Genomic DNA, 1,059,473 nt, shown 5'->3' with positions numbered 1-1,059,473 from the left:
ATCTTTCAAACTTCACAAACTTTCTCTACGTGTCGTATCTGCTCGTGTAGAAATCTGCCTGGCTAATAATAATATGATAACCGAAGCCAGCATCTCGGCTACAATTCAGACATCGAAGTTCATTCGTTTTCTTTCGTTTCCATAAGTCATCCGCTGTCAGAAAAAAAAATCAATCATAATTCGTATCCTGGAAAAGACACGACATTCAGCTGATAAGACTGACTGCATCTCATGTGGCTGACTCTGAGGCCCATCAAAATCAGAAGTGGTCTGGATTCGGATTCTAAAGTTACTTCCTCATCCTTTTACATTAGCGCTTCGCGTTCACACCTTCCCCTCCCCTCTTCCAGATCTTCCCGAGAACTGTCGATCGAGATGGAGGACATAAATTTCTTCAAGCCATGGGACAGACGATCTATCCAGCCCATTGAACTCTTCCTTGAATTTGCTGACAGTAAGCGACAATGAGAATCACCAACTTTTCCATCGTTGGGGCCGTGACTGCGACAGCCTTGGTTCTTTCTGCTTGTAGTATCAGCCAGGCCTTTTCCCCTCCGTTGCGGTCTGTTCCACGAATCCGTATCAATGGTAGACCTTCGCCTTCTTTCCGCTTTGCGATCATTCCCGACAAGGAAATCCAACAGAAGACGAAAAAGGATACGACTCAAGCGTTTTTCGATGAAGAGGCCCCATCACCTCACGATTCGGGTGCAGGAATTCCTTACGAGCGTCTTACTATAGGAGTACTGAAAGAATCTTTCCCAGGCGAGTGTCGAGTGTCACAAACACCTGACTCGGTCCGAACACTGGTCAAAGAAGGATTTACCGTCGCCGTCGAATCTGGAGGTATGTATTGATCTAAATATTCCAGAGTTTGCCTTGTCGCTTCATTTCTGGTATCTTACAAATATTCTGGATTGTAGCTGGCGACAAGGCCTCTTTCAACGATGCAGCATACCTAGAAGCCGGCGCGATTGTCTTAAAAGCCACCCAGATATACCAGGATGCTGACATTCTCACCAAGGTCCGTCCGCCGAGTGATGAGGATGTACCAAAATTTGCCGGGAAAACTTTAATTAGTACAATCCAGCCCGCAATTAACAGTGATCTATACCATGCTTTGGTGGCGCAAGGGACGAACGTCTTTGCCTTGGATTGTGTCCCTCGCATGCTCAGTCGAGGGCAGTCGTACGATATTCTTTCCTCTCAGGCCAACATTGCAGGCTATCGCGCCATCGTGGAAGCGGCGGAGCAATTTCCACGTTTCTTTGCGGGTCAAATGACAGCCGCTGGTAAGGTACCTCCCGCCAAAATCCTGGTGCTTGGGGCTGGCGTGGCCGGATTGGCGGCGGTGCAGACCGCCAAAAATATGGGGGCAATTGTCCGGGCCTTTGACGTACGTTCCATCTGCAAAGAACAAGTCGAATCTATGGGCGCTACGTTTTTGGAAGTCGATGTACAAGAAGACGGAAGTGGTACTGGTGGATACGCCAAGGAAATGAGTGACGCCTATAAAGCGGCACAGGCCAAGCTCATGCTAGAGCAGGCCAAGGACGTGGATATAATTGTTACGACGGCCTTGATTCCTGGCCGCAAAGCCCCTGTGTTAGTAGATGAAGGGATGTTGTCGGAGATGAAGGCAGGATCCGTCTGTGTGGATTTGGCCGCTGCGAACGGCGGAAACGTAGCTCTAACTAAACCGGACGAGATCGTCACAACAGATAACGGGGTTAAAATTGTCGGATACACCGACCTTCCGTCCCGTCTACCTGCGACAGCCAGCAATCTTTTCGCAAACAATGTGGCCAAGTTCATTTTAAGTATCGGTCCCCAGACAACCAAGGAAAAGAATCTCTTTCTAATCGATTTAGATGACGATGCAGTGCAAAATATGTTGATCGCTTACAAAGGAGAGGCCCGTTGGCCCGACAAGATTAAGCCTTTTAGCCCTCCTCCACTACCAGCCAAAGCCCAGGTAGACGTGCTATTGACGGAAGAAGATCCTATCGTCTCGGCCAATAAAAAGCAAAAAGTGTCGTTCGTAAAAAATACTGGCATTTCGAGTCTTGCTGCGATTATTTTGGTTGCCTTTGGTCTTACTACCGATTCTCCTGAGAGTGTATCTCTATTGGCCACCTTTGCGTTGGCTGGCCTCGCAGGGTATCAAGTAGTCTGGGGCGTTGCACCGGCTCTGCACTCTCCACTGATGGCCGTAACCAACGCCATTTCCGGGATGACAGCAATTGGCGGCATGCTTCTTTTGGGAAGTCATGCGACGGACACCAAGGGTTTAATTCCAGATAGCCCAGCACATTGGCTGGGCGCTATTGCAACAGCGCTGTCGTTCGTAAATGTTGCCGGTGGATTTTTGGTTTCCGGAAAGAGTAAGTAAGCTTACAGGTAGTTCGCTCTGATGTTTCAGTCCAACTAGAGACGGCTAACTTCCAACTGTCCTCTTTTTAATTGGTAACAGTGCTGGAATTGTTCCGCCGACAGAATGAGCCGAAGGATTTCTTTGAACTGTACGCAATCCCCACGAGTGTTATTCTTGCAGGATTGGGTATAGCTGGCTTCTCGGGAGTGGGAAATCTAGACACCATGACCGGCACTGTCGGCATTGCTTCGGCCATCTGCTGCATTGCTGCGATTGCAGGGCTTGCGAATCAAGAAACTGCTAGGACTGGAAATGTTCTAGGTATGGCAGGTGTAACGTTCGGCTTGGCGGCGGCAACCGGTGAAATGGCCGTCGCCGAAGCTGCCCCTGCTGCTTTTCAGCAAGTCGGGCTATTGGGAGCTCTTGGAGGTGGGGTGGGATTGAAGCTTGCATCAGGTGTCGGACCGACTGAGCTCCCCCAGACCGTTGCCGCCTTCCATTCTCTTGTCGGTCTAGCAGCCATGGCTGGAGCCGCGGGTGAATTCTTTGCCGGTGACGATCTGACCACAGGTACTCTCTCGGCGATTTATCTTGCCATCCTGATCGGAGGCGTTACCTTTACTGGTTCGATAGTTGCCTTCAGTAAACTTGCCGGTATCATGGGCTCGTCCCCATTGCGCTTGCCTGGGCGCGACCAACTAAACCTTGCAATGATTACGACTTGTGTTCTAGGTTTCGCTGCTTTTCTTGACCCCTCTTTGGCTACAAATCTAGTCAGTATTGATCATGGAACTGTGCAGCTCGTTAGCCTCGGAATAGTAGCTAGCATCGCATCAATTCTCGGCTATCATCTTACAGGTCAGGCAAACTTATTCTATACGTTTTGCTTCGTTCTCAACATGCTCTTACTTGCTCCTCCATTGATGTTTTACCAGCAAGCATTGGTGGTGCGGATATGCCGGTTGTCATTACAATCTTGAATTCATACTCCGGTTGGGCACTGTGTGCAGAGGGGTTCCTGCTTGGCAATCCTCTTCTGGCACAAGTCGGTGCCCTAATAGGATTTTCTGGAGCCATACGTGAGTTCTTGGTTTCCTCAAAGCTAGGTGGCGTCGCCGATCTACTCTGAATCTTACGAACCTCTTGTTTTTGATTTGATTGGCAGTGACTTGGATCATGTGCGAGGTATGTCAACTAGACTTCTCTCTAAAAGTTGATATTGTAGTATTTCGACTTACAAAGTGGTGTCTTTTGACAGGCCATGGGAAGAAATGTTGTATCCGTTGTACTAGGTGGAGCAGGAACTGCTACGAGCTCGGAATCTACAGAAACAACTGCATTCGAAGGTGAAATTACTACGACCACAATCGACAACGTTGCTGACGCTCTCAAAGAGGCAAGGACCATTATGATCACGCCTGGATACGGTCTTGCTGTAGCTCGTGCACAGTTTTCGATTGCTGAAATCGCCAAAAAATTGAAGGAAGAAGGAAAGAATGTGCGTTTTGGTATTCACCCGGTCGCCGGCCGTATGCCTGGCCAATTGAATGTTTTGCTTGCTGAAGCTGGTGTTCCGTACGATATGGTTTTTGAAATGGAAGACATCAATGAAGAATTTGCGGAAACGGATGTAACTCTTGTGATCGGCGCTTCGGATACCGTTAGTAGTGCCGCCGAGGACGATCCCAAATGCAGCATCTATGGCATGCCCGTCCTTCGAGTTTGGAAGAGTGGCCATGTTTTTGTCCTGAAGCGGTCTATTGGCAACACTGGGTATGCCGGTATGCAGAATCCGATCCTATTCAAGGACAATGTCGATGTTCTTCTCGGCGACGCCAAAGACAGCTGCGATGCTCTTCGCTCAGCATTGATCGACTGAAAATCAAATTGTTGATCGAGTAACCTTACATTAATGAATCGTCCTATCTATGCTTCATTATTCGTCGCCGAGGGTGGCACCGCCCATTTGGGCCATAGGATCTGCCACTGTGGCGGTAGATGCAGATGTTTCGCTGTCGGCACCGACAGGGGCTGGAGGGACCAACACAACATGGCGCCAATCAATTTCGGACTCCTTTTGCATCATTTCTACCAAATCTTTGAGCGACATTAGGTTGATGGCCGGTTCCACACCCTGGACATCCGTAGGGGCTTGCTTCATGAACTCCTGCCAGGTTCCTACCATGTTTTGCATACTAAAATACATGGGCAGGAGGGTGATCGGCTCACTTTCTTCACCTTCAGACGGCTGTTTTTGCATACGCATCTGCGCAATCGTAAAAACAGGGATTTCGTTGTATGTCGACTTAAATTTCGGTGAGTCTTCCATGGCCTTCTTAATAGCGGCCTGAGCCATCTCAGGTGTCATTCCTCCGCTCTCTTTCATAGCTTCTCCATCCTCGGGCGTCATGGTAAGAAGCATTCGAGCTCCAAGCAAATCACGGGTATCAGGTACTAGTCGGTACTCAACTCCCTTTGTGGTCTCACCTTCTCCGTCCTCGGCACCAGGCGAGGTGAGCTTGACTTCCCGTTCGGGGTCGCCATTCAAAAGGTTGAACCAAATTTTTCCGAGAGAAAAAGCGGATACCTTCAGATCCATTTCGTCATTGGCACCTTTGAGCTGCGTCAAGGTAGCATTAGCTTGCATAGGATTCAAGAAAAAATAGAACACACTTGTGTCGTTTTCGGGCTTGAGAACAACACCCGCTCCGTTCGAATCGGTAACCGCGAAGACAGGAACATGCTCCAACCATTCTTCAATCTCTTCTTGTGTCATGGCGGCATACTTTTTTGTCTCCTCATCTACAGTAGTTTCCCTTTGACACGGGTTTTGTAAAAATTGTCAGTTATGCGTTCTCCATTTCATATCAGATAGAATCAAGTTCAGTACGTACTTTTTGGATTCATCTTTTCCTCCAAACAAACCGCCGCCACGCGGGATCCCGAAAACACTGCCGCTCCGGGATACTCCAAGACTCTGGGAAAAAGACACGCCGGCAGAAGCCGATAGTGAGAGGCTGCTTAGAATGAGTACAACAGTGGAAAGGCTAAAAGGCTTCATGGTGCATAAATTTGTGATTGTAAAATCAGCAGGTGACAGGTGGGGTGGTGAAAATGTGAGGCGATACGAAAAAATGGGTTCGACACGTGGAGGAGGAATGCGGAACTTAAAACAGAAGTAGTGGTAGTCCCGAGTAGTCCTTCTGGAGACAGTAGAATCCAAACTTCTTTGTCAATATCGCTACAGTATCCAATCATCTACATATTTTTCCATCGAGAGCAAGAGGGAATCGAACAGTCAATTGAAACACTCTTTATAGCATTGATCAAGAGGTGCAAAGACAACTCTCGATCTTTACTTCCGCAACAGCAAAACCTATGTTTTGTGAGGAGGAGGACATACACGCTGGCCGTCTTTCTCTTTAAAATCAATATTGATCATCCGAACTCCTCCTAAAATCCGCTCGGGTAGCATCGACGGATGCACCCCTTCTAATAAAAACATCATGTCAACTTCCAACGTCTTGGCATACCCCAGCGCCAGCTTGACGATTCGCTGTGCCATACAGTCCGATCCAATATCCACAATTAGCTCCATGAAGCGCTCGTTCTGGATGTAGTATTGCTTCAGCTTGCGACCCAGAATAGACGGTTTAGAACCTACGGCTTTCTTGACCACAAAGTTCCCTTCTACAATTCGAGGTATAAGCTTGAAAACCTTGCTGCGAAACTCGTCTGACGGGCCAAAGAAAAACGGATTCGCCACTCGCCCCAAGGGTGTTTCTTGAGTTTTGATCATTTGTATATCATCTACCCCAAAATAGGCCACCCAGTGGTAGTAAGATTTTCCCGGAACGCACAAATTCACGGCAAATACAAAATCTGGCAAGATCCGTAATCCAGTTTCGCGCTCCTTTGCGAGGGCTCTTTGAATGCGTTCGTTCGGATGTGAACACAGTCCTGTGAAAATCGGCTGATTCACTTTCACGAGATCAACACATAGCAAATGAAACGCAGAGGCTTCGGACGGCACTTTAATGCGGTCCTGTAAATATTTAGTACCGCGAACCTTGAATTTAGCTGCCGGGGTTTCGGACCAGGCGTCCAACCGTAGTGGGGGAGGGTGTACTACAAAATCGGAAATGGCGGGGTCCAAAGTGACTGTACTCGATCTTCGCATCGCTGCCGGAGGATTCCTTTTCGGGAAAAAGCCGACTTTCGAGTGTTCGCGTTCCAAGCCTGGAACTACTATTTTGGGACGATTTTCAAGCAAGTCGCGATTCGAGTTGGAGCGGGTCACAACAGCAGAAGACATTTTGCGGTTCGCGCGAGTGGCGCTCAGCGAAGTCTCTCCGAGACGCAAAGACGACTCTTTTGCGGGTTCCGTGTCGTCTGTATCTGCTGATCCGTCCGATGACAAGATAACGTCGGGCACGAGCGGAAGGTGCTTTAGAGCAGTTTCCATCTGGCAAGACTGGATTGGATTTTTTCGAGGTCTTTATCGATTCTGTCACTTGACTTACAGTTGGCCCCAACGGTAGTTGCGAACGAGGCGCAGTTTGTGGACGTGATATATACGTCTTCAAACGAACATCAATGGTAGAGTATGTTACAACCAAGCCCAATGGCAGAGGTTCGTTCTATGGCCACGGCAACAAAGGTGGATTGGCATGAGCGAATCGACTGTAACGAGAGCAAATTACCAATCCGAGTCAAAATCACTCTGCGAGTTTCGCGGGTAAGCGGCCTCACGGCTCGTGACCTTTTTCGATCTTTGTTTTGATTCGCTGGTTTTTAGACGGCCTCCTAAAACTCCAAAACTTATTGCAGGCAGCGCGAAAATTCGTCGGGGGCAATTGTATCTAAATGTGGCTATTAAATAGAATTTTGGCTCCCGTCTTTAGATACCAATAAAATGGCGAACTACAGTCATGCGGAAATGCCTACTTACACTACTACCGTTAATCCATCCAAGAAAAACAACGATTTACGGACCCGCCCTCACGAAACTCGTCCGGTCCGACAGGCGTACGATATCTTTGATTTCACAGTCAGAAAGTCCATACTGACAATCAAAACGAAAAGCTACCGTTTGCGTGCAGGACACGTTAAGGGGGGTTTGCAGTTACTGTGAATGTAAGCGAAAGGCATATCACTTATGTGACAACAAACTACGACGAAAAAAATATGTGTCTTCTCCCCTGCCGATTATAGTGGCGGCGACGCCACTACCACGAAATATCGGTTTGTGTCAAGAGGTATAGGGAGGCTAGACACCACAAGCCGTGAATCTTGCGGCTTCGTGTCATGTTGCACAGAATTCCCGAGGCACAGAGTGCGCAAAGGTTCGGATGGGAGGCAAACATGTCGTAAGCCAGCGGAATGGCAGTGAAGGTCAAATATATTTGCACCAAGTACAACGAAAAGGTAAATTTGGCCGGAAGCACCTTTTTGAACCGCAGCGTGTGTAAGAACACCGCCAAACTGACGGTGCCAAGGTTGAGCAAGAATAGACCATGCAGGAATTTCCACTGTTCAGTAGTAACGAGATCGAGGTAGACGAGCCAGTTGATGAAGAATCCACAAAAGTACTTGGCCCAGAGAAAGAAAATCTTGACTGTAAAGGTCCCAATTTCGTAGAAGCGTTTGTTGCTCTCGGAGCGACCCTTGTAGGTTGTACCAGTGTTGGAGAAGCGTGTCACGGGAAACCATGTCCTCACGAGAATGTAGGGAAAGAAGAGATATATTCCTTCCACCAGCTTACCTCCCAAGTGTGTCTGCATAATAGATCGGACAGGGGTATTGTAGTAGATGGATCCCCATACGGACATGAGCGAAAAGAAGAGATTTTCGTGAACAAAGTTACGTGACAGCACAGCTTTGTCGGAGTAGTATCCAGCATCGATGAGATCGGGTAGAACCTTGAACGAAAAGTAGGCCGATGTTCCTTGGATAATCCCTGATTAGGCGGAGAAGAAGAGCGTGTGAGAAGAAACCGAACGGCAACTCACAACACACGGACTGAAACCGAAAGCGGCAATACGATGCGTACGTACCATTGAGGGCAATGAAATGGGGTAAAAAGCTTTTGGCAGCGTTGTCGTAATCGGTAAAATATTCGACCCAAGCAAATGTGTACTGTACGAGATACATGAGCCCCATGTATCGATGGATCTTGTGCCGACGGGCTCTGGTTCCGGTCCATAATCCGGCCCGAAACGGTGCGACGAAGAACACGTAGAGGAGCGACAAGACCAGCGAAAAGATGACACCCGTTTGTGCATATTCCTGCCAATCCTGATATTCCCCGTCAACGGCAGTCTTGGTCAAGTCGCGCGTGTAACCCAAGAGTGCAACGCACGTGCTAGCCGAGGTCGCCATGGACCGCCACCAGCTTTGCAACGTCTCGACGCGATAGACACCACCGTAGAATTCAAGCGCAAATATGGTGCCGTAGATAACGTACATACTGTAAGGAATCTGAGAGCGCTCCTTGAGCGACTTGCGCGGGACTGTCGACGGCTTTTGCATGCCTTTCAAATCGTCCGTGGACGATTGGTGGGACGGTGGGTTGGAACTCGACGACGTTGCCTCATCGTCGACGACTTCGGTGCCGCCCTTCTTTCGTTGCGTCAAACCGACGGACATGACGACTCCTTGATCCTTGTGTTGTTGGTATTGCCCAATTGCTCTACGGGAATGTGTGTGCCTCTCCACTGGCCAGAGGACGTAGGAAAATTGTTCCGTCTGTGAAATTGAAATGGACAGCTAACTCTGCTAGGCGGTAGGCATGCCGGCATGGAGGTAGTTGGACGGGTAGGCAAACAGGTGAGGTATATTCCGCGGTGACTTTCGCTCTCTCGGTGATTCGCATTGTTGCCGTCGTCACCGATTCCATTCTCCCGCCTATGCCCGCTTGGTGCGCGCGTGTTTTTCTCCCCCCGAACAAACCAATTTGGAATAATCGTCTGTCTGCTTCCAGCAGGGTCTGTCCTGTATTCCGAATCCAAAGTTGACGACAATTTTACATTAGACTGTGAATCACAGCCACTGTTACCCCCCAATACCAATCCCATTCCGGAGGATCGATTCACGGTTACCCACGTCGGAGTGATGTCACGCAAGCATCGGATTGGTGGAGAATCCATTTTCGTGGTCGCGGCGCGCCACGTCGTACCCCTTGTACTCACGCACACGAGGACGTACGCGGAAACCGAACCGACCGACAGAGACCAGATACCATCGATAGATAGAGAGTATACACGCACGTACTTGTTGTTGTGGTGGTGCGCCAGCCCCAAACCACGAGGTTTTCCGATCCAGGGATTGGCTCGACCGGAGGCAGTACGCTGCTGGCTAAGCTCTCTCTGTAGCTAGAGCTAGCTAGCGTTCGTACGGTACGCCAGGCTTGGACGACGTACGTTTTCTCGAAGATACGTGAGCCCACGAGCGAGAAGGGAAACCTTTCTCGTTGCCTCCCGTCTCGACACAATCCCTCTCACAAGTCTGTCTTATTAATATTGTTTTAGATTGTACTACTCGTCCTCACTTCCATTACTTCTGATCCCAAACATGAAGTTTGCTGTCTTTGCCTCTCTCACCGCAACAGCGGCTGCCTTTGCACCGACAGCGTTCGTGCCGTCGAACCTGCGCGGTGTGGCCCCGTCCGCGAGTAGCCTGAACATGGCTCTCAAGGAGGGACAGACACCCATCATTATCGGTGTAGCGGCCGATTCGGGCTGCGGAAAGTCCACTTTCATGCGTCGTCTAACCAACATCTTTGGCGGGGACGTCGTCGGCCCCCTCGGCGGTGGATTCGACAAGGGTAGCTGGGAAACCAACACGCTCGTCTCGGACTTGACGACCGTCATCTGTCTAGACGACTACCATCTCAACGACCGCGCCGGACGGAAGGTTACCATGCGAACTGCCCTCGACCCGGAAGAAAACAACTTTGACCTCATGTACGAACAGGTCAAGGCACTCAAGGACGGCAAGACGGTCGAAAAGCCCATCTACAATCACGTCAACGGTACCCTCGATACACCCGAAACAATCGAACCGACTCCCATCATCATCTTTGAGGGTCTACACCCCATGCACGACAAGCGTGTCCTCGATTTGCTCGACTTCTCTCTCTACCTCGATATTTCCGACGATGTCAAGCTCAACTGGAAGGTGCAGCGTGACATGGAAGAGCGTGGTCACTCCATGGAATCGATCTTGGCCTCCATCGAAGCCCGCAAGCCCGATTTCGACGCATACATTGACCCCCAGAAGCAGCTCGCCGACCTTATCATTGAAGTTCTCCCCACTCGACTCGACCAGGACGACAAGAAGACTCTCCGTGTCCGGTGCATCCAGAAGGAAGGCGTGGAAAACTTCGACCCCTGCTTCCTCTTTGACGAGGGATCCTCGATCGAATGGACCCCCGCTCCCACCAAACTCTCCAGCCCCGCCCCCGGAATCAAGCTCGCATACTACCCCGAAGAATTCTTCGGCAAGGACGCTCAGGTCCTCGAAATGGACGGAAACTTTGACAACATCCAGGAGCTTGTCTACGTGGAATCCGCCTTGAGCAACACCAAGACCAAGTTTTACGGAGAAATGACCCAGGCCATGCTCGCCCTGGCTACCGCCCCCGGATCCAACAATGGTACCGGTCTTATGCAAACGCTCGCCGCCTTTGCTATCCGGGACATTTACGAAAAGAAGACGGCCGCCGCCAAGGCCAAGGCCGGTGTTTCTGCGGCCGCCGCCTAAAGCACAACCCGCTGGAGAGACCTACCTAGTTTACCTTCTAGTAGAAAATGCCTTGTTTCCGTTTTATTCTGGTAGTTGCATAGTCGTTAATGCGTCCGCATACTTACGGAGCAATGCAGCAAGTACCGCTAAGACTCAATAAATTCCCGTGTTACAGTAGTTGTACTCGGATTGTTTGATCAGATACCATAGAGCGACACACCCCTATACCCTATACTTGTTTCCGAATACCAACCAGCATAGGGCGCCACCTGGAAGCAGGTTTGGGGTTCGACCATTCCCTACTACTACTAGCTACTCTAGCATCCAACGACAACTGTGTCCGTATCGGCTCACCAAAATTCTGCGCCAAACGAAGCGAGGGAGAAAATCAAGCAAACAAACGGATTCGTTTGTTTGATCAAGTCATCACAGGGAAAACCTCAATCGAAAAGGTAGATCACGGGATAATGTCCGAGCGGAAAACGCCGGCGGTACAAGCATTACTCGCTTTTGCCGTCTTGGTCTTGGTGGTTGCCGGCATCCCAACTTCCGTTGATGGAGTGATCCGCCAAGAAGGTTCCGCCAGGGCGTCTCGTTTCGAACCTGGTCCCATTCTGTACCGGAGGAAGACCTGGGAGCTGCAGCAAACGAGAAGTCTACACCTGCCGAGAGGAGGTAGCGACGATGAATTTTCTGACGCAGCCAGCAGCGACGACGATGACGGCGTCGCACTTGCTTCGAATGGAAGAACTGTCCTGAATCTTCCCAAAAAAGTGGCTGTCTTTTTCGGAAAGGTCACCTTGGGATCGATTAAAGCACTTGGCCGGGGCCTACAGGCAGCTTTTCAAGGTAGCGACGAAGGGGAAGACGTCGAATTGGGTATCGCAACTCAGATCTTTCGAGGACTCAAGAGGATGGTGTCGGCTGCCTGGAATTCTCCTGGTACTGCGAAGGACGATGCAGAAGACAAAGACGAGGCAGCAGAGAAAGCAAAGAAATCATCTCCAAAAGGAGCGAAATCGGTAGTCGCTAAAACTCGGACTCGCAACTCGGACTTTGGAGAGTTTCTCTCGTCGTCGTACCGAGTTAATAGCTCTCGAGCCGAGGTGGAGCGGCCGTCTCCAGTATTGGGCGGCAACATAGTTGATGCACTCAAGGCATCTCGAGCCAACGGTCGCCTGTTATTAGTATTGATTCCCGCTTCAAAACCTGGAGAGCTACAGGCCGATACCGGAGTGATTGAGGCCTTCCTTAGTGCCGAAGTATCCAGCGTCGCGGAAAAGAAGGCCCGTAAGGGCCAAACGACCGGCTCCTTCACGCTTTGGAGTGCCAAGGCAGGATCTCCTGAAGCTATCGCCGCAATTAAACGCTTAAAAGCGCAACCCACAGGCAGCAAAGGTCAAAAGAGACCAATTCTTGTCGTCGCGTACCTAGCACAGGTCATTGACAAGCAGGGCATCTCTAGAATGGTACCTCGACTCTTGGCCCAACATCACTGCAGCCCACCTCCCTCAGCCGAAATGATGGTAGCATGGCTCAATGCCCTTCGTAAGCGACACGCCAAACAGTATACTATGATGCATACAGAACTGCGAGAACTGGGCTTGCACAAGGAACGTGTTGAGGGCTACAAAGGTAGTGTACAAAGTGATATTGGTCGTCAGGAACGGGAGCTTCAAAAAAGAGAAGAGCGTCTTGCTCGAGAGAACGCAGAAAAGAAACGGCAAGCTGCGGTACAGGAACGACGGCAAATGTTGCTGGAGTCGCTGCCCAATGAGCCCGGATCTGAAGTTGCGGATGCCAAAACTGTCGCGTTACGGTTTTCCGATGGCCGGTCCGGGCGAAGGCGTTTCGCGTCGAGCGAGGCGCTAGGAACTATTTTTGACTGGGTTGATGCCATGTTCGACTTAGAACGGGAAACGGTGGTACTTACCACCATGAACGGCCAAAATTCATTTACATACGATGTCAGCGAAATGACACTAGCCGAGGCTGGACTCTCCAAAATGATCGGGCTTCGTGTGTCCCGAATCACGTTGGATTCCAAAGGCGACGAAGATTGAAAACCCTTCTTATCTAGAAATTGCTAAATTGTTTGCGTGCTGCAGTCCTTTGAGTCGACGCATCACTTCTAATTGCCCAAAGAGGCATTATGTAGCCATCGCTAGTGCATGTTGTGCTTCACGAAGGTCAGGAGGATCAATAAGTGAAAGCCAAGTGTCCAACGCGTTCCGTGCCTTTTCTAGCAACTCCACCAAATCAGCCACATCCATCGCATTTGAAGACAGCGTCAACTGGTAGCGCAATTCTGCTCGCGCTTCATCCATTGCCGTCAAGACTTGATTGCGGTACAGATAACGCATCCCCATATCGGATGCGATAACAGTCTTGACGTCGGGAAGTTTGTCTTCCCGAATGAGTTTCGATTTGAGTGCCTTGGATTCGTTGAAAATATATGAGTCGGCATTGAAATTTAGGTTGGCTGTATAAACGTTGAGGGCTGCCCTGATTTCATCCGTGTTTTCTCGAGCCCGCTCTTGTCTTTTGAGGCGTTTCCAGGTGTCAATCTCTCCATTCTGTACCATGGCCGCTCCCGGCTGTTCCAGCAACGAAAGTTCTTGTCGCTTTCGTTTATAGCTTTCGATGTATTGCGGAGCGGGTTGAATTGCAATGGTGTTTAGAACAGAGCTGGTGTAGTTTTGGGGTGTCAACAACAGAAATTCGAGTTCGGTCAAAGCTGCTTGCGGATCAGGCGAACTTGGTACTTGGAGCGATGTGGCCAAGTCGTAAGCTCGTTCGATCACGTGTTGGACTCGAACTGCAGGCATTAGAAATTCAGTCGGTGCGTAAGGGCGGGTCGTCGTTTGAGGCAGAACGGAAGATTCTTCAACCTCGTCGGCCAGCACGAACTGTCCCGACATCGAGACAATCGAAACACTAGCAGCTATTGTGGATTGAAAAACAGTGCGTCGAGAAACCCATCTTTCTTTCGGCTCAACGTAGACATATAGACCCGATTCCGTTCTGACCGATGCCATTCTGCGGTAAGAAATCGACGGAGCAAAGCAAAGTTGTTGCGGAAGCACGTACCCGCCAGCACTTGCAATTAGCGTGACGATGATCAATGATAAAACCATCGTGTACACTTTGACGCACATTGTTAACAGCGTGATTGTCATGTGTCTTTCGACAAGCGCCCGAATTTTAGGTCGATAGAATACCACTGATGTATTCAGGCTAGCGGCGATTGAAATGACTATACAAAATGCTGTATCATGAGATCTCCAAATTGCTTACATTAACGCCATCGACATCAGCAGCATTTCCGGAGGATAAAATTTATTACGTTTTCGTAAATTGCGACGGTATTTGTTTCGAGAGGGGAAAAGAGGGTAGACGTTGTCGAAATATCGCCGTCTGTTCTCCGTCCAAAGACGCGTATCATTTTTCCAAAACAGGAGCAGAATGAAATTGATCCGACTGTCGTGAAATGATGAGATGACTCCGATATGAACGTTCTGTATTTCGCAAGCGTGCTCCTCTTTGCTCTTAAACTTCAAAAGAGGAGCAAGATACAATGCCCTCGTCACTGGAGGAAGCAGAACATTTCATAGGTCATTTTGACGATTATGCGGCTACAATTCGACAGCCAGACTTAAGACTTTCCTCTGACCCTTTCGATCTCAGTCTCTCTACAAATCTCGGTACGAGCAGTGCCAAGGACCCTTCCCGACTGTCGGCTAGGTCTTTTACATCCGACAATAATAACAAGGCCCGAAATCCTACATCCGTGGCTGTGACGCGTTCTGCGTTGATCGAGTATCCTTTGCGCCTCTCCAACGAAAAGGGCTTCCAAACTGTCAAAGGGCAGCGCATGTCACTGGATTCCCGTTTCCCGTTAATTTTCGGTCCAGTACTTGGAAACGGTAGAGGTAACTGGAGTGGGTCTATTGGGGCAAGCTCCGTCGCAAAAGGCAGTACCGGATTTTTGACAGGAACTTTGGCTGGTCGGTATCAGTTCTCCAACAATTTGGGTTTTGTGGAGAGTGGGATTTCTACAGTGGGCGACCACAAGGAAATTAAGATAGGAGGATCGACTGATATTGGCTTTTCAAAATCCACTTTCTCCAGTATCGACATTAGTACTCCAATGAATCAGCAGCCTACATGCAAAGCCGACGTTTCCATTAGTCGAAAACTGAGTGAGTCCTATACGCTCAAAGGAACTGTATCTTTGGACCAGAGGTTATGTTCTTCCGCTGCTGTATCTACAGGCGTCACGATAAATGCACATACCCAGCACCCTTGGAGGCTTTCGGCAGGCTGGAGCAAAACCTGCTTTCCGTTCTTGTCGTTCTCGGTTTCGCCACGAACGTCAGCAAAGCGCTCATTCAATTTATCGACTCGATGGTCGGGAGGATCCGGATTGAACGTAGGTTTTTCGCTGTCGCAAAAACTGCAACGGGCGATATGTATCAGTATGGGTATTCTACGCACATTCAAGGGATTGACATGGACGTTGGTCTGGTCCGATGCTGACTTGACAGTGCGCATACCGATCATTTTGGATGCTGGACACATCAATCCATGGTTCACTACCATGGAAGCCTTTTACGCCATTGTCTTAAGCCACGCTTTACAAGAAACCATTAGTCGTGTCTTTAATGAACTCAATGGAAATCAAACCACTGCAGGTAGAGATGTAAAGCGAGGACAAACAGGGATGAAATCGCGGGCCCAGGCGATACAGCAGCAGAAGCTAATGGAATCACGAGCGGTCGCCCGCGTCCGACAAGAAACAAAGGAGAATGGACTGGTGATCCAAAAGGCTATTTACTATATTTCGGGTGGTGATAGCTTCGATGTAACTGTTCCAATGCAGTTCTGGGTGTCCGAATCCTCAATTAAATTGGCAGATGTATCCAAGAAGAATCTGCTGGGATTTTGCCCCTTGGAGTTTCCCGGACAAACCGAGAAAGAAGCTGTTGACGAGGGATGTTCAACCTGGCTTGCAGGCTTATGGAGAAGACCTAGGGAAGTGACATCTACTCAGAAAGCACAGCCTCGCCTTTTGGTAAAATACATATATCGGTCAGAGGTATACGAGATCTCAGTAAACGACGATGAGACGTTGTCCTTACCGCATGACAATGCAGAACCCCTTACCAAAGCTGGAGCAAAGTAATATGGGGCTGAGCTTTAGCTATGTTTGTAAGGATAGAACAAGTGATTTGCTAGCGTCTTATCCGTGGTTTCTTGTACTGGCCAGGGCGTTGGCGCTGCGTAGCCCAACCTTTGCTTTTATCTCCCTTGGCTTCGTCCGCAGATCTGTCTTTTTTGGCACTTGCAAAGGAGATTGATGAGTCTAAATCAACTGCGACTAAGAAGTCATCCGACGATTCGTCGCTCGATTCGGTTTTCTGCATCCTTGATGGCTTTATATCGGGAATTGGTTCTTTGTCGTCATCACTCTCACTGCTACTTTCAGAAGAACTGTCACTACTTGACCTTTCGCCATATCTCTCGGAAATCTTCGAGTGATGTCGTTTGCTCAATGATGAATCATCGCTATCTTCATCACTGCAATCTTGTGATTGAACGGCACCAAGGGTATGTCCCTCACTAACATTAGAAAAGGTTTTTTCGCTTGTAGGATCATTACCGGCGTTTTCGTCACTGCTCGTCGCCTCTTCTGAGCTGCTGTCATTGTCGCCTTCGCTTTCCATGGCTCTTGTGTCACCAATAGGAATTTCTTTCTCGATGATAGCGTCCACCTTTTCTGCAGCTTTCATCATGGCGGTCTGCTCCGATGCTGCGGTAAATCGTTTGTCCTCATTTTCTGACTTTGCTGTCTTGTATTTCTTCTCCTCCACTCCAAAAATCTGTTCTTCTTGCGTCAGTGACCAGCCGCTTGGAAGCATATCGTACAATTCGTTCGCTACCCAAGAAATTCTGGACTGCCTACCGTCCTGCAGAGTCTTCAACACGCGCTCTCGCGTTCGACATCGTTTATACAAGGGCCGCCTCGCATCGACCATCCGCTTTTTCTGCCGAAATAGGGGCATGTACTTGACATCATGAGGGTGGTGCGCAACATAAACCATGTCTAGTGCAATTTTAAACAGTTCCTGCTGTCTCGTTTCACTAGAGATGTTGGGATTCTTGCGAATACTCTTCTCCAAACGTGTCAAACGTTGGCGCTCCAAAAAGCGAACGCCGTGAGATTTTTTCGCGTTTTCTCGCTCTGTACTAACGCGTTCGTTCTGCACAATATATGCTTCCAATTCTTTAATTTTCGCTTTAATCATCTGCTTGTGGGCTTCATCCGTGGTCTTTAGGAGTAGCCGCTGCTGTCCCCGAAGCTGCTTCTTGAACGTGCCCCGTTTCGATTTGGCGTTTTCGGATTTGCCCTTCCGCCAAGGCTTAAATTTTCGGTCCAGTCCATGAGCTGTTGGAGCTCTCACCATGGTATTCAGAAATGTATGCCGCTGAATATCTCTACTTTTTGGGTAATGAAGACTTTCTACTGCACTATCAATTTGTGTTGATGTTTTACTGTTAATCAGGGCTCGAGACTGCATTGTGGTGCTTTTGCGGTTGGCTCGGACACGAACTACGGGCAGGCTGTCGGAAATCATTAACTGTATACAAGCCGTGCCTCATTTCTTACTGGTTTTGGCTGGATCCTTGACGAGTGATTTTTTCTAATTTAAAATTGAATGGTGCAAGGGATGCAAAGACCGTTTGAAAAATGGACCATTTTTGTGTGTGAATCAGGACTTCTCTGTCTTACATTACTCGTTCTTTTATCAAAGATACAAGAACTCACTGTGAATTACTTCACTCCCGTTGATCAAAGTATTGTAAGACGATTTACAATAAAATAGGAGTAAGTGAAAATGTCGATCCAAGTGAAATTTGCTCGTGCTAAGAGTTAAATAAAAGGCAGCACATAATAAGAGTGTGCGGAAAACGGGAGATGAGGACTGCAAGGCAACATCACAAAAGAATGTTTTTGCTTATTTATAATGGATTCTTCTGCAGATACTATTGCCTGACATAACAAAGAACAAATTTCTTTCTCAAATTATATGTGGTCTTTCCCATCAAATAACAAAAGGAGGCATTGAACGCTGCTTCCTCATCTGTGGATAGCTGATATTCCAATTTGCTAGTAGTGATAAGCGAGGCCCATGCCAGTAAACCGGTATGTACTTTTCCGAAATGATAGTGAAGTGTTTGCGAGCTGCGCGACATAAACTTGTGTCGGTCCGGATGCTAAGACGAGTAATATCAGCTCGTATCGAGTAGTCGAACCTATACATTTCTTCTTCGATTCGCCTGAATACTTGATTGATAACGCAACTGACAGTGAAGGATATATTCCAGCTCAGAAATTCTTTGTCAATAGGAAAGGAAATGATGGGGCAAGAAGAGCCAGTATCGAAAAGAGCTCGTAGAGTAGAGTCAGAAAAGCAAAGCATGCCTGAACCCCCGCTATCTATGGGCAAAACCCACCCTCCACCTTTTACCCTGCTTCTTCAGAGTCGGGAAGAGATGAGAGATTCCTTTCTTGCGTATGTGAAAGACACATTCGCTCCAAATACAGTGAGCTCGTATGAGAAAATTTTCGCTCGATGCGAAGCGGAGTGTTGGGAGGCTTGCCAGTCCAACGACATCGATGTGATTCCGTACCCAGAGCGGAAACAGTCCGTCATCAAAAACCACTTTGAGAATTTCTTGAAGACAAAAGCGGTCAAAGAGTCCCTAAAGTATCCGCGCCTTGCTCCTGTACCCGATGCCGTACCTCCAATCCTCCGTGGACTGACAACTTATATGGTACGCACAACAGCAAGTGAACTTAGTTTGCCCTTTGGCGCCAGCTTGGTGCAATTCATTTCTGTTCAAGATGAAGAGTTTTATGTTACGGGAACATGGCACGACCAAGACTGGACTGTTCAGTTGAATATTCCAAAACGACTGTTGAAGTATTCTGCCGTGAATGATGCAACAACGGTGTCGTGTCGTCTTCTCGATGGGCAGGCTTTTATGTCGAGTGTGAAACATTTTTGTAGCTGCTTAAAGGATGGCTGGTGCGAACACGGTTTTGCTGTTATGACAACATTGGCTGATCCTGAATCCCAGTATAAAAGCACCCAGGAGAAGGAACACTGGACGTCGAAGAATGCAGATCTGACATGGGAACATGGAGAGACATCCGATAGCCGTGACTCGTTAGAAAAGGCTTTCCCTGGAGAATTTGAACGCATGCTACGTATGCTGAGCTCGACCGACCCGATGCGTATCGTACGTGAGTTAAAAAAAGGGATCCACACCGTCTCTGGGCTTGGTGTTTTGATCGATATATTTCCACCTGGCGACTATCCAGCAAAGACTGTGGAACGGTGTCAAAGATGTCACAAAGACTTCAACCGACATGATGAGAGCGATTTCTGCACAATGAGTCACCCCACAGATAGTATGGAGCGTCTAGGTGAGCGAGACGGCCAATCACGATACTATTGTGTTAAATGCCAGAAAACATGGGCCGAGCCACTGGGAGCATCGGCTATGGCTGGACGCTCTTGCTACGAAGGACCTCACGAGACCGATATGATTGTTGTCCGTAAGGAAGGTTGGTTCCATCCCTAGCTCCAACAAGCCGTAAGCAGTGAGTGCCGCATTCGAGTAGAAATTCTCGTAGTTCTGAACGATCTTTTGCTCAATGGATCATCCATGGACCTATACCGCTCAGTCCATGCATTGTCTGCTTCCTCTTTTGATCTGCAATCCACGTGATGAAAGCGGGATCTGATTGTTGCTTTGGCGGTTAGAAAGAAGAGGGCGGCTGCGTTTTTTTACTAACTGTAAATTCATTTGGAAGAAAATAAATGAGTCAATGACTAGCAAGACTCAGCTAATCGATACGGCCATCCTCCGTCAATGTAAAGCCAATTTACCAGCCTGGAAATGGTCGATATTTGGGCTGCCAAAAGCTAGAAGCTTGGCAACAATGTTCATCGTCACAGTTTGTTTTCGCAGTAAAGGCACAGGCAATAAACGACTTTCCATAAGAGAGCTTACATTAAACATTTCAAAATGGGAAAGCGAAAAAACCTAAGCAAAGAATGTAAGACTTACCGAGAGCTTTTCCACAAATAACCACTACCGGTAGCTACTAGAGGAGAGCTTCAACAATTCAAATTAAGAAGTTGAAAATCAGATTTTTTTACAGTGATTGCGCCGAGGAAATAAAAGGAAACAGACAGGTTTGTACCAAGAAAGACTTCGTTCCGAGATCATCACAGAATGCTAACAGACAAGTACATCTCCAACATACCTCTGCACTTCTAGTACTCATGGCAAAGGTAGTACGGAAGAAGTGCGGGGGCGGTCTTGCGCCAATTCTTGTCTGGCTCTTATTTGCAGCAAAACCTGCCGCATCTTTGACAATGAGCAAGAAGCGACTAGCACAGCTGGGAACTGCACGCATTTGCAAGGTTTTGCATTCCCACGCTCATCTGGCAGGAACATTATCCAATTCCAGTGATGCCAACGTCTCAGCTGAAGTGATCGGATGTTACGGCAGAATTGGGTCACTCTTTCTTAGGCATGCCGCCATCCCTGTACCTCGAGGTCGAAGCGCTGGTTGGAACTCGGATGACGGTAATCCGATCTTCGTCGCCACTCCAGCACATTCTTGGAGGGACGTATATACATACTCGAAGCCGGCAAGGCGTACAGATCTTGTCTGGGTTGGAAATGGATTGCCATTGCCAGCATTTGAAAGATCTACCGTTGTTGTACCTCACTTTGGAGTACTCCAAGTAGGCGAATCTCCGGTGACGTCTATTTCTTCGCCCCCTACCTATGTTTATGGCAAACACACTGATGCCGTCTGTACTATCTCTCAAAAGGAGGGTGTCTTTGTTAAGGTGATTGACTCTTGGCATGACCTCTATGCAATAACCGCTAGGAAAGTGCTGTGGGCGTCAGTCATGTGGCTGGTACGTCATTCGGAAACACCACCATTGACCGTGGCGGCTGCTCATAAGCAGAAAAGACAGCTATTGATAGACCTTGTCTCTGAATTGTTTGCACCATTACAAGCCATAGTAGGATTGTCAGCATACACCAATGAGTACGAGGACACTTTCATTTATTTGGAATTATATTCCATGTCTATGCCCTATGCTATTCCGAACAAACAACTAGCCATCGACGAAATAAAAGAGAGAAACGGAATATGGCTAAGCCTATCGGCTCAGTTTCCGCAAGAACTTCATCAAGCCTTAGTTCGAGAAGTTGCTGGCAGAGAAACCCTCGATTTGCTGCTTTGACTCGAATAAAACAGCACGTACACGCTGGTATTCTAGTTAATGTTCTATATGTATGTATAGTGCCGGACCTCTAGTCTATGGATGGCAGCTCTTTTGGCCTTATCTGTGAAACATCAATATCATTCGTGGTGGGCGCAGGTACTTCTATTTCTTGCATCTCCATTTTGTTGCCTAAATTTACCATTAGAAATCCGATCGTGACTGCACCAGCTCCAATGAGAGAAAGCGGTGAAGCGATATTTGCCTTACCGACTACCCAGTCAGCGAAAAAAGCCAAGGGGATTGACAATCCTAAACCAACAGTCGCAGTGGTAGCATTTGTTAATACTACTGCACGAAAGTGTAACCACTCACTGATTACAAAGTCAAACACTCCTGTCCATATCAATAAGCCACAATCTGTAAGGTAAAAAACACATGTGCATTCAATTCCGGCAGTCGTATGGCAGCTCACCTTTCACAACTATTAGACTCAAGACAGAGGTTGTCATATCTACTTGGAGCCAAAAGTACACGGCAAAGGGAAGCAGCGGCAACAAGGTGATGAGACCAATATACCCCAAGAGAAGTTGCATACTGTACAGGTCCTCGTTCTCTGGACACAGGACGCGCACTTGAACTGCATAGGCCCCATAGGCCACTGCAGCCACCAGCGACAAAGTATCACCCCAAACAACGTGGTCACACCCGTCCACGGCGCAATCATCGGCCAAATCATCCGGATCGTGGTTCTGAAAGTCATGGAGAGTTGTCAGGCACGTCCCCATCACGCCCAGGATGACTCCAGCAAGCTTCCAGATACTAAACTGTTCGTCTTTGAGCAAGACTGCAAGGACAAAGACAAACACATTGGAGGTTGACACCAATACAGTGCTAGAAGCAACCGAAGTGGAACCCAGTGCGGCATTGAAAGCCCAGTTAGCAATGAAAAGTACAGGAGCTATGTGCATAGCAGCTTCGATATGTTTTGTACGACTCCAATACTGCTCATTCATTGTAGAAGCCTGATAACCACTTGTGCGGATGGAAGAGCCATCGCCAAACTCTGTGTATCTTGTGGGGTGTACCTCTTCATCGTCAAACTTGTCGAATGTGGCTAAGCAGCAAGGGTCTTCAGTGTAACCGGCGTGGTCAGTAAGCATCTTGAGCGGTAATAGAAGCGAAAACAAGCAAACTCCCAGGTAGGTCATGAGAAAGGGGGAATCGAATGATTCAACGCTATAGAGGAATTGCGTCAATACAGAAGATACCGTCCAAACAATGGATACCAGAACAATAAACAGAAGTCCGAGCGCGTATCTTCCCCGAAAGTGACGGCATACCGGAAACTGGTCGACACTACCCAACAAGAACCGAGGTGTAACGACATCGTTCTGCATAGTTCCGAAGAGACGGTAAGGTCAGATGGTGAGCGATGCCAAATACAAGAGGAAAGGTCCTCAGAAGTGGCTTGTGTCGCCCGGGCAGTCAGGTCTCATAGCTCGAGGTTGCCTTTTTCCTTCAGCAGGAATGCCATGCATACTAAAAGAATTGATACCGGTACACACTTTGAAAGAGTCGACCTCGTATGAGTTAGGATATTCCTTAACGGACGCAGTATAAAATTGTCAACTTATTGTTAGACGAAAACTGTCACTGGGGAAAACTCTAGCTAGCTAGAGCACGGAGAGCTCTTATTCTTGGCAGTACGAAAAAAACATAGGCAAAAGAGACGCCCTCGACAAAAGTTTTTGTTTCTTTGCACAAGGAGTTGATCCTGTCGCTGTAGATGATCTCTTTTCCAAAAGCAAACACACTGCCTTTTCGAAACGTCAATCTGTTGATTTGCCATTTTGTCCTTGGATATGCGTGATCTTACATTGATAAAATACGCGATGGAAAGGATCGAACGACCCTCTCTAGTTTGAATGATCGAAGTCTTGCAAACTGTCCTACGACATCATTGCGTCATCTGTTCTCCTTTCTCGGACTGATCTTGACTTTCTTTTACATTTGGCCATATCCTACCCGCAGCGATTGTCTCAAGATTCAAATATGTACACCAGGGAAATCCACGTGACGTAGGGTAAGTGACACAAGTAATCACAAATAACGCAACGAAACGATGAATTTTTCGAGATGTGACAAGATCAAATCGGCGTGTAACATAAGGTACAATAACAATAAACCCTTTTACAATCTAGCAGAACAAAAGGTTTAACCTTGCTGAGGAAAGGCCCATAATCTCCTGGTCGAAATTAGGTGATGTAGTTGTGTATGTATGAAATGTTTTTTTATAGAATTGTATGTATGACATGGCAGCATTAACAATGCAAGTTTTTTACCCATGATGCCAGTAATATTGACTACAAACAAATGTGACACAGCTTTGAAGATAGGCCAGGCCAGAACTTCCCCCTTGCAATTGACCTGCACTTCTTTTATTAGACAAGCAACTTGCAGGTCATTGAAGCTGTCATCTCTTTTCCGCTTGACCCGCTATGTACACCTGGTAGATCTCCAGGAACAGTCACTTATTCTATTTCCAGGAAATGTGCCAGTGATGCATTGCATATGCGACATCAGAGACCTGGATCAGGTGATAGATCACAATTGTAGCATTGCGGCTTGTCATGCCTTTACAAGTCTTCCTGTACAATTGGGTCTGCCGTGAAGGCTGTGACGGCCTTCTCCCAGCGTATGTTACGAACGGCTTCAAGATCCGGATTCATCATGTCCGTTGCCATGACTGATTTGACCACTAAATGTCGGAACTGGGCATTCTCCACGTCCGTGGAAAAGTGGCGGTTTGCAGGCCTTTGAAGCTGTCGTCTTGCAAACAGCAGATCCACGGTGTTCTGCTCAGCGACACTCTTCCCCTGGTAGAACGTGGCAATTTTCCTGCTTTCCTTCACCAGCTGTGCGTTGGGAACTCCAATGTGTCGTCAGGAACTCCAATTGTCGTCAATGTCATGGATTAATGCCGAAAAGATGCCTCATCAGATTGAAAGAGGAGACTGGTAATGGCTGACTACTTTTCCTGAAAAATAGAATGTACAAATGTGTTGATATGAATATCGAGCCCAATCATCCTATCCCTATCAGTTACGGTACTGATGACAGTTACCCTATCAGTTACGGCTCTACTGATAGAATCCCGATTCAAATCACAAGTACTTAGAAGACAAGAACGCCAACCGGGCATATTAGTCTTCCCGCTGACATTTCAAACATGTCATTGCCATTCAAACCAGTCATTGAGAGTGTCTCCGAGCCATACAAACAAAATAGCTATTCTCAATCGACTCATAATTCTTATTAGTTCATCGATTTCCATCATTCGCGTTCTTGCGTTTGTAGAGCTCATCAATAAAATGTGCAAGGGGCGCTCGGCAATTGGGCATGAAAATAATCGTTTTTTGTTTGAATCGAAAAGCCTGCACGTCAGACAGCATTTACAGATACAAAACGCAAAAATAACTGCAAATAGGGGAACATTGTACGGCCAGAAATCATAAGAATCAAATCCTTTCATGGGACTCCTAAAACGTCGTTGAGGAAACGTTCTTTTACCCGTTTCTTTCTCAAGTCTGTTCACTGCCGAGCAGGCACAGCCGTTGCACAAAGCATTTATCATGATCAAGTACATGCTGGTGTTGCTTACTTTTCGTACGATGCAGTTTTGGTGCAAGGACTGATGTGTTTGTATCTTGTGATCGCCTCTGTTTACTTTGCGTTGACAACATACGGTCCTGTAGTGTGCCGCTTGGTCTTTCGTGCCGAAAGGCGAGCGCGGGCCCCGGAGTCTGTAATTGCAGTCAATATTTTCCATTATCCTTGGCCCTTACCATATCACCGAAGTCGTCAACCGTCCATTTGATCGTTGAGTACGGCCTTGCGGTTGGATGCTCTGCAGAAGTTGCACCCCACTCAGGTACCCAATGCCCACGCCAAAGAAGTGGAACAAGTGTTTAAAGCAATTTCTCACTGTTCCAGTACAGTCATGTGGTACGTCAACGTTACCAAGCCCTACGGACTCCAACGTTACCATGGTCAACTTTCACGTGCCGACGGAGAAACGCAGTCTGATTGAAGAATTTTTCTGCGACACGTTACACGGGATGGCTCCACACGCTTGCCGCGCCGCCATGGTGTACGCACCAACCAAGATCAATGCGCAATACTCATTGGACGCCGACTTTGTCTTGGCCCGAGCCTTGGCAACGAATCGAATTCCGTCGGTCAATCAAACCGACAACGCAAGTATACCAAACATGGTAAAGGACACACAGGTTTTGCTGGCGTGTATCAACAAAAAAATACAGAAAAGCGACAATCTACCGGTGCAATGCTTGTTGGACAATACCTTAGGCTACGCTTGGAATTGTACACAAGAATGGTTTCCCTTCAACCAATGGCCACGGAGGCAAGGCTTTGTATAGTTGTTCCCTTGGTTCCGACACATGTTCCAGTAGAGATTTGGTGGTGTGGACGGCATGGCTGTAATAGTGTATTGGCAAGTTGCCTTGGCCTGGCAGATATATTGTGCGGGGAGTTTTGTTGGTGGTATGATCACGGCTTACAGACTAGTGAAGAACGCCTGTATTGTTTAATGTAAATCAGTAATTGTAAGTAAAATTATTTCATTTCCTTTGTAAGTTTGGTTTCCTCCTCTTCTTTGGACTGTAGCTTGGCTTCAATCCTAGACCTACACGGTCCTTTGTAATGGCTGGTCCTATAGTGTAATCCATCTTCCCAGCCCTTTTTGCAACATTGGCTTGTACCTTTTCCAATGCTTCTTGCATAGCTATATTCATCGACTCAGCAGCTTCCATATCAAATCCTGCCAGCTTGGACATTTCCTGGTAGAAATGGAAATTGTGCACAAAAGCACTTGAGCCAAACATTCTTTTCGTAGAAGATACGCTTTCCGTTGTCACTGCCTGTGTATCATCAAAACAATCCGAATTTTGCGAATTTGTGGAAGTTTAATGCAATGAATCCTGGAATGCATGCTCTCTGGACAGGCTTGTTGATTCTTGCACCATTCCACTCGAAAAATACATATTTGTGGTATTTTTGGTCCCACTCAAATCAGCTCCAGTTGTTTGCGAAGACACTGCCCATCGATTAAAATCTCGTATGACAGGGGGCTTGTACGGAAGCGAAGTTTCGAAAAAATTTGACCCTTTTTCACCTTTTCCGATCACCCACTGACCACTATCAACAAATACTGGACCTGGTCGCTCCTGTTTGTACAGGTCTTCCAAATGCTTTGACAGGTCACTGTGGCCACTTCGGTGCAAATACACATCCCAGTGCTTTGTCCAGCGTACAGAGACATCGGTTGACGTGGGTGATTGACCAAGAACCTTGTAAAGATGGGCACATGGGGAAGCTTGTCGCTGAAATTTTCCGCAGCTACACACCAAATAGAATGTACCATCAATATTAACAAGCTCCACAATTCGTGTGCGTTCAAACTGCGGAATCATGTACTTGTAATAGCTACTGTTGTTGATTTTCCGAATGTCCGTGTTTTTGCTTTTGCAAGTGGCTTGCTTGACCCAAAACTGGTCTGCATTTGGACGGAAGAGCACAAATGAAGCAGCTGCTTCAAAATCTTTGGAAAGAGAATCTTGAATGTAATCCACTAAATCCCCAATGTTTGCATAGTAGGCAGGCTTTCTCGTCTTGGCAGCATTTAAATTGTAAACAGCTTTTTGATGCCTCTTCTTTGACCTAGGTTGTGTCCCTTCGTTTATAACCTGAGTTGCTTTTGGTACGGAAAAGCTTGGCCTGACCCCGTCGCCCCATCGTTTTAAAGCACTATTTTCTGCCTCGGCATACAAGCTTGCAGATGTGTTGAATGCTTGTGTGTATAAATAGCGATATCTAGCCCAGCGCTGTTCATGAGGAAAAAGTGACAGTGTCATGTACGCATTAATTTGCGATACAATAGTTTGCCCCATACCACCCAATTTGACATCAATAGCTTCGGGGGTTGCAAGCCAATCAGCCAAGAGCCTTTTAGAAAGTTCGTATTCCTCTTGTGTCTCAATTTTGGTCATCCAGCTCTCAATCCAAAGAACAACTACGCGGAATAGAATAGTAGCTTTAACTCCACATTTTCCAGTCTGCACCTTCATGAGATTACTGCGATACAGTAGATGCCAGTGACAAAGCTTGTGTTCGCAAAGAGGGTAGAAAGTTGGTATTGCATCTACAAAGGTCCTGTACTCTTTTGGATCTCCATCTGTTATTGTCAGGTGCATGTTGAATTCCTTGCTTTGGGAGTAGTTGCGGTATGCATCAAGTCCACACCCAATGGAAGGCCCAACAAGCCTGCTGTGGTAAAAAAGCCCACAGTGCTGTGAAAGTGTTTTGGTTTGACATCTTCCCAGAGAATAGAAATAGCGGTCGCTTGGCGTTGCTTGTGCCTTCCGTCACATCTGCTACCATTATCTCCGAAAAACGAGAGAATACATTTCTGCTCTCATTATTTGTCCAGGCAACTCCTAACAGCATGTTTTGTGAGCCAAGGAGCTTGAATGCGCAACGTGTGCGGTCAACATAGTCATCAAGTTCTCCATTGGGATCCATTGCATCTAGTGTAGTGTTGTCAAGAATTCCCGTTTCAGCATCTCACGGTATATACCCGTCCTGTGTGTCTTTGAGACATTTATCTCAAAACAAGTGTGTCACAAGCAGAAATCAAGTGTATACATGTTTACTGCAAGTTGTGTACATGTCAGTGGAATTGGCCTTATTATATGCATTCCTATGTAATTATGGCATAGTGAGAAGATACATGGGCAAAGATTTGCAGTATTCCCTACTTACTTTGAGAAGGCTCTTGGTTAGTATGGAGACTTGAGTTGCACCAAAACTCCAAGGAATCAATTGGATTCAACGGAAAGAGTCATTTGGATGGAAACACAAGGGAAACAGATGCAAATTGACAAGACCCAATTTTCATACCATGTGTGTTACAAGAGATACTTACAATTCCTTGATAAGTATGCAGGAACGGATTTTGCATTATATGGATACTATGGTGAGCATGGAAGATTCAGGTTTAGTTGGTGAAGTTGCCAGGACTGCAGTCAAGTTTGGATATGATCTGACAAAAGGCACTAGTTTGTAGAATCTAATCTTCTATCATTGTTTTTTGAGTTCTTTGATCCGTACTGCCTTTGTTGCATAGGTCCTCGTATCCGCTGCCTAACCCGAGGGGAGCGTCGCCAGCAAGTAGAGTTTTACAGTCCCTAAGCCCGCTTAGGTGTATTGCAGGTCATTCGTAATAACGCCCACAAGTCTTACCATCCTCTGTTTCTAACAGCATTTTGTCCCACGGTGTACAGTGGTGTATATCGTGACACAGCAGATACCCCGGAGTTAACTCTAATACTTGTGTGTAGACGCCTGTGGTCTTTTTTTGCTCTCTGCTTGTAAACTGTGAAGAGAGGTGAATCTGGGTCATTGTATATAGCACAAAAGCTGATCTCGGGAGTGTTCTCAAGATAGGACAAAAGCTTGTCTGCCTGCATCATGAATTCTTCATCCTTGAGCAACACTGTTTCTTGCTCTTTTCCCAACCGCATCCTTATGTGTTGCAAAGAAGAGTCCAACAAGATGTTGCCAGTTTGTAACTGGAGCATTTTTCCAATAACACTAGGTGGTGCACTGCTTGTGGCTGCATCCAGCGCAATTTGGACTTTGTGGCCATTGATGTAGGCAATACTCTTTTTTACTTCATGAGGCTCCATTGGCAAATGATGAGAGTGAGAGTTACAGTTCCCCCTTGTGCCACCAAAAAGACACCAATGCCTCTCCTCTTGAACCCAGTAGAGATAAAAGTGAAATGGGCATTCTTTCCCTTTGTCCGGCCGCTTAGAGGAAGTACTACATGCATTCGCGTCTTCTCTGGGGAAGCTTGTCCCTTGTCTTTTCTGATATGTTCTCTCACTGTGTGATTGGCTTCGAAAGCACTCAAAACGGATTTGTTTCTTCTTTTCATCCCATCCTTGCTCAACAAGGGGAAATTTACCCTCAGCTGCAGCAATCTTTAGAGCTTTAGCCAACCTAGCTCTGGTTTCTTTTGAACTTGAGTTGTATTGATCTGGAAAGACAAAACACTCCCCAAGGAGCCTGCAATCAAAACCAATGTAGTCACATAAATTTACTTCTCCGTTTTGCGTTGGAAAAGGAATGCTGACTGTATTCCACCTTTTCTTGTCTGCAATGCATTGGTCTAGTACGTCCTTTAGAATACCATCCATTATTGTCTTATTGAAAGGAAAAGCCAAAGCTGCGGCAATTCTATTTTTGGTCTCAGCCATGATTCACAATGCTACATTAAGCAGTGCACAGCTAGCACACGGCCTATTGTGCAACGGCTGTGCCTGCTCGGCAGTGAACAGACTTGAGAAAGAAACGGGTAAAAGAACGTTTCCTCAACGACGTTTTAGGAGTCCCATGAAAGGATTTGATTCTTATGATTTCTGGCCATACAATGTTCCCCGTATGTGTCACCTATCCTACGTCACGGAGATTTCACAAATATTTGTGATTACTTGTGTCACTTACCCTACGTCACGGGGATTTCCCTGGTCTCCCTAAACAGTATCGGAGAAGCACACTAGTAGAATGCTTTGTGTTGGTAAACACTGTAAAAAACGACACCGGGCGATGCAGCAAAGCCAGTATGAGTCGATCATCTCTTAATAGCGTCAGAGATACCGGCGGGGGGACATCTTCCAGCTTGATTGTTGCAGTCGTTGCGGGGCTGGTGTTGCTTCGCGTTTTGGTTGGATACCACCCTCACTCGGGACAGGACAATTACCATGGCTTGCACTCGGCCTATGGAGGAGACTTTGAGGCCCAGCGGCATTGGATGGAGCTCACACTTCATCTCCCGGTTGGAGAATGGTACTGGTACGATCTCAGCTACTGGGGGTTGGACTATCCTCCGATATCAGCTTACGTTTCGTGGATTTGTGGCTGGCTTTCGCATCGGCTCGTCGGCCCGGAATCTGTAGCTTTAGAAACTTCTCGAGGTTTCGAAAATCCGACGCACAAGGCATTCATGCGGTCAACGGTGATCGTGCTGGATCTTCTCGTTTACGGGACGGCTGTCTGGTTTTGGACAATGCATCGCCAATACGACCGCAATCTTCCCGACTCGACGCGATTGTGGAGATTTGCTCTCGCCATGTCGCAACCGGCAATTCTACTCATCGACCACGGCCACTTCCAATACAATACAACAGCACTGGGACTATCACTATGGGCATTTTATTTCATGACGTTGCCAGACTTTTTTTATTGCATGATTGGCTCATTCATGTTTTGTGCAGCGCTTTCCTTTAAACAAATGACGCTCTACTACGCCCCAGCCGTATTTTTTTACCTGCTTGGACGGTGTTTCACAACCCGCGGTCGTTTCCTGGTACAGCGCTTCTATCTTTTAGGGATGACCGTTGTTGCTACGACATTTGCCTTGTGGTGGCCCTTTGTTGCGTTTGGTCCGGAAGGCACATCTCACATCGAAAGAGCTGCGCACGTCTTTCGGCGTATTATTCCCTTACAACGGGGTCTGTTTGAAGGCAAAGTGTCCAATCTGTGGTGTGTCCTCTCGCTCAAGCCAATCCGGATCCGCAAACTCATACCCTCACAGCTGCAGCCGCTTGCGGCCCTACTCCTAACGTTGATATTCGCGGCACCTGCCTGCTATCGACTCTTTCGACTAGGACAGAAGCAACAGCAGGACAATGAACAGCATCAGGGGAAACTGATTCTATACGGAGCCACTAGTAGCGCTCTCGCATTCTTCCTCGCAAGCTTTCAAGTGCATGAAAAGAGTTTGCTTTTGGCTCTGGGCCCCGCTTCTCTGTTGTTTTTTGACGATGCGACCTTTGTGCAATGGTTCTCCGTCATTGCAGCATGGACACTATGGCCATTGTTGGTTGTTGATCGTCTGCAAGTCGCATACACCTGTATTATGATTATTTTCATTATGTTACAGCGATTGCTACACTCGCTACAACAAGGATCGACAGCATCTACATCGGGATTCTTGGAACATTTACCACTATTGCGATGGGTTCCGCATTTTTCTGGATTGGTGATGCTGCTTTTGCACTTTACGGAATTGGGTGTGACGATTCCGCCCCACTTACCGGATGTCTTCTCTGTATTGTGGAGTATCGCTGGTTGCGCGTTTTGTTCGTTGGCATGGCTCGCTTCTTGTTGGCATCTCTATGGCGCAAGTGAACCTAACGTGAAAGGGACCAAGTTTGATTAGTTTTTAACGTTAGAGTGGTCCGGGTAGTAGATTTTTTTCAATTTAAGCACCATTACTATATGAAATCGGACAACCCCTTTTGATTCCTTTTACTGATAAATGCAAATTGAAAGTGTAGATCCTTCATCTACTGCAAAGGAGGTAGCAACGGAATTGTAAAGTGTGGATTCCTTTGACAGTTTCGCGCATAGAAAAATGACGTCAGAGTGGATAGAACGTCTTCCAGCATACCTAGAGCCTCCTCTTCGTTTACTTGCTGTCTCACACAATAACTAAGAAAATATTCTAGTGTTTATACTTATAATGAAGACGTTAGCACTTCTATTATGTACAATCAATTTCGTCAATGGGAAAATCATTGCCGTTGAATGTTACCAAAACGACATTAGTCTTGTAAAGCAGAGAAGCCTGTAGGCAGTTGAATGGTTCCTACGAAATTTCAAAAGTATCATTTTTGGTACAAACGGATTATGATATAAGTGTGTGTCGATCGGGATTCTTTAAGCCAAAAGCAAAAGACATGGAAATACTGGCCATCATTGGGTGGCACATCACAGCCCAATTCGTATCAGCTTAAAAAAGCAAGGTGATACACATACACAACGAGACTTCCTACACGCATCCAATCTTACGGCCTCAGTCAGTCAGATTTCTTCCTCTTGACAGTGAATTTTACAGGGATCCCCAGAGACTATCGAAGGAAGTACTGCTAGCATGGCAGCAAAGGTGGCTTTCAGAGCGTTTGATGACCCTCAAATGGAAAGTGACGAAGGGATTTTTATCACGAAACAACACAATCTTGAATCCGAGCGTCCCTCAGCGCTACGCCGAGCGAGGATCAGCATCAGGAGGACTAAGAAGATGCCGACACATGCGAAAAATGCTCCGAAGCAATCTCGACCGTTTGGTTTTCGCGCCATTCGTAAGGGGTCCCAAAAAAAAGGAGTTGCCGACGACGGCAACGGCAATAATTCTGACGACGATCCTGTTATGTTGCTGTTCGAGGCTCGTTCCACACAACGTGTTCGCTTTTCGTTCGAAGATCCAAAAGAGTCGCGCCGCTTTACCAAAAAAGAGAATCTGGGCGGGACTAACACCCCCACAAGTTCTGCGGTCAGTTCGAGTCCGTCTTCCAGTATAAAAAAATTCATGAAAGGAGCCCTGTTCTCCAAAGGCAGCAAGATGAGCGAAGAAAACGAAGTTTTCGATATCGAGTTGCGTAAAGAAATTGAAACTGCAAAAAAGGATTCCGGTCTAGTATGGGAAAATGACAATGCTTCTTTAAGTTCAGATCTATTGTTCCCAGGGAAGCAACAAGAAGCTACCTTGCTCTCCTTTTGGGAAGATCAGGAAACACGGGCAAATGTCATCAAACTCACAAACAAGGCACGGCGTGCGCAAGTCGTACACTTTCGTTTTGAGTACGCTGTGAAGTGCTACGTCAACGCCTTAGAACTCCTGAAGGCTGCAAAATATCCAGACGACCACCCGATGGTGGTAAAGACGATGGTTTCGCTTAATCATGCTCATCACGCCGTGAATTCATACAAAAACTCGGCAAACATTGTCAAAATGGGAATCAAATACGAGGACGCCGGGGAGCTTGTTCGTGCTTTAAAAATGTATACCATTGCGTACCGAATCCGTCGAGATACTCTGAGCCGGGCGCACCCCAGCTTGGTAGTTTTATTGAATATGCTCGGAACCATTCAAATCAAACGTGGTGAGCTTGAAGAGGCGATGCAAATCTATGAGCTTGCGCTCAGAGAAACTCCGCCAACCCTTGAACTGGAGGGAGCCAAGGAAGAACTTCATGCAAAACCGGACAACTTACTTGCTCGTAGCGTCACCTTTCGCGAGATGGGTACTATTTTCGAACGTTGGGGGAAAAATGTGCAGGCTCTTAAAAAGTATCACGAAAGCCTTGACTGTGTCGCCCAATATAAAGGAGTAGTCATCGCGGACCATGCACACGAGAATGAGAACGTCCACCGTTTGCAACGCTCAACGAGAGACCAAAACCCGGACACAAAAGATATGCAGCTGTCTGAAAAATCAATTATAGAAGCATTTGAAGATAACGAAGAGGACAACTGCAGTTTGGAACTTCATATTGGCTCAGGAGACGTGCACGAAACAGGTCAACAGAAGAGTAGTGCAAAAACCATGAGTGAATATGACAGGTTCTTTCCTCCTGTCGTAGAGGATGTGGTACAAGCAAATATGAGAAGCAGAACAGAATCGGAGGAACACCGCGGAGATTTCGCCGATGTCAATGTTGCATTGACGCTTCACCAAGTAGGACAACTACATCGGGCAGAAGGTGAATACGATATGGCTCTCTCTGCCTATACAGTGGCCTTGCGAGGTATGCAATACGCGTTGGGGGAAAAACATCCTAATGCCGCTGCGATTCTTGGCAACATGGGAAATCTGCAGAAGGAAATGGGTGACATGGATGCAGCGTTCGAAACATATCAGCAGGTGTTAGGCATTGAATCGTATCGTCTTGGTTTGAGTCATCCAGATGTCGTTGTTACCCTCCACAATATCGCGACCATAGACGCTGCTCGTGGAAACAACGAACACGCGTTGGCCTTGTACAAACAGGTGATCAATTTGCAGCGAACATTGTTCGGAGAAGATAATCATGCTGTTTCGGTAACGTCCGCATGCATGGGAGACGTTTATGAGCGTGTTGGGGACATAAAGCAAGCAATCGAATGTTTCGAAGAAGCAATTCGTATCAAAACTACAGCTCTTGGACGGCATTCATTAGAAGTTGCGAGGCTGCTGCACAAGCTTGGCAAACTTTCTGCTAAAAAAGAAGAATTTCACCATGCCAGTTCATTTATTTCCCGTTCCATTCTTGTTTATCGATTGAATAAGTTATCAGAAGAAGACGAATGGGTCGTTGATGCTTACCGAGATGCTGCCGATATTGATGGCGCTATTGCGTTGGGAAAAGGAAATTCGTTCGAGTGCTAAGTCAACTTAGTACCGTGTTCGGATCTCAGGATAAGTTGTAAGCAAATTACGTATAAACATAAAAATGTTATACTATGGATTTTTGGTGTCCCGAAATGGCCACATCAAAGACAACTTTGTTGCGAATCGTTTCTTTTCCTTGTTGCAAATCATTCTTGATGCCTTGTTGAAAATCGGAAAGAGGAAAAACTCTCACGGGTGGGCCAACTATCTCTTTACTCAATACAAGGTCAACCAATTCATCTGTCATCGCCTGTTGCTGGCTGAGCGAATGCTGCAGCATCCAGCGGCTATTCCAATACCCAACGACTTTAATGTCTTGAAAAATTAGATGACCTGCACTGATTGACAACGGTTTCATCGACATACCGCCATAAGTGACCAGCGTCCCGTGCCTGTCAAGTAGCTTTACAAGTTTTCCTGCGCTGTCGCCTCCGACAGCATTCAATGCCAGAACCCGTGGTCGATGAGACACCAGTTGTAGCTCCCTTCGAAAATCCTGCAATGAGGCCTGATCACATAAATCTTCCTCTGCGATCACTCGCGTATTCCGACCTTTCGTTTTCAGGTGATCTACAAGCGTGTTGAAACTCTCGGCTGAGCGGGTCCCTCGTCGTACAAGGCTCACCATGGACACGTCGTGAGCGGCAGCTAGTTGGCTTGCCATCCAACCAACACCTGAATTGCCCGCGTTTTGAATAACGCAGTCTCCGGGTCGCAAGACTTGGAAGTCTCTCAGCATTCGTAAAGCAGTACCACCGAGTTGGAAAATCGTGGAAATCCCGTCTCCGTGTTTCTCGAAAAGCTCGGAACCACGAGATATTTTGATCCAACTACTGGCAGGGGCCCAAACCGAGCTTCGCATTGTTCCGAGTCCTGGTTGAGCAACAGTGACCCAATCCCCCACTGCAAAACGGTTGTCTTTCGATGCAGTCATCTCTGATACGACACCAATACCGCTCGAGCCAGCGACTGTACGTTTTGGACTGAAATGACTTTGCGATAATACTGCGGAAGCCTCGGCTGCTTCAGTCGAATCGTAAGGACTCGCGTATGTTCCTTGCACGGAATTCATGTCAGCCGGATTCCAAGGCACAGCTTTCATCTCGACACAAACCCACGATGTTGAAGGTAGTGCTGACCAGTCCATTGAAAATGGACTGGTCTTTGCGTCGTCATGCGTGGAAAGCTGTAGCACATTCAATGGTTCGCCCTTTTCCAAGTAGGAAACCTCATGGTAGCCTTTGACTTGCTGGGCGTGTGTGCGATAAGTTGAGGAAATTTGCCTTGTGGCCAGCTGGACGCTTGATGTTCTCATTCTGTTAACTTGCTGGGAAATAAATTTTATTGATTTTCGAAGAGATTGTGCAGTGTACAGTGCCAATAAGACAAAGAATGAGACGTTGCAATAGCAGAAACGGCTGGAACCCTTTCGCTTCCGAAATCTGAAAGGTCCTTTGAACATAACAGAAAAATGGTATTTTGGAATACGGCACTTTTTCCGAGTGGTTTTTGGTGATAAGTACGATTTCCTTTGAGACGCTGCCCGAAAGATCTGGACAGATATCTTCGCATCCGTAGGGTATGCATTCCATGTCAAAATAAGTTGTTCACTGTGAGTCGCTTCACGTTACACACTAGCCTTTGTTATTAGTGTCAAGAACGCTGATACTGTTATCAATGATGTTTGATTGGCGACCATGGCAATGGCCACCTTCTATAATTTGCTTTTGAACTTGTTCCTGCGTTGTGATGTGAGGAGCACAACAAAGTGGTACTGTTGACTTATCTTTGCCAACCTTAATATTCGAGGCTGTGCAACCACCGAGGCGTGAGGCAAAGGACCGTTTTGCATTGACCAACCTGAATCACCCAATCTCTTAGATCCTATCCCTTACAAGCATAATTGTTGCTATGTATGGAACAACCATGCGTCTACGAGCTCTGAGAGACCAAGAAAGTCATTGATGGACTCTCAACTGTACTGCCTTGCCGGTCCAAGAAAGGAACTCAGCAGTCAAATTAGGAAGAATTTGCCGACCAGTATGCTGTCCCTTTAAAAAATGTTTTTATTGAGAGCCGTGGTCAGCCCAAAAAGGCTGATTCGATGTTACTTTAAAGCTTACAATGCGTTCCACAGGTTTAGCATGACAAGCAGCAACGAGACAAACAGTGTGTCACGTGGAGAGTTTTTGCAGTCAAAGTATTACAAGTTTTCATAGGCCCAAGTCAAGGTATCATTGTCTTCAACACCGAATCAAGACAATGTGTTTGTTGTATTTCAGAAAGGATCACAACAGCAAAATCTCATCGTCATGCAAATTTAGGAAACGGGGTGAATGTTCCTTTATGGTCTCCTTACCGTTCATTATCCAATTCCCCCTTTCAAATAAGGTAAAGTGCGTCACATCCTTTATGAACTACGATAACGGATGTGATTGCTGCCATTCCTGCTCGTACTTAAGAATCTGGCTCGATCGCAATGGTATTTTCAATGCCGCTTCTAGGACAATGCTGCCCTCGACGCGGTCTGGCAACTCCCGAAAGAGCGCTAAAATTTCTTCGAACCCATGTTGCAAAATGTTCGATTGATTCGTTGATAAGAGCGCAAGCATGACGCGGTACGTGATCTTCCAGCCTTCCTGTAGGAAACAATCCCATACACGAGTGACCAATTCAAAAGGAAAGGAGCTGGTGAATTGAGTCAAGAGCCATTGCGTTGCAAACATTGTTATGTGCAAATGCTCCTTGTCAAAATGTCGGGCAAGTTTGGGTAAAAACTGGTGGATCAGCTTCTCGGCCACATAGAGTACCTGGTGAGTCTCCCGCATGCCTTCCCCAAATAATCCACGCATGCAGCACGGTTTGTCATTCATCACCGCTGTAAGAAAAACAATAGAATGCACGTAAGCAACATCAGGTTGATGTAAACAGAATCAACAATCTCAGCATTTGTACGGACCAACAAGTAACCAAAACGCTTCCTCTTCCGTCATTAGAGTCAGAAACATCCCCGCAATGAAGTTCATCCCTTGACAGTACCCAATTTCCCGATCGTATAGACTGTAGGCTTTCAAGACACGGCGTAAACTTGCTTGTCCGCCTCGACCTTCTAAAACGCGCGAGGCCGGCACGTGATCTGGATGCGCCGATGGTTCCTGAGGGGTGTCGAGAAGCCTCTGCGAGCGCTCCAACTCCCGAATCATGTCCGAAATCTCGGTGGTCCCACAGATGTCGGTTGGGGACCGTTCCGGATCGTTCTCATCTTCTTCTGCTTCTTCCTGAACACGTTCAAAAAACATAGAATGCCGAGGAAAGGTGCGGTGAATGTCCCGTTCAATGGTTTCCTGGATATTCCGAAACGATGTTTTTGTGGGGGTTGGAGAGGTACTGCTCGGCATGCCGGAACCAACGACGAAATGGTAACGAGGATTTTGAAGTACAGACTGCTGGACCAATCGTTTGTACGTTCCGGGATGCGTCTTAATTTTTTCCGCCACACCGGCGAGCCGACACCATACGGCGGCTCGTTGGGTATCGGGGACGCCCTTCCGTAATCGGGACTTGAGCTTACGATGATGCAAAGAACCCATAAATTTCCTATTGCTGGTCTTGGTTGAGTTACTTCCGGTCCCGAATAGCATAACGTTCCATTTGCGCGTGCGGACGTCGACGCGCTTTTGTGCAGCAAAGGTCCGTATGGGCTCCGGCTCGTCGTGCTCGTGAACATTGCCGTGTGAGTCCATGTTCAGAATGAAGCCAAATCGATCGAGTTTATGCTTCATCGGCGTTTCCCTGTCGGCCCCGAGTGATTGTGAGGGACGTAAAGTCATATCCGTCATGACGGTCTCAAAACCCCGGGACGGGGAGGAATTCACCCGTCGCAGCGAATTGTCGGTGTCCATTGTCGGAGGGAGATCTCTCGGACCTTTCGTAGTGGGACTTCCCATGATTGATGACGGCGTTATTGTGGTTGTAATACTAGTCGTGGTGGTTGAATTGGCGGTGCTGACGGAGATGTAACTCTCACGGGACAAAGACAACAAGGGAGGCTATGTCATGAGCCGCACTCACTGTGAGCACGGATATCGGTATGGGAAATTTTGTGGTTGTCTCCTTCTTCGTACCCCTGAAGGATGTATCTGCCCTTTTTCCAGCTCTCTCCTGACTAGAAAAAAACACCAGCTGCAAATTCCAGTCGATCAAACGAAGCAGAAAAAGCCGTAGAATATGATGCTCGAGAGATGTACGAAGGCCGATTTTTTCATTCGGGATCGGAATCTTTTCGGTAGACGACCACTCGAAGGACACAAAAAGGGCCCGGCTAGCTTCAATCCTGGGAATTCGTTTTGTAAGGGAAGCTGCGTGTATCTGACTACCACCAATCTACTGACTGTGAGTGCAAACAACCACACAAGCAAAATCTTTTACTCCAGGTACGCAAAAGGTATCTGCTACAGAGTCAGGACTCCTCTCACGCTTGCGGACTGCCGCGACTATAGCTGCTGATGCCGCTGGCAGCGTATGGTACCCGCCGACTCCTGGATCCCACGAAGCGCCTACCGTTGCCGGGCAAGCTCGTATACGTGCGCTCGCGCGCCCGCACAGCCACACGCCTGCCGATATTTCCGAACCCCTTCTCTACTCCGTTGCACGACCTGCACGAACACATATGTTTACGGTTATTCGCTTTCGTCGACTGCTCTCTTACATTAGTTGACATTTTCCACAACCGCACGGTGCAGGCTATGTTCTACTCTTTGCGCTCTACTAGAGTAGAGAGAATCTTCCTGTTACATTTCTACAATGATTTGTCACGAGAGTCGACCAGGCGCATATTCGCGACAAAGCAAACTGGTAAAGGTCACGTAAATAGTCCTACCCAATTTATGGTGGTCGTCGAAGATAGAAAAGCAATTTGAAACACACTGATCGCATTCTATATTCTGTGCAGCCCTCCCCTTTAATCAACATCATGGGTCTATTGCGGACAAACCATCTTCGTTACGCCGGCAAGCAACACGATGGTATAGCAGTACCTTTGCCTTCAAGATTTTTTTCTACAAAACCGAGAAAGTATGAAAGGATGGTCGCTGCGGTGGAAGATGCCTACCGTATGAGTTTGGCGACTACTCACAAAAAAAGACGAATGTGCTAGTCTAGGGCCGCACCTGGCTCATGGTTCTCACAAATGATGATTACATGATCGTACACAGACATCCAACTTTATAGTCAACGGTTTCTAAAAAGCAGAACAATTTGAATTTGTGAGAAAGGTAGTAATTTCAATACAAAATTACTATTGCCAACAGGTCGGATGGAAATCAGGAATGCGAACTCTTGAGCTTACCGTATTCGGGATCGTGCCTGACGATCTTCTTCGTGACAGTGGTGGTCGTTGTCGTTGTCTTGTTTCGGTGAGAGGTGCCGTCTCCATGGGTTGAGATCTCGGTTGTGACGCCAGTGTCGGCTCGGGAGACGGTGGGCGTTCCCCGGCAAGTTGTTTGGGTGGCGCCATGGTGTCGATTCCCGTTGTTCGCAATTTCGCGTTGCGAAAAATAGGATCTGGGCTATGTGCTACAGTGGTGGGTGATCTTGATTGTGGCGTCACCGATGACGATGCCGCGGCAAGTGGAGTCGTACTCTTCAAACGTGCCGAGACAAATGCTGGTTCCTGTTTGGTTTCAGAGGCGGACGGAGGTAAGTTTTGCTTGGCCGGTACTTTGTACACGATTTTCTTGACCTGTTTGGGTTCCGCTGCGGTAGCGCCCTTTTTTGAGTTGCTCGGTTTCCCAAACCATCCTCCTTGCTTCTTCGCCTCAACGGCTTTGCCTTTTTGGACCGCCTTGAGCGGTTTACTCGCTCCCATCGCCTTCGGCTTTGACGCTGGTTTGGATGGAGGCATCGACGTGACCGCTATTCGTTTTTCGGCTTGATCGTTATTCGACAACGGAAGAGGTTCACCACTGTCTAATCGGGCTTGTCGGCGAGCTGCTAGCTGAGCAACTTGTTCTGCCAAGGATCCTGTCGGTGGCCCGTTGGAAATAGATGACGTCGCTAGCGTTTGCTTAGGTGTCGGTGTTGTTGGACCGTCGGTCTTGACTCGTTTGTTGCGTTTGGCTGCCATGGCGGCAATTTGGGCGTTCAAGTCAGCCTTTTCGCCTCCGCCTATTCCGCCACCTCCGAAGAGGGGATGGGTGGGACGAGTAGACGACGAAGATTGAGTAGGAGCCGGCTGGCTTTTGGGCTCACCCTCTTCTGATCGACTTGCTGTCATATTACTCGCCGCCGCAGCTAGGGCATTCTTTGCATTGCCACCGGCAAAGAGTGGATGGACCGGACGTGATGGTGAGGGAGGAGCCGGTTCTTCGTAAACCTCTTCCTCGATCAGCTCGTCCTCTTCGTACTCCTCTTCGTAGTACGATTGTTCACTATAGTCTCCGTCGGACATTGCAAGTGTTGATCGTCTCCCTCCTAATACGTAAAGTTGGTTCGAATACTTTATGCAACGCACTGAACGTATCGCCTTAAAAACAAGAAAGGTAGCCAGTTTACAGTTTGTGGCATCTTGTGAACAAGCCAATTGAAACAGTCAATGACTGATGTAAAAGAAATGACTCCCCTTCAGAATTACAAACTTGTGATTGGTCTCGAAAATTTTTGGGCCAACGACAGTCCATTGTGACACATTGGCAGTGAAGGAGTGCCGGACTACTCTCTCAAGAAGTGCTGTTTTGAATCAAACGAATCGTAGCAGTCGAGTGATTCGTATTGGATCGTGTGGGAACGTCGGAAGCATTTTAAAGAGCGACCTCGCGATTTTCGGAGCTCGTTGACTGGGAATGAACTTTCGCAGAATAACGAGAAATTTTCCTATTTAAGGATGAGGCTAGACAGAGGTCGATCTTGGCTGACCTTCGCCTTCGACAGTCACAACCTGGTGTGAAAATAGATTGGAAACGTTTTGCCCGTAAAACCAACTATTCGCTTCGGAAAGGTTTTTAATCGTTGGGAAGGTGAGAATCGCGATGCGTTTGCATTTGGGAACGACGCTTTTATAGGGCGGTCCCAACGACAAGTTCGTGCCGATTTTGACGCTGTTTGTGAATAGGCTCGTTTGTCCGATATCGATGGACCGGGTTCCATGTTCATGCAATTTTGATTCGTGTTGTCTGCGCCAAAGAAGGTATGACGATGATCTGGACACACCAAAGCAAATGAAAGTTCTGACCCAGACGCTGGTACTATGACGTTGACTTGACATCATCTTGACGGAGTGAATTCTACGAGAAAATTATTTCTCTAACATGGAACACGCGTAAGGCAGAAATGCTGGGCACACCAAAGTTCAAGTCGTTCACTCACATTTTGCACTCCTTTTCCCCCTCGTTGTGCCGTTGCAGCTTGTTATTCATTTGTCCTTCACTTGGCTTTCTGCCTTTGTTGAACACTGTAAGATCCACTGGAACCCTGAAAAAGACGTTTTGAGTCACCGAAAACATCATTATGCAAATTCTGTGTATCACGGTTCTTTCTTTGGTCGCGGTTACTGTTGCGTTTCGTCCTTCCCAACGATCGCTGGTGCGGAGTAGCGCCGCTTCTTTGACTTTACGCCATGCCCCCTTTAGCCGCTTAACGAAGATCTACGAGCAGACGGATCAAACCCAAACGGAGGTTCTCAAGCTTGAGCCTATCCTACTAGTCTCAGATACGGATAAAGTGGTTGACCCTGGCGAGGAATTGTTTTTGGCTACGGTAGAAGAGGCGGTAGACGAGGCGTTGCAAGCGGAGGTGGAAACACTTGGTTCCGAAAATGAAGTCGAGACTTTCGGCGTCGTATTAGAGAGCTTCACAGAAGAGAGTGCCAACGTAATATCCTCATCAGAGATGTCTGCAGAATTTGCATCCGTATCAGAGACATCTGCCGAAGTAGCATCTGATGTTGTGAGTGCCATTCTCGCTGCTTCGCAAGAAGCCGCTGATGCTGCGGAAGCAACCCTCTCGGATGAAGACATTTTTAATTATTCCACACCCGGCTTTAAAAATGCTACGGTGGAAGTTAACAGAATCCCTGAGATCCTTCCGGCGTCGCAGATCGTTGGGGATCCCTCAGTGGCACCAAAAATAGCCGCACCGTCGGTTGGAAAAATTCTTAAATTCGCGTTACCTGCCACCGGGGTGTGGCTCTGTGGGCCTCTCTTGTCGTTGATTGACACGAGCTCTGTAGGCATTCTGTCCGGAACGGTCCAGCAGGCTGCTCTGAATCCCGCGGTTGCTGTCACTGACTACGCTGCCTTGCTTATTGCATTTTTGTTTACGGGGACGACGAATCTCATGGCGTCAGCCTTGGAGTCTGATCGTGGAGTAGAAGGATCACCCCGGAGCACAAGTACCCTGAAAGGAGCCATACAACTTTCGACTTATGTCGGCGCTGGCTTGGGCGCCGTTTTATTTGTCTTCGCCCGACCCTTGCTGCAAGCTTTAATTGGAAATGACGCCATGAGTCCTGCCGTATTTGCCGCCGCAATGAAGTACGTTCGCATCCGGGCGCTTGGAATGCCGGCAGCTGCCGTAATTGGGAGTACTCAAGCTGCTTGCCTTGGCATGCAAGATATCCGCAGTCCTCTCTATGTTCTATTGGCGGCGGCTGTTGTCAATTTTATCGGAGACATGCTTTTCGTCGGGAGTACCAACCCTTGGCTTGGTGGAGCGGCCGGAGCCGCTTGGGCTACCGTATTCAGTCAATTTGCGGCCGTTGGTTTATTTGTGCACTGGCTTTGTCACAAACCGCAAACGAAAGAGCGTAAACAGGTGGTCAACGTGTCTCGAGCTATTTTGGAACTGACTGGAAAGTCGGATAGCGCCGGTGAAAACCGAAGGCGGCGCTTCATAGACACTTTGCAGTCGTTCCGAGCGAATTTATCAGAAGAGAAGTCGATAGCAGTTCCAAGCAGAACAGGACACGCTACGACAAAGACACGTCGATCCAAATGGACCAAAAAAAACAAGCCATCATCGAAGGAGAAATCTTTTTCAGTGCGCGGATTCCTCGAGAGCAAAATCCAGAGGCGGGAGCTTGTCAGGCTTCCGTCCAAAAGCATTATCAAAGAATTTTATCCATATATGTTGCCGGTTACCAGCACACAGGTTGGTCGGGTTTCAGGTTATGTTGCTATGGCGCACGTTGTTGCCAGTTCACTCGGTACCGTCAGCATGGCGGCTCAGCAAGTAATTGTCAGCCTTTTCTACTGCCTCTGCCCCATTGCGGATTCACTTAGTTTAACAGCGCAGTCCTTTGTGCCAGCGATTGCCGAAAAGAAGGTTTCGAAAGAACGAACCAATGCATTACGAAAGACGACGAGAAACTTTTTTAAGGCCGGCTCAATTTTCGGCTCTGTGATGGTCAGCGCTGTTCTCTGCATTCCATTCTTGTCGCAATTTTTTACCGCTGATCCTGTTGTCAGTTCCATGGTAGCGTCCATTGCCCCGTTGCTTGTGGGCGTGTTTGCCGTGCATGGTATTGTTTGCGCATCTGAAGGTCTCTTGTTGGGGCAAAAGGATCTGGGGTTCTTGGGCAAAATGTACGCCGGCTTTTTTGCAGTTGTTCCTTTTTTTATGCTGCGGGTGAAACGTGCGGCTGCGCGCGGCGTACCAGGAACTAATTTGAGTTCTGTCTGGAAGGTGTTCTTAGGCTACCAACTTTTCCGATGGATGATGTGGATGTCTCGAGTGGTCACAATTCAGCGAAGAACTGAGCGAGAATCAGCCGGCTTTATGTAGCTGAAAGCATTTCCTAAACTTTGTACATACCACTTCTACACATGCATGTACATGTATGCGCAGCATTCCTCTTGCGCATTACAGTTAATGTATACGTATAGAAAAGTTACTCCGTTGTTTTTCACAATCATCTTTTTTCTTGGGCTATACGTGGCATTCCTTCATCTTATGTCAGGATTCTAGAGACATCATAGTGCAAACATATCTTACATTGCATTATTGTTTTGCTCTGATGGCAATGAAATGGGAATAGCCAAGGGTGAAAAATTCAGACTGGGCTGAACGTGAACATTCAAAAGTTAATTATGGATTTGAATAGATCTGATTTTGCAAACATTCCAGACCACGTTCTGATGAACTCATACGGAGGACCGGTTTTGTGTCACGGATACTGGTCTCTCCTTTTGAAACGCTCCGGGCATCGATGTGAAACAAAAAAAAATTGCCAAGAGGGAAACTGAAGCGTCATGAAAATACTAGCAAAGCGAAAATCTAGGATTCTCGATTTCGCGTTGGTAGCTCTCAGTGCTTCTCGGACGCATGCATTCTTGAATCGTGTGGGCAGGCGCCGAGAACAGGCAAATACCAGAGGCCACTCGTCTCGGCATCGACAAAACCAGTTCTCCCGGCATCAGTGTATGCTGTTTGATTTAACGAATCGGCACGACGCGTCATTAGACAATGAAGGAGGTCAAAACGTGACGAAAGAAGTTGGACGAACAGTTCCGTTCGTGGGTAGGCAGAAAACGGAAGACGCTGACCACCGCGCTTTGCCCAATAAAGATGCTGTTGCAGACGCGGGTATAGAAGTTCCAAGCGTCAGGACGATCCTATCTTTTGCGGTTCCGGCCATTGGTGTCTGGTTGTGCTCACCTCTATTGTCTATGATTGACACCAGCACCGTAGGCCTCTTTGCTGGCACCGTGCAGCAAGCCGCGTTGAACCCTGCCGTAGCTGTAACTGACTATTCAGCCCGAACAATGGTAAGATGATTCATCGCATAATTCTTTTTATGAAAGAATGAATTAACACTTTCTGACGGACACGGTGTCGTCGTACTTAAAGAGCTTTTTGTATACAGGGACCACCAACATTATTGCTGTGGCACAGGAAAGAGACCGATGTTTCAATGGGAGGCCGACAACAGCCAGAGCGTTTCTTGGTGCCTTGCATTTATCGCTATGGACGGGAGCAGCATTGGGAGTAGCTGTGATTGCATTTGCACGGCCTATGCTGCGAGGTATCATTGGCAACGATGTGATGGATCCTGCTATATTTAGTGCTTCGATGAAGTATGTGCGGATTCGTGCACTCGGAATGCCAGCTGCAGCCCTGATTGGTACTGCACAAGCTGCTTGTTTGGGTATGAAAGATGTGAAAAGCCCTCTGAATGTTATTTTAGTGGCATCTGTTGTAAACCTTGTGCTTGATTTGTGTTTGGTCGGTTTGCCTCAACCGTGGATCGGCGGCGCGGCCGGAGCTGCGTGGGCAACACTGGTCGCGCAATGGACCGCAGCGGGCTTATTTTTGCAATGGCTTGGCAGAAAGCCTGCAAGAGATGTAGCAAAAATGGATTTTGAAGAGTCTTTGAAAGCTTCTAAGAGGCAACTTCAGCATCCTAACTCGTTTTCAACTCGTGGATTTTTGTCGGGCCGGATCAATCGAAGCGCTTTTTGGAAACAACCCGAATCTGATGTAAAAAAAGGCTTCCAGCCTTACGTTGTTCCTGTAACAACAACGCAGGTTGGCCGGTGCTCCACATATGTGGCTATGGGGCACGTTGTGTCCTCCTCGCTTGGCATTGTCCCCATGGCCGCAAACCAAATTGTTACGTCTATCTTCTACACACTCATCCCTGTTGCCGATTCCTTGAGTTTAACAGCACAAACGTTTCTGCCGCGTATCTCAACTCAACCCGACGGGCCAATGAAGGCTGGTGCCCTGCAGCAAACAATCCTCAATCTCTCGAAGGTGGCCGGTATATGCGGATTGTTTCTTGCCGCAGTTGTCGCTTGTATTCCCGCTGGGTTGACCTTGTTTACTGCTGACGAGGCTGTTGTAAGTCTCGTCCAAGAGTTGGTTCCTATCTTGGTGGTCATTTTTTCGCTGCATGGCGTCTTTTGCGGTGCGGAAGGCGTGCTGTTGGGGCAGAGGGATTTGGGCTTTTTGGGGTGCATGTACGCTTTGTTTTTCGTGGTCGTTCCGACCCTCATGCTACGCGTAAAAGCAGCAGCATTACGTGGCGCTCCCGTCGGATTGGCTTCCGTCTGGAATTTGTTTCTTGCCTACCAACTGTTCCGCATTGCGACGTGGGTCAGTCGGGTTGCTTGGCTGCAAAGGCAAACGAATCGGCGAGGAAAAGAAGCCCAGACTTCAGGTCGACTGTGACGGGCTGCCCCTTCCAATGATATGATTGAGTAGTACGCTATAGGAACAACGAAATGACGCAATTATGGTGTGTGGAATTGACAGTCAGGAATGCTAGGTTTCTTGGCATGGGAGATGGTGAAAAAGACGGTTTTCTACAAACTCCAAGGTAACAGTAAGTCCCGATTCCAAGACCACTTTGCAGTTAGGTAGGATCACGACAGGCGCTATTTTTCATGTCGATAGGACGTCGTATGTGTGGTAGTAGATGGCATACTTTTAAATTGCGCGCCTTCCGTATTTTCCCTCCGAGACTGCCGCTCTTCATTCGACACCACGGCACCCGTTCAGTCTTTCGCTAACAACCAAGGAAGACCAAACCTGCATCCAAAGTGCACCATGACGAGTGACTCGGACAGTGAAGAGGCCTACATCCGACGTGTGGGTACGCACAAGGCGGGTTCTATTACAAGGATTAAGCTACACAACTTTCTGACTTATTCCGATGTCGAATTTCGTCCCGGGCCGCGGTACGTATCCGTATTGTCCACGCCGCGCTCGAATGCATCCAGCCATTGCACGGTTTTCTGAAAACGCGGAAAAGTCACGCGTTCTCAACTCTGTTGCGTATTGTTTTTGTGCAAAAGTCTCAATATGGTCATTGGTCCTAACGGGACGGGAAAGTCGTCGATTCTGAACGCCATTTGTTTCGGACTGGGAGGGGAGCCCAAATTACTCGGTCGGGCAGACGACGCCCGTGCATTCATCGCACACGGCAAGGACCACGCCGAAATTGAAATCGAGTTGGCGCCGCTACCCGGCAAGGGTACTCACGTGTTTCGACGTACCATTGATCGTCATAAGGGGTCAGAGAAAGGCAAAGGTCGGGGGGCGTCGCAGTACTTTGTCAATGACGAAAAGGTACACCCCAACGTGATTCGGGAAATTGTGTCGGAGGACTATAATATTGCCATTGATAACCTCTGTACCTTTCTGCCACAAGACAAGGTGGGGAGCTTCTCGGGCTTTGATTCGAAACAGCTTTTGCAAGAGACGGAGAAAACGCTCTCCACGTCGCAGCACTTGTACAGGCTACATATGGATCTGATCCAAGCCGAGGCTGAGCTACAGTCGGGAGTCGTCAACGTCGATACAATAAAATCCAAATTAAAAAAACTAGAGCACGAGAACAAACAGCTCGAGCAAGAAAAAATGCGTGTGGAAGAACGCGAAGAAGCTCTAGTACAAGCCGAAGTTTTGGAGAAGAAAAGAATTTGGCTGCAAGTCGATGTGTTGCGCGAAGAAGCCGTCTCGTTAAAAGAAGCGAAGACGGAAGTCAAGGACCGCCTCAAGGCCGCTCATGCAGAGCTCGCTCCTTTGCAAGAGGAGCAGCAACGTCTTGCAAAGGCTTGGAAGGAAGCCGATCTGCAGTTGAAGGTTCTCGAAATGAATAAGCAGAAATGTAACAAAGAAATGGAAAAACAGCTGAAGAAGTACGAGAATCATGACGATGGTATCGAGGAGGCGCTCGCTATGCTACGCGAGCTGGACACCAAGCATGAAGAAGTACAAGCTCGTTACCGCTCTCAGGAAGAACGCGTCGCGACTTTGGAAGAGCAGCTCTCTAGTTTTGCGACCACTGAAGAAGAAATGACAGACCAGTATAACGAAGCCAGGGAGGCGGCTCGTGTTGCGTCGCGCGCATACGAATCAGCTAAACGCGAGCTTGCCAGACATCTCGAAAAAGCTCACCTACTGAAAGAAAAGGGTAAAGAGGCGCAGATGAAGCTTGCGAAGATGAACGACGAAGGTGCCCGGCGAAAGGAACGAATATTTCGACAAGAAAGGAATCTCGGGCAGATTTTCGAATGGCTGGAAAGTAACCGGGATAAGTTTCGTCGCCCTGTCTGGGGTCCGGTGGCCTGCGAAGTGGCAACCAAAGATCAGAATACTGCGGCTGCTTTGGAGCAACACGTTCCAAATTGGGTATTGAAATCCTTTGTCGTCGAAAACAAAGAAGACTATGATTTTTTGTTTAGCGAGATTCGTGAACGTCGTAAAATTCCGATCAATATTGTGAATACGGATGGCCAGCGACTTTCGGATCCGCAACGGCCGTACTCGGAAGAGAAAATGTCGATCCTTCAAAAGGAGTACGCGATAGCAGGGTATCTTGATCATTATTTTACAGCTCCTGACCAGATTATGCTAGTACTTCGCAAGCAAGCAGCGGTGCACAAAGTTCTAATGGGAGGAGAAGAAACGAATCAAAAGCTTACAAAACTGACGGACTTCATTTCGGAGCCGGATATCTCCCTAGGTCAGACCGACAAGCAGCCTTCGGTCCTATTCTGTTCTGATAATGGCAAAGCGCTTAAGTTCAGCAACGTTGTCTCAAGATACAGTAAGGAAATCTCATCGCGACAGGATGATATCAGTCAAGCTCGCCTTCTGGCGCCGGGTGTCAATCCTCGCGTAAAAAAAGAGGCCGAGGACAGAATTGCAGAGGCCAATGCCGAAATGAATGAACTGAGGCCAGCGATTGAAGACTCCCAGAAAGAAAAAAATAAAACTGAACTTGCAGCCCAAGAAGTGAAGGCCAAATTACAGTCATCAAAGCAGTCTTTGGAAAGTCTGAAGAAGTTTCAGCAGAAACTGGAGAACGCTCGCAATAAACTTGATGATGCTCGGCGCGATTTGGAAAGCGATGACGAAAAGGAAAAGAAGGCGCTGGTACAATCTCTAATGAATCGAGTTGCTCATGGGGTGTCGGCCCTGGAAGTCCATGCTCAACAACATGAGCAAATGCTGCTAGCAACAATGGAGAATGCCGGTCTTCAAATTTCTCGCAACGATTTTTCAGTAGCCGAGCGTAGAGCGAAGTACGTATGTGTCATTGCTAGCCGTCGATTGTTGTGTTCGCGTCCCTAACTAATCTTTGATTCGCATCTCAGAGAACTTGTCCTCGAGAAGAACACTAGCTTTAAGGGACTTGAGACTCGAGCGGTGAAGATTCAGACAGACTTCATGAATGTGAAAAAAGAATACGCGAAGCTGAAGACGGAAGCTGAGCGAGTTGCGCCTTTGGAAGACGAAAACGGCAACAAAACAGAGCTATTTGATCAGCTCCAGGAACTCGAGGTTACGACTTTGCATGACTGCGAAGCCGCCCTCGACGAAGCAGTCAGCAAAGCAGATGAATACGCGGACAACCCGGACGCCCTACGGCAATATGAGCGAACAAAGGCAGAGATCGAAGAAGTTCAGACGAAGCTGGACGATTTGACGAGCTCGAAAGATGCCAAGCTGCAGGAAATCCGAAATAAGAGCAATCCGTGGCAGGCTGCGTTGGAGAACTATGTAAGCAAGGTGGACAAACTCTTCAGCGAGTACATGCAGGAAATGGAATGCACCGGCGAAATTCGTCTAAAAAGGGGTAAAATCGATGAAGATGATGAAAATCAGATAGGCAACTTCAAGGACTGGGGTATCGAAATTCTGGTGAGTTTTCGGGAAGGTACGAAGGCGCAAATTTTATCAGCACAGGTCCAGTCTGGAGGTGAGCGTTCGGTCAGTACAATCATGTATTTAATGGCTCTACAAGACATGATGGTAGCCCCATTCCGATGCGTTGACGAAATCAACCAAGGCCTTGACGATCGGAACGAGCGGCTTGTCTTTCGTCGCATTGTTGAGAACTCAACCCGTCCGCCGAAGGGCGAGCCGTTCGAGCACGTTGGACAATATTTTCTCATCACGCCGAAACTTTTGCCGAATCTTGTGGATATGGAAGAGGAAGGCGTCACGATTCTTTTTGTTTTTAATGGTGAGGGAATGCACCAGAGTATATTTTTTTATGAATTGTCTCATCTCACACTTTGTCCTCTTGTTTAGGACCTTACAACTTTAAATCTTGCGCCGATTGGGATATTGAGCACTTTATTCGTCTTGGTAGGCATAAGCGCGGAATCCTGACCGAGGACGAGGAAGAAAATAGTGGGAATGCATTGGTTCCCAGCCCCTCAAAAAAGAGCAGAGGTGTTGCTGATAGGAGCTAGCCTCAAAGCATAAATCCATTAAGTCCTTTTCTTCTGCATCAAGTGACTGGAGATCACCCTACACACTTTTTCATTAAATAGTTTAACAAGGGCTAAAACACCGGACATAAAAACAAACGGGCCAGAACACGTTAAAATCATTCAGCGGCGCCCAACACTTCCAACAAAATACGTTCGTAGTCGCCACCACATTCAGACTTGATACGGTCCTCAATCGTCTCGCCATAGAGTTCGATGTATGCTTCCATAACATTCTTCATTATGGGTTGGTAGCGAATCAGAGCCGACGTCAAAAGAAGTTCATTTGTACCGAAACCCTTGCAAGCGCGGTGAATCAAGTTGGCCACCGTTTCGTAGGGTTTGAGTTTCATACCGATCATGTACAATGCTGCATCCTTGACATGCCCGTTTAGCTCGGTCTCCAATGCCTTGGGAAGAGTGAAGCCGTACTTCTCCGCGTAGACGAGGTTCATCTGTTTCAAATACTCAGGCGGGCGGGCGCAGAGGATCTTGAAAAGTCCTGCTTCGTTCGTTCCGAATCGCTTGCCTTGTCCCATCTCGTACAATTTCGCAGCGTCCTCTTTCATGAGCGCCTCTGTATGGTAGTCCGAATCAAATATTTCTTCTGCAGCCTGCAAGGTATTGAAAATCATCTTTTCTAAATCACCGCCCAATTCTCCATCGAGAACACGACCAAGATCCGCCGTGTGAATTTCAAAATACTTCTTCTTGAGTAGTTCGACCTCCGTGTTGGAGCGACCGCACAAGATGGTAAACAGCAAGAGCTCATTCGTACCCACACCCTTGCAAGCGGCCTTGATCATGTCGCAGTCTGCTTCAATGGGCGAAACGGCCAAGAATTGCAACGCGGTCCCGAAATTGCGCTTGCCGCATTCGGACTTCATTACGTTCTTAAGCTCCTTGCCACGAAGTTCTTTGTAGCGGAGTGGCACCTTGCAGCGCGTCTCGGGAGACTGGGATCCCATAGCCTTAAGCAGGCGCTTCTCGTTGGTTCCAAAACCCTTGCAAGAAGCATCAACTTCGCGGCGGAGAAGAACGCCACATGAGAACACGGATTAAAGTTACCTAAACTACAAAAAGAGGGCCGGATTCAAACTTACTTTCATTGCAAATTTCGTCGACTTCTGGCCCAAAGGAGTCAGGAGAAAGGTCTCCTTCGTGAATGATGGCAGGATACAGATCGATGCTCATAATAGTTGGATACAAAGAGCCTGGCTCGTTGACTGTAAGAACGCTGCGGCAGCGCAATTTATGAAATCATCACGGTGCCGCTTGCTATTTCCAACCGGTTCTCAAGATCCAAAAGCACAAGATCCCCACAACCTCGATTGTCAACCGTTTTCCTCTGACCATAAGTTCGTCCCACGATTCATCCGTAAGTGAATCTTACAATCCCGTATTCTCATCTGGAAGACATTTACGTCCAGGTTGCATTGGGTTATAAAAGTCTCCTCTGAGAACCCTCCGATGCGTCTGAGACGGTAGGTTTTAGGGGATCCCCGGAGAAGTACACAATATCGGGAAAATTTTACGCTGACTGTGAGTGTGTATCGAGCAATGAAATACTCCCTGTCACAGGCATCGACTCGCTCGCCGAGATCACAGTCAATTCTGTTGTTCCCTTGCAGATATACCCACTGGTACCGGGACGAGCACATTTAAAATGGTCAAAAATAAAAGGAATACTGACGCCAACTCTCTTCTAATCCTGGTGCTAGACGTATCACCACTAGCGTGGGGCGAACGCGACATTCAGCGAACAGCTCAGGATAAATCGAGGGTCGCACTAGGGAAACGCAGTGTTGGACCCGCTGTTCTCGAGGAAGCTTTGGAAGCGACCGAGGCCTTTGCCAGTGCCTTTTGCAGCATCGAACACGACGCCGGCTTGGTCCTTATTGCGGTGGCCGACAATGAGACAGCCGTTGTATATCCGCGATCAAACGATATTTCCGAATGGATGCTCCATCCGGAAACATATCTGCCAGACATACGCAAAATGAAAGAACATTTAACAGTTGGAGTGCACGAATTGCTGCTTCGAGCGGCTTCCAAAGCGCAGTACCTTTCGGATGCCTCTTCCCGCCAAGCCGCCATGGCAGCAGCGTTCTCCAATGCCCTATGTATAATCAATCGATTTTTAGTAGCCGCTCGAGTGGGTGGAGTCAGTGCGTTGCGGAATGAAACACATTTGAACCGCAACGATGATCAGGGAGTGATAGCACTAATGGATGGCAAGGCCAAATCGAAACCAGCGAGTAAAAAGTTGTCCGGTTGGTCGCCCCGAATTTTCCTCATACAGGCCTCGGATGATCGATCAAGAGACTACAATGCCTTCATGAACTGCGCGTTTGCAGCTGTTAAACAGAGCATAGTTGTGGATGGGTGTTTTCTCTCGGCAAAAGGAAATCACTCGTCGTCGGCATTTTTGGAGCAGGCATGTGACTTAACGGGTGGCGTCTTTTTGAGTCCATCTGGAACAGCTCAAGTCGGAGGGGCACTAACAGAAGTTCTACACAGCGTATTTTTGGCGGATGTGCCTTCTCGATGCCTTTTAAATCTACCGGCAATTAACAAGGTCGATTTCCGTGCCCGATGTTTTGAGACTGCAGAACTTGTTGACTTGGCATACGTTTGTAATCAATGTTTGTCCATTTTTCGAAAGCAACCAAAAAACTACTGCCCGACTTGCCAGGCTAAAATCGTGGTCGACTCAAAGCGGGTTGGAACAACTGAAATTTGAAAACCGGAGTTGTCCACTGGCTGTTTGACTGTGAGTAGAAACCCTAACCATTCGGCGAGTCTTCCGTTTGTCGTCTAGCCAAATCATTTTTGCTATAGTTGTCGTCAACTGGAGCTCAACATGAGTTTATCTTCGCCAAAGGGAGCATGTTCATTCACTTACAGTTGAAAGCCATATTAATGTTTTTGTACTCCACATAGAGTACAACCATGATGGTGTAACATATTGAATAGGACGCTGTCTTCCGGAGTAAAAACATTCGGCGGGCGTACTCCAAAATACCAAAACTGAGCGACAGACAGACTAAATGACAAGCACGAACAAGACTAATTTGGCGAAATCGGAAGCAGAGATCAACGGAAACAACAGCCAGGGAGTTTCTGTTCAAAGATGCGCTCGCTGATTCCATAATTCGCAACGTCCATAGAGACCCGAACTACCTCAGCTAATTTGTTTTACAATTACACCATGACGATTCCAATCTATCCTGGCATTGTGAAGGAAAATGATCTTTCTCCCGATCAAGGGTTTGGCTCCGAGATTGATGACTTATGTCAACAAATTAGAGATGCCACTAAGGGCTGGGGCGCCAACAAGCAAAAGGTGATTGACGCAATTGCGACGCAAAACATAACCACTCGATGCAAAATGGCCATCCGCTACAAGGAACTGTTTGAACGCGAGCTTGTCGATGTCATGAAAAAGGAATTCTCTGGAGATTTTGGCGTCGCTCTAGAATTTCTCTCTTTGCCTTCGGACAAGGCCGAGTGCGCTATGATTCGAAAGGCGTGTAAAGGTATTGGAGCGCAAGTGAACGTGGTTTGGTCCATTGTTTGCGGACGAACAAACGAAGAAATGGATCGACTCAAGAAGACCTATTTTACCATGTACAACAAGGATCTTGGTAAACTCCTGGCCAGTGAGTTGCATGGCGATATGGAGCGTCTCGTCTTTAATTGCCTTCAAGGAGCCGAAGATGTATACGATCCACAGTTCCATACAGCGGAAAAGGCTATTGAAGAAGCGGAAGAAATTCACAGCAAGGGTCAAGGGCGATGGGGAACGGATGGGCGTGGTATTTTTAAGCTGTTATGCAAGGCTCCCCCGGAGCACATTGAGAACATGAACAAGGCCTATGCTGACAAGTACGGATTCACTTTGATGAAGGCAATGGAAAAGGAAATGGGAGGCAACGTGAAAGAGGGTACCATCTTCATGCTTGGTATGAAGCAAAAGCCGTACGAAACAATTGGAGATTTGATTCGCTCGGCCTGTGTGGGCTTCGGTACAGATGAGCTTCTTTTGACGACTCTTTTGATTCGTTACCAGCCCATCATGTCGGAAGTGATGTCGGCACACATCGAAAAACACGGAAAGACTATCCATGATCGTGTCCGCTCCGAAGTTGGAGGCAAGTTCAAGGATTTGCTTCTCCAAGTTCTAAACACGGCTTGGCCGGAGCAAGGATGAGTGGCCGAAGGCGCTTTTGTGAGAGGAAGGGATCTCTAGTTGCCCGACTTGCATTTCGTGTAGTTCCATCCTAGCAATTCACACCCAGTCAGACGAAATGAGTTGAATCTCGTTGCTGTTTATCAACTTGCATTACAGAGAAAAAATATATTAACATAAAACCCTACCCTTTTCTTCGTGATCGCTAGGAATTTTTTACGGTCAATTGCATTGACTGTGAGAGCGACGATGTCGTTACCATGAGACTGACTAGTGTCAATTCGTTGTCACTATCAGTTTCAGACCCGCTAGTTTGTACGATGCAAATCAGCTTCTAGAGAGACGATACATTGCCGGATTACCAACACGTACAAAGTGTTAATTGTGTCCATGCCTGAGTGTATCTAGTAGATATAGATACTTTTGGTAGGAAGCTGCCTGCTGCGACCGCAGAAACGCCTCACTGTCAATCGATATATCCACAGAATCGAATGTCTAGTACATCGTTAACCGCTCGGGAAAATTGTGACACAAACGATGTGAACGCTGTAGAGTTTGTAAAAGTGGCCATCGTTGGAGCGGGAGCTTCTGGGCTGCAGTGTGCTCACACATTAATTCGAGACTTTGGCTTCGCCCCGTCCGATATTGTAATTTTGGAAGCGCGTGAAAGAGTAGGAGGTCGCCTTTACACCACGATGGAAACAAGAAGAGGCCTGGATGGAACTTCGTTGCATTTTGCCATGGATCACGGTGCGGCATGGGTACACGGAACTGGCCTCGATTGGGAAGCTCCACTGAGTAAAGAAGATCGCTCCTTCCCTATGAGGAATCCCATGATGGCGCTCTTGGAAAAAGCTACACCTTCAGGCGAGTCCGTATATGAAAGGCATTTGAACCCGATCTTTCTAGGCAATCCTTGGATGCGACCCCAAAGTATAGCGCACGGCGCCAATCAGATCGTTTTGTATGTAAATGGACAAGAGCTCGCTAAAGATTCACCATTGATCTCGTTAGCGCTTAAACGCCATTACGCTCTTTTGGACCGTGTTTCGGATGTTGGTAACACCATGTTTGAACAAGGAGAAGGCATGGAGACGACAATTCAAAGCGTGAAAGAAACAATTTCAAAGATTCAAGACGAGCCAAATTTTCGATCGGAACTAGAACGTTTGTCCGAGGATGACATGGAACAGGTACTTGCTTTAACCCCTTTTTATCTGCACATGATCGAGTGCTGGTACGGAAAGGAGACTTCGGATTTACAGCTCTGCGAGTTTGTCGATGACAAACTGAATGACGATAACGCCGATGAGACATACACTGCGGAGGGCGACTTTTATGGACCACACTGTACCTTGAAGAAGGGTATGAGTTCGATTTTGGAACCTTTACTACGAGATGGCGTGAACAAGCGGATACGATTGAAAGAGGAAGTCATTAAGATATCCAACGAGACTAACACCGTCCTTCTAAACACGGTCTTAGGGACGCAAATCAGGGCGAATGCGTGCGTACTAACCCTCCCAGCTGGTTGTTTGAAAGAGACTGAAGGTAGGTACAAATTCTTTGAACCTGCAATGAGCGCGAGCAAGCTTGAAGCAATCAGTCACATGAGCATGGGCAGCTACAAAAAAGTTTTCTTAACTTTTGATCGTATATTCTGGCCGAAGGAAGAGGCGTTTCTGGGGATGATCCGTAAAAGCTCTTTCCAGACGTCAGATGAGCCGCCTGGTAACTGCATGCTTTTCGACAATTTATGGGCGCGAAATGATATTCCTTGCATTGAAGCTGTCCTGTCTGGATCTGCCGGAAGCTGGGCCGTCGGAAAAAACGACGAGATTATTCGAGACCACGTTCTTTCATTTATGAAGGATGCCATGGGTATCGCTGACGAAATTTCGTCATATTGTCAAGACTGTCAAGTCACCCGCTGGGAAGAAGACCCTTATAGTCGAGGCGCGTATTCATCGATGTCACTTGGAGCGTTGAATCGGCACGTGGAAGAATTGAGAAATCCGGAATGGGAAGGACGCCTCATATTCTCTGGGGAAGCTACAGTCACAGAGTTTGCAGGCAGCGTACATGCGGCGCTCTTTAGCGGACGCAATTCTGCCGAGAAAGTCAACGAATATTGTACACTCGTAGAAGCGAAATTATGTTGCTCTCAGCTAGATGATGCGGCTGATAAGATTGGATTCCTAAAGCCGTCGAAACTCAATTGGTAGCAACTCGTTTGAAAAGAAAGGTGCCTTTCCAGTACTTCCATTAGTGATAAATGTATACTAGCTGGCAGGTTTATTTCACAATGCGAAAAGCAGATGTTTGATTTGGCCGATTTCTACTTTCAGATCTTGCATAACTTGTGCAACTGATAGCTTGGAAGGTTTTCTTCAAATGTCTTGTGCTGTCATAGTTTCCGGGTTTTTCCGAATGAAATGACCGCCGTAGAGGCGTAGAATGATCCGTGCTTGTTGCAAAAATCCGAATAGTATAGGTATGGGCTGGCCGAGGAGAGAGTTCTGAATATTTTACCATGGTTGCCCGTCGAAATCTCCACATATTGTGCGTGGTCTTTGGTCTTTGGAAGAGTGTACGTTCCCAAAAGCCCTTGACATGCTCCTGGACGGAAGATGACGAACGCGATCCCGCTCTGGAGCTGATGAAGTACGATGTGGGTGACGGACCGCAAGAGACGTGGGTGTACGTTGAGCCCGACATAACGAGCTTTTACCAAGGAGATGCCCCGGCGAATACCAAGGTAACACCGGTATTCAAAGGCTTTCAAGGAAAGTTTATTAATTTGGGAAGAGATACGGTCGATCTATGGTGGGAAGCAACTCTTGGTGGTACGAAGCACATCATGCGGCGTCATCAAGGGTTCACAGCTTCAGGGACAGCCACCTTTCCGGGACATTCGTTCGTCTTCACTCCAATCGATGACAAAGAAAAAATTCTGACTCGATTGATTGTGAAAAGCTACCCTGAAAACTTATACGTGTACGATCCTTACATAGTGGAAGGCGATCCGCAGCAGACAGCGGCAAACCTGGAGGTATTGAGTAGTGACGATCGTGCGAAGTACGAACATTGGCGCAAGACATTGTCGTTCCATGAACAGTATCGTAACTTTACAGGTCGATCCTACTTAGCTAATTACTTGCGAGATCCACCGATGCATTTTATGTGGAGAGCTGACTATTTTGGACAAACTCATTGGGTCGAAACTCGTGAGACTCATTTCAAGACAGTTCCGGAAGACAAGTCTCTTCTGGAGCCTATCCTCTCACACGGATCTAAACGTGCATTGAAAGACTCGGAACCTCGTATGTTGCATGAGTATCGCGATGGTGCTTCGACGATGAATCTGACTTTGAAAGTCTTGTCCTGCGCACCTAGGGCCTTCGAAATCGAAAACTTCCTATCTCGACAGGAAGTTGAGCATATTGTGCAACTTGCTTCGGGTGTTGATCTCAAACTCTCGTCTACCGGTGACATAACTGGTCACAAGGAAACACCCAAAGAATTACAGACAGACTCCCGACGCACACGAACTTCCTATAACTCTTGGGTACCGCGCGAAAAGTCACCGATCATCGACGCAATTTACCGGCGGGCTGCCGACGTCATGCGCATTGATGAAGCTCTCCTCCGTCATCGTAGCGACCATACCGAATGGACCAACTTGACTTCTACCAAGCCTTTGGCAGAACAGCTACAACTGGTTCACTATGGACCCGGCCAAGAGTACACGGCCCATCATGACTTCGGCTTCTCGCGCATCGATGATCAGTTTCAAGGGGCCCGCTTTGGAACTTTACTTTTGTACTTGAATGAGGGCATGACAGGAGGAGAAACGAGCTTTCCACGATGGTCGAATGCAGAAACATTTCATGAACTATCCATCAAACCCGAAGTCGGCAAAGCGGTCTTGTTTTACAGCCAACTTCCTGACGGTAATCTTGATGATGTAAGTCAGTAAATGAAAAGACTGCAGCGTGTCCTCTGTTCGCTTTGTTCTCACTGTTTTCGTTATCCACTCCTTCCAGCTCTCCCACCATGCGGCGAAACCTGTCACGGATGGAGAAAAATGGTTGATCAACTTGTGGACATGGGACCCCATTTACGATTGATTCGACTACTGGAGCTACTCTGCTCGCGCTTTCCGTTCATTTTCCAATTGGCGGTCCAAAAGCGGGTCGACCAATTGTAAATATACATTTGTATTTCGAAATTTTTTTGTATTATCTCCCTTTACATAAGCCCCGCCGGGACCTTATTGTTAGTTGATGCTTGTTGCTTGGAACCTTTTTCTTTGCTGAGTCTATCAGCATCGACCAAGCGTCGAAGCTCGCCGCTGGTTTTCTGCAAAAGCTCGTTTGGTGCTCCATATTCTAGCATTCTTCCCGCTCCAAGTACAGCAATCTTGTCGTAACCCAGCACCGTATCCAAACGATGAGCTACGGTGATTACTGTCACGCCCTTCTCAACGAATTCTCGACGGATGGTCTCCTGGACGTCTTGGTCTGTTTTCGAATCCACGCTGCTGGTAGCCTCGTCCAAGACGAGAATCTTACTTTGCCGGAGCAAGGCCCGTGCTAGGCAGATGAGCTGTCGTTGTCCTAGGCTTAAATTTTTTCCACCTTCTGAAATTGGGGACTCGAGACCACCTGTCGACATAAATTGGCGTGCGAGACTTGGCGAGGCAGCCTTTAAGGCATTCCACATTTCTGACGGCTCTGCGTTACCACTGGCATCCAGATTATATGATATACTACCAGCAAATAGAACAGGATCCTGAGGAATTATCGCAAGCGAACTTCGCAGCGTTTCCAAACTGACTGATCGAATATCCACACCATCAATTTCAATTGAGCCGTTACTCTCTATCTCAGCTAGTCGGAACAAAGTTAAAAGAAGGGAACTCTTTCCTGATCCCGTTCGTCCGACCACCCCGAGTGTCGTTCCTGCCGGTATTGCGACCGTTACAGAACGAAGAACAAGTGGCGATGACGGATTGTACTTCATTGAAACATTTCGAAAAATAACATTGCCCTTCCAGGGCCATCCATCTTTCAAGAGGACATTGCTATCCAACGGGGCCAGTGTTGAGTTGAAGTGTACAGATTCTGGAAGAAGCGGCATCAGTGCGTCACCAGCATTGGAAGGTTCGACTGGCATGCGTTTCGACGTTTGCCCGGGTACATCAACTTCGTCTCTGTCCAAATCTGTCAGCTCTTTGACTCTCATGACACTCATCATACTAGTCTCTAGATCTGTCAAGCAGCGGACCGCCCATGTCAGTAGACCGGTAATTGCAAGAGCCTGCGTGAGACCCCAGCCTGCTGATCCAGCTTCCATCCGGCCAGCGCGAGTTAAGAAGACTGAGGCAACTGCTGCCGTAAAGACGACTGTATTGCCAAGTGATTCCAACCGGGTTGAAAGCCAACGATCGAAGGATTTCACCGTGTAAAATACTCCAAGGTTTTGATCAGACAATGAGCGATGCTTCGAGGACCAAGTCTGCTTCGCGCCTGGAATAGAACGGATCGTCTCTGTACCTCGAAGTGCCTCGCCAAATTGCGTGTAAATTGGCGACCGAGTCTTTGTTTCGGCTCGTTTCATGTCTCGAGCTGCCGGGCGGAATTTCGCCATAGTCTTGATATACATATATGTAACAATACCTAGAGGACCAAGCATTCCAGGCGTTATGATAGCAGATAGCGCACCAATTGACATAAAGATTTGTAGGAAACAGAAAAGAACTGACCCAATGCTATCTGGCACTCCTCGATCCACAGTCTCAATTTCTTTTCCAAATCTGGACAAAATCTGACCCGAAGGGGTTGCGTCAAAGAACGACATTGGGGCCGAAAAAACCGACGACAGCATGCGAGAGTGAAAGAAATCTGATGCACGGACACCAACTTGCATAGTAAAAACGCTTCGGAACCATAAGAAGACAGAAACGACGCCCGCAGCATTCACAAGGGAACGCAGATACTTGGCTCCGAGAGCAGCCGCCATGGCATCGGCATGAGAAAGCTCAGTCCATTTCGCAACCGTATATTGCTGGTAAAACTGTGCGCCATTTGCCATTAAATAGGAAGCAATCATAGCAAAAACAAGAATTGGTTTCCTCACCGATTTGAAGTAAGCTACATATGTGGATCGTGGAACTGCTCCTGCTGACATGAAATCATCCGCTGATGTTAACTTCGTGACACTAGAGGACATCAAGGGACGCTCGTCGTCTGCGAGAGCGCTGGTATCCTTGAAATGACCCGGTCCAACGATAGAACCTTTTGCGGCGAATACAGGGAATACTTTCTCTCTTTCGCCATCAGTCAGCTCATCTCTGCTTTGATATTGTCCAGACGTTGTGCGATCGGCACTTTGATCAGCAATATAATCTGGGCAATTTTCCATCGTTATTTGACACTCTGGATCGGCATGGCGCCATTGTTTAATATCTGTTGCGTTTGTGGGTTCCTCCAAAACACCGGTTACGTGAGTTCTCCTCTCCTCCCTTGTCGGTTGAGCAGCAATCATATTATCGACAGCGCTTCCCGCATCAGAATGAACACGACTGCCTGACTGTGAATCAATTTTTTTGTCAATTCCAAAATTTGATTCGACAGTTGAGATACTTCTCAGGTTGTGGCCGCGAGATAGAAGATCATCGTAGCTTCCATTGTCCACTATTGTTGAGCATGAGCCAAAACTCGAAATCTTGCCCATTAAGTACACTCTATCACAACGTCTTGGCAATGACGGATCATTGGTGACTAGAACGGTCGCGGCGTTTGTTTTTCGCAATCGAGCAGTGATTCGTTCAAATACCATCGAGCCAACACTTGCGTCCAAAGCTGACAAGCAATCGTCCAATAGAAATACCTTGGTATCGTCACCGGCGTACAAGGCCCGAGCCAGAGCCACTCGCGCTCGCTGTCCACCGGAGAGAGAGGATCCACCTTCGCCTACATCGGTGTCATGGCTCAAAATACCTTCCGTCGAATCCGCGAGGCTGGCATCATTCACAATATCCTTATCCAACCCTGCATCATAAATTGCAGCTCGGTATCGATCTTTGTCATACTCCCGTCCAAACACAATCGCATCCCGTAGCGTGCCTTTCGGAAGCCATGCTTCTTGCGAACAATAAGCGACGTTCCCGTGCGTAATCACTGTTGCTCGGTCAAGAACGCCGTCTCCGACTGACTCCTGCCCCTCGGACTTCAACGCTTCTTGTATGATTGTTCGCGGCACTGGATTCAGTTCGCCAAGTAAGCCCCTAATGAGTGCGCTTTTACCGCTTCCAACGGTTCCAACCACTGCAACTACTTCTCCAGGGTATACCTTTAGTTTGACGTTGGACAAGGCTGGAGAAATTGACGTAGTATTTCCATCTATGGACCTTGTCGACGACCACAGAAAGTTACCATTTGTCATTTCAATTGAGCCACCCGTACCGTCGACAGTCGGGAAAAAATTCACGTATGGTGTAATTTCTTCGGATGACAAATACGTCGAAATGCGTCGCATTGCGTTTTTGCCATTCGCGAGAGAGTCAATGAGCATTGGATAAAAAAATAGTGGAAATCGTAGTTGATTGAAAAGTGAAATGGCTGTAAAAATGGTACTCGCCACGATTGGACGTCCAGTCTTGGCGTAGGCAGTCAACGTTACGACCAACACCAAGGCTGGAACAGCGTTGGAAACAGCCGTATTCACAGCTCGAACGATACCACGGGAAACGTGTCGGGAAAGTTCTTCCTTCCGATGTATACGAATGTCATCCGCAAAGCGTTGCTCCCAGCCTTGAAGTTTAAGTAGCTTCATGTTGCTGATAGACTCGGCCGTACGTTTGGTGCGCCTATCTTTGGCTTCATTCTCAAATTTGGCGAGTCGATTAAGGATGCGTAATGTGACACTATTGATCGGAATTGTGGCCAATAAGACACTGATCCCCCAGAAAACAGACGACCCCAAATACTGGTACAGCAAGTATGTGTAAATGGCAATTTGCAGCGGGCCATCCCATGTGGTATGAAACTGTAAGGCGGCACTTTCAATCAAACTTGCGTCGGATTGCATCAAATTGAGGACACCTCCGGAACCAAGAGCGGACGTTTCGCCGTTGCCATCCTTGTGCGTGACACCGCTGCCCCCACCAGGCAGTCGCAGACTCTTGTCAAAGATCAGCCCCGCCAATGAGCCGCGCACTTGCGTTGAGCATTTAACAACCTTGTGGAAGTACTGGTTCTCCACAAGCATTTTGATGCTAAGTACCGCGACAAGAGTGACGGCAGCTTGGAGGGCCTTGGCAGGCGCGTGTGTGTCACCGGCTTCGATAAGTTTGAGGAGACGAGAGACCAGAACAGCCGGAAATGCCTGAATGGACGTATTCAGAAGGCGCAACAGCCCTGTCACAATTAGATTTCGTCTTTGATGCAACAGCAAGGCTTTGGTCAATGTCAGTGATTGTGATTCCGTCCCATGATCGGCTTTGTCCACATTTTTCTGCTCTTGACGAGTCTTCGATCGAGTCCTCAGCTCCCGATAAACTGACGCCAGACCCGAGACAGCGTGATCCATTTTCTGTGACTCGGAGATTTCAAATGAATCTTCAGCTTCCAATCGACGTTCCGAAGCCTTGTGAATGAGGGGCGAAGCGTATTGAAAAAACAGTTGGGAAGCAAAAGAAGCTTTCTCTTCCCCTCCCTTGGATTGGTCGCTCGGCAAGTCGTAGCGATTGTGGTTCGGTTGTTTGCCGCCTCGACGAAAAAAATCTCGCAACGAATGAGGTTTTGTTTCGACAGAGGTGATTGCCGCCATTCCAACTGAATGCTGCCGTGATGTCGGGTATGCAGCAGGTGTCTGCTGTGTTGCAGGAATTTGTGATTGTCGCGGCGGCGAACGATGCATGCTTTGGGAAGCCGCCCCCGCCGTCGACCCCGAAGCAAAAGGAGCCGCCCGAGGCAGCACCACTAGGGTCAATAAAAAGAGAAACCCCATACGAATCAAGAACGGCGTTTGCAACGATGTGGTTGTTATCGTTTTACATCTAGAGCGTCTAGGAGAAGTCGACGACAACAAAGGAAACATTCCGCTGCTTCCTACTGTGTCGTTTCAATATTCGCAAGGTCTGGTGGGTTTAGGGAGCTTCACAACATATGCGCTTATAGTTTCCGCATTCGCAGTCACTCAGAGTGGAAGTCGAAGGTTTCACAGTCAGTGCGTAGGAAGGCGTCAGAAGAAACGATGAATGAGAAGGGTAGAGACAGACGAAGGAAAAAGGGATATACGCAAGTAGACAAGCGGTCCAAATTGTCGGCTGCGCTGCCAAAAATATGCGTGTAGCAAAATATACTTCCTAGCTATTCTGCGCTGGAACGCCGTACGAGTGCAAATTCCCAGTCAATCATGACTCGAACCGTTCTTTAACTGAAAAAAAACTTGATAGCTACAGTGAGTCACGTGAGTAGGTTTTCGGCATCCATATCAGGCCTTGTCCACAGTCAGAGGCGGTTTGCAATAGGTATGTTGTCATAGCTTTTGCCTACATAAAACAACGAGCTTGACGCGTAATACCTTCTCACGCTCCGATTCGCATTCACAGTTAAAGACAAAGATTCTGCTTGAAAAGCAAATCTTATCTTGAGACGCACTTTCTCAGCACATTCTATGTCCTGGTTTATGCTGGGGGCCATAGACCGCGGTAAGTCGTACGTGATCAGGATAGATGAAAACTATTAACTACTCGCAATTTTAATGTGGCATATTACGTTTCTGAACCGAATGTGTGTCATCCAAAATAGCTCTACAGTTGCTTTTGTTACAGCTAGGAGCAAGTCCGAGTACAAAGGGAGTTGATTGTTGTTAGTTGCATCGGCTACAGCTTGGCAGACTGCCCCAAAGACCTGATGACAACCCTGTCCAGCAAAATTTAGCAGCACAAAAGAATAGGGAATTCGGCAAGCTCATGGCAATCGTTTGGCAAACTTTACCATCAGCGTGGGTACGCCCTGTCTTCCAGCATCGCCACAACCATTAACAGCTAGGGTGACAGAAAGACGAATACGAACACAGTAGAAAATGTAGGTAGATTGGTTCTTAGCTTGATTCACAGCATTTGTAATCCATCAGAGTACGAATTAGAATGGAATTTCGAGTCCATCTTCGCAATTAATAAACTTGCCGCTCGTTTCCATAGAAAGTTTCCCAGCTTCGTGCATGATGCGCTTGGCACCAACTGCGGCATCAACAGCACCTTCTACTTCCCAAATTTGTTTATACTTTTCGGTCATGCCCGTCTTATTGAAACCCGGATGAAAAATACCAACAGCGATACCTTTGCTTTTGACTTCTTGTGCCAACAGCGCCGCCATCATGTTGGCCGCCGCCTTGGACATGTGGTGTCCATAATCGTGACCGTCAGGATTCTGGGTAGTTCTCCATGTGACAGAACCGCCCTGGGAGGTAATCATGACCACCTTGGACCCGTCCAGAAGCGCCCCTGCGCGAAGAAGCGCGGAAGTTACTCGAAGCGGTCCAATGGCGCAGATGTCGATCGTCTTGAGCTGCTCATTGAAGTCTAGATTATCCAAGGTTTCTTCTTCGCGCATAAAATAGCCCGCGTTATTGATAAGCTAAAAAAACAGGAGAATGGCTGCGTAAGAAAACAACTATAGACCTGACAGTGCACAAGCTTCACCCAACTCACAATATCGATGGGGCCACCTTTTATGGCATGTTCGAGGTCCACACACAGCTCATTGCTGGTCTGGTCTACACCCTTAATGAGCTCGTCAGGATTTAGTTTTTCGAGTTCATCCGAAGTTGAACGAACTATGGCGACGAGTTTGGCTCCAGCTTCAGTCAATTCCTTGGCCAAGGCCAGACCGATGCCTCGGTTGGCTCCCGTTACGGCAACACGCTTGCCCTTGAGAAAGGCTGGGTCGTATACCGTGGTAATGTCAAGATAGCGTTCGTTGCTCTCTTTTTTGGCTCGAGCGAAGCGAGCCTGCTGATCTGGCATGGAATAGCGATCCGAGTCAGACATGCTGAGTGTAAATTGATTGTGTACAGCAGAGGTGGCCAGGAAGGGACGAACGAAAGCAGTGCGAGAAGAGGGGGCAAACGCAAGCGTGGTGGTCGAAACTGATGCGAAAAGATAAGTGGCGATGCGAAAGTGGACCATCCCGGATTGCTTGTGTTGTGCAAATGGTAGACGGTACGAAAGGAAGTTTGGAAGAGAATGTGATCGAAGAAAGGCCACGAAATCTATGCCCGTCCGTATCTTTCTCGCGTCCTCGCCGTCGCTCACTCCTCTATTAGGGCGGGAAACTCTCCCCGCCACCTTTTTGTGACGTCAGTGGTCTACAACACTGGAATCCTTCCGAAAACCAGTACCTAGTGTACCTCTAACAGTCGCGGTCAGCATAAAGGGAATAGATTTTCCCGTTATAACGCTCTCTATATATGCACTGATTGTACTGTTGAAAAGGGTGCTGAGGTATTTCTGGGATCTCCGACCCTTGTCTAGATGCCTAGATGAGTGCCTAACAGTAAATGCAATATTAATATAAAACTGAGCTCTCCTGTAATGAAATTGATGAGCTTATAAAACTATCTCTCTATAGCTTGCTCTTCCTTTAGGCACTTCTCTGGTCGTTTCGTGACATCAGAGAATGCTATGCTAGCTGGTATCCCCCAGGGCGCCCCGTGAGACGACGGTAAGCTTCCTTCCACTCCGGGCTATTGACTGGATGATCAACAACCAAACCGCAGCTCTGCATCATTGCGTAGCAAGTGGTCGGGCCAACAAACTTGAAACCTCTATTTTTCAAAGCCTTGCTGAGTGCTTCGCTTTCCTTTGTCTTGGTGGTCGCATCGGCCAAGTTCCCTTTCCATTGATTCAAAATAGGTTTATCGGCAGGCCACAAACGACCAGATGAATTTATCGAAGGCACCATCACCCTCGGATTCCCTCAATTGGATAATCTTTTGCGCATTGTTAATGACTGCTTCAATTTTGCCCCGGTGTCGCACCACCAAGTCACGGGGCTCGCCGGTAGTTTGAACAATCGCATCTACATCACTCGGTGTCATATTGGCCACCTTGTTTATCTCAAAGCCATGGATACACGGCGGTACGCCTCCCGCTTTCGCAAGATTGTCAGCCAAGACAAGCCAGACTGCGCTCCTTCTAGGGAAAGATTTTCAAACAGGAGATTATCTCCTCGCTTTTCAAAACCCCATTCGGTTGCCATGTACGCATTGTACTCGATGTCTCCTTTGGTGAAGATGTTGTACCATGGATCAGCTGTACGTATGTGGACAGATTCTGCTAGGCTAGGCAACTTTTTCACAAGCAATGACTTTGATCGTTTAGTCTTGGTTTTGGCAGTCTCGACTTTAAGTGGGTGGTCGCTCTTGGTCGACTGACGACGGGTTTTCATCGCTGACTGGAAGCGAGATAATCTCGTGAGTAATGGTATTTCATTAATTGTAAAAAGAGCGAAGTTTCTGCCGACCATTAGTCCTTGTCCACTTTTCCTCGCCAGATTTTGGCGTCTTTTGAGAATCGAAGATCACAAGAAATGAATTCTCGCTGGTGGATATTGGTTGGGGTCTACCAATACAATAAATGGTCCGCAGGAGCAATTTTCAAACACCCTGTCTCTATTGACACAAACACTCACAGTCCACCTGAACTTGGCAAACAAAGTTCAATTTTGCACGCTGGTCGATGTTGTCTGCATATGATTCTTGGATTTTCCAGGGCAAAGCTCGTGACGTCGGTGAAAGCACCAACAATGAGAGTGACAGGCGGAAGATGAAAAGACATTAAGTAGACAACTCATAATTAACCAAGTTCGAGAGGGCAGTGTCCCTGAAAATGAAACAGGGAAGCGCGGCCGACAACCTGAACCAAAATCAAAATGAGAGGGATCTAGCTAGCAGCGGACGCAAAAGAAATTAATCACATCCTGAAAGTCCTTTTTCATCATGAGAGGAAGAACCATGCAATGCCTCCTACAAACAGCATACCTACTGGCTTACGTGGTGAGACAAGCCAATGGTTTTCGTGCTTGGGGTAGCACAATACAAAGGTGTTCTGATTCACGGCTTCTATCCAGCTCGCAACGCTGGACCATGCATGCTCGATATCGACAAGATGCTCGGTCCAACACAATTCTCTTTGAATCGACAAAATGCACGGAGGTAAATTCCTCGCAGCTTCTGCCGCCCTCAAAGTTGACTTTAAATCAAGCTGTTGAAGAAGCCGAAGTTTTGCGCCAGCGTGCGAGAGGTCTGCTGGAGGAGGTCGAGACCATGGAAGCCGCGTTGAAAGAGTCTCGATCGCGGAAAGCCAATAAAAAAATATCAGAAAAGATGCATATGGTTGATAAGCTCTTCTTGAATCGGCCGCTGACACCGGAAGCGGTGGCGCGCGTTATGCGAGAAGAACGCTGGTCAGCCGATCAGGCCTGTCTCGTTTTGGATGCCTTGTACGATCGGTTGACGCAAGGATCTAGCACTTTATCACCTGCCGAACTAAAAATCGGCGATCATCAAACAAGGGAAGGAGCCAACCACACCGAGGTGTTGATTTTGGAATCTTACATTGATTGCTTGATTCGTGGCGCGGAGAATTTAGATCAAGCATGGAGCAGTCCCTCCGAAAGCCGCCATCCTCGATGGTCTGGTCGGGTAGCGTCCACGCTAAAATCACAACTCAACGAACGTTATCGCAGAGATGCAGAAAATTTTCAATTGCGAGTAGCAGCTGGGGCTAACGACGCTGTTCTAAACGCAAACGAAACCGTACAGGAGTATATGCGGCGAACACTTGGCTTACCGTCTTTAACGGAGGAAATGTTGGGAAAGTCTAGAAACCTCACACATGTCATGAATCGTATTTCGCTGATACCAGTGTGGATACCATCGTCTTTGCTACAATTCGTGACTCGTACCAGAGCCAGAATCAGCCCCGCGGACGTTAAAGCTATCAAGAATGAAGTGTTAGTGGAGAGCCGCTTCTTTTGTACGTCGTTTGATTCCATACCAAGCGCTGCGATCTTTCGAGGTAATTTAAGACCGCCTGTAGGGCATACTGAAACACGGAATTTGCCTGCCGAGTGCTTCAGAGCGATTCAGCAAAAAATGGATGAACGAGGTCTGTCGGAAAGAGTTCAGCTCTTCCTCATGCCAGATCCAGAGTGGCGACCAACCAGAGACGTGAGAGATTCGAAACCTAAACCGGTAATTTTAGCTATCCCACAAGACATTGGCCCATCGAGACCGGAAAGTGTGGACTGGAGACGATTCGCACTCAAATGCTTTGCTGTTGGACTGAGCGCATTAACGACTTATACATACTCTGTCAGCTGTTTTGCACTGAATCCATTTTTCTTCGAGTCAATTGTCAGTCGAAATGACGTGTCAGTGCTAAGAGTCTGCCTCCCAGTGTTTGTCGGGGTTGTGGCTGTACAACTTGTTCACGAATTAGCGCATTACTTTGTTGCGAAACAGCGTGATATCAAGATAGGATTACCCACTACCGTTCCTTCGACGCAACTGGGTACGTTCGGCTGCGTAACCCCTTTAAAATCCTTTCCTACAACCCGCGAAGCCCTTCTCGATTTTTCCCTGAGCGGACCTGTCGCTGCAATTTTGATGTCAATCATCATGATGAGCCTTGGTATCTCCGCAACCCTCAATGCGTCCGCAGCCACTATCTCAACCTTTCCAACGGTTCCTCTCACTATGTTAAAATCCAGTCTTCTAACCGGAATACTATTGAGCGTGCTAGCACCAAAAGTTATGATGATGCCCCTGCCTCAACCTATTCCGCTACATCCCATTTTCTTCGCTGGGTTTGTCGGACTCATTTCTTCTGCCCTGAACTTGTTACCAATAGTTCGCATTGATGGCGGACGCGCCTGTACAGCGGCACTGGGGGGCCGTGTGGGCGCCTTCGCCTCCATTGGAACCGCCATGTTTTTGTTGTCGTTCCTGGCTTCTGGAAGTTCTGGTTTGGGCCTAGCATTCGGATTGTTTGTGGGAATCTTTCAGCGCCGACCTGAAGTCCCCGTGCGAGATGAAGTAACCGAAGTCGGTAGGTTCCGACTCGGGGCATGGGTAGTTTCCGTGGGAATTGCCGCTTTTTCCTTAATGCCATTTCCAGGATGCTCCGGAATTCTTTAGTTACGCTAGAGTAACGACTTGACAGATAAAGCACGTCCAAATTCAGTGAACTTTAAGATGAGAGAGACCTTCGCTGTCCTATATATAAAGTCGATGACGCTGACATTCAGTCCATAAAATATTATATGAAGTAGTGTATAAGGCCAATCAAAAGTAAAGAAACTGGCAAGGCATCCATGTATCTACATCAGGGGAGATGAATTGGCTTTATGCGGTCTCTCCGATGGGTGTCGGCTCAAAAACATTGCCATCCCCCTTATATTCATCAGTGAGTAGTGCTAGTTTAGCAAACAAGTCCGAATCCTTACCTGCTCCTATAGGCGTGATCATGATATCATCCAAAGACTTAAGTGATTCTTTTTGCGAATCTTCGGGAGAAAGCATGCTGTCAAACGGATCAAACTTGGAAGCTCTTCCCATTAGAGCTTGAATCGATGGACCTTCCACAGGCGCATTCTCATGGATGGGAGCAATTGATTGCGACAAAAAATTTGCAAGCAACGATGTGTTCCCGAGAGGAAGGTTGGCGAATGATGCACTGTTTTGATTTCTTCCCGGCAAACCCCCTGTCTGGTTGGCCAGCATGCCGTTAGCGATGGGCAGAGGAGGGAAATCACCCAAATCTGCAAAAAGGCTCGCTGAGGGCTTGGTATTCGTTTGGCCGGCCGTACCCCAGTCGAAATTTTGCATCGAAGCTTCGGTATTGAGCGGAGTTGTGTTTCTTTTGCTCCCGAGATTAGGGCATGACCAATTGAAATTGTTTTGTTTCAGGGGGCCTGTAGCCTTGTTGTTGGCATGAAAGTCCAGTACTGAACGAGCTGACCGGCGTGCTTGCATTAACTGTAAGTTCTCCCCCAAAAAAGCGTTCGCTCTCTGTAGGTCCGTTCCAAGTAAGGATGATTGTACAGATTCAAGATCACCCAATTGGAGGGAAGCCGAGTTCTGCGAAATAAAATCTCGTTCCTCATCGCTTTGGGAGGAATGCAGCCTGTCTATTTGTTCGACTTGGCGCCTCAGCTTTTTTGCTGTGTTGCTTGATCTGTACTTGTCGTGAAGAGCGTCGCGGAATGCTTGGGAAGTTTTCTCCCGGGCCAGAAAGTCACCTACTTCAAACCAGCGGCCTGATTTGGGATCCTTTTTCACAAATCCACCGTTCGGGCTGAGTTCACGGACCTTCGTAACGATCTCTGAGAGGATAAAACTCTTCTCTAACTTGGCTGAAGCTTGATTATAATGATCCAAGTACCCCGCAACAATCGTACGAAAGCTATCATTACCAATGTGGTTGAAAACATTGCGGCCGCGCCCACAAATAACATCGTTCTCTCCAGGTTGGAAGTCATCTGGGAGCGGCTGCATATTTTTTGCTGCCTCTCCCTTGGCAAGACTGCTTTTATTATTTGCTGTTGACATCTGCCCCTCATCCAAGAACGATTCACTTGGGATAGACTCCATCTTCGGTAAGCGGGGTTCGCTTACAGTAAAATGGCCCGGATTTACGATCAATAGCCGTATGGTCAAGTGAAGGGAATGTTTGCTGCCTGTGTAAGCTTGTATGTTGATGAGCCACGAGTTGATCGCGGGGAAGGTTAGGCAGAACGAAGTCCATGCATCCGCAATTTTTTTAGGTTTTAGGTGGCGAAGCTTTCCCGCGGAATACACGAACATATGTCTGTCCGGGAGAAGTACAATCCTCTTCTCGAAACGGTACTCAATGGACATTTATCCGTCTATGACTTTCCGGTCATTAATTTCACTGTTCAGTTGGTCTTTATTCCTCCGGAAGCCTCTTCCTGTATTCTGTTTCGAAAATGGATCGACTTCGGAACATCTGCAGAGACAAAGACTGCATGGATAGGACGCCAGAACAAGGCCATAATCCCCCTTTTCGGAAAAACCGGCATAGGCTATGTAAGGATCATTGATAAGACAAATCGTTTTCTTGTCTATGAAATCTTGAAATGCAAAACCTGATAAAAAACTAAAATGATGTATATAATATATATAACCATCACTGTGTTACATATTTCCAATTTCTTTTTCATTGTGCTAGTAAATCTCTAAATAATTTCTCTTCTCAACGTCACTGTTCTTTTTTGTTTCACGGTACTCGAGGGCTACGCTGTTCATGTAATTGAATATTTGAAAAGATTGTCCGACAATCTCCCCCCGCCACTCCACCATCTTCATATCGAGCTACATAGAGAAAATAGAGAGCAGTAGTCTGGTCCCAATCTTAACCATGATTGTGATTTCCTGGAAGGTTAGAAAGTTTGATATGTTTGGCTGGTTAAGCTAGTATTTAGGTGAGAGTTTCCACTGATGCCTCGATTTGCTTTCGAAAAGATTTTGTTTAGTCAATAAAAAGGTTTACTGTCAACTCACACCAAAAAGCCATATTCACAGTCAAAGTCTTCTACGGTATCATGGATCTGTTTTTCTCATGGATCTGTTTTTCTCATGTAACGTTAGTATCGATTCTAACTAAAAAAATAGCCCGTAGGAGGGCTCCGCAACCCAGTGAGTCCTTGTGCTCGCAATTCTGTTTCTGAAAAGTGTTCTTCCAAAAAGACGACAAAGCCGTGTTCTATTGTGATTTGGAAGGTAAATTCCGAAACTGAACGGTTTAGGTACCCAATTGATTCGGGTCTACCTATAAAACTGGAATATGATCGTCTCAAAACTGTTCAGGATCCATTCACAGTAAGCAGGACGCACTCTTGCCTCTCTTTTCTTTTAATAGAAAACGCCATACTAATGAGAATTATATCTCAGTCGTATTTTGACATTGATTGTAAGCTATCATAAGATAAGTCAAATGGTCAGCTACGGCACCAGTATTCACGTCGATGACAAACATGCTGAAATCCAAAGGATGACGAAATAAAAGTCTCGTCGGCACCCTTTTGTAGTTCGCGTCGTCCAGAGAAAGTAGCAATTTGTGCTGTGCTGTGCCAACCAGAAGCAATCAACCCTACGCAATTCTAACCAAATAAGAGTAAGCTTGGTTTCTTCCCCAAATGGAAGTCTTATCTACACTGGTCGCACTCACTGTATCTTTTCACAAGAAGGCAGGTATGCCTTTAGAATCGTACTACCTAGTAATCTACTGCTTACTGGTGCCCACCGCCCCATGGTTGCCTCCTCTTTTGTTTTCTCAAAAATGCCGATCTATTCCTTTCCAAGGACGTTTTTTGTGTTTGCGATGTATCTGTCAGAATAGGATCTTCCACCAGCGGAGTCCCTTGCACTTTAGCAGCCTGATCAAGGTTGTCAGGTTTTTTCAAATCTCCAATTGGAGTCAGCGGAATAGGCTCAAACGGATTGCAATCGCCGAAAGAAGGTTCTGTTAACTTCTCCAGCGAACTCAACAAGTCTTTCGAAATTCCATCTCCTACTGGAGGAAGCTTAATATTCGCTAACAACTTCGGCTTTCCGAACGAAGCATAATGTGGGAAGCTGGGGGGTGATACCAGTGCCTGTTGGTTGGACCAGGAAGCAAGTGAAATATGGTCGGTGTAACTTGGCTGGGGCAAAGTGTGATGTATAGCTTCCATTCCATCTGTTGCTTCATTTCGAGGAAACTGCACTGTTGGAAGAGAGTGACTGAGCCAATCCAGTTCAAGATCAAAACCATATGTAGGAAGTGTTTGTGGAGATGACGGAAGCGAAAAAGATCGCTGAGCATTTCGGCGAAGATTTCCACGGTCGTCAAACCGACTTTTAAATGGTTCCTCGCTAGAAGCATGCATCGAAATTCCACCTGACTGGGTTTCAGGGGAAGCTCTTTGGAATGAACAATTTGAAAACCGGGGGTGTGCCTTTGTGTTATGGCTGGACAGGCGATACATTGAAGCTGCTAATCCTAAGCTAGCATGTTCCTTTCGCAACTCGGAAAGCTGATGTAATCGGGCCAAGATGCCCAAAGCAGCCTGATCTTCATTCGCCGACGCCAAGTATGCTGCGGAAAGAAAGTATGCGTGAGATTTTGTTTACTTTATTTTGAAAAATATCGCTGAAGACTTACAATCCGAGCTGCTGCGAGATGGATCCTGTTGCTTGAAATCCGCCAAGCCGCCCCTTTGCAACTTCTCGCTTACTTTTGCTTGTTCCTTCTGTCTCCGCTTCTTTTTTGCTACACTACTGGACTTGTAGTGCTCGTGTAGAGCGTCGCGGAAAGTCTGGGAAGTCTTCTCTCTTGCGAGAAAATCACCAACTTCAAACCAGCGACGAGTTGCTTCGTCTTGTTTAATGAATCCTCCTCTTGGACTTGCTATCCGCACTTGCTCGACAACATCATTCAGCACGCTCGATTTATCCAATTTTGATCGAGCCTGAGAATACTTATCTAACATCCCTAATACTCTTTGCCGAAAGCGCTCATTTCCAATGTGACTGTAACATTTCTTCCCCCTTCCACAAATCACGTCGTCTATTCCAGGTTTGAAATCTTCCGGCAAGAGGTTGATGCGACTACCAATAGTTCGGCCAACTAGCAAGGATACCGATGGGACAGGCTCGGAGGGCAAATCTCGGTTCATGATCGAGAAGTGCAACGATTAGAATAAAATCCGCAATGATTTTACAGCCCGGATGTGTTTCCACATCAGTGAAAATAAAACCGGACCGAAAAATACGTTGACTGTGAGAGATCTTTGCTGAAGAAACCATAGTAGAGGTGGCCGGTTTTGCTTCGGGGCAATTGTAATCTTCATCGGTCGGTGTCTATATATATATGGCTTACTAGAACATTTCGATTTATTTGGTGTATGATTGCAACTCTACAAATTTGGTATCAGGAAGATAAACTTCCTTAGATTGAAATTTTAGTTTGCGCCGCAAACGTACAAATGGACACTGATATTTCTACACTAATCTACAGGGCAGGAAGAACTAAAGATAAAGCAGAAGAATGACCGAATCACAGGATCAATTTCAAACCCTTTCTGTATGCAATGAAGATCAGATGACCCCCTGAGATTCTGATGAAGGAAAAACAAGAAGAGAAATAACAGAAAAATGCGCAAAACACTTATTTCGGAAAAAGAGCTCATGTGTATCACATTCATCATCTACTCCAAAAATTACTGTGAGAAACGGTCAATTCTTCACTATCATTATAAATGGGTCACTTGTGTTACGGTACACTACCTTGCGGCATGTCTCTCGGACAGCTTCCACTTAGGAAGGCAAATGTAAGTGTGAGCAAATCCGATGGATGCAATGTTTACGTGTCAAGTATGGAGTTTGTGTCGGCCTTATTGCGCAAACCACCATATTTGGGTTACCCTGTTGTAGTATCCCTCCTCGCGATATGTCTTGTGGACATAATTCACTGAACACGGATATCGCAAGTGTGAATCAAAACTATGCACATGGAGCTAAGGAGGCCCGCACAGAAATGATGCCACTGCCTTGTTCCGTGGCCACGTGGACTCACAATAATCAAAGCGCTTGTACAATTGAAATCGCATGTGCTTAGTCTCCACTTGTTGGTTTACACAACCGAGGTGAACTGGGATACAATTGGATTATAGGATGTCACGGTTTAGTACCATGCGACATGTCCATCAAGAATGTCCGTCCGTTAGGTGTCAACACGGTGGATGGCAGTTGGAGTGTTTACAAGGATGAAGTGAGTCGCATGGAAGTTAATTCGGTCTTATTGTATGGAATTCCTAAGTACAACAATGTATCAGGCGTTGGAGAGAACGCGACTGAACATGTCGTGTTCTGACGGTGGCAACGGAGTGGGACTGACAATACTTATTGCCTGACTAACGGATGTAAAGGGATACACTCCATTTCCCGCGGCATGCATGTTATGAAAGGTATTTCCGGTTCCACTATAAGTAAATGTGAGCGTGCGCCATGGTATAAGGATACTATGGCAAAGGAAAGATATATGGTTTTGTTTGAGTTTGTTCCTCAGGTTTTGTTGTATCTTGGCAAATCAGAGGAACAACAAGAACTAGTCCATAGCACTACTTCTTTAATCATTGTTTTATAAGTTCTTTGATCCGTACTGCCTTTATTGCACAGGTCCTTGTATCCGCTGCTTAACCCATGGGGAGCGTTGTCAACAGGTAGACTTTTACAGTCCCTAAGTCTCTTAGGTGTATTGCCAGTCGTTCGTAATAACGCCCTCCTCTGTTTATCAGGCTCTGTTCCTAACAGCGCTTCTGTCCATATGGTGTACATTGGTGTATATTGTAACATAGGAGATATAACTGGAACATAGAAAATACAATTGAGGCAACATAGGGGGTATCACAAGACACATGGTGGGACTGAGCAACAAAACAACTAGTTTGTAGAATGTAATCGTCCTCTCATTGTTTTATAAGTTCATTGTTCCAAATTGCATTCTACACATAGGTCCTTGTATCCGCTGTCTAACCCGTGGGGAGCATTGTCAACAAGTTGAGTTTTACAGACCCTAAGTATTGCAGGTTGTTTGTCTCAACATCCACCTTTGTTTACCACACACTGTCCTAACAGCAATCTGTCCTACGGTTGTAATTTGGTAGTACTCTGTAACAATTTCCTGTACTGCCTATCAAGCAAGTGTACCTTCTGCTATTAATGTAAGACTGAAAGTTCATTCTTAAGATAGCTCCCTAACAGTAAGCGACAAATTGTGCAAGTAGTGCCCTTTCGGAAAAAGTTTGTTCTTGACTGACAGTGAACAAATGCATAAAATGGCTTGTGTATGCCGTATGCATTGCAAATCTAACAGTTAATTTCGCTGAAGGGGATGGGACAAGTGGAAAACTTCTAGAAGGGGAGAACATGTTCAGTTTAAGTAGTTTCAATAGGCTCTATTACATTATTGACTAATCAAACTATTTAAACTAAACACCGTGAATTGACTGACTGTACTGCAACTACAACGGGCTAAAATGTGTCTATGGGACCAAAGGATTGTAGATACTTTTGTAGGCAGATAAAAAGACGTAAATCAAAACTTAACTTGTCTCCACAATATAGGGATATTGAAGCCTATATGCTTGTTGTAGGGTGTTCCTAACTATGAGATGCCAAAGTTGCCGGTCAATTACGCAACAGCAGTTTCTCACCTCCACCTGTGTCACAATATACACCAAGGCGCCATATAGGACAATGAAACATAGGTGATGGAAGTGTGAGTCAAGTTGAAGATTGTGGTGATAACACAGCATTTATGTCTACCTTATTGTACAAACCAAAGGATTCACTATATTATCAGGATTGTCCCATATTGGAAGCCGCTGGAGCAGGATACACAAGTGAGGTTTAGGACACAGTCGCACAAATTGCAGGGTGAGTGACAAGCAGGATTGGATACTCACGGTGGGATGCTATGTGGGACTTATACTCAAAAGAGATATTGCTCTAGGTGAGAGTAAGATTAATAGGCACATGTTGAGGGGTTGTTCATCTGAATTGTTACAATATACACCAATGTACACCAAATGGACAGAAGCGCTGTTAGGGACAGAGCCTGGTAAACAGAAGAGGGCATTATTACAAACAACCGGCAAGACACCTAAGCGACTTAGCGACTGTAAAACTTACTTGTTGGCGACGCTCCCCTTGGGTTAGGCAGCGGATACGAGGACCTATGCGTAAACTAGCAGTACGGATCAAAGAACTTATAAAACAATGATTGAAGAAGTAGTGTTATGAACTAGTTCTTGTTGCTCCTCCAATTTGCCAAGATACAACAAAACATGAGGAACAAACTCAAACGTACACAAATATCTTTCTTCCGTTATAGTATCCTTATACCATGACGTGCGCTCACATATACTTATAGTGGAACCGGAAATACCTTTCATAACATGCATGCCGCGGGAAATGGAGTGCATCCATTTACATCCGTTAGTCAGGCAATAAGTATTGTCAGTCCCACTCCGTTGCCACCGTCAGAACACGACATGTTCAGTCGCGTTCTCTCCAACGCCTGATACATTGTTGTACTTAGGAATTCCATACAATAAGACCGAGTTAACTTCCATACGACTCACTTCATCCTTGTAAACACTCCAACTGCCATTCACCGTGTTGACGTCCAAAATACGAACATCATTAGAAGACATGTCGCATCGCATTGATACCTTTACCGTACAAGGCAACAAGGTCGCGGTAAACAGCCTGAGCATCCAATTCATCCACATGCTTGTGGAGGATTCCACGCGCACAAGGGGTCAACAAAATGTCGTTGAACATGCCAAAAACAAAGTTCTGCATCTCAACAAATGTATCCATCTCATCAACGGTCTCGGACAAGTAGTCTGGGTCAAGAACCAACTGGACGCCATGGATACGGAGCTTGATACGAATATTCGTATTTCAAGTGACCCAAAAACGGTCTTCACTGAACTTTGGGTACGGAACGGAGTGATTCTTGATTGTCTTCCGAAACTTTGCGGCAGCACTTTCGACAAAGGAACTCCGAGCGTCCAATCCAACAGGGGTAGCAGGGGCAACAATAGCAGAGGCTGGTTGCCAATACTCAAGGACTTCAGGGGTAAGTTCAAACCAGCTTTCGTTTGTCACGTCGGTACATTTCGAGAGGAGCCATTTGACAATCTTCAAGCTCCGATCCTGCTGGGCAGGCGGAAGAAACATACAAACAATGGTGGCAGGGGTATCTTCCACAGAAGGAGTCAAAACACCATATGAAACATTGCAAGACAATTTTCGGTGATTGAGGCCAACTTGCTGGCCTGAGTAATGCTGTACTCTTCAAAGAACCGACGGTACGACGAATCCGGTGTTGTCGCTCCCAAAAGGTTCACAAGAACATGTTCAAGAGGGTCCATGGTCAAAGCAGGGATGATTCTTGAACGCAACTGTTGGGCCATTCACACGCAACAGAATCTTGTGCACCAAGGACAAACAAGACCAACACAGTATCTCGTGCACCAAGGACAAGCGAGACAGCAATTATCCGATCAACTTGTCAGCAGATCGAAACAACAAAAACAAAGCCACTGGTCTTACCCAACGGATTGTTTTATTGCCGTTCTATCACAGAACCAGACAATCCCCAAACAAACGGGAGCAAAGTGATTAGCAATCCAAGACTGTTAATCTGTCAATGGTCAAGTATCTCCTGGCTTCTGAAGACAGCACAAGGTGATCAAGACTTGTCTGGATTCTAACAAAGAGATACAAAATAACAAATATGGTTTTCACACAATTGTTGTTAAGATTTATAAACTCTAAACTAAAGAGCTAATCTGTTCACTTTCCATTTGGCCCCACAATTTGCCAAGTGCCATTGTGGTCCATTTCACTATTCTCCACGGTGTTATACACGGCACCGTGGGCGCATTCATCATAATTACCATGCTCCTTAGCATGGCAATGATCGAGTCCCGAAACAGTCACATCATGTTTCTGAATACTCAGCTGGGATTGCGCCTGTCCAAAACTATCCGTGTCGGGATTTGTGGCCAAACACACAACATTAGTTTTGACAGGCTCGCCTTGGGTGCCACGACCCAAGTATTGCGCGCCATCGCGCGAACCGGTACTCAAAACTGTCATTCCAGTTGACACTCACCATGGTTGAATCGAGCTGAGACTGCAATTAAAGTATTGAAATGCATGACTAAAATGGCTATGGAAAAGTCATTTGCATCGTTATATTTATGGTATTTTTGCCTGGAGTTGCAAAGTATGATCAGATTGTTGATTGCTCACAACATCTATGCATTGAACAACAATGTCCCAAATACAGCAGTGTCAGGTGATAGTACGGATATTAGTCACTTGTGTGAATTTGCTAGGTATGATTGGATATGGTATTTGGACCAAGTCGACTTTCCGGAGGACAAACGAAATCTAGGTCGCTGGCTTGGTCCTGCGCATGATATTGGTGATGTTATGTGTGCACGTATACTTGTTCAAACTGGTCAAGTAATATCTTGAACTTCTTACTTGCCACTTTCTACAGCTGATCTTAATTCCAGGATGGTGCGATTAGCAAAGTCCTCATTTAACGCAACATTGAGTTATCATCACTTTGATGAAGCCATTTTGTTACGATATACACCAATGTACACCGTATGGACAGAAGCACTGTTAGGAACAGAGCCTGGTAAACAAGAGAGGGCGTTATTACGAACGACCGGCGATACACCTAAGAGACTTAGGGACTGTAAAACTCTACTCGTTGGCGACGCTCCCCTCGGGTTAGGCAGCGGATACGAGGACCTATGCGTAAACTAGCAATGCGGATCAAAGAACTTATAAAACAATGATTGAAGAATTAGTGCTATAAACTAATTCTTGTTGCTCCTCCGATTTGCCAAGATACAACAAAACCTGAGGAACAAAATCAAACGTACACAAATATCTTTCTTCCGTCATAGTATCCTTATACCATGACGCGCGCTCACATATACTTATAGTGGAACCGGAAATACCTTTCATAACATGCATGCCGCGGGAAATGGAGCGCATCCATTTACATCCGTTAGTCAGGCAATAAGTATTGTCAGTCCCACTCCGTTGCCACTGTCAGAACACGACATGTTCAGTCGCGTTCTCTCCAACGCACGATACATCATTGTATCTAGGAATTTCATGCAATAAGACCGAGTTAACTTCCATACGACTCACTTCTCCCTTATGAACACTCCAACTGCCGTTCACCGTGTTGACGTCTAGAGGACGGACATCACTAGGAGACATGTCGCATGGTACTATACCGTGACACTCCCCATCGGTCTGTGTTGTATCCTTCAAGGCCTTGGTATCACAATCAGATGTATCACCATGCCAGAATAGTATAGGCTTAAGAAGAGGCCATGCCTGCTGGAAACCCCAATGCTTGCTGAGTACATCGGCAGGATTGTTGGCTCCCAAAATCTTTTGGAAATCCACAATGCCAGCAGCAATTGCCTCGCGGACTCGATGGTAGGACAAAGCGTTATGCCGTTTATTGATTGGTGATTGGGACTCTGTAGAACTTGTGATAACCGATTGGTTATCTCCAAACATAATAGTCTTGCCCTTAACTGTGACTCCTAGGTACCTCATTGTAATGCGCACATCAATGATTTGTTCAACTGCAATACGTGCAGCCACAAATTCTGATCCGTAGGTAGCAGTCTCGACGGTAGCCTGTCGTTTCGAAAACCATTCAAAAGGGGTTTGGTTTATGAGGTGGAGGATACCGGTGACTGAACGACCTGTAATCATATCGTGGTATAGGTTTGCGTCAACGTAGGTGGTTAAGACAACGGCCTTTCCCAAAGCCGTAGGGGCATCGTGAGGAACAAGTTCTTCCACATTTCCGTAGATGGAACGGGCCCATTCGTTGCTTCGGTCCGGTAGCTCAACGTAGTTGGGCTGATCGGTGCGCACACGGATTGCTCCTGCCTTCATCTTACGAAGGTATCCATACATACGCTTAAGACGATCAAGGTGGCCTTCTCGAGGCGCAACACGGAATCGAGCCATGGTCATCACAGCCGTAGCAATATCAAATCGCCCTAGCGTGATAAGCCATTGCAAACTCCCAATCAACGACTGATATTGCTTGATACCATCTTCGTTTAGTTCAGGAGTGGAGTCTAACTCAGGATGGTCACCTTTATCCAGCGGTGAAACATACTGTTTGGGTGACTCGCCGTACATACGTTCGTACTGCTCCATCATACGCGCGATATACTTCCGGGGGTGGTAAGACAAGGTTCCATCTTTGTCTCGCTCAAACGTACACCCTAGGTGGTACTCCAGTGGTCCAACACCTTTGAGCTTGTACTTGTGGACACTTTTAAGTTGTTCAACAATACTACCGGGGTCATGTGCTGCGACGGCAATGTCGTCGACGTAGACGGCAATATACTCGTAGACGCCTTGACTGGGTCGCATCCAAACATCGGAGTCGGCCTTGCTGGGTGTAAAGCCCATGTCGCGAAGTGTGTCGGCGAACCTCTCATGCCAACGAAGTCCACTACTACGTAGACCGTAAAGGGCCTTGTTGATGACAAGGATGTGACCGTTGAGGTCTCCGAACTCCGGTCCGGCAACAACAAAGACTTTCTCCTGGGTTTTGGCTTCAAGATAGGCATTCCCAATGTCAGCTCCCCATAGCCTCAAGTTATTTAGCTCGGCCAGGAACACAACAATACGGAGGCTTCGAAGTGACACGACTCCAGAGTAGACGCTCTCAGGAGGCACGGGGGTAAGGTGACCTCCAGCAACCATGCGAGCCTTGTGCCTGCCATCATGTTTGACATCGTAGACCGTGTGAATTCTGATTTTCCTGTACCCTTGTGGCGCGTTGGAAACATGTTTACCATTTAGAATAGCTTTACCTTTGTCGACAAAGGTATTGTATTCATGAAGCTGTGTACGCTCTATACTCTCAGCATCCTGCCATTTAGTGTTGCCATTACGCCTGTCGATATCAACAGCGCTAAGATGGTCGCGAGGGATCTGGTACCCAAATTTGTAGGTAGGTACACGACGGATAGAGTGTGTGCGGCTTTGGTTTACAAGGCGTTGGAACTTCTTCTGGCGGTTGACAAGTCGTTTGAACTGTTTCCAACCCGGGGTATCCAGCAAACCTTGACGTTTAGCATAGGCTGCGCAAGTAATAGGATCGTCGGCACGTATAACGTCTAGAGGTTCATAGCTAGACTCTCCAGTTTCCCAGTTTACCAAAACATTAAACTTAGAACCTTTATAGTTAATGTCCGTGGTTTGGAGGGGTCCTTGGTGTGCCACAATGTCTTTAAACTTCCATTGCCGATCAGTATCAGTCAATTCCTTTTCTAGGTCGGTCTCGACTTTATCTAGAATTTCGTTGTAGGCGATGATTTCATCGTGTTCACCGTCATTGATTTCAACAAGGAATTGGATGTCATGTGGTTTGTCAGGATCAAGAATTTTCCTGGCAATACGTGCACGAAAACGCTCCCCATTGTCCTGGGTATCGGTTAAAAAGGTGCGTCCGATGAGATCGTCCGGGGTAAAACCAGGTAGCGTGTGGATGGCATAAGAATTTCCGTCCTCAGTCCTGCGCGACTTAATGAAGTTGATGGGCTTAGGAGGACTCTCCCCTTCATGTGGCTCAAGACGCAAATTGGTTTCACTAGGTTTCAATGCAGAGCGAACACTAGATCGGAAAAGGATCTTGTGGGAGTCGTTGGTGAGTACCTTGTAGGTAAGAGCATCACCAACGGAATCAGCAATTCCAACAAAGTGGCCCTTTTTTTCAGTGCCGTCGGAAGGAAAAGTAGGTTCTTCAAGTCGGTAGTAGATCGGTTCCCAGAAATGGAATTGAAGGAGTACGCTAATATCAGGAGTACTACCGTTAAGAATTTCGAGGGGGGTGCGATCGTGCAAAGATTCATGGGCCAAATGATTAAACAAATAACAAATGTAGGAAACACACAATAACCATGTAGAATTAGGTGCGCCGGTTTTGTTAAGAATTTTATTTGCATTTGCTTCAACAGTTGCAATTCGACGTTCAGCATAATTTTGGTGCTGGTGATTGGGCTCGCTTTGCCATTGATCAATGTGGTAAGCACGAGTAATATCAGAAACTTTCTTGCTGATCTCGGCTTTGGCACGGTCACTGATGAGTTTATCCATGGCACCCCGATGACGAATATTGTCTTCGAGTGCATTAACAAACTCTTTGTCTGTTTTCATAGGATAAATGTCGGTAACAAGCGATCGTCTACCGACAAATAATTGCGCAAATTTAGCGCCGTTATCGACAGCAGGTGTGTCCGACCAAATGGTATCGGTAGCCACAGCTTCGTTGCGCCGGTGAACATTAAGTGCCGGGAAACGGGACTTGAAATGTTTACGCATAGGTGCATTATAGACCTCACGAGCAAATTGCGTAGTGGCCATGATGGTTTTCTGGACTGTGTTGGCGGAGACCCAGCCAAGACAAGGACGCAAGGCTTCGTAATTGTGCGAATTGCGGGTCATGTCATGTTGGTTTGACGAGAGTATATTATCGAGAGCCGTGGACCGATGAACAAAGTCAGATGACGAGAAAATGTCAAAGGTCGCAACGTGCCTATGTCGGTATTCACCAGTTGAATTGAAACGGGGTTCAACGTACGGGTCGCTGGGAAGGTCCTGTATGGCATCATGCCAGTCTATGACAAGGTCAATTTCGTTGTCGATAATGGACGGGTCCCAGTCGACATCGGAAGTAAGTACAACGTGGGGTAACGTGTCAAACTCTGCATCGGAAGGAGGTCTCATGTCCATATAAGCTAGTCCCTGACGGATGTGTAGGGGAATAACGTAATCATCTAGAGTTATGATACGTTGTTTACCGCCTAAAACACGGGAACGGTCCTCGACAATATTCTTGTAGTACTCAAGTTGAGCACTAGAATGGATCGTTTTTCCTTTTCCATGGTGGGCATACTGATGCAGTATGACAATGATGGGTCCATGTTGTGATTCAACGAGGCCAGCGGCGGTGACAATGTCCAAATCAGGCAAAGTATGGTCATTAATACCCGTGATGCTCGCAGAACGGCCTGTTTTGTTAAGGATTTTAACATCGCTTCCGGCAAGTCCGCCGTTTGCGCCTCTGTCGATGAGGGAGGATGTAGTCTCTGCAACGGAGTGTCGGGAAATACTGTATTCGAGCATATTTGACTGCAGGGAGTTCTTCGAATTCTGCTTATAGGAGGAAGCCGAAGCGAGGACTTTGCGAATGTCTCCATTTGCCATATTACTGGAGCGATCAGTAAGGTGTGCAAGCAGTTCCGTGTCGTTCCCGCAATCATATAATTTATCGTTGTCATTTTCGTGCAACAATTCGTCCGTTGATGAGGTGTGTCCTGTATCGGATAAAGAATGGGAGTTGGCATGAAATGCAGATGAAGACTTGCCGTTGGCCGAGGCGTTTCCTTCTTTAGGAGAAGACATACCACGGAGAATCTCCTTTGCATCGTCGGACAGTTTATCCCACATCTCACGAGGAATATACGGTCGCTCACGATTGACATTGCTCTGGCGGTCTCGATTTTGGTCGCCTGCTCTGCGGTTGTGAGCATTCGCTTCGTAAAGGATGGACGGTGACAAATCAATGTCGTAATCGACGCCATATTCATCATCGGGAAAGGTAGTCTCAGTAACAAAGGCGCTGCGCTTGAATTTTGGGCTACGAGAATTAGAAAAATTGTTTCCTTTATCGTACAAGGTCGCGGCAGCAAGGAGTAGACTTAGGTAATTTTCATAGTTAATGGGAGACCCCCCTTTAGCTAAATCTAGATTCGCGGTAGTGTTGACTTGCCGAAGCTCTGAAACGTCGCGTACAGAGGACTCGAGCAGGCTGAGGCAAAGTTGTGGTGGCAACTTCTCTGTAACTGGGACCGTGTCGTTGTAAATGCGAAGATGATTTTTCCAATGCAAAATAAATCCTTCGGCGGTTCCAGTCCAGGAGCTGCCGTACTTCGCAGAGGTCAGGTATGACAGTGTGGTACCAGAACTGATCTTTGCAGCTGTGGATTCAGTGTAGTGTTTTACCACTTTTGCGAAAACAGTTTGTGCATCGAAATCAAAGGCATGCTCGCGAACAATGTTTTTACCCATATCCGTTTGCAAGCAGTGTTCTAGAGCGGAATAGACGAACTTTTTCTGCTCCCTGAATAGCAATATTTCATCTGTACTTGTAGGGGAGTAAGCTGGATCTAGGACATTATCAACATTGTGCGATACGGCGGTAACGACAAAAGTACGGTAGAAGTTGTCCCAGTATCGGTCGTCCTTGAGCACCGGATAATGCGTTTTATCACGTTTAACACCGCGTTTAAAATCAGCAACAGCAGAACGACTAGAGTTTCCAACCACAGTCGAAGGAGTGCTTGATTGTGAACTGGGTGTTGGGACTGCATTCGGCAAATGAATTGATGGAGACCGTCGAAATAAACTGAAATCTTCTTTCATGAGAGAGATGAGTTCGTAGTTCGAGAGAGGACCTCCTTTGTTGGTCTCGAGTTGACGTATCCATAGTAGCAAGTAACGTAAGAGTTGTTGATGACCCATACGTAACTTGATTGGGACAGGGGTTGCGTCACCTTCGGATGGTACAGGGAGATATTCTAGAGTTTCGATTTGGCGCTCAAAAATACTAAGGAGTCCGTATAGATCATCTAACTCATGTAGTACAAGACTAGAACGGATAGGAGATGTTGCCGGTAGGGCAAGGACCGTGTCGAGTAAATGAGCGAAAGCGCTTGCATCGGACGTTGTCCGCGTAGCGGTAACCATATTGAAATGGGTAACCAACCAGGTCTGGGGTTGGGCTGGATAGCCGGGTCAGATCTTGAGTTGGGCTGGGTAGCCGGGTCGGTAGCGTTCCGGGGTTAGGTCTTCCACTATATTTCAGGTCCTTCGCTGTAACTAAGCGGACTTCTTTATTTGACCCTACACCAGTGGACGTTGCCAGCACTGGTTCACTCCCTTCTACCACCTCGGTGGCAGTGTTACTGCTGTGCGTGATATCGCTCCGTGCCAGTAACTATCGAAGGGTTGATTAGTCCCCCCCCGTACTCTTATTAACCGGTGAGTATACCCGTCCGAACCGGAATCAGGATTGGTCTTCCAAGCCTATTGGTATCGAATACCTCACTTGGCAAGAGAACCCGTAATCACGAAACAACCCACTGGCAAATCCAGAAGAAAACCTAGACGATTTCCAGTGCCGGTTATTCCGAGGAAGTAGGGAGGCCGAGACGACTTACTGACAAACCCTGAAGTACTAATGGGTTTTCAATACCAGTGGTCAGGAGGATGGTGGTAGCAGCTTCCAAGGATGCGGAACACAAGCCGATAAATGTCTCCTTAGACACCTCTGATACTTTATGCAACACAAACAATGTAGGCAGTGTTGTCGGACGAGGTACGCTGGTACCAAGCTCGACGTTTCCTTGAGACGAACTCAAGGTGGGTTTACCAAATTCTGCGCGATAAGCAGCAGTGGTTTGACGAGAAACCAAGACTGTTAATCTGTTACGATATACACCAATGTACACCGTATGGACAGAAGCACTGTTAGGAACAGAGCCTGGTAAACAAGAGAGGGCGTTATTACGAACGACCGGCGATACACCTAAGAGACTTAGGGACTGTAAAACTCTACTCGTTGGCGACGCTCCCCTCGGGTTAGGCAGCGGATACGAGGACCTATGCGTAAACTAGCAATGCGGATCAAAGAACTTATAAAACAATGATTGAAGAATTAGTGCTATAAACTAATTCTTGTTGCTCCTCCGATTTGCCAAGATACAACAAAACCTGAGGAACAAAATCAAACGTACACAAATATCTTTCTTCCGTCATAGTATCCTTATACCATGACGCGCGCTCACATATACTTATAGTGGAACCGGAAATACCTTTCATAACATGCATGCCGCGGGAAATGGAGCGCATCCATTTACATCCGTTAGTCAGGCAATAAGTATTGTCAGTCCCACTCCGTTGCCACTGTCAGAACACGACATGTTCAGTCGCGTTCTCTCCAACGCACGATACATCATTGTATCTAGGAATTTCATGCAATAAGACCGAGTTAACTTCCATACGACTCACTTCTCCCTTATGAACACTCCAACTGCCGTTCACCGTGTTGACGTCTAGAGGACGGACATCACTAGGAGACATGTCGCATGGTACTATACCGTGACACATTTCCCCGGTGTTTTCTGAAAAGCCTAATGTGTTTAGCGTTTACTCAGATGATTCAATAAAGGATGAGCCGACAATGTCTCAGGCAGACGAGTAAAATCATGAACCTTTTAATGAATACCTTGACGCTCAAGGTGTGTTACCGTACAAGGATATTGCTACCACTGGAACGGTCATTGCGCGTAAAAAGGATCGCAATGGTAATGTGGTCGGAAAATCGCATCTCAATCCTATTTTGGATACAAGAGTTATGGAGGTTCAGTCCCCAGATGGTAATGTGCAGGAATTTGCTGCTAATGTTATTGCAGAACATTTATATTCGCAGTTGGATGAGGAAGGTTGCCGGTTCCTAATAGTAGATGAGATCATTGATCACACAATGGAAGGATCAGCAGTTGCCCCTGACAACATGTATTATATGTACAAACATGGTGTGAAGCAGATGCGACGGAAAACTAAAGGATGGTCATTATTATTGCAATGGAGAGACGGATCTACAACTTGGCTTCCTCTTAAAGATCTGAAAGAATCAAATCCAATTGAAGTCGCCAAATATGCTGTTGCTAACAAATTACTTCATTATTCCGCTTTTGCTTGGTGGGTACCAGAGGTACTGCAGAAATGTGATTGTATTATTTCAGCGGTAAAGACAAGATACCTTAAAAGGACTCACAAGTTTGGTATTTGTATGCCAAAATCAGTCAAGCAAGCTCTAAAGATTGATTGGGAAACTAACACTTCTTTGTGGTCAGACGCGATCAAGAAGGAAATGACAAATGTTATGCCAGCATTTAAAGTTCTGAATCAGGATGCGCCTAAGCTGGTTGGTCACACATGAATATCATGTCACATGATATTTGATATCAAAATGGATTTTACTTGCAAAGCCAGATTTGTCGCCAGGGGACATGTTATTGATGAACACAAAACGACGATGAAGATCGAAGTCAGGAAAACAATGAACTACGAAGATTATGAGTCTATACTGTACTCTTGGATATTCGTAGGGACTGTGGGGCTGTGATTCGTTGTGTGTGGGACGGAAGCGACTTGGCGTTTAGCAGTAGGCGATTGAACTTCTGGTGAGACGTTGTCCTTACCAGGAGTTGGATCAACACATGTTACAGATCCATTGAGTTCAATTACATATGCCAGTGTTGTTTCGCACAATAGTGTTCGCACTGCTCTACTCATCGCATCTTTGAATTCATTGGATATACTTGGTACTGATGCGCAGAATGCTTATTTGAGTGCTCCAGTTTGCGAAAAGGTGTATACAAGATCTGGTCCAGAGTTTGGAAAGTCTGTGGAAGGTTGTTATGCAATTGTTTGTGCATTATATTGTTTGAAGTTGAGTGGAGCAGCTGGGCATGCTCACTTAGCTGCAACAATGGAAAAGTTGCATTTTATGTCTTGTCTTGCAGATCCAGATGTTTGGCTTTGACCAGCTAAGAAACACAATGGTACAAATTATTATGAGTACCAGTTTAGGTGCGATTATGAGCCGCCGTTTTGTAACAGGTTATGTTGCCTATTTTTCTTCGTCAGAGACCCTATGCTTTGTCAATGTTAAACAACTCTTTAGGCAAGGTAGAAACATTTGCGATAAACAATTTTATAGCATGAGAATGCCAGTTAAACACTATAAAAACGTTTTCGGTGATTGATTTCGTTTTCCGTGAGATATATACAATTAAGTGTACGAAAGGCTATTTCAGTTCCTTTTATTTTTCCTGCTATTTTCGGCAGGTCACTGTTACAAGCCAGTTTGAAGTCAAAGACAAAATCTAGAACAGCCCAAGACTATTAAAATAAGCTTTCACAATGTCAGGCATCCCGGATTGAAAGTATACTATTGACGAAAATATTATTTGAATGCTTCTGAGGGAACGGCAAACCTACCATATACCATGGCGTTTGAAAATTTTAACGAAACCGAGAGAAAGGACCGTGTCATCCAGATGCGCGTCCGTCGCCTTGCTGCAAACACATTTACAACCCCATCCAAACCACCAGTGCCTTCTATCATCACTGTGCCTGCAATGGCATCACTTTCTACACTTGAAAAGACTACTCCCAGTATTTGTAGGCAAGAAAAGGCATGCAAACGCGAGCAAGCTCTCGAAAGAGGGCTATGAGTATGAAGGCAAGCATAGGAACCAGTGCAACCTACACTGAACAGAACACTATCAAACTATGGAGAAGATACAAACAAAAGGAATATGATGAGACCATGGTTGTCCTACAGACAAACAAAGAGAGAGAAGGTATGAAAGCAGCCACTTCTCAATAAGCAGTATCTCCAACAAAGCGTGGGCCCCTTGTAAGAATCCCCAAAGATTCATAATTTGGTTCAGGGGGCATTTGCAAGTTGTTTGCAGCTGGAGCAAGCCAACAAAACTACGCCAAAAATGCATTGGTAAAGTGACAGTTGCAGCAATTCAACACATGTCACCAGCAACCATTGAAGCAATTGAGAAAAACATCCACAATTGGTACACAAAAGAGTCACAAGGCAATGCGCAATTTAGGTAAAAGACATAAGGTAGGAAGCAACACAGTACAACATATGCTGTTCTATTAATGGAATGATACCTTATCATTGAAATGTGGTTCTCCATACTATGGATTGTTGGTTTACATCCAATATGCTAACTTCTGTAAGAATTTAACTAGCAATTATGGAGGCACATTTTTTTCTTGTAACAGGAAAAAAGGCTTGGTGCAATAATGAGCCGCTTGGGTTTCAAAATCACGTAGAAATATGCACCGGTTCTACGTGTTACCGCCCTAAATCGCACCTAAACTGGTATGTGCTTATTTATACCGATGATTTCCTATGTATCAGTATGGATCCGAAGAAGATTCTGGATTCAATCGGTATGCATTTCAAGCTCAAGCCCAAATTGATTAAGACGCCAGAGGTATATTTGGGAGCAGATCTTGGATGTTTTTCGCTTCCTGATAATCCATCAAAACAGCAATGGTCAATGAGTTCTATGAATTATGTGCAACAGGCAGTTGCAAATGTTGAAAAAGATTTGGATGAAATTGGAAAACGTTTATCTACAAAGATTACGTCACCTAGGTCTTCAACTTATCAACCAGAACTCAATGTTTCTCCTGTGTTGGATGCAGAATGTGCTAACTATTTTCAGTCTTAGTGATATAATTCTACCTGCTTACAAGTGTATTTGTAGAATACGACGAAAGAGTAGAAGTTGGGGGGAAAGCCTCGTAGAGGCTCCGATTGTTTTAATTGGTAGGTTTTTTTAGATTGAGATTGTGAGACTAAAATATAGATTCCAAAATGAAACCTTTTGTGTTGGAAACAGAATATACGAACGTAGAAACCCCGTAGCCAATGTACTGGCTATCGAACCATTGACATAGTTTTGTCGAGATGATTGGATCACCTATGTGATCGCCAAACCATCGAGTTCGGATGGTGCCAACAGTATCTCTTGACAAGTTTCATCTAGGGAAACCGTATGGTAATCAGGAATATTTCGTTCCTAGCATATCAGGTTTGATAAGACGAGTCGTCTTATACGCCTCATGCAACGGAACCAGAGTTGTGTATGTTGCAAACATTTGGGTGCATAACGCAAATATTTGGTTTCCTATGAGACGCTTCGTATTTTCCTCCGGCATGCCAGACACGGATAATGAACCCGACGAGGACAGTCGTCTGGCCACTGCGGCTGTCCTACGACAGAGCCAGGAAAAAGGAAACGGCAACGAGGCCAAGATCTAGAGCTAGTGAATCCTAGATAGATGTTCCAACAAACAATGCTAAGGCTAAGCAATTCTATCTACAACGTAGTATCAAATTGTAGCATTGTGTGGCTATAATTTATCATTAGATAGGAGTTTTGAGATTGGTAGTTGAAATTGGTCGCATTGATATAATGTGTGAAGTGTCTATGCTCTCATCTTTTCTCGCGATGCCGTGTGAAGGACATCTAGCTGCAGTTTTTCATATTCTCGGATATTTGAAATCTCACCACAAGTCTCGATTGGTATTTGATGATTCTTATTCGGTGATTGACAACAGCTTTAACAATGATGCAGATTGGACAGACTTTTACGGTGATGTGAAAGAGCCTATTCCACCGAATGCTCCAGAACCACGTGGTAACGTGGTGGAGATGATAGCTTTTGTTGACGCTGACCATGCGGGAGACCGTGTTACTCGTTGTTCTCAAACAGGCGTATGATGGGTATTCCTGTTACGGTACAATACCTTGCGGCATGTCCCTTGGACAGCTTCCACTTGGTAAGGACAGTGTAAGTGTGAGCCAATCCGATGGACGCAGCGTTTACGTGTCTCGTATGGAGTTTGTGTCGGCCTTATTGCGCAAATCTACCGTAATTGAGTTACCCTGTTGTGGCTTACCTCCTTGCGACATGTCTTGTGGAAAATATTCACTAAACACGGATGTCGCAAGTGTGAATCCAAACTTTGCACATGGAGTTAAGGAGGCACGCACAGAAATGATACAAAAGCTTTGTTCCATGGCCACGTGGAGCAATAATTGAAGCGTTTGTACGATTGCTATGTTTCTGGAGGCGCATGTGTTTAGTCTCTACTTGTCAGTTTACAAGGCCAAGATGAGTTGGGATACAAGTGGATACTAAGGAGATACAACTGAGACAACATAAGGGGCTATCACAAGACACATGGTGGGATTGAACAAGATCCTCTACTCACCATAGGTATCATGCATGGGACTTATAGTTCCAAAGGTATATATACATGTGAAAGAAAGGTTGTCTATTGAGATTATGGAAGTTGTGGAAGATCAATGATGAGCTGGCACTTTGTGGGATTGTTCACTGGACTGAAAACAGATTGACTAGTTTGTAGCATGTAATTTTCCACTCAATGTTTTAGAAATTCTTTGATCCAAATATTGCATTATAGCATAGGTCCTCGCATCCGCTGTCTAACCCGAGGGGAGCGTCGTCAGCGAGTGACTTTTACAGTCCCTAAGCTTGCTTAGGTGTATCGCAGGTCATTTGTCATAACGCCCACCTTCGTTTACCACACACTGTCATAACAGCAATCCGTCCTCGGTTGTGCTTTGGTAGTACTCCGTAACAATTCCTATTGATGGTCCAGCTAAAGTCCTTCGTGACAATATGTCGGTTGTCTACAATACCATGGCACCAGATTCAGTGTTGAAGAAGAAAAGTAACGCGATAGCGTATCATTTCGTACGAGAAAATGTTGCCACGAAAGTGATCAAGATTGCATATGAGCCATCAGAGTCAAATTAAGCGGAAATACTTACGAAGGTTCAATCAGGTTGAGTGAGACAGGCTATCATACGAAGTATTTTATGGTGATTCATGTTACAAGAAGGGTTTGCCAACTTTCCCGTTCTCAACAGGTTCAGTGTTGGAACAAATTGCATTTGCATTATATTTGTGATTGCATGCAGTGTCGAAGTTTTATTTTTATTTGGTCCCCTATTTTTCCCATAGTGGTTTGGAGGGGACACATTTCGCCAAGTTTATGTTCATGGTCTCAATGTGAGGGGACTAGAAAACCCTACGACAATCATATGGGGGTTCAATATCCCTATATTGTAGGGACAAGTTTATAAGTTTTGTTTTACGTCTTTTTATCGTATCTACGATCCTTTGGTCCCACAGACACATTTTTGCCCATTATTGTTGCAGTTCTCTAATCTGAAAAGCCCCTCCTTGATATCTGCTTCCCAGAAAAAAGTGACAGACTGAGAAAAAGTGGCAGAAAATATGACCAAATTTACAGATGGAGCTTGTTGCTTTCCACTGATAGTGGAAGGAAAGACTCTTACCAAACAGCACATTGGATAGATGAAAAAGATGCAATAGATAGTTTAAAGAAAGAAACGGAGTATACAATGGTTTGACATGCTTCCCTTGTATATCTCTGCCTTGAGGGAAAAGTGATGGAAATGATGGCTTAATGGTTGTCTACATATATCCAAAGGAAACTTTGGTTTCTTAATAGCTTATAGGATTTACAATAAAAACACAAGCTCCATAGATGAGTCAGTGGTTTGGAAGTTGAACATCTTTGGTTTTCAGCAGGCCTTTGTACCGGTAGCGTAATAGTTGAGTGTTAACGCCTTCAATGCCACCACTATGCACATACATGACTGAGCGATCTGCAAATGGCGCATTTGCGTCAAACACTGATGGGGAAGTCTGTTTTCCTTTCCAGTGCCTGAGCAAGACCGCCCATGCCGGCGCTCCATACAGCAAGTCCAAAGTTATATCACACTTCTCCTTTATATAGACAAATGTTTCAAGAATATCCTTTTCTGGTTCACCAAATGTGAAATATTTGTCAGAATGTTTGTGATTATGTTGGGTGGCCAAGTCAAAAGGCGAGGGCTTCAATATTGTGGGAAGATCATTGGAGGCATTGCCTAGCTGTGTATTCAGTGCCATCATTTGCCTTCTAGCATAGGTGTCATCACCAATACATGGGATTACAACAACTTTAATGTCCATTTGTTTGTCATTTGAAAGCTTGGACTGTAAGCTCTCAATTGCGGTGTGAACCAAAACAGCGGTTGAACATGTTCCCCCGGGAATAGCAACAGAAAGTGGACGCCCATTTCCCTTCAGAGACCAAAATTCACATATTTCTTGAGCCAGCAACCTTGTGCCGGCATGAGCCATTCCAGAAGATCCCCCTTGTGGGATCCAAAGTGAGTCACCAGGGACAGGAGGAGTTAAACCCTGCGGAGCGTGCGTATTCGCGCCCCACTTGCCACCAAATAAAGTTCTGTACTCTTCAGGCGGTAGCTCTATCATCTCAATTCCCAACATCTTTGCCCTGAAAAGATTTCCGGTTGGCTGGTTTCGGAGAAACTTGGGTAGTTTCTTTGTGTAATATATGAACCGACACCGATGCGGATCGTGGTGATCGTCTATACCCTGCTTTATATTCTGGAAATTGACAACCGCAGCCAAGGCAACCATTGCATTACTCTGTGGTCCACCATAGCTTACTACGCACAACGGAAAATCCTTCAGATTGTTCAAAGCGAGCATCTTACGTGCTTTGTTGCCGGCAATCTGGGAACCTTGAAGGCGAAGGTGGTCGTCTCTTTTCACGTAAACAAGCCTGTCTTGGATCACCGTAACATCGACAGATGATGGTTGAGTCCACTTGCTTTCATCAGAAAGTACGCCCACGGCTTCCTTGTTCCAATCTATAATTCGCCATCCATCTTTGCTGTTCTTCAAAGTAGAATATGACGAAGCGCAGGTCGAGTTATCTGAATAAATGTCGGTAAACAAATCCTCGTTTTCTACGACTTGGGTCATGAGGTCGTCAAGCTCGGAATACAGTCTTATACTTGGACTTCGAGAAGGACAACACCGCAACAAACAACTAGAATATCGACAAAAGCTGGTAACATACACCATCATTATGGCTGTCAAACGCGTTCTATCGTTGTCGAATAAAATCATGTCGAAAGCAAGAAATGATGGACCGTTTCCGCAATCTTTTTCAGTGACTGATTGAAGGCCTGAGATCTTTCACAATACTGCAATCTAATTAAAGAAACACCACTTCGTTTTCGTGAGCTTTCTGCTCGCAAATTTTTCATTACTCTAGAGGGAGGTCAAAAAGCTCAGAAAGTGCTGTCCGATACTGGCACGCGCAGGTGCAACATCTTCCAAGCGTTTTTGGTGGGGTGTGTCGAGTTTTGGTACCGGACCGCATCTTCTCATCAGTACAATTAACAGCTAAGACCGTCCAAAGCAACCTGTAAAATCACTTAACTACGAATCGCGTGGCCGACGTTTCATGTCAGATTGATCCAAATGAACCTATTCAAACAGTTTTAACAGTTGTACGATTTCGAAGGTCTGTGAATAGAGGCAGCCAATTTTTCAAAATAAAGTTTTTAATGGGGGAATATTGGTGCGACAAGTAAGCGCAAAGCGTTTGCACCTGTACAACCCGTCGTGCGAAGTCTACAATATATTTCAAGGATCTATGCTGCCGACTTTAACTGTAAACTACATTTTCTAATGCAAACGATAAATTCAAAAAAATATAGGTTGTGATTGGCCATTTTACAAAGGATCATTTGTCGTTGTGCGAAGCTTGCGGTAGCACTTGGTCTCCTCTATAGCAAATGCCTTACTCTTCCTCCTCCGCTTCTTGAAGAGTTCCAAGGTTTATTATTAGTTGCGGTGATGGCACGGAAACTGCAAAACGAAAATCTTTTTCTCGGAGAGCAAAATCTTCGTCAAAATCGGTGAAATGTCCCCACTCGTCTTGCGATGCATGGTGTGTCGAGGGCCTGCGGCACACTGGAGGAGGGGATGTCTTTTCCGCTGTGTTCCTGAATGAATCCGACTGATGGGCATTACAATAGTACTCTTCAATAGCAAGAAGGGTAGTGTTTGAGGATGCTCTATGAAAGAGCATTGAACAGTTGGAGCGTTCAGCCTTTGCGGTGGAGTTTTCGAGGGAAGTTCCACCCTTCTTCCGAGCCTGGGCCAGAGAAGGAAGAGTGCCAAGAAGAACAAGAAGGGGAAATGAATGATAGTGCAGCTCTAAAATCTCAACAACTGAATTGACGCAGCCTGGGATATGAAGCGCCATTGCGAACAAAAGGAACCAATGGGCCAGCGGCTTGTTGCCGATTTCTCCAGGCTCAATTTCGCAGCTGTGTTGGTCCTGCATGGAAATCGAACCCAATGTCGTCGGCCATGAGACTCCTTCGTTGACTCCCGGAGAAGAATTTAAAAAAGATGACGAGGAGCTAGATTTATCTCGCAAAAAAAGAGAATTGGCTGATTGACGGAGTTCATCCGAGGATTTGAGGCCTCTGCAACCTGAGGCAGGCGACCCCCCTATCGGAGGAGATGAACCCGACGAGGTCAGTGACATGAAAGATTGCCTCGACCGCCGCATGAGTCCACCCCTTCCTTGTTTAGCAATCATGTTTTCGATGTTTATTTCCTCTTTGTCAAGGCTTCAATATGACATCCCGTAGAGAAGTTATATTTTGGAAGATGTAATTCCGTCGGCCATCAGAAGCCATCACAATGGAGTGCCGATGGTCTTCTTGGCATTCGTGTGAGCGCGCTCTAGCTAGAGAGGTGAAAACGAAGACGATTTGTTATTCAATTGTCTTGGGAATATCGATTTTTTTCTGGGTTAAGGACATAGTAGTCTATTTTTGTATGAGCGATGGGGCACGCTTCTTAAAATTGTCATTACAAAATCACTGACGTGTGTTGGCCGAGATGTCGTATCGGTACTCGCATTCCATTGACGATCGACTCTGACTACGAGGATTGCGAAACAAGATCGTTTTCAACTTCCTCACGCACACATACGGCACTTGAGCCGATGCCCGGGAACAAAGACATCCAAGCGGTACTGCTTGCGAAGTCCCTGGTTCCCTCTTGGCCAACCAGCGAAATGAAAGTGCATTGTCTCTGCCACATCACAAATTCCGTTGATGACATCATCGTCAGAACACTGCAAATCATTGAAGACGTAAGACTAACACTAAATTCGATTTTCATCAGAAACTCAAACTAACCGTAAAGTTAAGAGAAATTAATGTGAAGCTAAAATCATGCAATGCCAGTTAGTTGTGCAAAAGAGTGTGTCAAGGGAAAGATGAAAAGGACTTGAGGAGAGCTCGTGGCCGCGTTCTAGTCGTCGTAACGTAAAGTAAACGGAAAACGTATTCCTAGTTCGTGTTCGCAATCATTGATTGCTGTTGCTGCACCTGAATGGGCGGCTGTTGCTCCCCGGGTTGTTGCTGGATGCTCATCGGTTGTTGAACCGAAACTTGGGTAGGTTGGGCAGCTACTCCAAACTGTCCTAGCATTGTTTGGAACTGTTGATGACTCAAAGCGGTTGCCGCAGCGAATCCTGCTGCAAACTGCGATGCAGCGGAACTTGCTTGGAAGGCCGCGGCCATGTTGGGTTGAGAAAAAGCCAATTGATTAGCTGCCATGAGAGCTGACATATTGTTATTTGTTCCTTCTGTGGTGGCCACGTTTGGTCGAATATTGACGGGGGCAGCATTCGGCGTCATGTAAGACTGCTGCGGAAGTACAAGCGGGGTGGCTTGAGGAGTTGTGGTGGAAAAGCTCATAGACTTGAACTGACTCTCGGATGCACCGAGGGACTGTTGAAACGCGCTAAGTGCTTGCTGGTCGCGAGGAGTCAACGACGCAGTTTCAACACCAGGCATCTTGAAATCCTTGAGAGAGGAGTTGTTCAGGGCGCCCGAGTAGATGGGCATGCGGGCCTTCGGGCCTCCCTGAAGCGTGCACTGGAGAAGAATCGAGTCATCCTCAGCTTTTTCGGGAACCGCGTACATCTCGGAGACTTTGTAAAGATCAGGCTCGTGCTCAGGATCGGCAGCTTGCTTTTGCGCAACACCTGGGCGCTTCATCTGCTTGCAGAGGTGGGGAAGTCCACGGAGGAACAACTCGTGGTAGTAAGAGTTGCGATCACGACCTTGGGTGATTCGACGGAATCCCCATCCATTCGCCTGACGAATGAAGGATGAGAACTTGGCGTGTTCAAAATAAGTGGGAATTACACGAATCTCAAACTCCCGAGGCTTCAAAACGCGCCAAGATCGGCCATGGGGCATCCAGCAGATCACATCCGCAAGATCAGGACGGCTGAGAATTGAATGCATCTTCGCAGGGAAGTTCGGAACACGCCCCGGAGGAGTCAAGGGGGTCAAGGCGTCCGGATCCGATTCAGTAGAAAAGTCTCGGTAGTAGAACATCGGGTAAGGCTGGAGCATGGCGCCTTGTGCCACATTTTCAGCAGGAGGAAGAGGAGGACCCATACCTCCGGCAGCAACGAGCTGCTCGTCTTCAACTCGGGCAAGCTTGTGGCAACCACCGGCAGCATCGGGAGAGTCGTCCCGGGACCTTTTGTTGTTCTCCTGGTTGCCACCAAGCGCTGCGACGGCGGAGGCGGCCGCGTGTTCTTCAATACTCAAATAATCCATCGTAGAAGAGCAACGAAGAGACTACAACAAACCTGTCGGGACGACTGTTTATGACGAGTGTGGAAAGCTTTTTCAGAGAGGTTGCCAGGCGTATGGGCAACGCTTACGTCGACACGAAGAATGTACGTAGAAACGGTACGCTGTCCTACAGGAGACGTCTCTCATGGATTGCGTCCCAGGTTTCCGCAAGACGAGGAAAAGTCGAGAAGCTATTAAAATAGCAGCAAAATCGAGATCGTCAGCAAAACTTGAAGTATAATTAGTCAAAGAGTATAATTGCAACCCATATCTCCACTCAAAGCTAATTCCATTTAATGAGGCGTGATTGAAGTTTTACGTGGCAATGAGTCGCTGGAATCTCACTGAACACTGGCGATCTAAATAAATTTCGAATCAATCTGCAATCATGCAACCTTACTCAAAGAACATTTGTAGGTGGGCGACTTGAAGATTCTATCGATCAGTAGTCGATATACGTGTATGTTCAGGTTATCGATAATTGTATCTTTACCAATTTCACTGTTTTGGCAAAAAGAAGTTAAATGTGAGGAGACACTTATGGCACACAGGCTGAGTCATCAGTTAGAGACACGAAAATCTGGCGGCTTACGTCAGCCATTTTTGATGCCCGTGTCATTTTCGATCCGACCTGTCCCAGTGAGAGACTTGTCCTTGTCGCTACGGAGACATGTGATATAGAATCAAGTGCCGAACCTCCATAAATTCAATATCGAACAAAGTCCTTCTGTCATGTTAAAGTCCCTGAAATTGACTACTAAGGACAGACCATGGGCGATAAGTTTCCAATATGTTATTGGGAGTGACGAAAGCAACTGTTAGAATATTTATATTAGATCCAGGGAAACGAGGACGTAACTTTGGGTATGTCCGGGTATCCTTTCCCTCGGCTTAAAGTTGCCTCCAACATCAAATTCACGCACATACGTACGTGGTTTGATGTGGTTGTACTCATAAATCCGTACATCTGATGATTTTCTTCAACTAAAATACTTCCGCATACGTTGCAGACTCAATTAGATTCTGCGTCCGCCGTTCCTGTGACGTTCGTCTATCTGAAAACGACTGTCAATCGACCGCTGCATAGTACCTCTCTTACATTAAGACGATGTGAACGGCAAATCATGTGTGGGGTTATTTCTTCACTCGAATAAGATCAAGTTTTGCCGCACTATTGTGACCAAGCTTTTAAAAATCAGACAACACATTCCAGTTATTTGTAGATTCAGCAATGCACTCTCCTTCTCTTCCTCTTCCTTATTCAAACTCTCATACCAAACAAGGCAACTTACACCTCTCAACAGAAATTTCATAATGAAACAATTGTATGACTTCAACAATTTTTTGCTTTTATCTTTGTCTTTGCAATGCTCATCAAAAATGTAGGAGGAAGATGCGAGTGTTAACTTTTGCGTGTGCGCTTCTACACATGCTGCAGTAAAGTAATGCTATAGTAAGGTAAACAGTTGGATTCTTTTGGTTCTTGCCGCGGCAAGTTGGATTGTGCTGACAAGTGGACTTTGTTGGCATACGCCAAGAGTACGCAAACAACTCTATTCATGGTCAAGGTGTTTGTAGAAATGTGATTCTAAATGGGCAACTTTGTGAGTCCGGCAATCCATCCCTGTCTTTGCAACGGCACTTCATGCATTTAGATTGGGGGTAGATAGACATTAAAATGTCCAATGCTTCACGAGGAGATTTTATCATGGAGGTTCGCGGTACCCACATGAACCAATCATATTTTCTAAAGGAGTAATCTACCAGAAATACGACTTGAACGAAAGAACACACCGATCAAGATATCCCCTCACCATCTGGCCTGTAGACACGGTACTACTAGCAATTTGTTTGGTTCGCGTTGGTGTCATGGTGCGTGAAAGTCCAATCACATTGGCAAACAATTCCGCATTCAGCCTACCGCATTCCATCAGTCAAAGGATTGATTGATTGTGAAAAGCTCGTCTTGTGTTTTACTCAGGTCAAGTGCTCGTGTCAAATAACGATAGAACATCGACGCAAAAGCGCTTTTTCTAGGAGAGTACAAGACGTTTAGCGCTCTGGGGAGATTTTGTGAACCTTCGAATCGATTGCCAAAATTAGCAGGCTTTTTGAGGGGACGAACATATGTAAGGTTAGCTAATTGGGCTTTTACAATCTCCCAAGAACTCTTCTTTCACGAACGTATCAGCAACACTGAGTGAGCAGCCAATTGCTTCTAAATTCATTTTTGCTTTGCAAGTGATTCTCTTTTGCAATTTTGCTTTGCAAGTGATTGTCTTTTGCTATTGCAGTCGAGAGAAGAAAACACAAATAGGCGCGTCTGCGGCTCCCGAACCCCCGCCATATTCTAGCAAGTCTTTTGATCTCCACGCCCATCACTTTCTCTACACTGGACGAAACGAACATCTTCGCCTTTTCTTTGCTTTTACATCTCGTTCCCTATTCGGAGCTTTTAGCCGAGCACTTTTGAGCTGTATAAGCACTATGCCGATTCGTAGCGACGGCAAGCCCCTCGAATGTCAGAAATCCCGCCGTGGTTCCTGGTCATCGGATGAGGGGAGTCATCCGGATCACAAAAACTGTAAAAGCAGCAGCGCTACCCTGGATCCACCTATCCTTGTCTACCACGAGTCGGCACGGAGTATCGTTTTTCGTGATCATCTACGCCGGGCGGTCCGGAGGAGTGAGAGTTCCCGTTCGGACTCAGCCGGCATCGAGCCTACAGTTCCCAGCGCTGTCGTTGCACAAACTCCCTCGAACCAAGCTGCAAACAAAAAAATGGATCACATCTCACAGTGCCACACTAATTTGGATCCTTTAACTGCCTTTGTTGAAAATGTCGAAGAAGAGTTTGGCTTAAAAAAAGCAGTTATTCCGGCGAAAACGACCATTCCTCCGACAGAACAGATTATTGGCTTCCTGCCCAAAATCAAGCCCTTGCCACCCATGCTCTTGGGACCAAATGACCAGTTTGGGCTGCTTCTGAATGCACCGGATGGTTTAACAAATCCGGCACCGGATGATTGGACTGCCGACGAACGCGAGGTCGTGGAATTACTTCGAACGCAGCATGCATGCGTAAAAACTCTTAAGAACGCTGATTGGACTCCGTTCTTGCGTCGCTTTTGTTTTCCGTTGCCAACCCGTGGAACGAAGCCTAAATCGCATGACGATATTCCTCCTGATGAAGAGCATCCTTTTAATAGCTTTGTCACCTCAACGACCATGCTGCCGTCGCTTGGTCTCAAGATGAGAGCATATGGCTCCTCCACACAATACACTACCGGGGTTGTGTTTGCTATGCCCCGCGTTTTTCCGGATGACGACACCGAGGATGAAGCACAGGCGCGGACAGAGACTTGGTCGTGGCCAGCAGGGTACTCTGCTAAAACTGAATTTAACATTGACAGCCGAGGTAGATTGATGAATGGGCGCCAAGAGGCTTTGAGACCTTTTTCTGTGCTCCGTGAATACAACAATGATTATATTACCAAGAGCGAATACATGATATCAACGCGAATGGTCTCCGGTCTTTCTGTGATTCCATACAATGAAATATTTATTCGCGTGGGAGGTTTTGGTCGTATTGTAAACAACAAGGATGTGGCGTCCGGGAAAGACTGCTCCGAAGGTGGAGGCATTGGACGTTCCTTTTGTAGAGGGATTGGCTTGCCGATTGCTCTGTTTGTACGAACGGCAACGTACGGACATTTGATTTCTCTACTTCGGACAAGATCACGCATAGTTCATGCTTTTGGTGAACATCACGTGAAAGGGATTCCGTTGCTTCTCATTGACCCAGATCATGGTGTCCGAGTTTTGACCGAAAACATGCAGCTCGAATTATGGAAGATTGCTTCTACCAATCTCAACCCGTTTCAAAATCCCGCAATTGCGTACAAGACTACCTTGGAAAATACAGAGCATGTTTCTTTCCAGCAAAAGGTTGACGAGTTAATAGATTTGGACGAATCGATACAAGACAAGCTTACTCCGGGAGAACTTGCCCACTTGGCGGGCGGTTTTGGAGCCACTGACGAGAGCGTTGCCAACATCTTGAAGCGTGTCATGATGGAAGATCGCAGAAAGAACAAGAAAGGCGAAAAGGAAGAAAGCCACAAATTACAAGACGTCGTAAACGAAGGGTTAACATCAGCAGTAAGATCTGGCGACTATCACACCTCTCGACAGCTTCTAATACTTTATTCTTTGGTTGCATGTCGGGCGGGTCAGATTATAGATGAAGACGATGAAACGTCGGAAGATTCAGAGACGGAGAAAGGCGAATGCAATACAAACTGGGTAGGTGCACGTGGTCGCCAAAGCTCCATGGGCAACGATGTCGATATTATGAGACGCGATATTGAACTCGTCTCAAAAGCCAAAAACGGTACGAAGCTTTCGTCGGGGATCCTGGCGCCCCCGCCGCCACCTCCGCTAGATACGGACCGGCTACGCAGCGCTACCAATTCCGACGGATTGTTGGCGGTACTTGGAGCTGCACAAGTTTTGAAATCGATGCAGGATGGTAGTGCCAAGCATCGAACGCTAGAAGCGGTGTCCGCTATCGAAGAGTGGGTAACTTACGGAGAGCAGAATATGGCATTTCGAATCTCGTCGTGGTACGATCAGCGCGCCGCCCAAGGAGATTTGAAGATTGCGACAGAAGACAAAACAAGTTTCCTGGCTTTTGTTAGCAACAAAGCTATCACTAACCGCAAGAGTTTTGCGCAGAAACTGCGAAGTGCAGTTTCATCGACGGACTTTACGGATATCCACTTTCTTCGAGGTATTTACGAGATCCTGGGACATATGCATTCACCTTGTCTTCGACTCGAGTTACTACAATATGTTTTGGGTCTAGACAACCGCTACTCGGTGGCTCACGTCGCACGTAGTGTGGAACTAGCCGCAACTTGTTTGGGTATTTCCATGGAGCATTCTTAAGATTAGAAAAAGTCCGAACATAGAAAACGAATTTGCAGAAGTAACGGACCTATCTAGGGGGTTTCTACTACACAAATTATATTGACGATGTATCGGAATGCTCAAATTCGTCCGAAGTGCAACCCAATTCCCACGCTGTACTTATCGTTCTAAAAACGTTTGCATTTATGTCAGAATGTAAAAGTTGCCCTTCTACTGATCGCTCGACTTTCGATGTACGCTCGGTGTCGAAACATTTTAGCGTCGTTGTAAGCATCCCGGCCGCTTTGCTTGCCAAATGGGATGGTAGCTTCACGGTAGCGGCTTCTCGTTTGTCCGCTGTCAAGAAAAGGGGCTCAGACGTTGGTTTGATTGCAACAACATCCGTTTCAAATGACATACTCGCATTGTCCTTCGATTTGCAATCTAGCTTCTTCCTGATTTTTTTCGTTCGATCTTTCTCTGTGAAGGCTGGTCCTACTATTGCATGTCCAGCCAGCGGACTCTTGTTCCTTAAATGCCAGAACAGGACATCTGGAGAGCTATATATCTGGGAATCGATTGACGTGACGGGTACTGCAACTGATCCTATCGGTAAGCCTTTAAACGGTCGACCATGTTTATTCGTGTTTTTGGATTCAATAAGGGTGTGGGTGTAAACATCACCCTTGTTAGTCGATGAAACAATGCAGAGAGCATTAGATGCATATGTAGTTTTGTTGAAATCCGAGTTTTCCTGGAGTTGTTCACCGGGGGTTCGAAATGAAGCAATCCCACAAGTGAAGATGTTACTCGACACATCGGGCAAAGCAAAACTAGAACTTGTGGCAACACTACTGTTTTGCAGAAACGTGATACCGGGACAAGCGGGGGCTTCAATACTTTGACTTTGAAACAGCGGTCCGAGTGCAGGTCGTTGGTAGATATGAATGCCGTATGAGTTCGGGTTCTTTCCTACGCCGAGAAGTGTCTGCGGTGCTACATAGTCATCGTCATATCCATATCCTTTTACAGGTTGTTCAAACAAGAAACCCTCCCCATATACCCCGCTAGTTGAGACGGTTGAATTGCTTCCTTCGCATGCATGTGGTAGCGACCATGTTGTTACTGTTTGGCAAGGCATTCGGACGTCAATTTCCCATGTTTTTCCGGCCGATACGGAAGCGGCCCAAACAGAAGTGCCATTTACCCAGTCTGTCTTTATGCCCGAAATAGAATGAGTGCCCTCAACGACGTACAGTTCAGCACTAGGACTCCATTGAAAGGTACCTTCATTCGTGCGCAAATCAATGCTGTAAAGAGAATTTCCATGGCCAACTCGGGGTTTGGGGTTTCCAGCCGAAATTGTAGGTGAAGGTCGAACGTAGGATCGCGCGGCCGACCACAATACCATAGGGCTTTGCGCCCCGAAATCGATGTTCGCAATGCGGTCCAGGTTGACAATGTTATGCTCCGTTTTGTGAGTGACAGCCTCAGAGTCGACAGATAATCTGTGAACTGTGCTTCTTTTGTTCTGTTCTGACTCGTAGACGATGGCTAAAAGAGAGTTGGTTACGACGCCGTACTTTGGGTGAGAGCACAAGTCTAGAGGACGATACGATCGAGGGGTTTCTGTCGTGAAACGCTCATCAATCTGAAAGCTTTGTTGAAGATAAAACTTTTTTCCCAAGCATTTGGTAGTGTCGTCGCAGGTCTCTAGTCGTGGAGATTCTTGGATGGAAAATCCTGTACAATTTATCGACGTTCTGGCAACAAATAGATTAGGACCACACTGTGCGATCTGCCGAACACGATCGTCGACATTCAAATCCCGTCGGCATGGAGGAAGAGGAAGATCTTCCAATATGAAACGTCCCCGTGGTAGCGAAACGTGTGAAAGTCTAACACGGTCAAGTAACGGACCTACCGGATGCAGCAAAGCCCAGGTGTGGTCTTCATTATCTTTGCAATTGCAACAAGCACATGGCATAAGAGCAATACAGTTTCCGTATTGTTCGGGTGCATTGCAATCGCCCCAAGGTATGGCTGGGGCGTCTTCGTCGGCACGTCGCTTCACTCCGGCGGCAGCAACGTGATCTTGGAAAGGTGTCATTCCTTCCTTCAATGTCTCCGCATCAAACGGCGCGAGGTAGGCAGGATCGACGCAATTCAAACCGTCTGGGATGTATCTGCAACTTTCAGCTTGTGTTGCCAACGAAACCCTGTCCGTTTTCTGCGCCTGTCGCCGTATTTTGGCACCAGCGGTTGGAAAAGCGTGTAACGCTGGTGTGTTCTTTGCATTGTGCGTTAAGGAACTTCTGAGAATATCTTGAGGAACAGGTTGGTCCCATTGCGCTCGACTGCGGATCAGTCGAAGGTGCCGATCGTCAATGGCCGCTCGACCCGTTGACGGGTTGGGCTCTTCGTCGAGCGTGGTGTATGAACCTTTCTCGCGGTACAAAAGGGAAGGGGCTCCCAGCTGTTCATAAAAAAATTGTTGCCTTACGCCAGTCTCGCTCGCCATTTACAAAGTCCGATAAAATAGTCTCGACAACTAAAGCGCTCTCATGTCTGGAGACGATTGGTAGGCCTTAGGAGAAGGAGAAAGTAAAAAAGCGCGTCACAGTAGAAAAAGTAACAGTTTCGAGAGCGAGGACACGATTAGGGTTTTTACCAAAGCAGTTCACAGTCACGTCATTTTCTCGTCCAGGCTTGATTCAGTCTTGTTTGGTCGGTCCCAAACTCCCAGCCAAAACCGAATTGGGGCTGCTCAGACAGACGGGTCACGAATCATATGTAGTCACGGGCTGCCATCAATTCGAAGTCATTCATCCATCCATTTTCTGCTCCTACTCACTCTCATACATCAAAAATCAACAGCCTTTCGAACTTTTGTTCGATTTATGAAAGAAGATAACGCAAAGCACCATGACGAGAACGCATCCGGCTAGGCTCCTTCTCCTACTGTCTGTATTTCTTTGGAAATCATGTAGTTGTGTTTTCGCCTTGTCGACGCATCGTCGATTGGCATGCAGTAGGCCGAGTAGTCCTCGAGCGGCGGCTGCCTATCGGAATCATCTAGACGATGAATCGTTGGATATAGGTAGCTACATCGCTACGTGTATCCCAGGCTTGTCTGACGCGTTGAGTGACGAGTTACGCACTTTGGGATGTCAAGATGTTGAACGCAGTGCCTCCTCGGCGGTTCGATTTAATGCCAATACGCAAACGGCACTCAAGGCCCTACTGTGGACACGGACATCCCATAAGGTTATGGAATTTCTGTGCGAGTCTCCGCCCACACTGAAATCGCGAGAAGATCTACACCGCTTTATTTTGGACGCTGTTCCTGTTAAAGAACTATTGGGGGATGGACGCGGCGGATTGTTGACTCTGTCGGTGGGTGTGATCTTGAACAATCCTTCGAAAATACCGAAAGATATCAATCATTCACATTATTCGGCCCTGACGGTCAAGAATGCCTTGTGCGACGCCGTTCGGGAACTGCGGGATGATCGACCTAATGTGGATTTGGATGATCCAGACGTCCCACTGACGGCTGTGTTGCTAGGAACTGACTCCGGAGCGCGAGTGTCTCTCTATCGGCAACTGCACAACGGATCGTTGCACAAACGAGGATATCGCAGTGGCGCTATCCACAAGGCAGCCATGAAGGAGTCACTGGCAGCGGGACTACTACTGACCGCTGGTTGGGACCAAAAGTGCCGCGATGCACGTCGCGAAGATGATGCAGTTGTCCTTTTGGATCCAATGGCAGGGTCGGGCTCGCTGCTACTAGAAGGTGCAATGATGGCGGTGGACTTGGCTCCAGGGTTGATGCGCATCAAATGCGGCCTGCCCGGGCACAGCATGCCGCCAGTTGTTCGGTGGAAACACGATGGCGATATGCGAGTAGTTGATGAATGGAAAGCACTCCTACTTGACGCCACGTCTCGGGCCAAGAGCGGATTGCGGTGGATGCAATCTACAGATACCGTTGAGATTCTCGGAAACGATATACACGATGGGGCTCTCAATCTCTTTGAGAATGCACTGGACGCTGCTGGACTACGCCGTTTAGTGCAACTTGAAGAGGGGGATTGCTCAGATTGGAAGCCGAAGCCAAAACGTGAGGGTACACCCTTCATTGTAGTTTCCAACCCACCGTGGGGTGTGAGGCTCACCGAAGATATGTCGGAATCTTGGGAATCCATGAGAATATTTTTGAGAGAGTGCTGTCCGTCTGGAACCGAAGCTTGGGTATTGTCTGGAAACGCGGAGGCAACCAAGCATCTTGGACTAAGGAGAAGTCAAAGCTTGGCGCTCAAGACGGGTGATCAAGATCTACGATGGCTCCAGTACATTCTTAGAGATCGGAGTGAAATACTTGCAGAAATTGAAGAAAAGAAGTCGCGACGAAAGGATTTGAATCCATACGCTTCAAAGCCAGCAAAACGAATACAGGATACCGGTCGCAAAAATAGCAGCGTACCGAGCAAAGCAAAAGAGAATTTCAAGCAAGCCGAAAGAAGACGACAGGCCGCCATCGGCAATGAGTGGATGATCGATTAACGGTCGAAATTTTGCCAACGCTAAAGTTTGTGGCTTCGTCACTGCTAAGACGAGGAAGGGCTCTGTAAAATAGAACTTCACCAGCTCTCTGTGTGCACTAATATACTTAGAGACTAAGTTGTACATGAAGGGGCATTTACAGTCAATATTACGGTTCTTTAGCAAATTTAGTGCATCAGATAGTCAGTAGCATGGATTGACTGACGGTGACTGTGGATTACACTATTACACAGGGCGGAAACATGGTGTGCATTGTTGACGGTAGATGTTACTTACATTTACATTAGAACAACCCGGAGAAATTGGTTCGAAAGAATTGACAGTAACACAAACACACTCGGACTCTTTCGAATATTGCCGACAGCAATATGTATGCACCTTACCCTTTTGTTCGAGCCCATTTCCGATAATAACCATGAGACAGCACAACGCAACCAGTAATGAAAGGAATTGCTGGGGATCAGCGCGGGAAAGATCCAGAATGAAAGCGCGGTATTCTATCCGGCAGCGAGTGTCGGAGACGACGGGAGTTGACGAACCTTGCTCGGCGGCTACCCCCTCTATTCTGATACAAGACTCCAAGATTATCGACTTAATTCAAAGCATATTGCACGCCATCATTGATGGCAATCGGGCTTACTTTTCGGTAAATTTTCTGGATAAAAACGCCAATTTGGTCGCGAGTCGCATTCCATCTCATTTGCTGTACGAATTCGACGGAGTTTCGTGGATCGGTCAAGCAAAACTGCTGAGCCGGTTCGGTCGAGAGGGTTTTCTAAGTCTAAGGAGTTACGCCGAGCATCTGGTTACGTTCACTTTGCTGGAATACGCAATCTGGCTGCGACGCTACCACATTGTGGGCTCTTTTTTGCTAGGTGGCGTTCCTCCCTGCGTTCGAGGGACGTTTCCTGACGACGTTCGAAGTGCGGAACTGCAGAAGTTAAACCTTCAACTTCAAAGGATTGGAAAATGCCTTTTACGAAAATTCTTATGTGGGGTTCCTTTGACGCTGCAGACCTTTTTGGTCAAGCGAGCAGCTGAAGCAAGGGTGAGAGCATGGGAATCAAGGGACAACGTGTCTTGTTCAGCGTGCCAACACGTTGTACCGATGAGTGTACGTCTTCAATTTCCAGATCCATGCCGCCATGTGGTATGCGAATGCTGCTTTTGGAAAGATATACTAGAGAATCTGGACAAGCGAGAGGATGACAATGACGTTGCCCTGTGTCCAGTATGTGCGCTGGCACGGGATGAACGCAGTCGGGTCGGCTGCATGCATGTAGGTGTTAAAAACATAACTCCAGCTGAACGATATTGCGAAGCTCTCCTCAAATATCGCACTCTTCCTTTGAACTCAAAGGAGCTTCGAAAGAGCTCCACAGGCAAAAAGAGAGTTTGTGAAAAGAATGTACCTTGTTCATCGTGGTCAACAGCTGTCCTGCCCTCTCTCGGTAACTGTCAGGAAGTTCGTCGTGACAAATTTTTTGGATACGTAGAAAAGGGAGCGTATCACTATGTTAAGGGTTGCCTCAAAGCCGGAATCGATCTCAATCTCCAAAATGAATATGGACACACAGCGCTGTACACATCTGTTTGGACAGGCAACTTAAAAATGCTGAAACTACTTTTACGTCATGGCGGCGACCCAATGGTGAGGGCGAATGGAGGTTCCTCCATCACAGGTCTAGCAATTTTTAAAGGAAGCACTGAAACGATTGACATATTGCGCGAATTTGGTTTCACTGGGAACAATTCTATGAACACATTGGAACCTTTGCTCCCAATATCTTCGTTTTCAGGACCAGATATCTTACACGTGCAAAGGATTATTCCCATTTCTGCGGATCATGCAGGTGCAGGTGCTAGCGTTTTAGACAGTTTCAAATTGTTGAAAATGGTGGACGGTCTACTTGAACTATGGAAAAGGCTTCCCAATGAGACGCCCTCAAAGTCTAAACATAAGCTATGTTCGACACGCAAGTATTTCTGTGACACAGAATGTTGGCTTACTCCAGTACTTACGAATTTGCTCCTCCAATGTGATCAATGGGACGAGCAGAAACTATTTGTTTGGCCGCACATGCGATTCTTATGCTACCAAGAGGCCGGGGCCGTTCTTGCTCCACACGTGGACCTCTGCCGTGCACATCCCGAAAAGCCCACTGAAAGAAGCACTCATTCATTCCTACTTTACCTGACTGATTGTGAAAAGGGAGGCGAGACAACGCTTCTGCGAAATTTGATTCCATACGCGCAGGATGACAACGTTCTCGGCAAGGTGTCGCCTCGATGTGGACGTTTGCTATTGTTTCCCCACCACTGTCCTCATCAAGGGGAACGAGTTGTGTCAGCACCAAAGTTGTTGATTCGCGGTGAAGTTAGACTATTGAGAAACTAGGTAGCAGAAAGGAGTTAAGGGCTTAGGCGGCAGAAAAAGTAAGTTGCACGAGTTCATTACTGGGAACCGCAAGTGTCTCCTGCATCAATTTCACCGGGTCCGAGAAAAGCAAGTAAATGAAACGAAATCACAATCATTGCGAAACTGCCGACAATATCTTGCACCGCTGTCTCCAAAGGACCGCCCCACTTGCCCGAATCCTTTCGAAAAATAAAGCTGAACAATAAAGGAGCTAAAGTTCCGGTCAGACCAGCGGTCAAGATACTGATAATCTGTGCAATGAAAATGGTCACTCCAAAAGCCAGGTCCATTTCGCTGGCAATAAAAGCTATGATGCCCATTATTATCCCCATACCACATCCGAGACATGCTGCGGCGCCAATCTCTCTCATTAGCCATGGGATAAACGAGCTCTCTGTCACATGAAAATGGGATATAGCTCGTGTCGTCAGGGTACTTGACTGCAATCCAACGTTACCAGATATTGCACTTGTCAAGGGAATAAAACCAACAAGCAAATGATATCGACGCCTTCCGATAAGAAAACAAAGATTATCGGAACCACCTGAAATCATGAGAAGCACGGGAATCTCTAAAATAAGAGTCACTATCAGAGCCATGAGACGCTCGGGAAAGGCTCGGGCAAGAACATTGCTGGTATTGTATAGCTCCGATTCGGTCTGCTCTTCTTCCTTCACATGTTCCTCTTCGGCGCGTAAAGTTTCAAAGACGGACTCGTGTCTTGTATGATCATTTTGGCTGCTGCTGAGACTTGTCTGATGTTTGACATGTGCGGCTACGTTTTGTAAGCTGCTCATTTCCGACCTTTCACGCATGGTTATGATTTCAGGAGGGACGCTCAAAAGCGGCGCAGACTCTTCTGCACTTCCATTCTGCGCTGGTATTGCTCTTCCAGTAGTCATACTCCCATATATCTGAGACGCCGGTAAAGAATCAACGGGCGTTGATCCGCTGCGTGATTGCTGGACGGGAGAAACAATCATGTTCTCCTCCAAGGTCCAGAGTGGCGGACCGTCTGGTGAATTTAAGAATGAGTCCTGCATTTCGTCGTTGGTGGAACGAGGCGTTTCCGGAGCGTTTATATCGTAGTCAAAATCATCTACTACTATCGGAGGACCGGAAGCGGCATTTACAGATGTCGATGACTCCTTTCTATTTGCTTCAAGATTTTGTGGCGCTGGTTTGAGTCCGGGCATACCAGGACGTACTCGTCGATTCAAGATGCTTTCGTTCCCTGCATGTGCGGTCAGATCGTCGGCGCTGTTTCGTAGACTCGCAGGTACGCTGGCCATATCACTAGACACATCCTTGTCATCAAATTTCGGTTGTACGGATAATCTCGCCATTGTACCATCAATGCTTTCATCTAGAACACCTGCGTTGGATGGCTGTGCTAAAGTAGAACCAGCAGCACTGGCTCCGGGTGAAACCATCAAGTGAGACGACATCGAGCCCGGAGTCATGCCATCGAGGCTGTGTTTATCGGCAATTTCGGTAGCTTGCGTGTCGACCACTTCATAATGTTCCCGATGTTCCTGCGAGTGATCTCGCGTGTGATCTTCACTGGCTTGCTTATCACTCGGAATACCTCCACTTATAAGCGAAGCGGACTCCATGGCCGTCGTACGAGTCCCTTGGCTATAGTTTCCCGCTGCGCCGGCAAAGCCTCCGCGGAAGTCGGCTAGCTCACCCACTTCCGACAAGAGCTCTTCTTCGCGTTCTGAAGGAGGCGCATTTCCGATACTGACTTCGTCAATGGCTTCCATCTCGCGCATGTCTGCTTCTGTGAGTCTCATAACGCGAAATTCGTCAGCCGTACGGGTAGATGACGTCTGCGAATGAACATCGGTGAGGTTTCCATCCGATGCGACTTCCGCATCCATTGAGCGAGGAGCCGATGGGATCCCCGTCAAAGTAGCGCTTGTAATCATGTGGCGACGCTGCGCGTCAATGTGTGACTCAGCCTGTAGAGAAACATTAGCTCCGTCTGGGAAAGCCGACATGGACGTCGGAATCACTCCGTCTCCATTCGGATGACTGGCGTCAACATCAAAAGACACGCTCCGTTGAACATCAGTAGTCAAACCTTCTGTATCATCGTGACCCGAAGTCGACTCTCTATCCCCATCGTCGGCTTCCACGACCACCGGATTGCTCAAAAAGCGCTCCATAACAACACCACCTTCCGTCTCCGCGAGAGGAAGCAAAGAATTGTTGCTTTCCGCCTGAGGCTTGAAATTATCGCTGTTCCGCAAAAAGCGCTCCATGTTAAAACCAAGCTTTTCTAGCGCCGCTGTTTCTTCGTCGGGGTGAGCAATGGTCGATTCTTCACCGAGTGTTCCCGCGACACTGCCATTTTCTTGAAATGCCGCCATCGTCGCGGAACGCCCACCCGCGGTGTCTCCGTGATGGTCGTCGTCCTCTTCCACACTACTCGTTTCGGAAGCCGAGTGATGCCGGAGGGCGAACTGTTGTTTAAGTCGTGCCCGTTCCGTCTCGATTCGGCGTTGGCGTTCCCGGAGCACCAATTTTTCTTTCATGGTTAGTTCGGGCTGACTGGGAGGCAGGACCGCCGCTAATGGCGACGGATCGTAGCAGATTTCTTGCCGAGGTGATTCCATCCGGAGATAGGAGTCCTCCGCGTGTAACAAGTGTCCAGTCGCCGTTTCGTCGTTTTCCACGCGACGACTCCAATTGTCCTCGTCGTCTTCGACGAAAGAGTGATGCTCAATCGCCGCTGGTTTACGGTCTTCTTCGTCGGAAGCACTCATGACGAACAACTACGTGCGTACCCTAAGGATGACAATTGTCGGGGAGAGCTGGAGCGTTTATGTGTGTGCGTGTACGTGCGTGTTCGTCTCTATCAACAGTGCTGTTGGACAGCAGAGGAAAGGCGCCTCTGCGAAGCAAGTACTTTTAAGTGGCTAACTCCGCGTGTGGTAGTCCTTCCAGCTCTCGATGGTATGCTTTGTACAGATAGCTCGTGTAGATAGATAGTGCTACTGGTCAAGCCAATGATATAGTAGACTGCAAAAATGCGTCGGTCCGAGACTCCCTGGATTCCGAAATCGTACCGTAGGCCATTGTCTCCTTTTTTTCTGGGTAGCGTTCCGGTTGCATTCCCGACGAATTCCGGGTGGTACGCGTCCCGCAGCGCCACTGCTCACCTTGGTCACGCACTCGAGACCACGGAGCGACCTCGCGCCTACCAAGTGCCGTTGCGAGATCTGGAACAAACTTTCAACTCCGGGTAGGGTACAGGCTGTGCTGGAGGAAACAGAAAGGGTTGTGCTTTAAATTGGGATAGAGCAAACGACATTTCCAGAAATAGTTTGACAGGAAAGCAAACGTCTTCAGTTAAATATATCTCGAATTGGGCGTCATGTCTTGCAAGACACCTCACCGGACACTGCTTACAGCTAGCAAAAGTGACGGCCTGGGCCAAACCAGCGTTCCGGCAAAAACGATGCGACCGTCACCATGAGCAACCTCGCAATTGGTACAGGTAATGAGAGTCGTCTCGTACTGGCACACCACCCGATAACTATCACGGTGTCATTGGAATGCAGCATTCTCTACGGCAATGATCTGCTGTGGAAGTAGACGTTGTTGGGCGAAAAGTGCCTCGTTGGGGGGTCTCTTCTACTGGGTCGTTCGAGGACTGACAATGAAAACTTCCCGAGGTTTCAGTATCCCAAACAACACGCCCAAAGGACCTTCGGCCGCACTTGTACGCCAATTTGTAGGTTTGGACCTTGGCACTTCGGGAGCTCGTATCTCTATCATTGAGCCTGCGTTCACAACCACCGATAGATCCTACAAGGAAGTTTATACGCAAGCGGTTCTTTGGAACGAGGGAGCCTACGATGATCCAAAGGCATGGATGGAAGCGGTGACATCCTTACTGCAGTCTGCGAACGACGACTTTGGTTTAGAGCGTGTGGCTTCGATTTGCGTTTCGGGAACCTCGTCCAGCTGCATTCTGGTAGACGCGGCCGACGGTGGGAAAGTGACACGATCGCCGGCTCGAATGTATGATTACGATGTCGTTACTTCCAGCATCCACACACCCACACAGGAACCAGTATACGGAGTGCGGGCTCTACAAAAACTACAGCAATTCGCCCCCGACAAACATACCTGTCAGAGTCCGACCAGTGCTTTGGCCAAATTGCTTTCTTGGAACGAAGAAAAACCGCTCACTTCTTCGGAACGTCTTTGTCACCAGTCCGATTATATTTCAATGAATCTTCTATCCAGCAACAAAGCGTGTGGCTCCAATCACAACAACGTTCAGGTGTACTCCGACTGGCATAATTGCCTAAAACTAGGTTACGACGTACGTCAACTATCCTGGCCGCCGTGGTTGCTCGATTGTTTGCACGATGCCGGTCTTGCGCAATCGGTGTTACCCTTCACCGTGGTCTCTCCTGGTGAACCGATGGGCACCATTAGTGCCGACGCAGCCAAGCGTTTCGGTTTGCCCGAACACACGATCGTGGTTGGAGGAACAACGGATTCGAACGCGGCCTTTTTTGCCGCGACGGGGACTCGTACAGCGCCCGGCACGGCTGTGACGTCGCTGGGTTCAACTTTGGCCATGAAGCAACTCTCCGACACCTACGTAGAAGACGCTTCCTGTGGTGTGTATAGCCATAGATTTCCTTCTGTACTTCTTAATGACACTATGAGGGAAGCCTGGCTGGTAGGTGGGGCCAGCAACGTTGGTTGTGCTGCTCTTCGCCAACAAGACTTCTCTAATGAAGACTTGGTGGCAATAAGCGCCAAAATCGATCCTTTCGTCGACAGCAATCTTTCTTACTATCCACTGACCAAAAAAGGGGAACGCTTTCCCATCGCTGACAGCACGAAAGAGCCTGTTTTAGAACCCGTTCCCGAATCGAGAAACGAGTTTTTGCACGGTATTCTGCAAGGAATTGCTGACGTGGAACGGGATGGATTTGTCATTCTCGGAAGTTTGGGCGCCACACCTAGTCGACCAACTCTTGTTTTGACAGCAGGTGGTGGATCCAAAAATGACGTTTGGAATCAGTTGCGACAGCGACGACTTCGAGAAGCTTTTGGTGATGATTCGCTGAAAGTTGACAAGGCTGAGAATGTGGAAGCTGGATTTGGGGCTGCTGTTTTGGCTGCCGGTGCATTTTTCTAGAAGAAGGTTAAAGGCGCTGTTATCTTCAAGCGCACTAATGCTGTTTGCAAATAATCTCATTTAAGGCTATGAATGTAATTCCTGCTCACACGCAGTTTCCTTGCTAGGCGTTTCGTCCTTGGGACTGTGGGGCGAAATACCAGTTTTGAAAGCACGAAAATAATTTGAGCAACGTAAAGCATTAAGCGTGGTCAACTTTCCGTTGGATGTGTGCGCGGTAGAAAAAGTTGTCCAGCACCGCCGCAATGCACAGCATCATGGCCGGGTCGGCTTCGGGGTGGAAGCTGATGTTCCATTGGAAGCGAACAGTTTCGTCATGAGGGAGAAACTCATTTTTCTTTTCGATGCGACCAACCAGGATACCAAATCCACGGCCGTCTTCGATCGTATGCTGACAATCGTTTCCCGTCGCGCTGAGAAATGGCATGAAGCATAGTCCATTCCATTTCATGATCAGGACGCGGCGATTCGAAAGATCGACTTCGCTAACTTGGTACCACGGAAAAAACCTTACTTTTTCCGCCTGGATCATTCCGCCAGTATATCCATCAAGCAAAGGCTTCCTACCGTAGATCGTGTAGGCAGGCGTGGGAGCAAGGAGCATCTGCTGGCACATTGCGATGGGCTCGTGGCTTTTGTCGTGGAGGACGATACTGGTTTTGCCGAAGAGAGTACGGTGGGCTTTAAAATGAATTCCATCCGCATATGGCTTTCCGTGAGTATCCATAACTTCCAAGACTTCATCTTCCGCAAGGGGGAATGCTTTAGTATGCATGACACAAAGCTGAGTGTCGGCTGGAAGTGACGTGCCGGTTCCTTCGGTGAGGAGCTTTCCTTGAAAGATTTCATATTCAAATTCTTTCTTTTCATGCTCCTTGTGCGTTGGATCCTTCATCAAATTCTCGTTCTGCAACATTTCGGTCGCCATTTCGAACGTCGAGAGACTTTTTATGTATTGTTGGTTTGATGTATTGGAGTTTTTGTTTGATTTTGTGAGCTTGTTAGGAGTCCAACATAAGAATAGACCGTGAGTCGCATTTGATGAGAAATCGTGTCAATGTATGCGAACCTGGTATCGTTTTGCGAACGACTCTTTTTTGTGGGGCTGATCTGCTGACTTGCTTCAAATACACTTATCTATGTAACAGAAAGCCCTCGAAAATCAGAGAAAGTCGTTCGCGTTGGTGACAATAATTTCAAACACTGGCACTGTGACAGAAGTGAAATCAAGAAGTATATATAGAAAAAGGATCAAGAATGAAACTTCACAAAGGTCTACCTGATATATCTTCAGCCTTGATGTAAACCCAACATGTTGCAAATGATTGAAAAGCATGATCAAATCGCTAACTTACAACAGCAAGTCCAAATCTACTCCCGGCTGCTCACAGTCAGCATCAGAAAGAAGGAATACGATTGCAATCCAAACATCCCACAAACACGGATCCGTCCATTTCGCGTTCGGATCTCCCGAAGACGGCGGGCTTTGTCCGATCATATGGAACATGTACTACCAACTGTAAACCTTGTTGCTGATGTGATGTTCAAATGGCAGTTGCATGCGTTACAGAATAAAGTTACACTGCCAATTCGCTAAGGGCTTTTGTTTTGCCATCGATGCCATTCTTTTTCATACAACGATGCAAAACGGTCAAATCATGAAATCTTTCTTTGAAACGCGATCTTCGTGATGGCAAAATATTCTAGAGGGCCGTTTCATTAATGCTCGTCCGTAGTAGAAAGCGGGCAGTCGTTGACTTTTTCGCTTTCTTTCGCAGTAGACGAAGCTGTGAAGAGACACCCGTCAAGCGCATTTTGTAGTCTTCCGTTCATAGATGAATGGTGGAAGCCCAAGGCATCATGTAGTACCAGTAGGCGGTCCAAACGTAAGGTCACTGAATAGCCCTCGATTGTCTTGCATTGAGCAAGAATTCGACTTGGTATCGCGGTCGTTACATTAGAACGCAATTTCTCCGAACTTCTTCCAGGGCTTAGGGTTTGATATCCAGAAGTGTAGGTCTCCTCTCTCACTGTCAGATTGGAGATCATTGTTTCCAATTGTTACGCTACGTTCCGTTTTACTACTTTTACACCAATTAACGGGATTTAAACCGCGAAAGACACAGCCTAAAATTTGGCTCGCCTGCTGGCGGGATGTACTCACGATTGCGCAATCCGATCTTGCCAAAAACGAGGTACGCCTCCTATGATATAAGCCCGCCATAACCTATCACTTGTGTGAATCTTTGTTACATAATTATCCTGATAAATACTTCAAAAGTGACATAAGTCTTTGCGCTCTCCCTTATTCGCCAAAAATGTTTTGCAATTCTGATCGTTCGAAGGAGTCGTACTTCTGAACAATTTGTGAGATAATTTTCCGTTGAGTACCTCCGCGGGTTTGGAATGTCTCGCGTCTTTCATGACTATATTTCTTAAGTAAAATTTGTTTGCAAGCCGTGGTACTTTAACCACACGTATTGATTTAAGGCCTCGGCGTCTGCCGACGAGCATTGCAGTTGCTTTCGTTCCAAGTCTTTGTCGAGATCCGATCTTACGACAGTTGCGAGGGCCAACCGAAGAGACGCTTTGCCGGGATACTAATTTTGCATTCGTTTCGTTCCGCTCAAACTGTGCCGTTGCTTGAACGTTTAGTGAGAGGTACAGCAACTTTATATATTCCGAATAGCAGGTAAGAAGAAAGGAGAAATCAGAGTCTTCGACGGAACGAAGAATCTACTTCGTTACGAGCTCATCTTGCTCCTTTTGCTTTCGTTTCGTGCCCTAGGTCAACATGAATTTCACTCGCCTCCATTTCTCAGTCTTCCTAGCTTCCATCTCAGCCTCGATTGTCTCGAGTCAAAATGCATGCTTGGCAACGATTAATGCCTTGGCATTGGAGGAAGCGGCTATCGACGACGTAAGCGTAATGCGAAAGTACACGCTGTGCCCCAACACTGTCTACGCTATTGGTCGTCTCAACAACGACAACGACGTAGTGGAAGGACAGGCATTTCTGCCGTTGCGGCCCAACCTCCACGTCCAGTGCGGCCCGAATGGTAGTCACGAGGACCAGTGTTTGATGCAGGGCGGGTCTTTGCAGGTTGACGGATCGTCGGCCTACGGTATTTCGGATTCTCGCGTAGACAACGTCATTTTGGAAGGCATCACCTTTGTGAATGCTACTCGCAACGTTTGGATCAACAAGCCGGGAAACGTCACCTTCAAGGATTGCGAATTCCTTGTAAGTTTCAACTAGTAACGAGCTTGTAATATTTTCGGTGTCCGGAGTTTCTCACATCATGCCCTTTCTGTTCCCAATACAGAACAATGTTGCCTTTACGACTCCCGTTCATTTGGATTATTTCGATGGATCGGCCAGCAGTGAGGCGCTCACGGTCACGTTTGCCAATTCTCGCTTTGAGAACAATCAGTACCCTGGTCGTCCTGCAACGCCGGCCTTGATTTTGAGTAGCAGTCGTCAAAATCGCCTGATCTTGGAAGACTGTGCTTTTTCCGGCAACGATATGACGCACAACAATACTCTGGTAAGTTCGCGTTGCCCGTAGCGTATTGACTGTGAGCAAATTCTTGAAGAAAGTATTTTCTGACAATTTTTGGAACGAAAGTCCGAGACGCAAAGTGCTTTAATCGAGAGCAGCGGCCCGCTCAGAATAGTTCGCAACTGTTTTTCGTTTAATCAGATGGGGGTTTCGCCGGTAGTCTTGTACAATGGCGATTTCCAGTTCCTTAACAATTTTGACGAACTATCCCGTGGAATTAAATGCCCCCTGACCAGTCGTTTTGAATCGGCTGCGCAGTTCGAAGCATTCGCTCCGATTTGTGAGGATTTTGACGCGGCCACTTGTCTGCTTTCCGAAACGGGGGCTGCGACCCCGGCGCCGAACGTTACGACCGTTCCCACACCTGCGGTGGGTGGAGCCCCTACCGTTTCACCCGCTGGTGCTGTTCCATCCACACCGACTGGAACCGTGCCTGCTCCGACTCTTAGCCCGGCTGTTGTTGACGAAACGGATCGTGGAATTGAAGTGCCGGAGTCGTCTGCGGTTTACTCTGCGCACAGCGTTGGTCTCTCCTTGATGGCTGCATTCTTTGTTGTTGTTTGTCAGATGTAAAAGCCAGAAATGATGCTCGGCTAAGTGATGTTGAGAACCTTTGCGATGCTGTATTCCAAAAAAGTTCTCCAGTAGCATATTAAGCATAGAAGCCGTCTTCCTAGAGCGCTTTCGTATTCAAATCTAAAAATCGATAAGTAGTACCTAATAGACTGATCTACTCCTGCTAGCAGAAGCACCAATATACCTCTTCCTCGGTGATTCTTGTGGGTACAAAGCTCTCGACTCGTTCTTTTCATTGCCTACCTGTTCAAATGCTCGCCTTATAGGAATTGTGCAATGCCGCCCAGCATATTCAAAACCGATACTCGTTACAGTTGTTGAACGAGCTGTGAGGCCTTCTTTGTATCCTTGTATAGAAGATCATTGAGGTAAATTTCGGTTGCGGCCACGACTATAAAGATACGATTCCAATTACATTCAGCTGAATTTAAGCAGCACTGACTATCGTTATTGCCGGACCAAAATTCTCAAATCACAGTTATCTCGTGTGAACTCCGAAAGGGGCAAAGTCGTTCTTAGTAGCGGCGAAGATGCCAAGAAAGCTTTGTTGAGGCCGACGGTGAAACATTTTGCTCGTCCGACAGCCGCTTGCTGGGACTTGTTTTATGAGTGCCTAGCTAGTAGCAGACCAGTGCGTAGCTTCTAAAAATCGAACGGCATTATTCCTATAATAAATGGTAGACCTTACGTAGTATGGCCTCCTTGCAAACCCCGGACCACCTGACAATGACTGACTGTGAACGATTTCTTGAATCTGCAAGTGACAAAGGTGGAAAGTATGTACACAGTATCTTAAATCACCACACAAAGTCACAGTCTATAATACTTAACACCATAATGTCTTTTGGAAAAATGATACGACTCCCATTTAACGATACATTTTTACGCACCTTATACCCCCAAACGGTATTGTAATCGTCGAGAAATAATGTCTTCCAATACCGACGCCCCCCGCGTCGTAGGACATTTGGATTTATGTTTGGTCGAGCGTCGCTTACTGGCGGTGGTCGTGGAGGAACCGACGCTACAGCCCAAGTCAGCAAAGTCCAGACCATCCTCACAGCGTTCGTTTTATTGACAGTGGGTGACTTTCGCTTTCGAAAGAGTGTACTACTTGCCTCTCGTAAACTGGATCTTGGTAAAGTTTGACCACCATCTAGAAGCTCCCGACATTTCATTCCAGCAATTTTCGAGTCTGACAAAAGGAAATTGACCGAGCTTGCTTTGCCTGCTGAGAACTTCGTACCAAACTGGCTATCACTATGGACCTTTTCCGGAAGCACAAGAAGAAACCGCTGCTGGAGCAGCTCAACGACATTTCTATAGCAGCTGCGGAAGATTTGACCACATCCTCTGCGCACGAGTCGCTTCCTGTGGAAATAGACAAGGATCACGTGTCGGACGGCTTTAAAAGCAGCAGTCGTTTGGTCGAATCATCCTTACACTCCGACGCGAGTAATCCCACCATTCCCAAACACGCGTCGGCGATCGATGCGTTGGTAGATTCGGATGAAGAAGGCGCGGATATATTTGACGACGAAGAGGACGACGAAGACCTCGACCTATCGATCAACAACCCTACGGATGAAGTCAGGCTATTGTCGTCCCCCTTGTGCGCACCGTCGTCCACATTGTCCAACGACTCGCCGTCTTCGTTCCGCCAAAATGTAGCAATTGACCTAACTTTACCCTTTGCGTCCGCTGCTACTTTGGTGCAACCATTGGAGCATTCGGATCTAGAGGATTCACGGTCCTCTCGTTCATATCCAGATTCTGACGATGGGGAGGAAGACGCGGACGAGACGGGAACGATGAGTGACCAGGACAACGATAAAGCCGGATCGGGGAGTGCGAGTGGTGAAGACTATACAGATGATGAAGAAGAAGGAGAAGAGGGTTATAAACCCGGTGGATATCATCCCGTGAAAGTAGGAGAAGCATACAATCAAAGGTATGATATGTTTGATCTTTGGGTTTGCCTCGTCCTTGACGTCGCCATTTCTAACACAGCTTGACCTTCGCGATTAACAGATACGTTATTATAAAAAAATTAGGATGGGGTCACTTTTCCACAGTTTGGATGGTCAAGGACCGTCGTGTGGAGGAAATGAAAAAGACAAATCACTTTTACGCTCTCAAGGTTCAAAAATCCGCGGAGCACTACACTGAGGCTGCTATGGACGAGGTAGAGCTACTGGACTGCATAGCCACGGAACGCAAGCGCGTTGAAGCCTCGCTACTAGCTGATAAGGATGCTGAGTCGGCCGAATTCGTGGAACATTCTCGGTACGTGGCGACACTGCACGATTCATTTTTTCACACTGGACCGAACGGTCGGCACATGTGCATGGTGTTTTCAATGCTCGGGTGTAATCTCCTTAGTGTCATCAAAGCGTACAATTACCGTGGAATTCCTTTGCCGGTCGTGAAAAATATGATTCGCGGCGTTTGCATGGGACTGGATTTTTTGCACAGAAGGTGCAAGATTATCCACACCGATCTCAAGCCGGAAAACGTGCTCCTGCAATTTCCGCATCAAATGGATACCGAAGAAGAGTTGGCCTATCAGATGGCGGCCATGTCAATTGAAGATAATGGTGATAGAGATCGGAATACGATAAGTCAAAGTATTCATGAGATGGAAAAGGCCATCAACAATCCCAAAACCCCAAACGAAGAAAAGAAGCGACTCAGGAAACGACTCAAGAAGAAACGACAAAAGGAACGTAAGAGGACATTCGGAAACCCAAAAGATGACGATTGTGACTCCTCCGAGGATGGTGATATGACGGAACACGAGGACATCTTAGCCGAAAGCAAAGCGGGCGCAAAGATGCTCTCGGATTTTGAAATGGGTAAGATTTTGAGTCGGACCGCGAACACGATGATGTCACCAAATGGACCAGACGTGTTACCACCAGAAGCGCACCATCGCGTCAAGCGGAAACTGGGGCACTCATCTTTTGTGTTGTGCAACTTTGGACCTCAACAAACGGAAGGGGATTCGCCACTTACCAAATTTGTTTGTGACGATTTGAAAGTCTCCTCGCCATCTGATCCCGAATTGTCGGCGTCCTTGTTGGAAGCCGAAGCCGATGGCGGCCTCGCACAGATCGCTTTTCTCTTGCGACTTTTTACGCCAGAAGAAGAGCTAGCAGATACAATGTCGACGGCATTGGGTGGTGTGAAGTGGGAACAAAGTAATTCTTGTCGAGATTGGCGTGTCGCGCTTTCTTTGCCGACTTCCAGTCTATCCAAGGAATTAAAAGTCGCCGAAGCAACGACGTATTTCCGACTGTCGCAGCAAATGCGGAAGGATACGGATGAAAAGGAGAAGCAGCTTTTTATTGACTTAGTATCCTTAGTTTCGGAAAATTTGGGTGAAGAGGACGCCTCCGCTGCTGCGTTGACCGAGCTCCCCGCAACTCCAGATCTGACGCCTCGATCGACTCGTCCCTTGCCTTCGTCGCTGTTTACACTTCAGTTTCCGGTGCGATCTACCTATATTGTCTTGAGCTTTTTGGAGAGTCGCTTACCGGGGGTTGTGTTTATGACTTACAGAAGAGACGAAGGGAAACCCTCGTTGGATAGTGTGGTCTTCGGCCCTTGCAACAAGTCTTTTTGCCACTACCCTCTTGCTATGAAAATCAGGCAAGATCCCTTGACGCCGTCATGTAATACGGCATGCTCTCTATTTGGTTTTGATCTTCGACTGGTAAAAGACTTTCTGGCGAGACCATCTGTTGACTGTAATGGTCTGGCTTCGTTTGACTTGCAGCATTCCTCGAATGAGCTGGTCCTGAACTGGTGGAAGGCCAGAAACCCGATGCAGGAACGCCTTAAATCCCTAACTGGTATCGACCCCTCAGTAGCTATCACAAGTGTGGAGGACTCAGCGGAAACGCGAACATCGAGGTCGACGTTCTCGGAATTGGATTCCGCTGGCTTCAAGGAAGGTGGGAAGAAAGCATCGGGGGACACTTCGACCGCACCGTCTTCACGAGATACTTCAGCCAGCTCGGCGGCAAGACCTCACAATCAGCAGCCAGATTTGAAAGACAAGAATATGCTAGTGCGATGCCGAACAGTAATTGTCGATCTCGGGAATGCTTGCTGGACGCATCGTCATTTTAGCGAAGATATTCAAACTAGACAGTACCGATCGCCCGAGGTATTAATCGGAAGCAATTATAATACTTCCGCCGACATGTGGTCTCTTGGCTGTATGATGTTTGAGCTTTTGACTGGGGACCTTTTGTTCGATCCAAGAGCTGGCGAGGATTACGATCGAGACGAAGATCACCTTGCCATGTTTCAGGAGTTGCTAGGGAAGATGCCTAAAAGAATGGCTCTTGACGGCAAATACTCAAAGAATTTTTTTGATAGGAAGGGGAATTTGAAACGGATCAAACAGCTCAAATTCTGGCCGATACAGGACGTTTTGCAAGAAAAATATCATTTTTCCCAAGAAGACGCTAAGGGTATTGCCGAGTTTATAGGGCCTCTCCTGGACTTTGATCCGAAGACTAGGGTTACCGCGCGCGAGGCACTGAAAAGCGATTGGCTGAAGAGTTAAGGCCGATTAAACACATTTATACTAGTGGTTGTCTGTTTTTGTCAAGCAAATAGGGATAGAGTTCCACCGCGCAGTCTACAACTCTCGGCGGTGTAGAATGTTGCTTCCGTGTTCCTCATACTCGGACCGGGAAACCCACATGCTCTTGAACGTCGACAGACTTGCCAAGATTGATCCTCCTACGTAGGCTGAGTGCAATCTTTCTGGCGGTGCCGAGATACGTATGCGTAAATGTGAGGGAGCTCGAGAACGAACTTCGTACAACATTCTGTCGCCAAAGCCTGGTGTGAGCGAAGAACCGCCGGCCAACACGATTTGCGAGAACAACTTTGATCGCAAGTCAATGTCACTTTTCATAATCGAGTTGACCAAAACTTCGGCGGCTCCAGGTTCCTCGGATCCAATTAGGGACGGGTCAAAAAGAACGTTGGGCGCCTGGTACCGTTCCGTGGACAGGTTCACAGTTTGTCCATCGGGTAGTTGGTACGGCGTATTGGATTCTTTGATGGTATTTTCATTTGCCAGCCGAGATGGCGTCAAATAGCACGACTCTTCCTTAATTTTCTTGACCAGTTCCGACTCTGCCGTAGTGGTGAACGACAGGCCAGCTCGTCTCAGTTGCATCTGCAGTTGTTTGGTGACGTCCCGACCCGCAACATCGCTCCTCACTACCGAATGCTGCAAAGCAAATCCTTCATAGACTGGTACAGCGTGAGTGACACCTTCACCAACGTCCAAGACAACACCAGTAGTGCGACCAGAAGCGTACAAGCTGAGAACTGAGGGCGGTGTAAAAAACAGTGCGGGTGCCCGAATGGATTCGAAAAAGATTTCCGCAATTTGGTCACGATTTTTGCGTTGGTTAAGCGGCGCTTCCGTCAAGAGAACAGGATGTTCCTCTTGCTTTGCGTTCAGGCACTGTTTCGAATACACGTGCTAGGCAGTGTAAAAAAAGACACACGGTTGAGTTACGGTGAACATTACCAATTTCTAGGTGACTGTAGCCAATGACGAACAATTTAAGTCGCTTTGACACTCGACGTACCTCCCAAAGGTGTTCCATTGCGTCCCATCCTCCGTCCGTCACCATACCTTTGTCCATAGGGTGTTCCAGAACAAAGGCGCCACGGTGTTCGTCCAGTTTCGGCCCAACAAAAATGCTACTGCCTTGATCAAGCTCGAGAGCACCTCCCGGCATGATTCGCATATGCTTAGGCCGTCCAACTTTGGTACCAACTACAACCTGCAACAATTGAAGACTGGTTAGTATAGTAGAAACAATGGAGTCTGCAATTGTACCGACACTGGATCCTGATCTTTGGGCATAGCGACGTCCCTCGGACGCTTCGTTGCGGTACTTTCGGTGCGTTCGGTCCGTACCTTTGGTTTGGACGATCCCGCAAACCCAGCTTTGATGCTAGCTGTGCCATTATCGATGACAACAGGTTGGTTGAGTAGGAGTGACCCGCCTTCCGGACCAGACCCTTCGGCGCTCATGGTCAATCTTTGTCCTCACGCGTGGCGTTTCCTACTAGAGTGTCATCGCACCCCCGCCCTCCAACGATCATTGCGTGAAGCAGTCGGCCAATTTTTCGTGTTCCCAAGCACTTACCTATTTCACGTGAGTGGGCGGGGTCGACAAGGAACCTGGAGTTTCGTTCGTCTGGTACTCACAGTCAGAACCAAGCGCAGACAATTTTATATCCGCGAAGTATATGTCCGGGTCTCAATCAGGAATGTTCGAGAGCATTCTATTTTTCTGCTTGATTTTCATGAACCCTATTATACCATACTTCCAAACCTTGTTATTGTCCTCGCCGCTACCTATCCACACCCCCTCAAACGCGGGAGCAAGTTCTGCGTAATTCGGCGTTATCAATGTTTCAGGCGTTGCGTTGTTTCCAGCCCGAACCCAACCGGTTGTCTGCCGAAGGGAAGAATGAAATGAAAGATATGGCAAGGTCCCGTTCAAATTTCCGGGTTTGTCCAAAAATTGCTGCCAAGCCGGCCTCTTTTCCGCGAGTCGGGCTTTCCACACAACTTTGGATCATCCGATTACTGTGATATGAGTCGCACCGACTCCTTGCTATCTCTCTCTCTCTGTCGTTGGATCATTACTTTGTAAACTAGAGTCTTATCGTCTGCGATTTCGCTCGCGTTCTTCGTTCATAGAAGTACCGTTCCAACTGAAAAGAATCCTGGAGAATTCTCGAAACGCGAGTTTGGGCGAGATGTCGATTCCAACATACGGTGCAAATCAGGGAGCCGAAATCGATGCTTACATTTCGCCATACGCCAAGGTACGTTCGCTAGGAGCGAGTAACCGAATTTTGTAGCCGGTGTCTTGCACCGCATACCCTCGAAAATCTTAACCTCTTCTCTTGATCAAGGAGGAACCAATGTCTCTTGATCCTCCGAAAATAGCAGTACAAGGTCAAGAAGTTGAGGATGCGCAATCGATATCAATTGGTTCAACCTTGCACCGGTCATCCTCGGATTTCTGTAAGAGTCAACCGATTGACGAGCCGAGTCTTCGCCGCGTTAGTAGTCGCCGTAAAGCAGAGCATCCGTTGAAAACAAGCAAATCCCCGTCGAGGCCGCCATCGGCTCAAAAGTTGCGCAAAAACTTCGTCGGCGTTTTGGAGTCTTTCGTCAGACACGTAGCATCGGTAGAGCCGAATGTGGTTTCATGGACTGGCGATGGTTCCGGTTTCTTCTTGAATGAGTTAGAGGATCCCCAAGCTTTGAACGTTGCCATTTCCAAGTTCTTTTGGTGTACGTAGGTAGCAACACATGTTTGCAGTCACACAGATGCTGATCTACATCTCACTAATTCATTTTGGACTTTCAGATGGACGCTACCCCTCGCTTCGCCGCCAGCTTAATGTCTATGGATTCAAAAAATATAAAAGGAGTCACAGGTACGATTTGTGCGTTTTCGTTCTCGAGCTGGACATCCCATCAGATGACAGGCCCTCATATACCATTGTACTCTGTTTCAGATATAAGGGAGCATTTCATCACCCGTCAATACACCGCAACATGACCAATTGGCAATCCCTAATGCTAAAACCCATTGTCCGTCCAAGTAGAGCTTCTAAATCGAAGAATGCGCCATTTCTTCGGCACGGTAAACCGGTAGATGAAAAGCCATCACCAGCATCACCACCAAATCGCATGGGAGAAAAAGCGGCTATATCCTCCCTGACGGGAAAGTGTGCACTCGAGAAGCTCAATATTCCAAGCTCCGATGGTTCTTACGCTGGGCTTCCGGTTGTATCAGGACGGACCGACCGGGCAGCCCTCACGTCAGCCTCATCAGGAACGGAAGCCGCTTTGGAAGAGTACGGTATGTACGACAAATATCACAACTTGATTTCAGGAGGCAATGAAGGTGCAGATGTGGGGGAAACTGAAGAGACTTCCTTTTCAATGGAATATACCACACCATCAGAAATAAAGCCACAAATAGGATTGTTTGATCCTGTTTCGTATCTCGAAGGGGGCGGGTTTTCCGAGAAGCGAGACCTCCGGACTCTTGCCGATGCTGCGGAGCTAGCGGCGGCTAAGGGCTGGAATACCAATTTGACAAAGTATTCGCCTGTGATCCGAGCTGACTGTAAAGAGAACGACACTCCTATTCACGCAATATATACAAGAGACCTGGGCTCATTGTGGGACAAGAGTCCCGCTGCCGTGCGAATGCAGTTTGATTCAACGACGCCCTTGGTTTCAGCCTCGCCTATTGATCCTGGAGTCAGGAAAAATATTGGCAAGTATCCGCATCCTGGTATGCCCGACTACTCGCCTTCGTTCATAACCTCAGTCTTGGAACGATCTGGAGCTACATTGTGGACACCGAATTTTGATGACAAGGAAATCGACATTCCGTCGCCTCCAATGGAACAGTGGTTCAGTCCCCCTAAATTTCCATCTCTTCCCATGCACAAATCATTCAGTCCGGGGAAAAACCTGGATCTCGATACACTCGAAACTTACGTCACAAGGATTGACATTGAGTCGAAAAAACGCAAAAGAAGCACTGTGCTTTGTTCTCCCCCGTATCTGTCTCCTGATTCCCCTACAATGACTTTTGAAGACTTTTGTAGTGTGTCTAGCGAAATTTCATTCTCAACGGAAAGATTGAGCGGCGAGGCTGAAATCTGTACGGCATCTAGCTAGAGAGCTTCCAACCTTGGTGTTGGGTGTTCTTCTTTCAGCATGCTTTATATTTGTGTTTGCCAGATGGTGCCAACATCCAAAATGTTGCCTGTCAAGGACGCGTTCCGCTAAACTTTGAGATACAATCTTTCAGTCAGCCCACTTTCACAATGTGACATCTGGTAGGTTCCAAGCAAGGAACCCTCACGCATATAGCTACTACAATCATAGTCATATACAACTTTATGCGCAATCCAAAGCGATGCTCAAATCGGAGACTTACTGTTAATTTTTGTCCTTCGCTCCGCGCTGCACTACCAGTCCACGACGGATGAGTTCTTTTTCCCAAGGCCGCATCTTATGGATATCCTCAGCGTGCTTCCATCCATGATGTTCTGCCTTGAACTGCCCCGAGAATGGCATAAGCCCAAGGCAGCGGGCGCGTTTGATAAGTTTGGTGACTCGTCTCTGATCGCGCGCACCCAAACGAGTTTGCACGCGATTCCGAATCTGTCCCGTGGGGGTCAAAAACGATTTCAAAAGTGGAATATTGTTGTGGTGCAATAGTTTAACCGGAATCTGCTTGGCACGTTTCCGGTTGACGAGACGGGTTGGACTGAGGTCGCCTGGCATGAGATCCGAGTATGGGTTGTCATCCATAAAATCGTCCATTTCTCGCTGAGCACGAGAGGACAGCCATTTCATGGAAAGGGAACGGTCGTCGGCGTTTTCTTTGTGCTCACTCTTCACCATGCGGTCCATGCTGGGAATGTCCTCTTGTGACAATTCTATTTTGTGCTCCTTCTTCATGTACTCCGCGAACGATTCAAACTCATCGGGCGTGATCTTTTGAGAGAAACCATCGTCCTTGCGGCCTAACTCGGTGCCGTCTTCCAACTCTTCTTTTGACGCCTGCGCTTGCACGCTACGTCCGACGACATTTAGACCCATTTCAGCTTGACGAACGCGGCGACCGAGTTTGGAGAGCTCCGTGGGTAGTCCGGTCTCGTCAGCGCCCTCCTCCTGCCAGTGAGATTCTAATCGAGAAATCATCCGTCGCTCTCGTTCCAGGGGGTCTGCCTTGAGAATATTACGCTCTTCTTCGGTCACTTCCGCTTCTACTTCGCCCGTCAGACGGCCCGTCGTGGCATCGCGCTTGTATTTTGGAGGGAAAGATCGTTCCGGGCCGATATTGTCCGCCCCATCTTCAAAATTGACTCCGAAAAAGTCTTCGTCTTCGGAAATGGTCGGTTTTTCTAACTCTTCTTCTCCCACAAATTTGTCATCGTTGTCTCTTCCACTTCCGCCCTTGTTGGAAAAGACGCGGAAATTGTGTCGCCAACGCGGAGGGTCTAGTGGTGAGTGCTGCCATCGCGAAGCTACTGGAGCGGGCCGGAGCGACATGCTCGACAGCCTGGAAAGCAATCCATTGGAAACCAGTAAGCGACGATACGCCATATTGCCGACTAGGAGAATTTCAAGCGAGGAAATACAATTTACTGGAAGGTAGAAAGGAACAGAGAGTACAACGACGTTTGGCGCTGCGCAGTCGAAAGCACCATCGTAGGGTCGACGTAGGGTCGACGTACCTGTATTCTTTGTGTCGTGGCCATCAAGCGGTGAACGATTTAAAATAAGGCTGTTGGACTTCTGATGATCGAAGCCGATGGACGGGAGAAAGCAGACGAACAACGCTTTCGATTTACATAACTCTGGAGAATGACAGTATTAGCATTCGAGGCTACGCAGTATAGTTCCTACTATAGTCTCGCATCTTGCTTCCGAGAAAACAGACAATCATCATAACCGAAGAAAGCATGATTGACAATCGATTGTACAGTAGGCGCATCCAACTCTATACAAAGCCAAGCGGCTTGGCAAACGACTGTTACCAGGACGGACTGGTATATGATATTAAACGTGGACCCTGTGGATTGAATTTGATTCTAGATTTTACGTAAAGAAATCATAATAGATGCATCAACACTGAGCTCAATCGGTGGTCGGTATAGCTGCAGCGCCAGCAACGGGGGCTTCCTCTTTCGTAACAGGTTTCGGCATGGTTGGTGGAAGGTGCGATAAGTAATCTTTATTGGGACCGATGCAGCCTGCAGCTTGGGACCAATGATAGGTTGTAATGAATACGAGCAAGTGCATGGCAACAACGTAAAAGAATAGCGCTGTCCGCATTTCTTTTGTTGCCAAAAAGGTTTTGGCCACTATGAAAACGGTACGCTCCATCGGTGACATTTCATTCAGCTTCCGTTGGCGTTCTGCCTTACTGAACTGACGGAAGGGGTCAACGGATGCTTCGTAGCGCTGCTCCAGGGCCTCAAGGTCCAGATCGCGATCTCCAGCGCTGATACTGCGAGAATACGCTGTTCCATGTCCGCTGCTCGGGGGCTTATTGTAATTTTGTAGATAACGAACCTTCTCGTACAATTTTGTATTGTCCGTTTTGAGATGTTCCGAAGCTTGCACTTGGCCCTGCAACTCTCGTTTAAAAGAATCCCGCTCGGCTTCCAAGGCCTCGCATCGCGCGCGAAGTCGGTCACGCTGTGCCATTACAATAGTGGCAACTGAATGATCGTCTTGCTGAGATTCCGATTCTGATTGGGATCTGGCCGAAGGCGGAGGTGGCGGAGGTAGAGGGGGCGCAGCATTGGGATCAAGTATATGTTCCAGAGTAGCCGGATTTTCTTCGACAAGTACGTGCTCCGATTGCTTTCGAGACGTCGCAGCAGACGGTGTCGCAATAGCCCGTTCCAGGTCTCTCTCCAAAGACGCCACAAGCTTTTCTAAAGCATTATTGGTCTTTTCGGCGTCAAGCATAGACTTCTTGAGAGTTTCAATATCTTCAATTAAACTAGTGCGAGTTACCCGTTCGGTCACCAGGTCCGATTCAGCACGGCGTAGCTTCGCAACCAAAACAGATTCAAGGTCCTTGTCATCTTCGTCACCAGCGTTTCCTCCCGCAATTTCAGGGTCTCGTTCCGTATCGACGTCGTCCGCATTGTATTCCAAGCGCTTCAAGATGCGAAGTTCTCGTTTCATGTTGTCCACCAAAGCTTGACTGGGTGCGGAGTGAAGCTGGGATTGGGCAGTGGAAAGGTCGAAAGATAGCGTAGCTACCTGACGTTCTAAATTGCTCAATTTGACCTGCGAAATGCGTTTTTCATCCATTACCTGCAACTCTTTTGTTCGAAGCTCCTCACGGAGCATATTGGCCGTCTCAGATAGCTCCGCAACCTGGGTAGTTGGTCGAATAAGTGGGTTGAACAAGAAATCAAAACGAAGGCACAAAAAATACGAAGTGTACAATAAGGCCGACGTACCTCTGCCTCATAAGCTTTACGCTCCAGGATGAGATCGGACACTGACAATCCACCCGACGGAGGTGATGGCTCTGGCGTAGTATTCTCGCTAACTGCCGCCATTTTGAGGCGAAGCTCGTCGCGTTCACGAGTGGCCGTTTGCAGACTTTCCCGCACGCGTTCCGCATCGTCAACAAGAATACGACGCTGAGCTTCCCAGGCCGCCTCACGTTGTGAAACTCCTTCGTCCGCATCAAGCAAGGCCCCTTGCGTGGCTTCGCGGCCCGCCCGCTCTGCTTGGAGCTGTAGTTCAAGAGTTTGCACCTTCCTTTCCATAGCCGCCTCACGCTCCAAGGCTTCAGCGACCTTGCGACCTTCAGATTCCTGCAGTTCTTCCTTGTGCTTTTCAAGCTCTTCCTTCAGGTGCTCTTCGCCTACTGTCTGGAGTTCGGCAATTCGAGCTTCGAGCCTGCGAATCGTAATGTCCTGATTCTTCAAGCTGCGGAACTCGATTTCGTACTCAGCAACCTCCCGACGCAGTTGTACTAGCTCTTCCCGATCTGCCTTACCAACGCCAGCATTTCCACTGCTATTCGATTTTGACTTCTGTAGAGATGCTATTTCCTTCCTGTAGCTGACGTTCATAGTCTCTTGGGACTGCAACTCCTGGTTCACATGTTCAACAGTGCTAAGAAGCTGTGTCATTTGGGCCTGCTGGGCGTGAATGTGCTGAAGGGCGGAGGCAAGAATGGCAGCCGGTTCAGACTGTTCGGAGAGAGCTTGACATAGAGAAACGTAGCTGGATTCCGAAGTTTTGCAGCGGCGCGTGAGATTATCAATTTCTTCCTGATAGGATTTCACGGTGACCCGACATTCCTTCGTCAGACTTTCCATGGACTTGATACTCGACGCGACCGATTCCGGATTCGCTTCCTTTTTTAGATCAAATGTAGTAGTCTCGACTGATTTTACGCTACGCTTCAGTTGTTTCGTAATCTCGGCTAGATTCTTGCGGGCCTGTAAGCTTTGTTCTTTGACTTCTTTGGTTTGTTGGAGAAAAATATCTACCTCCGCAAGGCGCTCGTTCCAATTAAAACCGTTCCAGTCCTCCACGGCCGCTTCTAGAGACGGTAGAATGGCATCTGTCATGATCGTGATGATATCTACTTTGTTTCCAGATTAGCTTGTTTTGTTGAAATTATTGTGGTCATGCACGCTGTCCACCATTGTCGATTGTGACGGAGCGGGTGCGTGTAAACACTCGATTCTTATTTGGCTACCCACAGTCACGGCGATCCGTGAAAACAAGCTGCGGCTTTCATCAGAAATGCCTTGGTTATATGTCCCGTTGGTGTCCAAAATGTTTTTCATATATTCACAATGTTTTTCATATATTCTACATTGTCTTTGTTTATACCTGACGGTGACAATTGACCCTATGTCTGATATCTATGGGATCGGTTATATTTTTGATGTCGGAATCTCCGACAAGGCAAACCAACATTCTCTGTTAGAAAAACCCTACGACAAGCATGTCGGGGTTCGTTATCCCTTTATCTTGGGTTTGTGCTTATAAGTCTTTGTTTTACGTCTTTTTATCGTATATACAATCCTTTGGTCCCACAGACACGTTTTAGCCCGTTATCGTTGCAGTTTTCTACTGTCGCATGAATTTTCAGGAGAAAATTCGCTATTTGGGATGAGCAGGGGTGAAATTTTCGCTATTTGGGAAAATTCACACTGATTCTAAGTGTTTTTATTCTCGCGGGAAATCCTTTATAAGTAATCTTTTTACTTAAGAACAACCCCATATACTATGTATAGCCAATCAGATTCAATTCAGCAGTTCCCTCCATGATACCTGCCTCCTCCTTGGCCCCACATCCTTGATCGAAAAAGTGATTTGCTGCAAGAAACAAGCAGCCAACTTTTTCTTTGTCATGACGCGAAGTACAACGCTGGCTGAGGTATTGGGCTGCGGCGACAAAAAGAAGGAAGTGCAGAAAGCAAGGCAAGGCGTTGAGAGTGAGGGGGGTCACTCCCACGCAATTGCCGGCACGTACTGAAACCGTAGTGGCAACTTGTGATGTACTACAGAACACGGAAGAGCTGCTGGCTAAGAGGCATCCCAAGAGTGTCATGAAGATCATGCTGGAATTTCTTGAAAGTTTGGTACAACAAGTTGAGAAATTCTAACAGATGCGGCTTCATGGATGGTGTTCCAATACCGCCGTGTTGCTGGACATTTCCCTTTCGAAAATCTTGGTTGATCAACCACAAAACTCTCATATGGATAGGAGATAATATTGGAGGAGGGTGAAGGGAGCAGTTGTTGTGGCTGCCGCAAATAGGATTGATGCAGTTCCGGGCTCGCTTTGAAGGCCGGGACGCCTGGAACGCAAAGTTTCCGTGCTTCCACTCAGGATTGCCAAGTGCATGTACATCCTACAACTCCTATTAACGGAGTCATAGAAGTTGACCTTAAAGCTGGAGGAAGTGGAGATGTTGGACTAAAACTTGTTTCCGACCACGAGCGCACTCGAATCTTTGACTTGCTTCGAAGACAGTGGCCTTGGCTTGGTTGTACCGGGTGAAACAGACGGCGACGCGGTTTCCCACTTCCATGGCCTCTTGCGCCGTCTGGGCGTACTGATTGCATCTGCCCTCCACAACCCCGGGTAGTATTTTAGGCATTTTGATACCCTCTCCTTTAAGACTCTTTGGGTTGGTAGATGCGGTCGTCTGCGTTGTAGGCGCCTTCATCAAAGGAGCAATCGGCAGCCGCGGCCGTTCGACTTTAATTGCCGTTATCCCCGCCTTGGCTGTCAAGATGGAGATCGCCGTCTCCTTCTGGTCCACGAGATTCTTGGGCGTTTTGGCCAGCACAATGATTTTGCCCCGGGCCGCTTCCGGACTACGGAGCTGCGCAAAGTCATGAAGCTCCCCTTTGGGTTTGTGAATAAGCTGCGAGGCCCCCAATGTATTGTAGAGCAATTTGGCCACATTTCACTGTCATTGTGGTGAGCAATGATTTTCAATATTGAGAATAATGGGGAAGGAGTAGGGATGCTCCCGCAAGAAGAAGCAAATATCCCGTAGCACGTCATCCAAGTGTATGGCATTTTTGTAGTTCAGTCCAATTGGCTGGTAACGCGCCAGAACCGGTTCTGAAAGCTCGTTTTCCCAAACGTCCAATTTGGACGCCGTGGAGGAGGGCGGTCAGGTACATTTGTCCGTCGACCTTTTCCAGTCCAGACCAGCGGTTTTGGAGTAGTGTGATTTTCCGGCCAAGCTGTGCGCGGTGGTGGCGAGAAAATGTCGTGGCTGGTGTTAGTCCAGCAGTGGGCTAGGGGCGGGTCATGTCCTGGACACCAAGTTGTCCGTGATGGGGATTGAGGAGGTTGTTGGCGTCGGCCATGAGGAAATTGAAGAAGCGAGTCCGGGCCAAGCAATTGCCGTTGGTCTGGATTGTTCTTTGTCAACCTTTTCTGTTCAGAAGTTTGTCAGGAGTTTGTTGGACGGAACGTATGAGATCGGCTTGGGCTTCCCGAACGACCTCCAGGAGTAGGACGACGGCGGGTAGAGGCAGGAGTTCGACCGCTTGACCAAGCATGTCGCAGTCTTGAAACATGGTGGCGAGATCCGCCTTGGACAAGGTGGCACCAACAGACGCGGCCCAACCGGTCCATTAGGAAAGCGCGAGGGCCTCGTGGAAGGGCTTGCCCAAACGCGCCCAATGATAGTGCAAATAATCAATGGAATGGACGTAACGCACACGCTCTATGCGTGCGAATGCCAACAAATCCTCAAGTGCGGTCGGGGGCGCAGCAAATGTCACGTTGCTGGGGACAGTAATGTCCAAGGTTTCCAACGCGTGTGTGTGAAAGGATTAGTAGACGATCAACAAGCTGTCGACCGTGTGGGCGGAACGAGGGTAGCGCCATAACAGCGTTCCGCCGTCCGAAAGCGCGTCGTGTGGGGCCCACTCTGGATGCGATTCACGATGGCGAAAGGTATCCGCTTGATCGACGCGTCGCGTCCCGTGGCGGCCTGCACCAAAGCCCGCATCGAAGTGATGCAGTGCGACGTGACGACCAAATGCCGACAGTCCAAAGTGACGGACATACGACGCACCTGCAATGTACCAGTCTAAAACTCACGCAGTCGAGGAAAGAGAATTTAGCGTTGGACGGATGTGGTGAGAAGAGGTCAAGTTGGCGGGCAGTACACGCCGTCATTGTCATGACTGCAATCAACATACCTTGATGACTTTCCAAACAAAAAGTCCACGTGCGCTCTCCGACTTTTTCAACAAGCCTTCCTTGTCACACACGTAACGGATTCTTCAATACTCACGCAATGTATTGTTGATACAAAGAGAGAGTAAGATGAATAAAGGGGAAAGCCTTGTAAGGCCCCGATTGTATTGTAATTAATCGGTAACTCAATCGGTTTGACCTCGACTGAATTTAGAATTGAGAATTGTGTGTAGAGACAAATATGGATGTAATCTTTTCGAGTGCAAACAAATCCCTTGGAGCTCCCTTAGGAGTCTCAGTAGAATCAGTACTACTCTCCACGGATAGTCACATCACTGGGATAGTAATGTTCTGGTCAATCGTATTCAAGGAGACCGTAGCCTCTGTACTGTCTTCTATGCGTTGATCCCGCAGAATCCAGATGACTGCAAATGAATGCAAATGAATGCATATGAATGCAAATGAATGCAGATGAATGCAGATGAACATGAGACCCTTTGATCGTGTGCAGACTTATCTGCTTCGATTCAATCCCAGTTTGTAGACGTGGAGAAGGTATTTTCTTTACCTCTCAAGGGACGACCATAATAGAGAAAATCGCTTATGTAAAGATGATTTCTTGGCCGGCAAGACATGTCGTCTTGCGTGTCACAACTGCTGCATCCTTAGATGCACACACGTGTCACTTCGCACTGCTTTCGCAAATGACATTTCGGTAATGACCCGAAAAACATTGCCTCTATCCGCAGCGTCGTACAGACGACGACTGGGACAGTAATAAGGCTGGCAAACATGGCCAATATTCAGAGCTAGGCACTATGCTAGTTGAATGTTCCAACAACAATAGCTATGACAATTGCTCACCTTAGTGGCAAATTGCAGTATTGCGTGGCTATACTTTATCACACGAGCTTCTTTGTCAGCGAGAAATTTTCTATACTGCTTTTGTCCGTCCAAGACGGCAAGGTCAACAATTACAGGTTCAAAATTCAGTCTTGTTCAGTGGAATTAACTGTAAGTCTGGATTAACTGTAAGCTGTTTCAGAAACTCTTGCAGAAATCTAAAGATTCCTTAAAGATTTTGCACCTTTTCCAACAACGATGGTCAACTAATAACACAGCTGTACAAACATCCTAGATTTAGTTTTTACTCCTTTATTTTGCCCACATTAGAGCCTCCAATTTTGCGTATTTCATGGCCTTCTTTCTATCATTCCAATATTGTACCTCAGTGGTAGGTTTGGGGCAGGTATCATGGAGGGAACTGCTGAATTGAATCTGAATGGCTATACATAGTATATTGGGTTGTTCTTAAGTAAAAAGATTACTTAGAAAGTATTTCCCGCGAGAATAAAAACACTTAGAATCAGTGTGAATTTTCCCAAATAGCGAAAATTTCACCCCTGCTCATCCCAAATAGAGAATTTTCTCAATTTTCAGCTTATGATCATATAATTTCTTTTGCCAAAAGCAGCACTTTCAAAAATATTGAGTTGTAACACGGAATGCAATGCGCAGGAATTGCTATATCTCATTTAAATTAAGCTGATTCCGTAAGGCTCGGATCCACGCGAAACGACCGAACCACGATCGCTCCCGCCAGCCAAGCTCTCGTGCTGTGAACCGTCGTAAAACGGATGCTGCGTCTGAACACCAGGCCAATTCGAGTCGCTTAGTGATTTGAGCGTTCCTCCGGTAGCAGAGGCATTCTCCGCGTCGATAAATACACTGCTGTCGCCACCCGTGGCAAAGCAAAGCTCCTGTGCAATCGGAATTTCGGTGCGCTTGTACGTTTTCATAGAAAAATAATTGTCATGCGTGCACTGTTTCAACCAATGCGGCGTGTCATTTCTCAAAATTTCATGAAGGCTCGGATACACTACTCTCACCATACTTATAAAAGCTCGCTGTAGTTCACTCTGGACAGCAATCGCAGAGTCGGTACGGAAAACCGCTCCACCACTGTTGGAACCCGAGTCTGTCGAGAGGTGCTCAACTGACGGATTTTGTCCCTTGTACCGCCCTGCTCCACGACTGTCCGTGTCTGAACGATTCGACCGAAATTCCCCGGAACGAGTTGCTCCCCCGTCAGTTTGACTCCTGGTGTGATGGGGCGCTGTGTCAGTTTGGTCAGTGTGCTGCTGACGGCGCCACCTAGGCGGACCTAGCGGAGGCACCGAACTAGACGGCTGAAGAGCGCTGAAATCGTGCATGTTACCCTGACTGTCGTGACGCTGATGGGGATACCGCTGCTGGTGGATGTTAGATCGAGGATGGCGATCGATGCTATCCGAAACTGTAGGACCAAGCGAGGCAGTGCGATGAAAACTTCGATTCCCACTGCCAGTCTCAGCCATAGAATTGTCGCTTTTTTTCCTATCCTTGATTACCCCCAAGAGAATGTCTCGATTGCGAGCAATTAACAAATGCAAGAGCTCCACAAAGACGACAATCAAACGTGCAAGTTTCACCTGAAGCTTTTTGATTTCCTCATCGGATAAACGATCATTGTCGGTCAGAAAATCCGAATTCGGATCGTGCTCAGGAAAATCTGAGTTTCTTTTCAAAAGCGCCAACCCGATTTCCTTAACGTGACTCGAATGAATGCAGTCGGCCACAATTTTCGCTGCATCATTGCCTATGCCTGGGTCTGTGTTGGTCCTTATAACGGCCATGCCCACAGTAGCAACAGCCGTCCGGAACAGTACGGCGCACCATTGACATACTGAGTCAACTCCTGCTTCAAGCGGACTTTGGGAGTAGACCAACCGATGAACGACGGCTTGTCGAGTAACGCAAGCTGGAAACTGCTGGCCGACCTGAAGTTGAGTGACTTTTAAGGATTTCTCGGCAAAATCACCGGACGAGCTCTTCCACCAATCTTTCGCCTTACTTGACCTGTCCTTGGGTTGGACGAAACAAAATTTGTCAACTCCTGCTAACACGCTAACTGCGGGATTTGAAAATCGCATTAGTCGATCCCCATCGTGTACACGGCCAATTGGGTTCCGGCGAGCGGTGGGCGTACCAGCAGCCGAACTCCCTCCAGATGAAAAGACAGAGGCGCTGAACGATCTTGCATGGTCACGGTGTCGGATATCTCGGCGCCTATCTCCATTTTCGCTTGCAATAGACTCACTCCGGCGCAGTCCTCCCCGATTCCTCTCGCTCATCGGTCGATGGCTTAAGCCTGAAAAGGATTCACTCACATAGCTGTGGAACCACTCAGGAAGTCCACGCATATGAGAGCTATTCCCAAGCATTGGTCGCAATGGAGTAACCTTGATTCGGACAGGCTCGAGCGGCGCAGGGCCAATTCGGCTGAATCCCAAGCTGATGTTGCCTTCCTCTAGTCTTGATTCGGGGCGGCCGTCGAGGACCAAGTGGATAGGTGTCTTGTCAGGTATGATTGACTTTATTACTCCTCGAAGCTCTTCACCAAATTGGTCTAATGCCACACTACTATCAGCGCGATAAACAAATTCAACGCCACTAAGCTCGTCCGGGGCTCCTCCATGAAACCAGACTCGATAAAATCGCCCCAATGTTGCAGACATTTCCTGTGGCAGACTGGTATCGATCGGGGGCACTTCCGAGACGACAGTTTGAGCAAGATGTCGGTAGACAACAGATAGTTTTCCGTAGTTGAATTTCTCGGCGTAATACTGAGTAGCGAGGTTCCACGCGAGGCGACTGCTCTCGACAATTCCTGCCTTGAGGAACAGTTCCCCCGCCCCTTCTGCTTCTTCTACCATGTTTTCTTCCATTTTTCGAAGGCTTATCCATGGACGAAGCGTGTGGTATTCGATCGAAAATGCAATGCCACCAAATAGCGTTTTGCTCAGACTATTTTGCCATTCGGTATTTTCGACACCAACCGAATTGGCCACTCGGTAGAAGATCCGTCGAAAAGAGTTGGCATCTCGCCCCAAGTTCCCAGAGGCTTCTTCTAGATCGTAATCGGATGTATAGTCAGGGTCGACAGTAGGGTTATCTCCATCTATGTATACTGGGTCAGGCATGTTGTCGGTCCATGGAAGAAAAGCCGTACTTGACCATAAGGAGCGGTGAAGCGGGGCAGCTTGCTGATACGTCAAATGAATAAAAAAGTGACAAGTAGCTTCCTCAGCAGATTTCGATCTCGATGCATGAAAGTCAGCGAGCATTTGAAGCCAGGCAACCCGGTGTTCTGGCAATTCCGTGGCTGAGAAGACGTCAGCAGCATCAATAAAGGCGTCCTCGACCGCTTCGTAGTGTGCCACTCGACTAGTCGTTCGGTGAGTACCCTGAAACCCAAGAAATTGTTTGCTGTGCCCTTCAGATGCGTTGATTACGCGAAGGACGTTGATTCGGTTGGCTCGCAGAAGACCCTCCGTTTCGTAATCATGTACGACTTCGTCATCTTCGAGATCTTTGCTTGCTGCGGTGCCTTGAATGCATGACAATACTCTAGCGCCGATGTAAGCCCGGTAAAGCTTCTTCAATTTCTGAGACATTCGAATGAGTGCGACACGAAATGCAATGTTTTGGCTCGCAGGTTGCTTTTCGATCCGATCGAGTGTGCGCCAGAGAGGTACTAAGCTAGCCTCGGCGCTGATGTTCGAAAACGTGTCAACAGCGGTGCGTAGTCGACGCTGGTCCCTGTAGAAGCGGGCCGCTGCTGTTGCAACAATTCGTTCCATCACTTCAGTTTGGACAGCAAGCAGTGGGACTCTGATCCTAAAGAAGCTTCCAAAACATTCCCATGTGCTTCGTAAGATGAGTTCAAGCAAATCCGTTGCCTCGACTCGAACGTTGGCTCGCCGTGCGCCGCATTGAAATGAAATGACCCGCATCCAGTGCTGTAGCGTTTCGCCAACAGCATCAAGAAACAGTTTTATCCCGAAGATCTTGATCACCTCGCCGGAAAGTTGGAAGGTCCGGATGATGCCAATGTCGCTCTGCTTCAGTGCGAGTGCATGCAAATACAGCGAAGTAGAAGCCCTTACGAATACGACCACATCAACATAGCTCAACATCAGAGAGCACGCGATAGGTCTGATACCACTGTGCTTCCTAATTTTGCTATAAATTGCCGGATTCAACAGAGACTGTCCGTCGATAGTTGCGCTCAAGATATGGTAGAGCTCCATATTGATCTGATGGCCGGTATTCACAATGACGATCGAGCCATCGTGTGCTTGCCATTTTCGGGAAATCGAGCTCGAATAGCTAGAGTCGGCAACGCTTTGCTGACGGCGACTTTCAAACGAATTTCTTTCTTGCGCGTCCGAACTTCGATCCCCGCACTGACTGTGAGCTAGTAGGTATGCTCGTCGCCAAACCTCAATGCTGTCCCGGCCATCGGCAGCACTATCGCCTTCGAGATGTTCTTCGCATCCTTCGTATTCAGCCGTCTTTAGCGCTAAATTTAGTAAACAAAACATGTCCAGCACGTCTGCTTCTTCTTTCAGTTCCACTGTGCCTTTCGGAAGTCTACCTTGGTTTTCTTCGTCTACTGCCAGCCCGCCCAACGAACTTGACTTGTTACACAAGCAGTACTTGTCCAGTGATCCTTTTCCTCTCAATCGAGAGAGAAGCTTCCTCCAAAGGGCACGGAGCAAATGTGGAGGAGCGGATTGCAACACGTAGATTGCAGACGTTAAGAGATCTATACGAAGCTGGCTTTTCGGTGCAAAGCTAGACAGGTAGTTGATACGTTGCAAGAGCTTCTCGAGTAGAGTGGCATACATACTTGCAACAGCCGTCGCTCTTTCCGCCAAAACACTCTCTTGGCTACATGACCAGAGGAGCTCGTGAACAAGGGAGGATGATCGGTTTTGTATGTACTGTTCTGCATGTTCAGATCCAAGAAGACAGATATCGATGACAAGTTCTGCAAGCCAATGAGGACGCAAATGTGCATTGTTGGAAACGCCAGTAGCCTTCGAGCTCTGCATCAATCCTTCGCTGTCAACCAGATCAGGAAGGCGAAACTTCTCAAACTTTGACAAAACAGCATCAAAGAATGTGGCTGTGGTCAATACTGGAGCTCTTGTCCACCAATCACCCCAGTTGAGCATCTGTGGGGAGTTTACTCGTACAAAGTCAGGGAACCTTACAAGAGCAGTGATTGTGTTTAGCCGTAGCTTTGCAACCTCCCAGGAGCATCTTAGACCAATATCGGAGTCCCTGTCTTGCCAGTTCTTTCCATCCTTTGCCAAGAATCGTGATAAATGAGTCAGAATTAGACGGTAGACGGTGCTGGGAGTCAAAAAACTGAACATATCCCTTAGAAAGCGAATAATAGAGTCATTCACATCAAAACTCATCTGTCGGTGGTCCAGTGAGTCAAAGTTTCTTGAGTCAATACAAGCATCTGTCAGCATCGATATGATTTGTTCCAATGTCCCAAACAATGTTTTGTCCAGCTCAACCAGAGGTGGACACACATTTCTGTTGCTTTTCGACAATTCATGGTTAAACAGGCGAGAAACTCGAAAGCCGAGGCTCTTCTTGATTACTTCGAACAGCAAAGGAGCGCTAGCGACAGCTACACCCAAAGCTCTGAACGCAACTTCGTTGAGATTATCATCACCGGATGGTACAGAGAAATTCTTCGGTGCTTCGCCAGGGTTCTCTCTTCGAGGTTTCTCACCCTGTCCGCTTTGTTGCGACAAAATACCTGCCCATTGCATGATTATAATTTCATATATATACGGAAACCACCGACCGGAACGACTCGAAGACCTTCCGAATGCGACGAGGCGATCAACGTAATCGGGGAGCTGACACGAATTACCATCTTCTCTTTGCAGAGTAGACATTGCTTCTGCGTGCTCCTCATTTGTATCCTTTGGTGCTTCACCACGCATGTCAAGCTGAGCGTCTTGAGATATTGATCCGAATTCCTCCCCTTTCAAAGTCCAATCGATACTAGAACGACTCTGTGTCTTTCGGTGATGAGACGAGCCTACCCGCCTTTCTTCTCCTACCATTGCTTGAGCATCTGAGCTGGAAATGGATAACTCGTGAGATTGATTGCTGACAGTACAGTATTAAACACACTTTGCAGGCCTCTTACCTCAATCCAAGGCTTTTTCCGATTACATCTAGAAACGCTACCCCGGCTCTTTCAATTTCAAGATCAGACTGTGGAATATTAGCCTTGCTAAGCTCTGTGGGAGTTTCGATCACAGTTGAAGTTCCAATAACGTTGCTCACTTCTGATTTTTGTACCTTTGGAACGCGCATTTGTTTAGGTCTCACTTTGTTGTCGGAATTCAAAACAATTTCATCATCCAAAGAGTCCCTAGAATATGACGATAGTTTCATTTGCTGTCGTTCTTCAAAGATTTCTGAATCATTAGCATCAGCATCCTCCGATTCCTTAATGGTGGATAGTGCAATAGCCGGAGCAGTCATCCATTTTCTGTTTCCTCGGGAAGCTCCGTTGAAAGCCTGAATCATAGCCGCGGCACGCTTTACACCCGTGTTTTCTATTGAAATGTCGGAGTCATCCTCTGATGTAGCGATGCGAAGTGCACTTTGAAAATCAGATTTGGAATCAACTTTATGTTCATGAGTTGAACTTGATGATTTTGAGCTGCCTTCATCGCTTTTGACGGGATTCCAAGTTGAATCTTTGGTGGACTCTCCCATGTCGGAAACTTGCGCAGATAGTGGGACAGTGACTGTACCCTGGCGGAAGTCGACGAGATCGGCTTTCTTTCCGGGAAAAGTTAAATTTTTTTGATTGTTCTGTCTACCTGATGTGTCGTTATTCAAAAGGGCGAAATTTTGCCGAACGTGTCGTCCTTTTTTAGGAGTTTTCTTGTAGGAATGATTCTGGCGCTTTTGATATTGCGAGGAGTCCTCAAAAGAGTAATGGCTTTGATCAAACACTTCAACTGCTTGTTCTGCAAAAAGACGCTCTTCATCGAAAACAAGGGCGAGAACACGTCCAAGGGCGACGACACTCAGCTTTGTAACGCCATCGACTTGAGTGATACCCCGTTTGGAACACGTGATTGCAGCTGAACAAACTATACCCATGAGTGATGCAAAAGACTCTACCCGTAGTGGAATGACTGCTGATGGATTTGCCCACACGAGATCTGGTTTTCCGCTCCCAAAAGCAAGTGATCGCCAAAGCGACGCTGATAGTCTGAGGAGATGAGAAGCCGAACACGAAAATGGACAGCACCGCTTATCCGCTATGTCTACCGTAAGCTTTACAAGGTCAGCTTCGGATTGATGCGCGCTTCGAAGCTCAGCCTGATCCCGCAGGAAATCTCTGCCCATAGCTATACTCGAAAGAAACAAGCCGCTCGGAATCAATGGCCGGCAAGGCAATTCTGGCTCATTCTGTAGAAAACGGGCAATTGTTTCGTTTTGAGGATGCACTGAGGAATGTACAATCACTCGCACCTTAATTTACAATAAGAAGACGTGAGAAATTGGCTCACAGCAGCACTAAAACAAGATATTATTCCGACCTACCGATAGGGAAATCTCGGTAGCAGCCATTGCCTTAGAGCCAATGGTGGATGAGTCTTCGGCGATCGAAGCCAAATCCGATGCACTTGCAATCGAAGCATCAGTTCTCGTTACCTCGTGCGTAAGCCGATCTGATATCCAGCTGTCGTTTGATACAACTGATGTTTCAGCGCAAGAATCGTACGGGCCGTCGAATGATGGAAGAATTCCATCGTTTCCCTCCCCTTGCTCAATGAGGACAAGGCCTCCTGGATCTATTATGCCTTGATCTGTGATCTCGGTTGGTGGATGTTTTGCTGTATAGCTAACTCGAACGTCATGTGTGCCATTGTCGATCACGCTCGCCTGAGACCCAATAGTAAGGAAGCCACATGCAATTTGTTTTAATCGCGACTTCTCAACAGACTCAAGTTCCTCTTGCTCACCTGCGGAATCGGCAGGGTGCGTCGTTCCGAATATCATTTTAGCTCTTTTACTCCACTTTGTTCTGGACGAAACCTTAACGTGATATACCGTAAACAAAAGAGCCAGTGCCCCTGTGCGTTCTCCTCTTCTTGTCTGCAGGTCGAGAGGAAGCTTCAGCTTAAACTCGTCAACGAAATTCGGTCCACTTCCTCGCGGAGAACACGACGAAAACGAGCTCTGAACCAAACTCGGGCCTCTTCTATTGTTGTGAATGCTCGGACCGCATTCGGGCAAATGTGCCAAAAAGACTCCGTACTTTTTATTCCATTCCAGCTCCCTAAGTTCGACTTTTATAACTGTATTGCCTTTTGGGCAGTTGTGAAGCATTCGAGGATGGAAAAGGAGCTCATTGTAAAAGGACGTGTTGTAAAAACTTTCGACACCGTGAAACTGGAGTGGCAAAGGTGCTAATTCTTGTGCGTACAGTAATGAGTGATCTTCACATTTTTCGCTTTCATTCCCAGGGACGTAGTCAGAATTCCTTCCTCCATTGACCGTAGGTTCGGCAGAATACTGAGAGTGCCACGAAGGTAAGCGATTTAAATATGCATCATGCTTCACAGATTTCGTGATGTCTTGATCTTTTTTTTCGTCTGCTCTTCTTCGAAGCTGCAATTCCCCTGTAAAGTCCACCAGTCGATCTCGAGCCAACGAGCTTTTGGGGTCGACGACAGAATGCAGACCAAGATAACCAAAATTGCGCATAACTAGCATTGCTGCACCCCCGTTCGTTACCGCTGCTGGTCCTGACAGACCGTCTACCCGGTGAGCAGCCTTCGGAAAAAGCATAACCATAATATGATCCACAATTTGGCGTTCTCCTAAACCAGGAGAGTATCGAAACAAAGGAATCTGAACAGCACGACTACTGGCCACCACAGGATTGTCGATACCAAAGACTTGGAGCAGCGGCGCCACTCCGAAAGCGAATGGCATCAGCAGAGCCCCATGACGATTTGATGCTCTTTCGGCATGAACCTTTAACTTTCCAACATCAGTTGCTACTTTGCTGGCCTTCAAATACGGCGCGACGTCACCATCGTCAGAAAAAACCTTGTGAACAACCAAAACCGCGTATAGACTGTCATTATTCAACGTTGAAGGTAAAGGGAATACACCACATCGAGTACCTTGCAACCTCTCTGGTTCGTGGCTTTCACCACGGGGACGTAACATCTTCGACTGCGGACTAGACGTTGAGTATGGCCACAGCGCCGCATGGCAACGTTCGGCAACCTCTTCGTCGCTGACCACATCAAAGTGTAGGCCCTCTGTCACTCGACCGCATCGACTAAAGTTTGGTGTGGGGGTAGCGGACGCATTTCCGGCCGCTTCGTTCGTTGTCGTCTCGACATTGTAGATCGACAATTTGCAAAACAGCGGTTCAACTTCAGCCCCCATGGGTGGAAAACCAACTGCCTGTGCGTCTATTTGGAGGTATCGATAATTCGGGGGCCGATCGGAAATATACGGTAACGACTGTGCCATCGACGTTGCAGCGTGCATTCGAGATAAAGGAAGGTTCTCCTTATGCAAATCCTCGGGCGAAGGCTCCAGTAAGGTGACGACTTGCAGCGCGGAAGAGCTATGATGGACGGGTGGTAGTAACATAGGGTTTTCCTCCTGTACGATACTGCTCTCTTCTTTGATTTTAGCCCCATCTCTCTTTGAAAACTTCTCCTTTCCTTCGTCGTCCTCTTCTGCCACATTCCACCACCCGTACCTGGAACGTGACACGTACTGCTTCCGTCCGTTGGGCTTTTTGGGTTTTTGCGAAAGCGACCCATTTTGTTGCAACGGGCGCCGTACATGAGGTAACAGAGAAGGTAGGCTTAATCCATCAGAAGCCACTGAGGCTGCTGCACTACGAGCACCCCCATTTTGAATCCGTTGGTTGATTGAACCTATCGTAGCTCGGGCATTCCAGGAATGGAAGTCGTCGGGATGCATAGCTGGATTCGGACAAGCAATGGACCCGAAAACGTTGGGAGCCACAAACCGTGCGATAATGTCTTGCGAGCGTTTTTGTTCGTAAGACCTGGCCTGTTCCTCCTTGGAATCGTGGGCACCCAAATCCGCCTCTGAAGGCAAAGGCGGATCATCCACACCAAAGAGGGGTACGCGCCCATTAGTGAGTTCGTAATTCGTTAGAGGCCGTTTCTGCGTTTCGTTTAGCGGTACTTGCGATAGTAGCGTTCGTGAATTGGTCTCTGCTGCCACCAACCCATACGCTGGAAGGGGTTGATCTCCCCCAAAGGATGCCACCGCCTTTGTCAGGTGGTCGTTGGCCCCCACTTTCTTTTTTGACTCATCATAATTGACCGAATCATCGTCACTATCGTCGAGCGGGGACAATATTGGTATCCGGTGAAAAGTTCCCGGGGCAGAAACGTTGTCCGTGCTGTCTGCCAGAGATCGGCTGGAATCGTTGGCTGCCATACTGGCTCCTCCGCGTGCCCACCTTGAGAAAAGCGCCTGGTCCGATAGCGGGTGTTGGGGTGCCGTCGACGATGATGGATGAGCAGAATTTTCCAAAAGTGGCACTTCCGGAAGCCGGGCGGGGGAGTGCAGGCTTTCAACCGAGCGTACGCTAACAATTGATTCGGTCATATCGCGGGGACTTCCGGCCGACAAGTGTTCGATCGAATCGTCATCCGCACGCAACCACATACTGAACTGTTCGTTTTTGGAAAGTCCATTAGGTGTCATCGGAGCTTCCAAGTCCGTCAGTGATTCTTCCGAGTCTTCTGTTTTCTCACTCTCCGTCTCTTGCCATAGCCTGGCGGGCGCCGTAGACGCCCGGGAAATCGCCTCCGGACGCTGTCGTTTGCGGTGTTCGTGAACGCGTTCGTTCCGTGAGGTTTCGTCCCAGACTGGTTGAAAGGTTCGCACAGTTCCATCTCCCCTCCAAAATTCGGAATCTTCGTCGATGGGCTCCAAAACATCAATGCCGTGACCGTAGACGCGCAGGGCTCCAACCAAGTTGCGGACGCCTGGAGGCAGCTCTGAGAGTCGAGGGGGAATATCGTTGGAAGTTGGGTCGTAACCGAGACTCCGCTGGGCGTCTACAACCATCTTTCGCGCTTGCAGAACGACTCGCGGCGGTAGAATGGGTCCAAAGAATAGCGGCTTCGGCATGATCACTTGTTCAGCAAACATGGGAACGTCTTCAACTGGTTTACGAGTCGGCGGTTGTGGTAGTGGAGACGTCAAGGGCGGTGCCGGAAAATTGGCTTGGGCCCCTTCCGTCGCCGGGTCACCGTCCGCCAATGCGGCTGCCGCCGCCTCTAAATTGGATCTTTCCGCCATGGCGTGTTTGTGGGAAGCCTTGGAAAAGGCAAATGTTCCAGACGGTGTACGGTCTTCCGCTTGCGCCACAGCGTCGGCGAATATATTCTGCGGCTCATCACTTTGGTTGACCGCCGCTGTCACACCTTCGCTGCTGCTTTCTAGCGTGCTGGGCTGCGAAAAGTGGACCGATCCGGAGCGAGTAGTGTTCGGGCGATCTCCCGAGCCGTTGTCGTCGTCATCGGCGGCGTTGTTGGCACCTAGCGCCATGGCGGCAAAGGCCGAGATTTCGTTCTTGCGTCGAACTTCGTCATCCGCCATGTTGCCTCCAAACAGTTAGGGAATTCTGCCGATACAGAAAACTGTAACGTCAGGCAGTCCAGTAAAGGAGTTGGAGTATAATCGTCAACTCCGGCAAGTAGCGAACGACAACAAGGTTCCACTTCGTCGAAGGATGCTACGACACTCCAGTCCCCACCGAGGCAATGCCGCACGACCTCTTACGCTTTCAACTACACCAATCAATGTATGTAGGTGTAGTGGTGGCAAAGTCGTTTTGAGATACAAACAATCAAGCTTGTTTGAGTTGTATCGCTCGACTAGAAAGTCCAGCGGACAGCGATCTTGCCGCAAGTCTTGCCCGCGCTTGCCATGGGGTCGGGGGTTCCCATGGTCAGGGTTTTGACGACACAAATCCAACCTCTCCTGCCGGGCTCGCAAGCAAAGGAACCATGTACGGGGAGATCTATCTTGCTTCTCTATCTCGCGGAGTGGCGTACTTGCTTACTTATGTCAACCTATTCTCGGAACAGATTGGAACTGTCTCATGTTGCGGAACACTTATGGAACTCCCGTGACTAACTTTTCAGGAGCATAGAAAGAGGATATGACTCGGGAAAGCGCCATTCGTATTTATAACTCTCGAACTCATGGTGCCTGACATGAAACAGTTTCTTTTGCGGGCACGATGTGTATCGAACGCGCCCGCCGTTTTTTGATACCTTTTCGACCATTTTCCGGATTGTGAGTTCGAAAAAACGCGAACACGCCGCTTTCGTTGATCGGAGCGTTTCCGAACCCAATCGAATTGCCACCAGCGACGCCCACGAATCCGGGGGGGGGGGGACCGAATCATCCAGTCGACGCGTAGCACGAGACGTACCGCAAAGGATGTCGCGAATCGAAGACTCACGAAGAGGGACGCTTCGCATCGAGCAATCCAATGAGAACGAAGCGTGCCAATTGGCAGGGCTCGACTCGTCCACTGTCGCACGGCAGAACAAAACAGCGCAAGCGACATGTCGACAACCTTCATAAAAACAAGAAGCCTTACGTAGATACGCCATCTACATCTTCAGCAAATTACGTGCCAAAGATAGCAAGAACATCTAGACAATCATGGATCAGCAAGACTATGGAGCCGACGATCCCATCTGGATTGACAATGCCTGGCTCGACACGGTGGTCGTCGTCGGTGTAACCTGCTTCATCCTCTGTCTCATGGGCCTTTCCAAGGTACGCATTCACGACGGAATTTGCCGAAAGATTTATTGATAGGCCTTTGAGAATTCCACTTTGGATTCCACATCAACCATCTTTCTTTTCTTGTTCTAACACTCACGTATGTCTGACTTTGTAGGTCAGCACTTCCAAAATGGGCATGCTGTACGGCATAGGCGGCATGATTGCTTTGATTGCCGCCTACTGGGCCGACACGACGTACACATACGCGGACGGTCCATGGTTGGTGGCTGCGAGTATGGCCCCCGGTGCTATACTCGGTCTCGTCAGCGCCTACGCCGTTGGCATGACCGGCTTGCCCGAAATGGTCGGCGCTTACAACGGATTCGGTGGACTCGCCGCCGCCTTGACCGGTATTGGAACCTATCTGGATCCTCAAGCAACGTTGGTAATTCGCAACGGTAACGTTATTACAGAACAGTCAGATTCTATGTTGTGGGTCCAGGGAGTTGCTTTGGTGCTCTCCATTGTGATTGGTATGATGACCTTTACAGGAAGCATGGTGGCGGTGTGCAAGTTGCACGGATGGTTGGCGAGTCGACCCCGGGTTCTGCCTATGCGAGGTTTGTCGAACCTCATCATGCTGGCCGTCATGATCGTCTTTGGTGCTTTGGCCTTCTCGGGAAATCAGTACTGGAACGACCGCGGAGCCGGGATGGGATACATTCTTATAGTTACGGTGGTCGCGGCTCTTTACGGCTTCACCTCCGTCATGGTAAGTGGAACCTACTTTCTCGTGAGATGCGAGTGCTTTCGATCGATATCGGAAGGACGGACTCAGTCGGACCACGTGGCTCACGTATTTCTTCTTTCCGTGTGTTCTGTAGGCGATTGGAGGTGGCGACATGCCGGTCAGTATCAGTTTCCTAAACTCACTTTCTGGATTCAGTACGTCGGCTGCGGGATTTATGCTGTCCAATAAGGCGTTGGTTGTAGCTGGTGCCTTTGTTGGTTGCAGTGGCTTGATTTTGTAAGTAACACGCTCGACCTCACCGTCTCTGGAAAGAGCGTGAGGATAAATCTCACGAGTATTTTGTATCAAATGATCTCAGGACACTTGTCATGTGCATGGCCATGAATCGAAGTATTACCAACGTACTCATGGGAGACTTTGGCGAAGGCAGCAAGTCGCAGCAAGTTGTGAAAACAGGCGACAACAACGACGAGCAAGGAACTGTCCAGGAAGTATCGGCCGAGGACGTTGTGGACCTTTTGACGGCCGCAAAATCTGTCATTATTGTTCCTGGATACGGAATGGCGGTCGCCAAAGCACAGCACTCGATCGCAGACCTCACATCTCGTCTCCGCGCTCGCGGTGTCAACGTACGCTTTGCGATTCATCCCGTCGCTGGACGAATGCCTGGTCACATGCCGGTGCTTCTGGCGGAAGCACGTGTACCTTACAACATTACATTCTCCATGGATGATATTAATGCCGACTTTGAGAAGACAGACGTCGTTTTGATACTTGGCGCGAACGATATTGTCAATCCAGCGGCTCAAACAAACCCTACAAGTCCTATCGCGGGTATGCCTGTCCTAGAGGTTTGGAAGGCCAAGCATACTATTGTTATGAAGCGCAGTTTACGAACTGGCTATGCTGGTGTCGACAATCCACTTTTCTTGAAAGAAAACAATGCCATGTATCTGGGAGATGCCAAACAAAGCACAGACAAGCTCCTCAAACTTCTCGGAGAGGTAAAGACTCCTGAAGGTGATTCTGATACAGATCACACTGATATGGAGACGCCCGCACAGCAAAAAGTTGAACCTGTGGACGAGTTTTACGCCGACATTCCAAAACTCCGAGACGAAGCTTTCGTTAAAGTTGGGGTGGTCAAAGAAATCGAAAAAGGAGAATGCAAGGTCGCCATTGTCCCTGATGGTGCCAAACGCCTTCTCAAACAAGGCGTTATGGTATGCGTTGAACGCGGCGCTGGGAACAGAGGAGACTTCTCTGACTCAGACTACGAAAAAGTTGGCGCAACCGTTTTGAACCAGGCCGAAGAAGTCTATGCCGCGGCGGACGTCATAGTCAAAATCCGCGAACCTATCATGAACACAGATACGGGTAAACACGAAATCGATATGGTTGGAAAAGGCAAAACACTGATTTCTTTCGTGGGGCCTCGAACGGACCAAGGGAAATTGCTCATGGACAAGGCCAAAGCTGCTGGTGTTAATTTGCTCGCCGTCGATGCAATCCCGCGTATTTCACGTGCTCAGAGTTTGGATGTACTGAGCTCACAAGCCAAAATTGCTGGATACCGTGCCGTAATTCAGGCTGCGAATCACTACCAACGATTCCTGAACGGCGAGGTGACCTCGGCTGGAAGCTTTGAAGCAGCTAAGGTGCTCGTAGTAGGCGCTGGGGTTGCGGGACTTGCAGCCATCAGCACGGCATCCAGTATGGGGGCAATCGTGAAAGCCTTCGATACCCGTTTGGAAACCAAAGAGCAAGTCGAATCACTTGGTGGGGAGTTTCTGATGCTCAGTTTTAGTAGCGGCGACGGTGGCGACTCTGCGGGGTACGCCAAGGTAATGAGCGAGGACTTCTACCAAAAAGAGATGGAAATGTTTTTCAAACAGGCTAAGGAATGTGATGTTATCATTACGACCGCAGCGATTCCGGGACGGAAGGCTCCCGTTTTGATTAAGCAGGATGCTGTCGATCAGATGAAACCTGGAAGCGTCGTTATTGATTTGGCCGGATCAAGCGGTGGAAATTGTGAGCTGACCAAAAAAGACGAGATTTACGTACACAAAGGCGTCACGATAATTGGTAGCGATATGACTAACCAAGCCATGGCTTGGCAAGCTTCCACGATGTACAGCAACAATATTGTCAACTTGTTTGGCATTTTATGCAAGGAAAAGAGGTTCAACATTGATATGAAGGATACCGTTATCCGTGGAATGACGACCGTTTTAGATGAAGAAGTAACTTTTCCGCCTCCTGATAGCATTACTAAGACGAATGCCGGCAACGGCACCAAAAATGACCCAATTCCTCAGCTTCGAAATGAAACACCAAAGGAACCTTCTATCTGGTCGAAGCGTGTGTTTGATTTGGCACCTCTTGGAGAATTTGTCGGACTGGTTGTTATCGGCGCCTTTTTCGGCATTGTTGCAGCATACGCACCTGTGGTCTTCACGCAGCAGTTGGGATATTTTATACTTGCAGGATTTCTCGGATATTACCTGATCTGGAACGTTGAACCAGCTCTTTTCAGCCCTCTGATGAGCACCAGCAACGCTTTGTCTGGTGTCGTAATTCTGGGTGGAATTCTTATGGTCAGTACCGAAACCGGCAGCCCTACGAGCGTCCTCGGTTGTGTGGCCACCGGTGTGGCAGCTATTAATGTCTTTGGTGGGTTTGCTGTTTCCTACCGAATGCTCTTGATGTTCAAGAAAGAATAGATGTAGGTAGACCACAAAAAGACTCGTAGCATAAGAGACTAATTCCCTATATAATCGCTCTATATCCGTCGGCTTCTCCCTATCAGAAACCCAAGTATTGCCGCCGCCCCGACTGACGCCACCATTATCGGAGCTGTAACCCTTTCCTGCAATAGATTCGCTTTGTTCTCTGAAAGTGTTGTGGAGCGGGTATCGGCTTGATTCTGGACCTGATCAGCGGACTGGTTAGAATCTCCGGACTTTGAAATGATAGTTTCTTTCACTTTTTCAGGCTCAATCGTAATGCTGTCCTTTTTCTCTGATTGTACGTGAACACCATTCCCAGCTTCTGTCTTTAGTGATAAGTTGGCAACCCCATGAGTAGACGAAGCGATGGCTTCATTTAAAATATGTTCCGATTCATCGGACATAGCAACCAGATATCTTCTTTCTTTGCGTCCTGGTCTTCACCTACCCAATCGAGGCTTTTGGAAACTGCCTTTCTCCAGCCCGCGAGGGAAGAGTCTCGTTCTTCAACATCCATTTTTGGATTGAATGTTTGAGCTGCAGTCCATAATTCTTTGATTTCCTGTTGATCCTGCCAGATTCCCACTGCCAAACCGGCGGCAAACGCAGCACCCATTGATGTGGTTTCCATAACGGCAGGTTTGACCACTGGTACACCAATAATATCCGCTTGGAACTGCATCAATAATTGATTGTGTGTTCCGCCCCCATCCACATTGAGTGTCCGCAACGTCACGTTAGAATCTGCTTCGATCGCGGCGAAGACTTCGTGAGTTTGGTACGCTGCAGCTTCGAGGGCGGCCCGACACACGTGCCCCCTGTGGTGGGAAGCCGTCATTCCCACAATGCACGCGCGAGCGTCTGAACGCCAATGCGGGGCGAAGAGTCCCGAAAATGCCGGTACAAAATACAAGCCTTGGTTGGAGTCACACGTTCTCGCCATGGTTTCAGATTCTGGCGCATCTTTTATGATTTGAAGCTGATCGCGGAGCCATTGAATAGTGCTACCCGAATGGGAGACGCTGCCTTCAAGAGCGTATTGAACGGGGGCATTTTGCCCAATTTGGTAAGCGACAGTGGTCAAGAGACCATGCTTAGACGGAACGATTTTAGTCCCGGTATTCATCATGAGGAACAAACCGGTACCATAGGTATTCTTGGCTTCTCCTGGAGCAAAGGCAGTCTGCCCAAAGAGAGCGGCCTGTTGATCTCCCAAGATGGCTGCCAAGGGAACTTTGTCGAGACCGGGAACACCTACTTCGATTCCTTTACAGGTTGCGTAAACGTGACTACTGGGGCAGATTTCCGGCAATGCCGAAAGTGGAACTCTATGCGGCGCACAAACGGCGTTAACCAAAGTCTGATCCCACACACGGGCTGCCAAGTCCATAAACAACCAACGGGATGCATTGGTAGCGTCCGTCACAAAGACTCCTCCCGAGTTAATTGCACCGTCGTGATTAGATTTGGTGCCAGTAAGTTGATAAACCAACCAGGAATCGATAGTTCCGAAACAAACTTCGCTAGACTTCGCATCGTCTTCCAAGTCCTTTCTTAAGGCTTCGACGTTGTCCAATAACCACTTGACTTTTGTACCTGCAAAGTAACTTGCCAACGGTAAGCCTGTCTGATCTCGCAGGCGATTCGAGTTACCCTGAGCGATCGCTTTGGCAATACCCGTGGTCCTTGTATCGTCCCAGACAATGGCGTTGTAGTAAGGTACCCCGGTGACTCGATTCCACGCAATAGTCGTTTCCCGCTGATTGGTAATGCCTACAGCGGAAAGAAATACCGCGTAGGATTTCCGTTCGAGCGCCTGCAGCGTTGCTTGAATGCAGGTTGCCGTGTTGCGGAAAATCTCGACCGGGTCGTGTTCGTGCCATCCGGCGTTTGATTCCGGAAATATCTGCGTGTGTTCCATTTGCGAAGATGCCGCAATCCGGCCTTTTGTGGTAAATACAACAAACCGAGTAGAAGAAGTGCCTTGGTCGATGGCCCCCACAAGTTTGTTGGGATTTTCCTTGTTTTTCTTTTTCTTCTTTTTGTTCTTGATGGGCGTAAAGTTCTTCAAGTAATCTTCTTTTAAGACATTGTCAAATACTTGGACTTTCACTTCGTGTGTCTCCGCCATGCTGTAACAATGACGGCAGGAGAAAGGGTGAAATGACAGTAAAAAGACTGTGGTGTAACAGCAAGTGAGCTGATTTGCATCAGAGGAACGTCGTCGAAATCTTCATGGTCGAAAGATCGTCTTGGCTTGACAGTGAATCAGACAAGAAGCGCGTGTGATAGGTGTTCTCACAGTCATGAGGAGTACGAGACACCTCATACTGTCTGGCAGCGGGTCCATGCCAGACAATGGTATGGAACGTTCGAAACGAAATCGCATACAAATCCCGTTCGCGATTCTATATTCTACATTCATTGTTCGAACCGTCGGATCATCGTCCGTCCTGACGTACGATGTGCTTCTCACGACCAACAAATCCGCGGCAAATCGCCGATTCATACGGGTCGATGATTGGAAAAATTGGGCTGACAGGGACTGGACTTGACGCAAACGACCCCCGACACGTTTTATTCGTGTTTGCCCACTGATAGTGATGGACACAAGGTCGGTCAGTGACAAGCATCACTATTAGAAGAGGTCAACCTTTAGGAGATCTCGCAGGCTCGTGCAAAAAGATCTCGAGTCTGTCATCGACATATATTAAAAGTCAGAGTACTTTTTTTCAGAGGACACATCTTGCCGTTCATGCTGTCAGACTTTCCTCATTGCAGCATTCGTCCTCGGTTACTCCTTCGCTTGTTCTTGTCGTGCAAGCCGACACTACAAGCATGGCGACTGTAGCAGCGCAGGCAGCGGCGACCCCCACCGCGTCACTTCCGCCGCATACACCGGTAAACGGAACTGTAGGTGATTTGGTCGGTACCAACGGGAACGGCATCGCTCGAGATGCACTGGATGTTGTGGACGTTGGGCTATCGACGGCCGTGCAGCGTTCCTGCACTCTACAAGCGGAAGAATCTGCCATTCACCGGGACGAGGATTTTGAGACCTTCAAGGACGCTGCCGAGTCCCTTAAAGTTCCACGAGAACTCCATGGTGGAAAGATTCGAATGGAAACTAGCACGATTCTCGATAAAGCGGACCTTGAATCTTTCGACACGTTTGCTGCGCTAGCCGCCAACTCGCATCAACCTTCGCCCAGTGAATCTCAACGGGACAACAAATTGACGATGCAATCACACACTGAGTCCTTTGCCTCAGCGCTAATGGATCCCCACGTGGACAAATCGAAACGCTACGTTTCTCCCAAAGACTTTGATTTGCTCAAGGTCATCGGCATGGGTGCCTTTGGCAAAGTTTTGCAGGTCCGCAACCGTCAAACCAGCCAGGTATTGGCCATGAAGATTATTTCCAAACGTTTGTTACGACGTAAACAAGGTTACGTGGAAAACGTGCAGGCTGAACGCAATATTTTGACCAAAGTGCGGCATCCCTTTGTTGTCACGATGCACTGTAGCTTCCAAACCAAAGAAAAGCTCTTTATCATTATGGATTTTTTGGCCGGCGGGGAACTCTTTTTGCGGCTGGGAAGGGAAGGGATCTTTTTGGAAAAAACTGCCGAATTCTATCTTGCAGAAATTATTCTCGCGCTTGACCACTTGCACGTTCTCGGGATACTCCACCGTGATCTCAAACCGGAGAACATTCTCCTCGGATCGGACGGACACGTATGCTTGACCGATTTTGGACTAGCGAAAGATTTCGGGACGGAAGGCTTTGATGAAGAAAGCTCCCGTGCCTTGACAGTTTGTGGAACGCAAGAGTACATGGCGCCAGAAATGGTCGCCCGGCAAGGCTATAGTCGGGCTGCCGACTACTGGAGTTTGGGGTGCATTGCGTACGAAATGATGTCGGGCTTGCCTCCCTTTCAGCGCAAACGCAATGAGGGCTCCAAAGATTTGTTTCGCAAGATCATGTCGGAAAAGGTGAAAATGCCAGTCGGCTCATCCTCGGCGGCTTGTAAGTTGCTCAAAGGACTGCTGAATCGGAACGTGCAAGCCCGACTCGGTGCTGCAAAAAGTAGCATGTTTGAAGTTGGAGGCGTCGCGGGGCTTAAAAAGGCAGACTTTTTCCAATCCATCGAGTGGAACAAATTGGAGCGCAAGGAAGTCGAACCGCCGCAAACTCTGGCGGTGAAGAATGACCAAGATTTGAAGCACTTTCACGACGAGTTTACACAAATGTCGTTGCCACGATCGGTAGTCGAAATGACAAACCAAACCTTCTGTCCGCGACGCGTCGATTCTGATGTCTTTCGTGGCTTTTCGTTTGTGCAAGACGATTTTCGTCTCCCAGAACGAGGCGAGGGCGAAGTCGACTCATACTGGCAGTCTATTGAGGAGGATGGAGAATCTGTTTCGGAATGCGCTTCTAGCAAAATGGGCATGGCTGACGAGACTGAAACACCTGTCGTCAAAAAACGCCCGCCACGAAAGCGTAAAAAGAAAGTGGACAACGGGACTTCGGAAGTGACTAAACTTGCTGCTTCGACACTCAATAGCCCGAGCGCTTCCCAAGCCATCGCGACAGTCAGCTCTGCAGCTACTTCTCGGGCGAAAGTTCCGGTTCCGTTGGAAGTTGGAGATTATGGCAAGAATGCTTGCAATGATGAGGTTTCATGTCTCAGACAGAAGGGTACAGACGAGCCAACTCCAGACCCGACACGACCTCATTCGCTGCTTTCCGAGAATTTAAAATCGGCCATACTCCGCGACGAATGCCAAACAGCGAATCCTGGAACTGCCACTGAAATAGGAATGATCAAGTCTGATCCGAGGAAGGATTCGTGGCAAGCTGCTGACAAAGTCACAACAGGCGGTCGAAAGCAAAAGGTTGCGGCGGAGTCGATTTCAAATGCAGCGACTTTTCTTTGTTCCGGAGGCGAAGGTGCAATTGCACTGCGTGACACACATACCTGCACGACGGCTCCACCTCGTACTCTGCACGATATCCCAGGAACAAAGACGGCCGGATGGAGCAAGGTTCCGATATCGTCGGCTCGTAGTATGGTATCAACAGTGTCCCCGTCCTCTGACTGGCGTCAACACCAAAAGAGCCCGCAACTGCCGGCTCGAGCACCTCGGCAACCACTTACTGTCGCTTCGCATACTCAATCGGCTTGGCCATCCCTCGCTAGTACTACAGTAAAAGGTGGAGCTCTTTCAAGGGCGTCGTCTTCGGCTCGACAAGCCATTGAAGCGCCGCTGACGACACCTCACGAAGAAAACAGAAACTCTCTTCCGCCTTCGTCAGGTCCAACAAGGCCAGCCCTAGACGAGCCTGCCCTCTCCAGCAAACCTGTCACAGGAATAGCGGCGACGCAGCCGAAATTGCTGGGTACTTGGGCGTCCAGGAAATAAGGCACTTTCTTCTTCCTCTAGCGACCAAGGCCGACTTCGCTCACGCATACTTCATGTGAGACGTATCCGATTGGGTTCCGGTATAGAAAACAATATCCTCATAGACTGCAAGAAACACACTTGTTCATGATCATCAGTAGTTTTATAATTGTTAAGCGTATGTACGAGTGTTTTACTCTCCTAGCGTATGCTGAGTCCAAGCTGGAGCTACGTTTATTCAGGTAGTCTCTCTACGAACGGGCGGCGTTCGCGATGCGCGCGGATCGACGAACCTTGACCATCTTGTGCTCGATTTTGGAACTTGGAATGGTCAAAGAAATGCAGCCCAGCGAATTTTGTTCATTAAATTCGTATAAGGGGGAGATTCCCGCCGCTTGCTGGCGCTCGATTGCGATGTTGGTGGACGTGGTCGACCCAGTAACGGATTGGAGCGACAGGTGGGCCAGGCGACCCATGAGGTCATCCATACAAATACTGCGAGTCTCCGTAACAGGCTCCGTGGAATCCAGGCACTCGACTCGACGACTTCGTTTGACGGGAGATACAACACTGGTGAGCTCGAAGCGTGTTTGACGACCTTTATTTTCCGACGGCTCTGGGTCGTTGTCGCGGTAGTCGAAGAACGGATTCTCGCGAACGTACGTTGAAGGAGCTCCTTCCAGCAACTTGCATTTCTTCGTGTCGATCTTCATGTTTTCCACAGATCAAAAATTGAAGGAGAATGCAATGAACACAGCGGTCGCCGGTGGAAGAGATCGTTGATCGCTGAGCAACGACGGAATTTGTGAAGCTGTTCCTTCCGAGCCGCTTTTTCAGCGAAGCTAACCGGTCCGTATAAATCATTTCGTGTTTCGCTGGGAACACGAAACACGAATCGGTTTTCGCGTAACCGCAAACAAAACCCGGAAACTTCGGCCGACTTTGCTTGGTGCTCTCTACTAGAGACCTAATGCACAGAAAGTGAGTAAGCATCTAGAATCTAGAATCGACACCGCTCCAATTAATTCGCCTATTTCGAGCAAGTTGATGAGCAAGATCGCAATCCATCACAATTTCTTTCCTGTCCCTGGTCCAGCTGAACGTGAAGAATATCAACTTGTCGAAAAAAGTGCGCTCCACCAGAGAATAGCTACTCTACGAATATCGAAAAGTTGCATGAATAATTCATGTACACCGCGGCTCGGCAACAACTACTCACCTTTTCCGTCTCAACAGGATATATGGTCACTCATATCTCAAACCTTCCGTGCTTGACCAGCAGAAATCGAGTTTTCCTAAGATTGTTTATATTGGTGTTCGTCGCATTCCTGATTCGACCAGCTTCTGCCTTTGTCTCCGGACACAAAGCTATGGGAAATTATCCGGCTCAGATTGTATGGAAGCCTGATAGAAATAAGCGTCATCCCGTTCTCTCCACGTCCGATCGACAATACCGAGCGCTACTGCGCGATTTGTCGACTTCCAACGTGGAGTTAGCGACAAGGGTGGATGTTGATACGTCAAAAGGAGAAACAGTCCGAGAAGAAAAGATACCGAAGACGGTGAAAGACGCTCTACGGGTCTTCTTTTTTGATGCCCAACACCTAGGCCCCCCGTGTGTTGTGGCATCGCTTTTCTCAATAGTAGCCTGGCGCGTCAATTTGAGCACTCCCATTGGAATTTTGGACGGATTTTGTTTTGTCGCGGCCATTGTTTTCTGGTGGTTTCAAGAGCATGTCATGCACGACAAGTTATTGCATTCTAAAATTGACTGGTACGGAAGAAAAGTACACGAAGCTCATCACAAGAAGCCTTATTTCCATATCTCCATTGATCCTGGTAAGTCTGAAAGTCTGCTGCCTGTCGATTGAACTTACAATTAGTCAACTCACGTGTCTTGCAGCCCCGCTGATACTGGGTTGGTTGTTGTGTGCCCATTTAACTCTAAGTTTCCTGTTGCCAAAGCCTTTGGCGCTATCAGCGACTTTGGGCTACGCTGGCGCGGGTCTCTTTTACGAATGGTCTCATTTCATAGTCCACACCAAAGTCCGTTTTCGACCAGGCTTTTGGAAACATATGAAGAGCCACCATATCCGGCATCATTGCATCGACAGTCGGTACTGGCTGGGTTTCAGCGTCCCGGCGATCGACGATCTTTTCGGAACTAATCCGACGGTCCAGCAAATTCGGAAACAAACTCTCGATCAGGATGGCGATCAGACTAGACTCTGACTGACTTACCGAAGAGACAAATAGCTGGAGACTGGAGATCTAGATGCTCCGGCGATAAAAGTTTACTTGAATACAGGAAATCCAGCAGCATTGGAGTTGGCGAACGGTTAGAATTTGGAAGGACCTTCTCTGGGGCAAACCGAACCAGGTCTTGTGCTGCAAAAAAACTGCACTGGATGACCAAGAAAGACAATCTGATACGAACCGGTGTTTTCAAAAAAATATTGTGATCATGTTTCTTCAGCTCCTTTGGATATTGGAAATGGTCGCGAGCGTACACAAGATGAGCCAAAATCCAGGCGACTTAAAGAAATGCATTGCGTCTTCGGTGTGAGATCTCAGTGAGAGTCCGTCAGAGAATTATACGTGTCTGTCAGACCACCGTAGCGTCTATGACTCGATTTACGTTAGCCGTGCAGTTTTCGACTGTAATAACACTAATTGTATGTAAAACCCTTTGTATTCGATAGAAAATCACGAATGAAAACCCAAGTCGTGATTTGGATAATAAAAAAAATTCAGAAAGATTCTCGTCTCACAAAGTGCGAAGAAAAACGACGCAAGAAATCTACAAATGGTCGATTCCCAATCCATCCTCGTCATTGGAGCAACTGGGCGTACTGGTCTTGAATGCGTTCGTCAGTTCGCAGCACTCAGTCCCAATCCTTTCATCCATGCCTTCTGCCGGAATAAATCCAAGCTGTCGATCGCCGACCAAAACCGCTGTACCTCCATCATTGAGGGTGACGCTCGTAGTGCAGACAATTTGGAGCGTGCTCTGGCTGATTCCAGTGCCACGGACGTAATTCTTAGCATCGGGAATGGAGATAGCATTAAAAGGACGGACATCCGTACGGCATCGGGCAAAGCGTTGGTTCAGGTCCTCAAGCTTCCAGCCTACAAGAAGGTTCGTACGCTGGTAATTTCAAGTTCTGGTGCTGGAAGTTCGCAAATCGTTGTTGGGATGGGTATCGGAAAGCTCATCAGCTTCCATCTCCGCCACATCCTCAAAGACCACACCGACCAAGAGGCCGCATTTTATTCCATTCGCAACCGCACCACTATAGTCCGCGCTAGCGCATTGACGGACAACGCTGCAACCGGAAAGCTTGTAGAACATGGAGATCACGAAAAGGCCTTAACCATCAAAACGGATCGTGCTGACTTGGCTGCTTGGATTGTAAACCAGATTTGTGACACCGACGACAGTTTGGCCTTGGGTCGCGCCGTGAACGTGACTGGTGTCAAAAAGTGAATTGAGACTGCGGTTTGTATGACTATTGACGCAACGAAAAAAGATGATTTCACATTATCAAGTGTATGCGGACTACATACATCAACAACCGATGTGCGGACATGAATGTCTGTCTAAAGAAGATTTTAAAGGACGATGCATATCAATGTACTCCATGCACTATACTGTACAGACTTCCTGTAAGTAGAAACCAGGCTTCCTCGTCATTCGAAATGTCCGAGCTTTTGCATGGACATGAGAAATTGAACAGCACGGGAACGCTGCGCGATCTCAACCGGAGTTGCATCGGCTCCTTCAACGTGCATGTTCGGGTCCATGCCTGCCTTGACCAAAACTTCTCCACCTATTGCTAGATTGTTAGAAGCCATACGATGTAGTGCCGTGTAGCCATAAGTGTCTTGTAGCAGTAGGTTTGCTCCGGCGTCAACGAGAACTTTTGTGGACAGCTGACCTGTTTGGCTCATTCCACAAATGTGTAAGGGTCGAGCACCTCCTGTAGTTACTTCATCCTTCAAATCTGGATGATCCTGAAGAATTTGTCTAACCTTCTCGGGTCCGGCATGGATCGCTCGCGACATGAGGGAATAGCCGGTTCCGGAATATACCGGACCCGGTTTGTGAATGTGATTTTGGTACTGTCGACCCATCTCAACCTCTCCGTTCATGCCACGCTTTACAGCTCCACCGTATATACCAGGACCGACTGTATCGGCGTATGGGTCGAAACCTTCCGGATCGGTGTTGCCTGGTAATCCGTAAAGCTCGGCGATGCCGGGAGCATGCGGATCATGCGCGATACGCACGCCATCTTTACGAAAATACTCGTTCGCTCCGGATGACATGGCGCGGCACGATCGGACTAGAATACTGCAATGTACAGAAAAAAGTGTAATGGAACGCAACATGGAGCTTTTAATCTTCATGGTCAGGGTCACGCTCTTCAACGCATGGATGGCTTTCGAGTATGAGTCAGTGATAACGATCATGTCGTCCGAGAAAATATTTCTCGGTCGACGAAATGATTTCACGACCAAAAAATAACCCGCAAAAACATTTACAGTCCAAAGCGTGACATACAACGGATACTTAAATGTCCGATAGTATTATATCGTTGTTGTCTTCCAATAAATTACATAGCTAGTGTATTTGAATCACAGCACATCGGACATCTTTTTCCTTTCACTGTTGTTATGTGGCAACCAAACAGCAAGCGCGAACCAGAGGCGTCCGATCCTATGAAAAAAGCCCATCGAGTTCCCAGGGTCGGCGATACTGACTGTGACGAACCTGGAGACTTCGAGGAACATTGACTGTGATGAATCTTCCTCTACGGCGCAAGCGAACATTTTAAGGCGTAACGGCAAGCAGCCCGAAAGGAAGCAGTCAACCCAGTCACCGTGCTTGAATTAATGGCCGCTGCTTTAGAAAGTTTACAAGAAACTATCGCTTGTGGTAGCGATGACGATGAGGCTCCAACTCTGGTAGCTGTCGGATCTCCACAACGTGGAGAGGAGGCAACAGCTTTTGAGCCCAGTGATGATTTACCCCCCTGTCCGGTTACTATTCTTTCCGGTTTTCTTGGAAGTGGGAAAACTACATTGATTCAGTATATACTGAAGTCCCCAGACCACGGAAAGCGAATCGCCGTGATTGAGAACGAGTTCGGGGAAGGCCTGGCCGTAGAATCCATGATTGCCCGTGACGGAGTGGACAATGGGTCTCTCATAGATCTGATTGAGCTTCCAAATGGCTGCATCTGTTGCACGGTCAAGGACTCACTCGTTAGCACGCTGGAACTTCTGTTACAAAGACGCCGCGACCTCGATTATATTTTGATTGAATGTAGTGGCATGGCTAATCCAGGTCCAATTGCGAGTCTGTTCTGGCTGGACGAGGGTTTGTCTCGTTTGCGCCTGGACGGTATTGTGACTCTCGTTGACGCAGCGCATCTCGAACGCCAACTTGGGGCGACAAAGGAAGCTGCCCAGCAAATTGCGTATGCGGATCGTATTCTTTTGAACAAGGTTGACTTAGTGGATGAGGCATCGGCCTTGCGACTCCTCAATTTGATCCGAACGATCCATCCTACCGCTCCGATTCGCCGAACGCAATTTTCGGCAGTCCCTGACTTGACATGGGTGTTGGATGCTAGTTGCTTTGATGTTGATCGAGTCAAAGACGTCGACCGTGCGTTAAACGAAATTGAACATTGCTCAGATCACTCTCATCAGCACGATCATGGCAAAGAAGCGACGTGTTCTATTTGTTTCGCTCACAAGCATACCGCATCTGTATCCACACTGGCTATTGTGGAGGAAGGGAGTGTCGATCTTCGCAAACTGGACCAGTGGTTGGCTTCGCTGTTGTGGCCCAATCAAGACGAGCAAGACAAAGTTTTGCGTGCCAGGTTAGACGGAGTCGAAACTACGCACGCAGCTCGGCCAAGATCGGATGAGAGTATTGTATCGTCCACTACCGAACTCTATCGTATCAAGGGAATTTTGTCCGTGGGCTACAATATGGACTACACGGCCATCAACGCGGACGCAGCGGTCGAATTCACGGACGACCACGGTTTGGACTCTCGACGATTTATTGTTCAAGCCGTGCATGATCTCTGGGAGACGCATCCAGCGAGTCGCGAGCTACGATGGGATAGTGAGGAAGTACGAGACTGCAAGGTTGTTTTTATTGGCCGCAATCTGAAGAAAGAGGATCTGCGAAAAGGGTTTCTATCGTGTATGCTACCATGAGTGAAATCGGCTAGTAATGGAAGCTGAGCACAGAAAAATTTAGGCGTAGGCCACACTGTATGCATTTGATGAGCAACGAATTAAGCCGACTTGAACGATTCCAATATAGTTGGTGCTGCGACATCGTGACGTGAAAGCGGTTTTTTTCACAGTTTCAAAGTCAAATCTACGGTTTTTCTCGATCGTGTGGAATGTTTCGGTCGCTTATCCCAAGATTGCGCCCAATAAAGTCTCTCCCTACTTTCCACATATTAAAGTCATTCGTTTATATAGTACAATATGCCTTTTCTTTGCTTATAGAGCAATCCTGCATTTTACAGCTCATCCTAGTTTTTGAGCCCAACAAAATGCAACGGTATCTTAGATAAGATATCGTGTTCTCTCTAATCGGTTCACCGGAACATTTACTTAGTCCCACGACACTCAACAGTTGCGTACTCAACCATGCCCCGTCGTTCGAGGGCTTTCTGGCCGAAAATCGATTTTTTCGAAAAAGGTTCCCGCAATTCCTGCATACTCTTACGGTCGTGGTGCGCGCTACCAACGAGACGGCCCGTTCTCACCCTCAAACCCGCGGAATAGGACTCGTGTCAAGAATTCCACCCCGGCCTACCATACCTTCTGGGGCCAGACCTTTTTACTGTTAGACACTCTCCCGAGAACCGTACGAGTTCGCCGCTTCGTACATTGTTCCGTGGTGTGTCCTCTCTTTCTGGATTGCACCATGAGAATACGGGCGACGCTCAAGCCCAAGCGGCGCACGCGATTGGCTCTGTCGGCGACGGCGTCGATCTTGATCCTTTGTATGGTCGTGTCGATGCAACCGCTTCATCAGCAGAATACGATTGAAGCCCGCCATCCACTGGTAGCCGTACATCGTCAAACATCCATTGAGAGCGTTCGTGTGCTGAGTTTCGGAGGAAGCTCGACGTACGGTGAGGGATTGGATTCCTATACACAGAGCTATCCCTACCGACTCTCCAAGACAACGAGGAATGCAGCCGTACGGTCACGGGACCTGACCATGACTGCTGCTTGCACTCAGTCTATTGTAAAAGAAGACGTTTTTGACGTTATAACGATTGAAGCTGGCACCAATACCGCAACAACCGAAGTTTTGTTGAAACGTGTACGGCTTCGATTTCCGCACGCAAAAATTGTGTTGATTCAGATTTGGCATCCTAGTGATGTTCTATACCTTAATGATACGGGCAAATACGTCGATCTATCAACCTACAGACGGCAACGTGGTTTGAAATTAGGCGATAAAGAATTGTATGAGTCGATTCTTACCGACACAGATCCTGCTAGATGGTCGATTGCTACTGATGAGAATCTCGCGGGGGTCGCCGCTCTTTATCAGGCGACGTTTCGTGCAATGCCCCTACCGCCTGCTGATATATTTGAATACCCGCAAACTATGCTCCGTTACATGGAAATTTTTGAAGAGGACGGGGACAATTTGAATGCACTGGGACACGCAAAGGTTTTTGAACTTTTGCGCCCGTATCTCGAAGAAGATCCTCGTTCGAATCCGTTACGCAACGAAGTCGGCTCCTGGGGCTCTGGAGACCGATGTGAGCTATGGTATCAACATGGTAACCTTCAAATAAACAATTTACGGCACGGATCCATAGCGGAGTTTGGGCACGAAGGAGCTCATCATAAACATGCCCTGGAAATTCGCCAGGAAGGCTTTCGATTCACGATTTTGAACCCTTTTGCAGACGATCGAATGCTTTATTTGACCTACATGACTTCCAGAGATGATTTGGTTGACAAAATTTATCCGAAAACGAGAATAGCGCTAAACGGGGCTGCGTTGGTTCGACTTGACCCTTTTCACGAGGATTCACAATCTCATCAATTGACGAGGACTTCCGCCGTGGGTCATGTTTCGCCTGGGGCAAATGTCGTAGAGCTGCAACCCATGGAGGAATCACCTCACCCGTTTCGCTTGGTTGGAATTAGCCTCATTGCAACTGAACTAAACCCTTCATTCCTCGAATTTGGATTGGAAGCCGAGCCTGCTCCCGAAGAAATTGCTCTGACTTTTGGAAAGCTTTGGTAGTCCTTACCTACAGCTACCACATTGCGATAGCTATGTTAAAACCTTTTAGACTTGCCTACTTTCATACACTCTATATCATCGATACTTTTTCCGCGGAGGATAGGAATCAAACAAGAGTAATATTCTGCAGTAAATGAATGAGTTCGGCCGTTTCACACGTAAACGTCCCCAAAAAACTTCATATCGCGCATGTCACAGCCAGCCACGTCCAACTGTAAGTAGAGACTTTCGACCCGACGAACTCTGTGTCTGATGATGGCGGATGGTATGCAAGACCCTATCAACGTTTGCAGGACGAAAAAGATTAGATGAAAAACTATTTGCTTTGGCGCAACGTTCTAGGCCACATTTGACAGTGAGCTGTCGTAGCTCTAGAAAGTAGGAATTTGCTAATCGTAACGTAGTTTTCATTTTCATTAAGCTCAATTTTTTTTATACCAATTTGGGAATATGCATAACAATTTAGCTGTCTGCATCACATTGACCTCTTTTTGTACTGGATATATTCCCGTCATGGTCTAGGGCTCACAACAAGCAGCCATCTCCTCTCTTTTCTTCATATCATGCGGAGATGAAACGTACTACCCCTTCAAAACAGTCATCTCGCATACACGAATACTATAGCGTTGGAAACTTTGGCCTTTAGGAGGATCATTGTATAAGAAAACGGACCAAGCCGTTCAGATCACACGGCAAGGCAGGCGATGATAAGGTACCCAGTGAGTAAAAACGCGAAGAAAAAAGACCAAGAGGCCCGCAAAACGCAAGCAGACGACGGAATTTCGGTGGGATAATTACTTGGATCAGGACGTGTGGTGTCCTTACTTTCGTTGTTTTGTCGGCAGATTCTCTTTTGATTGCCAGCATACCGTCCAGTCGCCACCATTGCATCGTTCAAGCATTTTATTCGGCCGTCAGTCGCTCGGCACGTTTGCCCCGGGGCGCATGGGTTATGGACACGCAAAGTGCACACATCATACCGCAGTCCCAGGTACGCTCCAAGGAAAAATTCTTCCGCGTAGATGTAAGCTTCCCTGTCGGCACCGTCACTGATCAGAAACTCAACAAAGTCGCAGTAAAACAAGTCGAAACCGGGAGGAACCTTAAAGTCTGAAGTTTTGAGAATTCTTGACTGAAAACGACCAGCTTCATCGGCAATTTTGACCTCATTGAGACGCCACCGAAAATCAATATTGGTAGTGCTTTCAGCAGCAACCAGCTCTTGGCCGTTCTCAAAAGCAAACACGATACTGCGCTGTTTGTCGTTTTCCAGCCAGCTTGCGGCCAGCTGATTTCCAACATTTCCAGAAGTATTGAGTAAAAGGGAATCGTTGTCCTCCACTGCGAAGCTGTAAGCGTTCAATAATCCATGCAGGTCGATCCTCGCTGCTCGTGTTTGAAGATAAGCAGCATCTCCTTGAAACTCGAGTGATGATTTGCCCACATCCGGCTTGCTTGATGATTCTGTACAGGCAATATTTTCTTGTACGCCAGCGGAATACGCTCCCAAAGAATTATCGAGGCACTGGACTGTTCCGTCCTTTGTATAACACACTTGGCCAGCAACGGAGCATGGGTTATACAATGTGATCTGGCATGCATCATAATCATCTGCAAGAAAGGCTCCAAATACAAAATTGTGAAATACCCAACTAGCAGTCTCGGAAGCGTTTGCTGCACTGGTGACTGTGAAATCCACAATCTCACAAGAAAAGGCTTGATAGCTGGGAGGGACCTCTATTGTAGTTGTACTATCCAGATCTTTGGAAAGGTATAGCCACTGCTGGTCTCGATCATAAACTTTCAAATTGCGCATAGTCCAACTGGTGCTATTTGCGTTGGTGGAATTTTCGCTGCGCGTAACGTCGAAGGCGGCTTCTCGCCGTGACCTATGTTCCATCCAGTACGCTTGCATAGCGTCGCCATTGACACCAGAATCGACCCGGACAGCTCCGCCGTCAGAATTTCCCATGAACATGGCTGCTCGATCAATGTCGTATTCAAATTTGTTGTGAGTTGCTTGCAAAAACAAGTGCTTTCCGGACCAACGAATGCCAGAGCGTTTCAAGTTGGTTGGTCGGGCTTGTAGAAATCGGGAGAGAGACGGTGGAGCAGCCGAATTTTCCTTCTTTGGAGATATTGAACGCCTTCCTCTAACCAAACGTTTTGCTTTTCTACTACGCACGTGGCCACGAGGTTCTCCTGCTGGTAGTGGCGCCGACAGAAAATCTTCCTGTATACAGCGCACAGATCCACCACGAATAACGCAAATGCTATCGTCGTTAGCACTGCGACACGGGTTGTAGGCAACAACTGGATTGTGGCTGGTGGGCAAGAATGCAGCCAAAACAATGTTTTCAGAGGAAAACGTCAGAACAGCACCTCCCAGATTATTGGTAGAAGTCAGCTCGTATTCAACGCGCTCACAAGCAAAAGCATTGAAACCAATTGGCACACGAATCGTCGGATGGCCTGGGTTTGGGTCAGTGTACGAAAACCCCGATGGTGATGCATCATGAGTGTTGCCACAATTGCCGGTGAACAAAGTAAGGGATACCAAACTCACATTACCGTCTGTGTATGGGACCGATGATGTATACAGGTTGGTATAAGTGGTTGTGCGAGTGGTGTGTGGGTGCTGGGAGATGCTGAGTTCCTCTGCCGCCCAGGCATGCAAGGCAACCCTTAGATCAATACCAGAGTCCGGAATCGGCAGACGGATTCCGATATCCTGTTCTTGGGTATTCGCTGACCATGACTTGATTGTTTCGTTTCGAAACTGGTATAATGTTCCGTTAGAGAATTCAACGCTCGCGACCGAAGCTTGAAAGAAGGAATTCCCCGTAATGATTTGGACTGGGGAAGTGAATTCAGTCGAGGCCACCCTCATGACAGTGGCTGTCAGCCAGAAAACGAAAGAGGAGTGGGATTTGACCGTCTTCATTGTATGCTGATTGTGGGACAAGTTCCTCGGGAAAGCATGCTAACTGCAATGCATAGAAGCGTGGAAAACGTATAATTTCTTGACTGACTCTCAAACCACTTCATTTGGGCTGCGGGGTCGGAAAAGGACCGTCAGCATTACATCAATTCCAAGACAAAACAATCGAGAGAAAGTCCCCAAATGCAGAGTCGCTGGAAGCTTGTAGGATGATTCTGAAAGATATTCAATACTATTTGGGATCGGGTCTTTGGAAGTTGTGATAAGCCTTATTAAACAAAGATCAATAGTGATACCGTATATTGTCAGATTGAGTTTGCTATTGAAAATAATTATTGCATATGACCATATCCACAATACGATAAGCTAATCATGCTGTTCTTTGACAATGTTAAATGTCAAGAACATTTTATTACGAATTTGCACAAGAGCACGATCCGATTTGACAAAATTCCATCTCGTTTGATAAATGTTATGGGCATCGAATAGCGTCCACGATCAATCCTTTGCTCAGTGAAACTTCAACCATCGAAAATTACGACATCGAAGTAGTTGCATCGATCTTCGACATATTCTATCAAAGGCATTCCAGAAGAGCATAGGGGTCTTGGGGGTCTTGATGAGCTTCGTTTCGATCTTGCCTCCAGACTCACGTTCCCATTGTTGTTCGGATTTCGAAGTCTCGGCAGAATCTCTATTTTGCAGTTAATTTGCGGTTGACTGTGAATGTGAATTGACGGGAAATCCTTCTTGATAGACTTTCAAAACGATCCTTTTCGTCTGGCAATCCTTCGGTATGACTTTCGTCCGCTCTCCCGCCGTCATCCACACGAAAAAGACTTTGTTTACAGTTACATCAACGCCATCACGATAAATTCTATCGCGACAATTGAAATTTGCTCTTTTGTTCGAGCATGTTCAAGCGCGCGCCTTCTGCAACTTCTTTTCATCAAGTACTCCATTGGATTACGATTTATCATTCAAAGACGTACCAAGCAAAGGAGCCGCTTCAAGCAATTCCTAGTAGTCGAAGCATCAATCTTTAGCCCCTTCGCTTGATATTTAATTTTCAAATCATGTTGCCTCTCTCTTCCTTTATCAGATCAACGGTTCTGGCTTTTGTTTTGTCAAGACTTTGTCAAACAGCGGCGTTCCAATTGAGTAATCCATTCCGGTCTGTAGCATTTGCTTCCAAAACTGTTGTCGCTTCTTCCTTTGCGGCTGATGGATCCGAGTATTCTTCAAAAGACAGCTCCGAGTTCGAAGACGACGAAGACGGCAATAAAGACTTTGGACGAAACTATCGGGATGACGACGAAACACCGACAGTCGAGCTTGGACCTGTTCCCATGTCGAAGAACGCCGGAAATCGGTTCGTGGCAGTTCTCTGGGATGCCGAGCTTGTGAAAGGAAAAGATCCTCTGGACTTGCATTACGATCACATCCAGACGACAGATGATCACGTCATGTATTGCCGCAAGGCCAATCTGTATAATAAAACATTCAATACGGATAGTATGGTCGACATACTCTGGAGTCTACCGCTGTAAGCCAAATCACTGGACCCACGATTGCTTTTAAAGTCAGCAGTTCTCTCATTAATTTCCGTATCTTGCCCATCTACAGGCTTTCTTCGGATCTCCAACGCGTGATTGGACACGCCATGTGCTTGGAATCGACACGACTCGACTATGTTCAAAACTTCTTAGCGGAAGACCCAACTGTAAAAACAATAACTGGCGGGGACCTGACCAATGTTCCTTTGTACCGGTGGCGACACATTCGAGACTACAGTCTCCGGATTGACGACGGTCGAGACGGCTATCCTTGCATGTGTTTTGCGTTGGATGATGATCCGGAATACGTCAAAAATCTTCGGGAGGAAACTGTACGAGAGAATCTGGAATATTTGATTCGAAGCGAACGAGTGATTGCGGCGGGCCCTTTGCATATGCCTACCGAGTTCAAGGACGATCCTAGCAGCAACCCCATGGGTGATCTTATTATGTTCAACGCGAAAAGCCGAGACGACGCCATCGAGTTTGCGGAAGGCTTACCCAGTGCCGAAGAAGGATTGTACAAAGACATGAGGGTTCATTTTTACAACTCACTAGATATTACTGGCAAATTCGTTTCTGAGGATCCTCTCAGAGATTCTCCATGCGAGCAGATGAAAGAAGCTCTGGAACATTGGGGATACCCTGTAGGAGATGATCAAACACCCCATCTAAACTTTTAAATTTAATCTTCTCCATTTTTCTGCAAGGGTCAAGGCTTGCTACTTCACTGGTTTTTTCTGTACACCCGTCTCCAGATCGGCTCCACGGCTTCGCAAAAAATGTAAAAGAAACTATGTGCTCAAGGCGGCTGAAGACGAGGAGTATTCACAAAAGCGGTTGTACACCAAGAAACGTCAATTTTTCTGATGTACGTCTTGTCACTTTTAGAGCTCCTTGACTTTTGTTCGATGTAAAAATGCAATTTGCTCATGCATTAACACCTGTTAACACGAAGATAATCGTATCGGACTATAGATAATTCAAGTTCATTGTTCAGCTTTGGTGTAGTTTTCACATCCAACCATGTGCTGTTGTTGGAGGCAATTTCTGAGTGCTACAACTCTGTGCCGTCAGCTTCAGCGTACACATTCGGAACTTTCATCCCGAAACGACCTACTTTCTAAAGAGCAAATAAACAACGACTTAGTAGATCCTGTATCAATGGTATTGTATGGCAAGTTTACTAGACAGAGCCTTGATCAACCCAAGACTTAGTGGGATGGGCCAGCAGGGTTCTTGTACTTCATCGTCGCGGGATCGAAACCCGGCATGGGGAACGTAGTGGCAAAGTCGTGGACCCTCACCTTGAGGGCCTCAATATCCGCATTTTTCTCCAACAATGGCAGGAAGTCCTTCAGCTTCGGGCCGCTCTTTTCCTGGATCGCAAGGGTAATCTCCAAAGCCTCGTGCAGGAACTGCCCAATCTGTTCAAAGTCGGACTCCACCATGGTACGGGTAGTCAAAGCCGGGGTACCGATACGGACCCCACCTGGGGTGACGGCAGAAACATCTCCCGGCACACAATTTTTGTTCAGAGTAATAGACACAGCGTCGCATACCTTTTCAAACTTGCTGCCGGTAATTCCTTGGGGTTTGAGATCCCACAACACCAAGTGATTCTCGGTACCGCCCGAAGCCATAGAGTATCCCATCGATGTAAGCTTGTCGGCCAGGGCCTTGGCGTTCTTCTTCACCTGCTGCGAGTAGACCTTAAAATCAGGAGAGCACACTTCCTTCAGTTGCGTGGCAACACCGGCAATCTGATGCTCGTGGGGACCGCCCTGTAGCGCGGGGAAGACGGCCTGATTGATCCGCGACTCAAAGCCGCGTTCGTCCTTGCGGAAGAAGATCATACCAGCGCGGGGTCCACGCAACGACTTGTGCGTGGTCGTAGTGACCACATCAGCGTATTCGAACGGGCTGTCGAGTTCGCCGGTGGCGACCAAGCCCGATGTGTGTGCCATATCCATCATTAGAAGTGCCCCATTGGCGTCAGCAATTTCACGGAATCTCTTGTAGTCGTAGTCACGTGGGTAAGCCGAACCTCCGGCAATAATCATGGCCGGCTTGAAGAGACCAGCATCACGCTCTAGCTGATCGTAGTCAATGTAACCTGTCTCGGGGTGAACGCGGTAGGGCAATGATTCGAAATAAACCGAGGTCGCCGAGACGGCCTTACGGGTACCTTCCTTCTTGGAGTAGGTGTAGAATCCGTGCGTCAAGTGTCCACCGCTGGGAAGGTCCAGTCCCATAATACGATCGTGAGGCTTCAACAGAGCCGTATAGACGGCAAAATTGGCCGGGGATCCCGAGTAGGGCTGGACGTTGACGCCCCACTTCTCCGGATCGAGTCCGTAGGCTTCCAGAGCACGCTTTTGGCAAAGCGCTTCGACCTGATCGACAACTTCGTTTCCTCCGTAGTAACGAGCGCCGGGGAGACCCTCGGCATACTTGTTCGTGAGAGCTGAACCGAGACAATCCATAACCGCACGGGATGTAAAGTTCTCGCTGGCGATCAGCTCCAAAGATCGCCATTGGCGAGACTTCTCCTGTTCAATGAGATCGAAGAGTTCGGGGTCGTGCTCTTCCAGACTGAGTAAGCCGCGGAATTCCTAATCAACAGAAATAGAAACCACAATCGTAAGAATCCGTCGTGGGGACGCATATTGGCATTCGAAAATGACATTCCAGCTCGAAGAAGAAGAACACGCGTCGCCAACTCAGCAAGGCGCCATTCTCGCGAGCAGCATTGTCGTTTCAAGGAAAGGATCGATACACCTACCTGATCTTTGAAAGAAGTCATGACTGTTGTTTTAGAGAGGAGATGCGATAAAGATTTTTTGGAGAATGCTGTAGACGACTCGGATCTTTGAAATCTGCGTTGCTTCTAACTGCCGATGCCTTCCTGTGAGAGTCTGTTATGGGATTGTATGTCTCTTTTCTTTAGGTTTGGTTCTGATGGCTTTCGTCGCGTTACTCCATGGGCCGAGCGAAGCACGAGCAGACGTTTTCGCTGGCACGTTCCAGCCAATCGCGCGTTCTTGGCGACGAGATCCTGTTAAACCCGGATATATGTATACAGTCTATCGACGATGGACGTTTCCCGTTCCAGGTGAGGTCCGAACAGTAAACGTGACGTCGTAAAAGTCCTACGGGATTCATAGAGAAGGATAGACAGACAACCAGAAATGCTTTCGAATGCGACAATCGTGATGCCGACAAAGAAACGGGAGATTGCAAGACGAGCAATACGATATTCGAGAATATCCATCATCACTTTTGCCATGAGAATCGATGATGGGTGCAAGGCGTCGAGTGATGTTGGACGAGCTAACAACTGCAACAGTAAAATCAAGAAGGTCTAGAACAGACACTGTACTACTCCGTTACGATCGACAAGAGGTCATTTCTCGCGCCAAACTAATAGAGTGGCAATGAACATTGGGCTACCGAAGCTTCATTCGTTCGCAATGATCCTATTCATGAGCACCTTCCGACGCGTTGCCTCGTTTTCCGACGCATACCAGGCTAAATTCGCTTACCGGTCCTCGAACTTCGCGAGAATTTCACAGCCTCGCTTTTATTTTCGGTCGTCGGGGACTCATTTGCCAGCACTCTCTACGGAAGACGAAGGGTTTCTACGGCAAGCCATAGAGTGTGCTAAAGAGGGACTCGGCCACACCTTTCCAAATCCTGCCGTCGGTTGTGTACTGGTTAACCAGGAAGACGGAACGGTTCTCGGCAAGGGATTCCATCCCCGTGCTGGGTATCCACATGCCGAGGTCTTTGCCTTATTACAGGCTGCCGGTCACCTGGAAGACGGCGTAGCCGCTGGGCAAGCTGTCGTCAAAAAGCAAAACGAACAAGGAGCAATCTTGAACGAAGTTCTGAGACTTTCGCAACAATACACGACCGACGACGGTCCCGAACAATTGTTCGAAGACACCCTGGCCAAGTCCAACGTGACGGCGTACGTCACGTTGGAGCCCTGTAGTCACTACGGCAAGACACCTCCTTGCGCGGTGACACTGGCCCTGGCACAAGCGAGTCGGGTTGTGGTGGGTTTTCGCGATCCCAACCCGAAGGTGGACGGTGGCGGCGTGAAACTACTGCGAGAAGTGGGAGTGGCAGTCGATATGGCGGAAGGTGCTCTCAGCGAAGCTTGCGCCGAACTAGTGACCAATTTCGTCAAGCGCATTACACCTCGAGACGAGACCATGATAAATGGTTCGAAACGGCGTGCGCTTCGGGCTTTGTCCAACCGGAAAAAATCAGAAGGAACGCTTGCGGAAATGTCGTGGACCGGACGAGCCGCACCGCGGAGTGAGAGTGCGGAGGTACGGGATTCTGAGAGTGATTTAGTCTTACAACCCGAATGGATGGAAGCCTTGGACGATATCTTGTGGAAAGAGGAGCTGATTTGCATTAGACTCAACAAGGCAGTAAAGAAAAAGAAAGAAGCCAAAGTCCTGGGCACAAGGATTGCAGCGGAACTAACTGCTCATGTTGCGCAGACCGTTGGCCACACGGTGCTATTATACCGGCCGGGTATTCCTGCAACACTGGACTTGGACCAACTGGTAGCTTCGATGAAAGGCAACGACGACAACGACAAAGACGACGACAATGAAGAAGAAGAATAAAAGACGCTTTTTTGCCACGTGTATTGCGGAATTCATCGAGGCCGATCAGTTTTTGTGATTTGTGCGCGAGTCGAAAACAACATAAAATGACGGTTGAGGACTGGTGCTTAGAAATATCAATGCACATCGCAGGCTTGCGGAGTTCATCCAAAGCCTTGTGTGTGCCCTTCTACAACAATATTTCTAGAACTACTTCCACCTTTTGGACTAATTAAAGCGAAAGAGTAAAGATCCGTTGGTAATTTTCGTACACGTTATACGTTTTGTTTAGAACGGAGCATCCGAGCTCAGCGAGACTTCTTCCTTGGTGATCGGGTGCCGGAACTTGAGAGACTTAGCGTGCACACAGGCCCCCTTGTTCGCAGCCGCGTCCGCGGCCTTTTGCTGTACGTCGGCCGCAGCCCGAGCAGCGTTGGGCACCATGGATTCCAATTCACCGTCGGCCAAACCGCCGTTGGCGGCGGCGATCCCACCCATACCGTACACCGAGTCACCTACGATGGGGTGTCCAAACGCAGCCAAGTGGACGTTTAGTTGATGGGTTCTGCCCGAAATACTGGTAAGAGCAACGCGAGAAACCGGGGTCCCGTCCATGTCCTCTCGGTTGACGACCTCATACTTTGTGAGACTTTCCTTCGGCATTTCCAGAAGCTTCTTGCCGACTTCCTCCGCGTTCAAGTCGACCAAAGCTGCTTGGTGTTCGTCAGTAGAAATTCGCATAAAGGGAGGGAATTCGTAGTCTCGCATGAGAGGCAGATTGATGATCCCCTCGTCTTTTCAACGTGTCCAGCGACGAGCGCCTCGTACTTTCGTTCAATCTTGCGGGCACGAAAGATCGCGTTCATACCGCGGACTGCGTCCATCGTTTTGGCGAAAACAACGAGACCTGAAGTGTCCATACCGAGTCGGTGGACGACCATCTTGTCGGCACGGCCCATTTCGCAGCCAAAGCCGTCGCAGACTGCCTGAGCGAGATTGGGGAAGTTGTCCTTGCCGGGCACGCACAGAACACCGGAAGGCTTGTTCACGACGATAATGTGATCGTCTTCGAAGACTACTTTAATGTCCTGTATTGTCAAAAGGAGAAAAGTGGATGCCGTGAGGAAATCCGTAGGGAACGGTACATCGGAGGACTTCCAAAAACGCAAAAAACCCATAACTCACAGCTTTGCTCAGCTGGGGACTTTTGCTATCTTTTTCACGAAGCTTTCCGATGGTGGCTTCCGTACGTGATTTGATTTCGGCACCACTCAAAGCACTGGATGAAGCTGACGGGGTCGAGGCAACCTCGGGAGGGCTTTCCACCGTACTCAACAAACTACTGGAGCTGACAAGTGTGCCGCGTGACACAAGGGCTGGGTTAAAGGCCGCTCCAGCCGCACACAGCGAAGCCAACACCGCTACCGTTAGACTCAAACGCATCTTCTTCGACTCCTTTTCTGTTATAAGCAGTGATACTAGCTACTGGATATAGAGAAAGAATAGCGAAACGAGTTGCTCTGTGTGGCTTCTCGGTCGACGTGAAAGAGTAGATAGATTTATTCGTTATTCGGTTTCTCCAGCGGGGTGATTGATGTCTCGCTCTCGCTGTGTGTGTGGCGTCTCGTTCGGTCTTCCGTACGCCGCTAGTGTGCGGGTGCGAGGTGTGGGGAACTTGGTGCGTGCTTACGGGTTCGCTGCGGTGGATGGTTCTCGCCGTTCACACAGCTGTTGTTCGTTGATGGAGGGGGGATGTTCTGTGGGACGCAATGGGATATGGGCCTGAGTGAACTGCGTCAGTTGGCCTCCTGTGGCCATCAAGAAACAACGCGGGTCTCTCCACGATTGTGGAGGCACCGATCCGGTTGAACACGTACGTGAACTCCAACAGAGTTTGGAATCTTCCTTCTGTACTTCAGATTTTCAATCCCTTTCGAAAATTCGAAACTTTTGAAATTCACGGCCGATCGTGGGTGACGTTTGGATCCGAGAGAGAAAAGGTTCGACCGAACATCGGAGAGGTCCGAAGTATATCGGCTTTCGATTGGTCGATACTGTCGGCGGAGAGATGCGCGACCAATAAGAGCCAACTCTATCTGATCACTGGATTCCGAGCGTTGAGTCCGAACCGGTGTATGGTTTGGTGCAAAAGAATAAAACGTCAAGGGGACTCGGGTCCGTTGGCCTCTACGACTACTTGCGTTCCATATCACTCATACCCTCGCGCGGGCGCCATCAAAATGTTATTTGGAAAAATTGCGGAGCTGAGAATCTAAATAAAATCCGTTCTGCGGGATACACACGTTCTCGAATTTATTAGCGTTCTTATGGGAATGGACAAAGAAGCAAGCAAGCGAGTCTCTTTGAACGAAAGTATACCAACGAGAGCGGCCGGTGGACGAATATGACCAGGACCAAAGGTCATTGACTTTCCATTGTTTGGACGAAATAGGCCCTAATGCATCGCGACATTTGGCGTTCTGTGGCGTCAGAACCTATTAACGGGCATCGGAATCGGCGTCGCCGAGATCTCCGAACAACGTAGAACGTGTACGTACTTCTACGGTGACACAAGTTGAGGTTGAGGTGCGAGCAAGGGGGGCTGGGTACGCTGCTGGCACTAGGGTGTCCAACCAGAGAACACTTTCGCGTAAACATACCTTTCGTGCCACGAACGCTGCTGAAACAGCATTGTTCCGGCCTGCATTCCTCTGGCAGTCTTACGCATTTTCGTTGCGGCGAACCAAAAATTGGTATCACAGTCAATCATGGCAGAAAAAGAATGCTTAGAGATGGCACACCAGCGTCAGCTTAGAGACTGTAGGGACAGGACGCCTGCTCACGAACAGGCTGTTCTAATAGACTTTTGCTATCGAATAGGGTCGTACAGCTGCACTTCGGAGCCCGGCATTGCCGATGATGTTGACACCCGCCAAGATGCAGAACTACTGATGAGCTTGATGTCGTCTCGCGCAAAGCTGACGACGGCGGAAAAGGCGGAACTTGTCAGTTCTTCGTCCGACGAAAGCGAGGCATCCTTCGAACGCTGTCCCGTTGTGGACTCACGTCCGTTCTGCTTCACGTGTCCATCGCTTTCGTTAGAGAGTACGGGTTCGCTTCGTAGCGCCGTGCCAACGCCTTTTTCCACTCCCACTCGTCGTGTTTCCAACGAAAAGGAAACATTTGCGGCAAAGAACCGTGCGACTCGTCCTCCAGCGGAACTTTTGTGCCGTGGACTCAAAGTAGAGGATCGGTACGCCCTCCGCCTGTCCGCGGATGCGGTGGCGCGGAATCTACTGCAGAGCTTTCAAAAGGCAATCCAGTGGCGGGTGCAAGCTTGGAAGGAGCAGTGTTTTGTGGCTTTGGCACGACGAGAGCAGGAGTTGCGCTCGAAAGCGGCTGCCCAATCGGAGATCAAGGCTCTCTTGGATTCACCCGAAGCCCGCCTGGTGCACGTCTTGGGAATCGTGGGCGAACAGATTCGGGTAGTCGGAGCCAGGACAGCGTTTCCGGTTTTGGAAACCAGCGCGAACGAAGATGGACTGAATAAGAGACGACGTTTGAGTGACGAGACATCGTTCGAATATCAAGCAAAGTACCAGTTGCTATTGGACTGTGTCATTTCGCTAGATTCCCCCGTTGGTTTTTCGGAAATTGCACTGGAAGTTCCGGGAAGTGTACAGGGCACTTTCGTTAGCTCACAAAATGCGCCTGGAGAGCTCACATCCGTCACCATCGATTTAGATACGGCTATTCTCGCCGCCATGATGGAACGAGGATGTCGCAAAATTGTTCGAGCTTCTGTGGAACACGTCTTCGCGATGGATCCGGGCGCTGCACCGGCAATGAAGACTCTTGAGATGACCACACCGACCGATTTTGTGTCTCCTCCGCGTACGAAGTCTACCGGAAGCCAAGTCAAGTGGTCGAACATCGTTACTCCTCGACATTACTCTACCGAAACGCATCCTGTGGACTCGAGCCTGGCCCGTTGTAGCCTCTTTCCGATTCCGGACAATATCGACACTGATCCTCGTCGAATCTCTCCACAGCCCAACTCTCCAAGCTTCGCAGCATCAACTTCGTTTGAACTTCAAACTCCTAAGCTTGGCATGTCGGCCCCGTCTCTCGTCTCGCCGCCGCTCAATGACATGCAGGATTACCGTGAAGTGACGGCCCGGTCCCCTTCACTTCCAATGTTGGTGGAAGTTGCGTGCCGAGCCATGCAAGCGAACTAGTTGGCTGAGCAAGCAATCAGTCAGCCAGCAAACCGTTCTGTATTTTCTTCCTGTTTGTTTCTCGCCTCGCATCCTCCTTGCGAGGCTGTAACAACCTTTGTTAATCTACCCTGTGAAAATTTACACGTTGCGAGTCAAAGAACAATTACAATTTTACGGCTGGTCGCTACGGGGCGAGTGGCTGCCGTCGTGTTACAAAAAGTTCTTGCGCAACTGAACGCTCCCATATTATCTTACCTATCTCTTCTGGGAAGAGAAACGTTATTCATACTCTCTTGTAATCTTGTGCTAAAACTATGGGCGTTTAATACGCATTTTTGCTAGTATGGTTGGAAATCGATAAGGGAAGTTGTTAGTAGCCGATGCCGTCCGACTAACGTGTACAGACCGCTTTTTCCTCGGTACCAAATGTAAAGACAATTTGACAAGAAAGGATTGTCTCGCGCTCGTGTTCCAACGTGTCGAAGCAAATGCAATAAAATTGGTGTTCCGTCAACCTCGTCAACTGGTATATGTGTAGGTGTGTACAGTCGACTCTATATGCCTCCACAAATCAGGCAAGGCTGATTGTCGATTGTCTACCGATACAGAAAGAGGGTACCGTTATTCTCTACAAGAGAATGAGAGTTTTTACATAGCTAATGTAAGGAAACGATATTGATACTCTAGCTAGCCACAGACAACGGCGATGATTGACGGTACTTCCCCGGGGCACAAAGGTTTTTCTCCGGATCAAACGGTTTATCCACGGAGAAATCAACATTCGCACTTTGCTGTATCGGGGAGAAGCTCGCCCCGCCTGAGCAACAATCAATCAAACCAAGGAATCGCCGTCATCGTCTGTTATTCATCGGTTTAAAACGGCGCCGGACTGGTGAATTCCACCGTTTCTTTGGTCGCGGGATGTCGAAATCTGATGTACTTGGCGTGTACGCACATGTTGCGTTTTTTGGTCGCGGCCGTGACGGCTTGCTGCAGTTCTTCCGACGCGGCGGTCCCGTCTGGTGCTTGCGGCGTCTCCAATCCACCGTTGGCCGCGGCCTCCCCTTGCCATCCGTAGACGGTATCCTGTACAATGGGATGTCCGACGGCGGCCAAATGCACGTTCAATTGGTGGGTGCGACCCGAAATGGACGTGAGGGTCAACCGCGAAACGTCCAGTCCTTGTACATTGTCCTCATCGTCATCATCATTCCCGTCGGGGGTCAAGGTTTCGCGGGCTTCGACGACAAAGTGTGTCATGGCGGCTTTGGGCGCTTCGAGTAATTTCTTGCCAACGACGGCGGGGTCCAAATCGGCCAGAGCGGCCTGGTGCGCTTCGGTCGATACACGCATGTAGGGAGGATGCTCGTAATCACGCATGAGCGGCAGGGATATCAAACCACCGTGTTGGGGCAAGTGTCCGACGACGAGTGCTTCGTACTGTCGGGTAATTTTGCGGGTGCGGAAGAGTGCGTTCATTTGACGTACCGTGTCCATGGTTTTGGCCAAGACAATGAGACCGGAAGTGTCCATACCGAGGCGGTGTACGACCATTTGATCAAGAGTGACTTCCGTGGGTTGACAGTGATCAAAGACAGCTTGTGCCAGGGACGGAACATTCTTGTCGGAGGGGACGGTGAGTACGCCGGAGGGTTTATCCACGACAATAATGTGTTCGTCTTCGTGTACAATTTTGAGATCCTGCCAGGCACGGGAACATACACAACGAGGAGTGGGGTAAGGTGTGAACGGACGTTTCGAGTCGGAAACAACGTGCGATGAGTATGCAACTTACACTCGGTTGGAGGGCTTTACTCTGACGATCCTTTTCGCGTAACCGTGCCAGGGTTTGTTGCAAGCGTTGGTTAATTTCCTCCCCACTCAGTGATGCTGCCGCCTGATACAAACGAGATACCTTCGGTACGTGTACGGGAGAAGTCAGCCGACGGGATATCCGCGATGCGGAAAAGGAGACAACGGAAAATGCGTTGGTGGTGGAGAACGCTATCCATGGACCGCAGACGAACAACGCCCAGATCCAAATTCGAACATTCTTTGGAGTCATGGTTGTGTGTGTGAATGAGTGTATGAGTGGGTGCGTTCCTGCACTACAGTAGTGCAGTATGAGTAGACCCTTGGATTTGGACCAAGTCAAAACTGGCCAAAAGCTTCGTTTGCAGGAGGGGGGGGGAGGTCTACTACTTTTGCCTCCTTGACACTTTCGGTCGGTCCACAGATCGCCGATCCATCGAGCGTGTGTGTGTCGGGTGGGTGGGGTTCCCCATCGGCGGGTGGCACGCGAGGAAAGGAGGGGGGGATCTCCTCGGGTGGGGGAGTTCCGGAGAGCGCTGGGACGCGATAGCGCGTTCCGATCCCCACCCCGCCCCCGTCTGGACAGATGGCACCGGTGAAGTCAACCAACAGTAAATCCCGCTTCGGCAAATGCCAGATGTACCGACGGTAGATGGACGGACGGTAGACCCGAACGAATCGCTTTGCAAACTACGGTGCCTTTGCTACTCTTACTCTTGCAATCGACTTCAACTTGGCCATCCCCAATCCTACGTCACGATCAATCCTTGGGCTTTTGCGAACGAATGGGTCCACTCCAGTACACCAAACCAAACAATCAATCCAAACCCAAACGAATATTGGGGACGGTCAAAGCCTCTCTAGCCTATCCTGGCCTCTATAATCCTGCTACTGCAACAGACAGTGACTCTTCCCGACTCCCACTCGACTCGCTAGTATCATCATCATGACAACGACGACGACGCGCTGGAATCATTCCACCCGCCAGACACTTCGGTGTTGTATGGTTTGGATGTGCCTCTCCTTGTCCACCATCGACGCCTTTACACCGCCAAATCCGTATCGTTTCCGTCGAGGATCGTCAACCCTTACGAGACCGTTCGCGACACCGCCATTACCCAGTGGAGGCGCACCGGTTTTGGTCGATGCGGTCGAGGACACGCTGCCACCCATTCCAAAGGAATGGCAAGGTGAGGTCCTGTCGACTCTGAAATCTGTAATCGACCCGGACCTAGGAAGCGACATTGTTACACTGGGCTTCGTGCAGAATCTCAAACTCGACGGCCGGGATGTTTCCTTCGATGTCGAACTCACGACACCCGCCTGTCCCGTCAAGGAACAGTTCCAACTCGACTGTCAACAGCTCGTACAGGATCTCCCCTGGACCAACAATATCCAAGTCACCATGACGGCGCAACCCTCCGTCCAAGAGACGGCCACTCTCGGCATGTCGCAAGTAGGCGCCGTCATTGCCGTCAGTTCCTGCAAAGGCGGCGTCGGCAAGTCTACCACCGCCGTCAATCTAGCCTTTAGTCTACAGCGTTTGGGCGCCACGGTCGGAATATTCGACGCGGACGTGTACGGACCCTCCCTTCCCACCATGATTACGCCACAGGACGATACCGTCCGCTTCGTGGGCCGCCAAGTGGCACCGCTCCAACGCAACGGCGTCCGTCTTATGAGCTTTGGCTACGTCAACGACGGCAGCGCCGTCATGCGCGGACCCATGGTCACGCAATTACTGGATCAGTTCCTCAGTGTCACGCACTGGGGCGCACTCGATTACCTCATTCTCGATATGCCCCCCGGGACGGGAGATATCCAACTCACCTTGACGCAAAAACTCAACATTACGGCCGCCGTCATCGTCACGACCCCGCAGGAATTGAGTTTTGCCGACGTGGTCCGTGGTGTGGAAATGTTCGATACCGTTAACGTACCCTGCATTGCGGTCGTTGAAAACATGGCCTACTACGAGGTGGAATCCTCCACCCCGCAATGGAACGAGGAAGCTCTGGAATCCGCAATTCGCACGAAATTGGTCGAATCCGGGGTGGAGCTCAACGGAGATGGTGAGGGGACCGACACACTCGCCAAGGATCTCGTACAGGTGGTCTTGCGGAACGCACGGGAAAAGTCGGCGGATCCCGAAAAGATTCAGATTTTTGGCGCGGGGCATCGCGACCGTTTGTCGCAACAGTGGGGTATCGAACACAGCTTTTCCATCCCCCTACTCAACAAAATTGCCGCCAACGGAGATAACGGTACACCGTTTGTTCTGGAATTCCCCGACAGTCCTCCGGCCAAAATCTATCAAGAACTCGCGTCCGCCGTTGTGAGCGAGGTGGCCAAGACTAAATTTGCCAAATCGATGCGTCCCAGTGTCCAGTACGATGCCGAATCGCACCTTCTCCAAGTATCCCAAAATGGCGTTGGTTCGACCGACGAGGAACACGTCGCCACGTTGCCACCAGCCGAGCTCCGACGGGCCTGCCGGTGTGCCGCCTGTGTCGAAGAACTCACCGGCCGACAAATTCTCGTGCCCTCGTCCGTTTCGGACAAGATTGCCCCACGCAACATGGTCCCCACCGGAAACTACGCCTTGTCCGTCGATTGGTCCGACGGACACCGGTCACTCTACCCGTACCGACAAATTCGTGCCTTGCTGCACGACCACGAGCCAAGTGCTAACGACCGTCCCTCCACCATGCCAGACACTCAAGTCGAGACAGAAATTGCGGCCTAAACACGATCACTTTCGTACAATTCAAATTCTTTAGATGCCTCTCTCTATTAACTATCTACGCCATTGGTTTGTATTTTCTCATTTCTATGTCTAGGGTTCGATAGTGGCGCGTCCATTGCGTGTCGATGGCAAAATTGTACAATTCGAGACGCAGCCTCCATTAGTGTGGAAGGTGGCGCGGCAAAGACCATCCGTGCCGTACCGGGCAAACCAAAGGCCGTCCCCGGGAGGACAAATACGTTTTCTTCCCGCAACAATGCCTGACACCACTCGGTATCGGACGTGATGGCCGGATCGGCTGACGACGACGACGAGCACCACACGTCCGCGTCGATACGTACCATGGCGTACATGGCACCACCTGGTCGTATAACCCGTAAACCGGGTGCCGCACTCAGGCGATCACACAAAATGTCGGCCTGTGTCTGCAACGCCGTCCGCAAATCGTGTTTCCATTGTCTGATTTCTATATTCTTGGGTTCCAGTAACGAAGGAATGGCTGTTTGTGCCAAATGAGAGGCACCGAGAATGACTTGCGCCAACCGCTTGGCCCCGGCTTGCACTTGTGACAAACTTCCGTAGACACTGGCAAAAAATCGAGGGGGAAAAGTACATGCATGCGGTGTGAGCCAGTGTGCTGTGCAAAAGAAAGACGGTTGGTTGCACCGATCAAACGTACTCGTCCTGAAATACGAGCCATCCGACTCGCCATCCCGGTAACAGAAATTGTTTGCCGATTCCGCTAGCGGTAATGATGGGAACTTGGTGTCCCAGTTCGGCGGCAATGGACGCCATAGGATAGAATTTGTGCGGTTTAAAGGTCAAGTCTCCGTAAACTTCGTCCGCTATTATGACGATTTCGAGTCTCTCGCACAGTGCCACGAGGCGTCGTAAATGATCTTTGGAGAAGACCGCACCAGTCGGATTGGATGGGTTGTTGACAACGATTGCCTTGATTCTGGCCGACTGCTGCCCGGTACGCTGTCGCTGCGTCGGCATCCGTACGAGTGATTCAATCTGTACCAAATCACATTCCCAGCCGGAAGACTCCACGAGTCGGTAGGGGAGGACGGACGCACCGTGCGATTCGGCAATGACTTGGTACAAGGGAAATCCCGGTAGAGGAACGAGTAGGACGTCGTCTGGATTCAAAAGACTCGTCAAGGCCAATTCCAAGGCTCCCGAACATCCGTTGGCCACAATCACGTCGTCTTCCGTGAGTCCTTTGCCGTGGGGAGAAGAAAGAGTTGGGTCATGGTCCACGTGTTGGCGGGGGGCAAGGTGCACGGAATGAAAGGCGGCAATCGCTCGACGGGCGTCACTCGTACCACACGCATTCACGTAACCAGCCGCTTTGGTAGAGGAATTGTCGTCGAGTACCGCGCGAACGGCACGAATAGCGGCCGGACACGGTGTCAAATGCCCCGCTGCAGTGGGATCACCCAACTATTGTATAGTATTGCCCAGAAGAACGAGTGAACGGATGAACGAAACGAATAAACAAGCGCGAGTGAGTGTTTTGTTTCGAGTTTGCGTTCGGGCACGAGTATTGTGGTCAACGACAGCCCAGATCGAACGAGTCCGGTGTCGGTCATTTTTGACGGAATCTTCGAGTCGTGTGGGGTTGTTCCTTCCGCAACGATTGTTGTGTCACGCCCCCGAGGTCTGTGGTCTAACGTACGTACCGCCAACGAAATAAGATCCTTGCCGTCTCCTCGTTCCCGTCCAGACTGAACATTGGCCACAATCGGGTCCACAATGGCTCGGATCGGGTTCTTAGTCCGGATACTCTTGTCGGACGCCGGAAGCGGCTGCCGAGACGTGGCACGGGGTGGCAGGGTCAACGAATCCACGACATGCGAGGACGGAAAGGCCACGACCGCGGTGGGCGACACTCCCCCCAAAAGACCGTCCGCAGACTGGTTCTTTTCCTTGCTAGCGTTGGTACTACTACGAGTCGAAGGCGTCATTCTTCTTTGGCAAACAATCGATCGCAATCAGATGGCAACGGTATGAGAATTTGTGTCGGACATCCTACCGTCCATCCCGCCCTCATTGAGTTCGGCCATCATCGACGTCGTGCCACCGAACGAGTTCGGTTCTCGAAAATGTGAGCCCGAATTCGGTCGAAAGGTCATCGGTGTCGTTACGACATGGTGTATTCGATAGAAGCGCTAGTAAATGCTATTCAGAAAGTGTCTGTGACATTGGTGACGTCGATAGTGAGATGGTGTCCGCCCAACGGAAAGGATCAACTGACACTGAGAAGACACCTTGCCAGACAAAGGTGTCAAGGCACGCCATACCAAATGAAAAAGACACGAAACACGACACGTTCGATCCACGAGCAACGGGTCGAACGCTTTTTCTCTCTCCCTCATTGAGAATCTTCGTGTCAACCTCGTGATCGAGGGATGCGCGACTATATCAACCACTACACACGCGTCTTCTCTCTATCACACAGTTTGCTTACGGGTACAGTCAGTCAGTCAGTCAGCAATCGATCCGGCCGTTGACTTGGTAGTAGCTTACTGTTAATCTTGGTAGAGTGAAACGGGCCAGTGTGCCAGAATTTCGACACGGTTGCTTTAGCGTTATTGGAAACGAACCAAACGCAATATGTTGCGTTCGACTGCCGCCAACCGCGGTGCCTCGCACGTCTTTCAACGTTGCCGAGCAGTGAGGCGACTGCCACCTGCGGCCCACAGATCCTGGGAGGTGTCACCGCGATCATTCTCGTCCTCGTTACGAGTATCGTGGACCCCGCCCCGGGATGACTGGAAGGTCTTGATCGCGAATCGCGGAGAGATTGCCTGCCGCGTCATACGCACGTGTCAGCGTTTGGGCATCCCCACGGTGGCTATTTATTCCTCCGCCGACGGACCCGACTGTCTCCACGCGCGCATGGCGGACGAATCCTACCAGATTGGGACCGGACCCACGCCGCGTGAATCCTACCTACAACCCGACGATATTCTACGCGTGGCCCTCGACACGGGCGTGCACGCCATTCACCCCGGATACGGATTCTTGTCGGAAAATGCCGCCTTTGCGGAACTCGTCACCAACCACCGTATGACTCTGGTCGGTCCGCCGCCGTCCGCCATGACGGCCATGGCCAGCAAGTCCCGATCCAAAGCGATTATGGAAGCCGCCGGCGTCCCCACGACACCCGGCTATTTCGACCAGATGGGACTGCCGGAACACCAAACGGTTGAGTTCTTGTTGTCGCAGGCTGTCCGGATCGGCTTTCCCGTCCTCATCAAGGCCGTCATGGGCGGCGGGGGCAAAGGTATGCGCTTGGTCGGACAGGAGTCGGAATTCGACGATGCCTTGCGGGCCTGTCAGCGAGAGGCACAATCAGCCTTTGGCAACGCCGATGTCTTGCTCGAAAAATATCTCGTCAGACCCCGACACGTTGAAGTGCAAATTGTCGCCGACAGCCACGGGAACGTCGTACATTTGTTTGAACGCGACTGTAGTCTCCAACGACGGCACCAGAAGATTATTGAAGAAGCGCCCGCCAGCGACTTGCCCCCCGACTTGCGCGCTCGACTCGGTGAAAACGGCTGCCAAGCCGCCCGCGCCGTGGGCTACGTCAATGCCGGGACGGTCGAATTCTTGCTCGACACCACCACACCCGGCGACTTCTTCTTTTGCGAAATGAACACTCGTCTCCAAGTCGAACACCCCATTACGGAACAAATTACGGGCGTCGACTTGGTGGAATGGCAGTTGCGCATTGCCGCTGGGGAAGTTTTGCCGAAAACACAAGACGAACTGTACGCCCGTGGTCACGCCTTTGAAGCCCGTGTGTACGCGGAGCATCCAGCTCGGGGCTTTTTGCCGGCCACGGGAACGGTATGGCATCATCAGCCGCCGGCTCCCGTGAACCAAGGGTCGTGTAAGGAGAGTGGCATTCGTGTCGACACCGGACTCCAAGCCGGGCAGCAAGTCGGCGTGTACTACGATCCCATGATTTCCAAACTGATTGTTCACGATACGGATCGGACGGCAGCGTTGCAAAAACTAGTCCGGGCTCTCAAGGGGTACCAGATTGCTGGTGTGCCGACGAACATTGACTTTTTAATCAAATGCGCGACTCATCCAACCTTTGGCAAAGCCGGTGCGGTCAATACGGGATTCTTGGAAGACTTCGCGGACGATGTACGAATGGAAGAGGATATGGTTCCTCCACCGCTGGCACAAGCTGTGGGAGCCTTTGCTTCCATGCTACTTTTAGAGAAGCGGGTGGGTATCGTCGACCGGAAGAGCTCTGTTATGCCCTGGTCGACCCGACACGGATCTTGGCGAATGGGTGGTTCGTCTGGACGAGCCAAACGGGTTTTGGAAATGGAGCACACTGGATTCGCCATTGAATGCCTTTGCAATCAGGATGGTAGCTTTGATGTCCAAGTCTGTCGTGAGGACGGAACTCTCGGTGACCACTTTCACATAAAGGGATCGCTGGACTACAACTCCAATATGGAAGTAGTGGTGAACAACTCTCGTCGTATCAAGCTTACCACGATTTTGCACGAGGAGAATGGCTTGATTCGGGTCCGGATGTGGCCGTATCACCACGAGAACTACCACTGGAAGCTGGATGTCAAACATCCGCTCAAGCAAGTTTTTGACGAAACTGTAAAAGCTGGAACAGGGGAAGGAAGTGTCAAAGCACCAATGCCTGGGCGGATTACGCGGGTCAACTTTGCCGTTGGAGATACGGTCGCGACGGGAGATGTCATCCTTGTCATGGAAGCAATGAAAATGGAGCATGCCATAAAGGCGCCACAGAATGGCGTGCTGACGACGTTGAACTTTGAGGTCGATGATGTTGTGGAAGATGGGTCTGTCGTGATGATTGTGGAGAGCATAAGTCAGGTCAGGGAGCATCAAGCAACCTCTTAGTCACTAAGGTACAATCCTGTATGCTATAAAATCTATCAACTTTTGGGAGCGTGATCTGTGTTGCCTTTAGCCTCTTCTAAAGCCGCCAAAAAACCATGATGTTGCTCGTCTTCACTCATAACAGTAAGGAGAAACTCCTGAAGGTCACTGTTCCCGAAATATGTGGCCGTCGAATGAGCCAAAACGGAGCTAATGTATTCGTTGTCAATTACGGCCGGTTGAAAGGAATAATCAACCCGATCACTTTTGCCGCCTAAAGGAAAGTTCAAAGCTCCGCCGTGGATATGAGGTTTGGCTAACCCAGCTGCTTTGGTCGTTGCCACGTCGGTGGACAAAGCGGAAACCGCGGATTCAATCAATGAGCCCCACACCATCTTTTGATCCATAATTGATTTGCGGAGATCATCAGTAATCTGTTTAGCCTTGACGTGGAACTTCAAGTCCTTTCCAGGCGCTGTCAAGTAACGCGGCGCCGGCAACTCCGCCGAGTCCAGATCTTGCGGTAGCAACAAGGGTTCGATCCGATAGGCCACCGGATCGCTTGGATTGAAAATATTGTACAAGCGTCCAGTCGGTAGTGAGAACGGAGATGTGACCGGGACATCTACGTGCTCGTCGTTACCACTTTTTCCTTCCCCTACCCGGTGAGTGGCCTGTTTGATGGCGACGTCGCGTAACTCGTCGAACACAGCGTGAGCACCTCGCAATGTCAAGAACATCCCCAGTGGTGACCCCAGGAACACGGTACACTCGGGTATAAAAGGAATCGTGCGGGTCATAGGTTTGGTTAATGATGGACCCCAAGTACCGTTACAGGCTTGGTTCGCCCCCGTCTCTTTGGCATACGCTTGATATCCCAAGTCAGACCCTCCTTTTTCCGGGGATGCGATTGCTACACCTTGTGTATTCATCGAAGCCGTTGTTCCGGCTTTGGCTTCGTCGCGATCCTTTAGTATCGACAGTAAGTCCCAAACGATCACTGACCCCAGGGAGTGCCCAATAAAGGAGCATTTGCCACCGTGTGGCAAAAAACCAGGATGCACCTTGGCAAAGGCCCCGTACAGTTCGTTGACTTGCGTCGTGACGCATTCCAAAACAGATTCACAAAAGTTGGGTGTCAGGTACATAAGCACGTCAAAAATTACATCGTTCGCAATAGCTCGTAACGCAGGAATAGATTGCAGTGTTGTGGCTTTAAGCGACTTCATTAGTGCTGTACTGCTGTCGTGCAGGCGATTGAACCATTCAATGGGTATAAACTCAATCCGATTTGGAGGATGTGGTAGCGCTTGGCCAGTCTTTTTGGCCTTTTGGCACGCGATTTTCCACAACAAGACTTGTTTTTGTTGCACGTGGATACGTGTCGCGTTCATCTGGTTAATCAAGGAGGGTATCTTTACATCGTCCCGCGCAAAGAAGGCCTCTCCAATCCCGTGCACGACAAAAACTGGATGACGGACAGGTCCCAATACTGTCTCGTCTTCTTCCCCTTCAACTACATAAGGACCGTATCCTCGCTGAAGGTCTTGGCCACCACCAATGAACCAGCTGTTGCTCGGGAACTGCTTCATAGTGAGAGTATTTCCGGTTTGCACAACTTTAACCTTGGCGTTTCCTTGTTCCAAGTCGACTCTCTGATCAAGAACACTCGCGATACCTTTTCCTAATGAAGACGTCGCTTGAACGGCAGCTCGATAGAGTGCTTCAATGGCTGCTGAGTCCGTATCATTGGTGATAGGCACAAGCCGAAAGTCCTTGTTGGAGGTTTCTTCCCGAAGGAACCAAATAGCCGAACACAATTGTCTCTGGTGGCCCCGGAAAAAGTTGTAAAAGACGATACCGCTAACCGGGTCGGCGGTGCATCGACCTTCTTCTATATAAATAGGCTTCTCGGGCGAAACGTTCAAAGCCTCGCAATCCAATTTGCGTAAGGGCTTCCACCAATCCTCCTGCTGCTGTTGATGATCACCTTGGCGGGCAAGCCACACCTTCGAGGCTTGGGCTGATCCGTCTTCGATTCCGACCCACGTCGGCATGGCGGATGGGAGTGGTTGTTAGTTCGACGAAATTCACAGCGACCCAGTACTAGCAAATTTTGTTTACGTCAAGGAAGGCAAGAAAGAATTCGGTGACCAACATAACTTTCGAGCACACAAATGAACCAGAACGCACGTTCTTTCGCGGAGGTGCGCCCTGCCCTCCTGCATTTGTCAAAATGAAACTCGTTTCCTTCGTCCTGTTTCACAATTTGTCCAATCGCATCGATTTACATATGTGCAGAAGTTAAAGGAACCCGGATCTGTATACCTGTTTCGTAAATAGGTTTGATTGCCTAACGTGAGCTCGCGCCTCACGAAGCCATCACTAGAATGGGCCCGATCAATAAGGGATCCGGCTCGGAGTTGGGAACAAAGCCACTACTGAAACGCAATTGATCATACCAAAGTCAGCTTCAAAGTCTATCAGTCAGTCATTTCCCGGAGCAAGGGCAAGAAAAGACAAGCAGTTTCTTATAATATGATATGACTTCCTACCACAAGGCTATAAGGAACGGTGGCGAAAGCAAGCTCCTACGACATCACTCAAACAAGAGGCTTATTCCGAGTCGACAGCCAAAAGTGTGGTAAACCAAACGGAGCAAACACATCATATGAGAGCCATGTTTGGCGGTTAGGGATTTGAGTTAACGTTGCCTTCACATGTTACTTTCTCCTTTCTTAAAGTTTACCATGCAGTAAAATTGTATGAAACATGCTTGTCCGATTCATTGTATTCACAAATCCTCCAAACTAGGATTGGTGCATGACGTGGTCAATACTAGAGGTAAGAGTTTGCGTGGTCTACATTGCATACAGTTCCGTCGATAGTACCGCACGTTGACGCGAGACCGGACACGGAAAGGAGTGCGCGACCGTTAGCTCCATCCAACTACTGTTGATATTTGGTCCGTTCTGATACAAAAATCGCTTCGTAGGAATTCCATGCTGTCCCGTAAATTCAGGATTGGCGCTCGCATCAACTGGAAAGATACAAAGGTACGTTGTATCGTCGTCACGAGCTGCAGTCGAATCTCCAGGCTCCGTGCACAAGGCAAATTTGTGAGGCCCGCATTCCTTCCGGAGGTGTGCAATATAGACGTCTGCGAATAAAAGCGACAGTTTTTTGGAGGCTTCCTTCCTTTCCTCGTCTGAGACTTTGTCCGTAACACCTTTTGGTATACGGCAAACGCAAGGAATGTCCCACTCCAAAAATGTTGGGATCGTCGTGCTTTCTTGGAAGCGGGGCGGTTTTTTGCCGTACAGGCGCATAAATACGTAAAGCAAAGCCTTCCTTGATTCTTTATTGGACGCACCTTGGGTAGGAGCCGTGGACGATATGTTGGCGACCGGAGCGCTGGGCGATTTTTGTACTGCTCGATGAATGCTCTCTACTAGAATCTTCAAGTCGGCTCTGATATTCAGCACCACTTTCCGAAGCACGACATCATAATCGGCATGTCCCTTTCTCGCACTCGGATCGAATTTGCGAATCCCATTCCTCACTTTGTGCACCTCCAAGATATTCATTACTGCTCTCAACAGTGACTCCAGCTGGCTGTAAGCCAACTCCTCTATCCCTCCTTCCTTCATATACAAATCTACGGATTCCTTCACGATTCGGATGAGGACATTGCACATGTTCGACACCGTAGGCTGCTGTAGTTTACCACTTGATGGCTTCCTATGACCTCCAAAAACATCGTCCGGTTCCAAAAACCCATCGGCAAAATCCATTACCTGAGAATTTCCCTCGTCTGGTATTCCCGAATCCTCTCCAATAGTATCTAGCCATAGTGATCGTCGACTGTCCGACCAAAAGACGAATCGAGAAGGCCTCCAAACACTCTTGAGGTGCGGAAGAGAATCCGATATAGTTCGAGCACAAAGAATAAGGCTTTCAGCCGCTTCCGTCCATAGACCTTTCGACACCTGTAGTGATCGAAGTGTCAGTAGCCAGCGCATTCGTTGTACTGGAGCTGTTTCAGAGACAAAGAAATTGGCTGCCTCAAATAGGGACTCTTCGTCGGCATCAAACACCGTGCTAAGGTGAGGCACCTGGACTACTCCTGCGCCAAGAACTTGCAAATCTCTCCCTTTCAGTCTCATCTCGATCAATACACCGTCAACTATGGCCTGACAAGCTCGACAAAAACCAGACAGTATTGGAGCCAGCTGAGGGTCAATGCGGCAATCATCCTTAGGACTTGTGTCTTCCAGGTCACCGATGGAGCGCCGAAGTGGCCACAGCGCTCTCGCAATATCTTCTGCGTTCACGATCAAATTGCTTACGCTACATAGTGCTATTTCCCTAGCACATACTTCCGGTAGCACCGAAACAAAGATCAAGCAAATGTCGTCAACATTTCCAAAGCAATCAAACGTACCACCGAGTAGGGAAACCATGAAGTCCACAGCAATTGAACGAACAGAGAGAGATGAACTGTTCATCAAATTCAGAATAACTCTAATCCAGTGTTGTAAATTGTTCCCAGCGGTTTCTACGAACATGTCTGCCCCGAATAGATCCAGCGTCTGAAGTGCGCCTCCCACGGCGCGGAGATGCGTCACTGAGGACTGAGGGGTTGCTAAAACGTGCAGAAGCACATCCAAAATACCTTCAATGATATTGCGTCGTTCATGCGGGGCAAACAAAGAAGCCCCTTCCTCCACAACAATGATTATGGAAGCGCAAATTGTATTAAAGCTTTCCTGCAGTAGCCATGGCGCCATGCCTCGACCAATGTGAGACGGAAAGGCAGAATGCTTCGGGATATCAATGCAACTTTGAAAAGTGGAGCTGCAAAGCCGCAGAAGACGAATAAAACGATGAATGCGTAAATCCTGTTGGAATCGTGTTGTCGATTTTGCTAGTGAGTCAAGAAGATGAGCGGCTGAAATTTGATCCGGGCAGCACATACCTTCGGATCGCAGGCCTGACGAACGAAAACTCTTAGTAACGATTCGGGAGCTTCTTGCAGTATATAGACGAAGCATAACAGCCATGTTGTTCGAATTTTGTGCGTAGCTCCCATTCTGGCGAGCCAGCGAGAGCTTGCGACCGATCTTTCGAGAATAGGAGAAGCAAGCACTGCAGCAATACGTTCCCGGTGTGAGTCAGTCTGAAAGCGCCGGTCCATCGAATGCCGCCGAATGATCAATTCATAGACGCAGATGATCGCGTGGATTGCAATGGATTGGAACACTAGGAAGTCTTTACGTTTAAAAGCTGCTCCCGGTCGAGTAAAAAGGGTTGAGTTTGCCAGTAATTGTATCTGGGACGTCTTATGCTGAGAGACTTCTTCGTGAGCCATCGCTTCGACGACGACTGATTCGCACGATACAGAGCAAACAGCTAGGCCCTCGTTGATAACGATCGACGCAAGCCAGCCACTTTCGGGTAGTCTAATGATGTCATTAGCTTTTTTGCTTGTAAGCTCTCCATCACTGAATCCCTTATGCTGATCTACCCAGCTCATTTTCCCCCCGTGTCTCTGATGATGATAATCTACGCAGTTCAGCGGAAAGTTTAAGGACAGAAATGACGGCAAAGTAGCAAGTTTTTCAACAGCATGTAAACGCAGCTGCCGAGAACAGTGAACTCTATGGATGAATTCCTCGGTCCATTCAAATCGGACCTCTGTAGAACCATCCACAAGCTGTTCTGTCTCGCAGTCTCGCAGTGTTTTGAAATACGTTGTCAGTAACAGCCGCATATGCTCGGGATGAATAATTGACAAGAGACCAACCAAAAAGTCGAGGATCTCATCGGCGGAAGCCATTGCGTGGAGCAAAGTGCTTGCTCGTTCGGTCGGTGACCCGAATTTGTGAAGGGCTTTCCCCAATAAGCCTCTCACAAGCATTTCAATGAAAGGTTCAAGCACGACCATGTGGCTTTGATCTACTATCGCCCTCGTCGAAGCAGGGTACATCGACGACACCTCTATGCTGTATCTCAAGATGAGCGATTTTAAGCAAAGTGGTAAGAGGAAACCCATGTGGGCGAAGAAGGAGAGGACAGTCGCCTTAGGGCTAGCGGAAGAATCAAAGACAGGAACTGGAACGGTACGAAAGCGGCGGCTAGCAAAGTTTGCAGTTTCCAGCGATGTTACAAGCCTTCCATCAACGAACTCTAGCCATGCGCACAGCCATAGGACAATAATTGACTCGTACAAGTAATCCCCACTTGTGACCGGGATCTTCTGGCTTTCGTGATTTTGCAACGAGAAGACAAATATCGGTCCGTCGGGCTGGCCACGGAAGACAGCAAGCTCGGGGCCCAATTGGACAGTGATGCCACTGGTACCTTCGCTCTCGTCGTCGGTCCCAGGAGAGCGCCATCCCTGTGTTTCATGTTTAAATGCTTCGACTTTTTTTGACTTATGGGCTGTCTCATTTTTAGCCCACTTTGGCGCACCCGTTTTAAAGGCATTGGCAAGAGAAGGACCAACGCATGGTGCAAGTATGACCTGTGCAACAGATTTTACCCTCTTTGCAAAATCTGACTGATCCACGTGGAATGTCTCACCTTTTCTGGGTCGGAGCGGCGACGACGATGATCGCACAATGCTGTTGTCATCTGTCATATTTCCGCTCTTCGACGACTCCTTTAAGCTCACAACCGTTTCACTTGTATGCGGCGAATTACTTCTATTTGCACCTCTAAATGTTTGTATTGTGGCAATCGTATCGTCGTCGTCAAATAAATTCACAAGGTCGCAGTGTAGTTCAGCCTGGATGCGCATTCGATCTGTTTTGCTGGCTCCATATGCAACACGTGAAAATGGCACTCCAGACCGCCCTAATGATTCTATAATTCGCGAAACTCGAGCATGATCTTGCGTCTGAAATAAAGTGGGTTTTGTTTTTCGAATTGCCACATCCGCTGTCTGTTGTTCTGTTTCTTTGTCTCCCATTTCATCTTCCGATGCGTTGGGGTCGTTTTGAAAGTGAACAGGAATTTGTTCGGAGGTGACATTTGATCGTTCAGGAAATCTGTCACTCCGTGGAGACGACACGGGGGAAAGAAACGCTTCGTCGAAAGAATCCAAGTAATTTTTTAGAAAAATGTCTGTTTTTCTTTGTAGTGTACAATCACTTTCTGATTCAAACTTCCTTTTGACTTTCCGAATGATCTCGAACAAACTTTGCATGATATTGACCAAGAACTGGGATGTTTTTGTGGAGCCCTTACTTTTGCTGTTCACCAAGTTGCAAAGGTGGATGTGAAGCAGTATCCTGAAATGAGCTACAACGGTGCTCGGAGAGGCGGTAGAAAGAAGATACCAACAAGAGTCGTCGAAATCCGTTGAGTCCACGGAAAGAGCTTTCTTGACTTCAGAGCTGAGTTCCAATTTTGACTGGGTTCCACTATGGCTTTCACTTGCGGTGGGAAAGTACTTCAGCACAGCGGCAACGGATGGATCACCGACATGAACGGAGCTTACGAGGCGAGTCTCAATCTGAAGCTGAAAATCACCTAGCTTCAATCGGTGATTTCCATTAGGAATTATGGTTGTAATGCGAGAAGAAGTGACTGACTCAAGATTCGACGAGCTAGTCAGAGGGACGGTGGAGATTGCAAGCAGCTTGAAATATTCTGTCGCATCGCTCAATAAATTCACAGAAAACAGGCCAAACTCAAGGGAGAAGGATCCGTCGAGAACATCAGGGAGACGCAGCTTGATCTCATCGTTCAGCTGAAGACCAGCTGCTATATCGGCTTGACTTTTGTCGTCCATGGACAGATCCCCTCGAAGCTTTGTGTAAACAGCACTAACAAGGCTGGGTCCAGCCCACGGAGTTGGTGAGTGGAACAAAGGTAGCGCGATTGGGTGTGCCTTAACTGGGATTAGATCCTTATCGGCAGTCACTGCGGTCTGCACCAACCGTATTCGGATGGTGAAATTCCCGAGTTTATTTATATGTCCGCCTGCAGCGTATCGCAATAGCCGAGGGTAGAGGAACATCAAGTTCAAAGCCGATCCAGATGACAGGAGCGAATCGACGTCATAGAATTTTGGAGGTCTAGGTGGTAAATAAAGAACCTCTCGGAACTCCGAAGACGAGACATAGCCAGCAGGTGTGTCTGAAGCAGGCAACCTGAGCAAATCTGAACGCTTTTTGGCGTCACCCTTTGCCGGAGCAATTATATTTACAGGCAAGTTTGTATCGAGTACGACGGCAAAGTCGCCTGAAACATCCACGAGGAGTTTCGGCGAGTCGCAGCTGGTTCCAGTAAAGGCTTCACTTTCAGGGCTTTGAAGCATAGCGTGCAGAAAATCCACTGGCAGGATCGAGGAGAATACTTTTGCACGACCAATAACCTGCTCAGAGAATAGGCATCTTGCAGAGACTTTTGAGTCTGGGACAGATTTAGAACGTGGCAGTTTTCTGGGCGATTTGAAAATACGGCCAGCAACGCTGCGCTTCCTTTCTGGAGACTGCACGCTTTGATTGAAGGCCGACGTACCGCCTGAGGAAGCGCGAGCTGCAGAGTGAAACTCTCTATCTCTGGCATTGCGTTGAACAATTTTTGTCAGTCTTTCAACAAACTCATCCTGTGACTCTGGCACTGGAGGGTATGAAAATAAGGAAGTCTCTGTAGTTTGGCCTTGCGGCCAAGTTTCCAAACTCACGGGACACGTGCCATTGACCAAGAACTTTGCTACACCAAAGCACAGAGGTGACAATAGCTGCGTACCAAATTGTTGATACATTCGGTCCTCCCTTGCTTCGGCTTTCTTCGCAGTGTCATTCACTGCTCGATCAGACTTATGGGTCAGCGAGGCCTTCTTCGTTTTTAAGCAGGAAGCTAGAGTGTCCGAATGTGCTAGTTTGTATACTTGCAACACCACGTACAATGTGTCCAAAGAATTTGTCGGTAAATCCAAAGGATCATACGAGAAGATAGCTTTGTGTTTGCGCTTCATCCACAAGTCAAGCAAGTCCGGGTTGATTGAGAAGTCTCTGTAGCGAGTCGCGTCCAAATCCACCTTGCCTTGCCAGTTTCCCGCTGGAAACCAGAATTCCTCGGTCATTTTCCCCATGGCCTCCCCTTGGCTAGCAAAATTGCCCGATGGTAGTGAATATAGCGCGAGGCTACCCACTAACGCCTCCATTCCGGAAGGAGTCGAAACAGTATCCAAAACAATTCCCAAAGGACAGCTCAAACAATATTGTCGCCCTGGCGGTCTGTCGTGAAAAGGCCGAGGTCGCCAACCTTGACTTCTACTGTAGCTTGCATCCAGTGGCGGTGCCATCATGCTGTATGGATTGGGCTCCAAGAAGCGGTGCAGATTCGTTCTCGGTCGTCCAAAATGTGACGCGTTCCTTTCCATTGCTTCGATTAACTCCTTCCCCGCCAAAGGCATCTGTGCCAATCCACCTCCATTCCAACGTAGATGCTCTGCGCAATGATTCGTCGTCGACGGCAATTCCGCTGCAACCGACATCCCCAAATCGTCGCTAGTGACCAATACTACCAACCTGGGACTGGAACTTTCCCATGCCGTTTCGTCCTGAATCTCTCCGTGTTTCTGTGCAATGTCGTCTGGTAGAGCGTTCGGAAAGCCCACGTCGGCGCGGGTTGGTAGCCGCGTCTTTCTATTGGACAAGACAGGTACCGTAGCTGGCAAAGCCGCAACTGCAGCCTTGACAGGATGAATAGAACGGTAACGGCCGTCGGACACGTTTTGCAAACGTGTGGACAAGGTAGCCGCGAGCTTGGGATCACTGGACACAAAAAAATCTGCATCACGCGATGTACTAGGGGAAAAGTGAACTTGCCGAGTAAGTCGTTGTGATTGCATAACATGTAGCAATTTCAAGTGTTGTTTCGATGGCGACATGCGTTTTGCAACATTGGTTTGGCGTATTCTTGACTGCTCGTCGGCCCAGTCTTGCCATGCTTGCACCGACAACAAGGGCCTCGTCTCGAAGGCAGCTCGCTGCGTCAATGAAACTACTTTCACCGTAACTGTGGAAAAATCTACAGGATTTTGGAAGGCGCCGATTTTCGCTTTGTAAGAGGCGCTGCGGGGTCGGCGACGACTTGGAAGGTCTTGATTGATGGATGTCAACGGCCGTACTGCACTGCTGGAGGAGGTTTCGTGCAAAGCTGGGCGGCTTCCTTGTGTCATGCTACCAACAATCCCGTTGGCGTGGTTTGGAGAATCGTTCACGCGACGCAAAAGTGGCGAGGCGTGGTCGGGCGACGACCGTGTCGCCAATGGAAGTCGGGACTTCGTTGATGATTGAGCAGTGGGAGGTTGTATCAGGAGCGACTCGTCCCCGTAGGATTCTGTCGTCGGTACAGCATATATTTGAGGAATGCATCCATTCCAGACGGAAGTAGAATCAGCGTTGGTGTTCTGCGTCCGCACTGGAGATGACAAAGTCCCTCTGGGTCTTCCGCCACGGGGCCGCCGTACGGCTCGAGGCGGCACGGATCGCTGTTCATTCGACATGTGGTCGCGACTGCTGGCGTGTCAACAGATGTAGAGCATCGATGTAAACTGCAAAGTTTAGACCTGGCAAGAACGGGTGTTTCCGCGCCCTGCACAGGAAAGGAAGGTACAAGGAAACAATGTAAAGCAAGCCGCTGATTGCGGAAGGCGTTGTTGTGGACTGTGAAAAATGCTCTGGGAAGAAAGCAGGGTAGGTGACCGTGGGCGTTGTGTCACACTATCATTCATACATTCCTCCAGAACGGTTTTTAACAGTTAGAAAGAGAAATATTACTCGTACCAAACTTTACGCCAGAATACCGTACAAAAATTAGTTCAAAATGTTTAGTGAACCAGTAGTTTTATGTTAGACGGGGTCAATACTATGGGGCGATTGCACACACTTCATTCATATTTGTAAAATGGCGAGATTGGGAAACAAGTTTATGCTTTGCTGTTAGTGTTCTCCCCCGAACCCTTGACTTTGCGTTTCTTTTTGGGAAGGATCGTTTCGCCCTTGTGAAAGAACGAGACGCTTTCCAAAACGGACGTTTTATAATTCCGCTTTCGCTTCGATTCATCAGAGCATGTATGTATACCATTGAAGGACCTCACTAGCCACTGTCCCGTAAGGACACCACCGTCGCCTTTGATAGGCCTCGCACTGAGATGGCACTGGCAAACGGATGGTTTTCCTTTCCACCTTGACGACGGGGCCGAAACACAGTTGACACGAAAGCACTTGGCTAGTTTTTTTTCCAAGATTTTATACTGCTTCTGCAGTACCTGGTTGTGTGCAAACCAAGCACTTTGGAGAGCATTAAATGAAGGAAAGACTTGATTGGGAGCCATCGTGACAGTTGTTTGGTTCAGTACCAGCCCAGTTAAGGGGGCAGAGACACTCTTCAGAACGGAGGACTTGTAATTGCGTTTTCGTTTCGAATCGGCTTCCGTGCACGTGTGGACGCCATTGAAAGATTTGATTTTCCAAACTCCGGTAAGAAAGCCATCATCTCCTTTGATTGGGGTCGCACTAAGGTGACACTGGCAGATGGATTGAGTCCCTTTCCAACCCTTGGACGGGGCCGAAATACAGTTGACCCTAAAACACTTGGTCAACTTCTTTTCCAAAATTTTGTACTGTTTCTGGAGAACCTGGTTGTGTGCAAACCAAGCAGCTTGGAGCGCCTCGAAGGAAGGAAAGCTTTGATCGACGGCCAACCACATGATGAATATTCTGGTTGTGACCAGCGTTGACTGTGATATCTCCCGGAAGCCCCGTCGATGGAATTTCCTCGGCCCAAAATGGTGCTCCCACATTAGATCCGGAAAACGCGCGCTCCCTCTCCGCAAGGCCTGATTTTGTTCAAAAAATTGCAACGGTTTCCCAAATAAGAGGGATCACCCTATTTCTAATGAACCAAATCGAAAATTTATAGATCGCGCGTGACACAATTTGTACGAAGCTCGAGACTGGTCAATAAAAATTCTTGATTCACCCTATTTCATCCTCGAGACGACGTGTTGATTTTTCAAACGCCATGCGCAAGTATGGCAGGAACCGATACCGGTGATGCGGAAAGCGGTGGGCCCGAGAGTGATCATTCGGCCATGAATTTGCTAGAGTCGTCACCCGAGAGTTCTCCGGTCCCTCTCGTTCCGGCCTCTTCATCTCCAATATGTGATGAAGTAACGCTTCCCGTTCGCGACCCTTTGCTTTCCACACAACAACCCGAACAACAAAACGTGGCCACACTTCAAGGACCACCACCAAAAAAATCCCGCATCGATCACTTCTTTCGACCTAGAAAATCAGCAGTCAGTAAACAGCAACATGCTGGTTCACATATCATCGAGAGTAAAAACCCAACGACGCCGCATTCCTCAACTCTCATAACGAAAAGGTCGTCAACAAAGGCTGCATCATGTACGAACCCCTGCACTGATTTGGCGTCCTCGATCGTTCCTAAGCTCGACGCGCAAGGTATTCCGCTTCCCATAGTTCCACAGCAGGTATCAACACCAGCTTACGTCCAATGGATCGTCCAAAAGAACGGAGCCGTCTTGGTCCGAAGGGATCGGCGATCAGCCTCCAAACCATGTCGGAAAGCTGCCGCCATTGACATGGACGGTACAGTCTTGCTGTGGCAGACATCGTTCTGGTCGACCCGTTTGGAGCAGTACGAATTGTACAATGCAGACGGTGTCGTCCCAAAACTACAAAGTCTCGCTGACGACGGATATCAACTCGTTCTAGTGTCCAATCAAGGAGGAATTCGATCGGCCACCAACGGAAAAACCGCACAGAAAGTTAAGTCCCTGATGGACTGGTTGGCTACGATACTACAGCGTCCTCTATGGGCCATTGTGAGTACGCAATCCAAAAGTGGTTTTCACAAACCCAGCCCCAAGTTGTGGGATGCTCTGGAGGAAGCATATGGCGAAAAATTCGACATAAAGCAAAGCTTGTACGTGGGCGATTCAGATGGTGAGGTTGATGATAGCGATGCGTACCGACAAGAAGGGGTCGACAAAGCTTTTGCAGCAAATGTGAGTGCATCGAAAAACGCTATGTTGCGCTTCTACAATCCATCAGACTTTTTCGGACCGAGCGACAAGGAACGTCGGATGGCCACAGTCCGGTCAGGGCTGACAGCGTACGCTCCAACGCCAATTTCGGCTCTCCGAGCCCGGGCGGCGCTGTTGGGTGGGTATCTTACCGGGCCATTGCTCGTGCTCCTTTGTGGAGCGCAAGGTTCGGGGAAAAGCACATTTTGCCAAGCTCTGGTACAGATCACACCCGGCACTCCCCCTACTTGGCGGCACTTTTCGCAAGACACGATTGCCAATGGCAAGCCAGGTTCTCGAACTGCTGTTGAAGATGCGGCAAGGCTAGCATTGTCAAAGGGTGTATCGGTGGTGATTGATCGGATGCACCTAGATACGACACAGCGGACACCTTTTGTACAAATTGGGAAGGACGCTTGTATTCCGGTACATGTCATAGTGCTTGATCTGCCTCGAAGTGTCGTTTTACAGCGCGTACGAGATCGGACAAACCATGTCGGGAAGGTTCAGGGAGAGCAAGGTGTCCAACTCGCCACCGTTTCCCTGGATAACCTGGATCCGCCAACGTACGAGAAGGAAGGTGCTGATTTGATCCTTTTTGCTCGTTCTGAATCTATGGCAGATAATTTGGTGGCGAAATATCGACAAGTTCACCAAACGGGAGAAGGCGTTTTGTCTCTTCCTAGGGACTTCTCTCTCTCAAGCGATGCAAATATCTCGATTCGATTGCCCTCACTTGCTTTGGGTACTATGAAACTGGCGAAACGAAGCACATCGGTCGTCGTGTCTGCGGCGCTGAAGAAAGGCATTGACGCTATCGATACCGCGCCGACCTACAACAACGAAGAGGAGATTGGCGCTGCGCTCGCCCATCAAAAGTTGAAACCATTTATTATAGTTAAAGTTCCAAAACGAGCGACCCTTCCGGCCCAGGTGAGAGATGAAGTTCTGCTCAGTCTTCAAAAGCTCGGTCGAGAGTTCGTTGATTTGATACTTTTGCACTGGCCATGCGATGCTATTGAAGCAGATTCACTTTCAAGCGTATGGAAGGAACTCGAGCATCTTCAAGCCAAAAAATATTGTCACTTTCTGGGAGTTTGTAATTTTTCCATTGACGCCCTTCGCACCCTGATCCCACTATGCAGTCCGAATGGGAGACCTATTCTAAACCAAATCGAGCGTCACCCGCTGCTACCCCAGTGGGAATTGCTTGATTTTTGTGCTAGGCACGGAATTCAACTTCAAGCCCATTCACCGCTCGGACAGGGACGGTCAGAGGTATTGGAACAACACGTTGTCGTCGATATTTCCAAAGCGACTGGTCTTTCACCGGCACAGGTTGTCTTGAAATGGAACTTGCAACACGGTATCGCAGTGGTTACGAAAAGCACCTCTGATGCTCATTTATCCCAGCTCGAGCGTTTAAAAGGAGCATCGGGTCTCACGCCGTTGCAAATGAAGTCACTCGATTCCATCGTTTTTCTAAATGACAATGCCAGCAAGCGATTCGTTGCTCCGCCTTTCATGTTCAAGAAGGGTGCCCCGTACTCCTGGGGCGACCAAGTACCTGACAAGTAATTAGCTCTAAGTTTGCACTTATCTAGTGGCCACGAGGCCGTATTCTATATTCTCGTTTCCCTATCAATAGTGAGGCTTATCAGCATATTGTACCTCGCACTCATTCAAAAATGGCTGTTTCCTCCCGAGATTTTTCTGGGGACCTGATAATCATTTCTGAATGTCATTTACTGGTGGCGACGACAATTTCAAAATATAGAAAAAACGTACTAACTGGCAATTGCTGCCTGTCAAGACGTACCTCCGTAAGTAAAACGGCATAGATATGATATTTTTTGTCCGACAGCTTACCTAGCAAAAAAATACTTGTACATTTTCTTTTCTGTAATTGAATCTTCGTCCCCGGTGATCTTCCTTTCTTCACCATGGTTACCCTGACCTCCGTAACTACTGGGTCGACGCAAAAATTTTGCCATGAGAGTTCCACGTTCTCAATATGGTCGAGAAGGTCTTTTTGGTTGGGAATTTTGTCGCTGCTTGTTGTGTTATTGAAGGAGACGTCAGACTCCGGGGACGAAGTGTTGTCGTCGTTGACTGCGCATAAAATTCCGCCACTGTCTCAGGATTCTGAGTATTTTCCGAGTCGCTGCATAGATCCGGATGATCGTTCCGAGATGCCAACGTTGCCTTTTGAATCAAAGAATTCCGGGCGTCCTTGTCAGTGCCAAGATCCGACGCAGGCCGCCCAGCGAGAAGCGACCATTTGGGACAAGCATCACGAAACGCTCGTGCAGATAACGGGACAGAACGGTAGTGTGCTAGCCTTGTCTTCGCCTGATGTCGTGTTTCTTGGAGACTCTATTACCGAACGAATGATGGGGACCGGCCATATGGGAACCCGCGAATACCCAGCGTCCAAGGCCGTTTTCGATCGGCACTTCAACAAGGAGGACGGTACACTTGTGTCTCTGCGCGGACTTGCTTTGGGATCTTCAGGTGACACTAGTCCCGAACTTTTATGGCATTTGGAAAATGGTCTTATCCCGCCGACATTACGACCGAAAGTCTGGGTACTGTTAGTAGGAACGAACGATCTGGGTCGAGCAGGCTGCTCGAAGCGCACTGCCTTGGCAGGTATCTTGAATGCCGCACATCATTTGAACGCACAACAACCGGAGACGCCTCTGGTTATTCATGGACTCTTACCTCGTTCACAGGATAAGAGCTCGAGCAAACTGGGTCGGTATTGGGTCCAGATTCAATGGATCAATAGCGAGTTGAAACGGATCGTGGCCAGACAGCCGAATTGGCATTACATAGATTCACAGCACATATTCTTACAAGACGAGTTCGATATTAATGCGAAGCTATTACCGGATGGTTTGCATCCCAATGCGGAGGGCTATGATTTATGGCTGCCGTTAATTGCGCATCAAGTTTCGGAAATTATACTCCGCAGGGACCCTTCATAGCGCTGCTTCTCGCTGTACTCGATGCACCTGCAAGAATCTAGCGACTCATGAGAAACATTAGTCTGGGCAGATATGATTATTACAGATTTACAGATAAACGTATTTTGAAATACTTCAAGAGCTGTTGGTGTTTCAAACTGAGCCCTCCATGTGCCACCCTTTTTAGTGCTTTCGAACAATTGTTTGGAATAAAGAGAGACTGAAGAGTAGCTACGTGGAGAAGGTTGTGGTAGTCTGTAAAGGATAGGCCTAATGCAATGGCGCAAAAAGGGCTTGAACGAATGACAACTGACTGTGACAAGGAGCGTTGACAGTGAAAGTTCACTCTCCCGGGGGGGGGGGGGGGGTTAGGGTAGGCACGGCACAACGCTGTTAACGTTTACAACTCATGTAAAATTTCAAAATTCAAAGTCAGGCTTAAAGCTCTTACCTCTCCAAGCCATGACAGTGAATGATGACTCGACCTCGCCTAGGTCTACCAACAATGGTGGCTGTGAAACCATGGAAGAGCTGACAACCCGATACCTATCTGTACCGAACAACACTCGGTGGCCACAAAAGCTCGATTCGGCGCCATCGAAAAAGTGGTTCTGAAGTCTATGACTGGAGACACATCGATTGTACCGTGTAGAGATGGGCGTTCACGGCTGGAATTGGTTTCTGAAGGAGGAAGGATGGTTGCCGGATACGCGGCAATCGTGTTGCTCACAGTCATTGTGGAGGAATCCCTCCAGCTTGAGTGAATCGGATGCGTTCGCATCGCGGATCGTTCCCATTCCGGACCGCTCCGTGTTGCATGTTGATGGAAACGGCTTGGCATTTTTCTTGCATCGTGCTGCGTACGCGCGCCACCTCGCGAAGGTGATCAAAGGCGGAAATAACAAGCAATTGCGGGCGCACTCTAAAGCTTGCACAGTGCCCAAACAATCCTTGTCGACCGAGCAAGTGCGTCGGCTTTTGCCCAACTTTATGCCTCTCACGCTACTATCGGATGCTGTTCGGGAGTTTGCGTCTCAACTGCAGGATAAGCACGGCATGAAGTTGTTGGTGTACTGGGATGGTGAACAACGGCGAGTTTTCAAGCACGAGACGGATAAACATCGTCAGACGCGTCGACCCGAGGAATGGTCCAACGTTCAGCACTACTGCCAGTACGGCATGATGCCAGCGTCGAAAACAATTTGTGAATGGGAGTACGTGTTTCCAAAGAGCCGACTATTCACCACGCAGATTATGAACGTACTACAAACCTGTGGTGCAGAAACGATTCATTGCGAAGAAGAGGCCGATCACATTATCGCCGAGCGGGCTTCCAACAACCCGAACCACTATGTTCTCGGCAACGACTCAGACTTTTGCTTTTTTCCGAACGTGAACTATATTCCGTTCGCGACGCTGGATGCACAACACAACACGACCACGGCCTGTGTTATTCGTCGAGCAGAGATTGCGGAATCCATTGGTCTTCCGGAGGAGCTCATGGTTGAGTTAGCCATCCTAATGGGGAACGATTACGTGGACCCTCGAGGCGCCAAGCTGAATTTCCATTCTCGCAATGTTTACGATCTAGTGGAGCATCTTCGGGATCAGGTGGAGAGTTATCGAGTCACTAGCCAGGTGGCCGAGATTGAGGAGGCTCTGCGCTTTATCCGGATTCTCTACAACTTTGGTGATTTGTCGGAATTTCCGTTCGACGAACGTGACTCGGCTGGCCGGGTCATTGATGAGAACGATATGGCCTGTGATAGCATTTTGGATAACATAGCTCTGCGTCCGACGATTCCAGACGAGGTTCCTCTCGAATTGGCAAAACTTCGTCCTTTCTCAGATATCTCCATAAAGGACGCCGCTCTCCCTGTTTACAGACTTTTGTTGATCAAAGTGCTGGTAACGAAGCAAATTCCGCGATGACAATGATTCGACAGGAGCATCTGGATGTTTTTCGGGATATGGCTCTGACAAAATGCGCGAGTCCCGGGATTCAAAAAGGAGCCTGGCGTCCTCTATGGGAAGATGTACCGGCGGCATATTTGATTGAAAAGATTGTTGCTCATTCCTTTGAGGAAAGTGGCGAGTCTCCTGTAGTGCGGGTCTACGATCCCTTTCAGATATTTGATCAACATATATTTCATGATTGTTTACGCCAGCGAAGGGCACATGAAAGGACGCGAAAGAAAGACCCTGTGTCTAAAGCGGTCGAACCTTCGATCAAGCCAAGAACATCAACAGGGGAAGAGCGATTAGTTCTTCCGGTCGATGAACACGAGGAAATCATTCTTGCATCGGTGCGCACGAATCGAGTAACTATTATTCAAGGTGAAACTGGATGTGGGAAGTCATCTCGCATCCCGATTATGCTTCTGAAAGCACCGTGCCCGATCCCGACGATGAATCAGTCGAAAATGTACATTTCCCAGCCTCGTCGCATCGCAGCGAAAGCACTAGTCGAGCGAGTTCGATCTGTCGAGCCGGAGTTAAAGAATGCCATCGCTTTGCGAATGGGGCATGGAGTTTGCGAATACGAGTCAAAGAAAACAAGGGCATGGTTCGTAACAACTGGATACCTTGTACGAGTGTTGGCGAATCATCCTGAAAAATTTGATCGCATCTCGTATTTGGTAATTGATGAGGTACATGAGCGTTCGGTTGATACCGACATACTTTGCCTTCTCTGTCGTCGTCTGCTAAAAGTTAACCAAAACATTCGTCTGGTTTTAATGTCAGCAACACTGGCTGCGTCTCTCTATCAGGAGTACTTCAATACCACTGAGCCCCCAATTAAAGTAGGGGCTCGTCGGTTTCCCGTCAAGGAGGTTTTCCTGGAAGACCTGCAAGAACAGGTGGCATTTTCGCAAAAGGAGGAGAAGACAGTGAATCAACTCGCAAGCGAGTGCAACAAAATGAAATGTGCGAAGCCACCATCACTGAGCTACATGGAAAAAATTTTCTCTCTTGTTTCGCATATCGCCATGTTTGTAGGTCGACCTGGATCTTCAGTACTCATATTTGTTCCTGGAATGAACGAAATCGTCGCCATTACCGAGCTTGTGGAACAGCTATTTAAACCGGGCGTCAGGTTCACTTGCTTTCCGATCCATAGTGATATTCCGTTTGAAGACCAGATGATTGTTTTCGATGCTACTGCAGAAGATGAGGTACGTGCTTCGAGGCAGTTCTTGATGGTGTCATTAATGCCGAGTCCTCATTAAACCACATACAGGTCAAAATCATTATCGCAACAAATGCTGCAGAGAGCTCGGTAACGCTTCCTGATGTTGATCATGTCATCTGTCTAGGGCTTTGTAAACAAATCGTGTACAACGAAGCTTCGCACAGACAGATTTTGATGCCTACATGGATATCGAAAGCGAGTGCAACGCAAAGGGCTGGACGAACAGGCCGACTCCGACCTGGAACTGTTTATCGTATGTACACTCGAGAAGTTTACCGTCATTACATGGATGATTTCGAACCAGGGGAGATGGTCAGAATTCCTCTTGATTCCGTCATTCTCATGTTGAAAGAAATGCTGTCCGACGAGGACGTCACAAAAGTGCTCCTGGATTGTCTTGAACCGCCCAACATTGCAACAATCGACCGCTCATTTCAAAGCCTCTACAAGTGTCGATTTATCACTTCGGCAGAAGGCGACTGCGAGATTACCTCACTTGGATCATTCGTTTTGGCTATGGGAGTTGATCTTTTGCTCGGGTCGCTTGTTGGTCTTGGTATACAGTTTGGAGTAGGCGCTGAAGCTGTTCAGATGGCCGCCGTTCTTTCCTTTCCCAAAACTCCGTGGATTATGTCAAACCCTCTGATTCATGAAAGTAAGGATTACAACGAAATGACCACAAAAACGTACGTGTCCCGGTGCCATTTCGACGCAAACCTTTTCTCTGAGCCCTTGTCGGCGATGAATCTAATTTGGGAATTTGAACAAGCAAAAAATCAAGCAAATTGGTGTTGGAAATTCGGTATTTCCTATCCTCGGATCAAACGGCTAGCTGCCACCAGTTCCAATTTTAGACGCCGTGTGGCTGATTTTCTCAGTATCTCGACGAATGACTTGGAATTAGACGCTCCACCACTTTTCATGCCTCATTCGAAAGTGACGCTTTTGCGTGTGATCCAAGTTTGGGTATTCAACGATTCAATTATTGAATGTCGCCCCAGACCTTTCACGAAAGGAGTCTCAGGCGACAAGATGAGAATAGATCTGGGGAAGAATAGCAAAAGAATTGATGACGAGCATCTCCATCAAATTCTTAGCAAGGGTCGCCATCCTTTCGCTCTTCATGGATATCAAGAGATCGAACAAAGGGGTTCTTTCGAAATACAAGGTGCGAGCTCTGATAGTGGTATGGTGAGCGGAGATTTTGAGGAACGGTTTCTATCCTATGCCGTCGAGAAAGAAATAAACGTCGCCTGGATTACTTCGCCTTCATCTTTTGTCCTATATGTCCGTGCGGAGTCCTCTAAATCCAAGCGCTTTGCCGAAATCTTGACAACCATGCGACAAAGCCAATTCAACGAATCTTCAAAATTTGCCTTTGAAAGCTCGAACAAGAAAGGAAGGGGAGAGAGACCAGCAGGGATGTGGAGCTTTGCCGATGTAACCGATGGAAGGAAAGAAACAGGGACAATTTTTAAACGCTTTATGACAGAATCTTTGAATCAGTCTCAGAGAAGATTTTTTACAAAAGCCCTTTGCGATTACCTGGAATCACAACCTGCGCTCAGTGGTGTTTCCTGTGATTTGCTGAAAAATACAGCCAAACCGATTCAAAAGTTCTCGATTGTTTCTCGGGGGAGGAGCAACGCAATCTCGCCTGTTGATCTGAACGATTTGTTTGCAGCATCCGGGATAATTACAAGCAAGGTAGTCAAGCAAGGTAACCAAGCGATCATTTTCTCCAACTCTCCTAGCATGCCACTCGAATGCGGAACAAAAGGAAAGCACTCGGCGAGCGTTGAATCTAGCTGGGACCGCCCCATCTTTCATCCCATTCCAGAAGGTGCTAGAATTTTATCCATTCTGGCCTCTGGACGGAGGAAGGAGCATGTAGTGCGCCTAAGCTCTTTGCCATCTAAGGACACACTGGCGAATGGAACCTCCCCGGATAGCCTCGATATCTACATGGAGCCTGGCACCACGAATGTTTCTAAGCGCTGGAAACGTTTTAACACGGCCATCTCTGTTTACGTTCAGGAAAATTCCGTGCCTGCCTCAGCACTTCCAATGAATACAGAGGCTATTATGTATTGTTGCTGTGCTAACACCCTTGAGGTCAGAGGGGGCGGTTTACGTGTAGAAGGCCTTACTTTGTTGCCACCTGGACGCCCCTTTCTCCTGCTATGTCGTTTGGCATTTGGGCTTTTCCATCAGAAGCATTCAGTAGAGGGAACACTGGAGGATACGTGCTTGCAGTGGGTATTGCAGGATCTTGGTAATGATTCGACTTTAGGCCTTTCGCAGGACGAGATGAAAATTCGGATTAGAAAAGCTATGTCATTTCACCGCTCAGTTGGTGACCTAGGAGAACAACTTGTGTGTTTTGACACGAAAGTCGCACCTCTTTTGGAAGTTTTTGATGGGGTCGATGGGTATGAATCAAAGGTGTGGAAAGATCTGAAGAATAATCCTATGACAAGCGACAACCTTAAGGCGTCTGCAACAAAGTCGATCGATTGGAAGAGCCAGTCAGCTGAGCTCGTCGAAATGCGAACGCTACCGAAGCAGCATGCCAGTGATCGGCTGGTTTCCAAAAAATGTGGTGAATTCGATTTAAAAAAACGAAGTCCCAAGAAGGACGAGTCTTCTGGTGGGGACACGGATGATGATCTCCAAAGGATACTCGCAGCGACTCAACACTTATCCGACGAAAAATGTTTGAACCATCAAGCAGAGAAAGTAAAGGCCAAAAACCGGAAGAAGCGCGCATCTAAGGGCAATAGGGTGGTCCCTTCCATTGAACCTGTCATCTTCGAGCAGATCACAAATCCGTTCGAACTTGTTCCGCAAAGCTTATTCCTGACGGAGCTACCTGACGGAGTTGTTCCTATTGCCAACGAGCTTCACTCTACAAACATCTTGGCGCTTGTTATCCAGCATTATATGATGCATCTCAAAGACACAAGGGACCCTCCTTATTGTTTCGAAGGAGATTGGTCACTTTACCGTGGGGAGCTGGAGGGTAAACAGTACTTCTATGCAAGGTTTCTAAATCGAAGTATACTCTACAGGAAACAGGCGAACGGTATACAAGCCAAGCAATTTATAGTTCCTAAATGGATACGAGAAAATGAACCGCGCCCCTCATCGGTAAAGGACGCTATCAATTGTCTCCCTCCAAGGTTCTCTGAGTTGCTAGGAATATCTGTAGCTGCTATTGATGGTTGCAACATACTGCTTTTCTCAGATGTGACTTCCGCGATGCGAATGGAATCGGCATTTTGGCTTGAACGACATTTTCGTTCGTCTGCGATTCATTGGTACGAGCAGTCTCCTGTCACAATGGTAGAACACCTCATCCGAGGATATCAATGGTAGCGCTTATTCGGAAAACTCGTCAAGCGACAGCCTAGCCGCTGAATCTTGTATTTGTTATAGATAGGTGCAACAACAGCCAATTCTTTGTATTTCGAAAGTAAGTTTGACTCTTCTACGCATGCGGCGACATTTCATTTGATGGAAATATGTTTCTGTCATCCTTCATTGAAAAGACAAAGCCAATCTGCTTGTCGAATCCCTCAAATGACGAGCGGAAGGAGGGAATTGTTTTATAAAGGGCTACGTGATTTTAGATCACCTAATACTTACAAGATTTTCGCTGTCACCGTCAATTCTTAGGTTGTACCGTCAAAGATGCCTCACCAGGGGTAGCGTATCAGGAGTCCGATTGACTTGGGTCACGCCATGGCATAAGGAGCGACGGAGGCACGACCATACGCACTCTAGAGTCATCATCTGTCCTTAGAGCAAGAAACGAAATCGGAGTCTCCTTCGAAGTGACGGACGTTTCCGTCAAGTTGAATATACGGATCGAAAGCATCGTCATACATGCGTGAATTGAATGCCAAATTATAACCAAAAGACTACATCCCACTATGTAACTCTTCGCAACTTCCAACGGATCCTCTTTTTATTAGTCGTTGAAATCTGACTGGGAAGGCGATGCAGAGATATCCTACTAGGATTGCCGTTGTCCTTGAATTGAGGTGTCAATCCCTTCGTACTCTTGCCATTCGTGCTTATATCGACTAATGTACGCCAAATATTCTTCGTGCTCATCCAGCATCATGTTTTCGGCAACTTCGTCTTCATGGTAAATTTTGCCTTCTTGAAAATTTTGTATCCACGAAGCCCGAATTGACACCAAAGCCATTGTCACAACTCCAACGCTGAGGAACAAGACGAAAGCCCAGCTGGAAGCAGCCATCCCCGTTGTACACATAGAGTCGTGTATTGCTTCGTGATAGATAGGCTGGACTCGGCTACATCCGAGCGAACTTGACATGCTATGGAACGCTGTTCGAATAAGTGTCATGAGCCTTGCAGTGTCGCGAGTATCCACGAGAAGCTGTTCTATTTTTTCCCCACCGCACATTTCAACGAGGTTGAAACGACCCGCTGCATCTACTGACGAAAGATGACGCCACGTGATGTCAACGGCTACTTGAACGTTGGCTTCCAATCCCAAGAGTATGCTAGAAGGATCACTTGCATCGCATCCTTGCGTAATTGCCGCAACAAACGCACCGACGAGACCACCTTGTTCTACCCCTTTCGCCTGCATAATGTGATGAATGGTTTGTCCAGGATAGCCACTAGCTTCACCTTGAGTACAAGCGTCATTTCCCATGGCTGCAACCAGTGCCGATATAACGGCTACGATCCAGCAGCAGCAAGAAGAAAAAATAAACATGGGAAGTACGCCATACGACAGGAAAAGCTGAAAGCGAAAGTTCGATTCTTTTTTCCAAGAAAGAACGACACCAAACAGTGCAAAGGCAATAAGAGTACTGACTCCAAACAAAAGAGTAGGTACAACCCAAAAAAATGCGCGAGCTCCATCTGATACCACCTCGAGAAAGTTGATTGATTCTTCGATACCAAAAAGTACTCTGTCAATATCATATAGGGATCCTTTTATCGTCTCTTGGAGGACCACATACTCCCCCCCAAATAGATTAAGCATGCCGCCAATATCAACCCCCAGCTTAGTTCTCAATTCTTGTTCGGACGAAAGTGGGCAAAGAAGGTCGACGCTTGCAGGTATCGTCTGGATGAAAAAGAGAGTACCATTGATTGCTCTTTCGGCAGTACTCGCCCATACTGTTGCTTGATCCAATACTTCTTGAGCATCTGATAGATAAGCACCCACATCATTTGTTGTCTTGTTGAAAGGAGCTAAAACGAAAACAAAAATCATGGAGACGATGGCAAGGGAAATACAAGAAAGAACGCAAAACACGATCCGCGTGCGGCGTTCCCTGGTAGATGGGAGAGAGATTTCAGAACATAGGGTACTCTCATCATTCGTGTTAGTCTCAGACTCATAGTCAACAGAAGCATCCTTATCAACAAAAGATGGAAGCGAAGAGTTCAAGGAGTCATCGTTGTTCGGTATTGAATGTAAAAACTCAGCGATACTGTCCTCCTGTTCTTCAACTTTATTGGGTCCAGCTCCATGACTTCGATAATTGAGATCGTAACTGGTATGGCTTTGAAATGCGTGACCGGATGCACATCCTACAGTATCGCCTCGAATTTTCAAAGTAGTAAGAACAATCAACCATAGTACAAGCAGTCCAATGAACCAAGACGCTAAGATCACCATTCCAGAGCGGTAGCTACCACTACTTTTACTGTCGACGACGACGAATTCGGCAAAGTTGGTGGAATATCCCAGCCTCAGCAAGTTTAGAGCTTTTCCCAAAGCGCGAAGTAGCCTTGGCTAAATCAAGTAACAGATACGTGTCAGTCAGAAAGAATAAGAAGACTCTGTTAGCAAAATTGGAATCACGCACGCAACGTACAGCCTCATATTTCACTTCGACATTTGGCAACATCGACTGAAACCTGCGCTCCACCAAGATCGTATTGGCCGTAGTGTGCACTGACTTTGAGCGTCAACCATGCGATCTTAGGATGATTCTTTCAAATGTACAGGTAAAGCTTGAGGTCCAAATCCGGGAGCTTCCAAAGAACCGACATCCACAGAGGTACAGCAAAATCGCTCTTTTGTGAAAGGTCAGTTGGCGATATTCTATGAAAAAAAATCCATTTAAGTAGTACGCGTATTTAGTGCCAAGATTGTATCAGTCGTAAAGTAACATAGAGGGGCTATTATATTTCTGTCAGAGAATGATTTTCGGACGAATTCTCGTTGTCTTAAAGCTCCCTTCGACACTAAGTGTAAGTTTATAGAGTTGTAAAGCAGTGGCGCTTCAGCATAATAGTAAATAGTATAGGGTGGCGGGCACGGAAGCTTGAACATGACAGTGAAAGCTTTCAACTGAGTTATTTTCCAAGACAACCGATCCCCCGTATCTTTATAATTTCCATATCTTTTTACTTCAGAACGAAGCACTATCTCGGTATGGCCACCCGCATCATGAGGGCATTGTAAGTCTCCACACAGCAGTTCCAACGAAGAAACAAAAAGAGGACCTCAAACATCCAGAGATAGCAAGCCGACCTATTTTGCAACAATGTCGTATTGTTGATTTATCATTTGACAGTCGGTTCAATTAATACCCTTTTTACAGAGAGAAAGCAATATATACGTCAAAAAAATTTGAAAATACTATACACGAGTTTGATTTCAAGTGAGTCACTAGCGAACCTATATTGTATAACGACACAAGAACAGGCTGCCACATGATAGCTTTCCAAAACTCCTTGTTAAAGTGGTAGTCCTGTTTTCGATTACAGACCCCAAGGGCAAACCTGCCCCATTCCCCTACGATCACAAGAAGAAGTCAGATTCATTTCAGGTTCCGTTGGAAGTGAAGCGATTCATGCCATTTTGCATAAGCGCTGCGGAGAACATGTGGGAGTAAGCTTCTGGGCCTTGAGGCATGGGCATGCCATTCTTCTGCATCTGCGCAAACAACGCTGGGTTGGCAAACATGGGATTTGGAGCCATGCCCGGGGGTATGCCCATGTTTTGCATCATTTCTTGATTCGGTGGTATCCCCATGTACATGCGCTGTTGGCGAAGATGCTCTTCCGCGACAGCACGAGCTTCTTCACGCTCAGTATCGAAAAGAAGCTTGCGCATCTCCGGAGCACGTTGGCGCAGGGCCTGACTGGTTTTTTCGCGTGCGGCGTCGTCTCCAATCTCAAACCAAAGCCCAGTTTTTTCATCCTTCTTGAGGAACTTGCCTTTGCTTTCACGTATAGAACGGACAATTGCGCGGGAGATGGCAGGCTTGTCGTTCTTACGAGCCTTAAGGTAAGCTCTGCGATGAAGGTTGATCATGTCACGGAAGTTCCGATTTCCAGGATGAACGTTGGTCCCCCCACCCCGACCTGAAAGAACATCCGCGTCATGGAAGAAGTTGATTCCTTCCTTACTTGCAACGACAGGGGCAGGGCCATCCTCGTTGTCTTTCTCTTCAGCAGGTTGGGTCTGGTCGGAATCGTCAATTTTCGTCTTCTTTGCTCCAACTTCACATTCAGCCTCTCCAATTTCTGCCGGCGAGCGTTTCAAATCTTTCTCGCCTTCAGATCCTTTGCTTTCCTCTGATCCATCGGCCTCTGTTGTCTCATTCACCTCACTTAGGGCATCGGCGACAGCACGTTCAGTCTGCTTCCCCGATTCGCGACTGATGTTTTCGACCAACGCTGTATTCTCATGCTCAGAGGCAGGGCCTGAATTCGGTAAAGGAACTTCACTCGTTTCATCTTCTTTAGTGAGAAAGAGATCTTCGCTTGGAGGAGAGTCGGCCATCTTGATGATAAGATCCAGAAAAAGTTAAATTCGAAGGGATCCCAAACGTGAAACTATTAGCGTTGCGGTCTTTTCACAACTCAGAGTGGTTCTCGGGGACCATGTGAAATAGGGAAAACCTTCAACTGAATGCCGTAGAACGGATACCGGAAGCTACGGAGCGGCACTCGAGCTGGATGAATTCAAAAGGCGAGCGGTCGCCCATGCCGATTCCCGGTATACACTGCAGTGCAAACGAGTGTTGTGGGAAAAGCGCTGACAATTTTAACGAAGACCTGGATTTCTCAAAAGTACAAGCTAAGTAAATACGATCTTTTGGTTGTCCCAATAGGTCGTCGAAAAGCTTCTTCAACTAACCGTAAAAAGCCACCAATCAAGAAAGGTAATGATACTTCAATTATGCTAACCGGCATCAATTATACTAATTCGCTATAATTAAATGTAAATCCGTTTGCTTCCCTGAAGGTGACGCCTAGGGACTCATAGAACATCCAACGCCGAATATGCCCTCGAATCGTGAACTTTCTTTAAGGAATAATTTCCAATAAATCTGTTTATTAAAAGCTCCTTTGATAGAATATTTGTCTTTCGAAAGGTCCAGCCATCTCAGAAAGCCATTCGCTGGGTACCGATAACATTTTTTTCCTGTTTTTTACAGGTGGATCAGAAACATAGGATGTCAGTGCCGCTTACGTCAGTCTGCGAGCCGCGAACCAACCGTCCGCCCCGCCCCGCTCCGGCTTGCCAAGATACCATACCTATTTCAAGTCGACTCAGGCTCATCGGAATAGTATTTCCGAAACATGTGAATACTTATCCGCATTGTTCCATGTCGTCTTTTAGAATATGAATGAACAGGCATACAAGTGCCCATCAACATAGACCAAAGAAGAGTTCTCCCATGGGAAATACCTCCCCGTCGAAGCGTTTTGCCTGAGCGGTCCGTCGCCAAGCTTCTGCGAAGGAGATCCCTGTGAAGGAGGATGACATCCTGAATCGAAGAAAAATTGCTCGGATTGACTGTGAGAAGCGCTGGAATTCATGGTAATACGAGTTGATAGATCGGCACGCGAGAAGACGCCCGCGGAAGAAACAACTTGCAACGAACCTCAATTCTCAGTACACTATAGGGTCTCCACCATCCCATTCTCCTCGAGTGGGATCGGTCATCGACGCGAACAAATTCAACCTGTTTCGACAGTGTCTAGGTAATCTTCACTCGCGGATCCGAGGAAAGCTTGCTTCTGGTATCAACCGAGACTCTTTCCTCATGCCACGAGTGACAGGTCTTTCAAAGTCTGCCATATTATTATAGTTAAATTTAAATTGCATCGTGAGTATAACCATTGGATAAGCGATTTTCAGAGGGCAATTGCCTGTCCAAAGGGAGCAATTCTGCTAGCACTTCAAACTCTGAACTAGATCTGCTCACCGCGCTCGTCATCGACCGCCCACGGTCTATCCCCTTGCCCGTATACTTTAGGATATAGATCATACGGAATTGGAATAGTACAGATCTTTGACTCAGTACTGTACCGTTTTCTTTCAGACGACGACCAAGGGAGAAGCTCCGAAGCTCCCAGTAACTGAGGAGACAGAAAGACACCAAGTTCCCAGTGCCGAACGAATAGTCTCCGACCGCCGTAACGTGAAGATGTTTGAATCTCTCCCCAGGCAGCCTTTGATAGATTGTGTGATGTAAGCACAAACCAGTGTAAGGTTTCCGTGGTCGAGTTTGTTTGGAAATATGTTTTCATGTGCGGAACATTTCTCCCTTTCCACAGAGGATTCATGTCGCTTGACGACAATGCCGACCAACGACAAAACAGGCGCTTGAGGAATGGCTTGCCCACGTTGCGCATTGTGCCCGGTACCGAACCCCCACCTCTATAGCCTTCAACTGATGTTCGAATCTCTTCTACGGTAGGATACACCAACTTGAGGGACAATTCTAAACGTCCCGGTCTTCCGCGATCGCGAGATTGCTTCATGTCCATAGATGTCTGTAGTTCCAGCAAGTAGCGTTCGGTCAAAGAGCCAATCGATGAAAACTGGCAAACTATCGGATCACAAATCGTTTCCTCTTCGGGCGCTTCTGTATGGGACGGTATGGTTTGGCGCATTTTCCAGTGGCCTCGTCTATGTTTCTCATCCAAGCGATGATACCCTGGAGTGGAAGGGACCAGTACAGCTTTTGCGGACGAAAAGTCGTACTCTCGAACAAATTGACCAAGGGATTTGGTTTTCGACCCGCTCTTGGTCCACTTGTGTAGCCTGGTGTACCGATATGAATCCAAGTAGTCAATAAGATCTTCCTCAAACTCACAGGTGTTAGCAACATTTGTGAAATTCTCAGGTGACTTGAGCCCAAAGTCCTGAAAAAAAGCAGCCTGCGCTTTACAATGAATATCGTCATATCGAATGTTGGCAGTGTGAATGATGATTCGTAGACTCTGATCAGCGTAGCCAACCAAGAAGAACTTGGAATGGTGAACTCCGTAGGGTATTGCTGTTGCCGTTGGATTGCTAGCTCCGGGTGGCTGCGACGGGTCCAACAAAATAGTGTCAACAATACAGTCGTCTAAGCTTGCATCCTTCCAAGGCTGCGGGGAAGTCTCAGCAGAACCAAAAAAAGCAACAACTCGACGAACTGACAGAAGTTCGGGAATTTCGTTCAGCAAGAACTCAAAGTCAATAATGTAATTGCCAACAACAAGCCACTCTATAGAAGGTTTGTGTTTGGAAGAATCGGTGGGATCATGGTCAACTCCAATCATTTCCCTAAGAGTCCAGCACTGAGTTCGACTCCAGTGGTTCATATCTTCGGCATTCTCTTTCCGAGCATTTATATCCAAGTCCGTAGCAAACAGCCTGATGGGTGCACAAAACCTTTGGTGAGTTGTGGGCGTTTCATTCCTACTGCGCTTTTTCGGCGCATGCTGGCTAGTATTCCCCGCTGGACTAGGGTCAAAGCCTTTTCGATAGTTTTCGTCATCGCCGTCATTTTCCACGAGATCCACCACCTCGTTCAAATCGTTGACGGCTCCGCTCATCTTTGCAGATTTGGGCTTGGGAGCAACATTTACAGTGAAACATTGAGGAAGGCGTCGTCGTTCATGCCAAAATAGTACGTGCCAACTGTAGAAGAGAGCGTCGCCCGCCATCACGTCTGTATGATGTCCGCCTCGCTCTGTCTGTCACAGTCAGTAAACACTAACATATTGACAGTAATGTAAAACCTAAACTTTTTCATCAGTTAGGATCGTCTGGACTGTTGCTAGTAGAGAAATGTTGTAAAACTAAACATGACAAAGCACTATTTCTTGTTTGCCATTTTGTAATGTGTGATTGCGATGACTTCGGTAAACATGTCAGCTGCTGCTGTTGCAAACGTGCGACTTCCTCCCGCCACTATAGTTTCATTCCTTCTGATGGGATTTTACTGACATTAAATTAAATAACAAACTATGAAACTAATGGAAATTGCTAATCTTCAGGAGGGTCGAATTCGCGTCTAGAGTTTCGTGAATGACTACGGCACACTTCTATTGGCCGATTGGGCGAGCCGTCTGGTAATTTTCGTGGATCCTGTGCCTAAGTTAACCCACACCGTGTTGTTCTGTACACGGATCGTACACTGGGAATGCGGGTCGGTACATGAAAACTCGGATACGTCGCACGGTGCGTGCTGGGTTCTAGATTATGGATCAAGCAATACGAACCTTCAATGCCGTTGCGAACCGACAAAGCTGACGACGTTGCCTGTCGCACAGCCGAATCATCATCCGGTCACGGATCCCAGACCAACCGAACTTTGGCCTCGCGAGCCGGCAAGGTGACGGCCAAGCTAAGACGCGTAGTTGTGCCGACTACACAGATGGTAGAAAAAACTATCTTTTAAGCGAAAACCATATAATGTTGGTCTTGTTGGTAGGATTGTAAAATTATGCGTCGGTGGCACTTTTTCTCATGCGGCTTTGCTTCGCACATCCTTAGTCAGCGGCACGTTTTCCATACTCTTGAAATACTGCACACCCTCGTTTGACTCCACATAGTGACAGGTCCGGGCAATGCGCCACATGGCCTTGTACCAGGGGGTCGGATCGTAATTGTACAAGCCCTGGGGTTCCAAAAATTCCTTGACCTTTTGCGTGGCAATGCCGGCATTGTACCAGGGCATTTCGTGGAACAAATGGTGTACCACGTGCGTGGAACCGATGGTGTGGTGAAAGAAATCGAAGATGCCGTAGTCTCGATCAATGGTAGAGAGCGCGCCCTTGACCCAGGTCCACTCGCCTTCACCGTAGTGCGGGATGGACGGGTCCGTATGCTGCAGCCACGTGTAGAGTACAAGCCAAGCGTTGACAAAGGTGTACGGTCCCCAGTACCACAGCAGGACGGGAAGGTGTCCGACCTGTGTACCGACATACAAGAGTCCAGCGAGCACGGCGAGTTCCGTCGCGCTGGAAAGGGCAATCTTGGCACGGATCTTGGCGGGGAACATGGGAGAGCTGGGTCGAAAGTGATCCGCAATCGCGTTCCGTTCTTCCAGCCACCAACCTTCGTGCGCAAGCTTTCCGGTACTGGCCAGACCGGCCAAGTAGAGAGGCCAGCCGACGAACAAGTGCGACCAGACTTGAAAGACGGCAAAGGCGCCGTCTCCCATGGCCTCGTGCCACGCGGCGTAGAAGGAGTTTCGCTCGTTGTGCGGCCCGAGGCCGTTATCCTTGGCGGTAGAAGGGACGTGCGACTCGCCGTCCACCAGATGGTTGGTACGACGGTGGTGTTTCGCGTGGGTGTACTGCCAGGCAAAGTAGGGGACGAGCAAAGCTTGGTGGACGATAAAGCCGACAACGTCATTGAACGTCTGGGAGTCGGAGTAAGCGCCGTGTCCACATTCGTGCGCAACTACCCAAGGCCCGGTGAGAATGGTTCCCATCCAAAAGGCGTAGACGCCCCAGCCGAGAGCCCAGGGCAGAATGAGCGTGGCGTCTTGGGGAAGGTCGGTGGAGAGGACCTGTGAGGTTCCGTAGCAAAAGGCGGCAGCCATGGCGAGATCGCGCATCAGGTAGAAGGTAGACCAAAAGGCTGAGCGTTGGAAACATTCCTTCGGAATGACGGCCTTGATTTGGCCTTTGGTTGGCAGCTCCGGGGCATCCTTCGCCAGAGGGTTGTACGACGAAGTCCATACCTGTTCCTTGCTTTGGCTAAGGGTAGCACTGCCAGTAGAGCTGGTGGCACTCTTGGGAGCTACAGCTCGTTGACCTCCCTTACCCATGCTGCTGGTGGTTGCTTCGTTGTAGTAAGTAGACCAAGAACGTATTCGTTTCACAGCCAAGTGTAACAAACTATGGGACGCTAACGGAAGTCACAGACAGACTTGATCCAATACGGACCACCGACGAGGGAAAAAAGTCCGAACCGAGGGAAAAAAAAGCCACGTCTTCCCTCGGGATGGTAACGTGGGCGAAATATCCCAAGTGTCTGTGTGTAGATGATAATTGCCTACCTACCTACCTACCTACACCTATATATATCCAACCAGAATCTGCCGATGCAAAATGTGAGCTCCACTGGGGTCACCACCGCCAGGATCGAAGGAACGACGTGTTTGACCCGGAAAAGCGAAACCAACCTGCGTCATCGTTTCTCTCCTAACGGGAACACAACTTGGTGCGTGTACTTAACAGAGAATACGTGGAGACACGTACCTACACTTATGGAACCAGCGGCCAATGCCACGGCCGTAGCTTCTCCCAAACTGACGCACTGCACGCATATAGAATCATATTTCATATTTTAAAATGTACAGTTTGCAAAGTTGAACACATTTCAAAATTCACGAAAGGATCAATCGGACGAGGGGCAAGGTTCCATCCCCACGCAAGGGAAATGACCATGGGTGATGACAAATGCGATCCAGTGGTCGCCACGAACCAAGCACACACTTACTCGCGGCATAACCTCTACTAGTATCCCTTCGTTCGGAAAGGAGGAAGTCTGTACTTGTCAAATCGAACAGATCATCCATGAATGCCGACGCCAACAGGAACACCACGAGCATAAGCTCCTCGACGAATAGCGACGCCGTCGACGGCGAAGCGTCGTCACCTGTTGCTGCTGTTCCACGAAAACAGCTCCAGCACGATTCAGCTTCCTTTCTGAGAGAAAATGTGAAGGCAGAAATCAATAAGCAGGTAGTTCGTCACAAACTTGCCAAGCTCCGTCATTTGGTTATCCCTCAAGCCATCAACGCAGCGTATTTGGACAGTCTCTTCCCGGACTTGCTCCAATCGTTCGACCCTCAAACGGTGACCTACAATGGTGGTGTCGCCAACGTGACCAATTGGAAAATATCGTGCTACCTTGAAGTGATGGAAGGAGGAATTCCTTGTACAACGCCCAACGAAACTCTATTGGAACTGTTCCGACCAGTGCTCAACACGTGCAATGATTTGTTTCTCCACTGGTACCGACAACAACACGCTTGCAACGCCCGGGCTAGGCGATGGACCAGCTCGGTGGCAGAAAATGCCCCATCTATGCAAAGTTGCTACCGACTCATGACTTTCGTTACACGTTACACACCCAATCCAGGCGAACAAGCCTTGCTCAAGGTAACGTGCTGTCCTTAAATCGTTAGCGCACGACACGTGTGGATACTGCTCACTTTCTTTTCACTCGCTTCTCTGTAAAATATTTCTCCCAATCTCTTGATGACTTGTGCGGACACTCGTAGCACGTCGACGGTGCGGGGAAGGTGGACGGATCCGTCGTGCTGGCCTTGCCCATCGACAAATGGTCGGCGCCGGAAGAGGTAAACACCTTTGTCGGTGGGGGTCTCACCTTTTGGGACGGCAAAAATAATGCAAATAGTACGCAGGATGCGTCGACCCAGCCTCGCGAAATCCACTACGACACGCGTTCCGGTGATCTAGCCTTTATTGATCGGTACGTACGTGCGGAACCTTTAGCTCCGACGAGACAGCAAGAAAACGTTATCTTTCGCCGACTTCACAAGGTTTCAACACTGTGGTCTGTTTTTCTGACTCATTGTCCATGATTCGTAGAGCCGTTTGGCATCAAGCAGATCCGATTACTAAGGGAACGCGTTGGGCACTCGTGATCTTTTACAAAGTGTTGTAAAGACGGGAGGGACTGCGTTCGACAAAGACGAGTTTCCCGCGTGCAGAAAACCAGTAGTGTGCTCTTGAAGATGCATCTGAGGCAGGGACGGAATGATATTCTAATCCTAGCTATATGGATACCGAGAATCCTCGGATTGATCCCATATTTTATCATTGGACTCAACAATGCTTTATGTAAATAACTAGAAGACCACACATCGCACCACTGTAAAGTTCGGATCACTAACACCTAATACTTGAACTATTATAACGAAGTAGCCAAGGATCAAAGATGGTCTATACGTTAGGAAAATAGTAGCACAGCCCGACTCTTTACTCCCATCCGGCTTCAGCCGAGGCAAGAACGTAGGCGGCAACATTGGCAATTTCTTCGTCCGATAGACGTCCGCCAAATGCAGGCATGGCGTTCTTTCCTCCGGTGACCTGGGAGATAATGGCTTTCTCGGAACGTCCGCCGGCAAGGTATTGATCAAGGGCTTCCTTCTCGAGGGTCTTTTCCGGCATAATGACGTTCTGTCCACCGGCGTGGCAGGCAGCGCAGTTGGCGTTGAAGATTTGCTCACCAGCACCGACGTCCCCAGCCAGTGCCGGGGCGGCGGCAATTACGGCACCAACACCGACGGCGGCGGCACCCTTGGCGACCTGTGGATCAATCGTAAAAAAATCAGTGTGAGCTGTGGCTGGGATTGGTTGATCGACCATGAGGATGCAAAGTGTCGAGGCATTCTTCCGAATCTGTCCGGAAATCGGAATCCGGTACCAAACACGACTACATCCGAGAGTGTCCCACATGCGATGCGTGCCAAGCACGGGTCTTCACGCGAGCACGGTTGAAGATGCCCCGGTACTCCACCGGCATCACATCGGTTGGCAATCGTGGAAATGTCTATATCGCGTTGGTTTACAATGGTTCTATGCCTACCTTACTGAATTCAGCCTGGATGGAGAATGCCGAGGCAGTGGCGAGAAGAGTTGCGATAACTGCGAGCTTCATGGTGATGGTATTCGTTTACAAACGCTGACACTGGAAAGTATGGATGTTGAGAGCGGAAAGATCGGGGGCTTCCGTCGCCCAACACGTCATGGCATTCGAGAGGCACCGAACCAACCGACCTGCAAGCTCGTTTTCCAAGTAGTAAGTCTACAGGTGTTCTACGTGAACGGGAACGCTCACGAGGGATCACTTCGAAAAGCAAGATTCCGCCGATGTCAAGAGCCCCGAAGATACGCCTTCAATTTAGTCTCCGGGGTTGGTTTTGTCTCTTGGTCAGACACAACGAAGTACCTAGCTGGCGCGCAAGACTACTACAGGTAGTCTTACGACTTACCTATATTTTCAAATTTCTATGTTCCAATAGGTACTCCTTATCATCCGGGAATGAAAAGTGAGAACGATGGGAAACGGACAGACACCAGGGAGCGCGAAAACTCACAGCACTCCATCACCAAGGAAAACAAAGAACAAATCGAAAACCGCTTTGTATGGCATCATCTCGAGTTGCTTACCCCGATAGGACAATGGCGAGAACCATAGTCTAATGAATAGTAGAGCTACTCGTTTATCGCACTAAAGTATAATGGGAAAGGCCAAATGTAAGGAAAGCCAGAACAAACGTAAGCAGGTACGGAAGCAATCCAAGAAGGTGATCCCCAAACCGGGCGAGAAAGGCTTCAAAACATCCACGCAGCTCCGTAACGAACGCAAACGACGGGCGAAAAAGAAGGAAAAGTCGGGGTACCGACAAACCGAAAGTGAATCCGTAGAAGCCGTTAGTTCCATGAACATCGATCCGTCGCTACTGTACGTCAAGAATCCTCGCAAAGCCCCGTTAGTCCAAAAGGCCGTACACTTCTTTGCCCAGCAAAACGTTCCCAATTTTACCGTGTTCTGCGGGCCTGCCAAAGCTTGGCGGACGGTAGCTAAACTCGCAGTCCGCAATGTCAACAACGAATTAACGGTTGGCTTGTTTGCACCCGGCTCACATAACCTTGTGGCCGTCCCCGATTGCCCGGCGCATCACCCCTCCGTTAATTGCACGGTCGACGTTTTGCAAGAGACCGCCCGTCGGAGCGGCATCCGGGCGTTCGACGAAGTTACCGGTACCGGAAATTTGCGGCACGTGGCAATCAATGTGGAGCGCGCCACGGGATCGGTGCAATTGACGTTGGTTTGGAAATTTACCGATCAACCAGCAGATGCGACGACCAACAAGGAAGAATCCGAGGCTCTCGATCGATTGTGTAAAAAGCTCATCCAACAAGGTACCTCTAGCAAAGGAGAATCTTCACTCACTCTGCATTCGCTGTGGGTACATTACAACGCGGCTTGGAAACACGACAATGCCATCTTCAATCACACTGGCCGATGGGAACATCGCCACGGCCCCAAAAGTATTGTGGAAAACCTTGCAATTGATGATTTGAAAATTCCCTTACAATTCCCTCCAAATGTGTTTCGCCAAGCCAACCTGGATGCCTTCACGGGAATCATTCGAAAGATCCGAAACGTGCTGCAGGAAAGGGCGTCCCTTTCGGCAGCCCCACCCGCGTGCGTCGAACTGTATGGGGGTGTGGGAACGCTCGGCTTGCATGTTGCTGATTTGTGTAGATCCCTCGTTTCGTCGGACGAAAATCCCCACAATAAGGCTTGTTTTGAAGAGACAGTGCGTCAAATGAAAGTGTCTGACGGTAGCGTTTCGTACAAATCTCTTAACGCTACCGAAATGGTAAATTCAGGAGTATTAAACGAGGCGGACTGGATTGTGGTGGATCCTCCGCGCAAAGGATTGGACGACGTTGTACTTGGCGCTATGGCTGAAGTTACCCGGCCACAAATACTCGTGTACGTAAGCTGCGGCTTTGATGCCTTTCAAAGAGATTGCAAATATTTAGTTCAGCACGGGCAGTGGGAAGTTTTGCACGCTGAAGGACACATTCTGTTTCCTGGAAGTGATGCCATTGAGACGTTGGCCTTCTTTGTACGAAGAACGGATGACGATTCATAACGGTGGTACTCTACTAATCATAAAGTAGAAGTATTTAAGGCGTGTTCAAATAGTATCAAACGATTCGCTGCTCTGTCCTAAAATTCCAAGGTCTGGGCAATTTCCTCAAACTTGGCCTGTCGAAGCGCCTGAATCACCTGGATATTGGCGTTCTGGTTCTGCTGGTGTACCTGTTCAAAGGTAACATCGTTCTGGGGCAACTGGATCTTCCAGGCTTGACCTCCATCCACATCCATTCGGGATTTGAGAATTTTAGCGTGGCCCGTCTCGTCCGTAACGGCGACTTGAATATCTCCCGCGCCGGCCACAATACCCGCTTCCGATTGGTCCATTATATTGTACAGAATCGCACCCGGACCAGCCGTAATCTTACGAGCCACGCAATTGACAATAATAGCCCCATCGGCGGTAATCTCTGCCGCTTGTGAGGAGGCAAGAAGGGAGTTTTGAATCGACCCGGCAGCCACCTTACTGCCAAAGACAAAGGAATTCGCGTCCAACGCGACTTCTTCGCGTACGGTGGAATCAATAACGTGGGCATCTGGAGCCAATCCCAAAAACTTTTTGAGTAGCGTGGCCGACGGCGAGTCTTCCAACAAAACGAGTGTATTTTTGGAATACAGCTTGACGAGTCCGTAGTCCCACCAACACGCGTCTTTGCCAACATCCACGGCGCCAAAGAGCCCCATCTTGTCGCCCAAGTCCAGTTTGTCCTTCATGGCGGCCATGCGGTCATAATGAGCCTTGGCAGTGACGTTGTCTGTACCCTTTTGCTCCATCAACGCGAGGTAGTCTTCGGAGGACAAGGTGAGGGGCATCCAAAAATGGGGATCCGTGTCGAGTTTGCCGGTTTTCTCCGCCAGCTCAGGGGTGAATTCCGCGCAGAGCGCTTGCAAAATCATGGCACTAACGGAGAAACTACCCAGGGAGGGACCAACTTGTCGAATTTTTCCGAGCTTGTCGAGCATGGCGGTGGCCGTGGCGTGGGAAACCTTTTCCACTTGGGCAGCGTCAACTCGATTTTCGGCTGTTTGAATGCAAGCGATGACGCCGTACTTTTCCAAGCCCTGAGCGGTCCACTCTTCCGCCGTCGGTGCCTGATCACCGAGCAAGGTGCACATAATATCGATGTGGTGGGTAGGCGCCGAGTCAAATGGCTGAGAAGGCAAAAAGACCTGGTCACCCCAGTAAACGGAAAGACGACCTTTACGGGCCTTTGCGTAAATACCGGTTTGCTTAACGACGGCCTCTAGGACAGTCAAAGGCTGGTAGGATCCGTCGCTAAGTTGCAATCCAAAGGGTAGTTTCTGTGGATAAGAATTACGAGCGACGACGAGGATGAGAAAAAAATGAGATTGGCTGGGAAAGTAGCCAACCTATCGTCAACATTCTCGGCACGTACCACACCAGGTTTGTTGTTGTTTTCCGAAGCCGGTAAGGGTGCAAGTCGGGTCCCTTTCCCAGCCGTATGATAGAGCGCGGCCGAGATCTCCCCGGCGGCCAGAGCTCCAGCCAAATTGACGCTGTAGTGTTGCTGCGCCAGGGCGTTGGCCTTTTCAAAAGCGTAGAGTGTTCCGAGTCCGTTACCGGCGCCTCCTGGGGCGTTCCAGTCTTCGCTGACGGCCAAGACCATGGGGTAGGGATTGCTGGCGGAAGTGGCGGATTGATCCGGGCGACGACACACGCCCGCCGCCAAACGGTCCATCCAATAGGCGGCTTGGTGATCGTCCGTGGTGCAGACAATCGTCACGTCAAAAACGCGGCCTTGATTCATGGCGGCGACCGCCGCATTCAAAGCATCAGTAGTGGTAGTAGACATGGTGACGCTGATGATGCCCGAAAAGATATTATACCAATAGGAGTATTGGGAAGAATTTTTATCGACGAAGACTTCAAAGAGTCGTTGGGGTGTGGAGACTTGCGCACATTTGTGGATTTCGGGTCATCGCCAATAATCTCGGCAAAAGATCCTTTTCGTGACTCGATCGCGTATGTGTTTCATACTTAAACAAGTAATGTCTGGTAGGAAAGTCTTCTCTTACATGGATACCATGACTCAAGACTTGCGCGGGCCGAGCCGCCTTATCCGGTCTCCACGAAATCACACAAAATGCCACACAAACGAAACTCCGTGTCGATGCTTTCTTTGCTCACGTAAGGCCCTTACCATGATCGACTCGGGTGGAATTTAAGGAAAGTGCGCTGAAATTATCGGGAACAACTTTGCGATTGTTTCAGCTACCGCAGGTACCGTCGCCCCCTTAACGACAGGCGCACCCGATGCCGCTCACGGTGCTTATATGTTTGCGGACGTGGATATCTTTATAAATGCCACTCGGTCCGGGCTCACATCCAACAAGTTTCGGGCGGCACCCCGCTGGCTCCGACAAAGATGCTGCCATTCTGCGATGAGTATTTCAACAAGCGCTCGGCGCCAGCCGACAGCGTTTCCTGTCCCGCAGTAAATGCTTTGTACTTGTTCAGACGGAGATTGAATACAATCTTTGGCCTCCTTGGCGCTGCTGAGGTTCAGGTCCAAGGCAAGCAAAGCGGTACTCACGCAACCTTCATACGGAGCAGCCGAACGGTGGACAGCTTCCGATGTGAATTGGGATTATAGAGCCTCGAGGCAAAAAAAAGCAAACCCCTCACTTGTGATTGTTTCCAAAGGATACGTTTCGCAGACGGATTGCGCCTCTTTGTCAATAACAGGTCCAAGTGGGCAAGCCCCGCAGTGGTCTATATTAATATAATTTGGTAGCTTACGTTCGATGTTTCAACATGGACCTTAGTTAATATATATGGAAGTAGAAGTTCGAAACGAAAGTTGAACCGCAGACGTATGTGAAAGTACCCGGGAAGCTCTGTTGGACTCTCGTGGACCTTTTTGCTGCTGGAAAAGCTCTGTTTCGACTTTATATATTGGCGGGGTCGGGAGATGAAGTTTCAGCAGGGCACACGGTACCCGGTAGCCGCGCCGGATGGTTGTCATTCCTTGGCGAACAAGACGGTTTTTTTTTTCTAGAGTAGAGACTACGTTCCGGCACCGGAGCTTTGTCGTTCCCGGTTTGACGGTCCGGGTCCGGATTGTTTCGTGGTCGTCATCCAGGCGCGACCGACGGACGTTGGGTACCGTCCTCCTCTCCGTTATTCTTGGCGCGCACCGCAACGACATCGCACGGGAGAGGGACCTAGGAATAGGACATTGTGTGTCCCCAAATTTGGCTTGCTTGCGCACGCGTGCGCGACGCAACCCTGCAAAAGTAACGCGCAGACACTTCCTACCGAGTAGGCCCGCGTCTTGGGGGAATGCATGGTAGGGATCCGGTATCGTAGACCGAGTGCCGCGTAGAAGATCCCAAAGACGCCGAGATCGGATGCCCACAGATACCGGTAGGTAGCTCGATAGCTGAAAAGAGTGCTGCCAAAACCCGAGTGCGTCCCGTTGCTTTCGCTACCGAAACTACTACCAATTGTCGTCCACTTGTTCTTACATCAGTGAGTGACTCAACAGATTCACCGTCGTGCTTTTACCGACAGTATTGTTCGCTTTGGACATCAGTAGTAGTGCGAGCTTACAGATTTGTGACCTACCACTGACTGTGGATATTTTGGGCAGCGGCAACACAGCCAAAAGAGCGAGTCCCGAGCCTCAAGCATTGCAACGTTTCGCACTTTGGAGACGCGACTCTACCTGTGGTGCGTATTGCGTCTGTGCCACTCGTCTCTGTCTCGTCGCTCACGGACGACTACAGTCGTTTCGAGGAACCCCATTCCCCAAAGTCACCCCCCATGTGGAGGAGTCCGTCGTTGCACGTAGCTCCGCCGTCACCCACGCGTACACATCCGGACGACTTTCCGACGGAAGACGCGGAGCATCAACAATCCGACTGTGAGGTTAACGACAACAATCTCGTACCGGTGGCAGCTAAAGGCACCCTCGAGGACGACGAAGACGACGACGACGAACTTCACGCGGACTACGTACCTCCGGAGCTAGCCTCGTTCGTGGAGCAGGCCCGACATACCCTCCACTCGACGCGACGCAGTTTTCTACAAGTAGACGGAGCCGTGTCTACCGGATTCGACGACGAAATGGAAGACGCGCCGCTGGAACACGGAGCCCCGCGCGAAGACGATCACGACATTCGCCTCCAACAGCAAGTCATGGCGCGATACCGGCAACCGTCTTTACGACAATCGCCCGAGACGTTCCTGAGTCCGGAGCTCACGCGCTCGCCGCCTCCCAATCCGACGCGGGATTTGACGGATTCGCAAGCCAAACAAATGGCGTTGGCAGGAACGAGTCCCGGACCGGGTGGAGCCACCCCGCACACCACCATTACAGGCTCGAGTCGGGGTCCGTACACACCGGGGCTCACCACGCCTTCAACACGAGGATTTCATCCGCGTGATAAACACGCCACTGCCGTGCACACACATCTGTCCCCGGAAAAAATGAAAGAAGACGAGAACGTACAAGTTATGGAAGAGGATGCTCTCGACTTGCTGAATGATCCTTTCCCTGCGGCGGAGGCTGCCCCGTGGGGCCAAAACCACTCGGGAACACCCGAAGATCCTGTAAATCTGTTGGCGCTTTCGACGGACCCAACCCCTCATCCTCCCCAGTTGTGGTCCTCGCCCAAAAACACTTCCCCGGACGTGGCCATGACGAGCCCCGCACTATCCACTGTGAGTCATATGGGGGAAGTGGACGAAACTCCCCTTCAACCGGTATCTTCTTCGCCTAGAGCACGCCAACAACCGCAAGCGTCTTCGCACTCACCACAAAAAGTGGCCGTTTCGTCTAGCCTAGCTTCACCACCAGCTCCAGTGCCTCGCGTATCCGCGGCCGACGCAGCCCGGGTCGTGTCCCGCATCCAACAAGACTTTGCCGGTGCCCAAACCGTGGACGAGCTCGCTTCGACCGTACGCGTCTCGCTCTACCCATACTTTGGCAAGCGATCGTCGCCCAAGTCGTCGGCACCGGTGACAACTACGAAGGTGGCAACGTGCTTTTGCGACGAGCAAGGGGACGCCAGTACGCTGGTACCCACTTTGGCGGGCCTATACGATACGCACCTGCAGATCGGGGGTCGTTTGGCAGGAGCACTAGACCGGACCGCCTGGGGAACGCTCATGGAACACACGAAAGCAGAGGAAAATTGCCTGCTTGTGTACGGTCCCAGTGTCACCGTCAATGAACAGGGCGATGTCATGTCGTGTGGGAAGAGCACGCAGGCTTGGGAGTACACGCACCACGTTGTCAGCGGTCTAGCCGCACCCGAGCATCATTCCGCCACGCCAGTCGATATCCCTGCTGATGCACAAACCGTTTATAGCCATATGCTCCTTCCATACTGGCAACACTTGTTGGCATCCTCACAATCGGAAGCGACGAGTGTTGCAATTGAACTCCCGTACGCAGCCTTTGCCGCGGACGACAATGCGTTGAGACATGTTATTCAGCAAGGCGCCCAAGATTTGGCAGATAAGGGAAAGCTGGCCATCCTAGGAGGGATACAAATTGTCACGCCAGCGGGCTTGTCGGATTACTTTCTACCCTTGCGCTTCCAAATATTGTCAAGTCAAGCCGAGCCGCTGCAAACCTTTGTAAAGGTTCGCCCCCGGGCACAAAAGGCGGACCTGCCTGCTCCGACTCCTCCTCCAACGAAGTCCCAGCCGCAAGTTCGAAGCGTGTCCCCAACCCAGACTTCGCCGTCGTCCCGCCAGAAGACTTCTCCGAAAGAGGCGCCGGCCTCGCACTGCCGTATGGCCAGCCCCACTTCAGCTTCTTCCCCAACATCTCAATTGGTATCGAAAGCAAGAAAGAGTCCGCAATCAGGAGAGAATTCAGATTCTCAGCCGCGAAGAAGCCCTGGTGTTTCCAGTCGGTTATTGCAGGGTACGACGGCAAGTAGAGCTCGACAGGAAGCGGCATCCAAAACTCCTTCCACTCCTTCCTTTTCGAGTCGATTGACCCAAAGGGCAAACGCGAGTAGAGCTCAGCGATCGACTGTATCGCCCAATGCGCAGAATCGATTGTTACAAGGTACGGCATCGAGTCGTTCCAAGGCAAAGCGTCCAATGCATAATGCAACCGAGACTGAAGTCATGCAATCTTCCGCGGATGCCGCTGACTACGTGGCGAGTGTGCAGGTCGATCCATCCGGACGCTCGAATCCATCTCCACCCACTGGTAACGCAGCTGATTTAGTGTTTAGGGAAACCCGGGGATCACCAAAAACAAACACGGTTCAACCGTCGCCGCATCTTCAGCCCCCTAGTACTGTTGTATTATCGCCACCAGCCCCAGTGTACTCACCTCCTACAACTGACATTCATGTTCCGAGCTCGGCAGCACGCCAGGCAGCGGAAGCGGCTGCTTGCTTGCAACATCAAAGAGATGCAGCATCGAGTCGCTTCATGCAGGCAACGGAGGTCAGCAGCAAACGAAATATTCCGAGTGCTGAGTCCACTGATCGCTTAGTGTCTGGCGCGGCTATGGCTTCATCGCGCAATTATGTTCAGCCAAGGGCATCTCGATTGTCTGAACCTTTGGGTCGGCAAAAGCCGGCGGTGAGCACTCGACTGCTAAAGAGCACGGCGGCTAGTCACGCGCGACACATTAACGAAGCCAATGGCACCGCACGGGATCGGATTAGGCAAAGAATGCAGGCCCATCAAAGAATGCAACAACCGGAAGCTCCCCCCGTAAAGAAAACACCTAGAGTTTCAGCGGCAGAAGGAGTTGCAAAAGCACGAGAACGCGTGCGGCAGCGCCAGTTGCAGCAGCAACAAGCTGCTGACAAGGAGAACGGGTCGAGAAGAAACTCTGGAGTTCCGCGAGCGCGGCTAAGCATTGATATTCAGAAGTCCGCGAGGCAACCTTCGACAATCCCAAAGACACCAAACTTTGCAACAAATGCCAGATATGGTCGACGCTCTGTGGTCAGAAGCGTTGAGGAGCCAACATCTGCGCAACAGTTGTCTTCTTTTGGGAAAGGACTTAGAGAGGAAAAATCGTTACCACCGAGGACAACGGGTTCAGGGCGGCCTCCTTTGACTGTCCCAAAGGCACCGAAATTTGCAACTACTGCTCGACATGGGGAAAAGGAAATTACTCGTGTAAAAGACACAACACTCGCCCAAAGCAGCGAGACACATATGAAAGGCTTGCGTGATGACACTTCCATTGGTTCCACAAGCTCAACCAAACGACACGGATTGACAATTCCACAGGCACCACATTTTGCAACCAATGATCGGTACGGTGAGCGAATTTCCACTCCCGGAGGATCGAAGGAACATAGGTCGTCGCACCCGACAGAATTCTTTACGAAAGGACTGCGCGAGTCTACCCCCTTTTCTAACGAAAAGCACGAACCTAAACTGACGATTCCACGAGCGCCAAAGTTTCACAAAACGACCGTTCGCGAATTGCCTCAGAGTACGGCGGACAAGGAGCAGGCAATGATCGATTACGTCAAGTCCCATCCGTATAGAGCCAAGCCAATCCAGACCCATGCGAATGCCGGCACTAAAAAAACTTCACATAAACTTGCCAACCGCAAGTCGACAATGCCCATCCCCTTTTCTTTTCGCTCTGAACAACGAGCGGTATCGTCCAAGCCTAGCACCGGATCACCAAACCGAGAAGAGGATCTGAAAGAACTGAATAAGAAATTTAAAGCCCGCCCTATGCCAGTATTCGTGCAACCGATTGAAGCGTCGAAACCTGCACGTGTTTACACGAGTCCCGAGCCGTTCGAGTTTTCCATTGACAAAAGAATTCACAAGGAAAAGAAAAATCTTGTAGTTAATGTCGATGAGGAAGAGCTTGCCAAGCAATTCCGTGCCCGCCCATCTCCAAAGTCAACATGGGAAGCACCAGCACCGAAACTCAAGTCACCGACCGAATCCTCCACGAACGCATCGTCACCAACGTCGGGTACGTTACCACAGTTTGCTACGGCGCAGCAAAGCGCCCGTCGAGAAGCCGCCGCCAAGGCGTCGCGTGCCCGATCGGAAAAGCTGTCCCTGGAACGAGAGCTTCAGGCAAAAGAGCGTCAAGCTCGGATTCACAATCTTGCCATGAAGCAAGTCCAAGCACTGCGCAAAATTCCATCCCCACCATCCAAACCGTTTGTCTTGGAAAGCTCAGTGCGCCATGAGGCGCACCAACGCCAACAGGAAGAGAAACTCCGCCAAGAGGAAGAACGGCGGCACAAGGAAAGGCTCTTCAAGGCACGTGCCTTTAAAAGTCTTCCACCCCCCGATGCCACGCCACTGCGGCAACACAAGCACACGACACCGCAGCCTTTTCAGCTCGAGAGCTTGTCGCGTCATCAAACGTTTACCGACGAAAGGAGCAAAAGCTTGCAGGCTGCGGAAGAGGAACAGCGTCGTCTTTCCACCTTTAAAGCTAAGCGCGTGCCAGCCTCGACCTACACGCCGCCGCAAAGGTCACCGCGTGCACCGAGCGCGTCACCGACATCGTCCGTATCCCCGCCCAACCTCGAGTCCACCAAGCGAGCTTTGGTCCGTAAAGCCTACGACGAAGAAGTTGAGCGGAAACGATTGGCGAGAGAGGCGATTGAGCGAGCGACTGCCGAACGACGGGAGACGGAAGAGGAGGAGGAATTGCAGGAACGTCGTCGATTACCAGTCAGTCAGGGTGGAATGATCCCGACGGCAACCACGATTCGTGCTGGATTCTGGGACAATGCATCGCCAAACGACGTCGTGTCCGAGGACTAGAGAGAATACGTATGGGAACCGCCTGGAAGCATAAGCAACCCCACACTAATTTTAAAGCCATTCCTTACCCTACTACCCGTACAGGCCCTTTCAAAAACGGTTACGTTTCGGGAAACAAGAATCGTGATCGCGTTCCCGTCCCCGTGGATGGGGTCTTGTCCAAGCCGGCCAAGCCGTAGTCCTTGAGCATCCGGATGGTATCTTTGAGACGCAATTCGACGTCGTCGGCCGAGTTCCGTTGGAGGGCGACGGAAATATGCGACGCCAAGGCTTTGAGTATTTGCACGTCGGAGGCCGTGAAGGATTTCGGCACCGCCGAGGCGGCGGCTTCTTGCGCAATGACGGGCGGTGCCGGGGCATCGTCTCGTCGGTGACCGGAGGCGAGCGGCGTGATGTCGTTGGAAACGGCAGCGGCGCGGCCCTTGTGTATCTTGTTGACGGCCTGCAGTACGGCAATGGCGCGACCGGCACCGTCCAGTACGGGAACCACCACCATGTTGCGGATAGTCTCGGGTTGATCGGTCACGACGGCGGCTACTTCGGTACCGAAATCTGGTTCCGCGTGTACATCGGCAATGTTCCACGCTTCGGCCGTGAGGGCGGCACGGGAAACGATACCACGGCCGAGGGGAATGAGGACCCGTTCCGGTGGAAGGGCCGAGACGGACTTGTGGGTAGTGGTAGCGGCGCCGGCCAGCGAGGCGTGGTCCTCGCCCCGACGAGCGTACTTGGCGTAGAGAAAGGTGCCGTCTGGAGTCGGTGTGGGGATGGTGGAGGAGGTGAGGACGTGCGAGGAGTGTCTCCAGTTGTTGGAGGAATGGTCGACCGTGGGTGGTGGATCCACGAGGAGAAAGAGGACGGTGGTTTGGGCTCCGACCAGACTTCCCGCCTCCGTAACAACGTCCTGAAAAATGCCGTCCATGACGGCTTGTCGTTTGCGGACTTGTACTTTCTGCGAGTCAATAAAGAGCAAAGGGAGCATCCCGATAATGCAACCAATGACAATACCGACGGCACAGCCAAACTGATTGGCGAAGCGCACCGAACGCAATTGCCGTTGGGCCGTGGAGAGTGGTGGTGCGTGCAAACCCAATTGATTGGTACAAAAATCTTCAATGACGGTCCCGAGCATAATGCCAGCCACGTCACTGACAATGTTGCCAATCGCGGCGGCACACATGGTCGATATCCCCAGGAGTACACCTAGACTGGTATCAATCGCGTCTCCGGCGAGAATCATGACGGCGTTGTCCATAATGCCAAAGCCGACAAAGGGCACGGCGGTGACCAAGGCCACGCGTCGCAATTGTTCCCGGGTGGGTTCCTCGACATTGGTTATTGTTGCGGAGGTATCACTGGTTGTTGTTGTTGTTGTGGTGGTGGCGTGGGCCGAGTGCACCCGTGAGAGTAGATTGGCGAGTTGCGTCTGTTGTGTGGGAGACAGCTCGGTGACCCATCCGTGCCAGACTTGTTGTTCCCCCAACTGCTCCAACGTGTCCGTCAGCGACTTTGTGGTGGACGTTGTGGGCGTGGCAGAAGATGCCGTAGTAGTGGTGGTGGTGGTGCGACGGGTAATTGTTGTGGTGCTGGTGGTGGTAATCGAGGAACGCACACGCGGATGTGAATGCCGAGAGTGGTGGGAAAAGGTGCGAAGGACACCGCCGCCGTTGCCACCGAACGATCCGTGGACGTGCCGACTACGACGACAATGATTCGAATGACGCCATAAAGTACGAATGGTTGCCGTGTGCCACGACGCACACGGTAGGATACGGTGTGTAAAGGACGATGACGACGATGATGCAACCAACAGCGGTGTGCGTAGGACGGTACAGTCTCGTGTCCGTGTCGATACGGATCCGAGTCGACGACTGTGACCCACACGATACCACCACATTCCCACCATTACCCAAAAAGGGATTGTCGGTGTTGACACAATCGAACCAGATTGGGGGGGATGGGGAGAGGTATCCTGTGCGATCAATCAATTATTCACTGTCAGCCGAACACACCACAATCCGTGTCCCCCCGTTGCGGGTTTTGTCCGCAAGGTCGGACGAAATCCAGTAAGGGAACCCGGTACGAGATGAGCGTTGGGTCCGGTCCGGTACTCGCGACCCATCGGATCGTTCGTCTCTCTCTTGACGTCCAACACGGGACAGACAATCCCGGACGCCGGTTCGTGGGGTATCGGGATTCTGCCAAGCGGGACCCGTGTCGGTAACTGAAATACGGCAACTAATTGTAACAGTCAATTGTACTCTGGTATTATCCGAGTTCGCCCGACGGCGTGAGTTCGATTGGCCATGGGAACAAAAGAGGTGCCTAGCTAGGAAATCCTTCGACGAACGGGACACGCACCTACCCAGAGACAATTCAACGGACTACCGGAATACGGATAGGTCCGACACTCCGCCGAGCCAGCGGTGACGGAGACGTTGTCAAACAACCAAACAACCAAAAAAGTACCCGGGACGACAACCAAGAGTCAATCGTCGTCACCGTCAACAGTTTTGGTACCTACCGTCGTTCTACGCGCAAGTAGAGTACGAGGAGGACACAGCCCGAGGCACCAACCCACGAAGGACTTACCTACGGCTCCGTCCGGGCACACCCGAGTGGGTTTTCGTCGTTTCCTCTTGCCGCGACACCCTTCCAATACCTCCGTAACAGTACAAATTCTAACCAGTGGTCCCAAGCCATGGCTCCACCAAAGAGTTGTCGTTCCCCGCGGGTACAATATCCAAAGGTTTCATCTTCCATTGCGATGACGAACAACAACGACCGCCACTAATGTTTCGTCCTCTCACACGTCGTCGACAACAACGAATCAACTGACGGGTCCCAACATTCGCCACCGATCCACCCGACCCTCGCTTTCCCCAGATGCTTCGCGAACGATCGTGTCGACCGATGCATCCACGACAACATCCACTTTGTCAGCCAAGACCCGCACACGACGATGGCGGTTCACTCATCGTCCGTTCGGGTCCCGAACCGCCCTCGGCGTCGGCGGTCTCGTCGTTGTCGTCATCTGGATCGTTGTGGCCCTTTGGTGGGGCAACGTTTTGTACTGTGCGGACGAGACCGTCGGAATCTGCGCGTGGACAGTCTGGTCCGTCCGAACTCCCCAATCCCCTACTCCCTCCTTGCCCCCGTCGTTGCCGCGTGGACCGCCAGCACGACCGTCACCACGTCGGACCGATGCACCACCCCGGGTCGTCTACTGGGACGACGACAATACCAAAGGCCACCATCACGTGCGGATACGTTCTCCCCAATCACCGCCGTCACTACTATTCACCACTCCCATTCGGTACCCCAGTATTGCGTACGAAAATAGAGTTCTCCTACCCCGCGACGACTTCATCCGCGAAACCGACAAAGTTCCGCTCTCCGAAGACGGCAACACTACCTGCCTCCCCCTCGCCGAGTGGCAGACCCAGTCATTCCCCAACTGTAACCTTGTACACGAAATATCCCTCTTGCAGACACGAGAAGGTGCTTCACTCCGCACGGATGAGGGCCGTTTGTCCAAGCTCGGCGAAGGTTGGTTCCGGACCACCTGGAAGTACGAACACACGGGCCATCACGACACCACCGCTGTCCCCGCCACCGACAAACACAACCGACACCATCACAAAACACCCTTCCAACCCGAAACCGTCGTACTGAAAACCCTCCGCATCGTTCGGGAATTCGAACCCGAGTACTACGAACTCCACCGCCGCGACGCCGTCGCTATGGAACGACTTACCCATTCCGATTACGTCGTCAACGTATACGGCTACTGCGGACAATCGGCCGTCAACGAATACGCCAATTTCCCCTTCGGCGGCGTGGCCAATCTCGAAGACTTTGACCGGCGCGTCCGGGGCAAACACGACGCCCGCGCCATGGCGATCAAACTCCGCCTGGGCGCCAGTGTCGCCTTGGGCGTTGCCCATATTCACCAAGCCGGTACGCACGATCCCTACGCCCCGGCCGGAATGGTCCACTACGACCTCAATCCCCGCAACGTGGCGCTCTTTGCCGGCGGTATTCCCAAAATTAACGATTTCAATATCGCTGAATTTCTCACCTACAATCCCGCGACCAACCGTACTTGTGGATTTCCCGGCCGCATGCACCAACCGTGGTGGCGGGCGCCCGAAGAAGTCGGGTTCGGGAACGCCAGTGGTACCGCTCCGCTTCTCGACGAAATGGTGGACGTGTACGCCCTCGGGAATTTGCTCTTTCACGTACTGACGACCCACGCGCCGCGCGGGAAAATGAAAGCCTACCGGATGGACGAGGTTCGCGAGGTAGTGGCGCGGGGGGACCCGCCGGTGCTGATGGGACACTTTGCGACTTCCAAAGATCCCGTCGTCCGGGCGTTCCGCAAAGCCATGGATCTGTGTTTCGCTAAACGATCCGAGGACCGCGGGACGGCTTACGAAGTAGCTATTGTGCTTTTGGACGCCTTGAAGAATACCAAAACCAAGCATCGATTGCCGCACGAACAACCGGAGGAAGAAGAACAGGAACCGGACCCGGTTGTCGAGAACGAAGAGCCGGACGACGAATCCGACGACGAGTCTGAAGACGTGATTGAACCCAAGGGCTGACGTGATGGTATTCAAATACAAAACAAAGAGGAGACTGTTATTATAGGGAAGAGTCGAGATGAATGTCCCACGAATCGGGCAATCGTTGAAATTCACGTTGGATCTTTCCCCACAAGTCTGGTTGCGATTCCCACGGAGACCGACCCCCGACCTTCATTGCTTGCAGCAGCAGTGTTGTCAGGGAATGGACCGTTTCCAATCGCAACCAGGGATCGATCGGCCCGAGGTGTGGTTGTGGAAGCTCCCGGCGATACGTTTCCCAAACGCGGTCGGCCTGTGATCGATTCGCACAAACTTTGCGGCAAAGCAAAAGGAGTTCGAAGCGGGGATCGGCGTACGCCGCTTCTTCCCAATCCAATACGGACGACACCTCTACCCGCAACACGGGATCGTCTGGTTTCGGCGACGCGGTCGGTGACAATGACGTGGTCGCGCACTTGACGAACAATAGATTCTGTGGTTGGCAGTCCATATGGCAAAGAACCGGCGGAAGCAATGATAAAATAGAAGACTCGGCCAGAAACGACGCATCTTTTTGTAGTTTCGTGACAGCGAATGCCAATAATTCCACCCCTTTGGCAAGTTTACGGTCGTCTCTTGTCGCCGGGGTCGTTACCAAGGCGTTGAGCTTGTGGACCGTCCGTTCGTAGAGCTGGAGCATGTCCGAAAATCCTATTCCTCTCGGGTTGTTCGCTTCAGTGCGATCGCCACTACAACAATTCCGGTATCCATGCAAGCCGTCGATTCCGGGGATATCGTCGTGGTTCGGCGTGGCGTTCATACTCCGGTGGAGCGGTAGAATGACACTTCGCAGGACCAGGAGCGTGTACTCCAACGCTCGTTCCGTGGGGACCCTTCCCCAGCGGGGATGAGGTTCGTCCAATCCAAATTCCGTCCGCGTCCGGATCATTCCGGTAATCCAGGAGTCGTCAGTAGACAAGTCGCCGTCCGCACCGATATACTCCAGGACGGCCCAGGGCGCCGCATTCCCGGCCGCATCGCGCTGCGGTTCGGGGAGGCACTCATACCGTACCCGGGGTATGCGTAACGCGGGGCGGTGTGTGGGGGATGGATCCCTACCATGGCAATCGACTGTCGTCGTCGGAGTATTCAATTCGTGGCAATTGCGTTGGTGATGGGTGGTAGTGGTAGTAGTGATCGTGTCCGGCACGGAGCGTCGTAGGCAGTGCCGCGCGACCCGGTAGCCGGCGATTTCGGATCGCGCCAACGCCTGTACGGCAGCCGCGGTGGGTTGATGCAGATTCCACCAACGACTCCCACCCTTCCAAATGCGTACCACCAGTTTAATGTCGACCAATGTCGTCCGTGGGGTGTGTGGCGAATGAGAAAGCTGCGCGTCCTCGGATTCGTCGGAGTAGGGTCCATCCCGGGCCGTTACCGACAGAAGGAGGACCCGCTGCTGGGCTGATTGCGCCTCGGTTATACCGGTTATTGGACCGAAATGCTCCTCGATGTAAGCAACAATGTGTTGTGGACATGACGGAAAACAAGAATGGTCCGGGGATACGCTGTCGTCCGCTGGCGTAGACGCCATGGTCCCAGGGACACGAGATACCAAACGATCCATGGTTTTTCCCGACCGAAAAAGTGGGACGGGGGAGAGAATTTCCGTGCCACACTACGGTTTGGTGACTGACAGTGAATTGACGTGCCTCTGAGATTCGACTCGGGATTTGAACTCGACAGACAGACTGACTGACAGACAGACTCAAACAGGGACTGCCTTGCGGATCGACGCACGCACGCACGCAAATACCCTGCCAATCTTCGGAACTTTTGGCGTGGTACCGTACCGTTCGTGTCGAGTGACTGTGACTTTCCAGTCCATCGTACCAACCCACTCAAAAGACGTTGAACCGACGTTAACTATCCTATATAGAGGCGTCGCTAACAGCCAATGTTCGCTCCTCCCGCACTACAGCCTGTGTCGGCGCAAGTTCCGTGGGACGCCGCCGGTGCCGCACCGGGAGAGAGATCTTTCGTGTTCCCTTGGTTGCGGCTCGTAATACGCGCAGTCCATACTGGTAGTAGTTGTTGTAGCGCTCCAAACAACGATACTATAATATTAGTACATACACCATGGCGGAATCAGGTACCGGCATTCAAGAACTCATGGCTGCGGAAACGCGTGCCTCGCAGATTGTTGCGGAAGCTCGTATCGGTAAGTGAGCACGGTTGTTGGGAAATCAGCACCGAACGAGGAGGAACGTGCGACACGGTACGCGTGATGGATGTGTAGACAAGATGTAGATACATGTACTCCGTGCGATGGACTATGCCTCTCACTACGCTCGTTGTACGCTGGTTGTCTCGTTCGTCAACAGGCCGTGGGGACCGCATGAAACAGGCCAAAGTCGAAGCCCAACAATTGATCGATTCGTACCGAGCGGAGAAGCAGGAAGAGTTCAACAACATGGCCTTGAGTCAGGGCGGTTCGGAAGGCAACGCCGCGGCAGCCCTCCAGGCCGAAACCAACAAGGAAGTCCAGGCCATGGAAGGTCTCTTCCAAAAGAATGTCCAGGGAGCCGTCGACGTGCTGCTCAGCAAGTGCTGCGAAGTGTCGTTGGAAGTACCGACCGCTCGAGTCCGTGCCACGCAAAAGATGGCCGGGACGGTCTAAACAGTAAGGGTTATTAGTAAAATGTCCTTTGTTTTCGTGAGCCGAAGAGTCCCTGGTGTGCCCTTTGGGTATTTCGAGTGCGGGTAGATTGACCGTGTACGATACTCTACAGGTTACATTGTACTGGACGTGGAGGACGTAAAAGCATAACAACAACAACACGTTGTATACCGGTATGCCTTACTAGACGTGCGTTTCGAATGTATGGTTTCTTTTGGTATAGGGGCTACGCGTTGTGACCTCTTTTTGGTCATTCCCAACACACGCACGATCCCACACGCTACGTTTGTCGAAGTGTGAACACGTCGCACAAGGCTGCTGTTACCAAAACTACCAGCTACCTACCTCCCGTGTTTGAACTAAGATTCCGTTGGATTACTGCTAGCACCCGACTCGTCGGTATTCTTGGGCGAAATGGTACGCGGCTTTTTACTGGCGTCGGCTTCCGCATCCACCAACGGCGCTCGGGGGGGTTCTTCCGGTGGTGCCCGCGCCACTCCCGTGGACCCGAACCCACCCACACCCCGTTCCGTGGCATCCAGTTCACCTTGGACTTCCACAACATCCGGCAACACGATGGATTCGAGAATCAGCTGCGCCACGCGATCTCCCTGTCGAATTTCAAAATCCTCCCGACCCCAGTTGAAGAGAATCACCCCGAGCGGGCCCCGGTAGTCCGCATCAATGACCCCGGCACCAACATCGATGCCTTTCTTGAGCGCAAGCCCGGATCGCGGAGCCACGCGTCCGTAGGTTCCGGGCGGACACGCCACGGCCAAGTCGGTCGGTACCAGAGCGCGGTCCCCGGCGGCAATCGTCAGATTGGCGGCCGACGACAAGTCCAAACCGGCGGATAAGTCCGAACCCCGACGCGGCAACGTCGCGTGTGGAGATAAACGCTGGATACGTAACGGTGCGCGGCGGTAGAACGACGACGCCGCGGTCGGGACTGCACCGCTTGCCGTCATGCCGAGTGTGCGAGGAAACGAAGCGACGGAGACGAAACACGGATACGTCAGCCACGCTAGAATGTGACGGAAACAACGAATTTTGGAACTGTGCGACTGCGTGTGACTCGAATGCAATCGCTCGAGGTGACAGGCGGGTGGGTCAAACGGATGCGGTCTGTTTGTGGAGGCACAGAGACAGAACAGGTACAGTGCCGACCGTGGGATGCCATGGCCAAGATTCAGATCGAGCATTGCTCTGTCGTGCCGTGACGGCGTGCAGCCCGCCCTATTTTGAACTGATCCGTGGCGGGAACTTGCCTGGGATTGGTTTCTCGCTCACTGTCAACCTCTACCCTTCCACTACTCATGCTCCTGCTCTAGATTAGCTCTAGCTATCCACTAGCGAAAGCAACTGACTAGTATGAACTATCTATTGTCTCTCTAGCGACACACGCCTTGGAGAGAAAAAGCCACAAAAACTAGTAGAGATCGTAACTTGTACGACCTAGTCCATCATTGGTCTACTCCCTTACTGTTAAATCCGGCGTTACACTACCTCTCGGATCAATGCTCCATTCCCATACGCTCCTCGACCTCTAACACTGATCCACAACCACGGATAATGCATATTGAAAGGAAATTACCGATACATGAGAAATATCATGTGAGTAGATCGCCACAAAGCTGCGTCAGCAAGTGTCCAACGAAGCTGCCAAACGTTTCCAAATTCCTAATCGTCTACTGCACAAAGAACACTGTGCAAGCTATTCTACACTGGGGGGCTCGGTCGCCTTCCGAACCGCCTGAAGTATCCGGTGCACGTCGAGTAAGTGATTTACGGAGCGATCCAGTAATTCGTCTCCCGTCAGACTCGGGGCCTTCGTGTCCGTCGCCTTGGTCATTTTCGCCGTCAATCCAATCCGGTACCAGTCCTTGTAGCGCATACTCTTTGCTAGGTCCGGGAGTTTGATCAGATTCCGTAAAAGCTTAAACACCCGTTCCTCCACCGACGACGCCAATGTCTCCATTTGCTCCAACCACCCCGCTCGCGTTGTGCTGTTCGTGCCGTCAACAAGCAACGCGCTTTCTATGGTTTCCGGTGCAAACGCCACCGCCGTGTCCAGACACCGCGACAACGCGTGCACCAAACATTCTTCTCCCGCCACGGCCGCGTACAAATTCGACAAATCCATACACAGCAGGCCAAAAGTCGCCTCGTTGCCGCGTACCGCTTGCGCAAAAAAGGCGTGCGCGGCGTTGTAGTGCCCAAACGCCGACGACAGTTTGGCGCGCGTTTTCGTTTCGTCGCGTTGGCACGTCCAGATTTTGGCGTAGAACAACGCCAGCTGGTAATGGGCCGCCGCAGCCTGGTGACGGTTTCCAGACGTTTCGTAAATGGACAAGGCACGCTCCATGGGATCCACTATGGATCGCTCTTTACCTGGGGAGAGGCGTAACGCCTGTAAAATCAACGGCACGTTCCCCGATCCAATCAGGGACTGCCGGCGACGGACTCCCAACACCAGAAAGGTGGCGGCCAGCTCGTTGCTTACCATGTCCCAACAAATGGGGTCCACGTCACGTTCACCAAGCGATTCGTGCGCAGCTTGCAAATGATCCGCCGCTTCCTGGAGACAAAGTTCGGGATGCGTGGGACCGTCTTTGGTGGACCCGCCGCGAGTCGCAAAAATAGAGTTGGCCCGCAGCTTATAACACTGGCAGAGGTTGCATCGTAGCAAGGCCAAATTTCGCAAGTCTCTGCACTTCTCGAAGGCCTCTAAGCTTTCCAAAAACCAAAATTCGGCCGAAAATAACAGGGGCTCCGCCGGGGTTGCGGCCTCATCGTCCGGTGCTTGCCCGTTGGGGAACGAGCTCAAAAGTGTGCGGAGCTCGTCCAATAGAACCTTGCCCGTCTCGTTACAGGCATCACCCAACCGTTGATGCAACAACTTCAAAAGACCGTGGTGGAAAAAACTTGGCTTGTTGCCATTCTCATCAGGCCTTGCGATCAAGATCTCGAATGCTTGACTGGCGCGGTGGTAGGCAATGCAAGCAGCAACAAGCACCCTGCGTTGATCGCGTTGTAACACTTTTTGTCTTTCCAAAAGAGCATTCGTAGCTTGAAGGGCGTCGGCTGAAAGACATTTCGCACTCATCGATTGAAAGTTAACAACCCCAGTCAAAGCTTGCAAATTGACCATTCCATCACTTTTAACGCCTATTGGATCCTTGTCCAAACCGAGCGGGTCGCTTTTACGTATCTTTGGATCGCGAAATGCTTCCTCGACATCTTGTAACACGCCAATAACATCATCTCCTGACGAATGTCCTCGATCGCGCCAAAGGCCGTCGGCAGCGAACGATCGAGCGAAATGTCCACAATGTTCCCAGAGCCATGTGTATTGGAGTAGTATCCTCTTCCTCCAAAGGCCAAGCCTCTGGTCTGCTTTGTTTTGTCGTTCGACTAGCTCTGTAAGGTAGATGGAACTGGCTAACTTCCTTGCTGCTAAGCGAAGTGCCTGCATTGCGCTGGACGAATGGTAGTTGCGAAGGTAGACTTCTACCAGACGTAAAGACACGTTCACCATTTTATGATGTATACCAAACAATTGCGTCGCCAACGCATCAATTTGGATACTATGAGATTCATGGCCTTCGATGCCGTCGTCTTCATCACAGGAATCTTCGGCTTCATCAGCGCCGATGGACATATCCTTCACATGCGAATTACAGGTATCCATTGATTTGTGCTTTTTGTTAACGTTACGCCCCAGCAAGGGCAATAAAGTCTTGATAGCACTCGCCAAGTGGTCTTGGGCTTTACCGAGAGCATCGGCCTTCAGAGAACCATACGGCTGCTGAGAGGATATCGACGGTGTCGTAGCTGGAGTGCAAGTACTGTCGGTCCCTTCGGCATCGTGGCAATGCTCTTCTTCCGCATCCAAAAACGTGTCAGCCATACTTTCCCGAATAGCCGCTGATAAGCTCTCGTGAGCGCTTCCGTCCATGTCGGCGAGATTCTCTAGCAAATCGAGAGTATTTTGCAGCAGTCCGCGTTGACGTGTACGGAACTTTCGACGTAGACTGCTGTCAGCAGTACTCATTGAAATGTGGCGTAATCGATTCGCAAATCGATACGACATCATAGCCAACCACCAAATCCATTTACGTTGACGTTGAGCGGAAATTGAAGAGACGTCATAAAGTTGAATATTTGTTTGGCCAGCTTCCCGACGCAGCAAATAAGTCGCGTTGTCTTTCGAGCAGTTCGCCTTGAGAAATCGGAGCAAAGTAGACGCGTTCATCTCCATAATTTCGGGTGAAAATATCTGTTCATCGGTGGAGAGACTGTCTGCTGATTCGACCGAAAAGGGAACACTTGTATCCATCGTAGATTGCTGCAAAAAACCTGCTGGAATATCTTCCGTGCGCAAAAGTTTTACGCTCTGAATGAATCCTTTGTCTCGTAGACATAATGCCAATTGCGGTACATTTGCCATTATATTATCAAGGTAGACGTCCAAAACGGTCGATACCGGTGACGAACTCCTCGGAGGATTTGGTGACGGATCAATTGCTTTCTGTAGGTTGGAACCCCCGGGGCTGGAATTCGATAAAAGACCACCGATTGGCATTTGTGGAGACGGTACGATGCAGGTCTGTAGCTGAACCTGATCTAAATCTGGAGCAGCGAAGTGCCGATGATGGGATTCGTCTCGTACGGCGGCCATCGATTCACCACCGTCCTTTGCCTCCTCCAAAGCGTGTCGTTGCTTTGCGGCGGCTTCCGCATAAGTAGGTTTCCTGATTTGTTGAAGTTGGGCGAGTTGATGATCAGCGACGTAACGACCCGACTGCACAGCATCCTGGTGCCTTTCCAAAAGAGACTGCATGTCTTTGGCGTCCTCAACGCGGACCGTCAAAGCCGTCGACTGGTCCGATGACCGGTATATCAACGCGTCGGAGCCTACTAGCAAATTCATGTCGTGGAATCTCCAAGAAAGATATTCTCTGGGCTCTGGTAATGGCGGCAAATAGGGCTGTACGTATTCATCTGGATGCGGCAGGTCCAAGACGTTATCTCCGTCTCTAGGTTGTGCCCCATACCTGACGGTATCATTATCTTGTAGATACTCCTCGTCGGTACTGATCCTGGTTGATTCGATCATCGAATGTACGATCGTTAAGGCCTCACTGATTGGCTCTAGGCTACTTAAAGCCACCAACTTACGAGATACCTCGCCCTGTCCCAAAGACTCAGGTTCCTTTGGCTCCAGTTCGTCTCGGTCGTTCACACGAGTCCTTCGAGGCATCGCAAAAGTGCGTTCCTCCTCTTGGTGATCGGCATCAAGCAGAAGAGTTCCGTCTAAATTATGAACAGCAACGCTGATGGCTCGGTCAGCTGAATAAGGCAAAGAAAAGAGGTCCTTAACGGCATGGCTACTTCCGATAAAGTCTACCGACGAAGCTGCCGCAGTGGCATCGGCAGATGGTTGGTTTTCCGATCGTGAAGTTGACGACCCTATCTTCGCGGGAGCGTTCGGCTGTTGCGTAGAATGTGTATTCTCTACAAGCGAGAGTGAGGAACGCATTTCCTCCCAGCTCGGCAGCTCCGGCATCTTCTTATTGGAACGGCGAAGAAGAAGTGCCGGTAAGTTGGTTGATGTGCACGACCCTAGACAAACTTTAGATGTCGCCATTTTGCAACCGGACTGGAGGCGACGTTTCGGCCACGTTGAGAAGTCGCAATTGTTCTTTGACATTGTATTCTGTAAATAGACGCGACTATGACACTTTATATATCAAGTGTCTGTCGCACATGTCAAAAGTACTGGCCTCCCAACGGTAGAAAATTGTGATCTCTTGGAAGTGCACCGGGACGCCTCCTCCCTAACGAAACAATGATCATGGGAAACTATGCATATTTAATAAAGAATGTAATCTAAACAACATCATGGTTGCAATTTTCGGGGGCTTGATCAAGGTATTCTTCCCTGTCAATGGAATCCGCGTCGTTATAGTCCTCCGAGAGTTCTTGAGTCTCCGAGCCGACTCGTTCCGGAGCGGACTCTCGACAACGTCCTACCAGTTGTTCAGACGAGTGGTTCAAGATTCCCTTGGGGGCTACAAAGGAGGGCTTGTCTTGAACACCCCTTCGCCTTCTTACTCTGACCAATATCGCAACACCAATCGCTGCAATGGAGCCGAGCAAAACACCCAAAATGATTCCCAGCTTCGATTCCGACGAAACCGAACCGGTGCATCCGTCAATGGCGTCCGACGAGCCGATTTGGGAGCAGTCTAGACCAGTTCCGGACAGCCCAATGGAATAGGCCACGGCAACATCCCTGAGACCAATTTTGAAAGGCTCGCCCGCAAAATCCACGTTGTCACTGATCGTCCGTGCCGCATCACGATTGCTGTCCGCAATGAGTGGTAGAATCGCTTGGGCGTAGATATACGCCTTCACGTGAGCCAATTCTTTGTTAGCGCCCTTGCTGGTGGACAAATCGACCAAAGAGCTGAGAGAGGCCTGGACCAACCCGACAGGCAAAACGCGAGACATCTCTCGAACGCTATTTCGCAAGACGTCGCAACTTCCACTGAGGATCGCGCCTCGCCCCGTATACAAGAGAGATGTGATGATATCGTTGACTTGGGCTGACCCAGGAATCAAGTCTGAGCAAGTGTTAAATTCTGCACATTCCTGCTTCGCCAATCCCCACAGCAGTTTTCCTTCTTTAGACCCACCATCGGCAGAGCCCTCCATCTCACCAATTATGTAGGCGGCAGCCGAGTCCCAATGCAAAAGAGCGGTACTGTCTCGGCCCAAGTCGCCTGCTTGGCAACTATCAATAGTCAGATGCATCGCTTCGAGAGCTGCCATATAAGTAATCATGAACCGTGCGGTTCCGACAACTGTCCATCTCCTTTGGATTGGACTCATTCCATTATTCTTATCCAAAGCCGTTCGAATCATGGTATCAGCGTAATTGTCATTGCCAAAATAACGTTTAAAAGAATCATGCTCGGGAACGCTTGTCCTGGACATGCTGGTAGCTAAATAGCTAAGACTCAAGGCAGTACGGCCAGCATCAAGACCTGTAGCAGCATGTTTCCCGTAGCTATACAAATCATCCGCAGCTTCCAACGCCCCCATTTTGAGTAGGATATCGAGCTCCTGAATGTCGTAGTCGATCTGCGCCACTTCACGAACGTCGATAGAAGGACGGTATCCTGCCAATGGAAGGAGATCTTGTGGATCTTCACAAGACGAGCTCAACTCTGATTTATGTACCCCAATGTCATCACAAGAAATGGCAAAACAAGGAAAGGTCCTTTCAATAGCTCGAACAACAGCCTCGACCTCTGTGTCCTGGTATGACGAGTCCAGAAGCTTCTCTTTCAAAAACGAAAATATGACAGGACTGCAAGCCGCCACAAAAGGTACGTAGCCATGGGCATAGACCCGAACACGGTCGCGATCACCTTCTCTCAAGAAATTGATTAAGGCTTGAACGTTCACAACAATCATCTGGGACGTAATTTTTGTCACAATGTGTCTCAGTCTCTTGACAGTCTTGCCATCCAAAGAACAAGCTCCAGGGTAGGACAACTCCAGTTTGGCTTCGTGAAATAGACGAAGGATGTTAGTGTTCGCACGGGACTGGCCCGAGGAATCGACGCCATGGAACTTTTCGCCCATTTGTTCCGCCAAACGATAAAGCAAATGCCCCCTTTCGGGGTCCCCAGCGATTTGACCATCTCCAATCCAGTAAGCAACTGCTTCATCGATTGAGTGGACTCTGTCGGTGTCGGCCACAAAACCATTTTTGCAGCCCTTCACAGTCTGAAACAGTTCGTTTGCGAGCTCCATCCATAAATTTAATACGACTGCTGATTCAACCGCAAGAGTTGAAGTTCCACCTTTAGCAAACGATTCCCTTACAATCGTGTCTGCGTACATCGTTGCATCGCTTCCCAAATAGACACCATTGTCATCGGTCAGGGCGTAAACTGCGGTCTGAAAGAGAGGATTAGTTGTCATCAAGATTCCTGCATTGATCGAAAATGCCGCAAGGGACCGCCGACCAGTTTTTATACCGCGATTGTCGAAGATTGGAGAGTGCTCGCCTTCTTCATAGATCAACTGTGCCAAGGTCTTTTGCCCTCCGGTACTGAGCTCCTCTTCCATGTCCCTAACGTCAAGAGCTATGTCGGCTCTGTCTTTAACATACGTTGTTGTTATGTAAAGATCTTTTCCAAGATTTGTCGGTGTGCCAGGCCCAGGGGAAACACTGGTGGAGTTGCATACCGAAAGATCACTAGACTCTAGTGTACCAACAAAGCTGCAGTCTACTCCCATTCCATTCATAGCAAAAGTGAAAGCCTCGAACACAGCGGATGCTCGATCAATAACTGGCTTCTGGCTTAAGCTGAATTCCATGTTCTCCAGAATAGTTGCAGCACTGGTCTGATTGACGTCATTGACAAGTGGAAGGATCGCTCTCGCCAGGATGTCCCCGGTAGCAACAGAAGCATTCTTTGTTTGGGCGGGGAGTGCTTCGTTGATCGTGGCACTGAGTAACACCCCTTGGATAATGGAGACAGGCAACATGGGCAGAATGCTGTCCGTTACGAGAGATCTAGCCGAATCGCAATCCGTCATGTCGAAAAATTCTTTTACCCCCGAAAAACCAAACATGAGGAATTGGTTGGATGTCGAGTCACCATGCGTCTCGCATTTGTCAAAGGCTTCGCATGTTTCTTTTCCTAAAGACATTAGCATAACGCCACTTCCATCTTTGCTGCCTCCGGACTGAGAGCCCTCGATTGACCCCGCAAAGATCGCCACAGCCTCATCGACTTGGCTATGCCCTCCACGACCCGCAAGACACTCTGTAATAGCAGAGTTTAACCTTGCAATAATTGCGGTGAAGGAAACAAGTGTTTGGACAGTACGGACGACGAATTCAGCTTTCTGAAGGCGAGAGCTTCCAGTGAAGCTGAAAGTCGATAGTGGATCCAACGTGGCAGTGATAAGCTCATCGGCGTACTTGTCTGATTGAAAATAGTCTTTGTATTGTTGGAATGCAGTCGCTGCAAGTGCTCTGGTAGGCTCAGTCGCTAGTTTCTTGAGCGAAAATACATTACCCCCGTCTACGAGACTGTTGAGTCCAAATTCATAGAGTTCCGAAGCAGCCTCATACGATCTAGTTCTCATGAGCAAATCTAGTTGCTGAAGATCCAAGTCCAAACGAGCTAAATCCTGGACATTGCCGGTTGTTTCGTATGCAGCAATGAGCTTTGGATTGTAGTCAACCTCAAGCTCTGTGCATAAAGCAGAAACAATGTTTCGCAAAGGCTCCCCAGCCAGGCTTGTATCTCCAAGATCTTCGCATGTAAATCTGAGGCATTTTAGAACGCCGCCTAGATCAACCAGCACACTTTCCTTCTGCATAGTGCCAAGTGAATAGCCTTCAAAGAAGGAATCGCGTAAAAAGGCGTAGGTATTGATGTCGCAGGCGGCTGCCCTTGGTAAGAAAGCCAGGGCATAGAGTTCAACAAAGTCTGGTTCTTCGCGGCTCGCGAAGTACAACAGCATCTGCAGTAATGGCTTCGACATTTCAGTAATAATTTCATTGACAGAAACACGAAGATCCAAGAATTTGTCTCCGCCAAGAGCGCATGCCTTAGCGATCTGTTGCGATTCTTTGAAAAGGTTCATGAGTTTCAAATTTACATTGGACTCTCCTTCTTCGTTCCCGTACAGTTCATGAGCGCTTTGTGCGAGAGAGTACATGGAGTACCCACTTTTGAATCCGCCTTCGGCCGTTTCTTTTCCGATCCACAGACCAACAGCAGAATCTACATAGATGGGAGCGTCAGCGGAGAGACTTTTGCACTTTCTAACGGAGGTGTACAAACGATGCACGAGTAGCATCCAAATGTTGATTACCACAGCGGCTTCGGCAGCGAGATGAGGGCTATTGCCATTTCCTGGTCCAAGCGCCAAACGAATGACTGTGTCACCAAACGGCCACCCTTCGGGGTCTTCGGATCCCTCCTCAAATGAGCTGTCTTCGTACAGTGCGTAGCGGTAGAAATTGTACATTGGATCTTCTGACATGAATTCCGATGCCCGAAGACTCAAGGACGCCAAAGATGAGAAAGCTGGGTTTCCATAAATTCCGATTTGTAAGTTTGATCCTTGATCATAGATGAGACCAGCTGCAGCGGAAGAATTTGCGTAAAACATCTCTTTGACATCGAGTGATAGGGAGGCATCATTTTCGGCAACGTCAACGTTCACAAATTCATATCGTCCCCAAGCTATTCCATCCATATGCGGTTCCGCTTTAGTAATTGGGCTGTCTGTGGCTTCGAGAGGAGTTGGAGTAGGGGGAATTAGAGGGGAGGCACTCGGGAATACTGTATTCGGGAACACTGTTTTGGGGGGTAAAGTTCCTGGGACTCTCGTAAATGGTTCATCCGATGTACAAACTCCACGACGAACAGTGTCAATTGTAAGCTTCCCAACTTTAGCGCATTCCGTTGTCATTTTTGTCAGCGCATTCCGAATGTTGTCAAACATTGATCCCAGCCCTAGTGGAATTGGCGTCAGAACGTTAAAGATGGTATTCTTTGCGAGATTCTCTGACGAAGTAGCATCCACTCCAGCAATTGCAGGGAGGATTGAGCTGGCGAATGCATGTACATATCCCAAGCCAAAGAATTCTCCATTTCCATCGGCATCTCTTGCATAGAGAAGGAGGCCCTGCAGTAGGGGTACGTACAAATTCGGTTGAATCGTTGAGGTCAAAACTGTTCGAGCTTGGTCGCATTTGCCATTTATCAAAGCGTCTCGACCAAATGCTAGACTTTGAAAAAGAATGCCATCAACCTCTGACCCTACTGGTTCGCAGGTGCCAAAGTCACTGCAAAAGTCTTTGGCATATCCATACCAGAGTTGTCCTCCATCTTGGCCTCCATTGTTGCTCCCTTCCGCAGACCCTATCAAGAACGCTACGCCTCCATCCCATAATTGTGCTGCAGTAGATGCAGTAGAATTACTTGCACAAGCATCAATAGCTGAACTTAGTTCTGATAGGGCAGCTAGGTACATAACAACTCCACGCAACATACCATCGACCAATGTATCAATCTGCTTTGATGAAGCTTGAGGATAAGTATTCGCTCGTGTAAGCGCATTAACGACCACAATATCCGGAGTTTCCATATTTTGAGTTTTGAAGTACATGTCGGCCCGGCTAAATTCCGCGCTAGTATGGGGACTGAAATTGTCCGTGGCTAGCGCATGGAGGCTAAAATACGTATGCCAGCCGTACATGTAGTAATCCAGCGCTGCATCACGAGCGTCAAAGTACATCTGTATGGCAATGTGCTTGATATCACGGTCGATGAAGCTCTTGCGCCGCACATCCGACGAGGGTACGTACCCGGCCATGGGTTTCAGCACCGAATCAGCACATTCAGCAACTTGACTATCCCGATAGGACCCAACATCGGAGCATTTTATTCCGAGACAGCTATATGATTGCTGCAAGACGGAAATGAGCTCTGACTTTGACTGGGCCGTCACATCAGCGGCTATTGCCAATTGAAAGATACGGTCTGCCAAGCCAGAATCACAAGCGTCAATTTGTGAATACAGAGCAAGAGCATAGAGTTCGCAAAAATCAGATATGCCACTATTTTGAACCTGCTCGATGTGATGAATGAGACTTTGAACTAGAGCAACATTCGACATGCTGATGAGAACTTTGACCTTCTTTCGCATCTCCACGTAACCTGTTTCGCCTTGCGCACACCGGTCACTTGCAATATCGACCTTCAGAAACGCGAAAGTTTCTAGAACCAAAGTGTTCACTCGGGTTTCAAAAATGTCTTGATCAAAACGAGCACCAGCCACTTCTGCCAAATTATAAAGAAAGTACCCCGAATTTCCATCACCTTTGACCTGGCCTGCGCCAATCCAGTATGCTGCAGCCGCATCGACCGCTGTATTCATGTCGGACAAAGAATCTGCATCGTTTCGCTTACAAGCAGACAGCATTTCGAAAAGGGAACTCCAGCAGGCCATTAACACATTGAATGCCAAGGCTCCATCGGCCTCGATTCGTGTGATATTCAGAAGAAATAAATCGTCTACCACTGAGTTTGCATACTGTCCTATCGGTTCTCCATCGAAAAATCCGGGATCATCCCCTTCAATTGTCTCCCCAAGCTTCTCGAAGCTGTAACGGTATATATTATACAGTGGATAGGAGCCCCATCTGTCTTCCGCTGCAATACTCAATCCTCTTAATGTCATAGACGCCGAGTTGCGTCCATTATCATAAACATTTCGCTTTTCCGTGAAGTTTTCTCCGGCCATGCGCATGTCACGAACATCCAACGCTAATTGTAGACTGCGCGCAATGTAGCAAAAATATGATGAGAGAACGACGGAGTATTCTATTTTCCTATCAGCGCTGACCGAGACCTACATAGCGGAAACATTGGTCGTCGCCTCGTATCCTATATCTGAAAAGGCCCATGCACATGGAAACAGGCTGATCGCGGCCGATAAAAGAAGAGCTCTCATGCTCATAAAATCGCTACAAAGCCTTCGTCGACGATTGAGCATGGGCTGTGGAAGATGTTGTCCTTAATTCTTTCCTTGTTTCGTTGTTGCTGGGGATTTGAAATAATCTACCAAACGTACGTAAGGAATACTGGAGTGTAGTAAGGGGAAACCGTTGATGTATTCACAGATTTGCAACGCTTTTTGCTGGATCCCCTGTGGTTTTCTTTGTACAGTCAATCATGGGTCGGCCCAAGCAATCGGACCCAAGACCCAAAACTAACTAACTTGTGCTGTCAGTTTGACAACAAATTTTGATCCGTTGCGATAGGAACTAATATTATACAAAAAGAAAGATCAAAGTCATTTTGATGATCTTCACTGAAATTTGTTATATTGCTTTTCCAAAAAGACCCAAAGGTGAACTGCCTGTTCCATCCTATGGGCAGTATTCAAAAGAAAATGACCAATCGCCGTTAGAAATGGTAGGTTTTCTAACCATAATTGGCGGGAACGAATTAACAGACATACAAAAACTCACAGTCAGCTTCGATGGCTAACTGCAAAATCTGTCGTGCAGAATCTAGCTCTCGATACCCAACGGACAAGAGCTGAGATTGAAAATTATATACAGTAACAGTAAGCTACACTGGACCATTAGAGGTATTTCTTACCCCTACTAGATGCAGTTGAACCCCTAAAACCTAGCAAGAAGGGACTTTTTGCTAAATTCAATTTTTAGAGGAAAATCACTGATCCTCGCCTCGATGCGGCCGCAAAATCACTAATCCGGCCAAAACATACATTTCGTTGAGTAGCTAAGATAGGGACAGTGTTGTTTCCTAAGTAATTGGATCACACACGATTAATGAACTTGAAAGTTACATTCTCAAGACACTTTTCGAAAAGAATAATCCATGGATCATCTCTCAAGATGCTTCCTGCGGACGAAGCGTCGTTTGGAGAACATCTTCCATCGACAGGCTTTAAACCATATTTCTTCATAATTATCACTACTAAGGAAGTAATGCGGCCCCACCTTTGGTACTAACTGTAAGCAAATCTTGATTTTGGCCGGAATAGTGATTTTGCGGCCTCATCGAGGCCGGATTAGTGAGTTTCCTCAATCTTTTATCAGCCGGCAGGTAAGCGGAGTCCTTTAACAGTTGCTCGAAGTGAAAAAACCATAGCGCTATTCACATCAGCTGACGGTGCAGCCTCCGTAGCTTCAGTAACGGTTAGACTTACACATCCAGATCGTCGAATTCCCTTCGCTTTGTGCGCGGGATTATAGTCTCGCCGCAGCAAGAGTTTGTCCAAAATCCGCTTGCTACTAGGCGAAGTTGTAGAGGTCTCCCTGTGGTAGAGTCTGTCGTAGGAAGTAGGAGTGACCGCAATCGCCAGCGAAAACTGATCCGCAGACCCTCGATTGACGAGCTGGAGCATTTCTCGGGAGGACAACAACCCGTCAGCCTCGCACTCCCCATTTACAACTTTACGTATTAAACGCGTAGATAACGTGTATGTAGACCGAGACGGCCCCACCTCATCGGCATAAGCATTCTTAATTTCCAAGGCATTAGTATGAGGAAGATTAAACACGTCCAACCGATACATTTCTTTTGAACGCGCCCACGATGGGCCAAAAGAAAACAAAACGTATTGAATGTTGAGTCCTGAGTGTGAGATATCCCTCCAATCGCTTTCGAGATTTGACAGCATTAAATTCATTTTTTGAATGGCACGACCTAATGAACATTGCCGCGGCTGTTTTGCACCATCTCTGGATTGCGAATTTTCGCAAGGAGAAATGCTCGAGCCCTGCTGCTGAATCTGGTGAAGGGGCAACCCGACTAAACCCCGTGAGTACAACCAATGTTTCCACAATGCCTCGGTCGCTACCTGAATAGTCCATTCCCGTGGATTTTCTTGCTGGTGATAAAAGGAGAGCGGAATGGAAAAATTTACTGTCACAGTTGATACGGCCCGTTCTGCCAGTGGTCGGGTTGCGCGTCGGCGAGTGTGACGTTGCACCCGCTGTCCATCCTTGACTGCCCATACTTCTCGATTCGAGACAACTTCTTTTCCGGGGACGGTATCGCTTTCTTCTTCACATTCCATTTCTGCAATCCTAAACGATGGATGAGATTGTGTCTCGACGAGAAGAAACAGTAACAGCAAAATGGCCCGAAGGCTGAGAGACAGCGAGCTAATATGCGCGGCAGCGGAGAAGGATAAAATGTCGCATTGTCTTTCCATCAATAAATTAAGTAATTCCGGACATATTACACTTTATGTCTGTTGCAGTTACATTTGCAGTACTAAACTGTAAAAATATCGGTCTTTATTTGCGACCCTACAGTTAGTCAGGAGGGCAACTCGCCGTGGAAAGCAAACCTTGTAATGGGCATGGTCGATCATCTTAAAGTAATAGCAAAGTAACGGGAGCCATTCGATGAATGCCTTGTTAAATCCAGCATCCACGAGTGTTGCTCCTTATTGAGTCCGAGGGAAATAATGAAATCAACACGGCGTATTTGTAATCCTAAAAACACTTACAGTTACATTAGAACTATGCTGATGTGATGTAAATCGGGTCGAACTCTACTAAAAAACCGAAATCATGGTCTCTGCTAGAGAAGCTGCTAAACCTCTAGTAGAGAGAATGTGCTGTGGAGCAAAATCACTCCTACAGACTTTCGCACAATGTTGTTGGTCCGCTTATTACCTTCACTGACTACGTTTTGGTACCAAACAGAGGGATTGTTGTCATCTGATTAGGCCTTTGAGTCTCACCCAGTATAACGTATTTTTATGGGCATTATCCAATTGTTCCTTACAGTTAGCGTCTTCACCTGATCGAAAGTAACGCAAAACTCGATGGTCGTTGCTTGCACAAAGATCCTTTGCTTTAACAAGGATTGCAGCTCAATTTCGCTTTCCAGCTTGATACTGGCGTGCGGCGCGCGGGGTTCGACGAAAGACGCCAAAATCAGCGGAAATTCACGCGAAAGATCATCACGAATTGCAGTGGTGTTCACGTTATGAGCCTCCTCAGCTATTCAATGGAATTGCATGACTACAGTTGCATCCAAAAGGATCTGCACTTGCCCCCAGTTGAGGCACAATCTTCGCAACGGACGTAGGATTTAGGTTGTAAAAGCAAGAGACATGTTCCACCATGATCGCGGCGTCAACAACCAAGCCCTCAGCACAAGGGCAATTGCGAGAAAGAGCATAGCGTATCAACTGTGGGGTAATTGAATCTTCCTGGCAATCTCCGTACCTGCGACGGAGTCAAAAATGCTCAAAAGTCCGGTCCACTTGTCAACCTTGTAGACAAGGACACCCTAATTCTTGGAGACTAATCAACCTGCCTCATAACGCATGGGCGCTGAAAGCGATGATTTCCAGAAAGTGGCGTGGCGCCAAAAGCTAGCCTCAGAAGCGAAAGGTTCTTCACCAAAATGCTGTAGCTGAGCCTACATAGTTTTTGCTTTGGTTGCATCAAATAAGGGCGAGACTGCGTTGTCAAGGTGCAATCAAACCAGTAACTTCTTGCTTTTGGATATCTGCTATTGGCGAATTTGCTTATTGTCTTTCATTCAGGTTGTTGAGCCAGAGACTCTGCGTTGTCCCTTATAGTTGAAGTTGAAAGAGAGAAAACATTTGAGAAGTGAACTCTTTCGCTTTGGACAGTTACGCTCCGTTCACGTTCCTTTGTAATACAATGGGATCGACATTGCGCAAGAAAGCCGATATCGTTCTTGAGAGCGGAGGAAGAAAAGAAAGTCTGTACAAAAACAGAACCCGACAATCCGGATAGATTGTCTGTAGTCTATTGACGCCAGGGGCGAAAGAACTTTCCCAATAACAGGCTTACGAAGGATTGCCGCCCACGTTATTGCTCTTTCACAAAAACACCTAGATCGTACTAACGTAATATAGTACATATTTCAACTTACTCAGTCCTTTATTCTATTGCTTTCACTTCAATCGGACAATCCGTTCCACTTCCTTACGCTCGACATGAATGGTAGCTTGGTAAACACGAACTTCGCAATTCTGAAACTGCCGCGCATTTGGTTGATGCAAATGCCCCCGTTCCAAGGTTCGCAAATAACCCTTATGAGTTACCAATGCGATCGAATCGTGTTCCGACTCGAGGAGAAGCTTAAACACTTTGAAAGTCCGTTCGCGGAGTTTGGCCTCGTCTTCCACGACTTCGTCGGCGTTGCACGAGCTTCCGAGCCGATGTAAGCTGCGTGTATTCGTGACATTATGATGTAAACTAGAGTTGCTCTCGAAGCTAACCACGCTGCTCCGAGCGGTGCCCGACAAATCTTCGTCCTTTTCTTCGATTCGATCCAATTCTTGCAAATCGGTGGAACTTGTTCCTCCAAAAATTCCAGCCAGATCATTCACAATGGAGTTGAGTCGCAAATGCTTAAAGGAAAACTTTTTGAACGAATCTCGACGACTGAGTTCTGTGCTGGAAAATCGATTGTCGGCGGGACGTCCGGTTAGTCGCTCCCGTAACTCTTCTCGGACGTGAATATTGGGATGATCCGGAAACACACGACTAGCGGTTTGTAGCGTCCGCTGCAAAGGGCTGACAAACACCTCCTGCGGAACAGGCAAATCGCCCCACGTTTCGATTAGGGCTCGGGCTGCCTCAGCCTCTTCTTTACCGAGATCGGAAAGACGAGCATCGAAAAAGTCGGGATTTTCGAGAATGGCTTGTCTGGCTTGTTCCATTTTTTCCTTCGTGACGGGGTCGTCGGGAGAATGCCCTTGGGCGATGCATTCTTCAAGAGCCTGCTTTTGTGCTAGCTTTTCTTCCACGTTGTGACTAGCTTCGCCGTGACGAATAAGATACAGCGTAAACGTTCGCAAAGTTGGATCACCGTCAGAGGGCGAATCTGGCACAGGTTCGGGGAGCGACGGAGCCATGCTGGCTTGGGTTGAATTGACAGTGAAGGAATATTGGAGCAGCCACAGAAAATAGGATTGTTCTTGGTCTACGGTGGTGGCTGTCTCTTTCCCTAACGCGGGTTGCTTCAGCTTTCTACGGGCAAATGAAAGCAGGATGGGAAGCAGAGTGATTTAATTGGTGGTGAAAAGGTCGAAGCTAAGTGGAGGAGCAGATGTCCTGGTTGATGCTTGTGTCCGAAAAAGCGACAGATCGGCATGCGCATCACCGTCTTCCCAAATGAACGTCACCTTTTCTACGACTTTCGTGGAGTACGACTGACAGTGATTCCCGGAGAAGGCCAGTTTACGGGTCCCTAAAAGCCGAATCACGTGCTACCGGGAATTGGAAATGCATCAGGATCGATGCATCCATTGTTTTGCATTCCCCAATGGCGTTCCAAAAGAGCGTGTCGAAAGGGCTGCCACAAAGCTACTCATGTATAAACGGAATTGGCCGAGAAGAAGAGTTTTTACGCTGGTCCAAAACTTTACAATGCTTGCCTTGTTGAGCTTCTGCAAAAACCGACACGTTTCCGCATTTGGGTGGACGTCTGGCAATTTATCGGTGATCAATTCTGCACGATGGTGTAGTAGCCGGATTGATGACCATTACAGTGAACCAGACTACAGCAAGCTTCCCAGACTATACGTCGGTCCAGAACCAGCGCTAGTTCGGTTTCCTCCCCGTCCAGGCGCCCATGACACCCCCCGTACGCCGTTGAGCTCTCTCAGTCCCAATGCACTGTTGGCTCTGTCGCCCGAACAGTCACACCATGTTACGACCGTTTTGCGTATGGACAAACGGAACAAGGCTCCCCAAATACGTGTCTTTGACGGCGTGGGTGGGGAATGGCTGGCCAATTTGGAACAAATGCATCGGTTGGATGGCACGGGCGGGCGTCGACGAAGTCGCGCATCGTCGGATCCCGTGATTGGGACTTGCACGGAATCTTTACGATCCCAAACGTCCACGCCGACGGTGTGGTTGTGCGTGGCTCCGCCCAAAAAGAAAGACCGCACACGCTGGATGATTGAAAAGACGACGGAACTCAATGTTGGCGGATATGTTTGGCTGCAAACTGATTACAGTCAATCGGTTGATCTTCGGGGGAATAAATTGCAGGCTCACGTTATGGAAGCAGCCGAGCAGTGTGAGCGACTCCACTTGCCCTTTTTTGGGTCACCGACGGAACAAGATGATGTTGGGTGTACGACACCGCTTCGGATGTTCTTGTCTCTCTGGAAGGATCCTGAAAACGAAGTGAAGCTTTTGGTTTGTCGAGAACGCAGCAGTAGTCAATCTATTTGGAACGCTCTTGGTAGGACACAATCGTCGAGAACGGGCGTCACCACACCAATTGCGTTATTGGTCGGTCCCGAAGGGGGCTGGTCGCGCGACGAAGAACTACTGCTGGACGAGCTTGAACAGCTCAATCCAGATGCAATTTTTAACATATCGTTAGGACCAACTGTGCTACGGGCAGAAACTGCGGCTATTACGGCAGTAGCCGCTTACACTTTGTTTCAAGACTCATTGCCAAAGGCGCAAGATTGAGGATAATTACATACAATCGCTGCATAGCAGTTTAAGCACTGACGTTATGTACTTTATCCTGTGGACGTAATCTGTGAGCGTTGGCTGCTGATTTCATTCACATACTTCTCATATTTCCATTCTAACACTTTCGTGACTTGACAACGAGTCTTTGTCACTGCAAATTGACCCTCCATCGTCGGTCGTATGGCCAGTGAAAGAATTGTCATCGCCACTGTGGCTCACAGTAGCAAGTGATGGCAAATGAGGCTCACGACTGATGCAAGCGCTGTTGTCACAAAACTCGTGTTCGTACATTGCATCTCCCAACAACAAGCTTGTCGCGTTGTTATCCACTGGATTCAATAGGAGATCGTACTTGCTGTCTTGCCAGTGGTGAGCGAGAGGCGGCAGCTCAATTTTGACTGTTGGACGCGCACCTTTCGCCTTCGGTGCGTTCCCGTTATGCTCTCGTCGAAATGAGTGCTCAACTGGACTCATCTTGGGCGACAAAGATACCTCTAAAATCGGCGACGTGCAGCCGAAACCATCACACCACTTCCGGAATCCCCGCGGCAAAGTGCTTATAGGATTTAGCTGTCCCCTCAGTGACCTTCGATTCATCTGGCTGGACATTTCCGGTATTTTCAAATCTTCCATGAGTGTTTGCAAGACACACTCTGCACCTATGGTCGTCCTAACATTCGCTTCCAGTAATCGAAATTTGTAAACGGCACGAACAGCGGGATTGACTCGCAAAATAGCAAGTTTGCGTTCACGTAATTCCGTTTCGGCGACCCGATCATACTCTACCGTACGAGTGGCGAAGCGGTGGGCGATGAGGTTTCGTATCCGACCAACTGGCACAGGAGCGGGCTTCGAGGCCTCTCCGTCGCTGTATCCCCGGCCTCGAAGCGACTGGCTGTATGGTGGTGGCTCTGCTGAAGGGGCGCTCATGGTAAAATTCCTTTCTCGTATGAAGGGGTGTTGTTGGCGGCATCGAGCACATGACTGCCCCAACGGATGTTGAAATCATTTTTCTGGATTCAAGAACCGTTGAACATCCAATTTGTGGGCACAGTTGATGTGAATTTTCCTCGCATCAATTTTTCTGTGACATGCCGCAACCGCGGAGAGGAAACTCATGTAGGTTTGGTCGATTGTCTACAGAAAACAAAGGGATTTATAAATAACGAAATATCCCTAAAATGAGATACGCGTCACTTCAGTTTGAGAGCACATGGTTGGAATAACAAGCCAAACAAGTATTCACGTAAAGATGCGATACAGCTTTTCTATAAATACTATACTAATAAATTATTAGGAGACTCGCCCGCGATCCGTTGTGAAAACTCCGACGCCTGTTTAGGACATTTTAGTAACCCTTTTTGCTTCGGTACCGAAACGCTTGGTGCTTCTGTCCCAATCGAACCGCGAGTTCACTAGAGCTCTGTAAACGTTTTGTACGGTTCTGAGACTGCGTTTCTATCTCCGGTATACACGACCATTCACAGAAAGTCACCATGGTATGTAAGCGGAGATGCGGAACCGGAAAGATAGCTGGTTGTTTACAAGACGACTGCGAAAGCACAGTCACGATGAGAGTTCGATGCACGAGAGCGCAAATAGTCATCCTGTTTCCTCTTCTGGTAATAGTCTCGCTAGTCACGAACTGGGTTTTGTATTTCGAACAAGGGAAAATGAATGATGGCACGTTGCTGCTAGACTCGGGCAATGCCCCCCAGAAATCAGCTATTAGCGATTTCTTCGGGGACGTTGAGGAAGGAAGGAGAGCGAGGGGGCGCCAACGTCGAAAAAACAAACGAAACCAACCGAGCTTCTTGCCGCCCCGTGCGGAATCGATGGCTCCGAACGCTACCTTTTCTGCTTGCCTGCTCATCAAGGACGACAACGAAATTCTCAATGAATGGCTGGCTTATCACTATCATGTCATTAATCTACGGCATCTGATTGTGGCGGTGGACCCGCTTAGTTACGAATCACCCTCCAAGATTTTGAAGAAGTGGAAAGTGATGACGGATCTGGAGATTTTGGAATGGACGGATGCACACTACATGCCTGCCGAGTTTCTGTCAAATCACAGACCCCCGAAGGAGCACATGGAAAGGCGCTCCAAATTTAACGCGAATGTCACACATGGTGCGTACATTGAAATCAGCAATCATCGCTACCGACAAAGAGTCTTTCTGGCAAAATGCATGAAGGCACTCCGTCAAAAGGGAAATTCGTGGGTGATTCATATTGATACCGACGAATTCATCGTAGCATCGAAGCTGCTGCGCCAGATGAATCCTGACTATGTTAAAGTCCCGTCAATGGAAGAGCCTGGATCTGTTTTGAGGCTGATTCAAGAGGCAGTGGAGAAGACCGCAGAGCTTGTCAGCTATCCGTGCATTTCGATGCTCCGAGTACTTTTCGGCTCGGTGGAAAGCAACGACAACCACAGAAACAAGGATGTACCGGAGGGCTTTAACGGCACTAAATTTGAGTCGTTGCGGTGGCGTCACCACGCTCTGCCGCATAATATGACGTATCATGGCAATCCAAAGGTGATTTTAGACGTATCTGCAATTCCAGAGAACAAGTTCCCAAACGACATTGTGTTCAGTATTCACCGTCCAGTGACGTCCTTCTGTCACCGCAATAATGAGCTTACCTTTTCAAATTTTCGCAAACAGCCTATTGCCGTCAATCATTATCTTGGTTCTTGGGAACGATACAACGGTCGAAAAGACAAACGAAGAAGCCGGGATGTATACGACGCCAAAGCGAGTGTAAGCCGAGGGAAAGATGATGGTGTTCGTCTATGGCTCAAAGGCTTTGTGAATACGATGGGTATGGAACGGGCATCTAAGCTTCTTGGAAAGGAATATCTTTCGAAGAGCTACGTATCAAAAATGTTCAGCAACGCGACGGAAACGATAAATATATCCGTAGCATAATGTACAATAATTATTCCGAAATTTACAATTGATACCAGCATGCTTCTGATGCGGAAAGAAACCAGGCGTGAACAATTTCCACTCCCCTATTTTTGGCCGTTTTGTCGAATGTGCTTGCTGTCCGCCGTCATTGCTATGGAAATAAGCTCAATGTCACTTTTTCCATTTTTTTGGTGGAATTATGTAGTCACAACGATGCGTCCTCTTCAACTGCCAGGATGCCTTTTTTTAGTCGTACGGCGGCTTCCAAGCATTTTTCGGGGGGCAAATTCGCATAACACACTCGGATCCATCCCGGAGAGCCACAGAAGCTTCCCGGAATCACTGCAACCCCAAACTCTTGCACCAATCGCCTCGCCACTTCTTGATCGTCGCTCCCATCTTTCAGCTTCCCCATAATATACATGGCGCCCGATCCACCCATTATCTGGTCCAGCGGCTCTAATGCTTTCAGAATAGCGCTTCTACCGGTATCCAATGTGGCGACCTTTTCCTCTACCCACGAGCTTCCCGCTTTCATAGCCCCAAGTGCAGCTATTTGTGAAATTCGCGAAGGAGCGATTGGTATTGTATCTTGTACCTTGGTCATTTCTTCATAAACTCCATGTGCATCCCGTGAAACAGTAACATATCCGCATCGATAGCCTGCCAGGGCGTATGCTTTACTAAAGGAGAATATGTGTAAAACATGCGGATCCTTAAAACAGCCGTCAAATCGCGATCCTCTGGGTACAAAGTACTCATACGTGCAATCCAAAATAAGCCAACAACCGTAATATCGGCATAGATCAACAGCTTTCTGAAGAAAATCCCGAGACAGCAGAGTGCCGGTTGGATTGCCGGGGTTGACGATCGTTACCATTTTAATAGAAGAATCCTGTCGTAGGTTTGACTCCAGCCATTTCAGATCCGGAATTCCGTCATCACTACTCGATCCCACCATCAGGCAATCTTTCGGCAGTGTCATTTGCAAAGCCATAACATGATTGAAGTAGTACGGTTTGAAGACGACGCATTTGTCCTGTTCTTCGACCAGCGTCAGTACACAGTTCACGTACGCTTGGTTTGCCCCCACTGTGACCATAACTTGGTGGTGTTCCAGACCATTTTCATCCCTGATCTTTTCTTGTAAGGCATCTCGAAGATCTATCAATCCTTCGTCGGGTCCGTACATGTGCAGCATGCTATCCTTTTCCTGTAAAGCGGAAATGAGGGCCTGTGTTGATGAAGTCGGTTCACGCCACCAAACGACGCCCTGTGCCAAAGAGAAAATTCCGCCCTTTGCTTCCCATTCTGCGGCGTACTGACCAATCATAGCTTTCATGAGTACCACACACGGGTCAAGTGTGCTTTGAATTTTGGACGATATAGTTGGCACAGCTGTTACTTGGGCAGCGATACTAGACTCGGACGATGTCATCGAGCAGATCCGTGCTCCTTGAGGTCGTTGGACTGGCGAAACAAAAATTGGACGCGCGACAAAGCAAAAACGAAGTGGCAACGATGAAAGTAGAGTAACGAGAACCCTGTAATTGTTCAAATGCATTGTGGATCTCCGAAGTCGTTCGTGATTGTGTGGACAGCAAATTGTCGTCATGATGAGTGGAAAACAAGATTTACAATCGGTTCTCTGTCATTGATTTTTACTGACTGTGAGCTCCTTCGTTTGCCGTTTTCGGTCTCAAACCTTAGTAGGGTAGGGCAACGTTCTTTCTATGCCCCACTTTGTATCTTGCCATTCTTACGTTGTCAAATGGATTCCGCATTCTGTTGACCGATTGAGCCTACATACTTTAACAGTAAGCTGATTTCTCTTCTTTGGCGACCATGGTCAAAGCTACCGCCAAGACGGAACACCCTCACTAGCCAAACAAGTCGACCAACAGCCAAAGATTACAACGAAAAAAATCGAGCTACAATTATTCAAAGATAGAACGAGCCCAACGCTATGGACAATCTTGCACCGGTTTCAGACTTTGACCCCAAAGAGTTGCCGGAAGGCTTTACAGCGGCCGGGAACAATAGTGGCGCGTCACAAGAAAAGCAACAGCAACAAGCACAGAAGCAAGCTATTTTGGAACAAGCGCTAACGCCGGAAGCGCTGGCAAGACTAGGCCGCATTAAACTCGTCAAAGCCCAAAAGGTGGCTCAGCTCGAGAATACTATAGTCAGCATGGCCATGTCGGGGAAACTTCCCGGCCAGATCAGTGAAGGAAAATTGATCGAAATGCTGGAACGGGGCAGTGCAAAAGCAGCGAGTATAAATGCTTCAAGTGGTGCCATTAAAATTCAACGAAAAAAATACGCGTTCGATTCAGATGACGACGACGATGACGAAGATCTCATGTAGAATAGAAATCGTTTAAACTATCGGCTGCAAAGCATTTGGTCTACGAATATTGCAAGGAACGACTCTTCTATCGAGAAAAATCCTTACGCGAACACAGTTAGCATATCTGATCACGTTTATAGCATAGGTTGTACTGAAATGGTCCCGATGCTGACCTCTTCGAAAATATCAACTTTGGCAGCACCAAAAGGATCCGCCTTGATCGACTCCATTTGTCTTACTTTGAGGTCTGATGCTTCAAGAATTACACCCTTGATGTCATCTCTTCGATGATTGATTTGTGCATAAAGCTCGAGCGGAAGAATCCGATCAGCTTCCTCATTTTCTGACGTCGATAGGGGAATTAAGTCGGTTTTTACTTGAAGTAAAAGAAATGGATACAGCGGCTCTTTGAACAAACCCCATATCCAGAGACCATCTTTTCTGTCATTCGGGTCTTCAGATAGCTGCCAGCGACTAGACACGATCTTGATGAGGGGGCTTTCTCCTTCGCCGACGACTTGTTTAAGGTCTCCTTGAGGGGGTTCGTATCCTTCCTCTTCGATGAATTGAGTTGTGAGACTGAAAACCTCGTCAACTTTCTTGCCCTTTTCGGTAGTGACTCCGCGCAAAACCAGTCGCAGTTTCCAATTAGTGGCGTCCGTTAACGTGGTTTTCGTTACCGTCGCGGCCAAAGCTGATGGCAGGCGCACATTCGTGGGCCTATGAAGAACAAAGGCTCCTGTGGAGGCAAGCAGGACAACGCAGCTGTACAGCGTCGCCAACAGCCTACGGTTACACAACATGATTTGAATCGTTTCTACCTTTTTTACCTTGGTGAGCGCTTGTACGACAATGAAATCACGTCGGCAGTGAGCTTCCTACTAGCTAGCTAGCTCAAGTATTTGGTCTCCACAATCGTCACAACCTTCTTGACCTAGGCGCCGATGCGTTATCAGAAAATCGAGTTTTTGAAGGTTAAAAATATCGGTAATTTGAAATTCCCATTTGAAATCCCAGAAAGGCAAGCCTTTCAGAGAAAAGACAAATCTCTTGTCATTTTTGGACCGGTACAACCATGGCAGAGGTCCGTCAGGCAACAAACCTATTCATCAAACCGGCCTTTGCAATCCAGAGAGATAAGACTCATTATGATTGCCCGGAACACTTTCACCGTTAGTCGGCACAAAAGTTGCTGTGAGAGCGGAACTCATGGTGACTTCGCGAACGATGGGGCTATGCCTCATCGGTATAACAGTATACTCCACACTCGCAATATCTGTCGACGGTCTTTACGATCTCCTTGGAAATCGGGAAATGTTGGAGGAGAAAAGGACCGAGATTCGAGTCCTTCGTCTCAAGCAGCAGTTACAAGACTCACCAATAGTTAGCTCCTATCCATTCTCGAGCGACCGAGAAATACGCGGTGCCGTGAAACTCTGGCAAGACGACCAACATCGTGCCCAGGAGCAGTACGGGTCCGTTTCCCATTGGAATGTATCGCTCATTCAAGACTTTTCGCGTCTTTTTCAAAATGCCGTCAACTTTACGGAAGATTTGAGTTTCTGGGACGTATCATCAGCTCGCAACATGAGTCGCATGTTTCAGAACGCTCTGTCCTTTCATTCCAACCTCTCATCCTGGGACACGGGACACGTCTTGGACTTTTCGCACATCTTTCACAACGCATTACTTTTCAATGGCGATGTTTCCACGTGGGATGTGACGGGGGCGTTTGATCTGAGTTTCATGTTTGCGAATGCGATTGCCTTCCAGAGCAATATATCCCTGTGGACCATTCCAAAACAAAAGGAAATGGGCCTACAGATTCGCTACGCGCAAAATATGGAATCGATGTTTCATAATGCCACATCTTTTCATCAAGATCTTTCTTTTTGGAATACTGGTACCACAACGAACATGAAATCTATGTTCGAAGGTGCTATCGCATTCAATAGTGACTTAAATGACTGGAACGTTGGGCTGGTGTACAACCTGGATGGTATGTTTCGAAATGCCAGAAACTTTAGCGGAGATTTGTGCTGGAACATATTGCCAAGTTCATCCTGGGAACATATGATGGAAGGATCGAACGGTGTGGTCAATGTCGACTGTGAGCAGGCTACAGTGTCGCACGCAGCCTCTGGCACCAGAGAACACCAGCATGCCAAGAGTGATACGAACTCCAGTAGCTTTGCCACCCTCTATCTCGTTGGTCTGTCACTAGCGTTTTCAATCGGTTGGTCTTTAGGTTCGTAGTGTTCTTTATAAGTTAAGCTCGGATGGTGTACAGTTGCAACAACGAGAACTGGGGTAACACGCTTTTGAAAAAGGTGGAAAATTCAACCATATCTAGTCCAATTCTTTGACCACCGTTTTTTTTCGTTCGCCGACAAATTCGTGTTCTCCATCTTTTCCGTACTTGACCCGATTAGCATGCTTACGATCCTTGCTTTCCTTTTGAATGATAGCTTGTTTCGTTTGGTTCTTGATCGCCTTGGGTATTTTACGAGCTTTCGAAATCTTGCGCACTTCCGGCAAATGCTGGTATTTTCTTACCAAAGCCTGTCGATATTGCATGGCCGATTCTTCGCGTGGCGTCAATTGTCCCAATTGCTCACTGGCGTGTGCCTTCCATAGCCTCAAATTGGTGTCGTCACTGCCACTGACCAAGAATTTGTGATCCATCGTATAATTCACGCAAAAAACGCGTTGCATACGCTTTGTGTGGTAAACGTCCCGGGCGGCACCCCCCTGGCTGGCCTTAAAAATTCGTACGGTTCGATCGTAGCTACCCGTCGCAAATTCTCGTCCCGTGGGTGACCACGACACGCTCATAACGGCGGACACGTGCCCTTTGTAGATCGTCTTCGGCTCGGACAATTTTCGCATATCGAAAAGGTAGGCGTTGTAGTCTTCATTGGCGACAACAAAATTCATGGGTTCCATTGGATTCCACTGTAGGTCGTTCGATCGCATCCGAAGTGTAGTCTTTTTCAAGGCCGCTCCCGTGCGAGTGTCGTGCAAGCCGATACCGCGATCGGCGGAAACGTGCGCGAGCAAATCTCGTTCGGCCGGATGGAAACGTACCACCGTGACGGTGTCGTCGGACCCCCAGAGTGAGTCGTGTGTTTGCAACGCGTTAGAACGGGTGGGCGACCATATTTGTACTGCCGAGTCGGACGCTGTTGCGAAGCGGTCGTCGTGCCAGTGGTGATCGATACTTTTGAAAACTCCATTGCAGCGCCAAGTCGCGAGTGGACCGTAGGTGGGTTCCGTGACCGCATTATTGTCGTCCTCATCGTCTTGGTTTTCAACTTGCGGATGAATGGACCATCGGTGTACTTTTCCGTCGTCACTGCAACTGTAAAAGGCTTGTCCGGAAACATCAAACGACATTCCTGTGACTACCCGATTATGTGCGTTGATGGTAGCTACCGAAGTCCGCGACTGCAGATCCCACAACTGCACCACGCCATCAGCCGCCCCGGACGCTAATGGTAGCAAGGCCCGTCGCGAAACGGCCGTACACGTGACCGCATCCCGGTGCCCGTGTCCCAAATTGCCCACGAGTGGCTTGGCAAACATGCGATCCATCTTGGCTGCCGTGACGGCGCGGGTGTATTCCCGGGCTCTCTGCATGACATGATACTGTGGATTGAGATTGCGCGATTGGCGACGGAGATCTCCGGAGCACTCGCGCTCTACGGCACCCGGCGCTCGTTGCAACGTCTTTACCTTCATGATCACGCCTTATCCGAGGAAGCAATCGAAATTGGAAACCGGGAATTGTTGGGTTTGTCTTTTTCCTTGCATGTTTTTCGAATTTGTTGCTTTTCGTGGTGCGATCATCGTGGGGCAGGAAGACAGACGCGCTGCGTCTTGCGGTCAACCAGATCTCCAGGTATCGTCTCGATTCTTACAGACAGTAAAAATTATGACCCTATCGCTGACCTGGGGCTACCCAAACCAATACCGTTTCGATTCATCTTATTCTGGACCACGTCAATTGGATTGATATACACGATACAATTAATATTTTGGTTGACGTGGTATGACGAAAACTTCAAGTTGAGCTCGCGACCGCAATTTGATGAAACGTTATGTATAAAATTCCGTGACCGATCGGGAACCATCGATGACGTCAACAACCGGGGAGCTGACGAGAGCCAATACGCGAAACTACGCGGACGAAATACCCACGTCATGTGGCTGACGACTGTCGTGTCGCGGCGACGTGGTTGAAGTTGAGAGAGGGCGATACTGTTCGGAGAGGCACAACCCATGTCAACTTTCGTCGCTCGCAATTTTTGCACGAGCCAGCTGGCGATCCAAATCTAGCGAGCTAGCTAGCATCCACCAAAGATCAGCATCGGTATTCGCGGCAGTCGGTACTTTTCTCTACAGTGTTGCGAGTGATGGCCGCCTTTTCAGATTCTTGACTGTGAGCGTGACAACAACCAATAGAACGCACACAAATAGACACACATCAACGAGTCTTTCTTGGAGGGTGTTCTAAATAGAATAGCTTTCACCATGATGCAACAATCCGGAGGATCGTATTCATCTCATCCCCCGTATCTCTATCCTACGCAGCACCAGCACCATCATCACGAAAGTGACGGGGAATCGTATTTGAGCGGCCCCGAATTCGACGAAGGCGAGAACGATGAACCCACGCTCTTGCTTTCTCTCGTGCAAGCCTACGACTGGGCTGGTGTTCTCGCACGCGTGACCGCCCTCCCATCCGAAGCGCAAACCGCCGGTGTGCAGGGACGAACCCCACTGCATGTTGCCTGCGATCACGATGCTCCCGCCGTAGTCATCCAGGCTTTGCTCAAGGCTTACCCCGAGGCTTCCACTGTCGTGGGTACGTCGAACATGAACCCTTTGCACATTACTTGTTCATCCCATCACGCTTCAACCCACGTCATTCGCGTCTTGCTCGAATACGGTAAGGCGGAACAAACCTCGATGCGAGATATTGACGGAGATACGGCTTTGCATGCGGCGTGCCGCTGTGGCGCCTCCCGCGAAGTCCTGGAAGTTCTGCTGCGGGCCAATCCATCCGCTGTACACGAACGGGATAAGGAAGGCCTGACGCCACTATTACGACTATGGGTTCGCTACTTTGTTATTTTGGGTGACGATGCCATTGAGGGAGTCAAAAGTCACGGAGATTTGACTGGGGAACTGGGGGAAGCATGGAACAAGACGGAGTTGCTCCTGCACGTGGCGCATCACGGAGCCTTGAGTCGGGGCGGTACTCTGAACGTTTTTCGGACGGTCCACGCGGCAGCAGCGGTGGATTGTCCACGCCCGGTCGTCAAAATTGCCGCTCTAGTTTACTCCTCGCAACTCGATCAACGCGACGAAAACGGTCTCACGCCGCTCATGATTGCCTGCGAAACTCCCATTTTTAAGGTTCGTGATCTTTCGGATGATGGTTATATGTTGGAAGACGTCATTTACGGGGACAACGATACACAGGACCAATTTGTAGCGGACGACGCGCCCGAACAGATATCGTCTTGTGAACCTTCCGTCATTCAAATTCTCTTGCACGCCAACCAGGATGCAGCTTCTTCGTCCGCCTGCGTACCCGATCCCATGGGACGACTCCCACTGCACCTGGCATTAGAATCTCACAAACGATGGTCCGATGGTCTTCAGCAGCTGGTGGATGTCTACCCCGAAGCACTCGCTATTCCTGATCCTACCTCCAAGTTGGTTCCGTTTTTGCTGGCCGCGGTAGGGGAACGGGCGGATACGAGCACCGTTTACGAAATGTTGCGACTCAATCCTTCGCTTTTTGCCGATTTGAAGTTTGAATCGAAGAACTCCAATATCTCTACTGTGCCCATGGAGACGCTCTGACAGGAGCGTTTCCATGTGGACTTTTATTTTATTTTTTGTCGCTCCATACCATTCATAGAGGAAAGCAGAAAGTCAGCGTCAAAGGTCGCTTTCTTTCGAATGAATATAGTTTTCTGCATTTTTCATTTCGGTTAACTTATTCCGTTTTATGTGTGCTCGTCTTGTATACGTAGGCACGCTATTGCGCTCTTTTCTGACTGTGCATTTAGCACTTGTGTTGCCATGATTATTAACAGTCCAAGGTAGGTCAAAGCACTCTTTGCGGATGTTGGCCGAAAAGTCAAGCATTGCCTTATGTCCAAAACCGTGTTTTGCGTCAAGGGGATCCAGAAGAAAATGCATCGCCTGACTCTCCTTGCACCCGGCGCCCGCTGTCACGCGACAAAGCAGCTAATGGCGGGCAGCCATGGATACAGTAGACCACCTTGGATTTTACCAGAAAGATATTAAAATTGATTTATGACAATATGCGAGAATTTCCCATTATGGAATCTAGGTCAGCAGCAAATGGGTACGTGACAAAAGGTGTTCCTTCATTCTATAGTTTGTGTTAACCCGGGGTTGAGTATGAAACACCTACGTAATCCTTGGTCTGTTTCTATTTCTCAAAACTATCGTGTCAGGAATGCGTTTACAGTTACTGGGCCGTGGATTCCACGTCATGGCTGGTCACAATTATGGTGTCAAGGCCCTAACCAAATAAGTGAAAGTACGTTCTTCGCATCCACTATCAGTAGTGCGGAGATCTTTTCTTTCTCGGGCCACTCTACAAGTAAATCCTAGTCAGTGCCTACAAGTTATCTGGAAGCATACCTATTCATATACAACGGATTCTGAAAGAAAAAAAAACCAGTCAGGTCTCTTACGAAATCAGCTAGCGAGGCAAGACTCTGGTCTTGGAAAGGTCCTGTCGTTCAGTCGACGGTACGATTGTTCACATTCAAGAAGCATGCACCAGCAACGTCATATACAGTCGGTCTTCCTTTGACAGCAAGTGCCTCGAAGTAACTTTGTTACGCCTCCTAGAAAGAGTTGTTTCGTGATCGTTTGGACGCTAGGTACTGGCCATCGCGGCCGAAGCTACCTTGGCTTTGGCCAACACGAGCTGCAGATCCGGTACATCTCCAGGAACGCGATCGTTCCATTGGTAGATCACATCGTCACCTTGTAGCAAAAAGGTCCCTCCCAGCTGTAATACTCCGGGCGGAAGTTCCCCAAACTTTTGGTCTTCGGCAATGGGAGAAAGTTTCGCCGCATTCGTCAAGTATTTCCACCAATCACCCATTTTCATTTCTTTGGGAGCGGAGATATTCTTCCCTCCTTCCTTGGCGTCGTTAGGATCCGTCTCGGTAAATAATTTGAGCCCCACAGACTGATATACTTTCCGATCCAAATTATCCACGAGCACGCTTTCCTTGGGCACTTCAGGATTGAGCTCGAGAAAGGTTTCCAGCTGAGCAGCCGTTCCTACCGACACGAAAACCGGGCCTTGCGTAATTCCGGCCGCTTTCATATCCTCCTGTTGCTGGAGCGCACACACGGCCTTGGCGTAGCTCCAGCAAAAGGCTCAGGCCAGGTGACGCAGAAAGACCACCATGCCAATGTCGCGGCGGCGGCGGCGTCGTTCGAACCCAGCACGTCGCCCAACCGCACCACGTCGCCATGGACATTCGTCAGACTGGCGGCGCGCATCGCGACGGCGGATCCTTTTGTGGACACCAAATCTTCCGCCGTGGCGTCGGGGGTATCGCATGGTGTCGAATCGAGCTCCGGACTGGCGGCCAAACCTCCCCGCCCGCCCGCCAAGGGGTATACCGAGACGACAGAACGGCGAGACAAATGCACAGGCGCAAACGCTGTGACGCTAGCCGTCGCAAAGCCAAGAAACACCAAGGATGACAGTCGCATGGTCAGCTTACTTTTTTGTCTGTAAGGGAGAAATAGAAAGGACAAGAAGCTGAGGCCCGTATGATGGTTTTGGTTCGCCACAGTTTTCACTGTGAGTCAGTGGCGGTGTAATGTAGAATCTCGTCAAGAGAAAGTATCAATACCCGGAAACCTTGCACGTCTTCGCATAGAGGCAGCAAGATCAATCTTGTGGACATTCTGGAACGCTTGGGTTTTTCTCATATATTACCATGAGAGACCACCTACCATACCACCGATTCCGGCCCCTTGTGCTATGAACAGTTATAATTGGTCTCGGAGGCTATTTGACGTGACTGTGACTGAATTAATCCGGGTTCTCTATGTCAACCTGCTCAAAACTAAGCCTTCCTACGGTGTACGCTGTGATAGATCTACAAATACGAGTCACTCCTGAATTCACGTATATTCTGTACATTCGCAACGCAACGTTCTAGAGAGTTTGGCAGACGTTCCATACTCTTAAAAAAACGAATTGATTACGGCTGGTTCGTTGGCTTTCGTGAGGATGGACAAGGAAGGGAATCGACGGAGGAATGATGGGACTCGGATGTCACACGCAACGATCTCGAACCCTTTCTGATTTACAGCAACTGTAAATTACTCCAGAGGAGCTTACATCAACTGTAAGGTATCGCAGGTTCGATTCGTGATCGCATTCCCAAACGAACACATCTTACCCTGCGAGTACCAATCACATTTTATACCTTTCGTATCTCTAGCTTTTTGATCCGTCGTACACTATGCTGATTCGGGTCCGTTCCAACGTGGGCGTATGGCGCGTAGACGGTTTGGACGCCGAGACCGCGACCGTCACGGACGTCTTGGCTGGCATTGCCCGATCGCGCCCCCACGTCGTGTACGAACGCCCCTTGGCACGCGATCCAGCCTGCCACGAAACGCTGTCGACGACTGAGACGTTACGTGCACAAGGGCTCGACCAAAATGGCGCCATGATTCATTGTAGGGTCGATCCTACGACGTGTGCGGATTGGACCGCGCCCGCGGCGGAAATGTCCCCGTCGACAATGACAGGGAATGCTACAGTGGAACCGAAAGAACAGGGTCAACATTTCCGTCGCGTTATCGACAAAGACGGAGGAATTAAGCTTGTGCCTACCAAGGATGTACCGACGCAGCAAGACCGAGGATTTCGCAAGGGCATGTTGCCTTTACGGGATATGAAAATGTCCTGGACGCTTAACGATTTCATTGCGCTCGATTCGCAGTTTGAATTTAAGATCCAGAGGCAGGAAAAGGCAACGACATCCAAAGTGTCACTGGATGTCCCGTCGATCAGTAATTTCCAGACCTACCTGCAACGCTTTCAATTTCAACGCAAACGCTGCGGATTTCTATACGGAAAATTTGTCAAGGAGGATGAGTCGGACGAAAAGCCGACCAAAGTACTGGTCGAAGCAATATACGAGCCGCCCCAAGAGATCAATCCAGACTCAGCGGAGGGATTTACGCTGGAGGACGATCCTCAGGAAGAGGAAGTCAACCAGTTGGCCGAATGGCTCGGTTTGCAGCGCGTGGGTTGGGTCTTTGGTCACGCGCCACGGCAAGGATACGTTTTGAGTGCGGCCGAAACAATCCTAGCGGCTGAATTTCAGTTGGAGGCCGCTGGAGGCGTGGAAGAGACACCCTTCTGTACCGTGACCGTGGCTCCCAAATTAGACGGCCAAGTTGCGGTAGAGGCCTTTCAGGTATCCCAGCAGTGTATGGCGATGGTAGCCGAAGAAGCCCTGCAAGTCGATCCCGATAATCCTCAATTGTGCAAAGTAAACGAAACCTTTACCGCTATTCAGGAAGGAAAGGCAAGTCCGACGGTCGAAACAGCTTTCTTTTTGACGGTGGTACCCATTGTACAACACACATCCGAGACTTTCGTGGCTGATTTTCCGCGGGCAAATCGTGATTTGGATGATACTGCACCGAACAAAGATGCCTTGACACGTCAACTCAGGCAAGCTGGATCCAACGGGTGGACTCTGGTCGATCGATTGGCCGACTTTAACCTTTTGATCTATTTGAAGTCTTCTTTTGACTTTCAGAGTGACTTTCCAAAAATCTGTGCAGCCATTGCTAATCGGGATATTCCCCTGGACGATGGATACAAGCTATTAATTGCAAGTTTAGCGGGATTGGATGGTGCCTATTAGTAACAATGTTGCTGGTAGTCTTCTTTTTGACAAGCGCTGCCTGAATTCGCTCCTAATTTTGTGGCTGTGTACACTTCTTAAAAATTGCGTCGTTTCCGACAGCGGTAGAGATGCAGCACGCCAGGCTTCTCCACGCCGACATCTGAGCCTAAAATCTCTTCAACATGAAAAGCTTTGCTTAGGTAATACATAAAGGCTTCGTGAGTACTCCTTCCTCGTTGCTGATACGATATTAGAATGAGAGTGTTCGCATCCGCAATTTGCTGTATGGTAGTAAACAATGGTTCCACCAGATCGTGCATCCACACGCAATCTGCGACGACCAAAACATCGATAGATTTCTTCTGTTGCGCTTTCTTAAACGCTTCCGGGTGAAACCAGTCCAGAAGGCAGCACATGGCATCATGGCAACCAGCTCCCTGTAGCACCGATCGATTGTTTTCGAGATTCGACTCGAGGATTGGCAAGACGTACGCGAGATCCGTCAGCATTATTGATGCCGCCCCCAACGCGCCCGCTGACAACCCCACTAAACCGCATCCTGCTCCCAATTCGACAACATGTTTATTCTGGACGAGGAAGGGCCGCTGTTCCAAATAACGAGCCAAGAGAAGCGCTCCGTCCCACACGGTAACGCCAGTCCCGTCGCATTGCCGGGATGATTCCTGCCGAATATAGAGGTTCCGGGAGCCACCGAGGGAAAAGAGACCGTCGTCGCTCCAATTGTAGAAGCGCCCCGTCAGTGCCAGCAATGGCGTGTCCGTATTGCAGGCATTGCGGCAACTCTCTGGACTGCTGATTCGCATTTGTACAACCCGAGAGCCAAACCGTTCCACTATGTTCTCTTTTGCATGAGGCTGTACTTCAACAAATTTCTTAGTAGCGTTGTCGAAAATTTCTAACTGCGTACGTTCTGCATCGCTGCTAGCATGTCTCGAAACAATAATGCTTTGTAAATCGAGACCTGTACAAATTGCTGGTGTCTGCAAATCGCGGAGCCGTATCCGTATTTTCTCCAGTTTTTTCGATGCTGTAGCTTTGTCGGTTTCCTTTTCTAGAGCTACCATCATTACGGTAGGGTTTTCGTCTTCATTGTCCTTTTCACCATGTTTATTCCCAGCCATGGTCTTGGTTCGTAGTTCGTTTGGATGGCCACGTCCAAAGTTGAGACGAAATTTATCAGATTCATTTTCAAGGTCATTCACATTTGTTTGTCTAAACGAACCCGGATTGACTTAAAATTCCAAGCTCTCTCACTGTCAACAACGAGAAATGTGAAGTCAGCTCCTGACGATATCACCTGCAAAGTAGAAACATCGGAGGCCACTTTTGCAGTCAACTTCCGAGTAAACAAAACAACTTTCCTCTGCATCTGTACACAAGGTTGAGTCGTGCAGAAGTCCTATCGAGGCAGGTCGAGCTCGAGGATGTTGTCCAAAAGGGGGGGGCGAGTGAAAAACACTGAGACGTCGAGGTTGGGAAGGGTGGGGAGTCCAGACCATTAGCTCGAAAAGCTACCGTTGCGTATCGGGGCGAGTGGAAAACACGAGTCCACGACTTCCTTGTGACGACACGACACTCCAAACAACTCAACCAACAAGAGTCTAGCACTGCCGAACCACTCTTCTTCTGCTGGGTTGCACTATTTGAAACAAGCAAATGTTGCCCCGAAGCAATAGCAGCAGCGTCAATAACGGACTCCGCACGCGAACGGGGGGCAATCGCAATCGACCCAACAATCCCCCCGCTCAGCCTTTCTATCCTAAACTTATATTTGCCCAGATCGTTTCGCTCCAATGCTTTCACTACTTTCTGCTAGCGTTTTTCTTTCAAGTCAACCACGTTCTTTATGGCACTACGGTTACGATTGATCGTATTTTCACCGACCGCTACTTGCGGTTGTGGCAGTCGGAGCGATCGGGATGGGCCGATGCCATTGCATTATTTTTGGCGTCTCTGGTAGGGTACGTCAGTCAGCACAGACGTGAGACACGCGGTTTTTCAGTTGTCTGACAGCGATAGTTCGTTTTTCTCGTTTTCGTGTAGATCCGTCCTGCTGGCGGTTATTGTGGAAAAGAGTAAAAAATGCCTTGATTTTGGAGTGACACTTTTTCTTCTTCATTTGCTACTCTGCTCATTGTACGATGGCTTCCCTACAATCTTGGATTGGTGGGTCATGCATGTGCTCGGTACAATTGTCATGGTTCTTTTGGGGGAATATCTGTGTAGTCGCCGGGAACTGGACGATATCCCAATTCTACAGATTTGAACAATGCCTTGACATGAGTATCGTTCTACGCGCCACCTGGCTCTGACCCGCTTCGTATTCTAAAATTTAAGCGGTTGTGGCAATATTTGCCAAGGTCGTGAAACCGTACAGGCAAATGAAAAGCAAATACGGCGAACATGACTTTTCTTTCCGTCGACAAAAAGCCGGCGGATTTATAAGTCAGAGCCTTCATCATAACCGTAAAGACCCCGCCGCAGCCTCTCCTAACATTAAAAGCTTCAAAGTATGGTTCTGTGGTTCTAATTGCCAGTCTCTTTCAGCAGTCATTCTAGAATGTATTGGAATTAGTGGGTGGGAAAAAATGAAAGGGGGGGGGGGGTTAATATTTTAACGCTAGATTGGGTGTTTAGTCCGACGTCGTCAAAGCACGACGGGGCGGACTCTTGTCTCGGGGTTTCTCAAAGGCCATTTTGCGGACGCGAATGTAGCCGCCATTTCGGAGAAAAACTTTCTTCTGGAGGCGTCCCGACGGATCTGTATCGGTTTTGCTATCGAGCGTATCGAACGCCAAGTTGGCGTGTTGCGGGGACTTGAAAACGACGTGGGTTTTGCCCATTTCACCCGCAAACTCAATCTCTTCCACTTCCGTCGGCGCAATACTCGTATGAGCCAAGAACATACGCGACAAGTGGGACTCTTCGCACATATTTTTCGGAATACGGTGAATGAAAAGCTGGGAGGCAAAGGTCTGCTTCACGGACATAGAGCGGACAATGGGTTCGACTTGGCCGTCCTTTTCGACCCAGTGTTCCAAGACTTTCCATGCGGTTCTAGCGTCGTTCACCGAGTCGTGCTTGTCGGGCATGGTCTTTTTCAGAACGTTGGAAGCCAAGTCTTTCAGGCTGACGCTGGATCGTTCGCTGTCGGATGCGGAAAATAAATTGGCCGAATCAGCGTTGCAATAGTGCTCCATGCGCATCGCGGCTAGATCGTTGTGCAGGGCGTGTCCAAGAATGACCGTTTCCTGACTACAAAGAGCCATCAGAAATGCCTGGGTGTGACGCAGAGTAAATTGCACGCCTTTCAAGTGCTCTTCAGTAATGCCGTTAATACGGGAGCGGTAGTCAACCACCGGCCAGGATGGCTTCACCAGACTGTCCAGCAGAACTTCGTCGTTTTCTGCATTGACGATGGAGACACGACATAAATCCTTGGCGTTATGTTTGCCGGAAACCGGGTCTTCCGTTTCGCACATTTCACAATCAATAGCAATAGCTTGGGGAAATCCTTTGCACCACTCGCCGTACGGTTTCGCTTGAATCCAAGTGCTGCTGGGATCCAATCCAATCTCGGCATCCAAAGCCTTGTATTTTACGAAATCGTACGCGGTCGCGTACTTGTGATGCTGGCGGGCCTGTTGAATGGCCTTCATCCATTTGGCGCCCGTAGTGGTGTGCGTCGGGAGAATCTCCTGGACGTTGGATACCGCATCGGCGACGGGAGCGGGGGGTTGAGGGGGTGCGGTTGGAGCCGGTGCGGTTCCAGGCATGGTAAAGGAGGCGACGGGCAAGTTCAAAGCCCGAATGTCAAAGCCAGCAACCGCCGTTTTGGCGGGCTGCTGCTTCGGCTTTGGGGAATTGGTGGTGGGTGGGGGCGTCGGTTCTTGGGCAGCGGTTTTGTGGCCTCCCGGCGATTCGTCCGATTTGACCTTTTTCTTGGGATTGGCGAACGGACCGAGGTCCTCTTCTTTCTGGGAGCGACGATTTTTTTTGGGTTTGGGCGGACTTTGCCGGAAGGGGGAATCGTCGGTTGGGGCGGTATCCATCTGGATCTGGACCTTTTTGGCCTGTTTGGTTTGTGGTTGGGGCGACGCTTGCTGGGTTGTTTTGGCTTTGGTTTTGGCTGACTTTTGCTTGTTGTTGGTGGTGGGGATCGGTACCGAGGGCGAGGGCATTGGTTCGTCGTCACTTTCGGAACTGACGACGGAACCCGTTTCGACCGCGGCTTCCGTGGGCCGTACGTGCGCAAACTTGCACGATGCTCCGTTGCGACAACCCGCCGGCGACGCGAAAAAGGCACACGGAGGCACCCCGCCGTCCGCCCCGTCCGCCGCAAAGAGCTTGTACTTTTTCGCTGTTGGCATGTGTGTGTGTGTGTGTGTACGAGGTGGGAAGGAAACTCCAATCAAAGAAGCGTCGGGGCAGTGCGAAGGATTTCGGTGCCAACTTTTGAACGCGTTATTGATATTGTGAGCTCCGCGATGCGGAAAGGCGTCGTTGGTGTTCCGGGGAATAGGTCATGAGCTACACTTGGGTGTTTGCTCATCGGTCTCTCCGTCAACCGAACCGGAACATCTTTCCGGCACAGTCGTTGCACCTTTCCGTGGAAATCAGAATATTCCGTTATAGTCCAGCGAGTCGGCATCGCCGTATCAAAATCCAGTGGTTCGATTGGCTCTCTTCCAGCTAGCCACCAGCCAAACAGTGCTGACACTTATATCCCCATCCAGCCGGAACGAGCGAATTCCCCCAAAACAGCGAGTGAGACTCACGAGGTCTACACAAGATGTCCGTAGGTATTCTACGTAAAAAGACCGTGTCTGTCGGACCCGCAGCTGCCGTCGTGCCCACCACACCCACCCATCGTTTTGTGTGTCTCTCGCAGATCATTTGCAGTGACAACCCGATCCTCCCCGAACCCCTGGCACCGTTCATTTGTTTGAGAGGTGCGTAGAGTGCGATCCTTAGGAGAGGAACCACATGTGTGCGAACTTTCGTGCTGCTCGGTAACGGGATCTATGGTATTTCCCTTGATCAAGATGTTCTCGGCAGCGGATGGAACGAACACACCGGGCCCCGCACGGTATGAATTATCGTGTGGTAGGGGGCGCCTCGCTTTCACCATGGTTGACACAGGGTTCTCGCATTTCCTGTGGTTTTGGACAACCGACGTCATGTAGACCGCTGCGCGAGAACCTGCGACACAAAGTTGGCTCGGTCGGCGATCGCGTGGAGGGTTCCTTTCCATACTCCCGTTCTCTTACACCCAATTCGTGTTCTCATCTTTTGCCGCAGGCCAGACATTGTCATCGCCCCTCCGACTCGCATCGCATCGCACTCATGTCGGAAGCCGCCGTTGTCGATCCGGACGCCAAGACTTCGCCGCCGCCAGGCGCGGCCCCCACGGGAGGCCGGGGATTCCGTCGCCGCGGAGGCGGGGGAGGAACCGCACCCGGCGACAAGACCTGTTACAACTGTGGCAAGGCTGGACACATTTCGCGTGAGTGTCCCAACCCCCGTTTGGAAGGGGAAGAACGTGCCGTCATCAACAAGTCGCGATCGCAGTACCGCCGTTGCTTCAACTGCGGTAAAATGGGACACATCTCGGCGGAGTGCACCAAGCCCGCCGGGAACAAAGCCTGTTACAACTGTGGAGGGGACGGACACATTTCACGTGATTGCCCCACCCCGCGAGTGACTCCGGAAACTTCGTAAAACGGGATCCAGTCCAGTAAACCCACCACCCACACGCCATTGTTGTTTTTCGTCTCCCCACCCAACATCACCATCCTTCCTGTTATTCCACACGCGCACTATCATTGTGTAAGTAACTGTAAACCACGCGACGCTTTTTGCCGTTCCTTTGTCCACGCGCGTGTGCTCCCGTGATGTCGATGCAATACATATGTTAAATCGGTGCGTGGTGGTGGCCGACACTTTCCAACAATCGTTGAGGAGCTAACGAGCGTGGGCGCGATTCGAGAAAGACCCTTCCTACACCGTGGGCCTTTGTAGAGATTTACCAAGAAATGGACGCTCTCACGTCGTCTTGTTTTTCTTGTTGGCAGGTGTTTCACCGTCGTGACTTTCTTGTCGTTTTACTGTTTGCATGGCCTCGTTTCCGAGGCAGCTCAACAATTCATTCGAAAATAACAACTACCAACCATATCTAGTTTAAACAAATCATTACAACAGGCGTCGTTTATAAAATAAAAACCTTTCTATTGGGTGCCTCGGCCGAAGCACCAGGGTCGGTAAAACCCTTGTTTTTGTGCCACCACTTTCACACGGCGATGAAACGCACAAAACCAAAACGTGGTTGGTAACGTAACAACACGGTTGTTGTTGTTGTCGTCGTAACGATGGGTGCGGATCATTGTCGCGTCAACTACAGTTCATCGTTCGCTGCCCGCTCACGGCGTGCCCGGTTGCCTTGCGGTGGATGCGCCCGAATCTTGTCGTCGTACGTACCCCGCGCGGCGTCCGCCGTTTCCTCCACGACCACGTGATCCGGCGCTTGGCCTCGAAGAAAACGTTCCCAAACCACGCGCAACCCGCTTTCAAAGTTCAGTACGTACCGAGCCACATCCCAGTACGGGTGCATGGGATTCCGCTGGAGTGCCGTACCGATCAACCGCTCCCGGGTTTCCCGAAACAGCGTGGCGTTGGTCCCCAACGCCACGGCAATCGCCACGTACTGCGCCGGACCGTGTACGGCGTTCAAATGCGACAAGCCCAGGACCAGATTGGCGGACGTCGTGACCCGCGCACTCATGTCGTCGCCGTCGCTGCGGGTTACGATCGGGACACCCGCGTACAGGGCATCCTGCGCCACCGTGTGGCCGTTGTAGGGGTGTGAATCCAACATGGCGTTGCAGAAATCGCGATTCCGCTGCTGGTGATCGAAGGGATTGGGCTCCCAGGGGAGAAAGTGTACGCGGTTTACCAAGTCGTCCCCGTCGCCCGGTTGGAAGGAATCCGGGGAATTTCCGTCGGAAGTGCCGGCGGCTTCGTGAATGAATTTGTGGAGGTAGGGGATACCGTCGCGGGGGTTGTCCAGAAGGCACAGGATCGAATCGGGGACCTGCCGTAGAATTTGTATCCAGCCGCGGACCGTTTCGGGGTTGTTTTTGAGAAATTTGTTGAAGTTGCAATAGACAAACGCAACGTCGGTGGGTCCCACGTCGGGCGGAGCGAGACAGCGATTTTCTTGGGGAGAGCCCGTCCCCAACTGATGGGGACGAGTCACGGGTTGGTATTCGTACCGTGGCTCGCGGACTTCCTTTTGGTAGGCGTGGCCTTTGCTGAAGAAATGGTTCGGCAAATAGATGAGTTTTTCCGTGTACAGGTGCTGTAGGGATGGCGGTGACGACACTTGATCGGTAAAGAGGTAGTCCACGTAGAGCGCCCCACTGGTGCCCAGGTATTCTTGATGGAGGATCTGAATCGGGGCTGGTCGTAGAGCAAAGAGACCTTGCGCTCGTTCGCCCTGACGTGCGTATCCGTCCCATTCGATGAGTATGTGTATATTCTGGTCGTGAATGAAGCGTGCGGCTTTGATGTGATCCAGCTTCATGGCTTGGCAATCGTGAAAGAAGTGAACGTTGGACTTGACACGCTCTCGCCAATCGACGCCACGCATGCCGCGCTCAATGAACATGGGATGGTCCCGTGGACCAAAGGAAAAGACGTGAATTTCGAACTCGCGACCGAAGAATCGAAACATATCTTGGGACAGATAGAGGACGGCTTTCGAGTTGAAGCCGGATCCGACAAAGCCGACACGTATTTTGGCGTGAGGATCCGCCGCGCGTTCGTCAGCAAACCGTTGGCGATCGTCGTGGACGTGGTAGGGTAGTCCCGGCGGGAGAGAGGGCAACGCGGTCTCGGTGGGTGCGGTGTGGGCGAGGCGTGCCATTTGTTCGTCCAAGTAGGCCGCGGACTCGGCGACGTAGCGCTTGAGCAAGGGATCTACCGGGTAACCGAGCATCATGTGGGGATGGGGCGACGTCGCCCGCTGCCACACGAACTGGTTCGCGTCGGTTTCGTGTCGGAATCGGTACTGCGCCGTTTCGGTTCGGACGAGCGTCGCAATGGTCTGCATGTCCCGGTCAAACTGTGTGCCGTTGAATCCCCAATCCGTCAACATGTTTCGACAGTATACGGCGTTGGCACAGGAGGGTCCGATTTTCCGTCCCGATTGCTGGCAGGACAGTTCGAATACGTCGGCACAGGCTTCGTAGTTCTTGTCGGAAAATTGGCGACTGGCGACTTCGTAGAGTTGTTCCGGCGTTTGTCCCGGAAAGGGGTTGTCGTGCGACGTGGGTGCCGTTGTCGACGCCGACAACGACTGGTCCACGGCGTCGCCGAATTCGGCTTGGACGAGCAACGCCGCATCGTTGCGTGGGTCCATGCCGAGTGCCTGTTGCAGGTAGAGTCGTCCCATGTCGTCCTGTCCCCGGCGGAAGGATTCTCCCGCCACGAAAGCCAATCCGTCGGCGGCCCGGTCCCGCACCACGTAGCACTGCAGGAACAACCGAAAGACGTCCTGTACATCGTACGTTTGTGCGGGTGGTGTCTGCGTGTGCAAGAGTACGGCCTTCCACAAATCAGTGGCGGCGTCGTCGTAGCGGCCGTCCCGGAAATGATCCCGACCGCGTTGCCAGTACGCCGGTCCGTCCCGGAGGACGTCGCCGGACAGCGATTGTTGCGGTGATTGTTGTTGCGCTCGCACGAACATCCCGGAGTAGGAAAGGATGGTCACACCGAGGACCAGCCAACGTCGGAACGGCCGACGTGGACGGGAGCGTGGAGCGTCAATCGTCATGGAACAAGTGTGTGTGAGTGTGTGTGAAACGAAGGGTCGATGGTCGATCACCGGAACGGAGGAGCGTGAGTAAAGTCTCACCGCACACCGACGAGACGAAGTGTTGTTTTTTGGTATGTCGGTACAGGGAGAATGAATGAATGGGTTGCCGTGGATTGGTTCGTTCCGTAACTTGTGTGTACCTGTCGCAATGCTTCCGGGGCCATGGTCGACGGGACGGAACTGTCCGTGACACGGACCCGGACGTTTTCTCGTACGGAACACAAAGCTGGGTGGCTGTACTCACTGCTACCTCTATACCTGACGATAGACGGATCGCATTGGCGGGGTCGGCGGAGCAGGAGTTTGGCGGGAACCTTTGGCCGACTCCGAACGCGGGAGGTTTCCCGTCCGTGTTCCACGGCGGACGGGAGTAAAGTGGGGGGGGTTTGTGGGGAGTTTTTTCCCTGGCAATCCATTCCATTCCACCACGCGTACACCGCAACGGGGCCTCGGGCGTTCCGGCTGTTTCCGTACCGTCTCTTCTCTTTCTTCTAGAGTCAGTCTACCTACCTACCTACCTACCTACGTACCCGTCATCCTACCGAGTCGTAAGTAACTGTAGGCTACCAACCCATCAAGCTCTTACGCTACTGCCACCTCGTTCGCTCTGTCTCTTTGTTCCGTGATCAATTGCGCCATGAGTCTGGTATCGGACGTCCCACCGGGCCTGCCGGAATCGCCGTTCCATTCCGCGGCGTCGGAACCGACGTCGACGCCGGACCCCGACGATCCGGACTCGGTGCCGGAAGACGCCGACGAGGAAGAATGCTTGTTGCGGGATTTGGAACACGCGCAGGCAGAACAAACGCACCAGGAACGCTTGCACCCGCACGATCAACCCCGGGAAATCACCGCCGCGCCCCAGCTCTTGCGAGCGGCGCTCGTGGCGGGACAAGTCCAAGCCAGTGATTCCGAAGAAGATTCCGTCAAGCAACCACTGTGTCGTCGGAATCGGATGCGGCCGTCGCGGCGGAGGCGCCCGTCAAGGAACCGCATTATCACGCGAGGGTACGTTTGTAATGTTTGTGTGTGTATAGATGTTTGTATATATGCGTGTGTGTGTAGAGTGATATGTGTGTGTGTATGCATGTGTGTGTGTGTGTGTGTCGTTGGACGTACTCGACCCTCACCCACCCATCTATTCATCACAATAATATCACAATCAGGAAAACCAATTGGATTTCCTGCTGTCCAAAGCGTCCGAGTATTCGCAGTTCATCGCCAATGATTTGGATGAGCTGCAGGCAGCCATGGCCGAAGACGCACAGCGTGCGCTCCAGAAGGCCCACCAGAAGACCAAGAAACGCAAGACCGACACCAACGGCGGTACCGCCAAAAAGACCAAGACCGCAACCGACGCGCTCGAAACAGCGCAGGACCAAGACACGCGACTCCGCCAGGGCAGTAAGCCCATATTCGTGCAGCCCAAGAATCTGGCCGACGGTTGCATCCTCAAGGATTATCAGTTGGAAGGAGTCCGCTGGTTGGCCTCACTCTACGAAAACGGGGTTTCCGGGATACTGGCCGACGAAATGGGACTCGGCAAGACCATTCAGTGCGTAGCACTCATTGCGCATTTGCTCCTACAGGGCGTATCGGGACCCTTCCTCGTTGTCGCACCCTTGGCAACCTTGCCCAATTGGGTGCGCGAATTCGAAAAGTGGTTGCCCCAACATCCCGTCGTTCGATACCACGGCACCGCACCGGAACGGGAAGCCATGCTCAAAGGACCACTCAATCCCAAACTAAGACGGAGTCCCAACTTTCCCTTTATCGTCACCTCCTACGAAGTGTCCATCCGCGATCAAGCCAAACTAGAAAAACTCACCGAGTTCACCTATCTTATTGTCGATGAAGGACATCGTTTGAAAAATCACCGCTGTACACTGCTTACCTCGCTCAAACGTCTCAAAGCCGCCAACCGCCTTTTGTTGACCGGGACACCCATTCAGAATACCCTGGATGAACTCTGGAGTTTGCTCAACTTTGTGAATCCGCAAATCTTTGACGATCTCTCCGTCTTTCAGTCCTGGTTCGGTTTCAAGGATATCGGACAAAAGACACGCGGCGGCACCGACGAAACCTCCATCATTATTGAGGAGCGCAAGAATCAGACCGTCACCAAGTTGCACGAAATCCTCCGCCCCTTTTTGCTCCGCCGCATCAAGTTGGACGTCCTTTCCGAAATGCCGCCCAAAAAGGAAGTCATTGTATACAGCGGGATTTCCAAACTGCAAGCCGGCTACGCCGACTTGATTGACAAGGGCACGCTGCGGGATACCCTGATTGCGCAGGGCATTGAAAATGGTCGGACTCTGAGTCAGACCAATAAACTCATGAATCATCGTAAGAACATCAACCACCCGTTTTTGTTCGGGGAACCGATCGATCCCGCCAGCGGCGTCCATTTGGGCACGGCCCATCCGCAATTGCTGGTCCGCGCCAGCGGAAAGTTCGCCCTGCTCGATCGCATGTTGAGTCGTCTGTATCGGGACGGCCACCAAGTCCTCATCTTTAGTCAAATGACGAGCGTCTTGAACGTGATGGAAGACTATCTGCTCTTCCGAAACTGGAATTTTTGCCGGATCGACGGTTCCACCAATATTGACGAGCGTCAGCGACAGATGGATCAATTCAATGCGGAAAAGACTGCCGGTGAGAATGGCCGTCGTAGCAAGGCCGACGACCGTCACTTTGTCTTTTTACTGAGCACCCGCGCCGGTGGTTTGGGAATTAACTTGACCAGCGCCGATACGGTAATCATCTTTGACAGTGACTGGAACCCGCACGCGGATAGTCAAGCCATGGACCGCGCGCATCGTCTCGGCCAGGACTTGCCCGTGGCCGTTTACCGTCTCTTGACCGTCAACTCGGTCGACATTGAAATGATGGAAAAACAAATATCGAAAAAGAAACTGGAACGCATGACCATTGCCGGCGGCGACTTTCGCAAGGGTGGGCGTCGCTCGCGCGGTGACATTAATTTTGATCATCTCACGTCCTTGCTCGAGTCCGATATCAAGGACTTGAACGCCAAGGGGGGTGACGTGGAAGATATCAAGATTGACGACGACGAATTCGAAATGATCATGGATCGTAAGTGTCTATTCAGCTCCGGTCCAGGTGCCCCTCCCTCGGAAGGACGCATGTACGATCTCATCGAAGTTCAGTCGGGTGATATGTTGGGTTCCATGAAGACGTGAAAAACAAAGCGTAGAGGGAGTTGAATAGTACAAAGATTTCAAAAAAAAATCGACCTTTTACATTAGCGAATTATGTTGTGCATCGGGACCCTCGTTGTTTCCACTGCCGCAAGAGCGGATGCCTGGAAAGTAAATTCTGTTTCGTTTGTTCGTGTCTTGGTGAGACTCGTTGCTTCAGCGCCAGGAGGTCCGGGAGTGACTGAGGGACCGCCTTTGTGGTCCCCAGTGCGTCTGAAGAGGTGCGCCCACGTAATTGTACAAGGAGCTCGGTCAGGACCAAAGTGCATACGAGTGAAGTCGTTCGTTGTCCATCCTTGTTCCTTTGTTGGCAATCCGTTGTATCCTCTGGCCACAGAAAACCGGTACTGCCGTCCAAACATTCGACTGCGGTCATTCCTGAAGCACACCAAACCCAACAGCGCGTGGAATGAAAGCGGACATCTTGGCCTTCCGCTTGTCGAGATGAGGCCATGTCGACAATGCCAGTTTCGTCCAAGTACACGGCCGTTCCCAGAATAGCCGGATGGTGGATCTTCGGGAAAGTGGGAGAGTTTGACGGTTTTCGCTGCGATGTCTTGGTCACAGCCCGACAGCAAACGGCACGCCTACAACAGACATTGCTTAACTTGCGACCGACGGTCAAGGTCGTTGCAAACACCGGGGCTGACAGGTAAGAAGACATTAGTGAGCCTTGGAGACCAAGTAAGTTCCAGCGCAGAAGCTTGTCCGAGCAAGTGTGGATGCTACCCGCCTGTTTCCAAACGGTGGAGGTTCCGGGTGGACACCAATCGGTCGTGGTTTGGGCTGGCCAGCCTTTGCCTGATGATGCCGAGCGATTCGTCTCCAGCTTTCCATCTAGTGGTGCCGTACCGCTTTCCACCAATACCGACGCGGAGGTTGACGGATCAATTGTCAAACTAGGTCGACCAATTGCAGCAGTGGCGTCGTGTTTGACGAGTAGAGCGAACTGCCCGAATGGAATGGCGTGGCCGGGCATTGGAGGATGCGGTTCGGAAGGCCACTGTTCGGGAGGCAAGTCGCGAAAGACTTCACGCTGAAATGTAGCAAACTTTTTCAAAACGGCGTTGCCACAGGGAGCAGATGATGTGTACATGTGCAACGTTATTCCGTGGCGGATCCGAAATAGCGGATTGGTGGTACCAAGAGCACGGCAATTTTCCAACAAGCGGACGGGAGGCTGTAGTTCGGCATTCGACGGTTCCGTGTCGGATGGAGCGACCAATGTTTCTATTTCCAGTGCCAGATATCGCAAAAGAGCACGACGCGCGAGAGCTTCGGCGTGGCAATCTCGAACACGCGTTCCGTATACAGAGTTGTCGCGTTGCTCTGATTCTAGTACAGCTTCGGTCAAAAATTTGGTACCCACTCCGAGTGCAATCACCCAGAGTCGATCGGAATCAGCTTCATGCGCCACGAACGTGGCGAGGCAGGCTTGTTGTGCTTGACGGTATTCGCTGGGGACAAGCTGACGGTAGCGATCCACCGACATCTCGGCCACCCGGTCGGCAAACCGACAAGTGCTGATTCGGCGTTTCTCGACGTGACGAACGGCGAACGTCCCGCTTGTCGACGAACTCATTTATGACCGTGAACAAAGCGAGCGTCCGACCCAATTGGAACGTTCGTGGCGTCTACTAGCGGCTCACTATAGGCGCTGCATCGTTTCTGACCTTTAGACCTAGCTAGGTAGCAAGCTTTCTTCTTGACAAGGAGAAAGAGACGATTATGTGAATCGGTTCACAATCGCTTTCCTGACAGAGAAGGTATTCTGGATAGGGACGTCTGTCCTCTTTCCGGGTCCGTTTCTGGTCTGGTCGGCCTAAACCCTTCCCTTAAAATTTGTTTAGGGCTCAAATGGCAACGACATTGTTTTCTCGAGAAACAGCAACCACGGCACGGCATCTGCTATTTTCTTGATTGAAATCTTGTCGATGCACATGGCATCGCCTTGACGACAACTACGGTACCCAAGTGCGCGACCGCGGTGAGACGGAAGTAAAAGTTTGTCCTCGAAGCAATCGCAGTAGCGTTCCCTATAAAGCTCTATATTTCAAGCTTGGCGCGATTTCAAGTGACTCTGTTCGTGGCATCTCAGACTTGTTCAACATGAGCTCTGTGATGGGAGGCGTAACGAACCCGTTTGAGGATCCTCATCCTTCTCGTAGTCGACGGGCTCGCCGAGCCCCTAGTACACTTCCTGCGGCGTCTTTGACGGACGAACCCCCAATCTGGGCGGCACGGCACGTGGAATGGCCTATTCCAGCCGCGCTGTCGCTATCGAATTACCAAAAGCTAGTCAAAGCCAGTCAGCAAGCCGGACAACAGCTGGGCTTGCATTCCAGTAAGGATGGAGCAAAAAATCCTACCGGTACTGGCAGCGGGACTACTACTAAGTCGTCGGCGGGGCGAAGATTTGGAAGCGGAAGCACAGATACGTCCACTGATGAAACGGACGAATCCAACTACTACGGTATAGGTGGCTTTATGAGCCGCGTACTCAATACATCGCAGGGGAATGAGGCGAAAGGGTCAGACACGCTAGAGGACCGCACCGTCAACACCGCGTCTTCTTCCGGGTCCCTCCCTCTGCGTCCGCCGCGTCCCCATTGTGTGGCCGCTGCCAACGGATGGATCGTTGCGGCACTCGAGTGCCCCGGACAGTCGTCGTCCCAGCCAATTCTGCGTCTCGTATCACGGTGGAACGTCCGTCGCGGTGGGGGTCTTGCGGATCAGTGGATAGCGCTGCCTCCGCCCGCTCGTGGAGATGGCCGTATTCGCCATGTCCTGGTCGATCCTACGGCTTCCCATACCCTCTTGAGTGCTGCCAACGGTGAGCTCTATTACATTCATTCCAATGCCACGCCCAAACGTGCCGTTCGGAAGTTGCTAGGCTTTGGTCCGGCTGTTGACGGCAGTCCTGTTGATCCAGTTTCGTTCTTGACCGGCATTGCTGCAACTGCGGTTGCGCATCGACGGGACGACACGTCACAACAGTCGATCCAGAAAGGACTCTCACAGGATACATATGTGACAGCCGTGGCATGGGACAAAGATAAAGGTACGGAAGGTTCCTCCAAACCCATTTTGCTGGGCACTTCCAACGGAGAAATATATGAGTATGCCGTCGTATCGCCACAACGCGAGGAATCGTCCGAGGACAAGATCCTCAACTCCCGAATGCCGATTTTGTTGCACAAGCTTTCCACCGAAACGGATGAATCCAGTGCAGCGGCCGTCTCGGGTATTTACGTCGAACGCCTGCGCACTGGATTGCTCATCCTCGTTGCCACGTCGGGTCGACATCAACGCACGCGATTCCACACTTTTTATTCCCCACACAGTTCTAGTTTTCCAATGGTCTTGGCTGATCAAGTCCATACGTCCTTGACGGAATTGCCTGGCTCAATAGAATTTGCCGATTTACAGGTTTGCGCGGATCAATTTGCTATGCGAACGGCAACGGGGATATATTACGGTACGGTAGATCGCACTTTGAGCAGTCCGAGCGTATTGGCTGGTGGCAGTAGCATGGTCATGGAGACGGGGTTGTTGAGTTACTCCGAAGGAATTGTACCGTGCGTATCGCTTGCCGTGACACCACATCACTGGGTGTTGCTAACGGAAGCCAATGAGGTTCGATACGTTAACCGGGTTGCACAAAAGGTTATTCAAAAGGAACGCGTCGATCTCGACAACAACAGTAACTCTTCAACGAACGAGAGTGCACTCGGACTTGGATCCCTACTCATGGATATTCGGCGACCCGATCAAGTCTGGCTTCGTAAAGCTCGATCGCTCGTACACATTTCGTCGAGCCAAGAAGACCGGGACGTGTGGAAATTCACGTTACAAAAGTGCTTGACAAACGCCTCCACAGCGACTGCAATAGGTTTGTCTTCCGGCGACCGCCAGAATCAGCGCAAGGACACTGTCAATCGATCCACTTCGGTTTTGTCGGATCAAGAAATAGCTCAAGAAGCATTGTTTGAACAGGCCAAGGCGTTGTGCACCAACTCGGCGCAAAAGGCCGTAGTGACTGCTGTTCGCGCCGAGTACCACTTGTCGCAGGGAAGGGCGGAATTGGCGGCCAAGTACCTGGCGCAGTGCCCTTCCTATATCGAGCCATTCGCCGACACCGCCATTCGTCTTGCTCTGCCCAAGTTGGGCATCGATGATCCGCAAGGTTACGGCGGCTCTTGGAAAGCCCGCGCTAGTTTGGAATCAAGCAATCTTCCTCTCATTACGTACTTGGTCGACAATATGAGGATTGGAAAGATGAACGAGGACAAAATGACATGCACCATGATTGGTGCCTGGCTTGCTGAGCTTTATCTACACGAGCGCAGTGAGCCGTCTTTGCAAGCTTTGTCTAGTAGCGGAGCAGATTCGGAGACAGCTGCGCAGCACAAAGCTCTGTTGTCACAATTTCTGGACGCCAACGTCGACAATATGGATGCGAAAACGATAATGAAAATTCTTACGTCTCACGATGTGGAGGCTGCAGAGTGTGCGACGTTTGCAACGAGGAGTGGTGACATTGCCACCGCCGTCAATGCAGCGCTAAGCATTGGTTCTAAAGACAATGTATGTTTGTTTTGCTGATGTACTCATGTGTAGAATCAAGTTTACTGAATCAGCTGACAAGTCATTCATTTTCCCTTTTCTTTACAGAGTGGAGCCTGTGCTGCGTTGAAAATCTTGAACGAGGCTCCATTTCAAGATGCCGAGCCACTGTACTACAAACACGCTTCGATTTTTATGGCCCAGGCGCCCAGCGCGGCGACGGAGAGCTTTCTCGCTCTCTATCCAGCGGGCCTGAACCCTCTGCGGCTCTTACCTTATATCATGCGCTACGAAAAACTCCGCAGTGAATTGGCACGGACTAAAAAAGGCTTGGAAGCGGCCAAGAGCCAGGGATCTCTGGACCCTTCCTTCGCGAGAGGGAACAGACACGATGTCAGTATGGGATCGAAGACTTCGAACGACGGCCTTGAAACTCGAAGCAATACCAATAGCAATCAAGCACCGTCTTTCGTGGATGATTCCACTGTTTCCGCAAATTACTTGGAAGGAGTAATCAGCCAAGGTTGCCAGAGTACGGCTGTTTATAATTATTTGATTTCTTTGTACTCAAACTTCGAGGACGAGGAGCCGCTCTACAAGTTTCTTTCCTCACACGTTGCATCATCGGCGGCCGTGATTGAAGCCACAACCAAGGGCTTCCTTTCGGGAGAATGGACGCCTCCTGTTGCGGCGAATCAAGAACTCTCTACAGCTCTGGACCTGTCCTACGCGCTTAGGACAATTTTGGGAACTGGCCGGCACTTTCGATCAGCAATCAAGCTTTACTTGGGATTAGGTATGCGACAACAAGCTGTGGAACTTGCTCTTAAAGTAGACCCCTCCCTCGCTCGTGAAATTGCACAGGAAAGCACTGAACTAGAAGAAAGAAAAGGCTTATGGTTAATGATTGCCAAGAATGCTGCAACCGATGGCAGTAGCAGGGGCGGGAAAGATGTTGTATCTCGTGTTGTGTCAGTGCTTCGTGATTGTGGCCCGGACGTCATTTCAATAGAAGACGTTTTACCCTTCCTGTAAGTGGATAACTGCAATGTCGTTGTGTTCGTTTAGCAAATATCTTTCTCACTATGTGCATTAACCAGCCCTGACTTTGCGCAAATCGATCAAATTAAAGATGAAATATGCGAGGCTTTGACATCTTATTCTACAAAGATTGATGGCTTTCTGAGAGAGATGAATGAGTGTGATAGGACGTGTGATGCTCTCCGGCAAGATATTGCACGGCTTCGGAATCATCACATGCAAGTGAAGGCTGATGCTCGTTGCGCGTTCACGAATAAGCCTGTAGTGACTTCTGGGGAACCATTCTATGTCTTTCCTTCCGGCTACGTTTTTCTCGAAAGTGCTTTAAAACGCGAGGTTATGCCATATCTGAACGACAAGCAACGTTCGCGAGTGTCCGAGGTTGAACACGAACTAAAGATGACTCCGAGACATAACATATCTCGTCGCAACCTCTTGCGCGCTGAACTCGACGGTTTGATTGCGGCCGAGTGTCCTCTAACGGGTTCAATTATGGTTGAAAGCATCGACAGACCATTTGAGGAGGACCTTTGATTTAGATATTGTAGAAATAAAGTTTCGAGCGCTACTTGTAAGCATCTTAGATGTAGGGGAACAGCCCTGGGGTTAAAGTGATTGCCACTCTATCCTGGGCAGCCTTCGATCCAACCAATGAGAAAAGCAAAAGTCGGTCGTCGGCTCGAAGATGAAGAGAGAGCTCCGGTTGCGACGAAACTTTGCTCTCGGATTCAGTTAAAAGTGCTAGTATCCTTTTTCCGGACAATGTCATGAAGGCCCATGCTTTGGTTGCGTAACCGCCAGGGATTGCTTCGCCATCCCACGTCAAAGCAGATAATGCCCCGACTTTGGCCGTTAAGGACTTCTTTTCATGAGTTGATACAAAAATTTGTGGATTTCCCTTCAGCCGAATTGGTGGGGCTTGAAACAACATGCGAAACCATAGAAAGCGGAACGTATCTACGTCTCCCCATCTATCTAGAAAGAAGACTAAGGGACAGGGCTGGAATCCAAACATTGGCGAAAGTACCAATGATTCTCCACAAATTTGAACATTCTCGAATTCTGATTTCTTACTTGATTGTAAGTGCGGTTTGCCATCCAGCTGCGTTACCTGAAAATCGTCTTCTCCAGTCTTGCTTTCAGCACCAGTTGAAGTGCTTATATCTCCGCTCCCCGCCATCCCATATCCAGTCCATTCCGCGCCAGCTTCTAGCGGTTCGGAGGAAATACATCGATAAATTACCGAGGGTACGACGGAAATACTTCGGTTATCTGATAGAGGACTCAGTGATACTTCCCACGTGATATATTCCCCCGCTTTTAGCTCATCTCGATACACCGCAGAAGCCGAAATCGAGTCTTGTTCACCTGATCCTGCATGCTCAACCTTCGTCAACGACCGGATCTCATCAATGCTAGTAATGTTGTCTAGATCGGACGGATCAGGCTCATGGGACGTAACGCCGAATTCGAGGCGAAGACCTCTACTGAATTCGACTGCAGTAACATTATAGGCTCTCATTACGACCGTCAAACGGAACTCTTCTTCTCCGTCGTATCGGGGATTTCTTCTCGGAATACAGGCAAGGACAACAGCCGTAGCATCAGAGGGAGACGACGAAGCTGCTACTAAATCACGGGAAGCGTTGAGAGTGTCGCCGACATTCCCTAGCGCGCGAGCATCTTTGGATTCCGGAATAGGCGGGATGCTGAGCCTCAACCAATTCGTTGGCCGCGCCATCAAGAGACTGGAACCAACCGATGGGAAAGAATAGACAGCTTGTGCTACTCGTCCTAATACTATTTGACGATAAAACTGCGTCAAATAGCCTTTGAGGTAGTCTTCTTCGGATGCTGCCGGTTGCGGTGACGATGAAACGAGCGGTTTGATTTTTGTCTTGATCGACTGCGTCACCAGCTCGGAGACGGGAAATGCTTGGTCCAATCCAGTGTCGTCACTTTCGTAAAAGGCTTGAATACGGGCTACAGCTGCCTCGCAGAATGGACCCACGACACTGTGCATTGTATTATCCAGAGGTGTTTCGTCAATTTTCCCTTGCAACAATCCTACGGAAACTGATATCAAGTGTTTTGCTTCCGGGCTGGAGCCAATACGTTTCAACCAATCACAAGCAATAAGCGCAATGTTTTCGATGCACGCGACACAAACACGAACTGTTTCTAGTGCCAGCTTCTGGATGGGATCTTTCTTTCGCTTTCCATCGGCATCGACGGGAGGCACATGAGCTTGGATAATTTTGGCCAACATACGTTTGGGACTAAGTGCAGCACAAATATCTCTACCACTCTGCATATTCAGATTCAAAGAGCTGGCGCCCTTTTTGCTACTTTCAAAGTGCTTCCGCGTACTCAAGATGCGACTTTGCACCCAGTGGTCCGCCGCCAGAGCCAAGACGAACAGTCGTAGATGATGGGACGGAATACCCTGCTTGACTTCGCGGACAACGATTTCATTCATGAGTTTACTTGAAGGTTCCATTTCGCCCATATCCGCGGCGGGAAATGAGGACAAGAAGGCGGCCGACTCAGCAAGAGTGTCAAAAAGTAGATGTGGTGGACAGGCATTGGCGGTCAACTTCAGGGCCGCGGATGTGGCAGGCTGTATAAGACCGGAAAAATGCAACCACTCCTGTAGTAAGCGCGCATAAGTGGCGAGACCAGCTGAAGTCATCGACAGGTCTTCCGTCAAGTACGGAGTCTTGGGACCTAGATTTATGCAAGGCACAAAGGCCACGAGAATACGTCGTGCCATTTTAACCCATTCGACGACCGACGACGTGTTCGGATCCACGATGATCGATGACCCGTCCGTTCCGACACGAAAACGACGGCCAGTCTCGACGGCGACCGTCCCAAAGGCAACGAGCAGTTCATCGCGAGCAAAAACTGTACGCGTGTTGTCCGAATCGGTAAGAACCTTGACAAAAGATGAACTTCCCAGAAATTGCTGGAGCGACTCTTTGCGCGGATACGCTATTCCACCTTCGACCACGGGTCCATCGATAAAAAAGGAGAGTGCAATTTCTGTCCAGAATCCCATCCGTGACGGTCGATGGTAAACGTTGTAGCCTTCCCAAGAAAGCAAGACGCCAGGGGTACAAACTCCGTGAGGCACCGGGATTGTCGCGGGAAGCTCCGCCACGATATCGACTAACGCAATCAGGGTCACGGTTCGAGTCGGAAAGGGAACGGCCCGCAAAGCAATTAACACGACCGCCGTTGTGGTCATGCGTTGTTCTAGCGATTGCGGAAGGGGCTTATAAAACAGTTCCTCCTGCAAGGTAGCTACGGTCGCGGATATCACCTGCGGTACCCAAAATTGCTGAGGACAGATGTGTGCGAGACGCAACGAAGCCAGGACCGCGGCCGACGCCAATGCGCCATCCAAGGAAGATTGCATTGCCGGTAGCAATACTCCTTGGACAAGGGTATCGACGAGACCCTTGGCATCCACCTCCATCCAACGCTTGGCGTATGTAGTGGGATCCATACCTTGCAACTGTGCTGGAACAATCTGCACCATATAGACCAGCGTGGCGACCACGACGGGCAAGGCGACGATCACGTGGTCGGATCGTGGGTATTGCAACAGTCGATCGATCATTTGCAGCATTCGCGGAATGAGTATATTTTCCGTCACTCTCGTTTGCAATTCCATACTCGGGATGGATGGGTCCTCGTCGGCCACAGCTCGCAGGGTTGGAGCGTAGGGTGTTGCTTTGGCAAAAGCAATGGCGGCAATCTCCCTGGCTAGGTCGTCTTCTACGAGCGTTCCGCTGGTCGGCGACGACCCCAAAACGAGCCGTCCCAGGGCTTGTAAAGCAAAGGCGGATACCCCGTCATCGGGGTCGTCGAGCGACGCGACAGCTAACGCCGCGGGAATTTCCGACCCCACCTGATCTTCGAGTAGCCCGAGGGTCGGTTCGCGTTGCGCAAACACCCAGGGAGAGTGCCGGATCCTGGCGTATCCGGCACGGGCGAGTATTGCGAGTGTTTGGGCTGCCAAAATACGGCACCGTCGGTCCTGATGGTCGCGCATGCAGACAATCAAGGCGTCCAAGGCCGTTGTCAGTATACGCGCGTACGACGGATCGTGAAAGAGCGCCGACGACGCCACCGCAGTGGTTTCTTCACCATGCGCCGAAGATCCGTTGGCGGCGAAATGGGTGAGCTGCAAACACGTCTTGGCGACGAGCGGGTATGCCGAAGTTTCGTCCCGTAGCGGTGGGAGCGCTGCAGTGGGATCCGACGCTACCGAGGGGAAGGCCATGGCAATCGCCGCTCCATTTTCCGTCGTCGAGAGTAGAGAAGATTGCGGGTCAATGGCAGGCTTTTGTTTCGTCAACGGTGCCTTTGACGACGGCGCCGGCTGGCTACTTCGACTGCTTACACTACTCATGATTGTAGGCCCTTTTCTGGTGACAAAGAAGGAAAGGAGCTCCAAAGGCGTCACACGAGACACTGAAGCTCACACGTCCGAACTTTGTTTTCATATCGTGCACATGCTGAAAAAGAGACTTCCGTCCCTTCGTGCTACGTTGGTTCTACTTTTGTGTGCTGCTCCCATCGCCGTACACTGTACTCGTGCACTGTCAAAATACAAAACCAGTTTTTGAAATATAATTTTTAAAGTTTCAACAACCATTTCTACACCTACACCTTTCCGCAACATCAGCTATGCTTATTCTACGCTCGTTCCTCCTTCTTATCTCTATCACTCACCAACTCTAGTCATTCTCGGTCAGCACGAGAGGCGCGGCTCGTTCCCACATTCGATGTTTTCTCCACACGTAGCTGGCTTCTTCGTGCACGATTGCGTGTCGTCGTGCTAGGGCGTCCACGTCACGGTCGTACCCGCCTCCGACCACGGCCGCGACGGGAATTCTCGCCGACACGCACCGATCCAGTACCCACCGATCGCGTCGACGAATGCCGTCGAGCGTCAGGTGGAGCCGTCCCAATTTATCCTTGCGATATACGTCGACACCGGCGTCGTACAGGACTAGATCGGGTTGGGCAGCGGCCAAGGCCACGTCGACGGCGCGGACCAACGCGTCCATATATTCATCGTCCTCCATGCGGTCCGGCAAACCCACATCCCAGGTGGAATGTGCCTTGAGGCGCGGATAATTACTCGCACAGTGCAAACTTAACGTGTAGAGTTTGCTGTGCAAGGGACCGTCCGGGGCCGCCGAGAAGCGGGCCGTCCCATCGCCCTGATGCACATCGCAATCAATGACCAACACACGCTCGACAGAAGGTTCCGTCGCAGTCACGACGTGCGTCGCGACGGCCAAGTCGTTAAATATGGTGTAGCCGGCACCACCCGTAACATGGGCGTGATGAGTACCGCCGGCCACGTGTGCAGCGATGCCGTAGCGACAAGCCAACTGAGACGTGAGCACCGTCCCGGCCACTTCCAAGACGGTCCGCCGAATAAGCTCCGTCCGACCCGTCTGTTCCCGGAATCCAATGACCCGGCATTCTTCGTGCGATAGCTGAGCATTCAGAAAGCGGTCGACGAAGACGGAGTCAATCGGACCGGACAACCAGGATCGGGGAACGTCACCAAAGTCGAGCGGGCGGAAGAAATCCAATTCCTGGCGAACCAGTGGACGAGGAAGCGAACTTTCGGGGTAAGTCGCTTTACAAGTTGTCAAAAGAGCGTGAGCTGTGCGAGCGAATTTGTCCATGGGAAAGGTGTGTAACGAGGGCCAATCGGCGAAGGAATAGTCTTCGTGATAGACGATAGGAGCGTGGAAGCGATTCGATGAAGGATCCAGTCCGAGTCGCGACGCGGCCAGCGGTCCGCCAAGCTTCTCGAGCGACTTTCCGTCAGGTATCTGGGAAAATTCTGTTTCACGTAAATGTGAATGAGAACTGCGCACACGATGCGGCATAAAGCTGTTTGATACGGTACGTCGCAAGATATTGGTTGGAGCCGACCAACCGCGTGTCATGATTTCCCAAGCGAAAGCGAACTGAGCCGTTGCAACGGTTTTCATGCCAATGCCAGTGCAAACCTATCGTTCAATCCGACACACAGAACGACCATACCATTTCCTTATTCCGCTCCTTGCAGACATCATGTAGTCAAGCTGCAACGATCCTCGTTAGGCCAGGTATTTCTCTCGTCCTGAAAAGAACTCACAGATATGGTCGTCCAATCCAGAAAATCAAGGCGCTTTGTCTCGAAAACTTGATACTTATGATACAGGTAGAACAACGAGTCTCGTTTCCTATTATTGTATTGTCATACATATATATGTATAAAATAGTCTCAGACATGCCCGCCAGGAAAGAACATCACCGAGTCAACGACAACTCAGATCGCTTTCACGTCGTATCCTCTTCACCGTAAGCAGACCTCCAAATTAGCGGACCGATAGAAAAGAAGCACGATGGACAATCGGATCAAGCTCGTCCCCAACACTACTTAGTTTCGACGAATGCCTCCCATAGACGAGTAAGCCTGAAACCAATGAGCCGTAACTTACAGTTACGCTACTCTCAATCATAACCGCGCATCATGAAACATCCCGCTACCTTTGTGTCCGGGACTCGCCGAGCCCGCAGTCAGCACAGTCGAACATCGCTTTGCGTTCAGTTCCCTTATGACCACATTACGTCCCCCTTCTGGATTGGCAACGCTGTATCAACTTCTCCAGCGGATTCTTTCGAACCGGTTTTGAACGTTCCGGCCTTAGGGTCCTTCCTCTTTATTGCGCTCGTCTTTTCCTTGTTGCGTTGGCGGGTGGGAGCGATCGAGCGGGCCGCGGATCGTCGGACCACCGCACTAGAAGGATTCCGGACGATCAAATCACAAGCACTCGAGGGCAAGGCCGACGAAGAAAAGGTCCAGTTGGCACTGGAAGATTATAAGCGTGCCGTGGAAGAAGTCGAAAACCTACGCACCATTATTCCGGGAGTCCGTATTGCCCCACCACCTTCGACGGCATCCCTCTCCACCGAACGGTCCAACGAAAACGCCGCGGCGGCTCGGCAATTCCTTGGTATGGAACTCGATACCTTGCCGCAACAGCAGTCCAACGAGGAGGGAAAGCAGGGATTGCCGGTACCCTTGGTTCTATTACTGGGACTGGTGGCAGCGAGTCAAGTGGGGTTATTGTTTCTGTTTCTTCAAGATCCCATGTCGAGTAGTAGTTCCTTCTAGCTAGAGAGACGACGTCACTCTTACTATCCGTACGAATCCTTTTCCAATCGTGGCTGCTGACAGGGAGAAGTTGTCTTTTTCGATTGCTTCACTTTCTGAGCACAGTACCCCTTGGTTCATTCGTTACCTACCATTGATGTGTATAGAGAGTGTATCGAATTCTTTATACCTATTTTGTCAAGACTGTACCGCGACACAGACTACGATCTCGTCCATTGGCACTCTCCCAGTCAATGTCGCTACGGAACAAGACACCCGAAACTAGCATTCGTATCGTTTCTCCCGACAACGCCGGGATATCGTGACATCTTGAAGGTCTAGCAGTGACCCAATAACCGAGTCCGCACACGCAAGCTCTGCAATCCATCTTTTATCATATTGACCGGTTACCTTTACAGTCAGTGCTTGTTCTCCATACTCAAAAATCTGCCACGTGCCAAGACTATGCTCGCGGACAACGATGGTAACCTATGCCCGCCACGGAGCCAGAAGCGTTGAATTCCACTTCAACCCAGTTGACACTGTTGAAGTTCACGGTGTGGTTGTAAAAGCCATTGTCTCCGGTCGGAGGGAATGAGGTAACGTTTAGACCACCCGCATGGTGGATCCTGAAAATTGGGGTGATCCCGTGATCATCAATATCCAGCATCTGGATGTAGTCGACAATAGTTGGTTCTGTGAAGGTAAATCGTATTTTTCCTCCTCCAGCACTGTCGTCTGGGCACTGCTTGTTGCCTTCCTGAATAACGATGACGTTTCCAATGGCAACGCAGTTGGAGTATGGGCTTAAAGGAGCACCTCCCCTACCGATTCCTGGACCACCGTTGGGGCACAGAGAATTCGGAGAACCCAAATCTGGGTCACCATCATTCGGATTGTTTGTGCACTTCAAATTTCCAGCGGCTCTCGTCGGTAAAGAAGTGTCAAAGACTCTTGCTTTGTTGCCTGGAGTAAATCCAGCAGCGGTGCTTGCAGTTGCATGAATGACCACTCCATATGTGGAACTTAAATCTCCAATGTAGTCACCCCCGTCAAAGTCATTGAAATCCAGCAACTGCTCAAAACAAGAAGAAGGTGCGGCACTGGGAAGTGTGCTAGGCATAAAGCTTGGAGTAATAGGGATCGCCAGGGGCTGTTGACTACTGCTTGGAAAAGAACTCGGCGCAGATGATGGGATGCGGCTTGGGGCAGTAACAGGAGAGTGGCTCGGTTGATGCGACGCTTCGGCTACGGGAGTTCCGCTGGGCCCCGAGCTTGGAGCGCTATTTGGTTCCGAGCTGGACTGCGGACTGGTACTTGGCGATGAGGTCGATGTAAGAGAAGGACCGTGGCTTGGCTCGCCAGTAGGGGAGAGACTTGGTCTGGTGGAAGCAGTCGTTGCGCTCGGATTGGCACTTGGTCCAATGCTTGACTGGCCATTGGATCTTGGAGAAGAAGACGGATTCATCGATGGAGCAAGACTTGGATCGTCAAAAGACGACTGGCTCGGCTGTGAAGAGGCTTTCACTGGCGGAGTCGACAATGGAGATGCGCTGGGGTACGCACTTTGCTTGGAATCAGAGACTGGATAGCGTGTAGGTATGGAAGAGGGAGTACCTTTGTCTTCGCCAGTGGGAAGCGTACTTGGTTCTGTCGAGGGAGTAGCCATCGGCGATAGGTCAGGGTCAGAGCTTGGAACAATACTCGGCGGCTCATTATCGGCTGCGTTGGGTGCAGAGCTGGAGCTAGGCCCTGAGTCTGGGGCGGCGGAAGGACTTTCACTCGGACTTTGTAATGGCGACTGGCTCGGCGTGCTAGATGGCTCATTTGCGGCTGCATTGGGCGCAGAGCTGGAGCTAGGCCCTAAGTCTGGGGCGGCGGAAGGACTTTCACTCGGACTTTGTAATGGCGACTGGCTCGGCGTGCTAGATGGCTCATTTGCGGCTGCATTGGGCGCAGAGCTGGAGCTAGGACCTAAGTCTGGGGCGGCGGAAGGACTTTCACTCGGACTTTGTAATGGCGACTGGCTCGGCATGCTAGATGGCTCATTTGCGGCTGCGTTGGGTGCAGAGCTGGAGCTAGGCCCTGAGTCTGGGGCGGCGGAAGGACTTTCACTCGGACTTTGAAATGGCGACTGGCTCGGCATGCTAGATGGCTCATTTGCGGCTGCGTTGGGTGCAGAGCTGGAGCTAGGCCCTGAGTCTGGGGCGGCGGAAGGACTTTCAGTCGGACTTTGTAATGGCGACTGGCTCGGCGTGCTAGATGGCTCATTTGCGGCTGCGTTGGGTGCAGAGCTGGAGCTAGGCCCTGAGTCTGGGGCGGCGGAAGGACTTTCAGTCGGACTTTGTAATGGCGACTGGCTCGGCGTGCTAGATGGCTCATTTGCGGCTGCGTTGGGTGCAGAGCTGGAGCTAGGCCCTGAGTCTGGGGCGGCGGAAGGACTTTCAGTCGGACTTTGTAATGGCGACTGGCTCGGCGTGCTAGATGGCTCATTTGCGGCTGCGTTGGGTGCAGAGCTGGAGCTAGGCCCTGAGTCTGGGGCGGCGGAAGGACTTTCAGTCGGACTTTGTAATGGCGACTGGCTCGGCGTGCTAGATGGCTCATTTGCGGCTGCGTTGGGTGCAGAGCTGGAGCTAGGCCCCGAGTCTGGGGCGGCGGAAGGACTTTCAGTCGGACTTTGTAATGGCGACTGGCTCGGCGTGCTAGATGGCTCATTTGCGGCTGCGTTGGGTGCAGAGCTGGAGCTAGGCCCCGAGTCTGGGGCGGCGGAAGGATTTTCAGTCGGACTTTGTAATGGCGACTGGCTCGGCATGCTAGATGGCTCATTTGCGGCTGCGTTGGGTGCAGAGCTGGAGCTAGGACCCGAGTCGGGTATTGTTTGACGAGGAATCGTTTGGCGACCCGCTGGGGGTCACGATAGAGGGTGTCCGGCTGTCCTGCGCGTTTGGTACCGAAATAGGTTGATCTCTTTGGGAAGGACTCAATGTGTTAATGAGATTTGATGGAGATTTGCTTTGCTCGCCGGGTGATGACTTGTTGGGTTGCAATGACGGAGAAGGCGTATTGTTTGGATTGTCATTGGATAGTAGGTTTTCCCCGGGCGTTGAAGTTGAGGGAACGGTGCTTGTGAATGCTGCTGGAACGTGGGTTTTTACCGTATTTGGTCTTGCATTTGGCACCAGGGTTTTCTCGCCTATTGGTAAGGAAGAGGGCTTCATGGCTGGCAAAGTCGTTGGTACTATCGCTTCAGCCGCTTCGTCAGAGGGAGCATTGCTTGGATTCATTGGTGTTGATTCGGTCGCTATCGGCTCTAATGTCGACGGGCTGTTTGAATTCGAGACGAGTCGTCCTGTTGGAGGAAGACTTCCCATCTCCACTGCCGATGAATGGCGGACAGTGGGCAGCCGAGTTGGCTGAAGTCCGAGCGGACTCATCGTTACCGTTGGTAAGTTTGTACCTACTACCTGATTGTTTTCTGGATTGGTGCTTGGAGTAGGCATTAATGTAGTATAATTGTTTGTAGTCGACTGACTTTGAGTAGGAACCCCTGAAATAGAGGGTTGGGAGGTGATAGAAGGAGATGGAAAGCGTGAATCCACCTGCTGCACGGAAGGTCCAAGTGAAGATGTTGGAAAATAGGTCTCAGCAGGGTACATCGTTGGAGATCTTGTTGGCCGTGAGGGCAATGTCTTGTTCAACTTTTCGGTCAAATTTGTAGGTATCTTAAGGCCTTGGGCCACAACCTCTGGTCCTATTCTGTCGCGAAGCGATACGCCGGTAAAAATGATCCCAGCCGAAAAGAAGAAGAAGCTCACACCAACTATTATCTTCAAAAAAATAGATACACCGGCGCTATTCGTCGTCAACACCGCAGTTGTTAGTCCAGAAGCGGTTTGCTTTGCCGCGACTTTGGCTGCCTCTGTAGCCATATGGGCTATAATCGCGCTATGCCTGCACGAACACGGTGAAAAATTCATTAGGGACGAAGATGAATAATTCATCGTAGACTCACAGTCAGTTTCAAACAGCCATACTTACTGATCACTTCCCATCCAATACGCGCCCACAAAGTTTCGTGACTCTTGAAGACTCTCACTTGCTATGTTTGCAAAACTTCCGTTGAAACTTGTGTTCAAAGATTCCAAGCGAAAACTGTTGCTTATTTCATTCCATAGATCAGGCCTTGACGCTACTGGAGCATCGTCGGAGTCGTTGTTTGTCTCAAGGAGCCTTTTGGCGACATCATCTACAGCTGAGGCAAGTTTTTTTACACCATCGTTAGCAACAAACATTGTATTTTGAGATACGTCTCGCCCAGCCATATCTGACCCAGTAGAAGGAGCCAAGTCGGGTGGATCTCCCGAAGCGCCATTGTTGTCATTATCTACGATCATATCGAAAAAGTTCTCATGCTCCCCTAATGGTTCAGCATTCCCCAATGCACCAAACCCCTTCATCGCCAAATTCCCGAAACTTCCAACCCCGCTTCTAAAAGTAAGGGATTATCGTGAGAGGATGAAGGAAGTTTACTAACTGTAAATCAAAGACAATGTAAGCCAGAAACCCACCTTATTTCGTCCTCATTTGCGTTCGATAATGCCCAAATATCGTCAGCTCCTTTTTCGGCCTCATGAAACATATCCTCATCCATCGATCGCTCTGAGAAACCAAGGGATTCGGTTTCTACATCATCTGGGTGAGGGTAGGTGAAAAAAGCCGTCACCCCGAGATTAAAACTGACCGTCATTTTGCCAACAAGAAACTAGCCTTTGTCGTATTCTTCCTTCCTTTTGTTGATGAAGGATGTCGACGTTACCTTGGCGTTCCTGGATGAAGACGCTCGCACCGGCGGAAAAAGTCATAGCAGCAAACCAAAACAAACTAAACCTTGCTTCCAGTGGTGTAACACCTCTGATTTCACTGTTGAACACAAGAAACTGGTCGTGATTTTACCCTATGGATTTGCTGTTCGATACAGTACAAGGGCTAAATGTCCTGTAGGAAAACAGTTTGTAAGCTAAAAGAATCGCACAATGTCCTTTCCAATGAATGACCCTTACCATCAATATGTAACTTCCAAAAGGTAACAAGTACCGTGACAAAACAACTCTCGCAATAGGCTTTTGCTGTACACAAGATATAGAACGGGGATGTAACTTCCGTTCCAGGTCAAACATTTTTCCAATTTTTGGTCATTAATTTACAGTTAATGTAAGTCTTGCGCAACGTTTTCGTTACCGACATTCGTAATCTGGAGAGAACAACGCCTCGCCGACTGTCATACTGATCACGAAGCCATGAAAAAAATTGAATGAATGAACTCTTTTTGGAAAAAGGATCCCTCCATTCTGCGCAGGTTGGCTATAAGACTGATCTTGCTCAAGTCAAACGGTTGCTTTTCCAACACGGGTGAGATGGAGTTCATGTATCATGTTTAGCTCACTTACACACGATGTGTGGACATATTTTCCTAATCGTCGACTGCACAATCATGAGTCGATCCAATCCCGGTTCCAACCCAGGTATATCCTGAAAGCTGTCGACTCGCCTGTCAGTCGCGAGAATCAGACCAAATAGAATTTCCTTTACTTTTTGATATTCGAAACAGGTTTACCAAGTAAGGGTTAAGCTTTATTGTTGGTTATTCCTATTTAACATGTGGCAATATCCTTTTTTGCATGGGATAGGCTTTATTGTTGGTTATTCCTATTTAACATGTGGCAATATCCTTTTTTGCATTTTCTAATTGGCGTTTATAAATCTAATCTTCTGCCCTGTATGCCATATGAGTATTGTACAATCCTTGTAGAATTTATAGTACCTTTGAAAACGACCGTCTCATTTTTTTCCCCTATCGATCTCGGTTTATACGGATAATTATAACCGATAGGATTCCAAGAGTGTTTACTGTGAGTTCCTACCAACCACTCATCATGGTCATGTATATATACTCCGCGATCTTATACAGATTTGTCTGTCTAAGAGCGGCCAAAACGGCACCTGTCAGCAACAACCTCTAGAGTAGGCTCCTCTATACAACTTACATACGACTGCCATTTCGACCTGCTTGAGAATTGCGGCAAGCTTGAACAAACAGTCCGGAGGACCAGTCTAACCTTTAAGTGCAAATCCCATGAATAGGAATTGCATCTACGACCTTTCGGACTATGAGTCCTCATCAATAGAAGAGGACTTAGTATCACGGAACAGCAGCACTTCTTGCAGTTTATCCGCCGACCTGACGTAAGTTTCAGATACATCAATATCCTAGACAGGGCTAGCGGACTTACTTGTTGGCTCCTCAAATTTTTAAGGGACGAGGCGGACAAAACAACGACTGGAACTGCGGGTGGATTTGATACTGACCGCGCAGCAGCTCTGATCCAACGGACATATCGACGGCGCCGACATGCTGGGAATACGAGCAACATCACCAGCGTTAATGGGAATGTTGCGGTTGCCGCTGTATCGAATCATCTTGTGGACGAAGCATCTCCAGCAGTCAGAAACGCAACTTTAGACAGTGCGGATGGCGAGGATGCCGACGCGCCGAATATAATAGAAGCCACTGATCGCGAAAACACAGAACATACGGAAGAGGGTTCGGAGCGTTCTATATCCGAAGCAACGGGGCTCTTAGATACAAAGGAGAAAGAACAAGAAGAGGAAGAAAAACCGATTGAAAAGTCGCATCACTGGAAGATTGCAGCAATTGCTGGGACGTTCATAGGGGCAATGTCTTTGGGGTTAAAAGCGCTCCAGACGGATAGTCCTGTCGACGAGGATGATTTGGTCGCAGCGGTCGCACTGTTCAAGGGTGCCGGAGGAATTGCTGGAGGTGCAGGCGGTGGAGGAGCCGGCGGTGCTGCCGCTGGAGGAGGGACTTCTGCTATTGCCGCTGCCGGAGGAGGCGGGGGAGCAGGAGGTGCAGCCGCTGCCGCTACAAGCGGAGGGGGAGTTGGCGGCACCGCCGCAGGGGGAGGTGCCGCGAACGTTGCACAGTACGTACCTGCGATATAGATTTCCTCCTTGCATCCTCATAGATTTTTTTCAGATTTCTTACATTTCCTTCCCCTGTTTGTCGCTTATAGAATGCAGCAAGCGTTACAAACTATGGCTGTGGCGGCTTCACAAAACGCCGCTAATTCTGTTGCAGCAGGCGCCGGTGCGGCGGCCAATCCCGCTGCAGCGGCCGCGGCCGCGGCTTCAAGTGGTGCGTCAAGTACTACTGTTGTCGCCGCCACTGTCGTGGCTGTTACGGCAGCTGCCGTCACGACTGGAGTAACGGTGTCGTCTCGGGAGTCCCGGAGCGCAGCGGAAGCTGTACGCTATTGTCCGGGCATTGCCGAATTCGACGTGTTGCCGGGGCGTATGGATATAGATTTTCTGGGAATGAATGACACCCTCTCCTTCGACGAAGCTGGCTTGATGGAGGATCTTTTCACGGAGGCTTACCATAGCGTAATGGGAAATTGTACCGGGGAGTATAAACGACTGATTGTGGAGACAGTAGTCTCATGCAATAGTGAAGACCAGTGTTGTGAACGTGTGAATACAGTGTTTGGTGAGGTGACGCGATGTCAGTTCAACACAGAGGTTCATTGCGTTGGATGCTGGAAGAGAGAGCCGATGTTTTTGGATTCTACCGAGCTCGAATCGCTCGAGTCGGACCCAACCACGGATGAGGGCTTGGCGAGAAGTTTGCTGGGAATCATGAAACACCGCTCGCAGCCTAAAATGTTTGCGTCATCGCAAGATTTTGGCGACGCATGGGTTCGAAGTCTCCAGAGCCCAGAGTCGTTGGCGTTGATTGAAGCTGTTTTGGATGCCATCGTCAGTGGTTGCAAAGCTCTGCAGGTTTGCGATCCTGACATATCGACAGAAAATCAGATCTCACAAGTCAGGTTGTTCGATATGGAGCGGCAAGCATACTTTGAGGCGATAAATTTTCTCACGCCCCCGACTTCTGCACCCATCCAACAAGAAGTCTCTCTGACCAGTTTGCCAAGCTCGGTTCTAGTTGCAAGCAGGACGCCATCGTCGACTGGGCCGACTCGAAGTACGACCGGGACACCAACACTTTTGCAATCAGTATCTATTATGGAACCATCTTCGAGTACTTCTTCGCAAATAACGTCGTCACCGTTGGATCTCATGCCGTCAAGCGCACCAATATCGAGTCCTGGTCTCACGTTGACACCCACCGACATCTCTTTGGAGGCACCTACCTTCATTCCTGTTGTTTCTCCTACCCCTGTTCCGATCGCGGGCATCACACCTTCTCCTTCCGGCGTCTCAGCGCCTTTTCCCACAAAAGTCCCTACTGCCGCTCCAACCGGAGTGTCAACGACGAACATGTCCTCCCCTCCAAGTCTTATGGAATCATCGATACAACCCGTTGAGTCTCCTTTCTTTCCGAGCAATAGTTTGACCAATGTTCCAATTGAAGACTCGATGCTCCCGTCTATCGAGACGAGAATCCCCACCGAATCATTTGGTCCTACCCAAGAGATAACTCAGGCGCCTGGCGAGAATGCGAGCCCAATATCGGTAAATCTACCCACTGCACTGTCAAGTTCCAGCCCGTTCATACCTCAACCGGGGCTTTCTAGTTTCGACCCCGTAGCTGCGCCGTCCACAAATCCAAGTGATATAGCCAGTTTACCTCCAGGAGCTTTTCCAAACACTACACCAACTACCGCCCCTATTACATCATTGCTGCTGCCACCAACGGCGGCACCGTCGTTGCGGACGACGGCTCCCCGGTTGGAAACAGAAAGCGACGCTCCGATGACCGAATCACCATCTACTATACCCGAGATGGTGCCGTCTAGGAATCCAAGCATGCAACCACCGAATGTTTTGTCTCTTGTGCCCATGGATCCACAGAGCAGTTCTCCGCCGCAAGGTTCCACAGCTTTTCCTTCTGCCCAAGGGGATAACCCGAGTAGGAATCCGACGAATCAGCTCACAAATGCACCAGCAAACATATTCCCAGGGTTCCCTACTATCGCTCCAACATCGCTTTCAACCACAGGGCAGACCAGAGAACCAGCGGACCCCTCAACTGCAGAACCGACCAGCCTTCCTTCCACTTTTGCGACGGATCAGCCTGCATCACCGCCACCTCCAAAATCATCAAATGTCCCGATAGAAGTTTCGAGCTCCTCACCAGTGTCTCGGCCGACTCTCTCCCCAGTCTTATTGCCGACGTTTCTGCCTACAGTATCTGAAACAATACCTCCTAGAGGACTACCATCGTCTTCTCCGGTGGCATACCAACCCACACAGTTTCCATTGTCGTCGTCAACATATACTCCCACCGTGTCTCCGGCAAGGCAGGCCACACTCAATCCTACCGGAAATCCTACAATCTTGCTTACCATGCCGCCAACCGTGTTCCCGACGGACACTTCTACCGAGTCTGTAACGGAAGCGCCCACAAAATTTCCAACGCAGGGTCCGACAACAAAATCCATTTTTTCGTCGACATCTGATCCAACACTATTCCCAACTTTGCCTCCTACCGACCAGGTTACGACATTACCGACGCTCAATCCAACGTCGGGCCCGACATCATCTCTAACGTTGTCTCCTACAGATCAGCCAACATTGTCTCCGACTATTGAGCCCAGTTTACCGCCAATTGTGCCGCCAACAAACAGCCCTACAGTAGCTCCATCGCTTTCCCCGACCAGGCAACCGACAGTGGCTCCCACAGCCGATCCCACAGCGCCACCAACTCCTTTTCCGACGTACCAGCCTACTGGATTTCCAACGTTGGCTCCGACAAAGCGACCGACCTCGGCACCAACGCCATCACCTACGGAGAGACCTACTTTGTCGCCGACCGAGGAGCCAACGGCGATACCAACACTTTTACCGACGGTCCAGCCAGACGGTCTCACCCACAATTTTCCCGACGGAAAGGCCTACTCGCCCACCAACAAACAAGCCTACTGCTGCTCCTACCTCCCCTCCGACCTTGCCGCCAACGAGCATTCCTTCACGCAAACCGGTCGACTACATTCAATGCGACGATACGGAGAACTATGTTCCTTGCAGAGGGGACGACGGCTTTGTTGTGTGTCTCGACGACAGAGCAGGTATAGGTGTCCCAGTTTGTCTATGTAAGCCAGGCACCGGCGGTTGCCTATTTTACATGAATACATTCCCCCGAGATCGAATGAAATGCGGTTACTGCCCGAAGGAGACGATCAGCTGTCGTTACAGCGAGTTTTCCTGTGCGAATAGACGTTGGAACAGTTGCCAAATCTCGAATAAGGAAAGTGTGTGTTCCCGGAAAACATCTTTTCCGTCAAAAAATCGATACTGCGGAAACTGCGATGGATCCTTCAACTGATAAGACAGGTCGCTTTGTTCGACGGATCAACATAAAATCGCTATTGATGTGCTTCGCGGTCATTCACTGTCAGTAAAGTTAAACCAGAGCGCTTTCGTCAAACTAGGTACTTTTACACTACATCATAAGTATTCAAAATCCTAGTTCTTACGGTGCCAAGTCATCCTCTGGCAAGGGCGACGAGGGGGTGTCGTCGTGCCCATCACCGTTGACCGCTTTGCGAGCGTTGTCCTTACCCAATCGCGCAATTTGAAATTCATTCTTTTCTTGTTCGTCGGCGGCAGCAGCGAACGACCCTGATACGTCACTAGTGGTTGTCATGGTCCGTAGGAGCTTCGCCAGTACCCGCAACGCCCCCGACAGAACGTAACTCACCGTGACAACGCTCGCCAAGAGACTGACTGTAATTCGAGTCCGCCAGCGAACCTTCCCCGTCTGAGGGTCCCTATCAGAAGACTCACTGCCGGTCGGTGTCGGATCAAAGGGATTGTCCACGGTATTCTGCATTTTTCGGTAGACTTCCCGAAAGACGGCTGGTACAATCACAAATACTCCCCGATATGCCCGGTAGAAAATAAACAGAGTATACAGAAAGCACGTTTGCAGAATGTATAAAAGTTTTTTGCCTTTCTTCCCCGCAACATTGGCTTTTTCATTAGCTTTAGCAGCTTTCGGTTTCAAACTCTGCCCCGCTTCGTCGAGTATCTGGAGAATCGATCGCTCTCGGGGAGTCGCGCTGTTTCCATCGTTTTCGCCGGGGACGACGCCGGTGGGATCCACGGGGTTGGCTCTCAACCAAGAGCGGCGGGTCCTTCCAACAGCGGCCTCGCCACGAGGTATTCGGTACAGCAGCACGGGTCTCGGAGTTGCAAAGCCATCCGTCAACGGATTGATCGCAACCGAAGCGGCCAGGACAGCCAGTGCGACGGAACGGTAGAGAATCGTCATGTTGCCCCCCGGTATGCGAACCCGAGAAATTTGTGTTGCCGTCTTCCAGTCGCCGAAAGAGGTCGGTACACTTCACATTTTTGTGACGTCACATTCCATCTGGAAATTGTAGATTGGTCGTGACGACAATCATTTTCCACCAACGGTGCAAAAAAGAAAATTGCATTTTTGGTATTGCGGCACTGTAAATCCATCAAAACAGATCCAAGATAGTGATTTGCTTTGGGCCCCTTCCTTTTCGCTCTCGCCAAAAAGTTGTTCGGAACGGTTCCTTGGTGAAGCAATGGCCAATCTCGCTGGTTCAAAAGAGCTGCTATCGACGCTGCATTCGTCCACTCGTGAACTCGCCCGCGTCTGGAGAACGTTGACGTTCCGACCGTCTCAAACCCTCCCCTCTACAGCGATAGCAGTGCCACCAGTCCACTGCTCGGTTGCCCGTCAGTGATTCCTCAAAACACTGAATCTTTACGCTTCCATCACTTGCGCACTGGCAGAACCCTTTCTCGTATTCCGGGGCACAATGAAGGCCGCGACGCGTCGTTATGCTTGGTCGACCGTACTGATCCTTGTCGTAGGGCGCTCATTCGGGTGGAACTGGAATCCCGCTGACGACCATCCCTGCAACATCGTCCGTCTTTCGTTTACAGATCTTTATCAGCGCTTTGGACCGGACGGTGTGCCACCTTTACACCATGAACCTTTGATTCTCGTTCCCGACGCATCCGTCCCTGGACGGAACGCTTACTTTAGACAACGTACCCTCCTCCAAGCCCTTCCGCAAAATTTTGAGCCAAACTTTCTGGTAACGTTATCCAGTTCCAACTCCCTGTCGGAACATCGGCGAACGGTTGCTCTAAAGACGTACTTGAACGAGACGGTCGCTAAGGGTGAGACCTTTCCGGATCGACCTTCTAACGAAAGCTGGTACCTGTTTGGTGAAACCTACTCGGACGGTACGTAGGCTTTGATTCATTCTTCGGCCGGCCAATCCTGTTCCATTCCTTATACAGTATTCGTCCTCTACCTACTGTGTTCCACAGAATGGAAAACGTTGCTGAAAGACTACGAGTTACCGCCCTGTCGAACTTGTACGGACGAATGGGTGGCACTCTCGTTCGGCATTGGCAACCGTGGGTCCGGAGTCCAGTGGCACGTTCACGGACCAGGCTTTTCCGAAGCCGTACACGGTCGCAAACACTGGATTCTCTATCCGCCATACCGCAAACCAGTGCACGATAAGGATCAGAGCAGTCGACAATGGATGGAGTACGTCTACGCTGCGGCATCTGCCCGGCCGTACGAATGTTCCCGTAAGTACCCGTGCAATGCGTCCACCAATGTTTCGGGATATAACATTCAATCTCAATGACACGTGATACATATCTCGTTGCATCCGTTTCCCTACTGCAAATAGTGAACCCCGGTGACATCATATACTTTCCAGACTAATGGTGGCACGCCACCATCAACTTGGACCCGTATACTGTGTTTGTGTCTACTTTTACGACCGAGCACGACATCGGCACGAACGAACTCTGAATCGTGCTTTTGTTGATTGTTGCCGCCGCATCGAGGGCGCTTTGCTGGTTCGTGCGTCAAACTTACAGCTAAGGAGATCGTCGGGCCCTAGGCTTCTTTTGTATACTATCTCTGGGAATAATTAAACCGTTGACCCTTTTTCTTTGTAGACCATGAAAACGGACGACAAAACACTATAGTCTACAATAAAAATCCATTCGAGAAAATTAAAAGCTACAACGTGTATGCAAAGAATGTTTCTGGGTGAAGATATCACATGTTCAAGGTAGGTACCCACTTCACGAGTTCAAGCACTGAGTCCTCGTGCTTGGTCGAGACAAGTCATTTTGTGCGCGCAAACACATTATCCAACCTGTCGTGTCCTGCGATATAAATGCAATTCAGACGAACGAACCATGCCATGTCTCCACAACGCTACGACTACGTATACCACCACTGGCCAAATCGAAGGCTCGCTGGGTAAGATTGCCTGTCTGTACTTCAATGCAGCATCAATGAATTCTCAGCGACAGGAGCAATGTCAGGCGAAGCTCTCGCGTGCTGCTCACTAGAATCGGGGACGGAAGAAAGTCCTGAAAGATAGGCCCCTAAAACAGCGGATGCCAGCGGAACACTCTTCGGATCCGTCTGGGGCTTTCCCGACGACAACAGGCGTCTTTGTGCTTCACTGGCCGCAGTTGCCGCCAAAGAAGTCATTGCGTCAATCTGCTTCTGAAATTGATCGGGACTTTCGATACTCTTCACAATTCGGTCGACTAAAAGTCTTTGCATGTCTTTCGGAAGATTGCCAAGCGAAGCACGAAGCTTTTCTACAAGCTGCGCGTCAGCGTGATTTGCTGCCGGGCTATTTGAGCCACCCGTTTCCCCGGACACCGTGGCTGCTGGCGCGCTATGCCCCAGCACATCGATGTCATCATTGTGATCAAGAGCAAAAAGAGAAGCTAGCATTTCTTCATCTTGCGAGGTGAAATTAGGGCCCTTTCTTGACTCTGCGTATGTATCTGGCTGATTGAGCGCAGGCTGGATCTCACTCGCAAAAGGATCAATGTTCGGATCCTTCACAAGGTCACTTATCATCGTCGCCGCCCTACTGGACTGCGACTCAACAGGCAACGGAGCCAACAGAAAAGAATCCGAAACATCTCCTTCACCTCCTAGGTTCGATATGACTGCATCCGGACCATCTACAAGCTTGCGCTTCTTCGAGTCATATGCGTAATTTTGCTGAATCTGGTGATTCGTCATAAGACTACCAACTACATTTGTAAGTTTGTCAATTTCGCGATTCATCACAGAAAGATGCGCTCTGAGTTGATCAACCTCCCCCTTCAGATGCTCGACCTCTTGCTTATCGGCAGACTCGTTGTGATTGGACTTGCGTATCTCCCCGAGAAGATCAGGACGCCCACGCTGGAACTTTTCATGACGGAATTTCCAGAACTTTGATTCTTCACTCATTTCAGCCTCCTTGATTCGAAGAGGGTCCGACTTGATTTTCCGGAAGCCATAAAAATTCAATTGGCGAACAAATGACGAGAAATTGTTGTGTTTGAAGAACTCAGGGATGACTTCCAAAGCAAACTTATCGGTGTCTTTCACAACAAACGTAAAACCGTCATCGCTCCTGATAAGGAAAATGTGTAAACGTAGTTGAGAGCTATTCAGTTACCAACAACAGCTTCGGGATTGCCGATCCTAGAACTGGACCGTCGGCCACCATCCAAGAACAGTAAAAAAAAACCATGGCGAAGGATTCTCATCCGCCTGAGCCGAATGTCCCAATGACACTAACGGCGAACAATTTGTTCAACCCAGATCAGTATGTTTTCTACGGAGTAGCCGCCGTAGAATTGTGCTCGGCGAACGAACGATTTTTCCCAACGGCGAAGACCATGGGAATCTGCGGCAGTCACTTACCATGAAGCAATAGAGTAATCACAGGTATCTATCATTGTGTATGTTTTCTGTTACAAGGGGAGATACGAGATGGATGCAAATGTCAGGAAAGTTCTTCACGAAAATTTAAAGGCAACTGCCTCTAGAAGGAATCAAACACAATACTTGCATAACCTGCCGATTTCTGCTCACGGTCATGAACATTTCCCCATTCTTGGCGGTGATAGGCGTGCAACTTGAGTTGGTGACAATGGCTATGAAGTTTCAAGCAACAACGGACGATTCTACAGAAATGTTTCACAACGAACACCATTCATCATTCATCACACCATGACAGCGACTATCATCTGAACGTACCCTCAAAAAGATTGGCGCGTTGGTGCACAGCTCCTTCTTTTTGTGGCCTTTACCGGACCTCTTTCGATTCAATTTGACATCTTGATAGATGATGGGAGCCATCGTATTGTTCATGTTCATTCTTGCTGCAAAAATTGCGTTTGTGAGTGGACTTCTCACTGTCAATTCGTGAAATATAAAACCCTGTTTGTGCAGCACTACTAGGTTTTCGAGTTCGCAACCTCCAGGAAGCTCATTACCCTTGTATTTCACCCTTCTCCATTTTGTAATTGCTATCAATTGTAAGAGTAGAAAACCCGACATGCCAGGTAAATGAGGATTGATGAGAAAGCTATACGCTTTGGTTGGGTTTCAAACGCGTGTAACGTCGATATTCATTAATCTAATTTCTTCGATGTTGTGTATTTGTAGTAACGAGATGTTTGGGGTTAGGGTTAGGTAAAGAATGCAAAGTTGGCATTGCCTTTATTCTCTTTCCCCAACTGAATCTTGACTTCACCAAATAATCCAGGGTCCACTTTTCCAAATTTGCGAACTCGATTTCATAGGGGATTAGGGGGGAAACTGCCCAAATGTCGAACGTGGTATGGTAAAGAGCTCCTCAAATGTGTGTGAAAGGAGAACCCGAGCACGGCACATGGCTGGAGGCTTCCATAGACTGCAGATCGGACGCAGGAAGCGTCGCAAATCGAGTAAGGTAAGCCCCCAATACTGCTGAAGCCAAAGGAACACACTTGGGGTCGCTCGGGCTCTTCCCTGCGGCAATTAAGCGCCGTTGGGCTTCGTCGGCCGCAGAAGTAGCCAACGAGGTCATTGCGTCGATCTGCCGCTGGAAGCATTCCGGATTTGCTGCAAAGGAAACCACGCGGTCGACAAACAGCTCTTGCATATCCTTCGGTAGATTTCCCAGGGATATTTGAAGCTTCTCAATAAGATGTGGGTCAGTTCCTGTTGCAGCCGGCTTGATAGCTTCAGATAACTCCACCCCGATACCCGAACTATCAGGATTCTGTAAGATTTTAATTTCGTCAACTGGGTCGAGAGCAAGAAGAGAAGCCATCGCCTCATCGTCCTGTGACTCGTGTCCCTCCAAGGAAACCGAACGAGGAAAGTATTCGCATTGTTCAGAATTATGTATGGCACTGGCAAACGGATCGATCGTGGGATCCTTTGCGAGATCCTCGAAAAGTGCAGCTTCATATGACAGGGAACCCACGGGCATTGGTTCCAAGGAAGAAAGGTCGGGAGTGCCGTGTTCCATTTTATGCCAACTAAGGACTGGATCAGGGCCTTGCGTAATCTTGCGCTTCTTCGAGTCAATATCATGTAGTTGACAGTTTTTCATAAGTGTACCCACAACACCCGTGAGCTGCTCCAGGTCACTGGACATTGTGGCAAGTTTGCTCCTAAGATGGTCAACCTCGTTCTTGAGGTGTTCCACTTCACGTTTATCCGCAGATTCATTATGATTCGACTTCCGAATTTCTCCGAGAAGGTCGGGACGCCCTCGCTGGAACTTTTCGTGACGGAACTTCCAGAACCTCGATTCCTCATTTGTTTCGGCATCCTTTATGCGAAGGGGATCAGACTTGATTTTTCGGAAACCGTAGAAATTGAGCTGGCGAACAAATGATGAGAAGTTATTGTGCTTGAAAAACTCCGGGATGACCTCCGAAGCAAACTTCTCAGTGTCTTTGACCACAAAAGTGTATCCATCGTCGCTCCTATTTTTGAAAAGATGAAAGAGTAAGGTTTAGGGACTGACTGTACGTGATCTTGTCGGTGAAAACTTTCTCCACAAACATTTTCTGAGATTTCTTTGGAAGAAAATTGCGTCCCAGATCACGCTGCGTTTTGGAATTCCAGTTAGGCAGAAATATTGTTGGCGTCTGCGCTAACACTGGTTTTCATCACACACATATATCGAGCAAATCGTAGCTTGCAATCTACAGACAAGCGGTCGCGGGTTGGTAGAAACTCCTTTTGCCGAATCCACACCCATGGCAGATTCAAATAATGAAGTCTTCAATATTTGCTGTTACCAGACTTACCATGCCGCAACGTAGGGATCGCAACTATCGATCATAGTGAACGTTTTCTGTATCAGCGAATTGAGAATCATTGAGTGATTGGAAGGTTGTGGACATGGTTACTCCCTTCATTCGCTTACCCGCAAGAATATAGGGGCGTTGGAATTGACTTCATTCGTCTTTGCCGCCCTCGTGACCCGCTGTTTGCTTTGTCGGGTCTCAAGTTCGATTGAAGGAAAAGACATGGTTTTATTGTCAGAATCCTGTGTAAAGTGCACGGCAATTTGGTAATAGGAAAATGAAAATTTTGAAAATATGGGTAGATGATGTAGCAGGCAATTTCTGATTTGCATGCTTTCGTTGACAAAGTGATAGCGGGGACGTTGCTTTGATCGATTTCTTATCGAATCGATACAGTACATTGCTACTGCAAATCAACGATACTCCTCCATCTCAACAAATTCTGATGAAATTTGACCAAAACCAATATCATTTTCGTACTTGTCGACGGTCATTATTTCGATCTTTATTATGTAGGAACCGTCCCTATTGAAGGAAAAGGTCGACATTTCGATATATTTAACAAATCGACCACAAATTCATTTGTGGCTCATCATTGATCTTGGCTAAAGTATACTATATATAAATTTTACGATGGTGACGCTCGTATCCAAACTTCACAAGTGAAAAAGTTAGCCGTTTTCGTTCCTGAACATAAAAAGCGAACACATCGAAAATCGATCGAAATCGATTTTTCTGGTCTGATTGCGAAACGCTCTCGCACCTGCACGATCTTCTCCGAATGTTTTTGGTTCTGACTAGAATGCGAGATTCTCCCTCCATTTTCGTGCTACGGGCCGAAGCTGCCGTATTCCACAAAAGCCTGCGCGCACTTTGGCCCGAAAACTTCTTTTCTGTTCCGTCGCTTCACATCCGCTTTTTTACGGTTGCATCGAAAATCACAAGGGGCTCAGTGCCGAAAATCCACACTCCGAGGCCGGGTTTGCATCGCTTGCTATCGCTAACATTTCAGTTTGTAGGTGGCCATGCATGTGATATCCGGTAACAACGCAGATCACATCGAAATCAGCGATTCTAATCAGAACCCGTAGAAATGCTGGCATGAGGTTCTGCTTGCTCCTCTTTCTTACTCTGTTGGATAATATCGCCGGGAGCTTTATTCAGCGCTCGCACGCAGGTTCGTTTCGCACTTTGACGCTACGGACACATAAAAAAACTGATACGGAAGAACATGGCGGACCGCAAAAGCTGAATATACAGCAGGAGTCATCGTTGTTTGATATAAGAGCGCAATGGGAGAAGACTACCTCAGAGTTTGATCCAGTCGATTTCTGGAAGCAAATTGTACGAAATGACGAGACGATAAATGACTCAGTAGTCAACCGAGAAACAAACGAAGAGGGAAGAATAACAGAATTTTGGGATGCGCTGAAACACAATACGGATAGTTCTCATCTTGAAGACGCGTTCGGCAACGTGGACTTTCATGGCATCGGGCAGAATCTCATGGGACTGATTTCCGGCGGTTTTCACAGCGATGTCACGGTGAACGACATCATCGAACGCGTTCGTGACAGTACAAACCAAGACGATAAAGAAGATTCTAAAAGATTCGATATTATCATTGAAATGATTCAAAACTACAAAGGTCTGATCACAGAAGTCATGGCAAAATATGTGCTGGATACCGTTGATTTCAGCCGTTTCCGGCCAGCCTCACTTTTTTACTACATAGAAAAAGAAGACTCCATCAAGACACCGAGCTGGAAAAGGAGGCAGCACCGCTTTTGCCCTGAGGTCGACTTAAATATGGTAAAGAATCTCAACAACGACTTAGCGCTGGCGCGTCTTAGCTATGCAGATTCCTGCGATGAAATTCGTGAAGGACTACGTCTTTTCAAGATGCCTTACGAGCTGGTCTATGCAGAAGTTGAAAGCGAACCAGGAAAACCAGGCCACTTCATTGCTCTAAAACGAAACCAGCCCTTCCGAGGCGGAGAGCTTGAAGCTATTTTGGTTGTCAGAGGGACCAAGACAGTAGCCGACGTCGTTACGGATCTTTGCTGTGATATCGTTGAGTACAACGAGGGAAAGGCGCATTCCTTCATGCTTGCTAGCGGACAGTATATTGCCGAAAAACATACACAGCTATTCGCAGATCTGTTAGCCAAATCAGGTAAGAGTAAACTGAAGCTGACTCTTGTTGGGCACTCCCTGGGAGCTGGTGCTGCAGCAATAGCTGGCATGGAGCTTAACGCGCACCCTGATATCAATGTAGAAGGAGTTGGGTTTGGCTGTCCTTCTCTTGTGACCCAAGAGCTGGCAGAGTATACTTCTTGGTATGTTACCGTCGTCAACGACTCCGACGTGGTCCCTCGTGCAAATCCAGTTACTGTTGCCAATGTTCTGCTCAACATCACAGAATACGATTGGGTCCCCAGCGCCAAACGTGATGCCCTTCAAGTCCTGAATGAGCTTCACCGGAGACAACCCTTTATCTTTCAAGAAGGAGTTATCGAAAAGCTGCAGGAAATGCTTCAGCCTTTGATTGAATCAGCTGATAGCGGTCCGAGATCTAAATTGTGTAGTGACGGAGAGCGGATTCAACCCATTCTTGTCCCGCCAGGAAAATGCATTCATTTCTACCACGATGGCTACCGAATATCAGGCCGTTACGTTCCGAACTCTTTTTTTTGTGAAATCGATGTAACTCGGCGCATGTTTAAAGATCACTTTTTTGATAGCGGATACGAGCAGGTCTTTCTGGACCTCATGCGGCAGGAGAAAGGTGACCCCCACTTTCGATTCAAAGTGGAACAAACCGAATATTGATGAAATCTTTTTGATTTACCTAAGGCCTCGTCAAGTTTGGCCTTCTCAAAGATACTAGCAGACCCTCTGAAGGATGGTTTTTGAGACCGTCTACTCCCTAGCTTTGACAACGGAGACAGTCAAAAACGGCAAGCGACCAATGTAATTGATTCCGCCACATAAGTTAAGGATATGCTAGAAGCATAGCAAAATAAAAATATCAACGCCTCGCCTCTAATAGCTAGTTGTAAGTAAGTCACTCTAGTGACAGACTGGTACCGAGTTTTTTCCAGGCGGCTGGTATACTACTGCGAAAGTGCCACACACGACCAAAAAGTTCCCTAACCACCCTAACCAGCCGGGTAGAAAACCCACTCCAAACGTAAAAGCCAGGAACTCTGCAACGACGGGCTCCATCAGAGCGGCGACCGATATCACAAGGTTGTCGAAATAGTGCATAGCACGGACGTATCCCATCGCTCCGAACAGATTGCAAATTACCACCATGAACAATTCCAGAGGAAGGCGGTCTTGTTCGAACGCTGTCCAACCAAAGACTCCGGTATTTGGGTCGCGATCAATGCTATACGGCTCTCGAGCGATGAAAAGGAACAGTAAAGTCTGTAGCGACCCGATAAACATAATGAAAAACATGAAAACGTAAAGATCCATGCTTGTCCTAACGGTTTTGGCAAGGACGAGGTATACTACACCGGAGAATGCCGACGAAATGGCGAAACAATCGCCTAGCACTGTCGTAAAACCTCCCGGGTCTTCGGGAGTTGTGTCGGAGGAATCCTTAGAGCACATTATTGCTCCCGAAAAGGCAACTAGGGCTCCTGAGCCTTCAAGCAACGAAACGGCTTCTCCAATAAATGCCTTCCCAACCAGTAAGATTAGAGCCTGGGAATTGCTGAAAATCACCGCATTTCCTACGGCAGTATAATCTAATGCCCAAACAAAGAAGACACACATAGCGGCGTAGCTTCCGGAAGTCATCAACAACACAACCCATTGTGGCCAACTCAGTCGCGGGAAGCCTTCGCGACAAATGGAACTCACGGCGAACGGTAGAAGAAGCAATGCTGTTGCCGTTGTTCGCCAGTAAATCTTCATCGTTCCGCTAACATCATTTTGTAGGTCCAGTAAGGGGCCGATCGATGACAGTGATATTACGGCCGACGCCAACAGAAAATATGCACTCATTGGAGCCTTTTCGATTTCATTGTCTTCGTCTTTTAAAGTTTCTTCGTCTCCCTCCCCCGTTTCCTCGTCCTCAGCCTGACAGTCCGGATTTGGAAACGGAATCATTGAGGGAACCATAGCGGCTGAATCTACCATGTCAGCCGGTAGAATGGAAAGATTTCTGGTCAGAGTCATTTCAAGCAAGAAAGTTTTGTCCATCTCTTCGTCGGCGTCCTCGAGCTCTTCAATGAAAGCGTCAGCAACTTCTTGGAACTCCTCCGCAACGGCCTCGCTCGCATCTTCTACTATACTAACCAGAGTTTCTTTGGTGTCGACAGCAGCCTCTACAAAAGCATCTTTGATGTCTCCAGCGTATTCCTGAGCTGATTCAAGGATATCCACTGCAGCATCGTGAGCTCCCTCTACAAAGCCTTCCACATTTTCGGCAATGACTTCTAGAACAGAATGACGTTCGTTCAAAGGGATTGCGGCATCAGGCTGAGCGTCGGGTACGGGTCGTTCTTGAAAAAGGGGAACCGACGCTAGGCTCCCTTGCCGTGGCAGGAGCGGATAACTTTCATGAGCATGCTGCTCTGACATCGTGAGAGTAGCCCCAGAAATGGACGAGCTCGAATTGAAGAAGTCGTTGCATTCGGACAGCGCACGTTTGATTATAGTGAGAGCGATGAGTTGCGAACACAATTTTGTTGGGCTTCTGTTTGTTTTTCTTTGAATTCATGCGGTACTTTGCGCTACTTACTGTTGGGTTTGTCTTTACAGAATGTCGATCGTACGTCTGTCCCAAAGACAACGTGCGGCCTCTGTCCCCCCACGAAAATAGTAGCTTTAATATGTTACAGTTCACACACTTCCCAATGTTTGACTGCGAAGATGAAGTTTGAAAAAAGGCGGGCAATAAATGTTGTAAAAACCGTTCCAGCATAAAAATGGTCTATGGAAACCGGTATCGAAATAAGATAAATTTCATATACGAGTCAATGGCGATATCGCTACGGATTCACAGTCAGTCAAAATAAATTTGTGTTTTGTAACAAAGCGAACGACAATGGCATGTGTTCTCTGTCAAACCACAGATCAATTTTCTAAGTAGCATTATTTGGCGCTTGTATATCATTAAGTATTCCATATATTCAAACCAAACGCCATGAATTTGTGCCGGATGCCGACGTTTTCCTGCAAGATATTTATTGCAGGGTCTCCAATGAGAGATCTCACCCACCTGCCACCGCAAAGGAAACACGTTTGTTTTGGTAGAAACCTCTTTGGGAACTTCAGACAATGATCTGGAAGGCTGCAACGGTAGCTACTTTGGATTGGTTGGTCCTGGACCGTCGACGGAGTCGTAACGGAAGCGTTTTCATCGCAGGGCGTTTCTGCTGGTTCTTGCGTCACCGAGTCCTTGTCAAAGGGCGACAAACAATTTGACTAGGATTTGGATGGAGGTGGAGTCTTGTTGGTGTCATTGTTGTCATCCTTCTTGGTCTTGTACCTGTCCCTGGTCTTGATGCCGTTGGTGGTGTAGTCAGCACATTGACGCAATTGTACTCGTCGTCGTCGGAAAGAGTGCAACCATGGGGGGTGCCAAACAATCAATGTACCTTGCAGTCATTCATCAGACAACGTTGTGGCGGTCGTCGGAGAAATGTTGCGTTGCTGGCGAAAGGTCAGAATCTGTTCCCGATGCCGAGCGGCTTCCTCTTCCATTTGTCCCGCCCCGGAAGTGTTGGCCGCCAATCAGAATCGGCGGAAGACGGCCATTTCGAGAGAGTTCTGGTCCACCAAGTCTTGCTCGTTGTGGTCCTTGAGAAAGCTGACACTGGCGTTACTGATGTTGCCAAATCCACTGCCGTCAAAATGGCTGTGGCTAAAGTAAAACTGGGATGGGTTCATTCCGAGTATCCACTGTGGGGAATCGAGGCTTTGGGTTGAGCGGAGGATGATTTGATGGTGGCAATTTGGGACTTGCTGACAACCTTGGAGGCCCAACGCCAGATTCGGAGCGGTGTTTGCGCTTGACCATATTGCTGCTGTATTAGCATGCGGACAATCCACGGATGTGGGATGCGCAAAGCACACAGAATCGGTTGTACGGCGAACCGCATGTCATTGCACCCGTGCCATCAAGACAGTTTGTAAGGATTGCGCCGAAAGTCGTCGCAAAAGCCGAGAATAATTTTGTTGATACCCCAGGCATTGTGCTAGGGACGGTAGAGATGACAACGTTGTTGACAGTGGCATCTGGTTTGCTCCGAAAACTGAAGATGGATACAAATGCAGAGGCTTAAAAAGTTTTTTAGCTTTGGGCACCGGAATTCGAAAAAAAATGTTGTAGTAAAGGATGTAGATTTATTAAAAGCTACATGTATACACTTTTGCTTTGTTCTGAGCATATTGCATTGCCATAGTAACAAAACTAGGACGTTGCATGGCAAATTCCATGCTTTTGATGTACACCCCAATTCAATCCATTTCTTGGACATCTCCCTGCGCTCGAAACTTTTTCCAATTCTCCATCTGGAGAGACCAACAAGTAGATCAAGGATTGGCTGATGCCGTATATCTTGAATGACACTATTCATTTGCTCAGCTGCATTGTTTTCTGTTAGCTGCTTCCGGTAGCTTTCGGCAACTGTTGGCATCCGGCACAAATTTTTGGCGTTTAGTCTAAATAGTTTGAATACTTAATAATATACGAGCGCCAAATGATGTTACTTACATTAACTGAGCACGTTCTGTCCCCTTTAGGGAGTTTTTCACCTTTTCCCATCCCCTTTACAGTTAGTGGATTTTCTCGTAAAAATATGCAAATGATCGTCAAAGTCACTCATGGTGGCTGTGCTTCGTTCGACCTTACGGTTAGTAACAACTGACTTTGCCCTCCTCCAACCCCTCCAACATAAGTGGAAGCAGACAGACGGGGAATCCGAAACGACCGATGCAACAAGTTCACTACATCGCGTTAAGTTACATTCCAGATTCCAAGGTTTTATAGAGTACAATCTACGCTTGATTCTCGACCTTACGCCCAAAACAGAGACTAGACCGACCATGGGAAAACTTCTTTACTTGCGATCAGGACTGGTTTTTGCGGCCAGTGCTTTGTTAGGGGTTACGCCGGCCGATGGGTTTTCCCCGACAGCCACGCGGTCGCAGCTCCTTGCCGAGCTGCAAAGGTGTCTCACTCCGACCGACTTGCTCGACCGGGTCGGTGCACGTGTCTCGCGGAGTATCGATCCCGACGGCAGCCTAGCGAGCCTCGTTCTCGTTCGTCTTTCTAAGCTTGTGATTTCTTTGGATAACCAAGACCGAGCTTTCGTGGCGGATGAATCATCAACGAAGACTCTGAATGCCATCATCGAGAGTCTCCTCGATTCCGACCCGTCATCAAATTGTGAATCTATTGTCGAAGCAACGAAAGCTTGTTCTACTTTTTCGCGCATTTCTCCATACTCACCAAACTCCACTTACGAACGGCTTTTTAATTTTTGGAACGATTCATCGGATATTGTCTCGCAACTAGAACCACACCACACTTCCGGTGTCAAGTGGGCTTTTGATGTTCTTACACTTCAGTCATCGGCACCCTCACCCACCGCGCTCGATCAGGCCTATGCCGATCTCAATTTGCCATTCGCCATCATACCTGGTTGTCTTGCTGGATTGGAAAGCCTTTCCGTAGATCGACTGACTTCACAGGTACATTTCAGGGTAGATGATATTCGCACGACTTCGAACAAAGTAGTTTCAGAACGCCGACAAACCGCTTGGGAAGGAGATACTGGCGTGGCGCCATTCACTTATAGTGGCAAGGCGATGCCTCGGAGCGACTGGTCACCACTAGTTGTTCAAGTGCGCGATGTCGTGCAAGCTCGTACAAATCAGTACTACAATGGATGTCTTTTAAATCTCTATACGGATGGCTGTAGTGGGATGCGGTACCATATCGATCCAGACCAAGGGACTCTATGGGACTACGACACCGCGGTAGTTAGTGTGGGGGCATCGCGGCGATTTGCGTTCCGTGCCATGTCCTCTTCTACTTTGCAGCCACACAATTTTGTTGTCATGCACGGAGATTTGACGTACATGTTTGGAGAGTGCCAGTCACAGTTTCAGCATACAGTGAAAAAGGCGGACGACAAAACCGACACCACTCCGCGTGCGAGCTTGGTGTTCAAAAGAACCTGGGAATGTAAGAAATGAAATTGCACATAAACTTATTCACTCTTTGTGGAATCAAAACGGAAGTGATGGTCGTCTTTGTGGGAGCGCATAAGCTCAAGGAACACCTTCTCGTAACCACTGTGATAAAGGTGATCCTCTATCATGGTGCGAGACACATCGATTTCGGAAAAGAAAACATTGGGCACGATATTCCCTGAAATACCGCTCCCGTCTCTATACAGGTGAACGCAACGACCCGGAGGATACAACTCCGGCTTAATCCGTTCGACCGGGTTCTGCTCGATCGGAAGATCGTCCAGCAGTGGCTCCACCACACCACGGATATGCTGAGTGACGTCTTTGGTAAATAAGACTGGCTGGCGGCGTGCCAACTCTTCAATCGCATGATCTATATCACGTTTTGCAAAGGGTACCCAGTCAAACTCCATAATATCCAATAGCAAGTTGGCCAAATGGATGCCACTCAGGCGAGGTACTATATCGCAATCGTTTATAACCGTCAAAATGTAGGAAGCTTGTTCAGCCAATTTCTTGCTGAGTAAAGCCGGGCAACCAAAGCCAATCACATTCACATCGAACTTGGGATGATCTCTGAGTTCCATCCCTGCGATAGCTGCTGCACCAGCTCCTAGAGAGTGCCCAGTCAACGTTAGCTTGATGTTGAACTTACCGGATTTCTCAAGAAGCTCCTCCAAAAGACCTGTATGGGTATCAGCTATATGCTGGCCGCTACCCAAAATGAACGAATGCGCTTTACCACCTCTGTACTCTACCTCGTCGCAAAGTAGGCCTGTCAAGGCATCTGCAACTGATTTTGTCCCACGGATAACAATCAAGACTTCCAAAAAGGGATTAAAGGAGGATTGATCTCGCTTGACCGCCACAAAATTGGCGGGCTTTCCTGGCTCGCTTCGAACCTCCGCGTATACAAGCTCGTAGGGTTCCTGTTGCCTGTGAAGACCTTCACGAATATCTTCAACACTGTCTGCGTATGAGAGATACGCTAAGCTCAGGATGTTGTTCAGGTCCTCAACCTCTTTGATGTTAATTCCGGGATAGAAGCGGTGCATCCGGCGCTTCCAGCTTGGATTTTTAACTTCATCCTGGCCCTCCAAGTAGTAGAACAAAGCACTAGGTGAAAGGTGGGAAAAATCGAGGGAGCCCATGTACTTCTCGGCAACGCTTTCTATGTGATCCTTGTAATTATCCAGCATTCGGAAGAGAGATTGAAACGAGTGTGTGTCGACAACTTCGCCTTCGTCCGATGGTTGCCTAGCTTTCTCTACGATATCTTTCAGATAGTCTTGTTTGCTGTCACCTCCTGCAATGAGACCTAAAAAGTCCTTTGCCATGGCCGAGAACGATGGCTTTTCCTTATGCTGCTTCTCAGGGCCGCTTTTTGTTTCTTCAGTGAATCCAATTGAATTTTCAGCTGCTTCGAACATCGCCATAAGCTTATTGCCTACTGCAGCTGGCCGTAGGGCCACAGTTTTTTTTTGATCGGCGTCATGGACCGATTTTGATGTGGAAGAAGTTGAATCGTCCGTCAGAATTCTTTTCCACGCGTCTTCAGCTTTTTCAGTCAAATCTACTGTCATGTCATAAATGGAGTCATCTTTTTTTGAATGCTTGCCCTCTGATTTTTCCTTCTCTGTACCCTCTAGGAGCGCGTTCTCATCCGAATGCTGGAAGGACGTTATAGTCAGGAAAAAAGCTGCAATAAGTGTTGACGACAGTACTCTTCGATTTACGGAAAATGATTTGAAGCGTTGGAAAACCTGTGCATTGAAAGGAGACATGGTTTCAAACTTCGCATCATTCGCAAATACCCAAATCGACTCTCATCAGCACTTGCTGTTACGGTGAAAGGATTTCTAATCGCTTTGTGAACTGAGTCTTCACCGGCAAGGGCTCGAGATGCAGTTGATTCTGAGGACTACGAACAGAACTTGGTAGTGTTTCTATCAGTCACGGAGAATTAGGTCACGTGAGACCAACGAGCGGCTTGGTTAAAAGGTGTCTGCATAGAGCGCCAACATAATGTAAGCATCACACGCTCTAGAAAGCAGCTACTGACTATTTTATGTAGTCTTGGTATTTTACCTACTTTTCCGTTTCTGGCGCTTTCTCACGGTGTTTTTTCTGTTGATGCTGGTACGACCATTTAGCCTTCGGTGCTGGGAGCTCAAGACATTGCCCAAAGGCAGGAATATCCTTCGGGTAGTTCTTCGAAATATTTTCTGGGGGAGGTGGAGGAAAGTTGCCCCACTGCTCTTCGCCAACCGCTTCCATAGCCGTGGCGAAATCCGGGGGCATTTCAACGGAGGGCTCGATTGGACCGGAAAAACGTGGGATGGAACTAGTCAAGAAAGAATTCGACTGCGTTAGAGCGTGAAATTTCCAAGAAACGCAATCACTCTTAGGTTTAGCCACAAAGGACGCAATATCTCCAGCCATCGGTAAAGAGACTTCTTGACCGCAACGTTCGCATAAGTCACGAATCATTTCGGATGTGACAACGAAGATCAAAGTATCGCAGCCGGCTTTTCGTCCAGTTTGTACAGCTAGATCCAAGGTTGCCTGCCCGACAGGCGGAGGATCATCTTTCTTTTTTGTATCGAACATGCCCTGTCTAGGGGGCTGCATATATTGTTTTGGCTGGATTGGGTCTGTTGGAATGTTGATTTTGAGACTCATTGGCTTCAGAGAGTATGGGTCGTCAACATCCTCGAATCGAAGGTATTGCGTATCAGCGACAAATCTTTGACTTGCTTCACATGCTTGTAAAGGTTCATCTTGCCATATCTGGATTCTTTCTTTTGTTATATTCTTCCATTTTTGGATCTCGCCCATGATTGGGTCCTTCTTGTAGGCTTTGTTCCAGGACTGGGCCGCGCAGAGAAGCAAACCAGCTTTCAATGTTGGCTCGAGGCCTCCAAGCTGCGTCACTTGCTCGTTACAATCGGCCAACCCGTCCATGACTACAATTGGAATACCTGTAGGTGCTCCTGCCGTCTCGGGCGTTGTCAAGCCCCAATTGGACCATTCTTTTGGCTCGAACCCCGCTACCGAGATCATCATCGCCGACGACACACAGCGCTTGAAAGGTGCAGAAAAGTATCCAAATTTCCGTATATCATTAGTGGTATCAAACACTTTCGCAATGGCTCTGAACGCCCCCTCAGCTTGCCGAAAGCCTTCTACGGTAAGCTCTGGGTCTATCTTACTGGAAATATTTTCCAACATCCCAAGTGAAGGTTGGTAGAGCTGCTGCATCCTAGGAAGATCTTTCCTCGGAGCCTCCTGAGCCGGAGCTACTTCATTGACATCCTCACCAGCCCGGACGAGAATTACAGATATTTTCACCATGTTTTAGGCATCACTGATGCAAGGGTTGCTTATTGTCTCGAAAGCTGGCCAAAGAACACACGCTGAAGCATAGGGGATTGCCACATGGCCCAACCAACTTTTCTGTTTGTTGGCTCAAAGTGTATCGAGACTACTGACCGTCTGGTTAAAATGATGACTGTGACCAGCCTATGTGACCCTCTGATAAACCAGTACAGTACTTTACTAGAGTCAACATATCGTTTATGTATTCCTGCCCTATTTTCTGATTAGACGTGAAGACGGGCTTCGAAACAAGAGTATAATTAATATTGACAATCTGAAAAGAATATTTGGAACTGACTGTGACATCATTGATATACCGTCGAGAAATGAGCGAGTCGAAAGCGACAAACTGACATGAAGACGATGGCTTTGTTATTACTGTAGAAAAGAGCAAAAAAACGAGTCACTTTTACACTTATGTAAGCAATTTCCACATGCTCGTCTACCTTCGTTTTGTTTACTGACTTGACAGTGAAGAGGATTATTCTTGCCTGCCATGTGAAATTGACAGTCAGCGACCTGTGATCTGACATATTTTGTCTTACTGTTAGAAGCCTGGCCAAGCAAAATCTGACCCACCTTGAAAATATGGTTGCCCTCGCCTGCGAAAGCTATTTGTTCAGCTAACACAGCTATGAGAATGTGTCAATGCAAAGAAAGAAGCAGGATGAAGCGATTCGACGCGGTGAATTGTAACTGGTCACCTCACAGGAGCTAAAGAAAATGTTTTACATAAAGGCTACAAGCAGCTTATACCGACGCAAAAAATCGATAGCAGATATTCTATTGCTGTATTGCAATACAAACGCAATGAATGATGTAGTATACGGCAGTGAATGCATAAAGCATATCTACATCCTTTACCGACTTTAAAACAGTCGCGTCCACTCTTCCCGACCGACTCCAGGATAAAACGGCTCGCGAAAATCTTGCCAGTCAATAGAGGAAATCAGCCAAGCGCCATCCGTTTGTCGTTGCTGTAATTGACAGCCCATGGCAACCAAAAGCTCATCATCGGATGCCCGAAGGCGACACTCCACCCAACACGTCCCGTCGTCGTAATCTACTGGATCGCTGGGGAATGATATTTCGAAGTCCTCCCCTTCAACAAGAATTGCAAATTGATTATGGGGCTTAGTCATGGCCACCTTCAATGCCGAGCGGACAGAACGCTCATCAGCCGAAGCTGGAGCACCGACCGCATCATATATCTTGGAGCGCCAACCATGTGTGGAAAAGTCCAAGAGCATTTGATAACCCTTGCCAGAGCGCAAAGACATTAACATATATTCCACAAATTCGCTCGGAGTCAGTGGTGGCAAAGGATTCTGATCCTTTAAAGAGGGCTCATGCGTTATGGCGCTCAGGTGAAGGGGCGCAATGCACAAAGGCACAGCTTGCAAGGTTCCAAAGAAAGGCTTTAAGGATGGAACAAAGGCTGAGACAGACTGCCAAAGAAGAGAAGTGGTCAAGAGAACGTTTTTCATACCCTCGGGTGAAAAGCTGAGGGATTAAGGCGGAAGGATGAGTTCGGGTCCAAGATAAAGCGTTCGAGAAATTTTATAGAAACGGCTTCGGATCATAAACTCCAGCAATTTATACCTGACTTGATAGCAATCCTGATTGTTGACATCCAGTTCGTTCTCCTTCCTGGATTCGGCGATCAGGGATGTGATAGGTATCTTCTGTCGAGAAAAATGAGGCATGTGGCAGCTGCGCTTCGACAGCCTTTGGTGACGCTTCGTGTTCTTATTGGTTTGTTCAACGTCAGCATCCGGGTTTTTCGTTAGAGAGTGAATTCAATATGACACCAACGTGTGTCGTCGCGAACACGTTCACCAATTAATTCACAGGCAACTTATATGCGGATCATCGTTCGCTCGCGCCTCGCAACAAGAGACGAATAGCATTTTTTTCAAACAAACGAGTATTGAAAACAAAATCCTGGTCTCTGTATTTGTTTTCACTATTTTAAAACTATCAAAGGGGTCCAACGAATGAGAATCGTTTATGTAAAGCATTTAATTTTCATGCTGATAGTGAGAAAGAAACATGATGCAATCTGGACGTCACTAATAGTTCAGATTAGATTTACCGTCGGTGTAGAATAGAGGGAGTTTCAAAGTAGACCATCTACAGTGAGACATATTGTTTATCCAATCGTTGCGGTTCCATTCACTCCGAACTTGCATCTATGGGAAATAGTACTATCCAGTAAAAAATGTATCTCACGATAGTTCAATTCTGACCCCTTCCTGATTCCGTATTCTATTTTTCAATCCAACCGAGTAGGCTTTATTGTTATCGACAGTTTTGTCGGTAGGGAAAGGCTGAATTTTGAGGCGTGCGCAAGATCGTCCTTGCTTCCGTTGGGTAGCGCTACTTGAAGCTTACTTTACATTACTAGTTGGCCGTCACCTTGTTTGTTTTCGTATTTTATTTCGAAAACGGAGCGGAAGCACCACCACGATCTGTGTCGCATATCGTGTTGTGAAGAGATAGGTCTGAATATCTGTAAAGCAGGGTTCTCTGCGTTTCGTTAACTGAAAGAAATTTGTGGGGGTCTTGTTCGTTCTGTTGGCGTTTCCTCGTAGAAGTCTTTACCCACGTTTCTTTATAAAAACGGAAGAATGGTTGAGAAGGAGGAACGCTCATCCGCTACAGCTGGATTGAAAAAGACGGCTAAACTGGCGATTGAGAAGCAGACTGACAGCGGGAGGCGCTTGGTCGAGTACTTTGTTGTTGTCAGTAGCGCTGCGCTGTCTACAGACAACGAGAACGGTGCCCAATCGGAAGTTGATGCCTCACTCTCAGAACAGCAAACGGATTCGAATTCGTTCGATGAAGAAGACGAGTTTGCTGCGTATAAATTCAAGCCGCTGATAACAGCGCGCTACCCTGTCAAAGATCACGTGGACAACCCTCTACATGACAATCTGACCCTCTTTTGTCACCCGACTGGAGGAGTTCAGCTCCGAACCAATCCCTATATGCCCAAGGTATGTCCAAGTACTTAGCTTTTTGGAGTTTCCATATGAAGCGGAGCGTTTCACACTCTTTCTTTCGTTTTGCTTGCTATATTTCTTCAGGTCCACTACTTCGTGGCAACCGGCGGTTCCGGCAAACAGATGTACGGCACGTGTTTGACGCTGTGGGAACCCTCCAGTCTCATAATGGAAGAATCTGACGGAATTGAAGTGGAGCGCGAAGTTCATTTACCTAAATGCCTCGTCATTTTATCTACCTATCCATATTTGGTAGCCTTTCGTGAATTTTTGACGCAGTTGAATCGGCTGACAAAAAGCGGAGAAATGGCTCTCCCCGTTGAGCGTTACATTGCTAACTTTTGCGCTGAGATCCCTGCCCCACCGCCGGGATCCTTTGAGGTGCAAACCACAATCATGGAGTCCGTTATTCGTATGTGGTCGCCTCCACACAACCTGCCGATCGCTTGGGTATCGCTGCCGTTCTCGAATCTTTTCGAGTGCCTGGATATAGACAATATTATTCTGGGCTGGCATTGCCTTGTGCTGGAAAGGCAAGTGTTAATCACTTCAACCCAGATTTCGATTCTTACTACGGCCTGTGAGATCTTTTTGTCTCTACTCTTTCCTATGCGTTGGTCGCATGCATACATTCCTGTCCTACCAAGCTTTTTGATTCCGATGTTATCGGCACCCATGCCATTCTTGTGTGGTATCAACAAGGCGAATTTGGCAGACGCCATGTACGATTTGAGCCCGGAATGCGTGTTGATTGATTTGGATAAGAATACGGTTACGTTGGGGCCAGAAACGGCACCATTACCTCCGATTCCTCCCGTTCAGGAAGCTGAACTTCGGGCTCAGTTGGAAGAAAATGTTGGCATGATCTTTCGGGAAGTAAGATCTTTAACAAAAAACGACGACTTTTCCAATAGTGGAGCTCATCTCTCGAGCCATACAAAGATGATGGCCGAAGCAATGTGGGAATCTCGCCTTTGCCTTTTCGATGAGGCTTTTCATTTGGCGTTTACACCTGAAGAAGCACGCAAGAATCACTTGAACGGGAACGATTCCTCTGGATTAGAAGTATCAGATCGCGATATAGCGAATCCGATGGCTATGTTGGCTGTTACGGATCAACAGACTCTTCGGAAGCAGTCTTCATGGGATGCTGTTCAGGAAGCTTTTCTCAATACCTTCGTCTATGTCCTGCGCAACTTTCGAAAGTATTTGGTCTTTCCGTCAAAGCATAATGAAGGATCTTATGGAGGAGCGGGTTTTCGCTCCAAGGAGTTCATCGAATCACAACGCTATGATATGCGCGAATTTTTGGAACAGATGATTGGTACGCAAATGTTTGACAATTTCATCACAAAACGTCTTTATGGTAGTGGTGAACCGGATGTTGCATTTTTCGACATGGCTGTCGATCGTTTTTTGAAGAACGCGGGTCTTTTTGCCGACGTCGATTTCGGGGGTCGTCTATTCGACGCTACCAGCAATTTCAAATCCAGAGGGACCGCGAGCAAAGCTCCACGAAACAAGAGATCAACAAAACCAGCCCTGGTAGCGGCAAAACTGAACGAAAACCCTTTGCTACAGAGTGCCAAAGTACACCGAATGCTGAAAACAATTGTACCCCCTGAACCAACAGGAGATGGGTTACCAGTCCAGTCGTCTGACAATGATTATGCCATTGCAATTGTGGGAGAAGATGACGACAACAGTACACAATCGGGTGGGACATCATCCACCCGAAAATCATTTCTTCCCAAACAAAGCAAGACTCCACAAATCAAGTACAAGTACCAGACTTTCCCTTCGGAACTTCAAACGGAATTATTTGGAACGGCTCGCCCTCTTCCAGCAGCTGTCATTGCGGAATTTGATCGTCAGCGAAAGGACGCTGCTCAATTTCGCCGCAGGAATGCAATGCCCAAGGATGCACAGAAGCATATCCAACGAGCACATTCCACAATGGATCCAATTGATCCTCCATCCCCAGAGGTGGCAACATTCACTGTTTTCTTTATGGCCTTCACCGCTCTGGTGGGCAAGGAGCTAGTTGATATGGCACAGGATCCCAATGCTCCGGAACGGACTATTCTTTCAACGTACGTCCCTACCACGGTAGCAGACGAATATTCATATAGCGAGATAGAGAACTCCGAAAGCCCTGATGGCGACGACCCGAAAGAAAAAGACGACGTGGCAAACATGAAAGCGTCCAGACCAAACATGGAGGATATGTTTGAAGATGACGACGACATTGCAGAAGTATCCGGCTTTGGAGACGTTGCCTATAAAGAGAGTCTTACTGAGCAAATATTGGAGGAAGGCAAGTCACTGGAGACACTCAATGTGAACAAAGATTCAGACGAAAGTTTGGGTCATGCGCTCGAAAAAACAAAGGAAGAAGCTGATCCAGAGCTCCTCAAGACGACATTGCTCAAAAAGCAAATGGAAGAATCGAAAGATTTGGAAGTCCCAGACGGTGCAATCGATGAGAATTTACTCACTAAGATGAATTCGACGCGCGAGGTAGATGGCGAAGTCGCAGAGGTTCTTGACAAGGACGATGCCGACACTGAAGAATCTTCTGAAGTCCAGCCACGTAGAAGGTTTCGAGATAAGTTGTCGGACCTTGAAATAGAAGAAGCAAAAGCAAAAGGAAGAGCTCAATTAGGTTTAGCTTTTGAGATGCTTACAATGATGAAAAAGCGCGCTTTAAAGGCCGACCCTGAAGCATATCAAAGCCTTATTGATGCTTGCGGTCGTGTGGGGGATACAAAGAGAGCCACTGATTTGCTCGCCAAAATGCACGAAGACGGTATTGTAGCTGATGGAACTGTGTATGCTTGTTTGGTATCAGCATTTTCTGCCGAGAGCGCATGGAAAAGCGGAGAAAAAGATGAAGATCTTCCAGAATGGGCCAATAGCACGGCGGTTGAAATGGACTGGAACAAACTGCAAAAACGATCGTTTCTCGATCGCTTAGTAAACCGTGTAATGGATTTAGAAGAAGATGAAGACGAGGAACCTGATGAAAGCCTCAGTTCATACCAGAAGCTTCGCAATAGGCTCATGAAAAGTAGAAAGCAAGACACTAAGGGACAATCAAACCAAAAGCCTGAGGACAAGGGGACGGATTTTTATGTTACCGAAACAGTTGAGAATCAAATTGCCTTGGGCGAAAACCTGCTGGAGATCGTATTCCCAGATATTTCTGTTGACACGGAAGACGAAACTTGCCCACGTTGCAACTTTGAACTTTCGGATGATGCCGTCGCTCTTGGCTGGAAGCCGACCGATAGCAATGATTACACAACGGCATGTCCGAATTGCACCCAACGGTTTGTTCCACACTTCCGTGTTCAGTCTACAGCACCCGACTTTCTTGGGTCACGAGGTCCAGGTTCGCCTCTTATGTGCGAGCGTCTGAGCCCTTGGGTTCTGCAGAAAGAAATAAGAAGTGTTATGAGTGATGTGGAGGGAATCAACAATCTTCTTGATCCAGAATGGAGAGGAAAGGAGTACAAAAATGCCGTTTTGTGGTGGAATTTAGTCCTGTCTTGTATGCGGTACCGCTTCCCTTTTTCCTTCTTACTGCAAGGCAGTTTCGAGCAAAACCTAATTGCTCCAATGCCAGAAGACGAGAGTTAACAAAAAAGCAGATAGTAGCAGAAAATTAGAAAGCTGTAAAACCAGGTTAAATCTTGGTTGAAGCGAACGAGTTTGCTCTTTGACCCCCATTTTCTTTGAAGAGGCCCGTTTTGATGGACTTTCAAAAGACGAGTGGACCCGGCAATAGTTGTAACATCTAATTAACTGGCTCTGGCAGTGTGGATCGTCATCCCGCTAATATGACCCTGGGATTTTTGTACAGGCTTGCCTCCAGTAGTCTATGTTCAAATTTGATAGAACATTTGATTGGTTGATTAAAACGTGAGAACAGATCAATCTTGACCGGATGGAATGGCTTTCATCTACTTCTTGACGTTTCCTTTCCAAACCTACCCGGTACTTCTTTTGCAAGCAACGCATTGTAGCCTTCATCGTCAAGCCAGCTTGCACAAGCTTGCTTAAGGTCCGACTCGTTGCAGGATAATTCTGCGATAACAGTATCCTCGTCTATTTCTCCTTCTAGGGAAAGGTTTACTATCTGTACTAGAGACCCGCCGACTGGAGCTTTAACAATTTTCTTCCCCTCGATCGACCCCCAAACGGTATGGTACAGTTCATCGGCTTCGGTTTGTATAAATCCTTCCCATTCCAATTCGAGCAGGTCCTGGCCAGACTTAACAGTCGACTTTCGTGACACCACGTTTACAGAGGTTATATCTCCAAGTTCATCAAGGCCATGTGAAGTCATTCCGACTCGGATACTCCATAGACCCTCGCCCAGCGGCATGCATGATAGACCGGGGTCCTCAGTTTTGACAGCTCGGAGCCAAAGATGCTGTGCGGGTGCAAAACACTTTCGACTGGAAATCTTGAGAAAATGCGATGCTGGCATGGAAAGCAGAGTTTATGAGAAAAGTCAGCTATCTGTGGGTAATGTCAGTAATGTCTTTGAACGCAACGCTTTCGCTGATTCTATGTTTGCTCGGCTTTGTTCGAAAAAGCATCTACTGTTGCTGTGTATAGTTAGTCGCCTCTCTAGCTCTAGAGACACGATGACGCTTTTAAGGTCATGGCAAAGTGACAAAGAAAAAGCACCCGGAGTTTGGGATTATGAATATACTTGCATCTTTCATTAACTGATTTGCACCTTGCTGTTTACAGTTTGTCGACCCATGATACGCGCTACGACGACATATGTATTAAGCTAAGCGTTTGTTAGTAAAACAGGAGAGGGTCCATGTTCTCCACACTCTCTTCTTCGAGCGCAGAGTCAATCTTATCATCCTTTTCAGTTTTTTGGTCGTGCTTTGCGAACTCTTTGTCGCGTGGCAGCCGAATTGTTTAGAATCTGCAAAAGCCCCCTTCCAAAAGCTTTTCCCATGTGATAGTAAGTGTCAGCGCGTCCATTATAGTGATATATTTTGTTGTATTTGGTTCCGTTGTTGATAACGTACGGTGACGTTTTCACAAAGATAGTGTTATTTTGAAATTCGCTCAGCAAAGTGACGCCTTGCTCCATGGCCCGAATCGTTTTGACGCGCGTTGCTGCTGTGCTGTGATCGCCAGTCAAGTTTCCATGCATACCTAATTCCCCGACAACGAAAGGAAGGGACGGCTCGTCCGTTTCTCGGCGTATGTCCCGGATAAGATTCGCAAGGTTGAAGCCATATTCTCTAACAAAAGGCCATGAAAGCATGTCATTCCATCCCTGAAACCACACAAAACCGCAAAGTTGGTAGCCTTGGTCTTCACAGTAGTCTGGATAAATTTCCTGGATAGCCTCAAGCCCATCCAAAATAGCATGAATCATCTGTCGGTATTCCCATCCATACTTTGATGGTTTGACGTCAGGGAATTGACCTTCACCCGACAGTGGGGGCCGAAAATCAACAGCAAGATTTCTTCCCCCCCCAAGCTGTCTTGATAAGGATGACAGGATTATCTGTGAAGGCGTCCCCGACTGTCCACCCAAATCCCAATTCAGGACCAAACTTGCTCACAGAGGCTCCGTATCCGGGCTCCAATTTCCCGACGCGATCATTGTATTTAACAAAAACATCGTCACGCGATCGAAAGCCAGTCCCGTTCCAAAGATCTTCCCGAAAATCGTTATGGGTAATGTTATGATCGTTTATCAGTATCTCTAAATGCTGTACTGATGCCATACCGACCATATTTGACTGTCCTGCCAGCAGAAACACTTTGACCTGAGCCAACGCAGCCAGAGGCAACAATATTAGGATGCTACCATTCCAAGCGAATTTTGATACTTGAGGAAGAATCATTGCCGGGCACACTTTGTCAATCATGTCAGCTCCAATATCAGCGCTTACCGTCTATTGCGAGAACAGCTCTCGAATCAGAAGTTTGATAGCGAGCAGGCGTTTTGCATCATATTGCCAATCAGGTTACAGTTAGCCTGTCACGGAGCTGTACCTGTAGTTGTGGCCTCACAGTCCATAACGACGACTCGAAGGCGAAGTTTGAGGATAAGGTCGGACAAGTTGATGACACCAGGTCTCTTTGAATATCGAGGTGATAAGTATGTTTCACCAAGACTTTGAATTCATGCTTTTGCCTACAGCAGATCTAACTGTTATGTGGAAGTCGTATACGACAAAAATATTGTACGAGGAACGTCGCTGTTCTGTTCAAGGGTGAACTTTTGGACATCAAAAGACTGAGACAAGAGACTCTTGACGACAAACATCCGGCGTGCGAAACGGCTTTGATCACCGTCAACAGTTTTGATCGAATTGAAATTGTTGGTCTCAACGAAAGCCAATCGTCTCCCTGCCGGTGAGCGAAAAATCTCAACTATAGATTCGGTGTACTGGTGCAGCTTGCATTGAGAAATCTAGTTTACTTCGGACGAGGGTTCTCTCAGATTTTGGACAGAATGAGCGGCCGTGCCGTGGAAGGACGCGACGTCAATTCGATTCGCGAGGATGACGATGAACATAGCCAGTGTTTTGCCCTAGATCTGCGCAATCAATCCAGAGGACCAATGGCCATGGACCAATGCACCGAAACGAGCAACAACTGCGTAAGCGAGCCTCCCCTATCTCAAGCCGAAATGTCGGGAAGTGCGCCTTTCGCCAATCAATTGTCCTGTCTGAGCAAGCAAGCAAGCCCAATGAGGTCCGAAGGGTGGAATGAGCTCCAGCCCGCCGGAGAGGAGGCCGCAATGGAAAGGCGACTGCAAAGAACGAAGGTGGAAAAGCCATCAGAACCTTTTGAGTTCAGGGATACCAATCAATATCCTGCACAAAAAATTATCTCGCCAATCGATTCCAAGCAAGCAATCGTGGTGGACAAGGGCAGTTTGGCTCAGGGAAGACCCGGTACATCGGACACAAAAACAATATCATTTCCTCCAAGAGAGAGTGTCGATAAATCAAACCGCTTGCTGCACGTTGATGTAAGCTGCAAACGAGAGACTATACAGACTCAATCCAACGAAGATTCGGAAAGTGAAGGAGCCTCCGCAGATATTGGCGACTATTCCGAATTTAGCTATAGTGACGAAGAAAGGCCTTTGACGGTTCAAGAAAACCAGCTTCTCTACGGATCAACAGGTGAATACAGTTTATACAGCTTGGAACAGATGGAAAACCGTTTCGAGGATCGCGATTTCCATGGTGCTCACCAAAAAGTAGTTCGACACAGCCATACACATTCGCCGTTCGCCAACTTGGGCAAGACCTCAACTCTCAAGGCCGCGCGCGCCACCTTCTTACCTCAGACTATTGTTCTGGAAACTGACGCTAAAAACTATCCCACTTATCTGTGTCCAATATGTGGCACACGACAAAGGGAGTTCTTCAGTGTTTCCGACGCACCGCGACAGCTTGAAGGTCCCTCCGGCTATTTGGCTCTGTACTTTTCAATTTATGTCATCTCGTCGCTTTTCATCTTTGGTTTGGAAGAGGGATGGCGACCATTGGATTGCATTTATTTTGCAGTTGTTACACTCACAACCGCTGGACTGGGAGATTTCGTCCCCACGTCAGATGTGAACAAAATTATTTGTTCTATCTTCATTTACTTCGGTGTGGCCTGCATTGGATTATTGCTCGGATCTTACATCGCTGGCATGCTAGATGATAGTGCATCACGGGAAGCCAAAAGAAATCAGCTGAGTTCGTGTCCAAATTGTGCCCGTATAAAGACTCTCCAGGATGCAACGTCCAATACGCCAGAGCATACGGTGCCTGACACAACACCAGCTATTCCTAGGCGAAGTAATCGTCGAAGTTGTGCATCCGAGCGTATACTTGACAAAGCTCAAAACCAGGATCACAGTGCTGTGTATACGTCACATCACTGCCATCGAACGCACACAGGTCAGCGGCAAAGCTCGTTTGAAAGTCACTCATCCCCTTTCCACAACAAAGGGGTCGAGGTTACAACTTCTTCTTCGCAAGGTGCATCGACGGTTGAAAATATAGCGTCTTTGGGTGAGTCGCAGGTTTCAAAAGGTAGCGAGGCAGGAGCAGCATCTAGGAAACTAGGAAACATGCGCTCCGCAGCTATTCTCCACTATCTTCCTCATCCCCCCCCCCCCCCCCCCAACAAATCTTTTAGGATCGCCAGTCACAAGAGGGATCCTTGGCCGACAAAGGCATACCCGTCACGATTCGTTTGACATAACAGGAAATGCCAGAATGTACAGCGCAGCAGCTGGAATGGGACGAACACGCAAATTTAGCGAAGATGTAGGAGTAATGATGATTCCATCGATCAGACAAGCTCCCCCCACTATTCAGGAAGGTGCCCAGCTCGAGACTCCGCCGTTGGGTACTGATGCAAACGGGTGTATGGAGCCACCATACACAAGGTCTCGCGGGTTCACTTCTGAATCGGATAGTTCCAAAGAAGATGACATGAGCGATAGCGACGACGACGACTCTTTCGCAGCCTCCACTCATACCTCGTCAGGTTCTTCCGAAGCTGTAGACGATGGAATGTTCAAATTGCAAGTGGCCAAGTATGTGTTTCTGACGTTGAAGCAGGCGCTGGTCAATTCAATGGTCATCATAGGGGTTGGCTGCCTCGGGTTTCGCTTTATCGAGGGCTTTTCACTCGTAGACAGCTGGTATTTTACAACGGTTTTTCTCACAACCGTCGGATATGGTGGGTGCTGAACCAAAAAAGTCGAGTGCGCCGTATGCTTTCTACAAAAGCTTACCCTCTAATCTTCTCGTAGGTGACATTGTTCCCGTTACAAAAGGCGGGAAGCTGTTTGCAACCGTTTACATTCTCGTGGCGGGTACAATCTTGCTGAACAATATGTCGTTGATCAGTATGATTCCGCTGGAGCTTCGTAAACGCCGGATAGAACGTGCAGTTTTGACACAATTTGGAGACCAACTTGATGATGCAGCACTACGAGAATTGGCTACCGGGCCGGTCATCCAGCGCCTTCATTTATCGGCAAATCGTCCCGATGGGTTGGATGAGTGCACCCGTGAAATGTTTTCTCTCGCCATGCTTGTGAGACTAGGTAAGGTTTCTGATCGAGACATAAAGCAGACATTCGCCGCCTTCCAACGCCTCGACTTGAACGATGAGGGTGTTCTGAACAGTAAAAGCATCATTGCCGCGATGATTCAAAAACGACGATTGGTGAAGCAAAATCAGCAGTTTTTGCAGGCGTCTCACCTGCCCTACCAGCCACCCCCGCCGCCGCCATTTGTTGCTCCTCCACTCCCACAGCACGTACAACAGGATCCTATAGGATCCATGCCACTGGGGCACAATAAGGATATGCAGCATCTTTGGTTTGGTCAGCGCGGATCTATGCACGTGGATACGGCCGAGGGGCACCACTACAGATTTCAGCGACCGGAATTCGTACCGACGGAACAATCGGCGCTGCTCCCACACTATCCGACACATCCACCGCAGTTGGTACATCAGCATCAGTACCAATCGCCTGCCTTTCCACCAACTTACGCAATGCCGCAGTCGCCGCTCTATAGATATGCGGAACCACACGGTATTGTACCCGAATTTGCACCCCGATCATACCAGCAGCCACACCAGTCTCGTTGGCACGACCGGAACCGGATGACGCACGAAAGCCCATTCTAGATAGATTTTTGGAGACACCTTATCGGCAACGCGGAGACGACTTGGAAAGAAGACAATTATTCGGGGCAGAGTGGAGTATCTGTTTACAAAGTCGACACGACCACCATTTGTTGGTGTCCACGAAACTTTTACGAATAGTGCAATACCTACTTTTGTTTGATTTGTGTGTGCGGACGAGTTACTTTTCGATAGTCGCTTACTCATAGTCAATCAGGGGTAGTTGTACCCTTACGAATAATGCAATACCTAATTTTGTTTAAAGTGGGTGAGCGGACAAGTTCCTTTCCGATAGTCGCTTACTCATAGTCAATCAGGGACGTGCTACCCGTACACGGATCTGCGGGTTTTTCTAGTCCACCTTGATAGTGGCGAAGATTTTCCGCGTAAACCACAAAGTGGTCATGGCGCCAATCATACCAAAGACCAACATCATACCAAAACACATGAGGAACATGTAACCAAAGTAGAGCAAGTAGGTCATGACCATGCGCGAGGCTTCCAACGTGCGGAACCAGAAAATGCTGTAGATGAACATGTAGATTGCTGTGCCGCCCGAGCAAAAGAAACTGTACCACCACCAGCGGTGATTTTCGGCACACAGTTGGTAGTAGACGAGCAAGACGGTGACTTCGGCGCAGGTTATAATAAGAATGAGGTAGACCGCCAGCGTGAATCCGAAAACGTAATAGAATTGGTCCATCCACAAACTGTTCATGATGAAAAAGAGTTCCACGTAAGCGGCGGCGAACGGAATGAGGCCGGCCAGGGCCATGCCGACGTAGGGGTGGAGGAGAGGTGGAGCCGGAGGAATGGCCCGTGAAATCGTGGAGGTGACAGTGGGGAATTCCATGGCTGCTTCCTTATATCCAAAGTAGGCCCCGACGAAAACGAGGGGAACACTCACACAGCACCACATGGTGGCGACGATGAGGACGTCCAGAAAGGGCGCACTCACGGCGTCCGGCAAGACCCAGAGAATGAGATTGAAAAAGACAAAGGTCCCAAAGGCGATTCCGGGGTAGAGCAAAGCCGTCATAATGGTGCACACCTGCCACTGGCGTCCCCGAAAGGCTTTGTAGAGACGGGAAGATACGTATCCGGCAAATATACCACCGAGCATGTAAAAGATCAGAAACGCGTTCATGAGGGAGCCCCGACGGGCTGGGGACAAGAATCCCACCGCCGCGAGACAAATGGCACAGAGAATTGTGAGACAGAGCTGCGCGCCTGAGCCTATGAATACACAAAACAACATGGGATGGTTCTGGGGTGGGCGAAAGACGTCGGCGTGCACCAACTTCCAGCCGGTTTCGTCCACGTCTTCGTCTTTTTCTTCATCCGTGAGGGCCGCCAAGGCATTGTAGGCTGCAATATCACGCTTCAGATTCCGGACGAGGATGGAAACGACCAAGAGCGAGAGGAAGATAACGACGAGGATGGAATTGGTGATGGAATACCAGTGTACTTGTGCCGGTACCAAATGATCCTCACTCAAGTACACGTCCCAACGGGAGGTCCATTCCACCGGCGACTCCTTCCAGGTAACGTCGTAGGTGTAGAGAATGGTTTCCCCCGGCTTGACGATTTGCGCCGACTTGATGTCTTTGGCTCGTAGGTGTTTGTCCGCGTCGCAGGTTTCCAAGGGCTTGGTGAGACCGGCGGCAGAAATACCGTCCCAGTCGTACCCCGCCTTGAACTTGTGTTTGACGGAGAGGGGCTCAACGGCAAAGGCTACGACGCGGTATCCGTTGCCGTCCTCCGCGTCTTCCTTGTGGTAGTCAATGTGTATATTGACGTGATTGTAGATATAGGGCAACTTGTTATCCTTGGCGAGGAATCCAATGGGAAATCCACCGGCGTAACGCCGCTTGGTTTCTCCTTTTGCTCCAACACCCAATGCCGCGGACGGGAGGTTATCAATAATCCAATTGTTGTGGTATCCGTACTTGACGTGGAGTCGGAGTTTCGCGGCGTCGATTTTCTCCAACGTGATCTGACACAGTTTCTGGCAGTACGTTTCGGTCCGCATGGAGATCCGGTAGGGCGAGTTTTGGATTTTGTTGCCCGTGAGGAATTCGCCCAAATTCTCGCTAGCCATGCGCGGGCCGTCGGGCGGTTGACAAAAGGGCAAGCGGTAGTAATCGCGGGGCATTTGCGTATGCGTGGACGTCAAGGCGTTGACCTTGAGCGGGACTTCGTCACCGTCCTGGAAGGACAAGGGCTGCACGCCCGGCACGTAAAAGGCCGTACACGGACTCGACACCCACACGAGTGCGGTCACCGACCATACCAAAGCCCACATGCTTTTGTGACCGAGAGAGAACGTATACGTGCGCGTGGACGGGTAGCGAGATCCGGGAACTGGAAGCCGTGATGGTGAGTAGGAATGGAACGGGTGCAAGCGCGAGAGTGCTGTACCAGAAAGGCAAAGTAACTGTCGAGGTCTATCTAGTCAGAAGTACAAGCGACGAGTACGATACGATACAAACAATACAATTCTTGTATTCGGATAGAGAGAGGCGAAAGTGCCGGATACGCTTTCGTTTTTCGAAACCCCCAAGGGACAACGGGTGTAATTGTATGTATGTATGTATGTATGTGTGCGTTCCTGTGTACGAAAGGGACCGTATTCCTGCGTTGCCAACTCTAGCGGAAGTATTGGTAACGGCAACGTACCCTCCCGTACTAACGTCGCGTGGATCGTCCTCCTGCCGTGGCGAGAGCGCGTGCATACACACACACACACACATATACACACGAATGCGCGTGAGGTAGGGTACTAACGACTCGAAACAAGGCAACGGAACGTGTCGCGTTGGTATAAATAGTCAGGGTAGTCCGGCTCAATTCGGTACTAGATCCTGAGACACACAGTAGATAGATAGGTAGGATACAATCCCGGAGTCACCACTCTTGATAGCCCGTACCGCGCCCGCCACTGTGCCTGGGTCTCGATCGCGACGACTAGGGAATCCTTTCTCCGGGTCGGGTCATTGTGACTTTCTCCGGGTAGCACCACTTGGGACTCGTTCGGTCCCGCATCCACCCTGGCGCGTTCGGGTGGACCCGGCGTGACGCGCCCAAATTTTACGAGCATGATTGGCCGTCCCCGTCCTGGTGGTAAGACCTTGCGGCGTTTCTAGTTCCCATTGCCCACACAACCACCACCGACAACAATAACAATACTAGACTAGACTAGCAAGCATCCGTAACAGTAACACTATCGGTCATATCTGTATCGGTATCGGAAACCATAGGCATACAACACACACACTCATCTCGTTAGCCAATGACAGATCGCAACGACTCTACCGATCGTCGTCGTCGTGTTCGTCCGGACGACGACGACGACGATCTCGTCGATTCGGACGACGATCGTGACACCGGAGCTCGCGTCTCCCATGGGCGGGCCGCGCGACTCGCCGCTCGGGCGGCCAAACGACGTCGTCAACGCGAATCGCAACAACAACGAGCCGCAGCGGAATCCTCGTCGGCCTTGGCGCTTGCGGGCGAAGACGAAACGTACCGTGCGTTCGACGACCCTGACGAGCGTAGTGTGGACGACGTCGTCGCCGAGAATGACGACGACGACGTAGACTACGTGACGGGACAAGCCGCCGCCGAAGAAGAGGAAGAAGACGGGGAAGACTTGTTGGAGCACGCCGAACGTGATTACCAAGCTATTCCAGCTTTGGATACGTACGGAGCCGAAGGTTTGGACGATCGCGATTACGAAAATCTTACTGTCGATGCCCGTCGAGCGGTGGAACAACAGTTGGCCCGACGGGATCGGGACAAGGCCGGAAGGAACGATGGCTTCTACACTCTACTCGACGATATGGCGGACGAAGACGAAGAAGCGCGACAAGCCCGTCGCGGAGCCTTTGATCGTCGTCAATTGCACAAGGACGGACGGGGCGACGAAGACGACGACGACGCCGCGGATACTCGGGGACCCGCGGCGGACGACGCCGACGATATTACGGAAGGTGATTTGGACCGTGACGATCAAGTCAATCTAGAAGCCTTTGACGTGCCGCTGCGGGAGTGGATTGCGCAAGAACAGACGCGCCGCGAAATACAACGCAAGTTTCGGGTCTTTCTGCGACACTACACGGGACCCTCGGCCGTTCCGGAATCCCGGCGCCGCCGCGGGAACGGACTCTACGAACAAAAGATCCGTACCATGTGCGCCTCCAACAAATCCACATTACAGGTCTCCTACATTCATCTCATGGACGCCGAACCCATTCTGGCGTACTGGTTGGCGGATGCTCCCAAGGACATGCTCCTCGTACTCAACGAAGCTGCCACCCGCCACACTCTCATGCTCTTCCCCTCCTACAACGCCATCAAGTCCGAAATTCACGTGCGTATTTCGGAGGTGCCCATTCTGGATAGTCTCCGGGATTTGCGGCGGTCGCATCTAGATTGTCTCGTCAAGGTGCACGGTGTCGTTACCCGGCGCTCCTCCGTCTATCCCCAACTGCAAATGGCCTACTACACCTGCCTTTCCTGCAAGGCCATTCAGGGGCCCTTCCGTACTGAAGGCGTCGGAGCCAACTTGGCCAACGTCCATACCCCTAGCGAATGCGTGCAGTGCGAAGTTTCCGCCTTTCGTCTGCACCCCACCATGTCCTCCTACCGCAACATCCAACGTGTCAATCTACAAGAGACACCCGGATCGGTTCCACCCGGCCGCGTCCCCCGCACCAAAGAAGTCCTCGTCGCCGATGACCTTATTGACGTCGCTCGACCCGGGGAAGAAATCGAAGTCACCGGTGTGTACGAACACACCTTTGACTCCTCACTGACGCTCAAATCCGGTTTTCCCGTCTTTTCAACTTTTCTGCACGCCAATCACGTTCTCAAACGCGAAGACGCCTCCAGCGCCTCCAATTTGAGTGAACAAGACATTCGCGATATTCTGCAGCTCGCCCGGGATCCCAACATTGGGGCCCGCATCGTTCAGTCCATCGCCCCGAGTATCTACGGCCACGACAATTGCAAAATGGCCCTCGCCATGAGTTTGTTCGGTGGCGTCGCCAAGAACATCAACGACAAACATCGTATTCGTGGCGACGTGAACGTGCTCTTGTTGGGCGACCCCGGGACGGCCAAGTCGCAGCTCCTCAAGTACGCCGAACAGACCGCACCCCGGGCCGTTTACTCTACCGGGAAGGGTGCGTCGGCCGTGGGATTGACCGCTAGTGTGCATAAGGATCCGATTACGAGGGAATGGACGCTCGAGGGTGGGGCATTGGTGCTCGCCGACAAGGGCGTCTGCCTCATTGACGAATTCGACAAAATGAACGAACAGGATCGCACGTCAATCCATGAAGCCATGGAACAACAGAGTATCTCCATTTCTAAAGCCGGCATCGTCACCAGTTTGCAGGCGCGGTGTTCCGTCATTGCGGCGGCCAACCCGATCGGTGGTCGTTACGACAGTAGCAATACTTTAGCGGATAACGTGGAGTTGACGGACCCGATTCTGCAGCGATTCGACTGCCTTTGTGTATTGCAGGATGTGGTGGATCCGGTCGCCGATGAACGGCTCGCTCAGTTCGTCACTAGTAGTCACATGCGGTCCGTACCCACGCGGGAATACGTGCCGAACGAAAGCGACCTAGCCGACAACAACGCGGAACGCCCCGGTCTCATTCGGCAAGATCTGTTGCGCAAGTATATTCAGTACGCCCGCTTCAACGTACGGCCCATTCTGCGTGGCAACGCGCTGGACCAGGAAAAAGTGTCGTCGCTGTACGTGGCGCTGCGTCGAGAGTCCGCCGCATCGGGTGGCGTGCCCATTGCGGTGCGCCACGTGGAATCCATTATGCGCATGTCAGAAGCTCACGCCAAAATGCACCTGCGTGACTACGTTCGGGACGATGATATGGACGCCAGTATCCGCATGATGCTGGAGAGCTTTATCATGGCGCAAAAGTTTAGCGTCCAACGTGCGCTCCGACGGTCGTTCGCCAAGTTTATTACGTCCGGAGAAGACCGGGCTTACCTGCTCCTGCACATTTTGCAGGACATGTTCCGCAAGGAACAAATGTACCAGGTCATCCGTTTGCGACAACGCAATCAGACCGAGGACGATCTTGAAACGCTAGACGTGCCGCTGGACGAGCTGGAAGCCAGGGCGCGGGAGCGACGGATCTACGACGTTTCCGAGTTCTGCCGAAGCGAAGCCTTTACCGAAGCGGGCTACGTCTTGGACGAACGTCGTCGGGTTGTTTCCCGTAATTTGGTTGTATGATTGGAAAGCTACGAGTAGAATGATTATGTGTGCTCACGAGCTGATTTAGTGTTCAACAATGAAAAAAGTAAATCATCGTCCCTTGAATGCTTTTGCAGCGATCGGGACGAATGTCACACATCAGTCAATCCGAAAGGGAACATTGCGTTCTATAGGCTGCACCATATAGTCTGAAATATTACCAAGCGCATCATCTTTATGTCCCGTGAAGAGACCTAGCTTCTCAGGCTAAGCTGGTCTAAACATGTGGCCATTGGACAATGCCTGCGTTAATTGCGATGTTTTGAGGTTCCTGTATCTTTCTTTACCCATAGGTCGGATAGCCCTACCCCAAGGTCCCTTCAGGTTCATTGCTCTGCAGGACAAAACCACAATACCATAAATTTTAGCGTGTCCTGGCGTCTCACTTTGCCAGCTTCACCTTCATCTAGAAGACTTCTTTCAAAATCTTGTCAGAGCAACCAAACAAAACCGACACTAAAAGCGCGACCGTGGCAACCCAATCCGTGTCCTCGGGGTGGTCCTTGAGGTCATGTGCTTTACCCACAACGAAGTAGGATCTTCTCTTTCACTGCTGAAGGACTGTTTTGACTCGAACACGATATTCATGAGTGCCGACATAATGCAAGCAACCAAAAATTTGACATCACCTCTTCCGCATCACCTAACGAATCTGCCAAAAAGCAATATATGACTTACCGTTGGCTAAAACCTTTCCGACAAGGCATTCTATGTTCTCTCACATTCACGTCAGTGCGGTACAGCTCTGCGGACCAATATCCTTACTGTATTCCACTACAAAAGTATTGGCAACACGCTCCTTACAGCTACTAGTCTTGAATAAGATGATCAGACCTACATATAATCCTATTAAAAAAAACTGCTTTTTCCAGCATTCTATAGTCAAAACACAGCTACTGATTACCAATTGGTGCTGTAGGAAGACCATAGTCGTCAGCGGAACTTCCGGTTTTCTCGCCAGGAGTGTCCAGCGGAGTCGATGGCAAGAGATAACTAGGTGCAGCATCCGCCGTCTCTGCCTCAAACTCCTCTTCAAGTTCGTCTCCCAGCATTTCGAGCTCGGCGTCTAGGTCGGCCTCGTCCAAGTCGTCGGGAGTCGCAAAGTTGCGTCCCAATGCTTCATTAATTTCGTTGAAATCCTCCATGAGCTCCGCCATATCGTCCGCAAGATCATCGACATCATCAATATCCAAATCTTTCCGTATAGTCTTTTTGAGCTCCTTATTGGCAGCTTTCATAGCCGCGACAGTACTGACGCTGGCTTTTGCAGATTCCAATCCAAACGACGTTTGATCGATATTGAATTGTTGACCCGAGACGGTATCGCGTTGCTGTTCGTACATGCGTTTACGTTTGAGAATCTCCAAGGCACGTTTTTGCAGCTGTTTCTTGGCGGCCGGGCTTTTCGTCTTTTTAATCTTGTCCTTGAAACCACGTAGCTCACTTTCGAGGCCTTCAATCTTCTGGTCCATCGATTCAATCCGGCTATTGAGCCCCGAGGATGTTTCGTCGAGCGACGGCGCCGGAGCCTCGGCCTTCTTTTTTCCAAAAACCCGTTTCATTGTGGAAAGGAAAAAGGTTTTGCAAACGACGATACCTTGAACCAAACAAAACGAGCGAGCGTGAGAAGAATAGAAACAGAAAACAAAACGGTCGACACGTCCCAAACTTTCCAAGACTGAAAAACTCGATCCTTCTTCCGAGCGCTTTGTTGTGAAGGTCCTCCTCCTTTTTTCGGAAGTCCTTGGTCTGAGTAGTCGAACAATTACGAACTGGTGATGTCGTGTCGGCTCTTCTTACCTTTTGCGGAACAAAGCTCGAAAATTGGACGTCTACTGTTTCAGTAGACTCACCCTCGAAGCGGGTGGTGGTACCTTTTATTTTTTCCGTTGGGATTGTTCGGTGTGGGAAAAAGGCGAACGTCTTGCGCGACTGATAGTGAGAAACGGTAAAAAGGTTCCGTGACTGAGAATTCCACCGACGACTGGGCATGGTGTCCGCGTTACCTTACTGTTACGTTGTACATCGGCTAGAATGTTGTGACTTCCAACGGCTACTTTGTCCGTCCGATCACGGGGTATGGTTTTCGAGATCTCCCAAGCAGAGTCCATTTACAGTTACTGCTGACTCGAACGTGTTGTTCCCATTCTTCTGGTACCACACTCGGAGCGTTCGGCACTTTATCGGAATCGCTACTTAGGATGTGGTGATTCCCGGGACGACCACGCTGCGGCATCGCGAACTCACTTTTATTCGCCTGCGGAGGATCCCGCAATACCCCAACAACAAATCACTATCACTACAGACGACGGCATTTTCCCTACCTATGTATTGACTCCTGATGCGGTCGGGCCGTGTTGTTCGACATGGATGCTGGAGGAATGTGACTGGTAATAGTTCAGACGTCCGAGCGTCTCGTCAAGGCTGGCTATATGGTCTTGCCGGCCTCAGCTACTCTATCGCTTTGGAGTCTATGGACCGCTGGTATCCGCAGACCATTTCAGTAGTGACGATATGGTCTTTGGGACCGCGAATGGCCACACCATGACCGATTACGCCAAAGCGGCGGCCGATGTCGCAACACTCTCGAAGTATCTCAATACAGGCGCAGAGATCACGGGCAAAATAGGTAGAGCGGGATTTGTGTGGGTGTGGGCATGACGCTTCCGGCCGCCGCCACCTATGCAGATCGCTTCGCGGCGCTGGCGAGTAGAGGCGACACTTACCGCTAGTGTGCCAAATATTTCGTCGGTGCCGCGCACGGATGGAGCCGGTTTTTACCGTCTATGACGAGGCCGCCACCAACCACAGCTCGTCGGCTGTGTTGGCACTGTTCCACCCGATGCCGCCGTAGTGAACCGTTCTCGTTGACGAGAGGCGTCGACGGTATCAAACCATTACCCACTTTTTCTTGTGTACCCGTCCTAGGGAAAGCGGTGTGTTGATTGCATGTTTCACCAGATGATTTTAGGTGGGACGTAGTGTTCCGGCAAGATCAGCCTATGTATAACTGGAAGGTCAAATTCATGTTACATTATTCATATAGTATCTAACCATATTGTAATGTAAGTTAGACTTGAAAATATGTAACCAGTTTGAATTTGTAGTTAAAAGGTGGGTTGGGTAATCTTCTTAAGAGGAGCGAATCACACCCAGGCAGACAAGTTATACCAGACATGAAAGATTCACATTTTGGCGTTTCACGATAAACCCTATGGAGGGCTCCGTGCTCGGTCGGTTCGGAATATGGAAAGCCAAACGAACACAAATGCGAACACGAATCAACCTTGACGCAAAAGTGGGGATGCTTCTCTAGGCGATGATACCAATAGCGTCAATGCGAACACTTGCAGATCACACCAGCGCTATCTTTTGTTCCCTCTCAAGCACACAAATCCTTACAGGACCCTCTCGTGAGATACCAATTCCCCCCGCCCCCGCAAACAGCACAATGAACGCCCTTCGATCATCTCTCCAACGCAGCGCCATCGCAGCCAGCCGTCGTCTCGCTTCAACTGCAGCTCCCACGAAACCTTTCGTCCCGGTACGTCTAACTCCATGCAAAATGTTGCACCAACTCATAACAATCTCGCCATTGATTCTAATCGACATCCGGCTGTGTTCATCAACTACAGAATATTTACAAGGCAAATTTCAAGAAGGACTATCTCAGCGATCCGTCCACATACCCCATCCTGATTATCATGGGATCAGCCCTGACATTCATGGTTGGCGTGGGGTTTCGGAACCTAGGCTACTACAAGGATCTTCGTATCCGGCCCGAGAACAAACACGAAATTCTCCAATCGTGGGGAGAAGAACACAGGGACACAATGACTAACGCTTTCGCCAACAAGCCAATCGCCTTAAATTCGCAAAGGTGGGCCCAAATTCGCAGTGGAAAGGGTCTCGGGGTTGAATAATTCCACCGCTGTTGTGGCTGTCGTAATTGTCAACCCTCAAAACAATAGAAAATTGTTTGATCTACCCAAAAAGGGTGCTGGAACAGTTGTTGACTGCGGCTTGCTCCTGTTTTGCAATCAATATGCTTGATTCATCTACCAATACGCTCTGTTAACTATAGTCTAACTTGACATTTTCGAAAGCCTGTTCAATAGCTGACAAACATTAGAAAGATTTGGCTACAAATGTGTAGGTAAGCTTGGAGTTGTCCTCTGGAAGATTGATGACCAAGCGGCCCGTGAGATCCCCCGAAGCTCCGTTGGGCTCGCACTTGACTTTAAACTCGGTCGGCTCGCCACTGCGGCGATCCATCCTCCCCGCCTGCGGAGTCACCGAAAAAGAAGGGTGGGAATCCGTACTGAAGGCGGCGAAGAAGTCTTCAAACGTCATGCATGGGGATTTAACACTGACAGCCATTTCGCTTCCAGACGAGCTCGCCGCAACATTTATGAGGTATTCGCCGTCCGGAACAGAAGAAGGAATGAATTCCATGCCTGCGGGAATCTCGGAGCTTTGCTCAATTCCTCCCATCATGATGGCGTCCGCTCCCACGTTTTCCAAACCAGGCAATTGTGGCCCATCGTGTTCGCTGTTCAACATCGCCTGACTTCCCATCATTCCCGAAGAGAATGCTACCTCTTCATCCTTGTTGTAGCCTTCTGGAAAGTAATCTCCAGTATCAGTACTGCCCATTTTCTCACTGTCCGGCTTCCAGCTGTTGCCGGAGAGATCAAATCCCATGCTCAAGGCCGTCGTTTTCGGACGGACAAAAGTAGCTGGCTGAAAGGCGGAAGCACATCCTAAACTGGTAATGAGAGCAATAATGGAGAGCTTCATGTCGTCGAACCAAAGGATCAGCAATAAGGGCACTGGAATCCGAGGGCGAATAAAAAAAAGTTGTGTGCAATGGCTTACGCTGCCAAAGCTTTTCGCGCCTGTGAGCGCAACATGGTTCTACAGTTAGACAGAAGGTGGAACGTTGAAAGAACAAGCGGAAGGCGATTCCAGGATTTTACTCACTGTAAAATATCACATCAACTGACGTATGCGAGGGCCAGACTCCTAGAGTACATGCACCTGATGATGAAACTAGCGACGATGACGACGAGAGAAGCTCACTGGGGCGTGCCGCAAAAGCAAAATGTCAGTCCCTAGTAAAAAACTTTTGGTCATTTTCAGTGTTTTCGTTAAACATGTAAAATGTCAGCGACCGAGCTGGCGTTCTGGTTGCCCGTTACGGTTATTTTTGCGAAAAAAATTAGAGTCGGATTTCTAAAACGACTCTAAATTTAGAGTCGGATTTTGAAAACGACTCTGATTTAGAGTCGGATTTTGAAAACGACTCTAATTTAGAGTCGGATTTTGAAAACGACTCTGATTTAGAGTCGGATTTCGAAAACGACTCTGATTTAGAGTCGGATTTTGAAAACGACTCTAATTTAGAGTCGGATTTCGAAAACGACTCTAAATTTAGAGTCGGATTTCAAATACGACTCTAATTTTGGAGAGAAACTTACAGTTGCATTCACAAGGTTTTCATCAGACTAATCTACACTTTATAGATCCGTTTTCCTTTCTCTGATCATATTCATTTCTGCTCCATGTCGACTCCATCTTGGTTGCTTGTAGGTCTTTCTATATTTTGATACCGCCACGCAAAATACACAAGCTGGAGCATGAATTGACTGCTCATTCACACAGCCTGTATCCTCCTCAGACTTGCTGTAGCAGAAGAAGAGCTTTTCTCTTATGTCTGTTGAGATTTTGTCACATTACCGGCTCCAGTTTGCCCATCGAAAGCAAGTCGTCCCGAACAAAAAAAAACGTAGGTGGCTCTACATTGGACGAGGCCGATTGGGAGAACGCGTCCTTGTCACTGTTCCGCCACGTACTTCCTCGTTGGAAGCGCAACGGCAGCAAACGTAGTGAAGCATTTTCCGAAGAGCAGGCAGTTATCGATCCAATTGAAGGGCAACGGGCAGAAGACAATAGAGAGGCTGAAAACGCTTCGTTCTTGAAAAATTTGACATTTCGAGCTTCGCAAGCATCTAAACGCGAAGAAAACAGCAACTGGGACAACATTGTACCAGTTGCTCCACTTTTAAAAACAGGATTTTCGAGTCATCTCCTTCATGGGTCCACTTCGTCTCAACCCACCGATGACGCCATTGACCAATTAGGAAGCAGCAAAGCGCGATCCGTCTCCTAGCCGGCCCGGCCCATATTCTTACGTACAAAAGACTGATAGGCAATCAACGATAATGTCACAGCAACTGGTTGTGGGCGACCTAACGGATCAGCGCGGTCGAGTCACCATGCCACCTACCGGTATGTATCCGCAGAACCCGCCACCCAAATCACCCAGCAAGAAAACAAACGAAGTCGTCCGCGTGGTAAGGATTTTCAGTGTTCATGTAAGTCGGATTTCGATTTAGAGTCGGATTTTGAAAACGTCCCTAATTTAGAGTCGGATTTCGATTTAGAGTCGGATTTCAAAATCCGACTCTAAATAGAGTCGTTTTCGAAATCCGACTCTAACATACATGATACATGAACTGGAAGAACACGACAAGGCAAAGTTGGCGGTCAGCTTCATGGACCTTCATGCGAAACGCATTTGTGCTACGGTGTACAGAACAAGACCCTTTCTTTTCTTGAAACAATGCGGTATCGACCAAGCTTGTACACTTTCTTCTTAGGCACTGCGCTTCAAATTCTATCAGCATCAGCTTTTAACGCGCCTTTGACAATTCAGACATCAGTTTCAATTCGATTGACTGTGAAGCGGGGTATTTTCTCACGAGCAGTCCCTAAAATAAAGGCAGGCAATCAAGATGAGTTGATGAAAGAGGAATCTGTAAGATTGCAAGTTTGGAAATCTCGAAGAAATCAAATTCGACAAACACTCAAGTCGGCCGATCAAGTGCGTATTTTCCGTCTCCAACAAGGGTGGGTGCCCGAGTTGGGCGACGACGGTAAACCCTTGAAATCTGACGGAAAGGTGGCTTTGACACTCACGGCCTTTGTAATTGCCGCCGGCGCCATCGCGTTGCGCATAGGTGGTCGTGCCGCTCTTGTATCAACTCTGGGGTTGGATTTCGTGACTGAAAATCCAGAACTTAAGGCAAATCTAGACATTGTTCTCAACACTGCCGACAACATGGACCCAGTCACCAAGCTTTTACTGTTTACGGCGAGCTGGACTGCGGTCAAAGTTTTGTGTTTTGATGCTGCGGGCGTGGCGTTGGCATTGTCATCAGGAATTCTTTTTGGAGGGGTGTTACAAGGTGCTGTTGTGTCAGCCGCAGCGGCAACCTTCGGCTCTACCGTGGCGTTTGGGCTGGCAAAACTGGACACTCCTTTACGCAAGAAAGGCTTGGGATTGCTTGACGAATACCCAAGTTTACGTGGAATTGAAAAAGTCGTAGCTAAAGAAGGTTTTAAAGCGATTTTGACTTTGAGATTGGCACCATTGCTTCCAATTCCTATCGGTGCGTACAACTACATCTACTCCATCACAAACGTCCCTTTGCTCGACTTTTGCGGAGGAATCTTCATCGGAAGTCTCAAGCCTTACTTGCTTGATAGCTACCTTGGGTATTTTGGGAAGTCGCTTGTTGACGGCACGGCAGATCAAAATGGATGGCAGGATACCTTGCTATTGGCAGCTCTTGGTTTTAGCGTTCTCATCGGTGTCTTTGCATCACAACTTGCAAGTGAAACGTGGGATTCAGTCTTGGAAGAAGTCGAGGCGGAAAAAATGAAAAAGAATGGGACTGACGTCCTAAAAGAGGACGAGGATGAGGACATCAAGAGAGAGATGTTTGGTGTGAAATTACCGGAGTCGATGATTTCGTTCCAAGTTAACATGAAAAAAGCAGATATGACTATGAATGCCATTTTGGTGGACGAATACGAAGCAAAACTTTGGAATTGTACCAAATCAGATGATCTTGCTGCACCTGATCCATCATTTTACGCAAGCAGTCCTGAGGTAATTGACCGAAACAAGGGTTTGGATCTTGGCTCCGACATCTGGAACTCAATTGTCTTGACTCCAATCCTTTTCGGAGCGTTTGCAAAGTACGCAGATCCCTTGTACAACGAACAAGACGATACAGACTTGATAGAAAGAGCAAAGCAAAGGGAGATCAACTCACCAGCGTTGCCGCAACGTGATGCTGTAGAGAAAGCCCTTCTGAAGCGGGTTGACAAACTTAAGTCCAGAGCTGAGAAACGAATTCAAGTTTTGGATGAAAAATTACAACAGTTAGATCAATGATTCAAACCCCGTATTATTGCGGCTTTTTTCAGTTTATCTGGAAGTATTCTTGACCGCAGGCGAATCCTATTGGACGCCAGGTTTTCCATGTCATTGTAGGCTGTCTACATGAACCTTTCTACTTGAGATGCCTATACAACTGTATGATTGATTTCGCTGGTTTCAAGTGGCTTCCCCTTAATCATGAAGAGTTTTCGACATAATCGTGACCACAGTATCCCAATTCAATTTACAGTTTATATGCCGGAAGAGCCCTCGAGAAAGAAGTGAGTCACCACGAAACAGACAGGCGACAGACCGTTCACTATTGGAAAATTGCCCAAAACAGTATTCCATAGATAGGCTTATGCAGGATTCCAAACCTGGATCTAATACGCTTTGTCTGACAGTGAGTATGAGCCGCTTGTCGACTCTGTATACGTCATCTTGCCTGCTCGTGTCTCTCATCCCTCTCCTCAAGAATTGATTTCCGGCAAGCTTGACTTGCAATTCGAAGGCGATCCATTCGATCCCCAAGTTCAGCCAAATCATCCCGCGCAGCCTCAAACATGGCCAGCGTTGCTGTCATGGCCAATCTCATTTTTCGGAGCATTTCTAGCTCTCGATCCATACGAGCTTCGCAAGACGAAATCTCATTCATTGCTAAACCTTTGTAGGTGTCCTCGTTTTGACATTCGTGGCTCATTAAATGTTCGTATGGTTGAGAAATTTGACTCGTTACTTTACCTCGACAGTTTGGTATACACTGTTAGGATTTTGCCATGGAAGTCAGCTAACGGCAACGACGAAAAGTGAAAACGTGGGGAAACAACAGGTGCTCTATCTACAACCGAAAACGTGCTCACAGTCAGTCATACACCATACAACATACACAATCGTGCAAAGTGAAATCTTGTGTGTTGGACAGACGTTACGGTACAGCTCTGAATTACCTTTCCAGTTACCATGAATCCCACAGAGCAATAATTACAACGTAAATAACGTGACAACGAACGTTTTGTCAACAATATCCGGGTCTTTGCTTACAACGGAGGGTACGCTACAAATCTCCCAGCCAACCAAGTGGTTCCCGTCGTCCCAGAACCTCTATTGTCCAATGGAATCGCTTCGAAGGAGTGGAAACCCCATGGAATCCTGAATGCTCTCAGTGCAAAATAACGCGAGAGCCACACGGATGAGGACCACCCGCCAGGGAGCGAACTGCAGCACGAAGCATCTCACACACATAAACGAGCAATGAGCGACGAGCAACAATACGAGTACGTAGCCTGTAATTGCATAGCTGATAGGTAGATAGGAGGCGCATGCGAGTACAGATGAGCATTGGTAGAATTGAGCTTCTTAAGAGATATTTAATATTTGAGTTGACAGTGAAACGCTTCATTGTTTCTTGGACGAGGAAGGTTATGAGGCTTTCGACAAACGACGCGTGAAGTTGGCGCTGATTTCGCCGCGCTGGTTTCTCTTTCTCATGCTTGCTTGACATTATTTCCACAGCGATAAACCTCCTAACGATGCAGGTGCGGAATTAGGAGAAGAAGGCCTCGGCGGCCTTACCGAAGCCGATTTTGATTCCAATTGGGACGAAACCATCGAGTCGTTTGATGCCATGGAGTTGCCGGAAGAACTACTTCGTGGAATCTTTTCCTACGGTTTTGAAAAGCCATCTGCTATTCAGCAGCGTGCTATCAAACCGACGATTCTTGCAAAGGATTTGATTGCCCAAGCCCAATCCGGTACGGTACGTATTGAATTGTGTTTGTTCCAAATAGATTGCACGCTGCGATGTAGAGGAGAATGAATCAAGGAATGACGATTTAACCATAACCATCTTTCGAGTCTGAAAAGAGTCACCCTCCACGTGTCTGAGAAATTAATACTTGAAAACCGACCTTAGGGGATTCTCTGGACTTTGTCGACGGTTTGTGTTTGAATAGCGTTCGTTGTTTCTTCTTTATTTTTTCACATCCTTTGTCATTTTGAATAACAGGGGAAAACCGCTACTTTTGCAATCGGCACCCTAGCCAGGCTCGACCCCAAGCTTCGCGAATGTCAGGCTTTGATCTTGGCTCCCACTCGTGAGTTGGCCCAGCAGATTCAAAAGGTTGTCCTGGCTTTAGGCGACTACATGGACATTCAGGTGCACGCCTGTGTCGGAGGTACCGCCGTTCGTGACGATATCCGTACGCTTCAGGCTGGTGTCCATGTCGTCGTCGGTACTCCTGGTCGCGTCTTCGACATGATCAACCGTCGTGCACTTCGACTCGACAGTATTCGCCAGTTTTTTTTGGACGAGGCCGATGAAATGCTCTCGCGTGGTTTCAAGGACCAGATCTATGATATTTTCAAGTTCCTCCCCGAAACGGTGCAAGTATGTCTGTTCTCAGCGACCATGCCTTTGGATGTGCTCGAGGTCACGGAGCGCTTTATGCGTGAACCAGTTCGTATCCTTGTCAAGAAGGACGAGTTGACTCTGGAAGGTATCAAGCAGTTTTACATCTCAGTCGACAAGGAAGATTGGAAGCTTGAGACCCTCTGTGATCTTTACGAGACTCTGACGATCACCCAGGCGATTATCTACTGCAATACGCGGCGCAAGGTTGACTGGCTCCAAGAAGAAATGCAGAAGAGAGATTTCACTGTCTCGTGCATGCATGGAGACATGGACCAGCGTGAACGTGACATTATTATGCGTGAATTTCGTTCCGGTTCTTCCCGTGTGCTGATTACTACCGATCTTTTGGCGCGTGGTATTGATGTTCAACAGGTCTCGTTAGTCATCAACTTTGATCTCCCCACCAACCGTGAAAACTACATCCATCGTATCGGACGTTCGGGACGTTTCGGGCGTAAGGGCGTGGCTATTAACTTTCTCACGGAAGCAGATGTCCGCTATTTGCGTGATATTGAACAGTTTTACACGACGGAAATCACTGAGATGCCCAGCGATGTCGCGGATCTTCTCTAGCGGAATTGGTCCGTACGTACAGGTTCGTCAACTGATCGTTGTCCGTTCTTGTGCTGTCCTTGGGGCTTTTAGCAACAGATTCTGCTTGGCGTAGCAAAGTAATCTGAAAAAGTAAGAGAAATTGTGTGTCGAAACAAAGCTGCGGCTTACACCACACTATATAGTACTAGTCACTATGTGACGCTCACTCATGGTAAATTTGTTTACATCATGAAAACAAATTTACTTCGTGTTGTTAGTAGTGAACTTCCCTATCTTCCGGTTTTAATGGCGACTCTCCACACGCGTTAATCCTCACGACCGATCTGGGGATGCCACCGTATGTACCGGTTTTCTCTATTTCTTGCACGATTGCCTTCCCCTCCAGTACAATACCGAATACAACGTTCTTTCCGTCAAGCCATTGTGTCTTCACCGTATTGATAAAAAACTGTGAGCCATTCGTATTCTTACCCTTATTGCTCATGGACAACAAGAACGGTCGATTGTGTTTAACGATAAAAGACTCGTCCTCAAATCGTCCACCATAGATTGATTCGCCGCCTGTACCATCATGATGTGTGAAATCTCCTCCTTGGATTCCGAAATCAGGGATTATTCGATGAAATATCGCATCTTTATAGCATAATTTTTCACCCGTCAATGCTCCGTAGCCCTTGCTACATACCGCCAACGAATGAAAATTCTCAACCGCTTTAGGAGCAATTGAGCCAAAGAGACCAAATACAACTTGCCCTACATCGTTGCCATCAATCGATATGTCGAAATACACACGATGGGTGATTTCAGGTAGGGTTCTGGATACGTAAAAAATAAGGTCATTCATCAGACGGTGATGCCGTCTCGCAACGGAAAGATATTTGCGAGCTTGCATTTACTCGTAACTTACGGAATCGGATCCATCTTAGGCGGTATCGCCTTTTGCATGGGTACCTCTTTACACGCTACATGACACAAAAGGGCTGCAAGAAAAAACAGGTACTCATGGATTCGAAAAAATTGTTTCGCCATTGTCGGCGCGGTCGTTTCTTCTCTTCAACGGACGACAAAAGCAATGTGTGAATGTACCGACCGTACTGGTAATCCAAATCGTTGCATATTTCTATTTCCAATGGGAGCTCGTGTCGCAGAAACAGAAAACGGATATGCTAGGGTTTAGGCTTTCTGATTTTCAAAATCGGTACTGTTCTCGAAGATATTTGAGGGATTATGTATTAGGTATTTACCGTTAGCCCGACAGATTTCTGGTCCAATCCACTCATTGTGACCCACATCTAAAAGAACCTCTCAATCACAAAATAATGTGTGCATGACCGGATACCTTTCTTCCTCACCAGTAACTCATGCAAAAGGAAAATTTTACAGAGAGCGGCAATCCTACAGTGCGTCATTCAAATCTCATGATTGATTTGCCGGCCAAGCCTTTCTTTATATTCTAAAACAAAAGTCAGCGTACGAAGCATGAATCCACAAGCCTCGTTGCAAAACGTGGATGATGATGGTGCCCCTGCCCCAAAGTCCATTCGTGAAACAAGTCCAACGAGCAATGCGACAACGCTCGATGACGACTACGTTGAAATTCACGACGATGTCTATAATATGTTTTTCTTGTCGAATATAGGGGGGCAGGCGTTCTTTTACGCAGCGTACGTATTCTTTTTAAAGCTGACACTGTACACGTTCCTGGTAATTGATGCATTGGACGAAGAGTCTTCCGAAATCACCGACCCAAAAGTGCTCGCGGCGCAGTTCCTCATGTTACCGATAGCCGTTGCTATGCAAGAGGACCTGATTGCAACTTACTACCTAATTGCAAACGTAAAATTCGAAGACAGTCTGACACTAGCGAACCCTGGTGCCCGAAAATGGAAGTTTCACGCCGCGAACTTAGCTCGAGGGATCGACGGTGTGTACAGCTTGTTGGTCAATTTTGTCATTTTGATAAAAGCAACTGCCGTGCTTCCAATGTTTTTGAATTTCGCAGCGCTCCAGTTTCTTCAGACAATCGATAACTTGGCTCTCAGGTTGGCCGAGCACGGCTATGTGACAGAGCGATTGGAACTTGTGGCCCACAATGTCAAGACAGCGCGACTCCCACAAAAGAGAAACAAATTTTATCGGGCTTTGGATTCGATTTTCTTCTTGACTACTTTTGCTTTTTTATTGACCGCTTGGGCGATCATTAGCTTCGCTAAGTAGCGCTAACAACTCTGTGTAGTCATTGCAACACAAAAGTTGTCCAAATTTCTACCCGTTTTACGACCACTTCTTCCCTATCCTGCGCAAACATGGATTTGTTACGAGAGCATCTCAAAAACAAAACGACAGTCAGCGAATCATGTTTCACCTCTCTAGTACTACAAAGAGCCTATTTGCAAGATGTACACTTCTATAGACCTTCACCCGTCATTCATCCAAATCAAATTGGATAATATCCGAGAGTACTTTTGTTCTGCTCATTGCTTTCGATACGGCTTTTGACTAGCAAGACTTACAGATAGGCCTCAAAAGTATTTCTGAAGCCATGTTGACCACAAGGTTCGTAGTCACATAATTTTCAATTTACAGTCATCACTCCCTGGCTACCGGGATTTGACTTTGCTATGGCTTCCAGACAGGTCCAAAACACTTCAAAAGTGACGAGCTACTAAGAGTATTTGCCCTTTCAAATATGACTCGCGCTGAAACAGGTTATATAAAGATAACAGATTATAAGTACACGGCACAAAGCTTTGTTCAAGTACAAGCCACTACAGCATCTAAGGAGAACTACACGAACTGTCCTTCCTCATCTTCGTAATCTCGGAGAGCTTGAAGAGTTAATTGGCGTTTAGCTTCGGTCACCATACGCCATCTTCGATCCCGCTGACGAACGTTGATTATGCTGAAAAGAAAAACTGCTGCAACGGCAACGCTTACGAATACAAGCCGGACGTTGTCGAATTGATGATCGGTTTCATCATCATTCTGTTTTGATTTTGCATCAGCACCCGTACTCGGGGGCATTTCCATAGGTCTCTCATTCCCAGCTCCATGGGAGTTACTATGACACTCATTCTCAGATTGAAAAAACTTAATCCAGACCGAAGTCGTAGTAGTGGCTGGTTGCATGGGAACCGGCGTGATATCTGCTGTACTTTGGTCAATGATACCCATCTGCTGTTGCATCAACGATACTTCAAACTGGTCCGTAATCAAATCGTAGGTTTCATTGACGGCTGAAAAATTTCGAGCTGGGGCAAGGATATAATTAGGTAGATCATGCAAAAAGGCTTGGTCAGGAAAGGCGTTGAGCGTGTCTACCAGTTTCGCAATGGTCGCAGATGGCACCCCTTTCCAAACCAGAAGAGATTCATTGAAAGGAGAAATAGCCAGCACATTATCAACTGTAACATTTCCCTGCAACACATCGTATCGCCAGCCACCTTTTCCCAAAAGGAAAACTTCGTCACCACTGTACCCCTTTGGCACTAACTTGTCGCGAAAAAGCCTCCAAAGGGAGTTCTCGTCGTCCAATGATCGATCTATGAAGTAGCTTTGGGCCGCGCATCCAATGACATTATTCAAACCAAGTTCGCTTCGGGTACGAGCGATAAATTTGGACAAGGCGTGCCCATTGGCCGTTTGCAGAAGCGTCACTGCCAGTGTTTTCATCAGCGTTTCTACATTGGCGTCTAGAAATACATGTTGGAACAAATCCGATGCATTCCCGTTCCCGTTGGCTAGCTCCGACAAAAGCGTCGACGCCTTGGGAAAGGAAACAAACCCCACTGTATCTAAATACCTTCCGGCTTCGACGGAATGACTGGAACTGTCTGGACGATAGTTACTCCGATGATGTGTATGACCTGTCACGAACTGTATAGGTACATTGGCCCCGACCTGAAGTCGAATGGCATCTTTAATGACCTGTACAAGGTCGTCCTTGACATCCATATGCGCAAGCACCAGAATGGCGTCATAGACTTCTTCCAATAATGTGTTCCTAAACCAATCTTGCTGTACGACAGTCGCGACTTCGTGCACCGTCACCATCGCATCGTTGTCTTTCATGTTGAACAGAAAACCAAAAGTTAGCACTGAAGAGTTGTGACCTTGCAAAATATGGTACTGGCTGCCAATAGGCCTCATACTTGACGTCAAGTCAATGTTGCTGCTTAAGTAGCGGTCGCCCCACCATTCCACAAAGCCTCCAGGCTGGGTCATGTACTCAATAACTTCCCGTTTGTACAATTCGTGGTTACCAATATTGACAGCATCCCATGGCATTTTTTCCAAAAGCGGAATCAGAAACGACGGATCACCGTTTGTCGCAATTCCGGTTCCGTCGATCCAGTCGCCATTTACGACAAAGAACAAATCTTTCTTGATAAGATCACAGTAGGCTTTTAGTCGTTCGTAGAAGGATAGGACATCGCCATAGTCTGCATCTAGATTAGGTTCTTTGGCGTCGTGACCTCCGACCCAAGAATGTACATCAGTCAGCACTACCACATTGATATCTCCCATGGGAAGATTTGGTGCCAGCAGCACAGCAGATTCCGCAGAAGCTCCCAGAACAGTTATTGGACTCGGCAGAAACCATCCCAGCAAGGTAGAAACAGACAACCTCCGCATCTTTCAGATGTGTAAATGATATTGAACAGAAAAACTCTTCTTCGGTTGCGATGTGCAAAGGTGTTGCTTCGAATGAATTCGCTTCTTACACTTGGTCATATAAAATAGATGGAATCGTGGTTGATTTTCTTTCAGTAGCTGCTATCTTGTCTGTGTCTGTGAAAGCTTTCGATGAGACACGGAACTGGAAGGAAATCCTGACACAGACAGACGACTGGACCCATCCGTAGCGTCGATAACCTATCAACAATACACTCCATTGACAATAAATACAGCTAATATAGCTGAGCTAGGCTCATTACGGAGTAGAGTTGGTGGCGGACTGTGTAACGTTGGATTCGGCTAGGATAACCGGATCCATACTGTATGAAGCCCGTGAATATTGAAACTCCCACATACCCTCAAACGTTTTCAAAAAGTCCGCCAATTCATCCTCGTAACAAAGATTGTCATTAGCGTCGCAACAATCCATACAGCAGGGTTCCGTGCAGTTTGAATCATCCACACAGTCGGTGGCGAAAATACCAATATTTATCGCCTCGCGACAGAACGTATTCATATCCGCGTTCATTTCGTTCTTGTGTAAGGTAACTACCAAGAGCTTTTCGGCTGCCACAAGATCAGGAGGAATGTTACCTGTTAGTCGATTTCGATGGAGCATTAGGTACGTCAAGGAAGGCAAATCAAAAACGTCTCTGGGTATGGAGCCTTCCAAATCATTGAAACTCAAGTCCAGCAACTCCAGATTGGACAGTCGACCTAGCCAACCAGGAATACCTAAGGTCATGTTCAGACCTTGCAGCGACAATTCGCGCAAATTAGTAAATTCGTCCAAAAAGTTGGGGATTGGTGCCGGAGTAAGCGAATTTTGGCTTAAGCTCAAGTAAGACAAGTTCTGGAGATGCCGCCAGTCGTAAGGAACCGCGCCAGTCAGACTATTTTGCGCCAAATCGAGGTGAGTAAGGCGCCGTAAGGTACCCAATCCGTGGGTGGCAGATGCTGATACGTTGGTACCGGAAGTGGTGGCTTGTAAAGGACCGCTCAAGTTATTTTCTCGCAGCGACAAAAATTGCAACACGTTGTTCTTGTCAAGTGCTTGTGTTGGTAACGGCCCACTTAACCTGTTGTTACTAAGGTCCAAGATCTGTAGTGCGGGATGCTGAAGTAAGTGGGCGGGGAAACTACTGCTTCGAAACTCGTTGCCACTCAGATCAAGTTGCGTTAGTTTTGATGAGCCGGACAAGAAATTATCGTCAATTAATCCCCCCAATAAATTGCTGTCAGCGTAGAAGAATTCAAGATTAGGCAGGTAATTGATAAAATCGATCGATCCTGTAAAGACGTTGTCGTCAATCGCCAACGTTTTGAGGCTTTGCAGACTACCGAGGCTGGCCGGGAGTGGTCCGAACCATTCATTATTGGATAATCCGAGGACTTCGAGATATTGAAAGTCACCCAAAAACATAGGTAGATTACCGCTTAAAAGATTGTAGTTCAAATCCAGGTACAATAAATTCCACATGTTGCTCATCGTTTCCGGCAGCGTACCGTTCAATCGATTCCTTGGTAAGCCCAGGAACCGAATCGACGTTAAGAGTCCAAGTTCGGTGGGCAGGGATCCTTGCAGATTGGCTTGCGGCAGAAAAATTTGGTTAACTTGCAGATTGCTGTTACAGGAAACTCCCACGTCGTACTTTTCCTCTTGGAAATCAGCCACGTGTTCGTGTGCGTTCCAGGCACATTCGTCCATGGGCATCAAGAAATTGTAGGTTTGCACCCATCCCGTGCTACTCTGTGTAGCAAAGTAGAATAGCACGAGCACGTAGCGTTGCAGAAAGCGATTGGACAAGTCCGTGACTTCCTGCGGTGTACCGTCAAGATTGTAGAGAACGGCGTAGGTTTCCGAGGTGCGGAGCATATCGACTTCGGCCATCCACTCAACGGCTCGATACTGTGGTGTACCTGGAGTCAGCATAGCCTCGACGTCCGAGTAGCGATTTTCTCCCAAGAAGACCAAAATACTTTCCCTCCGGTCCATTACCACTTCATCGTTGGCTCCCTCGCCGTTTTGGGGTTTCCTAGCACTAACTAACGCCACGGATAAAATGATGCCAATAGCGATGAGCGCGGCGACGAGTCCAAACCTTTTGGCCAAGGCTAGGATTCGTTTGCGCACGAGATGTTGTGACGAAGACGAACCGACTCGCACTGTACGAGCGAGCGGTTTAGATTCTCCCTTGCGTTTATCTACGAGCAGAGCTGACGCGTGCATGCGGGCCTCTTCCACCGTCGGTAGGGAGGCCGAGGACTGATTCGCGAACGAGCGATGATGATTGTAGCTCTCGTTGTAGGTGTGATTGCGTCCACTTTCGCCGTACTCGGCGTCGTAGGGATCATAGGGTACGCTTGTATCGTGACCATCCCCGTAGTATCCATCCACGTCTGTTTGCGGACACAGCTCGAGGTCGGAAATACTTTGCAAAAGACGTGCCGGCGAGGCGCGGACTTGGCGATAGGTCTCGTCCGGGAGGAGGACGTCATTTTCGACGGACGAGTCGGTGCTCGAAGAAGGAGACGAGGTAGACAACGTATGACTATGCGCGGAGCCTCGGCGATCACGGTGGTCGTTCGGGTCGCGGGTAGGACGGGACGGAGGCAACTCACCCGGGTCAATAACGTTGGGCGTTTCGAAGGCGAATCGATCGGAACCGAGCATGATGTGGAGGATGGCGAGGTGCGGGTGTAAAGGACGATCAAGGACACTATTGGCAAGAAACAAGAATACCAATGAATGGTCGGTTGATTGCTCCGCTCTTGCACCTCTGGTTACTGGATTTCGCGCCTCCGCTCCTCGGACGGAACAAACTCGGGAAAAATCCGGCGACGGTAAATATACGCAACGCACGTAGAGGAGGAAAAAGACGTTGGGCAATAGTTTGTCCTGGCTACTGGTCCACGTTCCTTCGGCGTACCGGTCTGTTCGTATGAAAAGGAACATTCCTTCACACGCCGACGCCGACAATCATGTGTTTCGAGGAAGCCGGTTCCTATCTAAAAGGTACGCTACGGGATCCCAACGGGAATCTTCGTTCACCGGAAACGTCATAGATTGGAAAAATTTGTATCCCACTATACAGCTTCGTAGATAGTATTTTAATTATTATCGAGTACAGCTATCTAAGTATTTGTTCTCAATTTTATACTCCGACTTTAGGTTGCAGGACTGACCTATGTTGTCGCGCTTCGTATTGACTTCGGATGCACATTCGCGTCAGGCAGACTGAACCGGCAGGGGATCCAGGAACGGTAGACAAAACTGTAGCGCGCTATTCTGCCAATCGCCCTTGGTTTCAAATGTGAAACAAAAAATGTTGTCATCTCGCGCGTTCCGCCCTTGTATTGCGAGCCCTGCCAAAGGTAGGCCTGGCACTTCGATAATGCTTTCTTGGATGGCTTACTCTATCTAGAGGAGCCACAGCAATGTTCGTGTGCTGGTTCACAGTCAATTCTCCATTTACATAATGGCCTTGAACAGGCTTTCGCTGGCGAAGGTCTGTAGATGATATGTACTCGCTCTCCCTCTAGAGTTAGCACTCTAATGTAGAAAAACTAGTGAAACCCTATAAATCCCAATGTCAATTGATTCACAGAATACTATACGCAATGTTTGCAGTCGAGAGCACCTTTTGAATTTTCCCGCCGTATCTATGGCGCTCCTCTAGTCGTTCCCATTCCCAAAGTCTGCATCCAGATCGCCGACAGCTTGATCTTCATCCTCGCCTGTTTCGTCAAGATACGACAGTTTGGCATATATCACCTGGTTCTCCTCGAACGCGTAATGCTTTCGGACGTATTCGTCTTCCCACACCGGGTTTAGATCACCGAACCATTCGACGTCGTTGCAATTTGGATCATCGTCATTGCAACATTCACAGCATTCACACTCGATTCCGTCTTCCGCAACAAACTCACTGCAATCAGCTATGTAAGTCACGAGTCGAGAATGCTCTGTCGTACATAAAGAATTGACGTTTCCCGTCAAGTCATTGGAGTCAATCATGGTAACAACCAAGTCGGTCAGTTGCTCGAAAGACCCAGGAACATTGCCGGAAAGATGATTCTCGTTCAGAAAGAGAAAACGTAGTTTATCGGCATTGCCAAGTTCAACCGGTATGTCACCCTCGATCTCGTTGGCAGCCAAGTCGAGAAGTACCAGGTTTGTTAACAGACCCAATTCTGTCGGAAGCTGACCTTCGCGGTTACTGTCCTGAAACGACACGTCAACAAGATTGGTCAGCTCGCCCAAGAAGGAAGGCACCGGTGCAGGTTCCAGAAAGGGGTTCAAAGCAATAAACAAATACTCCAGAGCGTTAAGCGAGCCGATTGTGTCTGGAATTGTGGAGTTCAACATATTTTGAGACAGATCAATATGACGTAGTAATAAATGGTCGAATCCTATGCTGGCCGGAATGGATCCAGTGAGGTCGTTATCCTGAAGCGCCAAAAAAGTCAAAAAAGGAGAATCTTCAAACTCCGGGATGTGACCTGTGAACTTGTTACCGTGTAGGTCCAAAATAATGAGTGCCTCTTGATTAAACAAATTCGAAGGAAGAGGACCCGTTAGCTGGTTATTGCTTAGATCCAATACTTCGATGTCCTCCCAGATGTCTACCCTTTCCTCGGTCAACTTTCCATAAATATTGTTGCCGCCAAGAAATAGAGCCTGAAGATTAGATTGAAGCTGTAGGTCATCAAGTTGAAAGCGGAAGTCATTGTTCTCGAGGTTAAGAGTGATCAACTTAGTCAAGTTAAACAGACTCGACGGTACGCCACCTTCAAATTTGTTCTTGGCTAAATTGATCGTAGCCAAATCGGATAGAGAGCCAATCCATTCCGGAATCTCGCCGGAAAGTAAGTTGTCGTAGAGCACAAGACTACCGAGTTTCTCAAGATATTGCATATCATCAGGAATTGCTGCATTAAGATCGTTCGAATAAAGATCAATTTTTTCGAGATCCGTCAATAGACCAATCTCACGAGGAATGCTTCCTTTAAGCCCAATTCCTGGTAAAAATAATTGCTTAACCGTGTCGGGATCGCACGGACCCCCCTGTCTACATTTGCAGCCAACCCCAACAGTGATGGTTTCGTCTCCTTCTCCCGAGAGGGACTGAGCCCACTCACAGACTGGCGTGTTTTCAAGCCAATACAATGCACGCGTCCACTCCCGCCCACTCGTCGCAAAATAGAACGTGGCAAGAGCGTAACGTTGACGAAGGTCCACCACATCTTCGGGTTCAGCAGTGTAGTCACCATCAAAATTTGACAGCCACACGGCGGCATCCCATTGGGGATTTTGAGGCGTGTCGAGATCATCCGGGTCAGACCAACCTTGTTTTACAATATAGTCAACGAACTTGTACACGCGAAGATCCTCCTCGGGAATCTCAGCAATTGGTGATGATGTTGCAGCAAGAGAGTTTTGACGATCCGGAGTATCGTCGTCCCGCAATAAAGATACGCCGATTGCCAACAGGATACTTGCCAAAACAACCGGCGTTAATACAAGTAGAAATAGCTTTGTACGGCTTCTCCTCTGGGATTCTTTCCCCCCGTTTGTAGTTACGTTAGCTTTGTATTCTTCGACCGATGGCAATTGGTCATGAAGATTAGGTTGATCTCCAGAGGCGGACTCGGTAGAAGTCGAAAGCCGGGAAAGATTCAGGTGCTGTCGTGACTTGTATTCCTCGACGGAAGGTAGTTGGTCGTGAAACCCAATATCGTCAAGATCGTTTAAAGCGAAATCTGCCGGGATCATTTTGCTTTCTCTTTCAATCAAGAGTGGATTTCAGTAGACTACTGTCAATACGTCTAAGTTGTCAATGTTCAAGTTGGTGTTACCCTGATTTCGTTTTGTGTGTTTTCGTCTTACAGACAATGCAATTTCTTTCTGTTACTATTAGTTCGATAACCCTTTCCTGACGTAGAAGCCAAATTTCCAAATGACTGACAATACACTCACGATCTGCATGAAAACAGTATACTTCAATAAATGACTATGACTAGGGAACTGCATAAGGGAAAGTAGAGATATCTAATCAAAGTCTCCTGGGCCTTACCCTTATTGGCCAGAAAATAAATTTTAGTACGGATAAAAATAATTGACGGCGACAGTATTAGTGAAACTAGTCTCCACTGGCAGCACCGCCACAAGTTGACAAATCAAAGATTGGTGAAGCAACACAGCAGCGGGAAATTTCGAAGCACGTAGTGTACTGACGGCGCCAGCACAGGAGGTCTTCGAGACACAAGAGGTTGATCTTACAGTTCCTGTCCAGCTTTTTTGAACAGCGAGAGCGATCTTTCCCTTGTCTACAGTTAGCTGGAACAGAGCAGATTGCTTCGGCCACAGTAGTCGACATAAATCGTCTTGCATTTGGCTAAATGTACAGGTCTTTCGGGCTTTCAATATTTGATTGCCTAAACCACATTGACCGGCTTTAATTTTTCCAGTCCATTATTGGTGACTTATGTGGTTAGTAGAGCTAATATCTTTTAATGTGACGGAACGTATATAATAGGGCCAAAAAAACACGTATGACAAGCGATTCGCAATGTCAAGCGATTAACCCCTTCCGACCCTACCAAACTTTGAAATCGCGGAGTAGAGAATGTTGACTGTGACACACATTTCAAAGTGAAATTATGAAGACTTTCCGGGTGGGAACCTTGAGAAGTACAAATGCCTATATTGGTAAATCAAAATCCACGTTAGCCCATTTTGCCTGATGTGGCAAATGCTTTGCACCACATTTGCATCGGGACACGACATGATCCGAAAGAAGCAGCCACATACGTTCACGTCTACCACATCCGTTGTGATTCCTAACGGAGACCTACTTTATATTCACTCATAAAAGTCTAACAAGCAGCGTTGTCTTGAAGAGCCGTCACCACCACAATATGAGGTCTTTAATGGCAGCGTTCCTTTGCTTCATGACAGCGGCAGAAGCGTTTGTACATTGTAAGCAGAATAGCCGAACTCTTGGTCTACGCAGTGTTGCATTCTTTCGATCGGAGGGGGTACTGTGGATGGGAGAAGGGACCGAAGAAAAAGCCGCACCGCTGGTAACGGGGGAGCAGCTGGAAATAATGCTGCAGGAGTGGGATACGCCGTTAGTTGTGGACGCGTATGCGACTTGGTACGTGACACAGCACAATCTTCGCTCAACGTATGTTTCTCTCAATCTTACGCTGTTTCGAAGTCGCTTACACCATCTGCATTTTTCTTCTTCGGTTGAACAAACAGGTGCGGACCCTGTCTACTGATGGCCCCGGAATTTGAAGCGGCGGCTTCCGAATTGAAGGGAAAAGTGCGATTTGTTAAGCTAGATACGGACAAGGAGGAGGCCATGGCCGCCAGGTTGAACATTATGGGTTTGCCGACTCTATTGTTCCTCGACAAGTACGCTCCAAAAGAGGGCGAAGAAAATGTAGGAGCACGGGCTGTGCTCAAAGGACGCATTGAAGGAGCGCTACGAAAGCAAAACATTCTAGATTTGGTTGAACATCACTTTTTTGAAGGACCGGCACCCAAAATGATGTAGAGACTGCATCCGCGACTTCTGAGAGGCATCATCTGAACAGGCAACAAAAACGCTCGTGGAAAGCAGAGTAATGCGTTTTTATGAACTCAAATATACTAATTAATGGTTGGTTGGTCTAATTCTCTACACTATCTAATCAAATGCCGCATGGCAGCAAGGGAAGAACTACGCGTCCAAAACGCTGTTGCAACCACATGGTGAAACAAAGAGAAAGATAAACAACAATGCAAGAAAGCGTAGCCACTCGTGGGTGACTTACTCCATCGTCAGACTCGACAACATGTGTTTCAGTTCGTTAATTTCATTTCGAGCCCGCATAAGTTCCGCTTGAAGTGATTCCTTACTCTCGATAGCCGTTGGCATGGTACACGAGTTGTCAGAAGACGTTGTGGAGTAGTTGCCCGTCTCTTCCGTATCCTGAAAGTTGTCAAGAATACTAAGATTGCTCACGGGCGGAGACATTTCAGCCTCTTCTAGGTCGTCGCTTTCATGCATGGGGCAGCAGCATACAAAATTGGGTGAAGGAACTCGGTATTCGTTCCCAGTGTATTTGATTTCACCAGACGAGAGGTTGAAGTTGAAGACGGCAATAGAGTCGGTATCTTGGTTAGCGACAAGTAAATACTGGCCCGATGCATCGAACTGAAAGTGACGAGGAGTCTCGCCGCGTGTGTGGAAATAACCAACAGGAAACAACTCTCCACGCTTTGGTCCTTTGTTAATGACTCGGAACGAAGTGATGGATTGGTGTCCGCGGTTGCTCACGACAACAAATCGTCCCGATTTGTGTACGCAGATTCTCCCGCAAGTATTCATTTCCGTCGGGAACGCTGAGGGGATTGTCTTGATTGACTGAATCAGGCGGAGTGTAGATCGGCCCTTGAATTTGGACATGTCCGCGCCATTCTTGGATGCTGTCGCCATTTCCTGTAAAAGAGCTCGGTTGACCTCAAAAACGGCCACAGTAGAGCTGAGTTCGTTCACAACATATGCAACATTGTACTTTGGATGAAACTCAAAATAGCGGGGCCCATCGGGCATGCCTGTGCAAAGGCCCGACGGGAGCACATTCAACTCAAGTTCTATCTTACCGGCTTGACGGTCGTAGTAAAATTCGCGTACGAGATCTTTGCCCAAATCCGGCACATAAGCGACGGTTCCAACGAAAGGATCGAGTACCAAGGCATGTGAGTGGGGATCAGCTTGGCGCATTCGGATGGTGGTGTCATCGTTGCACGAGTGGTTGACGCCCCCGTGCACGCGGCCTGCAGCGATCATCCCCTTTCCCCCTTTTGGATCGTACATGTTCTTGACCGGGCCCATCATCTCGCCGGTTTCCTTGTTGACAGGAATGACAGCTAGAGTGCTGTCCCAGTAATTCACAGCAAGCAGGTTCTTCTGCTCGCGGTCGAGTGTCAGGTAGCAGGTGGAAGTGCCACCGGCATCAACGGCTTCGCCAAGTTGCGTGAGTGCTCCGCTAGCACCGACCGAGTACGCAAAGATTCGACCATTGTCGTCAATATCTTCGGTACATGTGTAAACAACGTTAAGACGAGGGTGGTAGCGCGCAAAGGCAGGGTTGACGACGAGAGTCGGGTCGCCCGTCACGTTGAGAAGTACGAGCGATCCGTCGCTGGGATGGAAGCGATAGACGTAGATCGACTTCGTGGCAGCCGTGCCCCGAGGCCCGTGGGCTAGTTTATCAAAGTTACTGCGTGAATGTCAGACAAACAGTGAACGTGCAGTGAGTAGTTGCTTCGTTGAAGGATGATGGTTTGGTTTGCTTGAAACGGGGTAGAGCTCCTTTTGCGCCTTACCTGTAGCTCGTAACGAAGAAAAGTTGATCCGAGGAAGCCCCCATCTCGTCGTCCCATACGGACGACGATGTGGTTGCAGCGGAATTGAATGTTTCAGTTCGACTCATGAGTGTCTTGTTGGTCATAATCGCGGAAGTATGGATGGGTGGATGGTGTACTTTATGCTGTCAAGCGTTTGACGGTTGGGTGTCAAGAGGTATAAGAGTTCTGCTTCGAGAAGTGTTTTCCACAGTGATGGCGACTTCAACCAAACGGGGGTAGAAGCAAGAGTAAAGGCGACGACACGAAAGAAGAAAAACGCGCAGTTGCCATCCTTGCGCAGTGAATGTCTCACCTGCAGAGGAATAGGATTTATTTAGGAACTTCAGAGTTCGAGTGTCCATGACTTCCACGTAAAATCAGATTTCGAACAAGTTTTTATCGTCAACCGTCATCGATAGTACAAAAATAATTACGTTTAACGGTTTCAACGTGGCAAGGCAATAGTTACAGGGGCTATTTCGGCGATGACCCAGCCCACGAGTATTGCATTTGCACACCGTTTAGCAGATGTTCTACGAATACCAGCTGTCTGACGTTCTTTCAACAATAGAAAAGGTAGAATTTGAAAGGTGGCCCATATGACTATGACGCAAAGTAGCCCTACCCTGATATGCCCTTCCTCCCAACGGACTGCGACAGAGTGATTCCCGGGAGGTGTAGCGGTAGTAGCTGTTGTTGACCAAAATCACCATTTGGAAAGGTGCTCGGGTAATACCAGTAGACGGTGTAGGCTTGAAGCAATTTATAGCAGGTGATACATTCCACGGTTCTTGACTTCGGACGCAACGTAATCATGAGTGGCAGCAGTGACTGGGTTGCGGAGGCTAAATGCGACTCTCCCGAAACAGCGGTGGAGCATGATCTTCGGTTTGTGGGCAAGGTAATCGTCATTACCGGTGCCGGTGGTCAATTTGGCCGGGAAGGATGTGTGTACTTCGCGAAACGTGGCGCACGGATAGCGGCTCTAGACAAAAACCAAGAAGGATTGCAGGGGACATTTGAGGCCCTGAATCAAAGTCTGGACGACGGAAGTTTTGATTTTAAAGCGTTTATCTGCGATATTACCAGTGCCGGTGACACGCGGACGGTGACGGATGCCATCGTGGAACGTTTCTGCCGTATCGACCTTCTGTGGAACAATGCCGGCTACCAAGGGAAAATAGCTACTTTGTTGGAATACGATCCAGAAGACTTTCGCATGGTAATGGATATAAACGTGACTGGTGCTTTTATCGTCCTGCAAGCCGTCGCCAAGGTCATGTCGAAGCGGGATCCAGACGCAACATGCTGTGTTGTGAATACAGCGTCGGTAGCTGGTATGCGGGGCACGCCCGCTATGGCGGCATACGCGTCGTCGAAGGCAGCCATATTCTCTCTAACTTCAGTGGCGGCCAAAGACCTGGCACCCTTCAAAATAAGGGTGAACGCCGTAAGTCCCGCTCTTATCGGACCGGGTTTTATGTGGGACCGACAGAACGAATTACATGCAGAATGCAATTCTCCTTACTTTGCCAATGACCCCGAGACTGTCGCACAAAATAAGATCAATAGCGTCCCAATGAAACGCCTCGGGAGCGTGGAAGAAGTTCTTAAGGTAGTCGCCTTCTTGATGAGTGACGAGTCAAGCTACATGACAGGTTCCAACCTCGTTGTCGATGGAGGTATGGCGTCTGGTGTGCGAGCTTGAGACATCTGGAAGCTCGCGCAGCGTCTTGGCGTCCGCAAAATCTTCGATAAAAGACGGGACACACAGATCGGTACCGCCATGCTGCAGAGGTAATTGTGGTCTTAGTCGTATCGCAATGCCACAGATGAATCCGAAGAATCGTTAAATGTATTAATGTAGCTCATGCATTTGGCGCGCAAGATCAGAGTTGCTACATTGAGACATCTTTACCATTTCCACCAGAAGACTATAGTTTACTATTGGGCTGATGCCTTTTTGTTAGCATAGCAGAATGAGAGTCGTGCGACTCGATTGACAAGATTAAACTGCCGCTTTGCAGTACTGCTGTTGACGGGGAATACTGTACTCCAATACTGTTTCATTGTCTGACTGTGAATTGACTGACTGACTCACTGGCAGAAGTCACTGTGTAAAAAATTCTTGACGTGTACTTCCGACCCGCCAATATGATTTATCTGGGAATTAGTACATACCGGTTCCCGGATGCAGTTCTGTTAGAGCAAGTATGACGTTCTTCCTAGCCTCCCGGCTCGCACCCGGAACTATTCTGGGTGGCCTGGCCTCGTGCTGTGTTCCGTAGCTCCTCCATTAGCAGAAGGCGTTTCACTCGTTCGAAAACTTCTCGGGAAAGATTTTGCAGACCATACATAAAAGCATCCCGCAATTCTTTTCTTTATCCTGAACAACTCATCACAACGTGACAACATAAATTACGCGGTTTGTTCTTGTCTACGACACTCTTTAGTTGCTTGTGGCATCTTTTCCGAATTATCAACGTGGTCGAGCATTGAAAGTCAACATGAAAGATCGAGAGATTGATGCGTACGCCGCAGAAGATCTGATGGACATCCCCATGGAGAGGGTCGAGAACGGTGAAGCTTCGTTGCCGAATCCTGAAGAAATTCGGGCTGGCATTCCTCCTCATCGTGGCACCAGCAAGTCCAGTTGGAAGGTTTTTGCTTGGATCTTGATTGGCACAATCATCCTTTTATCTGTTGTTATTGGACTGGCCGTAGGACTTACTACGAATACCAACGAAAGTAATGCCATTGCGGTCTTCTTCCGATACTACGATCGTTGATGACACCGGTGATGAGGTTCCCGCCGAGAATGTTCCTCGTAACGCCAAATTTAACGACGTTGTCGACTATTTTTCGAGGCAGAATGTTTCCATGCAAGTAGACTTTGACAACGAGTTTTCACCTCAAAGTAAGGCTGCACGCTGGCTTGCCGAAGAGGATCGCTTGAACTTAGAAACTCCCAACGGTAATATTTTTTCGGATGAGGGCTACGACTATTTGCAGCGATATGTGTTGGCGCTTGATTATTACGCGCTTGATGGACCCAATTGGCGACATCAGTTCAATTTTTTGACTGGGTCCGATTTCTGTTCATGGGGAGGGTTTCAGGTTACTTCCAGTGGCATCATTCCAGTTGGTGTCGGCTGTAGCGGAACCGCTTCGGATCACTTCATCACTACTATTTTCCTTGGTACGTTGGCAATTGAGCCATAAGCTGCTGTCAAATTGTATGCATCTTTTCCTTGTTGCTAGTCCTCAACATATCTGATAATTCGTCCTCGTTTATGACCTTTCAGACAGGAACCTGTTGAACGGAACCTTTCCTACGGAAAACGGTTTGCTTCGGACGCTTGAAGCACTGGACTTGCATTTAAACGAATTTGTCGGAGGTCAGATCGCTACGGAACTCTGTGGCTTGACATCGCTTGAGTACTTGAGTGCGGGCTACACAGGACTCAGCGGAGCTATTCCACCTTGTATCGGCCAGCTGTCGAATCTTGAGGTTTTGTTTTTGTCCAACACTCTCCTCGAAGGTGAAGTTCCACAAGAGCTATCTCAATTATCACTCCTGGAGAAAATATTTCTTGATGACAACAAGCTTCGTGGTAACGTTTCGACGATGTTCAACAATATGCTAAATATCGTGGATATCTTTTTGGAGGACAACGAGTTCACGGGAGAAATTGGTGCTGAATTCATCGCCGGAGGAACTGGCCTTACGCGCCTTGACTTATCCAACAACAACATAACGGGAGAGATTCCAACGCACTTTTTCGAGTACGCGAACTTGACGGTGCTTGACCTACATGGCAACGACATCACGGGCTCTCTTCCTGAGCCGATTCCTACAAACGAAAAGCTGGAGATTTTGGCACTGCATCAAAATATTCTGTCGGGATCTATTCCGCCGTCAATCTCAAATCTTAGGGTCTTGCTTCATTTAGACTTGGCAAGCAACGTGATAAATGGTGAGATTCCTTCAGAGCTTGGAATGATCACCTCGTTGCGATACTTGTTTCTGGCAGACAATCGTAATCTTGTGAATGGACCCATTCCGCAAACATTTGCAAATCTCACGAATCTCGAAGAGCTTTCCTTAAAGTCGACTCGACGTACTGGCGAACTTCCAGATTTCATCAGTGAGTTTGAAAATCTTCTTCTGCTGGATTTAGACGACAATGACTTTTCGGGTCAGCTTCCCTCGAATTACAGCATGTTAGACAAGTTGCAATTCTTTTTAGTAAATCGCAATTCGAGGTTGTCCGGATTTATTCCGAGCGAGTACGACAATTTATCGAGTTTACGCTCAGTGTTCTTGGATACAACAAATTTGACTGGTGATTTCGAGCCTTTATGCAAAATAGCTAATCTGAATGAGCCAAATGATACCGATTTGGATGGAAAAGAATTAGTTGCAGCGGATTGCGGAGGAGATAACCCAAAGGTTGAGTGCAAATGCTGTGACATATGTTGCAAAGGGCAGAATTGCCACGACAACAATCATGTGGCATCGCTCGATTTAATTTGGGAAAGAAGATTTCAGCGATTTGAGTTTACGATCGGGAACTCCACAAAATATCCCGATAGGGATCTTGCCCCCTAAATGTATATCAAAAATGTGTATAGCGTGGTCTAGACATCAAGTACGTATGCCTTCGTTTATAAAAATACCTTCGCCAGCGACTAGTAGCTTGTAGTTCACAGTCAGTGATTCGAACAATACTATATATCATGTACTCCTCTGTTCCATCCAGATTCAAAATGAGCTTCATCGTCCATACTATATACGCTCTCGTCGGCTTCCTCCTCATTCCAGTCACTCTCTCCTCGTTGATCATGCCATTCTTCTCTGAGACGAAGATCTCTTTGCACATAACAATGTACAAGTTTAAGTTTGTCGGTGCGCTTGAGACTGCGATTGATAAGCTTAATTGCTTCTTCCTTTCGCGCCAAAGCAGTCTGCTCTTCCATGACATTCCCAGGCGGAAACTTCTTTTGCAACCATAAAAATACATCAAGCTCGCTAAAAATGCTACATAAACGAGAGAGATCTTCAAAGCTCTTTGGTTTGCGAGGTAGGGCGCGATGCTTTAATCCTGACACTTCGCCAGCAGCAAGCTTAGCAGAGAAACGTTTCAACATCTCCATAGATCCTTTCGAGTCCATGGAAATTGGGCACATACATACTGGTAAAACAAAAATCAAGTTATTAGCAATTTGAGGTGATGAAATGAAAGATCTCCATGTAGCCTATACACGCCCGACTTACAGGAATATTTGTCGCGGATTGAGAGCGGGTGCTGCGCTAGATATTTTGCAATATTGTACATCTTCAGTGATCGTAGAAGAGAGAACGTGAGATCAATGGAACTGGTGGATGAGACACTAGAACTCGTCACGTACCGGAGTCTGTCTACACATAAAAAACTCGCTCTGGATCGTGGCCATATCATTGAATCTCAGTAGAATTGTATGCAAACGATGACTTCCAGGCCCCAGCCCGTATTGCTCCAAAGTTGCGCTAAACATCTCAATATGGCTTGTTGTTGGCATCAGCCCAGCCTTTTTGATTGTTTTAATCTCTGTTCCCATGCACTGTCGCAAATACTCCTGAAAACAGTTGGGAAAATTGGACGTCAGAGAGGAATATATACATGAACTCAACAACCGTATGATGCCTACCATGTCTTCAGGAACTCGACACGTCACCTGAAATCGCAAGCTGTGAGTGAAGCGATTGTACTGCAACATTCGAATTGTGAGCTCACTTACTTCTCCAAAAGGATAAAGACTGTTTCTTCGTCCAGCCCGTCCACTTATTTGCTTGACTGCAGAGTGGCCAAGTCTGACGATCCCTGTTCCGTCATGCTTGTACATCGAGTTAAAAATGATACGCCGAATGCTAAGATTCAATCCCATTGCAATAGCATCACTGAAGCCAAAACAAAAATGTGAGAAGGCTCAGGGTATTTCACAGAGGTGTTGCCGAAGTTCGTCGGTTTACTTACGAAGCCACAAGAATGTCATAGCCAGAATTAGGGTTATTAAAGCGACGCGCTTGCTCCGATCTTGTCTCTGGAGGGAGCGAGCCATAAATAACGCAGCATTTGTAGCTTGTAGCGGTTTCTATCTCTCGTTTGATTGCAAAAATATCTGCAACGGACAACATTCTGTAAGAGGTGACATTTCTCGATTCACAAAAGGTCGCTTTTCCTGCACTTACCGTTGCGACTGAAGGCAACTATACAGTCACCAGCCTGAACATTCTTGTAGCTATTGACGTCTTTCAAGCTTTTTGCAAGACATTGGACGGAGACCTTGAGTTCAGCGAATCGTTTGTACGTTCGAAGCTCAAAGTCATCACCACATGCTTTTGCGATTCGCTCAACGATCTCTTTCGCTTCGAGCCCTCCACAGACATGTATTTCTTTTGCCCGAGAGCCCAGTAAGGCTCTCGTCCATGCAAATCCTCTCTCCTGGTCTTCTATCATCTGAATTTCATCAATGACCACCACGTCGAAATCGTCAACAACTGAAGCCATCTCAACAGTAGCCGCGCCATGCGTAGCAAACGGAATCTCTCGACGCTCCTGACCCGTGTATAGATTGCAATAGACGCCTGCGGCAGTAAGCTTTTCATAAATTTCAGCCGCCAACAATCGCAACGGTCCTAAGTACATCCCCTTGTTGGCTAGCTTGAGGCGTTCCAACGCTTCATACGTTTTCCCAGAGTTCGTCGGACCTCCGTGGTAAATTACTTTTCGCCGATTCAAGCGCGCATGCGGGTACCATTCGTGGGGCTTTGTCAAATCCGTCTTATTATCGAGCATTTGGTACTGATCTACCATTAGCGAATGTCGGGAATGAATGTGGTTAGCAAAGACTCGGCAAATAGGGTCCATAACTTCGAGTGTAACGTCTCGAGCAGCATTGTAGTCGTCCATCGTCAGCGGCTTTTCAAGTAATTCCAGGCGTTCATTGAGCCGGCTCAGCGTACAATTCGCTGTAGCAATTTCATTTTGTATCTGTTGCTCAACGTTCTCAAGCTGCCCAATACAAGTCTCCAACGAAGTTCGCTCTAACTGCACAGTGATATCACTTGTAAGACCAGAATGTGCCGGCATGGAGGGTGATCCAAGTACCCCCTGAAATGTTTCCACCGTACGCTGCCACAGGGAGGAAATCCCGTTTTCTTGCATTGACGGAGCAGGCAGTTGTGACAGTTTTGTTCGCAAGATTTGTAAAGAAGCTGTCGTTTTGCGGAGTCTTGCTGAACATTTTCTGGACTCTTTCTTCTGCGCCTCGATAGAGGATAGAATGTTCTTGTGTTTGTTACAGTACGAAGTCATGACTCGGTAACTTTTGGACCAAAAAGTATCGGAGAATCCGGCATTGGCCAAACGGTTCATTGCATCGTGAATTTCGAGAGGTGGCTCGGTGAGAAGTATTTCGGCGAACGATTGGAGTGAGTTTTTGTAAAAATTGCGGTACTCCTGTCGCAGCGTTTCCTGAGTTTGGGGAGTATTTCCGGTGGGAAGGTTCAAAAACTCCATGGTTCGATCACGCCAGTCCTGATCCTTGCTGAGCCACTGTGGTATGGAATGGGCAACAACTTTACGCCGAGATGCCGGTCGACTGAACTTAGCAGCCTGCTCCGAATTGTAAACTTCCCCAGTAGGTTGTTCAATCACAACCTCGTCTGTTTTCAGTTGCGGCAATTGCGTAGAAAACCGTAACGAAAGGTTGCCGTAGATAAATGCATTGTTCGAATTCGTAAATTCACGGTTCTCGCCGACTGGAACGAGCGCGGACATCGGCGACGCCCGCCAAAGCATTTTTCTCTGCCTTGCGAAACGACGCAGCGCTGCAGAAACGTGAGCAGCCGGAACCATCAGCAGTATCTGTAGCTCTGCTACGGGAAATTAAATTCATGCGCAGACAGGCGAGTGGCTTGCAGCGAACCGGACGTGCTCGGCCTCCGGAGAATGAAGTTTACAGGAGACTGACAAGCTCGAATCTCTTTGGCACTTTTTTTTCGTGGTTCTGCACGCCGCCACAAATTGGCGAAATTGTTTGGGAATGGCTCTACTCTATACCTGGTACTCGTTACCTAGAGCTCTAGCTAGTCGTGCTACTCGGAGTGTTTTTTACAATTTAAACAAATTTTTGGTATTTAAAAATTTCTTCGTCCCGGTGGCCGATAGACAGACGGGCCTGCCAACAAACTGTGACAACATAGAACGTGAACAAACAAAGCAAGCCGACAACCATGAAGAAGATCGCGACCAAGAAGTCGGCGTCGGTCCAACAGTCCTTCAACGCCTTACCTGATTTTGCACTGTTATAAGACTGAAGAGGAGATCTGAATAGGCGTATGCTGAATCGGACGGAAATCCGAGGTGTTTGTGTTTTGCTGCTTTCGGTCATCTGCTGTTTCCGAGCCATCGGATTGCGGCTTGACACGATGGGAACGCAGTCAGTTTTCCGATCGTTGTCACTTGCTAAGGATCGAGGCTGGACTCGACATCTCGCACCAGGAAAGGCACGAATACCGCTGACAGGGGCAAGTCACATCAGTCCATGTTTCGCTTTCGTACCTCGGGGTGGCGGCGGGAGCGCACGACTAGCTTCTTCTACCCCCGACCTCAGTTGTAGCGCGCCTCGCCAACGACGTATTACCTTTTGGACCGATATTGAAGGCGACCGAGATTATCTTACACGTTACGTCAATCGTTCTCTAGTGCTCTGCTTTCGAAAAACTGTCCCTCGTCTGGACCAACGCTTGCAGCTATCCGTCAAGAACGACAATACTACTTACTTCCCGTACAATCACTGTTTGGACTTTGCCCATGAGCACGACGTTGTCGTCTATGGGGGGGATGTGTGGGATCAAGGGGGCTCAGATCTTTACGTCATAAGACAATTGCTCGATCTGCATCAGCGCTATCCCGATCGAGTCTTTTTTGTCATGGGGAATCGGGATGTGAACAAAATGCGTGTCATACAGGAACTGGGTTGTCCGGGAAGTGGTGCCTCGCCATCGCATTACGGCGTCTACTGGCTCCAAGGAACACAAAGAGTGGGGGATCCTGCTTTAGGAATTATGTCGAACAATCCAGTTGAGCGTCTAAAGTGGATGCTATCTTCAACGATGGGTAGTCCTCGTGCTTTTGACAATCGACAATGGGAGTTGCAGCAGGAGCGTGAATCCCTTGGTCAAGTAGATCGAGTCATGGACGAGGACGTTGTTGAGTCCTATCGCAAGTCATGCTATCCCACAGGAGAGATGGGCCGATACCTCTCACTTGCGAATATTACTGTTCGACTCGGGGAAGTGTTGTTTCTACACGGAGCTTTGCCGTTGACGGCGGATGTATTGAAAGTGGCTAGCAAGAGGAGTGTATGGGATGATATGACCTTTGCAATGCCGTGGCTTGAACCTTCGGTAATGACAGGTGATAACTGTGTTGATTCGGTTGACGACTGGTTCGATGCGCTCAATATGTTTGCTTCTGAAAAAGTTCAGAATTGGCAAAGGCATCCTATCGAAGATGAATACTGGAGTCGTGCCGGTGGCTATAAGCACACCGCAGGATCCTTTTCTCAGCTGATACAGTACGGAATGGGCTGGATCCCTGGTCAGAAACGAAATCCGACAGTTATTTATGCAAGCTGGAGTACAAACGGCATGCCGCGGAGGTTTTTCCCCGATCCGGAGCATTCATCGCTGGACGAAGCTTTTGTAAACATGACCCACGAATTCTTTGAACGCTCAAACTTGCGTCTACTTTGTTCGGGTCACCAACCGCAAGGTGACATGCCCAACACAATTCGCGTTGCACGGTCTGGAGAAGACCAAAGTCATTGGATCGTGAATGGCGACACAAGCTATTCGGGCGATACTCTTTGGCATCATCTACCTGGCGAGGAAGAGAACAGAAAGAACGTGGGTCGAGGGAGATCCCGTAGTGGAAGAGGTCCTGTGGCCGTGAGTGAGGCTATCATTGAGCAATGCTCGGACACCGGCAAGGTTCTTCGTACGTTTTGCCACGGAGTCCTCAGTGACGGCAGCGAATATTGTACCGTACCCATCAATTTTTCATCCGACATTCCTAAAGAAGCATTGTCCGTAGGTCGATTGGCGTCTTCCTTATCCTCACCTTCGATAAAGACATCTCCTCATCGTGGACTGTGGTGGACGAAAGCTGCATTTGATGACGGAACGTGCCTTCTCGCTGCAGGCGAAGGATTCCGGTTTTGGAACCGAATCATGTCATCATGAGAGTCTAGCTATCCCAGTTGATACATTGCTAGAGCTGCTGTCATAATAAGTATCTACTGCCTATCTTCGCACAAACAATGATATGATCTGTATCATACATCTAATTGCATACATAGTCGGTCGATGTGGAAGACAAGCATGTGGGTGCAACCTGCAACCCTTCTGCCACCTATTTCACTCGTGGAATATAGTGATTGGCTTACGCCAATCAAAGGTGGCCACGCTGTGACGCGCTTGGCGAAGACTCCGACGAGACAAATGAGGAGATCTGAACGAGGCGAAATAGATGATCAACAGAGAGACCGAACCAGACCATGGGATCACCACGCCGTCTCATCTTTGAGCCACTTCCTCCGCCCCCAACCAGTCCAGACATGGACCACGACGCATCTCCTTTTCTTTCACAAAGGTACACGACTAGCAGGCGCCGAACGCACACTTTCCGACGAGTCCAACGTGTTTCTCGCCACGCAGCTCTAACCACGAAACAACATCTATGGGATTCCAATGATGCAAGCATTGACGCTGCCGTCGCAGCTGTCGATCAGTGGGAATCTGCCTACAACGCGTTAAGAGGTCTGGTCGTTGCCGGTGTTCAGTCTGCGAAAGGTGTCTATGGCGGTCTCAAGGAAGGGGCGGGAAAAATTGAAAACGGTGTGTTGCTACCTGTTAGAGATTGGATTATCCTACCAGCCTTCTTTGGTGTTGAACACGCAACGGCGGAAACAGCGAAGTTTCTTCAAAGTGAAGCGGCGCATCAGCTCGCGGGTCAGTCACTTGAGCTCGTTAAAAAGGTTCCGATCGTAGGGGACAACGTGCTCGCACCTGCTATGTATTTTTCGGTTGGACTCGTTCAGCGAACCTGGGAAATTGTACAGTACCCAATTCCATCAAAACAACAAGTTCGAGGCTCGGTCGAGCTTGCTTTAAATGGTACAAAATGGGCGCTTTCGACTGTTGGACGTGAAGTTTATTTGTATTTTAAACGTGCGGATGCCAATATCACTCGCACATTAATGCATACGCAATGGAAAGTGCTAGGAAGTGGCCCCTATGCAACGCTTGATAAGCTGAACAAGAGTGAAGTCATCAATCATTTATGTGAACGATACTTCAGTCTTGAGGATGCAATATCACGATATGAGCTGGCGGCTCACATTAAAAGCCATAATGTACCATTGTACCATGATCTTGTCGTGTCAGGTTTGTTGAAGGATAGAGGAGGGGGCATTACAGAAGACGATGAATGGCTCAGTTCATGGCCTGTATATCGACATCTTGAAGATCCATTTCTGATCCCTGAGGAAGAGAAACTTTCCGGCATCGAAATATCGTCTCTTTGGTTCCGTTTGCCCTATCTGAACGGAAAGCGACCTTCTGGTAGGGATCAGCGCTGGGTTTGTTTCGGTCGCATTGAGCAGAATATCCTAGAGGATCGGTACCGCCATGTGATTAGAGAGGGTGTTACGGTTTTAGGCATTGGTGAAGAAAGGAAAGCTGGTGCGATGGAACCAAGCGGTTTGGTTAATGAGGCGGACAATCAGATTTCTGCCAATCATACTACAAATAATTTGTCAAATGTCACGTCTGCGGAGACCAATTGCGTAGAGTATCCCACCATCGCAAAATGGTACGTGCCTAATGCTCAAACCGATGTCTTTTTAGATCAGAGGCGTCATACTGTGTCGCTGTTCCTTTGCTGTCCAAAATGCCGAAACGAAATCGCAAGGTCCATCCCGCCACTGGTGGCGAAAGAATACGGGGAGCTCTGCGACTCTTGCAATGAACAGGATGCCCAAATGCCATCCGTTTCTACTCTACTAGCTCCACCGCCAATTGGCGCAGTCATGCGTCCAACTTTTTGGAGGTTTCATGGTCCGGGGGACGAAGTTCGAAGAGCAGCATGGATACTTGATACTCCGAGGCACGGTCTGCAGCCTTTTGATGAGGAGGCGCAATCTGTCTTGGAAGATGCCTATCTTTTCTTAAAATGGATGTCCGTTCGCCAAGAGTTTCGTCATGAGTCTGATTTAGACAGCGCTCTTCTAACAGGTACATGGAGCTCTCGATACTTCGAAGGGGTAGTCCTTTGCGGCTCAAAACGAACTCATTTTGTTTGCTTTGTTTTCAAATAGTGGAGGTACCTTGCCCTGATGGGACGGATAGACTTATCCAATTTAGTTCCTTGACTCAAGCTACAGCAATTCAAAAAGGTATGCTGCCAGCCGTTGCCATCTTCAAGAGAAGGGTATATCGGGGAGCCTGGTTGCAAAATTCTGCTGCAGCTCTATTAGAAACAAAGACCCAAAAGCAGGAACTAGTGTCAGTTCAGGAATCTATTTTGCAGGCAGTTCAAGATAATGGTGCTCTCGGCGAGACAATAGTACCCGATGCAGCGCTGCGGACCGTTCTCTCTCCTGGCAAACGTCAAGATGAAAGCCGTCTCGTGCTCCACACGAGCGGCGACGATCTTGCCGTTCCTCCCAGTAGACTTTGGGAGGAAGGATCATCTCCCGTAATGGAGAGCCATCCTCAGGCCGATGTCGATCACCTCATCCTCGTCGTTCATGGAATTGGGGAAATGCTACGTTCAATAGATGTTTTTGGTCTTGCAATGCCCAATCTCTCTTCGATTGTGGATTGTTGTGGTTTTCTGCGGAAGAATCACTCCGAAGTCCAAGATGCCCACTTTGCTCAGATGTACCCAACGGCTGACGCCACTTCAAGAGCCTCGACTGGTAGAGTGGAGTATCTTCCTATTGAATGGCATGAATCTTTTTCTCTTTTATCTCAACGACGGTCGACTTCGGAAGCTACACCCAAACACAATGTTATGATCAAAGACATCTCATTGCGAACGATTCCGAACATGCGAGAGTTCGCGAATGACACTCTGATGGATGTTTTATATTTCATGAGTCCAGAACACCACGATATGATCATGTCCATCGTAACAAATGAAATGAATGTTGTTGTTGAAAAATTTGCTGCCTTAGCTGGTTTCTCTGGACGAGTATCTTTAATTGGGCACTCCTTAGGATCCATTATTTCATGGGACATCCTTGCTAATCAGTCGCTGGACATATTGGGGGAAAGTGCCAAGCAATCCTTACATGGTGTGCCTTCAATTGAAACCTTTGGCGGCACGGGGTTTTCTAACTACGGTAGTGCTACTTCAGTTGGACATGACGCACCAGAGGTGACGCAGCAGGCGACTCGATTTGAAGGATTGAAGCCCTATCCAAAGCTCAGATTTGCGGTTGACAATTTTTTCTTACTTGGTTCTCCGGTTGCCGTCTTTTTGATGATACGAAATCAACGAAAGCCTTTGTGTGAGAATTATTTTCTTTCTGGGTGCAATCGGGTATTTAACATCTTCCATCCATATGATCCTGTCGCTTATCGAGTGGAGCCCTGTATTGATCCCAGAAACGCGGACTTCGAGCCTACCATTATGAAACATTGGAATGGTGGCTTTCGCGTTCAGTACCAGACCAAGCGGCTTTGGAAAAAGTTTGTTGACTCAACTTGGAAGACACAGCAGAGTGTTGTTGAGGCATTTGAAGCAAGCATGGCTGGAATGGGTCTGCTTGATGCGACAACAGACACATTCAACGACGACGATACTTCCGCCTCAGAAATAAGTTCAGACGATAATCGAAGTACCGCCAATGTCATCGCTGGAAAGTTAAATCAAGGAAGGCGTATTGATTATATGCTCCAAGAGAAAGAGATCGAGACAGCCAATGAGTACGTTGCCGCACTGGCGGCTCACAGCTCTTACTGGATTGAAAAGGATCTTTCTTTGTTCGTTGCACGCCAGATTTACCTCAGCACTCTTGAACAATCAGCAGAGGCTGCTGAAGCCAGTTTGTGGGAGTCTATTGGGAGTAACTCTGTGTAGGCAAGAAGAGTAAAAAATTTGTGTTCGTTGTCATATGAAACGTTTTTAGATGGATAATTGTCTAGTCATGCATCATAGTTTGTAGGCGGACTGTCACTATTGTCTACTGGAGTAGATGATGCCGCGATTGACGCGACAGTGGTGAATATACTTGGTCGAAGCATCTCAGCAAACGTAGAACCTTTTTCTTCATTGGCCGATACGCCTGTTTTTACTGACGGAAGCCAATTTGAAGAGGGAGCAGGGAGCTCTAGCCTGTTGGAAGCTGAGCTAGATACAGAGTATCCCCCGGTGGTCGCGTCGCTTGTAAGCCCTATCTCGGGCTCTATGTGCTTCTTCGCTCTACTTGCACAATCCCTTTCAATTCCGCCCGTTCCATCTAAATTCGACAAAATCTCGTTTTCTGTCGGCGTGGTTATCTTCAAGCCAGACCCACCTACGCGACTTATCGCATTTTCGTTCGGGGGCTCTTTGTCCATGCCGTGACGCTCATCCGATGGATCGCCGCTGTCAACACTTCCTTCTCCTTCGTTTTCTGACCGCTCGTCTTCGCTCCAAAACATATCAGAACTGCCCTCGTCGTAACTTTCGCTTCCTTCGAAGAACTCTGGGGATAGTATACCGCTCTCCAACAAACGCCTTTTCGCCTCAGCAATGTCTGGATCATCTCCGGCAGCACCAAGAGACCGCTCTAATGCTGATGCAATTGCGCGGTCCGTTTTGTCGGTCTCACACATCGCGTCAGTAGCCGTAGTCTGAGATTCCTCGACCTCGTCTCTATTGACCTCGAGTTCTTCTTGCTCTGGAATTGTCAATGCATTCGATTTCTTTAGCTTCGCCTTTGTCGTCGGATTGGATCTAGGCGAGAAGGAAGAGACACAGTGAGATAAATCTTGATAAACGCAGGACATACTCAAAGAGAACCGTCAGGCATACTTTAAAATTAATTTGACATCTTCAAAGAAGTCACCCAAAGCAATACTGTCTCCGAAACGCCCTTGACTGTGCTTCACCCGGTATCCTTCTTCCCATTCTTCGGTTGGAAAGCAGTAGAAATGAGCTATTGAGAACAGCAACATTTCGAGACAGATTAGAAAGTTCTGGGCCGACTTGCCCCATTCGTCTGCATCTTGTCCACCGACATCTGTCGTCTGCGCCAAGATACCTAATGCGAGACCTTGCCAGCTGTTTGAAGGGAAAGGTAAGTTACAGCAATTGGCAACAGCATTCATATCGCGTGACTTACAATGTCATAAAAACGACACCTTTGATACAAAGAAATTTCGCGAAAGGCCGGCACCAAGCAAGATCTTGATCAACAGCGTGGTAGAACTTAAGGAGACCTGCAAACGCCACAAAGATTGAAACATTCTGCACAATGACAATATAGAACTGTGGCGATCGATAGTCTGTCGGACCCGTCCCTAGTCCATAATATTGCAGCTTATCAAGTACTACCATGGCTGTTGTCGTCAAGGGTCGGAAGAAAACGAACTGCAAGGCGAAAAACTGACACTGCAACAGAATTGCATCCGCCAAGGCACGATCATTCACATACGGATCGGGCCTGCAACAAGAACAGCATATTTCAAAGACTCCAAAAAGTCGAAAGGGAGGGGTCATATGATCCGCTCGTCGAGCCAGAAGATCAACGACAGCATTGCGATCACCTTTGCCCAGAACGGCAATGCAAAAGGACAGAAACTGGTAGATGATGTAAGATTCATAGCCATCTTTGATTATCGCGAGATAGCCCTCTGCAGAGTGAAATACTAGACTGAACCAAGATGTAATAGCATAGATCGGTGACATCCAAAGAATCGCCAAAATGCGACGTTGTACGTCAGGTTGGTTCATCTTTCGCAAATGGGCGGTCATGTGCCACATACTGATAAGACAGCTCAGCAAAGTGAAGGTCCCTGCGAGCTGATATACCATAAAAGAATTTTCCAAACTAAATTGGTCTTGAGTGGTGAGGACGTATTGTTCGACGTCTTTCTTCACTCGCTCCACTTGGTCTGAGATTTCTGTTTCAGCATCATCCACTGTTTTCGAGAGAGACACAAGAGTCTCGTTGAGCTGTGCAGCAATCTTTGACTGAATCACGTTCAGATCATTGGTCACTTTTTGTCTAGTTGAGGCGAGATCTGACTCTAAGTTGCCGATTTTTTGGAGAACATCCGAATTAGTGACAGACGCATTGAATCGCTCAATCACTTCCTCGTGAATTTTTATGGTTTCGTTCATTTCCTGCAGTTTCCACTGCTCATCAAGGAGAAGACTCGACAAATTGCTGATTCCATGTTGGAAGTAGAGACTAACCACCAAGACAAACATAAGGCTCATCAGAATAAGGACTCGATTGACTAGAATTCCGTTGCGCTTCGCGTCTCGAGCAATAGTTGTCTCCGTCTGGCGTTTTCGTCCGGTTGGACTGCGAAGCAGACTTGTCGTCTCATCTGTGGTCACCATGAATTCAAGCTACGCCGCGATGCAGAAATTTCAGCGATATCCCAGTGAAGACGTAATCTATGGAAAATAGGATCTATCTTTCAACAGATCTATCTTTCAACAGCCGGATTTTTTCGACGGCTCCGTGGACTTGACTGCTTATTTACGGTTTACTTTTTCATTAACGTAACTGTAATTTTCTTGCGTTGGCGGAAACGACCTAAAGATTTCTTTCACCGGCGATTCGACCGCGCGATACTGTTCCAGTCATCTACCTAACAGTAAGTCTCCAAAACAGGCGGCCGACGATCAGACTGGACAACGGAGAAAGCTGACAGCAGGTGAAAAAAAAAACTGCACTAGTAGCGCGACGTGAAATAATTTACTGTTACATTGTTAATTGTGCCAATACGTTTGCTCCTCTCCTCCTTTCAAGTAGCATACGGTGACCTACCTTGCAATCATTCTTTTTTTCATCCACCACGATGGTAATGTCAACATTTTGCTACGCCGTCGTACAGCAGCTCGCTGTGAGATTCCTGTCTATCCTAGGATACATCATACTCTCCCACCGTGATCTTTTCTACAAATTTCCCCGACTCCAGATTAAAATCAGCTCGGATAGCGACGCCAATACCAGTTCCAGAACTTGCGTAATAATACCCGCCTTCGTTAACGAACATGAGATAGACAGGCGACCCATGTGACCCGGTATACGGAATGGTCTTGCCTTTCAAATCGACAAAAAGGGGATCACCTGTTTGTATTTCATGAAAATCCCGATCTTGCAAGTCCTTGTGTACCATCACTGCTGGGAAATTGACATTTTCGGAATCACAGGGCCAAGTGATTTTCCCTGACATTTCTCCCGGTCTCCGTGCTGGTGCAGATCGAAAGCAAGGAACTTTTTTATTATCATAGGCTTGCCGCAGATTCTGTAGCAAACGAGTCCTGTCTTGATTGTGAAGCTGCAGAAATTCCAGTAGCGCCGCCACCGCTTGTTGCGTCCTTTCAACGGCATCGTGACGGAGTATTCCTTGAGGAACAGGCCCGACTTCAATAGTGAACCCGTGCCGTGCAGCCGACGATAGGTTCGGCCGAGATTCTCGTGAAGGATGAGAGTGCATTAAACATCGAGCTCCGCGAGCTTCGCCTCCACACTTCAGCAATACATAAGCGGCTGCCGCAGCCATGAGTGAGTCGCCTTCGGCAATTATAAGCGTCAGACCCATGTTGCTAGTTGTGGAATGCAAATCCACGATGACATCGGTTTTGAAACTTTGGCCCGAGCATCTCATTGATTTCGTGAGCGCGTAGGGATTCTACTGTGCGTGGTAAATTGTCGCCGTCCATGCTGCGTAACATAAGGTTATTTTCCGAAAACTGTCGATTTAAATCTTCATCCACAAATCGTTTATTTTGACGATAGGCTTCAGGGTTTGCAAGTAACGTGGATATCCGTAACGAAGGGTAAAGAGCGCTGAGGCTTTCGGCAGCCCGGTCAAGGGCCTTGATGCACCAGACCCCCGTGTACTCGTTCCCGTGCGTTCCACCGACCACCACCACATTCCGAATAGTTGACATGCTGCCCGATAGTGAAGCCGCCACTACTGGGAAGGACAACGTGAAGCAAACAAAGGAAAGCATGCTTTTAAGCGACTCGATATCAAAGCTATATCTTTGCAAGAATGATTGCATGTTGTTTCCAATTAACCGTTACTTCGCATTCACTGTAACTGTAAATGTAAGTACGGTACATTAACGGTTGACGGCCGGACTGGTACTAATATTGCATCGCGCCCAAGATATTTATGGTAGGAGAAGTGTTGTAGGCTACGTTTGTGATGTGCTGCGCTGAGCATCTGCACTAAGCTGCTCCGTTTCTGTAACCTAGAGTATAGTCTTTTCGAACGAAGAGTGTTCTCGCTGCGACTCATTCTCCTCCAAGAAAAAATTCTTCATCCATGTACTGTGTAAATAAGCCTCACGCTTTCGAAACAAATTGGAACAAATCCTACTACAGCTCATAGATATCCTTTTCTTTGCTGTTTTGTTAGAGTTGTAAAAATTTCTCCAGTTTGCATTAGCTACCACTCAAGAATTGTATGTCATGTGTTTGATATTTTCGTTAGTTCTCTTTTGAACAAAAATGATTGCAGTAATTTGAGGCCCTCTTGTTTGCTGCTTTGTTGAACCAAGAAAGGTTCTCCCAGTTAGTTGCGACTCAGGAATTGTTTGTCGTCTTCTTCGGTTTCCGCAGTTCCCTTGAGTATAGCTGCGTAAAATAGATAGGCCCCGAGTGGAAGTCCCACGACAGCAATACCGGCAGTGACAGCATGGGGCAACTGCGAATTTTCACCAAACAATTCAAAGAGGGATCCTGTCGAAGCGATTGCCAAGACCATTGAAGACGACAGCAAAATTGGGGACGGTAAATCAATTGGATATTTTGTGCCTTTTTCCTCTATTGTGGGTTGGCTATCCGCAGCAGTCGAAGGCCTCGTGTTTTCTACTTCTTTCTCTCTGTCCTCGTGAGAAGCAGATTCGGGGTTGACCATGAAGTGCCGGTGACTTCGTTCAAAACAGTGCGTTGTTTGACATATCCTCTCTTGCGGTATGAACGCCTTTGAGCCGCAGCTTGACAAGAAAGCCACTGTTTGGCCAATTACGGCGAACACGCATATGCTCCTAATAGAGATTGTCATTAGTAGTTGAACGGGGGTAATCCAACTTGATATTGAATCAAATATGTTTCACAATTGAAAAGAGGAACAGGAGTCTGCTTGACAAATAAATATCAAAGGAGATGTTGCAACACGTTCTTTTTTGGTCGGATGACATCGCGCTGAATCGGGTCGAGTCTGAGGGTTTGGCCAAAGTAGGGGCCGCATACTGTAGCAACGTAGATTGTTACGTGACTCTGAAGTCTCGAGAGCAGCAGCGGTGGTATAGTGGTGCATGGGAACCCTATTGTGTCTGCTTTTGAAGCACATGTATCGAACAAATGAAGCACATTCAAAATGTTTGCTTCTTGGCAATAATTGTGTTTTTTTTTCAGTATAATACAGCGATAGTTTCAAAAATGTAAAATAGCATTTCTTGGCGCGAAGTGCTACCAACGGAAAAACCTGCTTTTCTTGATCTGCAGCACGAACCCCCTCTCGGAAAGGAAACGATGTGGTCGACAATCGTTGCGGCACAACCCTCGACTGTGTGGAGGAATTACTCGTGTGGAGGAATTACTCTTGTGTATTCCGTCGAGAGACCCCTCAACGAGCATAAAGGCAACAACTTCATCATGAGCGAAACGAAAAGTGCGCAAGGAAGTAGAATTCAGCAGGAAATCGAAGATCTTCGGACCAAAAAGCTGGCAAGAAATCAACGAGACAAATTAAAAGACAGTAAGCTTTGTTCGTAGTGACTGTGCCTGCTGAGGAGGTGCATGGGAGTACTATTGTTGTTTGTGTTACGCATGTCCTGGCTTGTTGGAGACATATTCCTGAGTCTCTTATCAATGATTTCTCACTTGAACACGTCCTTTTACAGTGGTGCACTCTCCACTAACCACCCCAGAAGAGGCACAGTTATTCCTTGCGTCCATGCGCGGCAAGAGTCATCAAAGAGAAAGCCTTCACAATCCCCCGTCCCACCTTTCCTCGGACGGCATGGACGCATGGTACCTTCAGCAGAAGCAAAGAGAGCGAGAACTTCGCGAGCGTCGTAAGGAAGCTGAGCAACTGCTCCGAGGGTATCGTGGTTCGTACGATGGTTGCGGTCTTCCGCGAACGCCGTACACGCCCGACGATGAAGCTTTTCCCGGTCCTGCAGGATCGGCGGTGCGACGTGATTCGCATCCGGCGCAGCCCCACGGTTTTGCCAAATTGAATTTGGGGTACGAGTTGGAGCAAGAAGGATTAGCTCAAGACTTGGAAGAAGAGAAGAAAGACGAAGAAGCAAAGGATTCCCTTCGCAGGAAAAACAGACTTTCCACTGGCACGAAGGGGACCAGCCAATCCCCCAGTGAGTCAGAAGAGCAGGAAACCGTTTGGCGGGATCTCATTAGTTCCGCGCCCGACGCCAAGTTTCCACCCGCAGCGGGACGTTACCATCTCTATTGTTCCTATGCGTGCCCCGGCTCTCATCGTGCCCTTATAATGCGTACCTTGAAAGGCCTTGAGGATGTCGTTTCGGTTACATACGTCCATCCAACCTGGAGACTTACAAATCCGGATAACCCCAATGATAAACATCGAGGATGGGTATTTGGTGACCCTCTTGGACAGCCTTTCTCTAATACAATCAACCGCGGTGGACCATTCCCTCCCGCATACACCGGGAACAAACCTGATCCCCACTTTGACGCCTTCAGCATTCGCGAAATCTATGAAGTTGCACACGACACCAGTGGTAAATACACTATCCCGCTACTATGGGATTCAAGACTTAACACCATCGTGAACAACGAATCCTCCGACATCGCCTACATGTTCAACTCCTGTTTCAATGCTTTCGCTGCTAACGGCGATCTAGATCTCTACACTGAGGATAACGAAGAAGGCATGGCAAAGTTGAACGAGGTCAACGAATGGCTGAGCCCGCTAATGATAAATGGTGTCTATCGCTGCGGATTTGCGAAAAACCAGCGCGCCTACGACACGGCAATAGACGAGCTCTGTAAGGCATTCGACCACGCCGATGACATTCTGCAGAACCAAAGGTACTTGACAGGAAACACACTTACAGATGCTGACATCCGTCTATTTGTTACTTTGTTGCGATTCGATGAAGTCTATGCAATTTACTTTCGAGCGAACGCGCGATTGGTAATGCTGACACCGTCGCTTTTGAGTTTCTGTCGCGAGATCTACCAAATGACCGGTGTTGCCGCTACTTGCGACATGGAGCAGATTAAAGCTCATTTCTTTGGATCTCATCCGGAATGGAATAACTATTCTGTAGTCCCTCGCGGTCTGGGCTTCATGGAGCTGTTGGACATGCCTCATGACCGAGAGAAGCTTTCTCAAGGACTCAAGGAGCGGACACAGGGAAAGGTAAAGGTGCGACATACCTCTTCACCGCACAATCATTGACGAAAGTATTTGTGCTTTCTTGCTGTAGAAACGCGAGAAATTGTTATAAATATTCTTTAAACTGTGTAGCCGAGTTTCTGGCCAGGTAGCGATGCCCTTAATCCAGCCAGATGCAGAGATAAACGTTCTGATACAAGCAGCAGCGCCATCTACATCTTAGCTATCGATGCTGGATATTCGGAAATGAGCCTTATATCTCCAAAGAATCTCCTGATTGATCCATTTATTTTCAGTATCGGATATGGGGTCATACAGAAGATCATTCATCCACAAGGTGCCCCGTCGTGCTATTTCCTGAGCTTCTTTTGGGTGATCCAAAATCCATTCCATTTTCCTTTCAACATCATTTAGGCTCTCTTCTAATGGAACGTAGTGTACCCACGGGACCAAAAAATCTTCCATTGCCCACGAGGAAAACTTGGGACGCGGCATCATGACAACTGAATTCGACAGCAATCCCCATTTCAAGCCCGAAGAGACATCATTCCCTTCGAGCATAATTAGCGCTTTGTATTGGAGCAGGTCGTCCATTTTTCGTCGATCACCAACTACTCTAACCCCAGCAACAACATCCGGTACGCGGCCGAACGTTTTGGTCAATTTGGCATCAACGAGCTCTGAGCTGTTGTGCATTAGTACTAGACGACAACGTGGAAGCTCGAGGCATTTGTCAACATCCAGGGAAAACTGATTCATTTGCAGCGACCCTTGATTCGCATCGTGGTCGTTCAAGTTTCCGTAAAATACGGCCATATCAGTTTTGTTTTCCCAAGGAATGTCAAACTTAGAAACCGCAGCAAGCCTTGCATAATGACGTTGCGAATTCAAATTCCAAATTATTGGTTGTAAGCGCCTGTCTAGAAACGATGGCGCCACCCTTGGCCTTCCGCGATAGCATTTCTGAGAAGTCAAGGCGTACAGTTCCTGCAAGCTCATTGCATTCCGATATTTTTTCAAAACTGGAATGTCGACTTTGTCTTGTTTCAATGAGTAGTCCAGGTCTCCAAATTGCATCAAGATTGGAATGTCAAGCTCAACTGTAGCATTCAGTAAAGTATCTCGCGCATCCCGACAGTAGAAACGTAAATTATTGGTGGGTGAATAAGTGCAATTGATGATTGGTTTGGCAGCAGCGTAGAAGACGGTGTCTGTTTCGACCGCACTCGAAGCAGCGATCGAACTTGTCCCCAACTCGTACCAAGTTGGCTTGGCCACCCATGTGCCGTCTCGGGACCATTTAGAAACCCTCACCCCGGTAGTCGAGTCGCAGGGTGGTGCATACCAGTTCGACATATAGTGCTTTACACGCTGCTCAACCGAGGGAAACCGAGATAGCCGCCAGCCTCGGTCGTCCGTCCACCACGGATAATCCGCGTCAGGTTCGTTGGCTTCTAATCTCGAAAGATAGATCCATTCACGGATTCGGAGATGAATGGAAAGTATTACAGTAAAAGCAGATATTTTCCTGATCCACCATGGAAGTCGACGGTTGGCAATGGACAGCATCTTGATCTTCCTACGCACTCATCGCAAAACGGCTACCACCCGATTCTTGTGTCAAGTGGTAATTGTTGAGTGGTCAGCAGTAAGGTGCCTTGCATTCGACGTCGTCGGATCGGTAGATACAATAGTCACGATCACGTATACGGTTAATGTATGTTGGCTTGTGCGACTTTCGTGGTGCCACGCAAATTGATCACACCGACAACTTGACCCCTTTCCGGAGCAAATGAACCCAATAAATAGTACATGCGCCCAATAAATTATGGAACAGTAAATCGATGAGTCTAACTATAAATTCTCTCGATTGCAGCTCCTTCCCCGGCGGCCAAGTATTCGTCATCTAACATGAGATGGAAATGTAGAGCCACTTACAGGTACTACAAAGTGTCTACCTTATTGTGAATCTACAATCACAAGGCCTCCACAGTTAATTAGAAGCCGGATACTCTGACTATATGATTCCTAGCTGGTTGACGCCCTATTACTAAAAGCTAACTTCACCGTTTCTAGAGCTATCTCACAAAGATGAAAGGCTTTCTAACGTAGTCCATTCCGGATAAGTAGAATCTGCTCGCACGAAAGAGGCCGCTATCATCAAGAAAGTATTTGTAGTCGGAAATTAGTAGTAGGGCAAAACCTGACTGACGCTCTTTGCTGGGATCGGTACATTTTCTTGCTACTGATTGTTTTCACTCTTGAGATCACATCCCAACTCACATACGGTTCTTGTCATTTTCCATCTTGTTTGATGGTCAAAGCCACAATGGTTTGTGCTTTGATGCGATTATCTTTGTCGAACTCGAATGAATCTGTTCCATGAATGACGTCACGCGAATCCATATTTGCTGTCCAGAAGACTTGCGCATGATTCCGATTGACGGATATGTGGTGTAAGTCCACGTCTTTGGCAAGTCCTGTAATCCGATTTAACATTCGTCGGGCCCCTTGTTCGCCATGATAGGTTGTAGGGATGTTATCCAAAACTTCGTAAATTACAGATTCGTCACTGTAATCTTTCAAAACCATGTCGATCGATCGTCTCGAGAATTCATCCAAATAGTGCTTTTTCAGTATTTTCATTTGAGCTTCGTTGTCGCTCTGATCAATTAACGGGTGAAACGTATCATTAAATAGATCTCCAGTTGAAGGTTGCATCATGTTGAGCATGTCGGAGATCGACAGAGATTGACTTCGTATAGCTAGACCGGCTCGATAAAGAGCTACACCAGGTGGAGCGCAGAGTTTTTTTCCTAGCGCCATGTCAAGGTCGGGGTCACTCGAGACTGTGTGTCCGATTAGAAAAGGCGCGTAGCACTGTCCTGTCATGGTGACCTTCAACGCTATTTTTGACAACAAGGGAGTCCGACGAGAAACGCTTCTGAAATTTGACTGTCAGTGACTGTGACTGTGACAACAGAAATGCGAACCATCTTTTTTGCGTCAAATGGAAGCAACTACTAACTGTAATTTAACTTTAAAATACTTTACTTTGGTCCCGTGACGATCTGGTTCATGAAACCAAAATGACAAATTGGTAGGTAGTGAGTGAACCTGACAGTCAGTCCCTTGCAAATTTACGCGGAGCTTCGGCACGTCCAGGGCCAAATTTCATTTCAGTGTCAGTCAATTGCATAGCGTAGTCCTTTACGGTAATTAATGTTATGTAAAATTATCCATCAAGCCTTCGAAACAAATTCGTTGACAATAAAACGGCTTGTCTTCGACACTGAAATAAGCAACGCGTCTTATGCTATTGGCAAACCTTCAAAGTGAGAAAAGAGGAAAACACGAAAAATGGCGTATTTGCTGCCACATTTGAACTCAGGCTGGGAGGTAGACCAAGCCATCGTCACAGAAGAAGATCGAGTTGTTGTTGTTCGATTCGGTCGAGACCAGGACCCCGTTTGCATGGTTCAAGATGAGGTTCTTGCTAGTATTGCTGAGAAAGTTAAGAATTTTGCCGTCATCTATGTTGTCGATATCGATGAGGTGCCCGATTTCAATGGTATGTACGAACTGTACGACGCCTGCACTACAATGTTTTTCTACCGAAATAAACATGTAATGGTAGACCTGGGGACGGGAGATAATAACAAGATCAACTGGGCGTTGACTGACAAGCAAGAGTTCATTGATATCATCGAAATTGTGTATCGTGGTGCTCGAAAAGGGAGAGGACTTGTGATATCGCCAAAGGACTATTCGACGAAATACCGGTATTAGAGCTTCAGCGATACCTAGAACGAATATACTGTACTGGTTAGATAAGAGAACCATAACTTTAATGAAAGACAAAGATGAGTGAATAGATGATGAGGATGCCTAATGGCTACAGTAATGCGAGTAAGCCTCAACAGAGAGGTGAAAAGTGCACGCGCAATAACAAAAATGAAATTAGTAATTCTCAGATAAGCGCGGGAGAGACGGAGTTGCGACTTTTCGCAGCGTCGGTCCAAAATCTATTTGCTTCATTCGTACACAGCCGAAAAGACGTTCAGGTAAGACCTCATCGTCGCCTCCTTCAAAAACAAAACCCATGTCGACGACCAGAGTTTTTGCGTATCCAAGACTGAGGCGAATTACACCGGTAGCTACCTGGCTGCTACCACAATCGAGCACAATCTCGAACGATCGTTCAGTCTTTACGTAGAACTGACGAAGCTTTTTACCCATAATTGCAGGTGTACTTCCAACTGCCTTTCGGACAATGAAGTTGCCATGAACAATCTGAGGAATCAGCTTGAAGGTTCTATCACGAAATTCATCACATTCTCCAAAGAAAAACTTATTGCAAAGTTTCGACGACGGCGTGCCACTGGTTCCATCGATTGCGCTCATATTATCGACTGCGTAGTAGAATACGCCGTGATAAAAGGGGGGTCCTGGTAGCACAATATTCATCACGAAAATAAACGGTGGCAAGTCGCTCTCCTGCCCTTTGTCAGTCAGCAAGCTCTCCTTCTTCAAAGCCCATTGCAGCCTCTCTTTGGGGTGAGTCGTCATGCCCGAGAAAATAGGTTGGTCAACTGCCACGACATCCACCGCTACCAGACGCCCAATGCTTGGGCCTGCGTTGATCTTCTTCTTGTCTTGCAAATAGTTTTTGCCACGGACACGAAATGAGTTTGAGTCCGGCTCAGCCCATTGATTGCTCTCGAGCGGACTAGGGTTGACAGTAAAGCCAGTCGAGGATGTCATGACTTCCTCTACTCTAAGAGACTCACGTCCTACATAGGAGAAGTCGTAGTTCAGTGGGTCTTCTTCCATTGAGAAAGACTGTCTGAGGGCATCATTTGCAAAACTAGAGGATGACGTCGGGACATATTTGGTTTCATGGTCGACAGCCACGAATCTTTCTTGATCAATAGCATCCCTGATATCCAACAATTGAAATAAGGCTCCGAAGCCGAACGCATCTCCATATGCTTGACTACAAAGCAATGGCAACGGAGTAACTGGTATCCATCCTTTCGGATCAACCTGAGCGACAGCAGTCATGAGACACTCCTGCGGTACTTTTCCTGCGTCTGCTCGACGACGACCTAGCTTCTTGTGCGGGGATATTGTATAGACCTGATGAAGCCCCCCTCTAACATACCCGGCTGTAGGAGGACAATCGGCATGCTCCAAAGATTCAAGACAAACGTTATAACTTCCATCTTCTTCGAGACGCCAGTAACGGTACAAAACGAAGTCGCGAGGCGATGTCCAGGAAGGAAAAAGATAGAGGGGACGACACATTAGATGTATAACATCTGTGTGATCGTCGATGTTTTCAACCACTCTAAAGGAAGCTCGCTGCCCAGAATTTGGAGAGAATTCTGGAGCACCATCAACGATTCGTCCGCAAGTCATCAGACAAAGGAAAGCGTCCAAAGGCGTAGCTGACAGAACCATATGAGATTTAAGCGGAGGGCATGGACGGCCGTCCACACTGAGGTCTGTGGCAAATTGTCTACTCATCTCTCTCCTTTGATGCGTAAGGCTGTTACGTTCCTCTCTAAAAATGCGAAGTCCTTGCAAGCTCGAGCCAAGGAACAACGCCCATCCTCCGTCTACCGGAGTCCAAATTGAATCTCTTTCAATCAAAACAGCTCTATTAGAGCTTCCATGATCAGTTCCTTTCAGCTCAGCTAGCGAGTCCATGCTTCTTGTACCACCAGGAAAGACGGCCGTGCGAGTTTTCCGGCCGTCAGAGACAAACAGTTGACCCCATGTACTCTTTTGAAGTGAGGTGGATTCAAGGGATGCATCTAGGTAGGCCTTCCACCGCCTTGCTCTGTTGTAGTCAGAACAGGCAATCGTAATCTCACCTTTCTTTTTTTTCCCCCAAGAAAGATCCGCGACGGCGCCACCTCCTCCTGCAGCAGCTCCGAAGCTTAGAGCTACAAGGCCTGCGACAAGACTGATGCCTGCAGTAAAAATAGTAACACCAATGGCCGCACCGGTCGCAGCTGCAATTTTTGTCCCGCTGACGACCTTTTGTTTAGCCCTTTTTTGAGAGATCTTTCGAGCAGTAAAATATTCGGCGCGCAGCATTTCTTGCTCTTCGTTTTGCTCGTCTTGGTAATGATTGCGCTTTGGCATATGATCAGCTACCGGTACAGCCACCAAACCAGACCCTTCGGTGTCGTTGATTGTCACTTTTCTGTTCACTTCGACTAACTGAGGAATACGAGGTAGAGTTTCGTTTCCTTCGTCTTTGTCTACTGTTTGAATATGCAGTGGGCGCCGCGTACCCAACGTAAGGCTTTCACCATCGACGCTACATCCGTGCTCCGCTTTCCCGGGCTTTAAACTTCTTGTAGTTTGGGCCGAAAGAGAACCCGAAGATTGTCTCAGGGCCTCAGTCGGAAGCTGTGAAATTGGCGCTTGCGATTGAATTTCGTTTGTCTTCTGGATAGATTGTGAGAATCCGTCTGAAAAAGAAGAGTTGTCATCCGAGAACTGCGACTCCTCCATAATAGCAGATTCATCTGAGCTATTAGACCAAGTAATTCTGATGCAGTACACCAGCTTTTTATGATGCTTTTCGACAAATAGCTCGCTCACGTCGCAATCATTCAATTTGTTAATGGCGTAGGATCCCTTTGGACGACGATCTTCTTTTCTATGAAAGTATAACAACCTGTTTTCTGAATCGAAAATAAAATACCGTTTGTGCCAAAACTGACGTGCGCGAGATCCTTTTTTCAATAGATAGTCTTCCGCCAGCCAAATGAGAAATTGTGGTCAGAATGAGACAATGCCAGATACGAAGTAGAAATGCATCGATCCCCGCGTAGCAGCATACCTTCTATTAAAATATCAGAAGCCTTCCGAGCATAACGTTGTTCATTTTGAAGCATTATCGAAAAGCAACCCAAAATCTTATGGTGAAGTAGAAGTTGCTGATTTTCAGCTCCAATTTCTTTTGGTAGAGCTTACTGGTATGTGCGGCCAAAGCAACCTACTCGTAAGTAGAGATACACACCGGAGGAGTATGCTTTATGATTTAGACGTGACAGAAGCTATGCATTGTCTGGTCATCCGATTTAGCCAACTCCCCCAACGCGATTTGGAACATTGTTGTCACGGAGGTAGTATGGAACGCGTAGACACATATGGAAACACGGGATTCACGCGAATTACATGTGCTTTACTGTTAATTTTCTCATCACGTCAAACTGCTTTGTCGTATTTTAAGAAGTGGAGATTCCCTATTCGGTCTTCATCCAGGCCGCAATTCTCTTATTCCGGCCAAATCCCAGATTTGGCCAGAAAAAAAATGTTGTTTGAGCGTGAGGTACCCTTTTAACTGTAAGCAACAAAACCGATTAACAGTAAGATGCGATACTGTATACATTTCCTCGATAACTAGTAATATAATTCTTATGTACTGTCATCAAAGTTTGAAGGTAAAGATCAATATGTCCGATCCATTTCTCGCCTATTGGTTCAGTCAAACCTTTTCACCTTAGATCTTAATTGGTTTTGTTACTTCCAGTTAAAAGATACGTCTCTATCAATGTCAAGACATATTCCTTAGAGAATCTGGGATTTGACCGGAATAAGGATATTGCGGCCTGGACAAGGACCGGATAGGGAATTTCCTCTTTTATGTTTTGAAGTGGTGTCGCATTTCATAGCCCGAAAACGGTGGCTGCTGCCGAGCGGGATTTTTTCTACCGGGTTGTCCTGCTGTCACCAAAATATCTATTTCGAGACAACGGGTATTTACGTTGACAGTGAATGGTTCATACCAATCTGAGTCAAGTTCCCCTAACATATAAGCAAATAAAGGTTCAATCTGAACCATAAATTAGAAAATCGTTGGATAGTCGAAAAGCGGGGCAGGTCTGGAGTGGAATTTGCAGTACTGGCTATGATATGTTTTACATTCACGCAATGAAACTTCATGCTAGACTGTGAGGGAAACTGACGGCGAGTAGGTCTCGTCATACCGCGAATCGGCGAACATCATCGGAGCCGATCTTCAAACCATTTTGGATTTGTGTGTCTTACACGACACAGTGTATATTGTCGATTTTGGCCTGCCCCTCTACTCTAGATCATTTCGGGGTACGTCACCAAGAATTCTTTGGAAAGCCCACCAAAAACGATTTTTGCCGACAGATCCTAATGAAAAGAAAAACTCCATCAGTAAGCGCGGCTTATGCCAAGACATAAAATCCTTCTCGAGAAACGCAAACTCATGCGAATTACAAGTAAGCTCACCGTATTGCTCAATATGTCCAAAACTGCTTCCCCCATTTTGACAGCAAGTCTTCCTCGCAACAGCGCTTCCGACGCATCGAAACCGGTCACCAACACCTTTTTTGCTCAAACCGCTCTCGATGAGAGCGGTGATAAAGGAGAGTTCAAACGTGTGGATGCTTCATGGAGAAATTGGGTCAAGAAAGGTATGTTTACTTTCCTTCGTAACGAGAAGCTAACGAAACTTGCTCACCAATAATTTCTTTTCCTGGTCTTAGAACCTGATGCACAGTTTCCAGCCGAAAAGGATAGATATCACTTATTCGTTGCGTACGCTTGTCCCTGGGCCCACCGTACATTGATGACGCGAGCCGTCAAAGGTCTTGATGATACAATCGCCGCTACCGTCGTCCACCCAATTTGGCAGAAAACAAAGCCTGACCAAGACGAGCATTCGGGTTGGGTATTTGGAAACGCCGAGGGAGAAATGCTGACGAATACTGAAGGTAACGGTGGTCCTTTCCCTTCAATCTTCCCACACAACGAACCGGAACCATTCTTTGGATCTCAAAGTATTCGCGAGCTGTACGAAAAGGCTGGCGATACCGATGGGAAGTACAGCGTTCCAATTCTCTGGGACAAGAAAAGGAACACGATTGTCAGTAACGAATCCTCCGAGATCATCCGAATGCTCAACTCGGAGTTCAATGACTTTGCAAAAAACCCTGATCTAGACCTTTACCCTATTGAGATGCATGTCGCCATAGACAAAGTGAACAGTTGGGTCTATCCAACGATTAACAATGGAGTTTACCGGTGCGGCTTTGCCAAATCCCAGGAAGCATATGATACAGCGATCACTGAGCTGACGGAATCGTTTGATCGGATAGCGGATATTCTACAGAAGCAGCGCTTTATTGCAGGAAACAAATTCTCAGAGGCTGATATTCGTCTTTTTGTTACCCTTGTGCGGTTTGATGAGGTTTACACGGTCTATTTCAAAACAAACACGCGCTCTGTGGCCCACACTCCGTCTATTTTGAACTACTGCCGTGAAATTTACCAGATGCCGGGAGTGAAAGACACTGTGAACATGGAACAGATTAAGGCCCACTACTATTGCTCACACCCCATTCTTAATCATTTCTCAATTGTTCCTCGCGGGCCCGATTTTGTGGATTTGTTGGAACAGCCCCACAATCGCAATAATAGTTTAAACTAGAGTAAGTGTCAAAACTCACTCAATAGTAAAGAATTCATGTTTTGCTGTGCTCTGTCGCGCAAGAAGCTAGGAAAAGCAATGTGCATGAAAGACAATTTGAGCCTCTGACTGTGAATACAAATTAACGGTAAACCGAATTTTACCGACACTACCAATGCTACGACTCAATCTTTGAGTCCTACGTTTCCGAGGCCATTGAACCATCTGGACCTGATCCCCCAGGAACTAAAAGAGCGATCTGGTTGCCATTCAATAGTATTTCGCAACTCAACTCATTCCTGACAACCTTAGATTTATCGTGGGGATCTGGTGAAAATTCAACTGCATTATCGAGCACCAAATTGACCTACAGATTTGGAATTCAAAGAATGTTCTAAGAATGAGCGCGATTCGCTAGAACAGCCAATCCGACATGATTTGTTTTGGTAACAACTTACGTAGTCATCAAATCCTTGCAGAGTGCCTACGACTTCCTTCGTCCCTCTCATCAACACCCAGATTTTTGATCCAATGGCTTTGTCGATTAGTTCAAGTGGGAGAATCCGGGTAGTCATAGTATAAAGCTTCTATTGAGAGTTGCAGCTTACAAATTTACGGAAGGTTAAGTAGCAGAAGCGATGATCGAAGCTGTTGTTTCTCATCTCCTTCAGAGGGTTCCAACTGTCTGTCTGTGAAACCGACTGAAACAGTGAAATTTACAACTGTTTGACTGTGAACGGCGCTGGACCGTACGTACGTTGTAGACACACCCTAGCGTTGCTAACATGCAGGGTATCTTCCTGGTTCGAGATTTGATTCATCATCAGCACACTACACTTCTTAAAATGTTTAGATCTATATAAACCAAAAGTTATCTTTCCTTGTATAGGTGGTCCCTATACCCTTCATCGCTTAACACGACCAACCGCCTTCCTTGAGGAGTTGCTCATCTCAACGAGAGGCTCTACATCGTCCCTCAGGGGCTGGCGTGGTCGCTTTCACGACAGTCAAAGTGAACTCTGCTTATGAAAGACTATGCAATGGACGGCGCTCTGTCTGAGATCTATGAGCTAGCTGCAAAATTGTACATCACCCATTTCCAAATCGAATACTGTCATTGATAACGTAAAATCTAATATTTACCATTCAAAAGTAATAATCTCTACGTCTCTTTAATTTATAGAATATCTCGTCTGACAGTGAACACAAACGCCGAAGCCGCGCAGAATGCTGCAAATCGAATTGCATAGCTTAGACGGCACAGTAGCTGTGTGAAATGTAAACAAATAAGTGCAACATCGATGTGTCAAGAACCTCTCTGCGCCTCACAATATGCGCAGACGCTCATCGCCGAAAATCCATGTGGTATTGTAATTGATAGGGCAAACCACTTGTCTCGGCCTCGTTGTATAGGTATATCTTTCTCTATTCGCAATGGGCTTTTCAATACGATAAATCAGTACCAGAGGCTCCGTGAAACATGACGGAGTCCGCGAACTCGCTGACTGGAGCAATAATGGGTGTACCAAAGTCCATCTGAAAGTTTTGACTGGTGGGGACCATCATGGCGGGTGAGCTAGTCGACGTTGTTTTGTCAAGCTGCTGCATCCAGATACGCGTCTTGTACATGCTGAAGAGATCGCGTACTAGTTCCCGAAAATCGACACGACCTTCGGCCTCGAAAAAGAAGGTCAACTTATGTCGATCAAACTGGTACTCAGCGTCGACAACATGCATGGGCAGACCACGCTGTCGGACCTTTCCCCTGCAGATCTTGAGAAGCTCTTCTTCTTCATCACGCTTAATGGTTAGAAGGGAAACTTCATCATGTGTTGCTAGTCGAATGATGCACTTCAAGTCTGCAATGTTCGAAGATCCGATACTACTTGGAGCAGGGCCTACCCCAGAGGAGAACGATGACCGACTTGAAAAACTGTATCTCTCTGCTGGTACCATCCCGACCACAATCCCCAAATCTTCTCCCCGATCAGCTTCAACTTTAACGTATGTACCAATCTTTAGATCTCTACTAATTCTTGGCCCAAGAACAAAATTACGCTGGCTTCTTTTGAACTTCACATTGTACACAACCTTGGGCATTGCCATATTTATATTCATGGCTGATACATGTTGAGAGCCTTCCAGATACTGTTGGGGCATTTGATCTAGTGACATGGAATGGCTGTGCGTAGCAACACGAAGTGGGTTCGAGCTTCCTCGAAGGTAGTCTGCTGAGGAATCACCAAAATGGTCGGCTACCAGGGCAAGTTCACTATCTTCGTTGTTTTGGATAAGATGACGCGCGGAAATGTGTCCCCGCACTGGTACACCACCGGTGGAGACGGGAGAACCAAACATTCCGCTGTCGCTACCAATTCTATTGTGGGTAGCGTACTGCATCTGGTTTTGCCTAGGCGAAATAACGCTGGGACCAAAACCACGCATCTCTTCTGCATCTTTTTGCTGCGGTGTATTCGGATGTAACAAGAAATCAACTGATTCCCGGCGCTGCAAGGGCGGGTAACCGCCCACAGTTGGCCCGTATAGAGAGGCGGCAGGTAAGTTGGGCATGGAACCTCTATGCTTCTGTGGAGGGTATCGCACCCCTTCATACGAAGAAGACTGGACAGGATAATTAGTACTCGAGGATCGAGACGCCACTCCTGATTTGTAAATGTCCTCTCCATATTGGTTTGCTTGCTGGTAGTAGCGCGGATCAACTTGTAGACCGGGAGGAAGTTGAGAGCCATTGAGGTTGCCAACAACAGGTTGCGAAACTGAACGAATGTGACGCGGCTTCTGCAAATCTCCGAATGACGTAGAATGCTGACTTTGCGGCATACGCTGATGGCGAATATGAGCACCGAGCGTGGGAAAGGAAGCAAATTTTTGAGACACTGGCTGCGTATACGGTCCGCTATGTCGACCAGATAAATGACCGAAAGTGTCCGAGCTCGAGGCACGCCGTCTCGAGGGGTCGTATTCTATGGCCGACTGACGCAGTTCCGTCCGACCGATTGCTCCAAATCCAAGAGTATCGTGTGCGTCAAAACCAAAAGTATTCTGATTTCGAGATGTCTGATTCGACTGGCCCTGACTGCCTACGCTGCCATTGTCAGCACTAAGTTCACCTGAGTACAGTCCGATACTACCAACACTCCGATCACCCACGCTGCGGTCCCCGGCGACCTGGCCGATACTTCCAATACTTCGTTCTCCCACACTGCGATCCCCGCCATAGCTGGAGCTTCCTTCTCCATATGTAGAGTGTGAAAGCGGCGGTCGATCTCTCGAGGGATTGCGCGACTGAGTAGATGTACTTTGGTTGGCAACATTACCCCTCATAATCGGTGGCGACTGCGCCAAATGACCGGGGGATGAATACGCCCTCTCCCGAAGTGCTTCTAGCCCAAGAAGACCATCGTCCTCGTTCTCAGTACGATCAAAGCTTGCAATCATTTGTCCGTCGCGTCTATTGTGTGTATGCAGGAATGGCATTGCAGGAGCCTCGACTGTGTTGAACGGTGACGCCTTGTTTCCCAGACTATTCCAATCTGAATTCCCGTCAACTGAAGAATTGGGCGTGAGAGTTAGGGACGGAGAAGTAGTGGAGTTGTTTGTCTTATGCTCGGGTTTAGTCACTGGCGAAGAAGGAGTATCCCCCAGCCCCGCAGATCTGGCGTATCTTTTCGATTCACTAATCCTCTCGCTTCCAAGGGACGTTCGAACAGAACTTTGCGTTCCTTCCTGAGGATGCAACAAAATTCCTTCACGGACATCCAGCGGCGACCTCGAAAAATTCGTGGCCTTCAAGTCCGGCGCGTAGTCCGCGCCGAGGCCCGACATGAGATTCATTCCCATCATTCCCACTTCGAGACCGTTGGTGTTAGCGTCCTCTTCCGTACTATCAGACATGATTGAAAGGGAAATGTGGTGTGTGAGACGCAGGATTGGTCTTCAGGTGGAAAGAGGATGAGAAAAAGGCATGCATGCAGACGAACACGACCGGCTGTGCTCGAGAAAGACCATTACCCAGAAAAAACAACGAGACACTGTCGATGTCGAAGCGAAAAACAAGATGTGACGTTAACGATTAGGAGACTATCACACCTATTTACAGAAAGTTTGAAGTCCCACTGGCGTCGGGCACTTAGTGTTGCGACGAAGGAAAGAACGCCGGCACCTTGGGAATTGAGGAGAAACGATTGTGCTAACAAAAGAGCGCGGTGTACGATGGCAACACTGCTCTCGGCCAGCCACGGTCTACACAGCGATAGGACGTTCGCAAACGCCATGCTTTTCCCAGAGGCACGTATTGACCCAGAGTGGACTTCCCCCTATAAAGTTGATCGCAACAACGAATTTGAAATTGTACTGGCGAGACGTAGAATTCTACGGTGCCAGATCTCGTAACGCATACCGAAAGCCACTCGTGGATGGACCTTTCCAAACTTTGGCGAAGTCGTCTTGTTCACACTGCGTTGCTCACCTTGTTGAGTTAGAACTCCACTTCCCGGAGCCCGAACCAGGCATACTGGTCGCCATGGTCGAGATTCAGAATCGCGGTTCGTCGATAAACCGCCGTTGACCGCCAATCTGTGCCACGAAGTAGGCGGCCAAAAACTTTTGAGGCCGCCGGGTAGGGAGAGTTTGGGCCGTCTTTATTGAGGGACAATGCGATCTATTTAGCTTTGAAATTTTTGCTCGCTTGTCTTTTCGCGTGTTTTCCGTACCTTCTCGTCTCCTTTCACTTCGTCTTTCTTTAATTGTAGCAAATACAGCTAACTATGTTTTAGCGTCAAGACATTTACTTTGGTCTCTGGAAGAACACTCAATATTCGTTATTTAAAGGCTTCTTTCACGGTTTGCCAGTCCCCAGATCATGCTTCCAGATCGACGGCGTCCAGGGAATTTGTCTCAACAGTGACGCGATGAAACTGTTCATATGTGGAACCCGTGGACCTTGACTTTCACGACAGGTGTTGTGGTGAGGTCTTCCGCCTCCACAAACGATCGTGTTCAACACGTCATCAATCTACAGGCACGGAAACGACCGATTCTGACGGCGAACATTTTCTGACTATGAGCAAAGCTTACGACGCTCGTACAGTTAGTTCGTTCAGTGGAAACAGACGCCGATACCGATTGAACCAAGTGAAAGGGTGTGAGCTTGTAAAGCTTACAGTCATCGGAAAAGTTACTTTTCTTTTTAGAAAGTTGCCTGTCTTGATATCTTATCGAAATGAAAATTCAGGACAGAGGCTGTTATGCCGTCGTCTTTGCTCTTCTATCTGCTGTGTCGGTGCAATCGTTTATGCCGCTAGACAAACGACTTCGATCCTCTCGACAAACTTCTGTTTGGATGAGCTCAAGCAGCGAGAACGTTATTAATGTAACGTCCGCAAAAAGCGATGACGAGCCTTCCAAATCGGCAGCTCTGGATTGGGCCCGGCAACAAATGAAGGAATATAGCCTATCGGAGCGAAAGAAGTTTGTCATCGTGGGAGCAGGATGGGGAGGATGGGGAGCGGCGAAAGCTCTTTGCGAAGGCGGGGTCGATGCAGAGATCATAATGATCGACGCGCTACCGGATCCGACGGGTAGAACACCGTACCTTTCTTCAACCGGGAAACCTGTAGAAGCCGGCACTCGAGGATTCTGGAAGGACTATCCGAATATAAATGCACTTTGCAAGGAATTGGGGCTGAATGAAAACGAAATATTCACTGATTACACTAATTCTTCCTTCTACTCTCCTGACGGCTTGGAGGCGACCGCTCCTGTTTTCTCCAACGCCAAGTTTCCCGAGTTCGACCAGATTCCCTTTCTGTCGAGCCTTTCCGGTCAGAAAATTCCTCCCCTACCCTCTCCTTTAGGGCAGGTTCTTGCCACATTTCCCTTGTTTGAACGTATCCCGTTAATAGACCGTGCTTCAATGGTCGGCCTTCTGGTTGCTACGATTGACTGTCTAGGAGGCGACGAAAGCGTCCAAGCACAGTACGATCGTATGACTGCCCATGAGTTGTTCATCAAGTTTCAACTCACTCCGCGATTGGTCGAAGACTTTATCAAACCCACACTTTTGGTCGGTCTTTTTAAACCACCAGAAGAGCTCAGTGCTTTGGTGGTGATGGAGCTCTTGTACTACTATGCACTAGCGCATGTGGACAGCTTTGATGTTCGATGGATCAAGAATGGAACAGTTAGTGACTCGTTGGTTGCGCCTTTGGCTACCAAATTGGAAACCGAGTTTAACTTGACTGTCCTTGGGGGCTGTCGCGTCGGAAAGATTTCGGTAGAAGAGTCTATAGACAAGAAACATCGGGTCTCAAGTCTCGAGTATAGCGTGAACGGAAAGACTGAAAAAATTGAGAATATTGACGGTGCTATCTTGGCTCTTTCCTGTAATGGAATGAACTCAGTCGTCAGTAGCAGTCCTGATCTTGCCCGTTTCCCAGTCTTTTCTCAGGCTGCGTCGTGCAAGGGAATTGATGTCATTTCTTGCCGTCTTTGGCTCGACAAGACCGTCCCAACACGGACACCCGCCAATGTACTTTCCCGATTCGAGGAACTTCGCGGTGCTGGTGGAACTTTTTTTATGCTCGACCAACTCCAGTCCGATAATGTCAGGGAGCTCTGGGGTGGTGACGAGCCGCAAGGATCTGTTGTGGCTTGCGATTTTTACAATGCCGGTGCGATCCTCAGCATGAGTAACGAGGACATTATCAAGATACTTATCCAAGACTTGTTGCCAGCGGCTGTGACCGAGTTTGGGGATGCAAAGGTTGTCGACTCTTGGATAGGCCGCTACCCCGGAACAGTATCTTGGTTTGCCCCCGGAACGTTCGATAAACGACCTCCGTTGCAAGGCGCTGGTAAAGCACTTCAAAATCTCAAGTGCGCTGGGGACTGGGTGCGTATGGGCGACCGCGAGCACGGCGCGAAGGGGCTTTGTCAGGAGAGGGCATATGTGTCGGGTTTAGAAGCCGCAAACGCCTTATTGCAGGACGTCGCAACAGTGAGCAAAGCCCACAACGTGATTCCAGTCCGTGAGGATGAAGCCCAGTTCAAAGCGGGTGTAGCCCTCAACAATCAAGTCATGACGATCTTCCCACGGTTTTGGGTGCGCTAGTCTTTATTTACATTGGCTAACTGTAAAGATGAAAATTTAATGCTATATAGTAAATTACGATACAGGACGCCTTTCGCTTGTCGATTGTATTTCATATCGATGACCCAAGAGCGTCCGTCGTAAATGAGAGCATACACGCATGTTTCCACGATTTTTGGCAAGCTTCATAAACACCATGGTACAAAATGCAGTCCAAACAGTAAACCCAAGAACTCTACACCCAAAACCAGTGGTGCCAAAAATCCCCAAACCGGCCATGTAGCTCGTATCAAAAGCAGACCAGTTACGACTCCAACAAAGGTCATAGTGGGAACGACCCTTGGGCAGTACACTTCCCATGCCGACGAATCCGTCAGTCCTTTTATCTTTGGTAAATAAACTGTCAGATAAAGCAACAGTACAGTATTGATTCCGAAAGACAGAGCCGCCACTTGAAGCAACGGTCGGTTTGCGCGTTCATCCGCTAGCAAAACATGGAAAAACCTCGTCCATTTGGCAACAAGCCATGCTACAAGCACCCACGCTAAGGCGATCGCTTTGTCAGCCATTCGGTCGGCTGGACTGCGGCTCAAATAGGCCCGGTTGTCGCCATCAGCCGGGCTAGGATTCGTGCCGGCTTCTCCCATATCGGAAGACGCGGTGGATGCTGCATCAGATGCCGTAGGGACTCTGCGGTAGTTGGATGACATGCTAACGATTTGAGAAGCGGTGAAACGTTTGTTTCTGCTGTAATCCTCTCGATAAATACCAGAGGTGGCTTTGCGTGCCACTTACAGTTAATACATGCAGAGACTTCACAGTTGCATTAGGTATCGATAAGTTCCGTTTTGCTTGAGTTCGTTATGCTTGCATCTAGCTACTCTACGTTACGTGTTAAGAGTGTGCCGGGGAGGCTTCTTACTACCAAAGTTGGTTCGATGTGCTCTGATGCGGTTATATCGCTTCTTTTTGTTATGCTAGCAAATTTCGACGTTTGCACCGGCGGCGTTTGGTGCACACGTGAACAGCCTTGGACTTTGCGGATCCAATGGAGGAGGCAAATATCGAAAACGAGACCATGCGTTCGTATTGACAGCAAACACTCCGGTACCACCGATCCTTGTTTCTGTGACCATTTTGAAAGCATCAGCACATATTTTTTCACGATGCCGATGGATATTCGTCAATTTTTCAAAGGCGGAGGATCCAGCAAAAAAAACACCGTAAAGCCGGTATCCAATTTGATGGATCAGGTCAAACTGGTGAACTCTGGCTCCAAAAAGCGCAAAGAATCCCCCGTACACGAGGAAGAATCCACAAATACTTTTCTTGAATCCACTGGAAATGTTCCTATTCAGGAACGAGAGAAAGAGCCATCAGGTCGTAGGAGATCGCCCCGTAAGCTGTCGAAAAATAGTCCGGCAAACGTAGTGCGAGCCGAGATTGGATTTGTCGACGGAACGAAAGAAAAGCCGATCGCTAGTCCCAACAAAGCTCTGGATATGAGTTTATCGAAAAAATCTTCCAAATTAGCAACGTCACCCCAAAAAAAACCGTCGGGAGTTGTCAGCATTGCCAACTCTCTTCCCCCGACCGCCGCTATCGGGAATCGCAATGTCCCTTCCGATTTCAGCCCCTCGCCGCAGACCCGCAAATCTCCACCCACGAGTACTGTGAGCAACACGAAACGCCTAAAGCGTGATCCGCCTCTGGAGCCCAAGCTAACACAATCATCGTTCAATGTCGACAAGGCTGCTCCAGAATGTTTGAGAGGCTGCACGTTTGTCTTTTCCGGTGTCTTACCGAACCTCAGTCGCGAGGACGGCCAGGAAATGGTCAAAACACTTGGCGGACGGATCACTGGAGCTGTATCAAGTTTGACAAATTATCTTGTTGTTGGCGAAGAGTTGGAAGATGGACGTGTCTACACAGAGGGCAGCAAGTACAAACGTGCGGTCCAAGAAGGTACGCACATTGTTCAGGGCGAGGAGGCCTTTTACGGGTTGCTACAGCAGTACAATGACAAGGAAATCGCAGCAGGAAATGCTTTATTGAACACAGCTCCCAAACTGAGCCAATCGGAAGCACCTCTTGCTGCGAATCCGTATGCCAAGAAGGCGCCAAATAATCCTTACGCCAAACCTGCCCTTTCAAATCCTTACGTTAAGGCAAAACCATACACTTCTGGCAAGCCTTCGCCTGCAGAAATTAGCTCACCAGTCGACATCAAAGCAGATCGCTCTTCCGGTGCTAACCTTCTTTGGGTGGACAAGTACAAACCGACTCGCTCGGGGGAAATTTTGGGAAATGCCGAGTCGGTGAAGAAGCTTGGCCTTTGGCTGTCATCTTGGGAACAGAAGTTTAACAACTCCAAAGCTGTTGGAAAAGGTGTTGCTAATCCAAACGATCGCTTCAAGGCCGCACTTTTGTCTGGGCCACCTGGCATTGGTAGTAAGTACAGATTCTTCCTGTGTTTGTTTTCTCTCGCTTTCGGATACGTTTCTGACACTCAACCCATCATATATTCAGAAACGACTACAGCAACTATTGTTGCAAAAGAATCAGGTCGCGATGTGATTGAATTCAATGCTTCCGACGTGCGATCCAAGAAAGCGATCAAAGACGACATGGGTGATATCACTGGTTCATACACACTCGAGTTTGGCAAACCCGCCATCAATGAAAAGCGCCAAAGTAGTCGGATTAAGCGTTGTATAATTATGGACGAAGTTGATGGCATGGGTGCTGGGGATCGCAGTGGGATGTCAGAACTTATTCAAATGATTAAAAAGAGCCGAGTTCCGATTATCTGCATTTGTAACGATCGGCAGTCCCAAAAGATGAAAAGCCTGCTTCCCTACTGTATGGATCTTAGGTACCGGCGACCGACAAAATCTGTAATCGCGAATCGCGCTGTAAGAATTGCGGCACAAGAAGGATTTACCGTCGAACAAAACGCAGCTGAAGCGATTGCTGAGTCATGCGGAAACGACGTTCGGCAGGTTTTGAATTGCATGCAAATGTGGGCCAGTGACAGCAGTAGTGAATCGCGCATGACTTACAAGGATTTGAAACAACGCGAGAGCTCCATTAACAAAGACGAGATCCTCCGCGTCAGTCTTTTCGATGCAGCGCGAAATATTTTGGAAGGTCGTCGAGGGCTACAAGGAGCTGATGCATCGACCGAGCGACAGCACTTTTTCAGAAGAAACGATGCCTTCTTCGTAGACTACAACTTTGTTGGTCTGTTGGTACAGCAGAACTACATCAAAGTGATGCAAGGTCAGTTCAATGATGCAAAACGTTCAAATGACCAGTCCAATATTTTAGGTGTTTTGGAGCGAATGAGCCAGGCCTCGGATGCCATGTCCGATTTTGCTGAGGCCGAGAACGGACTGAGGGGAGGCCAGAACTGGAGCCTTTTGCCCTTTTGTGCAATGCTAGCGGTAAAAACTGGCTTCCATGCTGGTGGTCCCAATGGGGGCGGTCTTCCTGGCTTCCCAGACTTTACTTCTTGGCTTGGACGAAATTCTAGCAAAGGCAAGAAAGCTCGTCTGTTACACGAACTACAGCATCACATGAATTATAAGATTAGTGGTGGAGCTCAAGAAATGCGTTTATCCTACCTACCAGTTTTACGTGACCGGTTCTTGTCGCTCCTACTGGGCAGAGAAGAAGGACTCACTGAAAAAGCCATTGACCTCATGGATGAATATGGCCTGGACCGAGACGACGTCTTCGAAAAGCTTGATGAGTTTCGAATGGATCACAAGGCGGACACCTTCGCTAAGCTGGATAGCAAGAAAAAGGCCGCCTTCACAAGGTTTTATAATCAAGGTACTCATAGAAGCCAAGCACTAGTGGCTGAACAAGGCGGTAGCAAGACGGTTAAGCGTGGTGCTAACGCGGTTGCGGAGGAAACGATTGATCCAGATGCCATCGACGATGATGTCGCAAAGGCTGAAGAAAATGAAGGTGATGATGCGGACGAGGACATGGAAAAGATTAAAGCCATGTTCAAAAAGAAAGGGCGAAACACGACGCAGAAAGCTGCTACCAAGGGTAAAGCCAAGAAAAAGAAATAGACTGGTCATCCAAATAAAAAAATCTTCGCTAACATTCTTCACGATGCAAAGAGAGGCGGCCTTTATACTAGTTCTTGAGGTAGGTCTTTACCCATCGTTCCAGATCGGCAGATTCAAACTGCAAATGGTCCCCCTCGAACGATTCGAAATAATTCTTTCCCAATTCATTTGCAGTTCGGAGGCCAAACAAGTCCTCTTTGTACCAGGTCGTTTCGTTTATGGATAAGATCACATGAAAAGGATCTTTCGAATCCGGCTGCCCCCATTGCTCTCCTTCTTTGGGCCACACCAATCCATCTTCGGTGGCCAACACCCACACGAAAGCGGAGGTCTTACCCCAGTTCGTTTTCAGAGTTTCGTTCACTAGTCCCGCTTCGTTATTCCAAGCAGCGAGCTGTCCGTACTTTTGGTAGAGCGGAAAGGCAGTTGGCCGTGGATCGCGCCAGTAGTTGGCTTGAAAGGAATGCTCTTGTGCAAATTCAGTGTAGGCACTCCGCGAGGCCTGTTCCATGAGTAAATCGCACATTCCACCCAGTCGCACAGCACCCATGGCAGTTTCACTAGGACGACAATACGGCACAGCACCGATCCCTGCGTTCACCCCATTGATGGATATAAATGTGTCAACGGTAGGCGTGTTATGTTTGGCAATGTAGCCCCGAATGACGTTGTTGCCCTGCGAAAACCCAATGGCGTGAAAGCCATCGCTCAGTCGTGGGTCCGCCCTAACACCTTCCGCAAAGACTTCCACCGAAGCATCCATGCTCAGAAAGTAACCGTTCTTGGTATCTTCTGCTTGAGTCGCACCGGTCGGAACGCATACGCTATACACATTCGATCTGTCCGGACCAAAGTCCTCACTGAGCCATTCGGAGGCCAGCTGCGCAACGTGTTGCATGCCAGAATTAAAGCACGAATCTCCCATCCCATGGGCAAAGACCACCGGCAATTGCTTGTTTTCAGAGCCAACCTTACCTCCTTGAATACGGCGCTTCGTGGTTGATATGTCGAGAGAGGCACTACGGGAATTTCTTACTTGCACCAGGTGCGACTGTTCTTCTGCCCAGGCGTGAGCGTGTCGGGCAAACCCTTCCAAATCGTGTTCAGCCCATTCTAGCATACGACACAGAACAGGGTGATCCTGCCAGTGCTGATCCTGGTGGCATGTGGAGGCGTATGCTTTGTCAAAGACGGCAAGGGTCGACAGGATATGAAGAATTTTCCATAGAGTCGATCGAATCTTCATTGTCATGGTGCCAGTCGAGAAAGTTTTTGTTCGTTTTTATGCATAGAATGTTTGTTCTGGATTTTTCCTTTGAGCTTGGTAGACTCTCTATCTCTAAAAGGCTCTAGCTCTATTAGAGTAGAGACGTAGGTAGTCTGTCCCATTGGCACGGGAATCAGGAATGTCCTAGGAGGAACTAATGATTCCCGCAATATTCGTGATACAAATGTTTTTTTCCGGTAATTCCGTCCGATGTGGTGGGGAGTCCCAAAACTGGGCTCACTGTCGACACCCCGTTTTTAGGAATGGGGGACATGACAAACGAAAGGAATTGTACATCCGCGTCCTTGTGGTAGGGTACTATTCCGACGGCTATGGAATAGAGAACGTACCCAAACGCATCGGACGGCATATTAATTGAGCGCAAAGTCCTGACTCGTTTCCAAACAGCGTTTTTACTCGTCCGGCTAGCTAGCACGACGCAGAATGGTGGCCTCGTACGCCGCCGCAGCAGCCGGGGTCCGACCCACCCAAGGTTCTACTTTAAATCCGATGGCGCCGCCTCCTTTTTGGTCGTCGAGCCAACATCAGCAACACCGCGTACGTCAACTTATGGACCCACCGCCGACGTCGATGACGCTGATGGCCGCGGTACAGTTGTTGCAAGGCTCCTCCGCAGGTTCCGTCTTTTTGATGGAGATTGCCTACGTGCAAAACTGGTTTGTATGGGCGTTGCACCAGCCCGTTCCGTCTTTTGAAAAATCTCGTGCGAGTGAAGCCTTGCGTCTCGCCGCGTTGGAACTGGGATTGATTCCTCCCGCACCTACTATGGAATACCACGACCCGGGACCGATTGATTCTACAGCATTATCAGTGGAAGGACATCCCCTCTTGCTCAGTCCACTCGCCGAAGTCAGGCGTCCCAACGGAGCGCCAGCTTACTTCGGTGAACGCAAAGTTAGCAAGTATGACACTGCAGAGAGTGAGGAGTTTTACGGATATCACTAATTCGGGATCGAACTATTCGTTGACTATGGACCCGGTGGGCTGTCTCGCTGTTCCGGAGGTCTTTTACGAAACCTTGCGAGCTACGCATGGCGTCATTTGCGATGATGGCTACTCTGTTTCCTTTCAACCACTCGAATCAGAGCGGTTGCTACTACACCACAACATTTTCCGTCAAACGCAGGAAAGCACAACGCGACCCATTGAATTCCGACGTAAAATTATACATCGACCAGTCCACGTCGACACTTCCAAAACACCCACCTCTCTCATGGACAAGCTTTTAAGAGAGGAGCAACAGGTTCATGAACCAAAAATGGAAGCTGCCGTAGAGGTCCATCCCGTCAAGTTACTTTACCGTGCCGAAGACGAAAGTTCTTCGACCGCACCGGTACAGGGCTTTGTCCTCGTTTCGCGTGACACCGTTATCGCGGACGCACTGGCTGCACTTCTACGAGCGGTAGCTCCGGACAAGACCACCGAATGTGTCCGCGTATGGAGTAGACGAGATTATCCCGTCCGCAATGAATCAACAAAGAAGAAGACTGCAACCGCTTTAGGGGATGGTTTTGAATTATTTGATTATGCAACACTTGTCTCGACCAGATCCTCCCGCACAGACAATCACCAATTGTCACGTATGACGGTAGCTGAATGGGTTAAGCGACACCATACGGATGGAAGTATCCAGAATGTTGATCTGCTGATAGAAACGCGACGATCTGTGAATGCGCCTTGGCCACGGGCAGGTCTGGAATTGTCAGAACGCCTACAAGTTGGTGACTATGTCGACGCCCAAGATGTCGCAGGCAACTGGTACGAAGCCGTGGTGCGTGAAGTAAAGGCCGACACGGTAACAGTGCATTACATCGGATGGTCATCCCGGTGGGATGCTCGCCTAAGACGACGTCGACAGACCAAAGACTTGGAAGGAGTCAATCAAAAGGTCGAGGTGCCAACCCCGCTATGGTCAAACACTCGTCGATGGCGGGAGCACATTTGTGTAGGTGATATTATTGAGGTCCGAGATTCGAGTAGTTTGGTGCACAGGCCGAAGTGGTACAAGGGGGAAGTGAAAAAAGTCGGTCGCTTCAATGATCCCGTTCGTGACACAACAGGAGGTGCAAGTCTGGAGCAGTACGCTGTGACCGGCGCTCCGAATGAACACGAACCATTAGTTTTATTCCATCGCATACAACAAGTGCTCGTGGAAGTCGAGCAAGAGCGAACGGAAAAACTTAACGTACCTTTGGCTACGTCCCCTGGCGAAGGCGATTTGGCGGCCGGTGGATTAAATCCGCAGCCCCCTTTTCTCCGCTGGGTTAACCTGTTTGGAGAGGAGATCTGTGAACTGGGAACCCATCTCAAAACCGAAGATGCTAGGGCACCTTTCGTTGTCACTTATGATTATGATACCAATCGGAAGCCAGTAGAGGTTCTAAAATCGTTGCACCCAAGTTTGGGTGCAGGCTTCATTCGGGAGTCTCTTCGTGGTGTCCCGCCAGCGCCTGGATCGGTTGGTTTACATAATCTTGGTAACTCGTGCTTTCTCAACGCAACCATACAATGTCTGAACCACATTGAACCACTAACGCAGTACTTTTTGCAAGGAAAATACTTGGATGAACTAAACCGAAATAACCCTCTGGGTAGTGGCGGTAACGTCGCCATGTCGTACGCATCGCTTTTGAAAAAGATGTGGGGTGGAGAATATTCTACATTGGTTCCACGGCTCTTGAAGCAAACCGTCGCGTCGTTTGCTCCTCAGTTTGACAACTGCTATCAGCATGACAGTCAAGAATTCGGTCAGTTCCTAATGGATGGCTTGCACGAGGATCTGAATCGTGTGCAAACGAAGCCTTATGTGGAAGAGTTAGAGGGGCTTGGGATGCCAGACGACCAAGCAGCAATCGAGTCTTGGCGCAAGCACCTACTTCGGCACGACAGTATCATAGTGGACCATTGTCAGGGCATGCACCGAAGCCATTTGACTTGCCCAAGGTGTGGTCGCGAGTCAATAAAATTTGACATTTTTTCATCTATTTCGGTTCCTTTGGCGTGTACCAAACAGAAATCAGCGATACAATTGCAAGATTGTCTCGAAAAATTTATGGAAGGCGAACAACTTGACGAAAGGAATGCGTGGTACTGTCCAAAGTGTAGACAACATGTGTGTGCTTTGAAGATGATTGCTCTCTGGACCATACCAGATATTCTCATTATTCATTTGAAACGCTTCACGTTTGACACTTGCATGGCTTCTGGACATATGCTCCGCTCAAAAGTGGACGACAAAGTCGAATTTCCCATCGAAGGTCTTGATCTGACAAAATACATACTTGGACCCGTTGATCCAGATGCACCGCCTGTATATCGCCTTTTCGGGGTGTCAGAACATACGGGACCGACCGCCAACTCTGGCCATTACACCGCCACTGTGCGAAATTCTATTGACGGTCAGTGGTATAGGTGTAATGATTCTCATGTGGGCCGAACGTCAGGTGAAGCGTCAATAACGGGTGGTGCGTACGTCTTATTCTACCAGCGATCGAAGGGTATATCAAAATGGGGCGGTATGAGTCGTGCCATGGCTGAGCGTAAACTTGACCCATTTAGTCGTCTTGAAAAGGACAAGGAAGGTTTTACGAAGGTCAAAATGAAGAAGAAAAAGTCGAAGTAAAAAGAATTGGACCAGCTGGTGTTTGTAACCAGGCGTTGTCACTTCGATGGCCACCAATAAAGTATAGGATATAATCTAGGAGGGTGCATCACAAAGACTGGTGATGTCTGTAGAATCGCAATAACTGTAAAGTGGTGGCAGGAAGACGCACAGGTTTCGTTTCGGTCCAAGCGCAGAACTTGTATTCGGTTGCCGAGCAGGAAGCCGAAGAATGCGTGTCGGTTGGAAATGGAGCGGCGCGAGTATAAATCAGTGACCTGGAAAGATATCTAACACGATGACGCCCATAGTCAAAACGGAATTTTCATAAGGCAATCCGAGGGTGTTGCCTCAAAAAATATATATGGACGGGTTTTTTTCAAAATCTTTGATTCCTTGTCTTCGCATTGATCAGTGGGAGTAAGAGGACGAAAGATGGTGTGCAGGACATCATAAGTTCATTTTCAGCCTAAGCAGCTTTTATAGGTTTTCAATATGTCGAGGACCAAGAACTCCAGTGATGGTTCAATCGACGGCAAGAAATCGTTCCTTCAGCATCGCGCCCGGTCGGATATAACACGTTAACACGACGGCGACAAGAGGAAGATAAGGAAAACCGGGCTTCTGACGGAGTGAACTTTACACGACGTTGAACCACAGACGCGCTTGAGCACTAAATTACCGGAACAAGTCATTGCCTCTCCACGTGTTTCGACGCTCCGTCAACGTACCGTACCCCTTATCAAATATAGCCGAAAGCGCCTCAAATTCAAACGAAATTTTCACATCGGCACGAGGATCGAAGGATGCATAGGGCGCGTCTAATTCGACGGCTTCATTTTGAGTGTTAACATAAAAAGAATGTTCCATTTGTGTGATTACCGGTGCTCTTTTCTTGCTTTGCCGAAAAGGCAGTCAACAAATACATTTCAAAGTAATTGTCTCAAACACATTTACAATTTATACTTAAATTCTGTGTTGTATTTTGTTAACGGCCGGATGCCCGAGTGGTCTAAGGGGGTACGTTCAGGTCGTACTATTTTCGAATGCGAGGGTTCAAATCCCTCTCCGGTCAGATAACTTTTTCATCGTGAAGGTCTCAGCGGTATGAACCCTCTCAGGGGTTTAGATCAAAGCTTAACGTAAGTAATTTGATCTGGCCTACCCCGCAAATTACTTTTTCTTGCTTAAGTTTACTAGCGTGCTACGACAATACTTTTAGGGCATGTTATATACCTGGAGCAAACTAGAGTAGCGAATTGACTGCCGCTGCCAATAAAGTTCATGTAAGGCCGAAGTCGCAGCATAATCTTTTAAAAAATGCTCGTCATCTGGAACTTTCAAAACCCAACAAGACTGGATCTTTTTCCCGACTTGCTTCAAAATTTCCAGCAGACGCTGCGATGAAACATCTTTGTATCCAACAAATACTCGGTCAAGTTTGGTACGGTATATAGATCCGTGGCTATGCAAGAGATACAAAATAAATGTCCTTGCTCTTTGCAGAGGCTCATCCAAGTTCAGCAACTTAGAGTTCAAGCAAAATATTCCACGAACCATCACTGCGCATACTGACAAGGCGTGGAGGAGAGCCTCGTCAGCTATTTGCGATGAAAATTGGGCTCGTAAAATTGAATATGGGATCGGCCAGCCTCTTGTCATTAGGACTGTCAATTTGGAGACAACCGTCTTGATATCTTTACCTTCAAGATGAGCATATAATTGCCCAGCCTGAGGAGGCATGTAATCAAGGCTATTGACATACGAAATGTCCGGGTCTAACAAAGATGCTTGCTGTTCAGACGGCAGCAACGCGAACGTTCCGAGATCCGCGCATACAACGTCGTTTAACAAGGTCCTTTGCAATTCCGTATCAGGAAGACTTACCTCTAGTTGTTGCCATTCTTCGCCTTCCTCACTTGCTTTCTTGAATGCGTAGCTTGACTTTCGGGCTATGGCAGCACGCTCCGACTCTTTCCGCTGAAAAACAACTGGCTTCTTTTCCATCGTCTTGTCATCGTCAACGTCGTCGTCCTCTTCGATGTTTAGCTCAGCGTGTGGGTCGTCCATTGCATCCACGTGCTGGAACGTGGGTCTCATTTGACTCGCGTGCGTCAGTGGTACCAAATGCAGAGAAGTCTTGCCGAGTGGGTCGTCTTGTAGCTTTCCCATGCAGACATGTGTCTGAACAGGAACGGTTTGGCTGCGATACGTACGATGTTGCATGTGGAACAATCCGGAACGCTCAATTGACATGGGCAATGGTTGGTCCAGCTCAAGAATGCCATGTCGATGCTTAATACGGGCGGCTGAAGGATGTGTCACTGGCGTATGCTGCAAGGGGTATTGGAGGAGATGAAATAGGTTGGTCAACGCGGGCGAAAGGAAGACATCTATCTCACGAACAACTTGATCGTCGTCATCATGCTCTGTGCTTTGCACGACGCCAAGCTGCTCCTCATTTTTTATTCTGACTGACATGATCAAAAAGCAAAGGATCGGAAAGCAGCATGTGTTGGTGTGGATCGCAGGATTGAGAGATCTCTCGTTTCTGGGTCGTTTTCCAATTTCCAGCGCTTGCCGCTGTACACACTTCGCTCATCGTGAAATCGGCTCACGACATCTGCTCCAGAGTCATTCGTTTCCGTTTAAGCTCAACAGGGTAGGGGTAGAGGAGATATAGGTAGGTAGAGTGGCCATAACACAAAAAGTCTCCCTCAGTCAGGCTGCAATTCCTAAAATTCTATTCAATGACAAGTGGCTCATCCTTCATCTACTCTAGAGTTATGCTTTTAGCAGCTAGACGTTTACGGATATTTTGACAACAATAATTGGGGAGAGTGGCGGACCAATAGGACCAGCATCCGTTCGTGCGCATGCCAAAATGTGGCTCTTGGGATGCCATGCAATCTCTTCTGCACCTCCCGCCCTCGGGCGAGTACCTAGATTGACACTTCCTACTTCACTTCCGTCCCTGGCATCTGCTAGATCAATCCCATCTTCCTCACTGCTTGTTGCTAGGATCCTGCTGTCATGAGAGAATCCTACACTTCGAATAAATTTGACTCTACGAGTAATGGAATGAGTGCAGCACATTGTGTCCAAATTCCAGATCCCAACCATCGCATCTGCCCCTCCTGTTGCTAAGCGTAGGCTGTCTAATGACACGTGCATTGCATAAATTGGTCCCGAGTGGGCCGGATAGGAAGAGGAAAACAAAGTGTGGTTGTTTGCAGTCTTCAGCGACAAAATTCGAAGCTCCCCTATACCTTCGCCCTCTCGAGTCCAGCCAGCAATCAAAAAGTTCCCGCACGGGGAGAAGTGATAAGATTCGGTTGTATTGGGGGCGACTTCAATGGAAAGTAATGGTGATGCAGAGCTTCCAGCAGCCGAGCCTGACGCATGGGAGAAAGCTCCGCCGAGTTTGCGGGTATCATAAATAAGAATTGATCCCTCTCGTTCAGCAACAGCAAGTAGCGACGAAGTTCTGTTCCATTCCACAGCTACAGGACCACTTCCTTTCTGAAGGTCTATTCGTCCAGTTGGTCGTTGAGTAGCTTGTCGAACGTCCCAAAGTCGCACCGTTTGGTCGGCCGCAGCAGTGCAAAGATGATTAGGCTCAGATGGGTGAAAACGAACTTTTGTCACAGGACCCGCATGACCGGAAACGACTAAAACTTCACGAGCAGAGCCGGAGGCTTCAATTGTCCAAAGCCTTGCCATGCGATCAGATGAAGCCATCGCCAGGTAGGACCCGCTGCTATTCCATGATACTGAGCGAGAGCTAATCCGATTAGACCCGCACTCTATCAAGATACTGCTAGTTAATCTCAAGGGGCTCTGTTCATTGCGAATCAGCATGTCGGCGACGATAATTATACGAAGATGAGCGATGAATTCAAGGATTCATGACAGATTTCATTTTTCGTTCTCGCAATAGCGAACACCGGAAATGAAAAATAGGAAGCAATGAAAACGTGACAATTTTGACACGGAATTCCGGATTCTAAATGGAAGGCACAGCAACATCGGAAATCAAATTAGCATATCAGCAGAATAGATATAAAACACTTAACAGTAAGTTACATTTGTATCATAAAAACAACAAGCAGTCACATCCATTTTTACTATGATAGATAGTCTGCTCATTCACTGTCACATCAAGTCGTTCCCAAACGTGTCAAGATTGGTACGCACTGTCAAGTGTGACATATCCGGAGAAAGTGACAAAATCAGGTTCAAAAGAAACAAAGACAAATGGCAAAACTGGAAAGGGAAGAAAATTGCAATGCAACATTGCTTCCACCAAGCGCTATTCATACAGGAAAGCCTTGCATTTTTGGAACAGACAAAGGCAGGGACTGCAAGCAAGACTGCGCGGAAGATGTTCTTGAGAAACATCCAGGCATATGGCCATCTGACACTGTGCTGCAAAAAGACCACACATGCATATGTCAAAAATGTGGTGACAGAATAAGTTACGTAGTACAACCAATGTACGTACGAAAGACAGGAATAACGCGATGTCGACAATACCTGGTAAACAAAAGTGGGCGTTATTACGAACGACCTGCGATACACCTAAGCGGACTTAGGGACTGTAAAACTCAGCTCACTTACGATGCTCCCCACGGGTTAGACAGCGGATACGAGGACCTATGCTAATGCAATATTTGGATCAATGAATTTCTAAAACAATGAGAGGAAGATTATACTATCGCTATTTCATGAGAATTGGCCTGTTCATCCAGGTGCACGACCTCTTTACCATGTACCATATAATCTTACTCTCACATAGAGTAATACCTTCCCTAAGTATAAATCCCACACAGAATCACTTGTTGAGTAACAAAGCTTGCCTGTCACTCTCCTCGTTAATTTGTGGGACTGTGCCCTAGTTCCCACTCTTGGGTTCAACTCCTGCAGGTTCCAATACATGACGACCCCAATTGTACCGCGTATACATTGGGTCATACAATAAGGTCGACATAAAGGAAACAATCCTGACACAATCCACACCTTGACTCACACTCTCGCAGAGGTTGTTAGGTGTCTTCTGTCCCGAGGACATGTCACCTTGGTGTATTTGGTGACAGCCGTGTATAACACCGTGGAGAATAGTGAAACGGACCACAATGGCGCTTGGCAGATTGTGGGGCCAAATGGAAAGTGAATAGATTAGCTCTATAGTGTAGAGTTTATAAATCTTAACAACAATTGTGTGAAACCATTTTTGTTAGTTTGTATCTCTTTGTTAGAAGCCAGACAAGTCTTGATCACCTTGTGCTGCCTTCAGAAGCCAGGAGATACTTGACATTGACAGGTATCATGCAAGGAACTTATAGTTCCGAAAGTATATATACATGTGAAAGAAAGGTTGCATATTGAGATTATGGCAGCTGTGGAAGATCAAAGATTTGATGGCATTTTGTGGGATTGTTCACTGGACTGAACAACAGATTGACTAGTTTGTAGAAGGTAATCACCCACTCCTTGTTTTATGAGTTCATTAATCCAAATTGCATTCTACGCATAGGTCCTTGTATCTGCTGTCTAACCCATGAGGAGCATTGTCAATGAGTTGAGTTTTACAGTCCCTAAGTCTCTTAAGTGTATTGCAGGTTGTTTGTCTCAACGCCACCTTTGTTTGCCACTCACTGTCCTAACAGCAATCTGTCCTATGGTTGTGCTTTGGTAGTACTCCGTAACAGCCATGGTGCTATCCAACAACCTTGTGAGTGCTGGGGAAACCAAGACCCTGGCAGAACGCTTTTTCAGAAAGTCAGATGCAAAACTTCTGGATCATGTCCAGATTCTTGAGAGGATTGCCTATGTCAGCATTTGAGACTCATTTTGTTACGGTTTACACCATCGCGACATGTCCGTGCGAGGTAAAAGATACCAACAGGAACGTGGGTGGTGATCATGTTGGGGATGGCAATGGAACCGTTGAATTTGTGTCGGCCTTATTGTACGACACGATGTATTCGCGGGATGTCTATGGGAATCCTTTGGAAGAGGATACAGGAAAGGATTATACGAATGAATGATAGGATCCAGTCCCACGAATTATGAGGGAGTAATCAAGGAGGAATGAATACTCGCTACAAGATTCTGTGTGGGATTTATATTTAGAAGAAGAAGACTCGTACATGTGAGTAAGATTATCTGGAACATGGTAACGGCAGTCCAGTGAATTGGACCTCCCTAGCCTGATGGACTAGTAGTAGAATAATCTTCCTCTCATTGTTTTAGAAAGTCATTGATCCAAATATTGCATTAGCATAGGTCCTCGTATCCGCTGTCTAACCCGTGGGGAGCGTCGTACGCGAGTTGAGTTTTACAGTCCCTAGGCTCGCTTAGGTGTATCGCAGGTCGTTCGTAATAACGCCCAACCTTCGTTTACCAGACCTTGTCGACACAGCGTTTTCCTGTCCTACGTACGTACATTGGTTGTACTACGTAACACATTTAAGCAAAAATTGACACCAAAAGCGAAGAATTGCATGCTTATGGGCTACCCTAAGCACCGCTCAAAAGACACATACCACTTTCTGAACATCATTAGTCACTATCAGGCTCCAATTGTTTTGATTGGTAGGTTTTTCTGATTGTGAGACTAAAATATAGATTCCAAAATGAAGCCTTTTGTATTGGAAACAGAATGTACAAACATAGGGACCCTGTAGCCAATGTACTGGCTATCAAACCATTGACATAGTTTTTGTCAAGACAATTGGATCACCTAAGTGATTGCCAAACCATTGAGTTTGGATGGTGTTGCCAGTATCTGTTGACAACTTTTATCTAGGGAAACCATCTGGGAAACAAATGAGTGTGTTGATAAATACAGAATCATCAGAAAGTACCATGGATCAGAAGAATTTGGTAAATTGGTGCAAACTGTTAGTGCACAAATACAGCAGTCCCAATGCTGTATGTGTTCTATATATTATCCCTCAAGACACAAGTGTGGTTGGTGTCATTAGTATCTAGTTTAACCCTTTCAAGGGAAAGTAAAGACATGCAATCCTACAGACAATGTATGGATCTGCAACTTTGGTATGTTTCTCCTTGGAATTTGATCTCCTTGTACAGAGTCTCACAATCTTCTGAAAAGGGACTACTGACACAGCCATCTCTTATACTCTTAACAAGTAACTATTGTCACCCCTGTACAATTGCAAAACAAAGGTGGTACTTGTAGGTCTTACTCATTGGTCTGTTGAGATTCCTTTAATGATGGATCATTTGTGAGATCAAATCCTTACCATTGTCCCGCTTTACTTAGGAAATGACAATTGTCCTATCCTACATATCTAGTTGTTACAGAGTCCATGGTTCCCTAACAAACAACAAGGACTCACTCTAAGTAATTGTTTATATAAGGAAGTGTCTGCGCCTCCTTGCTTGACAATTCTAGATGTGAGAATTGTTGTTCTCACAGAAACACTGATTGAGCTGGAGATTCTTTGAGACTTAAATCAAGCAATGTCAAGCTTTTATTCCCACAGTTCTTTCTCAACAACTTCCTTGGTTCTCTTTGTATTGGTGAAATCCAACATTTTAGGATACAGCAATCTGGGCCAGTCAGACAATTTTAAGTTGAGAAAATATGCTAAAGGGGATGAGGAAAGGTGAAAAACTCCCAAAAGGGGACAGAACATGTTTGCTCTAACTGTAAGTAGCTTCATTTTAGCACCAATATTTTGTTAAATATTCAACCTATTTGAACCAAATGCCAAAGATTTGTTATGGATGCCAACCGTTGCCAAAAACTGGCCAGCAAGGTATCACTGTTAACGCCACTCCCTCCTTTCATTGAAATATACAGTCCAAACACCATAAACTGAGCATGAGGATAGTTGTCAGAGATATCTTTCCTTCCTTCAAAGCTCTCCAAGCTGCATGGTTCAGCCATAATCACATGCTCAGCAAAAAGGTACAGAACTTTGGAAAACCAACCAAAACGGTGTTTCAGTGCCAACTGCTTTTTAGCACCTTTTGAATTGGAAAAACCTAAAATTGGTTTGTCAGTGTCATATCTACGCAAGACCTGTGAAAGGACACAATGATTGCGTACCTGAAGAATGTAAAATCTACTCTTTCCATGGTATTCACACTTGCAACAACAATGAAAGCACATGACAGTGCTATTTCAAGAGCTCAATCTTTGACTCTGTTTCTCCAAGTCTTGAAGGTCATGTTCCAAGTTGGAAAAAAAGCAGCAGTGGTGGCCAGCAAGTCAGGGACATGGCTCAACAATCATGTGGATTGAATTTGAAAATACTCAACATTCAGTGTAGTGGCAGCAAAGTCTCAGGATAGGGTGGAGGCCCATATTTTTTCCTGACATCTTATTTCCAGCATTTAGGAAGGGCTGATCCAGATGGCACCTTCTTGTTCCAGGTATACTCATATTCAGCCTTGTTAGTACCATGATGAGTTCCTCCTAATGAATGTACAGATGCATTGTTTGCTATTGTAAGCAATGGATTCGTTCATAGCCAGTGAAAATTGCACCACACAATCGGTATGCAACAAATTCTAGATTGCTGTTGGAAAACAACCACATGAGAGGAAGAGAGCAGCAAGGAAAACAGGCCAGGCTAATCAAGGAATGATATTGCAAATGCACAAGATATGCATATGAACAAAGTATGTGACTATGTTCAAGAAAGCTCATCACAAAGAAGCAGATAAAAATAATTTAAACTATGCCCAATAGGAAAAGCATAGATATTTTCATAAAGAAGCAACCTAGTAGACAGAGAGTACCCGGAGCATTGGATAGTTTGTCTTGGGAGCCGGCAGCTTAACGGTAACGCTTGAGGCGCATTGTGTTGCGACGGAGCCAGGCAGCACGGTATGATCCTCCTTTGATGCCATTGGCGCGGTGTCCCTTCTTGCGGAGACCACGACCCTTGCGTCCAGCCGAAGTGAGACCACGCATTTCGCGGTGCTTGTGTACGGGATTGACAATCCAGTTAGCCCTGGGATCATTACGGATTTTGGGGTGATTCGGATCGACGAGAATGACTTCGTAGTACTTCATGGTTGCGTCTTGATTCACCCAATAAGAATTCAAAACGCGCAAGTTGGCATAACGGCGTCCAACCTTTTCTTCGGCCACATTCTGCAAGTTACGCTCAAACTTCAGCTGGTTAATACCCTGGTGCCTAAGAGACAGAAACGAGATGGAGAATGTCAGGAATACTGATTGAAAGCAAAGCAATGAATGGGCCAATGTCTACCTACTTGGGCTTTCCGAACACCATACCGCGATGATTTTGGCGCTTGCGGCCTCCACGCCGGACACCGGCACGGACAATCACGTATCCCTGCTTGGCCTTGTAGCCAAGCCGATGGGCCTTCTCGGTTCGGGCGGGACGGTTGCACGTCAAAATGTTGGGGCGTTGGCGGTATTCCCAAGCACGAACTCGCAGCAAAAATCGGAGGGCATCGGACTGCTTGTGGCGCCACAGCTCTTCCATGTACTTGTACGCTCCCATGGTGATTTGTCTTCTTTACCTCAACCGAATGCGAGTCTTGCAGTGCAGGACTAGTCGAAGAAAGATGTGGTGAGTTTTGCTTGTTGAGGGGGGGGGACAGGGACGAATGTAAGCAACTGGTGCGGTTTTCCAGTGCTGAATGTAAACGTGTAGATTTTCTACGTGGCTTCAGTAAAACTATTTACCGCCCTACTAAAATTTGCAGTCGTCGATTTTTACCCGTGAAGACGATACACACGGTATGAACTGAACAATTTCTGCCCATCAGCTCCCTCGCTGCGACTCCCCTATACTTGATTAGAAATTGTTTTAAACCATGGTTCATGTTCCGGATCAACTCGTTTGGGAGCTTATCAAGAAGCAATCTTGCTTTCTCAAGAAGAAGAATGGAAACACAAAGCGTAGTGGATCTATTTCGTTCAGTGTTGAAAAGGGCAACTTGAAGTCTCTGAACCTTTTGAAGTACAACGGATTGGCGAACAGTAAGACCATCGATGTTGTCTGTACTAGTGAGAACCGAGCACAACTCGTCACAAAGAGTGCGTCCAAGGCCGACAATTCTCCGTCCAAGACTTTTGCTACCAACAATATCAACAAGGACTTTCGTCGGGCGGAGAACGTTATCTTGAAACAAACAACGGATGTCTACTACCGACGTGACCTTAAGGCCGCTGCCCTCGGAAAGTACACCAAGGTGTATCAGGCGAACCGACGTGCCAAGGGAATATCTAAGCCAGTTCCATGCAAGAAAGGACGGGGTACCTTGTCGGATTAAATTCGCTGAACCATCTCTCTAGAAATATTCTTGATCGTTTATTGCGACTTTCTTGTCCGTGTTTTAGCACCATGTGGATGTTCTGTAAGTTTCTGTTAAGCGCTTTGGCTTCAAGTTCACAATACTGTAGCCTTGCAGTAAAAGCACGGCACAAAAAAGTTAGATCTCTGCAGCAGCAGCGTAGACAACGTAGACTTTAAGAAAAACCTGATAGTTCCTTTGCCATGGCTCTCCTTGCCATGATAAGCAGATGCAGCATAGCATCAACCCCAGAAGTCTCTATTCTGTGGTTAGCAGTACAGTAACGAGTTATCTCAAGCACTCAATGCCACACTCATTGGACTGGATCCCCTTTGGCGAGACATTATATGTATTAATTGGGGCTGGTTTCTGATATCTGTACACTATCGTGAGGGGATTGCGGACAAAACTGAACTTGATCGGCCAAAAAGACGACACTGGCAGGACTCGAACCTACGCGGGATGAACCCAATCGATTTCTAGTCGATCGCCTTAACCGCTCGGCCACAGTGTCACTTCCTACCAATCAAAGAAATAGTTAATTAATAAATACACAGTATTTGAAAAATATCTGAATTTTCAATTTATTTTTGGCGGGAAGAGTGACAAAACTTTTCCTATGCGTTTTTGAAAAGGGCTTATGTGAAGAAGGGTTTTGCTTGGAATCTTGAACTGTTTTTGAATACTCTTGTAAGCTTTAACTGTAAATGCGAGCGTTAATTCAATACGATAGATTTCGTACATGAAAATTTCACAACGTCGACGTCGGCCTAAGCCCGGCAGCAAGCTTGGCTGTAAATCTAAATTAGTGTGATGTGAATGGTGTTCCGTCAGTTATATTTCGACGACATTTACAGAAGTAGCATTCACTAACAAGCGCTCTGTCAGCCTCATTCACTGTTAGTCTCATCTTAGAATTGATTCAGTTGTACGATACACAAGAACTAGAAACGACTTTGCTGTTCGCTTCGAATATGTTGCCAACTGTCAAAGAGTAATAAGTCCGGCGTCTTTTTTAGGAAAGGTTTCACCGGTGAAGCTCAGTTTTCCTCTGACTCACCATGAAGCAGAAGGAAGAGTGTCACTGGACCACCGATGCAGGCGATATGATTTCAAGTGACCAATGGCGTCGATATGGCGAGGCAAAACGTAGAGATCTCGTCGCCAACGATGAAGCAGAAGGAGGGACATCCTTCCATTTGCATAAAAAATGTCGTATTCTACGATACTTTCAACTGGCTGAACGGGTGCGTACATGCAATCCGAGCTGCCTAAGGCCTTGGTCTTTTTTCTGAGAAATACCGCTGATCGCTCTTATCTTGTTCCCCGAACGCTTAACAGGTGATGGCTCAGTTTCGGGACATGTGTGAAGATTCTGAATCTGATTTAGAAGATACCTACGTGATGGGACATCGTCTCGTGGCTTTTCTAGGGAAAGCTCTGCCAAAACATCCCGAATTTGCCTTTCAAGCCGTCCGTCCGTTACGACTCCGGGCTCACCAGGAGTTGACATGGATTCAAGGTCGCATAGAAGAGCTAGCCCTCAAAATCGATGAAGAAGAACTGAACAAATTCATTTGTGATGATTTCGTCCCCGATGGTGACTCCTCGGTGTCGTCTGAAGAAACTGATACTGCAGGACAGTGGGAAAGATTTGGGTCGGTCTTTGACCCGTTCGATCTATCTTCAGACGAAAGCATGCCACACGGTACCGACACAGATACTTCCAGTTTTTCGCAAAGTCTAGATGTCAACCCTCCTACTCAGGATTTCAGACCGGAATCTGACCGCGACATTTTGATTAATGACGCTAGGCAGGAGAGTCTTTTTCTCCCTTTCGGGGAAGACGAGTCAATATCCATTGGTCAGATGTATTCGGACAGTGACGAAGATGGTTATGCTGCGCCTACGTCCAATTGTCTTAATAATCGGATCCTGGATACCAGCTTTTTGGAAACAATTGCCCGTGAAGATGTTCGTTATGAAAGTGATTCCGAGGCAACCGACAGTTGGGCGCAAGATGGTGACAGCGGAGTCTCAGGGGCAAGCTCGGGGACTGCCGAAACGTGTGACCCCGCTCGAATTGCTTATCGGGAGCTCTTGAAGCGTATCCCAAAATCTCTTCTTCACGGAGACGCCCCTCCGCCCATTCCGGTTAACGTTCCAACTGGAGGAGCTCCAAGAATGAATCTCACAACCGACTGGGGGTCGTTTGACTTTGCGTCTGTTCGTCAAGCACGACATGTGGGGTCTGTATCCCTGTAAATGCGATGTGCTTTTATATATGGTCTTGTATACTAGATAGAGATGAGATTGAAACGTTTTGATTTCACGTTTATTAGAAAGAGGATAACAATAGACAGATCTAGAATGGAAAGCTAAAACTAACGAAACTTGCTGGACGAGGTTTTTGCATTGGAACGATGTGCGGTCAGTTTGTTTACTGGCTATATCTCGGTATCCCAACTTTTCACGTTAGTAGGCGTCTGTACTTTTCAGGATTCCTGACACCATACCATTCGCTACTTTCTGCCTCTCATTCCAACTTTGCAATACGACTCTCTAGCTAGCTAGCCGTAACAACGAACGATTTGACGAGAGAAGCACGGACCGACACGAGGGATATTGTATAAGCAGAAACATGGTTGCTGCCGTTCTTTCGTCTTCACAGTCAATCCAACAGAAGCAGAACGCGGAAGCAATAAAAAGGGTCAATTCCTTGATTTCTACCATCGCACAATTAAGTTGTAAGTTTAAGAAGCTCAACGTAAATTCTTGTTTTATTCATTCACTGTAATGATTACTGGAAGTTTGCGGAAGCTCGGGCGATCGACAGCCCATTCGGCTACGACTTTCTTCGTCTCTACTACGCGAAGCACGTTCCGCCCCGTGGCGCTCGTCCCGACGACTCGCTGCTGGTTTGCGTCGGCCGTCGAAGTCGAAGCGACGGATCCTATTATCGAGCAGACCAAAGCCGACAATGAAGTGGAGAGGAATATGCGTCCGTCCGAGGTCGTGCACGAATTGGATCGCCACATTGTTGGGCAGCACGACGCTAAACGGGCGGTCGCCATTGCGATGCGGAATCGCTGGCGTCGTCAGCAGCTACCGGAGGATCTGCGCAAAGAAGTGACGCCGCGCAATGTACTCTTAGTGGGACCGACAGGTGTAGGAAAGACTGAAGTTATGCGTCGAATGGCGAAATTGAACGATGCTCCCTTTCGTAAGTCCAATCCTTTTTAGTATGTTGTCTTGCAAAACGAAACATTGAAAGTCTAACTACTGCTTTTTTTTCTTCTCACGTCATCGCAAAGTCAAGGTCGAGGCCACTAAATTTACGGAAGTTGGTTACCATGGACGTGACGTTGATCAGATTATCCGTGATCTTATGGATGTATCCATGCAGCTTACGCGGAAAGTGTGGACAGAAAAGCTTCGATCTCAAGCTCGCGCCATGGTTGAAGACCGAATTCTGGATCTACTGACGGGCCCTGCGCAACAAGGAAAAGGTGGTACGGGTGATGCTCGTGGCAGAGATTCGTTCCGGGATATGCTCCGACAGGGCATGCTCGATGACCAAGAAATTGAGGTCGAAGTACCGCAGGGAGACCGCAACCCCGACGTGGGTGCTGGGGGCGGAGATGGGACAAGTCCGAACATCGTAGCGATGTCCGATCTGTGGCAGCGCATGTCAGGTGCGCAAGGAGGAAAGAAAACGCCTTCTGAACGAAAGAAACTACCGATTTCGGAAGCACGGGAAGTTATTCTCGAAGTCGAGTTGGAAAAGCTCTTGGAAAATGTGGACATGAAGAAAGAAGCGATACAGGCTGTTGAGGAAAGCGGCATTGTCTTCATCGATGAAATCGATAAAATCTGCTCTGCGCGTGACTCATTCAGCACTCGTAGTGCCGATGCTTCGGCAGAAGGAGTTCAGCGGGATCTGCTTCCTCTGATCGAAGGAACGACAATCAATACGAAGTACGGCAACGTCAATACCGATTATATTTTGTTCGTAGCCGCAGGTGCGTTCCATTCCGTAAAGCCAAGCGATTTGCTCCCAGAGCTGCAAGGGCGTTTGCCAATTCGTGTGGAGCTAAAAGGACTGACAGAAGATGACCTGTATCGCATTCTTACCGAGCCTGTGGCGAATCTGGTCCGGCAACAAGTTGAGCTTATTGGGTCGGAAGGTGTTTCACTGGAATTTGACGACGACGCTGTTCGCGAGATAGCCCGCATGGCTGCCTTACTCAACAGAACTATTGAGAATATTGGGGCGAGAAGACTTCACACCGTTATGGAGCGCATAATGGAAGAACTGAGCTTCGAAGCGGCCGAATTAGATAAGGGTGCCATTCTCCGGGTAGACAAGGCATTGGTACAGACGCGATTGGAAGAATCAACGAAGAAGAGCGACCTTTCAAAATATATCTTGTAAATGAGGGAAGGTTTAGAGTTGATCAGAAGCTGGTCAACACCTGAGCGCCATGCTTCGATTTTTACTTTAAAATTGTACATCTCAATGCAATCAAGCTCCAGAGATAAGCTTTTTAAATATTGCCTCCAGCAAGATGAAAGTACATGCCATATCGTTATATATCAGATTATAGATCCAACGCACCGTCCGAGGAATGATCCATTATCGGATCCCATACCCACTTTATATCAAGAATAGAATGTGAGACCGCCTTATTGTGAGCCAGAAAGCGGATCAACTTCCAGCGCTCGAGAAGCACGTACCAAATTAGTGAGCCATTTTTCCCCTCTACGCACTGGGAGTGCTGCATGTTCACTTCTCTCGTCGTAGTTTCCGTCTGGTAACAGATTGTAGAAAAGAATTGCTTTACCCTTTTCCGGCTTCACCTTAAGTGATCCGCCTTCTTCATCCGCATGAAGCCATCGCGGAAAAGCAGTTTCCCCGCCATCCATATCGTCATTGAGATAGAACAAAAGTGTGGCAAATCGCGAAGGCTGCATATTGACCAAACCCGGCATTGTAAAATCATGATGTGGCGTATATTGCTGGCCGACTTGATAGTTGACGAGCTGCAGTCGTTCTGAGATGCTAATATGTGATTCGGTAAACTCTGGGATTTCTGACTTGCGTCGCCAACGTAGTAAAGCTTCATCCATTTGAAGCAAATCGGCTGCGCGACGGTATATGGTATCTGTTATCAGATCCTGGTGCCGTGGAATCCAATCGTTTGTTGAAGTACGAGTGTCGTCGTTGGTGGTAGCTTCTGAGGATCCACCTGCATGCATTGTTGATCGTTTTAGCTTTCTTTTGGACGCAATATTAAGTAGGTGCTCTACTTCCATATCTGACAAGAAATCCTTGACTTCAAACACACGTGGGACACACGATAAGACTGTCATGGTCATATTCATGGTCGGATCCCGAGCTCGCAGACGACGCATTCGGTCCCGCTCATCTGGGCGAGGACCATATATCGAAGTTCCCCTGGCTAACTCGGCCTCATCTGGGAAATCGACGAAATGTATTTCGTTCGTTTCGATTGTATACGTTTGTCCGATCGCATCGGCTCGCCACATGTGAAATCGGGGGGCGAACTTTTGTCTGTACAAAGCCAACCAGTCAGTTCCCGTAAAAGTCTTGTACTGCTCCGCGAACATTTTGTTTTGGAGCTGCATATTATACAACGGTAACTGTTCCGCAGTCAGCGCCTTCAGAGCTTTCCGAATATCAAAATCAAAAGGGTCGTAGAAGTACAGCGAATTTCCTTGCACCATCGTCCACTTTGTTAATAGAGTGTTTGACTTGCGATCCGTTACTATAAACTGGTGACCCACATAGGTTGCGGTTCCTGCAGAATCGAAGGGAGAAACGTCGGAAATGTACACGGGCGCATCATTTTTTTTGCCAGAAATCCAAGAAACGCGGATAGTGTCTGGTGAGAGGTTTGTGAACTTTCCAAACATCCCTTTGAATGTGGACATCGTCGGTTGTAGACTTCCTGGTGTCTTATTGTAAAAGGTAGCGACATCAGGAACAACATAAGCGTAGAAGGTCTCATTGAAACGCCCAAAGTCCGCATTCATGGCCTGGAGATTGGGTTCCCAAGCGCATTCGGCACCTGTCCACTCCGCACATGTTTGTGGTCTAGTGTCGAGAGCTTGACCCCTTACCAAAACCTGTTTGTAAGAAGCTGACAAAGAAAGAAGGACCAATAAAAGTGCGTGAATCCACAAAAGCATGGTGCTCTAGTTCCTTTCAATCATTTCAACAATACGTAGATCTCATTGTATTCATGGTAGCAGGGAGGGACGTCAAGTCCATCAAAAGTCATATATTCGATACAGTCATAGAATACGGCTCTGTATGACTATGAAAGGTGAAGAAACCATCCGTTTTCAAGAGCAAGCGCACCCAACGCCGATAAAGAGTATAACGTTTTTGTAACTGTAAAAGCTGCAGCAAAACCATGGTATTATTGGGGGAGAGGTGACAGACGAGTGATTGGAATCAGGAATGTCAATATGAGAATTGCCTTACGGGCATGAGCACCATCGAATATAATGGCTCTAATCATTTTGCGGCTTCTTGCGACTGTGCTCCAAACGATCCGAGGAAGCGACGAGCATCCACATTGACAGCGATTAAACCAGAGGAGCAACGTCGAAACTGTTACATTGTATTTGGAGTTGCCGAAAATAGTGGTGCGAAGAAACGCTGAAATATGGCGGACGCAAAATCTCTTTTTACTCTGTTGGAAAGTGCAGCAGGATATGCTTTGTTCGAGGTAGTCGCATTTGAAGAGATTGGCGGCTTGTTGGAAGACTCTATGGACACCGTCACCGATTTGCAACGCTTTAGCCGCGCAGTGAAACTTAAGGCGTTCAGTCCATTTGAAAGCGCCGCCGAAGCCTTGGAGAACGCAAATGCTGTTTCGGAACACGCCATGACAGGAACACTTCACAATTTTTTAGAGATGAACCTCCCTAAGGTCAAAAAATCCAGCAAGACGGCTTCATACGCACTTGGAGTCATGGATCCGGCCTTGGCCACGGCTATTTCTGAGGGTCTTGGTGTTTCATGCCGTTCTGATGATACGATTCGAGAAATTGCCAGAGGCTGTCGAGCGCATTTGGATACTTTTGTCAAAGGTCTCGAAGGCGGCGCAGCTGAAAAAGCCCAGTTGGGGCTTGGCCATTCCTATTCGCGTAGCAAGATCAAGTTTAATCCAGCTCGTTCCGATAATATGATCATTCAGTCGATCGCTTTGTTGGATCAGCTGGATAAGGATGTCAACACCTTTGCGATGCGCATTCGTGAATGGTATTCCTGGCATTTTCCAGAGCTGAAAGACATTGTGAAGGATAACATTATGTTTGCCAGAGCAGCAGCGTTCATTCAAGACAAGAACTCCCTTTTTACAAACAGCGCTTCTGATTCCGGAGAAAGTTCCGCAGAAAGCAATGGAAAGCTGGAAGGTCTAATAGAAATTGTTGGGGATGAGGACCTTGCCAAACAGGTCATCGCTTCCGCGCGTACGAGTATGGGAATGGACTGTAGTCCGGTCGATATGATCAACATTGTTAACTTTACGACTCGCATGGTAAAGTTAGCGGAATTCCGGAAACAATTGGGCATGTACCTAACGGAAAAGATGTCCATTGTCGCGCCGAATTTGTCGGCACTAATTGGAGACACTGTTGCAGCTAGACTTATCAGCAAGGTTTGTCCATTCTGAATTATATTTTTGGTCTCTTTTTTACCGATCATGTGCTCAATTGTTTGATTTCTACCACACAGGCTGGTTCGCTGACAAACCTCGCCAAGGCTCCTGCGAGTACAGTGCAGATTCTCGGAGCTGAGAAGGCTCTCTTCCGGGCCCTCAAAACCAAGGGTAATACACCCAAGTACGGCTTAATTTATCATTCTACTTTCATAGGACGCGCCGACGCAAAAAACAAGGGCCGCATATCTCGCTATTTGGCTAATAAATGTTCGATCGCTACACGGATCGATTCTTTCTCGGACGAGCCTAGTCGCTTATATGGAGAAAAGCTTCGAGACCAAGTCGAGGAGCGGCTGAAGTTCTACGAGACGGGCCAAGCACCAAGACGCAATTTGGATGTTATGGAGGAAGTGAGCCGGGAGCTCAGAGCCGCCAAGGGAGAAGAAGACGACAATGTTGAGATGGAGGATATCTCGAAGAAGGACAAGAAGAAAAAAGCGAAGAAAGAAAAGAAAAGCCGGAAGTCCAGTGATGCTATTGAAGTTGATGAAGAACTCAAACGGTCAGCGAAAAAGGCGAAAAAGGAAGCAGCTTCATCGGAAAAGAAGAAAAAGAAAAAGAAATCTAAAAGCGGAGATTCTGATTAGTGTCGGCTCTCTGCTTAGAGTGTTTACAGTTAATGCATCCCTGGCGAACATGGACTCTCCAGGAAGCCTGTTATTCAAACTCATCTATATAAATTACATCGTGGTCTAAGTTTGAAGCGCTCGTAAAATAGATCATGCACTTTACAGAATCACTTCCCGACATCCAATTCTATTCTATCCAAAATGTTATTCAACGGCGCCAGGGATCATTCCAACGTCAAACGAATTGTAATCAACTACCGAATGCGCCTGCCACCGGACTTTTCCCTCCCCAGTTGAAATGGCAACAAAGCTTCCAATGCAGCAATGCGGTGTGGAAACAAGAGATGACTCCATGCTCTGTCCACAAATATCAAGAAGTCCCAATATCGCCTCTCGATGAGCCAAGAAAATCACAGTATTGCATCCTTCAACGTCTGCCCATTGAATCCCTAAATTTAAAGAGTCCCTCCAGGAATCCTGTTCAGTTGGTAGATCTTGAAGTCTTAAGTTTTCAGCGGTGGCGTTCACTACCGGAATCATCGTGGCATCTATTTTTGCGGTCGACATTCTTGGGGCCATGGGAGCAACAATGCCTGTCTTGGCTTCGATGGAACAAAACTGTACCCATCCATAAGGCAAATATGAGCAGTCGTATACCGGCTGATGCCTCAGCATTGATCTGGCGGCCATTACCATAGGTCCTTGCAACGAACCGTCATTAGCGGGACAGTCGGCACACGGTATTTTTCCTTCCTGCACAAGCTTATTGATCGGTCCTTGCTTCTTCACTTGCGTCGCGCATGTACTTAGGCCATTCAGAACGATGACTGGTATAGTGTTGTCGTCGACCGATCCCCGAAATCCCCATTCGAGTGCTGGATAGCTCGTAATATCGGTAGCCGAAAGCATCAGCGCCGATCCACAAGTACGCCTCATCGGTGAGCAAAATACACCAATCTTCCTAGCTGTTCCTTCTTTGTTCATACATTCTATCAATATAGAAAGCGAGTCTCGTGCCTGTTCATATCCACGGGAAGACAAAAATGGGTCGAGTTTATCTTCCCGGGGTACCTGAATGCCTTTCAATTTCAAAAGCTCGTCAGCCCGCTCACCATGGCGGACGAGAAAAACGGAGATGGGCTTGCAACACTCTGTGGCGGGCATCCCTTTTCTGCGTAGTTACGAACAGTTCGGGAAATTTTTGCTGGCTGATGATTTTTTCATCGCTGCGTAAAGAAAATGAGGCCCCCAAAGATCAAGCACTCCTTGCTTTGCCAGTAGCGAGGAGGAGCAGCTTACACCGAGTGGTGACTTTCGTACGAGAGGCGGCGTTAGCTGCTCCCACTTGGATCAGGACGCTTTTTGAGGATCTTGCGAAGTTTTTGATAGACCTCGTGTAGCTTCTATCCAAGGGCTGTTGATGTTCAGTCGCGGACTGCTCATGGTATTTCGCCGCAACTATGAAATGACTTGTCCAATGACATGGAAATATTTATTCCGGTGCGGAATACATAGACATTCGAAAAATGAAAATTTCCAGGAAATCGGATTGCACAGCTATGTTTGACAGCAACACGACGCGCAAACCCCATTTTGAACGACTGAAAGTGAGCGCTTTCACAAATACCGACAAAGCTGATTTGGAACTTCGAATAAATCAGAAAAGACGCTTTAAGCATAGCTTATTCTGCTTATATATGGAAATGTCATGGCAAAGAAAATCCGCACGATTGCCATATTCCATTGAGTTTGTCAAATCCTCTGTAGCAAAGAACGCATTGTGAGAGCAATAGCTCGCTAGAGTCAAAACTCATCCTGGTTGCTGGTCAATGAGAGCTGCTACCAAAAATCGACAAAGCGAATTGCTGAAGAGATATGAATTGCTCAAAAGGCCGAAAGAGATAGCTTACCCGCTTTCGCCGTTAGAGCCCTTTCTAAGAATGGATGTTCTCCCTAGGCGGAGGCGCTGTCGGAGGCCAAGCGTTGGTGGGAAAAGCAGCGTCGGTCCGACGCGAATCAGCAGTGCAGGGAACCTATCCGTTTTTGTCAGCGTGTTACTTTTCCCCGAATCGAATCATTCTATTCATACATCAGCATTCGTACTTACATATTCATTCGGATGTAGCTGCGATTGGAAAAGCTTATTGACTATATGAAAAATCGCTTGCGCTGGTTTATGTATTCATTAAAGCGGTCAGTTCCTTATCGGCCTCTTTCATCATCGCATCCAGATCAGCCGCTACATCGGAAAGACCGGATTCGTCGACCTCAGATAAAGCATCGTCAATATTGCTACTCTCGATGCCTGTCCTGAAATTTTCCACGTCAGCTTGAGCTTCCTTCAATAGATTATCGATGTTCTCTTCAAAAGCCTTGTCGCTCTGTTTTTCCTTTTCAGTTGAGCCTGGTACATCCAAATCGTCATCATCCAATTGCGCCGGTGTTCGTTCCAGGACTTCGCCCTCTGGTATCTTCCCGACTGGTGATTTTGGAGTGCCGGTATCTAATCGTTGGAAACTACCATCTAAAATACTGATCGTCAGTGGCAGGGCCAAGAACTTGCGCATGTGCGTCACTACTTCTTCGTGCCGAATATCACCCGCCACTTCGAATCGCTCTGCCGCTTGCCGGTACAAGTCCATTATATCGTTCACACGGTCAACTGTAGGATCGTGCTTCAGCGCAAGTTCCTTGGTTTGAATGTCCTGCACCAACGAAAGAGCCTCATTGATTGCTCGGTGCGCCGCAGCATTCGTGTGCTTGCCCTTGACTCCGTGTCGCTTAAGAACTGATTGGATCTGGTGGACTACATCACCAGAATCGGGACACATATAAATCAGAGGATCATCAGGTGCGGGTTTGAAGAAAAGGCTCACCGACTCTTGACGTCGGAACTTGAGTTTTGCCATGAGTTCAATAGGGATTGCTAGCGTGATTTTACCGGTAGAGATATTAATCCGACTCGCCTTGACTTCAATAATGTGTGTATTTGTAATCATGAGGAAGGATTCCTCCAGGACGCTGCGCGCAGACTGAGTAAACGACCGAAACATAGAAGTAGGGGATTTAAATGCTTCTTGTTCCTCTTTCTCCAGCGCAACTGCCATGGCATCTTCCAAAAATGAAGGACGTCGAATTGCCTTGCAGGAGTAGATTCCGTGTGCGTCTACCCATGGTTCCTCAAGCAGGTTAATTTCATCACCCATCCGTACTTCACCCGGAATCTTGTCTTTCTTAGCCGCAGTTCGCTTCTCTTTTGATTTCACCTTTCTGGAAGATTTCCGTGTTTGTGGCGAAAATGCTTTTGAAAAGCCAGCCGCGAGTCGTCTCGCACTACTAGTGACATCGGGCCCAGCGGATGTGGGAGGATCGAGAGCGACATGGAAAGGCTCGTCTTGCAAAATGCTCTCCTTTATCTTTAGGGCAACGTTCAAAACGGCATCCGTTAGATGGAGACTTGGAGTCCAATCGAGGTCCATAGGAATGTGGCTGCCAATTTTTAAAGTAGATCCTTTCGGAAATGATGCCTGACCGGATTGGAGTGTTGCCAAGGGGGCGACGAAAGGATATGTAGGTTTAGAGGCATCCGGTTTACCGTGAGACGTTCTTGGCAACGATACGTCCATTTTGACGGAGATGGACGCCACGCTGTCACCTTTCGCGATGTCTATCTGGAAAGAGACAAAACAGATTCCGTCTGCAAGATCCAACGCGTGCGAGATCGTTTTACAAAAGGACGGTAGCATGACCCGTACTTCTTCAGTAGCTTCAGCATTAGCGTTATCAGTCGTCAAAGCAAGAAGCTCTTTCTGGACTCGAGTGGACCATATTTCTCCATTACGCTGTTCGGCTGATACTTCGGACGGCGGCATCTTCGCAAATACGTTGCTTAAAAATCTCTTTCAGCAGAGAAACGAACGAAATGAAATTTAGAGGGCTGAAATGAGTTTGTCAATATGACGTGGACTATGGGACCAAGATAGCTAAATACGTCAACCCTTTCCTCGATACGGTAATTGTAGCAAAACAGGGCTCGACAATCAGTCAAATAAGTAAACGAAGCCTATGGCTCTATCGTACTCCTTCGAGCCTGAGAGATCTACTTGAAGACCAAGAATCAAGTCAAAAGAGTAAGCTCCCAAAGTCCTTGTCGAAGTCTGCCAGAGAACGTCCCACAACTGGTCATACCATACGTTGGGAATTATTTGTTGTTCCTCCCCCTGCCCGACCGCAAATATTTCGTTAATATCCGGGTTGGTTCTCACAGCGTCTTTGGCCAAAAATCGCTTCGCCGGAAAAGCCGCGCGTTCCAAAACGGGCATTTTCACTCCGCTCTGGGTGAACCCACGGAAATCACTTGGGACGTTGCCAACACTGAAGGCTAGATTCACCAGACGGTCGGAGTCACTTTGCTTCTTTTGCGTCCTTTGTCCACCTTCTACTCGCTATGCAAACGTCCAGCGAAACAACTCCCAAATCACCCGTCTCACCGGTTTCATCTGAGGTAGGTTGGATTGTGTTTTTTTCAGAAAGATATCACAACACAATGCACCATGGACCCCGTGATCTACCGTTGGCTCTCTGATTGTTTGGCGCCGAAACGAGCGACACTGGAAGAAGCGACCATCGCACCGTATTCATCTTACACTTTCCATTCCAAACATTCTTTTCAGGAAGAGCGCGAACAGGCACTGCGAGATTACAAAGTGACAATTGAGTACAAGCATTTGAAATCCCACGCACCAGGAGGGGTCTATCTCATTCCCGCTCTCCACGATCTGCGACACTTCTACGGTATTATTTTCGTGCGACGCGGGCCCTTCACTAATGGTATTTTTAAGTTCGAGCTTACGCTATCCCCTGAATACAACGATAACAATCAACATCCTCGTATCGCCTTTTCCTCCAGCGTGTACAATCCTCACGTACACTACGAAAGCGGAGAACTAGATATCAAGTCAGCGTATCCCAGATGGGATCCTTCACGCCATTATCTTGTTACGGTGTTGACGTTTTTGAAAAAGATTTTTTACGCCAAGTCGTTCGAAGACGCGAAGGCAAACGCGGAAGCCCGTGAACTAGCAACCAAGTATCCGGCAGAGTTTCGTCAGAAGGTAGATGCCTGCGTCCTTGCGTCCCAAAAGCAAGTCTTTCAGAACGACGAAACATCGACTGCTCAATTTTCGGAAGAAGAGCTAAGTCATCGGGTCTTGCTGGATTTACTGAAGCAAAATATTAAGGATCCCACAGCGGCATCGAAGCAAGTTATTCTCTCTATGATCGAAAAGGCTAGTAACGTATAAAGTCTCAATGAATAGGAAAACTACTTTTAGAGTTTCTACCCGGGCTGCTCACAATGTGGGTTACTCCGTAGTCTTTATGATAGGTTAGTTCCGTTGGACGGCAGTAGTCACTGTCAGATCAGAGAAGCAATGAGACGGAAGTTTGTCCGAAAACAGGCTATTTAAAATTTCATTTTCCATTAGATAGGACCGAATAGCATCATTTGCCTATCCCACGCTCATATCACGCCATTGAGCTGTAGTGCAAACAAATGAATCAACTTTTAGCGTCTCTGCGCTTTCAACAGTATTTGCAGCAATGTCAACGGGCAAAAGTCATGACCAGGAAATTGTCATGGCTCGAGTGAGGGAACGGCAGTGGGTCTATCTTGGCCCCATCCTCGCTGCACCCGTGGCGCATATTTGCGTTACATTATACCGTGACGTCAAAACCTCTCAGGCAAAACGTCTCTTGCTAGGAGTAGGCGTCATCGGCTCGACGGTAGCTACCATTTCGATGCGCTTGTATCTCATGCATCATGCGGGATATCCAGGTGGTCCCAATACGAAAATGGCGGATCGCGAACGCGTCGTTTCAGTGGAGGAGAAGAAAAAAATAGAAAATCCTTCCATCAAGGCGATCACAATAGAGGCGCTGAAAGGGTTCGGATGATTAAACTCCAACCGCTGTTGGATACCTGTGACACAGCAAGGTAGGGACCAACCGAAAACTGTAAAATTAGATATAGTCTTTCCGTTATTCGTTGGATATGAAGGCGCAATTCTTCATTAGTCCTTCGTCCACGCCACATCCATGAACGCCTTCTTCAGCGATACGTTATGTACCCCCGGTGTTACCGCTGTACTGCTACGTCTTGTTCACTGTATTGAAGCACATATACTGGGTCACTCAATGCACAAGGAACCACCGTGCATTGTCTTTCTCTAGCAAGACCTTGACGAATTTAAAACCGCCTTCTCGGAGCATTTTCTCAGCTACAGGGACGGAAAATCCTAAAGTACCCAGACCAGCGCCGCCTTCCTCGGATAATGAGCAGCTCATACAAAGGCAGGTGGAAAAGGCAAAATACGTTGACGCGGTGGGCATTTGTACGAGATTTTCTCGTGTCGTGGGAGCGCTCGGTATGTCCGCCAGCAACCAGGCACCAGAGGGCTTCAAAGCAGTTTTGACTTGCTGGATCAAATCATCAGGAAAGGGAGAGTCGTGCAGAACATCAAAGACCACTACAAGATCAAATTGACTTGGTTGATCGCGCAAAGATTCGCCAGGCTCGGTGGCGTTATGCAGAAAGACATTAGACACGCGAGCCGCCGCAACGTGAAAAGCGGCCTTTTCCAAGGCTACTTGAGAGACTTCAAACCCGTGAAAGCTCGATTTAGGAAATGATTTGGCTAGTAAAATGAGCATGACTCCTGCACCGCATCCCAGATCCGCCACATCGCAGCCATCCTCCAAATGCTGCGCTATACTTCCCCCGAGAGCGGGCCTTAGGACGAGCGGGATGAACACGTCGCGAACGTGCTTCCGATGATTCCGGTCAATGGCTTCGGCCACGTCTGCTTCGTCATAAGGCCGTCCCATTCCTGTTGCGAAGGCTTCCGGTAACATCGTTTTGGCGCGATTTACAAGGGACGGTACGGCTTGAATCATGGCAATGTCGTATTCTCTAGAATCCGGGTCGGCCAGAACTTCAGCCGTTGCTTTCGGTAATCGGTATCTAAGTGCCGCATCGTCGTTTTCCGTTCCAGATAAAAGCTTGAGGACACCCATCGCCGCTTGTTGCGCTAGCCACTCTCGCAACCATCGTTGATTTAGCCCCTGCGAAGTGAAGTATTAGTGTAAGCTCTCTTTGCTGACAATATTGACTGTGAGTTGCTTTGGTAAACATACCGTGGCTTCGGCCAACTCAATAGCCGTCACCGAAGAGGCAGGCTTTGCACACATTTCTCGAAGAGTTTCGTAAAGTTTCAGACGATCGCCAGTATACATCATGGCCGCGTTCATAGCCCCGCCGATGCTGGACCAGACAAGGCTGTGCCCAATGGAAGGATCCGTCTCGCCATCCGGTTTTCGACGAGCAAGCCAGTATTGGCCGGCAATGGTGAGCGCTGCACCAGCGCCCACACTGGCCAAGATAGCCAGCGAGAAGTTGCTGTTGATGTGGTGGGAAGTCATCGCTGAAGAAAGCAGGCGATCGGTGCGCTGTCTTTGTGTCATGGTCGAACCATTTGGGGAGACGACCTTTCACAGTCAGGATTCTCGTCGGAACAGGAATGGACCTTCTTGGGATGTTTTAAACCAATGATAACGCTTTGCTAACTATTCGCCTTTCACGTTGGCATGGTAATGGATTGAAGCCGATAAACGTAATAACTATATTTCATAGCTTCTACATACGGAAGGACCTCCAGATATTCCTAATTGTGCCCGAACAATGCTTCTTCTCGTGCCAGCAGTGAATTTTTGCTGTCAAACGTTTTTCTTCCAAAGTGTCCCTGGGGGAAAAAACCCAACACATCATTTTACATGGTTTGGTGATTTCGTTCGGTAGAAATGATGCCATTCCTGCATCACTTTCTCCCACAGCGCCTTCCCAGCATTTTCGTGGATACTGAAAACGTCACATTATGAGCAACGATAGACAGCCGCCTGGGTCGCCGAATGGCGGTCGTGGCTTTTATCCCGGCATGGGAGGTCCGCCGGACCCCATCAACTACCTCCGCGAAGTTCCGCTCCGAGGTTCAGTGGTCCGAACCAATGGAGACTGGCGCCGATTCGATTCCGACAATGAAGGAATTAGGACCGGAAACGGCGAAGACGACGAGTATATTGGCGGTCTTCGGGAAATACCCATACAAGAACCTCCTGCCCGCGAGCGGCCGAGTCAGGGGGAGCTCTGGCCACATCGTGAAACGCTTTCGTTTACGCGATCACTAATTTTTTACGGAGCGGGGTCTATTACGGCCGAAAGTGAACAGGCCTGTATTCTTCTACAGGAGGCTCGAACCTTACGTAAAAAATATCACGGTGGGAAAGGTACGAGTGTTTCCGAAAAGGACCTTCTGAAAAGTGCAGAGCTTGATTTCATGATCGGACAAGATGGTACGGTGGAGATATTTCACCCGACACTTCCCGGTCAAAACCTCGTGACTGTTCCAAGCATCGCAGATTTCAGTCAGGATTATGGAAGACTCGTGGAAATGGTTAGTGAGGGCGCAATGCGAAGTTTTTGCTTTCAAAGGTTGCAGATGTTGAGTGCGAGTTTTAAGATGCATCTAACAATCAACGGAACAATCGAGCGAGAGGAACAAAGCAATCTTTTGGGGACTGACTTTTACCGAACCATGAAAATCGACAATCATATTCACGCCGCGGCAGCTCCCAGCGCTAAACAATTCGTTGAGTTTGTCCGACGCAAGCTTGAAACGGAGCCAGACACTGTCGTTAGTTCAGATGGTCGCACACTGGTTCAAGTTTTTGAAGATGCTGGGCTCGACAAGGACCATCTGACTATAGACGCATTCGACGTACTTGCCGATTACTCCGTGTATAAACGCTTTGATAATTTCAACTCAAAGTACTCGCCATTCAGGATGGCTGACATGAGGAGGATTTTTCTCAAAACTACAAATCACATCAACGGCCGGTACTTTGCTGAACTTCTGAAGATTGTGATTGACCGTCACGAAAAGTCCAAGGGCCACAATTCGGCGTGTGAAATGCGTCTATCAATCTATGGTATGGAACGTCATGAATGGTATGACTTGGCGTTGTGGGTATTGCGAGACTGGCAGCACGAGGATTTTCCGGGCCCAATGACGTCCGGCAACAATCGTTGGCACATTCAAATTCCTCGCCTCTGGCGTATTTTTAGTCAAAAACCGATACGAGATGGCCAGCCGCAGCGTTCTTTTCTAGAAATGATCGAAAATCTGTTTGTTCCACTTTTTGAGGCTACTTTGCATCCTGAACAACATCCGGAAGTGTCCGAACTCTTGAAACACATTGTGGCCTTTGATTCCGTTGACGATGAAGGAGCATTAGAAGAAAATTGTTCTTGTCAGCGCCCTCACGAGTGGACTACAAAGAAGAATCCATCGTATTGGTGGCAGCTCTACTTCTTGTGGTCAAACCTCGAAGTATTAAACCATCTTCGCGAAGCTCGTGGATTAAACTCGATTGCCTTTCGCCCACATGCGGGAGAGACGGGTGACCCTATGCATTTAGCGTCCACCTATATGCTTTGCCAAAGCATCAACCATGGCGTCGGCCTCGATATGCAAGTGAGTCTCCAGTACCTCTATTATCTCGATCAGATTGGACTTGCTATGTCGCCGCTGTCCAATAACTTTTTATTTACAAAAATTGCGGACAATCCGTTTGCGAAGTATTTTCGTCGTGGCATGAATGTGACCATTTCCACGGACGACCCTCTCTTGTTTCATATGTCTGATGACGCTTTATTAGAAGAATACTCTGTGGCGCGAGCGACATTCGATTTGTCAATGACGGATATAATGGAGATCGCTCGCAACTCAGTCATGCAGTCAGGATTTGAAGTTGACTTTAAGAAGAATTGGCTTGGTTCGGACTACCAGCGTGGATTGACTTTCTGCGACGAGAAAATAACGCACGTGCCTCTTATCCGAGCAAAGTTTAGAGCCGAGCACTTGGCCTTAGAACACATGATGGTTCATTTGATTGCAGCTGGAAAGGGCGATGCAGTGCTGCGGGAGATGAAAGTGCAGTTCAGTAACGCCCGTGATGCACACCGTGATGTTTTGTTCGATAACTTTGAAGAAGTTCCAAGTTTTCCAGAGCGAGGCCAACTTTAGAACTCCTAACGAGGATACGATTCGATTCAATTTTTTGTTTATTAGCGGTGCTTTCACACCTCTTGTGTTTAGCGACGTCCAGAGTGTGAACCAATGAGCTGCAACAAAACTTCTTTAGTGTACTTCAGACGTTTCTCCAATTCCACAAGGGACCCAACTAGTTCGTCTGTGAAGTCGTATGTTCGACGGACATGATTTTTATCCACATAGGTAATATATCGTACATCAGGTGTCAAGAGTACTTCTGTTTGATCATAGAAGACTACCTGGATGGTCTGGTCACTCAAACGGAACAGTATCGCGTGTTTCGTGCGAATCCATTTCTTGACGTGTACTGTGTCAGAAACTGGCAGGCATGAAAGAGGCCGGGTGGGCTCTGTTTCTTCATCCTTATTCTGCTGGTCTAAGAGATAATTGCGGAAATGCTTCAGAAGAGTGACTTTTTTCTTCAAGTGCTCTGGGTACGAACTCAACGTGTGGGTTTCAACAGCAATTTCTACTTTTCGAGAAGCAGCGTCTTCAACCTTTCTACGTTCAATATAGTAGAATGTCTCCCCCTGTGCCTCCAGAGCAGTCTTGGTTGAGTCATTAAAGTAAACTCCGGAGCTACCATCGTTCAAAAGAAAGCCCAGACCATACTTGCTTGTATAATCAACATAGCGGCTCACCCATCTGGTAGGTCCTGCATACACGACTACGGATTGAGGGGATGTAGGTCGAAACGCATCACGACGTGAGGCAGTTAACTCTAGAACGGCTTCTAGATGGACAACGAGTTTCTGCAGAATCTCTGTACCGGAATCGATAATTGCGGTGTAGGTGGAGGATGCCAGAGATCTTGCAGGACTGCATCGGCCCGAATCTTGAAGGCGAGAGGAAGTTTGAATTGACAGGGCGCGAGTTCGAGAAATAAGTTCTTCCTCTGCGTTCGTTTTTGGTGTAGGTTTTTCCAAGGACTCACATGGCGTAGCTTTTTTGGAGTCGTCAAAAATTCTGAAAGTAGGAGACATGCCTCCGCCTTTAATGGGCTTCGACGCCGGTAGAGATATAGTGCTCTTGACGAGGCGTTGTATATCAATGTGTTCTCCCTCGGATTTTTCATTTTTCGTCTTACGGGCCGTTCCATGGTTCTGGTCACGAAGTCCGAACGGCTGCCGAGTACTCAATCGGGGGAGTACTGATTTTCGTGGTTTTTGACAGTGAATGGCCGCAGCGTCTCCGTCGGAGACGAATCTACCATACTCGTTCAAGTACCATTTGGGTGTAGAGTGAGTGGCGTTTGAAGGGATGTTTAGTGGTGTGTTCCTAATGGACAAGAACCGGTGACTTCCAATCTCCTTAAGGGACAGACTGTAGAAAGAAAAGATTAGCCTCTACGTATTGAAATTTACAATGCATCAGTCAAGAACTAACGAATGACGACCTTACCGTTCGCATGGTGTGGAGCGTAGCATGCTCCGAATTAAGTCTTTTGCATCCAACGAGAGTTCTACATTGTTGGGGAACGAATATTCGTTGGCCAAAATGCGTTGGTAAGTGGCTTTGACGTCCTTCGCTTCATACGGCGGCTTTCCAACAAGAATTGTAAACAGGATAACCCCCATGGACCATACGTCAACTTCGAACGAATACCCCCTGGTGGCCTTGTCTCCCTGAATGATCTCGGGAGCAATGTAGTTCGGGGTTCCGCAGATAGTCTTGCGCTTTTCTTCGGGATGTTCTAAAATCGTTGCTAAGCCCAAATCTCCAACCTTGACGTTCAGATGTCGGTCCAAAAACAAGTTTCCGAGTTTTAAGTCTCGGTGAATTACATTCTTCAGGTGCATGTACTTGACTGCATCGAGAAGATGATTCATAAACAGAGCCGCTTCTGGTTCGGTCAATCTTTTCCGACGTTTGATCATTTCATTTAGAGTCTGATTGTGACAGAGCTCCAAAAGGATGTAGCAGTTGTTGCGGTCCTCAAAGAAATGTTTGTACTCGCAAATGTTGGGATGCTTGAGTGTGCGGTGAATTTTTATTTCGGTTTGCAACTGCGAGGGATAGAAAGTAAGTGAGCGTCGAAACTAGGGAAAAGTAGATAATGTGCACTGAGAATCAGTAACAAACCTTGTGTCGCGCTCGCGCTTTGACTAGATTCGCCTTTGGTACGATCTTGACCGCGTACTGTTTGGATGTGTCCAGAGCGGTGCACAAGTATACTTTGGCGAACCCGCCTTTTCCGAGAAAGCGGCCGCGCAAATACTGGTGAATGGTGTGGCCATCACCATTGGCCTTTTTGCGCTTTTCCTCAATAGCAACGCCCTCGTCGGTATCTGATGACGATCCCGAGGATGCGCTTTTTTTAAGTACGTTCGAAGGCTTAACGGGCAAGGATGTTTTCAGGACACCTCCCGTTTGTGCACTCGCGCTACTCTCCATATTGTTGATGATGTTGGTGCTCTGCAAAGTACGAGAGTTTTGCAACGGAATCCTCTGATTGTTTTCGTTTCCTGAGCTCTCCATGGTGGAGTAGCGAGGGGCAGAATAGTCCGAGCTCATAGAAAATGCCGAGGTTCCGCTGGAACGTGAATGATGAGATCCTAACGCGTGTTTCGGCGGGATATTGGGATCCGGCGGTAGCTCACGATAGCGTCCAAGCCTGTCTAAACCTACTGTTGCCATGATACTACTAGAAGAACCTCAATGAAGGACAGACGAAAAGGAGCAACTCCTGTCTACTCAACAAGCCACGATCGGATTGCAAGAGACGATACTCAGCAACAAAGGAAACTGAAAACGCAGCGACGAGATCTGCAAGCAATGCCTTCCAAAATCACGAAGGGGCTCCAGCAGCTTGACCGTCTCAGCGTTATAAGGGCTTGGTATGGACTTCGCTCTTCAAATGATGATGTTCTGGGTCGAGGAAGCAAGGACAACAAAATGGCCCACTGAAAAGCCGAGTACGAAGGAAGATCAAGCTGGCAAGATTGTGCTTCTTTTTGCGTGCTAATGGCGAAATGCCGGGCGTTAATACTAAGATTCAAAACGGATCGGTACTGCAAGGACAGAGCAAAATATCAACTCAATATGTTTTCAAATAGCAATATACAACGGATCATGCGGGAAAGATTGGCCCTGTTTTGGAGGAAGGTTACTTAGGAAACCGTTTGTATACCTACGAAATGCAATTTGGCTATTTTCATCGCTAATTCAAAAACAAGTAGATGTCAGTACCGTTCTAGGTGGAACCGTTTCAAGTTGTCACGAGTCCTTGTCTGGCTTGTTTGGTAAATGTTGACTTCTACAATATGATTTGTACATATTTATCGGAGTGACACTGGAAACCAAGAATGTTCAGTCTGACTCTGAGAAAAAATCATGGACACGTTCAGAAGTACATCGTAGAGGACCTGCAGACCAGTTTCAGCCTCGATATCGGCTTCCTGACCTTCTCCTTCGGCTCCTTTGAGACGATCCCGATTCAAACGCACTTATAACAAAGGCATCTTTTTCTGACTGCCTGTGAGGATCTCTTATAAGTTTACTGTACATATTTCGTACAGTCATTTCATCGAAACCCGAATGTCGATCGGAATCCGCCAGCGTCTTGATACTCTTTTTGCTATCGACGCCGTTGCATCGGTTGTCTTTGGTATTTTCTCTCTGGGTGCGCCACACGGATTACTGCTCGGCCTCTTCAAAGAGTACAACCATTCTGTTCACGAAACCTTGCGGTGCGTGCTTCATTCATAACTCAGCGTTCTTGAAAAATTCTCTGCCAAAGCAAGCTCTTCTTCTGACAAAAAGGATTGCTTTTTTTTCAAGGCTGTACGGTTGTTTGCGATTGGCTAGCGGTTGGATTCTATGGCACGTCCGCGAGGTCGATGATGGCAAATTCCGACGGCACGTGTGTGAAGCTCTTCTAGCTTGTTACATGTTTCAAGCTCTGGCAGTCATCCGTGCCCAACTCACTGAAGAACATGTTTTGGTCAACTGGATCGCCATTTTAATGCTATTGTCCATGTCGGTTGCCTATGGCTCCTTTCGATTCGGCAAGGGTGGTAATCTGATTAAGATTTACGAGCTACCTTCGGCTAGTACTTTGAGATGATAAAAGGCTACGCGGTAGTGGTGAAGGTCCATACGTCATCGCTCATCGTGCGTTCAAGTCATTTATTAATACCGGACCGTCACCTTTGAGACTTGGTTATTCAGAAGAGTCGCAGCCGCAAGCCCGTCTTTGCTCTTTTTTTTGATCAAAAGTGGTTGACTACGTAGTCAGCATCCAGAAAGGCTGTGATTTCTGGTCCGCGCTTGCGCAAGCACTCACAACCAATTTCGAAACAAAATGGGAACGAACAAAAAATGCTTTTGGATGTGTGTATTTGCCAAAGGTAGCCCGTCCCTTCTTTGCTCTATTATGCTGAAGTCGTTTTGTAGCTTCAGAAAGCGAAGCTAGACTCACCTGTCACGTCAGACACATAGTGTATCGTAATCCTTTTTTGGCCGACATATTTGTCGCGCGTAAGACTTTGACATTCACGAAAACACGAAGTCGGAGGATTCGAAAGGCTGACGTCACGCATAATATATATAAAGACCAATCAGCAACTTATACAATGTCTTCCGTATTCGGGTCAATTCCCACTTATTATTCCTGAATGCAGCGTGGACCAGATCGTCCTACGATGACGCAATGTTTTCTGGCACTGTTCTTGGACATGAGACTGCCAAAGAGGATTCGCATTTCTCGATCCGAAAAACAGCAGTGAGGTTATCCAGATGAAGGATCCACAGTTCTCCACAGGTGTCACCACCATGGCGACGATTCCTTCACGGATTTATACGGCATATCTGGCCATATTTACACCACAGCTAGTCATTTGCTTTGTACCTGGAGGTCTAAAGCTCAAGAATGGCTTGGTGCGATCTAAGATGACTGGGTCCGACGGAGAAGATCCCACAGCCTTCTCAGTTGGAATTCTTGGAGATCTTCATATTGACCCTCGCAAAATGGATGATTATGTTGTCGGCCGTGACCAGTGGCTGAAGGTTATCACGTTGGAACGACAGAAAACGAACAATGTGGCTTTGGTGTCACTAGGGGACCTCGGAGAGAGCAAGAATTGCGACCACAACCCTGCTAACCCCTTCGAGCTCTTCGCCGGAACCACAGTCTGTCACGAAATAGCTGCGGAATATCTTGAAAGTTTTGACGTTCCCTATGAAGTTATCGGCGGGAATCACGATCTAGAGGGTATCGATGAGTTCAAAAGCGACAAGGCCAATCTTGAACTCTTTCTGACTGCTCACGGCAAAGAGACGCCTCAATTTTGCCGTAATGTTGCCGATAAGACTCTTCTCGTAGGTCTTTGCTCCACCATATTCAGAGATGCTCGATACACGTCTCATGAAGTGATTATCGACGACAATCAGATCTACTGGTTTGAAAAGCTAGTTCGCGACCATCCTGCTGACGAAGGCTGGAAGGTATTTGTGTTTACTCATGCACCGCCAAACGGTTCGGGTCTTCGGGTCTTGCAAGAAAACCACGTGATCAACGGTTGCTGTTGGCTTAATCATTCGGATGAACTCAAGTGTCGCAAATTTATAGAGCTCGTCCGCGAACACCGATGCATTAAAGGCTGGTTCTCTGGACACTTTCATCTAGGCCAGGACTATCAAGATTCAATTACGTTTCCGACCATCGATCCATCTGAAGGTCCCTACCCCAATCGCGGTAGCTGCGTATTTGTCCAAACATCTGTCATGCGCAAAGGTACGTCCCGTGATGGTCGGCAGCAAAGCCGCCTCTTACGGGGTAACAAGTATGGGTTCGAAATTTGTACGGTCGACCACCAAAAGGGTGGTTCGATTCGACTGGACGCCACGATCACCTATCGTGATGACAGCCACGAAGTCGGTGTTTACGCCCACGAAGACCAGACTCTTAAACAAGATGAATATTTTAAAATTTACACGCCACAAGTTGGGGATCAGGGATACAATTGCGGGCCGGATCAGGATGATATATGTATTTTGACAGAGTGCCCAGTCGACGAAGAGTGTACGTATACAGTTTGGAAACGGTGCGTGTGTTGAAGGTGGAGATGAAACAGGCAGTATATCTCACTACGATACACTTCTGTTTCTTTGGCAGGTGTATGTTGGTGGCGACTGAGCTGTGGTCGCGTTTTGGGAATGGCTAATGGCATGTTATTGGAATACGATAAGTCTACTTTAGCTCCGCTTGGTTTGGTCGTTTCTGCCGATGAACTTGCTGGCAAACAGGTTGCAGTTATTGATTCTGGATTGGAAGAATGCGAAATTAATTTTGATGATATAGGGATGGAAGGGGCTGATTGTGCAGATACCGACGAAGACGCCCGAGAGCAAGCTGTAATAATGTTTGACGAAGAAAATAACATTACAGTTATTCAACCCAATGAAGACGGGTCATACTGGAGAAAAATTGTGCGCAATAAGATCGCCCGCATGAAGGAGCAAAGAAGAGAAAAAGCTGCTATTGAGTTTGCTCGAGACAAGCTCAAGGTGGACTCAAGCAAGGCAAAGCATCACGTGCAAAGCAGTTGGGGTCCATATACCTCTACGAGCGGTGTAGCCAAAACAACAGAGGTTCCGGGTGCTACGAAACAGTATGTTCCGCAGATCAATGGAGTTGTTAACAAGGGATGAGATACGGGATGGCGACAAAGATTTTCGAAGTGTTGAATTGTATATGATTTTTTGATCAGAATTAATTCGTGATTTTATTGATAGTTCTACAAAGCGTGGCGATGTAGAGAATGGAAAGGTAATGGAAATAGTAAATTACACAAGCGTTTTAATCATAGCATTAACACTCTTCTACTTTATTCAGAATAATGGCCAGGAATTTTATCTACATCAACTATCATAAAATTGAACACTTCTAACTTGGATCTGTCAATACTTACGGTTATTTCAAATCAAAACGATCAAGCTCCATCACCTTTGTCCAAGCTTTGACAAAATCCTTTAAAAACACTTCGTTTGAATCATCACTACCGTAATACTCTGCAATCGCACGGAGCTCAGAATTGGAACCAAAGATCAAATCGAAACGACTCGCTTTCCAATTCAGTTTCCCTGTGCCGTATTCCAGACCATCGAATAGGTTCTTGTCTTGTTCCACAGACGACCAGGTCGTGTTTATGTCCAGAAGATTGACAAAGAAATCATTCGTTAGCGTTTCTGGGTTTTTTGTAAATACACCCATCTCAGAATTTCCCGTGTTTGCCTTCAAAACGCGAAGCCCTCCCAATAGCACCGTCATCTCGGGGGAAGTCAAAGTAAGCAAGTGAGCATGATTTAACAGGAGCTCTTCCGGTTTGGCACTTTGGCCTTCTTTCAAATAGTTGCGAAAGCCATCTGCGCTCGGTTCCAGAGCGTCAAATGATTCTGCAACCGTCTGCTCCGATGACGCGTCCGTGCGTCCAGGGGAGAACGGTATATTGATATCATTGCCAGCATTTTTGGCAGCATACTCAATTGCAGCGCAACCACCTAGAACAATCAAATCTGCTAGTGATACTCGCTTGTTACTGCCTTTCTGTTGCTCATTGAAGTCTAGTTGAATCTGTTCCAGATGTTCTAGCACTCTTTTGAGCTCTTCCGGGTCATTTACCTTCCAAGTGTTTTGGGGTGCCAAACGGATACGAGCACCATTCGCTCCGCCACGGTGATCCGTGCCTCGGTATGTACATGCAGAACCCCAGGCAACCTTCACTAGTTCAGATACACAAGGGCCGCTAGACCCCAAAATCTTGCCGGCGATACCGGTCGAGCCAAGAATTTGCTTTTTAAGTTTGGCAACATCTTCGTCGTCGATCAGCTCATGGTCAAGAGAGGGGATCGGATCCTGCCACAATTGGGGTTCCGGAACATCGCTTCCTAGACAACGAGAGACTGGTCCCATATCACGGTGTAATAACTTGTACCATGCCTTTGCAAAAGCAGCAGAAAATTCATCTGGATGATGGTAGAAGTGACGAGAGATCGGCCCGTAGATTGGATCGATCTTCAACGAAATGTCAGTGGTGAACATCATTGGGGGGTTCTTTTTACCCTTCTCGTGAGCATCGGGTACCATTTCAAAGGTAGACTTGTCGGTCGGTCTCCATTGGTGGCGACCCCCCGGGCCTTTATGAACCTCCCATTCATACTCGAACAAATTCTTGAAATAGTTCATATCCCATTGGATTGGGGTTTCGGTCCAAGCTCCTTCGAGACCACTAGTGGTGGTATCTTTTCCTTTACCGGTCCCGTAGTCGCTCAGATAGCCAAGCTGTTGATGTTCGATTGATGCACCTTCCGGTTCTGGTCCTTGGTGTGATACTGGAGCGGCGCCATGGGTCTTTCCAAATGTATGTCCACCAGCAATAAGTGCGACAGTTTCGTAATCGTCCATGGCCATATTTCTGAAGGTCTGACGGATATCGTGAGCAGACTTCGTTGGATTCGGCTCGTTATCATGACCTTCAGGATTTACGTAAATGAGACCCATTTCGGAGGCTCCAAGTGGGCGTTTAATATCACCGTTCTCGTCGAACCTATCGTTACTGAGCATCTCCTTTTCCGGACCCCAGTACACATCGTCCTCGGGGGAGTATATATCTTCACGACCAAATGCAAAGCCAATTGTTTTTAGGCCCATAATTTCCAAAGCCTGATTACCCGTGAGCATCATTAAATCACCCCACGAAAGCTTTCGGCCATACTTTTGCTTAACTGGCCACATGAGACGACGAGCCTTATCAAGGTTGGCGTTGTCCGGCCAGCTATTCAATGGCGCGAAACGTTGGTTAGCGGTGTTGGCACCGCCTCTTCCATCGGAAATACGGTAGGTTCCTGCCGCGTGCCATGCCTGTGCGCGAAACAAGAAAGTATACGCGTTAGGTGCACAGCAATCGAAACCGCGACGAAGTCTACAAGGCGTTGGTGTACGTACCATTCGAATCATAAAAGGCCCATAGTGACCCCAATCAGCAGGCCACCAGTCCTGAGAGGTAGTCAGCATCTTGTTGACATCACGCTTCACCATCTCAACGTCCAACTCTCGGAACGCTTCCTTGTAATTAAAGGAAGGGTCGGGGTTGTTGGCCCCTTGCTGATTTAGTATTTTCAGGTTGATATTATCAGGCCACCAATAGCTGTTCGCCGAAGCAGCTTTGTTCATTTTGGGTGCAAAGGGGCATTTGCTATCGGAGCCCATGGTATCGATGAAGTGGTTTGTCTGGTGGCTGCGTGTATTAGTGTACGTCGACGTATCTCTGTCGAAAGCTTTTTCAGATGTGATTTCAGTATGACACGGAATGACATAAAACAATCAAATTTATGAAAGCGATATATCATGGGACAACCTACTCTTGTCCCATCTCAATCTTACATCCTCAAGGAATCGATCTCGTTCGTCTATCGGTTTCGAAGAAAGGCGTGGTCTTTCGCATTCCTTCCAATCGGTGAATGCTTTCGCGTTCGCCTTGTGGTCGAATTTGACCGTGGAATCCCATCGAACTCCTGCGCTCCGAATCTTATCCGGAAACCCGAACGGTGCGTTCGGGCATTTTGCGTGATTTACGCGCATTTCCGGGACTCATTACCAAACGTGTGAAACGACCTCCTCCATGGACAAGTACCATATGGGTAACGGCTAATGTAAGATGAACCAGAAAGTTTCTGACCTTGAATTACACCTTTACGCGTAAAATGGCAATAAGAGGACAACAAGTTTACGAGGCCAAGGTTTTAACAGCAATGCGCTCTGGACAGGGTGACGATAGTCTGGCGACTCTTGGACTAATAACTTACTCTTCCCTATGCTCATCCAAAAGTTGCTGCAGAGCTGTACTGCATCCCGATAAGTCTTGTTTGAGCAGGAGATCATAGGGTGTCTCCTTGCTGGTATCGCATTGTTGCAAGGCTTTGGGGTCGTGCAACAAAATGCTTCTGACTAGTTCCAGCGAAAGGTTGCTGGTGATTGAGTTCTGTTGCTGGTCCAAAACGTAATGCAGTGGCGTTCGACCAAAATGGTCTATTTCTTTCACCGTCTGGGGACTGTGTTCCAGTAGGAGCAGTGCTGCCTCTTTTCGCGCTGGGGACAAATCCATACAAACAAGATGCATCGCCGTACGTCCAAACATATTGGGTATCGAGGCGGCGGCCGGATAGGCCTTCAAAATGCTGCCAATGGCGGCAAGCATTAAATTTCCGAACTCCTCATTTTCCGTTACTGTTTCTTCGGCGGTTTCCGGTTCACGACTATCTTCATTGGAATCTGTTTGTGGTGGCGTTTGGTTGTTTTGGCCGTTGGCGAAGGCGTTCGTAACTTCTTGGCAGGAGACAACTCGGAGCGAACGCACCACTCGATGTAGAGCTGTTTCGGCAGGTGCGTAGCGGTGGACAAACTTGGCTTCCCTAGGCGCCATTGAGGCTCGATGAGGTATTTTGTCCCAATGGCCTTGATCGGCATACCGAAAAAGACGTGGGACACAACATCTCTGATAAATCATATAAAGAAGGCCTCCAAAGATACAATCCCGATGAATGTCCATTAGCGACAAAGTCCAAGCCTCGGTAAAGGAATACTGGGCTAAAGATCATGCACGCAAGCAATGAATCTCTACAAAGTAACGAATGTTGCCAAACGCACACGACTCTGCGCATTCAATCGTGATGAAACTGAGATTTTTTCATTCCGACACGTCTCCAAATGTTGCATTTAGGAAGGGGTGGCAAAGAACAAGATAGAGTGTTCTTAGGCATGAAAAAGGTTTCAATATATCTGGTACTTGACTAACGAGTCTAACGGTATACAATCAGGTTTGACTCCTCTCAGCGTTGTACATAAAAACATTTCTCACTGTCAGTAAGAGCTTTTCAACCACGTTAGTGTATGGAGAGAGTCCTGTGGTCAAGGTTCCAAACTCCTTCTCTCAACTACCAACTGACCCATCGATAGTCTCCTTACCAATCTACCACCATATTTTCCATAGTCCACGTCTCTTGGGTTGATTGTACCGACGTCGTTACTTTCCTCTACTCGCATACCGATACTTCGACATATCCGGTGGTTTCTACAGTCAATCGGTCACTTCACTTTTTGGTTTTCGTGATTTCCTGTTCTCATCCATCCCGCTTCGGCGAAATTGAATGGAGGCTATTCTCATCCGTGCAGCCCGTAACCGAGCTCTATCCCTTCATCATTGCAAGCTACCTTCGATTGCAACTGCTGCTCTTTGCTTAAGCAACTCACTCTTTCACACGGCAACTGCCATCACTATGCCGAGTCCTCCATACGCCTATCGCTCTTCAGATTCGAAACCACTAGACCTTTCGGCTTTAGAAGCACAAATCACAACCCTTGAAGATCAGCGACAACGTGCATTTGAGCTTTCTCGAGATATGCAGGTTGCCATCCTACAAGCCAAAACGGCGCTGGAATACAACGAGGACACATCATCCGTGACCACCAAACTCGATACTTTGCTAGAAAATCCGCTTTTGAAGCAGCTCGATGCGTCAGATCGGGCTCCTCGCCATGCGAATTTGTCCTTCAAAATGGAGGACTACCTCCGGTTTTTGGCCTTCCAACGTTTTCTGCAGTCCGCCGACTTGCTTCCTCCTGCGGCACCCTTCACGGACGAAGAATACTTGGGAGCATGCATGGGGCTGGCGCAAGACTTACAGCGCTACGGACTAGGTCGGGCTACCGTTCGCGATGTCGCGTCCGTCCAGGCAGCCGCTGATTTGGTCGGTGACCTCTTGGACTTTCTGCTGCAGCTGGATTTTCGCAATGGGCCACTCCGACGTAAATACGATGGGACCAAGTACAGTCTGAAGGCACTAGAAACCTTGTTGTACGAGCTGGCGGTAACGGATAGTTCCCGTGCGGTCGAGGGGACATCACCAGCGAAGCGTTCAAAGGTGGAAAAAGCTTCTACTATGCTGCTGCCGCTGGACAGTTTGCAAGCGCTTAAATCCCGCATGGTCTATCGCGATGACCTGCGTGAATCCTTGATCAAAAAGTGCCGCGATGGTCAAAAGGCTGCCAAACAGTCGATCTTTGCACTCCATCGCGGTGACAAAGAAAAAGCTTTGGAACTTTTGACTGAATGTCACAACGGTATTGTCAATGAGCTACTACCGATAGTTGTCGAAGAACCACTTCTTCGGAATGGATCGTTCGCCAACGTTTTGGAGGAGTATGTGGAAGGCAAGCTCTTTTGTGCTTGGCTCTACGGAAAAGACTACGGTAGGGATGTTGAATCGGACCAGCCAAGCGGCACTGTCCTCAAACCCGAAGACTTTGATATCGCCTTAGAACCAGCGGAATACTTGGGAGGGCTTTGCGATTTGACGGGTGAAGTCGGCCGATATGCCGTGCAACGTGGAACAGCGCGTGATGTCAGGGGAGTGCAGCTATGTTTGGAAACCAACACGAGTATTTATACTGCGCTTCAAGCGATTGGTCGCCTTCCCCAAGGCATTCCAAAAAAGATGGATCAACTCCGATACAGCGTGGAAAAAATAGAACGTATGCTATACGAAATGAGCCTTTCCGAGGCCGCGGGTGGACGGAATGTTCGCAGTGAGGTTGAAGAGTCCTCTGCTATGAACGAAGAGAACTAAGATTCCTTGTGTTTGGATTTATATCAGCACGAAGAGAATTTTATCTCGACATCGTAGCTTCTAACCATTTTACACGCTACCTAGTTTTATAAGTGGCGTTATTGTCGCAACGCCCAAACAGAGGGTTGCCCTCTTTCATATAACTTATATCACGAAAGGTGACAACGTCATCTTTGAGTGTGTTGATTGACGGAAGAAAGGAGAAATTCAACTGGGAAAGCGACTTTGGACAACAATTTTCGTCAATTGTGGCAAGCTTCATTTTCCAGCAATTTTTTGCAAACTTCTGTTGATCACGCCGATGGCGCACAAATACGCGCAAATCCTTAACCGGCTTGCTGCTGTGTATGAATAGTGCTCGTGTGGTAATTGCAAAAGCCTTCATTTGACATAGCATATACACTGCTAGGCTTGTTAGAATGGAAACTGCTCCACGTAGAAAGCGGAAATTCCCGTTGCCCATTATCCCAATCGACCACATCCGTCCTCTGCTGTGTCCCGATCAGCTGAATCTACGGTATCCTGTCCATGGCGCTGAACTTGGCACACTACTCGAGGCAGAGGCGCTGTTTAGTGTAGAAGGAAACGATATCCTGTTGATGCCTAATGAACCAGCAGCGAAAGCTCGAAAAGCTTCGCACAATCCTCAACAACAAAGTCCTGAGCTCGTAGACTCAGACAGCTTACGATCTACGGTAATGCCCGACCAAAGTCAACGCTCGACGGTCGATTCCCTATCACTTAGATCGAACAAAGATACTGAATGTTTGCGGGAAAAGAGTTCCGTAGTCGACTCTGTTGGAGAAAGCACGATTGCTCGACAATCGCCCAACATAAATGTTGGAATCCATGCTGCAGAACGAAACGCATCCAGCAATACGAACACTAATTCTCTTCCTGCACATACAAGTGATGCCGAAGAGTACGGCAACTCGCAATTGCCTCCAAATTCTCCCGACGATGCTGCCGTCTCTGAGCTGGAGCAAGCCTGGATGGGAAAGCTCGATCGCGATATTTCGGTGGCCGAGCAAAACACGAGTACGAGTAAGCTTGTCGATCGAATAGCTCAAGCTGTAAAAAGTGGCGTACAGAAAAAAGTATTTATATCCAGAAAAGAAAGCTGCGGATCCTCAAACTTGGACTCTTCTTTGGCAGCTCCTGGCAATAACCGACGCCATGACGAGCTGTCGAACGACAAGTCTTCCTCTGCCTTAGAAGTTATCGATCTAACTGGGGAGCTCTCAGATTGCGGGGACGACTGTGAAGTCTTGGATTTTCCGGAACGTTTGTCTTTGACAGTACCAATTGATGCAGCCGAACAAAGTAGAACAAAGAAACGACCTTTGGACCTCAAAGTGGTGCGAGCTACGAAATTGGTGCCGAAGCGGCTGGAAAGTGGTGGTGACTTAGTGTTTTCTGTTGAAGATTTTCAGCGCTATCTTGTCGGTCCGTTTAACCAACGTGAGGGTCGCAAGCTTGAATCTGCGAAAAAGGCGGCCCCGTTTGCTGCAAAGGTAATCAGTTTGAAAAAGTCTCCTGATGTTTGGAAGGTCCTGGTTGAGGGCCACCCCGATACGGTATCTTCTTTTGAGGTTGCTATGGTACAGTGGGTCGGAGAGAGGATACATGGCTTAAATTTTCAAAAGCTCAAGCTTGAAGGCCTTCCAAAGGATGTTTTGTTGGAGTTCTCTCACCCTATTGGGGCCAAGCTTAGACCAGCTCGGTACGTCGTAAATAATCGAGAGTCCCGAGCCTTACTTATTTCAATCAATGTGGATGGTCAGCTTGGTAAGGCACTTGCTCCACTCGTCACTGTATTTGGCTGTGCAGTTGCCCTTTTGGATGGATTGGAATGTCGAACAATTTCGGAGTTCAAGTCAGTATTAAAAAATGCAGCTAAAAAGGGACAACCTTTGTACAAGCTCTCTCTGTTGCTTGCAAAGGAAAGCAATGCAGCTGGGAGAGGGCTTCACCAGCAACAAAAAAGTTCTTACTTGAGTGGCGGCTTGAGTAGTTTCCCGTCTTCCGCAAACCTACTTGTGGGTGGCCCAAACACAACCGATGATAGTGCAAACATCTTATCTGGCGCCAACGTGAGCATTGATTCCAGCGTAAAGACAAGTTTACATATACCTCGCAAGGCACTAGAGAGCAAAGCAGGGAGCAAACAGGAAAGGACGTATGAAGTTCTGTTTGATGCACAACAACCCCTAGGATTTTATTGTATTGCCCTACCCTCTGGAATTTCGCAAGCTGAATACTGTTTGATTGTTTCGATATGTCCCGGAGGTCAAGCGTCGAGAGATGGTCGGATACGTCCCGGTTCAGTCGTGCGATCCGTATCAGGGGAGGACAGGTTATTAGGTATTGAACAATTATTTGAGATTTACGAGATGGCCAAGCGAAAGAATCACATAATCAGCCTTTCATTTCTGGACCGCCTTAGTCCGCTGAACGGTTCGATGTCCCAAGCCTTTGGGGAATGGACTGCTAAAGGTCATTGGAAAGGGCGTGTGAGCCATGGTTGGGCGGGTGGTGCTCTACAGACTCTCGATACTTCAAACAGAGTTAGTCGCGAAAGAGATCCTCACGGAATTCAGAAGCAGCTCTCCATTGGGAGTGGAGAGACTGGTCGTAAATCGATGGATGATGGAAGGCCGTGTATGGCTGAGCACCCTCCGAATAGTTGCCGAACTAGTACCGGGAGCTCAGGAGACCGAAGGGTCCGATTCATGGACGCAATACATGAGCGACACTATTCTATCGATAGCAAGCCCTGCGAATTTTACGAGAAGCATAGCGGGTTGGCCTTGTTGCCAAAAGACAAAGGAGCTGGACTGGGACATACAATACCTTGCGACAATCAGTCTTTACTCCTTCGATCAATAAAGTCGGGGTCGTTTCGGGACGTTATTGTGATTCTTGAGGAAGGGTTGCTGAGTTCAGCAAAATCAACCGCATCACTTATAGTTGCAAAATCTTATGTGAAAGAGCAACTTGCCTCACTACAGCAGAATGGAATAACCGACGCTGCTTCCGAAAGAGATTGGATGTTGAAAGATGTTTTGACCAAGATTTTCTTGAAGGCCGCTCATGTGTATGAGAATGCCAAGTCTCTCAAAGAGTGGTCGCGCTACGAAGTAATCTTTCTCGGACTTGAAGAGGTTCAATTGTCTAGCAGCGGCGGGCTTCAATTTAATCAAGATTGCATTTCCGTTAGGCTATCAGCTCGCTACCCCGATTCCAACCAGCAGTCCGAATTGGCAAAGTCTCTACCAGTACCGCTCTCGAAGGATATTCTTTTTGGCAAGGAGCTTTCTGTCCCGAGGCACATGCACTACAACAAATGCGTAGCTTCTAAAAGAAGTGTTGTTGTCGACATTTGTAAAAACGGGGAGGCATCCGGCTCGGTCAAATGTATCGGGTCTACTGTGTTAAAAATCCAAGATCTTCAGCGCAAGTGTCCTCGGAATGGAACTTGGTTGGAGAGTTCGAAAGCGTTCTCGAACAGAAATCTGTTTGGAAGCGCATCTATACGATTTCGTGCGAGGCGTTTACCAGTTGAGGCCACTTACCTCGAACGGAAACGGAAAACGGAGTGCATAGGGCTCAAGGATGTCATCAATTGGATCAAGCGCTTCAACGATGGGCTTTGCCCAGAAGAAAGGGACGCACAACTGACATTTACTGTTCCTGTTTTCGACAACGCTAGCCTGTTGCATTCCGCCATTTTAATACAAGAATCACCTCTGGTTGAAGAGTTGCTCTATCTCGGAGCCGATCCAAAGAGAAGGAGTGTAATTGGATCACCTGTCTTTTTGGCCCACAATCTTCGACACAAATTGATAGAAAGTCTCGCCGAGACGTCGAATAGTGAGATAGCCGATACAGACGCATATCAAGAAAGGGAAAGAGGTCCCGATAGCGCATCCGTCGTATCCGAAGGAAGGTGTGCTAACCCGCGAAAAAAGAGAATCGAGCACATTGCCGCGCTGATAGCGGCAGCGACTGGAAATAAACTTCCAAGCGAACCACGACGGAAGGTATGCTAACCCGCGGAAAAAGGAATCAAGCACATTGCCACGTTGATAGCGGCAGCGACTAAAACGGCACTGTCCAGCGAATTGTGACAAGTTGCTTACATCATACAACGCGAGCGGCTCTAAAAAGGCCGAGCTGCTAACGCTGGTGCGCAGTCTATCTTATCGACCAAACGAAGAACCGAAGACTGAAAGAACGTTTGCTACATGGCCGAGTACAACGTGAACATTTCTGGCAGGAGCTCGGCCGATTTTGTTCTCTCGTGTCGGGACGGTCCGGTTGATTTATACCACCTTTCGTCGGATGTCTAGTAGCAGTCGGCCAACTGGCGAAGCTGAAGCCTCTGTTGAAGCGGTCAGCAAATCATCAATGATCTGTAAGTCTATTGGCTATGGTCATCAAAGAGGAATTCAAGGGTAGAATGTATTTCCAAACCGCCTGTACAAAACCGTCTTCATTCGTTTTGTATCCTTGGCCGGAATCGTACGCATGTGCTGGTTCCTCGCGCAAAACGCACGAAACTTCTTATCGCATGCGCTTATAGCGAGACGTTGAGTGAAAAATTCGGTGAATGATGCGATACTTAGAACTAGGTCAAGGAAGCCTGCGCATTGTTACCAGAACACACGTTTTGTTTGGTTCACAAAGGACCCGTGCTATTCGAAAGTCGGAAGCATAGGCAAAACTACTCGCTACTGCTTTAACGGACGTAGTCCCTGGACCGAAAATTAAGCCAGTCTGTATCAATTTTCGAAGTTTCCTACGCTTTAGCAATCTGTTCGTCTTAAATTTGACGGTAGCCTACTTTTGCTATGACAATGCGCTCGCCCATTCTTTGGTCTTCTGGCGTGTGATCGCCGAATCCTACGTCTGGTAAGACAACATTCCTCCATCGGAGCTTCGAGTCAGGATTCGAGCAACTCCTTTAACACTGGAAGCGCAACATCTACATCTACAATTAACTTCTAAAACGATCTCTTTCATTGACAACGTCGTATCTAGTTTTAAAATCATCATCCAAGAGACATGCAGAAGCCTACTCCTGGTCTTTCTGGTTGGCTTGATCCTCGTCTCCTTTCCGCTTTTCCGCCGCCGCTTTGCGCAGAGCTTCTTGAATTTGGGGGTCGTTGGGATCCACACCGGGCATACTACCGAGTAATTCCTGCACAAAAGCGGGATCCTGAAACTCATTGCTACCAGTAGCGGCAGCAGTTCCACTAGCACCCGCTTCGTCTTGTTGCTGAGCAGACATTTGTAGGGCTATTTGCATTTCTGCGTCATCGTCCACGTCCATTTGATCTTCCGCCGCTGCTGCTGGTTTGGCATCCTCCATAATATTGGTGGGTTCATTTTCATTCATACTCATCGCTAGGGCTTGCTGCAATAAAGCTTCTTCTGCGTCCATAGGCGGCGGATCGTTTGCGGTTTCATTGTTGGCTTCATCGGCCCCAGCAGAATCTCCGGCGTTGGCAGCGGCTGCCGCCGAAACCCGTTCTTGACGGGCCCGTTCCTCTTCCATCGAAACTCGCAAGGCCATGGCGAGTTCGGGGTCCATGTTGGGATCCATGCCACCGAAATCGTCGAAGTTGCTCCCTTGACCGCCTCCACTCCCTGCTGCGGCGGCAAAGGCACCCCCGCCACCTCCGGTCACAATGGGAGACGACGCGAGGATATCGGAAGGGAGGGTTCCAGTAGGGACTGTAACCACGTGGCACGTCCGTTCGCCAGTATCTTCCAATCGACCATTTGCAGCGTCTACGAGGATTTGACACTTGGGGGTGTTTGTATCCGCCTGTCCAAGAACCACGACGTCTATGGCAATATTGTTCTTCTTCAGCTGTTTCCCCGCCTTTTGGAGCAACTTGTCGTCGAGATGGTCCAGGGGACTTCCAACGAAGAGGATGATACGCTGCGAGCCATTCTTGTTCTGCCGGTGTTTCAACGCAAGCGAAGCAACCTGAACGGCGGACGGAATATCCCCCGTGACGGGTGCAAAGGTCGAGGTATGAATGGAAGAAAGGATTTTGGCAACATCCCGCGTCGGCGACATGAGCAAGTTCGATCCGGCGCTTATCCCGACGGTACTTTCCGCGTGCGAATTGATCTGTACATCGACGAGCCAGTTGGTGGCGTCCTTCTGCGCGTCCAGACGGTTCGGCACGTAATCTCCGTTCCGCATGTACTCGGAACAGTCCATCAAGATCATGCAACATTCGAGAGGCATCTTGATCGTGAACAAAGAATATATATTCCTTTGCTGCTACGTTCGTTTAGAATACCGGAACGGATCTCTCTTTTGCAAAGGAAGAGCAAATAATGGTAGCAAAGGCTGGTGTATAGTAGCTGCTTCTAGCAATTGACTGTGAATAACAGACGTTTTTTCAATGTTTCCTATTCGGCTTCCACCATGGCCAGTCTTCGTGGATCCCTCTGGACCTGAGAGAAACGATCGCTGGGGAAGCACTGCGAAGATGGTCAAGTCCGGGTTCTGAGATAGATCTAGTCACGTTGTAGAGTAAGTCACGATCCCGACCTGTGACAATTCGAACGTCCCCTTGAAAACCCGGAAAAGATCGTACCGCGCGGAGCATTCGGGCATCCGTGTCTCACTATATTCAAATGTAAACATATACGAAGACTTATATAGGGTAGTTCAAACCAAATCATACACCGACCGTCCCACGCGTTCCGTTGGCCGGCCATGTTTGCCCCAAACAGCCAAACGTCGTCCCAGAAGTGCCCCCTGGGTTTCGGCTGTCGGTCTCTTTCCCAGAGCGGAAAAGTCGCTCACTTTGTTTGGATCGCTCGTCCACTGTTGCACTATTTTGGTCTCCTCCATTGTCTTTAGAACATATCACAACAACACTGCGGTGCCGTCTACACAACGTTCGTCGTTGCAAGGCTTAGAAGTAGTGCCCTGCAGGCAAGGGGTACGGCAATTCACAAAGTCAACGTACGGGAAAGCACCGTCATATTTATAGTAGCAGTAGTAGCCGTACTACCAACACCAGCATGGGAGAAACACTGACGGACTTGCGCGACCGGTACGAGGCATTCTTACGGAACGAGGTGCGTGTGGAATGGACAGCACAACAGAAAGTAGGGAGAGGCCTAGGCTGTCCTCATTCGTCAAGCAGGGGAGGGACTGCAACGGTTCAAAAAAATGCTAGGCTGCCTCCTCGCCAAAAGCCTTTTCCTGCCAATACTCAACTCGTTGTGTTTTGCTCTACTTTGGCCTACAGAGATTCGACTTAACCACCACGGTAACCAATGCAATTGATGATTGTCACGAAACGAGCGGCGGCTCGCGCAGCCACGCTGGCAGTGGCTGTCCGCGCGTGGAACTCTCGCTTTCCACGCTGCGCTCCTACGACACCGGGCTTTCGCAACGACTCCGCCTCGATCCTCTGCGCCATTTACGAGCCTTGGAAGCAGCCTGTCACGAAGTCGGTGCCGAGGTACGACCAGGCTACGACAAGGAAGGTACGTGTGAACGCATTGGTGGAAAAGTCTTGGCCGAATGACGCCGCGGTTGTTCCGAGTGCATTTCTATCGCCGTTGGCACTCACCGACTACTGCGGGGTCGTTTCTTATCAGGTACACAAATACGTGTCGCGCTAACAGGCCCAGTCGGAGCATCCCCATCGAGTCCTCGTCAGCTTACGTCAGCTTCTTTAAGACAGTTGGTGTGTGTCGAGGGCGTCGCTACCAAAGTGTCTACAATAAAACCCAAAGTCGTACAATCTGTACACTATTGTCCAACCACAACACAACACTCGTCTCGGGAATACATTGACGCTACTGACCCGCACTTGGGTCTTAACGCCGTCGACACTACCGGTCGGGAAATCCCGGATAGGGTCATTCATATTACACCTTCTGTGTACCCTACCAAAGATAAAGAAGGGCACGCGCTCGAAACGGAATACGGCCTGTCGACCTTCAAAGACCATCAAACAATTGTTTTGCAGGAAATGCCCGAAAAAGCTCCCATGGGACAGCTTCCACGATCGGTCGAACTGGTGCTTGACCACGACCTCGTCGATCGTATTAAACCAGGGGATCGGGTACGCGTAGTCGGAACTTACCGGGCATTAGCAGTTTCCTCCAACGGTCAACAGAGTTCTTCGGGAGTTTTCCGGACTGTAGTGCTAGTCAACCACGTTCAGACGATCGGGGTAAGCACAAGCAGACTGCATTTTCACGAAAACGATGTTCCGAATATCAAAGAGTTGGCTGCTCAGCCCAACATTCTGGATGTGTTGGGACGGTCCGTGGCACCATCAATACACGGACATGATATTATCAAGAAGGCACTCGTATTGCAACTCTTGGCAGGGGTCGAGAAAAACTTGGAGAACGGTACACACTTACGAGGGGATATTAACATTCTAATGGTTGGCGATCCATCGACAGCTAAATCTCAACTGCTACGAAGCGCAATGACTATTGCACCGTTGGCCGTTTCAACCACAGGGAAAGGTTCATCTGGTGTTGGTCTGACGGCTGCCGTGACATCAGATCCGGACACTCGTGAACGTCGTCTCGAAGCTGGTGCTATGGTGCTCGCCGACCGTGGCCTCGTGTGCGTAGACGAATTCGACAAAATGGGCGAGAACGATCGTGTTGCCATTCACGAGGCAATGGAGCAGCAAACAGTGACGATCGCGAAGGCCGGTATCCATGCCAGTCTTAATGCTCGCTGCGCTGTGCTCGCTGCCGCCAACCCTGTTTACGGGCAGTATGACCGGCGACGCAAAATCCAAGAGAATATTGGGTTACCGGATTCCTTGCTCTCTCGTTTCGATTTGCTCTTTGTAGTCCTCGATCAGATGGACCCCGAAACGGATCGACTTATTGCCGCTCACGTCATTGGTGGACACCGCTACCGAGATGATGATGGTGAAGATGACGAGTCGGACGACGATCAAGAACACTCACCACCGCAGTCGATCTGGCAACGCCGGCGGAGAAACGCGGCTACCAACGAAGACGCTTTAACTCACGATTTTCTGCGCAAGTACCTGCATTACGCGAAGTCCCGCGTATCGCCAGTCCTTACCGAAGCAGCACGTGAATTTATCGCCCAAAAGTACGCTGAAATGCGATCTCGTCAAGACGACCGAACCCTCCCCATTACCGCTCGTTCATTAGAAACAGTCATTCGTCTGGCAACGGCTCATGCCAAGGCCCGGTTGAATGCAACCGTCGAACACGAAGATTGTGTGGTTGCAATGGACTTGCTGAGCTTCGCCCTCTATCACGAACAGGAGAGCAGTCCCCCAAATCTCAAACGTGACTTACCGGCGGTGGTATCGGACGAGTCGGATGCAGAGCTGACTCCGTCCCCACCACAGCGTGCTCGGTTGGAGAGTGCTGCCGCGAAGTCCGACGTGTTGTCCACGAGAATATGGCAGTTCTTGTCCGAACACGACGGAGCGGTGGACGTGGAGACCTTGACGGCGAGTTTGGCTTTGCCCAATGCTAAAAACGACTTGGAAACCCTTGATGCCTTACAGACCACGCTGGTCGAGATGGAAACCCAGGGGCGGGTACACTTGACGGAAGGGGTCATTTACGCTTTGAACTAGCTACCTGATCAGGTAGACACTTGAATAGATAAGAATGGGAGAGCTCACTGCTTGTAAATACTCCAATCCCATTCTAACTGTTAGTTTCTTGCGATGCGAGTTTAAACTTGTGATAGCTTTAAAAGCAAACCTATTTCCGAGTTCGTGGTACAAAACTTTGATTAACCTGACGGCCATACCTCGACTAGCCCATTTGTGCGACACCGCAAACCCCCTTCACCCTTATCCTACAAAATCATGGTTTCTGCGCTCCATTTTTACGATTGCAAGTCACAATTAGGGATGAGGGCCGCCGGTTTATAAGAGGTTATTTTGTGTGTTTTCCTCCACCAGAGACCCTTTATCAATGTCGACCGCCTCTTTAAGCAAGGTAGTAATATTTGCGAAGACATGATGTAAATAATTCAATAGCATGATTGCGACAGTTAGACAATCCAAAAGCGTTTTCTGTGATCGGTTTGGTTTTCCGGGAAATGCGTAGAAGTGATTCTGATTTTGAGTGCACAAAATGTTTCAATTCCAGGTACTTATGTCTGCTGTTTTCGATAGGTCACTGTTACAAGCCAGGGTGAAGACAAAGACAACAACATCTGGAACGGCCCAACATTACTAAAATAAGCTTTTGCGATGTCAGACTTCCTAGATACGAAGCGATGTCGCGCATGTTGGTAATGCCACGATACATTCCTAATGTGGTATTGGGAACAATGGATTGTAAGCCTAATTGCAAATATGCCAACCTCATAATCAGCAAGATTTTTGCCAGGAACTTATCCAGTCACAACTTTTCTACTAACTCTGAAAGAACTTGGGCTTGGAGTTATCGGGCCCCCGTTGGTTTTCAAAGTTCGTGTAGAAAAATGTAGGGGTCCTACGTAGTACAACCCCTCAACCCCACCTAACAGTTAACGAGCTAGAACCGGCAAGAAAAAGTAACTGGTTCTCACAATATGTATTGCTTCCTCAAAACAACACTTTTAACGAGGACAGTTGATTCCATCACCAACCTACCCACTAGTGTGGTGACGGCAACTTTTGATAATTAAATGCGTTTCGAAGAAGTTGACTGCGAAGTGGTCGTGCCGAGCGTCATCTTATCCTCTTTGTTTGTTCTGATTTGCTGTTGCGCAATCCACTCTCGCAATAGACGGTTGGCTCGGCCGCTCGAAACCCACGCGGACGTGAACGAAGTGTGGGTTCTGGTTGATAGTACTCACCAACAGTGCACCGTGAAAAATGGCGACCGCGATATTGCAGTTTCCATTGATGCGTTCTTCCCCAACATTTTAAAGGGATCCGGTGCAGTGGAATCTGTAAGAAATAAGCGGACGGTTGTTGTTCAGGATATTGACAGTGATCCCAATGTTTTGCTGCAAGAGCCATTGATTTGAGTTTTTGTCGTCGACTAAGCGGACATGTCATTGATCAATTTTAGTATGTAAATGTCTATTCAAGAGTTGTGGAGGATTGTTTCATTCAAAGTGACTGCAAGGGTTTCGATAACACAACTATCAACAGTACACATGATGTCCACATTAGCTCGTTGCGACTCTTTTCAAAATGTCCAAAACATGTTTTGAGTTTTTGATCTTATCATGGCGTCGTCTTACGATGTCAATTGCGCTTTCACCGACAGCATCTTTCAAATAAACTGCGTTCGCACCATGTGCAACCAACAATTCCAAAAACTCCGGAGAAATCGTGTCGTTTCGGGCCAACAAAAAGTGCAAGGGTGTGCGTTTCTCCACGTCGAGAATCAAACAAGCTTGCGGGTTTGACTTCACAATCAAGGACGCCGAAGCAACGCAACATGCTTCCGAATCTATGCAAGCCAAATGTAATGGCGTTCTTCCAAATGCATCCTGGATGGAAGCGGCCTCCGGATTTGCCAATAGAAGCGCCCGGACCGCAGCGAATTTGATACCATCAATTTCTATTTTCATGTCGTCGTCCAGATCCTCCCGGAAGGAACATTCACTCTCAGTAGGCCGCAAGACACGGTGCAATGCTGTATCATAAGGAGCATATTTGTGAAGAAAGGCGGCTTCCCTTGGATGAGAGAGGCACCGCTCTGGAATTGTGTCCCAATTCCCATCCACAGCCATTCTGAATAGCTTGGGCTCTCGAAAGCGAGCGTACAAGGAGTACGCCAGCTGCTCGCGATAACAGCATTGCAAATGTTCCCCACCCATTTAGATGCTTTGTTTAAATAACGCTGGAACAACAAAAGATATGAATAATACTTTGGTTTGACTGTGAATAACGGAAGATTCGGGCTCCTCTTTGCAATTCCTATCGAATTTCTTTTTTGCCTCGCACCGAGTCTATGATGTCGCGGGCGATTTACTTGCTTATATTGGAACCACAATCAACATCAAAAGGAAAATAACCTAGAACACGCATGCGCCAGGAACCTGACGCTTTTCTTCGTGGCTTTCGTTTTGACTATCACGAAGTATGCTGTCAATTAACTGTAAGTCTAATGTTAAATTTTAAATTTGAGAAGATATGCTTTGCTCTATTTTCCTACCGGACACTGACTGATAGCGAGAGACTTTCACGCAATACACACGCAATACTCACCAAAAACTTGACATTTCTCATTCAGAGAGATGCTATGGACTCTCGTTCTTCTCTGGGAATTGCTCTTCGTAACATAGTGTATAAGCGAGGGCGTCTCCAGTATGTCGAAAGGTAGAACCGAGGGCCCTTGGTCATTCTCTATAGCTTTATCAGGAGCAAGAATAGGCGAACCCGACGACGGTCCTTCACTACCAGTAGTTCCTCGGCATATTGTGGAATTGTTCCAGAAGGATGGGTTTGTTGTATTTCCAAGCGTGTTACCCGGTTCCTTGATCAACTCTTTGAACGACCGACTAGAAGAAATACTTCGCGGACGGTACGATAGAGGCTCGAAGCCTGATAAGACTCCAAAGATTTTGAAAACCCGCTATAGAGGACGGCAAGTCGAAGAAAGCAAATGTGGCGAGCGGGGAGGAACAAGGGGAAAACCAAAAGGAACGGTTGGCGCCTTGGGCTTCAGCGGAAACTACGAAAATGTCAGAGTTCTTCAAGTCATCAATGTGCACAAGGCGGACTATCTCTTTCGTCAACTAGCCGTGAGCCCGGCTTTGGGAAAACTTGTCGCCGATTTGGCTGGGTGGAAGCAAGGCACCCGCCTGGCACAAGACCAAATATGGGCAAAGCCACCGCATGCACCGCCGTTGACCTTTCATAGGGATTCCCCATACTTTATGTTTGATCCCGATGATGTTGTTACGGTTTGGGTGGCCCTCGATGATATGGATGCAGAGATTGGGCCGCTACAGTATGTGAAAGGAAGCCACTTATGGGGCGACGGCAGAATCGGGTCGGCTAGCCAGTTCTTTGACATAAATGGTCACTCCTTGTTACAATCAGCCGCAGATCTAGAAGGCATTAAAGACTACGAGATTGTCAGTATGGCAGGTCTATTGGCAGGGGGACTCTCGGTTCACAATGGGCGCACGTGGCACGGATCAGCACGCAATAGTAGTACCGTCCGCCCAAGGCGAGGATTGGGTCTGCACTTTGTGCCTGCAGAGGTCAAATTTACCAGTGCCGCGAAAAAAAGTAGTTTGTGGAGACGCTACGTCAATGATCACCCACATTCAGGTCAGCTCCCAGATGATGACTTTCCTGTTACGTGGCATCCTTAAGCATTCGAAAAAGGTAAGAATATTCGTAGCAAATAAAAATAGCAATATTTACCAAGTTACACCCTTATGCCTCCTTTGTTGAGCCGCTGCTTCCAACGTTTTCTCGAGATTGCCCGAATTATATAGAGCTTGGAGTTCCAAGTTTCCACCAACGTGCTCTCCGCCAATAAAGATACTGGGTACAGTTTTCTGATTCGTAGCTATCAGTAATTCCATTTGCAGAAAGGGCCCGTCGTCTTCCGGCATCAAGTCAAGATCGACGATGTCCAGTGTCCACGACGTCTTGGATTCTTCTTGCAGCTGCATCAAAAGAGATCGGGTTGCCTTGCAATACTATCAAAAGCAAAACGTAATTATATGAGAGCCAACCTTACACCATCGCCCAAGAAAAATCTATGCACTCACGGGGCAATAACTTTTTGCAAAAACCATGGCATCAGATCCGGAGATGTGCTGCTGGACATACAATTTAGCATCTTCTCCAGTTGAGAGATTTTCCGAGCTACAGTGCAAGAAATGGAAAAATGAAACTGTTGAGCTAGCACGCTTTCGAGGAATCGAAAAACAAGAGAACTACACAAACAGACCTACAAGACGTCGCGATCAAGAGGAAGAAGAATAGAGCGTTAAAACCCAACATTAGAAGCAGTCCATTGCGAGTTATATTGATTGAAAAGAAAGCCAGCCTTCGTTTCCCGTTGGCTGACCAATCTTTGTCGTGACTCTTCATCACTGGCAGCGAATCTGGATGCGTTTCCGACACTGACATGTTCTGGTGGTCATACAAAGCCCTTCGAAATTTTTTTACTGTTAGGTAGGGTAAGATTTTGCCTGAGAGCATCTTACTGTTATGTTATTGTTATAGTTACTGTTAGTTAGTTGACAGTGAATGTGCAGTCAACCCCACCATCATAGCTACTTCAGATCAAACGTACGAGCTATCAACTCTAATTAGATAACATTCCTTTTCAGTACTACAGTTCAGCGACCAATCCCTCCTTCCTTTGCTGCATATGCACGAGAGATAAGTACGAAAGGAACAAGCGTTGATATAAAGAAATATTGATTTCAGTAGCTCATAATGCTATGTATCGAGGAATGGTCATAAGGAAACTCACTGTCAATGTTTCGAAGTAAGTTTAGCGGCATATCCCTTTAGCGTAGAATCCATTTCGAGGTATTCGTCGACAATTTCCAAAGCGAATTGCGGTGTTGAGGATCGAGCGCGATGCTCGCCCCACTCGTTCAGAACATGAAAATAGTTCCTCACTATGTGGTAGTCAATGCTGTACCGGGCGAATGCGATTCCTTTGGCACTAACTTTTCGGAGAACCGTTGCCATTATGTTCCCTAGCCATAGCGGCATCCCATTCTCTTGAACTTTGCCACCCACCATGGCTTGCACAAGAGCATCGGATTTCGTAGTCGCAATTGCAAGTTGTTGGTGATCGCCAGATCCTCGTACAATGTCTCCAACTTCTAGACGTCCTTGTGTAATCGCAGTCTCAACCATCTGATTGCCTCGTTCGTTCCTGACTGTGACAGTCTGCCAAGATTCGTCCATTCTCGACTTTCCATCAAGTGGCGCTGCCATGTATCCAACCACTACATCCGCCAAAGCATTTGTATAGTCGAAACAAGATCGGCATGACTTGGCAATAGACGATTCAGCAATAGTGCCAGGTAGACAAAAATAAGGTATTGTCAAGTAGGTCTCCTCGGTTTTGACATGAACACGAAAATCCTGCATAAACTCATAGCCACGGACCGAATCTGAAAAGACCTTCGCCCCCTTCTCGATAAATGCAGCTGCAGCTCCTGGGGAAGGGCTGTTATCAACACAATTGGTGCCCAATATGAAAATTTCTATACCCAACTCATTTTCGATGGAACGAAGCGCCTGGACGGAGCAGCCAACTCCGCAAAACAGGAGTCGCCTTATCGATGGATCATTTTTTACTTCGTCCAGAATGTTAAGACTAGGAGCAAGAGACGGCTTTACACCTCTTCCTTTCAGAACTTCGTCGGTAGTTTGGGCTAGTATTGGATTGGGATTACTCCAGGTTTCTTCATTGGAAGCCACACAGGCAACGGCATCGACTTGTCTGGTCTCCAACATCGAAATAGCAATAGAAGACACCACGCCTGTCCATTGTGCACCCGGCATGCTGATTCCTCGAGCGAGTCGAAGTGGCTGGTACTGAACCCCAAAGCGTCGTTCATCAGCCTGCACAATTGTTTTGTCGTCGGTCGTCTTTCGTCGCCGGCCGTGAACTTTCGTCTCGAGTGTGTCGATCCGAGACATGCCCGGTTCCAAGAATGCGCAGGCCTCCTTCACACGCGCCACGTAGCTTGTTTCACATAAGCCACATTTGGAACAATGTTCTTTGGCCGGAAATTTGTATGGCCGACCTTCGGGATCGATAGGAATTCCTACCGGAACCTCCATAAACAGCGCAGAGGCCAGGCGCGATTTCCTTTTCAAAAATAGACGATGCTCCCGGCCCTGTTCTTTTTGAAAGTCAACACCGAGACCAAAACCATTGGTAGTGCCAATTGAACAGAGAAAGGTAACCAGAACGGTATAATATTCTCGAGGCATGGTGAAGACAAACCATTTACCGGTATCATTTCTGTCACCATACTTAGGTTTTTGCATCTCCGACACCTGGAACCAGTTGGGCACGCATTCTAGCACATGCATCGTTTTTCGTAACTGGAAGACAGTCATTTGGACACATACACGATCGTAAACTTATGTTAGGCTACTGTACTCTTATCTCGTACTTGCCATCGCATTGTACCTCATAAATCTTGATTGGGGCATTGTCAAGTTGTTCTACTTGACAGGGAATTGTACCTTGACACATTTCATTTCAATCACTCATGGCAGTAAAGGGCGCATTTCGATTCATTTTCCTAAATGTCTATTGAATAACCTTGGTCATTATGCCTCTCAAGAGGCATAGTTAGATTTCCAATAGTTTAAGCGCACAATGACCACTTTATGTTTCAATGTCAATGTTCAATGGTTTGTATTCTATCAAGGAGTCACGAAGGGCAGTAGATATAATCACGATTTCAGTCGCTAACGACTAAATCATATTAACTTCGGTTTCCTTCTGGTCGTAGTTACTCAACTTTTAATTAACTATTTGCGACTCCTATACCACCCAACCATTTTCACGTTTACTATCAAATCTTTTTTATTTCTGGAAATGTGTTTTAGCCGCGGCAACACCTCCAATCGAAAATCCGATTTCCAAACTGACCACCCTTTTCTCATAATTTCCAATTCTTTGTCGGATCGCTAGCACAGCCAAACGATTTTTACAGTTACCAAGCACAAATTATCAGATCATGAAGTTATTCTACCTCTTCACCTTTGCTCTGGCATCCCTCGCCCGTGCGGACTTCACTATGCTCATCGATGGAGACAAATGCGATCTCGAAACCGTCTTGAAAGCCCTTCCCAATGTCGTAAGCGCCACCATTACAGACACCCGCATGCCCAACGACGAAACGACTCTAACCTTCGCCGACAACATCTCCGACGAGTACAACTGGCGTCATCTTCGTGGACCTGACGAAGTTCAAGATGCCCGCAATTTGAATCGAGGTAACCAATGCCCCGGAGGCAACATTGCCAGTTGTATCAACAACGGAGTCAACCAGTGGCTGTGCTGGATGTTCTGCCCTGGAAGACGTAATCTCGCCCATCAGATATCTTCTACGGCTATCCCGCTGTCGGAGAAGATCAAGGAAGTAAACGAAATCGAAAATTTTCTGAAAGCAGATGACAGCATCCCTGATACCTGCGAGCCCCTGATTTTTGTCCAATAAACGTCTCGGAACAAAGCTCAACGCAAGCCTTCAGTAGAAATCAATAAACTATTTATAACTTAATTGTCAGACGATACATTTATAGGATGCTCTAGATTCCGTCAAAAAGTACTCTCCTTTTTCACTTTGATGATTGTTTTGAACTGCACTCGGTTGTATTGTACCTCGATCTACAAGGAATAGCCATGATCAGTGTTAAGCCGTTGCTCGTTGGCAGCTATCTCACTGCGAAGGTCCGACGGATGAGCTGACCTTTTGGTAGAGTGCTGTTCCACGATTATTCCTGACTGGAAGTGCGTCAAGTATACCGTAGACGCATGTACGCAATTTCCTTGTCAGATATTTCGAGGGGAATTAGGCATTGGAGCTACATACAAGGGTTCAGCGTTTCCATCCTGATAGCGATTCTGTACTCGCTGTCAAGAGAAGCGCGTTAGGTTGGTTCGTTTGCCAAGCTTTGCTGTGTCAGTACTTACCATCGAATCGAGATAAATGAAGTATTTTTCAGTTTTCGAGCGTGCTGCTGTTAGAAACGACTATCACGTCTTTCACACCGACATGCATCTCTATTCTGCAACGCAAGCGCTTCGATTCCGAGCAACATTGCGTGAGAATTCCAGGCGTCGACGAACATATCTCGTTTTTTATGAGGCTGCCTTCGGATGCCTCTATAAAACTGAACTTGAAGATCTGTCTTACAATAAACTCTTACATTTTGACTGTGAATACGATGAAGCAATCGGAGGTGACTAATATAAATGCCATGGTCCATTTTTCCACCGCTATATTAGACTGCACATAGTCTGACTTCAACATTCATATCGTATTTCTTTCTTGTATTGTCCGTTTGGAAGTGGATCGCCTACGAAAACCACTAGTTTTGACAATGCCTAAATATCCAACACAAGCGAACAACCACTGACGTTTGCCCAGAGCTGACAGATTCCTTGGACAACTAGTCTCACCATTTCACTCGGCTCTCTCAAAAAATACGAAGATTGGCGAACCTCAAAAGGTGCTGTGACGGCGGATACAGGACTCAGACAGACCCGACTCCTTTATGGTCTACCTCAGAATAGTTACAATTAGCAAGTTTGACTGCGAATGCTCGCAAGCCTACTTTCACACTGACAAATTTTCAGCCCCGTCTACAGTTGATTCCATTTGTTGACGTCACCGCATTTTTAGGTGTGCCAGTCGCCATCTGAACCCATTTTACTATCGAATGAGGTAGCCTCGCGATACTGCGATATCTAAAAGGTCAGATTTTATGGAGACTTAGATAGGGGGAATAGCTTCTGACTTTTCCGAAAAGAAGGAACTCTTCAATTGCATTCCACCACTTTATATCAAATCAGTGCTCACCCTCTGTCAAATTTTGAATGGCCTTTGCTTCGCGTACATGGTGGGTATCCTTCAGATTTTGTAGTTATGTCTGACCTGACAAATAAGCATAGGCGATACACTCTTTCTTTGTCATAAGCGGAACCACTGTAGTGACGTCATATACTCAAATACTGCTTTCCTCTTTTTCTTTTCAAACCGTGGACGGCGACTGCACCTTTTTGGGAGGATCTGTCTTTCTCGACTGTGTAAGACCTCTACAAGCCCGCAACCTCTTTGTTGCTGCGAATGATCTACTAATAGCTAGAATTGCCCACCGTATCAATTGAATAATTTGCTAGTCGTGAAGAATCATCCTCCTTTTTGGAACTTCAAACTATGAAATTCCGGGCTTTGGATTGGGACTACGACACCGAAGCTTCGTTGCGTCTTTGGGATGCTGAAGAGCACAAGAAAACTTACGTAACTGTGCTTCCTGTAGATCCGTCAACTTACAATGACGATGACCATAGCTCGTGGTTGATGCGGAATCTTCAAAAGCTGGATGGAAAGGATGTGTTGCAGAACCCCGATGCCGAATCTTTTGTAGTGGACGAGCCAGGGTGGTGCAAGACGGAAAGCAGGGACAACTGCAGAATACATGCAGACGTTTGTCTTCATGCTTCTTTGACTGCTCAATCAGGTACTTACACGGTACGTGAATTACAGAAAGCATGGCGCACTACATAGATTCACCAGAACTTTCAACTCATTGCTCCTTTTTCTGTAGTCCCTACCGGAGCGAACTTTACAAAACCAGCAGGATGGAGAGGAAGCAAAACGCTTTAAGCCACAAGAAACCAAAAAAGAAGCAGTGCGTACGAGAAACTCTCCTACAGGTCATCAAATGGCCCTTTTCACCAAACTTTCCATCCAAGCTACTGCCGGAACGTTGCGTATAGCCAACGAACCTTGGAATGGCAAAATTTGTCAACGTTCTCGCGAACCACAAATATTGTGCCTCAACATGCTGACATGCAATCCTGTGTCCATCGTATCGTCAGGTGCATTTCAACCAATTTTCAGCCGAATAATAGAAAACCAGAGGTTGGAAAAAAAGCGTTTGCGAAAAGGTCGTCTCTTCGACAGAATGTCAGGGAATGAAGACGCCAAAGCGGTATCCAAAAGGTCCAAACTATCAAACCCGCTTCAGAGTTCATTTGCACACGTAAATGCTCTCCTTCCCCACAGAAGGTCGTCTTCGTCCGATTTCACAGATATCAGCGCCACTTGTGCGACAGAAACGGCCATTTTGACGCGATCGCAAATAACGCGCTCGTCTTCGATACTCCTAAGGTGGGCCATCCAGCTTGCCATGGCAGCACTTCAATACGATTTGCCAAATTCAAGGGCAATAGCAAGTAACACAATTCTCAATTCTCAAACGAAAATATCATGCCACGGTGAGAGCGATTTCTGCCTTAATCCCATAGCGAGCTCAAGCGCATCAGATACTGGAAAGCGTTCGAGAGACTCGGACGCCGAAAGAAAGCGCGCAAAGAAAGAACGAAGGGTAGATAAACAGGTCAAACGAGAAAAGAAACGCAAACGAAAAGAAGAACGTGAGCGCCGAGCGCTTTTCGAAATGCCAATTAAGGAGCCAGTGCTTCATAGCCCGAAGAGGGATGCCGAAGGAAAAATAAACCCACCAAGAGCCAAGCAAACGTTGGAGGCTAGAGCTTCGCAAAACCACCCAACAAACACTATCCAGTCCACATTCTGTATGTTGACATCGTCAGCTGCGGACCCCCAAGCTTTTCAGAAAAACCGAGCTCACCCACAGGAATGCACTTTCCGGCAACCAACGGAAACAGGCGGGAAGGGGGCTGCATCGTCTGTAATTCAGGCACTGCAGAATCAGGAGAAATTCAACCATTCACGGCATAAATATACACAAGTCTGTATTGATGTCAAACAACGGACCGGTGATCAGAGCTTACCTGGATTGCGTTCGACTTCAACCGAAAAAGCGAAGAGCGTAACCAAGGGGTGCATAACACCTGTCCGAGCTACGCGTCCTAAAAGTGACGACACAGAGAACTTTCTCTTGCAGTCTCGAAAACCCCATGATGTATCCAATGATTCGAGCGCGCTCAAACTCCTCCAACGTGACTTTTCTGGCCATTTGCTTCCCAATTCTGGTTCCACCAGTTTTGAATTGGGTAAAAGTAGCATGACTGAAAATCAGCCTCAGTTGGCAGCATCAGTAGCGAAAGTTGACATGGCGGATGCCTTCGAAGAAACGGGTACAGATGATAGTCTGTTCGTGAATTTAAGGCAACAGGTCGATGAGCGCCAGGAGCATCAGCTGGTTCCTCATTCTTCAGTGTTGAATGGCCCAGAAAAAGACTACTTTAATGAAAGTGACACAATTCATCGATTGGAACCGTTGAAGATTCTCTGTTCTGAGTCTTTCTTCGAAGATTGGGGCGAAGCCGTCGGCCAGCTACTTTCAGGGCGTTGGGCTGCCTCAAATGTATATCTCAGTCGTGACGCTGACGATAGTTCCAATTTTTACTCAAAAAAAGAAGTACTAGGCCGTAAAATCGAACTGTGTGACTCACCTTTGGTGGACAGCCGAGAGGTTGATATTGAGCTATCCGATCGGTGCGCTATGCTGGTATATCCGGTGTCTGCCTTTGCAGAAGAATCCAACGCTCGGAAAATCGTCTTTGGGCTGGCTGAGATTACCGCTGTTGATCGATACCGCCATATCTATATATTCATTTGCTATGATGTTTCGCCAACTCCAGCCATTCGCCAAACCCTCGTCCGTGCGCAAAATTCTGTTTGGCGTCCACAAGGCGACTCCATGTCGACGTCTTTCAAATCAGTTGCCTCGAGGTCATTGGCCGCGAGACTTGCAGAAACCATCATCAGCCACGAAGCAATCCACTCTGCGAGATCGCTTGCTACTCCCGTATATGGTCTGGTTGGAGAAGGAGATGCGCGCCAACGCCTTCTTTTCCTACTTTCAATAGTCCCGACACTGAGTGCCTCTGGCGCGTGTCAATGTCTTGCACTGGTAAATGAGTTATCTTCAAATACCAATGATGAAACAAGCTTTAGAATTCTTCTTCAAAATTCTAGTGTCAGACAGCACATCATGCTGAAGTCGTCGTCCAGTGCATTTCAGGCATCTGAAATCCATCCCCTGGCCATGATTCAGCTTTCTCATGCATTGGTGGTATTCACTGGTAAGTAGACGGATATAATCCATTAGGGCGTTACATCTTAGAAAATCTGAAACCCTGGATCCGAAGCCTTCAGCTTGGCGTAGACAGTCTCCAAATTGTCGTCTTCCTCAATTGCAAACGGCCCGTCCTTTTGATTCGGGCTTTGCATAGACACCAATACCCTCTTTAATTCTTCTTCCTGAGATTCGTCATTTGGATCGATACGGTAGCCGCCAAGTGGTTCATCTACATACTTGTCTAATGCATCGTCGATTTCCTCGCGAATATCTCTTGAACTTGAAGCTTTCACACCAATCATTTCAACCGACTGCCCCCAGCTCGCTTCTTTCTCATCCAGACTTATTGGCGGACCTACAGTCGGTAGAAATACGCGACTATATGTCTCCATAAAGGCGGTCGAAAGGAGACAGGCAACTTCTGCATCACCGTTTCCCAATGTCACACGACCAGCGCCACCAAATTCTTCATCGACGAACCGTTCATAATCATCAGTTGCTTCAGGCGTGCTCAAGCCAACATGGGCAAATCCATGCTCTTGCCCTGGAAACACTTTAACCATGTGGTCCTTGACGCGAAAGTCTTGCTCCAGTAGTCGTTTCAGATCCTCTGCATCGCTTTTTGTTGCTCCTGGTACCTTGTCTTTTCCGGCAAAGACACCCATAACAGCCATTTTACGTTGCTCGTCATTGATATCAGTCTCTGTGCCCAAATGGTCTTTTCCAAACAACAGTTTGGCATTGTATCGACTGGGATACCAGACGATAGCCGCTACCGGATTCACGTTGGGTGGCCCCAATCTTCCATCAATATCATGAATCTTGCCACTCGGTAAATATCCCGAAGCAATTTCCAGTGCACGACCTCCACCATAACATGTACCCCAAACAACTACAGAGCTAACGCCGTACCGCTCCCGTAAGCATGCGGCCGCGGCTCGAATATCTACACTCACCCGTAATTCGTCTTGTTGGGCGCGCCACTGCTCGTATGTTTGACCTCTATCGTTCGTACTATCGATCCCTCCTACCCACGGCTTTCCGTGAAACAAATCCGGTACCATAACAACAATCGGTTGACACTCAAACGCAATCTTCTCTGCCAAAGCTCGGGTATCATCTGTAAAGGCTCCATACACATCTGACAGCAACAGTACGCCCTGTACTTCGGCAGCCGAAAGCTGCGCCCCGGTCTGTGTGTACTCACCCCAATCGGAAAATTCGCGGTTCAAGATATTTGCGTATAATCCAGTTTCATCACCTTCGTCTAATCCTATATCATCTTCAAATCGTATTGGGCGTCGGGATGCTTGTTCTCGCTTTATCTGTATTTCTCTTAGATGCTGTTCCGCTTGTGTTCTTGGGCTGGTAGCGTTGCTACCCCCCGCACGATCGCCACCAGCAAGAAATGGTTTAAGCGCATCGCGTGAAGCTACTACATAGGCCTGTACAAAGGTTTGGTTTGAGCCTTTATACTCGACAAGGGATTGCGTCAGACTGTCTACCACTACCTTGCGGCCTTCGTAATCATCGACAATACGGGCTTCGGAACCCCACACTTCGGGATCGCGACTGGCGTTGATGTCGTCAGTATCGTCATCTCTGTTGGATACTCCGTTAGCGGGTTTCTTGATCGAAGACTTGGTACTTTGACCCATGTCCTCTTCTTCCAAGTAAGCTGATACGTCAATCAGGTCTTTGCCCTTTTCTTGAGCAAACTCTGTGGCTTTAGTTTTCTTTGGACCAGCCGGAACACTATCATCGTCTTCCAAGACGATTTGGGCATCGACAAACGGATGCTGCCCGAGTAGTCGATCTATCAAATCTGATCTACGCCCTGACACTTTCATTCCACGTAATCGACACTGCTGCTTTAATTGAGAGACGTTCAAGAGGTCCAATTGCGATCGACTCATTTGCTCTGATGATTCGTCGGGGAGTTCGGCAGGAGTGTAAATGTCTTCATCGTCATCATCGCCGCCCCTTTGTTCATAAGGACTGGCTGAGGATTTCTGCAGTGTCTTTTTCCTGTTTTTCCAAGGTATAGACTGAAAGGCGACTCGCAGCCGCGTTGGTCGTGCGGGTCGAACGATCACAAAGGATTCTGTGGATGGAAAGAGCCTACCGAAGAACAACAGACTCCAGCAGAAAAAGAGCGAAGCGAGAGGATCCCGAATCGTCCTCTTTAGCCTCACCGTCATGGTCTTTTTGCTCCGAACAGCACTCCAACGGAGAACAAGGCTCAATGTCGTTATCGGGATATTATTCCTGGTGTGCTCACCGTCAGTGGCAAGGAAGAACGACACCCGAAAGTGGAGGGATCCATTTTCGGTTTTTGCTTGGTGTGGACCGTTCTACTTGTAATTCAAGTACATCGATGGTATGATTGGTGGCAAGGCCAGACATACATGACGGGAATAGGTAGTGGACAGAGCATGGAATACAGAATGTAAATGAAAATAATTGAAGTTTAGCTAGAGGGAATTTTAGGGAATCGCATATTTCGGAAACATCGTTTCGGAAGGCGCCGTTCCTACCAAAGTGAAATCTACATAATTGGGTATGGGTGAGACATTTCTGTCGTCGACCACGATGAAAGTTCAGAGCCTATCCTAGCTAGGCGCTACCGCCCGTACGCCAACATTCGATCCATGGCCCTTGACTGCGAGCAGTAACACTGCAACGACAATACAGCAACGACGCCTTGCATTAGTCTTCTACTGTTCGTTGGTCGTTGCTGTGGAGACAATACATTCCAACAACTGTCCGTCTCACTTTCTAGTGTGCTGCGACTGTTAACTTCTCAGTCTCGACGCGTGTGCTGCGCTCGCTTGGACCTTTCTCGTCGTTGAAGGAGATCAGACACCCGAAGAAATTCATTTGCGTTCTCTCTCGAACGACAAAGAATCGACGCGGTGGGAGCGCTGGGTTCTAGTTCCGATTTGACGATAACTTTGTCTTACCAGCATCGATTCCAAGAAGAGTTTTAAATAGGAAGGTTTTCCGTCGTCACCAAGCATGGCTTCGCTGCCACATCATCAGCAACAGCAGCCACCGCTACACGCGCTCAGGGAAAATGGCGGTTCTGGGTCCGAGGGAGGTCTGGCGACTCGACAAAATGGCATACCGACGGAAATACGGAGCACCGGATCACAGTCCTCCAACAGTCGGAATCCGATTGAATTCCAAACACAGCAATACTATCCGCAGCGGCCGACAGCACAACCTATGAGCACGCCTTGGACATTAGGGTCCACGGATGGATCGTACGCTACCACACTGACACTCATGCAACAACAGCAAGGCCAAATGGATGAAAGCACCGTACCTTTGTCATCTCCGAACGACACCGGTATTGCTCCCGGCCTCGGCCCGTTGCCTAAAGGAAAAGCGGAAGGCGGAGCGGCCATAGCCTCGTCGGGCGCCGCCGCGGTGGACCACAACGCCGCGCTCCAAATTCTGGCGGCTCAAAAGTCGCTGTACGAAACCCGTTTGTTTCGCCAACCATCCGCATCGGTGGAAGCGGTCCTGGCAGCATCTTGTGAAGTCATGGGATTTGATATTTCGGAAATGTGGTTACGGACCGGAATTAAAACCCATCAGCTCACCAACTCGCATTTGCGACCAACCGCTCTCGAAGACTCCGTCCGCAACGATCTCGTGGATGTGTACTATGGAGACAAGTCTGCGGAGCGGACCCATCGACTCAGCCCAGCTCTGTGCAAGCGGGCCAAAGAGGCGAATGATGTGGTATGGGTCACGGCACATACCCCTCACGGAGCCGAAGCCTTGCGGTGCTCGATTTCCAACGTGCGCACGGCCGTTGCCGTTCCGGTTTGCCATGAAGCATCCAATACCAATATTACGATTATCTTTTTCAGCATTCGAAGGTAGGAACGCGGGGAGTGGTTTTTGACGTTTGCATTCTCTGCCGCTGTCTCTCACTTTTTTGAAATCATTTTAGAATTGTTGTTCGTCCAACCGCAGTTGAGTTTCTCGTCCACATGTCGCTTGCAGCTGGCGGTGCGTCAGTGAATTCACTAGCTGAAGATGGTCTTATCGACCGTGAAGCACTCAGCAGGAAGGACGATAACGAAAAAATTGTCAAGAGTATGAGTCGGTCCGAGCACGTCCCACGCAAAGAAGATATTGCCATTCGTCATCAGCGTGTAGAACGATATTCGATTACCGGTGCACCGCTGGATCTCCAGTGGCGGCAGCTGCACAACGTCGAGTATTTGACCGACGGTGGGAACAGCTGGATTCATACAGCTGTTTTCCAAGGTAAACCAGTTGTGGTCAAAACGCTGAAACCAGAATGCCAAGACGTTGTGCTGGCAATAAATGAAATCGAAGGTGAACTTGCGGTGCATTCGCGATTGTACCATACCAACATTGTAGCGCTCATTGGTGCAGGGACGACGAGCAAGGGCGTACGCTTTGTTGTATTAGAACGTTTAGACGGTGGCACATTGACACAGATGCTAGGGTACGATACGCGTATTCGGGATCGTAGGAGACGTTTCTGGCGACGCAAGCAATTTAGCTACGTCGACGTGTTGCGAGTTGCACGGTCCATCGCTGATGCCATGTCTTATTGTCACCAAGAAGCGATACCAGGATGCATGGTGCTACATCGAGATTTGAAACCAGACAATATAGGTATGTAAAAACTGCATTGCACACAACCTTTTCATATGCCAATGGATTCTTATTTCTTACACTTTCATTCGTGTTTTAAGGGTTCACTCTGGATGGAACCGTGAAAATCATCGACTTTGGTTTGGCAAAAATCGTCGAGAATGCATCCGTAGACTCTGACGATATCTACACCATGAGTGGAGAAACAGGGTCACTCCGGTATATGGCACCAGAGGTGGCCGATGCTTTGCCTTACAACGCAGCTGCCGATGTTTATTCCTTTGGCATCATTCTATGGGAAATGAACGCGACGAAAAAGCCATTCGAGGGATTGAACCGCGAATTGTTTTATGAGCGTGTTGTACATGGCGGAGAACGCCCATCATTGAACCGAAAATGGCCGTCCCAATTGACGAGTCTGATATCTGAGTGTTGGGACGCCGATATGCACAACCGTCCAAGATTCAAAGAGATTGTCGGGCGTTTAGATGCTTTGTTAGCGAAGGAAAAGGGAGGGCCAGCGAGCGCTAAAAAGAAGCTGCTGCCCAAGATTACCGGGATGATCGACCGACATTCCACTTGGTTCTAGATTACGCAAACCCTACTCAATACTTGTACGTTGAGCGATGTCGACTTGTTTCGTCAGAAACTTTATACTAAACGAAGTCTAGCATATGCACCATATTTGGTTAAGACAGAATATCATAAGCCAAAGGGCTCTGCATCATTAATACAACGCTTGTGGTACTAGTCGCTGCCTCTGTGCTTCCAAGGTTTCGAGATCTTGATGCAACGGGGTGCTTCGTCAGTCTTGGGTTGATCCTGTGTCACGGTAGCATTGGAGTATGACTTTGCCCGTCGGTAACGCGGAATCCATTCGTTCAGTGTCCACTTCGGCCCCATATCCTGCAAAACTTCCAGCACACCCTCTCTCACTAGATCGCACAGTGCCATTACGACAACGTTGATAGAACAGTAGTCACGAACGGCTACCCATCCTTTGGGAACCTTGTCCCAGTCCCGGTTCATGGCATCCGAGAGGACCTCGTCGCCCGTCAGCGTCTTGCTACTCAGAGCTTGTAAGAGCAAATCCTTAATCGACTCTTTCATACCGCTTGAAAAACTTTCGTAGGATTTGAAGTGACGAAGTCTCTTCTGACCAGCTCCAATTCCTTTCCCAAACCCATTGTAAGACTCTGCCGCATCACGTAGTTCCGCCCACAAATGAGAGTTGTTCATGAGCCCAAGCATTGATGTAGAGCCATCTTCTCCTAATAAACCGGCCTTGGTACGAGAAACGAAGTTGCTAGAGTTCGCATACATCACTGTGGGAACATCACCTTCTTCGCACGGTGTCGCAAAGATGCTTTCGACTGCTCGAGTCCTTTCGGAAATGGGCCGCCTTACATTTCGGCCGGTAGGTCCAAATATTAGATAGCGATATGACAACTTGTTTCCGAAACCAGAGCTGCCCATCCCTACATCTTGCTGTCCATCTGATTTGTCCTCGGGCGCATCACAGCTCGCCGAACTTGGGTTCCACTTATTCATGTTGCAGTACCAGACCTCTGGCAATTCGTCCGCGGAAATATGAGGTGGAAGCTTTCGCCACTTGTCACATTTCTCGCATTGCACCCACTCTAGATTATCGGCTTCGTCCTGGTTTGTCGCGTTGGATACCTGATTTGGCTTCACATTCAACCCGTTCCGACGAGGCCGTCCCCTTTTTCCCTTTATTTCCGCACTCTCAACCAGAGCATTGAGGGTGTCCTCGGATGCGTTTTGTCCCTTCTTTCCCATGCCTCCTGATTTTTTATCTTTTGGGTTCGTGTCGCTACCAGTATCAGAATGGGGTGACTGCATCGAAGGAGAAAAGCGTTTGCTCTTGGCCTCGGCATCGGTATCGTCTCGAGCGCGGGAGCTTTGCTGAAATCCAACGGGTTCTTCTACAATTGCACTATCCGCCCCTTTCGCTTCTCCACCCTCGGCAGATGCCGCAGCTTGGAGAATAAGTCTTTGCCGTTTCTTACGCCGTTTCTCTTTGGCTTTTTCCTTCGCCACTTGTTTTAACGATTGCTCGACGGCTTCGCACGTAGACCGTTTGACGTCCCAAATATTATCCGAGCAGTACCATTGTTTTGGTAGCGTTGCCACCGCAGCGGAAGGAATGATTCGCCATTTCCCGCATTTGTCGCACTGCACCCATTGACTGTCGTCCTCTACATCGACCGATCCATACTGTTCGCTACCCCTTTTTTTCCTCTTTTTGGAAGCTTGCTCAGCGACGTTACTTTCTTGCTTAGACGCGATGCGCTCGTTAGCTTGTTGTGCGGCTCGTCTTCCTGATCGAGCAACCGTACTCAAATCTTCCGTGGAAATCAATTCTTCTTTGGTAAAATGCGGCAGACTTCGCCTTTCGGTCTCGGCTGCAAAGTTCGAACCTGGATCTTCATTAGTCTGCGTCTCTTCTATACCACTTTTTGGTTGGTTCGCGTATTTCATACTCTCGGACTTCTCAGCGGACGATGAAGCTTGTATGTGCTTAAGCTTGGAGGATTGTCGGTCTGTCAAACTTTCGACGGAGGCTGATTCGGAGATCTCCATTGCTTCATGCGTTGAGGGTGAAGCAGCTGACGTTGTCGTGGAATCGACCAAGTCCTTGTCATGTGACTTCTCTATCGACTGTGATTTATCCGCAGACTGAGATTTGACCGATGAAATGTGAATATGCAATCGCTTCGGAGCGGGTGGATCAGTCACGGGGCGTTCCTCAGGCGGGGCGAGCATCTTGGAAGGCGGGGATCCCATATTGTCCGTCGATTGCTGTGCAATCTCGCTTCTTGAAGCAGTCGCGCTACTGCATCTATCCATATGTCCCCGTCCCTCACGCTTGACGTTGGATATACGAATAGTTAGGGAGGACTTTGGCTTTTCTGTGGTTTCACTAATGGGCTTTGCATTGTCCGAAACACCGGCTCGACTGAATGCTTCGAACGGCAAGACTGTGCCAACAGTAGACTGCTCGGATAAATTTGTCTCCGTCTGCATTGGATTTGCAATCTCGGCCACATCTTCTTCGTCTTCCGCCGTTGTTCGATGCTTAGGAGGACGCCCTCGTTTACGCTTTGGTGGTACATCTAGTCTCTCATCGTGTAGCAATGCGCGACTCGGTACCGAGATTTCCTCCGATTCAAGTGTCTCCTCCAATGCCATGGGCTCCACAGCACCTGTTATCGTCTTTTCTAAATCGTTTCCCAAAGTAATTGGCGATTCCGTCGGGATGATTTCGTCTCCTGTCTTTTGTAGTACTGTAGGATCCTTGTATGCGCCGGTACTGCTCGGTACCGGGCTCGCGGTCGGCCGCTGTTACGGTTCTCTGTTCGACACGGTTGGTTCACTCAGTACGGCGTCGGGAACACGCGATTCCAAATCCTCCAGCATCAGGGGTAGAAACTCGTCCACCGGAACCGTATGACTTCCATTGTGTGCTTCATCCACGACAATATCCTTATCGGGGAATTTGGTAATTTCCGACGTGCCGTCATCGTACTTGATCCGAACTTTCGATCCTTCCTTGGAGACTTTGGTTACCCGTCCACCGAACCATCGTCGTTTGGGTACAATCACACCCCCGGCACGCTGTACGGAAGCGGAGAAGCGGACCTTCACCCGCATCCCTGGGGCTACGGCGCGGCGTGCACGTTTCAACGGCAGCGCCCGGGACCAGTGGAGCATTGCCGAATCCGGGGCAGGAACGGTTTGTTTGGCATCATTGCCAGACGAGTTGGCCGACACTTGAGCGTGTGGTTTTTGGCGCGTTTGGGATAGCGGAGCTCGTTGGTGAGATTGTGGCAGAGCTGAATGAGGATTCGCTGTGGTGGAGGTTTGGGGTTCGGAAGAGTGCGGCTGTTTTATTCGTGTGGCCGTGTTGGCTGCCTCGGACTTCAATACTGCCACTTTTGATGTTGTGGAGTCAGCGGAACTTGTCGAAAGAGACTCCTTTCGAGACCCGTCCTGTACTGTTTCGTGTCTTTTGTCGGTAAGCGCTTGATTCGTGTTTTTCGGAAGAATGCCTTTTCCTTTTTTCCACCGGGCCTGAATTTTATTGGCCGCTCGATGATCAATTTCCTCTTCGTCTTCGGAAAAGAATTCGTTTTCGTCACTACTGCTGGGTCTGTCATCTTGCTCGTATGTTTGTATTGGTCGCCGGCGTTTTCCGTGTTTCCGTGGTCGCCCCGGTCCTCGGCGTTCATTATCCTGCCACGGTCCGGTCCCCGTCGTCGTGGTTGGAGGTTCGGAAGCAGGCGTGCTGCCACCCGTTGCCGCCGCGTGACTGCCGGTCACCGCCATCGCATTGGAGCTCACCGTTTCTTCCAACGACTGCTTCAAGGCTAATCGTAAGGAACTCATGACGCAACGGGATAACGAATGGAACACGAATACGGCGAGCGTAGCACGTCCGTTGACGTTTCACTCTGGGAATCACCGGACAGTTCGTTCGTGAAATCTCGCGGTACAAATGGGCAGTAATGAGGAGCGACAACGATCAATACGTCGTGGAGTGGTTGTGTGAATGTGGTAGAGTGTAGTGTGTGGCGTCGAGAGGAAAGACCCGGGGACTGAGCAAGCCGCGTGGGAACGGGGGGCTGGTTCGTTTGGTTTCACCGGGAGAGGTGGGGGGAGGGAGGGCCAGTTCGGTGTTTTCGGTAGTGGGGTCGTTTCGGGTGGAGCGAGAAAGCCTCGCTTTCCTATCCCTACGTAGTGTTGTTAGTTACAGTTCCTACTCTAGTTTCCCTACCTACCTACCTACCTACCTACCTAACCCTGCGGACGCGCGCACGCCTGTCTCCGGGATTTCCCCGTGTTTCGTACTTCGCATCCGTCGTTCGTGTTGGTCACGAAAAGGGCTAAAACGCTCGCATGCTTAGGCATTGGGCATTCGGACTATCGCCATGTCCACCAATCAGCGTTGGAAAACGAGTGGTTCGGAAGCAAGGACCTTGGGTGGAGGTGGAAACGTGTCGGTCGCGTGAAGTATAGACGCCTACTATTGTACTCATTTTCCATCTCGAACCGATAAACGGGTATATGTACAGACACAATAGGAGGACCCAACAACCCCCCCCCCCCCCCCCCCAAACGTCCGCCGCCAGGTTTTCCGGAGCGTTGTCACGACAAGTCCACCAACCTTCCACCACCACAACAACAACAACACTCATCGAATTTGTTATACCAAACTCCGGTTCCTCCCTCTCTCCTCGCTCGCATCCGCCCCCCATCTCTCTCTACCTTTTCGGTGTGCACACTATAATACAGCCTGCACATTTTCTTGTTCGCACAGCATGGCGGACAATCACGAGAACGGCGAATCCACGTCGGAACACGCGACGGATTTGAAATCCGGTCCCTTTTCAATACTGTACCAGGCCGTCCGCGGCAATACGCAGGTCCTCATCAACGTGCGGAACAATCACAAGCTACTCGCACGTGTCAAAGCCTACGATCGACATATGAATCTGTACGTGATTTGGAAAAAAGTAGCGAAAAGGGGGAAAAAACATCGAAAATAAGTATTCCAACGCGTTCCTCACACTGAATTTTCTTTCACTTTTAGTTTATTGGAAGACGTGAAAGAAATGTGGACGGAAGTATCCAAGGGAGGAAAGGGGCGAACGCGGGGGACCGCCGTCAACAAAGATCGGTACGTTTCCAAGATGTTCTTGCGGGGGGACTCCGTCATTTTGGTCGTCTCCAATCCAGCCGCATTGGCACAACCACCGCAAACGACACAACCAAGTACTCAATAAATGCAAAAGTTGCTACCAGTAAGGGTATGCGAGTCCATCGAACTGCGATCACGGACGCGTACAGCCTGTCAATAGATAGCTAAAGTTTGGTTTCGCAGTATTCTACTTATAGTTTTTATTTAAGACGTTTCGGCGGCCATCTTCGCTGACTTTCGGGAAGACCGACGCTTGGAAATGAGCGAACGGCGCACTTCCCGAGCTTCGGCCATACGCTGCGCCACCACCTTCTTGTAGGCGGCGGCCTCATCCTTGCTTCGCAACACCGACGACATCTTTTCGGCCTTGCGGGCGCGTTTGCGCTGCAAAGTCAACGGAGTCACCAGACGCTGGATCTTGGGCGACTTGCGGACGGTCACGCCCTTCTTGTTGGTAAAAGTACGGGCAATCACGTACTTGCGAACGTCATCTTCCTTGGTCAAGTTAAACAATTTACGGATGTTGTTCGCGCGCTTGGGTCCGAGACGACGGGGGATTTGGTCGTCGGTCAAACCGGGGACGGTGTTGGGGCCAATCTGGGTAATCACCAGGTTGAGGACCGCAATATCGGCACCGACGACACAGCCACGGACGGATTTGCGCTTACGCTCACCGGCACGTCGCTGACGGTAGGCCTTGTGACCTTTCTTACACAGCAAGCTCACGCGCGTGTTGGTGAGGACACCTTGACGCATGGGGAAGCCCTGCTTGTCGTTGCCTCCAGAAATGCGGAGAATGTAGCCCTCGAACTCGTCTCCGAGGATCGTGCCGTCAATTTCCTGAGCCATACGTCGATCGTAGAGATTTTGAAGACGACGCTCGTCGTCGATCTCAATGACCTTTTGCATTCCAGTGCTGGGGCATGCGATATTGATCTGGAAGAGGAAGCAAACAGTAAGGAAGACAAGGTGAGCCCAATTGCTCGTCAGTAGCAACATTGTTGCGGTTCTAACGCAAGTCGACAACAGCGCTACAAAGCCTCTATACACATTTAGCAGCGAGAAAGACCGTTGATCAAGAACGTTTCTGCAAATTTCATCTTCCAGAGATTATCTTGCAGCAGCCGACTATCGTTTCACTTCCCCCTTCGCGTCTTTGTCAAAAAAAAAGAGCCCTGTCTTTCCATGGAACGCAACTACTTAAGTCAACACTACATTATCCGCACCTTCATGATTGCCTTTTACTCCGTATGGTCAACAACAGCCGATGAAATCACGCTCGCTGTCGGTTGATGAGAGAAGCGGGCGTAGCAGGGATGTACAGCGACAACGCGATACTCGGGCACGGTTCGGTGTAGTTCGGGACGACGTGTGTTGGGGGTAGCCAAGAAAAAAGTAGAAAGCGGTAACAGGTAAATTTAGCAAAAAACGACAAAGGATTTCAACGAATGAAATGCCTCATTCTATATTCCATTATTAACAAGTCATGCGACACAATATTGTTCGTGATCTACATCAAAAATTGCGATCCGAAGCACGTTCCTCCGTCGTGTGAACAGTAACAACCACAATTCCAGCAAGTGCTTTGGGTAGCTCCTTCACTCTGTGTTTGTGGCATGGTCTGTGGTGACGGAAAATGTGTCTCTGTTTGCCTTTTCCGTTGACATGACTACATTGCGTACTTACAACGGCTGTTTTATTAACAGTAATTGACCATGACAGGGGCACCGGATCTCCATGGCGATATCGAAACGCCACTTTTGGGAGCTCCTGATGCAGAACAAGAAAGCCGCTCCTCCGATTCGCGTTCGGATTCACGAAGGAATGCTCAAATCAGTTGTGGCCATCCTCGCTTGACTTGGCCCTTACGCTTCCTGTTTGCACTGAACGGATTCACGCTCGCGTTTCCCATGCTAGCACTCATGTACGTGCTCAACACACGCGTGTCGATGCCTATTCATCTGCTGCCGACCTACGGTGCCGTCGCATTTTTGCCCTGTTCTTTGAAACCAATCTACTGCTACCTGAGCTCTTACGTGGGGGAATCTCGACGTGACGTTTGGATCTGTGTTTTGCTGATAGCAACGGCATTCGCAACAGCCATCACGGCATGGATTCCGCGAGACGGGGTGCTACTCTGTTTCACATTCGCTTTTTTTCGTGGAGTTGCGACGTCTTGGCCGGAACTTTTACTCGGATTGACCTTGATTGATCAAGCCTATAGTGCCGCTGCTCTTCCAGGATCAACAGGGATGACTGACGGGACGTGTATACCGTACGAAACTACGGCGGCACTCTTCCAGTCTCAGGCAGCCACTTCGCGCAACGTCGGATCCTTGGTGGCCTCCGTTGCAGCATTGGCCATATTCACTCATCAACAATATCGCAATGCAACACCCATGAACGAATTCACTGCCACGATACTTCTAGTGATGACCGGTACCACGAATCTTGTGGGAGCTGCAGTCGCTTGGATATACCACGTGGGTGTCAAGGCTGCAACGGACGGTACAGACATTGTCGGGGATCCCTTGCCACAGGCCGTTCTGAACAACAATGGCAGCGATCAGGAGGGGACACAAGATGAGACAAAAGGCGCTATACTGCGGCAACCTTCATACGACAGCTGCTATTCCAACGGAGAACATGCTCTCACTTTGGACGAGCAGACGGAATGCATAGCGAGAGGAAGTTGCGAGTCCGAGCGGTCGCTTCAGAAGAGTAACACAAAACTCGTCATTCTTTTGCAAGTCACAATAATACTTATTGGACTGAGGCAGCCTATCGTGGAAGGTACAACCAGTATGTCGTGGGGTGGTATGCTAATGATGTGTATATTGGGGTTAACCTTTCTTGGTTACAGCGCTTTCTCTTCAGTCTTTTGGAAGCCGTACCATTCGGCCGGTCTCTTTCTCATACTCAAGAGCGCCGCACCGAGCGCTTCATTTTTACTGAGTTCGTACATGTACGTCTTGTTTGAGAGTATGCCAGCCTTTTTGCAATTTCTCTCTGTGATAGACAATTTGGTCGTTACCCTTTCATCTTGGACATACGGCAAGCTTTGGAGTGGTTACAGTCAAGGCGAAGCTTTGCTTTGGCTTATGACCGGGACAACTATTTTGGCCTCGATGGCCTCGCTGTCCAATATTGCGTTGGTCACAGCAATTCCTGCTATGTCCTCGGTAACCTGGAAATTTGGTGTCACACTGGCGATCAAGGGGTTGACGGCCTTTCTGGATGAATGGTGTTTTCTCCCGGAAGTCGTACTGGCAACTGTGGCAGCTGTAGACTACAAAATCACCACAATGGCAGAAGCACAGTTGGGGCAAAATTTTGGTGATGGCAAAACCACAAACGGAATTCGTTATGGTACTCTGGTAGCCTGTTTGGATTTAGGTGGCCAGCTTGGAGCCATCCTCATGGGTCCGCTGGTATTGGCCTTGAATGTATCGAGAGAGAACGATTGGAAACACTTGGATCAGCTTATTTGGATATGTTCGCTCTTCGGACTTCTTTCCGTAACGCTGATTGGAGTGTTGCGATAAAGACAAAGAAGGTGTCTGATGCGATCATAGGGCGTGGGTGTCGCCTTTCTTTCGCATACTAATCAATCAAAGGGCATAGACAGGGAACTGGGCAAAATGCAGGTTTTCTGCTTGTCCGTGGGTGGTTGTGGGCACTTTTCCACAAAGAGCAAGGTCTTTTACTTTGTTCCTGAACTGGCCTTGAATTTCTTCCAGTTGTGTGCCAAATTGATACGGTAGGATATGAACCTAGAGTCAAATCGTGGTGGAGGCGATAGGGCAGGACTAGAGTTGGTGCCATTGGATTGATACAATTGTGCAACAGGGAGATCAGAGCACTTCCATTAACATATCGAATATTTGCTATCAGACCCCATTTTTGCTACTCTTCTAATTCATATGTATCTAACAGTAAATCGCGTTCAAAAGTTGCCTGATAGGGAAGTGGGACCCAAGACCATAATACTACTATCTGTGAAGAACTATTTCGAGTTCAAAATGCGTAATTACTGTTAGGGTTTTACTCGTCGTTTTGATAGGACTATAATTTTTCTGTTCACGCGTACCAGAGAGTTTTCTTTGTACGTATTTTCCAGGAGAGCCCCTTTTTATCTGTTAATCTCACCGTAGTGGATACGTACGTCCATATTTACAGTACATTCCATACAGGACGTGATGATACGCAACACAAGGTTAAATTATATAGGATGTGACATACTACCTATGTCACATCACCAGATCCACTACCATTGGATTTGCTCATTTACAGTTAAAAAGTCGGCCAGTCGAGCCGGACACCCATATAACACACGTGCGTATTTTTCAGTTTCTCACCGTGTTTTCCAACGAAAGGAATCGGAAATGAGAGAAAAGCATCGTTTCAAGCAACGTTTATCAATCGCAACATAACAAAGACGAACCGGAAGGACATTATAAAATTCAATCCACAACTAGAATCGTTAGTTTTACAGCAGAAGAATTGACCTGCATTTGCCGGAGATCACTTTCTTCTACAGGCAAACCGAAAGATGTTGATTACTGTCAATACGAAGTACATCACTGTCGGATTATTGTTGGCATGTTCAATTATCTGCGCCTTGCTCCAGGGTCGTCTGCTACGCCGAATGATCTTATTGGCAGACGATTCCGAATCTGATACAGGCGGTAAAGGAATACGAAATCATGAGTCATGGCAAGTAAGTCCAAAAGCGCTTCATAGCGTGAACATGACATCGTCAGCGGCCAAGACCTGTGCCATCAATCTATATGGACTTCCAAGAGCATTCCAGTCTCTTGCGCTACCGTCAATCATTCAGAATGTGATTCGTCCAAATGCTATCAACAATTGCGACTATTTTATTCACTATTACTACTTGACGGAAGAAGGGGCGGGGCGTTCTGGTGAAGGAGGTCAAATAAAACCAGAGGAGGTACTATTGCTGAGGCAAGCCGTTCAAGATTATTCTCCAAACTCGGTCATCCGCTTTTGCTATGACAAAGAAGAAGCCTTTTGGAATCAGTTTAAACCGCTCATTGATAAAATCCGAACAACCAACGCAACGAATGGTAAATTTTTGTATTTTCCATGGCGCAGTCCATCATATATTTATCCAGTCACTACTGATAACATCGTGAAGATGTGGCACAGCATTCAATCAGCTTGGAATTTGATGGCGGAGTACGAGACTCTGACGACCAGGAAGTTCGATCGAATTGCGATGCTGCGCTTGGATGTCGTCTATATTACACCAATTAACGTATTTCATGTGAATCAACGAGAGCTCCGCGATGACGAGAAAGTAGCATTGGTTCCTGGCTTTGGGCGTCATCCCGTGAGCGATCGCTTGATTGTGGGACCAAGGGATGCAGTCGAAATTTGGGCTGCGCAGCGTTTTGAGCGTCTCGACGCGCACATCCAGTTTGTCCGCAGAAATCATCCGGGATGGGGTATGCATTCCGAAAAGTATCTCAATTGGTCGATCTTTCCCGCCATCCGAGACACAGGAACGACAATTGTCGAAGACGACCATTTGTGCTTTTTCCGCGCCCGTGTCGACGAATCGGTGTGGATCAGTGATTGTGGGGGATGGCCGGTCTTTGCCAGACCTTCAATTTTAAATAATCTTGGTGGAGACAAGGTTCAAGTGCTGGAATCTACGCTAGGACGAAAGTGCCTTGGCGAAGCCCAACATGTTTCATGGGCTTTCGTAGCCCTACAATGTCCTGCGGGATAGATGATGCAAGAAAAGTGTAAGTTCTCAGGAAAGGCGGGAGGTAGGCGCCGCCGTAGAAGCAATTATTGCGAATGGATCGCAGTTTTCGATGGAATAGATAAGGATTGATTGAAGGTTCCAATAGTCCCATGAAGTAACCAAAAAGGCGAACAGCAAAATTGGAAGAAATCGAGCTATAACATCGTAGTCAAACCGACGCCATTGCCGCGAAAAATTTGTACAGCCAAGACGTTGAATAATTTGCCCGTCGTTCAAACAGGCTTTCCGGTAAGCAAATGAAGGCAGGCACCAAGAGAAAAAATTATATTGAAAATACTACTTTTTTCGACAACGTAGATGCCTTTCTTTCTATAAGTGAAAAAGGTGAAACCTGGAGTGTTTCCTCATGATACAGTGGCACTTTCGATCGCTGGCAAACGTGGCGTCTCTGTAGTTCACTGTACGCAAAACCCGTTCCCGAAGCTACTATTTATGAGAGAGATATCCACTAAGTGTTCAGTGTTTGTTCACAGTCAGAGCTTTGCTACACAACAGGGTCTACAATAATATAATGAGCAAATTCACTAAAGTAATCCGGCATATACCTAGATTTTGGTATCAGTAAGTAACAAAGGTAGGGCCAGAGTGGTTTCCTAATGTGAGTAATTGGATCAAATTTCACAGTCAGTAAATCTATTTCGCTTGTTCTTTTTCTGTGTGTTCCTATTGAGACTATGGGCATCAAACCAATGAGGCAAATCGTTATTTCGGCCTGAACGACATGAAAAAATCGATAGTTCGGCCAAATCTGAACAATTTAAACAGTAAGTACTTTAGATTGAGCGCGAAACGGCTTTAAAGTAAAATTTGCAATTCAAAAGTATTGCAATGCTCTGTGTATGCTCTCTATATGATATAGCGGAGCTATCAATCAATCTGTTTCATAGCAGTTGACTGTGAATAATTTACCCCAAGCATACAGAGAACAAATTGTCGCCAGAACTCCAAGAGTTTCGAACAGCAAATGCAAGTTAAGAAGCTTCTGCCATTCTCAAAGGATTGTGCGGGTGCAGTGTCACCAATGACAGGGCAGGTTCAGCATGCGCCACTACCACCACAGCAGTATAGAGGGATCTGCGCCGTCTTGTAGTTGACACGCCGCCAAATAGTTGATTTCGCCCAGAGGTTAGGTTTTGGAACTCAACTCTTCCACGATGGCTTTCCAAACGAGTCTCCATGGGCCAGAGTAAGTCCACTGCATTCTTATGGCAATAAACAGTACCTGGTAAACAACCCAAAAGCAGAAGAGACTCTCTCACTTCATGAGTGGTCTTGTCCCGCAACGCCAAGATGCTCCAAAAACTACTCTGGAGTTGTTCTTTTTCACTGATGTCAGTATCAAAGACTGCCAATTCAATGCTGTTGACATCCTGTCCATTCAATGAGAACAGGAATAGTTATCTGTTCTTGCTGATAGCCACAGGATTGTTCTGTGTTGGGTCCAAAACTCTGAGAGTAACGCGGTTTACAGTTATTGGATTAACCTTCAACAGCTCGTTGAAATCGGACACTTCATAAAATCTACTGTGAGCGATAATTGTCACTCCTAAGGAAACTTTGATACTTAATGTTTATAGATCTTGTTTTGGGACGGATTTGTGACTTTGCGGCCTCATTGACTATGAGGCGGATCAGTGAATTTCCTCTATTATGATCGAAACAATGTCAATAATAAACCAGTTGATATTTGTTGTTTTATGATCTGAGATACTTATTATCAATGTACTAGTTTCCCTGCCATATCGCAAGTATCCAAATTAAAAATTCAAGAATGACTTTTTGGCTATCTTATTCGAAATTACAGCGTAGCCCCGGAATCGGGCATTCGAGAGTGACCTTTGACGAAGTAATTGCACGTTGTAACTTTGTCATTTGTTTATACAGTCGGGCATCGTATCCTTATTTGGCTTGATGCACGATGAGGCTTTGGCTGTGAAGAAAAGGCGTGACCCGTAAAATTGTAAATCGTACTATCGCGGCTACGGCATGGCACAATGTCTAATACAGTAAGAGGCAGCAAAGGAAGCACGAGCGTTCGCTCGCGCAGTTTGACCAAGACGAGGATTTTACTCGTATGTTGTTTCGTCTCGTGGTTGTGCTTTTATGTGATTCATCAATCATCCCTCATAAATCAGCAAAAGTTTTCAGATGACGAGCTGCAGAAGATCATTGTATCCATTCCAAGACTCGGGCTTGCAAAATATAGCGATGAAATTCGAGTGGGCTCATCGAACGCCGAAAAAGTAGAAGTGTTGGCTCATCAGCGGCGAGACCGACGACGTTCAAATACGACCATAGATATCATCAGTGTTGGCTCTCACGCCCGACCGTTGTACCAAGAGACACAGAAAAACATCTTTGGAAACTACAGCTCCGTCAGGAATTTCTTTGGGCTAACTGAGGACGACGACACCGAAATGGATTGCCACAAAAGACTTTCATCAACACACCTGCAAAAGGTGGTCAAGTTCTGCAGGGGTCGTGGAAATGTACTAGGAGAGAAATTCTTTCACTTCAGACAAATGACAATGCATTACGCAACCCTACGATGGTTGAAAAAGAAGTCAAACCCGATTGGTTGGCTTTGCGCACAAAAGCGGCCATTCGATGGTCTGATGAAAACTTTGGGCTCGTACAAGTCGCAGGATACCCCCGACTACTTAATAGTAGTGGATGACGATACTTGGGTGAATATAGATCAGCTGGTGTCGAGTTTGCGATCAATGTATCCAGCTGAACTCCCTTATGCTATTGCGGGGTGTATGATTCGCTCTCGTGTACACGAACACAATTTCACCATTCCCTACGGAGGCTGGGGGATGATCTTTAGCCGACCAGCAATTGAAAACCTGATGAAGCCGCTTTACTGCAACACTGCTCCAAACAATTTTGAGGATGAGTTTGTGCGTTTGGCTTGCTGGCGTCTTTCGGAAAGCCCTATTGGTGAGCAGCCCCTTTTCCGAGAAGGCATGAGCGTGGCTCAGTTAATGCACGCGTATGTGAATGATCAGCCATACCAGCAAGTCGATTCTTGGAATTCCCTAGGCTACTGCTTGCATAGCGATTGGGTTTGGGGTTACTTTACAAATTTTTATCATATCTCCGTGCATACAAATACTCCGAAATTTTCTAGCCTACTGGAAGATCGACTGCAAGGGTTTAATGGCTCGATGATTTATGCAGGACGACCAACTCCAGAAACCGAGGAACTCAAGCGAGAATGCAGGAATCAAGGCGACGACATGTGCACGAAAAACTCAAACATGTGCCACTATGTCACTCCCCAGCATATGGAAAGGCTAACTCTGCAGCTGCAGGGCCAATAGAGAATGGTATTGTGGCCATTTGATACAAATGCGAACTTCTTGATCAACTAACTGTTCATGCATCATGCGAATTTGGACTGAACAAAGATCAAAAGCGAGCACTAGAAGGAATTAACTAAATAGCGCGAGGAACTTGTCAAGTAAATCTACGTACTCTTGAGGGTGTGTTCGAAGGTGCTGGACGTGCAAGGAATCTTCGAACTTTTTTACAAGAACCTCGTCGCTTTTCTTTTGTCGCATTGCAATGAGCTCTTCGAGTTTCTTTACGTTGGTGATGGTATCAGCCTCCGAATATATAAACGCCTGCTTCGTGCAAAGGGCGTGCTCAGCCAAGTTGCTCCAAAATACTTGCCGCCAATCCATCACACGGAATAAAATCTGGTAGAGGGATGAAATGAACTGATGAAGATAAAATAGTAATGCAACAACTTTGCGAGCTATCGAGTTCGAGAAAACACCAGCAGCCGCTTCCACAGCAGACTCGGTTGTCGGCCATACGGGAGCCGAATCATAGATTTGGCCCTGCAAATGCTTGCCGACAAGAACCATGTCAGAATCCTGGTCACTGGGAAGCGAATTGGTCCGAGCATGCCGAATCATAGCTTCCATCCGCTCGACAACGTAGGCTCCACCGTTGCTGAACGCATGAAAGATCACCGGAATGGTGTCGTCATCGATATCACGGAGCACCTGTGCCACGTGAGCGGCTGCTTCAATCGCGCATTGATCGATCGACCGAGTATTTCGGACCAAAATGGCGTAGGTGTCACAGATTGCTTGCACCGTCAAGCAATCCCGTTCTTGATACAGCTGGCCATACTTCGCCAAATGGCGGCTTTTGGCTCCCCACCAACCAAGCAGCAAGACAATGGCCTTGGGCTTCTTGTCGGGGTAGTCGTCCACACAAAAACTATGGTTGCTTGCGTTCATGGTTTCGACCAGGTGTTGCTTAGAAATTTATGAAAGGGACCAAAAAACAAATGAATTTCACATGAACCAGAAGACGAGGCCGATGTCGCTCGACGTTCCCAGGAAGTCGATCCAACATTTCGGGGAACAGTTTCTATCGATGACTATTTTTTAAATCCATCTCAAGATCATCAGTATCACCGCCTCTACGCCAGAGATGAGGATTGGTCGTGGAACACGGGTTGTCGGCGCGCGCCCTCACGATTGACAAGACCAGAAAGCGAACCGCCGAATAGCTTTTTGGAAATTGTTCGATCGACTTCGTGACAGACAAGCAATCACTTGACAATCCCCTGCAGACCCGGATATGGGGAAGCGATAAGTGGACAAATGACCATCTAGCTAGGGGGAGAGAGCTCATCAGGACGAGGTCTTTTAGTTAGGAAGCGATGATAGCTACCTCTCTAGAGAGGGGGGGCATCATATTAGTCTTGGACAGTGAGAACGCTTCGTCGACTTTCCTGCAATGTGGGAGTGTCTCAAGGTCGCTAACAGTGAAATCGCTCGTCATTTCACATTATAGAATAAGTCTACTGTTTGTTGGTATTTTGAAGCGTAGGACAGCTCTGAGAGACGAAGCCTCAAATTTCCTCAACCGCCACGAAACCGCCACCAACTCCCCCACCGCTGCCTTCACGATGCAACTTAAATGCCCAATCTAATTGGTCCATAATGGGGAGGCACATTTTTCGCATCATCTCGCCCGTTTCCGTCTGGGGAAGCTCTCGTCGCATTGACTCCATTTCGCGGTAAAAGCTTTCCATAGCCAAAACAATCCGCGACAGTTTCTGCCCGTTCCCTGCATTGGCCGCTTCCATGCGCCGCAGTCCAAAAAAATGTCGTAGCAGTTCCGACGACCGACGAAAGTGCGAATGGAGACGCTTCCGGAAGTCTTCCGGGAGCTTGTTTACCATTTCGAGGGAAGCAGCCTCGGTCCGAGAATCCTGCGCCATCTTTCTCGTCAAAGCCGACAACAATTCCCGACCAAGCGAAGGTGGCGGAAAGCATGATTCAGGTAAATCAAAATTCTTTTCCAGTGAATCAACTAGCTTACCGACCTTTTGAGACACCATGCGTGCTAACACTATGTGTCGCTTTGTCGCCTCCTCGTCGTTTTCCGCTGTGTGTCCGTTTCTCAATTGACCCGAGTAGTATGCCTCCACATTCGACAGTGTCAGAGGCTCATATGCGCCTTCGTCTTCCCCGAGACAAGACGCATGATTCGCCGCTTCCGTCGATGCTTCCGCGTACTTTACGAGTCGACGTGTTTCCTGATCAAAACCTCCTCCGGCTGCTGCGTCGTCGTCACCAGGTAACACATCCCGCACGCTTTTCCGTGCTACTTGCATCAAGTCTGATCCGGCTATGGCGTCCTCCGGATGCAGCACCATGGCCCAGTGACGGTTGTACTTTTGAATGACTCGTGTACCTCTGCCGTCGTCGGCAATATTGGGTGGGTGATTGTCCCGGTTGGCTTGTTCCAAGACCTTACCGCGTTCCGTTTCAAATGTAGACGCCAAATCGAACTGGCCAACAGCCAATTGGCGACCCCATCGACGGTGAGAAGTTTCGTGATTTTCTCCATTCTCTTGCGATAGCTTTTGATCATATCGACTAAATAAATCGTCGGTTCCAACCGCCGCAGCCCGCGCATCTTGTTGTTCCATAGACAGTCCCTTGACGCCATCCTTACTTTTCGCAGTTTTGGTTTCGATAGCCGAGTGATTCTGCGCAGCCGTTCCCATGCGTCCTCGATCCCGATGAAAGTATTCCGATTCCAGATACTTGCGCCAGAATTGTTCGTCGGATAGCTCCAAGGGTACCTTTTCTTCGTACGCCTTGTGGACGGCGGGATAGAGAATAAAAATCTGCCGCATTTCTTCCACCCCCAGCGTCACCTTGCCAGCGGTAGGCAGGTGAGATTGTAGTAAACTGGAAGTGCCGGCTTTAGCGAGCCCTGAGATTCGTGCGTATTCTTCTTCCAACAAGTCCTTGTGGGTGAGCCAAAAGTCTTCTTCCGACAGAGTTTCGGATTCTTGCACGAGTTGCTGGTGCTGTTGTCGTAGACTGGGATGCGCCGCCAACAGCGCGGATCGAGTCACAGCGAGTGCGGTGGGATCCAAATCTCCAAAGGTGGACGTCTGCGACAGGTCGGTCAGTGGGCGCTTGCGGCTGCCGCCCGCAGGCGACGACGACGACAAAGACGACCGAAACTGGAGACGCCGCGTCACGTCCAAGCGAATCTGATCCAGCGCGCTCCGATCCGGTAATTGAAAAGTCAAATTGGTTCCCGAAGACAAGACAATTTTTAGTAAAGGCTTCGGATACGATGCCGGGCTGACTTGATGTTTCGCAATGTGCATCCATTTTACTACTTTCGAGGAGCCCTCGCCGAGAAACGTCAAACTGGACGTCGACAACTGTAGCGACCCACTTTGTTTCTTATAGCGGACGGGAGTATACGAGGTTTCGACTGAATCCACATCCATGGCCTCCCTCATCGTCATGGTGAACGCCCTCTAGGTTTCGGGTGAGACACGAGGGATATTTTAACGGTAAGTGCCGACACCACCCAACGATTCGAGGCTCCCATGGTTGGTGCGACAGGTAGGTAGGTCAATAGGTCGCGCGGCCCGAAACCCTGGAACAGTCGATCTCTTTCCGGGTCGGATGCCATGCGAGACAATCTGTCCGTATCTCGTGCGTCTCCAGAGAACGTGTGAGTGACTCACAGTCAGACATTTAATCGATAGGCCCGCCAATCGGCGAGCGCCCAATAAGTATAGGCCATTACTCCTAACTGTAAACACTACTGCGCTCCTCCCAGTTGAGCAACAGCATTGTGTCCGCTGACATCTCCCCTTAAAAACGCCCCACAAGGTTCCACGATAGCGGTTTCCGCACAACAAACACAACTCACCAACGACTTTCTCCAGGGATTGTGTGTCCACAGCCAAGCCAATCCAAACTAGTCCGCCACAACGGAAAAGACGAGCTGTGTAGTGTTTTTGGGTTGCCAGGGAAAGAGATACTCACTTTGGTTCGTTCCTTGGTTTGAAGCGACGGACTGCAAGAGCGAGCACCGGAATCCTTAGTGCCGGTCCAACGCACGAACGCAACGCGGTGAGCGTTGAACGTACACTCCGCGCTCCCTCGTCCGAGGCTAGTCGCAATAGCTGTTAAATTCTCCCGCAACTCTACCGTGTCGCAACATTCGCAACCACACCAACCATCACAGTTTGGTTCCAACCATCCATCCATCCATCCATCCAAGTATGGTCCCCGATCCGTATCGAACGCTCGATCTGCCGCACACGGCAAGTCCGGCAGAAATTAAAACAAGGTATCGTCTTTTGGCTCGACGGTACCATCCAGATCGAGTGACGACTGCCTCCAAGGCAGAGCAGACCGCAGCCACCGACAGATTTTCTACGATTGCCTCAGCGTATGCCCTGCTTGCCGACGAACGCACGAAAGCCCAATACGATCACGTCTACCGGTACGGAGGCCATGATGTGGAGCAGCCAGTTAGCGGCTCCTCGCGGAGTACAGCACAGCGTAGGGCACACTCCGACACTGTGTCCAGAAAAGGGATCGGCTATACCTGCACCAATCCACTCGCGTACTTGTGGACGCAGGGGAAAGTGTACTCGACCAGGACCATGGCGGGTGTCTCCTTACCGAGTCGCTTTCCAATGCCTGGCTCTGGGACCCAAAATATTCAGTTTGCCTTTTCGTCGGGACAATACTACCGAAACGGCAACGGGGAACGGCAGTATGTTTCCCGGACAACGCAATTTCTCGACGGTAAAAAAGTCACGCGCGTCGAGACGACCACCATTCATGCGGACGGGCGCCGAGACGTGACAACTGTGGATGACGACCGGGGAACGACAACACGACACTTTAAATCACCATCGCAAAAAGGATCCAACGCCACCTGCTCATTGCAACAAAATCAGCAGGCCTCCGTAAACGAGCACTGGTTTGTCCATGCCTGGCATGACTTCAAGGACAAAGTGTCCATGTGCTACAATCCGTGCACCGATGTGGCGGCAGCCGAATGATAATATGCGATGATCGGAATCCGATTTTGTAAATGTAATATTTTGAAGTGTGTGGGTAATGTAAGTTTAACTGTAAGTGACCCTTCTAGTACTCTTTTATTTGGAATCAAAACGAGGATCGTTCCCTTCTGGAGGCGTTGCTCCGTCCCCCATCCCTTCGCAGCGTTCCCAGACTATTATTATTGTCAAGCAATTAATCAGAATCTGACTCTGAGCCATAGCCACCCAGTAAATCAGACAGTCCCCCTCCTTTCTTAGGCAACGAATCTGCTTCATCTTTCTTTCCGCGTTCGTCGGAGACTATTCTCCGGCGCTTGGCCTTGATAAATTTGACGGCCGGTTTTGGCGCCACATTTTTCTGCATCTGCTTCCGTTGCTGCTCTTCTAACAGTCGAGATTCTTCTTTTCGCTTTTGTTCAAGCTGTCGCTCGTCTTCCTCGTCAAGCCTCCGTATTTCTTTGGTCTTCTTGCCAAACTGAATCGATTGCACCAAAGCCTCATCCTCGGCCGTCAGAACATCGGAATGTTCCATATCCGCCGCAGCCTTGGCTTCCCGAAGCCGAAGGATCGCATCCGCCTCCGCACCAAATCCTTCCGTTCCAGCTCCAAGTTTCGCGTGCCGTGCGTTCATTGCCTTGATCTCTTCTAGATTGTCAAGGTCGGCCATTTCTCGTTGTGAATCGAGTACACGATTCTCGAGCGCCTTCATTGGGTCTTCCGTTTCTTCCTGCTCTTTGTCTGCCGCGGCCGTTTCTTCCGTTTGTTCCTTGTCTTTGTAGACTTCGTAATTTCGCGACGCGCCGCTTTCCATTTCGTAGTCGGCATTCTTGGGATCCGTCAAAAAGGTAACGGGTCGTGAACAGTGCGTGCACTTGATGTAAAACCGCCACCGCTGGATTCCCAAGTACCGACCTTCCGACCCACCCACGGGTTCTTTCTTTGAATTGAATTTCCGTCCCCGGTACATAAAGGTATTGCAGGTGCTGCACTGGATGGAAAAGGGCAACATCATTCGTACGGGAACGGTACCATCTTTCGCCGAAAGCTTCTTGCCGCGCGGAATAAGTTTGGGATCAAAATCCGCCGGAATGTATTTGTTGGTAACTTTACGATCACCCATGGTCACAAAGTGAGTTTCGAAGAAACCTTTTCGTTCAAGACGCCGTTCTACCTAGCAACCGCACCAGTGATTGTTGGTTTGACTTGAGGAGCTGATTGTGCCGGAAACAAGGTGGCGGTGATCCGGCATGTACAATAGCACTGCGGGTCTGGACAGGCCTGCAAAATTGGATTCCTGAGGGTGGTTAGGGTTTGATGTAGAGGTTGTTGCCAGTGAAACAATCGTGTCAAAAGGTGGTGGTTGGCTACGTCTTCCTGAATATCATGTTTATGTCGTATATGTTAATTTGATACTTCATTTGGTACCGGATACGAATGGACACGAGCATGCCTGATGCCAAGTCGCTGAAGGCAGCAAAGCGAGAACACGCTGGATCACGAAAGAGCTGACCTGAAACAATTACCATGCTGCCACCGCGAACCCCTTGAGGCTTTGTTCCAAACAATCAATTCTCGAAAATCTGTGTTATCAAGTGATCAAAAAGATGGGAGGATCGTCATCTACGATTCAATCAAGCCACGCAGATCGCTCAAGGACGCAAGCGCAGCAAGCAACGGTCAGAGATTCGCTGAACGAATCTCACGTCGTACATCCGTCCAATTTCGAGAACGTCGGAGACGATTCCATCGCTCGCTCTTTTGAAGATGCGGGATGGTTTCGTCGAAATCGTCAAAGTGGGAGTCACGCCAACAAGCCCTTGGTACTGCCCGAGGTTTACAATCAGTTTGACCCACGCGCCAAAGCAACGCCATCGCACCGGTACCGGTCTTCCAACCAGGTCAGCCCACTCTAGTCTCTAATCTGCAGGCCGCTGTCCGCGGGTGAGGGTTAGTTGAAAAATCTGTTCAATTTCTGTAGCCATTCAACATGATATACAGTCCTACGCGGTCAAGAATTACATTTGGACAAAGAAACATAGTCTATGCTTACATCAAATTCGCACTCTATAAAGTGAACGTTAGATTCCGTGTTGATAGTCATATGGCTTGCGTAGTATAGCTAACACTTAACTTACCTAGTGAGGGTAGTAATCGGACATTCTATAATGACAATTGAGAGAACTCTTTTACAGTTTATGTTGTCTTGAGGCTGAAAAAGTTTCGGATTACAAGCATTTCGGATACCTCATGTGGAGCTACTAGCAATTTACGGTGACTGGTTAGAAAAATGCCGCACGTACACAACCGCTGGAGCAACATAGCTTCCGCTCTAGCGAGCTATCGCATTCGTTGCTCCTACTACGAACGCTTCTACTTAAGCATTTTGTTCTAAATGAACATATGATCTATTCTAGAGAGACAACGCCATGCACAAAACTGGTTGGATTCATCAGATTAGGCTGTGGTCGATGGCTACTCGACTCTTCCTATTTGTTCAAAGTTCCAGGAAAATCTCATCCGATACAAAGGAAAAATCGCTCCTTGAGACAAAACTTTGTGGCGTCATACTCGTGAACTAAGAATGAATCACAATCCGAGGTCGCGCAAAGGTGATATGGTTTTCCCTCGACCGTGAATGCAGCGCCCTCCGACAATGAGGATCAGAAGAGATCCTCGTGCAAGCATCTGCAACAAACTTGCGGCGAAACCTGTTCTCTCTACACCTACCTCGCAGCTGTATTCATCGTGAACGTGCTGTTGTGAATTATCTGGCAGGCCGAGACTCTCGTATCATCAGCATGGTGGTTGCGGAAGTTCCCCTGTGGGTTATGCACAGCAGCAACGCGAGTTCCAATACTACTCTGGACGGTGCCAGCGGACTCGCAACTGGTGGTCCTTTCAACAAGCTTTCGGATGGACATTTTTCCCGTCACCATCATTTCGAGCACAAGGCGGCTTCTTCCTTGGCCTTGTTGGACTCGGCGTCGGGAAGGGCAAGAAAGTCTGCCATTTACGCCGTAGACGTCCATCCCGACGGCCGAATCTTTGCGACAGCGGGAGGCGACTGTGCGGTCCGAATTTGGAATACACAGGCCTTGTTTGCTCCCAAAAACAAGGGCGGTAGCTTTGCTGTGGCAGGTTCTTCGGATCCGACCGGCAAACCCAACAATGCTACCACAACCTACGTGAGCACGAGTGCCTCGTCGGGACCGGAAGCCTCGGAAAGTAGCGCTGGGGAACAAGAAAGTGACGTTGGTCCCCGGGACGAAATGGTTCACGATCTTAATAGTTTCGTCCGTCGCAAAAAAGACCCCACAGTGAACCAATCCTCGGCGGTACCCGCCGAGACGACGAAATCATCTACTGCATCCGGGCAGTCGGTAGCGGACTCGTCTCCTGTTCGCCCCTCGACGCACAAAAGATCGCACCATCAGCATCGTTTACTATGTACATTGTCCGCACATTCCGGTTCATCGGTACTGGCGGTGCGATTTTCAAGTACCGGAACCTATTTGGCTTCGGCGGGGGATGACGGTTGTGTGTGTATCTACACTCACAACGAGGACACGGAGGGTAACCTGACCCAAGAACCGTCACCGCACGACGAGCACTGGTCTCGGATCAAACTTTGCAGGGGACATGGCTTGGATGTTGTGGATTTGGCTTGGGCACCGGACGATTCATACCTAGTTTCCTGTTCGCTGGATTCCGAAACACCGATCATTGTGTGGAAAACGACTCACTTGGGATCTTCTCGTCGAGCCAACGCAACGAGTATGATACTGAATCCATTCAAGGTTCTCGGTAGAAAAGAACACACGAGTACGGTCAAGGGAGTTTCTTTCGATCCGGCAGGATCCTATTTTGCGTCCTCGGGTGATGATCCAGCCGTCTGCGTCTGGCGCGCGCACGATGATTGGGGTTTGGAAACCAAGATTGACGCTAGCAGCGGTATCTTTCGGCGCTGGAAAGAAGACGATACTATGGCCCTGTCTTCGCAAAGTCTTTTCCGCCGAATTAGTTGGTCAACTGATGGAGCATTCTTGTGTTCCACTAATTCGGTAGTGAAGAACAAGCACGTGGCGTCCACTATTAGTCGCGATGGGTGGAGTGTGAGTAGTGCGTCTTCGGCGGCAGCGGGAGCGGCCAACCTAGTGGGGCATAAGCAACCAGTGGTCGTCAGCCGCCACGCGTCGCAGCTGCTGAGTGCACGCAAAGCCAATGTTTCAGGAGGCCAAAACGGTGACGACGACGAAGAACCCGATTACGCAACTCTGTTGGCACTCGGCGACAAGCGAGGCTTCGTAACGATCTGGAGTACCAAGAAATCACGTCCGATTTTTAAACTTCAATGCAGTGAAAGTCGCAGTACGGTCACTGACATGGCCTGGGGTTCCTTACCAAGAGGGGATCTGATGCTTTTAGTAACATTTTTGGACGGTCAGGTTGTGGCCCTGCGCTTTGAAGTACCCAGTGAGTTGGGAAATTTGTTGAGTAAATCTGAACGGGCACGCGTATTTCAGCTCAGGTACGGTATCGATGTGAACGATGTGGAAACTTTTGGACAGCGCCATCTATTTACAGGAGCAAGCTCAGGTCCTAACCTGATCGAAAACGCTTTGCAAATGACGTTGGAGCACACTCATACTGGAATAGACGATATGGACGATGATACCTCGACACCAGGTCCGGAACCAGAAGAGAGATTGAATGACCTGCAAGCGGTTTCAATTCGTTCGAAACAGAAGGAAAGCCTCTCGAAAGGAAAGAAGCGCATTCAACCAGTTCTTATGGCTGTTACCAGCAAGAAAACGAAGCCAGGAGCCGAACTTCTCAAGACCAAAGCCGTCGAGCCAAACCAATCCATCGATCCTTTGCAGAATGCTATTGATGCAGCCAGCAAGGCCTCAGCCGCCATGGCAACCGCCGATTCCACCAAGCGCGACATTACTGTAAACGCTGCTCCCATGGATGGCCTGTCCGGAACAGCGCAGTCAAATTCCGCTCGGCCATCAGTGCGACCCAATGGACCTAGCTCTTGGATGGGAACAATTCTGCCGCACAGCTCCGAACGGATCCATTCTCTGGATCTCCCGCTTCTTGGTTTACAGTCAATGGATGTCACCACAGGATTCGCAGAGCCATGCGTCGCCGAATGCACCAACTCGGTCAAATTACCGGTGGGGTCACGGACAACATCAATTCCATGTGTCGATGTAGCATTATCTCGTGATGGCAAAATATCGTGGAAGGATCAAATCCCTGGTACATCATGCTCGGCCATTGCGGCCAGTACCACGTTAATGGCTGTCGGAACAACGGATGGATGCCTACAATTGTATGGCACATCTCCTACGATCGGTTGGACATGTGGTCAGAGCTTTCGTTCTCATCCGTCGTTAGTTCTTGGGCATCCCATTGTCTCATTGCAACTTCAAGAGACGCAGGGGGAAGACGACGAAATCTTTGCTACTTTGCTCACCTTAACGGGAGATGGTACATTTGCCGTCTACTCTGTTCTTCCAGTATTGCAACTACAATTCAAAGGATCTGTTATGCCGGCGATGTCACACATGGCTTTGGGTACATCGTTGACGTCGGAGCAACATTCGATAAAAATTTCCAGAATACAAATTACTGAAACCAATCGTGTATTACTGCTTCTATCGCTACAGACAGTTGACAACGCACAGCTTCGAGGCGGATTGCGGGGGACTACTCAAATTGACGCAGGGGTTGGTGGCTCGTTGCAAGCGTTTGTCTTCGACCAAAAGGCCGAACTTTGGATGAAGGCGGCGGACAACCGCTTTGTCCTTTCCGACTTTTACAGTGCTCTACCGTCTGCGAAATTTAGCCCCAATGGAGAGCTGTCAAGGTTGGAAGATGCTGTTCGAATCGGCGCACTCCAAGCGAGCATGAAGCCAGCTCAGCGCGGTCGTCTACGTGATACCGACCGCCATGCGGACGAGATGTTTTCCAGAGCCGATTTGGAATCTGGGAATTTTATTCCGACTCGGGCACATTGCGAGGATCGAATGGCTTGCGCTATTGCACTCGAATCTGCGGACGAATTCAAAAAATGGTTATCATTGTATATAAAAGTATTGTGTGTGGTGGGGCACACTGATTTTCTCAGAGTTTTGGTGGATATCTTAATGAACGAACCCAAGGACAAACGAGAAACGATTCCTGATGGCATGTGCTGGTGGATGTCGATCGCCCCTACAGTGGTGGGTTTGGACAAAAGGACACTTGTCAGGTCGCTAGTTATTCCCGAGATGAGCAAAAACCGAGGCCTTCAAAGACTAACAAACGAAATCTCGCTGGAATTGACTACTTAAAACATGTAATTAACTACTACTTACGAATGGACCCTGCGTCTTTTCGTCGGCAAGCTAGTCGCTCCGCGACCGCCTTTTGATCCGGAGGATGAAGGACCACCGGATCTCTTTCCTGGAAGGGTACGGCCTTTCGTGGCACGCAATTTTGATGAATCGGTTGTCTGGTCCTGCTCCGTTAACCAAATAGCTGCAGCTTGGATCAAAGCACTCATTTGACCACCACTTTCTTCCTTTTCACTCGCGCTTCCTTCGTCGCCGTCTTCGTTTTCTTCGTCCTCGCTACTATCCTGATCATTCTCCTCTTGCTCCTCGACGGAAGACTCGTCGTCTTCATCATCATCCAGTTCATCATCGATCGGGGTCCAGGCACGGTCAACGTGAAGGCGCTCCCAAACCTTCTTGAAGTAGGTTCGCTTCCAGCTTCCGCTCAGTTCAGCTTTTTGAAGAATGCTGCGGTGGCTTAAATATGCGAGCGAGGCCTTGATCGGTTCGGGACACCTGGAGCAAGATGATGCATGGGACTGCAACGAGTTCACTGTATTGTCGGTCAGATTCTTCGAGGTAACCGGAAAGTACCGACCAAGTGTATTCTTGTTCGCGCAATGCATACAGGCGAGACCAGGGAAACCCATTGATCTATCGCGACCCCGAGATCCCGGTCCTGCGCGGCGGTCGCTCTTCTTAAAACGACATGGACGCACTTGTCGCAACAACAGAAGCACTTGATCCGTACAAAGACCGCGATCCGAGGGGTTCACTAGATAATTCATACCCCAAGATCCGGATTCGTTGTTGGCAAGTTCCAGATCTAATTCGTCAGCAGGACTGGGCTGGAGAGGATCACGTCGGAAAGTAACACCCCACGCGCCATGTCCGGATGCGGCCGGGGTGTTCGAAACACCGATGTCACGGGCCGAGTCGACCCAATATTGCTGAGAGTCATCGTTAGCAACCTTTGAATCATAGCCTCGGAATGCTTTGAATGTTTCCTTGTGATCTGCCGGCATCGAAGGGCACGTGGGAAAATGGAGACGAATCAGATCTGCCACCTTGTTTGGAATAGAAGACATACTGTCGGGAAAGCACATGTAGCCGTTCGGACGTTCCGACGGATCAAGGATCTTGCAGAAAATACAGCGAATGCCGATCTGTCCTAGCGCTGGTTCCTTCCGCCCGCTGTATCCATCCAGAGAATCTTTCTTTTTAAGGCTGAAGATCTCAACAAGATCACTGCGCGCAAAACATTCCATTTCAGACAGCCAGTGTGGGTCATCCGACTTGGTGAGACGAACGCAGCCGTGATGCCATGGCGCGATAGCCTTCTTTTTACTTGACGTGGAAGGTCCCGACTTTTGTTTGGCCTTGGGCTTTTTTGATTGCTCATCGTCCAAACTTTCTTCACTTTCCGTGGCAGTTTCCTCTTCGCTCTCCGAATTATCCTCCTCAGAATCGTCCGAGTCTGACGTGCTCTTACTGTTTCTCTTCTTTTTCTTCAGAGCCGAGCCCGTTTTACTCGAAGACCTCTTTTTGCTTTCCTTGGTTTCCGCCTTGCCCACCTCGAACGGAATATCCTGGATGCGGCACCACAGCCGGTGGAAGAAAACTTTGCGACCGCCGTGCTTGGGCTTACTATTTGGGCGCTTGCGATCCGCAGATCCCATGCGGTTTCGCTTCATGATTTCCAAGTTCTCACGAATTTCGATAGGGCAGCGACGACAATTGCGCACGTGGTTCATAATCGTCTGAGAAGTAGTCGTCTGCGACAAGGATGCTTCGGAAGCGGGGAAGTAGCGACCGCAACCAGCTTGGCCAACACAATGCTTACAAGCTAATCCCGGAAATCCAACTTTCCGTGTCTTGTAGCATCCAACACGGTCGGCTTCCATCAGGAGACATGGAGCCATCTGTTCCAGGGTCAAGTAAAGGTAATCAGAGATTAGAGGTTTGTCCTCCGGGAAAACCAACGGACGGGTATCCACCGGTGGAACTGGTTTGGGGACATCCTCGCCTGCAGCAACCTTGGCTTCGTCTCGTTCACGAATGCATTTTTCCATCTTCTTCTTCCGGCCTTCTTTGGAATTTACCGAGGGACCGGTGAGCGGAGGCAACGGTCCGAGAGGGTCGCGGCCAAAGTGAATACCGTGAGGAGTATCGACCAATCCCAAACGCTTGGCTGAATCGATCCAGTACTGTTTTCGGCCACCGCGGCTGCTGCACGAAACCTTGAGGGCTTCAATTTTATGACGCACGTCCGTCGGCATGGCCAAGCAGCAGTCAAGATGAAGTCGCAGCATTTGCTGGACCGAATTGTAGATGCCGCTAATCAAGCTCGGATAAGAAGTGGCCTGCTGTCCGCGCTCAGCAGGATTGTCGCCTATTGTTGAGCACAAGAAGAAAGCGATTAGCAAACCATCCGTGGCAACTCGTAAAAACAGAGCACCTGCACTCGGCACTTACTTTTGCAATGCATACAGCGAATGCCAACCTGTCCCAAGGCAATCGGCTTGTTGCGCCCATGCATTGGAGCGGCAATGTCCTCTTCCGTGGCCCCGAATGCCTCCGCAAAATTAGCTCTCAAGTAAACTTGAAGCTCTGATAGCCAGTACTTGTCGTCTTCCAAGCCCAATGGCACACATCCCGTGTACCATGTGGCGTTTCCTTCGGCGTCTTTAATAATGGATCCATCTATAACGCGATTCAGCCGAGACGCCTTCATTTCCTTAAAAGCAGACATTTTCTTGGACTTGGTGGGTGTGGAACGGGGTTTGCGCGGGGCCGGAGTCTTCGTGGGTGTCCGCGAGGAGGGGACGGTCGGTGGAGACTTGGCCAAGGGTGTCGAGGCGTCAATCGACGGCGACGGCATGGATCCGGAGGGCGTAGGAACGATCTGGCTTGGATGAACTGCTGCGTCACGGTCGCGAATGTACTGTTGCAGGTACGGATCCTGAGAGGGCGTGGCGCTCTGCGTTTGCGCAGCTTGCGAATTCAACATTTCTTGAGTGTACGGTGAAGGCGCCGTTGCCGCAGGCGGCATTCCGTACGGAGCAGCATACGCACGAGGATCAGCAATTCCCGACTGTCCGTACTGTGCCGCGTAATTAGCTTGCACTGCTTGCTGAGCTACTTGCTGCTGGCGACGTTGCTCTTCGTAGAATCGAGCGAGAGATCCTTGCGCACCTTGATCCGCACCATACTGTAGGGGTAGACCGGCGTACGCATTCGGAGCATGTCCGTAAGGAGAATGAGGGGGACGCTGGTAGAACTGCGAGGTCGCGGAGTCTCCTAATATCCCCAAGTGCGCGTAGTCCGAAGCACGAGCACGAGCCAGGGCGGAAAAGGCCGCAGATTGCTGGGCTCCGGCAACCCCGAGCGCTTGTTGACGTCTCCGCAACTCCTCCTGGAGCTGACGCTCCACTTCAGTGGCGTCTTCAAACTGACCCCCAAACGACATGGCCTAAACCGTGAAAGGCTGAAAAGCAGACGGCAGAAGGAAAAGATGAAACAGGGATGAGAGCGGTCGAAGACGGAGAAACCTAGTATGCGTGTGAGATGCGGTGACCCTTCGATTTTGTACCGCAGGCTACGAAGCACAGCTAGCGTTTCGATCGCGTCTGCCGGATTTTGTGCGGCAAAATATTAGCCAAAAATTGTGAGCAGCCCAAGGTCACGTCCAAAAAACCCGGATATTGGAGCGGCGACGCGTGCCGAACGAACTGCCAGTGGCCACAAAATGAAGATCCCGTAGAATCTCCCGTTTTCCTTTCCCTCCAATCATCCTTACCTTGTACTGTAGCAGGATACCGAGACGTTCGAGCAAAATAGTACGGATATTCGGAGAGAATGGCAATCGTACGCACTGCCAGCGTATCTTATGGCGCTGATTCTCGGATCTCGGTTGGAGGTTGTCGCCCGTCCGAAGCGATGCCGTTCAATAAGGGAAAAAGAGAGGGAAATTCGTACGCGCGTACCGGTCGCACAGGTACCACTTTGTGAGCCTCTAAATACCGTTGAAAATTGGAAAGTATACGTTCCGAATAATTCGATATTATTAATTGGGAGTGATCAACCACGAATTTTCTAGTTGAACCTATTTTCTGGTAAGCCCCCGCGTGCCACCTATCTTTTTAACATAATCTTCAGAGAATGACCGACCACGAATAAAAATTGCGATAGCCTGCCCAACCAATAGGAACCTGCTATCGGCGTGGCACCGTCATCACGTCACCACTTTTCTTCGTATCACTTTTTTTGGACAGAGATGCCTGCTGACAGTGAATATCTTTGCAGGGTCACTCGCTGGTTCAACCTTTTGGCGGTCGCGCAATACTGCTACTTACAGACACTGGAGTCCGGGCTTCGGACTGGATGATTGGAAGACTGTCAGCACCCATCATAGTCTAGCTGAAGGGCGGGCTCTGTACAAACAGATATACTTCGAATAAGTAATTTGTACCCCATTAAAACGTTTTCGCCTAGTTTGCAATTACATTGGAACAACATTTTTGCGGGCCCTTCTTGATGTCCGCACCGGTGTATTCTCTTTTTCTACGCTACCTTCATCGAACTCCAGCTCGTCTTCGATCTCATCCACAGCCTCCAGCTGCTTCCGTGCTGCGCGTTTTGAGGCGCGCTTCTTCGCCTTGGCTGCCTTTGCGCCGGCCAATTCATTTTCTGCACCGAGCTCGGCAAATTCCTTCAGTTTCGACTCCCACTCTTCCAAAAATTGTCGAAGCTCAGGCTTCATGAACTTTTTAGCCTTTGAGATCATTGAATCAAAGGACTTCCTGACATCATCGTCGTGAAGTGCCTCCTTGTAAAGTTTAAAGTTGTCTGAAAGGCACTTGATCGATTTTTCGTTCAGTTTGAGTTGTGCGATGCAATAAGAAAGGTCCGCTTTCTGTGAAACAGTCGTGCACTTCGGGAAACGAAGACAAAGCTTTTCCGTGAGCATTTCATTCTGTCGTTCCTTTTTGATGTAGCCAAGCAGGAAGGACATAATACCTCGAAAATCCTCCTTTCGGTTTGGCAAAAGGCTCAGCTGACTAATAATGTCGGGTAGAAGATTGTAAATTGGGTTGTTGCTTCGCTTGCTGAGCTCGTGAAAAAGCAAACGGGACATATCTCGAATTCTTGGATCGTCGTCGCGAAGGCAGAGCGCAATCTCGCAGACCTGCCCCTTCACCTTGACCATGTCGTTCAGAATCAAATGCGTCAAAACCATCAAGGTGTGCCTACGCACTTTTGTCGATGAATCTCGGAGACAAGCGTAGAGACGGGGCGTGTATGGCTCCACCTCATTGGGGAATCGGAATGCCAGATCACCGAGAGCAACGACCGTATTGGCCCTCATTATCGTGTCTTCTGCCGGGGCGTTTGCCAATGCCTTAAACAACAAAGAAAGGTGCTTTTCACAAAACGAGCTAGACACGCACATGAACTTGCAGAGAGCAAGTGTACAAGACTGCATGAGCACCTCCGACTGAAACTTCCCGCCGTCGTTGCCAACGACGCGAACTAGAAGGGGGGCAAACACGCTAACCAATCCACGTCCGAGAATCTCATTCTCCGAGATATCGGCCAGTTTTCGCTCATTCTCTGCCTCGACTTCAGCTGCCATACCAAGCTCAGCTTCAATGTCGTCGTCCCCAGAATTGGAGCCTATCTTCTTCCCCTTCGCCTGGTCAGCTTGTTCTTGCTTCTTTAAAGATTTTCGAGCGTTTGCTCGACGAACACTTCCACTGAGCGACTCTGTATAGACTAGAAGCTCAAGTGCAATCTGACCGAGTACATGGAAGAAGCGAGCTAGACGTAAAGGGTGACATTGGTCGGCACCGCGGAAGGTAGTTTCGTGCATGCCCAGGATAATATCGGAACAGGCCTTCTCTGGTTCAGGGCAAATAACAAACAGTGCTTTGATGGTTTGCTCCGCTGCAGAAAACCATTGAAGTGTGTCTACTGGTGTGTCATCTCTGCACCAGTCCCCACGAGCAACCGTACTCAACTCCTCAATGACACGCTCCAGAACCAAAAATTTTGCATCTGATGGATCAACCTTGGCGCGGTCAATACGCTGGAGTACTATGGCTGCAGCCCCGGCCAATCGCCAATCATTCCGATCTTGGGTGTAGTCTCCAAGACCAGCTTCCAATAACAGCTTGATCCGACTTTTGCTGTCAACTATGGTACGGTCGGCTCCAGCACCCATTGAAAGTAGCTGTAGTGCTGCAGCTCGGGCTTCCCCTGACCCTTTGGAAGCAATCGACCAAAGAATCAAGAAAACCTCGGCAGGAATTCGATCTTCCTTGACAAGTCGTATGACGGCTTCTTCGACGGATGCCAACTCGCTGACCGATGACTTTCCACTTAGTACCAAAAGGTTCTTGGCAATGTCGTGATCTGGCAAAAGTTCGGACCCGTCCGTCCCTGGCTTGGCGATGAAAACATCGACAAACGCTTTGAGGACTTCGTCTCGGATGCTCTGCTCCGATGACCACATGAGAGCCAAGGCACGTTTCATCCCAGTCACGGCGCAGGGTAGTTGGAAATGCCGAGCCTGGACAAAGAATCGTAGGGCTTCTGTCACATCACTGGTATTTGCCGACAGCAGCATGCCTTCAAGCGCCGTATTGGCATGCTCGAATACTTCGATAAAATCTACGGCTGACTGCGTATACTTGAGAGCCTTTATTTTGGTAGAAAAATCCTGTTGCGACTCGCTGAGTGTATCGATCTCCCAGCTCTCAACCTCTGCAATAGTAGCCTTGATAGTCGCAAACTCGATCTCACTCAGTGTATCATTGTCTTCAACTCCAATAAGTGAGGCCTCATGCGCTTCTCTGATTATCTCCGGTAGATTTTTCTTTACGTATTCAAATAGTTCCATAAGCTTACGAGTGTAAGGGACCGGATCGAGACTTCCCATAAAGGGATTATTTTCTAGAAGCGTCGTCAAGAGCTGTAGACCGCAGTGGCAAAAGTGAGAAAGAAATTCGTAAATGAAATGGACATCTCATTCCACTATACTCACCTGCATGGATTGTTTTCGCACCATGACTGTCTTGTCCTGTAGTCGATCCATAGCCATCCGTGTGACCGGTACGATACGCGATTTGGGCAGAGTCCCATTTTGGACCAATCCAATCCAGGCTTTGAGTGTCGCCGATCGAGTAAAAGAGCTGACATCATAGACACGCTCTGTAAGCAAGTCTAGTAAGGCGTCTTGTGATTTGGCCACGTCCAAGGGTGCGGATTTTGCGACATCTTCTGCGTCTTGATTGCTCGATGGGTTCGTCGTCTCAGCTTGCTGGGAATGCTTTCCGAGATACTCCAATATGTGGGCAGCTGCTGCGACAAGTGCTGAGCGCATATGGTAGGGTTCCCGGGCCATGTGCGGGAGAAGGTGGGATAAGTGCGATAGAACAAGGCGTGGACGGAGCTTGGCCAATTCGCTCAAAAACGGTGCCACGTGCTTTATACCACTTGCTTTGATGTCCGCACCTTCCAGTCGTCCCGATTCTCGCAGCAAATCAATTGCCAACCGATTACTAGGTTGTTCCTGGACCATGATACAAAGCTCGGCCGTTAAGACTGCCATGTGTTCGTGGGAGTGCATGAGATCCATCAAAGCGGCGGCTATGGAAGCAAGCGCAGATTCGGCGGAGTCGACCGTGAGTGCAATCATCCGCAGCGCTTCGTCTCCGCAGAGGGCTTTTCGAGCCACGACCCCCGTCGCGCGCTCCAAGAGTATGTAGGCAACCCGGCAGGGTAAAAGAATCACGGCTTCGTCGGGAACTCCGCGTTGCCATAGCGTCGGGCGATTGTTCGCCATACTTTCCGTCAAGCAGACGAGGCCGGCAACGCAGGATTCGCGTAGGCTTTGCTTTTCGGTCGATTCTTTCTTGTTGAGATCCCCCGCAGCAGCGGTCTCGCTTGAAAACAAAAGGGAGAAGAGCATGTAGGTGTGCGCCGCAACGGCATCCCGAAAACTTTGGGGCACTGTCTCGGATTCCTGTTCGAGTAAACTGGACAAGAGCTTTACAGTGTCAACCAAGACTTCCACGACGCCCTTTTTGGTTGCCGGAGCCAAGGATGCAAATTTTCTGTCGTGAAAGAAGAGCAAATGCGTGAGATACGAAAGCAGTACATGTGGACGAGACTATCAAAATGGCAAATAGAGAAAAGCATCTCATCGCGAGCGCTTGCTGTACGCACCGTACTAGCGTATAAAGCGCTTGCAAACGATCTTCACTCAACCATTGCTCGTCGGTATTGAAGAACACATTCATGCCTTGCGACCGCAAGGCAACGTTGCCTTGCTGGAGGCCAAAGACGAGGGCCTGAAAGGAATCAGCCCGTGTAGCCTCGTCATCGTCCGCAAAATCGTTCGGATACGGCAAGAGGTTGTACGGTGCCCGCTCCAGGTCTTGCAGACTTGCCGGAATAGGAAACGCGGGTTCGACACCCGAAGTGTTGGCTTGTTCCATGGTGTTCGTCGTACCCGCAGTTCTCGTCATGGCGACAACTGCTTTTTGTGACAATCGTTTTCTTGGGTTTCGCAAAAGCGTTGGCCTACAGATCTGACTCTGGTACTTTGAAAGAGAAATTTTTCAAATGATGTCGCATGGCACGACGCTACTAGTTTCTGATTTTGTCCTAGTTGATGGAAACGAACAGCTTAGGATTCCAAATTCTCATATCTCTTTGGACCTCTAGTGTCCCCTAACCCTATAATGCCGACCCTGGAAATATGAAAAGGATGATGATGTCTGTTTTGATTGTAAGAAATATGTGCTTCGCTGTCAATCAGGTATTATAATTCTGTCCAATATCGTATAGGCGTACTTGATTAACATATAGTTGGTCACTCCTTGGGGACTACCTACTACCTTTTGGGGTGCCACCCCTCTGTTCAAAGAGAATACCTGTCAACGAATTTGCTCGGTAACTGCGTTTTTATCGAGCTCCTTCTGTTTCCGTGTTTACCGTCAGTACCATGTCCTCTTCGCTGCTCGACGAGATGGAGGAAATAGAAGAGGAATTAAAGGCTGACGCGTTGGAACGTCAAATGCGTAGCAATCGTCGAGGCTTCGACGAAGACAGCTCTGACGGTGATGAAGAGGATGGCAGCTCAGGCATGTATCCGGGAAGTTCTGAGACGGATCTAGATGATTCCGAAAATGCCTATGATTTAGCTTCGGCTCCTCTGGATCCCTTGATTGAAGAAGAAGAAGAGTCTATTTCACGAGGAGCTTCCATTGACATGTATGAGTACGATACCTATACGAACAACGAGGATACAGAAGGGGAAAAGGGGGAAACCGCGTACGCCGTATCCTCGGTGGATTCGGATTACGACGACAGCGCCGACCAGAGTAGTATTCTGGAACTATCTTCGGCTTCACGGAGACGATCCAAGCTATTCGGTACACCCATCGATTTCACGTCTACGACAGATACTCGTCGTAGTGTTGGGTCCGCACCGGGTCGCTTCGATGCAGCGTCCGGTAGCGAAGAACTCGTACACGAATTTCAAGGTCATCATCGAAGACGAGTTAACCTCAACCTTCCTTCGCAGTCGCAGTCTGATAATCTCAACGAGTCGCAAAGCTTCGTTTCCCAGCGCCGGAATCGTCATCGAGTTTCGTTTTATCGTCAAAGCGGCGCGTCGTCCGCCCGTACCAACAGTGGCTCGCATCTGTCGTACCATTCGGATCCCACCGACACCAAGGCACGTCCAAATCTATTGCGTCGAATTAGTAGTCACTTCTTGCCGGCTTCAGCAAAACGAGCGTCGCGACACCAGTCCCAAATCTTTCAACGACAGAACAGTTCTACCGTGCCACACGATGTGTCCCTGACAGACGCTGTAAGTCGCTTAGGAGCCCAGCAGCACAACAGTGATTGGGAAAATGTTGCCGCTGCCGCAGCCATTGTCGCGGCTTCGTCATCGCTTGGAAAACGCGGGCTGGTGCAATTTGGCAAAGATGATCACGTGCTCGTCATGCTGACCCTCCTGAACATCACTAACTCGGAGGTTGACAAGGAAATGTTTACTGTTCATCCGGTGAACACCTATGGGTACCCCGCCGGCGAAGGTAAGACAGAAAATCAAAAACAAGGACCGCATCAGTATGTTCTGTGTATAGTCAAGAATGTACATTTCGACGAAGACGAACGGTACTATACAGTCCGTCGTGTGGATTCGGGCACCGAGCAACGGGCAGATCCTGGTTGGATGGCCCCTTTGAAGGATTCGGATGGTTTGGAGGCTGCCTACATCGCCGCACACCGTACGCTCAAGTATGAGACTGAAGCAGCCGATCAAGAAGTCGAAGACCATGGTTTTTTGCTAAGGATCACCGACACAGTTCGACGAGTGACCGCCTGGCCCGCTCATTTTTTCTCCCGTCGCGTTATTCCATGCTACCAGACAACCAGGGCCGCTGCCAAAATTGTCGCGCTCAACACTTTGCACGGCGAATCCGGTTATGGATGCAAAATGCGCCTCACGGCCATCAACTTTTTGGTGCTGTGTAGCTTCATCTTTTTATTTTTTGACATCGTTGGTCTAGCTTTCTTGGATCCAAAACACGATCACACCATTGCGCTTACAGGACTGTACGTGAAAAAGATAGTTGCGCAATTTCACGGCTTTTTTTGAAACTGACTCCGTTGCCCTGTACATTGTGCGCGTTCTTCTGTTGTTTTCTTTGCAGAGTTGTGTGGATCATTTTAGCGATCGAGCTTATTTTCGAATTTATAATTCGCCCCCCGAACTATTTTGACTTGATGCAGTCAGAAAAAGCGTTTGCTCCAGCAACAGCACGGCATATCAACCGATATCATCTGTTTTGTGAGGTTCTTGCCCTGTTATTATTCATACCGCAAATGAGTTGCGTTTTTGACAACTTTTGTGGAGAAAGTATGCCTCTGAGTCTTGTTCAGGCGTCGATCGATGCTATAACGAGCCAGTCGACCTGGAAGGCTGCTGCGGGTCGCGTCGTTATCGGATTGACTTTCCTACGAGTTTTTGGCCTCGTGCGCCACTGGAAACAAATGTGGTTGTCTCATACTTTTGTTGGTTCTCGCTTTGAAGAACGTAAGTTCTGATTTTGCGTGACTATGCCAATGTCGAATTTGTTCTCTTACTTTCTTCGTGCTATTTTTCAGATTTCGTAAGAGAATTATTCTTGGCTGAAAAAGAAAAAGGGAAGGAGCAACTCAAGCGCAAATTGAAGGTTTGTACTGTAATATCAATATTTTGCTCAATTCAACCCCCCTTTACTGAATTGTCGGCATGACTTCATATTTTAGGACGATCCTGATAGAGATTTACATCAAGCCAATCTTGAGACGCCATCCGAGAGCAAACCAGTGTCCAATGAAGAGGATCAGCAACTCACCGGGGCTGCTACAATTGGCACAGCACTCATGTTGGTGAACTCCCATAGGGCTTTGTTTATGCTGTAAGTCTTTTCAGTTCCCTTTTTCTCGGTCAATGATGTCGCTACCCTCTTATTCTTACTGGCACAAACTTTTGCTAGTCTCTGTGTCGTTACTGTCTTTCCGGCGATCAACTCGTTGTATGATCAAAATGTTGTTGCTCCTGAGCAAGTTGCTTTGCTTCAGGCCAACAACTTGATTGCTAATACGACGGATGACTGCGACTTTCTTTTCAACGCAGTGTCTGCGTGGCTAAGATCTATGGCTGAGGTGTATACGGCATATAGATTCTACGAGTCGACGGCCGAGAATATGTTTGTACTGTGGGCGCAGGTTCTGCCAGTTCGTTGTGATTGGCAACTGGAAGACGGAATCATTACGCAATGCGGCCCAGGCTACGAGACCCGCTTGACGTGTCAGCGGTGGCAAACTACTTGGCCGAACGGCTCCGATCCATCAACTGCAACCTCTTCATATTTTGCGGAACAGTTGGGCCTCAGGATAGGCGGAGTGACAGAATTTGAAGAGATACAGTATTCAAGCGCTTCCTTCGGTTTCGGTTCACAGTCAGCACCCAATCAGAGTCTCACTGCATTCGAAGTTAAAGCGATTTTCAATGAGGGGCATACGATTGCATTTGTGTATGTATGAAGTGCTTTTCGGACAAGTTCAGCCAATCCATGATCCTGACGCTTCTTTTTCAATTCCGACCAGAAATACCGCTCTGTTAATTTTGCTAGCTTCTACATTCATGGTTTGCCTCCTCGGTCTCACAGTCATGCGTGGTGATGCGGGGCGCCTGGTTCTCAACCCTTTACAGAGAATGTTACGTATTGTTGTTCGATGTAAGTAATTTTGCTCCCAAAATGGAGATAAGTCGCTGATGACGCTCGTCTGACACTTTCAATGGTTGCTTCAGATGCTGAAAACCCTCTTTCGCAAACAATCCAGGACAAGGGTCGCCGAAAGTCTCGTCATTCTTCCTACACTAGCGAAATTTCAGATGAGAAGAGCATAGGGGGCTCAGATGACGAGGGAAATAAGGAGCAACTTGGAAGCTACGAAACCGTGCAGTTAATCAACGCCATTGCAAAGATTGCCGACCTGCTCCGCAAATGTTGGGGCGTGGCCGGAGCGGGTATCATTTCAACAAATTTGGCTCGAACAAAGGATGGGAAAACTGTTGTTTTCAATCCAACAGTTCCAGGCAAGAGAGTTTACGCACTATTCGGATTTGTTGCCATTAACGATTTCAGCAAACAACTTCGGGTTCTAGATAGAGATGTGATGATTCTGATCAATGATGTTGCTAGAGTTGTTCACGACGAGGTTTATCGTTGGGCACTCGGAGACAGTGGGCAATGCAACAAAAATTTGGGCGCTGCTTTTTTGATGGTGTTTCGTATAGGAGACTTTACTGAAGTTCATGACAAGAAAAAGAAAGCGACAGAGGTTGTCTTCAACTCTCAGATGAAGAAGAATGTGAGGCTTCGGAAGAGGAAAAGCTCCCGTCAGGGTTCCCGCGGTAGTATCAATCGCTTTGATATTGGAGGGAAGGAAATGGACACATTGCAGCTGGCAAGCTTACCCGGTATTCAGGGGTTTGCTGACCGCGCGTTGCTTGCTTTTTTGAAATCGTTTGCTGGCATCAACCGGGATGTGAAGCTTCAGGCGTGGAAAAAAGATTTCCGTCTAGGAGCAGGCGTCGGGGCGTTTAGCGTCAGTGTTATCTATGGTATGGATGCGGGCTGGGCCGTCGAGGGTGCTGTTGGAAGTGAATACAAGATCGATGCTACCTATCTTTCACCCCATGTGAACATGGCATCGCGCATGATGAGTGCAGCCAAACAATATGGTGTCACAATTCTTTTGAGTAAAGCCGTCGAAGAGCTCCTCTCGAAACCAGCGAGGGCCAAGCTGAGGCATCTTGACACTGTTTATGTTAAGGGTAGCAATCTTAAGCAGCCGATCTACACTTATGATGCCCGATTCGAAGGCGTGGACTTCTTTCTCTTCGAACGGTCCCCTGAACAAGCTGACTCCGAAGCCGACGCCTACACTGCCAACATATGGGACGTCGATCAAGACTTACTATCGATGCGACAACACGTGGACGAAAAGTTTATGAAACTTCACAAACGCGGTGTTGAACAGTACCTGGAAGGAAAATGGAAAGATGCCATTGAGACTCTACAAGCGGCCGACAACCGGATGATCGAAACAGTTTTGGAAGAAGGTTATATCGACTACGACGACAACGCTTTCGGTGACGAAATTTTCAATCGAAAAAGCGAGAATGAAGAAGTAAACCGACTACAGAACGATTTCGGCGACGGCGCTTGCAAGTGCTTGATTCACTTTATGGAGAGTCAAAGTGCGCTCCCGCCAGACGACTGGAATGGTGTGCGACACCTCACAAGTAAGTAAAAGAATAAGAAGGTCTTTACCACTATTTAAACACGAGCGAATTTCACACAAGTGGATTTAGGACGCGTCTCGCTATACGAATAGATGTACGATGTAAAGTACCACAGCCCGAATGAAGCTCAACGTTTGTGAATTTTTTCCAAATCACGACGAAGCAGACCAGCAAGGTAGGCAGTAGGATTTCGCATGGAAGACTTGTCAATTGTGCTAAACTTTCGGAGCGCTTCGAGTGCCATTTGTTCGGGTAGATCAACAACCATTCCTAGGATGCCTTCGTCCAACGGTCCGTTGACTTGCCCAGTAGCGGTGAGATTCTGTTGATAAAACGTAGAAGACACAATGAGCTTCTAATTTGTAACACTAGCGAATGTTTTCGCAGTCTAACTGTAGACGAATTTCTTACCTGTACGGCAAACTGGACTGCCATTGGCAGATCCTGAAGCTTGGCAGTGGTACGTCGTCGGCCTCCAGAGTTTCCACCACTTAGGGGCCCAAACGATGGTGGTTGCTGCATCGTGGGGTTGTACGAAACGGAATCGGGAGTCATACCGTAAATTTGCTGTTGCTGGGGTGGTGGACCAGCATTATACGATTGCTGAGGCTGCAATGGTGGATTTCCGCCAAATGGTGGTAGTCCAGAGGGTCCGTACGGACTATTGCTGGTTGCCTGGGGACCACCATACTGGGGAGTCCCACCCGTATTATACGCTCCTTGGTGTATAGACCCACCCTGATAGCTAGGGGCCTGCTGTTGTGGAGGGAACGACTTGTTGTTTGATTGACTGGCCAAAGCTTGGACGGCGGAAGCAGCCTTATCGGCCAGTCCCATGATGTCAACCGGAACTTGGGATGGGTGCGGAGCTTTATAACCTCCGTATGAAGTGTTACTGAGGATAGGATTGTTTCCCAAAGACGCATTTGCACCGTATGGCGGTTGCGGGTTCGTATTCGAATACGTCTGGGGCGGTCCGTATGGATTCGGCGGTTGCGAATACGAAGGCTGCTGCTGTTGTGGGGGCTGACTATTGGGATTGTACGAAGACAGTTGGTGTTGATGTGGCGGGCCGTTGGCGTGGTACGAAGACGGGTGCGCCGGACCAGTTGGGTTGTACGAAGCTTGCGTGGGAGGGGCATTGAACGAACCGGGATACGGCCCAGAGTTGTTGGGGACGAAAGGTGCATTCATTGGCGGAGGCTGCTGATACGCTAAAGACGGCGGTTGCGAGGAGTACTGATTCAGCGCTGGGTAGTTGGGGCCGGAAGGTGGAGCTTGCTGATGGTGGTGCTGCATCGGACCACGATTCATGCCGGGATTGTTGTATCCATCATTGCCCCCCGGCGGTCCCCACTGCGGATTGGGACCACGATTGTTGTTGTTGGGAAATGATTGCTTCGACGGTGAGCCGTAGCGGTCGGTCGGAGCATACGGATTGCCTCGGGGAGGAGCATTGTTACGATTGATTGTGGGCGGTCCTCTATCTCCACCGAGACGGGGACCTTTCTGGATCTTGGACGAATGGTCGCCACGCATGTATCGATTTAGAATTCCCATAAAGTAGCTGCCAAAATTACGAATATTGGAGCGATCGACCGAGGTGAGTTCATCCAGAGCAAAAATGGCGTCTTTTTCGGAAAGGGAACGAATTTTGGTTTGCACCTTGTCGTGCATTTCTTCCTGCGAGCAAAAGCCCGTGGCGACGAGGCGTTCCAAGCGTGAACGTATCAATGGGGTCAAGTTTTCGCCCATGGGTAGGATGCCGGAACCTTCCTCGGTGGCGCGCATGTGGACGGACGTGTAACGTTTCAAGACACCATTGAGATAGGCCCCGTGATTGCGAATGGAATGTCCCTTGATGCCGACGGCATCGTGATACTCGTTCAAGGCTTCCGTCATGAGGTTTGGTGGAAGGGATTTCAACATTTCGAGCAAACGACCTTCCAAGAGATTTTCATCAACACTCGGTGGAATCACCACACTGTCCGGAAGCCCGTACTTGGAAGCTTTGCTAGTAACTTTGCGGGGAATGCTGGTGACGGTAGAGTTCGTCGTAAACGCGGAAGCCGGAGCCTCCCTAGTAGGTGACGTAGAATACGATGAGACTGATGGTTCCTGCTTGCCACTTGTCGCTTCTTTCCTTACTTTCCGCGGAATTTCTAAACTGATAGGCACGGATTCTTCTCCGGCAACAAGCTCCTTTGCGGGTTCCACATCCACCGCAGTCGGAGAATCCGTCTCGGTTTTGGCTTTTTTGACGGGAGGTACTGCGGGTGCGGACACATCCGCCGGTGCATTCACATCCTCCTCTTCTTCCGCAAACAAATCTTCGTCGTCATCATCATCATCATTGTCCAACGCACGTTTCTCACCACTCCTTGTCTGCGTGACGGTGGAGCTTACCGTGCCGTTGTCCGGTGGTTCGGCAGTAACAGTGGTGGTGTCCACCGACGGCGTGGGAGCATCCGCTACCGGCGTTTCGGCAGTAGGCGCCGTGACGCTGTCCGTCACCGCAACTCCGGGAGGACTCGTCATTGCGACAAGGGTCATCAATCGCCGCAAATGGATCACCAACTTTAAAGTTCCGTCGTCGGTATGGTCGTGTACTGCCTAGTTCGCTTAGCTGCCGAGTGTGGGATATACCTATAGATGTGTGTGTAACTGTATAAAGGGACGGCAGAAGCAGGACGACGAGGCCAGCGACTATGTGGATCTTGGGCTCTCTCTCTCTAGCTGTAATGGAGGTCGTACGGGACTTTTGGTTCGTACCGAGCTATAGACGATCAACCTACCATCCTTCTACTACAGAGCGCTGACTGTATGTAGGCTAGCCGTAGTGGGAGACGCACACTTCGTGGTGACTAACTGGATACGATTGAATGGTGGTATCGACCCTACACAGTGCGCGTCGAGGAATCGTACGCGTCCTCCACATTTCTCGAGATGGGAATCAGGAATGCATGCATCAATCCCTCGAGTGAAGTTTCAGATAGGAGACGCTCCAGAAACCCCTACAACTAGAGCCCAGCTGGCGAAGGGGTCCATCGTCACGCGAGCGGAATGACGAAGACTGACGGATGCCAACTAAGAAAAAAAGGATTCTGCCGATGGAGGGGGGCCAAGGAAGTTCATCCCGCAATCCCCCCCTCGATGCGTCAACGGTCGACTGCCGTTCCATACACACACACATACTCTCCAATACGAAACGAGGAACAACACCAAACAATTCCACGATGAAGTACAGCATCCTTGGGAACATTCTGCTGTCGCTTGGTCTCGTTCTCGAGACGACAAAGGCTTGGAGCGTGCCTCCACCGCCCCAAACGTCACCCGCACCCCGTGAGTCTTCCGGAGACTCCGGCACATCGACGCCCGTTTCGCCGCAACGACGCGCTCTCGGAAGAGCCGCCGTCGGATTCGCGGCAGCGACTTTGACGGTGGGCGTCGCACCTTCCGTGCCGGTGGCACGGGCGGCCGAGACGGACACCAAGATTTATTCGCCCCCGCGGAAGTCTCTCACCAACAAGGTCGTGCTCATTACCGGAGGGAACACCGGACTCGGTCTGGAGTCGGGCAAACGACTGGCGGCGTCCGGAGCGACCGTCATTCTCACAACACGGTCCGTCGCGAAAGGACAACAGGCGGTCCGGGAGGTACAGGAATATTTGAACGAGCAAGGGGTCGAGAATTCCCACGTACAGTACGTCACGCTCGATTTGTGTGATCTACAGCAAGTGAAAGACTTCCCCAATACCCTCTCGTCGGTTTTGAGCAAGGACCAATCCATTGACGTGCTCATGAACAATGCCGGAGTCATGGCAATTCCCGATCGGCAGCTTACCAAAGACGGATACGAACGCACCTTCCAGACGAATCATCTCGGACACTTTGTCTTGACGGCCAAACTAGCTTCTCGCTTGGCCAACGACGCCAGAATTGTCAATGTCTCGTCGGAAGCCTGGCAATTCGCTCCCAAAGGCATCGAATTGGACAATTTGAACGGCGAACGTGAATACGGTCCGTGGTCGTCCTACGGACAATCCAAGCTCGCCAATATACTGTTCGCCAAAGAGTTGCAAGCCAAGGCGGATGCTGCGGGCAAGGCATGGACGGTCACATCCTTGCATCCGGGAGCAGTCGCCACCGATCTTGGACGATACATTGTCGGTGAAGAAAAGTGGAACGACATGAAGGAGAACGGTATGAGTTTCCGGGACAAGCTCCTCTTTGTGCCACTCTCCAAATTCACCAAGACAGTACCCGAAGGAGCTTCCACGCAAGTGTACTTGGCGGCCAATCCCGGCAAGGGAGGCTCGTACTACATTGATTGCAAAGCCAAGACGCTCAAGGGCGCACCCACCGACATGGCCAAAGCCGATGCCCTCTGGCAAGTTTCTGAGAAGCTTGGGGGTGTCCAATTTCAACTATAGTAACCTTGTTGGAAAGGTCGGACGCTCTCTACGAATGCCGCTATAAAATCGCTACATTTGTATTCACGGGTACTGCCCTTTTTTTATTATCTACACTTATACAATTTCCGTACCGTGCCCACGAGTGCAAACAGAAACGACGGGGCACACGTTTCTCCCCAGGTAGGATACGCTCTACAGTTAGCAAGGTATCCGAGAGATCATTTTTGCATTTACTGTCTGCCACGCGTGAACTCTTGTATTCGTCGTTCCCCTTGCCCATCATCTAGTAGAATGGTTCGAGTCAGGCCAAACAATTCGCAAACGCGTTGGATTTCCTCTTCCGTCACGGTTTCGTAAACGAAGCTTTGGGACAGTAAGAATCGGGAAGTTCTCGCCATCAGCGGAGCCACCGTAGTGAACAGTGGTTCCACCACGGCCGTATCGTAGATCAAATCACTTCCGAGGATGAGATCGAACCAAGTCGGACTGGGGTCGCAGGCTTTGACGTTGACGTGCTCACCGAGAACGGCCGTCAAGGGAGCAGGATCAGTCCCCCAAGAGTATTCCCGAAATTCCACCGGAATACTGGCTAGACTATTAATAGTTTGTTCGAGAGACTCTTCACTGGTTGCCGCATCCATGATACTTTCGATGGTGGATTCGTGGTTGTCTCGGGCACGCTGTAGGGTCCCCGGGTCGTGGTCCGTGACGACGACACACTGCAAAGTTGGTTGCCAGCACTGCAGCGCGGTCAAGGCCGCTAGTGCACAGCCCGCGCCCAGTTCCAAAACGGAGATTACCGGTACTGCGGGTGGAGGCAACGAAACCATATACTCCGCGAGCAATTGGGCGGCCGGCCACAGATAGTGACCCGACTGAACGGCGCCGGGGTCGTCGTCAACGACACGGACAACTACTTGTACCGCAGAACCGTCCCTTTTCGGAAACTGAAAACGTCGAATTGACGTGGGCTGGCTTCCTTCAAACATGAATCCCATATCGGCGTAACAAGCCGAATCGTCGTCGTGGTCTTCCGCGACGGATAGACTGGTAGAGGTTGAAGCATCGGTGTGGGTCTCGTCTTCGTATTGCTGTTCTTCTTTGTTGGGATCCGCGAGTTCCGACCCTACTTTCGACTCGGTAGCCATTTCGTCTTACAGGATCTGCTTCACAACCAGAGGGAACGTGCAGGTGTTGTTAGCGTCAGTAGTAGTGGTAGGAGTAGCAGTAGCAGCAGCTTGTCCATCCTATTCCTTCGTTGGGAAAAAACGTTTGACACGCAAATCGTCACGGAGGTTCGGAACCTAAAGTGAATCGACATTGCGAGCAAGCATACCGTACTCGAATTGTCACCTGGTATGTCAGAGTCAACGAACGATAAATGGAAAATCCGACGACAACGTCCACTGGACAAAATGGGGTCTGCTCGCCATCCGTCCCTGGTAGCCACATCGTCCTCGCTTCCCTCCGTGCAACCAAACGCACACTCGCCCACAAGAATTGTAGAACGGTGGCACACTAACTAGCTACATAGTCCAGGGGGAACCGCTTTTGTTTTGCCTTTTGCCCCGCTATCTTGATCTTGTTGTACGGGGAGTACTTGGCGTAGCCCTTATTGGTCTCTACTCCGCACTGAGTCTTCTCCGCCAACGGTCTTTTTCTTATTTGTTGTTGTTGTTGGAGCATTTTAATTGCGTCTGCACCATGCCAAAACACCGCAACGACAAACGAAGGCATTCCCGCGACGACTTACCCTACGACGGGGCACGGCGTCGTCCCCACCCGCGCGTCGATGACGATACGGCACCGTGCTCGAGTTTCGACGCCATGCAACTGAAACCCGATTTACTCAAGGGGATTTACGCGTACGGATTTGAAAAACCGAGCGCCATTCAGCAGCGTGCCATTCGACCCATCATTCGCGGCCGGGACGTGATTGCCCAGAGCCAGTCCGGAACGGGCAAGACGGCCGTCTTTTCCGTTTCCAGTCTACAACTGTTGCAAGAGAATTCACGGGAGTGTCAAGTTTTGATTCTCAGTCCGACACGGGAATTGGCGGAACAAACACAAAAGGTCGTGCAAGCCTTGGGTGATTTCATGAACGTGCATTGCCACGCGTGTATTGGCGGGAAAAGCCTCGGACAGGATTTGAACGCGTTGGAAAAAGGAGGAATTCAGATTATCTCCGGTACACCTGGACGTGTTTTCGATTTGATTCGACGGAACGCTCTGTCTCCCAACCATCTTAAAGCCATGATTCTGGACGAAGCGGACGAAATGCTCAACCGGGGTTTCAAAGAACAGATTTACGATATTTATCGGTTTTTGCCAGCATCGACCCAGGTGGTTTTGATGAGTGCCACGCTGCCCGCCAGCGTTCTAGACATGACACGCAAGTTCATGAACGATCCTATTCGCATCTTGGTTCGGCGCGACGAGTTGACGTTGGAAGGCATCCGACAGTTCTTTATCAATGTGGAAAAGGAAGAATGGAAATTTGACACACTCTGTGACCTATACGATACGTTGACGATCACGCAAGCCGTAATCTTTTGCAATACGAAACAAAAGGTCGATTGGTTGGCGGGGAAGATGAAAGACAAGAACTTTACAGTGTCAGCCATGCACGGGGATATGGATCAAGGTGCACGCGATGCGGTCATGGAAGAGTTTCGCTCTGGATCTTCGCGCGTGTTGATCGCGACGGATTTGTGGGGACGGGGTATTGATGTCCAGCAAGTCAGCTTGGTCATCTGCTACGATCTTCCAACGAACCGCGAGTTGTACATTCATCGGATCGGGCGGTCTGGTCGGTTTGGTCGCAAGGGAATTGCGATCAACTTTGTCCGCGAAGAAGACACCCGACTACTTCGAGATATTGAGCAGTTTTACAGTACGCAAATCGAGGAGATGCCAACAAATGTGGGTGATTTACTGTAGCCAAAGTATTTACAACTGTACAGAGTTTCGGACTAGCCGTCTTCAGTCTGCGCTGGATCCACTCGCAGCCGTCTCGTGTTTGAGTCGACCACTATTGTTGCTCCATTCAAAAATGTCGCCCCAGCTGCAATTATATGAGGATGGTTCTCTTCAGAAAGAAACCACGGCAATCGAAAACAAGAAAGATACCAATATTCTGGTTTGCTTTGGAATGTTTGAGATCCCAGTTGGAGCTCCGCCCCTCGTACCTCCTCGACTTTACAAGGAAGATCTTCTTTCCACGAGTCCGAGAAGACACAACCCGTGAGGCCACTGTCAATGACGACAACGACTGGTCGAGATAGGCGATTCGAAATGTCGATTTTCTCCTTTCCAGTATATAGCGTGACTGCTTGGCATTCTAAAGCGTAGTGGTGTAGGTTGGGACCGAACGGTGCCAAGTCGTACATAATCATGGCATTCAGGTCATTCAGCAAAAGCGACTGTCGGCTTAATTGCAAATGTCTAGTTGCATAGTCTAAGACAAAAGAAGAATATCCCAATTGTTTCAGAAAAGTTGGTCTAGAATCATCTTGTAAAATCATGCCAGCAAAAATCCCCCCGGTTTCCTCCAGAACGTTGTTTTGTGGCACCCCGAAAACTAAAGGAGTTTCTAGGCCTCGAATGCGAGTTCGGCAATGTCGCCATAACATTTCCCCCTTGGATTCACCGTACTGCTCTTCCGTGGCCGGATACATTCTGGCAAGACTGTGACTAAATTCCGTCGCACCCTCGGGAGCGGTCAAGAACGGTGAACCAGTGTCGATAACAGCATAAAAGCGAAAGGAATCTCGCAGGACGATCGACATTGCCAAACATCCAGCCGTTGGCAAGAAAATCAGCGGTATTTCTAGAGTCGGAGGGAGCGATGAAGGAATCAGTCCAGCCTGTACAAGAGGGTACAGGTTCCAGAACTGAGAACGGGTAACGATGAGGGAAGAAATCTGTCTAACACTGTGTCCAAGTGTCAGCAACACGAAATGTAGACAATGGGATTGCACTTGAACAATTCTCATTTTTGAATTCCTGGGAATCAGCGTCGTTTAAAGCTCATGCTCACTATCCATAAGATCAGCATGTTTTGGGACTTTACATTCCGCATCGCCACCGCCACTCTCGAATCGGAAAATTGAGAAAATCCACTATTCGGGATGAGCAGGATTGAAAATTACTATTTCGGAAAGGCGCTTGTTCTAAGTTTTGTAATTGTCGCGGGTAATAGATTTAAATTGACCTATAGTCGATATGCTGTGGTTTGTCATCTTGATATTTGTAACTAGAAAAACTCAATTCTCTCCGCAAGGTACTCATTCTGCTTAGATCGCCAGGCGCCAGCACAATTATAGTCTGATATAAAGATACTTAAAATCAATTCGGTTCTTCCCAAATAATGTAAATTTCACACCTGCTCATCCCAACCATTGGAGTAAGCTTTAAACGGGAGCAATAGAAGACACAGGAAAGAGCATAGAGAATGGAAGATGCGGAAAGCGCGATATATTCGATCGTGGTGTTCAATTTGACTGTGAAATATGCGTTTTCTGTGAATTTGTAGCAAAAACTGTTTGGGATCAGTACAATTCACTGTCAAAAAACGAGAAAGAATTTCCATCTTGGGACCACTCACACAAGGGAACAAAAACCCGGGAAGAGGGCTATTCTTGTTCACTTTTTAGTCTTGGTGCAACCCCATTTTCATGACTGCTTGAGGAGGATACATTGATGGTTATGATATTTTCTTCTCAGTTTTCCTATCTGCCTGACAATCATAGACTGTGAAAAGAGTAACCTTTGCCATCGCAAGTAGCGCAACGACACCAGAAAGGAGGGATATAGTTTGAAGTGCATTTCCTTCGCTCAAAGCTTCGTAAAAAAAGAGTTTCATCACATGAATTGTTAGATGCCAAAGGTTTGGCCAACAGTAGAGTGTCCTGTTTATATAACTCAACATATTTGTGGCTATGCTGACCATAGTACTGACTAAAGCAAGTAAATGAAACCTTCGATCTTTTCCCAGCAAATTAAATTCCAGAATCACTCGGTTGTTTACACCCGCAATGAAGGAGATTAGAGCGACCAAATACGTCCATCTTGTAATCGAAAACTCGAAATCAAACTCTCGACGTAGCAACTCGTATGCAGTTTCTGCTCTTGCATCGAACCTTCCGTGTAGCATTGTGATTGTGGCGCTAGTTGATATGATGATGGTTGAGAGCGCCAATGCAAAAGACGTAAGGACGAAAGCATGATACAACCGCAAAATCAACAATTCAGCGGCAGACTTGTTTTCGAGTTGAACGCCAGAAAAGGTGAAGAGCGCTCCGAGAGATGACCCTGCAATCAGAGTAGCCGGAATGCGAATGGATCCGAAATATCCTGATGCTTCCGAACTATAATCTCTCAACAAATCATAGTGAGCTGCCATATCACGACTTTTCCAGTATACGACTATTTTCAAGCAACTGACAAGTGAGGACAAACTTCAAGTGGGTCACATTGCACAATTCCGAGGACGTGTACACTTACCCTTTTGCAAAACTGCAATGTTGGCTGGATCTCGAAAAGGGCGCTTAGGAGGCTCTAAGTTTTTGTGGAAGGAATAGTACCCAAATTCTTGTTGCAAACAATAAAACCCTACCCTGCAAGTGAACTTTTGGAGTACGGTGTTTGTGCAGAGGCAGCTGGGGCCAATACCGTTGACAGCATAATAACTGTAAATTTCAATTTACATTACACAGAAGACTGTCCACAAAGTCAACAATGATGACGCCTTCGAAAAACAGTAAACTGCATGTCGCATAGATAGCATTGCTTACACAATTGATTGGGCATCCAGTGCTGTCGACTGCTGTCGACAGCTGTCAAAACATTCCGCCTGGCGAGATGGAGTTGTTTGGTGCGAGAAGATTGTGCGGCGTAAAGATGGACGAGAAACGGGCAAACCAGAATCTACTCGCGATTCATCCAAACGTGTATTTTTGACGGTTCCGTCACCCGTGAGCGGCTCGCGCCTGTAGCCTCTTGCTGTTGTCTATACCCTGAGTTGGACCTACAGAACATCCGCGGAAGCCTGCTTGTGGAAAACAAGGAAAGCGTTGGCTGCTGGGTGGAGAATCGAAAATTTCATCGAGGCACCTGCTACATTGAATGCCAATGGCCACACATAGTATATGCGATTGTTCATAAATAAATAGTTTACTTAGAAATGGGTTTCCCTCGAGGATAAAAATACTTAGAATCGATGTGTTTTTCCCAAATAGCGTAATTTTCACCCCTGCTCATCCCAAATAGCGAATTTTCTCTTGAAATTAACAGTAATAATATAAGAAACATATTCGAAAAACAAGAATGAAATTTAAATGCAACTATGTTTTCACAATAACACTTACTGCTAATATAATTGTAACCTCTTGGACTCTCGATTCTCGCGGACCGTTTGTAGTAAAAGTGTACGTACCACAGCATGCAATCCAGATTCTCATGAGTCACTGAAAGTGACGGATTGTTGGATCAACGGCTGCCCGTGGATTCCGCTGACTGCGAATGGAAAGACCACAACCATGATACCTCAGGTCGAATAGTTTGCCGCAGACCTTATTTTCTCAAACAAATAAAGCTTCTCTTCGCGAAAAAAAAGAATGAAACCGTTTTTCCCGTTTTTCGCTGCTCTGTTATCGATCCACACATCTTGGTCCTTCGTCCAGCAGCCGGCGTTTTCGACTCTCTCCAGAAATGTGGCTTTTCAGACTCTGGCAGCAGTTGCTCTTGAGCCTGAACCGGATGGTGGGGAAGAGCTGAATCCAGAGAAATCAATGCCTGGATCTCGAATGAAGAAAATGGCTCAAGTGGAGAATGTCAAAAGTGACGACGGAGCCGTCTACAGCTTTTGGATGACGGCGGAAGTGGAGGGGGCACTGATAAAGGAAATTCGGTCGCAGATTCTTAAGGATGCCGCAAAAAAGGCAAATTTCCCTGGATTTCGCAAAGTGAGTCTCTGAGAGTGGGGAAGTTTCTTTGCATGCAATATCTAAACTGTTCTTGCTTTCCACACTTAGGGACAAGTACCCCCCTATGCTCAGCCTCAAATCACTGGATTCTCGGTTCAAGAAGCTATTATTAAAACGGTGGAAGCTGCTGTGAATTCTTTTGGCTTGAAATCGATTCCAGGAAGCGCCGGGGAGATAAATGTCAATGAGGATGTGGAGGCCATTAGTAAGGGATACAAAGTTGGTGACAACATCAACTTCACCGCAAAATTCAATGCTGTTTTTGATGCAGAGAAGCAAAATTTAGACGACGAAACCAAGGAAGAGAAGGTGATCGATGTCAGGGTCGCTAGCGAAGAGTAGTAAGGGCACAGAACTCTCCGTTGCGGTAGTTCTGCGTAATTGCTCATTTGCTAGTCCCTATTGCAGTCTATTTGTAGTCTAGCTAGCAACTAACTAACTGTAACTATCTCTTCGACTAAAATGACAGATCCGACTGTTAATGAGCTCCTATGTTGTCTTTGTGAACTGGATCTTGAAGCTATGTTCAACCTTAAGGTCGACGTGATCAACCAGTGAGTTGCCAGCGAGGATGGGTTTGATGATGAGTCCGGACGACGTGCCCTATCTGGGTTTCCCTAGCTCTAGTAGAGTGTGCATCTGCTAAATCATCGTGCACCTATATGTGACACTGAAATGAGACTTGTTCAGGACAGATCCGATTACAGCAATCCTTCCATACAGTGTACTGTCATGCAAATATTTGATGGGCACCCTCCATTTTTCGCCGCTTCAGAGAAACAGTTCAACCTAGACTAACTGTAAGCGCTCCAGTTCCCTTGCGCGAGTATACATAGCAGAACACCCAGCCGACTAGGCTGTATGTAACCGGGATTGTGAGGTGATTTGACTGCAAATACGAAAAGCGAGCACATTGCATCGACGAACATGAGCACTACAGTGATGGGGAAAAGCATCTTTGCGATCGGCGCCTTTTTGACCGCTTCTTTGTACAATTTTGCAGCTTACAAGAAAGAAACTCCATCGGATGTACGGGTGCATCTTGCGGTCCAAGAACGTACTGCCAGTGCTGAGGACGATCGCATAACCATGTTGCCCGGCTTAGACTACGATCCAGGGTTTGAACAATTTTCGGGGTATTTGGACGTATCGGCAACGCGACACATATTTTACTGGTACATGGAGAGCCAGTCTGATCCTGCCAACGATCCTGTCGTGCTCTGGACCAAGTAAGTATTCGACCGACGCACAGAGAAGCAACACAAACTTTGAGCGATTTATTTTGCTAATTCAAACTTGTCGTGTTCCGGATGTCTTTTCTCCAGTGGCGGACCGGGATGTTCAGGTTTACTGGGCATGGGTGCTGAGCACGGGCCATTCTACATTTCAAAAAGTGGGAGGCTTCACGACAATCCATACAGTTGGAATAAGGTTGCCAACATGATCTATTTTGAACAACCTGCTGGAGTAGGGTTTTCATATTGTGATGCAGCGGAGGACTACATCACTGGCGACGAGCAAGCAGCAGCAGACAACTACAACTTTATTGTGGAGTTCTTGCAGCGCTACCCAGAACGCCAGACTAACGACTTCTACGTATCGTCCGAGTCCTACGGGGGTCACTATATTCCCCAAATGACTTTGGAAATTCTTCGTCGTGATATTGACCATTTCGTCAATTTCAAAGGATTCTTGCTTGGAAATCCATATGTGGACCCTTTATCGAACATGGTAACTCAGTTTGAAGCTTACTATAGCCACGGTCTCATAGCCAAACCGCTCTTTGACGATTGGAGTAAAAAATGCAAGGATTCTAACTACTGGATGTCCAGAGAATGTGACCAAATCACCACAAACATGTTCAAACAGTTTGGACACGGTATCAATCCGTATGCCTTGGATTATCCGGTTTGTAAGAAAGATGCTGCTGAGTATTCCCATCTGGAGCGACCAGTCAGCAATCGTAACCACAGAGTCTTGAAAACGACGAAAGACGGCCACGACCCTATGGCGACCGCCACGCTTGACATTTCTAACCCGTCGACCTCGTCCATCGAAGTCGACACCTTGCTGAATCGTACGAACGGCCAAAACACGCAGAGTGATCCACAAGCTGCTTTTAAGCCTTGTTCACAAGAGTTTCTTGAAAACTATTTGGATCGAGAAGAGGTGCGGGATGCCTTGCATGTTGCACCGAGTGCTAAGCCCTGGGATGTTTGTGGAGGCGTACGATACTCGAAATCTGACGTAGATATTCCGACGATTGGGCTTTACCAAGAGCTTATCGATCAAGCCAAAGCCGGCAAGCACGATCTCAATATGCTCATTTATTCCGGCGATGATGATAGTATCTGCTCGACCGCCGGGACTCAATATTGGCTCTGGGATCTAGCCGAAGCATCATCAATCTGGAAGGCATGGCAAGCTCAAGAGCAAACCTCCGGATTCGTCACAACTTTCGATCTGGGAGACAAGACCAACGCTACCTTCACATTTGTGACAGTGCACGGAGCTGGCCACGAAGTACCCTCCTACCGCCCTGTGGAAGCTCTGGAGATGTTTCGACGGTTTCTAGCACATGGGTTCTAGTTAATGGCGCTTCTATTGATTTCTCACAACATAAGCTGACTAACGAACATCACAAAAAGAGGTGCCCTCCGTAGGAAAACCGACGACGAGCTGCTAGCAGGGGCTACCAGGTCGCAGAGTTCCGCATCTGGGACCAGAGATGGATCCGCAGGTATACTATAGGCCTCACATGATTCGTCCCCATGGAGTTTCCCCTCGTGCATGATCTGTTCTTGTGATAGTTCGCATCCTTCTATAGCTTTTGTATTTTCACAAAGGAGCTTACGCACCGTTAACTGCTCGTTCGACAGTGTAATCTTTTGGCGGTAATGTAAGTCTTCACAGATTGGATTCATTTGCAAAGGCTGTGTTTGAAAGTAAATCTTAATTTGAGACCAGCAGAACGATGTTCTATTGACACAGTCCAGAAAAGTTCCTTGTTCAGTTACAATCTCGTCGACAAGTTTGGTTCCGTTGTTGCCATCGTCCACAAAAAATTGAGGAAATCTAAGACGAGTTTCCATTACAAAGGGCTCGGTATTGGTCCGCACATAGTTTACAAGGGCGTCTACATTGTGTCCAGTCCCGTTGGTGTATGGGCAAGCACTCCAGAGGGCTGTGTGACCAAAGGGTCGGATAGTAAGGTTCAAGGCGTCGGCGCACGTTTCGTTGGCCCGGTACCAGGGAATTACGTCCCCGGCAAATTCCCCGTAGACGCGGCAGCCCGGTTCTCCATCAGGGTGCGTATCGTAAACGCAAGGACAGAAACTTTGAACCTGTGCGACAGCAAAGGCACAAAGGCAGAAGACAAGAGCTACCGTCTGGTAAGAGGTCATGATGAAAACCAAGTTGGAGTGATATGAGCAAAACATGGCAACCCCAACAGAAACTCTTCTACTCTTTACTGTTAGTCATTGACTCTGTAATTCTTCAAAATGACCGGCGTTTACATAGGGGAATTTTTCCCTGTCACTTCCCGAGGCATTTTGCAACCTTGCTTTCCTCAAAATGTCATTCACAGTCAGGGAATCCAGAATCTACGACCATTGGGGCTCAATGTATTCAGTCTCGTTCTTATCGAGATTGGTGGTAACTTGCTTCCAAAATGGATGCACATTATTGTTCAAGGCTACTTGTCCGTCTATTCATAGCAATTTACATCTCCAATCGAAAGTATGACGGAATCGGATTCACGACCACCGCCACCGCAGCTAATGTTTGACGACGGCTCTCGCATTATGCAAGAAGCTGCAGCGTCGGCGACGTCAAATGTTGTCACAACATCCGCTCGAGCCCAGTCCGTTTCGGTACATGACTATTTCGAAATCGATTATCTTGTAAAACAAATTCAGAGATTTCCGCCGCCGTCGCGACAGAAAGAATCAGAAAGGGAAGACGTTTGGAGTCATCGTGTGGCTTTGCAATTCCCGGACGAGCTTTTGCATGACGCACCAGCCGTTTGCTGGGCTTTGGAGGAAGCCTTACCCAACGCTCTCGTCTTTTGTCTTGGTGACACCACCTACGCAGCTTGCTGCCCAGACCAAGTAGCAGCAGCTCATTTGGAAGCGACTTGTTTGGTACATTTTGGACACGCCTGTCTCAGCCCGAGCAATCAGGTACCTGTCTTATACAGTTTCGGTCGATCACCAATCAATGTGCAGCGCTGCGTGGAACACGTAGTCGCGAAGCAGGCAGCACAGGTGGAGTCTGTAGAGCGAATGCTGGTGCTTTACGATGTCGGTTATCATCACGCCATGGAGGAATTGCAATCCAAGCTGGAGGAAGAGAATTTTCACGTGACACTTGGAAGAATCCCGCCAAGGGCTACTAACTATAAGCCACTTCACAGTCAATTCTCAGGTTGTGGAAAACTAACCGAGTCTTGCGGCAAGTCGTCAACGGAGTCCTCTGAGCTTACAAAGGCGGCTAGGTCTTCGCAAACTGATTGCTGCAAGAGCCAAGCAGGAGCCGCGTCAACAGCTGAAGAGTGTCCCATCTCTGATGAAGTGTCAAATCTAGCTATATCGACTTGTAAAAGGGGTTCGACAGGGCCTGGCAATTTCGTCGTTGGTGGACTGGAACTTCCTACAGATTTGCGATACTCAGACTTTGTATTTTTGTTTATTGGTGATGACCTGGATCGCCAGTACTTAAACATTGTACTAAGGTTCCTGTCGGGAAGTGGTCCCTCTGCCTATTGGGTGTGGAATCCTGTGGACGAGTCGCTAGTAACAGAGCTATCGCCAAAGTTCCAAAGAATCCTAAATCGCCGGTTTTATCTGGTGCAAAAGGCCAAACACTCAGCTGTTTTTGGCATTCTGGTCGCTAATCTGAGTGATACACGCATGCGTGAGATTGTCTACAATCTACGGCGCCTCATCCAGGATCACGAGCGGGTTAGTTACACCTTGGTCGTTGGGAAAATCAATCCTGCCAAATTGGCCAACTTCGCCGAAATTGACTGTTTTGTCCTAGTAGCTTGTCCTGAGCATTCCTTGTTGGAAGAGGATCGCGAGTTCCCGGTACCCGTTCTAACACCATTGGAGCTAAGCATGGCGTTGGGAGTGACGGATTGGGGTTCTGTAGACTACGCTTTGGATGTCCACGAATACCTGCTACAAGCTGAAGCAACGAACAATACTACGGAAGCTTTCAATTCAACTACCAAGGAGTTAGACGATGAATCGGATGCTCCCTATTTCTCTCTGGTTACTGGTCGCTACGAATCGGCTCCGACCGTGAAAGGGCAGACAGAGGAGAATGTGGAGTTGAACTCGTTGCCGGGAAAAGGTCAACTCACTACATACCACAGTGCAGCGGCGGAGTATCTGAAAGCGCGCGAGTACCAGGGTCTCCAAGTCGAATTAGACACCAAAGTTCAAGGAGCGATTGTAGGCCAAAAAGGTATCGCGTCCAACTACGGAAACCGGTGAGAAAATCGGATTGTCACAAAACAACCTCCCAGCGGAAGTTTCTAGGAACAGTTTGCTCTTTTACAAAGGCTCCACAACGATAAAGTACGCTCTACAATCAACTTGCCTTTCCTTTCAGTTTTCCAAGTATTTAATTGAATGCCTCTCTTTCGTGAGAAGCTGTGATTCTAGCACAACTTTTTTCGGCAGCTTGGCCTTCAACGTGCAAATTCAACAATTTGCCTTCCAACCGAGTGGAATACCCGCGCATCCCCTCTCCATGGGATCTGCTACTTGTAAAAGCTAGCAGTCAGTGCCCGGTTCTTGCTCGTGCCGAGTCCTGCGGATCACTGTAAGGCAGTGTCAAGCACTGCGTTTCGCAGAATGCCAAGATCAAGTAGCCACTGGCATAAAACGTTCGTTCGAGAACGAATGCATAGACTTGGTCATGCTTGTCCCTTCCACCTTCGAAAAAACTCTTGTTGTATGCGAAGAGAGGTTGGATCGGTACGCAAAAGTCGAAAGACAATTTCCAGTTCGACGTATTCCATGGAAATTAAATGCGAATGATGCATGGCACTGGCGGATGCCAGGCAAGCAGGTATCAATCCCGATACGGGGTCCACGATGCTGACTGTTTCCGGAGCCGTCGCTATTAAGACTTCCATGGTGCCCTGCCATTCTTTCCATTGTTCCACCAACGCCAAGTGCAAAGGAAGCCGGCCGTTGGCATCACACAAGAAGGCTTGTTCCGGGAAAAGAACACACGCGAGTTTCAGAAGCGGCGTGACTGGGAAGTGGAGACACGCAAGTGCGTGCACCAAAAACGAAAGATCGTCAACGTGTTGACGAAGAATCAAAAGACACTTTGTCCACATGGATACCGTAGGATCTGGGTGCTCCTTCAGTGTTGATATCGTTTCATAATCCAACTCGAATAGGACTCGGGTCATATCCCGTAAAGTTGAAAGATCTGAAAAATGTACACCAAATTCTGGAAGAACGATAGCGTGCTCCATCATGCTACTGTAGTACAACGCGTTCAATGGCGACTGTGACGTTTGGTCGCGCGACATCCGTGCACGAGTGATCTGTAGGTACGTTTCCCCACCGGTACACGGCACCATCCATAGTCCATCCGGTCGCGTGTTCTGCACCCGCAAAAAGATCAAAATAGTGGCAATTGGAGGGTTTTTGCGACAGGCGAGCAGAAAAGGTGACCATCCGTGAATGCGCAGGGTGGGGATGGATTGGGGAAATTGCGCATGCGTATCCAGAGCGGCTTGTACCAAGAGTTGGACCAGATTGGAGTCGTGCACGTGATGCGACCCACAAACAAAGTGCAGAGGGGTGCCACCGAACTGGTGCCGATCGCATTCCACTACGGCGTGCGGATTTGCGTGGATCATGCGCCGAACGAGAGGCGCCGGGCACGTGGTGCCCGGCATGGTAGCCAGGTGCAACGGCGTGCGCCCAGTGTGATCGGTTTTGTAGTACGTGTCCTCCGGGTACGAATCCAGTAAATTTTGCACACTTTCCCACTCCTGATTCCAGCAGGCGGTCAGTAGTGGATTCAGTTGACGCGGGACGCTCCGGTAAGTCGGAATAATGGCAAGGTCGGGAGCGTGGGGAAGAGGCTGTCGACCTCTTCGACGCGCTTTCGAAGGAAGACACCCTTTGAGAAGAAATACCATGGTACACGTTCACGAAACTTGCGAATCAGCGGTTTAGTTTCCTTGCTACTCCTGGACTCACATCGGGTCGGTCCCTGCACAAGCGGTCCGGTTGCTCCTTCGCTGCCGCCATCGGCAGTTATTCACACTTAATCAATCAGTCTCTGTTGAGACTTGCTACCCCACTCACTGCCTGCGATTGACAGTGAGATTGAACTCACAGTCATTGCCATTTCAGGGTGGGCAATTCTGAATCCGTGACAAAAGAAGAGCCGGGAATTAATGTCGACTACCTATATTTGACATTGATATGAATCGTATTTAACATTAATAAAAAGGTATCGCTGTCGTCCGGATAAATCAAATTTGAATACGAACTGCGACACTCGCTTTCTCGTCAGGCAATTCAGAGATCTTTCTATAATGGTATGATGATACGGCGAGCCCAGGAAACGGACGAGACGGGCGGAATCATTTTCACACCTTTGTTGGTTGCACCCGATTCGCTTTTGGACCTATGGCCTCGCTCTTGACTGTAAACCTGTACGGGAAAGAAGTTAAAGGACACGAGGCAACTGGTGCAGCCCCCCAGTACGTTCGTACATAAACTTGCGGCTTTTTCTTCCAAGTCATGGCGACTCAAAACATCTACTACCGTGAACGAATGCAAGCCCCGTATCTTGCTGAAGGAAATGCGGAACATTTGCTGGCGGAAGTATCTACGGACAACATCGCACCAGCACCTTCCAGGTCCGCATTGAACCCTGCCGTGGTAACAACATCGACTCCAGGATCGGTACCACGGGGAGAAGGGGATGCCACCGGCGGAGGGATCGCACGGCGGGTCGGCTCGTTCCGTATGCTACCACGCTCCTTGAGCACGGACGCCCTGCGTGCGGCGGCCGCCTCGTCCCATCAATCGTCGCGAATACGGAACACCACGACGACGGGGACTCCTCCCTACCGAACTCCCAAGTTTCAATGGTTCGCGGAGGACGACGACGACCGGGACGCGTCCAACGTCAAACCGAACTGGCGCCTTACGGATCGAACCAGGACTGTGGGAATCGGTCTCGTCTTGGCCCTCAATTTAGGTATGGATCCTCCAGATGTTGTGGATAAACCTCATCCCTGTGCAGTGCTTCATACTTGGATCGACCCCAACGCCGAACGTGCGGCCACGGCACGCGAAAAAATCGGAGAACGCCTTGAGCAACAGTATTCCAAGTGGCAGACAGCCAGCACGGCCTGGCCGTTGCGCAAACGACGGACGGTAGATCCGACCATGGAAGATGTACGGAGCCTTTGCCAGCATCTCCGTCGACACGCCCGGAACGAGAGAGTCTTGTTTCATTACCACGGACATGGTGTGCCGAGACCAACCCACAACGGAGAAATATGGGCGTTCGACGCCAAGCGTACAGAATACATTGCCTTATCGGTTGCAGATGTTCGCACGTGGCTGGGAAAACCCAGTATTGTAAGTGTGTACTTTTGGCAGATGTTCGGTAGCTGTTGAGTATCTACTGACGATTTTTACTTCATTCGTGACTATTACCGGCCAAGGTTGTTTTGGACTGTTCCTCCGCTGGCGTGCTAGTGCCTTTCTTTACGGCGCCAATGGCCGATCCTTCGGTTGCACCCTCCTCGACACCATCGCGAGCTCAGACCGAACCGACAAATCTCAGGGAACAAGCATCGGAGTGGGTTAGCGACACAGTCGTACTATGTCCTTGCTCTGAAGGCGAATGGCTACCCATGAACCCAGACTATCCCGTCGACATTTTTACGTCGTGTTTAACCACTCCACTCAAGATTGCTCTTCGGTGGTTCATTCAAAGGAACCCCGTCAGCATGGCTTCCCTTCACCCCGATGCAGTAGATCACATTCCTGGTGTTTTCAACGATCGAAAAACTCCACTCGGAGAATTGAATTGGATATTTGCCGCCGTAACGGACTCAATTGCTTGGAACGTACTGCCCAAACCGCTATTTCAGCGACTTTTTCGTCACGACTTGCTGATGTCCAGTATGTTTCGTAACTTTTTATTGGCTGACCGAGTTCTGCGATCGATGGGTTGCACCCCGGTATCCTATCCTCCGTTGCCACCGGGCATTTCGAATCATCAACTGTGGCAATCTTGGGACTTGGCCTGTGAAACAATGTTGGTGCAGCTCATGAATGACGGAGTGCTCGGAAACCATCTGATAGAAAGCAAAAGAAATCATGATGCAGAAGGCAGGGATGATATAGACGACGATAAAAACGTGGATACGGCTCCGGCTCCTACAGAAAAGACTTCCAGGCACCCCACCAATCACACAGTGAGTGTCTCATCACCGTTTTTCTCAGAGCAATTGACAGCTTTTGAAGTATGGCTAGAATTTACGTCAATCCATAAGATGCAGTTGAAACTCGGAATGCTGGAGCCACCCGAACCGCTGCCAATGGTACTACAGGTCCTACTTAGTCAGACACACCGTATTCGTGCGTTGCACCTCCTTCGGCGGTTTTTAGAATTTGGCCCATGGGCAGTTAACCTGTCACTCATTCTGGGAATTTTTCCCTACGTGTCGAAATTGCTGCAATCTCCTGACTACAAGAGCTTATTGGTTGGTATTTGGGCATCTATCTTGGCTTTCGACCCTTCTTGTCGCGTTGACATGCTGAAAAACGGAATTCTTCACCACTTTGTCCAGTATTTGACATTGGACCCGGATGCATATGGTTCAGTTAAAGAAGCCAAAGCCGCTCGGGAGCGAACCTTGGCTGCGTTCGACTTGTCCATTACTTGCTGTGGTTACCCTATGGGGCAGTCCGAATGTGTTCGACTTCGCCTCCATAATCATTTCTGCGCGCTCTTTTCTGCTTACGAAAAAACAGAAAAATGTCAGTATGACGATATGGAACTTTATTTGCCAGCGCGCTTTCGACTTTGGTTATGTATTTGCATCGCGAATATGATGAAAGACAACAATGCAACGCAGGCTGAAGCGTACAACGCTGGTGTACATTCACGCCTATTTGTGCGAATGAGTGACCAAGATCCGGACGTGCGAGCCGCAGTTTGCTATGCTCTTGGTTGCCTCCTCGGTACTTCCGCGAAAAATGAACAAACAGGGAAAAGTCACTCACTGCCGATTCAGAACAACCCAGGTCAATACAGAGTACCGTTCCAGTCTACCCCCGCACTAAACCCTCAGCAACTTCAGCAAAGTGTTCCCGCGACTACGGTACCGGGAGCCCTAAAGCCAACCTTCATTTCCCAAGGTGGTACATCGAGCCTTCAGTGGCGGCCCCGACAACTTCACTCTGTCCAAGGTGTTCCATTTCCTGGGCAACCGATGGCACCTCTTCATGGTCAGTACTTTACAGCGCAGCCGGGAGCTGGTCTGAACCAACAGCCTATGCAAATGCAATCACAAAACGTACAAGAAATGCAACCCCAGTACATGGTGCAGGGCCAGACGCCTAATCCTTCTCCCAATGTCAATAGACCCAGTGGCTTTCTGACCGGTGGTGGCTTGATGAACCCGCAGGCGAAGCAACCTCTTCTTGACGCCGACACTTTTCAGAACAGACCGATACTCGAGCAGCGGCAACTCAGCCCGTCAGTTTATGAAGATCATCAACGACTCGATCTAGATTTGTTAACGATTGAGGTCTTATTGAAAGCAGTTGAAGACGCGAGTGTTGTAGTACGGTACGAAGCTACACTCGGTCTAGCACGAGCAGTTGGAAAATATCTTGATGCCTTTGTATCCGTTGCCTCCACCGCAGCAAGCAATGAAGATAGAAATATGTATGTTTCTTTGCCTCCTGCCGTTGATCTCAAAACAGGCGATCGTTTTGCACTGGTTTGGAGCATCTTGCGGTTATTGCAGCACAATGACCCCTTTCCTTTCATTGCTAAGGCGGCAAACGATATCGTGTGCGTAGTCTTTGAGCATTTACTTCGCCGCCGATTGACTACCAGCGATCGGGATGACAAGGGGCGCCAGAGTCTAGCGCTGCGCGCTGAGAAACTGGCATCAAATTTGACAGGGATCGAAGAGGAGCAGGACTCCGATGGCATTGCGGGCCATTCTATCGATTCAACTCCACCACTTAGCGAAGCCCCCACTCAGCAACCCTCCGCCGTCATGCAAAAGTCACCCCAAGCCGATCTACGTCGCGTTGCTTCAGAATCTATAACAGGTAGGAACACAGCTCACTCGATGGAGCAGAATGCCCTTGATATGAATTTATCTGGAGTCTTAAAGGAAGATATGGTTAAAGGCGGTCCCGTACATTACATACTTCCGAAGTCTCAATTTTTCGAGTGGAAAAGGGACTCTTTCGACATAAACTTTGAGTTTGTAGATGATGATACTCCAGCTGATACAGACCCTCTCAGTCCTGAAGGCGCAGCAAAGATCTACTTGGAGCGACGGAACTTCTCGGTTCGCGAAAACGCCAGAAAACTGTCGGATCGATATGCTTTGCTAGCACCGAAACTTTCCGGCCCGAAAGGAAAAAGTATAGAAGAAATGCTTTACGAACAAGAAAGCGAGGATGCTTTGCTAGCAGTAGAAGAAGAAGCCACTTTGAAAAAGGGCGAGCTGGAGCTACAAGAAAACATGCTTTTACGCAACGAAGGAGTCAAGATGACGTCTATGGTTCGGTTTCATGCTTATGAAGATGTACTGATGGCTTGCGGCGCGTCAGATGCCGTTTCAATGTGGTGCACAAACTCCGGCAAACAGCTTACGAAATTTCTCAATAGCAAAACAAAAAAGGCTCGATTGACTACATCGGCTTGGATCAATGAACACGCATCCAGTCTTTTCATGGTTGGCGGCGACACTGGCAACGTTCACGTGTGGGGCAACCTCCTTGAGAGCAACGGAGAGGCATGCAGAACACCTGCCAAGTTGATCTCAGCCTTTCAAGCCGCTCCCATGACAGCGGGACAACGCGGTAGTGGACTCATTTGCGAATGGCAATCGTACAGTGGGACATTGTTGGCTGGTGGCAGCAGCAAGACTCTGCGCTGCTGGGATCTAGAATCGGAAAAACTTTCTAATCAATTTGAGACCAACACAGACGCAAACCTGACAACTTTGACGACTGCTTGGGATTACGATGAACTTGGAATGGGGCCCGGGCCTAAAGGATATCAAGGCATTGGACAGGATATCGTTGTCGGCGGTTTTAGCGATGGAGCTTTGAGGATATTTGATATTCGCACCAACCAGGCAGGCAGTAGCTTGCAGTCTAGCCAACCTACACGACCTCGCCGAAAGAGAGCTACTGAGTTTTCTGAACACAAGACTTGGGTCGTTTCGACTTCGTTCACTGCGTATGGAAACCGTTACGAGCTCATTTCGGGAACAATATCCGGGGAAATAAAGATTTGGGACTTACGTATGTCTTCAAGTATTCGAACATTTGCTGCACAGAGAAGCACCATGACGAGCTTTGCGGTCCACTCGAAGATTCCAATACTGGCCACTGGATCGCACGCTCAGTTCATTAAGTTATTGACTCTGGACGGCGACGCATTCCAGGTCATGCGGTACCACGGCAAAATGGCGAGTCACCGGATCGGACCGGTGAGCTGCCTTGCATTCCATCGTTTCAAACCCATGCTTGCGGCTGGAGCGACGGACGCTTACATTGGACTCTACACTACCAAGAAAAGATTCATTTAAACAGTTACATAAATTGTGTAAATTGTAGAACAATACTGAATTGACATTTAGACGACAATATGTTATGGGTTGACTGCGAAAGGAAAGATTATTATGGGTATTGCTTTGTTCTCCTACTTACATTACACAAGCTGTAAAGTATTCACCGATATGTAATTGCAAATTCTTTATAATGTTATGACTTCATTTACGAAAAAAGCCTTTAAAAAAAAAACCGGACTACCTTTCCAAAATGGATCGACGCTCGCCATATCAATTCCATTGTGGCCCGCCGATTTGGTATTTCCAGCCCTCCGTTATTTCATTCTCACAGTCACCTGCTTCTTTTAGCCTGAAGCGAGCGATAATGACAGACGACGCGACCACCGCGTCAAAGGACGATGCTACAGTGTGGAAGAATTTGGTTACCTGGATACATCGTGATGCAAGCCAACATAACGAGACGGACGGGGATGATCGAGGTACCGTCCACCCGGCCTTGACTCTGCGGACGATTGAGGCTGATCATCGCGGAGTGTTCGCAATAAGTCCAATCCACAAGGGTGAAATTTTGATCCGATTGCCTGTATCGCATGCTATTCATGGAGACGACGAAGAGACGCTACCAACGACGTGGAATATAAAGACGGAGAATCAATCCACCGCTAACAGCGATTGTGCTGTAAAAGCAAGAAAAACGACAAGTGAATTTCAGCGACAGGCATCTCCATGGTTGCGTTGTTTGGCCGCCTTTTGGGAGGCACAGGAAGACGAAGCCTTTTATCCGTATTTCGCCTCACTACCGACCTTTTACGAAACGGTATGGGAATGGTCGACGGCAGAAATTCACGATTACCTGAACGGTACGAGTACACAGGGAGGTGCGGCCGTGGGTTGGCAAATCAGCGAGAAAAGTATGCAAGAACGATTTAAGGAACAGATACGACCTTATTTAGTCTATTGTGGTATCCTTGCTGTGGAATCGCACCAAGCCACAGACATTGATGCAGATGAGAACAATCAACTGCATCACTTGCTACACGAGTATAATCGTTTTTCCGTTGCTTGTCAGTGTCTTTCCACTCGAGGCTTTCATTTATCCACAACAGCAATAGAGGAGTCCAAGCAATCGTCTTTGCACAAACAGCGAGTACAGGGCGACACTTCTCGTACCAAACCAGCCTACCCCGGTCCGTTCCTGTTGCCTCTCATTGATTTGTTGAATCACAGCACCGAACTCCGCTGTACAAGTTTGCAACGCTTTCCTGACGCCTTTGTTATGATTGCCGAGCGGGAAATTGCTTTGGGGGAAGAAATACTTCACAGCTATGGTGATGATTTGACGGCTAGCCAATTTTTGCAAACATTCGGATTCGTTCCTCGCGCAACAATGATGAACCGCTGTAATAGTACTGCTCCCGAACCATCTACGAACGACTTGACCATGCATACTTTGTCACCCGCTATTCTACGCAAACAAGAAGTCATGGAAGGTTGCTTCCAAGTAATCGAAGAAATGAGTCTTCCCACCAAACTGGCAGCATCCATGGAGGCTCAGAACATGGAAGACGAAGTCTGGAGTGTCGCGGTGGATCGGTCGCGGCAAGCGGATTTTATTTCGGATGACTTACTCATTGATGCCGCGAATCCTTTGACGGACGAGCTCGTCACGTTGTGCTGTCTGCCTTTTTTACCTCAGTGTGCCTACCAAGAAGCCGCGTCGGGCTTGTTGGATCGGAGCATTCTGGAAGATTACTTTTTGGGAAAACTAGTCTGTACCAGCTTGTTGCGTATAATCGAAACAAAGCTCACAGGATACGAGACACTCGTCAAGGGTCGCACACTCAAAGAGGATCAGAGACAGTTACGCGAGTTGCTGAAGCAAGAAACTTCCAAGAAAGATGGGAAATGTTTTGGCACGCTGGACTGGACGACGGAACGACGACTCCAGTATGGGTTGACAATTTGTGTGGAAGAGAAGATGTGTTTGGCAGCTCTACGTCGCAAGGTTTTGCAAGTTTTGACAAATTTGGATCAAGACGCCGCCGTGGAGTTGGAAACGGTTGATTGCAAAAGACCACGAGTGTAACAAGTTGTATACCTTCCACTGCATTTTGATAGAATGTGGACAAAGCACGACCTAATTCGCTCGTTAATTTTGGAATTAGCATTACTACCACTAGCATCACGGCCGTTGTTACTCTACATACTCGCTGTAGTCTCCTTGGTCTGTTCGACTTGCTCTCTTGTCTTTCCGCAGCAACGTTTCTTTGATCAACATCACAAAAACACGTTTGTGGTGCGCACCTTGATAGTTGATCTTCTCTTTAAATGCGCAACGTATGAGGATTACTATCCGTCCAATCCCCGAGAGGCGGCGCTACCAACGAGTTCATCCGAAAAGTTGAGCCCGTCCGCGTAACAACGAAAGCTCGCGACAATGTTCCGCAGTGTTTCTTCGGTTTTCTTGTACCGAATGGCGGTGGAGGCGGCCCACAAGACTTCGACAGCATCCCCTTGACTGGTAATACTAGCCACACCCTTACGATCGACTTCAAAGCCGGCGCCGGTCAGAAGTTGGTACTTGAAATCGGCGATCATGTAGGGCTTTCCGTCCTTGACGGTGGGTTCCAGCTTGGTAACTTTGAAATTTTGGTACATGTTGTCGCCCTTTTGTCCAATGGACCGCATGAGGGCCTTTTCGAAGAACTCCTTGGACTGCGTTGTAACGTCCTTGATGTTGCCGGGTTCCGAGTACAAAAAGAATGTGGCTGTGTCGCCCTTATTGTATTCCCCAGCCTGGACCGTGCCGTCTTCACCATTCACATTATTACTGGGCGTGGTAACGACCCAGGTAACGGGATAATTGAACTGCACGAGGACTGGGAACCGATTCACACCCTTGCCGTAGATTTCCAGCAGCGGCGTGAGTCCGTCGGGAACGTTGCTCACGAGGGGCAAGCCGTAACCGGCCAATTTGGCGTTGACCTTTTTGACGCCCGTCAAGGCCCATGCGGCGGCGGGAGGATCAGCCACGTAGCCGACGCCCGTACCGGTAAACCATCCGCCGCTCGCCAAGGCGGCCGTCGCGAGCGATCGCGTCAGAAAGTCGCGACGCGAATCGTCGTCGTTGTTTCCCGGAGACGACGCCCACAGACGCGTACTACCGTGAGTGCCACTGCCGATCGATGCGGTTGTCATCCGGTGGGAAATTGTGGGACGTACGGAGAACCCGAAGGATTCTTGGCTGGACAGAAGCACCCATACGGCGGTCGCGATGGAAGTTGAGAGGATCCGCATGCTAGCCGGATGGATCAATGGATAGATAAAAGAAATGGATACCGGAATGGATAGCAGCTAGCTGTAATTGCAAGTAAATGTATGAGTAGTATTAGTAGTCGCAGTCGCAGCTACTACTAGCAAGGAGTTCCGGTGGAGACTACTAAAGAGAGCGAATGCTATTGAAAACGTACGCGGAAGGTATGAATTCACAGTCAATGCGGTGGTGTGTGTCCGTCGGTGTTGGCGTGTGGATCGAGACCACAGTTTTTGGGTTCGTTGGATCGCGGTGTCAACAACATCCACCAATCGCTAGAGTAGCTACGGCTCGAAATTCCAAAAGGGATATCCTTCGCGGGGTCACTCGTTGGCAGGGGTGAAAAGGACCTGGTGGTATCGTACGGCACGGCACGGGCCATGCAGCGGGCAAGATTTGTTCGTTTCCTACGCGCATGCGTCATGGACAGACAATCTTCTCACACACCCAATCCTACAGACAAACCGCCAACGATCTCATCCGAAGCTACCACTACCCGAAAACGGAAAGTGAGAGAAGAACGAGTGCATACACTCCAGCTAGAGAGGGAGGGTCCTACGGTATATTGTTGGAATGAGGTATTTTCAGTCAACGATATTCCTACTCTTATCCATTGCACAATTCCGTTTTATTACGCCGCGGCGTAGGTCTTGCCGTCACCGTGTTCCTTAGTCCAGGCGTTGTTGTCGAAAGGATCGCCACTCCAGGCCTTTTGAAAAGCGGCTTCGTGATCAAAGCCTTTTGGATTGTCAATACGGTCTTCGATATCTTTTTTGAAGTGACGCAGAAGTCCCTGTACAGGCCAGGCGGCGGCGTCCCCGAGGGCGCAAATCGTGTGGCCTTCAATCTGGCGGGATATTTCCTCAAGCATAGGGATTTCGCGCTTGTCGGCGTCTCCCTTTTCCATCCGAATGAGAATATCTTCCAGCCAGCCCGTGCCTTCGCGACAGGGTGTACACTGACCGCAGGACTCGTGCTTGTAAAAGTGCGACAAGCGACGAATGGCACCCACCATGTCGACCGTGTTGTCGAACATTGTCACAGCGGCCGTACCGAGACCAGATCCTTTGGCGCGCAAGTCGTCAAACTCCATCAGCGCTTCGCCGCACTGGTCCTTGTTGAGGACCGGGACCGAGGAACCACCCGGAATGCAGGCTTGGACGGACTCCCAGCCGTTGCGCATACCACCGCAATGTTTGTCAATCAAGTCACGGAGCGGGATGGACATGCTTTCTTCCACGACCATGGGGTTCTTGACGTGACCGGAAATCGCAAAGAGTTTGGTGCCGCGGTTGTTTTCGTTCCCAAAGGAGGCGAACCAGGACGCACCGCGACGAAGAATCGTCGGGGCCACGGCCACGGTTTCCACGTTGGTTACCGTCGAGGGGCATCCAAACAAACCGACACCCGCCGGGAACGGAGGCTTGAGACGAGGTTTTCCTTGCTTGCCTTCTAGACTTTCAATCAAAGCCGTTTCTTCTCCACAAATATAGGCGCCGGCACCTCGATGGAGGTAGATGTCATAGTCGTACCCCGAACCACAGGCGTTCTTCCCGAGGAGTCCGGCGGCGTACGCTTCGTGGATGGCTTCATCCAGCACTACGGCTTCGTTGAAATACTCTCCACGAATGTAAATGTAGGCTGCTCGGGCACGCATTGCGTAGCCCGCCAGGATGCAACCTTCAATGAGTTTGTGCGGGTCCTTGCGCATGATTTCGCGGTCCTTACAGGTACCGGGTTCGGACTCGTCCGCGTTGACAACCAGAAAGGAGGGTCTTCCGTCTGTCTCCTTGGGCATAAAACTCCACTTAAGCCCGGAGGGAAAGCCGGCTCCACCGCGTCCCCGGAGCCCACTGTCCTTGATTTCCTGGATAATCCAGTCCGGACCCATGCACATGATTTCCTTCGTCAAGTGGTAATCACCGCGCTTAATGGCGTCGGGCAAACGCCAATCCTGCTCGCCGTACAAATTGGTAAAAATACGGTCTTGGTCGGATAAAAAGTTAAAACCACTGGGAGAGAGAATATGCGTGATGAGAATGTGAGCATTCGGAATGGCGAAATTTCCTGGAGTCCATATTTCTACGTCTATTTAGTGCCCAACTCACCTCGTCAAGTTGTGTTCCGCTTGCGAAGCCAACGCCCGAGAACCGGGTCGACTCAAAGCCTTGGCAGTTGCACGAGCGGCGGTAGAGGACAATATCATCATCGTCGTCGTCGATTAAAGCTATACCCAGGGATAAATCGAATCGATGGAAGTAAGTTTATTGGCTGCCTGCGGCAAAGGAATTCCAGGACGCCTTCCTTCTGCTGTCCCATGATACCGCTGTTGATTGCGACAGTGAATCAGTCGTCTGCAAAGAAGGTCGATAGTCGTAGTGACATTTACCTTTGACCTAACATATATTTATCACTCTGTCTGAGGACGGATAGAAACCAATGGACACCAGCCCAATCAGAGATGAAAAGTTCATTCTCTCAGATCATGAGGGGATGGCTAGTACGCACCCCTTTTCGTGAATAAAACCCACACCCACGACTCTGTAAAGCGAGGTTGCTTGAGGCCATTGCTTGAGGCCTATTGGGATTCAAAAGAGCAATGCCAAGCCGGCAAAGCCCCCAAACAGAATGTTGACAATGATATAGGTCACCATAGTTGAATGAAAAATTGCGTTGCAGGTGCCCTTCTATTGCAACATGGATTGCTCTTTGAAGCAATTGCTTGACAACAACATTGCCAGCAAGAAGGAGTGGATGACTGAGTGCATCCCTTTTCCATCGAAAGAAGGGCAGGAAGTTAATCTATGCGATTACATTGGTCTAGATTGTAAACGCATTGGAGAGTGTTTTATGTTTCCGGAAGGATACGACTCTACCTCAAATTGCCGAAATAGTCTAGCCAAGGCCATTAAGATTGCTGCTGCAAATGGAAAGTTTCCCTTAGTCGAACGAGGATGGGATGCAAAAAAGAGGCGACTACGTTTTGAATGCTTTAGAAGTAGATCCCATGATGCGGATAGGTACAAAACAAAACAAAACAGTCTATCCAATGTGGCTATAAAACATCGCAACGTTTCCTTCATACGTCCACAAAAGGGAAAAGAGTGTCCTTTTCGGTTCAGTATTTTTTGGATGACAGAACATAAACAATGGTGTCTTTTTGGAGGTGTAAAAGGCAGCTGCAGGTTTCACTGTCATCATTTACCAATGGATCCATGTGAGGTAAAAAAGAGTATTTCCTATATTGACGGTGGTGAAGTAAAAATAGCACTTGATGCAGCAAAAAGTAATGCCCCACCAAGCGTGATTGGGCGGCTGCTGAACATACGAACTGGAGATATCTTGTCAGGTTCATCTCTAAAAAATATACGGATGCAAGCTGAAAAAGGTGAACGGAACAAATTTGGTGCAAACGATAATTTCACGACGCAAGCGGATCAACTTCTAGCTTATCTTGAGAGCACCCCGGATGTCAGCTTCTGTGCCATATATGATGAACCAGATTCCCCTTTATTCACTGTTTACAAGCAGAGGGCAAAAACTGGACGTCGGCACCTACACACCAGTACACGGAGTATCTCTGGAGGAATTGCCCAACAAGAAGTGCTCAATGAAAAGGTGCTAGATGCTATTGATCCAAGGGGAGAGCTTGATGACTATATAGATAGGACGCGGAGGGCGTTCAAGTTGAAGGGCAACGAAAAAATGCTTTTAGGAGTGGCCTGGACCAACAACGAGAGTAGAAGAATCTTTGCTCGCTATTCCGAGATCATGGTAGCAGATGTGACAGAAGGTACCAACAATGCAAAACGGCCGCTGTTTTTGTTTTCGGGAAAGACATCAAATCAAAACACGTTTACAGCACTTTGGGCCTTTCTACCGCAACAATCTCGTTGGGCCTTCCGATGGGTGTGGACAAGATGCATTCCACAGCTCTTACCTGAACAGGGGCTGAACAGAATGCGTCTATTGATTACTGATGGAGACCCGCGAGAGTATGGTACTTTTTTAGATGCAATACCTACTTGGTATAGCTTGTGTCGGCACAAACTATGCCATTGGCATCTACTCTATCGCGGCAGTCTTATGAAAGCACAGACTGGAAACTGTGGAACAAAAGCAAAAATTCTATTCCATGTGGTCCTGAAGTGGATAGAAAGCTGGATGACAAAAATTGAGACGCAAGAGGAGTACAATTTGTCAACTGGGCTTTTGATTGACTGGCTGAAATCTCCGGAGGCACTTGATACAAATTTGGGCGGAATGGGTTGTGCCCTTGTTTCGCAGATAAATGCATTTTTGACGTCCTCTCTGTTTCCGCACGAGCAACGCTGGGCTCGATACCATTTTCTGAACGTGAGAGCATTCAACACGTCCGCAAGTTCCTACGGAGAAGCAGAGAACAGTGCTCTAAAACGACGGGGTGATGGGGTCAAGCCAAACTTTTCGGTGCCAAAAGCAACACGGGCAATAAACGAAGGGACTCAATTGCGAACAGTGAAGAGGCAACAAAAAGCAGTTCATAACCTCAATGCTACAAAGAAGACAAAGGCAGCAAACTACACCAATATATCCGACCTAGTAGATTGCATACAGGAAACCATATCCCATGAATTCAATGCAGCCAAAAAATATGACCTCTTTTGCCCGGGTCCAAAAGAATTTTGGGTAAAGCGAGCATGGTACCAAATTCCAAGCGAGACCTACCAGGATTTCAACGACAGCAACTTTTGCCAATTTATGATTCCACAGTTTGAGCGCACCCGCATCGTAAAAATTACGGAAATTGAAGGTGAACTCTATCTGGAATGTAGTTGCGGCAAGTTCCAACGACAAGCTTCTCCATGTGCTCACATCTACAAAGTACTTAACCGACCACCACAATCAACAGACGTTTCTGTGAGATGGACAAAAATTTGGGATGTTTACCTGCATCGACCTGGATATCATGATCTGTCGGACCAGTTAGAGGAATTGTATAAGAAGGAGCGGCCAGGGCCACATTTCGAAAACACAAATCAGTGGGAAGTTGGAAAGGGTGAGAGAGAGTACAACTATTTTAAGAGATCACTTCCAAGCGAGCCCACCATTATCCAGAAGTACAGCAGATGGGCTGATTCTTTTTCACGACAACCTGGATGTTATGTGCATAAAAGCACTGAACAGGAAACAGTTCCTGCAGCAAGCGGTATGGTGCAAGAGTTGACCAGCCTTTCCCAGGGGTATGCTATTGAAACTCAATTGGATAGTGAAATGGATGTTGGAGATGTAACTGTCATGCAGGTTGAAGAAATTGATTCAAATCTCTCAAAATCGGGTAAAAGTCCATACACAAACAATCTTCATTTTTACGAGGAAATCTCAAAACTTGCCAAATTCAATTCAAAAGCTGCTGACATAATGACAAAAGGAATGCAGGAAACTTTGGAATTGCTACAGAAACATGTTGCAGAAGGGTCAGGTATGGTAGATTACAGTATTGGCCCAGCTATTGGAAAAGAACCAGTAGGCCAAAGGCTCAGGCCAAGCTACAGTCCTTCAAAGAGCAAGAATCTAAGAGACAGACAAAAAGAAACAAAGGCAAAATTTTGGTGGCTGAACAAGTAATGATAGTGAGACCTATTTGTCATCATGAGAAGCATTCTATAGGAAAATGTTAAAGACTGTAGCATCCCTCATTATAATTGTGAGCCATTCTTGGCACTCTTCCTCTGTCAGAACCATCATGCCTTATACTAGAGTCCTCAGACCTTCCAATGCAAAATCACTAAGGTGTACTTGTAGCCCCAACGTATTGGCCATTTCCAAGCCTTTGGTGTCAACGCCGGCTTTGCTTTCATTGTCACCTTTGTTGACGGCTGAAGGACGGATACGGCAATAGTCTTTTACCATACTCAGCTCTGTTTTGAGGACCAAGCCCATACCGCCAGCAGCAGCAACATGCCCGAATCGACGCTTATTGAACGGCAAAGCGGCGTCTTCCACAGTAACAGCTGTAGTGGCACAAAGCGCGGAATCCGGATCCCAACCAAGGCAGCAGCGTTTCTCCCACAGCATTATCCCCGGCCACAACCACTACTTGTTGAGCACGTCCAGAAACCAGTATGTCGTACCGGCACAGGCGGCATTGCTTTGCATGTTGGGACCTCGTCAACCGGCTAACTGAGCAAGCTGAGCGTTGCCCAGGACAATTACGCGGAACAAGAATTTGCAATCAAACTCGTAGGGTCTTTTCCTTCTGATTCTGTTTTGCGTGCACGAGAAACCAGTTGTGCAAAGGCGCCTTTGTCGTTGTCGGAAAGTTCGCGACTCGGTTAGTCTCTCCAGATTATGTCCAGCAAACGGATTGTCCAATCCGTCATGGCCATTACAGTGTCTCGCCTCTCTTCATTCTTGCTTTGTGTTTTCTCTTTGTCTGAACAAAGCAAGGCATCAAAAAGCTTCACAGGACAATCAAACGGAATTGCCTGAGGAATGCTGGTCAGAATACGGGCAGTTCTCTGCTTGCTGAATGCATCAGCTAGCGCCTTGTGCTCTTCCTCCGCAGCCCACATGGAGTTTCCCTCGGAACTTTCGTTGTCTAATTTGGGCAAACCGGCAGCAGTTCCCGTAAGGACAAAGGCAATTCTACGCCAAGCTTTGGTGTGTGCCTTCCCGCGTGCTGGCCAGAACCTGCAGTTTACCTGTCACAGGCTGCAAGACGGAATCCCGTTTGGCTTCCCGCAGGACAATGGGTGGAGCAAGGGGGCTGCCAGTAGCGACGGTAAATGTCGCGCTGAGGGGAATGTGGGAATAGGTTTTGCATGAGTTTGTTGTAAGGTGCGTGAAAGACAAGGTAATTGGGTGATTTGGCCTTGAATTGTATTCCACTGTGCGTGGCGCCGTCTCGGAGGGTGACTTTTTCGGGAAAGCGAGTGTAGACGTCTTCTAGAGCTTGAAGCATGAGTGCGCCATCCACGGTTGGGTATTTCACAGTATGATTGGGTTTGTAAAAGCCCCAAACATTGGCGGTGTGTGGCTTGGGTCCATGGGTCAAAGGACAAGGGCGCATCGCGTCCCACAAGTATGGCAACGGCGCCAGCCCCACTAGTGGGTCGGGCGGGGCCGCGTGCGTAGGCACCAATATTGGCGGCGACGACGATGGCGTAGTGGCCGTCCCATTCGTCAAAAACAACCCATAAAAAGCGTTGAGCAGGGCGGCGGTGCCTCCGTAACACGCGTTGATAATGGTAGCGCCTTCAATGTTGGTATTGTTGGGAAAGAGATCCATGAGGAGCGTTTTGGTGGACTTGGATTTTTTGTGGGAGCGTTTGCGTTCCCACTTCGAGACCAAGAGCATTGAAGCATTTAAGCAACAAAGTGTGTGGGATGCGACACCAGACACCAGCAACATGAGAGAAAGCCTATCCAGTTCTTGAAGCATACACACCATTCAGTCAAGCGTTGACGTGTTCAACACCATCAACTCGAACACATATCGCTTGGGCAGCTTAAATGTTCCATGGCTACTTGGGTACGATTGAAAAACAAACTACAACATTGGAGGACTTTCGGGGTCCAAATGGACCTGGAAGTACAATACACCAGTTGACATCCCTCCTGAATGGTACGAAAGCATTCAATCTTCACTGTCAATCCTAAATTTTCATTGTCGAAAGAGCCAAATTTTGAAGCCGTCGACGCAACCGGCTCGGCAAATCTCGTTTGACAGTAAATTGCAAAAGGCCTCACAGCCGTTTTTATATTAGTCGACTCGCACTTCGACAGTTAATCGTATTAGGCCTGACAACGAAGCAGAGAGTCGTGGGTGTGGGTCTCATTCACGAAAAGGGGTGCGTACTAGCCATCCCCACACGATCGACGCATTCACCGCCAAATTGCATCGCACAGCTCAACATTTTACAGTTAGACTTCGTGTAAAATCAAATGTTAGGAATGTTGAGATCTAGTACAGGACCCTCGCCATAAACAAGATACAGCTCCAAAAAGACTATTGAATTCACATTTGGTGTGTACGTACAGAGGCTTAACTTCTACCGGACAAATTTACTAGTCGAAAGTTGACTGGTCTTCGGTTATTGGCTATACACGTTGTTCCTCCAAAAGTTTCTTGATACCGTTGCAGTGCGCTAGGCCGAGCACCGCCACGACGACCTTTCCGCTGTTTTCGTATCGCGGCAGCACGCTGTCTTCGGCGTAGACGCACTGGTCTCGTCGCGAATCGAACTTCGCGTTCCCGTGGAAGAGTCGCCTCCAAATTGGCAAGTCCGGTGTCGGACTGTAGTACCGGCACTGCGCCAGAATGTTCTGGGCCAAAATGGGATTCCGATCGGCCAGGAGCTCTTTCAGAAAGACGCGCGCAAAGAAGGCAGTTTCCAGGGCGGCTCCCGTCAGCTCACCCACCCAATCCGTGGTGGTCATATCGTCCACGGGAACCGCATACGCCGAGTCGGCAAAGAATAATAAGGACAGTATGGCAATACTCGTCACGGGCGCCTTGGCTACGTAGGACAACGGATATTTGGCCAGCGACACCGGTGCAGCCAAGAGCAACTTGGGGTCCAGAAACGCAAAGGCGCTGAGAAAACCGTCACCCACAGGAATGGCGTCTCGGCGAGCGGTCGTGACGTTTCCCCAAAATGCCCGCCAGCCCTGGACCGGATCCAAAAGTTGAGTCAAGGTTTCCTTCAAACCAGCACCCAGTTCACGTGTCGTAATGTTAATCCGCTGATCGCCCAATACCAACGGTCGCTGGTACGCCAACGCAATATCGTGAGCGGCACGCATCTCAGACTGTAGTAGCTTTTGCAAAAAAGGATCCGTATCCATGGTGGCATTCCAACGAATGTCGCAACTTTCAATCACGACGGATCCCAAGCGACCCTGCACAGCTAAATCGCGAATCGTTTCTTCCGCCAAGGCGATTGACGCAGGATTGTAGTGCATTGCGCCGACCAGCTTCACCGTGACGCCAGTTGTGGGCTCCACAAACTCGAGCAACTGGGAAGCCGACAAGGCTGGTATTGACTGTGACGGCGGAGAACCTGGTCGGAAAAGAACGCGAGGTAATACCGGAAACGCCTCGCAACAGCACGCCACTAAACAGAACATCGGCAGCAACGCACCGACAAGGGTTGGTCGCAGTGCTGTGAGCTCAATCATTGCAAGAGAAAAAGTATCGTTCCGCAAAAATTTATGATGGTTTGGATCGCCTGGTTGTCTGGGTTTGCTATTTTCTTCTGACCATGGTCGGACGTGCTTCAGCGGCCCGTTTCAACCGCTCACATTTTTGATGAAATCGTTCGAAACACTAACTGGAAGTGTTGCGCACAAATAGGTATGGCGTTCAACTTTTCGAATATACACTTCACTGTCCATCTATGTTCCCGCCGACGAAAACTTTCTTAGGCTCCTCTACCATGTGATTGCAGTCGGTTTTGTAGAAAGTAAAAGTTCAGCATTTCAACTACTAATTGTAAGGGGTCAGACAACTCAGACTCTACTCACGCAAAAAACATATGCAAAAACCTTAGAAGAAAGCAACTCTACTCTAAGCCGTATCGCATCCGATATGATTCGTCACACGCGATATGACTTTCTACTTCAACTTCGTAGCGACAAGTATCAGGTTCTCCCGCCGAAAGAACTTTTGTCTCGGAGCCACAGGTAACAAAGGCCGTGACGGATCGTTGAGGGCCGTTCCAGCACTTGGCACCGTTCCCCCACTTCCACACCCTCCGACCCGTTTCCGCTTCGATGTCTACACCAATCCATTCACCTAAACTAGTACTCCCGCCGGTTTTTTCCTTTTGGGCCGCCGAACCAAAAATACAAATCTCGTAAATGTATTTTCCAGCTTCGACGTTGAAGCATTGGTCTTTCAGTGCAAATAGTTCTCCATCTACTCCAAGTGTAGTGCCTGGTCCATCCTTGCCTCCAATTGAGTCTTCCATATTTCCCATGCGAGCCTCGGTGTCCTTCTTATCTTCTTGTGTTTTCCTTAGGCGTTCCTGCAGTGCTTCAATTTTCTTCCAAGTTTCCGTGCCGCCATTCAAGGAAAGATTCATAAAAAGGTGACTGAAAGCGTCGCTGTCATCGCGGGGTTTGGTTTCGAAATATCCGAGCAGACCATCGGGGACGGAAGAAGGAATATCAGTTGTACCAATGCTAGAGTCTACACATACGTCCTCCATCTCATTGGGGGTTGCGTGCATTGTGCAAAAGGCCTCCCCTGCTTCCAAAAGCAGTGGTGCAGGAATAGGAACTGATGCTTCACCGATGGATCTGTACACACTCCGCGGTGGACAGGAGGAAGCCAAAGCAGACACGCAGGTTTGCATCGCGTTTTCGACGACCAGTTCAGGTATGATGCCAAGGAGAATTTGCCAGACGTGCGTGGTGGAGAGTTGGCCATGGTTGATGACACCCATGGCCAGACTGTACAAATCTAGTACCTCATCCTCCTCTGAAGCGTATGCGTACCGCTCGAGACCCTCCAAAAGAGCTTGCGCCGACACAGCATAACTAAAACCACGTTGAACGCGACGTTGGCGCTGTTCGAGTTGACTGCGGACCATGGGCAATGCCATTGGATCCAAAGATGGTGGTACGCTGTCTGATACTTCCTCATCCACTTCCTTGTCGTCTTGCTCTTCGGCATCTGTAATCGCCTTTATCTTTTCTAGCAAACTGGAAGATTCGTCGAAAAACGTCACACGCCCGTGAGAAAAAGGCTGACTTCGTATCAAGGACATCAACTCCTCCCGTTTGCCGTCAGTGGGAGCGTCATCCGGGGCCGGTAGATCGTCCGTCGTTTCCGTTTCGGCGTAGTCGTAGTCCAGATCATCCCCTGCATAGTCATAATCATCATCGGCACCCAAATAATCATCGTGGTAGTCCATGGAGTCGTAGTCCGCGTCTTCTTCCATAAGTCGACGGCGTGTTTTCTGCATTTGTTGCAGTGTGGATTGATTCCAAATCTTGGGTTCATTTGCCATATTATATTCTAAGAGTTCCACTAGAAGACTCCACTGTTCGTTTTGCGCCTGGTCACTTTCATCGGTGTCCCCTTGGTTGGCATCAAGGATCCGTTCCAAGTCGTACGTTTTAGATTGCCAGAGTAAAGAGGCATCCAAACCAGCCAGTCGCAGTGGCACACATGTCTTTCCGCCATCCACCGATTCTGTGGTGTCCAAGATTTCTCCTGCCAGTTGGCAGGCGTGCGTGATAAACCAAATCAATTCTGATTTGGTCAAAACGGACAACATGCCTCTAAACGGCGCACCCGGTTCTGCGGTCAGGAGGTTGGCGAGTGCCAGGCTATGTACGTGTTGGCGGGACTTCCAAGCTTTGATCTTGGCCTCTTCGAGTTCCTGCTGGGTTTGTGATTGCTCCTGCTCCAGAAAATAGACGTCCGACTCGGCCAGCCTTAGATTGTGCAATGTTTCCGCTCGGACGTTCGCAAAAGTGGTCAATTCCATCGCCCGGCGGGACGAACCAGCCGTATACGCGTCCTGCCAAACTTGACGAACCTGGCGTTCGGCTTGTCTCAGGGATTCACAATTATCTTCGCAAGTCCCGGGGCGCTCGTCGGCACCGTCACAACAATCGCAAATGCCATCGTCGACCCGAGATGGCGGAATAGACAAGTTGCTCTGATTGGGACACACGAACACTAGAGGATCTCGGTGACTACCAGCATACGGAAAAGTGAGAAAGAACATTATGCGAATCGAAATAGAGACTAGCCGACGAGGAATGGTGGCGAGTCCACCACAGTTTTTACGCACCTTTTCGTGGAGTCGGGCTCATACGGTTGTCCAGGCCATGCGTCTTGCCCCGAACAGGCCTGCGTTTTGGGTTCATCTTGCCCTGTGGTAGGACAGTCACAGTATCCATCGTTAATTTGAGATGGTAATAGTCGGACCATTGTTTCGGACCCAAAGCCAGCAGGGCACTCTGCCACCGTGGCCGGCGTCGCCTGGATGCGCACCGAGCCGCTTGCTGCCAAAACGACCACCATCACCAGCCGCGACCAAGAAAAGCGAGTCATCTTGACTCCCGAAGATCAAGCAATTGGGCTTTTTAGAAGCTTCTGTGGAGAGAGAATGTCAGAGAGCTGTGCGTGCATACGTTGGGGCAAGGAAAAGGCCTTGACTCTCCTTTTCGTGTCGTCCATGGTCGTCTCTTTCCATATTGAGAGCGATGGGCGTGACTGTCGTCTGTACGACTTTAGTATTGAAGGAGGTTTAGGGTTACTACCCAACCCAGGGTCATCCCGGTCATGCCTTTACATTGTCACACTTGTTTGCGTGGGAAGGCTCCCCTGCCCGTCTGGCTGCTATAGGTCAAAGGATTAACAGTAAGGACGTCACAGCAGATTGGGACGTCATTTTCTGCTCTGCCCTACCATAGATTTCCTACCCGGAAGAAATCTTTCACAGTCGCAGTCAACCATATCTCTCCGACAGAGAGATACACATAATGTTCAAGAAGAAGCTACGTATGAAAACGGTAACGGAAAACCGTCATATTCCAAAGCTGCTTTCCGTACTTACTACTAGTTAGGTGCAAAGGTTGCCTAGCCACAAGAACCGACTAAAAGGTGCTTACAACCCTACACTGTCCGTGCCACGTGCCCACTACAAGTCCTACTTACAACTATCGGACCGTTCACAATCACGTTTGTGCGAACATTTTATCCGACCAGTGAAAGCGAATGCGGAAAAACCTCGAGCTCAAATCATAAAAAAACAATCTAGTAGTGCAGTTCCAAGCATGACCAGTTTCATCTCGATACTTCGTTGGTGCGCCACCTTACTCGCTCTTACGCCCATCGTAGCGAGTGGAACGCGTCTATTTGACTCGGAGAAAGGTTCACACGCCCACCGTAGTTTGCAATCTGAAGAATACGCCATTTCATTCGATTCAGTGACAAATACCAAAAACAATATAACGGTAAACTTCATCAACGGCGCAGGAAGTGGTGCGCCGACAGGTCGTTTTGAGATCTTTGTGGCAAATGCTTCCAGTACAGCCTCGGACTACACCTTGTCCTGCTACAGCAAGGATGGTATCGTCTTTGATGGCGAAGGTATATCCGAACGGACGTCCACGGTAGGAACGCCCAACTCAACTTTCGACTTTTCTTTCGACCGCGAAGTGGACGAAGTCACTAGTCCTTTCTATTTTGGGGGCGTAAATACAGATATCATTGGGGAAGCCAAACTAATCCTTTGCGTCAAGTTTACTCTCACCGAAAGCATTGGAGACTCAATTATTGATGTCAACTACAAAGAAGTTGCTATTGCGTTTAGTCTTACGCTTGACGGTGGTATTGATTCAGCCGAGGCTTTCGTTGTCAATGCTGTGGACGTCGACCTGGATTCGAACAGTGCCGTCCAATACACAGCAACCGCTGCTCTCTGTGGAGACTTTTCCGGCTCGGTAACTCCCCGCCCCGGCATAGCTCTTCCCATATGCATCAAGGCCGACAATTATCCCTTGTCTCGAATCCTGGCTGTTGAGGATCTGTCTCTAAGCTCCGGGAGTTTGAAGCAAGAGATTCTTGTCAACGGCGCCGGTGCGACAGGTGCTGCAGGTTTCTACGAAACGCCCGTGAGTGATGGTGCGTGTCTTGCTAAGGAGTGCATTCAATACGATGTGTTGGTGTACGCCATATTCGCGACGGGGGACAATTTGTCGATTGATATAACGGGAAGCGTTGTCTTAGGGATTGGTAATTCTCGACGAACTCTCGGAGCACGTGTCGAAACGAGCCGAGATCTGGAGGAATATTTTATCAAGAGAGGTTTTCAGACAACGGTGAGTCTGCGTAACCTCGACCAGGCGTCATCTTCAGGTGCCTACAGTACATCTATTGCGAGCTGGATTATGCATATGTTGACCACTGGGACTGTTGCTCTTGTGGCAGCTTTCGTCTAGGCTTTGCAAGGAAACGGACATCCCCAACGTGGTACTGGCACTACCGCTAAGAAGCTGTTCGCGAACAAAATATAACAGAAACTCTTGAATGTAAACGTACGGCGAACCTCTATCGTGTCTCGACGGGAAAGCTACCACCTAGCTCGTAGTCAGTCAGAGTTGCCCTCCCTTCAAAGTTCCAGAGAAGATCTCAGGAAAGCAACTCACCGACAGGTCGTCAAGCCCCAATCTAGCATGCCTACCGCTACATTTGATGAAACATGGATATACACACAAACATATTTCATATACCAACGGTAGTTATATCTAATAATCTCACTGTTCGACCAGAGATTTTGTAGTTAAGGGGGTTCGTATTGAAGTTTCTTTTAGAGAACGCGCATCCTTGGCTTAATGTATAAATGAACCTAATTTAAATGAATACATACGGCTAGCAAATGTTTTTCGATAGAGTGCAGGCATTCTTGGTTCGGCTTTGACTGGGTCGGCCATGTGTCGCATACGACAGATCCAATTGGTCACCGTAGGGTCGTGTGTGATGTGGGGAGCAGGTTGAAGAGGAGAATTCCAAGTGTCGCGTCTCGTGCGCAAACTCGCGAGGGCCAAAGATCGTCGTCTGTGTGGTCCGTCAAAGAACGTAGTAGAGTAGTATGCGCGCCAAGTAAACGAAACATACTTACCACCACTACCCACCACCACCGCGTAAGCCTCCCCGCAGCAGAAATACTGCAAGTTGCGCCCAGAGACTGCCAGTCACTACTGGCACGGCAAACTCATCCATCAGTCGATATCCACGGTCCCTCGCGTCGCACACCGCAACTCGGCCCCCAACGATCTACACTTTTTGCCGACCCGCAATCATGCGATCTTTGCAGGCTTCCACGCTATTTTCAATACTGACAGCTGTCGCTAGCCTCTCTGCCGAACCTCAAAGACTCTCACGACCATATCCGCTGACCGCCTCGCTGGAAGAACCGCGAAGGAAAGTTCATTCCGGTAAGTTGCTTGCAGTGGTATTGATGCTGACGTCAGCTGCCTACATTCTCTGGGATGTCACTCTCTCACCTCTCTTTTTTTCCTCTTTTATGTCCGGTTTTGCCCTGATTCTTGCTCATTCGTTGTGGTGTTCGTGCATATTCGTCTCGGTTCTTCCTTCACAGTGGAATTTACTTCCGCCTTTGCACCTTCCGCACAGCGGCGTCAAGCCCGAAAGCGGAGAAAATTACGGAGACCGCCGGCGGTGGATTCGACCCTCTTGCGCTTTCTCGACGAGGAACGTCGTCTGCAGCAACAGGAAAGGCCTCCGCGGCAGCGCACGCCAAACGTGGAAAATAGCGAAACATCCGGCCGTACATTGTTTTATCCCGAAGGGATTCTGCGGAACAGCACAGCCGAATTTGATGTAGTATCAGACTCGGGATATAGAAACGGATCAGCAACAACGACTGGTTCCTGGGAGGAGACATTCCCACTGATCGGGAATGTGGTAACCGCATTAGCAAGTTACAGCTCCACAAATTCGCTAGAAAATACGGTGAGGGATACTTTCCTTCCAGAAAGGGGGGCAGACATAGACGAAACACTGCTGCTACCAAAGGATTCCTGGTTGGGGCAGTACAACCGTAATCGTGTGGCAGCTGTCTTGAAGAGCAAAGCTATCGGTGACTTAGGCGACAATCTGGCGCTACAGGCGGGTCAGCGAGTGCAGTCTCAGGCGCTTGCACGGACGGCCCGACGGAGAGTCCGAGATTTTTTGAAACAACGTGATCAAGTATGGTCTGCTAACGGCCACGATAGTGCGAAAGAAAAAGCTCCTCCATTGCCGACCGCAAACAGCTTGGAAGGGAATTCCGAAACCTCGCCTGATCCTTGCGTTATGAGAAGTAATGTCGGTCGTGCGCGATCCACTGCTTATTCATTTGAAGAGACGATTGATGTCTTTTTGGCTTATGGGCTCACGGTTAAGGACGTGGCGGAGGTCTTAACGCACTCACCTGGAATTGCTCTCATGCGACCTACACGCAAAGAAAACAGCAACGGGGAGTCGCTTGAAGAGACTCTCGAGCGTGTACTTACCCAACTGCTCTGTGGCACTCTTCAGTTGCGCAGATATGACGCTCGGAAGGTTTTGCGCAACAGTCCTGGTTTACTTACCATGCGGGGTTCGCAGGCGGCTGCCAACGTCGTGCAATTGGTTTCCCAGCTCGGTCTTTCCACCAACGCGCTGGCTCGTGACAAGGCAGCCTTACCCACAATGCTTTCGCGATCCCCCGACGCAATTTTTCGGCTCGTCGCGTTTCTATCCAGTGATGCAGTTAGGATGCCAGTAGACAAGATTGGTCCTCTTTTGCGGAAACCTAGCTGCCATGAATTGTTGGACGTGGTGGCGCCGGTAACGCGGCACCAAGACAGTGAAGAAGACCAAGAGGATGACGACCTGATCCGTGATATCACAAGTACCGACCCCAACGTCGTGTCCGCTCTGTGGGGACGCAGCAGTCAGTTGCGCCGGATTCGTATCAATCAAGTATATAAGGACATGACAGACACTGCTTGGACGCTCCGCCACGAAATTGGGACGGAAGATTTGGGCAAAGTCATTGCGGCCTACCCCGCAGTGCTGTTGCTAGACGCTAAAACCGAAATTCTCCCCACCGCACGCTACCTTATGGAGGAACTTGGTATTTGGGAGGATGATTTACCCCGCGTGTTACAATTATATCCGGCGTTACTAGGAATGAGAGTGCACGATATGGAACGGGTAGTCGAGTATCTGGTATCGCTCGAAGTGGCGCCTGAGAACTTGGCTAGTATCTTTCGGTCCTTTCCATCCTTGCTAACCTTGGACGTGGAGGCTGATATGCTGCCGGTCGTAAACTTTTTGCGGTCTGTCGGCATTTCAAATGTGGGACGGTTTGTTTCTCGTTTACCACCCGTGTTGGGATATTCAGTGGAAAAAGATTTGCAACCCAAATGGCGGTACCTGGAAAGTGTCGTTACGGACCCTCGTTTTGAAGTTTCTAAATTCCCCGCTTATTTTTCCTACCCTCTCGAACGCGTGATTCAAACGCGTTTTGAATATCTGCAGCAAGTCAAGAACATTCCTACACCGCTCGTGGCTTTGGATCACGTCTTGCGTTTTGGCGACAAGGATTTTAGTGTAAAGGTAGCGGGTGACCGGGACGACGGTTCAGCCTTCCGAAGCTACACCCAAACCCGGCAAAAGGAACGTGCTACACAAGGACGTAGTCCGAAACGGGGGCAGCGAGAGCCGTCGCGGTCGTCAGAGCCGTCGCGGCCTATTCGCACTGATATCTCCGTGATATCAACCAATCTTGGGACGATCTTGTGATCGTTTCGTGCCTTATCAATATTCAAAACCCATAGCCATTATCACTAACTGACGGGATATTGTCCCTTCGAGTTTAAACATTAAAAGGTTTGTACACTATGGCTTTTCTCGTATCCCCAATAACTTCTCTAATGACTACTCGACTGTCTAGCTCTAAATTAGACAATAACAGACTTTACGTCAGATCCCATACCCAGAAACAAAGTGGAATACCAATATTTCCGAGCACAACCCTAACGCTGAGACGGCCCGGGCTCCACCTACTCAAACGCGGGAAGTCATGTGCACAAAAGGAAGATTTTCAGCAACCCTGCCTTACTAACCCTCACATGTTCCGTGACGCATGCTGTACAGCAACGATTCCATCCGAATTTTCACAGTGACGTGTTTTGCCCCGTCCGGTACAGCCGACGTCCCGTCGCTGCTACGATCCTCGGACGAGGAATCCCATACGGGCGCTGCAACTTTGATATACGCTACTAGCTAGTAGTGAGCTCAGCATCGAGAGAGAACAACGTGTCGTACATACGCCTTTTTCCTTGCGTTCGCCGTCCTACTGTGCTTTACGAATAAATCCTAAACCGTATGAACATGAAGCTTTCTTTCAATTTGATTGTTGCCGCTGTGGCTATATCAGGCGCTTCTGCCTACTCGGTGCCCAGCCGTTCTTCTCTGCGTAGTCTGGGACAAAAATCTGTTTCGGCCGCCCCCCGCCGTCAGGTCGGATCCGCTTCCCTCAAAATGGAAGGCAAGTGTGCAAGAGTTGTGGGCTTGTCCAAATTCAGTTGACTCTGGAAATAACTGAGAGTACTCACATACGAGTTGTTTAATTTCCTTATTCTCTATAGATTTTGGATTCATGAAAGGAAGCAAGTTCTCCTTCGATGACGAATGGGAGGGTGTTGAAATTATTTCTGAAGTCGCCATTGAAAAGCGCCTGAACAAGGACGGTCTCCGTTACAAGATGAATCGTACCGAAAAGGAAGCCGACGAAGTCGGACGTCTCGCCGGACTCCCTGGAATCACGCTCAATCTCCCAATTATTGGAGAAACATACTTGGGACCCCCCAAGGTGGCATCCATCTGGGAAGCTCTTGGATTTACTGCGACTTCCAACAACGAAGCCCGCCAGCTCGAAAAGATGAAGGCAATTGAAGGCGCTCGTAACGCAAAGAAGGGTGTCCTCAACGGCCCCGGTAAAGAACAGCGCGGTGAGTGGCTCAAAAAGTACGGCTACCCACGCCTGGTCGGCTCGGGTGGTATCTTTTACGCGGATCAGCTCTCGACGGATAAGGAACCCATGGGCGGATTCAACATGGGAAAGTCCGGAAGTATTTGGCCTGTTCCGGATGTTGTCGAGGCGGGACAATACGGTGGAGCCAAAGGCTGGGGCATGAAGAAGAAAGGTCCGGCTGTGGACGGCCTTCCGGCCGAGAAACGCATTTAAATGGTGGCAACGCTAGTGCTCTTTCCTACACAAATACTATCCAGTCTAGATAATCGACAGTGCTGATAAGCAACAAAGACACCTGCTCCTCACCACCCCAACCTGTAGTCAGCAAAATATAAGTTGTCTCGTCCCACAGTTGTGTACATAAGAGGTATTATTTAATTTAGTTAGGTAGGGTGCAAAACTGCTAGCGCAACAGTACCATCATCGACCGACGCTAGACACCCGGAGTTACAAGAAACTTCAATTCCGGGTTGGACTTGTGGCTCTCGAGGTGTTTCGCTTTGGCGAAGTCCAACCGATGGACGACCATGACGACACGCGAACGAGACGCGAATCTTGCTGTGTCTTCCGACATCGCTCTACCAACAACGACGATTCTCAGCTTTTAAAGCTGTCTACCCACTTCGGCATTGATTTGAAACGCTTCAAGGGTACTCTACCGATACTATTTACCAGGTTGTTTTGACAAAAGCTTTCTCAAGGCTGGATTCAGACTCGGTTGAAGTCCCTTTGATCGAAAGGAACCATGGTGTGGTCAAGGTCACCGTCCCGAGGACGTATATGGTTGGCTACGTTTATGGCCTTGACGTCCATGACGGGAAGTGGCTTTGTTTTACTGACAAACGCGCATACGGGACCTCATCATCATCAGCCTCGAGGAGGTAGCAATACGAGCTTTCGACAAATCTCCGGGCCACCATCGGCAACTTCGACTTCTGTGTCGGCGCCTGCAGACGATGGAGCAGAAGAGATTGCCAACAACATTTGCACCGACGAGACGCCGAGTCGGCCGATTCCACTGCAAGCCACTAACGAGGCCGTTGCGAGCGCCAAGATGCCTAAGGTGTGTTGGAAGCCCCCGATACCTTTTCGTGCTGTACTCACCACCTGCTGTTGTCTTTTGTATGGACTATTTTCGTTCTGTGTCTACCCTCGTCTAACTAACGTATCTTCCTTTCGACTCAACAGAATCAAGGGGCGCTCAAAGTATTGTTTTTGTCCGCCGATACCGGTGGTGGCCACCGCGCCTCGGCCGAATCATTGGCAAAACAGTTCCTCATTCACTATCCGGGCAGTACCTATGACCTACTCGATGTTTGGACGGAAGACGGGGTATATCCGTACAAAACACTCGTGGAATCATACAAACACCTATCAGCACATCCGCAGCAGTGGAAAATGCTCTATCATCTTTCCAACACGAGACCGTGGGAAGTGTTAATGGATTGGCACAGTGCGTTCATGTGCGAAGCCAAAATTAGGGCACGGATCGCCTCCTATAATCCGGACGTAATTGTATCGGTCCACCCCGCTATGCAATACGTACCCATGAAAAGCGTCCGGCATCTCTCTCGAGAGCGAGGCCGTCACATTCCTTTCTTCACTGTCGTGACGGATTTGGGATCTGGTCACTGTACTTGGTTTCAAAAGCATCCTGACAAGATATACATTGCCTCGGAACGTATTCGACGCCTTACCAAACGACGGGGTGGTACCGAGGATTGCAAAATTGTTAGTACAGGTTTGCCCATTCGCCACGACTTTGCTGTTCACTCGAAGGCCATGGGCGATCGCACAACGCCATCGGGACAGGCCTACGTACAAAAGATGAAGCTCGATTTGGGATTGCCGGGCGACAAACCTATGGTGCTACTCATGGGCGGTGGAGAAGGAGTTGGGTCATTGTCAGAAATTGTTGAGCAAGTATATCGATCACTAGTGTCGGAGGGCGTGGACGCAACTATTTGCGTCGTCTGTGGCCGAAACGAAAATTTGCGTCTCAGCTTGGAACAACGAGATTGGGATGCTGTTTTAGAGGCACGTCCCAAGTTCTCCAAACGGAGATTTTTCTCACGTATTCTTTGGCGTCGGCGACGCAGTCGTCGGTTGCAGGAATCATTAGATCGAGCTGAAGCGTATCAACACGACAGACCAGATTTGGTCAACGCGAGAGCCACAGTGGATGTGATAGGCCTCGGCTTTGTTACGCGCATGGCTGAATACATGGTGGCTGCTGATGTCTTGGTCACTAAGGCCGGCCCAGGAAGCATTGCCGAAGCTGCATCGGTTGGCTTGCCTATTATGTTGACGAGCTTCTTGCCAGGACAAGAAGCTGGCAACGTTGACTTCGTCCTCGACGCGGGCTTTGGGGACTACAATGGCGACCCTGTTGAAATTGCCCAAGAACTCACAATATGGCTGAAAGATCGCAAGTTACTAGTCGCTATGAGCAAAAGCGCACAAGGCTCTGGACACCCTACCGCCGCGGAAGACATTGTTCTTGATATTGGTGAGACAACGCGTGCTTGGATGCTTCTCAACAATAAGTGATGAACACCCTCTGGATTGTTACCACATATCGAGTACTTGACAAAGAGCGACCCAAAGTTGTTGTCATTTCTGAAGTATTGAAAAGGTTTTGTATCCTCGAATAGATCCGCCCAGTAGAATAGCTAAGTTGTACCTTAGGTCGCTTGAATCTTATGTTCTTCTTATTTTTATTATAATTATTGTTGTTGACATCTTACAGAGAATCTACTGCGTAAGTATCTTCAAAAACATTTTGGTGATATCCACTTTGTCATATGACGCCGTTCCGTTCTATACGGCGTGCATTACGTTGTAGCCCATCGCGGTATTTCCAAGCATATCATACTCATCCCCAGAACGTGAGATAGACGGGGTGGTAATTTCAGTTGAGAGTGAATTGACGATTTCCATAGGGTTGACTCGGAACGATCCCTTTGTCATTTTGCTACGGCTGCTACGCTTCTTCCCTTTTCGAAATAGTTCGCTGAAAATCCTTGCGCCGCGAAAGACTTTTTTTGTTTTCTTGCTGGATGAAATGGGTGGCAGGTTCTGGGGATACATGGATGGCATGGTGACTCGACCGTGCTGATCCGTAAGGTCGACCATACCCAGTGGCTGTGGCATTGTCGTGGATAGCCTACCGGTATTTTGAACGTAAGACCCGTTTTCACTCTGCATTGGTATGTTCTCTTCTGCCTTGTCAAAAATGTGTTCTGTGTCTTGACCGAAGGTCACGCGCTTCTCGTGCGACGGTATCTTCAGAATGCCCCGTACTTGCTGGGAGGGCGACTGGTTCGATATAGGCGGGCGTAACAGTTGGGCCTCTTCGTTGGATTTTTCCGTCGCGCTCTCCATGGTGAAGCTTCCCCGCAGACGCTCCCAAGCTAATCGTGTTCTTTCCTCCCAAGTAGTTTCAATAGGTTTCTCTCCCTCAAACTTTTCAAAAGAGCCAGTGGTCTGGACTGGAGGATCTTGGCTGGGGTTGGTTTGATCCACATTCTCAACTGGACGGAAAGGCAACGGTGGTTCTTGGTAGGAAGATTGATGGCTTGGACTTCGAGCGGGTACATCAACTTTTCGGAATATGGCCGAATTTTGCGGATTCGATGACCCTAAAGTCTTTAAGTGCTGCGTAGGATTACGTACTCGAATCAAGCGCTCTACGCTTCGCATTTCGTTGCGTTGTTCCCTATCGAGCTTCTTCAGAGCTTTTTGCTCCACCCTTGTTATTTTCCGTTTGTCTTTGAAAGGTTGCTCTAAGGAAATGCGTTGATCGTGGGGAGAATAATGACGCCCGGTCGATGGTATACCTCCGCGGTAATCTGCAAGAGGCTGGCATTCATGTATCAATGTCATCTGCGACGGCGTTTTCGCAGAATGAAATGACCCGTCGCCAAAACTCTTACGATGAGCGGTGATGTAACTCATTCTCTCCATTTGATCGTCAAGACAGTCTGGTACATCGTGACGGGAGGACTGGGCGAGAGTGGCCACCCTTATGTCTTCATCGAAGCCCTGACGGTGAGCTGCAATGAAACTCATTCGCTCTGTTCGATCATCTACTGCATCCACAAGCTGTTTGTGGGTTGCATGAAGAGAATGACTGTTGCCATTGCTGCCGCTAACAGAACGATTCAAAGGATGTGCTGGATGAAAGCGAGAATCATGGATTAACTGCGGTTGCGCCAAAGCATTGCGTTGCTGTTGTATGATTGGCGGTTGTTGTTGGTCCACATGTTCCCTCGAAATCAAATTTGGAGGAATAGATGCAGATTTCTGTTGTTGCCTTTTGAGAAGAAGTTCTTCACGGGATGGGTTTGCTGGAGAAGGCTGATAAGGGTTTTTTCCCATCGGAAGAGGCTGTTGCAATCCCGTTTGATTTAGTCCTTGCCTGTGAGCCACAATGGCACTTTTGCGCTCACAGTCGGTTTTATCTTGAAGCGCGTTCAAGACAACTAAAGAATTTCCGGGCAACGAGGGCGACTTGGATCTCTTTCGTCGTTTCAGAAAACCGCGTCTGGGTTTCTCTTTCTTGTCGAGACTATCACTGCGGCCTCGCCCCCGGCTAGGAGACGGGTCGCGCTTTGCTGCTTCCAATTTTGGAACGGTATAAAGGGCAGCGGCGTTACTAGTGGGTTGACACGCAGCGGGCCTATGAGGGAGCTGACTCGAAATTTCCGTTTTCAAAAGTGGAGCGACTGGTACAATGTCGTCCCAGTCGTTGTTTTCTTCGCATGTGGATGCTTGCGAAGCTCTTAGTTTCGAATCCTTAAGCAAGAAGGAAGCCTTTTCAGCCTTTCTATTGTCTTCTGCCCGCTGCCGTTCAATTGGATCGAGAACTGCCTGCTCTTCAGAAACTGCTTCTCTATGCTTGCTGCCGTTACGTTTCCAACGAGGAAGTATACGGCGAAACAGTGACGAGGATGCGTTGGAAGTAGTCTCCCAGTCGGCCTCGTGTAATGTTGATCCATTTACGTTGTTCTTTGTTGGGGACGACTTGGTTTCGGTGGGCGGACTGGAGGCGGGGGTGGGAAGAGATTTGCGCCCGCGAGTCTTGAATGTTGCCCTTCCTTGAATTTCATAGTTGTTTTCTTCAAGAAGAAGAGAGTTGTCTTCATCGTCTTCGGAGTAGTCGTACGGTTGCGAAGGCCTACGATACGGCTTGGAAGCGCACATCTCACGCAATTCCTCTTCGTCTTCGCCACAATTGATACCAATACCACAAAGCTCGGGAATAAATCGCTCCCTCCTGGATGGAAGCGGAGGGAGAGGGGGGAGCGTAGGGATCGGGGTCCCGGGAACGGATGCAATCGGGTTCCCGTCGTCATCAAAGACTACATTCTTGTGGAGACAAGAAGGACGAAACGGCGCGCCACTTTCAGTACTGTCGACTTGCTGCAAATCGTAGTCGTACTTGGCAAAGTAATCGCGGGTAACTCCCTTGTGTTCAGGGTCGACGCATCCGGCTTCGATGCCAGCGTCGACGCAGTGTGAACCGACGTTGCAGTGAATCGCTCTGGGAGACCCGTTGTCTTGCGATTCTTTGATACTGTCGGACCAACGCACTTCTTTTTTAGAGCGGACACTTTGCTGGCGGAAATCACGAGGAGGGAGGAGGATGGACCTGGTCAGGCCCGAATCACTTCGATCTCGCCGAGACTGGTCGGGAGGCTCGTAATGGCAGAAGAGCCCGTTCAGCATTTCTTCCGCCACGTTCTCGAGGGTTGGGTTACCCACCCTTTGGCGTGGCGAGCCGCTGTGACATCTGTTAGGCTCAATATACAAAGCCATGCTGTGGAGGTGCAAAATAATGTAGACAAACTTTGCGACTCAACGAGGGTGGTTGTATCGAAATAGAAACTGAACTGGACTCTACTCACACTCGTGGTGTCAGCGAGTGGTTTCTTCCGAAAATGTGGTTGTTTGGCGAAGCGAAGTTGGCCTGGCGCTTCGATGGGTCCTGGACTCTATGATATTTCTATATTTGAACTAGAGATCATTATCATGAAAAATAAATATATAGAATTGTTGGTATAAGGCTTGATAAGTACGGCTACGCAGGAAAGCCAGCGAAATATAGACATTTCGCGCATGCTAGACTTGTGAACGCGCGCGCCGCTTTCCCTCCGTTGCGTTCGGTCCGAAAATCGGAAAACCGATGGAGCACCGTAGCGGCGCTGGTCGGTTCTATGCCACCATGGGGACGATACGGAAAGAATCGTTGACCTAGGCAGCATTCGAGAGGGAGTGTGGTGTCTCCTAAAAACAATAGCCAAGTACAAGTACAGACAGAAAGTCCTCCTGTCGTTGTTGGGCTAGCAGCGACTGCCGGGAACAGACTATGGCTGGTAGTACATCGATCATGCCGTCTCCGCCGCGCAATCCTCCTACAAAAACGCAGCAACTTTGGCGCTGTGATGTCTGCCACACCGCCTCTTTCGCATCCTTTCAAGAAGCTTGCATTCATGAAGACCTCTGCCGTGAGGAACAAACGCGCGAGGGGGAAGAACATCAAAATCATGAACCCCCCACGCACGCCAACCCGAAACGCCACCCCTTCTTCGGCGGTGTACCGAAGCCTCGCGGGGCTAGCACTACGCCTGCTTTCGTCACAGCCCACAAAATGAAAAGGAAACCCAGCAAAGCAAATTTGTCGTTACCTCACAAAGTTGTTGAGCGGGCAGCAAGAAAAGACGTTAGCTTGACTACAGAAGTGACACCCGTTCGCCATTCCACACCCAACCCCCGCACCTCCTCTCTCGATGACGGCATCGGGAAGCGTAGCCATCCACCACTTGACGCGGATATGGATTCCGTCGGTCAGATCTACGATGTCAAGGATTATGATACGCACGTACCTACTTCCAAATCTCGCGCTAAAAAGACTTGCAAGCACAAAACGGAATGTAGACTTTCACCATTGGTGTTTGGTAAGACTAAAGAAGACTCGAAGATATTGATGGCGGAACAGCGTCAGGCAGAATTTCAAGCCAAGCGGCGTCTCAAAACTCTAAAGGATCGGGAACGCCAGCTAAAACGTCAACGTGCAGCCGATGACGCCACCGGGTCGACCGCGTCCTCCCATGATCCGACAGCCAAGCAATACACAAACGAACGACATCCTTGTAACCAACAAAAGAATGTAGTTGCTCACGCGGCACGCTTTCCTACACCGTCGCACGTGATTCCAGCGGACAGGAAGAACTCGCAATCTGCTTCTGATTCGAAAGCTCCTTATTCTTGGTTGTCGCTGGATGCGCTGAAACAAACACGTGCGGCAATTTCTCAGCTTCAGTATGCCGGATGCGATAGAAACATGAGTGAAAATTTTGTGCAGACAAAGCATTCGGAAAATGAAGCCAAACTTCGGCTGTTACCGGTAGATGGAAACTCTTTTGCTGGAAACTTCAGGCCAAAAGATCCAATTAAGCTTACTTTACAAGCACATCTCGTCCCACCCCTTGAGCCTGCCAGCAACACGGACACATCTCTATGGAGCGACAGGTACGGTATTCGAAGGTTACCGGAAGATTTGTGTGGCGCCAGTATTGAAAATGCTGCTCTGGATCTGGCGAAGTTCGTCCAGGAGTGGAAACTGGAACGCCAAAAAGCTCACGAATGTCGCGCCGAAAACCAGCGTCGTTTCCAAAAGAATGTATCTCGTGCCAACAAAGTTGTTTACAAGGACGACCGCGATCTTTGGGAGGATTCAGATGAAGAAGGACCGTCCTTACCGAGTTTGTGTTTGATAACGGGACCAGTTGGAAGCGGTAAAACGAGCTTGGTACATGCTGTTGCTCAGCAACACGGCTGTCCCATTTTGGAGATTAACACAACCGAAAGGAGAGGAGCGTCTGCCTTACGCAAAACCATTGAAGAGGCAACACAAAGCCACTCCACCATGGACTTGCTGCACACACACCAAGCCAATGTCTTTGCCACTGCGAAAAAGGGGCCAAATACCGATTGCAATGACAAGTCTGTCAACTCCATGATGAGGGGATCTACCCTGACGGTAATTCTTATAGACGAGGTCGACTTGCTGTTCGAGGCTCAAGGTGACAATGGATTTTGGTCAGCTTTATGTGATTTACAAAAACGGAGCAAGTGCCCTATCATTCTGACTTCCAATCGATTTCCGGATTGTCTCAATTCTCCTTCGTTTCGCTTCCATCATATTGTCGTAGATATGCCCCATCCTCGGGAATGCATGTCCAAACTACGCCGAATTCTCGAAAATGAACGTTTCTCGCTGTGCCGCAATACGTCGGACAGCAGCTTGGAGAAGATGCTTTTAGAGCTTGCTGAGCTCTGTCGATCAGATATGCGACGTATGTGTCTAGAACTGCAGCTATTTGCCTCCTCAGATGCTTCCTCCTTTCTCGAGGCGGCTACTGCCATCTCTATCGAGCCAGAGGAAACCTCATTTGCGTCCCTTTCTTCGCGCAGCCCCAAAATCGATGCTATTCAACCTAGTTGTGTTCCTTCTGATACTTTTTCATTCGTAACTGTGACAGGCAAAAACTTTTTATCTCTTGTTGCGTCTCCTTCGTTGGGCAATGGAGGCTTTCCAGTTGGCGTGAAAGTTGGCGACCAGGTGTGCTTTTCCTCGCGAATTATGAACGATTCTACTATCCTATCGGTTGTCCCACCATGTCGTCTACCACTATGTGTAGGCTCTTGCGGAATGGTGGAAGGCTGCAACAACCGGAGTCTTGAAAGTCGCTATGCTCCGGTTGTAGTCTATAGTCTTGCTGAACTTGGCTGTATATCAACCACTTTCGGCCACCTCATTGTCGATGAACTCACATTGGGGACAATATCTTCTCTGCATACAATTTGCAATCTTGAATATTGTTTACCAACTCCAATGAAAACAGAGCAAAATGAAGACGAAGGGGGCGGCCTGGAAGACGAGCAACATAATATTACATCCATCGAGAATGTACCTTCGAGCTTGGATTGCTTGATGCTTCCGAATACATTACCTAGAGTCTTTGAGGAGTCAAAGCTTCCGGCAAGGCTTTTGAAAGAGGGCCTAGACGCTTGGAATTTGAAATACGAGTTGTCGAGAGCAGTTGAAAATTACAGACCTGTTTTACCGGCGTTAGAAATGGAAGAAGCCTCGTTTGATGCAGAAATTAATAGTGATTCAAGACTGTTGGAGGACCTTGGAAGCTTGAGCACTCCCTTTTTGTCTGGTGCAGTTCGTGGCTTTGGTTTTGACCTAACCGAAGCATTCCCAAAGTACAACAACGAAAAAAGCAAGCCGTACGTAGAATATCGACCGATTGTTGCTCCATTGTCCATAAATCTCATTCGGAATTTTTTTCAGGCCACCCGAAGACCGACTCTTTTCACTAGGTTGGAAGGAAGATGCGTACTTTTTTGGAGGTAGCGAGAGCTACGTGATCCTGCCGTCGCGGGTCGAAAAGCGACGACTCTTACATTATTCTCTATGCTCAGAGGAAGGAGTTGGTTTGCTTACTGGTTTCTCAGCTCATCACGAAGACGAACACAGCGCTGCAGGTACCGGCGTGGATGTTTTCATCTCGGAACAGGAGAACATTGTTTTATTTGACCAAACACAAGCATCCTTTCTTGCCCTTCCGAGTCTCCTCAGGACTCGAATGAGAACCCAGTTGTTCAAAGACAAAGAAAGCCATCAGTGTCTCTATGAGCGAAAACGGAAAGCGTATTTTGATTTGACAATCGATCGTCTTGTGAAAACTGTTTTTACAAAAAATGCTGGTAGATTTCTTTTCTCACGGAATCTGACCGGCGCTATGGTTGACGGCATACAGGACTCAGCACTTGTCCTAGACTATCTGCCAACGCTGAGATGCATTGCTCTGTACGAAAATGAAGTCAACTATGCTCATGAAACGGATTGTTACAGACAGACAACCACGTCCCATGGTATCTCCCGGCATACTAGGCGTTCCAAAAAAAGGGACATGCGGAATCATTTGGAGTTGTTAGCGACGGAATCCGATAGCAACTTCAAGGGGCTGACTCCAAAACAGCTCAGCGACTTTTTGGTTGCAAGTACGTTAAACTTTTGGCCGGCGCCGTAGGTTAATCTTGCCAAATTTTAGGCCTTGTTGGCAAAAAATAGCGATAACTCATATTTTGGCTTGACAGTACTCATGTGTGGGCTCTCATGGCCAGTCTACACGCTGCGACGAGAAGAGCATGAGCGAATTTCTGGTTGGAGACTTTGAGAATCGCTTGGTGCCTTTCCGTTTTTACTGTTAGTTTGGGGAAGAATCAAGAAAGGCGCGGGTGTCTAAAGGAAAAAATATCCAAACCATATCAACATCTCTTTCTGATAGCTGATGTTGACACTAGCTAGAAATAGTCAGTTCGCCAAAGTTACTTTGCAGTCAGTCAGGTCAAGTCGAAAAGATTTCGTTGTCCAAATCACAACGCAAACTACAGACAGTGTTTGATATAAAGCCGGAAGGAAAGCCTCGGTGACTAACAGTAAAATGCCGGCGCATTATTCTGAAATTCGTCCAATACATTTTAAGTCCAGCCAAGAAAGCATGCAAATCTGTTAGAATATGGGACTGTAAGCTATGAAACAACGCTGGATATCTTCGTATTCCGCTCTACCTACTAGCTAGAGCAGTAATTAGCACCAGGAGAAGAGGGCATGTTAACCCACACCCTACCTATGAAATATTAAACGTGAACTTACATGAAGGCATGTGTTCTTCTCAAGCATTCTGAGGAGCAAAATTACCGTTTTTGGTCTTTTGAGCCTAAGAAATCCAGGCTATTCCTATGTATTTCCGTCTGATCACAGGAACGAGGCGCACATTTCAATTGTGACAAAGTGGATAAGAGTGCTTGACTCTGAATCACAGCTATCCAGCAAGCTTCTTAAGGGCAAAACACCACCAAGGCCGATGGGAGCGGTCTTCCTTTCCGAAGTTGCTCACCTTGAATACGTTCGTATCCTAGCGAGGAAGAATGGTGTGGAGTAACATTATTCCCAACGATCCCGAGGTCGTTTCCCGGAGCAATATATAGGGCAGCTTTTCAACCGATTTTTTGCTTTTTTTTCCGTAGCATAAAGTCATATAATAATCTAAAAGAACCTGGGTACCAGTAAAGTTTCCAGCTTTTCTTTCTTAAAGAAAATCCACTATTTAAGATGAGCAGGGGTGAAAATTACACCCTATGAAAAGCCTTATGACCGCATGATACTTAGAAACAAATTAATTTTCCTAACTGTAAATAGTGTAAATTTTACCCCTGCTCATCCCAAATAGTGGATTTTCTCTTTTTCTCACAGAAAGGTCATAGTCTCCTGAATCGGGTCATTCGCAGTCACTCTCAGTCAACCTGACGATTGAATCTGACAGAAGCACATGTACCAAACTTGCTGCTGTTCCCTTGAAAAATGAACCTGTAATGACAGCCAAATGCCAGACACATACACTGGAGGGGTTTCAATTGACTGAGAGAATTTGGAGTAAATGCCAAGGTTTTGGGAAGCTTGACTTGTTGATAGTTCCAGCTTGTTAGAGCCATCACAACATTCCTTTGACTCTAGAAAGTGAATGTTCTTTAGGCGATCTAAGTAAAGCACGATGGCCATGTTGACGCGAGAGCTCACGAAAGAAGAGATTGCAGAATTCAAGGAGGCTTTTGACATGTTCGATATGGATGGCGGAGGTGAGTGATACCTCCCTCGATCTTGACATAGGTTTTTCTACGACGATTTTCTCTTACTTGACTCTTTCTTTTGTTTCGCTTTGTTGCTAATTTAAAAAAGGAACAATTGAAAGTCACGAGCTGCGGCATGTTATGACTAAGCTTGGCGAACAGCCGAACGACGAAGAGCTTGAAGATATTGTCAAGGCTGTTGATTTGAACGGAGATGGAGCAATAGATTTCGAAGAATTTATCTCTATGATGCGACTAAGAATGGACGAGCGTAATCAAGATCCAGAAGAGGATCTTAGAGAGGCCTTCAATATGTTTGATGCCGATGGTAGTGGGTTCATTGACCGCAACGAAGTTCGCATGCTGATGAAGAAGCTAGCCCAGACTTTGACCGACGATGAAATTGATGCAATCATGGAAATTGTAGACGTTGATGGTGATGGAGAAATCTCCTTTGAGGAGTTCAAAAATATGATGCTATCTTGACGGGGGAATTGGGATGAAGGCGCCGAAGATGTCGTGATTATCGTGAACAATAGTTTACATCAAAGGACGCAACGCATACGGCGGGGAAACTGTCCGACTTCTTATGTCTATGACCTTTGTTTTGTACGAAGCCCTCTTTTAGAACTAACTCACTTGCTAGGCAAGAACATATTGTGAGTTTTAAGTACAGCCAAAATGTTAAGCCAAACCTCGAACTAGTAGCGTCGCTAAAAAATCATGATGTGTGCATTAAAATGCCTTTTGCTTTCTTTCGGACAACAAGTAGTGTGGATTGGGTGTGCTCAAAATATGAAAGGAAGGCGGGTGCCTTTCTCTTCATCTAATTGCCATTGTCTGACCGGCGTCAGACTGAGATCCTTTGAAAAACGCGGTATGAGGTATGAGCCTGCCCATAATAGGTTATGCATCTAACTGCGACGTCCAAGAAAAATCGTACAGCCTTCGTTTGCCATTCCTTTGCTTTGAGCAGTCTCATTTCCTCAACTGGACGATGATCTTGCTGATGAAATGCCTTGAGCATTACTTTTCGGCATGAAATTTAACTACAAACTGAAACGTCTCTGTGGCGCATACTACGGCCATCCTTTGACTAACGAAACTACTGGAGGGACACGATGGAGTGGATCCAACGTTGTCTACGATTCCAGTGGTGACCTCCTTATATCCTCTGTTTCCAACCGCATCCAAGTTTTGGATTTGAGGACACACACAGTCCGTACATTGCCTGTCGAATCCCGATCGAATGTTCGCTGTCTCGCCCTTTCACCCGACGATGCTATTTTGATCGTCGTTGATGTCAAGAACTACGCACTCATTGTCAACTTTCGAAGAGGGATTGTTCTCCACCGATTTCAGTTCAAACGTAAGGTAAGGCAAGTTCTGTTCAGCCCAGATGGAAACTATATCGCAGTTACACACGGCAAACAGATTCAAGTTTGGTGCGCACCGTCGCAACTTCAAAAAGAGTTTGCCCCCCTTGTACTGCACCGCACATACACTGGACAGGCCGATGACGTTATGTGCCTGAGCTGGTCCTCAGATTGCTCCGTGATAGCAGCTGGTAGCAGGGACTGCTCCGTTCGAATTTGGAGCTTGCACACAACGCGAAATTTCGAACCCGTGACACTCTCTGGACACAAACGCGCGATAGTAGGCGTATACTTGATAGGGAACCATAGCGGCCGGGTGGAAACCTGTTACAGTGTGAGCGAAGACGGAACGCTTGTATCGTGGGAATGCAAATTGAAGGAAGGGGAATGGGATGTTGATCACCAGAATCGAGAAACACCCCCGGAGGATTCAACGGACGATGCAGTCGATTTTTTCACAGGCGCATTTCCTAGGCGGGCGTCGGAACGTACTGGGAAGTCTCAGGCTCATGATTTAGTACAGTCTTTTTGGTCTGTCAAGTCGAGACATTATTTCCACCAAGATGGTGCAGATGTTAGCTCTGTCACATACTGTGAACGTGGTCAGCTACTGGCGGTCGGATTTTCTTCGGGTCTCTTCGGGCTTTACGAAATGCCTTCCGTTTCCAATATTCATACCCTTTCTGTTGGAAACAACCAACTAGTAAAAACGTGTGTCCTTAACAAGACCGGCGACTGGCTCGCTTTAGCCTGCCCTCATTCACAGCAATTGTTCGTTTGGGAATGGCGTTCCGAGACATACGTCTTGAAACAGCGAGGTCATGCGTACGGCATGCGATGCATGGCCTACTCGCCAGATGGTGTAATTGTTTGTACGGGAGGCGACGATGGCAAGCTTAAGCTATGGAATGCTACATCTGGATTTTGTTATGTGACAATGGAGAAAAGTCATACAGCCCCGATAACGGCCGTCGCATTTGCCAATGCTAGCGTTGTTCTGTCCTCCAGTTTGGATGGCACCGTTCGAGCCCATGATCTCTATCGATACCGCACTTTCAAGACTTTTACCACACCAACTCCCGTACAGTTCTTGAGTCTCGCAGTAGATCCAAGCGGTGAGATTGTAACTGCGGGTAGTACAGATCCTTTTCATATTTATGCTTGGAATCTCCAAACCGGTAAGCTTCTCGATATATTGACTGGTCATAGGGGACCGGTCTCGGATTTGTCTTTTCAAGGGAATGGCGGTATTCTAGTTAGCGGTTCTTGGGATGGTACTGTGAAACTCTGGGATCTTTACAAGGGGAATGTTCCAACTGAAAGTTTGCAACACACGGCAGATGTGGTATGCGTGACCTTTCGGCCGGACAGTAGAGAAGTGTGCACGGGTACAATGGGCGGTATTCTAAGTTTTTGGGATGTCGACAGTGCCAAGTTAAAATTTGAAATCGACGGTCGGAGAGACATAGCTGGTGGTCGTAAGATTAATGACCGAATGACAGCCGACAACAACGCTTCTTCTCGATATTTCACATCTGTTTGTTACTCAGCAGACGGATCCTGCATCCTTGCCGGGGGCAACTCCAAATATGTCTGCATCTACGAGGTCTCGCAGCAAATGCTATTGAAAAAATTTCAAGTCACTTTTAATCGAAGTTTGGACGGAGTTTTGGACGAGGTACGTTCAATGATCTCGGCCATAGTCAGCCTTGGCTCTTTAACGCTATGATGATGAACTTCCCATAAACATTCGCAGTATGCAGCTGACGGGTTAGACCCATTTGGAGCTTTTAACTTCCTTGGATGTCTGAGCGTTGATTTTGCTCGTTGTCTCTGAACATGTTCGTTATGCAAATCTAACATATCCCTTTGGTACTGTCCTTGCAGCTCAACTCCAAAAATCTGGGTCCCGGAGGACCGATTGATGATCACGCCGATTCGGGGGATGATACGATGTACAATGCCTTGCAATTGCCGGGTGCTCGTCGAGGTGACGATGGCTCGCGTAGTTCTAGGGTAGAAGTACTGACGCTACAAGTCGCGTTTTCATCTACTGGCCGAGAATGGGCCACTATTTCGGGAGAGGGGCTTCATGTCTACTCGTTGGACGAAGATATGATATTTGACCCGATCTCTCTCACCGAAACCATCACCCCCGCTGCGGTGGAATCTAAGCTAAGCACGGGAGACTACATCATGGCGCTGCGTATGGCCCTTCATTTGAATGAGTTTGCCCTTGTAAAGAACGTGCTAGAGTCGACACCGTTTGACTCGATTGCTCATGTTGTTCGATCCATCGGTCCTGAACATTTGGAACGAGTCCTGCAATATGTGGCAAAAGTGATGGCGGACTCTCCGCACATTGAGTTCTATCTGCATTGGTGCCTGGAACTGCTACGTACACACGGGATTCACATGGATAGGAATCGTGGCAATTTTATGCGAGCCTTCCGTGCAACGCACAAGTGTGTTCAAACGAAATATGACGAACTCCGGGCCATATGCCAAGAAAACAAGTATAATCTCGACTTCCTTCAAGATCACGCTCGTCTACTTCTCACTCATGAGGAAAGTGAGAAGATGAAGGTGGAAGACTATCGGGAGTAACTAGTGCTGTTGCCGATTGTTTGTTCTGGGCACTCCGTTAATGTAAAGCAGATATAATACCGAGAATTTTGTTTACAGTTAAAAAAGGGGCTACCTTGGTAATCTAGTCTACTATAATATGTCCACGGTCGTTTCTGGGAGCTTTTGCTTTCTTTTCCCAATGATTGCCTTTGCCCGTAGTACGAAGTTGAATTGCGTTCGATGCGTCCTCGCTCGGGCGATATAGTGTTGCAGCATGTCCTTTAATCTGTACGATCGAGACGTTTTTGCCACTTTCCATGCCCAACTCTAAAGCCAACCTCTCTGAGGTGGTCTTTACTGCACGTTTCCTATCCCGACTAATACCCCGTACCTCCACAAGTTCTTGCTCCGTGAGTTCGGCAACGATGGACTGGACGGTCTCCAGAGAAAACGGTCCAAAACTTTCGTCGGCGCTCAGAAATACCTGTGACAATTGGTTGGATGCCTCCCTCTTGTTCATTTCCTTGCGTAGCATTTTGATTTGGTTCGTCGTCAACGAGTCTAGTGACGCTTCGTTGGCATCGCTTGCCGAAAGTGGCAGCAGGAAAGGCAAATGCGGACGGGAAGAAGTGGTGTGACGACGAGTTGGAGCCGTGCTTGTAGGTTGAAAACCGCTCGCGACTCTCGCCAACACTAGTATCACGCACCCTGTACTCTTCATTACTATCTGAAACCCTATCTTTCAAATCGACCAAAGACCCGCGTGCCTTTCACAAAACAACGAAGGCTGGCTATGGCTCATGAGATTGATATCGACAGGGCGACCAATCGATGTCACGAATGTTTCGATGAAGGGCGGCAGACGGCGCGAGCGAAAAACGACAATCCGTACGACGGATCAGCCGAGGAACATCTTCGATGACGAAAGTAAAGACAGACAGTTCCTTTACATTTACATTAACTTTAACTCTAGCTAGCGACATTTCGTGATCCGGACAAAGCAAAAAAGACGACGAGATTCGCTGACTGGGTAATTAGTCAGACCATGCCATATCAATAATAAAAAACTACTCAGAATCAGTGTATTTTTCCCAAATAGTGCATTTTTCACCCCTGCTCATCCCAAATACTGGATTTTCTCTTTATACCACGACGAAAACATAGGGTCAACTTTATTGTAGCCCTATAAACTTTAAATCTTTTACCTTGTCTTACTGTTAATTGTCAGTGATGGTTCACAGCAATTTCATCGGAAAGGAAATGCTCCACAATAGAAAGACGGCGATGTGGCTTGCTGGTACCGACAGTGAGCGTTTCGATATTACGGGGCGGAGTATAATAGGACGGCATCCTGCGTCAAGGTCCGTCGCCACTTCGGAAGCATTGTGAACTCTAAACCTGTACTATTGGTGGATTAATTATTAAGACACAAGTTGGTGGTTGCTAGCCGGTTTTGATCTTTTTAAACAAGTCTAAATGTATATTAGGATTCAAAACTCACGACAAAGACCGTATAAACATAAATTTTTTTAAGTATTTTTGGACGGGATTGAAAGCAGGAGAGCTAAAAGCAAAATTCCACTCACAGTCAAGAGACCCTCGTATTTCTAGCTTTTCAATTGCGCAACACACGTGAACCAGGACTGACTGTGACCCATTTTGCAGATTTTTTATTCTGCACTTCACCTGCTCCCCCCTCACATATTGTCTAAAATGTCACACTCGCCTTGAGCCATCGAAAGGAGAGGTCCCCGCCACAAAATAAAACGCGAGTACCTTTCGTAACTTCACAGAAAAAGTGCAATTTAATTTGTCAGATTGTCCGCCCCGCAAAAGTGGATGGTTATGATTTGACGAAAGACTAACGCTACCAGGTTCCGAGGTCAAGAGGTCCATGGCCAAGATTTTGAGGATCAAGACCGCTCGAATTTGGATGGGTTCGCTTCCACCGATTCACTAACTAGCTGCTCTCTACATTCATGATCTTCCAATCTCGAGCAGCTGGCTACTCTATCTCTATGTCAGTTTATCCCGCGAATCTCCGAGATCCAAAAAAGCTCGCGTCTAAGCTCAGACTTCGTCTCATTCTGTAGAGGTGTGTTGAACTCCTACTACTGTCATGATGATGCAAATATTGCGCTTCCAGCAAGCTGACAACCAGACATCCATCGTATCGCATTGTCTTTTCATAAATTTATTCTTCTTGAAGCGAACCGTTTCAGTGTCTTCGTTTCGCTCAGGTATTTTTGGATCAACCTGGTAGACTTTTCCGAACCATGGTAAGTTGCCGTCTTCATATTGAGTGTGAATAAACAAGCCACGCTTCATTGTTGAATGCTGAGGATAAGTACTCATGTCGAATACTTTCTAATGTCTTTAAACTCACATGATATTTATTGCGTAGTCCGACGACCGCGACGTAGAAAACATCGATGTAGAAGACAAGGTCGCCCAGGAGGCTAAGTCTCGCAAAGAGCGCCCTACAGGATCCATTCATTTTGGTGACACGGACTTCGATGTTGCCGAGGAGATCGGCGACGCCACCTGGAACGAAGTTTTCCAAACCTGCTGCTGCCACAGTCGCAACGAGTGGGGTATGATTGCTTTTGGTATTTTTCTTGTTTGTTTCTTCCTTTACTTCTTCCTCGTTGGTCTTGAGTTGCTCGGCTCTGGAGCCAAGGTCATGTCTGGTTGCACGGCTGGTGAGCTCTTTGGAGATGATACCAATCCTGTTGCGGGATTGATGATCGGTATTCTTGCAACCGTCCTTCTCCAATCTTCATCCACAACCACTTCGATCATCGTTTCGTTGGTTGGATCAGCCATTTCAGTCCGCCAGGGAATCTATATGATCATGGGAGCCAATATTGGGACCTCTGTCACAAACACGATTGTAGCCATAGGTCAGATGGGCGACGGCGATCAGTTGGAACGCGCCTTTGCCGGAGCAACTGTTCACGATATGTTCAATTTTATGAATGTTGCTGTCCTTTTACCTGTGGAAGTCGCCACCGGTTACCTTTACTATTTAACCAAGGCCATGGTCAAAAATGCAAGCACGTCCGACGGCGAAACTTGGGATGGTCCCATCAAGACACTTGTCAACCCCATCGGAAACAAGATCATTATTTCGAACAAGAAGATTATTACGGCTGTCGCGCAAGGCGAAGGAAACTGTGACGTCGGTGGTGGATTCTATCCCATGAACTGTACCGAGGAAACATACAGTGGATGCGGCAAGAAGTTTGGTCTCATTGGATGTGACAAGGACTCTGGTGATTGTCCAGCTTTCTTCCAGTCTGATGCTACGGCCAAAGACGACAAGGTCTCCGGTGGCGTGGTGTTCTTTATTGCCATCGTTATTCTTTTCACCTGTCTGGCTGGTCTTGTTACTGTGCTTCAGAAGATGCTTCTCGGTATGTCTACTCGTATCGTCTACAAAGCCACCGCTATCAACGGGTACTTGGCGATTGTGATTGGTGCCGGCATCACCATGATTGTCCAGTCTTCTTCCATTACTACTTCTGCGTTGACTCCTTTGGTTGGTATGGGTGCCCTCCGTCTCGAACAAATGTACCCATTGACGCTCGGAGCTAACATCGGTACTACTATGACTGCCCTCATGGCAGCTCTTGTTACTGAGGGCACCGGGGCGCTTCAGGTCGCCCTGGCGCATTTGTTTTTCAATTTGACGGGTACCTTGTTGTTTTACCCGGTACCATTCATGCGTCAAATTCCTCTTTCTGCCGCTCGCCGTCTCGGAAGACTCACTCGCGTTTGGCGTGGATTCCCTTTCGTATACATTGCCGTTGCGTTCTTCTTGATTCCTCTCCTTCTTCTCGGCCTCTCTTCGCTTTTTGAAGACGGTAGCAAGGGATTTACCGTCCTTGGAACTTTCCTTACTATCCTTTTGGCCCTCGGTATCCTGTACGCTTTTTACTGGTTCCGCTTTAAAGAAGGCAAACAGAAGTGTGCTGATTGCATGGGGGAACGCGAGAAAAAGCGTATTGTCATGCGTGACCTTCCATCCGACATGGAGTTTCTGAAGGAAAAAGTCCGTCTCTTGGTTGAGCACACCGGTCTTCCCGAGGATGAGATGGCGGATGACGGAAAGAAGAGCGATTCCGACACCCCTACCGACGACAACGAAGTCGAGGCGTAAGCGTTGTCCTGAGAGGTCGATATCACTGATATTGCAGCACTTCTAGTGTTTCGATGTGAGTTGAGGTCCCCTCTTACCTATTCGTATGCAAATAACTGTGCCGCGATTCAAATTCTCGCGTAAGCTTGAGGATACTAAAGCGGATTTCCTGTGTTATTTCCTCCTATTCTACCGATAGTTTTCTAGTAGATTCTTTGGAAATTGGGAGGCGATCCCGCTCCTTGCGGGCGTGGGACGGTAGTCGCCGTAGCCGACCAGTCCAGCGTTTCAGTGAACACGCGCAACCCTATACCATCATTTCGTGGTCGTCGTATCTTTTTTGGTTGGTTCTCTTTCTTTCACTTCTGAGCGACGGACGTACTACGATTTTGACGTAAAAATGACGTCAGTGCCCTCATTCATACCGTAGTTTACATTACACACATTTGATTGAGGTCGTATCGTATCTCCATGTTGAGGAAACTGAACAGAGCGTTCACCGTCACTGTCGGTTTCTCAGCTTTACGAATCTCATTCACTGTCACAATCAATTGGTGCGACCAAAAATCTGTGGCTTGCTCAACTTTTGACTACAGAGTTTCATTTTGCCATGGGAAGGAAAAAGATTATCGATGAGCCGCCGGTTGACTCTACGGCATGGTTGCTGAATAGCGGTCTCGCAGAGGTCGTTCTCATGCACACACATGAAATCAAGTTTATGTTCATGCTGGGGTACACGTATTTGCACGGCTGCAAGCTGTTTCCAAAGTTGGACCCAAACTCTTCCCTTTCCTACAAGTTAGTTTCAATGATTTTGCAATGCACAGGGGGAGGAACTCTTGTTCCCATATTTTTGAACGGTATTCCGGTTTCGTTGGCGCAGGATTCTTACCCCATTGCTATTATTGTCGCCTTCTTGTTGCACCAGTATCTGCCCATTTTGCGTGACGTGCTCAGCTTGTCTCCGATTCTTAAGGTGGCTGTAATTTTCATGTACGAAACCTTGCGTGCCTCGGTTGTCGTCAAGCTCACGACGGCTGCTGCAAAGGTGATACCGGCCTCTGACTTTGCCATTCCGTTATTTGGACCTATTTTTTGTGGTGCCATCGCCGGATGCGGAGGTTCTTTTTTGCCACTCAACAAGGGTTTAGACCCGATCAAGGCCAATGGCTTGGGACAGCCTATGTTGAGTGCCTTTATTGGGGCCACCTTTTATCATCTATTTACGCAAACGAGTTTGAGTGAAGGTGTTATTAATGCACCACAAAAGGCACAGGTAATTGTGGCCCTCTTTTTTGTCGCGTATCACCTCTTTGAAGTTGTGGGGGAACTGCTGCCCATGACCAAGGGAAAATCGGCCTCGGCGAAGAACGAAAGCAAGAAGACAAAGTGAACCTCAGGGAAACAAATGCAGAGGCATATCGATTGTGTAGACAAGTATGAGCCAGGACTTTTTGTCGGGAGCTATTGTATTTGTATTGTCCGAACATACAACACTGTTCTATGAATTGGCTTAAAGTAACTGTTTTGTTTGACTCCATACAATTCTTAGAACAAGTCGAAAAGACGGTCGACAACACGGATGACCCGTCGCCCGAGCAGGATACAGTCACGAAAGGCATGAACAAAAGCCCGTCCAACGCGCAAGCATCCAAACGGGTTCGACGTCCATACACAAACGCGTCGGAAAATCTCAGTCTGGTCCTTTTGACGATAGCGTTTTTCTGCGCTGAACTGATCTATCTTCATTTCTTCAACCGCATAGAAGGCTTTAACAAATCGTTGCCAGACAAGTGCTGCTCCGGTTTTTGATCCAGCATGCAAGAGCCCATCCAACCAGATGTGCTTGTCACTCTCCTTTATCTCTAAAAGCTGATATACGGCCAACGCACCGTCCCCGTCCAATCTCGCAATATGAAGGGCTCCAATAAGCTCTTTATGAGAATGGTTTAGAATCTCACTTTGCCAAATGATTTGTTCTTGATGATAATAGTCCCCCATGACTAGGACAAGAGTAGGACCTCGAAGCTCCAATTGGCAAGCCGAATACCACGACGGAATCTCCGTTTCGATTTCCCAAATGATAACGCCACGACTACTATCCACGATTTGAAGATTGCAAAAAGCATCTAGGCCGGCTCTATATCGACCGTGCTCCAGCCATTCGGACTGAGTTGTCAGGGGCTCGTGAGAGGGCATTGTGCTCGTCGTTTGTGGTAGTGGTCGATGAACTTCTTCCATGAGAAAAGGCTCGCCTTGCAAGGGCTGATACGAAAAACCGTGAAGGTATGGATCCCACGTCTCGACAAAATCTTGCGCCATGACTCTGATATACAGGTGATCTATCTGGCGATATTCCTCGGTCTGTAGTACGCGCAAGATCTCCCGTCCCCAGCTATCCATCAGTATATGCTCGTCGTGGGATATTCGTGTCGGTCGTCCAAGACCGTTGTGCCCTTCTCCTGAACTGTTCGGGTTAAATCTTTCAAATCCCCCGAATAAGTTTTCGTCCTCGTCATCAAATGCCACGTTCCAATCCTGAAATAAATCCTGAAACAATTGTACTGGATCGACGCGAAAGTCTTTCCAGCCAAACGACCATGATGCTTCGTGCGAATTATAGGATGAGCTGGCGGCTGCGTCGGAATTAGGTCCCTTTCTCAAATTCGGACTCTGCCTCACGTGTCCTCTACGATATCGCTCATATTCTATCCTTCTATCGTCGTCCGATAAAACTTGATAAGCTTCGGTGATCTTAGCAAACCGTGCATTCGCTTCTTCCGTGGAAAGAGCAGAGTTAGAAAGGGAGACATTGAAGTGATGCTGTTGTTGTTTGTCTGGATGCCATCGTCGAGCTTGGCGTCTGTAGGCTTGTTTTATATCTTTCGCGCTCAGCTCTTTGCTTATGCTCGTTTCATTAAAACCAAGTATCTGGTAGTAGTCCCAATCTTCCCAGTCATACGACGATGCTGCAATTGAATCCGCGACGCAACAGCTCGACTCTCTAGACCTTGATCCGACCAATACAACAGACACGGTCACAATCCATCTCAGCAGACGAAAGCCATTTGATCGGTTTCTAAGGACTCCACCACTCTGCGGTCGCATCTCTAGAATCGCTTAATCGGGCGATACTTAGCTCGCTTCAATGTCTTGGCGCTCGTCGGTGTTGAAGAGCTGTCTGCCGCTGCCTAGCTTAGCCGCCATGGTGAACGCAATCGAGCGCAAAATTTGGGCGCAAGAGAATAAGGTAGACTAAGCGCAGGGTTTTCATACCACACACAGGCGAGCGTGACAGCGAACCCAAATAAATTTGCTTCGTTTGCTCTAGTAGCTAACGTACGGTAAAGAGGCAAAATATAAATGGCACAAGTGCGAGCACCATATCGAGAGATTTGGTAAATTCAAGCTATAGTATTTTGGCCGAAGCTACCACCCTAATCTCGTCGCAAGCGAGTGGCTCTCTTACCTAATGCAGTCGGCGACAATACGTGACACGTCAGAATCTTCGCTTCGGACTGCAATCTTGAGTACGACACTATTGGTGCCTTGCATCACAATTTGAGCCCGGGAGAGCACTTGTTGGCCTCCTACAAAAACGCCACTCATATGAAGCATATGTGGTTTACCGCCAGCATTTGGCTTGACTGTGGCCGTACCATCACAAGCCTGCATACCCAGGAAGTCGAGAACGGCCGCTACTGCGTCTTCCATCTTCTTGAATTGCAAAGCAAACTTCTCCAAGACTTCATTCTCGTTTCCGACTGCTTCCCAGGCCTTGCGGAAATCTGGCACAGCGACCTTAGCCATGAAATCGGAAGTTGCGATCTCGAGATCTTCCAGCGGATACTCTTCTTCGAACTTATCTCCTTCCTCTTCTCCAGTTGTAGAATCAACCTGCACCACAGTGAACCGAAGCTCGCAAGTGAAATGACTGGGCGTCAGCTGAATTTCGGCATTGCGTTCCAAAATGGCAAAACAATGCTTGGTATCACCATACTTGATGCCATCACAGGCAATCTCGCCGGACACAGTAAAGATCTCCGATTCGCTGTCATCCAGTAATACGGTCACATTGTCCAATCGTTGGTCGTCAATCGTATTCTGAACACTGAACTGCAAGACGACATGGGAAGCAAAGATGTGTTTCGTGCATTGCACGACGTACTCAGTCTCCGATTCAGTGAGATGCACAGGCGCCGTTGATCGAAAGGCGCGTCCTAAGTTCGCCAGCTCTGGAATGGCATAAATTGCTGCGGCAGGATCAGCAACTTCCTTCTTCACCTCTTCTACCATCGGTAAATCACCATTCATAGCTGTGTCTTCCTCGTCAGTCATTCCCGTTGCTGTCTTTTGCAGGTCCGCCACCGTGTCTTCCACAATGGGCAAGGCCATGACCGTAATCGGATCAGGACTTTCCATCGTCATTGGAGTCAACATGTAAGCCTTCATGGATCGCTCCAACTTGTCAAAGCTCATGGGCAAAGGCTCGAGCAACACATAGGCAGCCGGATCGTCTGGGTCTGGCACATCGGGAGGAAGCTCATCGCCTACCACGTCGTCTTCAGGTGGCGCCACGTAAGGAAATGCCTCCATAGCGTTCTGTAGAGTCGCAACAGCAATGGCGGCACGATCACGGGTCTCGTCGTCCTCATCGACTAAAGACCGTTGGAGAAGGGTAAGAATTGATGTTCGGAGAGACGGGCAAGACGCGGCAAACTTGGTCAAGGCTGAGACAGCAGCTGCTCGAACAGCGGAATTTTCCAAAATGACACGGTTGTAAATGAAACGAATGTAACGAGGAGGGGCGCTCGTCTTGGGTCCCAATTCACCAAGTAAATGCAGGATTTGTGTCGAAAGCATGGTGAACTCGCAGTCTTCGATGAATTCGCACAGATGCAAGAGCGAGGATTCAGTCGATTCCGGAACCGCACGAATCAAAGAAATAATACTGTTGACGATGGACCGCTTAAAATCAAAGCCGCCTTCTTCACGTAAAAAGTTGGACAAAAATCCCACCAAGACACGATGCTTACTTGGGTACGTCAAACACAGTTTCTGCAAAGAACGCACAACAGTGATCTTGTACTCGTCCGCAATTTCCGTCAAGAAAGCCGAGATTTGCTTCAAGAGCCGGTCGATAGAATTCTCAGAGCCTGTTTTCAGCAAAGTGGTGATAGCCAGAGTGGCAATGGAACGGTTTGAGTCGCCAATCAAAGCTTCAAGGTCTTCGTTACACTTGCTCACCACACGCGGGTGTTGGTTAGCGACTTGAGCTAGGGTTCGAATGGAGGCAAAACGGACAGCAGGCTTGGGACTCGACAAAAAGAGTTGAAGAACTCCGATGGCGGGCTGCAAGTCTTGAGGTTCAGCAGCGGGAAGATGGCAGCATGCTCGAGCGGCTTCGTAGACGACTAGTTCAGACTTGTGACGAAGGGAAGCTTCCAAGAATTGGTAGCCTGCTTGAACGACTGTCGAAGTGGACTCTTGATACGATCCGGAAGCGCGTCCTTCCGAGACCTCGTCGTGCAAAAGTTTGCTGGTGTAACGCACGAGCAGGACCAACGCCAAAGGAGATCTAAGAGTATTCCGTTGGCTGTACTGAGTCACCAGCTTGGAAACTCCGAGACGATCGTGAGACTTGATCTGATAGAGAAGCTGCATTGCATGGAACTGCACCATCTCGTTGGGACTGGAAGTAGCCTCAGTCGTTTCTGAAATCCATCGACGAACAACAGCGGCGCACTCGGGACTGGAAGCAAACAAATGCGAGGCCGAAACCAAAGCGCTACTCGAGACTTGTCCCGAGCTATCTACAATAGCTTGCTTGACGTATCTTTCAATTGCACCCAGCATGGCAGCATCAACGATACGCACCAGGACACGGAGAGCATTTCCGCGATAGAGATCAACGTCACACGTCATGTCCTTGGTTAAGCAGGACGTGACAATGATTACATCGTCTGGGTCGCAGGTTTCCGCGACATCCTTAATGAACAAATAAACCATGCGGCGCAAGGAAGCATCATCACTCATAAACAGCTTGGTAACGCCAAAAAAGACTTCGGTTGCTTCCACTCCGCTGAGATACTGACCAGTGTTTTGAAGGTGCAAAAGCTGCGCAATTACCGTACAGCATTTGCGTGGTGATTCACGTACCGCTGTAGGATCGTGAAATATACGTGCTTCTTGCAAGACCGTGGCCTTTTCAAGGTGAGCGTACGGGGAGACGTAAGCTTCATCTTCTTCTACTTTAAACTTTTCGGCTAGTTCTTGAACTTCTTTCAGCATGGACGACATTCCGCCACCGTTTTCCCCGTCCGCCGCCATGGTGCAACGCCCACTGTTATGGCTTAGCAGCGTTGTTTACCGGAAGAGCGATGACCGTGGCGGCCTCTTTACGAACAAGTCCACGTACAAACACTACCGCAGAAATGACTGCGCCAAGGAACCCGGACGACTGCGTAAGATCCGGTGCGTGTGGTCGATCCTTGGCAAGTAGGTAGTCTTCCATACATCTGTCCGTCTGTACGTTGCTCCGCTTCTTCTGGTGTTTGTGTGATCACCGCAGTTCACGAATGATCCTGACTGCAAAATGCATTTTCCCTGCATGACTCCTCTCTTTTGACTGTAAGGCTCTTGTTTTCCGAGAATTTGTCCGACAGGAACAATCTGCAACTCTGAAGTATTCCCGCGGAGTGCAGTTGACATGTCATAGTCCCTAGAAAACAGTTTTACGAGCATGTGATTTCTCATATAACTGTTTCTTCGTTACCAGCAAAATTTCAGCTCTTCCGGTGCTTTTCGAAACATGATTGTAAACGAATCGAAGGCCGCGTCCTTGATTCCTAGAACGCTCGGCGACTCAACGTACGCGTTGCGGGCATCTCCAACCATTTCTAGGACAAGAGCTATTTTTAAGGCAGCCGGTTCCATTGTTGCCCTTCCACTTATGGTGCCAATGAGTTTGATCTGGTCAGCTGCCATGGCGACACCTTTGCGTGATCATCTCATGGGAATCGTCATCCCACGTGTCATGACAATGGTTGACAAAGAATTTCACGACGAACGGGCGACACTATTAGCCGACGTTTCAGGCAAGGTGCTAGATGTTGGTAGTGGCGGCGGAGCGTATTTGAAGTACTGTCGAAATGCTGATGAAGTTATTGCTGTGGAACCGATCCTTGATCTTCATCCAAAAATACAAAAATCAGGCCAAGATGTGAAAAAATTAACCATTGTCTCTCAATTGGAGGATATACACGACGACGAGTTGTTTGATTGGGTGATTTTTGGTAATGTCTTGTGTGAAGTTCCGGACGTTCCAAATACCGTACGAGAGGTTGATCGAGTTCTGAAACCAGGAGGACGGGTTTACTTTTCCGAACACATTGCTCGACCTCAGGGAGACTGGCGACGAACATGTCAAGACATGGTGAATCCTGTGTGGCGGCATATGGGTGGGGGTTGTAACTGCAATCGCGATAGTCTCAAGATATTGGAATCTCAACCTGGCTGGGCAGTGGTGTCTTGGAAGTATGAACACATCCAGGTAGGAATGGGACCCTTCGTTCTTGGATTAGCGATGAAATCTCCCCCAAATCACACTCCAGAGTTGGAGTCAAGAAGTCAACAAAATACAGTAAGCTAGTACGACTCTGAATATAGCTTGGGTATAGCATTTGCTGTTAGGCCCAAGGGTATGTGTCTCACATAACATTCGCGGTAAGTTAATATTCACAATGTTCGCGCAACTATTCCGTTTGAATTTAAACAAATTATTTGGATCAAACAGCGTATCGACTGTTGACAGTGTTCGAGGAGGATCCCACGCGCTGTCTTGTCAGAGGGCAAATCAAGTTCTGCACGATTCTTGCTTGTGAACGATGCTAGACCAGCGTTTCTCACACTCTCATGCAGACGTATGCTCATCCTCTTATACTCCCTTCGTGGAGATAATTGTTGTGTGCTGATGCCCATCGGTCGACTAGTTGTTTGGCTATCCCATTTCATGATTGCGAGCACTTCTTTGCCTGGTCGAACAATCCTTTTTCAGAGTCATCCATATTTCGTCACCGCATTCTATACGACCACCATCCGTAGATCTCCCAGAGTACTTAGTCATCGTAGCATGGCTTCGACAGACGCAATACTAGAGCCAGGTGATGCGTTGTTTGGTCGATTTCGCATTCCCGCCGCTAGCGTATTTTTTCGATCCGAAAAAAAGTCTGTCGCCTTTGTCAATCTACGACCCATCGTACCAGGCCATGTTTTGGTAATTCCCGAACGGATTGTCCCGAAACTTAGGGATCTACCGGAAGATGAATACATAGATTTATGGCTAACGACAAGAAAAGTACAAGAGGCGCTGACGGCACATTACGGCTGTACCGCTTTCAACGTGGCCATCCAGGACGGCCGGGAAGCTGGCCAATCGGTACCTCACGTCCATGTGCACATTTTGCCCCGCGTAGAGGGTGACTTGGAAAGGAACGACGAGATTTACGACTCATTGCAAGAATGGGCTCCGCGACAAGAACTGAAAAAGACAGTGCAGAGCCTTGAAGTGCCAGAAGATGGGGATCGCAGAGACCGGACTGCACAAGAAATGGCCGACGAAGCAGCTCTGTATCGGAACTCATTTTAAACGCGTTTCAAACATCTTAAACTAAGGAACAGCCCAGTGTTCCATATTAGTGAATGCTTATGGTGGAAAATAAATTCGCATCAGTTCCGAATTACTCTAAGGATGTAATCCGTGTACCAGGTCTTCGTATTCATCATGCTCGTTGCGAACATCAATGGATCCTAGCTCCATACGGCCGAGAATGTGATATTCAAGTGCCAGCCCCTTGTGCACCTTGCAACAAACGCCCCCTTCCCGCGATAGAGCCACATCTCCGTTTCGCGACAATCGTAGTTGGGCTCGCTCCGGCTCCCTCTGCCGGGCTTGTTGTAGACGCTTCGCAGTATCCTGGAGCTGCCTTTTCTTATCATACAAGGTTTTCATCATTTTAATTTTCTCCAGAGCAAACACTCGGGAATCTTCCTGCATACTTGCTTGCAGAACTTCGTACTCTCTCAAGACAGCGTGATATTCTCTAGCACAAGCATCCTTGCAGCCTGGTTGGTCGAGATTATGCTGGAAGGATTCCATGGGGAAGTATCCGCAAGTTCCGTATACGCGTCCAGCGGGGCAGTACAACTCTTTATTCCCCCCTGCAAAAATAGCTTCCTCGAGTTCAACGTACATACGCACCACATCTGTCCCCATTGGTCCTTGTCCCGCTACAACCTTGTAACCGCCGGTCGATTTAACTTTGACGGGTCGACGACCAACGTTTCCGTGTGGCAAAACAAAAGCATCCTTCACGTTGAGAACTTTGCCACCGGAGCTTCCGTGGAAAAAGTCTTCAGTATCATACAAGGGGTCGCTGCTCAGGTCAGCCACTACTTGAAAGCACAGGCGTTTGCCAGATGCACCCCAGCCAGCCGGCATCCAGGTTCCCGTCTCACGGCCAATATTAAATACTAGCTTCCACTATATATTTGAAAAGTGCAGAAGAACAATTCGAACAGGAGGTAAGATTCTGGGGGAAGATCATTGTATTCGGGAACAACTTCTACGAAGCGAAATTTCGTCCTTCTACTTACGCGAGTATTGTCTAAAAGGTCTAGACGACGAGGTTTGCTCGTGGTGGGCAATGTGTTCTTGCTTTCAAGGGCCTTGGAGGTGTGTGATTTCAAAATGTTGTCCGTTTCTAGCTGCTTTGAAGAAGTTTCGCTATTGGTTGTCAATTCGCTGACCGGTATGTCTTGTGCCGGTACTTTGTCTTTCATACTGCCTAGGGCTGTGGACGACGGTGCACTGGCTGTAGGTGTTCTGGCAGTAGATACGTAGTGATTAGACTCCTGCTCATGGTAGCACTGGTTCTCTCTCTTCAGATCTTCCATTTGCTCGGATAAGGCGTCGAGACGTTGCATGGCTTCTTGACGCATCGCTTCGATATCTTGTCGAATGTTGGTAGTTGTATCATTGTCTGAAGGTAGTGTGCCTTCTCTAAGAGCAACAACGCGTCGCGAGCTCACAGATGGAAGAGGAGCAAAAGCATGGCCGTCGATCAGCAGCAGAAGATGCAGCAGAAAAACCGGTATCTTAGCCATGGTCTTTTCTAAAATTTGGCTCGCCTACCACAATCTGTCAGTTTTTTTTTGCCATGGATGATTGCGAGGTCGTGTGATAGGCTGAGCCAGCGTTCGCTTTGCTTTTGCTGATAGATTGTCTCTTGACCGCATGCAACAAAAACAGAAGGCATCTGTTTGCAGCTGCGGAGCGACTCGCGCGATCCTGGAAACGCGAACCAAAAGAGCTGAACACTATGTGACACAAAAACGACAACTTAAAATATCATGTCTTCAAATTTACAGGTATCAATTGTATCCTCTTCAAAAACAAAGACACGAAGCACCGTAAATGGAATGCTATCTATTATTTGTTATCCACTGCTGACCGATGCGGTAGATCAAATTCCACGTGGAATCACCAGGCTAAGCAAACTTCCACGGATCACCCTTCCTTCATGTCAGCACCAAGGAGAAACGGAGACCAGCGCCTTTTCCTGCTTCATGCACCAAACGACACGCTGATTATCTTGGCAGCGCCAGTATTAAGTCATAATGCATACCGTTTGGGTTCGACTGAATGCGGTCGTCTTCTTTGGATTGACGGCCCTGCTCGGATTCTCGTGTCTGGCCGCTTTGTCCAAGCTCGGCCACTCTCTACGACACAAGCCAGGTAAGAACGAGCATGCGCGTGTGGCCGTTAGAGTCGGAAAGGCTTATTACTTCACGCCGTATCTCACAAATATACGTCATGTTCGAATACGAATGTTTACTACTTAATTTAGTTGTCGAAGTTCTAAAGCTGAACACGTTGCGGTCACTCAAAAGCCATGGCGGCTACGATAGGGCGTTGCTTTCATTTGATCTCATGGTGGACCTGGCACCGGCCTTTCACTGGAACATAAAGCAATTGTTTGTTTATGTAGTGGCAATTTACGAAACGGAAGGACGAAATAATCAAATTGTGTTATGGGATAAGATTGTAGAGGCCGACGACGAAAAGGTCATTGACGAAAAGAATGTGTTCGTTAAATACGCTCTAAGCGATCAATCGGATCAACTGCGGGGCAAAGACGTGACACTTCAGCTGCAGTGGGATCATATGCCAATAACAGGACTTCTATACATGGACGGACAAGCTGTGGAGTCGGCCTCGAAGTTTCGGCTACCTGCCGAATATCAATAAGACGGAAGGTTCCTCTTATCGGCACCGAGTTCCATATTCCTTACGTAGAACGGCAACTTGCTTTGGGTTTTCTGGTGGAATGACCTTATTCGCTTATCACAACGAAGTAATTTAATCATCCTTGCCAAAAACAAGGTGCTTCTCAGGATTCCTAGCATCTATAGAAGATAGCAGTAAATGGTTTTGCAGCCTAGCTTAGCAGCTCATTAATCTGCCTTAGCAGGTACTTTTGGAGAAGGAATATTTTCATAGTAAACATTGATTACCCGATACGGCGAAATGTCTGAAACTGACTGTGAGAATACTTATCCATTCAGCCAGCCAATACGACGACAGTTGAGATTAATTTTTAATTATCCTCTATTAACAAATATGACACAGACAAATGTATACTATAGAAGTGTCGGTTGTGCCTTCGAGCTACATCGAATACTTGTTGATAACAGTACCGTCTGAATCGTTGTGACATCGTTTCCTGCCCCGTTTCTTTGACACCCCCTTGCGTCACGGAATGTGCGACAGGACGACATCACTTACTGTTAACACCGAGGGTTTTGTTCACTCGAGTGAAGTCTGGTCCGCTTGTGCCGCTTTCGTCTTTCGACTCGATCTTCGCCGTTTCAATCGAACAACATTACAACCGTTTTTACACCTTGCGTATTTGTCGAATTGGGTGAATTGTATCGAGTATCAACGGCGGGAAATTTGTTGAGGAGCTTTCGACGGAGAACTGTTGTTCTGGTTCTAATCTTCATCGGATTCATAACACGAGTTTGAAATCTCTTTTGTCGGAGGTGTCAATTTGGCAGCAAGCTAACTGTAATGTCCGGCAAAACAGTTGACGGAAATTATCGGGTCATGCTTTCGTATGATTCAAAGATTCCTGCTGGTGTCGCAAAGGAGGACCAGGCGGTAGCTTTGTCTTCCTCAGAATCGTCATCATGTTGCTACACTCCCCTGTCCATATCGGATTGTGGTTCCAGAGAAATCTTTGTCCCGTACATGGGACTAACAACCGATTGCAGAAAGGATTTGGGATTTATCTTGGAGGAGCGAACAACAAGCTTCTATGAGGTGGAGGTACGACGGATACGAAGAGGAACCGTTGTCGGAGGATTTCTTTGCATGATGTTGGCACTACTGCTTCTCCTTTATGAAAATGATCACGAGGTTTTCCATAGTCCCTGTGCTGGTAGATCATGCACTCGAATCCGGAACCAATGGTTTGATCCGGCAGTTGCGATACAATTTTATTTGGATCTTTTCGATTTGGCAGCATCGAAAGCTTACAATGAAACAAATTATTCGTCTTCTCTTCCTCAAGCAACAAGGAGGACGACAGAAGCGTCTTCGTCGTCTCGCAATCATGATGCCACCCTCGTGATCGCGGGTAAAATGACGGTCGAAGAAGGGCCTTGTAATATTGCGCAATACGACCTGAAAACGGGGGAATGGAGCCTGACGGAGCGAATCCAGCTGTCCTTATACAATTCATATTCTGGAGGTGAAGTCTACAATCTCCTTGCGAACCACACAATTGTACAGTCCCAATCGCATCCATCCACTTCGTTGACAAATTCGTTATCAGAAACTGGTACCAGAACGCGAATCTCCTCAATATCGGCGTCTCAATCGTCGCCAACCAAAGAACAAGTAGGCTCCGGTGAACTCATCGTTGTAGGAGCTTTCGATACCACATATCGGAATTCTCAGGTCACATACTGCTCTGTTGGGATGTGGAATGGGCTACAGCTCTCCAAAGTGGGCGAAGGACTGTGTAATTCAGCCCTCTCCAAAGGCATGAAGATTACAACAGCTGCCTTGGCCGGTCCCCAAGATGTGTACGTTGCTGGTTCATTTCAGACCCAGGTTTGGAATGGGGAACGCCACGAGTTTGTCAAGATTTTCAACATCGCTCATTTCAACGCTGTTGAGCAAGTTTGGATGCCTCTGAATGTCGGCCAAATTACTTGCAGTTGGTGCACCGTAACAGTTTTGGCCCTGGCTTGGGACTCCAAGCGCAGACAGCTACACGTTGCTGGAAAGTTCAATGCTGTTGATGGACGGAATGTTCCCGCGGGTTTGGCTGTCTATGATTACGATACCGGGCACTTGGTTGCACATCCTGGAGGGGGTCTCTCGATGCGAAACATTTCGCAGGATGGAGTCGGGACTGCTTTGCAGCTTGACGAAGAAAGTGGGGTTCTATATGTAATGGGATCTTTCGAGAGGTTAACGGCATCATATGAAATCTGCGAAGGCTTGGCAGCGTACGAGATTGATTATAATCGGTGGACATGTTTGGCAGATGCAAAGCACACGGTTCAGCCATCAGGTGGCGGAAACATGCTGCTAACGCCTTATGGTTTAATGGTGGCTGGAAAAACGACTAGTTCCACGACATGGCCTGACAGTGAGCATCCTTACACCATTGCGTTGCTGAAGGCAGCCCTTAGAACTCGAGAGCACGAGACCGAAGGTGAAGATGAAGAAGTGATTGTTGAGAAGCAGCATTATCATGAGTTTAACTGGACATGGCTACCGGGCTTCATGGGGCACGATGAACCTCTTCACGCTCTTGCTAATGGATTCGGTTCGTTTGATGGAACTGTGTTCGTCGCCGGTGACAATCTTGTCGCTAAGTGGTCATATGAGCTAGCGACAGAAAGTACGAGAGATGAGCACCGGATGCTAAATATGAAGGACTACCAGCCGGTACTTGTTCCTATCGTAGAGGTCATTTCTGACGATTCAGTCCGCGGTGCAATTATGGCAATATCGCAGATGATGCCTAAAGAGGACGATAAAAACACCTCTGGTGGTGGAGGGTCCATCAACGTCACTATAGTTGTTTACTGTGTCTCTATCGGTTGCGTTTTGGGGGTAATCGGGGCGCTCCTTTGCAATCGCAATATTTCCGCAGCCGTGTTTCCTTTGCAAAAGAGAGAGAACGAGTTCCGTGGATTCACTCTTGATACTCTGACTTACAATGCTATTGAAAACCCGTCGCTTAGAGAAGCATATGAGCGCGCCATGAAAACTCGTCATGTACAGCATGCACAGCTTTTGACGACAATTGACCCAAAAGAGATTGAAATTCATAGAATCATTGGTGAAGGGAACTTCGGTCGGGTATGGAGTGCTCGCTGGGGAACTGCGAGTGTCGCAGTGAAGGAGTTCGGGTTCGCTCAGGCTGCGGTTGCTGGAAAATCAGTCATGCAGCAAGAGATCATCGAAGAGATTATAGGTGAAGCCGGCATGATGGCAATCCTTCGACATCCAAACGTGCTGCAGCTTTTTGGGTGCTGCTTGACTGCACAGGCCATTTGGATTGTAAGTGAGCTATGTTCACTTGGCAGTCTTCGCCAATTGCTTGACGATAACGATCGGATTCTCTCAGTTGAGACAAGAATCAACCTTATCCTCCAAGTAGCTGAGGGAATGGCATATTTGCACAGTCAAATTCCTCCAATTCTTCACAGAGACTTGAAGAGCCATAATATTTTCGTTCATGAAACGTTCACAAATGCAGAGGACAGTAGTGTTGCATCTGAAAAGCAGAATCGCGGTCGCACGCACAATGACCAATACGAAAAGATGGACACGCATTCAACGATCATTGCGAAGATCGGAGATTGGGGATCGGCTAGGGCAACGTTATCGGGTTCGAAGACTATGACCCATGGTGTTGGAACAGCATGCTGGCTGGCGCCTGAAGTAATCAATCACGCCCGCGCCTCCGAATTCAGTGATGTATATGGCTTCGGAATTATTTTGTGGGAACTGGCTACTCGGGAAGAGGTGTACCAAGGCTTGGAGACGACCCAGATTATCGCAAAAGTCGCAAACGAAAATCTACGGCCTCCTATACCGCTTGACTGCCCTTGGAAGGACATTATGGTGAAATGCTGGGCAGAAAATCCTCAAGATCGTCTTAGATTCATCGATATCATCAAGGAGCTACATGCGCTTATGAAAAGGATGGGGGAATCTAGCTGATCCAAGATTGTTATATGACTAGTTATGATTCAAACTCCATCGTTGAAATATCTGAAATCTGCAGAATATTAGCAAACCTTTCGATCTCAAAAAGCACATCTTCACGGCAGTCGATGCTTTGACTGCCATTTACCTTGGCTTTAATGTACCTATCGTTGGGAGTCTCGAAAGCGTTGGATACTGTGTGCCCTCCAAACGCCAAGAGAGAGCAACTTTTCAGGCAAGTAGCTAACATAAAGGCATTCTATGAGGATCGCAACCATTAAATCATAAACAAATCATCACGATAGAAACATACCTGTGGTCGGGGAGCCAAGCTCAACAGACACACTTAAAGGATATAGAGTCAACGATTCTGTTGTTGATCCACACGCGATCGCATATAGCGATTGCTCTAGAAATGCCGTTTTCTTGCTGATCCCATCTGACGTTGTCGAAGATTTCTCCACAAGCTCTTGATCGATCACGATACTCACAGGAGGTGCACCGAGAAATGAGATACTTTCTATCATATCTATAGCACCTCCGGCCCTACGATTGATAAGTAGAAATGTGAGTGGAGTATGACAAAGAACACCTTGCAATAGAAGCTTACATATCAGGCTGTGCGTCTAGCCCCGTGGCACTTCCTAAAGCAAGCGGAGCAACCCCATATAGTGCTGTCATTCCACAGCATTTGGTCATGGACACACGAACGTCACAACATGCAGACTGAATCGATCGGTCTCGAAGAGAAGGCGCCTTGTCATCAATGTCATCCCAGTACACACCAACACCGACCCGCTGGCCCAACAGGTTCATTGTTCGAGTCAAACCATCAAAAGCGTCTTTCACGACCCTTCCACTGAATCGCGCGCCAGCTGCGCGTCGACGATTTGGAGGTAAGCCCGCGATCTGCAATGCCATCGCTTCACTTGAGTATGTCTCGTTGCTTGCAAGATTCCGAAGCATCGATGTACTCCGCGGGAAGGTTGGGACAAAGGAGCCTGTCCTTGCGTCGCAAACTAGCCGAAATATAACCGGAAGAACACTCGAGGGAGAAGATTCAGTAATACCATGGTAATGGATTTTGACCTTCACAGCGATGCTCCCCCCATCTACAGCAAGAAAAATCCAGGAGGGTAAAAAGAAAGAAGATTTAGGAGGTTGCAGGGCATCCACTACGGCCCAGCATTTTTGTTCGGCACACAAACGTGTGGCTGCAAGTAAAGCATCACTCGCGGATAAACAGAAGGGATTTGAGGAGGCTTCTAAGAGATCGCGAGCAGTACTTCTCAGGTTGGCTTGAGTTGCAATTAAGCCTGAAATTCCGGCAGCTCCACTCAAGGAAACTTTGATACCGGCATCGGGTTCGGCTCGAATAGTTAAGGTCAATTGGCTCGTAACTTTGCCGTAATGCTTGGTGCCTAGAAATCCGTTGGTACTTTCACTTCGTTTGTCCAAAGCCAAGTCGGAAATTGAAGGTGGACCGTATGTGTCATCCACTTTCCAAAACGAAATGGACACGGCGCCCAATATTCCTTCCTCATTGTCAAAAAAGCGTACTGGTGTCACGGTTATGGGATAGGAAGATAGCATTGTTGCGGCCCAGACGCCCCGCCTCAAGGCCTGGGCTTGTGCAGACAACACTTCTAGCTGCCACGAAAGAGAAAAGTTGTGGACAACCTGAAATAAACGATGCAAAGGTCGGGCCACTGCAGGTTTTTCCTTGCTTTTATCATTTTCTCTTTCCTTTCGCATCAATGCTTCTTCGCGACTCATGGAGAGAGCAGCGAGTCTATGTAAGTCATACCGTTGCCGATTGGAAGTCTCCAGCTGATGATTGAATTCCCCTGTCTTTGCTTGTACTTTTACTTCAATCGACAACAACGTCCATTCTGGATCATCGTTTGTTGAGAGGACGGTTAAAATGGCCTCGATCGGATGGGAAAGAGTGGAAGAAGTTCCCAATGCTTTCGGATTTCCTTGAGTTAAGCGGACCGTCCCACCCCGTAAAGAGACTTGCCACAACGAAGTTATTTCTTGTCGCTTCATCCAACCAACCTCACCACGCAGTAGCTTGTCCCGAACAACCAAATGCCAACACTTTTCTATCTCTGTTCGGGATTCTAGGCTTTCTTTGGACGTTTCGTATCGATCTACAGAGAGACGCAGGTCTTTGGGCAAGTCATACCACCTGCCTTGCAAGAGAATATCCAGAGCGCCGTAAACGTCGTGCGGGGCTGCTCGCGCCGGGAATAATTGGGCGTGGAAGAAGTACAAGGCATCTTGTGCTTCATCGGCCTGTACCCAGGCAGTCCGGGCATGTTGGAGGGCTGCCGACGAGACTCGTACCGTTGTGGCGATATCAGAAACGCTTGAGGCAGCGCATAAGGCCGAAACGTGTTGCACGGATTTGGCGTGTTGCGATAGACGCCAAGCGAGCTCGTGACGTCTTTGGGCGAAGGATAGATTTGACATGCGCTCTTTCTTTAGTTGGTGTTGAGGCTGCGGATGCATTGGTTGAGTATCATCTTCGTCCTGCTGATTGGCATCGGCATCCTCTGCATGTACCGTAGCGGAAGTGACATCTAGTTCTCCGTGTGCCATGTTGTACAAATCAGAGTACAGAGAATCCGTCGACGCGAGCAGTACTGAGCTGAGAGGCGCTGTCTGGAGAGAGCCGTCTATTGGGTTTAGTGAGAGCTCGAGCCTACTCGGCGTGATGCCACCATTTGTCGTGTCACTGGAAGAATCGTGGTTGCTGGACATTGTGTAGCTTCACGAGAATTGCAATCTCCCTTTTGCAGCCCCTCAATGAACACCCTTGGAAAATCGATCCACTTCAGAGGAAGGATAGAGCCTGATTCATGCCGCCGCCTCCGATTTATCCTGGAATCATGGTCAAAACTCTGAAATCTAGAATCCGACGGATTTCAGCGGCATCCTCCGCTCCCTTCCATTTTCGTCTTGCGTTCGCCCGTGTGTACTGAAAACATTGGCACTGACTTTGAACGCTGCCCTGCATCTTCCCTTGCACTTACTGTTGACCCTATCCGTGGCAGTATTTATTCATGCATTAACTCTAGCTCCTTGTCTGACAGTTAATAGAAACGGGAGGTAGCTGTACATCGGCGAGTGAAATGAAGATAAAATTCGCTGACTATGAATGAACGGCGGTTGCTTTTTTTTAAATTTCTATTGCTATTTGGAAAGACCAGAGTATGCAGGCAGCAGCGATGGCATCCCCCCGGCGTACTGCCCAATTGCTGGCCTAACCGTCACTTGACAACTCTATACATTAATAACTGCCCTTGGAACGAGTGACACTGTACCCGCTATTCCAACCAGGCTGCCGCTGTTGTTCATTGCCCCCCGATTCCTCTTCATAGTAGGATTCTTCTTCAAACAGAGTGCCTTCTTCCTCCTCATATGATTCTTCCTCTTCGTCGAACTCATCCTCACCCTCCTCGTAAGTTTCTACGTCGTCCTCCTCGTCATCGTCGTAGTTGTCGTCGTCTTCATTATTGTCATAATTCTCTTCATCTTGTTTCAGTCCATATGTTGCGGCCACAGGGTTGGCTGATACCGAAGCAGTGTTAAATGTTCCAAGTCCTGGTGGTACGTACTCTTCCGGTGAGGATACTACGTACGGCTCAGCATCTTCTTTGTTTTTGGGTGACATGCGTTGAGGTTTTGGTGCTCCTCCTCTTGCACCACCGAAAGCAAAGAAGCCGCAGCCGCAAAGTGCAACCGCCCCAACTGCCACAAGCAACCACATCCACCATTCCATCTTGTCTATCCCACTTTCACTAGAACGACCCACTAACTCGGCTGAGAAAGGGGCTGGTGTCGGCTGGACGAAAAGGGGAGCGAATGTAGGTTGAAAGCTTCCGCCACTAATGGGCGCCAAGGTCGGGCTACTAGGTGATACTGGAGTGAGCGTAGTGCCAGTAGCCACTGGAGAAGCCGATGACCCCGGCGCAATTGGGGCAGGCGTCAAAAAAGGGAAAGTTATGGGCGTTCGTGTTGGCGCGATTGCGATGGGAATGCGCGTAGGTGCCCCGGGCTCAGCCGTAGCTACGATGGGGGATTGCGTAGGTTGAAATACGTTTGGAGCAGGGGTGGGAACCGGTTGGACAGTTAAAAATGAACCGCCGCCGTTGTTGTTCGTTTCATCGCGAACCACATAATTGACGCTGATTATTCTTGGGTCTATCGTAGTAAGTCCACCTTTTAAGTATGCTTGAATGGCTGGTAGAACTAGCTCTGAGGCTTCGTCGTCTGTCAACACGTTTTCTGCAAACGCAGTCATATAGCCTTGGATAGTGTAGCAATCACCACCATTCGCTACTGCGCATGGCACTGTTGTTTGATCGTGAGAGAGTCAAGCTTTGGTAAGTCACTGCGTCGTGGATCTTTTGGAGAAACATATGCTTACGTACAATCATCCGCATTCGTAGCTAGATCCAGGATTTGAGAGCCGATTCCAATAATCTTAGGCTCTCCTCCCTGTAATTTCCGAGCTTCCCGTGGCGCGATCGCCCGCAAATTTCGAAGTCGACCGGAACATTGATCGGGAAATAAAAGGGGTAGAATACCTTGGACCAGCTGACGATCCATCATAGGTAACAGATCAGATCGCACATCAGTAGAACTAGTACCTTGCACGACATTGGCTTGGTACAAAAACTCAATCGTCCGAGCAGTTCCCGAAATGGATCCGTAAAATCCACCATCGCTTAAAGTACACGGGGAGATAGCCTGTCGGAGATCAATAGTCGATACATCATTCCGAGTCGCGAACAAATTGTTGTGATCCGTTAAGGTTGTCGCTGACTGTGAAATCGATTCCGTTGTTTGATGGAAAAAGCGTTGTGTTGGAACGCTTTGCACAAATTTGACCCCTCCGGTTATCAGCAACAGAGGTACAATCGAGACCATGCTAGTTCTTCTATATGCTGCGGTTGCTCTCGGGCCCATCGTCATGGTGGTGGTCATTCTTGTGAAACTGTTCGGAGCTTGGATGAGTAAAGTCACGGAAAGTAGATTATGGACGCAAAATGTCGCGATTTTTGACTGGGTACGGTCACAAATCTTCAATCATACATGGTTTCGAAATTCAACGGATACACGAATGGCCGGATGCTTTAACTGATCGTGTCAAAGAAAATCCCAGGTCATCTCTGGGAATATTGTGTGGCACAACGAAAGACAGCTTTGGTCTAACCATCACACGGTTAATCACTGTTTTCTATCTATGTAAGAAAGGCTGTCCTTCTGTCCTCTCTCACAGTATGGGAGCAGCGCTTTGACTGTGAACTCGCTTCTACACTCTTGTTCGACCATGGCGAAACATAGCCTCTAAACCTGTGAGGAAATATCTAAGACTCGATTACTTCATTTTCCTACTGGCATCGCTATTTTATCATTTCTGCCCCGTTCGAGTAATATTTTGCAAGAACCTCATGCTGAAATTCGCCAAAGCGAGTACTTTCTGCACTTGATTACTTTCATTAAGAGACAGTAACAGTTCTACAATGGGTCGCTATTCCTCTGTCCAGGCGTACGCTGACAATACGAGCGGCATGCGCAGCGTGCCTTACGAGCAGGCCAAAGGGACAACCGGAAGTAGCGAGAGTGGTACAGCGCAGCCAAAGGCGTCGATCGTGAAGCCCGAAAAGGTCGTGAATCCTTACGGGTCCACGGCGGGTGCCGGGTCAGGCGAGTTTCATGTCTACCGTCACGCTCGTTCCCGGGAAATGCAGCGCATGGCGCAATTAACGGAGGCTGAGGAGGAAGCCCGAAAAGACCGGGAATTTGAAGACGAGCTTCGGTCCTACCAAACGGAAGAAGAACGACGTACTGCTCGGAAACGACGCAAACGACAACGAGAAAAGGAAGCGAAACTGAGGAAAAAGACTTTGGCCAAAATCGGTATTTCGACAAGCAGTTGTGGAGCAGTTGATCAGATAGAAAAATCATCATATGAGGAAGAGTCAACGTATACGCGTGTACCCGATACTGCAACGGCAGAGAAGAAAACGGAAAGTATTCCCAACGATGGCTCGTTTCTTGAGCGCATGAAGACTCAGCTCGCAGCACAACAGGTAGCCGAGGAAAAATCGGAGGCTGATGATCAAGAGGAAGAATCGGAACCTCGGGCCGAAAAGTAAGCAGCACGAGGCTTGTTGGCTGTGGAATAGTAGCGGTAACGTTTTAGCAGTGAAATCGGAAAACACTCATGCTCCGCCGGAAACTTGACTTTGCTTTTGCCCACACTCTATCTTTATGAATGCAAACTTGAGTCAATAGTAGTAATAGTAAATAGTGCTTTTCTTATTTATACGGTTGCCTCTACCGGTAGTTAGGTGGCTCAAAGGATGTGGAGGAGTAGTGGCAACGTGCTAGAAGTGTATTCGTCAGAGAAAGTATGCTTATTGCCAACTCCCTCTGTGGCCACTACCAACTGCTTCGTGCGACAGAAGTGCCCCTTCTTCTTCAATATCCTCTTCCATCATGTACATGACGTAGTCTAGATCAGATTGATCGTGGCGGAGGGACGAATCGTGCTGGCCCAAGTGTGAAACCTGCTCGGTGGGTGGAACCATGCGTGTGCCCGGAGGCACCACTTGGCAGAATACACCCACCGTGTCGGCAAAGTTGTACAACGATTCCAGGCGCACGGCTTGGGGATGGGGTTCGAAGAAACCCTGATCGTGCAAATGCCGGCAAAACTCCTCACACGCGTCCACCTCGCAGAAAGCCATTACAACGTTACTACCAGAGTTTTTGGGGTACTCTATCGTGTGAATACCTTGCTGCGGCGTGTTGGGTAAAAATGTGACAATGTAGACAGTTTCGGGCAAGTCATGCATGGCGTTGTCGTTTTTCCCATTCCCAAAAAGATGTGCGTAAGGAGTGTTTTGGGCTCCGATACGACGCTGAAGTTCATGCCCGTCGAACGTGTCAGGTTTTCTTTTTTCGTTGTTCTGTTGGTTGCCACCCGAGGACTGGTGCTGGTTGGACCACAAGCGCGTTGGCGTTGATTCCAATGACGGCGATCTTGCCGAGCTGCTTCGACGGTTGAATACAGTCAGAAAGGCATTCATTGTGGTGGTCGTGAAGAAGATTGTCAGGTATCCTAAAAGGAATGAAGCACGACAACAGCGAATCATAATGACCGATATTTTGCTAGGATAGTGTTGGTTATTGGAGCAGAATGTTCTCTTTAGCGATGACCTCCGTTGAAGACTGAAAAAGGTTTGGCTTTTTCCGGAACAAACTGGTTGACTTTGATACGTATGTAACGTTTGTACATTCCACCGAACAAGAGGTGAAACGATAGGAGACTAGAAAGTTTGTAAACAGCAAAAAGGGGAAATTCTTAGGAACAACACTAGCCTGACGATGATGAGCACCGATACTGAGGAAACTGGTAGATACCAGCGGGAATCAGGCAATATTAGTGCTTTTAGACAGATACGTTTCTTCGTCTGGCGTGAGAAAGGGTTCGAGACTTGAGATGGATCGTCGGAACTTTTTTACTTGGGCGGTCGGAGGTGGGGTGAGATGGTGAATATCGTACGAGCCACGAAAAAAAATCCGTTGGCAAAGCGTTCGATTCGATTCGATTCTCCGCGTGCGGGAGTGGCTTCTGGTTTTCGTTTCCGGTCGCTGATTGCAGGCTTCGCGATGATGCCGCAATTTGTTAGTACAGGTTGTTCTCCTATACGGTACTTTTCTGCACAAGTCGCCAGATGGTTTCACGCCTCCTCGCTCGGAGTAGAGAACAAGCGTGACATGGAGATGTTTAACTGCGTATGTCTGATTACGACCCCTGGATTACCAAGCAGATGGCGTGATGGATGGATGTATGGATGCTGTCCAAAGGATACAGGGACGTGAGGAACCGAATTGGGACCATTTGTACTTATGTTAGATCAAAATGGGATGTTTTTGTCAAAGTCACAAAGTCTTCGAATTCTTTCCGGGTTTCAAAGCTCTTGTCGAGACACGTTGGTATTTGTTTTTGGCTGGCGTCCTTCCACATGTTGGCTAGCTCCGTATTTGTTTACTAATAGTAACAGCCAAGGCGGGCGGGCCCTTACGCGGCTTGGGCGGCTCTCCGCGGTTGCAAGTAGTTACTGTTAGCTGTCGGCAGTGTAACTGCTATCATCTTTTTGCTGGGGATATTCCTTGCGTATTGCTCTTGTTTAGTGGTCGGAACCCTCACCGATTGTCGACAGATTGTTAATCGACCATGTCTACCGAACCGTTCGGCACCACACCGCTCCCGACGTGCGTGTCGGGAAGCCCAGTGAAAGTCTGGTTCGATGTTAATCCTCTGTTGGCGCGGGCGCAGCAGCCCCAAACCCAACAAGTGGCGAATTTCGAAGCCTTATCGAACGAAGCTTGTATCAACGGCTGCTTGCTGGATGTCAATCAGCATTTCATTGTGTACGGGATCAAGAACGGCCTTATCCGCGTCTTCCAACGCCATACGGTGCTCCGATCGTTGTTGCGCGGTCACGAGGGACAGAATCTGACCGACATGCATTTTTTCCAAAACGGCGACGTCCTCGCCTCGGCGGCGTCCAACGCCCAATCTTCCACGGTGCTCGTTTGGAGAGTCTTTGGGCGCTCTCCGGAAATCATGTCGGAAAAATTGTTGGAAATTTCGACGCCGCATTTCACTATACAACGAGTCGTCTGGCACCCCTTCAATCCGAATCAGTTTTGGATGCTGCATACGAATGCTGCCAACCACATGGTGGCGACGCTGGTGGAAACCACGCGGATCGCAACACAGCCTCATCCCGTCGAAGGACACGCCGTGTGCAACTTTCACGATGCGCACATTATTATGGACGGTGCGGTACAGATTAGTGCTGATTGTGCTTCGGGATCCGGTGCCTCTTTGACCGATTTGACCTGGTCCAATCGGGACACGCGACATATTTTGACGTGTCACGATTCTGGGGAAATTGTCTTGTGGGATTTGAAAACGCTGTCGTCCTCGTCGGCTACCCCTGGTACCGTGACTCCGGCTCGATTAGCAACGTTGCGTATGGACGAACCAGTCTCAAGGGGTCTGTTTTTGCCACACGAGGACGTCCTTGTATCGGACAATCGTAGCCAGGAGGCCAAACTGACCACTTGTTTTGTCACAGCCAGTGATAAGAACGGAACGATCACTGTATGGAGCCCATTCGAGAGTTCGGGAGCGCTGCCGCAAAAAATACAAATCTTGGCGGTGGAGAATCCCAGTCCCAGCTACGTTTTGGATGTTTGCTCGGGACCCGCCCCGGTCAACGCATCCCCGCCCTCGGCTTTTGTGGTGATGGCTGATCGCCACAGTGGGGCGATTCTAGCGTGGCATTTGCGGGCAGATTGGAACGATACCGTTCCGAAAAAGGCTTTGCTGAAGGGTTGTGACTACGTGGTGCCATTTCTAACAAAATTTCCAACCTATTCTTGGAGTGTAGTGTGTGCGCCTGCGACCAACATTTCCGACGAGGAACTGTCGGACCAGGGTGGATTGGTCTTTGACGTAGAACTCTTTGCCTACCAGACTACCGCGGTGCAGCGTTTGAAATTGACTTCTTACATGTGTCTGCCGCCGGAAACCTCGTGGACGGATCCAACGCCGAGTGTGCGGTTGGAGCGGCTAGTGTCCGCTCAGTCGGCGCACGTTTCCGAAATCGGCTCGGACGATGCCAATCCGGATGTTGAATTCGACGAAGCTTACGATTTGGAGGAGGATGACGAGGAAGAAGAAATTGAGGCGCCGGACCCCTCGTCGCTACCCTCGCCGTTGGGTATAGGCAATTCTACGCCGTCGTTGTCGAACAATCCTTTCGCTAACTGGTTGGGTACGATTGCGTCGAAAACGACTACTTCTGTACCACCAGCTGTAGTCGCAGCCCCTGCTCACGTACCTCCACCGGCAAGCTCGTTGCCCACACCGCCTCCCGATCAACCGAAAAAAATCGTCTTGTCGAAACACGATTTGGAGGATCCAAAAAAGGTGGAACCTCAAAACGCGGCTCCAGTGATGACCACTAAAGGCCCCAACAATATCAGCAACGCTGACTCTAAGAAAAAGAAAAAAGTAAAGGCAACACCTGTCCCCCCGTCAGCTCCGGAAGTGGGGAAGGTTTCCATTCTCAGAAGGGATGACGAGGTGAAGCCATCACTATTGCTTGATAGCGGTGCGAATATACCGCCATCTCCAACAAATCCAATCGAGGCCAGTATGGACACCAAATCCATTGCAGAAGATATTCGAAAGGTTGTACACCACGAAATGCGCTCAACTCTCGTTCCCGCCCTCAAGCAAGCTGTTCAAGAATCCTTGAACACTTCCGTAATCAATCCTATCCAAGCATCAATCACTCAACTGTCCAAGCAAGTGGTGATGAACGACAACATGGAATCCGCCTTATCGGGATCAGTTGAAGAGCCTCTTCAGGCCGCTGTTGCGAACACTATGCGAACGGTGTTGATTCCAACAATGGAGTCAATCACGAATCAGGTCTTCGTACGGGTATCTGAAAGTCTGGAACGAACGGCAGCGACTACATCAACTGATTCAAAAAAGGAACTTGAGGCTATCTCTTTACAGCTCACGACAATGACAGCTCTGGTTGCCGAGCTTACAAACGAAGTGCAAAGTCTACGCAAACTGGTTCGATCTAACCAAGCGCCTGTACCACCAGCACCTACGGCCCCGAGTCTACCTCCGATTAACCCCGTGGAGGCACTGCGCAAGGAAATTGCCGCACTCATACAACAGCGGCAGTACGAAGCCGCGTTCACGAAGGCTGTGTCATCAAGTACAGCCGAATTGGCCGTTTTCGCTTGTACAAATTCGAATCTGACTTCTGTGTTGGGCAGTGCACGAGTAGAACTGAGTCAGCGCATTTTAATTTGTCTGATGCAGCAGCTCAGTACTGTCTTAAATTGGCGTGATGCAAGCTTAAATGTACCACTCATCCTTGAATGGCTCCAAGAAATTGCCTTGTCATTAGATCCCAACGATGATACCATTAAACGGCACATTCCAACCGTTTTGCAACAAATGGTGTCCAGCGTCAACAATCGAATGTCCTTGGACGAGCCTGTTCTTAGGCGACCTTTACAGAAACTACTTCAGATTCTTCGGGGGATGTCTATATCATAAGAGCGCCAAAGGATTGTAAGACCGCAATGAAAATCGAGAATATGCATCTCTTTGTGAATTTTCTGAGCTCCTTCCGTGGCTTTAGCATTTTTTACGAGAATACGTACACTGAAGTCACGTCATAAGTATTGGCCTCTTCCTCAACAAGCTATCAAAAAAGCAATGATGGAGTAGCTTTAGGGGAATTCTCTAGAAAACAGTAGGTCATGCCGTGATTGATGGTAGTCAATTGTCTCCATAGTTGCAACGTGAGCGATACATACCATCGAATGACTCACTGCAGTGAACTTGATTGGGCACTTACAGTTTGCGACCTCCGCTGTCAAAGACATCTTTCATGTTTCGTTACCAGTTCGATTTGACTGTGACAAGATACCAACAGCTTCATGCAGGAAGTTTTGGTAGTCTGGCACGTTCTAACTTTTGATAGCCTCCGAGATTTTCGAGTTCGCAGGGACAGCTAGATGAGTGTCCCAAATTTCTTGCTCTGGTCAGAAATACCTGTACTTTTAATCTAGATGAAAAAGGAAGGTACTGTCACATAGATTTCTGGTACCCAGTAAGAGAACTCACTTATGAAGCCAGCGGCAAGGACGATGTTGATATATTTGTATCCGCAGACCACTTACAGTTCGCTACTTCTTCACTTCGCAGTAAAACGAATCTCGTTGGCAACTAACAGTCAGCGGCATCGGGTACTCGCATCACATTGCTCACTCGCACTGCTTGCCGAATTTATATCCTTTGATTCACTACGATGGATTCATTTCAGCACCAGCATTCAAAGTCTATGCCATTGCTGAGAAAATTGATTTGCAAAAGACAAACCGCTTTCGACGCATACGGAGAGCAGTGCGATAGTCGACAGTGCTTCGAGACCGATTTCGATGAGCTGGGATCATCCCGTGGCCATCACGGACCGAAAGGAAATTTGACCATGCGAAAGGGCTGTCTCAAGTCAGGCAAACAAGCTTTTTCAGTGGGTCACGTAAAATGGAGCACAAAAAAGTCTATCAATAAACGAAGACAAGTTTCCTTTTCATTCGTAGAATTTCATTTGCACGAAATACTGCTTGGTGACAATCCAGCCGTATCAAACGGTCCTCCGTTGACACTTTCTTGGAAAGCAGTGGAGTCATATAAGCTCCATTTGGACAAATATGAAGCCAGCAAAGGGTTGCCATCAAGAGACCGACACCAAATGATTCTGCCTAAGTGCGTTCGTGAAGATTGGTTAAAAGCAGCAGGCTACTCCCGATCGGAGCAAGTGAGAGCAAGCCGAGCCGTAAGAGCGATTCAGAGCCAGCGATCCCAGAGTATGCTGGATAGCGACCTATGGCAGAAAATCCAGTGCATTATGCCGAGGTCAAAGCACGGTATTTCAATTAGGGATGCGGAGGCGGCGTAATGTAAAAATCTTGCAAATTTCTCTGTACTATGACGATACTGACATTGACTGAGAAACTTTTCCTGTTCATACGTCTGGAGATTTTGCAGTTCACTCCCAGCTCGCTAGTCTGATGTGAATGCTGTGTTTTGTTCGGAACGCACTATACATGATAGGTTGGTCGCTAGAAAAGGCATTCATTAAACTGTTGACTGACTGTCAATAATACCGGATAAGACTTGTCGAGGAACCACCTACTGATGCTTTTGTAGTTCACCGTAAAAGCCTCTGCCAGTTTTTCTCTGCCGTCAACTTTCTTATCTGGAAAAGACCTGGTCTCTGCGTGCAGTCCGTAGTGTATTTTGGTGACGCTAGGCAATTAAATTGTCGCTGGGTTGGCTCTACTGGGATCAGTGTTATTGCGAGCTCATACACAAGCACGCTATCTAGCAATGGATGTCAATTAACTTATTCGTGTGGGGATAATCTGGTAGGCATCAATCCAATGATACCATAGCAAAAAAGTAAAATCCTTTTAGGATCTATTCACAGTCATCCAAAACAAGGTGCTTTCTCTCTAGCATTGTTTTCGTTTATTTTACAATTAACAGTAAAACGACCAACCGCCACAGTCACCTCTTCTGACCGAAGGCACCACCACGCCCTTTCGTGGCTGGCGTGGACACGTTCGCGATAGGACTACAAATGTAGAAACTAAATACGACTGCCGGGTCACGCTCTACGAATCAACTTTTTTTTAAAAGGTTGTCTGCACGCTTCCTACTTACTGTTCCTGTTACATTAGCGGAAAAAGCTGTCTCCTCACATCCGCTGCTCGGTATCGACACACGTTTAGATTGATGCATGTGATTTTTACTATCGCATGGATTCCCTTGTCTGTTTGCATCTCGTCTCTATTCCAGTGCCCTGCGCTGTGATAACATATGCCTTTTAAATTTAGATTGAATTATGGCCACCGATCCCGCGCAACAAGACCTGGACGCATTTTTGACCAGCATCGAGTCTAAACTACGGGTCCCGTTTTCTAGTCTCGACCTCGTCAAAGCAGTGACAACTTCGGCTTTGCGCGGATCTCAATCAGCTCCGGAGTACCTGGAGAAAATTGCACAAGTGCTACCGAGAACCGACAAAGTGATACGCAATCGGATCTTGATCGGCTTGCTGGGGCTAGATGCGAATGAAGACACCGATGTTCAAGTGGAAAAAATTTTGGTTGCAACCCAAGAAGCTCCGTTGCATGAGGAGTGGGTGCGTGTGATTTCTGGTCTCGTACAAGGGTTGATGTTTCAAGAAAAAAATGGAGTCTCCCTTAGGGGACAAGAGGCAAGTACCCTGTTAGAGAGGACATGCAATCAGATACTACGAAAGGTCCGGAAAGTGGAAGAACAAACAAGTTGTGCTTCAGCATGCGCAGCTGCTACAGCAGATGCAGATCCCACTTTTGCACCATTTCGCTACGCATTGATCGGTCCGAACCTCTTGCGACGAAGTATTCCAGAAATGTTTCATCAATCCTCTTTCGCGGTCGACCGTGAAGCCAAAGTTTTGCTAGTGGATGCACGACTGGAACTTGCCAAAGCTCAGGAAGAGCAGGAGCATGCCAAACAAACCGGCGTCGCCAGTAAACGAGCAGCGTCAACTTCCTCCGATTCAAATGGCAGTAATGCTAAAGAGCGCGTTATGCCTATCATGCCGGGTATTCGGTCCACCAAGGCATCCTCTATCAGTGCCGCCAGATCGTCAACTGGGCATCAAACAAAAGCATCCATGTTTATGCCATCGAAAAAACCTAGTATCGTTCGACCCGGAGTCGTTAGCAAAGTTGCTTTGCATGTGCGAAAAAAAGGTGCTTCGCAGGCTTTGGTAGGTAAGAGTAAGTTGATTCGGGATCGGGTAGAAACAAATGGAGCTGCGAGGACTGCTGGTGTGGTTCCTATAGCACATCCAGGACGGGCCGGCAAATCGGGCAATAGCCGTTCTCGCATGCAAATGATTGACATTGCGGAGGTACAAGGGATGGAAGAGGAAAGGAAGGTGCGGGGTGAGACAGCGGCTACTCCTAATAAAGAAGGCGGCTTAAAAAAGTCAGGTATCAAGCGAAAGGCTGAGTCGGCCGAGCAATCTGAGAAATTAGTCAAAGCCAAGCTCGGTCCACAAAGTGGGGTAGATATGCAACCTTCTGTGCTAATCAAAGATGAGCCGAAGACCGTCGGAGATGTATATACCAAAACTCCTCACGCGATGGTTGATGCCTTGGCGGCCGGTGCACTCGCCGCTTACCAGGCACGACTAGCAAGTGCTTTACCCCAGACAGCGGCTCCAGTCGCACTGCCTGCTGCTATTTTGCACGCTCCAAAACAACAAGATTGGCATCAGCTGTTAAAAGAAAAATCCAACAAACTATCGAGCAACGATCGGTTCCGAGTGCAACAATTTTTTCAAGATCGATTTAATCCCACACCAGGACAGACTACATACAAGATGAAGCTACACGAAGAGCGAACCGCAGATGCCAAATCAGGGGATCCAGTCAAGGAGACCTACTATTTGGAGCTCGATTACACAAATTTTACTTCCAAGCAATCTAAAAAAGTTAAAAGATACAAGGACGGGGTAACGTGACAATAAGTTTTGTTGCGTGGTAGTCCTCGTTGTTAGAACAACAATTCTCACGTCTAGAATTGTTAAGCAAGGAGGTGAGGTGCGGACACTTCCTTAAATAAACAATTACTTAAAGTGAATCCTTCTTGTTCGTTAGAGAACCGTGGATTGTGTACCAGCTAGATACTTAGGATAGGACAGTAGTCGTTTCCTAAGTAAAGCGGGACGACGAGAAAGATTCGATCACACAAGGGAACCGTCGCGTGGTCGTTGCACACCGAACAACGAGGATCGGGATTAGCAATCCGATTGTCGACAATAGTCAAGTACAGTTGACAAACGGACGGGTTTCCGCAAGGGTGAACAAGCAGTCTCAACAAAACGATTGGACAAGCAGATCCCAACACACAGGTGGCAGATCTCTCGACAGGAAAACCACACAACAAACACAACACGAGTAGTACGAAGGAATCTCAACGGACCAATAAGTAAGACCTACAAATACTACCTTTGTTGTACAGTTGTATGGGGGGTGACAATAGTTACTTGTTAAGAGTATAAGGAACGTCTGTGTTGGCGGGCCCTTTTCAAAGATTGTGAGACTCATGAAGAGATCAAATTCCAAAGAAAACAAATCAAGATTGTAAATTTATGCATGACCTGTAGAATTGTACATCGTCAGTTTCCCTTGAATTGGCTTTGCCGGATACTTAGGATGCCATTCATACTTGTGACCCGAATGATAGTATGTAGAACAATAGCATTGGGACCATTGTATTTTGTGTAGCAACACTCGTCAAAGGGAATCTTGAGAAGTAACTATTCACAGGAGAAAAACAAATTGCTGTTCTAAATAGTCAGACTTTATTTCGAAAACAAATTTGGCCTACTGGGAAATAAGATCTGTGCAAATTCTGCTACACCTTGCCTATGCAACCGTACACACCAGCTTAGATGGGAATATGAGGGTTGTACAAGAGCCATTGACCACCGCGGTCGGCTTGGAAGGCTTCAATGACACCGCAGTACATGTTATGGGCCTGCAGACCGATAATAATGGTCTTGTCGTTGATATTCACTTTTTTGTCCTGTTTTCGCTTGTGATGTCCCTCATCGGAAGCAGACAGCATATACTCTCCATCCTGTTTACGGATCAAGCCAGACATGTCAAAGATGCCGGAGAACTCGTGGGCATTGGCTTCACAGTTTGTGCCCTTGGGGATTCCAACTCCTTCAGTCATTCTCGTATTGCGACTACCTCCACTCATCGCGATAAAGTAGTAAGTGAGCTCTTCACCGTCATCTTCATGCTCGAGGGGACTGGTAATAAACATGCGTTCACCTAGATCGTTTCCAGAGTCTTCCTGGATAATAGCGTACAGCTTGCCGTCATTACTGTATACAACTTCGAGACCGTCGATGTCTTTAAACGTGACTTTTCCTTCGCCATCGGCATCATCCCAATTGCGGGTAGCGTCGCGACCATCCGCATACTCTCCCTTTCCACCGAGCTTCACCTGACTTGTGATGTCGAGTTCACCCTGGGTAGACGTACCAAGCACCGTCAAACATTGCAGGAACTTCTTCATCAGCAACAGAATTTAGCATGGCTATCACATCATGTACGTACAAGTGCCCAAAGTATCCGGCAGTGCTGCCTTGGACAAAGCCAGTCGTGTCTGTACGGGGATCCTGTATCGAAAAGAGCAACAGAAAGTGTAGATAGCTGGTCAAAAATCTTATCGTTAAAAGTCAAAAGTAGTCCTTACTGGCGTCACATGCTCCGTCTTGAGTCCACTAGAACTGAGCCCTCCAGCATTCCACCACTGGTAATCCTCCATGCTACTTCCTTCAGAGGTTCCTGGGGGCTTCAATTGAAACTCCCAAGCAACATCGTGCTGGAAATTTCTGACTTCACCATCCCAAGTCCAGTCAACGGAAATCCACTTTCCGTCCACCTTGGCTCCATTCTTGGCTTTGGCTGGATCTTGGTGAAATTCATCCCGAAAGATACCACCGGAGGGACCGCTTTCGCTCATGTCAATTGCAAATCCATAGAGTTTTCCGTACCGAAGGTCATTTCGAGCAAGGAAGTCGTCAGCTGGCGCAGTAGATCCGTCTTACATTTTGCCCTTGACACCGACGAAAATGCGGAAAGGAACAACATTCTCAGACCATACGTATTCCTCCCCGTCAGGGCGCATACCGTATTTATCCTTACGGGCTTGGAGGACAGCGCTGTTTCCAGTTAAATCTCCGTTGTAACCTAAGGAACAGAAAAACAAAGTTAAAACATGAATGTGAAGCGCGACAAAAAAATCTTGGCTGTTAGAACCTACCAGACACGGCAAACATGGTGTAGTCTGGGTGCTGGGAGTTAATCTCAGCAATTTTTTCGAAACCACCTTGACCAAAAACTCCGAGCGAGTAGTCCGTCTTGGTGTGGGTATCGATGGCATGAGCCTGTAAGAAAGGAAAGTGTAAGATTCCTGAACAATAGCAGAAAAAAGTCGCGCGTATCAGTACTTACACCAATACCAACAAACAAGGTTCCGTTTTCGTAAATCATCCATTCCTCATTTGTGATAAAGATGTCATCTTCCAGACCAATAAAACGATCCCACTGATGCGTCTGTTCCAAGTGGGCAGAGCAAAGACTCTGCATCAGCCAGTCAGCTTCCGCTGGTTCGCTGACGACAACATAAGCTCCAGCAGCGTCGGTGTTCGCATAATGGGCACCAACGGTTGTGTTACCATCGCGTACACGGGGGCCAACAAGCTCCCCTTTGAGGTTGTAAGAAATCTCAATCATCTCTCCAAAACCTGTGACCATAGATGACGCGGGCACATCACTTGTCATGAATCCCGTCATTGCATCCCGATTGTAGTCAACGTATTGGACGTGCGAGCCACCAAAGGTGGCAGCACCATCATTGACTGGGTAGGGATAAGACTCATAAACAAGCGGTCCGTAAGACTCTGACTGGACGACAACTCGTACATATCATCGTCCACGAGGTATACACCGAGTCCATCCGGTACCCCAACAATCTTCTCGCCAAGAGAGTCATCGCACGTACTCCGCTCACCAACGGTGGCAATAGCCTTCAGGGGACCATGAGGGAAGTCTGTGTCTCCGCTCATACCATCCCGAACGTGCTCCAGAAACCGAGGCATCAGACGCCTCTGGGAGGAGGGCAATGGTTGAACCAATAGTGATGCCTTCTTGTTGAAATTGAACCAGCGCCGACAGCACGGTATCTGCGTTGGGGATAGTCGACAGAACAGCTGCTGTGGCCGCATTCCATTCGAGTGGCTCTTCAACACAGACCTTGTCTACTGTGGTTGGAGGACTCTACCGAAGGTAAAAGTTAGTCCAGGATGATACTTTCTTCGTCGTTGAAAACCGTTCTCAAAAGCACATACTGTACGCACCGCTTGGCTTCCCTTGCCTTTTCCGCCTTCTTTTCCGTTCTTCCATCCGTTCTTCATGTCCCTCTCGGCATTGCTCTTGCCGTTTCCTGATTTAAGTCCGCGTCCGAGGTCAACTCCCCTGATATTGGTGGCATCAGCCGACGCACCGAGAGCCAGGATCAAGATAGTTGATGAGCAAAATTTCATCTTCGGTAGACGATTAACAAACTTGAAACTTCAATTCTCAACCCACTTTTCGCAGAGATTTATCGATGGATCATCTCTCAAGATGCCTCGCCTCCTTCGAACGATGCGTCGTTTGGAGAGCATCTTCCATCGCAGGCCTCAAATAATACTACAACGTGTTTAATCCAGCATCTCAAAAAATTAATAGAGAATGTGGTCTTTAAATACTTGAATTATTTAAGATCCATCTTTCCTCATAATTATTTCTACTATGGAAAGCAAAGTGGTCCCCACCTTTGGTACTTAGTAAATTTTTATTTTTGCCGGATTAGTGATTTTGCGGCCTCATCGAGGCCGGATAAGTAGACTTCCTCTTTCCAAATGGTAGAATCCGCAAAAGGCTGCTAAGCCCGAAAGGAAATCCCATCCGCTCCATCCGGCATGTTTGAACTGTTGTTTGCTTCCCTTCAGAGTTCTATTGTTCTTATTTCCTTCCATGCTTCCTTCCATGCAAAAGGAGAAAGCTGCCGACACCATGCAATTCCAGCCCAAATGACTACAATGAGCTGGAACATAGAAGTCCCTAAGCGCCATCTGTCAACTTTCACTACCATTTGGGGTTCAATCAAATAGTACGCATCGTCTTGGGAACAAGCCGGCCCCATTGGAGAGGGTTGCTACCAAAACAAACTTGTTTCCTTTGTGGTGGCAGGTGGGTTACCCTAAAAGGACTCATTGGACGCCCCGCGATAAATATTTAGCGGGAAACTTCGGCAGCCTTGACAAATGTTTGACGTTTACTCAAACTGTAGGTTTGAATAGTTTGAATACCTACGGTAAATAAAATACTGGCGCCAAATGAATCTACTAATTGTAAGATTGAGTTTTCCACTTTGCCGTCCCTTCACTGTTGGCGAATTTTCTTTTCACACTTACAGTTAATCAATTACGTCTCATCTGTTAAGTATGATTCGGGGCGAAGCCCCCATTGACTGTGAATACTCCCTATCAGCTTTAAAAGGTCTATTTTCCCGAAATGATAAGACAAAAGGTATCTCATTTGATTGTGAAGGCTCCCTCCCAATTGTCAACTGAAATCACGTACAAAGAAGTACATTACCAAGCCACAGCGTGTCTTTGCAGATGCCAAACAGCACCATGTTTCCTCTCCTACATTGCCATGACAAAAATTACAGCTGAGCTCTATGTCACAGCCAGTGTTCTTAAGAGTTCAGATCGGGAGATAAAACGGATTAGAAAAAATCGTCTTCGTATTCTTCGGCTGCAGTGGCATCTGCAGATGCTTTAATTTCCGTGTTTTTCGTCATATTTTCTTCCTTCATAATGCGGTCGTATGATCTTGCCTCCTTTTCCCGCTGTGCCTCGATCTTCATGTGCTGCTTGGCCTTGGCCTCCTTTTTGAAATCCTCCTTGTTTTCTCGTCTTATTTCCTTCAACCGATCCTGCTGCTCTTGGAACAGATCTGGGTGCAATTCTTTGCGAGATTTTTCGATTGCTCGAACGATGGGGCCATTCTGGAAAGCGAACAAAATCTGGACTTGAGCTTACGTCTCCCTTGCCACCCTACTAAGGCGGCAGATGTTTTTGCCAAAACGAAGGTGAAGGCAAACTCACCTTTTCGACGGAGACTCGGCGCACATTCTCAGGTCGATGGAATCCAACTTGCCCGTCGACCATACCGGAAGTCTTTTTCAGATTCTTCCATCGCGTGTAAACGACGTAGACCGACGATTTCTAAGAAACAAAAGCAACGACGTGTTTAGCAACTGTCGCTGAGGAATCGTCTTTCTAAGAATCCACCACTTGCATTTTTCGGTGGCAACTACAAATCTTGTAAAAGTACCCCTACCTTGCAGCCTTGAATACTATTGGCCTTGACCATGGCGGAACAATCCAGTAGCAAATCATCGGAAATATCGTCCAAGGACATGCCTGGCTTCATGCGCAAGTTTAGCTCAGATCGTCCACGTGAAACCAAACATCTTCTGGCAGTCCGTATTTGATAAGATCTTCGTTCTCATATTTGTCCTTTCCCATGTAAATGGTGTATTCGCCGCAACGACTTTCGAAATAGAACACCATGATGATCCAGGCGAGCGGCGCGTTTTGTATGGCTGGGCGGTGGCAGAGAATGAAAGCCCTTTTTGCAGTTACTTCACAATACCGTTCGTTTGTCTCGCCTTTGTAGGTTCTAGCTAGCTTTCTCTCATTGTGCAAAAAACTAGGGTTATGATTTCTAGGTCTCACCGAACTTGTTCGATCCTTCTAGTTAGTTACAGACAAAGACTGTTGTAAGCAAAACCAATACAGACCAAACCATGGCTCCTTCTACTTCCCTCCGTCTCGTGGTTGTTTCTTCCCAACACCCGCTAGAGATAACGTACGATGAAGGCGGCAAACCAATTTTACCGCTAGCGGAAGCGGGTAAGGATGCGTTGGATGCGTTTAACCATCCACGGCTCCGACGAGCTCTGATTTTCGATTCTCTGCATGCCGCCGCCTCGAGTGACCTCGAGTTTGTGGTTCCCACGGCCGTCGCATCTGATTTATCTATCTATGCAAGCGTTCATTCCCAAGGATTGCTAAAATTCCTTAGCACGGCATGGGAACGATGGGATTCCCTCGGTGAAGAAGGACAGGATCCGTCGGGCTGTATGCCCGGTATATCTGGTCAAGGAATTGCGACGACGCCACCATTAATTCCTTCCAACCGCCCTCTACCTCGAGACTCTGTGCATCGACCTTCACAACACGTTATTGGACAAGTTGGATACTACTGTACGGATGATTGTACACCCATCTTTGCTGGAATTGGGAAGGAATTGGTGCAAGACGCCGCCACCACTGAGGCCGCGGTCCAACGGGCCTTGTCCGCCCCGGGGTCCGCCGCACCGCCGGCGGTTGTGGTGTACGCCGTTCCCACGCACCCGGGACATCACGCCGCATACGATAGCTTTGGTGGCTACTGTTACGTGAATCACGTCGCGGCGGCGGCGCGATTGTGGCAAACGTACACAATACGCGATCCCACCAAAGCGGTCAAGCCAAAAGTCGCCATTCTCGACGTAGATTATCACGCCGGGAACGGCACGGCGTCCATATTTTACGACGATCCGACTGTACTGGTAGTCAGTATTCACTGCGATCCGGATTTCGACTATCCTTTCCACAGTGGATTTGCCGAGGAAACGGGCACCGGTGATGGGATGGGCGCTACCTTGCATTTGCCGCTGGCTCCCGGAGCGACTTGGAAGGAGTATGCCGTGGCGTTGGAGCAGGCTACGGCCAAGATTTGTAGATTCGAAGCCCAGCTGCTAATTATTTCCATGGGTTTGGATACGTATGATCAGGATCCGTGCACTATTCGGCGGGCGGGATTCCACCTACAAGGAGAAGACTACTGTCGGATGGGCGAAATGATCGCCAAGAATGCTCCAGCGGGCATTCCAACACTCTTTTTCCAGGAAGGTGGCTACCGTATGGAGAAACTTGGCGAGGCAGCCGCTAACGTATTGACAAGCTTTACTGCGCACCGATGCTGATCCAGCCACGCTGTCACTACAATCAGTGTTTATAATTTAGAAAGGCTTAAGACTGTTTCTTTAGAACGTGCGGCTTACAACGTAGGGTTTTTGGCAAAGCTCAGCAATCGTTGGTCGCGACGACTGGTCGTACGTCAAGCAGGCTCGAATAAAATCCTTACTCTGGGACGACACGACCGGCTGGTCTGGAAATTCGACAGAGTGCGCGTTGAGCATCGTATTGTCAGTCAAGATCCGGTCCTGCGATTGGCCATCCCCAAACGGCCGTTTTCCAAACAACATTTGGTAAAAGATCACGCCAATCGACCAGACATCCACCCGGTTGCTGATTCGAACGTTTTCGTCTGTGACGAAGCACTCGGGCGGCAAATACCAGTAGGTCCCGGCCCCTTGCGATGTCAGCTCCATGCTGGCTTCGGTCTCGTCGAGTGAGTCGATAATCTTACTCAAGCCAAAGTCCGTGATTTTCGCGTCTCCGTTTTGATCAAAGAGGATGTTGGCCGGCTTGAGGTCGTAGTGAATGATTCCCTGATGAGAACCGTCCTCGGACGGATGACTCAGATACATCATGCCGGACAAGATTTGCAGCAGAATGGCGCGGGCATCTCGTTCGGGTAACCGGCGTTGCAGCTTAAGGAGTGCGTCTAGATCGGCCCCGTCGCACACTTCCAAGACGGTCGCAATGGCGTCGTTATCAATTTCAAAGACGTCAAAGAGGGAAACGATGCGGGGGTGGCGAACGTTGCGGTGAATACGGTATTCTCGCGCGACGTGTTTCGTAAAGTTGTCCTTTTTTGCGGCCGACCAACGAGAATCGAGTTGATGGATTTTGACCGCCACCGGTCGGAGTGCGACCAGATCGTAGGCTTGCCACACTTCCGAAAACCCCCCTTTCCCGAGTAGCGATTCCAGCACGTACCGATCGTGCAGTTTGGGTCGTCCAACAAACTTTGAGTCGTCTTCGCTGGCGACGCGCTTGAGCGCCCGGACGTGTGCCGCCTGGGCGTCGCGCAGCGCGCGCTCGTCCGCCGCCAAGGTCGCTTCCGCCTGTCGCGCCGTCTGGCGGTGCCAACGCACCGACTCGAGGGCTTCGGCCACCGCGAGTGGCGAGGATTGGTCGGGGGCGGCGGCCGCCGCCTCGGCGGCGTCCGCCCGAGCCTGGAGCGTGACGTGAGTGTGGGCGAGGGCAGTCCGACGCGCGGCGAGTTCGCGGATGGCGTAGCCGTCTTCCCACTTTTCCGTCAGTCGCAAAGCCGTGTGGGTGGTGACAATGCGGCCGAGACGGGCTCCGTCGGCGGCGAGCTGGGCGCGGAGTGCGGTTGCCGCGTGCTGTGCTTGTTTGCGGACGAGACCTTCCAGGACGAGTCGGGAGGCTTCTTCGTGCTCCGTCTTGGCGGTCCGGAGTTTGGATAGCTCGTTGCGGCATTGGGTGAGTGCGTTTTGTAGGGATCCTTGGAGGAGTGTGCGATTGTTGGATACGGCGCGGAGTTGGTCGTCCTTGTCCCGGACGGCACGTTCGAGTTCCTGAATCTGGCAGCGGAGCGACTCTAGGGTCTTGCTGGGGGAAAGGGGCATAACTTTGCCGGCGGGAGCCCTGGTGGCGGTGGTGGTCACGGCAGCACCGTGGCGGTTGTTGGTATTATTGTTATTTGGCACCGTCGTTGGGTTGTTCGCATCATTGGCTGGTTTGGCGCTGGTGGCTAGTTTGAAAAAGTCGTAGAGAGAGCCGTGGGCGGTGGGTTTACGGGAGGGCGTGGAACGGTCCCGGGACGCCGTATCGTGGGGGGTCGACGCCGTCCGGGAGCGCTTGCGGGCGTTGGTCGGACTGGGACGTTCCGACAAGGGTCCTCCTCCGCTGGTGGTGGTGGTAGTGGGATCCCGTACGGAGGGTTGCTGGCGCTTGACGGGGACGGATTTGCGTTTGGATACTTCCTAAATCGAACGATGCGTCCGTGACGGGTGAGTGAAGGAGCATGCAAAGGCAAATATACCAGAATACACTACGCGCTGATGGGAACCCGCGGTAGGCGTTCGAAGCAAGCGGCATTCCGTGTGTGTATACATGTACGTACCGGTAGGGGTCGGGAGCGAGTGGGTGACGTGGGGTCCGGAGCAACGGTAGTGGTCGCCGTCGTCGTGGCAGTGTTGGCCGTGTCGGGCAGACGAGTCCGCCGGGTTTGTGAATAGTGACTGGTGGGTACGGTGCAGTGTGAACCTTGCGAGTCTCCCGCGACGGGAGACTGGGCCCGGACTTTGGCCAGATGGCGTTCCGTCGCGCGCTGCAATCGTTCCAGGCTCGTGAGGCGCACGGCGGCATTGGTCGGTGACGCGGCTTTGGCGCGAATCGCAGCGGACGGGAGGGGACTGGCGGCTCGATGCGACGAAGCGGAAGCCGAGGGCGTATCGAAGGAAAAGGAATGCTGCGAATGGCCGTGGCGGATTCCTACGGTGGGACTGCTGAGAGACCCGAGTGTCGCTTCCGAAGGCGACGGCGTAGGAGCTCCCTGTGCCGTGAGTGGAACGGTGACGGACTGTGGCGGCATGGTGAAACGTGCTTCCAAGAGTTCCAGTTGACGCTCCAGCGACGTGGAGTTCATGGTGAATGCAGCAAACAGCCGCTGGTGGGGATGGACTTGGCAATGGTACCGTTGCAAAGGAATGCCTGTTCCAACACAAAGTGTGCTTGTGCGGGACGTTTCGTGACGGAAGAGCGTTCCGGAGGAGCGTCACGGCGGTGAGCACCGGTGGGAAGAGTGCGGCGCGGCTCCGACCAGTCAATCCACTAGAATTGAATCGCACGCGTTGCCCTACCGTTCGTCACACACGGTCCCTCGTCCCCCCACACCACACCTGCCTTTGGAGGAACTGGGCGTTGCGCAATCCAACGTATGCCCTGCGCGACGAAACCCTACTGCACGATGCCCGTCGTCCAACTCTCGACAAGGCTGCTATACTATACTATACACACAATGGTCACAACACACACAGAGAGAGAGAGACGAAGACTGCAACAAGAATCCCCAAGTGTGTCAGTGGTGTGTGCACGTATTGGGAGAGGTGCTAGAGTGGGGGGGGTTGTGGAGGGAACTTTGGGAGAGAGACACCCCCAGACTACCGCCGCCACAACTACTCTAGCACTAACCCCACAGTCGCGCCACTGCGCGCTGGAACGCCTACCCAACCCCTTCGCGCCCGATTGCAAATACTGCCGATCTATATCTGCCTATGAACAAAAGATCTAACGGTACGTGTAGTACGTTCGAAGCGCACGCGGGCGGGGTGCGTGGACAACGAATCAAACTGCTTTCGTTGCGCGGGAAGTGGAAAGCGGGATTCAAGGCAATCAATCACGAGATGCCCGAACCTGCTGGAATTGTAGAACTACGGCGGTACGATTTACGAACGAGACTCTAGAGTGACCGTGACTACGGTGGTGGTGACGGCGAAGGATCGGCAGTCCCTACTATAACGACGAGAGAGACAGGGTTTCTACAAACGAGGGCTTCGGTGTCCACGATTTACGGTGGCTTCGCGGTAGTTCCGAACCGGAAACGTTCCCAGCACGACCCAACGCAACCCCGCACACCACCACGACTACCCGACGAGGCTTCATTGTTTCCAGTCGCTCCGGCCGGATCCCTCCCCCTCGTTGGGTACACACACAAACACGTCCGCAATTCCTTCCGTTGCGTTACGGTCCGTGCTGGAATGAAGGACACGCAGCAACTACAACTCTTGGTCTGTTCCGCTAATTTGGGCAACGAGCAACCCGATCCCGACTCCTTGGCTGCTTGGATTCCCACGGATGGCGCTTGCCAAGCCGTTCTGCGTCAAGATGCACCGTACCCCGTCCAATCCTACCACTACAGTAGCAGTACCAACCACAATAATCACAACAACAACAACAACACGAGCACTCGGTCGTTGGAGGCAGACAATGACGTGCCGTCGGATGCGTCCCGTTACACCGACACGGATCAGTTTGATATGATCGTCATCGGCATGCAGGAGGCGACCTTTGACCCACCGGCGGGGGCGACCCGCGTCGGGACCCGTCATTCGTATACAGGTACCGGTCGTCCAACCCATTCTCGAGAAGGGCGTCAAGAAAGCCTTGGATACGGTCAACAATCTGACCGCCACGCGTGATCATACCAAAAAGACCGCCAGTATCGGTGTTCCCGACTGGAGTGGAGGAACGGCCGCGCTGCACAAAATGCTCGAACTCAGTCTCCCGTCCTACCAGCATGTCGTTAGTTACCAACGAGGGCAAATGCGACTCGAAGTCTTTACACATGCCCAGCAGATTGACGTTCGAGTCCTCCGCACGACGGCACAGAATACGGGACGCGGAGGATTGGCCAATAAGGGAGGCATCGTCACGGAGCTGCTGGTCAATGAACACACGCGGTTGGCCTTTATGACTACTCATTTGGAAGCGCACGAAGGAGCCAGCAAGTGTGCCATTCGCAGCAGCAGCCTCGGGGACATTCTGGGTGGGACCAAGACCAAACTACACGACGTTTCGCAGACGGCTCACTACACGTTCGTCCTCGGAGACTTGAACTTTCGGACCGAGTTGCCCGGGTCGCACTTTTTGTCCGAAGAAGATCACAAGGCCCGAGTGTGGAATTGGGTCGCAACACGAAACTGGCAAGCTTTGAACGATGCGGATGAATTGCAACGGGAACTCCGGAATAAAAACTGTCTGGTGGGATTTCAAACGTTGCGGTGCAATTTTCCACCCACCTTCAAAGTAGAACGACAGCCCGGATACCAGTACATTGACAAGAGACGACCATCGTATACCGATCGGATCTTGTGGAAGACCGGGCATCAAATGGAACAGGGGGTGGTACCGTTGGTGTACGAGCCAATTGATGTCTTCGCGTCCTCGGATCACAAGCCGATTCGGGCCGCTTTTGGCGTCGACTTGAACGACTCGTTCCGGATGCGTCCTAAACTGCACCGGAACCACTCGCACATCAATTTATCCACATTGCTGCATCGGAGAAACAGCCAGCCGAACCTCCGTCAGCCCGTTGTCGCCCATCGCGACAAGCTGCAACTCTTCGTTTCCGGCATGGCGTGCCAGCTTTTTCCAAATCGAGATTTGCCTCCGAACCCGTACTTGTGTTTGGTTTCTTCCCCGCCCGATGCATTGCAAGTGAGTACCAGTCGTTGGGTGCAAACGAAAAGTCTACTTTTTTGCCAGACTTTGGGTAAAGTCGGTGGTCAGGCTACGACGGCGCAAGGCTGGCCGCGATCGAGTTTGCAAATGTCGACCAATACACCAAAATGGGACGGGGAAGAGATTCACTGCCAAATACAAACTCACGGAGCAGATGGTTCTTCGTTGGACCTGACTGGTGCGCTCTTACACTTGACGATTATGAACTATAATCCGAGCAACCAAGATTCGGTGGTGGGAACCTTCACGTTCAATCTCGTGAATCTGCTGCGCTCTTGCCGCCGGACGAGCCCAGAGACTAATTCGGGTTCCGAACGAGATCTGCAAGGGAAGAGAGGACCCCGAAATCTGTTTCGTCGATCGCAAGCACAAACTGCTGTTTGGAACGATCCAATCACCAGCGTTGACCTTGACGAATCAATCTGCTTGAATGGTATGGAGACGGGAAGGATTCAGTGTACGATCGATGCGTGGTGGATGGATACAGCCAAAGCCTTGGCGACCAGACCTGGCGAAGACCGCCGTAGTGCGGTCCATCGATACACTATCGCCAACCAGCAGCGACGTGGTTCGAACGACATGCAACCGTCGAGTGGCGCAAGTATGAATGAGACTTGATCGATTTCATGTTTCGATTAGTCCTGTTCCACACAGAAAGGCATCGGGGATAAACGCAAACGAAGCCAACAATCCTATGTGTGTACACAAATGAAGCCAAAGATCCATACAATCAGCGTTACTGACAGCAAAGATATCTACTATCTTTCTTCATTCACATTGAAATCCCTTTACTTTCTCGGTGACAACTGAACAAGAAAAAGAGCCGTAAAAAGCCCTACCGTTCACAGCCGCTCAACCTTGCAAAGCTAATCTTACACATGAACATCCATTCGATTCAATAAGCAAAGATGAAAGCCGAGCTGGATAGGCTTTGTCATTCCAAATTAAACGGGGATTTTGAGTTAATCCGGTCGCGTTCTATTCATTTGTTGTATGATGGGATCGCCAGCTTCAAAGGGATAACATTCGCTTCACTCCCAATTCTCGAAAAGCGGTCCAGAACTCAATCAGGCTACGCAATTTTAGAGAAATCTTCGTAGTCCATCCGTTTAAGTAGTGTCCCGTCGGACAATTCCAACACGGCTCGATACTTGCGCGCGTCCAACTCCCGAAGCGTCGCTCGGCGTCCCTGGTGCGGGCCCCGTACGATCCGTACCTTTTTACCGGTACTCTTGGGAACGACCGTTTCCAAGTCATCCTGGTCCAGGCGTAGTACGTCACCACCATCATCCGTGTTGGGACCCGAGTCCAACACGGTCACTTCGGCTGTGTAGGGATCCACGAGTCTATCCACTGCCGCCTTGCGTTTAAAAAACTTACCCCCTTGCAGCTTTTTGTGAACAATACGCACGAGAATATCTGGACAGAGCCATCCCGGAGTAGCCGCCATGGTGTCGGTGCGCTCTCCGCCAGGTGCCATCGGAGTCGCGCTCTCGCTGCGAGGCCTCTTGTTCGATAGTGAAGCGGGGACGGTTGTTGCTGGCGGCAGTGGTGTCGGAAGTGGCGGATTGTTACATTCGTGATCGGTTTCATCGTTTTCATCATCTTGAAAGACCGACGCGATTCGTTTCCGCGTAGGCTTTTGGGACGTTCCGAGTGCGGGGATCGTCAGCTGCACCGTCGCCGTAGCGGCACCGTCCGCATCGGTGCGTTCCAAATTTGTCGCGGCGGTATGGATCGTGCCGCCAACCCGATCGAGTGCGGCAGCGGCTTCCACACGCTGCCGTTCGAGTCTCTCAGCCAGGTCGCGTTCGGCGGACGCTTCCGCCAACAATCGACGTTCGAGGGCTTCCCGTCGGGCCTGTTGGGCGGGATCGCGTTCGATGTACGTCACGTACCAACCCCGTTCCGTGTCCTCCACCACGCACTGTCCAGTCCGTCCCAAATACTGCACAAAGTCGGTGAGTGTAGCCCAGACGGTCGCGTTCATGTGTACGTGTTGTTTGTCGTGAATGACTTGCTGGTAGACTTGGTTGGCGTTGGTGCGGTTGGTGGTGTGCCGCATGCGCAAGGTGTCGACGTAGAGTTTACAAAACTCCCGACTGTACTGGTCCATAATTCCCGCGGCGTTGGCGCTGAAGATCTGCATTTGGCGGAGATGCGATTCCGACGTGAGGTGGCATTTGAAACCGTTCGCATCCCGACACTGCTTTTCGCACATTTGGCAATAGAATTTGAGTTTTTGGAGGCCCTTGGCCTTGATCCGTTTGCCCAAGTCCTTGAGCGAACCCTTCTCCGCTTGGGGCATGTTGGAAATGACAGTGAGAAAACCTGTAACGATGGTTCCGGAGAAGTAATGTTGGTTCGAATGGGACTACCGCCGTTGCGCTGACATGACGAGTGGAATACCGGTAGCTGACTGACAAGAATCGTGGGAGTCCTTCTCGTCAGGGATACGTCAATAATTGTCTCGCTAACAGTAAGATTCACGTTTTTACATAAGGTACTATTTGTAGTTTATTGGAACGATAGGTAGGTAGGACCATAGTCGAAGAGGTACCTTACAGTGATCCTCCGTCCGTCTGTTTGCTTGTCCAAAGCAGGAGGTAACCCTTCTTCTCAGAGCAGGGGTTTACAGAAGTCGTTCCATCGGAGAGCAACGGACAGACTTTCCTTTGTTGGACAGACAATTAATGGTGGTCGACCCGGACCAGCCGATGGACATTGAGCGCCGTGACGGACGGATCCGACAAACTTCGAACGCTCCTTTGTGGTGCTTTTTGTCTCCCTCGTGTTCACCAAATCATACCTCAACAGAAATACCTCAAACGCACAACATTTCGTTAAATTTGCGAGTAACAATTCTCGGAACCACCGAGGAAAATAGTCGCACGAAGCCAAAATGGGCAAGGGCGACGGCAAAAAGGAGAAAAAGGGTTCCCCATCGGAAACGATCGGTTGGGGCGCGACGCCCAAATTTGCCGTCTTGCAGTATCCGGGCGAAACGCAACCCGTCGGAACGTTGTCGACCGCTGCTTCCCACGAAACCTCCAACGATGCCACCACCAGCCTCACACCGGGACGTCGAGTCCAAGCCGGTCGGGGTCCCAAAATGGCCAGTACGGGCTTGGCAATTGGCCGAGACTCCTTCACGGTCCGGGTCCGCGATCCGGCCTGGTTGACCTCCCGTGCCGCCGTGTACGACCGCATCCGCGCCTCGCGAGCGGCAGAACTCGCGTTGAAAACGCCGACACCCATCCGGGTCGTCATGCCGGATGGCAAGGTACTGGAGCAGGATCAGGAAGGCCAGAACTTTAGGGCCTGGCAGACGACGCCCTGGGATGTAGCACGGGTGATTGCGCAGGGATTGGCCGACGCCGCCACGGTGGCTAGGGTGACCTACGCGGACTTTGTAGCCGACTACGATAAGGCTCAGGACGGTATGGAAGTGGAGGATACACTGTCGGCGGCTATGGCCGACGGGGGAGTCGAGTCCGACGCACAGGAAAATCAGTTGCTCTGGGATATGACCAGACCCTTGGTAGGGAACGTGGCCAAACTGGAATTGCTCAAGTTTGAGGATGATCAAGACGCCAAAACGGTCTTCTGGCATTCATCGGCTCATATGATGGGAGAGGCATTGGAACACCTTTACGGATGCAAGTTGACCATCGGACCGCCGTTGGCGGGAGGATTCTATTACGATTCCTACATGGGCAAGGATGCCTTTCGAGAAGAAGATTGTACGTTGTGTGTTGCAGTGTCAATTGCTCCAACCACAGAGTAGACACTCTTGCAGTACTACCAAAAAGCGATTCTGTTTTCTGTCGTGCTGACCATTCTCTTGTCTCTTGTCTGGTAGACTCCCCCGTGGAAGGGGAAGTAGGCAAAATTATCAAGCAAAAGCAAAAGTTCGAGCGCCTAGTCATTACCAAGGAGGAAGGCTTGGAGTTGTTCGCCGACAATCCCTTCAAGGTCAATATTCTTACTACCAAGGTCCCCGACGGATCCCGCACCACCGTCTACAAATGTGGTGATCTAATAGATCTGTGTCGGGGTCCACACCTGTCCCATACCGGCAAGGTCAAGGCCTTTGCCGCGACACGGCATTCGGCCACCAATTGGCTGGGAGATACCAACAACGATACCCTCCAGCGCATGTATGGAATTTCGTTCCCCGACAAGAAAATGCTCAAGGTTTGGAAGGAAAATCAAGAAAAGGTACGTGAGCTGCCTGCCTCAGTTCTGCGTTGGTGGAGAAATTATAATACGACAAGCAGTGAAGACAATACACGAATCTCATTCTCGGAGTAAACAATGTGACCGACAACTTTCCAATCCGCTGATTCTTCTGAGCTTGTCACAATTAACGTTGATGGGCAGACGCATTTTAATTGTACGCTAACTCGTATTCTCTGTGTTTCTTGTCAGGCCAAAGAACGCGATCATCGTCGTATCGCGGCCAAGCAGGATCTCATAATGTTCCATGACTTATCTGCAGGGAGCGCCTTTTGGCTGCCGCACGGAGCCCGCATTTACAACAAGCTCATTGATTTTATTAAATCACACTACTGGAACCGCGGCTACGACGAAATCATCACACCCAACATTTACAATCTTGATTTGTGGCACAAGTCCGGCCACGCCCTCCACTACAAGGACGCTATGTTCTGTTTTGACGTGGAAGGTCAAGAATGGGCTATGAAACCCATGAATTGTCCTGGTCACTGTCTCATGTTCGCCAATTCAATTCGTTCCTACCGTGATTTGCCGCTGCGTTTTGCCGATTTCGGAGTGTTGCATCGCAACGAACTTTCCGGTGCTCTCACGGGCTTGACGCGCGTCCGACGCTTTCAGCAGGATGATGCCCATATTTACTGCCGCGAGGATCAAATTGAAAAAGAAGTCGTGGATGCGCTTAATTTTATGAAGGATGTTTACGATACATTCGGAATGACGTACAAACTGGAACTGTCCACACGTCCTCAAAAGGCGCTCGGGGACGTTGCGCTTTGGGAGCGCGCGGAGGAAGCCCTGGCGAACGCCATGGATATGTTCGCTGGCAAGGGTGGCTGGAGAGTAAATCCGGGGGACGGCGCCTTTTATGGACCCAAAATCGACATCAAGGTTATGGACGCCATGGATCGTGTGCACCAGTGTGCTACTGTACAGCTGGATTTCCAACTACCCATTCGATTTGACCTCCAATACACCACGGCGAGCAAGGAAGAAGGCCAGCAGTTTGCTCGGCCAGTGATGATCCATCGTGCCATGCTTGGTAGTGTGGAGCGCATGTTTGCCGTCTTGTGCGAACACTATGGAGGAAAGTGGCCATTCTGGCTGAGTCCTCGACAAGTGATGCTCGTGCCGGTTCATGCCGAATTTTTCGATTACAGCGAAGATATTCGTGCGAAACTCCATGCCGAAGGTTTCTATGTGGATGTCGATACCTCGAAGAATACATTTCAAAAGAAGGTTCGCAATGCACAGGTAGCGCAGTATAACTTTCAGTTTGTCGTAGGCAAGGCCGAGGTCGCCAACGGCTCGGTCAACATCCGCAATCGGGAAAATCAGGTCGAGGGTGAGAAAAAGATTGATGAGATGATCGCGATGCTCAAGCAATTGAGAGAGGAACACAAGTAGAAATTCGGTTTCGTTAAGTTCCGTGAAACTAAGTATTTATCAACATTCCCGTAACATCAGACACCGTCTTGTTCCTAGTTCTTCGTGCGCGCCCACAGCGCTTTGCTGCCGCTTCGAACATGGCTCGGTTGTGCATGTCGGTCAATTCTACAGGTGGCGTGGCACCGCGCTTCATAATGAGCGCAGCACGAGGAAGAGCGAGTCTTTCAGTTCTCTTTTCGTCAAACTGCTTCGAGGCATCCAGTACTGCCGTGCGCATCTCGCGGTGTTTTCTGTACAACGCACGGTTTATAACCAAGGGAGACATGTTCATATCTTTGATGACTTCTTCGTGCAATCCGTCGACATGTCCAGGGAGCATCACTGCCCGAGAAGAATCTCGAAGATCCCCGGAAGCATTTCTTTCATTCTCCACCCATAAAGGAGAGCCTGGCTCGTGTGAATGAGAACGCTTCTTTTTATAGATCAAATGAGAGTCGGACTGTTGATCTAGAAGTTCGAGATCGGAAGCACTGGCCCCGATGCCATTCGTTTTCTCCTCTCGAACAGGTGTGAGACCTTCCGTTGATAGGCCACTCACCAAATGCCCCGGGGCTGAAAGAAGATTTTTGTCTGTTGAATTTATTCCGACACTCACCTCCGCGTTGCGGAGGGCACTGACGGTAAGCGGAGGAATCACTTTCACATGGTCTTTTGGCTGTCCTTTCATTAACCGTTTGAAGTCTTCGAAAGTGATTCGATTTAGCCTGGCTTTGCATTCCTCCAAGCTTTCCATCCAGATTCTCTCCAAAGCGTCGGACTCGGTGCTCCTACCCAGCAGATCCTTAAGATCATCAAAAGTGATATATCTACAAGAATTAGACGCAGCGTCAGTAATTGATACAAGTCTGCTTCTGTAGAAAGAGAAGCGGAACCTACCCTTTACGATCCGTATCCATTCGATCAAACGCAAGACGGAGGTTGCGGTCGTCTACACGCGCTTGAGATAAACCAGCAGCGAGAAACTCGTGCCAACGGATTGTCGGCTCCGATTTGCTAAAACGAATGGATTCAAACAAAGTCTCGATTTCTTGTTCTGTCAATGCTCCGAGTGCACCGCCCTCTGCCACCCCCATCAGGACACGTTTCATTGCCTCCAGCGAAATTTCGCCGTCACCGTCGGTGTCAATTTTCTCAAATTCGCTGCGGAGCTCCACAATCTGCTCAGGGAGTAGAGTGAAACTAAGAACTTCTGAAAGCAATTTTTGCATGTCGGATTGTTCTTTGAAATTCATCAATGCATCAATTGTTCTTGAATTCAATCTGTCTCCTTCTTTCACGTCTTTCTTTGCCCAAACCTGAATCCAAGGATTCTTCTGAGTTTCTCTCGCTGTTGGTCTCAGCGTTGGTTCAGGATTCAAAAGCGTTTTCACGAAGTTTTTCCCTGCGTCGCTTACACTTTCCCACACCTCTTTTGGCTCAAAAAGTACCTCTGCTCTCATTATGTTCTCTTTTACGAGCATCAGATCTTCTCCATCCAATCCTCCAAAGGGAGTTTCGCCACTCAATAGTAAGTACGTAATCACACCCAGTGCCCAGATGTCGCTTTTCTCGTCATAAGCGCCACGAATAATTTCGGGCGCTACGGTATACGGTGTTCCCACCTGTTCGTGATGGTGCTCGCCGAGGACAAAATGCTTACTCAGGCCGAAATCAATCATCTTGAGCTCCGATTCTACCTTGATTGACGAAAACAAAAAGTTTTCCAATTTCAAATCCCGGTGGATAATGCCTTTGCTGTGCAGGTAACGCACCGAGCTCAACATCTGCTTCACGAGGTGCGCACATTGAGCTTCCGTGTAGTGATAGTCTGTCTGTTCATCCAGGCGATCAAACAGGTCTCCTCCTACACAAAGCTCTTGAAGAATGTAGATCTCGTTCACAGACTCGTAGACTTCTTCGATGCGGACGACGTTGGGATGATCAAGCTGACACATGATAAAGATTTCGTTTCGTAGCGCACGGAGTCCTTCCGTCGAGTCTATGAGTCCAATATCGAGGCACTTTACGGCGTACTTGACTCCAGTAGCTCGGTGAATCACCAGGCGGACAATACCAGAAACACCCGAGCCAAGGACCGGGCCATCGTGCACACCGTCGTAAATTTCTTCAATGGGCTTGCCGAAAGGCGTCTGCAAAATGAAGAAACGAGTGAATTAGTGTTCGTGAGGCGAACGTGTCACCGTAAACAGCCTTATTCCATTTGTCGCCAAAGACATACCTCAATGCGCACAACAGTCTTGGCCAAATCCCCGTCGGCGACCATTTCTTCCCGCAGCCGTGACAGTGCCAGGATATCGGAATGCCGTGACCGATCCTTGGCAAAATCCACATCTTCCGTCGTTTCGTTCTCGTCCGAATCAGAGAAACTTGAAGCACCGGAACTGTAGCCAGGACGGACCCTCCAATCGGCGCTGCGCAGCTCGTGCACCTTTTTGGTCGTCTTTATTGAAGCCTTGGGATTGTTCACGGAGGCGACCTTGGTGGTCGCTCCCGTTCCTTGTGAGGGGGTGTGGGTGCCTGTCGACAAGCGAAAGGGAAACGAGACATGCAAACTTAGGTTTAGAACCAATAATACGGACAAAGTAACACGTCGTTTCCCTGTCGTTTCTTCTTACCAGTCGAGCCATTGGTTGCTTTGTTGATCTCGGGTGCCGAAGCGGCCGCAGTGCTGGATCCACACCCCATGGCAGTTTGGCTGTGAAGTATCGGAACGCTTGGTCTAACGTCTCAGTGGAGGCAATCTGGCGGAACCCGATGCAAATCTTCACTTAGTGTTCCCGTTGACAACGAAGAACAGTTCGAAGACACCGTCGCTCCGGATGCATCTGACAATACCGGAGGATTTTTCGGACGGAACAGAGAAGACCTGGAGGTTTAGAATCGAATCCGGTCGGGTTTCCGTAGGGAACTGGTACTTCACCCGTTCTGTGATCGAATGAGGGGTCGGTGCGTTTTTGCTCTTTTCACGCACGAACCAAGGGATCCCACCGGAGGTTCGGGTATGGCAAATATATTTATATGTAAAACTGTGGTGTACGCGGTGGTAGGAGAGACGATGTGTAGGAAAGAGCATAGACACCAAAATCCGAAGGTTGCCTACGTTCATCAAAGACTGGCGTGTGTACTTCTTGCCGCGCATTACTGTAAGTGTAAGTAACTGTGAATGTTCGCCCTCTCTGTCCCGTATTGATCTTGTTCGCGTATGGAGTGCAGTTGCCCTTGCTAGAAACCAGAGTCAGTCATCTCTCCTTCACTTTACTCCTTCCGAGTGGAAAAAGTGACATGTTGTGGTCAGTCTTCTGAGTCGTCGTTCAGAGCCGACATTCAGATCAACGCCGTCGAGTTATCTCTCCTTCGCCGAGTAGAATGGTGGAGGACGAGGGGAGAAGAACGCAAGCGGCAAACTGGCATGGATCGATTCCGGTAGTTCTGACGCTGTCATCCCGTTCGCTCTCGTCGCCGACCATGCCGCCGCCCATTCATGTTTTGGTTCCTCGGAATACGTATTTACACGTCGGATTACAAACCGCGGTTAACCGTCTACACAGATTTGCTCCAACGACCTTGTCGTTTGTTTCCGGCATGATCCAAAAGGAACCCGATCCGGGGGCATCGACGTTCGCGGAAGACGACGAAAATGACCAAGCCGACACCAACACCGCATCCCAAACCCCATCCGACTCCGCAATTGGAAGAGCCGCTGACGAAAGGTATCCTGTTTGTTGGTTTGAAGACGAAGACACGCAGTTCGCGCTACGCTGGCATTTGTTCGCGGGAGTCTTGTACGACACGAAACGAGCAAAGGTACCATCCGCTTCCTCGTTGCCTTGGAAAATTCGTTTGCATTTTACGGCCTACCCGACTAGCCAAATCCTCCCTTTGGAGGCCGACCGAGTCTTGGTGCAAATTCAAAACTTTTACAAAAATTCCGTGAAACAAGCTTTGTGCTTGCAGTATGGCAACTCCAAAGCAGCCATGAATCTGACGAAAGAATCGCACTTTCGCTTATGGGATGCCGTATTGACGACAACCTATCCACTCCATCGCCAAGTAAATGATGACTTACCAACACAAACACAAGAGACAATATCGCAAATTCCTGTTCGAGTGCTAGTGAATGCTGCACGGCCACCAATTCAGCGAGCGTGTCGCGATTCGTCCGTCCAACTTGGAGCGTTGCTATCCCAGTGGCTCCCGGACTATTTTGAGACTGTAAATGACACGGCACAGGCCAAGGACCAGGTGGTTCAGTGGCGCGTGGGTGGAATTCAACCCGGGCTGGAACTGCCTGTTTTCCAATTGTGGAAGGCACTCTGTCATCCAGATTATTTTTTGTACGTCATTGTTTTGACCAACTAACCAGAGCTATAGCAATAGAACAGCAAATTCATCCTTTTCCCGATACCGACTTTTAGGGAACGATTCTTCTAACTGTAAACAGGATATCTGTTGCACATTCTACGAAATAAAGTTGTTGTGCGCCCCTTTCGACAGACATCACAGTATGTGCAAGAGTAGCCTGCATTACTTTTTGTAGTTTTGCTATCCCCTAATTTTGGGGCATCCTCTTCGTAACTCCGTAACTACAGTAATATTCCGCTTTCTTACGTAATCCTGATACAGCAAAACAACAAACGTTGGATCCAAATGCGGATCTCTACAGAAAAGAAGGAAGTCGTTATCACAATGGTTTCAAATACTAGTGGCGTAGCTCTGGGATGAAGAGAGCGTGCATAACGACTACGATTATCTTTAGGCACGAGCTTTTGGTGGTTCCCCTTCGTGTGTGTCATCTTCAGAGCCACTACCATTTGTACAACTATCATGATCGTCAATGGTATGCATCGATTCCGCAGCATTCTGGGTTTGCAGTTGACGGGTCAAAGCTTCCAGTGTCAGTAAAGTCTCTTCCTGCATACGCGTCAACTCTTCCACGTGGTCTTCCAGAACGTCTAGTTGCGCCCGAACATCTTCACGCACGGCAGGACGCACCGATTCATCGTGATTCAAAGTGCCGTCGTCCTCATAGGTACCATGTAGCTTGGCTTTTTCATCATCATGCAAGGCCGAAATAGCGTCACAGATAACAGCGATGATCAAGTTCACCACCACAAATCCAGTAATGATAACAAAAACGATAAAAGGCAGCCAGGCCCAGGGATATACTTCCATGACCTGCCGTGCAATATCAGCCCATCCATCCAGCGTCATAATCTGAAAAAGGGTAAAAAATGTATCATCAATGCGTCCAAAGTAATCAGCATCGGTAAGGCCGCGCTCTCCTAAGTCTTTGAAGAGCTGTGTAAACATTACGGCGAAAATGTATGATACCAAAAAGAGCAAAAGCCCAATCGCGAACATGCGAGGCATGACTCCGAAAAGAGCTGTACGGAAAGAAATTGTTAGACACTGAAAGTGGTGGATGCATGGAGTCAACTAAAGGTAAAACGGAATCAAACGTACCCAACACTAAATTCTTCATGACCTTGATTCGGGTAATCAATCGTAGTGCACGGAAAATTCGAAAGGCGCGAATGATTTGAACAGAAGAGAAGCTCCAGGACATGGCGATAACTATTAGATCAAAACAGAGCCACCCGTCCAGCAAAAGCCTCCAACCGTGGTAAGCAAACTGCATGGCGAGCTCGATCGTAAAGATAATCAAGAATATCTGATCAACAATTTCAAAGGCGTTGTTTACGCTTGGATCTTCCCGGACGAAATCGAATGTGGCAATCCCCATCATGAGTGCGTTGATAGCAATGAGTGATACAATGAAAAGTTGGACCTTTTCCGAGTTCACAAAAGTCCCACTTAGATAACGAAACGCTTGGAAGGCATCCATGGCGCTACGCACTTGCTGGTTTGTTCCCGAGCTGTAAAGATTTACATTCGGGTCTACGGCTTCTACAATCATATCTTCGCAGGAGTTGGCGGCTTGCTTGCTCTGGCCTGAATCGGATTTGGACTCGCGGCTGTCCTGGGAAGAACTTCTTCGAGTGCTATCGGTTTCGATACGGACGGGTCCGCCTTCCGTGGCCGAGTTGTGCCGGTTGTTCCAGTCCGATGTTTCAAGCATGCTCTACCGCTGAAGGTGTCCTTTCAGAGTTACAGAATGCCTTTTAGTCGACAGTGAGGGCGTCTGGTCAGATTTGTTAATAGAAATATCTTTTCTCTTAATATGAGTTGGTGTGCAGCCTCGTGCAGTTATGCGACGATTGCGGGAGTGAGGCAAACAACGGTGTTGACTTGCTGGAGACAAGAGAAACACACGAATGTACGAGAGTAACCCATCGTATTTACTGTTTGGTGTGTGTTGCGATGACCGGTGGTCAAAACAGACCCCCGTTTTCTCATGCTTAACCTGTACCCTCTTATACTTATGTATATGTATATATATGTGATGCAGGGCGTTGTCAAGAAAAACACCTCTAGGATCGAGTGTTGAGCAGTATAATTGAAGGCCCTGCATTCAGCAAAGAGTTATGGAAATATGTCGTATCTGAATCTCACCGGTAAAGTATGTGATATGTAAATTGCAAGTTCATCGCATCGGAGATATCCATCAAGGTGTATGGTACCGGTCAAAAAGAAAACTTTCTTGCTATGGTGCTCTAGCTTAGGAGGCTACTAATCGCCAGCTTGCGCTCGTTTACTGTCATGAAATGTACATTCCGATACATCAAGTCTTGTCGTATCTATTGGGATGCAAGGTCTGAAAGGTCTGATGCCGACACACATCTTGTATCTAACAGGACGCAAGATGACCAGTCGAATTACTTCATAGCTTATGTCGTACCGCCTGCTCAAAGTCGTCGAGGAAAATAATTCATCTCTCCACTAGCTTTTAAGGTAGTAGTTGTAAACGGAAGTATGTTCTACTACTTGTTATACGATGGGGTAGCCGTCGAAGGCCTTGGTTTGTATGTGGGTGTGGGGAAATAGAAAATGTTCTCTCCATGGGGTTTTCTTGTACGCACATGAAGCGGCTCAAATGTCGAATCAGGTCGGTGCATGCCATGTCCAATCGCAGATCATTTTGAATTAGTGCCAGATTCTTCACTATTCAAAGGCACCAGCTCCGTCCAAAGAAGAAGCTTCTGCTTCCGCTACAACTGCTTTCGGTGTCGAAGTGGGGGGGTTTTCCTCTTTACTGCTGCCGGAACTCGTTTCCAGCATTTTTCCCATACGTGCCGCCAACACAATGCGCTGTAGAGCCATGTGGTCTTCTGCGGATGCTTGCATGACCGTTTTCCAGTCACGCGCGACTTCGGAACGCATGGCGATAATGTCTTCAGCCATGCGCATGGGATCAATCAATTCCAAGGCAATTTCACTGGTTTTCAGAGATGGAGGCGTCAGAAGCAATTCTTCCACAAAGTCGTCGGCCCGTCCGTATTCCTGATTGCCGTCGAAGTAGCGGGAGACCCTGGAAACATAAAATTCTCGCAACCAGGAGAAGGAGACTTCGCGTTCGTCTCCAGCATCCCGGTAGGCTCGAAGTACGCGATGCACAGATTCCTGGGTGGCCAACAGAATCAGTAAGTCGAAATTTCCTTTCCGGTGCGGTGACGATCCTTGACCAAGTGAGTGTATAGTGTTCGAGAGAAAAACCATAGCGTTGCGTTCAAAGGCCGCTTTCTTTTCTTCCTGGCGCTTGTTGGAATAAGGTGCCGTGAGATTTTCGATTTCCATACATTCTTCTGGCTGGTCAAAATCTTGGCATTCTTCTGATGCTCGATCCGATAAATGTTTCTCCGTGTAGGATGTGAGAATCATATCATTTGCCTTGACGAGGGTGTCCAGGTCAACGACCCATTCCTTAGCAATTTGATCGCGGACGGAAATCAGGCGAGATACGAGTGAAGGGGGGTCAATATCGATTTCAAACTCCACAAACCGCTGAAAAGAAAGTAGCAAGCAGAAAAGGCAAAGGATTAGAGATTGATCACCAGTAGACACGCGAAATAAAAACTACATAGGAACTCGACTCACATCTTCCAAATAAGGATTGTCTTTAGACCAGCCGCCGTGGCCCCCTCCTCGTCTTCGTGCCGAGACGATGACAACCTCAGAGGGACGGGACGTCATGTCTTGTAAAATAGAATCCCATTCCGGATAGATTGTCAAATTGAATGCCCCAGATCCGTGGTATTCGAGAAGATTGGTAAAGCCGTAAGTATGCTGCAATACAACGATAAAAGAGGATAACAGAAACGAATCAAAAAGAACCACGTGAGTTCACTTTCTTCGTCGTGCAGTCCAGAATAAGTGGAAAAGTAACTTCTCCTACTGGATTATTGGGACCATGTGCAGGACGCAATTTCTCAACACATTCCGGAACTTACCTCGAGCCATCGGACAGTATGTGGGTCTCGACAGGAATGTAATAAAAACATGAAGGATTGAATCGCTCGTTGGGTTAGAAAATTGCGAACATCGGTGCGAGCTTGATTGCGTCTGACGGCGGCATCACGTTGGGCTTCATCTTCGTCATCCCAGGCAGCCATACCAAGGATGGGGGGCACATTGGCACCTACTCTCGACCGAGAACGGGACAGCGTAGGGACAAAGGCCGACACACTTCTCGTGGAAGTACTACTGCAGGAGCATAGCAAGGCTATGGAAAGTTTTAACCAAGCCTGCATGATAGAGGGATGTGTGTCACCGTAGATGGAAAGAAAGCTTCAGAGCAAAAACCTTGTATTTGACTATGAAACGCAAAATGACAGTTTGAAGAGTCGAGAACATTCCCCCACACGACAAATTGGCTCGGTGTGTTTCGAAGAAGCCTTTTGTTGATGGGCGGTGTTCGGAGCGTCCCCGTGAATCGGAAATAAAATCCGGGTGTTTTCACGTAGCCTACAGTAGAATTGCTACGCAGAGTTCCGAGACACGGCGCCGATGCCATGGACATCTGTTTGCTGACGTGGACTACGGGAATGTCTACGGTAAAGCGTGATTTAGAAGTCCCCTCCCACAGTGCGTCAGCAAATGTCTAGTGTTGCGTCACGAATAGAAATTCTACTGGAAATTCGATCCGGGTTGTTCCAAAAAGCAACCAACCCGGATTTTGTATATTGAAACCCGGATTTGTGTTTTTGGCGCCATTTGTCATTGATGTTGTGCTGATGTCATCATACGAAAGTCTGACGAATGAGGACGATGATGAGGGGCGGGGAGGCCCCCCCCGATCCCAACAACGGCGGATCATGCCAGAAGCTTCACTGTCCGTTGTTCCTCGTGTCCTCCGAGTTCCTTGAGGACCGCACAGAAATCCTGTACGACTGGGGTTTACGGATCTATCGATCGAGCAAGACCGAAGCAGAAACCAAGCTGTGTTTGTGTTTTCGTAAAGTGTTGATCTGCTCTACGGATAATTACAAACCAACTGGGTTTTGTGAGCAGGAATTGATTAATTGGCTTGATATTTGTCGGAACAAATGAAATTGCCTTGGCTCGGTCCGTCGGCGGCAGCCTTGCTGCTTTCGTCCCAAACGATGGCTTTTCTACCGTCGTCGTTGCCGTCTCAATCTGCTCGGAATGCCGGAGTGACTCTACAGGAGAAGCCGTCGGCTTCGGATTCCTCGTTTTCGTTAACGAATTTATTTGCCAAAACCGCCGCGGCTTCCGCCCCGTCCTTGCGCGGCAAAAAGGCGTTGGAACCGCATCCGTCCGTCCGAGATCATATTTCCCCCCTCAATCGCTTAAAAGAAGGTAACCGAAAGCCGTACCCGACAACTTCGGAAGTCTTACCGATGCATCCCGACGTACGCAGCGGGACGCTTCCCAACGGATTACCCTATATTATTTTGCCCAACAAGGCTCCGGCTGGACGTTTTGAAGCCCACTTGCAGGTCTTTTCTGGTTCTTCCGACGAACTCGAACCACAACAGGGTATTGCGCATTTGACGGAACATGTTGCTTACATGGGATCCCGGAAACGCGAGCGCCTCTTTGGGACCGGTTCGCAAACCAACGCGTATACCGACTTTCACCACACCGTCTTCTACGCTGCCTGCCCGGTTCTCAGCCCGCGGGGTAACCAACCCATGCTTCCCATGGCCTTGGATGCGTTAGTGGATGTGATGGAAGCCCGTGTTGAGCAGTCCCGTCTAGAGAAGGAACGAGCGGCCGTACTTTCGGAGATGACCATGGTCAACACCATTGAATACCGAGTGGAGTGCCAGATTTTGTCTACACTTCATCGAGAAAATCGTCTCGCCAAACGGTTTCCCATTGGCAAGGAAAGCTTAATTCGCTCCTGGGAAGGAGATGATGTGCGTACTTGGCATCGGACGCATTACCGCCCCGACAATGTTTTACTGTATTTGGTGGGGGACATTGATCCTAGCGAGGCAGAAAAGGTGATTGCCGAAAAGTTTGGACACTTGTCTGCGGACCAGCAAGCTACCGAGATTAGAATTCCGGAACTTAAGGTCGAAGCTTCAAAACTTGCGGATGCCGTTGTGGCCGGTTCTATTAAGGCTGGACAGTCATGGCACTATCCTCCAGTCCGGCATGATTGGTGTGTTCCAAAAGGCAGAAATGTTGATTTGGAACTACTCGAAAAGCTTGATTACGATTTGCATTTGCAAGGTCCGTATGTACTAGACGACAAGGTAGACTTGTTGCAGACGCAAGAAGTTGCGCCGGGGAAAAAAATTCGTCCGCATATCTTCCGACACGAACTCCTGCAGGCCTTTTCCTTGCACTTGTTTGCTAAACGACCCGTGGAGGAGATTGTGGATTTGGATGGATTCCGACGGTCTATGGCACGGCGTGTCGCTTTGGCCGCTTTGCAAATTCGTTTGAACGTTGGTGGACGCAGTGACGACCCGGCTTTTACGTTTGTCGAATTTAATCAACTCGATTCGGCTCGCGAAGGATGCGCTGTTTGCAGTTTGGATTTGACCTCCGAACCCGCTCGTTGGAAAGATGCGATCGGGAAGTCCGTGTCGGAAATCCGCAAGTTGGGCTTGTATGGTGTCACACCGGGAGAAATGGAACGCTACGCGTCGTCATTGATGACCGACGCCGAACAGTTGGCCGCTCAAGGTGATCGAATCAGCCACGGTGACCAATTATCGTATTTGATGGAAACTGTGGCTAACGGGCACACCTTCATGTCGCCAATGCAGTCATATCACATGACGGCCAAAGCCTTGTCCACTATGACCCTAGAGGATGTCAATGAAGCTGCAGCGGAATTGTGCTCGCACGTTTCTAGTATTCATGACGGGGCCGAGGCGTCGGAAGGACCAATTATTGCTATTGCATGTACACCGAAGGGTCCCAAGGAAGGTGACCCTGGTTTCTGCGACGAAGACAGTTTGGTACAGGCCATATATGAAGCTTGTCAGATTGAAGTCGAACCAGAAGAAGACGTAGTCGTCCCTCATACGCTCATTCCTGAAGAAGAACTAGCGAAGGCGATTGCAGAAAACCAGCCCGAATGGAAAGGCGGCAAGTTCACTGACGGTACCCCAGACACTGCAGCCGACTCGTTGACCCGTCCAATTACCCTCCGACGTTTTACCAACGGAATCCGGGTTGGGGTCGCTCAGAACCAGGCCGAATCACAGCGTGGTCACTTGCGTTTAGTGGCTCCAGGTGGGCGGGATGCAGAGAAGCGTCTTGGATTCAAAAAGGGCTCCATGGCAGTCGGTGCGCGAACAATGCAAGAAGGTGGGGCCTTTGGTCCTTGGACTCGAGAACAGGTCGAATTGTTCTGTGTCGATCATTTGCTTATGGTCGAAATCAACTGCAACGAAGAAGCCTTGACGTTTGATTTTGTGTTCCCGACAACGAATGTTGGTAATGTTGGTTTCGGTGATGATGTTCAACTCGGTATTACCGGAACTGAGTCGGTGATGCAGATATTGCGTGAGATAATGATCGGTTTTAAGTGGGAAGAGGATGCGCTCGGCCGAAGCAAGCAGAGTTTCCGTAGCTCCCACGAAAGTCTCCAGAAAAACCTTGAAGGATTGAGTACTGAGCGTGTGGCTGAGGCCATGACACAGAATGACGATCGTTTTCTCTCCATTGACGTTGACTCGGTCAACTCTGTAACACTTGACGAAGCCAGACAGGCAGTCATGTCTCAGCTGATGCCTTCGAACGTGGAGATTTCCGTAGCGGGCGACTTTGACGTAGTCGAGATATTGGAAATGCTTTACAAGTACGTGGGTACGATCCCAGCGGACGCTAACAAGGAATTTCTGGTGGAAGACCCGAAGACATTGCCGTACAATATTGGACGTGTCCCGGCGACGGAAATCCCAGGCGGACACATTGAACTTCAATTGCCTGATTCGGACCCCCGTGCTGTTGCGTATGTGGCGGGAACCGCACCCAATGCATGGGGATTCCTAGCGGATGGTGCTACTGTTACGGAACTCCTTTTACAGGGAGACAAGCGCTCATCGGATGTCGCGCGAAAGCGCCGATCGCACCCTCTATTTGCCTATGCTGCCCTCAGTCTCCTTTCCGAGATAGTCAATCGTCGGTTGTTTTCAACAGTGCGTGAGCGCAAACAGCTAACATACGACGCCAACTTCTCGTTTTCTGGTTTTGAACGTTTATTGGGAGGGTGGTTCCTTATCACGGTCACTGCTTCTAAGGAAAAAGCGCAGCAAGCACTCGAGGCATGCAAGGAAACAATACACGCTTTACGCAAGACGAGCACGATTACCCCGGATAATGTGGAATCGGCCAAGCGAGTCGTCTTAAACCGACACGACGGAGAGTTACGGACGTCGGCCTATTGGACCCACATCATGTCTGGTATTCAGGAGGAACGGATTCCACTCAAAGGACCTTTGTCCGTGACGGACTTTCACACGGTTGTTGACTCAATAACTCCGCATGATCTTCAAATGACATTGGAGTGCCTTGGGGTAGAAGACAATGAGCTGTACACGTGCATTGGTCAGACTGTCTTGCCGGAAGGCTCAGAAACCACGGAAGAAAGCCTAAGCCGAGTGCCAGTGATTGGTATGAGAAGAGGTGGAGCTTTGACAGGATAGATAAATCTTGAAGACTAAAGAGGACTATCGAGTAAATTGCTTTTAGAAATTGTCAAATGATATTCATGTAAAAATAGATATCTCGTTTTCTTTTACATAAACATAAGGGCTCCGCTGATAAGGGCGGAACCGGCGAAAAGCTGGTAGGAACTCTTCGCAACATCCGTATTTGTCAGCATTTCGGGGTATTGGTCCCACATCAAGTGTCTCAAACCTCCCCCATAATGATAAACAATGGGGAACGAGATGGCAAACTTGGATCCAGCGGATATCAGCATGCCTTGAGATCCTACGAATTGCATGATGTACAAGGCACTTCCGCTACCTCCTAAAAGCTCAGCGGCTCCGAGACCCAGCGCGCCAAACGATAGGACGCACCCAGTAACACGATTTGTAATACTGGCGACAGCGGCGATGGGGAAATTATACACGGTAACGTGAGGGCTGACGGGTCGTCCGGAATTCTTCATACGGCTAGTATAATTCTTTTGCATACGAACAATGGGTAAGAAAACGGTGAAGCCCATCGAAGTAGTGATATAGCGTTCAATTGCGTGCACTCGAAAAACGCTCGCCACGAACAAGGGCGCTAAGACTTTTGGAATGCTCTTCTTTTTGTTCTCGCTTCCGGATGCTCCGGTGTCCATTTTGTTGATTTTTTACCAAAGCATTTCAAAGAATTGTCGGAATCAGAAAGCGAAGCAAATCAACGTACCATCTTTTTGTATTCTTCTCCACTAGATTTAGAAAGGATTGTCATGGACCGTGTAGCTTGCAAACGAGCGGCCCTCTGGAATGATTGCTTCAAAAGGACGTTCAAAGACATTGCGGAAAAAGATCGTATCTCCTAAGAGAACAGTTGAATCGAATTTTTGAGTGCGCTGTTTGGTCGATGCTCCCTTTTGCGTTCTGTGATTTGAGCCTCAACAGGAAGTTCGGCGGGTGGAGCAAACCAATTTTGGGGGGTCTATCTGTATGATGCTGTGATCGTGCATGAATCGATAGTAGAAGTCGAAGCAGCGTCTATCCTTCTGTCAACTGACTGTGAGTTCGTATCGATATCGAAGATCGTGTTTTGATTGGTCGAGAAAATTCATTCGATTTCGTAGCTGTCCTACGGGAATTCAACGTTTGTCACCACCGCCTCTGTTGATTTGTCTCAAAAGAAGGCGCTGTGTTGTTTGTCACGAGAACCAATTGTAAGGATTTCAAACTTTTTGTGTAGCGTTTTCTTTCATCTTTCGCGCTTGCTACTACTGGAAAAGTGTTTATCATATGAGTCCATTGTAAATCGGCGTAAAATGGTGTTTCGATGGTCTTGTAGAACCGAAACCGACCGATCCTCATGGCACGGCTTGTGCTTGGATTAGTCGAACGAGTCAATCTCAACCCCATCCTTCCTGTAACGTTTTGCAGTTTTTTATATCGTCTTTTTTGACCATGGCCGGAGAACGCATCATCAACCAGAACCCCTATTTGTACGGCCCCGGACCAGTCAAGCGTGTGCCTAATGGTATACTGAAAATGTACGGCCGAGCACCTCCGCTCCAAGGGTTTTCCATGGCAGCAGCACACGGTGTCGCTTTGGCCTTGGCTGCCAGTTTTGGCTTTAAGTACTTCGTTGGTGACGAGCAGATTAAAGCCATTGAAGAGTACTACAAGGAGAATCCTCCGCGTTAAGTGTAAAGAGCAGTTATTAGAAAATACAAATTACTTGTATTGCAAAAAGTCACAACTTTCTGTAGTCCACATTACTTGGAGCTTACGGTACATCTAAACCCACGTGATAATTCACAGTCAGTAAAAGTGTTCATCGTCCGCATGATTTCCTACTGCGCTCTCTAGGGCACATTACATCTGAGAGCTAGTTGCAACTATCCCGGTTTATCAATGATGCTGTTTCATAGATGCAATTTATGTAGGACCAACTGTAATTCCGTATGCAGCTGACTGAAATCTGTGTGTTGGCGTTCTACCCAAATCTGAACGCGCGCGTCCACGAATTCCTCGTTCTAACGTAAATTTGATCGCAAGGTGACCCTACCCTATTTGCCGCTGAACAATGCCAGGATTCACAATCAGGCATCGACTCTTTGTTAACAAGTTTTGCCTTTCTGAGCCGAAAACAACGAGAAAATTCATTCTGATGGATTCACCGGCAGTGATACATTCGGACATAGTTGTAGGAATCATGTCTTACGGGCAAACCGCATCCAACTTGTGGGGACCGAAGATCCTACTCAAAGACGAAAACAGCAGCGACGGCGTAGAACTTTCCGTTCACACCTTACCCAAGCCACTCGAACGCGAATTTAAACATGTGTTCGACGATCGGAATCTCAACTTAGAAACCATAGCCGATAGTACAGCCGAGTTTCTGGCCATTCCCACAAATCAGCGGGCACTCGAGGATCTTGTTGGAATTGGAGAACACATTGAAGCCGAAAAAGATCGCCTTTTGAACTCATTTATGGAGTTTGCTCGAATGCTGTGTCAGAAAATCCGCGATGCCGGGTACTGGTCGGATTTTATCGATCCTTGCTCTGGACTGCCGATGCTGACCATGAATTGTAACAAGGTGTATTCTGAGGTTGATGGAATGGAGTGCTGTCTGGGCTACAGAGCCTACAATGCAGGGTTTTGTAAGATTCTTACACATCCTGTTTGGGGAAGTGCGGTTTATCCTGCCACCATGTTTGCCTACGCACCAAGGGTTCTGATTCTGACCATGGTGGAAGAGTTTCCATGTCTAAAGCAAATCAGCTGACAGTGAGAGTACTAAATTGACGCAAAACCAAAAAGTAAACCTATACTTTTTCTAAGAAAACAGTTTTTTGGCCATGATGCGCTCAAAGTCTTCCAAGTATACTCTTCCGTCGGATGACGTGCGTTCAATCATTTCATGGAGTTCATCTTCTTCCATAGCTTCTCCCAGACCAGTGGAAGCATTTCGCAAATCTTGCACGTTTATGTGTCCCTTTCTTCCTTCATCGAAAAGATCAAAGACTTTTTGGATCTCGCTGCGGCGATCATTCGGATCAGGTTTTGTGACTAGCTCAACAAACTCGTCCATGGTAAGAGTTTTGTCTTCCGGGAAGCTGCTAGAGTTATAAAGTAGGCGTTGCAAATTGGAGTTTCCCTTTTTGGATTGATCTACTTCACTAGCAATTGATCGCAATGCATCACGAACATCCTTGAGAAGAATCGACTGAGTGTTTTCCTTGTCGAATAGACGGAATGCATCACGAAGATCATCAATCTCGCCTTGGCTGAGATTCATGGTCCCGCTCTAATCCAATAAAATATTTGGTCACCTTTGCAATGCACGCTAATTCAAGAAGTCTTGTAAGATTTGAGACGCTATTCTATGCAAAACAGTTCACGCCGCGCACCTGGTTTACAGAACCTTGTGCTGTCCCTAGCCGACGGACGAAACAAGGACTCACGAGGTTATGCCACAATTCCGCTATGTATTTCACCGGTCTCTGTATATCCCACCAAATGTAGCTTGATCACGCCAAATTCGTGCGGAAACAAGTCTCTTCACTGGGAAGCTAGCCAACAGGCGATTGTCGATGCAGAGAGTGATCGCGAGGGGGAACTGGGCGGCGTTAATGTAATGTATCTGGGAAATTCGCTGCCACATGTTTCACATATGCGCAGAAATTTAAAAAAAGTATTGTCACATGTGGTGTCGTAGGAGACTTATTTGAAAGTAACCGTCTGTTACTGACATGACTAAATCGTCACTCGAGTGACGGAGCAGAGCAAAAATTTGATCACTCTTTACGGTTCAAGATGACCAAGGCAACTGACTGTAAACGCAGATGCCCGGCTTATGGAAAAACCACGGGACTCGAGCGCATTACTGTGTACTATTGCATACGGCAAAATGAAGATCATTACTTTTGCAGTTCCCTTGTCCTCATTTGTAGCTGCAGCCGGCTTTCTGTCATCAGGTATGACAGCTCAGACCAGCTTCAGAGTCCAGAAGCATAGGAGATTTGCCTCGCCGAATTTGCTTGTGCTCAAGGAAAAGATTTCAAAGAAGCGCCGAGATCAGCTAGGAATCGGCGAAGGAGAAGACGAATACGATCTGGATGTAGCACTGACCATTAACACAGATCCGTTAATTTCCAAAATCATCGCGGGATCCTTTATCCTCGTCATGGTGTCCCTCTTACTAGTTGGAGTTGTCCTTCCTTCTCTAACTGACTACGGCGAAGGAGTTTGTAATCCTATTCTGTCCGCTGGTAGATGTTAATCTGATAATACCGATATCTATCTAAAGGCAAGGCAAATAAGTGAAAAGTTAATTTAGGCCGCACACGCTAAGATTCGACATCGTTTTCGACTTCACCTTTTGCCGACGATCTAAAAAGGCTTTGAAGCCTTCAAATTCATTTAGCTGTGTGTTAGTCAATTTGTTCCCGTGAAGATTCAGATCAATAAGTAGTGTATTTTCGAACAGAGATTTCGGTAGCGGCTGTGGATTCTTGTCCGAAAAAATCGTTGATACAACCGTCAGTTTGTTATTGCGGAGTGAAAGGGCTTTCAAAGTCCGAAGCCGACCAAAATCCTCTGAGAGTCTAACGATCTCATTGTCGTCCAAATTAAGATCTTGAAGATTACAAAGGTAAGATAATTCGATCGGAAGAGAGGTAAGCCTGTTTTTGGAAAGGTCGAGTTTCTCGAGTTTGAGAAGTGGGGGCGAGTGTATTGCTTTAGGGACGTTTGAAAGAAAGTTTGACGACAAATTGAGCTGCCTAATGGATTCAGGCAGAGCAGAAATCGAATTTTCTGAATTTCCTGTGGTAGACTGACCGAGTTTGTTTCCTCCAGCAACTAAATTCTGCAGCTTCGAGCACGAAACGATCGGATCCAAAGATCCACTGGGTAGATGGTTTTGCTCAACATTTAGCGACTTGAGCTCCCTGAGCTTATCGATCCTCCCCAATCTGGTGAGGCTGTTCTTGGAAAGGTCAAGCGTCCGCAATTTACTTAGCTCTGACGAGAATACCTGCTCTGGAACATGCTCGAGGCTGTGCTCGCTCAAAGACAATATACCAAGCTTCTCAGCGTTTTCAAGTTTTTTTATGGTCGCCTTTTTTCCGGTTTTGTTTTGCGGCTGAGAATTTCCCATCTCCGTGAAAGAGCGTCCGAGATGCCACTAAGATCAGGGCGCTTGAATTACGTGACGGAATGTAGAAAGCGAGCAGAATCAGTGGTTTGCTTGACGATCGATTGATGGTGGGCGATATTAGCACAAGACCATCACCCGACTTCGGTAGATGCATGTTTACTTCCTCTACTTGCTTTCAGGTATATTCCGTGGAACATGGAAAGTCGGGTTACCAGTATGCGGATCTCGCAGACTTTTCCCAGTATGTGTGATTTCTAAAAAACCCTGAAATATATTTAAACTTTAATATTTGAAACAACTCTCTCCCAAATTATGAGATAGTTCCAAGAAGTTTCCTAACAGATTTTCAATATTAATGTCGGCGTGTCGAGAGAGAGGATGACAAGGGATCACTCCATTACTGACTATTGGAACTCTGTATCTGAGGAAATTGGAATGCCGTGATTTTCATACTCGTAGCGGGAGCAGAGTACTTGAGTAGGTAGACGCAAGTCGGCCCCGCTACCGTGTTCGATATGATGGGTTCGACGAAATATGACAGTGCGGTATCTAATCCACTCATTTCGGGATTTGTATCGGGAAACCCGAATACGAAATACGAATCGTCGCTCGGCCCGGTACCCCTACTCGCTTTGGCGTCGCCGACAGTAAGAGAACCAGTTTCGAGTGAACATGATGAGCCTTTCAATTTTCGAGATCTACATCGTGACCTCGAGGGAATAGAGGCATCTATGATTGTTAGAGCTTGGTCTGCTTGTCTCGGCATTGCGGCTCTTCTAGATTTTTCTGCTGCGATGGTGAGGCGACTCCTGTCTAATTCAGTCCTGCGCGAGGAAAGGGAAACCAAGAATTCGATGGAAATACTACCTCGAAACAGAACTACTGACAAAGTGGTGGAATTTCTCCAAGAGAACTCGTTTGCCTTTGGAATAGCCTTTTCTTTGATGTGGTTCGTCGACTCCTTTGTAGAGGCTAAGCGGCGCAAGAACGAGGCTTTCCGAACAATTGATCGCGCCCACCTGCTAGGGGAGACACACAACGAAAACAGCAAGACGAATTTCTGGAAACTGCCTTTGGTAGTCTACTACAAGGCAATTTCCGTACAACTCCTTCTTCTTCCCGTTGGGTTTTTTGTCTTTGCCTATAGTGCCATGACTTGGCTCAGCGACCCTTGTTGCGAAGACCAAATTATTCAAATTGTGCATCGGACGGACAAAGACGATGTTCCAGACGAGTATGATTCCTTTACGAAATACGCCAATGTTAGCTTGGGTTTCGCAGTGCTAAAGCATCTTCTCATAACGCTGTCAAGACGGACTGGCTACCATTTTAAGAGGCGTGGAATTGACGCGGCCAAATACTATTGTCGTTTATTGATTTTCAAGGCATTCCGTCACCCCTTCGTCTTCGGTCGTAGGGTGCGAATGATTCTGAAATTGGTTCGATGGGCAAAGTATCTCGCTCCCTTGATTGGTGCCATCGGCAAATTGAAAACAAACTTAAGTGATCTTTATATTCGATTCAAACAATACCGCAAGGCAACGCATGCGAAACGAGTGAGAATGAGAGTTTTGGGAAAACTTCAGCCTGACGCGCTTCGAGAGCACTGTGCTCTGATTATTCAAAAGACATTCAGATCGCATCGAAGCCGAAAGTCCATGAGAGCCTTTAAGCTGTTGCGTGGCCAGAGCGAGTATATTGCTGCAGTGAAACTTCAGAAGCAATTCCGAATGATATTGGCAAGGGGGAAAACTCAAATTTTGCGGAAGAAGGATGAATTGAAACGGCTTCGGGCAATGGAACGCAAATCGCTTCAACGAATGGAACAAAGGGAGAGATTGAAAATGTACAAGCTTCAAGAAGAGCTAAAGGCGGAGACGAGATACTTGTTGAACGAAAAACTTATTTTGAGGCCCAACACAACGTTTTCGGTGACTTGGAAGTTTTTATTTGTCCTAGCTGTACTCTTCGACATTTCACAGCTAGCGCTGAAACCTATGCTGCTAACATATAGAAATCCCAGGACTGGCCAATTGCTTCAACTCGAACGCGTTCTTGGCATGTGGCTCATCCCAGTGCCTCTTCGGGAACAAGAAGTCTGTGCTGTAGAAAATAGTGTCCTGTCGGGACCACTCATCTTACGAGCCATCCAACGCAAAATCATATACTTGAAGAGAAAGCATCGTCATGCCGCCCAAGACTCCCTGCCTTGGTATTGTTCGGAGTACTACGAGAGGCTACAAACTATATACATTCAGGTGCTCGAATTCGGCATTCACAGGTTCTTCGCTTTTGTGGGCTTTATTTGCTTCATGGATGTGTTTGTTACCTTTTTCACTGGAGACTTTGACGAGCTTACAGGAGTTCTTAAGCCAAAACCACTTTTTCAGAGATGGATTGCGCCTGGAATGGCTCTCCAGCTCCTTGTTAACCCAAAAGTCGAGGGGGCAAGCCACCTAGTGGCTCGATTGCTGATGTCTATAGTGCAAAGAGGCCCAGTTCGTGTCCTCCGCTGGGCAGTTGCATTGTTTTTTCCTGTACTTCTGTTTGTAACTCGCTTGCTGTCCATGGTGTGGCAAAATTGCATCGTCTGCCAAAAGAGGGAAGTGCTTTTTTAACAGGTTTTATCTGTGTCGCCTGCATTTACTGTTAAAACCCTACCAGAAAATGCTAATCCCTCTTGCTCGACTACCTGGCTCGGGCTATCGATACACTCCCGAATGTTGTCTTCAAGTTGAGAAGCAATACCCGGATCTGAAGAGACGTCCGTTTCTGGTTCCTTCCAAGGCTGACCTACCCAAGAGCCGTTCTCACGGCAGTACCTTAGAAATGGAAGCCAATGATCCTTGTCAAGGCTGAGCACTGTCGGGCAACCGATCACTATGAGAAGCGCTTTGGCCCTGGTGAGTGCCACATTGAAGCGTTTGGCGCTGGCGACAAATCCAAGGTTGAATCGCAGGTCATGCTTGATGTGTTCAGTCTCTGATCGGACCGTCGACAGAATGATGCACTGCCTCTCTTGTCCTTGAAAGGTTTCGACTGATCCCACCTTCACGTCGTTGATGCCACGATTCTTCAACAGTAAACGAATCTTCTGGGCCTGGCGTGCATATGGAGTTATCACTCCAATATCATCTTGCTTTAAGGGTGGCCGAGAGTGGTTTAAAAGGATATCTACGTAGTTGAAAGACTGAATTGCTTCTTCGGGGTTGAACCAAGATGGAGAGGATCCCTCACGGAGATTCTCACCCGTCATTGAATGAAACATAACTGGAAAGCCTTTCACAGGTAATTTCTCCCAGTTCGCGAGGCTATGAGTACATTTAGTATCCCCACGACACAGTAAATCGTTTTCGTAAAACATCTTGTTCGGAAGCTCGATTATTGCAGGATGGGATCGATAGTTCTGGACCAGCTTCGTAATTAATTCCGCCGGGTATTGTCCGTCTTCTTTGTAGTAGATTGAACGCTTAGATAGACGTTCCATGTAAGATGTAGACATCCCATAGCGCCGACAGAGATCAGAAGTGACGATTGGACCAAGTTGTTTCGGATCGCCTGCCAAAATAATTTGACCGGCGCCGAGTTGTTCGTCAGCATGGCTGAAATTTAGTAGCGTCGATGCTACTGAAACTACTTCGGGTTCACTAGCATGTCCAGCCTCGTCGACACAGAGGACATCAAAAAAGCCACGAGGAACGCCGAGCCGAGAGAACCGCGCCGCTAAATTGACGGTACAAACCACAATACGCCCGGACAAAATCTGATTGAGCTGCCCATCACTGGTCAACCCTTCCTTAGTATACTTGCGAATCAAAGAGGGGACGCTATCTACGTTTCTACTGTACGCTATCACGCGCTTGAGGTCAGATGGAGAAAAGTACGACACCAGTCGTTCAACGAGAGCGTCGGCAGCATCATTCGATGGTGCAGTGACAAGAATTTTTAGTCCGTTTTTGTGCCTTGCTAACTGGAGGATAGTTTCGGTAACCGCGGTGGTTTTCCCTAGAAGCATCAAAGAAGAGATCACTGTGTTACGGCTACGGACTCGGTTGCGACGCTTTCGACATCAATAGACTCGCGCTTACCTGTACCAGGAGGACCAAAGATAATGTAAGGGAGTGGACGCAGCGCACCCTCCACAGCTTTTGTAACAGCAAGTCTTTGTTCGTCGTTCAAAGCAGTATTTCCCCATTCCAGACGCGACGAATTGTCCCGCCCGACTTGTGTACCTTTGATTGAGGCAACACTTTCAATATTAGGAAACAGTGGATCCTTCATCTGGTGCTGTGCTTCGATCACTCCTTCGTGAGAAATACGGAATGTCATGCGGCTGAATGTGAATCTCACATCAACGGAGTCAGCCGTTGGATTAAATGAGCGAGAAAAGGATTGGTGGAATTCCAGAACTACTTCAAGCAATAGCGTTCGTTCGACACGGCCCTGGTACAAACGACGATTCCAAGTGACATTTACCATATCGCCTCGTAAAACGGAAGGGCGGCCTTCGGCTAGGCCTTCAACAGTCAGTTTAAAGAATTTGCCTTCTCTCTTCAATTTGGCGCCCTCAAGATCGAAAAGCTTGATATCGCGGTAGGCCTGCAACTCGCTTGCCCAAAGCATACTCTGGTAGAATTTTGCATAGTTCCTACCGTCCTCATGAGGGAGTTCAATCGCATTTTCAAATTCAGGATTCCCGATCATTTTTTCCACGTTTGCTGGAATTTTGTAGAGTGGGAGGTTTGCGAAAGGGTTTCTGGTACCGTTGTGATTTCCTTCCGGTGGCGGGGCGAATATTTCTATCGGCTTCTGGCTGTGTATGTTAGATATCTTTCTTTCGTATAGGCTTTGAGGCTCCACCTCTTTATGCATTTTCTTGTCGCCTCCTTTGAAAGTTAGAGTTCGCAAAATGGAGCATGTAGAAAACTGAAAGGTCAGGCCGACACGAAAGACTCCGGGGAAATTTGGCAGAAAGATGAAGTTGGCTTCGGTCTTTTCGGCAACGGTGTGGGGCAATTTCTGCCCCACGTATCGGAAAGATTTCCCGTGAGTACCACCGATATCGATTTTCTCCAGAATAGCTGGCGCAGTGGTCGAGGTGATCCTCAAAGAAAAGAAGTATCCTCTGTGCAAAGGAACGATATCCGCTTCGGTCGGTGCTTTGCTAATCGAGATTCCATTTTTGTCAGCTTCTGCCTGCTTTCGACTTTTGAGAACTTGAGCTTGGATTTCTTTCATCTCCTTGGGGGACGGGATCTTGCGGTCAAGTTCAGCGAAAGTAACTGCCACCTGATCGTTGACTTGTTTCGTGGGAACGAGACGCGTCCGATTCATCGTCAACCGTTCATCCTGGCGTCCTGTGTGTCCGACCCTGTCTTGCGTTGGGATGAAGTCTGGAACAACCCGGGTAGCCACCTTGTGATCCTTCCTGGCATGAAAATGCTTTTTGAATTTCCCAGAGGGGCCTGGAACTCTGTCTTTCGATCGGCGTGAGTTACCGCTAGTACCTTGTGGTGGTTTCTTTAGGAAAGTCCGGTCCGCCAAGCCATTTTTGGACTTATTGTTTTTCATCTCCGCAATGAATGACTTGCAGTGAAGTTGCACAACGCAGCCTTCCAAAGGGCTTGTCAAGAATTCCTTTCTCGTTTTTCGGAGGTCGATGTCTTTTGGTAACACTACCTTGGCGACAGACCCCTTTCCGGCCTTGTGGATTGGACCGACACTGGAAAACGAAACCTGAACCTTTGCAAGATACGCCGAGAGCTCCTCGATGGTCGCCTTCCTGGGCAGATTTTCGAGCGTATACTCTGGCATGGTACGTCACTTGTTGGTCGGTAAACATTGTATTCACAGTACGGTGAGTAGTTATTTCCTCGACAGTGAAGCCGACCAACCTGACTGTGAGGTTGTTGGGTACGGAGTTTTCCTTTTCACCGCACTATCGTTCGGTAATTCTGGATCCTCGTAGTTCCGTGACCCACATTAAAAAATCTACCATCAATCACGCTCCGACATTACAGGCGAATAAGAAAATTTACAGTTGATTCGGATAGTTACCGAATGCAATCACGTGTTTGTCACTTTCGCTTCCGATGGGATCCTTCGGGAGATCCATCCAAAATTCGTAATTTGGTGATGCGGAGCCGCCAATCCAGTCGGCGTCCAGGGCACGCGCACGAAAAGGGATCGGCGAGAGTGACCCAAACGGCCGGATTGTTTGCCATGCGCGATGCACTGGGTATCTTGGCGCTAGCATGGTGCAGCCGGAGTAGGAATTCGTGCTCGTCGTCTATTGCCGTCGGCTCCTTTGCGAGTCCCCTTTCTCCGCCTCCCGGGAGGAACCGAGCCACGCAGCGGCAACTAGTGGTGGCCCACCAGACCAATTCCCAACAATCTGTCGTTGGGGGTAGCACAAGAAAATCACGCCGTGTTGTCGTCGTGGGTGGGGGAGTCGGTGGGTTGGCTACGGCGGCTCGTGTTGCGGTAGCTTCGCCGTCTACGGAAGTCATCATTTTGGAAAAGAACGACTTTGTTGGAGGCCGTTGTGGGTCATTCAACGTCGATGTGCCCGGAAAAGGAACATTTCGTCACGAACGAGGACCCAGCCTGCTACTTTTGCCTCATGTCTACCGGGAAATTTTCGAATATTGTGGGAGTACACCGGAAGAGAATGGGTTGGAAATGAAACAATGCACTCCGGCATACCAGGTAGTCTTTTCGGACGGAGACTGTATTCAACTGGGTTTTCCCCGCGCATCAGACAAGGTTGAAAGATCCGAAGAAGAATTGAAGTCGCGGAGGAAAATGGACACTTTTGAAAGGAATGGAGCCGCAAAATGGGATGCCTACATGAAGACCTGTGAAGCGTTCCTTGATTGTGGGCTACCAAACTTTATCGAGCAGCGTCTTGACATGAAAAGTTTCCCTGCTTTTATTCGAGAAGCACTCAGGGACTTTGGTAAAGGGTGGCCGTTAAAACCCCATTCGGACGTTTTGGATTCTTTCTTCGAGTCCGACAAGATGCGTGCCATGGCTTCCTTCCAAGATTTGTACGTCGGGCTTGAGCCCTATCGCAACAATCAACTACTTGGGGGAGGCGTTCTGACTACTACTGCACCTGCCGTATTTGGTCTTTTGGCTGCGATTGAGCTGCATCCCACGAATGCAAAGTGTGGTGTGTATGCTCCAATCGGAGGCTTTCAGGCCGTTTCTTTGGCATTGGAAAAGCTGGCAAGATCGTGCGGAGTAAAGACTCTTACTGGTAGAGCTGTATCTGAGGTAACCGACGAAGGGGTCTTCTATGTAGAAACACAAGCAAATGCTACAGAGACAAAGTTTCTTTCTGCTGACCTGGTGGTGGTCAATGCGGATTTCCCATACGCAACGCAAAGTCTTATTTCAAAATCGGAAACCAGGTACAGCCCCCGGTTTGACTGGGACGACCGATTTCTCTACAGCAGCGGCGTTATTGCATTTCATTGGTCGGTCGGTAGATCTCTGGATGATCTTTATACGCACAACGTCTTCATGGTGAGTGGTAGTCGCAAGAAGGTTGAAGAAAGCTGGAGTGTTCTGCGAGATGCTAGTACATCCTCCTTTGATTTTGAGGATGCCGAGTTTAACTTTTACGTTCATCGACCAATGGCGACAGATTCCACGGCTGCTCCCCAGGTAAGACGATGAAAACTCGAAGAATGTCAAGAAATGTATGCCTTTAATTTTTTGTTGAATTTTTGCCAGGGGCTCGATGCGATTCTGATTCTCGTTCCATGTCCAACACTTCTACGTGACCCTGCCAATATGCATTTGAGTCGGGATGAGTCGATTGCAGCGTATAAAAATCAGATTAGTGAAGGAAGTATCAACATTTTACGGCGCAAAGTCATCCAACGCCTGACGGCAATTCCTTCCTTGGCCACCTTTGGCTCGGACGATATTCTGGACGAGCACGTGGACACACCCGGCACGTACGCCGATCGGTTTCATTGTGGGGCAGGGTCCCCTTTCGCGCTAAGCCACGGATTCAAACAACTCAGCCTCGCTAGACCTGGTCCTACGTCCCAGAAACACCATAAGCTTATCTTCACAGGAGCAAGTGTTCGACCGGGAAACGGGGTTCCTTTGGTGCTGATTGGTGCCAAGGGGGCTGAAGAGGCCATTTTGTCCAAGCTGAGGGATACATCAAAGGATGTTCAGTGGGAAAGCAAAAATGCCTGGTAGGAAAAACTATTATATGAGCAGCCGTGTTTGGGCCACTATCTTCTAGATAAACCCGGCAAATAGCTCTGATGTAAATCATTATACTGTGAGGACCTTTTGGTATCTACTCTTTCACACTGCTAGTGTTTGTTGTTGTGTTCTTTATTTTTACTTTCCACTTGTTGTGTTCCATCTCAAACCTCGGTGTTTGATCTCTAATCTTCGCTGTTTCATCGCTCTCTCTGATGGTTACTTTCAGCACTTCTTCATGTGCTACATTCATTCCGTTGCATCCTTTCATAGGATGATCATATCCCAAAATCCATCAAACACAATTTACTGTGATAGCTCGTGATGAGAGCTCGCTCTCTTTCAAATCTCTTCGTGTGACAGACAACCGCTTTCTGCCGGACATGTCCCACTTTACTGCCAAACTTCACATTTCACTGACTGTGAGCAGGAAGTACTCTCATCATCTTCGAGTTTCGATCCGCTAATTCCAGCCATGCCAACCGCTGACAAGACAAAGCAGGCCAGTTATTTACTCTCACTTTAACTGTAAAGTAAACTTTTCTCCACTTGTCACGTGCATGCGTTTTGTATTCCTACCACTGTCGGAACATATTAACAGGAATACCTCGATACAGCTTTCGATCAACCTCTGATTGCAGCCACAATATGGTCTATAATCCGAGGTTCTTGTTTTTCATTTTCTTTCTCTGTCATTGTGCGGAAGCGTTTCAAAAAGATCTACCAACGAGGGTGAGCACCCGATCAATGAATAAGCCAGTTTTTGAGCTCGGATTATCAGCAGCCCAATATGGTCCTCAAGCGATATCGCTCTTCAGTAAGTAGATGGATGTCTGTGATTTGATCAGGTCATTTATTTTCAGCTTGCGGGCTGACCGTTCCTTTCGATACTTTAGATAACATGAAAACACCTGCGAGTATCATCGCAGGAGCTATTGTCCCGCTTGGATTGGTTAATCCCCTGCCCTTCAAACCGGATGGTGATAAGAAGGAGACGAAAACCGAGAAGGCTATGAGGAAAATGTATATTATTGTGGCAGCACTTTCTCTCATGTCTGAACTCATTGCTGTAATCTGGTATGGTTCCTTGGGTTACATGTTTGATCAATAGGAAGCAAATTCTCACGATTTTCGAAATTTCCTACTTTTTTAGGGCCACTGTGGGAGTAAATCAACTAATTGAGAACCCAGTGGCTCCTGCTGCAAGCGTCTGGTACGTCATTGAAAGTGGAGGATTTTTAGAATATTTTCTTGATTGACGTTCTAACAACTTCAGTGCGTGCCTAATTCAATCGTCAGGGACCTAATACAGCGGGATTTTAACTTACAGTGGGCAGGTAAATTTCATTTCCTCGGACAAAAAACTCTGAAGTCCTGACCATTCTCATGTTTCCTTCTCTTGAAGCGCTGTAGGAACTAATGCTCACTTTGTCGGTGGAATGCTTGGTTTTGTGTATCTGATTGGGGCTAGATCGTACTTTCACGTTCAAGGACGATCACTACGAGCTAGTGCAGCTGGATTCTCTGTTTCAGGATTTATGCTGATGCTGTCAATTGTCAACCGGACAGTCGCGAAAGGAGGTGGTGATGCTAGTCACAGATATGGGTCTTCGATTCTAGCGTTATGGGGGAATTATCTAACACTTCTTGCAAAACGTGCCTTCAATCCACGTAGCATTGGGGTGCTCGAGATCAGTTCGATATTTCTGATGGTTGGAAGTGCTTTTTTTGGAGCGCGAGCGCTGCTTCAGCAGTTTCGGAGAATTCGGAGAAGGACTAGCAATCTGTTTTCCATCTTTGAAACGTTAATTAGGATTCTAACACAAAAGGAACTGCTTTCCATGTTTTTGAGATCGAAAGTTATGATTCTAAAAAGCAAAATCTATTTCGTTCTTGTGAGTTTAAATTATCGGCTTTTCATCATGGTCGCCATCGTTCCGATGCAGAATCTCACAGTCAAACCGTCTGGTTTATGGGCCGAAACTGCGGTCAGTCACAGCAAGCGTGTCGCCACAACATTCCGCTTTCTCGATTCCCAGAGGTTCCGTGCTCATGCGAACTTGCATTGACAGTGAAAAGAATAGTTTCGTTTAGAATTCTGTAGCTCAATGCATCATTTACCTAAAGTTATTATCGAGTCAGAATATATCTTTGAGGGATTTAGAATTACGAAGATTGTCTGAGAGTTGTATTGGAACTGTCCTACCGAACTTCAACAGCACGACATAACTCCTTTTACCATAAAGTCAAATCGATATCGCCCCAACTCCCGACAGCAAAATGATGTCCAAGAACGAACACAATAGGATGGAGGTGGAATCCACCACGGATCGCCATGAAGACAACTCCGACGCTGTGGAAACTATGCAAGAGCCACTAAGTATTCGAAATTTGAATGTAGTCCCGGCCTCACTAAAAATATGGAATGGAGTCGCCGTTATCGTTCAATTTGCCCAGGCGGCTGCCTTGTTTGCACTCTCGGCCAACGCAGACAATGCTTACTATTGGTATACAAACTATCCAGCTACTTTCGAAGACCGTGACGAGAATCCGGAAGAATTTGGGCGCCCCGGCCCTACCGAAGTAGCGGATTTTTCCATTACCTGGTATTCTGCGGTCTTTATTTTACTATCTGGCCTGGACCATCTTGCTTGCATCATATTCTGGTCGACCTACAAATATCAGATTGAGCGCCATCAGAATCATTTCCGCTGGGCAGAGTACAGTATTTCCGCGAGTCTGATGCGCATCATGATTGCTCAGCTCGCTGGTGTCACAGACATTCACCTTATTTGGATGCTGTTCGCATCGACCGCCATTACTATGATTCTGGGCGGTATTCACGAATCGGTGAATGCAAAGGCTCGCGCGGATGGGTTGAAACAAAATTGGTATCCATTTCTAGCTGCTTGGATACCTCACCTGGCATGCTGGTTGGTGATTTTCAACTATTTTTTCAAGGCTGTGATTGAGGGAGATCCCCCTAATTTCGTCTGGGCTATCATTTTCGTTTTATTCTTTTTGGACGGTTGCTTTGCAATCTTGTTTACGTTGCAGTGGTTTAAAATCGGTATATTCAAGGACTACGTTGCTGGGGAGAAGGGTTTTATTGTGCTCAGTTTCACGGCGAAGGTTCTTTTGGCTTGGATCAATTATGGCGGGGGATCCCGATAAATTCCAGGAGTTTACTGTCAATAGTTTAGTACAAAAATCATATCAGAGGTAAATGTGAAATAAATCTCCTGAATTTTATGGTTGATCACAAAACCATGCAAAGGAATGTATTGTGTGCACTTTCTCTTTATGGTCAACTTTGTATTTCGCTGTCTGAAAAGTAATGGTGGAGTGTTTCGCTGGGTTTGATGTTAGGAACTCCGCATGGAGTCGTGAATGATAGGAGGAAAGGGATCTCAATTTTACACTTACCTCTCATTCCATACATGACAGCTGGCTCCGGAGTCAGCTAGAACTTGTTCCCAGATTGAACCGGGGTTCAAATTCTGCTCTTGCTTGACATGGGCCCCAACAAACATTCCTTCATTGGTTGGGCTTGGTCCACCTTCTCAGTCTTTCTTCTTGCTTTGACATTCATTCTTGTAATGTTCTTTCTTTCCACAATTAAAACACGCAATGTCCTTCTTGCTCTTTCCACCCTGCTTTCCGCTGGGGTGCAAGTGCTCATTTTCTGGTTTGCTCCAGGACTTATCTTGTGTATACCCTGCTTTCCTGCAGTGACCACACTTTTCTTTCACTTCAGAATGAGACATCACCTTGTTATTGTCACTCTTACCTTGCCTTTTCCAGAAGTTGAAAATGATCCTCTTAAATGTCTCCATTGGGGTGGTTGTGTATGCTCCCCTCAACTTGACTTTCACTGCCTCATAGGCCTTGAGGAGTTGGTCAATTATATGTGCCTTCATCTGAAGGTCATCACACATGTAGGACTGCTTGATCTTACCCATACAGGTATTCCAGTACTCAAGCTCCAGAAACCACTCTTCCACATTTTCATTTATACTGCCAATAGTACAGTCCTTAAATGAATGTTCAATACTTGTGTAGTCCAATTTGATTTCTTTTGGTTTGTACCTTTCACACAGTTTCTTCCACTCTTTGTAGGTATCTCCCATTGGTGCTCGTTCTGTCACTGTGTTTTTGACATATAAATATGCAGTCTTTTTGCAGCACAGTGCCAAATGAGCGTATACCTGTATGTTTCTCAAGAATGCTTTCCGTGCCAGCTTGCTTGCAGTCCCTGCATTGACCTCTTCCATAGTTGCAAGGCTTTCCTGCATGAATAATGCTTGGTAGATGCAATGTTGCATTGCCATTGCAATCATCTTCCCTTTCCAGGTACGCCATTCATCCTCATTTCCTTTGAACTTGATGGTCCGACTGTTACTCACATTCTCCGTGTCCTTCTGGTCATTGGATGCCATATCACTAATGTTGTCCATTGTGAGTTCTTCTTCTTCAGATTCTGCTTTCCGCTTCTGCTTCTGCTTCTGGTTTTACTTCTTCTTCTTTTCCGATGCGGTCTTCACCTTCCACGCATTCTTGCTTGGAGTCTTACTGTGAGTCCTCAAGTTTCTTTGCTTGCAAGCATGTTGAAAACTCCGGTTTCTTCTGATCTTTTTACTGTCTGAGTGACTAGTTGACAACAGAGACGTAATAAATAGATTCTTTCTTATTTCTCCTTTACATTTGATCTACTCTTTCACACTGCTCTAGTGCTTTTGTTGTGTCAACTGGAAAGTTGGTTTTGAGTAACGCATTGCGCAATTGCACGCATGCCTTGAGTCATGACACCCAAGGCAAGTTGGCCAAAACTAATCATGTGTGTTTGGTCACAGATTGCAACAATGATTGTTTTGGATTGGTGACTGGACAGTTGAATGTCCAAATACATCATGTGACTGTTTTGGTCTTGACCGTTACCATGCTCATAAGCATGGTTACTATGACAAACTTGCCCATGGTAGTGTGTACAATACCATGGGATTGATGAAAATGATCCACGGTAATGCTTAAGACCATGGAACTGGACCACGGTAATTTTGGCACCGTGGAACTTGATGAAACTGAATAGATTTGGCTTTATTTTAGAGTTTATAAAATGAAATCTTAACAACAATTGTGTGAAAACCATATTTGTCAGTTTGTATCTTTTTGTCAGAAGCCAGACAAGTCTTGATCACCCCATCCTGTCTTCAGAAGCCAGGAGATACTTGACATGACATGTTGTGATCTTTATTTTACTTTTCACTAGTTCTGTTTCTTCTCAAACCTTGCTGTTTGATCACTAATCCTTTGCTATTTCATTGCTTTCTCCGATGGTTACTTCCAACACTTCTCTGTGTCTTACATTCAATCCGATGGCTTGTTTCATAGGATGATCATATCCCAAAATCCATCAAACATATAATTTAGCTCAAGATGAGAGCTCGCTCTTTTTCAAATCTCTTCGTGTGACATGTCGCTTTCTGCCGGACATGTCCCACTTGACTGCCAAACTTGACACAGTAGTAGGATTGTGGGCAACTTTGGGTTCGAGTATTTGTTTTGTACTAGCCCTACGTGGATAAACCTAAGTTGCAGTTAACTTAGTACTTCAGTATGCGGCGATTTTGAAACCTTATTTGCGGTTACTTGCGGAAATCAGGCGAAAACACCGCAAATAAAGCGGTCTGCCCATGTCTGATATCAACGACCGACGCGTCCGACGAAGACACAAGGATTCAATTGTGGAGGTTTGGCGTTCACAGAGAATTGCATGACGATTTTCAAAATTGCGACACGTGACGGACGGACATCCGACGAGTCTCGGTAGGAAATACACATTGCCCTATCGTTAACCCCCTCCTGTCTCCTTCATTCATTCCAGTGAATTCCAGTTATTCGATTGAGAAGTGAAGAGAGTAAGCGTTGTCAGGTGCTCAGCTTGAAAGAACAGGAGAATGGCGCAACAGTTGACGTATTGGTCTTTATTGCTATGGACGCTGATTCAACAAAAAGACGGGCGAGTCTGAAGCGTTCACGTGTAGCGATTGATTTTCCTCATGGTCGCACATCAGCAAAGAAACAAACGGTGGCGAAGCCGGACAATGCCCAATGCAGCTATGTTCCTGTATTCGATGAGCCAAATCAGCATCTCAAGGCGCTTTCCTCTCAAAATTTCTGTTCGATGAGAAAACCAAGCTCTCCCTCCTCGCTCTCCAGGACGAAAAACAACGCCTCTTGTCATCACATGGAAAATGCTCACGATCGCAAATGGGCCCTAAGTTTTGAGAAGCTATCGGAGTACAAATCTCGTCACGGAGATACCCTTGTTCCGAAAGATTATATATCAGGAGGGGTCCCACTGGGAAATTGGGTAAGAAGGCAACGCTACCTTCAAACAGCAAAGCTCAAGGGATCTAAGACCCCGCTCACTCAGAGCCGAATTGAAAAGCTCAATTCTCTTGGCTTTGATTGGGATACCGTGTCGAAGAGGGTGTTTGTACGCTGGGAAGAAAACTTTGAGCGCTTAATCAAGTACAAAGAAACGCACGGTGACACTCGAGTACCGAGCAACTATCGTATTGATGACGTCAACTTGGGAAACTGGGTAAGATCTCAACGCGCTGCATACTCTATGAAAACAAGGGGTAAATCAGTGGTCATGAACGACGAGCGTATATATAAGTTGAATTCCATCGGTTTTCAGTGGGATCTCCAATCGCGATTGTCGGGTTGTTGCATTGGCGGCTTCACGGAACTTCCGTCCTTAGCCGATCAGACGATAAAAGAGCTGGAAGTAGTTTTCCTGCAAAACCTAGATCGAGAAATATTGACCGCAGAAGAGGTACATTTTATGGAGAAGCTAGAAAAAGCGATAATCATAGAAGAAGAGAAGTCGCTTCTACAGCGCATTGACGAAGAGGTCACCAAAGCCGAGGTCTGTTTACTCGATGAGACTCCACGTGTTCCAAAACGAACTTTCACGAGAGTGGGGAGAAGTTCGGAGCTTATGAACGGTTCTCACTCGCCAGCCATTCAAAATGATTCACAACTTTACACTACCATGGCGGTTGATAGCGCAACTCTCTACTTTCCCAAGCATTTGAAAGGAAATATATTGATCTCGAGGGAAGAATTTAATTCTGAACTTTTATTGGCTTTCAAAAAGGAATGCACCGAACTTCTAGATGGATTTACCACAAGCATGCAAGTCTGTCAAGCTCAGTCTGACACGTGGAAATTGACTGTTCAAGGTCAACCAGAAGCTCTACAGAAGCTCTCCCAGATACTCAAAGCTTGGATTCACAACAAAATAAACGCTTTTAACTATTTACTCCTCGTTTCAGAGGGGAGGGAGGTAGAGGTCCAAATGAAGTGTACAGCGCAGATTGAAGCAAAGCTGGTTGAAACAGCATGGAATACGAATGGTGTGAAAAAGCAGGGCTTGCTCATTCAAGCTCTTTCGTCGAAAGGACAGCTGGGAAAGGCTCTAGGAGAGCAAGGAACTTCTTGCGGTGCTGCTGTTGTATCCATTGAAAAGCAAGAGTGCTCCTCGATTGCCCAATTTAAAGACTTGGTCAAAAATACAGGTGTGAACAATGCATCGTATAAACTGCAACTGATGCTGCATCCTGAATCTTTTCAGGTTGTGGAGCATGAAGGGGGTATGATGAATACTGCAGAATCCCATTATGGTATCGTGGAGAACTTCAAGTTTGTAAATCAAGACACTCCTTCGGGGTCTCGTCGTAAAGCAATATGTCCATCTACTGCTTCAGCCACCTCAGGCTCTTATGAGAGAAAGGAATACGTTTTTAAATTTCCTAGTGGAGAAAAGCTTGGGTTTTATTGCAAAAACGACCGCAGTGGAAAGTCTCCAGTGTGTCGTATCTGTTCCGTTTGTCCGAACAGTATCACGGCAAAAGACTCAAGAGTCCTCCGAGGCACAATCGTTGTTTGGGCTTCAGTGGGAAACGGAGATCGGTGTGCTGTCAGTAAATGGCAGGACTTAGCGATTCTCTACACACAAGCAAGTCAGGGACCTGCTGATTTGAATATCTGGTTTGTAAACCGACATGAGGGAAAATTCGACCATGACGGCTCAAGGCTGCTGGATAGCAAAGATTGGACAGACACTGGGATCTGGAGAGGAAAAGAGAAAGCAGGCTGGGCAGGCGGGGATCAAACGCACTGCTGTGAAAATCTTGATCCTCGAAGCGGTACCGATCGAGATGCGAATTCAAGCCTCCGTCCCGTCGCATTAGCTTGTAGACAAGAGGAATTGGAGAGCAGTGAAGACGAGCAATGGTTCCTTTTAGATCATATGCCATCAATTCGTGAGCATGTGCGCTTGCATCCTGCGCTAAAAAAAGCAGGCTCAGCGAAGAAGGGAAAGACGATCAGCTTTGACCGAAAGCTGTACCAGGTAAGAAAGTTTGTAAGGGACAGTAGAACGTGTGAATTCTACGTCCAGCGTAAGTTCCAAGCCAGTCCTGTTGCGTCCCCTAGCTACACAATCCAAGTCGGCTCCAGTATCTCATTTGAAAGCAAGATTTTACAAGCAATAAAGAAGCACTCGTTTAAAGAACTAATTCAAGTTCTTCAAAATGGAGCATTTGCTGCCAATCGCTCAGTTGCATTTCTTGACACCGCACGACGCGAACTGAGGCTGGCCGTTGAGTCAATGAAATTGGAGAATAGTGAATACTGTGGAAACCCACGGAACTCTCTTGTCCGAAGGAGGGATTTGGATCTCAAGCACACAGTGTTGAAGGTGTATATATCAGCCGCACATACATATGGCCATGCGAGAGGTTTGAGGAACTGGTCCAGGTTCGAGCTTCTGGTGAAAAGTATAGAAAATTTACGCCTTTCTCCGTCACTCTTAAGAGGACAAGGCGAGAGCTTTATTTCAGCCAAGTTGAGTGCAATTTTTCCGGACTCTAGCAGCTCTGAGCAACTTGCGCCCCTTCCCCATCGTCCTCTATCGAATCTCGTCGAGTATGGCAATGAGTTCAGCAGTTCTTATTTTTTGAATCACAACGCTAGTATTGCTGCGGGTCGATGTCTCGTAATTGAAATTCAAATGAATCCTTCTGAGGCTAGCGGATCCTTCCGGCTCGGTTCCATGAACGTCGAAGTGGCTGAACTACAGGCTAACTGCCCTCGAGATGGATCCTGGTGGAATGTATCGAAGCAGATTTTGACTGGGCCCCATCTAGAGGATGGAGTAGTCCATATCAACGCCCGAAGGGTTGCTGTCGACCCTGAATATATCAAAGCGAAACGACGTGACGGTTGTATACGATTGAAAACAACCTGTGACTGGGCTTGCAAATTCAACGATAGCCTTTCTCCCATAGAGAGAGCGGGGGGTGTTTTAGATCTACATGTCCCCGTTTTCGGTGGCGCATCGCTCCTGCATACTGCGATTTTGCTTCAAGACTCACATCTGGTGAGGAAGCTTCTTGATCTTGGCCTAGATCCGGGCACCAAGTCCCAAATTGGATCTCCGATGTCATTGGCCTTCAATCTAATTGAAAATATTACACATGCGTCCAAGAATAATGGAATGAGCGGCGGTGAGACACATCACAACCACGCCGAACCGGGAGATCGCGCGGAAAACGACAGAGCAGCAGCACTAGCCAGAATTAGTAAAATGCTTTCTTCCAGGAACGAGCAGTCCAACATACGCAGAGACGGTGCGGGCCTGTTGCAAAGAGAAGGCGCTTCTTTGGGATTGCCTTCCTCAACACATTCTACGATTTCCGTCTCCACATTAACTCCAAAACTTCCAACGCTACCCGATACAAATTGGCTTTTAGAGCCTACGTTCGTGAGGCACATTTGTCGTTACAACGAGGGGGCGACATGCAGACTTGGACAACGATGCGCCTTTATTCACATCAAAGCTTCTTTAGGCGAGAACCTTGTTAGCACTTTGGCACGTATGCAGAAGAGCGGTGCCGAAGATGAAGGCTCTCTACAATACTTCCGGAAAAATTTAAAGGTCATTTCGAGACAAGATTCATCGAACTGCATCTGGTATACTGCTGGCTTCTCGACGGTTGCTCGATTTCGTACCTCAAACCAGCAGATATTTTATGCGGAAGGAGGACCTGGTGTCCTCAGTCAACAAGGGGTGACATGGTATCGTGACCGAAAGAGTGCAGTGGAGTCACTTGCTCGAGTGTTCAAAATTTTTAGGGAATCGACCCGTATAAAAAACCAAGAGAGTTAGTTAAAGAGACCACTGATATCATCAGATCGAAAACGTGACTCCGAGAGGCATTGCAAAATGCGGTGACAAAAAATTACCGAGAATATCGATCGATGCATGCGGCGGCCTTCATTAGTCTGTTTTGACGCTCGCAGAATGAAACGACACCACCGACACAAAATATTTTATATAGAGTTTTCGCTAACTGTGAATGTGAAACTTTGCTTTGCACAATGGGGGTGACATAATAAGCGACCGAAAATGTCGCTACAGGAGGCCTGTTTCGGCTGCTTTACCGCTTGCAGAGCGAAACCACACAACCGCTCTTAAAGGTTCGTGTGGTTTACCGACCGCTTTTAAGGTAAATCTTCATTACCGATACTAAAACAAATAATTTAAAAGGCTCAAAGACAACACAATCTCAACTCCAATCGTGAAAGGATACAAGAAAATAGCTGACAGTAAGTTCTTAATTGACTTATATTTGTATCATCTGAATTGAAGGATACCATCACTTTAACAATGGATTCCGGAAAGCGTTTGCGTCGCCAGACTCGAAGATGATTCCTACCAATCTCAAAAACAATCTGATATTACATGAGCTAGGCAATTGAATATTAAATTAGAAGGCGATCGAAAACACAATTGAAACGCTCGAAGACATTTCAATCTCAACTCCAGTCGTAAAAAAGAAACAACAAAATAGCTAAAAGTAATTTGAATCATATTTGTATCATATGTGTATTGAAGGATGCGACCACTTTAAAAATGGACACCTGGCCAGACTCGAATATAGTCCTACAAATCTCAAAATCACTCTGAGATTTACATGAGTGTCAACTTACGCGATCGAAACCTGGACGAAAAAGAGTTAGCAATCTAAATTCTTTATGATTTTTTTATTTTCGCATTGCAATATTTTTCATTTTTGTATACAGTGGATCGAAAAGAAGGCTAGGGCAAAGATATCAACAAAAGACAAGAATAAATTTAGTCAAGCTTTTGAAGAAGCAGCTGACTTTAGAAATGTTAGATAGTTATCCAAGATAAAGACCAGACTGAACAAATTTTATGTTTTTCTTTCACTCGTAGCAAAAAGTATAACACTTTCTACAAACAACTGTCAATAATAACCTTCGCTCCTGGTTCCACTTCAGGAACGATAAAGACGTGAAATACACAATGTTTTTCCGGGTATTCATTCTCTTGCAAATTGAATATATATAGCATTTTTCAAAGAAGAAACAGAATGTGACTTGGAAAATGAGTTTCGCGCTTATCTTAAGCATTTTTCAAAGAAGAAAACTTGGAAAATGAGTTTCGCGCTTATCTAAGGCAACTCCAGGATAGATTTCTTTGATTTTGCTTCGAATTTCTGGGGATTTGCGAAAAGATGGGTAAGAATCTGATTTATTAAAAGTCAACTGCCCTTCGCATATTTCACCAATCTGCATTCGTACTTGATGAAACTAATTCAAGAAGTATGGCTTGACGAAACGGACCTGATACCGAGTTCGATTAAAAACTGAACGAAACACGCTTTGAGTCAGACTTACAATCAGTCAAGGCCTTCGTATATGCTTTTTTGAATAAAAATGAAATTTCAATTGATATGAAAGAAAAGTCTTTTAGTTTGGAAAAATGAAAGCGGTTTTTGCTTTCAAATGCAGTAGAATATGAATTTTTCCATGACGGCCTACCGCGTGAAACTGATGGCTGCTAAAAAAGCATTTTCTCTCCATCAACCCACCAATTCTCTTTCATATAACATAGCTAAAAATGAGGGCTGACACGTATCATTATTGAGCATGTGACGGAACTGCGATGTCTTGGATCAATGGTTGAAAAATCTGTTCGAAACAGCTTTGGATTATTTTTTTTAGGTTTAAAAATCGTTTACTGGAAGCTCTTTAGAAATTATACATGTTTCCGTGTTGCTTTCACTTTGCACGTACTTTCAGCTTCATGCAGAAACACAGTCTAGTATTCTCTTTTTCATCTTTTGCACTTAAGAAGCTCAGCACTTGACAAAGTACTCTTTCGACTATCCTTCGGCGTTTAATTTTCAACGCTAATTGATATCTAATAAATTCAGAGAGTACTTACCGAAAAGGATTCAAAATAATTAATTGATATGCTTTTTTCTATAAATGGGGGTATCATGGACTTATTCAAAAATTTTGTTTTGATTACGCTTAACATTGCTCAATTATTTTTGTGCTATTTGGAATGATGAGCGAGTTTTGAAGAGTTTTGAATACAGTAGAAGTGCTCATTTTGTCTCTATTTAACGCAATCACTTTCCTAGTATATTTTACTTCAGGTCCCTCTATCGAAAGGTGTGGCTCTACCGCCGCCTATACCCGCTTAGTTGACTGACTAGAAATCGCTTTCCTCCTTATTCGCCTGCACACACTAACCAGGGATTATTTAAACTGCCTCTTTATAAGGCGCCCCAGGGGGAAACAATTCCTAGTAGAATACCATAGAAGCTCACACCTTTTTAATTGACTGGTCTGGTTGAAAATTAGGGTTCTCATGATTCTACTTACATTTTTCTTTTTTACTTATAATCTCTTCGACTAAAACTTTTTTTGAGGAACGAGCAGTGATGAAAGAGCTTCGGCATTGTTGTAGCTTTCATTATGTTTCTCTTTTGGTCCAACAGTCGTTGACTAATTTTCCTTCGCAAAAGTCGGATCGCATGGACTGTGAATTATATATATCAAGCTTGTTGTCCCTCTTTATTGCAACATCGAGCTAAAAACTTTCGAGTCGATTCGTCTGGTGAAACATTTTGTGCTCTCATGATCTCTACTCCAAGTTGAGCCAAGACTTCCTTTTCATTGATGGTAGACCGCGAGATAGCAGCCAGAATTCGATTCATCGCGATTTGTCCTTGCTTTTTCCAGATTGTCCCGTTGACTGCGTTCAGCTCAAGTAGTAGCTGCGACAAAATATCTTTTGTTGAGTATTTATCATCCATAGCCACCAACATGATAGCCTCTGCAAATATTCGCAAATCAGGCCGGTACATTGGATTTCGTGTTGTGACGAAACGCGATTTCAATTCTAAAAGCCCATTATGCGCTAGTTCACCAAGATCATCTCTGCCTGATCGCACACAAGCGGAAAACAGAGTTGAGTATGTCAGAGCATCTGGGGCGCACGGAAATCTCCCAGAGGTTGCTAGGGACGACATTTCATCGACCCCCGCTTTTATTTGTACTTCCGCGTGCTTGCGTCCTGACCGTAGCCAAGCCTGGAGGACAGCATTGAACATTTGAGTCGTTGGTGGATTACGTATGGCTGCGCTGTCAAACAGTCTTATCAATTCATAGAGTACACTAGCTGTAGATTCCGGATTGCCTGCTTTTGACCACGCTTGCAGCAAAGTGACATATATACGAGAGTCATAAGTGTTATCAGTCTCGAGCCACTCGTCGAAGAGCTTCTGTACTTTAGGTGCATCACCCTGTCTAGCGTATGCAACCATTACAGTGTTAAACACTTGGCTCGTGCTTTGGATCTTCTGGTCCCGGTGCAATAGCATATGACGCAAGACTTCCTCAGCCTTCTCGGCACCCTCAGCCAGACCAGCATTCGCCCAGGTAGCGCAAACTGCTGAATATGACGATGCGTCCGGTGCAGCCGATAAATCTCCGTTTGCCCACAATTGCTCCATTCTCCGAAGTGCTGAGAAAGCTTTGCTCGGTGCGTTTACTTGGCTCGATGTAGCAAAACAATTTAGAAGTGAGTTGTAAGAGACCACATCGGGATGGGTATTGTAGCCTAATTTGGCAAGAGAATGCATCTCGGTTAACATGGCTTCCACAGACTCAACAGCTTTTTCCCATCCGGACCGTGCTAGTCCTGACATTAGCACATTAAAATATGCCCTGTCTGGTTGAAGCGGCGCTTCTGGAGCTGTAGACTTTTCTATGTAACGCTTGTGAAGTCGCAGTGCTCTGTCAAACTCGCCGGCCTTACATAGTAGGTCCATCATTCCGCGATATGAAACAGGGTCAAAAATGCCACTCGACGAGTCTACACCTTGGCTCTTAACGGATTCGAAAAGCTCGATGGATTGGTGAACAAATGCTTTGGGGTTTGGGCTGTTCACATAGCAGTCGATAAGAATATTAAGGGTTCGGGTATCGGCGCTCGCCCCTGATATACCAGCCCGATCGAGCAGTCGCATTCGTTTAAACACATTTGATGCTCGCTGAGCCCGGGCGGGGTGCTTACTTTTTGCCCAAGCGTGAAGAACGTTGTTCCATGTAACAATGTTGGGCTGCAGAATACTATTTCCGGATTCTGCCGAGTCTAACAAGTGATTGAGTATCGATTCTGCATGCTCTGCATTTCCGTTCTTGGCACAAGCGTGAATGAGGGAGTTGTAGCAAAAAATACCGGGCCGCAAACCATCGTCGGCCCTTTGACGGGATAGATCTTCCATATTACGGACTAGCACCTCAGCCTCATCAATTCTTCCTTCCTTCAAGTAAGTGGAAACAACGGCCAAGATGGTATACGAATTTGGCCTCGCCATATCTTCCCCGTGGCGTGAGCGAAAGAGCATTTCGTTCAGCACCGCTTGTGCTCTATCAGCAGCGCCGGGGGCGTTTGTTGTTGCCAGAGTCTGGCAGAAGGAAGTGTATAGGACTGTGCAAGGCTGCTTGCCTGTGCTGGCTTCGTATTCTCTCAATAAAGTTTCAGCTCGTTCGACAGCTTGGTGGTGTCCGCAACGACCCAACGCACTGATTAGAGACGAATAAGTATATGCGTTTGGTTTTTGATCATCCCGTCCAGAAAACCTGTACCAGTCTTTCAACTTTTGAAATTTCCGCTCAATGGCATCCATGGAATCACTCCGACCACTTTTTATCCACAAATTAATGATGCTGTTGACTATTACAGTATTGGGTGCACATTCAAGTTTTCGCCCGGCAGGATCCTGGCCGTACTGCTTGGTCATGCGCTCCAGAAGCTCTTCGGCCAAGATAGGCGCATTATGCTTGTCTTCGGTCGATGCCATGCCCTCGACAAGCATTCCATAAGTTTTGGCGCTAGGGTCAAATAGTCCTGTTTCCGTAAAGTGCTCGACTTTCTGTAGGAGAGACTTGGCAGAGATTGGAAAGACTTTACCTTTGGTAGCAAATTCAGCCGCCTGCCTGCGCCACGAATCGATCGTCAGATGAAGGAGAACCGTGGGAAGAGGTAAAGGCAGACGAGGCATTGCCGATTTTTTTTCCGTTACCTCCTCATGCATTCGATCCAGGAGAGCAAAGGCTTCCACGAGAGCCCTATAAAGATTTTTGCCCAGTGGGGCTTTTAGGTTGTGAAGCGCCTCCACAAGTTGGTTCCACTGGGGTCGTGAAATAGAACCCACCGGGGAATGGGCTTTATTCAAAAGCTGCGCTTTGATCATGGCCCAATTTTTGGAAACCGAAGGGGTTGCTTGACGTTTTGTGCGCGTCATATTTTGGCGGACACACAAGCGGACAACGGGATACGGCCGGCGCCTCGACAACGAGCAAAGCTGGCTGATGAATACCATGTCGAATGATGGTTGTTGCGAAAGCTTGTGGATATCGTCTCAGTCTTCCTACGCGCGCGAGACCGGGGCACTCAAATTCGTTGCGAGCGTGTGCCCGCAGTCCTAGGCGACAACTCGGACTCGCTCCAAAATTGGAGGATTGGGCAACCAGCGCTGAGTTTTCCAAAGTTTCAAGATGACAAATAGACCGGACCTATTCACAGTCTATCCATTGCTTGACTGTGGAGTCATTCGAAAAGCTTTATCAAATAATCGCTTTTCTCAGGAGCCGTACAGCTATCTTTACCACTACCGAGTTCATTCTCAAAAACGAAACGTAACGTCCACCGACGTTGGAAAATGATGGGACAACAGGCCTGGCCTGCCTGTTCCGCAACCGGTGTGATGTCGGAGCGACAAAATGATATCCGCAACAGTTACCAACCTTTTTTTTTTTAATGTAAGTAATTGTTTTTGTACAATTGAAATAATATCCCAGAGATGTCTGACTAGTTACATACCTTTACGGTTTGTGATCGACCGTGATACACCGTAGAGATTTTGGATTTCTAGCTCCAACCACGGCAAGCCGAGTCCGAGCAGTGCACCTGGGTCTACCCTCATTCGAAGGACGACCAGTGGAGTACACAAGTCGACCTTAACGCACTTTGTGGTCCCTCCCCCCTTTTTCCTCATTGGAACCTTTCGAGCCGCGCTCTAGTGCAAGACCAAGGCGTCTTCCGAAGCGGATTGACTCACTCTCCACGGATATTACCAAACAACCATGAGACTCTCGGTCGGCAACAACCTCGTAGGATTGTCGCTCCTGGTGACCAGCGCTCTGTTTCTCCAGCCCTGTCGAGCGATCTTTGAAGACGACGCTGGACAGCTCGATTTTCTGATTGCCACAACAGGCCACGGCCCCGTCAAATTTGTGGCCACTGTAGGGAATACTGCAGTCGTCACTTCGGATTTCACCGACGACGCTACCAAAACGTCCTGTTACGTGGCCAGTCGAAAAGTTGCCGACGGTACCCTCGTTTGGCGCCGCAACGTCTGCAGCAGCGCCGCGGACGAGCAGCAGTACCACGGCGTGTCCGTTTCTGGTAATTTCGTCGCGACGGTGGATCACGTGGGAGTCGTCCAAGCGTGGGACGCCACGAATGGCGCTCTGCTTTGGGACGTTTACCTCCCAACGAAATCAAACCACCGTCTTTCGATCTGGGCGTTTGCCAAAGCCGGCACCCACTACATTGCGGTGACTTCGGGATCCGACACATCGGTCTTCGACGCCGCGACTGGAACAGCTACCACTTCCCCCAGTGCCCGCGAAGCGCACACCTTCAAAGGTAGCTCCGGAACTCAACAGCCAACCGAGGTCTACTGTGACGCCTTGGACCTGACCGTCGGGGCAGACGGGGCGACTGCGCTGTCCGCGTGGAACCGCAAGAAGGACAAGCTCCCGTTTCAAAATCAGATCGCGTTTCCTCCGGAAGAGGAGCTTTCTTTCTTTAGCCTCCTCTCGTGCAGCACTACCGCCATGGAAGTTCTCAGGACCTCCGGACGTGGCACAACCACCATGATCTCCCTCACCAAGACGGACTCTTTGAATGTTTCTGGTGAAGTTATGTGGACTGCTGAAGAAGGTCTTTCTCGGGTTGACTCTGCAATTATGCTGGATGCGAGCCACTCTGGAGTTGATTTGGAACAAGACAAGAAAGAAAATTTACTGCAATTGGTTCCACGTTTGAAATCCCAGGTGATGGCAATGACGGAAGGTCTGGTCAACACCGGTAATCCTGTTCGCCGCGACGATGTATTTGGCTTTCTCAAAATTGCCTTACTGCTCTCGTCTTCTTCGAACCGTCTCTATGGGATCCCCACGTCCGGTGACACCCGTGGGAAGACCCGCTTCCAGGTGAATTTGCCCGCAGGTGCCGAGTGGCATCGGCTGGTGCACGGTGCCTCGAATTCGATCAAGTCCGGCCACGGGATCAAGGGTGGTACACATACGAGGGAAGTACTATTGCTGTCGTCATTGTCATCCGCTCGGGAAAAACAAATTCAATGGACCTGCCTTGACGGTACCACTGGTACCGAACACTCGAAGGGCTCCGTCACGCTCAAGACGGCTGTCTCTCAGGTCATTCCCTTGGCAGGAAGCGGGGGATGTCGTCAGGCGGCTGTCTTGATACTGGAAGATCGTAGTGCTATCGTTATCCCCGAGGACAAGGTGACGAAGGAAGCTGTGCTCGAGCAAGTCGCCATGAGCAAGAACGGATTCTTCGGACACAGTATGCGCAAGGAAAGCGCTGAATTGGAGGCCTTCGCCGTTAAGGTAGACAGAAATGGAGATCTCAGTACCATGGTTGTTGGCGCCATAGCTTTTCCTGGTGAGGAGATTCTTAGTGTGGCGTATCCTTCTCGAGAGGAAGCAATTCAGTCGCCCAGCAATGCCCTTGGAGACTTTTCTCTTTTGCTCAAGTATGTCAACCCACACTTAATGGCCGTCGTGACCAAAACCAAAGAAGATGGAAAAGAGGATGAGTTCTCGGCACTTTCCGGTACTCGAAAGACAGCAACGTCAAAGCGAAAGCCTTCGGGCGCATCGGATACGGCGGAGGTGGAACCAACAGTCTCTACAAATGACAAACCGAACTTCTTTGTCAACATTGTGGATTCTGTATCGGGTCGCATTCTTTACCGTGCTAGTCATACTAACGTCGCTAGCAGCCCCAGCCCAGCCATTGTTATCTCGGAAAATTGGGTATTCTACTCTTTTACAAACGAAAAAACCCGAAGGGGTGAAATTGGCGTCCTGTCACTCTACGAGGGGATGGTAGACAGCAAAAGTCTCACAGCGTTCTCTGCTCCAGAGCTGAGTTCAACCTTCTCCAGTCTCGACGCGAGGGAGTCGAAGCCCGTTGTTCTCGCGAAAACCTTTAGTCTGGCCAAAAGTGCGACGGCTCTCGGCATGACATCTACACGTGGTGGTATTAGTACTCGTCGCTTGATCCTAGCTACGATTGATGGTCAGATTTTTGCTTTGGATCGGAAGGTACTGGATACGCGACGGCCCATGGGCCAGGTCAAAGACACCGAGAAGAAGGAAGGGCTCCAGCAATACAGTGAATTGATCCCTCTAGTCTCCTACACTTCCCTTTCGTATTTGCAACTAGTCGAATCGGTGGCTTCTATTGTTTCTTCGCAGACGGATCTCGAGTCCCAGACTCTTGTCCTAGCCTTCGGGGGGCCAGATATTTTCTTTACTCGGACATCCCCTTCAAGAGGCTTCGACTTGCTTCCGGAGAGCTTTAACAGGCCCTTGCTGTCTATTGTTGTTGCTGGTCTACTTATTGTTCTGTTTGTAGTGAAAGTAAGTTGCGTTGGTGTTGCTGGAGGATCTATTGCAACAATGCGATGCTGCGTCTAACCTACTTTTTCTACTTCAGAGAATGTCCAGCGAAAAAACGAAAACTCAAGGTTGGTCTTAGGTGCTCGTACAATTCAACCTCGCAGACCGAATGATTTTTTAAGAAAAGGAATTGACAGTGAGTCTGTGCATATTCCAATAGAAAATTATTTCGAAACTATGTCGTTGCCCCAGTTTTAGTTAGGGCGGCGCCTTCAAGATGTTCTCCACGTCAATATTCACATCATCCTTCCGAACCTCGTTGGCAGCCTTCAAACCTGCCTTTCGCATAGCTCTCGCATCGTCTTCCTCTCCGTTGGTATAAAGCGGGCACCCTTTGCAGTCGATGTGGCGGCAGAGAGCTACCTGGCAAAAGTGTGTGTAGTTCAGGATTTTTGCCCTGCATACATAGCAGAAATGAGCTCCGCAACTACACGATATCTTATTGCAGCCGTCGGATTTTATTACCCCTTTGCTGCATTTCGGGCATTTACGGATTTTTGCTTCGGACCAAATGCAGGATTGTGAGTACATATTTAGAAACACCTCGGACAATAGCGCTGCCAACACCTGATCCGGTTTCTTACCCTCAGAAATGGCTTCTTCGACGGCGAGACGTCCCTTCGTCTCCTTTTCGTCAGTTTTTTTATTTTCATCACACCTATGTTTCAAAACACCAGTTAGCCTCACGAGTTTAAACGACATCCCGTATCTTGTCGGTTGCATTCTTACCTAAGAGGAATATGCGCCGCTTCGCCACATTCGCGACACGATTCGTATAGACAATCAATCACTGGACACTTGAAGACCCTTTGCGACGGCTGCAATGCCGCTTGGTAGCCACAGTTAGGACAAGATACTATATCGTCGAGTCCCGCCACCTCGACGCTCAGAATGAATTGAACTTCGTCATACTTCTCTAAGCTTCTCTTCGGAAGTGCTTTCTCTAGACCGGATCTACCAAAGCCGGAGGCACACCCATCTGAATGAAAACACTTGAGCTCCAGTGACCGCTTCTTTGTCTCTTTGTCAATACCCAAATTTCCCATTCCAAAAATTTGGGTTTCAGCAAAGGATTTAAGACAGTCAACGCAGAAGAGGTGGCCTTCGTCCCGGCAACTGACCATGTCTTCTACTGCTACTTCGTCAAAACAGCAGCAGCACTCCATCCCGGTATGTGTAGCCTGTGCATTCTTCTTATTCTGCGCTCGATTTGCGCGCTTTTCCATTGAAGCCATCCAGGTGCTTAGCTTTGTTTCTACAAAATTGACCTCCTCCGCAAGAATGGCGTCTGTCACAAAGCTCTGGTAATTGCGACGATGAGTCTTTAAAACGACATTGGATGTATTGGCTAGTTGCTCAAGTTCCTCAATCTGCTGCTGGCTCATCTGGCGTCTCGCGAAAGAATTCGAGACACGCTGGTATTGCGTGTCTTCAAGCTCCTCTCCTGCCTGAGATGTTGTTCCCTTCACAGCTCGAAGAATTTTATCATGTGCCACAGCGTAGTGCATATTATATCGTCCCAAAATTCGACGTCTGCAAGGTTCAAAAGGAAAAGAACGAATACTTAGATCGAGAAGTACAGTGCATCAGATACTGGGCCAACTTACGCGCCAAGCTTTGATAGAAAGGAAAAACTGTGCACCAAATGCTCAATGGCCTGGTTTGTGTACAGAGCTGTGGGCTGGAAGGCTTCAGTCGACATGTAGTCATACTTCAACTTTTTTTCTCGACCATGCATTTGAATGATGGGTTGCCCGATACCAAGCTCTCTCTTTCGATTCAATACTAGACTCTTGTTTTTCGGATATTCTTTTTCTGCCAAGGTCGTAATCACAAGCTGAACGGCATTTTCTTCACCGTTCATCGATGCGAGAAGCTCTCCGACATAAGATTCATCCGCATCGGGAAAGACTTCCAAGACTTGCAAGTTTGCTGTCACTTTATCGGTTTGTATGAGTTCGACGTCATTCGTCGGGGCAGACTTCCTCCTGTTGTTGGTGCTCGCGACGAAGTTTTGGCCCCGTGCGCCTTCAATGATTTCTACGGGTTCGTTGGGATCCGACTTTCCGGCATACGGAAACGGTGGTGGGTGTTGCCTATTGCCGAGCCCATTCCACGTTCGCTGATTCCGTTTCCTTCCTCTACGGTAGTTTCCATTTATACTCCTGTGATCGCCGAAATCGTCATCGTCTAACAACGATATTATCTCCTCCGAGCCTCTTGCTTTCGGAAGTCGAGCAACCGAAAGAGATACCGATGAATCGTCCCCGCAAAGATCCAAAACTTCCACCGGTGTCGCTGCGAGGGGCATTTTTGGTCCGTTGCGAGCGGTAGGAATGCTCATGGATTTTGCATTCACTGTCAACCTTGAGGTAGAATCGACTGTGAATGGAATCAGATACGTTCCATATTTGGACTGGCTGATTTGTCACAGTCAATGCACAGTTTTTCTAGGATGTGAGAAAAAAAATAGGAATCGTGTTGTTCCCGCCAACGAAAACCCGACCAAGCAGCTTCTATAGTGATTGCGAACCTGCTAATTTCTGTACATAAAAAGCCTTTTAGAGTTCGGGTTGTTCCTGTGGTGAATCGACTCACTGTCAGTCTCTCTCGTCGAAAACCTGCGCTTCGAGGAGCAATCGGGCTCGAAGGAGGCGGACTCCACCCAAGTGAAGGTCCACGCAATTCGTATGCACAAAAACCTGTAGCAGGTGCACATGCGAATGTCGCCGACGAGGCATCTTTGAGGGTAGGTCAAACAAATAATCTTTCTACCGTGTATGCTATGACGGATTCGACGGCAGCTCAGGCCTTGCCAGAGCAGGGTGGGGTCGTCGATGGGCCTGACTCGAGCGATGAGTTGTATGAAGGTGTCTATGCGAAGCTGGTTGAGTCCGTCTGTATCAAAGTAGCTGCCAAAATGCATCGCATGGCCAAAAGTGGTGAGCTTTCTTACGCCGATTTGGTTGCCCCCAAGAAACGACGATTACTCTATCCTGGATTGTACAACAGCGAGGTCGAGGTTGTCGCGGCTCTGGATCGTTACGCAGTCGAAACGCCGGTTAGCCCACTCAAAACACTTCGTCGCGTCACAAATGAGCCTGCGTCGTCGTCACCAGCCCCTATGGTCATTGAAGATCGCACCGAAAGTTCGGTCAGCATTTCAACACGGCAACAAGTGCAGACCGATATCTGGGGGCGAATTCCGGCTAAAGAACCAAAGGAGTTGGTAGCCTGTTCAATTTGCAAACGCCAAGTTAATGGTACCCGCTTTGCGCAGCATCTGGATAAATGCTTGGGAATAGGAACAATGGCTCGAGCTGCGGCTTCTGGAAGTGGAAGTGTACGCAGTGGATCGAAATAAAGGAAAGGCCGACAGTGAGTACAACAAGTACCCGAAGCTGGCGTAAAACTGTCCCAAAGTCGATCACGAAGTTTGCGTAACAACTGCGGCGCCCGACTTTCTATACGCAAATGACATCCTATTTATATATAGCATATACTGAGGAAGCACTGGTAGTGGATATCATCTTAAAGGCTCTCGCAAAATGAGGGAAATTCCCCTCCCAAAATAAAGAGCAGAGCCACTATTCACACACCCTCGGTGCGCATTTTCTCTACATCCTTCGTGCGAGTTGACAAACACAAACAATGACTTGATTGAAAGTTTAGTCTTTTAATGAACGTTCAGCATTCCTGAAAGGGAGTGATGATTTAAGCCAAGATGCTTCCATTCGAGACCAGTTCATTGAGACTCACTCCAGCCAAGTTCTCCAGCAACACAAATCGGGAAAAATTCCCGCCTCCCTGAATGTCGATCCAAATCACTGCATCATTGTTGCTAGTAGTGACACTGAGAAAGCTCGAAATATCCGATAATTGCTGATTGTATCCGTTCAGAGCGCTGACAAGGTCGAGCTGGTCTTGCCCAACAGCAAAATCAGTTATGCGATCCACTGACCCGTCCAAATCGAGTGAGCTCCACGAAAAGACATCAGCGCCGTTGCCTCCCGTCAACACATCAGCGCCAGGTCCACCGGCCAGCCAATCCATACCGTCGCCTCCACGCATGAGGTCAGCACCTTCCAAGCCCATCAAAATATCATGTCCAATCGATCCAGTCAGGTTGTCCGCCCCGTTTGTGCCTATCAGTTCCACGCCGGGCAACGTTTGGTTTGACGGGGAGATGGTCAGCCTAAAAGAGTCCCGCACCGCTGGTGACAGGATACTGTCACCATCAACGGTGACACCACTGATGGCAATCTGGTAGGTGCCTTCTGTAGCGTTACGGGCCAAAAGACGCAACGCGTTGGCTTGGGCTTGCGAGCCGGCGAACACAAATGTACCGGCAGGTGTGGTGACAACACCACCACCCTGACTGGCCCGAAGATATATACCGCGAGGGAGATTTTGAAACTCCAATTGGACAATCTCGGGTGGAATTTCTCCTGGGCTGTCGCCGCGCGTATCTTGCAGACGCAAATTCAACGCTATATCAACAGTTCCCGAACTGGCTTGCAAACTGATACTTGTCGCGACCATGAGGAAAGGGTCGGCCACAGGACGGACGTTGATATCAAAGTCGCCGCTCTGACTGTTTTCGCTGCCATTCTCCAGTTCCAATGCATACGCTGTAAGTGTCAGTTTGACAGTTCCGGCGAAATGTTCCGGGGGTAAGAGAGAAAGTCCGTCTAGGGCTGCGGTCGGAATTGCCCAACTCCCATCCCCGTTGTTGTATCCTGAGTTGAACGTTGAACTTTCTGGAACATTACTGATCACAACAGAGAGAATTTCACGACCATTCGCGATTATTGTGTCGGTTAGACTGGCCGCGAGAAATGCAATAGCAATTTCTGTGTCTTCGTCACCTATAGTGGTGACGGACGGAACGGAAATGTCGGGCATGTCGGCTAACGCACTGATCTCAATTGAATGAGTCCTAAAAGCAAAATTGGTCAATTGCGTGAGAAATTGAGTAGCAGTTGCGCGTATTGGAATTGGTTCGGCCACTTTGCTTACTTTCGGGCGACCTTGACGTGATCACCGTCTTCATCGTCGAAACGCTCTACAACCGGGACTGAAATTTCTAGAGTGATTGTCCCATGCCAGTTCGCGGCCGGCTTCAGTGACAATTCTGAAATCTCCTCTGATGGTACGCGCAGTGAGTAAGCGTTGGAAAATGTCCCAATGAAGGCGTCATTGTCATACTCTGTGACGACAGTGTAGTTGCCTATAAGAGTGGCCCCGTTCGTCATCTTTATGTATGCAAAATGACCAATTCGCTCACTTCCATCAACGTCCAGCTCCGTCAATGAAACGCGTAGTGAGACCATTTCATCTTCCAAGCCTGAGCTAGGAGAGATGGAAATAGCTGCACCATCAGCCACAGGGTCTACAATGAATTCAAGCTTTTGTTCAGGACTATGAGCTGACAAGGCGTAATGGTTGGTTGCGATGGCTTGAATAGTCAACATCAATGAACCAGAATAGTCTGGGCCCGGAAGTATCTGAACAGCACCTGAATTGATACTGGCAGCAGAGCATATCCATTTTCCAGTGGTGGGGTTAAGCCGAGCACCGAACACTTTAGCATTGGGAGGGATGCTCCAGATTGCAACACTGATAGTTGTATTGGTAGGATCGTCAGGATTGACGACGGCACTGATGCTACCCAGAGATATTTTTGTATCTTCTAACCCTGCATTAAGGCCGATGGCGAGAAGAGGTGGCAAAGGGGGGATCGTCATCGTATCTCCCGCTTCGTTGGGTTGAAGAATAACTTTGAAGGTCGTAGTGTTGACTGCCCAGTCTCCATCATCCTCGACAGCGACTGCTGTTAAATCAAAACTAGCTTCGCTTTGATTTCTCATGCCAATCGAAGGACTAAAGTAAACCTGTAATCCCGCCAAGTCGCTTTTCTCTAAAGTCCAGTGACCGTCTCCATTGTTTAATCCAGCGCCAGAAAATGTGAACAGGTTGGAAATTGAGCTGCTGCTGGTGCTGACCAGATAGTAAACATCTTCTGACTGAGTTCTGCCAAGTGAGACGTCTCGATCTGTCGTTTCCCCACCTAGCCGGACTGGAATTCCGGACTCACCAACACTTCCGGAGATGGTCGGCTCTGCAAACACCGTAGGGATATCAGCGGTTCCACTTATAATGACAAATAACACGCCTGACTTGATCTTGTCTTCCCTAACGCTACTTCCGTCTGATACAGCAGAATCTCGAACTAACGCATTGACAGGGATTTCAAAATTTTGGTTTGAATCAAGAAAGAGTTCTGAGTGGAGCTTGATATTTTCGATATTTTCGGAGAGTACCAATACCGTGCCACTTTCTTGGTCGAAGGTAAATTCCCCGTCCATTCTTTTTGACACTAACTCCTCGAGTCCAGCACTTTGGCCCTCCAGCTGATTCAGGCGAGTTCTGATCCCGGCATTGACCATTAAGTTGGAAAAGTCAAAAGTAAACGAAATTACAGCTTCGGAATTATCCTCATCCCCAAGAACAAAGTTTTTGACACTTTTGAAATCTATACCGCCATTGTTTGCCTCGTTCATCCCCTCCGTCGTGGTGAAAGACATCGACCAAGAAGCAAACCCATCAACAACAGGGCGTACCTTTATTGTCACTGGCCAAGAATCAGAGACCGCTTGATCCCTGTCCAACTCCTGGCTTACTGCATTGATAGTAATTCCCGTGTAGGGATTGTCTCCGGAGAAGTTCGGCAACGCAGGGAGCGTGAGAGAAGGAATCGCTGTTTCAGGCACTTGCCATCGTCCCTTCCCTAAATATTGTATATTACTCTCCTCGCTTTGAGGCACGACTCCAAGTGGTAGACCGGATAAAACAAGAGAAAGTACTTCGGATCCATCGGTCTGTATTGAGAACGAGCAAAGCAGGTTAGGGGATCCTTTCTTGACAACGATTATACGGATTAGAATGCTTACATCAACCAAGACCCCACTTAGATCCCCGATTGATGATCCGAGGTTGTAAGTTCCATCTTCCAAACAATGTACAACAACTGGTCGAGTATTTGGCTTGTCAGCTACGCCCACAATCTTGATTGGAATGGAAAGGTATACCGACGCACTAGAGGATGATTGAGGGCTTATATCAACCGTTGTTGTATTTGTAAGGAGAACAATGTCACCTTGCTTTGCACTTGACCAGTGAAGTGGTGGTAACAGTATGAGAGATTCTACATCTATTGGGAACAAGAAAAAAACTCCATCTTCTGAAAGAAGTTCACGACTGGTTGAACCGAGAAGTTTGGCACCAGCAGGGAGATTGTCAACAATTTCCATTGAGTAGCTTTCGGATCCGTCAAGATCCCCCAGAGTCACACTCAATGGGACTGGTATTGGTTTGTCTTCCATGCCAGCGGCATTCCCTTTCACAAGGACTGTTGCCTTATCTGCGTCTGGCAAGACGAAGATATCAATAAATCCGGTAGCTTTGGCTAATTTCGAATCTCCATCCAAGCCATATTCTACAGGGGCAAGCTGATCATTTGTAGCTCTCTCTTCCATGAAGACGTCAACACGTATCCCGTTTGACCCGAGGTATTGACCGGAGAAATTGTTTCTGGGATGAAATTTGATCTGTCCATCGAAAAGTTGATTTAGAGAAGTCTCCTGTCCGATAGGAGTTGTCGCTGACGAAGAAATAAGATACAGACCAGGGCCCTCATTGATGACAAGAACTCCTACAGGCAAGGAACCAGTGATAGAGCCGATCGGTCCAAGCTCATCCAACGGCACAGAGATAAGCACTTTAAGATTTTCGGAACCATCTTCGTCTGCGCTTCGTCCCACAGTAAAATAAAGGGGCACCAAGTCACCGTCCTCGCTTACAATTTGTGCCGCACTCTGAACTGTAATCGACGGTTGGTCAGCAACAGCCTGCAACTTGATAGGCTTAAACGTTACATCAGTTGTATCGAAGAATCCCATTTGAACATCAAGTGTCGTTACAGTTACCGACAAGTCTCCGTCGATATCAGTGTGTGTCGGTCCAATCTCCACATAAAAGGCTGCTAAGGTGGCGCGGATGTCTTTATCGGCCTGTTCTCGAGTTTCCTGATCAGCCGCTGCTAAATTGACTCGGTTCGTCAGGAGCGAACTGCGAATAGTGAAGGTCCGCCTTTGTAGGTCAAAAGATACGACTCCTGTGCCTTCACCTGTGACAATACCATCCGACTGAGGTACAAACGTCCCCGACACAAGATAGGTGACTTCGTTTGAGTCGGGCGGAACAGATATCACTATCTGAAGAATTGTTTCTGGTTCAGGATTGTTTCCCTTCCCTTGCGCTATGTCGTTAAGTCGGATCCCCGACTGTCTGTTAGCAAGAATCGCGCCAAACGGAACCGCACCATTATCCTCAATTGCATAAACAGTAGTCCACATTATTGCATCAGCAACAGGCTCCACTTGAATCGACAATTTCTGTGGAATTGTGGCTACTAGCACAGAATTTGAAACAGTGTACTGCGAAATGCGTATGCATGCCTAGTCAGTGGCAAGTAATTGACGTCATTGATATCTCATGCCAGACTTACATCAGTAATAGCTCCACGCACAGACAGCGTAATTTCCCCGCTGTAATTCCTTGGTGGCTTTATTTTGAGTGACGACCCTGCTTCCATTGGAAGCCGCAAAAATCCATCAACAATTGTTGTTTGCACGATTCCATTAGAAAGAAGCACGGACCCTTCTGGAATGCTAGAAGCTTCAATTTCTATGTAAGCCACCTCGGAGCCGTCTGTGTCATACCCAGAGAACTCAATCGATATTCCGCTCAACTCGATTGCTGTATCTTCGAAAGCACGGATACTGATATCCGATGGAAAGGGCGAGTCAAGCCTCAGAATCCCAAAAACGAAAGGATCCACAGGAATACGAAAGCCGCATTCCGCGGTGGCCATTAGACCATTTCTGTCCATTGCTGTTGCTTTCACCCGGATGTCGATATCTTCTCCGTTGTCTTGTCCCGGGCGAACCTTCAAATTTGCGACAGCATCTTCGATGTCTTGTGCATTTCCTCGCAAAGTGAGCTCTCGGTTGGCTAATGTGATTGAAACACCTGGCGGTGCCACTGCAAACTCAACAAAGGGTTCAGCACTGGTACCCTGTGTCGACCAGCTTATCACGACGGATTCATACTCGTCCGAATTATCATAGTCATGCAAGGAGAGAGCAACAGGGTAAATTAAGAACTCAGAATTTTCTCCAATTACAGGCTTAACAGATGACGCACAATATGCTGCTGGGGTTGATCCGAAGCCACACAGAGCCAACCCCTACGAAAGAAGAATTTGGGTAAACAATTATGAGAACTCCGTTTGAGGTCATCGGAAATCAGATGCTTTGACTTACCGATAGTCGAACCGAAATTGGATTATTTTCTGAAAAGTATTTTGTCCTCATTTGCGTTTTTATATTGCAACGTCCCAAGCTGCAGGATATTACTGTAAGGGGATCGACAACTTCGTAGTCGATAGCAAGGTCGTCTCGAACACCAGTTGTCTGATTGTCTTGACCTTGATCCAGCTGAGCCGACACAATGTCTTTGATCACAAATTGCCCAGTCGATGCAATACAGGCCTGGAAAACATCACCCTGCGCAAGCCTCGGCGTACCCGTGTCGGTATAGGAGTCGTCACAAAAATACGCGTTGACTTCGCAGGCGACACTTTCGGATACCACCGCTTCCTCGTTCCGCTCAGTAGAAATACTTTGTAGTCGAAAACCGGCGGTTAAGTCGACAGAAACCGATACTGTTGTCTCGTGAAAGTTGACCGACTCGCCCGCACTCTGATAATCAACCCGAAGACAGAACTCAATTGCTGCCGATAGCTGACTTGTTCTATTATAAAACGAAGACGATGCAATTGATGTAAGATCAACACCGACAATGACGTCTATACCTTGATCATAAATTTCTTCGCTATCAAGAAATAGCCCTCTGCCTTGAGGCGATACGACACTGGCGGTTCTGCAGTCTTTTTCTAGGAGGACAATGTCAAAAGATCTTCCAGGTAGAGAAGCATTTCCGGTGAACCAATACGAAAATTCGATTTGTTTGGTGTCCGTGATGTTGTTGAGAAATGGAAAGCCATCAAGCAAATCGATCTCCCACTCGAAGGATCCCAAACGCCGACCTGAATTTGTTCGAAAGGAGGGTTCCACCACTCCCATCCATGGATTTCCACGAAGCTTCTGTGAAAGTGACCTTGCAGTGCAGCCAAGTAGCCACAAATAGAGCTGCAGACACAACCTAACAGTCATGTTTCTCTTCTCTATAGGGGTAAGGAATGTCTGAGATGCTAATCACTGGACTTTTGGAAAGTGAGAAGGTATACGGCCTCGGCAACTCGATCTTGTTGACTCTGAAATGAACCAGTGAAGGTGCTTCTCTCGGAGTCATTTGTCAAAACGTGGGCAACCAGTCAGAATCAACCGGAGAACCTCTTATAATTGGAATCCGGACCAGTTTACTCCTAGAGTTGCCTGTTCCTTTCGCTCATAAATAAAACAGCTAGTCATTGATCTACGAAAAGACGGTAGTAATACGACATTCCAGAATAACTCCGATGCCACATACTTACATTAAACTGTATACAGAAATTCATTGCCAGCTCGCTAACAAGCAGCCTGCACCTGTTTTTACCGATGCCTGCTCCGAAAAAGTTGTCACCGTCCCCGTCAAATCCATTTCACTTGCTGTTACATAGAATTATGTGTAATTAGCAAGTCTACCTTTAGTTAATATCAAACAGTGTGCAAATCTTAAATGGACGCACCTCACTGTAAATTCTCCGTAAAACTATTATGACAGTGGTTGATGTGAAAGTAATTTACATCCGCTAGAGGTATTGGGGACATAATTTGCCGTGAGGGAAAAGATTTTGACAAAATGCATCCATACGCCTCTGCTGATTGGTTTTGATTGTCCTCGAAAGTTCTTACCTGACTGACTGTGAGGACACCGGTCAACTCACTTGCCGATAGAAGTTCCGTTGAAACAATGCCCTATCTTTCGTGCTGATAAAGACTTTGCCCGACTTTGCTTATACTAGCTAAGGCATTCGACACTGTAAATGATTGATGAAATCAACCAATCGCCACAGCATGGTCTACAGCAATAGATCATGAAAGTGGAAGGGAAAGGTCAAGCTGGATATAATTTGAGGAAAACCGCTATTTCGGCCTCTGCGACATGAAAAAATCGCTATTTCGGCCGAATCTGAGAATTTCTAAGTACTTTTGAATGAGCGCGAAACGGCTTTTAAGTAAAATTAGCAATTAGAAAATAATCCAATGCTTCGTGTATGCTCTGTGTATGATATAACGGAGGTATCGCGCTGGCATGGATGAGCTGCTTCCAACCCATGACCTACTGCATTCCAGCCACGCCTTTTCTTGTTGTGGTCCAAGCGCAGCCCCAAAGACTGAGAGAATTCCTGTACCAGTTCACAGGGAAAAATTGTTCCAGGATACTTGGAATAGAAACCAAGCAACACTGCCGCTGTCGTTGCAGTGAGAACAAAGCATGGGATTTTTGATGACTATCTGCCAGAAAGCTTCGGGTCAGGAGTTCGTCGTCTCCCCAAGACTTGCCGACAGTGAAATGTCAACCCAATATACATCACTCCATGCATAGTATGCCAGTACTAGACCTAAGAGAGGGAGTGCAAGAGTCGTGAGTGCAGCCACAATAAGTCCACCAAATGTGTACTCGAACGCTGCCGCTGCACGGTTTTGCTGGTTGGGAACAGCCGTCGCAACTGTCATTGTGCTATAGAAATCCGATGCCTTTCTAGGCGTCGAAGGAGACTTTTAATTCTCATGTAAAAGCAAGATTTGTTTCAAAAAATTTTCTTCCAATTTCACGTCTTGTACCGTTTCCCATCTTCATCGACTGTAAGGTCGTTCGTCCCGTTGGCCTACGTAATTTAGCCGTGAGCGCTGTCAGTTGCAGCTACTACAAGAAAAGACACTCGCACAGTGGCATTCATCAGGCAAAAGACTGGTGGTGTATCCACACTTAATGTGCAATTGCTGTTCAAAACTCCTGGAGTCCTGGCGACAGTTTGTTCTCTGTATGCTTGGGTAAAGTATTCACAGTCAACTGCTGTGAAATAGATTGATCGAAGCTTGACGGGTTGGAAGCAGCTCATCCATGCCAGCGCGATACCTCCGCTGTATCATATACAGAGCATACACCAAGCAGTGGATTATTTTATAATTGCTAATTTTACTTAAAAGCCGTTTCGCGCTCAATCAAAAGTACTTAGAAATTCTCAGATTCGGCCGAAATAGCGATTTTTTCATGTCGCAGAGGCCGAAATAGCGGTTTTTCTCATATAATTTGGATGAACGTTGATTCCATGCTTAGCTGATGACGCGATGACTCCCGCTGGTAACCAATGGAAAGGGGGCATAATTGACTGTAAAGCAGACCGATTCGTAATTGCCTCGTAAAACCAATTAGGCAATCGCTTCGTTTTTTGACGACACTGAACCATATTTGGAGACGTCACATCTGGACAGTCTATTTCTTAAATGGATAAGCTGAATTCTCAAGTATTTTCGTTGGCGTTGAACTACGGATCTATCGATTGCCTTTCGTTGATTGGCTTATTCTCTAACGTGGAGACGGCTTACGTATGTTTCGTACCCACGCAAGACAAGGTGTCCCACCATCGATTTTTGGGACGTCCTGACAAGAGACGATGATTCGCCATCAAAACAACTGCCACACACGAACGCTCACAGTCGACACAGCAATTTATAGACCAAACCGTATCTCCCCAACATCCACGAGGCCTGTTCTTGGAAAAATTGTCTTCTGTTTCTTGTCAGGCTGACAACGTTCGAAAGCCTCCTCTCTTTTTCGCCCTTACCAGAATTCGTCGATTAGGACTCCCTATTACTGAAAATGGCTGCTTCTCGATTTCTCCTAGTTGTCCTCGCCCTCTTGGGATCTTCGGTCACTGCTTTCTTTGCGCCGTCGAGACCGAAGGCGTCCTTTGGTTCCTCTGTATCTCGTTCTACTGTCGCTGCTAGAATGTCACCAGCAACGATTGAACGGGAGTCTGTCAAGGTAGGCGCGCCTGCAGTCTTGGATCGTCCTGCCGAGAAGACCCGGGTCGATGAACCTGTCAAGGAACGGAAAGGGATGGGCCACGAAGCCTGGGAAGTCCGAATCTATAACGACGGACTGAATACAAGAGAACATGTTGCGCGCTCCCTCGTACAAGTCACTGGGATGTCCGAAATGGAAGCATATCAAACAATGATGCAAGCTCACCAGAACGGTATTGCTGTTGTCGGACGGTGGGTCTACGAAGTTGCGGAAATGTATCACGACGCATTGCAAAACAATGGGATTGTGTGTGATATTGTGCCGGTGGAGGAAGAATGAAACGAGGGGACGTGGTCCTACTACCAGAAAGCCAGACAATTTTCTTCTTATCACCCGGTTTCCTGAAACTGTTTGCATAGTCAATGGTTTTTCGTTGGACGATAGCTGCAATCTGGGTCTGCATCAACTTTAGTTGGGGCGGCGTCAGCAAAAATGTAGCTTGTTTAGATATACACCTTTAGCGTACACAGAAACATACCGAGTATATTGAGATCCTGAAATCGACAAGGAAACCCCTAGTAAGGTCAAGCATCCGTGGTCGACTGTATAGTCAGTCTACCGTTAGGCGAGCTTTAAAATCAGTATGCTTTAGATTTATTCATTCAGTCACTACCAAAATGCGACAACATTAAGTCGGCTACGATCATGGCATTGTCCATCACAGACCGAAAGGTGACTTTTTAGCGTACTCTCTAGAGGACACTCTTTGCAGGGTTCACGTGCTGAAGATGGTGTAAAGTACGCTGAAGATGGTGTAAAGTACGGATGTGGTGTTTAGGATCAACTCTCTTTGGCAGAACTCACAGTTCTCCGTCAGATTCGAGTCTAGAGGGACGAGAAACGCAAAGCCGAACACAACCTGTTATTCACACTATCTAAATACTACTCCAGCTAGAGCATGCTGGGGATTTACAGTTACCCATCTGAGAATTCTGCAAATTTACATTAGTAAATGCGATCGGTCCACGATCAGAGTATATCTGGAAATTTCCAAAAAAGAACAACAGTCGGGATTCCAACGTGGTCCCCCACCGTAGTACTAACCGAGCCCGACGATGCTTAACTTCGCTGAGCAGACGGGAAGCGGTGTTGTCATCGTGGTATGGTCGTTCCTGACAGAAAATGGTTTTTTCTTTATTTATATTGTGCATGCTCCCACTTGTCTTCGGCATTTACAAGGATGGCAGGGTTCTGGCCGTGAGGGGCTTGACTGTGAGGGAGTATGGCCTCTGTCCCCTGATAAGCTTTTCTTGACTAAAATTGTTTGATCTCAAACTTTGGGTTGTTGGTTGAGTTTAATAGCAGCAAAGGTCTCTCGACTAGTTCTATTATGTAGAATCGGCACTCCTGATATAGCATCCCTGGCATAATCCAATTTAGATCGCGTCGCCTTCATGTCGAATTGCATATCTGCAGCGAACGCCGAGTTCTGTTACTTGGATCTTGACTTTCATCAACACCGACAAAAGCTTGCCAACGCCGCGGCCTTTGTAAAAGCTACCAATTCACGATACGGGTTTTCTTCCTCAGATCTTTGGCGCTTGGGAGGTTCAGAGGTTTCTCGGATCGAAGAACTAGTGCAGACTGATCACGAGTGGAGTGCAAGCGACATCGAGACGCGCCCTCCAGTACAGGGCAATCGCCTTGTCGTCAAACTGTTTTGGGATGTCGCTCCCATTGCTTGCGAAAACTTTGCTACGCTATGTGCAAACGGATCCGTCTTATCATCCTTTTCCGGCAAACCTCCTAAGTCGCGACCAGTCCCTTTAGGGGATTCTGGCAAGCCCCTCACATACCGAGGTTCCATAATACACCGCATCGTACCAGGCTTCATTGCACAAGGTGGCGACTTTGTGATGGGTAATGGAAGTGGCGGCGAATCTATCTACAATAAAAAGTTCAAGGACGAAAAGGCGGGTTTGAATTTAAAACACAACCGTCGTGGTGTCTTGTCTATGGGCAATGCAGGGAAAAACTCCAATTCGAGCCAATTCTTTTTCACCTTTGCGCCTGCATCTATCTGTGATGGAAAGCACGTTGTATTTGGGAGGATTGTAAGTGGTTGGCCGGTGTTGGATGCATTGGAGAAAATTGATACATCTACTGATGGCTGTCCTGATATTCAGGTCCTCGTCACCGATTGCGGTATTTGGACCCCACTACACGATGCCGGCGCTGGTTACTGGTACGACCGACCAGATACAAACTCCTATGCTGGCGTGTCATCTATCTTTATGGTACGACCGCGGGTAACCATCGTAATACCGAGCAGTCCTGTCGCAGAGAGGTTTATCCAAGCGATGGATGGCGGGACTTCTAACTGTTGTTTAGATCTGATGTGGATCACTGTACAAGATACCGACTCGAGGGCTATCGTATCACGTATTGAGGAATTGCTGGAAAACTTCTCCGTCGATTTGGTACTAGTGGCACCCACCTGTCAATCTGACATCATCCCCAAAATTCGAGCTCTACCGCCTCGTTGGATCGAGCAAGAATCGAACGTGGCTGTCCCCTTGAACAAGGTTATCATGTGTGCGAAACCAATAGAAGCATTGTCGATGATTCGATCCCAATCTTGGCTTTCGTCTCGGCCGTGGTCATTCGACGGCCTACAGTAACATGATACTACAACCGCAGCCAAACGCAGTGGAAAGCAACAAACAAGAGAGTCAACCCTGATTCTTACTAAAAAAGTCAAGCAGCCTTCAAAGAGCAGCGTTGCAGATGCATTGCTCGTCATAACGCAATTACCCGTACATCAATGAGATCTTCATTCTCCATATCGAGGCTGCCCGGAGTTTGCTGGTCGGTCAAGGTTTCCCCATCAAAGCACAGGCGGATAGTCGAGTTCGTGCTTGACAGGCCCAGCCGTTCCAAATACCGTTCTTTCAAAACTCCAAAACGTTCTTTAGCACCAAGCTTGAACATATGGGAGTCCCCTTTACTCCCTTCATGAGCCGCACATCGTAAGATCAAACGCAGCATAGGCCCAACGTTCGCTTTCGGTGTAGCACTTGCAGGTGGCGTAACAAAAGTAGACAGCAACACGGATGCTTCCAGTACGACAAACAGGAGATTAGATAATCCATAGGCCGCCGGCGTCCTGGTGGATTGAACCGCCTTCCCATTGAGTCGGAAAAAGACCGTCGTGATGCTGGGATGGAGACCAACTTGATGCAGAAATTGTTTCGCAACTGTATGAAATGTATCCTGTTCGTTCACCTTTTCTAAAATTGTATCCTCAGTGCGTTCGGCTATACCTTGCCGGGAATAGGTAGCCCGAATCTTCAGGCGTAGCGTACCACCTGTATTCGTGCGTTTTTGAGTGGTGGGGCGTGTTTTTGTGGACGATGCAAAGAATTCCTGTTGGAGGTTGTAGAGCATGGCTAAATCAATTCCTTCTTGAGATTGCTGTGGCTGGCCCTTCTGCGACAGACGATGCATAATTCGTTTATGATGATCCAAACCAATTTGATGCGTAACGGAGTGATCCAAGAAACTCTCTTCTACTTGACTCTCGTGCTGAGCTTTTCGGATACTGCTCAAGGCCTCTTGAGCCTGTTGGAGAGCGGCTAGAGCAGCCTGGTCCTTAACGCCCTGACGTTCGAGATCTTCCACCGACTTAGTCAGTACAATAGGATTAGATTCATCTTCGTCCGAAGAATCGTCCAACAGAATCGTGACATCCTTGTGTGCATGAGCAGTTGAGGTTTGTTGTTGCTCGTCAGTTTCGTCCAACACCTCGATGATTTCAATGTTACTCGTTTTACCGTTGATGTCGTTTCGTTGTGGTAGGTTAACATGATCCACTTTCTCATCTCCATCGTCGGCATCATCCTCATCATCGCTGCCCAGGGTACGGTTCGAAAGGTGACGACGCTGGTCCTGCTCGGAACGCTCTCGATTTAAACTCGCCAACTTTTCTTCAACAGTCGGTTTGGATTTTTTCCGATGCGAGTGAATTTCTACACCAGCATCATCACTGGATTCTCCCTCGCCCTGATCATCCAGGGAAGCTGGTTTCGTACGCGGATTGTTCCTTGCCTTTCGAAACATATGTTCAATATCCGACGAATCCGAATCTGAATCCGAGAACTCACTCATTATTTCTAGTGAACGTCAATCGAGCCAGGTTCCTGTTTCTATTTGATAGCCTACAAAAGTGTAGGGAAAGGCGGGGATCACTCTGACAGACTCGTCTGTTGCTGTATCACAGTTCCCGCTGCTGGTGGTATCGAGAACGGTTGATTATTCCAAAAGAGTTTGAACTGTGTCCATGGTTGTGGTGTTTATACGGTATGTGGGTTTGTTGGGTGTTGACCGTGATTTTGGTTGGATTCGGACTTTTTCTCGTGAAGTGTGACCGTTCCGTAGATTTCAAAAGCAAGTCTGCGTGTTTTCGTACTTTGTCTCACACAATTCCGGATTCTATCTGAATTTGCATCACCGGCGCCAACTTCGCAAACCGCGATACCCATTCATTCCTTCTGCCGAGAAACCAGAATTCCAATGGATACACATCATACATCTCATCCTTCGCATCTGCATCGCTGCGGATACCTCCCTATATTGGTATTTGCTTTCCTTCTGTAGTCTACTTGCTCTCGTTGCACTGACCAAAGACACTCGGTTTTTCGTTCCAACCACCATGACCGAAGCCTCTTCCGTCGCCAATCCTCGCGTCGTCGCGAGAGATATTTTCTCGGCAACACTCGGCAGCATTTGCTGTTGCTATGTCGGCCAACCCTTCGATACAGTAAAGGTAGACAATATAAGACACCGACAGCTTCGATCCAGTCTTTCCCAAGTCTAATTTTTACTCACCTTCTCTGCTTTGTGTCTGCTTACCTGTCAGGTTCGCATGCAAACGAACCCCACTGTGTACAGCGGCGTCATTTCTTCCGTCACTAACATTTTAAAAAATGAGGTACGTCGGAACGAGACAGTACTTGTGGTAACGTCTTTATCTATCCAGAGATGGTACCAAGGCGAACAAATCGCACCGCGCGTTTCTCGTCGTCTCAATTTCTCTGGATGTTTTCATAGGGCGTTGCGGCATTCTGGAAAGGCGCCGTCCCGACAGCCATGGGAATGGCTTTGGAAAACGCCATGGCTTTTGGCGTCAATGAGGCTCTGAAGCGATCGTTCCCGGACGATCTTTCTCTCGACAATAACGCAATGCCTAGTTTGACCAAACCGTTTGCCATGGGAGCCATGACTGGCTGTTGCTCCGCCCTCGTATTGCTACCGAGTGAAATTGTCAAGGCCAAACTGCAAGTCGTCGTCGGCAAGAATGTTTCGTCGGGCGAAATTATTAAACAGATAGTGTCGAAACAGGGTGTACGCGGCATTTTTGCCGGACTCGACGCACAACTTGCCCGGGACGCCAGTTTTTACGCCATTTTCTTTGGTGGATACGAAGTCAGTTGTTACCTGTTTCGTACCCACGTACCATCCATGCCGGATGAACTGAACTATTTTATTAGTGGAGGTCTCGCAGGGATGTTTGGTTGGACCATTGCGATGCCCTTTGATGTTCCCAAAACCAACGTACAGGCTCGCTACGATACCAAAGTGGTAGGCTCGTACGCTCCCGAATTGATCAGGATTGCCCAGGAACGCGGGGTAGTGGGATTGTATTCCGGTTTGGGACCAACCCTGGTGCGAGCTTTTCCGGCGAACGCGGCACTGTTCTTGGGAGTTGAAATGGGCAAACGCGCATTTGATGATTTTGTATGGAAACAATAAAATAGGATACTACAGGGAGCTCTGGGAAAAACGATCGAAAGTGGACGGAGACGTTCAACGGAAGTGCTTTACACGTTGGGAAGACGAGTGCAAATCCCAGCCAAGATATAGACGAAAAAATATGTACATACCTTTGACCGAGCGCCTTTTGCGATCCGAAAAGGCATCTCATCCAGCTGGTTCCTTTTTGTCAACTTTTTTCAGTTAACGTTTTAGACACGCTTCCTAGTCAGACTAGGTTTTCCTACTGCTCACGAGCCCAAATTAATCTTTTCCCTAATGTGTAGTTCCAGCAAGACACAGGCCTACAACTTTACGAATTAGTCGGATAGCTTACAGTTGATAGTAAGTGGTTGATGGGAAGCCTTACTGATGGCTCCACCGTAAATCGGCTTTTGTGCTATACGAAGACCGCTATAGCGTGGTGTCAGTATCCACGACCAACCTTCATTCGCAGTACGTGCAGTAGAAGAAAAAGTCACGGGATGTTCAATCGTATAGCGCGGTACATCTCGGTACCTAATTCGAAGACAGGCACTTGTTGAACGATGTCCGTTTTGTTATCTTCTCAATTGAGAAATTTCGCATCATAAGAAGGACTCATTGGTCAGAAAAATAGAGGCATATCTCTAGGTAGTCTATTCGACAAAAGTAGATGCTGACGAACGATCATTACAATTTTATTTATAACCGTAGAAAATTGAATTGATTGCACCAAATGTGTGGGCGGGACCGCAGAGAACTGTCGAGATGACACCTCGCCTCGACACGCGTTTTTATCCCCGCAAAAAATCTCTCATTTGTGTTCTATTTAAATTCCAAGTCAACCGGTTCGGTCGACCTTCCCTCACAGTACAGTCAGTCTGTTACGAATTTTCTAGAGTAGAAGGGACGTGTGGCCGACTTACTGACTGCAAATACAGGATCGAAAAAGAACAACCAATCTTCCTTTTTCCCTTGCCCCAATTTCCTCAAAGTAACTTTCGTCCTTCTTATTACTAGAGATTAGTGTATCTCGATCATGAGAGCTTCGACGGGGCTTTCGGAAAGCGCTCAGAGTGCCTTGATCATGGCCAGTAGCACGGAAGGAAAAAATGAGGACTTGCAGAGCAGCGAAGCCACATATCCGACAGAAACTGGTTCCATCTCAGAAGAAGAAAACTCGGGTTGGTTTGGTGGCATCGGTGCTGACTTTCGAACGATTGCCTGCACTTTGAAGGAGACTGCGGGTGGCGTAGCTAGTTTTGTGCATCGTTCCGCGGTCGCTGTAGCCACAGAAATCGCCGAATTGGAGAAGGATGGCGAAGGCAACGATCTCTGTGAGCATCACGGAGACCGTGTTTTGCCGTTGCCGTGGGAAATTATAAGCGACACGAGTTCTACGGAAGAAGATTTGGAGTTGAAGGAAGCTATATTTACTCTTAGCATCTCGGAAGGAACTTTTCGTCACCCATTTTCTACAAAGGACTTGGAAGAAGTTGGCCGTGAAGTTAAGTTTGTTCTGGACGAGCCACGCATACATTTGATCCGTCGACTTTTGGAATTTGATGATAATCTAGCAACAATGCATGCCAGGCTGTCGGGTAGAAGTGATGTACGCGAAATAATCTTCTGGCGGAACTATTTCCACCACTGTGAAGAAACTCGCGGAACCCATCTCGCGCAATACGGTGACTTACTATCCGTCCAATCCCAAAATTCGCTCGTCGGTGCCGATAACGACTCACAGCAAGGCGATGATTCTTCGTATTATTGCGTTCCAACACCACCAAGAAGTATGAACTCTACCGGATTTCGGAGTGTAGATTCTATGGTTTTTATAGATGACACCGATACGTAAAATTTAAGATGGGTTTTGGTTCTTTGTGAAACAGGTCGTCTCTGAGATACCGGGACACCTTTGTTGTAAACATCGAGCACCCTTCTCTCAAGACAGAGTCTACTGTTTATTCAACGTAAGTTGGCATAATGTCGAAACATTGGTATTATTTGTGTACAAGTAGACTTTGCAATTAGGCGCTCCAAAGGAGCAAAAGCGTCTGATCGTTTAATGATATCACATCTGGTACTTGCCGCTCCCCCAAACACTGCCTATCCTGTTTATAAAATGTTGCTAAATGTACCTAGGTCATGCTCATTAATTCCCTCATGAGCAGCTCATCTTCCTTCTTGACAAAGCGACCTTTAACACGAAGTCGGCTGTCGGCAAAGTTTTTTCGAACGTCATATTTTACAGTTTTGGTCCAAACCCGGTGATTTCGTTTTTCCATAAATCGGTCGACGCGTACTTTTCGGCTTTCCGGCGAGTATGCACCAACCCAGCCATCTGGGCGCGTTACATTCATCAAGCCATGCTGATCCAGCGACGTATGGAGGTTAGGATCGCTGAGTGCCCGGGGACGACCCGAACCGGGAACGTGCTCCTCTTCCATCTGTTCCTCTTCGACGGCTTGTTGTTGCTGTTGCTTCTTCTTCTCCTTTTCTTCTTCTTTTCGTTGCTTCTTTTCGAGTTTTTCCAGAGCCTTTTGCTCTTTGCGGTCCTTTTTATCTTGCTTCTTTCGATCCGCCTGCTCCAAGCTGGCCGAAATGCCGCTGCGCACCGAAGAAGCGGGAGCCGAAGACCTTCGATGCCCAATTTGAATGCCGGTGGCTTTCGCGTTGTTCGCCAATGTTCGGTCCATCCACTGGCCGTAATCGAGGCCACCGTCGGTACGGTCTGTTTCGCTACTGCCGTGTTTCGAAGCGACCGCCGCAGTCGCAGTGTTGACGCTGCTGTTGCCACCGCCGCGTGGGTCCAATAAAGCCGAAAATAGGGAATTAGATCGCATACGGCGTTCGTATTCCGACATCATGTTATTGGGATGGTCCGTCGGTGACGCCGCAACGGACGCTTGCTTGGACGACCCGTAGGATTGTGGTTGGAAGCCAAATTCAGCCTGTTCCACGAACTCCCCGCTAAAATCCAAATCTCCAATACCATCATCGTACGCTGGTGATACAAGATTCGGTGCTTGGCCAGGCCCAACAGCTTGACGATGTCGGTAACTTCCCCCGTTCGCTGATAGGGACTGGGATTGCGACGCATGTTGATGATAGGATTCGGCGCTGGGCAACAGGGGTTCGATTGAGTCGCCCCCGGTCAAATCCAGCCCATCGTCATGGACGGTCAAAAAGTCCAGATCCAGATCACCCAAGATGTCCAAGTCTTTCGGTAATCGCTCTTCCAGTGCACCGGACGATATCATTCGCTCCAGTGTGGACGGGTCTCCTGCTTCGTACCGGTCCAACGCGACTTGGAGTTCTTCGTCTCCGATAATAATCAAATCCTTCAGAATTCCCTTGGTTTGTCGATCCAACAGTCCCTTTTCTTCCAAATAATCGGACGCGGATCGCAAGCGTCCCGAAACGGATCCAGACCGAGCGCGCTTGCCGAAATGGGAGACTTCGTAACTAGACGCCACCGGCGGTGTATGCGACAAGGGGCCTTGATTGAGCATGGAACTCAAAAACGCCGAACCGGAACTTCCTTGCGAACTGGCTTGCGACGACGGAATCTGTTGCAAAAGTGACGCGGGTGGGTACGTTTGGTGTGGTTGAGGAATAGGAATGGAGCGTGCGGGTGGTGTAGGGTTCGATGCAGTACTTGCTGGATAGTGACGACCGTGTTGTGTGGAGAAGCCTTCGGGAAGATGAAAGTTTTTGAAATCGTTCGTGTGCGCAGTGTTGTTCTCTCCTTGGATGGCATCGAAGTGATCCAGCGTACGTCCCGAGCTCGTAATAGAAAAGTCCATATCGTCGTGATGCGTTTTGTGGTCCTGCTGCACCATATGAGCTACGGTACGACCAGATTCGGTGATGGAAAAGTCAATGTCCAAACCGTCGCTGGTGCGTTCCGACTCGTGGACTTCCATTTCCCCTTCCATCGACGAAAAGAATCTAGCCCGGGCGTCTTCCATGATTGTAAGAGGCTAAGTAGTGAGTGAGTGACACAAGCTCACTCACTGTTGTAATAGATAGTAGCTGGACAGCTGCTATAGATCGTGACGGAGGACAAGGTCGATCGAGGGGAATTCCCCGTACGATCCCAGTTCGGCTCGCGGCGGGGTGGGTTGTCGCTGGTCAATACTCGTCGTCTCGTTGCCGTGGGAAAAAGGAGCAGCTGTCCAATCCACCACACTCCAAACACCCATACGATACACGATAGGGGAGGATCGTCGCGCGAACCGCGCGGCGAGTCGCGACCAGCTGGTGTCGTGGACCTTACCACGCTTCGCGTCTTTTTTTGTGTCGAATGAACTGTAAGTGTAAATAGAGAACGACCATTCAATCTACTACCACTGGCTTCTCTCAACAGAAACAGAGACTCTGCTCCGATCCACCCCCATTTCTCCGTGATTGGCGTGGAATGCCGTAGAGATTCTTGCTTCCAACGTTGGTATCGTTCTGGATCGTTCCCTGACACTGTTGTTCCAGTAAAACAGAAGATTAGGTCTATAAGACGACACATCTCCCTCTTCCAGATCGGACAACAGATCTGCCGTTGTCGCAAACCTCCTCAACTGAAAAGCTAGCGTAGCCCAGAAACCTCATGATGGGATGTCTGTTTTATTTCCAGTCAGATGGTGGGGATTCTTGACGCGACACTCGACGGCTCCGACGACGGTATGCTAGAGGGTACAGAAGAAGTGTCCGAGGATGGAACGGAGAAAGGGGCAATGTTTTGCACTTCAGAAGGTACCATAAACACATAGAAGAAGGATCGAAGTATGATGGGAAGCAGGAATCAACGCTGGAATGTAGGACGGCACTACTGATGGAACTGAAGACGGTATGCTTGACGGGAGTTTCGATTTTCTCTGAAGGTGAAATAGAGGGACAAGCTAATTTCTTTCTTTGCTTACTCTGGTTAGGTATACTGCTCTTATTTCTTTCTTCCTGTCTTTGAACTGTCCTTTTCATGGCCTTTTTTCTTCATTGTTTTGTTGGTCGTGCGTAGACGACTGAAGACGTTGCAGGGTTCATGTATACATTTCATCTGATTTTAGTCTTCATTTTCCGAGGCAGTAGTCGTCGATCCTTCATAGAAGAAAGATGCAGCTAAAACTCCAAGAAGAATAGAAAGGTAGAGGTGCATGTTCCTGCAAGAAAGTGAGCTGTCTAGTTTTTCAGCACACTACAGTGCGTTGCCGTAGGACTCAGTCTTTACTGTTGCTTTCTCTATCTTTTATTCAAGATTCGGATTTTCTACCCACAATAGGATTACAGCGGAAGTCACATATCCGTTTTCGTTACATTGTGTTAATCTACAGTTCATGACTGTTTTTTCATCAGTCACATGAAAATAGGTCCGAATTCCATTGACACCCATGATAGTATTTGGTTGAGAACATCAATGGGAAGCGCGTCACTTTCTTGTTAGATTTGTCCAAATCTATAGAAACGCAGGTGTCCCGTAGCAAGCTTTTTCAAATAAACAGTAAGGAGATGTTTGCAAAAGGGGGTTTCATTCTGAAATGATAAGGTATCCACTACGCAAACAGCGATATTGGTGGGATCTGTGCTCACTGCAAGATAAAGTTGGATGCTGTTCACAGTTAGCTATGCAAATGGATACGAAGGAGCCGTCGTGCAATTCCTCCCAGTTCCAATGAAAAACCAACCTACCTCTTCAAAAACCCGAGGATTAACAGCCAAGGTATTACGGAGTCCATTTACCGTTTTGGTGTAAAGTAAAGTTGAAGCCTTAGCAGCAGAGGTGCAGGAATCTACCACTCACACATCCAAGGTATAAATGAGTTATGAAGCTGTTTCAAGCTCGCTTCTCGTTTGTGTAATGAGAGTGGCAACAATCATCAGCATCGTCCTCCTCGAAAGACAGCTCTCCTGGATGGTCCTTCATGGAACAACTCAGGACGGCTCGCAAATTCTCCTCAATATGCTTGACTTGGTGCTCTGCTTCTTCGTCTTTGAGCAAACCATTCCGAACAAGTTTGGCGAGGTAAGAGACACCCCCATTGAGAAGAATCATGCAGAACTGAAAATGTAAGCGTGAGAAACAAACGTTTGTATTATAGAACGAGACCTTCTGGTCCATCATTGAATTGCTTACCTTATGCGACACAACTAAAGAAACCTCTTTTGGGTCATACTGAGTCAGCACAGCCTCTGCTTTTTCGTATTCCGTCTGACTCTCGCGAACTACCAATTTTCCAGCTTCGGAAAGTTCGCTCTCGGCATTCTCAAACTCACGATGAAAAAACCGTTGGGCGTAACGATGCGCAGACATGAATGCCAACGAGCGCTCGATTTTTAGGCGCATTGCCGTGTTTTTCAAAGTTGCATGGGATTGTCCTCTGAAAAGAAGGTCGAGCACGCTGTTTGCCATCAGACTATTCTTAAAACGATTTGCAATACCAGTAAGAGGACCGTCAACCCAATTGACGTAGTCCCAATCATGCAAATGCTCCCCTTTGGCAACGGCATCAGCTGCAAGATCAAGGCTTGATTCCAAGGCAATTGCTAAAAATTGTTGATCCTCAAGCTCCCCATTAGAAATTTGTTTCTCGTAAGCCGACCTCAGAATGGAAATGAAGAGTGTGCGGAGCTCAGTGGATGAAAGCGGTTCTTCACCCATCATGTGTCTCATCGTACTTTTCGTACGTCTCTTCATTCGATTTTTTGTTCTTAATTCATGCTTAATCTTGCGAGCATGAGCCTCCGGATCTAATGAAGCAGCTGGCTCTTCTTGCGTCGTGGACAACGTTGACATTCTCGTGAAATGCTGCTCGTCGTCGTCGGCTTTTAAGTAGGGTAGGATACGCTTCAAATACGGAGGATTGTAGTCTTCCGCTGGGGTCGACTCTTTATACCTTTCTACTGCTTCCATTAGTTGCGACTTGGTCATATCGGCAATGTGGGGCACGTGGTGCTTGACCAAGGCAAAGTCTACCTGGCGGAAACGGCGTTGCGTCATGAGCTTTACTAGAGCCTGAATAGAAGTCGTCTTGAACCGAACTTGATAAGCTTCGACAATCTTATTTCGAGTATCAGTGGAATCAGAGAGACCTAGCCAAATCAACAAAGGACCCGCGGTGCTACCATTAATACACAGCGTCATGAATGCAATACCCCCCACAAAACCAAATACTTTTCGTGTTTGAATTCGGAAAACATTATCAAAGCCATTTGTATGTTTTTGAACTTCGTTGTCCAAGAAGAGAGCGAGGGCTAAACCGACCGCCCCCCGAAGCCCACCATAAATGGAAAATATGGTTTCTTGTGGTGAACCCTATCACGACAAAAGTAGACTGAGCACAAAAGTTTGCGCATCTAATGAGAGATCAGAATAACATACCTTCAAACCGATGCGGCTTGTTAGTGGATACACACTTGCGAAAAGGAAAGCCCGAATAACTGTGAGGAAGATGTAGAGCAAAACGAGATAGCCCCAGTCACGGCCTGTGAACAATTTCTCCTTTCCACCATTGGCAATCACAGCTCCTGGTGGATGCGTTGTACGGACTAATTGTATGAGAAAGTGGATCAGGAACACACATCCTCAAGTGCAGCGAACATTGAAGCTTACCCCATACAGTTCCGCCAAGTGTAAACAAAATTGTGTTCAGTAAATGTTCCACCAACGTCCAGAAATCCTCGAGCAATTTGGCATCGTTGAACATGGCACGACCTAAAAACTTGATCATCAGACCCAGCGTGACAGTGGCAATCACACCACTCGTGGCCCATACAGCGTCCGCAACATAGTAGCCAATGTAGGCAATAGCAATAGTTGCCGTCACTTCGACAACATTTTCTTCGCGATTGAAGCGACGCTTCAAAAGAAAGAGAATGGTGAGAAGCCCCAGACCAAAGAATATACCAATGCAAACACCGCCAATGGCTTTTTGGCAAAACATAGCGACACCTCTCCCCCAATCTACATCTTCTCCGACACCTTCGATCCCGAGCTCGAAAAGATATCGCGCCACAAAGATGGAGAAAAAGACAATCGCGGCTCCATCGTTCAGCAAACTTTCCCCAGCAATGTGGACTTTAAGTCGGGGCGGTGCTCCTACTTCTTCCAAAAGGGCCGCCACCGCCACGGGATCGGTGGCGGAAAGGATGCTCCCAAAGGTCATGGCAAGATTGAAAGACCAGCCGTAAGGGAAAATGTAGTAGGCAATGAGAGCCGTCAAAACAGTTCCGGCCAAAACCAATGGGAAGGCAAATATAAGCAATTGGACAATCGATTTTTGAAAAAGGTGCACATTCTGGCCCAGAGAATCCTTGAAAATGAGGCCAGGTAGAAAAACCAGCAGCAGCACCTCGCTATCAATGGGAATCCACAAACGAATACTTTCGTTGAGCTGGTCCTCAGAATCATCCAAAAGTTCCGCTCCAATACCCATCACTGTTCCAATAAAAAACATGACAGCCGTGTAGGGTAATTTGTTCAAGCTGAAGTTAAGAATACAGCAAATCGTCGAGGAAATTCCGTTAGATGGTTTTTGATAATCGCGGCGCGACAAAAAGAACAACGGACTTACAATCGCGAGAGCAAGTAGAATACCATTACTCCAATCGTCAAGCAAAACGACGGAAAGAGGACCGCGTGGGCGGGAGGAATTTCGTGTCCTTCAGTCTCAAAGAAGGCGTCATCACCTGGGAGCACACCTTCTGACCCTTCTTCTTCTTGCTCGGCAACAGCACGGGAAGACTGATGATGAACCAGACCAACTACCAGCGGTAAAAAAAATGATGGCACCATGGCAAAATGCATGCGATGCTGCATGACGCTTACGAAATCCGGGGCAGTGCCAGTGACGTTTGGTACTTGTCGATCAAAGAGCGTGTGCGCTTCCAAAGAAAAGAAAAACGCAAGCTCGTTCGACGACGTTGAGATGTCTGGTTTGGTTGTCCTGCTGTCTCCTCTGTTCGGCGACTAGAGTCGTTGACAGATCGAGAGGACGAAAAAGATGGGTACCACAGTTTCTTCGGAATCTTGCGGGAAAGTCCTTTGCAACCGCAAATTCGTGAAGTATTCCTTCAGTTCGGGACTCATTCACTCATGGAAACCTTGGGTAGTTGTCGTTGGCCGAGTGTCACCAAACCTATCAGCCTATCAGGGTGCCAAACCTGTGAAATGTTGGACCATCAGACCGAAGTCCATCACAACGACATATCACACTTAGCCTCAACTTCCTTCGATACCGGACATCCCAAGGTTCCGAAAAATTGAAACGGGTCGTCATAGTTAGTTTCCATTGTTAGAAGTATGGAATGTATTTGCCAAAGGGGGTATCATCTTGGACAAAGAACTTTCCGCTTTCCACATTACACGAAGGACAAAGGCGTGGGAAAACAAACGAAGGACAAGGCATCGGAGTTTGACCAAAGTCTCGCCTGTGGATCGTGGCTGCCAATGGAACTTCAACACTGCCAATAGCTTTGTCAACAATATACCTCATTTGCACAAATCCAAAAAACCTCTCGTTTCTGTAACACTGCTTTTACTTAGAATATCACATTGTTTATCGATTAAGATTGTTTTCCATCCAGAACATATAAAGAGTGAGTGTACGTACGCCACGAGTTTAATAGAGATAGACACACCTTTTCTCACTGGCCGTGAGGTTGGATGCGGAGGCCGCCGTGTCGTTGGCCGACTCGAACTCATTCTCACACACGTACACCCGACGCCCGTTTTTAGCCACAAAAGGAACGGGCGTATCGCAATTTTAGGACTTCAGCAATTTCGTCAATCTCCGCCAAGGCGCGATCCAAATCCTCACGCGCGTGTCCGGCTGAAATGCAAAAGCGAGCCCGGGAGAGCAGCAAAGGAACGGCAGGGAAGCCCACGACAACAACGGCCAAGCCCCGTTTGTAGCATTCCCGGGAAAAGGCGGCAATCTTACAGGGGTTGTAAAGCATAATCGGCATGACGGGGGAATCATACTGACCGAGCACTTGGAGACCCATTTCTTCGAGGCGCATACGGAAATAGTTGGAATTGTCGCGTAGCGATTGAAGTTTTTGTTTGCCAATATTGGTGCCGTCTTCGCCCATTATAACCTATTCAAAAGAAACAGACGAGTCCAACGTGAGTTTCAAAAAAAATCAACCAGCGCAACACGACACTCGACAATAAAGCCAGTTTTCGCTTACCTTGAATGCCGTGAGGACTTGCTGACACACCACGGGAGATAGGGCGTTGTGGCATGAACTGGCAGCGCACGTGTTGCGCAAATGTTGAATGGTGGCGCGGTCGGCGGCCACGTATCCACCCATCGCCCCGAAGGACTTGGTAAAGGTACCCATAAGGATATCCACATCGGCCGTGTCTACCCCGGCGAACTCGGTGCAGCCTCGTCCGGTGGCACCCGTCGCTCCGATCGAATGAGCTTCATCTAAATAAATGTAGGCACCGTATTTCTTGCACACGTCCACGACACCGCGCAAGTCGCAATATTCGCCTTCCATACTGTAAATACCTTCCACAATAACGAGAATCTTGTTCCAGGGCCGGCGAGTCCGGGGACGCCCCAAAATTATCGCTTGCTTGAGCGTTGCCTCCAGATCGATAATACTGTTGTGCTTGAAAACTCGAATGGCGGCACCCGAGGCACGCGCGCCGTTGACGATACTGGTGTGATTGAGTTCATCGGAAATGAGCAAATCTCCGCGCCCAACCAACGAAGGAATAGTAGTGGCGTTGGTATTGAAACCCATATTGAGGCAAATGGCGTCTTCCTTTCCCAAAAATCGTGCCACGGTGGTTTCGACTTGGCGATGCAGGGCGGTAGTGCCGTATTCGTTCCGGGCACTACTGGTGGAGACGCTAAAGTCTTGAAGCGAAGCCATGACGTCCCGTGCACAGGTCACATGCCAATCATCGGCAAAGCCCAAATAATTGTAAGAGCCCAGGTTTAGGCACTGCCGACAAACGCTACCGTCGGGCGCCTCGACAAAGTGTGGGCCGTTGACGTACTCTTCTGGCGTCGCGCCCGGTGGCAAGTTATCGAGAGATCCCAGGACGTGCATAGACTTTTGGGCGTCGTCCGAGACACGTTCGAGTACGTCAATGTGCGATCCCGGTTTGGAGGCAATGGGACGATTAAAGGCGTCTTGCACGCGGATGTAGATCCGGCGGAAGTAAAAGTCTTCCCAAGACTTGAGGAGCGGCGCAAAGCGCGACCAGTCGTCCCCGGGGAAATCGGAAGCGACCCGCACAAAACGACCGCGTCCCAGGAACCAGGCAAAGAAGTCACGGACGTGCCCGACAAAGATAAAGGTCGCGTAGGCCAAGTAGGTGGTGCAGGCGATGAAGGTCGACATGAGATTTTCCTCCTCGTGATAGGGTGACGACGCTGACGCATGATTCTGTACGAAGCGTGCCTTGTCGCGAGCCGCCAAGCGTTCGAGAGTCTCCCGTACATCGCTGTAGACGTCGTCAACGCTGTCTTCCAAGGCCGTTCCCGACGCCGGCGAAAGAGTAGAAGCCGTATCGTCTTCGTAACTCAACGAAGAAGTAGTGGCGGACGAGGAAGTACTGACTACGTCGGTGGAATCCACCGCCTTACGGAAACGAGACTTTCGGCCTAGCATACGACGCAGACGGTTCTTGACGGTCATTGAGAAGGAAGCTCCGAACAATAGCAACGTACAGCGCAACAAAGTGCAACACTGACTGTTAATGAGGCGAGAGTAGCAGCAAACGGATGACAGTGAGGTAGTTCCGAGTACTCGAGACGGCTTCTACAATCCACGAACTAATGTATTTCGTAAGGGTTCCCAAACGAAAAAGCCACGAGCAATAGAGGAGCGAAACGTAGTTTCACGAACGACGACGGTTCGAATGTCGACTACGTCTCACACAAGGTTGTTGTTCCGAGATTGGGGGTCTCGTGGGAAATTATTTTTTGAGCTTGTGGATGCGAAGTCGGGTTCAAGTCCTGCGTAAAGTTTGTTACGGCACTGCCAATTATTCTACGCAGCTAACTAGCTTGAATGGTACTCTTATACTAACTGTAATATCGCGTTCGAGTCGATTTCGTGCGGTGGCGTGGGACACGCGAGCGCGATCGACCGAGCTTCCGAGAAGCTTTTTCCACACACTGCCCTGCCCTCCCAAAGACTCGCGTGCGAACGCATTCGAACTCGCGAGAGGGGCCTGCAGGCGCCGTGGCGAAGTACCGCATGGACGGCGCGCGTTTCGAGAATGATTCTGTCCAATCAGAACTATCAGTTTTGAAAAATTGTCGAATACTTTGCTGGAGGAAATAATATACTACCGCAACGTCCGTTCGAGACGTGGCCGTTGCCTACGCGAGTGGCAGAACCAACGGACAAACAACAGTCAGCCCGAGTCTCCCAAACCCACTCTCTCTACCTAGTGGGGAGGAGTAGGAGACTGTGTGCGGTTGGCGTATAGAGCACGAACAACCGAATAGCATAAGCAAACCGACAAATCAACAAAACAACTCTGATTGACCGACAGACGCGGTGCAGGGAGTCCGATTGCACGACGGACAGACATCTCTCTACAAACCCCTCGTTGTTCCTAACTGTAATTCCAATGCTGAGGTAGCATACCGCAGCGTACCCAGTAGACCCTTACGCAACTAGACCGTCCTTGAAAAGGGACTAACGACAAGGAGAAAGCAAGTTACGGTAGACTTGCGCAAAGTAGAAACCTTAGGATATAGGCACAGCACAGTCTGCCAGTATATGGTATTGCAAATATATACATTAAGCACATTCCCCGAGACGCTCCGAGCACTCGGGTGAAAAGTGTACCTTGGCCAACAAAAAGGTTCCGGCGTACAGACATAACAAGGTAGACGGAATCCCAAAGGGGGCGTGCCGTTCCGAGGTGAATGTGCGGTCCCCTACTTTGGCGGCTTGGAACGCGACAATCATGTTGGCGGCAGATCCAAGCATGGTCAAGTTTCCGGCAATGGTGGCTGAGAACGATACCTGCAACCATTCGTACGGACTGGCGTAGGGAAAGGTGGCCGCCAGCATCTGGCACACCGGCACGTTGGAAGCAATATTAGAGAGTACGGTGACAATCATCACGAACCAGTATACGCAAGCACCTTCAGCCATCTGGTCGGCGCATCCGCCCATGGTCATGTTGAAGAAACCCTGAGGGACGCCAGTATCGTCAAACGAACCGATCAGCAGAAACTGTCCAATGAAAAGCATGAGGAGACCGTAGTCCACTTCGGTAAGGGTCGTTTCGGATTCTGTCACGAGTTCTTCGTCTTCGGGTTCGATTTCGTTACCATCCATGTCGTAAGTCTTCTTGGCGGGAAGCAGGTTACCGTCTTCGTCGTACTGGATTGTGGAAGGCTTGGGGTCGTAGTGCTGACGCTTGTAGGCCGAGATACACATCAGAATGGCACCGGCACAGATAGAAACCACGCACACATCGAAACCGCAGGCAAAGAAGACCAAGAAGAGTAGCACCACCACGGCCTGGAGGCGCGACCAGACCGACCAGTAACCATCGTCCATCATGGCGCTGGGGTCCTTGTTGGCGGATTGGCGGGCGTAGTAGGCGTGTTCTTGGGCAAGCATCTCCGGGGTGCGGTTGCCGCCAAACATGATACCAAAGTTTTCGAGGCATCCCGAAGAGCCCGGGAACAATTCCGAACCGTAGTAGACAAACATCATCGCCGAGTTGATAATGGTCGCGGCAACTACCGGAAGGACCATATTGGAGGCGAACTCGATCCAGCCAATATTATCGTAGGCGAGAGACACGATGAGAATATTCTGCGGGTTTCCGGTCATGGTCAAGGCCGAACCAATGTTGGCGGTGGTAGCCAACGACAAAAGGTAGGGAAGCGAGTTGGCCACTTTGTGGCGGACACACAAGTCGACGACCACACCGGAGAAAATGAGTACCACGGAATCGTTCATGACCGCGGCGGATCCAATGGTAGACATGGCCATGATCTTTGCCGAGCGTTTCCAGTTGACGGGGTCATCGAGGGAGTCTCGGAGTTTGTCAAAGAGACCGCCCCGCTCCATCTTTTCAATATAGATTGTGGTAAGCATGAGACCAAAAAGTAGAAAGAGGGGTTCCATAATAATGACGTGCTCCGCGTTAAAGTAGGGTCCGTGTCCGGTTTCCCGCAGGATGAAACGCCACACCACCATGGAAAGACCACCCCCTAGCGCAATACCGGGACGACCAATCGGAAGAAACCAATTGGGGAACATGAGGAAGACCCAGAAAGCAAAGTAGATGAGGGAAGTGGATACTTTCCCAAAGACAGAAAAGGCTGCAGACTTGTCTACGTGTACGTAGTCTCCGAGATAGCGGTGACGGCGCCGGGTATATTCCATGACACCCCCTTCGTCTTCGGTGAGGTGCCGGGAGCCGAATCCGTCGCGTACCTGAAAGGCCGTATCCTTCATTTGCTGAACCGCCCGAGTCCGTTCCGCCGAAAGACTAAGCTTGCGCTGGGCTTGTGGAGTGAGCTGGGGGGTTCCGTCACGGAACATGACGGCGTTGACGGCGATTACGAAAGCAACCGCAATCATGGCTGGTCCCCATTTGCGGAGGGACGAGACCTTCCGAGGGGCCGCCGATACCTCGACGGCGGGAGCCGCATGGTGCTCGGCAGCGAAAAGAGGAGACGCCATTGGCTATCTATCGAAACCAATCGAACGAAAGGAAAGGGACAATGTTAGATACTTTTCACTATGGTACAAGAAACCCCTTGTTGTCTTTCGTGACACGCATGTTTGGTAACGGCATTTCTTTCTGTCGAACATTGCACAATGCTCGCTCTCCCGTGTTCGTCTCCGCTTTCTCGGTTTCATCCCACAAAAAGCTTCCCATTATCTCGAACAAATTCCCTAATGTAAAGCAGACCAACCCGCTATCATGTCTTCTTACCACTCTGCTTGGAATGCAAGGAATAAGTGGATAGGTGGTAGGCTGGGTTGGTAATATTTCTCACTACACACGGTTGGACCAGAGAACGAAACACCAATGTGTCTGTGGGAGAGTGTGGAAGGTAGAATCCATCCATCCTTCCCGACGAGGAGCTGGGCCCGTATTCATCCATCTCCACCACCGACTGGCGATTAATTACGCAATGACCATAAACGGTTCCGTAGGAAGAATAGTTGCATGTCGCCCAAAAGTCGCTGCTTTTCATACCAGAAATAACTCCTGCTAGGATATCTACAGTTATATCTATCTATCAAGCAATCTTGGATAAGGCCGTTCCAGATTTTGGTGAACTAGATGCTATTCTTTTAGCTAGTGGACGAGGGTCGGCGATTGATACGCACGCGCGGTGCACACGTTTCCTCGATCCGAGGAGCGCGTGATCTCGAACCGAACCCTAAACCCGTTTCAGACGGGGATCTAGACCGAGCAGGGTGGCTCCGAAACCCCCCTCCTCTCTGTAAGGAATCCACAGTCATCGTCCGTGACTCTGAAACACTAGTTACAGTACGCACTTATCAGCATCTAGCGTGCGTGCTTTTTCTGGGTCTGCCAATCAGGACTCATACCGTGCAACCAATGGCAGTCTCATGGTGTCCGGAAACGAGTTCCGTTTGGGAGCAATCGTTCGAGACGTTGTAGCCAACCGATTGTCCTTTCCCTGTACGCGTACATTATATAGAGCCCCCATCCCATTCCCCACCCTTGGTTCCCCCCATGTCGCGGACTGCTGCCGTTCCGCCGCCGGGATCCTCGGCGGACGAGCCTTCCGCGGTTCCGACACTCCGTGTGATGCGCCTCCAGAGTCCGGCACTGCACAATCCCGCGGCGGGTTCGCTCGACAACCAAGCTGCGTTGCACAACTCTCTCTGTCTACCCGAATCGTTGGGAGTGTACGTGGGAGAAACCTTCACGGCATATTTGGGCGTGTTGAACACCTCGACACGCCAGTCTATTCGGCGTTTGACGGTCCTGGCACAGTTGCAGACGCCTTCCAACCGATGGCAACTCCCGTCTCTATTAGAAAAAGGGGTCGACGTCAATCCCGCCAACGGGGTGGACGCCATTGTCGCACACGCTATTGAGGAGCCCGGACAACACATTTTGCGCGTGGAAGTGGGCTACCGCACGAACGATGGAGGGCTGCAAACCTTTCGCAAATTCTACCGCTTTCAGGTAGTCAATCCCTTGACGATCCAGCAAACGACGACCCGCATGGGTGACAGTCAATGTCTCGTTTCTCTATCGGTAACATACAACAAGACTGCGGACGCGACCGGGCCTCTGGTGATTGCCAACGCCGCGTTTCGGCCGGTGGACGGTTTGGTCGCGCGACTTCTGGATGGACACGTCTCGGAGTCAACCCCCGACGCCAAAATGTCCGCCTTGCAGCTCCTGGATAAGTCTGGTCTCCTCCAACCGGGATCAATTGTACGGTACCTGTTCCAGATTGAAGCCACTTCGAGAGAAGCCGTGCTGAAAGGAATCGCCGCCGGCGATTTACTTGGCCAGGCCGTCCTGACCTGGCGCAAGGCCATGGGTGAAACGGGTCAAATCTACTCCGCCAGCATTTACTGTCCACCAGTCCAACCCGATCAGGAACATTTTGTAACGCACCGATCGGGTCTTTCCGTAGACGTGGCGGCGGCTGCCGCCCAGCGCGCGCAGAGTACGCCGAGCGCCGTCGACCAGACTTTATTGACCAACCGATTTCCGGTCACGGTCGAACCGATCGATCCGCCTCGTCGAATGCTACCAAACGTACCCACACGTGTCCAATTTCTTGTCGTCAATCACTCCCAACAGGCCATGACCTTACAGTTGCAAATGCGAGTAGCCGATATGCAGCAAGGTTTGGTAGCTTGCGGTACCACCTTTACCAACTTGGGTGTGGTCCAACCCGACGGGGGATCCAAAGTCGCCACGACTCGCCTGGTAGCCCTGGAGACTGGATTGTGGCGAGTGCAAGGATGCGTCGTCGTGGATCTAGCGTCTGGCCGGGAGATTCCGCAACCGCCACTCTTTTCCGTTATGGTCGTAGGGGAAACGGATCCCTCCGATAACGACAACACCCAAATCTGTCGGCAATGACCAATTTTAATCTTGTAAATTAGGAGATCTGTGTATTTTTGATCACTGGGGCCACTTTGTGGGTTGGGCCAGTCTGGGAAACAGCCAGCGCTGCCGTAATTGGGTTCCGCCATTACTTTCGCACGCCTCCCTCCCTGGTCACGACTACGACTCTAGGCATAATGGGCGCCAGAATCTCCTTTGGACATGGTCAGCAAACGTGGGCAATTGGTCGATTTACGCCCGAGTAGCAACGGCCGCTGTGGAAGCGATTGACAAGACAACGGACTGTAAGCCTTTTTCGGCATTTCGCGCCTTTCTCCACTTATATCCCGCCCAATAGCTAGTATCGCAGTACTTTGAAAATGGATTAGTACAAGTATACTGGAATAAATTAAAGGGATATAACCAAAAGCATGTTGAGCAACCGGACCTCCGTCAAGTCATATCCTAGACCATCATCATTGGGAGAAGCGTAGCCACACTAGGTTGGATTCAAGGTAGGTAGTACACTCTCGTTGAAAAACCCGGAAACAAATGCATTGGTCATATCCGGGTTTATCGCAAACCCGAAGACCTCCAAACGACTAAAATTTGCTTTTTTCCACGTTCTCTGTGCACAGAAATATATAGGTAGTGAGTGCACTTGACAGAGAGTCTTTGGCTTTTACAGTTAGTCGCCAGACCAAGTGCAAGAGGAATCTAGACCATCAAGCTTAAAGCATGAGCACTCGCAACGATCCCCTGGTGTCTAATTTACAAGATCTCTCTTCCTCCTCGACAGGAATTGATTCTTCTACCAATCGCTTCCGGACAAATCGCCCTCGTCCAGCGACTCCTCAGTATTGCAGAATGAGTGATCGCAACCATTCGCTGGTCTCGGATCTGCAAGTGCTTTCAAACTCGTCGACAAGCTCTGCTCTTTCCACCAATCCAGTCCAAACAACTTGCCCCCGTCCGCCAGAACAATGCTTGAGTTCCGAGAACGACCGCGACCAAAATTCTCGTGAAGATTGTGCCTATCACGATGTCGAAGAATGCTCTCCTATGAAACGTCCTCGTGACAAAGATGAAGGAACTGCTAACCGGATCTTGGCTTCATCTTCTTCATTATCATCGTCGCACAAACGAATTCGAGTTGTGGATCAACATTTCCACCTCTCAACCGATGATGCCCAATCCAGCTCGTCCTCCTCCAGCGAGGAGTATCTTCCGCCTGTTGGTACTCGATATCCGATACAACCTCGGAAAAAGGAACGCACAAAGAGTTCGCAAGCACTACCAATAGAGTCTCGACGGAGCGGCAACAAATCACGTCCACAATCGTTTCAAAAAAAGACGTCATTGCATCGAGATAGGACACACGCTGTCACTGTATCTGTGCCGCCAACGTCTACTTTGGAGTGTAAGCTTTCGGGGCTGCCAGATTTAGAAAGAGGAACCGATTTGGGAGCTTTTGATACGCAGTGTCCGTCCGAACTGATAGCGCAAGACGGTGAGACTCGTCCTCCTCAGAAGCCCTCTGCACTAAAACGGCAACCCAAACCACGCACGAAGTGGATCAATGCTGGAAAGCCGGGACGTTCTAGTTCGGCCGAATCATCTATACTCGCCTTTAACCTCTCATTTGTAGAAGAAGTGAATTTACCACCCAACCACTCAGATATTCGCGACCACTCTCCACCTGCAACGTTTTTAAAAGAGGAGCCTGAGAGACAAAGGAAGGAGATCTGTTTGGAAATGGCTAGCTCTCGCGTGAGGCATTCAAAATTAGCTCCTGCTTTACCGCATTCCAATACCGCATCGCACTTTGTCGAAGCTTCGGGCACGGCTTCGCCTACGATGGCTGTGCCAAGGTATCGTTCTCCAGCGACGACTCCCGAACACTCGGATGCGGAACTCGCTGGAACAGATCAAGTAAAGAGCTCTTTGGTAGCATATCCTCGTGACTTGCATCAAGCCCCAGAAGAGTCATACCGAGATTCTGTTTCGGTTTCTGCCAGCTCCGACGTTGAGACACTCAGTTTTGCTCTAGATACCCATGCTCCCGCAAGTTGTGGCACGTACGCGAAAGAGAATAGTGACGACCGTAAGCTGCAAAACTACCACGCGAGTTGTCTTGGGGACGTCCAGACGAACGTTTCTGACCTTTATCTGGAGTATTTTGGGTTAGGAAGGTTTCGTGGTGTGCCGGTAGACGGTGGTCTTTTTGCGCTGTCCAAAAGTTCCATACCATGGCTTCGCTTACTGCACAAGAACTCTACAAATAATTTTTTTAAAGTTGCAAGACTTTCAAATTTTGTGCACGATGTTATTGGAGAAGGGTGGGATAGCGAAGATGTTCTCCGCGAAGTTGACTATGTTCAGCGAGGAAAGCCATACACTGACATGGCAAGCAGCAAGGAACTCCAGAGAATTCGATCAGAATTGAAAAAGAGGCTGCTGGCTCGATCAAGCAATACAGGGCTTTTGGATAACGATGGAGGAAAGGAACGAATATCACCGACTGAGCTCAGTTTTGCTGCCCCTGCGCCTTTTGAAAACTCAAACGCTACCCAAGGTTGCCAGCATGTCATCCAAAAACCCGATTGTCCAGGATCTTCAAGTGCCGACAGCACGACGGAAATGCCTCGTCGATCTGGTAGATCCACTCGGCCAATTCAAGGGTTTGCCCCCACGCTGTGGACTACTTCTGACTCCAGTGATGAGAGCGTTAATCCCGTCGTAGAGTCCATTGAAAAGTACCGACCAAATTGGATACGAAATACGAAGCCGAAGCTGACCGATCTTTATCTGGAGTGGTATGGTCTAGGAGAGTTTGAAGGAGCGACAGGTGGAGGCGTGGCGGCCATTCTCGCAAAGTCCCCCAAGTGGCAGTGTTGTCTCGACAAGATTGGCCGAGATCGATTCGGGCGTGTGAGAAAGCTCACAAGGTGTATGGACGCTTTTATGAGACGGACTTCAGACCTAGACCAGAGGTCGGCGATACTGAACAGATTTGACGAGTTGCAAGAAGGTCAGTCTTTCATCACTCTATCGACGACTGTGAAATTCCAACGCCTACTCCGTGCAATGGAAACCGAATTTGGTGATTTGTGTGAAGAAGATCTTGCTTTGTTCAAAGGAAGGTACCGTTCTCATGAGTCTGCGGAGCTATGCGGAATAGATTTAGAAGAGTCTGCTTCGCTTCCAGTGCCTTCATGGAAAGGAAACGTAAGAAAACTTAAATTTTCCCGGGTTTTCAACGAGTGGTTTGGCCTCGAAAAATTTACTGGGAAGCCCGTTGAGGGCGGCTTTCAGGCGTTACAAGCGGAAGACCCGAATTGGGATATTAAGACGCTAAAAACAAGAGAGGGAAGAAATCGGTATGTGCGCATACGCAGAGTACTTCAAAGAATACAAGGCGTGATCGAAGAATTTTCGGACCAGCAAAGGACTCTTCGGGAGTTTGACCGAGCCCAAGAAAAACGCAGTGTTTTGACCGACAACATTGATGAAATAACGGAGCGTGTGAAGACTGCTTTTCTTCTTCCCGAGACTCATGAAAGCCAAATGAATGCGAGGGATGACTCTGCTTTCGACGGTTTAGCAGAAAAGAAAAGATTGCGACTGATGCAAAAGTACAAGGCGGCTGAAGAACACATTAAGCCCGCCATCCAACTTGATCCCTCTTCAGTGACATTTAATGTGAATTCAAGCCCTTATTATATTGAAGAAACAAGTTTTCTCAGCAGCGGGGAAATTTCACCGCTTTCACCTCCGCCGCCATTGCGAGATCCGCCTTTCCCCTCAAAAGTCAAGTGGCAATTCTGCCAAAGTTCAAGGGTCTATCATGCTAACTTTCGAGGACTCGCTGTGAGTCAATTAACTGTTGAAGATCTTACATTTTTTGGCTACTTGCTGGAACGAGATGATATTGCTTTCGTTTCCGAGGGGCTGCTCGAAGGATTGAACCCTCACGAATGGAGGTGCAGCCATCTAAAGAGTATATACGGGGACTTTCGCTTTCATTCATTTAGAAAGTTCGAGACTATCGAGGCGGACGGCAATACACTATACAAAGAACACGACAAGACTCTCTCTTTGACCCTGCGGGATTTCATCAGCTACATTGAAATGTGGGAAGATCACCAAAAAAGGAAATCGGAACTGTCTGATATTGACACAATAGATTGGCGTTTTGACTATGAAGGTCGCGACAAGGACGGGAATGCCATCAATGAGATTCTGGACGTCCGCAAAGACATTGTTTATTTGATCGATGTCGATTTGGGAGAGAAGTTCCGGGGTTTGACGAAGAATTTCCAGGATAATTTCAAAATGCCAAAGATATTGCCTGGGGGCGGACTGTGCCTCATGCGGGCGGTGAGTAGTCTTTCGTTTTGCTGAGGAAACTGGTAATGACACAACTGACTCCCCTTTGTGCTCATTTACAGGTTACCGAGTCTGCTAGGCCGTTCATGGGACCAAATCTGTACGTGAAAGTTTTCCTTCCGATTCTTGTTTTCTTTTCTCTATCTTATTGTTGCTTCTCGTTTCAGGTATATGGGTATTCCTGGCGCATTCACTGCACTCCACCAGGACGGTAACGGAACCGTTGATTCCGGTCATCAGTGTATCGCTGGTTTTAATGAGGTGGTCAAGCTACGAAGGATCCCACAGCAGCACAAATTATACGTGAATAAGTTGATCGCAAAACACTTGCCTTACGATGCTTTAAATGGACAGCCTCACGGAGAAGGCCAGGCAAGTGCGGCTTTTCTGCAATATCAAACATTTTTTTTGTATCTTCCACATTTCGCTAACGCTGATATTGCGCAGAGCTCCCAACCGGATTGGTTTTCGAATGATACTATTGATAAGCTGAAAGAAATGGGGTGAGTAGAATCAAGACGCACAGAAACCTTTTTTAACAAAGTATCTGACACAAATTTCATAGATATTGCCCGCAGGTATTCGTTTTAAGTCCTAACCAGTTTTTGCACATCAATAAAGGGTGCTTGCATGCGTTTCGAAAGGCTGGATTGAATCAAAAGCTTTCCGAACACGATTGCCATTCCAAACTTCGATCAGAATTGGCAGAATCCAATCCATCTATAGGCTCAGGAGGGATTTGTCTTAGTGTTGCTTGGGATTGGATGTTTCAAGGTTTCGACGCAGAAGGAATCAACAGAGAGACTGCTGCGGCTCTCGAAGCTGCAGAAATCAACAAATCCTTGCAGAGCGAGTCTCTGGGTATCTGGAAGACGTGTTTACTCCACGCAGCCGATATTCTTCCGTCTCAAGTAACACAGCCGGAATCACGGTCGTTGCTTGGATCGTATGATGATGCTCTTCCGAAAACTATGGTCGACGTCGAAGATGTTGAGTTTTCTCGCGGAATTCTACCTTGTCTTCAAGAAATAATTGCCTCGATGCAGCATGACTGCTCCAAAGCAGGAACAAGATGCTCTTTGGTCACCGACCGAGGCAGTTTTACTAGAGTTCCGCTGCCAGACTCGTACGAGACCTCTTCGAACGTTTCTTGCACCCCATATGGGAACACAGGCTTTTCCTGTATGAGATGCAAAGAAGAGCTGATGAACACATATTGGCATTGTGTCGGTTGTGAGACAATACTTAAAAAAGACTATAATATTTGCGAGTCCTGTTTCACGGCCGGTTGGCAGGCGGCAAACGAATCTACCTTCGTCGACAAGAAAGGTCAAACTGTCTTTGCGAGCTATCTATGCCATACTGGTGGATTTGCACGGACTAAGTCGGAATGTGGAAACGTCGATATGGCGATGAGTTGCCAATTCTGTAGTAAGTGCACACATTGTTCCTGCGATTGTCACGATTCCTTCGAGCTACGGGCGCGCTTCTATTCCGAAACCCATATGGACCGAATTTTGACGAAATGTAAAATATTAGCGGGGGAGCGGTCTGTGCTATATGCCGACGAGACACGACTACGTTTGAACCTTATATCCAAGGAGTCCGACCAAGTACAAAAGTCAGCTAAGCCTGCTGAAAATATATCACTGAACTGGGAGAACGTGGGCCCAAACTCATTGACTCTGCATGAGAGTAAGTCGAAGGTGCCCAACTTTGAAATTACCGATCCACATAATCGAATTGACTTTATGAGTGAGAACCCAGAGCTCTTGAATGTACAAAACCCGCAAGATGAAAACAATATCAGTTAACAGCAGGAATATTATCAATCTCGGCTTCGTACGTTTCAGGATTGACCGGTTGTTGCATGAGCGCGTGAGGCCCATTGGCCAGCGTTCCTCCTGCTCCAAAATCACCATGGACTGCTTCGAACGTATGGGCATGCAAGAACACCAACGTAAATGTCCAGAGGTGCAGAAGGAGAAGATAGACTATAAATAATAGCCGAGCAAGCGGATTGAATCTAAGAAACTTGCCACTCTCCACAAGAAAGACGTCTAAACCATCTAGCACTTTTCCAAGTCTTTCCGTGGATTCTCTTAGCGCGGGATTCAAACGCAAGGCGCCCCTTATCGACCCCCCTTGTAACAGCACACCAGACTTCGCCCCCCTCCTTTTTCGGGTCTTGCCGGTGGCTTCTTCCAAGTCCAGCATGGAACTGTTTCCTAATTGATCCTGTAGAGCATCAGCTAGGGTGGCTCTCTCCAGAGCAGCTTGGAGTCGGCTCTTCAAAGTAGACACTTCGTTATTCGACCGCGTCAGATTTTCACGCTGGCGAAGCACCTCTTCCGAGAGGGTTTTAATTTGGTTAAGCTCCTCATGCTCACTCGTCACATCATCCCGAATTATAGAATCTTTTCGTTTGACAGAACTAATATCGCGAAGCTCGGTCTTAAGGGAGAGAACAGTTTGGGAAAGCTCAGCAATTTGTCGGTCGTTGTGAACATGTCGTCGACTACTTGCCGCAGCTTCTTCAGCTCGCTCACGTGTAGCATCTTGAAGTTCTTGCCGGAGCGCATTACTGCACTGTTGTTCGTGAGTCAGATACCCGTTAAGGACCTCAATTTCGTGCTCCAAGTCAATGACTCGTTCTGTAACTTGACTGCTTTTGTCGGCTTCTTTTCCGTGCCGGGACGATCCATTCGTTGCCATCGTACGAGCCGAAACCAGAGCAGCTCCCAATTCTGCAATGGTGCGCTCTAAATCCGCTTCTCGTGCCTGCCGTTGGCCAATCTGTCTCGCGTGCGTAGAAAGAGCGTCATCCAATCGGTCTTCTGCTTCTCGCTCCCGTTGCGTAGCGCTGTCAGCGCTTTGAGAGAGAGACTCTAAGCGACTTCCGAGCGACTCTTGCTGAGCTTGGAGCGTCGCAATCTGCGAGAGCATGGTCGATTTCTCATCCTCCAGCATGGAGTACCTTTGCATCATATCTTGTTCTCGCTGTATGGCCTCTGCGAGCTCATTGTTATAATCCCCACCTTCTTGCATCCGTCGGTTTTCGAGCTCTTTGAGTTGCCTACGTACATCGTTAACCTGTTGATCCGACCGAGCCTTGACATCCTTCAAAATTTGATCATGTTGAGATTTGAGGGCTCTCAGTTCTTCGGCGTGACGAACTTTTTCTTTTTCTTGTTCTTCTTTTCGTCGGACACGATCCTTTTCCATCCGGTCGGCGGCACGCTCGAGCTCATCGCGCTGGGCCTGCATTTCCGACTCAGCTTTTTCGAGTTCTTGATTTAGTGAAAGCACGTGTCGTCGTAAAATTCGCACTTGCTTAAGCGCTTCCTTGGCTTCCGCACTGTCTTGTGCTTTCTGTGTCGCAGGTTTGGGTGGAATTGGCGGTTTCGGTGGCCCGGTTGGCGCGCCGGAGTTCGTTGGCTTGGTGGCGGTTTGAGCTGGAGTACCGAACGGGGTTTCGGGCTGTGTGTGGCCCGACGTCGCCATCGTGGCAACGGGTGTTTCCTTTGCAGGCGTAACTGGGATATCCCCTATCGAAACCTTTGCCCCATTCTCGCTCACAACGGCGCCTCCCTCATCTCCACTATCATTCCTCTCTACCCCATCGCCACCACTATTCCTCTCTACCTCAACAGTGGAATGGGTCGATCCCAAACCAGACCCAACATCGGTTAGCACAGCAGCGACACCTTCAACGACCTCTTCAGAGACCGATGAAGTCCGTAGACTAGCTGATGAGTTTTCGTCAGATAAAATCCTTCCCTCTTCTACCAAATCACTTTCTGGCTCATGGTTCCCCACGTCCTGCTCCGTGTCCGAAAATTTCTGCACCGAATATTCGACATCATCGTCCAAGTTATCATCTTCTCCCTCTTTTTCGTCCTCATTTGAAAGGCTGAGTCCACGAGCGACTAGTATGGACTCTATTGCGTCTTTTCCCTGGCCAAAGACTTCGCCTTCCTCGCTTTGCAGATGGATATTGCCGTCCGCAATTTGCTCGGCTTGGTCATCCAGCTTTTCCAGAAAGCTTCCTACGTTTTGCAACCAACGGGACATGATCGACTGCAAACACTGGAAACTAAATTCTCTCGCTGTTTGCCATCCACAAGAATGTAGGCCTCCAAACGCAGGTATATACCAAAACAGACCACAATACTCAGCGGCCCAGGTACTTTTTTGGCGACAAAGTACGCTGTCAACGTTGCGATTTCGGAACATACCGTACACGATGCGACAAAAGACACGGAGACGAAAAACAACCCTAACCGGAGGGTTGACACAGGTTCACGTTGTTGTTGCACTGTCAACCCCTCATCGACGTTTAAAGTAGAGCAGGGTTAATCATCGACTGGTCGTGTTAATGTAAACAACCGTCTCATCGGGCTAGCGCTCGGTCCCCGCCTACGTAGTGATGATGGGAGGAAAAGTAAACGATGCATAAAAACAAACGCTCCGCCTATACGCAAGGGTAGAGGAGCAATTATGGGGAAAGGAGCGCCACTTCACGCGCTGTTATCCGCTACTCGACTGGCTAACGTTAGGTATCTTGGTTCTGAAGCAAACATGAGCGTTTTGCAAAACGTTCACGGAGCGAGAGCAACAGCTGCTGCTTGGCGTCTAACCCGTACCAACGGTGTTTCCGGACCACGTCGAAGCTTCAGTGACTGGAACGAGCGAGGACACGACATAACGTACGAATCATTGACTTTTGGTGAAAGGCCCAAAATAATACTGCAGGGTTACGCACCGACCGGCTTTGATGTCTTGAATACTGTCAAGAAAATAGACGAAAACGAGCAGATTGAATCCGGTACAGTTCACATGAACGGAAGTATCATGGCGTTTCCTTTTGGGTGCTTCCTGTGGGGTGTTACCAAGCCGGAGGATGTCACACTGGAGTCCATCGCGTCTGTGTTCCTGCACAAACCAAGTTTAGAATACCTATTCATTGGATGCAACGGACCCATTCCGCTACCGCAAATTGATCGGATCAAGATAGGGTTGAGCAAGAAGAACTGCGTGGTAGAAAAGATGAACATATCAAACGCAATTGGTACCTTTAACATTTTGAATGCAGAAGACCGGCAAGTGGCAGTTGCCTTAATTTTGGATAAGGGTGATGAAACCGAATAGACTGATATGAGCTTTAGCTGATGTTGAATGAGAGCATTTCGTCGCGACCTTTTTCATCAGGAATGGCGCGTGATCGGCCGAGATGTGAAACAAGGCCCCACTGAGAAATACTTTCCAAAAATTGATTAGACACTTCAACAGGTTCATCGTTCAACTCTTAGTAGCGTAGCAAGAGGCACCTTGATTGTAGGAGCTCTGGTGCTAGGGATCAATGGAGTTTACCCGAACCAAAGCAAATAAACCCCCCGGGGCGTTTTGGCGAATTACCAAGAGCTCATGATCCAAGTACGTCACATCAAAATACCCTGGAGAGTCGCCATTGTCTGTCCCTGGCAGTTTAGGCAAATTGAATCCTAACGGCGGAACCATGTTGACATCAACACCCAAGATCTGCAACGGCTGAACTTGGACCTTTTCGAACAATAAACCCACACGGTTCGGCTTATTCTGCCTCGGACTTGCTTTGGTCTGCACCTTGGCTCGAAGGAGACTGCTGGGCACGACGTCGGGTGGAAACAGAGACTGTGCCCTAGGTAGAAAATCGATCACGTTTGTAACGACCGGGGGGTCAAACACTTGGTGTACTGCTCCAGTTATAAAAACAGGTGACGCATTCAACAATAAGACATCCACTGCTGTCGTCCAAATCATTCTCCAGCTACCCGCCAAGGGCGAACCATTGGGATGGGTACCCTCAATTCCTTGAGCTGCTGCGTTTTCTGGAGTCATGCGCTCTAGCTCTTCAACCACAGCCTGGGCTTTCGCTCGAGCCCCTGGACTAGCTCCGAATCCCCTGTCGTAAGAAGCCCCGAGCTGATAAAGCTCACATTTTAAGCGATCGCATAGTACTGGGTTGGTGGGAACAGAACATTCCAAAATATCTGACGGAGCGGTCAAGTCTTCGTCTTGTGGAGCCAAATGCAACGGAGACAGGTGCGCCTTTCCCCCTCGCGAGCTGAACGATTCGGCTTCATTTAGAGAAAAGGATAGCAGGGCTATTGTGTACAATGAAACTAGCATAGTGACGACAAAGAAAGAAGGAGCAACACGCAGAGTCAACTGTAGCAATACCTCTTTGACCAAATTACGTCAAACGGTCCAATTCACACCACGCGACAGGTATAGGTATGTCGAGGACTTGCAATATACTCAACTACCAGAGAGTAGAGGAATATTACCTACTGTTAATTAACAGTAATCCCCTCAACACAACGTTTGAAATCAAATTTTCACAAATTAAATAGCTACATGTCAGAATTGTTGCTCGCAAACGCTACCCCTCCCTCGCCTTCACGGTTAATCCAAAAGAGGCAGGAAGATGAGCTAACAGTAACACAGAGTCGGTGAAGATAGTTTCGAACTTTACGAAAGCGGCAAATATTAAAAGAATCAGTTTGTGGGCTGATCCTTTACAGTTAGCGATTTTGCAAGTTTTGTCTGCCTAAGAGAAGAGGCAAGTAACGGCTGCCCTGGACGACACAATAAGAATCATATGACAAAAGTGAAAAGAACGATTGGTGCAGCTGACGACTATCTGCACTGCTCATGCAGAAATATTTTCCGTCATTTTTCTTGTAGTTTAATGTAAATCATCCTATCTGTTGCTCGAGCTATACAGATGCGGGATGGGGCAAGTCTTCTCATATCTTGGCTTCCAAGCTCTCACGAAGCCAAATCTTTGAGTGTGTGCACTTCAAATTTCGTACTGTATCGCCGACCTCGATCCTGGAATCATGATGGGTTTGATCAAATCAGTGATAACTGAAACATGTTCCGGGTGTTTTTCATACACATCATAGTCCTCTTTCGATGCAAATGTGGCAGACCATACTATGTCGCGGTTTCTCCCAGATGGATGATTCTGTCCTCCCTCAAGCTGGAGATCGACTCCAATTTCGTGTGAAGTGATTTGCTTTATCTTCTTGGGCAGTGAAAGAAGACCAGCCTTCAGCGCCTCCACCTCTTCCACTTTTGTCTCAGGTAGAACACCGAACATCACCACATGTTTGACAGACATGGCCAGCGATATGAGAAGACTTCCAAATATCATTGCTCTCACAATCTTCAATCCTCGCTGATGGATTTTACATCTGATCCACTTGATGCCGTTGGTCGGTCGAAATCAAGCTATCTGAAGTTTGACGACGCATGGACGGCCTACGCGACACGCAACCATAGCTCTAGCTAAAGTTTACATTTAACAGTAGACGTCATCATCGGATGAATCAAAAAACTCATTTACGTCTAAAACGCGATCTATGTTTTCATAAATGCAAGTAGAGGAGATGCTTACTGTGAGCGTTGGGAGATACAAGACAGGTTGATAAAAGCGAGTGCGAATTTTAAATTCTGAAATATGTTTGACAGTAACGCAAAGTTCTGGCAAACTCGTTGGAAATTTCGAAATCGCTCTTTTTATTTTGGACCTGCAGTGGAAAGAAAAACTGTATAATTGACTGTAGATTCTTCTTGACTGTTGATCTTGCCCTTCGAATTTCGATGTTCTATTTCCGTCCTAACTGCCAGTAGACGATCAACGAGTGCGATCAATAAAACGGAGTAGATGATCAGTGACTAGACATTTGGTTGCTGATTTCGACTTGACCCACAAGTCAATCATTTCATCAGGCGTGAAAGTCACTGAAAATCGCACCCGTGCAAATCACGAGAGGCCTACGCAGCTCTCTAAGATCGATAGAGGTGTAAGAATACCATGGGTTTTCACTTGTACCCCCATAGTCTTGTTGGGATTATTCTCATGCCGGTATCACAGATATTCGCATGGCATACAGTTCTCAAGCGTTCGCCGTTGTTCACCCAAGTTTTCTACATTTCTATGTTCTACTTTGGGTGGGCTTTGTGGAAACGTATATTTCTGCACGATAGCGGAGAAATTGGTTTTATTCCGTTCGGTCTTTTAGCCTTGACTTCATATCTTGGAAAGCGAAACTATTCTGTCATCGCAACTTTGCTGCTTCTTATCAACTTCGGATTCGCCGCCAAACTTGCTTTCGGAAATAATGCGAATCAATTGGCAAAAATGATCAAGGACGACACTTCGGCTATCGGTATAGTCTGGGCTTACATGTTCAAAGCATACATTATTTCTAGCATATGTCTATGGGGAAAAGTTTTTCATGACTTTCTGCAGCTGCCTGCCGATGGCTATGATCCATTAGCTTAAAAGCTAGCATCATGCGAGAAGCGGACTGTTTACTGGGAGACAATTCACGATACCTGCAAACCATTCTTACCCTTAAACAAAAAAGCTAACGGTGACTATTGCAAGTTAGTTATGGAGGGTAAGACACGGTTTACGTTCTTACTTTAAGTTGCACATAAATTTACGCACTTTTGACATACCCATGATAGTTTCCCATTCAGAGAGAGGGAGACCGTTAAGGGTTTTATGGAGAAACACTTCGACGAATTTTTACGCAATGTCGATGCTTACGTTGCGTGCATTTACTGTTGACATCTCTTTTGCAAGTAGTCGCACTGACTGTGAGAGAAATAGCAAACGCTATTTCGTATAAGGCGGCTAGCTAGCTGTAGCTTGCAGTTAAAGTGAGAGTCGAGCGGCTCATTTGCCTCGTAGCCAGTTTGTCACTTTTCCTGTCAAAACTTGTCGTTTTACATTCCTGTTGGTGAAAAACTGTGAGAATTGTGTTCAACTTTTAAAGTTAAAATTTGTTATAGAAACCTTCACCACCTGTCTTGCTGAGAGTGAAACGTCTTACATTCATCATCCTTCTCTGATTGTGCAGTTCGCAATAAAATTGCCGCCCCCTTCCGTATCGTCCAGAACAAAGAAAATCTGGGGGAACATATTGAACGAAGCGAACAAACCGGTTTGTGCAAGGCATACAACTTGATTAGGCTGATTGAAAATGACTTCGTTGTCACCGTTACACCACGATAGCGTTGGAGCTGGATTTGATCACCAGACTGATCTAGAGCGATCCCATACCAGTGGAATCGATGAAGAACGCTTTCCTTGCGCTAGAGATCATTCCTACCTTCCCGGGGCTTCGCACCCCCTTTTCCCCGGAAATCCACGCTCAATAGGATCCTTATCCTACCACTCATCTACAGAGGGATTCAAAGGGCAATCGGGAACCGGAAATTTGATCGAAATGGCGGTACTGGACTTGCCAAGAATTGTTCTGTTTCCAGGTACGACTCTGCCAATAAGGTTGCACGATCGTGGTTGGATCAACTACTTGGGCCCCGAAATTGACAGCAGTCGCTCATCCCCTGGGTTAAAGGCCGAAGTCCAGTTTGGAGTCATAACGAAGCAAGAACCTGTTGTCTCGGCGATGATGCAACGAAGGCAATCTTGGACTCGACGAGGATACGGACCCGATCGTTTGCGGCGACTGTCGGAACGTGTGGTGGCAGAGCTGGGGGATCTTGCTGACTTGTCAGAAGAGGACGAAGATGCCGAAGGCACACCTAGAATTCGAGCAATAGATAGAGTCAGATACCGGCCTAGTAGCTCCCTCGTCCCTGAACACGACCTTCATAGCGAATTGAGTCGCCAGTGCAGAAATGAAAATTCTCCCAACGGAAGGATAGGAACAATTGCGACCATCGTGTTCACACACGGAGATTCATCAATAGATAGGGCGACTTCTAGTATTCGGCGCCTACACAATGAGGAGCTTGCCTTTACCGCTGTTGGTACACGCCGATTTCGCATTGTTTCTTCAGTAAGAGAACTGCCGACGAGAAACTCATTTTACAACCAGCACGTGCCACGCTATATTATTGAAATGTTGGATGACAGACCTCTGACAAGACCACGGTTTGGCGTGAACTTATTACCTAGGAAGTCTGTTTCTCTGAGACGAGTAGAAAGGGAACTCGTGGGGCTGTCTCGAGTTTCCCCCATTCCTGAGTTTGTATACAAGACCACATGGCCCTGGAAACTTGTTTTAGACATACTTGAGACCATGGAAAAATCAATGAGCTTAGCAGGGTTACTCGATGGATTAAAGGCTACCAGTGGAAACATAGAAGGGAGCCAGAGGCATCTTACCGAGCCGCTCCAGTTTTCCTTCTATATGGCATCCAATTTACCAATTGCCAGAGACGAAAAGCTCGCTTTACTAGAGCTGAGTACCGTAGAACGATTGCGGTCAATTCTTCAGATTGTTGCGAGAGCAGAATGTGAAGACTCCGTGATTCATTGTAAAACTTGCACAACGCAAGTCTCACAATCGTCGCAAATGTTTTCTGTTGGCGGAGCCGAGGGCACGATAGGTGCATACGTCAATGAACACGGCTGCGTGCACCAAACTATAACTTCAAGAAAAGTAAAGGAAGAAGAAGTTTGGTATACGGGCGATCCGCAAACGAAAGACTCTTGGTTTCCTGGATATAGCTGGACCATAATGTCTTGTGGTTTTTGTGGCGATCATTTGGGGTGGAAGTTTGTCAAAGTCGCAAGGACGGAACCGAAGAATTTGTCGCGTCCCGATTGCTTTTACGGCTTGAGTACAGCAAACATCAAAACTCTACACCGCCCTGTCGGATCTTGACCGCTTCCCGAGAACCGTCAATTAACAGGATTAATTATTCAAGCTAAAGAGCAGCTGACAAATCACTGATTCAAATCTGGTCTACACGACAAGACCACTACTAATATCATCATTCACGTTTTCGCTCGTCAATATCGAGCCGCTGTCGTCTCCGGAATCGTTTGCATCGCTTCGATAGAGAGCGTAGTGTTGCACCATAAAAATGGCATCAAAAACAATGGAAACAAATCCCAAAAAGAACTTGGCCAGGTTTCCGGTTATACCCGAAAAGTCCTGTAGTGCCGTCGCATCCAATACGAGCTGTAGATCACTCAGCAGCCCGCCGTTCAAATCCAATAGGATTTGCCAAATGGACCATCCCGCGGTACTTTTCCTTTGAAAATTTAGGATTACTTGCGGAACGTATTTGATCATGGTGACAAAAATCTTTACGAAAGACAAGACGTACACAAAGTCTAGCCAATTGGATTTCCAAATTCTCCAATAGATAACGATAGGGAAAGCCAAGATTAGCGAAATGACTGCCAAAAGTACCTTGCCAATAAAGCGCGACGGTGTTTGCGATCGAAAGCCATCGTAATACCCTATTTGGAACAAGGTCAACGACGCCAGGAGAAACGCGTGGACGGCAAACGCCACGTCGTTGCTTTGGACAGTAATTTCGGCGTCGTTACCGTAACGCTCACGGTATAGTTTGTGAATATAGGGTGACCCGTACATGGCGACGTTGTAGGTAGCGTAACAAGCGAACCCGAGCACGTTGAGGGCACAAAAATCGGGACTCAACCCACGCGTGGTCCGGCGCCGGTAATTCGCAAGAAGTTGGGGATAAAAGCTCACGGACCAAGAAATGAAGTAGGTATACCCGATGCAAGATGAAATGGTACGGTACGAAACCGTAGGAAGATGAGGGTTCTTGGGCATAATCAGCCCAACAACAGTACCCGTAATGAATATCGTAGTAATACCCAGGACCACCGCCCATCCGTGGCCTCGCTCATCGGTGACGGGGGCCAATAAAAGAGAGAGCAGGCGCTTGTAGCTGCGTGCATACTGGCTACTCGTATTAGACTGCGTCTCTAGGAGCGGATCGTTGTCGACTAAATCGTTCTCCCATTGATCCCGCTCGTTGTCCTCAAGCAGCGGCGTCGCGCTCGAGACGGTCGTGGCAGACTGCACAGGAAGAGAAGCGTTCGCCGCATTCGCTGTTCTCTGCTTCAATGCATTTACAATAGCAGTCATAAAGAAATATTTCACAAAGCACGGGCAAAATAAACACCGAGGGATGGACTCGGATGAGCGACTGTTGGTAATAGTGCCTCCGTGAGGTTAGAACCGTAAATAGTCGAGCTCCTGTAACTGGAATGTAAACTTCGCAAAGACGGCCCCAGTCCTCCTCAGTCCGACCCATTTCGTAAGGTTTCTAGAGAGTAGAGGTATTCGAAAAATTTGGATTCTAGCTAGGACTCTCACAGTGAATCACCTCGAAATTTTTTGAATGTATTAGGAATAAATGTGGATATATTTTTTATTCGTATACCAACACACACTCCTTTGTTTATGTGTCTCTAGCGGTAGCTAGGTTCCTCACATAGTAGCTGTAAACTTCAATCCATACATACGGCGTTAACTATTATCAATCAAGGAAACTGTGCGAATAAATCGTTGCGGCGTGCGTTGGCAAATGTTTGCGTCTGACCTTCAACCAGAGTGTCGCTGCTTCGGCATCTTCAAACTGCTCTGCACGATCGCATATGTGAGTATTGTGGTAGTAGACACAGGACCGAAAGCCATCAAAGAACACCGAACAACGACGGCAGGGCAAAAAAGCCGCTTCGACGGCGGAATACCAAAAAAATTAACAGATCATGCCCTTTTTACCATGGTGATGCTTAGTAGCCAACCAACATCTATTCTCCGCAACGATCTTTCCCGTCGTTCTACTACATTCGGGTCTTCAGAAGATCTACTGTCCCGGTCTGTCGACAACTACACGAGAAGAAATCCGCACCTTCTCCAACGGTAAGAGTTTGCGATTTGGTGGCCAGCCACTTCGCCCGACTCCCTGTGTCTCACTCGCTGTTTTGTTACGTGTAGACACATCAGCGATGTCTCCACAATCACGCATTCGGGATTTTTGTTAAAGCGTAGCAACCGCCCTCACCAGTCTGTTGAGGAATATCCCACCGGTGCCCGCCACGCGACGGAAACAATCTCCGGATGTGCTGACGTCGGAACAGTCCCACTCGATTCCCACTCTGCGTCTAATTCAAAGGAGGACTATGGCAAGTCTGATTACGATTCTGCTTCATCGTTAGGATCGCCACAGCATCTACTGCTCGAAAAAGAAACGAACGAGGAGCAAAAGCAGTCTTCTAGTTTAAGGAGTGCACTCGATTTTGCGGCTACCTTTTTCGGTATGAGAGTCACCTCTCCGACGGAACTCACTCCTTTGGAAGTCGTAGTGACTCCGGACCCTGCTTCCAACGAATTCGAGGCGGCGCCTACTCTACCGGATATATTCGCAGTACCCCGCAGTGCTCCCATACGAATAGCCAGCGGCGAAAACGGTCGTGCCAGGGACACGGACTACGCGATCAATACTAACAACACGAATTGTTCCAGTATTCTGCGTCGGTCCAACTCGGACTGTATACAACCGACAAGTTTTACGGACGCCAAGGATGGGCATAGATGGACAACCAAGTACTGTATTCTCGAAGCGGGTGTGTTGTATTTTTATGGTCACCAAAACGAGGCGGAGTCCCCGGAAGCCATTGAAGAAAGGCAGACCGTGTTCGAAGGCAACAACAACAGTACGGCGAATTCGAACATGAATTTATCGCAAAGTCCAATTCCTACGAGGCTGCTAACGTCGGTTGGAGGCAACCCTAGCCATGTTTGGGAGAAACGAGTGGCGCTAGACGGTGTCCGTGCGGTTCGGTCGGCAGAAAACGAGTACGGCTCTAACGCGTTTGAACTAAAAGCAGTAGACGAAGACGACTCGGATAACCTTGTTCTACGTGCTCCCAGTAGTGAAGAAATGAATGATTGGATTTTCCAGTTTCATCGCTCTCTGGCAACTTTTATGCTCAACATCATGGAGCAAATGAATTCGGTGCGTCGACCTAGTTATGGCGATATTCACTACCCTAGCTTCGACCGCCGACAAGAAAGGCTACCAGCCTCCCTCGCCCTAGTGCCGCCTCTGACGCTGACGACCATCAACCCTCCCTTCAAAAAACGGGTGATTCCGTCATCCGCTCTGTCACACGGTCACGGTCGTAACTCAGTGCACCGGCGAAAAGCTGAGTGTTCGAAACGCTCTGATCCCCCCGAACCCTCGTCACCCGAATCATCTTCGATGCCTTTTGCGTTACAAATCGAAGATAGCCAAAACGCAACGCGCCGAACCGTCACTCCTTACATTGAGCGGAGGCCTGCCATTCCCTTCACATCACCCACAAGTACGAATTCATCCAGCATTCTGGCGATAGATTGCAAGGACAACTCATCGCCAGTACGACAGACTCCTTCAGGCGCACCCAAGTACCTTCCTCCCGCAATGAGAAAAGCTCAAAGTAGTGTCAACGTTCCGCCCAGTCCTCACCGAGACGATGGCTCATTTACCATACCCGCCAAAGCTGCATATGTTCCTCCATCGCTGCGAAACGCAACCAAATACGTCCCGCCCTCTGCACGACACGCGAGCGCGCCGAGCCTATCATTGGCCGAACGAGCTGCGATGCAGCCTGTAGAGATAGATCACGATCTAGACGACGATCATTCAAATGGGGACGTCGGCATGCCCATGGATTCGCCAGACCGGGAAGACGAAGAGCCAAATGGAGACATTGACGTCACGTCTTTTAAACGAGGAGGATGCGCCGACCCTCGTTTTATTAATGGATCGATTCTTGACAATGAATTTATTCCACGCAAGGTATCGCGTCTTGGTAAAATTACAACAGAGCCTTTTGGGTACCAAAACAGAAAAGAAGGAACATCGTCGACATCAGCTCTGCGTTGGGAAGTGGGCGCGGTGTCTGAATGTGGCATCAGAGAATGGAACGAGGACTCGTACCTCATTGCTAGCAACTTGCAAGATGCGCTCAATACAAAAGGTGGGTATGAGACTGTATGGCGCGACGATGAGAATCACCAAGCAGGTTTATTTGCTCTCTTCGATGGCCATTTGGGTAACCACGCCGCTCGATTTGCTGCCGAGAAGCTCCCCCAATTCATCTATGACGAGTCGATACGAAGCATCGGCGACGAGAACAATGGCGGAAACCCAGATCCTAAAAGAGTGGAAGGTATCCTTCGGCAGTCCCTCTTGAAACTCGACAACGAGTTTTGTAAGCTATGTAGCCAGGATGGTCGCGACTGGGAATCTGGGGCAACAGCGCTAGTCGCGGCTCTGGTCAATGAGCACCTTGTAGTTGCGAATCTTGGAGACTGCCGTGGTGTTGTTGGTCGTTCCCACGAAGACATCGATGACATATCAAGCATGGAAAAGGATGGGTGGAATGCTCTTCCTGTTGTAGATAGTGGTCGCAGCCGTCGATGTCTTTGGAAACAAGTTTCGGAGGATCACAGCCCTCTGAGGGTAGATGAGAAGAAGCGAATCGAAGATGCGAATGGCTGGATAACAACAGTAACTGAAATCTCAGTTGTCCAGCTGAAGAGAATCTTCCTCGGCGACGAAGACGTCGTCGATATTTTGAAGCGATGCTTTTCCGACCGATACCACTCGTCCTCTAAAGCAGCTGCGCCTCAACGTATACTTTATCTTTCTAATGTTTGTGGAGAGCTCGGAGTCAGTCGAGCCATCGGGGACCGTGATTTTAAGGCTGCTTTCAATTCTCCACATTTAAACGCGACGAACGAGCAAGAGTGGGAGTGTCCTCTTCACCTAATTTATCCGGTGAATCATAGTCATCGCTTTTCCCACGATCTCGTAAGCAATGTACCTGACTTTCAGACAATTCGGATCGGAGGAAAAGGTATCTCGGATGAGTTTTTGGTCCTTGCTTGTGATGGCTTGTGGGACGTCATGGACGCAGATGATGCAATTCGAGTAACCCGCGATCTTCTTTTCGAAAGATGTTGGTCTGCGAAAAAGGCGGCGGCTCGTCTGGCCCAACTTGCCATTCATTTGGGTTCATCAGATAATATCACAGTGATTGTTGTTCGGTTCTTCAATCGGGAGAATTAGTGCTCTGACGTATGTAAAAACTAACAAAGAGGGAATGGGATTTTACATAAAGGCTACAATCGAGAGCTTCATCACACAACTAGACAAATGCCCTCTGTATCGCCTCGTACCTACTATTGCTCAATCTACAGTAAACCAATTTACAGTGCCAGCCCAGCACAGGCAGGAGCTGTCACACCTATTCTACGCAGAGTCTCGTAAATGCCGTCACCTAAATACATGAGTGCGTTGCATTAGTCAATCCGCCGTCGATTTTCGTCTATCATCCTTTGAAGTTGATGGCAGGAATAATACAAATCGGAATGACAACTCGTGCAGGGAGGTTCGTAGGTCTGTACTTGAATTGAATCTTTGTCAAATCGTACACTGCTCCCTCGTTTTCCGCCCTTTTCTACCAGTGCTTCTCGAAATCGATCGTAAATCTCGTTTTCTTGCGTATACCCCCGGTTATCCAATGTGATTGCTTTTTCGTCGTCATCGGCTGCGCTTGACTCGGAATCGACGGACGCTGTCGACACCTCTGAAGATTCTATTTCTCGGTCGTCGGCCGTTTGAAAAGAAGAAGAAGGCCATAACCACTGTTTATGATCCAGGCTTTCATTTCTCTCGATAAAACTGGGCAAAGATTCGAGACTTTGCATGATTTCAGACATGTCGGCCTCGTCCACGGAAGAATCAGAGCACCAGTCGAAGTCAACTCTCATCTCAGGCTTGATCGTCTGACTTATATTCTCGAAATACTGATGTCGTGCACCGCATTCGTCTTCTAATTGCTCTTTCGGAGTCATCTTCCTTTCTTATTCTTGTTTTCAGTTGTAGTCTTTGTTTTAATGATGTGAGAACCATCCGATGAATAAGTCGTAAAACGAGAATTGGAATGTTTTGCCCTTCGCGTTTGATCCCAACGTGCGAGAAAGCCCAGGAATGTGCGGTAGGCGCTGTTTTCGTGGTGTGACGCAAGCAATGGGGGTCGATATTGGCGTTGAACTCTGAGACATGAGCCAAGGTTCCTTAGCGGTTGACTATGCTAAACTTCTTGTGAATATATCAGCCAACGATTCCTCTTCGACCGACAGAGGGCATCTTTTCTCCACGTGAGCTTTTCGATCGTGGGACGTCTGACCGGAGCCGCCCCTCCAGAAGCTCGAAACCAGCCAATGAGTTTTCTCCATTTATATCACCTGTAAAACGCAGAACCAACGCCTACTTGCACATATAGCCCCTACTATCAGGGTTGTATTTTCCATTTTCCTAAAGCCAGGGTAGGGTAATAGCGGTAACAGAAAAGGGCACTATCCAGAATGGCAGACCATGAAGTTTGATGCGCTGCTTTTTAGGATCATTGCAGTTGCTGAGGAAAAACGAGGTCAAAGCCACGACGACGTCCTTCACTATAAGACCGTATATCGCAACTACAAACAGCACATGTCATCGGAAAAGCAACAACCCGACGCGGGCGGCGAGACCGACACGGGAAAGCCCAAAGCCACAGCCATGACATCGGGCAACCAACACGCTCCGAGTTTGGCTGGGTCGGTGATTGAAGCGGCAGACGGATTGGGCGGCGAAAAGTTAATGATCCGTATACAAAACATGTCCAGTACTGTAAATCTAGGCACACGGGTACGAGTATGAGAGTCCGGTATCGTTTTCCGATAGCATAATGTATGTACTAACTCTTGTCTTGTTCTTCGTACGTTGCTGCAGCTGGATTTAAAGAAAATCGCGCTCAAATGCCGCAACACAGAATTCAACCCCCGTCGCTTTGGTGCCGTAATCATGCGAGTAAGTTGATCTTGCGTGAAAGTCATTCCACTATTTTTTCTCCTCATCCTTTCGTTTTCTCTGCCAATTGCAGTTACGTGAACCCCGTGCTACCGCTCTGATTTTTTCCAGCGGTAAAATGTGCGTGACCGGAGTCAAGAGCACACACAACGCCAATCTGGCGGCGAAAAAGTTTGCCTACATTGTGGAGCGCGTCGGCTTCAAACCGAAAGAAAATATTGATTTCAAGGTCCAGAACATTGTTGGGACCGCCGACGTAGGCTTTCCAATCCGGCTGGAAGGACTGGTATACGCGCATTCCGCCTTTGCCAGTTACGAGCCAGAGCTATTTCCTGGGTTGATTTATCGATTTGTCAATCCACGAGTGGTGTTTTTGATATTCGTGAGCGGAAAGATAGTCATTACTGGTGCCAAGAAGGAAATGGACCTGGCGCACGCTTTGACAAAACTCTTTCCTGTTTTAATGGAATTCAAAAAGACACATATAACTACGGTACCCGGGGTTCCAGCAGCATCACTTCCCCCGACAGGTAAAACCGTGGACACAGAATCTGTATAGCTAAAAGAAGGCCCTCGAGAAAGTGTTTCTCTTCCTTGCGGACATTGTATCGAGAGCGCTTTAATTTATTTTTGTTCAACGTTGATTAGAAAGCAGCATCAAAAGTAGATTCGGGAGTCTGACAAAGTCCTGCATAACGACAATGTTTAACACAACAAGTTTTACTAAGTTTATTTTACATCAAAACCTTCTGCTCTCAAGCATTCCTTGTGAGCTTCAATCAACTTGATGCAGTCGGGGTGCTCTTCACCTTTCTGTACAACGCACTCGTCACGGGGCTGCTTCGTGTCAGGGCAGCAGCAGCAGATTGGCTTTCCAGACTTAATGCCTACTTTCTTTTTCGGCTTTTCCTACAAAGATGGCAATCGTAAATTTATGAGATGACGGAGCCATATGTTATGTCGGCTACATAATACTTATATCACGGACTCCAGAAAACGGGTAGGTTCTTACCGATACTGATGCCGGAGTCGATGATCCCTGTCCCATAGTTTCTGTTTCTTGTAATTTACAGTGAGTGTTGTAACTTTGCGTTACTACTACGCAAGACTCTGTAAGTGACCACCGGATTGTTCGCTTCGTGAGGCAACGGAAATCGTCGAATTGGCCTCCACTTTCTTATATTTCACGGCACAACCGTCGGTGGTCTCCGTTAGCCTACGAAGGTTCTTTCATGTTCTTTCTGACTCACTTCCTGAAGAGATCGTGAATTCCCGATTCCTGAAGTGTTTTACACATTACAGAGTAAAATTATGGCTTTGACTGTGAGTGAGAACAAAAGGAGCGTCCCAGGAGGAGGGCAGTGATTCTGAAGTCATTGATCTGTACCTGACCATCTATACGCATGATGATCTTGTTTTATCATGATGAAAGAACAATGGATGGGCGGAGACTCAACACAGAAGTGTGAAGATTTTTTTATATCAAGGAGAAACATGGCACTAACGGTAATGATGTGTTTCATAGGGAGATCGTAGCTAAGGAGATATGGGAGCGACGTTTGACAGCGACAGACCTGACTGATTTGAAGTTAGCTGCGGTAAGAAGCAAAGAGCCTACAGATTTGGTAAACAGCCCGGCAGTAAAATTGATTTTATCGAGGCAGCAGTCAGATCTAGCAGACAAGGAATAGAAGAGGACGGATGCTGAATAGCGAGATAGGGTCTATTTAGTAGAACAAGTGGGAGTAAACAATTTCAATATTGATTATTCCGGTGAGAGGACGATGGTTGAACAAATGCTGATAGACCATTGTAAGGGAAAGAAGCGACCTACAGGGTAGAAGACATCGGAGTGACTTGTGTTTGTTGAAAGAGAACCTTCGAGGCTGGTTACGGAGCACTCTTTAACGAAGTAGATGGAGGGCCCCAGCCTATCCCGGACGGTAAAGAAGGTTACGATTGTCCCCTGTTCACTCAAGGGTCAGAATCTGCAGGGAAAGGGGCGCCCTAGTAGTACTTTCAGCCGAATAATGGTGATCGGCAGTGCCCTTGTGGTCGCGGTTCCCAAAAGGGAAACAAGCCGTGTCGTTGACAATAAGGAGTATGCCCTATGTACTAATACCAACGATAAGCTTTCTTCAAGCTAGCTCTGTGCAATCACGGAAAAACTTGCACACTGATCCATTCTAAAAAGATTGACTGCGGTCGCCAAAGGTATAAGCCACATTGGATAAGCTTGCATCTTTCACGAGTATTGTTTAACGGAGCATCCTCTCTAATTGTGTGTTCGAATAAACTTCCTCCAACGTTGTGATAGAGAGGCCTGGCCAAGCAGCAGTGCATGCATTGACCGTCACTGATCATCCTCGTCAACACTTCTCTTTTTCTTGAGTGGCGGTTCTTCCACCCATCGATCGAACTCTTCCTCGTCTGATGAATGGTCGGGATCAACGACGCCAGTCTTTGCAAAGTCGCCCAGTATAGAAGAGTGTTCCTGCTCAAGAGACTCCCGTATTTTCTCGTCGTCGTCACTACTATCCTCGCTGTCACCAGTCTCCACCTCTCGCGAAGAGGTAGTTCCGGCTGGAAGCGAGGGAGCAGGATCGGTCTCACCTTCGTCACTGTCACTATCGTAAAGAACCTTTCGTTTACTCCCGAGGCTAACTGTTTTAGTTGCAACCTCGGATTCCACTTCCAAATCTTCGAATTCGAGTTCATCTTCCGAATCGTCATCGTCACGGACAGCGGCAACTTGTTCTTCGAACTTTCGCTGTTCCTCGAGCAGTAACTCACGCTCGGCAATCATGCGCAGCTCCTCGGTCACGTACAAATTAGCACTGTATTCGCAGAACCGATGCGGTACGGGATGCTTGAATAGGGCCTCAACGAAGAGGACCGGATTGCGCTCGGCTGCCTGGGCGAAGTCGTGGACAATGCCAGCCGCAAACGCTAACAGTGTTACATAGTCCTTGTCTCGCCGAATACTTTTGTCGTTCAGAATCGTCTGGAAAACGCGGAGCACTTGGAAATTGTAAAGCATTGGCTGTAGAGTGACGTTAGGTGCTGTCAAAAGTTTCTGTGCGGGCAACACCACGTCTTCCGGCTCGACCGTTCCGGCAATTTGCAGCTTGGTAAGACGCAGTAAAAAAGCCACTATGCGGTGATTCACGTGTGCCGCGTTGACATCGTATTGTGTCAGAAGTTGTGTATACATGTACACGACATGATTCGAAATGATGCGTCGTGTTAGGTAGTGAGTGGTATCGAAGTCGGCCGCGGCCAATTTCATTTTGGCCACGGTATCGTGCTTGGCTTGACTCGTGTCCACATTGCGACAGGCCTGCGCGTGTGTGTCCAAAAGCTTGAGCTGCACGTGTACCACTTCAACCAAATCACACAAGTAATCCCTCGTGGACGATCCCGGCTGCCAGCTCGACAACAATTTCGGCAATCGATCAAGCGGTTCGCTGCCGTAAAAGAGCCGGTCCATTAAACCCATGGCCATTATTTGCTCGGTGGATTCCTGGGAAGAATACATGGCGGTCAACAAGTGCATCATTTCTCCCAAGAGCGCGACCGTTAGCGCCAATCGGGCATACTTTTTATGCTGTTGAAAGGTATCCGTCGCGTTCAAGACCAGATTGAAGGCAAAGACGTCCATAGTGAAGATGAGTTGGCCAACGGCACTCTGATTGGAAACTGTATCATCCTGCTGCACTTGGCGACTGCGGACGGCAGCGGGCGACAACCTCCACCACCGCGCAAAGAACCAGACCATGCGAAAAAAGGTAATCCGGTCCGATTCTTCGAGGCGGACGGAATCGCGTCGAAATTCGTGTTTGAGCGACTTGGTCACGGGTCCGTAACAGTCTTGAACCCAGCGTTGGCAGAATGCCTGGAGTACGGCGACGGCCTTTTGTCGGGACGGAGTCAGGGTGGCGGCGGTGCGCGTGTGGTGGGAAGGGTGTGATTTGGAGCCGATGAAGGGTTCCGACTTTTTGGTTTTGCGCTTGGACGCGAGCGGCGCGGACCGGTGACCCGGGCCGAGTGCGGCCGTACTCACGTACTGCTGTTGGGTCGGATTGTGCGCCTGTTTCACGACGAGCGTGCCACCGAAATGGGCGTGGCGGGACATGATTGGGGCGTGAAATTTTTGTTTTTCGCGTTGGAGGGACTGGGACAAGAGGCCCGGTCTGGGCTTGGGCGGGAGCGCCGCGGCGGCGCCCGTCGGGGAAGGAACCGCCCGAGCAACGACGGCGGGATCGTAATGGCGCAACAAATGGTGCACCAGTTCCATGAGCAGTAGATTGTACTGCAAGTTTTCGCGTTGTTCAATATCGGCGCCGAGGACGAGCAGAATTTCGAGGACAAGTTCCTGGTCGAGCAAGACGACGCAGTCGTCGTGGAGCGTCTGTGCCTGCGCGACAGCAGCTGCACTCGAGTGCAACAATGGCTCAGCCGACAGCAGATTGCGGAACAAGTGCAAGACGAGTTCGATCTTTAGATGGTCCGCTTCGGTGCGGGCGGTGCCCGACTTGGACAAGGGTTCAGCCAAGAGCGAGACAAAGATTGAAAGAATGCCACCTCCACTTTTAGTGGGGTTGGAATCGTGGGTGTGACCGTGATGGTAGTGACAAATGGCGCGTTTGTACTCCATACGGGCTTCCGCTTGTTGCACAGCATTCTCGCGTAGTCGGATCTGTTCCCGGATGACTCTGCAAGAACGAGAGGATCGTTGTGGTTGCACCGTGAGAGGCAAGATAATACAACTTTGTTCCTTCCGGCCGGGTACAGGCATGTTTACACAAAGTCTTCGACCAGACTTCCCCACACCCATCCAACAGTAAATGTACCGTTATAAAGCACATACACACACACAAACATATATATATATATAAATATATACTACTCGACACACCACACACTCAAACACACAAAAGCACGTACGCTTCGGTGGTCTTGGTTTTGGTTTCAATCGGCAGTTTCCCGGCGCGCTCGGTAGACTCGGCGAGTGGCTTGGTGAGAATGACGAGAATCTTGGCAACGGTGAGTACCAGATCGGTATCGTACCGGCAGGAATCAACGAGGGGCAGGAGTTTCTGCGGCACAATCTTCCACTGTGCCATGAGGAGCGAGATGGGTCGGTACTGATCGTCGTCGCGACGGAGGGCGCGTTGCAAATCCTGCAACCAGTTGAGACAGTCCGCCACGGGGACGATGCGATCCGGAGTGTCCGTATCGGACACCGTCGTTCCGATGACACCGCACACCAAAAGGAGTTCGTCCACGACGCTCGGCTCCACCGACAGGGCGTCCCGCGGCGGAGTGACGCGACGCGACGCTGCGGACGACCGAGGCGGGGGAGAACTCTGTGCTGCCGCCAATGCACGACGATCAGTCACCCCGATTGTACTCGTCATGATTCTTGTTGGAATTGTATTTGCTGGGTTGGGAAGAAGATGTGAGTGAGGGCATGTACGAATGATAGCAATGATACCGAGGGTAAAGGAAGGTTGGTTGGGACCGTGGCGGAGTTTGTCTGGACGGGTTGGTACGGATTCGGGCGCACACCGTTTAGCCTTGGTCAACACAATCCTTTCCCAATGCCGGCGCGGCCGAAGGTCCGGCGCTCGGACAATCCCGCTTGTCTGTCCTCCCTACGTGAGGCTTCCTCGGACAAACGGTCCGGTCCGGTTCCTGCACGATGGGACCGTTGGAAGCGGTTTAGCCTACCTGTAAGCACACCTCACTGTCCGGCTCTCACTGTTCATATATATTCCAGACTGTGAATACTCATTCGAACGTGAAATCTTGTTTGGAGGATTGAAAACCGAGAATTCTCTTATCTCACTGTACCTAATTGTAAAAATGATTCCAATGGACAATTAAAACCATTTTTACGTTTTCTCTTGGTCAAAATGGTTTTTCCAGTTCACTATTGCGTAACAAATGCGTTCCCAACGACAGATTTTCAAATCTCACTCTCTGCCAAGGAGCAAAACGCGGACCTACTAGCTTCTTACAACTAGGCTACTGTGTTCGGTTTTGAAAGTCTCCGCCATACCGTCACCGAAAGATGATCCCACAATCTCGACCCAACAAGCAACGTATCCAAACACCATCACTTCGTCGAGCACAAGATTATGGAGTTTCAACACAGAAGACTAGACAATAACAACGTAGTCGATGTTTGGCGGGAAGATGCACCTGCCATGACGCAGCAATTCGAGAAACCAACGGCGACGCTTCGGAATAAAGGAGCGCTGTGGAAATGGCTGATGCTCGGTGTGGGTACAACGCTCGTTTTGGTGACAATGGATGTCGTAAGGCAATCCGCAACAATTGTCCAAAATGCCGCCATTCCTGTGGATATTTTCGCACCTTTGACGGACACTTCTCCTCGTCTTTTGGAACACTCACCTGGAAACAAGGAGCAACCTCATGATGCCACAGTCAGTGATTTCCAGAAGCAGCTCTGGTGGGGAGAAGCCATTCGGGAAAGCAGTAACCAGATGATTGTCCAAACAATCGAAGTTGCAATCGCGTATTGTAGTTCGGACCTGAATCTAATATACGATTCCGTTTTGAGCCAGGTGCCCAACCAGAAAAAGGCCACCGTGAAAATAATCGTCTTGTCCAAATGTGGGAACGAAGCAGACGTGCCCAATTTCATTGAGGATCCTCGTGTCAAGCAAATCGACGTTGTTCCTTTGCCAAATGTAGGCGGATGTGAGTACGCGTATGCGTACTTTGTCAATCGCTACGTTGCCAAGACAACTACTGAAGAAGCAGCGTCGTCCGTGGTACTGTTCATGGAGGACACTCCCAGGACAATGGAAAACTTCCGATTGCTCCCAGTCTACAAGGGATACCGAAGTGTAGCTGAAATGCTTCGAATAGCGTCTGGAGATGAATTTGCCTGTGGCGTCACACCAGACTGCGCACATTCCGCATTCCACGACACGTCTACACTATATGAATTTTGGATAGGTGATTATACAAGGACATTTCTACAAAAGGAGCATGGTGGAATGCAGGACAACCAACTTTTAAATCCGTTTCGCTATAAGAATCTTCGAGAGTGGCACGAAAAGGCCCTCAACTGGATATTTCCGAATGAGAACGTCACTGCTGTTTGCTATGCTGGAACATTCATGGTACCAGCATGGCGTATAATGAACTTATCACAGCAACCCAGAGAGAGACGCGTTATGGAAGCTCTTGAAAAGGAGCTGGCTCGTAACGTCTCAACTTCTATTGAAGAGCACTTTACAGAGAGAACATGGGCTGGCTTTTTTTCGGTCCCTTTGGAGAAGGAGCACACTGACATGATTCTTGACATCAAAACAGCTATCATGCATAATCAGGGAGCAAATCATGGACATCTCAAGAGTGATAGGGAGCGGATGTGTTAGGGCAAAGGTGTCCGGCACAATTTGGAGAAATAGCTTTGTTGCCTATCATATGATGAGACTTGTCATTTACAGTTAGCTTCCCGAAACAGTAAGACAGAAAACATTTACAGAACCCGGATATGGGAATGTCCCTCTCACAACAGTCAACCTCGGTCAGGTTTTTTTAACGAAATCCGATCAACGTAGGCCAAGTAAACTGATTGCGCGCACCGCTCGAATAGGTCGTTGTTTTTCACCATCATGGCCGGAGCGTGGAGTGGTTCCAGCGGGTGGGGCTCGTCTTACGAAGCGCTCATGTTGCGCGTGGAAGCGAATGATCCGACGCTGCGGGATTTGGTGATTCTGCCGACAAAATCTTGGTCGGCGTCGCAGGTAGACCGGCTGGCCGCGGCACTTGCGCACGGCACCAACACTCACTTGTGCGCGATCCATGCTTCGGGACATGCCGTGCCGCCGGAATCGCTACGTAGTTTGGGACAAGCCATTGCCCATTGCGGCCATCGAATCCAACACTTGGCCGTAGGCGACGTCACGATGGGAGACGCCGGGGCCCAGGCGCTCCTAGACGGTCTCACGGACAATGGCGTGACATCCGCCTACGCGGAATCCAAATCCCACGCGTTGCTTGATTTGAGTTATAAAGGTCTGGGACCAGCGTCTTTCTGTCGGTTGGTCCACTTTTGTGAACGTGAGAATCATCCATGGTCACGCTGGTGTCTCGCTCGCAACGTTGGCTTGCTAACAAGTCCTGTCGGCAACGATATCCCTCACGCTGCGGTACTCCTTCAGCGTTTGCACGAATTGGACCTTTCCGATTGCGATTTAGACGAAGACCAGTGTGTGTCTCTCTTTGCCTTAGATACAACCAGTGGTGCGAGTACCCTGCGCTCCTGTCGACTTTCGCACAACCCGCGGATTGGCCCTCGCGGTGCACGAGCCGTATGGCATTTTCTCCTCTCATCTTCATCATCATCACCACGACTACATCAAGAACCAGAACCACAATACGGCTACACAAACAATATACAAGAGCTGTATTTAAACAATTGTGGTATTACGGACGATGGCATGCGAGGACTGGCGGACGGCAGTCGAGACGAAAGGGCCCAATGTCCTCTGCGGATACTCGACGTATCGGAGAATCAGCTGACCAGCGCCAGTGCTTCGAGTCTGGTCCACGTCTTGTCCCCGTCATGCGGAAACCCCGACGCACACGTTCCCTTTCCGGATTTGATCGAGCTGAATGTATCGCAGAATCCGTTGCGCGAGGGCGTTCTCGTCCTCGTCCATCAGGGGCTCGTCCCACGGCACACTCATTCACTCGCCTCACCCCATGGTACCACCCGTCTCCAATCGCTGGATTTGAGCGCGACGCATTGTACGGTCCCCGGTGCGCACGCCGCCTTGTCCTCCAGCCACGTGACCACTTTGCGATTGTTCGACAATCGGCTGGGTCGAGGCCCCGACGGCTGGAACGCGCTGGATTTGCGTACCGCGGCTCCGGAACTGGAAATGCTGGACTTGGCGGGCAACGGTGCCGACCAAGCGGCGGTGGTACGACTACTGCAGGTCTTAGTGGACGACACGGATCCGGATACGCTCATCCTTCCCTTGTTGAAGACGCTCGTCGTGGGCGGCAACCAAGGCGGGACTGATTTGGAAGACCTCTGTGCCCAAATCCGGAAGGTGCGTCCCGACTTGGATATTGCCCGAGATAAGATCCGCAAACGATAGCAACACACCGTGGGTATAAACAATGGGTCGATGTAGCCATCACACTGGGACTGTAGAGTGCAAGGACCTTGTGAGCGCGGCATGGACAATCCCGCAGTGATCAGATCCTGGTTTTTGTGTTTTTGCGGGCCAGTGTGTGTGTGTGTGTGCATCGCATCGACTACGCCTCCCTTGTTCGTACATAGCACGATCTCCGGCTCGTCACAGGGTCAACCGGCGCGTCGAGGATTCGTGCCGACGTTATTCGTGTAAAACAGTAAACACCGATGCCAAGTCGGGGCCTTTTGTGGTGGAGTAACTTACATTAACAAAAATAACAAATGTGGTGTGGCTCCCGTTAGAACAGTTTACTAGAAAAAGGGCAATTATGGATATCGTCCCCGTACCGAAGGCTGACTGTCAATCAGTATAAGTAAAATTTGTCAGCTTCCTATTTACTGATACTGGTTACCCAAAAATATCATCCACGACACAATCCATCAATCCCATGTTGCGATTTCATGGGATTGATACCGTGTGGAGAGCATCTCCACTTGTTGGAATCGGGCGTGTTCCGGGAATGAGAAACCCCCATCCAGCCCGACCGCAGTATTTGGGCAGACTCGGACCTTTCCCAGAGACCGCCCGGAATCGGTACCAGTTTGGGTTGCGGTTGGTACAACCAACACGTCTATTTCGGAGCATGCCCCAGCGTTTCCAAAGTCTACCGGTCATGGTGTCAACACCATCAGCACCAGGGACGGACAGCGGTCCGAGACTCGCCCGACCGGTCCCGAGGCGGCCTCGGTGTCCTCCCGGGCATTTTGATGGTCCCTTCCAAAAGCGACGGTGTCCCGTTCGAGACCACCATGCAACCAACGATTCCATCGAACACACACCACCGCCACCACCTTTACGTCGCCAAGTGGCCTCGATTTGGTCTTTGCCCGGGGTCGCAATGTCACAGACCGTTCGCACCGAAGCGTCGCTCAATCCGGACTACCGCACCGCATCCTGTCCCGCTCCGTCCCTACCACTATCGGCAAGTCTCTTGGACGAACACGAAACACTCGACGACAGTCGCACCGATGCCATACTGGACTGTAGTCCACACAGTGTTCCCGTTACGGAAAGCTCTAGTCTGCCGTTGGCCCGTTTGGCGAGAACCAGGACCGGGCCGGGAACCACCGCGTTCGCCGCCGAACCAAGGATTCGAGCGATTCCCGCCTTTGCGGAAGTTTCCAAATCGTTGCCCTACCTCTTTGACGCTCCTCCATCTACGGCAGAAACGGAAGACTTGGAACACGAGTTGGAAGCCTTGTCCGTCCACCCCAAGTCGTTTGCGTCCTCGGCGGATGCGGCCCAGGACAAAATCTACGGAACAGAACCCGCCAAAAAGACACTGTCCGCGGTGACGCCGTCTCCCAATCCCAACTCGAGTCCAGCCCCTTTTTTGTTTGGGACTCCACCGCTCCGCTCTAGCGAAGATCTCCAGAGTCCACCTACTCTCAAAAAGTCCATATTGCCCGGCACCGTAGCCTTTGGTAGCCCAAACAGTGGCAATATCAACCCGAGACGCCCCTTGGAAGGAACAATTAAACTCAAACCACAGAACCGAAATTCTTCACTCCTGCGTCGACAAACATGGCTTCCCTCACCCAAGATCTCGGGCCACGACACTCACGCCTCAATTTTCAGCGACCCCCACGATTCTCCACGCGCACCACTCGTAGCCGGCAGCATTGGTGACGACGATTTCTGGAATTGCGTTCCCGAAAATCAATTGCCACAAAAACCCACTGTTGTCTATTCATACAACCATGCAGCGTTTCGGCCCTGGACGCCCATTCCCGTCCGACCTCCAACGGAACACCAGGCGGCACAGACCCCAGAAAGATCGACCGTTCGGGAATTCTCCGTTGAGGAACTCGGGGTAAGTTCCTCCATATTCGGTACACCAACAAAGCAAACAAAGAAAAAGACAAGCTACAATGCAGGAACCAATGATTCGTTCAGTCCAGTTCATAAAATGCCCAGTGGAAACAAGGAGGATGCGTGCATGTTATCGAGTGACAGCGTGAAGGACGTGCATCCCCAAAGTATTTGGTTTCGATCAACAGCGGCGTCAGAGCGTCGGAGCGAAATCCATGGATTCCCGCAGACCATAAAGAGTACCTCGGTCACATCCGCTGCGAATCATATTCAGGAATCTAATTCAAACGACCAATGTCATGCCTTTACCAATCAACGCCAGAGCATGACGACCTCTTCCCACCTTCAAGTACCGAGCATCGCACCAAAGGAGTTTCAGCGACCTACCACCATTCGTAGTCTCCATACTCATTGCGATTCTCACCAGCAGATGAGCGACCTTCCCCTCACGAATTTGAAATAACCGAGCAAATGTCGTTTTCCAACGACAGTTAGCCTCGGTGTTCAAAATTACCGAGAACATACGCGTGATACTGTCTACTGGGAAACAGTACTGTTGTCGCTACCATGATAATGCTCCGGTCAGGCCAAGTTGGCTCTCTTCCAATCCTTGTCGGATTGTATGGATCCGTAGCGACTTTTTTTGGTCTGGTTGTTGGCTTAGATAGATCGTATAATTTTAGACCCAATGTAATGATAGGTCTGTTGTCGTTCGTAATATATGGTTGTCTATGCGAGAGCACTGCTTTCTCGCATTTGTTCTCTGATAATCCATGATTCGTCTTTTTTGTAGAATCAAAAAGAGCGCCTTTCTGCGGTGTGATTATCTTTGGATTATGTCGATGTGACCGGCCTGGTGCTTTTAATCATTACGTAAAGAAAGTGTCCAAACATGCCGGCTGACGACTCGGGGCGACCGGCCGCTTCGGCCCGGTACGTCCACCCAAAGTCGGCTGCGTACGAGTCGTCCGCTTCGTCCGCCCCTGGATTCCCATGCCACGCCAAAAGATACCGTTTGCGAAAATGTGGTTGTGCCAAGCTGATTTGTAGAAATACACCGCCGTCCGGTCGGAGGATTCGTGAGATATGTCGACACATGTCACGACTAGCTCGTACTACAGAAGCATCGGGATTCCAAACATCGCTTTCTTTGGTCATGATAGCATCCATGGCAGCCTTGTCGATTACGACATCGAAACTGGCGTCCATCAATGCCGACAGATCTGTCATGTCCATGACAAGCCATTCCATTTGGAGGCGCTCCGTTAGGTGCCTTTGTTGCATATTGGCAATTACCGTTTCGGAATAGTCTACGTTGACAATATTGTGATATCCGGCATCGTAGAGGTCGGCGGAAAATGGAGCGTTGCCGCACCCGACGACGAGAATGCGACTGACCGGCAGGAGATGGGGTTCAATTTGGGCTGCAAGTTGTTCGTAAGAGAGCAGCCATTCAAAACTGTCTTCGTTTTCAAAACGATCTTCCCAGTAGTCGTGACTTCCGTACGTTGAGTTGAGTTTGGGAACGACAGGCGGAACCTTTGAACTTGTAGAACGAGGTACCGTGAAAGACTCGAAACTATCACGGCTATCGTCGTCGACAGTGTCATGGTTGGGAGTTATTGCGACTGCGTCACCGGTCTGTGGTTGCGTCTTTCTTTGGGACACTGCGTGTTCATCTCTAGTCGACATAGCTTCGTGAGGAAATCAGGTCGAGCGCGTGCGGAAGGGGAAAAAGTAGTATTTGCAGTAACTATTGCATTGACTAGACTTCTCGTGGTTTACAGTTACATTCCATCCTCTTCATTTGAGATGCGTGGTCATGTGGCCAAGGAAAAAGCAAGATCCCTTGGTATCCGGAGGGTCTGTGGTGTGTCAGAAGAGTGTGATGACGTCGACTAGGGCCACAGGTATTTCTCACAGTCAGAAAGGGTATAACTTGTCAACTTCTATATCTATATTTTCCGGATAAAGGGAACGCGGCGGCCGTCATCCCAGTGAAATATCACTGTCGAGAGGAACTCGGTAGTTAGGTTTGGGACTGTCGTATAAAAGTGAAAGAGAGTGCGAACTGTGTAAATCAGTGTTCCGTTCCGATATCGAACCTGGTGGGAAAGAAATTTTCTGCAATATGAAAACGGTAGTGGCCCAGGCTCGGTACACCAGAATGCTCGCGCTTGATTAGCCCTCAGGCCCAACACGGTACTGTCGAGCCTTTCTTCCCAGTGTATTGCAATTGGAATACTTAGCTCTCTTTTACACTCATGCATGAACGCACTGACCTTATCTAACTTACTTTACTGATAAATGACGGCATGCCTACTTGGTTCTATTTATCCATTCGTACGGTATTTACGTTCTTCTCAAGCCTCTACTAGTCTTCTTGTCATCGCCAGCAGTTCCAACGCGGCAGTCCTGGGAAAAGCACTTTCTGCACGGCAGGCCTCTGCAGCAACACAATACCAACACGACGTCCTGATTTTACGGACGCCGAAATCTGCGATATCGCCAGCAATCAAAGCCTTCGAGACTACCTTCGATAGCCTACTCTATTGAAAGAGGTGCACAGCGCTGCGAGAAGGTAGAACGCCCCTTACTTTCAATTCGCCAGAGCAACCCAAACGATCGCTTAGCCATCCGATGATGCAAGGAATCGTGGAGAACGGCCAAGACAAAGTGGTAGAGCCGGAAAAACTCGAAGACGCCAACCGTAACCAACCCGGAAAACGCGTCCGCATTATGATCTCTTCATCTCTGCTGCAGGAAAAACTGCAGACACCGGAACGCCTTGAAACTGTGCACCGCCGTGACGAGTCGCTCCAAGGGGGCGATGAGGAGTACTCGTCTCATACCGCGGCTACTACTTCGGCCGACGCTTCCAGTAGTAATCTATCGGTGCGCTCCGTTCATCATGACGAGGCGGAAGACCCTAGTGATTCATCCTTCTCAGCTATACCAGAAGATACTGCACCTGCTTGCAACGAAAAGGTTATTACTTCCAGTATAAAGAGCCACGCGAGCAATGAAAGAAGCAACTCGGAAGAACGGAAGAAGGAGAAACCCCCAACACTTCCACCGTCGTACGCTTCCACCATCAGGAAAACTCGCCAGTTTGCCGGCAAGCTAGTGAATAATGATCGTGTGCAGCTCTTCATCATCGTCTTGATCATCATCAACTCCATTATGATGGGTGTGGCTACTTTTGACTTTGCAACCGACAACGACAAGGTCAGGAATGCTTTCGAAGCAACAGACAAGGCTTTCTTGATTGTTTTTACAATCGAATTAGGATTGCAAGCCATGTATCACGGCCCGCACTTAGTAAAAGATGCCTGGCTGCTTTTTGATCTCGTAATCGTTGTCACGAGCTGGAGTTTGGAAGGTTTTCAAGTTGTCCGTGCGTTTCGAATTTTTCGAACTCTTCGGCTAATCACTCGTCTCACGGTATTGCGCAATCTCATTCTGGCAATTTTTCAAGTCGCCCCAAGTATGGGAGCAATCATTGCTCTTTTGGTGCTTATTCTCTACGTCTACGCTGTTTTGTGCACAGAATTCTTCCGGGATGCCTTTGTGGACGGCATCACTAGCGAGGATTACTTCAGTCGACTGGATTCATCTCTTTTTACACTGTTCTCGATGATGACATTGGAATGGGCGGACATTGTTCGGGAACTCATGGAGGAATACTACTGGGCCTGGGCCGTCTTTGGGACCTTCTTGGTGGCAACTTCTTTCATTTTGTACAGTCTAGTGATTGCTGTCATTTGTGATGCGGTGGCCGTAACGGAACACGAGGAAGAGGCAGCTATCGAAGCCGCTTTGCTGAAAACCTCTCAACAGGAGACCCAAGAACGCATACGAAGTATACAAAGTCGAATGCAAGATTTGACCACGGCACAGTATCAGACTTTGACCGCAGTGAATACAGCATTGCTCCACCTACATGGCCAAGACCTCAAGCCATTTCTGACGGAGCGGTCTGTTTCGCTTGCGAATGTGCGCCGCATCAGTTTAGAGAAAAAAACAGAGAAGTCCCCGAGAATGTTTTGACATCGGATTACTGGATTGTATGACGACGGAAGCCACGATTCTTTCATTGCACCTGTTGCCAACGCGAGATGACAAACAAATGGCAGTCGATCAAATTGCATCAATAACGTTTCCACTGGTTAAATTTTTTTCACCTTACGTGATTTGATGGCTTTCCACCAACAACGAAATGATTATGGCACAATGATCACATATTCGGTCGGTATGCATAACTGATTCTTGTTTGATGCATAATATCGATATGGGGCAGGCAATGAAGATGACCTCTTCTCGTGCTTCGAACTATTCTCGCAACTCTGCAGGAAAGTCAACGGTACATACATGTGATATCATCCTTAAACTAGAAATGAATGTTAACAATTGACAGTGAATGAAAAAGTCATAAGTCAGCGTATTTTCATGTTTTGATACCTTGAACTATGGCAAAATGAACACAATAACCCCTATCTTCGTTTCGCTGTTGTTTCACGTAGAGAACTGCAGCGACGGTGGACTTGAATCATTCAAGACTAGGTTGTAGCTGAAACAAGATCACTAGTCTACTTCTGAAGCTAACGAGAGGTAGTATTATATGTAACTTTAATGAGACACAAATTATACCACGATCTTCAAGACCAGCCTGTTTGAAATGCAACGTCCACACGACAGACACTTGACGTTGGGTTTTTCCATGTTGATTGCGACATTTTCATTTGTCGCAATAGCTGCGAAGGCGATGATTCACTGTCACAGTCAATTCTGGTGCGAGCTGATCGCAGCGCTGCGTTGGCAGTGGACAGTAAAGCGCGAAACTCTTTGACAGTGAGCTCATATCGGACTGGCTATTGTTTTCTAAATTGTCATCATGTCACGAACTTTGGCTCTCGGGAACTCCTTGGCTCACTCTAATCCTAATGCAATGAACCAAAGCCATCTCAAGGAGGCTGTGGTTCCCCCCTCTCCACCTCGATTCAAGTTTATTCTTCTAACCTTGGATCGACCTTCTCCCTCCGTATCCTGGGGCCTGTCGCTCAGTCTTTTCGAAAAGTCATACCTAGTTGTGGGGGAATCGAAGGCTCTCCATATCGCTTCCTTGGTGCAAAATCTGTGGAGCGTGGAATCCACTTTAAATCCGTGGTTCTTCTGGCAGAACCGCGTCGATATCGGCACGGTTCCCCGCTACCTTACTTCGCTCCCGTCTCATCCGACGCCTAGGACTGTTTTGCCCGGAGATTGTATACTTTCGATTAATGGAATCGTCGTTCCGAGTTTTGGAACCTTATCAAACGCCACAAACGCTTTGCGTTCGAAAAATCATGTCCAACTGGTCCTTTTGAGGTATCCGGCGGCCCTCGAGTTGGCCCGAATGAAACGGGACGAGGCCGTGGCAGCGGCGGCGGGTAGCGTGATGCCGATTCCGGATGGCAGTATTCGTGCGGCCCAAGCAGCCTTTTTCGTTTATCGAAACATTCCCGTGCCCCGGTCCTTTGTCTCTTCCTCAGCGACTACTGCACGGACTACACAGCTATCCGTGCCAGACAAGAGGCACTTTGCACCGTTGAATTCCCAAGACAAAGCATCCAAACCGTCCAACACAAGCCATTTCAAACCCCACAAAAAGACGAATTCATGGAAGCCTCCTCCGCCCATTTTGAATCCACTGTTCCGGGACGCGCACGGAAAGCCCCTAGTGTACGAAGACTCGGCCTTTTCCTTCGAGTGCGATCCCGATGAAGGACATCGTGCCGCGCTGTTTCTGCAGCCCGTGGCCGATTTTCACCAGTGGTTGCAGATTCGCAAGGCTGCTTGGCGGAAGCGTTACCGTCTTCCATCTGTAGAAGAAACAATAGTGGATGAGGTTCGGAACGCTGATCGTTTCCCCGATAGAGTAGCAATTGATTTTTGGACACCGCAGGGTTTCGACAACTTTCCCACCTGGTTGCGGACGCGAACCACGATGTGGAAAACGGCTTACTCGTGGAACCAAAAGAAGCTGGAACGATTGGAAAAAGATGTTGAAGAGATCGTTAGTTTGGATCGAGATGACTTTGGCGAATGGTTGCGAGTACGGAAGAACCAGTGGAAGGTTCAACGGCGTAAACGACAGCGAGAATTGACCATCGCTTTGCCGTCTGCATCCAAAATGACCGCTGCAAGTCTATGCTCGCCGTTGCACAATACGGTAGTTACACCAGAAGGATCCCCAGCTTCTAGCACTGTGACTACAAAGCGCTCCCTGTTCACACTGGACCATCCGGAGCTTGTACTGATTGACGCTTTTCTGGAAGAACAAGAGCGATCTCGACGCATTTTAGACAGTCGGCCGCCTCTGGATCTCTCCTTTATATTCGACGCAGCCTTGGGGTGCCCCGATGATGTCGTTGTGCATATTTTTCAGTATCTGAATCCAGTGGAGCACTCCAAGCTCTTGTGTATCTCGAAAAAGACTCGTCAAGCCCTGCAACAACGCGGCGATGTTTTCAGACAACTTTGTCCAGCGCATTGGAAGCTACCACGAAGACCCCGCAAACCTTGGCACGAGCTGTACCTGACGCAGTTGCACACGGAGACTGAACGATCTCGTAAGGCCTGGGACGATCTACTTTCCAGAGCGTCGGCGATTCTCCTCAAGGGTGATCAGCTTCAGTCCATAGAGAAATTGATTGGTATGGCTGAAAGAGATTTCCGCTTTGACGTCAACTACAGCAGTGGTGTCGTTTGCGAGCGAAATTCCATCCTAAACCTAGCTGTAATCCATCAACGGCACAAAGTGGTGCGCTGGCTGGTTGAAACCAAAAAAGCTGATATTGAAACATGTGATCGGGGGAACTTCACTCCATTATTGAATGCCGCTTGGGCTGGGGACCGGTTTTTGGTGCGATTCTTTCTCCAAAAAGGAGCGAGTCGATCGCAGCTCGGGACTGGTCACTACACACGACCATTGGCACTCCCCGACTTTGTTGGATTCACAGCAGAAGGCTGGGCAAACGAACGGGGATATGAGGAAATCGCTAAATTGCTTCGGCTGGGATTGTAATCGCCGATTACTAATGGTGATTCCCGCACAAATTTCCAGCTTATTCTAAAAAGCTGGAATCAATTATACAAAGGACCGTTGTCCCTGCTCTATAATTAGATCAGTTCATACTGAGCGAAGAGCTGAAAGTCGAGTATCCGCTCCCTTTTTCGTTTTGTCAAAATGCTCAGCACGATTCTACTCTTTGAACAATCTGGCCTTGTTATGGAATGTTTGTCTTGGTGGTGTGGATAGGAACCCAGTACTGTTGCCCATATATTTCGTTGGGGGGTTGTTTCCTTCTTTACGTATGTCGAGAAGCTGGAGTTCTTCTAACTGTAAGTTACTCTTTCGTCGATGTTTGATAATTCTCGCAACACTTAAGTCAAAAGTCTCTTGGAGAGGGTTAGCAGCAACGTCAATCGCAATTAGTCAGCCTATTTTCACTTTTCCAAAAGTTTTGGCACGTTTCATCATCTTCCATGCGCTGTACAGTAGCAAAATAGGAAGGACGTACAAACTTATCTCCAATATTCGAAGGAATCGGCCAACAGTACGGACAGCGGTCCGATCACCTAGTCGCGGAAAATCCACTTTTGGGCAGTCTTCCCAGGCAATCTGCAGAAAATCACACAATGGTGGAAAGCCATCAGTCAAGCTCAACGCCAAAAAGCGTTCGGGTTCCTTGGCAATACGCTCGAGGATCAGCTCATGGAATTGGCTATGCGAAGCTCGGAGTAGATTTGTATGATATTCCGTTGCAGGATTCTGCAAATAATGAACTGCACCTTCGTAAGTCATGCCGTCCCGGTATCGCGCCAAACCGGTCGCCATATCAAAATTTCGACTGAAAAAAGGGACAAATCTTAGCGGATATCTATACAAAGGAGCCATCCCGTTCAAAAATGCAACTACACTGTCAAACCAGGAATCAAAATCTCGCAAAAGGACAATAAATTTTGTATCTGGACTTGCGTCAGCAAGCTCTTGCCAAAATATTGCGTGCAGTTCGAGCGTTGCGTTGCATCGCAGAGTGCTGGTTTCTCTCAGAATCGCGTCGATGTCATTGTCCTGTAGGGCACTTGCTAGAGCTCCGTGTGTTCCCAAAACGTTTCGCCCGATTTCTTGTCCATGGCAGGTTCGGAATCCGAGACTCTCCAAGGCGTATGCCAATGTATGGGATCCACTGCGAGGAAACCCAGCCATGGCGACTTTGAGTGGTTCACCTACAGCGATAGTCGGCCTGTCGCAGAGGACATGCTGCATCAGAATAAGACAGGTCATCCACACGAATTGTTTGGCTTTGGATTGTCGATGCATCACAACTCTGATACGGCAATATGTATACTGTGAAGTACCACGTGCGAACTCTAGCCTATTCTTTCCATCTGACCTAAACAGTGTTCACTGAATGAAGTTTGTAGGTGACCCTACGCTGATGTTCCTGACATAAAATGACGAGATTGCTGGATGTGCCGACAGTGCTGTATTCCTGTTTGATGCTTTTTTGTCTGTCACTTACATGTCTATGGGAAGCTTCTCAGTCATTGGGAGCCAATAAAAAATGATTGCTCCCGAAAACATATTCTACTAAACTTGTCGCATAGAAGCGCCTTTCAAAAGGGTAAAATTCGACAACCGAGCAACTTCTGTCGCATCATTTGGTCAGCTCCATCGACGCGTTCACGATATAACCGTCGAAAAGAACCACATGGAAACGAATGCGGAGTGTGAGTGTCACCTGCCAACCATATAAAACTCTCCAAAAAAAAAACTACCACATCTAATGCAAGAGAATAGCGGTACTGTATTCAGACAAGACAGAGCCATTCTCAAAGCTAGCAAGCAAGAATGGGACTGATTCACACTCCGCGAACCATCGTTAGTATCGCCAAAGGACTTTGGAAGCGTCGGCAGGGTACCGTTGACTGGCCAGGTCTGGGACCGGATAAGCCATACGTCTACAACGCTCGCCTTGGTTTATTTGACGTGGATTACCTCGGACACTTGAACAACGCTGCATATTTATCCCATGCAGAGTTAGCCCGTTGGGAACTTACAGCCGCCAACGGAATGCTGACCAGTATGCTACAAAGCGGAACAAACTTTATTGTTTCCGGTTCGTGTATACGCTATCGACAGGAGATTCGCCCTGTTTTTCGAAAGTTCCAGGTTGACACGTACGTTGCCGGCCTAGACCAACGCACAATATGGATGGTTCAAAACTTTAGGTATCCGGGGCAAAACGAACGTATTCGTGCACAGATGATTGTTCAAGGAGTGGCAGTTCAAAAGACGAAAGGAATTATCGATCCTCGTTCTTTCTTTGTAGATACCGTTGGCATGCCGTCAGATTTAATAGAGAGCGTGAACCTTCCAATCACCTCCGACGATACTGTCGAAGACGTTCTAGAACGCTACTCGTTTCTGGAAAAAGCACTACGAAGAGCAGCAACAGTTGACGACGAATTACAAAAAAAGGAGGCAAATAAGGAGTGACTGCTATTTCAGGATTGAATGTTTATTGTTCGTCCTTTGTCGCTCTTCTAATCTTCCTCCTGTCGGCGTCTATCTGCTTCGTTGCAGTGGCATCCGCATCGGTTGAACTTTTGCTCGTCTGGCTTGTTGCTGGAAGGTGTCGGTATGAGGTAGGAAACTCGAAAGATGAGGGATGTTCGCCAATATATTGTGTTGGGTTACTTCCGGTAAACACTTTAGCCCTAGACCTACTACTGGTGCGACCCGCATTTTACTGTTCTACTTTAGGATAGTCTTAGTAGACAAGGCCCCCCAAAACCGAAAAGTACTGCCAGTTCAGCCTGGGATTCATCTATTCACAGCTGAAAATGATCATGGTGATGACCTTTATGGGACTTTATAAACTTCTGTGGTTTTCATATCTCCTGGCTCCCATCCAGAGTAGCAGCGAGCCGTTCAGGCATATAAGAAAGCGCGTGTCGGCTAATTTTGAGAATACCCGATCATCCCACTTTTCTAATTTTCATCAAGACCCGAGGGATGGTTCTAATTCGGAGATCTTGGACGAAACGCTCACTGTAGATGATGGACGATCGTTGGCACAAAGAAAATTATGTACGAAAGGTGGGAGAGTATCGGCCGACACTGATGCTCGAGACCACTATACCGTTGAGTACGCTGGAAGCAAAAGCAGAAGCAGAGCTTGGCCCCCCTGGCCATTCAATTTTCTGACCACGTCCTCGTCAACCGAGGAGGACCTAGGAGAAGCGCCGGGCCAAGGCGTTTCTGATTCTAGAGGCAGTGAGATATCTTTTCCAATTAGAACTGGAATGCAGATTGTCTGGTCGTTTGCACGCGAATCCGCGAGGGTGGGATTGAAGCAATTTCAGCACGTCGGGAGTCAGCTTTGGTTTCACCTGCCACCAGCCGCGCCACCACTTATTTTGTGGGCCAGTTTGCCACGTCGCCGTAAAATGTTATTGGATGAAGGGTCTTCCGTCGTTTACAAAACAGTAGTTCCTTTGTTTTCCAACTCATTCGCTCGAAACGCTGCGCTGGGTGGGCTGTCCCTCGCTATCTTGAGCTGGTCTCATTACGAGCTGAATCGAAAGCGTCTTCAGACGCAGTTACCCTTAGCCGAGCCGTACAGAGATGTCACCCGAGCTATTCTACCACCTTTCTTACCCGAAGAAGCTCCCCTCAACGTTTTGACTAGCGAAGCTAGAACTCTTGACGCTGGATCAATCGAAGGAGAAAATGGCGAAGGTGAGAGGGAGGAACGGTCGGACGGTGAAAACATTTTACCTCCGAAACCTCGACGACACTGGAATGCAATCATTGGGAAAACTCCAAGACCAAAATCATTCTCCAATACATTACGAGAATGGCGACGCACCCGTGAAAGTCGTGCTAGGGACCGCCAGAATGCTCGGCGGATTGCTATCTTTGACGAACTCGTGGCGTTGCAGACACTCAAGAAAAGAAGAGCTGAAGTACGGCGGAAAAAGCAATCTAGCAATAGTTCCATAAAAGGCAGCAATGTAAAAGACTCTGATGACGCCACCTTGGGATATGCCCTAGTGACAGGTGCATCTCGAGGTATTGGCCGCGCAATCGCGGTCGAGTTGGCACGGTGGGAAATACCACTGATTTTAGTGGCTCGTGATGTGGAACGACTAACAGCCCTTGCTTACGATATTGAAGCATGTTACGGAGTTAAATGTTGCGTGCTGCAAGCAGATTTGGCTCAACGAGGGGTGGCAGAAAAAATTTACAACACAACTTGCTCCGCTGGCTTAAAAGTAGAAATCCTAATCAACAATGCAGGAATCTCGTCTCAAGGCTTGGCGGTCGATATTCCGGTCACGGAAGCAACTCGCATAATTCAGGTCAACGCATTGTCTGTATCCACTCTGAGCCATTTGTATGGCAGAGATATGAAAGATCGACGACGAGGACGTATACTTGTGGTGTCCTCTATTTGTGCGGCTGTGGCTGGTCTGCCGACCGTAGCGGTGTACGCAGCCACCAAAGCTTTTGAAAATACCCTCAGTCTGTCAATGGCCAAAGAGCTTGAACCTTTTGGAGTGGGTGTGACATGTCTCATGCCGGGTGCTGTCCGTGATACCTCATTTAGATCCCGAGGAAATGGTGACGAGGCGCTGTGCTGGAAGCTGCCTTTTTACCCCAAGGTCCCATTCCAAATCGCGAGTACCGGAGTAAGAGCTATGCTACGAGGAGATACGGAGTGCGTTGTAGGCTGGCAAAATCGAGTTTTTGTTAAAGTGTTACGTCCAATTCTACCGCAAAGAATGCACAACAAAATAGCCGAGATTGCATGGAGTCCGTTCCAATGGCCATTCAGGAGGCAGAAACAGGATCTTGGTTTAAATAAAGATAACATGGAACCATCGACTTCGTATCAACCAACCAAACGAGATTCGCCCACAATGTCGCCGTTTGGATACAACACGCCGCCTCTGCTGCTTCAACTAGAAAAGGAGAAGATAGAGGGTGATACATGGCATGATTCGAAAGCTTCGTCCGCTGACGAAGATGCCTTGCACGAGGAAATCGACAGAAAGCCAGCATCTTCCGCTGTAACCAGTCTCCGAAGCTATTGAAAATCCGAAATGTCAGCAACGGAAAGCTCTTTCGTTTGTACCGACGACCAATTTGGAGAGCAGGCTTGATTTGAGGAGTTGCTAGAGAAAGATCAACCCGATTAGTGCCAAACAGCAGTCTAAATGATCATACTATGCTCCCCTGGCACTAACGGTTGTTCCTAAGAAGGGTTTTGAGACAGGAATGAGCTGTTTTGGATCTTCCTAAAGCTTACCAATTCCGCATGCGTTGATAACTCACCAAGCGTACGGGACCATTCCTTTGGCGAGGCGTAGCCGGATCCTCCAATACTATTGTGGCGCGATCGCCGGGGTCAGAGTGTTTCCGGCTTTCTTGCACAAGAATGAGAACTCCAGCCATGAGAATAAGCAATCCTGCGGGATACAGGATTAAATTAGCCAACGATTGCAATTGGCTGAAAGTGTTGTAGTGAATAGCGCTCATAATGCTGGCCGAAACTACGAAGGAACCCACAAACATGGCAGACGAGTACGTGGCATCGAATCGTTTCATGCATGCGGTAAGCAACAGCAGCCCACCAAACGATGTTGAAACAGCCAGTACAATCAGAAGGACTCCAAACCAAGGATACGATTCTTCGGCGTCGGAAATCTTCACCGCCTTGATAAGGATGAGCGAGTCTTTCAGAAAATTTTGCAGACCCGTTATGATACCACCAGACACGCCCCACGCAAAACGCTTGAGAATAGGTGAACCGCTACGCATCCAGTGAACCAGAAGAAGCATCAGCAAAACAGTGCCACCAAAGTACAACATAAAGGATACCTCCAAGTAGGATTGGCGCTTATTAAGGATAACAGAAAGCCTTGTTAGATTTCCTTCGAGGTACTTCCTTTTTCCGTGCGCAACAAGTTTCTTACCACATCAGCAACCGTCACGCCTTCATCATTTTTATGATCTCCAAAGACTGCTACGACGACCTCGCCTACGATGATGAAAACTGCCGCTACGACTTGGCGCCTGCTTGGAGATTCCCTTATAAGGGGTCGACTAAGGAGTACGATCCACACCAGTGTAAGACCCGAAAACGGTGCCAGAATACTGGGAGAAGCGTAGTTCATAGCCAGCACACAGCACAGCGGATTCAAACATGTCATGCCAAACATTCCGCTTCCTCTTAGCGTGTAAGCCAAGTAGCGTTGCTTCTTCCTTATGGCCTCCATCATTTCCAAACCTGCATTCTCGTATCGCAATCGTGCTTCATCATTGTCAGTTACGCTGTCCGTTGAGTCTATTTCGTTCGCCACGACGGCGAGCGTGCGCGAATTCTCTTCGTCATCTTCGAGGCCGTCTTCACTGTCGGAAGATTCTGCCAGAGAAGCAATCGAGCGAATGCGTAGAAGAGAATCCCCAGCGTGGAGATGGTTTTCAATTTCGTCTTCCCAGCGTTGCTGCAGGAGCCAACTTTTGCGAATTGCTAGTTTCGACGCACCACCAATCATGGAAGCCAGTATCGACAAAGATATTCCTTTAATCCAGTCCGACGCGCTTACTGTAGTCTCCGACATTTAAGACCGATTTTTTTAAAACGGGTGCTGTCGAAGACTTTGGGCAGTGACAACGAAGATTCGAAGAGGAGTTCCTTCGTTCTCCATTGTTGTGTTTCGTCCGTTCCTTTTTTCTAGAGGGGTGTGACTTACCGTGACTGTGAGTTGCGAATCGAAACTGGAACCGTGCTTGTCAGTCCATAAATGCATATGGATCACGTTGCTGTTAATTATACACGTGTGTCAAAAACCACCTGGGATGGATACGTGGAAAGGCGTCCCTGTGCACATTCTTCTACGTCATCGTGCGACCAGGCCTGCGAATTTACGGTTAACGCGAACCGATTCAAAAACGTTCTGCAGGACTTCCACGAAGCAAAACTAGAGGTGCAATCCAGAGTCTAGGAAAGATTCACCATTCGCAATTACATTAGTTCCACCAGAAGCCTTACTGGTATTCGTTTTTATTCCCGTCTCATAATTTAAGCGAAGACATTCCACGAGACGTTCTTTCGCCCGGGCTCTTTTTTGTGATGCTGATTTCTCTGTCGGCTGCACATTTCCTATACGATAATGTGCAGCCAAGAATCTTCCATTAGATCGTTCGAGTTTGGGGATCCATTCCGTTGCCTCAGCCGCTGTCGGTTGCCTCTTGATGGACTTGCTAGTTTGATGAGAAACTTTCTCCATGGCTATCTCATTATTCCGTGAGCAAGAATTGTAACACATGATGGGAATGGATATTGTAAATTGGCTGCCAACGCGCTCCAAAATACAGAATTTGCACGGAGTGAGGCGGCACCGTTGACAGCGCAATCAAGAGCCTCTGAGCTAGGCCATTTCGATGCTTAACTCGTTTACACGTAGGCCGAGTGCTGCCAACTTGCGTCGAAACCCAGACACGGTGTTGAGCGTGTGCACGTAGCATTTAGAATTCAGCGTATCAGCTGGATCAGTCGCAATCCGTTCAGGGACGTGATCTTGAACTTCCTTCGTTTTGACGTACGTTATAATCCCAGTCTGGTTCGCGCTGTCCAGAGGTACAACCCACAGCTCGTCTGTTTTCCCAGGCAATTTCAACATCCAACTCTTCCATTCCGTAGCGTCAAACCGTAGCTTCGCGGGACTCCCATCCGCAGAAGATGCACTCTGAATGTGTTGTAGCATTTGCAGTGGCGTCAAGTGGGAGACCTGCTCGTGGTCACGACACGTATAGCGACCCGTGCATCGGGGAATGGCCTTCCATCGAAACGATCGAAACAGCTGCAACACGTTCCCGTGAATGATCTCCATAACGTGGCCTTTTCTTCCTCCAATCGCCAAAAACGAATCGTCGTTGACGACGGTCACATCTTCGTCTTCTTTTCTTTCGTCGCTCTCAGGCATTGTTCTTTGCAATCCGTATGCCGTCAATGTGCTCGCAATCACGGACAGAATGGAAAGGAATAGAGACGCCTCGATCGAGGCGAGAGCTACTACTGGCGTACTTGGCACCACATTGGTACCGGTTATATTTTGAAGCTTTAAATTCAATACCTAAATTTAAAATATCGCTGGAACCATCCCGACCTTCCCTGCCCACAGAACCGCCGCGTGTCACTGTCGGTACAATTGCCTCTCGTCACCAAACGACAGGCAGATCATTACACAAGAGACTGACAGTGAATGACGGATGAAAAAGTGTACACAGCCATAGATACATGTCGAAGCAGCATGCCATTCACATGCCATAATGCCGACTAGTAGAGGGCCTAGAGATGTCGCGAATTCTCAGCGATACACGAGAAAGAATGTCCCGACGACCCCGTCACGTGGTCAACGGGCGACTCGTTCCTCGTACCCACGGCATGTTGGGCTCCTGGTACAGTAGACTTTGGAATCGTAGAACTTTAACGGTGCTGGTACTTTTGTTTAGTTTCGCCATCACCAACCCAGCCAACGATCCATGGACGGTACAATACGTACTATCTGGTAGGCGTCTGTCACCACATCTACCACCGTCTCGTCGCTTACCAAAGGAGTCAGGTTATGTCACCAATTATGGCGTTTTTGCCCTGCAGGAACGCCTCACCTACCTACGAATTCATGTACTTGGAATGACATGGGATTGTTCCTATGTAGATGAGGAAACGGGGGCGCTGTGTTTGGAGATACAGGAACGCTTGGCGTATGCCCAGCGTCCCTTGTTGTGGGACTCCTCGGATCGTGCATTTTCTACATACCGCCTTCTTTCGACAGGAATTGTTCTCTCCGCTTTGCTTACCTACTGTGCGTACGGTCCACTCCGGTCAGGATACGCCGTCGTTGATTGGTATCTTGAATTGCTGAGACCACATTCTGATCACGTCACGCTGTGGTCCACACTATGGTCCCTGGTGCAGGCCAATTGGTTCGTCTACCCGGCCTTGCTGCGAATGGAACAGCTCGTGTCATCCCAATCATCTACGTCCTGGTTCTACATGGCCAACGACGGCTGGAATTTTGCCATGTCGGCCGTTTGCATTGTGAGTCTGACCGCAGTTGTGCGTGCTCTCGCAACGCACCGGCAACGACAACACACTCGATTCGCTGGAAGCCACCCCACGACAACCCGAACACGATCCGTGCCTGGTTCGGGATGGAGCCTATTGGTCAGCGCTTTTCTGGGTTATCTGCGTGGGGCACAGCGGGATCCTTTCTCCGCAACGGTTTTGCTGTGGGGCAACGCGGTCGAAGTTGTGCCGTTGTCGTGGTGCTGGTTGTTGTGGATACTGGCAATCGACGGGTTACCTACGGTGCTCTTTTGGGTTCTGTCCAACTGGTCAGGGGCCGCATTAGGCGCCTATCAGTTACAACAGTATCGGGGATATGCAGGACACGCCGCCAATCTTTGGAGAAGTCTCCATCAAACGTTCGGTTCGTTTTGGGGAAAAGGCAGAAACTGAGTTCTGCGCCATGAGTGTCTTTATGGTACGTATCTAAAGGTGCGCTATTGGAACTCGAATCTGAGTAAAATTGGATACGTGTGTTCTCTGTATGAGTTTGTGTGTACGCCCTGCTAGAGCCCGCCTGTTTGCAACAATCACAACAAACTTGTGCGGGTATATGAAAACGGGCGAGAGGAAAAGAACGTCACATTTTTCACTCGTTCTGGAGACAGAATAGTCTTTGATAGAAGGAGTAGCCCAGTTGACGTGATATTTGTTCTTGCGATTGCTCCCATTGCAAATTGAGGTCTCTCTACTCACAATGGATGTGATGTTGCCAGTTTGTTCTTTGAACAACAGTGTAAGTGCGTGTACAATCCAGACTAAATACGACCTTCTACAAACAAACGAAGCATGTGCGAAAAGGTGGTTCAAAGAGGCTTTTGAACGATCTGATACTACCGTGCGAGATTGAAGCGGAACGTGTCACGCGAAAGTTTGTATTCTGGTATCTTTGGCTGGTTTCGGGGTCAATGATCAAACGAATTTAAAACAGGAGATACTAGCCCTCGTTTTCTTACACTCTAAGAAGGCGAGGATTGGCTCAATGGGAGCCGGATCAAAGCCGTTCGACCTTGACCGCCATGGGTACGCTAGCCGGAGCAACTTTCGGCACGAGTCCGCCTTTGTGTGGAGACTAATGTTACGGAAAATAGAATTAGTCCGTTACAACTACGCCACAAACAACTTTGAGTCCCACAACCTTCAAATTTGAAACGAATCTCACGCTTGTGTTTATGTTGCGGTATAGGAAGACCAACTGGCAGTTTTTTTGGAAGTTAAACCTCCCGTATCCTGATTTTTCTGGTTGAAGCTAAACTTCGACTGACTCATTGACTTCCATATTAGATGAATTGACGCTGTCGTCGGTTGTAGAGGTAGGATTGACTGCTTCCAGCAAGTCTTTCAGATTTTCGTACGAATCCATATCAGGAGTAATCGTGCGTTCCAAAACCATCAAAGTGGCGGACGCGTGCGACTTGGGAGAACCCTCTTCGTGTACGTATTCTCCATCGCCCGACAATAAGACGTCTTTTAGTGCGAGCACCAATGCCGGATGATTGACAATTTTTTCTGCAGTATCACGAATAGCCAAATTGTGAATGGCGGCAAAAGCGCGGTCCTTTACGGCCGTGTCGGAGTCATTGAGGGCGGCATCTGTCAGTTTATCCAACAAATGACCATTCTTGTATTCACATAGACCAATTTTGGTTCTTCGAGGAGCCGCTGCTAGATTTCGCAAAGCTCCAACAGAATACCGACGTGTTGTGACGAGGACGTCTTGAATGGTCCGACTTCGTTTCAGCGGTGTAGCGCGGTGCACCGCCAACTCGCAAAGTAAATCAAGCAACGCCGCGTGCTCGGATAAGACTATCTTGTTTCCCGGCAACCAGGATAGATTGAGTATTGCTCGGGATGAAAGTGATCGTGATCGCAAGATCTCCATTGTGTGCTCCAGAGAATCCCCAGGATGCAGAGGTCGACAAGCCACTTCTATAAGGCAGTTCATAAGCCCTGGTGCGGACACCATCATTTGCATATTCTCTTCGTTGCAGGCTAAATTGGCCAGCGTCCACAAGGCCGATAAGCGTGCCTCCCACGGCACAAACCCACGGGGCTGAAAAGTCACCAAATGAATAAGACTCCCTATCAGACCAGGATGGTGAGCAATTGGCTGCGTTGCTGCTCCAACGCGAGCAAAGTGGCCAATGATGCGAGTGGCTTTAAGTAGAAACAAATCTCCTTCCGGAGTACCGGGAAGGGACATTGGCGGGGAAAGAGACCTAGATAGTAAATCATCATGGGCGATTTGCATATCTGTACTTTTATTCATTTGTCGTGCTTCACGCTCCTCGACTCTTCTCTCATCCCCAATTTCTTTATTTTGGTTATCATCATCCGAACTGTTGTATCGCGATCCGGTAGTCTTCCTGTCGACTAGCGATGTATCCCTTTTCTCTTTCGTATCCAGGGCCAAGGCGGTAGTCGAATACTGTGCACTGCGACTTCTCAGCTCTCCTTTAAGGATGTGAACCAGAACAGACAAAATATGTCTACCCATGCGCTCAAAGGAAGCCCCAACGATGCTGCTCGAAGCCCGGTATAGACCCTCGAGTGCCTCACATGTCATGGCGATTTCGGTTGACAATGCATGACTTCTTTCTCCGGAAGAGGAAGCGTGGTCGTTGTTTTCTTGTTGGTGCCAAACCAGAAAAGTCAGGTGCTTCGCTAGAGCGGAATCCGCACCCGATGCCATTTCGTCGTCGTGCAAAACCTGCACTTCGTGGTCGAACGCCTCTCGAGCCTTTTGAATCGCTTCTTCTCTTTCAGCAGGTGCAATGCTGGTACTGATGGCTGTGAAGAAAACGTTGAATATTAAATCTTAGCAATCAGTTCTGTTTCTAAAAGGAGGCCATAGACAGCCATTGTACTACGTACCATCGACGACCTGTTTGGCTGTCCATGCGGTCGTTGGACGCGCCCGTTTGTGAGGGGGTGGTTGAACAGCAAACTCAACGGTTTTTCGGTTTGGCGTCGTCATCGTCGTCGCATCGAGTTCCTTGGTCAAGACGGCCAGCTCCTCAATTCTTCCTGCTGTAGACGTTTTCTTTTTCTCCGTGCTAGCATCGTTTTCTACGTATTCGTGGTTGCTGTGAAACTCTAACAGGTCAGTATGCGAAGACATGACACTATCGGCTTGGAGCATTGCGTTTGCCATCAATTTCTCACGTGGGTTCTTTGGACGAGTTACAGCAAAGCAGGAAGAAGCGGATATGATGGCGTCTTCAAGGAGCGTAACCTTCGTTCGAGAAGGGAAATCGCAGGCTCTTCTTTTAAGAGTGAGTACTTCGGGCTTCACGTGTTTGTGCGTGACGAGAATGAGAGCAAGACACTAACCGTTGATACAAGAGTGGAAACAGTGTTAACTGTAAGTCGACCTTATCAACTCTCCCGCTCTGCAAAAAGATATCAATGCGAAGCGGGTTCGGATGGGAGCATATTTCCCGTGTTTTCTTACAATTAGTACAAACCGTCGTACATCATCTGCTTGGCATTACGAGCGAGACCATGTCAAGAAATTGTGATTTCAATCACTTTGAAACGTCACTCCACTTCCAAAATCAGCTAATGTATGTGCTAGCCCCTTTCGTGACACCCGAACCATCACTTCTGGTAATTATAGGGAGGAACTGTGACAGTTTGGTGACACCAAGATTCCTTACCGCGATCTCTCCAGTCGGATATTGCCTTACGGTTAATGTTAACAGTAAGTGGGAAGTGTCACTGGTGTAGGTAGGACAAATCAGAACAGTGTGGTCCGCATGCGAGCCAAGGGTCGAGCCAGCTAGCTCTATCCGAATGAAGTTCACAGACCTGGTTGATTACTAGTAGACTAGGCGACTACCATGGCCTAAATGGTCTAACATAGTCATTTGAACTACGTAGCACTACTCTCTCTTGTTTTAGGTTCAATGATATCCATTGCACTATCCAGAACCAATCCGTCAGCGTCCTCCTCAATCTGCTCACCAAGCCGTTCTTTCACAACCGTATCAACCTGTTCAGATATGGCCAAGAAATTCCCGTCAGGGCAAATTGCTGCAAAGATTTCTCTGGCTTGTTCAAACGAGGAATCGGCGGAAAGGCCTGGTTCTGAGCGCTGAACACAATGCAAATTTTGAACATTCTTCGTTTGATTGGATGCCTCTGGTAGAGCGTAGCTGAATGTTACTTGAAAAATGCGAATAGCATTGCTACCTTCATACTTGCTGGACAGTACCGAAAGCGATACTCGTCGCAATATGTCTTGCGGGTCGATTCCTGTATCGTTCTCTACCGCCATGGTAAGATGCAATATGGTACAGCCACAGGGTACGTGTGGAGTCACATTTACTCCCTCGTCCAGTAAGACCCCACGAACAGCGTCAGGACCAAACGCTCCAGGAGGAACAATGATTGCGTGCCGTTGAGGAGAGCGACTACTGCCAACAACTTTCCCCCGGAAAATACAAAGATAGCGCCATACGCGGCGAGACTTTGATTCAAGTGTAGCCACAGAATCCTGCGGAACAACCATGTGACGGCACATGACTTCTTTTACCATTGCCGCGCTAGCTTCACCGTCTGTGGCAATGGCGGCAGCTTTCACTGTTGTTTCTTTCTTTATCGGTAACAATTGCAAGCGGAGCACGTCGTAGCAAATAGGTAGCCCCATAAACGGCTGCCGATCGACAAAAGGCCTGTGGAAGCTCACCCGATCCATACATAGGTACCAAGAAAGCTGTTGTTCCAAACCTTCCTAAAGCCTGCATGTGTTGACACAAAGAAGTCATACCCTGCCTCAACGACCAATCACCATTGCCAGATTCAAGCGCTAGTGCATGGCGTACTATGCGGCACAGTTTGGGAGACAACCGCTGTTTGCTTTCGAGGTACTCATGAAACTTCATGTCAGCCTGTATGAATTCCTGCAGAGCTCGAATATCGTCTGCTAGTACTGCCTTATTTTGAGGACGTGCCAGAGATCTCCCTTGATTCAAATACCGCTCGTTCAGAGATAAGACTTGTTTGTTGTTTTCGGCAGAAGCTTCTTCCTCGGCCAACGCATGGGCTGTGCCGTAGTCCAACGCAAGTTGCAGAAACTTCATAAGTCGACGCTTGTCCATGGGTGACAAAAGTTTTGATGCAAAAACATCATTTTTACTACAAGGCACGGGTTCCAAGCAACTGTCGGAGTTTTCCAACCAAAGGAGGCCTTCGAGAGACTTGAACTCGAGGTAGTCGGCGACGCCACTTTTTAGCAACCCTTCGACCGATGCGCCAGAGGCATAGAGCAATCCTGGTGTCGCGTCTACCGCGAATCCCCGACTACGCTCGTCCAAAATCAAATGAGCATCACGCTCATCGATGGAAACTATTCCGAGTTTTTCCTTCAGATATTTCTGAAAAGCTGCGCCAGTACTCGCTGCGGATTGCGGAATGGAGATATGAACAGATGGGTTTTTTCCATTCGCTAGCTTCCATGTGTCGAGTGAAACTAATAAATCAAGAAAGAGCCCCCTTGGTGAAATCGATATAATTGTGCCATTCCCATAAGGCGTAACTACTGCTGTTCCTTGTTCTACAGTAAAGTCGTTCCTTCGCTCGAGAGAATGTATTTGAAAGCTTTGCAAACCACCCTTTGGAGACAGAGGAATGCAGGTTGAATCATCCGTTCTGACAGTCACCATCTTTCCTTTTAATTCGTGTCCCTTTCCTAACTTTTCTTGCAAATACGGTAGTGTCCAAACGGCATCCAATTCGCCGTAGTAGTCGGAAGTATCGCAGTGCAAGACTGACTTTCCATGGCGAGCCAAGGCGGAGGCCAAAATCGACTGAGTCAAGCCTGTACCGCAGATGATCGCATCGTATTCAAGCAACAGGCCTTCCTCATCCCTTGGAGCATCATTATCTAAGTGGCGGGAGGCGCCAGACGTCTTTGGGAGTGCTGTTTGGTCCACCATTGTTCCGCATGTTGTGAGAGTTGGTTGAGAGTTTTGAGAGGCCTTTCGACCATGGCGTTGGTTAGCAGTTTCTCGCGCATCATTCATGCCAGACGTACATATGATGCAATTGATTGGCGGAAAAAGTCTGAAAGACAAAAATCTGGGGTTTTGGCGACAAACTGCCCGTTGCATCACACCGGCAGATCCACTCATTTTTTCGTACCGTCGGAGCTGTCAATTGTATTGATCCACTGCTGCATTTGCTGCGCTGTTCCTACATTGGCACGTCACAACTATTTCTCACTATCGCGTACGAATTTTCTAGTGTGCGGTCGGCGATGGCACCCCGCTTGAAGAAGGCGCGAATCGCCAGCACTCCGTTGCACGGCAATGATTCATCAGAAGCTGTAGTCCACGTCAAACAAACAGCGATCCGTCCCATTCTCCAATCGTATCCCGATCTGCTCCACGACTTGTTGGATCCGATGACCAACGATGAATTTTTGAATCGGAATTTTCGAAAATCTGCTGTTCACGTCACGGTTACGCAAGAAAAAGATAGGGAACAAAGGATTGCCAAGCTTCGGGCTCGTCTATTCGATCTCGATTCGGAGAGTATTTTGCAACACACGGCCAGTGACACGGTATTCGTTTGGCTCCGGAATACGACGACTGGACTGATTCAATCAATTGCAGTAGCTGATCTTGAAACAGCGTTGGCGTTGCACCGAGCGGGTCACGCCACATACTGTCGTGCCCCTCCGAGCTTGGAACGACTCTTGGTGGGCGCCTTGTTGGAGAACACGGGCCTGGGTTGTGGACAGTACGATCCGACCGGATCGTCGCTAACGAGTTTAGGCCGTGGAGAAGTTGAAGTATTCCAGGGAACAGCTGGGCATGTCCCGTCCTGGCACACGGATTTTCAAGAAAATTTTACCGTACAACTCTCTGGTGTCAAGCGCTGGCGACTGCAAAAGGGTTCGGTCACCCATCCCTTGCGGGGCTGTACACCGCACTACCGCTCACCTTCGTCGGTTGAGCCACAATTAAAAGCTGCACGAATGATTGACAAAAATTTTCAGTTTGCTCATCCTAAAAAGGATGTCAATGCTGTAGGCGAAGTGGAAGAAGTCGTGCTTCGACCGGGGGACGTCCTGTACTTTCCTGCCGGAATGTGGCATCAAGTCGTCACGGAAGAACCCGGCGTTTCACTTAATATTTCACTCATGGCCACAAATTATGCCGCACTCACATGCCAAGCATTGCAGCATGTCTTACTGCAAAAGTCTTCTTGGAGAGAATGTGTCACTCGGTCAGTATCTACTTCAAATGGGTCGCAGTCAATTTCGGTGATCGAGCATTTGAAGTCTTTGTTACAAGCATTGCCCGATATCGTTCGCGAGTTTGAAGCTGGTGGTGGTGCGCAGTCAATACTACCGCCGTGTCTACATTACAGTAAATTTACAAAGTTGATGGACAAGGAAAACAGGATTGAAGCTGATAACGGATCGATGGAGGAGGAAAGCGACGACAGCAGTGCTACTTTGGAAGAGTTGCCTGTTTTAGAACCCCCCTTTGAAATTCCTGCTGAACATAGTTTGACCCGCAAAGCATTTATAAAACGGCTCGAAACGCACACTTTGCGCAAAAATCCGCTTGCTGTTTTGGCTCGCTACGACGAAATAACACGCTTTTACAATCAAACGGATCATACCGAGTTCAGTAGCCATGTTCGCCGGGAGGAAGACGACAGCGATGAGAACCAGATTCCAGACGACCAAGTCTATGTACTAAATGTTAACTTTGCCGGTAATGAAGGACAAGAAAGCCTTATTCGTGTCCTAATTCGAAACACGGACGAGTTTTTATGCAGCCTTTACGGCAACGTCAGCAATAGAGTTGAAATTGATGATGGCGCGCTTGAGTCGAAAAATGTCCGAAATGTTCTCGATTGCCTCATTTACTACGGCTACTTGGTTTGGGTTTGATCAAACTAAAACCATGTCTACTATAGAAAATAATCTTTGCATGAGCTTTATACTACAAACGCCAGATCTATTTCGGTTTCTGCGCCTCGTACTGGCTTACGTTTCGTAGTTCATGTAGATTTCATTTCAAACTCGAAGGATCTCATTCAGCTCCATAGAATAAGTAATTGTCCAATATCGCTTCACACTATTTGATTTCTCGCAAGACTATATATAACCTCTTCACAATTCGAAAGAGGGACGTGGCGGACCCGAAAGGTGAACAGGGTGGTGTCATCCTCGTGGTCATCAGCTAGCAAAATTCCGTCCAATCCTGCTGTACGCTCCGTGAAATGCTTGTCTTCTCCACAAGTCAGTGCCATTGCAACAGTAGTTCATAAAGTCATATTTCAAGGATCGACTCCGGCACTCATTTCTCACCCAGCATCGCCCACCAACCATCCAGGTAACCCTAAACTAGCATTTGCCAATACGGATGGTCAAAGCTTGCGCTGTTCATTCCCAAAAGGCACACACACACGTCGAAGGGGGAACAAACATGCTATCGACAAAGTCATCGAGAGCGACGTATGAGACTTTTGGAACATTTATTCTATGTATTCCGCATCCTGCCTCCGTAACTAGACTGGTTTAACTTCAAAGTCGGCGCCACGTATGTCAAATACTTTAGGCGAGAACCATGGCCTTGCTTGTATTCGTTCTCACATGACTGGCAGAGAATCTGCTTGATGTGAATGCGAGAGAGGAATTGCAAGTTCATCGTGATGGTCCCATCAAAGTGGACCAGCGTCCTCGTGTAACTTGTGATTGGTCGCTGATCAAAAATTGACAGTGAGTTGTGTGCAGAAAGACTTGGATAGCCGAAGTCTTTCGATCAATACCCGTATTGTCTGAATAGTAATTCTTCTGTAACTTTTAGATTTTGAACTGACATCCGGAAAGCCGGTTTGTGGGAATTAGGAGAACTCATAATGCCGAACGCTTCCCGTCTAATTACTCCCACTCTGGTTTGAATTAATGCACAAGGTCAGCTTATGGGTATATTTGAAACTTAATGGAAGGCGAAAACTCACTTTGCTTAGAACCCTACTGTAGGCATAAAAGCAAGTTGCCACCGCTTCCAATGGTCGCTGCTTTCACGAATGTTTTCTCCTTCAAATGCACCCACAAGCCTCTACAGCCAACATGGGAAAGTTAGGCAGCCATTGTAAGTTGATCGTCATATGCATTCGGTCAAGTCACTCGTCGAAAAGACCTTCCAAATCAGCTATGCCATCCAAGGCCCCAGCTTGAAAGAGCGCGGATGCCTTTTTAGCGGGGATTGGTCTAGATGAGTTCGCCGACCCGTCGCACACGTTTGTATGACTATCGATTACGATTGTAGGCTCCTGAACAGGGATCAAAGACGAGCAAGACTCTTTCATTGAGATATTGTCATTTTCATTTTCTATGCAATCCAGGAATGATGCGTCAGTTGTGGCCCAAAGACTTGAAGGAAAGACCACCCCACTTGGAATCCCCGTCTTGACTTGCGGACAAAGGGACGACTTCCGACGTTTCTTCGACGGCACGGAAGTAGAGCTGTGCTCCTCGGTCCGGGCATAATTAATAGTATCACATGGTGGTCGGGTCCGACTTTCGCTTGTTTTGATGTCCAGTTCAGGCGTCTGAGTAGGCTTCTTATTTTCTTTAATGCCAGAAGATTCTGAGAAAATTTCGATGACTACTGCTTGTTCAATCTCTTTTTTGCCGTTTGCTTGAGATGTCAATGGCTGGTCGTGTGCAGTACTAGGCCTTCGACTTAAAGCATAGCTCTCGAATGGATTTGATGAATGGCGACTGCTTCGATCGTTTTGCTTTGTAGACGGTCCAGCGAGGCTAACAGGGGACCGAATCATAGTAGCGGTAGAAGCTACTGTCAAGGAGAGAAAGCTGTTGTCAGACTGTGACAACGTTGGTGTCAACGATGTGCGCGAACGAAGACGCTGCGATGAATACTTACAGAAATCTGCCGAATTTTCAGAGTATTGGTTTTTGCCTGGGAATTGACAAGGGGAGGACTCGTGTAGCCGTGTTGTCTGTAATTGGATAGGTATACTTTGAGAAAAGGAGAAAGGCCTGGTGGTCTGGGTATTTTGCGGCTTGCTAGGCGCAGCTGTGTCGGGGCCGCTAGCTCGATGTTTGGTTTGAGTATCTGTCGGACAAGCCGAAGTCGGTAGCAGTGCGGATCGAATGTTGCGCTTTCTAGACGAAAGAGTAGTGGGTGTATCAGCATCGGTCTCAACGACTGATCGTCGCACATTCTGTTTAGATACGGGAAACTCAAACTCGGCTTCTTCCTCGTCCGACGACGAATCACTATTATCGCAACACGTCGACGCATTCTGATCCGCGGACTGCTTGTCTTTCTCTACCTCCGGTGTGCCATGAGCGGCTTCAATGGTCGTGACTAATGTGTCGGCAATATCCATTCGCAACGCACTGCGTCGCTCCACCCACCGAATGTAGTCTTCATCCGATACTCTTAGCTCCGCGTGGCTTGGAGCCCATGCCTGCTGGATGTTTTCTTCTCGTATCAGCAACAGTCGCTCAGAGCGCGTCTGCAATTGCGCCGAAAACCTTGTTTCATTGTGTGTAATGGCTTCCTCGAAAAAGAAATCGCCAGCTTCATCTTCGTCGTTGCTATCATTATTGGCTGCCGATTTGAGGGATAATGTCACCTTATCGGATAAGGCCCAAACCACGCCGACACGCAAATATTTGGGCACAGCACGCTGTTCTTCATCCGCAACGAGACGTGGCTGAATCCACGCCGCCATTGTCTCTTGCGTTTCGTCTGTCAACGTGACGATCCAAGAAACGTGGTCCGCCGCCAAGGCCTGAATGGACTCAACGACCACCAGTAGAGTTTGGGAGGACGGCAACTTCCACGAAACCCGCTCCAAGTCACGAAGTAGCAGATATTGAGACGGTAGGTGGGGACGCACCGCACGGTATTTTTGCCACGGAGAAAAATGTGCCGGTAAGGAAGGTGTCACAAAGCCTAGACTCACTTGCATTGCCATCCAAGCGGGTGAGTAAAAAGCAACGTGGGTGTTGCGGCTTGTCTCGGTAGAAATTGCCTGAGTTTGAGACAATTGTGTCATCTCTAGCTCTTCCTCTTCGGGAGCGTTGTGGCGGCAGGCAGCTGACGTACGTTCGCTTGGGCACACGCCGTTGGTGCCAGTAGTATTACTGCTTTGTGATGATTGGAACCAGATTCCCGCTGGACCCACAGGTACATGACGCTTGCGGTGACTTTTGGCTTTGAGTGGTAATGCCATGGAGACTAATGGTAAGGCTTGCGGGGATGGACAACGGGGATACATCGTTGCAACAGACGAAGTTTGGGAAAAAAAGGGTGCTGCAGGAACTTCAGCTGTGAGCCGTTGATGCTCGAAGTGCAAAAAGGGATTGTCTCCAGCATGAGCAGCACCAATACTGAAATGTTGCGGCCGGAGATCTCTTCTCAAAGCTTTTTCGCGCTGTGAAAGATCGTCCCATCCATCTGTTGGTGGAGGTAGCTCGGCCATGGTCAAACTATGAGGCACAACCGTGCAGCTGAAAAATTTGGGTAGAAATAACAGTAAATGATCGATGAACGGAAAATGGCAAGTTACAGCTATCGATTAGCCGGAGTGTCAATAGAAACACTACTTTGATTGGTTCAGCTAATCTAAGACGACATTTGGTTGGGCTCGAAACGTCGAATCACGATCATACTTGACTCAGTGTCCGACACCAACCAAAATCACCATGATTTCTCTTCCTCGACATTAATATCGTCTACTAGGCAGTTGGATGAGAATGTCAATGCTTACCATGAGGACACCAGTAATAGACCGTTTCTTCCATAAGGCTCTGCGACGGGGCTTTAGAAATTCCGGAAGTCGTCAATTCACTGATATTCCCGTCCTAAGAGACGCCGTTGTACACTGTCGCGGAGATCTTCCCTACGGATCTCGTGAATACGTGTTGCTTCCCCCGCACGTGACCTTGTACGACTTGGAAGCCTCCACATCTTCCCCCAATGAACAGAACGGCCCAGGAAATCTCAAATTGGCATCTCTCTTTGCCCACCGAAATATTGTGTTCGGTGCCAATGTCGTCAACGCCGAAAATAGTCGTCATCGGTTGACGATTCGAGAAGCCTGCCCCGTTTTGCTGGAGACTGCCTTGAACGATGCGTCGGCGGATGGAGAACAACCGCAAGCAGTCAGTACCTTGTACGGACTTTGTGCTTGGGTAGTGGATGGACTGGAAGGACGAGTTGTGTCCCGTGCTCTCGAGAAGCTCCGAGAGGACGATACGAGTTTTCATGCGGTGCAAGCCATGGCGACGGGTGTCCCGAGGCCTGGCCATTCTGTGGTTGGGCAAGGCACGTACCGGGATGGTCAAGCAGGGTGGGAAGAGTTGGCCAAGGAGTTTGTCCAAACTGCTCCTTCCGACGAGTGTCTGTTGTATCTAAATCATCAGGCCCAGCTTGTGGGTATCGAGCACATGGCCAGTACGAAGGTGGACTATCTGCAATCGGCCGGCGGAGCCATGGCGCGATTCTTTTTTGTCTAGCTAAAAACACGGTTCTAAAGAAGCTTTATTTTACCATACTTTCTGTCTGCGCCTTTTTTGTGTTCCCTGTATTCAGTCTTTCCAAAAAACGAAACAGAAGCGGATGTACAAGCTCCGGGGCTTCGTCGTGTGGACAATGCCCGATGTCGGTCAGCGCCTCCACGGACTCGACCACTGGGAAGCGCTTCAATGCTTCAACCCTTGGCCCGGGCGTCCACGGATCGGCCGTCCCATAGCAAATCCAGACAGGCTTGTCCATCGGAAACACCGACAGCTGTTGTTCCGGCAACGGTCCGGCGGAATAGGATAGAGTGTCGAAGACTACCTGGGATGCTCCTTCCGTCAACAGAGGATCCAACAATACTTGAACGAGGGTGTCATCAACAGCTTCTGTCACAGCGTACGGCTCTTTCAAAATCTGCTTGACGGTATCGGGCTTGGCGAGCGCATCGAAAGCAGTTTGGCCATACGTCCGTAGCAAACTCTGTACTCCGCGAATGACCGGCATCGAAAAGGAAGGCAAAGGAATTTCGGCTGAATGCAGTTCCCGAAAATTTGGGCACACCACGAAAACTCCTTTGTAGAGAGATGGATTGTCCAAAACCGCCTGTAAGCTTGAAATGGTACCAATCGAGTTTGATACTAGTGTCACAGCCTTGTGTTTATCGACATCGTTGAGTACAATATCTCGACAAAAATCACTTATCAAATCTGACCAAGTGTAAAAATTGTACGGACTCCCTAGAGGATGCCGTAGTTCTACGTTGCACGTACGTGTCTTGTCGCCACCTGTTGCCGTACCGAGTTCAATGTTCAATAGAATATTTGCAGTACCGGCGTTGAAACGGCCGTTCTCGCCGTTGCAAAGCTGTGCGGCTTGTGAAGTTGCGGCCGGTTTGTCGGAGTACCCACATCCCCAAAGATCGAGAGCGAAAACTCGGTATCCACCGTCGCCCAAGGCCTTCAGCGACTTTCGCCAATGGTCGGAATTCACAAACAACCCGTGCACCAGCACAACAGGTTCACCATCTTCCGGCCCGACACATTGGAAACGAATACTCTGATCTTCTTTCCATGTATAGAATTGATTAGCTAATCCAGTAGCGGGTGATACATTGGGGACGACCGGAAATGAATATGCAAACGATAGAATACAGGCAATGGCGAAAAATAGAATGTCGTACGCGCCTCTGTGGTCGCCGATGAAAGGACGACTCATGGTAGCACTTCTTATCCAATAAAAACCTTCAACCTGACACACAGAACCTACAATCTGGAGACAAAGAAACACTCGCTGCACTGTCCTCCGAAAAGTCAATAGCTCATCAACCGAGAGAATATGAATCACAATCAGGCAATCATCTAAGTTGGAGTCAGCTGACTGACTGTGAGAATGAATTTTTGTTCCAGGTCGCTTTTATATGAAGCAAGAATGCCTGTGAAGCAACGTCACCATAAGGTTGAGAAGCTGAATTTATCCGATGGATATCTTGACGACACGGGTTCGCATTCTCCAAAATGTTCGTGGCGTCTGCGAAGCAAATAGACGAATTCATACTTTTTATTGACAGTGAAACAATTGCCCCAAGTGTTGATGTCTCCATTCGGAGTCGCTTGTCCGTGTGCGTTGGTCGCGGTTTGTATGATTCTGAAGGAGACTTACTGTTAGGTCACCATGAATATTTCATTGTCGAGAATAAAAGTTGATTGTTAATCGAAATCGGTCGCGGGTTCCCTCATATCAATAGATTGAAAATGTATTGTTTTCTTCTAGAGTGTCGATTTGTGCGGCTTTCATTGTCAATTAGGACAGCCGAGGAGAGATATAGCGACCTTGGCACTACACCAACGAGCCACTTTGGACTAGCTTCCCCAAATTGTTTGGGTGGAAGTCTTATCATTAACTATACATTTGCTGTGTTCATGGCTCGCTTGCACTTACAGTTGGCATTCAACCAGCCAAGGAACAATGAATTGTAGAATTCTCTTCCGTATTCTTCCGTTTAGATAGAATGTGCCATTGGATATCAGGCTTGTCAGTTGATTCGAAGCGGACCGTGCCGGCGACTGTATCCATCATCCATATTAACGTTGGTAGAGAAAGAGTGTTGCGACCAACCAAAACGAGAAAAGCCGGCAATTCTTACACTTAGAAAGGTGTTGGCAATATGTGGAATCACGTTTCAATAAGCAGAATCAAGCATCGACGGACATTACAGCCCTCCAATCATGGACGGTTGAATTATTGAGGTAGTCATGCGTGATTCTCTCGATATTATTCAAAGAGTCTGTAATTGCCCTGTAATATTCTAGCGATTCTTTGTAATTTCTTATCTTATTTCGAGAAGAAATGTCTCGAAAATCGTTACTGCCTGTCTTGTATGGATTTAACTAGAGCTTAGTGTAGCAATAGTGCCTCGAAAGGAGAGATTCACGGAAATGACTTGCAGAAAAAGAATGGTCACCGTAAAATTCTCTGTAAAACTAGTACCACAGATTGTCGTTGTTGCGTTTGCGCATGTGAACTCTGAGACGTCCTCAAAACCTTTCCGGGCTCATAGTGGGCGAGCATAACTCCAGAATCCTTGAAACAACTTCCACTATCACTGTAACGAACTATGAGCACATCACAACAACAAACGAAAGACAAGAAACGCAAGGAGCCTTGCGACGAGGCCACGGTCGCCGCATTGCTTGAACTTGGAAATAGTCGCAACTGCGCGGAAGATAGTCAGGAGCAGCTGCAGGATTCAGATGACAATGAGAGACATACTGCAATTTCAGGCGAGGAACGGAGTTTGGAAAAGACTGGTTCGGACCACACATCGTCCAGTAAGCGCCAAAGCGTCACGCAAAAGGAACGCTGGAACTCCATGTTCAATGCTCTTCTGAAATATCAGGAAGAGTACGGAAGTACACTGGTTCCTTTCAACTACGACATTTCCGGAACAAAACTCGGACGTTGGGTGAAGTGAGTAATTTGTTTTCGGAGAGGATCATCGATGTTCTTTCTTGTCTTGACTGAAATTCCATTCTCAAAATTGCTGCTGCGACCTCACTCACCTTAGCAAACAACGAAGCCAGTACAATAACCTTTGTCGAGGACGCTCGAGCCAAATGACTGAAGAGCGTGTAGAACGCCTAGAAAGCATGGGCTTTGAATGGTCTGCGAACCCATTGCCGGCCCTCGAACAGTGGGACACCAAGTGGGAATTGTTGCGGGATTTTCATCGCCGATTTGGACACACACGTGTGCCTCACAAATATGAAGTCGACGGAGTCAAGCTTGGACAGTGGGTTTCCTACCAACGCAACCAGAAGTCGCGTAAGGAGCGAGATCTACCCTGTGAAATCACCATGGACCGCATTGAAAAGTTTGATTCACTAGGATTTGAATGGAAGGTTCTGGACACGCCTACACCTTCATCCTCTCGCTCTTCCTTGGCTGCAGGTGACCATACCACGACTCGTCGTCCAACCGCCGACAAGACCACTTCTTTGAGTAGCAAGCGACCCAGCTGGGAAGAACACTACAAGCTTTTGGCGCGCTTCCGGAAAGTTCACGGGAGTACGCGTGTGCCTTTGAATTTTGATATTGATGGCGTTGCTCTTGGTGAATGGGTGTGGTACGTTGAAATGGAAAAGAGCTCTGTTTATATTGAATTATCCCTAATTGGTCCTTTTTGAAACGCAGTGCTCAGCGTCATCAACTTGCCCGCATGAAGAAAGGCCTTCCGAACGAAATAAAGGGTGTCCAGATCGACAAGCTAAATGATCTCGGCTTTGAATGGAGCTGCCCTTATAACAAGCGCTTCAAGATAGCTGGCCACCCGATGCCTGATGAATCCACCGATTCCAAAGTTTTGTCGGATTATCGACGGCCCGGACCATTAGGTCCACTATTTCCACCAGTTAACCCTATGGCTGCGTTGCGGGGGATACCACCACCACCTGCCGCAATAGATCCCTTAATAATCGCCGAGTTGGACCAGCGTCGCTTGATGTTGGAGCGCGCACGAATGATGGAAGCTGCAGCCCTTGGCATAGGACCAGCAGAATTTGGAGAGTGGTCAGCCGTTGCCGCCATGGCCCGTGACCGCTCGGTGCGAGACATGATTGTATTGGACCGCATGGCAATGAGAGAGCAGCAAATGCGAATGGAATCAAACGCCAGCACAGGTTCACTGCATGATTCAATGCTGGATGGAGCCATGATGTACCAGGCCGGACTGTATCGATAAATGGTGATGAAACTGTGCCCTCACGTGTATATATGAAGGGTATGAATGCTCCACAATTTACGATATATGTGTTTGCTATCAGCGGAGTAGTAGCTGTAATTTTTTTGTTCTGGCATCGAGAATTACGGAAAAGTCTCAAGGCTTAGGTCTATGAGCATAGTTGACGGAAGACATGGGGCTTATTAACTGTAAGACTTTGCATTGAGTGGAACCAAACGGAATCACATACGAAGCGCGGAGCAAGCCACAAATCATCATACCGTTGTCGGCACGGCACCACCAGACAAAACTTAGACTGTACGTACACTGCACAGACCCTTGACATGAGGTTGTCCCTTGAAAATTATTGTCCAGGGACACGTCAGCATCTACGTCTTTCCTTCGACAGGTTTGACCTAACCCCACCCGATGGTCGCACTTTTTTTCCGTGTTTCCAAGCCTCTCGACGGCAATTGCAACCCAGCAAATCGACGTGAACGGGAGGGCTTGTACGATACAGAACTCCTGATTGTCACAGTCAACCCTTTCTTTCCTGCCGAGCTGCGGGGGAGGGACAAAGAAACGGGATCTGTCCTCCATTGAGTCAACACAGCAAGCGGGTCCAGTGTCGACGACTCAGGATAGCGTCATGGATGAATTCCGGGCGGGAGTCACGGCCATTCTGCGGTCCTGGTCAGCCTTGCGGACCGCTGTCGAAGCCGGATGGGGTGGCGTCGAGTCCGTTGCCAAGGCCGATGATCTGCGACGAATTCTTTACGAGTACTTCGACGGCGTTAATTTTCCGCCAAAGAAAATCACGCAAGAAGATTTGGAAGACTGCTTGGCTATTTACATGGAAGAAGAATTTTCTATTGTTCTGGAAGACAACTCGGAGCGTCAAATCGCCGAGACGATCTGGAGATTGTACGAAGCCGCGAGTAAAGGTGACAGCTCGCTGGCGAGTCAGGTCGTGGCGGCATCCAATGCGAGTTTGGCGCAGGTAGGTGTTTATCCAATAAAGGTACAGACTATGGAAGAAGACGATGATGACGACGACGACGAACCGGCCATGTTGGACACTGACGATTCGACGCCTGTCCCGGCGAGTACATCTCCAGGTGTGAGCGCAGTGGAATACAGTAACGAATCCGTTTTTGGAAAGCCAATTCAGAAAAAGATCCCAAAACTTGACGGACCACTGAGGCAGCTCGGCGAGGTACCAACCGAGCAGGCTTCTCCTGTACAAATTGATGAAGATGGGTTTGCGCCGGTCCCTACCAAGAGAAGGACGCGTAATCATGCATAAACATACAGGTATTAGGAATACATTTTATTATACACGGTGCTTGAAGCCCATATCGAAACAGATCGCGGATAGAGTTCGTCGGACAAAGCAGCTACGTCTGGAAGATGGTAAATTGTTTCTTCAACGCATTTTGAATGGTCTCAAAACTCATAAAAATGATACCCTGCCCAGGCACTACTCTTCCAAGTCGTGGTACAACACCTGCATAGAGCGCGCCCACACCTTCCTTGGACACAATCTGTTTGAAGCAGTCCAGTGTCCCGTTGTACTGGGCCGCCTTGGTCCCTTGCATTCTCGTTTTGACCACATCAAATGGATTGTTGCCCAATGTACTGAAACAACCCGCGCTCATACCTCCGAAAAGACCAAGCAGGGGAGTCATAGGTTCCTTTCCGTCCTTCGTGACGATAACTTTGTACTCGTTGAACCACATGAATCGTAATCCCTGATTCGATCCTTGTTTCAATGCCGTCGCTGCCGCTCCCTGATACACACCAGCAAGACCTTCGTGCTTCAAAATGTGTCGAAAACCTTGCAGAAAAGCCATATTCATTTCGATACATTTTGTCTTGACCGTTTCCACTGGCGCGACGATCAAAAGAGCTTCTGATACACCGGCGCCGAGGCCGGCGATGAAATTCTTGGCTGGGGTCAGCCCTCCCGTATCCTTGTCCCGTAAACTGTCTTTGATGACGGAATTGAGTCCGAATCGAATTCCGGCTTTGGGAATGCTACCGAGAAGCGTCGGAGCGAGACCACGGTAGAGCGAAAAGAATCCGGTAGTGTTGACGGTATACTTGAGACCGGAAACCATGCCCGTGTAGGGGAGCTGGATGCCCTTGACTTTGGACTGCAATTGTAGTTGCGTCTGTTATTGAGGCATAGAATAGATCCAGGAACAAGCACAACATTGAGAGTCTGACGCAAAATCGTGGGCGAGCAATTCTGCCCAACAATAATGTTCTCCGGCGTAGACTTTGAAAAGTCGTCGTCACAGTCAGCACTTACCTTGATGTATTCCATCGGCCAAACGCAAGTAGCTTCAATGCCACCGGCGATGCACCCCGCCGCCATAGCGAGAATTGGATTGCTTTTCTTCGTGTCCGCCATTTCCTTTGTGCCGTTGAGGGCGGTAAAGGTTGGATGGACTGGACTTTTGGCTTGTGCGATCTTGATGCCTTCCAGTCTCGGAAGGCTTTCTCTATCAGGATCTTCCCTCCTCGGGACGCTCGTGTCACTATAACCCTATTTTGATTCGGCTTGTAAGGGGTCTGGTGCGGTCGGTACGTGATCAAGCTTGCTACCGACTTGCTTGATCATCAATACTGACGTTTTTCATCTTACATATTCGAGGTAGATCAGCGTTAACTTTTGAAAAATAATAGAAGCATGTAATATAAATACACATTCGGTAGATTGGTGATGTCCATAAAAATGTATCAATTCATTGGTATATTAGACCATCTTTGAATATTCGCTGAAAGTAAGGTACTCACAGCCAAGGAAGCAAATCATTTCACTGAATAAGTGGAGAGAATCCACAATTTGGGTAAAGCACGGGTGAAAATTACTCTCCGTGGGCAAATTGAATCCGATGTAACTGTAAGTACTTCGACTCAAGCTGGAATACCCTTTAAGTAAACTTTTTAATGAACAAGAGTTTATTTTCTACATAGGAAAATGACCTCTGTATGCATTTGGTCTTCACTGTCAATTGTTGAGACTTCACAGACAGCATTCACCAATGTAAACCTATTTGTCTCATGATTCAACCAAAAACCAAAACAAAATAACAAAGCATTGGACAATGCTGCCATGATGGTCAGACTAACTGTAAGCTAACAATGGTGGATGAGTTTGTGAGTTAAAACATAGTAACAACTGAACTCATTCTCCCAATGAGCCATTGTAGAAACCTTCTGTGGTTTTGGACACAAAAAACATTCCGGTATGTGTGCTTTGTCTGTGAGTAAATCAACCAATTCTATTAGCCAGTCAACGGAGGAAACAGGTTTTCTAACTTTTAGAATGGTGCTTTGATTACTGTCAAAAATAGACCACCTATCATCCCACAGGATTGCTCAGAAAAGTCCTGCAACAAATCCTCATGTGTACAATAATAAATATGCCAACGCAAGGGATTACACTTACAGACACATTACTCTATGAGGCAAATGATGTAAAGGAGCCCTCCCAGCCAATACCAGCTGACCCTTCTTTACATTAGTCTCACGTAGTACAACCAATGTATGTATGTAGGACAGTAACGCTGTTTGACAGTGCATGGTAAACACAGGTTGGGCGTTATGACAAACGACCTGCAATACACCTCAGAGAACCTAGGGACTGTTAAACTCACTCGCTGACAACGCTCCCCACGGGTTAGATAGCGGATACAAGGACCTATGCTATTACGCAATATTTGGATCAAAGAATTTCTAAAACAATGAGGAGAAGATTACATTCTATAAACTAGCCGATCTTGCAAAGTCTGTTCAATCCAGTGAACAGTCTTACCAAAAACATGACTAATCTTGAATCTTCCCACATGTGCATAAAACCTGTTAATATAAATCCCATACAGAATCCCATGGTGAGTAATGAATCTTGCTCCTTAATTGTCATGTGATTCGTGAGACTGGTTTTGTGTCTTTTCCTAACTGCCATTTGTATGTATCCTGTATTCATGACTCCAGGATACAAATGACTTCCGTATGTAACGCGAATACGGTGAATTTGCGCAATAAGGCCGACACAAACTCCACACGTGACACGTAAACGCCGCGCCCATCGAATTGGCTCACACTTGCGTTTTCCATACTAAGTGGCATACATCCGAGGGACATGTCGCAAGGTAGTGTACCGTGACAATTAGTGTCAACAGAAAAGTTGGTTGCAAGTCCCGCCTTGCGCAATTGCGCACATGTCTTGATATATGACATTCAAGGCAAGTTGGCCAAAATTAATTGTGTGTGCTTGGTTGCAGATTGCAACACTGATTGTTTTGGATTGGTGACTGGACACTTGAAGGTCCAAATACATCATCTGACTGTCTTGAGTCTTGATTGTTACCATGCTCAGAGACATGGTTACTATGACAAACTTGCCCACGGTAGCATGCCGTGGGATTGAGAAAGATGGTCCATGGTGGTGCTTGATACCTTGGACCCTAATGAATCTGAATTGATTTGGCTTTACTGTTAGTTTAGAGGTTATAAATCTTAAAAACAATTGTGTGACAGGGAAGCACCCACTTCACGGATTATGTGTAAACAACTGTTTACATTGGTATAGATATTACTTTACTTTAATATCAAACTTCCTGAAGAAAGTATATTTATAATGCACCTTCTATATTCAGAATAGTGGAAGGAGCCCTCAATCACAGATTCCCAGAACAGCCGCAGTCACGGATATTTGATTTATTCCCAAAACACATGTCAATCTTCTAAATTATATCAAATCGATTCTGTCTATGTTGACAAAACTACCTGGAAAACATAAGTGGGATACCAAATCAGCACCAATAAATAGAGGCACCAAATGGATTCAGTCACTTGTTGTCTCTAACAGCCCATCTACACAACATGCCTACAAGCAATTTTTGGATCAATAAGGCAAAATTGATGAAGTTGGTCAAGGTGACCATCAAAATTGCAACCTGCAAGCATAATCACCAATAGCATGTGCACAACAGGTTATTTGACAACATAGTTGTTGAACTTCTTGGAAATCCTACTTTTGTTCATGTGGCCAACCGTTGTGGTTAGGTTCCTCCCTGTCTGGGACAACTAGAGAAGTTGCACACAGATGCAGAGGTCCTTGTCTTCTCAAACATGCATAATGCCTTGAATGACAATAGCCAAATTGAATCAACAAAAGGAAGAAGTTTATGCCAACAGTTCCAAACAACAGGAAAGCTGACAGGTACATTGCCACCATAGTTTGAGTACCTTTTGGCAGGTATGCAAAAAGGAAATTATATTCTTGTTGTCAAATTCTGTCTATACATAACATATTCTTGACAACACACTCAGCTGATACTTATTCTCCAATTTGTACCTTTATTCTTATGCCGTGGCTTCCATTCACAATTGTGGACCAGTAAATACTCTTTGTATTGGATGTATTGAGTACTACCAAAGTGCACCATATGGATGTGATAGAAGCAGAGTCTGGTAAATGGATGTGAGCATTGTTACAAACAGCCTGCAATACACCCAAGGGACGTGGTGAGTGTAAAATTCTACTTGTTGGCAAGACTCTCCTTAAAGTGGACAGCAGATATGAGGACCTACGCGAAAATAGCAGTGCAGATTATAGAACTTACAAAACAAGGATTGAAGGTTTAGTGCTATAAACTTGTTTTAGTTTCTAAATTCTGCCCATACCCCCATTCTTTCCTTGTCAACGGACAAAAAAAGTACGCAAAAATAAGATTGAGAAATAACAACTTGATATCCCCCATTTCGACCACAATGATCATGCAGTGTAAAGCATTGATATGAGTAGGTTGGGGGAGATTGGACAAAAAGGAAGGCCTATTTCTTCTTCTACACAACACAATCTGAAACAGAGTCAACTGTAACCAAATCTTCTTTTGTTGCCATAGTATCCTTATACCATGGCACAGCTCACATATACTTATAGTAGAACCGGAAATACCCTTCAAAACACACTTGGCGCGAAAAGTTGTGCATCTTCATTTTCATCCGTTAGCCAGGTGATAAGTATTGTCTTCCCCACTCCGTTGCCACTGTCAGAACACAAATGACCGCATTGCATTCCCTCCAAAGCCTGATACATTGTCGTATCTATGGGCTGCCTACAATAAGACCAAAGTAACTTCAGTGCGACTCCCTTTCTTCTTGTCTTGACTCCAACTACCATCTGTAGTGTTGATGCCTGCCGGACGGACATCTCCTAGAGACATGTTGCATGGTACTGTGCCGTGACATATCCCCTAAAAATGCACAGTGTCCATTTACACTTGTTCGCTTTAAGTTAAGTATCACATGTCCCACTCTGTTCCCTTTGTTGCAACACAACTGACTGTGGTGCATAAATGTCACCATACACATACACAGTAGGTATATTGTCTGCTATCAATGGGATCTATACAATTTGATCAAACAAACTTGCAGAAGCCTCCTTTTGTGTTTGTCTATTTGACAACTGCCATCAGTCTTGACATGTTGCATGGTAGTCTACCATGACAAAAATTATTTGCTTAACCAAAATACAAGTCTCATTGGAGTGAACAAGCCGGCTTGTGTTTGTGGAAAATTTCAATGCTGGTACTGATGGTGATAACCTACGTACAACGAAATATTCAAATGCATTGCTTCACCTCAGGTTTTGAGCTCTTCCATCTTTGCTGGATCTACAACAATAACAAAAGACGTTGGCAAAAAGGCTCATATGCAGCTTTGCTGTGCCAATATGGAATCCAACAAGTATGCTTTGCCTGCTGCGAAAAGTTGTGATAAGCAGTGTCACCCAGTGGGCAAGATCAAACATGTTGGGCCAGTGACTCCTACTGAAAAAGCGGATGCATCAAAAGCAAGATGTCCAATGGATGGCGAAGAAACCAGCAGACAGAGTGATGATCAGTTGCTCTCTCTCCATGCTTCGACGCAATCAGGAGTTGGAATCTCTCCTAACAATACAAGTCATTTCAAGTTTGCATATGCCACTAATTCCATTCCATCTCTCCTGAAAGACAATGCAGAATCTCTTAAAGATTTTCTTTCCGAAGATCTGGTGGCATCTGAAGATGTCAGTATTCCGGAAATGGACAATAGCTTGATGTTACACAAAGATGAGCTAGCTGTAAGCAGTGAACTAAGCGATTTTCTTGGTAATGTCCTTGAGGAAAATACTCCAAGTACTCTGGTTGCATTGGTCCGTGATCGTTTTAAGTCAAGTGTCCACCACTTCAGTGACAAAAATCTCCTTAAGCTTATGAACCAGCAACAGAGGTTGATTCTTCCAAATGAGTCTAAATTGGAGGTGAAGGAGCATACGGAACGCCAGGGCAAACAACGTCCCAGAGGCCTGGAATATCAAAAGAACAAGAAATCAAAGAAGCAAAAGGAAGACAAGGTATGATGCATTGACTGGTGTCCATTTGTACATTTTGTAGCAAAACGGTTCCCACATAGCCATCATTGGTAGATAACGAGGTGCAAGGTCAGTTCAGCATCCAAAAATGATGATGGATGTGGCGTCATGGTGAAACAAGACTTGTGAGAAGATTTAGTCATTCAAAGAATGAGAAGGAGGCAGGCAATGATAAAGCTCATGTGCATGCAACTGCACGCGAGCTTTTGTCCATATTTGGGTTTATTTTCATTAGTATTAAGGACGCTATAATAGATTACGTATGCATTGGCCAATTTCTTTCCTCCTGAGGGTTGCGTATCTTCAGCGGCAATCGGCATTTTTGTGTGACAATACGTGATTAACTAAATGGCGTTCACTATAAGTCAATCGGATTGCCTAGTAGTTTTCGCCGGTCATTAGTAGTTAACATTGATTAAAAAGTTTATTGTTAAGGAGTGAAGCCTATTTCGAAGGTGGAGCATAAAACGGGTGGAACAAATAGGAAAGACGGGGAGGGCAATAAACTAGGGATATATTGGGGGGGGTTAACAATTCCACTGCTACAGGATAATTGATGAGCCAAAGCCGAGGCGGGGCCTTCCGTTGGTTCACAATATCTTCTTCTATGACACTTAGCCAGTGGTCGCTTAAAAAGCAAGTCAAAATATCTACTGACCGTCAGATTCGACTGGAATTTGCTTTCGTTTTGTGTCCAACATGCTCCTTACGGACATGCCTGATTGACTGTAAAGCTGCGAAAATGACGTTACTCGACTCAAAATAAAATTTCAGTGAACGCAACATTTTTATTGGTGCGACTCTTGACTAATCCGCGAATGGAACAACTAATGTAAGTCCGCTATGATATCTTGACTATAAAGTCTGACAGTGCAGTCGGCTTCGATTCTTTTTGAATCCAATACCATTCTGCACTATTACAAGACAGATTTGGATTGATCCTAAAACCCCATATCATCGAGATGCTGCATTGGTGACTACTGAATGTTGCGTCGGTCATGGCGAGCCGTAGAACTGGATCTTCCCTTCTTTAGCGAGTGGGCCCTTGTATGCATGTGGTACCGAGGGGTCGGCAACATTACTGACTGCTGTTTAAATACCGAGCAGAAGAAGCTCACGAAAACCAACAAAGGAGGCATTTGAGTGTTGCCTTTGCCTGCACACAAGATTAAGGGCAAGGGCATGTGAAAGAGCAAATCACTCCACGTCATAAATCGCTTATGGCCCACCAGGGTCTAGTTCATTGGCCTTCGACAGTGCAGCATGAAGCCTTTTGCCCGAAGAGAGATTTCTGAGAACAGCGGCAATACTCATCATTCTGGCTCCTTTTTGTACACGTTGATGGTTCAACCAGCTGCATATGTCCTCGAGCGGTATAGTAAGCGCTCCTAAGTTTCCAGGTACTGACAAAGTGCTCAAAGGAGGATAGAATTCTTCTACAAGCATACGCTGGACTTCCGGACGAAGTACTGGCCTCATTTTGAATGCCGACTTTTGCCCTCTACCGGTAACGATGACAAATTCGTTGCTCGCGACAGTCGAATGATTCCAGCTCGCTGTCAGAATTTCTTGATGTAAAGCAATTCGAACGGCAGAATGGGCGACAGCCACGTTCATTCCGTGTAAGTCCAAAACTATGCGACGATTGCCACGCGTATCGCAGTTTTCTAGCTGAAGCGGGAGGATTCCGTTTGCAACAGCTCTGATAAACGCATCGTCGGCAGACTCATATAACCCGTCTCTGTAGAGTGTGGTGATTGCCTCAACATATATTCCCACTTCGTAGGAATTCGTAGCTGAAAGTCCTGTAGATGGTATAGATAGACACTTTTCCAGTAGTGAAATAATTTCATCGCCTCGTCCCCGTGTACTGAGAACTCTAACTGCGGCAGAAACAGCCTCCTTCGGAGGACGCCGATCAGTCCATTCCAGCCAGTCTTGAATGGCCCTTATTGCCCATCCATACTGTGATCGGACAGACATGCACTTCACCGCCCAGGTCAACGCTTTAGATATCGACTCGTACTCTTTTTCCATTCTGTTCAAACCGTATTCGTCCGAGACTTTCGACGGACGGATATTGTCCAAGTAAGGTTGCAAAAATTGTAGAGTGCTCAAGCAGACACGCCAATGCCCAGACTTTGAGCCGGCAATTATCAATGACTTCCAATCTTCTGCTTGCATTCCAAGCTGTACTTTTGACATCGTTTCTCCTTTGCATGAATATGATTTCGATGTAAAACGGTCCATTTTGATGCCTTTCGCTAAAGGTAGCTCCTGGGACCTGCCATTGATTCTCCTCAGCTTGCGACTTGTTTGTTGGATGTTTCCGACAAAATCTAGTGCAGCAGTGACGTTCCCGGCGTTGGCACAGGAATGAAGGATCTTTCGGTGTACGGCCTCTAGACTAAAGTTAGAAGAATGGAGTCCACAGTTCGGAAGCGCGTTTGACAACGATTGTGAAGCTAAAATCATCCTGTGTATCTCCCGAAGAAGGAACATCGATTCGTCGAAGTATCCCACATGGGCACATGCTTTAGAAACAATTGCCAGTAGCTCAAGCGATGCGCCTTCCATGCCAACCGTCAGATCATATGCATTGCGTGCCTTCGCCCTCGATTCCTTCAGTCGGTGTGCCTGTCCATCAGGAAAGTTCCGAGCACCAAAAGGTTTTGTCATGGCACCCCGAGCATACGCAATTGCAATCCTTTCCAGCGATTCTGCGGTTGGAATACAACCGACTGTTCGCATGACTTCGAGAATATCTTTCGCGCTTTTGTAGTCATTTCGGGTCAGGCACAGCGATAGAGCTAGTGAAAAGTCCGATTGTGAATTATGGGGCAGAGAAGTCAGGTCCAATGTAACCCCAGCAAACAGCGTGACTTTCCCTTCTTTCCGCATCCCCGCCAAATGCGACAGAAAAGAAGGAATCGATTTTGTTTGCTGGCCTCTTGCAAGCGCTGTGATGATAGCACCTGTGGTTTCGCGATTTGGTATCACACCGATATTTGTCATCTTAGAAAACAAGGCTAGAACTTCTTTCGCGTATCCCGCATTAGCCATAACTGTCAAGGCCGCGTTATAAATACTCCCACGATCCGAGGCAAAAGCGGGAATAGCCGCTTCGGCCAATTTTAACATATTTAGCACCAGTTCGACGTGACTAGCTGAGGAAGCAAGAATGGCATTGCGGTAGGTCAATGCACTCCGTTCTACACTTTTGGCAGCCATGTCGTTCAAAAAGTACCGAGCCAAGCTTCCTGGATTGGAGGTAGCTACCAAGTCGTCATCATCATGAAAGTAAGCTGGAAAGGTCTCGCGTATGTCAACCCATTCACGCTCACCCATGAGTTTCCCGGAAGTAGCTAGAATCAAGAGGATGGTATTGTACGTGTTTGTATTCGGTCGCGTGTCCAATTGCCTTTGTATGTCCTCCTCCATATGGCCGAGAATCTGAAACATTGCGCGTACTCGGTCTTGCGCCTTTTTGCGTTGCGCCTTTTTTACTTTGCCTTCGCGTCTCCTGTTGTTCCCGACCAGTGCCTGTAGGACGCTATTGTAAACAACCGTATTAATTTGCAGGGCGGAATTTCTGCGCATATCATTCAACAACTCCAAGGAGAGTTGATATTGGCGAGACCGAGCACAAATTGCCATTGTTGCAGAGTAGCAAAACTCATTGGGTTCCGGTAAACTCCAGGAAGATGACGGCGTTGAGGTTGAGTTGCAGGGTTTCATTGACTCCAACAAGGTCAGTGCAATTTCCCATTCGCGGCCCAAACTTGACAGCACCAACGTTACAGTGACCGTGTCGGGTACAATATTGTGCTCTCTCATAATATCCAAGACGGCAAGCGCCAACTGGGGCCCTTGATGTGCCGTGACTACTCGTGAAGCCCGGTCGTTCAACTGGAGAAGCGCCGAAACGACGGGATTGTTGACCTTATTTGTCTCTAGTCCATGCCCGAGTAGTATTAGAGCTTCGTTCCACTGCCAACAAGTACTTTGCCAAACCGCAAAGCGACTCCGGTACAAAGACGGAAGAGGTTCCGGTTTGACAGGGGCTTGATCGTCCGTGACGGACGCGGTCAAGGCATTGAGAGCGATACTCAAACTGTACGCGTCCGTGGCGTTGGATTGAGACGATGCTTCGTGATACAAATCGACCACGGCTCTACTCTTGCCCCGCGATTCCAGTGCCTGCAACATGGCATTCACTTGTCGCGAACCGACTGGTGCCGCCAAGGCCGGATGTGCGTACATACGTTTCCAAAGCGTCTTAATTTTCCCAACACTGGCCTGAGTCCTCGCAATGCCCTGAATTGCTTCACCAACGATACGTGGGTCTACCACACACTGTGGGTCACTATCCGCCTTTGCGTAATACAACACAGCGTCGACGAGTCTTAGAATGAGTCTATAATTCTGCGCATCCGCCGCGATGTGAATTGCTTGCGTAAATGCACGCGACAATGGTTCCCGTTCGTCGTCCGCGTCTCGACAAACATTGGTTTCCAAAAAGTAGGCCAGCGATGTCGCCGCCTTACTCTGGGGTCGAACGTCGCTCGAGATTTCCCGCTGTTGTTCTTGCCGGCGTACCCGTTGTAAATAAGAGGCGTACGTCCACAATCGTCCCGCAACCTCGTTGGACGCCTCGTTGCGTTCCGACGTTGGTATATTCTTTTCTTCCAGTACCATCATGTCGGCAGTGACACGCGACTTCGACAAGGCCCTGGAAGACGCCGGAAGGCACGAGTAGCGTGTATTCGTTCGCTCCACTCGATGTCGACCGGCGGAGGAGCGAGTGTGCGGGCGTGCGGCTGGTAGGATGTAGCCGGTGACCGGGGATGGGGTCCACAGAACCAAGTCTACCAGTACAAAAAAATGGAACATGCAGATTGGTACAAAAGCGGACCAACTCCAACATATATACCGAGTCATCATGATCAAGGACGAGACAATGATGTTCCTTGGTGGAAAAGCCACAAAACACAATGTCTTCCCGGCACCATACCCTCTCGACGAAAATGAGAGAAAAAGTTGGTTGGCGGTGGAGGAATGAATCTATCTCTAGGTATACCCTTCCCTACTCTACTAAGTAGGGGGCAGTAGTCTATATACCGGTAGGTTGTTTACTCCTTCATATCTGGGTGGGCGTGTGATGGGTCTTGTCAATGTCAATTGACAGTGACATGGACGGGACATTTTCTATCCGTCTGTCTGTGTGTCTGTATGTTTGTCATCACTCTCCGATTTGGACTCCGAAATAGTGTGTGTGTCCGACTGTGTGAGCTCCGGATGAGTGGATATCGCTAGCTACTAGCTAGCTAGCAACGTCGGTCTAGCTTGACGCTACGCCCCTGTATGCCAGAAGCGACACCATTTGTTTCGGTACCTTATTGTCCGATAAAACTAACGACGGTAACCATCCATATTCTCCCACCGCTCCGCTGGCAATTCAAAAGATGTTGTTGTCGAGTCAGTATGCGGTTCGAGCGGCAGTCCGACGCTACGCGGGGACGACTGGTGTGGTTGCGACGATGCGATTGCGCGATGGAGTTGTAAGTGACGGACCGTCACCGAGGCAGCAGCCGGCGACACGGGCGGCGTTCACGGGACTCTCCATCCGCCTGTATACCCAAACGTGTGTGCTGTTGGACAAAGACGACGATGACGACGAAGAAGATATTGATGCGGAAAGACCAATGTACCAAACTCTCAATATGTCCGACCGATCCGACGCCGAATTGGAAGCCATTGTGGCCGAAGAAGAAGCCAAATTGTTGGAAGCGGAGAGGTCCAAGTACGTGGAAAATTGGAAACCTGGGATGCGCAAGCGTCCATTGAAATTCAGCAACAACTTGCAAGACTTCCTGAACGAAATGTATCCAGAAAAGTACGGCCCCGTATGGAATCTCCGAGACAAGCGTTGTGGTGCACTCGGCATCAAGGTGGGTATGATGCCCCTCTTTGACGATTGGGGCGTCCGCCATCCCTGTACGATTCTGTTTTTGGACAACAATGTCGTTTTGGGCCAAAAAAGTATAGAACAACACGGATACTGGGCTGTGCAGATTGCCGCTGGGCAGCGCAAACGAAAGAACGTGGGCGTTTCCGTGCTCGGACAGTACAAGCACATTCTGGAGGACGAGAACGAGAATCCTCCCTACCTGGTTCGTGAATTCCGTGTGTCGGATGGTGCCCACTTGGTACCGGTGGGGGCGAGAATTCACGCCCGTCACTTTGTGCCCGGTCAGAACGTGGACGTTTCCGGAATTTCCAAAGGAAAGGGCTTTCAAGGTGCCATGAAGCGACACAATTTCGGAGGAATGCCCGCCTCGCACGGTGTTTCCAAATCGCACCGAGCTCTGGGTTCCACTGGACAGTGCCAAGATCCTGGGAAAGTCTTCAAAGGGAAAAAGATGGCGGGTCGCATGGGAACCGAGCGAGTCACGGTGCAGAATCTGCGAGTCGTCAAGGTGGATCGCGGACGAAATTTGCTCTTTTTGGAAGGTGCTGTGCCCGGCAATAAAGGCGCCTTTGTGGAAATACGAGACGCCGTCAAAAAGCCGCTATGGAGCACGCAACACGTGTTGGAGAGCGTGACCCGACCACCCCTGCCAACGTTCGAGTGTGACGCGACTATTGACGGATGTGGCGAAGCGGGACACGACGTCTTTATGCCGCTACCCGAAATCGATCCATTGGATCCAACGTTGAATGACGATTCTGTCGCCTAAACAGGCGAAAGCTGCACGGTAACGTAAAGTAGAACGCAAACTAAAACGAGCCTCACTCCGCACTAGGTAACGACTAGAGTCCAGAAAACATTTTTAGCTAGCTCGGAACAACCAGGCTCTAAAGTTTGCCCTGAATTGGAGGTAGAGGATCCAACTTGAGATATTTCAGCACAGACCGTAAGAGCTCTTCGGATTCAACCACTTGAGCTTTTGTCTGATCCAAGTAATCGTCAACTACCTCCTTTCCTCCGTTTCTGGAAATCCAAACGAGATTCGTAAGCATCACGCCCTACAAAGTCTTTTTTTTAACAATTCCATCAACTTACGGATTTGCTTCCCCCCATGAAGAAGTGTATGCGAGTAACGCGGTGCTGTCCGCTTTCTCGCGGTAGCGCTCAACGACATCCAAATAGCCGTCAAAATCGTCGGGATCCACCAAGACGCCGGCGCGGACCATTAGCTTGTCGGCCCGATACAAGGGATCTTCGGTGGATTTGTAGCCCATGAATTCTTGCACACGTAGAGGTGTCTTGGCACAGGCGTCACCGCCACCACCACCTTCGGTGCGAATGATTTGTTTGCGCTCGGTATCACTCATGATTGCCGTACCACACACCTTGGTAACATCATCCCAGTGGTCCAAAAGGTAGTGAACGCGAGCATGGCCTTTTTGCAAGCGCTCGAGTTCTTTAGGGGTCGGAACAACGGCCCACGCTGGTGACGCTCCCACAAACGCAGCCGATGTACCAACAAGCAAGGCGTTGCCGGCAACCTGAAACAAAATTCGACGACCAGTCGAGACGCTCCGATTCGACAGCGAGAGGCTTCCAACCCGTTGCAGTAGCCCGAAGAAAGCCAACAGAGAATGAGTGCGTACCATAGTTAATGCGTATTATCGCAAAATTCTCCCAATGCAGCACGGAGTTAAGTACCACAAAGTAAAAACAGGATTTGGAGAGGAGGAATGGAAAAGCAGCAAATGAAGTGTAAACATCGTTTACGGTTAGCTCATTTTCTTGGTCCGAAACCCCACCCTCATCGCCTGACTCACAGTCGATGGAAGTGTCTATTCTAAAGGTAGGTTTGTTTCGTATCATCCCCAAACTACAATGTGGAAACCTTGGCTCTACTCGCCAGAATGATAAGCCTACTACTGTTAAAAAAAAAGCGTGCAAAGCAATACTACTCTAGCGTTTCCACAACTCACAACAGCTATAAGATATTTTCCGAACAGTTTTGCAGTGCGGTGGTGTATTGCGTCAAAAATAGCTTCTTGTGCACGATACCTTTCCATTGTACAAATAGAAATAGACAAGTTTACACTTGCTTGGAGAGTAAGACAATGTGTTCATCTATCTCCTCCCCGCCTTTTAAAGGAATCTATTCCTCGTTGGACTGTAACTTCGATTCATCCACAAACGCCCAAGCCAAGAAACCTCCAGCAATTACTATGGCCGACACGCAAAAGCATTCCTTTTGGCAAGCGGTCGGACAAGATGCTGCGACTGCCTCTTTGCTTTCACGGGCGTGGCGCACTAAGTATTCGCAAATCATTCGAGATGCTATTAACGGTGCAAATGTAAGCTTGGGCAGTTTGGATATGATGGACAAAGTTACCGTTGTAGGACTGGTAGTGGCTGTTTCGCTGGGTACAGCTGAAGACGTGGACAAGGGCTCGCAACCTCTCGTCTCCCGGGGCTCTTTAGTGTAAGGATGTAAGCAGGATCTCGTCGCTGCTTTTATTCGTCGTTCTTCCAATTGTCGGATCCGGGTCGTTACCGGCACAGCCGGCTTGAGAATTTTATTCTCCATGATGCGGCAGCTATCATCTTCTCCCCCCGCGGAGTGAGTATTCTTAGAAACGTCAGAAACTCGTTGTGGACGAGACGATCGTTGTCTTCGCTCCCGGGGTGTCACAATTGGTGAAAGCCCTGTTGGCTCCAAAGGTGGTGTCAGCAATAGGCGCAAACATGTTCCGTCGTCGTGGTGAGTATCGATATGCTCGCTCGAAGCAAGACGCGCAATGGGTGCATTGAGAGCAGCAGGGTGAGATCGGAGCAAGTGGTAGATTGCGGCGAGATCAGGAGTACACAATGTTGTAGAGATTGACGATCCGACCGGAATTGCCGCTAGTTGAAATGGATAAACACCAAGAATGGGATCGCGGCACAAAATTAGTTCAGGACTGTGTTTGAACAGATCCTTGACGCCGCCGGACCACTGATGTCGATAGGTTAAAGCCGTATGTAGTGGATACCGACCGCTCGGTTCATTGGGGTCAATTTGGAGCGCCGTATCGGAACCCAATTCTAACAATTTGCTTATAACTTGTTGCTCGCGTGGTTTGTACCGACGACGGGACAGTTTGGACCACGTGGTCGGTCCCACAGCTATATGCAATGGGAGCTTACCGCTTTCATCCCGCTGAAATTTCTGATGCGAATATTTCGCAATGGCGTATTCCAAAATTGGATACGGACAACCGAGAGATCCGAGTGATACGGCAGCGTGCAATACGAAAGGTTCTGCTTCTGCCGTTTTTTGCGAGCGTTCGTTGACTTTCGGAGAGCCCCCATGGGATGTACCATTGTCCTGCCTGGTAACGTGCTGCACCCGTCGTGACTTCGCAATGGCTTCCAGAATGACTTGTGCTTTTTGCCAAAACACTGTGTTATAATTTTCCGGCGCGTCGTTGCTATCGATAACGTCCCGTCCGTCCCAGAGCGCCACCAGTGCCGTGGCACCCCACTTGGAGGCTTGCGAAGCCGTATCAGGAGCCCACTGCACCAACTCTCGTAATATCTCGATAGAGGCATTCCAACGACAGGCAATGTGTATAGGCAAATCACCGTTATATGAGGGTACGTATGCTCCTTGTGGGAAGGCTCTCAGCAACGCTCGAACGACACGTACGGGGGGACGTTGTTGACAAGCCACGTACAATGGTGTTTCACCCAGATCAGCGTCCTGGTACGAGGCATCTACCGGACGAATCTCACAGGCCCTCAGTACCTTGCGCCAATTCATGTCGACAGTCAAATCGTACAAATTCGAATGCGGATGCATATGTGCCGCGACTGATCCTACCGCAACTTCCAATTGGTGGGTAGCTCTCCTTGGGGAAGGGGTAACGTTGGACGACGACGTAAGTTCTTGTGTGTTGTTTTCTAATCTGGGCTCGCGCTGAATATCAACGGCAAGGCCGTCGGCGACTCGCGTTTCAATACTTCTCGAGAACCAGTCGAAGGTTTCCTTCTTCCATCTATCAGCAATCTCCATGGTGCTTTTTGATTGCGAGATAATTTTGGCTACGCCGTATTATAATTCCTGTTGTCGAGACATTTCTCCTGCCCTCCGAAAGCAGAACGAGAGAGATGTCCAAAAGACACCATGGACCAAGCAGGAACCTCATTCACGACCAAATTGCCCCAGGGATGCCATTTCGGAATCCTGTCGTAGGAAAAGGCTTCTCTAGAGAGACAGAGGCTTTTACATTAATGTAAGTGTAAACAATATTAGCACAGTGACATAAAAGATGATCGACTGACTGTGAGTATGAGGATTTCGAAAGCTTGTTAGGCATACCCGGAATCCTGACGTGACAATTACTTACTGTTAATTTATCAAATGTCACATTGTATGTTCAATCAAACAAATTTGTTCGACATCGATAAAAACACATATTTACATTTTGTTTGACTATTAGTTTCTTCTTTCAGGGAATCCCCCTGTCGTGATATGACGGTCAGTCATGTGTCCGTACTTCGGACTGAGAGCATACATTAGAGACGCACGTCTGTCTGACGTGGAGAGAGAAACTATTCAAGATACACATTTAGGAAAACAGTATTGAACGTGAAGAAGCAAGATATGTTCAACATGGGAACGAATCAGCAAGAAAGAAGGAATGAGTTGGTCGAAGTTGATCGTGCGAAATCACTTTAGAGGATAAGAGCAAATGCTCTCTAATTTAGGTTTAGTCAACTTGTGAGAAGATTACTGTTATTCTACGTGGAATATACAGAGAGAGGGTCGAGATTTCAACATCCCCCGACAATCGGATTCCCAAAATCGATCGATAAGTGTACTGTCATCAACACAGCAAACTTTTCTCCGGCATCTTGCGTTGTGAGAAACAAATTCTTACATTTGCTTGAATCGATACTATTATAACAGGTCGGCCGCTAATCCAAATCTCAATCAAGGGCAAAGGAACAAGATATATACAGCAAATTTCCAGCTGACTAGCTAGTCTCGCTATTACAACAATTTTTTGTAAGATCAGTTCCACCAAATCTCTAGTCTTATCTTTTCTCCTTATTGTTAGCGCGAGAGCTGCCAAGCCAGTTTCTCCATATGCTGCGGAGTCACATAATGACAAATATTAGAGTTTTTCGTACACATATCGTCGCCTTCGTTCCGGCACTCTCGCCTTAGTTGGTCATTTGCCGGTGTTCGCCTTCCTGTGTATATCTCGGAACCGTTGAATCCTTGTAAACGATCCTCAAGAACCTGAGAAAAATAAGGAGTATTTGCATGCACCGAAATGTGATAAAAATTTGCAAAGTATCCCCAAACCCAGTCGCTGTGCAAGCAATAGCCAACGGAATTCCAAGAATCGACTTGCTGATATGGCTGATCCGTCACATATGCATGCATGAGTTGCGCCACACTCATGCCTTCTCGAAAAACTTTCTGCTCACCAATAGAATTTTCCGAAAGACGCCAACAGGCTAACCGCAGAAATTCATCCTCTATTCTGTCGGTAGTGTTGTAGCAAAATAGAGGTTTCATCAGGTTTTCAATTGCGGATCGGCTAAAGATCATTCCCCAGCCTCCGTAGGGAAACGTAAAATTGTGTTCCCGCACCCGAGAGCGAAGCATACACCCCGCCACAGCGTAGGGAGTTTTGGCTGGATACATTGATGGAAGACTCACCTCCAATTGATCGATATTAACCCAAGAATCGTCGTCCAAAACCAACAAATAATCGGGAGTACCTTGCGCCCTGTATGCGCCTAAAGCTTTCACAAGGCCATCAAAGGGCCGTTTCTGAGCGCAAAGCCATCCAATTGCGTTGGCTTTTTTATTCAACCATTGTACTCGTGCATAATGAGTCGCCATTTGCTTCAAATGAAAAAATTCCTCTCCTAGCACACGACTACGAGACTTGCAGAAGGTGACGACCTTTTCCAATTGCGAGGTGGTCAACTTGCTGGAACAATCTGCTTCGGTGTCGTCCTCCTCAGTTATTCGAAAAAAATTTCTGACGGAATCTTTTGGTCCAAAAAATCTTTCTTGTGCTTCTTGGTATATTGGTCTCGCGTGAGAGCCAACACTGATGATGTCAATTGATATCTTTGAGTGTCTCTCCAGCTGAGTTTGAGCAGCCGCTCGCAAAAGATCCACCTGGTCGGGGACCCTTGACCCTTTCCCAACGGGATCTTGAGCGACAATTGCGGCTGATGCAAGACTCAGTGGATCCCACTTCTCAGCATGCGACGGCGTGTGGAGAGACAACAGAGAAGACTGATGATTCACGAAAGAGAACAACCAAAAGGCAGATAGGAAGAAGATGACAATCTTTGTCTTGGCGACATTGAATGATTGAGCTCTCCGGCTTCTCTTACCTTGTAATCTTAATGTTGTGGCCTGATGCATCTCGGATGGAAGCTTATAGTTGCGAAGCTTGCCCTGGACCTCTTACAGTTAGTTGTGACTGTGATCAGGAATGCAAACGTTCATTTCAGCCAAAGCTGCTAACAGGGGCGTGCCTCAAATCTCTCGAATATAAAAAACGAAATAAAAAATTAGAAGACATTTTCACTTAACTCTGTCATGATAAAAGTATCATTCATACTGGCTGGCGTTTTACGTATACGTTGATTTATAAAAAGAAAACTTTATAGCCGCTTTCGAAACCCGACCCTAATTAAATCGGCCGATTTCTAATCCGACTCTAAAATAGGGTCGCTTTCTGAAATCCGACCCTATTTTTAGAGTCGCTTTCGAAATCCGACTCTAAATCAAAATCCGACTCTAAGTTAGGGTCGGATTTAGAGTCGGATTTTAAAGCGACTCAATTTTTCCTCGCATCGCGAGTATCCGGATCGATGCCATATTTTGCAATTTTCGAGCTCATTTCGATCATAAAACGAGTTCTACTTGTCGCGTCTATTGACCTCTGGGTCAAGTGCATGATCTTCCCGGTAACCCGACGGTTTCTTCTACCCCCAAGAAACACCGTTGCCAACACATTTGGTAGACTCACTACTGTTTTTTCAGGGATGGTGGACATTTTCTCGACTTCTCGTTCTAAAGGGTGGTTGGCAGAATTACTACTCCTGTAGCTTCTTTATAGTGCAAGGAGATGTTCTGTTGAAAGTTTCCTATTAATTTAGTGCTTCACAATTGGCTGCTTTGTACTACTTTTTACAATTGGTTGCCTTTTTCGTTGACAGCTAGTAAATGCTAGAATTGACAGCAGCCACAAGATCGTGCATATCATCAGAGTCTAAAGAGTCAGTATCATCAAAGCTGCGCTTCAAATGTGCCCCCTTGTCACCCATTGTTTCACTTTTGGTCTCCTCAATGCCTCTAAATTTGCTTTCGAGCTCAATTTTACACTGAGTATAGCTGTCGTGGTGCTCTCGATATACTAAAAGGTTTTTTTGGCACCTCTCGACTTTTTTCCAGTAGTCATCTTGCTCAGTTTTAAGACGCCAAACAAAGGCAGTATCACACTGCATCATTTTGAAAGCACAGTTGTCCTTGCAATGGTCCCTCCATACTAGTTTTGCATCTTGGTAGTTGGATGAAATCGTTTCCTCTCGAAAATATTGCTTCGAGACTTGTTTTCCTGCTGACTTGCTCCACTCAATCACCTTAGGCTTTTCTTTCTTCTGAAGATCACCCTTCATGTGCTTCTTGCGAAGCAGTCTTAGTATTCAAGTGAATTTGTCACCATGGGGGATACCATTGAATGCTGGGTGGTCGACGACTACCTTTGGTCACAATTCCATTGATGCAATTGGGATTTTTTCTGCTAACAGCGCTTCTTCAAGTAGCCCTCTTACTACCTTTCACTTCTCCTGTGTCTCTTCTTCATCCTGGATATCCTTCGACAAAAGTAATAAGCTGCTACTCTTAACTATTATCTGCTCCCGAAGGTATCGCGTTGAAATTAGGAATCCGATTGATGTTTGGCTTCTGTCTCGTTCCGCTACCACCGCAACCAAATGACTGTTCATTGGGCAGAAACAAGACAACTTTACTATAGACTGTGAGTAGATCTACTAGTAGATATGGCTCTGGAAATCGAAGCAAAAATGAAAATGCGACTCTAAAAACTTGAGTCGCTTGCGAAATCCGACTCTAAATCCGACCCTAAATCCGACTCTAAATCGGACCCTAAATCCGACTCTATTTGAAAAACCGACCCTAAATTAGAGTCGGATTTAGAGTCGGTTTCTGAATCCGACTCTAAATAGAGTCGGTTTCGAAATCCGACTCTAAATTAGAGTCCGTTTCCAAAGTCCGGCCAAATTTTTAGAGTCGTTTTCAAAACCCAACGCTCAACTTAGATGTATCAGTCATTTTTAGAGTCCGTTGGGAAAGCCCGCCTGGCGCACTACTGGCATTTAAAGCTCGAAATGCAAAATGTCGTATTTTTGTTTTCCCGGGATTGCGACTTAATGAGGCACGCCCCAGTGAAGGCGCTGACAGGGAGGACTGTCTATAACGTAACGCTGTATCGCTACGAGGTAACTTTAGGGTTAGGTGTAGGTCTGCATACTCGCAAGAACCGGAAAGACCCGCCCTGCTCGCAGTCAATTTGAAGTCTCACAGTCAGTCAGCGTTTGTCAAAATTAACGTGCCATGGAATTGAACCACGGAGCGCTATCCCCAAATCACGTCGTTTGACCTCGTCACATTTAAGGTATATCAAGCATATTCACTTATATCTTGACAAGCGTTGACCGTGAATGCTTCGTTTTGACGTACGACGCTGGCTTCATTCTTCTTTGTGTCGCGTGTTGATCACTCGGCAGCGAAAATCGAGAGGTCAAACGAAATGTAGGTAGTCTCTACTGTCAATGACCGCTACGCTCCCACATCTCGCAAAAGGTGCTTGAAAGCACTTCCAAAGCTTACGTAAACGTCAAAGCTTTTCAAGGCAAAGCCCTTTTCGTTTGTGGCTTTATTGTAAGGATCAGCTCCTAGCTGAGGGAAATTTCCTAGTGCACGTCTCTCATTCACATACTTCACTATTGCGGAAACGTACCTCAAGATCTAGACAAAAAAAGAAGACATAATATGTATGAAATGTTGGATTTATCTGGCATTCATAGCGCTATCTAAATTGGGCTTTGCTCACGAAGTAAGCATCAGCTTGTGTGGACCTTCAGTGTAGACACGACACCTGCCGTGTCCCTCTCCCAACTCTACTTGGCGCTACTCACTACCCTTACATTCCATAACCGCCAATACTTCCGTACGTTTCAACAACATCCGAAACGGGTTTAAACAAAAGAGGAGTTTGGTCCACGACGGCGTACTGTTGCACGAATTCTTGAAAAGCAAAGCCAGTGATGGCGATCATAGCGAGCCGTCCGTTTTTGATTTCCGCTAGCTCCATGCGCCGTTTTCCAGTAGTGGTAGACGGATACAATCCCAACGGGTCAAAACCAAGTTTTCCCGGAAAATAATCCGGATCGCTACGCTTTTTTCGGAGTCCGTACAAATCGATCGCAGCAGCAGCACCTAGACAGGCGCCCCAGTAGACAGGAGAAATCTTACCTAGTCCACCGTTCAAAATACTTGGTACGCGATCGGTTGCATCCAAGGCCGGATCCAAATCCAACCAGGATGCAAATTGGCGATCAAAGAGCTCAGACAACGGCCAACCAGCAGCAGCCTAAAAAGCGGATATAGCGAGTGAGGCACGTCGGACATTGCATACAGACAACTCGGTCTCTGGTTTGTAGTGTCTATACGTACAAGCATGGCAAGCCGGGCGTGCTTAATTTCTGCTTCTCGAAAGCTCACAAGGCTGGCCTCAGAATCTACAAAGCCAAAGGGGTCAAAGCCAACGTCGCCTGGCATCGAACCGTCCAAAAATTCTGGGCGCTTGAGGAATGGGATAGCGGTTGACATCCCGGGTGGAGAATTGACTGCATCACTCGTCACGACCTCCCTTTCCAATGCGTTCTCTATTGGGCCCGTGCGTTCGTCTCCTTCTTCTAGCGCTTCTTTGGAAAACTTTTCCAATTTAGTCTCCTCATCGACTTGAGAGAAAATCCTTGCTAAGCGTTGATGCTTTGGACTTAAAGGAGCGAATGCTGCTACAGTCGTCACAGCTGTAAGGATCGTGAAAAAGGATGTCTTCATTTTTATATGTTTAATTTCTTTGAGGGGTCAATTTTGCATGTAAAAAGAAACTATACATACACGTTTGCGATGAGCACCCGCAAACTATCGAAAAAGAGAGAGAAGACGTTGGACGAAGATGCTCATTGCCTTTCCTCGACTTTCTCCTTCTTTTGCTGACTCGGCGCAGCCGCAATGACGCAAGGTTTATTTATTGTAGACTCAGTGAGAGAAACTAGATGCTAATTGCAAGCGTGTTCCTATACAAGATCCTTCGAAGAGTTTCTTTCAGAATATTCGATAGCTTTCGACCCGAACAAAAGAAGTGAAACGAGATGCAGCGTATTCAGAACCAAACTGTGTAAGCATCGCCTCGGTATTTGGTATCAGCTTACGACGAAAGGTGGGAGCGGCGATTTGCAATAAATTTCCGGGCATGCACAGCAATGGAAATACTGAACGCCCCGAGTAGAATTGCCTGCAGCGTTGGTTTGTCTGGGAGCGTCCACAAAACTGAACTACCAGCAACCAAGCGTTTGATTCTATGATATGGTATTCATTAACGCTACGTACATAAAACATCTAGGGTCGTTCTAATTGTGTACGATTCATCCCATACCAACGAGACGACATGTACCACCAGGCATTTTTGCGAAACGCACTACGGCCCTAGGCTTGCACTGAAAATATCATTAGGAAGAAAGCAAAAGCTCCGCTTCCAAAATGTGAAAAATTATCGTTCGAGAAAAGACTTGGACTTTTGTGCCGTGATGGTACGAGCAGCTTTCGGGGTGTGTTGGGAAAGGAGAAAAATAATCAAGTCTGCTTTGACCAGCCCATACCATTTGTGGCAGGACCCAGCAATTTGACAACGTCTTCAAGGAAGACGATTGGGTAATGTTTGTGTCGTGGTTTTCGAGACTACGTCGAAATACTTGTCGGTAGACCTAGAATAGCCTGCTTGAACGTGGAGTGTGAATAACGCGTATTCTCGTACGATTGACCGATATCGAGTCTCGGCACACGCTCGACATTAATGTGTTTGGTCCATGCTTGCAGAATAGGAAGAAAAAAATTTGCTCACTCGCGCTGATCATGATGAAGTGAGCCGCGGAAAGGGCACGTTTGTCATTCTGTACTTGTAAAGGAATGGTGGGACACCTGAAAAACGGCCGCTGTAGTGTGCGATGGAGATGATCCAGCGGAGCTTCCAATACAAAACGGAGATGCAACGCATAGATTCGTTGGAAGCAAAGACACGCCATAGCCAAAACTTAAACAATCAGTATACATCGGACCCGCCCCACGCAGAAACCGCGGCGAAGGCAATATTTTAGCCTTTTCTTTGCGGCTTTTGTTCTCTCTCTAGGTTGCATGCTGAAGAGCATCCACTATTATGACTTTCCGCTTGTTACGACTTCGTTGTAGTCGGTGATCGAGGACGACATATATGCGCATGATACGTTTGTCAACGTGCAGATATCTGGATATTCCTGTGAATGCACAGTAACATTACTTGGTGTGAACTTTCCATCTAGCTAGTTACAGTCAGTTGTGTCGGCTCGGAGGTACCAAATTACGGTGGACCCCAACAGAAATATCGTATCTCTTTTTCTGGTTGATGGAGCAATGTCGTGCAGATATTTCCCTCCAATGATTTTGACTCAGATACTAGTCGGGGTCACAGCCAGTGATTCTGGGCGACGGGGCCTTTCATCCTGGCCATGGCGAGACCCCACAGCAACCGAATTGAAAATCTTTGCTTATTACCAGTGCCCCAGACATCATAAGATTCTTCGGTTCAATACAGTCACTCAGCTTTGAACGCAGTTTTTCGACGACTGAAGTGTCATGAGTAGTCCCAGCAGTACGGCGGCCGTCGTCTCTTCGAATCACAACAAACGGCCACGCGAAACCAACAAGCGACGCCAACACTACACCAACAATCCTCAACGAGGCGGACCAGGGATTTTACTGACGTGCGAATCAGGGCGAGAAGGTAAGTGCCGACGGGAAGGTCTTGAAATTTTGCGGTTTTACTGGAATACCCAAACCAATGCCCCCAGCACACCGAGCAATGAACCGAAGCAATTGAGTCTCGAAGAAGAACTTATTGCCCTCAAAACGAAAAAGGATCCAAACGACGAACCTTTTGGAATCTTTGATACGGGATGCAAGGGGACTGTATTCGTGATGTGCACGCTTCCTAATTGCAGCATGATATCACCCATAAGGAAACCAAAAACCCAGGAGCCGTCAGAGGCCAGTGTCACTTCTGAACATTCGATAGACAGATCAAAGAAACGTCGCTTGGACGAAAGCAACGGTATGAGTACCACATGTACGGCACTGCAAGAGCAGCCTCCTTGGGATCCTGTGCAGACTGTCCGCAATGTGGTTCACGATTTGTCCTCGGCCGAGCTGTCGAACGCGGCCATTCCGGGTTCACGCTTCGTCACCCGCATGATTCCCGTGCAGGCAACTTGTTTTGCGTCGCTCGATGAGATTGGACTCGTGTTAGACGGACTTTTGGATCGTCTCTTACCGACATTGTCGTCGAAGAAATCACACGAAGCGCCACTGACTTTTTCGGTGAATTTCAAGCGACGAAATTGCACGGCTCTGACCCGGGATGCGGTCATTAAGCAAGTTGCGACTCAGATTTTTTCCCGAACATTCTGGACGGTCAAGCTGCGTGAACCGGATTTTACTGTCCTCATTGAAGTTTGCAAGACTCTATGCGGGATGTCGATTTTGCCAAGCAGCTGCCAGACTATAGCGCGAAATTTCAATTTAGCCAATCTACGGACTAAAAGGGGCATCGCTTCGGAATAACAGTTCAACCCCTCTACTGTAGCTTCGGCAGAAGACGCTTTACTGCCCCGTCTATTGCTACGATTCCTTGAAAATCTTCAGCGCGAAATCTCAGTGTTACGAAAGTTAGAACTATTCTACTAGGAAGTTTAACAAACGTGCCGTTGTTGCCCGCTGTCTTCTGTACGGTATTTACCCTACCGTATATGCTTGATTTGGAAGGAGAGAGGTTTCCTATCTGACAAAGCTACACGATCTGGTGAAACTCGTAGAAGGGGCACGCCGAAGTAGAAAAGGCCTGGTTTTATAGACTCTGACATTGAATCAGCGAAGAGGGAGTGAAAAATCGGAAGCATTGCTGACCGTATGTGTCATCGATCCATTGAGAGAATACTGGCCGTCAGTGTTGGTATTCAAGACTGTGATGCATATTGTCGCAGATGACGACCAGCTCAATGCGGACACTTTTGGCAGCAGAGAAATCCCTGAAGAATTCGGAGAACCGGCCGGTCAAGTAGGAGCCGAACCTCAGGGAGAGATATCCCATGAGGACCCTCACGATGATGTTCAGAACGACTTTCTCGCTGTTAGCCACTTTCGGGATCATTTCTCGTTGCCTGCACCGTCGAACACAGTTCGTTTTCGTCATTCTCGTGGAGGTGCCAGGGTGATTAAGGGCGGAACGTCTCAATACATTCTTAAGGAGATTGTTAATCCAGAATCAATCAATGGACATCATTTGTTGACAATTCGACGCATTCACGACACATCAGAAGGAGTAAGGGTTCTGAGAGCTGTGTATGCCCTCGTGACTGTAGTGTGGAGCGGTTTTTTCTTCGTTTTCTGCATTGAGTTGTTCATTTTCTAAGTGTTGGACTTAGCTGCAGAGCTTGGAATAACCGAATCACAAGTGGAAGCACGGTGGGGTGTCGGTGCAGGCGCACTGCTAAGTATTGTTCCATTTGTTTACGGTCTCTCCTCAGCACTAGCAATTACTGGTGCATACATCGTCGATAACTACCGCGGACACCCGCTGATCCGAATGTTTGTCTCAAAGAGAGTAAATCCGATCACTGTAGAATGGATGCTCTTTCTGGGCTTTATCGGACTTCCGGGACTTGTAGCAGGTGCGATACTATTGACCGGTAGCAACAAGTGGTGGGATTATGCCAGCCTGTTTTGGTTCTCAAGGATTTTGGTGTTTTATGTCGTTTTTGTTGTTCACGTCGTCTGGTACGAGCTATCGGCTTGCTTTGAGTTGTCTCGCTGTCGCCAAGGAGGTGATACGGATTCGTTCTGGAAAGTTGTAAGGTACTGCATTATGGTTCGTCAGGCGTCTACCTACGGTGGTCAAAAAACCATCACATATCTAAGCACTGGGATATTATTCGATCCGGAGTATAAGGAGCGGTCGTCGTGCCGCAAACGACAAATAGCAGGATCTTACAGTGAGACTGAAAACTTGTCAGCGAAAGCTGTAAGATGGAGCAAATGCTTGAATACGGGGTGGTTCGAGCGGTTGGACCAGCCTAAACGCATCTATGCCATGGAAGACTCTAGAGAAATTCGTCCTTACGTTACTGCAGACACTTGGAATCTGGAGAAGGTTTTTTGCCGTCCCCGAAATTCGAGGTATATTGCGGTCATCAAAGGACCCGGTTCGATCACGAGAGCACAATTGCGATCTTCATTTGTTTGTTCCATTATTGGCACGTTTTTGATTCTTTTCCTTGTCATATCGACCTTTGTTTATTGGAGCCTCTCAATGGGTGCCATCTTCCTAGTTCTGATTGTTGGGCTTCTTTTATTCTGGTCCGCTTTGCGCTCATCATACAGGTTTTTCAAATCTGTTAAAAATCTTCTTTTGTTTAAAGAAGGAACAAAGGTTGACGGGGAAGTAGCAACGAATGGTAGATCGTCTGAAGAGCTCAACAGCTGGGAACGGCAAGCAACTTTGGCAAACAGCGAAAGTGAAGGTATTTACTTTGTACAAGAAAAGTATCGCCTTTTCCAGCCCTCAGACAAGGCTTCCTGGATATTGTTCATTCTCGAAGGTTCATTACTCTTCGTCTATCCGCTTCTGTCTTTAATTTTGGTTTCAAACTGGCACTCGGTGGGCCTATTCATCTTGATTGCCGGTGTCTCCGGTATAAGGTACTATATCAGTGCAACCGTTCTTTTGCAAGAAATTGGGCATTTGCGAGGCATACGAAGCGAAGGTGACGAAGAATCTTGGACGAAAAGGTCGAGATTGAATGAGATTGTTGGAAACGTTTCTTTTGGACGAAGTAGACAAGCATGGGCAACCATCCTAGCTACTTTTGGTTTTATTGCTGCATTCGTGCTGATCATGGCGGCAAATACAAAGAAAGATCAAGTCTTAGCAGGTGGTGATACAGGTTACACGTATTTACCTTCGGCAGAATTTAGTTACATCCAAAAGGAGTCGTTACGGTACCCCTCTTGCGAACTGACGAGCGATCTTGGCAAAACTCCTTTGAAGTTCTTGGTACGTGCCATTTGGATATCCTCTTGAGAAAGGCTTTCTTCACTAGTTCTTGATTCGACTCGAGTAGGTGGACTATGCATTTCTCTCGATGCTGGCGTACAGCAATGACGTTGTATCTGCAGAGGCGCTGGAGGTTTGGTTTGGTGGTGACGCACAGTTGCGCAATGAGGTTGTGACCACCTTTCGTAATGTCACTGGTGTCTCGTCGGCTGTCCTCTTTCAACTGATCACGTTTTCAAACTTCAACAACTCCGCAGTTGTCTCCATTCGTGGAACACAGAATTCTTGGGACTTGCTTCAAAACGCGCAGTTGTGGAGCTCTGCAGCACTCCTCTAAGTGTTACGGAGTTCCCTCCCTTTCGGAGGCGTACGTGTTTTTGTTCGCTTAGAATGTTTCTGTGAAGCAAGCTACGCTGGCGTCTGACGACTCTTTGTTTGTTTGTTTTCCCTAAGATCTGGACTCCGATTATCGATCAGCTAATTTTTCTCATCGCTTCGGCGGCAGATAAAAGCATCGAACGTATTTCTTTTTACAAGGACACAACTCGGTTTGTGAGGTTCCTCCAGAGCCAGCCAAACGAGTATGAAGGGGTGGCCGTCACAGGTCATTCGCTCGGTGGTGGTCTAGCAATTATTACTGGTGCCATGGCTGGTGTTCCAGCTGTGGCATTGTCCGGGCCAAATGCTATACTGACGCGCAAAGCATTGAAGCCCCAAATTTCAGTGGAAGCACTTGACTCTTTCACATTCAATATTGTTCCAGATCGAGACTGGATTCCTCGAGTAGACGACCTAGCCCAAAACTTTCAGCATTTTCGGTGTCGTGATGAACGGGTCGGTGCTTTTGATTGCCACGATAAGACTCGTTCGCTTTGCGAGCTGTTGTACGTTTGTGGGAGTGGCTCGAGGCCCGTTTTATGTGAATGCCACACACAGTACGGCTACCCGAAACCACAGGCTTTGGGGGTAAGGGTCTTCGAAGACGTATGTGGCCAAAGATCCGAATAGCCCAAACTGCGAGTAGGATGGGCTTGATTCAATTCTGACTCCTAGATAGGCAGTATTGGCTCTTGTTTTGGAACACCTTTATACCGCATCTATGATACACTAGCAAACATTCGGAATCTGTATTTTCGGCTCGATACGGACAATCGCTGCCATATAGGGCTAATGTAAACGAGTCTCGAATAATCTCTGGTGCAGCATACTTCTCACATTCAATCAAAATCGCATTTTTGAAAAGGACAAAGTGACCTCAACTCGAGTAAAAATAAACTTGCTTGACCTTAAATTGATAGCGCACAGCTTCCAGGCTATGCAAAGAAGAGATTTAGCTTACTGTTAGTGCGTCATTTGCCTAATTTGCCACATGCTGCAAATTTACCTCGTACGGCAGCTTCAATACAACGTGTAAGGTCAGAGTGCTTCGTTAGTAGCATCTTTTCTACTTGGACCCGGGAATACGCAATTGATCGCAGTACCTCCACAACAACTCCGGACTGACCATGCTGTCCATTTCGTGCAGAATGCCATCGTTTCCTATCGGAATGGTACGCAGTACTCTAGCGCCCTGCACTGTTACCCCACCGTCCTCCTTTCCGCCAATGCCGAAGAATCCACCTTGAACACTGCGTCCGACATCGATAACTCCACCGAGCGTCACCACACCCGCCGACGCGAATAATTCATCGGCCGTCACGAGTTCGTTGACCACGTGGAACGACGCCATCTGCTCCGCAGTTTCGCGGTTCCGGTCATCCGCTAGCTGGAGACGGCGCTTGTCGCCGTGTGCGGCCATGGCGTCCTCGGTGGGGGCAAAAATGGTGTAGGACTCGCCGTCGGCCAGCGCTTTCCAAATTGCCGCGTTTTTCTGCAAGAGTAGTTTGGTAAAGGATGGGTACTCAGTATTCAGAACTTGCTCGAGCTGCGTAGTGTCGGCGGATAATTGAGTCGTTGTGGCAGAGTCGACGGATCGGAGGAGCGAGCACACTCGAGGAGGAGTAAACGCGGTCGCTAACGCGAGTACCCACAGCAGCATACCGGTCCATACTGGCATCCAATACCACATTCTTGTTGCTCAGTGATTGCGAGAGTGCTCCGATGGAAAAGTGTAATCTCTGCTTCCTCGCGGCGAGCCCTGTAGCAACAATCTCTTCTTTGTTTGGAGAGGTATGGTAGCTTGTCGTCGTCGGGTTTGATAGTTTGTTCTGACACGCAAGAGTCCAAAAACAAAACCAAGCGTGCGTTCCTGCGTCAAAATAGTATCCATGTTCACTGTCGTCATACGTTTGAAAAATTCCTGAAGTGGTTTCACATGTCACTTCAGTTCGGACGTCGTTCCGTCCATTGATTGGAATGTTGCTGGATGCTAGTAGTAGACGATCTACAGTTACATTGACTATAAAAATTAGCTGGTTTACTCCCCGGTCACATTAAAAGCAACCGCGGCACCAATCTGTTAACAATAGATCCGTTGTGAGTACCGCGTAGGTAGACACTTTTCAACAGAGTTGCTCGCAACGGAAGAATCTTCGCTAATATTTTAAATTCCGAGATGTATCTTCTCAACCTTGTATTCCCTCTCCTAAGCTTTCATTCCTGCTCCCGGCTGTGCTTGCTTCCGAACAGGCAATATCAAAACAAATCGCCGTCTTTCCGACGCATAACAAGCTTTCCTCTCCGGTTTCCGCATCCATTGCAGGAAGAGGGTCTCTCTACCATGGTCAGCAACTCGAACACCAAGGGCGTCAACTTCGCCTCGTTCGTTCCCCACCACAACGTGCCAGAGTCGGACGTGGAAGAAGCTACGGAGACAGCCGCGAAACCTCCCACTCACGGGGTGCCCGAAGACGGATCGGAGAAAATGCCACACTCTGTCGAACTCGTCAATGCACCGACGGATCGCATGAAGAGACTCGCTAGTGCTCCCACCGTCTGTACCTTGCGGGACCATTTTACGCTCCCCATCGCCTCCAGTACTGTCCGCTATCGCCAAACGCAAGGCGCCGCGAGAGTAATCCAGGGCGGGGATGCACAGTACGTGCTGGAAGAAACCGTCAACAGGAATACCGAACAGCGGGAGATATCAATTCGTCGTATTCACGATACTTCGGAAGGGGTGCGATTTTTGCGGGCTACCTATGCTACTGTTACGGCCTTTTGGACGGGCTTTCTCTTTGTCTTTTGTCTGCAAGTCCTATTGTTCCTTGTGCTGGATCTGGCAATTGAGGTGGGAGCGACATCCAAACAGGAAGCCAATTGGGGAGCCGCAATGGGAGTTATTTTCAGTATCATTCCTTTTGTCTATGGTTTGTCTTCGGCGTTGGTGATTGCTGGGGCCTACATCCAAGACACATTTCGGGGACACCCCTTGATTCGCAACTTTACTTTTCGCAAACTCAGTCCGGTGGCAGTGGAATGGATTTTCTTTACCTTCTTTTTAGGTGCTCCAATTTTCATTCTGTGCTGCAGCCTTCTCAGTGGCTCGGACAGCTGGTGGGAGATTACCTCATTGTTCTGGTTTGCCTCTGTCTTGGCGTTTTACGTCATTTTCGCAGGCAACGTCATTTGGTACGAACTACGAGCCTGTTGGGAAGTGACCAGGAATTTGCGTGACGACGACAACGATGACTTTTGGCACGTTGTGTATCGTAGTATCCGTTCGCGACAACGAGCTGTCTACAGCGGTCGCAAAAGTGTCACGTACTTGAGCATGGGATCAATTCGAGACGCGGAGTTTACCGATTCCTTGTCAACCCGTAAGTTGCAAGTGGATGGAACCATGGTGGAAAAAATTGGCCTTCGAAGCAAGGCTACGGAATGGAAAATCTGGTCTGACTTGGGCTTCTACAAGGAACTCGACCAACCGGAACGCTTTTTTACCATAGACGATGCGCGTGATGTGCGTCCATACTTAACGTCGTATACATGGAATCTCGAAAAGGTGTTTTGCCGCCCCAGAGACTCTCGTTACATTGCCATTGTCAAGGGTCCTGGAGCCGTAACCCGCGCACAGATGAAGGCGTCTTTTATTTGCTCTCTCTTGGGAACATTTCTCATGTTCTTCGTGCTATTTTCGGCCTTGATTTATTTGGAACTGGGCGGCGCTTTTACAACCTTGATTTTAGCCGCTGGTGTGCTTGTCTGTTACCCGAGTTTCGTTTCGACGTTCCGACTCTACCGTGCGACTCAGCGGCTCGTCTTTGCGCGATCACAAGCCAAGGACTCTGACGAATCGGACGATGAAGAGAAAGAAGAGGATGGCATGGCGGCGAGCAAGGGTATTTTTCTCGTCCATGAACAGTATCGCATCAATGTTGCCACGGACCGTCTCTGCTTTCTCATGTTTGCCATCGAAGTTATGCTGATGCTCGTTTGGCCACTGGCGTCACTTTATAGTGTAGGCAACTGGACTTTGGCATCTCTGTTTGTAATTGTTGCCGGTATTTCGGGAGTCCGGTACTATATCAGCGCGGCTGTTGTGTTGGAAGAAACGGGTCACCTCGATTTGGTAGACGGGAATACCGACGAAGAACGCTGGCAAAATCAATCACGACTGAACGAAATTGTTGGAAACATTACAGTAGGACGTTCGCGGGGTGCGTGGATGTCTGTATTGGGAACCTTTGGTTTTGTTGTCTTGGCGCTTTTTGTTGGTGCCGTCGGTACAAACCAAGAAACCACGGCCGCCGTTGCTGGCGTCGGCAATACATACTTGCCCAGCAACGAATTTGTCTATCAGCAAAAGGACTCTTTGCGGTACCCGACTTGTGCTTTGACAAGCGCTGCTGTTGATCAAACTCCGTTGAACACCATGGTACGACTGTTTGTTGCCCCTGATACTTCTTTAGCATCGTGAAATTCATCATATTACTCTTCATTTTAGGCGGACTACACATTCTTGGCAGGTCTCGCTTACAGCGGTGACCAGGTTGCTTCCGAAGCTATCGCGCAGTGGTTCAGTGAGGGGGCGATCTTGCAAGACACTGTCGTCGCAGAATACCGAAATAGGACTGGTGTTTCGTCGGCCGTGTCCTTCAAGCTATTCACCTTCCCTAGCTCAGCTGACTTTGCTATTGTTTCCATTCGAGGGACGCAAAACAACTGGGATATGCTCACGGATGCACAATTATGGAGCTCAGCAGCTTTGATGCAATTTCTTCGAGAATTACTCCCTTTCGGAGAGGTAAGTTATCAGCAGTTTCGTGCCATTTACTTCTTTTCTCCAGTTTGTCGCTGACCTGCGCACACGTGCATGGTAGATATGGACACCAATTATGGACAGTCTCATCAATATTATTACAAGTATTGAGAGCGAAAGTATCGAAAGAGTATCGTTCTACAAGGATACGACACGGTTCGTCCAATTTTTACAGAACCAATCGGACGTTTATAGTGGTGTAGCCGTAACTGGTCACTCCCTTGGCGGCGGTCTGTCAATCATCACGGGTGCCATTGCTGGTGTACCGGCAGTAGCCCTGTCAGGCCCAAACGCCATGCTTTCTCGCAAATCATTTGATCCTCAAGTCTCTGCTGAACAGTTAAACAGCAAAACGTTCAACATAATTCCGGAACGTGATGTTGTACCGATGATTGACGATCCTGCCCAAAACTACCAGTCGATTCGCTGTGAAGCAGATTTTGCAGACTTTATCGGGTGCCACGATTCCACCCGATCCCTCTGCGAAATTCTCTACACTTGTGGCAATGACAATCGACCAATTCCTTGTGAATGCCATACCTTGTACAACTACCCGCAGCCGATCCAAACGGCTGCAAGCAACCGCACCTTTGCCGAAGCCTGCGGCCTTGCAGAGGCGTAGAAACATTGCCAATGTTCGCAAAGACAACGCGAGGCCGAGCTGCATCGAATGCATGAATGAATGTAGTGCACGTATGTCAGTTATACGATAGTTTTAAGTGTTACGTGTGAACCATGAGCTGTACTCTGTAACTCGTAGATCGCCACTTGATGGTCTAGAGTAAAATGCCACCTCAGCAGCCAGCCAACTAAGCGTCGGTTCAGTCCGACTTGGGGCGTTATTAAGGGAACTGATTGGTCCTGGAACCATCGCCAATCTCGTTAGCGTGTCTGTTTCGCTCTACAAGCAGTCTTTAAGCCGATGATTAGCAGGCGAGCACAAAAAGATGACAGCGCAACCAACGATTAAACATGCACAGTCGCGTGACAACGTTTGTCACTTCGGAGGAGCATCCCGCATAGCCGTCCATGCCCATGCCCCCAGGCTGGCTCCCGCCAGAACACAAAGTGCATCAATCGCCAAGACGGGAATTCCTCCGACAAAGACTTTTGTGAGAGTAGCACCGGGGAAACCTTGATTTACTTTGATAAGAGTAATCAGCGCATCAGACAGACCCTTACCGAACAAAATGGCACTGATTCCCAGCAAGGGAAATTTGAGAGGAAATCTACTTTCCGATTGCAGTTGTTGAAGCATTCGGTCATTGCTGGGTGTGGAAGCGATAGGAAGATCCGGGTCCAACCAAGCTTCCGGCATCTCCTTGTTGCCTGGAGGTGAGCGTATGCGTTGTTCAATAATTGGACCGGCTAGCTCTACCCGCATGCGTTCCACATCTCTACGTCGGTATCCCGACTCTTCAATTAAGACTCGCTTCGTTTCCGCGGTCAGCATTGTTTGTACTGATGTCGACGATGGCCCTACTATCGTCGGGTTAAAACTCATGTCGTTGGCTGCTTGTTCCGATGATGAGATTTTCATCGGCGAAGACACACTCTCTGTCAGCGACGGCAGCAAACTGGGAACAGAGGCTTTTGTTTCGTCGTTCGAACTGGCAGTAACAGTTGATGCATAGGAGTCACCGGAATCAGCCGATAACTTGATTACGGTGTTCGAGATTTTTGGAAATCGGAAGGACAGTCTTTCCAACTGCAAAATACTCCGTATTACCACTGCCCTGTGTGAATGAGACCAGCTCTTTCTCCGATGCATCGCATCTGGTACTACTAGAAGAAGTCCTTGTACCAGAATTGTGCTGCGTAACGACGAAAGGAGACACGCCCTTAAACCAACTAGGAAAACGAAGGATGTGTGAAAGCCTCGTCGTGTGCTTTGCATGTTCACGTTCCAAGTTCTGCTCATCTGTTGAGCGCCTTGAGTAGTCAATTGACAAACGCAAGAAGGACGTGGCACTTTGCAGTCGATGACTTTGAAAAAGCAGGTCTAGTATGGACGATCTTTCCTGCCGGTATACACAATGGAATCAGGATCAGAAAGGCATTTTATATGAGAAATCTTCCCAATTGGCTCCCCTCGTTCCCTTTCACCACAGACGGCCACCAGCTGAAAGACAGACGGTTCACAAGTCTATACCGGTGAATTCTATCCCCCAAATGGATTACACTCATAGATACACTTATTGAAAATTACACAAATTCTTCGACTGCACTATGCATCATCCTTGTACTTATTGAGGAAAACAATTTTTCAATACCTCCGCGAAACATCTTCCCTTTTCAAATAAATAGTGCTACGGCATGATCACTTGTAACTGCGATCACTAAGTCTAGGCGCTACCCTGAGCAGAGCTCTTTCCACAAGGCCTCTTCCACTGGAATCCCCTCTGTTCCGCACTTTCCATCCCCATCCTGCATGGGAAGTACTTCAGGATGCTCCCTTGCGAGCAAGTTCATGAGCCCCTGAAAGACGGCTCGATTTCCGGCCGGATTCAGGTGCAACCCGTCCGACAGATATCGACCACGGTCCTCGGAATCACCACCTAACAAGTTCCAACAATCCAGCACAGGGCATGATAACTTGATTCCAACTCGTTGCAAGCGTTCGCCATATAGGCGAGTGGTTGTGTTGTCCCGGTCGGACCCCCGGGTCTCCCCTGTGGTATCCGCCCGGGTCTGCAAAAAGTCGGCCCAGGCCGATTCCAAAACCGGTGGAGGAGTCACTAAAATGACAATTGGTACCGCCGGGCTAGAAACGTTTGCTGTTGCTGTAGATTCTGATCCAATAGGATTCTTCGGTGTACGGTGTTCACCCGCACGAACAGGTAAGAGACTGCGTCGCAAATGCGCTACAATGGTTTCGATGTTGCGTTCGTAGTCGTCCGGAGGTACGTGTTGCGGTTCTCCGGGCAACGCCGCGTCGTTGGCTCCGAAAAAGACGGTCGCAAAGAGCGGTGGCGAATCAAGCGGTCCCGTAAAGACACGCGGTAAGAGCTCCACGGCGTGGGACGTGTTGTAGCCGGAAAAGCCCCGATTGAGAACGTCGGCGCGTCGACTGTACGCGGCGGCCAACAACGAGGCCCACCCCACGTTGCCATCCACGCCAAAGGCTTGTTCCGTAATGGAGTCGCCAAACAATACTATGGAAGGGCGAAGGCGGAAAGTATTGGATAACATGGTGGACACCGAGCTGCTGGTAGAGTTTACCGAAACAAATTTGTTTGTCGTGACGATCTGATGTGAAAATGAATTCGCATGAGTGCGTCGTTTTCGGAGGAAAAAATAAGGGACCGAGTGTGCAATCACATACGCTTCAGAGTCAATCTTTACGGCCTTTTTGCGTTTGATCATTTCAAATATAACGTTACCGTTTGACTCAGCTAAGAAAGGTCGGTCTACTGCAAGTCACTATCGTGTCGTCGTGTATCTTCGGTGACGCGAAATCCAAGATCCTTGTTTCCGAGCAAGACCATGGCAGGAATCACAAACTGAAAGAGTTGACTATAAGTTGTGCTTCGCGGCGGGTACACCACCATGAAGCCGTTACCGGCGAATCAAACCATTGTTTTCCTCTGTCTGTTACCTCTGGCGAATGGCTTTGCTTCGCGAGGCTCGCGTCGTGCATCCCCTGCTACACGTCAATACGCGTCCGCCGACGGTAACGGCACCCCGCGCGTTCCACAATGGCACTTGTCCAACGACTTTGAGACCTTTTTGAACCAACGCACGATTCAGAGCTTTTTGTTTCTAGTGAAATCGTTGCGCGATCCTCAAACCGTCCTCTGGGTCGAAAACTTTACCCAGCCCGCACTACATTCGGGTCGTTCCTCCACGTACACCAGTCATCTACAGAGCGGATCCTCCAGTTCGCAACTCTTATCCTACCACGGCTTGGCCGCCATGAATGTGACGCGCTTTCCAACCTGGGATATTTACTTTAAAGAGCTACTGAAACAACCCACCGTAATCTACACGGTCGAGTCGGAATCGAAACACATTCAGACCTACGATATGGAGATTAATCCGGGACGTTTGTGTGTGCGGATGCTTGCGGTACGCCAGCAGATTGCCCAGGAATTTGCGCGCGATCTGGACGTGGTAGCCACCATGGGCGGACATACGCTCGAGGCATACTGGGAATCCTTGCGAGCGTCCCGCCGTACCCCTTCCGCCGCAGACAACGATCGCGACATTGTCGGGAACTACACTAGTGGCACCAACCTGGTCTTTTTGGAACTCCATCCCGACCCGACCTCGGACTACGCACCCTCGCCTCTTCGACAGGGCAACTTTGATTTGCTTGTACTGTTGGCGACGCAAGAAGCCGTGCACCGCGTGCTAAACGATCCTGCCCGCCAAACGGGCGTCACCAAGGTCACGAACGATTATTTATGCGGCTTTTACGAACAGAGACTCGACACGCACTTTACCGGCGGACAGCGGTACCACCGCGCCGCCGATTTTTTGGCCGAATTGCTGGAAGCGCCTCCCCTTCTCCGAAGCGTTAGTGATGGGAATACGGCACTACTGGATCCTACTTTTATGGCCGAACTCCTTCTCCATCAACGCGAAAAGGTGGCAAAGGAATGGCAACTTTTGGTCCAAGCAGCGTCCGAAGTGCACATGGAAATACAACGGCTTCAATTAAATCGACTAATGAGCGTCAATACCGAACAGTCCGGTGTTCACGAAGAGCAACCACCATTGTCGTAGGCCTAGATCCGACTCGAGTATATGCACAAAACGTATAAACGAACCTGCAAGGCATGCCTCTTTTCAAATAAATCTAGAAAACTCAAATCAAAACTGAGCTTGAATCTAACTAGTTCCGTGATAAACACGTGAACGATGTGGTCTTTTTAATTTTCACGTTGTTGTTTCGGCTCGTTTTCGCTACCCGCGCCCTTTCGCGCTGTCGACTCGGTGTTCCGCCCGATCGACCAATATGCACGAGCAAACAGGACTACTCCCGCCGAAGCGCCACCCATCACGGCGGTTGTCCACAACGACTCGGACGATGGAAACTGTAGGCGATCCCACGGCGTTTGCACTAAGGCGAGTCCAAGACTATCGTGATTACGAGCCGACCCATGGTGTCTGCTACTGGGAAAGGTTTGGCGAAAGGGGAGCGCGTACACGCCTTGCCAGTAGCCGACAACGCCAATCCCACTCGAAAGCGTCAACGCACCGAGTCCAATGCGTACGACCATATTCGTAACAGGCTGTGTAATCCTTTCTCTCACAGTCTGTACCGTTGGAGTCCATACGGACGCGTACAAGGAACGGTAGGCGTCCCAAAAGGCATCCGTCAGGATGCGTTCTTCGTCCGCATACTCGCGCCGCAAACGGCGGTCGTCATCCTCGGGATTGGATTCGTCTAGGATGGCAGCGGGGGAACTTGTTGTACCGGTTGCGGTCGTCGCCTCCCCACGGGTCGTACTGGTCGTATTGCTGCGCGTAGGTGGTGTCATCGTCGAAGACGGGGATCGCACACCCAACCACTGAGCCATGCTCCAGGCTTGCGCGTCGTTCATATGACCCCCCGCCAAATCGCCGGTGGAAATTTGCAGACCCAAGTCACTGTTCGAAGACGCAGTGGAATCGTCTCGTTGGTACGATAGTCGACGACGGGAGGTATCCGTTGCTTCCGTTGGTGTGGTGGCTACCGATAGAGTTGTTGGGAAATCGGAGAAGCTGGTGGGTGCGGCTGCGCCTTGTTGTTGTTGTTGCTGACGTGTCTGGTAGGCGTGCTCGCCCATCAAGAGTCGCATAAAGCCGTCACCGAAAAAGTATCCCATCCCGTGTCGTCGCAATTCCTCCCGATGACGCGGCGGCAACTGATCAACGTATTGTTCAATCTGTTCATTGGAGAGACCGGGCATAAAGTAGAGCAGCAAGTGTCGGTATTCCAACCCGAACGAGTCGTCCGTGAGGTACTCGTGCAGGGTTTGGGACGTGAGCGTGTGGGAGAGGGACTCGGGAAGGTAGGCAGCCAATCCGTGTTGCGTGATGCGTTCCCGGTATTCCAGACGCAAGCGTTGGAGTGCCGTCCACGCAAAGAGCAGGGTGGAAATTACCAAGACCAAGAGAGTCCACAAGGCGGTAAGCGGCAAGCAAAGGTACAGCAATTGCAGCACGGAGAGCAACGAGGCACCGGACCAGAAATACAGTTCGTGATTGAGCCAAGTGCGACTCCGTAACGGTGTAGAGGACTCCGTGTCCACGCTGTTGTTGTTGTTACGGATGGGTTTGTGAAAGTCGGAACTGTGCAATGGCCGCTGCTTGCGGTCGTCCGTGTCGGGGGATTCCCCGGGCGTGGAAGCCAGCAACAGGGGTTGCGGTGTCGACGCCGACGTATGCATACGCGTCGGTATGGCGGCGTAAGCAGGTGTGAGCGCGGAATCGTCCACGGAAGAGTCACACTCGGCATTGTCGCGATGTGTTGTCGTACTCGGTGTGGTGTGTATACTGATTTCCCGTGCCGGAGGTTTCCGATCGTCCTCTCGGTTGCCCCCTTCCTCCTCCTCCTCATTATTGTGTGGTCCTGAACGACGATACGGGGGCGGTTTGCCCGAGTCTTTCATGGTGCTTTTGTTTTATACCATACGAATGAGATGTAGGGTGCCAGAGATACCCACCGAAACGAATAGAAGCTCCCCGAGGTCGGGTGTTGTTTGGGAGGTTCATGGTGGTTTCGGTGTCGCTTGCTCGCTCGCTCGTTCGCAGTGACAGACAGTTCGTGAGACACGAGAACCGTTGGCGTCCGAGTTCGGGTGCCGCATTTCGTCGTCTCCACGATTCAATTCTTGCCCATCAGACGAGTCCCGAATTCCGTGACTCTGGATGCGATTTACTGTCCAAACGAAACCCAACGATTCCGTACGTTGTTTTCTATTTTACAGTGAGTCTTCGATACCACCGTACAACCATCGTTCGTGTACCGTCTGGTAGTCCCACGTGTCGACAACGTGTGGCTCTGGACCGATGAGTTGTTTGCCGTTCGGAAACGAGCAGTACCAAGGAATTCACAGAAACACAGCCCATGTAACACAACGACCGCGAATCGTTTCGGTGCTCTCGCTTCGCGTACGGGCGGGCGGTCCCCCCCAAGCAGCGAGAGGAGTCCGCAGCGTCATAGTTGCATTCCGGGGCCCACTCGCGTTGTTCACTCTCTCGTCTAGTAGAGAAACTTCCATCGGATCGTATCATAATATTGTATCGTATAATATCACGTAATCATGGGAAAGGAAAAGGTTCACATTAGTTTGGTCGTCATTGGACACGTCGATGCCGGTAAGTAGTGAGAGAATAGATACGGAAAGAGAAAGGGTCATTCTCCCGTTGGACACATGCACGCACACACAAGGCGATTGGAATTGGTTTTACTGTTGAGAGAATAAGTCTGCTATCACCCATGTCCACGGATCGAGGTTCCTTTTGACTGCCTGCCTGCCGAATGCGCCGTTCAGCTTCGAGAGTACTATGCTCGGTACCTACGGTCGTCCACGTCCATGCGGCTTTCGTGATACGTCACGGGAGACACTCACCGTTGCCTTATTTCCTTGCGATTGATGTACAGGCAAATCCACCACTACTGGTCATTTGATCTACAAGTGTGGAGGTATCGATAAGCGTACCATTGAAAAGTTCGAAAAGGAAGCCGCCGAACTCGGCAAGGGATCCTTCAAGTATGCCTGGGTCCTCGATAACCTCAAGGCCGAACGTGAACGTGGAATTACCATTGACATTGCGCTCTGGAAGTTCGAGTCGCCCAAATACTCCTTTACCGTCATTGACGCGCCCGGACACCGTGATTTCATCAAGAACATGATCACCGGAACTTCGCAGGCCGATGTGGCGGTCCTCGTCATTGACTCGTCCCAGGGTGGATTCGAAGCCGGAATCTCCAAGGACGGACAGACCCGCGAACACGCGCTTCTCGCCTACACGCTGGGAGTCAAGCAGATGATTGTCGCCATGAACAAGATGGACGACAAGACCGTCAAGTACGCCGAAGACCGCTACACCGAAATCAAGAACGAAGTCTCCGCCTACCTCAAGAAGGTTGGTTACAAGCCGATGAAGATCCCCTTTGTCCCCATCTCCGGATGGGAGGGCGACAACATGGTGGAGAAGTCCACCAACATGCCCTGGTACAAGGGACCTTACCTGCTCGAAGCCCTCGACAGTGTCACCCCGCCCAAACGTCCCACCGACAAGGCTCTTCGTCTCCCCCTTCAGGATGTCTACAAGATTGGTGGAATCGGAACAGTCCCGGTCGGCCGTGTCGAGACCGGCGTTATCAAGCCCGGTATTCACGCCATGTTTGCCCCCTCGGGTATCATTGCCGAAATCAAGTCCGTCGAAATGCACCACGAGTCCCTCCCCGAAGCAGTCCCCGGTGATAATGTTGGTTTCAACGTCAAAAACGTGGCCGTCAAGGATCTGCGCCGTGGTTTCGTCGCTTCCGACTCCAAGGCTAGCCCCGCCTCGGGTGTTTCTTCCTTCGAGGCCCAGGTCATTGTCATGAACCACCCCGGTCAGATCTCCAACGGATACTCTCCCGTCTTGGATTGCCACACCGCCCACGTTGCCTGCAAATTCGCCCTCATCAAGGAAAAGATGGATCGCCGCAGTGGAAAGGTTTTGGAACAGAACCCCAAGTTCGTCAAGACCGGAGACGCCTGCATTGTCGATCTCGAGCCTACCAAGCCATTGTGCGTGGAGAGCTTTACCGATTTCCCCCCGCTCGGTCGTTTCGCCGTTCGTGATATGCGTCAGACCGTTGCCGTCGGCGTCATCAAGGCCACCACCAAGGAAGAAGGTGGTAAGAAGAAGAAATGAATGCGGGAGTGGACCGCGACGATCCGTCCGGAAAACAATACTAGGTGCTATCACAGGGGCGCGTTTTGGAGAGACGTTCTGCGGAAACACGAATTTAGAATACGTAACTAACATATAAACTGGATAGCCCTCGCATCGGAACCTAGAATGTTCGCCGCAATTTTTAGTTTAGTGCGTTGCAGATATACCTTTACCTTTGGCAAAACCTACCTTTCGTGAGGGACCTCTGCAGAGAAAAAGGGGACTTTGAGACAAGGACCGTGGTTACCTCCGGGCAATCTTCCAGTGCCGTCTAATTTCCGAGCCGCGTGGCTGAAAATCGTCTAGCACTTGGATGCGAGAGCAAATGTCAAGTCCTGCTCTGTGCTGTTGGACGCTTTCCTCTCACCGCGAGAGGACTTTCACTCGCGGAACACGTATTTCATATTCAAACTCTATGAAGTTTAAAGTAGGTGTATCTACAAACGGTCCTAAGTTTGGGTAAGAATTTTCGACTGCTTCTGCGTACGCATGAAGAACACGACTAACCCGAACCGGGAGGACCACAACGACCTCGGTATTTTCCTATTCTACAATGAGAGTATTCTCCTCCGATTGTATCAATATCAGTAAAAGTTGGAGCCTTCCGAACCAGACTCGAAGGTAGGGTAGCTTGGTTGGGCTACCAAATCATCTATGATTGGAGTGATAGCATTGGGACTGACTTAAAAAGTCTTACAGTTAATTGTAAGTAACTATTAAGGTTAGCAGAGGAGTCAATAGTACCAAGACGCTGCTTTCAAGGTTAGCGCGCTATGTAAAATGCATGATAGCTTCTCTTTTCTTCATCTCAAAAATTAGGTAATCGTATGGCGACGGACACGACGATAAGGTTGATCGTCCGTGGGATCAAAACCAGCTTCGGGGTCGTTAACATCTGGCATGTCTTCGTCCCCATTGGTAGCTACATCGTCCTCACTGAGCGCAACGTTGCTTTCCTGTTCCTCCGCCTGTAGCTTTAGCAGCTTAGCAAGCTGCTCTTGTTCGCAACGTTTCACGAATCGCCCCTTCACGCGCAACCGGCGGTCTGCTAAATTTTTACGGCAACCGTAGCGAATCTTCTTATTCCAAACGCGGCGGCAGCGTTTGTCCTTGTATCGGTCAATTACCGCTGCTCGTTCGTTAGGTGTGTAGATTCCGATGCGACCATTGTTGTAAAACTGACGAAATGTATGAGAAGGAATACTTTAGTCGTTGCGGGATATCGAGGAAAACGCGTTTATGAGAACACAACAGTGTGGCACTTACCTCCTTGTATTTCGGAAGCGAATGCGGTAGCGTGACAACCCCTTTGTCTCCGCTAATGTTTCCCTCGCTCAAATCCTCCAAAAGCCGAGATCGTGCTCGGCGAAGCAATTCTGCTGGCGTTAAATTCTCTTCTATTTCCTCGTCTTGGCTGATACTAAAATTGTCCGCTGGATCTTCTTCATATTCAGCGTGTTCAGGGATGGTCCTCGGTGGTTTGCGACCGTGCGCTTCTATAGCGGCACTTGCTTCTGCCAGTTCCTCAGCTAGGACGTAATCTGGTAGCATAAAATGACGACGACAAGAATTGTTCCTGTGTTGATTGCGTCCCACGCTCAATGAGTCCCACTTCTCCATTCCCTCCGGATTCGATGCACTTCGTCTACGTCCGCGCGGCGCCGGTGGCGGCATAGATTCCGAGTCATCGTCGTCGCTCGAAGACGAGGGCGAAGCGGAAAGAATGAAACTTTCAAACGAGGAAGGTTGCTCTTCTTTCTGGAGCTTTGTGTTTTCGTATTTGGCTTGTTCCTTGGATGCCAACAAGGCCAAAGCATCTAGTCCAGCCGAATTGGAGCGAGGTCTTGTTTGCAGAGTCACAGATTCAGGAGACCGACCCGAATCATGACTACCAGAAGCAGTCATGTAAGGCGAAGAGGATGGCTCGTCCAAGCTTACGATACGTGCGGGTGCGAATGAGAACCCATGTGATGTCGGTTCTGGCACCGTACTAGACGATGTCCATGTGCTTCCGCGTAGCAAGCCGTTCGTGCGCGACGGTGACACTCCGAGCAATGCGCTCACTGCATCCATGTCCTGGTGGTCCATCGTTGGTGCAGGGGATAGACTGGCAGTCAGCGTAGAGCTAGCCATGATCATGCCGAGGATTGTTCAAAGAAAGCCTGCTCAAGGTATATTGCAGAAAAAGGCATTGACAGTGAATGGACAGAGTAATGTAAGTAACTGAAATGTATACAACTTGATGTTGAAGACGCGATAAGAATAAACAGGCCTCGCTATTTCGCGTGGTTTGATTTGACACTTCCCGAAGACCCGAGAGAAGCACAGAGGACCGACCCCCCCCATCAACAAACCAATGAGCGGCTGAGAAAGTGTTGGCTGACGGATGACGATTGGGGATCAGTCGGGTCTATCTTCCATAACGCAAAATGTCGCTTTTTGCTGTCGCAGACATCGCATTGCTTCACCACTCCGCATACATATAGGACCTCTCCCGGAGTGGGTCGATGACACACTCCAATTAAGACACAGAGTCAACGGCGAGATTCCGTCACAAGATTCGTGGTTCAAGGAGGGCCGACAGACACTGACGCACAATGACGAAGGAAACATCATTCATTGGCTTTTCAGAACCGCTCGCGAATCGCTGTCCAATTCAAATCGCACACGACACAAAACGTCAAGTTCCGACTCGAATTGCTTTGTTCGTGTGGAGCGCGCCGAATTTCCAAACCAGACACACGAAGTTCGTGCGGAGCGAAACTCCGCGCGTAACGACAGCATACAGAATGACCATGACAATCAATCAGCCCAAAAGCACCGCATTCGAAGCGTTCTTACCTGTGATTCAGAAAGCGTCGTAGATGACTGTGGAGGGATCAAATCCTTGAGGTCGCAGTGCGATACTTTGAGTTTGTCTGTCGAGATTCTGTTACGCTTCGTGATGTTGTGATTCTTATGGACTGTGAGAAACTGTGCGACGCTGAGACTCACGATGTGGTGTTGGACAGACGGTGTGATGACCCCGCAAACTGCCTCGGACTGCCCGAGCGGAAATATAGGTAGTCACCGTAACATAAATGATTCTCACAGTCAGAATGTATTGCTTGTTCCGAGTTCCTTCTTTTTTGCGGGAAATCAAACCGAGAGAAATGACCACCAATCATACGAGACTCGCCTTACTCTTTTCATCGTGTCGTATCTATGTTTTATTTGTATTAGGCTTTTAAAGCAATGTTGAAACCGTTTCCATTGTTGGAATTGTCTTTTAAGAAAGCAAAATGTGAAACTGTATTGCCTAAATGTTAGTAGCATGCAGAAAGACAGCATGAATGCGCTTTTTGTTTCATTCTCCATTAACTTTTTACACACGTTGATGTTCATTGTCTCTTGTGTCAGAAGTTTTGGTTTACGGTCAGCGACACGTAGCAGATAGTGTTCCATGGAAGCCGAAAAGTTACTCGTGGATTCCGCGCGCCATCCTCGGTCCCAATATCCAGAGATGTGAGCAAAATCACGTTTCTTTCGAGGACTGACGGTAAAGTTCACTTCCCACAACCCTTTCAAGGACCGCTATAAAGCACATCACCTTCTCTTATCGTACCAGACAATTTAGCTACTACATAGTGTCGATTAAGCAATACAGTCACCAATAGTATGATGATTGACAGTGAGAAAGCTTCGGACGAGACCTCTAAAGAAGGCTTTCCGACAGAGGATGTTCCTCGTCCAAATGCCGACGACGCACCGGACGTACCTTCTTTTGGACGGCTTCTCACCTTGGCGAAACCCGAATGGACGATGCTTGCCGTAGCATTCATTTTAATGGTAGGCGCTGAGGGACTGGGTCTCTACAATCCGGTGCTTCTTGCCGACGCGTACGACTACTTGATAAATCCACTGCTGACGACGTCCGAGCGTATGACCGAGATCAATGGAGTAATGGCGTTGGTTTTGATACTACACGGAGCTGGTGTAGTTGGAGGCTTCTTTCGCGTTGCCATCATGCAATCAGCAGGGGAGCGAATTGTTGCGAGACTTCGTTATGATTTATACTCGTCTATCTTGAGCCAGGATATTGCATTCTTTGACAAGACCAAGTCTGGCGAGCTGGTTTCTCGTCTGTCCTCAGATACCACTTTACTGCAGAAAGCGACCAGCCAAGCTGTTCCAGAAGTGTGTGTTGGATTCGTGAAACTAGTTGCTTCGATTGCCATTATGTTCTGGATTTCTGCTCCTCTCGCCGGCGTAACACTCGCTTGCGTTTTCCTCATCTTTGTCGTTGTGATTCCTTTTGGGAAATGGATTGGAGCCTTGTCGAAGAGGTACCAGGACGCCCTGGGAAAGGCACAAACAAGGTCAACGGAAGCTCTCGGTGCCATGCGAACGGTGCAGTCGTTTGCTGCTGAAGACCGTGAAAGGGCACGCTACAGAGAAGTTATAGGTGATCCAATGCAGTTCCCTTTTTGGTATCCCACTGATCATAAGAAACACGAGACGACGTACAGCGTGGGATTTTTCAAATCGATCGTCAACTCTGGTTTCTATTCGATCATTTTTGGTGTCGGCTTTGGTTGCTTGTACATTTCTTTGTGGTAAGTTGGACCCTTCCAGTCTCACGTGAATCTTATTGTCAAGGATCTAAAACACTTTATTTTCTGCGATCTGCACAGGTTTGGGTTCAAGCTTGTCAATGATGGAGATATTTCCTTGGGCGATTTGACAGCGTTTCAGTCGTATGTCTTTCAAATTGGGGTAAGTAACTTGGAACAGCATTGCGATCGCCATCGATATATATCCTTCGTTCAGATGCTAAAATTGTTATCATCGTAGGCATCCCTGGGGCAAACCAGCGCTGCGATCACCCAGCTAGTCGAAGCCAAAGGTGCTTCTGGTCGAGTATTCTACTTGCTGGACCGAGTCCCATCTATTCCTACTCCTTTGCTTGGGGACGACAAAAACGATGAAGAAGTACCCCCCACTCCACTCAAACCTGAGTCCATGATGGGTGCCGTTGCGTTCAACAATGTCTCTTTTTCTTATCCCTCGCGCCCTGATCTACCAGTGCTTCGCAACTTTTCATTATCTATTCTTCCAAATACAACCGCTGCATTGGTTGGGTCTTCTGGCGCTGGAAAAAGTACCGTTGTGGCGTTGATTCAGCGATTTTACGATGTGACGGATGGATCCGTCACAATTGACGGTAATGATATACGCGATCTGGATGTGAAATGGCTGCGTCGCCGTGTGGGATACGTCCAGCAGGAACCTTCCGTATTTGGTTTGTCCGTGCGTGAGAATATTACGTACGGTGTCGACCGCATGGTGTCACAAGAAGAATTGGAGGCGTGTTGTGAAAAGGCCAACGCGCACGACTTTATTGCGCAGTGGCCAAACGGTTACGAAACTTTGGTGGGCGAACGAGGCATACAGCTCAGCGGAGGACAGAAACAGCGATTAGCTATTGCTCGTTCACTGCTAGTCGATCCACGAATTCTTCTGTTGGACGAAGCCACATCTGCGTTAGACGCGGAGTCGGAGCATTTAGTTCAAGAAGCAATTGACAAGGCAGCCGAAGGTCGAACAACAATAATTGTAGCACATCGGCTGTCCACGATTCGTCGTGCCAGCCAGATTGTCGTCGTCGATGACCATCAAATTATTGATGTCGGGAGCCATGATGCACTGTTAGAGCGATGTCCCAAGTATCAAGATTTGATTAGGCGTCAATCAGTGTTCAGTACGAAATAAGAATTTCTGACAAGATTCGGTCCTGCATCAATCAAACGCGTCAGGCAAATGGCCTTTTCTTAGAATCAGCACAATTTCCCATTTACAACGACACTAACGGGGGGAGTTGGAAGCGTGCGTCATGAATAGGTTTATTCTTTAATAGTATCCAAAACTTGCCGCGTCCGTTTGTATTCTTTCCGTTTGTCGTGAGCGTTCAAAGCTTTCCATCGGACCTCGTCATCTACATCGTCCTGCGTACTCATGTCTGATTTCATTGGATCCACTTCTTCCTTTTCAGGTTCGTCGCCGTCTTCCGATTTTTGTGGGATTCCTCCCTTTTCCTGCTCGGCTTCGAAAGCCTTATATCGGAGTGCTCGGTCGGTAGCGTCCGCCCGAATGCGTGTTTTGGCGTCTTGACCCTGCAGCCCTTGCAAATACTCGAGCAGAATCGCAAATTGAGCTTTGGACACCTTGTCGGCTTCGTACATGTGTCGAATCAACCAGGATTGTGTATTCTTATTGAACTTCCAGGCACTGCCTTTCGGCACGGTACCGTCCTGTTCGTGCTTCCACAACGTCAAATAGTTGGCAACGTCTGCGGCATTTTTAGTGGCACGGGATTTTTTCTTTCTTGTCTTGTTCGTTTTAGTATTGGCGTTTGAATCCGTGATTGTCGTTGTATTGTTTGTGGCACCGTCGTCGAGCGTTTGCTCTTGGTCTTTTTGGGCTTTCATCACATGCTTACTGATTTTGCGCTTTTTACCTTTTTTCTTGACACTCTGAGCCACGCCTTTCGTTGATTGTGGCTCGGCTGCGACCATGACGGAAAAGAGACGCGATCTGCTACGAGTAAGGAACGGAATTGTTGGCAGTTGTGCAAATAGTCTTCGGATGAGGTGCCGTGAAGGAATGGAGCAATTCTTCCGTCAAAATCCAAGAATGGATGGGCCTCTGGGCCTGGTCTCGTTTCGAAATCGCGCATAAAATGGAGTCTTGCAAAGTAGTACAGACACCTTTTCCAACACTGCCGATCTCGACACGCCGACCTCCTCTTCACCTCCCACGACGAAACGGACTCTCTCTTGTCAAGCTGGGACCTGCCAGGCTTTTCGAATGCCAAAAGTTCACAAGTCGTATGCGTAGCACAGGCATTTACACCTACGAACAACCACGGAACTTTTCGGATCGAAGTCGTATCTTGCAGGCTTGAACGCGATCGGACAAGACGACCGCACAAGGATGGACACGGGGGAGCACGGTCGTGCGCCCTCCTCCGCTTCGTCCTGCCACAACGACCGGCAAACAATTTCCTCCCTTATTCAGTACGCCCAGACGAACTACGAGCACAATCCGACGGAAGCTCTTTCGGCACTCATGCAGGCATTGGCATTAAACTCGGGACCAGCCAGTGCCAATGATGCCATGAATCGGCTACGCGACGAACTTGGTGATGATATTGTGTCACACGTCGGATCACGACAGGCGCGAATGCAACGAGCCTTACAAATTGTACAGGAATTGGTGACGGACGAATCTTCCTTGCTTTACCAACTTGGTAAGCAAGATATTTTGAGACAAGCCATGGAAGACGCATCATCTGTCGTGTGCACACGGTGCCAGGCGGTAGTGTCGAACGCCCGGTGGCAGCAGCATCAACGCTTGTGGTGTTCTGCCATTATTTCCACCGGAATCTCCTCCGACGAAGACACCGACATGAGTACAGTCTAGTATTTATAAAGGAGAGAGAGCGGCTGCATGGACCCCCTTTGACTATCAAACAGTAGACAAAGCGCAGTTCAGATGATGCACTGAATCATACCACAACCTCCGCCTTTGTTTGTCGATACAGATCGGTAATTATATATATATACCGGTGACGACTTGAAGACAAGTTTCGATACTGGTTGTGAGTACCATTGAAGAATAGCTCAGCGTTGGCAGAGAGCATGATTTTTTTTCAGTAGTTTTGCAAGCAAAAGACAATTTGTAAAAGCGATTTGTATTCTATTTATCCGTGATCAAGTTGACTACAGGTGGCTCGTTGAACCGCTGCTTCCAACGCTTTATCAATCATTTGTCCATATTCTTTAGGGTGATCCTTGTCGATGCGGCAATGATTGGAATCATCGTAGCGATGTACGTCACAAAGAATCTTTCCTCCACTTTGTTGTCGCCGATACTGAATCAGTCGATCGACAGCACTTGCGTCAGACAACAAATCACGTGTCGAGTATACGTAAATTGCATAGGGACAGGCTCGGCTAGTCTTCATGGCGCTCCAAAAAGCCGCAGGGAGGGTTCGGATAGGAAAACTCGTCGTGATCCGAAACCAGGTGCTCAAAAATGCCATGGACATTCGAGCGTAGATCATTCGTACCCACCGCGACAGCTGTGGGTGAGGAAAGGAATCCTTCCAGTACATATTATCGCCCCATACTCGCAGATAACAGGGACAAGAATCGAATATTTGATATCCCAGCGCTAGTTGTTGGCGAACTCGTTTCCGGGTGGCCCGTTCGGAGTCGCTGTTGGACTTTTCCAACAAGAGCTTCTCGAAGTCTTGCAACAAAAAAGCGCCACCATTGCTGAACAAGTGCACAACAATTGGCGGTAGATTCCTTGGCGCTTGAGAATTTGACTCGGCTTGATGTAGCGCCCTTACAGTCTGTGCCAGAATTTGTTCCGTTGTGTCTCGCAAACTGCCGTTCCGCGCAAAAATGTGCGGTGGCGAGGAAGCGGCAACAACGGAGGAACTCCGGTTGACATACCACTTAGCGTATCGGTGCAAGGTGTGATCAGAAACGCCCAAGTGGCCCAAGACAATAGCAATCGCTTGCGGCTGGGATGAGGAAAAATCCGTCCACACGGCGTGCGAATGCTTTTGCAAACGCTGAGCGACGACCATTGACGGGTAGGCCAGTATGCTGAGAAACGGGAAACTTACACGCAAAAAGCTTTGCTCCCGATATTGAAATAGGCCGATATGGTGTTGTTTGAAGGTTCAGAGTGCAGCATACCTTGACAATAATAGGCCATTGACGAATATCGGATCAAACATAACTGTAAGTCCGCTTCGTGGCGACGAATGCCTCGCGATTGATTTCGACTGGGAGTCTACGTACCCCTAACAGGGGTTGTTCTCAAGAATGAAGGGAAGCGTCCGTTGCCCCCGGTAGACCCCCATTTTGATTTCTATTTTTGATATCAAGAAATTCCACAATCAGAAAGTTACTTAATTAAATGAATTTATTTAAGATCTTTTATGTCTCTAAGAGCCGATTTCGTCCATTTCGATGTATCTGTATGATTGGTTTACGCTAGCCAACTACATTCCGACAATTGCATAGGCGGCTTTTCGTTCGCGCTCCGGTTCTTTCGGATATTAACGGACCCAGGCGTTGGGGACCTGGCAAACTGTCTTCTCTCGCTGGTAGGTACTGTTGCACTTTCTTAACAGTGAATAAACAACCGCGCGAGGGGAGGACAAAGAGCTGCTTACACTAGCGAAACCGGAATGATCTTGCTTCGTCGGTAAGGTGTTCATGGGTAGTCGCATGGCGTTGATACAAAACAGTGAAAGTGGTCTGCAACAAGTGGAATTTTAACGCTCAATTTCCAGAGCATCCAGCAGTAGATTCAGTCCATACGAGTCCACAAGAGTCGTACACCATCAGAGGGCGATCGTCATTTAGCGTGGAAACGAACAGACTACCAACTTTTGGATTCCCGACGACATTGGCTAATACTCGCAAAAGAATGGCGGCCCCTGCAAACGCGAACGAAACGTTGTCTATTCCCGAGATGCCGCTTTCCCCCCACAAAATTAGGGACACTACCATCGAACACTCTGAAAAGGAAAAAATGTTCTCCCTGTCGGTACTTCGTCAATCCGCGAACTTGCCTACTCGCCCTGATTGTTCCTCGACTGATTCGATGTCGCGACGCAAAAAGCTCGTGTTCGAAAGTCCCCGGTTAGAACAAGATGATGGTGATATTTTTCCATCTTCCCAGGGAACCGCAACGCAATGGCACAACGCCGATGAACGCTATCGCTATATTTCACAACAGGCTGGTACGCAGATACAAAACGATGTCTGGCAAGTACCACCGCGGTTGCTGCAGCACTCCGACCCGCAAGTCCTACAACGTGGCATGCCACAGCACGTGGCCTCCCGGATACGGACCTTGTACCTTTGTGCACCGAACTCTGCCATCCCCAACGACTCGCTGTTAACGTGGCTGGATACGGTGCAAACTGTCTTCGTGAATTTGGACCACTTACACGTTGGACAGGCGACAGATGCCGCGATCAAGGAGGACAGCGGGATGCTGAATGTGGATGCGACTAATCTGGACAATGAAGAACGTATGAGACGGAGCACACTGACGACGAAGCAACGCTCCCAACTTCGTCGACTATACATCCTATGTCACATGCCTTGCTTAAAGTCTATTGATGGCGTCAGTGTTACGTTTACGGAACGAGTTCTGAGTAGACCGGCTGGTGCACCGAGGTCCGAGTTGTCGATAAAATCACTGGAAACCTCGAATGAGCTCAATTTGAATATGAGCTTGTTCGATGGTCAGGACGAACTCGACGAGGAACAGGACACACCTTTCCTCAAGGAGCAAGGAATCGAAGCCAGTCTAAGTGGTGTTAAATCGCAAGTTGGCTGCTCTCCAACAAGTTTGGGTTTGAATTTTAAGAAAAACGTCTTGGACAACCTCGACCGCGAATCGCTCCGGGACCGTATGGAGTACGCGTCCTTATCCACAAACGTTGTAGCTTGTGAATGGAGTGCAGCCTGTGGAACACTTTCACTACTGCGACGTTTCAATGTGGCAACAGCCGATTCAAAGAAAAAGTCTAAACTGAAATTGGCCTTTCGGAATCATTCCAGCAAAACGTCTGGAACTGGCCCGACTACTGATTCTGAGGAGCGATCACAGGATCCGACGGCAGGTGCAGACACCCCTTTCATCAAACAATTGTCGACAAGTTCCTGTCCAGAGCTCGTTGCGACGGATAGCGAAGCCAAAGGTTCATTAATGCCGCACCTCTTAACCGGAAATATCTCTGGAAAAATCCACTTGCGACCGCGAGATCGATCGTTCTCTGCCGAGCTTCCTCAACGGACATCTACCGATGACCCAGACAATACAATAAAGTTGGGCAGGCCAGTGCAAGTAGCTGTTTTCGAGACAATGACGACGTCTCCAAATCCGAGTCCCCCGATGTTAGCTGGTCACAATACCCAGGCTTCGCCACGGTGTCTTGAATCGTCCTCTAAAGTGGAAAGTCTCTCGCCAATTAAGCCTACTTTGTCACTTCTAGAGAAAGGCATGCAAAATTGCAATTCACAACTAAATGGTGGGCAGATTGCAATAGTCGATTTGCCTCATCACGATGCTACGCCGCATCGCTCATTCGAGGCTTCGACGGAAATGCATCTTTCGATGCATTTGAATGCAACCATGAATATTGAGGTGAAGAAAGTAAACGCTTCTTCACCCACTCGTCAAACCAAATCTTCAAATGTCACGACTTGTAGTCTCCCCAAGGCGCCGACTTCTCCGAATCCGGAATCATTCCGGGTCTTTCGAAAAACTAGTCCGTCGCTATCCAAACAGTCAGCGGCCTCTACCAATGACATCGAGCTCGAACTAGAGCAGTACAAGCAAAGTGTTCTCCCACCTCCTCCTCCACCACCAAAACGACAGGTATCACCGCACAATATGGAGACAATCGAGTCTGCAATTACGTTGACCAGAGTTCAGTCCTTGCCGCTTGCTCTGGATCGACGTAAAATGCCTCCAAACCGCGGCGACTTGCCACCACCTTGTCCCGGAAAACGTCGAATCTTGGTTGCTCCTTCGCAAACAGGCCGATCCCTCCGGCGGAAAGAACCGCGTCAGGTTAGGTTGGACGCACGGACCACATCTATTATTGTCGAAAGTGATGAAGAAGACGACTCTTCCGACGAAGAGGTGGACGATTCCTCTGAGGACGAGGAAGGAAGACCTGCTACGCAAAATGTGACTCGAAGGCGAGCGGTAGAAATTCAATGATAAATAGATAGATCCAGTCTTATGAATTTCACGCAATGTCAGCTTTGTGTGCAACGATTGGGCGTGCTTCAAGGGTATCTTGTCGAGTGCGCGAGACGTCATTTCTCCGCGGACGCCACCACGCCATTTGATCCAAACTGTCATCGATCTCTCTGGTGCTTTTCTCGCCGGTATCCGGAATTGCCTTTATCGCAAAGAGGAATCCTGCCACTGTAACGAGAAAATACATCGTGAAGACGGTGCTAGCACCCAGCCATTCTTGCGCGGATAAAAAAGTGCTCGTCACGACCCATGCACAAAAGTAAGTGATGATCGTACTTGCTCCTAAAGCTCGTCCTCGAATATCGGTCGGAAATAGTTCCGATGTTAGCAGCCATGTGAGCGGCCCAAAGGACATGGAATATCCTGTTACAACAAGCAATACGCCTGGTAAGGCGAGTGAGAAGGCACGGTCGCCTTCGTCAATCAAGGTAGTGGTCGGCTCATCGCCGCCTTTTACCGGCTTGTCAGAGACTTCGGCTCCGCGAAAAGCAATACTCAAGAAAAGCAAACCCACTGCGACCACTCCCAATCCAGCTAGTAGTAAATGTCGTCGTCCCAGCGCATCAACTTTCCAGATGACTACACACGAAACGGCAAATTTGACGATGCCTATCGAAAGGGTCGCCCATCCTCGGACGAAATCTCCGCTTTTCGATGCGTTTCCTCCAGCGAAGATCAAGGGTGCATAGCTAAGCACGTTCGTTTGGCCACATAGCTGTTGACAGACTGCTAAGAAAAGGGCAATGTAGACTTGCCTTCGGTAGGTATGCATGGAAGTCACGGCGAATGCTTTCAATTGGGTGCATAGGTAATGAGAGTACCGACAAGCATATGTCGATTTGGCCAAGAAGCCGGCATTGACCGATAGTGAAGGCGAAGTTCCTGCTTCAAGAGAGGACACTGATGGATGCACGGAGGGTTTCCTTGGTTTGGGTGAAAGTGTTTCGTACATTATGCTGGAAACAACCTTATTTTCGGGACCAGAATTGGCGTCACTATGGACGAAATTGGAAACAAATGGTTCCGGATAAATGCGCCGCAACACTGCCTCACTTTCTCGATGTAATCCCCGATCCTTTAGCCATGTGGGCGATTCCGGCATGGTCCACATTCCGATGAGCTGGATAAAGGCAACCACACCACTTATCCCAAACATACCTCGCCATCCCTCGTTATTGGTTTCCTCTCGAGACATCCATCCACCGACACCAAATGCAAGTAAGAACCCCAGTGCAATGCAAGCTTCGTTAACGGAAACAATCGAGCCACGGTACTGTATTGGTGCAATTTCATGAAGGTACGAAACATCGGCAATCCCTGAGACAGCAATGGCGAATCCCACAACAATTCTCCCACAAATTATCATCCCGTACGAGGCTGCCGCGTACAGTATTATTGCCCCCAACAGGAACAATACATCCGTGACAAGAATAGTACTTTTGCGTCCGTAGGTATCGCAGAGAGCTCCTCCCAAGGCGGCGCCGAATCCTCCACCAACGTACAAGACGGAAACTACGATTTCTTGTTGCGCGCTTTGTAGGTCAAAGTAGGATGTCAATTGTGGAAGGGCTCCAGATATAACACCCAAATCGTATCCAAAGAGTATACCACCCAAACTGGCCAATAAAGTTACTTGAATGACAAACCACGAGGGACCGGCTCGTCCTGTTATCTGCGAAGTGGCAGGGTTCTTTCCGTCGCATTGAGCCGGTTCAAAGCTGTCGGCTAAGGCCGGCAAGGTTGGGAGAGGCATATTCACACTATTGTTTCGTGCCGAGAGTGTCGAGGCTGCCGAAAATCCTTTGGATAGATGCCCTTCGTCCACAGCGTCCGTCTTTGCTAAAAGATTGCTGTCTTGTCCGCCAGCGTTCGAATTCGATCGAGACGAAAACGTTCTCCGTACTCCTTGGTTTTGGCTCATGTGTTCGTCCGCTTGGAAAAACGCACTTCCCGAAAAACTGTCAACCACACCAACACCAGCGGTATAACATTGAACAGGTACCCAATGAAAGCTCACGTTGGTGAAGTGCGCGTCTATTGCAAAATGTGTTGAAAACTAAAAATTCCGAATGAATCGTGTCGTCGCAAAGATTATTTGTGTTTGTAGCAGTAAGTACGGTGCCAGAGTACATTGGCAGGGGAGCAAAAAAAATGGAATTCGCGGCAACCTATGTTAGCGCATTTTGTGACATGTTAGCTATGTTGCTGATTGCAAAACAGGGCACACGGCTTGCATCCCCGTATCTCAATTTGGCAAAGGCAGTAGCTTGAGGTCCTGATAGTCAGGTCTAGAGAAGGACATCCCTGAGCTTTGTAATCTCGCAAAACACGCACTCACTGTAGGAGGTGAAATGTCACTACTACTAATTGTAAGATAGAGTTTGATCTTCTTTGTAAGATAGAGAATGATTGATCGTTGTTGCTGCAATTGTAATGGTTATAGAAACAAACGTTGCGGTCAAGGAGTGGGTACGTGAGTGGTTTGGTCCTCTGCACACCGCACCACGCACAACGAACCTAACGATGGCTTAAAGATATAATCCTTCCGGAGTGTTGCCCTTTTTCCGATACAGCGCTTTCTCTTTCGCCTTGACAAAGTCGTCTTGACAGACCTTCATCCTTCGTTCCCGCAGGGCAAGCATACCTGCTTCTGTACAAACCGCTTTGATATCGGCGCCGCTCAAATCGTCCTTCGACATGACGAATTTTTCCAGATCCACGTCCGCGGAGAGTGTCATTTTGTTCGTGTGGATATTGAAAATGTGTCGTTTCGTGACCACGTCGGGTAACGGGAATTCAATTTTACGGTCGATTCGTCCGGGTCGAATCAATGCTGGGTCTAGACTTTCGATACGGTTGGTGGCCATAATCACCTTAACGTCCCCTCGTTCGTCAAAGCCATCCAGTTGGTTCAGCAACTCGAGCATGGTACGTTGGATTTCGCGCGTTCCACCGGAACCGGAGTCGTAGCGCTTGGAACCAACGGCATCAATTTCGTCGATAAAGACAATTGTCGGGGACAAGTCGTCCGCAACGCGGAACAGTTCCCGGACCAGCTTGGGTCCGTCGCCGAGGTATTTTTGGATAAGTTCCGAGCCGACGACGCGCAAAAATGTGGCGGAGGTTTGATTGGCCACGGCCTTGGCGAGCAGCGTCTTCCCCGTCCCGGGTTCTCCGTACAAAATGACACCCTTTGGTGGTTTAATCCCAATGTCTTCGTACAATTCGGGATGCGCCAGGGGCAGTTCCACGGCTTCTTTGATTTCTTGAATTTGCGACTCTAGACCGCCAATGTCCGCATAAGTCTCCAACGGAGCCTTTTCTACCTTCATGACGGAAACCATGGGATCTTCGTCATCGGCGAGTATACCAACGACGCTCATTGTCTTGTTGTGCAAGAGCACGGCACATCCCGGTTCGAGCAAATCTTGGTTGACACTGGATAGGATATTGACGTAATATTCGGGTCCGACGGAGGAACTAACAATGGCGTGATTGTCGTCGATAATTTCTTCGAGCGATCCCACGCCGAGTGGCGTCCCGCGGAGTTCTTCCAGATTCTCCCGTTCTTCCTTATCGCGATCCTGCAAAGACGAATTGGGGTTCGTTGCCGTGAGGGCTTGGTGATTGCGGATAAATTCTTCCTCGAGCAGCAGGAAATCCTTGACGCGATCGAGCTTTAGCAAACGCAGTTTACATTTGGAATTCGGAAGAATAGTTGGTGTCTTGTTGAGACCGGAAGGACCCTTCCGACGACGCCGACGACCTTGACGAGTCGCGGCGCGTGGCTCGAAGCGCTTTTTCTTCTTCTTGCTCGGGTCGTCCTCCTCCTTCGAGTCCTTGTTTTTGTCGTTCGAAGGAGATCCGTCTCCTTCCATACCCGTTGGAATATTACCCATCGTGCGGTATATATCTATAAGGAGTTGCTTGCACTGTCAATGAACGAGTGGGATGGAATGCTAGTGTCGGGAATGGCGGAAATGCAGGAATACCGAAAGCACCCATCGTGCCAAGAGAGGCCAGGCCGCACAGACCGATCGATTGATCGATCGATCGTCGTGGAAGCGAGACGAAGAACAAAACTTACTGCAACGCTCTGCTTGGCCAAAACTAGTCCGTTCCGAATCCAATTCGTGTCGAAGTAGGACTCATTGCATAACACGGATCGGAAGGAAGATGTCGACGATTCAATGTTTACTTGTTTGCTAATTAGGCACTTTGATATCCGAGAGACACATCTAACAGATGGAATAATAGCAGATGGACTGTCCGCCGCATTGAAAGGAAGAGACCATAGACCCAATCGCGCTACTGTACGCCGACCGGAAACCGGATCCATTCATTCGTTTCCTCCTTCGTCCATCCAAGACACACCTCACTTTTCACACGCAAATCGATGGACTGAAAAATCCGACCCGCATCGGAAAGCGACTAGCTTTATTGCCAAACGACTAGCCACAGCAAAACCCGCCGCTGGATTACCCCAACAGTAGCTAGTCACGTCCAAAATGGGTCGATCGAGTCAAAAGAAGGAGACCAAGAAATCTGGTCCGAAAGGGAAAAAAGCCCGGGCCAAGGCCAAGCTCGAGCGTCAATGGGGCGAAGTCGATCAACAGAGTCCGGCAGAGGGAGGATCAAAAGGAGCGAGTATTCGTAGAGGAGATCGGGTCGATACCAAGACGAAACATCGTCGCGTTCAAGCGGATAAGGACGGTGAGTCCGTGAATGCCACCACTAGCAACCAAAGGGGAACGAAGACGACCAAGACGCGAGAACGACGAGAGAGGCAACCGTATTCCGGTAGCGACTCTAGCGACGACGATATACCTGGCGAAACGGCGTGTCAGACGTTTTTGGCGAAGATTCGTCGGGATCATAAACATCGACGGGTTATCGGTAGCAGTAATGGTCAACAAGAAAAAAAGCAAGAGCCTGAATGGTCATTGCAATCGCACGTCGATGATCTCGACAACGACAGCGACGAATTTGAAACTTCCATAAAAACCAACATCGAGACGTCTGTCTCCTCGAAGACGACGAAGCTAATTCCAGAGGTCCAAACGAGAGACGAACGAGAGGACGTCGAGGACGAAACAGTAGAGGAAGCTTCACAGTCAGTCAGAAACATGGAATACTATTTTTCCAATCGATTCGCTATTCCTTCAAGCGACGATACGTCTTCACCTTCCGCCAAAACACTATCCCCCGCGACACTGGAGATGGTGCCTCTCCCGGCCCAACTAGAAAATATGGAACTACAAATTTCAACCGGTTGGCCGGAAACCTTCTGGGGCACGGTCAGTACGTCACCGTCGCCCAAAAATGAATCTCCATCTCCGCGACTGACTGATTGGAAAAAATGGGGCGATGTTCTGCGATCCAGTATGCGTCCCCTTCTAAAGCAAAAGTCGGATACTATTCCAAAAAATTCGTCGTGGTCTTTGTCCGCCGTTTTGGATCCCTTGGTATTTTCGTATCACGATACATTGTTGGCGTATCCTCACAGGGATTCATATCAGCGCCAGAGCATTGAGCGTACTCTAGCGCTGCACGCTCTACAGCACGTACTGCAATCACGCGCTACAATTTATCAACACAATCAACGTATTCAGGCTTTGGAAGACCAAGAAGACGAGCAACAAAAAGTCTCTGACAATGATAACGATGAGGAAGAAGAATCGTGGCGTGATCAAGGATTTACCCGACCAACGGTGTTGATTCTCCTACCTACCCGAAGTACGTGTCATGATTTTGTCAAGACACTCCTGTCTCTACTACAGCAGGATCAGCCTCAGCAGCCGAATTCCAGGGATGACGATGCTCGAGACCGGTTTGATCAAGAATATGGTCCCTTGCAAGTGGACGATGCCGACATGGACGAGAATGCCCGTGTATATCGCCAGAAGGCTATTCAAAGTAAGGGCTCGGATTGGCACGAATTATTTGGAGAGACTGCAAACGATGACGACGACTTCAAACTCGGGTTATCCCTTCACCCCAAACGCAGAAACAAAAAGAGCGTCACGGAATCTACGTGTGATATCAAGCTCTATTCCGATTTCTACAAGAGCGATATTATCGTGGCATCGCCGCTAGGACTGAAAATATCTGTCACACCGGAGTCGATTTCGGAAACTTCAGACAACGACGCAGATTTCCTTTCCAGCATCGAGATGTGCATTGTGCACCGCTCCGACGTGCTGTTGATGCAAAATTGGGATCATGTGATGGATTTGCTGCCATTGCTGAACCAGCAGCCAAAAAAGACCAACGATACGGATTTCTCGCGCGTACGACCGTACCTTCTAGCCGGACAGGCTGCACAATGGCGACAACTCATCATGACAAGCCAATTTTTGGATCCCTTGATTTTGTCTACATTCAAGCGTTTCTCCGAGAATCGACAGGGTCAAGTCCGTATTCGCCGCAAGACACCCGCGGAAGAAGCCAATGTCACCAGTGTACTGTTGCCCGTTCGTCAAGTTTTTCAGCGTGTGTCCTGCAGCACCATAGCGAATCAAGGAGCCGATCGTGTACGCTATTTTGTCGACAGCGTACTCCCTCAGATTCAAAGGCACAAGCAGCATCACACCATGATTTTCATTCCGTCTTATTTTGACTTTATATCGCTCCGCAACATCTTGTTGAAGAAGGAAGTTGAATTCGTATCCGTGACCGAGTACGCCCGGACTAGCGAAGTGAGCCGGGGTCGGGCTCGTTTCCTGCAGGGCCGCAAACCGATCATGCTGTACACGGGTCGAGCACATTACTTTTTGCGGCACCAGATCAAGGGAATCCGACACCTAATTTTTCTAGGTGTACCGGAAGAGGCATCTTTCTACGCGGACCACGTGAATCTTCTCAATGAAGGGTTGGAGAAGAGGGACGATATAATTATGGATGACGGATTGGCAAGTTGTTTGGTGTTGTACACCAAGTATGACTCGTACGCTTTGGAACGGATAGTTGGAACGGCCAACTGTAGTCGTATGGTAAGGGGAGAAAAGTCGAGCTTTATCTTCGCCTCGTAAGGATAGCCGGCACTCGAGGAAAGTGTTTCCTGTTGTCACTTTGGAATGACATACTTGAATGGTCTACAGTAGGAACAAATGTGTTCACCTAGGGAGGGCGTCTTTTTTATTCCAGATGAAAGGGTAAAGCCATCTCCTTCCAATTTCGACAGCAAGGGTCCATGGCATAAAATTTGAACCATCTTTCCTTCGCTTAAAATGAGAGCAAGTAGTAGTCCAGAGCGTACAAATAGGAATGGTTTTTCAATGATCCAGAAGGTGTAGGGAGAAGTGAGTTTCGTATTCATGTTCTCCCTAGCGTCGTCACAGCGCTGCGTCTGCCCGTCCTCCGTTCTACGGCACAGCGAAATCGTACAATGACCACAACACGTCACACGACACTCCATTCCGCGTGGATTGGGACTGCCGCGGTCTGCGCTCCTTCTTTGGATCCATCGCGACTAGCTTCGCCATGGGCCGACTTCCAGTAGATGTCTCTCGCCCCGTTCAACTCTTGGAAAGCCAGCTAGTTGTCCACATCATCGCACACTACACTTCCTAATACCTTTCCAACTTCACTCATTGATTCACTGGGATTATCACTGTTGCTGTCTTACATCTATTTTGTTACGTTCGTAGAGTAGACGCTATCTAACATTGAGAGTGATTCTTTTTTATTCCTATCTATCGTTCCATCATCAACATCCCTCTCCGTTGTTTCGTTCTCAAAGCAGTCATGAAATTCCTCAAGATCACGGTAGCGTCTCTTTTGGTGAGCTCGGCGTCGGCTTTTTCGCCCAAGACTTTTGGCGTTACTCCCAAGAAGACTGCCACACCTACCGTCGTTACGAGCAACCCAGCCTCGCATCCAGCCTTGTGGAGACCTCCGATGCAGATGGTAGCAGGCGGCGCCGAGAAAGCCTACGGTGAAGAATACTACGATGGTATGTGTATGATCGTGGGAATATACGAGAGACGTGCGATAGGCCTTCGGACTGGACAGACTCTAGTCTGGTCTATAGAACCAGGCTGACGAAAAGAGACATCCACGGCATGAAGTCTTACCCCTTTTTTTGTTCTCTGCTATAGGCGTTCGTATCGGACCTCCTCCGGATCTTCCGTCTCTTTTGTTGCATAATCGCATCGTCTACATCGGCATGCCTCTCGTTCCCGCAGTAACTGAGTTGGTGATTGCGGAGTTATTGTACCTCAACTACGAATCCACCACGGAACCCATTACGATGTACATTAATTCCAGCGGCACGTCGACGGCGAACGGTCAAGCGGTGGGCTTCGAAACGGAGGCCTTCGCCATTGCCGACGTCATGAAGTACGTGCGACCTCCGGTGCACACGGTAGCGTTGGGACAGGCCTTTGGAGCGGCCGCCATGTTGTTGAGTCAGGGCAAGCGCGGGTCGCGCTTCGCGTTGCCGAACGCAACCATCCTTCTCAATCAGCCCAAATCGCAGGCGCGTGGACAAGCGTCCGATATCGCCATTAAAGCCCGGGAAGTTGCGCACAACCGGCGTACCACCTGTGAACTGATCGCGTCAGCGTGTGGCAAGCCCGTGGAAACTGTTATGGAAGACTGCTCCAGGGTCAAGTACTTGCAGCCGCACGAAGCGGTCGAGTACGGTCTGATTGATGCCGTGGTGGAAAACGAAGCCCTGGCGGTGAAGCCGTCCTTCATGTCACGAATTTAATTACCGGAGTACGGAATGGGCGTACACTGGAGTATACAAAGTAATACGTATTGACGATTCTTCTACGATTGTTTTAACGACTCGAATAGCGTGACATTAAAATTACAATCGAGTCCAAGCGTTTACCAAACAGTAAATTGGCTTCCCTGCTTGTGTGTGTGAATACAACAGGCGATCTCCATCGATTGGTAGCACCTAATCATAAATTTTTACGAGAAAATGCTCTTTCAAAGAATAATATTAGGCTTACACAATCATCTTGGGCTTGCCGGAAGCATCGAATTCAAAAAAGAAACCTTCCGAACGAGCGACAGCGTTGAGCTTGGTGATCATTTGTTCACGAGCGGCGGCCGCTTCGGCCTTTTCGTCAACCGTCGACTTGGCCTTGGCCCGGAAAAACTTGAGATAAGCATCCTTGACGGGATCCGACTTGTCCGCCGCTCCTTTGAGCGTCGCAATAGCACCTTGCAGAGAACTCTTCTTGAGCTCCTTGGACGTGGCAAAGTCGGCCTTGACGGCGTCTGTGGCTTCCAGCATGAGCGCAGCCTTGGCCTTTTCGGTCATGTTGGCTTCTTCCGTCGCCATCAGGGACAGCAATTTTTCAATCTGGCTCTTGAATTCGTACTGTGGCTTGATTTTTCCAACTTCGTTCAACTTTTGGTACGTTTGAATCTTGAGGGCCTTGATGTCTTCGGCATCTTGGACAATTTGAGACTGAGCCTTGACGTCGTTGATCTTGAATTCCAGTGCGGCAATATCTTCGTCTTCCACAGCGTTGTGCTCGGCGAGGATACGCTTGCCATCTTGCTCCAGGGCTTCGTAAATGACACCACCGAACTGCTTGTACACAATCAAGGAAAACGCCATCATACAGGCCGCTAGCTGGGTTTCTTCGTTGACTATGTACCACTCGTATTTCAGTACGGGTACTGCTAGTGCGATACCGAGCGGGATGCTGTAGGATGGATCCCAAAAGCCCTTCTTTTCTTCCACGGGTGCGGGAGTCGCCTTGGCATCTTCCTCACGCTTGGCACTGGCGTGGAATTCCACACGAGGAACTGCACATCCCGGAAGGCTGCGAGGAAAACGAGAGGGAATACAACAATTGCAGTAAGTCAATAGCGATTCCAAAGCTTGGTGGATCCACTACCGGAATGTTTCGGGGGGTACAACTGCTTGGGTTCAGGAATATGTACGAAATCGTCCGTCTACGTACGTATCGATAGTAGGATCTCTACACAGTTGATACGTTCAAAACACTACAGACTCTGGCCATTGTCGTTTACTCGGATTTTTCGTTTCCTACACCTTCAGATATACGTACCCTCTAGACGAAGAGGAAGACAACTTTTGGGCTGTTCGCCGCGCCGCGGAAGAAGTCACTGCACGGAACATGGTCGACACGTTTCCAGTCGCTCTATTCCGTTGTGCTTGACGGGGTGTTTTTTGTTCGCGTGCTGCTGTCGTTTTCCCCGGGGGAGTCCAGTCGTCGGCAAGCGGCGATCTTCGATGACGACATTCCGACGTGAGCCATTTCGATTCGAATTGGTCAATTTGAACCCGGATGTGGAAAGCGGCCTGTGGACAGACTCGTGTTAAGAAGTGCTGCAGCCTAACTCTCGTAGTGTTTACCTCTTACCTCCGTACTTCGTAGAGGCAGCCCCCATAGTGATCCTTGGCCGCAACGAACACTCCCGTCTTACTCTTTCCACCGGAGCTCGATCAAGTACCTTTGCTTTATCCTGCTGAGAAACTGTAGTAAAGGGGCAACGTAGATTTCAACTTGTTAATCCACAAAATCAACCATGGTGTCCAAGAAAGCGGTACGTCAATGACTCCGGAGGTCGGCACAGTTAATTTGCCCGCCCGAGATGGTAGTCTTTGATGAACCCAATCGATGGTCGGTGTAGACGGCTGGGGTGCCTTGTATGATTCAAGTGAACAAAAGCAGCTTTAAGGCTCATTGATGTAGATTCTCCTGCATCAAGGACGTTATTTGCTGGCGACGATAGGACGTGAAGGCTGGTAATCCCGGTCCGTTGCGTTCGAGTCTTTCCTTTATGAATCATATATGTTGGTATCTCCCAGTCGCCTTCCCGATTGTATTTCAATAACTATATTGGCCGTGAACTTCAGTCACTACCATTCCGGGCGGGAGGAGATGAAATCATGTTCTCCCAGGTTCAGCACTAACAAAAAACTTTTTTCCCTCCCTGTCTTTCCGCAACGAGCGTAGAAGAAGCAACAAGACTCAATGAACAGTCGTCTCAAGCTGGTCATGAAGTCCGGTAAGGCCATGCTCGGGTACAAGGCCTCCGTCAAGGCTCTGCGCAAGGGGAAGGCTAAAATGGTCCTTGTCGCCTCGAACTGTCCGCATTTGCGTAAATCGGAAGTCGAGTATTTGGCCATGTTGGCCAAGACACAGGTACATCACTACGCCGGCGACAACACGGCCATGGGAACCGCTTGCGGAAAATTCTTCAACTGCTCCGTTCTTTCCATCACCGATGCCGGTGACTCGGACATCCTGACAAGTGGAACCAAGGAGTAAAGTAAACCTAGTTCCGTTGATAAATGCGTATTCTTCGTGCGGAAGCTCGTCTCGTTCATCCTATTGCGCTGGTTGCTCTTCCAACATCCTCGATAGTAGGAGTATTTTAACATACACTCGCCTGTAAAGTCGGTCTGGTCCAATGGTAAAGCAGAATACAAGATTTTTACAGAACGCTTATTGTACTTTGTTAATGTGGTCCAAAAAAACGCGTGCTGGTCAATGCAGCCCCCAGCCGACGGTGTCAAAGTTCTCTAGAGGCGCCGGTGAGGAAATGTAAGAACGGTCAGCACCAATACCGTATTCCAATCCACATTGACAGAATACCAACGGTAGTTTTCAATCGGTACTATTGTCCCTAGCTGCAACCCATTTCTAGTATAGGGATTCCCCGTCATTTCTCTCTCTTGCCCCTGCACGAATCGGATGCAGCCTAGGCCACTCGTCTGCGGTGAGCCGGCTTGCTGAGACCCATTTCAATGGCGGATTGTTCGGCATCGATTACGTTGGCACTACTACTGCTCCCGATCGAGCTGTCACCCATAAGGTCACTCCCGTGGTCTCTTTCGCCGGCTTTCTTTTGCCGCTCCAGAATCTAAAAAACACAAACGAGTCAGAGTGGATAAGAATGATAGTCGAGGCAATCTAACTACCGCTAGAATGGACACGACTGGGTGCGTCGGCAAGGCCCATACGACCCTTTTGATTTTGCTTACCAGATTGAGCTCTCGTTTAATATTGTGCGTAATGCCCGCAATCATGACAAAACTCAAGCAAATACCGGACAAAATGAGAGTTTGATTTTCTTCGATGGATTTGAATTCGTTGGCGGTCGAATGTTGTTGTTCCTGTTGTTGTGCCGTGACGCTACCGTCCAACTGCGTTTGCGATGGTTGCCCGAGCAAGGCCCCAGTACTAGCCCCGATAAAGGCGTAGAGTAGCATGAGTGGGAGGGAGGCAATTTTGGCCAAGACAAAGCTGGACAAGGCCATGGAAGTGGTGCCACACATGTATGAGACGGGACCGAGTGGTAGAATGGGAGTCAAGTAAAGCATGGCCATGATCCGGAGGCCGTGTTCGGCAGCGGCTGAGAACAAAAAAAAGGGGGGGAAGCACCGGGTTGAGTGTGGACCAGTAGACACGTGGATGGTGTCATTACAATACAGGACACGGAAAAAAAACAGAAGAAATATCACAACGAGACGTACCGGCATCAATAGCGTCAAAGAGTGGATATTTGCGAATCCAGGTGCGTACTTGGTCTCGCATGAGGTATCGTCCGAGGAGAAAGCAAACGACGGCGCCGAGTGCGGATCCAGCCATGGATACTGCTGTAGCAATGGTCAAGCCCAGTCTCCATCCGTAGGCTCCCTTATAGACGTACCCGCATCCCAGAGTGAGGGGCGTCCCGATGGGTACCATGAAAACAACGGCCACGGCAATGACAACGAGAAAGGCGAGCAAACCCCGGATGGGATGATCCTGTACCCACAATAGGAAGGTTTCACTGAAATCCGGTTTGATCCAGCGGCGTTCCGGAGGCGTCAAGACGGCGTCCCAAATGACGAGCGCCAGAAGTGAGAGCATGACGATCGAGACGACTTTTTTGCCGTTGCAAGAAGAGACGATTCCACCCCGGTTCGACATGGAACGAGTTAGAGACGGGGAAGCCTTATTGTACGAGGAATGGGCTTTAGTGCGTTGGTTTAGATTGTGTTTGGTCGAGACATTTCCAGTCGTACTGCTTGTGGATGTACCGGTGGTGGTGTTGGCGGCGGCGAGAGAGGACGAGAGGGACATTGCCGAGACAGGATTGGATTCTTCCAGGGGCAGAAATGGAGGTGTGAAGGAACCGTTTTCGTCTGCGTCGTCGTTTATTTCGTCACTGTTGCGTCGATTCTTCATAATCGGTGTTACGGTGTGCTTTCTCTCCGTTTTCCCTGTGGATTGTGTGGAAACAATCGGCACGTATCTGTAATTGCAGCGACGCGATGCCGTACAGAAGCTACTGTATTTACTGTTAGAACGCTTCGATACGTCGATTGTCGATAGTCTCCGTCTACACCCTCGCTCGTTCTCGGGTCCGCTTCTTGCGTTAATCACAAAGTTGAGGACTTTGACAAGCCCCAAAGAATACGGGTACTCCGGATTGGTTGGAACAATCCGCGTTCACAGTCAATGGACTCGCTTTTTCGGGAGCTCCCGCATCCTATTCGGTCATTTCGGCCTCTCCTGGTTTTGGCGTCGTCGACACGGCCCACCGGTACTCGACGCACCGGTACTCATCAGGGCGTACGACGGTACCATCATCGTTGAGAGCAGGGGAAAGGAAGGAATGATGCGACTTTGCGCGTGAGTGAAATCTCCATACGTGACTGATTGTTTCAAGCTGCGAGCGATTCCGTATCAGATTTGCCTACGGGATCTACATTTTCTGCCTCCTTGTGTAACAGCAAAAAACACCTTGCACAGTCATTGCTAACAGTACAATCACAGCAAGTCTCTTTGAGCACATCGAGAACCGAATGGGATTCCGTACAAGATTCTCCAACATAGGACTATCTGTACAAGCTGTTTGACAGTATTGGTGTTGCATTGCAATATTGACTGGCTCATCTAGGACAGTGCAAGATAGATCCAAATAGTCCTAGTCAATGGACACCTACATCCTTTACATTCCAATCACACATGTTTGAAGTATATATTCTAGATAATTCAATCTAGATTACAGATAATGGAGAGCCAGCGGCTTGAAAAATCCCGTGCATCTCTAGTAGTCAACAAGTTGAGCGCAGAACAATGAGATTTGATTTCCAAATCCCTATTGAAAATGATTGAACTAGCTGGGTATTTGAGAAATCAATTTCGGGAAACTAACAGAGTCAAGCACAACAAAAAAAGAAAAAGATGGATTCTTTGCAGTGAAGCAGGAAAGAATCTACCTGTTCGCCTCGCTTGATTGCCAGTTTCTTCAAAACAGACAGTGTGCCTTTCGCCCCCAAAATTGCCATAGGTTACCAAATTGCACAGGAATTGCATCCTTTCGGCCACTCCATGCTTGAGGATAAACGAGGCCCATTCTATTGTTCACCTTTTGGTTTACGTAGATCCCCAGCAGTAAAGTTGCTGATATAGTGCTCAAAACGAAAACGGGATTTGAGGTCTGGATGCGTAAAATTGTGAGAGTCGATTTTGCTGTTCCGACCAGGTACAATGGCTGTATACGGTCGTACGCTTGTAGCATTTCCGAGCAGGCCAGCCCAAAGAAAATAAGTAGACCAAGCCGTGCCAACCATCTCCTTTTGCGTATGCATCAAAAAGCAAAAGTCTGCCACCCCGGACCGTGGCTCTACAACTCGAGCCCGAATCTTCCGCTTCTCAAATGCGCCCACAATCATTTGGGTTCGGAAGTCATTGGGGTAGCGAGAGATTATTGCTACTTTGTCGCCCGGATTCAGATGCGCAAACAGCTCGTTCGCCACTTGCTCCGGAGCAAGCTCTTCATATCCAGGTTGCTTTCGTAGTCCAGACCTTTCCTTTACAAAGTTGCGAAAATGCTAGCACAGCAAAACAAAGAAAAGTCAGTGACGGAAACGCCAAAATCTGCACATATCTGATTGGCAATAGCTACCTACAAAGACAGATTCATCCGGGTCGGGTACATCAACGCAGCAGCTTTTGTCAAATCGGTATATTCTTCGAATATCGTCATAGTACTTGTCCACTATGAGGTCTCTGCAACTCATTTGCTTAGTGGTCAGAAAAGGTATGTTGATACGGCTCTTTTCTCCCCCAATGTGGATGTGGCTCTTCGCGTAGAGACTCAAAAAGGACTGGATTGTTTTGTCGTATGGCACTTCGCTCCTGATATCAACAACTCTTTCAGCCGTACCATTGCTTTGTTGATGAGATTGACTCAGAACACTCAGTTCTTTGCTTATATCCCGAGTATTTCCGGCCCCAAAATTAAAGTCTCTCAAGTACGGAAAACATCGAGTAACATCCGCGTGAGCACCAACCCATTTGGGATGCTGTTGATGTCTCAGCACAATTGTAGGATTCACACCATACTCCCGCTCCAGCCACCACACCAGTCCAAAAGCCTTGGCAATAAATCCGAGATAGTTTGCCAATTCTCCGTTGAGTTGGACAAGAATGCTCGGTGCGCCATTGTCAAAGCTGGAAGCGTTACTCCATATTGGTTTCCGAAATTCGATACCGGCATTGGTGACCAGAGTGCTTTCCCTGAGGCTACTTTCACGGACTGCAGCCTTGGTCTTTGATTCTAATACGTAGACATCATCAGGTTTTGCCTTTGGCAATGAGTTGTTGCTGTCAGCACCGGTCCCGTGGACCGAAAGTGAATGAACGCTTTCTGCTATGTCTTTGAGTTCGGTATCGAAGACTTGGAGATTCTGGACAGTACCCAAAGAGGTAAGGGCTCTTACAAAGCAAAACAAGGCAACGCAGACTGTGGTGGCGAAGAAGCTGTTTTTTGTCCCGGTCGACATCATGGAGCATTGCAAATTTCGGAGAGCAGTGTACAAACGGAAAGCGGACTGTGCATACCTGACAGTGAATATAAGAAAGATTCGAGAAGATTTTTACCAGAGTCACGCGCTAAAAAAAATGAAATACTGTAATTTGTGTGTGTCCGTGATTGCATTCATAGTCATTCTTATTACCTAGTGTTACATATTAATAAATTTTGGTGATGGCAGCGTAGAGACTTTTCATATGTATACGAATTCATGTTTCGTCATACGCGAATAACTCTTATTTATGACTTAAGCGACGGATAAACCCAACCAAGAAACCCTGGCGTCGCAGTACATTAATCAAGGTCAAATATATGAAGGGAGCCTTAATCAAGAAGGGTTCACGAAAGTAGCATTTATATTTCATATTAGGATAACAAGAATCTCTCTACACAGAATTACGTGAGATTGGCAAGAACTCCAATTCTAACAATGGATCTCACAACATTCATTTTCATACGTCAAGTCCCATGGATTTACTGTTAGTATGGTTTCCAATGAGCAGGAAACAGTATGGATTATACACGCAATTAAACTATAATCTAGCGATTGAATGCACTCGAACGTTAGATTGTTGTAAGCGCCCTAGTAAGTGGTGCAATACTACTGCTAAGACAACCATTGTGGGTTAATTGTGCAGAGCAGTAACGGAGAACTTCGCTTCCTGTAAGAGAGTCTATAGATCGCTTACAATTAGTCGCAAACGTTTCGCTAACTATAATCCCTAGCAGCTTTTCTACGATAGCGGACTGTGCTAACCCAATTCCAAAGTACCGAACTGCCGACTAGATATGAGGAGGTACCAACCCCGACTCAGCATATGTTCCTCTCGCCCAACCCTGATCGATCGATGGGGTTGCACCAGGTCCGACTCACAGTCAGCGTCAGCCGCACCGTTCCGTTGGTGGACATTCCTTGTCTCGCTACTGTAAATAGCGCCTCCGTTGTCCAAGGCACCGGCATATTTGGGTCCATCTCCTGCCAAGACTATTCCGTAGAGTGTGTCTACGTGTAGGTGTGAGTGCAGGTGTTACAGCTACAGCTACAGTTCTACTGGTCTACCCGAATCCCACCAAGGCCCTTGCTGCACAGTCGTCTTCGTCGGGCACCAGTATGTCTTCGGCAGCCGTCGCTGGCACGTTTAGGAAATCTCCGCAGTGGCGGTGGGCCGTGGCGGGTTGGGGCCTCTTCGTAGCGGAGAACACGCTCTTGTCGGAGAATCGCACCTATCTCATCCAACAACTCGGTGGAGAAGAGCAATACCATATGGCGTACGGACTCTGTTCCACCGCCGCCACGGCCTCGATCGCCTACGGCTACTACGTCCTGACGCGCGGTGCGCACGCCGAAGCGCACGGCTCGGTCCACCCGGCAGCCTTTCGGGGCACCGTCCCTCCGATCCCACGTCTCGTGGCGTCCTGGACGTTGCTCTCTCTCGGTCTCGTCATGGCGTCGCAAGCCTTGCCCAAATTACAAATACCGGTCGCTCTGGTGGACGCCCCTCCTCCCGAGAGCACCGACCGCACGACTGTGGATACTACTAGGGTTACGACTGCGACTACTCCGATTGCCGGAACACCGACACCCACCGCGGCTGCACCGTCCCGCTCGTACCGATTTCAAATACGGTGTCCGTTCGATTTTACGGACCAGTCGCACCACAAAGCTGACGGCGCGGCCGTGGTGGGTTTGGATCGCGTTTCCCGACACCCTGGTCTCTGGAGTTTCGCGGCAATCGGTCTCGGCGTGGCCGGTCTCCAACGCAGTGTCCCTCTGGCCCTTTGGTGGACCGGTCCCGCCGCCGTGGCCTGGATTGGGGGCGCGCACCAAGACAGTCGCTTTCGGCGGGGATTGGGTGGACACTACGATCCCGTCTACGCGTCGCAAACGTCCAATCTACCCATGGTCGCGTTGCTCACGGGACAGCAAGGGAATGTGACGGAAAGTCTCACTAAACTGCTCGGTAGTGAATTGAAACTTTTAAACGCGCTCGGTGCCACCGCCGCGGCTGCCGTCTTTGTCCTTAGTCGCGGACGCCGAAGGGTATAGCCCGTCACACCGGTTCTAATCGTACCCAAACACTCGCAGAAATAAATAAGGCTGTACACCGTACGGTTTCCAACTATTTTCCAAAAAGTTCGAGTTACTTCATTATATCAAATTTACTCTTTCTCGAAGCACAGTACTAGTTCACAGAACCAAAAAATAGGACAGAGGTGGGCGGGATCGCTCCGTGGCTACGACGCGCAGGCGAACAATGGCCGTGGACGACACACCACGGCGCTAACTTCCTCCCATACGCATCGACATTTCACTCTTGCGAGATGCGTCAATGATATCCACCACTTCCTGATCCGAAATACGATTGATTTCATCTCGTAGCACCACCGAAACGTCGTCCATTGTGGGTCGCTTTTGCAGCTGGCCGTTCCACGCCGACTGCAAGATTTTCGTTATACCCTGCGGCCAGCTGGAATCGCACTTGGGGCGGGATCCACCGAGCACCACCTTTTTCCGGAGCATCGCCATGGTGAAGCCTTCGAACGGCATGGCCATTTCCAGTATTTGCCACGTCAAAATAGCGAACGAATAAACGTCGACGGAATTGTTGTACGGTTTTTCGAGCGCCACTTCCGGGGCCATGTACCGGGGACTACCCGTATCACCCGTCATTTTGTACGTGCCATCGGCAGATGTGGATATGCTGCGATCGTACTCCCGGGCTAGTCCAAAATCAAAAATTTTCACGTCGCCGCGTACGTCAAAACCAATATTGTCCGGTTTCAAATCGCGGTAAATGATGCTGCCGGGGTAGCCACGCAAAGCAAGCTGTGAGTAAGATGCTTGGTACAAAACAAATGCAAGAATCACACAAACCCGTCGCCAATTAACCGTGCCCTAGTCCGTGTCAACGGTTTCCGACTTACTTGAGATCATGCAGATACTTGAGTGCAGAGGCCAAATCGTAGGCCACCGTGCACCTTTCGCACCAAAAGGCCAATTCCTTTTTCCCGCCGCGATCCAAGAGTTTCTTAATGCCCTTGAATCTGGCCGCCTTCCATTTATGCAGTCGTGTGGACAGAATATCGTACAACTTGTCCAAGACGACAAAGAAGCGGGCGGTATAGGGCGTCCCGCTCGCGACGGCGCGCATTTTGATAATGTTGGGATGTCGGACGACGGCAAGGAAGCGCGACTCCACCGCCAGATCGACCACGGCGTTAATAAAGGTTTGCGCGTCGTTGCGGGACGAGTCCTGCACACATTTGATGGCGTACCGGCAATCCTTGCCCTGACGAACGCAGTAGGTTTGCATAAAGCCACGATCCTGCGTAATGTTGTGTATACGGTGTTCGTCGTCAAAGCCAAAGTCTTCACTACGCTCACTGCCCACGCCGCTGGCTTGAGGTTTTCCGGCGACGTCCCATAGTTTAATTCGCACCACCTCGCTGACGACGCAAAATCCTCCACGGCCCAAGACTTTACCGATCGTCAGTTCTAATTTGAAACGATAGACGGATAAGCGAAGCTGAAGGTTGAAATGAAAGGTTCCCGGTTGCACACTCGAAGGCTACGTACCCGATTGGTCAAACTTGGGGATGCGCTTCTCTGCTTCCACGTCGAGGACAATAGAATCTTTGGTTTTCTTGAGTACCACGTTTTTGGCTGTGTTGAGCAAGTGTGCTTCGGTATGGCCATCGATCATGGGTATGCTTGGCGAATTACTTTTTACCGTCGTTGTACTCGCACGTTCGCTGTTCTTCGGCATGGTATTGCTGGACCAAATACGTGGATCAGTGATTTTACCTCCTCTTAGAAGCGAGAGAAGCGCAATTCTTACGGAAAGCCCTTAGTCAATAACACCTGTTGTAGTCGGTGATGCCTTCTGTGAGGCCAACGAGAGGTTGTGCAAAGACTTTACTGCACCGTTGGCTTAAAATTGCCTATGTGCTGCTTCGGAGTCCTTTTTCTTTGTTCGGCACGACTGCTGAAGATATGGATAGACAGCGACGACGCACCCAAGGATCGGAATTTCGTACTCTAATTTTCGGAAAAACGAAAGGGATACGACGGATAGCGGGAATGATTCTGTCTACGGTCGTCGAAGCATCCCTCCACCGAAATGGGGTTTGGATGAATGCAAAGCTTGCGGTGGGTGACGCAAAGGAAATGTCAAGGGATTCACAGTCACACCACAGCTATTGTGAACTCTCGCGGTGTGCACTTGCACAGATCGGAATCATCATCTTCTCGACCTGAGGGTTGCACTTCGGATAGGTGGAAAATCCCAGTCCTCCTGTCATTTGTAGGGGAGGGGTTCCAATGAAGTCTGTCAGATTTTCTGTTGACTGTAAATAATTTGATTGGGAAATAATGGAGGCTATCCCATTCGCGGGCAGGTGGGAAACGTCCTCTTCAACAAGCCGCATTCTTTTCCGATGTTCTCCTGTATTCCAGAAATCGTACACCAAACATGAAAGAAAAAGAAAACAGTCCCGAGTAGAATTTACTATAGTTGAAAAAGTAGTGCAGAAAATGCCTGCTCAGGCACTAATCGACTGACCGGGAAATATATTTTTCCATCCACATTTATCCATGGGTCATGTAAGTATGTCGTTTTTCTCGGGCTCCAGATGTGGTAACAAAATCACCCCGTGTATGTTATCTAGGTCGAGTCGAGTATTCAAGTTTATTTTACATATTGACCATCTCCAGATTGTCCCTGCCACAGCATCTGCTGCCATCCTATGCATTGCAGGAGTCTTCACTCAGGGAAAAGTCCAGACTTTTCGAGGTAGCAACACCCATATCAAAGAAAGATTAGTACATGTACATAAAATAGTCAAGTCAAGAGGCCAATTTCCAGTCGCACTCCGTACACAATACAGTCGCTCTTGGCAGCAACATATCCGCGAAGCAAAATACAGAAATAGTGAGAGCTCAGACTTTCGATTCTCGGACAGGGTCCGGTAGAAAATACTGTATCCCGGAAAGTGGCGGTAGTGAGCCCGGAACATACTTTTGCATACTAGTCCGGAGTAGCTCTTCCGACTTTGACGTCAAATGTCAGTCTCAACTTTATGATCCAGGGAGGAGGTAACTTTGTACGGCTTCCAAATAGCTCGCATGCCACAAATCGTTGAGATTTTTATATCATTTTGTAATCTCTTTTGCCACGAATTTCAGTCTTAACTTTATGATATAGGTAGGAGGTAAGTTTCAGCGGCTTCCAATTAGCTCCGTGCCACAAATTATTGAGAATAATACCTTATTTTGGCTTTGCACGACTTTTCCATACTTCACCCAGGGCAATGGACGAGGTAGAAGTAAGTTTCTGTTGCAACTTTTCGTCTGCGCCTGTCGTGAAAGACATTGCTGCTACGATCGCACAAAAACTCTTCTCAAGAAAATTGTACTAATTGTAACTTTTCCGTTTCCCTACGTGTAGAATCCGGATATGGCGAAAAGTTTGTCAATGACACGTTGAAATCAAGCACGAGGGACCACTCTACCTCAGTATTGCCAACAGTAAGAATGGTCGGATACCACACTAGCAACCAATGGTCCTATTTGTGGCTTGGGTTCTTGTTATATTAGCAATGACATTTTCCTGATCAAGTCTCACACCTGCCATCTACTGATTTACTTGCCTTGCGTTCCACTAAAAGGCAGGCCCAACACGAACGGATCGCAATTTTTCATTACGACTGTCAAGACGTCGTGGTTGAACGGTCGCCACGTGGTGATTGACAAGGTATGTGGGTTAAGGTATCACACGCTAGCCAATACACTTTGGAATAGGGGAAGACGGGAACCCGTGCAGCCCGGCCAAAGGTGGCCAAGATGAGAAAATTCCGTTGCAATTCCGTTTCGGGGCCTAGAGCAGGGACTTTGTTTTGTGACACGAAAGACTGACTGTAAGCTCACGTCTCGACTATCTTGTTTTGTCTTTTACAGGTTCTGGAAGGAGAAGACGTAGTCAAGGCCGTCGAAGCCAAGGCATGAACTCGGGGCAGCCCAAGGCCAAGGTTACCTTGGTTAATTTTGGTGAAGTCTAAACTCGCGAAATGTAAAACGTCGTTTGGGTCGGCATACTCATTTCCTTCACGGGCAAGTAGTAGGAAGGAGAGCAAGTTAGAAAGAGGAAGAACCTGGGCCAGGGTAAGTAAATCTGTCTGTCGTGTACGGAGAGAGAAGTATCCGATCGATTGCGGCGTGGTCTCGTTCAAGCCTTTTTTTTTCAAGGGTGTGTTGTGCTGGTAGCAGGTATCAACAACGGTCAATTTCCGAAGCGATGACGCAAAGGAAATATCCCTGTATACACCACACCAGCGTTCGGAGTTTGAACTCTGTGTACTTCCAGCGGTGGAAATAGATCTCTTCTCTACCCACGGATTGGACTTTCGTTTGCTGCTACGGATCAAGACCTCTTCTCTACCATCGGATTGGACTTCAGTTTGCTGTTACCAGGGTACAGTTGATAAAAGCTCTTGCCTTTCCGGGGTGAGGATTCCGCTTTTGGCCGGGAGCGCAGTAGACACTTTTTTGTTTCTAAGTGATTGAGCTATTAGAGCTCTCTCATGCTAATCAGGCTTCTGAAACTCAATGGGTAAGTCGACCGATCCATACTTAACCCCTTCTGTTAGTTTAGTCATATTCCTTCCCTCCTCATACTGCCAGCAAGAAATGGAATACCTTATGTACACTAGAAAGTTAGTAGTCCCGAGACTAATTTGCATTACCTATTGCAAGAAACTAGGAAAAGAATCTGTCAAAGAAGGCATTCTGGGACCCACAAATATTGTATATGTATAATCATGAGCATCGTGGCATATGTTTTATCACGAGTTTAGTATTTCATTTGCCCGAAACGTGAAACAAAGTACCCTGACAGTGAGTAAGGCTTCAAAAAAGATTTAGTATTCAGAATTCCTTTGCACATCTCCCACACTCTCTCAACAATATTCTGTTTATCTTTTTTCTAACATGGCGTCAACTAAGGGAGTTGCCGGTCTCTTTGCACTTACGGCTTCTGCTGCCTTCCTATCCATTGCAGGAATCTTTACTGCTCAGGGAACAGTCCAGAACATTCAAGGTACCACTGCCCAGCTCAAGGATTCACTAATGAATATGGACACTTTATTTCGGTCCGAGGCCAATTTCCAGATTATTTCCGCTCATGATCCGTTCGCTTTCAGCTCCAACAAATCCGCAGAGCAATACATTGAAACATCGGATGATAGCATGGCGGAATATCAGACAGGGCCCATTCGAAGCGATACTAGACTGGAAAGGAACGGTAAAGAGCCGGAAAAAGACTTTCGCAAACCAGTCTGGAGTAACTCTTCTGATTATAGCATCGACTCCCCGACAATTCTTGTCCAGCTTGGGGGTGAGCTAGCAAATAATCTGGGCCATATGGCTTGAGGGTTTGGACTGGCATGGTGGCTGGAGCGGGAATTTGGTTTAAACGCCACCGTCATGCTGAGACACGGAGTGATACATGCTAAGTGGACGAGCGCAGAAGGGATGCGACACACTGTTTTCCATACTTGCAAGACTTCAATTTTTCGGCCGGAAATACTGACAGTATCACTAAGGAGTTGCAGTCTTTGAAACAGCGTGGGCCAGACAGAATCATTGCCGAGAAGAGAGTTTTTCAAATAGACAAGAAGGGACCGCTTGACCAAGGTTTGAAATCTTTTGTGAGTCTTTACGCTGCCAATCACACAAACATGGGGCAAAGGAATGGTTACATCACCATTCCTTTCCTAACTACACATCAAATGAGCGCAAAAGACCTCATTGTGGACAAGTATTATAACGACATTCGCAGAATATACCATTTTGATAAAAGCTGCTGCATGGATGTACCCAACCCGGATGAATCCGTTTTTGTAAGTGGTATTTCAGCTAACAAGCATGTACAGGAAAAAGATTTCGCAAGACTTTCTCACTGAGTCTTTTTGTATTTCAAGCATTTTCGCAATTTTATTAGGGAAAGTGGTAGACTACGACATCGTGCAGGCTACGAAGAGCTAGCTCCTGAGCAAGTGGCAAATGAGTTGTTTGCGCATTTGAATCCTGGCGACAAAGTAGCTATTGCATCACGATTCTCCGATGATTTTCGAACGCAAATGATTGTGGACGCTCTTGAGAAGCGACAGCTTCGGGTTCGAGTCACGGAGCCACGATCGGGGGTTGCGGATTTTTGCTTCTTGCTGTATGCCCAAAAGGAGTTGGTTGGCACGGCCAAATCTCTTTTTTTATTTGGGCTGGCCTACTTGGAAATGCCACAAGGGTTCGACCTTATACAGCAATGATATCAAATGGGAATAGCACATTCAACAGCTACAACTACACACATCCAGATCTCAAGTACCGCTTTCATTTTGAGCGCTACTACACCAACACTACAGCAGCTGATTTAAACAAGCAAGGCTTGTAATTGTTGACTTTTTTGTACTTGCAGGCTATGACAACCAAACTTAGTTGACTGAAAGCTAAATCTCAGTAAACCAGTCTTTAATCTTGAGGACATGATTGAAATCCAATTGATAGCAAGTAGATGTACTCCAAAGAAACCAATGCTTCCAATCTATTTGTCATCCTTAAGATGAGGCTGGAAAGGATTTGGCTCTGTCACTGTTCCCTTTCCAGTAGGGAACTGTGAGAACAATGGGCTAGAATTGTCCCTAAGGAACCAAAGGATCATAGATGCTTTTGTAGGCTGCTAAAAGACAAAATATAAAGCTTATAGACTTGTCCAGTAGACTTAGGAATAACAATCACATGGATGCTTGACATAGGGGTTTTCTAGTCCCCTCACATTGAAACCATAGAATTATACAGGAGAGATTTGTCCCCCCTAAAATCAACGGGAGAATAGGGATCCACAATCGTAAAATAAAAACTTTGACACTGCATGCAATAAAAGCATACGCAATTTGTCCCAACATTGACTTTGTTGAGAACGGGACAGTTGGAAAACTCTTCTTCTTGACATGAATCACCATAGAATTTGACGCATAGTGTTCTGTTGTTTTGGACCTGGTTGGACCTTTGTAAGTGCATCAGCTAAATTCAAGTCCAACGGCTCTTGTCACGGTATAGTACCATGCGACATGTCTCCTAATGATGTCCGTCCTCTAGACCTCAACATGGTGAACGGAAGTTGGAGTGTTCATAAGGGAGAAGTGAGTTGTATGGAAGTTAACTCGGTCTTATTGCATGGAGCCCCTAGATACAATGATGTATTGTGCGTTGCAAAGAACGCGACTGAACGTGTTGTGTTCTGACAGTGGCAACGGAGAGGGACTGACAATACTTATTGCCTGGCTAACGGATGTAAATGGATGTGCTCCATTTCCGCGCCATGCATGTTGTGAAAGGTATTTCCGGTTCCACTACAAGTATATGTGAGCGCGCGTCATGGTATAAGGATACTATGACGGAAGAAAGATATTTGTGTACGTTTGAGTTTGGTCCTCAGGGTTTGTTGTATCTTGGCAAATTGGAGGAGCAACAAAAATTAGTCTAAGCACTAACTCTTCAATCACTGTTTTATAAGTTCTCTGATCCATACTGCTAGTTTACGCATAGGTCCTTGTGTCCACTGCCTAACCCAAGGGGAGCATTGCCAACAAGTAGAGTTTTACAGTCCCTTAGTCCCTTAGGTGTATTGCCAGTTGTTTGTAATAATGCCCTCTCCTGTTTACCAGGCTCTGTTCCTAGCAGCCCTTTTGTCCATATGGTGTACATTGGTGTTTATTGCAACAGCTCTAAGCAACCTTGATGAGCTTCATTGCAACATTCTCTTGTACAATGTGATACACAATAGCATTATTTTTCTTCTTCACTGTCAATAGTTATTCCGGTGCCACAGCATTGTAAATAACTGACATATTGGTGCAAAGTACTCTAGCTGGTCCATCAATAGGAATACCCATCATAGGTAAGTTGTACCGTAGACCTTGTATCATCTTAGTGGCAATCTTTATGCAACAAACTCACTTCCAAAAGTAGATGTTTCAACTGAATTCTGACTCTTCGAAAACTAAATAATCGGAATTGATATAAATCAAAACACCTTTTTAGATAACAACAAGTACACGGTCTCCTGCATGGTCAGCATCCACAAAACCTGTAATCTCTACCACCTTAAAATATGGTTCTTGGAATAGGCTCCTTTCACATCACCGTAAAAATTTGACCAACCTGCACCCTTGTTGAACTTGTTGTCAATTGCAGCATAATTTTCACTATAACTGTAAACATAAGTCGAGACCTGTAGATTCCAAAATGAGACCTTTTGTATTGGAAACAGAATGTACAATTGCAGGGACCCTGTAGCCAATGTACTGTTGAACCATTGACATAGTTTTTGTCGAGACAATTGGATCAAGTGATTGCCAAACTGTCGAGTTTGGATGGTGTCACCAGTAACAACTTTCATCTAGGGAAACCGTATGGAAATCAGGAATATTTCGTTCCTAGCATATCAGGTTTGATTAGGCAAATCGTCTTATATGCCTCATGCAACGGAAACCAGAGTTGTGTATATTGCAAACATTTGGATGCATAAAGCAAATATTTGGTTTCTTATGAGACGCTTTGTATTTTCCTCCGGCATGCCACACATGGGTATTGAACCCAACAAGGACAGTTGTCTGGCCACTGCGTCTGTCCTACAACAGAGCCAAGAAAAAGGAAATGGCAACAAGGCCAAGATCTAGAGCTAGTGGATCCTAGATAGATGTTCCAACAAACAATGCTAAAAGAAGCAATTTTATCTACAAAGTAGTGTCAAATTGTAGCATTGTGGGGCTATAATTTATCATTTTTGCAGCTAAGTGGGCATGCCAAGCTGCTCCACTTCAACCCATACAACTCACAAACAGTAAGTGCATAGCAACTTTCAACAGAAGTATCAAACTTAGGGCTGCATGCAGTATAAACCTTTTCACAAGCTGGCATTCAAATATGCATTCTGCGCATAAGCACCAAGCATCTGCAATTAATTCAATAATGCAATAAGGAGAACAATGCGAACACTATTACGCGAGACAACATTAGCATAGGTAACCTGACTTGGCAAATCAGTGACGTGTCCCCCGGCAACAAATCTGGCTTTGCAAGTGACGTCCATTTTTATATCAAGAATCACGTGAGAGGGTAATTCAACTGTGACCAATTGGCTCAGACGCATTGTGATCAAGAACTTTAAATGCTGGCGTATAATTTGTCAATTCCTTCTTGATATCTGACCAAAATGAAGTCTAACCGTTGCTTGAGTGCTTGGTATGATTGGTTGTAAATATGAATCCAGCAAATTTCCAGATACTTGGTTGCTGGCTTGGTCCTTCCTACAATATTGGTGATGTCACGTGTTCACAAATACCAGCTATGAACGGTCAGATGGTATCTTGTACTACTTACTCCCTACTTTCTTCAGCTGATCTTAACTCTGAACAGGTCCAGTTACAATCTCCTGCAGCACAAACCTTTTGTCTGAATTCACCCTGCGCCAATCATTTTGCACCATCTGAAATAGCAAATAATAAGTCCAAGATACTGTGAGCTTCAGATTTTGACTTTAAAAAGACGCATGTCCAATCAATATTGTTTGACATAAACCTGGGCACGAGTAATTCCTTGCAGAGTCTCCAAGTTAGAAAACACTTTGTTGGTATACAAATCTTGTTCAAAGATGAAGGTATCTAAGCTGAGTGGTGACCAGTTTGACTCTCTTACCTAGGGTGCAACTGGTGATATCTTTCACTCCTCTCTGAGTTGTTGCCATAGATGTCCCTGTTGCAGCAGAGAAACCAATATTCCATTGGTGAGCAAAGGCCTCTGGTGTAACTGTGTATCAATCATTTGACAACTGAGCAATCATAAAAGTATTTTTGAGCGCATTGACAAAGTTTTGGTACGTCCCTAGGATTGATGTCAATTGTCAAGTATCTCCTGGCTTCTGAAGACAGCACAAGGTGATCAAGACTTGTCTGGCTCCTAACAAAGAGATACAAACTAGCAAATATGGTTTCCACACAATTGTGGTTAAGATTTATTAGCTATAAACTAAAGCTAATCTGTTCACTTTCCATTTGGTCCCACAATCTGCCAGGTGCTATTGTGGTCCGCTTCATTTGTCTCCATGGTGTAAAATACGGCACCATGGGCACATTCCTTATAGTTACCATGCTCCTCATGGCAATGGTTGAGTCCCAAAACAGTCACATTTTGTTTCTGAAGAAACAACTGGGATTGCACCTATCCGAAACCATCCGTGTTGGGATTTGTGGGCAAACACACAAGATTAGCTTCAATAGGCTTCCCTTGGGTGTCACAACCCAAGTAGTGCGCGTCATCATGCAAACCAGTATTCAAAACTGTCATTCCAGTTGACAATACAATCAATGCTTGCCAAACCTGTTGCGACCGGAACTGATAGTATCCAAAGAACTCATAACAGCTACAAAAAATATCGATCGCAAGCGAGTATTGTTCATTCTTTCCGTTGTCATTTCAAAAAGTCTTTAAAGAGTCAGCTGATTTGCACAAATGTCATAGCAATTCTCAAATTGCCTTATAAATTTTATTAGTTTATCACTGTTCATCATTTGCATTCTAGCGTTTGTAGAGCTCATCAATAGAACAATAGAAAGTCAACCATGTTCCCACCAAACAAACCACAATGCTATCTCATTGCCACTACCGTTGCCTGCCATCACAAGTTACATCCCAACCTCCACAGCCAACAGACCACCTCAGAAGAAATCTAATTGCCTTCATTAGAACAAGGTCACCATGACCAGCAAGTCAACTCCCAAGGAACTTCTATTGCTGGATGCTCCATATTTTGTTTTGTTGTGGCCTATCTCGGGTCCACAACTGCACTCGCTATCAGTCAAGCAATCTAGAGTTGTAAGCTTACTACTTCACTAACTTCTGAGATTATGCAAACTTTATTTGACTATTTTCCTTTGGGTAAGAACTTCTCTAGCCCATTGAACCACATCTCTACATTCCTGCGGTTCTGCTCCCGTAAATATTCAATCTCACTGGATACCTACATTTATGTGTCCTTTCCTAACATATTTTGTACATGCATTAAGCATGCTAAACATGTTTCTGAGTCCTGTACTTTTGTCTGTTCCTTGCGACAACAGTTAGTGGTACTACCAGCGTTTTTTACAGTCAACGAATTCTACTACGTTTGTACGCGTGGTAGGACAGCTATCTCGCTTTAGTTGACAGTAAACATTCCCATCGCGGTCCCAACGCTTGATTGGATACTCTATCTAAACAATCTCGTGAAAACAGTCAAACATACCCAGATATACCATGCAGCGCTTCTTCTTAGCTCTTCTTGCTTTCCTGGCCTTGACGGCTGCTGAAAGGTAAGGTCTCGGCACGTCCGCGTGACGGTCCATGTCGGTCATTTAGTTTCGCCATTGTGACCAGGAGGAAGGACTCACCGGCTACGACTGTTCTTACTTTGGGTATTTGTGACAATGGCATAGCGACGTGAAAATCACTACCAAGGTATTTTTTGATGTGGAAATTGAGGGAGCCCCGGACAGTGGCGGTCGCATTGTCATGGGGTTATTCGGCGACGTGGTCCCCAAGACCGTCGAAAACTTTCGTTCCCTTTGTACGGGTGAAAAGGGTGTGGGTAAGGCCGGCAAGCCCCTGCACTTTAAGGGGTCTATCTTTCACCGCATTATGTAAGTCAGTCTGTTTGTGACTGGTAGTTTGTTTTCTGAGACACCGTTTTGCGACTCATGTTTGTTGCCACAAATTTCAGTCCCAACTTTATGATCCAAGGAGGAGGTAAGTTTCAGCGGCTTCCAAATAGCTCCATGCTACAAATTATTGAGAACTGTATATCTTATATTGGCGTGGCCCGTCTTTTCCAGACTTTACCCAGGGCAATGGACGAGGTGGAGGTAAGCTTTTGTTGTTACGATTCTTCGACGCCAATCGGGAAGGATATCGCTGCTACGGCCGCACAGAAAGTCTTCTCAATACAATTCTACTAACTGTAACTTTTCCGTTCTCCGCCCTATGTATAGAATCCATCTATGGCGAAAAGTTTGCCGACGAAAACTTTGAACTCAAGCACGAGGGACCACTCTACCTCAGCATGGCCAACGGTAAGAACGTTCGGATACCACACTAGCAACCAATGGTCCTATTCGTGGCTCGAGTTTTTGGTATCTTTGCAATGACATTTTCCCAATTGAGTCTCACACCTGCCAACTCCTGACTTTACTCGCCTCGCGTTCCACTTGAAGCCGGGCCCAACACGAACGGATCGCAATTTTTCATTACGACTGTCAAGACGTCGTGGTTGGACGGTCGCCACGTGGTGTTTGGCAAGGTATGTGGGTTAAGGTATCACACGCCAGCCGGTATATTTTGGAAAAGGGAAGGACGGGAACCTGTGCAGCCCGGTCAACGGTGACCAAGATGAGAAAATTCCGTTGTGATTTCGTTTCGGGTGCCTAGTAGGGACTTTGTTTTGTGACACGAAAGACTAACTGTAAGCTCACCTCTCGACTAACTTGTTTTGTCTTTTACAGGTTTTGGAAGGAGAAGACGTAGTCAAGGCCGTCGAAGCCCAGGGCACGAACTCAGGGCAGCCCAAGGCCAAGGTTACCTTGGTTGATTCTGGTGAAGTTTAAACTCGGGAGAAACAACTGAAAAATATACCGTAGTCTTTAGAACCTGGTCCAGCTGATCCTAGAAACTGATATAGACATGTGGATTTTTTTGAGTCAATTCGCCTTCAGTGCGCGGCATCTGTTAGTATGGGGCTTATCCCCTTTTAGCCCAGACTTAGGCAGTTCTGTCGTTTTTTTTTCTTCCGGCAAATTGGAGTTTAATTGCGAAGAGCAAACCATTGAATCAGGCAATGAAGCGTCTAGGAAAATCGTTAGTCATTCTTTTCACGACGCTTTTTTCATCGACTCCTCTGTGCATGAGGACAAACATAATGCAAAATGCTTGCTGATTTGGCAGCTCTCGTAGAAAAGCGCGGAGACCGAGAGCTAATTTTGTCGGTGCCTCACTGTCAAGAAAAAATTGCGGTCCAGGAGGGAGGGATATCTCGTTCCAACTCACTGTGACATATCCGTGCCAATCGAATAAGGATGACGCAAGGACGACGCTTGACCGACCGAATTGGTTCTCGAATATAACTGTTATTCAAATAATTATTGTGATAAGAACATCGTTCTGGCGTTCCATATGTACAATTATTGGTAATTTCATATAGGCATAATTGGGATGAGTCTTTTGAAAACTTTCGCATCACAACAAAATAGAATACATCCAACCGTGAAATCGCCTGAGGGCCCCGTGTTCGTACCCTCCCTCTCCAGAGGAGCATTTTTATTTGGCGAGGCTCGATTCAACAAACTCACTCACCATGCCATGTGTCGTACGACTATGCCGACCAAGCGTGCTCATACCATTCTCTTGATCTTGGCGGTTGTCGCCCTGCTATCAAGCATCAGCATTCTTGTCAGCTGGGATGTCGTCCGCGATCTACAGGACGGCAAAGTAGAACCGTCTCTTTTGCACGCCCTGATCTTCCAGGGATCGAGATCCTCCGATTGTCGACCAAGAAATGCTGGTGGCAACAGTGGTACAGCAACCAAGCTGTGTCCTGGTGTAGAGCCGTCTTTAGTATTTCATGCCGGTTACGAATCCCCTATCGGTAGCTTGAGGAGCCGTAGGGAAAAGCCGGAAAGGTACTTCCGCAAACCAGTCCGGAGTAAAGTTTCCGACTTTGACAGTGACGCCCCGATCATTTTAGTCCAGCTAGCTGGTACAGTGGTGACCCATCTGAGAATAATTGGAGAACGCCTTTGGACTGGCTTGATGGCTAGAGCAGTAATACGGTTTGAACGCCACTAACATGCTCCGACATGAAGCCAAACTGGAGTGGGCAGCTGCGCGCGAGGATGCAAAACGCAATTTTCCGTACTTTTCGAGACTTTGGAGCCGTGTATGCTGACGAGATAACACAAGAGTTGAATCTTCTGGGCCGGCCTGTTGTTAGTCTGTCACGCAACAACAAGGCATCGAGCTACATCAATGCCAGGAGCCCAGTGGAGTACGACGAAACGCTCGAATTTTTACTGGTGCGGTACGCCCAGAATAAGACTCATACGGGGGAGAGGACCGGCTACATCAGCAAGCCATTTCTGACTACCAATCGAATGAGCTCCAGAGACCTCATGGCTGAATCTGCGTTTTTGATGTGGGCTGGTCTACTCGGCAACGCCAGTAGTGTACGACCGTAAAATGTATTACTTCCGGATGGCAATGGCAGGTTCCACCATCACAACTTTACGCATCCGGACCTCCAATCACGTTTTCAATTTGAGCGGGGGTACATGGTCAGCTTGTCAGCGGGTGGTTTGTCAAACTTCCAAAAAGAATCAGAAACTCTATTTGTATAGAATGCGTAGTAATGCGAGGTATTCTTTTGGATACATGTTCAGCATTCCTAGTTCACATAGAATGTAGCTGACTGTGACGCATTGTCGATCTGGATGGATGCCGGGGAAACGCGCTTTCGTCGACTAACGAAAGTGGAACGGGTTGGCAAGCAAGGCGTCTGTCTAAACGACAAACGAAAGGTCCGATCGGTACATCTATCTGACACCAGGAATGCGGAATTTTGCACTTTTTGGCGCGCAGTGTTTTTAAGTTCCACGAAGCGTGCGGCCGGGCGTACGGACAACGTACACACACAAAACACAAAGAGTGTGTGTGGTATCGGTAACATATATATTAATGTCAGAAAAAGGACGGTACCGCACACTCGGGGAGATTTCGACGCTGGATCCTTCCTCCCCAAACAAATTGCGAGTCCCCGGAGGTGAGTGGAAGTTGTCCCGAATCGACCAAAGCGTTGTGTGTCTCTGTCTCTCTCTCTTCGAAGAGTAGTCCCAGAAGAGAGTAGAGATGAGTTGGGTGTGGTAGTGTGGTGGAGTGACCAACAACAACGAGACGGCGGCACGGGTTCGTTTCGCTGGAACGCCCTTGCTCCTACGGATTTCGTGTCGCAAGCGACAGATTGTCGTTCCATCGGATTGGTTCGAATTCCGTTTTGTCACACTACACTTCTGGGGCACACGGAATCACAAGCTCAAGTTTGCGAAATGTCGTGGTGACCTCTGGATACGTGTCTGGTTGGGGCGATCACCACAGCCGTAACGACGACAACAACAACAACAACAAACACGGTTGACGTCGTATCCGTGTGTTGGTTGTTTCTGGTCTCGTTTCCTCTCTACGGGACCTTGCCAAGTCGTCTTTTTGCTGTGTGGTTGGCTGCTGGTGTTACTACTGTTGTTGTGGTGGACGGGTATATCAACTCTTGGCTGTCAAAGTCTGACTCAACCCTTTCTTATTTGTGGAACCTTGTTTTACAGTTACACGCAGATATTTGAGAGTGATTTGACAGTGACGTTCCCGACGGATAGAGTGTAGATACATTCATACAGTACATACATATATCCTATACTAACCAAGACAACAACATTCACAACGGCATTGTGCTCCTGTTCCAATCTCTCCGTTGACCAACACACCAATGAGTTCGGCCAATTCTTCACTGCGACCCGCATGGAATCGTGGGAGCGGTGGTCGAGGCTTCCAGCCTCCCCCCGCGGTGGAACGGAGTCGTTCCCAATCCGTCGGTTCCGAAAACGGACCGGTGGTACCACCAACGAGCGGAACTTTTAACAAATTCGCCGCGTTGGACGACGACGACGAGCAGATTGTCGCCAGTCTCGAAGCGCCGTCGCCGCCTTTGCCCAAGAGTAACCACTCTCGCAGCGAAGGCCTCCGATCCTCGATGCCGCGGACGAGTCACTCCAACGCACCACCATCCAAGACTTCCGGCAGATCCCTCGCGGATCTGGCGGCACGAACTTCGGAAGGAGGAGCACCGGTGCGGAACCGGAACATCGTGGCATCGCGCGCGACGGAGGACGCCAAGGTAACCCGCTATACGCGCGAACGACTATTGTCACTCCGACCGGAACCGCCTCTGGTACCGCCCGGACATGTTGCGCAGCTTTTACATAATACCGTCCTTCTCATGGAACATCCCCAAGACCCCGTCTGCTGGGATACCTTTGATCCGGAAGAAATATGGGCCGCGGTCCTCGCGCGCCGATCCTCCTCGTTGGCCAAAGGCTCCCGGGACGACGAAGGTCGATCCGGTATCCGCTCGGGTTTACCGGCACGTACTTCCAATACCGGCGGACGTTGGCAACGTGGAGTGGCCTTGCCGCCTCCCGACTCCCGCAACAAACCACGGGAAAAGGATGCCGAAACGCCCGGGGAGTTGTGGGATGATCCCAATCAGGGTGGAGCCGCCGCCGACTTTTCTGCCTTTGGCGGTCACCTGGATGGCCCGCAACCCGACGACGGAGTTTTTGATTTCGAGAAAATGGCCGAACAAAGCCGCTTACTCGAAGACGAATTGCACGGTCCGCGTTCGAGAACGTCCAGTGGCGCCGATGTCGAACCACGGAACCACACTCGCGACGCCGTCGCTGAACCCTCGGTACAGGTGAATCCACAACGACCCCTGGCCGCCATGGGAACGACTATACAATCCGGTTCCGGAGACAACGTCAATGTATTTGAAGATTTTGACGATCCCGCGCCGCCCAACGCGGCGCCGGCAATCCGAGCGGTGGACGAAGACCCCACCCCCAGTTCGCGACTCATGGCCATGATTGGGGTTGAAAAGGATCCAACAACGGCCGTACCGGCGGCCGGTCTCGCGTCGGCCTGGGGAGCCCCCGTTACCGCAGCCACCACTACCGCGGCAGACGCGGTGGCGATACCGTTGAATCCGTGGGGTGGACCTCTTTTGCCAACCCCCCAACCGCAACCCGATCTGCAAGCGCGTTTGCGACAGGCCGAGATGGAAAAGGCGCGAGCTGCGGAATTGCGACACCGACAAGAGCAAGAGTTGGTCCAGCGACAAGCAGAAGAGCGTGCCCGCCAGCAACAGAATTCCATCCAACAGCAGGAACAACAGGCGGGTGTGCAGACGCAGGTAGAGACGGTTCTTTTGGAACGCATCACTTCCATTCTAGAGAAATCGTGGGGACGTGCGGATCTCAGCTCCATTCTATCGACCCTCCATGAGGAAGATTCTCGAGTGATTCCGCTTCTAAACAATATTGATTTGCTGCGAACTTTGCTGCTCCGACACCCACGACGAGTGGCGGTACGTCAAGATCCAGCATTTGGTGCCGAAATGGCCGTGTTACTACTTACCAAAGAACAATGGCAGCAACAACAGCAGCAGGAAGCACGGGTGCAACAAGAAGAAGGACGCCGGCTGGAACAAAAGCGTTTAGTGGAGGAGCGGCAAAAGGCGGCAGCTCGCGATCCGGGGAGTATTCCAGTGGTAGCCGATGCTCCCTGGTTTTACTCCGATCCACAGCGCAACATTCAGGGACCCTTCCGCGGTGAAGAGATGCGACAGTGGCTTGAAGCTGGATATTTCAAAGGCGATTTGCCTATTTGTCAGCAGCCCACTGGTCCTTTCCATCCGTTAGCGGCCTTATTTCCGGATCTTTCCAAAGCCTTTATGGCACGCCAAGGCCCGAACGTGGAGCACGAAATGGCGCAAGCAGAGGAAGAAAAACGGAACCGAGAAGCGAAGGGACGAGCCGAGCGTGAGCGGCAGGCGCAAGAGGCCAAGGAACAGCAACGGCGAGCCCAAGAGGTAGCGGATCGCGAGGCTAGAGAAATTTTGGCCAAGTCTAATGGTGCCAATGAGTCTTCGAATCAACTCAAGGTAATGCTCGGGATGCCGGACCAGTCTGTGCCTAGTCCCCCGCAACCAAAATCAGAAAAGAAGAGCAAATCGAAAAAGGCCAAAGAAGTGCAGCCAGTAGAACCGCGGCTAGAAGCTGTTAAGCCCACAGCTCCGGCGTGGGGTGGAGTGAGCGCTGCCCAGCCCAATGCTCGAAAGAGTATGTCTGAGATTCAAAGGGAAGAAGCTCGCGCCGCTGCTCTTTTAGCTATGCAACAACAAAATACTCGACCATCGGGCAGTGGTTGGGCCAACGTTGCTGCCTCCAAGGGAGGCAGTACCGCTTGGTCGGGCGGCGCGGCGAAAGCGACCGCTGCTGCGGTGGTAAACAACTTAAACACGCTTGCACCATCAGCAGCTGTACAAGCTCGCGCGCCACCGCAAGGCCAAGGGGCGATGCCACCAAAACCACAGACAGCTCAGCAACGTGAGAACATGGCCGCGTCAAGTGTCTCGGATGAATTTGGGGCCAAGATGTCGCCTAGCTTTGAGAAGTGGTGTAAAGACCAGGTGTATAAATTGAACGGTACGGATGACCTGACTCTGGTAGCTTTTTGCATGACGCTTCAGGATCCAGGCGAGATTCGCCAGTATTTGTCGGCCTATCTCGGATCGACTCCTCAAGTGAACAGCTTTGCAACAGAGTTTATCAATCGTAAGGCAGGGAAGACGGGGCCCCAAGAGGAATGGGAACCGGCCGCCATTTCCAAGAAGAAAGGAAAGAAGAAGGTTGGAGGACGCTAAAGCACAACTGTTAAAACGTTAAAATCTAAGGTGATAAGAAAATACCCTTTCTTTGAAATGATATCGTTTTTTCCCCTCGATCTTTTCCTAGTACGGTAGTTGTGAAGGGAGGGCCTTTTCCGAGAAGCAAGGGTCAGGGCTACACGAAATATGGAAACGACCACTCAACGATCGTCAAAGTCCACGTCGTATTCGGTGCAATCCATCCGAGCATCATGACAAGCTGTGTACGCAATGGATACTAGCATTGCAGAAACAAAACAAGATGAGCTGTTCATGAGGCAAGCTCTTCGAGTGGCCAAAGCGGCTCTCGACATCGGAGAAGTGCCTGTAGGGTGTGTGATTGTGATGCCGACGGAAACCGGTCCTGTAGTTGTCTCCCACGGAGCCAACCAAGTCAACGCTACGCGCGATGGTACGGTGCCGTTTCGTTCTGCTCCGTGCAATGAAACCTCCTATCTCAAAAACGCTGTCTCACGTACACCCAATTTTACCAGCAACTCGGCATGCCGAAATTGTTGCGATCGATCGCATGTTGACCGGTGGCAAATCGTCGGATCAGCTTCGCTTGCCACCAGAGATTTTTGCTAGACCTGCGAAGACTGCGTCACTGCCCAAGGATTCACCATTACTTCAATGGAAAGAGGATCAGGACAATGATAAGTTACGGTTCCTTTTAGAAGACAAGTGGAAGCACGAAAAACAGAATATACGCGAGGGCACGGGGGAATGGAGAAATGCGTACGGCTGGGGCTCGGGTAGGCGTTTCAAGCCGGAGGAGCTAAAGAAGTGTCGACTTTATGTTACTTGTGAACCGTGTATCATGTGCGCAGCCGCGTTAGCTCAAGTCCAGATAAGTAAGGTCTACTTTGGTTGCCGCAATGATAAGTTTGGTGGTTGCGGATCCATTTTGCATCTACATAAAGATCATCCTCCACATCACGCAGGATACCCAGTTTCTGGAGGAATGTTGGAAGACGATGCGGTAGGACTTTTGCGATCATTTTACAATCGAGAAAATTTTCACGCGCCGGAGGATAAACGGAAACGAAAGGGGGGCAAAGACGATCCTTCCGACGTTCTGTGAACAATACGAAATACAACTAAGATGGTAATATCGTAATTAAAGCAACGAGTCTCACCCAGGAGGCAACTTAATCGCTTCATTTAGCACGGGAACGAGTGGCTTTGAACTTTTTTCGTTTCCTCTTGGCTCCAGATTTTTTCTTAGCAATCTTTTTTTCTTCGGCTATCTTGACACGTTCTTTCTGATGCTGAATTTCTTCTTTCTTTTGTTGGCGTTCGTCTTTTGCTAGCGTATTTTTCAGGTGCTCCCGAATGGTGGCGAAAGGATCTGCTTGAAAGGCTGGATGTTGCAAAACAAGGGACATTTGAGAGACTTCTCGGGCAACTAGTGACTTCTTTGACTTGTTAGATATCATCAAGTTGGGCTTAATTTTGCTCAGATCGCTTATTTTTGGTTCATCCTGAATTGGGGACACTGTCGACAAAAGGGCTTCTTTGATAGCATCCAACCCGTCGATTCGTTTCTTTTGCTCGTCTTGATGGCGGAGCGTCAGTGACGACAAGACAATTTTTTCTTTACGTAGGTATTGTTCGCGTTTCGCCAATCGTTTTCGTTGGCCTCGGCTTAAATTTGTTTCATCCGTGGCTTCTGGGATTTTGGCCGGTTCCGACACCTGTTTCGCAGTCAGCAACGATGGAGAAGCCTGGACAGATGCTGTACGAAACTTGGCTACTCTTGCAACCTTTGGCATGGTTTATAATCTCTGCAAAGAGGCGTCGTGAGGAAAGTAGAGTTGTGTACACTGAATACTGTAAAACAAGAAGCTTGGATAAAATAACATATCTCTTACGATGTATTTTGTACAATTCTCATGGTCAACGCTTGGTAGATGGACTTACAGTTACATCGTGCATGGTTGGCTCACAGTCAGACAGGGATGGGATTGGAGGGAGACTGACAGTGAACGAAAGAAGTACAAATGCCTATCGAAGTTAGTTGCACTACTAATGTAATGTAAAATAATAATAATGCCGTATTTCGAGACACATGCCGGCTTGGTCGGCTCGGGCGCGAGCCGGGTTTCCGGTTGCTCCTTTTCTCCCAATTCGATAACGATTCAGGGGAGAGTCGAACACTTTTTTCCGTTTTCTTTTCTATTGACTGTGATTCAACAAACCGCTTCCCCCCTTACTCTACTCTCTTTCACAACCGTCACATGAGCGGAACTAAATCAGGATCCAAAAAGGAGATATCCTATCCGATGGCTGCCGACAATCGGCCCTCGCAATTGGCATCGTTGTCCCAACATGTGAACTCCACAACACCCGAACGAGAAGCGGCGGGAGCTTCGGAGGTTCAAAGGGCTGTCTACAATTCCAATCCCAAATCGTACTCGAGACAGTGCAAGTCCAAGAAGCGCTTGTTCAAGCATATTTCCTTGGCCCGCCTGATGCGTCGAGTAGCTGGGAAAGGGAGCACTACAAAGCCCCGCGAGAGTTGCTCATGTCATGGTGGCAGCGACATGGAATCATTCAAACACACCCCTGTTCAGCTCAAAGACACAGCATGTGGTAAAAGTAAGCATCCCTTTGCTCAAACGGCAACATCTGGGATAATGAACAAGACAGAGCAGCAGCGAGATGCCGTTCCCACTCGACCAAGCCCTCTCCCTGGGACCGCTATGTATGGCCGCTTGCAGGCCGCCGTTCGCAACAACTTGTTACAGCTTGGTTTACCTTTGAAAAATTCATAGGACTTTGTCCAGTCTCGAGGCGCCCAACAGAGTGGTGCTGATAGTCCAGAACTTTCGTACACCTCGACCTTGACAAGCGACATTGACCAAGCGACACTTTTGATCGCCGCAGACGGTAACATCAACGCTGACAAAGTCACCAATCCCCCGCGATTACATAAAGATGACAGGCGTCTCCCTCCGCTTTCTCCTCATCGATTCTTGGTCCCACGCTTGATTCGCCTTCCAAATCACATGGAAATTCCCAAACGCAACTGGCTAGTCGGAGGGCCAGTCGAATACAATGATGGGATTTCCGAGATGACCTCGTTGGCCAGTGTCTCATCCAGTTTTGATAGCTTGGACGATTTGTTTCCCAATGGAGCATTTCTAGATGCGCCGCTTCATCTAGTGGATGAGTCGGAGTACCCTGCTTCGGTAGACAAGTCTGGACCCCGGTCAAGGTCTAAAAGCGAACACACCGCTAGCAGCATAGGTTGGGACTCAATGGAAGCACGCCTGCACTTTGGCAGCTCCTCGTCGCAAGTCCGTTCCGGATAGAACTCAGTGGGGACTATTCAGCTCAGCCTGACCATTCGACCCTTTATCGTTCCGCTGCAACACTCAAGATTCTACCAAGGACAGAAATGTGCTATTAATATCCAAGGAGGTATCCTAGATTCCGTATACGAATCTATTTCTTGCGTTGCTACGACTGCGCTTTTTTCAAAATAGCTTCACCCGCTGCAATTCGAAAGGCTTTACTATCGCCTTTTCGTCGCGTCACTTTTCGCGCCCTAGAATCTAGCTCTGCGACGGCATCATCCAAACTGACTCCAGCCTTGACCGCCCTCACCATGGCAAAGTAGAGGACATCCGCCAGTTCTTCCGCCACGTGTGCCTTCGTATCGGCTTCCGACAATTCCTGCGCTTCTTCGACCAGCTTGTCCCGCAACAGTGTCTCGTCTTGAAACAGACGTTTCGTGTAGGATCCTTCCGGAGCCGACACGAGTCGGTCTTGCAGCGTTTCTTCCAAATGTCGCAAGCCTCTCGACGTACCCCAGCACGTTAGAGTATTCAAGTGGCAAAATGCGGCAGGGGTGCCTTTTTGAGTGACCGTCACCCGCAAAGCATCCCCGTCACAGTCTTTGTCGAGCCGGTGCAGTACCTGAAAGTGTCCGGACGTGTCGCCCTTGCGCCACAATCCGTTCCGGGAACGGCTGTAGTAGACACCCCGACCACATTCCAATGCGGCGACAATAGACGACGTGGAGGAGTAGACAAGCCCCAGTGCTTCATTGTTGCGAGTACAGACGACGGTGGTAAAGAGACCGTCGTCCCGGTCGGTTTTGAGACACGCCGCGTAGGCGTGTCCGAGTTGCGAGGCGGTCGGATCGGTCAAGGCCAACCGGACTTGCCCTTCTGGGAAGCTCTGGCATACGCGACCAACCATGGCGGCGTGATCACCAGGATTCTCGTAGTCGTTGGGATTGTAGACGATTGAAATTTGCAATTGCTGGGCTTTTGCCGCTTGCACAATTTCCTGGATGACACTTTCCGTGACGGCTTCAGGATTCGATAGCTCGACACTGACGGAATCGCAAAAGGGTTGGACTTCGGCAAAGGCCACGGCGAGACTCCCGTTTCGGGTTCGTGAATCGGTATGGGGATACACAAAGTGGCCCATCAGTCTCGCTTTCGGAATTTGTGCAGTCTCAAAAGCGTCCCGATTGGTGCCGTCCACGACAATTTTGTCACAACCCGCATCGAGGAGTCCACTCGCGAGACAGCCGTCCGATTGAATCACATCCCGAGCATCCAAAACGACTTCCACATCCACGACCGTGACATCCAACTGTAAGGTTTCGACGAAATACGTCTTGGCCATGGCGATGCCCTGTTTCATCCGGGCCTTGCGTGTGGTCTGGAGCGTTTCCTGATCCGCACCGTCGGTCTCGTCCGTGAGTCCGACGTGTGCTTGTGCCACGTTCATTTGGACAATCTCGCGAAAGTCAGCGGCCCCAGGAAAGGACGATGTAGGGACGATGCGGCAACGACCAACGGCCGCGAGTGCGGCACGCTGCGCCGCGGCGTCCACCGGACGGTGGTGGAGAAAGGCGGGATACGGAAAACTCGACATGAAACGATTTCCGAACGAGTTTTATGAATATGTGCGTGTGTGTACACGGCCTTGGCAGACGAAAATGTGTCCGAAAATGTGACACCAGCAGAGTCTGCTAGGTTGTTGCGAAGCGAACAGTATCACTCGGCAAATTGTGGGGACGATGATCTCCTCTCACGTGGAGGTGTCTTTTCCAGAGTGTATTGGTTGGTGTTTTGTGTGGTGTCGAAGAAGAGTACCTACTCTACCCGGTATCTTCTACCAGTTGAAAGATTTACCGGTTTGGTTGTGTGATGTAAATCCAAGAAGTAGGTATATCCAACGAAATTCTCTTCTTTTAAATGTCCGCTACGACATGTCCTATCGTTTCCGGGGTAGGTTGGTGGTCTTTTCCCGCCCTACCCTATTCAACCCTCCATTACCGGTTTACTAAAATTCTCGGCCCGCATCACCGCACGCGGGTATCCGCCGCACGCGGGTATCCGCCGCTCGCGGAACCCCGTGCTCCGTCTCTAGCATGCGAAATTACCCGACAAAAACGGACTACGGACCACTCGTGGTGGGCCCCTCGCCGTGTCCTTTGACCAACAACAAACTACACTCCATCTCGTGTGTCGCTGCTACTTCGAAACTCGTTTTTGCGTAGGATCACCCACACATTTACATACACATACCACTTCTCTCTCATTTTCAATCTCTTTAACAACCATGCCGTTTCACCGATACGTTGAATTGGGTCGCGTGGTTTTGATCAACTACGGACCGGAGGCGGGCAAGCTCGCCACCATTATTGATATTGTCGACCAGAACAAGTGTCTGATTGACGGCCCAGAATCTATCACGGGAGTCACCCGACAAGTTATTTCCTACAAACGCCTCGCGCTGACCGACCTGAAGGTCGATATTCAGCGAAACGCTCGTCAAAAGAGTCTGCTCAAGGCCTGGACGGAAGCCGACACCATGAACAAGTGGGAATCCAGTTCGTGGGCCAAGAAACTGACGGCGCGTAAAACGCGAGCGGGTCTATCCGACTTTGACCGATTCAAGGTCATGGTGGCCAAGAAGCAAAAGACAGCCATTATTGCCAAGAAAATGGCCGAACTTGCGTAAAACCAATAAACGATTGTCAACACGAAACCTACAACAATTTGTTGTGTACGACGGACAGCGCTACCGTTTTTGTCACGCGCGCGTGTGTTTGTGCATATTAGTGTTGTCGCTGTTGGCGTGTTTCTTGTACGTGCATTGGTTTTACGTAAACGTCGTTTCATGTAGGTAGACACATAGGTGGCTCCCGTTCCAGCAGTGTACTGCTGTTGGCATTGTTGCCATGGTAATCTCAGCCGATGCTCATGTTTGTTTCGCTAAGTTGCCGGTTCCCCTCATTTCACTGCAAGTTGGAGTCGTTGTACCTAGGCTGGCTGGCTGGCTAACAACCTATACTCTACTAGAATAGTATTCGTTCTTTCCGTAGTGACACGACCAAACTAGGTTAGCGAATGTATGTGAACTGGGGTTTACAGTCAGGAAACACTCTTTTCCGCAAAGATTCTTCGTACCTTCGAGTTGCTCGTTGTTGTTGATATCATTGACGGTAAGAACTCAACGAATGATATACCAATGGACGACACAGCTTTCCTAGCTATACTCTAGAGAATAGTGAGAGAGAGATTCTGGTAGAATCGATTCGTTACTGACCGTGTGTTGCTGACTCCCGGATGACGCATGTTGAAGCTTTGCGCACTACAATTTCTACGTTTTCCGGAGTCAACCCAATCCAGACTCCCTCCGTGCGAAAGCCTTTCTCATTCTGGTAGACAGGGTTGCCATCGCATTGATTGCCATTAACCACTCGGTACGTGGCTGTCATTAAATAGACGAACTGCACACCTGCACGTTACCAACGAACAAACGGACGAACGGGACCATGAAGTGGATTGCTTGCACTTGTTTTGGCTGGGCGGTGATCGGCCCCACGCACGCTTGGCTGTCTTCGCCACAAACTTCCCCGAACCTCCTTCATCGTCGTCGTTCTCACAGTCGTCTCGCGGCGACTTCCTCCAACCAGAACGTCGTACTGCAACCGTCGGACGATCCGGCACGCTTTGATTCGTTTCAAATCGGCAACGCGCGGGTTCATCGCTATAGTCTCAACACGGACCCCGAGTCCCAGACGGAATACGTCATGTGGTACCACGGACGGGACGCGCAGTTCGATAGCGATCGCGCGCTCCCGCCTTTGTCGACCGGACGCATCGGCCGGGCCAAGAGCAAAAACGGACTCATTTGGGTCAAGGACGAACAGGGGAACTTTTCCGAAGACGTGCCGGACGTATCGCTCGGTCTCAACAAAGAGTCCTGGTGGGGGTTCGATACAGCTCACGTCGGGCTCGGCAACGTACTGTTGCCCATGAGCACACCCGCGGTCATGACGGAAGGTGGCGTCTACCTCATGTACTACATGGGTGGTAGTTTCGAAGAAACCCGCATGGCGGATTACCTGGACGACTCGAAAATTCCGGATAATCTCAAAGACGCCACCATCAAGGGTATGAATCTCAGAATTGGCGTGGCCGTATCGCAAGACGGGGTTTCCTGGGGCCGCGTGGAAGGAGACGATCCCACCGGCGCCTGTATGGTGCCCTACAATAAGGCTGATCCCAATCAAGCCGGGGAACCGGTGCCGGCCAACATGCCGGAGGAATTGTACTGTGGTTGGCCCGAAGTGGTCGTCAATCTCGTGAGTGGGAATAAGGCCGAAGCATTTCTCATGTTTTACAGTACCATGCTGAAAGAAACGAAGGAAAAAGTGATTGCCTACGCCATTTCCGAAGACGGGTTTCGGTGGTTCAAAAAAGGCTTGTGTTTGCAACCCGACAAGGACGGCATGGATGCAGCTGGATGTGCCCGGTGTTGCGTTGTGAGAGATGCATCTTTTGACGAAGAAACTTTACGATGGACAGAAATTGATTCCTGGAAAATGTACTATGAAGGCATTTCTCTAGAAGATAACAAGCACCGGATCATGATGGCAACCAGTATTGACGCACAAAACTGGCACAAGAAGGGTGTAATTCTGGATGTAGGAGCCGAGGAGGACGCCTGGGACGTTGCGGGTGTTGGGTCACCTCACCTTGTTCGGTGCGTTTGCTCAGTGACAAGGTCGATAGCGAAATCATTGTATTTTATTACTAATTCATTCTTTTTCGGGATTCGTTTTGCAGGATGGATGATGGTTCTTTGCGAATGTACTACACGGGCCAAGGCAAAGACGGAAGTACAGCGATTGGCGTCGCCAAATTTGTTCCGCGTGAAACTGACGGTGAATGGATCCGTGAACAAGCTACCATTTCGTTCGCATAAGAAAGATTTGGTTTTATAAAGAAACACTACTACTATTGCTACTATATGCATGTTTTGAAATGGCACTTGGTCACAGAATACAGCAACCTGCCAAACAGAGGGAGTTAGACGTTTCCGGCGCGTACATAGTCTTCATTCGTTGGAGGGTTAAAGACATCGTCGCCGAATTCGGACTCCATACCTTCCAAAGGTGGAATGCCCGCAATGCCGCCGCCACCAGCGGGAAAGCCGCTGCGATCAATGCCCATTCCCTCATTGCTGGGAGAATAGTCGACCTCGTCGTCTTGAGGGACATTTGCATTGATATCATCGTTGCTGATAGAGTTTTCGTCGTCGTCTAGAGGCGTCAATACACCAGACACGTTGATGTTGTCGTTGCTGGGAGAGTTTTCGCCGGTATTCGTAGGTGTAGAGACGCGATCGCTGGGTGCAAGGCCGCTCACGTTTATCCCGTCGTTACTGGGAGAGTTTTCATCGGCATTCGTTGGAGCAGAACCGCCGCTGGGCGCAAGGCCGCTCACGTTTATGCCATCGTTACTAGGAGAGTTTTCATCGGCATTCGTAGGAGTAGAGCCGCCACCGCTGGGTGTGGGGCCGCTCACGTTTACGCTTTCATTGCTTGGAGAGTTTTCACCGGCATTGGTAGGCGAAATGCCGCCATCACTGGGCGTGGGGCCACTCACGTTCACACCTTCGTTGCTGGGAGAGCTTTCAGGTTTTGGTGCTGGGGTTGGTGAGATGACATCGTCTCCTGTGATCACTAGCCCATCGTCTGAACTGGGACGATCCTCGCCCGTCATTGTGACTTCAGGTTCTGGAATAAGCGGATCGTCGTCTACAGGCCATTCGCTGAAAGCTGGACCATTGCTTTTGGTTCTACCACTGATACCATTGGCACCAGAACGGAAGTTGCGACCCTATTTCGAAATGAGGAGTGAGACATTGGACAGTTCCCGAAGCAGTGAACCAGAGAACTTACCTTTTCTCCTCCTCTAGGTGCCAAAGCCTGTGTTCTATCTTTCAATATGGCAAGAGTGCGTCCTTTGTTGATGCTCAAGTGCCTCATTCCTCGAAGTTTGGTAGCCCTGCGCACAGCATTCCCTCCTGGTTTCGATTGTCGGTACTTCAAGGTGTAGTGCGACTCGGCGTTGCTCCCTTTGACCAGATAACCCAGCAAAGCAGCCAATATAGCGTTAGCTGGATGAATCATACTTCCTGCGATAGCATGACCAGTTTTGGTGAGACTCCAGAAGATAGCACTCTTCACTCTTACCCCATCCTATTCGGCCTTTGTCTTACCTTTTTTTATGAAGCAGTCCACTAATCCCCGAAGGCTCCATTCAGCGACTGAAACCGCAGATTACAGAAATCTTTACCAAGCCTCAAGAGACGAACCGAGATGGTTGAAACGGACGTACGATTGGAATCCGCCATGTGTAACGATACTCGGGCTCCTGCAGTCATTCAACTGCCGGCCAAAGCGTATTCCCGTACAGGAATAGGTGCACATATCTATCGCAAGCGTTGCACCTTCGCTTCCTACCTCGCGCCTAACTCTTCCATGCTACTATGCGCAATCTCCAACTAATTAAATTGTTACTACATATTTACCTGGACAGGTGAGAACAGCTCCGAAGAGGAATCGTTGGATTTCTTCGCTTTGATATAGCGAACAAGCTCAGCGAAATGTGTTTTGGCTTGTGCGACGCCAGAATCGTCGGATAAAGTATTGAAGTGCTCTTTGATAAGTGACACGAGTCCCGTTATGTATGAATGCGAAATCACAGGATTTTTTTTCTCAAAGAAGAATACGTAGTGCTCCAAAAGATCGACGAACAAACCGACGTTCCCAGCATTGGCGGAAGTACACGCATCAGCTAGTTTCAAAGATCGCTGCAAACATTCTAAAGCACGCTGCGGGTTGGAGTACTTGGAAGCATTGTTACTCGCATCCACTGGGTAAAACAAGTAAGCGCATTGTGCCACTAGCTCGCATTGATCCGCTTTCTTCAATAGCTTTGCTGAAAATTGTGCCGTTTTTGTGATCAGCCCTTCGTAATCCTCTTTGCTAAGCGACACCACGGAGAGCAAGGTACCAATCATTCGTGATACACAACGGTACTGTACCTTTGAGTCTGATACTGATTCTTCGTATAAGGCAAATGCTTGTGTCATGAGCTCGTAAGAGATTGCGGAGAATTCCGATGATCGCTTTGCCAGCAAATCAGCAATAAGCGATACTTCTAAATAGAGCTTGATGCCAACCTCCGCGTTGGCCCTTCCTATCATAGACAGCGTGTCTTGGATGAACACGAATACATTTCGGGAGCTGTAGTACGGCAGAAGGAAAAACGTCTGTCAGTACGCGCAGACTTAGCGTCATTCACATACTCGTATGGTAGAAATGTGAATTCGTACCTGGTCGCTTTCGTTTTCGACATAGATTTCGTTTCCGACATAGATTTCGTTTCGGACTCAGTTTCTGCTGTCTTTTGCGGAATATCCACTTTCTTACTTTCTGATATGCTGTCGTCTTTGTTTTCGATGTCTTTTTCTCTGGGACTGTCGTCTCTGTCATCATCATTATTCTCTTTCGGACCATCACTATCGTTGCATTCGTGCTGCTCCTTTGGAATATCATCGTCGCCGCTGCCGTCTTTCGCCATAGCAGTGCTGCCGTCTTCCTTATATTCTATCGGCAGGCTCTCATCGTTGCTATTTTCCGTGTCAAAAATCCGGCGGCCAAGTCGACAACAAGCAAATACAACGGCTACCAACGTTCGACTTGCGCGTTTAGTCCCACCCAGATTGATATGCTCACGAGCAATTTTGAGCATGGCAAATATCACATCAGTATCTTCGTGATCCAAAAGATGGATAAGTTTAGCAACCAGAGCATCCTCGCGTGCCAATTCCGGGGACGGTGCCGCCGCTGACGAATGATCATTGTCGTTAAAGGAAGACTGGCTGAACGATGGAGCGTCAGTCTGAGTGACCCCCAATCCGGCCATGAGACTGGCTGTATTTGCCATGTGAGTCGGCTGCGGCTGTGGTCTACTTATCCCCGATGCTGTATTGTTGGGATTGCGAATTACTGGCTCAATCACGCTAAACAGCTCTTCAATCTCGTCCAGATTTGTAGGAGGCGCACCCGCCTTGTCGACAGCTTCTAGCATTTTGATGGCCACTTGCCGGCGGCTCGTCCAGGGCAAGAACCGAATTAACCCATTAAAATGCTCGAGCTGCAATACTTTCAACGCCAACGAATCGAGTGGAATGGACAAAAGTTTTTCCAGCTCGGCCACCGACACATCGTCCAGAGGTCGGATGATGCTTGCCCTGGTAGCGTCGCTAGGATCGTACGACGCGTTGGCTTGGCGCAGAGCTGATGAGCAGAGTCCCAAACAGGTGCTGACTTGGTCTAAGTTACCGGGGTAGCACTTGAGAGAAAACTGCAAGAGCGCGGATTGTAAACGGATTACTTCGCGGGAGGTCAGTTTGGGTCCGCGCGCATTGTAGACTTTCTGGACACAGTCTTCAAAAAGTCGGAAAGAATCACGAGCCAGTGCCTTTTTGACTTGATTCGTATCACTCTCGTCGAGCAACTCTTCTTCCGCCAAGTAATTCGCCAGCCGATCCATGAGCCCTTGCAAAATTGTGCGAATGTTTACCTTGTCCCGTAATCGCGGACAGACATTCAACAAAATCGGCAAGGTCTCGATGTGGTATTCATCCGGAAAGGCCTGGACCAAACAATCCATCAAGTAGGCTTGCGATAAGGGTTCCCCGGTCGTGACAATATGTTCCAGAATCTGCGACAGAATGACTTCTCCGTAAATTTTGGACGTGACGTGTTCGAGTTGCGAAAGACGGACCAAATTGGTCCCCACCAGCACTCTCAGTTCGTTGCGTTCACGAGCTCGACGACGACGGACTTCCTTACTCCGTCCATCCCCCGGCAAATGCTGCATACGCACCCAAAGCTTGTTCATTTCCATGAAATTATTGAGAATGAATTCGTACGAATCCTTGACGGTGCCGACGGGAACCGGCGCGGCGGTTTGACCGACGTCAAGATTGTCGTTGTCGTCATGGCTCTTGGTTTCGTCGTCCGCCAATTCTTCTTCGGAAACAATTGTTTCCAGATGGGGGGTCGACGGGTGGTGGGGCGCGGGTGTATCGGGTAGTTTGTCTTTGAGAGCGGTCAAGAGATAGTGTCGTAAGAACAAGCCTCGCGTGGGATTCTGTTCGCACTTGACGGCTTGAACGAGGTCGTTCAGCACCCAGCACACGTCCGCGTCGCCTCCCGACCGAATCCAAGCCGATCCGGCGGTAATTTGCAAATACAAGCGCGAGACGACCCGGGGACAGTATTGAACGCAATCATAGAGTTCCGTCATGGTATAGGGTGCGCGACGCAGATGCTGCGGCGACGCAACGATTTCAATCGTTGGCTCGGTGTTGTACATTGTTGGATTGGTCAAATTCAGCAAATAGTCTTCCAAGGCCGGCATTTCTTCCAGGGCCCTCATGTAGAGTTCGTAGTAATTCTTGGGCGTGAGCGATGCGGACAAACCCGTATTGGTGGGACCGGTCGCCGTATGGGTCGTGTGGTGATGTCCGTGCGGAGGTCCCCCCAATTCTCCCACCATGTGAGCGGCCCGATCCAACGCAACGGGTAGATTACGTTCGTCCATGGCTTGGCGCATATAGTAGGCGTGTTCCTGGACCTTGCGCGATGCGTCGGTGAGCATGCGCTGCTGAGCGGCCTGTGCCTGCGGAGTAATGGGGGCGCTGTTGTTGTTGTTGTTAACGTGACTTCTGCTGTGGACACTCGTGGTACTACCGGGCGGTGGATTTTGAGTTGTTGGTGGTGGTAGGGTACTGTTGGGCTGTGCAGCGGTATTGTAGTTGGATTGTGCACCGTCGTTGGGCTGCGGTTGCGGATTTGATATTTGTGGCTGTTGCGGTGCGTATGACCCGTACGTCCCTCCCGTTACATTCATCGGCGGATTACCTCTGGCGTACGTTCCTGGTAGTCCACCGGACGGGGGTGACGGGGATGAGGTGGAGGGACCGTACGCTGCGGATGGCTGTGGCTGCGACTGGTACGCGTGGGCGGATCGTGACGCGTACGATCCACCCACCAGAGGTGGGATATTCCGCACGGGGGCTCCGGAATAGGCGTGGGACTGTCCGGTGTGGATGGACACCGACCCGTCTCGGGATGCGTGCGCTTGTGCGGAACGCGACGCGTAGGAAGATGCCGCTCCTTGCGGTGGAGGCGGTGCTTGGGATTGCGGAAGAGACTGCGAGGATGCGGTCCCGTAGGCGTGTGCCGAACGAGCCGCGTACGACGACGCCGCCATGGGCGTGTCGGGATAGAGTGCGGGTGTCGTGGGTGCACCCCCGTAGTACGGCGTTGCTTGTGTGGGGTAGGGTGAAAGCGTGGAGGATGGCGCAAAGCGGGTGACGCTCCCGGAACCGGGAGGATAGGGGGAATACGGAGCCGGGGTTTCGGGGGAGGGTTGGGACGATGCGAACGCAGTGCTAGTAGTAGTGCTGTTGTTGGGATTGGGTTGGACGGAACCGCCAGGTCCGGACTGGAACCCGTCTCCGGGACCGCCACCCATCGTCCCCCAAGCTCCGCCTGTTTGACTCCCATCGCTCTGCACCGAAGGTGCTTGGGATGCATTGGAAGTTACACGTTCCATTCTCTACAATCTGCCAAATCTCAACGGAAGGAGTGCGAAAGACACACGCTCGTGGCTTGCGCAGCAACAACTGTAACCGTCACAATAAACAAACCAGTAAGCAGTGTCAAGGGTCCAAACAAAAGTCTGGATCTTTGGGAGCAAAGAAAATTGCTCTCTCGTACCCAAACACGTCGAATACACTCGTCGAGAAGCACCCACGAGGGTTTTCGTCAACAGTACCGAGACTAGTGGTGGAAATACTATACGTCTTCTTGGTGTTTGTTTGTTTATTGGGCAGGGAGAGATTCACAATGGTCCCGTTATTCACAGTCCAACCGGGTTGCGAACGGGTTGGGATTCTGTCTCAACCTGAACGTTACAGTGATTCGTGTGTCGACTGCCTTTCCCTTGCCGGCGGCGGCGTGCCGTGCACTCTAGCTAGCGTGGCTAGTAAGGCAATCTCACTACCACACCCTGGCGTACTCTGTTAGTAACCTGTAATTTGTACTATACACGAGCGTCCTATGGTAGTACTCGTATATCTTCTTCATTTCAATAGTGGGTGCGTGTACTTTCGTTCGCAAACTTGGCATTTACTGTTCCATTATCTGTACCTTATAGTAGAACTCCTTTCCTGTCGAGTCCCGTTCCCCCGTTGAAAAATGCTGTCTTTCACAGTCAATAGTACATTCGAAATACCCAAGGATCTGTCTCGAGCTAACGTCTCATCGACCGTAGCCCCCCGTTCCCACTACGAGCATGACTGCCTAGTCGCTAGAGTGCGGGAACACGCTTGTAAGCGAACGTGTACAACGAAAAACTATTGGTTACAGTACGTGACCACGACATAGTTCGCATCAAAAAGACACCATATCGCATCACGCCCCCCTTTGCATGGTCCCCATTCTACGGAGTCGCCGTCGCCGGTGGCGCAAACGCTGGAATCCCGGTCACGGCCCGTCCTAAAATCAGTGCGTGAATATCGTGCGTTCCTTCGTACGTGTTGACGGCTTCCAGATTCAGAACGTGCCGAATCACGTGGTACTCGTCCGACACGCCGTTGCCGCCCAGCATGTCCCGGGCCACCCGGGCAATATCCAACGCCTTGCCGCAATTGTTCCGTTTCAGTAACGATATCATTTCCGGTTGCGCCCGACCGCTTTCCATCAATCGACCGACTTGGAGACACCCAGCGCGGCCCAGCGCAATCTCCGTCAGCATATCGGCCAGTTTCTTTTGTACCAGCTGATTCGCCGCCAAGGGGGCACCGAACTGGGCGCGTTCCAGCGTGTAGGACCGGGCTTGGTGGAAACAAGCTTCGGCGGCCCCCAGTACGCCCCAGGCAATCCCGTACCGGGCGTGGTTCAAACAAGAAAACGGTCCCTTCAAGCCCGCCACGGATAATTCGTTCTCCAGTGGCACGCGAACGTCGTCTAGAAAAATATAGCCCGTCGCGGACGCCCGTAACGAAAACTTGCCTTCGATGGACGGTGTTTCCAAACCCGGTGTACCCCGGTCCACCAAATACCCCTTGATAGTTCCCGCCTCGTTCCGAGCCCACACAATGAAGACGTCCGCCTTGGGGGAATTCGTAATCCAGTTCTTGCTCCCGTTCAACACAACCTCGTTGCCGTCCCGGCGCGAGCGTGTTTCCATCAAGCTCGGATCTGAACCGTGATTGGGCTCGGTCAGGCCAAAACAACCAATCAAATTGCCCTTGGCCAATTCCGGCAGATAGGTTCGTTTCATACGTTCGTTGCCGTACGCGTAGATGGGATACATGACGAGGGAGGATTGGACGGACATGGCGGAACGATAGGCCGAGTCGACACGCTCCACTTCCGTCGCAATCAAACCGTACGAAACGTACCCCAGGCCGGCACCGCCGTACGCGCTCGGCAGCGTCGATCCCAGCATCCCCACCGCACCCATACGCCGCATCATCTCGTGGTCCAACACGTGTTCGTGGCGATTGGCCTGTACAATGCCTGGCAGTAACTCGTGCTGACAAAAGTCTGCCGTCGCTTGTTGCACAGCGTGCTCTTCGTCCGATAATTGGAGAGGATAGAGTTGCAGAGGATCTTGCCAATCAAACGACGTGCTTTTATCGCCAAACGCGTTGTGTACGGGAGGAGCAGCCAAGGTGCTGTCGTTTTCCATTTCATCCATACCGTTATTCAGCAAGGATGACGCCCAACGACTACAACAGCATCGGGAAGGGTGCTTGGGGTAGGCAACACGAGTACTGCTCGGACGACAATGGTTCGCCCAAGCGTTCCTCGCCGTCACCGAAGCCGCTCTTTGTAAACCGCGCAACATTGGACGCGCTCCTCGTTTATTGCCCTGTTCCGAAAAGGAAACACGCTACCAACCAAGTCTGGTGGATGCACGTGGATGATTGATGAAATAGACCACTGGCGGTTTGGATCAAACGCAGCAACGGAACAAGAACAAAAAACGAGTTCTGATTGTTGGACGCCGGTCAAAATCCTTTTCTTGACGTCGTGTTTACAGTTTAATATATGCGTTGGGCGACGGATTGGCTAACAAAAACCCTAGTTTTTGATGGAACAAGGTTTTACATTACAGTAGATTTGACCGGAACAACCTCAGAGACGACTGTGAAACACACTTTTTTAGAATACCACATAAGTATTACCCGTTACCTCTCTCACTTTCAATCATCTTCATAGCTTGTTTACTTCGCAAAGATTGCTCATCAATACCAACATCCGTGTTCCTACCTGAACGTAAGCAAAAATTGGGGACTATCCATGGCTACCAACATCTCCGTAACCGCTGCCATGCCCCACATATAACTGCCGGAATCCCTTTGTGGTTCTAACAGTATTCCATGCTTGTCAAACCTCAAGAGAAGTAACGTTCAGCGCATCTGGTAAAAGGCTTCAATTGATTTGCTGAGGTCGTAATCGTTCGATTTCAGCAGGGAGGCGCACACGTCTTCGTCGGCGTTGGTCACCGATTTCATCCGTGCCAACATGCCCCGCAGCTCGTCCAAATCGTTCGTATCCGTGTCCTTCCATAACACTTGACGATCCTTCAATGTCTGTAGCACGGTTTTTTCTGCAATATTGTGTATGCGAAAAAAAGTAGACACAAATTAGACGCGCGGCACCCAACACGAAACCGACGCAACACGCCAACCATCCCTTCCGATTCTTTGCTCATTCCAGGTTTATCATCATGCAAGTTTCGCTCGTACGTACCCAAGGCAAAGTCATACGGTTTGGCAACGGGAGGTTGGCGCGCAGCTTGGAGAATTTGGGCTGGCAAGCGGACAGGGGCCGAATGCGCGGCTCCCCCAGCCGATGTCAAGACGACCCGACAAGCCGACAAATTAGGATAACCAAGCGACGATCCGTCGTTATAATCTTCCATCGTAACCGTGGTGTTGTCAAATAATAACGCGTTTGGGGTGCTCAACGGTGAGCCCGTGCTTGCTTTCTTCGTTTGGGGCGAAGGCGAACCGGCTCAATCACAGAAGGCGTAGAGCTGTGAACCACTGTTTCTGACTGTGAATGTTCGGAGTCGCACTGAGTCGTCGAGTTCACGTGTGGGTCGTGCTTAGGCGAAGGGTTAGGTTTGTGACTGCCGGACCAACGTTGATTGCCTACGAGACAGACTTGCTCTCTGTTAGCTAGGTAACTTTACAGCAATTTTTAGACTTAGACGTTGAAAGGGAATCCGCGACCCAGAGTATGCCAAGTGGTGGTATATAAACGGAGAATTCCAACGCCCTCGTTGCCCAAAAAGACTGCTGCGACCCTCTGACGGTCATCACTGGAACGTCGCATTATGATACAATAGACGATATGATTGGTTTAATAGTGTGTCTTACATCGTTCACTTGTGAGCAGAGATCCAGTTGGTCGTGTAGGCTGACAAGAGACGGAAAAACTGAACAACGCGTCTTCAAACCTGATCGGGCTCGTCCGTAACCCCATTCTCCTTGTAAAAGACCTGCCCAGATACTTCCATGAATTCTCGACAGTGAAGACCACCATTCTTCTTGCTTGACTTTGGACTGTTAGAGTTTGTCCCTCGTTACACGGGGAAGAGAGAATATCGAGCGAAAGGTAGACCTTCTTGCCCCTGAAACGTCCTTTCGGTGTCCGTTTCTACGTGGATTGCTACGGAAGGGCCGGTATAGAACTTGGCAAAAAGTAAATCGACCCACTAAGTGTAAAGGTTTGGGGAGATACCATCTTTCTGCATCGGTTGGCATCAATCTGCATTTCGATTACTTCGAAACAATGAAACGGAGGTTACCGATAGACTCCGTTGGTACAGGGAGAAGGAATCCGAAAAAGCCGACAGAGTTCGATCATCAGGGAAACGATCAGCAGGTCGAGTTAGGACTGCAGGAGACTCAAACACGAGCTGCAGTGGCAGCGCAACGACATGGCAGGAGACTCAATCACAGCGAGGAGACTGCAGGCGATGACAGTGCTCTCTCGCATCTGCCTCACGGCTCGCAAATGTCGACTGAACCCACTAATGGCAAGTCTTACCGATCATCTCGCGGGGAGCTTCCGATTATGAGGTTCCAGGATAGCGAGGCGGCGGCTGCTGCTAGTTCTGTGAGTGCTTCCTCGCAATCCTCTCCCACCAACCAGAGTGAAGCTGGTTCTAACTTGCCGGGATCTCCCATGCTGGGTGCCAGAGCTCCCTTATCCGCCGGTGCCAGTAGTAGACCTTTTCGAAAATCGCTCATTTCAAATCTCATGGATTTGCCCTCCGAGTCGCACTGGGAGGATCGCGTCTCTGTTGAACGCCCAAAATCGATTGTTCGACGAGCCCGGTTGTTGTGCGGAAAGGTCGTCGAAGCACCTGCCGTGCAACTCACGATTGTTACACTCATTGTCATCAACGCTATTTTGATGGGTGTTGCTACTTTTGATTTCGTCACGGATCGCCCACACATCAATCGCGCGTTTGAAACTACCGACCGTGTCTTCTTGATCATTTTCACAATTGAGTTGTCTTTGCAATTCATTTATCGGAGTTTGGGGCTATTTATGGACGGGTGGCTGGTGTTCGACTTCGTTATTGTCATCACCAGTTGGAGTCTGGAAAGTTTGCAAATTATTCGGGCTTTTCGCGTATTTCGAGCCTTTCGTTTAATCAATCGGGTGGGGCCACTTCGGGAGCTCATCATGGCGCTTGGAACCGTCATGCCGCGGATGTACGCGATTGGCACGCTGCTCCTTCTTATCTTCTACGTGTACGCGGTACTCTTTACCGAACTGTTTCGGGATTTAGAGCTTTCCGAGAACTATTTCGGATCTTTGGACGTGGCCTTATTCTCTTGCATGCAGTTCATGACGTTGGAGTGGGCGGATACAGCAAGAGAATGTATGGAACAACGGTCATGGGCCTGGATGCCTTTTGTCAGTTTCATCGCCATTACCGGTTTTATCGTTTTCAACTTGATTGTGGCGGTCGTTTGTGACGCCGTATCGGTTGTGGACCAGCAATCCCGGGCCGACAAGGCAGGGAATGTCGAAACGGACTTGATGAAGTTACACCACGCACAGGAGCGGTTACAGGAATTGTCCGAAACTGTAGACGATATGCGAACGCGACACGAAAAACTTCAACGGACGATACTACTGTTGGGCACAACGCTGCAATCATCGAGTGCAATTCGACCTCGTCTTCAAGGAAAAACGCACCCCGGCTCTTTGCTGGGTCCCAGTATGAGTGACAACGACGATTCTCCACAGATTGGTAGCAGTTCAAGCCATAGCAACGGGGAAGAAAACGATGGAGTTGGTAATGAAGACGACAAGGCACGTGGCTTTTCGGAGTATCAAGCCCTTAGTATCCAGTCGCACACGCTAAGTGAGACCACAATGGACCCGCTAATGGCTTCCTTTACTGTACGATCGCAGCAGAGCGACACGAATTTGACGCAGAGCTCGACTTCGCTAAGTGCGTACATTAGCGCTGGATCGACGAGTTTGGAAGGTGCCGAAGCCCGCACCACCGACGCTCTGGCCTCCGTTCAATCTCAACGAGCACCGTGGGCTCCCAAAACATTGTCTGAAAGCTTGCTGCAACGTGGCGAAGCCGATAGTGAACCTTCCGAATCTATAGGGGAAGGATGGGAAGACTCTGAAGAAGCGGTAACCATGGCAAGCCTGGCCATGAGAGGCTACTTGAATCCTTCGTCGACCCAGCGGAGTCGACCAAACAGGGCCTCTTCGCCTGCCACGGCGGCTACCGAACAGTCGTCAGCCACAACGGTCGATCCGAACGGAGAGGCAACCCAAAATCAACAAAACGGAACGGAAAGAAAATCGAGCTCAGGCACGACCACAACAAAAGTTACAGCACGAGAGGAGATGCCACCTATGGTAACCCTGTTTCCAAGTGTTCCCCCGCAACCGTCACCGTCGCGAAAGCTTTTGCCGATGAAGTCGTTATTTTCTCCATGAAAGGCAAAAGCTATGGAAGGCGTAATGCACCCCCTATCCTTGATGCTTCGCTGAATGCTGGCCTTATAACTTGAAATCATTACTCTGAAATCAAAGGGGATTTTAACACGTTTAACGGGAAGTAACATGATATTAGCCTTCCTAGTCCACCTTGACCTTAATCGGCTTCGGTGAGAGGATTCGGAAGATAAGTGGTGATGAGAGAATGATAATTGGCTCAATGGTCCACATAAAATCCCCCAAAAAGTTGCCATTCCAGTCGGCGGCGTCATTTTCCATGTTCAGTAGCAAATGCTTGATGTATACTGGCTGTTTCTGTTCATCATCCCAGTAGTATACTACAATGCCCACAAGGTATCCGTAGAAGGCCAACGCGTTTATGATCAGATAAACAAATTCCCGATAGCCACCCCATCGCGTGACTCGACTAGCCCCCAACAGCTCCTGGGCTTTGGAGCGCAACGTCTCCTGGTGCATACTCGACTCAACCTTTTTGTCTTTGCTTTTCGTCTTCTCCTGTTTCACGGAGAATGGCTCCAACAACGCCGTGAGCTTCGCTTTTTCTGCAGCCATGAGCTTTTCTTCGTGAATTTCGTCGCACGGCTCCAGCACGCCGACGCCTGCGTCCCAAAAGGGCAGCCATAGTGTCAAGGTTTCCATCGAGCTGAGCCCTAGATCCTCCACCGACCACACCGTTTTATCGGATTGCATCATATCGTGGGCCAAGTTCTCCATACGATTCGCTTTGTCCCACTGCTCTAAAGTGTCCTTCCACATAAACCACAAGAGCGGGATAAGACATAATTCCATGACGGTCAGAGCCTGAATGAGTGCCGGCAATCCACCAATCCAGGATGTTTCCGTCACGTGCCAAGAGTTCCCAGTCAACCAGAAAAATCCAGTACCGATAAAAAATACATTTAATCCGATATAGATACTCCGTAAGGCGAATTTAGCTTCCTTGATGAGCGAGGCATCGATGAAGCGATCGGCCGGTGAAAATGCAATGACGTTGGAGGCGCGTTTCGTCAGCAACCGTACAACGCGACGGTACTTTCCAATACTACTCCAAAACATCTTCCATCCTGACGTGGTGGTGGAGAGCAAGGCATACAGTTGCCAAATCGAGATTAGGACTTCCAGCGGCGTCGTCTTGTGCAGTGGCTCGGGCAAATCATAGTAACGCAGGGTCACGTTGGGATCCCACAGGAAAGTGTCTGTCAACAGTCCGAGGTCCTTGATGCAGCAAAGACCGTTTCGCAACAACTGCACGACAGCATCCATAGTCGTTAGTACTAGTAGACAGCCGAAGCACCAATCCTTAATTGACAGCAATCAAAGGCCTTGTGATTTTGCGGAAAGTTCGATGATGAAAACACCAAGGAAGGGTACTCGTCTACCTTTTAATACAAGACCGGTCAGTCGGAAATCGGGAAACGAGTAGTAAGAGGCGTAACAGACGGACAGACGGAAAAATGAATGGAGAAAGAAATCAAAGAAACTAGGTATTTCATTCGGCGTTTGTACTATTCTGACAATGTACGATATACGGGAGAATTACACGGCTAACTGACAGTGAACAAAGACGCCTCTGCATCTTTTCCAAGACGTGACGTAAATCGATTGGAGTGCCCGGAGAACCTAATCTAATTATAAGGCCCGATGCCTTTCCTTCATTCATTTTTTACATACATTTGGTAGACTAAATATTTTTCATAAATTTCGAATTAATGAAAGCCACAGGCAGTCATTTGTAGTTTATAGCTGGTAAATCATTTTCTGTATGATTCAGGTATTCCAACATTGTCGGCTGTTCTCTGATTAAATCCTGTCGGGGTTAATTCTAAATTGATATTTCATGAGGTGCAGAACAGTCGTATTAGAGAGGCAAATTGGTGTTAAAAGGGCTAAGTGTAAATGTACAGAAAGTGGATTTTGCTCGGTCGGTTGACAAAGCCTCTCTGTTTTTCGGAGTGACCGGGACCGAACGGAATTGTTGTTTCCAATTAACATAAAAAAACAAGGAGAACAGAGAACTACTTATTCTGATGGACATCCTGACTTTTTCGTTTGTAGATCGTACTCGTAGGTGATTGCCTATCAGCTCCAAGATACAATCTAGGATCTTGCCCCGCCAAATTACATCACAATTCTGCAATGACCACAATGCGCCCCGAAGCTCGAGCATCAGTTTCGGATGGATTAGAACGAGTAGACGAGGACGATATCTCCTTGTCCAGTACTTCCGAAAGTGGGTCGTCGGGTGCCCAAGTCATTCTCACCTCCGACGAACGAGATAAAAAGATCCGAGATCAGATTATCAAAAAAGAAGAGGCAGATGTTAGGAAAGCGAAACTAATCGTCGGCTCTGCTCTGATTCTGTCCACTATCTTAGTTAGTGTCTGCATCTACATTTTCGCATCTAAAGCAGAGGTCCTCAATTTCGAGCTCGAGGTAAGCACCATTGTTGAATCATAGAGGTAGCGGTTGGATAATGCTATCTCACAACTCACTACACCACTCTCACAGCACGAAGGATATGCTAAGAACATTGTGAACTTGGTAAAATGGGAAAACCAGTATAATTTTGCTCTTATGCAACAATTAAGCGCATCAGCTACGGCATCTGCCGCCATGACTGGCTCGGTGTTCCCCAACGTGACCCAGAAGTACTTCGAGATCACAGGTGGCTATGTGGATGGCTTGGGCGGTATAATGGCAACTGCCTACGCTCCAATTATTGCAGCCGAGGAAGTGACTCAGTGGGAAACATATTCACAAGAGAACCAAGGTTGGATTGGAGACAGTACTGTACTTCGGCAAGTCCATCCGGGACATAGACAACCCATGGAAGGTACCATTCAAGACCACGAATTCGATCGACGACTTGATTCCGGGTCCATCAAGCCATATATTTGGCGTTGGGAAGATGGCGAGCAAGTCCAAGAAACCACCTTTTCGGGCAATGTACTGGCTCCTTTTTGGCAAAGTTCTCCGGCCGATGCCGCTTCTGTAAACCAAAACTCCTCGCAAACAAGGACATAGCTCACCTATTTTCTCTGGTTGTAGAAATGAACCATACAGTCATCTCCCACGCCGTCCAAATTGACAGGCTCTTTGATTTCGTCTTTGACCTCCATGAAAAAGAAAGAAAGAAAGAAGAACCCGCATTCATTTATCATGGAACCTGTCTACGCAGAGTTCTCCGAGAATCCCGTTCTTGTCGGTATTTTGATTGCCATTTCTGCATGGGAAAATTTATTTGATCGAGTGTTGCCAGAGGGAACAAACGGGCTAGTCTGTGTTGTAAAGGATACCTGCGGCAACGTTTTTACGTACGAAATCAACGGCGAAATTGCAACTCATCTTGGATATCTTGACCTCCATGACGAGAGATTTGATCAATACCAAAGAACAACACCTATCGAGTTGTATGATTCCGAGGCAGCCAGCCTTTGCAAACATGACCTTTACATTTATCCATCGTCGACTTTCCGAAGTGCATACAATACCAACAGACCAGCCATCTACAAAAGTGTAGTCGCGTTAGCGTTTGCTTTCACTGCACTACTGCTTCTCATGTACGACAAGCTAGTAAGTCGACGTCAGGAGAAGACAATGACGTCCGCCATTCGCACCAACGCCTTGGTATCATCACTTTCCCCGAAAATATCCGCGATCGACTTATCGGTTACAACGGACTTGACCACGGTTCAAAAATGATTTCCGGGAATGAAAAAACAATGGAAAACTACGGGAATAAAGCTATTGTAAATGCACCATTCCATTCAAGACCCATTGCAGATTTTTTCCCGCAAACAACGGTACGTATATTGAAAGACAAAGAGCGACATTTGGCTTCCTCCTTCTGACTTTTATTTTTAAAGATCATGTTTGCCGATATCACGGGCTTCACATCCTGGGCCAGCGCAAGAGGTAAGTGAGGGAGGGTTAGATCTGACGAATGATGAAGAGACCTCATCTTGGTAAATTATTCCACGCACAGAGCCATTCCAGGTATTTGAGCTCCTTGAAACAATATACGGCGCCTTTGACGAGATTGCAAAGAAACGTAGGGTTTTCAAAGTTGAAACTGTTGGGGACTGCTATGTGGCTGTTGCCGGTATCCCGATGCAACGCAAAGATCATGCTGTTACAATGGCCCGATACGCTCGTGATTGCCACCACAAAATGAACGAGCTGACTCGTCGGCTGGAACTCGTCTTCGGGCCTGATACCGCTGATCTTGCCTTTAGAATTGGTCTTCATAGCGGGCCTGTGACTGGCGGGGTACTACGTGGGGAAAACGCCAGGTTTCAGCTCTTTGGAGACACCGTCAATACAGCTGCTCGGATGGAAAGCACAGGTGTTCGCAACCGTGTGCATATCTCTGAGACCACTGCCGATCTACTGGTTCAAAGCGGAAAAGAACATTGGCTCAAACAACGAGATATGAAGATCATTGCAAAAGGGAAGGGAGAAATGTCTACGTTCTGGCTCCAACTTGGGACCGAGCACAGCGACGGAACGTCAGTCTCTGGTACCAATCACGTTGCTGACAAGAATGAAACATTGGAGGAAGAAAAACATAAGCTTCAATCACTAGCTTCCGATAAAACAAGACGATTGATTGATTGGAATGTCGAAGTGCTCTTGCGTCTCCTCGGTCAAATCGTTGCGTGCAGAATTACACACCCGGTCAAGATTTCCGGAGTTTTCGTTCGGAATAGCGCGTCTCCGAAGGGGCAAACAGTTCTTGAGGAAGTTAAAGAAATCATAACTTTGCCTAATTTCAACGCCAAAAGCGCAGAGCTCAGAAAAAAAGATTCGGCAACAACACAGCTCAATGATGATGTGGTCCAGCAACTACGTGAATACGTAGCGAATGTTGCAGCTCTGTATCGCTGTAATCCTTTCCATAATTTTGAACACGCTTCGCACGTGACCATGTCAGTAGTCAAACTGCTCAGCCGAATAGTAGTCCCAGCGGATGTTGACTATGAAAATCTTGATACGGATAAAATTGCGTCAACCCTGCACGATCACACCTACGGAATCACTTCAGATCCTTTGACTCAATTTGCCTGCGTCTTTTCGGCTTTAATTCACGATGTCGACCCATAGTGGCGTTCCGAACTCGCAACTAATTAAGGAAGACACGAAACTTGCTGCATTTTACAAGGGCAAGAGTATCGCCGAACAGAATGCGGTTGATTTGGCATGGGATCTGCTCAACGAAGACTCATACAGCAGTCTGCGGGCGGCGATATATCGCGACGACATCGAGCGAAAACGATTCCGACAGCTGGTGGTCAATTTGGTCATGGCCACAGACATAATGGATGCGGATCTCAAAATCCTGCGCAATGCTCGATGGAACAAGGCATTTTCCGAAGCAAGTTTGCAAGAATCCATGGTCCAATCAACAAATCGTAAGGCAACAATTGTGATTGAGCACTTGATTCAGGCATCAGACGTTGCTCACACGATGCAGCACTGGCATATCTATCGCAAATGGAATGAGCGATTGTTCGAAGAAATGTACAACGCGTTTATTGATGGTCGGGCAGAGAAGAATCCGGCGGAGTTCTGGTACCAAGGGGAGCTGGGATTTTTCGACTTTTACATTGTTCCGCTTGCAAAAAAACTGGAGGAATGTGGAGTCTTTGGGGTGTCGAGCGAAGAGTACTTGAATTATGCGCTACGCAACCGTCAAAAATGGTCAGACAAAGGGCAACAAATGTAGGGGATATGATGCAGAAATTGTCTCAAGGAGCGAGCCAAGTCAAAAGAAATGATTGCAAGCAAGACATGCTTTTCCTTTAACCGTGGCGATGTGTATGCACATGGCCGATTTCGTTTTGGCATTCCGAATAAGATAGCTGATCAAGTCACTCATCTTACTCTTCGATATCGCGTTGGATAAACGCATTGTGTCCCACTAAAACCTCGGAATCGGGTGTAGACTAGGAAAAAAGCGTAGATTGCTTTGTCAACCCAGAGTAGAAGAATCCTGACAAAGTGTCCTCGCGCAGTTGTCGGGTAGGTCAAAAATGGACTTTGCCAGGGGACCGATGTACATGAGTTCGACGGTGAAATGATAGTCTTGTCGTCCTTGTGCTCTCCCCGGGAACGTAAAGGTGAGTGGCCGACCGGTGTAGGAGCCTTCCGCAACTTCCAAAGCTGTATGGAAGGCACTACTTCTATCCACGACAAGATTTCGGGAGTCGACTTGATTAAACGTCCATTGGTAGGCTAGTCGTTCCGAGTATTCCTCGTACACCATTCCGTGATAGGATCCGTTGGCGCTTTCAGCCCAGGTGGGTGCCGGAGCTCCAACGCCTGGGAGATCCAAGCAGCACGGAAGGGTTGTCTTATTGTTGTCCGGAAGAACTCGATACATCCCCGAGGGCGTAAAGAAGAGCGAACACGGTTCGTCCAATGCGTTGTAAAAATGCACACATTCGTACGACCCGGCACCGTGGTCGACACGCTGACTCCGGATTGTCCAGTCGTAGTACAGCATACCGGAAACGGTCGCTCGATCGTCGCTATCGTCGCTCACGTTGGTGAAAAAGGGGATCCGAAAACTATTGGGGTAAGGGGTTGGTTGTCGTTCCTCTTCCCAGCTCACCGCAGTCTCCCATTTCAGCAAAAAGTGTAGCATCCGAAATGCCGACGTCAAGGAGAGAAGGCGACGTTTCATGGCTGTATATTTTGTGCTTTCGACATTGGCATCCGAGCGTTTCTTGCTCCATGACAAGTATCAGAATTTTTAGACAAGTCATGTGTGAAAACAGTTTTGCACCTTTTTTGGTGCTCGTACCGTGAGTAATGTAAGTAACGTGAATGTGAATCGTAACTGTAACTCTAAGGGGTTCGTTTAAATGTTAAATATTTTGAAAGTATCTTTGAACCTGATATGGCTTTCGTTCCAGGACCTTTTCTGCAGTTGTGTCCTTCCCGATACGGATGGACCCATAGGAAACACAGGGGAGGGTAGCTCAAGATAATCCGACGTTCTATTGACTGTGAAGCTGACTGTGAAGCTGACTGTGAAACACACGAGTCTTCCATTCTACCCCCGAGCATTCATCGAGTTTCGTTAGTGGCATCTGCGCGGCGCCGACACCAAACCAGAATAGCTATTACCTGTTGCGTCTCCATGGTCAGTAGCAGTACTTTGTTTTCGGTGGCGGGCAAAAATGTGCTGGTCACGGGCGGTTCCCGCGGCGTCGGCTACATGATCGCCAAAGGCTTTTCCGAAGCCGGAGCGAACGTCTTGTTGACGAGTCGCTCCGAGACGGACTGCGCCAAAGCTGCGCAGGAGCTAAACTGTCAGTACGTTGCGTCCAACGTTGCGTCCCGGGAAGGATGCCAAGCACTCGTCGAACAAGTGGGTCGGACTTTTGACAAACGACTCGATGTCTTGATCAACAACGCCGGAACATCCTGGGGAGAACCACTATCACGGAATTCCAAATCCAACTGGGGGTTCGACAAAGTCTTCGATCTCAACGTCAAGGGCTTGTTCTTCTTGACCCGCGCGTGTTTGCCGTTGTTGGAACAGAGTGCTTCGCCGGACAATCCGTCACGAATCATTAACATAGGCAGCGTCACCGGGTTGGTGCCGCAGCAAGCCCCCACCCACGCCTACGACGCCAGCAAGGCTGCCGTGCATAACCTCACGCGCAAATTTGCCGCCGACTTGGCCTCCAAGCACGTGACCGTCAACGCACTCGCGCCCGGATTCGTCCCGTCCCGGATGAGTGCTGGTTTGGCGGCCTGGGGTGGGGACGCCGACCAATTGGCCCGAACGATTCCGCTCGGGCGACTCGGCAACGCAGACGACATGGCAGGGGCGTGCATTTATCTATCGTCGAGAGCAGGCAATTGGTGCACCGGCGTTATACTGAACGTAGATGGTGGAGCCGTGGGTGCTCTGCAACTGCCGCTGTCAAGTTTGTAAGGATGAGGAAAGCGCACATTGCAACTGTCTCTATAGAGATCATTTCTGTTGCGCAACTGGTATATACTTCTTTTGTCAGATACTTTAGTATTTCCCTTCTTATAAGATTTGCAGCCGCCATAACACCATATAGATAGCCACTATCATGTGAGAGTGACATGATAGAATATGAATCCACTACAATTCAGCGGCCCACAATCTCAGCAACAAGTATATTTCTGCCATTTCCGTCAGTCTGAGAATATTATTCAAGGAGTATTTTGCTTCTTCGACAGCACCAAGTCGGAGGCGGACATGTTCGCGGCGTAGCGCTCAAAACGAAAACGGGATTTGAGCTCCGGATGGGTGTAGTTGTAGTGGTTAAAGATACTATTCCCCGTAGACATCATGGCAGTGTACGCTCGTACTTTCGTAGCGTTTCCAAGAAGGCCAGCCCAAATTAAAAACGAGGACATGGCAGTTCCAACCAGCTCTTTCTGTGCATGCATCAGGAAGCAAAAGTCCGCAACCCCAGACCTTGGCCCTACAACTCGAACTCGAATATTGCGCTTCTCGAACGCTTCCACAATCATTCGTGTCCGAAAGTCATCGGGGTAGCGTGAAGTAATGGCTACTTTGTCTCCAGGATTGAGATGCGCAAATAGCTCGTTCGCCACTTGATCCGGAGCTAGCTCCTTGAAATTTAGGCGATTTCCAATTCGAGCACCTTCGGTAACAAAGTTACGAAAATGCTGCCGAAGCAAGGTTACAGTCAATAAGAAAGTCTCCAAAAATTTGGCAATAGCCTGTCGCTAGTCTGTTGGTGATGGGTGACCGGTACTTACAAAAACGGATTCGTCCGTATCGGGTACATCAATACAGCAGCTTTCGTCAAACTGGTAGATTCTGCGAATATCTTCGTAGTACTTGTCCACAATGAGGTCTTTGCTGGTCATTAACTTACTTACCAGGATAGGTTTGTTGACAAACCCATTCCTCTTTCCCATATTGGTGTGATTTTGGGCATACAGACTCAAAAATGACTGGAGCGTCTCATCGTACTCCCCTTCCCTCCGTGCCTCGATAAGTCTCGCAGATGTACTATTGCTCTGAAGTCCAGGCTCCTTTAGAAAACTTATCTCATGTGTTATCTCATCTGTATACCCGGCTTCAAAGTCCAAGTCTCTCAGGTAAGGGAAACAGCGAGTTACATCCGTGCGAGCCCGGATCCATTTGGTTGTTGTACTCTCCTGCCGTCTCAGAACTACGTTGGCGTTTACACCATATTCCCTCTCCAGCCACCAAACCAATCCAGAAGCTCTAGCAATATATCCCAGTTGGTTTGCCAATTCACCGCCGAGCTGGACTAGAATAGTAGGGGCGTCAATGTCAAAACTGGAAGAATTACTCCAGAATGGCTTGCGGAACAATGTTTCAGGAGCTACACTAAGGTTCTGGAAATTCCTGCCGGGAAGTGAAGAACTGGCTCGCCGTATTGGATACTGCTCTGCACTGATGTCTTGTTCGATTGCTATGTTTTGGATACCGGTATCGCTTTGTCCGTATTTAGAGGACCTTCTGTCTGGTAAGGAAGAGGCATGAAGAAGAGATGCTTTGTCTTCAAAGCTCTGCATGTTCAGGACCACGTCCATACTGACAAGAATTCCGATACTTGATAGTGCGATTGTGGCCAATACGAAAATGCTCATACAAGCACGCATTGTGTACATGGCAGGAATCGTGGAAAGGGACGGATCGCATCAAATATAGTACAAACTCATTGTGATAGCAATGTGCGATATGTTTTTTAAGGTTTGTGGGATCCGTTACGATAGGTTCCGGATCTTTACCACAATTTGCAGTTTCGCAGCATTAACTGTGTAAATATTCATTTATTGTCTTTCAAACAAGTTTTCTATGTCAATGGTATTACTCCGATTTGTAGGTTTCTATTGTTTGTAAATGAGCACCAACTGTAAATACTTAAAAATCAAAACGATCCTATTTATCGGGTCTTACATTCGGGATCGCTGGTGCGAAAATTGCTGTGAATAGTTCCGGTTGATACGGTCGTATTGATATAAGGTTGAGAAATCGAAGTCAAAAGTATGACATAAAATCATCTTTCATTTAGCAGGAAGCTCAAAAGGCGTGAGGATTACGACAAGAATCTGTTTGGTTGGAAAGCTTTTATTTATTGATCAGACATCAACACAAGATAGAGGATATAGGAACGCATGGAGAGTCTGTTCTCATTGTGAAAAGTCCGTTAGCAGTAGAAACGACCCTCAAACTGTGTCAATCATTTTCCATTGAATGCACAAAAAACTTGAGTCATCGATCTACAGAGTTGGATTGTGCAATTAACTCTGTCGATAAAAGCTCATACACATCTATCTTGACCGAGCGCGGGGGGTGGTTGGTAACTTCGACTTTGTGCCCCGTCTCTTGGGCTCCTTTGCATTAGCGCCATGGGCTTCAATGGCCTTTACTACCGTCGTATCTTGAGAAAGTGTGTACGCAACCAGGAATTTCAATGCAAACGCTCCAATCTCGAGAAGGTTGGCCGTGATATTATTTTGTCTGGCACCGTATTGTAAGCGATGCGAGCCGATTCTCCAATCTCACACAAGATAGAAACACGCAGCCACTATGGCATTAAAGAGGGTCACCGACAAAAGAATGACACAATAGATTTGGAATCCATCACCAATCAGAAGCCCACAATCTTAGCAACAAGTATATTTCTATCATTCCCGTCAGTCTGAGAATATTAGTCAAGGAGTATTTTACATCTTTGGCAGCACCAAGTCGGAGACAGAAATATTCGCGGCGTAGAGCTCAAAACGAAAACGGGATTTAAGCTCCGGATGGGTGTATTTGTAGCGGTTGAACGTGCCCTGCTCGCCTGACGTGTTGACAGTGTACGCTCGTACTTTCGTAGCGTTTCCAAGAAGGCCAGCCCAAATCAAAAACGAGGACTTGGCAGTTCCAACCAGCTCTTTCTGTGCATGCATCAAGAAGCAAAAGTCCGCAACCCCAGACCTTGGCCCTACAACTCGAACTCGAATATTGCGCTTCTCGAACGCTTCCACAATCATTCGTGTTCGAAAGTCATCGGGGTAGCGTGAAGTAATGGCTACTTTGTCTCCAGGATTGAGATGCGCAAATAGCTCGTTCGCCACTTGGTCTGGAGCTAGCTCTTTGCATGTTACGTCATTTCCAAGTCGAGAATCTTCGCTTACAAAGTTGCGAAAGTGCTGTTGACGCAAGGACACAACAGTCAATAAGAAATTATTCGAAACCTGTCAAAGGCTTCTCGCTGACTGTTTGGCGATCCGTTAATAGTAAAATTACTTACGAAAATAGATTCATCCGCATCGGGTACATCGACACAGCAGCTTTCGTCAAAGTGGTATATTCTGCGAATATCTTCGTAGTACTTGTCCACAATGAGGTCTTTGCCGCTCATTTTTTTGCTTACCAGAATAGGTTTATTGACGTAACCATTCCTCTTTCCCATATTGGTGTGGTTTTGTGCATACAGACTCAAAAATGACTGGAGCGTTTCATCGTACTCCCCTTCCCTCCGTGCCTCGATAAGTCTCGCAGATGTACTATTGCTCTGAAGGGCAGGGTCCTTCAGAAAACTTATCTCTTGTGTTATCTCATCTGTATACCCGGCTTCAAAGTTCAAGTCTCTCAGATAAGGGAAACAGCGAGTTACATCCGTGCGAGCACGGATCCATTTGGTTGTTGTACTCTCCTGCCGTCTCAGAACTACGTTGGCGTTTACACCATATTCCCTCGCCAGCCACCAAACCAATCCAGAAGCTCTAGCAATATATCCCAGTTGGTTTGCCAATTCACCGCCGAGCTGGACTAGAATAGTAGGGGCGTCAATGTCAAAACTGGAAGAATTACTCCAGAATGGCTTGCGGAACGTTTCAGGAGCTACACTAAGGTTCTGGAAATTCCTGCCGGGAATTTCATAGCTGGCTCGCCGTATTGGATACTGCTCTACTCTGGTATCTAGTTCGAATGCTGTCTTTTGGATACCGGTATCGCTTTGTCCGTAGTCAGAGGACCTTTTGTCCAGGAAGAGAGAGCCTTGAAGAAGATAGGCTTCGTCTTCAAAGCTCTGCATGTTCCGGACAACGTCCATACTGACAAGAATTCCGATACTTGATAGAGCAATACTGGCCAATACGAAAATACTCGAACAAGCACATATCGTGGTCATGGTAGGAATCGTGGAGAGGGACGGATCGCATCAAACAAAATACCAACTCATTGTGAACAGCAATGTGCGATGTGTTTTCAGAAGTTTGTGGAATCCGTTACGATAGGTTCCAGATATTTATCAAATTTTACAGGCATCGACTGTGAATATTTTCAATTATTCTCTTTCGAATAAATTAGCTCTATCAGTAGTGTTATTCCGATTCGGAGATTCTAGGTGTTTGAAAATGAGCATGAAATACCTAGAATTCAAAACGACCCTATATATCGGATCTAAAAGATCGTTGGTTTGCATTTTGTGGCGAATCACTTCGGTTGGTGCGCTTCTATCAATAGAAGCTTGCTTTCAAATCCGCAGAAACCTAACTGCAAGTCAAAACAATGCTACAAATGGATCTTCCTTCAGCAGGAAGCACTATCTGCGTCAGGATTGCGACAAGAATCAGTTTGGTTGGAAAGCTTTTATTTATTGATCAGACATCAACACAAGATAGAAGATAGAGGAACGCATGGAGAGTCTGTTCTGATTGTGAAAAGTCCGTTAGCAGTAGAAACGACCCTCAAACTGTGTCAATCATTTTCCATTAAATGCACAAAAACTTGAGTCATCGATGTAGAGAGTTGGATTGTGCAATTAATTCTGTCGTTTAAAGCTCATACACATCCATCTTGACCGAGCGCGGGGGGTGGTTGGTAACTTCGCCTTTGTGCCCCGTCTCTTGGGCTCCTTTGCATTAGCGCCATGGGCTTCAATGGCCTTTACTACCGTCGTATCTTGCGAAAGTGTGTACGCAACCAGGAATTTCAATGCAAACGCTCCAATCTCGAGAAGGTTGGCCGTGACATTATTTTGTCTGCCGCCGTATTGTAAGCGACGCGAGTCGATTCTCCAATCTCACAACAACGCCGTCTCCATGTACGTTTCAACGGAGAACTGCATCCAGTCCGAGGAGCGCGCCCCCGTTCACGGGCCTGGTGCGGGTGAAAAATTGACGAGCTTACATTCCTCGCTGCTCCAATGTGGGAGCTGCAAAGGCATACCGGGTAGCTTTGCAAAGCAACCCGACAGCAATAAAAAAAAATCGAGTCCAATCAGCCTACCGCTAGAAAGAGCCTGTCTCGCCACATGGAGAAGAACGTATACGGTTTTGACCACAAGACCACATCGAACGGATGACAATGCAACCTCCTTTTGATTCGCCTTTTCCAATCTTCTGCCGCATTTCTTGCGGAGCGAAATCTTCACAACATCTACGGGGGAATGGAATCGTGGTCGGAATACGACATCACTCTAGCTAGATTCACAGTCAGAGAAATGTAACCCCATTCTTATTTGTGTATGTTAGGTGTTTGCGTCTGACCTTGACCCGGTCCAATGCTCCCCACTCCATCGATTTACTGACATACATTTTTCGATTTGTTCTTGGACTGTGAAAATGTCGGGTATCCAACATTTCAGATGGCGCACCAGCAGTCCACCAAACTACCCTCCCCCATACTCTCACGGGTGTGATCATCCGATCAACGCCGGACACTGACATTACCATGGTACGGCATCATACCAAGAACAAGCACGCTCCAAAGAACCAGGCGGAGCAAGCGGTCGCGGACGCGAAGCAGCTCGATCGCTTTGCGGGATCGAGCGAGGAAAGCGCTGCCGAAGACGACGACGTTTCGGTCGGAGTCCCCAATGCGACATCCCCAATCCATGCGCAAGAGTCCCTTTTGCTACAAAGCAACCGTCCCACCGCGACTACGAAAAAGCCTGCAAATGATCGCGAAATTGATAATGTGCCACCTCGGGAGGAGTACAGCGCGGACGAAGAATCAAAAGTCGAATCGGAGCACGATGACGACGGTGACGCAATTTTGACCAAATCCGCCGGCATGGCGAGTGCCATGTCCCGAATTCTCGGAACCGATGAAGGTCCGGGATCGTCCAAGACTACATTGGGTGCGAAACCTGTCGTGTTGGCCAAAACGACGACACCCCTCCAGCGCCAGGCGGCGCGGGAAAAAGAATCCGTCAAGGCCGCCCAGGAAAAGCGACGGGCGAACCGGGAACGCACGTTGCAAGCCTGCCACGTGCCCTTATCCGTGGCCACGACGTCGCACGTGGATGATTCCAACAATGCTGGGGCTGCACTGGTACAAGAGCTGGAACAGGAACGCTCGCATCGACGAGTGGCCACCAGAGGAGTGGTGGCCCTGTTCAACGCTATCGCCCAACATCAGCACCAGGTGGTGGAACCGGAAGCACCGTCTAGTCAAATCAGTAATAAGAAAGACTCCGTCAAGAAACTGACCAAGCACGGATTCTTGGACATGATTAAAAGCAAAGCGGCGGCCCAAAAAGAGGACGATATGGCCAAAACGTCCAAGGGGGGTCCTGATTCACGACGCACCACAGCCTCGGATGCGGAGAAACCACAATGGAACGCATTGCAGGATGACTATCTAATGAATCCCAAAAAGAACTGGGACCAGGAAGACTCCTCTGAAGAAGACGGCAGTGGTAACGAAAGCAAACAACGCCCTGGTCCTCCAAAAAAGGCACGCAAGGCTCGCTAAAAGTAAAACCTGTACTGTTTACCGATATTCTTAGTTTATATTCTCTGTTCTTAGACCCCGCTTGAAGAAATAGACATCAATCTACGTTCACGTGTTGTCCCTCGCCCACGCATTGTTCCGTGGCTTCCGAACGGGGTGTGGCACACATCTCACAACACGAAGTGCGCCACTTGTGTTTTTGGTTGAAAAAAGTGCACTGTAATGACAACAACACAACATCCAGTGTGAGATCAGTATATTCTCTACGATAGATCATCCCATCCGTCGACTTCGGTGGTAGATCATGAACCGGGCGACTTAATTAAAAAAATTCGCGTACCTTACCGCACGTCCACGATCCTTGCGCGCTGTCCCGGCGGTATCCTTTGCGCGTGTTGAGTAGTGACGACGTCGCCGGCGATACCTTCCCGTGCGGTCGGGTTCGTTTGCGGCTCTGTGGAAGAGTGGGTCGCACCGTGTTGTTGTGGTCGTCGCTGGCATGCCCATTCGTGTTGCAATCGGCCAAGACATCGACTGGAGACGGCCTCCTAGAGGGGTTTGCGGAGAGCGTAGATTTGACGGTGTCGGAGTTGGTTTCGTGTGAGGAAGGTGTGCTTGTTGCGGGCTGCGACGAGCAATTTCTCTGTTTGTACGGGTTGACGTTGGAGGGCGTTTCCGAACCCGAAGACAGAACGGCCATGGCGTTGGGAGGCCCGTTCGGTACCGGGTCCGAGTGAAGGAGAGGGGATCGATACTGGTTGGTCGAACGCGTAGTCGTTCGCCGCCGTGATTCCTCGCTCGACTGGGACCCGGGGGTGGTTGCACGAGGGTTGCTCCGCGTAGCGGCCGGGGTGGTCCCGTGACCTTGGCGATACGGATTTACCATTGAAGGTACATGGGTTGGTGCCATTACCGGTGCCGAAGCATCCGTCACGGGATGGTCAGTCGATTGTGGTGCCTGTTGCGTTGGTTCCGTTACGAATTCGGTGGAGGATGTTATTGGTGTCGTCGAAGACTGCTGGCTTTGTTCTTCACGATGCTGGCATTGTTGCTCTTGTTGTTGTTTTCTGGCTTGCGCCACGAGTTTGGCGAATCCGGCGCGGAGCTTGGGATCGTAGGCAATGTTACCGTGGGCGTCGGTGGTGGGCGGTATGAGCGAACGCGGTCGAGCAACCCGCGCCTTGGCCCGTTCCCGTTGATTGAAAATGCGGATCAATTCTGCGGCGGTCCAGGGTTGTACGGAGTCGACGTGGGCGTTGTGAAAGGCGACATAGGCGCGGTGTCGGTTTTTCAAAGTTTCGTCCGTCCCGGTGGTGTCGAGTCCTTGTTGTTGACACAATTCCTGTAAACGCTTGCGTTTGAGACCGTGATAATTGAGACTGCGTTGGGGCACGAGTGGTGGTGGTGGTAGAGGAGTAGCCTGGGTGGTTGGTGCCGTTGTTTCGTCGTCGTCAGTGTTGACGGAGTGTGGGTTTGGATAGGGTTGATGATGATGATTGCTCCGTGTAACGGTATTGCTCCGGGTATTGGCGTGTACGGCACCTTCGTTCGTGGCAGAAACCGCACGACTCCCCACCACACCAACACTACCGTCACTGTCCACTACACCAACATCACCACAACCCCCTTCCCTATTATTTACACCACTAGCACCACTACCGTTGGTATCGTCACCAACACTACCACCACCCCCACTGGGTGCCGTCGTTTCGAGTGACTGACAAAGGGCATCGTAGAGTGGTTTTCGTAGAGATTGATACTGGAGTACAAGTTGTTCGAGCAGTGGATTGGGTCGGAGTGTTTTGGCAAAGCTGGGATCCTTTTCTACCACTTTCCCATCCCGACAGAGCGGACACGAGGCACTCTTCTTGAGCGTGCGGTAGAGTTGTGTTTGGAAGGAATCCCGTACACAGCAGGCACAAAAGACGTGTCCACAGGCCACGACGGAGGTGGGTATCCGGAAGAGTTCCCGGCAAATGCCGCAGCGGAGACTGGCGTCCCAGGCCTGCAGCGCCCGGTGCAACGGATTGGTGGGCGTGAACGGCGGTTGTGTCCAGACATCTTCGTCGTCGCAAGCGTCCGCCGCCGCAGCGAACGTCCAACCCGTGTCCGACATGGAATGGTGGGAATCGTGAGGCGATCGAGTATGGGTGGGGTGGGTGTTGATTGTGTTGATTTTGGTATGCGTGTTGCAGGGATCGATGCGGGAGTGCGTTCGATGCTAGTGTTTGCCTGTGGCAAGGACGACCACTTGTCCAGCGTGTCGAACGGTAGGAACGAGTCCTCGTTTAGTGGAGGAATACAGTGTGGAACTGATGCCGGTTTACTGCGACTGTGTGTTGCCAGTGAACCTACTCCAATTCAACACAACGCAATGCTCCGGTAGTCGTAGAGTGTTGTCCTTTTTTGGCACTCGTGCCGTGTTCGTCGTCTCCCAGAGTCGTTCCTCTACCTAGCTAGCTAATTAACAGAGTTACCACCCGTGTGCAATGTTGACCCTACCTTTGCGGGAACCCTAGCAGTGGACGGCGATTTCGGAAACGAAAATGACAAATTGGTCGTCGAGAATCGAATCGACACTCCGGAATCCCCAAGGAACTACCTACTTAGTACCTAGGTACATTTGTCCCTTTGTACTACCTATCTAGGTGGTGTCCGGGTTTGTTTTGCTCTCTAGAGCTAGTCGAGTCCCAAAGACAGACATCGTTCAACCCCTCCTACGAAAGGATTGTTCCGTACGCGCGAATTGCAGGTACCGGCAACAGTGTCACAGTCGACCGATGCGGACAGGGATTTTATGGATGTGACTTGTGAGCGGGGTCACATCGTTCCGTACAGTGATCCCCCGGCCAAAGGACCGAACCGGAGCTTTCACAGTTAGCGACAGCGTCCAGAGAGTCGATCCCTCGTATCCACCGGACGGTATCGATAGAGTCGACGTCGGCTCTGGGATCCACATCCATTTGCCCTCCGCCCTTTGTCGTCCGTACGCGGGTGGGGTTTGGAACTGTGTCTCCGAGGGTAGTTGTTTCGGTTGGAAAAGGAGAAACGGTGGGGGGTGCTACGCCTACCTTGACGTCGACTTTCGTTCACGCCGGTTTCTTACATGTCGGCGTCTTTAGGAATAGCCTCGTCGTCCACGTCGTCGTCATCATTGCGTGTGGGTTCGAGTCGTTCTCCGTCACCCTCCGGACGCAGAAGTAGTGGCGGCTCGCAAGGCAGCAATCGTTCCGGAGGAGGAGGAACCCCACGTCCCAGTCTCGGCGGACTTCCCACCGTCCATTCCGGACGATCCTGGATCAGTCTCGACTCGCACGAAGATGATAATGATGTTGTTGTGCGTGCGGTAGAAGCACCAGCGGCAACCGCATGCACAACAACAGGGTCCCGGACCAACACACCCACTGTCCCGGTCAGTACGACAACTTCCAGCAACGACAACAGTAGCAACAACAACAACAGCAGCAACAAACATAACCAAAGGAGCTGGGGATGGCGTCGTCCGAGATCGGCATCCGCTCCCACCGACACTACCCCCACAATGAACAACAACAACATCAAAAATAATAACACTACCCGACAGCGACTGCTGGCGTCGAAATTGGCGCGACAATCCCGCTGGAACAGTACACCGGCTACCTTGGACGGCGGTGCTTGGGATTCCAAGAATTCAGCCGGCCCGACGAGTACACCCCATTCCCGATTGTCTCTTTCCAACAGCATTCGGTCCTCCGGAAGCAACGCACTTTCCACCCGTGACAACAACAACGTCACCAGTCACCGGTACAAGCCCAACGATCAATTACTCTATAAATTACCCTTGCGCTGGAACTCGGCACCACACACACACTCCACCTTGGTCAACGCCCATGGCTTCCCACCCGGCGAAGGGATTACTCCCGCTGAACTCCGAGGGCCCTACCACTTCGTTCTGGCCACCGTCCAGAGTATACACTTTGACGAAATGCAGCCCTACTACACCGTCAAACGCGCGGATACCAACTCGGTCCTGCGGGCCGAACGGGACGATCTGGTGCCCTTCCAGAACCCCCGCGCCGTACAGGCGGCCGACGAAGCCGCCCAACGCCCCACCATTGATCCCAACGCGGACCGCCACTCGCCCCAAAACCGGACGTCCGATTCTCCCGCCACGCACCCCGCTGCTCTCTGCGGCTACGCCCTCCTCTTGCCATTTTTGGCATTCTACGATGCCCTCGCGTATCTATACCTTCGTTACTTCCGGCCCTTGGTATACCGTGTATCGGGCTACGTCCAGCACAAAGCCCGCTTGATCTTGAATGGAGTCGAGCCCTTTGTCTGTCAAGTCCGCCTCACTCTGGTCAATTTCGTCGTGCTCTGCAGTGTCTGGTATGTCTTTGCCGACCAAGCTCGCTTGGCCTTTTTCCCACCGTCCTCCGACGTCGCTTTGGCCTACGTCAATGCTAGTGTCTGGCTCGTGCTCGTCCTGGAACTGATCCTCGAAGTCTTTGTGCGCCCCGACGGTTACCGAGACTTGTTAATGGCGGAAAAAGCTTACGCACCCACTACGGTGCGCTACATTCACGGCCTTCACGTGCTGGTCGAAACTATTGCTCTCGTCCTTTTCATCCCGGAATTCTACTGTCTCATTTCGTCCTACCGTTGCGACGCCCGTATCCCCGTTTCCTTCCACCACGCTGCCTTTCAGGGAGTCACCGGACCGACCGGCTTGGACGCCTTTTACGGGCGGGCCTACTTTGCCGTGGTCCGCTTACGTGTCTTTGGTCTCGTCCGGCATTGGCGGAACATGTGGATCGCCAACACTTTTCTTCAAGCGTCGTGGAAAAAGTCCAAGGCGGCGACGACGGATGACTCGCCCGAGCCGTCGGCGCGGCAAACCTCCATCTCCACCACGGTGACAGCCTCGTCGCTGCGGCCATCGGAAGTTTCTTCCATAACAACGGCGGCCGCTCTGCTCGCCAGCTCCCGGCACTCGGAGAAGTCCGTGGACGACACGGAGGGGGTTGGAACACTGGCCAAGGACAATACAAGCTTGACGGACGCCTCGACGATTGGCACCGCCCTCATGGCGACCAATTCCTACCGTGCCTTGGCCATTCTCTGGTTCATTACGGGTGTTTTCCCGCTCCTCTGGCCCATGGGTAGCTTTTACCACAATAAGGTGGCCTCGTCCATGACGGCGCAGTTGCAGGGCACCAATGTACTGGTCGATGAGTCGACCCCCGCGGGATGCGCGTTTTTGGCCGACAGCGTCCGAAGTTGGTTGGCGGGCTTGTACGCGCCGGATTTTGCGTTGCGTCCCGACGCACCCTACGTCGTCGCCCTGGGTATGGAACCCAGCCGGTGCTGGAATACCACGTTGTACGAGTGGGTCTGTAACGACGTGACGGAACGCGCGGCGGTAGACGCAGACGAAGAGCTTGTCCAGCTTTATTGCGATTGGTGGACTGCCCATCAGGCCGGCAGTTCCGAGGCCGAGCTGGCGGATATTTTGGGTTTAAGGGAGGGATCCGTACAAACCTACCGTCTGCAAGAATTGGCCAATCAGACGTTGGCGACGGGAGAAACAGCGCAGACAATATACTCCGTTGCGGCCTGTTTCGATGAGTCGTTCACTATCGAAACCGCGGCTTTTGCTTCGTTGCTTTTGCAGTTGTGCCTCTTGGTGTTGGTTTTAGGTGGCCTTTCGGTTCTTCGCGGAGATGCCGAAGTACTGGTCCTAGGTCCGTTGCGGCGAATGTTGAAAATAGTAGCCCGGTACGCCAAGAATCCCTTGATTCAACCACGCGTGGCCCGACAGTTTGTAAAAACACGTCGATTCGTGTCGAGTCGAGGAGATGACGATGAAAATTCCGATTCGTCCAGTGACGCAGGTCCTCGACAGATTGGTGACCGCGGCTTGGCCCTGGGAAGCTACGAAACCACACAGCTGATTACCGCCGTGACGAAAATTACCGATCTACTGCGCAAATGCTGGGGTGTCGCGGGAGCGGACATTATTTCTACAAACTTGGCCACTCGAGAAGGAGCGTTGACGGAAGTATTTAATCCTACGGTCCCCGGTAAAAGTGTGTACGCCTTGTTCGGTTTTGCCGGCATTGACGGTTTTGACCACGCGCTGCGCAGCCTCGGAGGCGATGTCATGATCTTGATCAACGACGTGGCAGCCGTACTGCACGACGAAGTCTTTCGTTGGGGTCTGCACGACTCTGGTCAGTGCAACAAGAATCTGGGGAGCGCCTTTCTGATGGTCTTTCGGATCGGACTAGTCAAGGAGGTTACCAAAAAGCTCGAACAGGCCACAGACGTCGTCTTCAATACCGCGACGAACAAGTCGTCGGGCATCAAACGAAGAAAGAAGAATGCGGTGAGCAGCCGAAATATGAGCAAAACGTCCGGATCAACTTCGCGACGTACTCCACTATCGCGTCCTTTCCTGTCTGTGGCTTCTATTCCTCGAGTAGCAGCTGCCAAAAAGGCAGCCTATCACTTTGATCGAAAAGCGATTCAACGATCGTCATCAACAAAGGCCATGAGCCTCTCTCTGGCATCACTTCCTGGTATCAGTACGTTCACGGATCGCGCCGTCATTGGCATGCTGAAAAGTTTTGCGGGTATTCACCGCGATGGTAGAATCAGGAATTGGAACGACGACTTTCGCCTCGGTGCCGGTGTCGGCGCTTTCACGGTAAATATGAATTTCGGCATGGATGCTGGTTGGGCTGTGGAAGGTGCTGTTGGCAGCGAATACAAGATTGACGCAACGTACTTGTCCCCGCACGTAAATATGGCTAGCCGGATGATGGGGGCTTCGAAGCAGTATGGCGTAAGCATCATGCTTTCTCAGGCGGTGCAAGAGCTCATGAGCGATGTGGCTAGATCAAAGCTTCGTCATTTGGACACTGTTACCGTTAAAGGATCCTTGCTCCAGCAAAAAATATACACGTACGATGCCCGCTACAAAGGCGTTGATTTCTTTTTGCATAGTAGGCCGGAGGAGCAAGCGGATATTGATGCGGAAGTATTTTCATCGCATACATGGAACACGGATCCTGATTTGCGGGCCATGCGCCAGCACGTGACAGACGAATTTATCAAAGCCTTCAATGGAGGTCGCAAAGCCTTCATCGCTGGCGACTGGACGGACGCGATTGTGAAATTAGAGCGTGCAAATGAAATCATGATGGAAACTGCTCTGGAGGAAGGTTACCTGGAAGATGAATTGGAAGAAGTTCAGATTCAAGCTGGAGATGACTCCAAAGGTGCTGCTGAGGCTTTGAAACGGGAAACTGGAGATGGACCAAGTAATCTTCTTAATTAAATTCATGAAGAGTTACAACGGAGTTGCCCCACCTGACTGGGCAGGGTGGCATCCCCTAACGCAGAAGTGAGCGATGTGCTTCTACACTACTGTATACGTGTTCCTTGCCATGGTTGCTGACACAGCACACACTGATTTTTCCCACTGCTTCGAAACTACGAAAAATACGAATGAGTGAGAGGTTGACAAAATTACTGCACACTCTTTGACACCACCAACAACATACCCATTGCGTCAGACAATCGAAATGAAAGCGGTTGCTACAAGTCTTGCACTGCAAAGTGGGAAGTTTATGTGTCTTGACGTGCAGAACGGAATAGCAAACGGGACAGGGTTCAACCCCCTCGAACTCGCGGTCAACATTTTGCTTCCACAACAGGAGTGCATCCTGCAATGTCCCGCCCTGACTATTCAGCATCAGCGTTATTTGGAGACTCCATCGTTTCCAGCGACTTTGAGGCACCCCGAGTGTTTTGCTACAGTCAACTTCAGCGCTGCGGAAAGGAAAAGCTGGGGGCAACCGAATCAGCACGGTTAAGGTAAAGTCGTCTTGAACGTACGTAGCCGTCACTTCCCGACCAGCCAAGCTTGCTGTGACATTCATGTCCCCAAAAGAAGCTATGCCCAGTTTTATACGACTTAATTCCCGAGATAGAATTGTCGGAGATACATGCTTCTCGACAAAATTCTGAACGGTGGTACAGTAGACTTTGGGACATTCCTCTTCAAACCATCGCCTCGACAGGCTTGGTAGAACTTCGATTGTCCGAAACAGCACCACACAAGCAACCGACTCTAACGATAATTGTCGTTCTTCCTGTAAGAGCTCTTCAACATTTACAGTACTAGACCAAGTCTGTCTTTTCTTCTCATTCAATGCCGTATCGTGCAGCAATGCAAGATTTAGCACTAGGCCAGTAGCTTTGCATTTTTCTAGATAGGAAAGAAAAGCTGGGCGATTGCGGTAGTCCAATGGCGCTGCTGCGTCGATGGAACAAAGGAGTACCAGCCATGTCAGCAGACGCCCCATCGTACTCACATCGTGTAGGTCCGAGAACATATCGTCCGTCCAAGTTTCCACTTCTTCCATAACTTTGCGGGGAAGCCACTGACCGACAACCTCTATGTCTTCGGACAATTCTTCCAGCTCTTCCGGTGCCAGCCCTTTCCCCCAGAATTCCAAAAGTGATGTGGTATTGGAACCAAGCTTTGACAACCCCTCCGAAAACAAGGGTCTATCCTCCGCAACAACCGCATAAAGTATTTGGAAAGCAACGTAGTATTTCTTTCGATCAAAGAGTGCCAGCGCTAACTCCTCGGTATATCCGGATCGGGCGGTGGAAACGAGGTCTTGACGGAGGGACACGTGTGTCTGGCAAGTCTCAATGAGCTGCGGAAATCGAGAGTACTGAAGCCAATCCGGGTCATTGTCGTTGATCAATTCCGGACTCAGATGACTTTCAATCGGTGACGGTGCGTCGCTCCCCCAGGAACTAGAGAATGCATGTATCAAGGCCGACAAACAACTACACCGTGCGCTCCGCAACATATCGACGTATGTTTCGTCACCCTTCGGTTCCTGCTCCCCTGCGTTAAGTGCTGTATACATTGCAGCGATAGCATGCACAGATGCTTCCGAGAACTGCTTTTCTTTCTTTTTCGCAAAAACTTTGCACGCCAGTTTGTAAACCAAAATTGACGCACGTTGAACCAATCGATCAGACTTTTCAGCCTTGCTTTTAAACCGAAGTGCGACGCCTAGCCAACGCAAAACGTTTGATTCAAAATCTGGTCGAGCGCCAATAGTCATTTCATCGTAGCATCCAACAATTCTACGCAATGGAGCGGAGAAGTCCAGCCTTAATTCTTCACACACCCACCTAACTTCTGGAGTATTGCCTCCGCCACCTAGTGCCAAAGATAAGGCCGTAAGGCAGTCTGAAGCAGAAGAAAAATTTTCATCGATAAGGAAGGACTCAAGAGCTTGGCTCTTTACAGAAACCAAATGGAAGACTTTGTAGTGATCAGTACCAAGACCGCGATCCGGACCGAGTCCAAGCTGTGATATTAATACAGTGAGAAGCTCCGGAACGGAGGTTGATGACGGAGCCGACAAGAAGTATGGAGCAACCAAGCACTGAAGTATATCGTGTCGAATGCTTGCCCGTCGATTGATATCTTTCGGCGCCAACGCTTCGTACTCGGCGTCGCCCGGGACTTCAGCCGCGCGAGAAGCTCGCAATCGTTCGAGCACAGTTTGCCGTTCGCTTGTACCATCGTCTGCCATCACTGCGATTGAGAAAAAATAGCCCGCTTGTACATCGTAGTGAACTTTCAACACTCTGACTTTTTCTCGAATACTTGGAGTCTTAGTGTCAGTAATGTACCAAAGTTCGTCGCCTTCTGAGATAGTTTCCGCTTTCAACATGCCGTGTCCTGACGGCCCGACAGGTCGAAAGACAATGCCGAGGAGCTGAGAGAGAACGGCAATGCCCTTTCGGATTGTTAACTTCTTCTCGGAATTCTGTTCTTTTGCGGATAAGTTCAGAGCTATTCGATCTATGATTTCTTCAATACACTGGAAAACTACGTTGTGGTCCAGTTCGTTCGAAAACACAGCAGTAAAAAAACGAGCACATCGATCTTTCCTTGACGCAACTCGCGCCCCAGTCAAGATACTTTCACTGGCTTCTGACAGTGATACAGCAATGTCCAAGATTAAGTCCACGGGTTTCCGGTTGGACGTTTGAATCAAGGCTAGTAGATCGGATCCTCGGTTCAAGTGGGATAGCAAAAACATGGAGCAAAGAAATAAGGTATCCGGACTACTTTGCCATTTCGCGACATTTCCAAGACCAATTTTCTCAAAGGACAATACGACCGATGATTTCTTTGCTACACGGAGAAGCGAGAACGCTCGGTCGGCCCAATCACGTGCCTGGAACCCATTAGGCTCTGAGTTGACTATCAAGGTCTCGATATACTTTGACAACAGGACTGGAGCTTGTCGGAAAAAATGAGTCGACAAAGCCGGACGCCCCTGAATCAGCGGAGCGGTGAACTCGGAAAAGAGGGGTCCGTTTTGGCTCCACGACTCTACCAGCACGCGTTCACTCTGCTCCGCCGATAAAACCGAGGGTTTGTCGCGAATTAGTCCCAACAAGACCTCCAGCAGTGGTTCCGAACATGCCGCGGTAACGGGAAATTCAAGTTTCTCACTTCTACAAACATGCTCTACCCACTGTGAGACGACTACTCGTCCCACCAGCAAACCTTGGGACTCTTCCGTCAGACCCAGACAAGTTTGCAAAAAGAGGAGACGTTTTTCGCGGTCCAAATCGAGGCTATCGAGGCTCCCCTCTTCGGGGAAGTCAGTAGCGCTAGTTAAATGTCCGTTGTCAACTTCAGTATCAGTGCCTTGCATCGCAATAGTCTGAGCCAAGGATTGCAAAGAAGGACATGGGATCCAATCCGGAATCTCGTCGTCTGGTGTCGATCGTGGCATGCGGAATAATATGTTCAAACCTTGTACAAACCAGCGCAAGTCACATTGCGCAGCCACTATCTCCCGAACTACTGTCTCCCACAGTGACGAGCAGTCTACCGAGGCTGTCAAGCAAAGTCCGAGAAGTTCAAAATCATACTTTACCAATTCCTTTGTCTGTCGTTGGGTCGACAGTGCACTGGTATGAATAATTGCCCACCGCATAATGTCGTTCACGACTATACGTTCCAGAGGCTCATGAGTTTCAGAGAGGACCAATTGTACACCGACAAGTTCCAGAGTCACGCGGAAAAACTCGTACTGTTCCAAAGTAGGAACGGTTCCCGAACTCGCACGGCAAAGAGTCAATTCGGTTAACAGGCGTTCTCGGAGGGCTGGTAAGACAACACGTGGCCACGAAAGCTTGTCCTCTGGACTGCACTGCCTGTCCAGCCACACTTGAAGTAGGCGTGTCAGTGGTACCAACTTTGCGTTCGTCAACTCCTGTATCGGATGGTTCCAAAAGACTTCCCGAACGTGTGAGAAAGCACACGAGTCGCGTTCCATAGCGTCTCCGAACTGTGACAAACTTTGACCGAGTTCCCCCACGACGGTGGCGTACGCTTTGACCACATTGCGAGCGGAATGGGGCGCTTCGGGTCGGAGAAAGCTCGTGTCGGCTCGCAATACTTGCGCCAACACCTGAACCCACAAGCTGGTCACGGCTGTAGCCAGTTCGACTCGATCGTCGTCCAGTTGGTCGGGGAGTGGCGGTGTGCGTCGTAACAAGCCGAACGTGGTACATTCCGTCACAACTTGAGCGATTTGCCACGCATCCGTGGGACTCAAGGTAAGGCTGTGTCCTTCCCAGGTGGCCTGCCACAATTGCAGGTTACTCGCTTCATCGCCCACGGCGACGGTCAGTGGCAGCACGGTCGGACCCCAGAGTTGTACCCGGGCACCGTAGGCGGCTTTCTTCAAGACTTTGACCAGTGGTTTGATCAAAAGTGTGTGGTCTGGACCACTGCCGGTTTTTGGTTTTTGAGCGACGCAGAAATGCAAGACGGTTTCGAGTAGAATGGGTACGTTGACGGCTTCTTTTTCCGAGGAAATCGCTTGGGCTAGAGCGTGGACGAGCGAGGACGGTACCATGGACGGAGCGGTCGCGCAAGTGGTCGCCAGTAAGTGGTACGTTTTGCGACGCAAGGAAGTTTGGGGACTGGTCAAGGTTTTCCACCACAACGACGTGTCCATTGCCGGCGTCGTGTCATCAACGGTCGATGATAGCGGTGTTGGTGGTCGTTGCAACCACAAGGCCAGGGCCTCCAAAACGTTGCCCACCAACCGTTCGAACCGCTCCTCCACCACGTCCTTTTGACTTTCGCTGAGTTCGGTGGCGGCCTTTGCTTTCTTGACCGATAGCATGTTGTGCATCACCGTGGCCCGACCGTAGCCCAAGATTCGTCCCGCCAAGGTGAACAGCCCAGCTTGCCAGTGCCACGCGGCGTACCGTGAGCCGGGTAGCAGTAGACTCGCGACACTGATACTGCTAGTACCGCCACCACTGCTGCCACCAATAGTACCACTGCTACTACTCTCACTATTCCGAGTCGCCACGGCCCGGACTTCCGCGGCAGGATCAACGAGTGTCAGATACCACATGCCCAAGATTTCTCCCGCCGCCGTAACGGAACGAATGTTGCGATCCATTGGTAGAGCGGGTACTACCGAGACCAAGTGTTCGACTGCTTTGGGAATGACCGGTAAGAGTACGAGCCAGGTTTCCAGTGCCGCGGCTCGGACGTTGGGGGCATCGTCGTAGACGAGTTTGGAATGATACAACCAGGCCCAGTGTGCGAGTGCTTGTACTTTGACCCGTTTGGGATTCGCATCGTGACCGAAAAACTCGGCCAGGGCCTGTAGGGCTTTGACCTTGGTCGTGGCGTCGCGTTTGGTACTGATGCGGGGGAAGAGGACCCGCAAGCGTTCGTCGTGACCCGTGTAGACGGGAGACCAGGTCGTGGGATGGGATGCCGTCGTCCCCGGAGTGGACGGGACGGTACTCGTCGAAACAGCGGTGTGCGACGTTCCTCCTCCATCGTGGTCGTTGTCGGTGGGGAAATTCTGAATCGATCCGGACGTGGATGTATTGCCGAGAGTCGTATCTAAATCTGGATCGGGCGTAACGGCGGAGAATCCAATAAAGGTCGTCGAGACGCCGGTACTGCTACTACTACCAGCCTTGTCCAGGCGGGTCTTGCGTTTCTCTCGTCCCATTGGTGACTACCGCAAAGTAATTGCCAATTAGAACGTGTTCCGCTCGCGGGAGGTGCTGTGACGGTGAGTGCTACTTGGGGAGGAGGTTGAGGAGGAGAGAAACGAGATAATGTACCGGAAAGTCAGTCACAGTCAGGCGATGGACGATGATCGATGATGGATAATGGATGGGACACGATTTGTGGGGCTCACGGGTCCATGTTTCGACTAGCTAACTGTACGAATCACAGTCAGTGGAAACCGGTACGACTAATTCTATCGAATCAAAACCAGATAAAGTCATCCACTCGGTAGCAGTAGTTGTTGTTTTTGTTGTAGTAGATGATACTTTTTTATCACAGTGAGGCATTGCCACAAATCTGAATTGGGTTGTTCTTCTCACTAGCGACTCGTCTCACTCGCACAGTCTCCTTCGTACTTTCATCCTCCATCATCGTCATCATGTCTAGTCGCAAACGCCCGAACACTACCACCGCCACGCCGCACGGTACGCGGACGGCCGTCGCGGCTACTCCGGCACGGTCCGACCCGCGTCCCCCCTCGACGCGGCTTCGGGTCCGCATCCAACGATACCACGGCGTCGCGCAGTGGAGTTGGAACGCCAACGACGAAGTGTGTGGTATTTGTCAAACCGCCTTTGAAGGCACGGCACCCAACATCAAGTACCCCGGCGAAGACTGTCCCGTCGTTTGGGGCAAGTGCGGACACGCCTATCATTTACAGTGTCTCACTACCTGGCTCCAACAACCCACCAGTAAAAACTCCTGTCCCATGTGTCGGCAAGAATGGGAATTTGGACAAAATCCAGTCAACGCCAACGCCGTCGATACCGAAGCCGAAAGTCACAGCCACACCGCCGTGACCACGGCGGAGTAGCGCGGTGGGTCCGTGGGGGAGTCGTGAGGTGCCAAGTGGGTGTTTCGCGGATCGACAGCTTTGAAGCATGGCTTGTTTGGTGGCAACGTTCGTCCTTGTACCGCACCTTGCTTGTGACACTCCGGTACGTTCTGGGCTTTCGGACAGTGACGACAATGCCGCCGTGCAGACAAAAACAAAGGCACAGCCTCGGAATTTTGTCGCGTGTTTCTGCTCTCCTCGACAAAAAGTAAACCGTGTTCAGATTGCCTCCCGGAACCGTCCGATAAAGGATTGCCGCATCTTCTTCCACCAACGCAATAGTGTTTACGGCCGTTTTACTCTCTGGAAGCGAATGTTTTAGTAATTTTATGCGATGGGTACGGATAGAAAAAATAAATTGTATAGGAACTCCGTCCCGGCAACCGAACTAGTTTACGCCAAGTACCGGACGATTTTCACATCTTTCAACATTTCGAGCAATACGGATGGGTCTGCATCACCGAAGCCACGATGCACCGTCGCTATCTTAAAAGTCGTGATGCGGCACTCCATTCTTGACATCCCAGTAGATTTGTTAGATTCCCCGATTTCATCAACAATAGACTTTCACGAAAGGATCCGAACGTGACAAAAACTACATCAACATTGCCGATTGTGGCATCCGGATCCAGCACCAAAAGCTTCTCGTACTTTTCGTTGCGCGAGGCGTAGAGTCCGGCACAGTCGGCTAAGATTCGTTTTTTGTCTTCTCTCCCCAAGATAGATATCCCGCGAGCAACTAGGTAGTTGTGGCCATGCCCTCGTGCATACGCCTGTTTCACTGGCCGACCGGCTACAAACACCATGAGTTCGCTTTACTGCTAGATTCTGCTAAAAATCTGTCCTTCCCGGATTGCAACCTTTACATTAGGTATACCCGTACATAGTGTCACTGGATATTTGGATTGATATCTAGCAAAAGACGCAAATATCAGAGTCCTGAAGACATTAATATTGCGCTTACACCTGAACTTGTTTTCACAGCAACTGTACAATTGATGAGGGATCGAATGCATTTTTCAGATTTGTGATCAAACAAATTTGTACCTCTAATCAAGCTCTTGCTTCGGGGTTTCCGTGCATAGAAAGGGCTACAAATGCGCCAGGTGAATCGACAAATGGAAGACCGTTCCTCGACCATTTACATTCCGAACGGACTTTCCACTCCACCATTCATAATAATAATAACAATGATAAGAATTACTCTCAAGTTTAATCTTCAGTGGCCGTTCGATTAATTAGCGCAGCATAGTGTACAAAAGTAGCATTAGCGGCAGCCTTCAAGCTTTGCAAACGGGAATCTGCCATCACAGTGAAAACTCGGTGGTTTGTACGAGGGAAGTGCTGGATTAAAGATCCCAAGACACAGCAAAAGTAGTTCACCCCGCGTACCGGACGACTTTCGTCCGGCATCTCTTTCAAAACCTCATGCAATACTGATTGGTCTTCATCCCTGAAACCCCGATACACTTTTTCCACCGAACGTCGATACCATTCGAACCATATTGAAACGAACGAGTCGTGACGTAGATTCCAAAGCGTCACTCCGTTGTTCACGTCCCAATAGTTTGTTGGATTTCCTGAACCGACCGACTGGGCAAACAATAGAATGTCCGGATCATATCCGTATGTGGCAAAATCTACGTCAAAATCGCGGATGATGGCGTCAGAATCTAGCACCAGCAGCTTGTCGTACTTTCCCTCACGCAAGGCGTAGCTCAAAAGAGCAATTTTGTTGTACGCTGCTCGTGAGTCCGGTGCGGTCATCTGCGTTTCATTCCGTCTTTCGTCCACCAGGTAAATGCCTCTCGCAACGACGTAATCGTGACCATATGCTCTTGCGTAGGCCTGATTCACTGGCTGACCAGCAACCAACAAGGGCGTATAAAAGTTGGACACCGTTTGGGCTATCAACAGACGTGGCCTCCTACCAATCTGGTGAATCTTTTGGGAGCCCGGATGCATCTCCCATGTGAGGAAAGACAACCGATCAAATGGTTCTTGGTGCAGATTTGAGGAGATACGAGTCTTCCCTTCCCTGGTTTGGAATTCCGATACTACCGCAGGGGTACTCCGAACGTAGTGAAAATGGAATACTATGTAATGGCTGGTCATCAACACCAATAGAACAAGGCAGCAAAAGCTTTGCTTTGCAGGTAGTATTTTCATATTGACGTGAGTTGGAACCAGCCGTTTAATGTGGTCTCCCTCCCCATCGCTGCATTGTGGTCGCAGTGCATACATTTATATGTTGCTCGCATTTTGTGCGGAAAGCGAACATTGTGCTCTCCGATCGCATGCCCCTTACTGTTAAATACAATAAATTTTTGGAAAAGGAAGCTCTTTCGTATCCCCTGATACTATAAACGGAGTTTTATACTGTTTCAATAAACAAACAAAGGCCATGGATTGATTTAGGCTGGTTTTATACAGCAACTCATAATTCTTAAAAAAGAGACATTCAAATTTTTGAAAGATCGTCTTTCTTGTCGATATTGAAAGCTACGTAGTTTTGAGGGGCTATGATGAATGAAAGCGGGATTCGCGAAGAAGAGACGAAATTTCTTTTCCACAAGGCTACCCTTAGGTTGCATTATAGGGCGCCGAATTCAACAGGTTATGAATGAGGTCATTTTTTTCTCCGAAAGACCCTCTACTTTGACAGAATCGACTAACGTAAGTACTTCTGCAAACAAGGCCCTACCGTATCCCCTAATATTGCAACGGGTAGAACATTTCTATACGGGATTGTAATATGCCAAAAAAAGAACACGAATCCACGATTTTCCAGCTGACAGTGGTGGTTAGGTTTCGTAGAATGTCTGGATATATACCGTAAAGGACGGAACTTTATAAGGGACGGAACTTTATAGCATTTCCAAAAATTCATGTACATTTGCTACGAGACACTCCAAATCAAAATCAGTCATGAAACTAACCCCACACGTGGATTCGTCTTGTCGCAAGTTCAAAACGATACCAGTGTTTCTTATAATACTATAAAACTGCTATGTACACTTTCATTTTGAAGTCGGATTTTGATGTTGAAATGCGAAATAGGGTTCAGGGTCAGAATTAGAGCAAACATCAGGCTGGTTTTACCTTGTTTATCAAGGCAAATGCGTTTCTCATTTTACATGCCCTACTTGTGCTTTGAACATTAAAACTCTCAACCAACAGTTGTTCTATTCTTCATAAACAATACCATTGGCAATATGGCATTCCATCTAAGTGGTGCTGTGGTAGAAATTGTCGGCATTGTAGAATCTAGCCGTGGAAGGTTGTGTGAAGAGCATACTGTCTGTGGTGCCGCTCTACAATTGGATGCTGTTGTTTGCCTTTGCGTTGTTCAAGTTATAACCCGTAATAGAGAAGAAACTGTCATTGTAGTGCACTGGGTAAGAGATGGTATTGATTGCTGCAGAGTTGGTTTTCTTCCACAAAAGTATGTCAAAGACAGTCGCATCTACAGTGGGAGGTTGGCTCAAATTGTTGAACTCTTGGGAGTGCCACCTTCTCTTGGTTACTGTAATTTGGACTGTTCTTGCAACAAGGTATATTGACAGTTGATCTAGACTATTTATGCCTTGTCCTTGTCTACTGGAAGACACTCTTTCAGCAGATTGAATTTTATTTTGAGCTCAGAGTACCAACACTCTTTTTGAAAGTGAAGAGTGAATCACCTTTGTCAAGATTGATTGTGGAGAACATTGCAGGTTGACTTGGATATTTAAGACCCTGTGCCGCTGGACAACAGATATGCAGCTAGTACCATTCAAACCAGATTAAAACAAACAAATTGTGATGTAGATTCCAATGCCTCACTCCGTTGATCACGTCCCAGTAGTGTGTTGGCTTCTCTGATTTGACCAACTAGGTAAACAACAGAGTTTCCTGATCCATTCCGTATGTGGCAAAATCTACGTCAAAATTGTGGATGATGGCATCTGAATCCAGCTCAAAAAGCTTGTTGTACTTTCCCCAACACAAGCCATAGCTCAAAAGAGCAATCTTCTTGTACACTGCTTGTGAGTCTGGTGCGGTCCTCTGCGTTTTGTTCCATCTTTCGTCCACCAGATAAATGCATCTCGCAACAATGTAATTGTGACCACATAAAATTGCATAGGCCTAATTCACTGGCTGACAAGCATCCAACAAGGGTGAATTAAAGTCGGAAACCATTTGAGCTATCAAGAGACGTGGCCTCCTACCAATTGGTGAATCCCTTTGGAGCCCTGATGCATCTCCCATGTGAGAAAAAACAACCAATTGAATGCTCTCGGTGCATATTTAAAGAGATGGGAGTCTTTGCTTACTAGGTTTGGAGCGTGAAGAGTGTTGAAGGCAATTTTTGAAAGGGGAGCGTACGCGATACTTTCAGATTGCTCATCAGCACCAACAGAAGACAGCAAAGTAAATTATTGTTGGCACTCCCTCCATTCTCGGCTTGAAAGATTCTTTCCAGATTGCCACACACACAATGGCTGCCTAGGTCTCCCGGTGTATTCCACCTTTTACCTAACTGCAACGAAGGGAAGTGCATCAGTTAGGTAGTAATCTTGTGCGGAAAACCAAACAGTCCTTACCTCTAAGTTTAAGCCAACATTTGAAAAGTGAAGTGCTTTCGTACCCAAAGCGGCATCTATGAGGTTCTGTAAGGATAAAAAGGAGTTGGCGCGGGCAACGGCAAACCCTTTTTCGACAAACGGGTACGAAAGTGGAAGAAAAAATGATGGAAATTTCCCAGTTCTATGTTCGGGCCTCTTCCATGCCACAATTTCCCTACCGAGAGACTTTTCAACAAAGTAATATTTTACATTAACTGTGTAAGAAAAAAAACGGATCCGGCCTCGATGAGGCCGCAAAATCACTAATCCGGCCAAAACCTAGATTTTGCTAAGTAACAAAGGTAGAACCAGAATGGTTTCCTAAGTTTTTTATCACATTTAGGGTTGTAAAATCTATTACGCTTGTCCTTTTCCCTGTTTGTTCCTAAACACCGATGAAGATCCAGTTCATTTGGTAACTATTGTTTTCAGTTTGAAGATATTGCTCATATATTGGCATCAATCAAACTTGACTATAACAAACCAATACTTCCGATCTGTTTGTCGCCTTTTGGTCCAGTACTTGCCACAAGTGAATCACGACGATTACGACGTCCAAATCCAGCACCAAAAGCTTGTCGTACTTTGCTTGAGGCTCAAAAGAGCAATTTTTGCTCGTGAGTCCGGTGCGGTCATTTACGTTTTGTCAACAAAAAAATCCCGCACCAATATGTGACAGATAGTCTTTGAGCCTTGCTCTTTCACAATTAGAGCCCAAGTTTCTTGACACCAAATAGGTTCGACTCTCTGGAAACAATATCTCGTTTTGGTCAGAAGCTCAATTTTTAATTTTTGCTCCTGGCATAATCTTTACTCTCCGAAACTCGAGCTACATAAGAGGATTTTCTGCTATCTTCTGATGGGCAAGACAATCATTTGTTTTTTTCTGGGAAACTGAAATCTAGTTGGAGGATTTAATCTACTGTTGCAGAAATATTGGACGACTCTGGAATGAGACTATACTACTAGCACGTGTTCGCTCTACTCCTTGGACAAAACTGAGGCATTACCGCTCAAAAAACTTCCATCCTGTCTCTCGGTGTGGGTCCATAAGTGACTTAGGCACCATCTACCCATTTTGCGAGACACGCCATCTCAACCCCAGATCCCCGAGCGCCAGAGATGGCCTGGCGAGCTGTCTACAGGGTTCGATATTTCCTTTACTAGCTAGGGAAGTTTGGAATGATGCAGGTTTTCCTAGTGGACAGGCGTCTGTCCTGTGACCCACTTACCGTTCTTATTGGTGTCGAAAAGCAGGACAAGAGCCAGCCTTCGACCGTGGTTGGGCGCTCCTCTATTGCTGATAATTAGAATAGGATCCGGGCATTTGTCGTTGCTAGTGCTAATCGACGGAGGCTTCTCCGGTACCGTGCGAGTATAGCAGCTTTTTGAGATATCACCACAGAGCCTTCAATGAGCCTGCAGTATGATTTCGTCTCGGCAATTCCTTCTTATCCTCGTCGCCACATACAGTCGCAAAAGCGTTTTAACGATATTCGTTTGATCTCGCTCTGTCAATTTCTACTTGAACTTGTCGCCAGATCCAGTTGTAGATGCGTCCCCATTGTTTCACCATCGCGCCGTTCGGTTTTAGCACTCCTGCCTCGTCTGATATGCTTCGGAGGCCAGCCCCGGGACCCGTGTACGCTCCTGCGTCTGAATCACTGTGACCCTTGGACAAAGCGGAGTAGAATCTTTGCAAATTAATCCGTTTCTATCAATTGTCACCTACTATTAGCAACGCCAGGCCCCAATTTGCATTCATGATGGGAGCTTTGCGGCGTAAACAAACAAAAGGCGTTGGCGAACGAGCGTAAGAACCCTTCTCTCCGTCAATTTTCTGCCAAGCGCTTCCCATTGCAATTCATTAGTCGACAGTGAGTGCACTTTGATTGATTGTTTGGTTGATGAGCGTGGTGTAGTACTCCAGAGTATAGTTAGCGTCAGCCTTCAAGTTTTCCAAGCGGGACTTTGCCAACACCATAAAATCAGTAGTGTTCTTACGAATAAAATGCTGAATTAGAGCTCCCCGGTAACAGCAAAAGTGCTTTACCCGACGGACTGGGCGGCTTTCGTTCGGCATCTGTCTCAATATGGAGTGCAATATTCCTTGATCTTTATCGTTGTTACCGCGGTAGACGTTTTTCATTGAACGACTGTACCATTCGTACCAAGTTGGAACAAACAAGCCGTGGTGAAGATTCCAAAGCGTCACTCCATTGTTGATATCCCAGTAGTTCACTGCCTTGCTTGGATCGACGGCTTGCGCAAACAACATGACTTCAGGGTCCAATCCGAACGTGGCAAAATCAATATCAAAATCGCTGATTACGGCGTCCGAATCCAGTACCAAAAGCTTGTCGTACTTGCCCTCACGCAAGGCATAGCTCAGAAGAGCAATCTTGTTGTACGATGCTCTCGAGTCCGGCGCAGTCAACTGAGTTTCGTTTATTCTCTCGTTCACAAGATAAATCCCACGTGCAACTACGTAGTCGTGGCCATACACTCGTGCGTACGCTTGGTTCACTGGCTGACCGGCATCCAACAGGGGCGCATAAAAGTTGGATATCGTTTGAGCGATCAACAGACGTGGTCTACCGGACTGGTGAGACCTTGGGAAGCCCTCGTGCAGCTCCCAGCTAAGAAAAGACAAACGATCGAAAGGCTCCTGGACCAAATTTGGAGTATTTTGCGTGGTCTGGCTTTTGGTTTGGAGGCCCGAGCGTACCACAGTGGTGGTATTCGGAAGGGGAAGATTACGAAACACTTTCAGGTCACTCGTTAACGCCAACAGAAGGAAGCAAATTAGAAGTGTCAACGGTAGCCCATACATGCGGAACCAGAGAGAGATGTTCCCCATGGCTGCTTTGGAGTCAAAGATATGTTGTCTGCTATCATGCCATGTCTATCGAGATCAGAAACTTTGGTGTCCATCAGGTGATTGAATACCTGCCCTAGCCGCCGAACACTGACATTTGCCTGTGAGTGAAATCTGATGAGGTTTTTCTTTTATGTGTTTGTGTGTAACTTGGGCGGAGAGGGGACGGCTGGTTAGCGGAGTTTTCGGAGCGGACGACAATAAAGGCGCGAAAATAATACTTAATGGAATGAAAATATCTCAAAAAAGTAGTTTGAAAAGAATAACAGCCTCTTAAATAAAATGTCACAAGTTTACAACGTTATTTGCTCAAGTTGACGAGTTAACGTTTCTGAGATAAATATTCATATTTGGCGGAGACAAAAGTAAATGGAATTCAGAGTTGGCACGACAAGATTTCATATTTCGCCAGCTGGATGCTGAGTGCGCTAACTTAAGGCAGTATTTTGCTTTCACAGAAACGATTCCAATCCCTTCAATGTCAGCCGGAATCTTAGGGAAATTGAACCGCAACTATACTGCAGCTACTGTAATTACGGAGAGACACCAAGATCGCAGTGGCCAATTTGTAGGAGAGGGTCTAGACATAAAGGTAGATATCTTAAGAATTGCATGTCTAGATCCTTCCTTAAACCAAGAGAGACTCTAGCTACAGGCATCTACTCCAGTTTTTATTTGAGGAAATCCACTATTTGGGATGAGCAGGTGTTAAATTTACACACTATTAGGGAAAACTTGAAGAGTTTTTAAGATACGAGTAGCATTCATGATTGGTGACTGACTACGAACTGGAAACCAGCAGTGACCACAAGTATAGCTATGAATAGCGGTAGTTCCTACCCACAAGCTGGCTTTGCGAGCACCGACACTCTCTAACGCTTCAACATATCTAAATCGAGAATATTTGTTAGGATTTTTAGTAACTTCCGATGCGGAGGGGTGGGTTCTGCTGACAGGTGACTCTGGGAGCCGAAGTTGGAAAAGAACTGGGAACAACTCACTGTCAGGATCTGACCAACCTACTTTCCGGCAAAGGCGTTTGCGTTGACTGTGATCTATTTCTACCTATCAACATTGATATACAACCAGATCCTGGCCGTACCTTTTTGTTTTTCACAAGCTCTAGCCAGAAAGAATGATTCAACCAGTCGGAAGAAAGACCGTATCTCTGTTGGTTCAGCATCGCACCAGTGCTTCGAAACGAGCACTTCTGCCAGCCGGCCGTTGTGTCGTAGTTCGAGGCTACCAGGGTGAAGCTGGCGAAGGTCGTCCCACTCTTTCCGCACAGGAAGAAGCATTGCTCAAAATTGCCCGGCCCAAGTCGGAAGAAATCTTTGCCAAGCACGTGGAGATGCCGAAATTGGACCAGATTCCTCGCGCCAACTTGGGGCCGGAGCAAGCGATCGACGCGGCCGACGAAGCGAAATTGAACCTCGATATCCGCCGCAAACGACTGATTTATCGTTCGAAACAGCGAGGATGGTTGGAAGTAGACTTGCTGCTTGGCACGTACGCCAGTGAACACGTTCACACCTTTGCGCACGACGAATTGAATCAGTTCGAAGCCTTTGTAAATCTCGAAACAATCGACATTTACAATATTATTACTCTGCGATTGGATATACCGGAGCACATGAAAACACCTACCCAGGACAGCGTGATTGAACGCATTCAGAAGTGGGCCCGCGGCAGTCCTTTGGGCAAGGCTGATCCGGAAAAGTACAGGGCCGTCAAATCCAGTGCCAAACTAATTTAAGTCTTCTTGCATAGTGTAACGATGTAGCTCGCAATACAAGCTTCAGATGCTCCTTTGTTACCCTGAAATCACCCGCTAAAGACCTATAAGGCACAAGGTGGAACAAACCATGTCGGTGAATTAAGGAAATCCCCGCCCCCCTCCCCCGCTATTATGTGTTACAGTTGGTAGATGTGGATGCTGGAGTGTTTTTGCTGTGGGGGATGGCTAGTACGCACCCCTTTTCGTGAATGAGACCCACATCCACGACTCTTTCGAACCAAGTTTCAGAAACGTTGCTTCAGGCCATTGCTTGAGGCCTTCGGGGATTCAAAAAGCAATGCCAAGCCGGCAACACCAATGGACAGATTGTTGAAATAACCACAGTTGCATTGACGGCTCAAAACAATACTTACACAATGCAAATTGATAGATGGAAAGCCTTTTACTTGGTCTCTGCGGAGAGCTCAATCAAGTATTGAAGTATACAACTCACAAGTCCTCTCCAAAACAAACTAAAACAGAAGCCGCCCATTTCCAGGGACGCATCGGAATCTGTGATACAATATTTTTTTGAAGACGTGAAGTGTGTGGGTTGGGCCGTTGTCAATGACAACACGTTTACGGTAGGAATAGCCCAGGAGTCTTTCTTTTTTCTACTAGATGTATGCTAGCAACAACCTTGCTGTCAACAATTCTGAAATCTGCACAAGCAATAATGGAATTTTATAGGAAAATTTTAAAATCATTTTTCATTTCAGAAGCCCTTCTCTGCACCCACAAAGACTGGCAGTGCTTTTCCACCCGTGTCCAGCAGCCCCACTACTTTGGTGCCAGCATTGGCCAAGGCACCGGGATCAACAACTTTTCCTCCAATGGCATTTGTTACGGTATACACCATCGCGACATGTCTGTGCGACAGGTAAAAGATACCAACAGGAACGTGGGTGGTGATCATGTTGAGGATGGCAATGGAACCGTTGAATTTGTGTTGGCCTTATTGTACGACACGATGTATTCGCGGGATGACTATGGGAATCCTTTGGAAGAGGATACAGGAAAGGATTATACAAATGAATGATAGGATCCAGTCCCACAAATTATGAGGGAGTAATCAAGGAGGAATAAATACTCGCTACAAGATTCTGTGTGGGATTTATATTTAGAAGAAGAAGACTTGTACATGTGAGTAAGATTATCTGGAACATGGTAGCGGCAGTCCAGTGAACTGGACTTCCCTAGCCTGATGGACTAGTAGTAGAATAATCTTCCTCTCATTGTTTTAGAAAGTCATTGATCCAAATATTGCATTAGCATAGGTCCTCGTATCCGCTGTCTAACCCGTGGGGAGCGTCGTAAGCGAGTTGAGTTTTACAGTCCCTAGGCTCGCTTAGGTGTATCGCAGGTCGTTTGTAATAACGCCCAACCTTCGTTTACCAGACCTTGTCAACACAGCGTTTTCCTGTCCTACGTACGTACATTGGTTGTACTATGTAACAGCATTGAGGGCTCCTACGCACTGCTCCTCACTATGCCGTCTTTGTGCATTTTGACAAGTATTAGCGTTGTAATTTGATGAACTCCTTCCAGCAAAAACCCGCTCCTCCATTAGATCCTTCATTGTGCTTTGACGGCAAGACGAAATAGGGAGAATAGCTTCATTATTGGAAATGTTGTTGATTTTGTTAAAGATCGTACTTGACAAAAGATCATACCAACCTTTTCTCCCAACCGAGCACAAAATTCAGCATACTGAACGGGAGGAATCGGAAGTGACGGTGCCGTTCCTGTCACCAACGCAAACTAGAAGCTTAAAACACCAGCTTACATCCCTCATGAACGGTACGAAAGCCTTCATTCCTCAAATTCTTAACTGTCATCGTACAATGAGCCAAACTTTGAGGCCGTCGACGCAACTGTCTATGCCGGCTCGGCAAAACTTGTTTGAATTGACAGTGAATAAGGCCTGACAGTCGTTTTGACGACTCGCGCTCTGAAATCCTAATAGGCCTGACAAAGAAAGAAACTTTCTGAAAGTTGCCTCTATAGAGTCGTGGATGTGGGTCTCATTCACGAAAAGGGGTGCGTACTAGCCATCCCCTTTGAGGGGAATTTCCTTTCCACTTATGTTAAGCTATGTCGGAGGACTGTCCCTAGATTTAGGGTCTTGCTCATGGGCACACCATCTCTGATGTTCCATTTCGTATCGTGAACGCAAAGCCGTGGAACGTTTGAGACGTGTTTGTGGAAGGACCATCGAAGTGTCCTTTGTCAAGAATTACTTTCCCTAATGACTGATAGAGTCACCCCTCAGTCTCCAAAAAACGTTCGCAATAATTGCTATGTTTGTGTACCATAATTAGACCACCAAATGTCAATGTAGTTCCGAATGCATGATGCATGCACGCTTGAATCCAGTCGCACGGACGGAATACCATGTGTCATCTACAAAACTGCAAACGCACTGCTAACAAGAACATGTCAGCTAATCTTTACTCTTGTCTACCCGCAAGATACGTTCGCAATTCCGTTTTAACGATCCCCGTCAACACAAAGTTTGCCAATCTGTACAAGTATACCCTTTTTGATGGAGCTGAACAATTCCGCTACAACGACGGCGACCTACTCACAGATTGATCTGGAAGATAAGGAGCAAGCGGTTCCCCAAGCCCACGCCGTCGCCGTTCTGGGAGTTCCTCACGTCAAGGCTGTACCGAAAGTTGAAGTCGTGGCACCCGCAGACCTCGCCGGGGGGTACCAGTTCACAGTCGACTTGAATGGACGTGTTCTTCTCGTCTCAGTGGTAAGTCGTCAATCTCATTGTCCTAGGTTGGCACATGTTCTGGGTAATTTCTTCAAGGCTCACCTCCTTACTCCTTTCGTTCCTTGCAATCTATCGATACGTTCCTAGCCGGATGGCGGAGTCTCGCAAGGCCAAAGCTTCCAGGCGACTGTCGTCAGCGAGGTGGATCATGACCGTGATGGCCCTCATGAAAGTGGGCGCCAGGCGTCGGGTGACGTTCCAGTGGGGGGCTGGCGCGACGGCCTTTGTGATTGCTGCTCGCACGGTTGCTGCCACCCCACGTGCTGCCTTTCGTTCTGGTGTCCCTCAATTGCTCTGGGACAGGTCATGACACGCAGCGGACTCAATTGGTTGGGTGACCCATTGGAAAACAGTGGTCACAAAACTCCTCCAGCACACAGTACGGGATGGTCGGCCTTTAAGATTCTCCTGGTCTTGACGATTGCCATGGTTGCGTTGAACCAGTTTCTGGTGATCATTATCGCGGGAGCACGCCCCAACTACTACGGCAACGACCCTAGCCAGCCGGTGCCCTCACCGGAAACCCCGATCTGGATAATCGTAACGGACTCGCTTCGTCAGGTCTTGATGGGCCTCTTAGGTCTCTACTTTTTGGTAGTCACCATCAAAACGCGTGGACTTTTGCGTCGGCGCCACGCGGTTCCGGGCGAATGCGGCCACGATGGCGTCGATGACTGCTGTCTCAGCTTCTGGTGCCGCTGCTGTGTCGTGGCCCAGATGCTCCGCCATACGGCCGATTACAGCCACCAAAAGGCAGCCTGCTGCACCGAAACTGGCTTGGCACACGATCAACACATTGTGTAAGGGGGTTTCTCTGAGTGATAAAGTAATTCATACTCGTCACTATTTATAATAATGTTCGTGTCTAAAGCGGAGCACTCATGCAAGTGTGTGTGTGTATTGTGTCTATTGATTGTGTATTTGTACAAAAGTATGCATGTATGTGTGTAAAAGGCAAGGTTGGCCCATACCGTCCTTGTGTTTCTATTGGATGGATGGTGTAGTGTATACGGCACCACCGGTGAGCTTGGGAGGAAATGTATTTCTCCGCCTGCGCATCACTGGATGGCATCTGGAGTGGGTTGTTGCTACCGGTAGCCGTGTTGGGCGCTGGAGGCAGGCGGGTACCATTGGAAAGACGGATTCGTGGAGACGCCATGGGGGTCGAAGAAGGCAACGGCGTGGTGGAACTCGACGGGGTGTTTTTCTCGGCTTGTTTCTTTTCCAACGCGTGCTCGTTTCGGGATTGGAGCCGACGCGCGAGCTCGCCTTGGCGGTTGGGTTCCCAACGCCCGTTTGCATAGGAAAAGTATTCAAAAAAGTTGGGATTCCATCGGCGGAACTGCTGTGCAACCAAGGCCTTGTGTATGCTTAGTTTGTGGGGTGGCATTACCACATTCAAGATCTTGGAACCGTATTCCCACATCAAATTCATCATGTTCCTGTAGAAGAGAGAGAGAGGCAAAGAAGAGTGCTAGCAGCAACATTGTCAGCAAAATATCCACTAGACACCTAGGGTCTGTCACTAGTGCCCGGTTGCCTGAATTTTCCGGATGCTTCCCAGAGGTGAGGTAAATTGCAAGAGGAGATTGTTTGCTGAAGCCACATGTGGGATGGCTGAGAGAATCAATGTACTTAATGGGAACCGCATTGATGATTTGATTGCGTAAGGTTTATTTGCATTGTAGTATAAATTGAAGACTCACTGACATTTGTTGTTCTGGCAATTGGCCTCAAGGATTTGAGGAGCGGTGTTATTGGCTTTAGCGGCATGAACAGGGTCCACGGGGGATTGCACTGGAAGAATGCAGTCAATGTTGTCCATCATTGCAAGACATTTGGCTTCAGGAACTACAAGGAAAAGATGACTGTTGGCTGTCTCCAAGAATGGAGGCAAATGATAAAGCATTTTGTTGATTTCCCACTACAGCTGATGGAGCAATAGGTAGTCAGGTTTGGTTGTTGTGGTAACAATGGGCATGAACTTACTGAGGACACAACTTGATGAGTTCCCTGGGAATTGATTTGCTAGTCAATTTGGTGTTGGTTCAGGGAAAGTGATTGGTTCTTTTAAAGTATTTTGTTGGCCATACAGGTTGGACTGGAACTTTTGATGGCAGGCAACGGTAGTGGGTGTCAACTGGAATGACAGTTTTGAGTACCGGTCCGCGCAATGGCGCGCACTACTTGGGTTGTGGCACCCAAGGCAAGCCTGTTGAAACTAATCTTGTGCGACACGGATGGTTTTGGACAGGCGCAATCCCAGCTGAGTATTCAGAAACATGATGTGACTGTTTTGGGACTCGATTGTTGCCATGCTAAGGAGCATGGTAACTATGATGAATGTGCCAACGGCGCCATGTATAACACCGTGGAGAATAGTGAAACCAACCACAATGGCGCTTGGCAGATTGTGGGGCCAAATGGAAAGTGAACAGATTAGCTCTTTAAATTAGAGTTTATAAATTTTAACAACAATTGTGTGAAAACCATATTTGTTAGTTCGTATCTCTTTGTTAGAAGCCAGACAAGTCTTGATCACCTTGTGCTGTCTTCAGAAGCCAGGAGATACTTGACCATTGACAGATTAACAGTCTTGAATTGCTAATCACTTTGCTCCCGTTTGTTGGGTATTGCTTGGTTCTGCAACAGAACGGCAATAAGGCAACCCATTGGGTAAGACCAGTGGCTTTGTTTTTGTTGTTTTGATCTGCTGACGAGTTGATCGGATAATTGCTGTCTTGCTTGTCCTTGGTGCACAAGATACTGTGTTTGTCTTGTTTGTCCTTGGTACACAAGATACTGTTGTGTGAATGGCCCAACAGTTGCGTTCGAGAACCATTCCTGCTTTGACCATGGATCCTCTCGAACATGTCCTTGTGAACCTCTTGGGAGCAACAACGTTGGATTCGTCGTACCGTCGGTTCTTTGAAGAGTATGGGATTACTCAGGCCAGTGAATTGGCCTCAATCACTGAACATTGTCTTGCAATGGTGTCTTATGGCGTCTTGACCCCTGCTGTGGGAGACGGCCCTGCTTCAATTGTTCGTACATTCCTTCCGCCTGCGCAACAGGATCGGATTTTGAAGATTGTACAATGGTTCCTTTTGAAAGGCACCAATGTGACAAACAACACCTGGCTTGAACTTACCTCTGATGTTCTTGAGTATTGGCAACCAGCCTCTGCTATTGTTGCCCCCGCTACTCCTGTTGGATCTGATGCTCGGAGTTCCTTTGCCGAAAGTGCTGCTGCAAAATTTCGAAAGACGATCAAGAACCATTCCGTCCCGTACCCAAAGTTCAGTGAGGACCGTTTTTGGGTTACTTGGAATACGAATATTCGTATTAAACTCCGTATCCACGGTGTTCAGTTTGTACTTGACCCGGACTACTTGCCCCAGACCGTTGATGAGATGGACACGTTCGTTGAGATGCAGAATTTTGTCTTCGGTGTATTCAACGACATTTTGTTGACCCCTCGTGCGCGTGGGATCCTCCACAAGCATGTGGATGAGCTGGATGCTCAGTCGGTCTACCGCGACCTTGTTGCCTCGTACGGTAAAGGTATTAACGCGCAGATCACGGCTACATCCATTGAAACGAAGCTCACCTTGTATTCGTTTGCGACTTCAAAGAGCAAAACTTGCGTTACTTTTTTGACAACTTGGCGCAATTTGATCTACGATCTTGAACGGATCAACAAGTTCCCTTTGCCAGATCACCAAAAGAGCGTGCGACTGAAGTCAGCTGTCCGTTCCCATCCTCAATTGAAACTTTTCCTTGGCAATGTGCAGCTTTACTCTTGTACCCATGTGGGAAAGAGTTCCGACGACTCAGACTTCGAGTACGTCTATGATCTGATGCTCGAGCATGCAACCAATATTGATCAGACCGATTTTGAAGACCGCGGTAATAACCGTGGTGGCCGTTCTGCAAACAACGCGAAGTCCCAGTCTTCTTCAAAGAAGAAAACTAACAAGCCGCTTGGTAAGAAGCACAAGAATTATGTGCCTCCTGAGAAATGGAATGCTCTCTCTCCTGAAGAGAAGCGCACCATTATGGACCAACGAGGACCTTGTCCTGCTGCAGCTCCAGCCTCTGCTCTGTCCGTGAATGCCGCTGCTACTCAGCCTCCTCCCACCGTGTACGTGAGCGACTCGACGGCTGTGGATAACCAAAGTCTTGCTTCGACTCAAGTTCCAAATGCTGCTGCATCCGGACACCTGCTACGGTCGCTAATTTCAAATTCTGCCGCTCGCCAGCCGTCCAACGGCGCAACCTCTGATTCTTTTTCGGTGAATGGTACCACGTACCGCCGTGAGGTAAACCATGCCTCCGTCAGATACCGTCTGTCTACTCACGATGTTTCTTTGACTAAAGATTCTTTGATTGATGGTGGTGCCAATGGTGGCCTTAGCGGCTCGGATGTGACCGTTATTTCCCAATCTCTGTCGCAAGCTACTGTTTCTGGGATTGGAAACTCGGAGCTCACCAACCTTCGTCTGTCGACGGTTGCCGGACTCATCCACACCACGGATGGTCCTATCATTGGAGTGTTTAATCAGTATGCTCATCTTGGTACTGGTAATACCATTCATTTGTGCAACCAAATGCGCTCCTGGGGAGTCACAGTTGACGACGTCCCTCGTACTTTTGGTGGCAAATAGAGTATTGTCACGTCCGATGGCCGTTTTGTCATCCCGCTTTCAGTTTCTGGCGGACTCACCTATTTGTCTATGCAGGCCCCCACCGAGGAGGACCTGGACAATTTCGAGTGGGTTCATTTTACCGCCGACAACGAGTGGGACCCGAATGGCGTGTCTTCTCTCCTGCTGCGACCGATGATGATCTCAGTTTGCAGCTTTCTGCCGACCATGTTCCGGGATGAACGCTTCAACAACTTTGGCCTTCTTGCGCACTCCACGGTTGTCAGTCGTTCCCCCTTGAACGCCGATGTCTTGCAACCCAATTTTGGATGGGTCCCCAGCGCTCGAATCTCCCGCACGTTCGAAAATACCACACAATTTGCTCGTGCCGATGCTCGTTTGCCTTTGCGCAAGCATTTCAAGTCGCGCTTCCCTGCTGCCAATGTTTCTCGTTTGAACGAAATTGTGGCAACCAATACTTTTTTCTCGGATACCCCTGCGGCCGATGACGGCATTTTCAACCATGGGGGGGGGGGGGGGGTACAATGGCCCAACTTTTCGTAGGAAAAAGTTCGCAAATCACCTCTGTCTTCCCAATGAAGCGCAAATCTCAGTTTGCCCATGCTTTCGAGGACTTTATTTGTACCCATGGTGCTCCCAATGCACTCCTCAGCGACAATGCTCGTGCTCAGATCGGTAAGCAGGCGCTTCAGATTTTGCGAATGTACGCAATTGACGATATGCAGTGCGAGCCGCATCACCAACACCAGAACTACGCGGAACGCCGCATTCAGGAAGTGAAAAAGATGGTAAATACCATCATGGATTGTACAAACACTCCTCCGGAGTATTGGTTGCTTTGCTTATTTTATGTGACCTACTTGCTGAATTGCCTTGCAGTTGAGAGCTTGAATTGGCGTACCCCGTTGCAAGTTGCGTACGGCCAGCGTCCTGATATTTCCGCTTTGCTCCTTTTTCGTTGGTTTGAGCCGGTCTACTACTACGACCCTGACCATGCATCTTTCCCGTCGCAATCTCGCGAGAAGACTGGTCGTTGGATTGGTGTTGCCGAACATAAAGGTGATGCTTTGACTTATTGGATTTTGACCGATAATACTCACCAAGCCGTTGCCCGTTCTGTTGTTTGTTCAGCCAACGTTGATAACGGTCTGAAAAACCACCGTGCTGCGAATTCCTCTCCCGATGGTGGGGAGCCTTCGAATCCTAAGCCTATTGTGTTGGCTTTGAGTGATCTACGCAATCCTGCTGCGATCAACCCATCGCTCTTTGAATCCCCTGCGTTTTCTCCTGACGAATTAATTGGTTGATACTTGGTTCGTGAAGCCCCTGATGGCCAGAGCCACCGAGCCCTTGTTGCTCGTAAAATTGTTGATGCCGATTCCGACAATCGCCAAGCAATCCGTTTCCTATTGCAAATTGATGAGAAGGATGCCGACGAGATCATTTTGTATAATGAACTCTGTGACTTGATGGAAGCTCAGCAAACCGACCGTGTCACGAATGGAAATGTTGAAGGCCACTTCAAATTTACTGGTGTCATTGGACATCAAGGACCGTTGCAACCGACTGATGTAAACTATAAGGGATCGTCGTGGAATGATTTGGTTCAATGGGAAGATGGTTCCCAGACCTAGGAGCCTTTGATTGAAATGGCAAAGGATGATCCAGTCACGCTCGCGATGTACGCGTCTGAGAACGATCTCCTTGCTGTTCCCGGATGGCGACGCTTCAATCGTCTGCTTCGTAACCGCGACGACTTTAACCGAACTGTTTCATTGACAAAACAGCATAAGGGAGACCCCATTTTCAAGTTTGGCGTCCTTGTCCCTCGCAATTCTCGTGAAGCTTTGAAATTTGATGCCGACGCTGGGAATACCCGTTGGGCTGATGCCATGGCTCTTGAATTGGCCCAGCATCGTGAGTATAAAACGGACAAGGACCTTGGTAAGGGTGCAGCCAAACCTGGCCCTGGATACCAGCGTATTAACGTTCATTTTGTGTTTGACGTGAAACAGTCTCAAATACAAGGCCCGGCTCGTCGCCGGTGGTCACATGACAGCGCGTCCAAAGGACAGTGTTTACTCCGGTGTTGTTTCGCTTTGGTCCATTCGTCTCGCTATTCTTGCCGGTGAGCTAAATGGACTGGATACGTGGGTCGGCGATATTGCTGTCGCCTATCTCGAAGCATACACGAAGGAACAGGTGTATTTTGTTGCCGGTCCCGAGTTTGGGGAGCTTTCTGGGCATACTTTGCTCATTGACAAAGCTTTGTACGGCCTCCGTACTAGTGGAGCCCGTTTCCATGAGCGTCTTTCGGATTCCCTTCGTGCAATGAATTTTATCCCTTGCAAAGCGGACCCTGATCTCTGGATGCGTGACTGTAAAGATCATTGGGAATATGTTTGTGTGTACGTCGACGATATTGCATGCGTCTCACGAAATCCCAAGGCCTTTTTTGATACCCTTGTTTCAGACCATCACTTTACTCTGAAGGGTGTGGGTCCTCCTACTTACTTCCTTGGTGGTGACTTTACTCGCGATAGTAAGGACAACACTCTCGCGGTCGGCGCGAAAACATACGTAAAGCGTATTATTTCGAACTACAAGACTTCGTTCGGTACGGAGCCTAAGTTGTACTCTTCTCCTCTTGAGAAAGGCGACCATCCTGAAGTCGACGATTCGCAAGTCCTCGATGCTGGTTCGAGAAAATTGTATCAGTCCCTCATTGGTGCCCTCCAGTGGGCCATCGCTCTCGGGCGCTTCGATATACATTGTGCCGTCATGACAATGGGCCGTTTTCGTTCTGCTCCTCGCGAGGGACACTTGAACCGTCTCCGTCGTATCATTGGGTACCTTCGACGTTACCCTGATGCTGCTATCCGCTTTCGTACTGGGATACCCAATCATGAGGTTCGGGGAGATGTTCCCAAGCACAACTGGATGTATTAGGTGTACGGTAAATCGTCTGATGAGGATTCTCCTCCAGACATGCCTCTTGCTTGTGGGAAGCCTATGCGTATCACTACTTTTGTGGATGCTAACTTGTATCATGATTTGACTACAGGCCGTTCTACAACGGGTGTCTTGCATTTGGTTAATCAGACTCCTGTGTCTTGGTTTTCTAAACGACAGTCTACGGTTGAAACGGCTACGTATGGCTCTGAATTTGTTGCTGCTCGTTTGGCTACGGAGCAGATTATTGACATGCGTCTTACTCTACGTATGATGGGCATTCCCTTGGACGGTCCTGCTTGGCTCCTTGGCGACAATCAGAGCATTGTTACCAGCTTGACTTTGCCTCATTCTGTTCTCTCCAAACGACACAATGCGTTGGCATACCACCGCGTTCGCGAAGCGACCGCTTTTGGTATCATGCATTTTTTGTGGATTGAGGGTAAGGACAATGCAAGCGACGTGTTGACCAAACCTTTGGGTCACGCAGTTGCTTGGCCTTTGGTTCAGCCTTTGTTGTTTTGGAAAGGTGAGACAAAATCTCCCGTTCGTTCTGTTTCGAGTACCTCACAGTGGGGAGTGTCAATTGGAATGACAGTTTTGAGTACCGGTCCGCGCGATGGCGCGCACTACTTGGGTTGTGGCACCCAAGGCAAGCCTGTCGAAACTATTCTTGTGTGTTTGGCCACAAATCCCAACACATGGATGGTTTTGGACAGGCGCAATCCCAGCTGAGTATTCAGAAACATGATGTGACTGTTTTGGGACTTGATCGTTGCCATGCTAAGGAGCATGGTAACTATGATGAATGTGCCCACGGTGCCGTGTATAACACTGTGGAGAATAGTGAAACGGACCACAATGGCGCTTGGCAGATTGTGGGGCCAAATGGAAAGTGAACAGATTAGCTCTTTAGTTAAGAGTTTATAAATCTTAACAACGATTGTGTGAAAACCATATTTGTTAGTTTGTATCTCTTTGTTAGAAGCCAGACAAGTCTTGATCACCTTGTGCTGTCTTCAGAAGCCAGGAGATACTTGACCATTGACAGTGGGAACACAATGTTGTTGCGGTTGTTATAGGATAAAGTATTTGTTAGATGATAACATGGGAAAGTTGACGTTCTTTTTGGTTCAATTTTCTTCCTTCTTTGTAAATTAGGGAAAAGAACTAGAGGAATTATGAGGCAAAACCTGCAATAGTACAGCTTTGATGAACTGTAAAAGGTTCTTTGTACAACAAGTCCAAGGAGGTATGTGGCCCTTCTCGTTGGTTGCATGATATTTCTTTAGTTAGCGCAAGCTTCTGTGCGCTTGTTGGCTGCTTCAGTGATTGGAATTGGCACCATAAAGTTAAGCATCTATGGGCTTGTTGGCTGATTCCATTGATCAGAAATGGTAGCCCAAAGGCAAATGGTAGTGAGCTTGATGGCTGACTTGTTGATTGGAAACAGTAGCACAAAGGCAAGTGGTAGTGAGCTTTTTGGCTAAATTGTTGATTGGAAACAACAGCGCAGAGGCAAGCATCAGTGAGTTTATAAGCTGAAATTTTGGTCGGAAACGCTAGCGCGAATGTCTTGACAGTGAGACGTGTTTGTGGAAGGACCATCAAAGTGTCCTTTGTCAATAATTACTTTCCCGAAGGACTGATAGAGTCACCCCTCAGTCTCAAAAAAAACGTTCGCAAATATTGCTATGTTTGTGTACCATAATTAGACCAAATATCAATGTAGTTCCGAATGCATCTTGCATCAATGCTTGAAAACAGTCGCACGGACGGAATACGATGTGTCATCTACAAAACTGCAAACGCACTGCTAACAAGAACGTGTCAGCTAATCTTTACTCTTGTCTACCCGTAAGATACGTTCGCAATTCCGTTTTAACGATCCCCGTCAACACAAAGTTTGCCAATCTGTACAAGTATACCCTTTCCGATGGAGCTGAACACTTCCGCTACAACGACGGCGACCTACTCACAGATTGATCTTAAGGAGCAAGCGGTTCCCCAAGCCCACGCCGTCGCCGTTCTGGGAGTTCCTCACGTTAAGGCTGTACCGAAAGTTGAAGTCGTGGCACCCGCAGACCTCGCCGGGGGGTACCAGTTCACAGTCGACTTGAATGGACGTGTTCTTCTCGTCTCAGTGGTAAGTCGTTAATCTCATTGTCCTAGGTTGGCACATGTTCTGGGTAATTTCTTCAAGGCTCACCTCCTCACTTCTTTCGTTCCTTGCAATCTATCGATACGTTCCTAGCCGGATGGCGGAGTCTCGCAAGGCCAAAGCTTCCAGGCGACTGTCGTCAGCGAGGTGGATCATGACCGTGATGGCCCTCATGAAAGTGAGCACCAGGCGTCGGGTGACGTTCCAGTGGGGGGCTGGCGCGGCGGCCTTTGTGATCGCTGCTCGCACGGTTACTGCCACCCCACGTGCTGCCTTTCGTTCTGGTGTCCCTCAATTGCTCTGGGACAGGTTATGACACGCAGCGGACTCAATTGGTTGGGTGACCCATTGGAAAACAGTGGTCACAAAGCTCCTCCAGCACACAGTACGGGATGGTCGGCCTTCAGGATTCTCTTGGTGATGACGATTGCCGTGTATGCGTTGACCATATTTCTAGTGATCATTATCACGGAAGCAAGCCCCAACTACTACAGCAACGACCCTAGCCAGCCGGTGGCTTCAACGGATACCCTGATCTGGCTTATTCTAAAGTACTCGCTTCGCCAGGTCTGGATGACCTTCCAAGGTATCTACTATTTTGGAGACACTAACCCCCCGGTGGCCTCAACGGATACCCCGATCTGGGTCATCGCAACGGACTCGCTTCGCCAGTTCTTGATTCGCCTCTTTGTTATCTACTTTGTCGTAATTACCATCAAAACGTGTCGAGTTTTTCGTCGGCGCCATGGGAGTCCGGGCGTTCTCTTCGAGGATTACTTTCTCATTGTCTTTAACCGCTGGTGCATCGTGGCCCAGATGCTCCACCATACGGCCGATTACAGTCACCAAAAGGCAGCCTGCTGCACCGAAACTGGCTTGGCACACGATCAACACATTGTGTAAGGGGGTTTCTAATATTTTGTTAACGTAATTCATACTCATCACTATTTATAATAATGTTCATGTCTAAAGTGGAGCATTATTGAGAGTGTGTATATTGTGTCTATTGATTGTGGATTCGTACGAAATTATGCATGTATGCGTGTAAAAGGATATCTCGGTCCATACCGTCCTTGTGTTTCTATTGGATAAAAGGTGCGGTGTATACGGCACCAGCAGGGTGCGCTTGGGAGGAACTCTATTTCTCCGCTTGCGCATCACCGGACGGCATCGGGAATGTGTCGCTGCCATCGGTGACCGTGCTCGGTGCTGGAGGCGGATGGGTCCCGTTGGAAGGACGGATTCGTGGAGACGCCGTGGGGGTCGAAGAAGCCAACGGCGTGGTGGAACTCGACGGGGTGTTGTGCTCGGCTTGTTTCTTTTCCAACGCGTGTTCGTTTCGGGATTGGAGCCGGCGCGCAAGCTCGCCCTGGCGGCCCAATTTGGGTTCCCAGCGCCCGTTCGCGTAGGAAAAGTATTCAAAAAAGTTGGGATTCCAACGGCGGAACTGCCGCACAACCGAAGCCTTTTGTATGCTTAGTTTGCGGGGTGGCATGACCACGTCCGAGATCTCGGAACCGTATTCCCGCATCAAATTCATCATATCCCTGTTGTGTAGGAGAGCGAGAGCCACAAGTATAGAGTGTTAGCCATGGCATGGTCCGCCAATATACCCACTACGAACTGTGCCCTAGTGCCAGTGGCTACCGTACTTACTCGACAGGAATTTGGGAAATTTTGCGGGTCGGCAGGACTTGGGACTGGAGCTTGCGTTCGAGTTCCATAACTCTTTGTTGGAGGGCGAGCACGATGCCGTCCCGCCCGTGCAGGAGTTGTTTCAGATCCTGATTTTCCCGCAACAAGTCTTCGTGCGAGGGGAGTCCCACCGGGGAAGCCGCGTCGCGGTCCCCGTTCGGCAACGACGGGTAGGTGGTCCGTTGTGTCCAGCGCGGCAAACCGAAGGGTTCCCGCGTCACGGGCGATTCGTCACGATGGTGTCGGAGCATGTTCTGGGTATCTCCAATCGATACCGTGTGGGGAGGAAGCGGCGGTGACGACGTTGACGTCGTTCGATGGGTAAGAGTCTCGGCCAGGGTCGACTCGATGGACGCATCGCCGGAGTTTCGGACGTTTCCCTCGGAGAGTGGATGCCGGGTTCTACCTACCGAGTGCGGTGGACGAAAGGCCGTGTGTGGGTGCGGTGGAAGCGACAGCCGCGACGTCGCCAAGGACGGTATAGGAACGTGCGCACTCGCCTCGAGGAAAGTTCCCGTCGAGTCGGCTGTCTTGTACGGACTGTACTGAATGAGATGATGGTTGCCGTGTGTGTGTGTAGTGTGTTGTGGTCCATGGACGCTGTTCGAGCCGAAGCGCGCTTCGGTCCCAAAGGCGACGGACTCGTCGAACGAATGTGCCCGATGATTCGTTGTTTCCTTGTCGAGAGAAACGGAGGAGAGCAAGGAAGGCACCGTAGTGCGACTAGGGAACGTTACGGGAGGACGGGACGGTCTGGCGACTCCCACTAGTGCGGGGGGTTCGGATGGTACCGCCGGAGAAACGCAACTGGACGACGTCGGTCTGACGGTGAGTTCCGTTGCTGGTGGTGGATGATGATGATACTCCAACAAGTTATTTGAACTTTCCATGACACTGGCCGTGTTGGAAAGCAATTCCAAGCGACTCTGGGCTCGCGTGAGTCCGCCCGTTTCCGTCATGGTGATTTTGGTAGAGCAGATAGGTAAAGTTGTAGATGGATGGATGGATGCTTGACCAACAAGTGTGGGAGAGTTCACACTGGAAACACACACCGCGCGGGACGCGGGAACGGTTGGCCGAAGGAATCTTTTGTGGTCGACGACGATGTGGATGGGAATAACGGGTACTATGACTACCTACCGGCCACGGCAATGACCGCCTTGCGAACACATAGAGACATTGGGAACTATAATTCTGCGAATCGGATTCTACGGCAGTATCGACCCACGAATACCGCTGTGGCCAGGAACACTGCATAGACCAAAATGTCAATCGATAAATCCGGAAAAATCCGTTGAAGGGAGGAGTTTCCAAGACTGCCGACTCCGAGGGGTTTTCCCGATGTCCAGTGAGGAAAATCTCAGTCTTGCGAGTTGGGATCTTCCCCGTCGGCAGACCAACGGCTCCCCGTATCCCGGGAACGTTCCGATCACAGGTCAGTCCCGCTGTCTCTGGACGTCGTCGTCCATAAACCCTGATCAGTTGCTCTAGACTAGGGGATAGATAGCCCGCACTCGCCTTGCACTGCTCATATACCCATACCACTCAAGTCATACACTGCCACTACCGGTATTCACCGTCCATCACGTTACCAATCGACTCTTGATTCGTCGTCGTGCTTGACTGAACCGAAACCAATACGACACGGCAGTGTATTCGAATAAACTATTCTTGTATCACCACTAAACAGCGAGCGACCCCCCCCCGCCCTTTCTTCCCCACCCCACTGGGTGTACCGAGAGAATTGTCCGCCGCATGAGTCGCCCACCGCTTTCCTCCCACCGCCGCAACGAACCATGGCGAGCGAACGAGCGTCACTACTGCGCCGTCTGCAACGTATGGATGGGATCGGATCGTCCCAGTATCGCCCTGCACGAAAACGGTCGCAAACATCGGGAGCAAGTGGAACTTTCCCTCACGCAACGGCGGGATGCCAAAGCACAACAGGATCAAGCCGCCGCCCGGGTGCAACAGAGTGTGCGACAAATGGAAGCCGCCGCCACGCAGGCACTCTACACGCAGGATCTGGCACGTTACGCCACACAGTCGAGCTACGACGCGTCGTCCAACGTGCGACCGGTGACGGCGTTGTGCAGGGGGAATCTTGCCCCGTCCGCGCCCGGGCCCTCCGCCGTTCCACTGCCGACTCCTTCTGTGGTACAGTCTGCTGGGCCGCTACCGACACAGCAAGAATGGGAGTCTCGGAAACAGCAGCGACAAGAAGAAAAAGCCCGCCACCAGAAACGCAAGCAGCAGGAGCACAACGACGACAGTGACGGTAGTAACGAGGCAAATCCAACAGTAGCCGTCACGTCCAAACGGCAACGCGTTATTGCTACGGACGAAGGGCATTACAGTTGGGATGGCGGACAAACAGTCTACCTGGAAGGCGTCGTCTTTGGCGAACTACTGGAGGCCGACATGCCGGTACAATTGTGGACCGGCAGCGCGACGGCCAACGCGGCGGAACAGCGCCTACCCGAACGTGCCGGCTTTTGGCGAAACGCGTTGGTCGTACGCGTTCGTCCCCGACCACTGTCGACCTCGGAAGCCGCACGGATTGTGACGGACGTGGCGTACCTCGCGGCACCCAACGATGTTGACGAAACCATCGAAACAGCCGTCCCTTTGAATAGATTACGAATCATTTTGGGAGCCGACGAAAGCATCCCGAATACCTTGGAAGAAGCCCGCTTGGTAGCTTTGGGAGGAGAAACCATCGTGCCTTGTACTTCGGAACCAAGCACGGTGGACGAAACCACCGGTCTATCGTCCTGGTCCACGGTGGCCATCAAGCGCACAACGGTCCACAACGAACTCCGTGAAGAGCGGGAGCGACTACGACAACAACGACAACAGGCGGCTACGGCGGCGGAAAAGGCGCGCAAGGAAACCGAAGCACGAAAAATGGAAGAAGCCAAAGTCTCCAACGCGGACGATTCGGCTCTCGGCGCGTACGACGTCTGGAGTCGCGGCAATCGCGACGGCTACAAAGGCGTCGATATTCACGGAGAAGCCAAGGTGGAGGTGCACGAACTGGGGAAAAAGTTGGCGGATGGCAAAGCCAAGGTAGGATTCAAGAAGAGCGCTTTTCGATCCAAAACAAAAAAGCAAAACGTACGGACAACTTCGGCGGACGATGACTGATGAAAAGTAAATTTGGAAAGTTTTTTCGATGATCACTAGAAGAGTTGTTCGGCTCCGCCAAAGACGATTGTAATTCAACAAAATCCCTTTTATTCCGTTTTTATGGTCACGTTTTGGAACAATCACAATCATACTACTTTCGGAACATTGAAACCATCTCAGAAACCCGACGATACGGCAACCGTAACGAAGGCGAACCATGTCATCATGGCTGTGCACCCGAGTGCCACGCTGCCGCACGCCGTTGCGGCCGAGGACCCTCCCGGGGATGCGGCCGGTACCTCTGTGGAAAAATCAACAGCTTCAGGCAGAAATAAGACACCAATTGGACGGCTCAGATCCGTGGAGCCATCGTCAGTTTCAATGTAAATGGCCGAATCGTCGGTCTCCAGTAGCCCGGCACTCGCTCCGTCGTCCGCCGCGAAGCGTAATACCACCGCTCCCGATGTTTCGTTGAGCCAAACGGGCACGTACAACTGACTCTCCGCTGTATCGAAGGAAAGAGATCCGGTGGAAACGCCGGCTTGGTAAGAAGTTTCCACGGCGTAAAGGAGCGTGGGTCCATCAGGATCCATGGCGTAGACTCGCAAACCGCCGGCAAAATCGGTTGTATACATGGTACAGGCTTCCCCCGCAGCGGGTGCGCTCGCGGTGCCACACCCAACGGTGACGCCCAGCAAACTGACAAATCCTGCACCACCCGGTAAAGGCATCGGAGGTGGCAAAAAGACAGAGCCATCGCCCGTCTCCAAGTCGTAGACGACAATTTGACTATTGAAGAGAAAATTTAACTCCGTGCCGTTGAAGTTACTTCCCTGCGTGGTCATGTACAAAAGACCATCGTCGTCACTGATGTAGATTTGGTTCGGTCCGTTGCAGAGTCCTTCTTCGGTACCGTTCGTCTCGGCAAACACGCCCACGTAGTCCCCGGTCTCTTGCGCGTACATGAGAATTTGATCGGACTTGAAACTGGCCACGTAGAGTGTGCCGTTGTAGAAATCGAATCCGTAGGGTCGGTGGAGCGCACCCCCGGTGGCAAAGTCAGCCTCGAGCGTCCCGTCCGCCACGTTCATCCGGGCAATAGCGGAAGTCTCGGGCGAGTCGCCGTGTGAAATGTACAAATAATCGCCCTCGACCAAAAGGTGATCCGGTCCTTCGACGGCATCGCTCCCCAACAGTGTCGTCGGCACGTCCCCGTCGGCAAAGGGCAGGGTGTACTGCACGATGGCGTTGTCCCCCCGCGTGTTGGCGATCAACAAGCCGGGAGCGGCGTAGGCGAGGCGCGTGTCCCATGGAAAAGTCGCCATGACCAACGCAAAGAGAAGCGTCGACCACTTCATGGTTACGTATGTTGTGCTGGGGGTATGATTCGATTGTGCAATTGTGCGTGCGCCACAAACGTGTGCCTCACGGTGATACCGAAACAGGCTGGTTTCTTTTTGTGTGCCAAGGGTCCATCCTGGCTTCCGTCGAGTCGGTACACTCGCGTAGTGAGTTACTCTGCATCTTCCCTTTACGGGATGAGAAGTTGTTTCATATATTCGCGGTCCGGTGGGACGATCAATAGATCTTTTTGGGTGGACGGACAACACCGTATTGGGCATATAAGAGTCGATTTCCTTGTGGTAAAAACGGATAAGGCGCGATGTGGCACGTTCTATCAGGTTCCAAAGTGAATTATTGTGTCATTCGGAGCCAGCAAAAATTGGATAAGACAGTATGATAGGACGTGGTATCAGTAATTAACGTATCGATTGCTTAGGACAATGTTAGTTTGGTTGCATATGACATATCGATCATTCCAATGATTGAATACCGAAGGCAATAGAAGAGCTGAATTGTCTTTTTCCTTTGTATAGCGAAATGCATAGTTTCAAGTTGAACCAGTTCGGTTGGGAGCGGGAGAATTCGAGAGGACGCAGTGTGACACCTTTTGCTGACGTAGACGTTTTCACCTTATTCTTCACCACGCCCCATCCTCGGTTCCATCGAGGATTGCGAAAGGCCAGCGAGAACAAAATGTCTCTCGCGCTTTCCAAATGGTGGATTGAACGGAACCGTTTCTTTCTTCGATTGAGCAGAATTCTACACTACTGCATCAATTGACTACAGAGAAAGAACATTCGTTGGCCAGAGAGCTCTGTCGGGAGGCGACAGCAGAATCAATTGACAGTGATTCGTTCCTTCGCGTACTGCAGTGACGAGAGTGTGTGGGGTAGGAGTCCACGGCACGGTGGGAGCACGGATAGAGCCGCTTTCGTCGTGGCTGTCTGAAGAATGGGCAGGAGAACCACACATCGTAGATTGTTTCCCGCACTCGCTCTGATTTTCGCCGATTTGATCATGTCTACGGCGTATTCGTTGGCGTGGCGAACGTCCGCTGCGTGTTGGACGACTACCACCGGTACGGCGCGTTCACGGTCGCGGATTGCGACCACCAGAAAGGTGCGCCGGAGTCGTCCCAATCCCTGCAATCCGCGGCATCCCGTGGCATTCTCCTTTTTCGGCACGTCAACTCGTCGTTGTCGGTCATCGGGAAGTCTGTACGGCGAGATTGATGCGGATGCGGAAGGACCAGATTCGCCTCGTGCGGACGATCGTTCCCGACCACCGCCACCAACGACATCTTCGCTGAGCAGATCCGAAACTTTACCGCCCATTCCCCCCAACGCACACCGGGTTGTACTCATGCGGCACGGAGAAAGTGAATTCAACAACGCCAACGTAAGTACTTTCCAAACGTCCGATGTGATCCCAGGTGAGAGAGGCACTTGAAAAATCCACTTGAACAAGTTCTAGCTACCTCACGACTCGCTTTTTCCGTCCTCACCGTAGATCTTTACCGGCTGGTGTGACGTTGCCTTGACACAGCGTGGGGTGGTGGAAGCCGTCGAAGCCGGCCAAGTCTTTCGTTCCCACGAACTACACTTTCGCAAGTGCTACACATCCTTACTCACCCGGTCCATTGTCACGGCACACCGTTCCCTCGAAGCCGCCGGCGTGTCCTACACACCCATTGTTTACGATTGGCGCCTCAACGAACGCCACTACGGCGCCCTCCAGGGTCTCTCCAAAGAGCGGACAGCCGATCGTCTAGGTCGTACACGAGTTATGAAATGGCGACGGTCCTACGAAGCCCGCCCCCCACTCATGCAGCCGGGTCATCCGCACTACGACACGATCAATCAAGATCCCCGCTACCACACATTGACCGATCTGCCTTTAGGAGAATCATTGGAAGAGTGTCAAACCCGAGTTGTGGAATCCTGGAGAGAGATTGTGGCGGATATTGCCGGAGAGTTATCGCGCTCCGACGAGGATGACAGTGCAGTCCGCGATTCGCCGTATTCCTTGGTCGTGGCGCACGCCAATTCCCTGCGGGCTTTGGTGATGCACTTGGATGACATTCCGGCGCACGAAATTGAAAGTCTCAACATACCCACCGCCATTCCGTTTTATTACGACGTGGATGTAACGACCGGTGCGGTCCTCTTGGCATCCCGAGATGCATCAGCATCACCGGATGGACAGAGCGATGCGAATCGCTCGGGGAGTCACGGAGGATTGGGTACGGGCGTGTTCCGTGGCGTGTATATTGCCGACGAGCGCAAAAAGCGGTCGTTTTTGGAACGTCGACGAGCGGCCAACGATCCGTGGTTGTGGGCGCTGCACGATCACCAAGTGGAACGGAGCATGCTGGTGGCACCCAATGAAGACAACGAGGAAGCCGACTTGTCCGCCGATGCGGAAGCTTTGGAAGGCATGGAACAGGAGGCCAAACAAAACACCGAGACGCATTCGGTGGTATCGTATTGGTAGTTGGCACGTCTCCACTAATCTCTGAACTAACTTCTGGATGGTCGCAGCGCAAACCATTTTTGAGCCGACTATAGATTCTTCATAAATCGGGTCTTATTTTTGTTCCGTTTAATGTTCTAGCTAGGCAGAGCTTTCCGCAAGCTGTGCTTGTAGGATAGGTGTGAGATATTCAGCGAGTTGGAGGGCGGTAATTGCAATGTCCAAATCGGCGACACCATGGGGCGGGGTCCCGTCGAGACAGTATTGCACGACACGTTCCTTGAGGGTACGATAATCCGGATCCTGGGTGAAAAAGTAGGGCCGGGCCCCGGGGTAGCGCGCGGCGAGCATGGGGATTTGGGCCAGGGCGTCGGCATCGGGCATGATAAAGCGTGCGAGTTCGGTGGCGTGAGAGTTGGTCACGATGCCGACCGAATCGTCGCCGCCGCAGCGATCGGCCGCAATACTGGCGGATTTTCCGTTCCATGTGACGATGCGGAAGCGTAGTTTGACAAAGTCGGTGTAGGATTGTCCCGTGGAAGGTCCGATGAGTGTTTGGCAGAGAGAGAATTCACGGTCGACGTGTACGGAGGCAATGTTGTCGACCGTCACGTCGTAAAAGGTGGCAAGTATGGCGAGTTCGTGAATGGCCATGTTCTTGAGCATACCTTCGGCGTTGCGTTCGAAGCATTCGGCCAAGGCCGCAGGTTCGTTGGGGTAGGCGTTGTTGTGTAGAAAGGTCACGTCGACCGGTTCGTCGGCATGCTCTGCAAAGAGACGCGTTTGCGTCAAGTACGCACTGACGTTCTTGTTGAATCCCAGGTAGACCTTGACCCCCGCCGCTGCGGCTTGGGTCTGCATGAGTTGGAGTTCTCGGACGGTGGGAGCACCGGGTTTTTCTAAAAAGATGGCGCGACAGTCGAGGTGACGCAGACACTCGGCCAAGAGTCTTGGATTCTCGCTCGTCCGCGCACTGAGAATAACGAGACGGGGGACGTTGGGAGTGGTGGATTCCGGTACGTCAGCGACGTGGGACCAACACTGGACGCCACCACCGGGACGCTGTTGGAGTGTCTGTTGCCAATCGGCAAAAGCGGTGTATTCCAGAGTCCCCCGGGCCTCGTCGCACGTCCACCAAGGCTCGACGACGTGATCGAGTTGTGCGGACGGGATGCGACCGTCCAGGAGTTGGACGGCGTGGTACCATCCCATGGACTGTAACGGTGCGCCGCTGCCGACGACAATCACGGATACGTGCGGGTGATCCGAGTCGGTAGCGGGAAGCGTGGAGTTCATAGCGCCTGGATGGTCTGTTGGGTGGTGGGTTGTTGGTACGGAGCTGGAGAGATGTGGGGACTGTTGCACAAGGGGTGCTTGCTATACCGGCTGACCGGCTGACCGGCAGGAAGGACAAAAGGCCTTACTTTTGTAGCGGTAGAGGTTGGAAAATGGAACTCCTTACAGTTAGTGAGTATCCTTTTGTAGTTCTGGGGCACTCTGTCTCAATGTTCACTGTTGTACAGTTAAGCTTATTCTCCTCGTTCACATAGAACACTGCAGCGATAACGGGCTAGAATCGTCTAAGGAACCGAAAGGATCCCGCATACTTTCGTAGACGACCAAAGGCGTAAAACACAAGATTATAGACTTATCTGATAGACTTAGGGATATGAACCCCTCATGTACCGCTTGACGTAGGGGTTTTCTAGTCCCCACACATCGAAACCATAAACATTGACATGGACATGGAGAGATGTGTCCCCTCAAAACCACTATGGGAAAAATAGGGATCCACAACTTGTAAAATAAAAACTTCGACACTGCATGCAATGACATGTAGTACTGCAAATGCAATTTGTTCCGATACTGGCTTCATCGAAACGGGAAAGTCGGCAAACCCTTCTTCACTTGACTCAATATAAAATTTGACGCATAAGATTCTGTCGTACTGGGGCTGACTGAACCTTTGTTAGCGCATCGGCTAAGTTTGTCTCCGACGGCTCATAAGCAATCTTGATAACTCCCATTGCGACATTCTCTCGTACAAAGTGATATGCAATAGCATTACTCTTCTTCTTCAACATCGATTCCGGCGCTGTAGTATTGTGTACCACCGACATATTGTCGCACAAAACTCTAGCCGGACCATCAATCGGAATTCCCATCATCCGTAACTTATACCTCAAACCCTGTATCATCTCCGTAGCAATCTTTAACGCAACAAACTCACTTCCAAACGAAGACGTTTCGACTGAATTCTGACGCTTCGAAAACCACATAATCGGAGCACGATTAAGATAGATCAAAACACCTGTTCGTGAACGACGAGTGACTTTGTCTCCAGCATGGTCAGCGTCAACAAAAGCAGTAATCTCCACAGCCCTACCACGTGGCTTCGGAGCATTCGGCGGAATAGGTTCCTTCACATTACCATAAAAATTCGTCCAATCTGCACCATCTATAAAATGGTTCTCAATATCAGCATACGAATCATCAAACACGAGTCGTGACCTGTTGTGAGATTTCAAATTAGCAAAAATATGAAGAACAGCACTCAAGTGTCCTTCCCGTGGCATCGCGAGAAATGATGAGAGCATAGATACTTCACACATAATATCAATTCGACCACTTTCAACTGCCCATCTCAAAACACCAATCTGAGACTGAAAATAGTTAGCACGCTCTGCATTCAACACAGGAGAAACATCAAGTTCTGGTCGATATTTTGTCGACATTGGCGACGACACTTTGTTAGGCAAACCTCTTTTGATTTCGCCCAAATCTTTCTCAACATTTGCGACAGCTTGTTTCACATAATTTGTCGAACTCATAGACCATCGCGGCTTGTCTGGCTTATCGGGAAGTGAAAAGTGTCCAAGATTCGCTCCCAAATATGTCTCCGGTGTCTTAATGGATTCCGGTTTAAGCTTGAAATGTTTTCCAATAGTATCCAAGATACTCTTCGGATCATGACTGATACATAGGAAATCATCCGTGTAAATAAGTACATACTCATAAAATTCGAGACCACCTTCATTCTGAAATGGTCTTAACCAAACATCTGGATCTGCAATACAAGAGGTAAACATTAATTCTTCCATTGTTGCAGCTAAGTGAGCACGCCATGCTGCTCCACTTGACTTCAAACCATACAACGCTCGAACGATAATTGCATAACAACCTTCCGTCGAATTCCCAAATTCTGGACCACATGTCGTATATACCTTTTCTCGAACTGGGGCATTCAAATACGCGTTTTGTGCATCAGCACCAAGTATTTGCATTGAATTCAACGCTGCGATAAGTAGTGCAATTCGAACACTGTCCCTGGAAACAACACTAGCATAAGTAATCGAACTCGGCGGATCTGTAACGTGTCCCCCGGCGACGAATCTGGCTTTGCGAGTGAAGTCCATTTTGATATCAAAAATCATATGACAAGGTATCCAAGTGTAACCAACTGGTTTCGACGCATTGGGTTCAAGAACTTTGAACGCTGGCATAACATTTTTCATCTCTTTTCTGATTGCATCCAACCATATAGAAGTGTTAGTATCACAATCAATCTCGAGAGCTTCCTTTACCAATTTCGGCATACGAATACCGAATTTGTGAGTCCGTTTCAGGTATCTGGCCTTTACCGCTGAAATAATTCGCTCTCGTTTCTGTAATACGTCCGGTACCCACCAGGCAAAAGCTGGTTCATGGACTAACTTGTTCGCAACAGCATATTCGGCGACGTCAACAGGATTCGATTCTTTCAGGTCTTTTAAGGGAATCCATGTATTTGATCCGTCTTTCCATTGAAGTAAAAGTTGCCAACCTTTTGTTGTTCGACGCATTTGTTTTACACCACGTTTGTCTGTATAATACAGGTCATCAGCAGCAACCGCCGATCCGTCTTTTCGGTGATCAACAATTTCATCCATTAAAAGATAACGACGACCCTCGTCATCAACCTGTGAATAAAGATGCTCAGCAATAACATTAGCTGCATATTCCTGTACGTTACCATCTGGAAATTGAACTTCTAAGATGCGAGTGTCCAAAACTGGATCAGGATTCGACCTCCCGATTGGATTACCATCTCGATCTTTCTTTTGTCCAATTATTCGACCAGCACCAATATGATCATGTCTTGGTATCATTACTTCAGCATTGATATACTCATTAAAAGCTTCGTGATCGTACTCGTCTGCTTGCGGCATCATTTCCTGGTCCCCTGTAGAATGGTCCGAATACGTCTCGAACTCACTGGGTTCCACCTCGAAAACATAAGTATTTTTAAAGCGATCATCTTCGTTCATAACCAAACGAACGTTTGTCTCAAAACTCTCTTGAAGCAACTTCACCTGTTGAGAATTAAGATCACTTGTCGAAAGTGGGGAGTAAGTAGTTCGCGAAATAATTTGCGAATTTCTGGCAAGTATACGAGCACACATTGCATCACTTATATCGTGAGCAGGTCCGAGCCAGCGACCAAGTTTCCGCTTATCCTCCGGAAAATCAACTGGATCCAAATACCATACCCAATCATACCATGCAAACTTGCATAAATGACTAATATCCGTTGTATCTCCCGATACTACCGTATTCGGGACGTCGTCGTTCAATGCGTAAATATTATGCGCAATTGACGATCGAATCAAACATTGCAATTCCAAGCAAATATCCCACAATTGTACTGATGCCTGTGACTTTGACATAGCTGTATTTGTCATACGCTTCAATGCTTTGATTGCGGTTTCCGCTCGATTCAACCACGGTGAATATGGCTCAATCTCTTTAGCATGAGCTCCTGCAGCACGAACCTTTCGTCTGAACTCTCCTTGAACTAATTCTTTCGCACCATCTGAAATAATTTCAGCTGGAACTCCCTCACAATGAAATAACAAATCTAACGTATCGTGAGCCTGACCTTTCGACTTCATTGGGTAAGCACGAGTCCAGTCAACATCGTTCACATAAATTTGAGCACAAGAATTTCCTCGAGACGAGACGACATTCGAAAACATCGTATCTGTATACAAACTCGTGCGCAAGTGACGATATCTCAACTGTGCAGTGACTGGTTTCACTCTCTTCGCTAACAATCGACTAGCAATGTCTTTGACCCCTCTCTGAGTCGTTGCGAGTAATGTTCGCTTCGCTGTCGATAAACCAATGTTCCATCGCTTTGCCAACTCTTCTGGCGTTACCTTATACCTGTAATTCGACGACTGTGCAACACTAACAATACAAGTCTTTTCAAGGTCATCAATCAAATGTTTGTCTTCCTAAGACATCGAAACAGATGATAAAACCATTGATACTGTACTGTCTCTCGTTGTAACCATTTGAATGTTCGCATGTGCAGAATTTCTCGTTACCAACGCACCCTTACTATCGGTGAACTTCTCCTCCTGACGAGAAAAATCTGTCGAATACGGATCCCAAATCGGACTTTCATAAGTAAGGTTCAACTTGTGAAAATTTCGAAACTCCTCCGCAGACGGCTTGCGGACTGGTAAGTAAGAAATGACTCCATCTAATGATAATGGTAACCTCACATCGTCTTTCGGGAAATAAATCGAATGCGATAACTCCGTAAGCTTTTCCGACAAAAATCGGGGACAATCATTCACTTCGACATCGTTTAATCGAATCTGATTCGGATTTAACAAGGCATGTTCCATTGTAGGAAAATGTAAAGCCTGGTGAATAACTAAAATAAATGTCTCATATGTGTAAGGATGATCAAAAGCAAGTGCAGCAGAGACAATTGGTACAGACCGGGCTTGACCAAATGTAGACAAAAATGCAGAAACATCAACTGTTTGAGAGGTTTCTTGGAATATATAAGCGTGTCGACCAACACAACATGTATCCGCGTGAGAATCTAACTCTGCGTGTGATATAAATGCACTCTCAAGTGACTGTATAGAAATAGAACGTGTAGACACAACCGACACTTTCGGTAATTGTCAAGAATTTCTCTGTGACATGCTTCGTCCTGCCGATGACTTCGATGTAAGAGAATTCGTATCATCGTGACTGTTTCCACCACGACCACCACGACCTTTATTACCACGTCCTGACCCTTTACCTCGCCCTTGACCACGACCAGATCAACCTGACGAAATATTTCGAAGCTGAGCCTGATTCTGCTCTTCAATAAATTCACTCAGAAAATTCACTGTTGCTTCAAAATCATTTTTCAAAGATGGGTTAGCACAAACAGTGGCAACTGCAGAATTTAGAAACGGTGTCTGAATACGTTTCAAAAATTTTCGAACTTTGGCTGCCTCCGTCAAAGGTTCTCCAAACTCTTCCATATCTGTGTGCGCTTGCTGATGAATCTCTGCAAAATGCTCAAACGTAAAACCACGACGCTCTCCATTATAAAACTTCGATTCAAGGTCCCCTTCAGCTTGTGTCATGATCTTCGACTGATTTGTCGGTCCCAAATAATGCGAACGCAAAGCAAACCACGCCGCACGACCGTTTCGAGCTCTCAAATACGACGACACCCAACTCCAAGCCGGACCTCCATGAGTACAACTACGAATAATGGTCCACACCTGAGCATTGTCTGCCGCATAAGACTCTTCATCATGAGGACTGCGAGCAATCATTTCTTCGAACGCATCCTGATAATTATTGTCTGGACCCTCTGGAACTTCTTCCTCTTCACGAATAACGTAAGCGAGTGGGACTCCTGTTGTTCCTCAAATTTGCAGCAAATACTCCGCAATATTCTCGAACGCATCACGAATCTTCTTTAAATCTTCAATCTGAGGAGGAGCCGTGAGGTCTTTTGCCAACTCTTTATCTTCCCTTTTGCGCTTCTTAATCTCAATCATCGAGTAAATACGCGCCGGATTAAACTGAACTGGATAAGGCCGAGAAGTGCGCTTCAAATGACGAACATAGTACGCCAACAAGACAAGACGCTCCTCCGCAGTGGGTGAAATCGCAACACCATTGCGAGGAATCACAGCCGGTGCTCCTGGTTCTTCCGCGTTAGGATTCGGGAGTGTACCCCCGGGACGACGAATATTCTTACACATATCCTTGATAAAATCATCCGTTGCAATCTCGAAAACATCCATAGACGTAATTGAATCAGTAATGGCATCCCGCTGTTCAACATCAACAATACCAATTGCTTGTAAAGCATTTTGAACTTGAGCTAAAGCGGCTGCCATGGTCAACTTTCTTCTTTCCTCCTGTATCACAAACTCATAAAATTCTGTTAGTTGGTTTCGAACATTCAGTGTTCTCACGCCACGTGAACACGAGAATTATTGATCATTGATGTCATCAAATGTGAATTTCACATATAGACTTGAATAAATGATATCGATAACGAGTACCGTTTCATAACCATACAATAAGTACGCAACAAACTCTAGCGAACACAAAACAGCTGTCGCTCTCATCCGTTCGAGATATTTAACCAATATCTAACAGAGTGGAGGATCCGCGACTACCTTGCGGTATAATTCCGATAATAATTGTTGCATAAGTAACTGCTTCGTATAAGCATACTACTTATCATCCACACATGAATGACGCTCAAAACCCGAGCATTTAGCAAACAATACAATTTTGTGCAATGCACCTTCTTTGATAGATGAAGAGATTCATGGATGCGTCCAACCATGGAGATTTTGCCTCGTTTCAAACCGTTAGACGGATACGAAACCCAGTAACCGATCAACACGTCTATCACGTGGACCACTACGAGAAACTGGCAGTATATTCCAGGCCTCTGCAGGCTTCGGCGACTTAACAACGACATGAAAAGCCAGGTATTTTGCCCTACCTCCCCAGGCACAATCGGAATCAGCGATCACTTCAAACACTCGAAAACACTACGAAAACACTACCTTTGATCCCGTTACCTCAGCGTAGAACTACTGGGTCTGATAAACTAGAAAACTGCAGCGATAACGGGCTAGAATTGTCTAAGGAACCGAAAGGATCCCGCATACTTTCGTAGACGACCAAAGGCGTAAAACACAAGATTATAGACTTATCTGATAGACTTAGGGATATGAACCCCTCATGTACCGCTTGACGTAGGGGTTTTCTACACAAATGTGTGTCGAATTTGGATTTCGGATTTGTGGTTCTCGCAAATCCTTCTTTTACGGACAACACTCGAAGACGAACGTAGGTACTCTACTAGAGTAGGGTTGACTGTGAGTGCCGGTTTCAAGGTTCCAATTTCAAATTTGGCGGGAGACGGAAATCCAATCGCGCGCACCCTGCGCACGTCCCCAACGTCGCGAGTTAGTTCGCCTTTTCGCCATTTCCACCGGTCGGGGATTGTGGGAGTATTCCACTGTCACTACTCACAGTCAGTACACAGTTAGACCGGAGTAGAGATGGATGGTATCATCGATCCCAATCCATGTTCCTATTGTAGCATCCTAGGGATCCCGTTCCTATACTAAAGCATTGTTCTCGACTTGACTACACTGGAGTTCCCATCACTGTCCGGGGGCTGCACGCCATGTCCGACACGTCCGATTCCACGGCGTCGTTCGATTCCACAGCGAGCATTTCGGCCTACATTGTACTGTTCAGTACTCTGCTCACGCTCGTTTTGGTTGGGGCAAAGTTTCTACACGATCGTCCCGTCCTCGCATCATTCTTGCCGGAAGCTGGCATGACACTCCTCGTCGGCATGTTGGCGGGAGGTCTCCTCCACCTCTTGATGGACGAACCCGACTACAACAACAGCAACAACAGTAATAACAATAACGACAGAAATGACAATACTGTCGTCGTCTCGCTCCTCAGTTTCTCTCCCCAAGTATTCTTCATCGCGCTCCTGCCTCCCATCATTTTCAATTCCGGTTATCACCTCCGTCGTGAATTGTTCCTCCGACACGTATTGCCCGTCGCGCTCTTTGCCGTTCTGGGGACTATTGTTTCCGCCCTCACTATTGCCTTTGTCTTGTGGGCCGTCACCCACGGAGGATTGGCGGGAAACGACTTTCGTCCCGCCCTCACGGAACTCTTGACCTTTGGTGCGCTCCTCAGTGCCACGGACCCCGTGTCCACCCTGGCCGTCTTTCAAGCCAAAAAGGTCGATCCGCAATTATTTTATCTCGTCTATGGAGAATCCGTCCTCAACGACGCCGTCGGACTCGTACTCTTTTCCGCATTTGCACATTTTGTCGTCCGCGACAACGGTGCCGGTAAAGTTGCCCTCGGAATGGGAGAATTCTGTCTCGAATTCGCTCTCGATGCGGTCGGATCTCCCCTCCTCGGGACCGCGTGCGGCTGCGGGGCCGCCTTGCTCTTCAAATGGGTCGACCTACGACGCACCCGGCTCCTGGAACTCAGTATCTACGTACTCATCATGTACGTGCCCTTCCTGTTGGCAAATCTCCTACAACTCTCCGGGATTGTGACTATTCTCTTTACCGGCATGACGGCACAAGCCTACGCCGCCCCGAATCTCTCACCGGCCACGGCAGCCACCGCCGACGTTCTGTTTCGGCTGGCGGCGCATCTCGCTGAAACTGCCATTTTTCTCGAATTGGGATTGTCCGTCTTTGGACTCCACGGATCCTTCCACGGGCGATTCCTTCTCTGGACAATCCTGGCGTGTTTGCTGGCTCGTGCCGCCAACGTGTACCCCATCGTGGTCCTCTTCAACGGTTGGTTACAGAGTAATCCCTTGAACGCGGACGAAGAACAGCAAACCTCACGAATGACCGTCCCTCACGGCGATTCTCTCTCCCGGACACGACCCTCACACGTGGAAATGACGGAATTTTCTTCCTCCGGGGAGTACCACAACCCTGATCGCGTCTCCGACGACGCGTCGACGCTCCGTACGCAGACACCGACGGTTCGACACGATCTCCGCATCCACGCCAACACGGCCCACATGCTGTGGTTTTCTGGACTGCGGGGAGCCGTCGCCTACGCCTGCGTGCGATCCTTTCCGGATACGTTCGGACACCGAAGGGAATTCATTCTAGCCACCATGGTCATGGTGCTCGTGACGGTATTTGGCCTGGGCGGGACGACGGAAATTATGCTCCATCGTCTCCAAATTCCCACTAATGTGGATGAGGATGCCTACATGCACGATTGGCACGAAGCACGACACTCGAGTATGTGGGTTTTGAAGTTCGAAGACTTTGCCCAACGCTACTTTGTCAGGCAAGATTTGGAAGAGCTTACCAGCGCAAGTGGTCAAAAAGTAATTCATCGACACGGCGAAAACGATGATGACGAAGACCGCCACCCTTCTTCCTATCACAGTCACGGGGATGACGACGATGATGAGAATGAGCATCGCGGGCATGGCCGCCTGTCCAATTCGGTGCAATCGCCAGGCTCACCGATACGCACCGCGGCTGTCCAGGGGGATACCGAGAAGCGACCCAACTCACTTTTTGATTATGGTGGTGGCGATTGCTAATTGCTTCCATCAGCGACCTACATCATTACCGGTCGTGTGTACGTTAAATGTGCAAGCCATGAGCCTGCGTAAATAACAGCAAGGTACTTATGATTCTATCAATCTATCTATAAATCCGACCCTCGATTAAGTGGTTTGGTCAACTCCACCCCCTCTGGACTAACTTGGTCGGTGTCCCCGACCACACTCTGCTCTAAATCGTCAGTAGAACCTTCACAATCGCTGGCTTGAAGGTAGAAAAAAGTCGTCGCGGCCACGGCACATCCAATCAATCCAATGGTGCCGAAAATGAGCAATCCTCCCAGGCTTCCCCAAAGCGCCACGGACCCCGAAACGAGAAAGCCGGCAAAAATGGGCCCCAAGCCTTTTGCGACGCTCCCTCCCAAGACGGATAAGCCGTTCATGGTAGCCCGGTGCGAACGAGGCACGGTTCGGTTCATAGTCACGGAAACGCTCGAGAAAAACACGAGCCCAAACACCCGGTAGGCCGCCATGCAAGTGGACAAAAACACCAAGGCGGAAGTGCGGAGATGACCGGTTGGCGCGCCTCGATTCAGCAGTACCGATAAGGGCATTAGGAACATTACGGGTGCACTAAAGCAGCTTCCAAAGCGTATCGATCCGTACAGACCAAAGCGGTTGTAGATGGTCGTGTAAACACTGTACTGAGAGACGGCAAAGAACAATCCACAAAGCGACAAGATCTGGCCAATTTGATATTCAGACAGTCCAAACCCTGCCTGTTTGGAAATACAAAAGAGTGGAAACGATTCATCTACGGTCAGACCGACAAACGAATAGGCCCAATATATGAGTAAGCAAGTGCGTGTTGGTTTGCGGGAGAGCAAGGACAAAATGGTCGCCTTTTCAGGAATGTTTGTCGATAAGGATACAACTTGTTCATTGGACTCTAGTGTTTGGACAGCGTCAAGATCATCCTCGTCGATTGCGTTGTGACAAGAAACTGAAAACCTTGTGTTTCTGCTGCTCAGATCCAAGTCGGATGGGTGCGTTTTGAGGGTCGGTACAAGCTGGTATCGCGTCACATTCAACGGCACTTTTGCATACCCGGCCGACCGTTGGCACCAAGCTCCAATATCGTATAGCAAGAGTCGCGGGTCGCGTCGTTGTCCGAATGGTAAGGTTTCGGGAACAAACATTCGAATTACCAGGACGCCTATCAAACAAAAAATCGCCGCGAGTAGATTCGGTAACAAGAAGGGATGTTTGGCTAACACTGCGTTCCATATTCCCTCGCGCTGTAGCCATTCTACGCCGGGGTACTGTTTGACTGGTTCTGCTAATATTCCCGACAAGGCGGGCGACACGAGAAAGCCCCACCCCCACATGCCAATCACCATTGTCATGGTTTTAGTTTCCAAGGCCTCATTCCCCGCCGATATCTCGGAAACAATCGTCTTAATACTTCCCATGATCCCATTCGCACAACCGAGAGCGAATCTGAGGAACAAGGCACTTCCAAACGTTGGTGACAGTCCAAAGGCGATCGAGAGGATCCCCGAAAGTGCGAAAGACCAATACAGTACCGTGGTACGTCCGTATACGTCGGCCACTTGACCCCAGCCGTACGCCGTCGTCGCCCGACCCCACATGAAACACGAGGCGAGCAATCCAGCGTAGGCACCGGCTGTTTCTTCGTCTACCGATTCGATCAGTTCTACGGCCATGAAACCGGAATACGGAAATACCGAAATCAGTAAGAAACTATGCGTCAACATGCAAAGGCAGAGGGATGCGGTAGACGCAAACATGGTTGTATGAAGAACGACCGGGGAGTCGGTGGTGCGGTTCTGCTGAGGAAGCGAATAGTGTTGCGGGGCGCCAGCATCCATTGCCGGTGCAGCAGCGTCCACGTCTGGGTCGTCCAAAAACCCTTTCGGTTCCTCCGGAACTATCGCTTGAATCTCAACGACTAGGTTTTGCCGCGGCATAGCTTTGACTGGCTTATCTACTGTGCAATTGTTCAAAAGGCGTCTCGTTTTAGAGCAGACTGTGGTGAGGAAAGTAGGCAAGGCATGGGATGAACTGTAAAGCAAACGAAAAAAATGAAGTCTTATTATGTTCATGATCGACGGTCGATGTCCAGGAATGACATATGGGATTGACAGTGAGACGAAAATTAGATATTACAAGCGATAACCCATCGGATGTCTGATGTGACGACTTGTAAAACTATTGACATTTCGAATGCTCGGCATCCTGAACTTCCTCTGACTGTGAGACAAAACGCTCTTTCGACCATACATAGTCCTGTAGCCCCTGTCCCTTTATTCCTATACTTACAGTATTGATTGCAAGGTCCAATTATTCTTATCTCTATGCACTTTACGACACAGACATTCGTTAATCTTTCGGATTGGAGGACCTGGATTGCTTGAGCCAGGTACGCATTTCAGAGGCGTCAAATCTCTCTCTGAAATACTTAGGTCCCACACCATCCGTTGGTAGCCCACACTTACGAATGGCCAGCAGGTTCATGCCCCATTCGATTGAGCAAATGGTGTCATCTCCGGGAAAGATCGACATGTCTCGAGCCCCAATTTGGTGGCGGACCAAGATATGCTGGAGTTGCATAATCTTGGCCGCTGCGGAATGATTGGCGTCCGCGAGTACTCCAGTATTAGCAAGAGGATAGTCGTAGACGTTGGAACCGTTGCGCCAGTAGCTTGTTTCCAGGTCTTCCACAATATACATGCCTCCTGGCGCCACCGAGTCCCATAAATGCACCAACGAATATATCACGTGCTGTGGGACATGCGAGCCATCATCAATAATAATGTGCCAAGGTCCGCGCTCATTCAAGTAGTCCATGGTGGGCTTGGAGGACTGGTCACCAGTATAGAGGGAGACTTTGGTGAGGTTCACAATCTTGTTCTCAATACCGTTGGCGGCGTTCCCATACTTCAATCCCAGAATAATGTCTGGATCCGCAAAGTAGTCTTCCCATAGCTTCAAGGAGTGTCCTTGATTAGCGCCAATTTCGAGTACTTTCACGCCCGGCACATCGCGATACGGTTCGAGCCAGCGCTCGTAATATCGCTCGTAGTGATGCCTATTGTACTTGTCCGATCCCGACGCGATCAATAGAGAGGTAAAGTTGGGTAGCACAGGCAAAGGCACGGAAACTCCGATATCGTTGTACAGAATGGAGTAGTCGAAATTGTTCAACAAACTCATGTAATACGTGTACAGACTCCCAAAAGCTAGCAATGCGCACGTTGTCATCACTAGTCGGATATCCGTTTTCCGAGGATCGGTCCGTTTCGAACGCCAAAGTCTTTCGTGCACCATGAGTCGTTCTTTTCTTACTGCAATGCAAGAGAGGTTTTCGAAGCGATCGATAAGTGCCCTAATCCAACGATGGATGTCGGGAGCAGCAGTACACTTCTTCCTATGGTACACGGCGAATGTTGTTTGTTGCCAAATTCGAGAGGACCGAATACGTGTCAAAATGGCGTATTTCGTTGAGAATGCTAAATGTGTAATTAATTTGGCAGGACTGCAGTGTTCTTTTTTGGGGGGATAATAACAGAAAAGCAATGTAAATGAATATCATTGCTATTAGATTCCGTACACAGTTCTTTGTAGAGGACATCAGAGCGTGGGACCTACAGACTATGGACTGACCGTGAATTGTGTACCTCTGGGGACGTTCACATCCACCAACATGTCTGGGAAACGCCCGCCGGGTACTTTTCGTCTTCTGCAAAGGCCGACGCAGAGTTTTGTCGTTGACTGTGAGAATCGGACATACCATATTCCATTGGAATCGCACTGATCGTGTGCGTGGGTAGATTCATGTCTAACTAGAGGGGGCTTGAGCTGCTCTTCGAGGAGGGAGAATCCTCGTTGGGGAAACGGGACCGGGACTGGCGTTTCTGTAGGGCTAGGGGATATGGGAATGGCGGGGGAACGCTTGTAGTATTGACTGTAAATACGCACACACACACACGACTGCATCGAGTGCCGGGAAAGGGCACAGCGTCACCACTGGACTCTGGAAACTTGTATGGAGCGTGCGAACTCGTGGTGTCAAGGTCAATTGGGGGGGATGGACGTGACAGTGACACCACTTCCTTGGATTGCGTTCTCGCTCCGGCAGCATCCAAGCGCTTTTCGTTGCCGCTGCGGCATCGGGTCCTTGTTTCCCTTTTTTTCGCTCACAGACTGCGGTTTGTGTGCGTCCGAGTACATCCGAGTGTGTGTATGTGTGCACCAAACCAAAACAACCATCACCAATCTAATACCGTTCGTATTTCACCGTAACCTCGTCCAAAAAGGCGCGTCAACCGTAGGATTGCCAGTAAAGCCTTCCACCGTTTCTCCCCAAAGGACTAGCACCGCATGACATCGTTGGCTACGACTACGACGACTCGTCTCCTGATGCGCCACGCTGGGAAGCGTTCCCCGTGGACGCGACGGACTCGGATGGCGGACGTCTCGACCCGTCGCTGGATGGGATCACCCGAGACCCGAGCGTTGTCCAGCGTCAGCGTCACACCCTTGTCGACGCAACCGGACGTGGAACTCTCCGTGCGTCAACGAGAGTACTACACGCAGGGATGGATTGGATCCGACGGACTCACGGCGTTCGAAACGTTGCACGAAATGCAGACCCGATCGTGTCAAGTCTTTGCGGAAAAACGCTTGTTCGGAACCTACAGTGACGCCAGTAAGGCTTACGAATGGATCTCCTTTGCCGAATTTGACCAGGCCGTCAGTGTGTGTCGGGCCGTCTTGCGAGACTTGGGTACGTTGCGTTGTTTAGTATGGGGGTGTGTCTATATGTGTCTACATGTGCGTGTGTATACGTGTATGCGTATCTATATATGTGTGCGTATATTGTTGTTGGAACTCACAGTCAGTCAACTCTACCCCTCTCAATCAATCCAAAACTACTGTCAATCAATCCAAAAACAATGAATCATACATTAAACCTAACGTTACCCTCCCACGATCCCACAGGCGTGCAGGAGCACGACAAGGTCGGTTTGATCAGCAACAACCGCGTCGAATGGGTCACCATTGCCTGCGCCGCGTACTCACTCAACGCCAACGTCGTACCTATGTACGAGGCCCAGCTGCCCTCGGACTGGACCTACATTCTCAACGACTCGGGGGCCAAGGTCGTCTTTTGCGCCACCACCGACATTTACGACGTTGTCCGCTCCCAGGTCCGCATCAACGTGCCCACGCTGCAGGCTAACGTCTGTTTGGACGCCCCGGATGGTGAACCCTTTGCGTACTCGACACTCATGCACCACGCCACGGCCGACGTCGACGGACAATTCGTCAAACTACCCACTCCGGACGATCTCGCCAATCTTATTTACACCTCCGGAACGACGGGTACGTCAATGCAGACCCATACCCGCCTACGACCATGTGACCACACCGTTCCACCCATCACTGTATTCCTCACTTTTCCCTGCTTTCTTTGGTGACACACACACACACAGGCAAACCCAAAGGCGTCGAGTTGACGCACGAAAATTTTTGTAGCAACGTCAAGGCCGGCTGCCGATCTCTCGGCGACGTACGCAAGCTCATTAAGGATGACGACGTCAGCTTGGCCTTTTTGCCCTGGGCACATAGTTACGGACAAACGGCCGAGCTCTGGAGTAGCATGGCTCACGGTTCCAGTATGGGAATATCGCGTGGTGTCAGTCATATTCTAGAAGACTTGCAACTCGTCCAGCCCACCGTGCTCTTTGCCGTCCCGACCTTGTTCAAAAAGATTTACGACGGTGTGCACAACGCCATGGAAGCCGCACCGCCCTTGCGTAAGAAACTCATGAAGGCCGCCCTGTCGTTGGGACGGGAACGGGTCGCCGTAAACGAAGGGACGCGGGATGCACTAGGCTTCATCGAACGGACCAAACTCGGCGTGCTGGACAAACTCGTGTTGGGTAAAATTCGGGCCCGCTTCGGTGGAAAGCTCCGGCACGCCTTCGTGGCGGGTGCCGCCTGTCCGCCCGAAGTCTTGTCCTTTATGGACGACGTGGGCATCCAAGTATGCGAGGGATACGGATTGACGGAAACATCCCCGATCATTACCATTAACACTCCGGAGTATCGCAAAGTGGGTTCGGTGGGGAAAGCCATTGGCGGTGTGACGGTCCACATTGTCGACGAAGAAGGCAAGGAATTACCGATTGGTGAAGAGGGTGAAATATGCTGTACCGGACCCAATATTATGCGCGGATACTACGGGAACGCCGAAGCCACGGCCGAAGTCATTACGACCGCCCCGGATGGCAAAACGCGCATGTTTCATACGGGAGATTTGGGACGTATGGGAGAAGATGGCTTTCTGAAAGTAACGGGTCGACTCAAAGAATTGTACAAACTGGAAAACGGCAAGTACGTTTGTCCTACGCCAATTGAAGAAGGGATTGGTATGAGTCGTTTCATTGCGCAAGTCGTCTTGACCGGAGCCAATCAACCGTTCAATGTCGCCTTGGTAGTGCCGGAATGGCCCGCTATTCGCGCCGAACTGGGTTTGGACGACAGCGTTTCGGACGACGAACTCGCCATGAATGAAAAGGTCCGTGCCTTGGTCGATGCCGACATTAAGATCAAGTGCAAGAATATGAAAAAGTTTGAAGTACCGCAGAACTGGGCCTTTGTTGCACCGTTTACCGCTGCCAACGATATGCTGACCCCTAAAATGAGCATTCGTCGACACAAGGTCATTTCGACATACAATGACATTATCGCCGCCATGTATGATTCGGAATCCATCGAAAAGGAGGAAGTACAGCGCAAAGCAGCCTAGTGGAATACATGTGTACGAAAAAAGAAGCGCAACATAGTTCTAATGAATACAAATGGCATTGAAAACATTTTTGTCTCGAAGCGTTTCGACATCCCGTAAATAAACTTTTTCTGGAAATGTGCGCAGTTGCGTAGTAATTGGCCAGGCCACAACTTTCCGGTTTTCCGGTGAAGCCGATGCCAGTGCTAGATGGTTCACCAGTACAGACGAAAGTCTCGGGCAGTGTGGGCACAACCATGGCGGAACCGTCCGAGGACAACTGTCCAGAGTACGCTGGCTTTCGAGAGGAAGCTCTGTTTTGTGATGTAGACACGTTGATTGTTGAGTATTTCGAAGAGAGTCCTGACATACAAAGTTCCTTGCAGGATGCCACTTCTAGTGAATGCGCATTGTCGAGAGAGGAAAGGCGAAGCCCTGAGTCTGGCAATAATATAAATAGTGAGCCCGCCTTAGCCCGGAGAAATGCGCAGATCCAAGACGTGAACACAGACAAAAACTCCAATGTTTCGATTGGAACACAAGGCAGGCCACACCTTAGGAATTCAATTCCACCGACTCATACTGTGGGACCCTCTCCATTGAGATATCCTCTGGTTCTAGGCCTGGAAGAAGCTCGATTCTCAATTGACACAATCAACAACGGGCAATCAGACCTTCTTACGGGTCATTGCCGTTTGGAGCGCCCTGACCCCAAAATTGTTGCCAGAACCGGTATGGAAGACGAGGGTACCCTTCGTCTGGCTCCACTTATGGCAACAGAACTCCAAAAGGCTGACGACAAGAGAGGTACCTACAAGCTTGGTGTCAAAGAATCATATACGACCACAAGAAATGGTGGTAGCAGTGGGACCTGCTATGTAAATGCCAGCCACCATCAAAAGAATGCGATTCTTCCTTTTAGAGAAAAGGTATTGTCCGTGAGCCAACCTACAAAAGGAAGGGAAGCCAAGAGCAGTGACGGAAATATCAACCAAAAACAAGATTGACTTGATTCAGAAATCCTCACAGTCAAGCGAAGGATACTACGCGAAGCACGTTGAGACGTCTTCAGGGATTTCTGTTCCCCAGCTTCCTTTGCAATTTTTGTCGGAGAAAAGCTGGATAAAAAAAGGTGGCGTTTGGGTCAGCAATGACGATTGTGAGATTGGGATTCCAGACAAGCATACACCGTTTGAATATTTCCGCAGTATGGCACTTTGTGCGGAATACATCATAACTCGAAATGCTTGCGTACGTTGAAGGTTTCACTTGTCAAGCATTTTAAAATTGTAATGTGCCTTTCCATGAAAATTAATGTGAAGGTAGATCTGCTGGACATCGATATTTTCGCCCATCCCTTGGGAGACGGCGGTAGTAGCATACTTCACGTTGGGGATTCTTTACAAGTTTTAATTTGCATTGCATTTACTTTTGATTCTTTGGATCTAACCTTATTCGTCAAATTGGGATTCATCCATCTACCGTCAGACCTGTTGCCCGCCTCTCTCATCTGTTGAATCCAACCGCCTTTACGAACGGTGTTGTCTCCTTCCTACTCTTTTTTGGTGAAGTCACGCGGGCGACCCCGAGAACACGTGAATTCAAAACCAATCGCGTTTAGCTTTTCCATCTGGTGAACGGAAAAATTGGAGCTTGTGCCGCGACGCAAACGCCCCCATTTGCTCCTGAGACTTTTGACCCACTTGGCGAGTTCCTGGTCCTCAAACTGTGGAGGGACCAAAGCGTCCTTGTGGGTCTCGTTGAACGCGGCGAGTTTGCCAAGCATGACATCAAAGTCTCTGTCTATCGTGACGTCTTGACGAGGGGATAACAACTGGATGGCACCAATATCGACAAGCCGAACAAACTGATTTCTGGCAACAAAGCTCTTTTTGAAGGAGCTGTTTGCTCTGTCGTTTTCGTACTGCTTCTGTTGATCTTCTACCCAAGAAACTAGCGTGTCATCCTTGCAATGCGCTGAAAAGTTTTCAAGAGAGTGGTGCAACTCGAAAAGCTCTCTCACTTTGGCAAAATTCGCTTCCCACGCCTCGGAAACAGGGTCGCTCTTGGACGGTTTGCGCGCCGGTGATGAAATCAAAGTTCTCGCTTTCTTTCCTCCAGACGACGATTGACTTTCGGACATGCGCTTTTTCGTCAACGAAGTTTGTGGGTCTTTCACAGAAGTTTTTTGTGATCGCGGCGGCGACACTACTGGTGTACCTGAAGACAGAGTCGCCCCCGTTTCGGTAGAGGAAGGTACCAGCGTCGACTTGGGTACGGCATGCCCCCTTTGATCAGTGGAAACGTCCTTGGGCTTCTTCTCGAGGTCCTCGCCGCCAAAGACGTTCTTCCACAACCAACCAAACATGATCAATACGCTGCCTGCGGTGGAAACGGACAAGGCTGAACTGTATCAGAAGATAAAGACGACACTGATGACTGTGAAGTGGAGGTGCTTTCTATTTCGTGTCAACGAAATTTTCTTTCGGTGTTGCGAATGTCTAAATATTCGTTTTTGAGCGATCATGGTCGGAGACGCAATTTCTTAATAAATAGAAAATGTCGCATAGACAAATTCGAAATTTCAAGGTAGTTCACGATCTTTTCGTAAAATGAAAGAGCAAGCGATGGAGTAACACAACATAGAACTATCATTGGACTCCAGCCGAACCCCCCTCTCCCCCTGCCTCTCGGCATTGGACTATGATGCGATCAACAAAAACCCCTTTCACACACCTGAGAGAGCGGGATACTACGAGGTGAAGCAGTCTACTCTGTCTATAGATACCGTCGTGTCTATTAGCGAAAAAGTTGAAAGTAGCCCAGCCCGGCAAAGGTAGCGATAGCGTAGCCCACGTTTCCAACTAGCACACTGGGAACTTGAAGGGTGGTCCATCCCGACCCTTGCGCCAGGGCGACGGCGGTCGCTGGTCCTCCAATGGCTGCCGACGACGCCACCAGCAACCGCTGGGGTGCCAAAAATGCCAGGCGCTGGCCACCCCATTTGCCTAGGATCGTCAGTAGTGAACCGTGAATGGTGTACAGTAATCCCAAAAAAGCCGTAAGCGGGAGCAGGGAAGCTTTGACGGATTCAGCGACGGCAATTCCCGGTGCCCCTGCGGTTGCAAAGAACAAATAGAGGCCGAGGGTTCCGGCCACGTGCGCCGCCGGTTGGAGCGGCGCCATCCAAGATCGGGGAGCGTTGCTGGCCAGTGCGACCGTCAACAGGGTACACGTCGGCAAGGCGCCGGCCGTTCCACCGATCCGTTCGCCAAGCCAAAGCAAGGCCGCCGCCAAAAATAATACCGTGGATGTGCTCTCGACCGAAATGGATGCGTCGGTAAGGTTTGTCTCACGCTGGCGAATAATACTGTTATCCGTCCATTCGTTTTGATTCTCGTCTCGTTGAGCACGCGTGGCCTCCACATCTGGTCGCCCCAACGCTAGGGCTGACGTGACTGGAAAGTATACAAGCGCAAAGATGTTGTCGACGCAAAGCCCAGCCGCAACAGCCGTCGGACTGGCCCCCAATGATCGGCAAACTAAATGGTATTCGGAACTACGTTTGAGCAAGAGTAGGCTACATGCAAGAGCCGGTAGCGTAATTCATCGTCCGAGTACTTACCTGCCACTGGGACGATACAACGGACAGGGGAAACCAAGCAAAAACAAATGGTGCGTGAGAGATCAAAGCATCGTTGGTAACGTTGGGCATTTCTCATTTTGAGGGTTTCGTTCGATCGTGTAGGTACCGTAGAATCCACCACCCACCGCGTGACAAAAATACAGTAGTCACTACCCCTCTTGCACTAACGTTACAATCGTGATCACGTACCGTAATTGATTCCACCTCCAACGTTCTTGGCCATGAGAGCGGCCGCAATCACCAAACCGTCCCTCCCGAGGGCCTTGGTAAGAGCCGTGCCGGTGAGTTTCCATCCCACGATACAGGCCAGGACGGTGGCCGTGGCGGCAGTAAGGAATGAAAGTAGGAGGGGCCCACAACGGGCCGTGGCGTTGCGGAGGTCGGCACCGAGTAGAATGAGCGGCGTGGCCAGTTGGAGGGATAGAATCTGCAATGAACGAGCGGCTTCACTGCCACCGGGCGCGAGGACCCCGACGGTCGCCAAGAGAAAGACGGAGGCCATGGCGGTGACAGGGGCACCGAGTAGTTTCCCGACGGCTGTATTCCGGCCTAGCCAAGGCGATGCGGCGGCGGTCCCCGTGAAGACGGCCCAATTGCCCCACTGATCCGTGGCGGGAATGAGAGGCAGAGTGACCGACAGCGCGGTGGACGCTGATCGAGATGCAGTTGCACCAATGGGGACGATACGACAGGAGGGCGCGGTAGAACGGCATTGATTGTCGTTGCAACGTGGACGAATAGGATGCGGTGCCGATCGAAAGCTCTGTGACTGAGGAAGCCATTTCTACATATGGTCGGCAGAATTGACCTGAACGACATAGGCTACTCCAATCGCGGACCGGTTCGAGCTCGATCCAATACAGTCCGGAAGATTGTCACCCGATCGGCACTTGCAATCGAGGTCCGCCCTGTACAAACTTTTCGCTGTCGCTGCAAAAAGACGTCCGCTTTTATCGCAAGAGTCGTAGTTGTTTGTACCGCACCTGACATTCCACAACGGTTTCCTCCCCGAGGCGTCAACCACATCCACCGTCGTTGCAAGTATGACGCGATTTGGCCGTCGCAAGAGCTTCGGTATTGCGTCGTCATTGACATCGTCGGCTTGGTCTTTCAAAACGGCAACCTTTCTTTTAATGTGCTTGGCCGTGTGTGTCGCGACGCTCCTCGCGTTCAGTCAAGAACGTCTCTGGATCAGTCTTCTCCACAATCCATCGGAATCGTTCGATCCCATTGTCTGGCCGCATCGACCCGCCTACGTGCCGACGTCCAAACCCTCCGACAAAGCCTACCGTCCAGCATCGGCGGAAACCTACATTCTCCAGCACTCGCAGCGGCTCGGCTACGATACATCACACGGACAGAGTGCAGCGGGTTGTACAATATGGAACGATCCCTCCGAATCGACAATCTACAAATCGTTGCACGCGTGGAAAAAGGAAGTCCGGGATTACGCGGCGCGTGTACAGAACTTTACGTCCGCCGTCCCGGACGTTCGTCAGATCGTGGAGGATGATCCTACCGTGTGCGATACACTGCAACTACATCCCGACGGTTGGTCCGGATTGTTCCCTAGCGGACAGCTCTCCGAGACTACCCGTATGGGAATGGTAGAACCCCTGTTCGCACCGATGCGCCATCCCGGTATTTGTGAGGACCCCACAAACAAGGATCAACCCCGGATGCTCTCCCTGGATTACATGGTGCACGATTTTGCCGCCATTTGCCGGACCCTCACACGCACATCCCGTACCGTTTTGATTGATATGGGCGCGAGTTTGGACTTTCACGGACACCACGCTAGTCCTGCCGTTTACTTGACCAACATGTATCACCGCTTTGGTATGCCCTTTGATCACATTTATTCCTACGAGGTCAAACCTACCGTGCCGGACAAGGTCTTTCGGCTCGTACCCAACGCACTCCAAGCCGCCTACCACTGGATCAACGTTCCGGTCGACCCGGACCCCGACAGTCCGCGCAACCCCTTTCGCATGCTTCTCGAAAATTTTGAGCCCAACGATTTTGTCGTTGTCAAGCTGGACATTGACACGCCTAGTGTTGAATGGCCCCTCGTGCAACAGTTGCTTCACGATGAAACTCTCCAGACTCTGGTGGATCAGTTTTATTTCGAACACCATGTACACTTGCTCGAGCTCAATCGCTCCTGGAAACGTCGCGGGATGGGTGGATCCGTCCAAGATTCCCTCCAGCTTTTTCACGCACTACGCTCACATGGCGTCGCGGCACACTTTTGGGTTTAGCGACAAATTTCCTCGAATTTCACACCCGTTGTCCCCACCCGCGCTGGGAACGGAAATTCAAGCTGTACCAATACACAAAAATTAATAAGCTATCTTTCGAGATCAAGGGAAACATCTCGGTACGGTTTGGGCATTGTAGGCCTATTTTTACTCAGCAGCGAGTGTTATATTAGAGGCTACGGGTACCGGCAGCATTTTGCAAGAAATGCAAGGACTTGGTGTAGCCCGGCGTTGTCCAAAAGTAGAAAAAGAAGAAATCTCAAACTCCAACAACTCCTCCGTATGGGCATATGTCCGTCAAGTCGGCTTTGTTGTCACTGTCGTCGTGCGCGTCACGGTTGTCTTTTGTGTCATGCCCACAATGTGAGCTACTCGACTGATGCTGGTTGCGCCGTTGCGAGTCTGAACAAGAATCATGTTTGCCCTCCTCTATACCCCTCCTCTGCTCCTCTTTTTGCATTCTTTGCCGCGCTCGGCGTCGTGCCATCTTGGACTTGGCTGCGGACGTGTATTTGGTATGCAGGCAGTCCCGAATGTAAGCACCGACTTTTTCCCGGGCCACGGCATCGCTCATTTCCCACCATCTACCGCCGTCGAACTTGACGAACCCGCCTCCGGCTGATCGAATTGTGTCGATAATGTCCGATACCATGATTGATCTGACCAACTTGGAGTTGGCTGCCGTGTATCGTTCAAGGAACATACTGACAGTCACACGAAATCGGCGATTGCCGATGGAACCGAAACAGTTCTTGCCTCTCCCACAAAGGACGGAATAATGATTGGGAGTGAAAGATGGCGACAGTGGCGTTCTATCATAGTAGTCACTTGCTATTTCCTGCCTTGGAGATGCCATACCGAATAGAGCAAACCTGCCTATTCGGATCGTTGCCTGCGATGGTGTACCTGTATTTGGCAGCCAATCTCTGCCAAAGCAAGACGTACCAGAGGATTTGTTGTGCTTGCGGAGAGCTGCCGTAAATTAGTCTTCGAGCCAAGACGAACGTGAAAGAGAAGGTCGTTCGTTGTCGCCATCGCCGGGACGACCGATGAGTAGACAGGAGAAAGTGACCGAAAAATGCAACGGACGTGATACCGGTGAATTTCATTGCTTGAAGCATCATCACGGTAGCCTCACCTGGTCAAACGAAAGCATTAGGCAATGATAACATATGAATGGTGAATCGGGACAGAGCAAAAAACTGCCGTTTCGGATATTCCCGAACTTCGAGGAACCTCGTGCATAGTCTCAGTTTTGACCCAGATAATCCCTCTTTGATTGTGACGAATACCAAGTCACAATCAAGTATATCTATGAGTGCGGAAGAAGGGTTCTCTGCTGAAAGCGAAACTTTCGTAGAGTGTCTTTAGGATAAGAACAGAATCCTGCTAACTGTCAATTTGAATGGGACACTGGTGATGCGAAATAGAAGAAGCTCTCCCACTGACAGACTGACTGGCCATAGACTTTCTCAGTTTGCTGGTAACAGTAATTATATAAGTGTAGACCCTTCCACATTAAGTGTAAAAAAGGAAAATAGTAACTTGACAGTGAGAATGCACTTATGTTCCATTCCCGTTTTCTAGATCCGCCGTGCTGTGCTCTGTATTTTCGGAAAGAAAGACTGCACAGACTCTCTTCGATAGGCCCTGGAAAAGGACGCCCACCTAAAATCAAAAGCTTGTCATTGATTGACTGGGGGGAGGGGAATTCCCACAGTACGGTTTCCCCAACGATGGGATGCCTAAGCGCAAATTTTCTAGATCCGCCGTGCTGTGCTCTGTATTTTCGGAAAGAAAGACTGCACAGACTCTCTTCGATAGGCCCTGGAAAAGGACGCCCACCTAAAATCAAAAGCTTGTCATTGATTGACTGGGGGGAGGGGAATTCCCACAGTACGGTTTCCCGAACGATGGGATGCCTAAGCGCAAATCCACACGACGAAGTCTCGTACTTTCCGAGTCGAAGTAGATGTCAACCGCACAGAGTAGAGTGGCATGGTGAAATCGTCCTTTTCCTTGGTCGAGGCTGCCGTTTGCTGCACCCTTACTGCCTTGGTGACGTATACGTACTGCTACCACTATTGCTGGCTCCCACGTGACCACAATCGCCCCCATCACGAGACTCGTCACAAAGACGACAATCGGACTCGATCTGCCAGTGCACGAGACGCCTCTCCGCACGATGAGACTTTGTCCACCGCTCATCCAGCGCAGACGGATGCCACGCAGGAGTCCGCCAGTATTTGGTCGGTTCGACCCGTAGGGACGGTACGTTCGATTTACCGTCTCTGTGTCGGGACGCCGCGCCAAGGACTGCTGGCACCACAGGCCCGGGGAAAGATCGAAGTCACCTTGCCGGAAGCCCATCACGTGGTGGATGGCCTCGAGGCTTACTCGCACGTCTGGATTATCTTTATGTTTCATCTCAACACGCGTCCGAGTCACCGAAGGAAGCAACCGACCAAAATATCTCCACCCGCCTTGGGTGGGCGTGGTAAGGTCGGAGTTTGGGCCACGCGCTCCCCACATCGACCCAATCCGATTGGTATCACTCTGGTGAGACTAGATCGGGTAGAGACCGCCCCCAAATACGTTTCCGGCCAAAAAACAGTACACGTCACTTCCTTGCATGTGTCAGGGTTGGATCTAGTCGACGGCACACCCGTGCTCGACGTGAAACCCTACGTTCCAACCTACGATGCGCCGGGACAGATTGAATCCAATAATACTGTTTCGGACCACCCACTGTCAGTAAAATTACCGCCCTGGGTCTCACAAGGTCTTGTTACTCGAAGACCCGTGGAAATTATTGACGCTGCCAGTTCGGAACTGCTGCAGATTTTATTCGACAATCCAAATGCGCTCGAGTTTTATCGGGGAAAAGACGCTTACCGAGACTTTCTCGAATGCGTACAGCAGGTGTTGGCCATGGACGTACGTAGTACATACCAAACGGCGAAAAGCCGGCAAGGCAAGTTCCATGCCGAACGTGCGGTTCGTGTGGCGGGGACACGGTTGTCGAATACCGAGTCTGGCTGTACTCAGCAATTGGACAACGTTTTGATTCACTACACCGTCCACGAGAGAAATGTTGACGAGCGACAAAGGCCGGAGTCGCAAGGCAGTGGTGCCGAAGATTGCATCATTGTCTCCTCCATTCGTTTACTCTAGCGATTCTTTCTTTTCTTTTGAGGAAGACCGTGATTGCACACGAAACGGTTCCGGATTTAAACCAAGGTGTGAATGTATTGTAGCCGCATTCACGCCGCTCAAACTGTCCCCGTCTTTGCCTCAATGCTTACACAGGCTGGCAGATTGCTTCGGAGGAGCCATCATTTTATCTCCAAAAAATCTATAGGATTGAGCTTGAGATCAGAATCGATTACAAGCAAGCTCAAACCTGGAACACAAAGCGATTCACAGTCAGCATTTGCACAACTTACCATGAATTTCTCCTTAGGACATGGTCTAAAGTAGGTTCTACTTTATCTGGTCACCGGTATTTCCAATTTTTCTACTTATTGTTAGCTGGAATGTCCGGAATATCCGGGTTTGTTTATCTTTTTCTATATGCATTGATTAGGGCTCAAGTTTACAGGATTACTCTAGCGTTTTTAAATGAAGTCTATGGTGAGGCGGCCGGCTCGGCCAGGTTGTGAGCGACATATTTTTATGTCCTAAAATCTTCTGAAGAAGAATTCATTCTTCTGAAGAAGAATCAAATCTTCTGAAGAAGAATTCAATCTTCTGAAGAAGAATTCAATCTTCTGAAGAAGAATCAAATCTTCTGAAGAAGAATTATTCTTCTTCAGAAGAATTGAAATCCTTAACTTTTAGATGTCCTTATTTTGAGAAGCCAACCCTACCCCGACTAAATGGTTTCATGTTCTCCATGTAATTCCGTTCGGAAAAATTATTTAAAATTGCCTGCAACAAGGCGCTTCTGGAGGCGTATGATCACGAATGGCTTCGTTGTCATGAAATATAAGGTGCCAGAGTATGGTGATCCTTTTTGTATCACCTCAAAGGTCAGACTGACTGTGAACGGACTGAAAATATTGGACTGTGTGTCCGTTGGTTGAAGGCGGAGCCAGTCAACGTCAACACAACAGTCATTCAAACTGACACGACCCAAGATGCCTCGATCGATTGTCCAGCCACACCGATGGATCCTCGTAGGCGACGCCGACCGTCATGGAGACCGCTTTGGCAACAACGAAAATACAAGAGCCTAAACGCTGCGGCTGCGGGAGTTTGACGGTGCTTTGTTGGGACTGGTTGGCTATGCCAGACGCATCGGCGCGCGAGTCGCACGAGTATGTTATGCGATCTGGACAAAGATTAACGATTCCCGTCTAGCGTGACGGTTTGCAAGAGCCGATCCTACCAATCAATTTATCTCGCACGAAACACAGCAATAATTAACCGCTCTAGCTAGCCTTTGCAAAGAAGCACGCGCAAGGTTTTTCACCATAACGCCAGCAGTTTTCTTGACTGAGATTTTTTTCACGCTCACTGACTGTGAAGTGAAACGGATCTTACGGTATCTGTTTTGACAGAGAAATTATCTTCTTCGATTAGGGCTAAGAAGATTGAAATCTTCTGAAGAAGATTTGATTCTTCTGAAGAAGATTTGAATCTTCTGAAGAAGATTTCAATCTTCTGAAGAAGAATCCAATCTTCTTCAGAAGAATCCAATCTTCTTCAGAAGAATTCAATCTTCTGAAGAAGAATTTGGTTTTTTCTGAAGCTGGCTCGCGCTCGGACATGTCTTACTTTTTCCCAGCTCATATGAGATAAAAAATGCAGAGGTTAAGAGGCTGAGGAGTTGTTTGAAGCGGAGAAAAAAATTCTATGATTTATTTCCACGCAGGAAACCCGGATGTTCCGGACATTCCTGGTGGTCACTCCAAAGATAACCTACCCTATCAACTGTAACCCTAACGTCGACGATTTCGTGCTGTTTATAGGCTTCAGGAAATTTATCAATTTTCCAATGACTACTAAAAGTTTGAAAATAATATATAGAGGCAACAGCAATGCAATCGGCTGAGAGTCACAGTTTTAGAGAGTTGGAACAGGAACCGGTGTGCTTTTACTGTGAGTACTTTCTGTGAACGAAACTGAGCGTGGGTAGGACATCCATTTTGAATTTCAGGATGATTTAAAGGAAAATACCTTCAAGTTGTATATCGATTAGTGTCGTAGATCTGTCTATGAAATGCTTCTGGGAAAAACATCTAAGCCCTCCTGAAGAGAGAGTCACTTGGGACTACTAGTCGCTCACAAAGACAGTCATCTGCTCAGATGGTATCCTGGGACGGCGCTTACGGACCTCGACTAAGCTATCCGAAGGTCGGTTACCCTGCAACCAATTCATTGTGTGTATGGTGGCTTACTGATCTTCTATCTTTACCTGAGCTTACCCAGCAGAAGTTGTTATTGCAGATGATATGAAATCCTCTTATAAACTTTTAGCAGTTTTGCTGGTACAGGGAACCGTGTGTCGTTCGCTGTTGCTGCCTGAAGAAAACGCCGACTCGCGAACGCTACGCGGTGGAGATCTCGGTATATTCAGCGACGCTCACCCATCCGATCTAGAGGTGGTCACTTGCCGAGTGACGGTAATCGACACGTTCTATTCGCTGGCTGACGGGAAAGGGAAAAGCAAGGAACAGATTGCGTGTATACCTTTGTCGGATGGTCTAGAATCTGACGATATTCTAGAGCTCGATCTGCCACTTCATATTGTATCACGGTACCGAAGTGCCCTTGACCTATCGGAGCTCTATTTGTCACTTCCCGGGGCAGCTCTAACTGACGATGCAGTCCTGCTGACGAATGTGACCGAATATCTTGTGATTGATCCGCCATCCGGGCATCGGAGAAGAACCTTAGGACCGGGGAACCCCGAGGTCGGCTTTCGTAGTCTCGCCATCATACGTATTTCCACACTAGACTCGGAGCCAACTTTTACGGCTAAGGAGCTAGAGGAGGGAATCTTTGGAGACGGAGTCACCATGCGCACACAGTACCAGGCGTGTTCGTTCAATCAGCTTCACTGGTACCCTGCCGATTCTGGAGTGGTCGAAGTGCGCATGCCCAACCGTGTCGCAGATTTTGCATCGTCTGGGGCTCTTGTTACCGCAGCCCAAAAGCAGCTGAAGGCTGAACTAGGGCTGGCCGCAGTTTCAGACTTGGCGGAAAAGATTTTTGTTTGTGTGCCCCCTGGAACAGGAAACTGGGCTGCCAGTGCTGGTGTTGGCCACTGGAGGGCCCAGTTCAATAATGACTGGTGCCTCAGTCTCACGGCCACAATGCACGAAATGGGTCATCTCTTTGGCTTGAGTCATTCCAATGAAAACGGTCAGACTTATTCCGATCAAACTGGCTACATGGGGTTTGGATATACAAATCCTGTTTGGCCACGGAAGTGCTTCAATGGTCATAAGAATTGGCAACTCGGATTCTACAGTTCCCGGCATCTGACGTTGTATCCAACTCGACATGAGCCTCAAATAGTAAAAGTGGCCACGTTCGTCGATTTTGACAAAGCAGATCGTGATGAGCCAGTCGTAGTCAACATTGGTGACCAGTATTACTTACAATACAATCGAGCCAAGGGCTTTAACATTGACACTGAGGAAAAGCAAGACATGCTTACGATTACCGAGGATTCTGTCGGTGGATCAGAAAATCGCGGGGGATTGAGGGTTGGCGATCGATTTGAAGGCAAAAACTTTGAGAGTACAGGCCAGCCGTTGATTGTGGAGGTGTGCGGAAAATTTGACGCAAACGACAGTAAGAGTCCAGACTATATGGTGGTTAGTGTGGGGTTACAAATATCGATTTGTGGGGAGACCTCTACATCTGTCCCTACTCAGCGCCCCACACGTCCACCTTCTAAGCCACCAACCTTGCGCCCGACAAAAAAACCTACAGAGGCGCCTACGCATCTGCCGACGGAGCCGACGAAAGCACCGACACATCGACCTACTAACAGACCTTCAAGGTTTCCCACCCTACCCCCCACACGAAGTCCAACAAGGGTACCCACAGCTCCTCCTAGCGAACTGCCTACTCGTGCACCTACATACCGACCAACACAAAAGCCAACCGAAACTCCAACGCGCAAACCCACCGAGGCTCCATCACGGTCACCGACACTTAACCCCACACCGGAACCGACACTTCCACCAACCAAATTGCGGACACTGACGCCTACTCGCAATCCAACACGCCAGCCCACGGAGTTGCCTACTTGGCCGCCGACAAATACTCCTACCAACGGGACCATAGAAAAAACTACCCCAACTCCATCGGAAGCTCCAGTATTCCTCCAAGATTCGCCTTTGGCAGCCCCTGCAGCAGCGCTCGCAGAAATGCTGACTACAAGTGATCCGGCATTGCCTACATCCCCTTTCCCGCCGCAAATGAATCCTCCACCACCCGGAAATCAATCTTCAACGTCAGCTTTGTGGGAAACACCCAGTTCAACACCCTTACTTGCACCGTCGAGTCTGGAAACGATGCAGCCTACTGCTTTTTCGTCTTCTAATTATCCCCCACATCCTACGAACTTCTTTCCACTGTCACTTTGGCCTGCAGACTCTCCTCAAAATCTACCATCTATTTCTTCGGTGCTACCTCCCCTATACGGGGTTGTCAGTAGTCCAGCGTCGGTTCCTTCAGGGGACGCCAGTGCTGCGTTATATCAGGTACATGAGACATACAATTCGCCGACAGTTCGGCCGCAAGAGTCGCCTCCCTTGGGGTTAGGCTTGTTTGGTGTGATATCACCAGAGACACTGTATCCCACTTCAGAATATCCCTCCCTCCAGCATTCCATCTTTCCAAATTCTCAAAAAACAGTGTTTCCAAGCACTGAACATTCCAATACTGGTGAATCAGAAAGGGCCCCCATACCAGTAGCTGTACCAACGTCACATTTTCCTGACCAGCCAATAAGCCGACAAATCGAAAATCCTGTGCTGATCCCCAGCCGTCAGCCGACAAGAGTCCAAACAAATTTTGAGGTGCTTGAACCAACTGACACGGTAAGTTGTGTTGATTATCAAGCTCCTCTGAGTCATTGTGGTGTTTGATTGACACTCGGCATTTTTGTCAGGTTGTTGACGATGAGTTTGCCTTTGGGGTCGATCAAGCAATTGGTGATGTTCCTGAAACACCAAACACCACTTTTTTCGGATTTGGGGAAAGCCAAAACAATTTTGGAGACGACACGTTAGCCTCGACTAATGCGTCCGCCTTTGGAGTCGGCCAAGGTGTTGTACAATATGAAGGACTTACAACAAATCCTACGGTAACTGATGTTTTTGAGCCAACTCTGTCACCTTCCATCGGTCGAGCAGCCAGCTTTCATGCAAGTGTTTTCGATCGTATGCCCACGACAGGCACTGCTGCCCCAAATGAGTATACAACGCTACAGCCTACAGAGCTAGTGGAGCCGACACTTGCACCAAGAAATCACCACGAAGGCACTAGTATTGACAAACACACGGTGACTCACCAAGCAATTCCGACCTCAGTTCCAAGTTTGGCACCATCAGGACCTTCTAAAAGAACTCCTGTTATGTTCTCAAACGACTCCTTCTCACCGAATCCGCCGCGAGCTACGCATGATGGCCCAATGCGCACTAACAGCATTTTTGATCGACCATCGGGGCTGACAAATACAGACACGGTGTCAATGAACTCAAACCTATATCCATCCACGTCACCATCGCTTGGAATAGACGACACTGCCTCTAACACTGCACGCCCTCCCATTGCAACAACAACAGAGCCCCAATCCGCTTCCGAACCAAAAAGTGAAATTGGAGGTTCAGCAACAACAGTGTCGGAAACAGAATTTTCCACAGATCCAAATCTTGGGCAAGCAGTGGGAATTGCCGAGGAACCGGTTCGAGTGCGACCTCGTAATCCCCAAGAAGGCTTGGATAGTTCACAGTCAAAAGTTTCACAGAAGACCTACGTGACAGCAAATGGAGATCATCGCGCCGGATTATTTGGATGGTGGATTAACGCAGCGAAACGGACCACCTGGTTCGAATATTTATTTTATTTTCAAAATAGATTTTGAAAACGAAATCTGTGGTCGCCGGAGGCTGCTGGAATGGCTTTTCGCGTTCGTTAGAGTGAAACCCGTCTCCACAGGTTTTTACTGTGCTTGACTGTTTGAACGGTGCATTGGGACGGTTTGGTCGGGTGCAACAATGTGAAAGTGTTCTATCTGCTATGTGCAAAAACATGCTTGACTGTCAGTACGCATCAGTCGGCTATTAACTGTAAGTCTTTGAGGATTCAACCGGCAGGAGATCTTGGAACGATAGTGGAAACCGGACTCGTTGTTTGGCCCTACCAGTTCCTAAACGTAGCAAAAGTACGAATGAATTTCCCGCCATATTTACTATATTCTAAAAAATATTTATATCATATGTAATTGGGGGATCGAAGGGTTTAAATGACGCTGGCAATACTTTTAATTGGGCCTTTTACATCCGGCCCAAATCCTTTTCAGAGACATTCGACAAAATGCCAAAACACTACTTCGAGACTCCAACTTCTCACAATTCCTTTCACATCAGTTACATCAGCCACAAACCAAAAAAAGATGAAGCACGGGTGTCTTTTCCTCGTCGCTTCCAGCCTCTTTGCCAGCAACAGTAATATCATTGCGTATGCTAGCTCGGTAAGAGGTGCCCTAGCTTCAAGCGAAAGCGAAATGACAGGATCTTCCAATTCTCGTCGTCCTTTCGCAGCCAACGACGTTCTGACCTGCCGCGTCACTGTTGTTGGCACAATGTTGGACATTAACGACGATCGTTCCCAGGCCAACCAAGATGAGCAGATATCTTGTATTCCCATTGTTGATGAAAAAGAACTTGACAACGTCTTTCCCCTGGATCTCCCTGCCAAAGTACTTGCGGTACACATGTCCTCCATTGAACGTGCTAGCTTGTATGTTGCCGTCAAGGGTGCCTATGTTACCGAAGACCAGCTTGTCGTCTCGGACAAAGCTGCGTATGAAGTCTTCAATGAGCTACCGGGACACCTACGACGCCTCGAAGAACAACGCCGCGACCTCTTCACCACTGGTACCAAAACGTTGGGGGTCGTTCGAATATCCACCACCGATGCCCAACCCATGTTCAGCGCTGCCCAGCTCGAAGATGGCATTTTCGGCAACGGACTTAAAAATGATGGTGTCACTGTTGTGTCGCAGTATGAAGAATGCTCCTTTGGGAAGCTTAAGTGGGGTAAAACCAGAGAAGGGGTCGTTGACATCAAGGTCAACCAGTCCATCAAAAGCTTCAAATCTGCATCTGATCTGGTCACTGCCGTCCAGAAGCAGATCAAGGCCGAACGAGGCATTTCCACAGTGGCGAGTCTCGGTGACAAGGTACTGATGTGCTTGCCGCCTGGTACAGGAAGCTGGGCCGCTAGTGCCGGTGTAGGTCACTGGCGTGCGCAATTCAACAACGAGTGGTGCCTGAGTTTAACGGGCTTAGTACACGAGCTTGGTCACACGATGAGTCTTGGCCATTCCGCGGAGGACGGCATCGAATACGGAGACGTGAGTGGAATGATGGGCTACGGGCGTAGGAATGCGAATGGGCCTCGCAAATGTTTCAATGGATACAACAACTTCAGGCTCGGCTGGTACTCCGACCGCACGATGAAAGTCGACCCCAGTACTAGTCCTCGGGTGTATAAGCTGGCTACTTTCGTGGACTACGATAAGACCAACAGCAAGGAACCGGTCTTAATCAACGTCGGTGACGAATATTTTCTTCAGTACAATCGAGCCAAAGCTTTCAACTCTGGCACGGAAGAGAAACAGAACCTACTCACCGTCACTACTGACACCGCAAACACATCAGGATCTACGAATTTAGGGGGCTTCCGATCCGGTGAAACATTTAATAAGGTTTCCAACTATCAATCGTCACGCAAACGACTTGTAGTGAAGGTCTGCGACCAAATCAGCGGCAACGGCAGCTCACCCGACGCACTGATGGTCAGTATTGGCTTGGATGGTTCCGCCTGTGGCCAAGTACAGCAACCTGATGACAAGCCTTCCTTTAGTATCGACAAGGCGATCATTTTGACGGCGGCCAAGACAACGAAAATTTAAAAATTTGTTTGAGGTCTTGGTCTCGCTCGATCGAAGCAAATTCGGCTTGTCATTGCGATCTAAACAGTAAATCAACTTTATCGGAAAATACCACGACCATGCAGGTCAAGAATAGTTCAGTTCTTTTGGAGAGAAGTTCTCACGCTAACTGTACATCTGTCAGAGCTAAGGGGTGGGAGACCATACGATGCCGAAAAAAGGGTGACAGTCGTCTGGGGTTCCTCCATGCTCCAGGTACTGCTTTATAACTCTGTAAACTTCTTTGACAATCAGCGGCTCATTGCATGTCCATATTGCCACCAAACGATCGCGTTGGGCTTGCAACGATTTATGAGGCAGGGTAGTTTCAGGCTGACTATGGGAAGTAGACGACAGATAAAACGTACACTCGAGTAAGCCATAAAAAGTAAAAGCTCAAAAGTATTTACAAAGTCAAAAGGAGTCCAATGAACCTCTTTCTGAGAAGCATGACAAATACGAGGCACATTAGCTATTCAATGTCAGAGCCTGTATAGCTAGAGGGGCTTTGAAGGTAAAGCGACATTTTTACGTCTACAGTCCCTTTTCTATTGTAACTGTAGAAGCCCAGAGTCAAGCTAACTAGAGAGGAGCAGAGTAATAATTTCTCTTCGAAGTGGCTGTAAATTTCTTCATTGGAACGATACTGCTGGATAGTCAAATTCCTGAAACAGATTTGCCCGCGCGTCGTCAGTCATTTGGATAGGAACGAAACTATCCATCCCGAGTCAGTGGTCGCCTTGGGTGACGGTGTTGGTGCGAACGGCGCGGGATGGAGGAGACCCAATGGGTCGACGGAACACCGTGATTCTTGTTGGTGGCAGCCATTTGCGCGTAAAAAGTTATTCACACAATTTTCGAGGCTAAAATAGCTTGCGGAAAAAGTTTTTAATTATAAAAAGATGAACTCGCATTTTCTCACATTTCTACATAGAGACTAAATCTTTGTTGGGTTCGTTTGTAATCTGTGAATGTCTAAATGTTTCTCATAAGTATAGTCAATTTCCGAGTGCAACGGAATGGTCGGAGTTGTAGGCAATACTATATATTTTGGAAGGGATATAGGGCTTGTCGTAAAGAAGGTTCTCCAAGCAAGGCGATTTAATCTGTACATAAGCCTTTGGAAAAGGACAGTATACGGTCATCGGCATACGTATCCGAGAGGAAAACCGGGAAAACACCAACCAAACCAGGTACGACGTCATCCCATTGGCACCACGAGCCTTCTCCTCCTCACCAACCGTCACTTTTGTTGCAAAATCGAGGTTCGACCATGAAGTTCCTCCCGGCGTGCGCTCGTATTCTCCTCCTCATATGGCTAACGGGCACAGTAATGTCGGTACAATCGTGGCTTGGATCGTCAGCTCAAGAAAGTACCGACTCGATTGTGTGTCGAATCACACTTTCCGCTACACTGCTTGCCCTTCCCACCATCGGCAAGCCAGCTGTGTCTACGAATACGGTCGCGTGTATTCCTATTGTTGACAACCGAGAAACCGCCGATCTCTTTTCCATAGATCTTCCACTGCACTTCTGGGAACAACACGCGGTCGCTGCTGCCAACGGCACTTTGTTGGTATCCATCGAGGGTGCCTCGATTACCCGGAAAGGCATCGTGGCAACGGCCCAAGCTACCTTTCAGGTCTTGCCCGAGCTTCCCAATAGTTCACGACACTTGTCGTTGGATGATGACCCCAACCATTATTGGACGACGGGAATCAAAACTATAGCTGTAGTTCGAATATCCACGCGCGATGCCGAGCCCACCTACTCGACCGCTGATATGGAATGGGGGATCTTCGGGGATGGTCTGGAGAACGATGGGGTTACCATGCCCACACAATACAATGCCTGTTCTTTTGGAAAACTCAGATTCATCCGGAGTGTTTACGGCGTTGTGGATTTGAAACTTGACCGAACGCTTGGAAGCTTCGAGTCGGTGGACTCGATTTTTCAGTCCGCGCAAAAGCAGCTCGTGGAAGAACACAATTTGGACAGTATCACAGACCTGGGAGACAAAATTCTCTTTTGTCTCCCTCCCGGAACCGGATCTTGGATAGCTGTTGCCGGTGTTCGTCACTGGCGAGCCTTGTTCAACGATCAATGGTGCCTCAGCCTGAGCGCTCTCATGCACGAGGTTGGGCACACTGTGGGGTTGATGCATTCCAACGAAGCTGGTCAAATCTATGGGGATCAAACGGGGTACATGGGATTTGGACGATTAGCCGTCAACACGCCCCGCCAATGCTTCAACGGTCACAAGAACGACGTGCTAGGATGGTACAAAGACCGAGTCGTAGCGGTGGATCCGAAAGAGGATGGAGGCGGGGCCAGATTGTACAAAATCGCCGCTTTTGTCGACTACGACAAGGCTGCATCCAACGAGCCGGTGATCCTAGATGTTGGAGGACAAATCTTTTTACAATATAACCGTGCCAAGGGTTTCAATGTCGGTACCGAAGAGAAGGGAAACACCTTGACAATCACCGAGTACGATGGTACCGACAGTTCCACAAACCTAGGGGGCCTCAAGGTCGGTGAAGAATTCGGCGAATACAACTTTCAACACTCGGGGCATGTGTTGATGATTCAGGTTTGCGAAACGATAATTGGAGACAGCAATTCTCCCGATGCTATGATTGTGAGTGTGGGCCTCGATCAATCTCTCTGCCGAAACGCTCAAATGGCCTCGCCTCAGGCCGACATACAAGGCATGCCTTTTCCACTCACAGCTTCCCCCACAGTCTCGCCAACGGTGGCGACCAACTATCCGACGATGACTCCCACTCTTAGCCCTACCTCTCCACCCGTGTTGAATCCTACCCGCCGCCCTACAACCAGTCCGACGCACTCATCTATGTTTACAGAAACCTCACATTCGACCAACAGTCCAACTTTTCGACCAAGCGAGGATACTGCTGAAGCCATTCGCAGCATTGAAGGTCTTCCCTTTACGAGAACACCAACATTGGCGCCTTCTGCGCTACCTGTTGCAGCTCCCGGTCTTCCGTTCTCCGACGATGAACAAGCAGAACCGAATGAGGCGATCACTGCACCACCCTCCCAGCGTCGTCCACTACGAAACTACGCGCCTCGCGTAGAGTCCTTTCCGAGTGCGGCGATCACCCAGCCGCCCTCCCAGCGTCGTCCATTGCGAAACTACGCACCTCGTGTAGAGTCCTTGCCTTTAAAAAAGGAAAAGACTACAGAGTCGCGCATGCACGATCGTTTGAGACTTTCTGACTAGAGACCCACGGTAACCCGAACTGCTTTGTTCTGGAGGGGGTTATAAGAGGAATTCATAAGCCGGCTACGGTATTGGTATCCACGAAAGCCGAGGCGGAACGGAATTGGACCCGGGGAAATGGGCCGGTTAACAGTAAAGTCACGGCCTACTCAAGAGGAACTACGAGAAAAACCTCCCCTCATAAATCCATGTACAGGGACAATTTCTGGGACGACGGAACTTCCAAATAGAAAGCTACTATCTTTCCAATAGTCTAAGATCCCTTTTACTCGTACGTATTATGTTTAATTTGAACTGCTCTACGAATCTTTTTGCAACTGTGTACTAATCGTCCGTGTCATTGTATTTTTCTCTCTAAAAAAAAGCCAGTGGTAAAATGATTTTTCAGATAGGAGAGGCCACATGAAAATCTCACTCCTATGACTCCGCCTCTTTCAGTTACCGGTCAACACGCCAGCGATTTTCGGGTGAAAGTCTGCGACCATAATAGCGGCAGCTCACCCAACGAAAGGATGGTCAGTATTGGCTTGAACGGTTCCGTCTGTGAGCGAACGAGCGTTAGACAAGCTAACCTTTGATATTGACCTGCCCAATCATATTTAGCGCTGCACAGACGACTCCAATCTAGAAGTGCTGGTGCTGGTGCCGGTCCAATTCGAAGGGACGCGACCGTACGACATGAAAAATGCCTTGCCGAACAATGCAACGACAGGTACGGTGTGAATCCTCTGATAGGCGGCGATGCATTCGTCTTAATAGTTAACTACTTACAGGCAGAGTGCATAGCATACAATGTGTCGCTTCTATCGGCAGAAACGCCACGGAAGAACTTGTATTCTGCGGACGAAGCGGGGAGCTTCGGCGAAGATCTGATATTGATTGTCTACCGGGCTTACGAACCTGGGCACGTAGGGACGAGATTTAGAATAGAAGGCGTCATCCAAAGGCATATATATGGCACATTCCGGGTTTTGGAAATGAAGAGATACGGACCCACGAAGCGTTGATTCCATAAATTGGATTCAAATATCTATGCATAGTTGTATGTATAATTCAGCCTTTTCAACGCATACAAGCAACCGGTCTACCGTTCCTCTCATTTTTTGGCTCTCTACACAGCTTTTAGGGTCCCTCCGACATGCTAACATTGACTGTGAATTTGCTTCTACTTTCATGAAGGAGAAAAGCACACCTTAATCAAAAACAGTGCGCTTTGAGAATTCATTCTATATCGTCAAAGCGTTCCTTCACATGAGAATGGCCCAGTCTTCGCTCATCTCTCTCCTCTCCGTACTTGCTGGTTTAGGCCTGCCATTGGCTTCGGCTATCAAGGGAGACGTCTCAAAAGCCAAGCTCGGTAAGCGGCCGCGACGATCACTGAAATCCAAGTCTAAATCGAGTTCGCGACACAAGTACTTCCATGGTGACTATATGCTTGGTCAAGAGGCATTCATGTTCCATTGTCAGTTGGAGCTGGCGGAGCAAGCAAATTATGGACCGCTTTCTGAGGACGACTTCGGTGATTTCATTTTTGACTATTGCAAGAAAATACCGCTCGCCGGTATTGAATGTAAATTTCCAAAAGGCAAATCTTTTGCTCATCTGCCCGTAGATTTACAGCTCTCGTTCTTCGAGGATCAATGTTTATCAGCAGCGAAGGACGAAGCTGAGGAATGCCTTCAGACTCTTATCAACGAAGGCATAGAGTTCGAAAACCAAGGAGACATTAGGAAACTTTGCGGGAAAGTTTACCCGTTGCTGCTATCCAACAAATTGTTTGCTCCTGGTAAGTAAAGGCGTTCTTTCCTCTTCCGAGAGGTCCGAGGCTTGGGCGCCCTTTGTCCCTTACATAATCGCTGCTTCCTGATGCTATAAAAGAACCGGCTTCCGATGCGCAGCTTGACACGGAGGGGAGCTCACCAAGCGGCCCGCCCAGTGCAGAGTCAAGGCCATCGACGGTGCCACAGGCGCACCAAACGTCAAATTTCATCCCAACCGCCGGTACTGTACTGACAACAAACAATATCTCATCACCTGCACCGACTAAAACTATCGATCTCACCGACAGTACTGCAGCACCAGAAATAAACCGTCGAGGTATTTCTAATTCTGGAACAATAGGAATTGCTGGTGCCGCTGTGGTTAGCCTTGGGTTGTTGCTGGTCTCTTGGATGAGGCGTAGGAACCGGGTTGCTAGTCGAAACAAGTCAGAGGATGATCCAATGTTCGATAACGATGAATCGATTTTGTCGGAAAGTACCGAGATCCTGGACAGTAACAATACAGGCCTCGGCGATTTAGATAACCAATTGTCACAAAGCAAGAAACCGTCTTTGTCTATGGCAACCATTGTGCATCCAGGACGGTGTGTGAAACTTTTGGCATTACCAAGGGAGCTGAGCTACAAAAGTGCACCCGACACGGCATCGGCGCACGAAATAGAAGGGGGCGATGTCGAATGGGAAATTCGCGACGAGGAAGCAGCCCTTCCTATTGTGAACTTGATTGAATGTCACTCTGGTCGTACACTTTCAGGTGAAAGGAGCGGAGCTTTGGTCAATAAATCCTCGGAGAGTTCCAGGACGGCGCCGATTTGCCATTCAACGGATCGTCGACCTTGGCGATCTAAGAAAAAAGGAAAATTTGAGAGAGTTTTTAGGAACTGTCAAAGAATTAAACCTCAAAGAGAAGCCATTGTCGGTGAAATAGCGATGTCTGTCAAAGATAATCTTTTCGTACGCAAAGGCAAAGCTTTGCGTAAACAAAGGCTGCTGGAGGAACAAAGTCAAGATGACGATCTTTCTAGTGATGGCTCGATTGACTCTCTTTCTGTAAACGATTCCATTAGTCACGGTGTGAAGAAGCAATTCCAAGACTTCGATGCAATTCTGACCAAAGGCTTCAACGAGCTAAAAAGCGAGATGGAGAGTACGGATGGGCTTGCATGTAAGTTATGACTACGGATCAGGACGTCTTCTCTTTATGGAAGCAGCACAGCGAAGCCATAGGAAGATTCTTCTCCGTAAAGTTTAGAAGCGAAGAACAGGAAAAGGCAAAAAGGGAGTTAGTTCGGCACGGAGGCGGAGACTATGTGAAATGGAATCTATTGCTGGTCAACGAACGCTTCAAGCTTAACTTCAGCTCGACTTAACTGTAAGTTTCATTGCACAAAATCGTTACCACGCGATTGCTTCATGTTGCATGATAAATTTTAGTATTGATGTGAGGATGTCGTATATATATTTGTATACAATTTGTCCTTGTCGTTCGATAATCTCAGTAGAACATCACTCTCAGGTGGACCGTAAATGAAGGCTGCTTTCGTTCTATGCTCAAACATCTTTGCAAAGCTTGAGGCATCAACCGCAATTGGACTGAATGGAGAATGCAACCACTTGTCCTCTTACCGTAGCACTAGACTCTACGTAAGACACCAAAACGACGTTTTAAGCAAAACATGATTTCTGGTAGCCAAACCCGATGACAAGCTAAACATTGCTTATGTTAGCGAATAAAACGAATCGTGATAGAACCATTATTTTCAATCTTCTGTCTCTGCCAAAAGAAAATTTACCCATTTGTCTCGAACATTATCACCTTCCAGTTTCTGCATATCAGCTTTCGGTGGCGGTAGAGGAGCGGTAAACGTTTCCACCACCCTTCCAAAGCGACCCGCCTGGTCTGTAATGTGCACCTTTTCTTTTTCTTCGTCTGAAAAATGCAAAACACTAGCCATCACTTCCAACACTTGTCGTTTTTCTTTGCTTTGCGTTTTGGAGAGCCAATCAAGAAGAATATTCTTCATCAGAGATCGATCAATCACATCTTCTTGGTTCGATTGCAGTCGGATGATGGCCTCGTCAAGTGAGCGTCTCATTTGCACATTGTCAATCCTATATTGTTCCAATTTTACTTCGAGTTCGCGGACTTGCTGGATTGACTTTTGCACTGCACTGTCCGCCGTATGCTGAATTTCATGTATACGTGCCTCATGGACTTGTCGTATGGCATCCAAGGCTGCCGCATGCGCGGCAGCCGTGGCGTCTTCTTGGGCCCGACGCTGATCTTCCATAATGGATCTTTCCGCTTCGCGTTCGTTTTGGAAAGATTCAAGAGCATTCTGGAGATTGCTATTCGACAAAATGACACGATCGTAGTCCGCTCGGACAACTTCTAAATCGGCAAGCCCCGCAACAAGCTGTTGTTTCAAGTCTCGCGCTTCTGCCTTGGCTGCGTCTCGTTCTGTCTCGAGTTGTGCCGTACTTGACTCCGCATTAATCGCCACTGATTCGTTCTTGGCACGGTCACGGTCTCGATCCTCTTGGAGCATTCGCAACTCCATCTGTTCATCGAAATGCAAAAGATGTGAGAAAATCTCACGCGAATGGCAGGTAAACGCTTTCGAGCCTTTGGACTCACCTTAACATGACTGAGACTGTCAGCATCGGATTGCAAATTAGCTACCTTTTCCCTTAACACTTTCATTTCGGATTCCATCGTCGATACATGATGTCGCATGTTCTCGTTTTCTTCGTGAAGTTCTTCCAGCTCTTCTTCAGCCTCCTGGGAAGCATGTTGTTGTTCATCTGCAGCCGATTTCATTTCGGCTAAAGACGTCTTCAGTGTCCGAATGCTTTCGTCTCGTTCATCCAACTGTGCGAGTGCTTGGACCAGTTTGTCTTCAGCCCGTCGTAACGCTCGGACTTCCTGTTGCTCCTGCTGCGTACGGGATTTCTCCTGGTATTGCTTCGTCTCGTAACTTTCCCGTTCGGCTTCATCAGCCCTCGCATTGGCGTCTTCCAAAAGCTGGTGAAGTTGTTGACGGGCCTTGTCCGCTGCTTCTCGTTCCTCCGCAAAAGAGTGCTGTAAACTTTGCACCTGTAGTTCTTGTGCATGACGCAATTGTCGCATCTCGTGTTCATGATCTTCAGCCGCTGCCTGCAATAAGCGCGCTTCCTTTTCCGAAAAGGCCATCATCTGCGACTGCTGTTTGTTCTCGTCCTGTTCGAATCTCTGTCGCGCATCTTGTTGCAAAATAATGACACGATCCTCGGCCTGTTTCAAAGACTGTTCGAGCACCCTGCAACGATGCTCTAGGACATCGATTTGATGCTGATCTTTCCCGTCTTGTGTCGACACGGTGTGTTTAGATGCTTCAACGGATGCGTTCAAACTTTCTAGCAACCGCGAGTTGCCTTCGCCAGAGCTGGAAACTTGCTTGGCCAATTCCCTTTCGTGTTCCACCACTAGAGACTTTATTTCGTTATCCCCTGTGTCCCCCGTATTGCTTACGTCGCTTTTGTCGGCATCCTTTCCGATCACTACGACGTGTTCTCTCATTCGTTGCCTTGGTGAGCGGGGAGGCTTGTCGTTGGCGTCGGATGGGTTGTGCGTGAGAGCCGTCGTGGGCGTCTCGTCGCTATCTTCTAAAATCGGAATGGCTGCAAGTCGAATGTGCCCACTGCCGTTGTTACTACTGTTACTGCCGTTGCGCGATTTGGGTCGGGGTCGAGAAGAATTGGACAACGGCTGTACCGCTCCGTTGGCTCTTGGCAAATGTCCGGTAAGCTTTTGGCGTGTACTTGTGGCTTCTGTTGGATGACAGTTTTGAAAAGCCGCGTGCGCAAAGGCAGTTTCTGGACCGGTTGGATTATTGGTCGATGGAGGCCGATTGAACGTAGCTGATGGAACAACATCAGGTGGAGGTTGACGTTGTGCTCGCCGGCGTTGGTGAGAGGACGTCGAATTTTCCAGACGAGACGACGAAGAGTTGTCATCCGGTAGAATCGATGTGGTACTACCCAAGAGTGGGTCTACCACCGTGCTACTACTCGTTTGGTGTGTGTAGGACGTGGACGCCACGGAGGTAACGGACGCGTGCAGGGTGCCACTGGGGGGCGCAGCGGTGAATTCGGGAATGCTGCGCAATGAATTGTTATCCAGAGAGTGTTGTCCGTGTTCCGACCCGTCCTGGACGCTATCCGGAGCATTCGACAAACTAGCAGTAGAGTTTCCTCGTGATCGCGTCCGCGATCGTTCCGAGACGGGTGTCACACTCCCCCGTTCTCGTTCCAGCGGACGGAATGGTCGCACGGGCGACGGTGTTTCGGTCGCCCGACCGGTGAGGGACCGAGCGCTTCCGTTGTCACTCGCGTCGAGCGTTTCCGACGTGTGCGCTGGGGTATTCTCCAACGCTGCATGGGAGATGTTGTGGGAATCGTGGTGTGTCGTTGCGCTAGTGGGTGTCGCTTCTACCGCCGCGTCCGGCAAGGTTTGCGGGACGATTTCCAAATCGTATAATTCTCCATCAGTTCGTTCCGTATCGTCCAATTCTTCCGAACACTCCTCGTCAGTTTCTTGTTGTTCGTGTTGTCGTTGTTGGGAATCCAAGGCTCGCGAAAGCAATCCGGCAAAGCCCAAGGCGGGTCGCGGCTCTTCGGGATGTTGCTCTCCGTCACTGAGATAGTCCTCGTCGCCATCCTCGTCCTCTTCTTCGAGATAGTATTCTTCGTCTTGACTGTCAATGTCTTCGTCTTCTTCCAAAGGCGGAGCTACCGCGTTACCAATTTTGTGAATGGTGTCGCGGACGTTCAAATGCCGCCACATTCTTCACTCGTTGGTTCGGTACGAATCCTACGCTCCGCGAGCTGGGAGTCCGTCTGGAACAGAGCTAACTGCAACTGCAAAACTAGGATTACGAGCGAAAAATGGTCGGATCTTTACCAACAAACTCGAAGGAAAAACAGTGCCGTATCGCTAGATCGATCGAAAGAAGGAAAGACCTTGGTTTACAGTCACAACGCCGCCATGAACCGGGGGTAAGGGACTTTGTCCGATTGGGGTTGTTGTGCGTTACGGTTCTAAGGAACGAGGCCTGGGCGCTCCCCAGTGCGAAAGAGCGATGGTGCTTAGTGACTACAGACATAGGAAGCGACAAAAGTACGTCTCACATCAATATAAGTGCTTCGATCCCGCCCGGATCCAGCTCACTTTAAGTAACTGTTCTTGGACTGCTCTACGACATAGGTACCTATCTCCCTATTCATCTGGACGACACGTACCATACCAACTACCTACCATGAGACGGAGGGCGCTTATTGCAAAATCGTGCGACCGGTACGTGCGGACGTCTGGCCCTTGCTTCCTTCGATAGCCCCATGTTCTCCACAATATCAGGGTTTGTTTCCCGACATCCCGAAACGCCTACCGATGGTTTCTCGACCATGGCGTCGTTCCGTGTCGCCATCATCCCCCACCGTAGACGCAGTGACGCGCGACCCTTGCACTTTTCTTCAGCTGTTTGCACTTTTTTTCGTAGTCGAAGGCAAATTTCGGGGCTATCAGCCACGCGCGTTAGGTACGGACGGATCTCCCGGGGCATTCCCTGGCGCTGGACCGTACGAAAACGTCGTAGTTGTCGGACACACGTTGCGATTTTCAAATTAACCTCAGGGGATTCGTCGTCGTTGTCATCGTCAGTCTTCTATCGCTATTGTTAGTGCAATCACTTTATACTGGTCGAATCCAATTGTTGTTTTCGTTCGTTTCAAAATACATCCCGGAAACGCCGGTAGCCCAAAACATACCCAAACACCACAGCTCCCTCGATTGATCTCTCTTCTGTCCGATTGTCATGTCCAGCAACCCCAACAAAACCTCCGCCAAGGAACGTGAGATTCTCGATCGCCAAAGACAACTAGCGGCAAAACTCAAGCCGCCAAAACCGCCAGCTTCGTCCATTGGTAGTAGCACTTCTCCACCCGTGCCCCCTTGCGCAAAGGGTGAGAGCCACCGCACGTCGGCTCCTCCCCCGAACGTGATTGATTTGACTGAATCCACCGCGTCCCATCAATTCGAATCCCGTTCCAATTCATCACGCAATTTTACATCCCAATCACGTCCCCTTCCGGCCAAGCGGAAGCGTGTAGAGCCCTCCAGGAAAGCCTCCTCAACGAGACCGGCAACCGACACCGGCTCTCAACAAGCCCCACCAACCAAGCCTTCATCCTCCTCTAATCACCCAGTGACTGTGCAAAAGCGCCCCACACTCAAACGCAAAGGCAACATTCCTCCCGCGGCAGCGTTGATGGCCGCGGCAAGGGTCAAAGCTGGAGCGAACGATCCCAAACAGTCTGTGCACGCTACGACCACCGGAAGCAAATCGTCTCCACGGCTTCAGCGCAAAACGGTATCCACTCGCAACGCCAATGCGGCGAGTGGGTCCAAAACAGTCACCAGCGGTAGTCTAGCACAACTGGTACAAAACGTATCTTCAACGCCGCTGGATGCTGCGAACCTCAGCGGTGCCGCAAGTGGTGTTAACGCAGTCCACGCCGACGACTTCTGGAAACATTTGCGCGAATGGGATTTCGTATCCCAGTATGCGTCTTACCAGAGATCCCAACGGCAGCAACTAGACACAAACGATCAGAGTACCACAATGCAGAAAAAGCCGCTTCCCAACGTCTTTTTGAACGCGCGTCACTACATGGCAGCCTGGGCTCCACTCTGCCTGGCCGAATGCCGGGCCCAGCTACTGCAGGAGGCTGGACTCAACGCATCCGCACCTCTCGCTGTGCAGGTCCAAACCTCCACCAACGGACCCCGAAGGTTTCGGGGGACTGGTGATATGTTTAACGCCTCCAGTGGCTGGGATGAACACGATACCGGAGGATACGTGACGATCCAACCGCAACAAAGGGGGACCGGGCGGGGTATGAAATTCTTCCCACACGATCTCGTCTTGTTACTGATTCCTCCATACGAACATATCTTGCGAGACTTGTCCCAAAGCCGCAAGACACCACCAGCACCACCTTTGGGACAAGATCCCAACGATCCTGCTGCCTACAAAGATGTCGGACTGATTGGTCACGTTGAAATGAGTCGGGGCGAAGTGGCTGGTTTAACTCTGAAAATTTCCAAGCGGTTGTGGGCCAAGCTGAGTACCAGGAACGGTTCCGCGCCGAGATCATCCAATGCATCTCCCACCACCACCAACATGTTTCTCGTCAAAATTGGGAGCAACGTTACAGCGCTGCGTGAATTCACGGCGCTCTGTCAAGTTGACACGCTCCCGGTGCAACGGTACCTTTTGGCCGAACATCTCGCCAACGCGCAGAATCGTCGCAAATTGAGCCGGAACCAAACAACGGAACAGCTCCTGGAACGAATGGGCGGCGCCAATGCGCTGGGCAAGGGCTTTTTGGACTACGCCGAACACAAGTTTAACGCATCGCAGCTTACAGCCATTGCTGCGTCGGCACACGAATACGGAGAAGGTGGATTTACTCTCATCAAAGGACCGCCAGGAACTGGAAGTAAGTAGCCCGAAGGACGTATTCGTAGCAGCACGCACTGTCTCCAGCTGACCTCCTCTTTTCTCGCTGTCGAGCAGAAACAACCACGCTCGTGGCTGTTTTGAACTCCTTACATATTCGTCAGTACAACAAATACTACGAATCGGTCCGACGTATTGCGACGCAACCCACCGGCACGCGTCAGGCTGCTTTGGACATGGCCCGTCGCGCCAAACCTCGATTGCTCGTTTGTGCTCCATCGAATGCAGCCGTGGATAACATAATATTGAAAATTATGGAGGATGGCTTTGTGGATGGACGGGGTCAACGGTACAATCCAAGCATGATTCGTGTTGGCGTGGGTAAGGGTACTGCAGTAAAACCTGTCGCTCTGGAAACCAAAGTAGACGCTATTCTGGCGGAGAATATGGACGCTGGCCGGCTGGAAACCTCGATCGCGGGCTATCGGATGGAATTGACCAGAATTTCGCAGGACATTGCCCGACTGCGACGTCGAGTGCACGCCATGACGAACGCCAGTGCGTGGCCGCTTTCCAAGGATTGGGAAATCCGTATCGATGAAGATACCTTTGACGAAACGGGAAAGGTGTATTTTGTTAATCACCGCGCCCACTTAACCACGTACGAAGCTCCTCCGCCACCAGAACCGGGAGAGACGCACTTCCCAGCTACGGCAATGCCTGAGTATCGAGCATTTATGAGTCGGATTGTGAAGCTTGTGGAGAACTACTTTTCGGTAAAAGCGGAATTAGAACGATGCACAATAGTCAAGGGATCGATGGATAATGGTACCAATCATATTGAAGTTCGTCAAAACATGGAAACACACGTCCTAAATTCTGTACACATGGTGATGACAACTTTAGGGACGGCTGGCAACCGTGTCATGGAAGCCGCCGACAAGTTTGAAGTTGTGGTCGTCGATGAAGCTGCGCAAAGCGTGGAACCGGCAACTCTATCTGCGTTCCAATTGGGATCGAGACATGCTGTGCTAGTTGGCGACCCCCAACAGCTTCCAGCGACCGTCTTTAACATTTCGGGACGCCTTTCTAAATACGATCGATCCCTGTTTCAGCGTTTGGAAGAAGCTGGGCAACCCGTGTACATGTTGAACGAGCAATACCGAATGCACCCCAGCATTTCTCACTTTCCTCGCCATATTTTTTATGGCGGCACTCTTTTGGATGGGCCAAATGTACGAAAATCAGATTATGGCAACCCACTGCTTGGTATGGTCACTCGGACTCTTCCAAGCTTCTCTCCCTTAATGATTCTCGACCTCGATTCTAAGGAAGAACGTGGCGGCACAAGTTTGTCCAACTCTGGAGAAGCTCAGCTGGCCGTCTACTTGTACATGCGATTGAAAGGAATAAGTCGAGGGTTGTCGGCCGAAACCAAAGTTGCTGTTATTACTCCCTATGCTCAACAAGCTCGTATGCTTCGCGAGTATTTCGGGGATGCTTTAGGGCCGAACTACGAGAAATTCGTGGAGGTGAATACGGTCGATGCCTTTCAGGGGCGAGAGGCCAACATTGTAATCTTTTCGGCAGTCCGTGCGGCGGGTAGTCACGGCATTGGCTTCCTTTCCGACGTGCGTCGAATGAATGTCGCTCTGACTCGCGCAAAGCATTTCTTATTTGTGATTGCACGCTGCGATTCGATTGTGGTAAATCCATACTGGAGCGATTTGGTTACTCACGCCCGGAAAACTCACGCTGTGCTGAAGGTTCCGATTTTTGGGGGCGGTCGGGCGCTGTCCTTTGGAGAGCTCAACGAATGGCAGAAGGAAACTCCGAAAATTATAGACAATGCTCCGACTGGACTGACAGCGACCGAGCCTCGTGAGAGCAAGCCGATCCCGCCTCCACCCTCTCGACCTCCAGATCCTCGCAAAGCTCCGAAGGCACCGCCACCACCTGCTACACCGGCAGCGAACAGAGTGGATCCTCGAAAACGCTAGTCGCTGACTGGGAAAAGAAAAGATTATCCAACAGAAATATCTTCAAGTCTTTTTTCACTCAAAGATCAACAGCGAAGATAACCTTCATTCAATATCTGCGCCAAAAGTTATGGTAAAGCCGCAGTTAGTCGACACGCGACCGACGGTAGTGAGCAGCAAACTCTCTCAAACGTGACGGCATGAACAATCCATGTTCAAGTAAGGTTTAGTAGGAGTGCAAGCCAGGGTTTCATCGCTACCCGTTGAACAACATATACGAAATTTCTATATTTACGGCACGGACATTTAAAGGCGAAATGTTGGCAGCCATCATCCAAAGATTAAGCATATTCCCTGGTTCCAAACATTTGACACTGCTAACGAGCGCTTTTGACATCCACCCACCAAAGTAGCGAGCATGCACCGAGCAACTCTATGTCAATACGTAACATACACGTGTAGTAACACAAAACCATTATCGTTTAGGGATCATCGTCCACCACGACTTTTTGGAAGGCGTTCTCCTCAGCCTGTAGTTTATTCAGGACGGCTCGGGCCCACATTTCGTGAATGCCACCCCGGCCTTGCAGCGTCAAGAGTGCGTCCTGGGTGTCCTGCGCCAACAACGGCTCGAGGCAATCTTCAAAGACCACGAGATGCCAGATGAGTGAGAGGCACACGTCCGGCATAGAATGCTGGGTCCACCGGGCCATGTCCTCGGGTGCGTGCGACTTGAGATACTGAACGGCCAGGGTCGGAAAGACGGAGTCGTGTGCAATGGTGGAGCCCAAGACGGCCTCCGTCGCGAGGTTGCGTACGAACGCGATGCTCCAGCGAATGGCTTCGGTATCCGCGGAATGCTCCTTTTTCTCGAGTGCGGGGGCGTAGGCGTTGCACATTTCTTCGACGACGCGAAAGAGTATGAGCGACTGTGTGGCTTGGGCTCCTTGTTCCGTGCTGTCGCCACGGTCGAATCGATTTCGGGAGCGCATGTTTTCGGGCGCCACCACCGGAGCGTAATAAAACAACATTTTCTTGGCGTCTGGTAAGTACGAAAGATTGAACAAGCACGCGGCAGCTAGATATGCTTCGGGCAGCTTGTTTTGCAGGATGATCATGAGACTCGACAAGACCGTATCGGCCTGATCCCCGAGCAGTATAAATGCTTTATTTTGCATTGGAATGCATAGATTGTTGAGCAAGAGGAGTGCCTGGCGACGATCAGCTTCACTGGCCAGTGGTGACAAGCACGGTTGGAGTCCTTGGAATACACTTTCTTGCTCGGAATTAACCACGGCAACAATGGGTACACTGTGCAGAGTGGGGACTGTGAGTTTCACGGTCAAAACAATAGAGGTCTTGGTGGTAGAGCAGTCGCCGAGGGGTTTCCCTATTCTTACGTACCGATTGTTTTTCCGCTGTCGATCGGAGAGTTTGTAAAGTCGCTGCAGTGCCTCCGTTCGCTCGTTGCCTGGCTGTTTAAGATCTCGTAGAAGTTTGGGCACTTCCCGGTCCAAGTCAATCGCCGTTGCGTCTCCCATCACGGTACCGGTGCAAGCCGTATCCGGAGCCAAACAGACCGCCGGATTCATTCGAGACCAGAGCTGTTGCCAAAGGCCGTTGGGGAATTGCGGCACGTCTTCCGAGTCCACTTCGTCGACACCGGCATCGTTCTGAACGTCTTTTGTGTCGTCGTCGCCGTCGTCTTCGTCGTCCGCTACTTTTGGTTGGTGCCACGGCAGAAAAGACTTGATCGTTCCGGATGGACTCATTGACGGCAAGAACGACTTGGCGATACCCGATGGACTCATCGACGACGGATGCATGATACTGTCACCGTCGGTAACGATACACACCTGGTCGGTGCGTGCGGATTGTTGTTTGGGAGGATTGTTTGGGTTTGTGCGGTGTGAGTGTGGAGGGACGCGAGAGAACGTAGGGTGGCACCGGGATGGACTTTTGAACTTTTTCACGGGTCGTTCGCTTCTCTCACTGTCCAAAAGTTTTGTTGTGTCTACAACACTACCTTCCTAGTTCCCTACCTACCTAGCTAGAGATACCGTAGTTACGTTGGGGACGTGCGTTCGGGATTTGCCTACTCGGAGTAGGTTTGGGACTGGACTGGACTCTAATTCTCCCTATGTGACCCCCAAGTTTTGGCTACTATACAGCAATTCCCGCCGAATCTGTTTTTACCTACCTACCTACTTACGTCTCTCTAGAGAGGTACGCTCCTACCATGGCCGGACGGCTTCGAACCGAACTGACAAGTGAAGTCCAATTTTGGGGACGCCTTCTCACAATTCGTGAATCGGCAGTCCCGGAAAACCTGGCAGGGAACCCGCGACTCTACTAGAGACAACGCACGGAAGATACCCGTTGCCGTTCTCGTTGGTATACGAACGAAACATCCCTACACATTCGGTCGTCGTCGACGATTGGGTTTCTCGTTCGTCTGTGCCGTCCTGTTTTACTGTTATGTGTCCATTCAAGTAAAATCCATTCAACGCTTGCTGGTTGGTGGAGAGTTCGACTGAGACCGACCGACCGACCGACCAAAACCGACCCGAATGCCTTCTCCCGACCAACCTTCCCCTCCCGTGCCCCGCGAGGAGTGTCGAAACGCGCTAGAGGACCGTCGGAGAGTCCTGGATGACGAATACGATGCCTTGCAAGCCAAGGAAAGGATGTTGACGGAAGTCTTGGAACAACTACGCGAGGAAGAAGCCTGCCTGAGTCGGGCTAGGGAAGCGGCTGGCACTACGGCACCGCCAGCCACTGTGCAACCCCTCAATTCGTCCGGAACCACCAACGAGGCCCACCGTGGAACCGAAGCCGTTGCGCTGCAGCGCTTGCAAGAAGCTCTTTTACAAGCCAGTAGCAGCGAGGATGACGACGATGACCTTTGAGAACGACAGTCGACCTTTGTGCTTCCACAAACACGGGGGAGCAAAGGGGCCGTTGTTTCCAATGGTGTGTGTCCCTATTGCGCACGCAATCAGACTCCGACTCCGACCGACCACTTTGTCTGTGCGACTATCCCAAAGTAGACCCAACATTGGGACACGTTTCCTATGCTCCAACTTTTGTTACTGTCTCGAAGATGACAACAGGAACAGCCCATTCTGTTTCCTACTCCTGGGTAACGTCTGCTACTATATCTTTTGATCGTTAGTCTTTATTCAAGAATGCACCCGCATTTCGTGGGCGACCCTGCCCCATACAATATCCATGTGTTTCGTTGCGTTTCAAAGTGGAATGCGTACCGGTTCGCCTTTCTGCACACGGTCTGTTCAGAAACAGCGTCAGCTACGCACTCGCGGAAGATAACCACCGACTGCCTGACTGAATAACTGTGAGTCTCCACTGCTTATTCAGTTTGTTCGCCACCACAGTCCTTGGACTCCAAGGAGGCGAGAAACTCGGCCCTGGTCATCTTTTTCGTATCCCCCGCAAAGTCGTAGTAATAGGACGGTTTCTGATCCGTAAAGATTTCCAATTTCATCTCTTCGAGTTGATCTTCTTCGTCCAAAACTCCCGGAACCACACCGTAGTATCCGTAGTCGGGGGCCTGATAAAAGAGACACGAACCGCAGGTTTTACAAAACAAGCGTTGTCCCCATTCCGAAGACTGGTACAGACTCAATTGACCGTCCTCCTTACCCGATAGAAGCGTGGGCGGCTCCGTCAAGGGGACACTGAAACCCATTCCACCGTGCCACTTGCGACACATATCGCAATGACAAACGTCGACGTGTTTTTGCTTGAGTGTGGCGGAGAACCGGATGACTTCACACAAACAACTACCGTTCACTTTCATGATGAAGAAGCGTTGGAAGAAATACCTGTAACTTGTCCTCGGGAACGTTTTTGTGAGCGGATCCTCGCAAGGGACAATCACAGCGTATACCACAGGATTGATTTTACGGTTGGCAAAAGTTCATGCCGACATTTGAAGGGTATGCCACAGGGGATTTTAACACTGGCAATTGACAGCGACCCGCACCGAAAGTTCATGCCATCGATCATCGGCGAACATTCCTGCGAACGTCACAAGATTTCCGAGACACCTTACTAGTGTCACAGTCAATTTCGACAAATCTTACCATTTCTGACCCTGACCCAAAGTACACCAGCCTTTCTGCAATAGAAAACGATGGAACAGTCTACTGTGTGGATTGCATTGGGCGACGATCCTCTCGGGTGAACAAACCTTTTTGTGACATATACCGGTATACAACTAACCGACCTACTTACAGTTGACTCGATCCAGCTTCCCGGATCTACCCAGCTCGAGGCCATCGAGTATTGCGCCTGGTCCTGTTATCCCACACTCCAACTCCTGTACTGAACATAGTCGTCAGTTGCTGCGATTCGCCACGAGTAGATAGGTCTCGCGCGCCCTCCCCGTAACACCTTTTGGCGTTCATTGGCAGAGCATGATCTCTACACTACGGACCGCATCTGGCCGAGCTCCCTTGGCGCGAATTTCCAACTCTATCGGCGCACGAGGTCGAGGGATAGTGCCTGCCAACGGTAATTTGGATAGTATACGGCGGAATGTTGCGCCTTTCTCGAGTATGTCCTACTTGATTGCGGAACACGAGACGGGGCGCTTTCGAGAGGCCGCGGCACGTCCCTTTGTACTCGCGGCGAATGCGATAGATATGGGTTTCTCCGGCACTATTATCGATTCGTCCGAGTCGCCATCTGATTCTCCACAAAGTGTACAAACGGTGGCGTTTCGAGACTTACAAGGATGTGGTGCCGTAGACGACGATGGTGGGTAATTAGAAAGCAACAATCGAATTGAAAAAAGGCTGTAGGGCCAATCTATTTCGGCATTCGAGCAAGCCAAAGTACGAACCACGAGCTAGCGATACTTTTACAAACAATCTAGTAGAAAACACGTGTAGAGCAAACAGAAATTATAAGGCTAGAGGAGAATCGAACTTGTTCCTACGGAAACATACTCCGTCGACCGAGAAGCGCTGCCGAGCACAAAAAAGGATAGACGTGAGGAGATCAAACGTACAACTATTGTAGAGTCCGCATTCAAAGTCACGGGAATGTCCCTCGGAAGGAAGTCAGCAATACGAAGATGTCATCTACACGGTTTTGATTTCGGCAGTATAGAATGTAGTTGTAATCGCAATTTCTTCATTGGGAGTGTGGTTTTTTTGGTGCGTGGCACACGGCAAGCGAGCAACCGACAAAACTCACCTTTCGTTCTCGTTCAAAGGTTCCGCAAGAGGTACTCCGTCCGGTGTCATCTGTAAAAAGTAAGATTTCGGAGAAGAACAAATGCATCAACTGTAAATATGTGAATTGACGGGTGGTGGAAAAAGTGTGTACACGAATAGCTGTCAGCAGCAATTCTCGTGGCGGGATTGTGACCAGTCCGTCTCATCTCTCTCTCTTCTCTCACTCGTGGGGTCGTTCGTTCGTACGTACTTACGTTCCATCCTCGTCTTCGTCCCAGGCTGGCAAAAGGAGCGAGGCTTCGGCTCCGGCATCGTTCCAAGCCGCCGCCACGGTTTGTGTGGTTTGCAGACTCAAGGTTCGCGTGAGGAGCGATCGGTGCTGGTGGGCTCGTTGCCGTGCAGCGGCACTTCCAGTGGCGTGGGACGATGCCGTCGTTGTTCGACACCGGAACAGAAAGCGTCCGGTACGTTGTGCCACGGTAATTCTCATGATTCGCCGTTCGTGACGTGCCAAATTAATAGGAACGAATGCAAAATGAAAGGATCGTGTAGGAATGGAAAAGCTCCAAGAAAGCGGGGGACGTCGGGGTTGCTTACTGTTAGTTGCTTGGTTGGATAGGAATGTCAGCGGAATGTTTCTTTCTGTAGAACCAAACTACCAGCCAACACAGATCTCTTTCGTACGGTAAGGTTGTGTGTCTGACGGTTCAGTCAATGGTGTGTCACTCACTCACTGTCTAGGATATCGCACCGATGGCTCGGGCGGGGGGGCCCTTACTGTTAGTCGTCTCATGGTCGTGGGGATGGTATGGTAGAAAGTCCGCCAGCGGTCGAGTGAGTCACACACAGCCAATCCAGATTTAGGGTTCTCGATGCCAAATTACAATGGACGGTTCCGCGCAAACTTCACAGTACAGGCACCGTTTTGCGATTCGAGTAGAAACAGCTCACAAACCCGGATTTTGTTGGGCATTTCGACCCAAGCGCGAAATCATCGTCACTTGGCTTCGTCGGAAAACCCAACCCCATCCTTTCTGTTGGCGATACCGTCATTCGACGGATACCTACCCACTCGGAACGTAGGAACGAACAAAAGTACGCTTTCCAACAAAATCCTCTTCATGGAGGATGCGGAAGAGCGTCTGACCGTGGCGTTATCGAGCGTGTTGCTTTCGAATGGGGATCGTGACGAAACGATCGTGGACGGCCTCGACGACGATTTGATCGCGTACATTGCCGGCATGCTGGCGGCCAAACTCGACGAAATGGCCCCAGGCGACGACACGGAATCCGTGCTGACGTCGTGTATGGAAGAAGTCCTCCATCCATTTCTAGAATCCGTCCAGTGTCCCGAAAATCGGGTACGACGCGCGGAAACCGCAGTACGAGACTTGGTACGCACGACGTTGTCGCGTGACGCGCCGTCCTCCTCCACCACCACCAACACGGCGTTGTCGGCATCCCCGAACATCCCCGCCACCACTACCCGCAAACTCACACAAGGAATCGTTAGTATGTCCGAATTCGATCAACAAACTGCTGCTGAAGTGGAAGCTTCGCGGTATCTCTGGGGGACGGAAGGGGGTGTCAAACCCATGGCCAATACACTGGTGGAAGCCCACGCGCAGAATTCCTCCGCCAAGGAACGACGCAAAACTCGAAAGCAAGAAGCGGAAACGGAACGAAAAGTTCTGGCCGAAACCAACCGTTACGGAAACGACGACGACGATGAACAAGGATTGGTTACCATGAATCAGAATATTTTTCAGACACTCGCCAACGAAGGCGTGGATAAGAAAAAGGACGTACTGGTACGGGACGTCATGGTGTCGCTGGACAACGGTACCGTCTTGCTGGATCACGGCGAGCTCAAGTTTGCCTACCAACGGCGGTACGGTCTAATTGGAGAAAACGGGGTCGGTAAGTCGACCCTCCTCAAAGCCATTGCCAAAGGTATGGACGGATTTCCTACGCATTTACGAGTCTTGCACGTCCGGCAAGAAGTCCCGGCTCATTTGGGCGCCCAACTTACGGTCATGCAAGCCGTCCTCCAAGCGGATGTGGAGCGCAATTTGCTCATGGAGCAGGAGAAGATTCTCCTCACCAAACTTGAACAGGCGGATGGGGCCGACGATGCGTCCTTGACGCTTCAACAAAAGCGTGAAAAGCTGATGGAAAAGGCATCCGCCGAGGATATGGCCAGTTTACGGGCTGATCTCAAATTACTGGATCACGTCTACGCTCGGCTCCAAATTTTGGGGTCCGAAACGGCCGAAGCCCGCGCCGCCATGATCCTGAGTGGATTGCAGTTCACCATTGCTATGCAGCACGCTCCCGTCGCCTCGCTTTCGGGAGGATGGAAAATGCGCGTCGCGTTGGCCGCGGCCTTGTTCATTGAGCCTGATGTTTGTCTACTCGATGAACCGACGAACCATCTGGATCTGGAAGCCGTCCTCTGGCTCGAATCCTACCTGGTCAATTACCGACACACGTTGATTGTGGTCTCGCACGATCGCGGCTTTTTAAACGAAGTATGTACGGACATTATGGAATTCAAACACAAACGGCTGACATACTATCGTGGAAATTTCGACAACTACGTCAAATTACGGGACGAACACGTTCGAAACGCCATGCGGGTGTACCAGGCCTACCAAACCAAACGTGAGCACATGATGGAGTTTATTGAAAAGTTTCGGGCCAACGCCAAGCGGGCGACCATGGTCCAGTCGCGTATCAAAACGGTGGAGAAAATGGACGCTGAAGCACCCGAGGCTATCCAGGTAGATCCGGTGTGGCGTTTTGCCATTCCGAATAGCGAACCACTGGGACCACCAATTATTGCCGTAAACGATGTTACCTTTGATTATAAACCCGACGAGAAACCGGAAAGCGAATATTTACTCCAAAAGGTCAATTTTGGTATCACACTGACGTCCAAAATTGCTATTTTGGGGGCCAACGGCCAAGGCAAAACGACCTTGTTGAACCTCATTATGGGCAAACTCCAACCAATGAAAGGATCGGTGTCCATCAACAGTGGTTTGCGGATTGGCCACTTTACTCAGCACTCGAGCGATAATTTTGATCTAAAGCAATCGGCTTTGGAGAACTTACTGAATATGTTTGAAGATGCCGAGGACCAAGAGATGCGATCCTTTTTGGGCAAATTCCAGATTCAAGGCAACGATGCATTAAAACCCATGGCTCTGTTGTCTGGCGGCCAAAAGTCCCGCGTGGCGTTCGCTGCGCTGGCGTACAAAAAGCCTCACGTTTTGGTGATTGACGAAGGCTCCAATCACTTGTCCATGGAAGCCGTGGACGCCCTAGTGGAAGCAATCCAAGACTTCAAAGGCGGAATTCTAGTGGTTTCTCACGACCAATACTTTGTTTCGAATACGTGCTCCGAATTATGGGTCGTACACGGGGGACAAGCAACGCGGTTTCGCGGAGATTTTGACGAGTACAAGGCCCACACGGCCGAATTGACCCAAAAGAGGGTCGCCGAAAGCGTCAAGCGAGTGAGTGCGGTTAATCATAGCTGACAGTGAACGTCACACGAGAGATTCCTAAATGGTGGGTTGGGAAGCTTGCTAGCAAACAAGCTTGGTATTTCTATACTTGTGTTTGTGAAGGCAAGCTGAGGTGGCTTGTGGAGTTTTGCGTGTCTGTTAGACAAATGTGGTAGTCCAGCCGAGACGACATAGTTCTCGTTCGTTCGAATCTCGGCCTAACAGATAGTGAGACCCTGGCGGGGGTTACCAAAATCCTGGTCCCTGGCATTTTGAAACAACGGCCGGCCCTACTCCAGCATCGACACGGCATGTATTTCCGCGAAACACCCGGAAATCAATATAGCACTTTGGAAACACGATTCGTTTGGTGTAGAAATAGCCTACGTAGGAATACGAATGAGCGAATTGCCCCTTACACGCAAAAACGGAAAGTAATTACGGTAGGCACGTTCATAGCGAATCAGAAACAGAAAGGACCGCGACCTGCGACGTTGATGCCTACAAGAGAACCTGGATTTACTGTGAGACCTTCCTTCGTTCGCATTGACGGAACAAGGCTGTCTCCCGTTGCGGTATCGAGCTCGAATCTCTGGATTGTCGTAATCGTTGTCGCCGAGTCATTCCTTGTACCGAATTTCAGTGACCATGTGGAGCACTTGGGGGGAAACCGCCAAGGCATCTCTCACGCAAGCGTTCGAAAAGACGGGTGATGCGTTAACCAAGGCAGCATCGCAGGCGGGGCCCTCCAAGAATCCCCAGGGTGCTGCGAACGAGAGTACTCGAATGGCGGCCGAAGAAGCGACAACTTCACCTAAAGTCACGGGACGCTACGGCGACGAATCGAACGAAATCGGCAGCAGTAACAGCAACAGCACAAAAAACTCCAGCACGGACCAGAAGGAACACGTTTTGAAGCATTTGCAAGCGGGCTGGACGTCCGTCGTTCAGCAAACCAAGGCGTCGATCAATAAAGCCGAAGAAGCCGTCAAAACACAGCAAACGAAACTACAGGAGCGACTCAACAAAGCCCGTGTCCTGTACTACAAACGAGATCCGTCCCTGCCTCTCGACGTTGCTGCCTTGAAGGACGCCGAAGTCGTTTATATTACGGACCGTATTATTACCATGAGTCACCCCGCAATGTCGAGTGCCGTCGATGGGGAGATCACGGGTGAACGCAAACTTGCTGCCATCGGACACATGCTCACGCGTCGTCACAATGGTCGCTACATGGTGTGGAATTTGAGTGAAGTGGAATATGATTGTGGGATTTTAGATGAACAGGTCTTGACTTTTTCGTTTCCTGGTTCGCCGAGTCCACCACTCGGGTTGCTTTTGAAACTACTCGTTTCCATGGAAGCCTGGTTGAAGGCCGACGATCGGAACGTGGCCGTCGTACATTGCTTGACTGGCAAAGGCCGCACCAGTACCGTGCTCGCGGCATTTCTGTGTTGGATGGGACAGGCGGGTTTTACCAACATATACGATACGCTCGAATACATTGCGCGATGCAAACAAATTACTCCGGACGAACTCACCATTCCGTCACAGCGTCGCTACGCATCGTACTTTAAAAACATGCTTGATGGGGTGCGGCCCTCGCAACCACCGTTAATGCTCACGCGGATTATTCTCAGCGAAGCGCCCAAGTACGCCAAGGGACCGCTACGTCCGGACGACGACAATAACAAGAAAACAGCGGAAAAGGATCCGGAAGTGCTCCGCATGGGCTGTGCCCCGTACCTTCAGCTATTCAAAGCCGGACAACTATTGCACACGGCACCCGCCAGCCTCCACTTTCAACAAGCGTCCGATGAACTGCCTTTTTGTCAGGTGGCGGATGGGAGCATTTCTTTCCACGTCAACCAGATCGTACAGGGTGATATTCTCATCCGTTGTCGCCACTTAACGGCGTCACGGCAACGGGTCAGCATGTTTCGGGCCGCTTTCCACACTGGATACGTCCCTCCCAACGTTATGCGACTTACGAAAGCCCAGTTGGATGGAGCCTGTAGCGATCACCGCTTTCCTGACGATTTCTTTTTGGACATTATCTTTGAAACGGTTGACGCAGAACAAGCCTCACAGGTCTTGGAACAACAAGAACAGGACATGATGCACAAGGGGACTGTCGCCTCGGATGATCACCCTGCTGTTGAGACTGGCGCAAATGCAGCAGCCGCGGATTTGGCTGGTGGTGCCACCAAGGTCTCGGCGTCGGTGTACGATACCATGCTGAGTCGGGATTCTCGCTTCTGGGACGTTATTGCCGCTAGACAGAAGGAGCACCACGAAGAATCACACCAAGACGAACCACAAAATCATTTGTGGGGATCCACTGTGGGTCGACGTCGGGAGTTTGGTAAGAAGAAATCGCGAAAAGAAGATGACAAAAAGCCGGACAAGGGTCCAGCCAAGCTGTCCTCATTGGAGAGCTTTTCAATTGGTAGCGAATTCGACTTTTTGCCGACGCCAGAGAATGAATTAGCGACCTCAAAGCCCGCTTCCGGAGCGAGTACTCCCAAACCTACCATAGTCGCGTTGCCCCCGAAGAAAGATTCACTGATGGAAGCACTCATGGGTGCTTTGGACGAGCCCGCTGACAACGAGGACGAACGTGGTACGGAAGAAATCGTTTTTGAAGAAGAGTCCAGCGGTGGCTACGCGTCGGAGACATCATCCATGGTCCCGAGCGTATCATCGTCGGTTGGCGGAAACGAGCTTGCTAAGCCCTCCGGGACTGCTTTTGCATCGACGTCTTCCGAAGCTCCATCGATATCGGTGGATACGGTGGCAAAGAAGGATCAGGCGCCCGCGGCTGACATAGCGGCTTCGAACGAGGATGGTAATGATGATGTCGACGATCTTTTGAATATCGATGACGACATGGACATGGACGCATTGTTAAGCGGTACAGACGGTCTAGACGACATTGATGGAGACTTGCTGGATCTGGATGTTGATGATGCGGAGCTCGAAGATCTCGAGAATTTTTTGTCTCCCGGGAAGAAGTAGCAAACGTGATAGTTTTTACCAATAGATAAGTTTCAGAATTTAGCTTTTACGCAACATTTCTGACTATTTTCGGCCACACAATGCTTATATATAGGGACTGCACCTGGAATTGGGAGAAGATCGAATCGGTAAAGTCAGCAGTGCAGCTGTCTCCTTCCCTCTAGCACCAGGATTGCATGAACCAGCTGCTATACATATATGAAGTGAACCCGTACTCGCAGCTAAACAGCGCACAAGGCATATGGCCGTAAATTGTTGCTAGCAAAGGAGTTGATAGTAAAAAATTGCTACTGAAAAGGAATAAATGCTAAATTTAGTGATCCTGCTGCTCTATGATTGACCATCCTCTCTCTGGGAGCACGAATCGGAGCTCACTTCTCCATGACTGGAACTGTCCGAGTCTTTTCCGTTTGGAATCGTGGTAGGATCTGCGGGAAGGGCATTTACTTCAGATCCTTGCTGTACTGCCAAGGGTACTTGTGAAGCAGCCAATCTAGCGGTATCCACGGGGGTGAGATTGGACATTAGTTCGTGGTTGCTGGTAGTGACGTTGATCTCCCTCGACGAAAGATTCCCGGTGGTGTTGCGAGTCTGTTCGTCCGCCTCATCAATTCGAACGTGCTGGGATCCAGACTTCTTTGGCGCACGGATCGCCAAGACACCATGCGACAAGTTTGCGTCGACTCGCGCAACATCCACTACGTTCGTATCGATAGCGTAGCGTCGTGAGAACTTGTGTTTCTTGATACAAACCGTGCCATCGACCGACATGGTTTTGCGAACCCCCTGGATTGTTAGAACTCCGTGATTGATGGCCACTTCCAAATCACGAGCGAAGACACCCGGTATATCGACAGTGAGACGAAGACTTGCACTTATTCTCCGAAAGCTCCGCTGGTTGTTGATTGGGTTGACTGTTTTTCGATGCTGTCGCGGCTCTCGCCGCCGCTTGTGCACGTTGGCGTAGAAAGTCTTGTCTCGCTAGCCGCCCGCTTTGTGACGGATGGTGTGTTTGCTGCGAGGCAATCGTAGTGTATGGGTAGTAGGGCATGGTGAAGTTGCATGGGGCTGCGTTGTGAGTGTATACGTGCGAGACGCTTTTCCTGAATGATAGGCGTCAAGGTTTATGACCGAGAATGAATTCTCGTTTGTCGCAAAGAATTGGTATGAAAAGCCACGGCTGGTAAGGTTTTCGATCTTCCAAGAAGACGAAGCCACGCTGATTGAATCCCTCTTTCTGGTAAGATTTCCTCCGTTGAGAAAGGTCTTTAAGTAGGAATCCAGTGCCACAATAGTAGTTCGAATTTCCATTTCCTGGCGTTTTCCCTCTTAAATATTCTTTCTTCGCCCAGAATGATTTGAAATGAAAACAATTGATAAGTCTTATACACAAAAGTCAGTTTCTGTCTCACTGGTCTGAATTTGGAGGCAATTCGAAGATAGCCTGCTTCCGCAGCTTTCTCACCCGAAGTTATACTCTTTTCTCACGTCGTATAGACGGTACGTGGCCTTCTGGGCTTCCGAATGTCGATACACCCTTACTGTGAGTTGATGGCCGTGCAGACGGTGATCCGATGCTCCAGAACTATGGTTGATCCTCAGTCTGAAAAACACCACGGGATCAAGCTAAGGCATTTACGGAGCTGCACACGGACTGTGGCAAACTTCAAAGACTTTGAAGTTGACCGAGATGTAGTGATTGACTCGCCATCTAGTTCGGAATCGACTTCCTGTCGTGATCGGGACCATGATTGTCGACCGTCTCCGTCCTTCTTCGACTCAGAACGCAGCAGTTGGAAGATCCAAAGGCCAGCACACATATTGAAGGAAAAACAGCTGCTCTTGCCATTGTGGGATTGGCATCTGCAAATTTTAACTCAATTTCGGAATTTGCTATAAACGCAAAAAAGGCACTTTTAGGATTCGTTGGAAGCCTAACCGCTGACCGAATCTTACCCCGCATTTTAAAGTGTCAAATAGTATCTGGAATATTCTCGGTCAATGGTTATCTATAGAGACCCTTGACGTCTAAGTCGATCGACGTATACGTTACTGTGAGGAAGGCACATTGATGCTGGCACAGCAAAACCCGGATATTGACAGGCTTTGCGATATATCCAACTCGAACCCCGTCGTTTTTTTATTTTCCTATGAAAAGCATGATTCGTTGTCAGGTCACACAATTTCTTGAAAGCGATGACTGCCACTCGAGAGCGGCATTGATAGAACTTTTCCGATGCGCACAAATAATGCTCACTGTACACCACGGTCAATTCGTCAAATGATCTTCACTGTCAGTTGTCTTTACATTTGTTTCTCTGTTACTGACCAACACTGGAGAATATAGTTTCGGAAAAGCTCTAGTTCAAACTATGAAAAAACGGAAAATAAGCACATCAAAGAAATGGCTTTCTCTGTGCTTCTATCTACCGATCTCCATACTGTTGCTTGAGCATCTTGTTGGTATCTTTCGCTTCCGTAAACAATCAGAATTTCAGGGTCTAACATTTGATCAAGCTTTTCTTATAAACGCTACAGGCCATACTGGATTAACGAAAGCCAAACAGCCTTACAGGAAAAGACCACTTCAGGAGCTTACGCTGGACAACACGAAAGACAGCACGACGCTCTGTGACCCCGATCTGGTCTATATTTTCGATACCGAATTTCCTTCGTCACACGCATCAAACGACAGAAAAATTCCAAGAATAGTTCATCAAACCTCCAGATCGCGGTGCTTGACACCAAATTTGGCCAAAACAACGCAACAGTGGCAATGGGATGGATGGTCTTACTATTTTCACGACGACGACGCGCTCTGGAGATTGTTCGAACAGGAATTTCCCAACTTTCCATTATTGGAGACTATCGCTCGAAAATGCCTCCTTCATGGTACACTCAAAGCTGACCTTTGGCGGTATCTCGTTCTGTGGGTCTACGGAGGCCTATATGCCGATTTGGACTCCGTTCCGAATAAGCTGTCGCCAAATAGCATTCGTCCCAGCGACGACGCTTTCTTTGTCGTTGAACAATACCATTTGCTGTCGCAATATTTTATGGCCACATCACCAAGGCATCCACTTATGTGGTACGCATTTCAGCAAGCGTTGGCGAACTTGTGGATGGCTCCGGATACCGGTTCCATCAATGCCGCCTTTATCACAGGCCCTCACTCATTGCACGCAGCCTTCGTCTTTTTCCGTAAGGATGTAGGCGTTGCAATCGAACCGGCCAAACCAGGCTTTAAACCCGTAAGGTCTGGTCATTTTCTTGGGACTTGGAATAGATCTGTCACTGTTATCGGAGTCGGCGAGAATCAAAACGAGTACGTTGATCGCGATGTGATTAGGCTCAAGCGAAGAGAGTATAGTAGATTGGGAATGCGTCACTTTCAGGATGATGTGAAGAGAGCTAGTGGGGAGTCTTGCCTACGGGGTATACTCTCACTGTACGAAGAAGCAACGGGCGCATCGCTCGGATTCTTTTGAGGGTTTCTTTGCTCAAAGCTTTTCTACGTTTCGATACACTAAGAGACTACGACCAGTATTTGAATTTCTTATCTACATATTTTCTGCTTTTACTGGCTATTGCTAAGCTTTGACTTCTTCGTCAGGGACTGTCTCGACAACATGCTCCCATTCCTTTTCATTGCTACCCGATGACGGCTTTGTCTTGTCATCTTCGATTTCAGGAATGACGGATTGTTTTGGCGCCGTTTCGGATGATTCAATGTCCAACTTGGCCTGCTTCTTGGGAGGCTCGCTGGTGGAATTCTCAATAAGCGTCGATACTGGAATTGTTAAAGCGGGCGGCCCTTCCTTGCGAGGCGCAACGAAGGTCAAGACGCCGTCGGCCAAAAATGCCCTAATCGAGTCAACATCAACTGTCTTGGTATCGACTTCATAGCTGCGCTTGACCGTAGAAGAAAATTGGCCATTTTTCCGCTCTCCTTCGATTGCGATATTGCCGCTAAGACGCGTCACCTTCAGGTCCGACGACTTGACCCCGGGCAGGTCCAAACTAAAGTGAACATTTTCTTCGGTTATACTTTCCGGAGGATATTCTGATGCAACGGCAACCGACACTGATTCGGGCGATTGCTTTTTGGTCAGGGAGATGGTCAATACCCCATCGACCAGGCTTGCCATGCTTGACTCAATGACGGAATCGTCGATCGGAAGCTCGCGATGAAAAGTGACTTGTTTACCAGCTTTGCGCTCCGCCTTCACACGGAGCTTCCCGTTTTCAAGGACAACTTGCACATCATTAGCTTTGACTCCAGGAAGGTCAATGGACAACTTAGTTGATTCTTTGCTTTCCGTCACATGGACGCCACGCGAGTGGTACACCACCGACGCAGAAGCGCTACCATCAGTGATCTTGTTCGAGGAATCAGTAGCTGTTGTGGACTTGGTAGCATCTTCGTTGTTGGGACCGCAGCCAGTCCTAGAGGAATGAATGACAAGCACGCGAGGATCATGGTGATAGTGAAAGGGTGAATGTTGGAACATGGGACGAGGTTGACGAAGGAAGATCATTCTTTCGTTTCAGTTGGCAGTTAGTATGTTGGAAGTTACTGAGCAGTACTTCGAAATCGAAATTGTGAGATGGGAATGAGCAGAGATGAATACGGATGTCTGGATCAGTATGGTGCACGTCTGAGGTGACGATTCGTGACGAAGCTTAAAGGCCATAAAAGAAATTCTTCGAAAATGCCAAGTAGAATGATGCACATTTTCTAAAGAGAAACACAACATTTCCAGTTTTCACGTCACAGTAATGTCTCGCTTACGCGTGGCGATGGGTCGTGTTCTGTCCTCTGCCAAGGCCTGCCAACTGGTCAGCATTTCCGGCTTCCGACGAAACTTCTTCACAGATGTATGGAGTTCGCGAAGCATCAATGATCTTCGTTCCGGTTCCTATTCCTTTCGCTTCGTTCGTTTCATATCCCTGTTTGATCCAAAACATGACAACAGCTGGTGGATCGGCGGCACCGTCAGCTCGTAGTCCCTCCGGCACTGCTATCATTGTTCGTATCTCAAAGTCCCAGACGACCGTGATGTTTTGCTCGTTGCGTGGTGGTCTCCATGTCGACCTTTAGCAGTTCCAAAGTCGCTGTCGCAAAAGAGATATCGTTTGTGATACCGGTGACCACGAGATAATGATTACGGACAGCAAGGTCAAGCTCTCGATTGCGGGAGCACAACTCGCCGACTTGGTTTTGACAGCGGAAGACAATGAACCTCAGGGTGCCGTTACACGAAAGGATATAAATAATTTTGGTCAAGTGGCATTCCCTCGTCTTTCTGTCGACACCGGCAGTCGAGACGTGGCCGATCTTATAGAAAACGTATTGATTTGGTATTGATGAATAAGATTACCAAAATCAGAGTTTTTTCGGTCATCACGTTTGCCGCAACGACGGACGCGGCATGTGTGGGTATAAAAAAGAAAGATAGACACAACAGAAAGCCTTATTTATAATCAGGAAGTTGCTTTGAAAGTCAAACAAAAAAGAATACGACCAACAAGAAGCTTCGACCGTATAAATCGAACAGAACCGGAGTGAAGCTACAGACGTCGAGTAAAAGTTAAGAGATGACACTCCGTAAGTCATAAGTAATCTAGTCCATCGTAAATCTTGAAAATCAATATAAGTTTTTTTAGATACTATTACACAACGGCAGAAAAGTTCTGCCTTCATTCAATTCATCATTTACTCAACCATTCACTCGAAAGCTGCACCACCAGACCAGTCAATACCGCTGTCGGTGTCATCGATTGGTCTTCTCGAGCTGGTTTGCCGCAATCATCTTGATCGTCGTCATCATGGTCATCATCATCGTCCTGATAACTGTCGTCGCGCAGCATACTTTCATCCTCCATTTCACGCAGTATGAAGCGACCCACAGGCAAAGGCTCCAAACCCGATCCGACGAGCACAGATCCTTGCACAAGCAAGCGCTTCCTCTTGGAGTCCATTTTTTGTCCTACCTCTCCATCCAATTCCTCTTCTACTGCCGAGATACGCTCTGCATCTTCCTCAATCCTCCCCCAGTACATTTTTGCATCATCCTGGTTTAGCATGCGGCCTTCGGAATAAGTACTTCCGGAGACATCCCGTCCAAAACCGAACCGCCATATTTGCATCCACAATTGATCGCGATCCTGACCTACAACATCGTACTTGCCGCGTAGAATAGTCGAATCTCCCAAACCCGCCAAAGTTGAGAAAGTGCCGTTCGGGTAGAAGTGAACCTGCATTACGCGAATATTTGTGCCACGATTGTCCTTTTCCACGTCTTGCTTTGACTGCGAAGATGACTTTGCCCTTGGTGCATCGTACACGTATTTATTGTACTTGATGGACCATCGTTTTTCACCTTTAGGACGATTGTTTTGCTGACCGATTGGATGAGAAGTCAACCAGAACGACTTGTTATAGAAGTTCTCCCGATGAAACTTTTCCACCAGGTCGTTCTGGCCGTGTTGGGTATTGAGTGAACCCAGTACTTGCCGCAACACGAATGAGCCCCGCTTAACGGCGTGAAACATGGGCGTTTCAAAAAAAGATGGATGAGATTTGGGATAAAAGAAACGCCCCACTTTCACGGAGCCTTTCGGGACGGACAGGTGTGCATCTGTTTGGTTGTTTGTGGCCAACTGAGAAATCTGCGTTTGCGATGGATGCTCGGCAGAAAGCACAGCTTTTTCCAAGGTAGTATTTTTTGAACCGGAAGCGCTCACGTCCAGCATTCTCGAGTCGTTAGCGGCGAGCATAGGGTTTTCTGCAAGGGATTGTTCGTAGGTGGCGACGACTCTTCCTACCAACAGTGTATCGGGAGGTTTCTCCGCATCATCCCTCGTTTTCTCGACATCAGGTCGATCCGCGGCCAAAATGAGTTTACCGTCCACAAAATCCCACACTCCTTTGGCTACGTCGTGCAAATATTGCTTGCGTGCAGTAAATGTTGACCACGATTGATCTAGATCTTTTTTTGGCATAGTTAAAGTGGTCTCATCCTGATCGCTGTCGAGATACTGTTGAAACGATCCGTCTTCTTTCAGCATGAGCAGTAGATCAGATTCCACCGGTTGAGCTTGGGGAGCTACCTTAGGATAGGTGGTGAATTCCTTCAACGGTAAGGTGTGTTGGAGTGATCGCGGTGTCAACCTCCACAATCCAGCGATGGCACGGCGATTGACTTCTGGTCTATTTCTGCTGCTGGAGACGGACCATTCGAACGGCGTCGTGGGTACAAAAACCAAAAAGAGTGTGACAAGTAGCGATGCCAGTTGCATCGGTTTCGTCGACGCAAAGAAGCCCATCGTTCGGAACTTGCCTGTTTTGGAAATTTAGGAAGAATGTGAGAATTCCGAGACCGAACATGAAACTTGGATACCCCAACACCTGGTTTACAGGCAAACCTGAGGCGAGAACATCATCTTGCGACAACGTTTCTCTTACGTACGTCTATCTTGTAGGGCAGAGCGATAATGGGGTGAATTATGCCAGGTGACGAGTTGATGCTCTTTCCAGTCTGTTCATTGTTCTCGACTGAGAAAAGAATATTAATTAGTGTAACAGTAGGTTGTGCATCGTTTGCCATGGTCAAAATTCTGCAGAAAAAGTCAACGGTGTCTTCGAACACCCGGATGTTGCTGTTCTGATTTTGTCTCTGGCAGTTCGGAGTGATGCCATTTCGTGTCACAGCGTCAAACGAATTTGCTGCAGTCACGACATAACAGTACTGTAAATCATAATTGTTGAGGTTTTTCCTTCACATTTGTGTCGATCAAAGACGACATTTGCTGTTTGCTAATACAATTGTCTGTTATTCTGGACTGCCAAAAAACTATGGTATTAATGTAAATAGATGAGAGGTATGATCGCGTTGGCCAATAGTTTGCTCTCTCATGAGAATAGAGGTAAAATTTCGACTAACTGTAGAGGTAAATTGTGGACGGCCTTTCAGTACCCCTGAAAGAAGGGTAAGTGTATGTAACTTGAAACCCGAAATTCATCACTGGTGTAGTTTGGCCATTTCTACTCTAGCTGACTGTGAATCCATTCAAGATATGCAGCGTATCCGTCGCGATTTTGCCTGTTTCCTTTAGGAGGCTCGCGAAAAATGGATCAGGTGAAATTTGAAGCGATTTCGTGCATATACGAGCGACACAGGAAAACAGGGATTGTGACTCCATGACCACTCTAGCTAGGTGGGTTTTTTTGAATTGCCTCTGAAGCGAAAACTAGCTGTTAATGAAGTTTTGTCACCGGTACAAAGGTTGTGACCGAAAAGACTCGTTTTGTCGTCGGATTCATGTCTCACTCGCTGAGACATCATGGGCTGACTGTTTTCGTTTCCGTGCCTCAATTTTGGAGAGCAGATGCGTCTCCGAAGCGAGTGCGAAAAAGCCTGACTGTGGTGAGTATGAGTTGGCTATCACAACGTTTCTCAAGGAACAGTTTCAACATTGGTATTTCCCCCAAAAGTCTTTCACGATCAGCTGTCACCTTCGTCTCTAGTCTCCAACTCTCTTTTTGCAATGGGACGCGCTCGTCATATGGTACGACTTCTGGGACACGCCATCTTTTTTCTGGGCTGGATGAGACAGCAGCACCAAGTCCGCGCGCAGCAACAACAGCAACACCGAGCCACACCCGAGAGCACTCCATCCACTAGGTACTCTAGTACCCCGTCTAGATCCCCAGAAGGCTTTGGCCCTCCTTTGACCGCTGCCGAGCACACGGTTGGTAAGCAATTTCAGTCTGTGCCACATGTTTGCGTGGAACAAGAGGAATGCAACAACAACGGAGAGAAAACAACACCGGAACGGATCACGGTACCGGAGAGTACTCTGATTACTGCGACGGAAAAAGGGGCTTCTATTGCAACAATGGCAGAAGAAGTGTGCGCGGCGGAATCCTTATCGGTTGACCGACTCCGCCAGCTCCTTTCGGAAGAAGACGAAGAAGACGATCGAACGCTACTCGACGTCTTCGGAGAAGTCACCAAGGAATACCTGACAACCAAAGTGGTAAGCTCATGTTATATCTCGTGCATAAACCAAATTTACGTGAAAGGAATGTACCGGCGCAAGGTTATGTTTGCTTCGCAGATGTGCGCTCAAACCATTTTGTCCATTTGTGGCGTATTCCTCGTTTAGATTCCGGATACAGACTCATCATGTCGTTGGGATTGGCGGTCAACGCAGTGTGAACCAGCCTGCGCCTGTTCTTTTGAGGCACAGTGGGGCGATTATCATTTGGGACGATCATGCCGGCGCCGCTTCGACTACCGTGAATTGGATATGCTAAAGGACGATAGCGGAGCGCCCATAGCTTTTTGCGAAATTGATGCTTCGCAGTTCTGGAAGAACCGACCAGCAACAAAGCGCATCGTTTCTCTCGTGACGCAAACCGTCGAGATTCTCCAGAGAAAGGTGCGGCACCTCACGAGAAAACTTTCACATGGTTTGACCAATAAAGTAACGCGATGGCAACAGCAAACCTGCGGCGATTTATGGGCGCTCCACCAATCGGTCGGGCATGTGTGTCTGCCGGAGAGACAAATACCTAGCAAAACAATTGCCGAGAAACTATTGTGCGGACCGGTTGAGTTTGAAATATGTGAAGACAACGAACACGAAAATGTTGCTCGAAAAGTGTTTGCGGCATTATGAGCCGTTTGCCTTCTGAATGAAAAGGTCACGATTGCATGGTTTCGCCGGGATCCATCATGCAAGCACGTTCGCAACGAGAGACTCTCGCCTGCGTACGAGAAGCCACCCTGTTCGAGTACTCTTTCGAATGCGGGTTGACGTTCAACGAACCTGTGTGTATGTAACATAACTCTATTTGATCACTCGGCACAGTCTATGCGTAAAATAAGTGTGGTGGTGCTACATCAGCAGATCTTCACCCTGTTCTTTTCGTTCCAAGAGTCTGGCTACTTCGTCCCACTGAGACCTGGTAACAGGAGTTACGCTGAGACGGGACATTTTCAGAATCGTCATACTGGCCACAGTTTTGTTGATTTTAGCCTGCGCACGCAATTCTTTCAACGTAATCGGGCTTTCGAAAATGCTTTCCAATTCTACCAACACCGAATCCCATCGACACGATTCAGCTGTCGATTTAGGATCGTAGCCCGGGTGATTAGAATCCAACGCCGTAGCATCTGGAGCAGCGGTCCGTACTACGCGGCAAGTCCCGACAATTGCTGGAGTCTTACACGCACTATGATAAAACCAGCATCGGTCATTCTCCCGCATACTACGTATGTGATTGCGAGCGGCATAGTTCCGGACTCCATCCCATTCTTCACGCTGCCGGGGGCGAGCCTCTAAGTTATGGATCGAAAATTCGCTGGGTTCTGACTTGATCAGGAAGTATTGCGGCTCCAACGAGGTGTTATCTTCCAACCTCTCTACGTTCGACGCCGTCGCCCGAGCAGGTTTTGACTTGATTGCGTTGCGTGCCATGGAGACAGGAAAATATTTGGAGCGACCGGAGAATACAAATCGAGGTGTTGTAGGCGGACGGAAAAACAAGGCGTTTGTCGTATTGCGTGGCGTGAAAAGTATAGATGTGAAGGCGTACTTGATAAAAGTCTTGGCTTTCAGTTGATCCATAGTAAGAGCGCCCAGAAACATGTGAGCACAGTTCACTTTCATTCTTTAAAATTAACTGTCAAATACGCAGATTTCCGTGTCCACGCCTCCGTTCCAACTCGTCGTTTTCAAAGGAAAATACCTGTATTTTCCATTTTTCATCACGAGCCAGATCCTTCACATGCCATGCCAATCAACAGAAGGGCGACGAATACTCTTCAAAATTTCAACCAAAAAAAGCGCTTTTCATAAATATCTGCTGTTCGAAAGTTGGCAGGCCCCATGATTAACAGAAATGTAAGTTGAGGGAGGTCGGTAGCTTTGCTCCTGGTGCTCGAGCCACAAAAGTTTTAAGTCTACACCAATACACTCCTACCTATATATTGACTATAATAGAGCCCAAATATGTAGTGCACTCGTCGCCAAGAAAAAGTAGACCCGAATAGGTGCAATCGAAGCTTAGGGTTCGCTCCCTTTTGTCTTCTCCGAGGAGAGTAGCCTATATTCACCAACTCCATCCACACAACACGAGAGCTCTCTTACTAACAACAAGACCCATATCTGACTTGCAAAGGCCGAAAAATTGATCAATATTTAGAGAATTCCACAGTAGTTCCACAAACCCAGATCGAAGAATGTTGCCTCCAACTTGTTGCCGCAAGGGTCCAAGAAAAATGCACCGTAATACTTGTCGCTATACTCCTTCCTTGGACCGGGCTTTCCATTACAAGTTCCCCCGTTCGTGATGGCTGTATCATATACATGCTGGACGTGACTGGAGTTACGGCATGCAAAAGATATGTGTGCGCCGTTTCCAACAGTAGCTTCCTTTTTGTCGTGTGGGAGCTGAATCCAAATTTCGGGCCAGTACTTTCCATACGCAATCGCAGCAAGCTTTTCGGGATCGCATTCGCCTTGTACATCCAACCGTTCGCCATCTGTTGAATAAACCATTTGACGCTTGGCTCCAACTGTAGTCATGACTGAATCGTAAAACCGAACCATTTCACCAAACTTCTCTTTGGTCGAACCTATGGAAATGTGAGATATGACGCTCATGGTGGGCTCTTGTGACTCAACAGTTAACTGTAGGCGATAGTTCTCGTTTGTACAAGTAGGAATTATTCAAATAACTGTAAGCAGCCGGTTACCAAAGACCGCGTATGTGACGCCTCCAAAGATACCCTTTCGAACCGGTTTTGCTGACCATCTTCTGATTGGATGGACTATGTCTCCATTTTCTCCAATGAAATTTTTTTTGACTGCGACTGACTGTGAGTAACAAATAAGAAGTCAGCGGCAATCAAAGGGAATATACTGTATATAGGTAGTTTCCGTCGGCATTCCTTTGCCATTGCTCAAGGTTAGAAACTATACTAGCTGCAATTTGAAGGTTCGTGGAAATAATATATAATGAGTTTCCGCGCATTAGTCGTTGGCGGGACTAGCGGTATTGGCCACGGCATCGCTTTGGCTCTAGCAAAGCGCGGCGACGTGCAAGTAACGATAGCGGGAAGATCGGTAGCGAGGGGTCATGAAATCGTCGAGCAAATGTCAGCTTTATCACCTTCGCAAACACATCGATTTGTTTCCGTTGACGCCTTTGATCTCCAAAGTGTCCGGAAGCTGGCAATCCAGAACGACCCCAAAGATATTGATATTCTCGTCATGACTCAAGGAATGGCAACAATACAAGGATACACTCCTACAAGAGACGGCCTCGACCAGAAACTACAACTTCATTATTTTTCACGATTCTTTCTTGCTAGCCTCTTCGCAAAGAGTATGAAACCGAACTCACGAATATTCACGGTTCTATCTGCGGGCGTTCACGGAAAGTTTCAACATCTGGAAGACGATTTTGAACTGAAAAATACCTATTCGATCAAAAATGCAGCAGACGCGGCTGGTTTTTATCTGGATGCTGGAATGGAAGCAATCGCGAATGACTGTCCATCTCTTGCAGTAGCTCATGCCGGCCCCGGATTTGTGAATACGAATTGGGGCGCGGAAATGCCAGCGTGGATCCGAGCTCCGTTGCGCCCCCTCCAGCGAATATTCGGCAAGAGCGCCGAAGACTGCGGAGAAACGATGACAATGGCGCTGTTGAGGCTACCGACGGGTTATTCATTGATTGACGAAAATGGCAAAACCATTGAAAATGGGATCAAACACACACGTGCTGAGCGAGACGCTATCGTTCAGAAGACTATGCTGTTGTTACCAGATGTGTGAAGACATTGATTTAACATGCTGTTACTCATTTGGTTGATTGCCAGTGTAGTCCCAATGCAACGCTGCTAAACGTTTTCTTGTAACGTGCAAGAACAGATGGGGGAGCTTGAATCACGTCGCTCTGTGGCATTTACCACACGCTTACGTAGCCTGGTAGCTCAAATTCAATTTTACATCTTTTTGTTTTGCCGTAGATCGTTCGCGATGCACTGAAATCCTTACACTATGAAAACCCTACGCCTTCGTTCCGTTCTCAACAATGGCCTCATATTCTCAATCCCATAGAGCGTGATAATTTCTTCTCGCAACATTGTTCTTAGGGTTAAAATTTGTGTCTGGTTCCTGAATTGATGATTCCTACCACGGGTCGAAATTTCCCTTTTTACGGGATGCTGCCACAATCAGATCTCATTTCCGCTTCTTGCTAATAGTGTGCAATTGTAGCAATCTTAGGAAATGTTAATTTTCCCGGCGAATCCATAGTATACACACGTCCAGAGTCACTTATTCCCCCGATCCTCCTTCGAGTTTTTCCTTCTGTCTACGGATCAAGTATTGATGTCGTTGACTGTTTAATGTAGATCAGCAGGTCCATGATGAATGTTGTGCGGATCACGAAGGTTTCGATAGATCTACCCATCAACCAAGGATCAGGATTTGTCTTCTCTGGGAGCCCACCCAGAGTGTCTCAAATACTTGAGAGCTCATTGAGAGAAACCAATATGAATTTGGTTGGATATTTTTTTTGTTCCCTCGAAGTTCCGAATTTGGTGATTTCGAACGTTGTCGACACGAATCGCCTTCACAAAATTCTCCATGCGAACCAGCACCTACTGCGGAAAATTATTCTATGCGATCATCCTCCTGCTCCAAATGCCCTCCACGACTGCCGCTATGAGCACACTCTGCCTGTAGGTCTCGATTTAGGAATCTCATTTACTGGATTTCCAGCTCAAATCGAAAGCGTCTCTCCCGATTCACCGTTTGCGAGAAAAGTCCATCCCTCTCAGATGGTAGAAGCGGTTGTCGTTCCCGGCCAGCCTATCCTCAATACTCACTCACCAGGCTTTACGGGACACCGGGTACGCGAGTTCTTGGATCTGCATTCTTCGGTTCCAAAGCGATTGCTGATTGTTAAGGATCAGCTTGTGGTATATACGTCACGTGATCGGAATGAAAGCGCCGCCTTTGATTCCAGCGACTGCTGCCGTGTTTTGTAGTACATGACCTGAATCAATTTCATAATGACTTATGCTTTTAAACGGGGTCCGAAAAAGCGATTCTCATATTTAATACGACGCACGTCAACATCTCCGAGATCCGGTCCTCGTCGGTATTTTTGTCAAATTGCCTTTTCTAATTTATAATCCTCTTGTACATTGCCTATGTTGTTTCTTGACCAGAGCTATTTCTCTGTCAGACTTGTACATCTATACAATCACTTTCTTTTCCGTCATCATTTCAAAATTTCCGGACGGAGCCGCCTTATCCTCTTCGTCCAGCAAATTGATGCGACCAACACGTCTTTTCTTCCTTACATATAATGCCAAAACAAGGGACGCCATACCGAGAGCTGCAAACCCTGTGTACGTCGTGGTATATCCCTGCACGGCAGCCACCGAGAAGGTACATTTTGTAGTACCAATCTCGTTGTTGTTGTTGTCTTCGAGGTACGCCGTTACCTTCAGTGACCAGCCTGAACCCAAGAGAAGAGAAGGTAAGAAAATTTGAGGAAGCGATTGTTCAAGTGACAGATGAGACCCCCCTCCCCTCTCACTACGTACCAGACATGAGGTCTTTGGGTTTTCCAGGAACTTTCAGGCTTGTATCTATCGAATAGTCCCCAGTATCGGCACAACTCTGTCCGCTCCCTGCAGTTAGACCAGCTCGGTCACACAGGTCGACATTTTCTTCCTCAAAGTCGTAGCAAATAACGTAAAGAAAGCATATTTTTCCGTAAAGCTTTGCAGAAGTCGGCAGTTCGCTTGACAGCGAAAGGGAGCCAGATATCTTTGCCGTGCTACCCAATGAGCACGAGTCCCCTCCATCGCAGGCAACAGACAGAGAGCTAGCGCTCAGTCCTCGATCGCACGACAGATCATCGTTGTACCGGAAAGCGGTGGATCCTGCCGACGTATACGGAAGAAGTAGCAAAAGAAGCACAGCAAGCTTAATCATCGCCATTTTTGTCTCCCAGCAACTATTTATGCACGATCCATCCCAACAGGGTCGGTTGATCTCTGTTAGCTTACTACCTATTAGAGCTTGTCAAAAATGTCAGTTGTATCCAACGTTTTGAGCGGGGCGAATGTATACGAAATGGACCTGATTGACATAAGTCAATCTGTTCGACTTATGGTCACATACTTATGCTTCGAAATCACACTTCGCTAAACAGACCTGCGTTATGATTTTTTTAGATTGGTAGGCGTTCGATGTCGTGTCGTGAGTGATGCCGGTTCACGACAGACGTAAACCTTGGCTGACTGTGAGGTACTTCAAAGGGGAAGTGATACGGGTCTCATGCTGATCTTACAGTTAACTGTAAATGCTGTAATGCCGCTTTGCGCCGCATCTTGTCCGCAACGTATATTTAACATTGGCAGTCAAATTTTGGCTTGCAACATCACTGACTGACCGTGAAGCATGTGTTACGACACTTTTGGGCGCGGAAGTTTCTTCCGCCATCTGTGGTCCGAAATGACCACCTACCCGTTGCTTCTTTAGCCTCGTACCGACCTGACCAGATTGATAAATCTGCAGGCCACTTTCTGGGAATCCTTTCGACTTCGTGCCGATACTTCGAAGAACGTCGCCGTGATCTTTCGGGTTCTTTTGTGTTCTCGACTGTACGTGCCTGTCATTGCAGGAGCGAGGGGAGAAAGCGGAAAACAATGCTCAATTTGCTTCTCGAGCGAAATTTTGGTGTGCGATCACATTCTAAAATCTCTCAGTCAGATGAAGCTTTCTTCTATAGTTGTCCTGATCATCCTATCCGTTGGTTTCTTCACCGACTGTGTGCCTCTGGCAGAAGCCAAATCGACGAAAGGAAGAAATCGTAAAAGAAAGAAGGGCGGTCGCAACAGCAGCAGCGACGACGGTGGTTTTCAACAAATCTATGACAGCCCAATGGAGGCCTTCTTAGGCCAGCTCGCCGCAACCGCTACTGGCGATCCGGCCAAGATATTGGCCAACATTGCCACCGATGCCGAGTTTAAGATCTTTCTCGGCCAGTCGGAGGACCCGAGTGTCGACAGCCAATTATTCGAACTTCGAGGCCCAGAGGGATTTTTTGAGTTCCTCGATGTTGTGGGGTCGGTCGTCGACCCCGCGTTGATTTTGGATTTGTCGACGGATCTTGTCCTGGAGTCTATTGACACGGACAATGTTCGCAACATTATGCGCGTTAAGAGCTGCCTGGAATGCGGCCTGGTTCATTTCATGAACATTATCACGTACAACGAAAAGTACCAGCTGTCGGCGGCCAACCTATACCTGTCGGTCGCGGCCGTCTAAATCAAAAAAGTCTACGCCGTTTTAATGTGCTAAATGGTTTGTTTGTTGTACAGTAGTGCAGGGCTGATGCAACTACGTTCGCAATCACAGCCCAGATTAACGTAATTTATAGGTAGTCTATTTGCGGCTGTTATGTTTTACACCACGACTTAAGTGCTACGAAGCATTGTAACGTCTAAACTTGCGGACAGCGTACCATTCCGGCACTAACAGCAAGTTTGATTAGGCAGTCTCGACTAATCTCGTTACATCTAATCCTGCCACAACCGATCCAGATCGGAGGCTGGTAACCAGCCTACCATTGATCTCAAACGTAAGGCAAGCATATTCATGGGCCTAGGACCACATCTAGAGAGAGTTAGAGCCTTGCAGTTAACCTTTTTGTTATATTTGCTCATCCAATTGTCACACTGGGATTGTTCATTCCTCCTATTTTTGTGGGATAGCGATGATGAATTGTGACTGACTGTGGCGGGAAACTACTATGGAGTTCCTTCCACGTGGACATAAGGTTACGCGGACGGATTTATCTCACAAGAAACCTAGAAGTTAATTGTCGGTCCTCCGTATTGTCTTAGTCTAGTCCGGTCATTATCTATGATACCGTTTCTTTTCTTAATTGTGTCTCACCTTGCTTTCCTATCCACTCTCTGGAGTGATGTGCTAGCTTGGGCGCTTATCGGTGCAGTTTTCACAAGGAGCGACACAAACGACCCCCCCCCCCCCCCCCCCCCCTTCGAGATGGTTCGGGAATCCCGTCGACGTTCCATTCTAACACAACGAAATCAGCGAAACGCTGTTGACGAGACTGCCAACGTATGATCTCACAGTTATTTCATTGTCGGTGTAACCCACGTTGATTTAATAATACCATGAGCAGGTCGTCTTCCGGACCTTCAGACTCTACTTCCTCGTCTCCCTCGTTGGATCGAAGTGCGCTAATCTACATGTTGCTCTTGGCGGTGCAGTTTGGGCTACAACCCATTTTGACGAGACGATTCACACCGCCTGACATTACACGATCTACGGTAGTTTTGATACAGGAATTAGTTAAGGGCTTGCTTGCTTTAAGCATGATGCAAATTACGGGATCCACAAAGTCGGCCTTGAACGGTAAGTCGCAATAGCTCACAGTGCCAGTGGAGATGCATATTCAGCCAGCTGGTCGCATCATAGAATGTCTGACCTTCTTATCTAATTCAAAGGATGGTCGGTGAGGACATGGATTTCGGTAGCCGCTGTTCCAGCGGTCTTGTATGCAATACAAAACATGGCAGCTCTGGTCGCGTACCAAAATTTGGATGCTTTGACATTCAATGTATTGAACCAAACGAAAACGCTCTCTGCGGCCTTGTGCTGTTATTTTGTAATGGGACGCAAGCAGTCTTTGACGCAAATACTGGCACTCCTGCTGCTACTACTCTCTGCCTTGATTATGGAAGGCATCGTGTCGGTGCATTGGGTTTGGGGAATGCTTTCACACGTTGGCGGGCCGAGGAAAAGTGGGAATGACCCTGGGGAAGACAATTTTGCCTCGGCAACCGCGTGGGATGCGAAGCACTACACCCACGGTGTGGCGCCTATATTGCTCGCCTCCTTTATTTCAGGGTTGGCGGGGGCGCTCTCACAAAGCAACTTACAGTCGACTGCCGGAGGTGGCCGCAATCCGTATTTGTTTAGTTTGGAACTGTGTGTAGCGAGTATTTTGGTGCTCACCGCCAGCCTCGCTATCTCTACCGACGGACAGCATGTGTTGCGAGAAGGGTTCTGGCAGGGTTGGACTTTACCAACATTTATTCCAATCGTTGTGAACAGTGTAGGTGGAATTCTGGTGGGTTTGGTCACGAAATACGCAGGTTCGGTACGGAAAGGCTTCGCTTTGATTTTTGGAATACTAGTATCAGGATTGATTCAGGCTGGTTTGCAGCCCGATGTTGGTGTCACCCAAGAACAAATCCTTGGAGGTGTAGTGGCGGCAATTAGTCTGTATCTGCACGCCATGTATCCACCACGATCAAAGGCGCCCAAGACCGTAAAGCAAGATTAAGTAACTACAAGCGCGCGGTATTGGGTCCATTGGATGAAGAACGTCTTTTAATAGCATAGCTTTTGACGCCAATCTTTGGCACTTATCCCAATACACTATAAATTTAAAGCTCATGAAATTAGCAACAGGCATGGAAGCTGCAACCAATCGTGAGAGTTAAAAAGAACTCGAGCGATACTAAATAAACTAATTAGGTTTACAGTCATCGTTCGCTTTGGCGGTCTGTCGTCTACCAGTTGCTTCGACTCCACGAAAAAACAGCGTCTCGGGATTTTATATCTCCCAACGAACATTGGAGCGATTTCGTTTGCCCATTTGCTCTATTTCCGTCGTTGTGTCAGCGACTGGTCCGTTTTTGGTGAAGTTCGAGCTTTCCAAGGACAGCCCGCATCGATATACAGTCCTTATCTGATACAACTGAAAAGGCATCGTCTACGCCTTACCGTCCTCGTCACGTAAACTATTTCGACGCATGCAAGAGCACGGCGGTCACGTTCCCGAGGACAAAGTCCAGTACTTGGTGAAAACACCTTATGGTCGGGGACTCGTTGTTAGGTCAAGGATAGATCCTCATCTTGATGGGACAATAAAGAGCCGAGAACTCGAGTTGTTGGACTGGAAGAACTTACCTTCAGAAAACGATACGAACAGCGCCTCCGCTGCGAGATTAGTTCGCAGTGGGCCCGTGCGACCCGCCACGCTCTTTTCGTCCGCGGACTTTCCTTCGATTGACCCGGAAGAGCAAAACGATGTCGAAACTCCATACGGTCGAGGTCGAGTAACCGCGATGCGACCGGAAACGAACCAAGTAGTCGTACGGATCTCGTCTTGGAGGCTGGCAGGTCGATCGACTGTCACGTGCCACCTCAACAAGAACGTAGTAAATGTAGTGCGATCGAAACAGATATACGAAATGTCGACTATCGAAAAGATTGAATACGCCCAAGAACTCAAGCAGGAAGCGAACCGGCTATTTTCCGGCAAACGTTACCAAGACGCTTTGCAATTCTACGCCAAAGCAGTCGATGCGGTTCGGTATGTCCAACACAAGGCGGACTCCACCAACGAAATGCGTGCGGATTTGTTGGTTGTCATGGTCACTTGTAGCAACAATGCAGCAACTTCTTGTACCAAACTGCACCAATGGGACGAAGCCGAAAAGTTTGCGCGGAACGCACTTGTTCTAATGGATGCGCTGGAAGACAAACACGGCAAACGAATTCATGGGATACTGCTCAAGGATGGTTTCCCCGATATAAAACTGTTTGGAGAATGGCGAGTGAAGAGTTGCATTGTGATTGCACGTGCGCTGGCCGAAAAAAGTAGCACTGAGGACGCAATTGCTTCTTTAAAAAAGGCGCACTCGTTCATCGAAAAATATACAGGTGAAGAAAATATCAAAAACACCAGTTTACAATCCTCCATCAAGCAATTGCAAAGCTTGGAAAGGGAAATTAAAAAGTTGCACAAGGCTTGCTTGGAAAGACGCAAGGTGGAGCGAAAAATGGAAAGGAAACGAGCACAAGCAATGTTTGGAGCAAAAAATGCAACGCCAAAAGAGGACGAAAAGAAGGATGGCAATTTTAGCAACAATCCTTCTAAGTTACCAAAGCTATCTGCTCCGGGGCTTGAAGATGGTAACCCAGTGACAAAACATAGTGCCAAAACATGCAGTCCCTCTATTCGTTCGGTTCGCTCGGATGTCTCTGAAAAGAGTACGCAATCTTTGCGAGGAGATCTCAAGAGGCGAGTTAGCTTTGCCACCAAGATAGACGATCGAGATGACGACAAGGACGCTGCGAGCGATGTGCTCGAATGGTATCAAGACAGTGAAGTACTAATCGGCCTGGCGATCTTTGCTGGAATGGCACTAACGACGTTTGTTGGACTCAACTACTTCCTCTTCTCCCCAAAACGCTAGTGACTCTGTCATTAAAATGATGCTGATAGATATAGTATTGCAACTACCTGTATACTTAATATCAACTGTGTATTTGACTGTGAGTAGCCACAATATACCTATTGTATTTTGTCTACTTTCACTGTTAGTCATATGTGCTGAGAGCCAGACAGACTGAGTCCCTCTCTGGAGTCAACTCACTGTCAAGTGGAATGGATAATTTTGAAAATTACTCTGATTCCCATTCATTTTTCACTGTCAATGTCAGCAAACACAATACAAACATGACGAAAATCCGGACCACTCAAGATGTTCTTCTTTTCATCCCAAACTTGATTGGATATGCTCGAATATTGGCTGCCCTAACGAGCTTTGTTGTCATGGTTGTGTTTCCGGAACATTGGGCGTCGGCGATCCTTCTTTATATTGCGAATTTTGCTGGCGACCTCGTTGACGGAATTGCGGCCCGCACGTTCCATCAAACCAGCACCTTCGGTAGCGTCCTCGATATGGTCACGGATCGTTGCAGCACTTTAGGGCTGCTTTATGTTTTGGCCGGAGATTTTGGCCAAATCGACACAGCCTTACGCGTTCCAGCATTTCGACTTCTTTTCCTCTTCCTTATGCTCCTCGATATTAGCTCTCATTGGTGTCAAATGTACAGTTCCTTGGCAGTAGGACTGCACCATAAGAGCGACGAAGGGAATGCTGATCGACACATCTTAGTTCGTTGGTTCTACAAATATTACTGGTAAGAATAAATTAAACGCTTATCTTGAAGGCGAGCCATTCTAGCATGCATGTCTCACTCTTGTCTCATTACTATTCATCCTAAAAAGGTTCTTTGGCTACCTGTGTGTTGGCGCCGAGTTCACGTACATTGCGTTGTATGCGCTTGTCCATATGAATGGTAGTACTGGGATCTTCGACGTTGCTGTCAAAGTGTTTCTTGCTGGTTGCATTCCTGGATGTGTTGCGAAACAGGCTGTCAACGTATTGCAGCTTGCATCCGCATGTTATCTCATTGCCAAAACAGACGCCGAAAACTACGGGAAATCATCGAAGGAACAATAATTTGAAAAAATAGTTTCGGCAAGCATGCAAGTTACCGGTCACGCAAAAGGAATTTCTAGCATTCTCAACATATTTATTTAAACACATTGTTCCAAACGCCCTTTTTGCTCTTTCGAGTTTCGTAAAAATTCGCTAAGCTTGCTTCAAAGTCTTCGGCTTCGACATGAGGAACAATGTCATTGGCGTGTTGGTTCTGGGCGAGGGCAGAGCTAACTCGTCGTACGGCCCGAATTGCGGCTTCATTGACCAAAAATTCCAGCTCGGCGCCGCTGAACCCTTCCGTCATTACAGATATCGCGGCCAAATCGACTCTCCTACCCTTTCCAAGCGACCCTGTCCGATTCGAGTCGACTCCGGATCCTTCTTGAAAGCCGGGCAACTTTGTACAATGCACTCGCAAAATATTTTCACGGCCGTTTGTGTCCGGCAGTTTCAATTTAACAATGCGATCGAACCGTCCCGGACGAATCAACGCTGAGTCTAGTACGTCTTTTCGATTTGTTGCAGCCAGCACACAAATCCTCCTGGAGCTATCAAGTCCATCCATGCATGCTAGTAGCTGATTCAAAGTTTGCTCAGCTTCGTCATTACTTCGTGAAAAGGGTCCTATTCCACCGCCGGCATCGCGAGATTTGCCAAGTGCGTCAAGTTCGTCCACAAAAATAATGCACGGCGACAGACGCGCTGCTCGTTCAAAAAGTTTACGCACCCGAGCAGCTCCCCGACCAACAAACATCTCAACAAAGTCACTACCAGAACAGTACAATAGTGGAACACCGGCGGAAGCAGCGGTCGCCCTGGCCAACATTGTCTTTCCCGTACCGGGAGGTCCTTCAAGCAACAGTCCTAACAAAGACACGGATAGCATTGAGACCTCAAGTCAACACATTAGACCCGATGTACCACATGCAGCAACAGAAACTTACCTGTAGGTGCTCGGGCACCTAAAATGGCGTACTTTTCCGGGTTTCGCAATGTGTCCACTAATTCCATGACTTCCAGCTTAGCATCGTCAATTCCTTGAATCTCCTCAAAGCTTGCCATAGGAAGATCGGAAGATGCAAGTTTTCCAGGGACATCTTTATTGCCAGCCCCGGACGCTCCACTTATGCTCTGATACAGGCGAAAAAGGATTAGGCAGTAAAAGGCAACCATGAAGGAGCGGAGAGCCATGATAAGTGCGGAAGACCGCGGAGGGGCCGCAGCTGTAAAGGGAATGTCATGTGCGCGAAAGAGATTTTGTAGTTCAATGGTTGCTGGAATCTTCCGAGTGTAGGCTGTCAAGTAAGGACGCGACTGCAGTTTGGCCAGTTGAGAGGCCTTCGGGCTTTTACCAATTATTTTCAAGTATGTTTCTCCATGCTCGGTAAGCTGTTGCCGGGAAAGTCGATACACGATACGATCGTTCCCGACACGCACTTGATCGAGAGTTGGAGCGGAAAGAGCCGTCGATTTGGAACCAGTTGTTTTTGAGTTTGATAGAGACTGCTGCTCAACGAGGTCAAGAAAGGAGCTGTAGGCAATTTCAATTGGTGGCGGGGGCGAACTTGTAGTGAAGGCGCTCTTGGCAACCGTTCCGCAAAACAGTGATAATATAATCATTTGCGCAATCACGATTCTTTGTGCTCGTTTCGAAAGACGCCGAAAGCGCGATACAAAGCGCGATTGAGCCGAAATCATCTTTTTGACGGCCTGAGCGATGCGATTCCTGGGATTGGGACGGCCGTTTTCCTGCCTCGATGATCCCAAATTATCTGTAGAAAGATTCGCTTTGACGCTTTGCCGAAAGGCGGGCGGAATGGAATCTCTAGCAGTCAACCCCGAGCTTTGGAACCGTACATTTAAAGTGGTTGTATAGATAGACGGAAGAAGCGACCGATTGAACCGACGCCTTGTAGGCTGAATGCGAAACGCAGAAGATGTTGCGGCCACGTACAGAATAATGACAGCGCTAGCTATTAAGCGTTCAGCCGTCATCGCGTTTCTTCACTATCTGTTCTTGCTTGGAGAAATGGGATATATGCGTGGTGTAATCGAAGGTTATTGGAAGCGTGTGTGCCGCGTTTGTGTACGGCGCCCCAAAAAATTGCGCAATCTGCAAGCTGACTGTCAAATCGATTGTGAGAGGGACAACCCGGGTTCTGTCGATCGGCCACTTTGTGCCGGGGCCACGAAGGAGGCAATATAACTTGACAATAGACTGGAATAGTTCGCTAACACCTGGGTTGGGTCTTCTTGCGCTGTCCTATCGGAAACGCTGCTGCTATTGCAAACCAGAGTTTCGGATAGACCTTGACGTGTTCTTTCGTAAAAAATTGATATCTGTGGCCGGACAAGGTGGAATTGATTGTCGCTATGTGTGCTCTGTCTCTCTCTACTAGCAGACAAACTACCTGACTAAGGCTAGACGCTTTGGGAGACGGGATATTCCCAGTCAGCCTGGCCTTCGTGAGGTCAAACAAGACTCTAAATCCTGTGATGTACCTGTTGAAGTTGGGAAAGATCATGAATGCCATCGGTTGGTTGGTTTCCGATTTGGAAATCGGTACGTGTGGCCGCATGCACTTTATGAGTCACAGACTTTCATCTATCTTATCGTTTGTCGGCTGCCCATCGATCCAGCTTGAGCTTGTTGCTTTGAATGGTGTTTGAGTGATCGTGCGTATTAAAAAAAACTATCTATTATGTTGCGAAGAACAGCTATACTTGCACCGTTGCTATTTTCTGTGGTGGGTGCGTACCAATCCGCACAGAAACCATCGCCGTCGTTCAATCCGTTTGAGCAAGCAAAAACAGCAGCAGCAGCTGGGGCATTGGGTCTTATTCTTACAACTTCTCAGCCAGTATTTGCCGAAACCGACGCTGCGGCGCAAATTTCCCTAAACGCTCTCCCCCCAAACTCTATTTCCGTTCAAATTCAGGATCTTCCTGTTGTTGGTAAGCTTATTTCTGGTACTTATACAAAAGTACCAGATGGTTCCATAAAAAATCCTTCGATTGTGATCAAGTCTCCATCGGATAAAGTCAAGGCCGTCCAGAATATTGTCACAAACGGTCACTTGGAGTTCGATGTAAGTGGTGTCATTCAAACTCACATTGATGTGGACGTGGCAGCCGACAAAGCTGGCGTCGCCAAGGCACGAATCTCTTCCGGCCTGATTCCTAAACTACCCTTTCGAAATCTTGCGTCGTCGGCTGTCGGAAGTCCAACCGGAGGTAAAGAATCTGCTTGGAATATGGTGACAAACATGGGAAGTGGAGAAACATATTATTACAACGAAAAGACTGGAGCAACCCAGTATGTGCGGCCCGACAAGTTTTAGCAATATCCGCAATTATTGGCTTACAGTTAATCAACTTTGAAAATGACACAACTGGCATTGTCTACAAAATCTCTCCAACGTCCTTGCGCTAGGATGCCGCCATTGTGTTACATATTCCCCAGCATAACTGAATCAAATGGAAAAGCAGAGCCGGGAAGTTTGGAACAGGAATGGTAGCCATACTAGAGAGATGTCTGATTTTAAAGGTCTGTGCAAGGTTGGACATAGGAAACACCACAGTTTTCCCCCCTGCACTTTGTAGTTGCCGTCGCCTTCTGTAGAAAACCCGTTAAGCACGTGGGGTTTGATAGCCCTAAGTCTACTGGGCAAGTCTATAGTTTTATCTTTTACGTCGTTTAGACCTACAAACGTATCTATGGCCCAGTGGTTCCTTAGACACAATTCTAGCCCGCTATTGTTGCAGTTTCCTACTTTATCAGACCCAGCGTTCTTCGCTGGGGTAGCGGGATTAAAGGTATTGTTTTCGTTGTGTTCGAGTGTTTGAAGAGATGGCCAGCTCTGATAGTGTCTGGGGAGGTAGAGCAGAAATACTTGGCTTTTGATATTGTTGTTCAGTTGCCAAAGCCCGTGGAGGCCTCATACCATAAAGGACGGAACTTTGTAAAACCAAATGTACATCAATATCTTTTAATATCCGCGTGGTGCTCCGTTCGTTGGCACTACAATATCCGGACTATGATTCCATTCATTGTTGTTGTGTCGCTTGACCAACGGTTCCGCTGCGGCGGAAACCATCCATTGCATGGCCATGGCAAAGTCTAACAAAGCACACAAGAGGACTAGTAGTACAGCTTGCAAAGTGCTTTAGAATAAAATCAAGTGAGCACATCATCCAATGTGCACAAAAAAGTGATGACCCTAGCATCTCATCCTGAGATGTCTTCTAGGGTCATTTGTCTCACCGTACTTCCCCAAATCCTAAGGGGAGGGGTATCCCAGAGTAGTAACTATATACCTTGCTGTATAAACTTTATCCAAAAACTCTTCCTAAGTAATTCCTCTGGGATAGCAGGGTTTCCCTCTGGGATGTCTAAGTAATCCCTCTGGGATAGCAGGGTTTTGCTCTGAGATATCAGGGTTTCCCTCTGGGATATCAAATAGGGTTAGAGCTACTCCTCTGGGATACCTAACTTGCTGACGTCCAGCATACAGCTTTCACATTCACAGTCAGCTGTTCTTCCGCGAATTGTTTGTGTCGTGTATTCCCTCTGGGATATCATATCCTTCCTCTGGGATATCACCTATTCCCTCTGGGATATCAAATAGGGTTAGAGCTACTCCTCTGGGATACCTAACTTGCCGACGTCCGGCATACAGCTTTCTGTTGTTCTTTGCGAATTGCGTTTGCGTCAGCACGTTACGTTGCGTGGCTTTGTCGGCCATACGTACAGCCGTTTTCTGACTCTGGAGTACAAAACTTGCTGTCGATACAGCTTCTACAGGATTTTTTCGTCGAATTTTTCTATACTGTTTACACGGACGGCATCATGCTTGCAGCTACGATGCAGCATGAGAATTCCATCGACCGCGGACATCTTTTGCGGGTATACCTGACTACCACCGGACAAAACTAGTGATGATGTAGGTTGCTGATTTGGAGCGAAATTCGGAGCGTTTTACGAAATCTGGCTGGTACTTCATTTGCAACAGACTCGCCCGCTGCTGTGTGACTTCCCGGAAGGAGGAAGACGATGTAAAATCCTTCCACAAGAGTTTTCGGGAGCAGGCGAAAGCGGCGCACCGGGAGCAGGATATTGGCAGTGGTTCGAAGAACCGCTAAAGCAAGAATTAGACGCCTCGTAGGACAATCAGGAAAGAGAGCAAACAAAACAGGCGACGGTCGAGCAAGAAGCAAACGACGTACCAAATCGAGCGATACGAAACAGTTGCGCTGGCCCTATTGATAGCCTGGGCTCTACAGAAACAACATCAAGTAGTCTTCTTTAACATTATAATTTGTTACGCTTTCTCAATTTGCTTGTAGTATCTGTAGACGTTCTAACCACATGTTGGTTGCATTTTGTTGATGATTAATTTATCTTCTATTTCTATTGTGGATTCTATTTGGCAATACTTGTTCAACCCCCCACACTGCCTGTATCTGCAACTTTCTTGGTCACTCCCATCATGGTTTGTTTGCGACAGACAGCAGAACTCGTGGGCTACTGGAGCCAAGCACGGTTTCCTGCTGTCACAGATTGAGTGACCCAATTCGACTGCTTTTTGGCCAACACCAGCTTTGGTCAACCCTTCGCAATTGGAAGGATATCTATCAATAGTGTCCATATTCTTGATTTGCAGGATACGGCTTTGGTATCATTGCCTTCCGTTTCCTACGTTGCGATCGCAGCACGGCTTTTTCCATCGTCGAAAATCCCTTCGTTCGCTCCGAACGGCACGCTTGCATTTGTGTCTTTTGACAGCACATGTGGGCAGTTTCAGCCAACAAATGGTTTACTTTGTCCCAAATGACAAATTTGGTTTCACCATTGTTGTTGTTGGCGCTGCCGCCGTTGCCGTCGCCGCTGTTCTCGTCGTCATCGCCGCTGTTCTTGTTGTTACCGCAGACATCATCAACACAACCGATCCCAACCAATGTCAAAACAAAGACAGCCAATTGCTTCCCTAAGGGGAGGGAGAACCCAGAGTAGTACTTTCCTACAATAATGTATAAAATCTATCCAAAAACTCCTCATAAGTTAACCCTCTGAGTTCACAGTGCGACATATAAATATTCCCTCTGAGTTCACAGTGCGACGTATAAGTATTCCCTCCCAGTTCACTGTCCGATGTTGTAAGTAATTCCTCTGGGTTCAGTGTCCAACAACATAAGTAACCCTTCTCGGCAAACCCTAAGGGGAGGGAGAACCCAGAGTAGTACTTTCCTACAATGATGTATAAAATCTATCTAAAAACTCATCATAAGTTAACCCTCTGAGTTCACAGTGCGACATATAAATATTCCCTCTGAGTTCACAGTGCGACATATAAGTATTCCCTCCCAGTTCACTGTCCGATGTTGTAAGTAATTCCTCTGGGTTCAGTGTCCAACAACATAAGTAAACCCTCTTGGTTAACCCGGAGAACAACACTTCTTTTCTAAAGCAATAAAATCTTTTTCAAATCCTTACTAATGTAAAGTGACGCTGTGAAAACACCCTACCGAAACACCCGCCTAATCAAAATTTCTGGCTGGCAGTGACGGTGTATGATGCAACATCCAAAACCTCACGGTCCGTCCAACATTTGGAAATTTCTAATTTTCACAGTCATGCAACCAAAACAACTTCAACATTCAAATGATAGGCACACCCATTAGGAAGAGGTCTAGCGAGCAACTCCAACAAGCTGCCACGGACAAGGCATTAATGTAGTCGGTGCAGCAATTGTCCGCTTTGGAGGATTTCTGGCCTTTGCAAATGGCAAAGTGGGAAAACGGTACCGGAGTGGAAGATCCCAGGCGCAATATCTTCGACGCGATTTCAAGGAGCAGGGGGAAGCGGCACAGAGGGAACAGGAGTTCCGCAAAAGAAAGTTTGCGACAGGGTTTAAATGATGTCGAACAAAATCGGAATAAGGCTGGGATAAAGCTCAACGCGAGCAGTGTGCGCCAACCGACAAGTTTACAAATACACTACGAACGCTACCACGCTACAAAATGGAGACACTGCTTGCACTTCAGGAACTAAATCAACTAGTCTTTTTAAAGTTAGCATACTGTTACACATTTTTTTGAGTGTTTGTAGTATCTATAGCTGTTCTACACACATGTTGGTTGTATTTTGATATCTGTTGTATCCTGTACTATTTTTATTGTGGATTCTATTTGGTTTTACTTGTCCCCCACACTGCCTGCATCTGCAACTCTCTTGGTCACTCCCATTATGGCTAGGGAAATGGAAAGCGTTGTTTGCGACGGATAGCAGCCAAGCAAGGTTTCCTCTGGTCACAGATAGAGAGACCCAATACAACTGATATTTTGCCAACACCAGCTTTGGTCAATGAAACACTGGCAAGCCCCTTGCAACCGGAAATGATAACTACCAATACTTCCCGCAATTTTCATTCAATTCCAACTTTGGTTCCCTCCGTCACGATCGCAGCAAGGCATTTTCGATGGTAAAACAATATTGCGGCCTTTGTCGGCCCCAAATGACATGCTTTTGTTGTGCCAAATGACAGCACAGTGGGTACCTGCAGCCAAATAAGGGTTCTGTTTGATACGGGTCGACGGATCCGGTTTGACCGTTGCCATTGTCACCCATTGCTGTCGTTGTTGTTGCTGTTCTTGTTGTCACTGTAGACAGCACCGACACAACCAATACCAACCAACGCCAATACAAGCACAGGGAGCTGCTTCACAGCCCAAAGAAGTGGACTACGGCTCCCGCAGTTAGTGTTTCTCTTTCGGCTGTACCATCATGTTTTGTTCTGGCCAGTACAACTGCGGTGCGTACAGCTTCTCCAGCAGTTTCCATGAAAAAATCTTCCGGGCCAAACGGCTCGTTCGCGTCGTGAATTTTTCTGAAGTTCTGACTGTCGACTCCGATTTCCCTATGAGTGTCGGCAGCATACCAGTTTACAGTGAGGTGCGGTTGAGGACCTAACAGGTAGAATCAGTACATATTTGAACGTGATTTTGAAACCCGCCGGCTCATTACTGCACCAAGCTATTTTTCTTGTTGGTGGACCAGGGAAATACCCGTGACATGGAATAAGTGATAAACTTAGTAGGTGATTTAGCCATCCCCTAACGAAACAATGAATTTTTCCAGATGTGACAAGATCAAATTGACGGATTGATGTAACATCTTTTCACAGTCCTTATTTGCGTTGTTAATTGTAAACTTTTCTAAAGTTGTCTGCCAACTCCAAGTGTAAACGTGGTTTCCAATTTCCTTTGGACTGTCAGGAGCATATGCATCAACTCCAGTTGTAATTTTATTGCCTTGAGCATATAAATACAGAATTGTAAGTAATTTCACTTTGGTAACCTAATTACAGTTAATTAGTATATATATATAAGAAACTGGAAGAAATGCGAAAAATCACTTGTTAAAAATCTCTCCCAGGAATGGAAAATTTTTCACAGAATTTCTGTCAGAATTCTGTCAGATTTTTCTCAGATTCCATTCACCACCAACACCAAAGTAACAACACAAGTTTTTGGAAGCCCCCAGTCAACAATTTTCATAGTCCTCCTCCCATAAGCAACTTTTGTTTTTAGGAAAAAGCACAAGTTCCACAATGAGTGACTCACAGTCAAACAAATCATACTCTACCAAACAAACAACTGGCAGTATGCACCTGTAAGTTCCTTCGTCCCACAGTTTTGGGCCGTTTTACGGATCGACTACAGGTTTGTAATCGCGCCTGTCCGTCGCCACAATGCCACGTCACGACGAACCCGGACTCGGCCGATGTCACAGGAATTTCAAATCTGTCCGGCCGGTGATCTTTCTTCGCCAAACAGGCCTCACATTTTCCCTGTTCACCGGACGCATCGCATTCTTGCCGTGTCAATAGTTGAACCACGACGTTTGTAGTGCCTGACGTCGCAGCGGTTTGTTGCCTCCCAAGAAAGGAAGGGAAGTAAACAGAAGGATAGCAAGCAATAGCAACTTGATCATTTTCGCTCCTCCCCCTCTGGTTCAGCAGTAGACAATAATCAATACTAGTCAAAACCGGCAGGCACTGTGTACCTTTGTTGCTGATTCGTTCTCTTGTTTCCTAGCTGAGACATCATGAATTGTCAAAAACTCAAGGGTGTCACCGAACTTCGCAAGGGATGCTCTTCGGAGTCATCGCTCAAGGCGGCATCTCGGCACTTCGATCTCTTCCTTGAAGAGGTGATTTCGTCCGGCACCATTGGCGGAAAAGAGAAGCAGCAGCTCTTTCCAATAAGAAGCATCAATAACAGCACAGATAGCAACAACATTGATAACAGCGAAAGATTGGATGGTGATGCGCAGACGCAGTACTCGTTCAAAACCATCGCCGCGGAAAAGATCAACGACAAACTGCTGAATCTCTTTGCTGGATATTTGACAAGGGCTGAAAAACTCCGTGGGAATAAGAACGAAACGCAGGACAATTTCTCGGATGGCAACGGAATTTCGTACAACACGGCAGAACGATACCTGAGCTCCATTAAGAACGAGATTCTTCGTCGTTGCCTTGATTTGGGGCTAAAGAGATCTTTCGACGATGCGCAACAAACGCGAATTCGCCAGTCCATGACAAGACGTTTTGTTGAAAGAGCCGTCCGGAACAAGACGCCTCTGGCCAGATCTCATGTCACAGCTGCTCGGAACGACTTTCTTGTAATTGCGTTTTTATGTATCTGGGACGGTTCTTTTCCGATGGCGGATATGTTATTTTATCTTTTGACGCTCCGATACTTAGCCGGCCGGGGCCAGGAAGTGGCCATGATATCACGGTCTAGAGTTTCTCTTGGTGAGCCATCAGAATGGGCCGATAGTGGTGACAAGACCTTTGTTGTGAGGCTGTGGAGGTCGAAAGTCAGCCACGAGCAGGATCTTTCTATTGTTCCTCACCAAAGTGAAATGTTGCTTGATTGGGTGTTTGCATTTGCCTATAGTGCTGTGATGAATACCAACCCAAACGACTCGTTGTTCCCGACCTTTGCCGAAAAAGTGGAGTTGCGCAATTTATCAGCTGGAAACATCAATGATGAAGAAATTGGAAATGAGACTACCCAAGATAGTACTTTGAAAGCAAAGGTAGATTCCAGCAAAAAAGTCACCAAGTACTTTCAAGCACTTTTGGAGCGACTAATTAAGACAAGCGAGGAGCTTGTAGGTCCGAACGAAATGGCTAGAGCTGCCGGTTTGTATCAGGATGATGAAGATTTTAGCGAGGAATTTGATGGTAGCAGCTGCGTCGGTACAACTAGTGTCAACAATGAGCCAGGAATATTCAATCTGACAGGAGAAGAAGAAACGGTTGGATTGGATCCCCCAGCCAATGCTGCCTATTACTATAGCGGTTTGCTTCATAAGCACGGCATTTCAGCCGGACTCTCAACACATTCGGCTAAGCGCTCTGCAGTCGAAATGGCAAATGAAAGTGCTCTATTGCTCACAACATGGGTATGCTTCCGGGCAGGATGGCTGATGAAAGCAGTGCATACTATTTTTGATTACCTATCATTTAATCCGAAAAATGATCGACAAGTTTCGAGGGTGTTCAGCGAATGGAATACGCCATCTTTTCGTGGTGAGATACTAGGTGGGCGTCCTCCAAGACTCCATCCCATTCGACTTCAGGGATCCTAAGGGGAGGGAGAACCCAGAGTAGTACTTTCCTACAATGATGTATAAAATCTATCTAAAAACTCCTCATAAGTTAACCCTCTGAGTTCACAGTGCGACATATAAATATTCCCTCTGAGTTCACAGTGCGACATATAAGTATTCCCTCCCAGTTCACTGTCCGATGTTGTAAGTAATTCCTCTGGGTTCAGTGTCCAACAACATAAGTAACTCTTCTCGGCTAACCCTAAGGGGAGGGAGAACCCACATACAATGATGTATATAATCTATCCAAAAACTACGCCTAAGTAATTACTCTGAGTTCACTATCCGACATGTAAGTAATTACTCTGAGTTCACTATCCGACATGTAAGTAATTACTCCGAGTTCACTATCCGATTTTGTAAGTAATTACTCTGGGTTCACTGTCCTACAACATAAGTAAACCCATTTGGTTAACCTGGAGAACGATAGTTCTTTTCCAATGCAATAAAATCTTTTTCAAATCAAATCTTATCAAACAGCACGCCATTTACGTCATGATGCGACATTAGGAATCCTCGAAAAGGAATTTTCATTTCCCCACAATCCGAATTAGCACCTGGCCCGGCGGGCTCTCCCAGATTGAATGTTGAGGACCGGCCGGCTCTTCCGTTTTTCATATCAAGCTGGAGAGGCAACACAACACAACATAATGATATAACAATTCACTTTTCCAAGAAAGAGTGATTGATTGTAACAATGAGGAACGACACTCTGCACAATGGGGCTCTTTCTCTGAATATGCGCAACTATTGGTAAGTTCGAAAGAGTGCTTCGCCGTTAACAACATAGCAAGAGCATGTCTCAACAGCATTTTGTAAAAAAAAGCAGTGTGGTACTATTGTGCGACTTTGCCAAAGCGTTTGTCGGAAATTTTGATGGTGGATTTGAGCCAACGTTGAGATTGTCTTGGGTACTATTGTGCGACTTTGCCAAAGCGTTTATCGGAAATTTTGACAAGATTGTTAACAATCGGCTCTTTTGCTCTTGCCAGTATTTTTCCCATGTTGGCATTCCTTGCCGACACATCATGTATACCCTGATTATAATCTGTCCAGAGTACCAGGGGGTTACTCATCATGACGTCAGTGTGGTATGGTGGTCAATCTATAGTCTCTATGGTTACAGAAATGGAGACTGCATGAAACAATACCATGACTTGTCAATACTTTGCGAGTCTCTACGAAATCACGATGTGGATGGCCCTCTCCTTCCGTCAACAAACAAACTTGCGGATATTCCCATAGAAGCAGTTGTTTCTCCAGAATTTATGGGTTGACTCTGCTGAAAGCTACTGCACCAATTACAGCAACACTGCAATTCTTCATGCCATGGGAAAGCCGGGTTTGTTAAAGATGCCCTGGTTGGCACAAATCCTCCAGCTGATCTTTTCCAACATACTGTTCTATTTGAAGAGGAAGATGAAATAACTTTCTCATCTGTTGAAGACAGTGATACAAATAGCCAATCAAGGAAATCTTTTTATGAGCGTATAATTCCTCTGGCCAAAGAGATTGCCAATGTTATAGTAGAAAAACCCTACGACAAGCATATCGGGGTTCTTTATCCCTTTATCTTGGGTTTATGCTTATAAGTCTTTGTTTTACGTCTTTTATCGTATCTACTATCCTTTGGTCCCACAGACACGTTTTAGCCCGTTATCGTTGCAGTTTTCTAGTTTATCAGACCCTAAGGGGAGGGAGAACCCAGAGTAGTACTTTCCTACAATGATGTATAAAATCTATCTAAAAACTCATCATAAGTTAACCCTCTGAGTTCACAGTGCAACATATAAATATTCCCTCTGAGTTCACAGTGCGACATATAAGTATTCCCTCCCAGTTCACTGTCCGATGTTGTAAGTAATTCCTCTGGGTTCAGTGTCCAACAACATAAGTAAACCCTCTTGGTTAACCCGGAGAACAACACTTCTTTTCTAAAGCAATAAAATCTTTTTCAAATCCTTACTAATGTAAAGTGACGCTGTGAAAACACCCTACCGAAACACCCGCCTAATCAAAATTTCTGGCTGGCAGTGACGGTGTATGATGCAACATCCAAAACCTCACGGTCCATCCAACATTTAAAATTTCTAATTTTCACAGTCATGCAACCAAAACAACTTCAACATTCAAATGATAGGCACACCCATTAGGAAGAGGTCTAGCAAGCAACTCCAACAAGCTGCCACGGACAAGGCATTAATGTAGTCGGTGCAGCAATTGTCCGCTTTGGAGGATTTCTGGCCTTTGCAAATGGCAAAGTGGGAAAACGGTACCGGAGTGGAAGATCCCTAAGGGCAAGAAGATCCCAGAGAACCAGGGGTATACCTGGCTGAATAAAATTTATCCAAAAACTATTTCTAAGTAATTGCACCGGAATCTTCAACATGCCATGTCTTTTGCGTAAGTAATTGCACCGGGATCTTCAACTTGATATGTCTTTTGCGTAGGTAAATGCACCGGGATCTTCAACACAGTTTGTCTTTTTAATAAGTAATGGCTCTGGGATCTTCAACTTCGTTTGTCTCTCATTTAAATAATTCTCTAGGATTGTCTTTAAGTACATTTCTCCACTTAACAAATTCACCATAAATCCATATCAGACCAGTACTGACCACATAGAGTCATTCTCCCACTACTGCAATTAGAGCTACCGCTGCCCTACATCCTAAGGGGAGGGAGAACCCAGAGTAGTACTTTCCCTCAATGATGTATAAAATCTATCTAAAAACTCCTCATAAGTTAACCCTCTGAGTTCACAGTGCGACATATAAATATTCCCTCTGAGTTCACAGTGCGACATATAAGTATTCCCTCCCAGTTCACTGTCCGATGTTGTAAGTAATTCCTCTGGGTTCAGTGTCCAACAACATAAGTAAACCCTCTTGGTTAACCCGGAGAACAGTACTTCTTTTCTAAAGCAATAAAATCTTTTTCAAATCCTTACTAATGTAAAGTGACGCTGTGAAAACACCCTACCGAAACACCCGCCTAATCAAAATTTCTGGCTGGCAGTGACAGTGTATGATGCAACATCCAAAACCTCACGGTCCGTCCAACATTTAAAATTTCTAATTTTAAAGGTTAGGGTTAGGGTTAGGGTTAGGGTTAGGGTTAGGGTTAGGGTTAGGGTTAGGGTTAGGGTTAGGGTTAGGGTTAGGGTTAGGGTTAGGGTTAGGGTTAGGGTTAGGGTTAGGGTTAGGGTTAGGGTTAGGGTTAGGGTTAGGGTTAGGGTTAGGGTTAGGGTTAGGGTTAGGGTTAGGGTTAGGGTTAGGGTTAGGGTTAGGGTTAGGGTTAGGGTTAGGGTTAGGGTTAGGGTTAGGGTTAGGGTTAGGGTTAGGGTTAGGGTTAGGGTTAGGGTTAGGGTTAGGGTTA

At 48.6% G+C, this 1,059,473-nt stretch overlaps 397 protein-coding genes across 397 annotated transcripts; 201 read left to right on the top strand and 196 right to left on the bottom strand.

Moving 5' to 3' along the window:
• The first annotated feature begins 165 nt into the window (after positions 1-165).
• PHATR_25840 (predicted protein) lies at positions 166-4,297 on the top strand. The gene is made up of 6 exons (XM_002186421.1): positions 166-846; positions 924-2,384; positions 2,474-3,232; positions 3,310-3,453; positions 3,540-3,559; positions 3,633-4,297. The coding sequence occupies exons 1-6, from the start codon at positions 465-467 to the stop codon at positions 4,251-4,253; spliced, it is 3,387 nt and encodes a 1,128-aa protein (XP_002186457.1). The 5' UTR covers positions 166-464; the 3' UTR covers positions 4,254-4,297.
• On the bottom strand, positions 4,267-5,435 carry PHATR_54197 (predicted protein; the record flags this gene model as incomplete). The annotated part of the gene is made up of 2 exons (XM_002186141.1): positions 4,267-5,190; positions 5,269-5,435. The coding sequence occupies 2 exons, from the start codon at positions 5,433-5,435 to the stop codon at positions 4,311-4,313; spliced, it is 1,047 nt and encodes a 348-aa protein (XP_002186177.1). The 3' UTR covers positions 4,267-4,310.
• Positions 5,436-5,801: 366 nt separating this feature from the next.
• Positions 5,802-6,476, bottom strand: PHATR_10508 (predicted protein; the record flags this gene model as incomplete). The annotated part of the gene is made up of 1 exon (XM_002186140.1): positions 5,802-6,476. A coding segment is annotated over one exon (675 nt), but the record flags the coding sequence as incomplete, so codon positions are not given.
• A 1,126-nt stretch (positions 6,477-7,602) lies between these two features.
• Positions 7,603-9,191, bottom strand: PHATR_44124 (predicted protein; the record flags this gene model as incomplete). Its single annotated transcript, XM_002186139.1, has 2 exons — positions 8,431-9,191; positions 7,603-8,333 (listed from the first exon to the last, which is right to left on the bottom strand). Exons 1-2 carry the CDS (start codon positions 9,020-9,022, stop codon positions 7,603-7,605), a joined length of 1,323 nt encoding a protein of 440 aa, XP_002186175.1. The 5' UTR covers positions 9,023-9,191.
• A 682-nt stretch (positions 9,192-9,873) lies between these two features.
• On the top strand, positions 9,874-11,202 carry Prk (phosphoribulokinase). Its single transcript, XM_002186420.1, has one exon. The coding sequence runs from the start codon at positions 9,947-9,949 to the stop codon at positions 11,135-11,137; it is 1,191 nt and encodes a 396-aa protein (XP_002186456.1). The 5' UTR covers positions 9,874-9,946; the 3' UTR covers positions 11,138-11,202.
• Positions 11,203-11,519: 317 nt separating this feature from the next.
• Positions 11,520-13,182, top strand: PHATR_44122 (predicted protein; the record flags this gene model as incomplete). The annotated part of the gene is made up of 1 exon (XM_002186419.1): positions 11,520-13,182. Exon 1 carries the CDS (start codon positions 11,587-11,589, stop codon positions 13,180-13,182), a length of 1,596 nt encoding a protein of 531 aa, XP_002186455.1. The 5' UTR covers positions 11,520-11,586.
• Positions 13,183-13,269: 87 nt separating this feature from the next.
• PHATR_33484 (predicted protein) lies at positions 13,270-14,157 on the bottom strand (the record flags this gene model as incomplete). The annotated part of the gene is made up of 1 exon (XM_002186138.1): positions 13,270-14,157. The coding sequence occupies one exon, from the start codon at positions 14,155-14,157 to the stop codon at positions 13,270-13,272; it is 888 nt and encodes a 295-aa protein (XP_002186174.1).
• Positions 14,158-14,587: 430 nt separating this feature from the next.
• On the top strand, positions 14,588-17,581 carry PHATR_44121 (predicted protein). The gene is made up of 2 exons (XM_002186418.1): positions 14,588-16,103; positions 16,135-17,581. The coding sequence occupies exons 1-2, from the start codon at positions 14,697-14,699 to the stop codon at positions 16,159-16,161; spliced, it is 1,434 nt and encodes a 477-aa protein (XP_002186454.1). The 5' UTR covers positions 14,588-14,696; the 3' UTR covers positions 16,162-17,581.
• A 506-nt stretch (positions 17,582-18,087) lies between these two features.
• PHATR_44119 (predicted protein) lies at positions 18,088-19,771 on the top strand (the record flags this gene model as incomplete). The annotated part of the gene is made up of 2 exons (XM_002186417.1): positions 18,088-18,326; positions 18,514-19,771. The coding sequence occupies exons 1-2, from the start codon at positions 18,313-18,315 to the stop codon at positions 19,769-19,771; spliced, it is 1,272 nt and encodes a 423-aa protein (XP_002186453.1). The 5' UTR covers positions 18,088-18,312.
• A 707-nt stretch (positions 19,772-20,478) lies between these two features.
• Positions 20,479-21,459, top strand: PHATR_33480 (predicted protein; the record flags this gene model as incomplete). Its single annotated transcript, XM_002186416.1, has 1 exon — positions 20,479-21,459. One exon carries the CDS (start codon positions 20,479-20,481, stop codon positions 21,457-21,459), a length of 981 nt encoding a protein of 326 aa, XP_002186452.1.
• A 70-nt stretch (positions 21,460-21,529) lies between these two features.
• Positions 21,530-23,066, bottom strand: PHATR_44118 (predicted protein; the record flags this gene model as incomplete). Its single annotated transcript, XM_002186137.1, has 3 exons — positions 21,914-23,066; positions 21,814-21,858; positions 21,530-21,789 (listed from the first exon to the last, which is right to left on the bottom strand). The coding sequence occupies exons 1-3, from the start codon at positions 22,836-22,838 to the stop codon at positions 21,530-21,532; spliced, it is 1,230 nt and encodes a 409-aa protein (XP_002186173.1). The 5' UTR covers positions 22,839-23,066.
• Positions 23,067-26,426: 3,360 nt separating this feature from the next.
• On the bottom strand, positions 26,427-27,713 carry PHATR_33478 (predicted protein; the record flags this gene model as incomplete). Its single annotated transcript, XM_002186136.1, has 1 exon — positions 26,427-27,713. One exon carries the CDS (start codon positions 27,711-27,713, stop codon positions 26,427-26,429), a length of 1,287 nt encoding a protein of 428 aa, XP_002186172.1.
• A 2,432-nt stretch (positions 27,714-30,145) lies between these two features.
• On the top strand, positions 30,146-31,744 carry PHATR_44117 (dolichyl pyrophosphate Glc1Man9GlcNAc2 alpha-1,3-glucosyltransferase; the record flags this gene model as incomplete). The annotated part of the gene is made up of 1 exon (XM_002186415.1): positions 30,146-31,744. One exon carries the CDS (start codon positions 30,146-30,148, stop codon positions 31,742-31,744), a length of 1,599 nt encoding a protein of 532 aa, XP_002186451.1.
• A 714-nt stretch (positions 31,745-32,458) lies between these two features.
• Positions 32,459-34,732, top strand: PHATR_44116 (predicted protein; the record flags this gene model as incomplete). Its single annotated transcript, XM_002186414.1, has 1 exon — positions 32,459-34,732. The coding sequence occupies one exon, from the start codon at positions 32,459-32,461 to the stop codon at positions 34,730-34,732; it is 2,274 nt and encodes a 757-aa protein (XP_002186450.1).
• Positions 34,733-34,958: 226 nt separating this feature from the next.
• Positions 34,959-35,882, bottom strand: PHATR_10497 (predicted protein; the record flags this gene model as incomplete). Its single annotated transcript, XM_002186135.1, has 3 exons — positions 34,959-35,263; positions 35,324-35,740; positions 35,780-35,882. Coding segments are annotated over 3 exons (825 nt in total), but the record flags the coding sequence as incomplete, so codon positions are not given.
• Positions 35,883-37,260: 1,378 nt separating this feature from the next.
• On the bottom strand, positions 37,261-38,517 carry PHATR_10479 (predicted protein; the record flags this gene model as incomplete). The annotated part of the gene is made up of 4 exons (XM_002186134.1): positions 37,261-37,613; positions 37,695-37,841; positions 38,022-38,079; positions 38,176-38,517. Coding segments are annotated over 4 exons (900 nt in total), but the record flags the coding sequence as incomplete, so codon positions are not given.
• A 1,514-nt stretch (positions 38,518-40,031) lies between these two features.
• On the bottom strand, positions 40,032-41,183 carry PHATR_33473 (predicted protein; the record flags this gene model as incomplete). The annotated part of the gene is made up of 1 exon (XM_002186133.1): positions 40,032-41,183. The coding sequence occupies one exon, from the start codon at positions 41,181-41,183 to the stop codon at positions 40,032-40,034; it is 1,152 nt and encodes a 383-aa protein (XP_002186169.1).
• Positions 41,184-42,238: 1,055 nt separating this feature from the next.
• Positions 42,239-44,550, top strand: PHATR_44112 (predicted protein; the record flags this gene model as incomplete). The annotated part of the gene is made up of 1 exon (XM_002186413.1): positions 42,239-44,550. One exon carries the CDS (start codon positions 42,239-42,241, stop codon positions 44,510-44,512), a length of 2,274 nt encoding a protein of 757 aa, XP_002186449.1. The 3' UTR covers positions 44,513-44,550.
• Positions 44,551-44,979: 429 nt separating this feature from the next.
• Positions 44,980-46,900, top strand: PHATR_44111 (predicted protein; the record flags this gene model as incomplete). The annotated part of the gene is made up of 2 exons (XM_002186412.1): positions 44,980-45,495; positions 45,623-46,900. The coding sequence occupies 2 exons, from the start codon at positions 44,980-44,982 to the stop codon at positions 46,898-46,900; spliced, it is 1,794 nt and encodes a 597-aa protein (XP_002186448.1).
• Positions 46,901-47,258: 358 nt separating this feature from the next.
• SMC5 (predicted protein) lies at positions 47,259-50,773 on the top strand (the record flags this gene model as incomplete). The annotated part of the gene is made up of 3 exons (XM_002186411.1): positions 47,259-47,409; positions 47,527-49,771; positions 49,850-50,773. The coding sequence occupies exons 1-3, from the start codon at positions 47,279-47,281 to the stop codon at positions 50,771-50,773; spliced, it is 3,300 nt and encodes a 1,099-aa protein (XP_002186447.1). The 5' UTR covers positions 47,259-47,278.
• A 194-nt stretch (positions 50,774-50,967) lies between these two features.
• PHATR_44109 (annexin) lies at positions 50,968-52,198 on the bottom strand. The gene is made up of 2 exons (XM_002186132.1): positions 52,059-52,198; positions 50,968-51,976 (listed from the first exon to the last, which is right to left on the bottom strand). The coding sequence occupies exons 1-2, from the start codon at positions 52,147-52,149 to the stop codon at positions 51,075-51,077; spliced, it is 993 nt and encodes a 330-aa protein (XP_002186168.1). The 5' UTR covers positions 52,150-52,198; the 3' UTR covers positions 50,968-51,074.
• A 345-nt stretch (positions 52,199-52,543) lies between these two features.
• Positions 52,544-53,698, top strand: PHATR_44108 (predicted protein; the record flags this gene model as incomplete). Its single annotated transcript, XM_002186410.1, has 1 exon — positions 52,544-53,698. The coding sequence occupies exon 1, from the start codon at positions 52,622-52,624 to the stop codon at positions 53,696-53,698; it is 1,077 nt and encodes a 358-aa protein (XP_002186446.1). The 5' UTR covers positions 52,544-52,621.
• Positions 53,699-54,097: 399 nt separating this feature from the next.
• On the top strand, positions 54,098-55,341 carry ANXA1 (annexin). The gene has a single exon (XM_002186409.1). The coding sequence runs from the start codon at positions 54,167-54,169 to the stop codon at positions 55,166-55,168; it is 1,002 nt and encodes a 333-aa protein (XP_002186445.1). The 5' UTR covers positions 54,098-54,166; the 3' UTR covers positions 55,169-55,341.
• A 104-nt stretch (positions 55,342-55,445) lies between these two features.
• PHATR_44106 (predicted protein) lies at positions 55,446-57,449 on the top strand. The gene has a single exon (XM_002186408.1). It carries the CDS (start codon positions 55,639-55,641, stop codon positions 57,370-57,372), a length of 1,734 nt encoding a protein of 577 aa, XP_002186444.1. The 5' UTR covers positions 55,446-55,638; the 3' UTR covers positions 57,373-57,449.
• A 1,056-nt stretch (positions 57,450-58,505) lies between these two features.
• PHATR_10655 (predicted protein) lies at positions 58,506-59,277 on the top strand (the record flags this gene model as incomplete). Its single annotated transcript, XM_002186407.1, has 2 exons — positions 58,506-59,114; positions 59,194-59,277. 2 exons carry the CDS (start codon positions 58,506-58,508, stop codon positions 59,275-59,277), a joined length of 693 nt encoding a protein of 230 aa, XP_002186443.1.
• A 90-nt stretch (positions 59,278-59,367) lies between these two features.
• Positions 59,368-63,862, bottom strand: PHATR_18693 (predicted protein). The gene is made up of 4 exons (XM_002186131.1): positions 62,414-63,862; positions 61,585-62,365; positions 60,336-61,446; positions 59,368-60,233 (listed from the first exon to the last, which is right to left on the bottom strand). Exons 1-4 carry the CDS (start codon positions 63,740-63,742, stop codon positions 59,399-59,401), a joined length of 4,056 nt encoding a protein of 1,351 aa, XP_002186167.1. The 5' UTR covers positions 63,743-63,862; the 3' UTR covers positions 59,368-59,398.
• Positions 63,863-65,301: 1,439 nt separating this feature from the next.
• Positions 65,302-66,209, bottom strand: PHATR_33463 (short-chain alcohol dehydrogenase with NAD or NADP as acceptor; the record flags this gene model as incomplete). The annotated part of the gene is made up of 2 exons (XM_002186130.1): positions 65,302-65,796; positions 65,871-66,209. The coding sequence occupies 2 exons, from the start codon at positions 66,207-66,209 to the stop codon at positions 65,302-65,304; spliced, it is 834 nt and encodes a 277-aa protein (XP_002186166.1).
• Positions 66,210-68,305: 2,096 nt separating this feature from the next.
• PHATR_33462 (predicted protein) lies at positions 68,306-70,360 on the top strand (the record flags this gene model as incomplete). The annotated part of the gene is made up of 1 exon (XM_002186406.1): positions 68,306-70,360. The coding sequence occupies one exon, from the start codon at positions 68,306-68,308 to the stop codon at positions 70,358-70,360; it is 2,055 nt and encodes a 684-aa protein (XP_002186442.1).
• A 93-nt stretch (positions 70,361-70,453) lies between these two features.
• PHATR_44101 (predicted protein) lies at positions 70,454-71,921 on the bottom strand. The gene has a single exon (XM_002186129.1). The coding sequence runs from the start codon at positions 71,813-71,815 to the stop codon at positions 70,568-70,570; it is 1,248 nt and encodes a 415-aa protein (XP_002186165.1). The 5' UTR covers positions 71,816-71,921; the 3' UTR covers positions 70,454-70,567.
• A 1,111-nt stretch (positions 71,922-73,032) lies between these two features.
• Positions 73,033-74,911, bottom strand: PHATR_44100 (predicted protein). The gene is made up of 3 exons (XM_002186128.1): positions 74,388-74,911; positions 73,478-74,321; positions 73,033-73,309 (listed from the first exon to the last, which is right to left on the bottom strand). The coding sequence occupies exons 1-3, from the start codon at positions 74,899-74,901 to the stop codon at positions 73,183-73,185; spliced, it is 1,485 nt and encodes a 494-aa protein (XP_002186164.1). The 5' UTR covers positions 74,902-74,911; the 3' UTR covers positions 73,033-73,182.
• Positions 74,912-83,243: 8,332 nt separating this feature from the next.
• On the bottom strand, positions 83,244-87,685 carry PHATR_33459 (predicted protein; the record flags this gene model as incomplete). The annotated part of the gene is made up of 5 exons (XM_002186127.1): positions 83,244-83,290; positions 83,341-86,496; positions 86,555-86,864; positions 87,088-87,344; positions 87,664-87,685. 5 exons carry the CDS (start codon positions 87,683-87,685, stop codon positions 83,244-83,246), a joined length of 3,792 nt encoding a protein of 1,263 aa, XP_002186163.1.
• A 6,393-nt stretch (positions 87,686-94,078) lies between these two features.
• On the bottom strand, positions 94,079-95,365 carry PHATR_33458 (predicted protein; the record flags this gene model as incomplete). Its single annotated transcript, XM_002186126.1, has 1 exon — positions 94,079-95,365. The coding sequence occupies one exon, from the start codon at positions 95,363-95,365 to the stop codon at positions 94,079-94,081; it is 1,287 nt and encodes a 428-aa protein (XP_002186162.1).
• Positions 95,366-96,191: 826 nt separating this feature from the next.
• Positions 96,192-97,001, bottom strand: PHATR_33457 (predicted protein; the record flags this gene model as incomplete). The annotated part of the gene is made up of 1 exon (XM_002186125.1): positions 96,192-97,001. The coding sequence occupies one exon, from the start codon at positions 96,999-97,001 to the stop codon at positions 96,192-96,194; it is 810 nt and encodes a 269-aa protein (XP_002186161.1).
• Positions 97,002-97,584: 583 nt separating this feature from the next.
• HSF1 (heat shock factor, DNA-binding) lies at positions 97,585-99,100 on the bottom strand. The gene has a single exon (XM_002186124.1). The coding sequence runs from the start codon at positions 99,046-99,048 to the stop codon at positions 97,762-97,764; it is 1,287 nt and encodes a 428-aa protein (XP_002186160.1). The 5' UTR covers positions 99,049-99,100; the 3' UTR covers positions 97,585-97,761.
• A 1,875-nt stretch (positions 99,101-100,975) lies between these two features.
• On the top strand, positions 100,976-104,087 carry PHATR_44098 (predicted protein). The gene has a single exon (XM_002186405.1). The coding sequence runs from the start codon at positions 101,554-101,556 to the stop codon at positions 104,014-104,016; it is 2,463 nt and encodes an 820-aa protein (XP_002186441.1). The 5' UTR covers positions 100,976-101,553; the 3' UTR covers positions 104,017-104,087.
• A 5-nt stretch (positions 104,088-104,092) lies between these two features.
• Positions 104,093-106,498, bottom strand: PHATR_44097 (predicted protein; the record flags this gene model as incomplete). Its single annotated transcript, XM_002186123.1, has 1 exon — positions 104,093-106,498. One exon carries the CDS (start codon positions 106,496-106,498, stop codon positions 104,093-104,095), a length of 2,406 nt encoding a protein of 801 aa, XP_002186159.1.
• Positions 106,499-106,853: 355 nt separating this feature from the next.
• On the top strand, positions 106,854-108,546 carry PHATR_44096 (predicted protein; the record flags this gene model as incomplete). Its single annotated transcript, XM_002186404.1, has 1 exon — positions 106,854-108,546. Exon 1 carries the CDS (start codon positions 106,903-106,905, stop codon positions 108,544-108,546), a length of 1,644 nt encoding a protein of 547 aa, XP_002186440.1. The 5' UTR covers positions 106,854-106,902.
• A 1,831-nt stretch (positions 108,547-110,377) lies between these two features.
• PHATR_54187 (predicted protein) lies at positions 110,378-113,736 on the bottom strand (the record flags this gene model as incomplete). The annotated part of the gene is made up of 1 exon (XM_002186122.1): positions 110,378-113,736. The coding sequence occupies one exon, from the start codon at positions 113,734-113,736 to the stop codon at positions 111,001-111,003; it is 2,736 nt and encodes a 911-aa protein (XP_002186158.1). The 3' UTR covers positions 110,378-111,000.
• Positions 113,737-114,632: 896 nt separating this feature from the next.
• Positions 114,633-116,135, top strand: PHATR_33450 (predicted protein; the record flags this gene model as incomplete). Its single annotated transcript, XM_002186403.1, has 1 exon — positions 114,633-116,135. One exon carries the CDS (start codon positions 114,633-114,635, stop codon positions 116,133-116,135), a length of 1,503 nt encoding a protein of 500 aa, XP_002186439.1.
• Positions 116,136-116,174: 39 nt separating this feature from the next.
• Positions 116,175-117,218, bottom strand: PHATR_44092 (predicted protein). Its single transcript, XM_002186121.1, has one exon. The coding sequence runs from the start codon at positions 117,061-117,063 to the stop codon at positions 116,317-116,319; it is 747 nt and encodes a 248-aa protein (XP_002186157.1). The 5' UTR covers positions 117,064-117,218; the 3' UTR covers positions 116,175-116,316.
• Positions 117,219-118,736: 1,518 nt separating this feature from the next.
• PHATR_44091 (predicted protein) lies at positions 118,737-120,854 on the top strand. The gene is made up of 4 exons (XM_002186402.1): positions 118,737-118,827; positions 118,924-119,379; positions 119,462-119,683; positions 119,765-120,854. Exons 2-4 carry the CDS (start codon positions 118,930-118,932, stop codon positions 120,269-120,271), a joined length of 1,179 nt encoding a protein of 392 aa, XP_002186438.1. The 5' UTR covers positions 118,737-118,827; positions 118,924-118,929; the 3' UTR covers positions 120,272-120,854.
• A 1,231-nt stretch (positions 120,855-122,085) lies between these two features.
• Positions 122,086-124,850, top strand: PHATR_10531 (predicted protein; the record flags this gene model as incomplete). The annotated part of the gene is made up of 3 exons (XM_002186401.1): positions 122,086-122,225; positions 122,306-123,000; positions 124,147-124,850. The coding sequence occupies 3 exons, from the start codon at positions 122,086-122,088 to the stop codon at positions 124,848-124,850; spliced, it is 1,539 nt and encodes a 512-aa protein (XP_002186437.1).
• Positions 124,851-124,925: 75 nt separating this feature from the next.
• Positions 124,926-126,374, bottom strand: ARP1 (actin related protein; the record flags this gene model as incomplete). Its single annotated transcript, XM_002186120.1, has 3 exons — positions 126,231-126,374; positions 125,896-126,093; positions 124,926-125,786 (listed from the first exon to the last, which is right to left on the bottom strand). The coding sequence occupies exons 1-3, from the start codon at positions 126,345-126,347 to the stop codon at positions 124,926-124,928; spliced, it is 1,176 nt and encodes a 391-aa protein (XP_002186156.1). The 5' UTR covers positions 126,348-126,374.
• A 707-nt stretch (positions 126,375-127,081) lies between these two features.
• On the top strand, positions 127,082-129,172 carry PHATR_44088 (predicted protein; the record flags this gene model as incomplete). Its single annotated transcript, XM_002186400.1, has 4 exons — positions 127,082-127,150; positions 127,241-127,625; positions 127,654-127,771; positions 127,853-129,172. The coding sequence occupies 4 exons, from the start codon at positions 127,082-127,084 to the stop codon at positions 129,030-129,032; spliced, it is 1,752 nt and encodes a 583-aa protein (XP_002186436.1). The 3' UTR covers positions 129,033-129,172.
• A 253-nt stretch (positions 129,173-129,425) lies between these two features.
• Positions 129,426-129,575, bottom strand: PHATR_10363 (predicted protein; the record flags this gene model as incomplete). The annotated part of the gene is made up of 1 exon (XM_002186119.1): positions 129,426-129,575. A coding segment is annotated over one exon (150 nt), but the record flags the coding sequence as incomplete, so codon positions are not given.
• Positions 129,576-130,942: 1,367 nt separating this feature from the next.
• PHATR_44086 (predicted protein) lies at positions 130,943-133,548 on the bottom strand. The gene is made up of 2 exons (XM_002186118.1): positions 132,347-133,548; positions 130,943-132,260 (listed from the first exon to the last, which is right to left on the bottom strand). The coding sequence occupies exons 1-2, from the start codon at positions 133,472-133,474 to the stop codon at positions 131,004-131,006; spliced, it is 2,385 nt and encodes a 794-aa protein (XP_002186154.1). The 5' UTR covers positions 133,475-133,548; the 3' UTR covers positions 130,943-131,003.
• A 591-nt stretch (positions 133,549-134,139) lies between these two features.
• PHATR_44085 (predicted protein) lies at positions 134,140-135,611 on the bottom strand (the record flags this gene model as incomplete). The annotated part of the gene is made up of 3 exons (XM_002186117.1): positions 135,336-135,611; positions 134,878-135,289; positions 134,140-134,387 (listed from the first exon to the last, which is right to left on the bottom strand). Exons 1-3 carry the CDS (start codon positions 135,339-135,341, stop codon positions 134,140-134,142), a joined length of 666 nt encoding a protein of 221 aa, XP_002186153.1. The 5' UTR covers positions 135,342-135,611.
• Positions 135,612-138,081: 2,470 nt separating this feature from the next.
• Positions 138,082-149,136, bottom strand: PHATR_44084 (predicted protein; the record flags this gene model as incomplete). Its single annotated transcript, XM_002186116.1, has 4 exons — positions 138,082-138,368; positions 138,474-143,607; positions 143,648-144,993; positions 145,066-149,136. The coding sequence occupies 4 exons, from the start codon at positions 149,134-149,136 to the stop codon at positions 138,120-138,122; spliced, it is 10,800 nt and encodes a 3,599-aa protein (XP_002186152.1). The 3' UTR covers positions 138,082-138,119.
• A 1,146-nt stretch (positions 149,137-150,282) lies between these two features.
• On the top strand, positions 150,283-152,028 carry PHATR_10260 (predicted protein; the record flags this gene model as incomplete). Its single annotated transcript, XM_002186399.1, has 5 exons — positions 150,283-150,330; positions 150,455-150,724; positions 150,758-151,051; positions 151,164-151,306; positions 151,389-152,028. Coding segments are annotated over 5 exons (1,395 nt in total), but the record flags the coding sequence as incomplete, so codon positions are not given.
• A 126-nt stretch (positions 152,029-152,154) lies between these two features.
• PHATR_10581 (predicted protein) lies at positions 152,155-153,756 on the top strand (the record flags this gene model as incomplete). The annotated part of the gene is made up of 1 exon (XM_002186398.1): positions 152,155-153,756. A coding segment is annotated over one exon (1,602 nt), but the record flags the coding sequence as incomplete, so codon positions are not given.
• A 382-nt stretch (positions 153,757-154,138) lies between these two features.
• PHATR_50770 (predicted protein) lies at positions 154,139-156,187 on the bottom strand (the record flags this gene model as incomplete). The annotated part of the gene is made up of 2 exons (XM_002186115.1): positions 154,139-155,782; positions 156,182-156,187. 2 exons carry the CDS (start codon positions 156,185-156,187, stop codon positions 154,139-154,141), a joined length of 1,650 nt encoding a protein of 549 aa, XP_002186151.1.
• Positions 156,188-157,038: 851 nt separating this feature from the next.
• On the top strand, positions 157,039-158,022 carry PHATR_10539 (predicted protein; the record flags this gene model as incomplete). Its single annotated transcript, XM_002186397.1, has 1 exon — positions 157,039-158,022. A coding segment is annotated over one exon (984 nt), but the record flags the coding sequence as incomplete, so codon positions are not given.
• Positions 158,023-159,422: 1,400 nt separating this feature from the next.
• PHATR_33436 (predicted protein) lies at positions 159,423-159,884 on the bottom strand (the record flags this gene model as incomplete). The annotated part of the gene is made up of 1 exon (XM_002186114.1): positions 159,423-159,884. The coding sequence occupies one exon, from the start codon at positions 159,882-159,884 to the stop codon at positions 159,423-159,425; it is 462 nt and encodes a 153-aa protein (XP_002186150.1).
• Positions 159,885-160,541: 657 nt separating this feature from the next.
• On the top strand, positions 160,542-161,403 carry PHATR_33435 (predicted protein; the record flags this gene model as incomplete). Its single annotated transcript, XM_002186396.1, has 2 exons — positions 160,542-161,010; positions 161,075-161,403. 2 exons carry the CDS (start codon positions 160,542-160,544, stop codon positions 161,401-161,403), a joined length of 798 nt encoding a protein of 265 aa, XP_002186432.1.
• A 548-nt stretch (positions 161,404-161,951) lies between these two features.
• Positions 161,952-162,811, top strand: PHATR_44077 (predicted protein). The gene has a single exon (XM_002186395.1). The coding sequence runs from the start codon at positions 161,978-161,980 to the stop codon at positions 162,656-162,658; it is 681 nt and encodes a 226-aa protein (XP_002186431.1). The 5' UTR covers positions 161,952-161,977; the 3' UTR covers positions 162,659-162,811.
• A 1-nt stretch (position 162,812) lies between these two features.
• On the bottom strand, positions 162,813-163,644 carry PHATR_44076 (predicted protein; the record flags this gene model as incomplete). The annotated part of the gene is made up of 1 exon (XM_002186113.1): positions 162,813-163,644. The coding sequence occupies one exon, from the start codon at positions 163,642-163,644 to the stop codon at positions 162,862-162,864; it is 783 nt and encodes a 260-aa protein (XP_002186149.1). The 3' UTR covers positions 162,813-162,861.
• A 567-nt stretch (positions 163,645-164,211) lies between these two features.
• On the top strand, positions 164,212-165,411 carry PHATR_10239 (predicted protein; the record flags this gene model as incomplete). Its single annotated transcript, XM_002186394.1, has 2 exons — positions 164,212-165,058; positions 165,209-165,411. Coding segments are annotated over 2 exons (1,050 nt in total), but the record flags the coding sequence as incomplete, so codon positions are not given.
• Positions 165,412-166,039: 628 nt separating this feature from the next.
• On the top strand, positions 166,040-167,482 carry PHATR_44074 (predicted protein; the record flags this gene model as incomplete). The annotated part of the gene is made up of 1 exon (XM_002186393.1): positions 166,040-167,482. Exon 1 carries the CDS (start codon positions 166,136-166,138, stop codon positions 167,480-167,482), a length of 1,347 nt encoding a protein of 448 aa, XP_002186429.1. The 5' UTR covers positions 166,040-166,135.
• Positions 167,483-168,167: 685 nt separating this feature from the next.
• On the bottom strand, positions 168,168-170,426 carry PHATR_44073 (predicted protein; the record flags this gene model as incomplete). Its single annotated transcript, XM_002186112.1, has 1 exon — positions 168,168-170,426. One exon carries the CDS (start codon positions 170,424-170,426, stop codon positions 168,168-168,170), a length of 2,259 nt encoding a protein of 752 aa, XP_002186148.1.
• Positions 170,427-171,342: 916 nt separating this feature from the next.
• On the top strand, positions 171,343-172,976 carry PHATR_44072 (predicted protein). Its single transcript, XM_002186392.1, has 2 exons — positions 171,343-171,969; positions 172,050-172,976. The coding sequence occupies exons 1-2, from the start codon at positions 171,500-171,502 to the stop codon at positions 172,660-172,662; spliced, it is 1,083 nt and encodes a 360-aa protein (XP_002186428.1). The 5' UTR covers positions 171,343-171,499; the 3' UTR covers positions 172,663-172,976.
• Positions 172,977-173,193: 217 nt separating this feature from the next.
• On the bottom strand, positions 173,194-174,913 carry SHMT (serine hydroxymethyltransferase; the record flags this gene model as incomplete). Its single annotated transcript, XM_002186111.1, has 2 exons — positions 174,765-174,913; positions 173,194-174,594 (listed from the first exon to the last, which is right to left on the bottom strand). Exons 1-2 carry the CDS (start codon positions 174,783-174,785, stop codon positions 173,194-173,196), a joined length of 1,422 nt encoding a protein of 473 aa, XP_002186147.1. The 5' UTR covers positions 174,786-174,913.
• A 551-nt stretch (positions 174,914-175,464) lies between these two features.
• PHATR_33427 (predicted protein) lies at positions 175,465-176,625 on the top strand (the record flags this gene model as incomplete). The annotated part of the gene is made up of 1 exon (XM_002186391.1): positions 175,465-176,625. One exon carries the CDS (start codon positions 175,465-175,467, stop codon positions 176,623-176,625), a length of 1,161 nt encoding a protein of 386 aa, XP_002186427.1.
• Positions 176,626-177,105: 480 nt separating this feature from the next.
• Positions 177,106-182,522, bottom strand: PHATR_10284 (predicted protein; the record flags this gene model as incomplete). The annotated part of the gene is made up of 2 exons (XM_002186110.1): positions 177,106-177,279; positions 182,172-182,522. Coding segments are annotated over 2 exons (525 nt in total), but the record flags the coding sequence as incomplete, so codon positions are not given.
• A 1,306-nt stretch (positions 182,523-183,828) lies between these two features.
• On the top strand, positions 183,829-185,301 carry PHATR_1494 (predicted protein; the record flags this gene model as incomplete). The annotated part of the gene is made up of 2 exons (XM_002186390.1): positions 183,829-184,614; positions 184,774-185,301. Coding segments are annotated over 2 exons (1,314 nt in total), but the record flags the coding sequence as incomplete, so codon positions are not given.
• Positions 185,302-185,429: 128 nt separating this feature from the next.
• PHATR_51609 (predicted protein) lies at positions 185,430-187,352 on the bottom strand (the record flags this gene model as incomplete). The annotated part of the gene is made up of 3 exons (XM_002186109.2): positions 185,430-185,967; positions 186,062-186,828; positions 187,068-187,352. 3 exons carry the CDS (start codon positions 187,350-187,352, stop codon positions 185,430-185,432), a joined length of 1,590 nt encoding a protein of 529 aa, XP_002186145.1.
• An 811-nt stretch (positions 187,353-188,163) lies between these two features.
• PHATR_843 (predicted protein) lies at positions 188,164-189,564 on the top strand (the record flags this gene model as incomplete). Its single annotated transcript, XM_002186389.1, has 1 exon — positions 188,164-189,564. A coding segment is annotated over one exon (1,401 nt), but the record flags the coding sequence as incomplete, so codon positions are not given.
• Positions 189,565-190,441: 877 nt separating this feature from the next.
• PHATR_44066 (predicted protein) lies at positions 190,442-192,428 on the bottom strand (the record flags this gene model as incomplete). Its single annotated transcript, XM_002186108.1, has 1 exon — positions 190,442-192,428. A coding segment is annotated over exon 1 (1,887 nt), but the record flags the coding sequence as incomplete, so codon positions are not given.
• A 312-nt stretch (positions 192,429-192,740) lies between these two features.
• On the bottom strand, positions 192,741-200,903 carry PHATR_44065 (predicted protein). The gene is made up of 2 exons (XM_002186107.1): positions 195,251-200,903; positions 192,741-195,173 (listed from the first exon to the last, which is right to left on the bottom strand). Exons 1-2 carry the CDS (start codon positions 200,795-200,797, stop codon positions 193,134-193,136), a joined length of 7,587 nt encoding a protein of 2,528 aa, XP_002186143.1. The 5' UTR covers positions 200,798-200,903; the 3' UTR covers positions 192,741-193,133.
• Positions 200,904-201,220: 317 nt separating this feature from the next.
• Positions 201,221-202,003, bottom strand: PHATR_33421 (predicted protein; the record flags this gene model as incomplete). The annotated part of the gene is made up of 1 exon (XM_002186106.1): positions 201,221-202,003. One exon carries the CDS (start codon positions 202,001-202,003, stop codon positions 201,221-201,223), a length of 783 nt encoding a protein of 260 aa, XP_002186142.1.
• Positions 202,004-204,067: 2,064 nt separating this feature from the next.
• Positions 204,068-204,757, top strand: PHATR_51608 (2,5-diketo-D-gluconic acid reductase A-like protein; the record flags this gene model as incomplete). Its single annotated transcript, XM_002186388.1, has 1 exon — positions 204,068-204,757. A coding segment is annotated over one exon (690 nt), but the record flags the coding sequence as incomplete, so codon positions are not given.
• Positions 204,758-205,276: 519 nt separating this feature from the next.
• On the top strand, positions 205,277-206,334 carry PHATR_44063 (predicted protein; the record flags this gene model as incomplete). The annotated part of the gene is made up of 1 exon (XM_002186387.1): positions 205,277-206,334. The coding sequence occupies exon 1, from the start codon at positions 205,288-205,290 to the stop codon at positions 206,332-206,334; it is 1,047 nt and encodes a 348-aa protein (XP_002186423.1). The 5' UTR covers positions 205,277-205,287.
• A 526-nt stretch (positions 206,335-206,860) lies between these two features.
• PHATR_44062 (predicted protein) lies at positions 206,861-214,740 on the top strand. Its single transcript, XM_002186386.1, has 5 exons — positions 206,861-208,191; positions 208,260-209,489; positions 209,555-212,842; positions 212,945-212,981; positions 213,185-214,740. The coding sequence occupies exons 1-5, from the start codon at positions 206,968-206,970 to the stop codon at positions 213,235-213,237; spliced, it is 5,832 nt and encodes a 1,943-aa protein (XP_002186422.1). The 5' UTR covers positions 206,861-206,967; the 3' UTR covers positions 213,238-214,740.
• A 1,378-nt stretch (positions 214,741-216,118) lies between these two features.
• Positions 216,119-217,292, bottom strand: PHATR_44060 (predicted protein; the record flags this gene model as incomplete). The annotated part of the gene is made up of 1 exon (XM_002186105.1): positions 216,119-217,292. One exon carries the CDS (start codon positions 217,290-217,292, stop codon positions 216,330-216,332), a length of 963 nt encoding a protein of 320 aa, XP_002186141.1. The 3' UTR covers positions 216,119-216,329.
• Positions 217,293-218,884: 1,592 nt separating this feature from the next.
• Positions 218,885-219,799, bottom strand: PHATR_2432 (predicted protein; the record flags this gene model as incomplete). Its single annotated transcript, XM_002186104.1, has 1 exon — positions 218,885-219,799. A coding segment is annotated over one exon (915 nt), but the record flags the coding sequence as incomplete, so codon positions are not given.
• Positions 219,800-221,099: 1,300 nt separating this feature from the next.
• Positions 221,100-222,728, bottom strand: FAD2 (delta 12 fatty acid desaturase). The gene has a single exon (XM_002186103.1). The coding sequence runs from the start codon at positions 222,568-222,570 to the stop codon at positions 221,260-221,262; it is 1,311 nt and encodes a 436-aa protein (XP_002186139.1). The 5' UTR covers positions 222,571-222,728; the 3' UTR covers positions 221,100-221,259.
• Positions 222,729-223,321: 593 nt separating this feature from the next.
• Positions 223,322-224,438, top strand: PHATR_33412 (predicted protein; the record flags this gene model as incomplete). The annotated part of the gene is made up of 3 exons (XM_002186385.1): positions 223,322-223,909; positions 224,032-224,243; positions 224,267-224,438. 3 exons carry the CDS (start codon positions 223,322-223,324, stop codon positions 224,436-224,438), a joined length of 972 nt encoding a protein of 323 aa, XP_002186421.1.
• A 222-nt stretch (positions 224,439-224,660) lies between these two features.
• Positions 224,661-225,845, bottom strand: PetJ (cytochrome c6, cytochrome c553). The gene is made up of 2 exons (XM_002186102.1): positions 225,363-225,845; positions 224,661-225,082 (listed from the first exon to the last, which is right to left on the bottom strand). Exons 1-2 carry the CDS (start codon positions 225,432-225,434, stop codon positions 224,753-224,755), a joined length of 402 nt encoding a protein of 133 aa, XP_002186138.1. The 5' UTR covers positions 225,435-225,845; the 3' UTR covers positions 224,661-224,752.
• Positions 225,846-225,941: 96 nt separating this feature from the next.
• PHATR_44055 (predicted protein) lies at positions 225,942-227,495 on the top strand. The gene has a single exon (XM_002186384.1). The coding sequence runs from the start codon at positions 226,018-226,020 to the stop codon at positions 227,443-227,445; it is 1,428 nt and encodes a 475-aa protein (XP_002186420.1). The 5' UTR covers positions 225,942-226,017; the 3' UTR covers positions 227,446-227,495.
• PHATR_44054 (predicted protein) lies at positions 227,472-229,366 on the bottom strand. The gene is made up of 2 exons (XM_002186101.1): positions 228,848-229,366; positions 227,472-228,752 (listed from the first exon to the last, which is right to left on the bottom strand). The coding sequence occupies exons 1-2, from the start codon at positions 229,262-229,264 to the stop codon at positions 227,523-227,525; spliced, it is 1,647 nt and encodes a 548-aa protein (XP_002186137.1). The 5' UTR covers positions 229,265-229,366; the 3' UTR covers positions 227,472-227,522.
• Positions 229,367-237,133: 7,767 nt separating this feature from the next.
• On the bottom strand, positions 237,134-237,535 carry PHATR_10299 (predicted protein; the record flags this gene model as incomplete). Its single annotated transcript, XM_002186100.1, has 1 exon — positions 237,134-237,535. A coding segment is annotated over one exon (402 nt), but the record flags the coding sequence as incomplete, so codon positions are not given.
• Positions 237,536-238,906: 1,371 nt separating this feature from the next.
• On the top strand, positions 238,907-240,812 carry PHATR_44051 (predicted protein; the record flags this gene model as incomplete). The annotated part of the gene is made up of 2 exons (XM_002186383.1): positions 238,907-238,922; positions 239,149-240,812. The coding sequence occupies 2 exons, from the start codon at positions 238,907-238,909 to the stop codon at positions 240,810-240,812; spliced, it is 1,680 nt and encodes a 559-aa protein (XP_002186419.1).
• Positions 240,813-242,891: 2,079 nt separating this feature from the next.
• PHATR_44050 (predicted protein) lies at positions 242,892-243,614 on the top strand. The gene is made up of 2 exons (XM_002186382.1): positions 242,892-242,994; positions 243,158-243,614. Exons 1-2 carry the CDS (start codon positions 242,913-242,915, stop codon positions 243,451-243,453), a joined length of 378 nt encoding a protein of 125 aa, XP_002186418.1. The 5' UTR covers positions 242,892-242,912; the 3' UTR covers positions 243,454-243,614.
• Positions 243,615-243,947: 333 nt separating this feature from the next.
• Positions 243,948-244,358, bottom strand: PHATR_7646 (predicted protein; the record flags this gene model as incomplete). The annotated part of the gene is made up of 1 exon (XM_002186099.1): positions 243,948-244,358. A coding segment is annotated over one exon (411 nt), but the record flags the coding sequence as incomplete, so codon positions are not given.
• Positions 244,359-245,167: 809 nt separating this feature from the next.
• On the bottom strand, positions 245,168-248,386 carry PHATR_44049 (predicted protein; the record flags this gene model as incomplete). The annotated part of the gene is made up of 2 exons (XM_002186098.1): positions 245,168-246,431; positions 246,900-248,386. 2 exons carry the CDS (start codon positions 248,384-248,386, stop codon positions 245,168-245,170), a joined length of 2,751 nt encoding a protein of 916 aa, XP_002186134.1.
• A 959-nt stretch (positions 248,387-249,345) lies between these two features.
• Positions 249,346-249,969, bottom strand: PHATR_33402 (predicted protein; the record flags this gene model as incomplete). Its single annotated transcript, XM_002186097.1, has 1 exon — positions 249,346-249,969. The coding sequence occupies one exon, from the start codon at positions 249,967-249,969 to the stop codon at positions 249,346-249,348; it is 624 nt and encodes a 207-aa protein (XP_002186133.1).
• Positions 249,970-259,407: 9,438 nt separating this feature from the next.
• On the bottom strand, positions 259,408-261,062 carry PHATR_44048 (predicted protein). The gene is made up of 2 exons (XM_002186096.1): positions 259,930-261,062; positions 259,408-259,628 (listed from the first exon to the last, which is right to left on the bottom strand). Exon 1 carries the CDS (start codon positions 260,941-260,943, stop codon positions 259,978-259,980), a length of 966 nt encoding a protein of 321 aa, XP_002186132.1. The 5' UTR covers positions 260,944-261,062; the 3' UTR covers positions 259,408-259,628; positions 259,930-259,977.
• Positions 261,063-265,648: 4,586 nt separating this feature from the next.
• PHATR_10418 (predicted protein) lies at positions 265,649-266,776 on the bottom strand (the record flags this gene model as incomplete). The annotated part of the gene is made up of 1 exon (XM_002186095.1): positions 265,649-266,776. The coding sequence occupies one exon, from the start codon at positions 266,774-266,776 to the stop codon at positions 265,649-265,651; it is 1,128 nt and encodes a 375-aa protein (XP_002186131.1).
• Positions 266,777-267,409: 633 nt separating this feature from the next.
• On the top strand, positions 267,410-267,811 carry PHATR_33400 (predicted protein; the record flags this gene model as incomplete). Its single annotated transcript, XM_002186381.1, has 1 exon — positions 267,410-267,811. One exon carries the CDS (start codon positions 267,410-267,412, stop codon positions 267,809-267,811), a length of 402 nt encoding a protein of 133 aa, XP_002186417.1.
• A 2,228-nt stretch (positions 267,812-270,039) lies between these two features.
• Positions 270,040-271,550, bottom strand: PHATR_44047 (predicted protein). Its single transcript, XM_002186094.1, has one exon. The coding sequence runs from the start codon at positions 271,532-271,534 to the stop codon at positions 270,143-270,145; it is 1,392 nt and encodes a 463-aa protein (XP_002186130.1). The 5' UTR covers positions 271,535-271,550; the 3' UTR covers positions 270,040-270,142.
• A 657-nt stretch (positions 271,551-272,207) lies between these two features.
• PHATR_44046 (predicted protein) lies at positions 272,208-273,800 on the top strand. The gene has a single exon (XM_002186380.1). The coding sequence runs from the start codon at positions 272,327-272,329 to the stop codon at positions 273,665-273,667; it is 1,341 nt and encodes a 446-aa protein (XP_002186416.1). The 5' UTR covers positions 272,208-272,326; the 3' UTR covers positions 273,668-273,800.
• A 921-nt stretch (positions 273,801-274,721) lies between these two features.
• PHATR_44045 (predicted protein) lies at positions 274,722-276,014 on the bottom strand (the record flags this gene model as incomplete). Its single annotated transcript, XM_002186093.1, has 2 exons — positions 275,262-276,014; positions 274,722-275,220 (listed from the first exon to the last, which is right to left on the bottom strand). Exons 1-2 carry the CDS (start codon positions 275,573-275,575, stop codon positions 274,722-274,724), a joined length of 813 nt encoding a protein of 270 aa, XP_002186129.1. The 5' UTR covers positions 275,576-276,014.
• A 209-nt stretch (positions 276,015-276,223) lies between these two features.
• hNpl4 (predicted protein) lies at positions 276,224-277,818 on the top strand. Its single transcript, XM_002186379.1, has one exon. The coding sequence runs from the start codon at positions 276,337-276,339 to the stop codon at positions 277,756-277,758; it is 1,422 nt and encodes a 473-aa protein (XP_002186415.1). The 5' UTR covers positions 276,224-276,336; the 3' UTR covers positions 277,759-277,818.
• Positions 277,819-277,835: 17 nt separating this feature from the next.
• PHATR_44043 (predicted protein) lies at positions 277,836-279,182 on the bottom strand (the record flags this gene model as incomplete). Its single annotated transcript, XM_002186092.1, has 1 exon — positions 277,836-279,182. The coding sequence occupies exon 1, from the start codon at positions 278,880-278,882 to the stop codon at positions 277,836-277,838; it is 1,047 nt and encodes a 348-aa protein (XP_002186128.1). The 5' UTR covers positions 278,883-279,182.
• A 235-nt stretch (positions 279,183-279,417) lies between these two features.
• PHATR_33394 (predicted protein) lies at positions 279,418-280,027 on the top strand (the record flags this gene model as incomplete). Its single annotated transcript, XM_002186378.1, has 2 exons — positions 279,418-279,722; positions 279,805-280,027. 2 exons carry the CDS (start codon positions 279,418-279,420, stop codon positions 280,025-280,027), a joined length of 528 nt encoding a protein of 175 aa, XP_002186414.1.
• A 367-nt stretch (positions 280,028-280,394) lies between these two features.
• PHATR_44042 (predicted protein) lies at positions 280,395-282,216 on the bottom strand (the record flags this gene model as incomplete). Its single annotated transcript, XM_002186091.1, has 1 exon — positions 280,395-282,216. Exon 1 carries the CDS (start codon positions 282,129-282,131, stop codon positions 280,395-280,397), a length of 1,737 nt encoding a protein of 578 aa, XP_002186127.1. The 5' UTR covers positions 282,132-282,216.
• Positions 282,217-282,947: 731 nt separating this feature from the next.
• Positions 282,948-283,963, top strand: PHATR_44041 (predicted protein; the record flags this gene model as incomplete). The annotated part of the gene is made up of 2 exons (XM_002186377.1): positions 282,948-283,590; positions 283,836-283,963. A coding segment is annotated over one exon (516 nt), but the record flags the coding sequence as incomplete, so codon positions are not given.
• A 192-nt stretch (positions 283,964-284,155) lies between these two features.
• PHATR_44040 (UDP-N-acetylglucosamine--peptide N-acetylglucosaminyltransferase) lies at positions 284,156-286,594 on the bottom strand (the record flags this gene model as incomplete). Its single annotated transcript, XM_002186090.1, has 1 exon — positions 284,156-286,594. One exon carries the CDS (start codon positions 286,592-286,594, stop codon positions 284,156-284,158), a length of 2,439 nt encoding a protein of 812 aa, XP_002186126.1.
• Positions 286,595-288,057: 1,463 nt separating this feature from the next.
• PHATR_51604 (predicted protein) lies at positions 288,058-289,584 on the top strand (the record flags this gene model as incomplete). Its single annotated transcript, XM_002186376.1, has 1 exon — positions 288,058-289,584. A coding segment is annotated over one exon (1,527 nt), but the record flags the coding sequence as incomplete, so codon positions are not given.
• Positions 289,585-289,909: 325 nt separating this feature from the next.
• On the bottom strand, positions 289,910-291,571 carry PHATR_44038 (predicted protein; the record flags this gene model as incomplete). Its single annotated transcript, XM_002186089.1, has 1 exon — positions 289,910-291,571. Exon 1 carries the CDS (start codon positions 291,437-291,439, stop codon positions 289,910-289,912), a length of 1,530 nt encoding a protein of 509 aa, XP_002186125.1. The 5' UTR covers positions 291,440-291,571.
• Positions 291,572-291,966: 395 nt separating this feature from the next.
• PHATR_44037 (predicted protein) lies at positions 291,967-296,031 on the top strand (the record flags this gene model as incomplete). The annotated part of the gene is made up of 3 exons (XM_002186375.1): positions 291,967-294,444; positions 294,532-295,454; positions 295,524-296,031. 3 exons carry the CDS (start codon positions 291,967-291,969, stop codon positions 295,996-295,998), a joined length of 3,876 nt encoding a protein of 1,291 aa, XP_002186411.1. The 3' UTR covers positions 295,999-296,031.
• A 13-nt stretch (positions 296,032-296,044) lies between these two features.
• PHATR_44036 (predicted protein) lies at positions 296,045-299,884 on the bottom strand (the record flags this gene model as incomplete). Its single annotated transcript, XM_002186088.1, has 1 exon — positions 296,045-299,884. The coding sequence occupies one exon, from the start codon at positions 299,882-299,884 to the stop codon at positions 296,045-296,047; it is 3,840 nt and encodes a 1,279-aa protein (XP_002186124.1).
• Positions 299,885-300,266: 382 nt separating this feature from the next.
• On the bottom strand, positions 300,267-301,238 carry PHATR_4821 (predicted protein; the record flags this gene model as incomplete). Its single annotated transcript, XM_002186087.1, has 1 exon — positions 300,267-301,238. A coding segment is annotated over one exon (972 nt), but the record flags the coding sequence as incomplete, so codon positions are not given.
• A 776-nt stretch (positions 301,239-302,014) lies between these two features.
• PHATR_44034 (predicted protein) lies at positions 302,015-303,060 on the top strand (the record flags this gene model as incomplete). Its single annotated transcript, XM_002186374.1, has 1 exon — positions 302,015-303,060. The coding sequence occupies one exon, from the start codon at positions 302,015-302,017 to the stop codon at positions 302,657-302,659; it is 645 nt and encodes a 214-aa protein (XP_002186410.1). The 3' UTR covers positions 302,660-303,060.
• A 1,317-nt stretch (positions 303,061-304,377) lies between these two features.
• PHATR_54178 (glycoprotein precursor) lies at positions 304,378-307,385 on the bottom strand (the record flags this gene model as incomplete). Its single annotated transcript, XM_002186086.1, has 5 exons — positions 304,378-304,525; positions 304,748-305,493; positions 305,522-306,589; positions 306,677-307,126; positions 307,207-307,385. Coding segments are annotated over 5 exons (2,589 nt in total), but the record flags the coding sequence as incomplete, so codon positions are not given.
• Positions 307,386-308,771: 1,386 nt separating this feature from the next.
• Positions 308,772-310,583, top strand: PHATR_33383 (predicted protein; the record flags this gene model as incomplete). Its single annotated transcript, XM_002186373.1, has 4 exons — positions 308,772-308,881; positions 308,914-309,639; positions 309,730-310,471; positions 310,521-310,583. The coding sequence occupies 4 exons, from the start codon at positions 308,772-308,774 to the stop codon at positions 310,581-310,583; spliced, it is 1,641 nt and encodes a 546-aa protein (XP_002186409.1).
• Positions 310,584-312,283: 1,700 nt separating this feature from the next.
• PHATR_10286 (predicted protein) lies at positions 312,284-312,487 on the top strand (the record flags this gene model as incomplete). The annotated part of the gene is made up of 1 exon (XM_002186372.1): positions 312,284-312,487. A coding segment is annotated over one exon (204 nt), but the record flags the coding sequence as incomplete, so codon positions are not given.
• Positions 312,488-314,341: 1,854 nt separating this feature from the next.
• On the top strand, positions 314,342-315,318 carry PHATR_44031 (predicted protein; the record flags this gene model as incomplete). Its single annotated transcript, XM_002186371.1, has 2 exons — positions 314,342-314,902; positions 314,990-315,318. The coding sequence occupies exons 1-2, from the start codon at positions 314,470-314,472 to the stop codon at positions 315,316-315,318; spliced, it is 762 nt and encodes a 253-aa protein (XP_002186407.1). The 5' UTR covers positions 314,342-314,469.
• A 650-nt stretch (positions 315,319-315,968) lies between these two features.
• On the bottom strand, positions 315,969-317,855 carry PHATR_33380 (predicted protein; the record flags this gene model as incomplete). Its single annotated transcript, XM_002186085.1, has 4 exons — positions 315,969-317,112; positions 317,191-317,275; positions 317,406-317,433; positions 317,742-317,855. 4 exons carry the CDS (start codon positions 317,853-317,855, stop codon positions 315,969-315,971), a joined length of 1,371 nt encoding a protein of 456 aa, XP_002186121.1.
• Positions 317,856-318,342: 487 nt separating this feature from the next.
• Positions 318,343-320,142, bottom strand: PHATR_44029 (predicted protein; the record flags this gene model as incomplete). The annotated part of the gene is made up of 3 exons (XM_002186084.1): positions 319,912-320,142; positions 319,793-319,839; positions 318,343-319,465 (listed from the first exon to the last, which is right to left on the bottom strand). Exons 1-3 carry the CDS (start codon positions 320,122-320,124, stop codon positions 318,343-318,345), a joined length of 1,383 nt encoding a protein of 460 aa, XP_002186120.1. The 5' UTR covers positions 320,125-320,142.
• Positions 320,143-320,501: 359 nt separating this feature from the next.
• PHATR_44028 (predicted protein) lies at positions 320,502-322,839 on the top strand. Its single transcript, XM_002186370.1, has one exon. It carries the CDS (start codon positions 320,894-320,896, stop codon positions 322,622-322,624), a length of 1,731 nt encoding a protein of 576 aa, XP_002186406.1. The 5' UTR covers positions 320,502-320,893; the 3' UTR covers positions 322,625-322,839.
• Positions 322,840-322,944: 105 nt separating this feature from the next.
• Positions 322,945-324,451, bottom strand: PHATR_44027 (predicted protein; the record flags this gene model as incomplete). The annotated part of the gene is made up of 2 exons (XM_002186083.1): positions 322,979-324,451; positions 322,945-322,953 (listed from the first exon to the last, which is right to left on the bottom strand). Exons 1-2 carry the CDS (start codon positions 324,386-324,388, stop codon positions 322,945-322,947), a joined length of 1,419 nt encoding a protein of 472 aa, XP_002186119.1. The 5' UTR covers positions 324,389-324,451.
• A 2,406-nt stretch (positions 324,452-326,857) lies between these two features.
• Positions 326,858-329,866, top strand: PHATR_44026 (predicted protein; the record flags this gene model as incomplete). The annotated part of the gene is made up of 1 exon (XM_002186369.1): positions 326,858-329,866. One exon carries the CDS (start codon positions 326,858-326,860, stop codon positions 328,010-328,012), a length of 1,155 nt encoding a protein of 384 aa, XP_002186405.1. The 3' UTR covers positions 328,013-329,866.
• A 2,227-nt stretch (positions 329,867-332,093) lies between these two features.
• PHATR_44024 (predicted protein) lies at positions 332,094-332,975 on the bottom strand. Its single transcript, XM_002186082.1, has one exon. The coding sequence runs from the start codon at positions 332,872-332,874 to the stop codon at positions 332,257-332,259; it is 618 nt and encodes a 205-aa protein (XP_002186118.1). The 5' UTR covers positions 332,875-332,975; the 3' UTR covers positions 332,094-332,256.
• Positions 332,976-334,017: 1,042 nt separating this feature from the next.
• Positions 334,018-338,167, top strand: PHATR_44023 (predicted protein; the record flags this gene model as incomplete). Its single annotated transcript, XM_002186368.1, has 2 exons — positions 334,018-334,386; positions 334,477-338,167. The coding sequence occupies 2 exons, from the start codon at positions 334,018-334,020 to the stop codon at positions 338,032-338,034; spliced, it is 3,927 nt and encodes a 1,308-aa protein (XP_002186404.1). The 3' UTR covers positions 338,035-338,167.
• Positions 338,168-338,201: 34 nt separating this feature from the next.
• On the bottom strand, positions 338,202-338,952 carry PHATR_44022 (predicted protein). The gene has a single exon (XM_002186081.1). The coding sequence runs from the start codon at positions 338,885-338,887 to the stop codon at positions 338,354-338,356; it is 534 nt and encodes a 177-aa protein (XP_002186117.1). The 5' UTR covers positions 338,888-338,952; the 3' UTR covers positions 338,202-338,353.
• A 331-nt stretch (positions 338,953-339,283) lies between these two features.
• Positions 339,284-340,304, bottom strand: PHATR_33371 (predicted protein; the record flags this gene model as incomplete). The annotated part of the gene is given in 2 exon segments (XM_002186080.1): positions 339,284-339,910; positions 339,930-340,304. 2 exon segments carry the CDS (start codon positions 340,302-340,304, stop codon positions 339,284-339,286), a joined length of 1,002 nt encoding a protein of 333 aa, XP_002186116.1.
• A 466-nt stretch (positions 340,305-340,770) lies between these two features.
• On the top strand, positions 340,771-343,142 carry PHATR_44021 (predicted protein; the record flags this gene model as incomplete). The annotated part of the gene is made up of 2 exons (XM_002186367.1): positions 340,771-342,466; positions 342,528-343,142. The coding sequence occupies exons 1-2, from the start codon at positions 340,895-340,897 to the stop codon at positions 343,140-343,142; spliced, it is 2,187 nt and encodes a 728-aa protein (XP_002186403.1). The 5' UTR covers positions 340,771-340,894.
• A 145-nt stretch (positions 343,143-343,287) lies between these two features.
• PHATR_33369 (predicted protein) lies at positions 343,288-344,091 on the top strand (the record flags this gene model as incomplete). Its single annotated transcript, XM_002186366.1, has 1 exon — positions 343,288-344,091. One exon carries the CDS (start codon positions 343,288-343,290, stop codon positions 344,089-344,091), a length of 804 nt encoding a protein of 267 aa, XP_002186402.1.
• Positions 344,092-344,321: 230 nt separating this feature from the next.
• Positions 344,322-346,641, bottom strand: PHATR_25752 (predicted protein). The gene has a single exon (XM_002186079.1). It carries the CDS (start codon positions 346,391-346,393, stop codon positions 344,441-344,443), a length of 1,953 nt encoding a protein of 650 aa, XP_002186115.1. The 5' UTR covers positions 346,394-346,641; the 3' UTR covers positions 344,322-344,440.
• Positions 346,642-347,623: 982 nt separating this feature from the next.
• On the top strand, positions 347,624-350,545 carry MCM2 (predicted protein). The gene has a single exon (XM_002186365.1). It carries the CDS (start codon positions 347,930-347,932, stop codon positions 350,354-350,356), a length of 2,427 nt encoding a protein of 808 aa, XP_002186401.1. The 5' UTR covers positions 347,624-347,929; the 3' UTR covers positions 350,357-350,545.
• Positions 350,546-351,228: 683 nt separating this feature from the next.
• Positions 351,229-352,196, bottom strand: PHATR_18620 (predicted protein). The gene is made up of 2 exons (XM_002186078.1): positions 352,178-352,196; positions 351,229-351,974 (listed from the first exon to the last, which is right to left on the bottom strand). Exon 2 carries the CDS (start codon positions 351,937-351,939, stop codon positions 351,271-351,273), a length of 669 nt encoding a protein of 222 aa, XP_002186114.1. The 5' UTR covers positions 351,940-351,974; positions 352,178-352,196; the 3' UTR covers positions 351,229-351,270.
• A 1,895-nt stretch (positions 352,197-354,091) lies between these two features.
• On the bottom strand, positions 354,092-355,268 carry PHATR_44015 (predicted protein). Its single transcript, XM_002186077.1, has one exon. It carries the CDS (start codon positions 355,175-355,177, stop codon positions 354,506-354,508), a length of 672 nt encoding a protein of 223 aa, XP_002186113.1. The 5' UTR covers positions 355,178-355,268; the 3' UTR covers positions 354,092-354,505.
• Positions 355,269-356,089: 821 nt separating this feature from the next.
• On the top strand, positions 356,090-358,085 carry PHATR_44014 (predicted protein; the record flags this gene model as incomplete). The annotated part of the gene is made up of 4 exons (XM_002186364.1): positions 356,090-356,165; positions 356,272-356,540; positions 356,611-356,754; positions 356,976-358,085. Coding segments are annotated over 4 exons (1,599 nt in total), but the record flags the coding sequence as incomplete, so codon positions are not given.
• A 1,750-nt stretch (positions 358,086-359,835) lies between these two features.
• On the top strand, positions 359,836-361,721 carry PHATR_25743 (predicted protein). Its single transcript, XM_002186363.1, has 3 exons — positions 359,836-359,881; positions 360,120-360,363; positions 360,613-361,721. The coding sequence occupies exons 1-3, from the start codon at positions 359,859-359,861 to the stop codon at positions 361,588-361,590; spliced, it is 1,245 nt and encodes a 414-aa protein (XP_002186399.1). The 5' UTR covers positions 359,836-359,858; the 3' UTR covers positions 361,591-361,721.
• Positions 361,722-361,825: 104 nt separating this feature from the next.
• On the bottom strand, positions 361,826-362,416 carry PHATR_10571 (predicted protein; the record flags this gene model as incomplete). Its single annotated transcript, XM_002186076.1, has 1 exon — positions 361,826-362,416. One exon carries the CDS (start codon positions 362,414-362,416, stop codon positions 361,826-361,828), a length of 591 nt encoding a protein of 196 aa, XP_002186112.1.
• Positions 362,417-363,051: 635 nt separating this feature from the next.
• Positions 363,052-363,789, top strand: PHATR_33360 (predicted protein; the record flags this gene model as incomplete). Its single annotated transcript, XM_002186362.1, has 1 exon — positions 363,052-363,789. The coding sequence occupies one exon, from the start codon at positions 363,052-363,054 to the stop codon at positions 363,787-363,789; it is 738 nt and encodes a 245-aa protein (XP_002186398.1).
• Positions 363,790-364,359: 570 nt separating this feature from the next.
• Positions 364,360-366,289, bottom strand: PHATR_44012 (predicted protein; the record flags this gene model as incomplete). Its single annotated transcript, XM_002186075.1, has 1 exon — positions 364,360-366,289. Exon 1 carries the CDS (start codon positions 366,205-366,207, stop codon positions 364,360-364,362), a length of 1,848 nt encoding a protein of 615 aa, XP_002186111.1. The 5' UTR covers positions 366,208-366,289.
• Positions 366,290-366,505: 216 nt separating this feature from the next.
• Positions 366,506-369,205, bottom strand: PHATR_44011 (predicted protein; the record flags this gene model as incomplete). Its single annotated transcript, XM_002186074.1, has 1 exon — positions 366,506-369,205. The coding sequence occupies one exon, from the start codon at positions 369,203-369,205 to the stop codon at positions 366,506-366,508; it is 2,700 nt and encodes an 899-aa protein (XP_002186110.1).
• A 1,029-nt stretch (positions 369,206-370,234) lies between these two features.
• Positions 370,235-371,308, bottom strand: PHATR_1389 (predicted protein; the record flags this gene model as incomplete). The annotated part of the gene is made up of 2 exons (XM_002186073.1): positions 370,235-370,667; positions 370,740-371,308. Coding segments are annotated over 2 exons (1,002 nt in total), but the record flags the coding sequence as incomplete, so codon positions are not given.
• A 1,862-nt stretch (positions 371,309-373,170) lies between these two features.
• On the top strand, positions 373,171-373,814 carry Trx-y (thioredoxin y; the record flags this gene model as incomplete). Its single annotated transcript, XM_002186361.1, has 2 exons — positions 373,171-373,409; positions 373,517-373,814. The coding sequence occupies 2 exons, from the start codon at positions 373,171-373,173 to the stop codon at positions 373,812-373,814; spliced, it is 537 nt and encodes a 178-aa protein (XP_002186397.1).
• A 69-nt stretch (positions 373,815-373,883) lies between these two features.
• PHATR_44009 (predicted protein) lies at positions 373,884-375,827 on the bottom strand. Its single transcript, XM_002186072.1, has 2 exons — positions 375,632-375,827; positions 373,884-375,525 (listed from the first exon to the last, which is right to left on the bottom strand). The coding sequence occupies exons 1-2, from the start codon at positions 375,754-375,756 to the stop codon at positions 374,070-374,072; spliced, it is 1,581 nt and encodes a 526-aa protein (XP_002186108.1). The 5' UTR covers positions 375,757-375,827; the 3' UTR covers positions 373,884-374,069.
• A 547-nt stretch (positions 375,828-376,374) lies between these two features.
• Positions 376,375-377,537, top strand: PHATR_25739 (predicted protein). Its single transcript, XM_002186360.1, has 2 exons — positions 376,375-377,127; positions 377,164-377,537. Exons 1-2 carry the CDS (start codon positions 376,467-376,469, stop codon positions 377,358-377,360), a joined length of 858 nt encoding a protein of 285 aa, XP_002186396.1. The 5' UTR covers positions 376,375-376,466; the 3' UTR covers positions 377,361-377,537.
• A 1,425-nt stretch (positions 377,538-378,962) lies between these two features.
• On the top strand, positions 378,963-380,012 carry PHATR_1379 (predicted protein; the record flags this gene model as incomplete). Its single annotated transcript, XM_002186359.1, has 1 exon — positions 378,963-380,012. A coding segment is annotated over one exon (1,050 nt), but the record flags the coding sequence as incomplete, so codon positions are not given.
• A 1,415-nt stretch (positions 380,013-381,427) lies between these two features.
• Positions 381,428-382,491, bottom strand: PHATR_10251 (predicted protein; the record flags this gene model as incomplete). Its single annotated transcript, XM_002186071.1, has 3 exons — positions 381,428-381,593; positions 381,670-381,814; positions 381,885-382,491. Coding segments are annotated over 3 exons (918 nt in total), but the record flags the coding sequence as incomplete, so codon positions are not given.
• Positions 382,492-384,125: 1,634 nt separating this feature from the next.
• PHATR_33351 (predicted protein) lies at positions 384,126-385,943 on the top strand (the record flags this gene model as incomplete). The annotated part of the gene is made up of 1 exon (XM_002186358.1): positions 384,126-385,943. The coding sequence occupies one exon, from the start codon at positions 384,126-384,128 to the stop codon at positions 385,941-385,943; it is 1,818 nt and encodes a 605-aa protein (XP_002186394.1).
• A 314-nt stretch (positions 385,944-386,257) lies between these two features.
• PHATR_44005 (predicted protein) lies at positions 386,258-389,847 on the top strand (the record flags this gene model as incomplete). The annotated part of the gene is made up of 3 exons (XM_002186357.1): positions 386,258-387,573; positions 387,673-387,995; positions 388,079-389,847. 3 exons carry the CDS (start codon positions 386,258-386,260, stop codon positions 389,845-389,847), a joined length of 3,408 nt encoding a protein of 1,135 aa, XP_002186393.1.
• A 1,010-nt stretch (positions 389,848-390,857) lies between these two features.
• On the bottom strand, positions 390,858-391,785 carry PHATR_10293 (predicted protein; the record flags this gene model as incomplete). The annotated part of the gene is made up of 2 exons (XM_002186070.1): positions 390,858-391,032; positions 391,094-391,785. Coding segments are annotated over 2 exons (867 nt in total), but the record flags the coding sequence as incomplete, so codon positions are not given.
• Positions 391,786-392,718: 933 nt separating this feature from the next.
• Positions 392,719-393,996, bottom strand: PHATR_44003 (predicted protein; the record flags this gene model as incomplete). Its single annotated transcript, XM_002186069.1, has 2 exons — positions 392,719-393,620; positions 393,706-393,996. 2 exons carry the CDS (start codon positions 393,994-393,996, stop codon positions 392,847-392,849), a joined length of 1,065 nt encoding a protein of 354 aa, XP_002186105.1. The 3' UTR covers positions 392,719-392,846.
• Positions 393,997-396,338: 2,342 nt separating this feature from the next.
• Positions 396,339-397,319, top strand: PHATR_4227 (predicted protein; the record flags this gene model as incomplete). Its single annotated transcript, XM_002186356.1, has 1 exon — positions 396,339-397,319. A coding segment is annotated over one exon (981 nt), but the record flags the coding sequence as incomplete, so codon positions are not given.
• Positions 397,320-397,544: 225 nt separating this feature from the next.
• PHATR_44001 (predicted protein) lies at positions 397,545-399,036 on the bottom strand (the record flags this gene model as incomplete). The annotated part of the gene is made up of 1 exon (XM_002186068.1): positions 397,545-399,036. Exon 1 carries the CDS (start codon positions 398,892-398,894, stop codon positions 397,545-397,547), a length of 1,350 nt encoding a protein of 449 aa, XP_002186104.1. The 5' UTR covers positions 398,895-399,036.
• A 337-nt stretch (positions 399,037-399,373) lies between these two features.
• Positions 399,374-400,219, bottom strand: PHATR_44000 (predicted protein). Its single transcript, XM_002186067.1, has one exon. The coding sequence runs from the start codon at positions 400,215-400,217 to the stop codon at positions 399,621-399,623; it is 597 nt and encodes a 198-aa protein (XP_002186103.1). The 5' UTR covers positions 400,218-400,219; the 3' UTR covers positions 399,374-399,620.
• Positions 400,220-400,572: 353 nt separating this feature from the next.
• On the top strand, positions 400,573-401,391 carry PHATR_18599 (predicted protein). The gene has a single exon (XM_002186355.1). The coding sequence runs from the start codon at positions 400,686-400,688 to the stop codon at positions 401,112-401,114; it is 429 nt and encodes a 142-aa protein (XP_002186391.1). The 5' UTR covers positions 400,573-400,685; the 3' UTR covers positions 401,115-401,391.
• Positions 401,392-405,621: 4,230 nt separating this feature from the next.
• On the top strand, positions 405,622-406,809 carry PHATR_33342 (predicted protein; the record flags this gene model as incomplete). Its single annotated transcript, XM_002186354.1, has 2 exons — positions 405,622-405,793; positions 405,866-406,809. 2 exons carry the CDS (start codon positions 405,622-405,624, stop codon positions 406,807-406,809), a joined length of 1,116 nt encoding a protein of 371 aa, XP_002186390.1.
• Positions 406,810-406,987: 178 nt separating this feature from the next.
• On the bottom strand, positions 406,988-407,363 carry PHATR_10583 (predicted protein; the record flags this gene model as incomplete). The annotated part of the gene is made up of 2 exons (XM_002186066.1): positions 406,988-407,155; positions 407,247-407,363. The coding sequence occupies 2 exons, from the start codon at positions 407,361-407,363 to the stop codon at positions 406,988-406,990; spliced, it is 285 nt and encodes a 94-aa protein (XP_002186102.1).
• Positions 407,364-407,935: 572 nt separating this feature from the next.
• PHATR_43996 (predicted protein) lies at positions 407,936-411,372 on the bottom strand. The gene is made up of 2 exons (XM_002186065.1): positions 411,278-411,372; positions 407,936-410,692 (listed from the first exon to the last, which is right to left on the bottom strand). The coding sequence occupies exons 1-2, from the start codon at positions 411,331-411,333 to the stop codon at positions 408,232-408,234; spliced, it is 2,517 nt and encodes an 838-aa protein (XP_002186101.1). The 5' UTR covers positions 411,334-411,372; the 3' UTR covers positions 407,936-408,231.
• Positions 411,373-412,246: 874 nt separating this feature from the next.
• On the top strand, positions 412,247-413,920 carry PDS-like1 (PDS-like 1, phytoene desaturase-like protein, phytoene dehydrogenase-like protein; the record flags this gene model as incomplete). The annotated part of the gene is made up of 2 exons (XM_002186353.1): positions 412,247-412,587; positions 412,624-413,920. The coding sequence occupies 2 exons, from the start codon at positions 412,247-412,249 to the stop codon at positions 413,918-413,920; spliced, it is 1,638 nt and encodes a 545-aa protein (XP_002186389.1).
• A 164-nt stretch (positions 413,921-414,084) lies between these two features.
• PHATR_33339 (predicted protein) lies at positions 414,085-414,609 on the bottom strand (the record flags this gene model as incomplete). The annotated part of the gene is made up of 1 exon (XM_002186064.1): positions 414,085-414,609. One exon carries the CDS (start codon positions 414,607-414,609, stop codon positions 414,085-414,087), a length of 525 nt encoding a protein of 174 aa, XP_002186100.1.
• Positions 414,610-414,991: 382 nt separating this feature from the next.
• On the top strand, positions 414,992-417,984 carry PHATR_43994 (predicted protein; the record flags this gene model as incomplete). The annotated part of the gene is made up of 2 exons (XM_002186352.1): positions 414,992-416,350; positions 416,441-417,984. The coding sequence occupies exons 1-2, from the start codon at positions 415,066-415,068 to the stop codon at positions 417,982-417,984; spliced, it is 2,829 nt and encodes a 942-aa protein (XP_002186388.1). The 5' UTR covers positions 414,992-415,065.
• Positions 417,985-418,051: 67 nt separating this feature from the next.
• On the bottom strand, positions 418,052-418,948 carry PHATR_10454 (predicted protein; the record flags this gene model as incomplete). The annotated part of the gene is made up of 1 exon (XM_002186063.1): positions 418,052-418,948. A coding segment is annotated over one exon (897 nt), but the record flags the coding sequence as incomplete, so codon positions are not given.
• Positions 418,949-421,721: 2,773 nt separating this feature from the next.
• PHATR_3692 (predicted protein) lies at positions 421,722-422,762 on the top strand (the record flags this gene model as incomplete). The annotated part of the gene is made up of 1 exon (XM_002186351.1): positions 421,722-422,762. A coding segment is annotated over one exon (1,041 nt), but the record flags the coding sequence as incomplete, so codon positions are not given.
• Positions 422,763-424,084: 1,322 nt separating this feature from the next.
• On the bottom strand, positions 424,085-425,425 carry PHATR_54175 (predicted protein). Its single transcript, XM_002186062.1, has one exon. It carries the CDS (start codon positions 425,352-425,354, stop codon positions 424,092-424,094), a length of 1,263 nt encoding a protein of 420 aa, XP_002186098.1. The 5' UTR covers positions 425,355-425,425; the 3' UTR covers positions 424,085-424,091.
• A 247-nt stretch (positions 425,426-425,672) lies between these two features.
• Positions 425,673-426,733, bottom strand: PHATR_43990 (predicted protein; the record flags this gene model as incomplete). The annotated part of the gene is made up of 1 exon (XM_002186061.1): positions 425,673-426,733. Exon 1 carries the CDS (start codon positions 426,612-426,614, stop codon positions 425,673-425,675), a length of 942 nt encoding a protein of 313 aa, XP_002186097.1. The 5' UTR covers positions 426,615-426,733.
• Positions 426,734-431,559: 4,826 nt separating this feature from the next.
• On the bottom strand, positions 431,560-432,452 carry PHATR_25714 (predicted protein). Its single transcript, XM_002186060.1, has 2 exons — positions 432,132-432,452; positions 431,560-432,052 (listed from the first exon to the last, which is right to left on the bottom strand). The coding sequence occupies exons 1-2, from the start codon at positions 432,383-432,385 to the stop codon at positions 431,689-431,691; spliced, it is 618 nt and encodes a 205-aa protein (XP_002186096.1). The 5' UTR covers positions 432,386-432,452; the 3' UTR covers positions 431,560-431,688.
• Positions 432,453-432,647: 195 nt separating this feature from the next.
• On the top strand, positions 432,648-433,206 carry PHATR_18585 (predicted protein). The gene has a single exon (XM_002186350.1). The coding sequence runs from the start codon at positions 432,702-432,704 to the stop codon at positions 433,158-433,160; it is 459 nt and encodes a 152-aa protein (XP_002186386.1). The 5' UTR covers positions 432,648-432,701; the 3' UTR covers positions 433,161-433,206.
• Positions 433,207-434,242: 1,036 nt separating this feature from the next.
• On the top strand, positions 434,243-435,446 carry PHATR_43987 (predicted protein; the record flags this gene model as incomplete). The annotated part of the gene is made up of 2 exons (XM_002186349.1): positions 434,243-434,428; positions 434,523-435,446. 2 exons carry the CDS (start codon positions 434,243-434,245, stop codon positions 435,444-435,446), a joined length of 1,110 nt encoding a protein of 369 aa, XP_002186385.1.
• A 732-nt stretch (positions 435,447-436,178) lies between these two features.
• PHATR_41790 (predicted protein) lies at positions 436,179-437,616 on the top strand (the record flags this gene model as incomplete). Its single annotated transcript, XM_002186348.1, has 2 exons — positions 436,179-436,404; positions 436,496-437,616. 2 exons carry the CDS (start codon positions 436,179-436,181, stop codon positions 437,614-437,616), a joined length of 1,347 nt encoding a protein of 448 aa, XP_002186384.1.
• Positions 437,617-437,867: 251 nt separating this feature from the next.
• PHATR_33329 (predicted protein) lies at positions 437,868-439,394 on the bottom strand (the record flags this gene model as incomplete). Its single annotated transcript, XM_002186059.1, has 1 exon — positions 437,868-439,394. One exon carries the CDS (start codon positions 439,392-439,394, stop codon positions 437,868-437,870), a length of 1,527 nt encoding a protein of 508 aa, XP_002186095.1.
• Positions 439,395-439,801: 407 nt separating this feature from the next.
• On the top strand, positions 439,802-441,525 carry PHATR_18579 (predicted protein; the record flags this gene model as incomplete). The annotated part of the gene is made up of 3 exons (XM_002186347.1): positions 439,802-440,600; positions 440,640-440,875; positions 440,953-441,525. Exons 1-3 carry the CDS (start codon positions 439,877-439,879, stop codon positions 441,523-441,525), a joined length of 1,533 nt encoding a protein of 510 aa, XP_002186383.1. The 5' UTR covers positions 439,802-439,876.
• A 186-nt stretch (positions 441,526-441,711) lies between these two features.
• Positions 441,712-442,671, bottom strand: PHATR_33327 (predicted protein; the record flags this gene model as incomplete). Its single annotated transcript, XM_002186058.1, has 1 exon — positions 441,712-442,671. One exon carries the CDS (start codon positions 442,669-442,671, stop codon positions 441,712-441,714), a length of 960 nt encoding a protein of 319 aa, XP_002186094.1.
• Positions 442,672-443,267: 596 nt separating this feature from the next.
• On the bottom strand, positions 443,268-445,686 carry PHATR_43983 (predicted protein). The gene has a single exon (XM_002186057.1). It carries the CDS (start codon positions 445,377-445,379, stop codon positions 443,682-443,684), a length of 1,698 nt encoding a protein of 565 aa, XP_002186093.1. The 5' UTR covers positions 445,380-445,686; the 3' UTR covers positions 443,268-443,681.
• A 374-nt stretch (positions 445,687-446,060) lies between these two features.
• On the top strand, positions 446,061-446,810 carry PHATR_33325 (predicted protein; the record flags this gene model as incomplete). The annotated part of the gene is made up of 1 exon (XM_002186346.1): positions 446,061-446,810. One exon carries the CDS (start codon positions 446,061-446,063, stop codon positions 446,808-446,810), a length of 750 nt encoding a protein of 249 aa, XP_002186382.1.
• A 144-nt stretch (positions 446,811-446,954) lies between these two features.
• PHATR_43981 (predicted protein) lies at positions 446,955-449,028 on the bottom strand (the record flags this gene model as incomplete). The annotated part of the gene is made up of 2 exons (XM_002186056.1): positions 446,955-448,629; positions 448,702-449,028. The coding sequence occupies 2 exons, from the start codon at positions 449,026-449,028 to the stop codon at positions 447,700-447,702; spliced, it is 1,257 nt and encodes a 418-aa protein (XP_002186092.1). The 3' UTR covers positions 446,955-447,699.
• A 950-nt stretch (positions 449,029-449,978) lies between these two features.
• On the top strand, positions 449,979-451,493 carry PHATR_800 (predicted protein; the record flags this gene model as incomplete). The annotated part of the gene is made up of 1 exon (XM_002186345.1): positions 449,979-451,493. A coding segment is annotated over one exon (1,515 nt), but the record flags the coding sequence as incomplete, so codon positions are not given.
• A 221-nt stretch (positions 451,494-451,714) lies between these two features.
• PHATR_10628 (predicted protein) lies at positions 451,715-453,911 on the bottom strand (the record flags this gene model as incomplete). Its single annotated transcript, XM_002186055.1, has 4 exons — positions 451,715-452,568; positions 452,884-452,996; positions 453,075-453,679; positions 453,756-453,911. Coding segments are annotated over 4 exons (1,728 nt in total), but the record flags the coding sequence as incomplete, so codon positions are not given.
• A 2,504-nt stretch (positions 453,912-456,415) lies between these two features.
• On the top strand, positions 456,416-458,506 carry PHATR_43978 (predicted protein). Its single transcript, XM_002186344.1, has 2 exons — positions 456,416-457,695; positions 457,789-458,506. Exons 1-2 carry the CDS (start codon positions 456,447-456,449, stop codon positions 458,322-458,324), a joined length of 1,785 nt encoding a protein of 594 aa, XP_002186380.1. The 5' UTR covers positions 456,416-456,446; the 3' UTR covers positions 458,325-458,506.
• On the bottom strand, positions 458,477-461,141 carry PHATR_18572 (catalase-peroxidase). The gene is made up of 2 exons (XM_002186054.1): positions 460,618-461,141; positions 458,477-460,533 (listed from the first exon to the last, which is right to left on the bottom strand). Exons 1-2 carry the CDS (start codon positions 460,879-460,881, stop codon positions 458,587-458,589), a joined length of 2,211 nt encoding a protein of 736 aa, XP_002186090.1. The 5' UTR covers positions 460,882-461,141; the 3' UTR covers positions 458,477-458,586.
• A 332-nt stretch (positions 461,142-461,473) lies between these two features.
• On the bottom strand, positions 461,474-462,094 carry PHATR_33318 (predicted protein; the record flags this gene model as incomplete). Its single annotated transcript, XM_002186053.1, has 1 exon — positions 461,474-462,094. The coding sequence occupies one exon, from the start codon at positions 462,092-462,094 to the stop codon at positions 461,474-461,476; it is 621 nt and encodes a 206-aa protein (XP_002186089.1).
• Positions 462,095-462,668: 574 nt separating this feature from the next.
• PHATR_43976 (predicted protein) lies at positions 462,669-464,397 on the top strand. Its single transcript, XM_002186343.1, has one exon. It carries the CDS (start codon positions 462,819-462,821, stop codon positions 464,295-464,297), a length of 1,479 nt encoding a protein of 492 aa, XP_002186379.1. The 5' UTR covers positions 462,669-462,818; the 3' UTR covers positions 464,298-464,397.
• Positions 464,398-464,716: 319 nt separating this feature from the next.
• On the top strand, positions 464,717-468,465 carry PHATR_43975 (predicted protein; the record flags this gene model as incomplete). Its single annotated transcript, XM_002186342.1, has 1 exon — positions 464,717-468,465. One exon carries the CDS (start codon positions 464,717-464,719, stop codon positions 468,347-468,349), a length of 3,633 nt encoding a protein of 1,210 aa, XP_002186378.1. The 3' UTR covers positions 468,350-468,465.
• An 854-nt stretch (positions 468,466-469,319) lies between these two features.
• RPN10 (regulatory proteasome non-atpase subunit 10) lies at positions 469,320-470,711 on the bottom strand (the record flags this gene model as incomplete). Its single annotated transcript, XM_002186052.1, has 1 exon — positions 469,320-470,711. The coding sequence occupies exon 1, from the start codon at positions 470,560-470,562 to the stop codon at positions 469,375-469,377; it is 1,188 nt and encodes a 395-aa protein (XP_002186088.1). The 5' UTR covers positions 470,563-470,711.
• Positions 470,712-471,949: 1,238 nt separating this feature from the next.
• On the top strand, positions 471,950-473,603 carry MCM3 (predicted protein; the record flags this gene model as incomplete). The annotated part of the gene is made up of 1 exon (XM_002186341.1): positions 471,950-473,603. A coding segment is annotated over one exon (1,654 nt), but the record flags the coding sequence as incomplete, so codon positions are not given.
• A 1,861-nt stretch (positions 473,604-475,464) lies between these two features.
• Positions 475,465-476,121, bottom strand: PHATR_33313 (predicted protein; the record flags this gene model as incomplete). Its single annotated transcript, XM_002186051.1, has 1 exon — positions 475,465-476,121. One exon carries the CDS (start codon positions 476,119-476,121, stop codon positions 475,465-475,467), a length of 657 nt encoding a protein of 218 aa, XP_002186087.1.
• Positions 476,122-477,069: 948 nt separating this feature from the next.
• PHATR_7544 (predicted protein) lies at positions 477,070-477,474 on the top strand (the record flags this gene model as incomplete). Its single annotated transcript, XM_002186340.1, has 1 exon — positions 477,070-477,474. A coding segment is annotated over one exon (405 nt), but the record flags the coding sequence as incomplete, so codon positions are not given.
• Positions 477,337-478,267, bottom strand: GLRX2 (predicted protein; the record flags this gene model as incomplete). Its single annotated transcript, XM_002186050.1, has 3 exons — positions 477,337-477,960; positions 478,033-478,129; positions 478,215-478,267. 3 exons carry the CDS (start codon positions 478,265-478,267, stop codon positions 477,676-477,678), a joined length of 435 nt encoding a protein of 144 aa, XP_002186086.1. The 3' UTR covers positions 477,337-477,675.
• A 480-nt stretch (positions 478,268-478,747) lies between these two features.
• On the bottom strand, positions 478,748-480,358 carry PHATR_43972 (predicted protein; the record flags this gene model as incomplete). Its single annotated transcript, XM_002186049.1, has 1 exon — positions 478,748-480,358. One exon carries the CDS (start codon positions 480,356-480,358, stop codon positions 478,748-478,750), a length of 1,611 nt encoding a protein of 536 aa, XP_002186085.1.
• A 629-nt stretch (positions 480,359-480,987) lies between these two features.
• Positions 480,988-481,546, top strand: PHATR_43971 (predicted protein; the record flags this gene model as incomplete). The annotated part of the gene is made up of 1 exon (XM_002186339.1): positions 480,988-481,546. One exon carries the CDS (start codon positions 480,988-480,990, stop codon positions 481,468-481,470), a length of 483 nt encoding a protein of 160 aa, XP_002186375.1. The 3' UTR covers positions 481,471-481,546.
• Positions 481,547-483,192: 1,646 nt separating this feature from the next.
• Positions 483,193-487,529, top strand: PHATR_43970 (predicted protein; the record flags this gene model as incomplete). The annotated part of the gene is made up of 3 exons (XM_002186338.1): positions 483,193-483,507; positions 483,584-485,833; positions 485,944-487,529. The coding sequence occupies 3 exons, from the start codon at positions 483,193-483,195 to the stop codon at positions 485,995-485,997; spliced, it is 2,619 nt and encodes an 872-aa protein (XP_002186374.1). The 3' UTR covers positions 485,998-487,529.
• Positions 487,530-488,781: 1,252 nt separating this feature from the next.
• Positions 488,782-493,917, top strand: PHATR_43968 (predicted protein). Its single transcript, XM_002186337.1, has 3 exons — positions 488,782-489,936; positions 490,011-490,708; positions 490,789-493,917. The coding sequence occupies exons 1-3, from the start codon at positions 489,065-489,067 to the stop codon at positions 491,274-491,276; spliced, it is 2,058 nt and encodes a 685-aa protein (XP_002186373.1). The 5' UTR covers positions 488,782-489,064; the 3' UTR covers positions 491,277-493,917.
• Positions 493,918-494,053: 136 nt separating this feature from the next.
• On the bottom strand, positions 494,054-495,097 carry PHATR_43966 (predicted protein; the record flags this gene model as incomplete). Its single annotated transcript, XM_002186048.1, has 1 exon — positions 494,054-495,097. One exon carries the CDS (start codon positions 495,095-495,097, stop codon positions 494,054-494,056), a length of 1,044 nt encoding a protein of 347 aa, XP_002186084.1.
• Positions 495,098-496,029: 932 nt separating this feature from the next.
• PHATR_33304 (predicted protein) lies at positions 496,030-496,494 on the top strand (the record flags this gene model as incomplete). The annotated part of the gene is made up of 2 exons (XM_002186336.1): positions 496,030-496,205; positions 496,302-496,494. 2 exons carry the CDS (start codon positions 496,030-496,032, stop codon positions 496,492-496,494), a joined length of 369 nt encoding a protein of 122 aa, XP_002186372.1.
• An 85-nt stretch (positions 496,495-496,579) lies between these two features.
• PHATR_18559 (predicted protein) lies at positions 496,580-497,692 on the bottom strand. Its single transcript, XM_002186047.1, has 2 exons — positions 497,636-497,692; positions 496,580-497,345 (listed from the first exon to the last, which is right to left on the bottom strand). Exons 1-2 carry the CDS (start codon positions 497,639-497,641, stop codon positions 496,614-496,616), a joined length of 738 nt encoding a protein of 245 aa, XP_002186083.1. The 5' UTR covers positions 497,642-497,692; the 3' UTR covers positions 496,580-496,613.
• A 299-nt stretch (positions 497,693-497,991) lies between these two features.
• Positions 497,992-500,317, top strand: PHATR_43964 (predicted protein). Its single transcript, XM_002186335.1, has one exon. The coding sequence runs from the start codon at positions 498,125-498,127 to the stop codon at positions 499,952-499,954; it is 1,830 nt and encodes a 609-aa protein (XP_002186371.1). The 5' UTR covers positions 497,992-498,124; the 3' UTR covers positions 499,955-500,317.
• Positions 500,318-500,884: 567 nt separating this feature from the next.
• On the top strand, positions 500,885-502,167 carry PHATR_43963 (predicted protein; the record flags this gene model as incomplete). The annotated part of the gene is made up of 1 exon (XM_002186334.1): positions 500,885-502,167. The coding sequence occupies exon 1, from the start codon at positions 500,962-500,964 to the stop codon at positions 502,165-502,167; it is 1,206 nt and encodes a 401-aa protein (XP_002186370.1). The 5' UTR covers positions 500,885-500,961.
• A 2,058-nt stretch (positions 502,168-504,225) lies between these two features.
• On the top strand, positions 504,226-505,572 carry PHATR_43962 (predicted protein). The gene is made up of 2 exons (XM_002186333.1): positions 504,226-504,278; positions 504,348-505,572. The coding sequence occupies exon 2, from the start codon at positions 504,624-504,626 to the stop codon at positions 505,530-505,532; it is 909 nt and encodes a 302-aa protein (XP_002186369.1). The 5' UTR covers positions 504,226-504,278; positions 504,348-504,623; the 3' UTR covers positions 505,533-505,572.
• Positions 505,573-505,615: 43 nt separating this feature from the next.
• Positions 505,616-506,599, bottom strand: PHATR_43961 (predicted protein). The gene is made up of 2 exons (XM_002186046.1): positions 505,991-506,599; positions 505,616-505,931 (listed from the first exon to the last, which is right to left on the bottom strand). The coding sequence occupies exons 1-2, from the start codon at positions 506,460-506,462 to the stop codon at positions 505,858-505,860; spliced, it is 546 nt and encodes a 181-aa protein (XP_002186082.1). The 5' UTR covers positions 506,463-506,599; the 3' UTR covers positions 505,616-505,857.
• Positions 506,600-506,997: 398 nt separating this feature from the next.
• Positions 506,998-509,031, bottom strand: PHATR_43960 (predicted protein). The gene has a single exon (XM_002186045.1). It carries the CDS (start codon positions 509,006-509,008, stop codon positions 507,083-507,085), a length of 1,926 nt encoding a protein of 641 aa, XP_002186081.1. The 5' UTR covers positions 509,009-509,031; the 3' UTR covers positions 506,998-507,082.
• A 385-nt stretch (positions 509,032-509,416) lies between these two features.
• Positions 509,417-510,568, top strand: PHATR_43959 (predicted protein; the record flags this gene model as incomplete). Its single annotated transcript, XM_002186332.1, has 1 exon — positions 509,417-510,568. The coding sequence occupies exon 1, from the start codon at positions 509,777-509,779 to the stop codon at positions 510,566-510,568; it is 792 nt and encodes a 263-aa protein (XP_002186368.1). The 5' UTR covers positions 509,417-509,776.
• Positions 510,569-511,322: 754 nt separating this feature from the next.
• PHATR_7736 (predicted protein) lies at positions 511,323-511,688 on the bottom strand (the record flags this gene model as incomplete). The annotated part of the gene is made up of 1 exon (XM_002186044.1): positions 511,323-511,688. A coding segment is annotated over one exon (366 nt), but the record flags the coding sequence as incomplete, so codon positions are not given.
• Positions 511,689-513,149: 1,461 nt separating this feature from the next.
• PHATR_33295 (predicted protein) lies at positions 513,150-516,850 on the top strand (the record flags this gene model as incomplete). The annotated part of the gene is made up of 3 exons (XM_002186331.1): positions 513,150-513,199; positions 513,303-516,798; positions 516,836-516,850. The coding sequence occupies 3 exons, from the start codon at positions 513,150-513,152 to the stop codon at positions 516,848-516,850; spliced, it is 3,561 nt and encodes a 1,186-aa protein (XP_002186367.1).
• Positions 516,851-516,929: 79 nt separating this feature from the next.
• On the bottom strand, positions 516,930-520,360 carry PHATR_43957 (predicted protein; the record flags this gene model as incomplete). Its single annotated transcript, XM_002186043.1, has 2 exons — positions 516,930-519,283; positions 519,367-520,360. 2 exons carry the CDS (start codon positions 520,358-520,360, stop codon positions 516,930-516,932), a joined length of 3,348 nt encoding a protein of 1,115 aa, XP_002186079.1.
• Positions 520,361-521,392: 1,032 nt separating this feature from the next.
• Positions 521,393-525,392, bottom strand: SMC (predicted protein; the record flags this gene model as incomplete). The annotated part of the gene is made up of 3 exons (XM_002186042.1): positions 521,393-523,864; positions 523,937-525,008; positions 525,121-525,392. The coding sequence occupies 3 exons, from the start codon at positions 525,390-525,392 to the stop codon at positions 521,393-521,395; spliced, it is 3,816 nt and encodes a 1,271-aa protein (XP_002186078.1).
• A 3,066-nt stretch (positions 525,393-528,458) lies between these two features.
• Positions 528,459-530,824, top strand: PHATR_43955 (predicted protein). The gene is made up of 3 exons (XM_002186330.1): positions 528,459-528,992; positions 529,066-529,196; positions 529,271-530,824. The coding sequence occupies exons 1-3, from the start codon at positions 528,613-528,615 to the stop codon at positions 530,776-530,778; spliced, it is 2,019 nt and encodes a 672-aa protein (XP_002186366.1). The 5' UTR covers positions 528,459-528,612; the 3' UTR covers positions 530,779-530,824.
• Positions 530,777-533,522, bottom strand: PHATR_43954 (predicted protein). Its single transcript, XM_002186041.1, has 3 exons — positions 533,177-533,522; positions 531,182-533,155; positions 530,777-531,092 (listed from the first exon to the last, which is right to left on the bottom strand). Exons 1-3 carry the CDS (start codon positions 533,321-533,323, stop codon positions 530,898-530,900), a joined length of 2,316 nt encoding a protein of 771 aa, XP_002186077.1. The 5' UTR covers positions 533,324-533,522; the 3' UTR covers positions 530,777-530,897.
• A 769-nt stretch (positions 533,523-534,291) lies between these two features.
• PHATR_10567 (predicted protein) lies at positions 534,292-535,203 on the top strand (the record flags this gene model as incomplete). Its single annotated transcript, XM_002186329.1, has 2 exons — positions 534,292-534,936; positions 534,994-535,203. Coding segments are annotated over 2 exons (855 nt in total), but the record flags the coding sequence as incomplete, so codon positions are not given.
• Positions 535,204-535,415: 212 nt separating this feature from the next.
• Positions 535,416-536,420, bottom strand: PHATR_43953 (predicted protein; the record flags this gene model as incomplete). Its single annotated transcript, XM_002186040.1, has 1 exon — positions 535,416-536,420. Exon 1 carries the CDS (start codon positions 536,331-536,333, stop codon positions 535,416-535,418), a length of 918 nt encoding a protein of 305 aa, XP_002186076.1. The 5' UTR covers positions 536,334-536,420.
• A 592-nt stretch (positions 536,421-537,012) lies between these two features.
• PHATR_41785 (predicted protein) lies at positions 537,013-538,125 on the top strand (the record flags this gene model as incomplete). The annotated part of the gene is made up of 1 exon (XM_002186328.1): positions 537,013-538,125. One exon carries the CDS (start codon positions 537,013-537,015, stop codon positions 538,123-538,125), a length of 1,113 nt encoding a protein of 370 aa, XP_002186364.1.
• Positions 538,126-538,373: 248 nt separating this feature from the next.
• On the bottom strand, positions 538,374-539,475 carry PHATR_43951 (predicted protein; the record flags this gene model as incomplete). Its single annotated transcript, XM_002186039.1, has 2 exons — positions 538,374-539,118; positions 539,399-539,475. Coding segments are annotated over 2 exons (822 nt in total), but the record flags the coding sequence as incomplete, so codon positions are not given.
• A 2,327-nt stretch (positions 539,476-541,802) lies between these two features.
• On the top strand, positions 541,803-542,582 carry PHATR_43950 (predicted protein; the record flags this gene model as incomplete). The annotated part of the gene is made up of 2 exons (XM_002186327.1): positions 541,803-542,150; positions 542,220-542,582. 2 exons carry the CDS (start codon positions 541,803-541,805, stop codon positions 542,511-542,513), a joined length of 642 nt encoding a protein of 213 aa, XP_002186363.1. The 3' UTR covers positions 542,514-542,582.
• A 353-nt stretch (positions 542,583-542,935) lies between these two features.
• PHATR_18551 (predicted protein) lies at positions 542,936-544,760 on the top strand (the record flags this gene model as incomplete). The annotated part of the gene is made up of 3 exons (XM_002186326.1): positions 542,936-543,400; positions 543,497-544,134; positions 544,285-544,760. Exons 1-3 carry the CDS (start codon positions 543,099-543,101, stop codon positions 544,758-544,760), a joined length of 1,416 nt encoding a protein of 471 aa, XP_002186362.1. The 5' UTR covers positions 542,936-543,098.
• Positions 544,761-548,097: 3,337 nt separating this feature from the next.
• Positions 548,098-549,469, bottom strand: PHATR_43948 (predicted protein; the record flags this gene model as incomplete). The annotated part of the gene is made up of 1 exon (XM_002186038.1): positions 548,098-549,469. Exon 1 carries the CDS (start codon positions 549,343-549,345, stop codon positions 548,098-548,100), a length of 1,248 nt encoding a protein of 415 aa, XP_002186074.1. The 5' UTR covers positions 549,346-549,469.
• An 885-nt stretch (positions 549,470-550,354) lies between these two features.
• Positions 550,355-555,061, top strand: PHATR_18549 (predicted protein). Its single transcript, XM_002186325.1, has 5 exons — positions 550,355-550,804; positions 550,891-551,514; positions 551,623-552,451; positions 552,971-553,720; positions 553,853-555,061. The coding sequence occupies exons 1-5, from the start codon at positions 550,421-550,423 to the stop codon at positions 555,016-555,018; spliced, it is 3,753 nt and encodes a 1,250-aa protein (XP_002186361.1). The 5' UTR covers positions 550,355-550,420; the 3' UTR covers positions 555,019-555,061.
• Positions 555,062-555,259: 198 nt separating this feature from the next.
• On the top strand, positions 555,260-557,086 carry PHATR_43946 (predicted protein; the record flags this gene model as incomplete). The annotated part of the gene is made up of 1 exon (XM_002186324.1): positions 555,260-557,086. Exon 1 carries the CDS (start codon positions 555,365-555,367, stop codon positions 557,084-557,086), a length of 1,722 nt encoding a protein of 573 aa, XP_002186360.1. The 5' UTR covers positions 555,260-555,364.
• Positions 557,087-557,143: 57 nt separating this feature from the next.
• PHATR_43945 (predicted protein) lies at positions 557,144-558,497 on the bottom strand. Its single transcript, XM_002186037.1, has one exon. The coding sequence runs from the start codon at positions 558,295-558,297 to the stop codon at positions 557,350-557,352; it is 948 nt and encodes a 315-aa protein (XP_002186073.1). The 5' UTR covers positions 558,298-558,497; the 3' UTR covers positions 557,144-557,349.
• Positions 558,498-558,891: 394 nt separating this feature from the next.
• Positions 558,892-560,566, bottom strand: PHATR_43944 (predicted protein). Its single transcript, XM_002186036.1, has 2 exons — positions 560,422-560,566; positions 558,892-560,325 (listed from the first exon to the last, which is right to left on the bottom strand). The coding sequence occupies exons 1-2, from the start codon at positions 560,520-560,522 to the stop codon at positions 558,945-558,947; spliced, it is 1,482 nt and encodes a 493-aa protein (XP_002186072.1). The 5' UTR covers positions 560,523-560,566; the 3' UTR covers positions 558,892-558,944.
• Positions 560,567-561,520: 954 nt separating this feature from the next.
• On the top strand, positions 561,521-563,920 carry PHATR_43943 (predicted protein; the record flags this gene model as incomplete). The annotated part of the gene is made up of 1 exon (XM_002186323.1): positions 561,521-563,920. The coding sequence occupies one exon, from the start codon at positions 561,521-561,523 to the stop codon at positions 563,918-563,920; it is 2,400 nt and encodes a 799-aa protein (XP_002186359.1).
• A 123-nt stretch (positions 563,921-564,043) lies between these two features.
• Positions 564,044-565,706, bottom strand: PHATR_33278 (predicted protein; the record flags this gene model as incomplete). The annotated part of the gene is made up of 3 exons (XM_002186035.1): positions 564,044-564,388; positions 564,685-564,985; positions 565,387-565,706. 3 exons carry the CDS (start codon positions 565,704-565,706, stop codon positions 564,044-564,046), a joined length of 966 nt encoding a protein of 321 aa, XP_002186071.1.
• A 689-nt stretch (positions 565,707-566,395) lies between these two features.
• PHATR_33277 (predicted protein) lies at positions 566,396-567,475 on the bottom strand (the record flags this gene model as incomplete). Its single annotated transcript, XM_002186034.1, has 1 exon — positions 566,396-567,475. One exon carries the CDS (start codon positions 567,473-567,475, stop codon positions 566,396-566,398), a length of 1,080 nt encoding a protein of 359 aa, XP_002186070.1.
• Positions 567,476-567,858: 383 nt separating this feature from the next.
• On the bottom strand, positions 567,859-570,467 carry PHATR_54169 (alpha glucosidase II; the record flags this gene model as incomplete). The annotated part of the gene is made up of 2 exons (XM_002186033.1): positions 570,103-570,467; positions 567,859-570,004 (listed from the first exon to the last, which is right to left on the bottom strand). Exons 1-2 carry the CDS (start codon positions 570,363-570,365, stop codon positions 567,859-567,861), a joined length of 2,409 nt encoding a protein of 802 aa, XP_002186069.1. The 5' UTR covers positions 570,366-570,467.
• A 602-nt stretch (positions 570,468-571,069) lies between these two features.
• Positions 571,070-572,349, top strand: PHATR_43941 (predicted protein). Its single transcript, XM_002186322.1, has one exon. The coding sequence runs from the start codon at positions 571,091-571,093 to the stop codon at positions 572,255-572,257; it is 1,167 nt and encodes a 388-aa protein (XP_002186358.1). The 5' UTR covers positions 571,070-571,090; the 3' UTR covers positions 572,258-572,349.
• Positions 572,350-573,117: 768 nt separating this feature from the next.
• On the top strand, positions 573,118-575,609 carry PHATR_43940 (predicted protein; the record flags this gene model as incomplete). Its single annotated transcript, XM_002186321.1, has 2 exons — positions 573,118-573,253; positions 573,418-575,609. The coding sequence occupies 2 exons, from the start codon at positions 573,118-573,120 to the stop codon at positions 575,607-575,609; spliced, it is 2,328 nt and encodes a 775-aa protein (XP_002186357.1).
• Positions 575,610-576,200: 591 nt separating this feature from the next.
• Positions 576,201-577,201, top strand: PHATR_43939 (predicted protein; the record flags this gene model as incomplete). The annotated part of the gene is made up of 2 exons (XM_002186320.1): positions 576,201-576,363; positions 576,458-577,201. 2 exons carry the CDS (start codon positions 576,201-576,203, stop codon positions 577,054-577,056), a joined length of 762 nt encoding a protein of 253 aa, XP_002186356.1. The 3' UTR covers positions 577,057-577,201.
• A 271-nt stretch (positions 577,202-577,472) lies between these two features.
• On the top strand, positions 577,473-579,393 carry PHATR_43938 (predicted protein; the record flags this gene model as incomplete). The annotated part of the gene is made up of 2 exons (XM_002186319.1): positions 577,473-577,906; positions 578,032-579,393. Exons 1-2 carry the CDS (start codon positions 577,589-577,591, stop codon positions 579,391-579,393), a joined length of 1,680 nt encoding a protein of 559 aa, XP_002186355.1. The 5' UTR covers positions 577,473-577,588.
• Positions 579,394-579,663: 270 nt separating this feature from the next.
• On the bottom strand, positions 579,664-582,663 carry PHATR_43937 (predicted protein; the record flags this gene model as incomplete). Its single annotated transcript, XM_002186032.1, has 1 exon — positions 579,664-582,663. The coding sequence occupies one exon, from the start codon at positions 582,661-582,663 to the stop codon at positions 579,664-579,666; it is 3,000 nt and encodes a 999-aa protein (XP_002186068.1).
• Positions 582,664-583,213: 550 nt separating this feature from the next.
• Positions 583,214-586,975, top strand: PHATR_43936 (predicted protein; the record flags this gene model as incomplete). The annotated part of the gene is made up of 2 exons (XM_002186318.1): positions 583,214-586,143; positions 586,208-586,975. The coding sequence occupies 2 exons, from the start codon at positions 583,214-583,216 to the stop codon at positions 586,947-586,949; spliced, it is 3,672 nt and encodes a 1,223-aa protein (XP_002186354.1). The 3' UTR covers positions 586,950-586,975.
• Positions 586,976-588,536: 1,561 nt separating this feature from the next.
• CBP (calcium binding protein) lies at positions 588,537-589,035 on the top strand (the record flags this gene model as incomplete). The annotated part of the gene is made up of 2 exons (XM_002186317.2): positions 588,537-588,558; positions 588,659-589,035. 2 exons carry the CDS (start codon positions 588,537-588,539, stop codon positions 589,033-589,035), a joined length of 399 nt encoding a protein of 132 aa, XP_002186353.1.
• Positions 589,036-589,544: 509 nt separating this feature from the next.
• PHATR_25666 (predicted protein) lies at positions 589,545-592,612 on the top strand. The gene is made up of 3 exons (XM_002186316.1): positions 589,545-590,370; positions 590,449-591,603; positions 591,813-592,612. The coding sequence occupies exons 1-3, from the start codon at positions 589,588-589,590 to the stop codon at positions 592,530-592,532; spliced, it is 2,658 nt and encodes an 885-aa protein (XP_002186352.1). The 5' UTR covers positions 589,545-589,587; the 3' UTR covers positions 592,533-592,612.
• Positions 592,613-592,635: 23 nt separating this feature from the next.
• PHATR_33267 (predicted protein) lies at positions 592,636-593,214 on the bottom strand (the record flags this gene model as incomplete). Its single annotated transcript, XM_002186031.1, has 1 exon — positions 592,636-593,214. One exon carries the CDS (start codon positions 593,212-593,214, stop codon positions 592,636-592,638), a length of 579 nt encoding a protein of 192 aa, XP_002186067.1.
• A 1,555-nt stretch (positions 593,215-594,769) lies between these two features.
• Positions 594,770-596,655, top strand: PHATR_33266 (predicted protein; the record flags this gene model as incomplete). The annotated part of the gene is made up of 2 exons (XM_002186315.1): positions 594,770-594,772; positions 594,898-596,655. The coding sequence occupies 2 exons, from the start codon at positions 594,770-594,772 to the stop codon at positions 596,653-596,655; spliced, it is 1,761 nt and encodes a 586-aa protein (XP_002186351.1).
• A 589-nt stretch (positions 596,656-597,244) lies between these two features.
• On the top strand, positions 597,245-598,027 carry PHATR_43934 (predicted protein; the record flags this gene model as incomplete). The annotated part of the gene is made up of 1 exon (XM_002186314.1): positions 597,245-598,027. The coding sequence occupies one exon, from the start codon at positions 597,245-597,247 to the stop codon at positions 598,025-598,027; it is 783 nt and encodes a 260-aa protein (XP_002186350.1).
• A 155-nt stretch (positions 598,028-598,182) lies between these two features.
• PHATR_43933 (predicted protein) lies at positions 598,183-599,838 on the bottom strand (the record flags this gene model as incomplete). The annotated part of the gene is made up of 1 exon (XM_002186030.1): positions 598,183-599,838. The coding sequence occupies exon 1, from the start codon at positions 599,740-599,742 to the stop codon at positions 598,183-598,185; it is 1,560 nt and encodes a 519-aa protein (XP_002186066.1). The 5' UTR covers positions 599,743-599,838.
• A 261-nt stretch (positions 599,839-600,099) lies between these two features.
• Positions 600,100-602,925, bottom strand: COPgamma (predicted protein; the record flags this gene model as incomplete). Its single annotated transcript, XM_002186029.1, has 2 exons — positions 600,100-600,909; positions 601,003-602,925. The coding sequence occupies 2 exons, from the start codon at positions 602,923-602,925 to the stop codon at positions 600,100-600,102; spliced, it is 2,733 nt and encodes a 910-aa protein (XP_002186065.1).
• Positions 602,926-603,445: 520 nt separating this feature from the next.
• On the top strand, positions 603,446-604,300 carry PHATR_43931 (predicted protein; the record flags this gene model as incomplete). The annotated part of the gene is made up of 1 exon (XM_002186313.1): positions 603,446-604,300. One exon carries the CDS (start codon positions 603,446-603,448, stop codon positions 604,283-604,285), a length of 840 nt encoding a protein of 279 aa, XP_002186349.1. The 3' UTR covers positions 604,286-604,300.
• Positions 604,301-604,765: 465 nt separating this feature from the next.
• Positions 604,766-605,281, top strand: PHATR_10458 (predicted protein; the record flags this gene model as incomplete). Its single annotated transcript, XM_002186312.1, has 1 exon — positions 604,766-605,281. The coding sequence occupies one exon, from the start codon at positions 604,766-604,768 to the stop codon at positions 605,279-605,281; it is 516 nt and encodes a 171-aa protein (XP_002186348.1).
• Positions 605,282-605,377: 96 nt separating this feature from the next.
• Positions 605,378-606,798, bottom strand: PHATR_33260 (predicted protein; the record flags this gene model as incomplete). Its single annotated transcript, XM_002186028.1, has 2 exons — positions 605,378-606,175; positions 606,289-606,798. The coding sequence occupies 2 exons, from the start codon at positions 606,796-606,798 to the stop codon at positions 605,378-605,380; spliced, it is 1,308 nt and encodes a 435-aa protein (XP_002186064.1).
• Positions 606,799-607,228: 430 nt separating this feature from the next.
• PHATR_18533 (predicted protein) lies at positions 607,229-608,188 on the top strand. Its single transcript, XM_002186311.1, has 2 exons — positions 607,229-607,429; positions 607,542-608,188. Exons 1-2 carry the CDS (start codon positions 607,312-607,314, stop codon positions 607,940-607,942), a joined length of 519 nt encoding a protein of 172 aa, XP_002186347.1. The 5' UTR covers positions 607,229-607,311; the 3' UTR covers positions 607,943-608,188.
• A 2,787-nt stretch (positions 608,189-610,975) lies between these two features.
• Positions 610,976-611,941, top strand: PHATR_10291 (predicted protein; the record flags this gene model as incomplete). Its single annotated transcript, XM_002186310.1, has 2 exons — positions 610,976-611,485; positions 611,540-611,941. 2 exons carry the CDS (start codon positions 610,976-610,978, stop codon positions 611,939-611,941), a joined length of 912 nt encoding a protein of 303 aa, XP_002186346.1.
• Positions 611,942-612,090: 149 nt separating this feature from the next.
• Positions 612,091-614,692, bottom strand: PHATR_33257 (predicted protein; the record flags this gene model as incomplete). Its single annotated transcript, XM_002186027.1, has 4 exons — positions 612,091-612,185; positions 612,240-612,472; positions 612,537-613,718; positions 613,806-614,692. The coding sequence occupies 4 exons, from the start codon at positions 614,690-614,692 to the stop codon at positions 612,091-612,093; spliced, it is 2,397 nt and encodes a 798-aa protein (XP_002186063.1).
• A 529-nt stretch (positions 614,693-615,221) lies between these two features.
• On the bottom strand, positions 615,222-616,956 carry PHATR_43925 (cell surface protein; the record flags this gene model as incomplete). Its single annotated transcript, XM_002186026.1, has 2 exons — positions 616,366-616,956; positions 615,222-616,285 (listed from the first exon to the last, which is right to left on the bottom strand). The coding sequence occupies exons 1-2, from the start codon at positions 616,919-616,921 to the stop codon at positions 615,222-615,224; spliced, it is 1,620 nt and encodes a 539-aa protein (XP_002186062.1). The 5' UTR covers positions 616,922-616,956.
• Positions 616,957-617,266: 310 nt separating this feature from the next.
• Positions 617,267-618,266, top strand: PHATR_43924 (predicted protein). The gene has a single exon (XM_002186309.1). The coding sequence runs from the start codon at positions 617,461-617,463 to the stop codon at positions 618,094-618,096; it is 636 nt and encodes a 211-aa protein (XP_002186345.1). The 5' UTR covers positions 617,267-617,460; the 3' UTR covers positions 618,097-618,266.
• Positions 618,267-618,357: 91 nt separating this feature from the next.
• PHATR_33254 (predicted protein) lies at positions 618,358-619,032 on the bottom strand (the record flags this gene model as incomplete). The annotated part of the gene is made up of 1 exon (XM_002186025.1): positions 618,358-619,032. One exon carries the CDS (start codon positions 619,030-619,032, stop codon positions 618,358-618,360), a length of 675 nt encoding a protein of 224 aa, XP_002186061.1.
• An 832-nt stretch (positions 619,033-619,864) lies between these two features.
• On the top strand, positions 619,865-623,328 carry PHATR_43922 (predicted protein). Its single transcript, XM_002186308.1, has one exon. The coding sequence runs from the start codon at positions 620,184-620,186 to the stop codon at positions 623,103-623,105; it is 2,922 nt and encodes a 973-aa protein (XP_002186344.1). The 5' UTR covers positions 619,865-620,183; the 3' UTR covers positions 623,106-623,328.
• Positions 623,329-625,355: 2,027 nt separating this feature from the next.
• PHATR_43921 (predicted protein) lies at positions 625,356-627,272 on the top strand. Its single transcript, XM_002186307.1, has one exon. The coding sequence runs from the start codon at positions 625,462-625,464 to the stop codon at positions 627,133-627,135; it is 1,674 nt and encodes a 557-aa protein (XP_002186343.1). The 5' UTR covers positions 625,356-625,461; the 3' UTR covers positions 627,136-627,272.
• A 792-nt stretch (positions 627,273-628,064) lies between these two features.
• PHATR_33251 (predicted protein) lies at positions 628,065-630,735 on the bottom strand (the record flags this gene model as incomplete). The annotated part of the gene is made up of 8 exons (XM_002186024.1): positions 628,065-628,655; positions 628,741-628,806; positions 628,884-629,215; positions 629,255-629,380; positions 629,454-629,577; positions 629,645-630,051; positions 630,093-630,375; positions 630,550-630,735. 8 exons carry the CDS (start codon positions 630,733-630,735, stop codon positions 628,065-628,067), a joined length of 2,115 nt encoding a protein of 704 aa, XP_002186060.1.
• An 826-nt stretch (positions 630,736-631,561) lies between these two features.
• Positions 631,562-632,817, bottom strand: PHATR_50753 (predicted protein; the record flags this gene model as incomplete). Its single annotated transcript, XM_002186023.1, has 4 exons — positions 631,562-632,249; positions 632,350-632,469; positions 632,585-632,689; positions 632,716-632,817. The coding sequence occupies 4 exons, from the start codon at positions 632,815-632,817 to the stop codon at positions 631,968-631,970; spliced, it is 609 nt and encodes a 202-aa protein (XP_002186059.1). The 3' UTR covers positions 631,562-631,967.
• Positions 632,818-633,053: 236 nt separating this feature from the next.
• Positions 633,054-634,277, top strand: PHATR_43919 (predicted protein; the record flags this gene model as incomplete). The annotated part of the gene is made up of 1 exon (XM_002186306.1): positions 633,054-634,277. The coding sequence occupies one exon, from the start codon at positions 633,054-633,056 to the stop codon at positions 634,275-634,277; it is 1,224 nt and encodes a 407-aa protein (XP_002186342.1).
• A 60-nt stretch (positions 634,278-634,337) lies between these two features.
• On the bottom strand, positions 634,338-635,330 carry PHATR_10499 (predicted protein; the record flags this gene model as incomplete). Its single annotated transcript, XM_002186022.1, has 1 exon — positions 634,338-635,330. A coding segment is annotated over one exon (993 nt), but the record flags the coding sequence as incomplete, so codon positions are not given.
• Positions 635,331-637,631: 2,301 nt separating this feature from the next.
• Positions 637,632-640,365, top strand: PHATR_43917 (predicted protein; the record flags this gene model as incomplete). Its single annotated transcript, XM_002186305.1, has 4 exons — positions 637,632-637,666; positions 637,694-638,321; positions 638,347-639,444; positions 639,493-640,365. 4 exons carry the CDS (start codon positions 637,632-637,634, stop codon positions 640,084-640,086), a joined length of 2,355 nt encoding a protein of 784 aa, XP_002186341.1. The 3' UTR covers positions 640,087-640,365.
• A 985-nt stretch (positions 640,366-641,350) lies between these two features.
• Positions 641,351-641,776, bottom strand: PHATR_5508 (predicted protein; the record flags this gene model as incomplete). The annotated part of the gene is made up of 1 exon (XM_002186021.1): positions 641,351-641,776. A coding segment is annotated over one exon (426 nt), but the record flags the coding sequence as incomplete, so codon positions are not given.
• A 523-nt stretch (positions 641,777-642,299) lies between these two features.
• PHATR_18524 (predicted protein) lies at positions 642,300-645,769 on the top strand. The gene is made up of 4 exons (XM_002186304.1): positions 642,300-642,862; positions 642,974-643,211; positions 643,331-643,689; positions 643,900-645,769. The coding sequence occupies exons 1-4, from the start codon at positions 642,371-642,373 to the stop codon at positions 645,109-645,111; spliced, it is 2,301 nt and encodes a 766-aa protein (XP_002186340.1). The 5' UTR covers positions 642,300-642,370; the 3' UTR covers positions 645,112-645,769.
• Positions 645,770-646,226: 457 nt separating this feature from the next.
• PHATR_1875 (predicted protein) lies at positions 646,227-647,285 on the bottom strand (the record flags this gene model as incomplete). The annotated part of the gene is made up of 1 exon (XM_002186020.1): positions 646,227-647,285. A coding segment is annotated over one exon (1,059 nt), but the record flags the coding sequence as incomplete, so codon positions are not given.
• A 1,142-nt stretch (positions 647,286-648,427) lies between these two features.
• PHATR_43913 (predicted protein) lies at positions 648,428-649,512 on the top strand (the record flags this gene model as incomplete). The annotated part of the gene is made up of 1 exon (XM_002186303.1): positions 648,428-649,512. The coding sequence occupies exon 1, from the start codon at positions 648,520-648,522 to the stop codon at positions 649,510-649,512; it is 993 nt and encodes a 330-aa protein (XP_002186339.1). The 5' UTR covers positions 648,428-648,519.
• Positions 649,513-649,833: 321 nt separating this feature from the next.
• On the bottom strand, positions 649,834-651,416 carry PHATR_54164 (bacterial type voltage activated sodium channel). Its single transcript, XM_002186019.1, has 2 exons — positions 650,617-651,416; positions 649,834-650,537 (listed from the first exon to the last, which is right to left on the bottom strand). The coding sequence occupies exons 1-2, from the start codon at positions 651,230-651,232 to the stop codon at positions 649,906-649,908; spliced, it is 1,248 nt and encodes a 415-aa protein (XP_002186055.1). The 5' UTR covers positions 651,233-651,416; the 3' UTR covers positions 649,834-649,905.
• A 598-nt stretch (positions 651,417-652,014) lies between these two features.
• On the bottom strand, positions 652,015-653,875 carry PHATR_43911 (predicted protein). Its single transcript, XM_002186018.1, has 3 exons — positions 653,502-653,875; positions 653,149-653,337; positions 652,015-653,055 (listed from the first exon to the last, which is right to left on the bottom strand). Exons 1-3 carry the CDS (start codon positions 653,799-653,801, stop codon positions 652,216-652,218), a joined length of 1,329 nt encoding a protein of 442 aa, XP_002186054.1. The 5' UTR covers positions 653,802-653,875; the 3' UTR covers positions 652,015-652,215.
• Positions 653,876-654,905: 1,030 nt separating this feature from the next.
• PHATR_10319 (predicted protein) lies at positions 654,906-658,118 on the top strand (the record flags this gene model as incomplete). The annotated part of the gene is made up of 2 exons (XM_002186302.1): positions 654,906-655,683; positions 655,801-658,118. Coding segments are annotated over 2 exons (3,096 nt in total), but the record flags the coding sequence as incomplete, so codon positions are not given.
• A 116-nt stretch (positions 658,119-658,234) lies between these two features.
• On the bottom strand, positions 658,235-659,074 carry PHATR_18516 (succinate dehydrogenase cytochrome b subunit; the record flags this gene model as incomplete). The annotated part of the gene is made up of 2 exons (XM_002186017.1): positions 658,897-659,074; positions 658,235-658,666 (listed from the first exon to the last, which is right to left on the bottom strand). The coding sequence occupies exons 1-2, from the start codon at positions 659,005-659,007 to the stop codon at positions 658,274-658,276; spliced, it is 504 nt and encodes a 167-aa protein (XP_002186053.1). The 5' UTR covers positions 659,008-659,074.
• A 1,925-nt stretch (positions 659,075-660,999) lies between these two features.
• Positions 661,000-661,455, bottom strand: CATR1 (caltractin; the record flags this gene model as incomplete). Its single annotated transcript, XM_002186016.2, has 1 exon — positions 661,000-661,455. A coding segment is annotated over one exon (456 nt), but the record flags the coding sequence as incomplete, so codon positions are not given.
• Positions 661,456-662,073: 618 nt separating this feature from the next.
• On the top strand, positions 662,074-662,522 carry PHATR_43907 (predicted protein; the record flags this gene model as incomplete). Its single annotated transcript, XM_002186301.1, has 1 exon — positions 662,074-662,522. One exon carries the CDS (start codon positions 662,074-662,076, stop codon positions 662,443-662,445), a length of 372 nt encoding a protein of 123 aa, XP_002186337.1. The 3' UTR covers positions 662,446-662,522.
• Positions 662,523-663,724: 1,202 nt separating this feature from the next.
• Positions 663,725-664,657, top strand: PHATR_43906 (predicted protein; the record flags this gene model as incomplete). The annotated part of the gene is made up of 2 exons (XM_002186300.1): positions 663,725-664,586; positions 664,637-664,657. Exons 1-2 carry the CDS (start codon positions 663,840-663,842, stop codon positions 664,655-664,657), a joined length of 768 nt encoding a protein of 255 aa, XP_002186336.1. The 5' UTR covers positions 663,725-663,839.
• A 751-nt stretch (positions 664,658-665,408) lies between these two features.
• Positions 665,409-669,138, bottom strand: PHATR_43905 (predicted protein; the record flags this gene model as incomplete). Its single annotated transcript, XM_002186015.1, has 2 exons — positions 665,409-667,329; positions 667,413-669,138. The coding sequence occupies 2 exons, from the start codon at positions 669,136-669,138 to the stop codon at positions 665,939-665,941; spliced, it is 3,117 nt and encodes a 1,038-aa protein (XP_002186051.1). The 3' UTR covers positions 665,409-665,938.
• Positions 669,139-669,384: 246 nt separating this feature from the next.
• PHATR_43904 (phytoene desaturase. zeta-carotene desaturase. bacterial-like protein) lies at positions 669,385-671,619 on the top strand (the record flags this gene model as incomplete). Its single annotated transcript, XM_002186299.1, has 2 exons — positions 669,385-670,995; positions 671,065-671,619. 2 exons carry the CDS (start codon positions 669,385-669,387, stop codon positions 671,542-671,544), a joined length of 2,091 nt encoding a protein of 696 aa, XP_002186335.1. The 3' UTR covers positions 671,545-671,619.
• Positions 671,620-673,584: 1,965 nt separating this feature from the next.
• On the top strand, positions 673,585-674,727 carry PHATR_43903 (predicted protein; the record flags this gene model as incomplete). The annotated part of the gene is made up of 1 exon (XM_002186298.1): positions 673,585-674,727. Exon 1 carries the CDS (start codon positions 673,834-673,836, stop codon positions 674,725-674,727), a length of 894 nt encoding a protein of 297 aa, XP_002186334.1. The 5' UTR covers positions 673,585-673,833.
• A 2,808-nt stretch (positions 674,728-677,535) lies between these two features.
• PHATR_43902 (predicted protein) lies at positions 677,536-681,898 on the top strand. The gene has a single exon (XM_002186297.1). The coding sequence runs from the start codon at positions 677,546-677,548 to the stop codon at positions 681,794-681,796; it is 4,251 nt and encodes a 1,416-aa protein (XP_002186333.1). The 5' UTR covers positions 677,536-677,545; the 3' UTR covers positions 681,797-681,898.
• Positions 681,899-684,500: 2,602 nt separating this feature from the next.
• PHATR_33231 (predicted protein) lies at positions 684,501-687,257 on the bottom strand (the record flags this gene model as incomplete). Its single annotated transcript, XM_002186014.1, has 1 exon — positions 684,501-687,257. The coding sequence occupies one exon, from the start codon at positions 687,255-687,257 to the stop codon at positions 684,501-684,503; it is 2,757 nt and encodes a 918-aa protein (XP_002186050.1).
• Positions 687,258-687,977: 720 nt separating this feature from the next.
• On the top strand, positions 687,978-690,747 carry PHATR_43900 (predicted protein; the record flags this gene model as incomplete). The annotated part of the gene is made up of 1 exon (XM_002186296.1): positions 687,978-690,747. Exon 1 carries the CDS (start codon positions 688,099-688,101, stop codon positions 690,745-690,747), a length of 2,649 nt encoding a protein of 882 aa, XP_002186332.1. The 5' UTR covers positions 687,978-688,098.
• A 180-nt stretch (positions 690,748-690,927) lies between these two features.
• On the bottom strand, positions 690,928-693,109 carry PHATR_43899 (predicted protein; the record flags this gene model as incomplete). Its single annotated transcript, XM_002186013.1, has 3 exons — positions 691,459-693,109; positions 691,273-691,387; positions 690,928-691,092 (listed from the first exon to the last, which is right to left on the bottom strand). The coding sequence occupies exons 1-3, from the start codon at positions 692,235-692,237 to the stop codon at positions 690,928-690,930; spliced, it is 1,059 nt and encodes a 352-aa protein (XP_002186049.1). The 5' UTR covers positions 692,238-693,109.
• Positions 693,110-693,400: 291 nt separating this feature from the next.
• On the top strand, positions 693,401-694,093 carry PHATR_43898 (predicted protein; the record flags this gene model as incomplete). The annotated part of the gene is made up of 1 exon (XM_002186295.1): positions 693,401-694,093. The coding sequence occupies exon 1, from the start codon at positions 693,515-693,517 to the stop codon at positions 694,091-694,093; it is 579 nt and encodes a 192-aa protein (XP_002186331.1). The 5' UTR covers positions 693,401-693,514.
• Positions 694,094-694,443: 350 nt separating this feature from the next.
• PHATR_43897 (predicted protein) lies at positions 694,444-701,042 on the bottom strand (the record flags this gene model as incomplete). The annotated part of the gene is made up of 4 exons (XM_002186012.1): positions 700,116-701,042; positions 699,299-700,039; positions 695,749-699,248; positions 694,444-695,668 (listed from the first exon to the last, which is right to left on the bottom strand). Exons 1-4 carry the CDS (start codon positions 701,025-701,027, stop codon positions 694,444-694,446), a joined length of 6,378 nt encoding a protein of 2,125 aa, XP_002186048.1. The 5' UTR covers positions 701,028-701,042.
• Positions 701,043-703,523: 2,481 nt separating this feature from the next.
• Positions 703,524-704,353, top strand: PHATR_43896 (predicted protein). The gene has a single exon (XM_002186294.1). It carries the CDS (start codon positions 703,681-703,683, stop codon positions 704,164-704,166), a length of 486 nt encoding a protein of 161 aa, XP_002186330.1. The 5' UTR covers positions 703,524-703,680; the 3' UTR covers positions 704,167-704,353.
• Positions 704,354-705,527: 1,174 nt separating this feature from the next.
• Positions 705,528-706,034, top strand: PHATR_10350 (predicted protein; the record flags this gene model as incomplete). Its single annotated transcript, XM_002186293.1, has 2 exons — positions 705,528-705,605; positions 705,639-706,034. Coding segments are annotated over 2 exons (474 nt in total), but the record flags the coding sequence as incomplete, so codon positions are not given.
• A 680-nt stretch (positions 706,035-706,714) lies between these two features.
• On the bottom strand, positions 706,715-708,142 carry PHATR_43894 (predicted protein; the record flags this gene model as incomplete). The annotated part of the gene is made up of 2 exons (XM_002186011.1): positions 706,817-708,142; positions 706,715-706,784 (listed from the first exon to the last, which is right to left on the bottom strand). The coding sequence occupies exons 1-2, from the start codon at positions 707,992-707,994 to the stop codon at positions 706,715-706,717; spliced, it is 1,248 nt and encodes a 415-aa protein (XP_002186047.1). The 5' UTR covers positions 707,995-708,142.
• A 438-nt stretch (positions 708,143-708,580) lies between these two features.
• Positions 708,581-709,584, top strand: PHATR_5175 (predicted protein; the record flags this gene model as incomplete). The annotated part of the gene is made up of 3 exons (XM_002186292.1): positions 708,581-708,652; positions 708,746-708,817; positions 708,937-709,584. Coding segments are annotated over 3 exons (792 nt in total), but the record flags the coding sequence as incomplete, so codon positions are not given.
• A 1,017-nt stretch (positions 709,585-710,601) lies between these two features.
• PHATR_43892 (predicted protein) lies at positions 710,602-711,612 on the top strand. Its single transcript, XM_002186291.1, has one exon. It carries the CDS (start codon positions 710,660-710,662, stop codon positions 711,476-711,478), a length of 819 nt encoding a protein of 272 aa, XP_002186327.1. The 5' UTR covers positions 710,602-710,659; the 3' UTR covers positions 711,479-711,612.
• A 38-nt stretch (positions 711,613-711,650) lies between these two features.
• Positions 711,651-714,379, bottom strand: PHATR_43891 (predicted protein; the record flags this gene model as incomplete). Its single annotated transcript, XM_002186010.1, has 4 exons — positions 711,651-713,606; positions 713,691-713,934; positions 714,003-714,099; positions 714,283-714,379. The coding sequence occupies 4 exons, from the start codon at positions 714,377-714,379 to the stop codon at positions 711,762-711,764; spliced, it is 2,283 nt and encodes a 760-aa protein (XP_002186046.1). The 3' UTR covers positions 711,651-711,761.
• Positions 714,380-716,854: 2,475 nt separating this feature from the next.
• PHATR_10409 (predicted protein) lies at positions 716,855-718,112 on the bottom strand (the record flags this gene model as incomplete). Its single annotated transcript, XM_002186009.1, has 3 exons — positions 716,855-716,926; positions 716,993-717,135; positions 717,224-718,112. Coding segments are annotated over 3 exons (1,104 nt in total), but the record flags the coding sequence as incomplete, so codon positions are not given.
• A 1,231-nt stretch (positions 718,113-719,343) lies between these two features.
• Positions 719,344-720,972, bottom strand: PHATR_10378 (predicted protein; the record flags this gene model as incomplete). The annotated part of the gene is made up of 3 exons (XM_002186008.1): positions 719,344-719,709; positions 719,803-720,597; positions 720,673-720,972. 3 exons carry the CDS (start codon positions 720,970-720,972, stop codon positions 719,344-719,346), a joined length of 1,461 nt encoding a protein of 486 aa, XP_002186044.1.
• A 1,413-nt stretch (positions 720,973-722,385) lies between these two features.
• Positions 722,386-724,293, bottom strand: PHATR_33218 (predicted protein; the record flags this gene model as incomplete). Its single annotated transcript, XM_002186007.1, has 1 exon — positions 722,386-724,293. The coding sequence occupies one exon, from the start codon at positions 724,291-724,293 to the stop codon at positions 722,386-722,388; it is 1,908 nt and encodes a 635-aa protein (XP_002186043.1).
• A 1,030-nt stretch (positions 724,294-725,323) lies between these two features.
• On the top strand, positions 725,324-726,697 carry PHATR_33217 (predicted protein; the record flags this gene model as incomplete). Its single annotated transcript, XM_002186290.1, has 1 exon — positions 725,324-726,697. The coding sequence occupies one exon, from the start codon at positions 725,324-725,326 to the stop codon at positions 726,695-726,697; it is 1,374 nt and encodes a 457-aa protein (XP_002186326.1).
• A 4,559-nt stretch (positions 726,698-731,256) lies between these two features.
• On the bottom strand, positions 731,257-735,286 carry PHATR_43887 (predicted protein; the record flags this gene model as incomplete). Its single annotated transcript, XM_002186006.1, has 1 exon — positions 731,257-735,286. One exon carries the CDS (start codon positions 735,284-735,286, stop codon positions 732,857-732,859), a length of 2,430 nt encoding a protein of 809 aa, XP_002186042.1. The 3' UTR covers positions 731,257-732,856.
• Positions 735,287-735,631: 345 nt separating this feature from the next.
• PHATR_33214 (predicted protein) lies at positions 735,632-736,201 on the top strand (the record flags this gene model as incomplete). Its single annotated transcript, XM_002186289.1, has 1 exon — positions 735,632-736,201. One exon carries the CDS (start codon positions 735,632-735,634, stop codon positions 736,199-736,201), a length of 570 nt encoding a protein of 189 aa, XP_002186325.1.
• A 201-nt stretch (positions 736,202-736,402) lies between these two features.
• Positions 736,403-737,238, bottom strand: PHATR_43886 (predicted protein; the record flags this gene model as incomplete). The annotated part of the gene is made up of 1 exon (XM_002186005.1): positions 736,403-737,238. The coding sequence occupies exon 1, from the start codon at positions 737,219-737,221 to the stop codon at positions 736,403-736,405; it is 819 nt and encodes a 272-aa protein (XP_002186041.1). The 5' UTR covers positions 737,222-737,238.
• A 1,430-nt stretch (positions 737,239-738,668) lies between these two features.
• On the top strand, positions 738,669-739,551 carry PHATR_43885 (predicted protein). Its single transcript, XM_002186288.1, has one exon. The coding sequence runs from the start codon at positions 738,915-738,917 to the stop codon at positions 739,383-739,385; it is 471 nt and encodes a 156-aa protein (XP_002186324.1). The 5' UTR covers positions 738,669-738,914; the 3' UTR covers positions 739,386-739,551.
• A 479-nt stretch (positions 739,552-740,030) lies between these two features.
• PHATR_43884 (predicted protein) lies at positions 740,031-741,808 on the top strand. The gene has a single exon (XM_002186287.1). The coding sequence runs from the start codon at positions 740,092-740,094 to the stop codon at positions 741,742-741,744; it is 1,653 nt and encodes a 550-aa protein (XP_002186323.1). The 5' UTR covers positions 740,031-740,091; the 3' UTR covers positions 741,745-741,808.
• Positions 741,809-741,912: 104 nt separating this feature from the next.
• On the bottom strand, positions 741,913-742,668 carry PHATR_10247 (predicted protein; the record flags this gene model as incomplete). Its single annotated transcript, XM_002186004.1, has 1 exon — positions 741,913-742,668. A coding segment is annotated over one exon (756 nt), but the record flags the coding sequence as incomplete, so codon positions are not given.
• Positions 742,669-745,750: 3,082 nt separating this feature from the next.
• On the top strand, positions 745,751-746,962 carry PHATR_10659 (predicted protein; the record flags this gene model as incomplete). The annotated part of the gene is made up of 4 exons (XM_002186286.1): positions 745,751-745,998; positions 746,053-746,219; positions 746,292-746,401; positions 746,642-746,962. Coding segments are annotated over 4 exons (846 nt in total), but the record flags the coding sequence as incomplete, so codon positions are not given.
• A 233-nt stretch (positions 746,963-747,195) lies between these two features.
• PHATR_33208 (predicted protein) lies at positions 747,196-747,750 on the bottom strand (the record flags this gene model as incomplete). The annotated part of the gene is made up of 1 exon (XM_002186003.1): positions 747,196-747,750. One exon carries the CDS (start codon positions 747,748-747,750, stop codon positions 747,196-747,198), a length of 555 nt encoding a protein of 184 aa, XP_002186039.1.
• A 787-nt stretch (positions 747,751-748,537) lies between these two features.
• Positions 748,538-749,306, top strand: PHATR_10199 (predicted protein; the record flags this gene model as incomplete). The annotated part of the gene is made up of 3 exons (XM_002186285.1): positions 748,538-748,585; positions 748,670-748,747; positions 748,821-749,306. 3 exons carry the CDS (start codon positions 748,538-748,540, stop codon positions 749,304-749,306), a joined length of 612 nt encoding a protein of 203 aa, XP_002186321.1.
• A 1,794-nt stretch (positions 749,307-751,100) lies between these two features.
• TIM_2 (timeless) lies at positions 751,101-754,167 on the bottom strand (the record flags this gene model as incomplete). The annotated part of the gene is made up of 2 exons (XM_002186002.1): positions 751,101-753,462; positions 753,695-754,167. The coding sequence occupies 2 exons, from the start codon at positions 754,165-754,167 to the stop codon at positions 751,101-751,103; spliced, it is 2,835 nt and encodes a 944-aa protein (XP_002186038.1).
• A 372-nt stretch (positions 754,168-754,539) lies between these two features.
• Positions 754,540-756,162, top strand: PHATR_43881 (predicted protein; the record flags this gene model as incomplete). The annotated part of the gene is made up of 1 exon (XM_002186284.1): positions 754,540-756,162. Exon 1 carries the CDS (start codon positions 754,891-754,893, stop codon positions 756,160-756,162), a length of 1,272 nt encoding a protein of 423 aa, XP_002186320.1. The 5' UTR covers positions 754,540-754,890.
• Positions 756,163-756,388: 226 nt separating this feature from the next.
• On the top strand, positions 756,389-757,896 carry PHATR_43880 (predicted protein; the record flags this gene model as incomplete). The annotated part of the gene is made up of 1 exon (XM_002186283.1): positions 756,389-757,896. The coding sequence occupies exon 1, from the start codon at positions 756,403-756,405 to the stop codon at positions 757,894-757,896; it is 1,494 nt and encodes a 497-aa protein (XP_002186319.1). The 5' UTR covers positions 756,389-756,402.
• Positions 757,897-758,383: 487 nt separating this feature from the next.
• PHATR_43879 (predicted protein) lies at positions 758,384-760,674 on the top strand (the record flags this gene model as incomplete). Its single annotated transcript, XM_002186282.1, has 1 exon — positions 758,384-760,674. The coding sequence occupies one exon, from the start codon at positions 758,384-758,386 to the stop codon at positions 760,268-760,270; it is 1,887 nt and encodes a 628-aa protein (XP_002186318.1). The 3' UTR covers positions 760,271-760,674.
• A 135-nt stretch (positions 760,675-760,809) lies between these two features.
• PHATR_10187 (predicted protein) lies at positions 760,810-761,322 on the bottom strand (the record flags this gene model as incomplete). Its single annotated transcript, XM_002186001.1, has 1 exon — positions 760,810-761,322. A coding segment is annotated over one exon (513 nt), but the record flags the coding sequence as incomplete, so codon positions are not given.
• A 953-nt stretch (positions 761,323-762,275) lies between these two features.
• Positions 762,276-764,220, top strand: PHATR_43878 (cation channel protein). Its single transcript, XM_002186281.1, has one exon. The coding sequence runs from the start codon at positions 762,448-762,450 to the stop codon at positions 763,855-763,857; it is 1,410 nt and encodes a 469-aa protein (XP_002186317.1). The 5' UTR covers positions 762,276-762,447; the 3' UTR covers positions 763,858-764,220.
• A 457-nt stretch (positions 764,221-764,677) lies between these two features.
• On the top strand, positions 764,678-766,986 carry PHATR_43877 (predicted protein). Its single transcript, XM_002186280.1, has one exon. It carries the CDS (start codon positions 764,702-764,704, stop codon positions 766,871-766,873), a length of 2,172 nt encoding a protein of 723 aa, XP_002186316.1. The 5' UTR covers positions 764,678-764,701; the 3' UTR covers positions 766,874-766,986.
• A 298-nt stretch (positions 766,987-767,284) lies between these two features.
• On the bottom strand, positions 767,285-768,058 carry PHATR_33199 (predicted protein; the record flags this gene model as incomplete). Its single annotated transcript, XM_002186000.1, has 1 exon — positions 767,285-768,058. The coding sequence occupies one exon, from the start codon at positions 768,056-768,058 to the stop codon at positions 767,285-767,287; it is 774 nt and encodes a 257-aa protein (XP_002186036.1).
• A 645-nt stretch (positions 768,059-768,703) lies between these two features.
• Positions 768,704-769,351, top strand: PHATR_33198 (predicted protein; the record flags this gene model as incomplete). The annotated part of the gene is made up of 1 exon (XM_002186279.1): positions 768,704-769,351. One exon carries the CDS (start codon positions 768,704-768,706, stop codon positions 769,349-769,351), a length of 648 nt encoding a protein of 215 aa, XP_002186315.1.
• Positions 769,352-770,904: 1,553 nt separating this feature from the next.
• Positions 770,905-771,450, top strand: PHATR_10213 (predicted protein; the record flags this gene model as incomplete). The annotated part of the gene is made up of 1 exon (XM_002186278.1): positions 770,905-771,450. A coding segment is annotated over one exon (546 nt), but the record flags the coding sequence as incomplete, so codon positions are not given.
• A 137-nt stretch (positions 771,451-771,587) lies between these two features.
• On the bottom strand, positions 771,588-773,619 carry PHATR_43874 (predicted protein). The gene is made up of 2 exons (XM_002185999.1): positions 772,855-773,619; positions 771,588-772,831 (listed from the first exon to the last, which is right to left on the bottom strand). Exons 1-2 carry the CDS (start codon positions 773,482-773,484, stop codon positions 772,166-772,168), a joined length of 1,296 nt encoding a protein of 431 aa, XP_002186035.1. The 5' UTR covers positions 773,485-773,619; the 3' UTR covers positions 771,588-772,165.
• A 675-nt stretch (positions 773,620-774,294) lies between these two features.
• PHATR_33195 (predicted protein) lies at positions 774,295-774,849 on the bottom strand (the record flags this gene model as incomplete). The annotated part of the gene is made up of 1 exon (XM_002185998.1): positions 774,295-774,849. The coding sequence occupies one exon, from the start codon at positions 774,847-774,849 to the stop codon at positions 774,295-774,297; it is 555 nt and encodes a 184-aa protein (XP_002186034.1).
• A 404-nt stretch (positions 774,850-775,253) lies between these two features.
• PHATR_33194 (predicted protein) lies at positions 775,254-776,387 on the top strand (the record flags this gene model as incomplete). Its single annotated transcript, XM_002186277.1, has 1 exon — positions 775,254-776,387. The coding sequence occupies one exon, from the start codon at positions 775,254-775,256 to the stop codon at positions 776,385-776,387; it is 1,134 nt and encodes a 377-aa protein (XP_002186313.1).
• A 685-nt stretch (positions 776,388-777,072) lies between these two features.
• Positions 777,073-779,378, bottom strand: PHATR_43872 (predicted protein). The gene is made up of 2 exons (XM_002185997.1): positions 778,869-779,378; positions 777,073-778,784 (listed from the first exon to the last, which is right to left on the bottom strand). The coding sequence occupies exons 1-2, from the start codon at positions 779,146-779,148 to the stop codon at positions 777,244-777,246; spliced, it is 1,821 nt and encodes a 606-aa protein (XP_002186033.1). The 5' UTR covers positions 779,149-779,378; the 3' UTR covers positions 777,073-777,243.
• Positions 779,379-779,868: 490 nt separating this feature from the next.
• On the bottom strand, positions 779,869-781,933 carry PHATR_43871 (predicted protein; the record flags this gene model as incomplete). The annotated part of the gene is made up of 2 exons (XM_002185996.1): positions 779,869-780,578; positions 780,622-781,933. The coding sequence occupies 2 exons, from the start codon at positions 781,931-781,933 to the stop codon at positions 779,869-779,871; spliced, it is 2,022 nt and encodes a 673-aa protein (XP_002186032.1).
• A 220-nt stretch (positions 781,934-782,153) lies between these two features.
• On the top strand, positions 782,154-783,903 carry PHATR_43870 (predicted protein; the record flags this gene model as incomplete). The annotated part of the gene is made up of 1 exon (XM_002186276.1): positions 782,154-783,903. Exon 1 carries the CDS (start codon positions 782,254-782,256, stop codon positions 783,901-783,903), a length of 1,650 nt encoding a protein of 549 aa, XP_002186312.1. The 5' UTR covers positions 782,154-782,253.
• A 594-nt stretch (positions 783,904-784,497) lies between these two features.
• PHATR_43869 (predicted protein) lies at positions 784,498-787,226 on the bottom strand (the record flags this gene model as incomplete). The annotated part of the gene is made up of 3 exons (XM_002185995.1): positions 784,498-784,907; positions 784,977-785,818; positions 785,906-787,226. The coding sequence occupies 2 exons, from the start codon at positions 787,224-787,226 to the stop codon at positions 785,142-785,144; spliced, it is 1,998 nt and encodes a 665-aa protein (XP_002186031.1). The 3' UTR covers positions 784,498-784,907; positions 784,977-785,141.
• A 538-nt stretch (positions 787,227-787,764) lies between these two features.
• PHATR_33189 (predicted protein) lies at positions 787,765-788,511 on the top strand (the record flags this gene model as incomplete). The annotated part of the gene is made up of 1 exon (XM_002186275.1): positions 787,765-788,511. The coding sequence occupies one exon, from the start codon at positions 787,765-787,767 to the stop codon at positions 788,509-788,511; it is 747 nt and encodes a 248-aa protein (XP_002186311.1).
• Positions 788,512-788,518: 7 nt separating this feature from the next.
• On the bottom strand, positions 788,519-789,834 carry PHATR_25619 (predicted protein). Its single transcript, XM_002185994.1, has 2 exons — positions 789,358-789,834; positions 788,519-789,252 (listed from the first exon to the last, which is right to left on the bottom strand). Exons 1-2 carry the CDS (start codon positions 789,728-789,730, stop codon positions 788,537-788,539), a joined length of 1,089 nt encoding a protein of 362 aa, XP_002186030.1. The 5' UTR covers positions 789,731-789,834; the 3' UTR covers positions 788,519-788,536.
• A 1,230-nt stretch (positions 789,835-791,064) lies between these two features.
• PHATR_43867 (predicted protein) lies at positions 791,065-792,922 on the top strand. Its single transcript, XM_002186274.1, has 3 exons — positions 791,065-791,482; positions 791,580-792,137; positions 792,206-792,922. Exons 1-3 carry the CDS (start codon positions 791,130-791,132, stop codon positions 792,750-792,752), a joined length of 1,458 nt encoding a protein of 485 aa, XP_002186310.1. The 5' UTR covers positions 791,065-791,129; the 3' UTR covers positions 792,753-792,922.
• A 238-nt stretch (positions 792,923-793,160) lies between these two features.
• PHATR_33186 (predicted protein) lies at positions 793,161-794,001 on the top strand (the record flags this gene model as incomplete). The annotated part of the gene is made up of 3 exons (XM_002186273.1): positions 793,161-793,268; positions 793,345-793,731; positions 793,753-794,001. Coding segments are annotated over 3 exons (744 nt in total), but the record flags the coding sequence as incomplete, so codon positions are not given.
• Positions 794,002-794,031: 30 nt separating this feature from the next.
• PHATR_18489 (predicted protein) lies at positions 794,032-795,147 on the bottom strand (the record flags this gene model as incomplete). The annotated part of the gene is made up of 2 exons (XM_002185993.1): positions 794,032-794,833; positions 794,992-795,147. The coding sequence occupies 2 exons, from the start codon at positions 795,145-795,147 to the stop codon at positions 794,129-794,131; spliced, it is 861 nt and encodes a 286-aa protein (XP_002186029.1). The 3' UTR covers positions 794,032-794,128.
• Positions 795,148-799,458: 4,311 nt separating this feature from the next.
• Positions 799,459-800,289, top strand: PHATR_33184 (predicted protein; the record flags this gene model as incomplete). The annotated part of the gene is made up of 2 exons (XM_002186272.1): positions 799,459-800,142; positions 800,215-800,289. The coding sequence occupies 2 exons, from the start codon at positions 799,459-799,461 to the stop codon at positions 800,287-800,289; spliced, it is 759 nt and encodes a 252-aa protein (XP_002186308.1).
• A 692-nt stretch (positions 800,290-800,981) lies between these two features.
• Positions 800,982-805,072, bottom strand: PHATR_43865 (predicted protein). The gene has a single exon (XM_002185992.1). The coding sequence runs from the start codon at positions 805,051-805,053 to the stop codon at positions 801,379-801,381; it is 3,675 nt and encodes a 1,224-aa protein (XP_002186028.1). The 5' UTR covers positions 805,054-805,072; the 3' UTR covers positions 800,982-801,378.
• A 970-nt stretch (positions 805,073-806,042) lies between these two features.
• Positions 806,043-806,729, top strand: PHATR_10617 (predicted protein; the record flags this gene model as incomplete). Its single annotated transcript, XM_002186271.1, has 1 exon — positions 806,043-806,729. A coding segment is annotated over one exon (687 nt), but the record flags the coding sequence as incomplete, so codon positions are not given.
• A 251-nt stretch (positions 806,730-806,980) lies between these two features.
• Positions 806,981-807,860, bottom strand: PHATR_43863 (predicted protein). Its single transcript, XM_002185991.1, has 2 exons — positions 807,227-807,860; positions 806,981-807,154 (listed from the first exon to the last, which is right to left on the bottom strand). The coding sequence occupies exons 1-2, from the start codon at positions 807,778-807,780 to the stop codon at positions 807,019-807,021; spliced, it is 690 nt and encodes a 229-aa protein (XP_002186027.1). The 5' UTR covers positions 807,781-807,860; the 3' UTR covers positions 806,981-807,018.
• A 337-nt stretch (positions 807,861-808,197) lies between these two features.
• On the bottom strand, positions 808,198-810,191 carry PHATR_43862 (predicted protein). The gene has a single exon (XM_002185990.1). The coding sequence runs from the start codon at positions 810,177-810,179 to the stop codon at positions 808,281-808,283; it is 1,899 nt and encodes a 632-aa protein (XP_002186026.1). The 5' UTR covers positions 810,180-810,191; the 3' UTR covers positions 808,198-808,280.
• A 1,032-nt stretch (positions 810,192-811,223) lies between these two features.
• Positions 811,224-812,656, bottom strand: PHATR_43861 (predicted protein; the record flags this gene model as incomplete). Its single annotated transcript, XM_002185989.1, has 1 exon — positions 811,224-812,656. Exon 1 carries the CDS (start codon positions 812,559-812,561, stop codon positions 811,224-811,226), a length of 1,338 nt encoding a protein of 445 aa, XP_002186025.1. The 5' UTR covers positions 812,562-812,656.
• A 2,711-nt stretch (positions 812,657-815,367) lies between these two features.
• Lhcr9 (fucoxanthin chlorophyll a/c protein, lhcr type) lies at positions 815,368-816,474 on the bottom strand (the record flags this gene model as incomplete). Its single annotated transcript, XM_002185988.1, has 2 exons — positions 815,901-816,474; positions 815,368-815,817 (listed from the first exon to the last, which is right to left on the bottom strand). Exons 1-2 carry the CDS (start codon positions 816,288-816,290, stop codon positions 815,368-815,370), a joined length of 840 nt encoding a protein of 279 aa, XP_002186024.1. The 5' UTR covers positions 816,291-816,474.
• Positions 816,475-818,034: 1,560 nt separating this feature from the next.
• PHATR_43859 (predicted protein) lies at positions 818,035-819,104 on the top strand (the record flags this gene model as incomplete). Its single annotated transcript, XM_002186270.1, has 1 exon — positions 818,035-819,104. Exon 1 carries the CDS (start codon positions 818,121-818,123, stop codon positions 819,102-819,104), a length of 984 nt encoding a protein of 327 aa, XP_002186306.1. The 5' UTR covers positions 818,035-818,120.
• Positions 819,105-822,155: 3,051 nt separating this feature from the next.
• PHATR_43857 (predicted protein) lies at positions 822,156-823,777 on the bottom strand. The gene is made up of 2 exons (XM_002185987.1): positions 822,977-823,777; positions 822,156-822,905 (listed from the first exon to the last, which is right to left on the bottom strand). The coding sequence occupies exon 1, from the start codon at positions 823,658-823,660 to the stop codon at positions 823,037-823,039; it is 624 nt and encodes a 207-aa protein (XP_002186023.1). The 5' UTR covers positions 823,661-823,777; the 3' UTR covers positions 822,156-822,905; positions 822,977-823,036.
• A 494-nt stretch (positions 823,778-824,271) lies between these two features.
• Positions 824,272-827,527, top strand: PHATR_43856 (predicted protein). Its single transcript, XM_002186269.1, has 3 exons — positions 824,272-826,408; positions 826,478-826,777; positions 826,854-827,527. Exons 1-3 carry the CDS (start codon positions 824,312-824,314, stop codon positions 827,412-827,414), a joined length of 2,958 nt encoding a protein of 985 aa, XP_002186305.1. The 5' UTR covers positions 824,272-824,311; the 3' UTR covers positions 827,415-827,527.
• A 262-nt stretch (positions 827,528-827,789) lies between these two features.
• Positions 827,790-828,809, bottom strand: PHATR_43855 (predicted protein; the record flags this gene model as incomplete). The annotated part of the gene is made up of 1 exon (XM_002185986.1): positions 827,790-828,809. The coding sequence occupies exon 1, from the start codon at positions 828,711-828,713 to the stop codon at positions 827,790-827,792; it is 924 nt and encodes a 307-aa protein (XP_002186022.1). The 5' UTR covers positions 828,714-828,809.
• Positions 828,810-829,273: 464 nt separating this feature from the next.
• PHATR_18481 (predicted protein) lies at positions 829,274-830,027 on the bottom strand (the record flags this gene model as incomplete). The annotated part of the gene is made up of 2 exons (XM_002185985.1): positions 829,642-830,027; positions 829,274-829,569 (listed from the first exon to the last, which is right to left on the bottom strand). Coding segments are annotated over exons 1-2 (639 nt in total), but the record flags the coding sequence as incomplete, so codon positions are not given.
• Positions 830,028-830,305: 278 nt separating this feature from the next.
• PHATR_43853 (predicted protein) lies at positions 830,306-831,520 on the top strand (the record flags this gene model as incomplete). The annotated part of the gene is made up of 1 exon (XM_002186268.1): positions 830,306-831,520. Exon 1 carries the CDS (start codon positions 830,342-830,344, stop codon positions 831,518-831,520), a length of 1,179 nt encoding a protein of 392 aa, XP_002186304.1. The 5' UTR covers positions 830,306-830,341.
• A 64-nt stretch (positions 831,521-831,584) lies between these two features.
• PHATR_43852 (predicted protein) lies at positions 831,585-833,496 on the bottom strand. Its single transcript, XM_002185984.1, has one exon. It carries the CDS (start codon positions 833,389-833,391, stop codon positions 831,667-831,669), a length of 1,725 nt encoding a protein of 574 aa, XP_002186020.1. The 5' UTR covers positions 833,392-833,496; the 3' UTR covers positions 831,585-831,666.
• Positions 833,497-833,870: 374 nt separating this feature from the next.
• On the top strand, positions 833,871-835,792 carry EF-1 (translation elongation factor, EF-1, alpha subunit). Its single transcript, XM_002186267.1, has 2 exons — positions 833,871-834,100; positions 834,387-835,792. Exons 1-2 carry the CDS (start codon positions 834,046-834,048, stop codon positions 835,649-835,651), a joined length of 1,320 nt encoding a protein of 439 aa, XP_002186303.1. The 5' UTR covers positions 833,871-834,045; the 3' UTR covers positions 835,652-835,792.
• Positions 835,793-836,352: 560 nt separating this feature from the next.
• PHATR_43850 (CCT motif containing protein) lies at positions 836,353-838,603 on the bottom strand. The gene is made up of 3 exons (XM_002185983.1): positions 838,514-838,603; positions 836,939-837,834; positions 836,353-836,850 (listed from the first exon to the last, which is right to left on the bottom strand). The coding sequence occupies exons 2-3, from the start codon at positions 837,809-837,811 to the stop codon at positions 836,488-836,490; spliced, it is 1,236 nt and encodes a 411-aa protein (XP_002186019.1). The 5' UTR covers positions 837,812-837,834; positions 838,514-838,603; the 3' UTR covers positions 836,353-836,487.
• A 638-nt stretch (positions 838,604-839,241) lies between these two features.
• On the top strand, positions 839,242-841,589 carry PHATR_18473 (predicted protein). Its single transcript, XM_002186266.1, has 3 exons — positions 839,242-840,267; positions 840,346-840,427; positions 840,506-841,589. Exons 1-3 carry the CDS (start codon positions 839,330-839,332, stop codon positions 841,421-841,423), a joined length of 1,938 nt encoding a protein of 645 aa, XP_002186302.1. The 5' UTR covers positions 839,242-839,329; the 3' UTR covers positions 841,424-841,589.
• Positions 841,590-842,644: 1,055 nt separating this feature from the next.
• Positions 842,645-843,133, top strand: PHATR_33164 (predicted protein; the record flags this gene model as incomplete). The annotated part of the gene is made up of 1 exon (XM_002186265.1): positions 842,645-843,133. One exon carries the CDS (start codon positions 842,645-842,647, stop codon positions 843,131-843,133), a length of 489 nt encoding a protein of 162 aa, XP_002186301.1.
• A 280-nt stretch (positions 843,134-843,413) lies between these two features.
• Positions 843,414-844,310, bottom strand: PHATR_33163 (predicted protein; the record flags this gene model as incomplete). The annotated part of the gene is made up of 1 exon (XM_002185982.1): positions 843,414-844,310. The coding sequence occupies one exon, from the start codon at positions 844,308-844,310 to the stop codon at positions 843,414-843,416; it is 897 nt and encodes a 298-aa protein (XP_002186018.1).
• An 851-nt stretch (positions 844,311-845,161) lies between these two features.
• Positions 845,162-847,474, top strand: PHATR_43847 (predicted protein; the record flags this gene model as incomplete). Its single annotated transcript, XM_002186264.1, has 1 exon — positions 845,162-847,474. The coding sequence occupies one exon, from the start codon at positions 845,162-845,164 to the stop codon at positions 847,472-847,474; it is 2,313 nt and encodes a 770-aa protein (XP_002186300.1).
• Positions 847,475-847,558: 84 nt separating this feature from the next.
• PHATR_18469 (predicted protein) lies at positions 847,559-849,557 on the bottom strand (the record flags this gene model as incomplete). The annotated part of the gene is made up of 3 exons (XM_002185981.1): positions 848,498-849,557; positions 848,012-848,305; positions 847,559-847,966 (listed from the first exon to the last, which is right to left on the bottom strand). Coding segments are annotated over exons 1-3 (1,641 nt in total), but the record flags the coding sequence as incomplete, so codon positions are not given.
• A 487-nt stretch (positions 849,558-850,044) lies between these two features.
• PHATR_41778 (predicted protein) lies at positions 850,045-850,899 on the bottom strand (the record flags this gene model as incomplete). The annotated part of the gene is made up of 1 exon (XM_002185980.1): positions 850,045-850,899. One exon carries the CDS (start codon positions 850,897-850,899, stop codon positions 850,045-850,047), a length of 855 nt encoding a protein of 284 aa, XP_002186016.1.
• A 102-nt stretch (positions 850,900-851,001) lies between these two features.
• PHATR_33159 (predicted protein) lies at positions 851,002-851,394 on the bottom strand (the record flags this gene model as incomplete). Its single annotated transcript, XM_002185979.1, has 1 exon — positions 851,002-851,394. A coding segment is annotated over one exon (393 nt), but the record flags the coding sequence as incomplete, so codon positions are not given.
• Positions 851,395-853,056: 1,662 nt separating this feature from the next.
• On the top strand, positions 853,057-854,547 carry PHATR_10544 (predicted protein; the record flags this gene model as incomplete). The annotated part of the gene is made up of 1 exon (XM_002186263.1): positions 853,057-854,547. A coding segment is annotated over one exon (1,491 nt), but the record flags the coding sequence as incomplete, so codon positions are not given.
• A 1,082-nt stretch (positions 854,548-855,629) lies between these two features.
• PHATR_10593 (predicted protein) lies at positions 855,630-856,229 on the top strand (the record flags this gene model as incomplete). The annotated part of the gene is made up of 1 exon (XM_002186262.1): positions 855,630-856,229. A coding segment is annotated over one exon (600 nt), but the record flags the coding sequence as incomplete, so codon positions are not given.
• Positions 856,230-856,435: 206 nt separating this feature from the next.
• PHATR_43841 (predicted protein) lies at positions 856,436-857,896 on the bottom strand (the record flags this gene model as incomplete). Its single annotated transcript, XM_002185978.1, has 3 exons — positions 856,436-857,304; positions 857,554-857,818; positions 857,869-857,896. 3 exons carry the CDS (start codon positions 857,894-857,896, stop codon positions 856,476-856,478), a joined length of 1,122 nt encoding a protein of 373 aa, XP_002186014.1. The 3' UTR covers positions 856,436-856,475.
• A 49-nt stretch (positions 857,897-857,945) lies between these two features.
• Positions 857,946-858,891, top strand: PHATR_43840 (predicted protein). The gene is made up of 2 exons (XM_002186261.1): positions 857,946-858,052; positions 858,466-858,891. Exons 1-2 carry the CDS (start codon positions 858,035-858,037, stop codon positions 858,778-858,780), a joined length of 333 nt encoding a protein of 110 aa, XP_002186297.1. The 5' UTR covers positions 857,946-858,034; the 3' UTR covers positions 858,781-858,891.
• Positions 858,892-859,213: 322 nt separating this feature from the next.
• Positions 859,214-860,781, bottom strand: PHATR_43839 (predicted protein; the record flags this gene model as incomplete). Its single annotated transcript, XM_002185977.1, has 3 exons — positions 859,989-860,781; positions 859,497-859,867; positions 859,214-859,375 (listed from the first exon to the last, which is right to left on the bottom strand). Exons 1-3 carry the CDS (start codon positions 860,683-860,685, stop codon positions 859,214-859,216), a joined length of 1,230 nt encoding a protein of 409 aa, XP_002186013.1. The 5' UTR covers positions 860,686-860,781.
• Positions 860,782-861,860: 1,079 nt separating this feature from the next.
• Positions 861,861-863,291, bottom strand: PHATR_33153 (predicted protein; the record flags this gene model as incomplete). Its single annotated transcript, XM_002185976.1, has 2 exons — positions 861,861-862,316; positions 862,416-863,291. 2 exons carry the CDS (start codon positions 863,289-863,291, stop codon positions 861,861-861,863), a joined length of 1,332 nt encoding a protein of 443 aa, XP_002186012.1.
• Positions 863,292-864,297: 1,006 nt separating this feature from the next.
• PHATR_43838 (predicted protein) lies at positions 864,298-865,471 on the top strand. The gene has a single exon (XM_002186260.1). It carries the CDS (start codon positions 864,432-864,434, stop codon positions 865,365-865,367), a length of 936 nt encoding a protein of 311 aa, XP_002186296.1. The 5' UTR covers positions 864,298-864,431; the 3' UTR covers positions 865,368-865,471.
• Positions 865,472-865,853: 382 nt separating this feature from the next.
• Positions 865,854-866,289, bottom strand: PHATR_7088 (predicted protein; the record flags this gene model as incomplete). Its single annotated transcript, XM_002185975.1, has 2 exons — positions 865,854-866,121; positions 866,246-866,289. Coding segments are annotated over 2 exons (312 nt in total), but the record flags the coding sequence as incomplete, so codon positions are not given.
• Positions 866,290-870,305: 4,016 nt separating this feature from the next.
• On the top strand, positions 870,306-871,642 carry PHATR_33150 (predicted protein; the record flags this gene model as incomplete). The annotated part of the gene is made up of 3 exons (XM_002186259.1): positions 870,306-870,711; positions 870,879-871,216; positions 871,298-871,642. 3 exons carry the CDS (start codon positions 870,306-870,308, stop codon positions 871,640-871,642), a joined length of 1,089 nt encoding a protein of 362 aa, XP_002186295.1.
• A 4,988-nt stretch (positions 871,643-876,630) lies between these two features.
• PHATR_18458 (predicted protein) lies at positions 876,631-878,107 on the top strand. Its single transcript, XM_002186258.1, has 7 exons — positions 876,631-876,724; positions 876,848-877,051; positions 877,132-877,157; positions 877,244-877,273; positions 877,400-877,480; positions 877,622-877,707; positions 877,910-878,107. The coding sequence occupies exons 1-7, from the start codon at positions 876,669-876,671 to the stop codon at positions 878,009-878,011; spliced, it is 585 nt and encodes a 194-aa protein (XP_002186294.1). The 5' UTR covers positions 876,631-876,668; the 3' UTR covers positions 878,012-878,107.
• A 2,501-nt stretch (positions 878,108-880,608) lies between these two features.
• PHATR_43835 (predicted protein) lies at positions 880,609-883,984 on the top strand. The gene has a single exon (XM_002186257.1). It carries the CDS (start codon positions 880,936-880,938, stop codon positions 883,927-883,929), a length of 2,994 nt encoding a protein of 997 aa, XP_002186293.1. The 5' UTR covers positions 880,609-880,935; the 3' UTR covers positions 883,930-883,984.
• Positions 883,985-884,181: 197 nt separating this feature from the next.
• On the top strand, positions 884,182-885,076 carry PHATR_25581 (predicted protein). Its single transcript, XM_002186256.1, has 2 exons — positions 884,182-884,349; positions 884,618-885,076. Exons 1-2 carry the CDS (start codon positions 884,206-884,208, stop codon positions 885,014-885,016), a joined length of 543 nt encoding a protein of 180 aa, XP_002186292.1. The 5' UTR covers positions 884,182-884,205; the 3' UTR covers positions 885,017-885,076.
• Positions 885,077-886,464: 1,388 nt separating this feature from the next.
• On the top strand, positions 886,465-887,249 carry PHATR_33147 (predicted protein; the record flags this gene model as incomplete). The annotated part of the gene is made up of 2 exons (XM_002186255.1): positions 886,465-886,533; positions 886,710-887,249. The coding sequence occupies 2 exons, from the start codon at positions 886,465-886,467 to the stop codon at positions 887,247-887,249; spliced, it is 609 nt and encodes a 202-aa protein (XP_002186291.1).
• Positions 887,250-887,448: 199 nt separating this feature from the next.
• PHATR_3140 (predicted protein) lies at positions 887,449-888,036 on the bottom strand (the record flags this gene model as incomplete). The annotated part of the gene is made up of 1 exon (XM_002185974.1): positions 887,449-888,036. A coding segment is annotated over one exon (588 nt), but the record flags the coding sequence as incomplete, so codon positions are not given.
• A 1,389-nt stretch (positions 888,037-889,425) lies between these two features.
• On the top strand, positions 889,426-889,954 carry PHATR_25577 (predicted protein). Its single transcript, XM_002186254.1, has one exon. It carries the CDS (start codon positions 889,519-889,521, stop codon positions 889,918-889,920), a length of 402 nt encoding a protein of 133 aa, XP_002186290.1. The 5' UTR covers positions 889,426-889,518; the 3' UTR covers positions 889,921-889,954.
• Positions 889,955-890,628: 674 nt separating this feature from the next.
• On the top strand, positions 890,629-892,173 carry PHATR_43831 (predicted protein; the record flags this gene model as incomplete). The annotated part of the gene is made up of 2 exons (XM_002186253.1): positions 890,629-891,951; positions 892,035-892,173. Exons 1-2 carry the CDS (start codon positions 890,738-890,740, stop codon positions 892,171-892,173), a joined length of 1,353 nt encoding a protein of 450 aa, XP_002186289.1. The 5' UTR covers positions 890,629-890,737.
• A 104-nt stretch (positions 892,174-892,277) lies between these two features.
• On the bottom strand, positions 892,278-898,114 carry PHATR_43830 (vacuolar protein sorting-associated protein 35; the record flags this gene model as incomplete). Its single annotated transcript, XM_002185973.1, has 6 exons — positions 894,592-898,114; positions 893,785-894,502; positions 893,717-893,757; positions 893,473-893,507; positions 893,153-893,388; positions 892,278-893,090 (listed from the first exon to the last, which is right to left on the bottom strand). Exons 1-6 carry the CDS (start codon positions 897,885-897,887, stop codon positions 892,278-892,280), a joined length of 5,139 nt encoding a protein of 1,712 aa, XP_002186009.1. The 5' UTR covers positions 897,888-898,114.
• Positions 898,115-898,671: 557 nt separating this feature from the next.
• PHATR_25572 (predicted protein) lies at positions 898,672-900,300 on the bottom strand. The gene has a single exon (XM_002185972.1). The coding sequence runs from the start codon at positions 900,186-900,188 to the stop codon at positions 898,776-898,778; it is 1,413 nt and encodes a 470-aa protein (XP_002186008.1). The 5' UTR covers positions 900,189-900,300; the 3' UTR covers positions 898,672-898,775.
• A 453-nt stretch (positions 900,301-900,753) lies between these two features.
• PHATR_33141 (predicted protein) lies at positions 900,754-901,268 on the bottom strand (the record flags this gene model as incomplete). Its single annotated transcript, XM_002185971.1, has 2 exons — positions 900,754-900,953; positions 901,097-901,268. 2 exons carry the CDS (start codon positions 901,266-901,268, stop codon positions 900,754-900,756), a joined length of 372 nt encoding a protein of 123 aa, XP_002186007.1.
• An 875-nt stretch (positions 901,269-902,143) lies between these two features.
• PHATR_43828 (bacterial type voltage activated sodium channel) lies at positions 902,144-904,384 on the top strand (the record flags this gene model as incomplete). Its single annotated transcript, XM_002186252.1, has 2 exons — positions 902,144-904,249; positions 904,334-904,384. 2 exons carry the CDS (start codon positions 902,144-902,146, stop codon positions 904,382-904,384), a joined length of 2,157 nt encoding a protein of 718 aa, XP_002186288.1.
• Positions 904,385-904,471: 87 nt separating this feature from the next.
• On the bottom strand, positions 904,472-905,682 carry PHATR_43827 (predicted protein; the record flags this gene model as incomplete). The annotated part of the gene is made up of 1 exon (XM_002185970.1): positions 904,472-905,682. The coding sequence occupies exon 1, from the start codon at positions 905,612-905,614 to the stop codon at positions 904,472-904,474; it is 1,143 nt and encodes a 380-aa protein (XP_002186006.1). The 5' UTR covers positions 905,615-905,682.
• An 805-nt stretch (positions 905,683-906,487) lies between these two features.
• On the top strand, positions 906,488-910,190 carry PHATR_43826 (predicted protein; the record flags this gene model as incomplete). The annotated part of the gene is made up of 6 exons (XM_002186251.1): positions 906,488-906,784; positions 906,860-907,342; positions 907,415-907,924; positions 908,218-908,266; positions 908,337-909,453; positions 909,521-910,190. The coding sequence occupies 6 exons, from the start codon at positions 906,488-906,490 to the stop codon at positions 910,074-910,076; spliced, it is 3,012 nt and encodes a 1,003-aa protein (XP_002186287.1). The 3' UTR covers positions 910,077-910,190.
• Positions 910,191-910,321: 131 nt separating this feature from the next.
• Positions 910,322-911,075, bottom strand: PHATR_43825 (predicted protein). The gene has a single exon (XM_002185969.1). The coding sequence runs from the start codon at positions 911,034-911,036 to the stop codon at positions 910,323-910,325; it is 714 nt and encodes a 237-aa protein (XP_002186005.1). The 5' UTR covers positions 911,037-911,075; the 3' UTR covers position 910,322.
• Positions 911,076-911,495: 420 nt separating this feature from the next.
• PHATR_10306 (predicted protein) lies at positions 911,496-912,299 on the top strand (the record flags this gene model as incomplete). The annotated part of the gene is made up of 1 exon (XM_002186250.1): positions 911,496-912,299. The coding sequence occupies one exon, from the start codon at positions 911,496-911,498 to the stop codon at positions 912,297-912,299; it is 804 nt and encodes a 267-aa protein (XP_002186286.1).
• A 248-nt stretch (positions 912,300-912,547) lies between these two features.
• Positions 912,548-914,048, bottom strand: PHATR_43824 (predicted protein; the record flags this gene model as incomplete). The annotated part of the gene is made up of 3 exons (XM_002185968.1): positions 913,265-914,048; positions 913,124-913,237; positions 912,548-913,030 (listed from the first exon to the last, which is right to left on the bottom strand). The coding sequence occupies exons 1-3, from the start codon at positions 914,006-914,008 to the stop codon at positions 912,548-912,550; spliced, it is 1,341 nt and encodes a 446-aa protein (XP_002186004.1). The 5' UTR covers positions 914,009-914,048.
• A 1,019-nt stretch (positions 914,049-915,067) lies between these two features.
• PHATR_43823 (predicted protein) lies at positions 915,068-916,532 on the bottom strand (the record flags this gene model as incomplete). Its single annotated transcript, XM_002185967.1, has 2 exons — positions 915,640-916,532; positions 915,068-915,538 (listed from the first exon to the last, which is right to left on the bottom strand). The coding sequence occupies exons 1-2, from the start codon at positions 916,519-916,521 to the stop codon at positions 915,068-915,070; spliced, it is 1,353 nt and encodes a 450-aa protein (XP_002186003.1). The 5' UTR covers positions 916,522-916,532.
• A 1,488-nt stretch (positions 916,533-918,020) lies between these two features.
• PHATR_43822 (predicted protein) lies at positions 918,021-919,091 on the top strand (the record flags this gene model as incomplete). The annotated part of the gene is made up of 1 exon (XM_002186249.1): positions 918,021-919,091. The coding sequence occupies exon 1, from the start codon at positions 918,066-918,068 to the stop codon at positions 919,089-919,091; it is 1,026 nt and encodes a 341-aa protein (XP_002186285.1). The 5' UTR covers positions 918,021-918,065.
• A 13-nt stretch (positions 919,092-919,104) lies between these two features.
• PHATR_43821 (predicted protein) lies at positions 919,105-921,439 on the bottom strand. The gene is made up of 2 exons (XM_002185966.1): positions 919,411-921,439; positions 919,105-919,287 (listed from the first exon to the last, which is right to left on the bottom strand). Exons 1-2 carry the CDS (start codon positions 921,184-921,186, stop codon positions 919,168-919,170), a joined length of 1,896 nt encoding a protein of 631 aa, XP_002186002.1. The 5' UTR covers positions 921,187-921,439; the 3' UTR covers positions 919,105-919,167.
• Positions 921,440-922,176: 737 nt separating this feature from the next.
• Positions 922,177-926,391, top strand: PHATR_33131 (predicted protein; the record flags this gene model as incomplete). The annotated part of the gene is made up of 1 exon (XM_002186248.1): positions 922,177-926,391. One exon carries the CDS (start codon positions 922,177-922,179, stop codon positions 926,389-926,391), a length of 4,215 nt encoding a protein of 1,404 aa, XP_002186284.1.
• On the bottom strand, positions 926,368-932,152 carry PHATR_43819 (predicted protein; the record flags this gene model as incomplete). The annotated part of the gene is made up of 3 exons (XM_002185965.1): positions 926,368-926,546; positions 926,618-926,940; positions 927,192-932,152. The coding sequence occupies 2 exons, from the start codon at positions 932,150-932,152 to the stop codon at positions 926,880-926,882; spliced, it is 5,022 nt and encodes a 1,673-aa protein (XP_002186001.1). The 3' UTR covers positions 926,368-926,546; positions 926,618-926,879.
• A 549-nt stretch (positions 932,153-932,701) lies between these two features.
• On the top strand, positions 932,702-932,947 carry APC11 (predicted protein; the record flags this gene model as incomplete). The annotated part of the gene is made up of 1 exon (XM_002186247.1): positions 932,702-932,947. A coding segment is annotated over one exon (246 nt), but the record flags the coding sequence as incomplete, so codon positions are not given.
• A 1,314-nt stretch (positions 932,948-934,261) lies between these two features.
• Positions 934,262-935,218, bottom strand: PHATR_33128 (predicted protein; the record flags this gene model as incomplete). Its single annotated transcript, XM_002185964.1, has 1 exon — positions 934,262-935,218. The coding sequence occupies one exon, from the start codon at positions 935,216-935,218 to the stop codon at positions 934,262-934,264; it is 957 nt and encodes a 318-aa protein (XP_002186000.1).
• Positions 935,219-939,264: 4,046 nt separating this feature from the next.
• PHATR_43818 (predicted protein) lies at positions 939,265-940,516 on the bottom strand (the record flags this gene model as incomplete). The annotated part of the gene is made up of 1 exon (XM_002185963.1): positions 939,265-940,516. The coding sequence occupies one exon, from the start codon at positions 940,514-940,516 to the stop codon at positions 939,524-939,526; it is 993 nt and encodes a 330-aa protein (XP_002185999.1). The 3' UTR covers positions 939,265-939,523.
• A 1,134-nt stretch (positions 940,517-941,650) lies between these two features.
• Positions 941,651-942,308, top strand: PHATR_43817 (predicted protein). Its single transcript, XM_002186246.1, has one exon. The coding sequence runs from the start codon at positions 941,670-941,672 to the stop codon at positions 942,288-942,290; it is 621 nt and encodes a 206-aa protein (XP_002186282.1). The 5' UTR covers positions 941,651-941,669; the 3' UTR covers positions 942,291-942,308.
• Positions 942,309-944,643: 2,335 nt separating this feature from the next.
• Positions 944,644-945,902, top strand: PHATR_54153 (predicted protein). The gene is made up of 2 exons (XM_002186245.1): positions 944,644-945,072; positions 945,181-945,902. The coding sequence occupies exons 1-2, from the start codon at positions 944,857-944,859 to the stop codon at positions 945,895-945,897; spliced, it is 933 nt and encodes a 310-aa protein (XP_002186281.1). The 5' UTR covers positions 944,644-944,856; the 3' UTR covers positions 945,898-945,902.
• Positions 945,903-947,948: 2,046 nt separating this feature from the next.
• PHATR_33124 (predicted protein) lies at positions 947,949-951,394 on the top strand (the record flags this gene model as incomplete). Its single annotated transcript, XM_002186244.1, has 4 exons — positions 947,949-949,724; positions 949,761-950,279; positions 950,342-951,062; positions 951,084-951,394. The coding sequence occupies 4 exons, from the start codon at positions 947,949-947,951 to the stop codon at positions 951,392-951,394; spliced, it is 3,327 nt and encodes a 1,108-aa protein (XP_002186280.1).
• A 2,834-nt stretch (positions 951,395-954,228) lies between these two features.
• On the top strand, positions 954,229-955,816 carry PHATR_43815 (predicted protein). Its single transcript, XM_002186243.1, has 2 exons — positions 954,229-954,858; positions 954,967-955,816. The coding sequence occupies exons 1-2, from the start codon at positions 954,649-954,651 to the stop codon at positions 955,774-955,776; spliced, it is 1,020 nt and encodes a 339-aa protein (XP_002186279.1). The 5' UTR covers positions 954,229-954,648; the 3' UTR covers positions 955,777-955,816.
• Positions 955,817-956,011: 195 nt separating this feature from the next.
• PHATR_43814 (predicted protein) lies at positions 956,012-957,650 on the bottom strand (the record flags this gene model as incomplete). The annotated part of the gene is made up of 2 exons (XM_002185962.1): positions 956,530-957,650; positions 956,012-956,420 (listed from the first exon to the last, which is right to left on the bottom strand). Exons 1-2 carry the CDS (start codon positions 957,525-957,527, stop codon positions 956,012-956,014), a joined length of 1,407 nt encoding a protein of 468 aa, XP_002185998.1. The 5' UTR covers positions 957,528-957,650.
• A 259-nt stretch (positions 957,651-957,909) lies between these two features.
• PHATR_43813 (predicted protein) lies at positions 957,910-959,715 on the top strand (the record flags this gene model as incomplete). Its single annotated transcript, XM_002186242.1, has 2 exons — positions 957,910-958,003; positions 958,259-959,715. The coding sequence occupies 2 exons, from the start codon at positions 957,910-957,912 to the stop codon at positions 959,713-959,715; spliced, it is 1,551 nt and encodes a 516-aa protein (XP_002186278.1).
• A 158-nt stretch (positions 959,716-959,873) lies between these two features.
• Positions 959,874-961,055, bottom strand: PHATR_33120 (predicted protein; the record flags this gene model as incomplete). Its single annotated transcript, XM_002185961.1, has 1 exon — positions 959,874-961,055. One exon carries the CDS (start codon positions 961,053-961,055, stop codon positions 959,874-959,876), a length of 1,182 nt encoding a protein of 393 aa, XP_002185997.1.
• A 712-nt stretch (positions 961,056-961,767) lies between these two features.
• Positions 961,768-963,534, top strand: PGAM_3 (phosphoglycerate mutase; the record flags this gene model as incomplete). The annotated part of the gene is made up of 2 exons (XM_002186241.1): positions 961,768-962,439; positions 962,551-963,534. The coding sequence occupies exons 1-2, from the start codon at positions 961,993-961,995 to the stop codon at positions 963,532-963,534; spliced, it is 1,431 nt and encodes a 476-aa protein (XP_002186277.1). The 5' UTR covers positions 961,768-961,992.
• Positions 963,535-963,654: 120 nt separating this feature from the next.
• On the bottom strand, positions 963,655-964,809 carry PHATR_33118 (predicted protein; the record flags this gene model as incomplete). The annotated part of the gene is made up of 1 exon (XM_002185960.1): positions 963,655-964,809. One exon carries the CDS (start codon positions 964,807-964,809, stop codon positions 963,655-963,657), a length of 1,155 nt encoding a protein of 384 aa, XP_002185996.1.
• A 7,453-nt stretch (positions 964,810-972,262) lies between these two features.
• On the top strand, positions 972,263-973,627 carry PHATR_1764 (predicted protein; the record flags this gene model as incomplete). The annotated part of the gene is made up of 2 exons (XM_002186240.1): positions 972,263-973,156; positions 973,355-973,627. Coding segments are annotated over 2 exons (1,167 nt in total), but the record flags the coding sequence as incomplete, so codon positions are not given.
• Positions 973,628-974,101: 474 nt separating this feature from the next.
• Positions 974,102-978,157, bottom strand: PHATR_33116 (predicted protein; the record flags this gene model as incomplete). The annotated part of the gene is given in 7 exon segments (XM_002185959.1): positions 974,102-974,130; positions 974,154-975,988; positions 976,247-976,328; positions 976,423-977,271; positions 977,631-977,698; positions 977,718-977,891; positions 978,021-978,157. 7 exon segments carry the CDS (start codon positions 978,155-978,157, stop codon positions 974,102-974,104), a joined length of 3,174 nt encoding a protein of 1,057 aa, XP_002185995.1.
• Positions 978,137-981,549, top strand: ACS3 (long chain acyl-CoA synthetase). The gene is made up of 3 exons (XM_002186239.1): positions 978,137-978,713; positions 978,929-979,312; positions 979,423-981,549. The coding sequence occupies exons 1-3, from the start codon at positions 978,308-978,310 to the stop codon at positions 980,739-980,741; spliced, it is 2,109 nt and encodes a 702-aa protein (XP_002186275.1). The 5' UTR covers positions 978,137-978,307; the 3' UTR covers positions 980,742-981,549.
• A 57-nt stretch (positions 981,550-981,606) lies between these two features.
• PHATR_43808 (predicted protein) lies at positions 981,607-983,151 on the bottom strand. The gene has a single exon (XM_002185958.1). It carries the CDS (start codon positions 983,086-983,088, stop codon positions 982,273-982,275), a length of 816 nt encoding a protein of 271 aa, XP_002185994.1. The 5' UTR covers positions 983,089-983,151; the 3' UTR covers positions 981,607-982,272.
• A 368-nt stretch (positions 983,152-983,519) lies between these two features.
• On the bottom strand, positions 983,520-985,147 carry PHATR_43807 (predicted protein; the record flags this gene model as incomplete). The annotated part of the gene is made up of 4 exons (XM_002185957.1): positions 985,049-985,147; positions 984,556-985,017; positions 984,346-984,351; positions 983,520-984,262 (listed from the first exon to the last, which is right to left on the bottom strand). The coding sequence occupies exons 1-4, from the start codon at positions 985,077-985,079 to the stop codon at positions 983,520-983,522; spliced, it is 1,242 nt and encodes a 413-aa protein (XP_002185993.1). The 5' UTR covers positions 985,080-985,147.
• A 262-nt stretch (positions 985,148-985,409) lies between these two features.
• Positions 985,410-986,627, top strand: PHATR_33111 (predicted protein; the record flags this gene model as incomplete). Its single annotated transcript, XM_002186238.1, has 1 exon — positions 985,410-986,627. The coding sequence occupies one exon, from the start codon at positions 985,410-985,412 to the stop codon at positions 986,625-986,627; it is 1,218 nt and encodes a 405-aa protein (XP_002186274.1).
• A 259-nt stretch (positions 986,628-986,886) lies between these two features.
• Positions 986,887-987,330, bottom strand: PHATR_33110 (predicted protein; the record flags this gene model as incomplete). Its single annotated transcript, XM_002185956.1, has 1 exon — positions 986,887-987,330. One exon carries the CDS (start codon positions 987,328-987,330, stop codon positions 986,887-986,889), a length of 444 nt encoding a protein of 147 aa, XP_002185992.1.
• A 1,559-nt stretch (positions 987,331-988,889) lies between these two features.
• Positions 988,890-989,315, top strand: PHATR_10437 (predicted protein; the record flags this gene model as incomplete). Its single annotated transcript, XM_002186237.1, has 1 exon — positions 988,890-989,315. A coding segment is annotated over one exon (426 nt), but the record flags the coding sequence as incomplete, so codon positions are not given.
• Positions 989,316-993,526: 4,211 nt separating this feature from the next.
• Positions 993,527-993,733, top strand: PHATR_8543 (predicted protein; the record flags this gene model as incomplete). The annotated part of the gene is made up of 1 exon (XM_002186236.1): positions 993,527-993,733. A coding segment is annotated over one exon (207 nt), but the record flags the coding sequence as incomplete, so codon positions are not given.
• A 2,531-nt stretch (positions 993,734-996,264) lies between these two features.
• Positions 996,265-997,788, top strand: PHATR_33107 (predicted protein; the record flags this gene model as incomplete). Its single annotated transcript, XM_002186235.1, has 1 exon — positions 996,265-997,788. One exon carries the CDS (start codon positions 996,265-996,267, stop codon positions 997,786-997,788), a length of 1,524 nt encoding a protein of 507 aa, XP_002186271.1.
• A 1,291-nt stretch (positions 997,789-999,079) lies between these two features.
• On the top strand, positions 999,080-1,001,053 carry PHATR_33106 (predicted protein; the record flags this gene model as incomplete). The annotated part of the gene is made up of 1 exon (XM_002186234.1): positions 999,080-1,001,053. One exon carries the CDS (start codon positions 999,080-999,082, stop codon positions 1,001,051-1,001,053), a length of 1,974 nt encoding a protein of 657 aa, XP_002186270.1.
• A 1,257-nt stretch (positions 1,001,054-1,002,310) lies between these two features.
• On the top strand, positions 1,002,311-1,004,119 carry PHATR_43804 (predicted protein; the record flags this gene model as incomplete). Its single annotated transcript, XM_002186233.1, has 2 exons — positions 1,002,311-1,002,839; positions 1,002,932-1,004,119. The coding sequence occupies 2 exons, from the start codon at positions 1,002,311-1,002,313 to the stop codon at positions 1,004,008-1,004,010; spliced, it is 1,608 nt and encodes a 535-aa protein (XP_002186269.1). The 3' UTR covers positions 1,004,011-1,004,119.
• Positions 1,004,120-1,004,535: 416 nt separating this feature from the next.
• On the bottom strand, positions 1,004,536-1,008,434 carry PHATR_43803 (predicted protein; the record flags this gene model as incomplete). The annotated part of the gene is made up of 3 exons (XM_002185955.1): positions 1,004,536-1,005,395; positions 1,005,473-1,007,604; positions 1,008,131-1,008,434. The coding sequence occupies 3 exons, from the start codon at positions 1,008,432-1,008,434 to the stop codon at positions 1,004,595-1,004,597; spliced, it is 3,237 nt and encodes a 1,078-aa protein (XP_002185991.1). The 3' UTR covers positions 1,004,536-1,004,594.
• Positions 1,008,435-1,008,686: 252 nt separating this feature from the next.
• Positions 1,008,687-1,012,333, top strand: PHATR_43802 (predicted protein; the record flags this gene model as incomplete). The annotated part of the gene is made up of 2 exons (XM_002186232.1): positions 1,008,687-1,010,373; positions 1,010,451-1,012,333. The coding sequence occupies 2 exons, from the start codon at positions 1,008,687-1,008,689 to the stop codon at positions 1,012,331-1,012,333; spliced, it is 3,570 nt and encodes a 1,189-aa protein (XP_002186268.1).
• A 12-nt stretch (positions 1,012,334-1,012,345) lies between these two features.
• PHATR_43801 (predicted protein) lies at positions 1,012,346-1,014,138 on the bottom strand (the record flags this gene model as incomplete). The annotated part of the gene is made up of 1 exon (XM_002185954.1): positions 1,012,346-1,014,138. The coding sequence occupies one exon, from the start codon at positions 1,014,136-1,014,138 to the stop codon at positions 1,012,795-1,012,797; it is 1,344 nt and encodes a 447-aa protein (XP_002185990.1). The 3' UTR covers positions 1,012,346-1,012,794.
• A 637-nt stretch (positions 1,014,139-1,014,775) lies between these two features.
• PHATR_43799 (predicted protein) lies at positions 1,014,776-1,016,132 on the bottom strand (the record flags this gene model as incomplete). Its single annotated transcript, XM_002185953.1, has 1 exon — positions 1,014,776-1,016,132. The coding sequence occupies one exon, from the start codon at positions 1,016,130-1,016,132 to the stop codon at positions 1,015,683-1,015,685; it is 450 nt and encodes a 149-aa protein (XP_002185989.1). The 3' UTR covers positions 1,014,776-1,015,682.
• Positions 1,016,133-1,016,751: 619 nt separating this feature from the next.
• Positions 1,016,752-1,017,102, top strand: PHATR_33099 (predicted protein; the record flags this gene model as incomplete). Its single annotated transcript, XM_002186231.1, has 1 exon — positions 1,016,752-1,017,102. The coding sequence occupies one exon, from the start codon at positions 1,016,752-1,016,754 to the stop codon at positions 1,017,100-1,017,102; it is 351 nt and encodes a 116-aa protein (XP_002186267.1).
• Positions 1,017,103-1,019,339: 2,237 nt separating this feature from the next.
• Positions 1,019,340-1,020,986, top strand: PHATR_10367 (predicted protein; the record flags this gene model as incomplete). The annotated part of the gene is made up of 2 exons (XM_002186230.1): positions 1,019,340-1,019,653; positions 1,019,720-1,020,986. Coding segments are annotated over 2 exons (1,581 nt in total), but the record flags the coding sequence as incomplete, so codon positions are not given.
• Positions 1,020,987-1,024,332: 3,346 nt separating this feature from the next.
• On the bottom strand, positions 1,024,333-1,025,163 carry PHATR_43797 (predicted protein). Its single transcript, XM_002185952.1, has 2 exons — positions 1,025,004-1,025,163; positions 1,024,333-1,024,960 (listed from the first exon to the last, which is right to left on the bottom strand). The coding sequence occupies exons 1-2, from the start codon at positions 1,025,095-1,025,097 to the stop codon at positions 1,024,377-1,024,379; spliced, it is 678 nt and encodes a 225-aa protein (XP_002185988.1). The 5' UTR covers positions 1,025,098-1,025,163; the 3' UTR covers positions 1,024,333-1,024,376.
• A 1,077-nt stretch (positions 1,025,164-1,026,240) lies between these two features.
• PHATR_43796 (predicted protein) lies at positions 1,026,241-1,027,534 on the top strand (the record flags this gene model as incomplete). The annotated part of the gene is made up of 1 exon (XM_002186229.1): positions 1,026,241-1,027,534. Exon 1 carries the CDS (start codon positions 1,026,419-1,026,421, stop codon positions 1,027,532-1,027,534), a length of 1,116 nt encoding a protein of 371 aa, XP_002186265.1. The 5' UTR covers positions 1,026,241-1,026,418.
• A 47-nt stretch (positions 1,027,535-1,027,581) lies between these two features.
• HSP20B (heat shock protein Hsp20) lies at positions 1,027,582-1,029,074 on the bottom strand (the record flags this gene model as incomplete). The annotated part of the gene is made up of 2 exons (XM_002185951.1): positions 1,027,582-1,028,492; positions 1,028,839-1,029,074. 2 exons carry the CDS (start codon positions 1,029,072-1,029,074, stop codon positions 1,027,637-1,027,639), a joined length of 1,092 nt encoding a protein of 363 aa, XP_002185987.1. The 3' UTR covers positions 1,027,582-1,027,636.
• A 615-nt stretch (positions 1,029,075-1,029,689) lies between these two features.
• PHATR_43794 (predicted protein) lies at positions 1,029,690-1,031,656 on the bottom strand (the record flags this gene model as incomplete). Its single annotated transcript, XM_002185950.1, has 2 exons — positions 1,029,690-1,031,389; positions 1,031,515-1,031,656. The coding sequence occupies 2 exons, from the start codon at positions 1,031,654-1,031,656 to the stop codon at positions 1,029,759-1,029,761; spliced, it is 1,773 nt and encodes a 590-aa protein (XP_002185986.1). The 3' UTR covers positions 1,029,690-1,029,758.
• Positions 1,031,657-1,032,596: 940 nt separating this feature from the next.
• On the top strand, positions 1,032,597-1,033,733 carry PHATR_43793 (predicted protein; the record flags this gene model as incomplete). The annotated part of the gene is made up of 3 exons (XM_002186228.1): positions 1,032,597-1,032,733; positions 1,032,755-1,033,088; positions 1,033,218-1,033,733. The coding sequence occupies 3 exons, from the start codon at positions 1,032,597-1,032,599 to the stop codon at positions 1,033,731-1,033,733; spliced, it is 987 nt and encodes a 328-aa protein (XP_002186264.1).
• Positions 1,033,734-1,034,024: 291 nt separating this feature from the next.
• On the bottom strand, positions 1,034,025-1,034,435 carry PHATR_7562 (predicted protein; the record flags this gene model as incomplete). Its single annotated transcript, XM_002185949.1, has 1 exon — positions 1,034,025-1,034,435. A coding segment is annotated over one exon (411 nt), but the record flags the coding sequence as incomplete, so codon positions are not given.
• Positions 1,034,436-1,035,237: 802 nt separating this feature from the next.
• Positions 1,035,238-1,035,722, bottom strand: PHATR_43792 (predicted protein; the record flags this gene model as incomplete). Its single annotated transcript, XM_002185948.1, has 1 exon — positions 1,035,238-1,035,722. One exon carries the CDS (start codon positions 1,035,720-1,035,722, stop codon positions 1,035,258-1,035,260), a length of 465 nt encoding a protein of 154 aa, XP_002185984.1. The 3' UTR covers positions 1,035,238-1,035,257.
• Positions 1,035,723-1,036,076: 354 nt separating this feature from the next.
• Positions 1,036,077-1,036,898, top strand: PHATR_43791 (predicted protein; the record flags this gene model as incomplete). The annotated part of the gene is made up of 1 exon (XM_002186227.1): positions 1,036,077-1,036,898. The coding sequence occupies one exon, from the start codon at positions 1,036,077-1,036,079 to the stop codon at positions 1,036,896-1,036,898; it is 822 nt and encodes a 273-aa protein (XP_002186263.1).
• Positions 1,036,899-1,037,309: 411 nt separating this feature from the next.
• On the top strand, positions 1,037,310-1,038,281 carry PHATR_43790 (predicted protein). Its single transcript, XM_002186226.1, has one exon. It carries the CDS (start codon positions 1,037,492-1,037,494, stop codon positions 1,038,116-1,038,118), a length of 627 nt encoding a protein of 208 aa, XP_002186262.1. The 5' UTR covers positions 1,037,310-1,037,491; the 3' UTR covers positions 1,038,119-1,038,281.
• A 47-nt stretch (positions 1,038,282-1,038,328) lies between these two features.
• On the bottom strand, positions 1,038,329-1,039,082 carry PHATR_33088 (predicted protein; the record flags this gene model as incomplete). Its single annotated transcript, XM_002185947.1, has 2 exons — positions 1,038,329-1,038,594; positions 1,038,683-1,039,082. 2 exons carry the CDS (start codon positions 1,039,080-1,039,082, stop codon positions 1,038,329-1,038,331), a joined length of 666 nt encoding a protein of 221 aa, XP_002185983.1.
• A 774-nt stretch (positions 1,039,083-1,039,856) lies between these two features.
• Positions 1,039,857-1,040,414, top strand: PHATR_33087 (predicted protein; the record flags this gene model as incomplete). The annotated part of the gene is made up of 1 exon (XM_002186225.1): positions 1,039,857-1,040,414. One exon carries the CDS (start codon positions 1,039,857-1,039,859, stop codon positions 1,040,412-1,040,414), a length of 558 nt encoding a protein of 185 aa, XP_002186261.1.
• A 911-nt stretch (positions 1,040,415-1,041,325) lies between these two features.
• Positions 1,041,326-1,042,329, top strand: PHATR_4234 (predicted protein; the record flags this gene model as incomplete). Its single annotated transcript, XM_002186224.1, has 3 exons — positions 1,041,326-1,041,527; positions 1,041,620-1,041,863; positions 1,041,918-1,042,329. Coding segments are annotated over 3 exons (858 nt in total), but the record flags the coding sequence as incomplete, so codon positions are not given.
• A 455-nt stretch (positions 1,042,330-1,042,784) lies between these two features.
• On the top strand, positions 1,042,785-1,044,464 carry PHATR_43788 (predicted protein). The gene has a single exon (XM_002186223.1). The coding sequence runs from the start codon at positions 1,042,934-1,042,936 to the stop codon at positions 1,044,380-1,044,382; it is 1,449 nt and encodes a 482-aa protein (XP_002186259.1). The 5' UTR covers positions 1,042,785-1,042,933; the 3' UTR covers positions 1,044,383-1,044,464.
• Positions 1,044,465-1,045,652: 1,188 nt separating this feature from the next.
• Positions 1,045,653-1,046,500, bottom strand: PHATR_10524 (predicted protein; the record flags this gene model as incomplete). The annotated part of the gene is made up of 2 exons (XM_002185946.1): positions 1,045,653-1,046,281; positions 1,046,362-1,046,500. Coding segments are annotated over 2 exons (768 nt in total), but the record flags the coding sequence as incomplete, so codon positions are not given.
• A 1,413-nt stretch (positions 1,046,501-1,047,913) lies between these two features.
• PHATR_43786 (predicted protein) lies at positions 1,047,914-1,048,807 on the top strand (the record flags this gene model as incomplete). The annotated part of the gene is made up of 2 exons (XM_002186222.1): positions 1,047,914-1,047,980; positions 1,048,136-1,048,807. The coding sequence occupies 2 exons, from the start codon at positions 1,047,914-1,047,916 to the stop codon at positions 1,048,756-1,048,758; spliced, it is 690 nt and encodes a 229-aa protein (XP_002186258.1). The 3' UTR covers positions 1,048,759-1,048,807.
• Positions 1,048,808-1,054,523: 5,716 nt separating this feature from the next.
• Positions 1,054,524-1,056,077, top strand: PHATR_33082 (predicted protein; the record flags this gene model as incomplete). Its single annotated transcript, XM_002186221.1, has 1 exon — positions 1,054,524-1,056,077. One exon carries the CDS (start codon positions 1,054,524-1,054,526, stop codon positions 1,056,075-1,056,077), a length of 1,554 nt encoding a protein of 517 aa, XP_002186257.1.
• Between the last annotated feature and the right edge of the window lie 3,396 nt (positions 1,056,078-1,059,473).

Source organism: Phaeodactylum tricornutum, chromosome 3 (assembly GCF_000150955.2).
Source record: "Phaeodactylum tricornutum CCAP 1055/1 chromosome 3, complete sequence".
Taxonomy (NCBI): domain Eukaryota; phylum Bacillariophyta; class Bacillariophyceae; order Surirellales; family Neidiaceae; genus Phaeodactylum; species Phaeodactylum tricornutum.
This window is presented reverse-complemented; position numbering and strand designations above follow the sequence as displayed.

Coding starts and splice junctions, on each gene's coding strand:
- PHATR_25840 (XM_002186421.1), top strand. CDS start 465: ATGAGAATCACCAACTTTTCCATCGTTGGGGCCGTGACTGCGACAGCC. Junction 3,454..3,539: donor AGGATTTTCTGGAGCCATAC/GTGAGTTCTTGG, acceptor TTTGATTGGCAG/TGACTTGGATCATGTGCGAG. Junction 3,560..3,632: donor TGACTTGGATCATGTGCGAG/GTATGTCAACTA, acceptor GTCTTTTGACAG/GCCATGGGAAGAAATGTTGT.
- Prk (XM_002186420.1), top strand. CDS start 9,947: ATGAAGTTTGCTGTCTTTGCCTCTCTCACCGCAACAGCGGCTGCCTTT.
- PHATR_44121 (XM_002186418.1), top strand. CDS start 14,697: ATGCCCTCGTCACTGGAGGAAGCAGAACATTTCATAGGTCATTTTGAC. Junction 16,104..16,134: donor GACAAACCGAGAAAGAAGCT/GTTGACGAGGGA, acceptor CCTGGCTTGCAG/GCTTATGGAGAAGACCTAGG.
- PHATR_44109 (XM_002186132.1), bottom strand. CDS start 52,149: ATGAGCATCGATCTGTATCCTGCCATCATTCACGAAGGAGACCTTTCT. Junction 51,977..52,058: donor CGACGAAATTTGCAATGAAA/GTAAGTTTGAAT, acceptor TCCGCCGCGAAG/TTGATGCTTCTTGCAAGGGT.
- ANXA1 (XM_002186409.1), top strand. CDS start 54,167: ATGACGATTCCAATCTATCCTGGCATTGTGAAGGAAAATGATCTTTCT.
- PHATR_44106 (XM_002186408.1), top strand. CDS start 55,639: ATGTCTAGTACATCGTTAACCGCTCGGGAAAATTGTGACACAAACGAT.
- PHATR_18693 (XM_002186131.1), bottom strand. CDS start 63,742: ATGGATCACGCTGTCTCGGGTCTGGCGTCAGTTTATCGGGAGCTGAGG. Junction 62,366..62,413: donor TACTTGGCGAACTGAATCCA/GTGCCGCGAACA, acceptor GAGGGGCAGGAG/TCAGTCGGAGACGGCGTTCT. Junction 61,447..61,584: donor GCGCCATGCCGATCCAGAGT/GTCAAATAACGA, acceptor TCGCCGCAAAAG/GTTCTATCGTTGGACCGGGT.
- PHATR_44101 (XM_002186129.1), bottom strand. CDS start 71,815: ATGGAGTCTATCCCAAGTGAATCGTTCTTGGATGAGGGGCAGATGTCA.
- PHATR_44100 (XM_002186128.1), bottom strand. CDS start 74,901: ATGAACCGAGATTTGCCCTCCGAGCCTGTCCCATCGGTATCCTTGCTA. Junction 74,322..74,387: donor ATCTCGCAGCAGCTCGGATT/GTAAGTCTTCAG, acceptor TTCTTTCCGCAG/CATACTTGGCGTCGGCGAAT. Junction 73,310..73,477: donor CCATGGGGCGGTGGGCACCA/GTAAGCAGTAGA, acceptor TGGTTGGCACAG/CACAGCACAAATTGCTACTT.
- HSF1 (XM_002186124.1), bottom strand. CDS start 99,048: ATGGATTATTTGAGTATTGAAGAACACGCGGCCGCCTCCGCCGTCGCA.
- PHATR_44098 (XM_002186405.1), top strand. CDS start 101,554: ATGCCGATTCGTAGCGACGGCAAGCCCCTCGAATGTCAGAAATCCCGC.
- PHATR_44092 (XM_002186121.1), bottom strand. CDS start 117,063: ATGGCGACCGAAATGTTGCAGAACGAGAATTTGATGAAGGATCCAACG.
- PHATR_44091 (XM_002186402.1), top strand. CDS start 118,930: ATGAATTTCACTCGCCTCCATTTCTCAGTCTTCCTAGCTTCCATCTCA. Junction 119,380..119,461: donor TCAAGGATTGCGAATTCCTT/GTAAGTTTCAAC, acceptor TTCCCAATACAG/AACAATGTTGCCTTTACGAC. Junction 119,684..119,764: donor TGACGCACAACAATACTCTG/GTAAGTTCGCGT, acceptor TTGGAACGAAAG/TCCGAGACGCAAAGTGCTTT.
- PHATR_44086 (XM_002186118.1), bottom strand. CDS start 133,474: ATGACAGATGCCATTCTACCGTCTCTAGAAGCGGCCGTGGAGGACTGG. Junction 132,261..132,346: donor GTAAAGCTTATGAGGCAGAG/GTACGTCGGCCT, acceptor CCAACTACCCAG/GTTGCGGAGCTATCTGAGAC.
- PHATR_44077 (XM_002186395.1), top strand. CDS start 161,978: ATGGTCGATTCCCAATCCATCCTCGTCATTGGAGCAACTGGGCGTACT.
- PHATR_44072 (XM_002186392.1), top strand. CDS start 171,500: ATGTTGCCTCTCTCTTCCTTTATCAGATCAACGGTTCTGGCTTTTGTT. Junction 171,970..172,049: donor ATACTCTGGAGTCTACCGCT/GTAAGCCAAATC, acceptor GCCCATCTACAG/GCTTTCTTCGGATCTCCAAC.
- PHATR_44065 (XM_002186107.1), bottom strand. CDS start 200,797: ATGTCGAATGAACAGCGATCCGTGCCGCCTCGAGCCGTACGGCGGCCC. Junction 195,174..195,250: donor GTCAGGCCTGCGATCCGAAG/GTATGTGCTGCC, acceptor CGATTCCAACAG/GATTTACGCATTCATCGTTT.
- PHATR_44062 (XM_002186386.1), top strand. CDS start 206,968: ATGGGCGTTCACGGCTGGAATTGGTTTCTGAAGGAGGAAGGATGGTTG. Junction 209,490..209,554: donor ATGCTACTGCAGAAGATGAG/GTACGTGCTTCG, acceptor AACCACATACAG/GTCAAAATCATTATCGCAAC. Junction 212,982..213,184: donor CAATTCTTTGTATTTCGAAA/GTAAGTTTGACT, acceptor GTCAATTCTTAG/GTTGTACCGTCAAAGATGCC.
- FAD2 (XM_002186103.1), bottom strand. CDS start 222,570: ATGGGTAAGGGAGGTCAACGAGCTGTAGCTCCCAAGAGTGCCACCAGC.
- PetJ (XM_002186102.1), bottom strand. CDS start 225,434: ATGAAGCTCGCAGTTATCGCAACTCTTCTCGCCACTGCCTCGGCATTC. Junction 225,083..225,362: donor TCCAGGCTGAATTCAGTAAG/GTAGGCATAGAA, acceptor ATTGATCCACAG/GTCGCCAAGGGTGCCGCCGC.
- PHATR_44055 (XM_002186384.1), top strand. CDS start 226,018: ATGGGAAAGGCCAAATGTAAGGAAAGCCAGAACAAACGTAAGCAGGTA.
- PHATR_44054 (XM_002186101.1), bottom strand. CDS start 229,264: ATGTCTACTACCACTACTGATGCTTTGAATGCGGCGGTCGCCGCCATG. Junction 228,753..228,847: donor ACAACAACAAACCTGGTGTG/GTACGTGCCGAG, acceptor TCTTATCCACAG/AAACTACCCTTTGGATTGCA.
- PHATR_44050 (XM_002186382.1), top strand. CDS start 242,913: ATGGCGGAATCAGGTACCGGCATTCAAGAACTCATGGCTGCGGAAACG. Junction 242,995..243,157: donor TGTTGCGGAAGCTCGTATCG/GTAAGTGAGCAC, acceptor GTTCGTCAACAG/GCCGTGGGGACCGCATGAAA.
- PHATR_44048 (XM_002186096.1), bottom strand. CDS start 260,943: ATGGCTCCGTCGCTCCCCGAACCTGTGCCAGATTCGCCCTCTGACGGT.
- PHATR_44047 (XM_002186094.1), bottom strand. CDS start 271,534: ATGAAGGTAAAGACGTTGCAACGAGCGCCGGGTGCCGTAGAGCGCGAG.
- PHATR_44046 (XM_002186380.1), top strand. CDS start 272,327: ATGATGCAACAATCCGGAGGATCGTATTCATCTCATCCCCCGTATCTC.
- hNpl4 (XM_002186379.1), top strand. CDS start 276,337: ATGCTGATTCGGGTCCGTTCCAACGTGGGCGTATGGCGCGTAGACGGT.
- PHATR_44028 (XM_002186370.1), top strand. CDS start 320,894: ATGAGGTTCTGCTTGCTCCTCTTTCTTACTCTGTTGGATAATATCGCC.
- PHATR_44024 (XM_002186082.1), bottom strand. CDS start 332,874: ATGAAAAACGTTCTCTTGACCACTTCTCTTCTTTGGCAGTCTGTCTCA.
- PHATR_44022 (XM_002186081.1), bottom strand. CDS start 338,887: ATGCCAGCATCGCATTTTCTCAAGATTTCCAGTCGAAAGTGTTTTGCA.
- PHATR_25752 (XM_002186079.1), bottom strand. CDS start 346,393: ATGTGGGCTTTGGTATGGTCGGTGACCGCACTCGTGTGGGTGTCGAGT.
- MCM2 (XM_002186365.1), top strand. CDS start 347,930: ATGGCGGACGAAGACGAAGAAGCGCGACAAGCCCGTCGCGGAGCCTTT.
- PHATR_18620 (XM_002186078.1), bottom strand. CDS start 351,939: ATGAAACGGGTTTTTGGAAAAAAGAAGGCCGAGGCTCCGGCGCCGTCG.
- PHATR_44015 (XM_002186077.1), bottom strand. CDS start 355,177: ATGAAGCTCTCCATTATTGCTCTCATTACCAGTTTAGGATGTGCTTCC.
- PHATR_25743 (XM_002186363.1), top strand. CDS start 359,859: ATGAGCGACGAGCAACAATACGA. Junction 359,882..360,119: donor AGCGACGAGCAACAATACGA/GTACGTAGCCTG, acceptor TTATTTCCACAG/CGATAAACCTCCTAACGATG. Junction 360,364..360,612: donor CCCAAGCCCAATCCGGTACG/GTACGTATTGAA, acceptor TTTGAATAACAG/GGGAAAACCGCTACTTTTGC.
- PHATR_44009 (XM_002186072.1), bottom strand. CDS start 375,756: ATGACCAACAAGACACTCATGAGTCGAACTGAAACATTCAATTCCGCT. Junction 375,526..375,631: donor TTCTTCGTTACGAGCTACAG/GTAAGGCGCAAA, acceptor ACATTCACGCAG/TAACTTTGATAAACTAGCCC.
- PHATR_25739 (XM_002186360.1), top strand. CDS start 376,467: ATGAGTGGCAGCAGTGACTGGGTTGCGGAGGCTAAATGCGACTCTCCC. Junction 377,128..377,163: donor TCCCGCTCTTATCGGACCGG/GTTTTATGTGGG, acceptor AATTACATGCAG/AATGCAATTCTCCTTACTTT.
- PHATR_44000 (XM_002186067.1), bottom strand. CDS start 400,217: ATGACAGGACAGTGCTACGCGCCTTTTCTAATCGGACACACAGTCTCG.
- PHATR_18599 (XM_002186355.1), top strand. CDS start 400,686: ATGGCGTATTTGCTGCCACATTTGAACTCAGGCTGGGAGGTAGACCAA.
- PHATR_43996 (XM_002186065.1), bottom strand. CDS start 411,333: ATGGCGACCAGTATGCCTGGTTCGGGCTCCGGGAAGTGGAGTTCTAAC. Junction 410,693..411,277: donor TGGAGTTCTAACTCAACAAG/GTGAGCAACGCA, acceptor CATGTCTGATAG/TACGGAAGAGGACGCTAACA.
- PHATR_54175 (XM_002186062.1), bottom strand. CDS start 425,354: ATGTCAGTCAGAATAAAAAATGAGGAGCAGCTTGGCGTCGTGCAAAGC.
- PHATR_25714 (XM_002186060.1), bottom strand. CDS start 432,385: ATGGGAGCGTACAAGTACATGGAAGAGCTGTGGCGCCACAAGCAGTCC. Junction 432,053..432,131: donor ATGGTGTTCGGAAAGCCCAA/GTAGGTAGACAT, acceptor TCTGTCTCTTAG/GCACCAGGGTATTAACCAGC.
- PHATR_18585 (XM_002186350.1), top strand. CDS start 432,702: ATGGTTCATGTTCCGGATCAACTCGTTTGGGAGCTTATCAAGAAGCAA.
- PHATR_43983 (XM_002186057.1), bottom strand. CDS start 445,379: ATGCCGCCGTCCGAAGTATCAGCCGAACAGCGTAATGGAGAAATATGG.
- PHATR_43978 (XM_002186344.1), top strand. CDS start 456,447: ATGGCGACGATTCCTTCACGGATTTATACGGCATATCTGGCCATATTT. Junction 457,696..457,788: donor GTGCCCAGTCGACGAAGAGT/GTACGTATACAG, acceptor TTTCTTTGGCAG/GTGTATGTTGGTGGCGACTG.
- PHATR_18572 (XM_002186054.1), bottom strand. CDS start 460,881: ATGGGCTCCGATAGCAAATGCCCCTTTGCACCCAAAATGAACAAAGCT. Junction 460,534..460,617: donor GGCCTTTTATGATTCGAATG/GTACGTACACCA, acceptor TTTCGCGCACAG/GCATGGCACGCGGCAGGAAC.
- PHATR_43976 (XM_002186343.1), top strand. CDS start 462,819: ATGGAGGCTATTCTCATCCGTGCAGCCCGTAACCGAGCTCTATCCCTT.
- PHATR_43968 (XM_002186337.1), top strand. CDS start 489,065: ATGGCTTCGCTGCCACATCATCAGCAACAGCAGCCACCGCTACACGCG. Junction 489,937..490,010: donor ATCTTTTTCAGCATTCGAAG/GTAGGAACGCGG, acceptor AAATCATTTTAG/AATTGTTGTTCGTCCAACCG. Junction 490,709..490,788: donor TTTGAAACCAGACAATATAG/GTATGTAAAAAC, acceptor TCGTGTTTTAAG/GGTTCACTCTGGATGGAACC.
- PHATR_43964 (XM_002186335.1), top strand. CDS start 498,125: ATGACAGGGGCACCGGATCTCCATGGCGATATCGAAACGCCACTTTTG.
- PHATR_43962 (XM_002186333.1), top strand. CDS start 504,624: ATGGATTGCCACAAAAGACTTTCATCAACACACCTGCAAAAGGTGGTC.
- PHATR_43961 (XM_002186046.1), bottom strand. CDS start 506,462: ATGAACGCAAGCAACCATAGTTTTTGTGTGGACGACTACCCCGACAAG. Junction 505,932..505,990: donor TGCTGTGGAAGCGGCTGCTG/GTGTTTTCTCGA, acceptor TATCTTCATCAG/TTCATTTCATCCCTCTACCA.
- PHATR_43960 (XM_002186045.1), bottom strand. CDS start 509,008: ATGACGATGAGGGAGGCCATGGATGTGGATTCAGTCGAAACCTCGTAT.
- PHATR_43955 (XM_002186330.1), top strand. CDS start 528,613: ATGGCTGAGGTGTATACGGCATATAGATTCTACGAGTCGACGGCCGAG. Junction 528,993..529,065: donor GGGCATACGATTGCATTTGT/GTATGTATGAAG, acceptor AATTCCGACCAG/AAATACCGCTCTGTTAATTT. Junction 529,197..529,270: donor GTTACGTATTGTTGTTCGAT/GTAAGTAATTTT, acceptor TGGTTGCTTCAG/ATGCTGAAAACCCTCTTTCG.
- PHATR_43954 (XM_002186041.1), bottom strand. CDS start 533,323: ATGACCCTTGTCGCAATGACGAGTCCTCCCGGAGTTGCGGTGACGGAC. Junction 531,093..531,181: donor CAGTCCAGTTTGCCGTACAG/GTAAGAAATTCG, acceptor TTTTATCAACAG/AATCTCACCGCTACTGGGCA.
- PHATR_18549 (XM_002186325.1), top strand. CDS start 550,421: ATGGATCCTCCAGATGTTGTGGATAAACCTCATCCCTGTGCAGTGCTT. Junction 550,805..550,890: donor GGCTGGGAAAACCCAGTATT/GTAAGTGTGTAC, acceptor TTACCGGCCAAG/GTTGTTTTGGACTGTTCCTC. Junction 551,515..551,622: donor TGCAGCTCATGAATGACGGA/GTGCTCGGAAAC, acceptor CCTACAGAAAAG/ACTTCCAGGCACCCCACCAA.
- PHATR_43945 (XM_002186037.1), bottom strand. CDS start 558,297: ATGCGGATCCTCTCAACTTCCATCGCGACCGCCGTATGGGTGCTTCTG.
- PHATR_43944 (XM_002186036.1), bottom strand. CDS start 560,522: ATGATGATATTGTCCTCTACCGCCGCTCGTGCAACTGCCAAGGCTTTG. Junction 560,326..560,421: donor GCGGAACACAACTTGACGAG/GTGAGTTGGGCA, acceptor TCTCTCTCCCAG/TGGTTTTAACTTTTTATCCG.
- PHATR_43941 (XM_002186322.1), top strand. CDS start 571,091: ATGACCAGTTTCATCTCGATACTTCGTTGGTGCGCCACCTTACTCGCT.
- PHATR_25666 (XM_002186316.1), top strand. CDS start 589,588: ATGAAATTTAACTACAAACTGAAACGTCTCTGTGGCGCATACTACGGC. Junction 590,371..590,448: donor AGGATTCAACGGACGATGCA/GTCGATTTTTTC, acceptor GATTTAGTACAG/TCTTTTTGGTCTGTCAAGTC. Junction 591,604..591,812: donor TGGACGGAGTTTTGGACGAG/GTACGTTCAATG, acceptor CTGTCCTTGCAG/CTCAACTCCAAAAATCTGGG.
- PHATR_18533 (XM_002186311.1), top strand. CDS start 607,312: ATGCATACCGTTTGGGTTCGACTGAATGCGGTCGTCTTCTTTGGATTG. Junction 607,430..607,541: donor CTCTCTACGACACAAGCCAG/GTAAGAACGAGC, acceptor TACTTAATTTAG/TTGTCGAAGTTCTAAAGCTG.
- PHATR_43924 (XM_002186309.1), top strand. CDS start 617,461: ATGGGTCGCTATTCCTCTGTCCAGGCGTACGCTGACAATACGAGCGGC.
- PHATR_43922 (XM_002186308.1), top strand. CDS start 620,184: ATGTCTACCGAACCGTTCGGCACCACACCGCTCCCGACGTGCGTGTCG.
- PHATR_43921 (XM_002186307.1), top strand. CDS start 625,462: ATGGCCACCGATCCCGCGCAACAAGACCTGGACGCATTTTTGACCAGC.
- PHATR_18524 (XM_002186304.1), top strand. CDS start 642,371: ATGGGCAAGGGCGACGGCAAAAAGGAGAAAAAGGGTTCCCCATCGGAA. Junction 642,863..642,973: donor ACGCCGCCACGGTGGCTAGG/GTGACCTACGCG, acceptor TCCGACGCACAG/GAAAATCAGTTGCTCTGGGA. Junction 643,690..643,899: donor GGAAGGAAAATCAAGAAAAG/GTACGTGAGCTG, acceptor GTTTCTTGTCAG/GCCAAAGAACGCGATCATCG.
- PHATR_54164 (XM_002186019.1), bottom strand. CDS start 651,232: ATGCTTGAAACATCGGACTGGAACAACCGGCACAACTCGGCCACGGAA. Junction 650,538..650,616: donor CATGAAGAATTTAGTGTTGG/GTACGTTTGATT, acceptor CTTTCCGTACAG/CTCTTTTCGGAGTCATGCCT.
- PHATR_43911 (XM_002186018.1), bottom strand. CDS start 653,801: ATGCAGGCTTGGTTAAAACTTTCCATAGCCTTGCTATGCTCCTGCAGT. Junction 653,338..653,501: donor ATACTGTCCGATGGCTCGAG/GTAAGTTCCGGA, acceptor GTTGTATTGCAG/CATACTTACGGCTTTACCAA. Junction 653,056..653,148: donor ACAATCCTTATTTGGAAGAT/GTGAGTCGAGTT, acceptor CTTTCTTTTCAG/CGGTTTGTGGAGTTTGAAAT.
- PHATR_43902 (XM_002186297.1), top strand. CDS start 677,546: ATGGACGCTGATTCAACAAAAAGACGGGCGAGTCTGAAGCGTTCACGT.
- PHATR_43896 (XM_002186294.1), top strand. CDS start 703,681: ATGGCTGCTTCTCGATTTCTCCTAGTTGTCCTCGCCCTCTTGGGATCT.
- PHATR_43892 (XM_002186291.1), top strand. CDS start 710,660: ATGAGAGCTTCGACGGGGCTTTCGGAAAGCGCTCAGAGTGCCTTGATC.
- PHATR_43885 (XM_002186288.1), top strand. CDS start 738,915: ATGGGTTTTCACTTGTACCCCCATAGTCTTGTTGGGATTATTCTCATG.
- PHATR_43884 (XM_002186287.1), top strand. CDS start 740,092: ATGACTTCGTTGTCACCGTTACACCACGATAGCGTTGGAGCTGGATTT.
- PHATR_43878 (XM_002186281.1), top strand. CDS start 762,448: ATGATGCAAGGAATCGTGGAGAACGGCCAAGACAAAGTGGTAGAGCCG.
- PHATR_43877 (XM_002186280.1), top strand. CDS start 764,702: ATGTCACGAACTTTGGCTCTCGGGAACTCCTTGGCTCACTCTAATCCT.
- PHATR_43874 (XM_002185999.1), bottom strand. CDS start 773,484: ATGTCGGAGACTACAGTAAGCGCGTCGGACTGGATTAAAGGAATATCT.
- PHATR_43872 (XM_002185997.1), bottom strand. CDS start 779,148: ATGGCAAACGCAATGCTCCAAGCCGATAGTGTCATGTCTTCGCATACT. Junction 778,785..778,868: donor AGCCAAACAGGTCGTCGATG/GTACGTAGTACA, acceptor TTTTCTTCACAG/CCATCAGTACCAGCATTGCA.
- PHATR_25619 (XM_002185994.1), bottom strand. CDS start 789,730: ATGAGTCGTCCTTTCATCGGCGACCACAGAGGCGCGTACGACATTCTA. Junction 789,253..789,357: donor TTGCAACGGCGAGAACGGCC/GTTTCAACGCCG, acceptor GGCATCCTCTAG/GGAGTCCGTACAATTTTTAC.
- PHATR_43867 (XM_002186274.1), top strand. CDS start 791,130: ATGAGCACATCACAACAACAAACGAAAGACAAGAAACGCAAGGAGCCT. Junction 791,483..791,579: donor AAACTCGGACGTTGGGTGAA/GTGAGTAATTTG, acceptor CACTCACCTTAG/CAAACAACGAAGCCAGTACA. Junction 792,138..792,205: donor GCTCTTGGTGAATGGGTGTG/GTACGTTGAAAT, acceptor TTTGAAACGCAG/TGCTCAGCGTCATCAACTTG.
- PHATR_43865 (XM_002185992.1), bottom strand. CDS start 805,053: ATGTTCCATTTTTTTGTACTGGTAGACTTGGTTCTGTGGACCCCATCC.
- PHATR_43863 (XM_002185991.1), bottom strand. CDS start 807,780: ATGGTACGCACTCATTCTCTGTTGGCTTTCTTCGGGCTACTGCAACGG. Junction 807,155..807,226: donor TCATGGGGGGAAGCAAATCC/GTAAGTTGATGG, acceptor TTGGATTTCCAG/AAACGGAGGAAAGGAGGTAG.
- PHATR_43862 (XM_002185990.1), bottom strand. CDS start 810,179: ATGGAGATTGCTGATAGATGGAAGAAGGAAACCTTCGACTGGTTCTCG.
- PHATR_43857 (XM_002185987.1), bottom strand. CDS start 823,660: ATGTGGTATTGGATGCCAGTATGGACCGGTATGCTGCTGTGGGTACTC.
- PHATR_43856 (XM_002186269.1), top strand. CDS start 824,312: ATGGTCAGCAACTCGAACACCAAGGGCGTCAACTTCGCCTCGTTCGTT. Junction 826,409..826,477: donor AAACTCCGTTGAACACCATG/GTACGACTGTTT, acceptor TCTTCATTTTAG/GCGGACTACACATTCTTGGC. Junction 826,778..826,853: donor AATTACTCCCTTTCGGAGAG/GTAAGTTATCAG, acceptor CGTGCATGGTAG/ATATGGACACCAATTATGGA.
- PHATR_43852 (XM_002185984.1), bottom strand. CDS start 833,391: ATGAAAGACTCGGGCAAACCGCCCCCGTATCGTCGTTCAGGACCACAC.
- EF-1 (XM_002186267.1), top strand. CDS start 834,046: ATGGGAAAGGAAAAGGTTCACATTAGTTTGGTCGTCATTGGACACGTC. Junction 834,101..834,386: donor CATTGGACACGTCGATGCCG/GTAAGTAGTGAG, acceptor ATTGATGTACAG/GCAAATCCACCACTACTGGT.
- PHATR_43850 (XM_002185983.1), bottom strand. CDS start 837,811: ATGATCATGGCTAGCTCTACGCTGACTGCCAGTCTATCCCCTGCACCA. Junction 836,851..836,938: donor CGCTTCCGAAATACAAGGAG/GTAAGTGCCACA, acceptor ACATTTCGTCAG/TTTTACAACAATGGTCGCAT.
- PHATR_18473 (XM_002186266.1), top strand. CDS start 839,330: ATGATGATTGACAGTGAGAAAGCTTCGGACGAGACCTCTAAAGAAGGC. Junction 840,268..840,345: donor TGCTTGTACATTTCTTTGTG/GTAAGTTGGACC, acceptor CGATCTGCACAG/GTTTGGGTTCAAGCTTGTCA. Junction 840,428..840,505: donor CGTATGTCTTTCAAATTGGG/GTAAGTAACTTG, acceptor TTATCATCGTAG/GCATCCCTGGGGCAAACCAG.
- PHATR_43838 (XM_002186260.1), top strand. CDS start 864,432: ATGTCTTCGGCAGCCGTCGCTGGCACGTTTAGGAAATCTCCGCAGTGG.
- PHATR_18458 (XM_002186258.1), top strand. CDS start 876,669: ATGCAGCGCTTCTTCTTAGCTCTTCTTGCTTTCCTGGCCTTGACGGCT. Junction 877,052..877,131: donor TCTATCTTTCACCGCATTAT/GTAAGTCAGTCT, acceptor CACAAATTTCAG/TCCCAACTTTATGATCCAAG. Junction 877,708..877,909: donor GCCACGTGGTGTTTGGCAAG/GTATGTGGGTTA, acceptor TGTCTTTTACAG/GTTTTGGAAGGAGAAGACGT.
- PHATR_43835 (XM_002186257.1), top strand. CDS start 880,936: ATGAGTTCGGCCAATTCTTCACTGCGACCCGCATGGAATCGTGGGAGC.
- PHATR_25581 (XM_002186256.1), top strand. CDS start 884,206: ATGAGGCAAGCTCTTCGAGTGGCCAAAGCGGCTCTCGACATCGGAGAA. Junction 884,350..884,617: donor ACGCTACGCGCGATGGTACG/GTGCCGTTTCGT, acceptor TTAGAAGACAAG/TGGAAGCACGAAAAACAGAA.
- PHATR_25577 (XM_002186254.1), top strand. CDS start 889,519: ATGCCGTTTCACCGATACGTTGAATTGGGTCGCGTGGTTTTGATCAAC.
- PHATR_25572 (XM_002185972.1), bottom strand. CDS start 900,188: ATGTTGCGCGGTTTACAAAGAGCGGCTTCGGTGACGGCGAGGAACGCT.
- PHATR_43825 (XM_002185969.1), bottom strand. CDS start 911,036: ATGAAACGTCGCCTTCTCTCCTTGACGTCGGCATTTCGGATGCTACAC.
- PHATR_43821 (XM_002185966.1), bottom strand. CDS start 921,186: ATGTCGGACACGGGTTGGACGTTCGCTGCGGCGGCGGACGCTTGCGAC. Junction 919,288..919,410: donor GATCGTGGACGTGCGGTAAG/GTACGCGAATTT, acceptor TTGTCATTACAG/TGCACTTTTTTCAACCAAAA.
- PHATR_43817 (XM_002186246.1), top strand. CDS start 941,670: ATGATTCAACCAGTCGGAAGAAAGACCGTATCTCTGTTGGTTCAGCAT.
- PHATR_54153 (XM_002186245.1), top strand. CDS start 944,857: ATGGAGCTGAACAATTCCGCTACAACGACGGCGACCTACTCACAGATT. Junction 945,073..945,180: donor GTGTTCTTCTCGTCTCAGTG/GTAAGTCGTCAA, acceptor ATACGTTCCTAG/CCGGATGGCGGAGTCTCGCA.
- PHATR_43815 (XM_002186243.1), top strand. CDS start 954,649: ATGGAGCTGAACACTTCCGCTACAACGACGGCGACCTACTCACAGATT. Junction 954,859..954,966: donor GTGTTCTTCTCGTCTCAGTG/GTAAGTCGTTAA, acceptor ATACGTTCCTAG/CCGGATGGCGGAGTCTCGCA.
- ACS3 (XM_002186239.1), top strand. CDS start 978,308: ATGACATCGTTGGCTACGACTACGACGACTCGTCTCCTGATGCGCCAC. Junction 978,714..978,928: donor GGCCGTCTTGCGAGACTTGG/GTACGTTGCGTT, acceptor ACGATCCCACAG/GCGTGCAGGAGCACGACAAG. Junction 979,313..979,422: donor TTACACCTCCGGAACGACGG/GTACGTCAATGC, acceptor ACACACACACAG/GCAAACCCAAAGGCGTCGAG.
- PHATR_43808 (XM_002185958.1), bottom strand. CDS start 983,088: ATGTTTGGTTGGTTGTGGAAGAACGTCTTTGGCGGCGAGGACCTCGAG.
- PHATR_43797 (XM_002185952.1), bottom strand. CDS start 1,025,097: ATGCCCTACTACCCATACACTACGATTGCCTCGCAGCAAACACACCAT. Junction 1,024,961..1,025,003: donor ACAAGACTTTCTACGCCAAC/GTGCACAAGCGG, acceptor ATCGAAAAACAG/TCAACCCAATCAACAACCAG.
- PHATR_43790 (XM_002186226.1), top strand. CDS start 1,037,492: ATGATGAATGTTGTGCGGATCACGAAGGTTTCGATAGATCTACCCATC.
- PHATR_43788 (XM_002186223.1), top strand. CDS start 1,042,934: ATGCAAGAGCACGGCGGTCACGTTCCCGAGGACAAAGTCCAGTACTTG.